Source organism: Schistocerca piceifrons, chromosome 1 (genome assembly GCF_021461385.2).
Source record: "Schistocerca piceifrons isolate TAMUIC-IGC-003096 chromosome 1, iqSchPice1.1, whole genome shotgun sequence".
In the NCBI taxonomy this organism is placed as follows: domain Eukaryota; kingdom Metazoa; phylum Arthropoda; class Insecta; order Orthoptera; family Acrididae; genus Schistocerca; species Schistocerca piceifrons.
Genome location: NC_060138.1, coordinates 761,823,854 through 762,977,286, shown reverse-complemented (window position 1 = coordinate 762,977,286; position 1,153,433 = coordinate 761,823,854). Strand labels below are relative to the sequence as shown.

General features: G+C 42.8%; 1 protein-coding gene across 1 annotated transcript; it reads left to right on the top strand.

The window, feature by feature from the left end:
* Positions 1-261,654: 261,654 nt before the first annotated feature.
* Positions 261,655-1,024,347, top strand: LOC124795848 (probable 3',5'-cyclic phosphodiesterase pde-5). The gene is made up of 16 exons (XM_047259933.1): positions 261,655-261,716; positions 690,275-690,364; positions 738,222-738,377; positions 772,177-772,214; positions 780,291-780,487; positions 818,155-818,293; positions 896,884-897,116; positions 904,635-904,868; positions 907,417-907,630; positions 918,118-918,320; positions 930,813-931,050; positions 938,716-938,874; positions 942,049-942,218; positions 943,677-943,788; positions 951,753-951,833; positions 1,023,939-1,024,347. The coding sequence occupies exons 1-16, from the start codon at positions 261,683-261,685 to the stop codon at positions 1,024,200-1,024,202; spliced, it is 2,562 nt and encodes an 853-aa protein (XP_047115889.1). The 5' UTR covers positions 261,655-261,682; the 3' UTR covers positions 1,024,203-1,024,347.
* Positions 1,024,348-1,153,433: the final 129,086 nt, after the last annotated feature.

Below are 1,153,433 nucleotides of genomic sequence, written 5' to 3'. Positions count from 1 at the left end.
CCGTCACAAACTATGGGTGTCCTTCGAACGTTGGTGCATGGGGCACATGTCGTGTCTGATAAAGACAGCCTTGCAGACGAATTAGAGCATTTGAAATCGGTATTTCAGCATAATGGATATTCTGCACATCGGGTCAGTACTGCCTTAAGGAGGAAAAAACGTGACCACCCACAAGATCAAGAGGATAAGGAGGTGTTTAAGTCCAGAGTATTTCTCCCATATGTCGGGAACATTTCATCGAAAGTAAGCAGAATTTTAAAGAAACATCGTGTGAAAGCAATCTTCCGGCCACCTACAAAGACTCGTGCTCCTCTGGGCTCAGCCAAGGATGATCTGGGATTACGGAAGGCTGGAATTTATAAAATACCTTGCGAGTGTGGGAAAGCCTACATTGGTCAAACCACACGCACAGTACACGACCGCTGCGTTGAACATGAGCGCCACACTCGCCTTTTACAGCCCAGTAAGTCTGCCATAGCCGAACATTGTATTTCCACAGGTCATACTATGGATTATTCGGCCACGAAAATCTTGACCCCATCGAGATCCTTCTGGGATTCAGTTGTGAAGGAATCCGTGGAAATACGTTTAGCGGAAAATCTCATTAATCGTGATGGTGGCTTTTTATTGAATAAGGCCTGGGACCGGTTGATTTCTTTAATTTCAATCAAAAGAAAACTTTTTATGGCTTCTGACATGTCAAGCGACAAGTAATTTTAATTTTTAATATAGAAATTTTGTATTTTATTGTTTTGGACACGTCTCCGTGCATGTTTTACTTTTTTCACGCGTTCGTTTGCGTTCCATAGATGGAGCAATATTGTAGAGGGCCTTGGAATCGACAGGTGGCGCGCATGCTACGATAACTTGCGCATGCGCGCCTGCAGCACTTTTACGTATAAATAGAGCGACTTGCACTGGCAATCTCCAGTGTCAAACACTCGCCTGAAGATGGCTGTAAGGTTGTCAGCCGAAATATCGTGGAAAGAAGTCGATGAGATCCGACTGCAATCCCGAAATCTTGTGGAATATTCGATACGCCGGGCTCCTTTTACCGACCTCCCGACTCAGCAGCATTAGTGGCAGAACAACTGAGAGAAAATTTGGAATACATTTCACATAAATTTTCTCAGCATGTTATAGTCTTAGGTGGAGATTTCAATTTACCAGATATAGACTGGGACACTCAGATGTTTAGGACGGGTGGTAGGGACAGAGCATCGAGTGACATTATACTGAGTGCACTATCCGAAAATTACCTCGAGCAATTAAACAGAGAACCGACTCGTGGAAATAACATCTTGGACCTACTGATAACAAACAGACCCGAACTTTTCGACTCTGTATGTACAGAACAGGGAATCAGTGATCATAAGGCCGTTGCAGCATCCCTGAATATGGAAGTTAATAGGAATATAAAAAAAGGGAGGAAGGTTTATCTGTTTAGCAAGAGTAATAGAAGGCAGATTTCAGACTACCTAACAGATCAAAACGAATATTTCTGTTCCGACACTGACAATGTTGAGTGTTTATGGAAAAAGTTCAAGGCAATCGTAAAATGCGTTTTAGACAGGTACGTGCCGAGTAAAACTTTGAGGGACGGGAAAAACCCACCGTGGTACAACAACAAAGTTAGGAAACTACTGCGAAAGCAAAGAGAGTTCCACTCCAAGTTTAAACGCAGCCAAAACCTCTCAGACAAACAGAAGCTAAACGATTTCAAAGTTAGCGTAAGGAGGGCTATGCGTGAAGCGCTCATTGAATTCGAAAGTAAAATTCTATGTACCGACTTGACAGAAAATCCTAGGAAGTTCTGGTCTTACGTTATATCAGTAAGTGGCTCGAAACAGCATATCCAGACACTACGGGATGATGATGGCATTGAAACAGAGGATGACTCGCGTAAAGCTGAAATACTAAACACCTTTTTCCAAAGCTGTTTCACAGAGGAAGACCGCACTGCAGTTCCTTCTCTAAATCCTCGCACAAACTAAAAAATGGCTGACATCGAAATAAGTGTCCAAGGAATAGAAAAGCAACTGGAATCACTCAATAGAGGAAAGTCCACTGGACCTGACGGGATACCAATTCGATTCTACACAGAGTACGCGAAAGAACTTGCCCCCCTTCTAACAGCCGTGTACCGCAAGTCTCTAGACGAACGGAGGGTTCCAAACGATTGGAAAAGAGCGCAAATAGTCCCAAAGAAGGGTCGTCGAGCAGATGCGCAAAACTATAGACCTATATCTCTTACGTCGATCTCTTGTAGAATTTTACAACATGTTTTTTGCTCGCGTATCATGTCATTTCTGGAAACCCAGAATCTACTATGTAGGAATCAACATGGATTCCGGAAACAGCGATCGTGTGAGACCCAACTCGCCTTATTTGTTCATGAGACCCAGAAAATATTAGATACAGGCTCCCAGGTAGATGCTATTTTTCTTGACTTCCGGAAGGCGTTCGATACAGTTCCGCACTGTCGCTGTGTGGCTGGATTGAAGAGTTTTTAGCAAACAGAACACAGCATGTTGTTATCAATGGAGAGACGTCTACAGACGTTAAAGTAACCTCTGGCGTGCCACAGGGGAGTGTTATGGGACCATTGCTTTTCACAATATATGTAAATGACTTAGTAGATAGTGTCGGAAGTTCCATGCGGCTTTTCGCGGATGATGCTGTAGTATACAGAGAAGTTGCAGCATTAGAAAATTGTAGCGAAATGCAGGAAGATCTGCAGCGGATAGGCACTTGGTGCAGGGAGTGGCAACTGACCCTTAACATAGACAAATGTAATGTATTGCGAATACATAGAAAGAAGGATCCTTTATTGTATGATTATATGATAGCGGAACAAACACTGGTAGCAGTTACTTCTGTAAAATATCTGGGAGTATGCGTGCGGAACGATTTGAAGTGGAATGATCATATAAAATTAATTGTTGGTAAGGCGGGTACCAGGTTGAGATTCATTGGGAGAGTGCTTAGAAAATGTAGTCCATCAACAAAGGAGGTGGCTTACAAAACACTCGTTCGACCTATACTTGAGTATTGCTCATCAGTGTGGGATCCGTACCAGATCGGTCTGACGGAGGAGATAGAGAAGATCCAAAGAAGAGCGGCGCGTTTCGTCACAGGGTTATTTGGTAACCGTGATAGCGTTACGGAGATGTTTAATAAACTCAAGTGGCAGACTCTGCAAGAGAGGCGCTCTGCATCGCGGTGTAGCTTGCTCGCCAGGTTTCGAAAGGGTGCGTTTCTGGATGAGGTATCGAATATATTGCTTCCCCCTACTTATACCTCCCGAGGAGATCACGAATGTAAAATTAGAGAGATTAGAGCACGCACGGAGGCTTTCAGACAGTCGTTTTTCCCGCGAACCATACGCGACTGGAACAGGAAAGGGAGGTAATGACAGTGGCACGTAAAGTGCCCTCCGCCACACACCGTTGGGTGGCTTGCGGAGTATCAATGTAGATGTAGATGTAGATGTAGAAAATTTCAAGAGTCACATCAAATACCTCTTCAGGTAGGAGATGGCATCTAACATCCAGAAGTTGGATAAGTTACGAAACAAACGTGTGAGATTGTTAAGTGCTTTATGTTTCTTACTGAAATGCCGGGATAATGGCCTTATTCCAAAGTTCGCCAGAGTGACACATTTTATCAAGACCGCCGCTGCGAAGTTCATCACTCGTAAAGCAAGTTTAGGCCTTGTGAAGGAGAGGATACGCTTCACTCGCCGGGAACTGGACATGGTTTCGAAAGAGCTGTTTTATTTGCATATGGAGATTGCATCTAATCTTTCTTCCCTCTCCTGGGAATGGGTCGATGGTGTAACAGGGGCCAAATCAGACTGGGTCCGTCAGGAGTATTCTTGAAGAAAATCATCGAAGTTCGACCGACTCTCAACAACGTCACGACAAGAAGATGTTTTTCAACGCTCTGTGGTAAATTTCACGGATAAGGATTTAGACAACGTGACACTGTCGGTACTTGGGAAAAGTCTGAACTTCGCACCGACACCTAGGACCTTACCTTTAACAGATTTTATTAGTGCTGTTGAAGAAGCTGTCAGGCCTCTATCCAGTGAAGCAGCAGAAGAAATCAGGCGGGAAACATGTCGCACCCTTACGAGAACTCGGCCTCAGAAGAGTAACATTTCTTCAATGGAAAGGGCTGCGCTGCGCAAGTTACGGGAAGATCCTCAGACGGTGGTCCTTCCGGCGGATAAGGGGAATGCTACTGTGCTGTTGCCACGTGATATGTATGATCAGAAGATATATAGTTTGCTGAGTGAGACAACGTACAGGAAGCTTGATAAAAACCCTACTCGGAAAGTAGAAAGGAAAACGTCAAAGTTGCTAAACTCCTCTTCTCTGCCGCAAGAAGTTGTGAAAAGATTGAGACCTCACAGTTCTGTTCCACCGGGGTTATATGGTCTTCCAAAGATCCATAAGGATAATGTGCCCTTACTCCCCATAGTGAGCAATGTCGGTGCTCCAACATATGATTTATCTAGTCATTTGGCTTCGCTGCTGAGACCTTTTGTTGGCAAATGTACGCACCATATTCGCAACTCTGCGGACTTTATCAATAGACTGCTAACACTACAGCTGAAGGATTCGGACTTGTTAGTAAGTTTCGATGTCGTTTCACTCTTCACGAGGGTCCCTCTTTTGGATTCATTGTCACTTATCGGCAATAAGTTTACGGCCGATATAACGGCGCTGTTTCACCATGCGCTGTCCTCTACTTACTTTCTTTTTAATAATGAATATTTTGAGCAACTTGACGGTGTTGCCATGGGCAGTCCTCTGTCCCCTCTGGTAGCAAACTTTTATATGGGAGACTTTGAGGGGAGGGCTCTCGATTCGGCGATGTTGAAACCAACAGTCTTCTGGCGGTACGTGGACGATACCTTTGTAGTGTGGCCTCACGGTGAAGAAGAGCTTTCACGGTTTTTACAACATCTGAATTCCATCCACACAAACATTCAGTTTACGATGGAAGTTGAAAAGGATGGTTGCCTACCATTTCTGGACGTAATAGTTAAACGCAGGGTGGATGGGTCATTGGGGCATTCTGTCTATCGAAAACCCACGCATACGGATCTGTACCTGCAGGCGTCAAGCTGTCATCACCCGTCACAAACTATGGGTGTCCTTCGAACGTTGGTGCATAGGGCACATGTCGTGTCTGATAAAGACAGCCTTGCAGACGAATTAGAGCATTTGAAATCGATATTTCAACATAATGGATATTCTGCACATCAGGTCAATACTGCCTTAAGGAGGAAAAAACGTGACCACCCACAAGATCAAGAGGATAAGGAGGTGTTTAAGTCCAGAGCATTTCTCCCATATGTCGGGAACATTTCATCGAAAGTAAGCAGAATTTTAAAGAAACATCGTGTGAAAGCAATCTTCCGGCCACCTACAAAGACTCGTGCTCCTCTGGGCTCAGCCAAGGATGATCTGGGATTACGGAAGGCTGGAATTTATAAAATACCTTGCGAGTGTGGGAAAGCCTACATTGGTCAAACCACACGCACAGTACACGACCGCTGCGTTGAACATGAGCGCCACACTCGCCTTTTACAGCCCAGTAAGTCTGCCATAGCCGAACATTGTATTTCCACAGGACATACTATGGATCATTCGGCCACGAAAATCTTGGCCCCATCGAGATCCTTCTGGGATTCAGTTGTGAAGGAATCCGTGAAAATACGTTTAGCGGAAAATCTCATTAATCGTGATGGTGGCTTTTTATTGAATAAGGCCTGGGACCGGTTGATTTCTTTAATTTCAATCAAAAGAAAACTTTTTATGGCTTCTGACATGTCGAGCGACAAGTAATTTTAATTTTTAAAATGAAATTTTGCATTTTATTGTTTTGGACACGTCTGCGTGCATGTTTTACTTTTTTCACGCATTCGTTTGCGCTCCATAGATGCAGTAATATTGTAGAGGGCCTTTATCGACAGGTGGCGCGCATGCTACGGTAACTTGCGCTTGCGCGCCTGCAGCACTTTTACGTATAAATAGAGCGACTTGCACTGGCAATCTCCAGTGTCAAACACTCGCCTGAAGATGGCTGTAAGGTTGTCAGCCGAAATATCGTGGAAAGAAGTCGATGAGATCCGGCTGCAATCCCGAAATCTTGTGGAATATTCGATACGCCGGGAAAATTTCAAGAGTCACATTATTAGAACTCTTTGAAAATAAGTTCCCAATGTATCTGTGATGAATTTTCATCGAATTGTCTGAAAAATAATTAATTGTGTGAGGCGACCTTCCTGCAACGCCCACTTCTTGAAGCAATACTGCAACACTAGCTCGGTGAATAACAATTTCGTGAAATACTTTCAAGCAAACTTGTGCGGAATACATCTAGAAACGTGGAGGAAAAAAAAATGAAGGGTGTTGTCATTACGTCACAAACTTGTAGCCGACGTCCGCCATCTTATGTAGCCCAAAAACATTGGGTTCGCCGCATTTATAACTCCATGGTTCACCGTGGTGATACTTCCCCGTGATGTCAATTTGACAAGCCCATACCAGTTTCGACCGTTGAAATTACTATCGATTTTCGTGATCGTATCCAAATAACATCTGGTGCTTTGATTGTGTGGAGACATAGTTGTTTCATACGAAATGTCAGCTTGCATCGTGCACGGGCATACATTTCAATAATCGTTCACTTTGTTGACATACACAAGATACAGTAGCATGCCTTGTATCTTTCCTCGTTGCTCGTAGGTACGTTTTTTGCAAACGTGAACATTAAAAATGTTGAGCATTTGAGCTGAAAGCTGAAAACGTAACGAACAAAAAGGAGTACCAATAAGCAAATAAGAATTCGTTTCGGAGTTCCAGTTTCTTTTGCTATCGATACAAATACAGTTAAAGTGGAATTACATGGATTACGAAAGCATCCTTTTCATATCATAACATTCTCTTCTTGGTTATTGGAAATATATCAAGAAAAAACAAGTTACATTAACGAAATCAAATGTGTCGCATTACTAGAGCAAATACGCATTCAAGAACAGAAAAACGTTCGATATTGGCTTCCTGTCACTACATTATTCATGTAAGCTCTGTAATTTTAAGTATTTAAGAGAGCTGTTCCGTGCACACAACAGAAACAGTAGTCTGCTAATGTTCTGGCCTACTTAAGACGGCGGCAAGGCCCGCCCATCCCGGCTTCAAAATAAAGTAAGCGTAAGTCTACAGTGCCATCTCCCTTCTGTTCTCTTCCTCCACGTCTAGAAGGCTGTGATTTATACTCTTTGGTTTTGTAGATCACCTATGACTCTGTTCCGTATCTTCGAAACTATAATTAACCAGCTGCTTTGTTTATGAAGAAGCACTTTACACATAATTTCAAACCTTTTCGAAACTTTTTCTCGCTGACACCCATCACAAATGATGAAAGCAAAAGAAGTTTATCGCTTACTACATTTTCCACATAGCGTTAACAGATGAACATTCCGTTCATATCAGTGCCACATTAGCTGGTGTAAATATCTACATTCACGAGTGGTAGCTTCCAGATTGAATTCTGGATGTTGTAAAGAGAAGCCTTGAAGAGAAGAGGACCCTGAGTACAAATCTGGGGCGTTATGAATAGATGACATAAGAAAGCCAGTTAGGTTGAACTTTAAGTTGCATTTCCTGAGAATTATGTTTTTAAAGTTTATTTCACTTTCCTCAGAGTCCATGAAGCCTACAATTATGAAGTTCTGTCCATTTATTTCTATAAAGATAGAAAATGTTGTCGTAAGAGTAAATTTCGAAATTCTGAGTGTAAACTGAGATATGGGGCAAAGTGCTTGGAATTTTGCATGAATTTTATATTATACTTACAGAATTATAATTAAAAATTTATTAAAATTCCCCTATTTGATAGATTCAAAAAGCCTCATGAGAGAGGTTTGCTGTATGAATAGAGATTAAACACAGAAAATTTAGTAGAAATATCTCGAATATTTTTTGTGAAAAAGTTAGATATATTTCATGAACGTCCCCTCCCCTCTCCCTTAAGGCGAATTCTGGGAGGTTGCTTTCAAAAGCACTTGGTCGGTTTACAGCCCAATCCGTCCCTAATATATGCTTATGCTCTGTCACTAATGCCCTTGACGTCGACTGAACGTTAAATCTTCTTCCTCAGAAAATGGTTCTGGTGAATACAAAAGTTTTCAAAGAACGCAATTTTCGCTTTTGCGATTGTTAATGTAAGTGTCGAGTACTGTCTATACTCAATTAATCATTTAATCTGAAGTATGTTCTATTATAATATTAAATGTAGCCAGATACTCAGATACTTCCCGAGAACACTTACTTGGACACTGCGGTAACAATTACCGCATAAAAGATAAGGATGGCGTCTACAGCCGCATCCAGGCAGTACTGGGGATCAGAAGGACCTTTTGTATAGCTCAAAGATTTCCATCGTCTACAGACGATCGAGTACCACTCGTATTAGCAGTAACTTTTCAGCTGTCGGACCATAATCACAAGTATTTCAGCTCTCATAGTAAAGCGAAGATACAAAGGTACCATATTAAACTTCTATCTGCAGGTATTTGATAATAGAATAAGCGACTGTGACTGACCATCTTCTATTGCCAGCGTCGACAAAGAACTCCACCATATTTTTGTCTCTATTATTATAATGTTGTATACTACGATTATATGGCTGCTCAGCTGACCATGATTCCACATGACACTGACAAGCGCCGTCTCTCAATCAGGTTATTGGCAACAATGAAATTTGCAAAATAGGAATTGCGGTGTGGTTCTGTTTCACCTAGATTGGGCTTCGTGTTTTTGCCGCTGTACTTAGCACTGTCGGAGCACAGGATTACAATGATATGCTGACGAATTACCGGACGTCTTCCATCGAAGAAGAGCTCGGTAGAGAACATTGTGCATATCAGGTTGAATGTGCGCTTATTGGTATTGCGAGCACTAGAAAATCACAACCATCCACAGTATGGCAAATGTCAACTAGCGTAGGCGACGTTTTGAGGACGTAGACAATAGTTCTGGTGACTAAAAGGACCAGCTGACGACAAAATTCCAAGGTTCTTTCTGCCTGCTATTTATTTGTCAAAGGTGTTCCATTGCTAGTTTGTAATCAGGAAAAGCTCTAGTAACGGGCGAGATGGTACGTGGCTAGGACAATATACTCGTGTTCTGAAGGCACGGGCTTCAAATCATGGTCCGAGCATCCTGATTTTGGATTTCTGCGCCTTCCAAAAATCGTGCCATCCAAGTTAAGGTTTACTGATTTAACAAGCAACGGTCGATTTTATGGCCCCCATTCTTAAACTATGCCGATCTCTAAACGAAGTAGTTAACCTTTTGGTCCTTTACGTTATCCTTCTAGTGTGCACATGACGTAGTCGTTTTTTAAAAGATGATCTTGTCAGCAGGTATTGAAGATGTTTCTGAACCTGTACGATACTGTGTCGTGAGGTGCTGCAGGGTCAGGTACGACGAAGTCTCGCCGCCGATGTCAGCGCTGTGTGGGAAGGGCTGGTAGACTTCACTGTATTTGCTGGTTTTGTAATACTATTCATTTGTAACAGTTTTCAATTTCATAAAGAAGTACGTCTTGTAAAAGTACTAGATGCTATATTAGCCTAGATTGTTTTAGACGCATACAGACAACCGGAAGGCACAACAGTGGACTGACAGGGAAAACTTGAAATACAGCGGAAATGCCATGGTTGAAGTAGCAACTGTACTTGTTGTAGGGTAAAACGACTCATTAGTTACGGTTTACGTTTTGTGTTAGGGGTGACCGAAATCATTTAGTTTCTGTCGTTACATATGCAGCAGTCGTGAAGTGTGCAGCTGGGAATAATGCAGATTCGTAAGCCCATTGTTTATTACTTAAGAGGAAGTGAAATTAGGTTGTTTGGTTGATTTTAGGGGGAGGAGAGCAAACAGCGAGGTCATTGGTCCCATCGGATGAGGGAAGGATGGAGAAGGAAATCGGCCGTGCCATTTCAAAGGAACCATCCCGGGAGAAATTAGGCTTAACATGATGCTGACGATGAAGTCCTAAGAGAAGATATACAAACTCGAATGAAACGTGGATGACAGGACCGTTTTAAAGGAGTTAGTCCAGCATTCACCAAAAGTTAGATAAGAAAACCACAAGAAACCTGTAGATCAATGCCCCACGCTGCTCTTGAATATAAAGAGAGTGTCTAACAACGTTTCTCATTCGATCAGTTTATATTTCAAAGAGGCGAGTAGATATGAACAGACGAGAAAAAAGGAACTGAGAAATGAAACTTTCGTCAAAGTTATTACAAGAAAATACAACCCGTACTCCACTGTACAGTAAGGACAAACATGTGCCACTTGAGCTATAAAAAGTTCATTGGAAGTGCGAAATACAGTTATTCAAATATGTTTACATAGTTCAAAAATTACGTCATATTTTGAAGTGTAAATGAATTAAATCTAGTTCGATTGAAGACTGGGTCTGAATATGTAGTTGTCACAACGTTTCCGTAAATACAGAGTGCTTGAGCGGGCTGTGATTTACACCAGCATACATCGATAGTACTAAATTTAGAAAGAAACTGTTTGTACTAAAGTTTATTGAAACAAAAAAGCCCTTAATACATTTATTTGCGTGGCCATCTTCCGCAGCAGCTGTTAACATCTTTTACTACAGGTTATGCGTCTTGAGCTGACTGCAGTCTGATTAAAAAGATTTACACCAGGCGCGTTTAGCTTTTATTACAAAGCATCTTACATGGTTATTCTGTAAATTGGATGCTTACATTTGTACATTTTTGTTTCTTTTAGGTTAAAAACAGAATTTTTCTTACAAAATTTGGCCTTGCTATATGCGGTTGGTGTCCAAAGGCTTCATTCCTCATCTGTACTTGGCAGTTTTTGGCATTCTGAAGTTTTTCTTGCGCTGCACTATTGACAATTCACATTCTTAAACTGCTTCACATTCTGCACTGCCACAGTGTTTAAGTCTGTTCTTTTGTTTTCGTTCACGTTGCGAGTGTTACCAAACTGTGAAACGTTATTATTTATTTGTGTGTGTGTCTGTGTCAGAGAGAGAGAGCTAGCAGGCAGAGACGTGAGTGGAGTGGGGATGGGTTGATTTTCTTTTCTTTTTCAGGGAGGGGGAGGAAGACAGGAATGGGCCTGGACAGTGATTATGGGGCAGAATCTGGGGGGAGATGGAAGTGGTAAATGGAATCTGTGATAATATGTCTACATGTAATGTTATATTAAGTGGTCAATCAGTTTAAAGAGTGTGTGGTTTGCCAAGTTCGTCTGATCATTTATGAGTTGTTTCTTTTCTGTTATGGCTTTTTGGGTGTGGTAGTTTTCTTGTAAGATGAGGAAGTGTTTTTTGTTGTTGTTTATTCTTATGATTTCCATATCTGTGTCTCTGGTTGTAATTTCATGTTGGTTTTAGTGTAAGTGTTCTGCAAAAGTTGAATGATTTGTACTATACTTCCATGCTCTTACATGTTCTTTGTATCTGGTGTCAAATGTTTTCCTGGTTTGACCTATGTATCTTCAATCACACGTTTTGCATTTCAGTTGGTATATTCCTGATTTCTGATACAGATCAGTTTTTCCTGTTGTTTTTGGGAAGTATTTCTGAACTGAGTTGTTGGTTTGGTGTGCTATTTTTATGCCTTGATTTTTGAAAGTATTGGATATTCTGTGTGTGTTTTTGTGGTTGTATGTCATTGTTTACCATCTTTTTTGTGTTGTTTCTATTCTTGTATTTTGTGTATTTGTTCGTGTGTGATTTTGTCATTGTGTTGGTAACAGTTGTGCATTTGTACTTTTATGTTTCTTGATTTTCTTGTTCAACTTTGTTACTAAGTTCTCTTTGTATCCACTGTTTGTGGTTATTTGTATTATAGTATTAATTTCTTTTTTGTAATTATCTGTGCCTAATGGTACTGTGATTAGTCTGTGAAGCATGTATCTAAGTGCTGCCTGATTTTGAGAATTGGGGTGTTGTGTTGTCTCACGTATAATTGTGCCTGTTGTTGTATGTTCTCGGTATATGTCAAATGTATGTTGGGTGTTTTGAATCTTTATAGTGATGTCCAAGAAATTTAACTATCTATTTTGCTCTTTCTCTATTGTAAAACGTATCTTATCATGAACACAATTTATGTCTGTGTGTAACTGGTCAATTTTATTGTTTGGTTCATCTATCAGGCATAAGACATCATCCATATATCGAATCCACTATAGGACGTTGTACCTATTTAGCACATAAACAGTTTAAGTATGTGAATCGTAAATAGTGCAGCGCAGGAAATACTGCAGAATGCCAAAAACTGCCAAATACAGATGTGAAATAAAGCCTTTCGACACCAAACGCTGTTAGCAAGAAGGGAAGGAGCAGAACATTGTAAGTAACTTTCAGACCAACTTTATAAAGAAAATACTGTTTTTAACCTAAAACAGTTAAAAATGTACAAACGTATGTATCCAGTTTACAGAATAACCACGGAGGATACGTCATAAATAGAAGCGAAACGCGTCTGGTGTAATTATTTTAATTAGATTGATGGCAGCTGAAGACGGATAACAATTACAGTATAATACCCACCCACCTCCCCAGGGGTCATAACCCCTGCAACCAAAAGAAGAGAAAGATGCTTCAGTAGCTGAATTAAAATTTTTTATTAAAAAAAAATTTCACGGGATAGATAAGGATGATTTTCTTTATTAGGAATGGTAATACAAAGTGATATCTCCTTGTACAACAATATATTTAGCTAAGACACCAGACAGTTTACACCAAACATTCACCTTCTCATCTGCATTAATCCTCCTACGATTCCTTGTGTATCAGATAAAAATTCCTTGTTTCTCTGAACTGGCTACTGGCTGCAGTCAGTAACGAATTTTGTCACTTGTTCCTTGCACTTATTCACTGTTTCAAGTTAAATAATTTAAAATTCGATACGAATGATCCGATAATTGAACTTACTACACGATCAGGCTCTGAATCGAGGCGCTGTCTAGCCGCTGTGTCACCTGTGTCAATGTCGTCATTTGAATGCGGTAGGGAAGACCACGTGGTGGTCAGCAGAATGCTCTCGCAGCGGTTGGTAACGTCCCGACCTTCTAACCACTACTTCTCATTCAGGTACTCCTCGATTGGCTTCACGAGACTGAGAGCACCCTGTCCTCCTTTCATGGAAAAATCTCTGGCCGTTCTGGAGATTTTACCGGAGACCTCCGAATCGTAGTCAAGATTTACAGTTAGCTTGGCAGTCGGACAAATTAATTGCATCACTGGATGAAATTTAAGAACATCATGTTACTTCAGAAGCAGATTGATTCTACAATTAAATAAATTTAAAAGCATTTTCAAGCATATGTACGAAATGTAGTCGCTGTTGCAAATACGAAAAACCATCAGCTGTGTAAGGGAATGACGACAGTTAAAATTTATGCCCATCCGGGACTGGAACCCGAATTTCAAGCTTTGCGCGAGCGTCACCCTAACCGTTTTGGCTGTTCGTATACGACCCAGCCGGCCGCTGTGGCCGAGCGGCTCTAGGCGCTTCAGTCCGGAACCGCGCTGCTGCGACGGTCGCAGTTTCGAATCCTGCCTCGGGCATGAATGTGTGTGATGTCCTTAGGTTAGTTAGGTTTAAGTAGTTCTACGTCTGGGGGATTGATGACCTCAGATGTTAAGTCCCATAGTGCTTAGAGCCATTTGAACCATTTTTTGTGCACGACCCACGGCCACACACAAACTTCCGTATGTTGTTCCTGCGTCGCAGCCAGTACTCGTACAAACGTTATGCAATTCCCGTACAAGGGAGAACATTTTAATTCAATGTCACTGCCCGGTATCGGCAAATAAATACGATATTACAGTTGCTACGTTGTTAAGAGGAACGATGCACTGTTCCTTCGGACATGCATGCAATGTCCTCCCCTGTACGGGAATTACATAATGTACATGCAAGTACAGGTTGCGATGCAGGAAAGACAACAAATGGAATTTGGGATCTGGCAATGAGTCGTTTACGATTAGGCAACGCAGTTCGAAAGATGTTACCCAGAAGCAAGGTGGTCGGTGGTGTGGGGCGCAGTTCATCAGTCATACTTCACCACGGAAAAGAGCGCCACCAGGTACATCGCCGATACCGGTAAATACCCCGTCGCGACACAATCTCCATGCCTCGCCCTGGCGAAAATCCCCTGTGCCTGAGCTGTGACGTGAACGAACACCACATTCTTTGCGGTATGGCGGCAGACGTATGGTCCCTTCTCCAGCAGATACTGGCCCTGTATCTCCAGGTGCCAACGCACATTATCGTACCCAGCTTGCTCCTCTGTCCGGACGAGACGTATTTTCCACCATTAAAGATGCATGTAATCATCCGGGTAAACGGTATGGCCGTCCTTTAGTTTTTCAGAAATGGACTGAGAGCGTGATTGAGTTTTGGACGTTTTTGCTTACACGGCACCACATCATGAGACAACAAGTCAAATACCAGTCACCTTTTGCAAGCTACTTAGGGAGCATTTTCTCCAACCTGCCCCGCAGTTGGAATCTCCCCCGTGAGCTGCTTGGCGTTGCTTTCCGAAAGCAAGTCCGCAACCTGCGTTTTGGAAACGAGCGGTCGCTGATTCGTTTTAGGACATCAGGAGCAACTTGAAGTTATTTTCCTGTTTCCTATGTTAAATAAATGAGTTATCTGTTATTCTTTTTACACTGTATGAATAGAAAAAGAAAAAGAAAAGGCGCACACAAAATTGTTTTTTTAGTTACTTGCCCCAATGGCTCTAAGCATTATAGGACTTAACATATGAAGTCATCAGTCCCATAGACTTAGAACAACTTAAACCTAACTAACCTAAGGACGTCACACACATCCATGTCCGAGACAGGATTCGAACCTGTGACCGTAGCAGCAGCGCGGTTCCGGACGGAAACGCCTAGAACCGCTTGGCCACAACAGCCTGCCGTTACTTTCATTATTCTGTAATTTCTAATCACTAATCAATGGATAAAAGTTGACTGTGGAGAAATTGCTGCTTCATTTAAGAACTTGATTATTATGTTCATGTATATAAATTTGTTTGTACCTTGTACTGATGGAAAATCGTTGTTAAATTTGATTGCAAATTAAAGATTTAGACTGTAAAAAATAAAACCAAGTAAGGGAAGAACGGTTAGCGTTGCCGCCTTCGGCGCGGAAGGTCCTGGAGACCTGCAATGGGACCCACTCAACCTTGTAATGCCAAATGAAGAGCTGTTTAAATAAAGCAGCAGCGACACCACCAATAAGAAATGGCCGTTAAGGCAACCGCTCGCGTAAAGCGGGAAATCCTGATTCGAGTCCTGGTCCGGTGCAAATTTTCGTTGTCCTCATTCCCTTATACAGTTAACGGTTATTCACATTTGCAACTGCGAATACATTTCATAAATTTCATAACGGCTGTAGTCCTTGCACTGCATCGTTCTTCTTAGAAAATCAATAACCGCAATTTTTCGATTGCATAGTTGCTACTGCGTTATGTTTATTTATTTTCCGTTTTATTCGTGCTGTTGTGTCTGAAATCGAAATGTGGTTATCTGTTCCCGTTGTTTCTTTAGTTTTCATGTATTTATTTCGGTATACAGTCAGGAAATTTACAACTTTTCAGGTGATGCTAGTAGCAATTATATAATGAACTGCTTCTTCAAATATGAATTGTTTGAGTGGTGAACAAAAAGTTGTAATCACCATCGCTACACAGATTAAACCAAAAGAATTTATTCCGCTACAGACAAGCGATGCTTAAGTGCAGCGACTTTACGGCAAAGCATGTAGACTCTCACTAATGTCGGTTTCAATGAAGATTGGGCTACCAGTTTCCGTAGAGCCTCCGTTCATATGAACGAAGATGTATCTGCAAGAGTGGTGGCTATCTAAACGGTCAAGTTTTGGCCGTTGCGTTGCAAGTTTGTTATAAACGTCACTTTGCGGTACAGAACCATCGCGTAACATCAGGTGCACTTTCAGGTGTATGCGAGAACTTAGACCATGTCAAATATTGTCCTCCAATCGTTTGGACTCCAAATGTTTCTACAGTGATGTGGCAACGTTTTTGCACCGCAACTGAGCCCTCCTGTACGGTTCTCGATGTCCTTAAGGAGCACGAGTGGTTTAATCTTCTGGCCTATACCGTATTCTCTGTGTCTGTGGCACGTGCGGAATGGATGCTTTTGCTTTCCGTGCCAACAGTCAAGCACAGGCGTAAGAAGAATTTTGTTGTATGAAACCCTCGCAAAACCATACCGATGCCAAGAATATGAGGTGTAGAGGGAGTGAGGGTGCACGAATATTAGCTTCCTGCAAGGGCTAATGTGAGCATTTGTTAATAACTAAATCACTATTAACGTTATCACATTATAACAGGTCTCGACTACCTAAATTGTACTCAACAGAAGGAGAGTGTAGCCTGTATGAAATTTGTGAATATTAATTTTCTGTCAGGGAGGTAGAGTTAGATATATTGTATTGTATGGAACTGGGGACCTAGAAACGACGGAGAGGCTTCGTCCCCGCCGTAGCCCTCAGTGGTTCACAACCCCACAGCAGACTACAGCAGTTCACTCACCTCACCGCCGCCCCACACCAAACCCAAGGTTATTGCGCGGTACGGCCTCAGTGGACTCCCCTCCCCTTCCCCCTCCCCCTGCCCCCCTCCGGGAACGTCTCACACCAGACGAATGTTAACCCCAATGTTTGTCTGGTAGAGTAATTATTTGCGCAGCAATTGCCGACTTAGTGTAGCTGAGCAGGAACAAGGGGAACCAGCCCACATTCGCAAAGGCACATGGAATACCCCCTTAAAAACCATCCACAGACTGGCCGACACACAGGACCTCGACACTAATCCACCGGGCGGATTCGTGAAGGGGACCGGCATGCGTTCCTGCCCGGAAAGCAGTGCGATAGGCCGCCGCACAGCTAACCGGGCGGGATTGAGTTGGATATATTCTAATATGTCTTATATTTACAGTTTTCGTTAGTTCTTTTTTTTTACATTGGCCGGTAACACGAGGAAAAAATTGGACTGGAGGTAAAACTCTACTGGAAGCTTTTAGAAACCAGACCCATTAACACAGCCAAGTTTTTTTTATGGAGCTTCAAAACAAAAGTAAACTTCATGCACGTACGTGTTGATACCACTGTACTTCGCTCAGACTCACCGAAATGCAAAACGCTATTGATGAAACAGCTATCCTGGTGAAAGATTTCAAGTTGAGAGAGGCATAAACATCCATGTAGTGCGTCATCCAACTCCTCCCAAGAACTGAAAAATCTCAATTTTAAATGCATTTCTACTTTTGCATTTTTTATCAGATGTACGAAGCTGTTACATTGTAGAATTTATGTAATCGAATATGACAGTTCCCGTTTGGCAGTTGTTACTTCTTTATTCGTGGATTCGACTGTTCACAAAATTAATTTTACTGATACGTATTTTGTATCTGCGGGCAAAAAGGGAATACCAGGCGAATTTGGAAGATTTAGCGGCAGATATGTTTTCTGAAAACAAGCTCAAGCTTCAGTGTTCTGTTTGCGAAGAGTAACAAAGATCATCATTTCTCATCACTGTGTACTCTAAAAGTGGATTATATTTTTAATTTTATATTTAATGTCTAGATTCCGTAACACCAAAGAAATTTGGTATGCAATTTTATTTAATTCCAAACGTCGTTTCTTCGCAGTATGTCATACTAAATTTCAAAGACAGGTTTTATTATAAGTTACATATGCTCTTTTTGTTGTATTTTATCTGAATAAATTTGTCGAATACAGCAGAAATTTCATTGTTAATATTACTCTTAATTTAAAACATGGTACCATTTACTTAAATGCTAAATATCGAGCAGAATATGTTATTTTTGTAAATTTGAATATTTTGTTCAATACAGCTGTGAACTAGTTTAGGATTTTCCGAACCCCCACACCCCTCCTCACACTCCCCTTTCTCTAAAAGTGATTATATGGGCACTGATGCATCCTCAAATATATGTTTTTTACTGGTGGCCCAGCAAACAATTCTAGCGTTAGCTGCAGATCACGTAATTAATTTTGTCTTTGGTAAAATTTTGTACAGTTATGAAAATTCGCGATATCCTAAATCATTAATGAGCTACATGTCCACAGCCTTCTCCATCGTAGGATTAGTTTGATAATGAAACAGAACCGTCGTGCAACGCGTTATTGGGAATGTTGAGGTTGTAATGATCCCGATAGGAGGGAAAAGAAGTATGGAAGTATACGATACTGAGGATAAATTACGATTTTTCAGTAAATTAAACTCAAATTAGTTAAACTTCGTATGGGTCCAATTATGATGCAATGTTTTATCAGTGTCATTAATATATAATATTTCGATCCAAAAGAGATTGCAAAAGCTAGGTATATTTATTTAAACTGTTTTAACACGAATATTATATTAGGACCTGTTATGTTTTGCTCACATAGGCTTATTCAAAGTGTCAACATATGTGACTAAGAAATTGCTCGTTAAAGAATTTGGCCAGGAAAACCTGATTATTCACTACACTTAGTATGAAAACAAATAAGTTTAATAATACTTTTGTACTGTATACTCACGTAATTTACAGATTTGCACTTTTTAACCCCAATATTATGCAAGTGAGAAAGGTCATATTCAACACTTTGTAATCCAGCTATTTCACTTGGTTGACACTTGTAATTATTTGTAAAATGCACCATTTATGGTTTTAATCTAAACACCTGAGCACCAGAATCATTTGTAACTACTTCATGTAAATAATTCATTTAATAACAATCTAATTGACTCTAAAAAAAAAGAGGTAATTTGTTGATCTGTTTGGAAGGTTATAAATACGAGCACTGTCAAAGACCGGGAGGCAGTTGGTTCAGTGTAGTTGTGAAAGTCACGTCGGTCAGTGTTTTTAGTGCCGGCTAATTCCATTGTATGTAAACATGTGTGGATCGCAGAACTAAAACGGTTGATGCACAAGATGTAACTGTTTTGTCACAGACGCTATGTAAACTTTAGGTGTGTTTTGTAAAGAAGAATAAAAACATGTGATGACTTTTATAAAACTACTAGATGTCTCCAGCCTTACCTTTTTTTAAAAATCCGGACCTCTTATAAATATATAAAACCCTAGACAACAAAAGTGAAGAGCCATAAAGTTTATCTTTGAAACAGTATTATTCAGCGTTGTGACGACCACCCTGCGAACATCTTTGAAATATTTTGATGAGAAGTTATATTCTCCTAAAGCATGTGGTGACATTTTATTTACTAATACAAAACTGAATTTTCTTCATATTAAGGCAGGGGGCCGTTACAAGGTGAAGCTAGTTTCTCTTCGTAGGTCGTCCAAATCGTTCGGAAGTGTTTGTTATGCACATGGGCGACAGTCGGAAATGACGTCACTGGGCTGTGCGCTCGCCGTTAACGACCGCTGCAGGCGCTCACGCGTCAGGCGGGCAGTTTCGACACTGTCAGCGGCAGACTGCGAAGGCCAGCCACGGGCACGTGTGTCGCCCCCGCTGTCAGTCAGTCTGTCGCCAGCAAAACATCCGGGCATCGTTACGGCTGTGTGCGGGCGGCCCACGTGTGCAGGCAGCTCGCGGCCGCCCGGCCGCCACAGCAGTGGGCCGGGTCTGGTTGCGCTTCTATCGGGCCAACTGCTGAAGCCCCAGGCTCTCGATAATTGCTCATACGCTTCTCGTTTGAAACTGGGGTAGAAAACACTGGAAATCAAGGCGAGTATTACTCGTCTTCTGTGAATAATGGACATGAATGGATGCAGGAGATCGGACAGGATGCTTACGCACGCGTCACCGGTCAGAGTCGTATATAGACGTACCAGGAATCCCATATCACTCCAAATGCACACGCCCCACACCACGAGGTTGTCTCCATACCTGTACACGTTTATCCGCTTGATACAATTAGGAACGAGACTCGTCCGACGAGACAACACTTTTCCAGTCATCAGCAGTCCAATGTCGGTGTTGGCGGGAGGGAGGGAGGAGGAGATTAGTGTTTAACGTCCCGTCGACAACGAGGTCATTAGAGACGGAGCACAAGCTCGGATTAGGGAAGGATGGGGAAGGAAATCGGCCGTGCCCTTTCAAAGGAACCATCCCAGCATTTGCCTGAAGTGATCTAGGGAAATCACGGAAATCCTAAATCAGGATGGCCGGACGCGGGATTGAACCGTGTTGACGGGCCCAGGCGAGGCGTAAAGCTTTGTTTCCTGCAGTCATCAAGGGTACACGAGTGAGCCTTCGGCTCCGAAAGCCCATGTCAATGATGTTTCGTTGAATGGTTCGCCCGCTGACATTTGTTGATGGCCCAGCAATGAAATCTACAGTAATTTGCGGAAGGGCTGCACTCCTGTCGCGTTGAACGCTTCTCTTCAGTCGTCGTTCGTCCCGTTCTTCCAGTATCTTTTTCCGACCGCAGCGATGTCGGAGATCTGATGACTTATCGGATTCCTGACATTCACGATACACTTGTGAAATGGTCGTACGCGAAAATCCCCACTTAATCACTACCACGGAGATGCTGTGTCCCATCGTTCGTGCGCCGACTATAACACTACTTCCAAACTCATTTAAATTTTGATAACCTGCCATTGTAGCAGCAGTAACCGATCTAACAACTGCGCCACTTATTGTCTTATACATACGTTGCCGACCGCAGCGCCGTATTATGGCTGTTTACATATCTCTGTATTTGAATACGCAACCCTATACCAGTTTCTTTGGCGCTTCAGTTTGGTTTGATGTGGCCGCCAGATTTAGATAGAGAAAAAAAAAGGTCGGAGGTTATCGTTCGTTGACAAAAGGGTCAGGGAAATAGCACTAGCTCAGTCGAATTAGGATAAGGCAAGAAATAGGCAGTTTGTCTTCAGTGTTGTGACTGGTCTGATGCGGCCGACCACGAATTCCTCTCCTGTGCTAACCTCTTCATCATAGACTAAGATCACTTAATCCTACTTCCTCAAATATCTATTGTATACACTGGGTGTTCGGAAATTCCCCTTATAAACTTCTAGGACTTGTAGAGAGGCGTAAGAACATAATATTTTGAACTTAGTTAACCAAGTCTGGATGTCTATCTCATCCACTTTTGTTTGTGGAATTGAATTAGGTGTGACGCAGTGCAACAATTAGGCAACAATTCGAAAGGAAACATGAAGAAACACCTATTTATCACTGAAGCACATTTGTTTGCACTAACACTTAAACATTACGTTTTTCTCATTATTCCCAAGCAAAAAAGAATCCAACATATTGTACATACAGAAGATAATGTCTAAGTGTTGATACAAACAAATGTGCTTAAGTGATAAATGGATTCTTGAGGGTATTTTTGTTCTGTCGTGGCAACTACAAAAATCGTGTTTTTTTTTCACCAGAAGCGTTTCGCTTTATTGAGGTAAAGCATCATAAGTGGTCTGTAATTAAGTTATTTACATTTTGATTTGCTATTATATGGAAAAATAGTTCGTTAAAAATACGTTGATATGTACTTACTGTAATTTTTGGTTGATTTCGCTCTTACATCGGGAAATGCCGTCTGCTAGCACACGGTTGTTTTTCTGCGTTAGACACTGATAACTTTAGTCTAATTTTTAGATGTTCTGCAGCACTATGCATTTCTTATGTTTTGCGCAACACACTTTTTTGGCGCAACACTGTATTGTTTGTTTTTGTACGTCAAGTATGTGGTGTGGTTTTTGTTTTGTAGTGGCGCCAACACAACCTTTCCACTACTTTGTCTTTGACCTGCAACATTTTTTAATTAGATTATGGTATGTGTGTAATTCTATTTAATTATGTTTCTGTGCTGGCTGGTGTGGGCGAGCGGCTCTAGGCGCAACAGTCTGGAACCGCGCGACCGCTACGGTTGCAGGTTCGAATCTTGCCTCGGGCAGAGATGTGTGTGATGTCCTTAGGTTAGTTAGGTTCAAGTAGTTCTAAGTTCTAGGGGACTGATGACCTCAGAAGTTGGGTCCCGTAGTGCTCAGAGCCGTTTGAACCATTTCTGTGTATTTATGTACTGTGGAAGAGTAGAGAAGGAATCAAAATGTAAATAATTTAATTACAGACCACTTATGATGCTTTACCTCAATAAAGCAAAACGCATCTGGTGAAAAAAATCACAATTTTTGTAGTTCCAACGACAGAACAAAAGTACCCTCAAGAATTATAAAGCAACCACGGACACTATGGCCAAACAAATGAAGAAGATAAATGGATGTTTCGTTATGTTTCCTTTGGAACTGTTACCAAATAACTGTAACGCATCATGCCAAATTCAGTTCCTCGGACAGAGGTGGATGAGTTAAACATCTGAGTTGAGACCGTCGTAGAACGGACACGGCATCCTTCTATGGCACCAATCTCAAACACTTCGTCTCTTTTCTTTCCTGGTTTTCTCACAGCCCAGTTTGTTGAAAGCACCATTCCGTAATTCACCGGAAGTATGTAACGACCCTGAGTTAGTAGGATGATCGTGTCTTAACCGCTGGGCCTACATATGACAGTCCGGAAGATACGATGTTCTCTTACATTAAGGTTTGAAATTCTGTAAAACGCGACCTTATTAGAAACAAAAATAATGGAAAGTAATTCATGTGGTATTGTTAAAGGAACCATTGTGACATACAGTATGCTCGAACTGATTTACAGAAAAAGCCTGTTCTGAAAGTACGAAACAGATTATAACGGAAACAAATGCACTGAGCTCTCTCTTCAACAGCTGAGAACTGTCACGACTGATGATACCCAAGCATTCACTCCAGAAAGAAGTAGCTGAAAAACTTTCCGTCTAAGTCGCTCTTCGTCTTTTAGTGCGACAACAGCATTGAAGAGGATATAAGTGTGTCTCTCCTAAGAGTCGTCAGGCACATTTTCTCTGGTGCTTCGGCAGGTATTTGCAATTTCGTTTTTCCAACTTGTAGCTGGAGTCAGTCCAGACAAATACTCCGCATTACGTCTTTCATGCGACACCGAGCGCCGATAGAAAACGTCGGGCTTGCTTCTCGTTAGAAACAAAATGATTTTGGAAGTGGAATTTTACTTGCCCGCTAGACAGAGCGGTCCTTGAATAGTCTACTGCGTTATTAGCTTCATTGTTGTGTGTTAATAGGGTCAGTAAATCACGCAGAATGAACAGTACTCCAACAGTGACAGCACAACCCTGGCCCACGCTGACTACTACTGCCATGTAGAAGAGTTGTTTGTTTTCAACTGTTCATTTTAATACATATCGATAAAACTAATAACACACTGGACCAATGTGAGGCCGCTCTATCGAATGGGCACGTGAATTTAAGATTTAAAAATAATTTTGTGTGTAATCGAAAACATACGACGCTTTTCGTCGCTGCTGGGCGTCGTATATGAGACATTAAGGGCGGGATTTGTTTGGGATAACTCAAGTTACAAGTTGCAAAAACTAAATATCAGATCTCTGCTGAAATTCCAGATAAAATGCGCCTGGCGACCCACAGGTGATACATCCGGTGTATTCGTAGCGTATGTATAGTATACAGGATGTGTTTCTTCGCTAATGCACTTCTTCCGATTTGGTGGTAGATCTTAGATTATGCGCTAGTATGATTGCGACAAGACATGGTGATAATAGTTACTGTACCAACGATGAGTGTAATAATGACGTTAGTCCTGTGTATTCGATGGAGGTTGCGTCAGAGAAGGTTACATAGGTCAAACCGGTTTTGCTACACTGTCTCTGTCGCCTACCACGGCAACATCCATTGACTATGATTACAGCTATGGTAAAATGCAGTCTGATGATCGCGAAGAATATTGAAAACAATCTGATTTTTGTCCAGCACTCTAATAAGAAGCAATTAATTTAATAGTGCACGATTCATTGCAAGAAATAGCCGTTATGCAAATAACTGCAATTCACCAATTATGAAAATCACATCAAAGAAATACATACCTAAAAAATAATTTCAGAACAATAACTAGTCCCACTGGAGCTGCTAAGACTCTGAATAAGTCTTATGTCTTTCCAGTACCCACAAGAAACTGTTTGTGTGGATCTTGCTGGACAGTGACATGGCTAACAGTCTTATAGTAAATTCGTTTGCGAATATTGTCTTCAGTCTGGTAAATTCATACTGATAACGCAACACTGGTGATCAATCTTTGGTTACTAGATGATACACTTATATAACTCCAGCAAAATAAATAAAAGATGAAATGAACTTTTTCAGAAAGTGTTAAGTACAAATATGAAAATTTTCATTCCAAAGACGGTCATCAGAGTGGTTTGTTGCTTCAAACTGACGTATTTTCCTCGATGAAATGAAGTTTACCGGAATGGTGATACAATGTGACAGATTCTAACGATTTCAATTTTTTTTCTAACTGTCACGAAGCGGCATGCTCGGTATTCTCACGAATTATTTCAAAATTACACGATGTTGGACTATACTTTCTCGATTGATCTGATAATTAGTACTTACGAAATAACAGCGTGCTCTTTCGAGCCATTTGTTGAAATATCTTAGATTACAAAAGCAATCGAACTGGTCACTCTCCCTTCTCGGTGTGCTCTTTCCTCACGTTCTGTGTTGCATTTCATTTCCAGTGAAAACCGATTCTTGCAACAGAGATCAGAGAAATTACAAACTGAACACACGTGCAGAGCTGCTGCATCACGCTGCACTCTGCATAAAAGATTGCTAATATCTCTACCAATCTACTGTCAACATACATTTATTCTCTTTACCTATAATTATGTTTTGGAAAGAAAATATCATCCATAGTTCATGACAAAGTCATACTTATTCAGACATATGTACGTGTCGTTAAAGTCAACTGTCAACACCTAAATTCTTTTCCTCATTGAAATCAATCCTCTGAGCCTCTGATATTATGATATTGTGTTTTGATAACTTGCTCTACGGTATACGCAACACGAGGGCACTTCAGAAATACTCGCCTCGGGAATAAAATACTATTCTGATTGAAAAACAAAATATTTTCCCAGTCACATATTTGAGCAGAATTTATTATCCACGACCCATTTCTTCGTGTTTGAGAAGAAGTAACCATTGCTTGGCAGCAGCAAATCATAATGCAATTCGAACACTCGAGTTGAATGTGCTGGTGTGTTGCTGTAAACTGAACGAGGTGCGTTCAGTAAGTAATGCGCAACAGATTTTTTCTCGGCCAGTTTCGCTGGAAAAAAATGCGGATTTGTTATGGGGCATGGTGGACTATTCCCTCTTCAGCCCCTATGGTTTCATGAAGTTCCTGTTGGTGGGAGCGCTTCACGAAGCCTTGAAAGTGGTGTCTGTAACGCACGTGCGTGCGAAGAAGAGAGCTGTCACTGATTTCTTTTATCGCATAAACCAGTGCATCGCCAATATTCATAGGCGCTTGTAGAGTGTCTACGGAAACCTGACAGAGAACAAAAGCACGGTGAGTCACTGGGAGAAGTGTCTGTCATAGTCGTAACAAGGTCGCGCAAACCTTCTTCATCCTCTCTTACAGATGGGAACTCGCACCTTCCGATGGTTGATGGAGGGGACCAATCAGCGAGGACATCGATCCCATCGGATTGCAGAATGATGGGGAACGAAGCCTGCCGTGTCCTTTCAAAGGAATCATCCCAGCATTTGCGTGAAGCAATTTGGGGAAATCACGGAAAAGCTAAATCAGGCCGGCTGGACGCGGGTCCGAACAGTTGTCCTCCTCAGAGCGGGCCCAGTGTGCTAACCAGTGCGCCACCTCGCTCGGTGCACCTTCCGACTTCCACTTGTTTGGCCCAATGAAGGATCTCTCCGCTGGAAGCAGTGTGTGGATGACGGGGAACTTATAGGTCCAGCAAAATATTGACTCTGGTCTCGACAGTAGAGTGGTACCATGTGAGCATACGGGCCCTCCCAGTTAGGTGGTGTAATGCCGTCGAATTGAGCAAAGATTAACTTGAAAAATAGGGTTTTGTAGCCAGAATAGTAGGGAATTATATGGTGTACTCGAATTCTGGGTAAAACCAACGTACTTCCAAAGAAAAAATGTTGCATTGCTTATTGAACACCCCTCGTATGTTTAGGGATATTACCAACAGGCGATAGGAAATGGATCGATATTATCGCTATTGGAGAAAAATGGAAATTTTAAATTTTTTGGAAGGTTTCTCGGTAAATGCAATGAATCTGTAAAGGTTGTAACGTACATGAGTCCGCAGTGACCAATTTTAGCATAATGTTTCTGTTGCATGGAGTCATTACTAACTAGGCATGACAACAGACATCGTACGAATTTCGAGACGTGCGGCTAGGATCGTAACAACGCTGTATAGGTCAGTATACTGGAATGAGAACAACCACCTTTACATGAAATTCTGTTGAGTGGATTTAGACAACCTGTATTCAAAGAAAAAGTGCGGCAGGTATGCCGCCCTTAGGCATCATGAGAATACAGGATGTCCCTCTCCTAAGAGGCCCCACAAACAGGTGTAGCAATTCCACTGAAGTTGCATCGTATAATTTTTGACTGGCAGCACTGCACTCTGCAACTTCGTTTGACGTAAGAGTGTGTTTCCGTGCATCGTTGTGAAATCTTCGTTAAAATATTATAATTGTTAACTATGGACACGATAGACTACAGAAGGATGGGATTTACTCTACAGGGTTAAGTGAGAGGGTAAACTAAATGAGAATAGTTGTACACTGAAGAGCCAAAGAAACTGGTACACCTGCCTAAAATCGTGTAGGGCCTCCGCGAGCGCGCAGAAGTGCCGCAACACGACATGGCATGGACTCGACCAACGTCTGAAGTAGCGCTAGAGCTAATTGACACCATGAATCCTGCAGGGCAGTCCATAAATTCGTAAGAGTACGAGAAGGTGTAGATCTCTCCTCAACAGCACGCTGCAAGGCATCCTAGATATGCTCAATGATGTTCATGTCTGGGGAGCATGGTGGCCAGCGCAAGTGTTTAAACGCAGAAGCCGCTCTGTAGCAGCTCTGGACGTGTGGGGTGTCCCATTGTCCTGCTGGAATTGCCCAAGTTCGTCGGAATGCACAATGGACATTAATGGACACAGGTGACCAAACAGGATGCTTACGCACGTGTCACCTGTGAGTCGTATCGAGACGTATCATTGGTCCCGTATCACTCCAACTGCGCACGATCCCCACAATTACAGAGTCTCCACAAGCTTGAACAGTCCCCTGCTGACATGCAGGCTCCATGGATGCATGAGGTTGTCTCCATACCTGTACACGTCCATCCGCTCGATACAATTTGAAACGAGACTCGTCCGACCAGACAACATGTTTCCAGTCATCAACAGTCCATTGGCGGTGTTGACGGGCCCAAGCGAGGCGTCAAGCTTTGTGTTGTGCTGTCATAAAGGGTATACGAGTGGTCTCTGAAAGCCCATATCGATGATGTTTCGTTTAATGGTTAGCACTATGACACTTGTTGATGGCGCAGCAGTGAAATCTGCAGCAGTTTGCAGAAGGGTTGCACTTCTGTCACGCTGAACGATTCTCTTCAGTCACCGTTGATTCGTCTTTTGCAGGATCCTTTTCCGGCCGCAGCAATGACGGAGATTTGATGTCTTACCGTATTCGTGATGTTCACCGTACACTCGTGACATGACCGTACGGGATATCTCCACTGCATCCCTACCTCGGAGACGCTGCGTCCCATTGCTCGCGCGCCGACTGTAACACTACGTTCAAACTCACTTAAATCTTGATAACCTGCCATTGTAGCAGTAATAACGGATCTAACTACTGCGCCAGACACATGTGGTTTTATGTAGGCGTTGCCGATCGCAGCGCCGTATTCTGCTTGTTTACGTGTCTCTTTATTTGAATACCCATGCCTGGACCAGTTTCTTTGGCGTTTCAGTGTAGATAGATGACGCAACGGTCAGACAGATGTATTTTAATTTGCTCCAGACATAGCTTCAGATCTGAAGGCCGCCCCAGCTTGTTGCCCATACGGACATCGATGACGCCAACAGTATTTTCATCGCCAACTTATTAAGCAAAACAGTCACTCTCATTCCACTTATGATCTCCACCACTTCATGCACTTTATTTTGTCGATCAACGAAAACCAAATAATGCATTTTTTCAATCCCAAATGAGATTTTCATTCTGGAGAGCGGCTGAGTATACGCTGATATGAAACTTTCTGGCAGATTAAAACTGTGTGCCGGACCGAGACACGAACTCGGGACCTTTGCCTTTCGCGGGCAAGTGCTCTACCATCCGAGCTACCCAAGCACAACTCACGCCCCGTCCTCACAGCTTCAATTCTGCCAGTATCTCGTCTCCTACGTACCTTTTTCAATGTTTTTCTGACAACTGCGGTGGCCGGGCATCCTGAGCGACCCTAACTGAAAACGGATTTTTGGTGACGTTTACATACATTGCACTAATACGAGTATCTGAGTGTTGTCACTGACTGTGAAAGGTCACCATCATTTTTATCCAGACATAAGTTTTTTCATCGAGAAGCAAAAAGTGAACGTTACTGCACATTTTCCATCTCCGTGAATAAATGGTTCAAATGGCTCTGAGCACTATGGGACTTAATTTCTAAGGTCATCAGTCCCCTAGAACTTAGAACTACTTAAACCTGACTAACCTAAGGACATCACACACATCCATGCCCGAGGCAGGATTCGAACCTACGACCGCAGCGGTCACGCGGTTCCAGACTGTAGCGCCTAGAACTGCTCGACCACCTCGGACGGGTCTCTGTGAATAGCACGGAGTAAAATGTACTAAAATTTATGCCGTATGGAAACTACGAGGGGTTTTGGGAAAGTAAGGTCAGATAGGTCACGAAATGAAAAAATCGGTGAAAATCCGATGAAGCTTGGCATATATATGTTGGGCAGTGTCTCTAGCAGGAGGGTAGATTGCATAACGTTGTCGTTTCCAGTTCTGAGCACACACTGAGCACGTAAATATGCCTAGAAAGTAGTGTCTCCCACCAAGTATGTGTGCCTACTGAGAGGTTTCGCCTGATTTCATGCAACCCTCGTAATCCGATTGTCAAGCATTTCTTTCTCCATGGCAGTTCTCGGTCACACAGTGCAGGGCCAAGGAGTACACCGCTGCAACATTTTCGACGGAAAGAGCTCTATCTCCCACCACACAGCCCAGGCTTGGCTCCCTCTGATGTTCATCACTGCCCACATGAACCGCTGGCTATGAAGGCAATACGAGGCGTGTTTTGTAAGTATGCACCGTTTTGAAATTAAAAAAAGACGTGCTAAGATATGTCAATAATTTTAGTTTTACATGAAAGTCTTTACTTTAATCTACGCACTGGCCCCATTGCAGTCTGATTCTTCCTTGTTTACGTTGTGTACTGAGTGTTTAAGATGCCTCCGAAAATCGTGAGTCACGCTGACTGTGAAGTACGGGCTGTTATAAGAGTTCTTAGTGCTAAAGGCCTAAAAGCGATCGATATTCACAGTGAGATCTGTGCAGTTTACGGAGAAAACATTATGAGTGATGGAATGGTAAGAAAGTGGGTGAGAGCATTTAAAGATGGCCGCAAACAATGAACAACGGAGTGGGCGTCCTTCGGTCGTTAATGAAAGTTTGGTGAAGGGATTGGACAATAAGGTGAGAGAAAACAGATGCTTTACGATTTCCTTCTTGCGGAATGACTTTCCTAATGTTTCTCGTAGTGTGAAAAAGTTAACGAATGTGCACAAAACCAAACGTTTAGACAGTACATAGCCTTTCCTTGAGCGGTACCACAACGACGGTGATGATTTCTTAAGCCAAATTGTTGCGGGCGATGAAACATGGGTGGCCTACGTCACACCAGAATCAAAGCAACAGTCCATGGATGCTGAGCAAGGGCACCGTTTTGCTGCAAGACAATGCCCGTCCACATGTGGTGAATCAGACCAAAGATCTCATCACATCTTTTCGATGGGAAACTCTAGATCATCCTCCGTACAGCCCCGATCTTGCGACCAGTGACTACCACCTGTTCCTGCACTTGAAGAAACACCTTGGCGGTCAGCGGCTTCAAGACGATGATGAAGTCGAAACAGTGGTGATGCAGTGGTTAACAAATCAGGCGGCAGACTTCTATGAGAAGGGTATTCAAAAACTGGTACAACGTTATGACAAGTGCCTCAATATTGAGAGCATTGAGTAGAAAAGTAGAGTAAGGTACAGGCTTTCATGTAAAAATAAAATTATTAAGATATCTTAGCACGTCTTTTTTTAAAATTTCAAAATGGTACTTACTTAAAAAACACGCCTCGTATTTTGGGACAAACAACGAACTGCAGACCAGCGTAGAGAAGTTGCGGAAAGCAGAGGCGCTGCCTTCCTTGACAAGTGTACTAGAAAGTTAGTACAGCGCCACGACAAATGTCTATGTCGAAGCGGCGACTATGTAGAGGAGTATCTGGAATGTACTGTTGCAAATAAAACATTTTTGATTTTCACTGTAATCGATTGATCGGACCTTACTGTCCGAATAGCCATTGTGGTCTGTAAATCAGTGTCATTTTTGCTTTTGTATCGTATAACAACTGAGTAGGCCAGACACAAAAGCCGTTAACTGCATTGTAAGCAAAACTAAGATAATCGCGAAAAACTCGTCACATCCAAACTATTAAAAACTTCATTTTTTTTTAAAGTGAGTATTAGCGGCTGAAATCTGTGATTTACGTTATATTTGTCGAAATTTTGAGTGTAATCTTGACTTAGCGGTTTTTACTCCCGATTAACGCAGTTAGCGGGTTTTGCAAATGTATCGATCCAATTACAAAACAGACTTTTGGCTCCAAAACACAGCTGTTGCTTACTTGCGTTCGCAACAATTTCTGTCTTCTGACACTCGTACTTATACAATCACCCACTTACAGTTCCAAAAATTTCATTTCTATGAGTTCAAAATAATGACATTGTTAATATTACTTTAAAATAAAATGTAATTAAATTATGGTATTTGTAGTTTAATTCAACATCTCGATAATGAAGTATGCGTCAGGCATCGGAATTTGTTTAACGATTTGCTTCAACTGCTCTTCGTGTCAGATGCAGTTGGAAAATAATCACTAAGTACGTTACCAAACAACGTCGTTGCCAAGTTTCGCCAAAATTCTTTCACGTATTAGTACAGTTTACCTCGTAATTTGCTTTTTCAAAATATGATGTCACACACAGTTTTTTGCGTCTCTTAATTTTTTGAGCCATTATCCAAGTATTTGGCAGCAGTGAACGTTATTTGCCATCATTTCGTAATTTCTCCATATTGAATATGATACGCCATTTTCTATACGTACCTTATACGTTTTTGTTTTCTAATGTACTCCTCCATGTTACCACGATTCGAAGAATTTCATACTTCCTCAACGACGAGCGTTTTTTATAGAAAAACTTCTTCCAGAGGACGGGAAGCACAAGTTTGATGGCCCTTGGACGGCTATGATACGGGTCCCATTAACAAGTGCACTTTCCTAAGCTCAGCAAAGTTTTTATTGGATTCCCAGATAGGGTCGAAGAAGAAAGCGAACAGAACCGCCGTTTGCGGAAGAACTTGTTAACTGCCACTTGCGGGGTGTTTCCAGAAAAAAATTCGCTTGTTAAACGTACGTGGTAACGAGAATACCAATGAGTACCATCTATTCCTTTAGCGTTGATTGGAAAGACCGCTATTAAAACTCCAAAAATTTGAAGAGATTTACTTAACAGTCGGTTAAGTGTTGAATACCATTGTTCCTACCTTGACGAATAATCAAGTGAACAACTAGATATTTAATCGATTATTTTCTCTAATAAATTTATGGTTTTTTTTTCAAACTATGTGTGGTCGACGCAGGCGGAAAATAAAGACCTCAGCCTTTTCGTATTTCGTACTATTAGTGTTACGTAAAAAGAGAGTTATTACGAAGTAGACAATTACGATGTTGTGAGAATTAACTATTTATGAAAGCTTTTTATTTTGCTTTAATCCATATTTTAATTGCCTGATGGTCATGTGCCACTTTTCATGCCGTTTGTGAACATCTATCTCTCTGTGTAAATGTTACATTTATCAGCCCCAACAATTTCTCAAATTATTTCGTGTTGATGGAGTATCGACTTGAAATTATATTTATACCTACTCTACTGACCATTGTAAGTGGAAAAGGAAATATCCCACTTACGTTCCATTCTTTTCTTGATTGATGTTACTATCATCTGCACATTCTGTGTCCAAGCTGCTGCATCCAATGGGAACTGAAGATACTCTCTTACTGTTTAAACTTGCCTATTGCTTTTACATTGAAGGTGGTTACATTATGCTTTCTTTACAGGTAAGCGCCGATATCTGTTCCTTGGCCTTCGATGAGTAAGTACAGAAGCGTTTCAATTTCTGTTTTAAAATTTTGCTTTTGTTGCGTCTTAGCATTATGAGAGCTAACAAAAATCTTTAAGATTCTAGGCTGTCGTAAAACGCAACAGGAATTAGCGTGTAAGTAATGGCTAGTCCGATATTACTCTCAAAGTTTCACAGAAAACAAAATATCATTCAAGCTCGATGTGGTTTTACCGAAATACCGAAACTAGAAGAAAGTTTCGAACTAGGCTAATAATTTTGTTTCCAGAATCTGACACAACAGACTTACCGTCAGACTTTCAGAATAGCGTTCTTGTCACACTACTGAAAGATGCAAGTAAGCACGTCTGGGTAAATATCACCGGATCAGTTCCATATCTTTCATTTGCCATTGAATAACTGGAACGACAGAATAATGTGCCGGGAGAAAATTATTCTCATCTCACTCTCATTTGAATCTGTGCCATTAATGGCGTTAGTTAATACTGCAAACAATTTACACAATCTTAAAAATTTGATATTGAGGAATATTAGTCCATTATGAAACACGTATTGCTCACGGAAGAAATTCTTTTACTCTTGGTGGAGCGTACTCATTGTCAAATAATTTGTGGTAAGTTAAATCTGTGTACTAGATCTGGGCCCGAGTTCAGACTTTCGTCTTTCAAGGCACTGATCTTGTTGCGGCGTTTCACAGCAACGGAGCTGAGCGGAGCAACGCTGAGTCGACTCGTGTGGTGAGCTCAGGTCATTGGACCGGGAAAACTGTGCAAGTAATGACTAGTTCAGCTCTGTAACGGATAAAATTATTTCTTTTCGGTTATATTTATTTGGTGTGCTTATGTCATATCCTCTGCTTTTCCAACTGTCCCATAGCGTCGTGTGCCACTTCGTTTGGAACGAAATGATTGAAGGCAGTTGTAAGTTTGGAGTTGTGTGGCTCAAATTGGTAAAGCATTTCCCATGAAAATCAGCTGCCCGGTCCAGCACACAACTTTAACGTTCCATAAATGAGAAAGTTTTGCTAGTTCGTGTACTGGTTGTTTAGACAGAACTGCCGTGAAATACAAGGCTCCGTCGGCGCCATTTGAGGAGGCTAAATAGCACTATTAAATATACAACGCAAAAAAGTATAGTTCTGCAATCAGAACCGTTATGACACATTTTGACGAGTACCTATCGAATCAGTTTTTATTTCCTCTTTCATATGTACGATTGTGTTACGTCGGAACTGTCCAGTGAGACACAGTATTGTGTCCCTAAGCCATCACAGGAGTGCAGAATCAATACACTGCAGGAAAAAAAAATTAGTACACTCTTTTAGAGCTTTCTAATTCACTCAAGATTTACTGATGCAACAGTGCATACGGAGTAGATGAAATGATTACATTTACAGAGCGATAACACAGGTGGCTCTGAGTTACCAGGTATCGACCCATGCTGAAACGTCCGTATCTGTACGTGGTACAGTCTCCAAGTGCAGCATTGCAGGCGCTAACTCTGGCGTCCAATCGATTGTACAGATGGCGAATACTGTCCTGAGACACGTTGTACCTGTTCACGCAGTTCTGTAACAGTTTTTGGTTGACGAGTCGCACTAGTCACTTCTCGTCCCATCATATACCACACATGCTTGATTGGAGACAAGTTCAGAGATAGTTCTTGTTAGGAAAGTTGATGCACGTCTTGCAGAGCACAGTTAGTTTCACGGCCAGTGTGTGGGGGAGCATTATCCCATTGTAACAACACATCTTCCTGTTGCAATAACGGCAAAAGAAGGGGTCTAACAACATCTTGCTCGTATTGTGCGCTGGTTAGCTTCTCCTCCAAAAACACCAAAAGTGAAAGAGAGCTGTAGCATATCACACCCTAGTCCGTAAGGGCAGTGTGTCATGGAAGAATGTACTCTGAGAGACAGCACTCACCAGGTCTACTTCGTACGCGCAGACGACCGTCATTTTCGTGCAGGCTGAAGGAATCTGCTATCATTGTTGAAGATCACGACGCGTCATTTCATCTTCTAAGTGACCCTCTGACGGCAACTGTAGAGAGGTGCACGCCAATGCTGTGGCTTGGATGGAAGACTGACTAGAGGTGTGCGTGCCCCTTCGTCTGGCAAGTACTGTTCCTTGATGTGTGCAGGTATTGCAGTTTTACTGCTTGTATTTATAAGTCCAAAGGGCTTCAACACTAGCACTAATTACGGTCATGTACTGACAGAAATCGATTTGCAAAAGAAATAAAGATTTTTACTTCAACGACTAAAGCTGACCCTCCTCCTGTTTTTGATACATACTAAGATCTACGATCACTTGGTCATGGTGTACGTAACTCCTGATGGAGTCTCATTAAAAAGGAAATGCTGGTGAGTTTTCTTCACATGTAACATACAGCTTATACAGTTAAATAGTACTTTAATAAACCAGTAAGAACAAAATATTTTCCGATGGAAAGTGGAATAAGAAATTTATTTCAGTTACAGAGGAATGTCTATGTAATTCTTATTTTGAAAGACACAAAAACTGGTTTCCATGGACACCATATTTAGATTTATTTTTTAGTTCTTACTGAGAGATCAAGGAAAAATAACTGATGTGTTGCGTCGTTTATGAGGAAATTGTTCTCGAACCAGCCCCGCACGTGATTTATGTTATTACTGTATCAAGGTGACAAATACAAAATATCACCATCTCTTCATATCCCTAAATCGCAAGTACCTGAGATTTCTAATTAAACCTACTAATTTCACTCTACTCGTCCGTTTTTGGGGTTCCGTACCTCAGTAGGTGAAAACAAAACCCTTGCAGGATCACTTTATTGTCCGTCTGTCTTTCGTACGTCTATTAAAATCCCTTCCGCTCAGGAATGGGTTGACGTATCAAATTGAAATTTATGCCACTTACTAAGATCTACGACCCCTTGGCAAAGTTATAAGTGTAGGTTTCTAAGACGATGCAACTAAAAGATTCGCCTATTTATGCCACATATTTTGATTGTTTAATTCTTGAAAACTCTCTTATCAAAACGTTTCCGTTGCTTTAGAATTATTAAATTTAACAAGAAGCTTGGTTTCACTGTGCAACCACAGGAAAAAACTGAAAATTGTTAATCTATAATTATATCGCGCAAAAATGTTTTTGTGATTAGTTATCAGACTGTGTGACTGTCCGTAAGACTGTTAAGACCCCTTTGTCCAGGAACGTGTAGACGTACTAAAATGAAATTTGTCACACAATCAAGTTTATAGTCGCTTGGCGGCATAAGAAACGTTAACTTCTAAGTCAATACAGTCGAAAGATACGGCCATTTATGTCACATATTTTGATGATCGCAAACTCACTCATCAAAAATTATAGAGAACTTCCCTTTGGTTTAGAACCATTACATTTGACAGGAAGAACCGTTTCACAATACAAGTAAATGGAGAAATCCGAAACTGTTGTTATAATTATATCTCACGAACGAAATCTTTTTGGTCATATATATCGAACTGTTCATCCGTCCGTGAGTTAAGACCCCTTTTTCTCAGAAACAGTTAACGTATCACGTTGATATTTATGTCACGTACTGAGGTAGTAATTCAGGTACTGAAGGGAGACGAAAATTTAATAGTCATGGGTGACTGGAATTCAAGAGTAGGAAAAGAGAGAGAAGGAAACATAGTAGGTGAACATGGATTGGGGTTAAGAAATGAAAGAGGAAGCCGCCTGGTAGAATTTTGCACAGAGCATAACTTAATCATAGCTAACACTTGGTTCAAGAATCATGAAAGAAGGTTGTATACATGGAAGAATCCTGGAGATACTAGTAGGTATCAGATAGATTATATAATGGTAAGACAGAGATTTAGGAACCAGGTTTTAAATTGTAAGATATTTCCAGGGGCAGATGTGAACTCTGGCCACAATCTATTGTTTATGAACTCTAGATTAAAACTGAAGAAACTGCAAAAAGGTGGGAATTTAAGGAGATGGGACCTGGATAAACTGAAAGAACCAGAGGTTGTAGAGAGTTTCAGGGAGAACATGAGGGAACAACTGACAGGAATGGGGGAAAGAAATACAGTAGAAGACGAATGGGTAGCTTTGAGGAATGAAATAGTGAAGGCAGAAGAGGATCAAGTAGGTAAAAGACCAGGGCTGGTAGAAATCCTTAGGTAACAGAAGAGATACTGAATTTAATTGATGAAAGGAGAAACTACAAAAATGCAGCAAGTGAAGCAGGCGAAAAGGAATACAAACGTCTCAAAAATGAGATCGACAGGAAGTGCAAAATGGCTAAGCAGGCATGGCTAGAGGACAAATGTAAGGATGTAGCGGCTTATCTCACTAGGGGCAATATAGATACTGCCTACAGGAAAATTAAAGACACCTTTGGAGAAAAGAGAGCCACTTGTATGAATATCAAGAGCTCAGATGGAAAACCAGTTCTAAGCAAAGAAGGGAAAGCAGAAGGTGGAAGGAGTATATAGAGGGTCTATACAAGGGCGATGTACTTGAGGACAATATTATAGAAATGAAAGAGGGTGTAGATGAAGATGAAATGGGAGATATGATACTGCGTGAAGAGTTTGACAGAGCACTGAAAGACCTGAGTCGAAACAAGGCCCTGGGAGTAGACAACATTCTATTAGAACTACTGACGGCCTTGGGAGAGCCAGTCCTGACAAAACTCTAACATCTGGTGAGCAAGATGTATGAGACAGACGAAATACCCTCAGACTTCAAGAAGAATATAATAATTCCAATCCCAAAGAAAGCAGGCGTTGACAGATGAGAAAATTACCGAACTATCAGTTTAATAAGTCACAGCTGCAAAATACTAACACGAATTCTTTACAGACGAATGGAAAATCTGGTATAAGCCGACCTCGGGGAAGTTCAGTTTGGATTCCGTAGAAATGTTGGAACACGTGAGGCAATACTGATCCTACGACTTATCTTAGAGGAAAGATTAAGGAAAGACAAACCTACGTTTCTAGCATTTGTAGACTTAGAGAAAGCTTTTGACAATGTTGACTGGAATACTCTCTTTCGAATTCTAAAGGTGGCAGGGGTAAAATACAGGGAGCGAAAGGCTATTTACAATTTGTACAGAAACCAGATGGCAGTTATAAGAGTCGAGGGACATGAAAGGGAAGCAGCGGTTGGGAAGGGAGTGACACAGGGTTGTAGCCTGTCCCCGATGTTATTCAATCTGTATATTGAGCAAGCAGTAAAGGAAACTGTTGTGGGTTGGCAGGAGAGCCAACACCGGGTACTAGAGGAAGCCGAAAGGCACGCGTTTTAGCTCACGCAGGCCGGCGTGAGGTTTGGAACAGGACAAGGAATTTAGACTTTAGAAAAACGGACGTAGCTGGTGGTATACTTAACTTTAATCCATTAATGATGAGCGTCGCTCTTGACGGTACATGATTACAGTATCAATAGTAACTGGTAATGGCGCCTTGCTAGGTCGTAGCAAATGACGTAGCTGAAGGCTATGCTAACTATCGTCTCGGCAAATGAGAGCGTATTTTGTCAGTGAACCATCGCTAGAAAAGTTCGTTGTACAACTGGGGCGAGTGCTAGGAAGTCTCTCTAGACCTGCCGTGTGGCGGCGCTCGGTCTGCAATCACTGATAGTGGCAACACGAGGGTCCGACGTATACTAACGGACTGCGGCCGATTTAAAGGCTACCACCTAGCAAGTGTGATGTCTGGCGGTGACACCACAGAAACAAAAGAAAAATTTCGAGTAGTATTAAAATACATGGAGAAGAAATAAAAACTTTGAGGTTCGCCGATGACATCGTAATTCTGTCAGAGACAGCAAAGGACTTGGAAGAGTAGCTGAACAGCATGGACAGTGTCTTGAAAGGAGGGTATAAGATGAACATGAACAAAAGCAAAACGAGGATAATGGAATGTAGTCGAATTAAGTCAGCTGGTGCTGAGGGAATTAAATTAGGAAATGAGACACTTAAAGTAGTAAAGGAGTTTTGCTATTTGGGAAGTAAAATAACTGATGATGGTCGAAGTAGAGAGGATATAAAATGTAAACTAGCAATGGCGAGGAAAGCGTTTTTGAAGAAGAGAAATTTGTTTACATCGAGTATAGATTTAAGTGTCAGGAAGTCGTTTCTGAAAGTATTTGTATGGAGTGTAGCCATGTATGGAAATGAAACGTTGGCGATTAATAGTTTGGACAAGAAGAGAATAGAAGCTTTCGAAATGTGGTGCTACAGAAGAATGCTGAAGGTTAGATGGGTAGATCACATAACTAATGAGGAGGTATAGAATAGAATTGGGGAGAAGAGGAGTTTGTGGCACAACTTGACTAGAAGAAGGGATCGGTTGGTAGGGCATATTCTGAGGCATCAAGGAATCACCAGTTTAGTATTGGAGGGCAGCGTGGAGGGTAAAAATCGTAGAGGGAGACCAAGAGATGAATACACTAAGCAGATTCAGAAGGATGTAGGTTGCAGTAAGTACTGGGAGATGAAGAAGCTTGCACAGGATAGAGTAGCTGGAGAGCTGCATCAAACCAGTCTCCCAGTGTCAATGTCGATAACAGGCAAAAATCGTTGAAATTCTCGTTTTCTGGAATGGATGAACTGTCTGTACTCATATTTAACTCCGCACAGAACTCTAAGTGTACGAGTCTTATTCGTAACTGGCTTGTTTTGTTTATTTATCAGCATTTCTATAAGTTTTTTATACTGTTCTAAGTTCCTCCTGTATTTTATTATCATCATGCTTATTACACCTAATGACCTTAAAGATCTGCTTTACGTACTAGGGCAGTGTAGAAGAGCTCAGCCAGGCAAAGATGTAGTGTTGGTAACAATGAAAGCTGTTTACAGTTGCACCAGACTGATGGAAGGACTAGACTGTTTAAAGCATAGTGAATAACGGCAGTTTCAGTTTTGGATTCTGATGAGAGAGTACTACGTAATAAATGTGGGTGCGGTCAGACGAATATTACTGTAACCAGCAGTTTAGGTCAGAACGGAAAAGTGGAGATGCAGGTTGTGGTGCGGCAGGTGTGAGTCGAACAGAGGCGGCGATGAAGAGATTGGGCACGTCGTTAGCATAAGGCGGCCGGATTCGGTAGCGGCAGCCCGCGCTGCCCATTAATCATGGGCCGCAGGCAGCGCAGAGAAACAAATACGGGCCGACGTGAACAAGCGCTTTGTGCGCGGCCCCGATACACGGGCCGTACACGCCCACGCCACCTCCTTCTCATTAGCCTCACCTGCGGTTGTCTCTGCCCAGTGGAAAGCGGATTACGTGTACGTTAACTGTCCTATTCTCACCATAGGCAGATGTCTGCGAGAACGGCTTAGAGCTTCGGCGACATAGATCGAGAACGTCAAGACCGGGTTACGCTGTGGTTTCCATAAATCCATCAATACGACGTGTTAGTGTTTATTTCGCTAAATTTGTATGACTCTTTTTTTCTTTAAATTAGCTGTGCTACCTAGCAATTCAAACACCGTACGAGGGGCGTTTAGCAGATAATGAAAGAGGGTTGGTTTTATTCAGGATTCCAATACGCTGTATTATGCTCCACTCTTTTGGCTACAAAACCATACTTTCCAACATAATCTCCGTTCAGTGCGACAGCCACCTTACTGGTAGGCCTATTTGCCTACATGATATCAACATCTTGTTGCATCAGCAACCTCCCCTCCCCCAAATCATCCACGTATTCTTCCCTCCAGAGAGTATCCTTCGTTGGGACAAACAGATGGAAGTCCGAGGGTGCGAGATCAGGGTGGATGAGGAAGAATAGTCCAATGAATTTTGTGAGTTCCTCTCGGGTGTGCAGACTTGTGTGAGTCCTTGCGTTGTCATGGAGAAGGGATTTCATTGCAATCCTCCGATGACCTCGAATGAAAGTGTCTGCACATTCCACATTTCAAGAAGATACTTTAACCAGTCAGATTCCTGGAACAGCATTTATAACGTTCTAAATAAGTTGCCCTGTTTCGTGTTTCTAATGTCCCCAAGCCAGAAAATCTAATTGTGGGCAAACCACTTCTCTAAGATCTAGTCTATATATTTACATGTGCAAGGTTTTAGATGGATACCGCAATGCTAGGCACCAAGTATAGGCCCTAAAGTCAGAGATCTGTGTAATAATTAATGTGACAGGAGAGTATTTGACAAAAACAATCTTTCGTTTACACAGTCTAATTTGTTTCATTAAAACACTTTTCATCATACTCAGAGGAAGAGATAGCGAAACACTTGATATATTCTGTCTGCATGAACTTTCTGATTGTAGATTATTACGGATAGCAGTGCTGACAAAACTGCACCTGATTTACTCGAAGCCGGTCGTTATGGCCGAGCGGTTCTAGGCACTTCAGTCTGGAACCGCGCGACCACTACGGTCGCAGGTTCGAATCCTGCCTCGGGCATGGGTGTGTGTGATGTCCTTAGGTTAGTTAGGTCTAAGTAGTTCTAAGTTCTAGGGGACTGATGACCTCAGATGTTTAGTCCCATAGTGCGCAGAGCCATTTGAACCATTTGAATTTGATTTACTCGTATCGCGATCTGAGACTCAAAAACTAACTCTGAAAATTCCTGCCGGGAAACACAGTACCTCGAAACTTCGTGACTGAGTAAATCGGTCATACATTCAACGCATGAGCATTGAACCTGAGACGAGTAATCGTATGAGATTCCACGAATGTGGGACAGAATCACCTAGCTCACCAGCGCCACTTTTCATGCTTACCGTAAATTTCTCGTGCGCCCAGATGAACGCTGCTGTGGTGGAAGTGGCTCTCCGGAGAAAATGAAGGCTTGTCGTGATGTCTGCAACAATGTACCCTTGTCGTCTGCACTCCTCTTCACTTTGTACGAAGTATACCAATGAACCCCAACAACATTCTGCCACTGAGCAAAGCCCGCCAGTGAACTCTCCACAGACTGTCCTCGACAGAACCACAAATTCCGCATGGACCACTATCGGCCGAAATCCGTCTATGAATGTTAAAATTTGGCTTTTATTTAGCCTCTACGCTCTTTTTTCCCGCCAAAAACTGTCCATAGCCAATAGAAAAATTACAAACCACTGCGGCCCAATAGCGAGGTTTCCCTCCAACGTAGAGAGTCTCGCCAAAACAGCTCATCACCTTCGGACACCAATCACATCATAAAACTCTACCCTACTGCTAAAAACCCTCTGTGCCAGTTCTGTGCTTGCGACGTCACACGCTAACAAACCAGTCATGTGTCTTCGCGCCCATGGTGTTGGTATCAAGTCAGAGTTCCTCTGGAATTGAGAGATGCTGCTCGCGAAGCCAGCCCACTATTTTGTGCAGCTCGTGTTTCCCAAAACGGCCGATGGCTATCTTCAAAGCTGGTCTGCAAAACGTGAGAAAAAAAAAGTTCTTCAGCTTCAGCTTGTGGGGCCTCTCCACCCCCTGGCGGCCCACGCGGCTGCTCGATGCTGTATGTAAACTGGACAATGCTTAGCAGCCCCCTGGGACGCAGCGGCAGTCCCAGTTCAGCGAGGTCGGTCGGTGCCTGTCCCTCCGGACGCCGCGCAAAGTGCCGCTCTCCGTAACATTTTCTGTTTGTCCATCTCAGCTCCAACACATTACGTCTTCCCACACACGCAAAAGCTTTCAGAAGTCAGTGAGTCCTTCACCATGTTAAATGAAGGAAATTACATAGGCCACCGTACTATCAGACACTGTGCTCCAAGATCACTTACTGCAATTTCCAAAAATCCTCATTCTCTAAATTACTAAAACCGATATCAAAATTAACAGAAAAGGTATGCAAGTTTACCTACCATATTTCAGTTTATTTTATAATAGGCTTCATTATTTTTTGAGCTGCTGCAGTGGGCAGCAAACTTCTGTGATATCACAATGACTTCTCCATTTTTATATACAAATACGTTATATACAAACAGAGATACATTGTTTTTTCATTCTCCTGACGAACAGATTAGGAACTTAGAACATTTTCCAATTACCCTCTTAAATTGCAACAGACACATATACAGGGCGATTAGAATTAAAGTTAAACTTTCAAACCGCTGTAGAAATAACACCACAGGTCGGTATGACGTCAAGTTGCAATGGAATATTATCGGAGACTGGGGGAAACGCATGGCAGAAGAAAAATAAATAGTTACAAAATGTAGCAATAGATGGCGTTTCTAGGCGCTACAGTCTGGAACCGCAGGACCGCTACGGTCGCATGTTCGAATCCTGCCTCGGACATGGATGTGTGTGATGTCCTTAGGTTAGTTAGGTTTAAGTAGTTATAAGTTCTATGGGACTCATGACCTCAGAAGTTAAGTCCCATAGTGCTCAGAGCCAGCCAGATGGCGCTGTAAGCATCATAATTTAATAGTGGTCGACTACAAATGACAAATGAATCACACAACAATGCCTAATGTGTACGTTTGATGTTAAACAAACTGTATTACTCAATGTGCATGGTTGTACAGGTATGATACTGTTGGTTACGTAAGCCCATCCACCACGGCAAGGTCATATCACATCGGTTGGGAAACATTTTTAATTGTCCTGAGGGCAAAAACCGCATAAAAAGATCAATCAAAATCAATTATTAATTTCCTTGTGACTGGCGCAAAACATGTTCAATATGCTGCCCACCGTTTTCTGCAACAAGTTGAAATCGAGAAACTGCATGTTCCACAACTGATCGAAGTGTTTCCGGGGTCACGTTCAGAATGTGTTGCGCAATGCGTGCCTCCATTGCAGCTAAGTTTGCAAACGGAACACTGAACACAGCCAGAAGCCACATGGATTAAGGTCAGGTGATCGGGACGGGCCGGCCGGAGTGGCCGAGCGGTTCTAGGCGCTATAGTCTGAAACCGCGCGGCCGCTACGGTCGCAGGTTCGAATTCTGCCTTCGGCATGGATGTGTGTGATGTCTTTAGGTTAGTTGGGTTTAAGTAGTTCTAAGTTCTAGGGGACTGATGACCTCAGAAGTTAAGTCCCGTAGTGCTCAGAGCCATTTGAACCATTTTTTGATCGGGACGGCCAGGCTGTAAGGAAATGACGGTTGTTCATTCTAGCATTTCCAAAATGACGCTTCAGCAGCTGCTTAAAAGGATTTGCAATGCGCGGAGATGCGCCATCTTGCATAAAACTGACCCATCCAGGCTGACGTGGTTGCGCAAAAGACACTCATAGGTCTTACCAATGACGGCGCAGGTAACAGGACTGGAAGCACCTGTCTCTTCAAAAAAATATGGACCCAATGATAAATGATGCCATAAACCCTCACCACAAGTGACCTTTTCCGGATGAAGTGGTACTGGTTGATTTGCGTTTGGATTTTCCGTTGCCCATATTCGACAATTCTGTTTATTGAAATATCCTGTCAGATGAAAGTGCGATTCGTCTGTCCACTTCCATGCGAACAAGAAATTCTAAAGCAAAGGCCTCTCTTGCTGGCAGCAACAGGAAGCAACTCATGCACATGGGTAATTCTGAATGGATAACAAAGAAGGATGTTTCGTAGGATTTTACGCACCGTGCTCACGGGTATGTCCAATGTTGTGGCACTTCTCTGTGCACTACACGTTTGCACACCATCACTCGTCTCCCCCTGCATTCCTGTGGCGATTGCTTCCACTGACGTCGAATCATTTCGGTTCCCCCTCTACTAGATTGCACTCCAAAAGAACCCGTCTTTTCGAATCTCCAATCATTGACTCCAGACCCACGGCGGTTATTGGACCAACACCTTTTTTCCAACCCTTCAGTGTCCGGAACTTCTGCAGAGCGACGTGTGTACAGTCATCATTCTTGAAATACAGCTTTAAAAGCAGAGCGCGATCCTGCATTGACATAGTCATGGCGAACGTCGCAGACGCGAAAGGAGGAAAAGCCGTGTACCCGGCTCGTGCGCGTGACAGGTGTTTTCATTTACGTATTCTGACCCATGCAGCGTCATTTATTGATCGATTTTCACACTATTTTTTTTTCTTCTACCATGCGTTTTCCCCCTCTCCGATAATATTCCGTTGCAATTTGACGATATTCTGACCACTGGTGTTATTTCTACAGCGTTTTGAAAGTTTAATTATAATCATCCTGTCTGTATGTTCGTGTTCTTTAATGACTACCAATAGTTTTTCATGTGAATCACTCTTCATATTGATGAATCGAGCTTATGACAGAAGAAAATACTGCAATGCGTGTCAAAGAGATTTTGACCAAGAGAGGTATGCTTGCTAATTGTTGACATGGTTCATAGATTGTATTTGTAATATTTCTCAACTTATCAGTCGGTTCGCTAATACATCACATTTTCTCGTTGAAAATATGGTTACAGATTAGCCACTCAGCCTATTTAGAAATTCATCTATAGACTAGAAAGAATTCTCAAGGAAAATTACTTAAATTTGCTTTTAAAACTATTTTTGTTGTTTGGATGTACAAAGCTCGCTTCAGTGCAAGAGTAGGTTTAATTTCTGAATAATGGAGGCAGTTAAATTTAAGAATGTTACTATTATTTTGAAATGAACATCACTTCCAAATAACAAACTCCATATGAGACTAAATGTATTGCAAGACCGTAATTTGTATCCGTAGGGCGCTCGGTAGGCGTGCGGTCAGAGGCGCCTTGCCATGGTTCGTGCGGCTAGCCCCGTCGGAGGTTCGAGTCCTCCCTCGGGCATGGGTGTGTGTGTGTTGCCGTTAGCGTAAGTTAGTTTAAGTTAGGTTAAGTAGTGTGTAAGCCTAGGGACCGATGACCTCCTTCCTGTGGTACCCTCATCCAATATCCTGATTAGTCAGTGTGTTCATGTGGGCCCCTAGCATCTAATGTATGTCATAGGCATTAAGGATAAATGATTTGCTCTGCAGACCACTAACTTCGTTAACATCTTACTGAGAGTCTATGTGTCTTTAAGTATTGAGGTTAGACAGTTGAACAATCAACGGGAGTTATGCGGGACATAAGCAGTGCACCTGATTGAAATAACCAAGCAAATCAACTGCAACCGAACTTTGTCACGCGTACCTGTCTCCTATAAAAGGGTGCAAAGTTTATTTAAACTGGAAAGGTTGGGATGTGGCCCTAAATTTCATAACATGTTTTAGGCCACTTACAAATTACATTCAAAAATACCGAAGAAGAGTAGATTTTAGTGATAGCTGATGCGGGCACCAGTAAACAAACACAGATTCCACGTGCCTAACACGTCTAAGACCAGCAACTGAGAAAGGAACCTAGCTCAGACGCCGAAGTATTACACTGAAGAATGGAATCCTCGATCCACCTTGAAATACATTCTGTGAATCATGACTGACAAACAGAAACCGCTGATATGTTATGTGAAGACCCAGCGAAATTAAGTGCGTCGAGAAATTTCGTAAAAGTGAACTGTATATTTCAGTTCACTTGAGTGATACAAATGAATATCTACTATTGTGACATAAGGTTATCAGTACTTAGCAATATGAATAGCTGGTAGGTGTGTTCCTTTCAAATGTTTATGCGCTATGCTTTAACCCCGTCCCCCACCTCTCAAAAAAGTGGGAGTGTTTAATTTAAATTTGCACATGTATTGATGAGAAACATGCGTTTCTACCAGCATCACCTTACTGTCTGTCATGCTTGCATTTCACAATGATTCATATCCTCAAATATGGCTCATCAGACAAATCAATAATGATTTCTTGCAAGGAATAATTGGAATCTATATAAGCAAATGCAGAAGTAACATTAGGGGTTTTGCACCAGGCTTTGTCTCGTAGCACCTCTCTTAACTGGATTATTATTTTCGTTTAAAGGCACTAATATTCCTCTATGCCAGATAACAAAATTATTTACGGAGACGGTAATTATTTTTATCATAGGATCTACTAAGGAGACTGCCTACACTATGCTTGTCCGTCCTATTTTTAGAATAGTGCTGCGCCGTGTCGGATCCTTACCAGATAGCACTGACGGAGTACATCGTAAAAGTTCAAAGAAGGGCAACACGTTTTGTATTATCGTGAAATATGGTAGAAAGTGTCACAGGAATGATACAGTATTTGAACTGGACATCATTAAAAGAAAGGCGTTTTGCGTTGCGACGGAATCTTCTCACAAAATTCCTATTACCAACTTTCTCTTCCGAATGCGAAAATATTTTGTTGACAACGACCTACATAGAGAGAAGCGATCACCACGGTAAAATAAGGGAAATCAGAGTTTTTACGGAAAGATATTGGTGTTCATTCTTTCCGCCCGCTATACAAGATTCGAATAATAGAGAATTGTGAAGGTGGTTCGTTGAACCCTCTGCTAGGCACTTAAATATGATTTGCAGAGTATCCATGTAGATGTAGATGTAGATCACGAATGGTGAAGGCTTATTCAAGCAAAACATAGAATTGCTATTGATAACACCATAACACGCATGTATTAAACAAGGTTTTGAAGGTGCAAATTTTCTGTGCACAATCTGCCTTAAGTTTTCAATTCGCAGCTACCTATGAATTGGAAAGGATACATTGATCATTGTGACTGGAACCACGCTCGTTTTCGAGCTAACTAAGTTCCAGACCATGGGACAAGGATCTTTGAAATTAACACGTATTCAAGCAATGTGAGTGCAGGCAACAGTTAATGTTAAGACCTAATTCTATCAAGGCAAGAAAAGTGAACAGAAAGGACAGTGAACGGTTTTGCGTAAAACAGAGTGGTTGCAGACGTTATGTTCTAAATGAAAAATGGTAAAAGAATAATAATTCTCTGTACATTGGGTTATTAGTGGGGTCAGAATTTCTCACTTAATTGGATGCGTGGCAACGGTAACTGAAAACTACGAAATCGCAAACATTTCGGGGTTAATGAGTAAACGCGCTGAGATCACGTAGGAAAGATCAGCAGTTAAAGTAGTATTGAAGTGTAGTGACTTGCGTAAGCAAAATAAATGGACGGACTGTCTAACCCCTTCTCCAGAAACTTGTTATTAACTTGACAGAGTAATGTCCATCATGAAATCACCACTACAAGCTCGAAAGATGTGTCATTAATGCGAGGTTCGTGAACCGCCCTGATTAAACCGTTTGAGTTCCTCTCCATAATTATCATTGCAATAGTAATATATATATATATATATATATATATATATATATATATGTATATATATATATATATATATATATATATATATATGTCTATTAAGAAACTGAATCAAGGACTGGGTTGTGGGACATAAAAGTAAAAAACTGAATACTAATCAGTTGAGTACTATACATGTAACGTTCATTGCACGTATATCATCACTTGTACCTCTCGCCAAGCTATGAACAGAATTTTTAAAATACGTAATACGGAAAACAGTTTTTAATTTCAAATTCTTCCATGTTACGACAGCGGTATGTTTCAGCTGAGGAGCGCTATGTTTTCATTAAATGTATTTCCCTTACGTGAAGTAAACTCCAGGATTTTGTTCTGGCAGTCGATTTTTCCTGTTAATCTACGTGAACTGTTCCATGATAGGATTCGACAGGAAACTATTACCAATAGTAATAGTTTAGGTATACCTACTGACTTCACAGGAAGGATTAGAGAGCGTATATGAGGACATAATACAGTCTTGAATATGGTTGACGTTCAGCAACAGTATTTAAGTTTTAATGAAGGATAAAAACAGCCGACCGGTTTCACAAATTTTATTGTATTTACCTGATTTAGATACCAACTAAGAGTATCTTCATCAGAATAAGTTACTGTTATCTATAAACATTTTTAAATAACATAGGAGGATAACAATCACATCAAAAACTTAAGTATCATTAGAAGTATTTTCTAGTGCTGCTTAAACTGTAGTTGCGTGAGTAGGACTAAAAATAATTTGTTCATTAATGTTAACACTGTTTATTTGTACAAATCCTGTAAACTGAGTCGTTCCACACTATTTCGATAAAAGAATCTTTCAAATGATCTGTGGAGCATGTAGGTAACTTTCACTTCGGAATGATATAAATTGGAAGCGAGAGAAAGTTAAAGCGAAATGGCTGCAGGACAGTAGTGAAGAAATCGAAGGACCGTTTCAGCATATACAAAAGTTGAAACAAGCTACAAGACGTAAACATTAAGAATGTGAAAGGAACTAAACTGTTAAACGCAGATGAGAAGGCGTAAGGGTGGAAAGAGTACCCTGAAGGCATCTACGAGGGGGTAGAACTGTCTGATGACGTGATAGAAGGGAAAATGACAGTCGATTTGCAAGATGTAGTGGATCTAGTATTACACTTAAACAGAGTTTTGAAGAATGGCAGAAAGTCTAGATAACACTTTTTCTGCCTTTATAAAATAATTGGCTAAGAGACAATAGAACAGTTATTTAAGTTCGTATGTAGAACCTGTGAGACGGCAGACATGTGAACCGTTTGGAAAAATATCAACCACACAATCACTAAGAAACCAAAGGCAGATAACTGCGAGACTGATCACACAACCAGGATAACAGCTCATACATCCAAGTTGCTGACACAAATACAAGGAGGGCTCAATAATTGATGCAAAGCTTTCTTTCTGAAATCAGTTTAGTTTTATTCAAGATTCCAACACACCACATTATTCCCCAATTTTTTGGCTACAGTATCCTATTTTTCAACATAATCTTCGTTCAATGCGACAGTCTTACTCCGCCTCGCTGGGCGGACCTGTTTGCCCGCATCGTACCACTGCACTGGTCGACGTCGGAACCATTGTCTTGCCACGTCAGTAATCTCCCCTTCATACGCGTACTGCTTCTCGCGGATTGTATACTTCACTGGGCCAAACAGATCGAAATCGGAAGCTGCAAGATCTGAGCTGTAGGGTGGATGACGAAAAACAGTCCAATGAAGTTCTGTGAGCTCCTCTTTGGTGTGCAGACTTGTGTAAGGCGTTACATCGTCATGGAGAAGGAAAGGTTCGTTTCCATTTTTGTGGCGACGAACACGCTAAATTCGTTTCTTCAGTTTTTCTGAGGGTAGCGCAGTGCACTTCAGAGTGCATCGTGAGGGAGAACATCAAACAGAATAAAGCCGTGAGAGTCACAGAAGGCCGATGTCAGGACTATACCGGCTGAGGGTTCGTCTTAGAACTTTTTCTTCATAGGAGAGTGGGGCAAACTGACGTTTTGTTTCCGGTTCGAAGTGATCAACCCATGTTTCATCGCTTCTGGCGATGTTCGGCAAAAATAGTGACGATCAGCCTCATAACGAGCAAACAATCCCGCAGAGGTGGTCCTTCGTTGCTGCTTATGGTACGCTGCTAGGCGGCGAGGAACTCAGCGAGCACACACCTCTGAGTACCCCAACTAGTGGACGAGTGTGTTAATCCTAACAACACAGACGTCCCGCAGTGCAATCAGGTGTTTGATTGAGATCCGCTGATCACCTCCAAAAAAGCGTCCACAAGTTCCAACATTGCAGCTCTGTGCGAGCGGCCCCTACACCGTAGATCGGACAGGTCTCCGCAACCTTTTTGTATTCATGACAGACGCCTCGCCCCACGACTCAATGTGCTTTTGTTCACTATCAGGCCTCCATAGATATTCTGCAAGCCCCTATGAATATCTGTGAAGCTCTGGCTTTCTGGCAAAAGAAACTCAGTGACAGTTTTCTGTTTGGAACGCACCTCCGTTACAGCCACCATTTTGAAGGCTACATGTAGCTCCGCCACCTGTCGGAGCTTCATGAAACTATAGGGGCTGAAGTGGGAATATTACACGGTCTCTCACAACAAATTCCGCATTTTTTCAACAAAAACTGTCTGAGAAAAGAATATGTTGCATTACTTATTGAACACCACTCATAATATACAGAAGAATGGAAAGGAAAATAAAGAAACTCTTAGATGATTATCGGTTTGTCTTTCGGTAAGGTAAGGTTACAAGATATGCAGTACCGAGTTCGGATGTTGCACTTGATAATGTAAGCAAGACTTAATAAAAACCTGGCCAAGTATAGGATTTGTGGACTTAAAAAAAGATCATTCGACGATGTAAAACGATGCATGACATTAGAAATTCCCGGAGAAACAGGTTTAAGCAATAGGGAGAGATGGCTAGTATACAATATGCACAAGGACCATGAGTGAAGAATAAGAATGTTATACCAAGAACGAAATGCTCGGATTAGAAGGGGCCTAAGTTAAGGATGTAGTCTTCACCTCTAAGATTCAGCGCATTCATTGAAGAAGCAACAACGTAAATATAAGAAATGTTCCGCAGTGGGATTAAAATATAGGGTGAAAGGGTATCAATGATGTATAGTGGCTGATATTAGGAAGGAAAACCGAAGAAAGACGAAAGTAATGAGAAGTAACAAAAATGAGATTCGACAGAACTTGCCATTAAAATTGTGGATCCCGAAGTAGACGACGTAAAGGAATTATGCTACCTCGGAAGCAGAACAACATATGACGAATGAAACAGGAGCGACTTAGAAAACATCCTAGCATATACAAAGAGGGCATTCCTGACCAAGATAAGTCTAGTATTATCAAACGTCGACCTTAATTTGAGGAAGTAATTTCTGAGATTGTACATTTGGAGCATAGCATTCTCTGGAAGTGAATCTTGAACTGTAGAAATGTGGTGTTACAAAAGGATACTGAAACAAGGATTGACTGATAACGTAAGAAGTGAGGTTTTCCGCAAGGATCACGTGGGAAACGCTGAAAAAAATGGACGGAATGATAAGACAAAAGAGGGTATCAGACGATAAAAACTGTGGGAGAAGAGAGATTGGAATATACCCAAGAAAACATTGAGGACATTGGGTGAATGTGCTGCTCTGAAATGAATACGATGACACAGGACTGGAAGCTGTGGCGGACCGGATCAGACCAGTAAGAAGAATTAACCACCAAAACATTCTTCTTCTATGTGGATCTTGATGAATGGCACGCTTACTAACCATCAGCAAATCATAGTTTCGTTGGCGTGTTGTTGGTCGGAAAAGTACCTACACCTCACAATGGCACCAATGAACTGAAATTACGTCATACATTTTAGATAATCCTTGAGATTGCCAAGTATTGACATCCAGTGCCAGTCTTTCAGCAAAATAGCGATTGTTTGCTGCTAAGAGTAAACGATTAGATATCCCGCAAGATGATATCTACACAGCAACAATCTGATGGGGGGAAAGGTAGAAAATCTTGGGCGTCATCCCGGGGCATAATCCTGGGACTCTCAGGCCATAACAGAAGTATTTTCATTTCAGAAACCACAATAAATAAATTAACTACACTTACTATATATAGCACTTGACCGAACATGAACTTGTTTCACGAGATAAGTCGCACTGGACAACGTCAACAGTTTCGTCACATAAAATAACGAAGTGCAATAACGTATTTTACATTAATAATTTGGCAGGTCTACTGTCGTAGGAGACTAATGATACTGGATATCATGTTTCATAAAAAATAGCAGTTGGCATAAACGGAGGTAATTAACAACAGTGTGATAGCGGACAACAGCTGTTGTTATTTAGGAAGACTTTCTGACAATGGAAAAATTGTTAGCGGAGAATACAACGCTCCGAGTTTAAAGGCAATCAGCTTAACTGCTCGTAAAGAGGAGTGGTCATAACTGCTCTGCAGACGTAAAACGGAAATGTACACAATGCAGGAGATGAGTTAAACGTATTTGTAGTTTATGGCCCCACCGTACCACGAGGCATTGCATGTTGCTCTTGCTTCAAGGAAAACGTAGAGAGTACTTTGCGCAAGAGTATAAATTTTCAGCATCGTCGACCAGTATACTAAAATCAAAAAAAATGTGTGATAAAACACGTGTGTGTCAGTAACTTCAATCCTTGTCTAGTGTTTACAGGTATGCACTTAGCTTACTCCTGAACTATAAATAATGACAAAATTAGCTTCTGTAAGTCTTGCATCAAAAGGGCAAGAACAAATTTTTATTGCACTGACAGAAAAAAATCGCAACAGGAGTTGTGTGACATAAACTAAAGTAGGTAGGTGTGTTTCTACAACTAAAATACGGTGTCTGTTAAAACTTCGAGCCGTCGCGTAAGAATGGCACTAACAGCGTCACCAAGAGGATCAAATCAGGTTTATACTCTGCAACGGTCGTGAGCGTTAAATACCTTGAGGTGTTGAGGTTAGTCAAGAATGCCTTTCAGGCATGAAAGACATCATTATCAACACCTCACTGAGTATGAACGATCCCGTGTAATAGGACTACGTGGAGCTGGTGTCCCTTATGCGATATTGCAGAAAGACTTGACAGCAATGTTGCCACTGTAGATGATTGCTGGCAGCAATGGTCACGAAAATGAACGGCCCCAAGAAGACCAGGATACGGGGAGCCACGTGGCACTACCGAGAAAGATGACTATCGTGTTTGGTGTATGGCTCTGGCGCAACACAGTGCATCTGCAGCAGCAATCTGAGCAGCTGTCACACAACGAACTTTTAGAAATCGGTTTCTTCAAGGGCAGCCCCGAGCGAGAGCCCTGAAGCGAGCATTCCACTGATCCCAAACCACCGCAATTTACGGCTTCATTGGTGTCAAGCGAGAGCTCATTGGATGAGAGGGTAGAGATTCGTTGTGTTTCCTGATGAAAGCTGGATCTGCCTCGGTGTCAGGGGTGGCCGTGTGTTGGTTAGAAGGAGGCGAGTTAAGGACCTGCACTCAACCTGTCTGCGTGGACCAGTTACGGTCTGGGGTGCGATTTCGTATGTCCCACACATCCTGACTGCAAAATTGTACGCCAGTCTGGTGGTTCATCCTGTTGTGCTGCCATTCATTAAAGGCTTTCCAAGAGGTGTTTTCGAACAGGATAACCTAGCCCACATAATCGTTGTTGTAACCAAACATGTTCTACAGCGTGTCGAAATGTTGCCTTGGCATGCTCCAAACGAGCACATATAGGACAAGATCGGACGACAGCTCCAGCGTCATCCACAACCAGCATTAACAATCCTTGTATTGACCGATATTTCACCTAGGAAGACACTGTGGTTATAATGGGTGGGCCAGATAATAGTCCTGGGTACAGTATGGAGTGTAACCTGGTAAAGATTGCATCAGCATCGAAGCACACTAGTGTTGAGTTTGTATCTATTCTTGGGACCCATGATCGACATCATTTGAACTCTTCTGTCAGGAGAGTTATTTGGAGTTGGAAAGGTTGATTATGTCGGGTGCAGGGTCACACACTGGTGTGATTCCTGTTGATTCTCTCAATAGGTGGAATTATACCAGGCATGGCCTTCACCTCAACAGGAAAGTAAAGGGTAAACTGGCTGGGAAAATAGCAGGAAAGTTAAAGGGGAGAGGAACTGTCGTGAGTGAAAAAATACCAGTGGTTATAATGTTCAGAAAAGACCCTTTTTTAGGGTAGGGAGGACAGAAAGAAACCAAGTTTCAAGAGAGATTAGAATTGAGACAAACCTTCAGTTAGGGAAAGAAACCAGAAAACATAATTCTAGCTTATTACATCAGCATAAACAGCTGTTGGTTAAGAATTTTCAACAATCAGCAGAAGTTTCAGCTCTTCTCAATTTTAACACAGTCAATGTGAAATGTCAGCTATCTTTATTGCATCAAAATATTCGAGTACTGATAAATAAAATTAATTAGTTAATCATCTGCATAGATAAATTAGAGTCCTCAAACCCAGCTGACATGATCTGCCTCTCTGAACATCATGTGACCACTGGTATAGAACTTTTAAGGGTTATAGGATTTGGGTTATCATCTCTCATTTGTAGAGCATAAATGGAGAAAGGAGGAGTTGCCACATTCATCAGGAACTGTCATATGTTTAAGAACATAGACATTCATAAATGTTGCCTAGAACAGCATATGCAAGCACGTGCAACAGAAGTAGAATTTCACAAAAAAATCCTTCATAATATTAAGTGTATATCTAGAACCTGCAGGTAACTTTAATCTGTTCATAAACCACCTTGAAGCTGTACTGGCCCATTTAACAATCAAAACCAAAAAAATAGTGGTTGCCGGTGACCTCAATGTAGATTTTCTTAAAGACTCTCCCAATAAGAACTTATTTGAATTAGTGACAATATCACTCACCTTTATTGCCTCTGTAAAGTTCCCAGCTAGGGTAGCCAATTGCTCACAAACAGCCATTGATAATATCTTTATAGAAAAGTCCAATGAACAAAATTATATTACAAAACCAATAGTCAATGGCCTCTCAGACCATGACATACTGTTCCTTTTGTTAAATGTTAATACTGAACAGGATATAAAATCTGTTAAATCTGAACTCAAGAGGGTATTCAATAAGCCAAAATTGATTATTTTAGGACACTCCTCAGAGACATTCACTGGAGTGATGTTCACAGTGCTCATGGCTTGAATGAAAAATGTAACACTTTTGCTAATAAAGTGCTTCCCATATTTGAACACTGTTTTCCCCCAAAACTAACGAAGGTTACAGAAAAGTATCCGAATAAGCCATGGATTACTCAAGGAATAGAGGTATCTTGTAAAACAGAAAGAAAACTGTATCTGCCAATCCGAAACAGTTCCAATGTTGATCCTATAGCACATTACAAGAAATACTGCAAAATATTAAAGCCTGTAATACAGACATCAAAGCAAATATATTACAAGGAAATGATAGTCATATCAGATAACAAAATAAAGGCAATATAGGATATAGTGAAGGAGCAGACCAGTAGAACAAGATATGAAAAGCGGCAAATAGTATTAAGAACAAATGATACATTAGTGACATATGTGTATAGTGTTGCAGAACTTTTTAACAAACATTTTATAACTGTTAGTGAAAAGTTGGGGTTGTCAGGTTCTGCCAGGAAGTTTCATATCAGCGCACACTCCGCTGCAGAGTGAAAATTTCACTCTGGAAACATCCCCCAGGCTGTGGCTAAGCCATGTCTCCGCAGTGTCCTTTCTTTCAGGAGTGCTAGTTCTGCAAGGTTCGCAGGAGAGCTTCTGTAAAGTTTGGAAGGTAGGAGACGAGATACTGGCAGAAGTAAAGCTGTGAGTACCGGGCGTGAGTCGTCCTTTGGTAGCTCAGATGGTAGAGCACTTGCCCGCAAAAGACAAAGGTCCCGAGTTCGAGTCTCGGTCGGGCACACAGTTTTAATCTGCCAGGAAGTAACATACTGTCAAAATCGCAGTTTGGATTTCTAAAGGGTTCTGATATTGAGAAGACTATCTACACTTACAGTGAAAATATACTTAATGAATTAAACAAAAAATTACAGGCAACTGGCATATTTTGTAATCTGTCAAAGGCATTTGACTGTGTAAGTCACAGTATCCTTTTAAGTAAATTAGAATATTATGGTGTAACAGGAAATGCTGCAAAATGGTTCAAATCTTATATCTCTAGCAAGAAAAAAAGGGTGCTATTAGGAAAGAGACATGTCTTAAGCTACCAGGCATCATCCAACATGTGGGGACCCACAAGATTCCATCTTAGGGCCCTTCCTTTTTTTGTGTGTATCAATGAATTTTCATCAGTATTATCACCATATGCGAAATTATTTTAGAATGATAGACTAATAAAATGTTTGTGGACATTAATCACTGGTTCCTAGCCAATTCTTTACCACTAAACTTTGAAAAAAACAGACTACTTCCAGTTCAGAACTTGTAAGGGGTATCGCCCGAGTATATGCCTAACACATGATGACAAGCAGATAGAAGAAGCGGACAGTGTTAAATTATTGAGATTAAAGCTTGATAATAAACTGGGAGGAGCACACTACAGAACTGCTGAAGCGTCTAAACAAATCTCTATTTGTAATGCGAATTCTGTCAGATGTAGGGGATATAAAAATGAAAACGTTAGGATACTATGCTTACTTTTACTCAATAATGTCATATGGGATTATTTTTTGGGGTAACTCATCAAGCCAAGCTTAAGTTTTCTGGGCACAAAAACGTGCAATAAGAGTTGTATCTGGTGTGACTCAAGAACATCCTGCAGAGGCCTGTTTAGGTAACTACAGATACTAACTACTGCTTCCCAATATATTTATTCATTAATGAAATTTTTCATTAAAATATATCACTTTTTCAAACCAAGAGCTCAGTTCATGGAATCAGTAGCAGGAATATTAATAATCTTCACAAGGATTTAACGTCCCTTACTCTTGCACAAAAAGGTGTGCATTATTCAGGAACACAGATTTTCAGTAACTTGCCAGCAGCCATAAAAAGCTTAAAAATCAATGAAATTCACTTTAAGAGAAGCCTAAAGGATGTATTGGTGGTCAACTCCTTCTACTCCAGTGACGTATTTCTTAGTAGAACCAACTGATTTCTGTGTGTGTGTGTGTGTGTGTGTGTGTGTGTGTGTGTAAAGCACAATCTAACTTCTGCACCATTTCAGTGCATTAATGTGTTCATTGTAAATAAATATTGTATTAGTTTTATTATATGTTTATTACCTAATAAATAAAAATGTTTAAATTCAGTACATTAATGTGACCTTAGTAAATGAGTGTTGGAAAATCATCCTTTCATATAGTCTTCATAAAAAAAATGACGATCATTCCACTTGGGACCTGTGGAAGATACATTAGCTTATTTGTTTTAGTTGTAAATATTTGGCATGCATTATTGTTTTTCTGACATGTTCTACATCCTGGAGGACCTCATCACTAGGGATCAGTTGGAATGAAAGTAAATCTAATCTAATCTAAACTAAGTGTAATGGGCATGGAACTCCATCCGCAAAACAGACATCTGGGACTTGTACAACAAAATGTATCCATGTTCACGTACTTGCATTCAATATTCTGACGGTTACACCGGTTGTTAATGTACCAGCATTTCATATTTGCGATGGCTTATCTCCTGGTTACATTATCCTGCGATCTTGCAATGTTAATCATTTACAAATGTGACCTACACAAATATATTTCCAAAATTTCATTACTCTGTATTAATTATTTTTTGTTTTTGCGATTTTTTCCGTGAGTGTATTTACATTATACATGCACTCGACTGCAGTTTATTTGCAATTGGTCTGTAGGCAAGAGATTAGTAGAGCTTATGTTGAGAGTGGTTCTTAGATTAGTTTATTGGCTTTCATGTGACCCCATCCAGCCACCTATATACATAATAGATCTGAAGGCCATATGTTAAGATGATAAATAATAGGTAAATATGTAGCTGCATTGACTTTATAGTAAGCACAAAAATATAAAGTATGGTTATAGTCAGAGTGTAACATTAAAATAATTACTTTACGATTGTCTCTTATACAGCTAAAAACATATTTAGGTCTCCCTCTTCATCACAGTCTCATAGAGATGGTATGATGTCGACGCAGTGGAGGTGTTGTCTCTATGGACCGTGATTAAACATTATGCAGGATATCATTGCAAGAATTCCCGTTCGCAAATGAACCCAATATACCATGGTATTGGTAGTACCACTGATGTTATCATCACGTAGTGTCTTCGCCTTGTCTCCTCCACTCTTTCTCCTAGTCTTTTCTGACGAGCTGCATTGTTTTTTGGGTAAAGCATCCCGATAGTATTAGTTTGTGCTCTTCTTTAACACCATGAATTGCTTTCTTCGCCACTGCGTGTAGCGTCTCCTCTTCAACGAATTACGCTGAGCTGTCTAACGTCAGTAGCACGCCAGTTTTTTCATGACATTCAGTTGTTTCCTCCATCCAGACCGCTACTAATCATTGTTGTCGCAATTAACCTACAACTGCCGACTCTTCTTACTTCTTGTTGTTTCTCTTTCATTCCAGTGTCCATGCTATATTCATTATTCTTAAAGGATGTTCCTTCATTTTGATTTACTCAAAGTATCCTCATGGTCTCTTAGCGAGGTATACGTAAGAGGGAGCAATAAACTGTTTGACTCCCCGGTGAAGGTATGTTCTCGAAGCTTCAACAAAAGCCCGTACCGAGCTGCTGAGCGTCTCTCCTGCAGAGTCTTCCACCGGAGTTTATCTATCATCTCCGTAACACTTTCTCGATTACTAAATGATCCTGTAACTAAGCGTGCTGCTCTCCGTTGGATCTTCTCTATCTCTTGTATCAACCCTATCTGGTACGGATCCCACACCGGTGAACAGTATTCAAGCAGTGGGCGAACAAGTGTACTGTAACCTACTTCCGGACTGCATTTCCTTAGGATTCTTCCAATGAATATCTCAGTCTGGCATCTGCTTTACCGACGATTAAAGACTATATAGTCATTCCATTTTAAATCACTCCTAATGCGTACTCCCAGATAATTTGTGGAATTAACTGCTATATTGTAGCTAAATGATAAAGGATCTTTCTTTCTACACTCCTGGAAATGGAAAAAAGAACACATTGACACCGGTGTGTCAGACCCACCATACTTGCTCCGGACACTGCGAGAGGGCTGTACAAGCAATGATCACACGCACGGCACAGCGGACACACCAGGAACCGCGGTGTTGGCCGTCGAATGGCGCTAGCTGCGCAGCATTTGTGCACCGCCGCCGTCAGTGTCAGCCAGTTTGCCGTGGCATACGGAGCTCCATCGCAGTCTTTAACACTGGTAGCATGCCGCGACAGCGTGGACGTGAACCGTATGTGCAGTTGACGAACTTTGAGCGAGGGCGTATAGTGGGCATGCGGGAGGCCGGGTGGACGTACCGCCGAATTGCTCAACACGTGGGGCGTGAGGTCTCCACAGTACATCGATGTTGTCGCCAGTGGTCGGCGGAAGGTGCACGTGCCCGTCGACCTGGGACCGGACCGCAGCGACGCACGGATGCACGCCAAGACCGTAGGATCCTACGCAGTGCCGTAGGGGACCGCACCGCCACTTCCCAGCAAATTAGGGACACTGTTGCTACTGGGGTATCGGCGAGGACCATTCGCAACCGTCTCCATGAAGCTGGGCTATGGTCCCGCACACCGTTAGGCCGTCTTCCGCTCACGCGCCAACATCGTGCAGCCCGCCTCCAGTGGTGTCGCGACAGGCGTGAATGGAGGGACGAATGGAGACGTGTCGTCTTCAGCGATGAGAGTCGCTTCTGCCTTGGTGCCAATGATGGTCGTATGCGTGTTTGGCGCCGTGCAGGTGAGCGCCACAATCAGGACTGCATACGACCGAGGCACACAGGGCCAACACCCGGCATCATGGTGTGGGGAGCGATCTCCTACACTGGCCGTACACCACTGGTGATCGTCGAGGGGACACTGAATAGTGCACGGTACATCCAAACCGTCATCGAACCCATCGTTCTACCATTCCTAGACCGGCAAGGGAACTTGCTGTTCCAACAGGACAATGCACGTCCGCATGTATCCCGTGCCACCCAACGTGCTCTAGAAGGTGCAAGTCAACTACCCTGGCCAGCAAGATCTCCGGATCTGTCCCCCTTTGAGCATGTTTGGGACTGGATGAAGCGTCGTCTCACGCGGTCTGCACGTCCAGCACGAACGCTGGTCCAACTGAGGCGCCAGGTGGAAATGGCATGGCAAGCCGTTCCACAGGACTACATCCAGCATCTCTACGATCGTCTCCATGGGAGAATAGCAGCCTGCATTGCTGCGAAAGGTGGATATACACTGTACTAGTGCCGACATTGTGCATGCTCTGTTGCCTGTGTCTATGTGCCTGTGGTTCTGTCAGTGTGATCATGTGATGTATCTGACCCCAGGAATGTGTCAATAAAGTTTCCCCTTCCTGGGACAATGAATTCACGGTGTTCTTATTTCAATTTCCAGGAGTGTATATATTCGCAGCACTTTACACTTGTCTACATTGAGACTCAATTGCCATTTCCTGCACCATGCGTCAATTCGTTGCAGATCCTCCTGCATTTCAGTACAATTTTCCATTGTTACAACGTATCGATATACTACAGCATTATCCGCAAATAGCCTCAGTGAACTTCCGATGTTATCCACAAAGTCATTTATATATATTGTGAATAGCAACGGTCCTACGACAATCCCCTGCGGCACACCTGAAATCACTCTTACTTCGGAAGACTTCTCTCCATTGAGAATGACATGCTGCGTTCTGTTATCTAGGAACTCTTCAATCCAATCTCACAATTGGTCTGATAGTCCATATATGTTGTTCCTCTGAGACATTATTGGTATTATTAATTTTCCGTGACTGAATATATGATACTATGGACAGTCTACTGTCTATTCGTTTCGTAGGACAGAGAATATTGCGGTCTAGTTTCTGCTCTTCTTTACACCACGAAACACTAGCTCTGTCATTTTCCACAGTTTCTATAGGTTTCTTTTCTTATCGATTAACTTCATACTTGATCACTTCATTAATTTTATGTAGCATAAATTTGAAGTAGATCTTATTTCAATGTCTCTACTATTTCCATATCCACTGTGCTTCAGACTTATAACGTCAGCAATTCTTCTACAAAATCGTGTCGTTATATGATGCCGGCAGAGCTGTTCTGTTGATGGAAATGTAATCCAGATTCTTCTTGTTTCTCCTGCTCCTAGAAGTAAAAATATTTTGGTAAACGCGACGAATTTATTGCGAATTACGATTTTTGATTTCATCAGTAAATGTTCACATTTATTGTCGAGGGTGACTCGTCTGCAGACTCCAGTGACTAGGCAGGCTGCCGTGGGCTGCTTTGTACATAGGCTGTTGAGTTGAGAACGTAGCCACTGCAGCGCGCAGATCGCCTCTGACGAGAGGCCCGCCGAAGATTCACTGGGTGGATGCCCTGGGGATGGGAAAGGGCGGAGGAGGAAGGGAGGGCGCAAGACCTGCTGAAGTATCCAACCTTAACCCCCTCCTCTCCCCCGTTAACGCTCCATAATGCTGTTGGGCGCCGCTTGTAACAAGATACACCACCCGTTGATGGAAGACGTCGGCGTCTCTACTACCAATTATCAGTTCGCTCTACATGCCGTTCTTGCCCTAGGAGTGTGCAGTTTTAGACCACCCCTTACCCTTGTTGCGTAATTTCGCCTTAGCTGTTTTTCGTACTTGCTCTTTAAATTCTTCAGCACGTATTGTACTAGTGGCGTATTATTCTTAAATATCTTATATCGCTGTACTTTTGGTTCTGCTTGTATTTCTGTATGTTGCGCAAAACTATCAGTCAAGTGTCAATTTGATCTAGCGAGTAGCTATATTTAGGTGCCTTGTTAAAGTAGATGTTTTTCATTAAAGTAGACAAATTAGGATATGCGTCGCTAAAAAAAAAAATCTTTGATTTATACAGGGTCTTACAAAAAGGTACGGCCAAACTTTCGGGAAACATTCCTCACACACAAATAAAGAAAAGATGTTATGTGAACATGTGTCCGGCAACGCTTAATTTCCATGTCAGAGCTCATTTTAGATTCTTCCACCTAAGCTCAATGGAGCACGTTATCGCGATTTCATACGGGATACTCTACCTGTGCTGCTAGAACATGTGCCTTTACAAGTACGACACAACATGTGGTTCATGCACGATGGAGCTCCTGCACATTTCAGTTGAAGTGTTCGTAGGCTTCTCAACAACAGATTCGGTGACCGATGGATTGGTAGAGGCGGACCAATTCCATGGCCTCCACACTCTCCTGACCTCAACTCTCTTGACTTTCATTTATGGGGGCATTTGAAAGCCCTTGTCTACGCAACCCCGGTACCAAATGTAGAGACTCTACGTCCTCGTATTGTGGACGGCTGTGATACAATACGCCATTCTCCAGGGCTGCATCAGCGCATCAGGGATTCCATGCGACGGAGGGTGGATGCATATATCCTCGCTAACGGAGGACATTTTGAACATTTCCTGTAACAAAGTGTTTGAAGTCACGCTGTTGCTGTGTGTTTCCATTCCATGATTAATGTGATTTGAAACGAAGTAATAAAATGAGCTCTAACATGGAAAGTAAGCGTTTCCGGACACACGTCCACATAACACATTTTCTTTCTTTATGTGTGAGGAATGTTTCCTGAAAGTTTGGCCGTACCTTTTTGTAACACCCTGTATAGTTTACTACTATCAGAAATTTACAAATAGTACACGTTCTAGAAAAGAAGAGTAAAATATTAGTCCGGCAGTCAGGGTTTGGATTTTCATCGACTTCCCACAGTTAAAACAATGCTTGCATGGTACGCCTGAGAAGAACATTGACGTTTTCCTTCGTCATACTTATTCGATACTTATCGATTTTCAACAAGTTAAATTTGAGAAGCTATACCCTGACACAGCTGTACTACTCTTGAAATTAATCCATGGGAAGAATTACACGAATAGATATTACTGAAAAAATGCACAATATGGTACTGTTCAGTCGGCAGTTCAAAATGGCTGAACAAGCTCACACTACAAGAATATCAGAAAAAGAAGCGTACGGTACATTTTGCATGAAGAACAAATTCACTAAAGGAAAACTCAAAATCAAATTTATGAGCATTAATAGTCCGGTTTTAAAACAATTCCAAGTCACTTTCTCGGACAGTTCATACCTTTGAATGAGACGTGGGCCCAATACTTCTCGCCAGAAACGAAACGGCCTTCTAAACGGCGAATGCATGGCTCACTGTGCAAGGCTGTGGCGCAGGGATGGGATCTTGTTATTTATTACCTTGCAGACCGTAAACAATCACATACGAATACTGCGATAGTGTTGTGCACTGAATGAAAAAAAAGAACGATAAAATAGCTGTGTTGAAAAGGAGTCAAAGTAAACCTGGACAATGCATCTAAGAGCTAAGGTCATAGCACAATGGTTAAGTTGAAGGACACGAAGCACCAAGTGTTAGAAAATGTACTCTATTCTTCAGATTTCGGATCCTGTGATTTCCACGTTTGCGAATATCTAACGAAATTTACGGCTTGAAAATGTTTCGAGTCCCATCTAAAGCCTTTATCTTTGTTTAACTACGTTCAGTATCGGAGTACGGCTTACTTGAATACGGAGCTTTTCTGCTTCGATGATCAGAGTGTAACAGCTAAATGCATTACAGTGATGGTTGTCCCTCGTTGTTGTTCGTCTGCATGTGATTTCAACTGCTCTTACTATAGAAACATAGACACCATTGTGCGATATTTTAATAAATTAAGTGGTTGAAAATAGTTTCAATGAAATGCAAAACAGACATCATTAGCTTTAATGGTTCACGAGAGACAGTATTACACATTCACACCGATGGAGAAAGATACTTAGATAATCAACAATAAAACAAAAACAAGTCATGCAGACACTCCTCACATCCGTAATAGAGTTGCTGGTCTCTTTGTAGGTGATTCACGACGGACGGCAGCGTTACTATGGCACTAGGACTGACGCAGAAGGTGGAAAACGGTCACATTTTAACAGATAGCAGAAATGTGATACAGATGTAATACAAAGTATTTTACAAAATGTCAATTATCTATCATTTAAGCATAGGTATATTATAGAAGAGCATAGGTATATTGTAGAAGAAATATAGTGATAAACTGAAAGAACATCATTTCTTACTGGTGCTAATCGCAGTATATAAATTAGTACAGGGAGGAGGGGGCTGCACTGGCCAACCTGCTATGTTTCATCTTCTCCCTTTTCACTTTCTGCAGTTTGCCATATTAGCTGTCGTGCTAGTGGCGGTTTCCTCTCAAGTAAATACGCAATGTACTTCATTTGCAGTTTTCTCCTATTTCACAGTAACTAGTAGAAATGTAGTGTGGACCGGGCGAGATGGCGCAGTGGTTAGCACACTGAACTCGCATTCGGGAGGACGAAGGTTCAATCCCGCGTCCGGCCATCCTGATTTAGATTTTCCTTGATTTCCCTAAATCGCTCCAAGCAAATGCCGGTATGGTTCCTTTGAAAGGGCACGGCCGACTTCCTTCACCATCCTTCCCTAATCAGATGAGAGCGATGACCTCGCTGTTTCGTCTCTTCCCCCAAACAATCCAACCCAACCCAAACCCAATTGCAATGTTACGTGCATGTAAAATAGTTATGTCTACAATTAAGAACTTTCAGGAGCATCTAAGTAAACCGAGGTTATTCCAAATAAGTTACGACATCGAATATATTTTCAAGCAATACAGCTAAACAAAGCTAATTTAGAGTGATTTTAAGTCACACGATTAGCTGAAAATAAATACTGAAATAATAAGAAATGTCTATTCACTCAGAATTTATATTTCGATGTAATTTACGTCATTATCAATTTCAACGGTTTGTGTATGGAAATGCTAATGAACCGTATTGTTCTGCTGATGCCTTACATTGCATTAGAAATGTATTTAGAGTTTTGTCGAGGTGGCCACCACACACCAACGTTGAATACAGTGCTGATACAATTCTACGGCACCTCTGCCGCTAGTAGTGTTGATAAAAGACAAAACGCCGTTTCACATATCAAAATCAGTCCCAGTTAAGCGTTACTCAGCACGTCTCGTTATCTCTATTCCCGATATTTGTAGGCAAGGGGCATGACAGAGCTACATCGATCCTTTAGAAGGCTTTTCGTTGTTAGCCATAAATGGGCAATACTGTAATACATATTATTTTCTATGAACAGAACTGAAGTGTCTTGGCATGAAATGTGGAGCGCCTAGGACAGACCGCACACTTGAAAATGTGCTTTAGAACACTTGTGTACCATCTCTCTGTCGTAGTGAATCTCTAAGAACTGTTTAATTCGATTAACGGTTGGGACCATCCGTCTGTCTATCTTTTATTCACTCCATATAAAAGGTAATGATATGAAGAACTGCTGGCGCAGAACTGTACTGTAACGCACAAAATCTGAAAATCTCCAAAGAGCACATATCCATGCCTCACTATTAAGCGAAAGCTTTTGTCCAGTAGATATATTTCCAACTTATGATATTCAAACAACAAGACGAAAACAAAGTGTGCGAGTTTTCTTGGTAATTAATGCAAGGCAGACCCCTTTGGAAAGTAAATTGCTGGAAGTCGTACGGTACAAGAAAGAAAAGGAGTGACTCAAAGAACTTTTAAGTAAAAGAATCCAGTACGTTGTCCTGGACGGCGAGTGTTGATCAGACACAAAAGTTCGTCATAAGCACCCCAGGGAAGTGTGATACCACCGCACATATTCTGTACATATGTAAAAGATTTGCCGGATATGGTGAGCAGCAATCTACGACTGTTTAATGATGATGCTGTAGTGTACAGGAAAATGTCGTCAATCAGTGACTAGGATGACTTGGACAAAATTTCTACTGCCACGTGCCCCTTATCGACACTGCTCGCGACAGAGGCGTCAGATTACTGTGTCGATAGGATACTCAACGCTGTTACGCGGCAGTCCTCTCGGCGAACATTTCATATCTTCTACTTACCTTACAATAGAATATAATCACAGATATTCAACGCTGTTACGCGGCAGTCCTCTCGGCGAACATTTCGTATCTTCTACTTACCTTACAATAGAATATAATCACGGATATTCAACGCTGTTACGCGGCAGTCCTCTCGGCGAACATTTCGTATCTTCTACTTACCTTACAATAGAATATAATCACGGATATTCAACGCTGTTACGCGGCAGTCCTCTCGGCGAACATTTCGTATCTTCTACTTACCTTACAATAGAATATAATCACGGATATTCAACGCTGTTACGCGGCAGTCCTCTCGGCGAACATTTCGTATCTTCTACTTACCTTACAATAGAATATAATCACGGATATTCAACGCTGTTACGCGGCAGTCCTCTCGGCGAACATTTCGTATCTTCTACTTACCTTACAATAGAATATAATCACGGATATTCAACGCTGTTACGCGGCAGTCCTCTCGGCCAACATTTCGTATCTTCTACTTACCTTACAATAGAATATAATCACGGATATTCAACGCTGTTACGCGGCAGTCCTCTCGGCGAACATTTCGTATCTTCTACTTACCTTACAATAGAATATAATCACGGATATTCAACGCTGTTACGTGGCAGTCCTCTCGGCGAACATTTCGTATCTTCTACTTACCTTACAATAGAATATAATCACGGATATTCAACGCTGTTACGCGGCAGTCCTCTCGGCGAACATTTCGTATCTTCTACTTACCTTACAATAGAATATAATCACGGATATTCAACGCTGTTACGCGGCAGTCCTCTCGGCGAACATTTCGTATCTTCTACTTACCTTACAATAGAATATAATCACGGATATTCAACGCTGTTACGCGGCAGTCCTCTCGGCGAACATTTCGTATCTTGTACTTACATTACAATAGAATATAATCACTTATATTGCGGTAGCTTGGGCTACATGTAACAAATTGATAAACGATACATATTGTAAATACGTTCTCTTAGCTGGGGTAAAACTCATTGCATTATATAATACTAGGTTTCAATAAAATCTATATAAAAATATTCTACGTGAATGAAAAGCACAAATTTTACAATGTGGAAGAATAGCGGGAGAGCTGAATCACCAAAAGACGCTTTTCAATAATTGTACCATTCGCATGAGGATCTAACACGGGCACTATACCATAGTATACATACCTTAATTTTCAACTGAAGTAACCGAAATATTCTTCCGTTTAAGATTAATGGATATTATCTTTCAACCGTTATGGAACGTTTAATGACTGCAGGAACCTTCATTTTACTTGTAAAAGATAGATATTATGACTGAAAAATATGTTCGCAGTCAGTTATCAGTGGCTAATAAGTGTAGGAGCTCTACCGTTGAGGAAGCTTATGTATAAGAATAAGTATTATACATTTATCAGTGAATGAATAAAGAGCTTCCATCGAAGTAAATTTGCACAGCTGACCTTGCAGAACTGAGAACGTCTTCCATTATTTCAATTTTTCCCAACAACTGGATAGACTCAGATTCAAAAAATCATTCTACATCTGTTGCTGGCACGCACTTTAGACACATTCAGAATGACTGCACAAATTTTGCTTCAAACCACATAACGATATATTTAATAACGTCTCATGAGTAACTCTTTCACACTCCCCCACCTCAAACCCCTCCCTCCCCCGCCAGTCCTCCAACCGGCCATGACTATTGTGGAACATGCTTGAAATTTTTTCACACAGAAGTGCATCTTTTTTGCCGCCGTACAGATTGTAGGCTGAGATTGCACTGAACCTGTACGGCGTGCTATAATGCTACTACATTACCACTGAGACGATTCGTTAGTGCAGACTCTGTCTATCAACAGTTTGACTACTACACGTCCGAGTTCCACCAAAATGAATCGGCGAAATCGTGGATTATTTCAGCTGCTTCACTTCTCGTACCTGCAGAAGCTTCATCAAGAGACATGAGAAAAACAGATGTGTCCTGGCATCTTTCTGACAGCTTGTCTTTCAACTAGAGTCCTGATTTGGCGCTAGCTTTACTCTAGCTTGCTCTCATTCCAAGCTGTTTTCTACCTAACGACTGTCAAAACAGCTGTATGCAGGGGGTTGTTGAAATTGGTGATTGTTAATACAGTGACATGGCATAGACAAGTCGTAAACCTTTGCGAAATTTAATTGATGTTTCAGCTAGTGACGCTAGCAGCTTCATAAGAACACAGAAGTCATATGGGTGCTAAAGTTTCATATCTACTTCATAAAATGAAGGCCAAACCGCCTTCAGTCACAAGTTGGGTTTATTTACTGCACTATTGCATTTCGAGCCCTGGAGGCTCATCTTCAGGTGCTTTTTAGTGATTTACATCAGATTTTTTAGTTGTTTGCCTGTTGATATTACATTTTTGTGTTACAACATGGTATATTGTAGATATAAGATTAACAGCGTTAATAATATGGAACTAATTTACAGTTTAACATTGTATGATGTCTGCTTCTGTTGTGCGGTTGGTATACACAATGTTGTTGTTGTGGTCTTCAGTCCTGAGACTGGTTTGATGCAGCTCTCCATGCTACTCTGTCCTGTGCAAGCTTTTTCATCTCCCAGTACCTACTGCAACCTACATCCTTCTGAATCTGCTTAGTGTATTCATCTCTTGGTCTCCCTCTACGATTTTTACCCTCCACGCTGCCCTCCAATACTAAATTGGTGATCCCTTGATGCCTCAGAACATGTCCTACCAACCGATCCCTTCTTCTGGTCAAGTTGTGCCACAAACTTCTCTTCTCGCCAATCCTATTCAATACTTCCTCATTAGTTATGTGATCTACCCATCTAATCTTCAGCATTCTTCTGTAGCACCACATTTCGAAAGCTTCTATTCTCTTCTTGTCCAAACTATTTATCGTCCATGTTTCACTTCCATACATGGCTACACTCCATACGAATACTTTCAGAAATGACTTCCTGACACTTAAATCAATACTGGATGTTAACAAATTTCTCTTCTTCAGAAACGCTTTCCTTGCCATTGCCAGCCTACATTTTATATCCTCTCTACTTCGACCATTATCAGTTATTTTGCTCCCCAAATAGCAAAACTCCTTTACTACTTTAAGTGCCTCATTTCCTAATCTAATTCCCTCAGCATCACCCGACTTAATTAGGCTACATTCCATTATCCTTGTTTTGCTTTTGTTGATGTTCATCTTATATCCTCCTTTCAAGACACTGTCCATTCCATTCAACTGCTCTTCCAAGTCCTTTGCTGTCTCGGACAGAATTACAATGTCATCGGCGAACCTCAAAGTTTTTATTTCTTCTCCATGAATTTTAATACCTACTCCGAATTTTTCTTTTGTTTCCTTTACTGCTTGCTCAATATACAGATTGAACAACATCGGTGAGAGGCTACAACCCTGTCTTACTCCCTTCCCAACCACTGCTTCCCTTTCATGTCCCTCGACTCTTATAACTGCCATCTGGTTTCTGTACAAATTGTAAATAGCCTTTCGCTCCCTGTATTTTACCCCTGCCACCTTTAGAATTTGAAAGAGAGTATTCCAGTCAACATTGTCAAAAGCTTTCTCTAAGTCTACAAATGCTAGAAACGTAGGTTTGCCTTTCCTTAATCTTTCTTCTAAGATAAGTCGTAAGGTCAGTATTGCCTCACGTGTTCCAGTGTTTCTACGGAATCCAAACTGATCTTCCCCGAGGTCGGCTTCTACTAGTTTTTCCATTCGTCTGTAAAGAATTCGTGTTAGTATTTTGCAGCTGTGACTTATTAAGCTGATAGTTCGGTAATTTTCACATCTGTCAACACCTGCTTTCTTTGGGATTGGAATTATTATATTCTTCTTGAAGTCTGAGGGTATTTCGCCTGTCTCATACATCTTCCTCACCAGATGGTAGAGTTTTGTCAGGACTGGCTCTCCCACGGCCGTCAGTAGTTCCAATGGAATATTGTCTACTCCGGGGGCCTTGTTTCGACTCAGGTCTTTCAGTGCTCTGTCAAACTCTTCACGCAGTATCATATCTCCCATTTCATCTTCATCTACATCCTCTTCCATTTCCATAATATTGTCCTCAAGTACATCGCCCTTGTATAGACCCTCTATATACTCCTTCCACCTTTCTGCTTTCCCTTCTTTGCTTAGAACTGGGTTTCCATCTGAGCTCTTGATATTCATACAAGTCGTTCTCTTATCTCCAAAGGTCTCTTTAATTTTCCTGTAGGCGGTATCTATCTTACCCCTAGTGAGATAGGCCTCTACATCCTTACATTTGTCCTCTAGCCATCCCTGCTTAGCCATTTTGCACTTCCTGTCGATCTCATTTTTGAGACGTTTGTATTCCTTTTTGCCTGTTTCACTTACTGCATTTTTATATTTTCTCCTTTCATCAATTAAATTCAATATTTCTTCTGTTACCCAAGGATTTCTACTAGCCCTCGTCTTTTTACCTACTTGATCCTCTGCTGCCTTCACTACTTCATCCCTCAAAGCTACCCATTCTTCTTCTACTGTATTTATTTCCCCCATTCCTGTCAATTGCTCCCTTATGCTCTCCCTGAATCTCTGTACAACCTCTGGTTCTTTCAGTTTATCCAGGTCCCATCTCCTTAAATTCCCACCTTTTTGCAGTTTCTTCAGTTTTAATCTACAGGTCATAACCAATAGATTGTGGTCAGAGTCCACATCTGCCCCTGGAAATGTCTTACGATTTAAAACCTGGTTCCTAAATCTCTGTCTTACCATTATATAATCTATCTGATACCTTTTAGTATCTCCAGGGTTCTTCCATGTATACAACCTTCTTTCATGATTCTTAAACCAAGTGTTAGTTATGATTATGTTGTGCTCTGTGCAAAATTCTACCAGGCGGCTTCCTCTTTCATTTCTGTCCCCCAATCCATATTCACCTACTATGTTTCCTTCTCTCCCTTTTCCTACACTCGAATTCCAGTCACCCATGACTATTAAATTTTCGTCTCCCTTCACAATCTGAATAATTTCTTTTATTTCATCATACATTTCTTCAATGTCTTCGTCATCTGCAGAGGTAGTTGGCATATAAACTTGTACTACTGTAGTAGGTGTGGGCTTCGTATCTATCTTGGCCACAATAATGCGTTCACTATGCTGTTTGTAGTAGCTTACCCGCATTCCTATTTTCCTATTCATTATTAAACCTACTCCTGCATTACCCCTATTTGATTTTGTGTTTATAACCCTGTAGTCACCTGACCAGAAGTCTTGTTCCTCCTGCCACCGAACTTCACTAATTCCCACTATATCTAACTTCAACCTATCCATTTCCCTTTTTAAATTTTCTAACCTACCTGCCCGATTAAGGGATCTGACATTCCACGCTCCGATCCGTAGAACGCCAGTTTTCTTTCTCCTGATAACGACATCCTCTTGAGTAGTCCCCGCCCGGAGATCCGAATGGTGGACTATTTTACCTCCGGAATATTTTACCCAAGAGGACGCCATCATCATTTAACCATACAGTAAAGCTGCATGCCCTCGGGAAAAATTACGGCTGTAGTTTCCCCTTGCTTTCAGCCGTTCGCAGTACCGGCACGGCAAGGCCGTTTCGGTTATTGTTACAAGGCCAGATCAGTCAATCATCCAGTCTGTTGCCCTTGCAACTACTGAAAAGGCTGCTGCCCCTCTTCAGGAACCACACGTTTGTCTGGCCTCTCAACAGATACCCCTCCGTTGTGGTTGCACCTACGGTACGGCTATCTGTATCGCTGAGGCACGCAAGCCTCCCCACCAACGGCAAGGTCCATGGTTCATGGGGGGGGGGGGGGGGGGGGGTATACACAATACACATCTTTAATTTTGCGGTACATACTCGGATATATACATTGTCATACACTTTTTCGCACATTGTAGTAGCAGAACGTAAACATGCCAAAGATTCTCGTTCATACAGATGTTCTACTTCTAAATAGAATCGATTTTCTTGTTTCACAGAAGATAATATGATATAGTATTACTAGCACACCGGTATTATTAAAATAATTATTTGGCACCATGTTGTAGGTTGCCAACTGTTTTTACTATTATAGATTTGATTCCTCAGGAAAAAATAGACTTTTAAAGGTGTAGAAAAAATTGTGGCTGTTAAACTCTGTTTGTTCATTCAACAAGTTTTCGGAATATTTTTATTTGTGTAGCATTATTTCTAACTATTCTAGTAGATTAAGTTTTTTAGTGTTGGGTTCTGTGTGAAGAACAGTGCAGTGCAGCAGCGCGGTTCTGGACTGAAGCGCCTAGAACCGCTCGGCCACAGCGGCCGGCTAAAGTAGAACTATATTCAGAGTAAAGGACCCAACTTTCGATCACATTCCCACTCTCGGGGAAATTCTCTCTCCGTAAATTCACCTCCTGCGTCACCTAAGGCTTTAAGTTTCTCTGACGAGTTTCACCTGCTAAATATATCGTTTTATTCCTCAACTTTGTAGCTCTTTAGCACCACGTTTAGCAAATATTTTTTAATTAGTGCAGAAGATAACTGAATTTTGTATAACTACTTTGAACGCGGCATTTCACAAACCTTGTCTGGTGCTGCGCTCTGGCGGCAGACAGCTGCATTTGTCTGTGAAGGATGCCAGGACAATGTGGAGGGACTGACTTCATTTGCCGCGTCGGATCCTTTCAATTAATGTCTAGGCACGTGGCGTGCTCTCTCCTGCTGCGCGAGACATCTCGGCCGAAACCCCCCTCGCCTCGTCACTAGCAGCAATTACCGCCCCGAGCGAATTTCCCAGAGGGTCGCCTCGCCGCCCACCCACGCCTGTTCCACTGGGCCGTACCTCGCACCTTCACAGTTTGCTCAGTGGTGATGAGCTGCGAGCAGGCGGTCCTCTGTCTCCCGCAAGTTAACAACACAACTCGCGCAGTCGACAGACATGCTGAGAGTTCTGTAGCTACCCTAAGGCGGAAAACACTGGTCGTCGAAGGCGCATATCCACGATTCCTGCAGGAGCAGCATACAGTCTACTTTTGTTAAACAAATTTTGTTGCAGCATACTACCAGTGGTTTTCTGAAATTTATTTGCTTGCTCTCTTTTATCTTCTGACGTAGTATCACGTAACGTATCGGGGCGATACTGCTCAAGCATAACAAAATCTTTGTGATTTCCGGTCAGAAAACAACAATACATAACAGAAATATGCCTGGTGTTATTATTTTAAAATGAAGGAGTGTGCCAGAATGATTTTTCACATATTTCGATTCAGAATTTGGTATCACGCCACGTTTTGTAGGAAATCACTAAAATATGACAATTTAAAAAGAAATATTTATTTAACGATCCTGACGGGTGGCAATGATGTTATTTTCTCAGAATATTCTCTGAAGGGGCGGAATTAAATTATAAGTAATAAATAAATACGTTTTTAATAGCAAGCACACTATTTGGTTGTCTCTCCTCTTCTTGGATTGTGCGGCCGTACAGCCTCTTCTCAACATCCAGCCCATCGTCAATGTGCAGTCCACTTACCCTCGTATCCTTCTTCCATCTTTTTAATAGTTTCATGAAGTTCGCCTTACCGTTCCTTAAAATCACCAAGACTGTTTGTAAAATACTTTAGATGCGCATGAAAAAATTTGTATATATGAAGAAGAACGTTTTTTTGTTTGTAATTCATACAAAGATACAGTTTTATATCAATATTAATGAAATTTTACACACTTTACCTTCAAGACTCAAGGAAGATATCTGTCTATGTAAGAGTTCAAAATCTGACTAGAATCATATAAAGGGGAAAGGTTGTTACCAAAAATGAATATGTCTTTCGCGCACTCGGGCTTAGCAGCACAATTCCTCACATCCCAGCGATAAAAAAATGTCTGTCACAAAATTTCGTCCGGGAAGTACATCCTGCAGAAAACGGACGCTAAAGAGTGGCAATCTGGCAACACTGTAACCAGATGTATGGCAAGTACCTCTGTCAGCACATGCTAGCTGTGCTGTATAGTCGGTGCAGTGCACAGAGTTTTGGGTTAGCGTGCAGGAGGTGGAGAGTTCGATCCTACATCTACATCTACATCTACATTTATACGCCGCAAGCCACCCAACGGTGTATGGCGGAAGGCACTTTACGTGCCACTGTCATTACCTCCTTTTCCTTTTCCAGTCGCGTATGGTTCGCGGGAAGAACGACTGCCGGAAAGCCTCCGTGCGCGCTCGAATCTCTCTAATTTTGCATTCGTGATCTCCTCGGGAGGTATAAGTATGGGGAAGCAATATATTCGATACCTCATCCAGAAACGCACTCTCTCGAAACCTGGACAGCAAGCTATACCGCGATGCAGAGCACCTCTCTTGCAGAGTCTGCCACTTTAGTTTGTTAAACATCTCCGTAACGCTATTACGCTTACCAAATAACCCTGTGACGTAATGCACCGCTCTTCTTTGGATCTTCTCTATCTCTTCTGTCAACCCGGCCTGGTATGGATCCCACACTGATGAGCAATACTCAAGCATAGGTCGAACGAGTGTTTTGTAAGCCACCTCCTTTGTTGATGGACTACATTTTTTAAGGACTCTCCCAATGAATCTCAACCTAGCACCCGCCATACCAACAATTAATTTCATATGATCATTCCACTTAAAATCGTTCCGCACGCATACTTCCAGATATTTTACAGAAGTAATTGCTACCAGTGTTTGTTCCGCTATCATATAATCATACAATAAAGGATCCTTCTTTCTATGTATTCTCAGTAGACCACATTTGTCTGTGTTAAGGGTCAGTTGCCACTCCCTGCACAAAGTGCCTATCCGCTGCAGATCTTCGTGCATTTCGCTGCAGTTTTCTAATGCTCTAACTTCTCTGTATACTACAGCATCATCCGCCAAAAGCCGCACGGAACTTCCGACACTATCTAATAGGTCATTTATATATATTGTGAAAAGCAATGGTCCCATAACAGTCCCCTGTGGCACGCCAGAGGTTACTTTAACGTCTGTAGACGTCTCTCCATTGAGAACAACATGCTGTGTTCTGTTTGCTAAAAACTCTCCAATCCAGCCACACAGCTGGTCTGATATTCCGTAGGCTCTTACTTTGTTTATCATGCGACAGTGCGGAACTGTATCGAACGCCTTCCGGAAGTCAAGGAAAATGGCATCTACTTGGGAGCCTGTATCTAATATTTTCTGGGTCTCATGAAGAAATAAAGCGAGTTGGGTCTCACACGATCGCTGTTTCCGGAATCCATGTTGATTGCTACAGAGTAGATTCTGGGTTTCCAGAAATGTCATGATACGTGAGCAAAAAACATGTTCTAAAATTCTACAACAGATCAATGTCAGAGATATAGGCCTAAAGTTTTGTGCATCTGCTCGACGACCCTTCTTGAAAACTGGGACTACCTGTGCTCTTTTCCAATCATTTGGAACCTTTCGTTCCTCTAGAGACTTGCGATACGTGGCTGTCAGAAGGGGGGCAAGTTCTTTCGCGTACTCTGTGTAGAATCGAATTGGTATCCTGTCAGGTCCAGTGGACTTTCCTCTGTTGAGTGATTTCAGTTGCTTTTCTATTCCTTGGGCACTTATTTCGATGTCAGCCATACTTTTCGGTTGTGCGAGGATTTAGAGAGGGAACTGCAGTGCGGTCTTCCTCTCTGAAACAGCTTTGGAAATGTGTTTAGTATTTCAGCTTTACGCGTGTCATCCTCTGTTTCATTGCCATCGTCATCCCAGAGTGTCTGGATATGTGTTTCGAGCCACTTAACGTAATTTATTGAGAGATTTATTAACAGATTTAACGTAATACCAGAATTTCCTAGGATTTTCTGTCAAGTCGATACATAGAATTTTACTTTCGAATTCACTGAACGCTTCACGCATGGCCCTCCTTACGCTAACTTTGACATCGTTTAGCTTCTGTTTGTCTGAGAGGTTTTGGCTGCGTTTAAATTTGGAGTGAAGCTCTCTTTGCTTTCGCAGTAGTTTCCTAACTTTGTTGTTGAACCATGGTGGGTTTTAGCCCGTCCGTCACAGTTTTACTCTGCACGTACCTGTCTAAAACGCGTTTTACGATTGCCTTGAACTTTTTCCATAAACAATAAACACTCAACATAGTCAGTGTCGGAACAGAAATTTTCGTTTTGATCTGTTAGGTAGTCTGAAATCTGCCCTCTATTAGTCTTGCTAAACAGATAAGCCTTCCTCCCTTTTTTTATATTCCTATTTACATCCATATTCAGGGATGCTACAACGGCCTTACGATCACTGATTCCCTGTTCTGCGCTTACAGAATCGAGAAGTTCGGGTCTGTTTGTTATCAGTAGACCCAAGATGTTATCTCCACGAGTCGCTTCTCTGTTTAATTGCTCGAGATAATTTTCAGATAGTGAACTCAGTATAAAGTCACTGGATGCTCTGTCCCTACCACCCGTCCTAAACATCTGAGTGTCCCAGTCTATATCTGGTAAATTGAAATCTCCACCTAAGACTATAACATGCTGACAAAATTTATGTGAAATGTATTCCAGATATTCTCTCAGTTGTTCTGCCACTAATGCTGCTGAGTCGGGAGGTCGGTAAAAGGAGCCAATTATTAACCTAGCTCGGTTGTTGAGTGTGACCTCCACCTATAATAATTCACAGGAACTATCCACTTCTACTTCACTACAGGATATACTACTACTAACAGCGACAAACACGCCACCACCGGTTGCATGCAATCTATCCTTTCTAAACACCGTCTGTGCCTTTGTAAAATATTCGGCAGAATTTATCTCTGGCTTCAGCGAGCTTTCCGTACCTATAACGATTTCAGCTTCGGTTCTTTCTATCAGCGCTTGAAGTTCCGGTACTTTACCAACGCAGCTTCGACAGTTTACAATTACAATACCGATTGCTGCTTGGTCCCCGCATGTCCTGACTTTGCCACGCACCCTTTGAGGATATTGCCCTGCGTTGGGGTGCATTTTTTTATTTGTTTACTTCATTCTGACATTTCATACTGTTATATACTCCGTTTCTTAGGTCACATGTATCCTAAATTTACAACATTGTGAAGCACTGAAAATAACAAATACATGGTTAGACTAATAGAAAATAACAAATGACCTGTCAAAGGGTAGAATAATTATAAAAACAACATCAATTTCGAGATGCTAAGGTTGATAGCACAGTATAATATCACAACATCTACTTGTCATTTGTATTACAAGTAATATGAACGCTCAGATGTCGCACATTAGCAACCAGTGACAATAATAACGTCCATATTAATGACAGCATGATCTTCACAAGAGAATACGTTGTCCCCAGAACAACAGATGCTCAAAACGACCTCCCTGCGCGTCCAAACCATGCACAACCCTCTGGATCATACGGCTCTGGACCCTTCGCAGCAAAGCTGCGTCTATAGTAACTAGATCAGGATGAACATTCCTCATTCGTCGGCGGAGTAGGGTACACGTGCTCTTTGAGGAGTTCCCACAGGAAGAAATCCAGGTGATTCAGGTCAGGTGAATGCGGTGACCATACAAATGGACCGCCACATCCGAGCGATTTCCCTGGAAATGTTCTGTCCAAATACTGTCGCACATTAATTCCAGATTGTGGAGGTGCACCATCAAGTTGGAACCATATCCTCTGACGAATATGAAGTGGAACATCTTCCAATGCATCAGGCAGATAGTTTGAGAGAAGTGTATGATATCTTCGTGCACTCAACTGGTCAGGCAACATTTAGGGGCCCAAAGCAAACTTGATATCCAAGGTCGTGGGCCACGTGCGGGTTAACCTCATACCAAATGTGTTCATTGTGTATATTGAGGACACCCTCACGAGTGAATGCTGCTTCATCAGACCATATTACGGTGTTCACGAAGTCATCGTTGGCTTCCTGCTGTTGTTGGAACCATTCACAGAATTCCATCCGCTGATGGCGATCTGCAAGATGCAGATGTTGTGTGAAAGCATAATGATAGAGGTGCAGCCCACGATCGTGCAGCACGTTAACGACCATGCGTTGTGGTACACGCAGACATGCAGCTGCCTTGCTACGCTACGTGTACTTCGCTGAGGTTCTTGGAGTATGACCTCCAGAAAGTTTCCTCACTATCTGGAGTACGGCGAGTCCGTGGACAACCTCTGTCATGCAATGGTGGAAGGGGAGAATCTGACACCCGAAGGCGCAGCTCCAGACGACGAAACACATTTTTATCTAGGTGGCGTCGACGAGGATATCTAGCAGCCTGTTCAAGAGTGGCAACACCAGCCCGGTTATCAGATGCGCCAAAGACCAGAAGCTTATCCACATATTTATCGTTTGTGTATACCATACGTCTGCCACAGTGGTTTCGAGATTTACAATGAGAAAATTCGCTACGTGTATGCATGTACTTTGGAGTCTGTTACAGGCACGTTACTCCGCTCGCAATTAGTCCCTGTCTGGTGGACAGGGCATATAGTATAAACACGCCGTCAGTCCTGCGCGCTGTTCAACCTAATGTGCATTACCCCTCTGACAGATCTTCTTCTGCATGATTCATCCCGACACCGCTAATTGTGAAATGTTCGGTTTCGAATAACACTGTTTCCCTAACGGTAATAGACGTGATGTTTCCACAATCCCATCGATAGAATAACAATAATAATAACAATAATATTGCATTGAGATACGTACTAAACAGCATGCTGTTACCAGACTCAATGTTGAAAGGCATGATTAGTGGGACCAAGGCGATGACACATACAAATAGTAACCGAGTTTGGACATTATTCGCAAAGCACGTTGCTAGTCCTACTGGTAACATAAGGCCCTAACAAAATGTAATAGACCTGAACGAGCATGAATAATAGATGGTACTGTTCTATGGGACCATTGGAGAGGGTACAAAGGAAACAGGTTTTCCTTCTAGTAGATGAAGTGGTGCGAATAAATTCACGCCCATGACGTGGAAGGGGCTTCTTTCAAAGCTGACCAACCTTCCACTTCTACGATTGTAGTAAGTAAGTGCAAATGCTTTCTAGAGGACCCGCTGCGATAGTTGTTGACGATTAATATGCCAGATACTGTAGCACCTGGACTACATTTGCCAAATAAGAATCATACGCCTCAACCCAGCATCGAACCATCGACCTCCGGCATGGTTCAAATGGCTCTGAGCACTATGGGACTTAACATCTGAGGTCATCAGTCCCCTAGAACTTAGAACTACTTAAACCTAACTAACCTAAGGACATCACACACATCCATGCCCAAGGCAGGATTCGAACCTGCGACCGTAGCGGTCTTGCGGTTCCAGACTGAAGCGCCTAGAACCGTTCGGCCACACTGGCCGGCGCCCTCCTGCATGCTAACCCAAAACTCTACCAACTGCACCAACTGTACAACCTGACTAACACGTGCTGACAGAGATAGTTGCCATACACGTGATTAATGAGTTGCCAGATTACCATTTCTTAACGTCCTTTTTCTGCCGGAAGTACTCGCCAGACGAAATTTTGTGACACACATTTTTTATCGCTGGCACGTGAGGAGTCGCGCTGCGAAGACCGAGTGCGCGAATTTCGCTTCGTGATAAAGTAGCAGCAAAAGTCGCTAGGATGTAGGCCAATCAAAAGATCGAGCAGAACTTGAGATTTCTTGAACTGTAACGTAAACTGTATGAACAGTTCGAGTCGTGCTCAAACACAGCCCTACTTGAAACGGTAGAAACTGAGCTAAAACAATACAATACGAATTCTCCAAATCACATTGAGATACTTATCGCAAAATGTAACAACAGCTGGCGCAACTAAAGATCTTTTCATACAGGTGAACACGTATTCATTCGTCGCATTCCTTTGGCACCCTGTGGTTCTCATATGCCCTTCGATTTAAGGCGATTGCAAATTCCCATGCGGCTTGCATTTCCTATGAGTATCAAAATGAACAGGGCCAATCGCTTTGTGTGGCAGATATTAAACATGCCGGGCAGCGTCGGGCACTACAAAACGGCTCAAATGGCTCTGAGCACTATGGGACTTAACATCTGAGGTCAACAGTCCCCTAGACTTAGAACTACCTAAACCTAACTAACCTAAGGACATCACACACGTTCATGCCCGAAGCAGGATTCGGGCACTACAGCTGGTAGTAAATAAGATAGAAGTGAACTGTGGGGAGGGGACTGTAAGCATAAAGCCAGGTAATAAGATTCAAGGTCACTCTCATGATGCGACAATTGCTGAGATCGTCATGGTACGTCCTTAGCAACAGTGTGAAACAGATAGCCCGTGAGTGAAAAAAGACGATAGTACGAAACGAAAACAAGATCGGGTTATAATGTCCTGGCTCAGATCCAAGGGGGAGGTTATAAAGGTCATGGAGCGCCCCCTCGAAAAACATGTCACTAAACGCGATTCTTCTCGCATATACCACTTATATCAGAGTCCGAGATAATAGAGCAACATGTAAAATAAGTCTCGAAAATGGAAAGAAATTCTAGAAAAATAAAATATTTAACACTGGATACTTTTCAGTTGCGAGGCTGAGAGCTTGGGTAGAATTTCCATCTTACTGGCTGCAGAAAATATTCCAACCAAAACGAGCCCTTTAACAAGCTGATCGTATCTACCGCCAACAACAACTCTGTCACGGCTCCTGACTCTACATCTTTTCCTCTATACATACTACCCAAGCCACCAAACTGTGGACTGTAGAGGATACCTTATACCATAGCTAGTCACTGTCTTTCCAGTTACTCTTGAAAATATGATGTGGAAAACACGACAGTTTATTTGCTTCTGTACGAGCACTGATTTCTCTTATTTCGTAGTCCTTGCGTGAGATGTACGTTGGTGGCAGTAGAATCTCTCTGCTAGGTGTCACAAACGCCTGTTTTCTAAACTTTCTCAATAGTGTTTCGCGGAAAGAGCCCACTCTTCCCTCCATGGATTCCCATTTCAGTTTACAGAGCGTTTCCGTAATATTCTCGCGTTGATGGAACCTACCGGTAACGAATCTGGTAGGACGCCTCCGAATTGCTTCGATGTTTTTCTGTAATCTGTCCTGCTGGGAGTCCAAAACACTCTAACAGTATGCAAGAATGGGTCCCACAGGTGTTCTGTAGCATTCTGCTTTATAAATGAGGTACTTTTTCCTAGAATTCTCTCAATAGAACAAAGTCGAGCATTTGCCTTCCTTACAACAGACCTTAGTACTCGTTCCATCTCATGTCGCTCTGCAACGTTACGTGACCGTGTCAATCAGAACACCACAGATAACGTGTTACAACCCTTCAGGATTGTTTTCCAAATTACATACGTTAACTTACATTTTTACACATTTACAGCGTGCTGTCATCCATCGCAAAAAACAGAAATTTTCCGCGTAATCACGCGTCCTCCTACAGTCATTCAAACACGATACTTTGCAGTACACTACAACATCATCACTAAACAGTAGTAGATTGATGCTTACTCTGTCAGATCGTTTATGTACACACATTATCAAAACGTTTGCATCACACCTTTTGTTTTGGAACTCATGGCACAGAAAATAAAAATTGGTTCTGAGGCATGGGTACAAATTCATTTGCGAAGTGTGCAAATCCCCAGATGCAGAAAAAACATTTGTGTAACGAATAAATCGGTTTTTACCGTGGTTTTTTTTTCATAGTTCTCCTGAGTAACGCCAATACCTGGCGGATCGTCCGTTTGCTCGGATGCAGGCTTGAATCCGTTGTAGCATACCGCCGACGACTTCATGAAGCAACCCCTCGTCCATATTGTCCAACTCTTCAATGCGATTTTCTCTCAGTCGCACACGGTGTGTGGCCGTTAACAACGTCCTAAAGCCTCTCGGCTCAATCGACGCCACACATGTTCGATTTAGTTCATGTCCGAAGAACAGACAGACCACTCTGTTCTGGTGATCCCAGCATGCTGAAGGAAAGTGTTCACGAGAGCAGTATGACGTGCACCGAGTTATCATCCACCCAAATGAAATTTTACCAAAATGTTGGCGATTCGGTCCCAGTATTATTTACTGAATCTCGTCCCCGTATCGTAGAGCAGTGACATTACTCTCAGAAACCACGGGAGGTGAACAGTGGCCCCCATGTCTGCCACCCGAGAGCATTACTCCACCACTACATGTTTGTCCCCAAACACGTTGTCTGTGATACCCTAAACAAGTTGTCTGCGATATCAGTATAGGAACAGATCAGAGTTTCATCCGTAAGCAACAACCGGCACCAATCCTGAGGCGTACGTTCTGCATGATTTCTTGCCCATCTGTAACGGGGTGGTCTCCGTGGTCGTCTGATTGCCTAATCGCATCATGCAATCGACTCGTAACAGAATAATGCGATGCATGATGTCCTGTAACTTTTTCGAACGCCAAATTCATTTCTGGAGCACTCAGCCCATAGCTCCTTTGACTCAAAAGTGAGCCTTTCGAACGTGGACGGCCTGTACGGTGTAAGTCCTCGACACAACCTATCAATTGGGACCGACTGCTTGTCTGCACAACTTCACTTATACTCCGGTGCATATGTAGAGGAATTTCTCTGGTAGACAAGCCTTCCGTGAGTAACGTGATGCCTACCTGATCACTGGCCATGACTGTCTGCAGTCTCTCTCTGCCTGAAAAAGGGGGCAGCTGAGAACAACATGATAAGCGGAACCTTTCTTTCCACATTCACAGATTGGTGTGTTACTACATCCAACTCGTTGCCGATGTTTGGTAATATGAACCTGACCTGTTAATAGGCGCACCATATTACGACTAGGGGCAATGGCGCGCAGTTTGAGCCTGTTCCTCATGCTTGTGGATGTTCTGTAAACACGCCTTGCAGTGGTCCTAGTGCCGCAGTCAGACTACCATTTATCTAACTTCCAGGCTCCCAAAGTCGTTATCAGTAATATGCGTTCCTGTGATGTCGTAGAAACGTTCATATTGCTCGCGCCCCAACCAATACAGCGATGCCCTGAAACGTACGACGATATCCATCGGACATATCCCGAGGATTACCAGTAAACCTTCCAAGGTGTACTGCGAAAGGCACCGATGGGCCTCAGAAGTACGCTCCGCTGAATTCGTCGCAGTATTGTTTCCTAGCTGCCTAGTGTTTTACAGATATTCCGTCAAGCCTCTAGGAAAGATTTCTGGCAAGAGAATGTCTTCCCTTCAGAAGTATGCATGTGGTTTTATGAACAGCTATAACCATTTTGCTGCTCTTGCACCAATGCTGCGTCTGAGCAAGCACATCATTTATCATTTGCCTTTTCCTCAAGTTTCGCCTTGGTGTCTGCAGGTACAACTACAGCACTTCAGTAGCATCTACGCCGTATAACAGATGTAATAGAGGTTCACTACTAAGATACCAGAACAGTGGACAACATATGGAGCCTTGAAGACAACCCTTGGTAACCTTTTTGATTACCTTGCTCTGCCCCGCCAGCCCTTGGGCGATATGTCCACTGCAGTAATCTACAAAGCCGTCATACAGATATCTGCGGAACCTGAGATTTCGAAGGCGTGACATCGCAGGCAACCAAAGATTGTTATATGCGTTATTGAGTAAATCTTGAGCGCTACTGCATAGTCCGTTGTCGATTTTTCTGCAATCTGAGCTCCATTAACCGCGTAATCTGTAGACTTCCCTTTTCTGAATCCATATTGACACTGGTTTAGACTCAAGAGCTTCTTGTGCGCCTGCAACAGTTCACAGAGCAGACGTTCTTGAACTTTGCCCAAGATATTTAATAAGTATACAGATCTATAGCTTTTCGGTGATGCCACGAAATTATCGTTTCTCTTTTTAATCACTACTGCTCTAGCTGCTTTCCATATCGCGGGGATCATACTTATTCCCAATACCTCGTTTAGTAATGCTGTCAAATATGACACTATCAGTGCAGCTACCATCCACCCGACCTCTGGGTAGACGCCATTTGCACCAGGTGCCTTTCCAGTTTTGAACTTGAAAACAGCGACAGAAGCTTCTTAATGGAAAGGTATCATCAACGTCTGATTATCGTATTCATTATGTAATTCAATTCTAAGTTGTGCGTGTATTTCAGTATCTGTGTCTGTTATCATCAGGAAGTAGGGCGGTTTGCAGCTATTCTGCTGACTCCCTCCATCCTGCCGTCATTGAGCCATCCTCTCTGAATATATGAGTAGTGAATATGATAGTAGGTCCCTTAACCCTTTCAGTAAATAATTTACACTGTCTTACCCACATGTCAAACTGCAGCTGCCTTTGTAGAGATTTCTCCCAGTGTGTTCTTTTAGTTTCCTAATGCAATGTTTTGTAGCGCATCTTAATTGCCTTATATTCATGGGGCCTAGCAGTGCGCTCTGATTTTCCCAGAGCACTTTGATAAGCTCTTCTTCTAGATCTTAGCTTTCGCCTCAGTGTGGAAAATTCTGGGCTCTAAGGGATTGTAGCCTGACTGTTTACCTTCTTTTTAGGAATATAAATGTCCTGTGACCATGGCAAGAGTTCTGTTAGTAGCTGCGCACCCGAGTCTATACGTACAGGAAGCGATACCACAGCAAATGCTGCAAGGTAGGCAACTAAGTCATTCCAATCCGTATTCCTGATGTATAACTCAATCTTTCTTTTCTCTGCTTGTCTCCTTGTGTTATTGTCATTTCTCCCTTCGATTACAATTGCGTTATGGTCACTGACTGTTAGGTACTGGAGCACTTGCCAACTCTTACTCTTAGCTGCTGCCATGGGATTTGCTAAAGTGACATCTATCTTAGTGGTACATCTGTTCGTCCCTCGAATGCACTCATCTGGCCTTCTAGATTTAAAATAATGAGGTAAATTCCTGTGATGTGTCCTCTCCTCACCTCGTTCGTCAGTTTGCCTACTGTGGCACAGAAAGGATTTTGCACTGGCGCTGTTAGCACAAGGAGACACGCACCTCGCCCATATACAACTACACTCCTGAATTTATCTACATAAGGTACGATGGGGTCAGAATACTGCGACCTTCACTTCCACTGTGACCCTGTGCTTGTCACACAGGCGTGCCATCTTTGTCACGGTGAACTGAATTGAAGTGAACTGGTTTTTGTATTAAAACAAAAGGCACTCAAGCACATCACTACTGGTTGTTGGGCCGTAGGGCGGGCGACAGTCATGTTGGTACCCCAACACTGTCTGGGGCGTCTCCAGACACGTCTTCCGTAGGGAATCACATAGACTGGAGTGGAATTGTCTACAGTGAGGGGTCTCGCTTCGAACTGAGCCGCGATGACCAGCGAAGACGTGTCTGGAGACACCCAGACAGCGGTGGGACACCAAGCTCTTTGTTAACCGCCATACGGCCCGTTGAGGACAATGTACTGGGTTCTGTTACTTAAAAAGTGTTTACGGCACTCATGTATCTGTGCAACTATCCAGTATGCTCAGGCCTTTGTTAACTGCCTGCAGTGGTGCACTGTGTCAACAGTTTTCCAGAAATCTATCAACATTGTATCTGACTGTCCAATTGGAATCGGTAAGCTGCAGAAATTGCACAAAGCGAAAAAGAAAGAGAAGTACCCTCCACAAAAAAGGAAGAAAGAGAGAGGCTGATTATTCGGAACGCAGGCGGAAAGAAGCAGTATTCCTCCCCCTTCTACTCATTTACACGCTCCCAGCGTTGTAGCCTGTTCACCTGTTTTCTCAATTATAGTGCTAAGCGAAATACTGATAATGGTGAGAGCGCAGCTCGATGTTACATCGTGTAAATTACCGACACCGCGTTTTCAAAGTTATGGTTGTTGAAATTGTAGTTCTTAAATCAACTGCATGACATGTAGTTTTCATATTTTCGGGTGGATGTTTTCGAAATGACGTAACCTATTAACCTGCAATTTGTTGTAAGTTCTGCTAAAGCGTTTTATGACTTTTATTTAACCTTATATTATTTGGACCATCACGCCCACTGTTACATCGGATCAGGATTTCACACACATAATACCTTTTTTACGTCATAGTTAACCTAAGGAATAACAACTGTAATGTGGCCGCTAATATTAAGATGATATGAGTGTAAGAAGTGGCAGTGTGAGTAAATTATATTGACTATGAAATAATAAAATTAATACTGGCAGGACTTGTATACTGCAGCTGCTGCCACTTACAGTGAAAATAGCAACAACAAAAACAGTAATAATAATAATAATAATAATAATGATCATAATAATCATAATAATAATGACAATAATGGTGACGATAATAACAGTAATGAGCGGCCGCTGTGACCGAGCGGTTCTAGGCGTTTCAGTCTGGAACCGCGAGACCGCTACGGTGGGAGGTTCGAATCCTGTTTCGGGCATGGATGTGTGTGATGTCCTTAAGTTAGTTAAGGTTTAAGTAGCTCTAAGTTCTAGGGGACTGATGACCTCAGATGTTAAGTCCCATAGCGCTCAGAGCCATTTGAACCAATAACAGTAATGATAATGGCAGATATAAGCAGAATTTATAGGTGCACAAAACAAATGTTTTCTGGTATAGCGAATTTTGGGGATAGAAAATTTAAGCAGACGGCATCAGCTAAGGATACTGGGAAATGAGGAAGATTAGATTGGGAAGAGCGATGTACGTGGGTAAGGAGGGGACAATGGTAGTTCTTATTAGTAGATATGTCATTAACTGTCTTCTGAAGCTGGAGATTTTATTCAGTTCTCTAATATAATGTGGGAGGTTACTCCATAGTCGGGTTCCTGCTATTGAGAGGGACTTCGAGAAAATGGCTAAACTATGAAGTGGGGCATAAAGGATTTTGATCTGATGGGAACGTTTATTTCTGCCTTGTTGTTCAGACAAGATCTTTAAGGGAGAGATATGGGTGAAAGTGTACCTTGGTAAGAGAGTAGAGAAGACAGAGAATATGGGAATCTTTTTGCGTATTTGCGCGCAGCCATGATAGATGTGGATATGATGGCGAAATATAATCAAAGAGTCGAATACAGGCATTCATTACTAGTTTCAGGCTCCGTGAGCTTTCCTAAGGAGGGTATTGCAGGATAATACAGCTGTAATCAGTAACTCGAATGACAAGTTTTTCTACAAGTTTCTTTTTCGTCGAAAGGAAATACCTATTTATATTTTTTATATTCTTGTTGGGCATGAATAGATTCTGATCTCTTCCTGGGCATTGCACTTACGTGCTCAGTCCAGTTTAGATATTCATCTATTGTTACTCCTGAACTCTTTGCTGAAGGAGAGAAGTTGATCTTTGTCCCATTTATGGTTAAAGAGGGAAGGGATTCCCGATGTTTCGGGCTAGTTATTCTAGAATGAGCTACCAGTACCGCTTGGGTTTTGGAAGGGTTGAGCTTTAACATTATATCCTGCGCCCATTTTGATAGTGCACACAGTTTGACACTGAGACTCTCGATAGCCATCTTCAGCTTTCTTGATTTTGCACTTAGATACAACTGTAGATCAACAGCGTACATGTGTTATTTGCAGCCTGACAAAATTATTGACATTATTATCAAAATCGTGATCGTCTATAGCATGTCAAGTGTGGGGGCGATAACAAGTTATATCTATGCCGTCCCACACACACACAGACACACACATACACAGTGTGTGCACGGCTATTAATGTATCGTTCGTAATTAGATCTTTACAATGGGGCATAAGCTCAGGCAGACAAGAGTGAGGAGAAAATCGGCTTCGACCCTTCCGAGGGAAGCGTACCCTTTTACAGGAGTGGGTGTGTGAAGGTATCTGGAGAAGCTCTCTCTGCGACTGCTACCATTAAGAAATAATGATGAGCAATTACAGGGAGAGAATGCAGATGCGTGGTTATATTCTGGCGGAGCCCGCAGCGGCCGTCTTCCGCACGACGTAACTAGACCGGTGGGAAGAAGGGAAATGCTAATGGCGCAGCCGGAGGCGGCGCGCGCGCTTATGGGCCTCCGGGGGAAGTCGCGGTGGCCCGGGAAGGCGTAAGCTGAAGGAGGGGCCTGGCGATTTCTAACCGCAGCGTGCCCTAATCTGCTTCTGGGAAGCGGCATTACCTCACGTTGAAGAGGCTAGAAATTGTATTAAATCGAGGTGCCATGATTACTGAAATTCCGTGGAAACAGCAAATGGAAGCCACAATCTAACCGTGAAAATGTTCAGAAAAAGGAAAAAAATTTCTCACTACTAACTAAACTTATGAAAGTACGTCAACATAAGCAAGCAAAGACAAGTATTTAATAAACCATAATTTTCACCTGTGTGTCATGTAAAAGATATTTTCGTCAATAGAGTGATTTTCTAACGTACCTGGTTGTACGAGGGTCACTCCAAAAGAAATGCACACTATTTCTTTTAAAATCCATCTTTTATTCTACATGTTTGAAAGTTTTACTGTGTGTAGGTACATCCTTTATGAACAATATTTTCATTTCTCCACATGATTTCCATCCCTTCTAACTTCCTTACGCCATCTTGGAACCAGCGCCTGTATACCCGCACGGTAAAATTCTGGACCAACCTGTTGGAGCCACTGTTTGGCAGCGTGCACAAGGGAGTCATCATCTTCAAACCTTGTTCGACGAAGAGAGTCTTTCAGTTTCCCAAAGAGAAGAAGTCACATGGAGCCAGGTCAGGACTGTAAGGCGGGTGTTTCAGTGTTGTCTATCAGAGTTTTGTGATCGCTTCCATGGTTTTTTGACTGACATGTGGCCGTGCATTGTCGTGCAACAGCAAAAAATCCTGCTTTTGCCGATATGGTCGAACACGACTCTGTCGAGCTTGAAGTTTCTTCAGTGTCGTCACATCTGCATCAGAATTTATGGTGGTTCCACTTCGCAGGATGCCCACAAGCAAGAGTCCTTCGGAGTCGAAAAACACCATAGCCATAACTTTTCCAGCAGAAGGTGTGTGTGTGTGTGTTTTTTTTTTTTTTCCTTGGGTGAATTTCCATGATGCCACTCCACTGATTGCCTCTTCGTCTCTGGTGAAAAATGATGGAGCCATGTTTCATCACCTGTACAATTCCTCCAAGAAATTCATCTCCACCATTCTCGTACTGTTCCAAAAGTTTGCTGCATACCGTTTTTCTTGTTTCTTTGTGACCCACTGTCAACATCCTGGGAACCCACCTGACACAAACCTTTTTAACGCCAACACTTTCAGTACTCTGCAAACACTTCCTTCCCCTATCCCAACGTAGCGTGACAATTCATTCACTGTGATGCGTCTGTCACCAGTCACCTATTCGTTAACTCTCTGCACATTGTCTGGAGAGTGTGCAGTACGAGGCCTGCCGCTGCGAGGACAATCGTCAATATTGCTGTGCCCACTTTCATCAAGTAACCTGCTTGCCCACTGACTAACTGTACCGCGATCGACAGCAGCATCTCCATACACTTTTTTCAACCTCTTGTGGATGTTTCCCACTGTCTCCTTTTTACAGAAAAGGAATTCTATGACAGCACGTTGCTTCTGACGAACGTAAAGTGTAGCAGCCATCTTGAAGACATGCTGTGACAGCGCCACTCACGGGAACAGGTTGAGCTAAGTTTGAAAAAAACGGGAGCATGTATCTACACACTGTAAAACTTCCACACATGCAGAATGAAAACTGTGTTTTTACAAAAATAGTGTGCATTTCTTTTGGAGTGACCCTCGTATATAATCGCTTTGTTCAGGGATCTCCTTCATTTTTCATCCATCACATGTTTAAGTTTGCTCTCATCCTGCAACGGCTAATGCTATTCTCCGTTTCCCCACAGTCCCTAAAAATATATCGTACATTCCGCAGTGCTGGTCCTTTCTCCGTTGTAATTTTCAGAAGCTAAAAGTGAGTCGTCATGCAGCAAAAACCTGTGGCAACATGCAGCAGCACAGTCAACACTCGCTGCAAATCGTCTGTTATCAAATATTTGATTAATTTTACAACGTGTCTTCCCGGTGGGCAAGCATGTTGTATGTCTAGTGCAATTCTATCTCTCATTAACATTCACACACAGAGCCAGCATTTCAGTGACATGACCATGAAAATTAAACGCTACGGATTTTAATGCGAATGACTGTAAAATGTGGTCTTGTGCTGTGAAACTGAAGACAACATCGTATTTCTTACTGCAGGACTACTCCTAATCTCCCACATAAGTAAATAAAATGACAAGATCCTGTGAACTTGAATGATATATAGAATATATATCTCGACAGATATAGTCATAAAAACATGAGTTAAATGGAATAGGCATATATGTCTACGTAAAACATTGATTATAATCTGTGTCGTACTCCTAAAGTAAAGTGGTGTGATTAGTAGTTGACAATGTTGAACCAAGGATGATGACTCGACTTTAATTGTAGTTTAAATGGATATGGCGATCTGACTGTAATTGATGCGAGTGAAATTGATTGTGAACTGAAACTAGAAACAATGTGCACTTGTATCAGACAAGAACTGCTGCTGCTGTGGGCGTGCAGTCAAATAAGAGAATTCACTCTAAAGATTCCCAGCGCGGTGCTGTGAAATGCTCGCCACACGCATGTAGAAAAGTCGAGATGCAGTGCTCAGTGTGCCTCAGCATCAAGTCGGACGGTGGACCTTCGTCACCTCTTCTCATTCGGATACATGTTTGCGCCCAGTTCAAAAACACAAATGCCACCGAATGTCGTCCATACTCCTCCACGAATCCCTAGCTCCTCACACTATCCGCCAGACCACGGAAAGCTTTGCGTTTTCACCAACAAAACCCCAGCTAAAAACTCCGAAAACATTCCTGCACCAGTTGTGCATCGCTTCACCAACCATACAGCCTTCCTCCGTTAGACACAAGAAAAACTATTCCTCCAATCCTAGTGCCCACTGTGCCCATTTCTAACTTCACGGACCGCGGTCCAATCAATACACTGTTATTTTGCGTGCAGTGGAAACCGTTCTATCCGTAGTGTCTACGTGACCTGGAAAGAGCGCCATAGCATTCTCGGCCTCCCAGTGTCCGGCCACCAGCAGTGTTTCCATGAAATGTTTTCGCCATTTAAGGTGATACTGATGTTAGCGCAAGCAGGAAACAATATGAGGCCCCCTGCTGAAACACTGGGCTTTGCTCCACCTCGTCTGGGAACAATTGTCACTCTCACATGCCTACGCAACTCTGCGAAAGAAGTTGTGATAACCGTTTTTCTTCCTCTGGCTGAAGGGACAATACGCCTAGCACATTTGCTCTCTGTGGCCATTATTGCTGCCACCCCCCCCCCCCCCCCTCCCGTCAGCTCGGGCCACGGGCCACATCCTCTCTGCTGAACGAAAGCTCCTTCCCGGCTGCCCGCCTCAGAACTAGGTCCACTGTTTCCGATGTGATAGTGGAGCGGAAACACGGACACGTACAGCACAAAAGCGTACAGGCCGATCGTGTGTTGAGTGACAGAGACCGCCGACAGTTGACGAGGGTTGTAATATGTAATAGGCAGACATCTATCCAGACCATCACACAGGAATTCCATACTGCATCAGGATCCACTGCAAGTACTATGACACTTAGGCGTGAGGTGAGAAAACTTGGATTTCGTGGTCGAGCGGCTGCTCGAAAGACACACATCACGCCGGTAAATGCCAAACGACGCCTCGTTTGGTGTAAGGATAGTAAACATGGGACGATTGAACAGTGGAAAAACGTTGTGTGGAGTGACGAATCACGGTACATAATGTGGCGATCCGATGGCAGGGTGTGGGTATGGCGAATGCCCGGTGAAGGTCATCTGCCAGTGTGGCAACATTAAAATTAGGTGGCGGTAGATGTCTTAAGCACCTTCTTGCTTCCCACTGTTGAAGAGCTATTCGGGGATGGCGATTGCATCTTTCAACACGATCGAGCATTTGTTCATAATGCACGGCCTGTGGCGGAGTGGTTACACGACAAGAACATCCCTTTAATGGACTAGCGTGCACAGAGTCCTGACCTCAAACTCATAGAACTCCTTTGGGATACTTTAGAACGCCGACTTCGTGCCAGGCCTCACCGATCGCCATCAATACCTCTTGTCAGTGCAGCACTCCGTCAAAAATGAGCGGTTCTAGGCGCTTCAATCAGGAACCGCGCGACCGCTACGGTCGCAGGTTTGAATCCTGCCTCCGGCATGGATGTGTGTGATGTCCTTAGGTTAGTTAGGTTTCAATAGTTCTAAGTTCTAGGGGGCTGATGATCTCAGACGTTAAGTCCCATAGTGCTCAGAGCCATTTGAACCAAGAATGGGCTGCCATTCCCCAAGAAACCTTCCAGCACATGATTGAACGTATGCCTGCGAGAATGGAAGCTGTCATCAAGGCTACGGGTGGGCCAACACCATACTGAATTCCAACATTACCGATGGAGGGCACCACGAACTTGTAAGTCATTTTCAGCCAGGTGTCCGGATACCTCTAATCACATAGTGTACCAAACACTTATACCTTAAGATGGAAACATAGACAACAATTAACTTTCAACCTGTTACGTAGGAAACTCTTTACTCTGGTTCTGAGGTCCCCGGTTACAAAACTACCCTTTTTTGTTTTGGTATGAGAACTGCCAGTCCTGACAAAACTCTACCATCTGGTGAGCAAGATATATGAGACAAGCGAAATACCCTCAGACTTCAAGAAGAATATAATAATTCCAAGCCCAAAGATGTTGACAGATGCGAAAATTACCGAACTATTAGTTTAATAAGTCACAGCTGCAAAATACTAACGCGAATTCTTTACAGACGAATGGAAAAACTTGTAGAAGCAGACCTTGGGGAAGATCAGTTTGGATTCCTTCGAAATATTGGAACACGTGCGGCAATACTGACCCTACGACTTACCTTAGAAGCTAGATTAAGGAAAGGCAAATCTACGTTTCTAGTATTTGTAGAGAAAGCTTTCGACACTGTTGACTGGAATACTCTCTTTCAAATTATGAAGGTGGCAAGGGTAAAATACAGGGAGCGAAAGGCTATTTACAATTTGTACAGAAACCAGATGACAGTTAAAAGAGTCGAGGGGCATGTAAGGGAAGCAGTGGTTGGGAAAGGAGTGAGACAGGGTTGTAGCCTCTCCCCGATGTTATTCAATTTGTATATTGAGCAAGCAGTAAAGGAAACAAAAGAAAATTTCGGAGTAGGTATTAAAATCCACGGGGAAGAAATAAAAACTTTGAGGTCCGCCGATGACATTGTAATTCTGTCAGAGACAGCAAAGGACTTGCAAGAGCAGTTGAACGGAATGGACAGTGTCTTGAAAGAAGGATATAAGATGAACATCAACAAAAGCAAAACGAGGATAATGGAATGTAGTCGAATTAGGTCGGGTGATGCTGAGGAAATTAGATTACGAAATGAGACACTTAAAGTAGTAAAAGAGTTTGGCTATTTGGGGAGCAAACTAACTGATGATGGTCGAAGTAGAGAGGATATCAAATGTAGACTGGCAATGGCAAGGAAAGTGTTTCTGAAGAAGAGAAATTTGTTAACATCAAGTATAGATTTAAGTGTCAGGAAGTCATTTCTGAAAGTATTTGTATGGAGTATAGCCATGTATGGAAGTGAAACATGGACGATAAATAGTTTGGCCAAGAAGGGAATAGAAGCTTTCGAAATGTGGTGCTACAGAAGAATGCTGTAGATTAGATGGGTAGATCACATAACTAATGAGGAGGTATTGATTAGTATTGGGGAGAAAAGAAGTTTGTGGCACAACTTGACTAGAAGAAAGGATCGGTTGGTAGGACATGCTCTGAGGCATCAAGGGATCACCAATTTAGCTTTGGAGGGCAGCGTGGAGGGTAAAAATCGTAGAGGGAGACCAAAAGATGAATACACTAAGCAGATTCAGAAGGTTGCAGTAAGTACTGAGAGATGAAGAAGCTTGCACAGGATAGAGTAGCATGGAGAGCTGCATCAAACCAGTCTCAGGACTGAGGACCACAACAACAACAACATGAGAACTGCATTATTCGTCTTTAGTCTAAACAGAAATTTCAGTGGAACTGCCAGAAGGTTTGCATACAGAGCTATTTAACCGAGAATAAGCCATCATTCGGCGACCTGCTCTCAGTTTCCGTCCGAGAAATAACTGCAGACACCTTCCGTCCTTGCTGTGTTTTGAGCACGGGTCCGGCGGACAAAAGTTCTAGCCCTGTGCAAACCGCGGAAGCCAGCAGGATCAGAGCTCCGCCGGGCAGAAGAATCTGGTCGCCTGCAGGCGGTGCCGTAAAGAGCCGCCCTGATGAAAGCCGCCGGCTGCGGGCGTAAATGCCGGAGATGGCAGCGGGCCGGCCGCCCGCCTCCGCCACCCAGGGGCGGCGTAGCTGCGTCGTAAAGGCGTGGCCGGCGGCGGCTGCCTGCTGGACGCTGCCCACATGACGTCACGCCAGAGCCACTCTGCTGCCTGTTCTCTAACGACATCGTATGCAAAATTTACCAGCGGAACGACGCAGTCAATAACTCCTTAGCGTGTTAACAATGCTGATATCACTGGTGAAGTGCCTCTAAAGCAAAGTTACTAAATACAGTTTTCCCAAATTCCTTCATCAAAGAAGACGAAGAAAATATTCCAGAATTCGAATCAAGAACAACTGCCAACATGAGTAGCTTCGAAACAGATGTCCTCGTAGCGCAGTAGTTTCAGTTAGCTAATGGCAATGCCTCTAGTACAGATTGTATACTTGTCAAGTTCCTTTCTGAGTATTCTGATACAATAGCTCCATACGTAGCAATCACATACAACAAACGCTCGCTCCTGAAAGATCCGTACCTAAAGACTGCAAAGTTGTGAAAGTCACACCAATACTCAACAATGGAAACAGGAGTAATCCACTGAATTCCTGACCTATATTGCTAACTTCGATTTGCAGTAGGATTTCGGAACAAATGCTGTGTTCGAAGATTACGAATTACCTCGAAGAAAACGGTTTGCTGATAAACAGCCAACACTGATTTAGAAAATATCGTTCTTGCGAAACACATCTAGCTCTTATTCTCAAGAAGTAACGAGTGCTTTCCACAGGTGACCAGGGGATGTCAAATTAATTCAATATTTTTAGTTTTCCAGAAGGCTTTTGACACTGTTCGTCACAAGCGACTCCTAAGTAAACTGCATGCATTTGGAGTATCGCCTTAGTTGTGCGAATGGATTCGTGATTTACTGTCAGAAAAATAGGCCTTCCCCATGGAAGTGTTACAAGCCTTCTGCTGTTCGTGATCTACATAAACGATTTAGGAGACAATCTGAGCAGCCCTCTTGGATTGTTTGGAGATGTTTCCGTTATTTATTGTCTTGTAAGGTCATCATATGTTCAAAACAAACTGAAAAACGATGTAAACAACATGTCCTTATGGTGTAAAAAGTGCAAATTGATTTTAAATAATGAAAAGTGTGAAGTCGCCCACATGAGTTCTAAAGGAATCCGCTAAATATCGATTACAGGATAAATCACAGAAATCTGAAGGCTTTAAATTCAACTAATTACATAGGGGATTACAATTACGAATAACTTAAATTGGAACGAACACATACATAATGTCGTGGGAGAAAGCAAACCAACGACTGTGATTTGTTGGAAAAACACTTAAAAATGCAACAGTTCTACTAAAAAGACTAGTTTCGCTACGCTTGTCCCACTTTCCTGCAGTATTGCAGTACCAGATAGGGCTGACGGAGGACATCGAAAATGTTCAAAAAAGGGGAGCTTGTTTTGCATTTTCGCGAACAAGGGGAGAGCGGATATGATAAGCGAATTGGGGTGGCAATCATAGAAAGGTGTTTCACGTTGCTGCAGGATCTTCTCACGAAATTTCAATCACCAACTTTCTCCTCAGAGTGCGAAAATATTTTGTTGCCGTCCACCTACATAGGGACGAATGACTAGAATGACTATCATAATAAAATAAGAGAAGTCAGAACTCGCACGGAAAGATTTTAGAGTTCGCTTTTGCCGCATGCTGTTCGAGAGTCGAACGGTAGAGAAAGAACTTGAAGGTGGTTCGCTGTACCCTCTACCAGGCGACCGATGGCCTTTGTAGTCTGGTCCCCTCAACCCCCACAAACCAACCAGGCACTTAATTTTGAATAACATGAACTACTCTACTATTCTGTGGGTAGTGTCTCCTACTTCAATGTGCTGTTATACTTGTGTGCAACACTCAATCGTGAGAGTAGATTTCCCATGATGTGCCTCTGCAAAGTATCATAGCTCGATGAAACTTGGACCACGCATAGAGAGAACCGCTACAGTATAATACAAAAGGTAACTGAAAGAAATACGCTATGACACAAACAGAAAAGACACCACTGCCACTGCAAGTCTTTCGATTTGATGCCACTTAAGCGACTTGCGCGTCGATAGGGATGAAATGATGATGATTAGCACAACACAACACCCAGTCCCTGTCCGGGAAAATCTCCGACTCAGTCGTGAATCGAACCCGGGCCCCTAGGATTGACAGCCTGTCGCGCTGACCACTTTTTTTTTTACCATTTTGTTCGATATAGTTCGTTGCGTTTGGTCTGGGCGGACGTCACAAGACATCCGTTCAAATTGATCGTTGTTTTTTTATTTATTAATTTTTTTACAGAGGGCAGCTAACCCTCTGAGCGGACACGCTGAGTTATCGTGCTGGCATATTGAGGACAACACAAACAGCCAGTCATCTCGTCCACTCAGCTACCGGGGGCGGACATTAAGGGCAATAACATATAATGTGTGACGAGGACCTCCCGTCGGGTAGACCGCTCGTCTGGTGCAAGTCTTTCGATTTGACGCCACTTCGGCGACTTGCGCGTCGATGGGGATGAAATGATGATGATTAGGACAACACAACACCCACTCCTTGAGCGGAGAAAATCTCCTACCCAGCCGGGAATCGAACCCGGGACCTTAGGATTGACAGTTTGTCGAGCTGACCACTCAACTACCGGGGGCAGACAGGGCAATAAATAGCGTCTTTTATAATAGTGGATTTCCATTTAATAATTAGAAACCTCCCTTAACTGAAAGTTACTGTCCCGTGGTGATTGATCTGTGTATTTCATGCATGACCATTAACTTTTAAAGGTGAGCCTACCCCTATTAAACTCTGACTTAATAAGACGTTATCCGCTGCGCGATTGCTTCGATACCTTCGTAGGAATCAATTCGCTTGATTGCGTAGGGGCCTCAGTCCGCTTTCCGATGACGGGACTTTTAATTTTGCATCTCAGAGGTATGCATACTACAACCACAACCGTCCCACCTCACACCATCCCCCATCCCACATGTGCTCGATGAGATTTATGCCTGGGGAACGGGAAATCAAGGCCGAATGAACCCCTGTAAAGCAGAACATGGAGAAGGAGTACAGCGTCACAGTAACGTCGACCAGTGAGAGCACCGAGTCCAAACATTTGGAGGTCAGTAGGTCGATGCAACATTATGCCTCTCCACACCGTAACACCTGGGTCACGAAAACGATCATGTTAGACATTGCTGGACAGACTCTCATATCGTAAGAGGTGGGAACACCTCATGAGCCCAGGAACGTTATCGAACACGATCGTGTTCCCCCGATCTAAATCCCAACGAGGACGTGTAGGTTTCGTTGAGGAGACATACTGCAGCACGTATACGTGCAGCAACGATCATCCAGCAGTTGTCCAGCGCACTGACGCTGAAGTGGGATATCCTACGACAAGACCTCTTTACCACCCTTGTAGCCAGCAAGGGAGCACGTTGCAGGGCACGTTCTTCCAGCCGTGGTCTTCATATACCATATTAAGAACCATGTCCCGCGTCATTTAATGTGCAGGGAACCATCATAAATCGCGGTTGCTCGGTGTAGTTATTGTCTTTGAATAAGATGTCATTTCTGTTCGTGTCATTGCCTATTTCTTTCAGCTACCTTTTGTACTACACTGTAGAAGTTCTTTATATGTTTGATCCATGATTCATCGAACTGCGTTGTACGGCAACTGGCCGGATTGGCCAAGCGGTTCTAGGCGCTACAGTGTGGAACCGCACGACTGCTACGGTCGCAGGTTCGAATCCTGCCTCGGGAATGGATGTGTGTGATGTCCTTAGGTTAGTTAGGTTTAAGTAGTTCTAAGTTCTAGGGGACTGATGACCTCAGAAGTTAAGTCCCATAGTGCTCAGAGCCATTTGAACAGCACAGATAAGAGGGCTTGTGATCCCAGGCGTGTCAACACCAGCTGTTGCGAACCGGTTATTAGCAGTGGGACTCTGGGGATGCACACCTTTAGCCCGTTTTCCACTTACGGCACAGCACCGCAGTGAACGGCTCGACTGGTGCCGTCGGAGGATCACCTGGAAGATGGAATGGCGCGCTTTGGTCTTGAGCGATGAAAGCAAATTCCGCCGGCACGCAACTGATGGTCGTCTGCGCGTACGACGTAGATCTGATGAACGCTGTCTCGTAGAGTGCATTCGCCCAAGACATATTGGCTCCACCCCAGCCCTTATGATCTGGGATGCGATAAGCTACAACTTTCGTTCACCTTTGGTGTTTCTGGAGAGGATACTAACAAGCGCACAGTAAGTGCAGAATGCTGTTAGACCTGTTCGTTGGCCATTGTTGCAACAGAAAGGTGATGATGTGACGTTCCAGCAGGAAAATGGTCGCCCACACACTGCCCGTGAAACTCTACGAGCTCTGAAAGACGTGCAGCAACTTCGCTGGCCAGTACGATCTCCGGACTTGTCTCCAATTGAGCACGTTTGAGATACGATTGGAGGAGAAGTGACTCGTCCGTCTCGTCAACCAACAACTATTACAGAACTGCATGAACAGGTCGAGCAGGCATAACGTATCCTAAGACAGTATTCGCCATCTGTACGATCGACATCAACTGGTTACCAGAGCCAGCGCCTGCATTGCCCCTCTAGAGGCTGCACCACATACTAATACGAGTGATTCAGGATGGGTCGATACCCGGTACCTCAGAATCGCTTGTGCTACTCATCTGTAAATGTAATAACTTCTAATCATTTCATGTACTCCATATACACTATTGCAACAATAAATCTTGCGTGGGGTTGGGTTGTTTGGGGAAGACCAGACAGCGAGGTCATCGGTCTCATCGGATTAGGGAAGGACGGGGAAGGAAGACGGCCGTGCCCTTTCAAAGAAATCATCCCGGCGTTTGTCTGGAGTGATTTAGGAAAATCACGGAAAACCTAAATCAGGATGGCCGGACGCAGGATTGAACCGTCGTCCTCCCCAACGCGAGTCCAGTGTGCTAGCCACTGCGCCGCCTCGCTCGGTAAATCTTGAGTGAATTCAAAACATGTAACACTACAGGCACTTACCAAATTGGCAGCCGGTCGGTGTGGCCGTGTGGTTCTAGGCGTTTCAGTCTGGAACCGCGCGACCGCTACGTTCGCAGGTTCGAATCCTGCCTCGGGCATGGATGTGTGTGATGTCCTTAGGTTAGTTAGGTTTAAGTAGTTCTAAGTTCTAGGGGACTGATGACCACAGATGTTAAGTCCCATAGTGCTCAGAGCCATTTGAACCATTTGAACCAAATTGGCAATGGTCGATACTGTTAACCTGTAGCCTGACCGTGACAGTACCTAATGACAAAAAAACGGACTATAATTTCGTAATCACCAAGTAAGTGTAGCAGTAGCAGCAGAAAAGCAAATGTGTTTTGAACTTATGTTCTACTAATATGAAAGCAAACTGTAATTATATATACATGGGCTCGCCTACCTAATCAGGCAATGCGGTATCAAATTTTATGGCAAAGCGGAAATAAACTTCACCTTAGAAACTAATCTCACTTGACAGTCTAACTAATACGCAGAACATACAATCGCCAATAAATGCAACAATATAGACTCTTTCACAATAACACTTGCTGTTGGTAGAAAGTACTATGCTGTATAATGAACAAATGAAGGACATATGAATCCACTGACAAAGCCTGACTGGAAATAGCATGAAATAGTATTATTTTAATTAACCATCATAAAAAAGATCATAATTTTGAAACAGTACTGATTACTATGGGCTTCACAAATTTGCACATGAACGTACTATACAAATGGGCAATGCAATCATCAATTATGATTTATAAGAAAAGTTTTGGTGCAGAATAAATGATTGTAGGATTGTTGAACTTGCGTAGAAAGAGCCTTTAGTTTCATTTACCCATTATAGGGTATGTGAAACTGATATGGTTTGAAGAACCACCATCAATAGTAAATGGAAACACACAAAATTAAGAACATGGCAAATACCTTTAGTAACAACTTTAAGTATAATGAATAACGCAAAACTAGTTCAACAGTTACCAAGTCGACCTAGCAACTATTCTCTCATTGAACTCAAAGTTAAAACGGCTTTGTAAATGACTACACAACTTGAAAAACTAATTTAGACAACCTGTACAAAGAAACAAACAATTACAAGTGTACAAACCTGTTCAAAGTAAAATAACGCTGCTGTCTTTTTATAACTTTTACTTACAGCCAGATATAAACACTTTATTTTTTTGACATTGATTATTTTAATGACAGCTTTTTATTTAAAGAAAAGAAAACTTTAAGATCAAAAATTATGTGGAGTAAATCATTTACTGCTATACAGAAAAATAATCTAACTTCATACTCCATAAAGTTAATAAAAACTGCAAAATCTTTTACTGTCAAAATTGTCAGTTTAATAAAAAACAGGATACTCGGAATTAACTCAAGGAAATACCCTACCTAGGAATGTGCCTGGGCATAATCACGGGTGTGCACACGTAAGTTATGAGTTACACAGAAAGTTATTATTCAATAAATAATACCTGGTCCATTGGATGTACGTATTTAAGTAACAACTCTGCTGAAGGTGGTAGCGGTTGTGGCAAATTACAGTGGCTTTAAAAGTGGAGGCAAAGCAACCACGGTTCTTGATGTCGGCCACGACCTGATATAATTCTTCTCGGCGTCGTAAATTTAACCAAACAGAGCCGATAACGATACCATGGTCGATAGACCACTTTACACTCCATCCGCGGCTAACTTAAATGCTCGCAAGCTCTTCTTGCCTCAATTTATACATCCAAATTAACCAAAATATCTTACCAGTATCACAGTTAGAAGTCGAATATCCATTCGCCTTGCGCGCCAATTAATTCCGTAGTGGTGAGGCTTTACTACTTGTTTTACATTTAGCTTCTCTACTCATGAACGAGTAAGATACACATAGTTTTTACAAATTTACCAGAGGTACATTTACAACATAATTTCTTAAAACTCCAAAATAATTAACATAATTATTGCATATTTACACAACCAATAATTTTGATTATACAGGTACACTAGTGTACAATGTCAGTAAAGAACTTACACGAAATATACATGAATCTATGAAATATTGGTATTATACATCTTTAAAAGGATTGCTAATTTTTTCCCAGGGGTGTATACCTTCTACAAGAATGGAGGCAGCAACTATAAATGAATGTTAAGTTACGCATCAAAACTAAAAGTTACTTTGACACTAGTCTGAAGTTGTTGGTTCACATGGTTGCCGGTACGGGTCTCCACGGCGCAGCTAGCTCACTCCGTTGCTCGTTTATCACCCACTGTACGTCGCGTCGAGTAGGCGATAACACGACAACCAGAGATGTTCTTCGTTCTCCGTTTCAAACAGGGGCAATCCAGCTTCAACCGTATCGTTGGTTATCGACGAGAGTACGGTAGTCCATCTCCAGCTGTAAGGGGCGCACGTAGCTCGCATTGCACCATCGACTTTCAAGATGACCAGATCTCACGGCATGTGACCTATTCCTGTGGGGTTCGTGAAAGACTTCGTCTGTGCGCTTTCCCTTTCAGCAATAACTCCAAGTATACTCAAAAAGTATAGGACTAGCTTGGCCTACGTCAACATGTTTGATGGTTCAAATGGCTCTAAGCACTATGGGACTTATCATCTGAGGTCATCAGTCCGCTACACTTAAAACTCTTAAACAAAACTAACATGCATGCCCGAGGCAGGATTCGAATCTGCGACAGTACCAGCAGTGCAGTTCCGGACTAACGCGCCTAGAACTGCTCGGTCACAGCGGCCGGCTCGACATGTTTGACTTCCGTCCAGTGGAGAGTAATTTTTGAGACTGAAGAAAGGGACGGTAAATGTAAAGTTTGTCTGTAAATGTAAATACCACAGGCCTGTAAGTGCGCTCTCGTAAAATTCTCTGCGCAAGCCAATTAAACGATAACGTTTTCGGACATCGTACGTGTTTTCCATTAGACGCAGAATTTTGAAATGTAGCACAAAGGTGCGTACAACCTTTCTCTGTAATGGTGCAAAAGCATGGCACTCTGCGGTGTCGCCCACGAGATCGGCGACGCCTCAAACCGCAGGGTATCGAAACGTGCGAAAAGAAGGCCGAAGTCCGGAAGCTGTAAGGTGGGTTGATGACATCAGACTGACAGCAGAGTTCACCACAATTCTGTCCAACATCACCGTAGGCGTGTCACACCATGGGAAGGTCGTCACACCCCGTCTTACGCACATTTCACCCCATCTGCGTCTGTGATTGAGATCAGAACAGCGACGACAGATGTTAAAATCGCACGAGTTTTTTGTACCTGGTCGGTGAAAACATTTCAGACACAACGCCGCTCAGTACTGACACGGAATGGCCTCACTGGGTGACATAAAGGGCGTCAATGAAACCAGCCCTTCACTTGGGCCGTCGACTTCCACACATTTTGCAGCCGCAGACGACAGGCCGCCCTGTTACGAGCAACAGGACGACGTTCTTGACCACCTTCAACACTGATGGCAATTCCCCGGACATTCCCACCCTTTTCTAAGAACATTATGGGTCTTCGACTCCACCGCACGTGTTCGCAGCCCTTTGGAGTGTAGTGCGAGTGCAGCTTTTCGCTCTGGTGTACATGGTGTAACCACTAGGGACCGCTCAAAACCATTTAACGAAATCTGAAAGGCGTGAATAATACGGCAAAAGGTCCTCTAAAACCCCCCAATTCGGGAACACCGTCGGTGCCACACGCGAACCTTTATCAGACACTTTAAAACTGTTTCCATACAGAGACAGTGATTGATTTCTAGGCGCCGGCGTGAAAGGCATCCATATCAACACCCGTTACATTTCGCATGCGGTCAGCTGGCGGGTGACATAGGACCGCTCAGCTCAGGAGTGCCGAAATGGCTGCCTCTCACACTAGAGCCCAGGAGCCAATGACTGGCTGTCTCTCTACAGGTACATTTTTAAAGTGCTCAACAAACCGTGATCACTCCGCAGGAGGGCTGAAACAGCATAACCCTCTGCTGCTTTGGATCACTCTGAAACTTCGTCGAACCTTTTTGCACGATCCCTAGTGGTTCCATCCGTACATCAGAGCAAAAATCCTGTCGTGCTACACTCCCAAGGGTTGCGATCACGTTCAGTGAGGTCGAAGGCCCATGATATCCGTAGGAAAGAGTCCGGGGGTTTGCAGGCAGTGCCACAGGTGGTCAAGAACGTCGTCCTGTTGCTCATAACTCTGCAACCTGTCGTCTGAGACTGCCAAACGTGTGGGAATCGTCGCCCCAAGGGAAGGGCCCTTTAGGCCACCCAATGAGGCCTTTCCGTGGCGATACTGAGTGGCGTTGTGTCAAATGTTTTCGCCGGCCAACTATAAGAAAACCGTATGGTTTCATCGCCTGGCGTCACTGTTCTGATCTCAATCACAGACGCAGAAGGGGTGAAATGTGGATAAGACGGTGGTGTTGGACAGAATTGTGCTGAATTTTTGTGTCCACCTTTCAGCTCACATGAACTTCTGAACGTTGCCCTTTTTTTCGCGCGTGTCGAAATCATACTGTTTGAAGCGTCGCCGAGCTCCTGGGTGGCGTTGCAGGGCATCAAGCTTCTGCACCATTACAGTGGAAGTGTGTAGGCACCTTTGAGCCAAACATCAAACCTCTGCGTCACAATCAGAGAGACTTACGAGATTTAGAAGAAATGATTCTTTAATTGTGTTTCGCAGTTTACATACCATCGTATAATCACATGATACTTTTGAAAATCAAATAAAAACACTGTTGTCCTGTGTGTAAGTTAAAATTCACCCCAAGTTTATATATATATATATATATATATATATATATATATATATATATATATATATATATATATATATACAGGGTGTTTCAAAACTGACCGGTATATTTGAAACGGAAATAAAAACTAAACGAGCAGTGATAGAAATACACCGTTTGTTGCAATATGCTTGGGACAACAGTACATTTTCAGGCAGACAAACTTTCGAAATTACAGTAGTTACAATTTTCAACAACAGATGGCGCTGCGGTCTGGGAAACTCTGTAGTACGATATTTTCCACATATCCACCATGCGTAGCAATAATATGGCGTAGTCTCTGAATGAAATTACCCGAAATCTTTGACAACGTGTCTGGCGGAATGGCTTCACATGCAAATGAGATGTACTGCTTCAGCTGTTCAATTGTTTCTGTATTCTGGCGGTACACCTGGTCTTTCAAGTGTCCCCACAGAAAGAACTCACAGGGGTTCATGTCTGGCGAATAGGGAGGCCAATCCACGCCGCCTCCTGTAAGTTTCGGATAGCCCAAAGCAATCACACGATCATCGAAATATTCATTCAGGAAATTAAAGACGTCGGCCGTGCGATTTGGCCGGGCACCATCTTGCATAAACCACGAGGTGTTCGCAGTGTCGTCTAAGGCAGTTTGTACCGCCACAAATTCACGAAGAATGTCCAGATAGCGTGATGCAGTAATCGTTTCGGATCTGAAAAATGGGCCAATGATTCCTTTGGAAGAAATGGCGGCCCAGACCAGTACTTTTTGAGGATGCAGGGACGATGGGACTGCAACATGGGGCTTTTCGGTTCCCCATATGCGCCAGTTCTGTTTATTCACGAAGCCGTCCAGGTAAAAATGAGCTTCGTCAGTAAACCAAATGCTGCCCACATGCATATCGCCGTCATCAATCCTGTGCACTATATCGTTAGCGAATGTCTCTCGTGCAGCAATGGTAGCGGCGCTGAGGGGTTGCCGCGTTTGAATTTTGTATGGATAGAGGTGTAAACTCTGGCGCATGAGACGATACGTGGACGTTGGCGTCATTTGGACCGCAGCTGCAACACGGCGAACGGAAACCCGAGGCCACTGTTGGATCACCTGCTGCACTAGCTGTGCGTTGCCCTCTGTGGTTGCCGTACACGGTCGCCCTACCTTTCCAGCACGTTCATCCGTCACGTTCCCAGTCCGTTGAAATTTTTCAAACAGATCCTTTATTGTATCGCTTTTCGGTCCTTTGGTTACATTAAACCTCCGTTGAAAACTTCATCTTGTTGCAACAACACTGTGTTCTAGGCGGTGGAATTCCAACACCAGAAAAATCCTCTGTTCTAAGGAATAAACCATGTTGTCTACAGCACACTTGCACGTTGTGAACAGCACACGCTTACAGCAGAAAGACGACGTACAGAATGGCGCACCCACAGACTGCGTTGTCTTCTATATCTTTCACATCACTTGCAGCGCCATCTGTTGTTGAAAATTGTAACTACTGTAATTTCGAAAGTTTGTCTGCCTGAAAATGTACTGTTGTCCCAAGCATACTGCAACAAACGGTGTATTTCTATCGCTGCTCGTTTAGTTTTTATTGCACTTTCAAATATACTGGTCATTTTTGAAACACCCTGTATATATAGTGTGTCATCCACGTCAAGTGGATGACACACCCCTATGGAATGGGACGAATCTTCTTGAATCTTGAAACACTCTGTGTTTGAAGTCTACTCAGTTCACGACGTGCGTCTATCAACAGTTGTCCATTATGGTGAGGCATTGCACTAGAGTGACAATACTTTGGCTTAAGGTTCGAAGGCATTATGTAACGTTTTCTCATTTTGATGGCTACACATTGCTGCCCACAGTAGCTAACGTATGACGTACCAGTACTTCGTGAATTACAGACTCACAAATATCTGACGAAGTACTTTCCCTTCAAAATTATGTGGAAGGACTCACTTCTGTCCACTAGAGGTCCAACAATATTTGTCCTTTTCAGTTATTCTCAGACCTGTAAGCACTCTGTTATATATACGCATAGAGGGCTGCATTTTACTATTTCCACACTGATTCTTTTATCGATCATGTTAGTGATAAATCTTCCTAAGATCACCATAAATTTAAAAAATGGTGTTAATGAGTCACTGTAATGTAGGAGCACTGAATTAAGGTTCAGATTCACAGAATTGTTTTATTGCCACATAAAATCTTGGGAAATCAGTTATCAGTTTACACTCTAAACTCTTAGATTTGGGATGTGACCATGCGCCAGCCGGGGTGGCCGAGCGGTTCTAGGCGCTTCAGTCTGCAACCGCGTGATCACTGCGGTCGCAGGTTCGAATCCTGCCTCGGGCATGCATGTGTGTCATGTCCTTAGGTTAGTTAGGTTTAGGTAGTTCTAAGTCCTAGGGGACTGATGACCTCCGATGTTAAGTCCCATAGTGCTCAGAGCCATTTGAACCATTTTGTGACCATGCATGCCTTATTTTACGATGCCTATACAGAGTTCACCGAGGTATTTTCACGCAATATCGATGGACCTCTAGAAAGCGATTCTATACCATTGGAAGAAGAATTTCTCACCCTTTGGACTAATTTAGCAAGGGCAGAGATGGTGGCGAACAACTGTTGCCCACCGGACTGTGGACCAGTCTCCTGTGTTAAATCGCAAATTTTACTGGAAGGTCTCTTGCAGCGTGAAGATATATGATACTGGTGACGTTGATCTCTCCGTCACATGGATCGTTAATCTCGGAAGCCCACCCACAAGTTGCGACGTGATGTACTATAAACAGACCAGAGGTGATTGCATTTGGTTGTGCATGGCATTTAGTTCACGGGTACCACAGTGCAGAAGGCACGATATACACTACGTGATCAAAAGTATCCGGACACCTGACTGAAAATGGCTTACAGGTTCGTGGCGCCCTCCATCGGTAATGATGGAATTCAATATGGTGTTGGCACACCCTTAGACTTGATGAGAGCTTCCACTCTTGCAGGCACACATTCAATCAGGTGCTGGAAGGTTTCTTGGGGAATGGCAGCCCATTCTTCACGGAGTGCTGCTCTGAGGAGAGGTATCGATGTCGGTCGGTGAGGTCTGGCACGAAGTTTGCGTTCCAAAACATCCTAGAGGTGATCTATAGAAGTCAGGTCAGTACTCTGTGCAGGCCAGTCCATTGCAAGGATGTTATTGTCATGTAACCACTCCACCGCAGGCCGTGCATTATGAACACGTGCTCGATCGGGTTGAAAGATGCAATCGCCATCCCCGAATTGCTCTTCAACAATGGGAAGCAAGAAAACATCAATGGAGGCCTGTGCTGTGATAGTGCCACGCAAAACAACAAGGGATGCAAGCCCCCCTCCATGAAAAACATGACCACATCATAACACCACCTCCTCCGAATTTTACAGTTGTCACTACAAACGCTGGCAGATGACGTTCACCAGGCATTCGCCATACCCACAACCTGCCATCGGTTCGCCACATTGTGTACTGTGATTCGCCACTCCACACAACATTTTCCCACTGTTCAATCGTCCAATGTTTCCGCTCCTTACATCAAGCGAGGAGTCGTTTGTCATTTACCAGCGTGATGTGTGGCTTATGATAGCCGCTTGACCATGAAATTTTTCCATGAAAGTTTTCTCACCTCTCGTCTAACTGTCATAGCACTTGCAGTGGATCCTGATGCAGTTCGGAATTCCTGTGTGATGGTCTGTATAGATGTCTGCCAATTACACATTACGACCCTCATCAACTGTTGGCGGTCTCTGTCAGTCAACAGACGAGGTCGGCCTGCACAGTTTTGTGCTGTACTTGTCGCTTCACATTTCCACTTCACTATCACATCGGAAACAGTGACCCTAGGCATGCTTAGAAATGTGAAAATCTCGCGTGCAGACGTATGACACAAGTGACACTCAATCAGCTGACCACGTTCAAAGACCGTGAGTTCCGTGGAGCGCCCCATTCTGCTCTCTGACGATGTCTAATGACTACTGAGGTCGCTGATATGGAGTACCTGGCAGTAGGTGACAGTACAATGCACCTAACATGAAAAACGTGTTTTTGGGGGTGTCCGGATACTTTTGATCACAAAGCGAAGCTTCATCTACATTTTCGAACATGCATCACAAACCATAGTATTCTGAGAAGGGCGATGCACCATCTTAAACAGCGAAGAGAGATAATTCAGCTGGTATATAGCTACACTATGAAAATAATATACGTTATTAGTTATAGAGCCGAGAAAATGTCTGTAACGGGTTTTCACTAAATATTTAAAGACAATTGTAATTATGAATGCACAAAAGAATTCTATTCATCAAATTAAAGCCCTCATTGATATACATCGATTGAGCTATATACATGTTTGATTAACTACGCAATTAACTACTGAGAGGCAGTTTGATCAGACTTAATTAATGTCAGCTTAATTAATAAATGAAAAATACGAAATTAGCATGGCAATATGTGTTGACAAATGTGCACACGCTTCGCGGAGAGCATTTAGATTATAAGTTTTGTATGTTTGCCGCCCGGAGTGGCCGAACGGTTCTAGGCGCTACAGTCTGGAACCGCGTGACCGTTACGGTCGCAGGTTCGAATCCTGCGTCGGGCATGGGTGTTTGTGATGTCCTTAGGTTAGTTGGGATTAAGTAGTTCTACGTTCTAGGGGACTGATGACCTCAGAAGTTAGGTCCCATAGTGCTCAGACCCATTTGAACCATTTTTTGTATGTTTAATTTACAGTTTTAGTTAATGACTCATAATTTTACATAGTTCCTTTGTACACTTATTGGGTATAGCAGCAATCACAAGGAACAGTCTTAAATATTATATGGAAAAGTCTTGGTCGCAAAAAAAGACTTTTATTCATAAGCGGTGAAAGGTTTCTACCCGATGTCGATCAGCTTTGCTCAATACTCTGTAATACTGAATACAACAGTATAGAGGGAAAGTAGTAACATAATAAGCACGAAGTAAAAAATAAATTGTGCGTTGTTATACCCAATGATGACGTGTGGAGACGATGGCACTTAGCAGGAACTGTGTATCCCACCAACTGATGTCAACTGCTGGCTATGTTGACGCTGTCATGGAGTTAAATAGCAGAGGCCTCCCTCCTTTCCTGTCGCCCTACGTCTTCTTAGTCAACAGGACACAACGTATGCGACATATGTCACGCAGCACGAACATAAAAATAGTATGCTGTGTAGTATCATGTTATATCTAAATAACAATTTATATATTCTACGGTTAAAATTTACATAATATAATGTAAAAGAAAGTATAATTGACCAGCCAGTAGCATTAGTTAACACTAGTGGACTTTGCATACTCTAAAGATGGGCTGCAGGACGCCGCCGGTTGCCTATCACTGCCGACGAATTGTCGATAACGATCAAAGATGTTATGGCAAGGCGCGGGGCATCTGTTCTTTTACTCAACAACAGCGCAACCGCAGTTTAACGTAACAGTCGTGACACTCCGTCTCGTTTTTGTTACCCCCTGTGATAGTAGCAAATGCAAACACCCAGCAAGCGACACATACGAGTACATTTTCGGATGAGTGCGAATACTAACGTTTTCATTGATTTATAAAATAGTTTCTGCAATAGGGAGTGCATGTACTGTCATAACAATCATACATATCCGAAGGAACCGGCATTGTGGCGACTACAGCCGTTGTGAAATACATTAAATATATTCGCAGCTGCGGATGCGAACAACCGTCAGCTGTAGAATGGACTTGGACTCGAATTCTGATTTCCCGCCGATGGCTAATCGTCGCCTTACTATTTGGCGAGCATTCCCGTACGGGGCAGACATTTTGGTCGAGGGTCGCTTGCCCGCTGTCGGTGATTAAATAAGATGCTGCAGTGCCTGCGTTATTCCGATTTACGATGCAGGGTTCCACATGACGACATATTGAAGTTTCGGTAGGACCTTGGGCCGTGCTCCGATAGCCAAATGGCAAGCAACTGCTTGGCGTAACTGCGAAATCCGGGCTCGAGTGATCGTCCGGCACATGTTTTCATTATCGTCATTGCATTAAATAACTGATGGTTGTCCATATTCTGGGAATACATTTAATGTTTTTCATAATTTATATATTACTGATTTTTAATTACCATTATTTGATCTCCAGTATTATACACCAAATTAAACACGAAATGTTCTTTTTTATAGCCTACTTCAGTCGTAAATTTTACGAGGATTTAGTAATCAAGGGTTCGTTCACTGTAAATTCTTCGAACAATGCGCAGTCAGTTATTCAGGTTTAAAGTATCATCAAATATATAATCAATAACGAAAAATAACCATCTCATCATCAGACTGTGATGTGAGACTTGCAATTTGAAACAATCAAATATTTTAACCAGTGGTTTCCCTGCAATCGTTTGAGAACAGTTGCATAGCCAAAAACACGCGAATCAAAAATATGTGGTGCTTTATTTTTTATGCTACAAGTAACACGTTTTTTGAAAAACTACTTGAGTAACTTTGCTTCGTTTATAGACAGTGAGTTCTTGCAGGAGCGCAAGAGATGACTCAGCTTTCAGCTTTCTGTCCTCTTTGAATCAAACCGAGATGTGGACACGATTCTCTGAGAGGCATGGGGAAGAAGTTTGCCATAAAGAGTCTACGACAAAGAATTGCGGCAGTGAATCTCAACAGTTCATCACACTGCGTACTAAACAGGACTGTCTTAACACCTGCTAAACACCTCAATCTTGCCTGTTTTTTCCTCACATTTTCTTTTATTTCTGGTGCCTCAGCCAGCCTTCGACACATACTGGGTCATTCGCGTACCCTTACACCCGTAATTCAAATGCAGTATTTACATAGGTTGTGAACATATTATTTGCATCACGATGTGCTTCCATTATTGCTACGAGATGTCATATCAAATGGAAATTCAATATGGAACGCATAACATTCATACCTCCATGCAACATTCCTGTCTTGCACTGTTTACATGAAAATGACGATATTAAATTACGTAACGTTGTTCTCAGAAATTTATTCATAACTCTGTGCAGTGGCCCACAAACAAAATACACTACTCCACAAAGGCGTGTGGCTGCAAATATTAATGCTACCCATGCGAAACCAGGTCGGGGCGCTGGTACCGCTTAAAGCAACACGCCGGAATTGCTGTCAGCAGTGATCGTTTTAACCGAAAGCGAGCTTTGTTCATTACATTCTGCCTAATGGCGGGAAACAACTGACAGAGTTCGAATTTGGTACAGTAATTGCGGTGCAAATGCCTGGATATCCGCGTTTAAAGGATGGACGATTTGACACGTTGAATTGAAATCTGTGGTGATTAGAGGATTTTGCAAAACGATAACGTGACACAGGAGTTCAGTACGGCAAAACTGAGCAAGTAGCTCTGACGCCAGGTCATTATTGTCTCTCTGAGTTGCTAGGTTAGCAATAAAGGATCACACCTGCTGCAAGCGGACCTAAGAGATCCCGATCCACTGTTGTGACAACACCTCACAATCGAACAGCACCATCATCCAAGACTGCAGTAGGACGTCGAATACAACCACAGACAAACTTTCCACTTTTCTGACCAATATTCCTTTAGTTTTTCGAACTACGTTAGGCTTCGTGAGGACTAGTCGTTTTACAGTTCTGCGTCAAGTAGCTCCTTGGTGGCCCATCAACATTAAGTTTCTACGTTTCGTGTGCAGTTGCCTACCGCTTACAGTCTGCTCTGATACACATTTTATGCGTTGTCACCTGCCATGGTTTTTTAAACTTTCCATGAAGTACCGTTATCTCCAAATGACTGTCCAAGAGAGCTATTGTATCCCAGGGAACTACGCATAACTTAGTTGCATAGAGAATGGCTATGATGTTTCACAAATGAGGAGTCGAAGCGCGAAAAGAAATATGACTTGTGTTGAAACTCCCACAGTTGATTCAGAGGATTCGAATTAAAGCAAATTATTGGTCATTGCCCCTCCTTTATAAGCTTCGTATCAACATCTCCGTTCCCCCGCCGAGACGATGGATTCCATGGTTCATGTAAACTAATAATGGCAATCACTGGAATATTTGCTAATCATCTGTATTCTTTCCATTTACCCCTTATTCTCCAACTGTGCAAATGGTACGAGGTCGAAGAGACGCTGAACGCTAAACCTTCCTTCTTTCTTGTGGTATACGTCATCGCCACATGTAGGGGCTCAACGAGAAAAAAAAAGAAAAACGTCTGTTCAGGTACCGTTGGCTATTTGATTTAGAGAGTGGTGGTAGACTCATTGCACTACACAGACTACTGTCGCAAAAGTTACCAAATACCGCGGTTTCATAACGTTGATTATACATAATTATAAATAAAATAAACCTATACATTACTCTGTGTCAGATGATATTCTGTTAAGAGTTAGAAAACGATAGCTAAGATGCATTTTTAGTTAATAGATTTCATGTGGCCAGTAGGCTTTAGCGTGAGCAAGCAGATGCCACAATTTTTTGTTGCTATGCCGAAGTAGTAAACTGAGCTCTCATAGAGACGCAGTAGTCGATTTAATAAAATTGACCGTCGTAGCTCTAGATTTTTAATTGCATCGTGTTTTATACCATAGTTGCCTGTTCCACTGACAATATGTCAAAATGTTGTGGAATGATGGTATAGCAATGCGGGCCTGGAGACCACGTCGGGGGCTGCTCGTCTGCCTGCTGCAAATGTTTGTGTTTGACGCCCCACTGGCGTCGATGAAGATGAAATTATTAGGACAATCCAAAGGGCCAGTACTGAGCGAAGAAAATCTCCAGCTTGGCCAGAAATCGAACCTGGGATCCCACGATATGTCAAAATGTTGTGGAATGATGGTATAGCAATGCGGGCCTGGAGACCACGTCGGGGGCTGCTCGTCTGCCTGCTGCAAATGTTTGTGTTTGACGCCCCACTGGCGTCGATGAAGATGAAATTATTAGGACAATCCAAAGGGCCAGTACCGAGCGAAGAAAATCTCCAGCTTGGCCAGAAATCGAACCTGGGATCCCACGATCGAGAGGAAGCTACACTAACCACCAGACTAAGAGCTTCGAAGAGTATGGGAACATTTATACAGGTGTGATAGTAGGATGTAACAAAATCAAAATGTTCGTGAAAGACTGTTTCGCTGCTTCTCATAGGAAACAGTCTAAAACCACCTTCAACAGCACATACGAGGGTCGTTCCGTTTTCCGCACCAGATGTTGGTGTCGTGCTAATGCTCGAACCTTCCTCTTTTATTTGCAGGTGACTCCATTAGCACAGCATAAAAGTGTTCCAAACTTTAGTGTGATATATATAAAACAGCTATGTGTGATTGAATCCCTCACTGAAGAAGAAACTGCGCCGATTGAAATCCATCGACGCTTGCTAAAGGTGTATGGAAACGATACAACAGATGTGGGCAATGTGAGGCGATGGGTGCGGCATTTTCAAGGTGGTGAAAAGGGTGTGCAAGGCAAGCCATGGCCCGGTCGACCCTGCACAGCTGTCATCTCTCGCAATGAACTCATCCGTGCTGATCTGCGGATAACGACCAGAGAACTGTGCGCGCCGGCCGGAGTGGCCGTGCGGTTAAAGGCGCTACAGTCCGGAACCGCTACGGTCGCAGGTTCGAATCCTGCCTCGGGCATGGCTGTGTGTGATGTCCTTAGGTTAGTTAGGTTTAAGTAGTTCTAAGTTCTAGGGGACTGATGACCACAGCAGTTAAGTCCCATAGCGCTCAGAGCCATTTGAACCATTTGAACCAGAACTGTGCGCAAAGCTGAATGTCGGCTGTAATCCCTTGGAAACAAGGTTGGAATGTCTTGGCTGTCGCAAAGTCTGTGTGAGATGAGTCCCGTGGGCGCTTACAGAAGAACAAAAAGCTCATCGAACGGAAATTTGTCAGGAGCTGCTGGACCAATATGAAGCTGAAGGTGACAATTTCTTAATAGCATCGTAACCGGAGATGAGACGTGGCGTCGCCACTGCAACTGAAATCCAGAAGACAGTCCATGCAATGGCAGCATGCGAATTCTCCGTCAAACAAGAAATTCGAGACACAGCCATCACCAGGCAAAGTGATGTGCACGCTCTTATGGAATAGCCAGGGTGTGGTTCTTTTGGATGTCCGGGAGCCTGGAGAAACTGTCAATTCAGCACGCTGCAAGACGTACTGACTAACATGAAAGTTCGAATTTCCAGGGTAAGGCCAGGGAAAAAGACCAGCTTTCACCTGCATAAATATAATGCCAGACCCCACACCACGCAACTCATTGCAAAATTCGGTTGGACTGTATTATCACCTTCAGACTTCTATCTCTTTGGGCCTGTGAAAGATGGACTACGTGGCGAACATTTTCAAGGCTCATCTGGTTCCGACTTTTACAAGCGCGGCATGCAGGCTCTGGTTCATCGTTGGCAAAAGTGAATAACGAATGGTGGTGACTTTTTGGAAAAATGACACTCTGTAGCTGAAATATTGCTCTATTTATCTGTACTGAGATTTGTATATCTCCTCCAGTTTCCATGAATAAAACTACGAGGCATTACGTTCAGTACGACCTTTGTACGTTTTAAACCTCACAGCCTGAAGCAACAATGAAAAGTCAGCGTTTAACTTCAAAAAGACGAGCAAGGGCACAGTAGACAGTCATGGACGATATAATTTAACAGACAGTTTTAAAAAAAATATATTAAATTAAATTTTTGTTTTCATTTTATGTGAGTATGAAGTGCTCATAATGATTGAATGGTATGCAGTAATACATGTCTCCCACTTTTGTCTTGTAGTCTCCTTATTTCTTTTCTACATTTTTCGTTCCTTGAGCTGAGCAGCAAAGTGGACACGATGAGATCTGCCCCTTTATTGAGGAGTTTGTTTTTCTCATTTTTTAACACTTTTCATTCCCTAGTTTGAACGAGCTGCTCGGTTAATGGCCCATATAGTCAGGGATTTTTCTTAGAAACATAGTTTTTGGACATGGATAGTGTGACTAAATTGCAAATACTTGACATGGGATTTTCAACCCAGGCTTTTTCCTTGCAACCAAACGAAACCTCCCAAAAACTTTGGTCAGAACCGAGCCATGGAAAGTAATTCAAATTAATTAAATGTAATTTGACTAGTATTTGTCTGAGCCAAGACCGTCAGTGACACTTTTTTAAATAATTTTCATTCCATATCCCCAACGGTAGAATGGGAATTTGAGTAATGAGTCCTTGGATGGCAGGGACTTTCCCGCCAAATAGCAGACGTTCTGATACCAGGGCAAAAGGAGCCCCAAAGCGGAAAATTTTGGAGTAGATTTCCAGTTTCAATATTTGCCTTACAACCGAGGAAACAACCTGAAAACCTCGGACAAAACCGGTAGGGGCGAACTACTGTCCCAGGCAAAATACGTGAAAGCATAATTTATGTTTAAGTGTAGAACTATTTATTTATGTGTGTACTCAGTAAAGTCGATTACTGGCTTCACATGTGTGTGTATTTATGCTGTGGCGACTGTTGTCATGTCATTATTATTATTATTCATTCCCACCTCATAATTTTTGACAATTCGTTCTCTGCTCCAAGGATCAGAGCCAGATATCTTAGCTGGCTAAAAGTCTTCTTTGCTGAATACAGCAGTTCGGTATAATATGGAGCACCTCTGGAGATGTACGTAGCATTTCTCACCATCATTTTGTTTTCATTAGGAACGCCATCATACACACTGTGACATTAAGCAATTAAGCACTTCAGTGATCCCACACATGGCGGCTAACGCTTCATCAGTACGTCTCTCAAGAATTCTGCAATTCTGCTTGCGTGCCAAATACGTCAGAACCAATTAGTTTTTAGCTTTATTGTTTAACTGCAATTGAATGATACTGTGAGGCTGTGGCGGGAAAAAGTGTTCCTGTCTCTATTCGGTGATCCTGTCACAGTATCAAGCAATATTCTGCATGTCAGCAATTCCCTTTTAGACTTTCTGTAAGTGGGAATTATATTTTTCGCTGAGAAAAGTGACCAGTAAACTTCTCACTATACAGATAATCGTTTACCTAGCGGAATTACATTTCCTTGTCGTTGGTAACATGTCAAGCGACGTGCTCGGAGATACTCTACAGGTTGACGTAAATAAAGACTAGCAATGGCTAGAAAACGCTGACAACATGTTACTCGATTGTAACACTGTTTTGGTAGAAAGCATGACTGCCGTTGCCTCACACAAATATATTTTTTACATTTGTAATGAAGTTTAATTCCTTACCAAATTGAAATTTCGCTGCTAGACGAAGAGGATAGATATTCAGAATCGTTCCGACTCGAAAATCTCATAAAATTTACTACTGAACTCAGAAAAATTGAACTGGTTGTACTCTAAGCCCGACAGGAGGGCGTATTGCAAATTATTGAGCGTAATGTGCCACACTTGTGTCAATAAAGACACGACTCAAGTCGTGATCCAATGATGATCATCATACACTTCGGCAGTTACTTAAGTATAGCAATATTGTGCAGCACATCACAATTGTGTGTAAATGTCTTGTGTTCTGGTTTATATTCTGACGACAATTGTGCACCAATTTTAGTTCGTAACTGTGGCTCAGAAGTAGCCGTAGAGCTAAACTTTCTGTGAGCGCTCGCTATAACAACTGTACGTAGAAAGAGCGATAGTGAGGACGATGGATTTCAATTCGTGAGCCTTGGTTCCAGAAGATCTCACGGTGATAAGTATTTCCATTTACTTTTCTAGTTTTTCCGGGTAGAACAGCAGCAAAGGTACCATCAAAGCCATTATAGTTGTCTCATATTAATCATAAACTACTTGAAGGCTTCTCGGTTAATTGTAATATGCAGAGCCAGTTAATGAAAACCGAAATGCTAAGTTGTAACTTTCGTTGGTGGCTACAGCAAGTGATGTCGTTAGTACCTTTTTTCTTTCTGAAGGTGTACCGTAATTTAGCGGCGCACAGCACAGTTAGGGCCGGTTTCCACGTAGGGTACCGTGTTCAGACTGTGTTGCGACTGTGCTGCGACTGCGTCATGAAGCATGGGATCGCGACTGACCTCGTCCTATTCACTCTGCATAGGCGTCAAGTACCGCGCTTCCACATAGCCTGCTGTGTCGCTGCTGTATCCATGTCATGCGCCTGTCGTGCTGTAGGCTACACATCGGGAGAGCGATTCCACCACAGATGACAGGTGCGCAGCGGAAACGCAGTACCTCATGTGGAAACTACTCCGAGGCGCCGTTACGTTGCCTGTTGGCGGTCGTTCCGCGTTCGGATCTTTCCGGCTTTGCCCAAACTCCTACGAATCTCTTTCAAACGCACATGACCTGTCTGACCTCACACTAGGCTCTGCGTGTTTTTCGTGAACACGGACGAAGAGATTGTAATACTTGTTCAGCACCATGCAGAACTCTACGATTTCTTGCATAAATATTAGGACAGTACTTTTGTTAAAGACAATGTATGGATGGACATCGGTGAGAAGCTTAACAAATCCATTAAGCATAAGTTTTGTTTTCCTGTCCGTATTACTTTTTGTTGTATTTGCTAAAGGTAACAGTGATAATATTTTTCACATATCTGAACCAAGATTCCAAAGTTATTCTCACAACTTATTTTGCACATGAGAGGCGATAATTAAATATAGCCACCGATCCGTTTCGAGGAACTATATTTCGAGCTTACGGTCTCGTTGAATATTTTTTCAGGGGAAACGCCGCATCTCCAGTTATAAGAAACGGTAGTTCCTCGTTGTTCTTAGGAGGTAATGCTACATCTGATATGTACATTTGGTTACAGTCAAACACTATTCCCATTGCAGAGTTGTCAAACAGAAAAAAAGTGGTTCAAATGGCTCTGAGCACTATGGGACTGAACTTCTGAGGTCATCAGTCCCCTAGAACTTAGAACTACTTAAACCTGACTAACCTAAGGACATCACACACATCCATGCCCGAGGTAGGATACGAATCTGCGACCGTAGCGGTCGCGCGGTTCCAGACTGTAGCGCCTAGAACCGCTCGGCCACTACGGCCGGCAGTTGTCAAACAGTACACCATCGCTGACTTTCCCAGATCCTCCAACATCAACGAAAATAAATTTGCAGTTCGCATACACCAATGCTAATAGTGTAAGTAGGCTGTTTAGGTTTTTATGTTGGTAACGCCACGTAGCGCTCTATATGAAAATAACTGACTGTGCTGTGTGAAGGCTGTGGTTGGTTTGCATTGTTGGAATAGTCGCCATTGTAGTGTTGGGCAGTTGGCTGTTAACAGCGCGTAGCGTTGCGCAGTTGAAGGTGAGCCGCCAACAGTGGTGGATATGGGGAGAGAGATGGCGGAGTTTTGAGAGCGGATGATCTGGACGTGTGTCCATCAGAGACAGTAAATTTGTAAGACTGGATGTCATGAACTGATATATATATATATATATATATATATATATATATATAAAATGACTTTTGAACACAATTAAGCTAAATACATTGTTTGTTCTTTATCAAAATCTTTCATTTGCTAACTATGCCTATCAGTAGTTAGTCCCTTCAGTAGTTGAATCTTTTATTTAGCTGGCAGTAGTGGCGCTCGCTGTATTGCAGTAGTTCGAGTAATGAAGGTTTTTGTGAGGTAAGTGATTCATGAAAGGTATAGGTTATTGTTAGTCAGGGCCATTCTATTGTAAGGATTTTTGAAAGTCAGATTGCGTTGCGCTAAAAAATATTGTGTGTCAGTTTAGTTTTGATCAGAATAGGTAAGGAGCGTAATGTCTGAGTACTTTCAGTTCTGCTCAGCTGTTTGAAAATCAAATAATGTAAGAGCTTTATCAGCACAGTAATTCATTAATTTTTCAAAGGGGACGTTTCAATAGGACTGTAGCAAATTACCCTTCGGAATTATAGCAGAGACTTTCAGTGTTTTGCGGGGCTTGTATGAAACCATGTTTTCTGTCTATAGCACCTATGCAGTTAGAAAAGTACTGCATCTCGCCAAAGCCCTCAGCAATCTTCTTCCCCGCTGCCTCATTTGGCTGAGGCATTTCAACAGCCGACAGAAACTTTCACATCAGATTACAGGTAGAAATGATGAAAAGATGAACTCATGCAAGCGTTATTCTGTAACTGAAGCTGATAGAAACTAGAGAATCTCCACAAGCGGGATACCCAAAAACAAAAATAAATTGAAACGAAATAATAGGGTGAAAAAACAATAAGAATGCATGATAAATGTGTAAATAAATAATACGTAATTATGTACAAAGTTAATGGTAAGCGCAGTTGGAAGTTTTTACCCTAGTAAGACTTTACTCAGCTGAAATGCGCTTTCTCCATTTTGTGTGGTTTTTCCGAAGCTCAGAATGAAGGGATTGTAGTAAATTTTCGAAGTAAGTGAAAGTCATTCTAAAATGCTTTGCGGATTTCACATGATCACCAGCGAGCCTATTAAAAATCATGTGGAATTCTGCCTCTTTTTCTCTACCTCTGAATACAGGTTGAACCCAGTAGCGATTTTTCTTGCTTTCCCACTCTTGTTTCCCCCTCAACAAAACTAAGTCAGTCCCGAGAGCCACAACAACAGCCTCGTCTATCTGCTCCATTGGTGTCTGAACGCAGCTGGCACACTGTATATGTGGGAATGCACGCAGAGTGACTCGTCAGGAGCACAGTAAGAGAACAGTCGGAAAGCAGTGCCCTATGTGGAAGTCGCCTCTGAAAGTCCCGCCCCGCACGGCAGTTGGTGCTAGGGCTGGGGATGAGTTCCTGCCGCTGCAGAGAGTGCGCGAAACACCACTGCGAGGCGACGACCACACAACAAGAGCAGCGTCGTTCCGTGAAGGCGTGTGCGGTGTGCTCCCAGAGGGGCTTGAACCTGTAGCTGGCCGGCGAGCGGCGGCACCACCTGGTTTCGGAGTGCATGCCTGGTGAAGCATGTCGTGATCAGCAAGCTGGGAAACCGAGACAGTGGCCCCAAGTGCAAGGAGCCTCACAGGGCCGGTGCTGTCTGGCGGTCCGGCAGTCGATCGGGCAGCCACAGAGCTGCGCAATGTGGCAGTACTGTACGTACCTGCAGGCTCCACACTTAACAATCATATACAACCGTTCGCACGACGAAAGATCAGTACCCAAAAACTAGAAAGTTGCACAGGTCACAGCAATATTCAATAAAGGTAGTAGGAGTAATCCACTTAATTACAGGCCCATATCGTTAACGTCGATATGCAGCAGGATTTTGGAACATATATATTGTGTTCGAACATTTTGAATTACCTCAAACAAAATGGTCGATTGACACACAGCCAGCATGGGTTTAGAAAACATCGTTCCTGTGAAACACAACTAGCTCTTTATTCACACGAAGTGTTGAATGCTATTGACAAAGGGTTTCAGATCGATTCCGTATATCTGGATTTCCGGAAGGCTTTTGACACTGTACCACACAAGCGGCTCGTATTGAAATTGGGTGCTTACGGAATATCGTCTCAGTTATGTGACTGGATTTGTGATTTCCTGCCACAGAGGTCACAGTTCGTAGTAACTGACGGAAAGTCATCGAGTAAAACAGAAGTGCTTTCTGGCGTTCCCCAAGGTAGTGTTACAGTCCCTATGCTGTTCCTGATCTATATAAACGATTTGGGAGACAATCTGAGCATCCGTCTTTGGTTGTTTGCAGATGACGCTGTCGTTTATCGACTAATAAAGTCATCAGAAGATAAAAAAAAACTGCAAAACGACTTAGAAGAAATATCGGAATGGTGCGAAAAGTGGAAGTTGACCCTAAATAACGAAAAGTGTGAGGTCATCGACATCAGTGCTAAAAGGAACTCGTAAAACTTCGGTTACACGATAAATCAGTCTAATCTAAAAGCCGTAAATTCAACCAAATTCCTAGGTATTACAATTACGAACAACTTAAATTGGAAGGAACACATAGAAAACATAGTCCAGGTACATTAGGAACTCCCGTACCTACAGTGAGCCAACCATTACCATGATCAAAAGTATCATTAATGTCAATACTAAAATTAAGTCTGCAACCACAGAAAACACAAGGTCCGTCGACAAGTGCAGCAGCAGCAACACTCTTAACTGGTGTACGGTTCTTCTTGTCTCCAGCTGTTGTGGCGAACTCGATGTTCACATTAATGATACTTTTGACCATGGTAATGGTTGGCTCACTGTAGCCATTGTACGTGAAGGTACGGGAGTTCCTAATGTACCTGGACTTGAAAGTTTCGTTGATAGAGACATTATTGCCTGTCGTACCTACCATATGGCAGAACTTGCAAATAAAGACTTTGGTAAATCAGCTTATATGTCGCCTTCGGCATTGTCGTTGTATACTCGTAATAAGCGAAAAATATCTGTAAATGAGTCTGTATTCATTTGGGTTAAAGATAAAAGAGTATGTGAATATGTAAAGTTTATTGGTGACTGTACCTTGTATTTTCATAAATAAAGTGATCTGTATGCAAACTGATCTGTAGCGTCAGTGACTGCGATTTATTGGCAGGACACTTAGCAAATGTAACAGACCTACTAAGGAGACTGCCTACACTACGCTTCTCCGTCTTCTTTTAGAATACTTCTGCGCGGTGTGGGATCCGTACCAGATAGGACTGACGGAGTACATCGAAAAAGTTCAAAGAAAGGCAGCACGTTTTGTATTATCGCGAAATATGGGAGACAGTGTCACATAAATGATACAGGATTTGGGCTCGAAATCATTAAAAGAAAGGCGTTTTTCATTGCGTCGGAATTTTCTCACGAAATTCCAATCACCTACTTTCTCCTCCGAATGCGAAAATATTTTCTTGACGCCGACCTACATAGGGAGGAACGATCACCACGATAAAATAAGGGAAATCAGAGCCCGTACGGGAAGATATAGGTGTCCATTCTTACTGCGCGATATTACAAGACTGGAGTAATAGAGAATTGTGAAGGTGGTTCGATGAACCCCGTGCCAGGCACATAAATGTGATTTGCAGAGTATCCACGTAGATGTAGATGAATGGCAGTTGGCTGCTGGCAGCCTGTGACAACTGCCCCGCAATGTGGTAGCACTGTATGTATCTGCAGGACGAGTGGCAGTTGGCTGTTGGCAGCCTGTGATAGCGGCCCCGTATGTATGAAGAAGGGATGACGGTTGTTATCTGGGACTGGAAGAGTGAGTCAGTCTGTCGAGAATCAACAAGGGAGCAACAGAGACGGCAGTGTGGGCAGTAGGGATAGAGCTGCAAGTGGGCACGACCAGCAGTAGGGCAGTCTGATGCGAAGTCCAGGCCAGAGCCTCACATTGGTGTTTAAAGAATCTCTCATTTTTATTTTATTTGAGGAATAATGTCCTGAGCTTGTGACCAGCAACCTTGTTTCATTATTATTCTTTCTGAGTTTGTGTTGTTAATTAGCATTGGAATTGTTGATTTACCTCGTGCTCTCCTTTCATTTGTTGAATCAAAATTCGTTTAAAGCAACAATACTTTTGTCAAATTGACGTTTATTGTGAGACTTAGTGTTTATGTATTGTTTTTTGGAGTTGAGTGCACGTAATATTTTCTTGTTTTGTGAAGCTCGTGCGCTCTGATTAGCTGAGTTATATTATTGATAAATAGTACTGAAGTTAACAAGTATTTAAGAAGCCACACCTCCCTACCAACTTACCACATTCGACGTTTCTCGCACCACAAAGAAAATAAAGAGACGATCTGAAAGATCACCATTTCCTAATTTCTTGTGCTAACACATACCAAAGTATTATTCATCATATGTCCAATTTCGGAGATGCAATACAACATTTGTTGGAAGATAGCAAGAAACAATTTTTTACTTGTGGACACTATTTCTGTTCGATTTGATTCATTTGAATTTAGAGCGACATGAAAAAGTGAAGCACATATGCAAAGGATTGTGAAGTAGCGATCACTATGAAAACGAGCGTTGGGGTCGCGATTCTGATCCTATCTAGATTTGTGAAGAACCGTCTGATTTTTACTATTATGATCGGTGAGTGTCCTATACGTTACAAATTATTGCGGACTTGGTGTTATAAGCAAATGTGTCGATCTCCTGCATCTACGGATCGTACTTTGACACCAATGCATTCGACTCTAGTCTGCTGGTATCCCTTACTACACCACTGGTTAATTGGATCTGTTGTACGTTACTGAGTTTTCTGTAACCTGATAGTCTGATACTGTGGAACCCGTTCCATAAGTATTGCTCTTGTTGCTGGAATTGATTCCTTTTATCAGAAAGAGAGTGAAGAAGTGCTATGTGGTTACTACGTTCGTACAGTTAAAATATACTCAGCAAAATGCAGCGGAATAAATACAAACAATGACTTTGTCTACCAGGAAAATTAATACAAACTACGAAAATCCACCTTCCGAAAAAGTGATGAGGTTTGCATTACACTTCGTGTTATTATGAAATGTTGATTGTTGCATAAGCATACAACCAGTCATTGTCCTTAGGCTCCACCCAAATATGAAGTGCAGAGGGAATTAATGTTGGTGACACATTCAAACGTTTCAGTCATTTGCGAAGTACAAATGGACCCGTATTTTCTTCCTGTAGTTTCCTTTTGTTCTTTTACTCACTTGGTTCATTCACATTCACACAAGTGAATAAAGCATTGGAGAGGGTGTATTCCGTCTTGCCTTGTACGACTGTTTGGAATATGGGTTGATTGTTCTACATCTGCTCGTATAGTTATTAGTCAGTTATCAGTCTAATTATATCGTCACTCTAAGGTAGCGGTATGCAATGGACTCAAGAATATCGATAGATACCAGTTCTTTATATTTATTCATGGCTTTTCGTGTGTTGTTAACTAGTTTATAGCATTTGTAAACATCAGTTATATTCCTTAAATTTTAAGAACGACATCTGGTCCTTTGCGCATTTGTGATGCTACAGAAAAGTATGGATCATTGTTGTTTAAGCCAGAGGCTAAAAAAAGGAAACATCCTGATATTAGAGTGTTTTATTCTCTTGATTTCTGTTTCGTGTAGGCTCAGAAGTGTCTCAAAAATTCTTCTGCACATCTGATGCTATAGGAAATCAACTGTCGACAGATAAAAATGACGAATATTTAGACAAGTTATCCCAGCTTGCGTAAGGGAAATGTAGCGCAAGTTGCACTTTGGATGCCACGTGGCGCGGGTTTTCAGTTCGCCATGTGCGTGCACAGTGGCATTTTCTTGGGCATTCCGTGACTTCTGCCACAGTGTTTGCGCTCGGAAACGCCATTCAGGAAAGTTCCCTGCGGCGCAGTAAAAATCCAATAACGTGCACGTTACTAATGTTTCAGAAGTTTGCGACTTGGGGGAGATACTGAGTTGCGAGTTCGCAAGGGAGCGGTTGCCTCAGACTTCGAGACACGTTGACCATCTTACTGTTCACTGTCAAGAGTAAAGATTAGACTGAGTTTTTATTTTATTTTTGATCAGCAGTATTCTAAGTTTTTGATGCAGCCCATCACTAATTCCTCTCGTATGTCAATCTCTTTGTTTCTTCGTACACGTAAGGCATTCAGTTATTTCTTGTAGTGCTCGTCGGGACCATCTGTGGTGTGCTATGAAAACTTTGACCCGCCCTCTTGTCTTAACAATAAACCACACATGCCCGTAATATTTTGCCCGTAAAATTAAAATATTAATATCTAAATTTGCAATGGTTGAAATAAATGAAATTTTTGGGGCTAGTGACAAATTGAAATTCACACCGTTTTATTCAAGTCGAAATAACTTTAAATGTAGTGGTGTGGATCGATGGGCACTACATCATTTGATAATGCCTCATTAAGACGCGAGTTTAGCTATTGTTTATACACTTTCATAATCGTTCATACTGAAATACTATTCAATATTAATCATGTAAAATACTTTCCTGATGTTTTGCAGAAAATCAGAAAAGAGATTCCCGTTTAATATTGTTGCCATAGTCTGTCAAGCACCGACGTAAATTTCATTCAGACTTACTGTGCACAGATGAAAGTATTAGTGCAAGATAGGAAGAGATGTAATAAAATAACAAGTCGAGAGGTTAATGACTCAGAAAAGCTATCCAAATCAATAAAAATAAATAAATAAAAATGTATGTACTGTTTAATTAGTCGCGTCAGCCTAATAGTTTGAACTAACAATTGATAAACAGAAGTCAGCCACAACCGCTCGGATTAATAAAATTTGTATTGAAGGGTTAGACTTTCGGAAATTGATGTCCTAAAAAACACTGCTGATTAATGATACAATCCGAGGAATTTGCCTCGCAAGACGGAAGCCACAGTCCGTTGCGATAGCATTGCAATCTGTAAATAACAGAATGTGAAATACTTTTTTTCAGTAACATTTGAGACACTCAGAATGTGTTCATGTATATCAACGTGTTCTCTAGAGATTTGTAAAACACATTTCCACAGGACAAAGGCTGGAGAATTCGTCGTCGGTCAAGAGGATTGTGTTTCTTGTTGCATGCCTGGCACGATACCAGGGCGTCTTTCACAGCTGAACAAGTAACGCTCGGCTACCGTTTGCTGCTTTACGAAGCGATAAGCGGAAAATACTGGGCGCCAGCTGGAGCTGTCCCTACCAATGCGGAGGAACCAGTGGCAGCACGGGATACCCGCGATACCATCAGATCTCGGCATAAAGTGTTGGAGTACAGTAGCGCCGTACAAGGCATGCGGCAGAGCGCAGTCTGTAACAATGTCGTACTTTCCTCTCCGGTTTATTGTTTTTCTCTGGCAACGACCGCCACATGTACGAAAACTTGTTGTGAGCCATTCCAGGCCACATATTCGGTACTCACAATTACTCACTTTATCTGATTTTGACCACCGCATGTTTTCAGAGCGGAATGCGCAAACATAAATGTAGGGAAAAATTCAAGATTCGGACGAGAACTAAAAGTGGATAGGATTTATTTTTTCCTGCGGGGAAGATACAGATTATCAGAAAAGCTGAGTGACTAATGCAGCATCGAATGTAAAATAAGATAATAGAAATGAAACTTTCACTTTAAATTGGTTAGTTTGCGATCGCTTATGTTCATGGCGACCTGTTTAGTTCCACCACTCACTTCGCTCGCAGTAGGGATGGGTGTTGCCTTTGCTGAAACAGGGATTCTCTTAACGCCTAAGAATTATCACTGTAAAACAACTAACGGATGAAGGGAAGAATATTCAAAAAATTCTGCACGATTCATCAACTATTTGTTTAATCAGCACGAGAAGATTGTGGAATTGTTGTAAGATAACTAATGGGAGAACGATCCTTCCATGACCACCTGGCCGGCCGCAGTGGCCGTGCGGTTCTGAGCGCTGCAGTCTGGAACCGCGCGACCGCTACGGTCGCAGGTTCGAATCCTGCCTCGGGCATGGATGTGTGTGATGTCCTTAGGTTAGTTAGGTTTAAGTAGTTCTAAGTTCTAGGCGACTGATGACCTCAGAAGTTAAGTCGCATAGTGCTCAGAGCCATTTGAACCATGACCACCTACCGATATTTCCCCACTAGACTCGAAACCCACAGTGACCTAGAAATTGCTTCATTATGCACTTCGAAACAGATAAACGAGCTAATTGACAGCACAAGGTAACTTTAATATTTAATGGCTACTACAACGCAGTAGGACCTACTGTAGAGAAACTGCAGCCCATATGGAAGACATAGCGGAGCCAAAATCGCAATCAGAATTTAAAGTGGCTCTGGAAGATTTATGATGAAATAAAGCAGAAGAGGGAGACAACAGTCCATCGAAATTTACACAATCTTAAGTGGAAGTGGCAACCAAACGACTGTTCAAATAGTGTGTCGAATCTATGAGAATGGCGATTTACCACCAGACTTTTGGGAAAATATCATCTACACCATTCCGAAGATAGCAAGGGCAGTTAAGTCCGTGAATTATCAAACAATTATCTTAACATGTCATGCATCCAAATTCCTTATCAGAATAATATACAGAAGAATGGAAAAGATAATTGAGGTTTTATTAGATGACGACCAGTTTGGCTTTAGGAAAGGTAAAGGCACCAGAGAGGCAGCCCTGACATTCCGTTTGATAACGGAATCTAGACGAAAGAAAAATCAAAACACGTACATAATATCTGTCGACCTCGACAAGGCTTTAGACCATATAAAATAGTGCAAGACGCTCGAAATTCTGAGAAAAAGTAGGAGCAAGCTGTAAGGAAAGGCGGGTAATATACAACATGTACAAGAATCAAGAGGTAACAATAAGACTGGAGGACCAAAAACTAAGTGCTTAAAAAGAGAATAAGATAGGGATGCAGAATTCATCAGTTCAATTTATACGTCGTAAAAACAATAACAGAGATCAAAGAAAAGCGCAACAGCGGGATTAAAATTGAGAGTGGGATGATATTAGTGATAAGATTCGCTGATTACATGCTATCCTCTTCAGTCAAGGAGAATTACACGATCTTCTGTGTGGAATGGATAGTGTAATGAGTATAGTGTACTAATTGACAGCAAACAGAAGAAAAGCGAAAGTAATGAGAAACAAAAGAAATGGGACTGTCGAGAAGCTTAACGTCAAAATTGGTGATCACGAAATAGAAGACGTTAAGGAATTCTGCTACCTTGGAAGCAAAATAACCCGTGACAGACGAAGGAAAGAGAGCATCAAAGCAGAATAGCGCAGGCAAAGAGGGCATTCATGAACGAAAGAAGTCTATCAGTATCAAACACGAGCCTTAATTTGAGGAAAAAATTTCTGAGAAAGTACGTTTGGAGCACAACATTGTATGGAAGTGAATCACTGAGTGTCGGAAAACAGGAGGATTTTGAAATGTAGATGCACTGATAAAATAAGGGATGAGAGGTTTCTCCACAGAGTCGCGGAGAAAGGAACATGTGGAAATGACCGAAAAAGAGGAGGGACAAGATGGTAGGACATGTGCTGACATACCAGGGAATAAGAGGGAGCTGTAGAGGGCAAAAGGTGTAGAGGCAAACAGAGATTGGAATACATCCAGCAAACTGATGAGGACATGGCGCGCTAGTGTTCTCTGAGATGAAGAGGAATTCGTGGCGGGCCGCGCCAAACCAGTGAGAGAAAAAAGAAGGCTCGCCTTGTTACTGGTAGAAGGCAACTCATAGTTATCGCACACACAGTTCTAGATCAGCAGCGGACTTCCTGGCTAATACTGATGTCCACACTGCTGACACGATTACGTTACTAAAGCCTTCATCTGTTGTGCCTCCACAAATGTCTTTCACAAGATCTGCGTCATGTACTCGACTGATACGTAATTCTTCATTATACGAGACATCATTCTCTGCCTACATAGGGGCTGATATTTTGCAGGTTAGCTACGCACATGATAATGATGGAAATGAGGCTGCAAGTGAACGAGCAAAGGATGCCTGATGGGAAGCAGTGGTGTTCGATGTGCTGTCTTCCTGGGACACAAGACGGTGCTACAATTGGAGGAAGAGTGTCTGCGGCTGAAGAACAACTACCTGCGATCGCCAAGGCCAACGATTGGCGTTCCTTATGTAAGGCGAGGTGGAGTGATTTCAGTGCGCCTCCAGATGGCTTAGTACGCTATAGGCCGGCGACCTTCTAGTTTGACATCGGTAGTTCGATGTTTTACAACGGGAAATGGGCAGTTCTGCAAAGAATAACCTTACCACGGCCTGTTTCCTTTACGCAATTAGATCTACTCAGTATTCATTCACATTATTTAAAATGTTTATTTGCTCAATTTATTCTTCACCCACGCAACACAAGCATGCTGATATCTCGAATAGCTAACCTGATATTATTTTAGTAAATACAGCAACCAGCCACTTCGTTGTGTATTTTTATTTAAGCTAATACGTGTCTCGGGGCTTCACCCATCTTCAATTAGCGTAATACATATTTAAGTCTTTAGTCAGTACATAGTTAGTATATCGACGGCAGATCGAATGCTGCAGCTATGCTGTGCAAAGTAACAATTTTGTTTAATTCTTACTCTACGCGAGTTGTATATTTACGATATATTCCTCTTTCGGGTATAATTAATTTCTAATCAGCTTCTTGTTATTCCTATTTTTGTGTTTATGGATGTGGCACAATTTTTTTTCTATTTAGTACAAAAACAGCCCAGTATCCTCCTAAATAATTCTATGGTCAAATATTGTATTTTACTTACCGTTTCTGTAAGACTAAAAAGAACTGAAATTATTTAACATGAATGTGCCGTGTACTCTATGTGTTTATTAAGTAAATACATTAGTGAGTGTTAGATTACATGGAATATTGTAAAAATTAATAATATAGTACATTTTATATAGGAGAATTAACATTACTCTTTTCCCCAGTTTGAATGACATTTATAAACAATGAAGACGGAATAACGGATTTACGTTATGTAGAATTATTTTATACACTAGATGGCCTCACATTGGATTATATCTTATACCCTACTGTGGCTCTTGAAAAGAGTATTCGCTTTTAGCAACTGTGATTTGTAGCAGACTGCAATTAGTCTTTTTCCTCTCTGATTCCTCTGATTACTACTGCCAAACTCATATTCTCCTAATCTTTCCTCTACAACCGCGTTCCCCATGATTATTAGATTTTCATATCCATTTAAATTCTGAGTTACTCGTTCGGTATCTTCATACAGCTTCTTTATTTTTCAAATTCTGCTTGCAGCGTCGGCACGTATGCCTGAAGTATTGCCAGCGTTAGTTTGCTGCCGAATCTGAAGAGAGCAACCCTATCATTGAACTGTTCACAGTGGCTCACTCTCTGCCCTACTTTCCTATTCATACAGAAATCCTACTCGAGTTACACCATTTTCTGCTGCTGTTTACATTATCCTTTATTTGTCTGAGCAGAAATGGTTATCTTCTTCCCATTACACTTTACTTATTCCACTACATATCACTAGATTGAGCATTTGTATTTCCCTTTTCCGATTTTCCACAATACGTTTGCCAAACGTCAGTCATCTAAGGTACGGTACGTGATAACTTTTATTGCGATACCTTTACGCAGAGTAGGACGGACAGATTTAATCGACCTTCTGGCGTAGACTGTTCAGGCTGCTTGGCACGGACTGACCGACTGCTCCAGGACGATTTGAATATCGTCCGCGGGCGCGAATGTCTGAGAGAGCACTCAGCTTTCTGTCAGCGAATTTCTGCGTGAGGCTAAGAAAGGCCCCTCACGTCATACGAAAATCAAAATATTACTTGCAGTTGGGAATCTACGTTAATGTGAATTTTTTCCGTCGTAGAATAAGGTTTCCTTGATACGATGTATGTTGTGCATAATTTAATAGGTAGAAGATTTTAGCTTGTTCACAGAACAGCTGGCTCGTAGCTATTTTCCCAGTGATCAGCCAACCACAGTATCTTTAAAATGTTTTACTTGTGTTGAACTGCTTTTCTTGTATTTTACGAACGAATTCCATATACTGTCCATGAAGCCACTACATATTGTTTGTTTGTGTGTGAAAAAGTGAGAGACTGCGAGCGAGAATGGGACTAAGGTAATATGGAATTCCAGTTTCTACACTCACGTTAAAAAAAAAAAAAAAAAAAAAAAAAAAACACTTTGAACAACTAGAGACAGAACTTCCATATTCACGGGACATGTACATTAGTATGTTCTGCAGAAATGATTAGCATTTCAGTCAGCTTAGTTCAGTATGTGTCCTGTTGCCTAGTAGGCAAAGTGTCCGTCATGGGCCCTGATAACTTGTTCCGTGCATGATGGCATCGACACATATAAGGCACGAATGGCATCCACGCTGCATTCACCTGCTTCCAAAGTTCATCTGTGATGGTTGACATTGGGTCACAGCGCTGCACCCATAGTTTCACCAGATCTCTCACATTTTAGATTGGCGACAAGTTTGGTGATCTGGTGGGCCAGGGCAAAAGGCTGACATCCTGTGAATCCAAGAAGGCACGTGTTCGTGTAGCAACATGTGATCGTGCATTGTCTTGCTAAAAAAAATGGTATTTGGGATGTTGTGCAGAAAGAACATGGCTACTGGTCGCAGGATGTCATTCACATACGCCACACTGGTCGTATTGCCCTGGACAGGCATCTGCTGTGATTTGTAATTGTACCCAATAGCATTCCACACCATAAGGCCTTGAGTTGACTCTGTATGCCTCGCGCGAATGCAGTCTCTGTGATGCCGCTCCCCCTGTATGCGGAGAACCACAATGCGGTCATCATTTTGAAACAAACAGAACCTATATTTGTCCAAAATACTACCTGATGCCATTCCTACCCCAGTCACGTCGTTTCATACACCACTGCTCTCTAGCATTCTTTTGCACGTTCGTCAAAGGTAGGCGGAGAGATGGACGACGCCCACGTAACCTATGCCGTAATAAACAGCAACGGACTGTCAACCCTGACAGTGTACGCTGTGTTACACTGTTCCACTGTTGCGCCAGAGCCGAAGAGAATGAATATCTGTCCTACAATACCATTCGGATGAGGTTATCGGTCTTGTAAGGGGTTGGTGTTGGTAGTGAGAACTGACCCATCTAGTCGTGTTCTACGGCTTTCCGTGAACCATTCGCACACACTCATTGTACTGCAGAAACACTTCGTCCCACACGAGCAGCAATTTCCCGTAGAGATGCATCACATTCTCTAATGTCGATAATGCGCCCTCTTTCAAACTCACTGATTTGACGGTACAGTTCTCGCACACGTCTGCAAGCCATCCTGCACGTCTGCTCAAGCCATACTGATCGATTCAAAAATGGTTCAAATGGCTCTGAGCACTATGGGACTTAATATCTGAGGTCATCAGTCCCCTAGACTTAGAACTAATTAAACCTAACTAACCTAAGGACATCACAAACATCCATGCCCGAGGCAGGATTCGAACCTGCGACCTTAGAAGCAGCGCGGTTCCAGACTGAAGTGCCTAGAACCGCTCTGCCACAGCAGCCGGCAGTGATCGATTACCTTCGGTTTATAGCTACAACGAGAGCCGCAGGCACGTGTTACCGGTAGGTGGAGTTGCACCGCGATATCGATGTTGATCTCGAAACCGCCAGCCGACATGGTTCAAATGCTAGTTGTTTCTTCAGAACATACGAATGTACATGTCCTGTGAATAGGAACGTGCTATCTCTAGTTGCTCAAGGTGCTCTGTTTTTTTCTGAACTTGACTACAGTTTCAAATATTTATCCATATTCATCCCAAAGACAGTCTATCAGTAACTAGGGTTTTTGAAGAGTTGCGTCGTCCGCGTAAGGACTAGGAAGGAGTCAATGCAATGGTAATAATGAGCCACAGTTCATTTTTATAGTTAATAAGTGGAATACGATAACCAGTTTGGACAAGCAGAGAATAGAAGCTTTCGAAATGTGGTGCTACAGAAGAATGCTGAAGATAAGGTGGGTAGATCACGTAACTAATGAGGAGGTATTGAATAGGATTGGCGAGAAGAGAAGTTTGTGGCACAACTTCTCCGCAATATCCTTTCTTTCAGGAGTGCTAGTTCTGCAAGGTCCGCAGGAGAGCTTCTGTAAAGTTTGGAAGGTAGGAGACGAGGTACTGGCAGAAGTAAAGCTGTGAGTACCGGGCGTGAGTCGTGCTTCGGTAGCTCAGTTGGTAGAGCACTTGCCCGCGAAAGGCGAAGGTCCCAAGTTCGAGTCTCGGTCGGGCACACAGTTTTAATCTGCCAGGAAGTTTCATATCAGCGCACACTCCGCTGCAGAGTGAAAATCTCATTCTGGAAACAAGTGGAATTATAAATTGCAGAAATAATTTCTGTACTCATGGTGCTACCTAGCACAGACATGTTGTTGTGGATAATTCAAACTGTTCATAAGTTGTTTCGAGCGACTTATGACATATACCTCGAAAACGGATTATGATGTGGTGCCATTGAAGGCATTATAGGTAGTGGTTATTTGTCCATTCATTAGGAAGTAAAAGTATTTTAACTCAAACTGTAATTAAACAGCTTATATTTTAAATAAATCTCTACAGAAACTGTGTCTGTCATGAAGATCTTTATAAGACCAGACTTCAAAAAGCAAATTGCACGTTATTATGGCCGACCAAGTAACTTGTATTGGATGGTGAAATTCACTTCAAAGTAACACTGATACATGACACTATTTTTCAACATTGTCACCAATTTTCTGAAAAAAATGATCCGAACGCCTACCAATAGTTCAGTTCCTCTGCTCCTGCTAAAAGAGCCATTTGAGAAACGATGTGAGAACGTCCGCATCGTTGGAATATCTGCTTTTGACGCGAGTCAGTTCCTCGATTGTGTGCACATTGTCGTCTGTGGTCGCTGTCGATGGCCTTCCTTCCCGATCATCAACAGCACGCGTCTGTGCGGCTTAAGTCAAACTGTTGGCACCATTTCACAAATGCTGAACGTGACATCGTATTTGGTCCATATACCTCCAAAATTTCACCGTGAGTATCTATGCAATTTCGACGTTCTGTCCATAAGAATCGTACTGTCCTGGACGCTTCAACTTTCGAGTACGTTTCCAGTTGTCTTCCCATTTCACTCCGTCACTGTGATGCATCTATTATCTGTACCACAACAACAACAACAAAATTCTGCAGGGAGCTCAGAACGTACTCTCTTCCGATAATACGCCACTCTTGTTTCGCGATGAACTTGCGTGGAAGTAATATTCATTTACTAAGAAAACACATCATGCTAAGATACGACCGAGTACCCTACACGTCTTCATTTATGGGCTTTTCACAGGTAGTTTATAGTGCGGCTATATAGTGAAACCGTCGTTCAGTGTTAATAAACGGTGGAGAACGGCTCAGGTACTTGTAGATCCAAATGCATATTAGAAACGTACAGTACTTCTACAGGGTGTTTGGAAATTCCCGTTACAGACTTCTAGGGCTTGTAGAGGGGAGCGAAGGAAGGAAGGAAGTAGGACTGGGTTTAACATTTCGTCGACAACGAGATCGTTAGAGACGGAGCACGTGCTCGGATTGTGTCAAAAATGCGTAAAGAATTCGGCCGTGCTCTTTCAAAGGAACCATACCGGCACATGCCTGGAGCGATTTAGGGAAACCATGGAAAGCCTAAATCTGAATGGCCAGACGCGAATTTGAGCTGTCATTTTCCCGAATGCGAGTCCAGTGAGTTAACCACTGTGCCACCTCTTTCGGGTAAGAGGGAAGTGAGTACACAATATTTTGAATAGGAACTCATGTCCGGAAACGTATCGTTTCATTTCAGAAGTTTAAATAATCCTCTTCTGCTTGAGGAATTGAATTTTACGTGACACAATACAATTATCAGATAACGATTTGAAAGGAAGGAGAACGAAACAGCCGTTTATCACTTAAGCACATTTGTTTCTATTACCACTTAGACATTACGTGTTTACATCATTCCAGAACGAAAAAGAACCCAGAATACTGAACGTATAGAACAGTACCGATTCACTGCAACAGAGGCTCCATGTGGCGACCACCAAACGTTGTTACAGACATCGTACCTAAGAAGCATCTTCTGTTATACACTGTCTATCCCACGTGGTGTCTCTTCAGTTTCTAGTGCAGCGGGCATAACACGTGCCAGCAGATCTTCCTATGTCTCTACATAGGTGTCTCGTAAATTAAACTTTGCATACGAGTTCACAAGAAGCAGTACACGTCATCCTGTCTACCCCATTGCATACCAGGACAAGCAACTCTGAGACTTTTCTCCCTCCCTCAGCAGACGTGGACGTGTTACACATCTGAATTGAAACCGTCGTAGAACGGAAACGGTACGTTACCGGACATGGATTTCTGTTCAAAATGTTATGTACTCACTCCCTTCTATCAAGTCCTAGAAGTTCGTAACGGGAATTTCCGAACACCCTGTATAATTTATGATTCTGTAAAGTAACATTTGGTATCAAGGCTCTAATAGGTACAGATGTACGCTCCACCTAAACAACATATGAAAATTTGTGCCGCACCGGGACTTGAACCCGAATTTCCCGGTTATCGCCAGCGGTCGCCTAACCACTTAGGCTATCCGAGCACTCTCTCCAGACCGACCCAAACTTCCGTATGTCACACACGTACCGATTTCTTCTAAAGCATTATTAATTTATGACGAGTTTTGTGTAGCACATATGTACCTATTTCAGGAAAAAATTTCAGTATTTGAAACTGTAGTTCGTCATCAGACAAAAAAAAGTTGTATTATAGCTTCATAGGTCTTTCCTGTCATATTTCATTGTTTATCGTGAAGCATATTCGGCAATAAGAAACCTGTGATAATAGTTCACCTTAGAGCAAGTCTCTTACACAAATAGAAGGAAAGGAGCATAAGGAATACGTAAAAGTCTCAGAAATAAAAGAAATGTGAAACAAGTGTATTGCTAATATTGTATCAGCTGAAGTTGTAAACCATATCAAACTGAAACCAAAATTGTACCTTCAAATAGAGGGCATATTTTCAAGCGATAGACTTGTATTTGTACTTTTCACTGCATATGAGAAAATCTGATTCGACAGAAAATACTGCAATCTGAAAAAGAAAATGCTGGATTTTGCCTGTTCCCATGGCGTAATTTCCAGTTATTTACATAATTCCCAATTAATTTATGAATACGCATCTGGCAAAGCCTTAAATTTTTTCGTTTAAAGCACTGAAAATAACAGATGTCATAGTTAAAAGTTAATTACTAACTTCAGAACTTGTTACTTGTGGACTTGTATTTACATTTCCGTGTGGTACAATAACTATGATTAATAGAATTTTTTGCCACTAATTGCTGTGTACGATTGTTGAATAAAATGACAACGAATTACGTTCAATTAAATGTACCTAAATTCCGCCTCCATAGCTGACCGTCAGCGTGGCTGACTTTGTGGAGAAACTGGGTTCAATTCCCGGTATTGCCAGGGATTTTTTCTTGGAGGCAGGCCCGGAACGGGGGCCAGTCAGCGTGGTGATGTCAACTGAGGAGCCACTTGATAGAGAAGTAGCTGCTCCAAGATCTGCGAAACCGACAACGGCCAGGAGAGAGATGTGTTTACCCCACCATACCGCAACTAAATGACGCGATGGGTCCTCTGAACGGCGGAGCAAATTTGCCTAAACGATATATCCGTGATTGTCTAGCATAAACATTCTAGAAAGTCTGTTGCTGTTAACAACAATTCATGTTTTATTTATCTCATTTATTTTAGTTGAAGGTCGATTTACTGGACATTGTATTGACGCATTCCTTTCATTCTTCAGATCTGATGTCGTAGTGGTAGTTTGACTCCCACTGTTTGTGCATCTTTTGCATTCCCGTGCTTGTGTGAACGACTGGAAAACGTCTTAAGTAAGGGGAAATGTACCGACTAAAAAAGTTAAGAAGAAGAAGCACTAAATAAAGTTATTATGATAAAGAAAATTCCGCGTGTGATTTCCTTGGCGTGAACTAATTTTTACCAATGCAATGTCGCAATAATGTACACAACTGACCATTAAAACTGCCTCACGAGAAATGTTAACATGACACGTCGACAGTTCAGGAGGCTTAACATGTTATTAAATAAGGTGATTATGGCGTATACACGTCGAGAAAATTAGTATGCAGAGCTGGCACCTCTGTTAGCAACAATGGCTCTAACCTTGCTCTGGCTGGTCATCTAATCGAACTTAGTTTGGGCTACAGGTACGACTACACCATTCGACGCTCCATCAACTCCACGCAAGTGTTCATGTACCGGAGTGGTTGGCAGGTGGTAGCATGACGTTTCTCAGCAAGAAATTACTAGTGGTTTTTAGTACGTGAGAGATCTAGGGAACTTGCTGGCCAGGGCAACACTGGATTAACATCTGTACCGACGAAGGTCGGGTCAGTGCGGACAATAAGCGGTCTTGTCTGTCTTTTTGAAACATGGCGTCTCGGAGATCTCAAAGACAGAACACAAACTAACCAAATTACAGGTTATGCTACCCACTGATAATCGTGTTGTGTACACAGTGGCAGCCCATATAATCACGCCACATGCTGGCGCGTATGACGAATGCAGTCTGATAACGTTCGTTCGCCTCGTAGCCTCCATACGAGGATACATCCATCATGATGCTGCACACAGGACCAGGACTCGTCTGAGAACGCAACGTGGTGTCACTCCTCTGACCAGCGTTGTCGTTGGCCTCAATACTGTAGGGGCGACTCCGTCAGTTTCCGCGTCAGGGGAAGCCGCAGCAATGGTACCCGTGATGACAGTCCATGGTGCTGCACTAACTGTCGCATTGTACGTGTGGATGTTGCAAGTAGAACAATTTTCAGATCAACGGGACGTGATGTGACGTGGCTGCACGATCTCGTACAGTTGAGATGGTATGTGTGTCCCACTGGGCGCTGGTCGAGTAGCGACTTTGAGGTCCCAGTATGTCGTTGAGTATTGATCCCACATTCCCGATTGTGATGTTCCGATCATCAGCAGAATAATCGCAGAAAGATAAAAGGCAGTCTCAGAAGGCTACAGTCGTAACACTATCGAATTCAGACACATGCTGGTAGAAGTTCCTTTCACAAACTAACCAATATTCAAATGACTTTTTTGAATGAGAAATCTATTCCGTAATCTTTCTTTATTTATACAAATAAAATGTAGACAGCATGACTCCTACTTACTTTGCGGCATGAAGATGAATGCTAATCATTTGTGTAACCCGGCCTGTGTTTAACGTTTGTTGCACGCCGCTTTGCTGGTGCACCAGTTTTAACGGTAGTAATGTACATTTTTCATACTTTTCTCGCACAATGCTTTCTCCAACAACGGGAACAGCTGCTACTGTTTAACATGTTCGTTCTTTTAAACTGTTATCGCGTTTCTCGGATAAAGTGTGGTACAGGTTGTTGGTTACTGCTACGTGAGGCGTAACGGCACAAGAAAGAAAAATGAAGCAGTTCTTTTCCAGATCCTTCTTCCGTTTCGGCGATAATCGTATTTCGGATGTTTAGGCTGGCTGCGCCCCTGCAGCCCCATCTGTGAAGCCCGAGAAGCGGCCGCGAGGGGGTGCACAGTTAAGCCCGCCAGATCAAAATCAGGCGGCGAGGCACGGCGAGGCAAGGCGCCCACTGGCCTACTTGATCCCCGGCGGCAGCAAAGCTGCGAACTGCAGCTGACGACACCCTTAACGCCGCTCCGCATCCTTTGACGGTCTCGATCCACTTACCAAAAACAGCGTGGCAGGACGAACCCTGGCCCTCACGGAAATTCGAGGAAGCTGACGCTGGTATCCGAGTGATGCGAGGTCTGATGTATACGTAAGTACTCTGAACACGTTCTGTAAATACGTCTCGAGACGCAATCTTAAAAATAAGTAAAAGCGAGCAGACACACAGCAAAGACGAAAGGAGAAGCATACTAAAACCTTTAACACACGGTCCAGTCGCATTAACGTGACCACCACCTGTGTTGGATGTCAACGGGCAATAACCACTCACAGGCGACAGGTGACAGCAGCGGAGATAATACAAAACTTGTTGGAGGTATGTAGAAAACAGGGCAGTCATTGTCGTAACGCAAAAACGGATCAATTTATCACATATCCAAAAGGGCATAATCATAGGCTTCTGGACAAAAGATCGAAACATTTGCGAAAAAGATCAGTTCATAAATTGTTTCCGCGCTGCCGCGGTTAAAGTACCGGATGATCAAAAAGTCAGTATAAATTTATAAATTTTAAAACTTAATAAACCACGGAATAGTGTAGATAGAGAGGTAAAAATCGACACACATACTTGGAACGACATGGGGTTTTATTAGAACAAAAAAAGTTCACAAAATGTCCGACAGATGGCGCTGGACAGCGAAACGTCAGTGTCTGCGCATGACAATCGTGTATAAAAGGAGCTCTAATGACAGAGAGAATCAGATGCGCCAGCAGTCGCAGCATGTTGACGTTACCTGAAAAGACGCTTTTAGTGAAGCTGTATTATCAGAATGGGGAATGTGCTAGTTCAGCGCTACGATCCTATCGCCATAGGAAGGGGATTCGAACGGGTACAGGTCCGTTGACAAATGCAGCTGTGGCGAGAATGATTTCGAAGTTCGAAGCCACGGGTTGTTTGGACGATAGACGTCGTAGTGGCCAACCGATCACAAGGCGTAATGCTGCTGAGACAGTTCAGGAAGAAATGGAGACTAGCGGATTCGTCTATGCAGGGAGAAGTCAGCGCTCGTCGAGTCGCACGACGCACCGGCATTCCATACACTACTTTTTGGTTGGCACTGAGGCATACCCTACGATGCTATCCGTATAAAATCCATCAGCATCATGAACTGTTACCTGGCGATTTAGTGAAGCGGAGGGCATTTGCGGTGTGGGCGTTTCAAAAGATGGCGGAAGATGACGATTGGTTGAGTGAAGTGTTGTGGACAGACGAAGCTCATTTCACGCTCCGAGGGTCTGTCAACGCCCACAACTGCAGAATTTGGGCTACCGAAAATCCTAGATCTGTCGTGGAAACTGCATTGCACGACGAAAAAGTCACGGTATGGGTTGGATTTACCACATCTACCGTTATCGGGCCTTTTTTCTTCGAGGCAATGCGTGATTCTGGTTTTGTAACTGCTACCTTGACGGGTGAGAGGTACGCCGATATGTTACAGAATCGCATCATCCCCAGCCTGGCTGATAAACACCTGCTGGAATGTACGATGTTTATGCAGGATGGCGCTCCACCCAATATTGCTAGACGCGTGAGAGATCTCTTGCGCGCGTCGTTTGGTGATGATCGTGTGCTCAACCGCCACTTTCTTCATGCTTGGCCTCTCAGGTCCCCAGACCTCAGCCCGTGCGATTATTGGCTTTGGGGTTACCTGAAGTCGCAAGTGTATCGTGATCGACCGACATCTTTAGGAATGCTGAAAGACAATATCCGACGCCAATGCCTCACCATAACTCCGGACATGCTTTACAGTGCTGTTCACAACGTTATGTCATATGGTATAATATTTTGGGGTAACTATTCAAGTCAAACAAAAGTTTTCAGAGTCCAAAAGCATGTAATACGTATTATTTGTGGAGTAAATTCACGGACGTCATGTAGAAACCTCTTCCAAGAACTGGGTATACTAACCACTGCCTTTCAGTATATTTACTCCCTAATGAAATTTGTCCTAAATAATATATTTTCTCCAACAAACAGCTCAGTTCATACATACAATACTAGGAACAAAAATGATCTGCAAAAGGACTTAAAAGCACTTACTTTAGTTCAAAAAGGTGTCCACTGCTCAGGAACACTCACCTTCAATAATTTGCTTGCAAACAAAAAAAAATTAAGTTACAAATAAAGATCAGTTTAAAAGGAGCCTGAAAGACTTACTAGTGGCCAACTCCTTCTACTCCATTGACGAATTTTTTAATAGAAACAAATGATGTATTGTATATATTCATACTATTAGTATTGTTATTTCAGCTAAAAAAATGACATATGCCAAATCCACGAGGATCTCCTCAGCACGGATCTATGGCACGAAAAACTAATCTATTCTGATCTAATCATTCCTCGACTACAGCTAATATTGAGGAATGATGGTGGACATATTGAGCATTTCCTGTAAAGAACATCATCTTTGCTTTGTCGTACTTTGTTATACTAATTATTGCTATTCTGATCAGATGAAGCGCCATCTGTCGGACATTTTTTGAACTTTTCTATTTTTTTGGTTCTAATAAAACCCCATGTCATTCCAAGCATGTGTGTCAATTTGTACCTCTCTATCTACATTATTCCGTCATTTATTTAGTTTTCCAATTTATACTGACTTTTTGTATGGTTAAATGATGATGGCGTCCTCTTGGGAAAAATATTTCGGAGGTAAAATAGTCCCCCATTCGAATCTCCGGGCGGGGACTACTCAAGAGGACGTTGTTATCAGGAGAAATAAAACTGGCGTTCTACGGATCGGAGTGTGGAATGTCAGATCCCTTAATCGAGCAGGTAGGTTAGAAAATTTAAAAAGGGAAATGGATAGGTTAAAGTTAGATATGGTGGGAATTAGTGAAGTTCGGTGGCAGGAGGAACAAGACGTTTGGCCAGGTGAATACAGGGTTATAAATACAAAATCAGATATAGGTAATGCAGGAATATGTTTAATAACGAATAAAAAAATAGGCGTGCGGGTAAGCTACTACAAACAGCATAGTGAACGCATTATTGTGGCCAAGATAGACACGAAGCCCATGCCTACTACAGTAGTACAAGTTTATGTGCCAACTAGCTCTGCAGATGATGAAGAAATTGATGAAATGTATTATTGGATTGGGGCTAAGAAATGAAAGAGGAAGCCGTCTGGTAGAATTTTGCACAGAGCATAACTTAATCATAACCAACACTTGGTTCAAGAATCATAAAAGAAGGTTGTATACATGGAAGAACCCCAGAGATACTAAGAGGTACCAGACAGATTATATAATGGTAAGAAAGAGATTTAGGAACCAGGTTTTAAATTGTAAGACATTCCCAGGGGCAGATGTGGACTCTGACCACAATCTATTGGTTATGAACTGCAGATTAAAATTGAAGAAACTGCAAAAAGGTGGAAATTTAAGGAGATGGGACCTGGATAAACTGAAAGAACCAGAGGTTGTACAGAGTTTCAGAGAGAGCATAAGGGAATAATTGACAGCAGTGGGGGAAAGAAGTACAGTAGAAGAAGAATGGGTAGCTCTGAGGGATGAAGTAGTGAAGGCAGCAGAGGATCAAGTAGGTAAAAAGACGAGGGCTAGTAGAAATCCTTGGGTAACAGAAGAAATATTGAATTTAATTGATGAAAGGAGAAAATATAAAAATGCAGTAAATGAAGCAGGCAAAAAGGAATACAAACGTCTCAAAAATGAGATCGACAGGAAGTGCAAAATTGCTAAGCAGGGATGGCTAGAGGGCAAATGTAAGGATGTAGAGGCTTATCTCACTAGGGGTAAGATAGATACTGCCTACAGGAAAATTAAAGAGACCTTTGGAGAAAAGAGAACCACTTGTATGAATATCAAGAGCTCAGATGGAAATCCAGTTCTAACCAACGAAGGGAAAGCAGAAAGATGGAAGGAGTACATAGAGGGTCTATACAGGGGCGATGTACTTGAGGACAATATTATAGAAATGGAAGAGAATGTAGATTAAGATGAAATGGGAGATACGATACTGCGTGAAGAGTTTGACAGAGCACTGAAAGACCTGAGCCGAAACAAGGCCCCGGGAGAAGACAACATTCCATTAGAACTGCTGACGGGCTTGGGAGAGCCAGTCCTGACAAAACTCTACCATCTGGTGAGCAAGATGTATGAGACAGGCGAAGTACCCTCAGACTTCAAGAAGAATATAATAATTCCAATCTCAAAGAAAGCAGGTGTTGACAGATGTGAAAATTACCGAACTATCAGTTTAATAAGTCACAGCTGCAAAATACTAACACGAATTCTTTAGAGACCAATGGAAAAACTGGTAGAAGCCGACATCGGGGAAGATTAGTTTGGATTCCGTAGAAATATTGGAACACGTGAGGCAATACTGGCCTTACGACTTATCTTAGAAGAAAGATTAAGAAAAGGCAAACCTACGTTTCTAGCATTTGTAGACTTACAGAAAGCTTTTGACAATGTTGACTGGAATACTCTCTTTCAAATTCTAAAGGTGGCAGGGGTAAAATACAGGGAGCGAAAGGCTATTTACAATTTGTACAGAAACCAGATGGCAGTTATAAGAGTCGAGGGACATGAAAGGGAAGCAGTGGTTGGGAAGGGACTGAGGCAGTGTTGTAGCCTCTCCCCAATGTTATTCAATCTTTATATTGAGCAAGCGGTAAAGGAAACAAAAGAAAAATTCGGAGTAGGTACTAAAATCCATGGAGAAGAAATAAAAACTTTGAGGTTCGCCGATGACATTGTAATTCTGTCAGAGACAGCAAAGGACTTGGAAGAGCAGTTGAACGGAATGGACATCGTCTCGAAAGGAGGATATAAGATGAACATAAACAAAAGCAAAACAAGGATAATGGAATGTAGTCGAATTAAGTAAGGTGATGCTGAGGGAATTAGATTAGGAAATGAGACACTTAAAGTAGTAAAGGAGTTTTGCTATTTGGGGAGCAAAATAACTGATGATGTTCGAAGTATATAAAATGTAGACTGGCAATGGCAAGGAAAGCGTTTCTGAAGAAGAGAAATTTGTTAACATCGAGTACAGATTTAAGTGTCAGTAAGTCGTTTCTGAAAGTATTTGTATGGAGTGTAGCCATGTATGGAAGTGAAACATGGACGATAAATAGTTTGGACAAGAAGGTAATAGAAGCTTTCGAAATGTGGCGCTACAGAAGAATGCTGAAGATTAGATGGGTAGATCACATAACTAATGAGGAGGTATAGAATAGAATTGAGGAGAAGAGGAGTTTGTGGCACAACTTGACGAGAAGAAGGAACCGGTTGGTAGGACATGTTCTGAGGCACCAAGGGATCACAAATTTAGCATTGGAGGGCAGCGTGGAGGGTAAAAATCGTAGAGGGAGACCAAGAGATCAATACACGAAGCAGATTCAGAAGGATGTAGGTTGCAGTAGCTACTGGGAGATGAAGAAACTTGCACAGGATAGGGTAGCATGGAGAGCTGCATCAAACCAGTCTCAGGACTGAAGACCACAACAACAACACTGACTTTTTGATCACCCAATATTCAAAAAAAGTTCAAATGTGTGTGAAATGTTATGGGACTGAACTGCTAAGGTCGTCAGTCCATGAGCTTACACACTACTTAACCTAAATTATCCTAAGGACAAACACCCACACCCATGCCCGAGAGAGGACTCGAACCTCCCCCGGGACCAGCCGCACAGTCCGTGACTGCAGCGCTCCACACCGCTCGGTTAACCCCTCGCACACCCGGTTTACCGTCCATGGCAAAATGGCGCTATGGAAATCCGGCGCCGAAGCAAGTGGTACACCATGGCCCGGAGATGACAGGCGTAAACGACAGCTGCGGTGTTGTGTACGGTGAGATGGACGTGCAACGGTTGAGCAATTGACCGCCCAGTTGGACCAAGGAGCTGCTGGCCGTGTGTCCTAAACGACCGTTCAGTGAATGTTGTTGCGTATGGGCCACTGCAGGTGGAGGCTGGCTCGTGCACCCATGCTGACTGCTGTTCATCTGCGAAGAGGGCTGGAAATTGCACGCCAGTACCTCAGCTGGACATCCACTGAATGGTGGCAGGTGGCGTTTTCAAATGGCATGAAGGCCGTGAAATGTCTGGAAGCGAACATCCTGCATGCGCTATGGTCTGGGGAATGTTTTCATAGCATTCCCTGGGTGATCTCGTCGTTCTGGAAGCCACAATTGGTCAACACAAGTATGCGTCTATCCTTGGGGGCTGTGCACGCACCTAAATGCAGTCTTTTTTTCCCTCAGTACGATGGTATCTGCCAGCAGGACAATCAACGTGCAGACCGATCGCAGTGTACGTGCGTGCTTCGAAGAGCAACAGGGTGAGTTGATCGTATTCCTCTGGCCACAAACCCCTCGGATTTAACACCAGTAGAGAATCTGTGGGACCACCTCGATAGGGTTGACCGCACCATGGATCCTCAGCCGTGAAACTCAGCTGGCGCTGGAGCCGGTATGGCTCTAAATCCCCGCTGGTAGCTTCAAAAACGTCTCGCAGCGGTCTCAGTTGCAGAACGTGGGTCCATTTATTTTCAGCTATAGTGTTGTCCACTGCCAGCAAGTTTAGTGCACATCTGCACTCGACAAAATAATACTCTTCGCATGTCTTGATAAGCTCTGCTACCTTCGGTTGTGCACAGCTCGCACCATGGATAACTGAACACACACCGCACCGGCGGCAGTACCACATGTAACACACTTTTAGTAGCGTATTTGTTTCCTATTTATTGTAAATATTTTACTTATACACCTTCCTAATTTTCTGCGATTGGATATAATTTGCTGCATATTGTTATATACACTCCTGGAAATTGAAATAAGAACACCGTGAATTCATTGTCCCAGGAAGGGGAAACTTTATTGACACATTCCTGGGGTCAGATACATCACATGATCACACTGACAGAACCACAGGCACATAGGCACAGGCAACAGAGCATGCACAATGTCGGCACTAGTACAGTGTATATCCACCTTTCGCAGCAATGCAGGCTGCTATTCTCCCATGGAGACGATCGTAGAGATGCTGGATGTAGTCCTGTGGAACGGCTTGCCATGCCATTTCCACCTGGCGCCTCAGTTGGACCAGCGTTCGTGCTGGACGTGCAGACCGCGTGAGACGACGCTTCATCCAGTCCCAAACATACTCAATGGGGGACAGATCCGGAGATCTTGCTGGCCAGGGTAGTTGACTTACACCTTCTAGAGCACGTTGGGTGGCACGGGATACATGCGGACGTGCATTGTCCTGTTGGAACAGCAAGTTCCCTTGCCGGTCTAGGAATGGTAGAACGATGGGTTCGATGACGGTTTGGATGTACCGTGCACTATTCAGTGTCCCCTCGACGATCACCAGTGGTGTACGGCCAGTGTAGGAGATCGCTCCCCACACCATGATGCCGGGTGTTGGCCCTGTGTGCCTCGGTCGTATGCAGTGCTGATTGTGGCGCTCACCTGCACGGCGCCAAACACGCATACGACCATCATTGGCACCAAGGCAGAAGCGACTCTCATCGCTGAAGACAACACGTCTCCATTCGTCCCTCCATTCACGCCTGTCGCAACACCACTGGAGGCGGGCTGCACGATGTTGGGGCGTGTGCGAAAGACGGCCTAACAGTGTGCGGGACCGTAGTCCAGCTTCATGGAGACGGTTGCGAATGGTCCTCGCCGATACCCCAGGAGCAACAGTGTCCCTAATTTGCTGGGAAGTGGCGGTGCGGTCCCCTACGGCACTGCGTAGGATCCTACGGTCTTGGCGTGCATCCGTGCGTCGCTGCGGTCCGGTCCCAGGTCGAAGGGCACGTGCACCTTCCGCCGACCACTGGCGACAACATCGATGTACTGTGGAGACCTCAAGCCCCACGTGTTGAGCAATTCGGCGGTACATCCACCCGGCCTCCTGCAGGCCCACTATACGCCCTCGCTCAAAGTCCGTCAACTGCACATACGGTTCACGTCCACGCTGTCGCGGCATGCTACCAGTGTTAAAGACTGCGATGGAGCTCCGTATGCCACGGCAAACTGGCTGACACTGACGGCGGCGGTGCACAAATGCTGCGCAGCTAGCGCCATTCGACGGCCAACACCGCGGTTTCTGGTGTGTCCGCTGTGCCGTGCGTGTGATCATTGCTTGTACAGCCCTCTCGCAGTGTCCGGAGCAAGTATGGTGGGTCTGACACATCGGTGTCAATGTGTTCTTTTTTCCATTTCCAGGAGTATATATATATATATATATATATATATATATATATATATATATATGTTATATCTATTACTTATCTGTTTGAAACGCAGAGACCTTCTTCGAATTCACAAATAAGAACAAACCTGTCCGTTATGTGACAGCCGCGTGGCTGTGTTTGAGACTCTGAAGTAATTAAAGTTTGCGTTCACTAGGTACCAGATTGCTTTACAATTTATGGTTTACTGATGTGCTGGAACGTAACACCAGGCGAAGTATGCCAAACATGATAATACACTGTGCTACGATTGGGTATATGACGAACAGTCATTTACTACCAGGATGTCTCGCCCCTCGCAGGCCACGTGAGATAGCGTCCTGGCACTTGTCCAGTGTGGTGGTTTCAGTGTGCGTGAAGCGGCGTACAACCTTGATGTGCCCGTAAGTGGATAATGCCTGGCAGGCTTCGATGATCGGTCTTAGGAGAGGTGTCGACCGTTCACCAAGACACTGTGTTAGTTGATACCTATATGGAACGTCCATTTTTAACGCCGTTCAACTTCAGAATGAGACCAGTTTTCCTGCTCGTGAACAGTTCAAAGCCGCTGCAGGGATGCTGGCCTTTCAGCCCATTTGACTGCTAATAAAGAGGCCCTCTCTGAGCATCACGAAATAATGTAGGCTTGCCTTCCCTGAATTGAATGTAGACCGTGACTGGCTCCTCATCACCTTTTCAGATGAATCAGCATTTAGCTCAGTGAATGAGGGTCCGGTGATGGTCTGCAGGCTACGGGGAGCACATTATGATCCACAGAAAAAAAAATGGCTCTGAGCACTATGGACTTAACTGCTGTGGTCATCAGTCCCCTAGAATTTAGAACTACTTAAACCTAACTAACCTAAGAACATCACACACATCCATGCCCGAGGCAGGATTCGAACCTGCGAACGTAGCCGTTGCGCGGTTCCGGACTGTAGCGCCTAGAACCGCTCGGCCACTCTGGCCGGCTATGATCCACAGTATGGGGTTCAACATTCACGTAATGACCGCATCACAATCTCGTGCTGGAGGTGGATGTCATCAGATAGGGCAGGAAAACTTCGTTGGATTGACGGTCATCTCGCCACGGATAAGTGTGTGCACGTCGCGAAACACACTGTGGTGGCGAGTGTGAGGTCGCGCTATCCCAAAGGAGAGATCGGATTCCAGCAGGACCAATCACAGATTCGCAGAAGTCGAATCGTTCAGCAATGCTTTCTGAAACAGGCAAACGCCGACCTGACTGACTGGTCTGTTCGAGCACAGGACTTGAATCCCATTGGAGATATGTTGGCCAAAGTGAAGCGTTACTTGAACTTCCACTGGCAGACACGGGACCCACACACACTTGACTGGCCGTGGGACGTAGCTTTGGATACATGGCATAGTCTCGCGGACGATGAGACATATTTCAATAGGGAGGCCATCTCCATGCCTCGTCGAATGAGGCTGGTAATTGATCCCAATGGTGGGTCGATCTCCTATTACCCTCATCACTGTTGTGAAACGTTCCTCATCTCACATTACTTCACTTTATATTTCAACATCTGATATAACTGTATGTTTTTTAATTGTAAATCTATGTGAAATGATTGTAGTTTAAATTTTATTTATTGAATTCGTGCTAGCTAACAAATAGTAACTGTAAATTTGAAAAAAAGCACAAACAAGTTAATTTGACTCGAAATAGACATGGTGTTCTAATAGGAGACAATAAAAGAAAACACTTAATATCGACCAATATATGAACAGGTAGGCGTTTATTGTGCGAAACAAGTGTAGTAAAGACGTACAAAAGCTCTTTTTCAAGTTAACATTCTTTGAGAGCCCAGAGATAGCATTCTATGCATTGAGCCCATTCTCTGTGTTAGTCTTCGGAGAAATGACCACTACAGAATATGCATTCAGTCTCTTCTTCTCCATACTATACAAACGAAGCATTGTACCATACATACAAAGCATTGTATCATACACATGAAGCATTGTATCAGACTCTGATTGTCTGGTAGATTATGTTTCCCGTGTTTCTCTCTCTCTCTCTTTTTTTCTTTTTCTTCAAAAGCAAAATTTCCGTTTCTCTATCCTTTGATGCTGGTGCAACTTCCTTCTCTTCGAATGGTGTCAAACATTCCTTGTACGGAGACGATGTTAGCTATTGAACATATTCAGAATTCAGAACGTGGCGATTTTATTAGAGCTAGTGGCTCTTGATGTGGGTTGCTGATTTTTGGACTTGGCCTGATGTTATTTGGACTCACATTTACTCCATTGTTAGCATCTTGTATTTCAAACTCCTGGTATACTGCAAAGTCATTGTCTCTATGTATATGCCTGTTACAGGAGCAAATTTCCATTTGCCACGTATAATATTTTCCATTGCTACTGTTTTCAGGTAGGCCACTCAAAATAGCCACGTAATCAAAAATGAGGTTATTACAGTAGCTGGGTCATTTGCCCACCAGATTTCTATTTCTTGGAGATAATACGTTTTAAACGACCTCATGAATTCCGCACAAGAGGCTGTAATTAATGCGAGGAATGCAGTGCTAAACGAATGGTGCTGATACGCTTTTTCCTTGCATTGTCTGTCACACAAATCTGATATGACGCCCGTCAAGAATGAGAATAACAGGGTAATTACCAGATGGCTTAAAAAAATTCGCAAAATTGTCAAACTACGTTGTGAAAATATGATTCTGAATCCAGTTATTAGGATGGCAAGCTGACGTTGTTCTAATATGAGACAGTATGTCCTAATATCTGACACTACCGTGTATTAGGATACCTATGGTATCAAATATTAAGAAAAAGCCATCTTGCTTTATAAACTAGCACCATAGTTTTGCTGCTTGATTTAGAGGGCAATTCATTACAGCGAATGAATGAGTACTTTGTGAAGAATATAATGACATGAATATTGTTGCAACAGCTACTCAACTTCATATCTTAAAGCATTACAGGCATATACTCTCACACAACCTGAAATTCAACACTCTTAAAGCAATGATTCCCCTTAATTGTCTCCTTTTCACTGCTCTACGCCCCGGGAACTTTGAAAGCTAAGTTCAGGCAGTTCCCAACAGGGATGAGCACTTAAACTTTAGCCGGAATATGACATCAGCGAATTCTTCTATGATTGGCACCTCCCTTTATATTCAAAATCATTTTCAGTAATGGTAGTATACTGTGGGTAAATTAAAAACAGCATCAAATCGGAACATAAATAGTCATTTTCTCGAATGAAATTCTGATTGCAGTAAGGCAATGCGTAGTGCATTCCGTCATTTGGCATTTGTAGACCACCAAAGTTAACGAGTTCTATTTCCCTTGAATATTAGGGAGAAACGAATCATAATTTCCTTTGGAATACCATGCTGTGCTCTTGCTGCGTCAATTGGAGAGTCGTTCAGTTTCGTACGTGCTTATCTCTTTCTGATTATAATGCACATCCAGTAGCATTTTAATGATATTGTCTGACATAATTCAATCGTCCTATTCACATCCGTCATGCTGAATAGTTGAAGTTATTTTTATCAACATACTTGTAATTTTACTTCGAGATCAAAATTTGTTACCTCATCATTAAACATTTATCCTCCGTTACTCAATTTCAAATTACTGATTTTTTTCTGCTGCATCTGCCTTCCCTTTCTGTATGCTACTTCTGTGAATAGTTTTATGCATACGGACAAGACTTTCTGTCTGTCAATTTAATTTGGGCCTGACTGTTTTCAAAACTGAGAATGGTAGTGTTCACTAATAAAACAGCAGAGGGAATGCTGTTGTGATTGGCGCTTGCATTTGAGAGCATAGTTTGAAAAAAAAGAAAGTATCTCATTAGTAATTTCATTTGTGCCAAAGAACAGAATAATTATTCGATTAGTTACTGTCCCCTACATTTTAAATACGTACGAGATCTGTGCAACGTTTTTCTCTAGATGTCTGTCTGACCTAAAATCACTTCCTCCTCAATATGCTACAAAACGAATGGCCTTAAAATAACTTGGATGAACTTTGTTTAAAGTTTTGTGAATTTTGTGATACAATCTTTTTAACTTGTACTAAAATAATTGTCTTAAAGACTAGAATAATAAGCACTAGAGTTATAGTCAAGAGAAGGTAAGCTACTACGGAAAGGCCGTTGGCACCTACAAAATGGGGGACACAAAAAATACTGGCCATATGGCGGATCCGAAGTCTGATTCAACGAGTACCAACCAGGCACTGCGTCCGTGAGCTGCTTGCACAGTGACAGTAACGCCTCCGTTGGACCGCCTCTAGCACTGCCCGTCTATCACTACACAGTTTGCGATCACTGTTGACGCCCTATCTTCCGTATATAATGTGTAATTAGTTTTGCTTGGCAGTACTGTATGTAGTACGTCTCGCTGGTATGATAATGTTTTGCCATTGTTACCTAAAATAGGCTTCAACAGGGTGGAAGTGTTGCGTCAATCTGTTTGGCTGTACATGCCGAGAATGCCGATGTGGGACTTAGCCATTTTACGTGCGAACAGTTTTATTATGTCGACTGTACTTCTACGACTGCGCTCCTCAGCCAGCGTGTGTTTGTGATGGAGGGTCCACAGTATACTTGTGTAGTCTCTGTATGAGCTTGTCCTGTAGGCTGCTGATTTTCAAGATTTTTCAAATCATTTTTCCTGTCCACCACATGAAAATTAAATTTTTCCGATTTTCTCTTTTCTTTCATTCCACAATATCTCGTTTCTCTTTCTTCACACCATCTATACTGCTAAACGGATATCCCGGTTCATTAGTCGTGGCTCATGGTTCATGACCCCAGTCGAACGACTTCCAGGGGCAAAAAAATTATTTTCAGTATTTCATACAATCAGTGCTCAAATTTGAAAATTTAAAAAGCCTGCCATAATCTTCTATAAAAATTTTAACACAAGACAGGTATCACAGTAAGAAACTGTTAGTATATGTCTTGAGGTAGCGTAGCTCACTGCATGCAAATGCCCAGATTACGTACATCCTTTATTTGTGAATGAGAGCACTTATCGACTTGCAGTGAACTTGATACATAATTTCACACCCTTAGAAACGTTCTTCTCTTTGCAAACAGAGTGTTAATTACTCATACCAGTGCTTCCCAAACTGTGGGTAGCGAGCCACTACTGGGTCGCGAGACCTATTCAAGTGGGTCGCCGCGCGATTTTTAAAACAACTAAGTAAAACATTTTACCGACTGAAAATATGAAATCGTATTTCAAGAGGAAAGCTTTTTAATCTGAACAGTTATATACAAAATCATTCTAAGCAAGAAACTGTCGTGGCTCTGGGCGAAACGAGATTAGCGGAGGCAGAGGACTCATTGGTAATTGTGATAATGCAACACCGCTTTCCCTTTCACTTGCCACAATGTGACTCATGACTGTGAGAGCGTGCTTTGTTTGTTTGTTGGTATAGTGTGCCCATGCTAGTTTATTGTGGTGGCTTGTTTCATTTCATTTCACTTTCGACGCTTGGATTAAAACAGGATCATGCCGTAAAAGACAGACTTCATGTAATTACGACGAATCTTCCACATCTGGTACCAATGAATCTTGTAACACAACTAAAGGTGACTGTATTAGTGAAGTTAGTGAACCGAACTCCTACCAGAAGAAGGCAAAATTTTACTTTCGTTAATACAGTGATGATTATTTGAAATATGGGTTTGTGTTTTCTGGCACAGATCAAGAGCCGCTTCCTCAGTGTGTTGTGTGCTTTGAAGTACTTGCTAACGAGAGTATGAAACACTCGGAACTGAAAACCCATTTATCAAAGAAACATCCAGAATGCGTAAGTAAGTCAACTGATTTTTTCCCAAACAAAAAACGAGAATTTTTAAAGTCAAAATCAGTGATGACAAATCGACTTCTGGGGAACAAAATAAGCAAGCTCCAATCGCTTCATATCGACTGTCATTACTGGTAGCCAAACAGGGAACATCTCACACCGTAGAAGGGGATAATATTTTACCATCGGCCAAAATAATATCTGATACTTTGTTTAGCGAAAAGCACACAAGACTAATTTACGAAATACCCATATCAAACACAAGCGAGGCCGGCGAGGCTATTATTTTAATTTTTGTTAGGTTTGAATTTCATAGGAGTACAGAAGAAGAAATGCTCTTTTGTAGGTGTTTGCCAATAATAACAACAGGTGAAGAAATTTTTACGTGTCTTGTTGGATTAACGATAAAAATGAAACAGAGTGGACAAAATGTGTTGCACTGCCCATGCTATGTGTGGCGTTTGTTCAGGTTTGATTGCCAAAGTCAGGGCAATTGCCCCTTCTGTTCAGTGGACTCATTGTAGCCTGCATCTAGAGGCCCTTGTATGTGAAGTTCCGTCTGGAAGCCTAAAGAAAATCATTAATGACGCAGTGAAAATTGAGAATTTCATTAAATCTAGACCTAAAAATTCAAGACTGTTTGCCATATTGTGCGATGAGATGGACAGTGAGCACAAAACACCTCTCCTGCACTGTGAAGATCGCTGGTTGTCAATAGGGAAAGTTCTATCAAGATTATTTGAGCTTCGAGATGAGCTGAGAATCTTCCTGTTGGTCCACAAAAGTGATGCGAAATCTGTGAGCTGTTTCTTGGACATGTTAAATGACGAAAACTGGCTAAGACGTCTTCCATATTTGCGTGACATATTCATTGCTCTTAGTAGCCTCAATTTATCGCCGTAAGGAAAGGATGTCCACAAGTTCTATGTTCAAGATAAAACAGAAGCAACTGTTAAAAAACTTGAAAGATGGTTCAGCAAAATGAAAGAGTGCTGTTTTGATGCATTGCCACATCTCAATGATTTCTTAGAAACATATAGAATCAAAGTTAACGAGGAAACAGCAGTTGCCATGAAGGAACATCCTGACGCACTGGCCTCTAGTTTCAGTTACTTATTCTGAAATAATTTTACTAGTAATCAGTTAGATTTGAAGTATTCCTTATTAAATATGTTTATAATTTCCATTTTATTGTTTTCCACCCAATACAGAAAAGTAACAATTAGGTTCAACGACCTCCATTTTCAAAATGATGGTTAGACCGTAACCACATAGCGAATTCAAAAGAGTCTGATAGTTTCACGTTAATCCCACTGAGAGTTCTTTGCTTATTCAAGAGTGTTATTTAATATTGATTTCCTCTTGTAGGTATTACTTTCCAAGAATTCCTGATGAACTCCTATGGACAAGAAATCCGTTTGAAGACAACAACCTTAAAACGTTAAAACTGTCGGCATCTGCGGAAGACTCCCTAACATCTATCGTCTGATTCTTCTTTGAAAATTTTATTTCAAAAATTAAACCTAACCCCATTGTTGATCAAATTAAAGGTAGAGTTTCAACTGCTTGCGAACATAGCATCTAAGGAACTAATGGGATTCACAACTGCAATATGTGATCAAAAGTATCCGGACACCCACAAAAAATACGTTTCTCATATTATGGGCATTGTGCTCCCACCTACTGCCAGGTACTCCATATCAGCGACCTCAGTAGTCATTAGACATCGTGAGAGAACAGAATGGGGTGCTCAGCGGATGTCACGGACTTCGATCGTGGTCAGGTGATTGTCACTTATGTCTACACTCCTAAACATCCCTAGGTCCACTGTTTCCGATATGACAGTGAAGTGCAAACGTGAAGGGACACGTACATCATAAAAGCGTACAGGCCGACTTGTCTGTTGACTGACAGAGACCGCCGACAGCTGAAGAGGGTCGTAATGTATAATAGGCAGACATCTATCCAGACCATCACACAGGAATTCCAAACTGCATCAGGATCCACTGCAAGTACTATGACACTTAGGCGGGAGATGAGAAAACTTGGATTTCATGGTCGAGCGGCTGCTCATAAGCCATACATCACACCGATAAACGCCAAACGACGCCTCGCTTGCTGTAAGAAGCTTAAACATTGGACAACTGAACAGTGGGAAAATGTTGCGTGGAGTGACGAATCACGGTACACAATGTGGCGATCCGATAGCAGGGTGTGGGTATGGCGAATGCCCGCTGCACGTCACCCACCAGCGTGCGTAGTGCCAACAGTAAAATTCGGAGGCGGTGGTGTTATGGTGTGATCGTGTTTGTCATGGAGGGGACTTCCACCCGTTGTTGTTTTGCGTGGCACTATCACAGCACAGGCCTACATTGATGTGTTTAAGCACCTTCTTGCTTCCCACTATTGAAGAGCAATTCGGTGATGGCATTTTTCATCACGATCGAGCATCTGTTCATAATGCACGGCCTGTGGCGGTGTGGTTACATGACAATAACATCCCTGTAATGGACTGACCTGCATAGAGTCCTGACCTAGAGTACCTTTGAGATGTTTTGAACGCCGACTTCGTGCCAGGCCTCACCGACAGACACCGGTACCTCTCCTCAGTGCAGCACTCCGTCAAGAATGGGCTGCCATTCCCCAAGAAGTCTTCCAGTACCTGACTGAACGTATGCCTGCGAGAGTGGCAGCTGTCATCATCGCTAAGAATAGGCCAACACCATACTGAATTCCAGTATTACCGATGGAGGGCGCCACTATCTTGTAAGTCATTTTCAGCCAGATTTCCGGATACTTTTGACCGCATAGGGTACTGATGTGAACGTGCTTTTTCTAGCAAACTTAGCGTGGAAAATAATTTACAACTAAAACTGACAAGCTCTAATCCAGATATAGAAAGTGTCATTAACACCAAGACTGAACAATACCATGAATCTCATTAAGTTCACCATTTAATTTGCTTTTCTTAAATTATGTTCCCTTCACCGTCTTCAAAATTATTACTCAGCAAAGCGTTTCTTCATACAGTACTAAGTTTGGTTTCATACTACATACAATTTTTATATTACTATTAAATACTGCGTAGTGACTGTAGCGGTAGAGTATACAAACGTATTTATTGGGTCGCGAAAATGTTTTCAGAAAAATAGTGGGTCGCGTTACAAAAAAGTTTGGGAACCAGTATCTCAGATTATACTCACCCAGTGATTGATAACAGCATTTAGCTTTTTCGAAGGAACTTTGAAGGTAACGCCAAACGTTTTGTAACTTTTTTCTTGCTTTCACGATTGATGTCAACAATTTAACACATCAACACGTGTTTAAAGTAATAAGAAGTCTGAAGCTGTTTACTACAAAGGACTTCGATTATTTACAGAATCGGAGGCTTACTGGTTTCACACGAAATCTTCCACTACTTTTCCGTTGGAATAGTAAGATTAACATTTTCCTTCTAAAAATACCTCTTCCTGCTGCTTTTTCCGGTTTTATTTTGTGTATTAAAGTTTTTTAATGATTTCTCAGATCCAGCTTGTTATTATTTTCGTTTTCTATAGGTACCTGAAGACCTGTTTTGGCAAATTTATTCTTTTTTTTGTGTCCGGATGCCCTTCTTGGAGCCACAGTCGTAAGTTAACCGAAAGAAGGAAATCGCATGAATGTGTAATTTTTGTGTGTGTGCTACCGTACAAACTATGGGGTGTTTCAAAAAGGACTTCACAACTTTGGAAATTCATATACATGTTTAGTAGAAACAGGGTGCTCGGTAAGACATGGGAAATCGTCAGGTCGTCCAAGCACACCTATCGACGCCTTTGAGCGAGTGAGACGACATTGTGTCAATTTTTTTTTTTTTTTGGTCATCAGTCTACTGACTGGTTTGATGCTGCCCGCCACGAATTCCTTTCCTGTGCTAACCTCTTCATCTCAGAGTAGCACTTGCAACCTACGTCCTCAATTACTTGCTTGACGTATTCCAATCTCTGTCCTCCTCTACAGTATTTGTCCTCTACAGCTCCCTCTAGTACCATGGAAGTCATTCCCTCATGTCTTAGCAGATGTCCTATCATCCTGTCCCTTCTCCTTATCAGTGTTTTCCACATATTCCTTTCCTCTCCGATTCTGCGTAGAACCTCCCCATTCCTTACCATATCAGTCCACCTAATTTTCAACATTCGTCTATAGCACCACATCTCAAATGCTTCGATTCTCTTCTGTTCCCGTTTTCCCACAGTCCATGTTTCACTACCATACAATGCTGTACTCCAGACGTACATCCTCAGAAATTTCTTCCTCAAATTAAGGCCGGTATTTGATATTAGTAGACTTCTCTTGGCCAGAAATGCCTTTTTTGTCATAGCGTGTCTGCTTTTGATGTCCTCTTTTCTCCGTCCGTCATTGGTTATTTTACTGCCTAGGTAGCAGAATTCCTTAACTTCATTGACTTCGTGACCATCAATCCTGATGTTAAGTTTCTCGCTGTTCTCATTTCTACTACTTCTCATTACCTTCGTCTTTCTCCGATTTACTCTCAAACCATACTGTATACTCATTAGACTGTTCATTCCGTTCAGCAGATCATTTAATTCTTCTTCACTTTCACTCAGGATAGCAATGTCATCAGCGAATCGTATCATTGATATCCTTTCACCTTGTATTTTAATTCCAGTCCTGAACCTTTCTTTTATTCCATCATTGCTTCCTCGATGTACAGATTGAAGAGTAGGGGCGAAAGGCTACAGGCTTGTCTTACACCCTTCTTAATACGAGCACTTCGTTCTTGATCGTCCACTCTTATTATTCCCTCTTGGTTGTTGTACATATTGTGTATGACCCGTCTCTCCCTATAGCTTACCTCTACTTTTTTCAGAATCTCGAACAGCTTGCACCATTTTATATTGTGGAACGCTTTTTCCAGGTCGACAAATCCTACGAAAGTGGCTTGATTTTTCTTTAGCCTTGCTTCCATTATTAGGTGTAACGTCAGAATTGCCTCTCTCGTCCCTTTGCTTTTCCTAAAGCCAAACTGATCGTCGCCTAGCGCATTCTCAATTTTCTTTTCCATTCTTCTATATATTATTCTTGTAAGCAGCTTCGATGCATGAGCTGTTAAGCTGATTGTGCGATAATTCTCGCACTTGTCAGCTCCTGCCGTCTTCGGAATTGTGTGGATGATGCTTTTCCGAAAGTCAGATGGTATACCTTCAGACTCATATATTCAACACACCAACGTGAATAGTCGTTTTGTTGCCACTTCCCCCAATGATTTTACAAATTCTGATGGAATGTTATCTATCCCTTCTGCCTTATTTGACCGCAAGTCCTCCAAAGCTCTTTTAAATTCCGATTCTAATACTGGATCCCCTATCCCTTCTAAATCGACTCCTGTTTCTTCTTCTATCACATCAGACAAATCTTCACCCTCATAGAGGCTTTCAATGTAGTCTTTCCACCTATCTGCTCTCTCCTGAACCGCGGGACTGCTACGGTCGCAGGTTCGAATCCTGCCTCGGGCATGGGTGTGTGTGATGTCCTTAGGTTAGTTAGGTTTAAGTAGTTCTAAGTTCTAGGGGACTGATGACCATAGATGTTAAGTCCCATAGTGCTCAGAGCCTCATGGTAACCTCCCCCTTGGCAGTCCCCTCCCGGAGATCCGAATGGGGGACTATTCCGGAATCTTTTGCCAATGGAGAGATCATCATGACACTTCTTCAAATACAGGCCACATGTCCTGTGGATACACGTTACGTGTCTTTAATGCAGTGGTTTCCATTGCCTTCTGCATCCTCATGTCGTTGATCATTGCTGATTCTTCCGCCTTTAGGGGCAATTGCCCACCCCTAGGACAAGAGTGTGCCCTGAACCTCTATCCGCTCCTCCGCCCTCTTTGACAAGGCCGTTGGCAGAATGAGGCTGACTTCTTATGCCGGAAGTCTTCGGCCACCAATGATGATTATTTATCAAAATTTAGGCAGTGGCGGGGATCGAGCCCGGGACCGAAGACGTTTTGAGTATGAATCAAAGACGCTACCCCTAGACCATGGGTGTCAATAGCCCTACGAAATCGACCTGGCGTGCATCTCGCGAACCGCAAATCTCACATACGACTGACTGGCGTGTGTTGAGAAACCGTTTGCTTTTGAAACGGTACAGACTGACGATCGTACATTGAATACAAGACACTGATAAAATTGCTCCCAAGATCTTCTGTGCAGATATGTTAAATCGATTACATGTGGATATACATTTCTTGGACAAAATCATCTTTTCTGACGAGTCGACTTTTCACTTAAGTGGCAAGGTTAACACACGTAACTGTAGGATTTGGGGCAGTGAAAATCCACATCAGAAATTGCAACACGCTCGTTATAGCCCTAAAGTGAACTTTTTTGTGCACTGAGAAAGAACAAACTGTACGGCACCTCTTTTTCCGTGAGAGAACCGGGATATGTTACAACAATTTTTGATACCACAGATCGATGAGGAGACCGAAATGTTAACTTCATGCAAGATGGTACACTACCCCGCTACGCTGCCCGGGATAGCCGTGCGGTCTAGGGGTCCTTGCCACGGTTAGCGGGGCTCCCCCCGTCGGAGGTTCGAGTCCTCCCTGGGGCATGGGTGTGTGTGTTGTCGTTAGTGTAAGTTAGTTTAAGATTAAGTAGTGTGTAAGCCTAGGGACCGATAACCTTAGCAGTTTGGTCCGATAGAAACTTACCACAAATTTCCATCCCACTACCTGGCTGACGTCCGTGATTTTCTCAGTGACCGCTCTGCAGGTCAATGTATTGGCCGTGATGCGCCAATTACATGGCCCCCACTTTCCCCAGACTCGACACCATTCAGTTTTTTGTTATGGGGATTCATCGAGGATATCTTGTTTGTATCTCCTGTACCAGCTTCTCTTCCTGAACTTAGAGCAAGAATTTACGCCGACACTGAGCAAGTTACAGCTTCAGTCCTACAGCGAGCTTCGAAAGAAATTTACTTCCGATGGGATGCGTGCGCAGTATAACCAACGGAAGCAATATACAACATCTTTAGTTTAAGGTAAAAAAGGATTTGATGTGTTTCCCTACAAAATAACACTTAACCCAGCTCTATATCTTCTTTCAGTAAATTTATATGAATTTTTAAAGTTTTTAAGTCCTTTTTGAAACACCCTGTATTTGTGTATCGTATTTTCAGTGGCAGCGATTGGAGACCAGCCTAGTATTTGCCTAAACGAGCGTGAGAAACCGCTTAAAAAATGACACTTAGGCTGGCCGGTGTTCTAGACCAACGGTCGTTGATCTGTAGAGCGGATTCCACTCGAGTCTGGTTCCAACGTATCTGCATTGCAATGCGACCAAGTAGGCTCTATACCTGCAGAGCCAGTCCTCCTCCGTGTTCCACTCGCGGTCGGCATGCCGAAGAGTGCCACTGTGCCTCTGTACGAGCTGATGTTTCTGTAATTGAGGTACTGAAACTACAAGTGCTTGTTGAATCAAACTGAGTAATCTACTACCAACGTTAGATGACGTTTTATAAACTGTGTCAGTTATTATCAAAACATCAAATATTTTTCCCTAATCGTCATTAGTCTATGTACAACTGTAGGTATGGTTCGAGATTGTCGTGCTCCTGGATATTTATAATATGCTAAAAATATTTATAATCCTTGCATCTTAAAACTTTGTAGAGAGAAACAGATGTAAGTGCAAAAACATTTTATTTGCTATGTTATATTTTGAAAATGTTTTGGTACAACACACATGATATACATACTACATTACAAGTTCATTATAAACAAGGATAGGTGAGTAATTAAAGCGAAATTAATATAACAAGCTCAAAAATTACACATAATTAGAAAATAAAATTAAAATACCTAAACGAAAATGTATTAGTGTGGTGCCGACATACACGAGAGATTATTCATAGTCACTGTCTACAGTCCCCTCACAGTCAGTGTCTATAGAATCACAATAGTTTCCTTCCGTCCTGTCTCTTGCAGAATGTCCTTCATCAACAACACTCTGATTCTGTGTCATTGTGTTGTGTATTTTTCCGTCTTCCCTGCCCCATTCTTTGTACACGTTCTTCTTCTGCAACCGTCCTCTTCCACACTTGGTAACTGCTGTCTGGGAATGGGATATACTGTAGCAGAATACACGATAAAGAGGAGGGAAGTAGTTCGTCGTCTCGTGAAGATTTTTCCATTTCTAATTTTTTTTTCGATCTCATCTTTCTGCAAAGGCTGCAGAAAAGGTATTGTTGGGGGTCCAGTATTGTACATCCTAAAATCCGCTTTTATAAACTCAAGATGGCGGTTTAGTGAATACCTGAAATGCATTTCAGAGGATTTTCTTTGCTGATGTAGACCCACATGGTATTCCTTTAGCAACTTTATCCTTTGCTATGACATCCATGGCTTTAATTGAAATAAAGGTTTCTGAAAAAAACTTTTGCTGACCTGCTTCACTGCTTCCATATTTTTCCTCTAGATGTACAAGAGGAATTTCAAAATATGGCTTATTTAAACATTACTTTAACCACTCTTACAAGCATACGCATTAGCCTATTGATGTATTTAAAAAAAATACGCGCCTGAACCTTCATTAAACATAGCAGCAATTCTGCTTCTATCCGGCATTTTGGTTGTAGTAGTTGTATTCTAAATGCAGTCCACGCATTGTTTTGGAAGTTAAACTTTATCATCACAGATGCGTAACTACGAGGAAATCGCTTGTACTTCTTTTCCACGGAAGAGATTTACACTTTAGCTTTCCAAATGTGCTTTTAGATAATTTCCTTTTGAAACATCACATGGACCACTGGCACTCTCAGCCGCTCAGTTGTGCGATATGTGAATGAGAGATAGTAATAAGTTTCTTAACTCTTCCGGAGAAGAGTATCTAGGAATTTTAACATCAGCTAGTTTCCTGAACTACAAAGTTTTCTTAAGATCCAAGAGGAGTTTGTTACGCACATCTGTGAAATCTTCAGTTCGTTAAATGACTAATTAAATATAGCACATATTATAAAACTCTTTAGTATTGTCTTTCGTATTTGAACTTAAACGATCCTCGCATAGGCACAGAGAACGGAATGTGAATAAACAAAATACCGAACACTGTAACTTGCCATAGATGATGGGTCAGGAAACAAATTCGGTTTCGCTCCACGCTTCTGAATTTTTTAAGTTGACATAGTCACCGTAGCGACGAACACATTTCTTTCAACGAAAGATCAGATTATTGATACCGTCACTGTGGAATGTTTGACGTTGTTGACCAAGCCATAGCCTCACTTCCACTTCATCACTATCAGTCTGGAGACCTTCAAGGTGTTCTTTATCTTTTGGACAAAGGTGTAAAATTGGATGGGGCCAAGTCGGGACAGTATGGAGCATGATCAATGGCAGTGAATACAGTACGGAGCATGATCAATGGCAGTGAACCTAAGGCTTAGGACTGTTGTAGATGTCGCAGCACTCGTCTGTGGTCTGGCGTTTGTCATGCTGAAACAGAGGTTGTTGCATGTGTGGACGAACTCTTCGAATTCGTAACCCGATTGCAGCATACTGTTTCTCACGCGGTGACATAGTTACGTTACACATCGCCATGTTACACAATGCAATTCGGAGCCCTGTAGCAGTAGATGGCTGCAAGTATGTAGACATGAAGAATGAAGTTGTAGAATGTTAATAACGTTTCTTTTACTTAAAAATTTAAGGGTTTTCACTTAAAAAATTCGCAGACATTACTTTGCAGCACGCCTTCTAGCTTTGCCGTAGGGCTGCCAACCGGATTGGCCATTGCATCCGGTCCTTCTCCTTCACTATCGTCCGACTAGAGTCGTCTGTCTTAACCATTCTCCGATTGGTCCTATTATAAGTGGCTGCGCGGTACACTGGTCTACCTATTATTGGTAACGAATTGTTCGATGGCATACTCAATTTCTGACGTTGATGGGCAAGTAGTATTGAAATACATGATAACACATTGCGCAGATGTGACTCATAATTAAGCTGCAATGTGTCTCAAATAGAAATACCTAAATCATTAAAGCCGTGAGACATGCAGCTGAATATTATGTTTCAAAGCGTTTGCAGGACTTTTCGGAAACACTAATTAAGGTTTCGAGAAATAAATGAAAATTGGAGAGTATCTTCAAATAAAAATGTTACAGAACAAAATAAGAACTAATGCTCCACATTTTAAAATACTGTTGGAATGCGCTTCGTGGATATGGGCATGAAAACAACTTTTGGTGAAATGCTTTTACTTTCTTTTCTGAGAGCTATTAAAAAGCGTACCAGATGGACTGTCAAAACTAGCAATTAAATTCTCGCACACCACGTGGGCCTGAAATAGCAACAGCCAATCTGATACAGTATCCGGCTTTGAGATTACGATTGCTGACGCAACGCGAGAAACCGATATCAGAGGAGTGAGCTTCTATGAAGTGTGCGTAAATGACGTCATCGTGATGTTATTTGTGTTCGTCAGATGGAAATAATGAATAATGCTCATGGCGCACGCGACGCTTTACTAGGATTAGACTGATTCTGAAAATCGACAATTAAGCCAGTTAATGCTGCGTAATCTGACGCCATTAGTCCCGTCATTTAATGAGTGGAAGGGGGAAAAAGTATACGATAGCACGAAGGAAACCGCTTCCCCTGTAAAAATAGGGCTTTACAGCAATATTGTGAAAACTGCTGTCGCACGGTTTAAAAATTTGTAGTTTTTCCCAAACATCGCATCAGTGCTTCCTTGAATGTTATTTGGAAATCCAACTACCTGCTTTACGCATTTGTATGCATCTCCATTTGTTAATTAGATAAACAGTAGATGGCGATAACGATATACAAAAAGCTCTCAGAGTATATCATGTGTGTACAGTATTTCGTCTGGAGAGCTTTTACACACTGCCCTCTGGCCTGAAGTGTTGGCGTCTCTGCTTCCAAAAATGTTCAAATATGTGTGAAAACTTATGGGACTTAACTGTTAAGGTCATCAGTCCCTAAGCTTACACACTACTTAAACTAAATTATCCTAAGGACAAACACACACACCCATGCCCGAGGCAGGACTCGAGCCTCCGCTGAGACGAGCCGCACAGTCCGTCTCTGCTTCCCTGAAGAAATGTTGTTTCAAGAAACGTTATCACCACACAAGTTATTCCGAGGCTGTGAAACACGAATTTTGGTGATTGAAAAAGAGTTATATGATTCGATGGGTGATCGTTTGCCATGTTGGCAACGAAAGATCAGGTTTGCATCCACTGCTTTTCATAAGCTATGTTAGACTATCGGGATTGTATCCATTTATCTAAAACGCACAAAACAACAAAGAGTCCCGAAAACGATAAAACTGATGTGTCGGTAGTAGATGTGGTTAATGAAGACTATCAGACATCCACTAAAAGGTAACGTAATAATAAATTTATTTACACTTTGTACACGTGGTAACTGACATACACATAACATCGAAGTTCTGTTGGCTCGTCTGTGGTGCTGAGTTGTACAGGATGTCTGCAACGGTGCCGTTAAATGTTCCTCCTACAGGAAATGTGCACGAGCTTGTGGTGATCTCTTTTCCTACAGTCCTGACCACACGCCTGCCCTGTTAAAAAACGAACAATGTATCTTGACTGGAAAAGCTGTAGTGAAATCAGTCGCACTATCCGTGTCTAGACGGCGCAACAAATGTTTTATACGAGTACTATTCAGAAACTAGGGAACGTTTCCGTCTGACGCCGCTAGTCGCGCGTCGATCGCGTATATTTTGGTATGTGCGTGATCGGCAGCTCAGTCGGCATCCATCCGTGACAGCGGGAACGTCTCTACGCGTCTGGTGTTTTCAGTATTCGAATTTGAAATGTGCACTGCAATCGAAAATCCCACCAGTTGTGAGGTGCGGTCTGTGATACGGTTTTTGTTACCAAAAAATCTAAAACCTATTGAAATTTATCGTGAACCGTGGGAAATGTACGGAAACAACGTAATGAATGAATGTTACGTCCGGAAATGGTGCATTCAGTTTGAAAATTGCCGAACCAACTTTCATGATAAAGAGAAGAGAGGACGCCCGAGCGTTGTGACTGACGATCTTATCGCTAAAGTTTATGAAACGATTCGCGAAAACCGTCGCTTCACAATAACGGAGCTTTCGCCCTCTTTTCCACAAGTTTCAAGGACTCTGTCGTTTGAAACTGTCACTCAAAAGCTAGGCTACCACAAATTTTGTGCACGATTGGTGCCCAAAATGCTTACAGAGCACCATAAAGAACAGAAATTAGGAGCAACGTTCACATTTCTGGAGGCTTACCACAAACATGGTGATTCATTACTGGAAGGGATCGTAACTGGTGAGGAGACTTGGGTGAAACACAATTGTGAGACAAAATTAGTGTCCATGGAGTGGGGGCACACAAGGGTCCACCAAAAAACAAGAAAATGTTTGCAACCCTTGTCAGAAAGGAAGTTGATGCCGACAGTGGTGTGGGATAGGCAAGGTGTGCTTCACGAACGTGGAGCAACCGTAAATTCTGCCCGGTACTGTCAAACTTTGCACAGCCTTAGAAGAGCAGTTCAAAATAAACGCCGAGGAAAGCTGGCGTCCAAAATTTTGTTTTTTGCACGACAATGCCCGACCTCACACGACAAAGCGCACTAAAGAACTCCTTAATTCATTCAAATGGGAAATTTTCCGTCATCCGGCCTACAGCCCCGATCTTGCACCAAGCGACTTCACTTGTTTCCCAAGATGAAGAACTGGCTTGCAACGCAGCGTTTCCATGTCGACGCGGAACTGCAGGCGGGCGTGACTCACTAGTTGAAGTCTCAGGCGGCAAAATTTTAGGACGATGGTCTTTCAAAGCTGGTCCACCGCTATGATAAGTCCCTCAATGTGTTTGGTGACTATATGAAAAAGTAGTATGTCAGTCGATCTTTCAGATGTATATAATAAAATGTATTTATGGTACTTAGTTTTTTTTTAATGCCAAAACATTCCCTACTTTCTGCACAGCACTCGCTGAACTTTTAAATGGTAGACAGTTTGTGGATGAAGCTTTGTATATTGTTACTTCTTTGATACAAAAACATTGACAAGCCCGTGCTACTTTCAACTTACAGTTTCCACACACACATTCACGCACACACACACATACACACACACACACACACACACACACACACACACACACAGACGCACGGGCGCTCTCAATCAGAGTCACTCGTAATAGTCAGCTTACAGTATTTAAAAATTACTAGAAATATTACAGAACGGATTGTCTGTGACAGAATGCCGGCTCAAATAGTCGGCAACTGGAACCCCTTGAACGTTCACTTCTGGGTCTTGATTTGCACAATATGCCATACTGATTTTGGTTATTCAAAACTCATAGTTTGCCTTAAAAATCGGAATTTCAAACGTTCCTCTTCCTCCCCCGTTCCTGTTCACGTTCACTTTCAGGCACTCCACAGTCGAGTTTAACTCGTTATTTCGCTAAATTATCACATCTCCTCAGAGCTCCTTATACTTGCGTCCGAACATAATGATGCTTCAGTTCCGACCTTAACTTTGCCTTCAGAGAGCAATTCTTTGGTCCACAAAATGACAAAACAATTATCGCGGACTTACAGTCTCTGGCTGAGGAACATTATAGCCAATCCGATACCAGAATTAACCCGCGCTATCTCGCGTCTTTTAGTACTAATCAGTCACAACATAATGACTTTTATGAACAAATTATTGGATGAACAAATTTATAACACCCACAAATATCAAAATAACCCCCCCTGAATTACAGTAAAATGTTTCTGGTTCTCCCAGTCCCTAAATTGGCTAGTTGCTCTTTACAGATTTCTCCTAAGAGTATGATTCTCTCTGTGAAACCAGAGTTTTCACGCTAGCATATACTGTTAATAGACCTAACAATGTTCATTTGTCACATTACTTCGCATTCACACCTTCATTCACTGACAAAGCTAATTTAATCAGAAATAATTAATAAAAGTCGTAATAGTTACAAAAAATATAGTTTAGTTTTCAAAATACTAATTTAGACAGTTTAGGACTTTGGCCTGTAAGTTGCTGACACCTTTCAGCCACAGCAAGAGCTACTTGCAGCTAGTTGCTGTACATCTGGCCGTCCGGTGTGACCGAGCGGTTCTAGGCGCTTCAGTCTGGTACCGCGCGACCGCTACAGTCGCAGGTTCGAATCCTGCCTCGGGCATGGATGTGTGTGATGTCCTTAGGTTAGTTAGGTTTAAGTAGTTCTAAGTTCTAGGGGACTGATGACCTCAGATGTTAAGTCCCATAGTGCTCAGAGCCATTTGAACCATTTTGCTGCACTCTGTTGTGCTGAAACCATGACTCGTGTATGAAGCTGTGTGCTCGCTACCGTCCGACTTGCGTAGATGCGTTACAAGGCGCTACATCACACTGTCACAGGAGGAATGGTCAGCATTCAATGATATGACAGGAACGATCATTCGCAGCAAAAAATCCTAGTAAACTTAAGCTCTAAAATGCGTAACTTACAAGAAGTTGTTCATCTCCGCTAGAGTGAAATAAATCTCTTCTACAGATCACGTGCTTTCAATGTACGTATTTTAGAGCCCATGTTTACTAAGCTTTTTTGCTTCGAAGATCGTTCCTTTAATATCCCTGACATGTCATCCCGTGTACAATGAGAGTAGTATTCTTAATAGAAACAGTCTTCAGTGCTAATACATTAAGGCAAGTCTCTAAATAATAGTCATGCTTAGTAGCGTTGTCCTAGTGTGATGTAATGCCGTTCACTGCAGTTCTCCGTACTAACGTTGGTAAGTGTATAAATGCACTATGTCTGGGGTGTAGCTCTGAACTGTAGCTGCTTGGAAAGAGACACTGGCCCATCAGAGTCGCAAGCAGTGATGTCACGTCATTTCAGCGCCTTCTGGTGATGTGTACGTATGGCGTAACCCCCCCCCCCCCCCCCCCCCCCGCTCACTCACCAAAGGACACAGCGAGCGATGGAAGTGCGAGCTTGCCCGGCGCGGCGGCGGCAGACTGAAAAGTACCGTCTCTCGCGTGGCTGTGATAGACTTACGGTGCCCTGGGTGCGGTCGACGAAGGTGCCGCCCGTAACGCAAAAACAGTCCTTGAGGAAGTTCCTTATGATCTTTTTCACAGTCGTCCTGCACAGGAGTACCATGTGCAAAGCAGCGGCTCTGCGTTACACTGTCACCATCAATACATACAGACGGTGAACTGAAATATGGGAGATGTCCGCCTCTGAATCCCACAGGATATATTTCAGACTTTCTCCAGAGTTGTCAGGCTGCTCACCGTTCGTATGTCGGCAGCATCTTTGTTGAGAAGAATGGAGATCGGTTTCTACGGAAAACATATGGTAGCTCTGTCGAATAGGGAAGCGTATTTGTCTAGTAACCGAAACATACCGGCTTCGAAACCAGCCACTAATTGAATCTGAGTAAAAATCATCAACGACGGCAGCCGAAGACTTACGGTACAAGGACTTTTTCTCGTTCTGCCAACGGCTCTGTCAAAGAGGGTCGATGAACGGATAGATATCAGGATAATCTCTTGTCTTGGGCTGAGACACTGCCCCTAAAAGACAGAAAAATCAGCAACGAGTAATGGCATAAGGATACACAAGGCAATGGAAACCAGTCCATTAAAAACACAAAATGTGTATCCACAGGACAAGGTGCCTGTAACTGAAAAAGTCATGATGATCTCTCCACTGACTAGAGATTCCAGATTAGTCCCCATTCAGATGTCTGTGAGGCCACTGCCAAGGGGGAAGTGAACATAAGCAAAAGACTAAATAACTGAAGAATGGGTAACATTCTATGAATACGAGTGTGGAATGTCGGAAGTATGAATGTGATAAGACAAGCTATAAAACCTGAACGAAAATGCAAAGCCTCAGTCTAGATATACTGGGGGTTAGTGAAATTAAACTATAAGAAGAAAACGATTCCTAGTCAGATGAATATAGGGACATATAAACATCAGCAGAAAATGTTGGATTCGTCGTATGCAAGAAGGTGCGGCAAAGAATGAGCGACACCGAACAGTGACAGGACAGTGGAATGATTACACTCATTAGAATCGACAGCATACCAGTGCCAATAACAATAGCTCAAGCAGACATGCCGATGTCACGTGCGCGAGTTGGACAGACACAGAAAGCATATGAGGACAATGACTAAGTAATACAGTACGTAATGGGAGTCGAAGTCTAATTATCATGGAGGACTGGAACGCTGTAGTAGGGGAGGAAACAGAAGAATGAATTACGGGACAATAGGGGCTCGGCACTTTGAATGAGAGAGGAGATAGACTAATTGAATTCTACAATACATTTCTACTAGTGAATGCACATTTCTAAAGGCACAAGAGGAGAAGGTATATGTGGGGAGGCCTGCTTAGAGAGACGTGAAAATTACAGCTGGATCTCGTCACGGTGAAACAAAGATTCCGAAATTAGATACTTGAATGGAACGCGATCCCAGAAGCATATACACAGGTTGGACCATTTTTATCCAAAACGGGGAATAACTCAGGACAGAGGTGAGGTATAGCAAAATGTTTTAGACAGAAGTTGTAGATGGCAAAGAGGATCACGCATTGCTACTAAAGGCCGTGACGTCGAACGTAACTTTTAAGGTGATTTGGAGGTTAAAATTATTTTTAAAATGGGAACCCTAATGTTTGATTTGAGATTTGAAAAGAGAGGCAAGTTTTACATATAAAATGATACATTATAAAAAGTCATGGAAAGGTTCAATGAAAGTCAAACAAGGAAATAAGTTTTTAGTTCTACTAGGGATTAACTTGGAAAATGTGAGTGAACGACCATTTCACTCTCATTTAAATATATGGCCGAAAGAGTCAGCTTACAGGGATTGTGAAACGAACCCTGTCGTCGGGGACCGTGTGTCACAAAGCAAGCAGATTCACCACGAGATGGGGAAATTCACAGGCGTCCCTAAGCGTTGCAGTGTGTGAGTGTGACAGATGAGAACCTACGTCTTAGGGAAACCCAGCAGAAGTCGTTTGTGGCCGAGGAGGCGTAGCAGTGTTACATATGGCAGACCTAAGATCGGCTACAAAGGGAAACATCTATGGAAACTATTTAATTCTGTAGTAATGCAGGAAATGAAGCTACAGTAATTATAATCCACCACCCTTCATAAAATTTCAAGGTGATCCCCATAAAACTTAAATATTGATCGTATCTATAGTAGTTTAGGATTTACCGTTAAAGTGAAATTCACAAGTTTTGTAACAAAGATGTGAATGCTAAAATCTCAACGCTTTATTCGATCTTAAAGATTGACATTTCATATAAAATCGCATCATTAAAATGAAAAATGTTGTAAATATCAACTCTGTATCTTCATTTGTTTAAAATATATAAGAAATTTAAATTATCAGTATTTTCAGTTAAGCATTAGATCATCATTTCCTCCACACAAAACACATTGAACGATGACAGCATGACACCTTATTGAATCATTAGGTAATTGAATATTTGTTGTAAAGTTTAGTGCATAATGGTTACTTTTGTTCTTTATTTATTTATCAGAAAGCACATTGGTGCAAGGTTACTGGCCGTTACATTCAAAGTTAAGAAGGAAATTGCATTGGTTTTAAGTAAAAGAATTTAGCAGTGGATATTATTGTTACTTTATTTAGAACGTGAAATTGGTCAAGCTTTGATTATTTAAATACGTTAAAATGTAAAATAATGTAGAATAAGCTGTAGCCAATCAGATGGACGGCTTCAGGAAAGGGAACTGCACTAGTCAGTTGAGCGAGTGTATTCGGCGCGCAGGAAAATGCGGCCGGGGACGGGCAGAAGGACAGTGCTGGTGCACTCGCGAAAGCGGACAGTTCAGTTCTGGTCTAGACACCAGAGGGAAGAGTGCTGGTGCAGACGCGAAAGCGAACAGTCCTGGCCTAGACACCAAAGGGTACGGTCGGTTTTTAGGTAGCTAGGAAGTGAAACGACTTAGAAAATTTCGCGTTGTGTGGGATCACTGGACTTAAGCCTAGTTTACACGACTACATTAGGTTGCGCCACTCGTTGGGTTTAATGAGTTGCACGCAAATGGTTTAATATTTCACTGCAGACATGGCGAAACTAGTATATACTTCAGTTTCGTCGTTTTGTGTGTTCCTCAGTCCTGTCTGAAATTAAAGTTTTGGCAGCTGCACGTCGCACGAGTTGTAATGGAGTTAAAGCTTGTTGCGTGAAATAGCTGCATAAGAAAAAAAAAATAAGAAACGTGTTTCGATTCGTGACTGAATGAAGAAAAGACGTCAGCTCGGTTGCTCAGCATCCTTGCAGAAATAATTTGTAATGGAAGACCCAAGACGTTTTTTTACTTATCTTTGAATGTCACCAGAACTGTTCAAAATGGCTCTGAGCACTATGGGACTTAACATCTGAGGTCATCAGTCCCGTAGAACTTAGAACTACTTAAACCTAACTAACCTAAGGACATCACACACATCCATGCCCGAGGCAGGATTCGAACCTGCGACCGTAGCGGTCGCGTGGTTCCAGACTGTAACGCCTAGAACCGCTCGGCCACTCCGGCCGGCAAGTCAACAGAACTGTTAACACTTATCCTAAATAGAGTTAATTATGCGATAAGTAATAAAGATATTGTAATGCATGAAGCACTGTCGCCAGAACTGAAATTAAGTATCACATTGCCTGCATTACAACCGAGAACACTCAGCATGCTATAAGATGCGGTTTTAGTTGATGAAAGTTTTTCATTAACACCAATAATTATTAACAGTAATAATTATTAACATAACTGCAGTAATTATTCGAGCCTGCCGCATTAAGAAGAGAATGTTTTGCAAACTACTCTCTTTGAAGATATATCTGTACAGTTGCAATATTTCAAAATTCAAACATTTGTGAATGGGGAGCACTGCTTCGACGTTTTAAATTGATGAATATTGAATAAAGAATGTAGCTTCTGTGTGGTGTGCGTACTGTAAGACCTTCGGTACACACACCATCAGAGTATTTGACTTGTCGCTCTAACGAAGTAGGCGAGTGTCAGCAATATGTCTCGTGGTCTTATCGTGGCGTGTTTATCTTCTGTCGTTAGGTCAGACGATAGAAATGCCACTTGCACGATTAGAGTAGCAGATTGACGGTGACCAACTTGATTTATTTTCACACACATTTATTAAAATAATAAAAATCATAGATATTACGTAACTTGATTCTGGATGCTGTTCACAATTGACAATCTGAGGTTCCTTTGGTCTTGGTACGTTAATCTTATTCTGACATTTCTCTGATACTTGACAAAGTGTCTATACATTCTCTTCATGGCTATGGACAGGAATATGGTAAGCTTATTAGGCGCAGACTGAAACTTGACTATAGGCGGGTACAGACAAATGTAGACTGGTACAGACTAATGCAGACTAAGGCAGACTGATGCAGACTAATGCAGACTGACTAATGGGAAGTCTGTACACTCGTTACAATACCTCGCGCGTTCATGTATCACTGCGCGAGTGTGACCCGCGAGGAGAAAAGTTCCTACGTTAGCAGCAATCTCATTAGCTGCGTGACATATTAATACGCGGATCGGCGGAAGCAGAATTTGGTCCGTCTCTAAGACAGCACCATCTCGTAGTGCGGAGACGGACGAGCGCTGCTCCTGCGCTGTTGTGCTTAGCGGGGCGCGCTCTAGTGGGAAAGTTGTGTACGCGCTGACTACACGGAACTATGTACACAACATTCTGGATTTGCATAGCCTTCCCACCTGTCAACAATATTCCTTAAAAAAATTAAAAAAAAAGGTGGGCCAACTCGAACGATGGGATTTTAGTCTTCTAGACAAGAGCATTTCTAAGGCTAGAATTACATTTGCTTGTATTTTTCTTAATTCAGTTGTATATGTGCTCCTAATTCAATAAATTTTTCCCTGCAGGTCGGATATTGTTAAACTATCTATGTTCTGATCGCACATGACGGTCCTATTAGCAGCAGTATGTTACTTATTTTTGTAACTAGCATCACTGAAATCCCACAAACACCTATGCAAAGCATACATACACAAAAAGCGAACATTATTCTCCGTTCCACACTTCATACTTCAGTTTGTCTACTCCCTACGAACACACGTAACCTCAAAACTCATGCATCTAGTGTCGCCAAAGTTGGAACAAGCCGAAACTGTTTAGTTTCACCGACGAGTTGCACAAACGCGGGGCGCGCATGCGCAGTGGCCGGCAGCGCAGTTGCCTGCAACCTAGTGTCTTCTTGAAAACTAGGCTTTAGTCTCTGAGCGGCGAGCAGCCACGCGCCTGGTGTGAACTCGTAACTTTTCGCATAGTTGACGAGGTGGAGTATCGAATTTGTAATTCGCGATGAGATTGTGAATGATCGAACTGTGTCAAATGGATATGCGCTCGAGTGTAACAGTAATTCTAAATACGACCACTTTCGCTATAAGTTTGCTTTTTGAATAAAAATTATTCAACCAATTCGCAACTGTGTTGCCTGCATCATTTATGGGTCGTTAATTTAGCTCTCGATATTAGTATTACTGTTATTATATGTTATATTAACATTGTATTGTTCATACAATCTCGCAAACTTTCTATCATCCAGACAGTTTAACCAAAGGGTCACAGGTGTCCAATTTAGCGCGCGTAATGCGACACGTGAGGTTCAATCACTTGACGAGTTTGAGCGAAGACACTTCGACGAAGAGGAACTACATGTAAGCCCGAACATGTTTGGGATGTTAGCTCGCAAATAGAGGAGGGATACAGCACAATAGAATGTTATATACAAATTGGAAGAGGCGTCCTGATGAATGAGTGGCGACGGGACTCACTCATCGACTTGTAAATCAAATATCTACATTTTATTTACTTTTGTTCTGTCTTACAAATGTCAAAATAACATTTATATATTTTGATGTCTTTATTTTCACCAATAAACATGTTAATTAAAACTTAACGTTCTAATCTCTCATCACGCTTTCCAAATACGACAGGAGTTTCCATGAAACACAACTCATCGTTCGAATGACCTTCGATAATTACCTTTAAGATCATGGTTATTGGTAATGATACGTGACCCCTCATGTCCCTTCCAGTTTTCATAACATTGCATTTTGCTGTATCCCTCCTCTATTCCGAATTAATCCCCTTTAGGACTAAAAACATACGTATTTACATATTCATTGAATCTTGACATGACCTTGAATAATATCTCATTTTATACGTAAAATTTGTAGCTCTTTTCAAGTCTTAAATCAAATATTAGGGTTCCAATTTTAAAAAATCACTTTAACCTCCAAATTACCTTGAAAATCACGTTCAAGGTTACAGCCGCTAGCAGTAATGTGTGACCTTTTCTGCCAGCTACAACTTTTATTCAAGACATTTTCCTGTATCTCATCCCTATGCCAAGTTATTCCCCATTATGAATTAAAATAGTCCACTCTGTAGATTCAGATAAAAATTTAGTAATGGTGAAGAGGATCGTCCAGAAGAATCAACGTGGAAAAAAGTGAGATACTGAAGTAATGATGAAAGATTATATGCGTTTGAAGTTGTCTAAGGCTGTATTCGTACATATTGCGATAATAAATACAGTAGTATTGGTTCAGTTGAAGAGAAATGGGTGTCTCTGAAAAAGTTATTCACAGAGATTGGTCAGACAAATATAGCTGCAGAGAAGATAATTGCAAGGAACCCTTGGGCAACAGGAGAAATATTTCAAATGTTGGGCGAAAGAAGGCCAAAAATTTTTGCGATAAGACTGGAATCAATCAATATAAATCAGTTAAGAACGAAATAAATTGCAAGTACAGGGAAGGTAAGGTAAAATGGTTCCCTGAAAAATGTAAAGAAATCAAGAAAGAAATGATTGTCTGGACGATAGATCCACATATACAAAAGTCAAAACAACCTTCGCTGAATTTAAAAAAATTAAGAGCGCGAGAGGAATTCCGCTATTAAATGCGAAGGAAAGGGTGGATCAGTGGAAACAGTGCACCGAAAGCATCTACGAGCAGGAGGAACCATCTGACGATATGATAGAAGAGCAAATGGGAGCTGATGTGGAAGATACGGAGGATCTATTGTTACACTTAGATTTTAACATAGTTTTGGAAGACTTGAGATCAAACAAGGAGGAAGGCGTAGATATGATTGCTTCTGAATTCCAGAAATACCTGGGAATTGGCAACCAAACAACTATTAAAGTTTGTTTGTAGAATCTGTGGGACTGAAGACACACAGAAAGGCTACACCAATAGATAGTGACGAAGAAGCCCTGAAGCTATCAAGTTACCCAGACTGTCATATGTAATCCCCAAGGGAATGCCTCTCACAGCACACGTTCTCCTGGATGCATCACAACGGATAAAATTGAGGGGGTGCATATCTTAATATTGCAGGTTGTACATGAATGAATTACTTTGTAAGTGGTATTGAAGACACTGAACACGCGTTAGCTTTTCGTTTGAACCATACAGCAATGCAATTAGGCTGTCTTTCCAGGTCTGTGCATTTAAATAGGAAGCGTAGAAAATACACACATCAAAAAAGTTTTGCATCACCCTAGTTCCGCCGGCCGCTGGTGGCCGAGCGGTTCTAGGCGCTTCAGTCTGGAACCGCGTGACCGCTACGGTCGCAGATTCGAATCCTGCCTCGGGCATGGATGTGTGGGATGTCCTTAGGTTAGTTAGGTTTAAGTAGTTCTAAGTTCTAGGGGACTGATGACCTGAGATGTTAAGTCCCATAGTGCTTAGAGCCATTTGAACCATCACCCTGGTTCCAAGAGCTCCTGAAGACGTTGACTGTGAATATTGTTTCACAGACACAGTCCCTTTGACTGCTCAGCATGTCACTAAACCCGCCCAAAGATGTAAACAACCATGCATGAGCAGCGCCTATTAGACGGAGGGGGAGCGACAGCCGAACAATTGCAGTCATTCTACCAGGAAGAAGGTACACGGCTCGTGTTGTCTGTAGTTCAACCATGCGTAGACTGTCGGTACCGCGGTTCGATTGCGTCCGCATTGTTACTTTGTGCCAGGAGGGCTCTCAACAAGGGTAGTGTCCAGGCGTCTCGGAGTGAACCAAAGCGATGTTGTTCGGACTTGGAGGAGATACAGAGGGACAGGAACTGTCGATGACATCCCTCGCTCAGGTCGCCCAAGGTCTACTACTGCAGTGGATAATCGCTACCTATGGATTATGGCTCGGAGGAACCCTGATAGCAACGCCACGATGTTGAATAATGCTTTTAGTGCAGCCACAGGGCGTCGTGTTACGACTCAAAGTGTGCGCAATAGGCTGCATGATGCGCAACTTCACTCCCGACGTACATGGCGAGGTCCATCTCTACAACCACGACACCATGCAGCGCGGTACACATGATCCCAATAACATACCGGATGGACCGCTCAGGTTTGGCATCACGTTAACTTCACCGATGAGTGTCGCATATGCCTTCAACCAGACAATCGTCGGAGACGTCTATGGAGGCAACCCGGTCAGGGTGAACGCCTAAGACACACTGTCCAGAGAGTGCAGCAAGGTGGAGATTAACTGATGTTTTGAGGTGGCATTATGTGGGGTCGTCGTACGCCGCTGGTGGTCATGGAAGGCGCCGTAAAGGCTGTACGATGCTTGAATGCTATCCTCCGACCCATAGCGCAACCATATCGGCAGCATATTGATGAGGCATTTGTATTCTTGGACGACAATTCGCGCCCCCATCGTGCACATCTTATGAATGGCTTCCTTCAGGATAACGACATCGCTCGACTAGAGTGGCCAGCATGTTCTCCAGACATGAACCCTATCGAACATGCCTAGGATAGATTGAAAAGGGCTGTTAATGGGCGACGTGACACACCAACCACCCTGAGGGATCTAAGCCGAATCGCCGTTCAGGAGAGGGACAATCTGGACCAATAGTACCTTGATGAACGTGTGGATAGTATACCACGACAAATACAGGCATGCATCAGTGGAAGAGGACGTGCTACTGGGTATTAGAGGTACCGGTGTGTACAGCAACCTGGACCACCACCTCTGAAGGTCTAGCTGTATGGTGGTACAACATGCAATGTGTGGTTTTCATGAGTAATAAAAAGGGCGTAAATGATGTTTATGTTGATCTGTATGCCAATTTTATGCAAAACTTTTTTCGATGTGTGTAGTTAACTAACAGATTGATTATTTTACGAGGTGCAGGAAGAAGTTTCACAACAGCATCCATGAACACAGCATCTGTAGCTTTCCATTTCTCTATTCTCAGTTACTATTACCTAACTGTCATGCATAGTATAAGAGTTTATTGTTATCGTGCATCAGGCATTGCTCAATAACCGCATATTTTATTACCAGAGAGACAACGACTCTAGCGGTTAGTTCACCTGAGACAGACCAAGATGGCTGCCAGCCAGAATGAGAGGGTTCTTGGTAAAAGTGAAGTCGCAAGAAATAAGTTTAACGAACGCTATATTATCAAAACCAAACAAAAGCAAGCTTTACAATCTCGTAGTGATATTTCAACCTACAACTACAAGTATTGGGTTCACAAGCAGACGTAACTTCATTCAAAAAGGACCTAGTTACAAGTCTTTGAGAAAATTAATATTTACCATTCAGGAGAGGTAATAAAAATGGAAGGAAGATAGCCATTAGAGACGGAGCACAAGCTCACGTTATGGAAGGATGGGGAAGGACATAGACCGAGTACTTTGAGAGGAGCCATCCAGACATTTTCCTGGAGCAATTTAGAGAAATCACGGAAACCCTAAATATGGTTGGATGGAGGGGGATTTAAACCGTCGTCCTTCCAAATGCGAGTCCAGTGTGCTGACCACAGCGCCACCTCGCGCAAGAAGTGGATAAAGTTGTTTGTATGCTATAACCAGCATCGGCGCAGTTCTGAATTATCAGTTGCACTGCGTGGAAACGTGCGATCAAATAATTACAAGCATAATGAAACCAATAAACACTGGCGGCTAACCTCACACGTAGAACTAAACTTTGTCAATGAATATTAATTGGATTGATCTCAGCAGAGCCCTTGTACACTGTAATATCTGTTGAACAGATGGAATTCTGCCAGACAGTTGCGACTTCCGTCTCAACACCGTACGGTTTCGAACGTAGCTCTCAAACTTAGAAGTGGAACCGGACTATTAGTATTAATGACCAACTCTCTTAAAACGTGGAAGTCATATGACTTCCAACCCTTGAACGATTGCTATTGAACGAGAGTAAAGCGACTCACAAACGACTTAATATTGACACAGTGACTGAGCAAAGAGGTCGCGAAAGAGCTTGCATCGCTTTATTAAGACTAGTTAGTGCATTATCTTATACATTACAGCAAAATACGAGGGCTAGTCGGAAAGTAAGGAACAATAGGTCGCGAAATGGAAACCACAGTGAAAATCAAAACTGTTTTATTTGCAAAGGTTAACTACACCTTCCAGCTACTTCTCTACACAGTCGCCCCTCAGACTTACACATCTGTCATATCGTTGTACCATCTTTTCAATTCCCTCGTTATAGAAGACAGCTGCCAGTGCCTTTCGACAATTTTCTACTGTGGACTGCAGCTCACTGTCTGTGTCAGAATATTGTCTTCATAGCCAGCGGTTCATTTGAGCAGAGATGAACCTCAGGGATAGACAATTAAGGGCTGTATAGTGGGTGATCAAACACTTCCCATCAAGATCGATGGAGGAGCATCTTCATTGCCCCTGCAGAGTGCAGCCGAGAATTGTCGTGTAGAACGAACTGCATGACAGTTACGTTATGTGGATTGCATAGTTTCAGGCGAAATCTTTCGCCAGGCCCTCATACTTGGCGGGATACATTAATTTCTAGCCATATTTCCGTTCTCACTGTGAGCTCAGAACTGGAAAGAGCGACATGATGCGATCGACGGGAATGCTAGACACAGTGCCCAATGCATCTGTGTAAAGCTTAATCAGATTTTTACCGTATTTTCCATTTCCTGACCGATCGTTCCTTACTTTCTGGTTAACCCTCGTAAATAAAGCGTTTCACTAAAAGGTGAAATATACTCTGGGGAAATGAAAGTGCTGAAAAACAGCCATCTTTTAACACAATCAGACTTCCATCGAAATATCGTCCACACAATCCCAAAGGGAGCTAGAGCAGATAACTGTAAAAACTCTCAAACAAGCAGCTTAACAGAGTTTACATCAAATTTTCCGCTAGGGATTAATATACACAAGAATGGAAAAGGAAACTGAAGATTTGTTTGAACTCGATCACTTTGAATTTGCACCATCATTCAGAGCATGTCTCGTAGTTGTTCTGGGTGTAATCATCAATCCATGTAGATGTAACGTGCACTGTAACATGCTAACACAATTTTTTGTACTTTTTAGACCAAATTTGAAAGTGGAACATAAGTTGTACTTCCACAATTGTTTATCGATGGTGCCTTTCTATCGTGTAACGCGTTCTTTGCTTTGATTATGTCTCATTACGTTTGACTAACAACTTTTACATGTGTTCTTACTCTCACGATTTCTATCTGATTTATAAAGTTTGGTGTTTACTGAAATACATAAACTCAGATACACAAACGAATTTATGGTCATTTTCCGTGTAGAACGTGGATGCTGTCTTGAATCTCTGTCGACTCCTTTCCTTCTTACCTCGAGAAATTCTCAAGGGGACCTATGGCTCTCATTACATCTCATCTTTTTATATGCAACTGTTTAAGTGCATGTTACAGCTGACATTCACTATCGTAAAAGAATGCGTTTTTAAATTCGGTTTTAATATGAACGGTAAGATAAAACGTCGTGTTAGGCTAGTGTGTTGAAATATCTAGGTACAACTTAAAAAGTCCTATTTTCTATTCTTCTTAAGGAAAGGCTCTGAAGCTCGAGCAACAATCTTATTTAGGTAAGACCAAGGGTCAGATTTAAAGTCAGCAGCTTTACGAGTTTTAGGATCCTCGGCCACGTAATGCATGGAGTCTAATCTTCGTATGCTAAGTCTTATGCACCAAAGTACTCGCTCTGACTCCGAAGCTGTGAGCGCATAGAACGCCCGTCTTTGTACCCTGTTACGCCTGCAGTTAGCACCGCTGGTACCTTCAGACCGCCTCTGTACGCTGAGAGCTTGGTATTAAAATGCAGTGCGGACTGCAGGGCCTGCGAGGGAGCAGGAGGTTATATGCTGTAGTGGCAACGAGCTGCAGTGGGATGCGAGTTTGCACTCAGACCTGCGCTAGAAGCCTCAAAGCTATACCATACCAAACTGTGTCGTCTGCGGCGAGAACACGGAGCCTCAGTTAAAGCATATGATTACAGTTAAACGTGTTCCCGAATGTAACGTCATTAGGGAGACGAAAGACCAACAGGTGTAGGAAACGGTGTAACACATAGCTGCAGTTGATCACATATACTGCTGAACTGTCTGACAGAGAAAAAAGAGGAAATGTAGATAGGAGGGGAGCAAAATACAAGTGTCTCCGAAAGGATTGTATGAAGGCTAATGGCGGGCCCATTGTTCTCATTGCTGATGCTAAAAAGGACTTGGAAGAAATACTGAATGAAACTGACAAGTAATTTAACAGAGAAACCGTCTCGTAGATAAAAATAAAAAGTAAAGACAATGCGATGCGGTGGATATGACAATAATATATGTGAACCAAAGAATAAGAGCTGACAGACACCAACAGAGCTGGACGCGCCTTCTGGCAGCCACAGTGATCCGCATCGGTTGGACCTCCTCATCAACTCAGATGTGATAATGAAAACACTCGCGCAGTGGAATAACGTGATGAAAAGGATGGCCCTGGCAAATGAGTTTGTGGCGTGACGGGCAATAATATAGTGCTTATTCTATAATTTTATAAGTTGAAGTGTTTGGTAGTTCTGCGCGATTTTTACATACCCTATTACATGTGCCTCAAAACTATTTATGCAAACTGCCAGAAAGCGATGAAACTGTAAAGGTGAAAGTTGTTAATAAATGGGAAAAGAAGATTGTGTAAAAGTATACCTGTTTGCTTTAATTCTAAATTGCCTTTTCTGAAAGTATATATGTCTTAACGTATGTAAACTGTCGCATACCAAATAATTCTGTCCGAAGAATAGAAATATGTCTGTAAGTTACCGTTGAGAATTGAAACTGTCTCTCAGAATGAGAAGCAAATCCGACTGCGACAATGTAAATGAGATATGCCTGATTGACCCAACACTGCCGGCTGGTGTGGCCGAGCGGTTCTAGGCGCTTCAGTCTGGAACCGCGCGACCGCTACGGTCGCAGGTTCGAATCCTGCCTCGAGCATGGATGTGTGTGATGTCCTTATGTTAGGTTTAAGTAGTTCTAAGTTCTAGGGGACTGATGACCTCAGATGTTAAGTTCCATAGTGCTCAAAGCCATTTTTTTTAACCAACACTGCCTGTGAGAAAAAAAATTTACTCTCAACTTTAATGAGAATAATTACACTCAACAGTGTTAATTGACCCTTCGAAATTGAAAACTCGTATCTCCTGAATCTGGCTTATCTGTGTCTCAATGAATACGCCGTGAAGCTGCTCTCGTAGAAAAAGAAAAAAAAAAGGCGCATCTCAGTTTATATGTTGCTATTAATTACAGTGAATCGCGGTTGTGCGATGCGATCTGTTAAATACATGCAATGTAGACATGCTTCACATAAAATTTGTCTCTCATAAAAAAAGAATCTTCATTAGATAATGGGAGCTGGATAGTGATGTAGGATAATCTGAGTTACTCTCTAGACAAAAATTTTTCTCAGGGAAGTGTATTAAAAAAATTTATCTCAAAAACAATTTGCTGGCACAATTATATTTTCTAAATTTCACCATTGAAAGCTTAGCAAATAATCAGAAAATATTCCATTACATATTACAGTTAAGTATGATTAACACTGGAGAAATACAAAAATGTAACTAAACATGAAATTTTTTTCTAACGTAAAAGTCTTCATACTAATGATTAAATTCTTTTCGTCTTTTCAAGTCAGTAAACATTGACTGTGACAAAGCATTATAAAAATAGCAAGAAATTCCTGATTTAGATGTCTGTGTTGAATGAAGAATGCCTAACCAAATTCTGCCGTAATAAGTAAGATATGTTCATTCGTTACCTTAAAATCCAATCTTCTCAGAACAGTTTCTATTTTAGTAAATCCATCTCATTCTATGTTTATGATAATATTCCATTTGTAATAATAATATCTTCCATCAGACCAACAAATAAATCCCAAGAGTACCGTGTTCTGCGTCCTTCCTGTACAAGCTCACTGTCGCGACACCCCGCCATAACTCCCTTATCTCTTCTCCTCCAGATCAACACTTAACACCCGCGCCTCTTCGGAGAGCAAAAATTACGTAACTAGTCCCCGGTCGAGCAGCGTCTCTAAACGATACAAATATTACATGCCCATCCTAAGACATCCAAAAACAGATAAGTTACCTACAAAATTATGTACACACACGCTTCTTCACTCCACACTTCTGCTTCTTTGCTCGCCTAAACTGAAATGAAATGTTACTACTTACCAAGTAGAATGGAAAGAAGTCAGGGACCACGAAGATAAATAAAAGTCTACTGTCGCGGAACGAAAAATATAAAAAATGTGATCATTGTTCATATGCTCAACAATAAGTACGAAAATCATCACAAATTGTCTTATTGTTCTCAGAATTCGAAACAATTCAGAGACAGTTTATACTGTTTGTCACCATTTACAAAAAAATAGTGGCCCGCCTTAAATGTGGACAATAATGACGGACACTTTGGCATGCGGTTTTATATAACATAGCAAGCGGCAGGCAAAACAGAAAACCGAGAACGAAATATGGGCTTTCCAGATAAAATCTTTTACACAGTTTCACAATATGTGGGAGGTATATCGTTCGACCGAAACACGGTAACGACGGCCATTATTAACGCCATCCGACGCTTAAGCAGAGGCGAACAGGATTGCCGGCCGGAATGGCCGAGCGGTTCTAGGCGCTAAGGTCTGGAACCGCGCGACCGCTACGGTCGCAGGTTCGAATCCTGCCTCGGGCATAATGGATGTGTGTAATGTCCTTAGGTTAGTTAGGTTTAAGTGGTTCTCAGTTCTAGGGGACTGATGACCTCAGAAGTTAAGTCCCATAGTGCTCAGAGCCATTTGAACGAACAGGATCACCGACGTTCGAAGCATATTCCCGTATGACTAACAACGATCGAATAACTTCTAATGTGCAGACACCTCGTTACTTACATATGCTGAGTGCGGATGGCGAAGAGAACGCTTGCTCCAAATTTGCTTCCAGCATTGGCAGCAATGCCCAACCAGCACCTTCTATGATTTCAAAATTATTTATATCATTGTCAGCTGAAGATTAACGATCCCAATTTTTCTATAGTTAAATCTGTACTTTATTCTTAGCCCGATAACTCTTAAATTTTGAACTCCGCAATTTTCAAAGCGGAATTGACGGTAGATGGAGGTCTCTGAACTGTCTCGGTTTTAATTCTGTACGTTTTAAAATCTACAATATTATCTTAAAACGTGGCACAATTTCATTATCACATATATTGAATATAGTGTTGTCATGTTAGTTTTGCAGCTTAATAACAAAAAGATTGGTTAATCTCACTCGGTCTACAAAATTTAGTTTTGAAATTTTGCTCTTTCTTAATAATTCAAAAAGTAGAAGAGGTAGCTTCATGGAAACTTCTAACTTACGTTTTTATGAGAAACTGAACCTAATTCCTGAAGGTGAGCTCTGTAAGTTTAATATCACGCGCTTCTAATATTTCGAAAAAAGTAAAATAATTTATAAAGTGGGATATGTAGCTTTCTGAAAACATCTACAATATTTTTTCCTCATAAACTACTTCTAATTCCAAAAGTAGAACTTTCTAGCATTAATATTACCAGGCTCTTCTAGAACTTTACCTCAAAAAGTGGATTTTTGAAGTAACGAATCAGTGAACCATGTTGAGCTTCACAATATTTAAGCTTTTCATAGTTTTAAATAATGGGAACCAGTTTTGTAACAATATTTACACATCTAATTTTATGTATGTGCTGCAATCTCTTCGTCAACGGCTCACAGCATACCTCATTCGCTCCTTGGGCAAGCGATTGGGAAAGAAAGTTAATACACTACCGCAGTGTTATTCTGATTACGATGCAAAGGTCATTTGGACATGCATGCTTGCGAATGAGGACTACCATCAGCTGTAGAGTCCCGGTCCGGCACAAATTTTCATTGTCGTCATTCCATTCTACAACTGATGTTAGTTCTTATTCGCAAATGCGAATTCATTTGAAAAACTTAATACTCTACTCGCCTCACTAGAGCTGGCTCGCTTCCCCGCAAGTTCTGGGTATTTTTTTTTTTCAAAAATAAATAAAAATTAGATCTCTCTACTAAAATGAGTGATTGGTCAATTTTTTTCCTGATTTATTACTAAAACATAACATGAATTTTCTTACAGAATGATATCGATATATGAATTCACTGGTTTCGCTTTGTGTATTAAAAACTTAACGACATTGCTTTGCTTCTTTCGACACGTTTTATTCATATGCTTTGCTGGGAAAAACAATTTATTAAATCTTGTTTATGGTTTGGGTGCCTACTCATCACATTTTTATTTCATTTTGTGTACAAATGAAATGCCTAGAAAATAGTCGAGTCTTTCTGAATCTGAATGCGACTAGAACCGCAAAAAAGACTGAGATCTACGCAGTCTGAAGAATCCGATTAAGATCCTGAGATGAGACTTGTAGCAGTTCAAGAACATTGGGCTTTAACTCGGCCTTTGCAAACTCCTTCCGAAAACGAATAGTGACGTAACTCTGATGGAGACCTTCGTGCATTATCTCGTTCCTTAAAACCTTTCACCCGTAGTGGCTTAAAGTTACTTCTCTCCTACGCTACATATAGAAGTGGAAATTTTGACGCGAAGTGGCGCAGGCGAGCGAGTTTTTACACCCCGAATCCCTATTATTCTAACAGTTTACCATTTCGCTTTCAATGTCTATGATTCCAGACGAGCTTATGTTCATAAACAAAGCAGAAGGCCGGCCTCTGCATGTTGCGGTCATGGACCATAGTGTCAGTTGCTCTCCCGTGTTAGTGAAGCAAACAAGCTCTTCGTTAATGTCCCCAATCGTACTACTTCAGACGTTGTACACAGGGAAGCGTTATAAGTCCAAATTAACTCCACGGGTACGAAGTCTTGAGCACAGCTATAAATAGATTCTCTGGCAACGCCGGATTTCTCAACTAGTAGACAATAAAACTACACTATCTGAAGTTTGTCTTAGCCAAAACGTCGCTAGTTTTATCACGTAGGCTCAAACTGCGAAAGCCAACGCTCTTATACCGATTTTATCCTTTGTTACATTATTATCAGTTCTCTACAATTTTTGTCAAGAACCTGGAGTGACTTCATTGCAAGGAATCCCGTGAAAAATCATTTGCTGGAGTTAAACGAATCTGTCCTTAGGAGATACGGGCTATGTTTGGTGTCTAACATGCTGTTTCAGTGAGGTGTTCATACTCCACTTAGGGAATGAGAGTACGAGAGTTAACAATGGTCCCACAGCGTCTGGCATTGGGTAATGTGAGTACTGCGTGCCACAGAAACTCCTGGTATTAGCTGGGATGCCGAGTACCTGCACACCTTTGGTGGATAATCGGAGGCTACAGAGTTAAGCTACGTCATTAAGGTGAGTGCTGCAGCGGAGCAGGCGTTCTAAAGTGCTCGATCTGCGCTACCCGCGATTACCTGGTACCGGTACTGCAGTGGGACGTCCAAACGGCTATCGTAGGATCTACGGTCTGCGGTAGCGACAATTCGCATTTCTCATGCTTGCAGTTACTCTATAGTGCACAGCGTTGACACGATGTGAACTCTGTTTTTCAGATGATGCAATTGTTATAGTCCTCATAAAAATAGAGTGAACGATGCTGTGATCATCATTAAAAAATGTGGATTCCGACGGACGACCTATATGACAATATTTTCTTTCGTTAGAAAGATAGAATCTGTTATGAATGGTATATTTGGAGGGCAGTTTACTGTGTAACGGCATCATTTGTCCACCGCGGATGGTAGACAGTAAGTAAGCTTGTCACTTCTCATTTTTAAATCCTCTAACTTTGCTCTCTTTAACATTTTCTGAGATGTAGGTTTGAGGGAATAGTATGTTTCTAAATCCCTGTTGGATAGTTGACTTAAAGATTGAAGTTAATGTTCTCTGCGATGGACAACGCTTTTCTTGTAACATCTCTCATGTTCTGTGACGCTCACCCTTTGACTGTTGATACCCGCGGCAGTTTGCGCAGTTTTCCATTTTCATCTTTGAATATTTACTGTCTCTTCCATTAATGCAACTTGGTACAGATCCAGGGCCAATGATTAGAACTTAAGAATTGGTAGAGTGTTACATAATCCACCTACTCTGGCAGTAAACTGCAATTCCTCAGCATTTTTTCCTAAATCTGTCCGGCATGTACTGTCTGCACCCTCCTCATGGCTACAGTAGGTGCTGGTTGCATCTCATGGATCATTAGTCTCCTGACTTGTTGCTGTCCGCCACGAATTCTTCTCCTGTGTTAACCTCTTCATCTAAGAATGGCACTTGCACCCTAGATCCGCAATTATTTGTTGGATATTTCGAATCTATGTCTTCCTCTACGGTTACTACTCCCCACAGCTCCTTCAGTAACTATGGGATTTACGAGTATTTCTCGATGGAAACGCATGTCCTAGTATCATCTCCCTTCTGCTTGTCGGTGTTCTCAGTATGTTTCTTTCCTCGAAGATTCTACAAAGTACTTCCTCATTTTTTATCAGCCCACCTAATTTTCAGTAACCTTCTACAATAATGTTTCTATTCCCTTTTTCTCCGGTTTTTCCACAGTCCACGATTATTCTTACAATCCTGTACTCCAGAGGTACATTCTCAGAATTTTCTTCCTCAAATTAAGGCCTATATCTGATACTACCACACTTCTCATGGCCAGGAATGCCATCTTTGTCCGCACTAGTTTGCTTTTTATGTCCTCCTTGCTTTATTCGTCATGAGTTTCTTCCTTCCAAGGTGGCTAAATTCCTTCATTTAGTTTACTTCATGGTCCCCAATTTTGATGTTTACTTTAACGCTTAGCTCATTGCTGCCACTCCTCATTACTTTCCCGTATCTTCGGTTTACTCTCACTCCATATTGTGTGGTTGTTAGAGAGTTCATTCTATTCAAAAGTACATGTAATTCACCTTCACTGTCCCTGATGACAGCAATATCATCAGAGAATTGTATCATAGATATCGTCCCACTCTAAATTTTAATCTGACTCCCGAACCAATCTTTTATTTCCGCCACTGTTTCTTCGATGTACAGGCTAAATAGGAGGGACAAAAGACTACTTATGATCTTTCTAATCCGTGCTCCACCTTATTAATCTTTTGCTATTATTTTTCCCTCTTTCTTCTTGTATACATTGCTATCTGCCTACTTTTCCTATAGCTTGCACGTATTATGCTGAGAATTTCGAATATCTTGAACCATTTAACATCGTCGAAAGCTCTTTGTAGGTCGACAAATCCCATGAACTTTCTCTGCCGGAAATCGGAACGGGGGACTAGTTCGAAATATTTTGCCACTTCTTCAATTACACGCCACATGTGCTGTAGATACACATTACGTGTCTTTAATGCTGTGGCTTCCATTGCATTCTGCAGCCTTATGCCGTTGATCGTTTCTGACACTTCTGCCGTTATGGGCAGTTTCCAATCACAATGTCAAAAGTGTGGCGAAAAAGCTCTTTCCATGCTCCACCGTCTTTCACGAGACCGTTGACAGAAAGATGATGAATTTTTTCATTGAAAGCCTATGGTTGTCGTTGCTCCTAATTTTAATCCTGCCATCGAGCGTGGGACCCAGGACGTTAATACTGCTTGCCAAAAACGGTACCGCTAGATACGGTTACTGTGGGAGTCCTGCATTGTATGAGGTTTGCGTGTGGGTCCGTTTACTGGACGAATATCGTGCGCGCAAACGATTACAGTTGTTTTCGCCTATTTACGTGCATTACGTTACATTTACTTGCGTTGAGGGTCAGTTATCAGATTTTGCACCGTCAGGCAGACAACGATTTTATGCTGTATCTGGCCCACTAGCTCGATGTTGACGGTGACTCTCCCGTGACTATAATCAGAAATTTCCTTTTCGCCGAGAAAAGTTTCAGCCAACCACACATTCTCCTCGCGGATTCAGTTCTGTGCACCTTACCAACTTGGTATTTCTACTGGTTTTTATTTATAACAAAACTTCTATTTTATGCTTTGCTCTCTCACAGTACGACACTATTCTTGCGTGGCAGCAGCTGACAAATCCGTTTCACTGTCGTGTATTTCACACCTTGACATTTCTATATTTCTCGAAATTCATCTATAGCACATTACCGCGAAAGCATTTTTAACAAGTGTTATCACTTGCGTATCAGTTCAGCCATCGACATTTTGAGCGCACCTTGTACAGTTGAGCTAAGTGACGGATCACCTACGTAGTGCGACCGTCAATATTAATTCTCTAACCCTGAGATGATACATGTTGTAAGTATGGAGTTTTTCATCAATCATAAGTATTGAGGGGACAAGCTTACTGTAAGTGAGGAGAATAGATTTGTGCTCACCGTTCGAGTAATAATGTTGCAGAAGTTTTGTATTTGTAACGAGCAGGGCAGTTTTCGATAGTACTGGGGAAGACAAAAGTAGCTGGCACACAACAGCGTGAGCTGTGACAGTGAGAATACAATCTACTGGCAGCAAAGAGGGCCCAGATGAAGAAAATGAAATAGAATTTGGTTCATATGAATGTGCAGTTCTTGTTTGGATTGTTTTCAGGAGGGCTTGATGCGACAGCCCAATATTAAACTTAATATTGAATGTAATTTCATTTGACTTAGGTTAGTTTGAGAATATTAACACTGTACATGTAAATAATATTTTCAGAATATACGATAATTCGTGACTCTGGTTGTGCTCTTCTGAGTTCTTCTGACTTCTTAGTCTGGTGTTGTCGAATCGATTGCCTTTTGGAGAGGTTATTTAATGATGTATGATTTTGAACAGTTTACTTCATTCGGAGTGAAGAAATAATTACGAAGAAGTACTAGTTAGTAATTCCTTTGAAACTAGAATCTCCATGTGTGTTGGACTTTATCCCTCAACAGCAATACCGGGACGGAAGGGGAGGGGGGGAGGTTGGAGCGCTTTATGTCCAGTCAGTTACTTCATATTTTAAAATTTTGTAAAAAAATTTTGTTTTAATGAATTTTATTACCAGATCTATAACTGTTTTAATGTTTCAGATAAACTTAATGCAAAGATTTAAGTTTAATTAGTGGATCTCACTTTCCACAACGAATGTATTTAGTATTTTCAGGTTTAGGACCTCGCACATCAAAATCTCTTTAAAAGTATGTTGTTAGTAGAAGTCAACAAAAATTAGCGAAATTTGCCTTTTTAAATTTTTTTATGATGCTCATAAAGTACTCTGAGCTTGATAGTACACCTTATTGAAAATTGTATTGATGTTCCTAAGAGTGTGGTGAAAGATATTTCCAGGTTATGAATCTTTCTTATACGTCAGTATTCTTTAAAAAGAATGTTGTTAATATAGTAAACAAAAATTAACGAATTAACTTTTTTACATTTTTTGAGTGAGTATGAAGTAACACCCTCCTCCCCACCGTGATAATGCATGTTATGGAAAATGCGTTCGTATTGCTAGTGTTAATCAGTTGCGAGGAGGCAGGGTATTCTTTACCTGAAACTTCAAACTATTAGATAATATAGTAACTATTAATCATTGGGCATTCTCAGGGAATTTATTTTAGGCCCCTTTAGTTAGCGCTGACTCAGTTTTTAGTATCTTTGCGAGTACAATTTCTGAAAGACGGGAACTTGAGCTGAGTTACTAATATCAGCCATAATATTCACCTCCCGATAGGCAGACCACCACAGCTATAGTGTTGTGCACTAAGGCCAGCTGGTCTCTGACGAAACGAATTGACTTGTTCAGCAGTTCTGTTCTTCAGCATCTGCTTAATACTACAATTAAGACTCTGAAAAGAACTCGGCATACTCCATGAACGGCTGGCCATTATCTACCTCCATCGGGAAGGCTTTCGCTTGGTCCCTGTCAGCCGAGTCCTGAGAAAAGAAAGAGAGGAGAGCCGCTGTCTGCGTCGGCTGTTTTCTCCCGCTGCGTCACGAGGTGCGACGGGCCGCCGGCCGCTGACACGGCGTGTAGAGCCGCCGCCGTGCCGCCGTATCTGCCATCTGCGCCGCCGGCACTCGGAACCCGCCGCTCTCGCCGGCGCTGTCTCTGTTACTGCGCCAGCTACAGCCGTGCTATGCGGGACTGCCGTCTGCAAGGGTACGAGACACATGTTGCCCCCCAGCACGAATGTTGTCGCTTTTCTTGCAGCTTTGCAATAGAAGTGCGCCACAAAGAGTAAAGCCTGACTGGGGAGATATCACAATGAACCAATGAACGTGGGGGGGGCAGGGGGTCCTACAGGGTTACAATTTGGGTCCGCTCTTGTGCCTTATATATGTGAATGACATTCCACTTAACAAGTAGAATTGGTAAGTTTTGCGGACGGTACTGGTCTTATGATAAATACCTTTAGAGAAAAGAGAAGAGATGTTAAATAAAGAAATGAATACCCTTAGCTGCTTAGAGGCGTTGACATACGTCAACGGGGACAGATGAAAATGTGTGCCCCGACCGGGGCTCGTACCCAGGATCTCCTGCTTACATGGCAGACGCTCCCTCCAGCTGAGCCGCCGAGGACACAGGGGATAGCGCGACTGCATGGATGTATCTCTGGCACGCCTCCCGCGAAACCCACATTCTCAACGTATTGTCCCTCACTACATTTGTAGTGCCCCCGCCCATTATATTCATTACTCGAGGCGCGTTGCCGATTCCCGTAAGAGTTCGGGCACTGTTTGTGTATTCGCACAGAAGAAGAAGATGGTCAAGTGGCCGGTGAGCCTTAACTATATATTTACTAAGATGGTATCTGTTCTTTCGGACATGTCCGAATGTGGGTTTCGCGGGAGGCGTCCCAGAGATACATCCATGCAGTCGCGCTCTCCTCTGTGTCCTCGGTGGCTCAGCTGGATGGAGCGTCTGCCATGTAAGTGGGAGATCCCGGGTTCGAGTCCCGGTCGGGGCACACATTTTCATCTGTCCCCGTTGACGTATGTCAACGCCTGTAAGCAGCTAAGGGTATTCATTTCATTGTAACTTCATTCTAACGAGCTGCTTGGTCACCGACGGTATCTGTTCTTTCGGCCATGTCCGAAAGAACAGATACCATCTTAGTAAATATATGGTAAATAATGTTTCCCAGAGTGGTTCTGATAACGTGCTCTCCCTTAATTTTGAGAAAAAAAACTCTACATTCAGTTCTGTTAGAGTCATACCAACAACTGAACAAGTGTCAGCAAAAAGTGTGGAATGCTCCAGATATTTGGGTGTAAATATTGACGAAAATTTGAACTGGAAGAAGCACATTACGGTGCATCTCAAACAATTAAGTTCAGCAACTTTTTCTCGTAGTACAGTTGCTAGTTTTGGAAGCAAAGAATCAATCTCCTTACATATTTAGCCTATTTGAGCTCAAAATTTACTATGGAATAACTGGAGAGGTAACTCATCACTTAGAAAATAATGATTGTACAATAGTGAGCAGTAAAAACAATATGTGGTGTTCAAGGACTTAGGCATTTTAACACCACCTGACAATGTGTATATTTGCCGATGAAATCCTTCATAAATAATCCATCAACGTTTGACAAGAATATTAATGTCCACATCTACAATACCAGAGGAAAAAATGACCTTTATTGTCCATTATTAATGCTGCCACTGGCTCAGGAAGGAGTTCAATACGCAGCAACAAAAATTTTTGATCGTTTTCCCAATAGCATAAAATGTCTGACAGGTAGCAAAGCAAGCATTAAATCTAATCTACAATCATTTCCCCTAGACAGCTGCTTCTAATACGTAGACGTATTTCCCGCGTATTAGAGAGCTGTTAGTAAATAGTTTTGAGGTTGTTTGATGTTTTGTGTGTAATTCCTTCAGTTGCTGTTGTCTCAGTTATTATGTTCAGGATTTCTATTTGTTTTTGTGCTTACTTTTCCAGTCAGAACTGCCGATGAGTGTTTTCATGTGCCTAGTTTATGTATTCCTGTAATAGGTCTGCTTTCTCTGTTCATTCACGTACCATACATATTACACCGTCCATATGGTCATATCTGCAGTTAATTTCTTCGTGAATATGCTATCTAATCGAAGCGTTGGACCTAATATACTAAGAAGGTACGGATAAACAGCTTACACCTTTGAAACTTCCTGGCAGATTAAAACTGTGTGCCGAACCGAGACTCGAACTTGGGACCTTTGTCTTTCGCGGAATGTGTTCTACCACCTGAGCTACCGAAGCCGCGATAGGCAAAGACAAAGGCAAAGGTCCCGAGTTCGAGTCTCGATCCGGCACACAGGAAGTTTCATATCACCGCACACTCCGCTGCAAAGTGAATATCTCATTTTGGAAACATCCTCCAGGCTGTGGCTAAGTCATGTGTCCGCAGTATCCTTTCTTTCAGGAGTGCTAGTTTTGCAAGGTTCGCAGGAGAGCTTCTGTGAAGTTTGGAAAGTAGGGGACGAGGTACTGGCAGAAGTAAAGCTGTGAGGACGGGACATGAGTCGTGCTTGGGTAGCTCAGATGGTAGAGTACTTGCCAGCGAAAGGCAAAGGTCCTGAGTTCGAGTCTTGGTCTTGCACACGGTTTTAATCTGCCAGGAAGTTTCGTATGAGCGCACACTCCGCTGCAGAGTGTGAACTCATTGTAGTTTACATCTTTGTTGACATTTTGTTCAGTATATTTTCTGTCACTGTTCAGAACTGTTTCTTTAAATGTGATATTACTGAATAGGCAATCTGTAAAGTTACGTAGTCACATTACTAACCGCAAGTCCATTCCAATTCACAGCACAACACGTTGTTACTTGCAGCACCAGCATAGGAGTAAGATGGAAAATGTTAGCCTCGAAAGGTAGCTACTAAGTTCATTGATAAAAGTGACGGTGCTAATGGAGAAAGTGAAGGAATGCGAATAAAAATTGTCGGAACTGAGTAAGTACGTGTTATGCGAATGCTTACGGAGACAGCATTTTGAATTCTGAAGAATGTTCTCTACAGCACAGTTTTTGCAGCAAAATGAAGAAAACTGTGAGACAACTTCAAGCTTTTGTCCCACAGAACTATACTTCAAGATTGGAAAAGAACTCTCAGAAAAATCAGTTCATATGTTGGATTTTTAAAAAATACCGTATTAGACGAAAGTGAGCCTCAGTAATTACTAGTTCCCACACTATGTGGTCAAAAGTACCCGGACATTTGGCTGAAAATAACTTAAAAGTTCTTGGCACCCTTCATCGGTAATGCTGAAATTCAATATGGTCTTGACCTACACTTAGCCTTGATGACAGCTTCCACTCTCGCAGGCATACGTTCAATCAGGTGCTGAAAGGTTTCTTCGGAAATTGCAGACCATTCTTCACGGAGTGCTGCGCTGAGGAGAGATATCGATGTCGGTCGGTAAGGCCTGGCACGAAGTCGGCGTTCCAATACATACCAAAGGTATTCTTACAGGGTTCAGGTCAGGACTCTCTGCAGGCCAGTCCATTACAGGGATGTTATTGTCGTGTAACCACTCCGCCACAGGCCGTGCAACATGAACAGGTGTTCGATCGTGTTGATAGATGCAGTCGCCATCCCCGAATTTCTCTTCAACAGTGGGAAGCAAGAAGGTGCTTAAAACATCAATGTAGGCTTGTGCTGAGATAGTGCCATGCAAAACAACAAGGGATGCAAGCCCCATCCATCAAAAACCATAACACCACCGCGTCCGAATTTTACTGTTGGCACTACAAACATTGGCAGATGACGTTCACCGAGCATTCGCCATACCCACACAGTGCCATCGGATCACCACATTGTGTACCGTGATTCGTCACTCCACGCAACGTTTTTCCACTGTTCAGTCGTCGATGATTACGCGTAATTTGGCATTTAGCGGCGTGATGTGTGGCTTTTGAGCAGCCGCTCGACCGTGAAATCCAAGTTTTCTCACTTCCCGCCTAACTGTCATAGTACTTGCACTGGATCGTGATGCGGTTTGGAATTACTGCGTGATGGTCTGGATAGATGTCTGCCTATTACACATTACGACACTCTTCAACTGTCGGCTGTCTGTCAGTCAACAGACGATTGGCGTGTACGCTTTTGTGCTGTACGTGTCCCTTCACGTTTCCACTTCACTATCACATCGGAAACAGTGGACCTAGGGATGTTTAGGAGTGTGGAAATCTCACATACAGACGACACCCAATCATCCGATCACGTTCGAAGTCCGTGAGTTCCGCGGAGCGTCCCATTCTGCTCTCTCACCATGTCTAATGACTAATGAAGTCGCTAATATGGAGTACCTGGCAGTAGGTGGCAGCAAAATGCACATAATATGAATTGGGGGTAGCCCGATGCTTTTGATTACATGGTGTATATGCTTAATCCTTAGGTAGGCGCATGGGGTTTCGACGCTCACAATTACTAGATTGTAAGTGGTAGGAGGATGGAAACGCACTGGTGGTTTAGTGCTGTGAAGAGTGGGAAGGTTCAAAAATGGTTCAAATGGCTCTGAGCACTATGGGACTTAACATCTGAGGTCATCAGTCCCCTAGAACGTAGAACTACTTAAACCCAACTAACCTAAGGACATCACATACATCCATGCCCGAGGCAGGATTCGAACCTCCGACCGTAGCGGTCGTGCGGTTCCAGACTGAAGCGCCTAGAAACGCTCGGCCACACCGGACAGCTAGTGGGAAGGTACTGAAAATGTAAACAATGGCAGATGGCACGCTTCAGGATGTGACAAACTGGATCATTCACGTTGACAGAAATGACCCTGCGCGCCCAGTAAAGGGTTAACAAACTCCACTTCTAAGAAACTGCAGAGTACGCCGTTGTCACGGGCCAGGACTTCGCCCCTGGCGTAGTAATTTGGTGTCGGAGGACCACGGGCTGCTGCTACCAGTCAACTCGAGATAATAGGTAAATGGGGACTAGCGATGCCAAAAGCCAAACATTGAAGTTTTCACCTCCACATCTGTATAACATTCATGTTTATTTAATAAGTGTTGTAGTTTCTGATGTTAGTTGTAAGTGTTTGCTTTTCTTTGTTCGATGCAAGTATAATGTGCCTATGGTAACAGACGGTGTTATCTCCAGCGAAATTCCGCGGCGCGTCTATATGGCGATCGAATATTTATTGGTACTAGACGACGTTTTTCCCCTCACGTGAGAGCGCATCGCTACGACCGTACTCTTTTGACGTTCCTACACGCTTTACTGCACTCGCGGGACTGGTATATTGCCTCTTTCGTTCGGTGCGCGCGGGAAGGTCGTCGGAAAGAGATATAGATACCATAAACATAGGGAATGTAGGTCCAGACAGGCGCACACAGTGGTGGCCAGTTGTAAATTACTGTTCTTTCTCGTAAGCAAATAACGGCGGGTCGACATTTGCTGTGTGTGACCTTTGGTGCGGGTCGCGGCTGCGCAGATGGGGAGCGGAGGCGGCGCCACCCGCGTGCCGGGCTGCCCGTGTCCCACGGCGCGCCGCGGCGCGTCCACAAGTCACCGCGGCAGGCCAGCTGGCCACGGCGATGCGCTCCTACGGCCGACACGGCAGGTGGCAAAACGTTTTCGTGTAATTCACGCCACGTTTACGAAGCCCACCCACAAAGGTTTCGCCATCATCTGCCAGTCTGAGAGTGTGTTGCTACTGACTTGATGCCGTCTACATCTACATACAAACTCCGCGAACCACTGTACGGTCTCTGGTGGACGGTAGCTTGTACTACTATTAGTCATTTCCTCCCCTGTTCTACTACAGCGAAGGAAAAATGACTGTGTAAAAGTCTCCTTACGAGACCTAATTTCTAGCATCGTATCTTCATCGTCCTTAGGTGAAAGGTAACGTTGGTGGATTCACAATCGTTCTGCAGTAGGCCTCAAATGCCGGTTACTTAAATTTGCCTCGTCTTTCCTCCAGGCATTCCCATTTCAGTTCACGAAGCATCTCTGTAATTCTTTCGTGTTGATCGAACCCACCATTGGCAAATATCGTCGAAGTAATGAAGCGACTTAAATCACTTAACAAAAGCAAGTCTTCCGGTCCAGACTGTATACTACATTACTGGCCATTAAAATTGCTACACCACGAAGATGACGTGCTACAGACGCGAAATTTAACCGACAGGAAGAAAGTGCTGTGATATGCAAATGATCAGCTTTTCATTTCATACCATAGGAACATGAGAACATGACCATACTTCCAGCTCCTGCCTGAAAGGTGTCCCGTTGGCAAACGTGACGGATCATCTCATTCGGTTTCGATGTACTCGTTGTGGTGTCACCGCCAGACACCACACTTGCTAGGTGGTAGCCTTTAAATCGGCCGCGGTCCGCTAGCATACGTCGGACCCGCGTGTCGCCACTGTCAGTGATTGCAGACCGAGCGCCGCCACACGGCAGGTCTAGAGAGACTTCCTAGCACTCTCCCCAGCTGTACAGTCGACTTTGCTAGCGATGGTTCACTGACAAATTACGCTCTCATTTGCCGAGACGATAGATAGCATAGCCTACAGCTACGTCATTTGCTACGACCTAGCAAGGCGCCATTATCATTTGCTATTTATCTTGTGATGCATGTACCGTCAGACCGATGTTCACCAATTATGGATTAAAGATAAGTATTCCAGAAGCTACGTACTATTTTTGCTATTATAAAGACCTTGTCATTTTCCAGACCTCACGCCATCCTGCGTGAGCTTAAACGCGTGCCTTTCGGCTACCTCCTAGTGGCTTGGCTGTCTTGCCAAGTCACAACACTCGTAATCCAACATCGACGTGTAGTAATGTGTACCATAACCAGGTATCCACTTCTCGTGTATCAGCGTCCGATGGTGATCGGTGTTACGTGTTCACGGTAATTTTATGTGCCTTCTAGCAGACAATGGCTGTTGACGGGGTCAGTTTGGGGGTGGATCCAGTAACAGAAACATCCTTCTGTAGTTTAAATTATTAGTTCCGCGAGGAAATGATGATCCTAATAAAAGAACAAAGAGAACATCTATATATTTCAGTCATAGAATCAGTAGTAACGACACCGATAACAGTAGCTGGGTAATTGGTGAGGTGGTCAATTATTTTTTGTAGTATTTTGATATTGTTGTAGTATTAGGGCTTATATTTGTAGTATTTGTAAGTACCAAGTAGTAATAAAAAACACAGTTTACCATTTAGACACAAAAATGTAGGTTAAATTACCTATTTTAGCATTACAGATAAGGCAGTTATTGCGATGAATGAATAAATAAACAATACGAAAACGTTTTCAATGGGTGACAGACGTACGGTGAGCATAGATAGATATCAGTGCGTATGATAGCCTCTCTACCGGTAGTGAGGAAGTGGTTCTGGATGGTGCGGCTGTTCACGGGCTTTTAATATGTAAGATCGAACTGGCGTTGCTACACTTCGCTAAATTCAACTGCAAGATCATTTATTAGCACGTGACTGCTAACAGGAGTTTACACTGGCAGCAGAACTTTTCCCAGAGCCGACGTTTGTCCCCGCAGACGGTTTGTCCCATGGTTCGGACACCCGCGATATGACGTCACCACATGTGCCGACATCGCGAGTGTTGTTAATACCTGTGCTTGACTGTCGTGAGGACATAGTCATCTCTAATCAACTGACCACCTAATTTTTAATGTTGTTTTATAACGCGGAATACCAAATTAGTATTCCCTCAATATAATTTTTCAGAGTCTTTATTCTCATAGTCTATTCGTGTTAGGAATGAGAAGAATTTTCTTATCACATGGTACAGTGGAAAAGAACCCTCTTTGACGTCCTTAACAGTAATTTTGAAGAGTATAGATATGAATGTAGAGATAGTGTTATGCTTCAGCTGTACACTTTTAGGAAGTACTTCCTTAGATCGGTGTCAAAGTTTTCACTGCTGACGTTAAAATCGTAACGCCATGAAAGCGCAATGCAACAAACGTCAAATTGGGACGTGGGGTACTACGCAAAGATACTCAAGGATTTCAGCGCAAGCGCATAAAGGAAGTACACTACTGGCCATTAAAATTGCTACACCACAAAATGACGTGCTACAGACGCAAAATTTAACCGACAGGCAGAAGATGCTGTGATATGCAAATGATTAGCTTTTCAGAGCATTCACACAACGTTAGCGCCGGTGGCGACACCTACAACGTCCTGACATGAGGAAAGTTTCCAACCGATTTCTCATACACAAACAGCTTTGCCTAGTGAAACGTTGTTGTGATGCCTCGTGTAAGGAGGAGAAAAGCGCACCATCACATTTCCGACATTGATGAAGGTCGGATTGTAGCCTATCGCGATTGCGGTTTATCGTATCGCAACATTGCTGCTCGCGTTGGTCGAGATACAGTGACTGTTAGCAGAATATGGAATCGGTGGGTTCAGGAGGGTAAAACGGAACGCCGTGCTGGATCCCAAAGGCCTCGTATCACTAGCAGTCGAGATGCCAGGCATCTTATCCGCATGGCTGTAACGGATCGTGCAGCCACGTCTCGATCCCTGAGTCAACAGATGGGGACGTTTGCAAGACAACAACCATCTGCACGGACAGTTCGACGACGTTTGCAGCAGCATGGACTATCAGCTCGGAGACCATGGCTGCGGTTACGCTTGACGCTGCATCACAGACAGGAGCGCCTGCGATGGTGTACTCAACGACGAACCTGGGTGCACGAATGGCAAAACATTATTTTTTCGGATGAATCCAGGTTCTGTTGACAGCTTCATGATGGTCGCATCCGTGTTTGGCGACATCGCGGTGAACGCTCATTGGAAGCGTGTATTCGTGATCGCCATACTGGCGTATCACCCGGCGTGATGGTATGGGGTGCCATTGGTTACACGTCTCTGTCACCTCTTGTTCGCATTGACGCCACTTTGAACAGTGGACGTTACATTTAAGATGTGTTACGACCCGTGGCTCTACCCTTCATTCGATCCCTGCGAAACCCTATATTTCAGCAGGATAATGCACGACCGCATGTTGCAGGTCCTGTACGGGCCTTTCTGGATACAGAAAATGTTCGACTGCTGCCCTGGCCGGCACATTGTCCAGATCTCTCACCAACTGAAAACGTCTGGTCAATGCTGGCCGAGCAACTGTCTCGTCACAATACGCCACTCATTAATCTTGATGAACTGTGGTATCGTGTTGAAGCTGCATGGGCAGTTGTACCTGTACACGCCATCCAAGCCCTGTTTGACTCAATGCCCAGACGTATCAAGGCCTTTAGTACGGCCAGAAGTGGTTGTTCTGGGTACTGATTTCTCAGGATCTATGCACCCAAACTGCGTGAAAATGTAATCAGATGTCAGTTTTAGTATGATATATTTGTCCAATGAATACCCGTTTATCATCTGCATTTCTTCTTGGTGTAGCAATTTTAATGGCCAGTAGCAATAGCAACGCCATCTGTTGGGTTGCTAAATAAGTTAGTACCTTTTTTCGATAAGTTTAATATACACAACAGAGACTTTTGTCACCAAAAATATATTCTCCTTCACTATTTACAACAGTCTACCAACGCTGGGGTAACTTTTCGATTTGGTGACTTGTAGAAATCACGCGGTTTTGAGGCGATGAATTCGTCGAGGCATGTTCGGAGCGGCTTCTCATCCGAAAAGGAAGATTCTTGAAGGCTATTCGGTAAAGAGGGGTAATTGCAATAATCTGAGAGCGCAAGATCAGATGAATAAGGTAGGTCCGCAATGACTTCCCAACCCAATTCCTGTATGTATTTTTGTCAGTCTAGCAGAATGTAGGCGGGCGTTATCGTGGAGAGACATCATTTAATACAGTTTTACTGGTCGTTGCTATTGGATTTTGTCTACAAGACGCCTCAGTTGTTGACAGTAAATGCCAGCAGTGATGGGTACACCTCGGGGAAGCAATACGTAGTGTGCCACACTGTCGCTGTTCCACCAGAAGCATAACATTACCCTTTGTGGACGCGCGCAGGGAGCTGCTGCTTTGTTTGCTTAAGGAAACCATTTCTCGCAACCAGTAACGATACAGAGCAGGAGTGGTTGGTGTTGTTCACGAGCTAACTGATAACAAACAAGCCAATAATTTTTGTGATTTGGCTCAGAGGGTGCGGTACTCATACACCCGATTTCTGAACCTTCACCATTGCATGCAAATGTCGCCTGATGCTGGAATGATCACAGTTCATCACATCTGCCAAATCTCGAATACACTGACGTGACCATTCTGGATTATGCGTTTAGACGATCTTCAACAAAACTCCGAAGGTGTTCCTGAACAAGGAAGGTTACTAATGTCAAGACGATCCTCCACAAACGAGAAAACCATTTTCTCGCCGTGCTCTGCCCTATGGCATTATCCCCATACAAAAATGGTTCAAATGGCTCTGAGCACTATGCGACTTAACTTCTGTGGTCATCAGTCGCCTAGAACCTAGAACTAATTAAACCTAACTAACCTAAGGACATCACACACATCCATGCCCGAGGCAGGATTCGAACCTGCGACCGGAGCGGTCGCTCGGCTCCAGACTGTAGCGCCTAGAACCGCACGGCCACTCCAGCCGGCTATCCCCATACACAGCGCAAATGTTTCTGGCTCCCTCCGCTGCTTTAATCCCTCTGTTGAAGAATATGTCGGAAATATTCCGGTTTCTCCACTAGGCATTCCATTTTCTAGCGTCCACAGCTCCACTCACTATTTCCAAATGACAATATGTAAACTCAAATAGCAACAGTGAAATGCAAATAAAAATGACAATCGATCAATAACCGCATGGAAACCGGAATACCAACAAGCAAAACAAAAACGCTACGAACTTGTGCTCCAACTGAATATATTCTGTATATAAGGATCGCAGAAATCGCATTTGAACAGTGTTTGTGAAAGCACGGGACGGTATTCGACAGCCTGCCGAGAATGCTGTCTATCGTACCCAGATATTGGTGCTCACAATGGTCGGGATGCCACAACTACAAAGCGAACATGGAGTGGATGGACTAAGAAGGGGTACACTCAACGCTATGCAGTATCTCAACGACGAACCATGTGTAGCATCCGAGAGGATGGACAATCTGTTGTTCGGCCATATAGGATCCAACATCCATGTCACTTACTTCACTGATTTGTTTGCAGCAAGACAAATTTTCAAAGAATCAGTGTAACGACGTTTGCAGCACCATAAACTGAGAATACGATGACCATTGTTGGGCATTGCCTTGTCACGAGAGCAGAGAGAGGCGTACAGTGGTGCACCCAACAACAGTCACAGAAACAGAACTACTTCGTCTCTTCGGACGAATCTTGCTTCGGCATACAGCTCTATGATGAGGGTTTCCATGTATGGAAGCTCAGAGGACGAACGAATATTACTAGATCGCTTTCGTTATCGTCATACGGGTCAAGCACCTAGCGAGATGGCATGTATTGGCACAACACAAACACTCTGTAATTCCGGCAACAGGTGTTGCATGTACAACCTGTGTAGCCGTTGGATGTAACCTATGGTCAAGTTCTACTTGATGTTATGTTTCAACAATATAACGCAGAACCGCATGTTGCCAGAACTGCCCTGAGCTACGTCGATGCAGAGGATGTTTGTAGGCTGTCCTAGGCTGGTCTCTCAGGCATTGAAAAGTTTTTGCTCGTGAGTTGCCGAGTGTCTGGCAGCCTCACCAGTAACTGCGATTTACAATCTCTGGAACATGTTTGAAGCAGAATGCAATAGCTTAACTCGTATTTATCATCCGAGTTGCTACTAGAGGTAGAGGTGGCCAATCTCTCATCGGCGTTTTGTTCACTGCCAGGTCTCCGTAGACAGTCTGCAAGCACCTATGAACATTTGCAGTACTTTAATTTCCGCAAAGACGAAACTCAGTGACACTTTTCTGCTTGGAATGCACCTCCGTTACAGAAGCTATTTTGAAGACCACGTATAGCGTCGTCACTTATCGGAACTTCACGAAAGTATAGGAACTGAAGCGGAAATATTCCATGATGTCGCACAAGATATTCCGAATTTTTTCAACCGAAATTGGCGGAGATCTTGGTCTAGCACAATAAAATGAGTAAAACTATTATTTATATTTTGTTCATCTGAGTTCTTATGGAAATCTGCAATTACTTACACTGCAGATGTGCTGTCTGAGTACATCTATCTAACTTCCTGCGATTTTGTAAAGCTGAATACAACTGTTCTAGCACTTCTGATAATGTTCGCAAATAGCGTCTGTGATACTTTTAAGCTTATTTTCTTTGTTCATCCGTCAAGATACACTATTTAGGGGATCTAGTTCACGAAACTCATGAAAATTTATTAAGCGGAATAGGATGAATTTGAGAGTTCTTGAGATTTCAGCGTCAATAGGATACATAAATTATGCGTTCATTCCCTGAACATGAACGTTAGAACGATCAGAAACTGAAGGGTATCTCTGTAGGTGTTGTACTAAAAATGTGAATACTGAGCAGTGTAAGCATATCGGAAAAATGCCAAGTTCTAAGAGACATCAAACTAAACCGTATAACACGGAGTCTAGCATTGATAACGACCTTATTTCTGCGAGGAAGAGTTTCCATAATTTTTACAGTATCTAGTTGAAGCCAATCATTGATGACTGTATCCCACAGAACTATCGTGCTCTGAGGTGTTGATGGCTACCTTTCACCAGCTTTTTCGAGTAGTTCCAGACATTAGGTATGGGACTAAGATCGACAGACTATGGGAGACCCGGAAAAGAAGAGAATAGAAGGTCTGATGTCTGGTGGTCTAGAAAGATGTTGAAAATAGATAAGAATCGGCAAAGAGAAGGTATGGAAAACACATCATAAAGGGACAGGATGATAGGATACGCGTTACGACATCAGAGAATAACTCACATGCACTAGACGGATCTATAGAGGATGGAAACTGTAGGGATGGGCAGAAATTGGAATTTGTTAATAAAAACAAAATGGGAATGTAGCTTGCAAGTGCTACACTGTGATGGAGAGTCGCGTAGAACCTGTCAGTATGAGTGTTTGCCAAACCAGAAACGTATACGTGCAGCTCACGTTGTTTTTCACAACAAAACTATTGCCATTTTGAGAGCGTCCACAGCATACCATCGCAGAACCACCTACGGCCAGAAATACGCCCTCTGCGCGTTAAACGTGTCACTGACTGGACTGTTTGCAGTACTGTCAAATAGGCAAAATCGCGACCTGTCGGGCCACATTATGTGCCTACTGTCAGCTGCTGTCCACTTTCTGTATAGTTCGGCCCAATGAAGACGAGCAATGCAGCTTTACGGGCCACAGAGAGCAGTGGCCTGCTGGGTCTGAAATCGATTGTCTTTGACAAGCCATGACACCTATCTCCGATCCCTGTCGGTTAGGATCTTTTCATGGCGTTATATAGGCGCTGTTGGTTCGCCGGTAGACTCTTTGGATAGTCCATGTTAAAACCACCAACAAATCGGAAAATTTCATCGACAGGGTAGTGGCGGGGACGTCCAAACGCGACAGCTCACTTTTGTCTTTCTGTCACACCTGCAAGTCGAACCTTCTTAGTGCGCGTTGCCGTATAATCAATTGGCGTGTACAATTTCAGTTCCGTCAAGGCGGAGGATCACGTGACCGCTTGATAGTAGTTCAAATGGCTCTGAGCACTATGGGACTCAACTTCTGAGGTCATTAGTCCCCTAGAACTTAGAACTGCTTAAACCTAACCAACCTAAGGACATCACACACATCCATGCCCGAAGCAGGATTCGAACCTGCGACCATAGCGGTCTCGCGGTTCCAGACTGCAGCGCCTAAAACCGCACGGCGACTTCAGCCGGCGATAGTAATTCCGTACCACATACACTGCTCCAAAGTGCCCAATATGCGCTTTTCAGACCGTCGCAAACATTTTGTCCGATGAATTTATGTTCCCAACAGGCGTTAGGAGCAGCGAGAAGCAATCAGCAGCAAACGTATATTTTCAAATTCTAACAAGAAGCTTTCGTTTCAGTGAAACACTTTTATTTTCTGTTGGCATATTTCCCAAACATACGTCTCTTTCACATTTGGGTAAAGTTACTAGCGTAAACCGAAACAGCTAACATCGGACATCAATGGATGAGTCGGTTTGTCAGTCGGACATGAATGATCTAGTTCCTATCGTAGTTAGTGCTAGAAAACTGCAGCTGGACTCGGCATAATTCGTCCCATAAAGTCAGGGTTCCTTATCAGTGCTGTAATTCGTAAAGGAGAATATTTTACGTAACTGAATATTTTATTTATAATACTAATCTGACGTAAAAAAAATAATTAACTTTCTCCTACAGCGATGTATCCAATATGGATCACAGTGACTACAACTGAACCTAGATAAGCAAATTTCACGTGATTATGTTGATCCGCTCATTCATGACAACGGTGAGGCAAACTGATATTTCATTTTGAGATTCATATTGTAGGAGTCGGGTAAGATTTTAATGAGATTCCGCTACTGATGAGATGTTTATTGTTTTTCCACTCAGAGGACAGTCAGAACAAGATGATTACTCACCTTTTAGGATCTGATGCGTTATTAGCAAGTAGCTGATGTGGAAACTGATCGGAGCATGCATTCTATAAATAAGTTATTTACCACGTGGACAGAAACAAATAATACCCTACGTCTACACACATCTCTCTCAACTCCTGCAGAGCCATTTGTGGCGCCCCACGACATCCCACTGATTGACTGTCTCGATGTAATAGGAAATGCGTTTATGTCAGGTCAACATCTCCAATACGATGCTCGTGGTCGACACTAACAACGACACGTTCTAATACACTCACAAAGCCTGCAGCAACAAAGTACATGCCCAAGAGAACAGTGAAATAAATTGCCCTATACAGGCCACCAAGCAACACTCCCTACAGCGGTAGAACGGTGTCCATAATTGCAGTGTCCAATCAAATTAATGTGACCACTTGTTAAGAGCCTGAGTAACCGCCTTTTGCAGTGCGGACAGCTGCGAGACGTGCAGGAGGAGAGTGAGTGAGGTTCTGGAAGGCACCGACAGGGATGTGGAGCCATACAGACTCCACTGTCGTGGCAGTCTGCGCAAGATTTCTTGGTTGAGGATCCATGGCGTGAGCAGCCCGGTTGAGATGGTCCCATGGGTTCTCGATTGGGTTTAAATCCGGGAAGGCTGGTGGTCAGGGGAGTACGGTAAACTCATCCTGGTGCACTGTGAGCCACGCGTGTTCACTGCGAATTGTTGCATTGTCCTGTTTGTAGATGGTATCGTGCCAAGGACAATCGGACTGCATGTAGGGATGTACATGGTCCCCATAGATAGATGCGTATTGTATTGATCCAGTGAGCTTTCCAGAATGACTAGATCACCCAGGGAATGCCATCCACAGACCATAACGCTATCTGCGCCGGCTTGGACCTGTTCGTCTATTGTTGCGGGTTGTATCTTTCCAGAAGATGGAGCATAAAACGTTTGTCATCAGAAAAGACCACCTGTCACCACTTCGTGGACGTCCAATTGCGGTATTGGCGTGCAAATTCCAGTCTTCATCGTCGGCGAACAGCAGTCAGCGTGGGTGCATGAAACAGGCACCTGCTCGGTGAGCCAAGGCAGCAACGTCGCTGAACGGTCGTTGAGGAGTGACTGTTGGTAGGCCGTTGGTTCATCTGGGCGGTTATATGCTCAAAAGTTGCTCGTCTATTCGCTCGTACACATGTGCGCAGCCGTTGTTCATCTCTGCCATATATGGCACGTGGTGCACCACAGATGTCTCAGCGCCGGTTTTACATAACGCCATTTTGCCTGCAATGTACGTTTTAATCATACCAGCACCCGAACAGTTTATGAAGTTAGCCATTTCGGAAATGCTTCCACCCTTGGCCCGAAAGCCAATAATCATACCCTTTTGGACGTCACATAAGTGGCTCCATTTCCGCATTACGGCAATGGCTCACAATTTTCCGCGTTCCGATGACACGCTATATATACCCTCCAGTATTAGGGCTACCTCCTGCCATCTGTGAACAATTATTGCACGTCAACGTCAAACATAGGCGCTGGTCACATTAATTTGACTGCACCGTATAGAGAAGCTTTGTAGCAAGTTGCCGGCCGGGGTGGCCGAACGGTTCTAGGCGCTACAGTCTGGAACTGCGCGACCGCTACGGTCGCAGGTTCGAATCTTGCCTCGGACATGGATGTGTGTGATGTCCTTAGGTTAGTTAGGTTTAAGTAGTCCTAAGTTCTAGGGGACCGATGACCTGAGAGGTTAGGTTTTGGTACAACAAATGTAAACAATTGAGTGCTTTATTCTCCTGGTACTAGTACGAAAGTTTGTGGATGAAAAAAGGAAGGAAAATAAAGGTTTAACGATGATAATGTCATTAGTCATAGGACAAATGATAGATCTAGATTCGTGATGACTGGGTGTTGTGTGATGTCCTTAGGTTAGTTAGGTTTAAGTAGTTCTACTATGGGACTGATGACCATAGATGTTAAGTCCCATAGCGCTCAGAGACATTTGATAGATCTAGATTAGGAGGGAAAACGAAATTGCTTTACTTTTTTTAAGGAACCCATCTCGGAATTTACCTATCTCGATTAAGAGAACCCGTGATAAACCTAAATCTGGAGGAACAATTATGGGGTTTGAACCGCGTTTCCACCCGAATGCGAGTCAACCGCCGGGCCATCTCTTTCGGTGTTTGTAGATGACAGTGCTATAATTGTACGAGCTATATCCGTTGCACGGCGCACCCCGAGGATACGTTCATTTCCTCCCTTTGGTGGCTTTTCCCGCTAATAATAGGTATTGCTTGTTGGAGGTTACTCCATTAAACGTGGCAGGTGAATGTGGCCACATTAGAGTGCTTTGTGTTGCACCTGATTTAACATTACAAGAGAGAGGAGGTAGTGCAGTTCCAGCTGATGCACTGATGAGCCATAACTTATGATCACTGCCCACCTTGAGAGTTAACGCCATTCTCTGGCGTTGCGGGCACGTGGCGAGATAAGAAAAATTTACAAGCGCATTTGAGAGGCATGGGGAATTATCTAGGGACGATACGGGCCACAAACGGAGAAATCCACCGACATAAGCAATATTCACAAAGGGCAGATTTCTGTAACCCAGCGGCTGAGAATGAGTAACTAAGAACGGCGAAGCTGGTCTTCTGTTTGCGTGCTCCTGTCGTGGGCATCTATGGAAAGCGAACGACGGTGAAGCCACCAGTGGGTGACAAGGTGTTGTTCACGCCTCAGTACAGAACACAGAGGTCGCAGGCTTGCCACTCTGTAAAGTAGTATAGGCGGCCATTTGTGACACATCTGATGACAGATTACAACGCAGTGCAGGCACAAGTACATTATGTGATCAAAAGTATCCGGACACCCCCAAAAACATACGTTTTTCATATTAGGTGCATTGTGCTGCCACCGACCGCCAGGTACTCCATCTCAGCGACCTCAGTAGTCATTAGACATCGTGAGAGAGCAGAATACGGCGCTCCGCGGAACTCACGGACTTTAAACGTGGTTAGGTGATTGATTGTCACTTGTGTCATACGTCTGTACGCGAGATTTCCACACTCCTAAACATCCCTAGGTCCACTTTTTCCGATGTGACAGTGAAGTGGAAACGTGAAGGGACATGTACAGCACAAAAGCGTACAGGCCTACCTCGTCTGTTGAGTGACAGACACCGCCGACGGTTGAAGATTGTCGTAATGTGTAATAGGCACACATCTATCCAGACAATCACACAGGACTTCCTAACTGCATCATGACCCACTGCAAGTACTATGACAGTTGAGTGGGAGGTGAGAAAACTTTGATTTCATGGTCGAGCGGCCGCTCAGAAGCCACACATCACGCCGTTAAATGCCAAATGACGCCTCGCTTGGTGTAAAGAGCGTGAACATTGGACGACTGAACAGTGGAAAAAACGTTGTGTGGAGTGACGAATCACGGTACACAATATGGTGATCCGATGGTAGGGTGTGGGTTTGGCGGATGCCCGGTGAAAGTCATCTGCCAGCGTGGGTAGTGCCAACAGTAAAATTCAGAGGCGGTGGTGTTATGGTGCGGTCGTGTTTTTCATCGAAGGGGCTTGCACCTGTTGTTGTTTTGCGTGCCACTACCACAGCACAGGCCTACATTGATGTTTTAAAGACCTTCTTGCTTCCCACTGTTGAAGAACAATTCAGGGATAGCGATTGCAACTTTCAACACGATCGAGCACCTGTTCATATTGCACGGCCTGTGGCGGAGTGGTTACACGACAATAACATCCCTCTGATGGACTGAACTGCACAGAGTCCTATAGAATACCTTTGGGATATTTTGGAACGCCGACTTCGTGCCAGGCCTGACCGACCGACATCGATACCTCTCCTCAGTGCAGCACTCCGTGAAGAATGGGTTGCCATTCCCCAAGAACCCTTCCGCCACCTGATTGAACGTATGCCTGCGAGAGTGGAAGCTGGCATCAAGGCTAAGGGTGGGCCAGCACCATACTGAATTCCAGCACTACCGATGGAGGGCTCCACGAGCATGTAAGTCATTTTCAGCTAACAAGGGGAAGCCGCCAATTGTGAAATTCAGATTCGATTCATACTGCGCATAATAAAAGCTCATGGCCAGAGGTGTAATGTGGCAAAGCACCAAGATGCACTTCTCAACCGTTGTCGAGAAAATCGACAGTTAAAATAAACCGTTGCGGTGAAATACTCTCAACGATTAATAATTATCTACAGCGTCGTGGCGCAGCGGTAAGCGCCCGGGTTCGTAATCCGAAGGTCGCCGGATCGAATCTCGCACCATGCAACTTTCTTTTCTTTTAGTATTTGTTTTTTGTAATTCAAATGTGTACACACACACACACACACACACACACACACACACACACACAAACACGCACACACACACACACACACACACACACACACACACACATATATATATATATATATATATATATATATATAATTCCCGGCGGGCAACAATTATGAATATAGTAAGTTGTTGAAAGTCGTTTGTCGTGGAAAAACCGGCGACTTCGAACATTATTATGTTTTCCGCAAACAAAGTTGTATTTCAGAAATGCTATTAATTGTCTTCATAATGTTAACCACGTATAGTTAACGGAAGACGTAGAAACGATATTCCGAAACGAATACGTATAGCGTAAGTCAAACGTTCGAATTAGAATAGAAACACCACGAACAAAAATTTGCTGTGGCAGGTATGAAATATAAACTCCGTTACTCGCTCGTTACACTTGAAGGACAGATGTTGAATGGGCCGAAACGAGCCGCCGCATAACAGCGTAGTTGCCTGCTAACTTCGAAAGAAGGTAGATGCGGTCCCTAGCGCAACTTATAACATCGTCGAAAATCAGTGCGGACGTGAGAGCTTTGGTACACCATGTTAAACAAACGGAAAAATGGAGGCGGTACAATTGCAGAGCGATAGAGCGATCCGCCTTCACCAACATGCATAAGCAATTCATTAATAGTTTTTACACACACACACACACACACACACACATATATATATATATATATATATATATATATATATATATATATATATATATATATAATTACAAAAAACTAATAATAAAAAAAATGTTGCATGGTGCGAGATTCGATACGGCGACCTTCGGATTACGAACCCGAGCGCTTACCGCTGCGCCACGACGCTGTATAAAATTATTAATCGTAGAGAGTATTTCACCGCAACGGCTTATTTTAACTGTCGATTTTCTCGACAACGGCTGACAAGTGCATCTTGGTGCTTTGCCACATTACACCTCTGGCCATGAGCTTTTATTATGCGCAGTATGAATCGAATCTGAATTTCACAATTGCCGGCCTCCCCTTGTAAGTGTCCGGATACTCTTGATCACATAGTGTATTTGGGAGCACTGCATTCAGCGCGTCCGGATACATTTGATCACATAGTGTATTTGGGAGAACTGCATTCAGCGCACACTGTTAACTTAATATCTGCTGGAGCACAATGATATGTATCATAGAAACAGATTATCTGTGCAGCGGATGAACAGACACCAGTTTCAAGAAACATTGCTAATTGTCATGCAGTTAACAGGATCGTGCATCACAAATTATTGTATAGTGATATAGTGATGGAAGGAGGAAGTGCCACGAGCAACATACTAGAAATACTGACCGATGACTGAGTGTAGGAAGTCACTTTCGCACATTTTTGCAGAATAACTCGAAAACTACGGCCTCTAGAGGAAACGTATACCACAAGTACAGAATTTAACAATATTAAATTTCCTGCATAAAAAGTCTATGTTAATTTTTTCTGTAGGAATAATAACAACCAGCAGGGAATATAAAAAACTTACGTTTGGTTTTTGAAGATCAAACATAACTTCGCGGCCGGCCGCTGGTGGCCGAGCGGTTCTAGGCGCTTCAGTCTGGAACCACGCGACCGCTACGGTCGCAGGTTCGAATCCTGCCTCGGGCATGAATGTGTGTGATGTCCTTAGGTTAGTTAGGTTTAAGTAGTTCCAAGTTCTAGGGGACAGATGACCTGATATGTTAAGTCCCATAGCGCTCACAGCCATTTGAACCATAACTTAGCGGGTTCCAGAAAAAGGCATCGGTAGACCCTTGTGCATTCTACACTTACTGATAGGCAAAAATAGTATTGGAAGCATCGTGAGGAAAACAGAACACCGTTTATATAACAATACTGATTACCTCAACTTACTACACAACCGGCCATTAAAATTGCTACACCACGAAGATGGTGTGCTACATACGCGAAATTTAACCGACAGGAAGAAGATGCTGTGATATGCAAATGATTAGCTGTTCAGAGCATTCACACAAGGTTGGCGCCGGTGGCGAAACCTACAACGTGCTGACATTAGGATAGTTTCCAACCGATTTATCATACACAAACAGCAGTTGACCGGCGTTGCCTGGTGAAACGTTGTTGCGATGCCTCGTGTAAGGAGTAGAAATGCGTCCCATCACGTTTCCGACTTTGATAAAGGTCGGAATGTAGCCTATCGCGATTGCGGTTTATCGTGTCGCGACATTGCTGTTCGCGTTGGTCGAGATCCAATGACTATTAGCAGAATATGGAATTGGTGGGTTCAGGAGGGTAATACGGAACGCCGTGCTGTATCCCAACGGCCTCGTATCACTAGCAGTCGAGATGACAGGCATCTTATCCACATGACTATAACGGATCGTGCAGCCACGTCTCGATCCCTGAGTCAACAGATGGGGACGTTTGCAAGACAACAACCATCTGCACGAATAGTTCGACGACTTTTCAGCAGCATGGACTATCAGCTCGGAGACCATGGCTGCGGTTACCCTTGACGATGCATCACAGACAGGAGCGCCTGCGATGGTGTACTAAACGACGAACCTGGGTGCACGAATGGCAAAATGTTATTTTTTCGGATGAATCCGGGTTCTGTTTACAACATCATGATGGTCGCATCCGTGTTTGGCGACATCGCGGTGAATGCACATTGGAAGCGTGTAATCGTGATCGCCATACTGGTGTATCACGCGGCGTGATGGTATGGGGTGCCATGGTGACATGTCTCGGTCACCTCTTGTTCGCATTGACGGCACTCTGAACGGTGGACGTTACATTTAAGATGTGTTACGGCCTTGGCTCTACCCTTCATTCGATCCCTGCGAAACCCTACCTTTCCGCAGGATAATGCACGACCGCATGTTGCAGGTCCTGTACAGGCCTTACTGGATACAGAAAATGTTCGACTGCTGCCCTGGCCGGCACATTCTCCAGATCTCTCACCAACTGAAAACGTCTGGTCAATGCTGGCCGAGCAACTGGCTCGTCACTATACGCCAGTCCCTACTCTTCATCAACTGTGGTATCGTGTTGAAGCTGCATGGGCAGCTGTACTTGTACACGCCATCCAAGCTCTGTTTGACTCAATGCCCAAACGTATCTAGGCCGTTATTACGGCCAGAGGTGGTTGTTCTGGGTGCTGATTTCTCAGGATCTATGCACCCAAGTAGTGTGAAAATGTAATCACATGTCGGTTCTAGTATAATATATTTGTCCAATGAATACCAGTTTATCATCTGCATTTCTTCTTGGTGTAGCAATTTTAATGGCCAGTAGTATATATAATTTCCCAAGTCATTATTACTTGTTTTCAACACATACTAATCGTGCAGGTATGAATGAGTTACCGTTAGAAGGGTTTTTTAACTCATTTCTGAGACTGCATACCGATTTTGCGTTAAAACTTACTACTGGTGGAAAATTTTAACATAAAAGAGATTTTTTACTAAAGGGGCATCATGGATGCCCAGCTTCATACCTCGTGTATTTTACGAAGCTAACAAATTAATCAAACAATGGAAACTGAAGGCTGGAATAACAATATAAGGAATAGGATAGATTGCTGCTCACCATCAAGACCGCCCGTTGAGTTGCAGATAGGCGCAACGAAAAGACTGATAGACATGCAGCTATCGGCCAAAGCCTTCCTCAGCGAAGAAAACATGCACACGTTCAAACAAGCCCCGCACACCTCATGCACACTCGGCCGCAACCAATGCTAGCTCTGACCGGACGGTGTTGCCGGCGTCGGCGGACGCGTGTGCGCGGCGTGTGCGCACTTCTATGAATGTGTGTGTGTGTGTGTGTGTGTGTGTGATTTCTTTGCTGAGAAGGCTGTGGCCGATAGCTGCATGTGGATCAGTCTTTTCGTTGTGTGTGACTGCAACTCAACGGGTTGTCTTTATGGTGAATAGCAATCGAGATATGCAAATGTGTGTGAAATCTTATGGGACTTAACTGCTAAGGTCATCAGTCCCTAAGCTTACACACTACGTAACCTAAATTACCCTAAGGAGAAACACACACACAAATGCCCGAGAGACGACTCGAACCTCCGCCGGGACCAGCCGCACAGTCCATGACTGCAGCGCCGTAGACCGCTCGGCTAATCCCGTGCGCCAGTAGCAATCGATCCTATTCCTTGTATTAACTTATTAATCACGAATAAGAGACTCCCTTTTCATTTCATCTTATTACAAATACCATTTTATTGGTTTTAACGTAGTTATTAATTCCATAATTTGTTAAGGCGCTGCGGTAGTCTATTATCTCTGCCTGTCATAGAAGCTGACTTTTCTAAACGAATATACATTCCGAAACGACAAACGTATTGGTCATCGTAGTCTTGAATTGTGATTTACCTATTGCTACTACGACCTAACGTGGTTAATGTAACTGAGAATGTTTGTCGTGTTAAAATTATAGGTTACGGGGTTCTGCTGACAGTCCCTGAATTCTGCCCGTCGTACAAATCGAGAGAAATATTCCGAATGCAAGAAACTTTTTTGCATAGGTGCAAATATCTATGCAAGGATGTATCATAAATTCATGATTATTATTTCACGTTATTGATTAATTTTTTAAGATGTTTTCTCTTCATTTCCACAACAACCCTTTTCCCAACGACTACACTTATTCCAAGTACTGTTATTATTTGAAAGTATAAAAGTGCGGAAGTTTCGCAAGGGTCCCCTGGTTTAAATTAAACTACGGCAAATAGGGAACAGAAGACGAGCGCAGATACCAGGAACCACTTAAGCCCCTCATGGCGTGCACTGAGCGTCCTTATGACAGCAAGCCACCTGAAGAATTGTCAAGTAGCTGCATGACTGACTCGTTGTCGAAAGCCAAATTTGTTTTAAAGAAATTACAGGAGATCAAAAATAGAGAAAAAAGGACGTATTGCTTTTTTAATAACGTAGTGAAATTAATTTTCTTAGTGAACGTACACTGCAGTGCCAAAGAAAATGGTATAGGCGTGCTCATTCAAATACAGATACGTAAACAGGAAGAATACAGCGCTGTGGTCGGCTACGCCTATATAAGATAACACGAGTCTGCCGCAGTTGTTAGATCCGTTACTGCTGCTACAATGGCAGGTCATCAAGATTTAAGAGCGTTTGAACGTGGTGTTATAGCCGGCGAACGAGCATGGGACAGCATCTCCGATGTAGCGATGAAGTGGGGATTTTCGCATACGACCATTTCTCTTGGTGTACCGTGAATGTCAGGAATTTCGTAAAACATCAAATCTCCGAAATCGATGCGACCGGAAAATGGTCCTGCAAGAACGGTAGCATCGACGACTGAAGAGAGTCGTTCAACGTGAGTGAAGTGCAACCCTTCCGCAAACTTCTGCAGATTTCAATGCTCGGCCATCAACGAGTGTCAGCGTGTGAACCATTCAACGAAAGGACATCGACATGGGCTTTCGGACCCGAAGGCGCACTCGTGTACCCTTGGTGACTGCACGACACAAAGTTTTACACCTCGCCTGGTCTCGTCAACACCGACATGGGACTGTTGGTGACTGGAAACATGTAGCCTGGTCGGACGAGCCTCGTTTCAAATTGTACCGAGTGGATGGGCGTGTACGGGTATGGAGACGACCTCATGAATCCATGGACCCAGCATGTCAGCAAGGGACTGTTCAACCTGGTGGAGGGTCTGTAATTTTGTGGGGCGTGTGCAGTTGGACTGAAATGGGACTCCTGATACGTCTAGATACGATTCTGACAGGTGACACATACGTAAGCATCCAGTCTGATCACCTGCATCTATTCATGTCCATTGTGTGTTCCGACGGACTTGGGCAATGCGACACCGCACACGTCCAGAATTGCTACAGTGTGACTCAAGCGACACTCTTCTGAGTTTAAACACTTCCGCTGGCCTCCAAACGGCCCAGACATGAACATTATTGAGCATCTCTGGGTTGCCTTTCAGCGTGCTGTTCGGAAGATATCTCCACCTCCTCGTACTCTTACACATTTATGGACAGCCCTGACGAATTAATGGTGTCATTTCCCTCCAGCACTACTTCAGACATTAGTCGAGTCCATGCCACGTCGTGTTGAGGCACTCGCGGTGACGCTACACATTAGGCAGATGTAGCAGATTCTTTGGCTCTTCAGTGTAGCTTACGGTGAGGATCAACAATACTTATTTCCACTAAACCATTACTTTGTTCTTTTATTCACAGGCCGAGCGGTTCTAGGCGCTACAGTCTGGAACCGCGCGACCGCTACGGTCGCAGATTCACATCCTGCCTCGGGCATGGATGCGTGTGATGTCCTTATGTTAGTTAGGTTTAAGTAGTTCTAAGTTCTAGGGGACTGATGAGTTCATAAGTTAAGTCCCATGGTGCTCAGTGCCATTTCTTTTATTCACATTCCGAGGATAATCTTGACTTTTTAATTTTCACCTATATCTATGCTTTTCAAACCTCTTTCACGATATGTGGCGGAGGATATTTCTCGTACCTGTATCATTTCCCGCCTTCCCACTTTAATTCACGTATTGTGTGTGGTGAAGAGTTTCTCGTCCTGCTCTTTTCGCGACACGGACGTCAGAGGCAGTAATAGGTTGCCTGACTGTTCCTGAAATGTACGCTCTTGGAATTTCAACAGAAAAACTCTGTTATGCACAACGCATCTCTTGTAGCGTCAACCCTTGGAGATTCTTGAGTATCTCGGTAAAACACTCGCGTTTACTAAAAGATCCGGCGAGGAATCTCTCCGCTGCCTATTGGATCTTACGGCAGCTAGTGATCCAAAATGAATAGTGCCCAAGGTGGAATGAATGTACATCACTTTATTCGTGGGTGAATTACATATCCTGATGATTCTCCCAGTGAATCCCAGCATGGCATTTGCTTTACCTACAACTAGTTTTATCCGGCCCTTATAGTTCAGGCCACCTCGGACAGTTTTTCCAAGGTATTTCACTGCAGACACTTATCGCTTCTGGTTAGACACAGCCCGGAAAACGAGGCGTACTCTTCTTAGGAACTGACCCGACAATTTTCACTGGGATATCATCCGGTGCCCTCGCCCCCTGCTGTTACATAAACGCGTGACTGCCCTCTCGAACAGCCCTACGGTGCAGTATAACCTGAGTCCCCGGCGACACGTCAGCATTAGTTACGTAACGTTAGAATGGCGCTTACCGACGCATGGCGCCTGCCGTTGACTGGCCAGTGGAGCGATAGCGTGGCGAGCGACATGCAACTGACACGTCCTTTGAGCGCCCGGTCACTGGTATCGCGGTCGCACTGGACCATTAGGCGCCACACAGGGCCCACCAGCCTGTACCGCTGAGATACGCGTCGGCCGCGCTATACTTCCGCGTAATCTGCGCGCCATTACGACTGTCGCCACCCTTACTACTGACAGGACGCTTTTTCTGTTTTTTTGTTTTTTTAACTGTCAGCCTCACAAAGAGGCGCCTTGCCCTCAGACACTGGTGCCCTTTCTGCGGCACTTAATCGCGCCCAACACCACACTCCAGATGCGTCCAGCCGTGCACGTCACTTTTGTGAATTCGCTATGAATGCTTCTTTCGATCGTTTGAAGACTGCACACTAATTTCTCTTTCCAGTCCGTAAATCCAAGACTGAGAGAAAACATTTCTTTGATCTTACAAAGAGAAACGCATATTCCCCGTACTCTAGCAGCCACCGAATCGAGAACGAGGGCTACATATGTACTGTTCGATAAAAGACCTATTTATAATCTGTAACAACGCACCTGCTTTCTTTAACAGGCCCGTGAAGAGACTTTGATAATTACGTGAGCTATGTTACGTCAGGCCAACGTCCAATACCAGACAAAAAAGTGTAGCATCCAAAAAGGGAGGAGCCAGCGAACTTCACAGGTTGAGATGCTACGTGATGTTATTTCAGTGATGTATAGTATCAAGTCAGATCTACAAAGAACTTGGCAGTACGATCCCACTTGTCAGTATGACGTTGAACCCTTTCATGCCTGGATGCATGCTCTGATTCAGTTAGGAAGGATGTATCCTCTCCTGAGCCAAGCCGTCCCACAATTGTTGGAACTGGTCCTTCATATCCTGAATACTGCTGCTCAGACGGAGATGATGTCTGCGCTGGTGTCCGCCCCGATAGCTGAGTAGTCAGCGTGACGGATTGCCGTCCTACGGGCCCGGGTTAGATTCCCGGCTGGGTCGGGGATTTTCTCCGCTCAGGGACTGGGTGATGTGTTGTCTTCATCATCATTTCATCCCCATCCGGCGAACGGGTCGCCCAATGTGGCGTCGAATGTAATAAGACCTGCACACAGGTGGCCGGACCTGACCCATAAGGGGCCTCCCAGCCAATGACGCCAAAGGGTCATTTCCATTTCTGCGGTGGTTCCACGTACGTTTCATCGGGGACGGATATGAGGTTGTGCTGGCCACGGCAGTACCTCAGTATCACGCAGACATTTTACAGAGACAAGTTCCGTAGGTGGACGAGCATTGTTCTGTTGAAAAATGGCTTGCTGTCGTATGAACTGATGGCTCCCCACGCCATGATACCAGGAGTAACATCGCTTTTCCTCTCCAAAACACTGGAAGAAGGAGCCGCCCCACCCCCTCACGGCCCTCCCTTCCCCACCCCCATTCAGGTCGCCGCCGCCATATTCGTTGACGACGGTCATCCAGTATACTGCAGAACAACGATTCACTGCCGAACACAATGCGACACCATCGATCAGTAATCCATGCTTCCAGGTCAAAACACCACTCCAACCAACTCATCTGTTGCAGAATGTCAAATCAAACATCATCAGCCGTCTAAATTTCCAGATTGTTAATTTATCGGGCTACCACTTTCGGCGATGTATTGTGTTATCTTCAGGCACCCTGACCGACGTGTATGAAGATTTCCACCTGAAAGGCTAGTATCCGTAGATTATTGAGACAGCGATCACTTCAAACGTCACCTCTCTGTCTGAAGTGATCGCTGTCTCAATAATCTACGGATACCAGTCTTTGAATGCTGGCCCGTATTTTGACTGTGCCAAAAGGTGGAAATCTTCATACACGTCGGTCAGGGGGCCTGAAGATGGCGTAATATATCGCCGAAACTGGTAGCCCAATAAAATAACAATTTGGCAGTTTAGACGGCTGAAAGGTGTTTGATTTGATATTATGAACAGAAGAGCCGAGGTCTCTCAATCGTCTGTGGAAAGATGGACATACAGAGAATTCATCTGCTGTGTTGCAGTGCTAATGGCCTACGCATGGGCAGTGATTCCCTGGACCGGTTGCTGCTAGTCTGTGACCAATGGTGTGTGATGACACGCGATGTTCCATTACTAGTTCTAGGATGACAAGCAGAGACGTGAATGAATTATGATATGCTTAGTGCTCCTGTCACAAAGCATTGCAGTGCTTGTCATTTAAATACCCGCCGACGCTATGTACGTGCACGGAGCTATACTTTGACATCCGACCATGTCTGCTGCGTATTTGTTGTTCTAAAAACTGGTGTCAAACTCAGTGCTGTCGTTAAGTTCCTCAAGTACTCCAACAGTGAAACAAAATGTACGGACGAAAATTGAGCTTCTGATCTACGTAATAACCAGCTAAATTGTATGCACAGGCATTATGTTCTTTGTCCTGATGCATTGTATTTTCTAATTTTATGGTCTCAATACAAGAGTCTGGTTTCATTTATGTAACATAAACTAATCTTCCTGCAAACGCAAAATTAATTTCTTGAAAACAGTACATCACTGAAAGCAACTGATATCGTAGCGTCATCTTATTTTTTCGTATCACAAAAATTCTTGACTTAACCTAGAAGTGTACACTACGGTTTTCGTTGAATGCTTGCGCAACAGAAATAATTTAATAGTAAAACATATTAATGTACTTCACTGCGTTTGAGGTTTATAAATATCGAATTTTTGTCACCTTCCTTTTCCCGAGAGAGTCCTTGAATATTGTCGCTTTTTGAGGTTGACAGTGAGAAAAATAAGTTTATAGTACGTACCTCCTCCAGCGTAATTTAATCCTTGATTCTTTCAAAGTAAGGCCACTATTAAAAGACAAAAGTGGTAAATTTCTTTGTTAGAGGTTGATGAGGTTGATATGTTAAGTGCGTTATGCTACAAAGTTATCGCTCTGTTTCCAAATTAAGCGTTGCGCCTGGTGGCCCAGTGTTGATGGTGCGGTAGTTCACCACGGCCATCGGAGGACTATTTACCCTCTGTGTAAAAAAAAAAAAAAAAAAAAAAAAAACTGAGTAAAATTTCAGTAGCAGACTTTGACAGACGTCCTATGACGTGAGCACAGCACCGATCTGCTTTAAGAAGGACGACGAAAAAAAGGGCGGGAAACTGCTTCTCTGGAAGCCGAAAGGTCGAATATCGGTCGGACTACGGATTGGTTTTTTTTTTTTATATGTCTTTATTCATCACCTCTAAACAACGTGGAAATTCGGAAAGACACGAAATTCATGATTGCAGGACTATATGATAACAAATTCAGACCAATAAAAACACGCGTCTCACACTAAAGGTCGCAAAAACAGTCGCCCCGATATGCAGTGTTCCCGCATGTGGCTGGAACGCTGAAGTGTTTTCTCATATGCAGACGATCATAAAAGTGCCGAATGGCGCCCTGCAATAGTTTGTCCCTGTAGTTTGTTTTGTTGCAATTCGGCTATGGCTCTTGCATGCTCTGAAAAACGAGTAAGTTCCCAATTCAACATGTCCCATACGTGTGAGATTTGGTGATCTTGCTGGCCAGGGCAGTTTTTATGCATCACCAAGAGCACCTTGCGTAGCAACAGCTGTTCGTGGACGTGCACTGTCTTACTGAAGGACCACCTCACTTTCCTATCGAAGAAATAGCACTAACACAAGGATAATAACATGTGCAATAAAGCAGTCACTGATGAATTCTTCTCGGGTTATCAGCCGAGTGGTGGCGTCGTCTTGTCGCAACATTTTGGTGAGTTTCGTACTCATCATCTTTTGGCGAAGTCATTCATCGAAACGTTGCGACACGACGCCACCACTTATCAGTGAAATACCCCAAGCAAGACTGCAATCGCATAAAAGCAGCCACTGGTTTCGTTGCCCTGCAGAAACACGAAAAGTGACCGCTCAGTGATGGCTTCCCACACTATGAGGCTTGGTGTGCGACCTGTGGGTCGTGGACGAATGAACTCCAGATTAGGCACCTCACAAAGTCTACGCTGTATACGTGTACGAACATCACTCACATACAGACAGAGCCTACTCTCATCACTGAAGACAACAGAGCACCATTCCACTCTCAAGTCGATTCGTCCACGAAACCAGAGTACCCACGCTTGGCAGTGATTTGTAGCCTGCGCAGAGGCACATGAGCTCTTAGCCCTGCTGCAAGTAGGCAGTTTCCAATCGTGTTTAGTGACACAGCAGACGCAACGTGTGCCTGAATTTCTTCCCTGGATGATGTCCGACGGCCACCGCTGCTCACACAATGCGTTGACGTTGACATGCATTGTCCTACGCGGACGTCCAGAACCTGGTCTACAGCTGTGGTAATGTTCTGCAGGCCACTGTTGAAAGCAGCAACACAGCACGTAGCACGTAACATGGGCAGCAGTGCGTCGATACGCTCATCCAGCTTCCCGCAGGCCCAAAATGAATGGTGTCCGCAGCTCGTGGTAGTGCGGTAGCGTTCTCGCTTCCCGCGCCTGGGTTCCCGGGTTCGATTCCCGGCGGGGTCAGGGATTTTCTCTGCCTCGTGATGACTGGGTGTTGTGTTCTGTCCTTAGGTTAGTTAGGTTTAAGTAGTTCTAAGTTCTAGGGGACTGATGACCATAGATGTTAAGTCCCATAGTGCTCAGAGCCATTTGAACCCAAAATGCATCCCCATTGAAATGGTTGCAGTTGTTCAACAGGATCACGTATTCATCGAGGAGCTGGTTGCACTGAAGAATGAGCGTTGTAATCACTGTACATCTCTAAAGTCACCACAGTTGCTGCCTTCAGAATCAAAACAGAGGACACACAGACAGCCTCCTGGGGGCCATCTGATAGCCGATGATCGTGGCAAAGGAATCACTAACACTACAGCCCCTGACCATGTACATATTATTCCCTGTTGCCACTGAACACTGTCTTGAGGGTGTTGAACTGTTTTCCGGCTATGTAAATTGGACCCGCACCCGCCACTTTAACTGACAAACAAAATATCTTTTAGCCAGTTCATGCGTGCGGTATTACAAACTGATCCCTTTTTAAGACTACTACATCATCAGACTCAGAAATACTCTGCACGTAACTGAGTTTCACTTCTGTTCCATTACGACTGCAGAAGCGTGCTGCTAGTGAAGCAAAAGCTGCTTGTCTAGAAAAAGCAGTAAACTTCGTTTCTCGCAATAAAGAAGGTGAGTCCTTATGTCAGACGTCATCAGTCGCCACAGCATGCGAATTTCATTCAGAATCTAAGTAGTGGCTGGGATTGAACCTGCGAGTCAGTACCTTTGGGTTAGTGGTGTAAGACATATCTTTTAATGTTTGAAGTTATTATCTGACCTGCTCATTTGACTATGGTCCTTGTGGCGTAGAGGAGCGTCCTCTCTTGAAACATGTCGTCACGGTTAATAATGCATTTACTTTAACATTTCTTTCATTACAAGAGGTTGAGCCTAAAATGAAATTACTTGAACTTGATTATTTGAGTTCCTCTTCACTCTGTATGCTGCGATTTATTTGCTAGAGTTCGTTCAAATGTTCAAATGTGTATGAAATCTTATGGGACTTAACCTAAATTATCCTAAGGACAAACACTCACCCATGCCCGAGGGAGCACTCGAACCTCCGCCGTGACCAGCCGCCCCTAGAGTCCATTGGTGTTCCGCTTTACAAATTACTTTTAGCGATCATTTTTACTAAACGTCTCAAATTTCACAAACCTAAGACCGAAATGATGTGCCTTTCAAGATACAGCAGAACTTTTGCGAAACTCGTGGCAAAAACTAAGACATAATTTACAAGTCTGAGTGAAACTGCGCAATATTTCTACAGCAGCTCTTGGAGCAAGAAAGTAATAAAAGATAACAATCACTTTGCGAAGGAGCTGAAACAAACAATTTCGAGGAGTTTCATATATTAAAACAAATTTTGGTAAGGGAAATGCGTTTAAACAAAAGAACCATCAGATAGAAATAATGCAGCCAAGTGGAAAGAAAATTGGATGGGCCAACCCAGACAGACAGCCACGTAGACAACGTTAAATGTGCTGTTATAATATATGTTTTAAAAATTTACAGTGGAAATAATGACCTTAACTGTTTTCCAGTTTTTCTCAAGATAACACAAAGCAGTTGATAATTACCATCCTCGAATCAGAAACATACAGATACACAGGCTAACAGTCAAGCGATGATATGGATAAATGTTGGCCTGAAGAAATGCAACACTTCTGGTGAACTGTCTTAATTTTACATTTGGCCGGAACTGCGCAACCCCCCAAAGCAGTTGGAGCAGCATGAAAGATATTAGCCTGCGAAATGTTTGGCACAGAAGAAATAAAACCTGTCTTGTGGTTCGCTCATGTTCGCACTCACATCATTCAACTCCCATTTCTTCATATTGCGCTTGGATCTTAAAATGTCGGAACGTGATTTCTTCGGTGATTTCCAAATTTAGCACCTTCCGCTTCGTCCAGGCTGTAGTTGCTCGGCCATTTGCGGAACTGTAGAGTTCTCTCTTCCAACAGTTGCAGTTAGGCCTGTGTAGGAGATACTGTGAGGTTCTTAAGACGATCATAGGAAGCTCTTCTTGGCACCCAGCTATCAAGGACGTAGGCTGTAAACATGCAATAGATATGCAGCGTTCTGCTCCACTTTTGAGGTATCTTCTTTGTCAGCAGTCACTTCTGATAATGACGGAACATTACCCGGAAATATTTTGCAAAAAGTAAAAAAAAAAGTTGAATATGGTATCCACAAAACACACTGAGGTGAAAAAGTCATTTAGTACCTACTAATACGGTGTCAGACCTCCTTTTGCCCTCCGCAGTGCAGCAGCTCGGCATAAGTGTTGCCGATGCAGGATTTTGTGCACGAATTGAACTCTCGATAATGTTCCATGAACGTTCAATGGGATTCATGTTGGGTGATCTGGGTGGCCAAATCATTCATTCGAATTGTCAAGAATGTTCTCCAAACCAGTCGTGAACAAACATGGCTAGGTGACATGGTGTGTTGTCATCCATAAAAAAATCTATCGTTGTTTGGGAACTTGGAGTCCATGAATAGCTAGAAATGGTGTCTAAGTAGCTAAACATAATCATTTCTGGTTAATAATCGGGTCAGTTTGACCAGAAGACACAGTCCATTCCATGTACACACAGTCTACACCATTACGGAGCCATCAAAAACTTGTACAATGCCCTGTTGACAACTTGGGCACATGGCTTCGTGGGGTCTGCGTCACATTCGAACCCTACCATCAGCTCTTACAAACCGGACACACCCAGGAAACAGTAGCCCTACTGGAAGAGTATCAAATGCTCTTCGAAAGAAACCCCTTCAATGAAGAAACCATCACCAAAGTAAGAGTTATTACCTCCCGGATATCAGAAGTGAGAAGGGAGCAGTGGACCAAACTGATGGAGGAAACTAATTTTGGCAGAGATAGTCAAAATGCCTGGAAACTCATAAAACGCCTAGCCAATGATCCCACCAAACCAAATCTACACGCGAACGTCACAGCAGACCAAATTGCACACCAGCGTCTCACAAATGGGAAAACACCAAGATACGACAACCTAAAGACAAAAAAGAGGGGCATAGAACGAAACCCCCCTCAGGAGACCGAAGAACTATCCAAGCCATTTACCTTGGCGGAACTGGAGAAGGCGATCAGTAAGTGCAAAATGCGGAGAGCAGCCGGCCTTGATGATATATGCGTCGAGCAAATAAAGTATTTTGGACCTGTAACAAGGAAATGGCTAGTCGATATGATAAACAACTGCATGACATCCTGCAAAATTCCAAAAATCTGGAGAAAATCGCGAGTCATTGCCATCCTAAAACCAGGCAAAGAACATGACAATCCCAAAAACTACAGGCCGATCTCTCTGCTATACCATATGTACAAGGTTTATGGAAGGATGATACTCCACAGAATCACGGACGCCATCGAGACCCTCCTGATCCCATTACAAGCAGGCTTCAGACAGGGCAGATGCTGCACGTCACAGGTGCTAAAATTAACGCAACACATAGAGAATGGGTTCTAGAACAGGAAGATCACCGGGGCTGTCTTCCTAGACCTATCAGCAGCCTACGACACAGTCAACCACCGACTGCTCCTGGGGAAAATATACGCAATGAGTAGGGACTACAGACTAACCTTACTGATTGGAAACCTACTCTAGAATCGAAGATTCTTCATGGATTTTCAGGGACAGACAAGCCGGTGGCGTGTACAGAAAAATGGCCTCCCCCAAGGACGCGTACTGGCCCCAACACTTTTTAATATATATACTAATGATCAACCCCTCCCCCAAGGCACCGAAAACTTTATATATGCAGGTATTGCGCCATTACTGCTCAAGCAGACAGCTTTGAAACTGTTGAACAGAATCTGTCAGAAGCCCTCAAACAGCTTACCACCTACTATAAGGGGAACCATCTCAAACCCAACTCAGGGAAAACCCAAACCTGCGCCTTCCTCCTAAAGAACAGACAATCTAGAAGAAGACTACAACTTAACTGGGAAAGATTGCCCCTGGAACATTGCGAAACACCAAAATACTTAGGCGTCACCTTGGATAGAGCACTCACCTATAAAAAGCACTGCATGAACACTAAACACAAAGTAGTCGCGAGAAACAACATTGTACGCAAACTAACGGGCACTACTTGCGGGTCACAGCCTGGAATAGTGAGAACCACGGCTCTCGCTTTGTGCTATTCAACAGCGGAGTACGCGTGCCCAGTGTGGTACAACTCTAGCCACGCGAAGCAAGTGGACATACCGCTTAATGAATCCTGCCGCAGCATCACAGGCTGTCTGAGACCAACCCCGACTGATAAACTGTACTGCCTGGCGGGCGAGGCCCCACCAGATATTAGAAGGAAAGTAGCGGCCAGGAAGGAAAAGACAAGGGCGTTGACCTCACCTGCCCACCCGCTGTACAAACACCAGCCAGCCCGCCGTCGACTGAAATCTAGAAAAAGATTCCTGCACACGGCAGAAAACATCGTCGGGACACCGCAGCAAGTGAGGCTGGCTATGTGGCGAGAAGAAAACGCGCACCTTGGAGAATGGTTCATCCCAAACGAAGAACTCCCTCCCGGCCATATGGAAGGATGGACGACATGGAAATCTCTTAATAGGCTGCGCTCTGGTGTCACACGATCCAAAGAGAATAAGCGCAAATGGGGCGTCTCAAATGAACCGGCGCTGTGTGACTGTGGACACACCCAAACCACCACCCACCTCACGCAGTGTGTGCTGTGCCCAAGCACCTGCACCGTGAAGGATTTGATGAATGCCACCCCGGAAGCGCTGGACGTGGCCAGGTTCTGCTCCAAGACTTCATAAAATAAAAAACTACTTGACCCTGCTTATATATCTGTATACTTTTATACTCTTTTTGTATTTGTTATATAATTGATATGTATGTGTTAATCATTCTGATTTTATGTATGATGCTTCTGACACGATTAAATAAATAGCTCTTACCAATTGAAATCTGTGCTCATCTGAACAGGTCACGGTTTCACAGTCGTTTAGGTTCCAACCGATATGGTCACGAGACCAGGAGAGGCGCTCGAGCTGATGTCGTGCTGTTAGCAAAGGCACTCGCGTCGGTGGCCTGGTACCAAAGCCCATTAACGCCGAAATTCATCCTACTGTTCTAACGGACGGTTCGCCTTCCATCCCACACTTATTTCTGTGGTTATTTCACGCGTGGTTCATTGTCTGTTAGCACTGACAGACCTACACAAACGTCGCTGCTTTCGGTCGTTAAGTGAAGGCCGTTGGCCACTGCGATGACCGTGGTGACAGGTAATGCCTGTAATTTGGTATTCGTGGCACACTCTTGTCACTGTGAATTCCTAAACGATGTTCGAAATGGAATGTCCCATGTGTCTAGCTCCAACTACCGTTCCACATTCTTTAATTCTCATCGTTCAGCCATGATCAAGTCAGAAATCTTTTCCGATGAATCACCTATTTGGGGAGCAAAATAACTAATGGTGGTCGAAGTAGAGAGGATATAAAATGTAGACTGGCAATGGCAAGGAAAACGTTTCTGAAGAAGAGAAACATGTTAACATCGAGTATTCATTTCAGTGTTAGGAAGTCGTTTCTGAAAGTGTCTTTATGGAGTGTAGCCGTGTATGGAAGTGAAACGTGGACGATAAATAGTTTAGAGAAAAAGAGAATAGAAGCTTTCGAAATGTGGTGCTACAGAAGAATGCTAAAGATTGGATGGGTAGATCACATAACTAATGAGGAGGTTTTGAATAGAATTGGGGAGAAGAGGAGTTTGTGACACAACTTGACTAGAAGAAGGGATCGGTTGGTAGGGAATATTCTGAGGCATCAAGGGATCAGCAATTTAGTACTGGAGGGCAGCGTGGAGGATAAAACTCGTAGAGGGAGACCAAGAGATGAGTACACTAACCAGATTCAGAAGGATATAGGCTGCAGTAGGTACTGGGAGATGAAGAAGCTTGCACAGGATAGAGTAGCATGGAGAGCTGCATCAAACCAGTCTCAGGACTGAAGACCACAACAACAACAACACCTAAGTACAAATAACAAATCTGCCAATGCACTGCCCTTTAATACCTTGTGTACGTGACACTACCACCATTTGTGTATTGGTATATCTCCTTCCCATGACTTTTGTCACCTCTATCTACTTGTTGTTAAGCTTATCTGAAAATAAATAGTGACCTAGAAGACTCCCAGATGTTTCTGGTCTGAGGTATATTGATCAATTTTGCTAACCAATATCTAGTGCCGAATTTCTATGTTAGAAGAATTTGTGAAGAATGTCATAGCCGTAGTTTGCATATGACGGTATGACCTCAATTATGTAAGGCGAAATAAATGAAACTGCAATGAATAATACATACAACAGTTACGTTGAGCGCGTTTCTTGAGCCGCTGCTGCTTCGCGACACGGGAGGACGAGAACTGCGTCCATGGCGGCCGCTGGGAGTACCCGCCGCGCACGGCGCATGCAAATGGCGGGGCCGGGCGCGCAGGGCGGCCAACCTTTATCCCGGGAGGGCGTCATTAAGTAGGGGGCTCGTGTCGGCGCGTCACGCGCCCACATTGTGCCGCGGCCGGATAAACCCTCCAAAAAGAAAATCCCGCGCACTCGCTTTGAATTACAGATTTTTGTGCCGTATTTTGGCCGTATGATGTTTTTACGGAGACTCTTGCCTATTCTTTCCATATGAATTCCTGAATACCAAGCGGCGAAAAAGGGTCTCCGCGGTGGGATACCGCGTGCGGAATTGAATGAGGATGTTCGAGAAAGCTACGACGCGGTGTCGGCCGTTAAGTACGGGGACGATTACACTCATTTCGCATGCGCGGAGCTTCCGAGAAAGCCGCGTATCCCAGCTGTCGTGCTCGGCTGTCGGAGAAGTTTTATACGAACTACCAGCTCAGTTCTTTTGTAATTGTCCTGTAACTCGCTGGTGTGTAAAAAGACCAGAACGTGGGAGCGGCGTTTGGGTTTCCTTTGAGATCACTTTATTGAATCACCTGTTACAAGTAAGCAACGGCAGCCACCGACGTTAATCTTTTTCCTATCCTGCAGTCACAAATCTTCGGACTGTATTAACCGGCCTCACGACCGGCGGACGTCAGTATACTGTATTGTGAACCTGGCAGTCTACAAGGCAAAGCCTGTAAATTATTGCAACAGTTTGTCCTCTGGAGGAGCGAAATTTATATTTTCTGGTCGGTAAGGCCACCTTTTGATCCTCTCAAAAGAGAGAAAAGCAGCGCAGATCAGTTTGCACTCGGCTGTCCCTCGCAGAAGAGTTCGAGATAGGTGATCAAATCAGTTTCGACGAGGAAGGGATATTATTGTACCGTTCTTTTTATGAATAATAGATTGTCTTACTAGTTTCTAGACCAAAAGTCAAATATAATATTTTCCTTCAGATTTAAGAGTAACTCATTTTTCAGCAAAATGTTTTTCTGACACGTGTCAGTCTCCAAAAAATATTTCTGGTTTTTTGCAGTGGATTACTTGGCTATCGAAGCCAAAGCCATCTACAATCGAAATATGCGTGACACACCAATATGGAAGATAATGGAACGACTAGAAAAATATATAATAGTACTTCAGTCCAGTTACTTACGATTAAGTTTATTTATAGACGAAAAAACAAGTGCGTTTCCAGAGAGTGTTTAGTAAATGATGAAGTATTCGAGTGTAAGTTGTTGGACGAACTTCATATCAATGGTGTCAACTGAATCGGGATAGCTGATGATACTCGACCAATAACGTCCTGCACCTTTGACCTGGTCATCGGATCACTTTCGTAACACATTTATGCCAGTCACATGGAAGAAACCGATTTCTCAATTTGCGCATGCGCGTTTCTTTCTGACATTCTCACAGCCTAGCTGCCGGCGCCACCTCGGTTTACATGAGAGCCCGCGGCCCACCGAACGTTGGCTGGGGTGAGGAAGCACGCTTCTGACGTTTGAGCTAAGTACAGCTATTGACATGGTACAGACGTCCCTTTTATTTTACATTTTATGCGAGTCTTTTGCCCTTTTGGGCGTTCTGTATTAAGAATGGACTATACCTCTTTGGGCAGTTTGTAGTTTTAGTGTATTCCGAAGAAGGCCTGGTTATCCGCGCCGAAACCTAGGTCAACATCCGGTTTCTATTTGCAATCGAAGCGGATTCTTTATAATCATTATTTACTGAGTACATCAAGTGCGACTGACATCTGAGTGCGAGCAGAGGCAGGAGCTTAAAATATACTGCTCTGCGTCCGTTGACGTCATCTGAGACATGGATGAGGGAAGAATACGGGCGTGGTTGGGTGAGACAGACATGAGTTATGTCTGCTTGATCTGGCTTTACGAGAGCACTGAAAACATAATGTGCGGGGACCGAACCGGGATATCATCCCTACTGCTCCCGGATGCGAATTCCCTGTTCTCATAAGCATGCTGCGTCATGCAATAGAATTAACGCCATCTGATCTGACACATTACTCAATAACGTAATTTTTTGCGGCATTCTCATTGTACTAAATTTATGAATGCTGTGTGGCATTTCTACATTTCTTAATGACGGAAATCATAGAGAGTCAATAGTTATTCATTCGTGCAACCGAGACACAGATAAAATTATTCTACATAATAAATTCTGGCACAGGGACCAAGAAATATAAAATCCTAAGTAGCGAAAAAACTGCTTCAAACAATACACTACATCCACCGGTCAGCAGCAGTTGTCTTTACCACATGAATACCCTGGCTTTTACAAATCAAGCGTAATTCGTAAAACTAGAGATGTAAATAAAAATTATTTGTCGAATGTTATGAAGCGTAAATAAAGACTAGAAAACATGGCAGGGTGTAAGTACAATATGAAATACACAATTTTAGGAAAAAAATTGATTTCAGAAATTAGATTTCAGTCCAGAAGTCTAATACTTATGTGAATATATGGGACACGCTGACCTTCACACAATGTTTTGTTTACTGCAGTGGTGTTTTCTTCAACATCAGTGACGAATTTAGATGAGAATGGGAACTGAAAATCATCTGTAGCATGTGTATGTGGTGTATCAATGTGGACAGTCATTTCCAAGCATTGATAACATTTCTTCGTCCACTATCACCACAGACACATCATAGTGGGAAACTAAAAGTAATCAAATAATTCTGGACTTGACATATATGGAGTACCAGTTAGGAAAAGTAACGACACACTGTATTGCCGACCAGCAATCATCATTGCTCTGGCTGCTACAGATTTTCATCATAATAATGAGCAAATAACAACATTCACACATCTTTGACGTCTTTCCGTTCTAATTTTCCTCTGAATTCATTGTCAGTTATAAACATACTTTGATTACTTTTTAATTTTGTTTACAAATCTTAAAAGTGTCCAGTGAACTGTTTTTGTATTTCATTTGTACTGTGCAAGCCTTCTTTAATATATATTTGCTCCACGTGAAGTAAGGATGGCGAAACTTAACTGAATATGCAGCTTCCAGCTTTGTTGCCGTTTAGTCAGAAACTTTTTAATTGCATCTTCATGTTTTCGCGGCGCAATAACTGATCCATGACATTTCGGACTTGTAGCAGTATAAATCCTGCTTCTTTTACTAGTACTATGGCCTCGTACCTTTCGATCTTCTCCAGACTATGGATTCCCAAAGTTTAAAGGATCTATTTTACACATTATCTGACACCTAGTACAAGTGCTACTTCACCAATACTGACAACACCACCATACACTGAAAGATTCGCATATTCTTTTTTCATTCTACCTCGTAGTGTAAACTATTTATATTTCCATGATCAATATTATTCCATTTTTTAAAATTGGTCTCAAAATGGTTATTTAGCTTAAACCTGTCTCCAGTAAAAATAAAACGAAGCTTGCATTTTATGTCACGTTATAGCAACTCTTCTTCCTTCCTCTGTGAGATCTCATAATGTTCACTGATCAAACGCTACAACAAAGAGATTTATTCTATTGGCTTCACTGCGTTTTTAGAGAAGTCAAATAACGCGTAGAAAAGTGTCTCGTACAGACAGAGCCTTCTTTTGCAAACTTTTTCTGTAATGATTCCTACACCCGCACACAAAAGGTCTACAATTACGCTCCATACATTTCGAAATTGGTCTCAATTTTCTCAAACAGTCCTTCTCAAACTTCTCATTGCCGAATTTTAAAGAATGTATGAAAAGTATTTAAGTTGTGACTGATACAACATTGAAATCTGATGTAGCAGAATGCTTTTGTATGCCACAGGCAGCAGCACAAAGCTTAGTACATGAAACGTTTCGTAACTAAAGCTGTTCTCAAAGCGAAGGCTGTTTTGGTCACCATAGTGCTTTATTAGGTATGGTCCTATTGGAGTTGGTACGTTCATACCTTCCATCGGCGTTCGATATGACTTATCTAGCCAATTAAAGAGAGAATAAGACCTTAACGTTAGTTCATAAGCACCGTGTAGTATGGAATTTCAAGTGAATAAATACTGTCACAGGCGTAAGAGACAATAAATGACAGTGAGGGTTGTTCTACGAACCTATAATTTTGCAGTGTGACACTCAGCATTTAGCCACAAGCCAAAGTATCGAAGAAAAGTATAAAACGGTGCAACTGTTTCAAATTCTTATATTTTCTTTCATTAACTCTACACGAAACCAAGTGTGGCTACCGCTATGGTTTCCATAGATAAGCAATAAAGCGAGAGAATAAGAAATAATCCTCACAAACATAGAGAAAGTTGTTATCGTAGTCATATTGTACAAAACTATCGTATGCAAACTGCTGGCGGTAAAAGCTGCTTGAGTCGCCTGTGCATACAAACTGGTCAAAATAAAACTAAGCCAAATTTTATTTTTGGCGCTTCATGGTAACGTAATCTAAACAAGATAAAGTCATTAGAAGCAAAATCCAGTAAGATGGAGCAGCTGAACGTGCAACCGTGGTACGAGTTCATAAGGTGTTGGGTACAGACAGGACGATCAGCAAAGCACAGTGAAATTTGTTGGCCTCAAAGATAGCTCGGTTTCTCTGTGATTTTTACCTGTGGGGTAAATTGAAGGGTCATATGTACTCGTATACTGTAGATAATATCCACACCCTGGAAGAGCTACAAATGACCACTTTAAATGCTGCTGTAAATCCTAAGACAAAGTTGGTTCGTACGTGTCACACTTCGGTGTATCACACAGTTGCATGAACGTCATCGATGGGTATTTTCATCACCTTCTGTAAATATAAGTGCTCCTGTTTCTTAAACAGGGTCACTTATTTTGTGCCATCCTTAGAAACAGTACCCTGATCAGTTTTATTTTGATTGTCCGGTACAATAACTAAGCGTATAGAGGACTGTATTTCATACTTTGATAATGAAGTAAGTCAGTTGGTACAGACAGACTGGTCGAACCAACGTTGGACCTTTGTCTTTCACGAGCAAATTTCCTCCATACTGATTTAGCTATCACAGCATGACTCAAAATCCATTGTCACAGTTGTACTTCCACCGGTACGTCACGTCCTACCTTTCGAAGTTCACAGAACTTCTCCTCATACCTGGCTAGGCTAGCACTTCATAAAGAACGGCTGTTGCGGAGATATGGCTTAGACACAGAGTTATATCTACAATGAGTTTTAACTTTGCAGCGAAGTGCTAGTTGGTCAGGGTGTGCAGGCGAACTAATGTGAACTTCATAAGGTAGACGGACGTAAAGATGTGAGGCCGGATTGTGAACTGTGTTTCGTTATCTCACTCGATAGAGTACTTGCTCGTGATAGGCAAAGGTCCCGGGTTCGGGTACCGGTGTGGCACACATTTTCATCTGCCAAGAAGTTTCAAATCAGCGAAAAATGCGCTGAAAATTCATCCTGGTCGATCGCTGTTCGCCGAATAAAATAGTACATAGAGCCATTGGAAAACTGGAAGCAGTTCGAACTGTGGCAGAGATGACTCTGTTTCGGATATTGGAGATTTGGCAGAAGACGGCTAAAAAACAACAGTGTTTGGTACATACCACCTTTGCGCGAGGAAATAGAAAAAATTTCTAGCCACCTTAGCTATAGCCACAGTTAGTGAGATATCGTTGACAGCTCTGTACAGAAGGCTTCGAGAAGTAGGTACGTATACGAAGCGTAAGGCACATGAGGGCCTTCACTGGTCGTTACAGGATCGAGTGCCTGCTGTGAGCACAGCAGCACGTAAACTAGAAGGCAAAACATAGAGGGATCGCAATCTTCACTATCGAGTCTCCAGTTTCTAAACTCTACCTGGGGACTGGGTGTTGTACTCATCATTTCATCATCATCTTTCGTGACAGTGGCTAGACTGGACTGTGTAAAAATTGGGACTTTATACGGGCGCTGATGACCGCGCAGTTGAGCGCCTCACAAACCAAAGATCATCATCATCATCATCCAGTTTCTGAACTGGAAATGGAATTGTTTAGTGCCAGCGACAAGTCAAAGTTCTGCATCATCATCATCAAATATCTGTGGGAGTAATATCTTTGGCGGGTGGAAATTATGCCTCTTTAGATACCCAATCCTATTTTTCTTCTTAATCCGTTTCGGGACATCGTCTTCGCTGATCTTCTGCAGGTAGTGATCAAGTTGCAAGTGCTGTTGTAGAATATCAGTGAAGATGATGTGCCACACGAATATGATTGGCTGATGACTTAAACGTCGAAATCAGCCAAGTTGTAAAAGTTTGCACTGACTGAAAGTGAAACAGATTTACACTGAAGGGTCGATGAAACTAGACTAGGCATGCTGCTACAATGGCAAATTATCAAGATTTAAGTAAGTTTGAAGGTGGTGCTATAGTCGGCGCACAAGCGATGCCACACAGCACCTCCGAGGTAGCGATGAAGTGGGGATTTTCCCGTACGACCCCCTTCACGAGTGTACCGTGAATATCAAGAATACGCTAAAACATGAAATCTCCGACATCGCTGCGGCTGGAAAAAGATCCTGCAAAACGACTGATGAGAATCGTTCTACGTGACAGAAGTGCAACCCTTCCGCAAACTGCTGCAAATTTCAATGCTGGGCCATGAACAAGTGTCAGCGTGCGAACCATTCAAAGAAACATCATCAATAAGGGCTTTCGGAGTCGAGGGCCCACTCGTGTGCCCTTAATGAGTGCACGACACAAAGTTTTACTCCTCGCCTGGGCCCGTCAACACCGGTATTGGACTTTTGATGACTGGAAACATGTTGCCTAGTCGGACGAATCTCGTTTCAAATTGTATCGAGAAGATGGAGAGCTATGGAGACATCATAATGAATCCATGAACCCTGCATGTCGGCAGGGGGCTGTTCAAGCTGGTGGAGACTCTGCAATGGTGTGGGGCGTGTGCAGTTGGAATGATTTGGGACCCCTGGTACGTCTAGATACGACTCTGACAGGTAACACGTACGTAAGCACCTTGTCTAATCAACTGCTTCCATTCATGACCATTGTGAATTCCGACGGACTTCGGCAATGCGACACCGCACACGTTCAGAATTGTTACAGAGTGGATCCAGGGGCACACTTCTGAGTTTAAATACTTTCGCTGGCCACCAAACGCTCCAGACATGAACATTATTCAGCATATCTGGGATGCCTTGCAACGTGCTGTTCAGAAGCGATCTCCACCTCCTCGTACTCTTACAGATTTACGAACAGCCCTGCACGATTCATGGTATCATCTCCCTCCAACACTACTTCAGACATTAGTCGAATCCATGCCACGTCGTGTTGCGGCACTTCAGCGTTCTCGCAGGGGCCCTACATGATATTAAGCAGGTGTACCAGTTTCCTTGGCTCTTCAGTGTATAATAACTGGTGAATGCAGATGACGTTCCACCAGTTAACTTGAACATTTCCTCATATGATTGTTCAGATGTTCATTATTTTACGTTAACCTTCGATTGATGCACAGATCTATAGGACGACTTCCTTGATGCAGTCGTTGTTCCGGCGCAGCATCTGCTGATTTGTTGCTGCAGGACGACATTGCTCGGTCATCGGCACCGCGCGACCGCTACTGTCACAGGTTCGAATCCTGCCTCGGGCATGGATGTGTGTGACGTCCTTAGGTTAGTTAGGTTTAAGTAGTTCTAAGTTCTAGGGGGCTGATGACCTCAGAAGTTAAGTCCCATGGTGCTCAGAGCCATTTGAATCATTTGTTCGGTCATCCAGGGCTTGACTCGTGGAATAATTTCCTCAACAACCATTAAATATCTAACAATGGCCAGCTTGATCTTCTGATTTGAATCCTGCAGGATATATTTGGATAACGAAGGAGAAATCCCTATTATTCTACCTGCCCCTTTTCCCGTCCTTGAAACTCGAACGTGGTGCAAGTAATTTTGCAAAGAAGATTGCCAGTCGGTTCTGACTGTGGTTCAACATCACACGTCGCTTTGTTTACTATGTTGCTGCACACGTCCCCCACATTCCACATTGACATTTCTTACTTTCTGTTGTACGGAAGAACTCATTTCGTACTATCCAGACATTATGTTCTCACTTCTCATTTTTGCTTAATTATGTATTCTACAATAAGGCTAACTTTCATCTCATTTAGATGTGATTGTAATCAGTTTTCTATATACACACTTCAAACATATTCCAGAAAGTGTTATACATACAGATACTTTATTAACAGAACATCAGCTCGTTTCGTTTTGACGTATTTAAGAATGCAATACTTAAGAAAAATGTATCTTGATACAAAAGCGGTGTTACGTAAATGTCTGTCCTCTGATAATTGAAAACTATACTAGAGGAAGGAGAGTGCTTCTTATATTCAAGCACCATATTTTATTAGATAGTCGTTGTACATCCCATTGCATATTCATGATTTTCGTTCATCAATGCTATGACATTAAGTCTTTGTGAAAGACATGCCATGGGGCATATATATGAACATTATGATTAACTTGGATAATGACGTATCCTTTCTCACGGCCTCTTGCTAAGGCAGTGTTAATTAGCTACATACGGTGAGACAGATCTGAGACAGGTGATTAATCCCTGAGCGATTTACACAGACGGGCGTTACTGAGGAATGCCGTCAGCGCCACGTCCGCGTAATCTCGCAGGTAGCTGGCTGATGCAAGCGACGGGCAAACGCAGGGGCCCGTCGTGTTTGTGATTAACGCTGCGTATCACTTGCTCACGCAGTTCCGAGAGCAGCTGTACCGTGGCATCGTATGATCTCGCAGGACGCTTCCAAACACTGAAGGGTGTGAAGGGTCTGACGTCTGTCCTCTACCACGTCGCAGTCTCACTGTGAAGATTTTTCATTTACTAGTATATACTGCCACAGGTTATCTTCTCATTTCCCATCAATGCTATCACTCCACTACATGCTCTTCGCTCAAGTGCTACTTCGTTGTATAACATAAGGTAATCTTCTGGGTATTTAATACCTTTCAACTCCATTTTGGTTTCTGTAAAGACTGCTCTACTGACATTATAAGCTTTGATTAATTAGTTAAGCTTGGTCTCATTCATTCCCAGACACTGCTGGTACATTAATAAGCGGTGTAACTGCCAAAATGTTGAATGCAAACATGCATACGTGTATGCATTGTTTCAATATGACAAACAGCCAAAGTTGCAAAACAGCTCTTTTTATTATTTTATGATGGCTAGTTTCGAGTTTTTATTTACAAATCATTACGATTTGCTATATTAGGTATTAAAGCACGTTGAAAAAGATCATGACATTCGTTATCCAAAGGAGTACAATACAAGTGACCATGAAATCGCATACAGACAGAAACTTTTCATTAATAAAAGACAGAATTGGTTTTATTATAAAGTTTTGTTTTAGACTATTTGTTTGTTCTGACCTATGCTTGTATGTAAACGATGCCTCACGTCATCCTTCTGTGCGCCTTGAATGGCTCTGTGTGTGTTGTCTTATTTATAAAACGACGTCCTGTTTCGATTTACAAAACTCTGCATAAAAATAAAATAGATGTATAATTTCTTAGCGGTGTGACTTACACACTACTTTATTCACTATTTTGTTGTAGCCGGCCGAAGTGGCCGTGCGGTTCTTGGCGCTGCAGTCTGGAACCGCGAGACCGCTACGATCGCAGGTTCGAATCCTGCCTCGGGCATGGAAGTGTGTGATGTACTTAGGTTAGTTAGGTTTAACTAGTTTTAAGTTCTAAGGGACTAATGACGTCAGAAGTTGAGTCCCATAGTGCTGAGAGCCATTTGAACCATTTTTTTGTTGTATTAGTGATGATTATGGCATACAATAAAGACGTCCGATAGGGGCGTCACGTGCAGAAAAATTTCCTCTTTCTGGCTGAGGGTATGTTGACAGTATCTGTTTGTATCCACTTCCATCATCAGCTGCACTGTACGCCTTTGGATAAAGATTGTCTTGATTTTTTGCTATGAGAAGTAATATTTACTCTTAATTTCGTTCATCATTGATATCCCCGAGCACAGGACGGGATGGGCAAACAGGACTTGGAAGGGCAGGCCCACAATTGTCATCATTTGTCATTTACAAAATTATATTTATTTTTAATAAACATAATACTTCAACAAACTGCATTAACAACACATGCCAATTTAAATATGATATGGAATATACCACTTTAGATTAATCAATAATTAAAATCAGTAGATCCATAACAGAACATAAGAGATTTCTTTTATAATTAAAAAAAGTATCAAACTAACTTAGCCCTTTAGGCTGTAACTTTACAGTTAATATTTAATGGCAGTTAAATTAAAGATTCCTCTAAAACATATTCCCCATGCCATCAACAGACGATCTTGACATTAAGGTAGGTAGACACAAGTAGCCTTAACAGACGATCTAAATCTGGACAAGAGGAACAATAGACAAATTTTCTTCAAAACTGAAAGTTTTTACATGACACAGGGTGATGTTATGTTAAAACATTAATTATTAAAAATCAGGACTTTAACACTAAGTCTCACTACCAATCATAGTTAAATAAGTATAACTGACTGAATTTAATCCTCACAAGCTGAAAACATGACATGTACATATACAGGTACATCTTAAAACAATAACCTTTAGGCCGGCCGGTGTGGCCGTGCGGTTCTAGGCGCTTCAGTCTGGATCCGCGTGACCGCTACGGTCGCAGGTTCGAATCCTGCCTCGGGCATGGTTGTGTGTGATGTCCATAGGTTAGTTAGGTTTAAGTAGTTCTAAGTTCTAGGGGACTGATGACCACAGGTGTTAAGTCCCATAGTGCTCAGAGCCATTTGAACCATTTGAATAACCTTTAGGCGAGAAAGAGAAAAGCTGACCAAAGTCAACTTAATCTGTAGACAGCCGACATAAACAAAGTTGCGCTCCGCGGTGCGGCGTCGCCCCAGTTACCGGCCGCTACCGCAAACACCGCGTTCTCACACCAACAGGCCTTCCGCTCACGGCAAGCACGCCACAATCACGCGAGGATCCGAACTTCAGGAGTACACTTAGCAAAAACTGTCGACCAGAATACCGTAGCCTAAGCACAAATAAATTAAGCCAAGATAACTCAAGCCTCTTCTAACGTTACTCGACAAAAGGCCCCTTTAGAAGCTAATGCTAACAAGCCAGAAAATAATTCAGTCATCTACGCATTTACCTGTACACGTTTTAACATAGCAAGGGAGTTAAAAACAAGAAAAATTTACATCATTCGCCATTGTATCTCAGAGACGAAAGCTAACTCGAACGAGACAAGACGAAGTGAACAAATTAAAGTCAAGAAAACATACTTTAAATGTAAGATCTTACCAAAACAGATCTGGCAAAGGGCCGTTAATGCAGTTAGTGTCTTGAAGGATTCTTATGCCTTATCCTACTATAATGGATGGTATTTACCGTAACGTCTTAGCCGTCAAGAAATACATCAAAGTCTTAAGCTAGCACATTAGTGTCTAAAACAATTCAAACACATATCAAGAGTGGCCTCAAAAATGACAAACTTTAATTTTAAGAAAACATATATCTCTATAAAATAATAAATGAGATGCAATAAATTTTAAAACTATCCCTAAGTACTAATTAATCTTTCAATTTTACGTCAAAACTTGGCACATAAAACGTCATAATTCCCAAAATCTCATATGCTGGACTAAATATAGCAACGCCCTCTGAATAAACCTTGTGGTAAGTGTTTCATCAAATTAAATAGCAAAAAATCTCAGAGAGCCATGCAAGGCAGCAACAGGATAAGCAGACAGGTAAATAAAACCGACCGTTGTACAAGAAGTGCTGTCCAGTACAAACACTTAAAATTCAGTCAACGAACGAAAGGCCAAATCCGCAATTATGGTAATCCAGTGCAACCGGTGACGACTCGCAAAAGCAGCGATGATTCCTACAAACCACACAGTGGCTGTAGCTCCCGGCGGGCTCTCAGGGCTTGTTTTTCACGTCGCCACGGAAACGATATTTCCAGAGATACTACACGACGATCCTGCCACCTGTAGACATGCCAGTAAATCAGACAATTAAACGAGCCAAAGATTCGACTCGAGCCGGCACGGCTCAGTCGTATTAGATGATACAGAAAAGTCTGCACCTGTGTCATTCATGATTTAAATAATAAAAATTGCACCATTTACTTATCTTTTAATGCTTAGCACAATGCGTTTCGAGAATCTGAAATTCACAAATGCTCTTATAAATGGGAATAAATTCTGGAAATCGTTTGTGCTGAGCATTAAAACGTAAGAAATTGGTGCAGTTTTCATTATTTAAGTCATGAATATTTATTTTGATTGGATGGTATGTATTTCGGTAAGTTAGACATTGCACATTGGACACGCATTGGCTGCTTGGTAAGTTGTGTTACAAATTTTAATTTTAGCCTATAGTTTCATAGATTGATTTGAGTATCGGTTATAAATAAAAATACGAAACTAGTGATCATCAAGTAATAAAAAGAGCTATTTTGCAACTTTGTCTGTTTGTCATATTCAAATAATATCACGAGTTGCTGACCCTTCAATATCCTAGCGTGTTGGAAATCAGTAACTCCATGAATTGTGTTGTACAGGTGGCGGATGTCAGTTTGTGGGATGGAGTTCCATTCCTGTAGCTCTTGACCGGTCAATACAGGGACGGTTAATGTTGGTTGTGAATGTTGCTGGAGTTGCTATTTGATGATGTCCCATTCGTGTTCGATTGCAGGCAGATTTGGTGATCGAGCAGGCCAAGGTTCAAAAAAATGGTTCAAATGGCTCTGAGCACTATGGGACTCAACTGCTGAGGTCATTAGTCCCCTAGAACTTAGAACTACTTAAACCTAACTAACCTAAGGACATCACAAACATCCATGCCCGAGGCAGGATTCGAACCTGCGACCGTAGCAGGCCAAGGCAACATGTCGGCACTCTGTAGAGCTTGGCCGGTTGCAACAGTGTTATATGGGCGTGCGTTATCCTGTTGTAGAGCACCGCATTGAATACTGTTCAGCCGTGCAGGGTAGCCGCACGGTCTATGCGCCTTGCCACGGTTCGTACAGCTCCTCCCGTACAGCTCCTCCCGTACAGCTTCCCTCGGGAATGGGTGTGTGTGTTGTCCTTAGCGTAAGGTTAATCTAAGTTAGATTAAGTAGTGTGTAAACCTAGGGACCGATGACCTCAGCAGTTTGGTCCTATAGGAACTTACCAAAAATTTCCAAATTTTCCAAATACTGTTCAGGAATGGCAACTCAGCTGATAGAATCACCAGACAGACGCACAAATTTGGGATCAGGGTGCGTGGGATAGTCAAAAGAGTGCTCCTGCTGTCATACGAAATCGCATTCCAGATCAGAACTCCAGCTGTACGTCCAGTGTGTCTAACACGCTGAAAGGTAGGCTGCGGGCCCTCATCTGGCTTCCTTCTAACCAACACACGACCATCTCTGGCACCGAGACAGAAACAGCTTTCATCAGAAAACGCAAGACACCCCCACACAGTCCTCCAATGAGCTCTCGCTTGACACCACTGAAGTCGCTAATGGCGGTGGTTTGGGGTCGGTGGAATGCACGCTGCAGGGCATCTATCTCGGAGCTGTCCTTGGAGTAACCGATTTGTAACTGTTTGTTGTGTTACTGAGGTGCCAACTGCTGCTCAAATGCGCCACAACCATATGCTGGTGTTCTCTCTCGGTGGTGCCACGTAGCCGTCCGGGTTCCGGTCTTCTTGCGACCGATTATTCTCGTGGCCACCGATGTCAGCAGGCGTGTACTGTGGCTACATTCTTGATAACGCAATATGGCAGAGGAAACATCCAGGCTCTCGTAGCCCTATTGCAAGACCTCGTTCAGACTTAGTGAGGTGTTGATAGTGGAGTCTTTGTCTCCCTGAAAGTGTTCTTGGCTAACATTAACTCGCCACGTCCAATTTGAAAGGTGAGCTACGCTCACGACCGTGACAGCGTGTATTTAAAGAAAACATGATTTGCATCCTCGTAGTGGCGTTACTACCGGAAGAACAAGCTGGATTTCGTAAAGGGAGATGAACCTGAGATCAAATTATGGAAAAGGCAAGAGAATGACAGAAAGACATATCTCTGCTTTATTGATTATTCAAAAGCCTTTGACTGCGTTGATCACTATAAATTATGGAAAATACTCAAAAATATGGGCGTACCAGATCACCTCATTAATCTCATACGGAGTTAATACCCTGTCGAAGGAACTACGGTGAGAATTATGCATGGAACAACTAAATGAAAAAAGATTCAGAAAGGGGTACGGCAAGGCTGCATATTATCACCTTCCTTATTCAGTCTGTATGCAGATCATGTTATGAGGAATGAAGGCCCGATAATTTTTACTGTGGGAATTGAGAAATGAGTACATTAACGCGTTGTAGCGTGACGGTACCTACGATAAACTGGGATGTCTCGTTACATTATGCTTGATTCATAGAAAAACAATAGATCTTCGGGTATACAAAGTAACTGGGATAAATATAAACAATCTTATATACACAGATGTTTCTATACTATTGGCAGAAAGCGAAGAAGAGTTAAAGACTGTCTTACTGAAGGTTAAAGAAGAAAGTGAAAAAGCTGGTCTTAGGCTAAATGTTAAGAAAACGAAAATTGTGGCAACTACACCTACCATTTTATGGCATATAGGAGGAGAAACAATGGAGGTAGTGTCTACTTTCAGTTATCTCGGTTCCCAGATTTATGCTGATGGTAACTGCAGCTACGAAATCAGGAGACGCTTGCTGCTTGTTAGAAAGGCAGTGTCACACCCTGAGAAGGTTTTAAGAAGTAGAGTTATAATTTTAGTAGCAAAGATCCGCATTGTAAGGGCTATGGTCCTACCAGTTCTAATGTATAAGTGTAAGACTTGGACCATTAGAAAGGCGAAACAGCGAAGCATAGACTCCTTTGAATGATGGTGTTGGAGGAAACTTCTTAGAGTCCCATGGATACTAAAACGAAAACTGACCTACTTTGGACACATCATGAGAAGACATCTTTCACTGGAAAAAAAAACCTCTAATGCTGGGGAAGATCGAAGGCACTAGAAGAAGAGGGCGTCAGGGGGAGAGATGGATCGATGGCATCACAGAATTGATACGTTCAGACCTGGAAAGCCCACGGGAGAAAGTGCAGAACAGAAGAAATTGGCGTGCTTTGGTTCATGGGGCGACGGATAGTCGGAACCGACTAAACGAATAGAGAGAGAGTCCCGCTACTAGCGCCACTGTTACGCATATTACGCACCTTGCACGAAATTTGAATATACATCATATTTCAGGTAGAGAGACACTTCTAGCAACTTTCCTTTATGTCGCACAACTGCTTCTTGGTGTTTCGATTTTTTTTCCGTCAGTGTATTTTTCTGGACACCTGATTGCATGCATACTTATGCAGTTATTGTAAGATTGTTACAGCTGAAGGTTCGATAATTTTTACTGTGGAACTTGAGAAATGAGTACATTAACGCATTTTAGCGTGTCGGTATCTACGATAAACTTGGATATCTCGTTACGTTATGCTTGATTCATAGATAAAACAATAGAACTTCGTGTATGCAAAGTATAATACAAAATAAACATGAACTCAAACTCCACATGAGGTAGAGGTTGACCCAGAATAATGCAGCAATCCGGAAAGACAATTGCCAATAATAAGCGCTGAATATATCGTTGGATCAGATGGACACACATTCTCAAGTCAGTGATAAGAATTTGGATAGCATCAGAACGCTACCAGAACCATCAAGCGATAGATATGTATTTCAGAGGCGAGGTCAAGTATAGCAGACACGGGCAGACAGCAGACCCGAGTTGACTCGGAAAGAGGGTTGACGTCGGCAGATACGGCGGATTAGGAGCTGTTGTCGTGTGACGACGGCCTCCCGTCGGGTAGACCGTTCGCTGGGTGCAAGTCTTTCGATGTGACGCGACTTCGGCGACTTGCGCGTCATTGGGATGAAATTATGATGACAACACAACATTCTATCCCTGAGCGGAGAAAACTCCTACCCAGCCGGGAATCGAAACCGGGTCCTTAGGATTGACAAACTGTCGCCCTGACCACTCAGATACCGTGGGCGGACAGGAGCTGTTAATTTTATTTGAACGAATGGGTTAGTGAACAGAGGGAAGACAATATGAGAAAATTCTAAGAGAGAAGTGACGTATGGTGGTAGTGGTATGTGCAAGTTTATTTTGACTGAGAGGATAAATATGGCACAATCTGATAAAAAAAATGTCTGGTAGTAGTTTGTGTCAAAAATAAAGTGAAATTCAAATAAGAACAATAATAGGACGTAATTATAGATATTACTGATTATTTTTCAACCTAGACTACAGACAGAAACGACACAAGTCCTCACACACCAAGTCATCACAAGGCGACAAAAGGTCAGACTAATTACTGTACAGAAGCTGCCACAAACTTCACTTCTCCAAACGAAAAGGACGACGCTTCACGATAGTTTAATTATATTCAATTTGTTTGCATGGTGCAGGAACAATAAGTAATTTTCATAGGCGGTTCAGCTCAGATTCGAAACGCAGTGAGTTTCTTTAATCTAAATAGCAGTCATAGTAAGTAACATAAACTGTTACAAAATTTTCGTTATGGAAGACACTGATAATTTTCTGACAGGGACCGAAGGCAGATTATGCAATTGGTTTAAAATGAAGAATATTAGGAAGATAACACTAAGGATATTATACTTGGATTATCAGATTCAACAGTGATACAAGGCTGGGGCTCGTTATACTAGTCAAGACAAATTAAGTAACAGCGCACCCGTTATAGCAGGGGTTACAGTTTCGCGCCGGCCGCGGTGGCCGTGCGGTTCTGGTGCTGCAGTCCGGAACCGCGAGGCTGCTACGGTCGCAGGTTCGAATCCTGCCTCGGGCATGGGTGTGTGTGTGATGTCCTTAGGTTAGTTAGGTTTAAGTAGCTCTAAGTTCTAGGGGACTTATGACCTAAGATGTTGAGTCCCATAGTGCTCAGAGCTATTTGAACCATTTTTGTTACAGCTTCGCAATGTTGATGTAAACGTATAAATGCACTAACTGTTACATACAGTGCTGCTCGCATATGAGTATTTTTCTTACGTTGACTGATGGTAAGTAAGCTACTGCATGTTCATGAACATCAGCTACTATTCCGTCTCTGTCTGGGAAAGCTATGGTATGTGAAATAACATCAGCCAGCCTCACGTCTCTGTCTAGATAAGCAGCTCCACTGCTGAGCAGTGCGTACGGAGGGATGTGGCCAGGAGCAAGCATTTATACGTTGCGCTATTGAAGTAGCTATACATTATACAATGTATACGGTAGAAACGGAAAACGTAAAGAATCTGTTCTCCGTCTGTCTGTCCGACTGTTCAATACCCCATTTCTTAGGTGCGGTGGATCTAGCAAGTTGAAATTTATGTCAAATATTAATGTCTACCGTCCTTTGGCGATGCGAGAAAGTGAAGCATCTACGTCAATGAAATCAATAGATACGGCTATTTATGTCACGTGCGTTCGTAAACTCAATCATCAAAACCTACAGGGTACTTTCCGTTGACTAGAATCATTAAATTTGGCACGAAGCAAGATTTCACAGCGCAACAAAAGGAAAAATACGAAAACTGCTGATGTCTAATTACATCACATGAGAAAACTAACTTTTTGTTGTCATTTGTCATAAGATTTTCTCGTTTGCCTGTCCGTCTGTTAAGACCCCTTTTTTCTCTTTTGGCGTGTGAAATTCAAATTTATGTCACATACTAAGGTCTATGATCCCTTGGTGGCGTAAAAAAATTTAAGTTTCCGAGTCAATGCAGTCAAAAGATTCGGCTCGTAATGTCACATATTTTGATACTAGAAAACTCACTCATCAAAACGTATAGGGTACTTCCTCTTGATGTAGAGTCATGAAATGTGGCAAGAACAAAGCTTTCACGGTATCGCTACAAGTAAAGTAAAACAAATCTGAAAATGTTAATTTGTGATTATATCACATAAAAAATATCTTAAAAATATCGTTTTGCCATTAAAACATACATCTCATTCATGGTCTTTCTAAAGCGCAGTAGACGAAGATTATTGCATGCAAACGTAACATGTAAGTTGTAGTCAAGTTTTAGTAAGCAAATAAATAGTATTGTAACTAAATCTTCTAATGTAGATGTATAACTGAAGTCCCTTGCTCCCTTCTTTTTGTATGTCCGAGCAGTTTGAGGAACTACCGGAGAGATTCTGGTACGTTCTTGGAATTCCCTTGCCACTTCTGTATTGAAAACAGACAAAAATCGTTGAGATTCTCGATTCTCAGGTTGGATGAAGTACATATCACAGAACTCTCATTGCTCGTGTCCTCTGAAGTGGAACCACCTTCCCTTTCCTATCCTTCCCATTACTATGTGCAGATCTTACTGTCTACTTTCGTTTTTACGCAAATTATGTGCAGATCTTAATTACGCATTTTACTATGTGCAGATATTAGTGTCTACTTTCGGTTTTATGCCAATTCTTAATCAAATCTTAATTATGAATTTTCTAGTGGGACAGAATTATTGACATTAATTTTAGTGATTGAATCATTATTCTTCCATTTCCACAGATGTTAATGTTTTGTCAATTGTTTGTTATTTGGGGGGAGATGTGTTCGGGAGGGAAGTTGGAATGGCAGTTGAATGCACGTAGCTGGTGTCGATGAAACGGTTGGACAATGAAAATGTTTTGTATTTTTCGTGAATAAACGTCGATGACTCAATAATTATGCAGTTTATTATTGCAACATACGCATATAAGAAGACCAGCTGCAAGAAGACCAAGGATTCTGTTTCCTAGCGGAGAAACCTACATCAAAAGCAATTTAGGTTAAGTATCCCTTAACCAGCAACAAATAACAGTGTGCTTAATTCGGTAAGTGCTGGTATTACTATTCGAAGCAATCTTTGACATCGATAGTAATTGGAATGCTCCCCAATGCTGCCCTACTTAATCCTCTTAGGACTCGATTACTATTATTATTCCCTTTCCGTAAGCAGCATATTTTTTGCTTCGGGGTTGAAATTATCTTTATACGAAGTTTCATCAAATTAGGTTCACCGGTTTGGTCGTGATAAGACAAAGTTACTTTCACGTTTATGATATTAGTATGGATATAAAAATATTCGTGTGCGAGGGAACACAGAAACGGACGTCAGTCCCGAAACTGTGCTGGCTACACAGTTAAGCCTCCATCTGAGTGACGGCTTATCAGCACATTTTTCCACAATGGCGCCGGGAGTCTGCAGAGCGGCGCTATCTGGCTGTTAATGTTAATGTGGGCCATCTGCAGAGACGCTCATCCAGAATCACGAGCCTCGGCGGCTGAGGGGCCCGAAGCGAAGCCGCGTTCGCAGGCGCCAGCGGAAGCTCGGTGTAATGCCTGAGGACGGCGGCCTTCTGCCTGACAGGAAAAGGGGAGGTAACAGCCGCCCCACTTCTGACACCGCGAGTAGCTCGTCCCCGCAGAGCGCTTCCGCCGTGCCTTATGCCACGGGCGCTACGTCTGAGGCGCATTAACAGGGAATTTATGGAGGCCGCAGGAGAAATATGTCTGGTAAATTCCAGCTGCCGAGGAGGGCATTGTCACAAAGTCGGGGAATGTGCACGCAGCTAAAGCATTAATAGGGAGTTCTGAGCTGCGCCCGGCCTTTAATTACATGAAAGGTCAAATCGACAAAACCGAAGTATAGAAACAATAATTCAGTCAAGATTTGAACAAAGTACACCACCGAAAAGGAAGAGCTAGAACATCAATGCCCCACATCACCATTCTTTAAATTCGTATTACCCGAACTGAAGAGGAATTACTGTAACAGTATTTACGAATTTAGTCCTTTGTTCTCGTTTTTCTTAGTTACGGAAGTTTATTTTGTCTTCTTTGCCTTCTACGTTCACGTTCATACTTTGCACGTGGCAGATGTTGCGTCAACAAGAACAGGATTTTCCTTTAAGATTATTCTTTTCCTGTACCACTGCACACAAAGTTCCCATTACATACTGTCCTTCCTATACACGAATAACCTATATATTAAGTCGAATACTAATCCTGGTTAATTCTGTTTTGTATCATTGGCGGATTGGCTTGTGATGGTACAAAGAACGTACATAAACAGCTCTAATGACCCGAAAAGTAAACATAATTCCTTCTTTGATGTGTTTGATCCGATATCTAGTAACTCGAACGTCGTGTATCAGAATTAAGAAGCCGTGACCAGAAAGCACAGACTGCCAATGAATGGCGTCTCATTATGTACAGCGATGAATCGCCGTTCTGCACTACCTCGTTTATGTTGTATGAGTCTTCATATTCTTATCAAATAAAATTAATGAACTGCCAGAATCCAAAACTAATTCTGTCCTCCCTTCTACTTTTTCACATGTCGGAGACTCAATTACGGAATTTATTTATTCACGATCACCGACCTGAAACACTTCTTCACGAAGTATTTGTTCTCCTCGTTGCCTCACGATTCCCAGTATTTGCTGGCCGGCGACTGACTTGGTTCCAAGATACGGAATCTTTCCGGAACCGTGTCTCTTTGCTCCCCTTTGAATTCTTGATTATTGTACGTTACTGAGAGGTCACGACCTGTTCCAACTCTCCTTGCCAAGACCTTAAATGTTGCTTCACTCAAACGGCAGCAGCGTGTGGCAGTCAGGGCTGTGCTTAACAACGTGGGGACTTGGGATCCACTCAAGAAACAGACCAGTTAGGGAAACGAATCCTTCCTGCTGTTAGTTCTGTTGAGACTTAACAGTATTACGTCAACGTCTGGCACCTATGTTGTTACCTACTGTGACACTGAATTCTCTGACTAAAACTGACATTCTCTTATTTGACACAGGAAATATTTTGAATGATTCGTAAAAGAAAGGAGAAAAAAGTGCCATTAACTTTGTAAATTTAATTTCTTCACTTTCGGAAGTCGTTCCGCAGATACATTACAGGTGCTTTATCTTTTGTGCTCTAAGATGGCTGGCTGCCATTACGACCAGCAGAGCAATTAGTGAGTGTTCAAACAGCAGAGTGGTACACAGTGTTCGTGTCGCAAAAGTTACTTACACAGGACTTTAAAATTATGTATCTTTTTCTTCAGGCCAACTCTGATTGGCCAGAGCGAATGTGAGGAACGAAATCGTATGTAATCATTTGTGTTCCGATTGTTGTTTTTGCGTAAGCTTTTTATACTTGGTTATGATAAAATTTTATCGTTATTAATATGTTGCTATAATTATTATTTTATTAAGATGTCAGAGCCATCTGACACTCGCAACCTAACAGAATTTGCTGCCAATGGATTTGTAGGTTGCCGTTAGATGTATCACACCTGTGGACAGAAGCCACTGTTTTTTATATATAGATAACTCTCTATCACCTCTTGTCTGGGAAGCGAACTACACTGTGCCTTGTGCAACGAATGTGATTCACGTAGCGAATGGAACCCAGCGTAGACACGCGATTTCCTCCCTTAATAATGTGTCTCACATGGAAGAAAAACAAACAGCTAAAATCTGGAGTCGCACATGCGACCTTTCGACCGAAACGTTCGATGTCGATTCGACTGCAGAGACCAGCAATGCACGTTTCCTTATTGATTCACAATGTGTCGAGAACGACAACACATACCATTTGGAGGATATGTTTTGCGTATTAATAGTATGGATCTGGAATACGGTCGCAACAAATTTCACGTTATATTTCATACTAGATTTGCTCGTCACAATGTCCCAAAACAGACTGAAAAATTTAAACAATTCTGCGTTCTACATGTATAAGTGATATGACGTCCGTGTTTCCATTGTGTCTTTTAATACACACTGCCCAACAAAAAAAGTGAAGCAACAGGAACACACGGCCAGTTGTCAATGTAATTTCGTACACGTACACACCATCGACAATATGTGCGAGGTGCCGGGGCTAGCAGTGTATTTAACACTAAATTCTTCTAGAATCTACATATGTAAATAATGCTCTAAGCCCCCCCTATTCTAACTCCGACTTTTGCTGTTGCACAAGGATTAAAAAAAATACGCGAACTGGCTCTAATCAACCCTGCCAGTGGAGTAGAAGAGAGTTTGGCACCTGCAATAATTTAATTTGATAAATAAGTTAAATAAATGAAGGTTTCATTAACATAGTGAGGAATGATAGGGTTGCTCTACCGATTAACAGAATGAAAGTTATGTCCAAAATAACAATATGATTTATTAAGACTAAACACAAAATAATAAACAAAAACACATGAAACATTTACAATACATCAAATTGGCTCAAATTGGATACTCAGACAAACGCTGTGAATGTAAAGTTGTGCCTAAACTAGATTGTGAGGATTATGACGAAGTGGTATGTGGAGCCAATTCCTTGCAACTCAAATCTTAAGAGAAAACACATAGCCAACCCAACATTAATTGCTGCTACCCAAGACAGAACAAAGAAAAAGACGAACAGGCGCACTCTGCTGAGCTCTGATTATCACCTAGGAAAATCCCTATCTGCCGGTGCTGCGGACATACATTACCAATCTGTCTTCTTAACTGCAAGAACACGATTTGGCGTACCGGAGGCGATGGCTGGTTGCTTCGACGGCCCGTCGTGGTGATGATAACGCCGCGAGTATAGCCGAAACAAATTATCCTGGCCTGCTTGTTCCAGACTAAAGACTTCCTAGCAATACAAATGCGCCTCTGAGGGAGACGAAGAAAGCTCGCCACACAATCACTGACGGTACAGTGATTGATTTTAACAAGCGAAGTCACCCAGTAACTCCGATACAGTCAACATTAGCCAAAACTGCTCAAGACAGACAACATAGGCCTCTTGTACACAGAACGCTCAGTTGCCAACTGTACACGGAAAGTTACGTTGAAGTCGAAGTTACAATTAAATAAAAGTATATTAGGCAGCCCATGGAAGGCAGGCTGAGCCGAGCAGCGAGAGCTCAGTCTTGTAACCTACTTCCACCGAAAGGCGAGAGACGACTACCCCTGAGCACCCGTACAGGCCGAACACAGAACTTTCCCGCCCCCACAACAGTGGCCGTGGTTAAACGTTCCAATCAGCAACTCGAAAACCGGCGGGAAATTCCACTCCATTGCCGAAGCACTTCCATTCCACCAATGGAGATTCTTGGCGCCAATTTCTACGCTGATTTTGCTACGTCACGGAGCTATGCCCTGAGGAAGCCAATCACAGTTACTATTTTGCAGAAAGCGCGGGAATTTTCCCGCCACAACTGCCTGGGTACACAAGTCATTCCCACGCCTCGCTGGTAGCCTGGCAGAAAGTGTTTTCGCTAAGTTTCTGCGAAGTAACGGAACCTCTAGCCCAGCCGCTACTTCAGGCCCCTGCGGGCGTGTCTCTTGACAATGTCGGAGTCTGGAAAGCATTCACTCGACTCCCTCACACTCGTCGGCTTAACCCTCTCGAGATCCGCAGAGCCCGCCTGTCCCCGGACCACCTGGGTGACGAGAGACGCTGCGTGGGAAGTCCGTGTGTGAAGGAAAAGCAACTTTTCACCGCATGCATTTAGAGACGAAAATCGTAAGATAGAAATATGAGCGGGGGCTCATGCCACCTCTCATATGTAAATGATTAGAGCTGAAATTCTCTGTAACGGGCAGAACGGGGACTGTGTGCATTATTGGTGTTCATGTTTAGTGTTGTTACCAGGCCTGGTACGATTTACAGTATAAAGAGCGTGAACATCGTCAGATGTTGACTGATCACTATGAAAGACACGGAGGTGCCACCTACTCGTGTGATATAGCGTTATCAGCACCAGATGGAGTCTAAAAAGTGCCTCATTGTGTGTTTGCATTTGGCCAAATGAACGAATCATGCAGTGTGCTGATTTGTGGGGCATTCGGGTGTAACAGTGTCCCGATATTGTACTGGGGGGGAACGTGGGGGCAGGCATACTCATCGTTAAGGTTTCGGTTCCCATGTCTAGACACTACAATGGAGGCTCACCGTATTGCACACCCACTGGATTATAGCCATTCACATCTCCGCCTGCAATGAGAGAACAATTAATGGACTGTCTACTACATTCTGTGTCATCCCGCACCAATTAATCGGAGACTAACAGCAGCCGGACTAGCGAGTAGCCGCCCCATGCATAGAATACAATTAAGAAGCCGTGACCGGAAATCACTGACTGACTGGCATCGCATTATGTTCAGCGATGAATCGCCGTTCTGCACAACCTCGTATGAACATCGTCGGCGAATATCACAGCGCTCATTCTTCCCAATGTTTCGGAGAGGCACAGTGGAGTTACTTCTGGTGTCCTGGTGTGGAGATCCATCGGATATGGCTACTGGTCACGGCTGGTAGTGATTCAGTGGTCTCTGACGGCACATCGCTCATCCACGTGTATACTTCTCATGCGACAGCATCGTGGTGACGTTTTCCAACAGGACAATGCTCGTCCTCTGTGAACTGTCTACGTAATGTTGAGGTACTCCCATGGCCAGCATGATCCCCAGACCATTCACCTGTGGAACATGTCTGGACTCCCTCGGACGTCAAATCCATTCCGGTTCCAGTGTCCAGGATATCAAGGATCAGCTATAGCTTGCCGCAGATGAGGATACATAAGCTTCATGACATCCATCCGCCCAGGTCAGAGAGGATGCCACGTCAGACTGATAAATATAATCATACTGCCAAGTTGTCAGTCAGTTTGACTTGTTGTAATCACTGCAATAACATCACATACATTCTCAACCCATGAAGTTACATGTCGTTTCTTCTTCTCCCTCTGGATGCTTCACACTTTTTGTCTGATTGTGTAGCGCAGCGTATCTTGCACCTATCTGTCCGTGTCCTTTCGACTGTAACATCGTCATGTCTATGGCTGTGGGAAAACTAGTGTGGTCCCTAGCTCGGACTCATAGCTGTCTGCCTCCATACACTGGTTATCGTGATTGGGGGTTAGCTGGTGGCTATACCAACAGGCGAATCCTGTGTGAAGTCTGTCAATTTGTGGAGATCTACATCCATACTCTTTTGTTGATAAATGAATGAATGATGTCGATCATTAGCCGAAGATGAATGGGCGAGGACGAATGTACTCCGGCAATGAAGATGGAAATTTAGGTCTATACAACCAAGAAAACTATGAAATACCAGCAAGCTACTTCAAGAAGTTGTTAAATTGTAAAGACCCAAAAAAAAAAAAAAATCGAGAACAAAATTCGGGATACACTTACGCAAACCTCGCAGCATTACTGAAATTCAAACCTCATTAAAAACCTAAAGAATGATAATGACCCCGGGGGAAGAGTCAGTAATTACTGAAATGTAGAAAACTGCAGATTCTAGAATTATCAGAAAGCCATATGAAGTGTTTAAAAAGTCTGATTGTACCAGACGATTGAAAAACAGCATTAATTTACCAAATCCACCAAGAATGAGATAAAATTGACGCCAACAACAATAGCAGAATTTCCATTCTACCACTTACGTACAAAATCCTCTCGAAAGTATTACATAACAGCGCGGAAAGCTAGTTGGACAAGGAATTAGAAGAGTGCTAAGGAGAATTTTGAAAAGGACGATCCTACCTGGAATAAACTGTAAATGCAGTATGAAGTTTATAATTAGATTTAGAAGAATGAGAGCGAAAAAGTTTTTAGAAAATTTGTAGACTTAAAAAACTTGTATGATTCGATTGACAGAGAAACTTTATTCAACACCTTAAAAGTGTTTGCAGCTGACAAGAAGTTAGTTGCGATCATTAAAGTCACGTAAACAAATACAAAACGCAAAATATAATCTTTGGATTAAATCTCCAAACATTTGAGATAGAAACTGGTATAAGAATTTTATTGTCCATACTGTTGTTTAGCTGTATGCTTGAGATGGTAATCAGGGAATAGACAAAAAGAACAGAAGAAACAGGACTTCAAAAAACCATCACTGCGAGGAAAGAAGATTGATTATTTTGGTTCCTCCCATTTTAGCTGTATCTGTGGAAGATGTAAAAATGTAGATAAATGTCGTACAAGAGACAGAATAAGAAGCAGGACTACGAATATCTTTTGGGAAAACAGAGTATATGATGGACGTGAAGGAGTAAATTTGAATATCTGGGAGAAACAATACAACCAAATGCAATGGACAAAGAAGATACTTAGCAAGGTGCAGGAAAATGCAAGTGGCTATTCAATTAACAAAAGACTTATGTAACAAGAAACCTTTATCGATAAATGCAAAACTTCAGCAGTATAACACTTCCAGTAGACTGGAATGCCTTTGTGCTTCAGAAAGCCTTTCGTTACATACAAGCATTTAAATAAAGAAGTTTGCAAAAGAATAGAATGAATATTATATGCAATGAGCAAGATTTGTATTCTATGGTCAACTAAAAAGCTAGAGGAGAATCTAATAACAAAAAGAAATTTTAACTTTTCTGACGGAAAACGAAACACATCAAAAACATGGCTCAAATAATTTAAAATGGGTCTGAGGCAAATGAAAATAACACAGGACGAAATAGGAAAAAGGGAAAAGTTCAAAGCAAAGATAAAAAAAAATTCTTTCAAAAGCAAACGACAAGCACCGTATAGACAGAAGAAAGAAGAGAACATTCGTAAAGACGAAAAATTACTGAAAAGAATGAAATTACAGTACTAACAACTCGCTCAATTCTAGTGTCAGAAGAAAATAGTGTGCAACTCAGAAGGTGGGGAAATGGACAACTATACCCTCCACAAATATGCGATACAGTTGCTTTTTATTGATGCTCCAAAGGCAATGGAAACACAGTGTACATTTTTCGGAGCCTAGTATGACCACTGCGATATTCATATGAATGTATCGATAAACAAATCTTCGTTTCATCCCTATTTCTAATTGAGCGTCGGTTATATCACGACACGAATTTACCATTACGATTTCCATTTTTATTGTTGTTGTTTTTATTGTTACTAGCGAATTCTCCCAATAAATGGAAGACGTTAATCAAATAACTGACAACTTTTCCTTGGGTTCTTCTTATTGTCCCAAATCTCCCCGCGAAGTCTTGTGTTCTTTATTTCGACGACTTTGGTCTGTACTGTTTTTGTTTTGGTAGCTGATGTAACTCTCCATTTACATACTTTGTGCCTGACGGTGTCTCTTTTTAAAATGTCGGTTGGTCTTGTTTGCGTTTTTGAGGCCGTTCGGCTATTGATCGAGGATCATAGTATAGGAACATGGTGTGCGAGTGATTTACTTGTCGTAATTACTGGGTTATAGGTCCAATGGCGACTTCACCGACTTCTCAAATTTCGTTCAGACACGGTGATGAGTTCTTAAGCGATGTTACAAAGTCTTTTATCCTTTTTGTCAATTGCTTTTCTCGCAGTCTGTTGCGATCACCTAGGAGTATCATTCTGCTTTCTTTAATATCAGATTCGATGTTTGAAAAATTGTTTTGATTGATTGTATCCTGTAATCGTTTTGGGTATGTCTTGCTCCTAAAATTTACCTAATGATCTTCCTCTTTTCTTTTTTGATTTCTTCAAGTACTTGTTTTCTGTTAAGCGTCAGTGTTTCGCATATGCAGAGAACTGATGGTTTCATGAACGTCTGGTCGTATGTGAAGTATGCTAGCAGCAACACACAGTCAGTGCCTTCTCTGCGCGATAGCAATGGAGATTCTATCGATTACAGCGCTGCCAAAGCAGTGTTACTAAATACAGCCTTCCTAAATGCCTTCACAAAAGAAGACGAAGTAAATATTCCTGAATTCGAATAAAGAACAACGGCCAACATGAGTAACGTAGAAGTAAATATTCTCAGAGTAGTGAAGCAACCTAAATCACTAAATAAAAACAAGTCTTCTGGTCCAGACTTTATACCATTAGGTTCCTTTCAGAGTATACTGATGTAATAGCTCCATACTTAACAACCATATACAACCGTTCGCTCGACGAAAGATCCGTACCAAAAGACTGGAAAGTTGCACAGGTCACACCAATATTCATGTAAGGTAGTAGGAGAAATCCACTAAATTACAGGACCATATCATTAACGTCGATATGCAGCAAGATTTTAGAACATATATTGTGTTCGAACATTATGAATTGCCTCAAAGAAAACGGTCTATTGACACACAGTTAGAAAACATCGTTCTTTTGAAACACAACTAGCTCTTTACTTGTATGAAGTGTTGAGTAATACTGACAAGGGATTTCAGATTGATTCCGTGATTCTGGATTTCCGGAAGGCTTTTGACACTGTACCTCACAAGCGGCTTGTAGTGAAATGGCGTGCTTATGGAATATCGTTTCAGTTATGTGACTGGATTCGTTATTTCCTGTCAGAGCGGTCACATTTCGTAGTAACTGACGGAAAGTAATCGAGTAAAACAGGAATGATTTCTGCTGTTACCCAAGGTAGTGTTATAGGCCCTCTGCTGTACCTTATCTATATAAACGATTTGGGAGACAATCCGAGCAGCCGTCTTAGGTTGTTTACAAGTCTACCAAACTTTGGTAATTGTTGCCTTCACTCATTTTACTGATTTACAATATAAATGCCAAATCTCAAATCTAATTAGGATTCCTCCCACTACTTATTCTCGCTGACGCAACGACCTGTTCGTAACCAGTACTTTGTTACGAGATTTACACAATGTAAAATTCGTGTCCTGAACCACCTCAAATCCAAAGATTGACCGGTCACCAGGTCGCCACGTGTAACCTCCCCCTCACTTATCGACCTTAATGACAGTGAAAAATTAAATCGCGTGTACCTAATGGAAATTTGGGAAAATCAATCGTCACTGAAGTTAATCTGTCTTTTAAGAGGGAAAGGAAAAATGTAAATGAAATTGGTGGAAATTAATTTTGAAAAAGGGTAAAGTTAATGAAGAAAGTAAATGTGCAGTCGTTACTTTAACAATTAACTGGTGTTAATTAGATATTTGAGATTTGGGGAAAATTACGGTCGCCAGTCCTATGGACAACTACTATCATAACTGAAAAAGAAAGGTTAATGCATATGTAATTAGCACTAAAAGCGTGGCAACTGAAGGTTGTCACGTGGTGTGTGAAAACTGAATGTTTGTCAGAAGTAATAAATTTCGCTACACTCTGACTTAATTTAGCAAAACAATTAATAAAACCAGAAAACTGAAAGTTAATTTAGTGACTGAAATTAATAGTGAACTTTGCTTCTGAAGCACTACAAAATTAAATTAAATAAGGTTAGTCTTGGGCTACCTCAACAATCATCTCAAAAGGTGCTTGAATCTACGCAATTTAGAAATAATAGATTTAACTTTGCACTTGTATTTACTGATTTTTAACAATTAACAATACTAAAATTCAGTATGTACAAAGCTGAGCTGCAGTCACAGGTAAGCTAAAACATGGTAACAAAATTCGCACTGTTAATTTGTGCTTGTGTAATCTAAATATTGTAGCCAGGTATGAATACTTTAACTGAACTTTGAAATTAAAGCAGTGAAACGGAATGATATTACTTTAATGCTGGCATTTGAATTTCAACGACACTCGGGTTCATTCCGGAAAAGGAAGGGACCCTGATGGTAATGCAATTGGGACAATGAGCAACAAAGGTTCATGCTAAGTTGTTGTATTTTTGTGATGCAAATGGAGCAGTTTGAAAAGCTGATGTCTGCCATACAGCTCTAAAAATTTACATGCTTTCAGTCTTCCTTGTTGGTTGATTGATGGTTTGAAGTCGTCGATCGAGGAGGTGGCGACAGTCACTTATTGTCGGCCGTTGCTGTTGCAGAAGGTGGATGTTAGCGCGCCTTCATCTCGACACGGTCACCAGGCGAAACGGGCTCTTGATTTGCGCCAGCTAATGCTTCCCGTCCGCAACGCCGTGTCAGAAAGTATCATAGCAAGTCGAGCGCAATTACATGCTGCCAAACCTCGAAAGCGCGGCAACTCGCGGGAGCGTCACACAACACACCTGCTCCACCGCCCTACTCCAGCCAGACTCCGCTCTGCCAGCGCTCCACGCGGCAGAGTTAACACTACCAAAGATCCTAAACACTTTGGTTCTCCACACTGCCTATCGATGTAATCGTTCGATAGCATAGTTTTCCCTAGACAAGACCCAGCGTAAAAATACAAATAATATTTACAAAACAAACCAATTATACATCGACATAAATGCATATATATATATATATATATATATATATATATATATATATATATATATATATATATATATTACAATCAACAACTTTCTCCTCCAAATGTGAAAATATTTTGTTGACACGGACGTACATAGGGAGAAACGATCACCATGATAAAATAAGGGAAATAACAGCTCATACGCAAAGATATAGGTGTTCGTTCTTCCCGCGCGCTATACGAGATTGGAATAATAGACAATTGTGAAGGTGGTTCGATGAACCCTCTGGCAGGCACTTAAATGTGATTTGCAGAGTATCCATGTAGATGTAGATGTAGAAAAGTGTTGTAGTGCAGAATTTTTTTCTGTCTTGATATGGATTTTTTGTTGTAGAGATCTTAGATTAGTCGATTTCTTTCCGTTTCGATCAGTTCTCCGAGACATTTAAACTATGGGACACTGTTGATTTTACCATATTTTGTTTTAAATATAGCGATTTCTTTTTTAGAACATAAAAATTAGTGTTCTTGAAAGAGATTTGTAATCCTACCTTTTCTGCACATTTTTTAAGTACGTCGAGCTGTTTGACGGCAGTCTGTTCGTTCTCTGTAATAACCACCATGGCGTCCACAAACGCGATGTACGGCATGTAGGGATTGTTTTCGGAAAACCCCGTAGGATTGGCTTCTAAAACCCACCTTTCTTGAGTTCTTTCTCAGATTCTTCCATAACTTTCTCTAAGACGACTTTGAAGAGAATAGGAGCGATACGGTATTGCAGTTTCTGTGGTATTCCGAATTAAGATGCAATGTTCTTTTCGACGTGCATTTATGTCCAACGGAACAGACAGTGTGGCGACTACAGCCGTTACAAAATACATCAATGCATTCGCAATTACGAATATGGACAAGCACAAACTGTATAATGGAATGACGAAGAAAAGCGTAGGGAACGTGGAGCAGAGGTACAATGAATATAAAAGATTTATTTATTTTCCTTTTTTTTAAAAAAAATTATCGTTAAAATCACCGAGATTAGCAGAAAACCGGCGTTGCGAGGAGGAGGGTGCAGCAAACCGTCAGACTCATTGTGACTACCGATGTACAGTTTTTTCGAGAAGAACATTCCGATGACCAGAGCATATACGGTTCAAAGTGTGGAAGAGGTAGGGATCAACTCTTGATGACAGGAACACCCAAACTCTGGGACGGGTTAGGAAGAAACTGCAAAGGAAATTTGAGAAACATTGTATTTTGGATTGTGGACAACTGCACAACGGCGTCCATTAAGCAACCGTCAAAAATCTAGAATACTTTTCTCGCCATCAGCAAATAGGTAGTGAGCTGCGAATCCACAAATTCTCTTCACAGACTTCGTCTTCGCTTGCAGGAAATATCCCGTATCCGGAATGAGGAGCAGTTGAGTAGGTATCTGATGAGGAGTGGTACGGGTAATTAGGACATCATCTATCGCACCAATAACGAGATATCTCTTGTCGATCTGCACACCAGGCGATGATTGTGTCAAAAACATCGCAGATGGCACACAACTTGGTGTCTGCAAGGTGAATTCCGTGAAGGCGTGACCGGCATACTTGCTTCCCATTGATAGTAAGGTACCATGCACACTGGACGTCAGTATCAAGATAAGGAGCGCACACAGGTCGCCAAACAGCTCACCAGTCGACGTGGGGACGCTTCCTCTCAGCCACATTCGGTGACGTTGCTGCTGAAGAAAGCCATAGATCGCCTCCGTGGATGTCAAGTACGCTGGTATTGTCGCAGTACGGATGTAGCTCAGGCCGAGGAAAAAGTGGTGGAAGTAAAAGAAGGGCAGGGGAACGTCCGAATACGGGATGGATGCTGAGAGAGAGTGTGGTGCAAGGGCCTCCAGCAACAGACTGGTAAGACACGTAAGACAACGGCGTCACAATACCACGTGAGATCCAATGAAAAGGGCTATCGCTCTGTCAGGCACACGATACAGACCTAAACCGCCCCTGAGGGTCTCGTGCCTTATCTTGAACAGCAAGCCGTGACAAACAAATGAACACAATGCCGCTAGTATATGGCAGGCCTCGGATGGCGGAATAAGAAGTGGCTGTGCCAGGTAGGGGATACGTGACGCCAAATACACATTTACATATTTTGTCCGTTGCAGAGGATCGACTGCGGTGATCTGAGAATCAAGCTCGTAGTTGGGAAAATAGACGTCAGCAGTTGAGGGCAATCGTGCGGCGCAGATCACTTGGGAAATCGAGTCCTAAGCATCGTATAGTATCAGCCACACGCAAAGCACCAGCGCTGTCTGCAGCAAGCTTCGCACCTATAGCCATGACGCTCGATTTGCAGACGTTAAGGCACTTACTAGAAGCTACGCCGTAGGTGGTCACTCATGGCTATGGCTTCCCCATCTCAGCACCGCCACGAAAAAGATGACGAGATCGTCTATATAAGCAGTGTAGCTGAATATATGGTCACAAAGAGACATCCTAGGATTAATGCATGGTGCGACAGCTGGCAGCTTTCCCTAAACGTAGATAAATGTAATATAATGCGCATACATAGGGGCAGAAATCCATTCCAGTACGATTATGCCATAGGTGGTAAATCATTGGAAGCGGTAACGACCGTAAAATACTTAGGAGTTACTATCCGGAGCGATCTGAAGTGGAATGATCGCATAAAACAAATAGTGGAAAAAGCAGGCGCCAGGTTGCGATTCATAGGAAGAATTCTAAGAAAATGTGACTCATCGACGAAAGAAGTAGCTTACAAAACGCTTGTTCGTCCGATTCTTGAGTATTGCTCATCAGTATGGGACCCTTACCGGGTTGGATTAATAGAAGAGATAGACATGATCCAGCGAAAAGCAGCGCGATTCGTCATGGGGAGATTTAGTCAGCGCGAGAGCGTTACGGAGATGCTGAACAAGCTCCAGTGGCGGACACTTCAAGAAAGGCGTTACGCAATACGAGAGAGCACATTCCGGGAAGAGATGGGCAACATATTACTACCGCCCACATATATCTCGCGTAATGATCACAACGAAAAGATCCGAGAAATTAGAGCAAATACGGAGACTTACAAGCAGTCGTTCTTCCCACGCACAATTCGTGAATGGAACAGGGAAGGGGGGATCAGATAGTGGTACAATAAGTACCCTCCGCCACACACCGTAAGGTGGCTCGCGGAGTATAGATGTAGATGTAGACGCTGTCGGAGGCTGCAGAGCAACGGTTCCATGACGAAAACATACAACAGGGCAGAGCGCGAGCAGCCTCGACGCACTGATCGACGTATTGAGACACGAGGAGTCAGACGGCCATTGTTGAGTGCACGAGACGTAACTCCACGAAGGAGAGGCATTACGACGTTGACGGTAGTAGCAGGGCGCCCCATATTGCAGAGCATCCCTCCCAGGTAGTCGTGAGCGGCCCGCTCGAACGCCTGGTTGAAGTCAAAAGGTGCCAAAACTACAGGCATACGACAGGCTTCAACAAGAGAGATTATTTCACGATAGTGGCAGATGGCTGTGCGGGTGTTATTAGCACCTCCGAAAGCAATTTAATCGGGGAAACCATGTACCGAGCCATCCGTTTAAGCCGCGCAGCCAACAGCCGGGTAAAGGTCTTTGTGTCGCTGTTGAGTAACGTCGAGGGGCGGTAATCGCATATCCGTGAGGTATCGCTTGGCTTGTGAGGAAACCATCCAGAAAACCGTCTGGAATCCGCACGAAAGGTGACATAAGGTCCTGACAAATTTCCGTCCACACTGGCGCCAGAAGGGGATGAAATGTACGATAAAACTGTAGTGGGAAGCCGTCAGGGCCAGGCGACGTGTTCATAGAACCTGGCCGGATAGCATCATAGACTTCGTCCTTTGTGACGTTAGTAAGCAGATCGACTGTCCACGGGAACCGAGCGAAAGGAGAGTCTGGAGACCGTCCTAACGATGGCAGGGTGATGACGTTGTACAGAGTACAGCATAACATAATGTGCATGGAGGGCAACCCTATATTCCGTTGGGTATCAAAACGCCGTCCATCATCGGTCGTAAGAACGTTAATCAAAGTCCTCCGACGGTGGTGTCGTTCCGCTATCACATACGTAAATGGACGATCCTGCACCACTAACCCGTCGTGTGTGTGTAATCTGACCATAGCTCCTTCAAGGTGGCGGCGAGAGAGGGATGTGAGCTGTGCCTTGGCACGACTCACCAACTCCCAGCACTATGGCGAATACAATATCATAGTATATTTCCAGAAAATGGTGAAATAGAATTCCTGAATTTGTCGCCGCCACGCTGCAGCCACCCTTCTATAACCAACCGTGGCCTCGCGGAGGGCAGGCTTTGCACAGGGCGCCCAGCAACACAGCGCAGACTGACAGGCATCACGGCGTTGACGACAAGCTAGCCAGTGGTCTTGATGAGTTGCCAGCAGTCGGGTGGACTAAGGTGGATTGTGTTCAGTTTCCATGGTCCATGGCCGCGCCACACCTTTGGCGGCAGAAGTTGATGGCGCAGATATATGCGTCATGGGTAGAGAACGCAATAGCACAGACTTCAACAGCCTGGACCCCACTGATAATATCGCGGGAGATGTAAACACGATCGAGGCGGCTGGAAGAATGACTAGTGAAATGCTTAACCCTCGGACGATCGCAACAACATGTCCCCAAGACTCCACACTGCTGAGATGCTGGAGAATTGTCGCTAGCGCCCCGCACGGAGGGTGACGTGGTAGTTGGTCTTTGGGTGTCTGGATGCAGTTTAAATCGCCTCCCGTAGTCGATGCAGCCTACCGATGCTCGAAACGTAGGTTTGCCTTTTCTTAATCTTTCTTCTAAGGTGAGTTGTAAGAACAGCATTGCCTGACGTGTTCCAATATTTCTACGGAATCCAAACTGATCTTCCCCGAGGTCGGCTTCTACCAGGCACAACGATATTGTGGTTGAGGAATATGTTCTGCAGTCGTGCGAAAGGTGAGCAAAATCCATGACTCCCATTGTATGGCGAGATCACTTGCAGGCAAGCAAACGCGCCATGGATCAAAGTGGCAAACGTGAAGCAGTGGCCACAAAGGGACTGACTGGCTTGAGGCGTTGCGAGACAGCCCGGCGCGGTGCGGCGTGGTGCCGCCTCTCCAGATAAGCGTCGCGGGTGTTTGTAAACGCGGTGCGCGCGCATGCGCAGAGGCCGCGCGGCTGATAGCCGTCCGCGCGGCGCGGCCTGGCGCACAGTGGTGGCCCGGCGCCGGCAGCGCACGCGACGGCCCAGCCGGCAGGCGGCAGACATGTGGAGCGCGCTCGTCGCCCGCATCTGGCGCGGTACGTAGCCGCCGCGCCCAGCGAGACGCCACAACCAGTCAATGTTTCGTGCAGTTGGCGACGTACACGGGCGTTAATTCGGCTCAGGCTTAACTCCGTATCCACGCATCGTGCACTATCTACGTAATCTCTGTGTTGTTTCAAACACAGAACACATTGCTCATACACGGTCAACGAAACTCATCAGTAACTCAATTCGCGGGGATGGCAGCTTCAAAGATCTCGCCGGTTTCTGCAGAACACAATTTCTTCTTGACTTACTTAAACATATTTCAACATAATTGTGCCACATTCCGTCTTCGTTTCATATCTGAAAAGTGCAAATATTTTGGACCGATTATAATTTGACACAAAATTTATCGTGCACTTCTGTTACTGTCGTCTTTTTTTATACCTTAACGGTTTTTTTCCTAACTGTGAAACATCTTAACTCATTTAGCAGGGTAGAATGTCATCTTCGTTTCCATACTGAGTTTGCTGTATGAGAACTTTGTGGACATATTTAAAACTTTTCATAAGGCTTTCTACTCCTCGAGCACACTGAGTACCACCCATGTAAACACATGTACAGCTTTCGTTCAACTTCATTTTCGTATGAACAACATGCGTGGATAACACAGTCAAGAGAGAGTCGTGTTTTGTTAAAAGAGGTAGACTCAGTTCCTGCCTATAGGCAAAATCAACAAAGCTATTTATTTTATCCATGATGTTTTGGTGATGTAAATACTTCACTGAGGTTTAGGATGTGTGGAGTTCATGATGTTTTTGTGAAATGTTGAAAGTGTTTTATATGTTGTCAGGCATATTACACGAAAAGAGCCCCGTATCATATTAAACACATACATTCTTTCATAAGCTACCACAGTATCTTTTGTGATACGTATACCTTTTTCACAAAGTGTTAGAGCTCATAGAATATTACAGAAAACTATGAAGTTCACTGTGCCTAACCATAGGTAACGTAAAAAATGCTGTTCATGTGAGAATGAGACATCAAAATGTTCGGCAAAATCAATAATATTGAGCAGTTAGGTAGCGTTCATTTCATGTAATTTAAATTACATGTTATCCTCTTTAATTGTGAACAAATAAATGTGTCCAAGACAAATTTATTGAAATGTTGTGGTACTCACGTGTAATTTGGTTTATATTTGTCTGTAATATGAAACACTTTTATTTGTTTATAATAAGGAAAAAACAATGTTTTTACACGATAAGTGTACACTGCTTTCAAAACTATGCTTCTCCCCAATAAATTTACGGACATTGATTTTATTTATAAAACGAAATATTGATTGGTTGTCACGTTCCTTTTGTCATTCTTACAATACTAAACACTAACGCAGGTATTCATTATGATAAAATAATTTTTTAGTTAACGTATGGACAATGAAAAAGTCAGTGCCTTATCGATTGCCTATATGTGTACTTATATTTCTTTTCAAGAATCCTGATGTTAACGTTGCTCGTTCTCGCCACGTTACAAGAATTCCTACAAGACTTTTCAGAAACTTCCGGGCTTGTTAAAAAGTTCGAATGTTACGTCCCGTAGTATTAGAAACCTGTTATATTGTGTGTGTGCGCGCGTGCGTGTATGCTTGGGCGTGTGCGTAATGCGCACGTCTTCTAGAGTGCATGATTTACTTCATGTTTCAATAAAACGCCAGAAACTGAATGCAACATCCATTGTTAGAGAATATTATGAAGATTTAGACTAAATGTAATTCTAAATTAGGAATTTAAGCAGCTTAGTGTCAATGATTTAAAATATATGTTGCGCGGCATAATTATCAGAAAATAATAGTAAAATTACTTCATACGTATGATTATCATTCAACAGGCGTTTGTTATGCTGCGTTGTGATGTCGATTTTTATTCTATATTTTACGCAGGACATCGCATTCTCGATTACAGTTAACTGAAACGAATATACAAATGGTTTTTTTTTTAAACTTGAATCAAGGAATTCGAAGAAAGAAGTAGTAGGAAGGAGGTAGAAAAACTAACATATCACCCTCTCGGTATCTGAATACACAAAGGCAGCAAAATTCTAATACCGAAGGAACATAATTCTTAAAAGAAGACCTTTGAGAATACCTGGAGACTGGCCAAACAGCACAAATTTACTGGTGTTTTGCCTATGTTACTTTCTTAGCATCTATACACAAACGAGCTTCAATTTTGTAGCAGTCCCGGAAGTACTGACATTTTCTTCAATATGTATTTGCATGCACGCAAACTGTCTGTTTAATTTTACCTCGCTTTAAAATGTGCGCTTTGCGGTTAATTCAGTACCGTAGACCTTTAATGGACACTCAGTTTTAATACACTGCTGCCGATTCGAAACCAATCGAGCCTAGAAATCATACTTCGTCGCGATTATGACGACAAGCGGGGTAGATGCGCCTTGCCACGGTTCGCGCGGCTCCCCCGTCGGAGGTTCGAGTACTCCCTCGGGCATGGGTGTGTGTGTGTTGTCCTTAGCGTAAGTTAGTTTAAGTATTGTGAACGTTTAGGGCCCGATGACCTCAGCAGTTAGGTCCCATAGGAACTTACCACCACCATAGATCATTCTGCTCCAAAACATATTATGTTTTTGTAACTAGAGCTTTTGTTTCTACGTTACTCGTACTCCCCGGGACCTATATACTAGCTTAGAGTACATTTTCTTCTTTGACTGTTTATTGAAAAATCGGAACTCCATCACTGGTAATGTAACAATCATCTTTGACACTGCCGTATCAGAACAGTACTAAGGTACTGTAGACGTTTATTGTGAGTATAGTCCTTCCTGGTAGCAGAAAATTCCGTCCTTCTATCAGGAAAATGTGATGTTTCTCTTGACCATACCTCTACGCAAATGAATACTCAAGACTTATTACCGACGATACGCTGCTAATTTTGGTATGTAATACTACACGTCCAGCCCATGTTTTTTAGTTTTCCCGTGATACTGATCCGTCCTATCACGTACTGTTACACAGTAAAGATGGAGCAAAAAGAAAGAAAGAACGAAGGAAGGAAGGAAGGAAGCAAGATTAGAGATTAACGTTTGTTGAAAACGCGGTCATTAGAGACAGAGTATAAGCTCGCATTACGAAAGGGTGGGGAAGGAAATCGGCCGTGCCCGATTCAAAGGAACCATCCCTGCATTTGCCTGGAGCGATTCAGAAAAATCACGGCAAACCTAAATCTGGATTCCCAGGCGTTCTTCTCCAGAATTAGTGTCCACTGTTGCTTACCACGACGAGTAGGAAGAGAAATCATCAAGTATCCAAGTTAGCGTTTCACGCCCACGGGCGACGACGGTGCATGCTAGTGCAATGGCGGTTTTAGCCACAGGTAGCTGGCTATACTCGTGGTGTTCGAAGAAATTTACCTCATCGGTTCCTGGCCGACGACGGAAGAAACGGTTGCGTCACAGACTTCCTGACCACCAGACTGTGTGCCATTGTCTTGAGTCCCAAACATCTCCACAGAGTTTCACTGTGTAACGCGTGTCACTGCTGATGATTCGTCAGCAGAAAGGGGACATAGTTACGAGTACGCCTTGATTCTATTCGAAGGCAGCCATCTGTATGGTGATTTTCCCCCTCCCATCGCCCTTTCTTCATCAGGTACATGACATTACGCTCTATACGCCTTAATCGCGGTTGTTTACGTTAGACGACAATACTACGAACAGGAGACACTGCAATAAGCGAAATTTGTGGAGCTAGAGAGAACCTTTAAGACTGAATCAGTTCGCCAGATTACATTTATATAAACAGTCCCATACGAAATTCATTAAATGTAGTCGCAGTTGCGAATATGGACAACTTTCAGCTGTAGAATGCAACGACGACAATGAAAATTTGTGCCGGACCTGGGCCCGAACTCAGATTTCTCTCTTATCGCGAGCGGTCGCCTTATCCGACTTAAGGCCAGACCCAAGCTTATATATTTTTTAGGTGGTTTATGTTGTATGTATCATTCAAATGGATAAACTGATTCTGAGCCGTCTTAAAATTGTGTGTTTTGGATAATATATCGCCACAGGTTTCTTTGGAGACTGCTCCTTAGTTTCCGCGTGAACAATTACAGACGAAAGTACTGCGAAAATATGCGAAATGGTTAGAGACGATGGTCGATTAAAACTCCTCTCTTCGTCGGGACAGGCCTTGGAAGGCCCAATGTCACCGACCGGCCGCCGTGTCATCCTCTCAGCCAAGGGGCGTCACTGGATGCGGATACGGAGGGACATGTGGTCAGCACACGGCTCTCCCGGCCGTTGTCAGTTTTCGTGACCGGAGCCGCTACTTCTTAATCAAGTAGCTCATCAGTTTGCCAACAGCGCTCGGCAGACCGAACGGTCAGCCATCCAAGTGGTAGCCCAGCGCGACAGCGCTTAACTTCGGTGATCTGATGGGAACCGGTGTTACCACTGCGGCAAGGCCTTTGGGATGGTCCATTAAGGATGACTGAAATACCTAAATGTCATAACTACATCAGAAAAAAAATCAAACTTTTTTTTTTTTTGAAGGATCAGCGATGAGAGAGCTGCGTGCTATATGAGTGGACCGCTTATCAAATCCTGTCCATAACTGAATTGTCGTGCGTTGAAAGAGGCGAATGAAGCTTGGCCTTCGGGACGTGCCCATACAACCATCGCAGTAGTGTAGTGTCAGTTATGACATCCAGTCCACGAGCGGAGAGAATCTCCGGCCCGTCGAACCCGGGCACCTTCGGTTAGCAGTCCGCCGCGCTGACCGCGAATAAAATTTGAACTGCCGGAACGTTAAGACAGTTTTTCCTGGAATGCTTAAGGGGTTCTTCTTATTTCCTTTCAAAGGGTTAAAAAATAACTGGAAAATACTATGCAGGGCTGCTGGACGAATTGCATGAAAGAGAACTTGAGAAGCACGCTACATTGAAGAAAAAAAACAGTAATCAGTATATTGAATCTGTCCACAGAGGAGCTATGATAATAGCTAAACTCAGTAATTTGAAGTACAGTTTCTTGGTACACCCACCCTCCTCACCAGATTTGGCACATTCTGACTTCAACTTCCCCAAAATTTTGTGGTTGGTAATCTTTTGTGTCAGGAGGAAGTTATGCCAACTGTAGCTGTGTATTTTGCAGGCCGTAGAGAAATAAGAGTTGTTGGTGTAATCTACTTAGAAGACAAACTTGGACCGAGAAATTTTATCTGAATGGATACAGCGTTGAAAAATTAGTGGTCGCCTTTCCTCAGTACTAAATCCTTCCTCTGTTAAGGACATAATTTTTCACATTGCTGTCGTGCGTACAGCTGACAATACTTCGACGCCTTATTGGTTGGACGTCTCCTACTAATTCGCGCTCGATCACAAATCATTGAGGCTCCACGGGAATAACTAAACAGTCAATAGATAGGAAAACGCCAGCGAAGAATTAAATTAGCTTATCAGTGTGTTTCTCACGGGAATACATTGGAAAAAGAATTAATATATATTAATTGACTTAGTCTGCTTCATTTTTCTGATAGTCAACTGAGACATGCTTTACATGGCCGAGCTAGTTAATTCATAATTCTGCGTTGGCACTCGATTCCGAAGTAACCGGTTCGAATTCTGCTGATCGAAGAAATTTTCACCTCCGGTATTTGGCCAACTTGGGTGGCAAAGGTGATGGTGTGAAGTTCATATGATCAGCAGCCTTTGCGCCAATGTTCTGTATTAAATTAGTAAACCCCGTCCAATGTCTCATCAAGTGAGAGCATGTGATACTTTTGGTGGTGATCCGTTCTTCAGATGGGCCCGTTAAGCTCGGCGATCCCGTTAGTGCTTCAAAAAATGGTTCAAACGGCTCTGAGCACTATGGGACTTAACATCTATGGTCATCACTCCCCTAGAACGTAGAACTACTTAAACCTAACTAACCTAAGGACATCACACAACACCCAGTCATCACGAGGCATTAGTGCTTTCGGATAGGAATAGGGGATGTGCCACCACCAGGTTTCAGCCCCTTCTTTTTCTGATCATCGTACAACATAAACATGTCACACAGTATACACTCCCATTTTAGTCACGTACAGTCAAGAGGTATACTTGAGACACGACTCTCATATACCGCGTAGGAACAGCGCATTGTGCGCCCAGGAAGAAATCTCTTCCTGAAAATGCGGCTGAAAAACCACTCCGCGCCTCCCAGCCAACTGTGCAGTACGACTCTCTATTTTACGTAGACCACATGTAGCAAAAGTTTTCCTCAAGGAAGTGGGTGATTTGTGCATTTTAGTGTTAAAGCTAGCACTAACAGGGAAGTCAGAGTACGGTAGGAGATTGAGCGAAGAATTTAGGTGGAAAGCAAATTCTACTGTTCTATTTCATTAGCTACAAAAATGATATAAAAGGACAAAGAGCTAACAGAAACTTGATAAAAGGACGTACCAGCAAGTCCGAATCATCTCTCAATAATGTAACAGTAAGTCCTCTGTAAAAGACAATTACAGAGATGGTGGAACTGCAGGATCGGTTCATAATTATGAGGGGAATCAAGCGAATACGAGACAAATGGAAAGAAAACAAGTAAACTGTTTATGATTTCAAAAGTAATCGCGATAACCGTCAACACTTATTTCACTGTGAGACAAGACGGTCAGCGTCTTCATGGACAAATCCTTGCAATTGCCTACGGAACCATGATTGTACCCTGGCGTGTATCTCTTTGTTCGACGCAAATCGGCAAACAGTCTTCAGGGCTCCAAAAATATGGAAATCGCATGGGGAACGACCGGGACTGCATTGACGATGTGTGAGGTCTTAAAACCGTAAATTCTATAGCGTAGTCGAAACAACGTTTACAACATGTTGGCAGACGTTGTCCTGCAAGTCACTAATGCCATCCGTCTACATTCCTGGGCGTTTGGACTTGATGACACAGCACCTCAACTTTTGAAAAGTGTCAATGTACCGCTTGCATTAATTCAAGAACGCCATAAAGTCGAAACGGCCAGGAATGTTGACGGATAGCATCATTCAGTTGCAGGATAATGTCCGCCATCGTGTTGCCAGGGTTGTTTCGACTACGCTGCAGTAGTTTCGCTGGGAAGCCCTTACACATCCTACATACAGTTCCGATCTCGCCCCCAAGTGGTTTCAGTGTTTTTGGAGCACTGAAGGAAGACATTTGTGGCCGTCGATCTGCTTCTAGGGAGGAGGTGCAGCCTGTGTATAATCAAGGTTCCGCAGGCGACCGCAAACATTTCACCATGAAGGCATTGACCATCTTGTCTCACAGTCAGATAAATGTATTAACAATTTTGCTGATTACTTTTGAAACAACAAACAATTTATTTTTTATTATCCTTCTCGTATTCACTTCACTTCCCCACATATACGGCTACATACGAGAAAGAGTCAGTAAAAAAGTCAATTAAACTGCTTGTATTAATACTTCTAATTTACAAGAACGGCTGTGTTCTAGACTTGTGTCAAACACTTTGCCGTCCGCACGTCTCGTACAAATTTACTCGCTTGACAGCGCTAATTCGGATTACTTGGCTTGTCGCTGGCTGCTTGTCACCTTTCCGTTGATGACAGGCTTCAATCACATTGACCTTTGCGCGATTTAATTTTTCCAGCAATCCTCTAATTTGCCGTATCGTTCCACAAAATCGAATTTTTATTTCAAGTAACTTCTTTGCAAGTTCTACACTGTTATGATAATTATCCTTGCCGACGTAATACCACTTTCCATAAGAAGATGTCAATAGTTCGATGACTGTTTTTGCTAAAGGTTGTCCAGCGGCGGAATATATATTGAATGAGGAAATGTATCCCGTACTCGAATCACACAGCATCCGAATGAGTATGCCATATTTCGTAATTTTCGACGGGTTATAAACATTAAAATTTAACTGTCCATGCCAAGGTATAATTCCTTCATCAATTGAGATGTTTTGACTTAGATTAAATGTTTCTTTAAACTTTTTGGAAAAATAATCAATTACGAATTGCACTTTGAAAAGCCGGTCGGCATTATCCGGCTTATTGTTGTTGTCGGGAAAATGTAAAAATGATAATATTTGTCTGAATCGGTTGCGGTACACCGTTTTACAAAATATCGTTGTATCTATCAACGGATTCATTGACCAGTAATCATCGATCCTTGCTTTTTTTTACAATTCCCGTAAGGATAGCAAGCCCAAATAATTTTCTAATCTCGTGCCCCAAAATTGTCATTTTTTTTATCCAGTTTCCTTCTATTGCAAATAGATCGTTCCCAATATATAATTATACGATATCCACGACGCTCTGTGTATCTTTGGGAAATATGTGTGGACCCGGAGGTTCTTCAAATTTATTATTGGTCCTCAGTAAATCATAGTCTGTCTTCTTCGTCTGATTCATCCGAATCAGTTGGGAATCGTAGCGTTCGCCGAATTCTTCTTGGGCGTATTTCGCTATCTTCCGACGATTCTGCTTCATTTTTTTATATGTATGTCCAATTTCTTCTTCCCAGTCGGCCAAGTCGTCCGGAACGCCAGACAAGACGTCCGCGCATTCATCGTAAATAACCGTATCGTCTCTGTCGTCTGCGATGATGAAAGTGCACAAGTACTTAAAAAGACAAAAAACAACACCAATAGAATGAAAAAGATACTAAAGTGCTGTCACCGGCCACTGGGCGGTACTATGCTCTCGACACCTCTGTGGTGTCGCCGGCCGCTGAGCGATATTATGCACACGACACCACTGTGATGTCGCGGGACAGCAAAGTGTTACGTGATGCAATATCAATCTTCCTCTTCTGAAAATGGGTGCGAAGCACTTCACAGCCGAAATGACTTAAGCGTTTGCCAGTTCTTTTTCTACATCTGCTGGAATGTTTTTATAGTTGCTCTGAAACGAACCCCTTTAAGATCGACGAAACCCTTGGTCCTTCTCCTTAGAAACTAGCGGAATACTTGTTTGCTGTTGTGAGAGGTAATGTGCCAGTGCTTAAGTTGGACTGCAACAGTGGTCTCCTCCATGTGGTTGCAATATCCTGCTTATGGAGTAAGTACGAATGTGCGACTCTACTCGTTAACAGCTATTGATGCAGATAGAGACCAGTATTTTAGACCCAAAACACCAGCGACAATATGGAACGCAGACAAACAAAGGAAAAATAAAACTATCATACTAGGTTTTCCATATCTTTATCTAAACAAATATATTTTGAAGCACAAACTTTTTAAAGTCTGTCGAAAAACATCTATCCTGGCAGTTCATGAAATCATAGTTAGAGATGTTGATTACATAGACGCCTACTAAACCACAACGAAGACAATGAGCGGATCAGTTTGACCATGGAAAAGACATTCAGCTACAAAATTTGTAAACCGTATGTACAATTTAAGAACATGTGAACATATATGTGCCGATGAAAATTTTGACGTTTACTGGACAGCAGTCAGTATTGTATCCTTTCCCAGTCTACTAAATACGTGAAACATACGTGCTGATAACAGTGGAATATGCTCTATTGCTCCATGCATCGTGTAGTGGTTGTAATACTGTAGTAACATAACTGTATCTTAACAAACTCGAGATTTTCTAAAATTGATGCTACAGTTTAGACTATCTATTGTATTCACAAGGTCATAGTTCTTTACAACGATGTTCAGTAATGACAAGTGTAAACGATAGTGAGTTCGCAGCCAGCCAAGCGCATCATACATTCAAACACTCAATGATTTAATCAAAATATGCACGGGTGTGCTGCCGGTCTACAGTGTCCAACGGGCACAATATTTCGGCGATCATACATGTCGCAATCATCAGGTGAACTGACGGACTGAGCTCCTGTGAACGTGCCGGCACGGAGATCCGTACGCTAAGGCTGCTCAGAGGGAACTGAGTTCGGTCGCGGCGGCGGCCGATTTAAATACCCTCCGCCCGCGGCGCGCTCCCTCCGCTGTCCGCGCCCCGCGCCACGGTCGCGCGGTTGAACAGATTGCGACGGCGTCTGAGATGACGTCGGTGTGATGGCTCTGTCCGCCGTGGTCGTCACAACCAAATGTCTGCTCGATTTACTCTTGATTAACCCAATCGCTGGTTCCCAAGCCTTGCTAAGATTATAGCCACAGTCACGGATTATGAGGTCGTCATTGGTGCGAATTTCGATGGCCTCTCTAACAACGCTGTCCCAGTATCTCGACGTCTGTACCAGAATCCTCGTGCGGTCATACTCCATGGCGTGATTTTCCGACAAGCAATGTCCAGCGACCGCCGACTTGCTCGGATACATCAGTCGAGTGTGCCTCTGGTGTTCACGGCATCGATCCTCGACGGTACGCATCGTCTGACCAATATACGACTTGCCACATTGACACGGAATCTGGTACACGCCGGCCTTCCTCAAACCGAGGTCATCTTTGGCGCTCCCCACAAGTGCACGAGTTTTATTTGGAGGACAAAACACAGTTCCGACCCGGTGTTTCTTCAAAATGCGGGCGATTTTCCCCGAGAGTGCGCCTGTATATGGAATAAACGCCTACCTCCTCCCTCGTGATTTCATCCATCTCCACAGGTTGTGATGTAGTGATTGGGCGGAGAGCACGTTGAATCTGCCACACTGAGTACCACACTGAATACGAAGGAAAAAAAAAAAAAAACACATTTTCAGAAGCATAAGTGCTCTACGCTTCTTTACCCGATGCTCCTATGAAAAGAAAATGGAAAAAGGATGTAACAGAGACAGAGTAGATTTACTAACGTAATCATAGTTTAACAAAGGTTTCAATACTACTAACATACCATTTAACGCTCGCATAGAACTTAAGAGATAGTATATGCAACAGCACATCGGTTCGTTTAGATCATTTTATAATTCACTCTACTATAAATTAGAATGTGGTTGTAATCAGTTAAAAGATGTTTCACTGGTTGTAAGAAGATGATATATAAGTGTAGTGCTATTCATGAAAACAATCTAGCAAAAACGTTCTATACTTCATTGATAATTACTGAAGAAATGTAAAATTTAATTGAAATAAGAGCTGCGAGAGCATCATAACGAAGAAAATGGGGAGTACAACTAGCGAAGCAAAAGTCATTACTCAAATGAAATGTTCCACAATTAACCGGGTGGATGTACAACAAAGTCGTATGGGGAGACAATAAGTTGAAAATACCCTGTTCAAAGTAACAAAGGAAAAAAGTTAACAGTCTGTTGTCCTAAAGTCAATCTTATGAAACTGACGTGTCTCAAAGATGTTATTAGAGAATCATGGAGACCAGTAACAAGCTAAACGCTTTCGAAGATTTCCTCAATGACATTCTTTTTCCTGTTCACCCTTCAAATATATTTTGATTTCTCCTTCATTTTTTGTCTATTGAAGAAACTTCTCGTATTTTAGGTAGGGATTCAGGTTCAGGATTGTATTGAGCTTTGTCTCCTTATAACGAGCTTGTATTCAGAGTAAGATTGTGTTACTAGCTTGAACGTTACGTGCATATCAGTTATTGAAATATGTCAGTTATTGAAATATGTCAGAAGCTAATAGCGACTTTATTATCTCGGATACATTCCTCCTGCGATTTGATGGTTATCATTTTGAAGACTGACAAGAGCTTTCTTTTGGTCTTTCTCATGTAAAACAAAATTAAAGGTGACAGAAACTGAAGACAGCAGATGGTTCAGCGTCGTTAGTTAATCTGAAAGTGGTTCTGTGCTTTATTCGTTACGTATATCGAAGCTCTTTAATGGTAGTGTTTTAAATATTAGTCATATTATGAAGTACGAGAAATACGAATTGCTGAACACTTTACTGAAACTGGTAACAATGGTTGCGATATGCTTTTTTGGCTTCCTTATCTTTTAAGATGTGCTTTTTTGCGGGATCGGTAGGTATTACTTAAGCGCGTAGTCATTCACCTCTTTGACGTAAATATGTTAATCACCACGAGTGAGAAAGGAAAACTGGAAGATATTTATAAACAAAGTTGGTAATTGTTTTCAACGTCGGAAATACAGTGGTATCACAGTTTCTACAACGACGCCTGATGACTGCTAACAGGTGTAGAAAATGATGCATCAGCCAGTTCGTTTGTGTAGTTGTTAACTACGAGGGTATCCTAGAAAGTAATGTCTTGCAATTTAAGTGAACCCTCTTACAGCTATTAACATAGAACAAACATTTTAATGTTATACTGCCTAAATTTTCACGTCTACACATTTGTTTCTTAACATAGTCACCCTGGTGATGAAAACATTTCTCCCAAAACAGACCAGTATGTTGATACCATCACTGTAGAACGTTTGACTTTGTTGCCGGAGCTACAACGTCATCTCTGCTTGCACCGCTTCGTCACTACCAAAGTGAAGTCCTGAAGATGTTCTTTAAGTTTTAAAAACAGATGAAAATCGGAAGGGAGCGAGTCAGGATTGTATGGAAGATAATCGACGAAAATACGTGCAATACGTCAACTTGTTGCAATGTCGTAGCGCTTGTGCGTGACTTGGCGTTGTCGTGCTGAAAGAGAGGGTGCTCCATGTGTGGACGAACTCTTCGAATTCGAAGCTAGAGTACAGCACGTTGTTCCGCACGCACCGTCATGTTACACGCTACAATTCGGAGACCTCTAGCGGCATATGTAGACATGTTAATTAATTTCTCAAGGTCAAATAAGGAAAGGACAGGTGCTTTATTTCAGTTTCTTTAATAATGCGCGACATCACCAACAACTTTAATCTTTGCACAATTCAGTGCACCTTTAACCAATACGGACACAGATTTTGATCAATTTACTTTACGACGATTCCTTGTCCTAAGAACCAACGGCATTGTAGATGTATAGTAAGATGAAACACGATCTCTGTTATACACCTCATGTCTGAAATCTACGATAAGCAATTACTTCTCGGCTGTTAAAAGTCTGGCGGGCCGCTGTGACCGAGCGATTCTAAGCCCTTCAGTCCGGAACCGCGCTGCTGCTACGGTCGCAGGTTCGAATCTTGCCTTGGGCATGGATGTGGGTGATGTTCTTAGGTCAGTTAGGTTTAAGTAATTCTAACTCTAGGGGACTGATGACCTCAGACGTTAAGTCCCATAGTGCTTAGAGTCATTTGAACCATTTGTTAAAAGCCTCCAGCCGTGATACAGTCTCCACTTTACCACAACGTAACAAAAAAATTGGTTCAAATGGCTCTGAGCACTATGGGACTTAACTACTGTGGTCATCAGTCCCCTAGAACTTAGAACTACTTAAACCTAACTAACCTATGGACATTACACACATCCATGCCCGAGGCAGGATTCGAACCTGCGACCGTAGCAGTCGCGCGGTTCCGGACTGCGCGCCTAGAACCGCTAGACCACCTCGGCCGGCCACAACGTAACAGAGCCACGTTTGTTTTATTTAAAAAGCCTTAAGAGTTTACACATAAGAAGTTAGGAGGCATTACTTTTCAGTACGCTCTTGTAACCTCATACATCGCAGCCGCGAGGAGCGCAAGTATTTACTTTCGATGCATTTCACTATCTGAACAGTTTCTTCTTTTTGCTTTTCCTGTTTATATTTTGTTCGTGGAATCCTAGTTTAACTCTTTTTGATTCTTTCTTATTTGCCGTACACTCTAGGCCATTAATATGTCTTCAGTAATTAAAGATTTCTCAGTGTTTGATTTCACTGCTGCTATATCTCGCTGTGTTTCACAAGCCCTGTCAAATGTTTTTACAAAGATTTTAGGGAGAGGATTTTAATTTGCTCACTGTGTGACAAGCTCGCCCATATTTTATGTAAGTGACAAGCCAATAACAATTTCCTGTGACATTCTTGATGCTATGTTTCCCCTTTCCTTAAGTTTTACTTTCTTACGTAGCATTTTCCTTCTTTTCCTGCTTTCTTTGAGTGTGTGCTTTAGTTTTCTTAGGTCTGTCCACATTCGTTCCTTTTAATGTGTGTCAGGGTGCTGATGACCTCGATGTTGAGCGCCCATAAGCCCCAACACACCAACACCACCACCACCACCACCACCACCACAAGCCGAACAAATGGTTCAAATGGCTCTAAGCACTATGGGACCTAACATCTGAGGTCATCAGTATCCTACACATAGAACTACTTAAGCATTGAAACGTCCCCTTTGAACAATTATTCATGACTGTGCTTAAACTGACACACAATATTTTTTAGCGCAACGCAATCTGACTTTCAAAAATCCCTACGCAAGAATGGCCCTGACTAACATTAACCTATACGTTTCACAAATCACTTACAAAAATCTTCGTTACTCGAACTACTGCAATACAGCGAGCGCCACTACTGCCAGCTAAATAAAAGATTCAAACTACGGAAGGCACTAACTACTAATAGGCATAGTTAGCAAATGAAAGATTTTGATAGAGAACAAACAATGTATTTACCTCAATAGTGTTCAAAAGTCATAATGCACATAGCAGTTCATGACATCCAGCCTTACAAATTTCAAAACTCCGCCATTTCTCTCCCCACATCCACCACTGCTGGCGGCTCACCTCCACCTGCCGAACGCTGTGCGCTGTTAACATCCAGCTGCCCAAAACTACAATGGCAAACAACAATGCAAACTAGCCACAGACTGCACACAGCACAGCCAGTGATTTTCATACAGAGCGCTACGTGGCGTTACCAATAAGAAAACCTAAACAGCCTACTTACAGCATAACTAACCTAAGGACATCACCCACATCCATGCCCGAGGCAGGATTCGAACCTGCGACCGTAGCAGCAGCGCGGTTCCGAACTGAAACGCCTAGAGCCACCACGGCCGGCCCGTTATATGTCATCGGGTAACTAAATACAGAGACATTCCCGAGCAATATATAAAAAACAGAACGACGAAGACATAATTTTACCTTGCCGGTAAGCTGTCGATATCATTGATGTATATGAGTGTTAGGAGAGACATAAGTTTGTCGGAATAAAATCCGTAGTTCAAATACTGTGTTTCGGAATTTTTACGGCACATGGAACGAGGTGGAGGAAGTAGCCGCCTATTGGTAGTATCGTAGGTGTTATACGACCTCTCGCAAGATGAACGTTGTGGGTTCCTCAGATTTTACTGGTGAAGCCGCTTCAACCTCGTTACGAAGTAAGGTCCAAGATAACTTGATATTGCTGAGAAGACATCAAGTTGGTGGTAAGTCCTGGTTTCAGACACTCTCCTGGTGCTCTAAAAGCAACAAGAAATAGTGAAATGGAAACCGTGGTTGAGAAAGTAACGAGCTATTTGTTACGAGAGAACTGTCAGTACATCTAATACTGTTCACGGAAACTGACGAGCTTTACGGCAATGGTCGTAACAGAGACAAACCCACGAAGTTGTGCCGGCCGCGGTGGTCTAGCGGTTCAGGCGCTCAGTCCCGAACCGCGCGACTGCTACGATCGCAGGTTCGAATCCTGCTTCGGGCATGGATGTGTGTGATCTCCTTAGGTTAGTTAGGTTTAAGTAGTTCTATGTTCTAGGGGACTGATGACCAGAGATGTTAAGTCCCATAGTGCTCAGAGCCATTTGAATCAACCCACGAAGTTGTATGCACACGTTTGTCTCTGAACAACTTCCCTACATTGTCGATACGTAAGTGATATAATGTGATAAAAAGTAATGTGAACAAACGTCAACAGGAAGATCTACGTGGACATCAGTGAACAGATGTGAACTGAAAATCCTAGAAGAAAGAACCTCCCTGGCTGAGTACCAGCAAACTAAAATGTAAATGTAATAAGGGAGAGTAGCCCGCTGCACACACGCCAGTTGCGAGCAAACAGGGAACGAGTGGTGCAACGGGAGTTTACGTAGCCGCCACACAGTACCTTTCGCTACGCGGCTTCCGGCAATGTGGTTCGTAGTCCAACTTTTAATTGCATGAGTTCGCAGTGTCTGTTGCTAGCCGCAATTACTGCAGTTCACAGTTAAAACAGATCTTTCAGTGTAAACCACTGTACTATCCCTGTTGAAATGACACATCAGCTTAGCTAACTCACCTTAAAATTTATAGCTGTATCGCTAGCTTCGCGGAATGTACACTTTTTAAACATGTCCGACATGCACACCAACGAGATATACGATCGTAACGGCTGTATCCACAATGTATTGTGGACCTTCTAATGTGTTAAATACTGTACCAATATGTGGCAGTCACACTTGATTGTGTGCACGTAATCAAAAGGGGGAATTATATAACGTACTCAAGTGAAAATAAGAAATACAAGGATAACAAAGAACAATTTTTAAAACTATGGACGACTACAGAAAAAAAATTACATATACACAATTACATGGTAAATCCAAATTCTATAGACACGCCTTTTGAGATTAATCAGTGTTGCCTGCTGATAGCTTTGGTGTAAAGACTTCCTTGTCGCCTGTAACTGAACACAGTGACTATGTATTTCGCTAATGTTGCTTCAGTTACAGTTATGATTTAACTGCTCACCCATCAGATTCGTAGATGCATATTTCGGTTGGTGTTTGTAAAGAAACTTTTCAGTTGACATAAGGTACCTGTTGTTAACGACATACTTATACACGGTGAAAAGTATTTAAACCGACAAACTCTGAGAGGTTGTAGGGAACATCAAAACAAATGTTTTTCCCTAATGTCATTTTTTCCTATGAGGTGTATTTAAACCGGTAGAGGAAGATTTCTCTGGAGGCAAATTAATTAAACAAACAAACACTTTTCAATTTTTTTTTTTTTACCAAGAGACAGCGCATTAACACAACCCAGTTTCAGTTACAGTAGATTTTCAAAAATGCCTCCATTGACACGTAAAGAAAGGTTACACCTTCGGATCATGTTCTGTCTGACACGGGCAAAAACCCCAGGAGTATCCTGAATTGTTCCTGCTGCTGCTACTATCCGTGCAACCAGATCCTCTTCTGATGCAACAGGAGTTGCGTTAACAAGGTTGCGCATCTTTCCCTACACAAAAAAGTCCAGAAGGGACATATCTGGGGATCGAGCAGGCCATGGTACAGGACCACCTCTGCCAATCCACGTTTCTGGAAACCGTCGGTCCAGGAATAGACGCACACGACGACTGAAATGTGCCGGTGCCCCGTCATGTTGGAACCACATGCGTTGTCTGGTAGGGAGCGGGACGTCTTCCAGCAATTCTGGCAATGCTCTGGCTAGAAAATTGTGATAGTGCCTGCCATTTAATGGCCTAGGTAGCAGATACGGCCCAATTAAATAGTCCCCAACAACACCGACCCACGCATTAACGAAGAACCGCATTTGATGAGCGCTAGCAACTGTGGCATGTGGGCTATCCTTACTCCAGACATGCGAATTGCGCATGTTGAAGACTACATCACGCCCGAACGTTGCTTCATAGGTAAACAACACAGAGGATGGAAATGTAGGATGCATTTCACATTATTCCAGGTACCACTGCGAAAACTGTGCTCTGGGTGGATAATTAATTGGTTCCAGGTTGAGGATAGGATGTAAGTGAAATGGACGTAACAATTGCTCTCGAAGGACTGTTCTTACATTCGTCTGATTCGTCCCAATGTTACGTGCAATTGTACGAGTGCTGATTGAAGGATGCCGTTCCACATGCTGCAAGACAGCTTCCTCAAATTGCAGCGTTCTTACCGTGCGACGGCGTCCCTGTACAGGTAATCTGCTAAATGACCCGGTCTCACGCAGACGTTGGTACACAGTAGCAAACGCCGTATGATGCGGGATACGGCGATTAGGATATTTTTATTGATAAACCCGCTGTGCAGCTCGTCCGTTGTGGTGCGCTACGTAGTATACACCAACCATATGAGTGTACTCACTCCAGGTGTATCGCTCCACTAGTAAACAGACACAATGCACTACTATACTGGTGGACTGCAGTTCCCTACAACTGAAGAGTGTAATACGCCCTCTAACAACTGAAGAGCGCAATACGGCCTACACCGGTTAAAATAATACTCATGGGAAAAAATGACATTAGGGAAAAATATTTGTTTTGATGTACCCTAGAACCTCCCAGAATTTGTCTGTTTAAATACTTTTCACCCTGTATACACGAAAATCTCTTATATTGTGTGCTTCTCAGTCCCACGTCAGGTTCTGCTATCGGCAGTGTAAGTTGTAAGTAAGCAGTGTTACAGTAAGGATGTCTTGTAGTTGCCTAATACGTACTTTGGGCTTGTTTACTCTGGATGCTGTGGAACAGCACTTCAACGACGCTAGGAAGGATTGCCTTCCATTGACGACAACCTAATCTTAATACTTTGACATCTCTACTTAGGCAACTACAAGATAACGAATAATTCTGTGTTAGGGTGTAGAATACAGACCGTGCGAAATACCTTGATGAACATTAGATAAAGAGTCCCTTCAATCCAGACATCCGGTAAAGTACTGACCAACATCTGAAAAATATGGGTGAGAGTTGCGACTCGTCCCGCAACCAGGGGGTCTCTACTTTTTAGATCAAATCGAGGCAGGTGATATACAGGTTCAAAGAGTGTACTTACGAGATGCAATACCAAATACTAGCAGTTTGTATGTACTTACGAGATGCAATACCAAATACTAGCAGTTTGTATGCGACCAACTCGTGAATAAGAAGCAAGCACCAGAACAGAACGACTGTAGACATCGTGCTGATACGCCCTCTTCACTGTAAAAAGTTAAAATGATCGTTTCTGCTCCTTGCATAATAAGCAAAACCATTGCCTAATTTTGCCTATCAAGAAGGAGGTACTGCCGTACACAGGCCTATATTAACACATGGAATTCAAAGTTCCATATTCAGATCGGATTTGCCTACGGACGATAAACATTTGAATATCAAACGTACGAATTAATGTAGTCTTTCCTAACAGGACAACGATAAACATACCACATAAAGTTGCAAAATATTTCTCAAACAGTTTGATAATTTTAGTATAAAAACAACACATCAGACCGTTTTTAAATCAAATACAGGCACAGTTTCACATATAATGCAAAACGCGGAGAACCTAATGAATTGTTCAAAGTGATAACTTCCAACAAGACATGAAATTTTTCCTCGGTCTCTCAAAGATCCCTGGTGCCTGTTGCACAAACACACCGGCCTTGGTCCCCTACCCCAAAAGAACCAACGATACCAGCCTTTAATACATCACAAAGCACGTTTCCATCGGTGTTGACCCAAGTTTTCTACGCTTTCGCTTTCTGTAATTCCACAGAATAAAAATAAGGCGAGTGAGAAGAAGCGATCACGCAAACTATAACACGTGTCCAGTGTGTTGCATTTAGTTCGGATCTCTGTGTCATGCTGTATCGAGAGCAAAGAAATGATACCCCGCTCTACTCCCTTCTTATAATGCGGGAGTCCACAGTACTATTCTACCTCCAACGAGTACCTTCGTGGACCACACGACTCTTGCACCACGATGGATATCCCTCTCAAGCGATTAGCTGCCGCAGTACCACAAAAGAGAATAACACAGAGAGGAAGGAGATGCAGTTTCAAATGCCACGACGAGCAAACTACCAGTGAATGTGCTGCATATTTGTCAATATGTAAAAGCTACCCTGAAGACTGACAAACTTCCTTACGGAGGAATTCAAGTAAACAAAAACAAGACTGTTTGTCATGAAACGAAGAACTGAGAATCTGTGTCGGTGATGACGGTAAAATGATTTCGCGTCTCAGCAGGAAACGAAATCTTGTATTTGAACGACACACCAATCCAGCTCTCAAACACCGGAGATATACTAAGGATCATATATTGTCAACGAATTATTAATAACAAAAAAATGGTGGTAGCTGCTACGTTACACGTAAATGTAATGAATCAGCTGAACAACTCATATGCCCTACTCTATCAGAACTAGAATGTACAGGGTTTTTATTACTGGCAGAACTATATGGGTGTTTCTCTTCTGAATATCATGAATGAAATACACTGGATAGACGCAAATCACGGAGTAGCCGTGACGCAGTTCGATAGTTTGAGAACTCGGAAGCAGGAAGCGAATCGACCACTGCACGGCTGATTAAGAAGTGGGGGGGAAAGTGCCGGCCGGACTAAGGAGGAAAATGCTACAGCGAACCCATCATGCCCCCGCGTATATCTCTCTCAAGGACATGAAAGTACGATCATAGAAATTGGAACTTACACGAAGACTTACCAGCAATCGTCCCGCGGACATTCGTGAGTGGAACAGGGGAGGGACAAAGTGACAATGCTGCATACAATATTCTCTCCTCACACAACATAAAGTGGCTTGTGGAGTATAGATGTAGATAAAGATTTTGCACAACAAGAAGGTACCCAATAAAATCCAGTATCAATTAACGACTGAAACACAATAACTAAAGACGGAGCGTGCAGATTGCCTGTTCCAAGCAGAGTAGGAGGGAGCCTAGCATATGCGACAACACCGACGCACAGTTTTGGCTCCCGCTACATCAGTACAGTGACTACACGTCACAAATACACTGAAATCTGACGAATTAGCTCTACGGATGCCGAATTTCAACTGCAGTGCAGTTGTCACCACCTGGGCCACCGAACACTCACGGACCGATTAAAAAGCTTCAGCTTAATAATCTGTGAGTCTGTCGGTACGTAAGGCATGCTCAGACGGCGCATACAGTGAAAAATGGAGGAATTGATATTTCTAGTCCGGCTCTGCACTGAGTTTTAGTTTGCCACAAATGTTGATGTCAATGTATAGTAAGCTAACGAGTAGAACTTCATTTCATTTTGAATAGCCTCCAGTTTTTCGCTGTAATTTCAAGACGGTGCTGGTCATCGTAACATTTCGCCCGAATTCGCTTATAACTGCCGTTCCAGAACTAAGTATAGTTTCCATTCTACGGCGCCGGAAAAAATGGAAGAGTTGTGTTCCGTGGCACCAGGGTGTAATATGTTTATATTGACGGGTTATTGTGTTAGTGCTTCATTTGTCACGGTGAAACTTCTTCATTTAAATGAGTGTGTCTGTACTTAAATTGCAGAATGACTGAGAAGATGAAACTTCTACGTTATTTGATTCTGAAACAGCTGAGTAAAACTGAACGTACTGAGTCTACTTTCTCTTTACTTTTTCTTATCGTGTCAACGCTGACCCACAATATTCTATCGCAACGCAATCTGACTGCTCAAAAAAATTAAAACCTGACTTCAAATAATTAATTTAAAAGAATGGTCCTGATTAAAAAGAAATCTTAACAATAATCTATACATTTCATTAAGCACTTACCTCACAAAAATCTTCATTACGCGAACTACGGCAATACAGCGTCAATACTGCCAGCTAAATAAAAGATTCTAATTACTAAAGCCACTAACTACTAATAGGCATGTGGTTAGCAAAGGAAAGATTTTGTTACAAACCAAATAATGTATTTTTTTTTTACCTTAATAATGTGACATCCAGTTCAAACACGAATATAGATCGTCATTGACATCCAGCATAATATTCAATCTCTAAGTCGAACATTTACAGATCGTTAGCCTGCGCTAACACTTCAGACCTCTATCCTCTATCAATTCTAACTTCTCACATCTAACATCCATCACTGCTGGCTCTTCACCTCCAACTGCCCAACAGTACTTCTATCACTGATAGAGACTAACTTTCAACTGCCCAACACTACTGGCGATTAACCTGCAACAACGGCTCCAGGCAGCCACCGAGTCTCTCACAGAGAAAGCGCAGTCAGCGATCCAATGCAAAGCGCTACACAGCGCTGCCAGCACAGAAGCAGCCCACTTAACAACGGTCATCGGCTATCAGAGGACGCTCAGAAGGCTGTCTGTGCGCCGTGTGTTTTATGTGTTTTGACTCTGCAGCTAGTAACTGTGCTGAATTTAGAGGTGAACAGTGTATTGAAACATTCATTCTAGGATACAACCATGTATCACCGACGTGTACATACTCCTGTTGGACAGTTTCAGAAATTTGAATGGGTTCGCGGGAAGCTGGATAGACACGTAGAAGGACTGCTGCACGTGTTGGGCACAGTGTGTCGGCGGTGTGTCGCTGCTTTCAACTGTGGTCTGAGGAAATTTCCACACCCACAGATCAGGTTCCGTAAGTCCGCTAGTACAGACGTACGTCGAGATCCACGCTTTACGTGAGCATGCTATGGCCGGCCGAACGTTATCAAGAAACGAAATTCGGACGCACGCTGTACTAGCTATGTCGTCAGGGGCCGCTGGGAAACGTCTGCTTGCAAAGGATTAAGATCACTTGTGCGTCTGGCCAAGCTGCCACTGACACCACTACACCGTATCGTGAAGAAGGTGACTGGAGAGTGAAATGGCGCTCTGTTGTCTTCCATGCTGAGAGTAGATTCAAATGGCTTTGAGCACTATGGGACTCAACTTCTGAGGTCATCAGTCCCCTAGACTTAGAACTACTTAAACCTAACCAACCTAAGGACATCACACACATCCATGCCCGAGGAAGTATTCGTACCTGCGACCGTAGTAGCAGTGCGGTTCCGGACTGAAGCGCCTAGAACAGCTCGGTCACAGCGGCCGGCGATGAGGGTAGGTTCTGTCTGTATGCGAGTGATGGACGTGCGCGTGTACGGCTTAGACCGGTTGAGCAGCATATTTCGAATTCATCCTCCCACGATACACAGTTGCTACCGCAGGTTTCGTGGTGTGAGGGGCCATCAGTTACCACTTGCGGCCATATTTTATGTTTCTGCACGTTGAAGTAACCAGTACCCGCTACATTGCATAGGCTGTTAAAGCCGTGGTAATGATGTCTCTTCTACGGAAAAGTGATGTGGTTTCTCAGCAGGACAGTGCACGTCCACATACGGCAGTTGCGACGCAACGTGATCTTCATGGTGTACAGCTACTGCTCAAGATGACCAGATCTCTCGCTAATTCAATACGATGGGTCATGGTGAAGCGCAAACTTACTCGTTCTTCAGGGCCTGCAAGAACCATTGCGAAATTGCAACAAAAGGGCCAATATGCTCGGCACAGTCTATCGCAGGATGTCATTAAGCGCCTTTATGATTGCTTGCACGCGAGGATATGCGCCCGCGTTGCCGCCAGAGGGGGCGACTGTTCGGGCACTGTTTACTGTGACGTGCGTTTCATTTGTTCTGACATTGTTATCACACACTTCTACGATCATGAACCACGTGTCATCTCACTTGTTAATTACATGACATTGACCTTGAGGGTGTTCTCAGTCTTACAAAAAGTGCGTATAAAATACGTGGCAAGCTAGATCATATTAACTCACCTGACCAGATACAGACGGATAATTTTATGAATAATTTCAGGGACATCCAAACGATTGATATCGCCATTTTCTACAGAAACTCTGTTAATACCGAAAGAAATAAAAAAATGACACGTCTGTAAATTGCTAGTCTATGACGGAAAGTTGTGTCAGGGTCTGTAAGCATATTCCCTCCGAGAATTGAAGTATCTGCACACGGGAAGAACTTTCACCGTTATAAAAAAACTGAAAATTTGATTTGACCAGAGTAAAATATACATCAGAAAGTAACTTCGGAAATACAGGAAACGTATTCGCAAATACGATTATGAACCAGCATCAGCCTTATATTGAAATGACGACAGTAAAAATTGCACTCATGTCCGAGGGACTATGGCATGGTACTTCACTGCTATTTCGTAACTTAAGAGTGTCCGAATGGAAGACTAGTCGGAAGATTTAGAATTGTACGTGACAGGCAGTGTTCCATTAGGGATGTCCCGGAATCGCGATGAAATAATCGTCATAAGTTTCCAAGCTTTTTGACGTAGATAAGAAGATTCTAGGAATAACACATTATTGCACATTAGAAAATAATACGAAATTTATTTCAAGAAAAATACAGAAAAGTTTCCATTGATAATTAATGCATTACTTTCGAATAATATCAGTGATAATTATGAGCAAATTATTGTTGTTGTCTTGACATATGTAAATGCAAACAGATATCAAAAATTAACAAGTAAAATTTTTTTCTTTATTCATAGACGCAATCACATTCTTCTGACACAGTCATAAACGGTTTCGGCCATACAATGATAATCTTCAGATTCTATAACAATACGAAAGAAAATTTACATTAAAACCCAAAAATAAGTGAAATATTTAACCAGGTTTATTAGTAATCTAACTGAAGTCATGCGAAATACCGGGTCGTCAGAAGTCAGTATAAATTTGAAAACTGAATACATCTCGGAATAATGTAAATAGAGAGGTACAAATTGACACACATGCTTGGAATGACATGGGTTTTTATTAGAACCAAATCAATACAAAAGTTCAAAAAATGTCCTACAGATGGCGCTTCATCCGATCAGAATAGCAATAATTAGCATAACAAAGTAAGATGTTCTTTACAGGAAGTGCTCAATATGTCCACCATCATTCCTCAACAATAGCTGTAAATGTTGTGAACAGCACTGTAAAGCATGTCCGGAGTTATGGTGAGTCTTTGGCGTCGGATGTTGTCTTTCAGCATCGCAAGAGATGTCGGTCGATCACGATACACTTGCGACTTCAGGTAACTCCAAAGTCAATAATCGCACGGACTGTCTGTGGACCTGGGAAGCCAAGCATGACGAAAGTGGCGGCTGAGCACACGATCATCACCAAACGACGCGCGCAAGAGATCTTTCACGCGTCTAGCAATATGGGGTGGAGCGCCATCCTGCATAAACATCGTATGTTCCAGCAGGTGTTTATCAGCCAGGCTGGGGATGATGCGGTTCTGTAACATATCAGCGTACCTCTCACCCGTCACGGTAGCAGTTACAAAAGCAGAATCACGCATTTCCTCGAAGAAAAAAAGGCCCGATAACGGTAGATGTGGTAAATCCAACCCATACCGTGACTTTCTCGTCGTGCAATGGAGTTTCCATGACAGTTCTAGGATTTTCGGTAGCCCAAATTCTGCAGTTGTGGGAGTTGACAGACTCTCGGAGCTTGAAATGAGCTTCCTCGGTCCACAACACGTTACTCAACCAATCGTCATCTTCCGCCATCTTTTGGAACGCCCACACCGCAAATACCCTCCGCTTCGCTAAATCGCCAGGTAACAGTTCATGATGCCGATGGATTTTGTACGGATAGCATCGGAGGGTACGCCTCAGTGCCAACCAAAGTGTATGGAATGCCGGTGCGACGTGCGACTGCACGAGCGCTGACTTCCCCGTGCATAGACGAACCCGCTACAGTCTCCTTTTCTTCCTGAACTGTCTCAGCAGCATTACGCCTTGTACTCAGTCGGCCACTACGGTGTCTATCGTCTAAACAACCCGTGGCTTCGAACTTCGAAATCATTCTCGCCACAGCTGCATTTGTCAACGGACCCGTCGCATGATGGCGGAAGATGACGATTGGTTGAGTAACGTGTTGTGGACCGAGGAAGCTCATTTCACGCTCCGATGGTCTGTCAACGCCCACAACTGCAGAATCTAACCCGTTCGAATCCCCTTCCTGTGTCGATGGGATCGTAACGCTGAACTAGCACATTCCGCATTCTGATAATACAGCTTCAGTAAAAGTGCCTTTTCAAGTAACGTCAACATGCTGCGACTGCTGGCGCATCTGATTCTCTCTCTCATTACAGCTCCTTTTATACAATATTGTCATGCGCAGTCACTGACGTTTTGCTGTCCAGCGCCATCTGTCGGACATTTTGTGAACTTCGTTTTCTTTTTTTTTGTTGTTCTAATAAAACCCCATGTCATTCCAAGCATGTGTGTCAATTTTTACCTGTCTATCTACATTATTCCATGGTTTATTAAGTTTTCAAATTTATACTGACTTTTTGATCACCCGGTACATATAGTTCATACTATAGGCGGCATACACTGAACACAGTTTCATGCGTTGTCAAACTAGCTATAAAATGTAAAACAACGGTCTTATATAGATACAAAAATTTGTTAGATTTTGTTCGCCCTCTTTGCGCTAGAAGCGCACGTCCTCTGTAAGAGAGCCTTTATTTTTCAAAAGCCTAAAATATGTCAAATTTACTATTAACATTTAGGTGAAATGTATATAAAATTTAAAATTACAGAACAGATCGTTAAATCAGTGAAATAACATTTTAGAACAAGGAGTAAACATTGCTATAGATGAAAATAGTAGTAGCTCTTGCAGACTACAATCATCTTTATGACATTGATAACATTAAGCCTACATAACATCGTATCCTTGAGTCTCTCTACAGTCTCTCTCTGTTCCGATAGTAGTGGATTGCAATATTCACTAACAGTCGGAAAAGCGACAGCATCGTGCTAGATTCGTAATGTCCCACTGCATATCTTCCGTGAACTCGGCACGATCCGAGAGCAACCTGAGGATTATCTGAGGCGGAGATCTGTGTGCCGTGGCTTAAAAAGTCGCGCGGTCCAATCCCAGTGGCAGGCAGTGAGGTGGTGCGAATTCGACGGCGTGTGTAGCGCCACCTTTAGGTTATGGCGAACCCTCTCTAGTAGCGGCTCAAGGCGGCCAGTTAAAACGCAGACTTGAGAAGCGCGCGACGCATCGTGTGCGGTGGGCGATGACACCAGATTCCCCACGTGTCTGCCTTGCGTGTTTGTGTTTTAAACCATACTGCGTACCTGTGGGGCGAACACTAAACATTTGTGATTGATAAATGAAACCATTGTCTTAAACGTAACTGTAAAACGTATTTTGAGTTTACAGGCACACTAATCTAAAAGTACTTCCTTGTAAAATCTTATTGTTCTTCTGAAAATAAAACTCTTTAGTTCTGTACATAAGTAAAAATTTTTCACAAGTTTCTGTCTTCATTCATTTGGAAAATAGTCTTGTGAACTCCGATAAATTTTTTTGAAACCCACTACGTTTCAGAAACTCTCGCATTGAGTTTTAGCAAGAAAAATTGTATTTATATGGGTGAATAAAAATTTTAAACCAGGTGTTTGTCGGATTGAATCATTCTGTTGAGAAACGGACCGTGTATTCTCAGTGGCCTGTACATACGCTTTATCGCTGGTCGACGGAACGCATTTTGAAGCGGGACTTATCACTGAAGAAAATTCTACTCCAGTCAGTGAAACTGCAGGCCCAAGACATGTCTCGATATCCCCAGACAGCGGTGGGGTACCAATCTGACTGTCGCCTGCCAGAAGTAATGGTCTGGGGTGCCATTTCTTTTCATAACAACACCCCTTTGGTTGTCATCGCGGCACCCTCACAGTATAGCGGTACGTAGACGGTATTCCACGGCCCGTTTCATTGCCATTCATGGCAAACCATACTAGGTGTGCACTTCAGCAAGATAATGCGGGTGCACACATGGCGAGAGTTTCTACTGCTTTTCTTCGTGATTGCCAAACGCTACTTTGGTAAGCGACGTCACCGGGTCTCTCCTCAAATGAGAACGTTTGGAGAGTTATGGGTACGGCCGCCCAAACAGCTCGGGATTTTGACTATCGAAAGTACAACTGGACAGAATGTGGCACGATATCTCTCTACACTACATCCAACAACTTCATCGATCAATTCCAAGCCGAACAACTGCTTGCATAAGGGCCAGAGGTGGACGAAAGCGTTGCTGACTTGCTCCATTTGTGTATTACTTGCGATACAGGCAAGTGATAAGTCTCTTCTTTTTATTCTGCTCACAGATTCCTGTTCCAATGCTTGCATACTATCACAGTTTGCAAACGAAATTCCTTCGGACAGCTCCACTGCGCTGGGAAATGACGTCATGTAAAATTATTTGTGTCCGACATACCATTTACAGGATTATACACTATGGTTTCTTCCCCATTCACGTACATTTGAGCTCTTGCTTTATATGTAATAGCCTCGACATCAAATTGAAACTCTTAGTTTCGTCCTGGCTTTTGAGATATCGCAAAGTTACAAGCTATAATCCAACTGAAACTATATACGCATAAACTAAACCGGAGAGATGATGATTGCTTCCATTACACCGTACATTATGAAGTGCTGGTATTGGGCGTTCAGGTTTTCAGAAAAGTTGTAGCCTTGCTCTACCCCATGTGGGGTTACAGCGTTTAGCTTCAGTGTAGAACGTGTGGAAACACTTTGGAATAACATCTATGTAACACAATCGTCGAACGGCAGTGCGGTACTTGAGCGTAGTCCTTGGAGACTATAATGAAGTGAGGCTTGTGCTTTACAGATAACCATGAGAATATCGCTGTGACTCACTAGGGTATAAAAAGTATTCAAAGTTCGTACAGAAAAACGGGGTTCCACAGTAAAACACAAAGCGGAAAGTACGCTGCGGAACACAGTTAAAAGATCACGTTTCTGATACCCTGTAATTGTCTCCCAAAGCGAAGCAGTAGTTTGGAATACCCTCTGTAGCGAAGTAAAAGCGTGGGGCCCTGCGAGGCTTCAAAGAGCGTGGCGTCGACACATGCGAAAAGAAGTCCACAGCTCAGAAGTTCACGTGAGATGTAAAGTGAGATAATGATATCGCATTGCACCACAATTCTGCCCAGCGCCATCGTCACACTTCCTCTTACCAGTATTTCACCCCCTGTTTTGACGCCTCTGCGGTAAAGGTCAGAACCGCGACGCCCAGTGGTGTATATCGTGCACTTTTCTTAAGTACAGCGGAGGAAAACGTTTCAGACAATCCGCTGCTCATAACCGATGGGGTAAGATCTCACGTGGTGGCATAAAGGGAATAAATGAAAACCACTCCTTACCTTTGGACGTTGATTCCCACACATTTCGCGGTCGAAACGACACTTCGCAGTGCCATGAGCAACAGGACGACGTTCTCGACAACGTTCGACACTATTGACACCTCCCGGACGATTCAACCCTTCTCTAAGAATATCATGCGGCTGCACCCGCACTCAACGTGATGTGACTGGTCAGGAGTGTAGCGCGACCGCAGTGTTGACTCTGGTATACAAGATGGAACCACTACGGGCCGAATTCGACGAAATCTGAATGTGACCCGAAGTAGCAAAGTGTGTTTATGCTATTTCAGTCCTCCAGTTTCGCGCCTTCTCAGTGAAGCTGCTCAAATCTTGCCAAAGTTATTTCGACTTCAGTGCAGAAGTTTCTCTGAGAAGCCCTTCAAACAGTTCCCATATCTCTTCACGCGATTTCCATACTTGTGGAGTCCTGAAGAAAGACATTCGGGACCATCGATTTCTTTCGGAAGAAGGGGTGCACGTCTGTGTACAATCATGATTCCTTAGGCAATCGAAAACACTTTCCCTCGAAAGCATTCACCGTCTTGTCTCAGAGATGAATATATTCACAGTTATGGAATCATAAACAGTTTACTTACGTATTTACATCTTTCTCGTCTTCATTTAACTGTCCCTATTCCAGGTGACATTACACCTTTTACCCCTCAGAGCAGCATGTCGAAATCAAATAGCAGCATTCTTCTTTCTAACGATATGACAAAAGAGTAGAAATTACAACAATGAGAAAAATCTTCTGCCTGCCATGAGAATAATGCAGTCCTACCTACAGTCTTCCATATGCCCAACTTGCGTCGGTTAGGATTTACGTGCCAACTTCCCCAACTTGTACGTGCATCCAGTTTTCAATTTAATATTCATTTCTAGCACAGCCACATGAGGAACTGTGAAGTTTGAATAATGAAATTCATCTCGTACTAACTGCAACATCTGCACACTTTATGAGCCAGAAAAGGTTCGAAGAGTTTCTCTCTGTTGTTGACTTTCCTTCCGCTCGTAAAGGGTCTATCCGACTACATATCTAGTTATTTTTGGCTTAGTAATATAATTTGATGCTATTTACAAAGCATTACTTTTGTATTACTACCATCCTAAAATAACGTTCCAGGCTTTACACGATCGGATGTGACGGTAAGGACGGCTAGAAACATATATCGGACGCATGCTCCTGTGTACAACAAACAGTAAATATAAAAAACATTACCCTTCTCAAAACTGTGCACCATTCGTCAGTTACTCCACAAATGATAAACTCTTCTGATTGACGAACCAGGTAAACATCAGGCGTTCAAGCTGTTGGATGCGACACAGATCATCAATGACATTTCATAACATACTGGTTTAAAATGGTTCAAATGGCTCTGAGCACTATGGGACTTAACTTGTGAGGTCATCAGTCCCCTAGAACTTAGAACTACTTAAACCTAACTAACCTAAGGACATCACACACATCCATGCCCGAGGCAGGATTCGAACCTGCGACCGTAGCGGTCGCGCGGTTCCAGACTGTAGCGCCTAGAACCGCTCGGCCACTCCGGCCGGCTACTGGTTTAAACACGGTAAGTGCACTATCACAGATACTGATGACGGTAACGCATGAATATCAAATAAGCTATGCCATTTCCGGAGTATTTCATTCCTACATCGCCTTCTGCCCCTTGCAGAAGTAATAAATTCCACAGCTTCCGTCATTCCCTACAATCGGAGTCGACTGGGTATCGAAAATCACTTAGTTACTAGCACATTTTGTACCGCGTACCATGCAGACATTCATTTCCGTTCCACCCCAGCAGTCACCTAGTCATTTTTACAGTTATTAGCACAGTAGAGGCATTAGCATAATGTTTTCGCTGGTCATAACATATACATATACACTGATGGATAAAGTACACAATTTTAGATGTTGCCATTTCACTCAAGGTTTATTTTTGCTACAGTGCATATGGATTACATGAAATGATTATATTTACAGATCGATAAATAGCACAAGCGGGTCTGAGGTACCAGGTATCGACCCATGCTTGAACACACGTATTAGTACCGATCTGCCTCCCCAGGCGGCAATACAGGCGCTGACTTTGGCATCAAGTCGATCACAGAGTTGGCGAATACGTTATGCCACGTCTGCTCGACCTGTTCACGGAGTTCTATGAGAGTTGTTGGTTGACGTGTCGCGCGAGTCACTCCTCATCGCTTCATATACCACACGTGGTCAACTGCAGATAAGTCCGGAGATTGTGATGGCCAGCTAAGATGCTGCACGTCTTGCACAACACGCTGAGTTTCATGGGCAGCGTGTGGGTGAGTGTTCGCCTGTTGGAAAAACACACACCTTTCTGTTGCAAGAACAGCAGAAGAATGGGTCTAACATCACTCTGCACGTACCGGGCACTGGTTAGCGTCCCGTCCAGAAACACCAAACTTGAACAGGAGTTGTAACTCATAGGATCCCAGACCACAAGGCCTGGGGTGCGGCCAGTGTGTCTTGGACTAACGCACTCTACGAGAGAGTGCTCACTCACAAGGTCTATGTCGTACGTGCAAACGAGCAACACCTGCGTGGAGGCAGAGTCTGCTTTTATCACCGAAGACCTCACGTACCATTGCATCTTCCAAAGTGAGTGATCCTCTGACGGGAAGAATCGAGCCGTTCAAATCGATGCTGTGGCCCGAGTGGAAGACGGGTTAGAGTTGTGCGTGTCAATAGTCTCACTGCTAGTAACCAGTTCGCTAAAGTTCGTGTTGACATTTCTGGGTTCACAAGCTCAAATGGTTCAAATGGCTCAGAGCACTATGGGACTCAACCTCTGAGGTCATCAGTCCCCTAGAACTTTGAACTACTTAAACCTAACTAACCTAAGGACATCACACACATCCACGCCCGAGACAGGATTCGAACCTGCGACCGTAGTGGTCGCGCGGTTCCAGACTGTAGCGCCTAGAACCACTCGACCACCCCTGCCGGCGAAGACGGAGGAAACAGACGCACATTATGAATAGCTTCAGAAACATTTAAATAAAACAAATAATAAGGCAGTCGCGCGGTTCCGGACTGAAGTGCCTACAACCGCTCGGCCACCGCAGCCGGCGGTTCACAAGCCGTCTTCATCTGTGGTAGCTGTGCGATATGCCACTGCTGCCCTTTCGATACGACCATCCCGGTGGGCGTCTGTGCTATTTGAACGTCCAGAACCTCTTCTACGGGTGTGAGAATGTTACCGTGACCACTGAAACCAGCATCGTTAGACAACTGACGCAGCACTTCCAACTTGTGTGACATTTCTCCGAAAGGACCATCCTGCCACTCGCAATTGAACCCCTTTCAAACTCACTGTCTTGGCTGTAGGAAACGCGAGTGGGTCTCCGTGGCATGGTTACCTACTTGCTTCAAACGTCTGCACTACACTGAGCCTTGTGGCTGTAAGCATTCCCTGCTAAATGCTAGAGACAGATGGCGCACTGGTAGCTATGCCACTACGCTACTTGTTGGTGGAGGACGTTGAAAACTTTATCTATACATCTACTATCCGCCAGGTAGCATATGCCGACATCGGATCAAAATCAACGTCGTCTTTCCAAGTGTACTAATTTTTTTCCGGCAGTGTATATACAGAAATTATGTAGGTGGACGAAACTTAAAGAGCAGGTTGAGCTCAGGACAGCTGCGCAGATGACGAGCAAGCAGATAAAGCAACAAAGTACGACGAAACAAGTTAAGCAATGGGAACGGAACAAGGCTTCCTGTGGCCAGTCTGCGACAGAGAGGCCGCAACCTCATGGCAGGAAAGCCGGGATCCGCCGCGTCCGCCTGCCCGGGCTCCCTCACGAGTACGGATATCGCCGAAGCTAAATATAAAGCTTGTGCTGTGCCATCACATGGACGCACTGGCCACTGGAACTCCGCTACCTCTAGTCCTTTTGCAGCTGACGAGGAAGTGAATGCATTAACTGTCGATCAGTAATTATTATATTTGATCCCCCCTACACCCTGTGTGGCAGTAGAAAACAGACAGACAGTAGGATGGGTCAGTCTGGAGGACCGTGAAGCTATAATAACATGCGCTTTATTTCCAATTGCTTTTGACATGAAAAAGCTAGAAACTTGCTGCTTTTGACACACTATACATGGCCAGCAGGAAATACTATGAGGAGGCTAGAATTAACAATGAACAGGAAGACTGATAAATAGCGGATTACTGTGATGGCATTCTTCTCAATAGTATTGACAGCAAACCAACGCAAACAATATTCGTTCAAGCACATATTCCGACAAGCATAAGGTAGATAGAGTATGTTGTTGTTGTGGTCTTCAGTCCGCAGACTGGTTTGATCCAGCTCTCCATGCTACTCTATCCTGTGCACGCCTGTTCATCTCCCAGTCCCTACTGCAACCTACATCCTTTTGAATCTGTTTAGTGTATTCATCTCTTGATCCATAATCTCCTGTCCTACCAACCGATCCCTTCTTCTAGTCAAGTTGTGTCACAAGTTCCTCTTCTCCCCAATTCTATTCAATACCTCCTCACTAGTTATGTGATCTACCCATCTAATCTTCTGCATTCTTCTGTAGCACCACAATTCGAAAGCTTCTGTTCTCTTTTGGTCTTAACTATTTATTGTCCACGTTTCACTTCCAACATGGCTACACTCCATACAAATACTTTCAGAAAAGACTTCCTGCCACTTAAATCTATACTCGATGTTAGCAAATTTCTCTTCTTCAGAAACGCTTTCCTTGCCATTGCCAGTCTACATTTTATATCTTCTCTACTTCGAACATCATCAGTTATTTTGCTCCCGAAATAGCAAAACTCCTTTACTACTTTAAGCGTCTCATTTCCTAATCTAATTCTCGCAACATCACCCTATTTAATTCGACTACATTCCATTATCCTCGTTTTGCTTTTGTTGATGTTCATCTTATATCCACCTTTCAAGACACTGTCCATTCCGTTCAGCTGCTCTTCCAGGCCCTTTGCTGTCTCTGACAGAATTACAATGTCATCGGCCAACTTCAAAGTTTTAATTTCTTCTCCATGGATTTTAATTCCTACTCCGAATTTTTCTTCTGTTTCCTTTACTGCCTGCTCAATATACAGATTGAATAACATCAGGGATAGGTTACAACCATGTCTCGCTACCTTCCTAACCACTGCTTGCCTTTCATGCCCCTCGACTCTTATAAAAGAGTATATGAGGATATTAAACGGTTGATACAGCATGTTAAGTGAGATGAAAATCTAAAAATCATGGGGACATTTTTTGGAAATTTGTTGTAAGTTGCTATGGGACCAAACTGCTGAGGTCGTCGGTCCCTAGGTTTACACACTACTTAGTCTAACTTAAACTAACTTACGCTAAGGGCAACACACACACACACACACACACACACACACACACACACACACACACACACACACACACACACACACATGTCGGAGGGTCGACTCGAACCTCCGACGGGGGGAGCCGCGCGAACCGTGGCAAGGCGCCTTCAGACCGCGTGGCGACCCCGCGCTGCTAATCATGGGGAATTAGAATACTGTAGTAGGGGCAGGAAAGTAAGCAGAGATATAGATAAAATCTGAAGAAATCTAAAACGAAATGTTAGTTGGAAGGACAGATTCGGCGTACAGAGAAGTCAAAATCATAGTCGGTGAAATTAACAGCAAAGGCATCAGAAATAATATTTTAATGAAAATTCACGTGTTTAACGTGGAGGAGAGAGCGTAATAATTACAAGAGTACATAGAAATACTGTATGTGATGAACGAACTGTCTGCTAACGCGATACAACTAGAAACGGGAGTTGATGTTGAAGACGTAGGAGGTCTAGTATTAGAGGCTGACAGAGCTACGGAAGACTTTCGATCAAACGAGAAATATGGGATAGATAACACTACTCCTCAACTTCCGAAATCATTGGGGAAGTATCAGTCAAACGAATAAACAAATTAACGTGTAGAATCTATCATAAAGTACCAAAGACAGAAGAGACAGATGAATGCAACAACTATCGCATACTCTGCTTAGCAACAGATGCTTCCAAGTTGATTACAAGAAAAACGTGCAGAAAAACAGAAATCGCGAATCTATAAAACGACTATTAGTTTCACTTTAGGAAAGGTAAAGGCACCACTGAAGCAGTTCTGAGGTTGCGCCTGTTGACGGAGGCAATACTTAAGAAAAATAAACTCTTTTATAGGATTCGTCGACATAGAAAAAGCGTTCGACAATATAAAGTGGTGCAACATGTGTGAAATTCTGAAGTAAATAAATATAACCTACAGAGAAAGAAGAATAATAAATATGTGCAGTAAGGAAGAAGGAAGAGTAAGAATGGAGGACCAAGGTAGTAGTGCTCGGCTTAAAAAGAACTTAAGGCAATGATGCAGTCTGTATCCCCTACTTTTCAATCTGTACATCGAAGACGCAATGACGCAGATAACAGAAAGATACTACAATGGTACTAAAATATAGAGTGGACTGTTATCATGTGAATCGTGGGATTGGGAACAGGAAAAGCAAAGAAACAACGTGTCTGAGATTCGACGTTACAGAAGGAGGTTCTGTATTAAGTGTACTGATAAGATACGAAGTGAGGAGACACTCTGCAGAATCTATAAGAGACTAAGTGATAGGACATGTGTTAAGATAACAGGGAAGAACTTCCTTGTTACTACAGTGAGTCTTAAGGGCCAGAAACTGTAGGCGAATACAGTGGTTGAAACATACTGCATGACAAGGAGAGCGTAGCATCCAAAAGTGGGGAGAAAAAGAAATGAAACTTCATGGGTTGAGAGAGAATGGTATTTTTCTTTCAGTGATTACAAAATCGGGTCAAAGTTACGAAGAACTTGGCAATATTATCCCCGTTATCAATATGACGTTGCATTGCGTCTGACCTGGATCTCACAAATCCATTGTATCCTCCTCTGAGGCAAACTGGTGCTTGATATCCTGTATACTGGCGCTGGGACGAAGTTGACGTACCAGCTGGTCGCAAAAAGAATGTTCTTTGTATGCAAATTGAAGGTGTAGGAGGCGAGAAAAGAAAAGGATTTCTGATGTCAGCTGCATCGGTATATTACGCTGAGTCAGCGGTGAAAAGTGAAAAAGTGTATCTGACTGGGATTCGACTTCGGGTCAGCTGCATACTAGGAAGAAGGGTTAACCACTGCGCCATCCGGGAAACAATGTTAGCGCAACTTCGCGTACTATCTGAGCGCGCCTCCCGACCGACCCACATTCCTATGCGCAGTCCCTGCCCATTTCCTCCATGCTCGCTACTCAGAGATTCCCGCAGGACGTCGGACGTACTTTTGCGTCCGTACTGAAGAAGCTGGATCTATTGCCCGTCTAAGCGAATCAGTTATATGAATGCGTGGTGTCAGTGCTTTCGGACAAGTCCGAAAAAGCAGACACCACGTATTCATATAAGAAAGGTTCTATTGGAGACAGTTAGGGGACTGTTTATAGACAAGGGAGTACCTCAAAATCAGCCAGATATATCTTAGAGATACGTGCCGCTTGTTGACGAGCATTGGCAGTTTGAAAAATGCCGCCGCGATACAGCCGCAAGAGAGACAACACATAGCATACAGGATGTTCGTGACGAATCGTTGTGCCGTCAGAATTCGCTCAATCACTACGAGCCATCATGTGAAGTGGTACCCGAGTGCTGGCCACACCACGACGCCGGAGTAACCAGTATATGTCTCCAAAACATTGGAAGAATCGGACCTGTCCCCAGGTCGCCGACGTACCGACGATGGTCATCTGGGATTGCTTCACTTTCTTTGTCGAGCAGTGTACGAGTATATCCAGCAAATAACTGAGGACCTTGGATGTAGGTGATACTCTCAAACGTTGGAAGACAGGACAATGTGGCGCTCGGTCATAATACCGATGAAAAGGAAAAGAAAAACAAATGTGAGTAGTATCAGTTCAAAATGGTTCATATGGCTCTGAGCACTATGGGACTTAACATCTGAGGTCATGAGTTCCCTAGAACTTAGAACTACTTAAACTTAACTAACCTATCACACACATCAATGCCCGAGGCAGGATTCGAACCTGCGACCGTAGCGGTCGTACGGTTCCAGACTGAAGCACCTAGAACGGCTCGGCCACACCGGCCGGCGTAGTATCAGCATCCTAACCATGACCATCGCATGTAGCGCCACTCGTTGACAACGAAAACAACTCCACACGCTATGACTTACGCTACCGGATACTTTCCAGCGACGAATCAGTTCCACATATAATGTACTGAATAATAAACGGTTACCCGCAACGGAGTCAACAAAAGACTCGCACACGTGAGTGGCTAAAACTCTCAACACTCTTGTGGACAATAATTTCAGCGCTATTCGCACTTACGATGCGGTAATCTATCGTTTATTACAGACTCATTCATCCACTTAATGTAAACCAGCGTCTTGACGGAGCACTGTACCTGTATTATGTTCTTCTTTTGTAGGCATCCATGTTGATCCTGGATGTTTTCTTGTGTTGTCTGCTTGCCTTCCATTGGAAGAATCCAGCAAAGTATTTCCTTGGTCCAGGGATCATCCATTCGCCTGATCTTAGCGCTGTCATTTAATATTCATTCCAGTAGTGCTCACGGTTTACGCTCCTGTCTGTTCTCCGATCCACTTGGGTGTTTCCCTGTCTCACATGGTTATTCCTAACCCATACCTATCCGTTGTTCCTTGAGTCTGCTCTATTTTCTGAATGATTTTCGCATTAAATTCTTACAGCTGTGTAATTTTTTCCCATCCATTCGCGTGACGTCTTCAACCATCCTAAATAGAGATAACAAAATGTCCCTATGACTGCATTGTTAATATGAACGCTTTTTCTTTTTGATGTGTTCATAGTACAGTATTTTAGCCTATTTTAATTGCTTAGAAGGCCTAGTTGCAAACTTACTCTATTAAGTTCTTTCATTAATTGAGGAAATTTATCTGTACTACAGGCAAACCGTTCAGTCATTAGATGGTTCAAATATGTTCAATTAACCACTATTCCACCGTCATTTTTCCAGTATAAGGATCTGAAAACTTCCTACTGAGAACAGTCTTACTGATATGAAATATCGTTACCAAACTTGTATTTTAATTCTTAATTTCTCATCATCCTGATAAAGTCTAATGAAAGACATAGCGCTGATGTACATATTCTTTTGTATTGCAAGGTAGATTCAATCAGTCTTTTGTTAGTACAGAGCCGTTGGGTTACGAGCATTCTCATAAACTAAGAATCTCAGGAAAAGTCGTAATTCGTACGCATTGTTACGTTCTAAAAAACCATTCGTAAACTGCATGAGATCCACTGTGTGTGTATCAACTATCAAAGCGTATTTGCAGTCGTAATTCGTACGCATTGCTACGTACTACAATTACATTCGTAAACTGCGTGAGATCCACTGTGCTACATTAACCGTCAAAGCATATTTGTTCCCTGGCTTGTTTACATCCTTTTTATTCTTTTGTATTTTTTGGTAATTTTAATCATGTTTATAACGGTTTCCGTGTCTTGTCCGTCTCCTTGCTTAAGAAATAGATCGATTACAGAACTGCTTCAGTTTTGAGGAATTATCTTCTTCCACGTCGTGCATACCAATCTCTGGAGGTAATCTTCATTCTTTTGAAAAATAACTACGTATCTGCAGTAGGAAGCACATTGAGATACTCGTCATTCCTTATCTTAATTCCTTTGTTTACTTTACTTTCCATTTACGAAGAATAAAGTCAAATCATCATCGATGGATACAATGTCTGCGTTTATACGGTGTCTATATCTGCACAATACAATGTCCTTCGGACATGCATACAGGAATTGTATTCATCAATGATGTATCCTTGCCGCGACGGACTAGAACGACTATATAATATTTCTCTCTCTGAGCGGGAATCACGCATTGTACGAGCATAAATGTTGTGACTGTGTGACACATGGAAGTTTGGATCGGTCCACAAGGCGTGATCGGGTAGCCGCAATGGTTGAGGCGGCAGTCCGCGATAAGCGGGAAATCGGGGTTCGAGTCCCGGTCGGGCACAAAATTTCGTGTATCGCAAACAGCTGACGTCAGTACACAGTCGCTGAATGCGAAGGTTTCGTAATGAAGTCAATATAAGTATTAAAAAGAGTAAGCAATAGTCCACTCCTCGTATCACACCTTGGTTAGTAACCACTTCCTTTGGCTGATTTCTACCTGTGTTTATTACAATCCATGCTTTTTTCCGAAAGGCTTTCCCGCGTCGCTGTTAGCTGATAAAGATACATTCAGACGTTATCTTCCATAATCTATCACGACTCCCACAATCGAAAGCGTTTCCAAGGTCGGTAAAGGCCATATGAGTTTCAAGATCAAATTGTCTGTCATTTTCAGTAATGTTCTTAGTGAGAAACACTGTATCTGTGCACAAAATACCTGACCTAAATTCATTTTCAAAAACTTACAGCCAGTGTTTAGAAGACTGATACGATGATAGTTTCCACAGTTACTGCTTTCCCCTTTCATGAAGAGAGAGATTCTTTTGGTGCCTACCAAGAGTCTGGAACCTAGTAATTCCACCAACATTCTCCTATTAGTTGCAAAAGTCTTTTATCTATTGATAAGTTCGAAATTTAATTACGCTGAGATGACAAAGGTCATGGTTTACCTCCTAATATCGTGCCGGAGTAGTTCAGCAACACCACATGGCATGGACTCGACAAGACTTTGGAAGTTCCCTGCAGCAATATTGAGCCATGTTGCCTCTATAGCCGTCCACAATTCTGAAAATGTTGCTGGTGCAGGATTTTGCGCACTCACTGACCTCTCGATTATGTCCCACAAACGTTCATGTCGAGCGATCTGGGTGGCCATATCATTCGCTCGAATGATCCACAATGTTCTTTAAACCACACGCGAACAGTTGTGATCCAGTGACATGGCGCATTCTCATCCATAAAAATTCCATCGTTATTTTGGTACGTGAAGTCCACGAATGTCTCCAAATGGCATTCAAGTAGCGGAACATAACCATTTACAACCAATCATCGACTCAATTGGATCAGGGGAGCCCTTCCACTCCGTGTAAACACAGCCCACACCGTTATGGAGCCACTACCAGCTTCCACAGCGCCTTGGTGACAACTTGGGTCCATGGCTTCGTGAGGTCTGCGTCACACTCGAATGCGACCATCAACTCTCACCAATTTAAATCTAGACTCATTTGACTAGGTCAGGTGATGTCGTGCTGTTAACAAAGGCACTTGTGTCCGTCGTCTGCTGTCACAGCCAGTTAACGCCAAATTTCGCCGCACTGCCCTGGCGGATACGTTCGTCGTACTTCCCAAATTGACTTCTTAAGTTATTTCAGGCAGTGTTGCTTGTTTGTTAGTACCGACAACTATGCAGAAGCCGCTGCTCTCGGCCGTTAAGTGAAGCCGTCGGCCATTGCTTTTCCGTGTTGAGAAGTAATGCCTGAAATATGGTATTCTCGGCGCTCTCCTGACAGTGTGGATCTGAATATTGAATTCCCTAACGATTTCCGAAATGGAATGTCCCATGCGCGTAGCTCCAACTTCCATTCCGCGTTCAAAGTGTCTGTTAATTCCCGTCGTACGACCATAATAAGGGGATATCGATATGCACATATACAGATGGCGGTAGTATCGCGTTCAAGGTATAAAATGGCAGTGCATTGGCGGAACTGTCAAAAAAATGGTTCAAATGGCTCTGACCACTATGGGACTCAACTGCTGAGGTCATTAGTCCCCTAGAACTTAGAACTAGTTAAACCTAACTAACCTAAGGACATCACACACATCCATGCCCGAGGCAGGATTCGAACCTGCGACCGTAGCGGTCTCGCGGTTCCAGACTGCAGCGCCAGAACCGAAGGGCCCTTCGACCGGCGCGGAACTGTCATTTGTACTCACGTGATTCATATAAAAAGGTTGTTAATTTTATCAGTTCTTTCTCAACCTCATCATAAAAAGTGTCAGTGACATCCTTACTTCTTTCCTCTGGGCTGTATATACCTATAATAGTTAGAGCACCTCTTCGAATAACCCCATCGTTCTTTAATTTACTGAACTGCTTTCTCGAATCATTCCTCTCCATTTATCGTTGACTAAATTGTTGCTTCAGCGCTAGCTCGTTTACTTTGTGGGACTCAACTATAAGCAATTCAGTAGTCTGTCAAATATTTTGTTCCTTTTAGTTCTTTCTACGTTTCTGTTATTTTTGCAATGGCTAATTCCTTTCTTTGAGCATTCGACTTATCTTTCTCTCTCTCTCTCTCTCTTTGTCGGTCAGTCTCTGAACGTTCCATGCTGCCAAAGACAGACGAGACGTGTAATCTGTAATGTCAAAACGTCTGTCGTTTAAGATTTTCCGGTTGTTAGCAGTTGACCCAGTGTTGTATGGGAGGCTGCTTTTGAGTTTACCAATAATTTTACAATTCCGCAGCCGCGTCACGAGCGCTGCGCGGGTTAAGCCGCGTGATATTTATCGCGATTGCATGGTTTTCTGTCGGTTGTGCCTGCCGCAAGTCGTCCTCACACTGGACCAAGCAGCTAACGTTGGCGCGGGCGAAAACGGGACATCCGAGCTCACGAGAGAGAGTGGCGTTGTCACACACGACGAGCTGGTTAACGCGATTTGCGCGCTCAGTGCCTTCCAGCGGCCGTTGTCGGTTTTATTTGGCTCGGAAATCACACTGTTTCTTTGCGAAAATGGGCGCGCATAAAATAGCTGCGTTAATTCTATCTGTGATTGTCGAAGATGAGCGGGGAAATTCGCGAAGAAGATTCTGGACCCATCGACGGTTTGAACAGCGAACAGCTGATAGAGGAACAATAAAGAATTCTGTACAACGAAGTGAGATACATATTAGCAGAAGTTATTCCTTCATTCAAGTGAATCTTCATCCCATTTTCGGTATTGAGTTTAGTTAAAGTACAGTGTCTAATGTTCTGTCACGCATGATACCCATACCCTAGATGTTGCACTGACTACCATTACTCTGGGGCAGTCTACTTCGTCACATAGATTTCAAGATCGAGACTCGTTTTGTAATTTCATTAAAATGGAAGAGGAGACTTTTTCGAAGTTGCTCACCATCATTGAAAATGATATTTTCCGACAAGGGACAAACATTAGGCAGTACATAAACCAAGATATATATAGTTTCATAATAGCAAAAACTTCTAGTGTGTAACCTTTGCTTACCTTCTGATATACCATAGAATGGCAGTCACGTCAAGATTTCTGGCCTCTGGGAAAACATTCCAGTCGTTGGAGTTTGGGACAAGAATTGCAGCAAATACATCTTTTATTGGAAGAGCAGTTGAACGGAATGGACAGTGTCTTGAAAGGAGGATATAGCACGAACATCAACAAAAGCAAAAGATTCGGATCTTGGCGGAATCCAATTTTTAAACAGACATGCATGTTCTGTGAGCATTTGCATCAAATGTAAAACACAAAAAGATAGAATAAAATTAACTAGTAATTTTTTAAACTATACAATCTTTTATACTGGATCGGTACTTAAGAAGTTTTTTTTATAATTGAAACTGGATTTTTGTGTGCAGTACACAGTTATAAAAAGAAGACACGCATTTTTCATAAAAAATTCTATTAGGCGTGTTAGTCAGCATGTATTTCATGAATTTTATGTTTAAATTAAATAGGTATTCGAACTGAACGGAAAAATTAATGATAGAATCTAGACCCGAGCTTATCAGTCTCTTCTGCCTTAAGTATTCCACACGTCACGGAAATGCTCGCAGAAACGCGCCTTTATTTAAAAGTTTGATTACGGCTGGAATTGGCCGCTTGTGGTAGCCGCGCGAACTAGAGAGCCTCGCCACGTTTCGCGCGGCTCCTCCCGTCGGAGGTTCGAGTCCTCCCTCGGGCATGGGTCTGTGTTGTCCTTAGCGTAAGTTAGTTTAAGTTAGATTAAGTAGTGTGAAAGCATAGGGATCCATGACCTCAGCAGTTTGGTCCCTTAGGGACTTGCCATCACCACCACCACCTGGAAGCGAACCCACGCACCCAACACAGCGAAAAGCGCTCTGCCACGGAGCCGCATTACTTGTCAAAAAATATCTGCTATATTTTAGCACGTTAAACATGATCGAAAACTTCAAAGACGAATTTCTCGCGAAATCGAACTGCTTTGAGAGAGGTGTATTTCGTTCTGAACTTAAGGTCCCATAAATATAAAAAATTTAAAAAAATCTGATCGCCGTGTGATCCCCTTGTGAGTTGGAAACTAGAGACGGCCACCAGTAGCAGCAGGTGTCCAGACTGATCACTGGCGCGGGGTGCAGGGCCGGAGCCTGCTGCGGTGTGGCATCTTCCTACGTCGCTTCCTGGGCGAGAAACTGCAGGCGAGTGGAAAGTGCTGGCTGAGCCGCAGTCTCATAAAACTGAAGAGTGCCTGGTAGTGGCGCGATAATAATAGCACTGGAAAAATAGCGCTTATACTCCTAACAGCACTCAAACTTATCACCCCTGGCTGCTATAAAACTTTTACTCCAGAAAGGCAGTCGCAGACAGTCATTGTCTTTTAAGAATACTAACATTTTGGGCCCTGAAAATAGTATCAGAGCTTGGAGGATCGCTCAACACTTTTATTTGTATTCATTCTAAGGCAGAAAAGGGCAAGACGCAGAGAAACCAACGGTTACAATTTCAGAAAAATTCATGATTTATTCAAGAGAGAGAGCTTCACAGCTGAGGAAGTTGGTCCACGTGACAGCCTTAAGTAAGAAGTTATTCGGCTTCGCATTGATTTATAGAATTGCTGCATGTCCTCCTGAGGGACATCTCACCAGATTCTGTTCGACTGCCACTTTTAGATCATCAGGATTCCGAGCTGGTCGGAGGGCCCTGACCATCATGCCTCAAACTTTCTCGACTGGGGAGAGGTGTGTATACCTTGCTGGCCAAGATAGGGTTTGTCAAGCAGGAAGACAAGCAGTAGAAACTCTCACCCTGAGTGGGCGGGCATTATCTTGCAGAAATATAAGCCGAGGATGCCTTACAATGCAGGACAATTAAACGAGTCCTATAACATTGTCGTCGGCCGCTGTGCTGTAAGGTTGCCACGGATAATAAACAAAGGGGTCTGTTATGAAATAAAATGGCACCCCAGACCGTTACTCGTGGTTGTCGATCCGTATAGCAGGTGACATTCAGGTTGGTATCGCACCACTGTCTGTGGCGTCTCGAGACACGCCCTTGCAGGTCATCGGGGCTCAGTTAGAAGCAGGACTCGTCACTGAAGATAGCTCGTACTCCAGTCAGTAAGACTCCAGGCCCAAGACATTTATGAAGACGCCTTGAACGATGGTGAGATACCAACCTGACAGTCACACTCCATACGGCCCGACAACCACGATTGATGGTCTGGGGTGCCATTTCATTTCATAGCAGGCTTTCTTTGTTTGTCAACCGCGGCGTCCTTACAGTGCAGCGGTACGTCGACGATAGTCTGCGCCCAGTTGTGTTGCCCGTCGTGACAAGTCATCCTGAGATTACTTTTCAGCACGGTAATGCCCTTCCACACAGCTGCGAATTTCTACGGCTTGTCTTCGGGCTTGCCAAACCCTACCTTGGTCAGCAAGGTCGCCTGCACTGCTCATATTTGACGCTGCAGTGTCCAGTATCAAAGCCACAACGAACATTTTATCGAATGATGCAACAGGACTATCCAATTAGTAACCACATCTTATGTTATGTTACGTTAACTGGGGACCTAGAAACGACGGAGAGGCTCCGTCCCCGCAGCAGCCACAGTGGTCCTCAACCCCACGACGACTACCCCTCCGTCGCCCCACACCGAACCCAGGGTCATCGTGCGGTTCGGTCCCCGGTGGACCCCCCAGGGAACGTCTCACACCAGACGAGTGTAACCCCTATGTTTGCGTGGTAGAGTAATGGTGGTGTACGCGTACGTGGAGAACTTGTTTGCGCAGCAATCGCCGACATAGTGTAGCTGAGGCGAAATAAGGGGAACCAGCCAGCATTCGCGGAGGCAGATGGAAAACCGCCTAAAAACCATCCACAGACTGGCCGGCTCACCGGACCTCGACACATCCGCCGTGCGGATTCGTGCCGGAGAACGGCGCTCCTTCCTGCCCGGAAAGCCGTGTGTTAGACCGCACGGCCAACCGGGCGGGCAACCACATTTTTGTCATACATAAGTTAACATAGCTCTGTACCTCGGTGCAGAAAGTTGGTTGTAGGTTGCAAATGTATTACTACTTCTGTTTAGAGCTGTTTAAACCACACAGTCTAAGGCAACTACGTTTGTTTAACTCTGACATTGCTCCAAAGCCTATTATACTTGAGCAGCTACATTATCTTCCACACAGCCACAATCGGCACTTTCTCTAGAGAAGTGAATGGGGGAAGCGAGAAGTTTACGCAAATTTTGTCTAACTCTTATCCACCGCGCGTGCATTGTCGACTGTGCGGGAGAATTTATAAAAATCCTGATATTTTATTTCGCAACAGATGAGTCCCTATGATTCAGTTCCATTGTACGGCGACGTAGTATACATGCAATCCGATTAAATCTTATTTTGAACCTAAAAGGACTTACCTTTCGGCGGATTAACTATAAGACGCGGGACTGTTGTCGAGAGCGAATATTTCGAAAGCAACTCTGATTAAAACTGATGATTTTTTTATAATGATCAGCAACTCACTTGCAACATTTGAACTGATGTCAAACCAATGTTAAAATTGTTTAGTTCCTTACATACATGACAACCATGCTTCAAAAAAATTACAGGAAAAACAAGGGTGGCTGATTTCAGAGGCAACGATGTCCGGGTATTCGCCTAGGACAGAATGAATGTTGCTCCGAACCCCTAGACAAGCCTGGTGTGGTGATAATATCTTGGATATTAGAGTCTTGAGCCTTGCCGCTAAAATTCACGCAAAGATCTTGTATTCAGTACTGAACATCGCGAGTGGTCTAAATTGATGGGTGCTGTCACTCCCTGCCGATTTCGGCATTGGTATAAGCATTCCCGCCGTGAATTGCGACGGAACGTCCATGACAGGGCGCAATAACAAATTATACATCAACATCCATTGTAACATCAAGAGATATGCAAATTTGCGATAAAATTCGAGTGTCAACCCATCTGCCCCAGGGGATTTATGCACCGCACCGTTCGTGAGTGCCATCACTATGTCATCTTCCTTTACGGGTTGCAGTAACGCCTCTCGATCCGTACCATCCATCCCCGTATGCATGTGTCGTAAAATGTCTTCTCCTATCCGATCGTTACCAAGTACCCGTGGACTAGGGGTAGCGTCTTCGATTCATAACCGAAACGTCTTCGGTCCCAGGTTCGATCCCCGCCACTGCCTAAATTTTGATAAATAATCAGCATTGGCGGCCGAAGACTTCCGGCATAAGAAGTCAGCCTCATTCTGCCAACGGCCTTGTCAAAGAGGGCGGAGGAGCGGATAGAGGTTCAGGGCACTCTCTTGTCCTAGGGGAGGGAAATTGCCCCTAAAGGCGGAAGAATCAGCAATGATCAACGACATGAGGATGCAGAAGGCAATGGAAACCACTGCATTAAAGACACGTAACGTGTATCCACAGGACATATGGCCTGTAATTGAATTCCGGAGTAGTCCATCATTCGGATCTCTAGGAGGGGACGGCCAAGGGGGAGGTTACCATGAGAAAAAGATTGAATAATCAACGAAAGGATAACGTTCTACGAGTCGGGGCGTGGAATGTCAGAAGCTTGAACGTGGTAGGGAAACTAGAAAATCTGAAAAGGGAAATGCAAAGGCTCAATCTAGATATAGTAGGGGTCAGTGAAGTGAAGTGGAAGGAGGACAAGGATTTCTGGTCAGATGAGTATCGGGTAATATCAACAGCAGCAGAAAATGGTATAACAGGTGTAGGATTCGTTATGAATAGGAAGTTTGGGCAGAGGGTGTGTTACTGTGAACAGTTCAGTGACTGGGTTGTTCTAATCAGAATCGACAGCAGACCAACACCGACAACGATAGTTCAGGTATACATGCCGACGTCGTAAGCTGAAGATGAACAGATAGAGAAAGTGTATGAGGATATTGAAAGGGTAATCCAGTATCTAAAGGGGGACGATAATCTAATAGTCATGGGCGACTGAAATGCAGTTGTAGGGGAAGGAGTAGAAGAAAAGATTACAGGAGAATATGGGCTTGGGACAAGGAATGAAAGAGGAGCAAGACTAATTGAGTTCTGTAACAAGTTTCAGCTAGTAATAGGGAATACCCTGTTCAAGAATCACAAGAGGAGGAGGTATTTCAATTAGATTACATTATGGTCAGACAGAGATTCCGAAATCAGATACTGGATTGTAAGGCGTACCCAGGAGCAGATATAGACTCAAATCACAATATAGTAGTGATGAAGATTAGGCTGAAGTTCAAGGCATTAGTCAGGAAGAATCAATACGCAAAGAAGAGGGATACGGAAGTACTAAGGAATGACGAGATACGTTTGAAGTTCTCTGACCCTATAGATACAGCAGTAAGGAATAGCGCAGTAGGCAGTACAGTTGAAGAGGAATGGACATCTCTAAAAAGGGCCATCACAGAAGTTGGGAAGGAAAACATAGGTACAAAGAAGGTAGCTGCGAAGAAACCATGGGTAACAGAAGAAATACTTCGGTTGATTGATGAAAGGAGGAAGTACAAACATGTCCCGGGAAAACCAGGAATACAGAAATCATTGGGGGAAGTGGCAACAAAACCACTATTCACGTTGGTGTGTAGAATATATGAGTCCGGCGACATACCATCTGACTTTCGGAAAAGCATCATCCACACAATTCCGAAGACGGCAAGAGCTGACAAGTGCGAGAATTATCGCACAATCAGCTCAACAGCTCATGCATCGATGCTGCTTACAAGAATAATATACAGAAGAATGGAAAAGAAAATTGAGAATGCGCTAGGTGACGATCAGTTTGGCTTTAGGAAAAGTAAAGGGACGAGAGAGGCAATTCTGACGTTACGGCTAATAATGGAAGCAAGGCTAAAGAAAAATCAAGACACTTTCATAGAATTTGTCGACCTGGAAAAAGCGTTCGACAATATAAAATGGTGCAAGCTGTTCGAGATTCTGAAAAAAGTAGGGGTAAGCTATAGGGAGAGACGGGTCATATACAATATGTACAATAACCAAGAGGGAATAATAAGAGTGGACGATCAAGAACGAAGTGCTCGTATTAAGAAGGGTGTAAGACAAGGCTGTAGCCTTTCGCCCCTACTCTTCAATCTGTACATCGAGGAAGCAATGATGGAAATAAAAGAAAGGTTCAGGAGTGGAATTAAAATACAAGGTGAAAGGATATCAATGATACGATTCGCTGATGACATTGCTATCCTGAGTGAAAGTGAAGAAGATTTAAGTGACCTGCTGAACGGAATGAACAGTCTAATGAGTACACAGTATGGTTTGAGAGTAAATCGGAGAAAGACGAAGGTAATGAGAAGTAGTAGGAATGAGAACAGCGAGAAACTTAACATCAGGATTGATGGTCACGAAGTCAATGAAGTTAAGGAACTCTGTTACCTAGGCAGTAAAAAACCAATGACGGACGGAGCGAGGAGGACATCAAAAGCAGACTCGCTATGGCCAAAAAGTCATTTCTGGCCAAGAGAAGTCTACTAATATCAAATACCGGCCTTAATTTGAGGAAGAAATTTCTGAGGATCTACGTCTGGAGTACAGCATTGTATGGTAGTGAAACATGGACTGTGGGAAAACCGGAACAGAAGAGAATCGAAGCATTTGAGATGTGGTGCTATAGACGAATGTTGAAAATTAGGTGGACTGATAAGGTAAGGAATGAGGAGGTTCTACGCAGAATCGGATAGGAAAGGAATATGTGGAAAACACTGATAAGGAGAAGGGACAGGATAATAGGACGTCTGCTAAGACATGAGGGAATGACTTCCATGGTACTAGAGGGAGCTGTAGAGGGCAAAAACTGTAGAGGAAGACAGAGATTGGAATACGTCAAGCAAATAATTGAGGACGTATGTTGCAAGTGCTACTCTGAGATGAAGAGGTTAGCACAGGAAAGGAATTTGTGGCGGGCAGCATCAAACCAGTCAGTAGACTGATGAAAAAAAAAAAAAAAATCCGATCGTCCGTCGGCTCCTGGTGAACTACTGGCGGTAATACTCCACAAACCCAGCAGCAATGCCCTGTTGTGGCGCTAAGGACTGATCATCCTCATCATGGAGCGCTGTGATCAAGGACTGGCGATTAAGTGAAAGGTCCATGAACACATGATGCATGGAAATACGGTCTTCATCGAGGTTGTCCAAGCACCAACCTCGGATCTAAAGTCTCTTAAAATTATGGCTCGTGATCGATAAAGGCCACGCCTGGATGCGATGGACTTCGCTTGACGCTCGGGTGATGGAACCCAGGAGGACAGGTCACGAAGCTCCGCGTAGTAATATTCAAGTGCACCTTCGGAGCCATCTCACTTTTGCCTTGCCATTCCTCGATACTTTATGAGAGCTTTTCGTATCGACGGTTTTGCACATTGTAACCACCATGAAACGGTACATCGGGAGACGGCAAATACATGTCTGCCACGCTTCCTCTATCCGCTGGCGACATTCGGGATCCAACAATAAGGATGAATTAAGTCTTCACGAACCACGGCTCCGCCAATCCCGCTGCCGTGGGGAGAGAGGGAGGGGTTAATATGCATTACTTGTGAGGTGGGTATAGGGACATTCTCCGCGTCGCCTCCTTACTTCCCTAACTCGATCTGTTGTTGCATCAACACGTTCCCGTCACGCTCCGAACTCCACAACACCTCTCGGCGGGCCACTGACATATACGACACGGCGTTTGGGTCGGAACTTCTCGCTGTGACGTTTCTCCACGTGGCAGTCGCATGACGCGGTACTGCATGCACTCCGAGCGGATATGTCCTCCATCACAGCCAGAATAAGTCCGCGGCTGGCCATCGTCAATCACCATACCTCGACATCCACCACTATATAAATATGAAGGGATATATTTTTTAAGGTCGATCCGCACCTCTCGGACGCCGTTTAGCACGTATAGGTGCTAAAACTCGCCCAGCGTTCAGGCGTATGACTAAGTACCATTCCATATAGTCGCAGCGATTCGATAACCTTCGATTCTGGTACCTCAAATGGCAGTTCGAAGATCCGAATGACTCTCGCTCCCAAGCCTGAAGGAATTACTGTTATATCGCTGATATGGCCATCAGAGTGTCGAGATCTAAACCCCCTTTGAGCAGCAGGGTAGTTCTTTCACATGCAGTTCTTCGTTGTCTTGACGTACATTGTGCTGCTTACAATGGACAGGTGTATCAGATCTAGATATGTTGCAGCTAAAAGAACTTCTTCCCTCAAAAAACGCTCTATTTCAAAAGCCTTGGTCTGGCATAGCCACTGTCAATCGTAAATCGTATCATAGGCTTTCTAAAATTATGTGCCATGGCAATCTATTCAGATAAAAAGACGCGCATAAAAACTTCCTCTTCCACGCTGGCCCAGGGCCGGGACAAAACAAGTCCGAGCCGCACCACTGCCTAACGCAGACTGTGCCTTCCGATATGCCGGCAGCTGCCTGGACACCACACTAACGTAAATGACTGATGCCTCGTCTGATGCGCGCCGAAATTTCTGTTTGTTCGAAACGCTTGGCCATCTGAAAAGCCCATTTTTGTCGCTTTCATTTCCAGCCAAGCCCTGCATATATCATAAATTTGGACGAAATCGGTGATGAAGACTAGGGGCGATCCCCTGTCAGTAGGAAAGCCTGTGCTCACAATATCCTTAGTTTCACTTGCGGAAATCGAAATGCACAGAGGTTCTTGCTCCAGCAACAGAGAAACAGCTTCAAATCTCGTAATCAAATTCACGTGAATACACTTAAAAACCATGTGGTGATTTCTGAAGGCGATAACTTCGACTATAGTTCAATTCATTTATCTTGGCGGTTCGCGCATGCCCACCCAGACGCGGGTGATTGCTGCGTTGCCAGTTGTACGCGCCAAGAGAAGAAGCGCCATAGTATAGTTCCCAAACTTACGTTTAGGGGGGAGCGCGCAGTTTATGAAGTAAAGCCACCACGGCCGCATTAAACCTTTCGCTGCTACAGAGACGTGCTCCCCGCATTCCGCGATGTGCACGATTTTGTCATCATTGCACTGCTCGCTTGTGCAGACAAGACACATGCTGTTTCGACTGCTTTGACACACTTTATCATTCGATTTCACAAGAACTATTTGGCCCAAAAATTTGATTTTTACACATCTTCTTGACTGATGCCTCCCCCCCCCCTTAATGACTTAATTTTGTTCCGAAGTTCAACGCAGTTATTGTGCAGCATTATATGTAGTAAACCATTGCACGAAATTTTGAAGAGTTTGCAGAGGTAAAAGTCCATAGCGTATACTTTCCGTATAGTCGATTTTAGTTGTCACTAGAAATTTCACAAAATTACATTCAAACGAATAAAATTCATGAAGTAAGACACTTCGATATTTTTTTTAAATAAAGAAAATATTTAGTACTGAACAAGGCTTGAACTCAGAACCTTTTTTTTTTTTTTTTTTTTTTTTTTGGTGTACCGAGTGCCGGTAAAGCTGGCGCCCTTTTTTTTGTTTTTGTATTCTTTATTATTGAACAAACGGAGAGTACATATATATACACACAAAGCAAAAGTTCTTCAAGGTACCAGTTAAACATATACAAATGAGTGTTAGGTAAACAAATTATTAGAATAACATGAAATACAACAAATTAGAACATATCCTGTTTTCTTTTTTTTTTTTGTTTTTTTTGTTTTGTTTTTGTTTAAAAATTTGTATTGAACAAACTAAAAGTACATATATATTCACTATGCAAAAGTTCTTCAAGGTACCATTTAAAAATATACAAATGACTGTTAGTTAAAAAAAAAAAAAATTAAATACAACAAAATATAACATATTCTGTCTTCTTCCTAAAAAAAAAAAAAAATTGTGTTTGTTTTTGGTCGATGCATGAGAACGTGGATAAGGGTGTTGCATCATGTGACAGGTAGGCATGGTACACCCCAACTTTGAGGGGGTCAAGGAAGACGCTGCGGAGATAACCGGCAAAAGTTTGTCGGTAAGATGGTTTTCGGGTGAGGATGCTATGCGCGGTCACAACTTTGTACCAGAAGTCAAGGACTGTATGCGGACCACTCCGAAAGAGATATTCTAAAGCCTGTCCTCGAAACCAGATTAGGGTATGGTGCTTAGCAAGAGGGTAGTGAAATGTCTGGGGCAACAACAGGAAATCCGGGGTTACCGTCGTTGGCGGGGCACGGAGGTAAAAGCCCACGATTCGTTGGATGAGGAGCCATACGTTTTGTTTCAGGGGGCACGTAAGACGGTGCTCGTCGGTGTCTTCGAGCTGACAGTCAGGGCAGAGTGGGGAGGTGGCCAGTCCTATGCGATAAAGTCGACTATTAGTCGGGAATTTTCCATAGACTAAAACATACCAGAGTGCAGACACAGACGACGGTAAAAAGGGTGCATGCACACACCCCCAAACCGTGCGCCAGTGAATGTCAGGATGCTGTAGCACCATGGGGTCGCAAGGGTTGGACAGCATAAACAAACGATAATAATCTTTTGTACGGGGAGGACGGGTGACTGGAAGATCGGCCCGAACGTAGCTGAGTTCTATGAAACAATTCGCGACGTAGTACAATAATGGAGAAATAGGTGCCACATTGATCGGTGGATCGAGAGAAGCTGGTCGGAGGATATCTAAGAGACTGCGTGTTAAGGACGGGACCGGCCCCTGCCAGTGCCGCAACAGAGTGTGGAAAAAGAGTGCAGAAGAGCGTGCCCGCACGTTGACGAGTCCGAGGCCACCTTTTGCAGGAGGCAGTGTTAGAGTGTTGTAGCGGACTTTGAAAAGTGCCCCTGCTGACACGAAATATCCAAAGGCTGATTGGATGCGGCGGCCAAGGAGTAACGGCATTGGGAGGATCTGGGCGACGTGTACCAGTTTAGGGGCGACATAGATGTTGACATAGGACACACGTTGGAGTTGGTTTAAGTTACGGTGCACTTGACCGCGAACATGGTGCCGAATCGACTGCAAAAGCCGCCGGTAAGCCAGGGCCACTGTGCGGTGTGTGGAGCTCGTAAATTCGATACCCAAGTAACGAAGGGTGGCACGAACTGGGAGTGGGGTCGGCACCATAGCCGGGAGGCCGCGCCCAATGTGCATCATAGTCGATTTACTGACATTAAGAATGCTACCAGAAAGACGTCCATACTGGTGAATCCATTGGATGGCGTCATTGAGTTCCGTGGAGGAGCAGGTGAGAAAGAGGAGATCGTCCGCATAAGCCCTACAGTGAAAGGTGTGGTCACGCAAAGTGAGGCCCTGCAGTCTAGAGGTAAGTCCAGTGATGAGGGGCTCAAGTGCAATGGCATATAGTAAAGTAGACATAGGGCATCCTTGACGCACAGAGCGGCGTATAGGAATCGGTCCTACAAGCCTGCCATTGACTTGTACCATCGAGACCGCGGGAAGGAGTAACCGGCGAATGGCATCGACAAAAAGCAAAGGGAACCCCATACGTGTCGCCACCATGAGGAGGAATGGGTGTCGAACGCGATCAAAGGCACTCGTGAAATCGACGGATACCAGTGCTGCACGAAGGCGACAAACCGACGCCAGTGCAATGAGGTCACGGCATTCTCCTAGGGCTGTTTGTAAGGTGGCCCCACAACCACGTGCAGTCTGCTCAGGTGAAAGGACCGTAGGTAAGACGGAGCGTATGCGCGCTGCTAAGAGGCGTGCATAGATTTTATAGTCTGCATTCAGTAGTGTAAGGGGGCGATATGCAGAGACATGAGACCCTCCATTCGGTTTAGGCACAGGTAGAAGAATGCCAGTGACGAATTCAGGTGGAATTGGGAAGGACGGAGTAAAGAGTTCCTGAATCATTTCCGTCCAGCGAGGAAGCATTAACGTGGTGAACGCCCGGTAAAATTCCACTGGGAGACCATCTGGTCCGGGTGATTTGTTCTTGGCCCCTTTGTTGATCGCATCTACCACCTCTTCTGCGGTGATTGCAGACATCATGGACGTTGACTCCGCTACGGTGAGAGTCCGATCAGGGGAAGGACGGAGATCATCAGGAATGGGCGTCGCCATCGGTTCATCATCATAAAATTGGCGATAATGTTCAGCAAAGGCGGACACGACCGCCGCCTGTGTTGTGTGGTGAACACCATCGGAGGTCGTGATGTTGGGGACGAAAAGCCGACGTCGACGACTATGGTCGGATGCGGCATGGATTGTGGATGGGGTTTCGTCGTGGAGGAGGTCTTGTCGTCGGGAACGCACCACGACACCATGCAGTCGTGCACGTTGAAGAGAGAGGAGACGAGCTTTAGTACGTTGTCGTTCCCTGTGGGTGTCAGGTGATGGAGGGAGCGCATCGAGCTCACGGAGGACGGCGTAGTGAAAATTTGTGGTGTCTCGATGCCATGCTGCTGCTTCCTTGCCACATTGTATGAAGGCCTTTCTGATCGCAGGTTTGGCACATTTGAGCCACCAATGGAACGTGGATGTGTACTGCGCAAGGCGTCTTTCGCAAGACGCCCATGTAGTGGCAATACATTGTCGGCAGTGTGGATCATTAAGGAGGGAGGTATTAAGCTTCCAGTAACCTCTGCTGCGCCACACTGACTGAGGTGGCAGAGCCAGAGAGCAAATGACGGCGCAATGGTCCGAAAATGCAAGGGGCCATCGTTCAGCTTGGGCGACTTCATTGCCGAGGTGAGCAGAGACATAAAACCGGTCCAGTCTGCTCGCAGAATGTGCTGTATAATGGGTAAAACCGGGGGTATTGCCATGAATTTTCTCCCAAACGTCCACTAGATGAAAATCTTCGATTAAAGTGAGCAGCGCCGGGCATGGCGAATAACCAGGTACTTGGTCCTGCGGATGGAGGACACAGTTGAAATCGCCTCCCATGACAAGGCGATCATAGCGTCCAGAAAACAGGGGCGCCACGTCATGTCCGAAGAAAGTGGACCGCTGCCGACGGTTCGTGGAGCCAGACGGAGCGTAGATATTGATGACGCGCGTGTCGAAGATGGTAACAGCCATGCCTCTTCCACAGGGAAGGATTGTCGTGTCCGTGAGTGGGATTCCTTCGCGTATGTAGAAAGCCACTCCACGCCCTGATTGATCACATGTGGACGTGTATGAGTCGTAGCCGTAGACTGGTGGTAGTGTGGCAACGCGTACTTCCTGAAGAAGGGCGACGTCGACGTCAGAGGCCCGAAGCATGTCACATAGGAGTTGCAGCTTGGGTGCAGTGCCGATCATGTTGATGTTCAGTGTGGCAAACCGGTATGTTTGTTTCAGTGGTGGTGGACGCGCATCTACCATCACCAAGGGAAGTAAGAGGAGGGCACCGACAGGAAGTCCCGTCCCATCAGCTGCAATGCCTCGCTTTTGATGTTAACAGGTAGCAATGCCTCGCTTTTGATGTTAACAGGTAGCCTCGTCCGGCGGAGGTAACTCATCCGGAGGAGGGGGCGTACCTTCCTCAATGTCGTCGGCCCATGCTCCTGTGCCGTGGGTCTGTCCAATGTCCATGGGAATTGCGTCGTGGTGAGAGAGATCTGGAGTTGTCGGCGGGGAGACAGGCGTCTCAACCGGCGCACCGATTGTTACATTGTGCGTGGCGACCTCCATAGTGGTCCCGTCCTGCGAAACGTCTTGTTCATCGTGAAAGTTGTCCGCCGACCTCTGCGTGGAAATGTCGGCTGCTTGGGTGTCGTCTTCGTCGTCGCGGGTGGCAACGCTCTGAGAGCCCGTGGGTGAACGGCGACGGCGTTTGCGCCTACGTGGCGAGCGTTGTTTGCGCACGTGTTCCTCAGTGTCGGACGACGGCAAGGAGGAGCGTCGACCTGGTTCGAAGGCGTCGGTGGGTACAATGAAATTGTCAAACAGGTGTTGTGAAGATGTACTGGTCTCCTCAGCATCCGGTGCGGGAGCCTGTTCGGCGGCAAGGTTGTCAGGTGGGACGTCTGTACCGTCCGTTGGTGACTGGGACGGTGGGACGTGCCGATCGGAAGGACCGGGCGACGGACTGGACGAAACTGTAGACGTGGCAAGAGCCGCTGCGTAAGTGACCGGTAGGGCGGTCATCGTGGGTGTGACGGACGCTTCCGACAACGGGAGCTGCGCGACACGTCGTTGAATGCATTCAGACCGTAGGTGACCTTCTTTCCCGCAACCGGAACAGGTCCGAGGTTGGCCGTCGTACATTATAATGGCACGGCAGCCTCCGATACGTAGATAGGAAGGCACGTGTTTCTGCAACTCGATGCCGACCTGTCTAACACCGTTTAAAACTGGATAGGTCTGAAATTGGACCCATCGTTCGGCAACATGTTCCAGAACGTTGCCATAGGGACGGAGCGCCTCGATGACGACGTCTGCAGGTAGTTCGAACGGCAGTTCGAAGATCCTTATCGTCCGTGTGCCGAGACCTGCGTGATCGACGGTAACGGGTCCGACGTTGCCGTCGGAATGACAGAAGCGCAGTCCACGTTTTGCCTCTTGAAGCACCTTGTCGCACGCCGCATCGTTGATCATTTTGACGTAGACGGTACTGCTAACTATGGACAAGTGGATACCAATTAGATCCGTTGGTGGTATTTTAACTTCATCGCGTATAAACCGTTCTACCTCCAGGGCCTTGGGTCGGGCGAAGTCGAAACAAAAGTTGAAACGTAATGTCTTCTTCCGATAGTTGTGCGCCATGGTGGTCTAGAAGGAAAACGGCACTTACAGCGGCCGAAGTAAACACAAACACACCGTGCGCGCCTCGCCCGCAGCGCTCTGGCGCGTGACCGCCTCGCAGCACTGCCGGCGGTAGACTGTGCCGGCCAACCTTTAACCATTACGCTAACGCAGCTCGTCATTCAATATATCTCCCAACATATCACGCAAAATACCGACAAACACTGTTGGTATGACTATGAATTATTCACGTTTCGTCGAAGTACAATAGGAAATAAACAATCACCGTTGTTCTTTATTGCGAAAAAGCGGTTTGTGAGAATGATACAAACACCTTTTCTTACTATCGCCTGAATTAGGAGGCTTATTGCTTGTTTCGTTTAATTAATTAATAGAATATGAAGCAATTGGTATAAAGAATGCTTTTTCCAAACTTTCTATTAAAGAAAGTCTGCTATCAAGACACTGCTTTTGCTCAGTTACTTTATTTATGACTGAAGGTTTCTAAAACTGAAGGCACTCGTCCGTGCTCTGCACTGCAATCCAGCTTTGGCAACGTCGTTCTCTGTTCATTGGCTGACTGTGTTTTGTGACGTCAGATGCGCAGAACGAACCTAAACTCGGCCGCCGTCATAAATGACGCGCACTTTAAGTAGTTGTTAACTTTACCTTTTTTCTACACGAGGTTCAGCTCACAAAATCAGTAATCTGCTAATGTTTCAAGAAATTAATGTATATCAACATCGTTACTCTCACAGATTAAAGAAAACTTTCTAACAAATGCGGAAAGAGTCTCAATTAAAGAAACACCAATGCTTGCGGCACATGGTCGGTATTCACATGAACAAAGAAAGGACTCAAGCTCAAACACAACTTGCGAAGCGTAATAGAATAACTCCACGATTCGAAGTAAGAAACACTCCGGAGCATTTAGTGAAATTAGTGGAGCGATTTCCTAACAGAAGACAAGTATCCATCCTTTACTAACAGAGACAGATATCGTGACAGGACTTGGTCCAAGATTCATAGTTACCAGCTGAGTGACGGAATACAGAGTGCAGTCCGAAAAAGCCAGCCAGCAGTGGTTGCCACGTAGACGAACTTTCTTCAGGGAGTGGGGGTAGGATCTCGTAGTGCCAGTAGTTCGGAGAAAAAGCGGGGAACGCTCTGACTTGCAAAGAAGTAACTTTGCCACACTTCGCTGGAGAATTATATGAATGCTTGGTGTCTGTTCTTTCGGACATGTCCGTAAGAACAGACACCACGCCGAATCCGTAGCTGTGATAGAGCATATGTAAATTGCAAGTGGAGGGGGGAGAAAGGAAAGGAATGGGAAGGGATTACTGATGTCAGCTGCATCTGAAAACATAATTAAGGTTGGCAGTAAACCAGCAGTGAGCATCTACACCTACATTTACATCTAAATCTATGAAAACCACTGTGAAGCGCGCGGCAGAGGGTACGTCCCTTATTAGGGATTCTTCCCGCTCCATTGACGTATGCAGCGCGCGAAAAATGCCTCTGTGCGTGCTGTAAATAATCTAACCTAGTCCTCACCATCCTTATGTCAACAATACATAAGGGATTGTAGTATATTCCCAGAGTCATCATTTAAGGCTGGTTCTTGAAACTTCGTAAGTAGGCTGTCTTGGAATAATTTACATCTGTTTTCAAGAGTCTCCTAGTTCAGATTCTTCAGCATCTCTGTGACATTCTCCCATGAATGAAACAAACTTATGACCATTCGTGCTGCCCTTTTCTGCGTACGTTCAATATTCCCTGCTAGTCTTAAATGGTATAGGTCACACACACACTTGAGCAGTATTCTAGGATGGGTCGCACGAGTGATTTATGAGCAGTTTCCTTTGTAGACTGATTACATTTTCTCAGTATTCTTCCAATAAACGTAAGTGTGCGACCTGCTTTAACCAAAACTGAGCCTGTGTGTTCATTTCATTTCGTATCCCTACAATGTGTTCAGTGTTACGCCCTAGTACGAATTGATTGATTCCGTTAGCCACTCATTGATATTGCAATAATAAAACACTACGTTTTCCGATTTGTGAAGTGCACAATTTCACGTTTCTGAACATTTAAACAAAGTTGCCAATCTTTGCACCACTTTGAAATCTTATCAAGATCTAGCTGAATATTTATACAGCTTATTTGTAATAGTATTTCATTATATATAACTGCATCACCTGCAAAAAGTCTGCGGTTACTATTAATATTATCCGCAAGGTCATTAATATACGGCATGAACAGCAAGGGTCCCAACACACATCCCTGGGGCACACCCAAATTTACTTCTACGTTCGACGATGGCTCTCCATGCAAAATTACTGCACCCTCTCTACCGAAAAATCTGCAATCTATTCACAAATTTCGTTTGGCACCCCATATGATCGTACTTTTGACAATATACGTAGATGTGGTACTGAGTCAAATGCTTTTCGGAAATCTAGAAATACTGCATCTTTCTGACTGTCTTGATCCAAAGCTTTCCGTATGCCATGTGAGAATAGAGTGAGTTGGGTGAGCACAAAGTCCCCTTACCGGCAGATTTGAATATCATATATACTTGCTGAGATTATTCTTGGACATGGAGTGGACGGGACTAGGATGCTTGTTACTATACAAAGAAAATATTGTTGCACCACGCGTATTTTCTTTCCAAGGAACTTCAAAACACACATAAACTATCCGTGAAACAAATGAATAGGATTACCAAGCAATCCCATACGGGAAAAAACGGAAGTGGACATGGACAGCCTGTTTCAGTGTAACAGAATGAGGACTGACGTGAAATTTCGATCATGTAACTTGACCTGTGATTTGTTAATTTACGGTCCTACAAAATCAACAATATGTGGAGCATAGAGTTTTTACTGTATTGAAAACTATACATCTGCAGTTGTGCAACATTTGGTTAAGTTTGGTGGCAGTATCTTGTACTTAATATAATGTTCTTTGTAATCGGGAATCTCAAAATAACAGTCTATACACCGAATGCCGAATAAAAACAATATTTCATGTGTTCTTTGGTTATTATTCTGCTTGCTTCATCGTGGATGTTCCATGGGTAAATGGCTGCTACTTTCTTCATAACATGCGAATAAGGACTCCCCATTCTTTCCTGCTAACTAATGTAAAGCTTGTTCGCAAATCCTTAATGAACGTCTTTACATGCACACAATTTTTTCTGTTGTTTGTATAATAATATGGCCTTCTTCAGTCTCTCTATATGCAATGACCATTGTGATGTACCCGGACGAAATTTTATACTATTCTTTGAAGGAGCTGATGAGATGGACAAACTGCTAATAACCGACCAGAGCTATCGCTCGATCAGCTTCCAGAACCCACTCTTGTAGGATACTGATCTATCTGCTGTCTCAAGCACTGAAAACAGTACTCTCACAGATTGTTTTACGATCTTGAATTCTGATGTTTTGTTTCCATTAATGTGACCTGGGTATTGCCTTTTGCTCGCCACATAATGCAACATTACTTTGAAATTGGATTTCTTCAGTTGCTAGGTGTCACATAGCAAAATGTTAGAACATTCTCACGCGTGTGTTCTTTCTTCAGTGCCGTAAGACTCGCGGTCACCATTCCTCTCCAGTGTGTCGGTAAGATATTTTTGTTAAGTCGTTATAGTACTTTTGCATTGGGATATCATGTAACATGCATGCAAATGGCGCATTCTCCGCCCCAATTACATCTTCATTATCCGAGGTGTAAATTCTACACACTTTTTCGCGCAGCAGCCTAACAACGCGCACGGGATTAATTAGCTTCACCCTTAACATGTCTGCCATTATTGCGTGCACTTCAGTACCGAACACAGCAAGTCTCTTGTATACAGTGTACAGCCACGACGCAGCGAGGCCGGCACACTGGCCTTCAAGACGGTCTTAGCGACCGCACACGTAGTTTTACAGAGGGTTGGCACTTACTGCTATTCACACTCGTTTGAACATTTTTTTCCTACGCAATCCGAACTTGTGTTACGCCCCTAATGACCTCATTGTCGACGTTGCGCCAAAGCCTGTCCTTCTTTCTTTTTTACTAGTGATGTTTTGTGTTTTCGTTTAATATATATTTAGCAACATTAATTTCCAGGTTATTACACATATTTTCATCGCGATCTTTCATTTCAAAACGAATATTTCTTATAAACGTTTCAACACGACCACACTGCTATTGCTAACCAACAATTACTATGTATGGTTCTCAGCTTGCCTGATAACATTGGCTTGCAACATTGGCTTCTCAAAAATGGGTGTGAAATCTTATGGGACTTAATTGCTAAGGTCGTCAGTCCCTAAGCTTACACACTACTTAACCTAAATTATCCTAAGGACAATCACACACACCCATGCCCGAGGGAGGACTCGAACCTCCGCCAGAATAAATTACTTCTGTGACAAAAGAATTTATCTATTTTGATTGTATGACCGTGGTCAAAGATACCGGGATCTTTCATCTCTCATTTGTGCGAACACCGCAAGATGTCATGATAAGACTCTGAACGAGGGAACACGAGTAACGTTTCAGCCGCACATTAGTATTTTACGATATTATAATTCTGATAATATAAATCACCTTCGTATTAACGTGAGAATCACGCTCGATAAAGGTGGGGTTTTTCTTTAGGAATTGCTTCGATTAACATCCAGTAAAAATGATTGGTTTTTGCTGTTCTTTGTTTTCCTCCACACAACTGATGGAACTTTCGCAATGAGCTTGAAATGAGCGACAGTGAACAAGTTTGTGTTTTGAAACACAGTTGTTTCACGTTCATAAACAATTATTCCTTGTAGTGTTCTGTTTTGGGTAGGATGGAATTATTTTGAAAATGGTCCACTGCCAGTTGGGCGTGAACAATTTGATTTTTACAAAAAAGTAAGAAACGAATTCTCTATGCAGTGTCGGAACAAGGGCAGCCTTTAGTTAAAATTTCCTTCAGTCTTCATGTTATGGTCATTTTTACTGCCAGTGGTAAATCTGTAGTACATGTTGCGTTGTATCAATGGCGCAACCAGTAAGTTCAAAAATATCTAATGTTATTGCGACTGTTCCCAGAATAGAAAATCTTAATAGTTATCGAACGACTGATTTGAACGTGAACTAGAAGAGACAGACACTTTAGATGACTTACATAAGGCTAGTTCAAGGTACATTGTCTTTAAGACGGTTTTATCTACTCACTTGCTTTTTCTATCGTTGGCAATTCGTTCCCACGTCTACATACAATGATGATCTAGAATACACGGTCTCTGATATGTTTGCGTGAAATGATCGTTTTCTCTCATTTTCCCGATCCGAAGATATCCTCTTAAATGAATTTTATCCGTAGTAGATGCTGTTGAACTCCGTGACTGTTCCTTTATATTTCTGTAGGAAAATTTCCGCTACCACTCACAATAAGAGATTATTTATTCGTCGTCGGCACAAGCCCATCCTCAGGTGTTTATAGATTCATGTACATGTTTATATTGCTGGAGATCAATAAAGATGAAACATCCTTATTACAATTATGCTGTGGTGACTGTTTTTCCACTCAGTTGAACATTTGTTATCATTTTCACGTCCATGATTCAGTTTTTTAAAATTTAGCTGCATATTTCACTACTGTATCGTGCACTCGTGATGTACACTGTGTTTAGATGCAGACATGTAGGCTTTGGTCAAAGAACTTAGACAAGACATCCTCTTAAATATTTTACTTTCTACAAGAAAGACAGTGCTTTCAGTGAAAAGAAGCTTTTCAGAATTCCGAACTCAGAACAATGAACTTAACTTTAATCACATTTTAAGCTACTTACGTTTCTCTGGAGATCGAACAGCTTAAAGAAATTATACTTACTGTGCTGTTATTAGCGACATCTCACCAATGTTCTCGTTTCATTAATTAAAAACTTTCCTGCGTATTTCTTCCTACGTGTCTTGCGGCTGCTACGGACAAGATACAGTGCTACTGCAAAACTGTTTATCAGTTTCGTTGCTTTATTTCAACTGAAACAATCCCCATAAGAAGATACGGATACCTTGAGGAAAGTTTTTACCACAGTTTGCTTCTGTTTCGTGTAAAGACGGAACTACGTGTACACTGTGCAGACTAATGTAAAGCGCATGGCATAGTATTTTCTGCACTATCTTTCTCGTAGACTGACGGTAGTATTCTATTACTATCCCAGTTAATAGAAGCCAACCACTTGATTTACAGATGACTGAGCCTACTTGATGTTTGTATATCATATCGACGTCTCTATTGCACACAGATGTTTGCATGAACTGACTATTTCTGTGATTGCTTAGTTCTGTGTTCAAATTATGTAACTTTTCTCGTGCTGTGATGTGCAAATCTTGAGTGTTAGCTATTAGTTGGAGACTAAGTTGTACACTGTGTAGTGGTTACTGGGTAACTTTTTAATGGCACCTTGGTATGAGGCCCATAAAAAGTATTTGTAAAACAAGTTTAATTGTCATTATCGGATGCAGTACTAACACAGGCCGCAGGGACCTGACGTTCATTCGTTATCTTCCATCGGACGTATTACAATTGTACTGTTCCGATTGTTTTGTTTACAGGCAGACTGACGGCTCAGTATTCGAATATGATCACAAATTTTTCCGAAACTCTGTATTCTGTGTCGCTTGCCTCGGAATTGGTCGTATCTCTGCCTGACTGACGGAACTTAAGAGCCGACCCCGTTGTCTTTTCTCCGAATGAGAATGAAACGGAGGCAGTATAAGTGTGCCCTGTAGTGCGTAAAAGAGCGTTTTCGTGCGATTAACGTGTAACAGCAATTAAAAGCTAACCAGTACTTTCCTGCGACAATACTGCTCACACATAGTTTTTCCAAAAATTTATTCACGGCGTATATGTGCGAATCTGGTCTAAATAAACCACTACCCATCTGAATCAAATGCATTTTTTACCGCACAACTCTAGCACAGAATGCCCTCTTCGCAACTCTATGATATGTTCAGTATAGAGTCACTCATTTAAACTGGTACATTTTAAAGTCAAATCTCTTGCAACAGTATTGTATAAGAGTTCTTCCAGCTCCATATGATGAAAGGTGTGCAGTTTTCAGAAACTCGTTACCTCCGTAAATCTACTGTTCTTCTTCAGAGACACACTCGAATCCCTTTCCTCTTGTCGTCATTTCCCTCCTTTCATAAGTCACGTCGTCAACTTAAACATTACGTGAGAATGTTCTGTTGCGTACGCTTGTCACTCTTTTCCTCTTTTCATCATCAGTGCGTTTATGATGATAAATTAGGATGTCAAATGTGCCAGCGAAGAAATTTTGTAACACTTTCCTGTGTGAATTGTAACTCACGCTATACGAACAGGAAAGTTACTCTGCGTTATTACACAAACGTTTGCACTACGGCTGAGCCGACAGCTTGCTTTGTTGAGAATAACGACAGCTCTGTTGACGCGCCTAAGTCGAAAGCACTCCTCCGAGCTCCGTCGTAGCAAACTGTTCTTCAGATGAACCATGCAGTCATCACAAGCTTCCTGGAAATGCAAGTAATAGCTACTACTTCCACTGAACATTGTAATCGAAATAACAGACCTGTATCTTAGAGAATGGTTTCTCGCAACTACGGGACACAATTATTGTATGACACTGCGGCATATTCCGCTGTCTGTTTTTCGTCCGTGCTTTATTCAAGCTGCTTAGTAATAAATAAATCTATGTGTACGGTAAAAACCATTGGGAAATCTGTCATATTGTGCAGCTATTTCGGTTCATGAAATGGAAGAGGAATCTAATTTAGCGTTGTCAGATTGCGATACTTAACATTTTATCTAACAGAATGTACGGACACGCCCAGTATTTCGGCATAAACGAGCTGTCACTCATTTTTAAAGTGATTTATTTCCAAACGAATTTCGACAAGCTGCATTTTTATCTCCAGCGACACTTATTGTGCGATTATGTTCATTTCGGAAATTTTATTTATACAGCGGTTTCCAAACGGACAGGGTCAAGATTCTACAGATGACTGAGTATTTTGAGACGAGGTACCAGTTAAGAATGGGAACAAATTAAGCACGTAATAGGAACTGCAGCCAGTGAGTGTTGTGGACGAAAGAAAGGGAGGAGAAAGTTGAAATACAGGAAAAAGTATATATAAAATACGGCAACTCACGTGTCAGTAGAAGAAGCAAAAGTACAACAAGCAAACAGCAGAGGTGAAAAAAGTTGGACAGAAAGGTATATCAAGATGGGTGGCATAACTTCGTAACCAGGACTAAAAGTGATGTTCACGGGTGACGAACACTTGCGTATAAAGTAGTAAGGCTCCTGACTAATGTGTAAAATAGTATGACGGACATTAATGCAATAAAAAAGGGAATGGCTCCATTATTACAAAAATATTGACTGGTGGAACGAATACATAAAATGTGGAAGCTGTGGAATTAAAATCCTGTCAGATTAAACACCAAGAATTAGAGCATTATCTCAGATGTACCAAACACCGAAGAGCAGCAGGAAGTAACGGTGTAAACAGTGACCTGATAAAATTCTGTTCAACAGGACATACAACAAAATTTCTTAGATATATGAATCTTTGCGAGATAAGGCATGAAATACCATAGGAATGGAAAACATCGCTTAAAAAAACAACATTCAAGAGGGAAGGCCCGAAAATTGTAGAGGGATATCGTTACTGAACTCGGCGTATAGAATATATGCTACAATAATAACCGAAAGACAGAAGCCCTTAATGGGGTGCATTCTATCAGAGGAAAAAAAATGGATTCAGAAAAAGAAGTTATACAGACAATTCATTTGTGCTACAAAATATTATACATGAACATAAGGAATGCAATAAAGAAAAGCACATTCTTCTCATAGATACTATAAAGAATTTCGATAAAGTAGATGGACAATAGTTATGGCAGATATTAAGAAGAAGAGGCGTACAAATACATCTTACGAAGATAGTTCATAAGATTTGCAATAATTCAAGAATCCAAATAACTAGGTTACTGTGAAAACAACAGAGGATATTAGATTGGGAGTTGGACAAGCCCACGACCTTTCGCCGCAGCTCTTTAATATACCCACTGATGAAATTGTGCGGCAGTGGAAAATTAAACTATAGAATTATACATACGGTTTTGACAACGAAGGTTAAATAATGGCGATGCTATCTGAAAATGATAAAGTTTTAATCTCGAACAGTGAAGATGCACAACAGAAAGCCGCCTATCAACCACCTGGAACTTGTTAGCTATATAACATGTCAAATCAATGCAAGAAGCAGAAGTCATGGGTTTCGGTGGAAACAAATCTTGTAAGGATAACAGTAATAGAAAACAAGATCACAAAGCAAATAGATGGATTTAAATTATTAGGAACCATATTAATATACGAAGGAGACCTATATTTGAGAGACAAAATTGAGAATTTCAATTACCTAAACGGTATCATTAAGACTGCTTCGTCTGAGTGAATCTTGGCTAATGTACGAAAGATAAAACGAGATTACAGGCCAATGAAACGAAATCTCTCGCGAACATAGCAGGGTACACAAAGTTAGATTACAAGATAAATATAGGTATTAGGAAGGAACTGAAAATATTTGATATAATAGGCGATGTTGAAGAAAATAGGCAAAAATGGATATCCTATCTGTTGCGAATTGAGGAGTGAATATTACCATTGCATTTTTGGCAATACATTCCGTAAGATGAAAGATACCAACAAGAAGATGGGTGGACCAGGTGTGCAACGTGCCGAGCAAGGCCTAACGCACTACAGAAGAAGAACTGGAAACGAATATTTAGTATTTTTTTTAATACAGAAACGTATTACACCTTTAAAACTTCTAGTAAAACCATTATTTGAAGAAATGCACTCGCACTTGGAATACGATTAGACTTCAGCTGCACAATGTATTTTTGGGATATGAAAATTTATGCTGGATCGGGACTCGAACCCGGATTTCCCACTTAACGGAAGCAGTTGCTTTCACCCCATCGGATATCAGAGAACTCCTCCTGGACAAACCCAAACCAACATATGTCACCGTGCGTCCACGTCCTGCATTCGTACAGTTGCTGAGATTCCAGCAAAGGAGGGGCTTATTTAATGTTGTCGCATCATCAGGCATAATAATTCGGTCAGTTACAGCACTCCGCGTCAGATACATGAAATTGACAAAAAAGCTCACAACTTTGTCTTTTCGGCATTGGTAGGGTGTGATGGAACATCATGTATCCATCCACAGAAGTAGTTTAGTTGACAAACTGCCTGTAGCTAGTAATGAGTGAAACACTTACCAACAATAAACGTTTACATAGCAGCTCGGTGTGAGACAACATGATTTCCGACAAATACACACATCAAAAGAAGTTTTACTTCAACCCGATTCCCAGAACTCCTGAAGATAGACGTCGACTGTGGATATTGCATCATGGACACAGTCCCTTTGACTGTTCAGAGATGTCACTAAACTCGCACAAAAATGTAAACAACCATGCATCAGCAGCGCCTATTAGACGTAGGGGGTCCGACAGCCTATCTGTTCCAGTTATTCCACTAGGACGGAGGTACAAGGCTCGTGTTGTCTGTAGTTCAACCATGCCTAGATGGTCAATACCGCGGTTCGATCGTGTCCACATTGTTACTTTGTGCCACAAAGGGTCTGAACAAGCGAAGTGTCCAGGCGTCTCGGTGTGAACCAAAGCAATGTTGTTCGGACATGGAGGAGATACAGAGAGATAGGAACTGTCCATGACATGCCTCGCTGAGGCCGCCCAAGGGCTACTACTGCAGTAGATGACCGCTAGCTATGGATTATGGCTCGGAGGTACCCTGACAGCAACGCAACCATGTTGAATAATGCTTTTCGTGCAGCCACAGGAAGTCGTGTTACGACTTAAACTGTATGCAATAGGCTGCATGATGCGCTTCTTCACTCTCGATGTCCATGGCGACGTCCATCTTTGCAACGACGACACCATGCACCGCGGTACAGATGGGCCCAACAACATGCCGAATGGACCGTTCAGGATTGGCATCATGTTCTCTTCATCGATGAGTGTCGAATATGCCTTCAACGAGACGGTCGTCGGAGACGTGTTTGGAGGCAACCTGGTAAGGCTGAACGCCTTAGACACGCTGTCCAAAGAGTGCAGCAAGGTGGAGGTTCCTTGCTGTTTGGGGTGGCGCTATGTGAGGCCGACGTACGCCGCTGGTAGCCATGGAAGGCGCCGTAATGGCTGTACGATACGTGAATGCCATCCTCCGACCGATAGTGCAACCGTATTGGCAGCATACTGGCGACGCGTTCGTCTTCGTGGACGACAATTCGCGCCCCCATCATGCACATATTGTGAATGACTTCCCTCAGGATTACAACATCGCTCGACTAGAGTGTCAACCATTTTCTCCAGACATGAACCCTATCGAACATGCCTGGGATAGATTGAAAAGGGCTGTTTATGGACGACATGACCCATCATCCACTCTGAGGGATCTACGCCGAATCGCCTTTGAGGAGTGGGACAATCTGGACCAACAGTGCCTTGATGAACTTGTGGATAGTATGCCACAACGAATACAGGCATGCATCAATGCAAGAGGACGTGCTATTGGGTATTAGAGGTACCGCTGTTTACAGCAATATGGACCACCACATCTAAAGGTTTCGCTGTATGGTGGCACAACATGCAAGGTGCGGTTTTCATGAGCAATAAAAAGGGCGGAAATGATGTTTATGTTTATCTCTATTCCAATTTTCTGTACAGGTTCTGGAACACTCTGAACCGAGGTAATGCAAAGCTTTTATTGATGTGTGTATTAACAAGGTGCAGCATCTCAGTGTGATATTAATTTCCTTCACTTCGAACAGACATTATGTGCTAAGTTGTTTTTTTTTTTTTTTTGGTGCGATTTGTTTTCTCGATAGAAAAAACTTAATATTCAATACAGAGCATTAGTTTATTGCGTCAAAGTGCTGAATTTCGGATCATTCATTATCCATACAATTTTGATCATAAATATCTGGGATACTTCGTAAAGTCAGACGAATCAAAATGTAACTTTCTGGTTTCAATAAGTTAGAACTCTGGTTGTATTTTAAAATCAGACAGTTGTTATGGTCTAACAAAAAGTAAGACGGTAGAATTTTGCCCCCGACGATAAAGGCGTAGCTTTCCCAAGCACGTCTGAAAATATTTATAAAATAACAAGTATTTTGTTTATTCTGAATCCGTCTAGAACCTCGAGCTTTCAAATTTTCATTTCATAAATCGACAGCGGGTAGAATCTTAAGTGTTCGAAGCTGCGCTATCAGTCATTAGTGCAGACTGCAAATGCTAACAGTAACAAATCTCTCTCTCTCTCTCTCTCTCTCTCTCTCTCTCTCTCTCTCTCTCTCTCTCTCTCCCCCTCTCTCTCTTCCCCCTGAAGTTACGGGAGCATTTTCTGCTCAATATGGTAATTCCGCCGACAGCTGAGATTACATTAGATGGCGTACTTGTGGTATTTTCAGCGCAATCTGACGTTGTTATAATTCGCTGTGGCGTTGGTGGCTCTGTCTCACTACATCTATTTGTGTCATTTTGGCCCCTTTCTCCGGGAATGCAGCCCTATGCTGTAGGCGGAAACACGTGCATAACAATCGATCGAGTTGGCATAGTGGTAAGGGCGCTGGACCCGTATCCAGCAGAAGTAAGAGTCAAGTATCTGTTCGCCCTCTTGATTTCGGTTTTACTCCGTTTAAGAATAACACTTCAGGTGAACGACTCGATGAGTCGTCGAAAAAACGCTGCGATCTGTTTCTCTGCAGTTAAATTCTTTGCTCCGTTCTGTTTAACTCTGAGTCGATATAATATTAAATTACAAAGTTCATCTCTGCTAATCAGCAGTGAATCACTTATAAATATCAATTATCACTCGATTTCAAGGCAACAGAATATATATAGTACGAGAAAATACTTCGCTTCCCTTCCTGGCAGAATAAAACTGTGTGTCGGACCAGGCAGCTTGGGTAGGTCAGATGGTAGAGCACTTGTCTGCTAAAGGCAAAGGTCCCGATTCGACTCTCGGTCTAGAACACAGTTTTAATCTGCCAGGAAGTTTCATATAAGCGCACACTCCGCTGCAGAGTGAAAATTTCATTCTGGATACATCCTCCAGTTGTGGCGAAGCTATGTCTCCGAAATATCCTTTCTTCCAGGAGTACTAGTTCTGCAAGTTTCGCAGAAGAGCTTCTGTGAAAGTTTCGAAGGTAGGAGACGAGGTACTGGCAGAAGTATAGCTGCGATAGGGGTCGTGAGTCGTGCTTGGGTAGCTCAGTTGGTAGAGCACTTGCTTGCGGAAGGCAAAGGTCCCGAGTTCGAGTCTCGGTCTGGCACACACTTGTAATCAGCCAGGAAGTTTCATATCAGCACACACAACGCTGCAGAGAGACAATTTCGTACCTTGTGTCCACATACATTTGTACAATTTAATAAAAATCTGTACAATGTCATGTGTTTCTGAAGAATTCGTTAAAGTAACGAAGAGTTATCGAGATATCCGATTTCAATTTGTTCCACAAATTATCTTCAGACCTTTCGCTACAAATGCCGTAAGTCAAATAACACAAGCACATTCCGTGACATGCTATGCCAAACTAGCACTGCCTTGTCATTGAGTGAGTGCGGTTATGGTATTTTTATATACTGCATTTGTAGAGAAAGATACTAAACCGACTTGCTGAACATATAGAAACCATGTATCGAAAAACAAGTTATTTGATGAGAATAAATGTCTTTATTGACTTTAAAGTGATCGCGCTCTAAGACTTAATGTTTTGTCAGGTTAAATTTTTCGTGTAATCGACTCTGAAGTGCCTCATGACTTGGGAGACGCATACAATATTGGTGCAACCATGGCGTACGATCTGAAATATGACAGCCAATTACTTATAGTTTTTCCTTCAGACAGCTTTCTGTTTCTAACCAATTTAAACGTTTCTGTTGTACCCTTAGATGATCAGACAACGAGCAGTAATCTGTAACCACTGGGATAGAGAGGTATGATAATCATATAGGGTTTAAGCGCAGGTATTTTAGTAGCGTTTTATCTGGAGTATAGTGAAACAGTGACGTATTTATAATCTCCAGGCGGCTCGACACATGTCTCATATCCACTATCAGCATACATACATGTGCGATAACCTTAGCAGACCTACAGTGTTTATCTGTAAGACAGCAGTGTTATCAGGACCAGGAAAAGTAGTCTCTGATTACAGTCTCGGCAACTCCGAAGCTCTTACAAAAAGATAACAAAGTATTAAAACTCACGCCAGTATTTTCTCACAACAAGTAATTTAGAAGCAAGATTATGGTTAAACATTCCGTTGCTGACGAGATTATTAGAGAAGAAACGCGAGTCTGAATAAGACAAGGATGAGAAAGGAAGTAGGTCGTGTGCTTTTTAAAGGAACCGCTGCCGTCATCCATTTAGTGAAACCTGAGAAAACAAATTTGGAATGTTGGATAGGGAATAAAGTCCGGTGTATTAAACACCCCAGCGACTCGCCCAGCGTCGGATGCCACGCTGGAAGCTGCATAGTGACGGCTAGAAAAAACAAGAAGAGAAAACTAGAAGGTTTCATGATTTCAACAACAATGTGAATGAAGTTGCACTGGTTCTTTATTTATTTATTATTTATTTATTATTTTTATTAGTCCAGAACAGACTGCTTTATCATTTGCGACAACCAGATCGTCCGTAGAAACAGTTTCTGATAGTTTGCTGCAGTTGAGTAGGTGCTGGTGATCTTGGGGTTCGCCGCACTCACTCAGCTCGTCCCCATTTCCTCATGTTCACCTTACACCAAGATAGTCCAGTTCTCAATCTACTGAGGATCTTCCATGTCCCTTATGGAAGGGGATTGCCTGCAGCAAGTCCTTCTTTGGGCTTGTCCCAATATTTCTCTGATGATGAGCTATGCCAGGGTTGTATCCTACGCTTTGCAGGTGTTGTCTGGATTGGTTAAGTTGTGTGGAGGAAACTTTTTCTCGATTTGAGTCTTGGTGGTTGATGTTCTCTTCCAAACAGGGGGTGTCTTTTGTCCGTCTCCTGCTTCTTTCTTTCTGTTTCAACTGCTGTTCTCCTTCGGATGTCTGGAGATGCTACACCCATTAGGTAGTAGATTTTGTGAACAGAGGTTGCCGCAAGCAGCAATTTACGACTCGTCATGATTCATTTATGGCAATATTTACCTGCTTGGCAAGGCTGGAGTTCTGCCATACAGATGCTGCATATTCAGCAGCGGAGAAGCACAAAGAAAGGGCCAAATTTGATTGAAATAGATTCAGGGCGCTTGGGAGGAGATCCCAGTCATATACATGCACTGGTAGTTAAAGTAGAAGATGCATGGATAAATACATACAAGCGAGTAGGATATCAAGATGATGAATGTGGAATAAAACACAAATAAGGACATACGTTTTAAAAGAACTTATGCAGTCCGTCGAAGGATAAAGTAACTGCATTACTAAAAAAGTAAAAGCCGGCCGCTGGTGGCCGAGTGGTTCTGGCGCTACAGTCTGGAACCGCGCGACCGCTACGGTCGCAGGTTCGAATACTGCCTCGGGCATGGATGTGTGTGTTGTCCTTAGGTTAGTTAGGTTTAAGTAGTTCTGAGTTCTAGGGGACTTATGACCTCAGCAGTTGAGTCCCATAGTGCTCACAGCCATTTGAACCATTTTTTTAAAAAAGTAAAAGGGTGAATGAAGATATCCTGAGACTTTCCCAGGGACCTGTATCTAGGACTGTATGCTGTTCTGTTGTTCAAAATTGATACTGCAAGAGGAGAAATACTGTAAGTCAGTTACATGGGGATAGTGAGGTCCAAGAATGAACAATCTTCAATTTTGAATTCGAATGCAAATTCAAACGTTGGCATGGAACCAATGATGTTATGTCAGAATCTCTCTAATGAAAAGGCATGAGCTATAATCAGTTTGATCAACCATTTTTAATTGTTCTCTAATTAGTATTTTCTCTGCAGCTTCACCTGCATATGTGTTAGACACAATATTGCCCTCATATGCTCTCTCTTCTCTGCTTCCACTTCTTTCTCCATCACTCTTTCCACCTCATCCTCCCATATCTGCCTATGACCTCCTTCCACTCCCTCTGACTGTCTCCTCCTTCCATCTCTCTGACCATCCCCCCCTCACCCCTTTCTCTGTCCATCTGCCCCCTCTCTCATGGATCCATATTATCCTCCTCTGTCCTCTGTCTGTTTCCTCGTACCCCACTCTCTATCCTCCTCCTTCCCACCCAATTATGTTCTTCACCTCCTTCCCCCTTCCCTCTGTCCATCCCCACTTGTCTCCCTCTCTCCCTATCTATCCCTCTATACAAGTTGATACTGCTCCAACACAACAGACCTGTCATGTGGGATAAGCCTTCTACTTGGGGGCTGGAAAACCATTTCTGGCCCCTGACATATAGACTGCCATGTAAAGTAGGTCGGTAAGGCAGGCCAATACTGCTCCAACACAGCATGCCTGTTGTGCAGAGCAATCTATATACTGGGAGCTGGAAAACGGTATCTTGCCCTTGCGAAGCTAGTCGATTATGCAACTGATACTCGTCCTACACTGTATGAGTCTCATTCAGGCAACCTACATTCCAGGGGCTGGAAAAATCACGTTTTTGCTCATACGTATGTTCCTATTGAGGCTAGGGGTTTATAAACTGTACAGTGCTGATACTCATAGGGCCTGCTGTTCCTGTGTCAAATTTAAGTGAAATATATTCAGGACATTTGGGAGGAGATCCAGTTGTACACATGCACTTACATTCTGCTTTATATACGAAAGAGGTTCAAAATTGCGGTGATGTGCTGCAACATTTTATCTTTGTAGCTAAATGCCTTTGGTCACCATTACGAAAATCACATGTATACCACTGTCTGCAAATGGTGTTAATTCTGTTCTGTGTGTTTCAGTGTTTAAACAGATTTAGTGTTGAAACTTCCCGGTAGATTAAAACTGTGTGTTAGACTCATCAGAGAGCTTTTGTGAAGACAAAGGCCCCATGCTTGAATCTCGATCAGACAGTTTTAATCTGCTATGAAGTTTCAAAGCAATGTGATAATGGCATTAGCCAAAATTGGTGCGAGTAAACTAGTAAGTGTCACCATTAATCTAAACTATCAGTGGTTAACCACATGTATGTGTTCACACCAAGAACTCAAAAGGACTGAGTAGGACATGTTATGGTGTGCCAGCAGGTGGTGGACAAGCACTGTGCGTAAGTCGTTTAAAATGACATGTAATAATTGTCTGCTAATTGTCGACTTTCTTGCTATGTACATTGCTTCATTATCAAAGAGGACTTCAACGTGGAGAGTTCTGCAACTCACCTCTCAACTGTAATTTGTTTTTCAAAGTTATTTACCAGTGTACTATTACCTGCAGCAGTGACAGATAATAGTTGTTCTATGATGGCTTTGTAAACAAAAAATGGAGAATGTCTAGTACCAAACAATACGCATTGCTTGTGTTTTCGGTCGTAAGTATAACATTGTTCATCCAGACAACGACGAAAGAAGTAATAACCTACGCCCAAAGTCAATATGACGTTCATGGTAGCAACATGGTAGCAACATATCACAATATGGAACATAAATTACAGTTACTTTATCAGCCACTCCACCGACGCAAATGCTGTCTAATCGTTTCGTAATTGATGCCGGCATGTTCAGCAAAGAGACTAAATCAGTGTATTCCATTATATTGTATATGAACACAAATGCAAAGAAAGAGAAAATTCGGAGAGCACAACTCAGAGTGATTTAATAATATGTGGCGCACCAGATATCTTTTTTCAAGAGTAGCACAATGGGTTTCAGAAGTTTATCCAATTTTCATTAATACTAATGTAAACTCTCACTGAATTCGAAAAAAGGGAATCAACTCAAATTTTCATTAATACTAATGTAAACTCTTAGTCAATTTGAAAAAGGGAATAAACTCTTGAAACACATTGCGCGACGCATAGAAAATGTACTAGTGGACTGTTAGTGAAGAGACTGTGAAGTGGAAACGCGAAGGAGCAACGACAGCCGAACGAAGACGAGGTAGACCTCAGGCACTGACAAGAGACCTTCGAGCATTGTGGAGAGCGACAGTAAAAACCACAATAAATTAGCAGAAGGATTCACTCATGACTTCAAAAGTCCTACTAGCAACCCAGCTACCACGACTGTGCATTGGGAGTATTCCCGCATTTTAACGACTCGGGTAAAATGGCCGTCAGCGCAAAGCGATGCTTGAGGTGGTGTAAAGAGCTGTACCACTGGACAGTGGATGACTGGAAAAGAGTAATTTGGAGCGATGAATCACTCTGTTCAATGCGGGAATACGATGGAACGGTCTGGGTCTGACAAATACTTGAAGATCGTTCTTGCCATAACGTGTAGTGCCAACAGTGAAGTACAAAGGAGGCGGTATTATAATGTGAGGGTGTTTCTCGTGGCTATGCCATGGTTCCCTTACTGCGCTTGAGGAAACGCTAAATGCGTTTACAGCGTTGTGTACTGCGTACATTAGAGGAATAGTTCTGAGACGATGACTGTAAACCTGTCATAAAGCAGCCTCCGTGAGGCAATGGTCTGTGGACAATAATATTCCTGAAATGGAGTGGTCTGCTCAGACTCCCACCGTGATCCCACTGGAACACCTCTTAGAAGAGTTAGAACTTCGACATCGCTGTAGACCCCAGCATCCGACATCACACCCTTCTCTGGATCCGTCTCTTGAAATAGAATAGGGTCTCATTCCTCCACAGAAATTCGGACGCCTAAGTGAAACTGTCTGTAGCAAGGTCAAGCCATCATAAAGGCGAAAGATAGCCATATCCCATATTAATGCCCAACAATACGAGTCTGGATAGTTTTAATAGTGCATACTACAATTACATGGCTCCAGTAGTACATACTCTTATAAAGGCCACTATCATTATAGGTACATCAGTTAACACAACGCCATCAACAAGCACGAAGAATTTTATGGCGAAGTACTTGCGTTGATGTTTGTTCTCAAATTTGAGTTTATGAAGAATTTCATAATAAAACACCCAAAATGTTGCATAGTATGAAAAAGAAAAAAATATGACGGCTCTATCCGAACGCCGGCCGGTGTGGCCGAGCGGTTCTAGGCGCTTCAGTCTGGAACCGCGCGACCGCTACGGTCGCAGGTTCGAATCCTGCCTCGGGCATGGATGTGTGTGATGTCCTTAGGTTAGTTAGGTTTAAGTAGTTCTAAGTTCAAGGGGACTGATGACCTCAGATGTTAAGTCCCATAGCGCTCACAGCCATTTGAACCATCTATCCGAACGAACATTACAATTCACAACCTATACGAATTGTGAAGAGAGAGGAGTTCCCCGTCTCACACTTATAAAACGTGTTATTCACCAGATACTGTATAATATTTGCAACTGGAATTTTGAAGCACACCTTAAACAGTTAACAAAGGGAAGGGCTACAGGTTCCAGTATAAAAAATGTAGTGAATATAAAAGACTACAGTAATGCAGGAATAGTGAAGCAAACTAAGACTCTTACGTTGGTGCAGAGTAAGAAAGATCAAAGTATGATTTTTTTTATTTCCTGTAAATAAGATTCCAAGTTAGCAATGGAGTATAGACAGTAAAAGGATCATTTGCTTTGTGATGAAAGCTGAATAAATAGCTTCTGTGAGCGATCATTGTACCTTACACTTGGAATGAATAGACGGCTTGCAAGAAGTGCAGATCATGACGGACTGATCAGTTGTAGAGTTTGGAGACTCATTTCTGAGACGGCAAATTCACTTGCTGCCAATCCGAAGGCACGATCCATAGTCATCGCTTACGTGTCTGAGAACAGACCGGCCTTTACATTTGGACAGGGATGATACTAGGGCGATCTGTCGACGTTATAAAGTGAAGCACTGTGTAGGATGTAAACAACGGGCGACCGCGGATGAACTAGAAACGTTATCAAGTGTATGCAAACAAGGCCGCGATGACGCGAGTGCTAGCTGCAATAGCCCCGCCAGCGTGTGACCCGCCACCACTTGGCGCTCAAAATAGAAGAGCGTGCTCAGCGGTTGTTCAGAGCTCTACGGTGCATAGCAAAGCAAACACTGGCAGTGCAGCCAAGTATATTTAAGCGGAGAAGAGGTGCAGGACGACGGCATGTGCCATGTCTGTTTCACATTTGACGCGAAACTCTTCACTTTATAGTTTTCTGGCGTAAAGAACACATACACAACGAAAATCATTACATTTATAATGATATAGTAGAAAGGATTTTGTGCCCGCACTTCTAGTAACGTTACGAGGTAACTTTTAGGCAAATATCTCAACAATCAAAGTGCTAACTTTTCAGGACTTTGTATAGTGCAATATACATAGAAAATTTTTATGCCTACACTGATTGATCTGTTACATTCGAATCTCTAACAGTCCCCCGAAGTTTCTGTCATGTGAGAGCTTCATCCTGTGGACGCCGTACACAGTGCAAGATGACTCCACAAAAACTGCAGTCGATTAAGTAATCGGCCGTCCCTAGTGGCCGAGCGGTTCTAGGCGCTACAGTGTGGAACCGCGCGACCGCTACGGTCGCAGGTTCGAATCCTGCCTCGGGCATGGATGTGTGTGATGTCCTTAGGTTAGTTAGGTTTAAGTAGTTCTAAGTTCTAGGGGACTGATGACCTCAGAGGTTAAGTCCCACAGTGCTCAGAGCCATTTGAACCTATCAACCTAACATGTTTTGGACTGGAATCATTGCAGTTTTAAACGGTGAACCGGTTTTTCAAATTTGTGGTCTTCGGTGGTGATTAATGACGTTGAAGGTTTTTTTGGTATTTACAAAGGCTACGTCTTCTTAGCTTCAAACATAGAGATTAGTTAACAATTGTACTGTGTTACTATCGTCACACACATCTAAATCGATCGAAGAGTGAGATGATCATACCTTTCTGCAACATCTATACGCTGAAGTGACAAAAGTCTTAGGACACAGATATCCACATGTACAGATGGCTACAGTATCGCGTACACAAGATATAAAAAGGCAGTGCTTTGGCGGTGCAGTCATTTGTACTCAGGCGATCCATGTGAAAAAGTCTCCCACGGGATTATGCCTGCACGAGGGGGATTCAAATGGCTCTGAGCACTATGGGACTGAACTTCTGAGGTCATCAGTCCCCTAGAAATTAGAACTACTTAAAACTATCTAACCTAAGGACATCACACACATCCATGCCCGAGGCAGGATTCGAACCTGCGACCGTAGCGATCGCGCGGTTCCAGACCGTAGCGCCTAGAACCTCTCGGTCACCACAGCCGGCGAGCAGCATTCCAGGGGGTGTTTCCCAACAGGATAATGCTCACCACATACCTCTGTTATATCTCATGATCTACAGTGTGTCCACATGGTATCTTGGCACTGCCTAGATCTGTCTCCAATCGAGCACATGTGGGACATCATTCGACGACAACTCCAGTGTCGTCCACAAACAATTAACCGTCCCTGTATCGTCCGACCAAGAGCACCAGGCATGGAACCCCTATCCGCAAAACTAACATCTAGCACCTGTACAACACAATGCAGTCACGTTTGCTTGTCTGCATTCACAATTCTGGCGGCTACACCGTCTACTGATGTACCAGCATTTCACATCTGCAGTGGTTTACCTCGCACTTACATTAACCTGTGTTCTAGGGGACTGATGACCTCAGATGTTAAGTCCGATAGTGCTCAGAGCCATATGAACCATTTTTTGACTCGAGCCGCAAACGCCTACGCAGTTCCATCGTACAATGAAATTTCTGAAATATCTCAAAAATCAGAAGGACTGCTTAACTGCGTGCAAGTGTCATCGCCAACATGACGAGAACAATATAGGTCAGATATAAAGTGAAGAAGGGGCATGCGATCCACAGCACTGCAGTGATAGCAACAGTCAGAATACGAGGAAAGACTTGAGTGTTCCTAACTTTCTCCACTGGACCTTTCGTAGATGGTTGGGGGAAAGGGCCACGGTGCGAACAGACGTGAAATTGTTGCTGCAGAGGAGTGCACCTTGGTCCGCCCAATTATCTCTGTACAGGCAACGGCAGCGGCAGAGCCTCCCTGAAACAAGAGGCGCCGGCTCACGTTTCGCATCCCTGTGTGTCCTTGGAGGAGCGGTGACCGTAGCGGACGCTTCCCAGTCGCGAGGCCGCGGCCCACTTTACGTAAAATAGTGACCAAATCCTGATGTGAAGTACGTCACTAGTTACATGGGTGCCAGTGTTAGACATTATACGAGGGGCTTTCAATACACTACTGGCCATTAAAAATGCTACACCACGAAGATGACGTCCTACAGACACGAAATTTAACCGAGAGGAAAAAGATGCTGTGATATGCAAATGATTGGCTTTTCAGAGCATTCACACAAGGTTGGCGCCGGTGGCGACACCTGCAACGTGCTGACATGAGGAAAGTTTACAACCGATTTCTCATACACAAACAGCAGTTCGCCGGCGTTGCCTGGTGAAACGTTGTTGTGATGTCTCGTGTAAGGAGGAGAAATGTGTACCATCACGTTTCCGACTTTGATAATGGTCGGATTGTAGCCTATCGCGATTGCGGTTTATCGTATCGCAACATTGCTGCTCATGTTGGTCGAGATCCAATGACTGTTAGCAGAATATGGAATCGGTGGGATCAGGAGGGTAATACGGCACGCCGTGCTGGATCCAACGGCTCGTATCACTAGCAGTTGAGATGACAGGCATCTTATCCGCATGGCTGTAACGGATCGTGCAGCCACGTCTCGATCCCTGAGTCAACAGATGGGGATGTTTGCAAGACAACAACCATCTGCACGAACACTTCGACGAAGTTTGCAGCAGCATGGACTATCAGCTCGGAAGCCATGGCTGCGATCACCCTTGACGCTGCATCACAAACAGGAGCGTCTGCGATGGTGTACTCAACGACGAACCTGCGTGCACGAATGGCACAACGTCATTTTTTTGGATGAATCCAGGTTCTGTTTACAGCATCATGATGGTCGCATCCGTGTTTGGTGACATGGTGGTGAACACACATTGGAAGCGTGTATTCGTGCTGAATGGGCAGCTGTACCTGTACACGCCAACCAAGCTCTGTTTGACTCAATGCCCAGGCGTATGAAGGCCGTTATTACGGCCAGAGGTGGTTGTTCTGGGTACTGATTTCTCAGGATCCATGCATCCAAATTGCGTGAAGATGTAATCACATGTCAGTTCTAGTATAAAATATTTGTCCAATGATCACCCGTTTATCATCTGCATTTCTTTTTTGGTGTAGCAATTCTAATGGCCAGTAGTGCAAATACCGGAAGATTTTTTTCCTTTTTCTCGGCCAGTTTTGGTTGAAAAATGCCGAACTTGTTGTGGGACATCGTAGAATATTCACGTTTCGGCCCCTATAGTTTCACAAAGTTCCAATAGATGGCGGCGCTATATGAAGTCTTCAAAATGGCGTCTGTAAAGGATGTGCGTTCCAAGCAGAGAGTTGTCATTTGGCGGGAAACCAGAGCATCGCAGATATTCATAGACTCTTGCAGAACGTCCACGGAGACCTGACAATGAACAAAAGCACGGTGAATCGTTGTCGAGGCGTCTATCATCTTCGCAACGATGTCGTACAAACCTGTCCGTTATCCCGCGTGCCGGCCGGCCGCATGCAGCTGTGACTCCAGTATAGGTGCGTACGGACATTCTGACTTGAAGTAATGACGGACCACATCAAATACCTCTCTACACAACTGGACGTCTGTGTTGGTAGTGCTGACACGCTCGTCCACTAGCTGCGGTGCTCAAAGGTGTGTGCCCGCTGCGTTCCTCGCCGCTCTTAACAGACCTCTGTTCGGTCCAATGAAGGATGCACGCCGCAGGACGCAATATGGGGATGATCGAGAGGTTATGGCTGTAACAAGATGCTCTCTCGGACGTCGACCATTAGAGTTGTACCACGGGGGCATGCAGGACCTCCCAGTACACTGGCGTAAGGCCGCCACATTGAACGTAGGTTAGGTTGAAAATAGGGTTTTGTAGTCAAAAGAATGGGGAGTAATATAGTGTACTGGAATCCTGAATAAAATCACCTGGTTTCGGAAAGAATGTGTTGCATTACTTATGGGGCACCCCTCATTTGTAAACGATCTCATCGCCTTAGTTATTAATGCCCACAGTTACGGGCCTCCATCTATAATGATTCACATGACGGGCAGCAAAAACTATGTCTAAAATTGTTAATGTACTGGTTTTAGCGGCACAGTGTGTTTTCCTGCCCCTCTCATTGGCCACGCCAACCGTTACTCTCAGTATCTGAAGCTGCTTAAGAAACAAGCAGGATTGGATGTATCACAATAAACACTCGCCATTTTCTTCACACTTTAGAATCGACATGTTTAATCGTTCAGTTTACGCTTGCCATCCAAACAGATTAAAATCTGTTTCCACCTTCATCACAACGGCACGTTGGTTAGTATGTGCCACATAGTGCTTTTCGGGGTGGGCGGAAAACAGCGGACGTATGCAGCGCTTGGAATAAAGCACAGATATCACTCGGGCACTTGCTAGAACTTGAGTGATGTAGCTGCGGAGTTTCTGTCACAGCTAAATTTTGTTCATTTCTGAGTAGCGAAGCTAGTTAACAGTGCAGTTTTCAGCGTTGATTTTTATACTTTTAAAGGCAAGTAGTAATATGTTTATACTAGTATTAATATTTATGTAGGCTATTGTAGATTGTGTCGTAGTAACGAAATTCCATTCATTCAAGTCGGTTCCTGTTCACGCATTGTCTTAATGAGCGCTGTCAGTCTTGTTGTACGGGCTATACCAAAGTCTTCTGGTGTCAGCAATTAAACTAATTTTTTTATTTCGTTTTAAGGGCTAGATGTCAACGTTGAAGTGGCAGCCCATCGGTGAGAGTCGAAGGGAGTTGTCCGAGACTGCAATGGAGCATGCGGTTTCAATTGTTTCGGAAGGATAAATGACCGAAATTACTTCTGCCGAGGGCTTTCATGTTCCTAGAACTACACTAAAAAGGAGCAGACATTTATGACACCTCACATGTAGATTTTTAAAACGATTATTTCAAGAAAGTTACGGAAGAATTGCTTGTAGCGCACGTGAGAGATTCATATTCCAGGTTAATACCACTAGGTGAGGTTGAATTTCAAAATTTGGCTTACGATTTGGCAGAAAATTTAAAACTATATCGCTGGCCGGTGTGGCAGAGCGGTTCCAGGCGCTTCAGTATGGAACCGCGGGACTGCTACGGTCGCAGGTTCTAATCCTGCCTCGGGCATGGATGTGTGTAATGTCCTTAGGTTAGTTAGGTTTAAGTAGTTCTAAGTTCTAGGGGACTGATGACCTCAGATGTTAAGTCCCATAGTGATCAGAGCCATTTGAACCATTTTTTAAAACTATATCACCGATTTAACACAGAAAAGAAATTGGCAGGTAATGATTTTTATGAGAACTGTCTGAAGAAACTCCCACAGCCGTCTTATAGGAAACTTCAGTCTATAAGTTCTATGCGTTGAGTTAGGTTCAGTCGACACAAGCTGATACATTTTTAACCAACTTTTCTTTAGTATCTTGAACATTTAAAAGTATTCAAATAGATTAATTTGTTTGTGAACCACCGAAACGCCTTTTTATTTAAAAACCTATATTGTGTTGTATGACCCATAACAGCTAACGCTTTTCTTAACAATTCGTAGTGTAGAACTTGGAAAAACTTTTCTTGCTGTGTGTCATTATGGTTAGAAATACACCAAAACAAATTTTCAAGCAACAACAACAAAAAGGTTTATACCAATTTTGGCTAAAGCGTATGTGGGCCACACCAGCGGCCGCTCCCCTACATCTGCAACATTTTTGTCCACGTGGCTGCTGATCGACGTTGCTGATTGTTCGCTGTTGTTAACTAGGAACAGGTTAATAAAACTCTTACATCAATTACGAATACTTGTTTCCCATACACTACGGGATGCAGCGTTCGCGCAGTACATTTTAACAGTATTGTCTCACTTTTCAACTTTGTGTGGCGGTTTATGCGTCTCTGTTCATCTCACTTCAGTATTAACTCCTAGTTCTCATAGAGTCACGGCGTCAGTATGTATTCCTTCCAAATACAACAGTCGATATGATGAGGCAAAGATATTGTAGGATTCTCAGAAACTTTATGTATTGCGTGTTGATAAATTTCTCGGAGACGCCGGGAAGGAGGCGTAAATGGACAGAATAATATGGATATTCTGATATAAGCTTCTCGTTATAAAGTTTGTCTCCTGTTCTATCTGTAATTTGTAGGCGTTGTTTCACCTTTATGTTTTGCTTCCAGTACATCGTCCCTGGAGGTGTAATGTGTCTCCAGAGTAGCTGTGTTCGTTGTGGTATGTTGTTAATCTTAGTTAATTTCAAATGTCACAGCCTGCAAATTAGACCAAGTTGTGACGTTCTAGTTACTTCTTACGCAGTAACACTCACATGTCTTCTGGAACTGTGTAATGCACCCTTCGTTGGGCAGCAGTGAGCAAATATGAAAATGATAAATTAACTGAATCTACTCAAAAGTATGCAGTGGATGACTTAAAGGTATCCAACCGGAAGGAAACATCACTCAAGCGATTGCACGGCTTATTGGATTTACATCTAAACAGAGTAATTATGTCGCTGAGTATTAATGTGAATTCCTGTAAGAAAAAAATTAAATCTCTGTTGCTTGCAGATTGGTGAGTGCATCAGGCCGTGGATGCTGATGAACGTACCATTGTGCAAATAAGCAGATTGACCGCGGGAAACCTTACTTTGATTTCTGCCTTAAATAGTTTTAAAAAAACTGAATCGGTCTTTATATTTGAAGATGCAGGTTCTATTCGAAATACAGTGCTCCAATAGCAAGACGCGATCCGCGATCTTGCCCTTCGTGACATACCATCTCTAAAACATGTATGAGGGATCTATAGGTGACCACATAAACGGTAGACACTTTTGATAAACGTGCCAAATTATTATTCAGAACAATATAAAGTACAAGATTTGCCAGTTACTCATACCTACGTCTGCTTTGTGAGGACGGACAAACGAGAGTGATAAATGGGAAGGGGCTTCTACCGTCAACGAACTTCTACAGCTTAGCAACCGACAGTTTTTTCAAATATCGGTAAATTGGAAGGTGGCACACCACTCTCTCACTTTAACAACATTGTCAGTCAAATTAACGTTCATATTTTAGGTCATGAACTCGGTCTTCCCCTGTACTACACTTTCCGTAGGTGGTTAATGACTTTTCACATAAGGAAATTGTGGGCGGAATGTTCACATAATTGGATGTGTAACCTGCAGAGAACTTTTACCTCGAAGTCTGTGGTGGAGACGATGGAGAAATGGGAGAGAGATGAATTGGGAGCCATAAATGCCGAATGCAGCGACCTGGCTGTGCAAGTGATTCTGGGAAACAGCGTTCAGTAGTTCTTATCTGCAGAGAGACCTTTGGCTGTAGTCGTCTCCTTCTTCCGCTTATGGACAGACAGAAGGCTGCCGGTTCGCAAAACATTTCACCTGGGTCAGGCAGCAGTCTGTCGGAAAGCTAGCCAGTTGACGGAAATTGGATGGAGAAAGCTATTTAAGAGTGACTGCCGTAAACTGAGACTGTGTGCAAATGGTGAGAAGGTCATAAAACTCAGTCCATTCTCATGTTAAAAGCTGGGGCGATATGGGAAGAGTGGCTGGTGTACGTGTTTAGTGAATGCAAGACTGTAACCCCCCGTAACCCCGACGCCAGGAAGTCGCCAGGTTCTGTTAGCGAGCGGCAAAAACTTACATTTCATGGGCACGACTGTCTTGGAAGCTTAACAGCCTTCTTTCAGAAACTGGGAATGGGCGACTCAGAAAGATCAGATCTCTCTGTAAATGAGGGACTGTGGTCCCCTCTAGGTAGATGTTTTTTTGCCGAAATGAGGCCATGCTTACCGTGAGAACGACACCTCCCTAGTCTAAAATCTTGTGTTTTCTGACAAGATAGATCTGGAGACACTTATTGGATCCTCTTAGGCGATGCAAATTGGAGGCTTACTCTCCCAGTCTGGGAACACGGGTGCTGTGTCTGAATTGGCTATCAGGCCAAAAGAATATTCAAGAGGGAATATTCAATGAGTAGGGGACAGTTCGATTGGTTTGTGCAAAGTGGGGGTGATTTAGTTTTTGCTAATTTTTCTCCCATACCGAGGCTTGATGGGAACTGGTTGTGATTCTTTGCCTTCTTCGTCTTCAGGCCCTCCCGTGGTGGAGAACTTCAGGTCTTTCCCTAGTGGATGAGACCTGTGGTCTGTATCTTGTGATGGACTAAGAGCCACTGGCAGTTTGCAACTATACTGACAGTGGAACTGCATATCATCTCAGACATATCAAGTGTCACGAAGGTGAACTTACTCATCCTGAGTTGGCCGTCTGACGTTTGACAACTCCAGGCAGCCTGTCAGTCAAATTGGTTTGGCCAGACCAGCGAACGGGTGCACCTCACGCTGAAATCTGCCAGGATTTCAGGACTCTGGTAGGAAAGTTTCCCGCGGTCTGATAATCAGAACGCCAGACCGCGTAGTTCGCAAATTTTCCTGGACGCTTCAGAACGTTACAGCTGCCGCAGCGCATCGCTCCTCGTCCAGAGCGCGCAGTTTCCTGCTGCCGTCTGAATCAAGATTAAAGGGTAAAATACTATTGCGCCACCGTAGGATTGTTAATGATATTCACAGCTCCATGTTCTCAGATGAACCACAGTTTGAGGTATACTTGGTCGTAGTTGATTCCATTTGAATAGAGCGGGGTCTCATAGTGGATTCACATAAACAAAGCCAGATTGCGTTGTAAAAGGGATTAATTCAGGGGATCTGTGTCCGTCGTTTTTGTGTAAGATTTATCAGCTAAGTGTAGTTACAACAGGATTAATAATACTTGTCATTATTGAGTAAAATTAAATACGCCACTGTCCTCATTCATACTGCCTCAACTATTCATTGTTTTTATTCCATTTTGGTGGTACATGGGTACACCAGCAATTTAAGGTTCAATCTTATTAAATTAATTCTTTTATCATTAATTTGGTTTCTAAAAGTGACCATAGATATAGGCAACAAAAGTGCGATGAGCAAATTCACTAATTCATACATAAAAATGAAGGGTGTAGGTCACTATTTGAAGGGTATCGAGAACATAAGATTTTTCTTTAAGTAAAAATAATAGCATTAGCATCACTCAGACCTACATTTATGATTAAAGCAAGTGATGGCTTGCAACCTTCCCTTTTTACTATTACTGAATCGTCTGTTCTCTGTTTCTCTGACGCTACCTACATTTTATTATGACAGTATGGATAAATAAAAACAAATGTCACAGTATTTTATTTCTTACACTTGAATTAAAAAATGGTTCAAATGGCTCTGAGCACTATGGGACTGAACTTCTGTGGTCATCAGTCCCCTAGAACTTAGAACTACTTAAACCTAACTAACCTAAGGACATCACACACATCCATGCCCGAGGCAGGATTCGAACCTGCGACCGTAGCAGTCGCGCGGTTCCGGACTGAGCGCCTTAACCGCGAGACCACCGCGGCCGGCACACTTGAATTACCTTGATTTACTGTTCATAGTGCCATGACAGTTTACTAATACTGTGAGAGTACTGTGTATCGCAGGTTCCAATCCTGCCTCGGGCATGGATGTGTGTGATGTCCTTAGGTTAGTTAGGTTTAAGTAGTTCTAAGTTCTAGGGGACTGATGACCTCAGTAGTTAAGTCCCATAGTGCTCAGAGCTAGTACTGTGTAAGAGTCTGCATCACCTTTTTTTAATCACTGCTCAAAGTTATAATAATACGTCCGTCCTACAGTACAAGCGCTCCAGTCTCTTCGCCGCACGCGATCTAACTCGCGAGAAAAATTACACTACTGTCGACGATGGAATGTTAACGGGTCCGAACAAACGCTCTACACAAATATATTAAATAATTTTCGACAAGTGTTGTTAGCCTCGCTCTAGCTGTCGAGGCGAGGTTAAAAAGTAATAAATCAGGTCTTATAACAATTTGATGGCAGGAAAAAAAATCTAAAGATGCTACCACTAGCATGATCTTCCTTGGTCCTCCAGCAGGCTCTTGGCAATGTTAGCTAATGAAGTTTATCTCGCTGATGTTCTGACAAACTTACAGTGAATTATCACAAGCGTGTGGGGTAAACTATCGACCCTACAGTTTGGAAGTCGCAGTTGCCTATCACCTGTAGCTGGAGCAAAGGCACCATCGTAGAACCACACAAACCCCCACGCCAAAGTGAGAATTAGGACAGCCGATAATACTTCATGCCCAGCAAAGCCTCCCCTCCAAGGTCGAAAACCGCCACTGCGATTTAGCGAGTTCAGTGCATTTCCCGACATTTACAGAGCATTTCAGGTTGTTTAGCCAGTTACTGTTATGGATGCAGAATGAATGACATGTCAGTCGGCCATGGGCATTCGCGGTGCTTCCATGTCATACACAGATAAAGATCACCTATCCGGTTCTGCCGCCTGGCAGAACTTCTTGTAACCAAATTTTCCAAAATTATGGCGAGGAAAAATCTCATGATTCATCGGTACCCCTCTGATTATTCACCGGACCCAAGGGCTAGCTCCAAAACTCCAGCAGAATCTTTTCCCTGGTTTTAAGCTTCTCCTAATGCCACGCTGTTCTCGTGTCTGGTGCAATCACTCCGGTCGGTTTAAGGCTACCGATAAAGGGACTAGACCAGTTCCGGTTTGGCTCAGTACACCTGAAACTGCATTTGATGCTGATGATTAATCCTATATCTCGCAACGATAAATTGCAATCCGGGTTCAAAGTCGACAGTTCGTCTCTGCCTGCTTCGAAAAGACGCTTCAAAGCTGTGATAACTCTGGCAACACCCTCCCTGCCATTATAGTCGCACCTGATATCAGTGTTTGCAGAGAGCAAAATTCAGCGACGAAACCACCGGGAACTCTACAAATTAAATTTTTATTGAAGAACTCCTACTGAGAATGTTCATGTAGTGCATATGAACGCAAAAAGCTATTTCACTGTAATGAGAAGCATAGAACTGGATTTCAATAATGAATTATTTTATCTGGCTCGATGTGGTCTATTTTTACTCCGTTTGCTACAGCAGGATGTATTTACGGATGGAGAACGCCATGGAAAGCGTACATTGTAGTTCTTCTTCTATTGGTGAAGCGTGGTGGACGTTCTGCGGTTGTTCGGACAATTATATAATGGTTCTCGTCGTGTCATGTGATAGAAGTGCAATAGAAGGTAATTTATAAGGTCTTTAGACGACATTTACTGACATTCCTTCAATGATTTAAGAGATTACGAGGGGTTTTCATTTTCTAAAACGATAATGACTCTTCCTAAACGGTTGACAATGCGCAACATTCAATTAAAATTAGATTCTAAGACGAAGAAGAAGAAATTGGCGCTCTACGAAGGAATTATCCGAATGGGAGGGAAATCGGTAGATGCGATGTACATGCACGGACAAACGAATGATTACAATTTCAGAAAAATTGCATGATTTGTTCAAGAGAAAGATCTTCAGCAATTGAGCAAGTCCACCTCTGGACTGCATTCAAGCAGTCAATCGACTTGGCATTAATTAATAGAGCCGTTGGAAGTCCTGCCGAGGGATATGGTGCAAAGCCGCAAAACTGCTTACGTTAGTGCCAGAGAGGGGACCAACACCTTATTAACTTGCTCAGTTAGTGGAACTGTTTCTCTTGAATAATTCATCCAATTTTTAAGAAACTATAATCATTTGTTTGTCTGAGCATGTATATTGTATCTACCGATTTCCGTTCCATTCGAATAAATCCTCGCGTCATTTTTCGTTGTCTTAGTGTATGTAATGAAATCGAACATCTTCATTGTATTCCACCATCCCAGGATTAGAGTAATATCGATCCATCGAATTGTCTGTTGTAAAATCTCGTAAGCCATCATTCATTATTTACGTGCTTCGTTACCCCGGCGGATTCGTGATGGCTTCAGTATAAGAGGTGGTTCTACAGTATACTAAGTTGACGTCCGCAACAATTTGACCCTCTCCTGCAGTTCATCTGGTTTCAACGACAAAAGAGCTGCGACACCAACAGCGCCCATGTCTGTCAGTGCTACATGCAGCGTTGTACGTAGCCGTTCCGGTACTGAATAGCTAGCTGTCAGTGGCAACAGTCACAAGCGAAGGTGACTCCCAGCAGGTCACGTGACTGGCAGAGCTCAGGCCGAGGGCCGGGGTCGGGCTGTCGCGGAAGTCGCCCATGTCGCTTTTACAGTAGAAGATTCCGCCCGATGTCGCAGCTCTGGCGGCACGGGAATCAAATTTGGAACCGGAGAGCTGAGACGCTGGTAGAGCTCCGAGAGCATTCGATTTCTCTCTACGTTGGCTCTGTCGTCTCAAAATTATGGGACACAAACTATAGCTCCAGTGGCGTTGCTAGTGACAGATGATCAGATTTAGAGCTTGTAAAATTGCAGACGGCGCATATTTCTGTAGAAACTGATCTTTCTTCGTTCTTCGGTTTAGTTTGAAATTTATGTACTTTGGCTGTACAATACTTTTTATTAAACGTCACGACCAGTTTCGCGGGGATTCAAGACGCATTCTCAAGTAAACTGCACAAAATTAATAACGAATGTTTTTTTCTTTTACAAGCATACTTAACAAAGGGCTGGAGAACAGAGAGACACTAAAAAGTAATATTCTACAGCAGTACTTGAAGAGTACTCACAGATTGTTTTTAACTAGTCGTTGCAGAAAGGTAACTGCCTTACAGCCATTCCCCATCATTCGCGTGAGTTTATAAACAAATAGCGTGTTAAAAGCGGTAATCCATAGTTAGAATGAAAGATATAGTGGAACATAGAGAAATAAAACCAAGGACCAAACGGCCCAAACAAAACTGTGGATTAGTGACGTGCATAGACAGTTTCAATGTATGAACCAAATAAACGAGGAAAGCCTTACCGTACCACATTTTAAGTAGCCACTTTCACTATTTTTATAAAATGGATTTGTGAAGGGGACAATTTGTATTACCACTCAGGCTTTATTAACATTTTAAATTTTAACTTTCCAGTTTCAGTATTTTTATAAACGTGACTCGATTTTTCTATACTGTGTTACATATCTTTTGTAGTTTATTACACGTACAGCCGCCCGCACCTTCACGCCTTCTATAGCGACTGTTCTGTTTCCGTCGCCTCGTATGGCCACCGTATACATCTTCCGTATTACAGAGCGGTCAGTACTGTCTTGACTGCTGCCGCTTCACCATCTTTCTGCTCGTGGCGCGAAAAGGCTGTACTTGTTTTGGGTTCATAAGTGAGATTTTCCAGGTGCGTCATTAGTCTATAGCTTTATTTGGCCAGTTTAACTTTTATCCAGGTTTTATTTCTATAGGTTCCGCTACCCTATTCGTTTTAATTATGGACTACCGCTTTTCGGGGTCTATTTGTTTAGAACCTGACGTTAAGGGCAGGGGGTGCCTCTAAGGTACCTTACCGCTATGACTAGTTAAAAGGAATCTGTAAGTAATATTCAAATATTGCTGCAGTATACTACTTTTTTAGTGTCGCTCTGTTCTTCAGACTATTGTTAAGAATTCTTTGTAAAATAATCCTTATTAATTTGTTAGCTGAGGATCCCTCTTCAATTAATATGAAACCGATCGTGACGTTTAATAAAATGTACACTCCTGGAAATGGAAAAAAGAACACATTGACACCGGTGTGTCAGACCCACCATACTTGCTCCGGACACTGCGAGAGGGCTGTACAAGCAATGATCACACGCACGGCACAGCGGACACACCAGGAACTGCGGTGTTGGCCGTCGAATGGCGCTAGCTGGCAGCATTTGTGCACCGCCGCCGTTAGTGTCAGCCAGTTTGCCGTGGCATACGGAGCTCCATCGCAGTCTTTAACACTGGTAGCATGCCGCGACAGCCTGGACGTGAACCGTATGTGCAGTTGACGGACTTTGAGCGAGGGCGTATAGTGGGCATGCGGGAGGCCGGGCGGACGTACCGCCGAATTGCTCAACACGTGGGGCGTGAGGTCTCTACAGTACATCGATGTTGTCGCCAGTGGTCGGCGGAAGGTGCACGTGCCCGTCGACCTGGGACCGGACCGCAGCGACGCACGGATGCACGCCAAGACCGTAGGATCCTACGCAGTGCCGCAGGGGACCGCACCGCCACTTCCCAGCAAATTAGGGACACTGTTGCTCCTGGGGTATCGGCGAGGACCATTTGCAACCGTCTCCATGAAGCTGGGCTACGGTCCCGCACACCGTTAGGCCGTCTTCCGCTCACGTCCCAACATCGTGCAGCCCGCCTCCAGTGGTGTCGCGACAGGCGTGAATGGAGGGACGAATGGAGACGTGTCGTCTTCAGCGATGAGAGTCGCTTCTGCCTTGGTGCCAATGATGGTCGTATGCGTGTTTGGCGCCGTGCAGGTGAGCGCCACAATCAGGACTGCATACGACCGAGGCACACAGGTCCAACACCCGGCATCATGGTGTGGGGAGCGATCTCCTACACTGGCCGTACACCACTGGTGATCGTCGAGGGGACACTGAATAGTGCACGGTACATCCAAACCGTCATCGAACCCATCGTTCTACCATTCCTAGACCGGCAAGGGAACTTGCTGTTCCAACAGGACAATGCACGTCCGCATGTATCCCGTGCCACCCAACGTGCTCTAGAAGGTGTAAGTCAACTACCCTGGCCAGCAAGATCTCCGGATCTGTCCCCCATTGAGCATGTTTGGGACTGGATGAAGCGTCGTCTCACGCGGTCTGCACGTCCAGCACGAACGCTGGTCCAACTGAGGCGCCAGGAGGAAATGGCATGGCAAGCCGTTCCACAGGACTACATCCAGCATCTCTACGATCGTCTCCATGGGAGAATAGCAGCCTGCATTGCTGCGAAAGGTGGATATACACTGTACTAGTGCCGACATTATGCATGCTCTGTTGCCTGTGTCTATGTGCCTGTGGTTCTGTCAGTGTGATCATGTGATGTATCTGACCCCAGGAATGTGTCAATAAAGTTTCCCCTTCCTGGGACAATGAATTCACGGTGTTCTTATTTCAATTTCCAGGAGTGTATTTTACAGCCAGTGGGGATCATTTCATACAATATGTGGATATTTGACTGCGGTTGCCTGCAATTTAAAATAATAGGCTTAAAATTTATATCTTACATTTCAGTATAATCGGACAACGTTCTGGTGACCTAGATGAATGTTAAAAATGACTGTGGTATATGTACATAGATGAAATCTTTTTATTGTTCTTCTTGGGGTCTCTAACGTAAACAAAAATAAAAGAGAGTGTTCTGCACGAATATAGGAAACGTTCATAACTCCTCACTCGTGGTACAGTAATTCACAGGCGTTAAGTTATTTGAAGAGGAGAGCAAAATATTTCCCCTGTTTACCGCCAATGGCTGGAGAGACTCACGTCTTGCCTAGGTTTCGTGTACCTGTTCAGGGATTATCTTCATAGACTTTCAGTGGATCCGAACTATACCTTCAGCAAATTCACTGACACCGGTATTCCACTACTGCTCTTTTTCTGTTTGATTCCACCTGAATTCGTGTAAAATTGGTACCTCTCTCGTCTGACAGTTCTAGGTCTATATTTTGCTATTAGAATTATTATAATTCATGTTTTTAAAGAATGGATTCTCTTGACAATGTTGGAACTCCAAAACCTCAGTCACAAGGCAAACTGTTTCTAATGCCTCCCATCCTGCATATATTGTCATGTCTTTAATCCGCTTTTTATAACAGTGCATCCAATACACAACTGAACTAGTTAATCGATTATCAATGTCTTAGGAAATACACGAGTAGTCCCTATGCACTGCGCACCACTGTGAAATGCGTAGCAGAGAATGCCCTTTGATTCGAATGAAAAAGTAAATTCCCTTCCTATTTCGTTCAGGGATAGACGTGGGAAGCATGACTACCTGCACGCACCTGCCCGCGCTGTTACTTGTCTAACTTTATTTACACGATCTTTACAGGATAGGAGCGCAGGAGACTGAAAAATATTTGTGGTTTCTGACCCGAAACTCTAAAATATTTCCAAGCAGGCCCTTGCGAGATCTACGGCTTCTTTATGTGTCAGCTGTTTAATACTTAGCATTTATGTTATCCTCTGTCGCTTTTTAATCACGTCTGAAGCCATTCGCGGCCCCCTACCCCACCCATCAACCGTCTGTTCTTCGTATATCTTCTGGTAGTCCGACATCATGGTGGTCCCATACACTGGAGCAGTATTCGAGGATAGACAGGACAATAGTTTTGTGTGCAATCCCTTTTGCAGTTACCTTGTATCAGTGAATCGTAGCTCACCATATGCTTTACCTTCAACTGAATCATTACGGTTGTTCCATAGTATTCGTCTTCACACTTCTCAGATATTTGCATGACACGACTTACTACAATAGTAACTCATTAATCCTTTATTCCAAGGATATCATGCATTTAAGTTTCGTGAAGGGTGCAAGTTTAGCACCTAGATCTTAATATAGAGAATTGCAGCCTTTAGTGAGATTAATGACTTTCGACGCCTTACTCAAACATACCGCAGGTTTTAACGGACAGAATTTCTTCATAGTAACTGTATCATCCGCTGAATGCCTGAGATTGCAACTATTATTATCAGAAATGTTAGTAATTTACAGTAATAACTGTAACGGTCCTGTTATACTCCCTTTAGGGATACCAAATATCGGTTCAGTGTCTGCGGACGGCCCTGCAATAAATTTTCGATTGAGTCGTAAATCTGACTAGATATCCGGTAGGAACATATTATGTACATAACGCTTCTATGTGGGGCTGAATCAACAGCTTTGCAAAACTCTTGATGCTTTAAACTATCCTAATTTTCTTTACCAGTACCACTAAAGTGAAGAGTACAAGTTGAGTTTCGCGGGATGGAGATTTTTCGAAAATAAGCTGATTTTATTCCAATTATATTATTCCGTGTAGATTATAAAGTAGGTACTAAGAACATGTGCTAGGATTCTGCTGAATATAGATGACTGGAACAGGACGATAGTGCATTGGTTCAATTCTGCTTCTTTTTCTGAAACTCGTCAGTTGTGCTCTTTATCGCTCTTGTGGAACACATCCCCAATGTAGGAATCTACGGTAAATTATCGTCAAAGTGAAGATCTAATTCGCTCTGAAATGCTGTGTACCACCTGAGAGGTTCTCGATCGGGCACAGGGGTCTAACTGAGGTTTAATGAATTAAGCAGCTTTTCAACGCTAGCAGAGCAGGTTACTACGTAACGCAACGTACCTACCAGTTACACAGGTCTTGAATGATGGCAACATTCGTTGATAATTCTTTGTGAAGGAAGACCAGTTTTGTGCCACTGACAGTCTTTACATACAACCAAACTTTCTTATGGCTTTGAGGTAACACTTCTTTGAGGTAATACTTCTTTAAGATAGTTTTCTAAAGACTTCACGCAATGTCCTTGGATGGGCAAATGCATTTGAACTCACATCTGCCTAAATAGGAATTTATGCTTTTATGTCGTTATTCTGCTGTAAGCGTTGTTTCTTAAGAAACTTCATGTTTTACGTATACCACCGGGAATCTCTACGATCTTTAATTATACTGCTGGGTGGAGTACATATTTTAATGGAGGTTGATAAATTATTCACTTGCCGTTGAGCCCCAGGTATTGTGCGTATTTATTGTCTGAAATAAATGATTAGAAGTCTTGTGTGAGTAACATGCCAACCTCCTTGCACACTTTACTGAAAATATAGATTTTTCTGCTTTCTTTTCTATTCTTTTGTACTTTTGTACGCATTTTTTACAACTGTATTAGTAATATCAGTCTTTAAGTAAACATTATTAGAGAGATAGGGTATATTGCCTACGAAAGGTAGGATGTTGAAGTGGGTGTTGCATATACTTTTTAGAGAAAGTTTTTATGACTGTTTCACAGGAAGTTTGCACTTATGTACTTGTTAGTTTCACAAATAGTTGTTGTGTCAAAGTATAGAGGGCGGTCAGAAACAGTCTGAAAAGCCTGTAATGGTTTTGCACAGTAGGTTATGCTGAGATCTTGGGTTCTATCCTTTCTAGCGTCCCGTTTCCAATTTTTATATCGCTCTATTGTTTGGTTTTAGATAACCAATCGAAGAGTACGTCGGGCAACACCGTCTCTGGCGGGTCGCTTGAATTTGCGCGCAACGGCTTGACTGGCTAACATCAGTGCTAATTAACTCGGAAACGGCACCAAGTATCGAATTTGTTTCTTAACAATTATTCCTCAGAACAACACACTCTCAACACGCTTACGATATTTTAAGACTCTTTCTGACCACCCTGTAGATTTCGATTTTGGTACGTTGTGCCTAACGTAATGAAAAGTTCCTGTAAGGTCACACATTCCTCGAAGATGCACTGTTTGGTAATATGAAACGATTATTTTTGTTTGTGGCGAAATACACAACTGGCCATTAAAATTGCTACACCACGAAGATGACGTCCTACAGACGCGAAATTTAGCCGACAGGAAGAAGATGCTGTGATATGCCAATGATTAGCTTTTCAGAACATTCACACGAGGTTGGCACCGGTGGCGTCACCTACAACGTGCTGACATGAGGAAAGTTTACAACCGATTTCTCATACACAAACAGCAGTTGACGGGCGTTGCCTGGTGAAACGTTGTTATGATGCCTCGTGTAAGGAGGAGAAATGGGCACCATCACGTTTCCAACTTTGATAAAGGTCGGATTGTAACCTATCGCGATTGCGGTTTATCGTATCGCAACATTGCTGCTCATGTTGGTCGAGATCCAATGACTGTTAGCAGAATATGGAATCGGTGGGTTCAGGAGGGTAATACGGAACGTCGTGCTGGATCCCAACGGCCTCGTATCACTAGCAGTCGAGATGACAGGCATCTTATGCGCATTGCTGTTACGAATCTCGCAGGCACGTCTCGATCCCTGAGTCAAGAGATGGGAACGTTTGCAAGACAACAACCATCTGCACGAACAATTCGACGACGTTTTCAGCAGCATGAACTATCAGCTCGGAGACCATGGATGCGGTTACCCGTGACGCTGCGTAACATACAGGAGCGCCTGCGATGGTGTACTCAACGACGAACCTGGGTGCATGAATGGCACAACGTCAGTTTTTCGGATGCATCCGGGTTCTGTTTGCAGCATCATGATGGTCGCATCCGTGTTTGGCGACATCGCGGTGAACGCACATTGGAAGCGTGTATTCGTCATCGCCATACTGGCGTATCACCCGGCGTGATGGTATGGGGTGCCATTGGTTACACGTATAGGTCACCTCTTGTTCGCATTGACGGCGCTTTGAACAGTGGACGTTACATTTCAGATGTGTTACGACCCGTGGCTCTACCCTTCATTCGATCCCTGTGAAATCCTACATTTCAGCAGGATAATGCACGACCGCATGTTGCAGGTCCTGTACGGGCATTTCTGGATACAGAAAATGTTCGATTGCTACCCTGGCCAGCACATTCTCCAGATCTCTCACCAATTGAAAACGTCTGGTCAATGGTGGCCGAGCAACTGGCTCGTCACAATACGCCAGTCACTACTTTTGATGAACTGTGGTATCGTGTTGAAGCTGTAGGGGCAGCTGTACCTGTACACGCCATCCAAGCTCTGTTTGACTGAATACCCAGGCGTATCAAGACCGTTATTGCGGCCAGAGGCGGTTGTTCTGGGTACTATAATATATTTGCCCAATGAATACCCGTTTATCATCTGCATTTCTTCTTGGTGTAGCAATTTTAATGGTCAGTAGTGCATATTGCGTCAAAATCTTCATAGGATAACTGTACTTTTTCGAAGTTACAACATGCCGTTGGCACCTTACTAAAAGCTGTTTAGATACAGCAGGTGGGAAGATTTACGGCAGCAAATGTATTGCAGCATACAAAGCAATTAGCACTCCTCCTGGATACAGACCAGAAGCTGGGGACTCTCCTCGGCTTTGCTCTGGCTAGCTGCGTAGCTCGGCCGTATGTCTCTCCCGGGGCCGCACCACCACTTGCCGACTACAGCCGCCGCCGGGATCCACCGGCCACCGACTGCGTAAGCCGCTTGTGGCGGCGTCCTCCCCGCCTTCCATCCCCCACCAACCACTCTAGATTTGCCAGATTTACTGTGTAAATACCTTTCCATACTCTCGCGATCGACAATTGTGTGATACAATACGTATATGTTCCTGTTCTACAGGAAGTGTGGTAAGTTACTCACAGGATTTCCAGCAACAGCTGAGTAAGGCTTCCGTGTGACGGTACTGTGAAAAGAGCGCGGCGCAGTACACGCCTCGAGATAACCGAACTTTCTCATTCGCCGCCGTAAATATAGGTTTTTCTTGGTATTTTGCTATCGCCACCAATAAACATCCTGAAACTGAATATCCAACCAGACTGACTTCAAACTACTGCCGAATGAGCACATAACATTACATTTTAAACAACATTTATCCAGTAACAAATACCGAAACTTAGTTTTCGCTTAAGACTAAGTGTTGCACGAAACACCTGATGAACAGTTTAACTGGAAATACCCCACATACACACTAAAGTCCAGAGCACCAGAGAAATGTCCCTTGATAACTCTTGAGAGTACGCTGTGTTTGAGTATGTGGCTATACATTCGTAGTGTGCTTCGAAAGTCGGTGAAACCATATTTACATTTATTCAGATACCTCAGCAATTTCGTTCAAATGCTTCAAAAGGCTCTGAGCACTACGGGACTTAACATCTGAGGTCATCAGTCCCCTAGAACTTAGAACTAAGGACACCACACACATCCATGCCCGAGACAGGATTCGAACCTGCGACCGTAGCGGTCGCTCGGCTCCAGACTGTAGCGCCTGGAACCGCACGGCCACTCCGGCCGGCGCTTTTGAGAAGAGTTGTCAGTGTTAGCAGACAAGCAACACTGTATCAAATGGTTCAAATGGCTCTGAGCACTATGGGACTCAACTGCTGTGTTCATAAGTCCCCTAGAACTTAGAACTACTTAACCCTAACTAACCTAAGGAAATCACACACATCCATGCCCAAGGCAGGATTCGAACCTGCGACCGTAGCGGTCGTGCAGTTCCAGACTGTAGCGCCTTTAACCGCTCGGCCACTCCGGCCGACACTGTATCAAATAACCGCTTAAATCAACGTGGGACGTACGACGAACGTGCCCGTTCGGACAGTGAGGCGATATTTGGCGTTAATTGGGCTATGGCAGCAGACAACGGACGCGAGTGCCTTTGCTAACAGCATGACATCGCCAACAGCGCCTCTCATGGGCTCGTAACCATATCGTGTCAGATGAGTCCCGATTACAGTTGGCGACATCAAAAGGTGGGTTTCGAGTGTGGCGCAGCCCCTACAAACCCAGTCTGTAGGGCACTATGCAAGCCGGTGGTGGCTTCATGACGTTGTGTACTGCGTTTGCATGGAATGGACTGGGTCCTCTGATCCAACTGAACTTATCATTGACTGGACATGGTTATGTTCGACTATTTGGAGGTCATTTGCAGCCATTCGTGGACTTTGTGTTCCCAAATTGGTTTGAAGGACATTCTGGACAGTTGGAGCGAGTGATTGGGCCACTCAGACCACCCGACTTGAATTCCATGGAGCATTTATGGGACGTAATTGAGAGGTCTTAGGTTCACACTTTCGCAGTGATGGCTCAATTTCTGTAGGAGACTTCGAACGGCTTGTTGAGTTCATGCCACGCAGAGTTGCTGCACTACGCCAAGGAAAAGGAGATCCTACAAGATATTAGGAGGTATCCCGAGACTTTTACAACCTAAGTCTAATGATCACAACGCAGCTCTGTCCAGGAAGATTCGATCTGAATTTATATACAGAGGTTTACATACGTACAGTGAATGCACATGTTTTCTCACAAAGTTGCTGTTGCGTATTGAGTCATTAAATGTAGAAGTTAGTTTAATGTTAATGGCGTGTCAGCAACAATATTCACAGTGGACGACAATAACAAACTGTAGCCAAGGCCTGACAACGTATTATAGTCTGGCTAACGACCAGTTAACAGGCGAAATGTGCGGAACCGGTGAATGAATGTTTCTCGTCATACATATGTTATTAACAATTTCATGCGAAAATTTCTTGGAGAGAGTTGTATCACAGCCGTGAAGTATACGTAGTCTCTGCGTTACTAAACTGTTACATATGCAGATAAAGGGAACTTTTTCTAAAATTTATCTACACCTGCAACTGATTTTCAACAGATTCGGTTACCAGACGTGTCACTGCAGATTTCTTAAATTGAAAATAGCTGCCTATGCATGAAATAGGAAGACAAAGCGATCAGTCATCTGCTTGTGGGAGAACTTTTGGCCGCAACGTATTACACAGTCCTCTAGAGTAAAACGATGTCCACCATTACTCTGACAGCACGAATGTTACACAGCAGAACGTGGTATGACACGATCGACGCCGATACTCAAACGTTGTTTAACGGCATAATTCTTCCGAACAGTGACCCTCGGCCAAACATTTAGGATTTGGTAACAGACGTATTTTGAAGTATTTGGACAGGGAACGCCTTAATATTTACACTGAAGCTCAGAGCGTACACAGTTTTGCATTCACAATTCCGCTGACTGTCACAAAACCATTCACGGGAATAATGTTGCTACTAACTAGAGCGTCAAGTGATTTCGTCATCAGTTTTGGGATATCTGTCTGTCTATCTGGTATCACATGGCAATAAAAGTCTCACTGTTCTTCTTCCTGTTCGTTTTCTTCGTCATGACAGACCTTGATGGGCCTTGGGGTCCTCAACAATCCCCCTCCGTACATCTCTGTTCTCTGCTTTCTTCTTCGAGCCTCGGATGTCCATGGTGGTACGGGCAGCCAACGTATTGTCCAGCCATCCACCTCTTGGTCGATCTTTCCTTCCGGTGTAATACAGCCTGCCGTTCATTATTCGTTTGTGCATCCTGGCATCTGTCATTCTTTCCATACGCCCTCACTAGCGTATTCTTTGAGATATAACAAATTTTATTATGTCTTTCTTTTGTATAAGCTATTGTATTTCATGGTTGCACCTTGTTCTACAACACTCTGCGTGTCTCTCGGATCCGTAAATTTTTTCGCAGGATTTTTTCTTTCAGATGGTCTTAGGGTATTTATATACCTTTACCTTTACGTCTCAGTATTAAAAGATATTTATCACTTAATGAATATTCTTTTAGGTAACCTTCTGGAGCTGATTGGAAAAAACATTGTATCACTCAAAGTAATTGTGTACTTCTTTTTATTTATTTTCGACACACACACACACACACACACACACACACACACACACACACAAATGTTTCCAATCGTTACCGCATTAGGCCATACATTGGCCGTCCACAGACGTACAGTCTCTCAACAGCATTCTAAACGATAGATTTTATAGTAAGCTTTATACTGACTTTGAATTCATTTAACAAAGGTGTAGCCTCTTGTTATTAGAACTATTCCTGTTGATGAGAAAGCTAAATACACTGACAGCGACGCCTCTTGAGTCAGCAGATATCTTGAACTAGAACTGGTCAGAGGACCCGGTTAACCGCCGCGTAACTCGTATTTGGCGAGTGGTGCGCTGCCTTCGGTTACCTGAGGCGTCACCATAGCTTGTGACCAGCAACCGGAGTCCGGCTGGAGCAAAGCCGGCTAGCAGATGCAGAGTTGCCGACCAGTGTGCTCCTAAAGGACGTCAGTAGACAAATGCAAAAATGGTCACTCACTTCACGAAAAAGACCGAATGGACTTTCAGACGATGTTGCGGTACACTTACCATGCCATGTGGAGTGCTGTTTTCTCTCAGAATATGACTGCGTTTCTAATCACGAAATTTACGTTTAGACAAAAGCCATGTCATTCGGTGATTTGACGACTTGAAAGTCATAACTGTGTTGTTCTGTGGCAATCAGAAGGAGGTCGAGTAGATACTACAATACACACACACACACACACACACACACACACACACACACACACACACACACAAATTATTAGTAATTTATTAAAACTTGAGCGTGGAAGACAAATAGTGTCCACAGAGATGGCATGTTTTAATGCTGTCATTGACACTTGTAATATTTAACATTTTGTTACTGCCGAATGATTGTTCGCATCAGGGTATAATTGCCTTCAGAAAGAAGAATAACTGTTCGTGTTGCATACAGCCGGATCTGTGGACGATACTGTCGTTACAGTTACAAGTCGCCGCTTATTACACGGAGACACTGGAGAGCGACGCTGTGCTCGGACAAATAACTTTGCGGCAGCGACGGCGTAAGGTAACACATGAGGACCTGGCCAAGCCGACGTCTCCGGTTCGTTGCTCCCTTTAACAGAGGCTCTCTTTACATGTGGCGCCGTCATGAGGTACCAACTATTGCATGAGACTTCGTTATGTGGGCGACACCACAGTAACCACTAAAGACAACGACATAAGTAAAACCCGGGAACTAGTTAGGAGTTACACAAAGGCATCTTCCTCCGAAATAAACAAAAGTCGAAACATATACCTGGGCGCTACATCATGACACAGTACTACCGAATGACAGAAGCATATTACAAATTAAAAACACTGTGCAAGACGCCAGCCGAGCTAACAGGCCTTCTGGTGACTGTAATGATCTGCACCGGTTGGACTGACCGAGAGACACATCACTCCTCATGAACTCAGATACGGAAAAGATTTTGTGATGCAACAGATTGCACATTATGAATAGTACGGCCGTCGTAAATGACTCACGGGTGCCGGCTCTTACAAAACGCGTTAAAGATTTAATGATTTGGAGGGGTTCATCTAACTGCTGAATTAAACATTTTGGCCCAGTTTGACTCTAGTTATTTACAATTACTCATTGCGAGCACATACACAAACAAGGAAGAAAATAATAGACGTTAACGCGATTAATAAAACAGAGTGAAAGGAGCTGCCGATAGTGAATTGAGAAACAAACCACTGCTAGGTAGATTTCTCATAGCCCGCAAACAACAAGTGAGATGGGAGTGACCCTCCTCTCAGCAATTCATTCTCGAAAAAGCGTAACCGCGGATGAGTGTGCAATGTTTGCCCCGTTCGTGACAGAAACGCGTATGATAGCCACATGCAAAAGAAGAACCCTACTTGGTAACGGATAAGCCATCGAATTTTTGAAGAGCTGTTAAGTCACGGCACTTAATCAAATTTAAAAACAACGCGCCGAGAAACGCCTAACTGCTCACCATGCCGGGTAGCCTAAGCTGCCACTTATTCTCACCACAGATGACGAGTTGGAGAAACGAGTCCTGCATATGGCAGGGCCTGCTGCCAATCGCTGCTCATCAGCCGCTGTGTGATAGACTGATCCCAAGAAAAGCAAGTCTGTCTCTCTCTGCCGCGTCTCAAAACTCAGTGCCTCCTCTTCCTTGACCCGATCCAGTGTGTCCAAATTAGGGCAGAAAATAAAATCTCGATATAACGATATTTTTCGAAAATATATCTAGATCTATATATATAACAACATATTTCTTAAGCTGTATATCTGTATCGAAATGGGAATATCGATATTTTTATTTTATTTTATATTATATTTTTTACAATTTTCTGAAAATATTTGAAGTTGTTCTTTTGAAATTATTGTAGAAGATAATTCTACTTTCACTGCTTTCATCACGTCCAGTCTTTCTCAATTTTTTTAACGCAACTAGTGTGCTATTTCTTCACATCGGCATGCTTCAAAACAGTTGCTGAAATTGATGGGCAAGAATCTAAATGACAAGACTGATCTTTGCAGTGGGTGGAGACGTGTGATGGGAAATGCTGACGTAATCGGCGTTCGGCGCTACCAACAGAAACGACAACGTTTAGCTTCAGCACGCAGTTTTGACACTACAACTGCTAGGTCGCTGGCGTTTGCAGAAATGGAATAACAGAGAAATTAACATGAAGGGTTCCATATAAATCCGATGTGTGAAAAAACCGAACGATGGACCCATCGGACACCTTTCAGCAAAATGGTTATCGCCAAGGGCGAACGTGCATCGTTTTCCTTTCAATTCCTGCTCTGATGTACATATCTAATAGTAAATCAGTACTTGAATTTAGAGCTCTAAAACCGGCAGTATATTTTCAATGTGCAGCCGACTTTTTTTTACTAGTACATCTTATTTTTTTCGGTATATCAGTAATTTTTCCGATATATTGAGGACCGATAATGATACTTTTTGATATATCGATGTATCGGATTTACAGTATTTTTAAAAATATCAGCGGTCGTAGTCCATTTCTCTACCTCTCCAAAACTAAAGTGTCCCAAAGATTCTATCTCTCCTCTCTGCTGTACACAAAATCCCACGTAAAATATGAAAAGATGCGTCACCAATGAGAAGGCTCCGATAAACATTGATAAACATTGGTCAAGGTTTTTTTTTTTTTTTTTTTTTTTTTACAGCGCTCCAAAATTACACCTAGCAAAATGATTTATGGCTTAACGAATGCGGTCTCTTCCCGCTTATACAGTTCTGATAAAGCCGAGTTACTATCTAACAGTTCTCAGATATCTTTTTTATGTCGCCAGCGGTTGTCCCACAAGTCTGAAATTTCTAGAAAACTCCGACGTCGACTCCGAGATATTATTTTATATATCCCAGTGAGCTACCTTCCCGCCTGCCGAGAGAGAGAAATTTCTCACTGCACATGGAGCGGCGCCAAGCAGTCGCACCAGCGCCACCACAAGGGAAGGAGAAAAAATTTTTAACAATAAACAGCTGCTGAGATTCCCACGAGAAAGCAGAGATGAATATCTCCCGAAAGCCTGGCACCCTCCAGTTTTCTGGGAAAAGCGTTGCTGGCGAAAACAACTTTGCACCAAGCAGAGAGCAACTTTCCACCAAGAGAGGCAGGCTTGTAAAAATAATTTATTTTGCACTGGTCGGACACGCGACACGGTTCATTATACTTGACATTACAGCCAGCATCCTGGACCACACAAAGCTAGGACCGCCGTTTGCGGCTCTTGGCCGCAAGTGCCTTGCCGGCGTCGCAGCGCATAACATGCGGTCGGTATACGAGTACTGCTACCCGGACATCAACGCCTGGGTCACCGTCCCCTGCTCCACGCAGCCTAAACTTAAAGAGCTCGGCTGGTCTCCCCAGGGAGCTCCGGGAGTGCTCGCCAGCAGTTATTGTGTCCTCTTACCGTGCTGCCCACCCAAGACTCCGTCACATTCGTACAAGACGACAAATACGGAAAATGCTATTGAGTCTTAACGGGAAGAATGATTCTATTTCGTAACAGGAAACATGTGTCTAACAGACACGGTGGGGGGAAGCAGGTAAATGTTGCTATCATGGCAAAAAGGTACATTAATATGCTACTAAAATGAAGAAATTGAACAATAATTTACTAAACATCTCCATCAAGTAAGGGCTCCAATACGTATTACTTTCATGAATACTCGTATAAGGGCACTCCACTAAAACACATGAGTTGTGTAAAGGGATAATTAATATATCAAATACTTCACACCTTTTTCTGGAACATTCCAAGCATACAGGTTATCACAATTCACACATTTATGTACAGTGTACCTTTTGTTCTGGTAAGGAAAAACACTGCATTTCCCCTTTTATTTCAAACCGTTCAGTAGATATGTAGCTACTTTGCTGATTTACTTCAATCCTGTTCCGTACTGTCGCAGTTTATCTATTGTCTAATTAGCAATTACTTCTATGAGTTAAGCATCAAAGACCAAATATCTTCCATGTTAGGATTATGAATTAAATTTTTTATACTCCGTATTACCCGGATTATGTTATCAGGAGGCTTTAGTCTAGCCTTAGTATTTGGTTTTGGTTCCCAGTAAAATCAATTTTCATTTTGTAAACAAAAGGAACTGAAATATCGTCATTTGCTCGGCCACCTATACAGGAAAAGTCAACATCTGCAACAGAGTCTTGTTCATGAGAGGAAGACCTAAAGGCTGCCTTTTAAGGAGAAAACGAAGGATCAGAATCGAAATCGTCAAAAAATATACCATCTAAGTCCATTTTCTCTCCTTCTTCCTGCATCCTAGCAACATTCTCTTCAAAATATGGATTATCCCCTTTTGGTACTTCGGTTCGTCTTCATTTTCGTGGCGTAGATGGAACGTGCTCCATTTTTCCCACTTGTATAATATATTAAAAAGCTACTAGACCTTGTAACTTAAAAGAATGTTTAAAAGGAAAGACCATTAGCTGCATCTAGTTCTACTCACCAGAAATAAAAGTATCAGTTTCCGCAACTGGGAATGAGTTTGGAATACACTGAGATATTTGAGAAAACAACTGTTACTTCACGTGTAGCTCTCATCATCAACAATGACTCACACCACAACACTGACAAGAAAATCGCATGAAGCTGTAAAGGCGTTCCCACCAGTAGAGCATTTCTGTTCCTCAGGTACATACTTCTGTTTGAAGTTAACTATAGAGACACATAGAAAGTAAGACATTGTTGATTGGCTGATTCGGGGGAGGGGACCAAACAGAGATGTCATCGGTCCCAACAGATTAGGGAAGGATGGGGAAGGAAGTCGTCTGTGCCCTTTCAAATGAACCGTCCCAGTAAGACATGAGTTAGCGGCTCGATCTTTGCAGTCGGCGATATCACTTTCATTATCAACATCAGATATTCATCAATTCGTAGAAATATGATGGGGATTACGATAGTTTGAATCAATAGCAATGATGCATGAGACGTGCCAGTCCACCACTTGACTGACGCGTTTGAATTAGGCATTGTATTCACAAACAGTTAACGAAATGCCTTCGACGTAGATCATACAAAAGATTTAGAAGCAGAGAGAGCAAGACTGCAAAAGTTTTCACCCACATATCTGAAGATATTGCCGAGAGCGAAACGTGAACAAAATGCACCTGTAACAAAAAATATATTTAATTCGAAATATTTCCCATACCCACATCAGTCAATTATAATCCACTGGTATGCACAAAAAGGCGAAATAAAGAAAATTTGCATAAAATATATAAATGACATATGAAAATGAAGTTTTAAAATCAATAAATTATGGCAAAATACATTGCTCGTTCGGTCCAAACTACGCTAAAGAAAGCAAAAGAAAAATTTAATTAGGGAAACAGTATCGCAAAGCTAAGAGGCGTAAATTGAGGACCGCGCTATATATGCCACCTGGCTATATATTCCACCCGAAACACATCCGAACGTTCTTTACAGAACACACTGCTGTTTCCATGCAACCATAAATCGAAGCATCACAACTAAGATGTTGTACAATGCAGTACAACGCTAGACTACATATAACATGCAAAATACACATACAAAAGAAACTGGAAACATACCTGGCTTAATACACACAACAGCTCGGTGTTGGTGCAAATTGGTGCATAGAGAAATCAGATATCAAACTAGGAAATAGTATTGTTCCAGTGTCCCTGATCGCGTGTTTCAAGATGCAGTAGAGAAAGAGCTGCTAATAATAAGCTGCGAAACACTGGGGAAACGGTGGCTGTTATAATGTGGACAGTGCCTCAAATAACAATCACAGAAGTTACGCTCCTTCCCGATAGGATACTGAACCAAAAGATGAAAAAGAGTGCGCGCAATCTGTTACTAAGAAGCCACATCCACACCGACAGGAAAAACGTACAGATGCTACGAAGAAACAGTACTTATAGATACCAACCCCAAAGCAAACGAAATGCCTATATGTAGAAGGCGTCATCTCACAATTTCCGTACAGACGACTGAAGTGTATATGTATTACAATGTACATAACTGTTTATAAATTGAATTTCTTTTCTGTTATGATTCTGTCAAATGTTATAATTTCGAAAAGGCAGGTATGGAAAAGAAAAACGAACCATTAGCAGCCAGACACATAAAATTGGGCGGTATATTCAAATGCTTTTAAAAGATAACACTACTTCAAAAAAATATTCTTATCTGTATTTCTGAATTTTTTTGTATCCTATTGTATCAATAATGCGTGCCGAAAACAGAAGATAACGGCTTTTTCAACCTGTTTCAATGTCATACGCTCCCAGCCTAACCGGAGCGAGAATATTCAGCCCCAGATAGTCCGGTCCGTGAACATCTCTGTCCTCAGCTTATATGCCTTTTGAACATTGCCGACTGAAACCTTTATTTAGGTTTAATTTCCATAACTGTCGACACTTCAATACTTCACTGTCACTAGGTGCTCAAAAAGTATTGATATTGTCGTCCCAAATTTCATCATTTTCTTAATCTCACACCAACATCTCGTGGAGACACCGAGTATTTCAAAATGACTTAGCTATTCAAGCGAAATAGTCGATAAAAGACACTTCGTACGGGCACGAGTCGTCTTCTAATTAACTGAAATAGTAAATAGCTTGGTTTATGGAGGAAATGGACCTTCTGAGATTTTCTTAACCAAATGACTGGTTCTTTTTTTCGTCTGTTGGCTACTTACTGAAAAAGGAGTATTGCGATATTGTTGTATATCGCTTGGTAATAACTTACGGCAAGAAAGGAAGAATGAATTGATTGTTGGTGTTAATAACGATCATCCTCCTTTACCTCCTCTGCACTACTGCAGATGACGTGTCACTGAGCTCATTTGTTCTGTGCATGCAGTACACGTGAGGCGCCTAGTTGTTTCTACTGCTCTGTGTGGAATACAAAGGTTCTGTTATAGTTCATTAACCTGCTGTCTTCAAGTTGATGTCCCCAGCGCAGAAAACAGCACGCAGGTCATAGGTCTTTAGGCTGAAACTGACTTTTAGCGAGGCTGTGTTCTGAAATAATGTATCACGTCTTTGGGATGCCACTCACGTATTTTAATATAGCCACACGAGAAGACTACATGATCTTAATACAACACCTTCTGATACAGCAAAGTACATAATCAAATACAATGTTTACGAAAACGTATCTTTACACTGTTTGTGGCACGTGTCTGTGCCTCATGACTACCAGAGTGAATCTTTTAATACTGAATACTGGCAAACACATCCTGCCACGGACAACATGACTGTTCATCTCGATTGCCTAATCCAGAGTGACGAACAGGAACTTAAATAAAAATTGGAAACACATCCTACGACAGATATGTCTGTTCTTCTCGACTGCTTAATCCAGAGTGACGAACAGCCCGAAACACTTCGCGTGCCATACCACAAAAGGCGTGATCCCAACACTTCCGATGTGCTTCGTCTGCAATTTCGTCAGTCTTTTGTTTTTGATTTAAATTGTTTTTAATAATTCTAAAATGACTGATTGATTGTCAGCTGTTGAGATATATTTACATTAAAAAGTGAAGTCATTCCAATGAGTCGTTTAACTAATAATAACAACTATACTTTAACGTTTTGGCGCCCTTGCTCCGAACACAGCAGCCAATCACAGAGCAGTAGCATTATGCAGGCGGTCTTTCTCACGGGAAAGGTACCGAATCTAACATCTGTCACAGGTACCTCACACCACTTTTCGTCATCTATATAATTCTTGCATCTCCACTGCTCTGGGAACATCTCCTTGGAGCCTAATATGATGGCTGACTAAGCCAGAAATATTACAAACTGCAATAAAATTTTCGCATAAAGATCTCATTACTGTATTAAAAGAAGAGCAGCAGTAGACATCGGAATGGGACGCATTCGCTTATATGAGGCAAAACGTTCTCATCTCCGCTTGGGACACTGAATGCGAAAGTCAGGCGAACTGCATTGCCTATGCATTGTCACAGTAAACTGGATTCTACTGATCTCAATGTCTGCGTGGCCATTACCTGACGAGAGTGGTCTGTACTAATCAATGGGAGCAATACGCAGTTGTCACAGGCCCATCCTCTATCATCAAATATAACACGGTCCTGAAGTCTAATTCTGAAATCTTTCTTTTAAAGTATTGTTAGAGATATATCGTTCTGCGTCTCTTCGAAGAATTCAATGTAGCTGGTAACGTAGATAATTTAATTGTTTGTTCAGTTTCTCCAGAACTTTAGAAACACTAATGTTTGTTGAACTTGCGTTTACATAGCGTGTTCTACACACTCATTTTTACGTAATAAGTTTATGATGTATAAAACTGGTAAGTGTTCCAAATGCATTAGAAGCAACCGACGTGATATTTTGATGTGGTACTATGGAAATACATTCTTGATGAATGTGGTTGGACTGTAATTTAACCATCCTAGTTCACATGTGAACAGCTTCTGACAGATATCAAGTTTCTTTCATCCAACCCCCATTAGTTAGTGTACTGTATCCGATAATACCGATGCTGACAGATTATGCGACCGGACAAATCGCTTATTATAAAGGATCATGTCGAGTGAAACCAATGTAGCCAAAACAAAAATCTGCAATTTGTAGCAAAAGACAAGTGCAACAGTTCCAGATCACTGCGATTTAAAAAATCATTGGTAATAACTAAAGTATCCCTCTTTCGGTGCAGAGCAACAAAGAAGGAAAAAAAACTATGTTCTTGCTATCAGCACAGATATACACTCCTGGAAATGGAAAAAAGAACACATTGACACCGGTGTGTCAGACCCACCATACTTGCTCCGGACATTGCGAGAGGGCTGTACAAGCAATGATCACACGCACGGCACAGCGGACACACCAGGAACCGCGGTGTTGGCCGTCGAATGGCGCTAGCTGCGCAGCATTTGTGCACCGCCGCCGTCAGTGTCAGCAAGTTTGCCGTGGCATACGGAGCTCCATCGCAGTCTTTAACACTGGTAGCATGCCGCGACAGCCTGGACGTGAACCGTATGTGCAGTTGACGGACTTTGAGCGAGGGCATATAGTGGGCATGCGGGAGGCCGGGTGGACGTACCGCCGAATTGCTCAACACGTGGGGCGTGAGGTCTCCACGGTACATCGATGTTGTCGCCAGTGGTCGGCGGAAGGTGCACGTGCCCGTCGACCTGGGACCGGACCGCAGCGACGCACGGATGCACGCCAAGACCGTAGGATCCTACGCAGTGCCGTAGGGGACCACACCGCCACTTCCCAGCAAATTAGGGACACTGTTGCTCCTGGGGTATCGGCGAGGACCATTGGCAACCGTCTCCATGAAGCTGGGCTACGGTCCCGCACACCGTTAGGCCGTCTTCCGCTCACGTCCCAACATCGTGCAGCCCGCCTCCAGTGGTGTCGCGACAGGCGTGAATGGAGGGACGAATGGAGACGTGTCGTCTTCAGCGATGAGAGTCGCTTCTGCCTTGGTGCCAATGATGGTCGTATGCGTGTTTGGTGCCGTGCAGGTGAGCGCCACAATCAGGACTGCATACGACCGAGGCACACAGGGCCAACACCCGGCATCATGGTGTGGGGAGCGATCTCCTACTCTGGCCGTACACCACTGGTGATCGTCGAGGGGACACTGAATAGTGCACGGTACATCCAAACCGTCATCGAACCCAACGTTCTACCATTCCTAGACCGGCAAGGGAACTTGCTGTTCCAACAGGACAATGCACGTCCGCATGTATCCCGTGCCACCCTACGTGCTCTAGAAGGTGTAAGTCAACTACCCTGGCCAGCAAGATCTCCGGATCTGACCCCCATTGAGCATGTTTGGGACTGGATGAAGCGTCGTCTCACGCGGTCTGCACGTCCAGCACGAACGCTGGTCCAACTGAGGCGCCAGGAGGAAATGGCATGGCAAGCCGTTCCACAGGACTACATCCAGCATCTCTACGATCGTCTCCATGGGAGAATAGCAGCCTGCATTGCTGCGAAATGTGGATAAACACTGAACTAGTGCCGACATTGTGCATGCTCTGTTGCCTGTGTCTATGTGCCTGTGGTTCTGTCAGTGTGATCATGTGATGTATCTGACCCCAGGAATGTGTCAATAAAGTTTCCCCTTCCTGGGACAATGAATTCACGAGCCAGAGATCTATACTCTGTACAATAATAGTAATAATAATAAAAATAAATATTATTATTATTAATAATAATAATAATAATAATAATAATAATAATAAAGCCATAACAGACAGATGGAAGAAGAATAAGTAAACACTTTATTACGAAAATAATCTCCATAACTGTTACTACATTTACCCCACTGAGAGACAAGACAGTTAGTGCCTTCATGGAAATATGTTTACGGTTGCCTACGGAACCTGATTTTACCCAGGCATGAACCTCTTCGCCCGAAGCAAATCGACGGCCACGAATGCTTTCCTTCAAGGCTCCAAAAATATGGAAACCGTATGGGGAGGACTGTATCTAGGATGTGTAAGGGCTCGGCAACATTTTGGCTGTTATAATCTTGCCGCATAATGATGCCGTCTGTCAGCATTCCTGGGCGTTGCGAATTGATAATGAGCTTCATTTTTTGCAAAATATCCGCGAATCACTGTCCATTAACTGTGGCGCCGTGCTCCAGAAAGTCAATGAGCAGCGGACGCTTGCAAACAATGAAAAAGGTGATGTTTCGACTCCCCTGTAGAAGCTTCGGTGGGAAGCCAGTACGCATCGTCTATACAGTCCCACGCGATTTCCATATTTTTGGAGTTCTGAAGAAAGACACTCGTTGCTGTCGATTTGCTTCGGACGAAGAGATGGACGCCTGGGAACAATCATGGTACAGCTGGCCATGCAGCTTCTACACGATATCACAGTTCACCAAGAGTAGTGACTCGCGTATTGTGACGATCCAGTTGCTCGGCCACCATTGACCAGACGTTTTCAATTGGTGAGAGATCTAGAGAATGTGCTGGCCAGCGCAGCAGTCGAACATTTTCTGTATCCAGAAAGGCCCGTACAGAACCTGCAACATGCGGTCGTGCATTATCCTACTGAAATGTAGGGTGTCACAGGGATCGAATGAAGGGTAGAGCCACGGGTCATAACACATCTGAAATATAACGTCCACTGTTCAAAGTGCCGTCCATGCGAACAAGAGGTGACCGAGATGTGTAACCAATGGCACCCCATAACATCACGCCGGGTTATACGCCAGTATGGCGATGACGAATACACGCGTTCATCGCGATGTCGCCAAACACGGATGCAATCATCATGATGCTGTAAACAGAACCTGGATTCATCCGAAAAAATTACGTTTTGCCATTCGTGCACCCACGTTCGTCGTTGAATACACCATCGCAGGCGCTCCTGTCTGTGATGCAGCACCAGCCGCGGTGGTCTCGCAGATCTAGGCGCGCAGTCCTGCTACGGTCGCAGGTTCGAATCCTGCCTCGGGCATGGATGTGTGTGACGTCCTTAGGTTAGTTAGGTTTAAGTAGTTCTAAGTTATAGGGGACTGATGACCACAGCTGTTAAGTCCCATAGTGCTCAGAGCCATTTGAACCATTTTTTTGTGATGCAGCGTCAAGGGTAACCGCAGCAATGGTCTTCGAGCTGATAGTCCATGCTGCTGCAAACGTCGTCGAACTGTTCGTGCAGACGGTTGTTGTCTTGCAAACGTCCCCATCTGTTGACTCAGGGATGGAGACATGGCTGCACGATGCGTTACAGCCATGCGGATAAGATGCCTGTCATCTCGACTGCTAGTGATACGAGGCCGTTGGGATCCAGCACGGCGTTCCGTATTACCCTCCTGGACCCACCGATTCCATATTCTGTTAAGTCATTGGATCTCTACCAACGCGAGCAGCAATGTTGCGATACGATAAACCGCAATCGCGGTAGGCTACAATCTGACCTTTATCAAAGTCGGAAACTTGATGGTACGCATTTCTCCTCCTTACACGAGGCATCACAACAAACATTTCACCAGGCAACGCCGGTCAACTGCTGTTTGTGTATGAGAAATCGGCTGGAAACTTTCCTCATGTCAACACGATGAAGGTGTCGCCACCTTGTGTAAATTCCCTGAAAAGCTAATCATTTGCATATCACAGCATCTTCTTCCTGTCGGTTAAATTTCGCGTCCGTAGCACGTCATCTTCGTGATGTAGCAATTTTAATGGCCAGTAGTGTATTATATGTCTTACAAATGCCTTCTCAGGACTTTCAAACAGCGGTGTTCGAAGCCTTCTACAGTCTAAATAATTCGCTGTCTCCCTTCACTTTTAACCACAGGAAAAAATTACTATTACGGAGCCTTATTGAGTTCATTGAAGCAGATATTGTATCTGAGACTGTCGAAGAACAGTCTTAGCCAGAAACAAAGTAATATGTACAAATTTCATTGCATCATTCAAACCAATTTGGCACTTAATAACATACATGCGTTATATACCTAAAGAATATGTAAATATTGCGTTATTGCTATCTTTCTGAGATGCCCTGTGTATCATATAAAATCATACAGAGGAAAAAAGATGTAAGGAAACACAGAACAAAAAATAGTGAGAAATTATGATATAAATTCGATGCAGTTGAAAATCATTGCTAAAAGTACGTTGTCATAAATATTCTTGATGACAGTAAGGTAAAATTACTTATAAAGATGTATTGGAGCTCGGCAAATAAATGCGACATTTCGCTAGTACGGTACAGAAAAAGCCGTTGTTTGTCAAAGTAATATGCAATTTTTTTTTTCGTGCCCTGTTTCGGAAGCAGTCCTTTATTACACCACTTAAATTACTTGAGTAAGCAGTCAAGCGCCAATGTAAAGCGGTTGCGGAAACTGATTCGATTATTACTAACTGTGACAGTTTTTATTTAAAATGAAATTTATGAGGCCTTCAACCCTAAATATGAATGTCAAAGGCATCAAAGCATGATGTACAGTCAATTTACCTAGAGACCAAAGGATTTGATATTAAAGATTAATTTAATAATGTAGATGAACATGTTCTTTATTGTGTAAAATTAATAGTCAGTGCACTGCGTAGTCAATGAGATGAGAAAATGTGTGACGCTCAGTTGAGTTTGCGCAACTATCACTAGTGTTGCGAAGTTACAAAGCTCAGTCGACTGTGAGACGCTGCGTCGTTTTTGTGGTTTACTTCGCGTGTTCTTTCACAGAGTTCTTAGTGGAACGGTTTAATGTTCAGGAGTAAATCGGGTTAACACGTCTATACATACTACGGGTGTGCCGTGACTACACCGCATTTTTTATTAAACTCATCTGCCTGCTATGTCCGAGTCGGGTAGCATGTTCATCGGTGACCAATAGCAGTTTCAGTCGAGATAAATGTGACAGAGAAATGAAAGATTTTTGAATTATACATAATCTTTAAATCATATATAGTGATTGTTGTATTCCGTTATCGGATTCTGCATTTGCTGGTCTAGATTATATGCGCTTTGACATTTTTGAAAATATGAAGGATAGCAATGCTATTTGTAGCGGTGTGTGTGTGTGTGTGTGTGTGTGTGTGTGTGTGTGTGTGTGTGTGTGTGTGTGTGTGTGTGAGAGAGAGAGAGAGAGAGAGAGAGAGAGAGAGAGAGAGAGAGACTGTGTAGTGTACAGTGTTAAGTTCACGAAACTAATTACTGTTACTTAAGCCCTGTATTGCGCAGTAGTGTGCACATTGGTATGTTGCCTGATGCCACGGCGGATAGTAGTCAACATCTCTAAAATACGCCAAAGTAAACCAATAAAAATTGAACTTCAAATGAACTACTAACTTACCATATTTTCTTAAAGTTCACCGCCGGTTTACAAACTCTCAACACAAGAAACGTTTCACACACAGCTTTATCACTGTTCACCGCAACGTACTTTGTATGAAAAGCAAATAACTTCCAATCTGAATGTAAACTGTCTGACCTAATCACTGATTAATTATGTGATAACATTGCCCTGTATGTATAGTGTAACAAGAACAGCTCTCTCGAAAGTGCAGCACAGCAATGAATGCTGCACCAAAGCTAAATTTAAAATGGTAAACTAAAATTGACATTCAAGCGCATGTACTGCCACGTGCAATGCGGACACACGGAACATAGTGTTTCTTGGACGGGAATAACGCTGGGTCCTAATGCTCTACAAAAATACACTACTGGCCATTAAAATTGTTACACCAAAAAGAAATGCAGATGAGAAACGGGTATTCATTGGATAAATGTATTATAGTAGAACTAACATGAGATTACATTTTCACGCAATTTGGGTGCATAGATCCTGAGAAATCAGTACCCAGAACAACCACCTCTGGCCGTAATAACGGCCTCCATACGCCTGTGCATTCAGTCAAACAGAGATTGGATGGCGTGTACAGGTACAGCTGCCCATGCAGCTTCAACACGATACCACAGTTCATCAAAAGTAGTGACTGGCGTATTGTGACAAGCCAGTTGCTTGGCCACCATTGACCAGACGTTTTCAATTGGTGAGAGATCTGGAGAATGTGCTGGCCAGCGCATCAGTCGAACATTTTCTGTATCCAGAAAGGCCCGTACAGGACCTGCAACATGCGATCGTGCATTATCCTGATGAAATGTAGGGTTTCGCAGGGATCGAATGAAGGGTAGAGCCACGGGTCGTAACACATCTCAAATGTAACGTCCACTGTTCAAAGTGCCGTCCATGCGAACAAGAGGTGACCGAGATGTGTAATCAATGGCACCCCATAACATCACGCTGGGTGATACGCCAGTATGGCGATGACGAATACGCGCTTTCTATGTGCGTTCACCGCGATGTCGCCAAACACGGATGCAATCATCATGATGCTGTAAACAGAACCTGGATTCATCCGAAAAAATTACGTTTTGCCATTCGTGCACCCACGTTCGTCGTTGAGTGCATCATCGCAGGCGCTCCTGTCTGTGATGCAGCGTCAAGGGTAACCGCAGCCATGGTCTTTGAGCTGATAGTTCATGCTGCCGCAAACGTCGTCGAACTGTTCGTGCAGATGGTTGTTGTCTTGCAAACGTCCCCATGTGTTGACTCCGCGATCGAGACGTGGCTGCACGATCCGTTACAGCCATGCGGATAAGATGCCTGTCATCTCGATAGCTAGTGATACGAGACCGTTGGGATCCAGCACGGCGTTCAGTATTACCCTCCTGAATCCACCGATTCCATATTCTGCTAACAGTCATTGAATCTCGACCAACGCGAGCAGCAATGTCGCGATACGATAAACCGCAATCGTGATGTGCTACAATCCGACCTTTATCAAAGTCGGAAACGTGATGGTACGCATTTCCCCTCCTTACACGAGACATCACAACAACGTTTCATCAGGCAACGCCGGTCAACTGCTGTTTGTGTATGAGAAATGGGTTGGAAACGTTCCTCATGTCGACACGTCGTAGGTGTCATCACCGGCGCCAACCTTGTGTAAATGCCCTGAAAAGCTAATCATTTGCATATCACAGCATCTTTTTCCTGTCGGTTAAATTTCGCGTCTGTAGGACGTCATCTTCGTGATGTAGCAATTTTAATGGCCAGTAGTGTATGTTCTTAACAGTTTTATAGTAAAGAATTACTTTATAAGTTCAATGTAAGGATCGTGAACAGTATTGACCTTATGCAAAAATTATTGATTTTATAAACAGTTATAACAGGTTGATTATTAGAAAAATTTACTTTACGCAAAAGATTAATCTGCCCAACATGATCTCTGTTCTTTCACAAAAATGTATGTGTGGAGCAGGAGGATTAACTTTTCTAGCTGTGAGTAATTCATGAGATATGTTTCAAGAAAATTTCGGATCGACAATTATATTCACAACAGAATGCTATTAACGTGCAAGTACGCGAAGCTGCTTATTTACCTTGAATCACAATTATTCACAAAACTCTTCAAAATTCATAAATACTCTCATCAGAGTCTTATTCAATCATTTCCAGCAAATCTGTATTCATCATTTAGCAGCTCAGTTCCAGATAAAAATTCAGATCCATGTCTGTTTCCCAGCACACCTCTAATAATAATAAAGCTCTCTGTGTAAGCGCTTTAGGCAGAAACGATGTTACAACACAACCAAAGATCGCGAATCAACGTGGCTTGCTCTCAGATGTTTGCATATCGATGTATGGAAGTAAGAGATTAACAATAGTGTAATGACCAAGATGACACGTGCACCTCACATACTTCCTTTTGTGTAATTGTAGAATCTTATAAATCAAAAGAAATCGTAGATAGCTCGTCCCCTCTATCTCGACCTCCATAAATAACTTTTTGTACAGAAATGAAATAAAAACTGTATCAAGAAAATGTTATGCAGTTAACCGTTATGGTTGTTGGGTTGTGTTGTTTTGAGGGAGGAGACCAGACAGGGAGGTCATCGGTTTCGTCGGATTAGGGAAGGACAGGAAAGGAAGTCGGCCGTGCCCTTTCAAAGGAACCATCCCAGAATTTACCTGGAGCGGTTTAGGGAAATCACGGAAAACCTAAATCAGGATGGCCGGACGTGGGATTGAACCATCGTCCTCCCGAATGCGAGTCCAGTGTGCGTTACGGTTGTATTTCTTTTAACTTTATTGTAATGATAATGCGAACAGCAGTACGACTTTTTATTTAGTACCCTATATCTCTTATTGAGTAATCAAATTTTCTCCTCAGCCCTTGTTTAAAAGCTTATCACAATGTACCATGTACGTAAACATGGCGTTATTAAAAACGTAACACAAAATTGATTTGGACAGCGCAGGTACCTGGGATAAAGTAGCTCGTCCACTTGCTGGATCTGACAGGAAAGAAACGGTAACACAAAGACAATGCACACCTGTCATTCAGTCAATCGTCTTCAGTTGGAGGTTGTGTTAGTATTATGTACACCAATGAAGAGAAGGTAAAAATGCTACTTATCTGTGGAGAACGGAAGTTAGCTGAACAGTAACTGAAATAATATTTTTTTATTTACAATACGCGTATATGTAGTACACATCGGTTGCACTTAGCCTCGTCAAACCAATTGAGGAACGGCTCCTCAGTCTGGAAAGTCTGCAAAATGGCCGAGGGAGTGGTGAACTGACCACATACCCCACCATACGGCATCCGTATGACGCCGCAAGGCAGAGGATGACACGGCGCCCGGTAGATATCCCTTGGCCGTTCTCGACCTGGCGTGGAGGCCGTGCATATAGTATAGTACTGTAGATCTTTTAGGCGACATAAGTTGTACGACGATGGCAGACCTTGATTACTCACATCAACCGTGAATCGAACGCAGTTGTCTGATAGACGAGTGCGCATTTTTCTAGAGTTTTCCACTGAGCGAGGCGTCACAGTGGTCAGCACACCGGACTCGGATCCAGGAGAACGACGGTTCAAATCCCTATCCGGCCATCCAGATTTAGGTTTTTCGTGATTTCCATAAATCGTTCTAGGAAAACGCCGGGATGGTTCAAAAAATGGTTCAAATGGCTCTGAGCACTATGGGACTTAACATCTGAGGTCATCGGTCCCCTAGAACTTGGAACTACTTAAACCTAACTAACCTAAGGACATCACATACATCCATGCCCGAGGCAGGATTCGAACCTGCGACCGTAGCAGTCGCGCGGTTCCGGACTGTAGCGCCTAGAACCACTTGGCCACCGCGGCCGGCCGGGATGGTTAGTTTGAAAAGGAAGGAGCTAATGCTCCTTATCAATTGACCGCGCTGTTGATGGGACGTTAAACTCTTCTTATTCATGCTTTTCCTCCCTCTGAGTTTCCATTTATTCACCGTTAACTCCAGTAAGTCGTCGATTTAGTTGAACTCGTGTACCTGCAAAGTTTACAGTGCAGCGGAGAAAATTAATTTCGTTGTTACGGTTTTAATTACGAAATGTTTACGTGAATAGTAAACTGTAAATGTAAAAGCCGTGTGAGTAGGGCCTCCCGTCCGGTAGATCGTTCGCTTGATGCAAGTCTTTCGAGTTGACGCCACTTCGGCGACTTGCGTGTCGATGGGGATGAAATGATGATGATAAGGACAACACAACACCCAGTCCCTGAGCGGAGAAAATCTCTGACCCAGCCGGGAATTGAACCCGGACCGTTAGGCATGACATTCCGTCACGCTGATCACTCAGTTACCAGGGGTGGACATAATAGACTGTGATAGTTTATGAACAGGTCCTGAGAAGAGGTAGTGGGTTACCAAATAAACAACATAGTGTGCTATTTGAAATAGACGTAGTGCTGTTCATATCTTCCAGACGAAGCAAGTTACAAGATAGGCAACCATGCTGCTTAATATCTCCCTAGTAGCTGAACATTATTTGATTTACACATTTGTTTTTTTTTTTTTCATTTGGACAAAAGTTAGCTGGGGCCGTCAAGCTTAGATGGGGCACGCTGTACACCGTTAAACGAGTTGTATGATAGTACCAGAACGTGCAACATTCATTAAACCACGTTTGATCACCCTATTCAACCCATGTTACGCGCGAAACACGGGAATTCGTCTACACAGATCTCACAAGTGCGCAGATGAATGTTCCAGGATACAACAGAAATTGTTATTATAAACAGATCAGTTAATATGAACGTATATCTGTTGCTATGAAACCCCGACATTCAATTAACTGATGCACATATATAAGTGAGAATACATCAGAACCAACATTTAGGTCCTGATCCATTGTTCAAATTGTGCAATAGTGGCAAACATACCAAACGTTTTCTCTAGCGCATATCACGCAGATTTGGGGTATCACTAAGGCTTCGACAACTCCATAAGTGTGCTTATTTGATATGAATGAGTATTGTTCAACAAAATGTGCAGGAACAGCAAGAAATTATTCAAGAATCTCTGAATTTGTCAAAGGCTAGAGATGTGGTAGCAATGTTGGAATCACTTTACAATGACCCGTAAGGTCGAAGCTGTCCAGTCGTAATGTTCAAATAAGATTTAATTTCTGTCGAAAGCTTACAGCCGGGAGGAACCTAGATTTTAACTTAGCACCATCGTTCATCGTACCCCTACAACAACTACGTCATAACTATTCGCGCATCTCGATGTTCCACGAACCCGCATTTAGCAAGCATTACGTGGAGAACTGCTGCACACATTTTTGAACAGCACGTGAAACATCTTCACGTTGCAGAGAGCGTTGTGTAACTTGAATCTTGTCAATGGTTAAATACGTCATGATCTACTTAAAAAGCCACATTTACGTCGATTGGAATCAGAGACGTACGTAATAACCATCCAGTCATGTTGTTGTTTTGGTCTTCAGTTCAGAGACTGGTTTGATGCAGCTCTCTATGCTACTCTATCCCGTGCAAGCTTCTTCATCTCCCAGTACTTACTGCAACCTAAATCTTTCAGAATCTGCTTAATGTATTCATCTCTTGGTCTCCCTCTACGAGTTTTATCCTCCACGTTTCCCTCCAGTACTAAATTGGTGATCCCTTGATGCCTCAGAACGTGTCCTACCAAACGATCCCTTCTACTAGTCAAGTTGTACTACAAATTCCGCTTCTCCCCAATTCTATTCAGCACCTCGTCATTAGTTACGTGACCTATCCGTCTAATCTTCAGCATTCTTCTGCAGCACCACATTTCGAAAGCTCCCAATCTCTTCTTGTCTATACTAGTTATCGTCGATGTTTCGCTTTCATTCATGGCTACTCTCCATACAAATAGTTTCAGAAAAGTTTTCCTGACTTTTAAATCTATACTCGATGTTAACAAATTTCTCTTCTTCAGAAACGATTTCCTTGCCATAGTCAGTCTGCATTTTATATGCTCCCTACTTCGACAGTCATCAGTTATTTTCCTTCCTAAATAGGAAAACTCATTTATTACTTTAAATGTCTCATTTTCTAATCAAATTCCCTCAGTATCGCCTGATTTAATTCGACAACATTACATTATGCTCGTTTTGCTTTTGTTGATGTTCATCTTATATCCTCCTTTCCAGATACAATTCATTCCGTTCAGCTAGTCTTCCAGATCCTTTGCTGTCTCTGACCGAATTACAATGTCGTCGGCAAACCTCAAAGTTTTTACTTCTTCTCCATGGATTTTAATTACTATTCCATATTTTTCTTTTGTTTTCTTTACGGCTTGCTCAATATACAGATTGAATAACATCGGGGAGAGGCTACAACCCTGTCTCACTCCCTTCACAACCACTGCTTCTCTTTCGTGCCCCTCGACTCTTATAACTGCGATCTGGTTTCTGTACAAATTGTAAATAGCCTTTCGCTCCCTGTATTTTACCCCTGCCGCCTTCAGAATTTGAAAGAGAATATTCCAGTCAACAATGTCAACAGTTTTCTCTACAGATGCTATAAACGTATGTTTGCTTTTCCTTAACCTATGTTCCACAATAAGGTAACCATAAAATACTGGCATAACAAATTTCCAAATTCGCTTCCCTATCAACGTGTGACGCGGCATGACATGTATTGCAATCATAAGTATCGTACTGCTGTTTTGGAAGAATAACAGGACGGATTCACTTGCATTCTCATAGAAAATATGTTAGTGTGGCAACAGGTTCCCGGAATGCAGTGGACCACCATTCCCATCCAAATCACACGTATCGTAATCGCTAGCTCTAATTTCGTAGTATCATTATATGGGTACAAAGACACCCATATGACGGCGCGAATGGACCTATTAATTTACCTGCTTGGGATGCTGTGTAGGCACTCGTATCAACGAATTTAAACAGCTGATGTCAGTGGTAACTATCCTCCTCTGCAGTTTTTAAATGTGAAGGATGTCAATATAATACGTGATCTAGACGTTTCTGTCTGTAGGAAATCATAATATAAAATCGTGTTTCTCCTGGAGACACAATGCCTCATTTCTGTAGCCATCTGTGTCCTATTTTCAACAAATAAAAACTACTTCCTTCAAATTTTAGTCTGTAAACAGTTTCACTCGAAAAATGATTGTCCTGTTTTAGCCACAATCATAGAGGAGTCACTTCGGCTGAGTGGGATACTCACTAGCAACCTCCTACCAGGTGCAGAAAATTGTCTTGTAGCGACGAAACATAGGCTTTCTTCGGATAAATAAAACTGCTTGCAGAGGTGTCTACATTTATAGTACAGGTACAAACCGTAAGATAAATTTGAGAGTTCACTAACTCGTTTACTGAGACTAACAGCATTAAAAACATGCGTTCTTCATTCTTCTAACAACATTATGCAGATCAGTATTCAGGGGACATTGCAGCCAAAACTGCTGATTATTTCAGTGTTAAGTCCTATTTGGCGGCTTTTTTGAAGTTTAGTGCTGCTGATGAACATGTTTGAACTTACGAACAGGAAGCATGCTCCATTTTCAAGCTGCAGGCAAACATAAACTGATGTCTTTTCGAAAAAGTATATATATATATATATATATATATATATATATATATATATATATATATAATGACCTAAAATAAATCTATAGATGACAAATAATATCGAGCACTGTTTTTGAAACCAGACGATATAAAGTTTTCGCAGTTTACCATGATAATATTTACAGTGAAAGCCACATTAGCTCCCCTACTTGGGAATATAGAAATAATACTTGCACTGCCTTGTCGATATCAATATTTTCTTCAGTACACTCAGGCTAATGCGGACGTTAGAAGTACTGTCGCTTAATTTTTGACTCCGTGATCAGAAACGCATAAGCCCAATTGATCGCCGGTAGTAGACACACACGTGGAATATTTTAATTCCCTGTTTCAGCAGTATTAAAATCGTTATGTCAGTAATGAAGTCTTGTCAGATAAACAGCCTAGTGCCGTTGTCGTTTTGAAGAAACGTTTCAACGACTTTCCTAGTCATTTTCGGGAAAAGCGAATGCCGGAAAGTATTTTACACTGACAAGAGGAACTTCCCGTCGCACCCCCCTCAGATTTCGTCGTAAGATGGTCCAGTGGATAGCCTGGCAAAAGCTGAACCCAGATCAAGCACGAAAACAGGGAGAAGGTGTACTGTACTGTGGGAAAAGAAGCAAAATGGAAACAGTGAACGGTGCATGCCCATGACATGCAGCAACGAGCATAGCAGTGTAGCCACGGCGTCGTGGTTATTTGGTCATGGTGTTGAACTGCGAATAGAGAGATTTGTGTTCAAACCTCGCTCGCACCCCGATTTTTTTTTTCACAAATGATGAACTGTGCGTCATGTAATTGAGATTTGTGCCTGTGTCGTGATGTAACGACCGTTTGCAACAGCGAGGTGTAAGAATGAGACTTTCAGACGTACGTACCTCCTAATTCCTTAGGTGTAATATAATGCACACTCGCTTTTTATTTCTGTGAAATGTCGATGCGGCATCTCACCTGCTCTCACTACTTGCCACATTCACATGCGACGGTAATATATTCTTACGACATGATGTATTCTGTAACCATTGTATAGTATGGCAACTGCCAAGACTACAGAGGGAGAAAAGACAAGTCAGAGACCGGACGGAAAGTTCATAATTTTGTAAAAAAAAAAAAAGAGAGAGAGAAATTGGTGCTTGAACGAGGTTTGAACACGGATCTCGTTGTACGCAGTTCAGCACCGTGACCACTAACCACGACGCCGTAGCTACGGAACTATGCTCGTCGTTGCACTTCTTGAGCTTGGACCGTTCACTGTTTTTATGTTGCTTCTTTTTTCACAGTTCAGTATACCTTCCTGTTTTCGTGCTTGACCAGTGTTCAGTTTTTCATGGTCTGTCCACTGGCCCGTTTTACCACTAAATCTGAGCGCGGTGCGATGAGGAGTTTCCCCTGTGAGTGTTGCTCTATCGATGAAACAAGCCGTTTAGAGTTTCTCTGCTCAGCGCCATCGTAGTGAATACACTCAAGGCGCTCGCAGATGGCTGCAGTAACCAGTATCGATGGTTCAAATGGCTCTGAGCACTATGGGACTTAACATCTATGGTCATCAGTCCCCTAGAACTTAGAACTACTTAAACCTTACTAACCTAAGGACATCACACAACACTCAGTCATCACGAGGCAGAGAAAATCCCTGACCCCGCCGGGAATCGAACCCGGGCGCGGGAAGCGAGAACGCTACCGCACGACCACGGGCTGAGGACACCAGTATCGATCAGAAGGTGACTGTTAGGACTACGTAATACCAGGACAACGTAAATAAACAGACTGGATGCACTTAGCGCTCCATATACATTCAAGGTGAAGCATTCATAGAGGTAGGTGGAGGCAGTAACATCTTATTCAATTATGACTCGTCTTAACAAAGTTTTTTAACCGTTTATTTATTCATAAAATGCCTACTTGTTTCACAATGCCATACTTATAGCATCCTGAAATTTGATTTTCGATGCAATACCACACGCAATGGAGACATATGAGATCGGTAATTAATTAATTAATTAAGGAGGAAAGCTTAACCAGATACTGTCGATGAGCACAGTACCGTAATTGGAAGGCCCTCGTTAGTATTGTATTGCAATCTATGCTGTTATTTTGCGAAGCAATGTTAACATAACGAAGGGTGATGGCGATTGCAGTGGTATCTCATTCCACCAGAAAATATAGTTACCTCAGTCCTGCTCGTGGCTCATTGTCTCATTAATTGTCTGTCGATATAACTGTGTACCAAATTATTGTCTGCCTACATTAAAATCTGTATAGGAAAGAAAGCTCTGTACCACAATTAGGCTGCACCTCGTAATAATAAATTTTGATGTTTACACTATGTTACGCAATAAAAAATTTGTTTACTTGTGTGTACTTAGTCCTTCCGTAACAACAAAAATATCGAATATCACATCAGTCAGTCCGGAGGTGAGCATAAAGTGCAGAATGGTCTCCTGTCCAAGGCACAAGACGAAAAACTGAAATACTGTAGAAGCAGTCGAAGATGTAAACAATAAGTAAACGCCCTTAATGACAAGAAAGACAGAATTGGGTTGTAATTCGCACTCAACTCTCCCTCGCTATATCTGTATCGCTTTCATTTGAGTAATGAAGCTCATATGACACCTCAGTGGCTACACTACGTATGATAATGCGTAAGAACAAAAGTCCGTAAAGTGTTGGAAAAAGGGCTAAAGTATTCGTATTGAAAGCATTGCCGCTGTTATCTGTGTGTAGTGCCAATGTCTTAACAGATAAGCAATGGCTCTGTAAGTTAACTTAAGTGAATTAGGCGAAGACTTCTCATTTTAACCAATAGCTCATCGAAGGACGCCTACTGGCATTTAACTAGATTCTACTACCGATAGTAAAACTGTCATGTGAAAAACGTGTCATATCGTTACTGAGGTTCGCTGACAAGCTGTAAATTCCAGTACAACTGTCTATATCAACTACTTTGTTGTACAGTCCCAATACGATCACTTGCAGTATGACGCAGTCGTATTCAAAACCTAACTTTGTTCTCATTACTGCTTTACTTCATGAAATTTAACTCGTGAGATGCAACGAAAAGCTGCTGCACACAACAGTATTGCCGAAAACTGAAACGGAACTGGCCGGACGGTAGCCGGGTCTTTGGCCGGCCCCCTAGCACCAGTCCAGCCAGCCCGCGAGCAAACGCGGCCGTGCAGTAAGTTGTTTGCAGTCGCATTAACGGCTTAGCATACGTTTTATATTCCTGTAAGGACGTGTTCACCGCAGTAAGTCAGGATTTAGTTCAGTTCGACAGCCGTTAACCTGAAAGCTTAAAGAAAGCGGCTCCAAGTATACACGTGGAGAGCTGAAAAGTTGCCGAGGTGCTTGACTCGTAGTAAAATCGACGGACATAACTGCTGAGAGCTACAATTTGAACAAACCTCTGCTTATGTGGTGACACTAGCCGGCAGTGGCTGTTCAAGTTAGCGAAGTCGTATGGACACTTCGTCAAAGACTCGATGTTATTGTTATCACAGACTGACGAAGGAAACGCGCCGGGCTGAGCGGTTCTAGACGCTTCAGTCCGGAACCGCGCTGCTACTACGGTCGCAAGTTCGAATCCTGCCTCGGGCATGGATGTGTGTGATGTCCTTAGGTTCAAATGGCTCTGAGCACTATGCGACTTACCTTCTGAGGTCGCCTAGAACTTAGAACTACTTAAACCTAACTAACCTAAGGACATCACACACACCCATGTCCGAGACAGGATTCGAACCTGCGACCGTAGCGGTCGCTCGGCTCCTGACTGCAGCGCCTAGAACCGCACGGCCACTCCGGCCGGCTGATGTCCTTAGGTCAGTTAGGTTTAAGTCTAGGGGACTGATGACCTCAGATGTTAAGTCCATAGTACTTAGAGCCATTTGAACCATTTGAAACGTGCCGACAGCACTCGGCAGCCTCAGATGGTCACCCATCCAATTGCTAGCCAAGCTCAACAGCTCTTGATTTCGGTGATCTGACGGGAACCAGTGTAGCTACTGCGGAAAGGAATTTCCCAAGCAGTTTAACTTGAGATCTGCGTCTGTCATCTGAATGCGATTATCATCTTATTATCCCTGATTCGTGTTCCGAAAATGCAGTTTTAAGTCCCGCTTATCTTCGTTTGTGCTACTCTAGTGGCTTCTTTAAATATCTTCAATATAATGTCCGAACGGAAAGGAGCACTGTCCATTACTTTCTATATTCGTGTCGATTTGAACTCCTTCCCTGTATGCAAAGGCCTCTTCGTCGATGAAGGTAGTGAATTGTCCTGTCTCAACCATCCTGCTGGCTTTACACTGTCTCAAATGTGTCACTCACAGATCAGTAGTTTCGTGTGTTTGTAGCTACTCCTACGTGTAGACTGATTTGTAAAATGTAAAAAGCAGCAATAGAGACTACCGTTAATTATCTCGGCGATTGCATGGGTAGTGAGTGCAGACGCAAGGCATCGTGGGAAACTATAGCTCTGTAAGTCATGGACTTAAATTGTTAGCCAGCTACGTCTGCTCAGTTTTTCATACTATTAAAAATGGCAGGATCAAATTGGTTTCATTTCCACTGCACAGAAGAAACCCGAGGCAATATCGGAAGCGTAAAACTGACTGGCCAGTTTCACGTTTTAAGCGGCATAAACAACTAAACATAATACTTTGGTCAGCGAACCTTAGTAAAGTGTCTTGAGTACCTTACTTTCCATTGTAATACATAATTATTAAGGTTTCTCCTCGTTGTTCTCACGGCTGTACACGTTTCCTTGAGCTGTTATTAGTCTCCTATTCAGGTTTTCTATGGTTCAAGAATATTCGTAGTTTTCGAGCCTTAGACATTCGCAACCTGTTGTCTGAAACTGTTTTGTAAAGCTTTTGATTACGGCGTTTTTCGACGAACGGAGGTGCATGCAAGTAGACCTCTGAGACGGCAGCCTGGTAAATGCCCTTTCTTTTTCAGCTTCGATGCTGGAGTGTTTCAGCTGTTTGCTCATTGTGATACGCTCCTCGTGAGATCTCCTGCTCTGGTGAATGTGAACGCTGCTGGCAGACTGAAGATTTGTGCACGGTAACTTAAGTGGCACACAACAAAACAGACAGGAGTAGCGTCATCTTCCCAAGATATCTATTTCATCTCTTAGACTGAACTGCATACTGCGGAATGATCTCCGATGGCTTATTATGGTCTTTCCCAGTGCTTCGATTTTGTGTTAAGTCGAATGCTGGTTCGCTTTGTGGTAAGCTCGAGTGAACTGAAACAGACTGATACAGAAGCGGACCTTGCTCATGTAGTTTTATTTCTTCCCATGCATCGTGTTACTGTCAGGCTATTCCACGCTGCTCTGAAATGTCGTGGTATTGAGAAATGTAACCTACACAGAAGTTTCACTTATCCTGATTATACCTGTCTATTCCTCGACGTACAATAAATAGAGAATTGCACTATCTAAAGTTATTTACTGTGTTTCACCGAATTGAAAGGGTACAACGAATTCTTCATACTTACAATGAAAATTAGAATCATTACGTGTCACAAAAATTGAGTTGATTTGTTCAATATGCTGCAGTTGTTGTGGCTATTTTACTTACCATCAATTGGATTTTGACATTTATCTTACTCTTGTTAATGGTCAGTTTGGCGAGTATCGAGGGGGCTATGTATGTGACTGCCTACATAAAACAGTTGTCAAGCGAGGCTAATTCGTAAGCAACTCGTCACATCGGTAAAGTCATCTGCGGGATTTAAGCAATCCAGATATTCTGCTAAGTTTTACAGGAATCCGTTTCATAAGTTTTACGACGAAATTCTGAGCGCCGTCGAAGTCGTAGCAGCCTTCAGTACTAACATGTTCGTCTATATGTTCTGACTGTTGTGAGAGAATAGCTTCAGCCTTTAATTTACGATGTGAGTAAACAAAAAGCTTACATGTGAACAATATATAAAATGACCGAATGTTGCGATGTAGCTTCCAGCAGGGGTCCTCAGCTCCTGCAGTACTGCAAGAAGAGTCGAAGACTAAAACTACACACCAGTACCCGACAATTTCGTTGTATTATCCTTCTTCAGTCGTAGCATTTCTGTCTTCCAAAGCGTGGTTATGTGGTTCCACAAACTGTTTCTCACATGGGTGCACTGTCGATATTTTATTGACAAATTGAGTTATTTCTCCGTGTTCAAGGGCCTGTCTGTGTTATGTATTCTCAATCACACTGAATTAGAACACAATGACGGTGTATTCCATGGCGCAGTTTGCAGTGTGTCCCTTCCCAGCTACAAAAAATCTGAGTAACTCGCTCAACAAGCGCAGGTACTCGCATTTATTACCGAACTATTTTATAAAACGCATAGACGACAAATAGACTTGTCCCAAAGTGGTCCGTAGCTTCCTTGGAGTTTCGAAGGAACGTGGGTTAGGGTATGTCGCGTTATCATCCAGGCTGTTGGAGAGGGAGCACTATAGTGATCATTGTTGAACGCACTTTACTACATAAAATCATGCCATAGAAAGGTCATATAAAATCAGAATCGCGGAAATCCATCAGTGATTTGAACTCCGCTTCTCAGAAATACGAAACTACTCTCCGAACTACTGTGGCACCATGTTGAGCATGTGCATAAGAACCTCGTTTATCCGGTCTTATTAATCTAGATTTGCGGTTTATCCGGATTAATTTTTGTTTCCTTTTCCATTCTTTTAGCGCGAAAATGGGCGGTATGCAGTTTCTACGGTACGGTATTTCTACAGTTGTTATGTTGGTACTGTAGGTAGCATACTGATCGCCCGATTCCACGCTTCCAGCTACCGTTACTACGGACTGTGTGGATCTGTTCGTTACTAAGTTGAGAAGCTGTACCGACATTGTTCTTGTGATGGCGTGTTTTGAGCATGCATGTTTGAGTTGGTGTCGAAGCGAAATTTAGTAGCTGTTTTCTGGGATGTAATGTTGGCTGGAGAATGACAGTGATGCTGGTTATAGAGTGATGACGCGTGACGAAATCTGTATTGTCGCCTGTTTGACTACAGAGAACGACAGCGATGTTGAAGTGGACAACGGAAGCGGAGTTTCAGGGGAAAAATTAACGCCTCCTGCGGAGGCAACGGTACAGACGGAAAAACTGATGGTTTGCCTAGAACATCATTTAGAAACAACTGATGTTAGTTAAATGTCTACGCGATTGTGCTGCTCTCAAGCGCCAACAAGTTTGAAACAAAAGAAACGTATATAATATTTCAGCAAATACACATGAGTAGACTACAGTAACTGTGGAATTTAAGTGTCGGAGTTTCTCGTTAGTTCGAAAATTAAATGTTTGTATAAAGGGAGTCAAATCAACACGGGACAGATTAGAAAAGGAAGTAAGCTGTTTATTCCTTCAAAAGTAATCGCCACAACTGTTAATACATTTACCGCATTGTGAGACAAGACGGTCAGTGCCTCTATGTGGAACAACATTTGCAGTTCACTGCGGAAATAAGATTGTACCCAGGCGTGCACCTCTTAGTCCAAAGCAACGCAAAGGCCACTGATGTTTTCTTTAGGGCAACAAAACTTGGTAATCGCGTGAGGAGAGAACGGGACTGCGTGGAGGATGTATAAGGGCTTCCCAGCGAAACTTCTGCAGAGTACTCGAAACAACCTTAGCAACGTATTTTGGTAAAAGATTGTTTCACTGTCACTGTGTGGCATAATATATGTAAGGGCGCTGACAACCTCAGCGTCGAGCTCCAAACACACACACACACACACACACACACACACACACACACACACACACACACACGACTTTCGCTCCAGAGGTTTCGATGGGAAGCACCTACACAGCCTCCATTTAGTCCCCATCTCTCCCCATACGATTTCCGCGGTTTTGGGGCCCTGGCCGCAGATTTGCTTCCGACGAAGAGGTACAGTCATGACTCCAAAGGCAACCGCAAACATTTTTCCATAGTGGCTTTAACCATTTTGTCTCACAGTGGGTTAATTGTATTAACAGTTGTGGTGATTAATTTTGAAATGATAAATGGTTTTACTTATTTATTTTTCATGTGCCTCGTTTTTATTGGACTAAACCCTAATATTATTTTTTGCGTTTTATGGATTATTACAGGACTATCCGAATTTTCGGTAATCCGGATCATATCCGGTCCCAACTAGTCCAAATAGATGAGCACCTTGTGTACTTCAAATCAAACTCGGCTGCAAATTATAGATATCACACAGTTTTACTATCTGAAATTAATGTTCATAAATTGATAACTATAAAGAAATTGCATTGCTGTTAACGGAACGGAGATTTTTGGTAACAACGTTAAATTTCGACTTATCTTTATTGAGAGATATGGAGTTCATTTATACAGGATGTTTATTAACTAGTTATAGAAAAGTAACTTATGACTAAAAAGTGTGAAAAGCTCACAAAAATGTTTCATATAACACTGAATGCAGTATACCTTCAGGTTTCATTCCTGGGTGACACTTTTAGTTGCAGACGTTAACGTTAGGCAGCATGCGCAAATGAGTTATTCCAATAGCCATCATGGAGGAGTAGAACGTTGCAGAGTGTGCACTGTGTTGTTTATGGCTTCATGAATCCATATATGCCACTACAACATGCATAACTGTGGTAAAATGAACCGGCGTAATAATCTTATATAGGATGAGTCGAAGTTACGTCACGTAATCGAACACGTACTGGACTCGCCTAAGGTAAATGTTTCTTTGTGCTGTTAGCTGTAACGAGATTTACAGTCCTTTCCCTTTTGCCGTGTCAGCTGTAACTGGCATACCGCAGCTGGACATGCTTGAACATTATCCAATGCTTCAATTACAACGGAACATGGACACTAAATAATTTTTCGGCAAGATGGCGCGCCACCAGACTATCATCGTCTTGTAGTCGTGTATCGCTGTATGACTGTGCCAATTTGGACTGATTGTGGTGCGAAAATATTCTGGCCACCACCTTTACCTGATTTAACCACAATGGATTTCTGTACTCGGGGCCACATTAAAGACAAAGTTTTTGTTCCTCCGTTTCCGGGAAAAGTCGACGACTTGCGACAACGGATAACTTAACCAGTTACTACGGTACATCAAGATTTGCTTCATAGGATTTTGCAGGAAATTGATTACAAATGTGACATTTGTCGAGTTACGAAAGACATACTGCCTTCAGTGCTGTATCAAACTTTTATGTAAGTTATTTACCTTTTCCACAAATAAAGGTTGCTTTTGTATAACTAATTTTGCTTTTGTATAACTAATTTATAAACACCCTGTATCTTAATAGACCGGTTACATTAAAATATGCAGCATATGCTGTCTGAACGTTTAGTAGAATATCGTACAAAAATCTAGATTTTTGGTACAACGTTAAACTACGACTTGCCATTTAGAAGTATAAAATTCACACACACACACACACACACACACACACACACATACACACACACATATATATATATATATATATATGAACGCCCAGTAGAATATTGTACAGAAATGTTGAGTAAATCTACGACTTGTATATATATATACAAGTCGTAGTTTAACGTTGTACCAAAAATCTAGATTTACTCAACATTTCTGTACAATATTCTACTTGACGTTCAGGCGGACATAGGCTGCATGTACTAAAATATTGTTGAGTATGTGCGTACGATTAGAGTATCGTGCTAAAATCTGAGATAAATCTATCAAAAACTTTCCAAAAGATTTGGTAACAACGTTTAACAACGACTTGTCTGTATACAGTATTATAGATTACACAAGTTACAAATGGATGAAAGCCCGAAACTCTACCTTGTATGAAGTAAAGCTATACAGAACTGGGGCTGGCTGTTGTATTTCTTCAAGTAATGGTCATGTATGTATGGTTGCATCCAGAGAATAGTAAACAGCTGGTTAGTGTTCTATTCTTACAATCCTTAGATTTTTTTATTGCTACATGTTTACTTTTTCTCGACGTACGATCATAAACCATATATGTACAGAAAACCTACGTGGCAATTCCAGCTAGCGTTTTTCGTGTACCCACTTAGTTCATAAACTTCTATTCCTCTGAAATGTGTTGCAGTCCTTCCTCCATGGCAAAAATGTTATAACAGTGAGTTGAATGACCTTCAGTAAAATGTCACTCCAGAACTGTCGTTAACCAACCACTCAAACATGACGCACGCAAGCGCTCTCTCTCTCTCTCTCTCTCTCTCTCTCTCTCTCTCTCTCTCTCCCCCCCCCCCCACACACACACACACACACAGGTGCACATAAACTGATTAAATGATCTGAATTGCTGATCAAATGAGCTAATAATTTTCGTACGCCGTAATTCATAAGTCATAATTTTCAGATGCTAATATTCTTCCTTTTTGACGTAATACTGGAAGTTGATGGGTCAGTTTTCACATTGTGACTTTTTCCTGCCTGTTGGTGTTCGTACTTCTGGCCAAAATGTGCCGCTGCTGTAGATAATGACAGGACACTGTTCATGACTTAATGTACTCTCATTAAGGCGTCTAACATTATTATCCACAAGCCCCTGCATTATTGTACACAAGTACTGTGTGTATTTAATAGACGGTGCTCATAACCTACAAGCTTCCATCGATGCTTATCGATTGTAGCCTCCAGCTTGTGGGCGGCGAAGGAAAAAGAGGACGGTGAGTGAAGGGTGATGTGGTTCGTTCGTACGCTGCTTAAGACCAGTGGGACACATGCCAATGTTATCTCCAGCTTCGTGAGGTGGCTCACAGGTGTGAAATGAAGGAATCGAGCCGCCGAATGAAAGGCACTGTTATCTAGTTGTAGGAGTGTGAGTGAGCGAGCATGAATGACACGTTCCGTTCAAGACGTTGACAGAGCACCTGCAGTCAGTAGCCAGGCGTGCGTGAAGGGTGGAGTGAAATCTGTTCACTTCTGTAGATATATACACACTATCTCTATAAAACTGGAACGCTGACAATAGTGACAATCGATTTTTCCACTCATTCACATGCGTTGAATGACATAAGTAAGCCAGTATTCAATGTTTCCCTGTGTGGATCAGTTTTGTTGTGTACGTCGTAGCTTAACTGATTCTTTTGACAAAGTCTGAGAAAAGATAAAAAGAAATGCGAAGTTAGTACCGTCACAAAAAAAATATTTCTCAGCTTCTTAAATTCTCCGCACTTGAATTCTGATTCCAGAACACACATAAAAATACGCGGTTCATTAGAGCATCACAATTTTATATGCAAACTTTGAGATTAAATTTGAGTGGAATCTCAGACATGTATGCGGTAAATAAGTGTGTTAATATTTATACGTTCTTACCTTCCTGCGCAAACAAAATAATGGATGTACTTACGACAACCGCGTGAGGAGAATGATGCACTCACCAATTTCTCATTAACAGCGAGTAACTTACGTGATGTCCTTATCGAAGTTCATGTTAATTATTCAATTTTAAGAAATGAAATATAAAAGAACGCATTAATAGCTGTCAAATAGGACTGGTTTGAGTCACGTGCTCTAGTAACACCTCATCAATATCTATAAAATGCTTATAAAGGGCTTCTACAGTTATGGTTCGCCAAGAATTACAGCCGCTTCCTTTACATATACAATAATCACTTTAGTAACAAGTCGCTATGGAGCAGACCACTATCATTCTTAACATACTCAGGAGAGAAAAAAAGAAAGGAGGAGGAAAGAAACATCTGAAAAAACCACTAATTTCGCTATTATAGCTTACTGGGGAGATACTGATGTTTGAAAGTAATTGAAATAAAACCTTAAACAAAGAAATGTCACTATTTAATATATATACCTACAAAAAGGCGTCAATTTAGTGGCGGAAGAAACATAGAGTTGATATCCGCTCGATACACTTTACTGCCAAATGCTTTGTAGGACAACAGAGCATCTTATTTCGGGTGCGATAGCTAGCGTTGCCGATAAAATCGATAATAATTACTTAATGGCAGGTCCTCGCAAATAATCTCTTAAGCGGAAGAAGTGTCTCCTGCAGTCTACATTCCTTAACAAACAGAGGACGGTGCTAAAAGTAGTACAGACCATCAATTTATGAAAAAGACCAACGTCAAGTAATTGGCTCATAAGCGCTCAGAGACGTTCCTGCCCAATTTCGACAAATTTTTAGGTTCGCTTTGTATTTACAGAAGGCAAACTATAACACAAATAAGTCTTTTTCGTGATCAGAGAAATAAAACAGAATTGTAATTATTAATCTCTGATAAAATGCCTGAAATTAAAATGTTCTGCAGATGAATTCCAAATATTGATTCAGAGGTAAAAACAAAAATAAGAATATAAATTGAAATTTAAAATGTTAGAAAACAACTGTTGGAGACTTTAAAAAATTAGAAGGTTTGAAAAAGAAAGGAACTCGATAAATATTGGAAATACACCAGGCTGACTGAGGTCGCCAGTCCGTTGAGAAGTCGAAGTAGTCGGACTGAAAATGTAACTCCATAAACTTCTGCACGTGATTAAAAGTGTTCTAGGTATTTTCTACATTGAGCTCATGATCGCTCAAGCTAATCACTAGACACAGTCTGAGAAGCTGTTTCATAACAGAGCCTATTTCTGTTGTATCCTTCATTTTATATAAAAAAGAACTCAGTAGCTCACTGAAAGTAACTGACTGAGGACCATGAATGTTCTAACTGATCCTATAGTAAGAACCGAGTAGTCTCCCGTATTCGACAATGAGGGAGCGAATGTCTTATCAACACTCTTTAGAGTCGCAGATAGTTTCCTATATGGGATACGTTATGTGCTAAATCTGGAGTTCAATAATAAGAAATATAAAATATTATGTTCTAAGAGTTTTTCTATCACTTGCTGATGGTCTCGCTGATGTCCTGTATCGGCATATTGTACGTATCCTACAGTAAAGGGTCAAAAATTTAAGCATTGCGCACTTCCTCCAGCCTCTGCAAATTGAGTAAATCGGTTCGTTCTTTTGCATTAAGTGTGGTCTAGGGTCGAACTTAGGTGGCTTACAAAAGCACCAGTAGTTCATGGGCTGTTTCTGAAAAAGTCTCGAAAAACAATGACTTTTTTAGACACCGTAGGTACAAATTGTGGGAATGGCCACTTCTATGATTCCTTTTCATGGAAAATAGACGAAATTTTGACCATATCTTCTTAAGATGATTTTCCCAAAAAACTTTGAAACTTATTTGGATGACAATATCCGTGCCGAGATCCGGATGGTCAAAGTTACAGTACTTGTGCACTTAAAATATGCGTGTAATATCCAGTCTGAGGCTTAAATATAGTTTCAACTGACGTAGCGAACACACTGTAAGGGTTTCGAGGTTTCGCAAGGGTTCTGAGGTCATCAAACTATGTTTTTAGTCGCCATTTTTCACCAGTAAATTATATGAAACACTGTGTCTGTATAATGGGCACTTCACTCCTTTACAGGCTCTGCCTTGGCCCGAAAATTATTCGACACTGCCAGCTGGCGACGTAAGCACCTCACAAAAAATTCTATGTTTGAAGTTTATTGAGGTTATCAGCGCTTTAGAAAAAATATTTTTGCTATACGAAATTCTTTCTGTTTTACTTACCTGCAGAAATCGTTTCACGTCATCAGCGCATCCTGCTGTAACGGGAAAAGAAAGAAAAATGCTTCTGTCGGAACACTAAAAAGGCAATATGCTCCTCGTTAAAAAATTCTGACAGAATAGGGGGAAACCAGCTGCCTCAATCCTCATTCAGCCTTCCTGGCCAAAGAAATTAGCGTGCGAACGTATTCGCGCTCTATTGTGCTGAAAGAGAGTACTAGAGAGACAGTGATGGTGTAAGAGAGAAGATACAGTGCCAGCGGGAGAGAAAGAGAGAGGCGACAGTGATGGTGGGAGAGAGAACGTGGCAGCAAAAGGGAAAGAGAGGTGGATGAAGATAATAGCAGTAAGAGCCAAAGAGAAAGGAGATGTTGAATCTCAGTCAGAGATATAGATTGAGGTAGTGACAGTGGCAGCAAAGAGGGAAAAGACAATGGAAATGAAAAAAAAAGAGAGATGAGAGCATACATAGGCATGGGGGTTTGCAAAAATTCTAGCCTCCCCTTCCCAGAGCCTCCGAACTTTAAAACGAAAAAATTTTCCACTTTCACCCTTTCCCTATAGCCACGTGTTTAAGTGTCCCATGACTTATCTAGAGAGGAGGTAGTGGTGGTAAGCGAGAAAGCAAGAGACAGTGGCAACGGGAGAGAAAAACGATGAGGCAATGACAGTGGCAGTGGGACAGAACAGTGAAAGCGGCAGAGTAGGAGATAGTGGTAGGAAGGGCGGAGGAAGGGATGAAGACATTGTGAGTGGGAGAGGCAGACAGGAGAAACTGCCAATGGGAGACAAAGACAGGTTCACATAGAAAAATTTTTGCTGAGGAAGGCGCCATGAGCACTGAAGCACTGGTTCCCCCCTTTTCTGACAAGATTTTAAAGAGGAGCTTATTCGCATTTTTTTTTTCTTGCTCTGAGGGGAGCATTTTTTAGCTGTATTAGTTATCCCCTCAAACTCAAAGGTTGATGATGGCCTTGTAAGTCTGTGAACCTGAATACATTAATCTTAAAATATAATATAGTGCTTTTCATTTATTATCCCTCAAAACCTGCCATTGTCGTCTTCTTGGCCGTGTGATATGTGATACATTATTATGATCATGATGATGATGACGATAACAAGACAGGCCAACGAAAAATTTTTTGATAACCTTTTTTTTTTTCTTTGATAGCTGATCGTCAAAATCATCATCATTTAAGACTGATTATGCCTTTCAGCGTTCAGTCTGGAGCGTAGCCCCCTTATAAAATTCCTCCATGATCCCCTATTCAGTCCTAACATTGGTGCCTCTTCTGATGTTAAACCTATTACTTCAAAATCATTCTTAACCGAATCCAGGTACCTTCTCCTTGGTCTGCCCCGACTCCTCCTACCCTCTACTGCTGAACCCATGAGTCTCTTGGGTAACCTTGCTTCTCCCATGATTGTAACATGACCCCACCATCTAAGCCTGTTCGTCCTGACTGCTACATCTATAGAGTTCATTTCCAGTTTTTCTTTGATTTCCTCATTGCGGACACCCTCCTGCCATTCTTCCCATCTACTAGTACCTGCAATCATCCTAGCTACTTTCATATCCGTAACCTCAACCTTGTTGATAAGGTAACCTGAATACACCCAGCTTTCGCTCCCATACAACAAAGTTGACCCGAAAGATTGAACGGTGCACAGATAGTCTTGGTACTGACTTCCTTCTTGCAGAAGAGAATAGATCGTAGCTGAGCGCTCACTGCATTAGCTTTGCTACACCTCGCTTCCAATTCTTTCACTACGTTGCCATCCTGTGAGAATATGCATCCTAAGTACTTGAAACCGTCCACCTGTTCTAACTTTGTTCCTCCTATTTGGCACTCAATCCGTTTATATTTCTTTCCCACTGACATTACCTTCGTTTTGGAGATGCTAATCTTCATACCATAGTCCTTACATTTCTGATCTAGCTCTGAAATATTACTTTGCAAACTTTCAATCGAATCTGCCACCACAACTAAGTCATCCCCATATGCAAGACTGCTTATTTTGTGTTCACATATCTTGATCTCGCCCAGCCAGTCTATTGTTTTCAACGTATGATCCATAAATAATATGAACAACAGTGGAGACAGGTTGCAGCCTCGTCTTACCCCTGAAACTACTCTGAACCATGAACTCAATTTACTGTCAACTCTGCTGCCTGACTAGCCATGTAAAGACCTTTAATTGCTTGTAAAAGTTTGCCTCCTATTCCATAATCTCGTAGAACAGACAATAACTTCCTCCTAGGAACCCGGTCATATGCTTTTTCTAGATCTATAAAGCATAGATACAATTTCCTGTTCCACTCATAACACTTCTCCATTATTTGCCGTAAGCTAAAGATCTGGTCCTGACAACCTCTAAGAGGCCTAAACCCACACTGATTTTCATCCAATTGGTCCTCAACTAATACTCGCACTTTCCTTTCAACAATACCTGAGAAGATTTTTACCCACAACGCTGATTAAAGAGATACCTCTGTAGTTGTTACAATCTTTTCTGTTTCCATGTTTAAAGATTGGTGTGATTACTGCTTTTGTCCAGTCTGATGGAACCTGTCCTGACTCCCACGCCATTTCAATTATCCTGTGTAGCCATTTAAGACCTGACACTCCACTGTATTTGATGAGTTCCGACTTAATTTCATCCACCACAGCTGCTTTATTGCACTGCAATCTATTGACCATTTTCTCCACTTTCTCAAATGTGATCCTATTTCCATCATCATTCCTATCCCATTCTTCCTCGAAATCTGAAACATTGCTGATCTTATTTTCACCTACATTGAGCAACTCTTCAAAATATTCCCTCCATATGCCCAAGGCATCCACAGGATTCACCAGCAGTTTTCCTGACCTGTCCAAAATACTTGTCATTTCCTTATTACCTCCCTTTCGAAGACTGCTAATTACACTCCAGAATGGTTTTCCAGCAGCTTGACCCATAGTCTCCAACCTGTTTCCAAAGCCTTCCCAAGATTTCTTCTTGGATGCTGCAATTATCTGTTTGGCTTTGTTTCTTTCTTCAACATAACTTTCTCTGTCTACCTGAGTTCTAGTATGTAGCCATTTTTCCTTTTACAGGCTGCCTTGACTGTGTCATTCCACCAATCTGTTTGCTTCATCCTGCTTTTACACACTACTGTTCCAAGACATTCTTTAGCCACTTCTAGTACTGTGTCCCTGTACCTTGTCCATTCCATTTCCAATGACTGTAATTGACTACATTCAACTAACTGGTACCTTTCTGAGATCGCTGTTATGTACTTGTGCCTGATTTCCTCATCCTGAAGTTTCTCCACTCTTATCCTCCTACATATGGACCTGACCTCCTGCACTTTCGGCCTCACAATACCAATTTCACTGCAGATTAAATAATGATCAGTGTCATCAAAGAATCCGCTGAATACACGTGTGTCTCTCAAAGCCTTCCTGAATTCCTGATCTGTTATCATATAGTCAGTGACAGATCTGGTTCGCCTGCCTTCCCAAGTATACCGGTGAATGTTCTTATGTTTAAAAAAGGAGTTTGTGATTACTAAGCCCATACTGGCACAGAAATCCAAGAGTTGTTTCCCGTTCCTGTTGGCCTCCATATCCTCTCCAAATTTACACATAACCTTTTCATACCTTTCTGTTCGATTTCCAATCCTGGCATTAAAATCACCCACGAGCAGAACACTGTCCTTGTCCTTTACTCTAACAACTACATCACTGAGTGCCTCATAAAAACTATCCATCTTATCTTGATCTGTTCCTTCACAATGCGAATATACTGACACAATCCTAATTTTCTTGCTAGACACTGTCAAATCTATCCACATCAGTCGTTCGTTTACATACCTTACTGCAACTACGCTGGGTTCCATTTCTTTCCTGATGTAAAGCCCTACACCCCATTGTGCTATTCCTGCTTTGACTCCTGACAGGTAGACCTTGTATTCTCCCACTTCCTCTTCTTTCTCACCCCATACCCGAATGTCACTAACAGCTAAAACGTCCAGCCCCATCTTACTTGCAGCCTCTGCCAGCTCTACCTTCTTCCCAGAGTAGCCCCCATTGATATTAATAGCTCCCCAACTCATTACCATTTGTTTGCCAAGTCGTATCTTAGGAGTCCCTGGTTTGTCAGTTAGAGGTGGGACTCCATCACCTCCAAAGGTCCGAGGCATTTTGCTCTGATTGTTGCCAGCATCATATTTAAAGTACCAGGGAAGCAGGTTGCTAGCATTACTTGCCCTGAGTCCCATTGAGTTTTACCCCTAACGGTTGAGGAACTAACTGGTGGATTTGGTAGTCTTTGCCGTATGAGCACAAAGGTGACCATGACTCAGAAGACGTCCGAGATGCCCAGCCTTATTCCAAAGTAACTGGTACCCGACTGTCGGGACCACTTACTTGGCCACTTATATGTTGCCCGTGCTTCATGAACTAGGACATGACTACAGGAACCAACACCATGAACCAGGTGATCTTTACAGATTTTTATGAGATGAATCCAAATCTAGCCTTAGTTTTTTTGTATCACACATGATTCTCGAGCAAGATGTTTTTTATTATATAGTATAAAAATCCTATGCTATACATTAAATGGGGAAATTAATGAAATGCTTTTATACAACATAAGCATGGTTTGTATTTACAGTAAGCTACTTAAAACAATGGTATATGTTAATAGAGGTTTCACTTGTCAGCTGGAATTGGTCTGTATTTTCTTTCTCTCTTTTCTTTGAAGCTTCTTGTGTAGCTTTTTCTACGATTAATCGCTTGCTGAACTTCTCAGTGAAGTGACCAACAGTAGTCCCCCCATCATGTTGGTGTTCCAGCAGCCCTGGTAGTGTCTTTCCATCACTTTAATGTCCTGGTAAAAACGCTCTCCTTGCTCCTTACTAACATCTCCCATATTGTCCGGGAAGTAATCAAGGTAACTGTCAAAAAGTGAACTTTCAAGCCTATTAAACATCCTATAGTTTTAAACTTCTTTAACATTGTAGCTATAATAGAAACATATTCTGGGTCTTTCTCATGTCCTAAGAACTTTGTAACGACTTGCTTGAATGATAACCATGCTTCTCTCTCATTTAAGGTCATTGTGTATTCAAAGTTAATATCAAACATCAATTTTCTAATGTCAGGTCCGACAAAGGTGCCTTCTTTTAGTTTAGCTTCTGAAAGGTGTGGAAATTTTTGGCAGAGATACTTACAACATGGTCCATCTTAAGGCAAAGGTTTTACAAACTGTTTCATTAGGCCTAACTTTATATGTAAAAGTGGTAGGCGTACATGTTTTGGATCTACAAGGTTTTTGCGTAGAATATTCTTCTCATCAGGTTTTAAAGACCCCCTCACAGGCCATTTCTTTCTGCACCAGTGTTGATCTCTATCCCTAATGTCCCATTCACACAAGAAACATGGAAATTTGGTAGAGCCACCTTGCTGACCAAGGAGCATGCATGTTACTTTTAGATCGCCACAAATCATCCAACCATGAGCATGTAGCCTATTTTATTTAGCACTATTTCTACGTTTTCATAGCTTTGTTTCATATGTACAGAATGTCCAACAAGTGTAGATGCATATATATTACCATTGTGTAATAAAACAGCCTTTAAACTAGTTTTGGATGAATCAGTAAACAGCCTCCAGTCTTCCTTTTTTTATTCAATACCAAACTCATTCATCAGACTGGGAATGTCTGAGCAGTACCCCCCCTGCGGGTTCGGGGGTAAGAATAGGCCCGCGGTATTCCTGCCTGTCGTAAGAGGCGACCAAAAATGAGTCTCAAACGTTTCGGCCTTCTGTGATGGTCCCCTCTTGGGTTTGGTGTTTTTCTATTGGTCCATCATGCACCACCATCTGGCATGTTCATTATTGTTGTGTGGCGGGATTTACAACCAACGTTTTCTGGGTTGCCTCCTTCTCGTCTTGTGCGCAATCCCCTTCTTAGCGCCCACGACAACTGTGGACCCTTTCAACACCTAAAATCCAGCACGGTAGCCAGTCCGTTGTGGTGGGGTCGTCACGTACCCTGTTGGTGGTAGCCCCCTGACCACGCAGGGGTCGCACTGCAGATGCCAGAGCTGTTTCCTCCCCATGCATGCCAAGGAGTATGTGCCCATCTTGTCTGGGGTACGGGGACTCAGGGCAATGGGATATCAGCCAGGTACCTGTTGCTTTGGCTGGGTGGCGCCCTTGGGGAGAGCCCTCGTTCGGAGTAGCTGGCATCTGGGCGGATGTGGCGCAATGAAGCGCAATAAATCACACCAAGCTGGTGGTCGCACAGTCACCAGCGTCTCTAAGCGAGGCAGAGTAGACTTTGATGCTGCGCAATATGACCCTCAGTCGTTCCCCTCGTTGGCTGCGCCATGGGAGGGACGTAGATCTAGTGCCAAGTGGGAGCCTTATGTACCACAATACCTTGTCTGCAGCAGGACTGATGGTGACTCCTTTCTTATGACGAAGCCTCTGTTTTTTGTGGAACACCTGGAGGATAAGTTTTGGGAAGTGGCGGGGTTGTCTAAAATGAGGAATGGGTCCATCCTCCTCAAGACGTCTTCCCCAGCACAGTCACGAGCGTTGCTCTTGTGTGATAAGCTGGGTGACGTCCCTGTTACCGTCACTCCCCACAGTAGCTTAAATATGGTCCAGGGGATTATTTACCATCGTGACCTCTTGTTACAATCCGATGACGAGCTGAGAGCCGACTCAGAACGACGTGGAGTGCATTTTGTCCGTCGTGTACATCGAGGACCCAAGACTAACAGGGTGGCCACCGGGGCCTTTATCTTGGCCTTCGAGGCTGATGTCTTGCCCGAGAAGGTCAAGATAATGGTTTACCGTTGTGACGTCAAGCCCTACGTCCCTCCCCCGATGCGGTGCTTCCAGTGCTGGAAGTTTGGGCACATGTCCTCCCGTTGCCCATCCAGCGCCACGTGTCGAGATTGCGGACGCCCCTCTCATCCCGATTCTCCATGTGCGCCTCCGCCTGTATGTGTCAACTGTGGGGAGCACCACTCTCCATGCTCGCCCGATTGCCCCGTTCTTCATAAGGAGTGGAAGATCATGGAATTTAAGACCCTGAACCGGCTTACTTATCGAGAGGCAAAACTGAAATTTGAAAGGTTGTATCCTGCTTCCTTCTAACATCTTATGCTGCAGCCACGTCATCGTCGCCCTCGCGAGCGACGGTTGTCGCCTCCTCTGTGCCGCCTTCAGTGGGCCCTCGGGGCCGTGCCTCTCTGTCTGCCCCCCTCATGTCTGGGGGCATGCCTTCCTCTGTTGCCCCCTTAGCCGTTGTGGGCAAACCCTCTTCTGTCGCTCTTCCCACGCTTACTTCGGGAGTGACATCTGCTCAGAAACCGGGCGGCTCGATCCCTCCCCCTCCTTCTCCACCGGCGTTGCCTCTGCCGGTTCCTCTCTCGCGGAAGAGGTCCCTCGGGGCTCTCCCTTCCTCCGTTTCTTCTCCTACCCTGCCGGATGTCAGCCAGTGGCTGAAGGTTCCGCCACCTGCTGGTCGTAGGGCTTCTGCGTCGTCGTCAGCCTCCAACGCTCCTTCAGAGAAGCTCTCCCAGCCCTCTCACCCTAAGGGCAGACGCGAGAAGAAGGAACGGAATGTGTCCAAGAAGAAGGACGTTCCGGTGGTTTCAGTGCCGCCTGCTGTACATAGTCCTGGCTCTGGGGATGAGGTGGAGATCCTCGCCTCTACCGCGAATCTCGCCCTCACAGAACCCTCGGGGGCCTTTCCTATGGCCTCAGCTGACTCTCCCCCGGTGGCAGCAGTTGGCTCTGAGGCGCCATCTGCCTCTTAGTCTCCTTCACGCCCTCCCAGTCCCTTACTGCTTCCATTCTCCAGTGGAATTGCGGCGGTTATTTCCGCCACCTGCCTGAGCTCCGGATGCTTCTGAGTGCTTCCCCTGTTCTCTGCATTGCTCTGCAGGAAACTTGGTTTCCAGCAATGCGGACCCCCACCCTTCGTGGTTATCAGGGATACTATAAGAACTGTGCTGCCTGTCAATGAGCATCAGGTGGAGTTTGCCTCTTTGTTCACCACTCGGTCTGTAGCTCGCCAGAACACCTACTGACGCCTTTAGAGGCAGTCACTTCCAGGATTGAGCTCTCACCAGCTATTACTGTTTGCTCTGTTTACATTCCTCCGGATGGGGAGCTCCCCCGACATGTCTTGGCTGCGCTGCTGGCTCAGCTCTCGCCACCATTGCTGCTTCTGGGCGATTTCAATGCCCACAACCCTCTATTGGGTGGGACTGTCTCCGATGACCGCGGTCGTGCTGTGGAGCATGTGTTGGCTCAGCTCGACCTTAGCCTCTTGAACACTGGTGCTCCCACGCATTTCAGTGTGGCCCATAGCTCGTTCTCGGCCATCGATCTCTCTCTTTCCAGCCCCGGACTTGTCCCATCCCTCCACTGGAGGGTGCATCCTGACCTGTGTGGTAGTGACCATTTTCCCATCTATTTGTCACTGCCCCAGTGTCATTCTTCTGGGCGCCTGCCCCACTGGGCTCTCCACAGGGCTGACTGGCCAGCTTTTACTGCAACCATTGAGTCTCCCCCACAGGGTGAGATTGACGAGGTGGTCCGTGTCTTAACCACGTCAATCATTTCGGCGGCCGAGGCTGCCATCCCCCGCTCTTCTGGACTCCCTCGGAGGAAGGCTGTCCCCTGGTGGTCACCGGAGATTGCTGAGGCTATTCGCGACCGTAGGTGGGCTCTCCAGCATCATAGGCGGCACCCGTCTCTAGAGACCCTCATCGCCTTTAAGAGGCTCCGTGCCTTGGCCCGTCGCCTTATCGCACGGCGTAAGCAGGAGTGCTGGGAGAGGTATGTCTCATCCTTGGGCTCCCGTGTCTCCCCCTCGCTCGTGTGGTCCCGGATCCGGCGGATTTATGGATACCAGACCCCCATGGGTGTCCCTGGGATCTCCTTGGACGGCGCTGTCTGCACGGACGCTGCCGCCATTGCTGAACACCTTGCTGCGCACTTTGCTCAGAGCTCTGCGACTGCCACTTATCCCCCCGCCTTTCGCTCTCTAAAGGAGCGAGCCGAGCAGATGCTGTTATCATTCCACATGCGTTCTGAAAAATACAATGCTCCTTTCAGGGAGAGGGAATTCTTCGCTGCCCTCGCCGACTGCCCTGATACGGCACCAGGACCAGACTGCATCCACGCACAGATGCTGAAGCATCTCTCCCGGGACTGCCAGAGACACATCCTCACCATCTTTAGCCGCATTTGGAGCGAGGGCGTGTTCCCGTTGCAATGGCGAGAGGGTCTTATTGTCCCCATCTTGAAGCCTGGTGCGGACCCACTGGCGGTGGACAGCTATCGTCCCATTACCCTCACCAAAGTTTTGTGCAAATTGCTCGAGCGTATGGTGGGGCGGCGTTTGTGTAGGGTCCTTGAGTCGCGAGGTCTCCTCGCTCCATCCCAGGGTGGCTTCCATTGGGGCCGGTCTGCTGCAGACAATTTGGTGCTGCTGGAATCTGCTATCCGTACGGCCTTTGCCCGACGTCAGCATCTCTTTGCTGTATTTTTTGATCTGCGGAAGGCGTATGACACCACATGGAGGCATCACATCCTTGCTACATTGCATGAGTGGGGTCTTCGTGGTCAGCTCCCGGCTTTTCTTCAAACCTTTTTATTGCGCCGCTCTTTACGGGTGCAAGTGGGTGCCGCCTCTAGTTCATCTTATATACAGGAAAATGTGGTCCCGCAGGGCTCAGTGTTGAGCGTCTCCTTATTTCTAGTGGCCATTAATGGTCTGGCTGCGGCCGTGGGGTCGTCAGTGTCTCCTTCTTTGTATGCCGACGACTTCTGCATCTCATTTAGCTCCACGACTATGGGAGTCGCCAAACGCAGGCTGCAAGTAGCCGTTCACAAGGCAGCATCATGGGCCCTGACTCATGGTTTTCAGTTCTCTGCAGCCAAGACTCGAGTTATGCACTTCTGCAGGCGTCGGACAGTCCACCCTCATCCTGAACTTTACCTCGATGGCCACCTGCTTGACGTGGTGGACACTTGCCGCTTCTTAGGATTCGTCTTTGATGCCCGGCTCACATGGGTTCCTCATATTACTCAGCTGAAGCAAAAGTGCTGGCGGCACCTCAACGCCCTCTGCTGCCTGAGCCACACCTCTTGGGGTGCGGATTGCTGCACGCTGTTGCGATTATACAGAGCCCTTGTGCAGTCCAGGCTTGATTATGGGAGCCTGGCCTATGGGTCTGCATCACCCTCAGTGTTGAAGTTGTTAGACCCCATACACCACTGTGGGGTTTGGCTTGCAACTGGCGCTTTTGGTACGAGCCCCATGGATAGTCTACTGGTGGAGGCCGGGGTTCCCCCGCTGCGGATTCGCCGCCATCGACTGCTCGCCGACTATGCTGTCCACGTGCATTGCTCGCCGGGCCATCCCAATCGTCGCCTGCTTTTCTCTGCCATGGTCCTCCATCTGCCCGAACGGCGACCTAGGTGTGGGCTTTCCATAGCTGTCCGCGTCCAGTCCCTGCTGTCGGAACTGGGGTCATTCCCTCTTCTGCCTCCCTTCCGGGTCCGTGCACCTACGCCTCCCTGGTGTTTGCCCCGGCCATCTGTCCGTCTGGGCTTGGCACAGGGACCCACGGACTCGGTTCTGCCTGTGGCCCTCCGTCGCCGTTTTCTTGCGCTCCTCGCCTCCTTTTCGGGCTGTGAGACTGTCTACACTGATGGTTCCCTGGTTGATGGTCGCACTGCCTACACTTTTGCTCACGCTGCCCATGTTGAACAGTGCTCCTTGCCAGCTGGCTGCAGTATTTTTACTGCAGAGCTGGTGGCCATATTGCGCGCTCTTGAGCATATGCGTTCCCGCTCAGGTACGTCCATTGTCATCTGCAGTGACTCCCTGAGCAGCCTCCAGGCCATCGACCACTGCTATACCTCTTCTCCTCTGGTGTCCTCTATTCACGAGTCTGTTTCCGCCATTACCCGCTCTGGTCGTTCGGTGGTCTTTATTTGGACGCCATCCCGGGGAACGAACGTGTCGACAGGCTGGCCAAAAGGGCGATCGACGCCCCAGCTTTGGAAATCTGCCTCACGGCTCGCGATCAGCAGCTGGTGTTGCACCGTAAGGTGCTTGGGATGTGGACTGCTGAGTGGCGTGGCATGACATCCCCGAATAAACTGCGGGCTGTCAAGGAGACTACCGATGTGTGGCGCTCCTCCCTGCGGGCTTCTCGCAGGGACTCTGTAATCCTGTGTCGGCTCCGCATCGGCCATACCTACCTGACGCACGGCCATCTTTTGCGTCAGGAGGATCCGCCCCTGTGTCGATATGGGTGCCGGCTGACGGTCGCCCACATTTTGCTGGAGTGTCCCCGACTGCGCACCCTCCGGCAGTCTTTTAATCTCCCGGGCTCTTTGCCTTTGATTTTATGCGACAATGCCTCCATGGCTGATGACGTTTTAACTTTTATCCATGGTAGTCCTTTTTATGGTTCTATTTACGGAGGTCCTGCACCTTTCCCTTTCTGTGTCTTTTGTCCTCGCGTCTCTCAATGTTTGTTGCTATTTTGGTGTTTTGTCAGATGGTTGACTCTTTCCCTTTTTTTGTTCTCATGGTCAGTCAACCAGTCTCCGGCCATCTCCTTTTCTTCTGTTTCCTTCTGTCTGGTGTTCATCTGTACTCGTCTTGTCTGTAGTGTTTGTTGCTGCTTTTGTGTTCTTTTAGCGCCTGGGGGGTCGTCTCCTCCCCCCTTTGGTTTTTACCTGCTCCATAACTTTTTGGCTCGCCTGTTTTGGAATGGGGGACTGATGACCTTCGCTGTTTAGGCCCCCCTTAAACATCCCAACAACCACCATCTGAGCAGTACACTAAATCACCTCCTTGTTGAAAAACTTGGAAAATTGATGCTCTCTCTTTTTATACATGTATATGCTGGTTCAACTGCCAATAACTTCTTATCTTTTAATATAGAGCCAGGCAATTCAGATTTTTTTTTTCGTTAAGCCCAAATCCCTAACCAAATCGTTAAGCTCGGTCTGAGCAAACAATTTGGGCTCTGGACTTCCTGCATTACAATGGAATTCATCATCATCTGGTTCAGCTAAATCAGATCGTACATCAGAAAATAGTTCTGTTGGAATAGAATTTAAATCATCTGGTGGTTCAGGAACCAGCAAATATACACTATGCCCTACTGGTTGGATGGCGGACAGAAGGTTAGGGTAGCTTAATATCTTCTTATTTTTCGAATGTGACCAATAATATCAACACTGAAAAAGTAGCAATCATCAGAATGATTTCTTGGTTCACTCCATATCATAGGAACAGCAAATCTAAAGGGTTTTTTCTCCTTTTTGAATCATTTTCTCAGATCTTCAAGACACACATAACATACCACGTGTGGCGCTCAAGATTTATCTTGATCACCAAGTTTAGATCCAAAGTACGATAGATAAACCTTTTTCACAAAGTTTGTAATGTTTATTTGGTGTTTTTTAATCACAAATTCACCACAAATATAACAAAAACAGCCAGCAGAGTTTTTACAATCACGATTAAACATGTACAGGTAACAGGAAAGTGAGGTTAGGTTGACAGTAAACAAAACACCATCTGTAAACACAAAAATAGTATCGACCTTTTTTTGCCAGCAAATATTTTTCAGCAGTGCTACCAACGTCATCTGCTTTCATTACAACTCCTTTCTAAACTATTTTAACGATATAAAAGCTGTGAAATTCTTCAAAAATCGCTTACTTTAATAAATTTAACTGTAAAATGTGAAGAAATGGTGGGTGATACAGTTTTTTAAGTACCATATTCGGATTTCCCGCCCTAAAAACATAATAGTAAGTTATTTTCAGCAAAAAAGTTTTTCCATTGTTGGTCTATGTAATCATCATAATCATAATGGTGATTATCATGATCATCATCATCATCATCATCATCATCATCATCCATCGAACACCCACTTCCAGTGTAGTTTATCCTGCCTCATTTTCAATGATGTTATACGAATTTTATGTATTCGCTCCTATTATAATTGACTTTTTCCTTCGTAAACAGTACATCTATTCTCTCCGGCTACAAATCCCACTGTTACACGAATTCTTCCTGTTCATTGGTCGTATAACCACGTTATATCTTCACTTACATTTCTTTTGTGCTTTTATTTAATTTTCTTAGCATATTTTATCAGCTTGTTAGGACGTATTAAAAGCAACATTGCAGGTATAAACAGCTTTGGAAGGTAGTAAACGGTCTCTGTTTCTAAATTAAGACATGTGTAAAGTTTTAGATGCCAGATATTGTTTAGGAATGTGTGTTATCATACTAATTATTAACCACATAATAACTTAATGAATTACAAAAAAATAAATAAAACCTACTTCAGTGAATGTAATGAATTATGTCAATTTATTGTCTTAATCATACTCAGTTTATCCATATAATTTCGTATTCAATAGTAATTAATGGGTAATCACACCAGTAGAATAAGCTAAGTTAATTATCTACCGTAAGGGATGTGTGAAGTATCTCGGAAGCTTGAACTATGTGTTTCACTGAAATGGAACTCAAAATGAGGCAGGATAAATACGTTAGAAGCAGAGGTGTTCCGTAATAGTAATAATAATCGCTATATCGTACTTCCAAATAGATTTCCAGCTACCGTTTTTGAGCAGTTCTGTCTAAGGATGTGTTGAAAGCGCATCGAAAAAAGGCATGAGATTGTTTTTTGTACAGATTACGTGCTGCATCTATATATGCGAAAACTGAATTAGTGGAGATAACGCATCGCATCATGCAACACTGTACAAAGTGACAAAAGTTAGGTAGAAAACGCAAATTCATAGCCATATAATTCATTGATTTTCTGCTAAGTGTTTTATATTTTGAAGGACAGAAAACAAACCCCAATAGTTCTGCAGTAATTGGTTGAAGAACAAATAAACTTGAGTCCTGCTTGAAACAGACTTCGCATCTCTTCTGTCTTGCTATCACTTCTATTTCATTCTCTAAACTGTCAGATATCGAAGATTACCACTAGTTTGAAAATTTCTTGGGAACTACACTCTATGATAAAAAAACACCGACGCGACACGAAGTAGTAATAAAAATTGGTCACAAATTGATATTCATACAGTTATCGGTGGAAAGTGAAAACTGTAAATTTTGGTGGCCAATGGATGAATGTGTGACGCTGCAGCGCAATTTCACGGCGCATCTGGCAAGGACTGTGAACAGGCGACATGTCGATACCAGGGCATAAAGACTTCAAGAATTTCATTCCGTGTACTCTGTTGGACAGTAACGATTTCTAACAGACAGGCTCGGAAACACTGTGCGCAGATGTCAGCATTTGAGAGAGGACGTGTATGTCAGCATTTGAGAGAGGACGTGTAGCCGCTTTGAGTGGCCGCTTAGTTATAGGCGTCATGTCACTGACTGCGCCGTCTTACCCACCGGAGGTTCGAGTCCTCCCTCGGGCGTGGGTGTGTGTGTTGTTTTTAGCATAAGTCAGTCTAGGGACTGATGACCTCAGCAGTCTGGTCCCATAGGAATTCACACACATTTGAACATTTGAGGACGTGTAGTTTGGCTCAAAGAAGCTGGTTGGGGTAGTCGGAGAATCGCTCGACATTTGAAGTGACCACAACGACCACTAATGTGCTGCTCATAGAAGGGACGCTGAGCTCACGGTGCCCATTGTGCCGACTACGATTGACCTCGGTACACCAACAAGCCCGTTCGTAGTTGTGCCTGCACATTCGACCTTGGAATCCGTTTGAAGGGAGTATAATTGTTTCATTGATGAGTCCTGCTTCAAACTGGGACCTGCTGACCAGCGAAGACGCGTCTGGAGACACCACAGACAGCGGTGGGGTACCAAAACGACTGTCACCCGCCGTACTACCCGACAACCAAGAATGATGATGTAGGGCGCCAATTCATTTCATAGCGGGATCCCTTTGGTTGTTATCCGCGGCACTCTTATAGTACAGCGATATGCTACATCCAGTTTAGTTGCCCTTCATGGCAAGCCATCCTAGTTTTACATTTGAGCAAGATACTCTCCGCCTGCACACGACGAGAGTTTCTGCTCCCTGTCTTCGTCCGTGCCAAACACTACCTTGGCAAGCAAAGTTGCCGGATCTCTCCCTAATTTGAAGTATTATGGGCAGGACCCTCCAACCAGCTTGGGAATTTGACTATTTAACGCGTCTGTTAAACAGAATTTGGCACAGTATCCCTCAGGAAGATATCCAACAACGCTATCAGTCAATGCCCAAATGAATAACTGCTTGCATAAGGGCCAAAGGTGGACCAGCGCGTTACTGACTTCCTCAGTTTCTTAACCTTTTCTGCGCCTGCGATTCCAAATGGCATCATTAAGTGTTCCTGGCTTTTTTGAGCTTCCCAATGCTTCAATGATACCGTTTGGCATCGCGTCACGTAGTTCCAAGTTTGGCTAACAGATCACTGTGGCGTTTGCTTTCGTGACTCGCCGTTTGTTCGAAGTGCAGAACAGAGAAGTGTCGTGAGTTGTGCCACTGCATTTGTGAGTGAACAGTAACTGTTGTGTTTAGTTTTATTCTGTGTATACTGAAATTCTTGGTTATGGAACCAACTTAACGTCGTTCCTCAAGGGCAAGGGAAAGAAGTACAGTAAGTTTACAATACAGCTTTGCATGCATTTTTTTGAGTAATTATTATGTAATTTCTAATGATGCCATTTGTACTCATTATTTAATTTATTAACCAATAGCTTCAAAAGAACTTTCGCAATGGATATGGCATATGTGCAACATATACAGTAAATATTCATCACAAAAAAAATTTCTCCATTTTTTTTTTCTAAATGTGACGCACAAAGGGTTAAGCTCTTTCTGTTGAGTAAGGCATCCAGTTTTTTTCCGAAATTGTAATCAATTTTTCGTCAGTATGTGTAAATTACATCTGTCAGTTTCCGTCCTAATCTGATAATTCCTTCGTGATGCGTCGGTTCTTCTTCTCTTAGAGTGCATGAGATATACTTAGAGTAGACTATGTTATTAGTTACAGAGTTATATTTGTAGAACACTTTGTACTTCATTTCCTCTTGTCTTTTTTTCTTTCTTCTTTTTTAAAATATGAAATCGTTGTAATTCTGGTGTTTTTTGCCTTTTGCAGGTGAGTAACGGCGATGTGACATTTTTCTTATCCAATGGAGTGGAGAAGACCATGGTGGTATAAAGAAAATGAAAAAGGTTCGTATGAACGAAGCATGCTGTGTACACAAATTTTCGTCTTTTTTCTTGCGTTCTATATCCTAGGAACGCCGCTTATCATGAGCTTACGAAGACTATGAAACTAAGATGCCACATCCAGACTGTCTGCCGTATAAAAAATATATAAGTAGCTGAAACAGTGACAATACTGAACAAACGTTTTTTCTTAATATCAGAGCTCAGAAAGGAAATCTAGTTCAGGAACACAATATAAAGTCCAGAGAGTGGGTGTCACAGAACTTTCCTCTTTGACAACAAAAGAAGATCGAGCGCTACTGAGCAAAGAAGTGAAGACAAGTTTAAGATAAACACAGCAGTGTCGGAAGCTTAAGTGCTCTCTCTGGGAGTAGAATTTCTTGCAGGCCCTAATTATAGCGGGAGGCTTCTAACTTTCGTTATAATGACTGAGTGTGGATGACATTCGTGATAGAGAATAAGAATACACTACTCAAGAAGATTATGGTGTTCGTGTTTTGATAGGCGTGGAAGATATTTAAACGGCATACGTTATCATTTGGTTTTTCAAACTGTTTAACTCTGTTTACATAGCACTCTCAGAATAGTCACAAATTTGCCTATTATTTCTCAGCACGTCCCGTTCCTTTAGACGAATGTAATGGTTTCGTTTTACTACTGCTGTCGGATGTTGCTGTTCGGATGTTGCTAAAACGAAATGTTTGTAGTCTACCCAGGAAAGTACAGAATGGAGGAAGTTGATTCCACAACGCCGTTGAATGCAACAGACGCTTTACAGTACGGAGCTTAAAGAGAATACGGGGCCACAGACCCGGAGTTGAGTTCGCCTCTTTTAGACGCACGTTTGTGCACGAATGGAGGATATTCGGTTGGGTACTCCGCCTACGTGATGCGAATACGTTCTGTTAGACGGAAGGTCAGAGATCAGCGTCTAGTCTATATCGAGGTCGCTGTTGTCAGTGCTTTCGTCGCACGGCATGAGAGATCCAGAGCGTGTCGCGCTTCCAAGTTTCTATTGCCGGCTTTAGTAGTACAGTAGAACTCGGCTGTGTGTGCTTCTCGTGCCGTGGAACGTCGCTGCTGTTACTGCTGCAAGACAGACGTGGGTAGTTAAGCGCCTCCATCGAGCAGCGACTTCCGGAAATCGCGACGTTCACTGACGGGTCGCTTTGTGTGCAGAGCAAGATCTTCACTGCAGGACGCTTTGGGAACTCTTTGTTAAACTGTGCATTAATCTTTCAGGTTAGAATTTAAGGCTTCCTACAGTGAAGAATATTAATGTCTTTCCCCCTGTTCTGTATGCATCTCTTTTCGTTTTATCTTCTCGAAAGTGAATGTTTTGTAATCACTATCTTTTATTCATACCCCACTAACATATCTCTTTAGTCCACAATTTTCTATCGTTCGATGTTTCTGATATTTCTTTAAGGACATTGTCTTGTTATATTTGTAATTGCAGAAAATAACTTTATTTTGGTCTTTCCTTGTCTTCATCGGATGTGTTAAAAGCTATAAACTCTGCATTGTTCACAAATTATATAATTGAAAGTTCTGCCGTGTCCACAGCTACGCAGTCTGCATTTCATTTACCTTATCACTTTTTTTTATTAACGCTACGGAAAAGGAAGAAAGGAAGGACAAATATGAACGTGCTCTCGACATCAAGGCAGTAACAGACCGAGAACAACTCAGGATGGATACGGACGTGGCAAGAATTCAGCTGTGGCTACTTTGAAAGGTTAATTCCGCTAACTATCTCGAAATAATTGAGGGGAAATCTAAATCTGGACTCTGATACAGGGAACACCTCGTTTCCAGCGAACGGGAATCCAGAATTGCTGGTTTTCAGATTTGAATTGCTATCCAGCACCCGTTATCTCTTGGTACACTCACGCTGCTGAATATTTATTTACTTGCTTTATTCACTGTCATATTTTGCTTAGCAGCTTTTACCTCGTTTGACCATCTCATTTAGGAGGAATGTCTGCATGGTTAATCTTAAGATGTCACAGCCGATGACTTGCAGAGAGTTCGTGCTCGGTGTCTAACGATCTCGGCATCAACAGGACACTAAATTCACACCCTTCTTACTTCATCCAGTGCCTCGTTGTTATTTCCAAGCCGGCCGCGGTGATCTCGCGGTTAAGGCGCTCAGTCCGGAACCGCGCGACTGCTACGGTCGCAGGTTCGAATCCTGCCTCGGGCATGGATGTGTGTGATGACCTTAGGTTAGTTATGTTTAAGTAGTTCTAAGTTCTAGGGGACTGATGGCCACAGAAGTTAAGTCCCATAGTGCTCACAGCCATTTTGTTATTTCCAAACTCAGTATTTTCGCAAAACCTTGTTAGTACACTGACGGAAAAAATCGCAGCATCAAGCATGAGTTGTGCAACGTGAACGAACGCTGGTAGGCGTGTTTCTAATCTCAAAGATGGTGTTTATTCAGATTTCGCACCAGTCACATAAAGTGGCACTAGTAGCGCTACTATGAGAATGTAGATCAAGTTTGCTTTAAATGCACGCTGTAGTGGTTGTGAGTGACAAGCGAGAGCTCATTGGAGGGCAGGGTGGAGGTCTGTGTGTTTTCTGATGAAGGCTGGTTTTGCCTCGGTGCCACTGATGGCCGTGTGTTGGTTAGAAAGAGACCAGCTGAGAGCCTGCAACCAATCTGTCTGCATTGTAGACACACCGAACCTACAGCTGGAGTTATGGACTGGGGTCCCATTTCATATGATAGCAGCAGCACTCTCGTGATTATCCCACGTATCCTGACAGCAAATTTGTACGCCAATATGATGATTCGACCTGTTGTGCTGCCATTCATGAACAGAATTCCAGAGGTGTTTTCCAACAGGATAAGGCTCGCCCACATACCGCTGTTGTAACCCAACTTGCTCCACGGAGTCTCGACATGTTGGCATGGCCTTCTCGATCACCAGATATGTCTCCAATGGAGCACATATGAGGCGTCATCGGACGACAACTCCAGCGTCATACACAAATAGCATTAAACGTCGCTATACTGACCTACCAAGGGCAACAGACATGGGATTCCATGCCACAAACTGACATCCGTCACCTGTATAACACAATGTATGCATGTTTGCATGCGGCATTCAGTATTCTGGTGGGTACATCGATTACTAATGTATCAGCATTTCGCATTTTCAGTGACGTATCTTGCGTTTACATTAATCTGTGATCTTTTGATGTTAATTATTTAAATATCTAAACTAGACGAATGTATTCCTGTAGTTTCATTACACTACATTAATTATTTTTTGGTGTTGAGATTTTATTTCCGGTGGTGTGTTTACTGTATCTGGATGAATGTGTAGATAAATTCCTACCTTCACTATAATATCTATATCATAATGTACGATGACAGTCTTATCTTGTGGCCCTTCTTCAGATGCTCTGCTTATTATAGCTTCTACATTTGTTCGTCTATGTGGCTCTCTGCACCTGATGTAGCACATATAAGGACAAAATACGGAGCACAAAAAATGTGGATACCATATTAACCAGACGAATTGGAGATGGATCCCATGTGCGACATATTATCCTTCATAATGTGATTTTTTAAAATCGATAGCGAAATTTACATGCTTAAATTGAACTGAATTTCCAGTGATATTTGAAACAAACGCGTAAAGATCTAATTCAGTGAGAGAGTCTCCTTCATGACTCGATATTTTTATCTCATTTCACATTTGTTAAAGTCTCTCAACGTCTTAAAATGTGCAGCTTGGATAGTCTCTTTGAACCTTGTGAAGATATAGTTAGTTCTTTGACACCCTTAAATCTCTGAAAAGTTTTGAGAAAGATCATTCTGCTGTTTTGACAACGCAAGTGAATTTAGTGTAATTGCAAATAAGGCATACATACGTTTACAGAAAATACGGTGGCTCAATATGAAATACACTCGCATTTTATCTCTTCGTTGGCTATGTGCAGTTTCGTTCCTCAATGGGATGGAGGGCGGGTGGATATGTAGGTAACAAGCTGGGACTGTGGCATAGCCTTTCTCAGACATTCACGTGGGATAAAGGCGTTCTAGTTCGCCTGTGTCCCGTGACGCCTGCCTTTCTGCTCTCTCGAAGGATCCTCTAGTATACTATGAAATTTCCTATAGTGAAAGACTGACACAATAATCTGTATAATCGAAGATTTGTATGATTGGCATTAATATTCGAAACTATTCTGATCACTGCATCTAATGTTACTTATCTACTCGGCACCTCGTGCTGCGAGAGAGAGAGAGAGAGAGAGAGAGAGAGAGAGAGAGAGAGAGAGAGAGCTACCAATGTCGTGTAAAGAGTTTTTCATTCCTCAAGCACTCCATGGTTGTCGTGTTCGTCAAAGGTATCACGTTAACCGTGTACCAGTAAGACTAGAGGTTGTCGAAATGAACAAAATCTATGACTGAAGAGGTCGATTAACTCGACTACTACAGGCACGAAGTTTCTGCCGAAATAGAAACGAAAAGGGGTCCCCAGCACAGACGCTTGTGGTGGGGACACCGTGCTGAACTGACATACTGCTGCTATGCCGCAGAAATCTGAAGATGTTCACAATGATCTCTCAAGAGAGGAGAATTAAGTTTCAATACTTCCCTCTGAGAAACTATTTGAGTCTTATTACGTGAAATGACTCATGAAATTATTTACTTAGTCTTTTCTTTGTTGGTGCTTCTTTTCAACCTACGTGACCTTCATTCGACTAGTTAATTATCACGTTATCTTGATTTGCCTTTTATTACAGATAATTTCTTTTTATATAATGTTTTGGGAACTAGCATACCTATCAAACGATTGAGCTTTTTATCTCGTTATCTTATGTGAATTCAGAAGTCATCAACATCGCCGAATTACGATCTTATACCACGTAAATGAGTAGGAATATATCACCCTTAAAAATGTGGGTCACTCATAACATTTTGGAGCGTAACTTTTCTTAGTAAATTTGAGATTTTCCATAGCACTTCGTTGCTATTGACTAGTAAGCCCTTTGTTCTTACAATTAATTAGGCCATGATCAGTGCGATTTCTGCGTAGAGGGAATGCTCTCTCATGCTGTGCATAAATTTCTTGTTACGAGCCGCGTTATGGAATACACAGCTGTAATGGCGTATTTTATTAGAGATGATAGATTTTGGTCCAGGATAGACCATCATCTGACCTAAAAACCACCTCATCTGTGCATTTGCGTAATTTGAATAATTGTTCACCGATGTACATTAATCCACTAAATTACAGGCCCATAACGTTAACGTCCATATGCAGCAGGATTTTAGAACATATATTGTGTTCGAACATAATGAATTACCTCGAAGAAAACGATTTATTGACACATAGTCAACATGGGTTTAGAAAACATCGTTCCTGTGAAACACAACTAGCTCTTTATTCACATGAAGTGCTGAGTGCTATTGACAAAGGATTTCAGATCGATTCCGTATTTCTGGATTTTCAGAAGGCTTTTCACACTGTGCCACACAAGCGGCTCGTAGTGAAATTGCGTGCTTATGGAATATCGTCTCAGTTATGTGACTGAATCTGTGATTTCCTGTCAGAGAGGTCACAGTTCGTAGTAATTGACGGAAAGTCATCGAGAAAACAGAAGTTATTTCTGGCCTTCCCCAAGGTAGTGTTATAGGCCCTTTGCTGTTCCTTATCTATATAAACGATTTTGGAGACAATTTGAGCAGCCGTCTTCGGTTGTTTGCAGATGACGCTGTCGTTTATCGACTAATAAAGTCATCAGAAGATCAAAACAAACTGCAAAACGATTTAGAAGAAATATCGGAATGGTGCGAAAAGTGGCAGTTGACCTTAAACAACGAAAAGTGTGAGGTCATCCACATGAGTGCTAAAAGGAACGAGTTGAACTTCGATTACACGATAAATCAGTCTAATCTAAAAGCCGTAAATTCAACTAAATACCTAGGTATTACAAATACGAACAATTTAAATTGGAAGCAACACGCAGAAAATGTTGTGGGGAAAGCTAACCAAAGACTGCGTTTTATTGGCAGGACACTTAGCAAATGTAACAGACCTACTAAGGAGACTGCCTACACTACGCATGTCCGTCCACTTTTAGAATACTGTTGCGCGGTGTGGGCTCCTTGCCAGATAGGACTGACTGAGTACATCGAAAAAGTTCAAAGAAAAGCAGCACGTTTTGTATTATCCCGAAATATGGGAGAGACTGTCACAGAAATGATACAGGATATGGGATGGACATCATTAAAAGAAAGGCATTTTTCGTTGCTACGGAATCTTCTCACGAAATTCCAATCACCAACTTTCTCCTGCGAATGCGAAAATATTTTGTTGACACCGACTTACATAGGGAAGAACGATCACCAAGATAAAATAAGGGAAATCAGAGCTCGTCCGGAAAGATATAGGTGTTCATTCTTCCCGCGCGCTATACGAGATTCGAATAATAGAGAATTATGAACGTGGTTCGATGAACCCTCTGCCAGGCACTTAAATGTGATTTGCAGAGTATCCATGTAGGTGTACATGTACATTGTTCAATCATTGATTTTAGCTGTAAGTGATGGAACAATGTAAATCTGATAACTGTTACACCAATTATTCGAATATAAATTGCTAAGTCGATTTTTGACCCGATGATGGTCTGATCCCAGACTGAAATCGATCGTCTGTAATAAAACATGCCGTTACACCTGTGTATCGCGTAATGTAATCCTTAACATTCATTAAAACTGTACAACACCACCTCCGTAAAATTTTTTTGTTATTTCAGTTAGTCTCTATATAATTTTCATATGATTAACTGTGGAAAAGCTAAAGCTTTGTGTCGACTGAGCTTGTAGAGGCTCATGTAACCTGAACTATTGTTATCTTGTGTTCCGTCAGGCGTATTGTACCTAATGTTTTCTGTTCGATTTTTTTAGTATATGTTGCCCTTTAAATGAAAGTAGAATTCGTGAGTTTTAATGCTTTGGTTTGGTATGCCATATAAGCGATGTGGGCATTTATCCAAACGCAAATTTTAGTCCAAATCTGAAGCGTGAAAATAACATGTTCGCATTTTCCTTCTAGTTGATCTAGTTAATCTATATTGTAACCAACTTTTTGCACTTGTTCATCACTTTCCGACTTTGTCCACAGAACTTTCATTTAAAACGGACGTTCTGTTCCGAAAATTAGTTTATTATTTTGGCAGAAACATCGAAAATTCTTTCCAAGATATGTATACAGAGAATATTTAAATTGAAAGGCAAAAAATTTTCGAAATTATGTGGCCAGTAGCCCAGTGTACAATTTAATTCTGAGGAAATAGCTCAGCGTCATTTTTCTTCTAGCTCTCTGTTCTCGCGTAAAACAGTCAACGAATAGGTCAACAGGTAGATGGCAAATTTTCCTCGAGGTCGTTTTAGATTAGCTTAGGTACAGAATAATAGAATAGATACTGTCAGAAGTCGATAGGGAGTCCGAATCGTTACCCGGTGTGCGCTTTTGTTAACCAAAAGAGTAGAAAAATAATTCCGTTGTGAGTCATGGTTACGTCTTTTGTGTATTTTTAGTTGGCCTTACTTTTTAACGTTTTGGCAGATGAAATTGTTTCCCGACGCGGTTAAATATTCGATCTAAGTGAGATACAATATTCGGTATTTGCCAGATATAAAATGGTTCAAATGGCTCTGAGCGCTATGGGTCTCAACTTCTGAGGTCATCAGTCCCCTAGAACTTAGAACTACTTAAACCTAACTAACCCAAGGACATCACACACATCCATACCCGAGGAAGGACTCGAACCTGTGACCGTAGCGGTCTCGCGGTTCCAGACTGTAGCGCCTAGAACCGCACGGCCATTCAGGCCGGCAGATATAAAATAAAAATATTAATCAGCTACACTCGAATGTTCGGTAGTACGGTTAAATATTCGATCTAAGTGAGATCCAATATTCAGTATTTGCCAGATATAAAATAAAAATATTAATCAGTTACATTCGAATGTTCGGTATTAATCATGTGCAGTTAAATGATCAGTTTATGACTAATTTATCAAAATATTTAGGGTCACTCACACACACACACAAACCCCACACGTTATAAAAATGGATGTACGTGTTTTTGTATTCCACATCTCCTAAAGCACATGATCGATTTCAGCCGATCTTGGTACACATACACCTTACTGTCAGGCAACAATCGCTGTGGAGGTGAAAACCACCTGGCTATCAAAAGCGACGTGCAACATACTATACACAAAATTTCAGATCTTTACGAAATTTTTCCTCGTTGACAGTCTTTGCAAAATGAAAGAAAAAAAGTTTCTCGCTTACTAGTTTTGCGCTGTTCATGCAATAGAAGTGCCGCATGAGGCATGACATAATTTATAAATTCTTTACTGATAAATGTATTCGCGACATATTGTGCAGACAGGCTGCACATATAGCACTCAATGTAACTGCAAAATTATACCATTGTTCATCTCGTAGTTCAGGAGATATGGGGTCATAAAAAATGAGATACGCGAAAAACTGGGGCATCATGCATGACGTTTAAATTTATACTTCTTTGCTACTAACTGTATTCGCAATAAATTTCGTAGACAGTATCCAGATATGTCGCTGAACGTACCTACAATATTACATCATTTTACGACACATATATGACGTCATAAAAATTAAGTGCTGTGTGGTACGGGCGTAGAACCACAGTATTAAATAAGTGGTTCTGTGATGTTTTGGGGGTATTTTTCTTATCATGAGTTGAGGAGAACTATAATATGAAACACAATCTTCATTTCAACACTCTCAATGATCATGCGTTGCCCTTTAGTCAACATCTGCATGATGAATGCGCTATTGATACTCCTATTTTTCAAGACGACAACGGCAGAGCTCATCGGACTGGTTTTCTGAACACCCCTCCACCCTATTACATTTCGATTGTCCTGCAGAATCGCGTGACTTGAACCGCACAGAAAATTTGTGGGACATGTTGGAACAGCGAGTAAAGCACAGTCACCAGCATCCCTAAACTTGGCTGAACTGTGGAATCAGATCCTCAACGAATGGTTTAAATGGTTCAAATGGCTCTGAGCACTATGGGACTTAACATCTGTGGTCATCAGTCCGCTAGAATTTAGAATTATTTAAACCTAACTAACCTAAGGACATCACACACATCGATGCCCGAGGCACGATTCGAACCTGTGACCGTAGAGGTCACGCGGTTCCAGACTGAAGCGCCTAGAACCGCACGGCCACACCCGCCGGCCTCAGCGAATGCCTTAACCTGAATGCGAGTACTTGCTCAACCTTATGGACTGACGTCCTAACCGAATCCAGGCGGTTATCAAGTCCAGCAGCGAAATTACACGGTACTCATTGATGCTAGTAAGGATTTATCTAGGAATGATCGAGCTTAGGTAGTTTGTATGAAAAAAAAAGCAAACAGTTTTTAGAACAGCTGATCAGTTGAAAAAGTAATTCTGCACTTTTGGAACGTCCTACAAGCCCCTAACCACAGTTATGGCAGTGAGGCCTAAAAATAAAATAAATAATTAAAGATGATTGTGTTACACTATCTGTGAGGTGGAAGATAGTTCACCAGTTTATGTGTCCTACAGATAAGCAAACAAATTATGTAAATTGAAGCAGGGTGTGTGTGAGGGGGGGGGGAGAAAGTAAAGTGAAGGGAAGGGATTATTGATATCAGCTGCTTAAGGACTTCGTACAGCATCAGCGGCCCCGAGTGAAAATTTGTGCTGGACGAGGATTCGAACCCGGGATCTCCTGCTTTCTAGGCAGTTGCATTAAGCACTGCACCACCCACACACAGTGCTTATCGTAACTACGCGGCCTATCTCGGCACGCCTCTCGGCCACCTATCCGCAGTCTCTGTCCATATCTTCCATGCTCGCTACTTTGAGATTTCTCCAGCAGGTCGGACGTAATTGTGCATTCGCACTGGATGTTGTGGATCCATTCACCATCGAGGCAAATAAATTATGTGAAAGCGTCATGTCTGCTCTTGCGGACATATCCAGAAGAACACACACCACTCATTCATAAAAGCAAACAAAGATAAAATGTCGGACGATGTTTTGTGAAATTTGCGGCTTGTACCCTAATTACTAGGCAAAGAGCTTTGAACGTGTTATCAAAGCCACAGCAGCTGACCTGATCACGTTTTTGATAACTGTTCAACCATGCACTCCTGTGATTTGAGTTTTATCTTCATTCAACGAATCTATCATAATTCTTATAGCATTTTTCAGTTTGAACGGAACTAACAACTCAACATTTTTTGTCGAAGGGTGAGTCAATATGAGGTGAGTGGGAGAGATTGGAGAGGTCATGACATAGTTTCAACTTTTTTTTTAGACCACATTCATGTTTGATGTCTTTCTACGACTGCTAATAAGCGCGTTGTTAAACACCCTCGACACACACACACACACACACACACACACACATATATATATATGCGCGCACGCAAGCAAGCAAACACAGAGCTTCGTGAGGGGTCCGCGGTCCTCTTTGCAGACGGGTTAGCGGTTGCGCGCGCCTGTCCTCCGTGCAGGCACCTCTGACGGAACTGAAGGGCAGATGGGCGGCCGGAGGAAGCCCTTAGCTCTCGCTGTCAGGCGTCGTCTGCGCCGTAGCGGTAACGCTGCGCCATTAGTGCGGCCCAGAGGTCAGGGAAGGGGACGGGACTGAAGAGAACGAATGAGGAGGAAGAGACGCACAGAAAAAAAGGAGGGACGTCGCAGCTCGCGAGAAATTTAATTCCGCGGCCGCAGTGGGAGGGCGCGTTCAGTGAGTACGCTTACTGCAATCACTGGCGCGGCGAGACAGCGCGGGGCTTTCCGCGATCAGCAGTGGCTCTGACGTCACAGCAGCAGTCTGCGGGAACCTTTGACGCAGACGTCCGCCGCGGGCCACACCACGAGCAGCGCTTTGAGCTCGTAATCTGCTCGCTCCCAGGGCCAGAGCGCGCATTATTTCACGCGTGGGATGTTAATACGGATAAATGGCGTAGAGCGAAGGCTCGCGCGATTGGCGTCAGAAATTAAAGAGCATAGATTCATTCAGAGATTGTGCCATAAATTGTTGTCAAAGCCCCATTAACATTATTTCGGCAGTAGCGGCAAAGTGATCTAATTAAATTAGGCAGTGCATACTTGTCACTAAGGCAAAATGGGTACATCAGATCACATCCTATGGGAATGTCCCTTAGTTGGAGATGTGACAGTGACTGGTAAACAGGTTTAGGATGTAAACCTGTTCACGACATAATTGGAGTAGAAAAGTACTTTGATGCATTATCTTATTGCTGACCCTGTCTCAGGAAAAGCAAGGCATAACTACAGCCAACAGACACCACTGCAGACACGATCAGGGCCTGTACATAACGGGAAGGAACGAGAATGAAGTACGATAGCACTAAGATCAGTTGGTCAGGTTACGGAAGAGTGGAAGAAGGTGGTCACAAACATACCTAAGAGGACTAAAGAATCTGTGAGATACAACTGCTCTGATCCATTGCCATACTGCCTGGAGACCCCAACTGACCAGGTTGCCACCGGGTTACCAATTCTGAACAATACAGGCAGTGCAATATCGTATCGTGTTATCCTGATGGTTTAGATCTCCCCAAATAAGCACGGATCTATTTATGTCGAGTCTTTACATGATAAGCAGCTTCTAATACAGTTTTTAGCTGACATATGCTGAATTTCCGCTTACAAGTACCAGGCACATCATGTGATTTCCAGGTGGAACTTGAGTAAGTACAGGCCCGTGACCCCTGTGTTGTTACGTCTAGCCTACCATTAATCATGCGCGGCACAATTACAAGTGTTGATATTTATGAAGTATGCACAGATTCAGACCATCGCAACATTCACTTCATGTTTTCATGACAAATCTTCATCGAAGAAAATATTCCACATCATATGGTCCACCACAACGGAGATAAGCATAAATGCAGCTGAAACGAAAAGCAGAAAAGTGTGTTCATAAATGCACCTGGAACGAAAAGAAGAAAATTGTGTTCGCGCATGAGTCCTTCTTCTCGAAGGCCACATCCATCTTATGGTCTCATTTAGACTATAATGCTACGATTCTCAATGTTGCGCTACAATATGGGAATTTTCGTTTTCAAACCGTGCTATATTCAATTAATCATGAAACATTAGGACAGAAAGATGCTTACAGGGGGAAAAGCAAAGCAAGTCAGATTTGAGCGATAAAAGTAATAAACAAACGCAAGAACAGTCTTCGCGTATGCGTCCCGCAGGAAACTCTGCACGTCTGCGTCATCTATACTTTTGGAAAATGAAACAAGAACACACTGACGCAAGTGAATAAGATCTATTATACTTGCACAGAACGCTATGAGAGGGCAGTGCACGCGATGATCAAACGCGTCACACTGCGGACACACCAGGAACTGCGTTATCAAAAACGGTTCAAATAGCTCTGAGCACTATGGGACTTAACATCTGTGGTCATCAGTCCCCTAGAACTTAGAACTACTTAAACCTAACTAACCTAAGGACATCACACACATCCATGCCCGAGGCAGGATTCGAACCTGCGAACGTAGCAGTCGCGCGGTTCCAGACTGAGCGCCGAGAACCGCTAGACCACCGCGGCCGGCTGCGTTATCAGCCGTGGAATGTTGCAAGCCGGTCAGCGGTTGTTCACCGCCAGAGTCAGTGGCAACCAGTGTGCCGTGGTGTACAGAGCTCATTGTGTGTCTTCAACATTGTCAGCATGCCGCGACACCGTGTATGTGAACCGTTTGTGCAACTGACGGAGTTTCAGCGAGGGCGTACAGTGAACCTGAAGGAGGCCGGATGGACACACCGCAAAATTGAGCAAAGCGTGGGGCGAGAGGTCTCCACAATGCATCGATGTTGTCGCCAGTGGTCAGCAAAAGGTGCACGTGCCGTCGACCTGGATCCGGACATCGGCGACGCACAGATGCACGCCAAGACCGCCACATCTTACGAAGAGCCGTACAGGACCGCACCGTCGCTTCACAACATATTAGAGACACTGATGCTCCGGGGTATAATCGAAAACCATTCACAACCGTCTCCGTGAATTAGGGATACGATCCCGCGTGCCGTTAGGGCGTCTTCCGCTCACGCCCCAACATCGCCTCCAGTGGTGTCACGATAGGCATTTATGGGAGGACGAATGGAGACGCCCGCAGCTCGTGGTCGTGCGGTAGCGTTCTCGCTTCCCACGCCCGGGTTCCCGGGTTCGATTCCCGGTGGGGTCAGGGATTTTCTCTGCCTCGTGATGGCTGGGTGTTATGTGGTGTCCTTAAGTTAGGTTTAAGTAGTTCTAAGTTGTAGGGGACTGATGACCATAGATGTTAAGTCCCATAGTGCTCAGAGCCATTTGAACCATTTTTTTGAATGGAGACGTGTCGTCTTCAGTGATGAGAGCCGCTTCTGCTTTGGTGCCAATGACGGTCGAACGCAGTCGTGCAGAGGAACGCCAAAATCTGGAGTACGTACGACAGAGGCACACAGGGCCAATACCTGGAACCATGGTGTGGGGAGCCATATCCTACACCGGCTGTTCTCCACTGGTGATAGTAGAGGGAACATTGAACAGTGAACGGTACACTGAAACCATTATTCAACCGGTCTTGCTAACGTTCATGCACCAACAAGGCGACATGCTTTTCGAACCGGACAATGCACGTCCACATCTCTTCCGCGTCACCCAACGTTCTCTTCAAGGTGTACGCCAACTACCCTGGCCAGCACGATCCCCAGATCTGCCCCCCCCCCCCCACACACACACATTGAGTATGTTAGGGACCGGATGAAACGTCATCTTGCGCGGTCTCTGCACGACCGGCACGGAATACGGCCCAGCTGAGGCACCAGGTGGACACTGCATGGCAGGCCATTCCTCAGGACTACATTCGGCACCTCTACGATCGTCTTCATGCGAGAATTGGAGCCTGCATTGCTGTAAAAGGAGGGTATACACAGTACTAACGCCGACATTGCGCACGCTCTGTTGACTATGTTGACTTATGTGGGTATGGCTCTGTCTTTGTGATCGTGTGTTGTATACGTCCCCAAGAGTGTGTCAATAAAATTTCCCTCTGCTGAGGTGCTCTTTTTTCATTTTCAAGGACTTTATGTTAACATAGATCTGTAGACAACACAGAAAAGAAACTTGTAGTCAACAGAGAGGCAGAAATTTAGAAACACGTGTCACTATTGCTCATGGAAAGCTAAGTAATTATCAAGTAAGTGAACAGGTCCCCCAGACAGATTACAGATGCTAATACCATGCTGCTACACAGACAGGTCAGAGTGGAGTGTCGTAATGCAATAAGTTTTCCAAGTTTTTGGTAGAACTGGACGGAAAGGCACTGCAGGCTCAGAGACGAGCCAGTGAACCGCGACATGTGACGGAAGGGAGGTGGTAGTGGCATTCTCCTCGTCTACACTCCAGTGTCGCCTCTTCCGAGAAGTTATTACAACGATAGGAACTGCTGTACGTCCCACCATCTGCCGATTGGCGCCTATTTTCCATCTCGTAAGATACCTTATGTCGCAAAGAAAGGACACATTACGCTACTCTAGTTGGAGTAATAAAGGGAATGAGGTGCAGTTTGGTAATACGTCGTATTCGAACGAGGCTTTTTGAATAAACCTACAGCAACAACAACCACGTACATATCACAAAATTTTGCTGTAGTTACCTTTTTGACGCGTAGAGTTTGGAGCGTTTAAAGTGAAGACGGCAATGAATAATTTATCCATCATACCCTTTTGCGTACAGCCTTGAACGTTATATAGGGTCATTCCGTAAGAGTCTGCAAAAATTTGACAGGATACAGTGGATGCTCCACTGAACAATTTGACGTAGCGAATCTGGGGTCGGAGAAACCAGCTTAAGGAGATAATAGAAATAAAACCACATTACTGTGCACTTTGTTATTTACATTAGTAACAGTTAACTGCAAATACAATCACTAACGCAATGAACATACTATTTGTACTGTATCTTACAAACTGTGCTGAAACTAGCGACCATCACCCCCAAAGCAAGCATGAGATCGGCGAACAAGTTTCTGACGCACCCTGACAAATATCCCTGGTGTGTTTCGAATTATGTCACAGACAGCTACAATTCTGGCAATTAATGCCATCTCCGTACCCAAGGGGGTCTCATACACAAGTGACTTAAGATACCTCCGTAGGAAATAATCAAGGGAATTTAAGTCAGGTGACCTCGCAGGCCATAGAATAGGACCTCCCCTTCAGTCCAGCGACCAAGAAATACAGAAATGAGATGGTTGCGGACATCCACACTGAAGCGGGGCAGTGAACCGTCACGTCGTATCCACATCGTCTCACGAACAGCTAAGGATACATTCTCCAACAATTCAGACAGAACTCTTTGCACGGACCTGAAGTATAGGTGGCCATTCAGACGGCCAGGTGGAAGATATGGCCCAATGAGATTGTCGACTACAATGCCGGTCCCCAGCAACACGTATTTGATGGCGTGCCTCTAACACAGCGGGAGTGTTTTCCCCATCACACACATGGCTATTCTTGCTGTTCGAAATACTTATGAGCAAATAAAGTAAACAAAACCTGCATCATGACTTCCCAGTAATCAGGCCTGTCCTCCCTGTTTCCTTGCAGGAATGTACATATAAATAAACAGCACATGCTTGTAAACTTGTACACATGGTAGCTATAAATAAGCTTGAAAACAGTAATGCTAGGCAAAGCGGTAGACAAATATACTTCCATGGTTTCTTAAGCTGGCTTCTCCGACCCCAGGTTCGCTACATCAACTTGTTCAGTGGAACATTCTCTATGTCCTGTTGCACTTTTGTCGCTCTTACGGAAAAAACCTTAAATTGGGACTATATTCAACAACAGCTGCAACCTTAAAGCAACTAGCCCTACGAAGAAGGTACAAACCCCTTAGCACACAACTGAAGTTTACAGGCAAGCAGAACAAAGCCTCAATAAACGGTCTTAGAATGTACTACCATTATTCGCACCACAACGTAAATAATTTTTCTTGTCTAGTCACGTCGGGTACTGGTTTTATACAGATCTAATTTCCTTAAAGATCACGCTTCAAATCCAGTTCCTGATGTCTTAGTCTATGTCTACGAAGCTGTACTGGTGCTGTGCCGTAATTGTTTTCCGACTAAGAGCAGCATCGATTTCATTCTTACCTTGCTGAAGTAAACGGTCACACGTTGCCTAATGCCTTCCTCTAATGGAGACGTTCTATCTCATCAAAATAAATCGGTTTCTTTCCAGTATTTGAGTGTAGCATTTCCTCAGGATATGTTGCAACAGAAACTACTTGGGAAATTTTCTATTGGTAACTGACTCACAAGCGTCCGCCAGATGAAATCTTTGTTAATTTTCAAACGACAAGCAGTGGTGCACAAATGCATCCATTATTCCGATATGTAGGAACAGTCGAGTTCACGACGCGCGGATTCGATATCATTGAATTATTGCTCTCGATCTGAGTTTATAATTATTTACCTCTATCGCCAAAAGACATATGCTACCTAATTACAGCGTGGCGTTGGATATTTTATTAACAGAAACGTACAAAGAAGGGTTCAGTCACGCCCGGATCAAGAATTTATTTTCTGGCGATTAAAGTGACTTTCTCCACTGACATGCTTTACTTGTGTAGAAATTTACAAATCAGGCTGCACGCCGTGACAAAAGTGTAGCTCTCCTTCCCCTCCCCCTACCCCTTCCCCAACCACTCACTCTAAAAATTGGCAACGTGAACTGTTTCTCAGGCTGTGAAATGAGTGCTTTTATAGATAGAATTAAGGTTTATATGTGCCCAACAAGCTTGTGTGTGTGTGTGTGTGTGTGTGTGTGTGTGTGTGTGTGTGTGTGTGTGTGTGTGTGTGTTTGGATGAACGTAACGTGAAGAAGACGTCTCTGTTTGTTACGCCAAGCAAGAGATATATGTAATCTATCTTGCAACGTATTTGACCCATACTCAGGTCTGCTTCTAATCGATGAATTCAAAATAAGCGTGCGATCACGTATATAGGTCAGAGGAGATAAAGCGGTGGTTACGAGATAGGACGCATCTGTCGCTTGTTACGAAGAGTCAGCGTAGCATTTTTTAGTGTCTAGAATGCGAGAGTAGATTTTTATAACACGATTTAACTGTCACTTCAGTGTGTTCTGGATCACCTACTTCCTTATTGCATTGACCTTTAGCCTTAGTTATATGTAAATATGAACAGTCATAAAAAGCCAATAATCTCTTACTCATAAATTTAATAAGGAAATTTGGTGTCAGTTTTGTAACCGCATTAAATTGCTGCTATTTAGTGTTTGATACCACTCCGATATCCGAGAGGTGGAAATACGACGAAATGCACAAGCTTTGGTTCCGCGTTGTGGAAGTCAGAAGAACAACAATATACAAACGAAGCTCTATAACTCAATAGAAGGTTATTTATTTTTATTGTATATCTGGGAAACAATGAATATGCCTTCATATTTTCAGGTCAACATTTTATCCACTGCAGAAGAAGGAACGAGGAGATAAATGTATGTGACACTGTACAGATTTTAGCACATGGGCAGGACACACATGGGCCAGACATATAGATACTCTCTCTTCTAAGGTACCAGTAGATCGAAAAGTGCTCGCACAGATGGATAGCTCTTGCCAGAAGTTATATCGGCACAGTTCCCTTGACGGTGGTGGTATCTTCCTTTACAGAATGTCCACTTCAGACAAGTGAGATCTCTACTACGCGCCTAAGCGCTCACAGGCGCTCGTAAAAGAAGAAGAAGAAAAGAAAAAAGTCCAGTTTCAAGATGAACTGGGATTCTGGCTTCAGTGTATTCATATTTACTGGGAAATATTTACAATGAATATTAATCGCTATAATAATAGCATAATGAAAGTGCACACGCTATTAGTTGCGTAGTTGATGTCTTTGGATAAACAGTAGTGGATTTTTGGAATTTTTTGCACACACAATATGTGTTTCTTTTTTTGCAGCCAAATCATGTAATCCAGCGTCCTAGACTTTTTTAATTTTTTCGCTCTATGGTCCAAAAATTTCGTGCTCGCCAGCTTAATCCCTTCCAGTATTCTTCAAGAGCTTTGTCATAGCTTTGACCTAAGTACGCTATGCGTTCCATGAATCACGTCATCTAACAAGAAGTCCTTAATTTTGGTCAGAAGTGATCTTTCTGTATCAGATGCCACCCTTTTACTTTTGTTTCACTTCGGAGAGTTTTTTCACTATCAGATTTCTTTTTTGAAATAGAGGACACACACCAACCGTGGTATATTGCAACGTTCTTAACATAATGTCTTTCTTATTATTGCACTGTACTATAGCCTGGATACTATGGCTGTTAAAGATTACTCGTCTCTCTCTGTTCCTCTTTCTTAGCAGGATTTGGAACATGTCATTCCAGTTTCATTGCTGAAGAAGTGATCAAGGCCTCCAAATCTTATATAGGTACTTCGGTATTTCTACTCCTACCTTCCCCTGTGAAACTGATGATTATAACTTCTCTTGCAGTTCTTTCGCTTTTTCTAAAACCTGATTAATCTTTGTCCTATACTTCTTAATCTTTTATACGTATATTATCTTTGTCAGAAGTTTCCTAGATAAAGATTTTTAGATCAGTAAAAAAAACCTTGTTTTTTTATATTAATAATTTCCAAACTGTCTCACAGATTCCTACTGATTTGGTTGATAGAAATGGAACAATTTGTGCCTAAACTCTAATCACGTTATTGAATGATCAGCTTATTCCAGATTAATATTTTTCTCCTCCTGCGATTATAGACATGTCTTCTGCATCGTGAAAATCCTCCATGGTTCTTCCGTTCCTTTTCCACTATTGGACTCACTATCCAGAGGAGTGAGTTTAAATCTCTGTTCGTCCATTCAGGCATAATTTTCCGTGGTTTTCCGTAGTCAGAAACCGTGAATTCTGTGATATTTCCTTAGAAAATGACACGGCCGGTTTCCTCCTCTACATTATCCGATTACAGATTGTACTCCATGCCTTAATGACCTCGTTACTGACAACGAGTAAAACATTAGGTGTCATGTGACGTACTGCTGCTTTTAAATATTGCTGACATTAATCCAGAAAGTAAGGAGGCAATAACCGCTAGGTCGGACTGACATGTGTGAGACGACGTCCATAACAACAGCACAAATAGGTGTACATTACATGTTCAGCGGCTCTCAGATGCGGCAGGCAATATATTCCTATGATATAATTTCTACCGCTACAGTAACTTTGTACTAATATTTATTATTACGCGTTTCAGTAGCATAAGATACATTACAGTTACATTTTTTGTAACTATGTGTTAGGCTCCATTGCACATTCAGCATGTTACACTTAAGTTTACTCATGTTGCATGGAATTATTCATTCAGTATCGATAAATTTCAAAATATGTTTCTGGTCTCTAAAAGGAAAAAAGAAGAGTCACTTACATAGACGTATATAGCCATGTAGACCTGTGATGCAACTACCTGAAAAAATAGCACCGGCCGTGCAGGAAACATATGTACGCCAATATACAAACATATTCATTTTCCTGATTTTACGATGCTTTTCAAGCTACCCGTATCGCTCAAATCGAATTCTGGACGTACGGAGGACCTGTCATCTCGGATATATTCCTTTCTTTCGTCCAACGTTAACTCCTGTTCTACCGTTATCTGATAGAAAATTTAAACAGATAAATACGAACCATTATCTTATCATCTGTACGTTGAACACATGTGTTCTGAAGTAATTAACTCTATTAGACTAAATACTGAAAACGATAGAGACTTATTCCAAGTACGTAAATGAATTCATGATTATTACGTCATACGTGGTACATTCGGGCCAGCGTATTCACGTGTTGTCTGTAGCAGCAAACGATTAGCAGTACTTTGATGTAGTGTCAGAATAGCTTTCGTCACGTTTTGTTTTGCGTGAACATAACTTCGGGATACAGAGGCTTGAAAGCTTCTCGTTTTCTAAAATTTGAACTCAACCAACGAGCATTATTTGCAACCCACATTCTGTGCTATTACACACGTGACATACACGGGAGCTAGCAAACAAAACACGCTGGTATTTCTTTTTTCATCACGTACAGGTATTTGGTGGAATGAGGGCTTACTCGCACCACCGTGGAGGGAGGAAATGAATATTTCACTGGGTTTATGCATCTGTACGATTTTATGAGCATTCCACATGCACCAACAACAAAACGAGTATTTTATTTTCCTTCATTAAATACCATCGGTGGAACATTTGTTATAACAACAATTCTCTAGCTTTTTTCTCTAAGTTCCACCAGCCGGGAATTTTTTTTATGAACTGATGGAATTGTATCAGCTTAAATGTCATGGAACCGCGCAGTTTCCCCTGTCTAGTTATCATCAGTTGTATCGAACAGACACGCCTACGCACACACGCAACAACTGAAATAGGTCTCGACCAATGTTTTCGAGAGGTTGGAACGTTTTCTCGTTCTGAAACGATAATCCACTTGCCGCACTACTAACTTACTGTTATAAAATTCAAGAGAACATTGGTGTCCTTTTTTTCCTCTTTTGCAAAAAATGGAATTTGAGGATAAGATATAGAAGCGCGAATGAGAAATAAAATCTCTGTACCACTAATTAATGTAATTCTACAACACATTGTGGCTGCATATGAAAGTATGCGTAAAAGTGAATTTTACATAGCTATGTGCGCACAATAATTAATTCTGGATGATTAAGCCTGAATTGAAACAGGAATAAGTTCATTTCAGGAACATAATCAATTGTTGGTCAGAATTTTCAGTTCTTTAGCACACACACGGTGCTCAAAATATGACCAGGATGAAGAAAAATGAGAGTTGGGCAGCTCTTGAAAATTTCTCTTTTCTCTAATATCAAATTCACTTCACGTTGATTGTATTCACTATATATAGTTTTCACCGCTAGAAGAGAAAAAAATAGATGTTGACAGTGTGCTGTATCCGGTCACCAAAGAGTGCGGACTGTCTCATCGAGCATCGAGGCTGTAATGCTTTTCTCAGTAGTCCGGTGGTCAGCGTCTTGCGTGGAGAAATAACTAGATTGACAGCGCCCGAGATAATGTTCGATTGGAGGAGCAGGGTAAAAATACAAGAGCAGCTATCTTAGGTTGCGACATAAAGCTGCTCCGGAGGCCTACGACCGTGATGTAAAATTGAGAGCACTTCTTATGTCAATGCTAAAAGGGCGCTTGAAATAAACTGGTCACTTGGTGTCAAAAATTCTTATATTTACTCTTTTTACCAAAATACGTAAAGCAACAAATTCATCCGAACTACTAAAGCGTCTGACAAATGGAACACAAAGTCATAAAAACAAACATAAGCTGTTAAGAATTAAGATAAAGAAGATATTACAAAAAAATATTCAGAATCAGATTAAACATAAGAAAAAAATGGTTCAAATGGCTCTGAGCACTATGCGACTTAACTTCTGAGGTCATCAGTCGCCTAGAACTTAGAACTAATTAAACCTAACTAACCTAAGGACATCACACACATCCATTCCCGAGGCAGGATTCGAACCTGCGACCGTAGCGGTCACGCGGTTCCAGACTGAAGCGCCTTTAACCGCACGGCCACACCGGCCGGCAAACATAAGAAAAAGAGTAGCTTCCGTACGAAGTACCGAATCTCTCGCATACATCCTCACCATCCGTGCTACCCTGATCGAGAGTCGCCCTTATAATATCTACTAACAATATGGCAACAGATGGCGTGACAGTATGGCTTAAAGCGGCGTTCTAGCGTCCACAAAAATAAATGAACAACTCGATAACAAAAACTGCTGGAAATCTGTGCAGAAGTAAAAAAAAGTCAAGTATGTAAAAATAAATACCATAATTAAAAAGTATGTACACAACAGTACAATATTGGATCACATCATTCATTTTGGGACCTGTAGGGAAACGGAAAAAAGGATAACAGGTGAGGGACAGGGAAATAATAAGCTAGCCTCAATACTAAATTCATACAAAGAACCAAAATACGTAAAGTAACAAAACCATCTAAAGTACTAGGCGACGTAAACTACCCAAGCGGACTGGTGGGTAAAGGAAGACAGCAGGGATGGGTTGAAGCAACGTTGTTAAATAGATGTGCACTGGCAGAATATTTAATACACGAGTGAGTTAATTATCAATCTAGAAATCTGTAAGCAATGTATGCTTTTACAAGTAACGCTACACACCGTAAAGATTATCAAAAATGGTTCAAATGGCTCTGAGCACTATGCGACTTAACTTCTGAGGTCATCAGTCGCCTAGAACTTAGAACGAATTAAACCTAACTAACCTAAGGACAGGACACACATCCACGCCCGAGGCAGGATTCGAGCCTGCGACCGTAGCGGTCGCTCGGTTCCAGACTGTAGCGCCTAGAACCGCAGGCCACTCCGGCCGGCAAAGATTATCAAAGGACCAAATGACAATGGAATAATGTATTATGAAGCCTTATGATAGCGAATATTTGAAAATTAGTATAATTATATATGTTTGTGAAATATGAACAACTTTCTAACATTGAAAGCCTTAACACGGTTAACAAATCGTAAAGGCACAAGACACAACGTTAATATAATAGGACTAAGAGACAGAGGGTACTATAGTGTAATGCCTCAAGACACATGGAACAATAGTGTCCGCGTGGATCAGTTGACATACCTGAACAACCATACAGTGACATGACAGAATACATACATAAATGACGACAACAGAGTTAAAATACATTCAATACACTTAAACCACTGACCCATTTGTTTTAAAAATGTTTATACTGTCTTAGATACCTCCGAGAGAACTCATCTGTCTGTGGTGTGAGGCGTAAGTCTTATTTTCAAAATTTACTCTGGAGGATAGTCCATATAGTTTGAGCAACCATGACCAAAATGTCGAGCACCTGTTAACTTCTGATTCACACTTCCAGCCTTTATTCGAAGATAGGCATGAACAATTAGATTGCTTGTTTTATCTAACGATTTCATTTTTGGTTTTTATAAGGGGCGTTCAAAAAGAAACGAGCCGTAGGCATAATTACAGGTACCTGTATATTAGAAGTATTGACCCTGGCTGATGGGACACTTGTCCCGCTGTGACACAACGCGGTGAATGGCTGTCCCATAAAATTCCCAGTTCCGCACGTATAGCTGGACGTCGGCATCCGAGGTGAATCGTTTGCAATTGCCGCGACTGTGTTGGCCGTATGAGGTTTTGCATTGTCGTGGAGCAGAATGACCCCACGGGTGAGATTGCCTGGTCGTTTTGATTTGATCGCTTGGTGAAGGGTAATCAAGGTTTGCGAGTAACACTGGGCTTTCACTGTTGTCCCTTGCTGCAGGAAGTGAGTCAGAAGGGGGCCATCTTGGTCAAAGAAGAACGTCAGCATAACCTTTACTGCACTCGTGTGGATGGCCTTGGCTTTTTTTGGTGGTAATGAGCCTGGATGCTTCCACTGGAGACTTTGTCGTTTTGATTCTAGTTCGAAGTGATGACACCATGACTCATCTTCAGCCACCACTCGTGCTAGGAGCGCATTCCCTTCCCCAGCATAGCGCTGCAGAAGAGCAAGACAGTGGGCCATTCGACATGCTTCCTGGTGTGGTTAAAGACTGTGGGGCACCCATTGAGCACACATTTTTCTCATGTCCAGTCGTTCCTTCGTGATGGCGTGAAGACAATGCGACCACGGCAGCTACGGCTTTCACTGCCACTCGGCGGTAATGGGTAATGAGCGCATCCACCAGCTGGGCGATGTCATCGGTAATGCAGTGTGGTGCTCCAGACCGTGCATCATCAGCTAACGACATACGTCCTTCCCTGAAGCGCTTGTGCCACGGCTTGACCCTTGAAAAGGACATGCAGTGTTCGTCGTACACTTGTGACAAATGTCGATGAATGTCCGTTCCTCCTACTCCTTCTGCTATCAGAAAATGAACAACACCTCTTTGCTCTTCTTTTGACGCTTCCATGTCACTGTTTGCAATGCGACTGGCAGCGTTGGACGATTGATGCATGTTGCTGCTAGCTCTGTATCGTCACGTGACGTGCACGAGTACCCTCTAGAGACGAGCTGTCAACTTCCACGCTCCCGTCGGAACCACACCTCGTTACACACGCCACGATGTTACCCTCCTGTCACCGGTTTGCGCATTCCAGACTCCAGCACATTTCTTTTTAAACGCCCCTTATATAATTTTAAGTAGGTTTTTGTGCAGCGCTGCAGCTTTAATCTTATTAATGTTTTGATTTATTGATTTTTCAGATTAATTTTATTTTACTATACTAATGGCTGCATGTACCCTAACAACTAAAAGATACGGTTTTATGGTTTCTCATAAATTTTACGAATATGATCGTAGTTAGAATTTAGTTTCCTCTTCTCATCTATTGATTACGTTTAACATTACCGCCATTTCACCTTTTCTAAATGCTGCAGCAGCGAAGAGAAAAGATAACAATTTTTGCAGTAAACTGACGTACCTAGCAACCAGAGAGGTTCAACCACCTGATGTCGGACAGTTTCTCCGAAGAAATATTGTGAGATTTGCACAACGTTATCCGGCGGCACACCCGTGAAGACTATTTACAATCTGCAGTTGTTTGCTGATGGTGCTGCCCCATACGGCAAGAGTCGAAGCTGAGTGACTGTAGGATGGTACAAGATGACTTAGATAGAGTTTCTAGCCAGTGTGATGAATGGAAGCTGGCTCTTAATGTAGAAAAATGTAAGTTAATTCGGATGAATAGGGAAAGCAAGCCCATAATGTTCGGATGAAGCATTATTAGTGTCCTGCATGACACAGTCACATTGTTTAGTATCTTTGCGTAACGTTGAAAAGCTATATGAAACTGAACAAGCATTTGAGGATTGTGGTAGGAAAGGCGAGTGGCCGACTTCGGTTTATTGGGAGAATTTTCGAAAAGTGTGGTTCATCTGTAGAAAAGACCGCATACAGGATGCTAGTGTGCTCTGTTCTTGGGTACTGCACGAGTGTTTGGGATCTCCACGAGGTCGGATTAAAGGAAGACATCGAAGCAGTTCGGAGAGGGCTGCTAGATTTGTCATCGGTAGGTTCGAACAGCTCGCAAGTGTTACAGAGATGATTAGAGTACTCAAATGGGAATCCCTGGGGGAAAAGCAATTTCCGAGGTACGCTATGGAGAAAATTTAGAAAACCGACATTTGAAGCTGACTGTAGAAAGATCCTAATACCGCCAACACACATTCCGCGCAAGGACCACGAAGATACGGGAAATCAGGGTTCATACGGAGGCATATGGACAGTCGTTGTTCCCTCGATCTATCTGCGAGTGAAACAGAAAGAAATGACTAGTAGCTGTACAGGGTACCCTGAACCATGCACCGAACTGTGGCTTACAGAGCATAATTGTAGATGTAATCTGTCATCAGATCTGCCACAAATCGTCGCATATACGGCTTTGCAGAGCGGCAAGCTCCGCCCTCCGTGTTTTGTAACGAAACGTGAACAACACCCTATCACCTGCTCGTCGTTTCACATACATTCACATTCCATAGATGCTCACGATAATTTCACGCCAGCAGCCGTCCAACTTCGTCTCTTCTTCGTTGATCGTTCCCAGGCGCCGGACCATAACAATCTTTTCTTTGTCAAAATCACTTACGTCTGTAGGTTCGTCTCTTATCGTCCCTAGAAGATTCTCCATTCCTCTCAATGCCACTTGCAAATTTTTCCTTTCTCGCCACGTGCCCACAACGCCAGCGGACAGCATTATATCTCACAGTTATGGCTCATCAGTGTATCTGCTGGAATTACGCTTTACGTTCTTTCTTGCAATGTCAAATCACTCGCAACGCAAAGTATCTGCTTTGACCGCATTCACCTGCCGTGATTAATGGAGTTATCTACAACACGCAATACCTATTATTCGTCGGAAAAGCCACCAAAGGGATCCGTCAGCCAACACACCTGCAAACACCGAGTGAGCTGGCGCATTTATTGGCCTTCATTCAGGTGTAAACATGGTTCAGATCTTCTTCCAGATTTGGATTTGTCGTGGTTTCTCTAAATAGATAAAGGTAAATTCCGAGATGATTTCTTTTTCATCTTAATCTACAGCTGTCATTTTCCCTGTATCTAATGACACTATAGTGAACAGGTCCGTTAAACCCTTAGAATGCGTTAATGTGGAACCAATATATGCTTGATAAAAATTAGTTCCAATTTTGGTCATCAAGAGCAGATCTGTTGCTGTACAGCATCTTATCGACGTCTCTTGTGCTCATATTGAATATGTTGTGCAAGCGGCGGTTAATAATGAAATAAACAGTATGCCCTTCTTACTTTTTTGAGCTTCTCTGACCACGTCTCGTTCCTAATCCATTAAATATCGAAACATTTATGTACGTCTTCCTTCCAATCACAGAGCGAGGCTTTCACCTGGCTGCAGAAACTGGAACTAATATTTTTTTCCAGCGTGAATCGGCTCTACATTAAGGCATTAGAATACCTACCATGTTCCGCTACCATACGATAATTGCAGCCCACCCTGGACGTCTGTGAGTAACTGCACTTAAAAATTATAATCATCCGATACAGACTTCAGTACTAGTATCAGCGGAATAAGGCATTTAATTGTTTGTATTTTCTTACCAAAATCAAATTCCACATCCTGTTTGATATAAGGCGTTTCTGCACTGCCTTCCGGACTGAGTTAGGTGCAGCGAATGTTTTTGAAGCATCCCTGCGCTATGAAGTACACAGGTGCAACATTTACATTTTATTTACCACCGCAAAACACGCCGGTCTACATAATCTAAGGTGTTTCTACATTTAACTTCGAAATGAACAAAATAAAGGGAATGTTTCTTAAACAAATCTGCGCCAGAAAGTATTCAAAATGGCTCTGAGCACTATGGGACTTAACATCTATGGTCATCAGTCCCCTAGAACTGAGAACTACTTGAACCTAACTAACCTAAGGACAGCACACAACACCCAGTCATCACGAGGCAGAGAAAGCCAGAAAGTATTCTCTGACGATATTGTCACAAACTGTACAAGTTGCAGACTGGAGAAAATACCACTGCAACCGAAACACGTGGCGAAGAAAATTAAATTTAAGCTTTCTGTAAAATTTTTGCCTTTGTAATCGGTAGTGTAAGTGTGCTGTTAACAACTTCAGAATAAACATTTTTCAGTGTCACGACGCTAAACCACACCTAGGAATGTACGCTATAAATAAAATTACGTTGCAAGTTAAAATATTCAAGCGTAACGAACAGTACGAGTGGCTGCGGACTGCTTATTAACGGAGCAGCTTACAGCTTTTTTACAGTGATTGCAAACTTAACAACCATGTTCATCTCCTTTATACGTAACTACGACCCAGGAGACGTATTAGAACTCCAATACAGCAACTTTACATTTCATGCTTCTAAACAAGTAATGAATATAAGTCGCTATATTGTGTGTGCGATTTACCTCATCGTGTTTGGGCAGTATTACCCGTAGGGTTCAGTGTCTCAATCTGTAGAAATGGAACTCTTATAGTAACACTTTGTTGCCTGTCTGTCTGTCTGACTGGTAAGAACCACTTTCTTCAGAAGTAGGCAGAGGTATCAGGCTCAAATTTATGTCACGTATTAAAGTCTATCGTTCCTTGTCTTAAGCTTCTAAGTCAGTGTAGTCAAAAGATACGGGCATTTATGGGACATATTTTGATACGCGAAAACCTACTCACCAAAACCTATACGGTGAATTCTGTTGTCCCAGAATTATGAAATCTGGTAAGGAGCAACGTTTCACACTAAATATCGTAAAATTGTTAATCTGCAATCACATCACACGGAAAAATATTTTTGTCATATTTTCATGCACCTGTATGTCTGTTCGTCTGTGAAGACTGGCCCGGAACCGGTTGGCATGTCAATTTCAAATTTATGTCACATATTAAGGTATATAGTTCCTTGACGGTGTAAAAAGTTTAAGTACTTTCAACATTGCAGCACAGTCAGCAATCGTGATAATATAAAATATAAGAAATTATCAGCCTCTATTGCATTAATGAATCCAACCTTTACCTAGGTTTCAGCCCAAATAATTGAGCCTTCTTCAGAATACATACCTAAATCTATAATCTGTCTAAGAGGGCATGGTCTAGTCCTACTTAGTTTCACGTGAGCTCCCGAGGCCCACCGCACGGCGTCCACGGAGACGAGGCGCCCGCCAGAGCTTAAGTCAAGTCTTGGTGTTGACTTAATACTTATGTACCGCACTTTTAAAATGTGACTACGCCTATTCAGGCTGTTTTAGTTTTATTTCTAGACCATGCCCTCTTAGACAAATTATAGATTGAGGTATATATTCTGAAGAAGGCTCAATTATTTCGGCTGAAACCTAGGTAAAGTTTGGTTTCATTACCGCAATCGAGGCTGATAGTTTCTTATATATTAAAAAATTTAAGCTTCTAAGCAAATGAGATGTAAATATTCGGCTAATTATGTCGCGTATTTTGAAACACGCGATTTCACTTGTCATAGTACCCATAGTGTACCTCCCGTTGACCTAGAATCATGAAATTCGGTAGAAGCAAGGTTTTTAAAGCAAAAAATCTGAAACTTTCAGAGTTGTTACTATATCATATAAAAAGACATTTTTGCCAGTTAAACATACATTGTATTCATCATCCATTAAAAGCATAATACGTAGATGTATATTACTGCATCCAACCATAAAATGTAAGTTGAAGTCCTGTTTGAGTAAATGAATAAAATTGTTTTATTAAATCTTCTCTCTCTACATATATGAAGTGACGTCCCCTGCTCGCTTGTTTTTATATGTCCGAGCTAGTCTGAGAAAGTAATGTAAAAATTTTGATGCGGCCTTGGAATTTCTAGGACGAATATCTTGCCTGTATCAATATCGATAACAGGCAAAAGTCGTTGGGATACTGGATTCCGAGAATGGATGAACTTTATATGTACATAGTTAAGTTTGTTCGGAGACCTCTGTGCTCGAATGCGGCACGCACTCGCCCTTTTTTTCTGAAAAAGAAAAATTAAAGGCAAGACAACGACAAAAGTTCTGTGTTAGTGAGCAAACTCTCAATGATAATCTACTGAAGTGTACGTCTTGCTACCGGAAATACTGCTAATCATTCCGTTCCTGGCTGAATTAGCGCTGAGCACCCCTCATGTACTCAAAAACTAACATGTCGTTTCATTTATTAGAAAACTTTCTGTAATTGGTGTCGTAGCCAACGTGTGAAAGTGTGGTGTAACCCGGCGCTCGTAACCGAAGTATCGCAGGTGGATCGTCAGTCGGCACCAGCTGCATCACACTGGAAATGCTAAGGGCTGACAAAAGATACGCTCCACGTGCGCAGTGAGCACCGCTAATGGTGGGGGGCAGATGGAGAGGAAATCCACCGCCAATCCGGCGTTCACCAGAATGGGCGGCCGTTAAATGTAGCCGGCGAGCTGCAGTTCCATAATAGGGCCGCTGCCGTTATTTATGCGCGACAAATGAGACGGAACGAAGCAGCGTGGCGGGGCGCGGCAGATCCGAAATCGAAGCGCGGCGCTGTCTCGTCCGTGGGCTTCTGGAAGCGCTCGCCTCGCCATGGCCCTGCAGAAAGATTGCGATGGCAGCACAGGCGGCGGCACTCATGTTGTCGTCTTCACTGCAGTTAACGTGTAAGTACCTGTTGCTGTGCTTGAAGCGTTCTCAGTTTAACCAAATAAACAAGGGCGTCCAATAGGCAATGCAGCACATTTTTTGTCTGAAAGCAGAGTGGCTTTAGTCACGATCCAATACACCATATTATTCTCGACTCTTTTGGGTACAAAACCATATTTTTCAACACAATCTGCATTCAGTGTGACAGTCTTACTCCACCTTAATGGGAAAAGCACTCCGTCATCAGGCCTCAAGTAGCCCATCGGTACCATTCGACCGCCGTGTCATCCTCACTGAGGATGCGGATAGGAGGGGCGTGAGATCATCACACCGCTCTCCCAGTCGTTATGATGGTTTTCTTTGACCAGAGCCGGTACTATTCGGTCGAGTAGCTCCTCAATTGGCATCACGAGGCTGAGTGCACCGCGAAATATGACAACAGCGCATGGCGGCCCGGATGGTCACACATCCAAGTGCCGGCCACACCCGACAGAGCTTAACTTTGGTGATCTGACGGGAACCGGTGTATCCACTGCGGCAAGGCCGTTTCCCACCTTAATGGGAAGGCCTGTATGATTGCATGGTACCACTCTACTAGTCGACGACTTCAGAGCCAACGTCGTACCTGCGCCAATAAGCTTTCAATCATCCACACAATGCTTACCCTGGAGTTCATCCTTCAGCGAGGTCTTTGGCCGTGATACGTCGAGCACATTGAACGAGAGTGTCCGCACGTTTCAACGTTTCATGATCACAGCTTATACGACCGGCCTGCACACGGGAGATTGGACAGGTCTGCACGACCTTGTTGCAATGATGACAGACGCCTCGCCCAACGACTCACCGTGCTTTTGTTCACCGCTAGGTCTCCGTAGACATCCTGCAAGCGCCTGTGAATATCGACGATGCTCTGGTTCTGTGCTGGATCGCACCTCCGTTACAGATGCCATTTTGAAGGCTGCCTATAGTGCCGCTACCAACTGGAACTTCATGAAACTATAAGGACTGAAGTTGGGATAGTGCATTATGTCCCGAAGAAAATTCCAAATTTTTTCAACTGAAACTGGCAGAGAAAAGAAAGAGTATTGCATTATTTATTGAATGCCTCACGTAAATTTACCTCCTCTCAACCGTATACTGTCAGTCGTGAAGTTTTATGCTATCCAGCTGCAAGACTGAAGAAGTGGACTGGTTTAACCAAGCTTTGACACAGCTAAAACCAAAAGGCGAAATAATTGACAAAATACAGGGTGTTTCAAAAAGGTTCATCCAATTTCAGTTGACTATATCTTCTACGTGAATAAAGGCTCGCTGTTACCTGTCACATACTGTATTCCCTACTAAACAGAACCTAATCTCAAACAGACACAAAACAAGGACGATGCCAGGTAGATTAGGGAAATGACATTTGACAGATACTCGACGTGAAATCAGTACAGCAGCTAGTGAAAATGGCAGGTAAGAAGTATGTCATTGTCTCTGTTGACTTTAAAAAAGGCGTATGGCTGTACTGACATTCTTCCTGGAACTAGGATTGGACGGGAAGACCCTAATATTATCCGTAACACTTTAAAAAACTTCCAGACCACGAGGAAATTATAGAGGAACACTTTCAAGAAGTTCAAGTAATCAAGACAGGAGTAAATGTGAAGTGGAAAATCTAATAAGAGAATACTGAAAGGAATTATCTAGACACGGACTTCCAAATGACACCTGTATGCCAAACAAACGGTATGAACTCCGTGTTGATTGCCTCGGATTTGCCAACAACCTGGCACTTTATCTAATTCAATTGAAACTTCAGTGAATCAGCTCAATGTTCTCGGACAACAAACACTAAAATAGGGCTGATTGTGTCGCTTGAAGAAACACGGTACCTCTTGTCCGTCAGAGATTCAGAAACTTCCTGGGAGATTAAAACTGTATGCCGGATCGAGAATCTAACTCGGGATCTTAGCCTTTTGTTAGTAAGTGCTCTTCCAGCTGAGCTCCCCAATCACGACTCCCGATCCACCCTCACAGCTTTACTTACGCCAGTTCCTCGCCTCCTATCTTCTTCACTTCACAGGCGTTCTCCTGCGAAACGTAGGGGACTAAACACTCCTGGAAGATAGGATATTCGGAGACATGGCTTAGCCATAACATGCGGGTTGTTTTCAGAATGGAATGAGGAAGTGGCGGAAAAATAGCTGTGAGAACAGGTCTTGAGTCGTGCTCGGGGAGCTAATGTGGTAGACCACTTGTTTACAAAAGGCAAAGGCAGCGAATTCGGCACACATTTTTACGCTCCCACAAAGTTTCATATCAGCTCACACTACGCTGCAGAGTGAAAATTCATTATGGAGCAGAGATTCCTCGTACATATTTCAGCTGTAGCTGAAAAAAAAATCAGTAAAACCAACAGGTTTAAATACCTGGTAGAATGGTTGGAAGCTAATCTTTGCGAAAGAATATCAATATCAGTTGTCGTTGACATGCTAGAACTAGCATACAAACTGCCCAAGGGCACCTGTCTTGGAACACGAAAACGCAGCATTACCAGACAGTTATCCGCTCTGAAGCCTTATATGCTTCAGAGCCGCTAATACTCAACAGCAAGAGTCTCACAGACAAACATGAAATCCAGGAGAGAAAGACAATGAGGAATATACCTGAGACCAGTCAAGGAAGACAACGACTCTATGACGGCCGAACTAGAAGCTGTACGAGTACTGTGAAAAAATGGCGGATCTGGCTAGCAATAAACTTAGGTATAGCCTTGTACGGACATGTCCCCAGCACATTGACTTTTTTAGCTTCTCTCACCCTGGCAAAAGAGCTATGCCAAATCACTAGGCTTGATGGAAACGATAAAAGACCTCCAAGAACTAGGTATTCTCGAAGAATAATTCTTAAGCAAGTGAGGTTCCCGGAGAAACCACCAAGAAAGAGAACACGTATCTTCTTAAGAAAGAAGACGTAGGGACAGCACAGCCAGAGAATGCCCAGCTACTGGCGAATAATAAAACACACTCGAAACGTAATACTTCTTCGTGTTCTTAGTTAGCCTGTACGAAACAAGAAGACGAAAAATAGAAATTTGCGGTACTTTTAATTCAGTCACCGAAATTAAAATTTTAACTTGCTGACAATAGTAAGCTATCGGTTGGTGCCGTTGCCGGTAAGAGATCCCATGAAGCAAGTACCATGTTGCTTGTCCTATCGAGATAATAACACTGCAATAAATGACGTTCAGAGTTCCGTTTTAACAGGTGAGATTCTGTTGCAATACTCGGGAATGATTTCCGTCAAGAATATGTCACTACACCTCCTACAGCTCAAAGCATTCGACGGTGGCACCGGCAGTTTGAAAACACAGGTTGTTTAAGGGAAAATCCGGAAGTCACTCCCGCGTGCTCGTTCATGACGTTGATCGCATTTGAGAGATTTTTGAACGCAGTTCACGGAAGTCCGCTAGCGGTGCCAGCAGAAATTTGCCATTCCCCGTATTTCTGTCGGGCGTCTGCGATGCAAACCATGCACGGTTCAGTTACTGCCAACCCTAATGGTGATAAAAATCAACATGTAGAGTTTTGGACGACACACATACCCATGCCCTAAGGAGGACTCGAACCTCCGACGGGGGAAGCCACGCGGACCGTGCCAAGATGCCTCAGACCGCTCGTCTACCACGCGCGGCGAGATAACGCTCAATTTAACTAAAGAAGTGACCCGCCACAGCGTTAAAAAGCCATTTCTCATAACCAAAATCGAGAGAGACTGACGAAAGCTTCGCGTGTTTTGCTCCGTTTCTCGAAAAACGATGTACGACCACTTTTATTTTTAGTTACATGAATTACGTACCTAGATTTGTTGGAAATGTGGCTTTTTCCACAAATGCGGGAACAAACTGAAAATTTCATTTTTCGACAGGACAGAGAAGCTCTGAATTGGCACCTGCGTATATGATCATTTCTTAACATGAGGTGTGTCAACTTGAATCGCCCGGGTCAAAATGCACCATTAGTCACAATGTCGCCTTAACCCGAGGTATGTGGTTTTGTTTTTCTAGCGACTTTGCGAAAGACTGCATGCCTCCCCTGCCAACAGCTACTGGCGGACTGCAACGTCACATATCAAATCTCAAAAGTACAGGACAAAACTATAGTGCAGAACTCTGTTGTGCGTCCGGTATTATGCGGACTTATTAACGAGGCAGATTTAGGTGAGCCGTCCGGTGTGGCCGAGCGGTTCTAGGCGCTTCAGTCTGGAACCACGCGACCGCTACGGCCGCAGGTTAGAATCCTGCCTCTGGCATGGATGTGTGTGATGTCCTTAGGTTACTTAGGTTTAAGTACTTCTAAGCCTAGGGGACTGATGACCTCAGATGTTAACTCCCTTAGTGCTTAGAGCCATTTGAACCATTATTTTTTTTTAGGTGACATGTTTCGTTAGATTGTGTAAGATACCGATACTGGCCGGGCCTGAGCTACTACTTCTGCGACACAGCCAATCACAGCAAACAATTGCGGTGTAGAGATTACCAGTTGTTTTGTCTACCTTGTTCCTTTTTGTGTTTTGCGTCGCTCGTTGTTTATTTTCTTATTTTTAAATGAGTGAAGAGACTAGTCCTGGTCTACCATGGGGTTCGTGTACGACGGTCACAACACCAGAAGGGATCGGCGATCCATTTAACCATAGACCAGTTCTGTTTTCGCTGAAGTTGCCAGCCGTACTAGGATGTGGGCTTCTCTCTCCGTACCGCCGGTCGCCCTCGTGAGGTCTAAGTTCTCGTTTCCGGTCTCGGCTGATTGCAACGATATAGAGTCCACACGCTAGAGGACACACTGAAGATCTGTCAAAGATAGGTAAAAACGGTGATATTAAAGATACAACTAGGTTGCATGCATGTACTTTTACACGGTTCTAAAATAGGATGGCTCTTTTGAATATAAAAGCTTGATAGGTGTAAGCGCTTCTTAAAATTTACCCTGTTTTCCATTTCCATTTATGTAGAAGATTCAGTTTTGAGAAGTTGGATGATATGTTTTGAAACCTCCTCTACATTTGGTCCACATTAAAAATTAAGAAGACAAAAACATCGCCATTGTTTACTAGTAAAACGAAATGCTTCATCATATTTATTACAGAAGCAGGTTACAGATTTCAAAAAATGGAGGAAAAAGTGAGACAGATAACGAACGACAACTAGAATATGATAAATTTTAGTCAGATTATGAACGAATGGCAAGCCACAAGACATATCAGTATTTGATTGTGAGCAACTATCAATTGAACGAGCATAGAGCGTGTCTAAGATGTACAACACGGATGTGTCAGTTTCGCATACGGCGAGCGAAATGACAGCATTTAGTGGTATTCGTACTACTGTTCTCTGATCTCATCAGTTGACTGTGTAAGGAGTTCAAGCTGTTTATCTTGCGAAGTTGATCTCAGCTCGACAGTATCTGTAGAGGGGAACTGCGAGCAGTAACATTTCTTTTGACGCTATCCCGAGCTCTCTATGAGAAATTCCCTTGCACCTTCTGGACATGCCCAGACAAGGCTCTCGATTTTGGTGCTAGTCCCTAGCCACCGAATGTGTTGCCTAGCCAGTGATTTCCTTCTTGTCACTCCCCAGTGGCTCAGATGGAGCAGCGCTAGTAACAGCTGTACAGGACAGAGGGCTGCACCGTATGTTTGGCGACGAGGAGGATGACCCAGGCGACCGGTGACAGCCAGTGCCGGAGTGAGAAATTGCTTCGCGGGGCCGAGTCACTTGGGATAACGACACGACTCGGCGTCCCGCGACTGACGCATTTTGTGACTTTCTCTAGGAACGAGTCGTTGGCTTTTACAGTGATCCGTGCTTCTTAGCCGTAGTCAGAAAGTCCTTAAAGATATGCATCACTGCCACTTCTAGTTCCAAGTATACCATCTCTTTCGCTTAGAAATATGGATCAGGACACGTTGGGAAAGGGAACTCTTGTTATCCTGTTGGTATATCTACTTGCATTTCATAATTTTACTTATCTAAGTATAACAACCAACTTGCTAGTACTGATGCTGTCTTCAAGATCGGATTGTCGTTTGTCACAAGGTGAAATTCTGTACTGTATCGAAAGCTGTAAATTTTGTGGACCACACAATTTATGGCTAATACTTACTTTTGAAGCTACGCATTGTTTACGCTCACTACAGTGATTAGGATCGATGTTCAGTATGATGCTCCAACCCGTGTGTCTGTCTATGCGGGAAGTACTCGACTGACGCCATCGCGATACGAGTCGGTCAATAGGGACAGGATTGCAGGTTGCCAGATGAAGCTGAATTCTAAGTTTCTGGTTAGTTTTACCCAGACACATTAGGATGACCATCTTGCACTGAACTGCTAAATTACACAGTGTGTTGAACTGATTCGAAACTATTTTGCATGGAAAACGAATCGTGCAGAATGGTTTATAGTGCCAAGAACGACTGGAGGTTTTGGGGGGTTATTTCTCATAGTGATGTATAAGTGTGTGGATTGAATTGGCTCCTGACTGAAAAATAGCCCAAGACATTAACGATAAGCTGTAAAATTATCATCACGGCACGTTACACAACACTACTTGCAGTTGTTTTTATTTGTTTTATTTACACGTCAAGTTCCGTAGGACCAAATTGAGGAGCAAATATCCAAGGTCATGGAACATGTCAGTACATGAAATTACAACATAAAACTAATAATAGATAAAAATTAATCTTAAGTGCCTAACGACATGACAAATGCCGTGGATAGGCGTGAAACTATAATTTTAAAACTGATAGATTTTATCAAGACTTTTAGAATTGGTGATTTCAACATACACTCCTGGAAATGGAAAAAAGAACACATTGACACCGGTGTGTCAGACCCACCATACTTGCTCCGGACACTGCGAGAGGGCTGTACAAGCAATGATCACACGCACGGCACAGCGGACACACCAGGAACCGCGGTGTTGGCCGTCGAATGGCGCTAGCTGCGCAGCATTTGTGCACCGCCGCCGTCAGTGTCAGCCAGTTTGCCGTGGCATACGGGGCTCCATCGCAGTCTTTAACACTGGTAGCATGCCGCGACAGCGTGGACGTGAACCGTATGTGCAGTTGACGGACTTTGAGCGAGGGCGTATAGTGGGCATGCGGGAGGCCGGGTGGACGTACCGTCGAAATGCTCAACACGTGGGGCGTGAGGTCTCCACAGTACATCGATGTTGTCGCCAGTGGTCGGTGGAAGGTGCACGTGCCCGTCGACCTGGGACCGGACCGCAGCGACGCACGGATGCACACCAAGACCGTAGGATCCTACGCAGTGCCGTAGGGGACCGCACCGCCACTTCCCAGCAAATTAGGGACACTGTTGCTCCTGGGGTATCGGCGAGGACCATTCGCAACCGTCTCCATGAAGCTGGGCTACGGTCCCGCACACCGTTAGGCCGTCTTCCGCTCACGCCCCAACATCGTGCAGCCCGTCTCCAGTGGTGTCGCGACAGGCGTGAATGGAGGGACGAATGGAGACGTGTCGTCTTCAGCGATGAGAGTCGCTTCTGCCTTGGTGCCAATGATGGTCGTATGCGTGTTTGGCGCCGTGCAGGTGAGCGCCACAATCGGGACTGCATACGACCGAGGCACACAGGGCCAACACCCGGCATCATGATGTGGGGAGCGATCTCCTACACTGGCCGTACACCACTGGTGATCGTCGAGGGGACACTGAATAGTGCACGGTACATCCTAACCGTCATCGAACCCATCGTTCTACCATTTCCAACAGAACAATGCACGTCCGCATGTATCCCGTGCCACCCAACGTGCTCTAGAAGGTGTAAGTCAACTACCCTGGCCAGCAAGATCTCCGGATCTGTCCCCCATTGAGCATGTTTGGGACTGGATGAAGCGTCGTCTCACGCGGTCTGCACGTCCAGCACGAACGCTGGTCCAACTGAGGCGCCAGGTGGAAATGGCATGGCAAGCCGTTCCACAGGACTACATCCAGCATCTCTACGATCGTCTCCATGGGAGAATAGCAGCCTGCATTGCTGCGAAAGGTGGATATACACTGTACTAGTGCCGACATTGTGCATACTCTGTTGTCTGTGTCTATGTGCCTGTGGTTCTGTCAGTGTGATCATGTGATGTATCTGACCCCAGGAATGTGTCAATAAAGTTTCCCCTTCCTGGGACAATGAATTCGCGGTGTTCTTATTTCAATTTCCAGGAGTGTATTATGAAAATGACACAAATGGATTTATCAACAGCGTAATACTGTGCTTCAATGTCAGCCAGTCGTCTGTGGGCGGTTAGTTATCGTGGAAATATATTCTCTTTGAAATCCCACAATATTCAGTCCTTGATTCATTACTTTACTCACTATGTATTAGCGACGTTTCATTCGTGTTACATTCTTGGAACTAAAATTTATACGTAGGCTGTAGGCATTCTGTAGTACCTAAACTCCAGCCGTAAGAACGTTGCCTCTACCGTGAGAGGTATGAATAACGACCTTAGGTCAAAATCACAATGGGCACAAAAACCCGTCACCGGTTATCAGCATATCTTACCAAAAATTTATCAGTGAATATTTCCATGAAGCTGTTATTCCCATACTCCTTCATGGCGTACAATTACATTACCAAAATGCAATAAAAGAACTCCGCACAACTTTAGAAGATAATTTAAAATGAATGCAGCCAACTTGCAACCCAAAAGTTTAGAATAATAATACTATTGATAACGAAACGAAAACCCGTCGAGTCTTCACCCCGGCTGAATCAGTGATGTAGTTCAGCATGGAACAAATGGTGATAACTTCAGACGACTCGAGAGAGTCATGCATGCTTTCGTAATATATTCGATGATTCCAGTCCTTCCTATGCGCAATTAAGAAGGCTGTTAACGTATAGGTGACGTGATTTTCACGCGTTGTTGTTTCATTATCAGTTTATAAATCACTGGCGTCCTCAGTACCTCTACTCGTCTATCAGATTCCTATCATCAAATCATAACTCGAATGCAGGATCTGATCTGTCCTGCATATTGGTTGTATCCAAGCATAGCACTAAATTTTTCTGCATCTCCTTCATTTCAGTCCGAAGACTCTATAACCACCCAGTGTCTCGCACAATAATACAGAGGATGATGCAAAACCATCCACTCACCTACTAGATTATATAAGTTCAGGGAACTAAATTGTGTAATTCTAGCTATGCATAATCTCTAATCATACAGGTGGTGGGTAGCGCGCCGGTGGTTTGATCGTTACGTGAAAGTCAAGTAACGTTGTCAGATATAATACCGGTGGGAAAAGATTTACATTATGTCGCACAGGTAATCTAGGGCCTAAAATGTATTTGTCTCGATACTAAACAGACCTATTTATTTGTTGCGAATTCAAGATATTAAATGAGTATAATGTGAAGGTATGTACTGACTATGGATATGAAACTATCAACAACTATAATATCTGAAACTCTCTTCTGTGAGACCTTCGACGAAAGTTGTGCCCTAATTAATCTACTGTGGTCAATAGACTTCAAATGCCAGTTCATGACTGTATGTACTGGAGCAAAATGACGAATCTAATCTATCCAGTGTATTAGAGATAACAGAAAACCGCGTCAAGTACAGAACAGTCTAACTGGTATATCCTGCCTGTTTCTAGTTTCACGTTATCTTGTAGTCTGATCCCGGCGGAGATTCGACTCTTCACTCGGGAATGGGTGTGTGTCTTTGTCCTTAGGATAATTAGTAGTGTGTAAGCTTAGGGACTGATGACCTTAGCAGTTAAGTCCCATAAGACTTGACACACATTTGAGCATTTTTCTTGTAGTCTTATAATCAGTGTGCCGTTTGTGGATTGCTTATTGCACCATGTGGTAAAACTGTGGCAAACTCTTGGGAGGTAGCAGTAAGCGTACTTCGCCTTCTATTGAAGACAGTCACCCTCAGCACGTCACTGCAAACATTCCGGCTGGTAGGCCGCACCAACCGGAATTCTACCGGCATGGACGAAGACACTATAGATAGAGCAGACGATGCGGAACGTGGAAGGTCGGCGTGACGAAAAAACAGCGAATTCATTGCAACGCTATTGGTAGGATGGACTTAGCTGATCGGGACGTCGCGTGACGTTTTCTAGACCTGTTGACCATTGACTCGTCTGAATTTGAAGAGAGCTGTGTCATCAGTTTGTTAATGCGAAGATTGACTACATCCACCCTGTCGTTGGTTGGCTCCCACAGATCTGGGGGCCTAGGCGAAACGCAGAACTGCCTCCAGCGGCGTGTAGCTGGCTCCTTTGTTTGGTGAAGAGCTGATAGCCGCGTCCCTGAGGTCTGCTGCTGATAAAATTCAAAACGAGCAATAAAAATATTAGTCATTTCTTAACAATTTTTAACTATGAATATCTCTTCCAAAACAGAAGGACTGGCTGAAGATCAGATGTATTGATTGAGTCAGGAGTGAAGACGTACTCAAACGAGTCAACGAGGAGAAAAGCTTGTAAAGAACATAACGAACACAGAATACAGACAGTAGACATGTCCAGAAGAAGAGACACTACAGATATAAGAAAATAAGCCTTGACGGCAACTTATATCATTCGGTGCAGATACACCCTTCGTCCGACCTCTTGAGAAAATCTGCGCGAGGCTACGAGCTGTGAGGGTAATGGACAAGGGACGCTACGTGTGCAGTACGCAAGATGTGAATTTGGGTTGGACGGGAAGCGTGCTCGGATAGCCGAAGCCGGTAAGGTGACTCCTCGCGCAAACCAGGAAGTTCGGGTTCTAACCCCAGTGCAGCACAAATTTTCACTTGTTGCCAATGAATTTATATCTATGCCCGATTGCGGCTAACATCTGAATTCCAATATCGTCGTCACAAAGATTTCTGTGGAAGACATTGCCGTTGCGACATGTGAATTATTATTCGCCAGTTATCTTTTCTTTACGTTTGAGTTGCAAGAAGAACTTAATGCAATGAAAAATGAAATAATTATTAATGTCGAAAAATACAAACCTCGAAACCAAAAAAAGATTCACGCAAACCTACGTTAGGGTCACAGCAGTGTAAGAGCGCGAAACATGGACTGAAAGGAAAGACAGAAAAGAAGCCTGTTATAGAGGACTGGTGGAAGACCAGATATATTGATCGAATCAGGAGTAAAGACGTCCTCAAACGAGTAAACGTGGAGAAAAGCTTGTAAAGAACATAACGAAACAAGGAGAGAGTTTGGCTAGACACACATTTACGACAAGAACAGGTGATGAAAACCATAGATGAAGGCATGTTAGAGGGGGAGAATCGCAGGGGCAAGGCAAGGTATGAGAACTTAATCGGATAATCCACTGTGTGGTGTGCAACAGTTATGCTGAAATGGAGAGAGCAACTGGAAAGGATCAGGGTTGAGAGCTGCGGCAAACCGACTTCAGTGTTGTCGACTAAAACAAGCCAACAAACAACGTTTGAGCTTTACACACATCGTCACTGTGTTGTAGGATTCAAAGCATTTCATATATTCTGATTTCAGTTTAACTTAGTTCCCCTATGACGAATGGGGTGTGGTTCCTTTCGAGAGAACATGGCTGATTTCTGCGTACTTACCCTGTAAGAGCTGAATCCCGTCTTTCTAATTATTCGTCGTCGACGTCATCCCTTGCTTCCCTTACTGAGCAAGGTGATGCAGCGGTTAGCAGACTGGACCCGCATTCGGGAAGACGACATTTCAAATACCGGCCGGCCGTCCAGATTTAGGGTTTTCCTAAATCAAGCCAGGGTCCTTTGTAAAGAGCACAGCTGATTTACATCCTGTCGTCTCGTAATCCGAGCTTCTGCTCCGATGATCCCGCTGTCAATGGGACGTTTAGGTTCCTGGTTCCTTCCTTTCTTGTTTCCTTCCGTTCAGGATATTTGAAATAAGTTTCCATGTTACATTTCGAAAAAAATAAACTTAACTACTTATCCCAGAGTGACAGATAAAGAACTGGAGTTTGTTCCACAAAAGTCGGTACACAGGATATCCGCAACTGAGAGCCATGATGATTAATTGAGAGAGATCCACTTCAATTGTACAAATATTTATTAAAACCACGACCGGTTTAGAGATTTTAAAATCACATCTTCAAGTGTATGAAATTATTTTTAGTTATTATTAGTTTCTGGAGGAGGAGATTAGCGTTTAACGTTTCGTCGACAACGAGGTCATTAGAGACAGAGCAGCTCAGATTAGGGAAGGTTGGGGAAGGAAATCTGCCTTACTCTTTCAAAGGAACCATTCCAGCATTTGCCTGAAGCGATTTAGGGAAATCACAGAAAACCTAAATCAGGATGACCGGACGCAGGTTTGAACCGTCATCCTTCCGAATGCGAGTCCAATGTGCTAACCACTGCGCCACCTCGCTTTATTAGTTTCCGCGAACATGTAATGACTGGAATTCTTGCACCAACTGGCCCGACCGCAAGTTACCGTATGTTTTACCAAATACTATAATTTCGTACAACTGGAGATGGGATTTTAAAATCTCGAAACCGGTCGTGGTCTGAATAAATATTAGTACAACTGAAGCAGATCTCTCTAAATCGATTACATGGAATTTGTACGGTATGAAAATTTGATGACAATGTATCATAACGTCTACAGTGATCTAAATGACACGCGCAATGGGTCAGATTCTGCGGGATATAGCTACGACAAATTCTTGGTTAACTTGAGCTGGTTGATAATTTATTTTACTGTCTGTTTTTTTAACGGATAACAGTTTTTAGAAATATATGTAAAATTTGACCTCGTGTAATTACAACGAATGGATTCGCAAACTGAAAATATGTATTGGTGTCAGCTGCACATGTTATTAATGAGAAATGAACATTTGTACTGGACCAGGATTCGAATCCGTGTTTCCTCCTTATCGCGAGCGATCGCCTTAACTATTTCCGCTATCCATGCGCGCCTCCCGCACCGATCCAAACTTCCGTATGTCATATACTGTCCATATCCTCTATGCTCGCGGTTTGTGATTCCTGCATACGAAGAAACAATTTTATCTACCGTCGTTTTAGCCCGTTGACGCATATAAGTCAATGATTTATACAATGCCTGTGTTTCCTGCAGTGTCTGTATATTACATAACAATGACTTTCAGCCACGCATAGCTGATGCCTGTGTAACTTGCTGTTGCGAATTTGCCACGTGTACGACACATCCGTATCGTAGGGATGTGGGACCTGTGAATGGGAAATTAATATACGAGGGCTATTCGGAACGTAAGTTCTGATCGATCGTGAAATGCAAACAACTGTGAAAATGCGACGACGTTTTGCACAGATGTGCTGGGCAGTGTCTCTAGTATGCCTGTCGATCGCGACACTTTGTTCTTTTTAATTCTGAGGCCACAGTGGACACGTAAAGATGTCTATAAAATAGTGTCTCAGGCCAAGTATTCTATCGCTTGAGCCTTGTCCCGCAGTTACACAGGGTCAGCCATCGTTAATCGGATTTGGCACGTTAATGTTTAAGGGGTGGCCGGATGCCTTTCCCGCCGCCACTCCGTACCCCTGGGACAGAATTAGTGTACCCAAACAGTCTGCGTCGAGTATAATCCATGGATTAGGTCAAAAGTGTTCAGATGTCTGAGAGCCGTGGAACTGAGGCGGAACATGGGGACCAGCCCGGTATTCACCTAGCAAGATGTGGAAAACCACCTAGAAACCACATGCAGGCTGGCCGGTACATTGGACCTCGTCATTTGCCCGCTGGGCGTATTCCATCCGGGGCCGGCGCGCCTACCCAATTCCAGGAAGCGCTCTCGGGTACCCTGGCGTGTCTCCCGCCAAGTATGAGGGCTGTTATGAGATTTCGCCTGATGTCCTGCAGCCCACATAACGTAACTGTCATGCGTTTTGTTCTTTATAACAATCGTCGGCCGCACTCTGCAGGGGCAACGAATATGCTCCTGCAGCATTTCTGATAGGAAGTATTTGATCGGCCATAACACAGCCCGTAATTGGCTCATCCTGAGTTGTACTTCTGCTCACATGAGCCGCTGGCTATGAAGACAACATTTTGGTACCAACAACGACTTGTGGACAACCCTGGAGAATTGGCGGAAAGCTCAGGTGGCTGCGTTCTATGATGAGGGCATTGGAAAGTTGGTACAACGCTACGACAAATGTCTTAAGTCGGAGCGACGACTATTTAGAGAAATAGCTGCAAGGTGTAACTTACTATTGCAAATAAAGCATTTTTGATTTTCACAGCGGTTTCCATTTTGCGACCGATGGGAACTTAGTTCCGAATATCCCTCGTATATACAGTGCATATATAATGGAGATATCAAAAACTTTCCGTTCAAAGGCCGTGCAGTCCACAATCGGTATGACAATCAGTTAAAACTGGCGTGAGCGTCGAGACAGAATCTCACCGACACACCAGGTTGAACATTTGGAGGAACACAGTGGCCTGCTGCGTGAAGTAGTCTTTAATTACCTGCTGCACATCCTCCTCAGTCAGGAGTCATTGATCCTTCAAGGCCTCTCTTAAGGTACTGAAGGCATGATAATCGCATGGGGAGAGATCAGCGCTACAGCGAGGGTGCTCGATTTCCTCCCACTTGCGTTGGCGTAACTTCTGCGTAACGACATTTGCGATATGGAGACGTGCGTTATCATGAACTTGGCACACCGTTCTACAACAGTAGTTTTTGTCAGACGTGCTGCCCCATACCCATTGTTCATATTCCAGTGGATGTCTATGGGTGTTTGTCCGTCGGCAGGCATTAAAATAATAACAGCATATTGATCCTATTTGAACGCGTTTGGTAATAAGGTCACCATATTTCACTCCACATTTACCGCACACACGCCGGGAAGATACGAATGCTACACTAATCCCATGCCTACATGTCGGTGCTTACATAGTCACAACGGAGTCGCGCTATGTTGCATATACGCTGTAACAAAGCCAACAAATGGAAACTTTTTGATCGCCTCGTATAAAATCCCCTTAAGGAAGGCAAGAGTCGAAATTGTCAGGACAGACCAGGACTCTGGCGATGCCGCGCTTGGTTGTATATTACAAGATACGAGCATGGGAGACGTGGACAACATATGACAATGGAAGTTTGCGTCGTCCAGGAGGCGTGGACGGCTAGCTAGCCAAAGTGGTTACGGCAACACTCGGGATAAAAAGGAAGCGCAGGTTGTTGGAGTCCCGGTCTAGCACAAATTCTCATGAGTCATTAAAACGTACAAGTGACATCAATAAGTATTCGCAATGTGCGCATCCATTTCGAAATATTTCCAATAGCTTGCAAATAGTGCCTGTTGTTACATTGTAATCTAATATAGAGACACTGTGTACAATACGAAGATGTGTAAATCATTAATCTATTTACTGCATAATTGACGTATAATTGAGATACTATGGTCTTAATATTATAAAATGTTTAAATTATTTGAACGACGGGTGTTCCACATAACTGACGCACTCCGATGATTAATAAATAAAATTTAGTAGTAACATCTTCTCTAATTAATTTGCAACTATGTCTCTGCTCCGGGAGGCAAGTACATAAGCTGTTTTCCTCCATGGAATGGAGCTGTTTAACTAACTTATACCGTCTCATTATTTGAGTTTCTTTTGTAAACTTTTTGGTAATAGCTGTATGAAGAAAAAAAGATCTTTTTCCGAAATTTATCAAGAAACTGAAAAAAAACGAATATATAGTATTCGCGATTGGTTTCGTTTACTTGTGTATTCAAAGTCTCAGCTGGCTATTCATACGTTCACCAACAACGATGAAATACTGGCTTGACGCTATTTACATTTTTTTTATATTCAGAACAGGGAAAAATATTCATAAATGTCTGCCTTGTATCGTAAAATAAGATGAAAAAAAACGAAATTCACTGACTGTTCTCGGTACAGTGCTGCGGGCATCGTTATAATTAATCCGCCAGTGACAGAGATCTGAGAGGGTTTTTTTGACTGTGAATATTGCATAACAATAAAAAATTCTAGAATTTTTTTTAGATTGGAGTGTGTGCAATTTGAACAGAGAGTCGAACTCGAGTTGGGCATATAGCTTTAACCTGCCAGGAAGTTTAATATCAGCGCACACTCCGCTGCAAAGTGAAAATTTCATTCAGGAATAGTATCCAGTTTTTCGTGGACGGTTCTTGTACTGTCGGTTAAAAACAATGTCATAATTTTTCGGCCGTGATAAACAGAAAAAAAATCTACAGGTACATTTCAGGAACATTACTTTTTAAATTCCATGTATCATGTAATTACAAAGCTTTCGATGCTCTTAAGCTTCTTTAGAAAGCAGTATGTAAATCACTCACCCTCACTAACAGTTTTCTGTTATATTGTCTTCATTAAAATGAGAAATGGTAAATGACGCGGAAGCAGAAGTGAATCTACTAGCTGATTACCCTCGCTGTTAGAGGACAGGACGGGCACAACCCAGTGTGAAGCTCTAATTGATGGTGTGACAGGGTATTGCTGCGCTGTCACGCCGGTTGGTAAAAGAAATTATAATCCTCCCTAAAGCCGATATACTGCTGCCTCCGTTGTCGTGGTCGTTATTCAGGGACAAGCACCCAATCTCGCAAAATATTACACGTCTGGGCCACATGCGTTAACAGCGTCGGCTTAAAGGTCAATCGTTTTATTGTGTTTGTGTGCTGCTGAGGGTGTATACCACTGGTAAACACATTTCATCCTTACGAATAATAAAAACGGAAACTGGGGACACTCCGTGACACTGATTTGGGAAGCGGTCATCGGCGTCATGGATAAAGACCAACACGTTAAAACGGGATTGTAGTTATGAACGCCACATCTTAGAAAGAGTGCAGCAGTTTGTCAGTTTATTCACTGAACCGGATATACCAGTTACAAGAGAAGTACCGTGTCTAACGATTAGAACGGAATAAAATTGAATTTAAAATATGTAGTGACATGGGTTAAACCACCCATCAGCGGCACCTTTCCTTCAAATTCTGTTTATAATATATGATCTGAAGATTATAACGTATGTAAGAGTACGGAAACGCAAGTATCTGATGAAGAAATAGAGTATAACAAGCAATTATGGGAACTGATGTGCAAGAGTCATAAATGAGTTAATATTAACAAAAAACTAAAAGTTTACAGGAAATAATATATGCTAATACATGCAGCACTTCTAGAATCATATTCCCCAAATAAAAGTGCTTGTTGTCTTATGTTCTTTCAACATTCATCATCGAAATGGAAAAATGGAGTTTCATTGAAGCGCTGTATATTTCATCACTGTGGCTTTTGCTATTAGATTAATGCAATGCCGATATATGGAAAATGACGGAGCATAGCAACATATCCCCTTGTCAGTGTGAAAACTCTTCCATTCAGTTGTGTTCCAATCACTTTTAAGCAAAGACTGCATAAGATTTACGTGAGTCATGACGTGTGAATCTACGGCGGACAGGTCTCTTTATTTCTCTATGACAATCTTATTTTCTCTAGTGGTGCCCTTAAGAGCAAGCTCTTTACCTTTTTACCACGTTTTTACTAAGTCACTTTCTTGTCCACTTTCCTGTCCAGTACAAATTTTGCAATTGCTTACGAACTAACTTCCCAATGACCTAGAGACTTAAAATTTCATAGACAGCTCAGAAGTGGATTACAATGCGGTATAAACACGCTATCTTGTCGGTATGTTCGTTAGGGGTGGAGGTGGGGTGAAACAGTTTGGTAACCCCTGACATCTAGTCTGCGCTCCAAGACTAGCGTGTTATGTCGGTAATACGGGAATACGTTTAAGGGCGCATACGTGCAGAAGGGCACAGTCAAGCAGAGAGAGGGAAGGAGATGGAGATATGGGCAGTATATATGTCATAATCATACATGGAAGAAGCTGTTGGTACAAAAGTAGTACTGAAATAAAGATCTTATAAAAATGATATAAAATTAATTTTACTTGCGTCTTTATTTATGTTTTAGGAAAATTACAATTAAAAATTGATATATTATTAATAGGTAGGCAGATCACTATTCTATTTCAGATATTTTCAGGTGAAATGACATTGAAATTAATCTGTACTTTAACACATGCCTCTCTTACAATCTCATCAGTAGTCTTAAAATCCGTTGAAAACTTTCACACACATAAGACTAAAATTCTGAAACAACTATCTAAATAAAAAGAAATTTATAATATAATGCATTTTTAAATCTGACGAAAGTAAATATCTATTTCTCCTATTCCCACGCTGATTCCTAACACAATACTGATGGTTCTGAAAAATTTTATGTTATGAACTTTTAATAACTACAAAAATACTGAGAGATTTATAACGGAAAACGCGGGCCCATCAAATACATAACACAGCCTGAAAATGAAAGTTTTTCTGAGGTATTTTTGGGTGTGGCGTTCAGGTGAAGTCCTTATAATAGCCAGTAACACGCAGTTTTGATACAAATTGAACATTTATGTGAGACATTCAAATTTCAATCACTCTAATCGTTATAATGATGCCATTATTTTTTTTTACGATTTGCAATGTAATCTGGTACAAAAAGTTTTCTGTTTTATACAGGGTTATTACAAATGATTGAAGCGATATCACAGCTCTACAATAACTTTATTATTTGAGATATTTTCACAATGCTTTGCACAAACATACAAAAACTCAAAAAGAGTTTTTAGCCATTCACAAATGTTCAATATGTGCCCCTTTAGTGATTCGGCAAAGCCGATAATCAAGTTCCTCGCACACTCGGCGCAGCATGTCTCCATCAATGAGTTCGAAAGCATCGTTGATGCGAGCTCGCAGTTCTGGCACGTTTCTTGGTAGAAGAGGTATAATCACTGAATCTTTCATATAACCCTACAAAAAGAAATCGCATGGGGTTAAGTCGGGAGAGCGTGAAGGCCACCACATGAATTGCTGATCATGATCTCCACCACGACCGATCCATCGGTTTTCCAATCTCCTGTTTAAGAAATGCCGAATATCATGATGGAAGTGCGGTGGAGCACCATCCTGTTGAAAGATGAAGTCGGCGCTGTCGGTCTCCAGTTGTGGCATGAGCCAGTTTTCCAGCATGTCCAGATACACGTGTCCTGTAACGTTTTTTTCGCAGAAGAAAAAGGGGCCGTAAACTTTAAACAGTGAGGCATCCAGAAGCTTTAAACTGCGCATACCGTCACCGAGTGGAGTTAGCAGTTGGTGGATCTTTGTTGAACTTCGTCCTGAAGTGTCGTTGCACTGTTATGACTGACTGATGTGAGTGCATTTCAAGCACGACATACGCTTTCTCGGCTCCTGTCGCCATTTTGTCTCACTGCGCTCTCGAGCGCTCTGGCGGCAGAAACCTGAAGTGCAGCTTCAGCCGAACAAAACTTTATGAGTTTTTCTACGTATCTGTAGTGTGTCGTGACCATATGTCAATGAATGGAGCTACAGTGAATTTATGAAATCGCTTCAATCATTTGTAATAGCCCTGTAGCTCATAATACAGCTACTGTACACTAGGGCTCTCTGAGTCATGATGGTCTCTTGATCCAAAGAATAAAAAATACCAATGGACTATTTGCCGAAACTTGAAAGTAATCCCTATCATCTTCGTCAATGGCGAGGCTATACTAAATACCGTTGGTTGCTTTGCGAATGGGACAGTGGCGCAAAAGGCAAGTTTCAGAACACGTGGCCTAGTAGAACGCCAAAAGTTGTAGGGAAAAAGCGTTCCATGCGATTCTCTGGTGCACCCTCCAAAAATATTGCTGTCGCCACTTCACATAAAACAGCGTTATGAAACATTTCATTAGCCCTACAAAAGAATATACACTTTCAAGTACGTGGTAAGTAAGTCTCTGTGGCTATCGAAAGTTAAGCTGAACGAAGTAGTTTTCGTCAGCTGTGACATTCGAGAAGTAACATTTGAAGACAAAGTTAAAGAAATTGAAAGGTAAGCTTGGACATGCTTCAGGGAAGTTGGCAACAAGATACTCGGCAACTACATTGCTGGCCATTGAAATTGCACGAAGATGACGTGCTACAGACGCGAAATTTAACCGACAGGAAGAAGATGCTGCGATATGCAAATCACTAGCTTTTCAGAGCATTCACACAAGGTTGGCGCCGGTGGCAGCACCTACAACGTGCTAACATGAGGAAAGGTTCCGACCGATATCTCATACACAAACGGCAGTTGACCGGCGTTGCCTGGTGAAACGTTGTTGTGATGCCTCGTGTAAGGAGGAGAAATGCGTACCATTACGTTTGCGACTTTGATAAAGGTCGGATTGTAGCCTATCGCGATTGCGGTTTATCGTATCGCGATATTGCTGCTCACGTTGGTCGAGATCCAATGATTGTTAGCAGAATATGGAATCTATGGATTCAGGAGGGTAATGCGGAGCGCCGTGCTGGATCTCGAAGGCCTCGTATCACTAGCAGTCGAGATGACAGGCATCTTATCCGCATGGCTGTAACGGATCGTGCAGCCACGTCTCGATCCCTGACACAACAGATGGGGACGTTTGCAAGACAACAACCATCTGCACGAACAGTTCGACGACGTTTGCAGCAGCATGGACTATCAGCTCGGAGACCATGGCTGCGGTTACACTTGACGCTGCAGTACAGAGAGGAGAGCCTGCAATGGTGTACTCAACGACGAACCTGGGTGCACGAATGGCAAAACGTCATTTTTTCGGATGAATCCAGGTTCTGTTCACAGTATCATTATGGTCGCATCTGTGTTTGGCGACATCGTGGTGAACGCACATTGGAAGCGTGTATTCGTGATCGCCATACTGGCGTATCCCCCTGTGTGATGGTATGAGGTGCCATCGGTTACACGTGTCCGTCACCTCTTGTTCGCATTGACGGTACTTTGAACAGTGGACATTACATTTCAGATGTGTTACGACCCGTGGCTCTACCCTTCATTCGATCCCTGCCAAACCCTACATTTCAGCAGGATAATGCACGACCGCATGTTGCAGGTCCTGTACGGTCTTTCTGGATACAGAAAATGTTTGACTCCTGCCCTGGCCAGCACATTCTCCAGATCTCTCACCAATTGAAAACCTCTGGTCAATGGTGGCCGAGCAACTAGTTCGTCACAATACGCCAGTGACTACTCTTGATGAACTGTGGTATCGTGTTGAAGCTGCATGGACAGCTGTACCTGTACACGCCATCCAAGCTCTGTTTGACTCAATGCCCAGCCGTATCAAGGCCGTTATTACTGCTAGAGGTGGTACTGATTTGTCAGGATCTATGCACCCAAATCGCGCGAAAATGTAATCACATGTCAGTTCTAGTATAATATGTTTGTCCAATGAACACCCGTTCATCATCTGCATTTCTTCTCGGTGTAGCAATTTTAATGGTCAGTAGTGTACAAAGACTGTGATTACTAGAACATAGCAAGAAACATGCCGGATAACTTCAAAGTTTTGATTTCCTCGATGAGCTTGAATCTGCACATTTGGTCTCCCACGTTAGCTGTTTTCGAGGAAATCTCTGTGCTATGAGTGAGGACCAAGGACATTAACATGTACACGCCAGCGTGTACCACCGGTGGCTCACGGTCGACTCTACAAATTACGCTACAGCTAGGCGCAACGAACAGCTGTGAATACAATTTTATATGTTCCTTCAACGCAATAGTTTTGTGAACAAATGAGACATCACATAATTTGCGATTAATTTAGTATAAAATTATTTTATGGGCTCACTCGTTGTTTTAGATCAATGGAATTATACCAGTTTCAAAATAAAAGATGAATACATTAAAATAGTAGCCTATGGTGTCTGAATACGACCCCCGTCTCACAGAGAGAAACAGTAGGAGGAGCGCCGCTAGAGAAAGGAAAGCAGTAACACGCGTGCTGCCCCGCAGCGAGAAACACAATTCTCAACGCCGGTGTGAGCGTGCCAAATAAACGGAACGGGGGTACTATGGCCGAGTCGATGTCTGCGTGATTGCTGACAATTGGTGGATGCTGCACAGGTAGTGTCTTAAGGAAGTACTCAGAAGAAAATGTTTGATATGGAACTATGAGGAAAAAACAGACATTAAGATTTTATGCCATTGTATTAGTACGGCACTTCATTATAGTGTTAGGAGTGCCTTATTTTACATGTTCTTTGAATACAATTTTTTTAATGTATGCGTTTTTGTATGAATGTCTTAGTGTTTTGATTCCTTAAACCTAGCTGGTGCAGGATCATCACTTGCCTGCCACGAGTTGTCAGAGGCAGAGGGTCGCATGACCTACTGATGCCAGTTCTACACCACATACACCAGTGTTTATAGACCAGTGTGGTCTGTAATGCTTTATCACTCGAGGTGATGATTCACTTGTAGCGTTAATATATCAAAATTGAATGTCCCGCTCCACTCTTTGCCGCTGCTCACCACACACAGACACACACACACACACACACACACACACACACACACACACACAGAGAGAAAGAGAGAGAGAGAGAGAGAGAGAGAGAGAGAGCGCTACTGTCGCACTATGGCTTTTGAAGAGAATGTACTAGAAGTGGAAGCACTGAGATGAACGCCAGGGCAGAGAATCTGTCTGTTGCTGCGTTACCGTTACAGCGACCGCTATCGCGGCCGACGTTTTATTTCTGCTGGGAGACGGAGAGGCGCTCGCGGATTTGTGGCCGCAGTCGCAGCGGCGCCGACAGCTCCAGATCGGGCAGGCCTTGGCTGTTAAGCGCCGCCTGACAGCTCAACGTCTCCGGCCGCCCTTCAGGGAACCCCTCCTTGATTTAGACTCGAGGGAAATCCTGACAGCCGGCATCACACTCCGTCGTTGCTCTCCCACGCCTACACACTCTCCTGACACTATCGCAGTCCAGGGTTCTTCTGCGGATTACCGTTTCTCGGATAAGTTGAGTATACATCAGCTTTACGTTTTTGATGCTGCATGATGATGATGATGATGGTTTGTGGAGCGCTCAACATCGTGATCATCAGCGCCCGTACAAGTTTCAGTCTTCCATTTCCAGTCTCGCCACTACCCGAATGATGATGAGGACAACAGAAACACCCAGTCCCTGGGCGCAGAAAATCCACGACCCTGCCGGGAATGGAACCCGGTACCCCGTCAATCAGTACTCAGCTTTGCAGCTAGCACGTGGGCACATAGACTGAACGTGGTCACCAACAAAGCATCCGTCAGACGAGGGCAGAGAAGTTTCCTACTTAGGCTATCTGGAGCCTGCAGTACCACCTCAGCGGATGCACTGTGTGTGGTGCTCGGAATATGCCCCATAGATATCACGATCAAATACAGAGCTGCAAGGTACTGGTTAAAGGTGGGGAGACTAGATAAGGTACACACAATAACAGGTGTGCCCATAGAGACGATACGTCACCTTAAAAGTTGGCGTTTGGATACATGGCAAGGTGAGTGGGATGTAAGTGATAAGGGACGTAGACTGCACGACTTCCTCCCTGACATAAGGGAGCGGTTGAGAATGCGACATATCGATCCCAGCCGCGGTATGGTACATTTCTTAACCGGGCACGGACCTTATCCCACGCACTTAAACCGAGTGAGTCTGAGGCAGACACCTACATGCACATGCGGGGAAGAAGGTTCCCCAGAACACACTGTCTTTTTCTGCGGGCAATACACGAATAATAGACATACACTACACTTTGATTACACAGATACAGACATAGATATATACACAGCAACAAGAGACGAAGAACAATGGGTACAATTAAACGCACTGACAAACAGTATTTCAAAAACAACACATGAAGAGTATATGCGGACACGACATCACAGACATGCCTATGTGCAGCGTAACAGAAATCTCTAGAGGATGGACAGCGATACCCACAGTGACAGCGAAATAGTGAAAATGAGGAGGAACAGGAGGAGGAAGCTGAGATGTGACAGTAAATGAGCAAATTGCTGGCAATCTAGCCAAGAAAACACCAAATGCTGTACAAGGATGCGCACCTAATGTAGTTAATACATACGATTAGTAACAAATAGGATAAGAAACATTATTTCTCTACTAATAACCATTTGTGTGTGTGTGTGTGTGTGTGTGTGTGTGTGTGTGTGTGTGTGTGTGTGTGTGTGTGGCTGGCGGTCAACGGCTCGATGAAACCATTCCGAGGTATTCACCGTCAGTCACACTCGGTGATGGTACTAACATATCTCTCATCTATCCTATCTTCTTTTTATATTCTTCTTAAAAACAACAAAATTTTATTTATATTTCAACCTCAAATTATTTTTATTTTGAATCATTCTTTACAAATGTTGTAGATAAAACAAAAGGAAAGAATACTGTAAAAAGATGAAAAACTAAAATTGTAAGATGTATGACCTGTTTTAAACATCAGGTAACAGGTCTATAATTTGGCAATAAATAAATAAAAATAAATAAAATACCCCGTGATCCAGAAGTAGCAACTCTAGCCACTAGACCACGGTTGCTGATCCTGTGCTCTGTATAAACGTGACCCTTCATCACTCATTACACTGTTCCATATCTGCCAACCTTGAGAAGAAGCTGTCAGTAATTACATGGAAAATATGAAGGAGGGTCCTGGCCCCTTCCCTAACCCCTCCCCTCATCCCTCCACACACGAAAACTCTTAAAAATTAAAAGCCTTTAAAAGCTATATTTAAGACATATGCCTGTACTAAGTATCTATATAAATGAATATCTATATAAATGATCGTATATTTATTTTTATTACACTAAAAGTAATCCAAGTTATCATTTTCAATAAAGAAAACTTTTTCAGCCTCAATGTCCGCACACTCCCGATGAATGTGACAGGGAAATCTGCAGACCATGGTCCCCCTGCCACATCCACGTTTATTACTGACTGCTGTTTCCTGAATCATCTCTGGCCCACAGAAATCCGTCGTAACTTTTTTTCCACCGTTCTTTGGTACGAGGCAGCTCACGTAACTCACTGATGACAAATTTTTCCAAAGTCAGGTAACGAATCCTGTTGTTGTTGATTTAGATGCTGCGGTATTAAGAAATTTTATTTACGTCTCTGCTGCTGGTGCGAAGCAACGCAGCACTTTTTTATAGGGAGACATACGTCTGTTTAATATTTTTATGACTATGACTTCGAACACTCCAGTGGCATATCTCTGCTTCATAGAGTGTGTCAAGTTGGTAAATTTTGCTTCTTGTCCGCTCCATTTCGTAAAGGTACACGTGCAGAGACAATACGCAACACTACAGACTCGGCAAAAACAAACACCTGCGCTGCTAGGCGGTATGTAGTGGCAGGTCAGGAACAATGTCGCTTCGGTCTGTACCGACACAGTCGTGAAATACTGGTTTTGTGTTGCCAAGATGTTGACAACGTGTTGCGGACATAGCTAGTCTGGCCGCGAATAATGTTGCGAATAATGGTGCAGAACATTTTTCGAACTCACAATCAATGTAAGGGCGCGTTTAACAACCCGTGGTAACGAAATCATTGGTAGACAGGTTTACTGCGTACTCAGGAAGGAAATCATTACAATCTGTAAAGCTTTTCAGAAGCATATGATTCGCGAAATGAACCAGCACCTTTTTCGATTCTTTTTAAAGTCAAATTGTAAAATGTCTGTTACCGTGTATTTTTATTAATTTCTCGTCGGCAATTAAGATGGACGTAATGATTACGGACAATCCATAATATCTGGTGGCCATGCTGTTCTACAAATTTTGGAAGACTGATGTATGCAGGAGAGAATAAATTATCTTTGTGTCTTTTGCATGGCAATGCCCTAAATTCAAGCTAAAACATGTTAACTGGCTAGTGGCATCCGCTTTCATTTTCCAACAATAATTACTTGACAACACTTCTTATCTTTGTACCTTTGTTCTACCAGAGAAATATCTCGCTGACACGACCACAATGTTTATAGTTCACATCATCAAAATTTGGCTGGAAGAAATTTAAATATCATTGCAAAAAGGGTATTTTTAGTGGCGTGTTACATTGAAGCTATTCATTTATAAACTCAATGAAGTATTTTGCTTTACAATTAACCAGAAAATCAGTCGTAAAATTTCTGCATGTTGCCCTCAAGTTTTCACTTTACAGTTTAGCGCTAGTTCATACTAACTCTCTTTAATATGTTCTTATCTATGAGCTGATAAATATACCTTCCATTAAATTTTTCGAAACAGACTCAGAAATTATTGACGTAAGTAACTGGTTGAAGAGACATTTACCTTTAAAGCTTTTAAATACGTTCTTCTAACGCCACAATTCTTGTAGGTCGTGCGACAAAAGTTTTCAGTCATTTATTACTGTCTTTTTCAGCATCAAATACCTACTGTACCAAGCACAGGTCTCTCCTCCTACAAGAATTCGTGGTGTAGCCTGATTGCATTCCCAATAATATGGCAATAATTTGGAGTCCAGACCATAGACACTTAGAACGTCTTTAATATTTGGACATGTTTCTTTTGTATAAAACTCTCACGAAACCACTTGGAGAATCGTCAAAGTACAACCATTTCATTATAACATTTCCCGATAAATGAATATTCTTATCTGGCCATTACACTAATTATCAAGTAATGAACATCTGCAGAGAATGTACCGTATTGCGTGATGGTGCTACACTGTAAGAATTACGACGTGATCAGGCAGTGGTGCCAATCCCTTGTACGTGAGGCAAGATATTTAGTAAAAACTTCATTATTACAGATAAGGGACAAAATTCAAAAACTAGAGGAACAATGTGAATTGTAAAGTCAATTTCTTGTTCGGTGACACCAAATTAATAATTTCCACAACATTTTGTGTACTGAATTGCGTTATATGAGAAAGGTGATTGTGGATCTGCTCAGAGCGGGAGCACCTACATGTCGACATCGAAGAATGAAGAAGACGGAATAACTGTGTAAGCATCGTGCAGCGATTCCGCGTGTAACATGACTAAATGCTCGTTACATTGAGTACCAAGCCCATAAAAAAATACTAGCAGAGATTAGCAGTTTTTTTTGTTTGTTTTGATGCTAATGATGTCCCTCAACTTTATCCGAACATGCACAGTGTCATTTGTAAGTACCTCTGGATTTTAGAAGGATATCAGAAAAACAACAAATACAGAAAATACACACACATCAATGGAGAGGTCACCTCACCATTCTCTTAACTCTCATTACAGATCATCAGTATGGTCACCATTTGCGATGCGATAAACGTCGGCATGTGCACAGAGTTAATTCAAACCGCTACTGCTGCTGCTGGCCAGGAAGGTAAAACGACAGCAGCCCCCTTGGGAAATTTATTCGTAGGGTTGCCTATCTGCAGGCGTGAACATATTCGATGAGACCATACCGAAAGGACGATTTGTCTACATGTTCTGACACGTCGGTCCCACAGCGGTGCGCTGTCTAATATGCCACGATGCATATTACGAATCGAACGTTGGAGAAATGCTCTTTTCACTTATGTGAGTCATCTTCATGTATGTCTTGTTTTCGTGCAGCCATATTCTGAAGCCCTGAAGGTACTTATGACAATTCCTACGGTAGTCTTGTAAGAGGTAATTTACCACTGACCTGACTAAACATGTGCTTCTGGAAGTCCAATCACTTGACGGCAGTGATTCTACACAATACTTCGACAACTCACATAGCTAGATTTATCAACGGCTGCAGATGTACTCGCAGTACTTCAATCAGACGGAGCTAGAAAAATGTTGGACAGGTATTTTTGTCCGACTTCCGTTACCGGTGATTGCTTGTCAAGCGAGGTCCTTAAGAAGAGGCGCAAACTCCGTAATGGAGAGTGATAGAGTAAAATGGATTTTTGCTCACGTAAAATGATTTAGGTAAACCACAGAAAATCTAAATAACGACGGATGCTACAGAAAATTAAATAATCTCCACATACATATCCGGTGCTATACACCTAGATTGTCGGAGGCTGCTTTCAGGGTTACTGAGCAGTCACAAATTGGAATGTTGCGTAGAAAGATAATCTGTGAGGTCTATCACGATTACGTAAGGGATCTGCCACACCTTCTATTTATATTTCTTATGAATCAAAGTTGGACAGGGCTTGTGGAGCGTTTCGTATACGAATCTGTTCTGTTATTCTGTTGTTCAGGCGGTGTGTGGAAGGAAATCAGATTATCAGTATCTTCAAAACTTAAGGAAATATAATACGAAAAACTACGTGACAAAAATCATGGGGATGGCGATATGCACATATACAGATTATGGAAGTATCGCGTACACAAGGTATAGAAGGGCAGTGTATTGGCGGCGCTGTCATTTGTACACATGCGATTCATGTGAAAAGTAGTTAGAGCTCATGCGAAGTCTAGCCGAAAGTCCATCTTCCTATGCACTATTCGAAAATGGAACGAGAAAATGAAGAAATTAATTGTGTTGTGAGAACTGTTCACTGTCAAACAGCGTTAGATGAGTTGCGGAAAAAAATGGGAATTTTTTTTTTAGATTTCCAATTCACTCAAGATTCATTGCTGCAGCAGTGCATATGGATTACATGAAATAATTACATTTGCATATCCATAGCACAAGCGGTTCTGAGGTGCCAGGTATCGGCCCTTGCTTGAACACCCGTACCAATACATGATCTAGCACCCTGGGCAGCAATATAGGCGCCGACTCCGGCATCCAGATGATAGTAAAAATGACGAGCACTGCCCTGGGATACGTTAAGCCACCCCTGCTCGACCTGTTCACGTAATTCTGTAACAGTTGTTGGTTGACGATTGGCATGAGTCACTTCTCGTCCCATCATATCCGACACTTTCTTGGTTGGAGTCAAGTCCAGAGATCGTGCTGGCCAGGGAAGTTTCTGCACATCTTGCAGAACACGCTGAATTTCACACGCAGTGAGTGCGCGAGCATTATTCTGTTGAAACGACATATCATCTTACTGTTGCAAGAACGTCAAAAGAATGGGTGTAACAACATTCTGCAAGTAGCAAGCGCTGGCCAGTGTCCACTCCAGAAACTCCAAAGGTGAAAGAGAGTTGTAGCTTATCGACTCCAGACCATACGGCCTGGGGTGGTGCCAGTGTGCCTTTGACGAATGCGCTCAACGAGAGAGCGCTCACTAAGTATACGTTCAGAATCTGCTTTCGTCGCTGAAGAGAACGACGCGTCTTTCCATCTTCTAAGTGATCCTCTTACGGCACCAGACGAACCGTGCACGTTGATGCTGTGGCGTGAGTGGCAGACAGGCTACAGGTATTCGAACGCGTAGTGCCAGTGGTAATAACCGATTCACAATAGTTCCTGTTGTCTGGTCGCACGAGCTCTCTTATATGTGCTGTGGTAGCTGTACGATCTGTCACTGCTGCCCTTACAATACGACGATCCTGGTGGACGACTGTGCTGCATGAACGTTCAGAACCCCATCTACCTGACCACTAACAGCAACATCACTACACAGCTGACGCGGCACGTTCAACTTCTGTGACAATTCTCCGAAAGCACCATCCCACCACGCAGAAGGTCACATTTTGACCCCTTTCAAATTCGCTCATTTGGCTCTAAGAATCATGAGTGGGTCTCTGAGGCATGATTGCCTGCTTGCTTCAAACATTTGCTCCATACTGAGCCTTCTGGCTGTGAGCATTCTCTATTAAAGTTAGATGGCGTCTGGTAGCTCTGGCACTGTGCTGTCTGTTGGCGGTTGACGTCGAAACCATTATCAGTACACCTCTTCTGCATGTGGCATATGCCGTCATCGGATAAAAATCTACGTCGTCTTTAAAGGTTACTATTTTTTCCCGGCAGTGTAGGTAGATGTAGGTGTAAGTGTAAATATAGCTGTACACATTAGCTACATTTTTCTTCAACGCCGGCCGGTGTGGCCGTGCGGTTCTAAGCGCTTCAGTTTGGAACCGCGTGACCGCTACGGTCGCAGGTTCGAATCCTGCCTCGGGCACGGATGTGTTTGATGTCCTTAGGTTAGTTAGGTTTAAGTAGTTCTAAGTTCTAGGGGACTGATGACCTCAGAAGTTGGTTGGTTGGTTTGGGGAGGAGACCAAACTACGAGGTCATCGGTCTCATCGGATTAGGGAAGGACGGGGAAGGAATTCGGCCGTGCCCTTTGAAAGGAACCATCCCGGCATTTGCCTGGAGCGATTTAGGGAAATCACGGAAATCCTAAATCAGGATGGCCGGACGCGGGATTGAACCGTCGTCCTCCCGAATGCAAGTACAGTGTGCTAACCACTGCGCCACCTCGCTCGGTAACTCCAATAGTGCTCAGAGCCATCTGAACCATTTTTTTTTTTTTTTTTTTTTTGTTCGTCGGGGGACTTACCGGTGGTAGAAGAACATTCGAACATTCGAAAAGCGGAGACATAAACACAGCTATGGCATTAATAACTCCGAGTGGGGTAGAGTCGTAAGCAGTGCACCTGATTCGCCTCTATGCAAGCAAATAAGTTGTTGTTGTTGTTGTGGTCTTCAGTCCTGAGACTGGTTTGATGCAGCTCTCCATGCTACTCTATCCTGTGCAAGCTTCATCATCTCCCAGTACCTACTGCAACCTACATCCTTCTGAATCTGCTTAGTGTATTGATCTCTTGGTCTCCCTCTACGATTTTTACCCTCCACGCTGCCCTCCAATGCTAAATTTGTGATCCCTTGATGCCTCAAAACATGTCCTACCAACCGATCCCTTCTTCTAGTCAAGTTGTGCCACAAACTTCTCTTCTCCCCAATCCTATTCAATACCTCCTCATTAGTTACGGGATCTACCCACCTTATCTTCAGCATTCTTCTGTAGCACCACATTTCGAAAGCTTCTATTCTCTTCTTGTCCAAACTGGTTATCGCCCATGTTTCACTTCCATACATGGCTACACTTCATACAAATACTTTCACAAACGACTTCCTGACACTTAAATCTATACTCGATGTTAACAAATTTCTCTTCTTCAGAAGCGATTTCCTTGCCATTGCCAGTCTACATTTTATATCCTCTCTACTTCGACCATCATCAGTTATTTTACTCCCTAAATAGCAAAACTCCTTCACTACTTTAAGTGTCTCATTTCCTAATCTAATCCCCTCAGCATCACCCGATTTAATTTGACTACATTCCATTATCCGCGTTTTGCTTTTGTTGATGTTCATCTTATATCCTCCTTTCAAGACACTGTCAATTCCGTTCAACTGCTCTTCCAAGTCCTTTGCTGTCTCTGGCAGAATTACAATGTCATCGGCGAACCTCAAAGTTTTTACTTCTTCTCCATGAATTTTAATACCTACTCCGAATTTTTCTTTTGTTTCCTTTACTGCTTGCTCAATGTACAGATTGAATAACATCGGGGAGAGGCTACAACCCTGTCTCACTCCTTTCCCAACCACTGCTTCCCTTTCATGCCCCTCCACTCTTATAACTGCCATCTGGTTTCTGTACAAATTGTAAGCAGCCTTTCGCTCTCTGTATTTTACCCCTGCCACCTTCAGAATTTGAAAGAGAGTATTCCAGTTAACGTTGTCAAAAGCTTTCTCTAAGTCTACAAATGCTAGAAACGTAGGTTTGCCTTTTCTTAATCTTTCTTCTAAGATAAGTCGGAAGGTTAGTATTGCCTCACGTGTTCCAACTTTTCTACGGAATCCAAACTGATCTTCCCCGAGGTCCGCTTCTACCAGTTTTTCCATTCGTCTGTAAAGAATTCGCGTTAGTATTTTGCAGCTGTGACTTATTAAACTGATAGTTCGGTAATTTTCACATCTGTCAACACCTGCTTTCTTTGGGATTGGAATTATTATATTCTTCTTGAAGTCTGTGGGTATTCGCCTGTCTCATACATCTTGCTCACCAGATGGTAGAGTTTTGTCATGACTGGCTCTCCCAAGGCCATCAGTAGTTCTAATGGAATGTTGTCTACTCCCGGGGCCTTGTTTCGGCTCAGGTCTTTAAGTGCTCTGTCAAACTCTTCACGCAGTATCTTATCTCCCATTTCATCTTCATCTACATCCTCTTCCCTTTCCATAATATTGTCCTCAAGTACATCGCCCTTGTATAAACCCTCTATATACTCCTTCCACCTTTCTGCCTTCCCTTCTTCGCTTAGAACTGGGTTGCCATCTGAGCTCTTGATATTCATACAAGTGGTTCTCTTTTCTCCAAAGGTCTCTTTAATTTTCCTGTAGGCAGTATCTATCTTACCCCTAGTGAGACAAGCCTCTACATCCTTACATTTGTCCTCTAGCCATCTCTGCTTTGCCATTTTGCACTTCCTGCCGATCTCATTTTTGAGACGTTTGTATTCCTTTTTGCCTGCTTCATTTACTGCATTTTTATATTTTCTCCTTTCGTGAATTAAATTCATTATTTCTCTGTTACCCAAGGATTTCTATTAGCCCTCGTCTTTTTACCTACTTGATCGTCTGCTGCCTTCATTACTTCATCCCTCAGAGCTACCCATTCTTCTTCTACCGTATTTCTTTCCCCCATTCCTGTCAATTGTTCCCTTATGCTCTCCCTGAAACTCTGTACAACCTCTGGTTCTTTCAGTTTATCCAGGTCCCATCTCCTTAAATTCCCACCTTTTTGCAGTTTCTTCAGTTTCAATCTGCAGTTCATAACCAATAGATTGTGGTCAGAATCCACATCTGCCCCTGGAAATGTCTTATAATTTAAAACCTGGTTCCTAAATATTTGTCTTACCATTATATAATCTATCTGATACCTTTTAGTATCTCCAGGATTCTTCCAGGTATACAACCTTCTTTTATGATTCTTGAACCAAGTGTTAGCTATGATTAAGTTATGCTCTGTGCAAAATTCTACAAGGCGGCTTCCTCTTTCATTTCTTCCCCCCAATCCATATTCACCTACTATGTTTCCTTCTCTCCCTTTTCCTACTGACGAATTCCAGTCACCCATGACTATTAAATTTTCGTCTCCCTTCACTACCTGAATAATTTCTTTTATCTCGTCATACATTTCATCAATTTCTTCATCATCTACAGAGCTAGTTGGCATATAAACTTGTACTACTGTAGTAGGCATGGGCTTTGTGTCTATCTTGGCCACAATAATGCGTTCACTATGCTGTTTGTAGTAGCTAACCCGCACTCCTATTTTTTTATTCAAAACAATAAAAAAAACGATCGCTCTCAATAATCAGTGTGAATACAAGGAGGTTCGTGGAGAAGGATATTTCGATTCTTGGCGCTGAGGTCGATGTCAATTATCCTAGAAATTTCCTTAGTTTCTTGCTACAGAACTGTAGTGATAGTAGTGGTAGTAGTAGTACCAGTTGTGGTGGTGGTAGTAGTAGTAGTAGTAGTAGTAGTAGTAGTAGTAAAAAAATGGCTCTGAGCACTATGGGACTTAACTTCTGAGGTCATCAGTCCCCTAGAACTTAGAACTACTTAAACCTAACTAACCTAAGGACATTACACACATCCATGCCCGAGGCATTCGATACCTTGTCCAATACCTTGTTTTGACGGCTGTACTAAGCCTTTCCAAATATGTATTTGGTTGACGAACCAGGTAAGTATCTATACCTGTGCAACATAAATGTAGGCGAGAGATTGCTACTCTTATTTTTGTTTTGCATTTATCTGCAGCCGGCCGAATGCCCACTTATGTTAACAAAAAATAAACTAGATCAGTGTGACCTTGTTGTTTTTTCCGACTTCGTCAGTTTTTCCCAACAAGTAGTTGGTCTCAGTCTATTGTTGGGGACATCACTTGTCGGGACGTGCTGAGACTCCTGCAGGAAGACTGTGGGCTCGAGGGCGCGTCCCAGCGGCAAGGCCGTGGCCCGCCGCCAGCTGTCCCTTTCCTTTCCTCCGCCCCCTCCTCTGCCCCACCCCACCCCAGACCGCGCCTCTCCCTCTATAAATAAGGCGGCCACGCCTGCCGCACACGCAACGCGCCGAAAGGCGCGAGCAGTACGCGTCACGCCAAGCGCCGTGACGCCTCAGCTCCAAGCGTAATTGTATGGTGCACAGTGCAAACTCCTGTACAAACTGCTACGACAGATCGCTAATAGTGGCAACATTTCCCAGTCTAAATTTACCTATTAAGACCACTCTCGCACCTTGGACCCCAGGACTTAAATGGCTCGTCACCACTGTTAAAATTGAACGTAGCAGTATTACTGTCTCACTTTGTAGCAAAACATTTTAGAAGTACAATCCATTTTTTCTACCTTTTTCATCTTCATGTAAATTTTTTTCATTTAGTGGGAAGCTTTACACAGAATTTTTGTTCTGGTGGTTAACCCGAGGGTTATTCGGAAAGCAATATCCGATCGGTCAGGGTACAGCAACCACTGTGAAAACAAAAAATGTTTTATATTCAACAGTTAGCTGCGCCTTGCAGCTTCTTCTCTACCTATTCGCCTCTCCCACTTACACATTTGTCGTAGCGTTATGACAACTTTCCAATTCCTTCGTCACAGAAGCTAGCCGCCTGTGCATTCTACCAATTCTCTGCGCTGGTCTGCAACTCGTTGTCTGTGCTAAAATGTCTTCATAGCCAGCGGTCCATGTGAGCAGAGATGAAAATGAGAGGGAGCCACGTGCAGGCTGTGTAGTGGGTGATCACTTCCCACCGAAAAAGCACTCCGCCTTCAGGCCACGGGTGGCTTACTGGGACCATCCGACCGCCGTGTCATCCTCGGTGAGGTCGCAGACAGGAAGGGCGTGGGGTCAGCACACCGCTCTCCCGGTCGTATTCTTGACCGAAGCCGCTACTATCCGGTCGAGTAGCTCCTCAGTTGGCATCACGAGGCTGAGTGCACCCCGAAAAATGGCAACAGCGCATAGCGGCCTGGATGGTCACCCATCCAAGTGCCGACCACGCCCGACAGCGCATAACTTCGGTGATCTCACGGTAACCGGTGTATCCACTGCGGCAATGCCGTTGCCTCCACCGAAAAAAACATCTTCATTTCCTCTGTAGTGCACGGCCGAGAATTACCATGAAGGAGGAAATGCACGACAGGTATGTTACGCGGGCTTCCGTGAAATAAGGCAAAAAAACTCACAACGGGCACCCATACTTGGCGGAAGGCACTATTCTTTGAGGCATCTTTACGTGCTCAATGCATGTACAGAACTGAATAGAGTGACACGACGCTGTCGATAAACTTCATCGGATTTTCGCTGCCGTTTGCATTTCGCGACATAACGGATCTTACTTTCCAAATAGCTCTCGTAGGTTCGTAGAGTAAGTATGTTGTTAGATTTTAACATAGGAACGTATAGCAATACGAACATAATACGCGTACGAGAAATCCAAAACACGAACGTTGTTAACTGATGTTGGATCCTCTCGATGTGAGCTGCACAAATAATACGACAAAGTGGGAAATCTCATAACTGCGATGTCGCATTTCCGATTACTGTGTTAATGTCTTCTCAGTTTTAGAGAAGTTTCTGGTAAAAGAGGAATCTATATTCTGTCCCTAATTTCACTTAGGTACCTGTCGACCTCTTTCTCGTACAGACAGACGCATCCTGCTACGGCCCACCACGGTGTCGCAGTGGTAAGGCACGAGAGAACAGCGTCGAGTCGTCCAGATTTAGTTTTTCCTTGATTCCCGTACGTCACTTAAGACACTTAAGATGAGTCCGTAATGATTCCTCTGCAAGAGCACTGCTAATCTCCTTTCCTATCCCCCCTCCCCCCTCCAAATCCGAGAATATACTTACTCTCCGATCTCGTCGTCGACGCAGTACGAGCAACTTCTTCTAGTCAACTGACTTTTTTTTTTTTTAAATAAAATCGTTAAGGCCAAGAGAACCTTATCTCCCATTATCTGCACTGTCAACAGTGAAGTATATAGGAAATGGTGTTATGATATGGGTCTGGTTTTCATGATTTGTTCTAATGAAAGCGCTAAATGCGGAAGGATATGAACACATTTTACTGCGCACAATACAGAACAGTTCGATGTGCTGGGCAGATTTGCAGGCGGTTTCCCACATCCGAGTAGGTGAATACCAGCTAGTACACAAGTTCAGCCTCGGTTGTCGTAGACTTTCACACGATTCACTTACATGCAGACAGTTTGGGTACGCAAATTCCATCACGAAGAGTCATGCGATGGCGAAGGCCACCCGGCCACCCATTAAACTAACCAAGCCAAATCGAATAATAACCATGCCGATCCTTGCAGATGTGGGACAAACGCTCAAGAAAAGAGAATAATAATTCTCTGTTATACCACACCCTGGAATAATCGTAGTTAGACTGCTAATGATACAGTGTTACTGACTTCCGGAAAGCGTCAGGCACTGTTCGACACTGGCACGCGATGAACAAAATACGAGCATAAGTAATGTAAAAGCTAATTTGTGAGTGATTGAGGAGCTTCTGGCAAATAGAACGCAGGATGTAGTTCTTAGCGGACAGAAATCTTCAAACCTAAAAGTAGCTTTGAGCGTGCACCAGGGATGAGTAATGGCACCATAATTGTTCATAATATACATAAATTTGCTAGTGAATAACGTCGGAAACTCCACCTACCTATCCGAGAATTATGCTGTTGGTCTTCGAGAAGTTGCGACGTTAGAAAATTGCAGCGAAATATAGGATGATTTGCTGAGGATCAACACTTTGTGTGCCGGTTGACAGTTGACCTCAGTATAAACAAATGTAACTTATTGCCTGTAAATAGGTGGAAATCCCTGTTATTTGATTATAAGGCAGCCAAACAATATCAGGACATGTTCAGATCCATTAAATAAGTCGGAGAGGTTTAAAGGAGAACGACTACGTAAAACAAATCTTATTGAAGGCAGGTGCGAGACTGACATTCTTCGGAAGTGTCGTCACTAATGAGAGAAGTAGCTTACAAAATCCTCTCTCGACCGATACTTGAATACTGCTCGTCAGTCTGGTATCCATACGAAGTAGGACTGATCGATTAAATAGATAAGAATCAAAGAAGAGCAACTAGTTTCGTCAAGCGCTCGCTCAGTAACAGTAAAAGCGTCCCGTTGGCGATCATACAACTTATGCGTCAAGTACTACGAGAGAGGCTTTGTGCATCGGGCTGTCGCTATTGTTTAATTTCCGAGAGCATATGTTCCTAGTCGAGCGAACCAACATACTAATTTCTCCTCCATATATCTTCTGCGGAGGTTTACCAACAGTTGTGGATCCCCCTCAGCATTCGCGGCTGGGACAAGGAAGGGCGAAAGTGACAGTGGTTCGTGAAGTAACCTTCTCCACACACCGTACGACGCTCTGCCCATTGTAGTTGTAGAGGAGTAAATAACACCACCAAATTCGCTCAGACAACAGCCATCACATCTTGAAAGCTATGTATAACAGTGATGTTCCGTGGGAAATAACTGCTCCGCGGGAAATTGTTAACAACGCTTATTTTTCGACATTACTAATTAATTTAGTAAATTTTGATTATGAATTCTATGTTGTTAGTTATGATTGAAAATTGAGGTAGTCACTGAACAATACAACTTTCTCTCATGTTTTAATAATATTATTTAAGATAAAAATAAACAAGGTTTTCCATCACAGTACCGGGATTCTCAAAGTGTTCTGTCATAGGAAAAGTATGGGAACTCCTGATATATGCACCCGTGAGCTACACAGAATTTTACCGTTCCATTTGCGACAAACACTTTGGTTCTGGTTATGAAGAGGATAACCGAACTGGAAACCATATACCTAACATTTCTAATTCTGACCACCCTCCATCCCCATTCACAGCTTGCAGAGGTGGCTGAAAATAAAAGAATTGTACAACGGCTCCCACAGCCGAGAGATACTCGTCCTTCCAGTCCTTTTATCATTACTTTATAAAAGCGCGCGATTTGCTCTTGCAGAGAGGACTGTTCTTAGAATGAATTTGATTATGCTACGAAGTGTTCATTTACATGAAATTTACTATCAGATGAAAACTGTGGCTGGCCGTTGTGGCCGAGCGGTTCTAAGGGCTTCAGTCCGGAACTGCGCGACTGCTACGGTCGTAGGATCGAATCCTGCTTCGGGCATGGATGTGTGTGATGTCCTTAGGTTATTTGGGTTGAAGGAGTTCTAAGTTCTAGAGGACTGATGACCTCAGATGTTAAGTCCCATAGTGCTCAGAGCCGTTTGAACCATTTTGAAAACTGTGTGCTTGACCGGGAACTTTGCCTTTCGCGGCCAAGCGTTCTGCCAAATGCGCTACTCAGGCACGATTCACGATCCGTCCTCACAGCTTTACTTCCGCCAGTACCTCATTTCCTACCTTCTATACTTCACGCAAGTTCTTATGCGAAATTTGATGGACTAGCAATCCTGGGAGAGAGGATAATCTGGAAAAATGGCTTAGCCACAGCCTGGGGGGGGGTGAAGTTTGGAACGTAGGAGCTCAGGTACCGGTGAAAGCAAACCGGTGAGGATGGATCGTGTGTCGTGCTTGGTTATCTCAGTTGAAAGGGCACGTGGCCGCGAAAGGGAAAGTTCCTGGGTTTGAGTCCTGGTCCGGCACGCAGTTCGGATATGCCACTAAGTTTCAGGACTGTCCTTAGCTTACAACTAATATTTCTTCCAATACTGACGGTGAACATATTAATGACAGTTCTGATGTATAAAGAGTAAAAATAGATAGTGGAACAATTTCACTTATTTTGTAACGTAATTAAGATACTTTTCTAAAGAATCTGCGAATTGTCGTCCGATTCCAACAGAGTGCTTCCCATGTTTGTAAGTTACGCATATAGAGAATAATATATATTTGGTTAGTGTGTAGTGAAGTAAAATAAAGCTTTACTGTATGTGTCGCTCATTCTAACGCAAGTAGCAAGAGAGATATTTCAGAATGGCAATAACGTTTTCTTTATCCTGTAAATGCCATAACAAAATGTATGGAGCTGCGGGCTTGATTTGTGATATTCCCAGAATCATTTTGAAACGCTGCATTTATTCTGCAAAGTATTTTCTCAACTTTAAACATACCAGTGTCAGCAACAAGTGTTGGCGAACATAGATTTTGTTCAATATGAACCGACTGTTTATTAGATAAAAAGTGTAGTGCGTGATATCTTCCCTGGAGGAGAGTATTTAGAGTCTTTAACTGGGCCCAACAACCTCTTAGCCATTGGCATGTTGCATAATAATTCTATAGAATAAAAACGGCTCAGTTACACGGATAAGTTATTGTCTCAACAATTCCTGTGTGTTATTATTGTTGGGGGGGGGGGTGTAAAACCAGCAAACAATAAGCTTTACTATTTACGTGACATTTCTGTATTACGATAAAGAAGAGACCGTATATTATTATTGGTGGGAGGGGGAGTAAAACCAGCAGACAGAAAGTTTTACTATTTACGTGACATTACTGTATTGCGGTAAAGAGAAGAGTGTCATACTCCAGATCATAGTTCTTTTGTATTCATTCTGGTGTCTGAAATTAAAAGAAAACGATACCTGCATCCAGTGTAACAGGCATTGTGTGGTATACATTATACTCTCCATCGTACACTCAGCACTAAGTGGCATCAAGTGGTTCAATGCTTATTACAAATGCTTTTAATCCTAGGAAGAGTGGTGCAAGTATAAAAAGGGTGCACTATGGCTGCATACAAGAGATAAGATTCGCAGACATGTTGACATGTACCACTGTGATAATTATTCTATTACTGGTTTCCCACGTAACTGGTTTACTTTATAGACTGCAGAAATATTACGCTGCTCAGTATAACCGTAGTCAGAATGTTAGCTCAATTAGTTCAAATAAAATACCGACAGAAGGTGCCCATCCCAGCAAAGAATTACTTTTATTTATTTATGCGTGTATTTCACGTGGCAATGTTGTGTTTTACCTTTGGTGTTTACATTTAGCTGACTTCACGGACTGTGATTACAAGGGTGCTTGGACACGCAATCAGCCCATGACAGAGTATTATCACTACTTCTAGGACAAGTTAGGGATAGGTAGAAGTGCATAAACTTGACATAAAATTTTATAGCGAAAATAAATAGCGTATTGTGGGTAATTTATGAGTTTTTGCTTAGAACAATTTTGAAAAACCGGATAGCAGAATGATCGTTTATTTACGCGTAGTTGTTAATCAAAGGAATCGTATAATAGACGCACAAATAGTAAACAAAAGACTATGGCGCGATATAAAGCGAAATGTGTCGATATGAGAACATACTGAAACACAATGCAAGGCATTATATAGTATTACGAGTGCAATGTGAAAATATCTGGGCTTGGCAGTGAAAGACTGTATTTTGGAGAAGCATATGCGTTAGAGTACTTTGTGCAGAGTAGATTGGATCCCTGAAGCATGATTCTCGAAGAGTCTGCAAAATACCCGTCTACAGACGCCGTAAATTTATTATTCCACCTAAACGTTTTGCAGTCACAAATTTCTTTACGTGTCCTGACAAGCCCATGTCATAGGACGTGAAATTTAGAGAAGGGTTTCAATATTTAAAACAGCTCAGTGTCCCTATTCTCACAGCACTTTTTATTGTCCTGCTCAAATTATCTTTTGTGTTAAAAACTGACTTTCTTCGTCAAACCATTCCAAAAGACTGAAAATTCAATAATACACATTGTAAGATGATCAATAAGAGATATTTCTACTTCGTCCCAGAAAATACAGTGCTCAGTGGTTGATTAAATCTATTTGACCTATTTAGTTGCAGATTCACTGACGTCCACCCAATGTTTTATTGTTTCGATTCTGGCATGAAGTGGCCACCGACGCCTCTTCCAAACGAACCAAGCATTTCTGAGAAATTTTATTTTACTATTGCTTACGCAAATATGCAACCCTTCGTGCACAAAGCTTTCTCGTAATTCATTCCTCACGTAAGATATGTTCTGCACTTTCTTTGCGTATGGCTGTGAGGTAAACTTAATCAGTCATCTTTAATCATCATCATCGTCGATCATCGTATATCATATTGCGGATTTTCTTCAGGTTTGTATCTGTGGTTGAAATTTAGGATGTTCTCCTGTGGAACATCTACGAGAGATGTACGGTGCGCTTGACTTCAGCCGTCGATTTACACTGCCCAGTCACATTAATGTGGCCACCTGTCAAAAGCCTGAATAATCACATTTGGCAGCGCGGACCTCTGCAAGACGTGCAGGAAAGGATTCAGTGAGGTTCTAATCGATACCGACAGGGATATGGAGCCGTGCCCAGCTGCGCTAGGTTTCTTGATTGAGGATCCGTGGAGCCAACAGCCTCATCGAGGTGGTCCCACAGATTCTCGATTTGGTTTAAATCTGGAAAGTTTGGTGACTGAGAAGTGCGATAAACTCATCCTGGTGCTCTTCGAACCACGTTAAGTACACTGCGAGATGTGTGGCACGGTAGATGCCATCTTGCCGAGGAAAAACAGTTTGCATGCAGGACATGGTCAAGGATAGATGCGTATTGGTGTTGATCCATTGCGCCATCCAGAATCACAAGATCACCCAGGAAATGCCATGAAACATTCCCAAGACCACAACGGTCCTTCCTTCGGCCTGGACCCTTCCGCCAATTGTTGCGGGGTGCTCCTTTTCACACGTTTCACACCATACACGCCACTGGCCATCTGTCGGATGGAGCATAAAACGTGTTTCGCCTGAAAAGCCCATCTGTCAGTACTCGGTTGACGTCCATTTGCGGTTCAAATTCCAGCCTTCGTCGCTGATGAACAGCAGTCGTCATGAGTGGATGAACGAGGCGCCTTTTGCGGAGGTCCATATGCTGCAACGTTTGCTGCACGGTCGTACAGGAGACACTGCTGTCTTTGGTTCATTTGGGCGGTCAGCTGCTCAACAGTTGCACGTCTGTTTGCCCGCACACGTCTCCGCAGCCGTCATCTACGCCTATTACCAGCGGCATATCGTGCACCGCAGTTGCCTTGGCGCCGGTTTTGGATAGGGCCATTTTGCCATGAAGGGTATTCTTTACCACGGTGGTACAAGAACATTTTACAAAATTGGCCGTTTCGGAAGTGCTTCCACCCTTGCCCCGGAAGCCAATCATCACGCTCTTTTGGGCGTTACCGCAATACTACAACGTCTGCACTCTTTTCCGTGTACCTCCGACACGCTTTATAGCCTATAAACTCCACTACTAATGCAGCCAGTTACCGTCTGTGAGTGATAATTTCTCGTTGACGTCGATCGTAGCTGGTGGTCACATTAATGTGACGAGACCGTGTACTACCCGTAGAAAATAAAGAAACAAACTCGTTATAAATCTTCACCAACATTTCACGAATTTTCGTTGGTGATAATTCGCCAAAAACAAAGTATCTGATCACGGTACGAAATTCTTTAATTTAAACAAAGGACGCAATTACAATTAAATCTCGAGTGAAAAAATTATTTTGCAGTATAGGTCATATTTGACATATTACAGTGCGAGATGTACCAATGTAACAAAAACCGCTATATCTGTGCTGGATCTAGCACTTTTCACTTCGCCCTCATGTTAATGTGGCACGTTCTTTTCAGGTTTTTGGACAACATGGTTGCGGAGTGAAGCAGAAATTAGTATGATTAATCAATAATTCAAGAACATTCTTAATCGCATTTATTATTGTTATAATACCGCCAACCGGTTTCAACCCGACGTAGGGGTCATGTTCTGGGCGTTTGCACCATTCGTCGACTGCTGGTGGTGTCACTCCTGTCTACGTAACGTTTCCTGCCGTTATGTAGACAGGAGTGACACCACCAGCAGTCGACCAATGGTGCAAACACCCAGAGCATGACCCCTACGTCGGGTTGAAACCGGTTGGCGGTATTATAACAATAATAAATGCGATTAAGACTGTTCTTGAATTATTGATTCTTTTCAGGTATTTGGGAGAAAACTCTTTGTCAGAAGATTACACACATCCATATGACACAGTGCTATAGTATTAATACATCTTTAGCCGGCCGCGGTGGTCTTGCGGTTCTAGGCGCTGCAGTCCGGAACCGCGGAACTGCTACGGTCGCAGGTTCGAATCCTGCCTCGGGCATGGATGTGTGTGATGTCCTTAGGTTAGTTAGGTTTAAGTAGTTCTAAGTTCTAGGGGACTGATGACCTAAGATGTTAAGTCCCATAGTGCTCAGAGCCATTTGAACCATTTCATACATCTTATTATTTGTATCATTCGCAGTAAACTGGCCTGAGTTCACTATGGTTTTGTCGCTGTCAAAAGAGGAGCCAACTACTCGCGCCTTGGCGCCTGTGAGCTCACAAAGGCCTGGCACGTTTCCATGGCATTATAAACATCTTACAACAAGTTGCAATATAACGACTTGATGCTGCAGGCCAACTTGTCCTTTTGTACACTAATTAAATGCGTTATTCTTACTGCACAATGGTGAAATCAACCACGTGTACGACAAGATCGTGTATGGGTGCCAAGTGAGCTAATAATACTGTAGCGGTAGCGAATAGAAGCAAGTCAGTAGGTCACATTGTATGTCTTAAACAAAGTATGAATGAATACTGCAGATCATTTTATGATCTACTTCATACAGATGACACTTATTCTATCACACATGGTCGTTGTCTCCCATTCGCTATACATCCATATAATGGACGGTTGAATGGGGGTTGGAAAGGGTGGGGGTGGGGGTAGGGGGAGGGGAATTGTTCATGTCCATCCAACTTATGAACGGCTGAATTTTTCCAAGCGGATCAACCACTACCCACATTACGAAGATTCAAACCTTTTCTTGTCAGTTGTACTATTGATTAGGCAGTTTAACATTCTAGAATCTCAGTCACCGTAGGAAGTCATAACATTAGCGCTTTCTTGTTAGTGATAAAAATGTCAAGGGGAATCTTCCTCTTTGTTTTTCTTTTTTTGATTCTCTATAAACTCTTCACTTTCAAAAACTCATTCCGAAATAAATCGCAGCTGTTTTCTCTTGCGCAGCTACAATTTTGCAGTGCATCTACACTGATTGGTTAGCGCTATTCTGCAATTAAAACTTGCACTACTGAAATGTGGCACAGATGCTCGAAGGCTCACTCAGAACACGCTACCTGTGAAGTACCTTCAACTTGTGCAGCCTAAAGCCACGCGCTGACATTTGCATTAGTGTCGGTGGAAAACAGCCCGTGGTAGAGAAGTGTAATGTAACGTACCCACTGCATTGATATTTCCGCTGGTAACGGGCTTTTACAGTTAGTTGTTATTCATAAGCAGTCACTCCCATTCTACCTGTGCAACGAAACGATAACTTCCAGCTGTTATTCTACACTGACAGAGGAGCTGTGCGTTGGGTTGTTGCACTCTGTACACCTGTAAGCATCAAGTACGTTCCAAGTAAGGCGATGAAAAGCAAACCCTGTTATATCAGTTGCTTCTCAAAATCGGAGTAAACGGAAGTAGTTGCACAATTGTTTGAGAGGTAGTATAGTCACTTTAGAATACAAAATATAATATGAACTCGTACATAAAAAACTATGTTTAACTTCTACAAACAATGTCATAGGTAAGACACATAACTTTCACAGAATCCCAAAATTCGCGTCTTTGGTGAAATTACTTAACCGGGAGGGTTGCCAACTAAGTGCAGTGCTTCACAAAAAGCAGTACATTTTTTTAAAAAGCCCGAAAATGTATTGTAGAATCAAATTATTAATTTGGGTAATAAATATAGTCTAGTCTCAGTATGAGCACAATATAATACATTGAAAATCTAATATGGTGCTAAACAATTGTATTTAACAACTACAATGCAATTACCTTGAAGTAATTTTCATTCTTTTGCAGTGGTGTTTGCTTCGGAAGTGTACTTTGTCTGAGAACTTCTGCCGCGGTTCTCTGCTGTCACTTCTGTTTACCTGAGAAATCGACATGTTTCTAATTAGTAGGAAGCAAAACAAACATTTGTGAATATGTCAGACGTGGATTATGTAACCAAATGATTGCACTGTTAAATATTTATTTCTTTAGGAACAGATAAACTTTTTAAATTACTGAAAAAACTATTGCTGCTAAATTCTATTTGTTCATTCAACATGTTTTCAGAAGATTTTACATTGTGTAAAATTATTTAGAACTGCTCAAATAGATCAACTTTTTTTTACAAGGGTTTTCTGTGCGGGGCACAGTCAGGCTGTTATGGATGTCAGTTAACCTGTCTATTAATGTACATCTGATTGGCTGTTGTGGGTTTGTCAAATACCCCAATGGCAGAAGATACTGGAATATATAAATTACAATGTAACATATGTCCTGCGTTTAACACAGGCAATACAGGTATAACTCTCCACTTATGATATAAAGAACACACTGATACCTTTACAGTTACCTGCTTTGACAAATCAAAGCCTACTAAAGAGAACAACTTATCAAGAACTTTAATTTGTTAGGTTACTGGAACAACAAATCTTCCTATTTGACCAGGTTCATTTCTGTGACATTAATTGCTAGTAAAGGCCTAGGCATGATATTTCCAGTGCCAGAGATTGCTCTTTACGACTCACTGTAAGAATCGAATGAAATGATGCCACGAGTGAAATTCCGGTTTGCCAAAAGGTCATTGCTTTGTATGGAATTATCGTTTCAGTGTTTCAGGATTCATCAAATACCTAACATGATGCAATATTTTATACTCTCACTGAAGAATTTGGGAATAACGAAGCGAATTAAATTATTACATTTTTGCACAATTATGTGAGTGAAATCCGTGATCCAAAAGTAAAGGTTCTTGTAATATTCAGTGATTCGTGCTCAGGACAGAATAAGGATTTTGCAGTGTTCATATACATTACCTTCTTCGTACCATTAAGAGATTAGATAATGTCAAAATAGTATTTTCAATAATGAGGAGACTCTCGATAAGAATGTTATTGGAGAGTTCCAAAAGAAGGAGAATAACGCTTTTGAAACCGCAAGAATGAATCCAAGGTCCTACAAAGTCATTGCTGTCCAACAAGCGAGTATACGAGGTTGAACGAGCTTTTTAAAAGCATGTTACAAATAGGAGTGTTCTTTCAAGATAAGACCGCTCAGAGAAGCTCTGGTTGTGAAGGAAGATACGCTGTTCAAATTCAGGATTACTTACAATGGAGCTTGAACACCAGTACGTTTGGAACATTCTGTTGGTCTACAAGTACAAGTCAAACCTGTGTTTCAACCGTAGAGTCCTGACAAATTCTCGCGGCCCCAACAAGCATGTGACGGTGTTTCGTAATATGAAACTTTATGAAAGGTAAATCACGATTGCTCTGCAAATAAATAATTCTGTCGGTATATTGCAGAGCTCCTGCCAATACTTTGCGAAAAAGACGCCGGCTTTCAAGAAATTAAACAGGTTTGTGGTCAAAGCGCACCAGATATCTATTCCAGGTTACCGTATAATGAACCAAAATACTATATTAACAGAAAGTAACTTCTAGTACTAAACACACAATGAAGTGACTAAATCGTACCAAAAAGACGTGGACTTACCACAAGCTTTCTGTGGTAATTATGTACTTGATTTGAATTTACTGCCTTTTTCAACCTGTAATTTCAGTTGTCATTTTTTGTAATGCACATCCTCGACAATCATTAAATTTAGCATCATAATTATATTACATACACTCGACTGAAGGGTTTTATGTATTTTTTCTAATCTTGAAAGTTTAAATCTTCTCTCCTGAGAAATGCACAAAATGTGAGTTACCCCGGTTTCCCTGTTGGCTCTTCAAATATTTACTAGTGGAACCATTGGCTAACATAATCCACATTTGACATATTCATAAATATTTGTTTTGTAAATGATATCTTATATAAATAGTCATATAATGGCTTTGTATCTTCTTTGAAATAATAACACCTTTGTATCTGTGGAAATGAAGTATCTTTGCATTTGAAGTTCTGTGACTTGATTTGACTTGTGTAGAACGAAAAGTGTATATATGTACATAATCATGTTTACTAATACTGTGTTTCAAAAACCATGTATCCACCACTGTAAACCGTAAATTATTTCGATTTGTATTACTTTTTTAAATTTACATTCACATTGTGTCCACCTTGTAATATACTATTGTAATGTCATCAGGACCAGACTTAACCTAAATCTGGAAAAATAATTGATGTAGACAGTCAAAGCAATGAAGATGAGTCTCCATGGCTCGAAAAGCATCGTGCATTGAAACAAAATCACGACTGTGACTGAAGGCGGTTATTCTTATTTTACGAAAGTAATACAGTCATTGAAGACACACTGACAGAAATGGGTAAAATTAAATTAATAATAGCATAGAAAAGCCAGACTTGTTGAGAAAAAGCCGAACGGTTCGTAACTCCAAAAACGGATCGAAAGACTCCACCCTATGGGTTGTCGAACAGTAAGATATCAAGGAAGAACCTGAAACTGTTAGTACTACAATGGTTTCACAATGTATGGCTTACGTGTCACATATTAGATGATGAAATGGTTTGATTGTTTTCATTAACACTGTTTCCCATTGAAGACTATACACGTACTCCCATAATTCTTTGAATGTAACCGTGCAAGGCGACGTAGTGGACAGACCCTGGATTCGTGTTCGGGAAGATGGCAGTTGAGACGTTCGTCCAGCCATCCGTGTGTAGGTTTTCCACGATTTACCTAAATCGCTTAAGACGAAAGCCGAAAAGATATGTTTGAAAAGACATGGCCGAATACGTTCCGTATTTTTACCACAATCGTGTTGGTGGTCCGTCTCTATTGACCCTGTCATTGTAGGGACGCTAAATCCTCCTTTGGTAGCCTACCTTGAAGTGAATTGCATAGCTCCATTGTTTCCCAGCTTTCTTCTGACATATAATTAGCATCAAGTACAATTATTTTGATGTACTGCAATAATTCTCAATACTACAAAATAATTGGTAATAGGTGGGTACGTGTGCTTTTGAGGGGGAAGGGGGATATTTGGGAGGACAGGGTGCGTGTGTGAGAGCCCCTGAGTCCCTTTTGGTGTTTTGATGGCTTTCAGTATATGCCTATGAGAGAGTAGCATTCGGCCATATGCAAATTCTAATCTGATTTCTACAGATTTAGCATAATTTGTGTCGAGAATGTCATGCAGGAAAATCAGGGCAATCACACCTTCACCTGCTCCCACTCCCCCCCCCCCACTCCCCCCCTCTCCACCACCCCTTCCCGCCGACCTTCGGTGAATCACAGTGTGCGTTCAGTACTGGCACTCTGTTACAGGACAATCAGATGAACCTACATTCCTGCTCGTCAATGCACGTTTCATTTTTAAGCACAATAACGTTCCATCTGCCAGCGAAATTAGTTCCGAAAAGCTCCTACGTGCCTGAATTATCCTTTCTCTTTCCCAACAGCGGGCCATTTAATTGCCAGAACTCTTAGTGATATGACGCTATGGCCATTTATACTTTCCCATTTAATAAGTGACTCACTAATCTGTGCAAGTGTGGTGGCAAAAAGACCAAGACCTAGTCTGCTGGAAATGTCTCCAGGGAAAGTACTTTCATTATCAGTGCTAATCGACAAGAGAGGGGAGAGCTTGAAATGTAAAATTTTTGAACGCCAGACAATGTAAGAAACTGAACTACGTTTAGTCCTTAACTTCTCTTTAGTGTCTCAGCTTGAGGGCATGTGACGGAGTTGATGGAGCTTCGTAGATCGGATGTGTACGTGCGACAGCTCTTTAATATTATACGAAAAACGAGATACTGAATAATCTCGGGTAGACAACCGTATCATTAGAAATATACCGAGCTTGGATTGTATGAAGCTAGAGAAGGAAGGGAGTCGTGATCTCATCGAAGGAAGCGATTCGGCATACTGTTGAACTGATTTATGGGTTCTACAAAAAAGAACTAGACGTAGTTGATGTCAAGTTAAACTTTACTCAGTGCCAGACGAATGATAGGGCCGGGTGGTTTGTAATCATTGCTTCACCTCACTCGGTAGAGAGAAATGGACTGTATTCCGTAACCTAATAGCAGCTTCTTCCCTTTCATTCCATTAGTCATCCGTATTAACACTGAGACAACTGTACGGTTCATCAGTGCTCAGATATACACATTAAGTTCATAACTTGTCGGTAAAAGTTCAGGAATAAGCTTGGAGAAGACAGCAACATGGGACAGATTTAGTTTTCTTTCTTTAATTCTATACCTCTGGCGTCAGACTGAATTAATTAAAAATGGCACACACACACACACACACACACACTCACACACACACGCACACACAAACACACACACACACTGAAATTGTTCCGCATCTACGTGTACAGTGATTTGTTTCTCTGCAGGACGTTCGTTTGAACAGCTGAGACATTTCAGTTTTAACCGTAGCTGCTAGTTTACTGTGCGTTAGTCCGCCTGCGTAGCTGAGTGGTAACGTGTTTTCCTACCCTGTAGCGAGCCCGCGTTCGATTGCCAGCGGTGTTGGAAATTTTCTCCGCCTGTGGACTGGGTGTTGTGATGCCCTCATCATCATCATCTCATCATCACCAACACGCAAGTCACTCATTGTGGCGTCACCTGAAATAAGACTTGCAACCCGGCGGCCGAACTTCCACGGTTGGGGCCTCTCGGCCAACAAGGCCAAACGATCATTTCATTTTATTTTTTTACTGTCCATTCGTGTTTGGCAATAAAACCGTCATCAATACTTTTTCCCTGTAGGAAACTCTATTAGATAATTTTGTGCTATAAGACAGAAGATTAGTGTTGATTATACTGTATTACTATGGTTTAAGCTTTCAGTCTGAAGTCTTATGAGGAAGTCTGCGGCTGAGGTCGCTAACACACGACTGAGCGCTGGCGTTCGATTCGCAAGTAGCCATTTCAGATTTTTGAGGTTGGATGAATTTTCATCATCAGTATTTGGCCAGAAAGGGAAGCAGTGGAGGTGGCACAAAAATCATGATTATCATACATTGCACCAATATCCTGGACTAATTTGTGGTGCCTCATGAAGAAGGTTTGAATTTATGTAACTGTTCTGGAATTTTTTTCTGATACCCTCGAAAACTCTGCGAAAAACTCCTTAAAAAAGCGAGTACGGCACTAGCTGTTGAATGAGTATCTTGGGATTATTAGACAATATAATATTTTACTACTCCAGTTAAGAAATTTGTGGTACTGGTGGTGACAACATTTTAATTCTACAATAAAAACAGACTTGTAAAATGAATTTCCTCCTTCGTTACTTTTGGAATCCAGGATGTGTGAGACTGCAGACCTTCCCTCTTCCAGGAGGCGTGTTTGGATAGCTATGTGACAGGAACAAGGTCACAGTGAGATGAAGACACGCATTCTAATTCATTCCGCAACACAGATTCAATACGTCGCAAAGGCACATTTAAGCACACAATATGTTACGGAATGAGGGATTAATCCCTAGAACAAACTCTGACGACACACCCAAGTCATTTAACGCCACATGCTTCCAGCTGGAATCCTGGCCCTTCATGGACACGCTAAGAGTCCACAATGGTCTGCCTGTAACTAACGTCTGACGCAGAAACTGTGACTGTAACAACGTTCTGTCATGTTCTGACTTCTATCATACTCACTATGTCTCTACATAGAATATGTATTATTTGTTTACTACTGTTTATTCATTTATTCAATCTTTATTTCTCTCAGTCATAGCAATATGATGTCGTCGGTACAAGCCTGCCAAGTGTTATGAAGATTATGCATCATGTAGCAAAAAGTTCTAATTTTAAATGTGGCACTAATGAATATGCAGACAAACGCCCATGTAAAATAGAAAATATACTTGCTGTGTAGCTGTAAAGCTTAATTGAATTGAGAGGGCTTGTGATGATAAGGTACGAAAGGAAGGTATGAACAACCGGATTTTATGTCAGCCATCTATCAAATGCAGCAGTTACGAGAGACTACAGTCCATATCCATCCCATTCCAGCGCATGCTTTTCATCAGTAAATGGTATTTACTCTGTTTTTGCAGGGCTAGCGCCTCATTTCAATAGTCACGTACTCTCGTGCCTGTGCAGTCTTCTGTTTTCAAGTCGCCATTCACACGAATAAATTCATTCCCGTCCCACACAACGTCTTATTGTCATATTCTACTACTGGCTACGATCATACGACAATCTTCAAGTGGCATTTAAAGAGCTGAATCCACCTGGTAGTCGATTCGTCCGCACCCGAGGCTGGCCGTGCGGGTAGCCGCCCCGCCAGGAGGACGTGCGTAAACGGCTCTCATAATCACCAAGATACTGTATCTTCCTTATGTGACCTGGGCTGTTTAGTGCGGAGTTACATAGTCTGAGAGCGCCAACTTCGCCGACAGGGAGTGCGCCTGTCGCAGCAGAGAGCGCTGTCGGCAGGGCACTAGTTTGCTAAGCAAGGTCACACGCCCACGCAAAGCCAAGTGAGCATCCATTCACGGCTACTGTTTAGGCCACCGCCAGACCGTGTGAAATCAGTTCTGCCCTACGACTCGAATTGGCAGTACCAGTAGTTCCGTCCGGCCGCATCAGTAGTTCAGTTCCTGCGCTGCTAGTTGGCAGTACCAGCAGTTTCGTCTAACTGTTCCACGCAGGCATACCCGGCTCATTTTGCACCAGCAGCACGTCAGCCGTCACACGCCGGCACCACCTTCCAGTGATGTCCCACATCTTCGTGCCACCACCTTCCAGTGATGTCCCACATCTTCGTGCCACCACCTACCACGATTGCAGGGCTCGTTGTGAAGGCACATCACCGACAACGTCATAGAAGAGACATTTCTGTTGCATGTAGTTGTGTCGATACTCATCCAAGGACATTACAAGCGATTTCCGTTTTGTTAATAAAGTTATTCTTTGAAAAAGTTTTCAATCACTCCTTTCAAGGAAAATTCCCCATCGCTACCCCCTCAAATTTTCTGGTATGAGGGCCTATTGGACAGCCCGTCAAAAACCCAACACAGCTCAAGCATACAGATAGAAAGAGGTGTAATGAACTGTGAAAAAAAAAGAAAAATACTTAATAGAAACAGTGAACGCTCCAAGGACGAAAACTCCAACATAGGGCGACGTCGTGGTGAAGTGGTCACGGTGTTGGACGCCAAGCGGGCGAACCGTGTTCAGACCTTACACGTGCCAATTTCTTTTTTTCCGCTCTTCGCTGTATTCAAATTTGTGTCTGTGTTGTGGTGTAACGTCCGTTTGCAACAGCGAGATGCAAGGAAGGGAACAATAATGACGGTTGATTCTGCACAACTACTCTGTTAGCATCCGAAAGAAAGTGGCTTTCGAATGGGAACCGCAAACGTTTCATGACGAAGCGACAAGTCAACCGAATCTTCCACCGGAAAACACGTCTGGTGTGTGATACACGGGTTAGTAACTGTACTTGTGCCATATGATAGGAATTTCGTATCGACGGACCTAACTTGTATGCCTGGAAAGTGAGTGAGCTATGCCTCCTTGCTCGATTTATGAATGTGATCACTCACTCCCAAGGAAATGATGAAAATATAATAGTTTGTCTTATAAGGTGCAACGAATGAACGCAACAGTTTCACAATCGTATTGCTTGTCTGTGCTCTGTCACTGTTTCTCTGTGCTCTGTCAAAATCTATGTTTTTAATGTTTTTGAACGGAACGTTCTGAATGTTTTGACTCTTGAATTCCTTTATTTGCCACCTTAATTTCTGTGAGACGTCTACATGATATCTCACCTCCTCTCACTATTCATCACATTTACCTGCGACGGTAATGTATTCTTACCACATGACTCATAATCTACAACCAATGTTTAATATTGCAAATGCCAAGACTACAGAAAGAGAACAAACATTTCAGTGTCCGGATGGACATTTCATAATATTGTGAAAAATATAAATGAATAAATATAAATGGCACATGAGAGTTTGAACACTGCTCGTTTACAGTATACCACTGTAACCAATTTTTTAAATAAATTTATTCATCAACAGGTATGGCAAAACTTTTACATTGACTTTCAGTTAGCTGTATAAATGGTAAAAACTTCTCTCTTCTCCATTTATTGTTTAGGATTTCTTGTTTTTTGTTCTTCAAGTTTTGTTTTAGGTCATATATAGACTCTTCTCCCTTGTTGAAGATGTAGTTTATGAACTAGTATATGAACCATGTGAGTGTTATTGTCTTGGACGCTGGAAACGATTTTACGTCCATATACGTCATTTTCTTGGTGTTTGTTTCGTGAACAGTGGTTGACAGCAAACTTGCTGATTAAGCTTTATCCACTTTCATAAACCTGCAGTTCTGGAGCAACTTACTGTTCGGTGTATGGCAGTGTCAACTGTTCCACAATACTGGCAGTACAGATGACTAGTTAATTTTATTCTATGGCGTCGCGCAGCTGTCGGAAACAAATCATTTATAAACATGTAAGCCGCTGAACGTAACGTTGAGCTTAAGGATTTGACTGCAAAATTTGACCAAACCGTCTTCCAGTTTAAGTCTTGGTGTCTCATTTCGTTTGCTGGGGGACATGGAGTTTATTTCGCAACAGTTTCGATTATTTTCTGTGTCGTATTGAATCCTACATCTGGAGTCTTCTCTAAAACATATGTTGCAGTTTTCAAGGCACGAATTAAATCTGCTGGCATCATTCTATTTTCTGTCACGATACCCCATTCCGCCTTTAGCAAGACCGACTGACTAGCTGGTAATTTGTGGGTGCTTATGACATTTTTCACTATAAGGGCTGAACATTTTTCCTCAGAATCTGTTAAAGCCAGGCCGCTTTCGTTAGATGGTTTCGTCAGTTAATACCTAGCTACTCAAAACAACATACCTTTCCAAATAAACCAGCCAATGTAATTTTTGATTCGTGTGATACATTTTCTGTCGATGGCTATGATTTGTGCAACATACCACACATTGTATAGGGCCAGTATGTTTACACATACAATCATTTGAATAATGTTTAATTTCCTCGTACTGTTCCTTATCAGGGCATCTGTTACTTTTTATATCATTCCTCTGGAACTGGCGTCAATTAACTCGTCGCTAATATATCTCTGTTTGCACCTTTTCCGTTCTAGTGTGGGGTGATAAATACTCCACTTCTCATGTGGCATATGCTCATAATCCTTGCAGGTGATAATTTCCCCTTCTAGTGTGAACTATAAGGGAAAATTATCACCTGCAAGGATTACTATCAGTTACAAAGTTTTCTGTTTGAATCTTTGTAAATCATTTGCTGGATCATCCCCGTTCTCTACTTTCGCTTGCAGTTCACTAGTGAAACGGTACTAATAATCTTGTAGGCGCCATTTGTCAATAATTTCCGAATACCAGGTTTTCAGCCCGCATCTCGTGGTCGTGCGGTAGCGTTCTCGCTTCCCACGCCCGGGTTCCCGGGTTCGATTCCCGGCGGGGTCAGGGATTTTCTCTGCCTCGTGATGGCTGGGTGTTGTGTGCTGTCCTTAGGTTAGTTAGGTTTAAGTAGTTCTAAGTTCTAGGGGACTTATGACCACAGCAGTTGAGTCCCATAGTGCTCAGAGCCATTTTGAACCAGGTTTTCATAAGGTTCTCCCACCACTCAACCGCGTTACGGAGGAAACATTTCCGGTTAACTCATGGTTTCTAATGAACAGTGAACTCCATATTCACCCATGTTATATGGGGCAGGTTACAATTTGATTTCCAGTATCCTATGCCAGTTATTTTAGGACGAGGTAGACCTTTTGCTTCAACAGTTACAGCGTGATGCTCAGAAAAGCTGACAGGGACTACGTCGTAATCTTGCACAGTTACTCCCATTGTGAAGCAGATTCTGTCAAACCTTGATGCTGATACTGCCAAGACATACATGTAGTGAGTCTGTGAATGGCAAGCCGCTCAACTAAATCTTTCATGTTCAGACCTCCGGTCATATTTTTCAAGGTACCACAGAAGGGTGTCGTGCCTTTTAAGTCTACCACCCTTAAAATGTAATTAAAACCTCCTACGATGACGATGCCACCATTTGCCTGCCAGAAAATACGGGACTTCATCGCTGAAAACCTATCCCTTGCAGCTCTGTTGTTTGATCCGGAGGGAGCGTAGATGTTTAAAAAGGGTTTCCATTCAGAACACCTTTGACAATGCGTCCTGCCTGCTGTTTTTCTACATCCTTTTATTCTAATCCATTTCTGGTTGTTGTTGTTGTTGTTGTGGTCTTCAGTCCTGAGACTGGTTTGATGCAGCTCTCCATGCTACTCTATCCTGTGCAAGCTTCTTCATCTCCCAGTACCTACTGCAACCTACATCCTTCTGAATCTGCTTAGTGTATTGATCTCTTGGTCTCCCTCTACGATTTTTACCCTCCACGCTGCCCTCCAATGCTAAATTTGTGATCCCTTGATGCCTCAAAACATGTCCTACCAACCGATCCCTTCTTCTAGTCAAGTTGTGCCACAAACTTCTCTTCTCCCCAATCCTATTCAATACCTCCTCATTAGTTACGTGATCTACCCACCTTATCTCCAGCATTCTTCTGTAGCACCACATTTCGAAAGCTTCTATTTTCTTCTTGTCCAAACTGGTTATCGTCCATGTTTCACTTCCATACATGGCTACACTTCATACAAATACTTTCAGAAACGACTTCCTGACACTTAAATCTATACTCGATGTTAACAAATTTCTCTTCTTCAGAAACGATTTCCTTGCCATTGCCAGTCTACATTTTATATCCTCTCTACTTCGACCATCATCAGTTATTTTACTCCCTAAATAGCAAAACTCCTTCACTACTTTAAGTGTCTCATTTGCTAATCTAATTCCCTCAGCATCACCCGATTTAATTTGACTACATTCCATTATCCTCGTTTTGCTTTTGTTGATGTTCATCTTATATCCTCCTTTCAAGACACTGTCCATTCCGTTCAACTGCTCTTCCAAGTCCTTTGCTGTCTCTGACAGAATTACAATGTCATCGGCAAACCTCAAAGTTTTTACTTCTTCTCCATGAATTTTAATACCTACTCCGAATTTTTCTTTTGTTTCCTTTACTGCTTGCTCAATATACAGATTGAATAACATCGGGGAGAGGTTACAACCCTGTCTCACTCCTTTCCCAACCACTGCTTCCCTCTCATGCCCCTCGACTCCTATAACTGCCATCTGGTTTCTGTACAAATTGTAAATAGCCTTTCGCTCCCTGTATTTTACCCCTGCCACCTTCAGAATTTGAAAGAGAGTATTCCAGTTAACGTTGTCAAAAGCTTTCTCTAAGTCTACAAATGCTAGAAACATAGGTTTGCCTTTTCTTAATCTTTCTTCTAAGATAAGTCGTAAGGTTAGTATTGCCTCACGTGTTCCAACATTTCTACGGAATCCAAACTGATCTTCCCCGAGGTCCGCTTCTACCAGTTTTTCCATTCGTCTATAAAGAATTCGCGTTAGTATTTTGCAGCTGTGACTTATTAAACTGATAGTTCGGTAATTTTCACATCTGTCAACACCTGCTTTCTTTGGTATTGGAATTATTATATTCTTCTTGAAGTCTGTGGGTATTTCGCCTGTCTCATACATCTTGCTCACCAGGTGGTAGAGTTTTGTCATGACTGGCTCTCCCAAGGCCGTCAGTAGTTCTAATGGAATGTTGTCTACTCCCGGGGCCTTGTTTCGACTCAGGTCTTTCAGTGCTCTGTCAAACTCTTCACGCAGTATCGTATCTCCCCTTTCATCTTCATCTACATCCTCTTCCATTTCCATAATATTGTCCTCAAGTACATCGCCCTTGTATAAACCCTCTATATACTTCTTCCACCTTTCTGCCTTCCCTTCTTTGCTTAGAACTGGGTTGCCATCTGAGCTCTTGATATTCATACAAGTGGTTCTCTTCTCTCCAAAGGTCTCTTTAATTTTCCTGTAGGCAGTATCTATCTTACCCCTAGTGAGACAAGCCCCTACATCCTTACATTTGTCCTCTAGCCATCCTTGCTTAGCCATTTTGCACTTTCTGTCGATCTCATTTTTGAGACGTTTGTATTCCCTTTTGCCTGCTTCATTTACTGCATTTTTATATTTTCTCCTTTCATCAATTAAATTCAATATTTCTTCTGCTACCCAAGGATTTCTATTAGCCCTCGTCTTTTTACCTACTTGATCGTCTGCTGCCTTCACTACTTCATCCCTCAGAGCTACCCATTCTTCTTCTACTGTATTTCTTTCCCCCATTCCTGTCAATTGTTCCCTTATGCTCTCCCTGAAACTCTCTACAACCTCTGGTTCTTTCAGTTTATCCAGGTCCCATCTCCTTAAATTCCCACCTTTTTGCAGTTTCTTCAGTTTCAATCTACAGGTCATAACCAATAGATTGTGGTCAGAATCCACATCTGCCCCTGGAAATGTCTTACAAATTAAAACCTGGTTCCTAAATCTCTGTCTTACCATTATATTATCTATCTGATACCTATTAGTATCTCCAGGATTCTTCCAGGTATACAACCGTCTTTTATGATTCTTGAACCAAGTGTTAGCTATGATTAAGTTATGCTCTGTGCAAAATTCTACAAGGCAGCTTCCTCTTTCATTTCTGTCCCCCAATCCATATTCACCTACTATGTTTCCTTCTCTCCCTTTTCCTACTGACGAATTCCAGTCACCCATGACTATTAAATTTTCGTCTCCCTTCACTACCTGAATAATTTCTTTTATCTCGTCATACATTTCATCAATTTCTTCATCATCTGCAGAGCTAGTTGGCATATAAACTTGTACTACTGTAGTAGGCATGGGCTTCGTGTCTATCTTGGCCACAATAATGCGTTCACTATGCTGTTTGTAGTAGCTAACCCGCACTCCTATTTTTTTATTCATTATTAAACCTACTCCTGCATTACCCCTATTTGATTTTGTATTTATAACCCTGTAATCACCTGACCAAAAGTCTTGTTCCTCCTGCCACCGAACTTCACTAATTCCCACTATATCTAACTTTAACCTATCCATTTCCCTTTTTAAATTTTCTAACCGACCTGCCCGATTAAGGGATCTGACATTCCACGCTCCGATCCGTAGAATGCCAGTTTTCTTTCTCCTGATAACGACGTCCTCTTGAGTAGTCCCCGCCCGGAGATCCGAATGGGGGACTATTTTACCTCCGGAATATTTTACCCAAGAGGACGCCATCATCATTTAATCATACAGTAAAGCTGCATGTCCTCGGGAAAAATTACGGCTGTAGTTTTCCCTTGCTTTCAGCCGTTCGCAGTACCAGCACAGCAAGGCCGTTTTGGTTAATGTTACAAGGCCAGATCAGCCAATCATCCAGACTGTTGCCCCTGCAACTACTGAAAAGGCTGCTGCCCCTCTTCAGGAACCACATGTTTGTCTGGCCTCTCAACAGATACCCCTCCGTTGTGGTTGCACCTACGGTACGGCCATCTGTATCGCTGAGGCACGCAAGCCTCCCCACCAACGGCAAGGTCCATGGTTCATGGTTCTGGTTAAAATACAGTAATCTCTCCTACCACAGCCAACATCGTAATATACATTATATGTCTGAAAGAAATCTACCTCTTCGACGGCAACTTCTTGCAAGAATGCAATATCAGTATCTTTTGCTCTAAGAAATTTCTCCAAAATGTTCATCTTTCTTCGTTTCTAAACCCATAAATATTTAACGTTACAAACGTGAGCACTCTTCTACATTCCATGCAGTTGACAGTTAATATTTTCTAACTTCATGTGTTTTATTTTTCTGTTCGAATTCAGATTTTGTTCGTTCATTTTCCATATCAATCTTTTACGTGCTTTTGTATCGTACTTTCTCCTCTTCATTCTTCATTTTATGGTGTACCCCGGTCAAGTTCTGTTTGACCTTCACATTAATTTGACGATTTTGCTCCACGTTTGGTGTTTGAGAGACGTATGATTTCCGGTGATTTTTCTCTGTTTCCATAGCAGTGCGCTCAGCTTATTCGTCAGTGACAGTGAGAGTGTTTTTCAGCGCGTGTTTCACTTTGTTTCTTTGCTTCTTTTTTTGCACTTTCATTTGAAACTGTTGAAGTCTCAGTCAATCGTTGCTGCATTGTAACCTGTTGTTTTTCATCGTCTATCAATTGTTGTTTACTTTCTTGTGGGTTTAGTCTCAGGTGGTGTGTTACATGTGGTGGATGTGACTGATGTACTACTGCTTGCGCTTCATTTTCTGCTTCCATCTCAAATTCGGTCAGTAAATCATTGCTTTATCAGACTTCTGCTATCTTAGTGTCTGTGATGGTTTCCCACCAACTTCTTATTCTGAGTTTGAAGTTTCCTTTTCCAGTGGGCGCTTTTTGTTCTTTTGAGGATCATTAGGTGTGAGATAATCCTCCACTTTTGTTTCGGAGGCATTACCTGTTCGATAAATCTCCAAGTCAACCGCTTTTATGCCGTTACCTTGCGAAGTAGTTGCAGGTTGGAAATGAGTACTCTTTCTGCTTACCTCGCTACATGTCTGCTAATCCAGTGATGCTTTTCTCGCTTCTGTAATCAGAGGAGGGTAGTCATCAAATGAGATCAGCTGTTGTTCTGTACATTCCATTGGGGTGGCGTTACTACTATCATGCACATTAACAGCAGGTGTCATATCCTATAGTTGCTGTCTAGTACGCTGTTGTGGTTTTTTCCTCAAAACAAACACCCGCCGTGGACAATTTTCGCGAAGATGCCCCAGCTCGTTACACCGGTGACATGTAGGGTTCTGTCCTAAGTAGATAACATGTGCCTTATACCCAGAAACTTTAGGGGGGTGCGAGGGGAAGTTTTCCTTGTTGGTAAGAGCATACGTCATAAAGTACACATCAAACTCTGGTACAGAAACAGAGAGAACGCGTAGTTGCGTATCGACAATTAACCTTGTCTAGATACTGAAATACCGATACAATGTAGAAATTCTTCCGAAAAAGCCCTTGATAAATGTTCATAACGCCAAATATTCTTCTTCTTTTTAAATAAGTATGCAAGTAAGTTTCCAACGAAGGGAATTGTTACAAGGCATTTGCATCCAATCAGCTACTGGAGTAGTACATGAGACCCTAACGGAAAATTCCACATTAACGTAAGGTAAGACGATCTCATAATGAACCTTTGTATTACCTGCTGCGTAGATTACACTGGGAAAGCCACGCAATCATCCGAGCGAAATTATGAATAATTAATAATGAAGAAAAATACCTCTTAGGTCAGTTGGTATGTTTTACTGGAATAACTGGTTTAGAACTCGTGTGAGGTCATCCTAAGGTCCATAAAATAAGAGGACAAGGTACGGTAGTACAAACAGTCGACTGTAACATAAATACAAAGTGTGGACCGTAACATAAGAAACACAAACACTGGACTGTTTGCTATGTCGCTTGACGTTGATACGCGGTCCACGCCACCGGCTGGCTTCAGCACGCTGAAACACACGGCAGTACGACGCTCTGTCTGCCCCGGGCGGCAACCACTCGTGACAAGCTTTTTTTGTTCTTCCGTGAACTTGTACATTTCTAACTGATTGTGTAACAATTCTTTCTTTCTTTCATCTTCATTTTCTTTTGTCTTTGTCCCATATTAACATGGGATCGACGGATTAAGTTTCCGTTTTGGCATTCTTAATGCTAGATTGTTTGCAAGTGTTTCCATCATTTACTGTCTAGTAAAGTCGTCAGAAGATGAAAACCAATTCCAAAATCATTCAGACAGGATTCTTTATAGAGGGATAAGCGACAGTTAACGTTAAATAATGAAAAGTGAGAGGCCATCGACATGAATACTAAAAGAAATCCGTTAAATTTCGATTACACAATAAATCGCATCTTAGACTGTCAATTCAACCAAACACCCATAAATTACAATTACGAAAAACAGAAATTGGAACGATCATGTAGATAATGTCGAGGGGGCGAAAAGCCAATGACTGCGTTTTATTGGCAGGATACTTAGAAGATGCAAAATGTCTACTAAAGAGACTGTCTACACTCCTCTTGTCTGGCCTCTACTAGAGTATTTCTGTGCAGTATGAGGTCCTTACCGTACTGGGTTGACGGAGGACATCGTAAAAGTTCAAAAGACAGCTCGTTTTATATTATCACGAAATAGTAGCGAGAGTGCCACGGATCTGATACGTGAGTTATGGGGGCGTTATTAAAAGCAACGGTGTTTTTAGTTGCGGTGAGATCTTTTCACGAAATTTCAGTACCCAGCGAAAGTATTTTTTGACACACATCTACGTAGGGAGAAATGAACACTGTAATAAACTAGAGGAATCAGAGCTCACACGGAAGGATTCAAGTGTTCGTTTTTCCCGCGCTCTGTTAGAAAGCCGAACGGTAGAGATATGTAGTGTGAAAGTGGTTCGATGAATCCTCTGCCAGGCTGAGCAGTCATGTAGATGTGCGGTGGCCGGATGCCCTTCATGTCGCCAGACGGTTACCAACCGGGAGCGGAATTTATCTACCCCTGCTGTCCGTGTCAAGTGTTATCCATATGAAAGCATGCGAAAGTTTTCCATATGTTTACGAAATGTATAACTGAGGCGGAACGTGAGTACCAGCGTGGTATTCACCTAGTCGGAAGTGGACAACAGCCTAAAAATCACATCCAGACGGTCCGGTACAGCAGTACTTACCGTTAGTCTGCCGGGCGTATTCGATCTGGGGCAGGTGAACCTGCCCGAACCGCTGAATCGGCGTGCCAACGCACGCGGCTACCGCTGCGGTTAAGTACTTGTGTAACATATGATGTACATTAATTGACAAATTATGAGTATTTACATTTTTAATTTTTTTTTTTTTTGGTCATGCTTGTATTTTAAAATCTGAACTTAAAATACTGGTGATTATTAGTAAGTGAGAGCGTTGGAGTGCTTTACTAGCCACGTGACAAAACATGCATAACTTTCCTCAAAGCTCGATTTGCACAGCATCGGTCATTTTAAGTGAATCTTTGCCCTCCATACGAGCTACACTTTGCAAGAATTACATATGAATTGCTGCATGAAGTTTTACTTCTATTTTTTTTTAATTTGTACACCTGCATGGTTTACATTTCTTACTTGACATTAGGGTAAGCTTTATTTTATCATAATCCTCTCTCGTGCTGTATTATTAAATGCATGGATCTGAAAGTAAAGTGTGAGAACGCTCGAAATCTGTTATCGCAATACAACATACTGAGTGATGCACACGAGATTTTTCTTCATTATTTCTACAAGTGGTAACAATTCCCTCAGAAAACATGTCTTAGATTGATTTAAGAATATTACTTAACCCGATCTGGAATTGTCAATGACATCCTGACTACCTTGTCAGTTTCACGAATTCACAAAGATCTGATTGAAACAGCAGTGCAGATACCACTGTCTACTGAAACAAATGAGATTTCCCTTTACAACGACAGCACGTCTTCAGATTTCAAATATTTATTACACAATATACACATACTCTACGGGATACATTCTAAGGCAATGTTCTACTTTTCCATAGATGATATTTTATATTAAAAACTACTTCATAAAGATACATAACCCAAAGTTACAGAAGTAAATATGGAATAATATAAATAATGTAATCTCTCTCTCTCTCTCTCTCTCTCTCTCTCTGTGTCTCCTTGGTCAGAAAATATAAACATTCACAGAGCGATATCAGACGCTGCCACCACTATCAAAAGAAACAAAAGACGGGGCCATTCCGTAACAGCAAAACAAAACAAGCAAAATCGCGAGAGGACATGACGCTTCGCAACACAGAAATGTAAATGTATTAAGTGCAGTGATAATGCTGTGTGCAAAAACGCAAGGCATTCACGTGGAAGATGATGAAGAAGAATTCAATAAACAACAAACAACCTTGAGTAACGAAAAGATAATCATAACAAAGAAAAGTGTGAGAGAAAAACCAAATCGTTACAGCGACCACTGAAGATGCTTTAAAATAAAGTGAAACGCGTCTAGTCTTAATAAAACTTTTGTTGCAGTTGTTAAATACCGCAATTAACCTGTACAGCTAGTGTATGTGCAGCTGCGAAAAAAGAGGCAGAAAAACAGGAAAGACAACATGAAAATTAATTACTATCGACGACTTTTGAAGTAAAGATAAATAAGGAAATTGAATTGCTTTTTTCTTCGTTCATCCCCATTGCATTGATATAAAATTCAAACGTAGTAGTTACTTGTTTCGGGCTGACGCGCCCATTCTCAAACCACTTAGCTTGCTATTAACCGTAATTATTCATACAATACGGTTCCAAAAGACACGACCAGCTTCTGTACAGCAAAATATAACAAATATACTAAGTTTGGTTGCAATTGACTGACACAACCATGTTTTGTCAGTTGGAACAGAGATACAGTTTGTCATTGACTGTGCGGCTGATCCCGGCGGAGGTTCGAGTCCTCCCTCGGGCATGGGTGTGTGTGTGTTTGTCCTCAGGATAATTTAGGTTATGTAGTGACTAAGCTTAGGGACTGATGACCTTAGCAGTTAAGTCCCATAAGATTTCACACACACACACACACACACACACACACACACACACACACACACACATATACAGTTTAAGATCAAAGCGGGTACTTGTTTCCCATTTCATACTTTGCTGTACATAAGCTGTTCGTGTCTTTTGGCACCATATTGTATGAATAATTACGATTAATAGCAAGTTAAGTAGTTTGAGAATGGGCGTGTCAGCTCGAAGCCGATAACCACTACGGTTGTATTTTGCATCAATGCAATTGAGACAGACGAAATACAAAAATTATCCAATTTCCTCAGTACTGAATAGTTTCGGACCTACCACTCCGTGGCCGGATTCCTCGAAAATTCAATACAGATAAATCATTAACTAGAACAAAAGTCAGAGCAGACACAGTATACTTTTCTACACGTTTCTGTGCCACTGCCCCACAATCAGGCGAAATGTAAAATCGACTGTCCTGCAGTAACACACCAAGCAGTTTCCATAGTTCGTAATCGCTCTTGCCATGTTATTATATGTATAATCTAATTTCACGTCTGGATTTTGACGAGAATATAATTCCGAAATGTCTAAGCTACACAAATTTACTTTTTAGCGTCGCTAAGCTGATGCTGCTTATCACATTAGAGTTGAGCTTTCAGTCAGGACACTGTCTCACATTCTTAGATATATTGAAAAAAAAATGAAATAGTTAACTGGAACGCATAGGACCAACGACGGGCTTTGTGTGTTAAAACAAAAATAATATTAACGAATTAGCAGAGCCTCTGTTATTAAGAGGTTAGATAGAATGTTCCACCGCATACCCATGCATCGTACGTCTTAACACAGGCACTGCTATTTCGTATTTATTCGCCATATCAGGCCCTCGACTCTTAATAAGTATGTCATTTCTGGACGGAAATATAAGTAACTTACGAATGTAGGTTGTGAAACATGGACGATAACATGTGGAAGTTTAGGTCTGGTCGTGATTAGTACACGGATAGCCGAAGAAGTTAAGGCGGCCGCTCACGTGAAGGGGGAAATTCTGGTCCGAGACTCCTTTCTGCACGAATTTTCTTTGAAGGTGTGGTTCATATTCGTCTCTGTGTCGAAATAATACAAATTATGATTCAAGAATACTCACAGGCGTTAGAGTTTTGTTAATCTTGGTTTTACAATATATGAGTAGAATTTAGATCAGCGAGTGTTCGTAGTCACCAGCAGTAGAATCAGTAAAAACTACATGTTGTCTCTTGTAAACCGTGCACTTTGTGGATTTCTTGTGCAGGGCAGGACGAAGCGATAAACGAGTGGTGGCGGGGTAGATTACGAGCGTGCAACAGGGGCCCCTCTCAGCTATATATATACACACACCCAGTGTGCGCGAGCCTGTCACGGCCTGACAGCGGACAGAAGGGCTGCGCATTAACACATTTACACAGCGCAGGGGGCGCCTCGATATGGGCAACTCGATAAAAGCGGCCTGGTCGATTATCGCCATGTGGCTTCTGGCGGCAGCGAGAGGCGACATTCCAACCAACAACGCTGGCAGTCACGATCAGCATCCATCATCCATTGCGTGTGCTGAGCTTCTCACGACACTGAGTTCCACAGACAGATGTACCGACCAGTGGAAACCCAGCTCGCCTAAATCACTGGCTATTTTTGGCTGTCGTACGAATATCATACTTGAGCAGTCCATCTAATGAATTATGTGTCTTCCTATACGATATACTCTGCCGGAAAAAATAATTAGTACACCTAGGAAGACGACGTTGATTTTGATTAGATGACGGCGTATGTTTCCTGGCGGATAGTGGACATATTGATAATGCTTTAAACGTCGTCCGCCAACGGATGGTGTAGTGGCGTAGCTATCAGAGTGCGATCTATGTGTACCCTTTAATAGGGAATGCTCAGAGCCAGAAAGCTCAGTGTGGTGCAAACGTCTGAAGTAGGCAGGCAACCACGCACTAGTGCTTCCCACAGCCAAGTGAGCAACTTTTACACGGGTCAGATTATGGCCTTCCGACTGGCGGGTAGGTCCTTCCGGAGAACTGCCACACAAGCTGAATGTGCTGTTATCAGTGTCACGTCAGCCCGTATAAGATGTTCTGGATGCCCAAGCAGCACAGACGCCCACCATGATCGTCATATTGCAAGGGCATCAGTGGCAGATCATACAGCTACCAAACCACTGATAAGAGGGCTTGTGAGCCCAGGCGTATAAACACGAACTGTTGCAAACCGGTTATTACAATTGGGACTACGAGAACGCACACTTGTCGCCCGTCTTCCACTCACGCCACAACAGCGACGTGCTCCGCTCGACTGGTGCCGTCAGAGTATAGCTTGGAAGACGGAATGGCTCACCGTCGTCTTCAGCGATGAAAGCAAATTCTACCTGCATGAAAGTGGTCGTCGTTTGTGCGTACGACGTGGACCTGCTGCGCGCTATCTCTTTGAGCGGATTCGCCCAAGTCACAGTGTCTCCACCCCAGGCAATATTGTCTAGGGTGTGAAAACCTACAACTCTCGTTCACCTTTGTTGTTTCTGGAGGGTACTCTAAGCAGCGTTTGCTACGTGCATAATGTTGTTAGATGCCTTCTTTTGCCGTTCTTGCAACAGGAAGCTGATGTATTGTTCCAACAGGATAATGCTCTCCCATACGCTGCCCGTGAAACTCATCGCGCTCTGCAACACGTGCAGCAACTTCCCTGGCCAGCTCGATCTCTGAACTTGTCTCCGATCGAGCACATGTGGAATATGATGAGTCGAGAAATTGCTCGTGCGACTCATCAACCAACAACTCTTACAAATGGTTCAAATGGCTCTGAGCACTATGGGACTTAACTTCTGAGGTCATCAGTCCCCTAGAACTTCGAACTACTTAAACCTAACTAACCTAAGGACATCACACACGTCCATGCCCGACAACTCTTACAGAAACTACGTGAACTGCTCGAGCAGGTTTGACATAATCCCAGGACAGTATTCGCCATCTGCACGATCGACTGGATTCCAGAGTTAGCTCCTGCAATGCCGCCCTAGACGCTACACCACATATTGATATTTGGGATTCAGCGATGGCTACACCTGATACCTCAGGACCGCTTGTGCTGTTGATCTGTAAACGTAATCATTTCATGTACTCCATACGCACTGTTGCAACAATAAATGTTGAGTGAACTGGAAACCTTTTCCGGTGGTATGTAAATCTGTGAGGCATTTGATATTAATTCTGTACCTCTGTCGAACACGCTCCCCGTTCTGCGCTCATAGGTAGCACACCGAGCCTAGTACACGTCCATCGCGGCGCTCAGGAGCCACAGCACCAAGTTACGACATCTGAAGATGGTTTCATAAGAGACCTACATCGGTCGTGCGGTAATAGAAGAACTTTACAACAGAAGCGGTATTTTCAGCCTCTGGTATAATGCTCAGTTGCGGTTGTTCCTCCAACAGGATTGCTTGTTTCCTACTCTTCACTAATCAGAACTTGTGCTCAGTCCCTGATGACCTCGCCGTCGATGAGACGTCAAACTCTAATCTTCCTTCCTTCGATACGCAGAAATGGGCCATCGTCGTATTAGCGTTTAGAAGACGCCAGAACATATAAATGATATAAGACTCTTAGAGGCAACTGTTCATAAAAATATTTCAAATCAGAAATAACATAAGAGCTAGATAGGTCCAAAAAATATCGATGCAAGTAAAAACAAGCAATCAAATCGTTGTCCTGAAATTATCAGTCTTTATCGAAGCCAAGGATATGAGATTCCGAAATGATTAAAGGGGAGGAAACATTCATTGACAAAGAGTTTGTTCGAGATTCTAAACGAATCTCCTTAGCCTGGAAGAATCCAGATCGCGGTCGCTAGACCAACTCAAAGTTAAAATGTCTAAATTTAAAACGGTAGCTTACGATTACTGAAAATGTCGTATTTGCTTACTTTTTGATTCTGTATTGCAAACGTATTATCTATTGTAAGACTCGCAAAAACGAGCTAATCAAACAAAGGAAATAGCCACATAAAAATATAGCAACATAATTCTCAACGGAAAGGTACTAATGGGACATAGTGCTTCACCTGCCTTTTAATACAGGTCCTACCACTATCAAAATAGGCGTATTTGATGGGCCGTTGAGCAGTACTTCGTCGCTCTGAACTAGTAAAAGTAACCTGAGCTTGTGATGTCACAAATGCGTCGAACTATATCATGTTATGTTTAAGGTCAGCAGTTGTAGAAGTAAACAACAAAATATTATTATGAAACCTGAGTTTCTCCAAGTGTATACAATGTTCAAATAACTTACGGGGATACAGGCTGGTGACGTCTTCGACAATCGCCAATATCTAGCTAGGCGCATACATTGTCATCTTCAAAGCACAAATGCAGCAAGGAAGCTTTGCAAGTGAATTTAAAACATCGGTATGCAGAGCATTTCCGAAAAGATAACACACACACGAAACACTAGCTCCACCACACAACCAAATAGGACCAACGTCAGAGGTTAATGATAGTGAAAATTAATGTCCAACGGTTGAAGTAGCATTAATTCTGTCCTCCTGTTGATTGACCAGGAAGTTAGTGGGATTCCACGTAGAGTTTAAGCAAAAACTGCCATCTCCATTTATAAGGCGACTTCCTCAATTAATTTCAACTGCTTCTTTGGTAACACTGTCCCAATATCCGGATGTGCATGCCAGAATCTGCATGTTCTTAAATTCCATAGGACGACTGGTGCCAAGACCACGTCCTGCAGCAGAAGATTTGATCGGCTGTTGTAAGCAGGTGTGCGGCTTATGCTCTTGGTTTGTGTAAGACGACCGTCTGTTGTATTCCTTGCAGTTGTGGCATGTCATATACTGGTCAGACCATGAGGACCGTAGAGGACTGGTGTACTGAGCATAAGTCATACACCTTTACAACGGCCGACCAATCTGCTACTGCACAACATAGCCTTGGCATCGGTCATCCTACGGAATATGACAACACGAAGATTCTGGCATGCACTTCCAGCTATTGGGCTAGTGTTATTAAGGAAGTAGTTGAAATTAAATCGAAGACGTCACCCGCCTACATTCCTGTAAGTTATTTCAATAAAACATTCGTTTGATGGCATATATTTCACATGGACATCCTAGAAAAAGGATGATGTAAGTCGCAACTAATGAACACCACTGTCTAGCTGTTGCGAGAGAAAAGTAATTCTTAAAAAAATTAGAACGGAAATAATAGTTCAAGGAGAACAGTTACCTGCGCTGAAGTTTTCAACTGGCATACCCCCTTCTGGTAGATAGTAAGACACTAGCTCTGACGCTAATGCAAAGACCGGTGGAACAAACACTCAGTGCCTGTGGTCGATGGCAGAGAAGTTCACGAAATGAACGGCTAGATCTATATGACTGCTCTGCAGTTCACACTTAAGTGTCCGGCAGAGGGTTCTTCGAATCAGTTTGACACTATTTTTCTGTCGTTCCACTACCTAACAGTGTGTGCGTAAAATGAACACGTAAATGTTTCTCTGCGAGCTCTGATTTCTCTTGTTTTATTATTACGATCATTTCTCCCTATGTAGGTTCGCGACAATGCAATATTTTCGCGTTCAGACGAAAGAATCCGGTGATTGAAACTTCGTGAAAATATGTAGCCGCAACGAAAAACATCGTTGTTTTAATTATTGCCATCCCAACTCTCTTATTATATCCGTGATACCCTCTCACCAGTTTATCTATAATACAAAAGGAGCTGTCCTACTTTGAATTTTTTTAATGTCCTCTGCTTAGCCTCCCTTATAAAGATGGCATACAGCACAGAAATACTCCAGCAGAGGACGAACAAACGAAGTGTAGGCAGTCTCTTTAGTAGAGCTGTTGGATCTTCTAAGTGTTTCACCTTTAAAACGTAGTCTTTTGTTCACCTCCCCCACAACATTATCTGTGTGATCCCGTGAACTTGAGTTGTTCGTAATTGTCATTCCTGGTATGTATTCAAATGTACAGCATTCAAATTTGTGTGATTTACCGTATAATCGAACTTTAACGCATTTATTCTTGTAATTATGTGGATGACATCACATTTCTCCTTATTGACAGACTTTGCAGCTTTTCGTACCATACTAAATCATTTTTCAATTAGCCGGCCTCTGTGGTCGAGTGGTTCTAGGCGCTTCAGTCCGGAACCGCGCTGCTGCTACGGTCGTAGGTTCGAATCCTGCCCCGGGCATGGATGTGAGTGATGTCCTTAGGTTAGTTAGGTTTAAGTAGTTCTAAGTTCTAGGCGACTGATGACCTCAGAAGTTAACTCGCACAGTGCGCAGAGCCATTTGAACCATTTTGAACCGTTTATGTACATTGGGAACGGTAGTTGGCGTGGAAAGTCACTAATGTCAAAAAGATTCTCTTTAAAACGAGAAAACCATTTTCTTGCCTTTCTCTGTCCAATGGAATTACCGCCATACACCCCTCAAATGTTTGTGCCTGCCTCTGGTGCTGTCACTTCTCTACCGTACTCAAACAGAATAACACTTCAAAAGTGTTTCGATTTCGCCACTTAGCACTCCGTTTTCTAGCGTCACTATCTTCAAATGACAAATGACGGTATGTAAACTCAAATCGCAACAGTAAACTACAATAAAAAGCAGCAATCAGTAAATGAACCCATATCAACAGAAATATCAACATGCGAAACAAAAAGCTACAAATTATCCACCAACCTAATATTTCTGTCTATGGGGACAAATGAAGGCATTGTATAGTCCACAGCCATTGACAATATCCACACATTACCATGCATGCATGCATGTGAGCAAGTATGAGGACAACCTGGTGCTCACATTCACTAGTTCACGGTTCTTTGAGGGGGGAGGGGGGGGGGTATGAAAGATGCTGAAGAATGAGTGTCAGTCACACTGAGCACTTCTTTAGGATCAATAGACAGATGGATATTGCGGGACTGCCAGTAAAGGTTTCCGGACGTGTCTATATAATTGTATAGGACTGTGTATGTGGCCTCCCTGATGCTCATGTATGGCCCTACCCGATGTTATGTCAACCACATCCTTGTCTCGTCGATAAACAGCAAATACGGTTGTCTTAGAAACTGTGCTGTTTGCTATCCTCCTTACAGATTTTCGGAACCCGACCACAGAGACCAGGTCATGGCCAGTGGTGTCTATGAGAAAAAATACATTTCATTGCATCGGTTTTAAAATGATTAACCTTTGGGATTCACCCAATGTGGGCCATATTACACCCACTTACTTATTGCAATCTCTAGGGAGTCTCCTTTAATATATTATTACTGAATGACTCAACATTGTATAAATAAAGATACCGAGGGAAAAAGGAAATTCTGACCTATATAGTATGCTGTACGATCATAGGAAGTCACCGAGCAGGCTTAGATGGTGGAAGAGCATTCTAAAAACTAGAAAACCAATTTCTGGTACTGCAGAAACCTGCAGAAAGAAATTGTGGCGAGAGCAGATTCCAGCCACGTTACTGGTACTTAAGGGGGCTCTTCTCCTGGTTCTTGTGTTCCATACCTGACCTTGGAGACCGTCAATCAATTAACGACTTTAGTTTTCAGCTGTAAAACCAATCTTGTTAGATGATGGTACCTGAATGGGGACGAAAAATATGACTGCAGACTATTGCAAACTGAAGACCATTCCTGCGCGTCAAAAGGTGAATATAACGTGTACTAAGCGGGAGTTTCTAATATGCAATATCAAAGCTGTCTTTGTAGATAAATACTCATAAATTGATGTTTGAAGTTTGATTACATTATTATTTAATGTACTGTTATTCCTGTTGTTTGTTTCTGAAAGTGTATCGAAACTTAAAAGAACAAATATTTTCCTTAAAGTTCGTAGACACCACCATTAACCTGATAGTATATCTAATATAGTAAACAGAGATGAATGGTTCAAATGGCTCTGAGCACTATGCGACTTAACTTCTGAGGTCATCAGTCCGCTAGAACTTAGAACTACTTAAACCTAACCAACCTAAGGACATCACACACATCCATGCCCGAGGTAGGCTTCGAACCTGCGACCGGTGCGGTCGCTCGGTTCCAGACTGCAGCGCCTAGAACCGCACGGCCAATCCGGCAGGCTCGGAGATGAAGAAACTCGCACAGGATGGAGTAGCATGTAGAGCTGCATCCAATCATTCTTTCGACTGAAGACCACAACAACATCAACATTCCGGAGAAAGGTGGAAATAACGAGGAAATAGACCACAGGACAGGAAAGGCAAAGATGCAAGCAGTTGCACTCCATTATTTGGAATAAAACGACGTCAAAAAAATTGAATAGGAGGATATACGAATCGATAGTTGAGAGCATTGCTCTGTATGATGCTGAACTGTGGGAAGTCTCAAGCGACAATTAGAAGACATTAAAGGTAATGCAAATTGAGTTTTGTAGACGAAGTTGTGGAGTAACAAGAAGAGGCAAAATAATAAATGAAGTACTACAAGAACAGGTGGGAGTTACAAAATATATTGTAGACACAATGACACAGTTGAAAATAAACGGATAAAATGATATGGACATCTCAGAAGAATGGCTCCTAAAATGTGGGACTGGAGACCTCCACGATACAGAAAGAGAGCGAGACCCCCGGCTACATGGAACGATGGAGCGAGGCGTGCGATGCAGGACACGGCCATGCAAGAAGAGGAGTGGTAGGATAGATAGAAATGGAAACTTGGATGCGAGAGACGCCACATGGCATAGAAACCTCACATAAAGAAGAACAAGACATTTTACGCGACCAAAATGTCACAGTTGCACCGTTTCCCCGCAAGGGTTTCGTGAACTTTTTGACGCTAATGATGTTCAGAGATGGTGTTCAAACTACTGTATGATGAATATTGTTCTAAAGATGTTCCTGAATGTGTCGTCCGTTTGCATTATGGCACGATAGCCATCTGCGTGTTAATGATTGTCTAACATTCTCAAAACAACATGTTGAATGAATGGCTGCAGCGTCAGCCAAATGTGGAACCAGCCTTCAGGAGTATGTATCTGGAGTGTTCCCGCTCCCACGAAAGGAAATTCATAGTAGGTCGGGAACAGCTGTAAAACAATATTCAACACACGCTGGTTTGGACATCGTTTCTCAATGTCGGTAGCATCAAAACTTTCATGAATGTCTAGAGGGGAAGTGGTACACCTGTCTCATAAAAAAGTGTTTCTTTTTGTCTCCTACGAACACTTAAAAATTTTGTTTACGTATTTTTTCTCTCATCACATATATACATATAACAGTTGTCTGTTTCAGGGGTATTCGTTTGATGGAACTGTGCAGTAAGTTGTTTCTGCTTTCCATTTTAAATCTCATCTCGCTAACAACAGTTAGTGGGCGTCCGTTTATCTTGCACTTTCATTTGATGTCTTATCATAGAGCACGCAAATAATGGTGCAATGAAAGCCACAAAGGCAGTGGGTATAACGACGCATTGTTTTCTTTGTTGAGTAGTGCTTACCATCAACACACACGGCGGTAACCTTCCGTTCTGTCGTAATATGGAAAGAGGAAGGTCAGAGTTTAACCTCTCGTCCATATTCAGATCATTTCGGTCTCTGCAGTACCTCAGTTATGTTAGGATGGGGCTTTAAGTGGGCGCGTCCTATTTAAAGTAGCCGCTAGCCGCTACTGTTTTTATTCTTTCGGTGATTCCTATTTCTAAATGTCAGATTCCACATTAAATATAAAAGTTACTGTGTTAAGCCTGCTGTAATGAATGTAATGATACAATTTGAAGAATGGGTGGTTAAACCCAAAAATATTATAAGAATATATATATATCACATCTCCTTCTAAACCACTTGACCGATTTCAACCAAACGTGGTACACATATCCCTTATTGTCAGGCGACAATCTCTGTGGGGATAAGACCCACTTACCTATCATAGTTCAGTTCAGGAGATATGACGACATGAGCAATAAGAGGCGTGAAAAACAGACGCGTCCTGCATGAGATTTAAATTTAATACTTTTGTGCTACTATCTCAGTTCGCAATAAGTTTTGCAGACAGTATCCACGTATATCACTTACTGCACCTACAAAATCGTATCACTATGCGACACACAGTTCACAAGATATGACGACATTAAACATTGAGATGCGTGAAAAACTGCCGTGTTGTGCATGATGATTAAATTTAATACTACTGTGTTACTAACTGTAGTCGCAACACATTTTGCAGACAGTATTCACATTTGCAGCTGGATGTACGTGCAAAATTATATGATTGTATTACATACTGTTCAAGAGATAATGATGTTACAAACACCGGGATGCGCGAAAAAATGCCTCAACATGAAACACAGCTACAGTCCAGTCAACCTAAGAAAATCCCTGACACCTGCCAACGCTTTTGACAGCCTTCAGTTGCAAAGCGCAAACGGCCTTGGTGGAAAACAATAGACATACACTGTGTGATCAAAAGTATCCGGACACCTGGCTGCAAATGTCTTAGAAGTTCAAGGTGCCCCCCATCGGTAATGCTGAAATTCAACATGGCGTTAGCCCTCATTTAGCCTTGATGACAGCTACCACTCTCGCAGGCATACGTTCAATCAGGCGCTGAAAGGTTTCTTGGGGAATGGGAACCCATTCTTAACGGAGTGCTGCCCTGAGAAGAGGTCTCGATGTTGGTCGGTGAGGCCTGGCACCCATCCAGCGTTCCAAAACATCCCAAAGGTGTTCTAAATGATCCAGGCCAGGAAGCTGTGCAGGCCAATCCATTACAGGAATGTTATTGTCGTGTAACCGCTCCGTGACAGGCCGTGCATTATGAGATGGTGCTCGATCGTGTTGAAAGATGCAATCGCTATCCCCGAATTGCTCTTCAACAGTGGGAAGCAAGAAGGTGCTTAAAATATCAATGAAGGCGTGTGCTGTGGTTAGAGCCGCGCAATAAAGGCGTGAAAGCCCCTCCATGAAAAATACGACCACACCGTAACACCATCGGCTCCGAATTTTGCTATTGGCACTACACCCGCTCGAATATGACGTTTACCGGGCATTCGCCACACCCACACCCTGTGTACCGTGTGTACCGTGATTCGGCACTCCACACAACGTTCTTACACTGCTCAGTCGTCCAATGTTTACGCTCCTTACACCGAGCGAGGCGTCATTTGGCATTTAACGGCGTGATGTGTGGCTTATGATCAGCCGCTCGACCATGAAATCCAAGTTTTCTCACTTGCCGCCAAACTCTCACAGCACTTGCAGGGGATCCTGATGCAGCTTCGAATTTCTGTGTGATGGTCTGGATAGGTTACGACCCTATAGAACTGTCGGCAGTCTCTGTCAGTCAAGAGACGAGGTCGGCCTGTACGCTTTTGAGCTGTACGTGTCCCTTCATGTTTCCATTTGACTATCACATCGGAAACAGTGGACCTAGGCATATTTGAGAGAGTGGAAATCTCGTGTACAGACATATGACTCAAGTGACTCCAAATCACCTGACTACGTTTGAAGTCCGCGAGTTCCGCAGAGCGCCCCATTCTGCCCTCTCACGATGTGTAATGACTGCTGAGGTCATAAATGGCAGTACGTGGCAGCACAATGCACCTAATATGAAATACGTTTGCTTTGGAGGTATCCGGATACTTTTGATCACATAGTGTATGAAGAGGCGTTGCCGCAGAAAAGTTTACAAAATCGCTTTGTACATACTGAAGCAGCTGTACCCACCATCCAGAAACTGTACGATTCTGACAAAAAATTGGCAAAATTAATATCCGGACCATGCTAGACTTATCACTTAGTGTATGACATAAACAAATCAATCACGTAACAAAAGATCACAGTATGTAGTAACCACCCATGATATCGACAAGAGTCTGTGATGACCGAATATTGGCTTTCTCTGTGTCCTTGACGTATGACATCCAAGTGCAGCCACATTAGATACCGCGTCAACTACAAGTGAATCGCCGATCCACGAAAGTTCTTGTCATTTTCCCTGGTTGACATCTCAGGTGAATGCGTCCTTTACAGAAGTCCTGGAATTTCTCTATCAGAGAAACTGAAAATAGATTCCGGGAACTGTTAAAGGGGCGACCTCTGTGGCCGAGCTGTTATCGGCACTTCAGTCCAGAACCGAGCGCCTGCTACGGTCGCAGGATCGAATCCTGCCTCGGGCATGGATGTTTGTGATGTCCTTAGGTTAGTTAGGTTTAAGTAGTCTCTAAGTCTAAGGGACTGATGACCTCAGATGTTAAGTCCCATAGTGCTTAGAGCCATTTGAACCATTTTGAAGTATTAAAGAATCATACACTCTGGTGTTGTTCCTGTCTTCTTCATTATACCAATTCCTTTTGTATTACTACTGTCCCGATGTTTGGTGGGTTTTATGGAGCGTAATAACGGGCAGAAAGTACTTGTTTAGGTTATTTGTCTTTTGGCCACAGAGCTATTCGGCCAACTCCTACCTAAATTTGCATTTACGTTATCATGCGCATATACGGGATCATTTTTCTTATTAGGCCGATTTCTAATTACGAGCGACAGTCAAGTAAAAATGAGATAGATGAAAAAAATTAAGTAAACTGTTTATTGTTTCAAGGATAATCGTTCGAACTATAAATACATTTACTGCACTGTAAACTAAGACGGTCAATGCTCTCATTGGAAAACGTTTGCGGTTGCCTACGGAACCGTAATTTTACCCTGGCGTGCACCTCTTCATCCGAAAAAAAAATATCAACGGCTACTAATGTCTTTCTTCAGAGCTCCTAAAATGCTCCCGATACGGTTTCCATATTTTTCAATCGCTGAAGAAAGGCATCGGCGACCGTCGATTTGCTTTGGGCGGAGAGCTGCTCGCCTTGGTACAGTTTGGCTCCGCAGGCAACAGCGAACATTATTCTGTGAATGGCTACGACAATTACTTTTGAAATAGCAAACAGTTTACTTTCTTTTTTCATCTGTCTAGTTTTCATTTAACTGCCACTTATATAAGGGGCAATCAAAAAGTTTGCAGTTGAGGGCAGCGACGCAGCGCATAGGCTAAGTTGTGCGACACGTAGGAAATGGATTAGTATGACATTCATTTCTTTCTGGCGTGCAATTGTTAAATGCGGAAACCTGAACTACAGCAACGTTAAGACTAAATGCGTCCAAACGGGACCAGTTTGCTGTTATTCGTTTCTTGGCTGCCGAAGGGCAAACACCGGTAGACAACGGTCGTAGAATGAACAATGTGCACGGGAAGCATGTCTGTCGAAAACGACCGTTGTGAAGCAGTGCGCCTAAGGGTGCTGCTGCTTCGTGATGGCGCAAGTCCCCATATCGCAACTGTTGCAGCGCAGAAGCTTCGTCAAGTGGAAGACACTCGAGCATCCGTCCTATAGTCCTGATCTCTCCCCATACGATTGTCACGACTTCGGTCCCGTGTAAAAAAAGAGTTGAAGGGCCTACGATTGCTGTCGGACGAGGATGTGGAGCAGGCAGTTACGGACTTCTTCATGCAGCAGGACGCGCTGTTTTACCACACAGGTATTTTTGACCAGTGGCGTCGCTGAGATGATTGCCTGAATGCTCACAGGGATTTTGCCTCATTGACATTCCAATTCTGGACTGTACCGCCTTAAAACGTAAACTATTTGATCGCCACTTATAGACAGAACACGTACTGGCACACCACAGTGGCATATTTAAAACCAGCACCAATGCCCGAAACTCTATGCAGCGACGTCAGTTTTAAATACAAGGCTACGCAGGCCAGCTTGGTGCCATTCGGTAGGCATGTAGACTGCGAGTTGGACGTCGATGTCCGCCGAAAAACCACGTGTAACTAAAGGATACATAAGACAAAATCCCTGAATGTTTTCTACGGACACGTCAAAAAGCAGGGCGTAGAGCCAGGCAACAGTTGCAGTTACCAACAGGAAGGATGATCGTACCGAAATGATTGCAAAGGATTCCGCACAAATTAGAGCATGTAGCTACCCTTCTCTCTCCTCTACCAAGAGCATACGTTGAGAGATGAGGTAATTGTTGTTTTAGACATCTCCTTGGAGAGAAAATTTGGCTATCTTAGATAAGAACTATTCTCTTGGCTGTCGCTTATGACGTCCATTTGAAGTCTAATATCCCACACAGTTGCGGCAAATCCCAATGTTTAAACTGCTCTTAAAATAAAATACTCACCTTGATATCTGATGATGACTGCGGAACGCTTACTTTATACAAGTGACTGTAGATGACTAGGCCTCAGTTCTGACTGACTCCAGCATTGTTCATTGTGCCAATTTACAGAATGGTGCAGGAAGATTTAACAAAATATCAGTATTCAGAGGTCTTTGACATTCAGTAATAAAACAAAAGATTGGAGTGAGAGATAACATTTGTAATTTTTGGTAATGAGATAATTTTAGTTAACTACGAGATCTATTCGGAGAGTAAGATCCGATCGCAAGCGAAATGGAAATCACAGTGAAAAATCCGATGAAGCTTTGCACAGATGTGTTGGCCAGTGGCTTTAGTATGCCCATCGATCGCGTCACGTCGCTCTTTTCAGTTCTAGAAAATAGTGTCTCCAGCCAAATATGGGTGACTGCCGTGAGATTTTGCCTGATTTCATGCAGCCAGTATGACGTAACTGACATGCATATCCTTCTACATAAAGGTTCCGCTGTGGCCGAGCGGTTCTAGGTGCTTCAGTTTGGAACCGCGCGACCGCTGCGGTCGCAGGTTCGAATCCTGCCTCGGGCATGAATGTGTGTAATGTCCTTAGGTAAATTAGGTTTAAGTAGTTCTAAGTTCTAGGGGACTGATGACCTCAGATGTTAAGTCCCATAGTGCTCAGAGCCATTTCAATCATTTTTTTCTACGTGTCAGTTTTCACTCTCACACTACAGGGGCAATGAGGACACTCCTGCTGCGTTTTCGATGGGCAGTGCTTGAGCACCCACCATGTAGCCTAGACTTGGCTCCCTTCTTATTATCATCTCTGGTCACAGGACGCGCTCGCTATGAACACAGCATTTTGACAAAGACAACGAACTAGCGGAAAGCACAGGCCACTGCCTTCTGTGACGTGGCAAGTTGGTACAACGCTACGACAGTTGTTTAAATCGAAGCTTCGATTATGTAGAAAAGTAGCTGGAAGGTATAGCTAAATGCTTCAATTAAACATTTTTTATTTTCACAGTGGTGTCTATTTCGCGACTGATCGGACCTTACTTTCCGGATTAACAAATTTATGGCTTATAATGTGCTTTAATTAAATCATATAAATCGCTCTCTCCGTTCACACAATTTCACTGTACTGTATTCTTCAATATGAAGAAGAATCAGTAAGACACAAAATAATTACATATATTGGCTGCGAGTGGGCACTGATTTAAATCTAAGGGGAAAGTTTAATATTTTTGCCGAGCCGGGATTCGTACTCGGGTCTCCCGCTTACTAGACAGATGCTCTGATTACTGCGTGATCTGGACACAGCGGCCACCGCAATTGCAAGGATTACCCTCGCACGCCTCCCCCCAGATCCATATTCTCAACTTGTCCACACACTACGAACGTAGTGCCCCTTGCCCATCGGCCCGTTTACACTCGGTATTTCGCTGGTTCACCAAACTCTAACGGGAACTGGCGAAATGCCGCGAGTAATGAGGTTAATGGCGAAGGAGCATTACATTCGTAGCATGTGGACGAGCTGAGAGTCTGGATCTGAGGGAAGGCGCGCTAGGGCAGTCCGTGCAGTTGCTGTGACCACTGTGTCTGGATGGCTTATTATCAGAGCATCTGCCTAGTAAGCAGGAGACCCGGGTTCGAATCCCCTCCCGGCACAAATTCTCAACTTCCCATTGATATGAATCAATGCCCACTAGCAGCCAAAGTCTGTAATTGCTTTGCGTCATAATACATAGTGGCTGCTGGATCAGAATGATACCTGTCCTTTCGAACATGGCCGAAAAAACAGGCCACTACATGTATATAAGAATCAGTAAGTAGGGGCGAATTTTCATGTGATTGCTGGTAGGTGTCACGCTTGGTGCCATGCTCGCTCGTTCCACAATTACGTTCGTTGTGTCGTGATGGCGACAGCACTGCATCAAAAGGCGTTTTCAGTTCTCCGTTTCGTAAATTACAGTTGTGCCGTGCGATTTTCATCGAGAGTATGACACTGCAGCTTGTCCAGCTGAAAGAGTTCAACGATGGTACTAGCAGTTTCAAGATACTGGAAGTTTATATAACGAACTCCACAGCGCTCGTTCGAGGCGGGGAACTCATGCAGCGGGGTGTTCCACGTAATCCACAAAAAAGTCTGCTAGTCGCAGCAGGCGAGACTTAGCCATTACTCGTGTGTCTACCTGGCGTCTTTTGCGGCGGCGTTTACGTTTCAAACCGTGCAACACTCGGTTGCTATAAACCAGTGACGAGGGTGATAAACAACGCCTTGAGTTTTATGAATTCATTCTGGCCGTTGAGATGGAAGGCAAACCGTCACAACGTAAGAATATCGGCAACACAGAATCAAAATATCAATTTCGGATGTCAGACACTCTCTAAAGATGTATTTTGCGTCGTTTCCGGAGAGTAAATTAGCGGCCTGTACGATTACGTGGAGATAATGAATACATAAATCACTATGTTGGAGATAACATGCCCAAAATTTCATTTTTCAACTGGACGAAGCTCTGCCACGCTGGCACCTGCATGTATGAGCATTTCTTTTCACTGAGCCGTCTCAACGAAGGATTGGCCATAATGGGTGTAAGGACCCACCATTGCATCACTGGGACGTCGACCGGTCACACGGAATCTGATCTTTTGTCGGTGTCTGTGTTTCCGTTTACAACAACTCTGGGTGATTGTGAGACAACATGACAGTAGCAGTGGGGACAGCAACTCCAGACATGCTCCCAAAGTATGAGACCAGTGACTGTCATCCGGGTGCTTCTCGTGTTTCCGTTAGAGGGCACATCGAAAATGGACGATCCCATTCATAGCTGTAAAAACTATTCCAAGGTTGTATGTACCGGGTGATCAAAAAGTCAGTATAATTTTGAAAACAATAAAACACGGAACAAGGTAGATAGAGAGGTACAAATTGACACACATGCTTGGAATGAGATGGGGTTTTATCAGAACAAAAAAAAACACAAACTTTCAAAAAATGTCCGACAGATGGCGCTTCATCTGATCAGAATAGCAATAATTAGCATAACAAAGTAAGACAAAGCAAAGATGATGTTCTTTACAGGAAATGCTCAATATGTCCATCATCATTCCTCAACAATAGCTGTAGTCGAGGGATAATGTTGCGAACAGCACTGTAAAGCATGTCCGGAGATATGGTGAGGCATTGGCGTCGGATGTTTTCTTTCAGCAACCCTAGAGATGTCGGCCGATCACGATACACTTGCGACTTCAGGTAACCCCAAAGCCAATATTCGCACGGACTGAGGTATGGGGACCTGGGAGGCCAAGCATGATGAAAGTGGCGGCTGAGCACACGATCATCACCAAACGACGAGCGCAAGATGTGTTCCACGAGTCTAGCAATACTTTGGTTTCTTTTTTTTTTTTTTTTTGTTCTAATAAAATCCCATGTCATTTCACGCATGTGTGTCAATTTTTACCTGTCTATCTACATTGTGCCGTGGTTTATTAAGTTTACAATTTTATACTGACTTTTCGATTACCCGGTATATGCATAAAAAAGATGTGTCTCTTTCTTCTTCCTCTCTCTCTTACTGTGTCCCTCTCTCTCTCTCTCTCTCTCTCTCTCTCTCTCTCTCTCTCTCTCTCTCTCTCTGGGGGTTCGTCAGGCACATTTTATCTTGTGTTTCAGCAGATGTTTACAATTTAGTTACTATAATGGGTAGCTGGAGTCAGCCCAAACAAACACTGCTCACGAAGTCTTTCACGCGACGCCCAGAGCCGACAGAAAGCGTCGGTTTGTTTCCCGTTACGAGAAAAATGAAAATGAGAAATTTTTCGTGCACATTCGACTGATCAGTCCCAGATTAGTCTAGTGCGATATTTGTTTCATCTATATGTATTAACAGCGGCAGTGAAACACGAACAATCACCAGCAGTCTGGCAGCGACGGAACCGTCCTGGCCCACATTGACTGCTACCGCTATGTAGCAATGCTTCTGAGTATCTGGTGCTGGTGTACTCCACTTTAAAAATTGTTTTACTAATAGCGGGAAACAAGCCGACACTTTCTGCCAGCAGAGGGCATCGCATGAAATACTTGATAGGCAGTATTTTTTTGGTCTATCAGTCCACATTTGGGCTGTCAATTACACACTGCAAAAACGAAATTGCAATTATCTGCCGAAACACGAAGCCAATGTACCTCACGACTCTGAGGAGAGACACTGTATATATAGTTCCCTGCTCGTTCTGTTTGTATGTTTGGCCTTATCTCGGGAAATATTGTAATGATTTTGATCTGGCTTTGACTAATAGACAGAGTGATTCAAGAAAAAGATAATGCTTATTATTTTATAAACATTTCTTTGAAACTGGATAAGCTATGATGAATGATAATCCGCCATTACTGTGGAAACGATGGCACTGCCATCTAACGGTACTGCCGCTGCAACTCCAAACAACAGTGGAGCTAGAGCGAAATGCGAGTCACGCCTGTTGGTCCACTGGTAAAGCACGTGCCTGAAAGTCTAAAGGTCACGGAATCGAATCTCATATGGAGTATGAATTCTTCACTGGTATTTAATCTAACGTTCACCTCTCAATGATGAGGACACTCACCAGAAGCGGAATGTCGTTCTGATTCCAGGTTAAATTGTAGGTGTCGGTTCTCTATACGTGTCTACTTACATTCTCCTTATATAAGATTTATAAATTTGAGTCCATCATCGACCACCTCCTCACGCAGGGAGCCCTGATTTTCAACCGCCGCCACCCTGTTGACCCGTCCCGTTCCCCTCCTCAATCCTACCGCTGCCAGCGTTGTCTTCTGTACAATGACCACCTCACCCAAAACTGCAAGAACCCACCCACCTGCCCCCATTGTAAAGCCTCCCACTTCCTCAAACAGTGTCCCAACCTCGCCTCCCCCCCATCCTGCAACACCTGCAATGAACCTCACCCCACCTATTCCTCCAAATGCAAAGCCAAGCCCCCTCCCACCACCCCTGAACTCACTGTCCCCGTTCGCCCCATTGAACCACCTATCCACCCTAACAATTCCCTCCGCCCTCCCCCTACAGCAGAAGACATCATCCGGTTCCTCACTGTCGTCCTGCAGAACATCCACCCCTTCCAGCGTCCCCACACACTCCAGCAGATTTCCCTCGCTGCCCGCTCTGTTTTCCACTTAAACACCTACGCTACATACTCCCACAACCAAGCCCACTTTACCTTCACCCGCCTAGACACCCTCGTTTAAGCCCCTCTCTCCCCTTCCCACACCCTTCCCACACCCAACCCCATGGCTCGTCAACAGTATCGTCTCCTCTACCTCAACATTCGCTCCCTCCCTGCAAACAAATACCTCTTCATGCATACCCTCTCCCAGCACCAGGTTGACTCCTTCATCCTTAATGAAACCTTCCTCCAACCCCACCATGTGGTCCGCATCTCCCCTTATCTCCTTCACCGCACTGACAATCCCCTTCCCCTAGCCTGAGGCGGGGTCGCTATCGGCCACCTCAGGCATCTCCCTGTCCGGCCACAACCCCTCCTCAATGACCCAAGCGAACACCTTCTCCTCAGCCTCTTTTTTCCCTCCCTCACCGTCACCTGTGCCACTATCTATATTCGCCCCGCAGCTCCTCTCCCCTTTGACTTCCTTTCCCATGTTGACCGTACCTTCTCCACCTATGTGATCGCCGCTGACCTCAACATCCACAGCCGTGACCCTGCCACCCTTCGGCGGTGGCATCAGTTCCTTGCCACCCTCCATGGTGACCTTGTTCCTCTCCCACAGCACACCCGTCCTGAAAGTAACTTCACCCCCGATGTTATCCTCGCTTCCCCCAACCTCCTTGGTCGCATTGCCATTGATGTCCTCGATCCCGTTGGTAGTGACCATCTCCCTGTCCTTCTCACCATCTCCTCTACCCGTCCTGCCACTGCAGCCACCCGCCCACCTGCCCCTCCAAAATCTGTCCATGACTACCACCGTGCCAATTGGGATGCCTACCGGGAATCCATTGCCTTACAGGTCGAAAGCCACCCCCTCACTTTCCACCACCCTGATGACATCACCCATGCCTCTTCCTTCCTTCAGAAGACCATCACTGATGCTGTGGAGGCTCATGTCCCTACCAAACTCATCCACCCTCACCGCCCTACGCTTCCTCCACAGGCCGTCCTTCTTCTGCGTGAATCCCGCCGGCTCAACCGCTCCTTCCTCCGCACTCGTGACCGGGATACTCTCACTCGCCACCTGCAATTACAGCGACATATCCGGAACCTCCTTACAGCAAAGAAACGCCGGGACTGGCGTCAGACGTGCACACGCCTCAACTCCACCCTCCCTGTCAACTCCTCCAAGTACTGGTCAGCCTTCCACCGCCTTACTGGTAGCCATCCCACCCCGCATTGCCCCATCCTCCATGACGATCGACCCTTTCCTGACAACCTCAGTAAGGCTAACCATTTTGCTTCCCACCTGTCTGAGGTCTTCTCCATTCCTGACGATCCCCATTTTGATTACTCCCTCTTCCCCACTGTTCTTGACCGCACTGACACCTCTGTCCCCCCACTCGCCCCTAGCTTCCAGTACTTGGATTGGCTACCCCCCTCCGACATCAACACTCCCATCATCATGCAAGACATCACACTCGTCGTCCGCTCCAAACGAAACACCGCCCCTGGTCATGATGGCATCACCTACCGTCACCTCAAGGAATCCCCCCCATCCTTCCTGTCTGTCCTTGCTACCCTGTACAATGTCCTCCTCTCCACTGGATTTTACCCTGACCTGTGGAAGACTTCCCGTGTCCTGCTGTTCCCTAAGCCTAACAATCCCCCCTCTGCTACCTCTTCCTATCGTCCCATCTGCCTCACCTCCGTGTTCAGTAAGGTCTTTGAGGCCATCCTCTCTCGCCGTATCCACCGCCACCTTAACCAGCACTGCCTCCTTCCTCTTACCCAATGTGGCTTCCGGCCTTCCTTCTCTGCTGACGTCCAGCACCTTAACCTTACCCATCTTCTTTCCTTCCAACTTAACTCCCGTCGCTCTGCTATCTTTGTTTCCCTTGATCTTCAGAACGCCTATGACCGTGTCTGGCATCCTGGGCTCCTTTTCAAACTCCAGACCTATGCTCTCCCCATCAACTTCGTCCGTCTCGTTGCTTCCTTCCTCTCCCATCGTCCCTCTTATGTGACTATCCACAATTCCAACTCCCGTACTTTCTACCCCTCTGCCGGCGTGCCCCAAGGTTCTGTCCTTTCCCCTCTCCTCTATCTCCTGTACACTGCTGATATGCCCAAACCTCCCCCTCCTGTTCATCTTCTCCAGTTCGCTAATGACACCGCCTTCATCGCCCTTTATCCTACCCTTCAACGGTCCCAATGTACCCTCCAAAGCCACCTTGACCACTTCACCGCTTGGTGCAACCAGTGGTTCCTCCGTGTTAATCCCTCCAAGACCCAGGCGATCATCATAGGCCGCACCACCCGCTCCTTCCGCCTCCATGATTTCTACCTCACCATTTACGGCCATCCTATCCACCTCACTCCTACCCTCAAATACCTTGGCCTCACACTCGACCGCCACCTCACCTGGACTCCCCATCTCCTTACCATCCAAAACAAAGCTCACAATCGCCTCTGCCTCCTGAAACTCCTGTCCGGCCAGACGTGGGGTCTGCATCCTTCCACCATCCTTCACACCTACAAATCCATGATCCGCCCCATCCTTTGTTATGCCAGCATCGCTTGGATTTCCACCCCTCCCCGGTTCTATAAAGCCCTCCAAATCCTCGAACGCCGTGCACTCCGCCTCGCCTTCCGCATCCGCCTTCCGTCCCCCACGCGCATCCTCTATGACCTCATCCCCTTCCCCCACCTTCTCCTTTTCCTTGAACACATCCGCACACTATATATTGTCCGCCGCCTTGATCCCCCTCACCCCCTGGTGTCTCCCTTCCTCTCCACTCCCAACCAGTTGCCGCGCCTTCACCGTTGTGTCCCTCCCTCTCTCCATCTCCACACCCTCCATCTCCTTTCCCAACAAAACATCCACCATCTACCACTCCCGGATGATGAGCTTCGCCCTGACATCTACCCTTCCTACCAACTCTAACCCCCTCTTCCTGCCTCCTCCTCAGGGCTCCCTCTCCTCCCCCTCCCTCCTTCTGAGCGGATTTCCCCTCCTACTCCCCGTCCATCTCTTGTGCCTTCTTTCAGTGTCTCTGCGCTCCCTCCTGCCCTGTCTTCCCTTTTCCTCTCCCGCCCCATGTGTCTCCTGCCTCTTCGTGAACCCACAGTTGCCCCTCCTCTCTTCATCCCGCCGCTTCCCCAGCTGCCCCGTGCTCTCCCCTCCTTTTCCATCCTCTCTGACCTTTCCTTCGGCAGGTCCCGCCTGGTAGTTTTCTTCCTCGTCGTGTGTGCTCCAAGTGGGTTTTAAGTGTGTTGTTTCGGAGTGTTTTTAATACTGTGGCCAACTTTTAACCTGTGCATGCGCATCCAGTGTCTTCTCTGTGTTTTAAGATTCGCCAACTGTGTTTTTTAACTTTCTGGTGACTTTTTTAACTGTTCCCAATGAACTTCTACATGACAGTGTATTTTTACCTCCATTTTCTCCCCTTACTCTGTTTTATGTTCCCCTTTTTTATCTCCTTATGTATATATTAATTTATTCTTGTTTTAGTTACCATGTCACTCGGCTGAAGAGCGGCGGATTGTGCTGCTGACAGCCCTCCCCTGCCCATATGGGGCAGGGGCATGAAATCACAATAAAGAAAAAAAAAGAGTCCATCGTCGCTTTTTTTCTGTTTATGTAGGAAGGATAAAAAATGGTTCAAATGGCTCTGAGCACTATGGGACTTAACATCTGAGGTCATCAGTCCCCTAGAACTTAGAACTACTTAAACCTAACTAACCTAAGGACATCACACACATCCATGCCCGAGGCAGGATTCGAACCTGCGACCGTAGCAGCCGCGCGGTTCCGGACTGCGTGCCTAGAACCGCTAGACCACCGCGGCCGGCTGTAGGAAGGATAATCCCAGGAATTACTGTAGCGATTTCGATAAGTTTTTCCCACTACGAAGGTTCGTGTATATAATTTATAAATATTTTGTTTAAACTGGCCGAACTAAAAGGAATTTCAGCCACCCCAATCACCACCACCACCACCACCACCACCACCACCACCACCACCACCTTTTTCTGTCGGTAGGTGACAGTTACACTAACGAACTACTGTACGGATTGTGATACTCGCCGCACATGGATGTGACCATCCAGTCGACAAATAAGCGGCTGGGGGATCTTTGATACAAGGCTCGCATTGTTAAGTGGGTTGCGCTCAGGCATTCCGCTCACGCCTTTAGGCGCTGCAGTACGCCAGCAAATGCCGTGGTGCTGTTACATCGTTTAATTTGTTTGAAACTGATGATATTTAGTTACCTAGCGTTATTCTCTGATTTTTAATCATAACCGTAGACAGTGCACCTTAAATAAAATTACTGTTGCGGCAGCCAAGTAGTCCGACCGTAGGTACTTAGTGTTAATTGGGCGAAACAGGGGTGGGTCGCTCGTACGCTTATAAAATCAGTTGGTTCTTTTGAGAATACAGACTTTGTAATCTTGTGCGTAAGCTAAAGTTCACCGCAAGTTTCTGTCTTCATTCACGTAGAAAATATAGTCTTGTGATGAACAATGAATCTTCTGAAAGATACTACAGTATGAAGCAACTACAGCCAATAAAGGTTAATCGGCTCACAGATCATCTACGATTGAAACTGATTATGTATATTTGTTTATAAATCTTTTACTAGAGTTCTCATAACAACGTAATTTTTTAGTAACCGACTCGATCCAAACGATCATACAACAAGCTGGTCCATATACTGCATCCTAATGATCTTTATAAGTATTTATTAATTAGATAGGCATTCTCCAATATTCTGTGTCTGTTACTTATGATTGAGCGTTTGCCCAAGACAGTCATTGTGACTGACAAAGACACCCTTCATTTACCGGAGAAAGTAAGGTGAAACTGTCCAGATATAACTTTCCGATACTGATAATTTAATTTATCTATGATAATGGTGGCTGAGCACCATGGCTGTGGATTAAATTACCTGAAGAAATACCGCAATCATAATGTGTTCAATTTAAGTAATCAGACCCTTTGTGTCATGTCTATTATGATTATCGGGGCTGTTATGCCGTGGTCGGTTGATGAATTTTGTCTCAATTCCCAACGTTTCGTCCCCGTCTGCGGGAGACATCTTCAAGGGGGTCTGTAGCTACAGTAGCGAGCCAGCGGGTGTGTTGGACCTTCCATCGAGCTACAGACCCCCTTGAAGATGTCTCCCGCAGACGGGGACGAAACGTTGGGAATTGAGACAAAATTCATCAACCGACCACGTCATAACAGCCCGGATAATCATAATGGACATGACATTTCCGGCCGTGAAAGTCTACATTTTAGAATCAGACCCTTTGTTGCCTTTCAAAAATCTGCTCCGTACGTCCTCAATTATCTACCGAGAGAGGTGGCGCAGTGGTCAGCACATTGGACTCGTATTCGGGAGGACGACGGTTCAAACCCGTGTCCATCCATTTTCATTTAGGTTTTCCATGATTTCCCTAAATCACTTCAGGCAAATGCCGGAATGGTTCCTTTAACCAAGGGCACGCCGATTTCCTTCCCCATTCTTCCATAATCCGAGATTATGCTCCGTCTCTAATGACCTCGTTGTCCACGGGACATTAAACACCAATCTCCTTCCTATTCCTCAATTATCTGTTGAATATATTCGAGTCTCTGCCTTCCCCTATAGCTTTTACCAACTACAGCTCCCTCTGGTTTGCAACAGTTCATGATTCAGTACGGTACAAGATCCGCTCCAAATGTTCATTCTCAGACTCAGGTCGATGTTTGATGGTAGCAGATTCCTTTTGTCCTCTTCGCCTGTGATAGGCTGCTTTTTGTGCCCTCTTTGCTTCGTCCGTCATGTGTTTTTATGCTGCCAAGGAAACAGAATTCCCTCACTATTTCTGCTTGGTGGTCCTCTGTGTTCATGATACGTTTATCGCCAATCTCATTTCTGAAACTCCTCGCTAGTTTCGTCTTTCTTCCGTTTACTCTCAACCGATATTCTGTTCTCAGGAGACTATTCATTTCATTTAGTACGTTCTGTAGTTCTTCCTCACTTTCGCTGAGATTAGCAACGTAATCAGTGAATTTCATTACTGATATCCTTTCGCCCTAAATCTGAATTGTACAAGTAACTTTTCTTGTTTCTGTCATTCCTTTTCCACATTGAACAGTGCTGGAGAAAGATTACATCCTGCCCTAACCCTTTTTAATGCGAGCGCTTCATCTTGGTCCTCCATTCCTATGTTCCATCTTGGGGGATTCTTAAACATATTGTATATTACCCGTCTTTCCCTATAGCTTACATCATTTTTTCAGAATTTCGAACATCTTGTATCACTTTACAATGTAGAATCTTTTTGCTGGTTCGACAGTTCCTATGAACGTATCTTAAGTCTTACTTCAATTCTCAACCGCTTCATCAGAACCGCCACTGATGTGCCTTTCCTTGTCCTAAAACGAACTAATTGTCACCTAATAGAGCCTCAGTTTTCTTCTTCATTCATCTGTATATTATTACTGTCAGGAAACTGGATGCAAGAGTTCTTAAGCTGATTGTGCGATGCTCTTGCACTTCACTGCCCTTGCTGTCTTCGGTTTTGGTGGATGAAAATTTTCCGAAATGTCTGATGCCATGTCTGCATACTCTTAGATTCTACGCACGAACCTGAATAGCCGTTTGGTTGCCACTTCCCCTAGTGATTTTAGAAATTCCAACGGAATGTTACGTACATGTTCTTGCCTATTTCTTGGAAGCCTTCCAAAACCCTGTTAAACTCTGACTCTAATAGTGGATCCACTATGAATTTCATATTTTTTATTTCGTCTTCTTACTGGGGAGAAATCACGTACGGTGTTCCCCAAGGCTTAATCGCAGGCCCACGTTTGTTCCTCATGTATGTAAACGATCTTCCATCTAATATACAATAAGCAGAATTAGTTCTTTTTTCGGATGACACTAGTAATGTAATCAATCAAGGCATACATAGAGAAACGGAAGACAAGGTAAACAAAGTTCTTAAAAGTGTAACTGACTGGTTTTCTGCGAACAGTATCACACACAATTTTAAAAGGCACAACGTATTCAGTTCTGCACATCTAGGGTACTACACCAACATAAGTTCAACACATGCCGAGGAAATAATAAACATGGTGGAAACTTCAGAGTTCTTAAGTGTCCATACTCATGAGAATTTAAATAGGTAAAAGCACATTTTGAAACCCACCAAACAACTTGGTTCAGCCACATGTGCACTTAGAATCATTACAGTTCTTGGGGAGTTCCATATTTTCATTCAATATTTTCATTCAATAATGTCATAAATAATAATGTTCTGGGGTAACTCATCTGTAAGAAAAAATGTCTCCATTGCGAAAAAACGTGCTGTAAGAATAATATGTAATCCTCACCCACGATCATCTTGGAGACATCTGTTTAAGGAGTTGGGCATTCTGACTACTGCTTCACAGTATATTTATTTCCTCCTGGAGTTTGTTGTAAGTAATCCTCTAAAGTTCTAAAGGAACAATGATGTACATAGTTACAACACCAGAAGGATAAATAACATTCATTACTCCACATTAAGGTTGTCCTTAGCACAAAAGGGGATCACAATGTTGCAACAAAAAATTTTAATGACTTACCCAGTGATATAAAATGTCTAACAGACAGTAAAGTGAAATTTGAAAACAAACTTAGAAAGTTTCTCCTTGATAACTCCAACTCTGTAGAAGAATTTCTACCACTGTAGTGTATAAAAGGTGGTGGGTAGGACCTACTAACTCACAATATCTATATACCCTATATACCTTTTTCTTTCTGAGAAGAAACCTTAGAAATGTTCAGAGTGTAACGATATGTACATGTTACTTTGCGACGTTAATTTAAAACGGCTGTTTCCACATCATTACGATCTGTCGTGCCAAATGACTCATGGAACGTGAAACCAAAAAACCATCAAGACGTCAGAAAAGCCCTTCCTCCAGCAGAAGCCTTCAGTGTGTTCTTTCCTCCTATTTGCTCCCTCCTCTGCGTTTAACTGTGAAACTCCCATTGTTATCTTTATGTTGATATCCTTGTTTGTTTTGATTTTTCTATACGCTGAATCTGTCCTTCTGACGACCACATATTTTTCGTTATGACAGAAATTGACAGCTAAGCTTATGCGTAACCGTAGTCTGTGCCGTAGAGTCGAGGTCCCATCGCCGAGAAGGTTAATATAGTGGCATTTGATAAGTGGAAATTTTTAAAGAAATTCTGGGTATATGAGTGTGATAGGTGCTCGTGTAAACGCTGGAAGAGAACAAAGTGGGAGGTAAAAGGCTTTTCAGAATGTTGCACAGCGGTTCTTGGCTTTCAGCGCCCACTAAAATTATGGCAGATCAACAGTTTGGGTGGGAGTTGTGACTGCTTTGTCTCCGAGCGACCGAGGTTTTCTGCCTCGGCCTGGGCCGCGCTCGCGCAGCTCAGTGCCGGGCTGCCGCTGTTCGCGGACCGGCGGCGGGCGCAGTTCGCCTGTGTGCCAGTGTCGCAGCCTCGGGCTCAAAGCTTCCGCCGTCTGCAGAGTTTGCCCGGGGCGCGGCCTGCGCCGCGGGCTACACGGCTCAGCTCGCCTGAGTTTTTTTGTCGCCGGCGTGTCAACGTCACCTAGGGGGGACTGCACGACCATCCTTTGACAGCAGGGCTCATTTTTCAACACTAAAATTCCGTAATTACTTGAAACTCGTACCTAATAGTCGGGCACGGAGGAAAAGGAGGTAAATTCTGCTTTAAGAGTTGAATGGTAACAAGCAAAGGAATGTTACTCATATGAATAAAATCTGTTGGCCTATTTCTTTCAGAGCCCCCTCATATCGCACTTTTCTGTCGATTGTGAAGTATCACTACAATGTTTGTTTAAAATGCGGGATTGTCGTTACCCTTGTTATCTGTACATATCTTCTTTACTTCCAAAATCTACAGGAACACAACGGCATTAGAAGTAATGAGGTATGCTTTTATTTTAATAGAGACCGCATGAAAACATTACGGTCTTCTCTCATAATCACTCCCTTAGAACCTACTTTTCATTGATAACAATTAAAATAAAATGGTGATAGCCATATTTGGTAGAAAGTGGCACTGTACTGGACTAAGAAAATTAACTGACATTCAACTAAGTAAAGAAAAGTGCAGTATTTCGTTATCTCGAGTATGAACCGTGAAGTGCAAGCTAACACCATTATAGCAGATGTGTATAAGATGGCTCTGAGCACATCTGAGGTCATCAGTTTCCTAGACTTAGAACTACTTAAACCTAACTAACCTAAGGACATCAGACAGCCGGCCGGAGCGGCCGAGCGGTTCTAGGCGCTACAATCTGGAATCGCGCGACCGCTACGGTCGCAGGTTCGAATCCTCCCTCGGGCATGGAAGTGTGTCATGCTCTTAGGTTATTTAGGTTTAAGTTGTTCTAAGTTCTAGGGGGCTGATGACCTCAGCAGTTGTCCCATAGTGCTCAGAGCCACTTTTGACATCAGATACATCCATGCCCGAGGCAGGATTCGAACCTGCGACCGTAGCAGCAGCGCGGTTCAGGACGGAAGCGCCTAGCGCCTAGAGCCGCTCGGCCACAACGGCCGGCTATGTATAAGAGAGCGATCAATTTCGACAGTGATATTATTAGACTGTTCTTTTACAATGTGTATAAACTAATTTACAACCAGGCGTCACTGGATGTGAGGGGCTTGTGGTCAGCACATCGCACTCCCGGCCGCTGTCAGCGTTTCGTGACCTGAGCCGTTACCCTTCAACAAAGTAGCTCCTCATTTGGTCTCACAAGGGCCGAGTGCACCCTGCTCACGGCAGACGCACGCTCACTAGTCTAAGTGCTAGCCAAGCCCGACAGCTCTTAACTTCGGTGATCTGATGGGAACCGGGGTTACCACTACAGCAAGGCAGTTGACCTTCATCTGACGTCCTCATTTATTTGTTCCAATCTCTCTTTTCCACTACAAATTTTGCCCTCTGCGTCTCTCTACAGTACCATGAAAGTTATGCCCTGATGTCTTAACACATGTCCTACCATCCTATTCGTTTTTGTTGTCAGTGTTTTCCACATGCACCTTTCTTTCCTTGTTCAGTAACAAAATTTCCTCGTCTCTTACCAGTTCACCTGATTTTCAAAATCCTACTATAGCAGCATCTCTGGAACGCTTCGACTCTCTTCTTTTCCCGTCTTGCCACAATCAAATGGTTGACTCCCAAACTTGGTATGCTCGAATAAACAGTACACTAAATATATCGTTTACGTCGTGTTCACACAGTTGTGTTCCAGTGACCCACAGTCAATGTTCAAATTTGCAAGAGTCCTTAAGGGACCAAACTGCAGAGGTCATCGGTCCCTAGACTTACACACTATTTAAACTAACTTAAACTAACCTACGCTAATAACAACACACACGCACCCATGCCCGAGGGAGGACTCGAACCTCCGGCGGGAGGGGCCGCGCAGTCAGTGACATGGCGCCTCTAACCGCACGGCCACTCCGCGCGGCCAGTCAACGTTCCTCCATGTTGTTTCGTCCAGGAGTCGTAACCGAGTATTTTATGCTGGAGAGCTTCTGTGAGACCTCGGGGCTCGACTGAATCTGTAAGGACGAGTCGTTGTTTCGTAATCAGTAATAACACTGGGTACGACTGGCAAGGGACCATGCTCAATCGCGGTTGAGAAGTCCCGTCCGTATGCTAGCCGTGATGCTGTCCATCTATTGCGTACTCTCTTGCTACACATAACGTGGATAACTGATTGCCTCTCTGTCTTTGATAACCCACGGAGTCTAGCCGGTGTATTCTCGACGGGATAAGTCGTTGTGCCCTTTCTTAAGATGTATTAAAAATTAATAATATTCTTGAAAGGTTCCTTTCGTTAATATAAATGACCTTCTTAATCTGCGGCACCACACATCACACAAAAATTTCTTCACAATTAATTTATATTTTCCGTAACGGAAAATGGATTTCAATTTCTTTCTGTATATCTGGATCCCTTAGTCTATCTAATTGAGAAGGGATTGACTTTTAAATTTCAAATTAAACGTTGTCGTCCTGTAAGAATATCTTTTCCGTTTCACTAAAAGACTGACACTCACCGCGTCGTTAAAATTCGATCGGCCACAGATACTCTTTAACAGCCCCAGTGCGTATCATCGAAATACATCACCTCTAAACAGCTTTGTTCTGAAATATCAGTTAATATTTGGATGCGAAGGTAAGATCTTATATATTAAGGGAGGGGAAAAAAAACAACTTAAACATTAGTGTCATGCAATATTTTGTGTAATGTAATATCTTGTACAGACATCTTTTATTGACCTGACACGTTCCACATCATTACGAAGTGTCGTATTCATGATCTATGGAACAAGTATTAATCTAATCTAATCTACACTTTAAAATTCCTACGCCCACCTTCCTGTCAAACACACTTCTAATCTGAAGTAAATGTCACAGCTGCTATAACTAGAAGTAAAGGTCGCGCAGTCATATTGTTCCGTGATCACTTTCGTATGACAGTCAAGATGAAATTTACACTCAAGCAGTAAAATGAAACTATTTTGCTGTATTGCTCAAAGTTAGTCACCATAAAAGAACTTAAGTATTTCATTTCCCTAATTTTCCAAGACTTTAGTTCTGATGCTTCTTCACAAGGCGATAATACTTTCAATTTAGGTTCCGCTATGCATCATATTTCAAAATTTTCTGACTAACTGAGTAGTTCAGAGCAGTGTTCATTGCTCAGCAAAAGTTTAAAATAGTACACCTATCGTTCTATCAACGCACAAATAACTGACCTTTAAATGTTATCCCGAAGTAAATCCAATTTCAATAAGGTAATATAAGGTAATGGAGCTCTATTTCGGATGCCATTTACAGTTTTATCAAATTTTTCATCAGTAATGTTTCACAGAAGATGAAAATTCTTTCTTGAACTCTCAGTTTTGTTTCATTAGAAGCTCCGTGTTCAAAGTTCTTGTATTCTTAAAACCTTATGAACTAATTTAATGGAATTAAAAAAGTGCTTCTTTTATAACATCAGAGAAAGGGTTCCCAGTTTCGGATATTAGTGTCCGTAATTTCGGATGGTTAAAGTTAATGAAAATACACGGCTTTTTGCAATATCCAACTTTAGCTGAAAAGCATTCCTGCCATCTTACATTATTCAGAGAAACATCTGTCAGATACATATGTTTCAACCCGTGATTTTCCGTTCCCGCTCACAATTCCTGAGTCTACTTCTTTCCGGACGACTGAGAAGTCAGATTCACTGTTGGAGGTGTTTTCTTTAAGGTTCATTCTTTAGAACGGTAGGGGAAACGTTCAGCTTCATTCTTCTCCAACGAAACTTGTGGTTGCAATTCGTAAGGCGAAGCCGTAATCACAGCAGTTTTACCTCCTCCCCTAGAACTGGAACTTCTGGGCTGGGCAGAGCAGGGCAGGTGGGGGACTGATTTTCGGAGGAGAAACAAATTTGGAGTTTCTATTTAGTGAATTTTTAGCAGAGGATGATGGAACTTATGGTTCTGATACGGGAATCTGTGGTTTTGGACAGAAGATGCAGGTATTTCAGCTGCACTAGTGGTTGAAGAAAGTTGTGATTCTTGGGGAAAGTCGTTGAATCCAAAGATTTCAGAGATGAAAGGTGATATGCCACTTTTTATGAATCCATTCAAAGCGATTTCCATGGTTGTCCTTCTGATATATGCTCTCCCCAAAAGCTCACTTGTATTGTATTGTATTGTATGTTGACCGGGGGTCTAGAAACGTCCCCGCCGCAGTCGCAGTGGTCCACAACCCCACGACGACTACCGCAGTCCACTTCACCGTTCCCGCCGCCCCACACCGAACCACTCTTGCAGGGTTATTGTGTGGTTCAGCCCCCGGTGAACCCCCCCCCCCCCCTCCCCCCGAGTGAACGTCACAAACCAGAAGAGTGTAACCCCCATGTTTTCGTGGTAGAGTAATGGTGGCGTACGCGTACGTGGAGAACTTGCTTGCGCAGCAATCGGCGACACAGTGTAGCTGAGGCAGAATAAGGGGAACCACCCGCATTCGCCGAGGCAGATGGAAAACCACCTAAAAACCATCCACAGACTGGCCGGCTCACAGGACCTCGAAACTAGTCCGCCGGGCGGATTCATGCCGGGGACCAGGCGTTCCTTCCCAATCCGGAAAACCGCGCGTTAGACAGCACACGGCTAACTGGGCGGGCCATAAGCTCACGTACTTGATACATAGTCAGGGACCTGAAAGGATTTGTGGCTAAGTTTCAATCTCCTGGCAATAGTGAGCTTTGAATAGCTTCATGAATTCGGTGTCCAGTGGTTGTAGTCAATGTATCGTATGTGGTTGAAGAGAGAGTATTATCACGCGATGCTGTCTAGCAAGATTTATCACTTCCATATTCCGGGTGTGACCCTCGATTACCAAGATGACTGGGTCCTCTACTGATGGCCAAACGCTCTCGATGAAATGCTGCAGCCATTGCGTGCATCATGGAAGCTGAATCCAACCGGAAAGTTGGTAAGGCGCGATCGTGCCTATGGAGCACTGTCTAACATCTCAGCCATCATATTATTTCTCGGAAAGACTATCAAACATAGGACAAAGTTTCAGGCAGCATTCACACACGATACCAGGGTAATCAGTTTACCTCTGTCTGCAGAAGACAACTTGAATGTTGATGACTTGAGAGCGTGACACCTGGACTACAATCAGCCCTGTCTCATCTACATTATACACTTTATATCGATCGAACTTCACTTTTTGAAGCTCCTGTTTCAGAATAGTGAGAAACAAATCAACGTTTTCTTTTGTGAAACATGTGCCCTTGCAAAGGATATCGACTACGGAATTCGCTAACCTAATTCTGGGTGTCTTATCATGAGGCTCCGGAGCCAGTTTTTGTCGACAACGCACTTTTCAAGACGAAAAGGATGATCGAGGTCGTTAGCAACCGCCAACTGAAAAGCAGGCTGTCTCAAATCCTTCATTCGAAACCTGTAGTAACGCTCATCCATAATTTTGTAGTAGGAAACTAGTTATCTCCCAGAGCATACTTCCTGCCAATCTTTGTCTTTATCAAAGAATCAATGTCTTTTCTCTTGTGGTTCACATAAATTTCTAGTGTAGACTTTGGGACGTTAAGATAATTGGATGCTTTTGGGAAGCCCATTTGCTTACTCTTCACTGCTTCAATAGTTTTTCTCACAGATTCTTGTGACCAACTTTTCTAACTCCGGGTGCCATATGCAGTAATGTCATGTCCAGGATAAAAAAAAATCGGCTAGACTCAATCATTAGAAAGTATTAGAGACTAAATATGTTATTAACACGTTCATATTAAACAAGATACGAATAAAAATACACTCCTGGAAATGGAAAAAAGAACACATTGACACCGGTGTGTCAGACCCACCATACTTGCTCCGAACACTGCGAGAGGGCTGTACAAGCAATGATCACACGCACGGCACAGCGGACACACCAGGAACCGCGGTGTTGGCCGTCGAATGGCGCTAGCTGCGCAGCATTTGTGCACCGCCGCCGTCAGTGTCAGCCAGTTTGCCGTGGCATACGGAGCTCCATCGCAGTCTTTAACACTGGTAGCATGCCGCGACAGCGTGGGCGTGAACCGTATGTGCAGTTGACGGACTTTGAGCGAGGGCGTATAGTGGGCATGCGGGAGGCTGGGTGGACGTACCGCCGAATTGCTCAACACGTGGGGCGTGAGGTCTCCACAGTACATCGATGTTGTCGCCAGTGGTCGGCGGAAGGTGCAAGTGCCCGTCGACCTGGGACCGGACCGCAGCGACGCACGGATGCACGCCAAGACCGTAGGATCCTACGCAGTGCCGTAGGGGACCGCACCGCCACTTCCCAGCAAATTAGGGACACTTTTGCTCCTGGGGTATCGGCGAGGACCATTCGCAACCGTCTCCATGAAGCTGGGCTACGGTCCCGCACACCGTTAGGCCGTCTTCCGCTCACGCCCCAACATCGTGCAGCCCGCCTCCAGTGGTGTCGCGACAGGCGTGAATGGAGGGACGAAAAAAAAATGGTTCAAATGGCTCTGAGCACTATGGGACTCAACTGCTGAGGGCATTAGTCCCCTAGAACTTAGAACTAGTTAAACCTAACTAACCTAAGGACATCACACACATCCATGCCCGAGGCAGGATTCGAACCTGCGACCGTAGCGGTCTCGCGGCTCCAGACTGCAGCGCCAGAACCACGCGGCCACTTCGGCCGGCTGGAGGGACGAATGGAGACGTGTCGTCTTCAGCGGTGAGAGTCGCTTCTGCCTTGGTGCCAATGATGGTCGTATGCGTGTTTGGCGCCGTGCAGGTGAGCGCCACAAGCAGGACTGCATACGACCGAGGCACACAGGGCCAACACCCGGCATCATGGTGTGGGGAGCGATCTCCTACACTGGCCGTACACCACTGGTGATCGTCGAGGGGACACTGAATAGTGCACGGTACATCCAAACCATCATCGAACACATCGTTCTACCATTCCTAGACCGGCAAGGGAACTTGCTGTTCCAACAGGACAATGCACGTCCGCATGTATCCCGTGCCACCCAACGTGCTCTAGAAGGTGTAAGTCAACTACCCTGGCCAGCAAGATCTCCGGATCTGTCCCCCATTGAGCATGTTTGGGACTGGATGAAGCGTCGTCTCACGCGGTCTGCACGTCCAGCACGAACGCTGGTCCAACTGAGGCGCCAGGTGGAAATGGCATGGCAAGCCGTTCCACAGGACTACATCCAGCATCTCTACGATCGTCTCCATGGTAGAATAGCATCCTGCATGGCTGCGAAAGGTGGATATACACTGTACTAGTGCCGACATTGTGCATGCTCTGTTGCCTGTGTCTATGTGCCTGTGGTTCTGTCAGTGTGATCATGTGATGTACCTGACCCCAGGAATGTGTCAATAAAGTTTCCCCTTCCTGGGACAATGAATTCACGGTGTTCTTATTTCAATTTCCAGGAGTGTATATTGGCAACACCCTTAAAATAATAATTTTCGACACGCTTTAATTTCCGAGTTTTATAAATTAGTCCTTATTTAAACCGTACGTTCCAAAATAATAACTGATTTTTTATGAAACTAACTCAATGTTTTAAATACCACACAAAATAGTTCCTAATTTCGGATATCCGAAAATAAGCAAGGCCAATACCCGAAATTAGAAATGTTGCAACCCTGCATTTAACACGGCCTATTCGAATGTGTCGGATATGCGATTGTAATTTCATTTAGCCACATTAATATTGAGTGAATACGTTGCTTAGACGTATCAGATATCATAAAACCTTACCTTTCGTGTAAAAACTTGGCTCAGGAAACGCCACAGAAAAACTCGGAACTGAACAAAACACGCTTCACGCTATTTCAAAGAATAAATGAACAACTCCCAGCGTGCTGTCCTACCGCTGCTATAAGCTAATTGAAATGATTTCCAGTAGAGAGCAGCATCTTATTACAGGCGAAATCCTCCAATTCTAAATTGGGAAACTATCCGAAATACGGTTCCTTTACCTTAACTTCTGTACAGTTCATTTGTACAGTTACTATCCTGCTCAATAGATACAGTTAACACACTTTTCAAAAACACTATATTTCTTTACAAGATGTCAATATGACATACAATGATCATAACAACTACACATTCACATAAATTCGTTTTAAACATCAACTTCACAATAACACAGAGGGGATGCTGACGATGATGTCCCGATGTTCTCGCCGTCGTGGACCGTCGGCGCTCATGTGATTAGTGACCCGCACTGCCGATCTGCTGCGTGGGCCGAACACTGAAGAATCACCTGCAGGATCTTTCTCGTGTGATATCACACAGGCAGAAAAACCACAACATTTTAGTACATATATCATATAAAAAATTGCTAACTGAATCATATACTTTTATGGGCTACCTGATGTCGCTAAAGCGGAAAAATAAGGATGGTGCTGCTCACTAAAATCTGGATTACCACGTTCTCTGGCACATAGTTTTGATGTGTTAGGAAATAAAATATTATACCTATTATATATTATACCTATTCGTACCGGGATTTCAGCAGAATAATAACAAGTCGCATATGAAGAAAAGAATAACCTGTAAGTCCACTAAAGTATTTTCTAGGTGCGAGAGACTACATATTTGTACCCAGTTTCGCAAAAGTTTAGCGAATCGGAACATTCTTGGTATGAACACCCATTTCCGAAAGGCATTCCAAATTGAATCTCTTCTACTTTAAAACATTTAAAACAGAACATACACCCCATCCATACTAGTCATGCTGCGCAGGATTTACCCCCGGCAGCCTGAGAAGACCATATTGTAGCGAATTTCTTTCCAGTCGAGAAATTCATCCACTAAGAAAGCTCCATGCAACCTGATACTTTCCCACGCCAAGATACAACCACCATATTTCCCTGATGGTACCGGCTACATCTTTCCTTTAGGTAGATGTAGGACAAGACTCGTTCTTCAGACTGAATTCCAGAGCACATTTCCCTGTCGAGTCATCGCCCAATCTCTAGAATAGTTTCTGGACTGCAACAGGAGGGACACACACTACTTAACTTCGCATACAGGGCAACTCCTCTCAGTCTCTGATGCAGTCTGATGGCAAACTACAGCGGCTGAGGCGGCTGTGAGCTCTGTAATTTTGAAGACATCGTGCAACTACTGTTAGATATTGGTAATGTAGTGGAAACTCTTTATCCACTTCATATGACGAACTTTTTCGGAACTGTGAACGAAATCTTGAAATGGCATGTCTTTGCACATTTATTCAATGCTGCTGAGATTGTCGTTTTGTGCGACCGACTTCAAAGCGTCCGATGATTCTACGCTGAATAATACTGCATGTCACTATGAAATTTGCTACGAGACTACTCCCATTCATTGAGAAAGAGCAAGATGACTGCGTCATTGATTGACTAGTACACTGTTTTTCATTATATTGGTATCATATATACACCGCGCAACGCAGTTAAAGGATCAGTTTTTCGAAACCCCTTAATTGTCTCCCATTGCGACGCAGACGCTCCTACTACCTCTCTCTATGATGGTGCAAAGGCGTGGCTCCGTGCACCGCCACACTTCGGCTCGGTGACGCCACAAACAGCCGGGATTCGACACATGCGGAAAAAGGCCAGTGATGAGAAATTCATGTGAGGTGTAAGGGGAGTTAATAATGTCACATTAGCACCAAATTTCATCCAACTCTTCCCAGCGCCACCGTGAAAGTGTCACATGATGGGAAGGTTGTCATACCCCTCTTACTCACATTTCACCCCTCCTTTTCACGCATCTACAATGGACGTCAGAACCGCTATGTCCAGCGTTGGTTTTCTTATGGGTGTTTGAAGAAAACGTTGCAGCCGTTTATATACATCCTTGCGACATCCAGCTGTATCTAAGCTTCAACCCTAAGGACATTGCCTCTGTCGTATCAACTAGGAATGATGATTTTCGTTAGATGTCACGATGGGGTTTAACCTAGGTGTGAAACTGAACCTTAAGAAGTCGAAGACGGTGCTCATCTCACACTGGAGCTGATGGTCACACATTAAAACGGAATAGTTCACCCCATATTCCTTTTTCCATCCAGTTACGCTATAAAAACAGTGAAAGACCTCGGCAGATTCTTGGATAATCCTGAATGAGCATCTAAACTAAGAAGAACAAACCATCACAACATGCAGGAAACCTTTTCTTTCCGGCAGCTATTTAAACCATTTGAAAAATATTTCCACCTACAGTAAAATAAAAATTAGTCCAGTCTCTGTCCTGCTAAATACTTAGTTAGTGAGGCACAAACAGAGAAAACTCCAGATGACTCGAACTACCCATGAATGACAGGGTGCGATTCGTATGTAGCGATAGGCTGTTTCATGTGACACAATAGGCGTAATTTTCACATCCTCTGGTTCCGTTATCGGTTTTTTTTATTAACTGCTGCCCTCATCACGTCTCTTCAAATATCAGGTACCTATCATTATTCTATAGTGCTAGATCTGACAAGTCCAGCATCTTGGCTACATCTGTGTATATCATTGTCTTCTTTCTCTATTTCCTTCACCATTTTAGCCATACAACTTCGGAAAAAACTACCCAGTAATCTGAGTTTCTTTCATCTCATCTCCTAACATTAACCTAGCTTTCTCAGGCTCTTATAACCTCCAATCAGCTTTCCTTCTGTGCTTCTATTACGCAATTTCTGTCAATGGTTCAAATGGCTCTGAGCACTATGGGACTTAACATCTTAGGTCATCAGTCCTCTAGAACTTAGAACTACTTAAACCTAACTAACCTAAGGACAGCACACGACACCCAGTCATCACGAGGCAGAGAAAATCCCCGACCCCGCCGGGAATCGAACCCGGGAACCCGGGCGTGGGAAGCGAGAACGCTACCGCACGACCACGAGCTGCGGACCAATTTCTGTCATTATGTGATTGCTCCCTGAGGACAAGAACGTCATCACAATATGAGAAAATTATTTAACACAATAGTAACTAGATCCATGTTACTGAAATAGATTATTTACATTGCTATTACTTCTCTTACTATTATTACTAGAAATAGCAGTATTAATATTATGTACAGCTCATGCATTGAGCGCACAGCAGTGTTAACTATGTAAGGATGTTTGGTTGGCTGTAGGAGAGGGCCTGAAGGCGCAAATCTTAACAAATGAAAGAAGTACATCAATAAATATCCCGTTACAACACTGACGCTCTAAAGCAATACGCAATCAATTATGAACTTCTTATTCAGCTCAAAACACCATCCTTTATGTCAGGCGTGTACAAACTTGCCAGTAACGCGGACTGCAAATTCCTCACGCGTAATGGACGCAATTAAACAAAAAATAAAACAATGGTAACATAAACATAATTAGTTCACATCATTTGTTTTACAAATATTCACTTGATTTAACAAATATACGGGGTCTGTTGGCCACGGTCTGTGCCTCTCTGCTTTATATGAAGACACTTTTTAATTCACTTCGATAAATTCGTGTTTGTGGGGCATTTTGTTAAGCTAGAATCCGTTCGGTTATTATACCATTAGCTTTACTCTTATTAAAAAGCAGATATTTTCGACATATTTTGCATGCTTGAACCAAATAACATTTAATTACATGACCAGTAGATGACAAAACAGTTACTTCCAGCACGTTTAATGTTATACGGATGAAACTCGGCTAAGAAAAAATATGAGATAGCAAGACGATGGAAGGTAATTGTCTCCACCATTACACCAGCTCAGTTCAATGGATTCTGAAGAATTCATGAAAGGGTTCGTGCCTATGACTTATGAATCTGTTATCTATTCCTGCCACAGGATGCACTACCTAATGTCATAAAATCATCTTCATCGAAAGATGAATGTCATTTACGTCATATTTCTGATAATCTTATAGACTCTGCTGGATTTAATTTTAACTGTTTGAGTGCTGCATTTCTTACCGGCGGGAAGTCAGACGGCGATGTCTGAACGGGACTGGGAAATTTGCTAATAATCACATTTATCTTAAACCACGTTGTATCTCAGTCCACTCGGTTTCGATGTAACGCAGTCGATCCAGTGTCGATTTATTATCGTACTATATTGGTTTGCGTGCTGATTTTAAGTTCGATATTGATTATTTTTCTTCTTTTGGTAATCTGTGTCCCTGTTTCGTTTCAGAGACAATAAATACGCAGTAAACAAAAAGAAATTGATTCAAGCTATTTACTTCCAGTTTAACTGCAGATACAACAGTAGTCCTGTATCTTATAAAATAGATTAGTGAAAAGAAGATAAATGTCATTTCTGCATGTTAGCTTTTCCTTCTTAATTAGGTAAATTTAAATCTTCGGTTTTCTAGCAGATTTAGCCGACTCGGCTACCGGACCGCCCATCTTTAATATGGTGCTTTAAATCGATATGACTATCACGAACCTCCTTTTCTCTGCAGTTAATACTCTGAGACGTCTCACTTTTCTTGTGGAATAGTGCCACACAGAAAAACTAACCCGTCCGTTAACGAGTTGTTACAATGATTACAGGCTATCATTGTTTCTAAAAGTACAGTTTTAGTTGCTGTCTGTTTAAGAATTTATAAATAGCTAACAAACTGTTTTACCTTTGTTTCTTTGATGCAACACTGCCACAATAATATGACAAGGCGTTGAAAAATGTTAGTCGGAACAAGAAATCTGGCGTAGAGATTCTTTCATAAATATTAAGGACTTTGGAAGAAACATCCTCAACAAAACTGTCCCACCTTATACGTAAGATGTATGAGAGAGGCGAAATACTCTAACATCAAGGAGAATGTACAAACTCAGTATCAAAGAAGGCGAAGCTGACAGGTAGTTATTTTACCCAATTATAAGTTAATGAATCATGGTTGCAAAATCCTGGAAGAAATTAATTACAGCAGAATGGAACAACTGGCAGAAGCAGATCTGAGAGAAGATCAGTTTGTATTCTAGAGAAATGAAGGATTAGGCGCGGAAATACTGAATCGACGACTTAGAAGAAGACTGAATAAAAGAAAACCTACATTTGTAAATTTAGAGAAATTTTTTGACAATGTTGACTACACTACTCTCTTTGAAATTCTAAAGATAGCAAAGACAAAATTCAGGAAGCCTAACGATATCTACAGCATGTACGGAAATCAGGCTACAGTTATGTGAGGGTCATGGAAGGGAGGCGGCAGTTGAAAAGGCAGTGAGACAGGCTTGTATCATCTTATAAGACCTCTTTACTGAGCTAACAGAAAGGGAAATGGGGATATTTGGAAAGGGAATTACAACTGAAGCAGAAGAAATAACATCAATAAACAAGAAAGTTTTTGAACTTAGTGCGACAGAAGAATCTTGATTAGATGGGTAGCTCTTTCGGAGAAATCGTTAATACTTTGTGTCCAGAAGGAGTTGTAAGTGGCGTTATATGGCGATACGGTTCTTTCTCTGTAGAAGGGCTTTTTCTTTTTTTCAGTGTTTGATGGCTCGCGAAATCAAAGCCACAGCGAAAATTACAAGATGTCTTATTTGCAACATTTAGCTACATCTTCCAGCTACTTCTCTCTTCTCGGACGTAACATTTTGTCGTAGCGTTGTAACAGCTTCCCAGTATCCTCGTTATTGGAGGCAGCCGCCTGTGCTTTCCGCCAATTCCCTACGCAAGTTTGCAGCTCGCTGTCTGTGCCAAAATGCTGTCCTCATAGCCAGCGGTTCATGTAAACAAAGGAATGAAAATCAGAACTGTCAGGTCTGGGCTGTATATAGGGTGATCAATCATAGGCAGTTTTAGGCGTGCTCACTGTGATCTGCGATCTGAGAAGAACGACGTGACGCGATCAACGTGCACTGAGATACTGTGAAATACATATGCACAAAGCTTGGTCTGTTTTTCAGTGTGGTTTTAATCATGCGACTGATCGGACATTGAACACAAAAAAAAGGAGGAATAGCCCTCGCAGATAGTAACAGCTAGTGACTGCTGCTACAGAAAAACTAACGTTTCATCTTGTAATTCTCGGCTGCCAACGATTTCTACCACTTTCCTGCCCTCGCCTACCTCCATGAAGCCTGATTTCTTTTCGAATGCCACATCGCCTTTACATGTTGATACCTCGTCAGCTTGTTAAAACACACTCCGGGATCACCTACTGGCTGCCTTTGCTGCACGTCTCCACTGCTATAACATGTGCTGCTGTTGCCTGGTCTTGTGTTCGGTCCTTTCAGACTTTCCCAGACTTCATACTTTCAATATACTACGTGGATCTTGCACTTTATAATAATAAAAATTATTAATATTACCTTCTTAAAACTAATTATCCTTCCTTAATGATATTAATCACTGCTAACTTCAGTTTTACTAATGTCACAATAATTTCTTTTTAAAATTATCTCGCGTGTTTGTCAACTCGCTTCCTCCTCGAACAATGGTGTTATTGATATGTGATTCAACTTAGCCCGAGAGCCAACTACAAAGATAGCAACAGAATGTTTTATCCGTGTCACACAGAAAAGTCTCTGTAGGTGGCCAAAACTTACAGAGGAAATCACCCTCTTCGTTGATTACAAAATAAGAAACGTCCTGGCAGATTAAAACTGCGCCGGACCGAGACTCGAGCTCGGGACCTTTTCCTTTCGCGGGCAAGTGCTCTACCATCTGAGCTACCCGAGCACGACTCACGATCCGTCCTCACAGTTTCAATTCTGCCAGAACCTAGTCTCCTAACTTCCAAACTTCACAGAAGCTCCTCTGCGAACCAGCTTCTGTGAAGTTTGGAAGGTAGGAGACGAGGTACTGGCAGAATTGAAGCTGTGAGGACCGATCGTGAGTCGTGGTCGGGTAGCTCAGATGGCTGCCGGCACGATAGCTCAGGGTGTTCGGTCAGAGAGCCGGTTGGCCTCTGTAATAGAAAAACTGAGAGGAAGGATCAACCACCGAACTTGAACAGGGTGTCTTGCGACGTCCGCAACGACCAAACACAACGATCAATAACGAACAAAATGCAAAAAAAAGAAAAGGATGGTAAAGCACTTTCCCGCGAAAAGCAAAGGTCCCGAGTTCGAGTCTCGGTTTGGCACACAGTTTTAATATTCCAGGAAGTTTCGTATCAGCGCACACTCCGCTGCAGAGTGAAAATCTCATTCTACAAAATAAGAAGTCGATCTTTTACTCGTCAACGTTTGGTCGAAAATATTCATCCATATGAGTGTCGTGTGCAAATACTGGAGGACAATAGCAGCCATTTTAGCGATGCTCAACATTCGCCACACTTTACTTCTTACTGAATACAGTCGTTTTTACTCTTGGATATTAACTGCAGGGTCCACCACAGGTGGCTGAGTGGACTATCTCCGCAGCGTCTTCCTTGACCCCCCCTCAAAGTTGGAGTGTGCCATGCCTACCTGTCACATGATGCAACACCCTCATCCACGTTCTCATGTATCGAGAAAAGACCAAATAAAAAAAAGGAATAAGACAGAATATGTTATATTTTGTTGTATTTAATGTTTTTCTAATATTTTTTGTTTAACTAAGTCATTTGTATATGTTTAAATGGTACCTTGAAGAACTCTTGCATAGTGTATATATATGTACTTTTAGTTTGTTCAATAGAGATTATTACAAAAAAGGAAGAAGACAAAAAAAGTGGTCAGCGCGACAGAATGTCAATCCTAAGGGCCCGGGTTCGATTCCCGGCGGGATCGGACATTTTCTCCTCACATGGATTGGGTGATGTGTTTTCCTAATCATCATCATTTCATTCCCATCGACGCGCAAGTCGATGAAGAGGCGTCAAATCGAAAGACTTGGACGCGGCGAACGGTCTACCCGACGGGAGATCTAGTCACACGACATTTACGTTTAACTGCAGTATCTCTAGTAACAACACTTCCCCTGTAGTATCAGGATGGCCGTTTTCCAAAGGTAATGGAATAACATAATAGCGGGCACACTGGCTTGTAACCTTTCTTTTTTCAACAAATGCTTCACTGAGGAGACAGAGAGCGCTCGTAAATCGTGTTGTAGTGCGGAGCGTGCAGGCGTGGCATACTGGGCGATAGCGCGCCGTCTGAGGCGCCGAGTGGCTCGGAGAGCCTTTCCGTGTCTGGCGCGCCCCTCACCTGGGCGCTGCAGCGAGGCGCGCCGCCGTGCATTACTCCGCGAGCCGGTAACGGCCCCTCCCACACTCCCAGCTACACGCCGGTGGCCCTGCTACGTAAGCCGCCACCTCCGAGACGCTGACTGTCGAGCGCGTCTCGCACTTCCTGTGCACTCACTGAGCGTTTTGAGCTAGGCTGACTCTACGCACGTACGACGGACCACGTACAACAATCTCAGGTGTGGTGTACAAGACTTTCAAATGTTTACATATTAACTGTAGATGGAAATAGAGCCACATAACATGGTCTGCTTCTCGATTAAAAATAGCACATATAAAAAATCACCACATATACAATTTATCTAAAAGGGGTACACAGTAAGTAATGTAACACTTTTCTTTGAAAACAGGTTGTTTTTATACACGATTCCAATAACCACGTCATCCCCCACTCTTGTGGTAGCAAAAACCTATTTTTCAATATCATCTTTGTTCATTGCGACGGTCTTACGCATGTCACTGGGAGAGCTTGTATACCAACGTCTTGCTGCGTTAATAAACTCCCCATAATCCACGTACTGAATCCCTAAGAGTCCAGCTTTCATTGGGCCCAATGGATGGAGTCGGAAGGTGTGAGATCCGGGCTGTAAAGTGAATTGGGAAGAATGGTCCAATGAAGTTTTGTGAGGTCCTCTCGGGTGCGTTAAGTCCTGTAAGGCCTTGAATTTCATGGCGAAGGAGAATTTAGTTTGCATTTTTGTGGCGACGAACACCCTGAAGCCGTTTATTCAGTTTCCTGAAGGTAGCACATTACACTTCCGTGTTGATCGTTGCACATGAGGGAGAACATCAAATACAGTAACCCCTCCAGAGTCTCAGAAGACCTTCGCCATGACTTTGAACGCTGAGGATGCGGTTTCGAACTTTTTCTTTGGAGGAGACGTGGTTTGACGCCACTCCATGGTTTGCCTTTTTGCTTCCGATTCAAAGTGACGAATCTATGTTTCATGGCCTGTGATGACGTTTGACAAGACATTGTCAAGATCAGCCTCGTAACGTGCTACCAATTCCGCACAGATGGTCCTTCATTGCTCTCTCTTGTCTTCTGTTAAGTGACTAGGAATCTCCAGTACCCCACCCGTGGACGGGTGCGTCAGCACTACCAACACATGTCTACTTGTGCGGTAAGGTGATTCTCATCCATCGACCACCTTGAATAAGAGTGTCCGCACGTTCCAACATTACAGGAGTCACAAATGTGTGCAGCACGCTGGCACGCGGGAGATCGGACAGGTTTGCACGATCTTGTTCCGATGACGATATAAGCCTAGTCCAACCACTCGCCGTGCTTTTGTTCACTGCCAGGTCGTTTTAAACATTCTGCAAGCACCTATGAACATTTAGGATGCTCTGGTTTTCCGCCGAAAGAAATTCAACGACAGCTCTCTGCTTAGAACGAACCTCCGTTACAGACGCCGTTTTGAAGGTTACGTATAGTACTGCCATCTATCGGAACTTCACGCAGCTAAATTATAGGGTTGAAGCGGGTGTATTCCATCATGTTCCACAACGAATTCCGCTTTTTTCAACTGAAACTGGCCGCGAAAAAAATTTGCGGCGTTATTTATTGAACGCTCCTTACATTACTAAAGTTTGAAAGTGAAAAATCAAATTAAGAAGTCACAATGATATCATTACATAACACATAGCACAGTGAACTGACGTAAATAAAAATCTACTCACACATTCCGGAAATATATTGTTGTTTTATTTTGTTGACCAATAGATTTACTAATTTCTAGATTTATAGAACCCACTTGGTTTGTCGGAATGAGTGGTGAATGAGTGAGACCACATGCGTTAGCGCGCGCGCGCGCCTGTGTGTGTGTGTGTGTGTGTGTGTGTGTGTGTGTTTACTGATAGTGGCACAAACTGTTTAGCATTAATGGTCTCTTTCTGACGAGACATCGCAAGATGTTGAGTTACAGAACGAGCCTGGTCAGAATAGGCAATAGGTGTGCATCTTCAGGGAGTCTTAAACAACAAAATGTAGATTTCTTCAGTGAAAACGAAGTTAATTCCTGAAACGGAGAAAAGTAAGACATGCGCAGGTCGATTTTCAAGGCGCCAGCCAATTTCGGTCGTCCAGAGAGGTGATCCTTCCAAAATATAAATTGGAAATCAGTCATTTCGGGAGTAAAGTCCGCAATGGAGTTAGGAAAGACACACGTCCTACTAGCAGGATGCTGGTGTCACAGAGAACTTGTGGCTTTGCCCGACGCCCTTCAATGGTGGTCAGCAGTTACCACGTCATTCCTGTCTCATGAACCCTATTGGCTTCACACAACGAGTGCATTAACGACAGATTGTCAACAGTTTACGTTTTACGAGAACAAACAAACCACCTCTGCTAAACTGCTGATCTTATTTGGCACGTAGGCCACACTGAATTACTGCTAAACACCACAGGAAAATATTTTAATGGAAAATTGGAGATTATTAGACTGCCTGGGCTACCTGTCGGCGTCCATATCAGCTTACCACACGCTCTGTCTCAGAAAGTAAATTAACTAACGTAAAACGAGTTAACTCCCATATGTATGAAATAGCTTCAAACGTGTGAGTACTTCACAAATGCTGTATAATTTAATTGGATAATCTGCGCTCTGTGAGTTATGCTGCTTCAAGACAAATACAGAGTTTCTAACTTTAGCTCTTGACCTACTGTGTTAAGCCTTCAACATAAGATTATATCTGTTAATGACTGGATTTTAACAGCATTTTAAATTTTTAAATTCTGTCAATAATTATATGAATCAAAGTTTTATTGACACCTGGAAGTTTTTTGGCAATCTGCAATGGAGACCGGTTGACCATTTTAGCCGTTTTCTGATACAGATACACACAGGTATCAGTTAAACCCTTTTTGGGAGTAACGAAATCATGTCTCTTCTTGTGTGAGATATTCAGCATTGAAATATAAGAATTAACTGCCTCTTTTCGATTGCATCGACCATCACATTTGACTAACGTTTACTTATCGTTTTTTAAGTTAGTAATGTGAACTGTGTAATTAACAGATGCGACAGTCTGCTACATAATTCGTACAAGTTAAGTGCAATCGTTATCACCAGCTCTCTGAAGTTTTTAGTTACTAAATGCACTGAAATAATAATGAATGGATCGATGGGAATGAAATTAATGACACGAAATTATTTCAGTACTAACCTTTCAGGTATGTTGTACCTGCAATGTAATTGATTTGTAGACAGCTGAAAATTTGTGCCACCCTGGCATTCGAACCCAGATTCCTTGCGTAGTGCGAACAGTCACCTTAACAACTTCTTATTTTGATCACTACCCTAACTGAGAACCTCTTGATCCTAGTGGGACTGTTGACCTCGCTGTTTAGCCCCTTAATCCACAACCAACCAACCAAGCTTCGATCCTAAATTCAAACTTTCACTGTGCCATCATTTAACGCTTACCATTGACACAATTCACACCTCCTCGAAATGACCTCTATTAAGATACACTAAGGCCTAACTAGGTCGACAAGCGTTTTCGACAGCGAAGTAGCTACGTAGATTTCCCAAAAGAATACAGTCGTCCGCAGGAGGAGGTCTATTTGTATTCACTATGTTCCACTTTGAAATCCCAGGCAGCCGTAGCAAATTACTAGGCCTGTGTGTCAGTATTTCGTCAGTGATTGCTATAACGTTACTGTCCATGTAATTTGGAATACTGAACACAGTTTCTGAATCTTGTAATCGTCAAACTATAAGTTATGTAAATCAACTATAGAAAATTCTATCTTTGGCGGCAACGTTATAAGACAAACTGGTGGCCATTTTCTCTTCGGAAAACAATATTTAGCAACAATATCGGATTTCGTAAAATTAAAATGATTGCAGATTCTATCTCTTAAGATAAGTGAATTACAATCTCGCACAAAAATGATAGCGAACCAAGTGAAAAGCCTCCGTATTTAAATAATACGCCTTGATCAAAAATAAACAATTTTACTATTACTATGAATAAAGGGATTGCAAAATGGTGTCGTCTTTACTCAAGAAAATGTTTTTGAGGTTTTGTAATGACAGATATATAACATTCAAACTCACATTCTAGTTCCAATCGATAAAGCAAGAGAAATACACCAGCAGTGTTCTTTTTTCTCATATCACTCTACGCATTTACAATGCAATGATAATAAGATCTTTGTACAGAGTTGTATCTTGTTATACGCTTTGGGTTGCACGCGTCGCGGAATTACACAGATACTGACGAAAAATAAAATTGAATATTGTTTCACTTATGTGTACTAGACGCTGTTACATAATACATATTGCCATTGAAAAGAAGAAGCAACTTTTATAATGAAATCTAAAATTATAAAAATTTTAAAAAGTTCCTTTAATTTTTTTCCTTAAAATTTTTTTTAATATATTGACTCCACCGCATTTACCATTAAGACTTTTATTTTCCTTCTTTTTTGACACGTGAAGTAATTAAATTAATCGCAAACTTTTTACGGGGTTTAATTTTTATTATTCTTTTCAATATGCTTTACCATAATTTTGTTTACTTTCTGCTTTACAAAAGAAAGAAAAGATCATTTTCAATCACTTAAAGCTTATATCCCAAAACTCCAACTACTTGACTTTTCTGTAACAGTTAAGCTGCCGTTTTCATGTAAATGTAACGTTTGCTATTGCTGTAACTACTAGTTCTTCGGGATGTATTTGCACTAATTTCTAAGATAATACAGTGTTCACGTTATTGAATGTGGCGGATGGTACATCTCTTGCCACTATCACTTTCCGCCGTTCCTGTTCCATCTGCAAAAGTCGCGAAAGAAGAAAGATTGCCGATAAGATGTTTGAATGCTCTCCTTTTAACGTCGTCGTTGTTTTGCGGGATTGATGTGGGAACAAGTAAAACTTAACTTGATTCCTCTTTCAGTATATGCTTTGGAAATACTTACAATATAACTTTTCGTGATACACAACGTCTCTGCTATTGCTCCGGCACTGGAGTTTGAACATCTCCACTAGGCTTTTGTGCTTACTGACCGGAACCGTGACGGAACTCTCTACCCTTCTTCGAGTTTCCTCTAATTAATCTTAGCTGACGAGCAGTTCTCAACAGAAGATCTAGCGAAGTTAAGATACGCTTCCTTGGGATTCGGTCAACAAATCTGTGTGGGATCTATCTTCCTACATAAAGTTTCACGTTGCTCTGGACACATACATCTAATTATTTTTGGTTGCGACTGTTTCCAGTGATTGATACGTATCGTTTAAATGAACATTTATGAATATATTATATTACTTTATGCTGAGAACTGTCTTCAGTTCGCTACACTTTTGTAGCATTGTGACTTCTCTAAATACAACTGCATCACCCACAAACAGCCTCACAGAGTTCCACTAGCTCATTTACATACGTCTATCGTGAAGAGTAACGACCCTTGGACATTCCCCTGGGTCCGCCCGAAGCTGCTTCCACATCAGATGATTTCTCTCTATTAAGATCTACACTATTTGATCGAAAGTATCCAGACATCTGTTACTGGGAATTACTATGCGGTGTGTCCACCCTTTGCCTTTATAATGGTTTGAATTCTGCTGGGGACACTTTGAATAAGATGTGGAGGAAAGGTTTCCCAATCTTCCTCAAGAGACGGAACCAGACAAGGAAGTAATGTTGGAGGCTCGGGTCTGGAGCGAAGTCGACGTTCTAACTCATTCCAAAGAAGAAAGAACAGGCACCACACACACACACACACACACACACACACACACACACACACACACACACACACACATATATATATATATATATATATATATATATATATATATATATATATCCAGAAAGGTATTTCTTTCGATTCATATCGAGATTTTGTGCAGGCCAGCCCATTTCAGATTGCACTATCCGCAAACTATTGTGTCTCAGATGCTGATTTATGGAGGGGAGCATTATCATGCTCATCCAGTAATTGTCTCCGAACTTTTTCTCTATATATGAAGGACACAATTTTGTAAAATGTGTTTATATCCTTCCACGTTTAGCATTTGCATAAGGGAAATAAGAGGCCATACCCTAACCACGATAAACATCCTCATACCGTAACACCACGTCCTCCGTACCTCACTGTCAGCACATCCCACATTCTCTAAAAAATGGTTCAAATGCCTCTGAGCACTATGGGACTCAAATTCTAAGGTCATCAGTCCCCTAGAACTCAGAACTACTTAAACCTAACCAACCTAAGGACATCACAAACATCCATGCCCGAGGCAGGATTCGAACCTGCACCATAGCGGTGGCGCGGCTCCAGACTGCAGCACCTAGAACAGCTCGGCCACCCCGGCCATCCACATTCTCTAGACATTCCCCAAAACCCAACCCCTTACATCGGATTGTCGCAGGGTATAGGGTGATTCTTCAGTCCAAATCACTCGTTCCCAGTAATCCACTGTCAACTGACGGCGCTCTTTACTCCACCTCAAGCGTCGCGTTGCGGCCACATGTAGTAAGCGTTGCTTCACACATTGGAGAATGGCAAAACAGAGGCACGCCGGCGACCGAGGCGTTGCGAAGTATGCAGGCACAGATAGCCTTGCTGACAGCAGCAGTCTACCAACAGGTTGACGCAAGGACGCACACAGACCGAGCGCTGAGCGAAGCCTGGAGAGTGCTGAGTAAGGGAAAGTGAGGCCAGCATGCTAAGTTACGCTGCAATATACTGTGGGAGTAATAACAAAAAGCTACTACCGAGGGTAAAAGATGTCCTCCTGCCGGATATAAATAGTGGAGCGCAGGCAGCAATGGGGAGAAGCCATTAGGAAGCAGTTCGGATTTGAGGACGGACGTGGTCCATGTCAGAATGTTCAATCTTCGTAGGTGACGATTCCGGAAGTCTGTTCCAGTTCGCAGGAGTCATCCGTTCGCCGCCAGATGTCAACTTCAGCTCTGGAGGTCGGACCGAGTTCGGTCGGCATCATGGCTGACTAACTACAGCGAGAACTTCCAGCAGGACTGGCTGCAGCGCGGTCTTGGTCACAGGCGCCGCCGAGGACTGACGCCCGGACTTCACACCAACCCGGCCCCACGGCGCGTGGTCCGTCCATGACGGAACCTCACGGACATCGCGACTGACGGCTTCCCAGCCGCCAGTGCAGCAGGCATCGGCAGCTGACCTCACGGCGACGCGGCTCCGTGGGCGTGCCTTACTGGGGCGCCCAGCGGCGACGAATTCATCTCAACTACAGGGCATTCTGGCTTCAGCGGAGCACTGGTGGCCTGAGGCTCCCGAATGCGATCAGCGGCGAACGTTGCGCGCATTGTCGGTGAATCTACACAGCAGCAGCCAGGTGGAGGGATCCGCAGGGCTGGGCAGCGACGACGCACATTTAGCTCATTTAGTCCCCTAAGAGCCTGGAATGGTGCACATTTAGCTCATTTAAATTATTATAATTGGAGACATTCAGTTACTTAAACCATTGGATACGTATGATAGCACTATTACGAACTTCTTTACGCATAATTTCAGGGTGATCTCCAGTTATACAGTTTACGCTTATTTTAAACTTCTCGAATACAATTTTTATTCATGTGTTCGTTTGTTTAAGCTGCCTACACCGAAAAAGAAATAAAATGGACAGATTTTTGTAACTGTGCATCTTAGTACGTTATGGATGGAAGAAACGTATGGCTAAATTAACACATTCCAAATGCAGTATGAGAACGCGCGGACAATAGCATCAGGAAAACGTGTGAAGGAGGGATGAACAGGAGGGAAGAGTCATCGGTTTCAAACCATTCCAATCTCTGAATCATTTGCGTTCCACCGATATCAATTAACCTTTTTAATTAATTTCCCCGTGAGTAACGGAAAGCAATCTGCACGTTCGCAGAGCAGTAATATCGGACGCCTCCGTGATGGGCAGCGTAGAGGCGTTATGCAGTGACGCAGACTCAAAGAAGTGGGACCCGCACGCAATTTCGCATGCTGTCTGACGGTCTGAGATAAAGGCAGTCGACCGCCTCTGTAAGGGCCGGGAGGGAACGGGAAGCGACACTATCATTTCCTTCTCCCTCTGCCAAACACTCGTTAGTTCAAAGCTTTGAGAACTGAAAGAGTGTCACGTGGTATGACGCCTCCCACCCTGAATTCTTGCTTGTGGTCAACCTCTGCTTGATATATATCTGGTTTTTTGTGATTACAATACAAAGAATACAGCGATCAAGACTTGTGAAGAGTGAAATTTAATAAAAATCTACAAAAGAGGAATGGAAAACTGTCCCCTGTAACTGCGTCGGCGCTGGGAACCCATTCTACTGCACTGAACATTAGTTAGTGACCTACAAGTCCTATACGAGGTGCAACAATAAAATAATGAGACCGAATTTCTTTGCAAGATGTGGCAACCCTGCAGACTTGCGTAGGCACAAAATCTTTGACCTTGGCCTATAAGCTGCTTCTAGTCCAAGCGGCACATGGATGCAACTTCTCAGTCGTGAGTTGTGCTGTAATAAGTCAACACGTGTTTGTGTCTCTCGTTACGGAAATGGAACTGCATAATATTCCTCAACGGTATGCCTTTTCTTTTTGCGTTAAATTGAGTGAAAACGCGACGACAACTTACGGTAAGCTTCAGAAGGCTTTTGGAGAAGAAGTTATGTCAAGAGCTCAAGTTTTTTGTTTGCATAAAATGTTTAGTGAAGGCAGAACGATTGTTGAAGATGAAGACCATAGTGGACGACCATCAACCTCACGGACAGATGTCAACTTGGCCAGGATGCGTGTACTCGTACGATCTGATCGAAGATTATCCGTAAAAATGATTGCAGATGAACTGAACATCAATCGAGAAACGGTTCGTCTAATAATAACATTGCTGATAATTGGCTTTTGCATCACAATAATGCGCCATTCCATACTGCTCTGTCAGTACAGCAATTTTTAACCTCAAAACAAATTTCAGTACTACAACAGCCACCTTATTCACCAGATATCGCTCCATGTGACTTTTTTCTATTTCCAAGAGTCAAAACGGTGGTCAAGGGACACCATTTTCAAACAACACAAGATGTCCAAAAAGCTGTGACGAGCGTCTTGGAGGATATTACAGAAGATGAGTTCCAGAAATGTTACCATCAAAGGCAGAAGCGCTGGAAAAAGTGTGTGCAATCAGAAGGGAACTACTATGAAGGAGACAACAGTAAACTTGACTAAAACGATAAGCAACAATTTTTTTTTTTTCACATCAGTCTCATAACTTTATTGTCGCACCTCGTAAATGTAGATAAGGAAGAAGCAGATTAACGACCAAGATCATTGACCGCAATGTTACAGTAGGTTTAGGTTGAGAAGCGTGTACGAACGCGTTTAGTACTCAGAGCACCAACCGTTCGCCAGATCTGAGGGCGGAGCAAATTTTGAGTGATGCAGCATGACTGATGATTCATTCATTCGGTTCAGTTTTCCTCTGTCCAGGCTCTGCACTGTCTGTAACCTCCACTTCAGCTCTCTTCACTGCAGCGAATTCCTTCGCTGTCTCCTGACCTTGTGGGCGGTCCATGCAGGGCGGTCCATACAGTGAACTGTGAGTGTTGATTTCGATATTTCTGCAAGTAGTTTAGATAGAAGCAAATTTGAAAGAAATTATGTCATTTGAAAGACTGTCAAATGTGTATCTTGAGTGTAACGGATTATTTTGTGATGAAATGTTGTTGCATCTCATCTAAAGATCTTCGAATAAACGTGTGTGTTTCTCATGTTTTTGCATCGTGCTAACCCCTTTGTAATTGTCTTTCCTTTTTCGAAGGCTTGATGGAGTTTGTAGGTCAGCATTATCCCTGTAGTGTTGAATGTTTCGCATATTATCCATTAATTACTCTTACATAAACATTAAGAAGAACTATTGACAACTAGATGCACTTTCACCTTTTCCTATCCTAATTTCAGGACGTTATTCATATATTGTCGATTTTTAATGTAATGGGAGCCGTTATTTACCAAAAATCAATCAGTGTTTTATTTTGATACTAAATGACTGAGTATTGATGAAAGGAATACGAACTTACAAGGAGAATTACATGTTGATTCTCAGAGTGAAGTAAAAATAGCAACCAACTACTGTTGTAATACTGTTTATTAGGAATAGCGCCGTTAATGTTTTCGAACCGACAGTTTGATCTTGACACCGCTTTTCTCGTATCAAATTACGTTATCAATACCTGTGATGTTTGCTGATTGTGGCAGAGATTCAAGGGGGCGGTGGTGTCCCATAGCAAAGAATAGAAGAAAGGAAGTATTTTGTCATAAATGTAAATAAAAATGAATTATAGTAAACAACATACTAAGATAAGTAAGGAATTAGTTTTGTGTTACATCGTAGCTTCTGTATCCTATTATTGCACAGCCGACTATTTTCGGAGAAATACATATTCCACTAAATTCCAGGTAAGATTTGTCATTATGCTGCACTTTAAACACGGAAATAATGTAAAGTACCACTCATATTCAAGAGTCTTATGACCACACGGCTGACTGTACACAAAGACGGCGACTTACAAGGACGATACTATGTGAAATACTGTGTTGGTCAGAAAAGCTTTTTTTTACGAAGCTGCCTTTTAAACTGCTTCTATGCGACCCGCCACGAATCCTCCCTTCTGCCAACCTCCTGTGAGCAGTAAGTAGTATTTGTGTCTTACGTTATCAATTATTTATTGGATGTATTCCAATCTCTGTCTTATTCTACAATTTTTACGGTTTATACATTCCTCCAGTACTGTGAACACTATTCGCCGATGTATTAACGCATATCCAATCATCCTGTCCCTTCCTCTTGTCGGTGTTTTAATATGGTCCATTCGCCGTTGATTCTGAAGAGAGCATCTTCTTTCCTTATCTTATCAGTCCATCTAATTTTCAACATTCTTATGTAGCACCGACTGCCAAACGCTTATTTTTTGGTTTCCCGCAGTCATGATTCATTACCATACACAGCTGTGCTCCAAACGTCCATTCTCAGAAATTTCTTTCTGAAATTATGGCTGATGTTTGATACTAGTAGTTTTCTCTTGTCTTGGCCAGGAATGCCCTCTTTGCCTTTATTAATCTCCCTTTAATATCCTGTTTGAATCTACCTACACTTTGTCTTCTAGGAAGCAGAATATCTTAGTTTATTCTTCTTCGTGGTAAACAGTTTTGATGTTAAGTTTCTCACTAATCTCATTTCTGATACTCTTCATTACTTTCATCTTACTCAATAGACTGTTCATTCCATTGAACACATCCTACGGCTTTTATTTACTTTCATTGAGAATAGCAATATTGTCAGCCAATTTTTACACCCCCCCCCCCCCCCCCCCCCCCCCACCGTGAACCATAGACCTTGTTGGTGGGGAGGCTTGTGTGCCTCCTGAAGAGGGTCAGCAGCCTTTTCAGTAGTTGCAGGGGCAATAGTCTGGATGATTGACTGATCTGGCCTTCTAACACTAACCAAAACGGTCTTGCTGTTCTGGTATTGCGAATGGCTGAAAGCAAGGGGAAACTCCGGCCGTAATTTTTCCCGAGGGCATGCAGCTTTACTGTATGGATAAATGATGATGGCGTCCTCTTGGATAAAATATTCCGGAGGTAAAACAGTCCCCCATTCGGATGTCCGGGCATCGACTACTCAAGAGGACGTCGTCATCAGGAGAAAGAAAAGTGGCGTTCTACGGATCGGAGCGTGGAACGTAAGATACCTTAATCGGCAAGTAGATTAGAAAATTTAAAACGGGAAGTGGATAGGTTAAAGTTAGATATCGTGGGAATTACCGACGTTCGGTGGCAGGAGGATCAAGACTTTTGGTCAGGTGAATACAGGGTTATAAATACAAAATCAAATAGGGGAAATGCAGGAGTAGGTTTGATAATGAATAAAAAAATAGGAGTTCGGGTAAGCTACTACAAACAGCATAGTGAACGCATTATTGTGGCCAAGATAGACACGAAGCCCACTCCTACGACAGTAGTACAAGTCTATATGCCAACTAGCTCTGCAGATGACGAAGAAATTGAAGAAATGTATGATGAGATAAAAGAAATGATTCAGATAGTGAAGGGAGACGAAAATTTAATAGTCATGGGTGACTGGAATTCGATAGTAGGAAAAGGAAGAGAAGGAAACATAGTAGGTGAATATGGATTGGGGGTAAGAAATGAAAGAGGAAACCGCCTGGTAGAATTTTGCGCAGAGCACAACTTAATCATAGCTAACACTTGGTTCAAGAATCATAAAAGGGGGTTGTATTATGGAAGAAGCCTGGAGATACTGACAGATTTCAGATAGATTATATAATGGTAAGACAGAGATTTAGGAACCAGGTTTTAAATTGTAAGACATTTCCAGGGCCAGATGTGGGCTCTGACCACAATCTATTGGTTATGAACTGTAGATTAAAACTGAAGAAACTGTAAAAAGGTGGGAATTTAAGGAGATGGGACCTGGATAAACTGAAAGAACCAGAGGTTGTACAGAGTTTCAGGGAGAGCATAAGGGAACAATTGACAGGAATGGGGGAAAGAAATACAGTAGAAGAAGAATGGGTAGCTTTGAGGGATGAAATAGTGAAGGCAACAGAGCATCAAGTAGGTAAAAAGACGAGGGCTAGTAGAAATCCTTGGGTAACAGAAGAGATACTGAATTTAATTGACGAAAGGAGAAAATACAGAAATACAGTAAATGAAGCAGGCAAAAAGGAATACATAAGTCTCAAAAATGAGATCGACAGGAAGTGCAAAATGGCTAAGCAGGGATGGCTAGAGGACAAATGTAAGGATGTAGAGGCTTATCTCACGAGGGGTAAGATAGATACTGCCTACAGGAAAATTAAAGAGACCTTTGGAGAAAAGAGAACCACTTGCATGAATATCAAGAGCTCAGAGGGAAACCCAGTTCTAAGCAAATAAGGGAAAGCAGAAATGTGAAAGGAATATATAGAGGGACTATACAAGGGCGATGTAGTTGAGGGCAATGTTATAGAAAGGGAACAAAATGTAGATGAAGATGAAATGGGAGATACGATACTGCATGAAGAGTTTGACAGAGCACAGACTAAGTCGAAACAAGGCCCCGGGAGTAGACAACATCCCATTAGAACTACTGACAGCCTTAGGAGAGCCCTGACTAAACTCTACCATCTGGTGAGCAAAATGCATATAGACAGGTGAAATACCCTCAGACTTCAAGAAGAATATAATAATTCCAATCCCAAAGAAAGCAGGCGTTGACAGATGTGAAAATTACCGAACTATCAGTTGAATAAGGCACGGCTGCAAAATACTAACGTGAATTCTATACAGACGAATGGAAAAACTGGTAGAAGCCGACCTCAGAGAAGGTCAGTTTGGATTCCGTAGAAATGTTGGAACACGTGAGGCAATACTGACCCTACGACTTATCTTAGAAGCTAGATTAAGAAAAGGCAAACCTACATTTCTAGCATTTGTAGACTTGGAGAAAGCTTTTGACAATGTTGACTGGAATACTCTCTTTCAAATTCTGGAGGTGGCGGGGGTAAAATACAGGGAGCGAAAGGCTATTTACAATTTGTACAGAAACCAGATGGCAGTTATAAGAGTCGAGGGACATGAAAGGGAAGCAGTGTTTGGGAAGGGGGTGAGACAGGTTTGTAGCCTCTCCCCGATGTTATTCAATCTGTATATTGAGCAAGCAGTAAAGGAAACAAAAGATAAATTCGGAGTAGGTATTAAAATGCATGGAGAAGAAATAAAAACTTTAAGGTTCGCCGATGACATTGTGATTCTGTTAGAGACAGCAAAGGGCTTGGAAGAGCAGTTGAACGGAATGGACAGTGTCTTGAAGGGAGGATATAAAACGAACATCAACAAAAGCAAAACCAGGATAATGGAATGCAGTCGAATTAAGTCGGGTGATGCTGATGGAAATAGATTAGGAAATGAGACAATTAAAGTAGTAAAGGAGTTCTGCTATCAGTGGAGCAAAATAATTGATGATGGTCGAAGTAGAGAGGATATAAAATGTAGACTGGCAATGGCATGGAAACCGTTTCTGAAGAAGAGAAATTTGTTAACATCGAGTATAGATTTAAGTGTCAGGAAGTCGTTTCTGGAAGTATTTGTATGGAGTGTAGCCATGTATGGAAGTGAAACATGGACGGTAAATAGTTTGGACAAGAAGAAAATAGAAGCTTTCGAAATGTAGTGCTACAGAAGAATGCTGAAGATTAGATGGGTAGACCACATAACTAATGAGGAGGTATTGAACAGGGTTGGGGAGAAGAGGAGTTTGTGGCACAACTTGACCAGAAGAAGGGATCGGTTGGTAGGACATGTTCTGAGGCATCAAGGGATCACCAATTTAGTATTGGAGGGCAGCGTGGAGGGTAAAACCAGTAGAGATGAATACACTAAGCAGATTCAGAAGGATGTAGGCTGCAGTACGTTCTGGGAGATGAAGAAGCTTGGACAGGATAGAGTAGCATGGAGAGCTCATCAAACCAATCTGAGGACTGAAGACCACAACATCAACAACAACCTTTAACACAGAGTTTTAATTTCTCCCCGGAAATTTTTTTTTAAATTTCCATCATTGCTTCTTCGTTGTATGGATTGAACAGTAGTTCCGAAAGGCATTTAGTTCTTAGTCCTGTAGATATTGTATGATACCCATCTCTCTCTATAGCCTAGTGCTATTTTTCTTAGGATTTCTAACATCTTGGACCATTTTATATTGCCAAACGGTTTTTCCAGGTTTATAAATTTATTGAAAGTGTCTGCATTATTGCTCAGTAGTGCTTCCATCATCAGTCGCAACATGGTGCCTTTACCGCTCTGGCAAAAAAGTGATCGCCATCTAACAGGTTCCCAATTTTATTTTCCGCTTTTTTCTGTGTTGTTGTTGTCGCATTTTGGATGTACGATCCATTAAGCTACTCTGCGATAACTCTCGTACTTACCTGCTGTTGCTATCTTCGGGATTCAGACAATGATATTATTCCGATAATTTGATGATGTGTTGTCAGTGTCATAGCTTCTACACACGAATCTGAATAGCCATTTAGTTGCCACTTCCTTCAATAACTTCATTAATTCCAATGGAATGACATCCATCCTTTTTCATTATTTGGTCGTAAGTCTTCGGAAGCTCTATTAAACTCTAATACTGGTTCCCCTACGTCTTCCATATCGGTTGCTAATTCTTCCTCTATCACGTCACTAGACTAGAGACTAGCCTTTCACCCGGTACAACTGACGTCAGAAGTGGGAAGTCAGGTTTAGGACGTTGGGTGACATTAGATACCCTGCTGCAGGGTGCGATGGCGCTGAGTGTCTGTTAGCAGGTCTGCAGGTTCAGCGAAACCTGAATGTCTGGCGAAAAGTCATAGAAATAGCAAGTATGTGGATTTATTTATTTCGTCCAACGAGTACAGCAGTCATAGTGTTGCCTGATAGAGGTCACCGCTCTGAGATGCAGGGTGGGCCCATCGAGTGGGCGGCAGCTGAGGTGAAGTTACATGTTCAACATGCGTCGGCCCTCAAGCAAGTAGTCGGCACGCAGCTACAACAAACTTAGCAGAAATGTGTAGCGATGGCTGGTGCAGATGCGCGGCTCAGTGCAGGAAGCACTAGAGCACGCGAAGTTGAACTAAGGACACCATCGCAGGATGTATCGACAATGGCCTACAGGGGCAAACCCCCACTGGCAGAGCGTGTCCACATGGGGCAGGCGCCAGGTCGACCGTCAGAGGTGCGAACCAGCCCAGGTAGGCACCCTGCAGTCGGTAAAAGTCGGCCAGCAGATGGTTACATGGCTGTAAGACACCAGCTCGAATCCCAGCGTCAGTAGGCCTAGGCGCAGCCAGTAGTTCCGTAGCTAGCGAAGGCGCCATCTAATTGCTCTAGTTGCAGCAGCTGTATGACCCATTTCAGGCCGATGCTGGAGTGGAATACCTCTTGCACCTGGATACAGCCGGCGAAAGACACTAAAAAGCTGCAACAGGCATTATTTATGGCAGTTTGCCCTACACTGTTTCGCAAAGTTCCTCACATGAACCAAGTAAGCGATCTGGTGCTCAGCTTGGACGTGTGGTAATCCAGTGGCACTGCTACAGACTGCTTCCAGGCATCCGGTGTGTCAGCCATATTACATTCCTAACAACCGTCATCAGGGTCCCACAGTGAGACCTAGGCAGCATATCTTGCTGTGTCTGCAGAGCCTACACCTACATATACATTCCGCTAGCCACCAAGCGGTGTGTGGCGGAGAGCACTATTCGCGCCAAAGTCATATTTCCCCCTCTCTGTTCCAGTCGCGGATCGCGCCAGGGAAAAACGACTGTCTGAATGCCTCAGTACGTGCTCTAATGTCCCTTATCTTTGAATGGTGATCATTGCGCGATATGAAAGGTGGTGGTAATTATATATGCTCTACATCCTCGGCGAAGATCGGATTTTGAAATTTAGTCAGGAGCCCCTTCCGTTTAGCGCGTCATCTGTCTGCAAGTGTGTCCCACTTCAAACTTTCTATGGGATTTGTAACGCTTTCGCGATCACTAAATGTACCAGCCCCAAATCTTGCCGCTCTTCTTCGGACCTTCTCAGTCTCTTGAATCAGACGCTACCGGTAAGGGTCCCATACAGACGAACAATACTCTAAGATGGACGAACTAAAGTATTGTGCGCAATTTCCTTTGTTGAAGGACTGCATCGCTTCAGGATTCTACCAATAAACAGCAATCTAGAGTTCGCATTACCCGTTACTTGTGTGATCTAATCGTTCCATTTGAGATCATTTCGAATACTCACACCGCGACAGTTGACGGATGTTACCGTTTCCAAAGACTCGGCATTTATTTTTCACTCGTACAGTAATGGGGATTTTCGCTTTGTTATACGCAGTAGGTTCAAATGGCTCTGAGCACTATGGGACTCAACTGCTGTGGTCATAAGTCCCCTATAACTTAGAACTACTTAAACCTAACTAACCTAAGGACAGCACACAACACCCAGCCATCACGAGGCAGAGAAAATCCCGGACCCCGCCGGGAATCGAACCCGGGAACCCGGGTGTGGAAAGCGAGAACGCTACCGCACAACCACGAGATGCGGGCTACGCAGTACGTTACACTTACTAATATTGAGAGATAACTGCCAGTCATTACACCACGCGTTTATTTTCTGAAAATGCTCACTGATTTGTACACAACATTCGTGTGATACTACTTTCCTGTAGACTACAGCATCATCGGCAAATAGTCTAATGCCGCTGTCAATACCATCAACCAGATCGTTTATGTAAATCGTGAGAAGCAGCTGGAACTACTACACTGCCCTGGGGCACGCCTGATGTTACGCTTGTGTCTGCTGAGGTCTCCTCATTCAGGACGACATACTGCTCTCTGTCTGTTAGGAAACTTTCTATCAAACCGCATATGTCATGGGATAGACCGTAAGCGAGCACTTTTTGGAGCAAGCGAGGAATATGGCATCAACCTGGGAGCCTGTTGTAGACATTCACACAGAGCTGTGTCTCGGATGACTGCTGTTTCCTAAAACAGTGTTGGCTTCTGCAGCTGAGCTTATAAATATGTTCCATGATTTTATAACCAATCGATGTCAGGGCCGGCCACGGCGTGCCAAACTTCACGAGTGCTGCGTTTAGGAGCCAAGGCTTCGCCTGTCACTCGGATATGCTCGGTCTTTCTCGGAAGTATCCGGAACAGCGCGACAGTTCATTTAGTGTTGTGGTGCTGCATTTTTCGGTCGGCGGCCGGCCGGAGTGGCCGAGCGGTTCTAGTCGCTACAGTCTGGAACCGCGCGACCGCTACGGTCGCAGGTTCGAATCCTGCCTCGGGCATGGATGTGTGTGATGTCCTTAGGTTAGTTAGGTTTAAGTAGTTCTAAGTTCTAGGGGACTGATGACCACAAAAGTTAAGTCCCATAGTGCTCAGAGCCATTTGAACCATTTTTTCGGTTGGCACAACTCTCTGAGATCGGCAGGATCGTGGTGTCAGCGCTGTTTACCCTTCGCTATTTGTTCTCGATGTGAAGGGCATTCACACATCCAATGGCTGTTTGTACAAAAAGATGCGTCTAGCGATCTATCGTCATAATCCTTTAAAATGAATGGAATTGAAAGAAGAGAGGGATGAAAATTCTCAATTCGCATAAGTGACAAGTACTGCAAATTTGCTATGAGACAACACTACAGTGCCATGCAGAAAGAATTTAAAGAGTAGTTGAAAATGAAAGAGAAAAAAATTATAGTGATCGACAGACGGGGATCGTTGTTCTATACACCAATAAGCACTTTCTCCTAAATTTGTAGGCACGGAACATGTGAGAAAATTGATCATAATGAATAGTAAAATTTCGGTAGTCGTACGCACTGTCCCATTGTCAGGTGCAACGATTTTCAATGGAAGTGATCGGAAGTATGGAGACTTCACATACGAGTATTAGTGCAAAATACGTTGGTTAAGTCAAGAGGCGTCCCTGGACCGCTTTTCCGATATCGCTATATTGAATTCATGAAGGAGAAAGGAATGCAGGAACGAAAATAAGATTGCAGACGTCATTTATTAAGTGGACTTGACTGCACACTGTCCACAGTAGGACGTTGCAAGGTATCCTCTTTCTGATTTGATGGAGATGGATTTAAAAAGAAAATCGTGTTGTAGGAGGGACGCATTCTGGTAAAAGCAGTCCAGTTCCCTAAGCTCACTGATACTAAAGAAAAACGAAGTTTTCGGGAATTCTTTGTGTCCTTGAAAGAATTATAGGGATAGGTTTTTAAGAACACTTTCAATCTTACATCTGCTTTCCAGGCGATTTACCGTTTCAGTTGGAAGCGCCCTGTGCATGTGCAGATCGAACTAATTGACTCGCAGGGTAATTCCAAATTTAACGACTAATCTTTTTACGTTAAAACTGTGCAGGACGTCTACATTGCTTTCCTCGGGAAGAGTTTCCAAGTGTCCAGTATGAGTCTGCAACAATATTTTGATGGATACATTTGTGTGAAAGACCATTTTCCTATAATGAAACGAAATAAGTCATTATTATGAGGCAACTTGACCGAGAAATTCTATTAAATTGTCTACGTTTTCCCATGTACCGACATGTTGTTCAAGTTAAAAATTACGAGTATATCATGTATTCAGCGCCCTCAAAATAATTAAATGATACCAAAATTTGTTTTGTTTATGACGTATTTATTGATAAATGTGAAACCAAGGCTGGCCGAGTGGTTCTAGGCGCTACAGTCTGGAACCGCGCGACCGCTACGGTCGCAGGTTCGAATCCTGCCTCGGGCGTGGATGTCTGTGATGTCCTTAGGTTAGTTAGGTTTAAGTAGTTCTAAGTTCTAGGGGACTGATGACCTCAGAAGTTAAGTCCCATAGCGCTCAGAGCCATTATAACCTTCTTTTTTTTTAAAAAAACCAAGTCATATGCACTACTACTGCGCTGCCACTCAAATGCACTATGCGCTATTGAACTCGTGCCCAGGTAAGACCCACGAGGCAAAATCATGGCCGCTCCTGTTGTAGTTTCTTGTGGAAGTACACTCTGCCTGCTTCCGTTTGCTTCATCTCTCTTAGGTTTCTTGGATCAGCCCATACTGACCTTTCCTGCTAGTCCAGCCACAGGTTTTCATCCATCAAGCAAAGAGGTGGTTGCTTAACTTGTCTTTTGATTTCACTTCAATGTCATGTTTTATCTATACTTAGCCATTGAATTTCCTTTGTCACATTTTCTAGCTTCTCTAACACGTTCAAACTTCAGACATTCCATGCTCCGACTCGTACTACGCTACACGTTCATTATTTGTTCACCCTTTTTCTCATGTTGCCTCCTCCTTCGCAGTCCCCTTTGAGCGATCCGAATGGGGCTAGCCCGAAATCTTTTGCCAATTGAAAAATCGTCCTAACACTTTTTAAATTACAAGCCACATGGCATATGGATACATGGGGACAGGTACGGCTTGGCAATGCTGGGCGATGATCAATCTAGCCACACACTAATTCTTGACTGCAGGCAGTGTGAGAGCTCCGTTTCTGCCCATTATGTGCTCTAACAGGATTTCGTGTGCTATGAGGCAGTATTTTAGTCGAAGTTGCGACGGAGCGAAAAAATAAGAAGTGCAGTTGAAAAGTTCACACGAATGTGCCTATACAAATGTTGGTTAAAAAATGTTATTGCAAATTTTGGCTCTCACGTAAGTCTCAGGGCATGATTTCCACACTTGATGCATTAGTACACTGTTCCACACCCGCATGTTAGTTCTAGTTTTTGAATTAATATTCATGAGTACAGTTTCTGCTAGGGAACAAAAATTAGGCGATTAGGCTCGGATGTCCACCCCCTCCCCCCCCCCCCCCTCCTCCGGTGGTTATTAAAGCACCAATCTCACCAGTTAAGGTTATAAATTTTGATACATACATCCCTCGACAGAAATAAGTACACCATCGGAACCGCGCTGAAAAGTACATCTTATTCACTATGTTACATTAATTTCTAGGACTATCCTATCGCCCGTAAATCAAGTTTTAGTTTCTGCAAAGTTTCGCCACTTAGCGCAAATTTGTTTGTTTACATCTGTGCTGCAAAGTTTTAACATAGAACTGCATATAGCACCGTTTTTAGATGTAATCTATAGCGATCTACACATTGCGCTGCTCAAAATCTTCATATCTGAATTAGTTTAAAATACGTGTGATGCCACCCAAAATATTATATAGTGCCGTTCTTTACGTGATGAATTTTCTATTGAATTTTATAAACAATTTTCCCCCAAACTTTGTTTATTGCTCTTTATGGGCTTAATTATTTATGAATCTTAACATATGACTACGGCACCATATCTTCTATGACGTGCTCGCTCATCCCTGTAAGTTGTTATTTACTATTTTTATTAATCTTTCAGTATTCGTGATATTAATCGATTTTGAGGTTACTATAACTTTTGCGTCTCGTGACTTGAAATAAAGATCGATCTTTCAGAAGGTGCATGTTGCTGACAATAATCCAGTGCCACATCGCTCTTCACCGTTAAGTAACATAGTTTTCGCGTAATGCGCAAAAAACCGAACAATGCCTCAAGCTGCGGGCCACGGCGACCATCCCACCGACCGTTGCAAATCTCGCGAGGGCGCGCCACGCGCTTCCGCGAATCGCGCGCCATGTAGCGCGCTCGCTCTCCCCAAAGCAATCCATGCACACTAGAAATATTCATCTAGTAACAGGGGTTTGTACCGTCACAAAGTGAAAAAGATATATTCTGCTGAAATTGATGATAAACTAATATACACTACTGGCCATTAAAATTGCTACACCAAGAAGAAATGCAGATGATAAACGGGTATACATTGGACAAATATATTCTACTAGAACTGACATGTGATCGCATTTTCACGCAATTTGGTTGCATAGATCCTGAAAAATCAGTACCCAGAACAACCACCTCTGGCCGTAACAGCTGCGTTGATACGCCTGGGCAGAGTCAAACAGAGCTTGAATGGTGTGTACAGGTACAGCTGCCCATGCAGCTCCAACAGGATACCACAGTTCATAAAGAGTAGTGACTGGCGTAATGTGACGAGCCAGATGCTCGGCCACCATTGACCAGACGTTTTCAATTGGTGAGAGATCTGGAGAATGTGCTGGCCAGGGCAGCAGTCCAACATTTTCTGTATCCAGAAAGGCCCGTACAGGACCTGCAACATGCGGTCGTGCATTATCCTGCTGAAATGTAGGGTTTCGTAGGGATCGAATGAAGGGAAGAGCCACGGATCGTAACTCATCTGAAATATAAAGTCCACTGTTCAAAGTGCCGTCAATGTGAACAAGAGGGGACCGAGACGTGTAACCAATGGCACCCCATACCATCACGCCGGGTGATACGCCAGTAAGGCCATGACGAATACACGCTTCCAATGTGCGTTCACCGAGATGTCGCCAAACACCGATGCGACCGTCATGATGCTGTAAACACAACCTGGATTCATCGGAAAAAATGACGTTTTGCCATCCGTGCATCCAGGTTCGTCGTTGAGTGCACCATCGCAGGCGCTCCAGTCTGTGATGCAACGGCAAGGGTAACCGCAGCCATGGTCTCCGAGCTGATAGTCCACGCTGCTGCAAACGTTGTCGATCTGTTCGTGCAGATGGTTGTTGTCTTACAAACGTCCCCAACTGTTGACTCAGGGATCGAGACGTGGCTGCACGATCCGTTACAGCCATGAGGATAACTTGCCTATCATCTCGACTGCTAGTGATAAGAGGCCGTTGGGACCCAGCACGGCTTTCCGTGTTGCCTTTCTGTACCCAGCAATTCCACATTCTATTAACAGTCATTGGATGTCGACCAACGCAAGCAGCAGTGTCGCGATACGATAAACCGCAATCGCGGTAGGCTACAATCCGACCTTTATCAAAGTCGGAAACGTGATGGTACGCATTTCTCTTCCTTACACGAGGCATCACAACAACGTTTCACCAGGCAACGCCGGTTAACTGCTGTATGTGTTTGAGAAATCGGTTGGAAATTTTCCCCATGTCAGCACGTTGTAGGTGTCGCCACGGGCGCCAACCTTGTGTGAATGCTCTGAAAAGCTAATCATTAGCATATCAGAGCATCTTCTTCCTGTCGGTTAAATTCCGCGTCTGCAGCACGTCATATTCGTGGTGTAGCAGTTTTAATGGCCAGTAGTGTATGAATGTAGAATGAGAAGCGTTTGATGTTATTTAGTGTCTGAAGATATTTGTTGTGATGTTGGTCCTGAGCTGCAGTGACGGGCTCTCCTCATGTGTAGCTGTGGCGTCACAAACTGTCTACTGCGTGTTTATAACATGGCTGTCGCAGTGGGCGGGCCTCAGTAACGCGAGAATCTGGTTTTATTTATGTAGTGCGGCCCTCCGCTGCTCGACATCCAGTGCCTCCAACAGGTGGCCAACTCCACAGCAACGGAGCCCCAAACAAATAAACATCCCGACAACGGAGCCACGGCCGTTTATTTCCCCAAGTCCGGCGTTCAAAAAGCAGCTGCCGCCGTAACGCGGGGCAGCCGTCCGTAATGAGATCCTGGCTCCAGTAAACAGCGGCCAGCGCCTGCCGGACGTCTGCAGGCGAGCGAGCGAGCGCGAGGCTCCTCGGATGCCCGCAATCGATAAATGGGGCAGCCGGAAGGCGAGCCCGATGCGTTTACCACCGCGCAAAATTGCTTCATCTGTGGAAATCGAAATCGTGGCTTTCGGCAGGAAGGCAATCAAACTGCGCTTTTAGCGTCGCTCTTCTGCCAGTACAGGGGAAACGTGTGTTCGGAAAACAATTTTACTCTTGGGATACGCACATAGAGTAGTTTTAATTGGGAAATACAGTTGTGGAAATCGGTATAAAGGCACTGTTCATATGACAGTAGTACGATGTCTGTGGCACACTGTATCAAATATATTGCGAAAGAAATAGATACATTCAATACTGTATCAAATTTGTTATGAAAGAAGAAGATACATTCAAGACAAAAACAATCGTGACGGAATAGCCTGATTTCTTTCATAACACCAGTAACTAAACAGGGCGTTTACATTTTCTGATTGGATTTAGTACAAAGGCGCTCACTGTTCTGTTGTATTATTGCAGTGTTAGTGCTCTATCCAACCTCCATTCTTCCCAATTATCTTAAAAATTCTCTTCACCGTTGATTTTGTTATGGTTTGTAGTTCTCGCATGAAATTGTCGCCACTCATCTCGTAACGCACAGTTCAGCTCACATACAGCATCAAATTTTCTTCGTTTGAGACAAACACGCCTTGCAAGGATTTCCCAAAGATTTTCTACGAGGTTCATAGCTGACTACCTGCAGACCAGGGCAAGACATCGATATCTTTACCTTCAGACCACTTATTGATCTAGGTCAAACATGCACAGATGCATTATCTTGCTGAAATATCATGTTTTCAATCCATGCGTTCTCTCACATTCTAATCAATTCTATCTCTAGTATGCCGGCGATTGTCGCCGAGCGGTTCTAGGCGCTTCAGTCTGGAACCGCCCGACCGCGACGGTCGCAGGTTCGAATCCTGCCTCGGGCATGGATGTGTGTGATGTCCTTAGGTTATTTAGGTTTAAGTAGTTCTAAGTTTTAGGGGACTGATGACCTCAGATATTAAGTCCCATAGTGATCAGAGCCATTTGAGCCTGTCTCTAGTATCTCAGTGTACATATTAGAGCTCATTTTAGTGTTCATACAAGCAATGCATGATTTACCTTTAGTGCAGAAGGCTGCCCAAACTATAACACATCCGCCACCAAAATTTCTGCTCATTCTTACCCACTGCTCGGTTCTCAGTCACGTCAATAATATTGAAATCCATCTGGTCCATCTAAAATAAATTTCTTCTCATCACTGATGAACATTTTATCCCATTATGAAGCCCATGACATGTATTTTTCAGCAAATCCTAATCTATCCTGTTTATGTTTGGGTGTTGGAGCAGCTTTCTGCAGTCGTTTCTTGAATGCAAGATGTTTATGGTCTAACAAAATTTGTCGTACGCGTCTGGCAGTTACTGACAACTGTAAATCAGCAGCAAGTTGAGATGAATAAAGGTTTGTGATCCTGTTTTGCGCTGAAAAAATCGTTTCGATGGCTCAAATAATTTCGTCCGCAGCTCGTGGTCTGGTGGCTGGCGTTGCTGCCTATAGATCAAGGGCTCCCAGGTTCGATTCCCAGCAGAGTTGGGGTTTTTCTCTGCCCGGGAACTGGGTGATTGTGTTGTCCTCATCATTTCATCATCATCATCATTCATGACGGTGGCTGGATTGGACTGTGTAAAAATTGGTACTTTGTACGGATGCTAATGACCGCACAATTAAGCGCCCCACAAACAAACACCATCATCAAATAATTTCCTACTTAGCCAATGTTTTACATCCTGTGCATAACATGCACGAATCCAACGAAATCATCGATCACTATACTTGAATAGTTTAACTTCTTGCCGATTTGACGATTAGAGAGTCCCATTTCTTTGTATGCACCGATTTTTGCTTTTTCATCTTATGATAACTTTTCTCGGCGTGACATTGTCACCATCGTACTTTACACAACACACACTGTCACTGATGTCTGTTTCGTATCTGCCGAAGAGGCACACACTAACACCACAAGGAGCCGACTGACTTTATGCTGAGTTCCACTTTCTACCGCTTGAATCGCTATGTCTTGTTATATACTGTACTACTGACATCAAACCCGATACCATTCGACTGCATTTGTCGACATACTGGATATCATGTTATTGCATATACACTGTGCACAACCATTTCAGCCGATAGTGCTAATTTTCCTACAAATATCCATGCCTTTATACTGATTTCCAGTACAGTATTAAACCTGTCGATACCACTTATCTACTTTAAGTCATGATATCATCGAAATGGCGGACATAAAGCACTCTTAGATTTCTAATAGGAATTACACTCTAGAATACGAACTATAGTTATCCTCGTTACATCTTATTATTTGCCTTTGCCAAATCACAATTAAATTGACACATTTCAACCTACACTAAAGCTAGTTCTACGCCACAGATCAGTCTGCTACTGCAGCCTAAACAAAAAAGAAAACGAACTGTATAGATACAATATAAATATTTTTATTGTCTTAGTCTCTCTCTGTTCGCGCATGTATAACGCACTTGCATCGGCTACGGGCCTCCGCAACGAAAGCGTGACGTCATACTAGCCGCGAAAACACTGCTGCGTGCAGGGTCCATGCGAAATCAATATGTAATTGAAAAGATACGCAATAAACGTCCTATCTTTGTCGTGTGCTGTCGAGAACTTGCATGCACTGAAACGCGCAGTCAAGAATTATTAAACTCGTCTGAAATAGTTAACTCACTTCCCTCCGGGGACGACTTCTGGCACTCGTAGGACCTGCAGTGTCAGTTTCTGCCTTTCTTGTGGGATTCGAAACAACACCATTACGCCACAACAATGGGTAGTTTCAACTCGCTGGTGAATTGAGATTTAAGGTTCTGTTTGCATTATCTTCTTTGTTTTGTCGTGATTGTGGCACATTCTGGTAGCACGGTCCTGATTCTAAAAAGAATTGCTTACTTCCTTTGCCACCCAACTTATATTGCTTGATTTGTCTATGATTTATGGCATCTTCTTGTAACGTTACTTTTTATATTGAGAAGTGCCCACATAACTAGATCTTGTTGCATTTTCTCCACACTTTTTGGTAACTGCCCACAGTGTTAGTGCCATTTTGTAATTTGATTAGGGTTTTAGACATCTTTATTCTCTGTTAATTATTATTGTGTTTTTGTGGCAGTCATTAGACCAAGTAAATATACATTAATCTCAGTCTTGACTTTGATTCGAACATTGTTTATTTGCCTCTAAATTTTCCATTGCTAGGAGACCCGTTCATAATAAACACAACCTAGTGCACACCTTAGCTTGTACTTCTCACTGTGACGGCGTTATGGTTGCGCACATTGGCCAAACTCAGTGATCATTCACATTAAGAATTCACAAAAGAAACTAGCATTGCACTCGTTCGTATTGCACGATAAAGGACTTGTTTTATAACGAGCATTGCAGTTACGTTCCTCGACTATGATCCAGAACTGGGATGCAATTTCCATTTCCATCAAGCCAAAAAAAGTATGACTCAGAACCATAGTATTTCGCTCACCTTTCCTGCACATGCAGGAGGAAGGAAACTATATCGCAAAGGTGCTCAATAATATAGAGCTGCAAATAGAATCCATTGTGTGTTTTGGCGCCTTTAACTCGAGAAGAGATGTTTCACTTTTTACACACTTCATCTAGTTGCCGCGAGATATTAACGATACATACTACTTTGAGTGTAATCACTTATCAGATACAAATTGTTCTGCTGTGATTGATCTTCATGGAAGGGACTTCAGGGGCGTTCAGCTAGCTACTGTACTACTACAGACGGGGTCGACCAGCCAATATTGCCATAATTTTATCTCTTATTACTGTACTCCTGCGTAATCCATTCATGTGTTTTATGTAATTCATGTGATTGATTTCGAAGGTGAAATTGTATATGTTCGAACTCGATCATGTGAATTAAATATTGTAAATGAAACAGCTGTACGGATTATCCTGTAGCGATCTGCTCGTATAGCGTAATGCATAGCGCGCTAAATTGCGTGACAGGTACTCGAATGAGACTCCGACCGAATCCACTCAGCGGATTAACGACAGTTGGCTGGTTTAATGGCCATCCTGAATGTGTCTTTTAGGCGATTTCCTACGCTTTCTTAGGAAAATAAAGGGGTGGTCCCCAAAGTCCGCCTCAGAGAATACGACACACTAGCAGTTGAAATAAGTTACATCACGCAGACCGAAGTTTACATGATTCGCTGAAAGATAGCACGGAGAAAGTCCCTTCCTTGACGATTGTGAATTCAGGAAGGGCATCAAGCCGTAAAGCTAGATAATAAAATAACATTTTCCAATTTTCCAGACCTCGCACTCGATGGGACATTCCAACATAATGAATCCATTTAAATAACTCACTACTAATTTTCAATCTCCATAACAGACTGAGCGAACCATTAGTTACTCTTCGCGTACAATGTGTGTGTGGTGCGAAGGCGTTTTACCTCAGAGCAACGACCCGAGTATTTTTGACAAGATTTAGTAAGCTGGGTAATTAAAGGCCAGGTCTACAGACACGCAAAATGTAGTTACTGGGAGAACCATTCAAGTGGCTGGTTTATTGTTTGGTAAGCAATGAACAAACAAGGGTCATGCAAGCCGCAACATCCATCGATCGATGGGCATCGTACTGCATAGGCTGGGGTCCTGTTTACCGTCAAACGCCTGCTATTCAGACACGTTTATTCCCCGATATATCACTCGAGTTAATTTCTCGTGTGAATTTTCATCCTGATGTAATTTTTTCTCTGTTGAATTTCTAACATGTCGTTCTGTTTTCTGCGTTTTCCATGTCACTAAAACCATGTACTTGTCATGGATTTAGCTCGAATACTTTTTCTGGTTGAATTTAGGGCTTTACAACCATTTACGAGCTCATTTATGGCTTGTTTGGCAACAATGTGCTACTAGGTTAACTTCCCTTAGAAAGTATGGCCACTTGTATTTGGTATGTTATTTTAGATGAAAATATAGCCTAGAGCTGAAAAAAAGCTTGATAAAGAAAACAATCTGTGCAATGACTGAAATATTATTTTATGCTTATATTTCAATTTGTGGATCAGAAAGTTGTTGAAATACGAATACAAAAGACGATATTGCTTACCTTGCCAGTTTTGTGACTGGTGCAACAATGCTGCAGTATCGCTTGATTTTTTCATCTGATACGTCCGCACACAAGTCATCAGAGTTCGGCATTGCTAATGACCTATAAAGTTTTTCTAGAGCGATTGCTGCTCTTGTAATATCGCGATTTGCACATTTTACAAAATATCGTATGGCATTCGAGTTTGGAATTAATCACATATTTGTTTTCCTAATGCATTCCAAAACGGCAATTACGGACTCATCAGTGTTCTTATTGAAAAACTGCTTTGTTTAATACCAAAACAAAATAGCAAGCAAAACATGCGCTCACGGGGTATTCAGCAATGATTGAGGGGGCACGAGCACAATTCGGTACCAGTTAATTCAGTCAGTATTTGTTTCATTACGACTGGAACATTTACTGGCCTATAACATCTATTATTTTGTTTTACATGCCTCTAAGGTTACCCCTTCCAGAAATATACTTAAAAATAACTCTCAGTGATAAATATTAAAACAGTACATAATAGATAATGAAATAGTTTGCAGTAGATCATTGCTTAGTGTATGCAAAAATCGCGGTTACAGTCGGACTCCAAATGTAATTGCTGTCTTTTCCACAAATTTCTCATATGAGTAAATTCGCATAGCCAAAGAAGATACAGACCATAATATTATACGTCCTGAAACATACTTTGAAGCTCATTGCGGTAACTGTATGTTTCAGATGTCAAATGTTCTTTAGTTAGACTGCTAACTTGTCCTTGCTGTTCATAATTCAAACAAAATGTAGTCTACGCTGTTCAACGCAGTCACAATAAAAAATGCTGTGTTGTTGTGATTCAGGTGCTATTTGAACCGTAGATGCTTAAACCTGAAGCAAGATATAACGACTAAAATTTTCCATATGGAGGTTAATACATTATGCTTAACTCTGACTGCTATCATCACTATTATCATGACGTTGTTTTTCATTTTTTGACCTAGTCTTTTCAGATGATACTTTTTTTTCTCGTGGATTTAGCTTCCCGGAACACAGCTTTATTCGTTAGCGTGTTAGCTGTTAAAATGCTTGGTGGTTTGAAATATGCTTTTATCCAGCAAACAGTAATGAAATATCCGTTCCTAGTCAACCGACACACATTGCTCAGTAGTAACACTTTCTTCAATGTTTAAAAGACATATTAGCAAATTTTGAGAGGGACAAGACGGGTACATGTACCTCTGTTAAAATTGGGCCTCACGTAGCTTCCAAGACAGCGATGAGCTCTGTTTTCACTATAGGTTTTTTTAGTTTAATTAGTATATGAGATCACATCGCTTCACTGGATCTCAGAACGCGCATTCCGTTACCACCTAACTGGACTGGTATTGAATAGAACTGGGATTCAGTCCCCTGTCTGGTCATTCAGATTTTCAATGGTTTCCCTAATAGAGTAAAGAAAATTCGAGAATGGTCGGTGAAATGGGGCACTCTGTTGCCATTGTCCATCTTTCCCCAATAAGAGATATCACATCGTCTCTAACGATGTTGCCGTCGACGGGACTTTAAACCCGCTCTTCCATGTGTCCGTATTTTTTGTTCTACTGTACCAGCGTTCTGTTAGTAAGTCATATATGTCAACACAATTACTATACTTTGCTATAAGCAGAAGTTTTTCACCTTACGATTGTGTTGAAGACTGTGTCACAGAATAGTTTCAAGAACAGTATTAAACGGATGGATGTAGAAGAACATGCATAAGAGAGAATGTCTTAATATCCTCTCACAATTAATGGAAGATTACTGTTAATCGAAGGCCAGGAACGTACCAAGATGGTTTTTAGACGTCATAGTAGGAAGCCACCCAAGGACTGAGCGTATTGCCCTAGCAGTTTGTGGCTGTTCTGAACACAAACTGTGATAGACGAGTGGGGAACGCCCGTAAAAAATTGACCACTTGACATGGAATCACCGAAAGTACATTCGGTAATTTCATCCATCTGTACCTCACAGATTCCCAAATATATAAAGGAATCAAATGAGTGTGAAACAGGGATCAGACTATACGTACGAGAAGTGTGAAACAATTATCACTGCTGCAAGAATATGTTCTGAAGCAGTAACCAAAGAATTTTAAACAGGTGCAGTAACCGAAGAAACAGAAGCAAAGGACGCAGAGGGTTTCAATTTTATACGTGTTACGAAAAAGTTTATTTCACAATTGCTTGATCGTATCAACTTCAGATTTGGTTAAATGAACGAGAAATTGCTGTAAACAGATGTTTTTCGCTTTACGATTTTGTCGAAGACTATTTCACAAAATTGTTCCAAGAATAATATTAACTGGATGGATCTAGAGGAACATGTATAAGAGAGAATGTCCCAATATTCTCTCATAATCAATGGAAGGTTACTGTTAATCCAATATCAAGAGCCCAGGAACGTAGCAGGATGAATTTTAGTCGTCATTAGTCTTAGCTGGACAAAAGCAAGTGAGAGGAGAGAGAGAGAGAGAGAGAGAGAGAGAGAGAGAGAGAGAGAGAGAGAGAGAGAGAGAGGGAGAGGGATACAGAGATTTAATAGAAGCATTTATCATGTGGAGTATTGTGGCATACCACTCTTATCCATAGGTAGTGGCTATGCTGTTATAAACCGGAGTGTATGAAGTCGGAAATCAATGACGAAATAATGACTTTCTATTATAAATGTATTGAGCGGCTGATGAGATGTATTCTGAAATTATTTGTGTGTCGCGAATGGAGGAGCTGCTCAACTTATCGGCATTTTTAATATGCAGTATTTGGGTATTATGTATTAAGATCTACTGTTACATCCATTAGGTTGGTGCATAAGTTCGTATCTTTTTCGTTTTGCATGTTGGAATTCCGGTTGCTATGGGTTAACTTATCGATTGTCATTTTTTATCTGTAGTTCACTGTTGCTGTTTATGTTTACATACTGTGATTTTGTCGTCTTGAGATACAGAGTGGAACCGTGGACGCTAGAAAATGGAGTGCCAGGTGGAAAAATCGGAGCGTTTCCGACGTATTCTTCTGTTTGGGTTCAGTGCGGGTGCGACAGAAGCAGAGGCAGCCAGAGACATCTGCGTCCTGTATGGGGATAATGCCACGGGGTAAAGCAGGGCAAGAGCGTGATTTTCTCGTTTTAAGGAGGATTGATTTGACATAAGTCACAGTCCGCGTTCGGGAAGACATTCTTGGTTTGGTGAAGAGCGCTTAAGCGCATTAATCCTCAATGATCCACGTCAGTGTACTTGAGAGCTGGCAAAGTTGAGGAACTGCGATCATTTCGTCATCGAAAGCTTCAGAAATCGGGTGTGTGGATACCGCATTGCTCTAAGCCAAATTCACTAAAATCTGCTGGTCGCATCTCTGCTTGCTCGGCGCCAATTGATTCGGGAACAACACCGAGAATTCCTACCTTGTATCGTTACTACTGGTCACGAAAAATTGTCTTTATGCTAACATAAGGAAAAGAAAGGAATGGTTGAGCCGAAACAAAGCAGCAACTCCTCGAACAAAGACCTGGTGCCGTGCTACGAATTGCTTTCCTGAGCTGTAACCGTCACTGCTGACATTTATTGTAAACAACTGAGACGTGTTACACACTCAGTCCAAGAGCAACGACCAGGAAGACTGCTTAAAGTGATGCTACTCTACGCCAACACCCGCCCGCTTTCTGATAGACAGTCAAAATATACTACGCAGGAGTTGGTTTGAGATGCCATCCGCACTCACCTTATTCGCCTTTTCCACACTCTCTCGAATAACATTTAAGGAACTTCCTTTTCGGGTGAAAATGTGCTCCGATCACGACTCTACGAGTTTTTCGCCCAAAACCACATGATTTTTAAAGTATCAGAAGCGAAAAGTTACTCCAAGTTTGGAAGACTGTTGTAAATTTTGAAGGAGAATATATCGACGGATTCTTCGTCACAAAACCAAGTGATTTCTACAGTCGCGGAATCGAAAAGTTACCCCAGTTCTGAGACACGGTTGTAAACAGTGATGAAGAATTTACTATTGATGACTAAAGTATCTGTTACGCTTATCTGTTGCGTTTATTAAACTTATGGAAAAACGCTGTGAACTTTGATACAACCCAGTACATACATACCATTGAAGTCACTGTGAAGTCCAACCGCGTATGGAGCGAGGAAAGAATGACTACTTAAATGCCTCAATGCGTGTTGTACTATTGATCAGTCTAATCTTGTCTTTACAGTCCCTATGGGTAAGACACGCAGCGGTTTGTAGCATACACCTAGATTCCTCACCTTATGGTGCTTCTTAAAAGTTCGTGATTGGGCACATGCGGGGTTGTTGGCTCCTACCTTCGTATATTGCCATTTCAGCTTTTGCAGCACCTTCGTGAGGCTCTGCGTGAACCCACAAACCTGCGACCATTCTTGCTGCCCTTCTTTGGATACGTTGAACATCCCTTGTTAGTCCTACTTCGTACTAGTCGCACGTGCTTCATCAATATTTTAACATGGGACACATGAGGCTTTTGTAAGCAGTCTTTCCTATAGAATGACTAAATTTTCCTAGTCTCCTGCCAATGAGTCGAATTCTGCCACCCGCTTTATCTACGGGGTGCCTATCTGATCATCCCGTTCTGAAATGTAAAGGTGGGTGCTGAAGTCAATGGGGAACGTTCGTGTGCAATTTATTATTATTTATTTTTCGAATTGGAGTTTTTTAGTTTGAAATCCAACAGTTTTTAAAACCTAAAGTGTAGGTCATTCACTCAGCCTCTGTGTTAGTAAGAATTTGCCCGCTCGGATAACAGTGCGTGTTAAAACGTCGCCTTGGGAACGGGGAGATGAGCTAGCCTCGGCTCGGATCCACCCACTAGGTTAACGACGAGGATCGGTGCGCAGCCAGCCTGAATGTGGTTTTTATGCGGTTTCTCACATCCCAAAAGGTGTATACCCGGCCGGTACACGAGTCCTGCCTCATTTATGCGATTCGCAAACATTTAGGAAACTTCCACTCACTTTCACACGAATAACACGACACGCAGACAGCTGTGGTACACATATTCCTTCCAAAGGGGTAACAGGAAGGGCATCTGGCCACCAATTAAAGTACCTATGTCAAATCCTTTAATAATCGTGACGGCCCTGCGGCAATACCGTACAAAGACACAAGAAAAACAAGAGTAAGATGTGTTAATAAAACGTTACAAAGAATGATGACGAACCAGAGCAACAAGGTGTAAGGGTATGCACATCTTAGTCAGGGGCGGAATACCCTTTTTTCCGTCGGTGGTTCTGTTTGAGCTACGGTGCAGCTAGTACGGCCGGTAACCGGTGTTTGAGTTACCAGTGCACATCTTAGTCAGGGGCGGAATACCCTTTTTTCCGTCGGTGGTTCTGTTTGAGCTACGGTGCAGCTAGTACGGCCGGTAACCGGTGTTTGAGTTACCAGTGGGTAGTCTGTCGAGTCTGCAGCGGAAGTACGGACGCAAGGAGAGTGGCCGCGTTAAAGAATTAAATGAGCTACAAAACAGACCTTAACAACGGAGAGACGAAAGGATATCGCGAGTGATTTATGAAGAATAGAGCCAGAAATCCTAGTGGCTGATATCTGAAAATAAATTCCGAAAGTGTTGTGGAACTTGACTTTAAATGTTGTTACTGAACATTTTCCCAGCAGTAGCAGTGCATACCCGTAATAATGACGTTAACCGTTTTCGTCTTGGTTATGACACACGGTCGCTTTTAGAAGCGAATACGACGAACGGATGTGAGCTGTACTGCAAATTAAACAGTTCAGTTGTCGACATATAACAGAATTGTAATGAAAATTTAATAATAGAGACCTTATGAAGGAGAAAATGTACCTTAAATGACTGAATGGCGTGGTTTAAAAGTTCCCAATGATTTACCTGATCTTGCTGCAAGTACTTCGAGACGTGTTGTCTTTCTTGAGAAGCATTGCATGAATGAAAAGCTATACCCAGTTTGAGCTGCATTAACGACGACGTCCTTAGAGACAGAGAAGAAATCGGTGTTGCCCTACACGGAAAAATTATACTGCCATTTACCTTAATCGTTGAAGGAAATGCACTATTTAAAATTTACACGATTACCGGAGTGTTTAAATCGAATGATGAAATTTGCTGTTAATCAGTATCTGGGACATTTCACGACAGCTAAATGCGCAGCACGAAAAAGTAAAAGGTAGCTTCTTTAATATTATAAACATTTTATGTGTGTTTTTGTATGTTGTACAGTGACACAGGGAGCTAGGACCCTATCAGCCAGTTGCTCTCCAGTTTACGCTGAGGATTAATCCGTCAACGACCGGGACTAACCTCATAGGGGAGTATCCGCCGTGCGCATACAGGGTGTGCAAGGAGAATGGACAGTATTCAGGGATATATCAGGAACGATCATTCGAGGCATAAAAGTCTAGTAAACATGGGCTGTAAACTATATACCTTGAGACCTATGAACACTTGTTTAGTAGAAGTTATGTATTTCATAGCAGCGGAGATGTAAAAGTGGCCATCGCTCGTACGGTATGAAATTCAGAGCGGGTGTTTATTGGACATTTTTTCCTTGTTTGGGTCCATACTACTGCCTCGAATAGCTTGTAATAGAATAGATTTGTTTCACAGAATCGAAGATGTAGTGCAAATAGCTCTTGATATATGCACTGCAGTGTTCATGTTTGTTAGACTGTTTTGCTTCGAACGATTTTTTCTGTGAAACCTCGGAATATTGAACATTCCTCCTGGGATACTGCGAACAGTAGACGATTGCATATTGTTTTTTTTTTTAAGATGGCGTCCCCGACGTCGATGTACGAATATAGTCAGTTTGCGATGACTTTGATCACAGGCATTTTGATTAAAGATGACGTTCTGCCTGAAGTAGTCATCCTCGACTATTTATTACCATTTACACCATACTCAACTCAGGAACTTCTACGATATATGTAATTATGGTTCAGTATAATACCGTCTACTCACGTCTTAAGAGTAATCACGCATATCAACAAAAATTATGCATATCAAAAATGAGGAAAATCTCTCTGTGCTATTTAATTCTACCGTAAAAAAAAATGAATTTCTCCCTTCTCTGTAAAGCTTTGCGCTACCGCTGCTTATAGTTCTTATATTTTAGGCCGAGCACTCAAGATACATGAAAAACAAACTGCAGCAACATAATAAAGGTAGCTAGATTACTGGCCATTCTTTTCCTACACAACATGGACGAAATTTTGAAAGGTGGCAGAAGTGGGGCGATTTGCCTATTGATACGTAGTGAAAATTGCTGTCGAATATGAAAGGCATCCGAAAGTGAGAGACATTGATCCTGTGATATCGTGACGCTGCATTAGAGGAGGAACGGAATTTTCATCTTGTTTAAGTACGTCGGCGATATAATTTTAATGGTATATATATCTCGTAAAAATAACTTTGTCTGCGGAGGGTCAGGTTTGTGGTTTTAAGTCACACATAAAGAAACCTGTACATTATGTAATCCATATCTCTAGAAATTATGAGTGGCACCACCAGCTGATCAAGAGCATTCGGACACTTATTAGTGGACAAAACATTGTTCAAATGGCTGTAACTACTATGGGTCTTAACATCGGAGGTCATCAGTCCCATAGACTTAGAACTACTTAAAGCTAACCTAAGGACATCACACAGATCCATGACCGAGGTAGGATTCGAACCTGCGATCGTAGCGGTTACGCGGTTCCAGACTGAAGTGCCTAGAACCGCTCGGCCAAAGCGGCCGGCTTAACGGACATTAATATAGGTTGTTTCTACCCTTCGCCTTTTCTGATGGCGTGAACTCTTCACGGGTACACTTTCAATAACGTATCTGACTGTCTATAGAGCAATGGCAGCCTCTTCCGCAAGACAACCGGCGAGGCTAATTATACAACTGGCCATTAAAATTGCTACACCACGAAGATAACGTGCTACAGACGCGAAATTTAACCGACAGGAAGAAGACGCTCTGATATGCAAATGATTAGCTTTTCAGAGCATTCACACAAGGTTGGCGCTGGTGGCGACACCTACAACGCGCTGACATGAGCAAAGTTTCCAGCCGATTTCTCATACACAAACAGCAGTTGACCGGCGTTGCCTGGTGAAACGTTGTTGTGATGCCTCGTGTAAGGAGGAGAAACGCGTACCATCACGTTTCCGACTTTGATAAAGGTCGGATTGTAGCCTATCGCCATTGCGGTTTATCGTATCACGACATTGCTGCTCGCGTTGGTCGAGATCCAATGACTGTTAGCAGAATAAGGAATCGGTGGGTTCAGGAGCGTAACACCGACACCCCCGGGATAACAAGGCCGTCCAGCAGTGTTAGTGACGTCACACTAAGCGGCCCATAGCCGACGCAGCAGTCCACGGACACCTCCGTACAGACGCGCCTGATGCTCGTCATACAGAAAGGATCGAACTATAATTCGAACCTAAGACCAAATTATATATATTCTTGTAAAAAGCATAAAGGTTCATAACGAAATACCGATTGCATATACGGGCAGGAATAAGTTTAATCGATTGCGGAACTTTGCCACTATTTTATAATTGTCAGAACACTATTTAGCTTTAAAACTCGCATACAGATGGTGACACATGCCAACTGACAGCAGGACTTAACATTTTCAAGCTATTACACTGAAAGTAAGTTATCTTAAACACTGTCATACATAGCAAAACCCTCACAACTTTCGTTTACGATAAGGTAACAAGAGTTCGCTTTATCACATAAAACACATGACTATTGTGAATTTACTCATATGTTCTTGGTAACAGCTCCTTTCAAGAATTTTCACAATTGTATCCCCAGTAATAAAGAATGGAAACAAAACATAGATATCAAATATTCTCCTTTTGACATAGACATCACTGAACACAAGATTCTGTCTTGCACTGTGATACTAAGGGACTGCTCTTTCCTTTAAGAAAATACTGACAATGTCAAGTTCACTCTGCTATTGAAGATACACTTCTTGAAACAATATTAAAAATGTTACGAAAGGTAAGCAAATGAAAAACAACCAAGTGCATTACATGTAAGAATGTGAGCAAAAGGCTGAGGCTCTCTTTACTTACCATTTTCAATCTCTCTACAGTTTTTCCACGTAGAAATCACCAACTGCAAGTCTCATTATTGCTGTCTGTTACTAACAAAGTGCTTTTCTATTTAGAAAACCTGACAATTTGATGTTCATTCTGGTACTGAAGATAAACACCTTTCAGAGGAGTTCTACAACCTATTCCTGCCCGTATATGCAATCGGTATTTCCTTATGAACCTTTATGCTGTTTACAAGCATATATATAATTTCGTCTTAGGTTCGAATTATAGTTCGATCCTTTCTGTATGACGAGCATCAGGCGCGTCTGTACGGAGGTGTCCGTGGACTGCTGCGTCGGCTCTGGGCCGCTTAGTGTGACGTCACTAACACTGCTGGACGGCCTTGTTATCCCGGAGGTGTCGGTAATACGGAGCGCCGTGCTGGTTCCCAACGGCCTCGTATCACTAGCAGTCGAGATGACAGGCATCTTATCCGCATGGCTGTAACGGACCGTGCAGCCACGTCTCGATCCCTGAGTCAACAGATGGGGACGTTTGCAAGACAACAACCATCTGCACGATCAGTTCGACGACGTTTGCAGCAGCATGGACTGTCAGCTCGGTGACCATGGCTGCGGTTACACTTGACGCTGCATCACAGACAGGAGCGCCTGCGATGGTGTACTCAACGACGTACCTGGGTGCACGAATGGCAAAACGTCAGTTTTTCGGATGAATCCAGGATCTGTTTACAGCATCATGATGGTCTCATCCGTGTTTGGCGACATCGCGGTGAACGCATATTGGAAGCGTTTATTCATCAAGTGGTTCAAATGGCTCTGAGTACTATGGACTTAACTTCTGAGGTCATCACTCCCCCAGAACTTAGAACTACTTAAACCTAACTAGCCTAAGGACATCACACACATCCATGCCCGGGGCAGGATTCGAACCTTCGACCGAAGCGGTCGCGCGGTTCCAGACTGAAGTGCCTAGAACCCCTCGGCCACTCCGGTCGGCCGTATTCGTCATCGCCATACTGGCGTATCACCCGGCGTGATGGTATGGGGTGCCATTGGTTACACGTCTCGGTCACCTCTTATTCGGATTGACGGCACTTTGAACATGTGTTACGGCCCGTGGCTCTACCCTTCATTCTACCCCTGCGAAACCCTACATTTCAGCAGGATAATGCACGACCTCATGTTGCAGGTTCTGTACGGGCCTTTCTGGATACAGAAAATGTTCGACTGCTGCCCTGGCCAGCACATTCTCCAGATCTGGCACCAATTGAAAACGTCTGGTCAATGGTGTCCGAGCAACTGGCTCGTCACAATACGCCAATCACTACTCATGATGCGGTTCTAGGCGCTTCAGTCTGGAACCGCGCGACAGCTACCGTCGCAGGTTCGAATCCTCCCTCGGGCATGGATGTGTGTGTTGTCCTTAGGTTAGTTAGGTTTAAGTAGTTCTAAGTTCTAGGGGACTGATGAGCTCAGATTTTAAGTCCCATAGTGCTCAGAGCCATTTGAACCATTTTTGAACTACTCTTGATGAACTGTGGTATAGTGTTGAAGCTGCATGGGCAGCTGTATCTGTACACATCATCCAATGCCCAGGCGTATCAAGGCCGTTATTACGGCCAGAGGTGGTTGTTCTGGGTACTGATTTCTCAGGAACTATACACGCAAATTGCGTCAAAATGTAATCACATGTCATTTCTAGTATAATATATTTTTTCAATGAATACCTATTTATCATCTGCATTTCTTCTTGGTGTATCAGTTTTAATGGGCAGTAGTCTATAATGGACGCTGGAGATTGGAGTGAAGCCGATGGCCATTCTAATGCATCCCAAAAGTGTTCCATTGGATTTAGTTCGGGACTCCGGGCAGGCGAGTACAATTCAATGACTTATTTTCCGCAAATCATTGTCTCACAGTTGCTTCTGTGTGATGGGGTGTATTGTCATGCCGATACAGTCATCTCTTCCGAACTGCTCCCCTCTGTTCGCAGTAGAATCGTGTAAAATGTGTGAATATCGTTTAACGCTTGCCATTCTCTTAAGCGCAGTGAGGGGACCACTCCCTTACCATGAAAACACCCCCGTACCATAACACCACTTCCTTCGTGCTTCATTACTGACTCTACAGACGCTAAACCCTACCATTGGACTGCCACTCGGTACAGCGAGATTCATCGCTCCAAATTACTCGTTTCAAGTCATCCGTGTCAGCTGGCGTCGCTGTTTACACTATCTCAAGTGTCGCTTAACTCTGACTTGAGAATTGTGCGGCTTATGGGAATTGAGATCACCCAGGTAATGGTTTAGCAGATTTGTTCCTTATCCTGACACATCACCAAAAGTCGACTTGGGTAGATTTAGAAGGGTCGAAATGTCCCTAATGGCGAAGTTACTCAGGTGAGCCGGCCGCGGTGGTCTCGTGGTTAAGGCGCTCAGTCCGGAACCGCGCGACTGCTACGGTCGCAGGTTCGAATCCTGCCTCGGGCATGGATGTGTGTGATGTCCTTAGGTTAGTTAGGTTTAAGTAGTTCTAAGTTCTAGAGAACTGATGACCACAGAAGTTAAGTCCCATAGTGCTCAGAGCCATTTACTCAGGTGACATCCAGAGGCTAATCCACGTTCGACTGAACCATTCTGCTGTTACTCCTTCTCTACTGACAGCACATTACTCCTCACATTCTTTTATACTGGCGGGTTCGCCTTTCGTCACATCTAGTTACCCATTTTGCATTACATAGGGGTGTCCAGATACATTTGCTAAGATAGTATATGTCTTTGTTTTATAAAAATGTATAAAGTCTCTGCAAAATTCTACAGTGCACTTGCTAAAGGTGAGCTGGCATATGATAACACGTTTTGGACCACTTCCACAGCAATTCTTTCATTATAAGCTTTTTTTCCGTGTTGTTTCATCCACTTTTGTTTAGCATTTTGCGTGGTGAGTCAAGCTACCTGCGCAGAAATCTGCGCAGCGTTTTGTTATGGCACACTGCGGTCACTGTTACCGCTATCTTTTGCGTATTAGCATAGCATTTCAAATGGAAATGTATTTTATCACACGTCATCACATTTAAGAGATTAAATTTCTGTTCGTGGGTACCAGTTTTTTTTTGAAACGTAGCTTTAAAGCCACAACTGTCGCTCTAATGTTTCATGTTCTATGTCAAAGCAGAAATACTGTAAATTATTCACTTCTATTTAAGAAGTACATATACTGTCCAGCAGCCGGCCTCGGTGGCCAAGCGGTTCTAGGCGCTTCAGTCCGGAACCGCGCGACTACTACAGTCGCAGGTTCGAATCCTGCCTTAAGCATTGACGTGTATGATGGCCTTAGGTTAGTTAGGTGTAACTCGTTCTAAGTTCTAGGGGACTACTGACCTCAAATGTTAAGTCCCATAGTGCTCAGAGCCATTTATACTGTCCAGCGTTAATAGTATCTGGAAACAAGAAGGCGACTAAGGGACAAAGTGCACAGTTGACATGTGGTTGTAAATTTTTTATTGTCAATTGTGTTAGGAAAGACAGTACTGATCGCGTTCCTAAGTAACTACGTGCCCAGTCATACAAATTTCATTCGCTTTTTCTGCCTCTCAAAACGGTTCTAAATGTCGTTGACGTCTTCCGGAGGGCAGAAAGAACACTTCCGCTGTCAAATGTCTAGCTACTACCGCAGAAAAAGCGAGTTGGTCGATTCTGATGAAACGTCGCACAACCTAAGTATACAGTGCAAGGTAGAAAATTTGTAGTGAATTGAGACGTAACTACAAATAATTCACTAGTAAAGTTGTTAGTGTCACTTGCTTGTATGGAGGCAGTTCAAATGGCTCTGAGCACTATGGGACTTAACATCTATGGTCATCAGTCCCCTAGAACATAGAACTACTTAAACCTAACTAACCTAAGGACAGTACACAACACCCAGTCATCACGAGGCAGAGAAAATCTCTGACCCCGCCGGGAATCGAACCCGGGAACCCGGGCGTGGGAAGCGTATGGAGGCAGTATACAGTGATGAGAAACTACGCGACGTGTTAAAACTTTCTGCGCCAAATACGGAATGCAACTTTAAACTGTGAATTACACAGACATAGCTAATCTTAGTCATGAAAGATATAATACGTGATAATCACTCGAATTCTTAACTGTCACTGTTCGACGTTTTGTTAATTTCCTAATGTGAATCGTAAGGATGTCGCATATGAAAATAAATTGAGAACACTGCTGACATCACATCGGCAGCGCATCAACTCAGCCTGATTCATTGGCCTTATTAAAGGTTTCGTCTCTTTGTTATTTTTTTAATATTTTGATATTTTCTAAAAACAAATACTAACAATATCTGATGTGCTATTGCCTCCTTATTTACGGTGTTGAAACAGTTTAGACGTGTAATCCATTAAATTTCTGGCAAGCAGCCGCGCATATATTACTACTTCAATTGATATTTCGGCCGCGTTTCTTCCGGCCATGCTCAGAGTGAACTGAAAGAAATAGTACTTACGCGAAACCGTATCCGAAATTTAATAAATTAATCATTACGCCGCGATAAGTTGAAAATTCAGTTTTTTTTTGTATTTACAAACATAAGTATTTATAAGAAAATTGGCCAAAAAAAATTATTCATTTCCATGAGGCATCACGTTAACCGTGTAACACCGCATTAGGACCTTTTTACGAGCGCTGCTTTTATTCCGTGTTACATGCCAACGAGTAGTACACGATTCCTCATAAACACGTTGGAGAATACGTGTTGGTAACCAAACAAATAGGGAAAAATCATTCAGGGTGTGGCCATGGCCACGTTCAAACGTGATAACTTCTTACATTCGGTCTGTCACATCTCCACGTCGAAAAAACGTAGTTTTCTGTTGCCATACAACCGACTGTGGCATACCCCCTGGTACCAGTTCATCATACCATCCAGACCGCACAAAAGCGACCGGTGCGCTTTTTGAAGACGTTGACAAATATTTAGTCCGGTGAGCTTTTCTTCGTAATTACCCGCATTTGGAATGGTTACGACCTCATTCCTACTAAGATTACCTCTGTTCATGTGCTTGATTACACATTTAAAACATTTTTCCTTACCTTCAGCCGTTCCATACATTGAAATAAAATTTTCTGACGTTCTTTTTAACAAAGCAAGTTTCAAGCAAGCGTTTGATAAGAAACGTGAGCTGAAATCACGTATCAATATGAAATTTGTCACGCCGTACTAGAATTAATTTGATCAGCGGAAAAGAAAACAATTTTTACACCGCGCTTATTGTCGAAGTCCTATAGACAGACTATCGTCAGAAGAGTGCATGAACACCATTACTCACTGGGTTAAAAACATAGAGAAAGATATCAGGAATCCAAACAGGAGAAAGAAGTTGATACAATTGGATGAGCGGCTCGTGACAGTCTCGGAGATGAATAGGAAAATAATCCCGGCCAGTAAAGACTGAGATGTCGCTATTTAAATTCGTTTGAGAAAAGGAAAACAAGGCACTTTCATTTCTTGAAACTCAGATATCCGAGGGATACCTGTCTGTCTAATATTGCAAATAGTGATGAAGATAAAAAATTAATAGACTGAAGGAATAATGGACAACGATTAATGCGGAACGCTGCTGTCTCGAATTAACGATTCTTCGGCGTTATGCGAACTCATGTTATCCCATAAGCATGAGAACTTCTCTCTTCCACATCGTTATTTAAATGTAGTGTACTACAGCTACAGGGTGTTACAAAAGGGTACGGCCAAACTTTCAGGATACATTCCTCACAGACAAAGAAAGAAAATATATTATGTGGACATGTGTCCGGAAATGCTTACTTTCCATGTTAGAGCTCATTTTATTACTTCTCTTCAGATCACATTAATCATGGAATGGAAACACACAGCAACAGAACGTACCAGCGTGACTTCAAACATTTTTTTACAGGAAATGTTCAAAATATCCTCCGTTAGCGAGGATACATGGATCCACCCTCCGTCGCATGGAATCTCTGATGCGCTGATGCAGCCCTGGAGAATGGCGTATTGTATCACAGCCGTCCACAATACGAGCACGAAGAGTCTCTACATTTGGTACCGGGACTGCGTAGAAAAGAGCTTTCAAATGCACCCATAAATGAAAGTCAAGTGGGTTGAGGCCAGGAGAGCGTGGAGGCCATGGAATTGGTCCGCCTCCACCAATCCATCGGTCACCGAATCTGTTGTTGAGAAGCGTACGAACACTTCGACTGAAATGTGCAGGAGCTCCATCGTGCTTGAACCACATGTTGTGTCGTACTTGTAAAGGCACATGTTGTAGCAGCACAGGTAGAGTATTCCGTATGAAATCATGATAACGTGCTCCATTGAGCGTAGGTGGAAGAACATGGGGCCCAATCAAGACATCACCAACAATGCCTGCTCAAACATTCACAGAAAATCTGTGTTGGTGACGTGATTGGGCAACTGCGTGGGGATTCTCGTCAGCCCACACATGTTGATTGTGAAAATTTACAATTTGATCACGTTGGAATGAAGCCTCATCCGTAAAGAGAACATTTCCACTGAAATGAGGGTTGACACATTGTTGGATGAACCATTCGCATAAGTGTGCCCGTGGAGGCCAATCAGCTGTTGATAGTGCCTGCACACGCTTTATATGCTATGGAAACAACTGGTTCTTCCGTAGCACTCTCCATACAGTGACAACAACTGGTTCTCCCGTAGCACTCTCCATACAGTGCCGTGGTCAACGTTACCTTGTACAGCACCAACTTCTCTGACGCTGACATTAGGGTTATCGTCAACTGCACGAAGAATTGCCTCGTCTATTGCAGGTGTCCTCGTCGTTCTAGGTCTTCCCCAGTCGCGAGTCATAGGCTGGAATGTTCCGTGGTCCCTAAGACGCCGATCAATTGCTTCGAACGTCTTCCTGTCGGGACACCGTCGTTCTGGAAATCTGTCTCGATACAAACGTACCGCACCACGGCTATTACTCCGTGCTAATCCATACATCAAATGGGCATCTGCCAACTCCGCAATTGTAAACATTGCATTGACTGCAAAACCACGTTCGTGATGAACGCTAACCTGTTGATGCTACGTACTGATGTGCTTGATGCTAGTGCCTTCAATTGGGCCAACTGGCGGTGAATCGAGGCAGTACAGTACATACTGATGAAACCAAAATGAGCTCTAACATGGAAATGAAGCGTTTCCGGATACATGTGCACATAACATTTTTCTTTATTTGTGTGTGAGGAATGTTTCCTGAAAGTTTGGCCGTACCTTTTTGTAACACCCTGTATATTGTTTGTCTCTTATGGTATCCTCGTTCGAGGTAACGGGTAAGTAGCGCAAGTGTGAAAACAGAATACGAGCTGATAAGCCGCTGCGGTTGGATAAGCAGTGCTTGGCGGCAGCGACAGTTACGACACTGGTGACAATGCGGGTACGACACAGGTGAAGGTCGAGCCATGTGACGTGAACACAACAAAACGCTTTCCCGATTCCGCTGTAATTTTAGACTCTCTTGTCGTCTTCCGTCTTTGGGTGTATATCAAATACTAATTTACTAAAGAGAAAAGTAGATGTTTACCAAGTATCGGGTAAGACTCGTGATTAAATATCCACTTCGCAGTTTACCCGTGAAGATGAAGATAAACAGAAACAGTATTTCAAGGACGCTACAGTTCCGCCTGAATTCCCTGTTAAATTCCAAATGCTTCTCCAACTTTCTTTAAGTGAGATGTGAAACACAACCGTTTCTATAGGATACTGGATTACTCTTAGCAGATTAAAATTGTATGCTTGACTGAAGATTCGTGCAGATAAATTTCATCTCATAAAACGTGAACACAACGCTATTTTTATCGGTCTCTCGGATGCACAGTTACATCTCTTGTGACTTGATGGATTGAAAAATTTGATTTTCAAAAGACCAAGATTGTTTGCTACTAAAAAAAAAGAAAAAAGGAAACTATGATCCCGACATTGCCCCACCGTCCAAATCCCCTCTGCAGCTTATGCTGGGATGTTCTAACAGCCCTGGTTTATTGTCTTTGGTATCTTGTGTAGTGTTAATGGTCCATGTATTTGAAGTGAAGTGACGTTTTTAACTTTTTCCTCTCCATATGTTAAGCCAGACATCAACATGAATACATTTTATGCTACGACCGCAAGAAGTTTGCTTTCGTTCCTTGCTTTCCCGTCTGTAAGTACAGTAATTTACGTGTTATCTTCCCTAATGTGTCCTTAACACTTTATGTAAGTTTTTAATACTTGTTCTGAGCTGACACAAATACATTAACGAACGACTACGTTCCTATGACAAGATGACAATGGTGTCTAACCATAACACATTATAAACCAAGAAACATTCATGGGAATATCATCCTTTTCCGGAGTTATGCCGCACATTGGTGACTCCAGCCCTGGAGGTCCTCAGTTCAATCCTCGATGTTGATTTATTTCTAGTTCCAGTTTCTTCAAGACGGGCCACACATCGTCAGCCTGCTGTCAACATGAATACAGGGGATCATTTCCGACGACAAGTGGCAGTTGGGACAAGAGCCCAACATCCGTCCCTCTCGTACTGCCGCGTCGAACAGAATGACTGTACAGTATCTGCAATCAGGACAATAGTCCGGTCATGGGGTTGCAACACAGACATTATGTTCTTTTGTGCTGCATATTGACTTTTTGTCCATTACTGGAGCACTTCACTACATTTCAGTTCCAACACACTTATTGGTTACTTCCCTTATTATATCTAGCCTTTTGCCCATAGCTTTTCACACGTATGCGTTTGACACATATGCGAATCTGATCATACCTCTCCCCTCCCCCCTCACATGCTCTCTACGTCGACCTCTTCCTACCTCTGTCTGTCCATCTCATCCTTCCACCTCTGTCTTATCGCTTCACTCCCTGTCCCCCCCCCCCCTCTTTCGCCACCCTCTCACTATGACCATATCCACCTTTCACTTTCTCTTTCCATCCCCACCTCCCCCTGCCCACTACCTGTTCATCTGCCCTCCACCCCAGTATAGCTTTCACTTACCTCATGCATCTCCCCCCTCCTCCCTTCTCTCTGTCCACTTCCTCCTCGCCCTTCCTCTGTCTAACCCCCCCCCCCCCTATCGACTAAAGATCTCAGCCTGCCCTCAGCCATGCTCATCGGCACGTGTTGTCTCTGCAATACAGTTCAATGAAGTAGCCCGATATTACTCCCACTACGAGCCTATCATACAGGGCAGGTTACACATCACGAACTGGAAAATGATTTATTTGCCACTCACGTAAAAGCCGCCATCCATAGCACGTCGATAAAGCAGGCCTTGACTATTGCAACACAAAATGCCTGTTATGTATGTCGGTCTACATGTTGGGGCCCAGAAAATCGTTTCTTGCCTATGACATGTAGGCTGCCCTGCGAAGAAAGTTCATTTGGTAGGCCAATATTGTTCCCACACAACATGCCTGTCATGCAGGACAATCCTTACACCAGGGACTGGAGAAACATTTTTTTGCCTTTATCTCTATTCCTATTGGATCTACGAGACTATAAACCACATATGTTGATACACCGATCCAGTGGTTTGTGGAGAGATCCTCGACAAACACACACACACACACACACACACACAGCTTTATATTTTTACAGATAATCTTTTCACTGCAACACATGCGTCAAGACTTAAGCCGGCACTCACCTTTATAATTTCTACTTGCATTTGCTGTTCTTTGCTGAACTTTGTGCAATAAGTTAAACTTAATGCATTCTAGATGCATTTTACATCAGTATTTGTATCTTAATTTACTGAGAACGATATCAATTTGAGGTCTTTGATGGAACAGACGATGAGCAGTTGCGCACAAATTAGGCATCTAGAAAGGGTAGGAACACAGGCACCTTTTAGTAACCCTCGACATCATCACTGGTTCCCTGATTTGCATGATGTGCTTACTTCGTAGAAATGTGTGTCTGTTCAAAGATACAAAGTAATTCTTTAATGTCAAACTTTAAGCAATTTCAGCTAATGAATATTCCATACGGTCTTAAGCTATTTGCAGATAAGAAAACGCTGTCAAAATCAGTTACTCAATAAACAAGATTTTCATCAAAGCTGCGGAGCAACAGCTGATAACAGTTTCTTTCTTTTCATACAAATATTGACAGCCTTAATGTTGCACTTCTCATAAAATCAGTTAGGAACATGATCAACAAAGTAATTAGACGCAGTGTCACTCTTATCTCATATGCAACAGGTGATATGTCACGTCCAATCACGGAATCACATCACAACAGGACTTCTCACCTCCCCCCGCCCATCTCCCTAGGAACAACCTTTAGCGTTTAGAAAATAATCAGCTATCAAGAGTTTGACCAGAAGTTCTAAAAGTTTTAAGTTTTCTTGCTACTCCGTCTCTAGGCTGTAAGATAAGGTTCAAAGTGGTTCAAATGGCTCTAAGCACTATGGGACTTAACATCTGAGGTCATCAGTCCCCTAGACTTAGAACTACTTAAACTTAACTAACCGAAGGACATCACACACATTCATGCCCGAGACAGGATTCGAACCTGCGACCGGGGCAGCAGAATGGTTCCAGACTGAAGCGCCTAGAACCGCTCGGGCACAAGGGTGGCTGTGAGGTAAGGACTGGACGCTTGCGCACTGCAAGTTCAGCGGTGATTCCGATTCACGGCTGTGATATATTTTGTTTCCGTGGCAACCAGTTGCCTTCGTGCATCCTCGGGAACGCAGCGAAATAGCCAAGCATTCGCGTCTGCTGTGACCAGTGACTAGCAGACCGGCGAGAATACATTGTAATGGCCAGGTGATCCCTGCAAAACATGGTTGAAATGGCTCTAAGCACTATGGGACTTAACATCTGAGATCATCAGTCCCCTAGACTTAGAGCTACTTAAACCTAACTAACCTAAGGACATCACACACATCCATGCCCGAGGCAGGATTTGAACCTGCGACCATAGTAGCAGCGCGGTTCCGGACTGAAGCATCTAGAACCGCTTGGTCACAGGGGCCGGCCTGGTCCTTGCACCTATGTAGCATTTGGATAGGGGCTTAATTACGGAACGTGGTGCGTTGAGACTTTCATACAACACTGAAATTTTTAGTGACTCTTGTAATGACCGGTTTTTAAAATGGGAGTTTGTAGCTAGGCGTTGGTTGCAGCAAATGTTGGTATACTTCGAATTCATAACTGTAAAAGATACAGCAATAGCTGCGCTGTACAAGGGTGGGTGAAAGGACTGAATGTTTGCGTTGTAGAGTGGAAATCACTTCAGCTGTATTGGTTCAAATAAGGTAGGTAAGCAATGTAGTTAAATGAAAGTAGTCTGCTGGCAAGCTAGTTACGCAACCTTGGCAGGGCAATATCTCTGAAACAGAATCAATGTGGCAGCACATGACTGCAATAACAAACATTCATTAATAGCACTTTGTAAATTTGTGGTAAGATCTTATGGGACCAAACTGCTTAGGTCATCGGTCCGTAAGCTTACACGCTACTTAATCTAACTTAAACTAACTTACGCTATGGACAACAGTCACACATCCATGATCTAGGGAGAACTCGAACCTCCGACGGGGGGAACAGCGGGGACCGTGACACGACGCCTAAGACCGCGCGGCTACTCCGCGCGGCCATTCATAGGATATACATCGTAAAATAGATATTCAGCTTTTGTTTCGTGAGAAGGCGTGGCACTGATAAAGCTAAGCTAACGAAACACAGTAGATGATTTCTGTCTAATTGAAGTTCATAGAGCTGAAGTTCAGTCTTTCAACAAGTAATAGCTGTACTGTCACTTGGATAAAGTTCGACACTTACCGTAAACTGTCCAAGGAGTAGACTGGTTACCACCGCAGATAACTTGTACGTAACTGTGAGGAACTGTGGCTTTGACTGTTGTGCAATAACTCAGAGGCAACTGGAAATGACGAGAACTGTCACGTGTCTGTGTGGAGCTACTTCAATCGTGTGCTAGGCGCATGAATGTCATCCTGTGGACTATTAGGGGGCTGTATCAAATAGTTTGGGGTTTCAACGCACTCTAGGGTGGCATACGTAAGTATTGGCGGATGAATGGCCTTTTTGAACGTTTCGGAGCGAAAGCACAAAGTGGTTGTTAGAATGAGTGTCATCTGAAGGCGAATGCCCTTATTGTGTGTGAGGCGCCACGCAGTTGGTGTGTGGCGTCCCCTCTAGATGACGCTGTGTGCCGCGTCTGGCGGAGACACAGCAAGCTGTTTTGGCAAAATATTGGAAACCAAAATTAGGGTGACTGGACGGTTACGTAGACGCATACTTCGGAAATGCGGCGCAATGGGTAAATGATAGAAACTTCAAGCTCGATTTATTTATACGATAATAGAAATAAGCCCGAAATTTACCCAGGGAGTTGCAAAACAGTCGACAATCCGATTAAAGTTACTTGACTGCTGACGCCAGTCACTTGTCGCTACGGTTTTGCCACATTGGCTGTCGGCTACTGCTTGGTTATAGGCGGCACACAAATACGGCGGCTCACTTCACAAATGCTGTGAATGTGTAACGCGGAAATACTCTGTCGTCAGCTGATCTTAAGTGACCAACAACTGAACTGCGGTAGATTACTTGTTTTGTAGATCTGAATTTAAACTCATGTTCTAAGCTAATCACAGCCTCGAGATGTGCATTAAATCTGACAAAACGGCGGTCAGTAATCCGCGGGAGAACTAAAATGACGAACGCTTTGTTCACAGTCGTTAAAGCTAACCTCTACGAGCAAACTCAACACAGAAAAACTTCCGTTTCAGCACTAAAAGCGAACTGTAGCTTATCGCTCTCACTGATCACCTGAAATAATCCTCACACTGCCTACACGAGCTGCCGCGTGACCAAGCGCTGAGCAGTCCCGGTTGGCACTTGTTGCACATTATAGGCGATAAAGGGAGATTTAAAACGAAAAAAACTATGGCAGGAGGAAAGAAATGGACCTGGAAAGACAATACGATGATGAAAATGATGCGGGATAGTACTGGAAATTCGCTTTAAACGAAGTGATTGAACAAAAAATAATCAAAATCTTTTGATGTAGAAATAACAATAATATGCTGCATTTGATGAGATACGAAGCGACGATCTTATACATGTCAGGTTGATACGCCAACCACTGCGCAACGGCAGCATACTGCAGTAAATTGAAACAGTTCTTACTCAGGCGGGCCAGCCATAAAAAATTCAGCTTCACGCAATGTCGTGCGAAGCTTATCTAATGTTAACCAAAATCTGTGATTGTAATAGCAGTACAATAGTCGGTGAATCGCGTCGTATGCAGAAGGATCCAGTAGTGTTTGCTTAGTGCTATGTATGAAATATATTTCGTTGGAAGTCTTTCGTGTGTGTGTGTGTATGTGTGTGTGTGTGTGTGGGTGTGGGTGTGTGGATATGTGTGCCTTTTGGTGTGATTATTATGTGTGACGAAATACCAAATGAAATGGTAAGATCCAGGATTGGCGATTCAGACACATCAAGAAAGAAAGCTGGGCAAGGAATGGGAAGTGTACTAAAAATGGTTCAAATGGCTGTAAGCACTATGGGACATAACATCTGAGGTCATCAGTCCCCTAGACTTAGAACTACTTAAACCTTACTAACGTAAGGACATCACACACATCCATACCCGAGGCAGGATTCGAACCTGCGACCGTAGCAGCAGCGCGGTTCCAGACTGAAGCGCCTAGAACTGCTCGGTCACAGCGGCCGGCATAAGTGTACTAACGAATTGTTGTGCCAGCTGGCAATGGCAAGTGATTTGGATCTGATTGCAGAAAACTAGCTCCAACGCATGAAATCTCAAATATCAAGTAACCTTAATTGGATTTTTTTATTGATTTTATAGTGATCACGTGGGCACGATTCCATTGATAACCAAATTATGCTTATTAAAGGTTCTCTCTCTGCCAGGATTTTAGCTGGCTGCATACGAGACGGATATCATTACTTAAGCGACGCTCTGGTGCCAGACGTATTCATAGCTGTATCAACTTCAGTAGTTTCTCCAATCGCTGCATGTTTGATATTCTGAAAGAGGTGTAAAAACAGCGCCAGTCAGATAGTGTGACAAATGATGAAAATGTGAGCTGGAAGGAAACCATTATTTTCAGACAGAAGATTTCATTCACTCGCCCCACCCAGAGAAAGAAAGGAAAAGACACAAATTTCACTCTTTTGAGAGCAGTGCTGGGCGCAGGAAATTGCTCGGTGTGGGATATGTCACTGAGGGCGAGTTCCCTTTACGGCGCACTGTGCCTCCTCTGCTGCATTCATCTCGCATATGCGTTTGCCGCAACGTTAATAACGCCTTCCGTCAGAGGACGTTAAGCCCATATTTTTAGCGGGACTCATCAAAAGCGGTGCGGTGGGAGTGCCCTCAGGAGCCGCCGGGCTGCCGGGTTGCCGGCTGGCCGCGCGGCAGGAACTCCTCTAATTGGCTGCAGACGCCGGAGTTGGCCGCCGCAGTAATTAAGCGCCAAAGCGGCGGGCCCAGCCGCCTTCCGGAGAGCGACAAAGTGCTCGGCCGGCCTTTCACGGGATTCTTCTTCGCGGCGCAGATTATATTACACAACAGGACGCAGCAGCAGGTTGCCAGGCCCCACCACATCAGCAGCAGTTAGGGGAGGGGGCAGGGGCGACGGTGAGAGAAGTGAGGTGAGGTTAGGCACAGCGACGAGTTTACAGTAACAATTGTTTCTAATGTTGGTATTTGCAACAGCGCAACACGAGTCAGCATGGTATACGGAACCGATTATTTTACACGCCTTTGTGGCTCATCCCACTATCACCAGTCAGAGCTAGACACGGCACCCAGTCATGCATTTTGTTTCGTGTGAGAGGACCTCGTACCGTTAGTCCAGAAAAATACCCTACTGGCCGTTAAAATTGCTACACCACGAAGATGACGTGCTACAGATGCGAAATTTAACCGACAGGAAGAAGATGCTGTGATATGCAAATGATTAGCTTTTCAGAGCATTTACACAAGGTTGGCGCCGGTGGCGACACCTACAACGTGCCCACATGAGGAAAGTTTCCGACCGATTTCTCATACACAAACAGCAGTTCACCGGCGTTGCCTGGTGAAACGTTGTTGTGATGCCTCGTGTAAGGAAGAGAAATGCTTACCATCACGTTTCCGACTTTGATAAAGGTCGGATTGTAGCCTATCGTGATTGCGGTTTATCGTATCGCGACATTGCTGCTCGCGTTGGTCGAGATTCAATGACTGTTAGCAGAATATGGATTCGGTGGGTTCAGGGGAGTAATACGGAACGCCGTGCCGGATCCCAACGGTCTCGTATCACTAGCAGTCGAGATGACAGGCATCTTATGAGCATGGCTGTAATGGATCGTGCAGCCACGTCTCGATCCCTGAACAACAGATGGGGACGTTTGCAAGACAACAACCATCTGCACGAACAGTTCTACGACGTTTGCAGCAGCATGGACTATCAGCTCGGAGACCATGGCTGCGGTTACACTTGACGCTGTATCACAGACAGGAGCGCCTGCGATGGTGTACTCAACGACGAACCTGGGTGCACGAATGGCAAAACGTCATTTTTTCGGATGAATCTGCGTTTGGCGACATCGCGGTGAACACACATTGGAAGCGTGTATTCGTCATCGCCATACTGGCGTATCACCCGGCTTGATGGTATGGGGTGCCATTGGTCACACGTCTCGGTCACCTCTTGTTCGCATTGACTGCACTTTGAACAGTGGACGTCACATTTCAGATGTGTTACGACCCGTGGCTCTACCCTTCATTCGATCCCTGCGAAACCCTACATTTCAGCAGGATAATGCATGACCGCATTGTTGCAGGTCCTGTACGGGCCTTTCTGGGTACAGAAAATGTTCGACTGCTGCCCTGGCCAGCACATTCTCCAGATCTCTGACCAACTGAAAAAGTCTGGTCAATGGTGGCCGAGCAACTGGCTCGTGACAATATGCCAGTCACTACTCGTGATGAACAGTGGTATCGTGTTGAAGCTGCATGGGCAGCTGTACCTGTACACGCCATCCAAGTTCTGTTTGACTCAATGCCAAGGCGCATAAAGCCTGTTATTACGGCCTGAGGTGGTTGTTCTGAGTACTGATTTCTCAGGATCTATGCACTCAAATTGCGTGAAAATGTAATCACATGTCAGTTTTAGTATAATATATTTGTCCAATGAATACCCGTTTATCATCTGCATTTATTTTTGGTGTATCAATGGTAATGGCCAGTAGTGTAAATTCTCCTTCGCCATCAAATGCAAGGCCTTACCGAAGTTTACGCATCCGAGAGGATCTCACAAAACTTCATTTGACCATTCTTCCCCATTCACTTATAGCCCGGATCTCACACCTTCAGACTCCCATCTGTTGGGCTCAATGAAAGCTTGGCTCCTCGGGATTCAGTACATTACACTGAGACGACAAAAGTCCTGGGATAACGATATGCACAAATACATATAGTGGTATTACCGCCTAAACAATGTATAAAGGTTCAGTGCATTAGCGAAGCTGTCATTTGTACTCGGTTGATTCATATGCAAAAGATTCCGACCAGATTATGGCCGCATGAAGAGAATTAACAGGTTCAAAAATGGCTCTAAGCACTATGGGACACAACATCTGAGGTCATCAGTCCCCTAGACTTATAACTGCTTAAACGTAACTAACCTAAGGACATCACACACATCCACGCCCGAGGCATGATTTGAACCTGCGATCGCAGCAACAACGCGGTTCCGGACTGAAGCGCCTAGAACCGCTCGGTCACACCAGGCCGGCGAATTAACAGGCTTTCAACGCCGAATGGTAGTTGGAGGTAGACGCATCGGACATTCCATTTCGGAAATAGTTAGGGAGTTCAATATTCTGAGATCCACAGTTAAAGAGTGTGCAGAGTACACCAAATTTCAGGCATTATCTCTCACCACGGACAACGCAGTGGTCGACAGCCTTCATTTAAGGACCGAGAGCTGCGGCATTTGCGTATAGTTGTCAGTGCTAACAGACAAGCAACACTGCGTCAAATAACTGCAGAAATGATATGGGACGTACGACGAACGTATCTGTCAGGACACTTCGGTGAAATTTTGCTTTAATCGGTTATGGCAGCAGATCATCAACGCGCGACGCGAGTGCTTTTGCCGACAGCACGACATTGCCTGCATCTCCTCTCCTGGGCTCAATACCATATAGTTTAGACCCTAGACGATTGGAATCAGACGAGTCCCGATTTCTGTTGGTAGGAGCTGATGGTAGGGTTCGAGTCTACCGCAGACCCTCCGAAGCCACGGGAGCTGATGGTAGGGTTCGAGTGTGCCGCAGTGCCGCAGACCCTCCGAAGCCACGGACCCAAGTGGTCAACAAGGCACTGTGCAAGCTAGTGGTGGCTCCGTAATGGTGTAGGCTGTGTTTACATGATATGTTCGGATACTTGGAGACCATTTTCAGCCATTCATGGAGTTCACTTCCCCAAACAAGAATGGCCAGTCACAGGGCCACAATTGTTCGCATTTAGTTTGAAGAACATTCTGGATAATTCAAGCAAATGATTTGGCCACCCAGACCGCCCGAAATGAATCCCATCGAATATTTATGGGACATAATTTTGAAGTCAGTTCATCCAAAAAATCCCGCACCGGCAACACTTTCCCAGCAGTAGAGGCAGCTTGGCTCGGTATTGCGGCAGGGGACTTCCAACCACTTGTTGAGCCCATGTCACGTAGAGTTAAAGCACCAAGCCGGGAAAAATGAGGTCTGCCACGATATTAGGAGGCATTCCATGACTTTTGTCGCCATAGTGTATGATGGAACGTGACGATGCTAACGGTTTTGAAGCGTTGGAAGTGGGGCTTTGTCATCTGTAAATAACCACCGAACGCCACGGTTCACTTACACCAAAGTATTTTGATATTATGTCAGTGCTGTTCTATTTCACCCCGTGTTTACGTCGTTTGTGCTTACAGTGGAGAGAATATGGTGAAAGTAATTGCAGTCGGGTAAGGTAAGGGTTTAAAATGACTTTATGAATGAGGTTGGACTATGACTAACGAAACAAGTGAATGCGACTTTGCAACCGTTTTCTGTCGTCCTCAAGAAAGTTGTAAAATAGCTTGCACCACGTATCTGATAGATTGTAAAGAGATGTGGGAGAGCAAATAACGTGTTACATGCTATTCCTGTTACATCATGGGTCTTGCAGCATAGATTATCTTGTGTCACTCTCTAGAATGTCCATACGAGGATTGTGCCTAAATTTGTTCTGGTTCAGGTTCTCACACCACATTTACAACACTTGATGTATGTTGCTGTAATACCTTCTGAATCTGAATGGGGACCACAAGATCCAGTTCTACCAACACTCCTTTTTCTGCTTGAATTGCTAGGTAAGTACAGGAGTTCGACAATAATATGGAACTCCATGCTTGAACATAAATGCAGATGCCAGCCAAGCTTACAGGTTGCGCTGTTGTTTCTGACCACGAACAGCACCTGTGCGATGTACCCATTACATTGTAAGTATCAGTCGTGGTCAGAACAGTGGCCTGTGTAGTCGTCAGTGGATTACGCCACAGCTCTGTGAACTCGAACACGGACAAATTAATTGTTGGTGCTCGTAACCAAGGTAGCCGAAGTGTTTGGTGTTTTAAGAGGCACCTCATCGAAAATTTATGGCACATACAGGGAAAGTGGAAAACATAATCCACTAAGTCACACCGCGGACGACAGTGTATGTTGAGTGACCATCATAGAGGGTCATTTTTTAAGAAATCACTTTAGAGTATCGAGCGAGGTGGCGCAGTGCTAAGCACACGGGACTCGCATTCAGTACGACGACGGTTCAAACCCTCAAACACGTGTCCGGTCATCCCGATGTAGGTTTTCCGCTATTTCCCTAAATCACTTTAGGCAAAGGCTGGGATGGTTCCTTTGAAAGAGCACAGCTGATTTCCTTCTCCATCCTTCCCTAATCCGAGCTGTGACCCGTCTGTAATGACCTCATTGTTGATGGGACGTTAAACACTAATACCCTCCTCCTCCACTGCAGAGCTGAATGTCGCACTCACGAACAACGTTAGCACCAAAGCAACACGAAGGGAGCTCTGAAAACAGCGAATTTCAGGGCGAACTTCAATTCGAAACTACTCATCCGTGATGCATATCCCCGTGACAGGGAAACGTAATATCGAAGCAATAAAACCTGTTCTATGGAGCAATGAAAGGAAGTCGTTTCGTCGTATGACCCTTACTGCACACTGTTTCCAATTTCTGGCCGAGCTTACATCCCAAAAGTGAAACATCATGGGGGTTCTCTGATGATTTGGGCAGCCGTACCGTGATGTTCCATGAGCCCATTGTTGCTCTGTAGGGTCACTTTACTGCCAAGGATTATGTGAGCATTTTAGCTCATCAGATCCATCCCATTATATAATGCTTGTTCCCCAATGGTGGTGCTGTGTTTCAAGACGACAGGGCATCTTTCACTCAGCTCACATCATCCGGACTGGTTTTGTGGGCACGAGGATGGAATGTCGCATCTCTCCTCTTCACCAGAGGCACCAGTTATCAGTATTATCGAGGCTTTATGGTCTACTTCGGAGAGGAGAGTGCATGATCGCTATACAGCATCGCTGTTGTTGTCTAAAATTGCCATCATTTCACATAATGAATGGTATAAGATTCCCTTGAGGGAGCCGTATCTATCAATCCGAAACGACCGGAAGTTCTTTTGAATGAATGGCAACTGTCTTCCTACACCGTATTAGGCATGATAATGTGTTTTGTAGTTTTCCCATATTTCTGTCCACCCCTTGTAGATGGCATACAAGTTCTAAATGAAACGCATACCTCTACAATTTTTGTAGCGAGATGTTTTGTTGAAAGATATTGGCTCTTCAAGATGCTTACTCTGTTATCAGAGAGGTGCTGCGATATAGACAAATTTTATAAACAGACCATTGTTTCAAAAAGTTTAAACTGCTTTCAGACGTTATTCCCATGTAAAATTCTGCTATCTATGTACAACTTTGCCACCGACTCTGTACATGGTTATGTATGGAGACGAATAGGAAAGTGTCGGCTGGCAGTATAGCCTAATGGCTCAAAAACTTACGAAAAGCTCCACGTAGATGATAAGTCCGGAACTTACTTTGAATTCGGAAGTACTGATACGTGCGAAGATGGTATTTGAAGAATATTTATCTTCTAAGCTTCGCTTTCTGCTTGATTACGCACAAAGAAAGAACGCAATAATAAGTCTTTAACGTGCGGTTTGCACAAGGTTACCAACCTGACGGACTGTAGGGTGTTACAGTTCACTTACAATCCGCAAGTCTCAGAGGGTGGGGGGGGACATGTTCCTCTTTTGTTTTGTTGCGTTACAAGTGACTTGGTAGCGTCACAGTACTAAAAGTTATTCAATTTGCTTTCTCCAATCGTACTTGTTTAATAGGTTTTCGATCTATTATCTTCGTAAATTGTTTAATAATTATTAGCTTGTAACCATTATATTTGAAGCTCTGATTTTATATTTTTATTGTCAAGGAATATGTGCAGATCAACTGTGTAGAGTACCAAATGTTACATCTCTATACATTCGACCCTTATGATCAATCATCTTTCTGTTTCTGAGTGTATGCTCACTACATCGCAATCATTTTTCAATTGTTATCTAATGGGTTACTGCTTACTCTATGTTAGAACATTTATTATTTTGCTAGAGATGGACCATGATGATGAATGTATAGTTCATATGGATTTCCTTATCACTTTGAGAAAAAATATGTGAGTAATATTAGTCTTCTTTCGTAAGCATTATTCTGGATTGCCCATGATTTTGTGTAGGTTTTCTCTTTGGTTCTTATTTTTCTTTTCACTGATACAGATACTCTGATGATGGTATTTTTCCGAAACTGGCAAACAGCTTTCTGTCATACATTTTGTCAAACAGTTATTTTTGATAACATATGGGACGATATCCCACAAAGTGCTTTCTGTTTTGAGTTTTGTGTTCTTCAGGTGATTCATTAAAGCGGAAGCCCGTCAGAGTTTTTAATGAATAATTTAATGCTGTGCTAGTGGATAAACACAAAGTCATCAGCTGGAAACTTTCATAGTATTGTGCGACTAACCCACAAAAGTAATTAGGTCCATTGTGAATTAACTACTGAAATAAAAAAATTGTATAGATGCATCTTGTGTTATTTATTGACACAAACCATTCATAATTTACACAAACAATCAGTATATAAGGTCATTATTAGAAAGGTGGGTGCAGAACACGAGAGTTAGAAGTCGTGCAATTCTGGGTTCGCTACCATGTTATTCGCCGCGAGCACTGGTTAGACACCGGAGATGGAAATAAAGACTGGCCACTGCAAAATTAACCGATACGATCCTATTACAGATAATAGTTTAACAATCTCAGCCAACCCTGCACCAATAAGGCCATTTTCGCCGACCCTGAATAATAACATCGATAGAGCTGCGACGCAGCCTCCACTGATTCCAAGGATTGTTTACGACTGTAAATTCTTGACAATAAATAATTTCAATTTGAATACAGTCCACCAAAACGGATCGTGTCGTGTGCTTTCATTGTCTCTGTTTTGCAGCCTTAATGACACCTTCTGTTCAACTAATAGAATATACATTTATTTATGACTTAACACGCTGAGTGCGGAAATTGGGCTTGCAATCGGGTTTTAAGTAAAGTCTTTGGCGAGAAAATAAAGATCAATCGAGAACCGGTTTCGTCAGTTTTTTCTGTTTCTATTCTGTTCCTCTAGTAACTGGAGCCACATAATAAAAATCTTAACTGATGTATTAAGAACTGAACTTTATTCATATGTGGCGAAGACGAGTACTGAAGTAATTAGTTACGTCAGTTATTCATTCAGACATTTCATTATATGATCACAAACACCGTAGTAGGTGTGGTTTAGCTTTGAATTTCTTGTTCCGGTGGACGGTCGCTGACCAAGTGAGTACTGAATCCGACAATGTGATAAACTCAGCGCTCACCAAATCTCCATGCCGTACAAATAACAAAGAAAAAAATCAAGCAAAACACATTGTAGTTATCATTGAACAAAATATTATAATAATAAAATCATTAAATTAATTATGTACAGTACCGTACATTGTGTTAACATCAAAGTTCTCGGTGATTCTGCGCAAGTTCTGCATGACTACAAGAATCATTTCAATTGTTACTCTAAGCTACGTTGTGCTTCTTATAAAAGCGAAGCAATCAATTGTTTTTGAAAAAGTAAATGTCTTTCTCTGTAACTGGCCGCTAGCATACTTCGCAGCTTAGTGCCATATTATAGTCATATTTAAAAGCTGAAGGCACTGAAGTTCACCTAATTTGTTTGAAAACTGAAGGTTTTAACGTAGTTATTAAATTCTGTATTGTATTCAGTGTCTCACGGATATACATCCATACAAATGTTCTGAAATAATTGTGGTGTCTTGATTATTGTGCGTTGAATATATTCCGCAAAGTTGTGACGAGTTAAGTTACTGTAGGGCATGTGCCAACGTTACAAAAAATTAAATTCTTGGCCGAAAATTGTCGTTTCACTTTCGTGCTGTTTGACTGCATTCGGCAATACTGCCTTCGTCTACACATTTTCTCCCAAGCACATGTATAGGGATGGGTGGACGGTACTTTGTGCTAATTTCATTCGCTCATGGTACGAACGGAGCAATATTTGTAAGCCTCGGTATGCTCTAAAGTCTTTTATCTTAATCTCATGACCACTATGCGACTTACACGACGGTGGTAGCAGAATTGCCGGACAGTCTTCCTCAAATACAGACTTCTACCGCTACCCGTCAGGGTTTCGTGAAAGGAACGCCACCTTTTTTTCCAAAGATTTCTACTAAGTTCACTCAGTAGACACTGCTACACTTCCTGACGAGCTACACCGACCCTAGCAGCACGTCTTTGATTTACTTTTGATGTCTGTTGTGTTATGTCTTAATGATAAGGACTCCAAATGGTGGCACATTACTCTAGAATTGGTCAAACCTATAACTTGTTCAAACTTGTTAGGAAAAGGGTCTCATTACGCTAATTTTGGAAGTCATTCCTGGCAATAAGATATTCGTTTTTTCCCTACTGCAGTGGGTAACTTGCACTGAGGAACTGTCGTCGCACATTCCGAACCAGGAGCGCCCTTCGCAGTATATTTGGTGATCTAATTATAGCTCGTGCCGGGCACCGAAAATGTTGCTGTTCAAAATTTGTTGTCGAGTGTAATTTTCAGGACAGCACTTTATTATTTTATTTTCCCTGGCCAGTAATAATATATATGTAGGCTACTGACTTTTCAATTGAGCATTTGGACGTTAATGGAATATCTGGGCCGATCTGTAAATCTTTACCACACGGATGTGACTTTTATGTTATTTTATATTTAACGCTATGAAAATTCGTATCGCTGTGACATTTGAAACTAGAACGAAAATCAAATGATAATGCTTTGAATAATTTTAATATCTCGGTCTGCTTCCGCACTGGACCAATACAACGACAGTTTTATACGTGAACGCATTTTATTCTGAGGTTTACTTTCCGAGTGATTAATTATTTTTCCAAACTCCGTGTGTGTTTTAATCAACTAACTCACACAATGAAGTCATAAGAGCATCCACACAATAAAATATGTATGCCGTATCGTTTCTGTTTACTAGTCTGCAAGCACGCAGTGATACGTACAAAACCTGAATTAAGAACACTACATTAAATGTATACTGCTAGTGAAATGTCCCCTTAGAAAAATATTGAATGACTGTGCTAGTAAACTTCTACGTTATTTGATACAGAAACAGCTGAGCAAAACGCAACGTACTCAGACAGTTTTCTCTTTACTTATTCTGATCATCACTAAACTGACACACAATATTTCTTTAGCGTATCGCAGTCTGACTTTAAATAATCTCTAAAAAAGAATGGCCCTGACTAAAAATAACCTATACCTTTCATGAATCACTTACATCACAAAAATCTTCGTTACTCGAACTACTGCAATACACCGAACGCCAATACTGGCAGGTAAATAAAAGATTCTAACTACCGAAGGCACTAACTACTGATAGGCATAGTTAGCAAATGAAAGATTTTGATAGAGAACAAACAATCTATTTACCTTAATAATGTTCAAAAATCATCATATATATGTATATATATATATATATATATATATATATCAATTCATGAAATCAATCTTTACAAATTTCCTTTTTCTGGCGGACACACGTCGAGATCGACCGTTCTCAAAACTCTGGCATCTCTCTCTCCCCACATCCACCACTGCTGGCGGCTCATCTCCAACTGCGCAGCGCTACGCGCTGTTCACATCCAATTGCCCAACACTACACAAGCGAATATTTCAACAATGAGTCCAACCAGCCACAGACTGCACACAGCATAGTCAGTGATATTCATACAGAGCGCTACGTGGCGTTACCAACACAAAAACCTAAACAGCCTACATACACTACGACATCATAAAATTCTGTACATGAATTCCGAACGATGTTTCCTTAAGATAAAAACATAAGACAAAACTAATGCTACCCAATAAAAATTAAATTTGCTATCTTTGAATCTCACCGCCTTGAAAACTATAGTTGCGCTAGCAGAACTGTTGTAACATCCAGAAGCAAAGATCATACTGTGTAGTCGAATTACGGTACGGCAGACATGTCGGACAAATTATTATATACCTCCTGCTCCGAAGCAATGGCTTGGAATTAAGAGAAATTTTTCTTTAACTGTATGACTTGAGCACTGTACGCCAAAAAATAAAGGAAGACTTTCTTCTGTGACTGTTGGAAATAATCCAGACACTTGAAGATGCGTCAAAGAGGGTGAATTGAACAGAAGGTCCGCATCAGAGATCGATTACACATTATAGCTCTATTACTAAAGGCGGGAGCAGCAAATCGCGTTCACTGTAGGGAATGAGTAATACAGTTTGTCCCAGCGTTATCACACATGTAGGCATGTGAGAAGAAGTGAAGCTTTTATTAAACCACTCGTTAAACATTCATTGATTATAATATAGAGTCATATTACTTTGAATAACTGTTCCTGACGTCAAGATAAATTTAGCATACACACGTAATGAAAATACATTCTAATACAATAAAGACACGCCATGAAGGAATTATCCGAATGAGACCGAAATCAGTACATGTCTACATGTACAGACAAACAAATGATTAATGGTTACAGTTTCAGAAAAATTGGATGATTAATTTAAGAGAATGAGCTTCAGAAATTAAGTCAACAACGCGTCTGTACAACTTTGGCCCCAACGCAAACGGCTATTCGGATTGATTGATAGAGTTGTTGGATGTCCTTCTGAGGGATATCGTGCCAAATTTTGACCAGCTGGGTGTTAGATTGTCGAATTCCTGAGATGGTTGGAGGACGCTACCCATAATGCTCCGAACGTTCTCAACTGGGAGGAGATCCGGTGACCTTGCTGGCCAAGGAATGGTTTGGCAGGCACGAAGACAAGCAGTAGAAAATATCGCCATGTGCAGGCGGCCATTATCTTGCTGAAATGTAGGCCCAGTACAACTTGCCATGATGGGGAACAAAATGGGGCGTAGAATATCGTCGACGTACGGGTGTACTGTAAGGTTGGCACGGATGATAACCAAAGGGGTCCTGCTACGAAAAGAAATGGCACTCCAGACAACCACTCCTGGGTGTAACCCATATGGCAGCTGACAGTCAGGGTGGTGTCCCAACTTGTCCAGAGCGCCTCCAGACACGTCTCCGCTGGTCACCGAGGCCTGGGATCTCATGGACTGGAGTAGAATTGTGTTCAGTGATGAATACCGCTTCGAACTGTACTCTGATGACGAGCTAAGGCGGCTGCTTAGCGAAGCAATGTAATATTACGAGACCAGTGATATCAGGCGTTTCCCAAGGAAGTATTTTACTCGTAGACTCTCTGTTGTTCCTGATATATATAAGAAATAGGCTGATAGGGGCTGAAAATGGATTTCTTTATTGTAGGTCACATCTCCTCCCCTTATAGGCCGCCCTTCTTTGAACTTTCTCAATGTTATCTGTCACTTTTATGTTGTAAATGGAGTACCACTATTCATCCAATCTCACACCGGTGGACTTGTCACTGTATCGTGCAGCTGAAGAAGAAATAAACGCGACTGATAGCTGTACAGGTGAAAGCATATGTTGAGCAGTCCTACAATAGTTGAGATGCGAGTAACCAATCTGTACCATCGTTCCTACGATTGTGTGGCACACGGCAACAACGTTGTCTCAATAAAAAATATAAAATATAGTAAGAAAGATGCATTACCTTTCTAAAACATTAAACTGGGTACATTTTACTTTGATAAGCTTGAAATGGGTTACACCATTCTGTATTTTCTTCTCTAACCGAAGAAGACTTGTGTCGGGTTGTATAATAATCCCAGTCGATGCGCAAATTACATTTATGCTAATGAAGTTCTTAAAAAAGTCTTTCAGAGAAGAATCTTGTGTGAAGCCTTTTTTTTGTAATTCTTTCCTTTCGGATTCAATTAGCATATAGAGTGCAGCGCAGTTACCTTAACAAACCTCTATAGGGGCTTAAGATGACAGATGTACAGTTGCTATGTCTTGAATGAGCAAAACCTTACTCTAAAGTCAAACGAGATTTTAGGTTTAAAAGTGGAGATATTACCCAGCATTTTAATGCTAACACACATGCATTTCACGACTTTTGATATAAAAGTACTTGTCTAAAATCTAAGTATCTTGAATGATCTTGCAACAGTCTATGTAAGCAAGAAATGTACAGTCATGGTATTTCATATTAATCATGTAACGTTCCTGAAAAATTTAATTTTCAGCTATGCTATGTATGTTAATTCCCTAAATAGCAAGGATGAAGACAAGCAATCTAAAGGTTTTACATCAAGTTCAAAAATTTTAAAAACATGTTTTAACAGTCAAGATCGCAAATGAATTAGATTATTAATTATTTTCCACAGATTATACTGCCGCCTTCAGATCTGGAATTAAAATAGAAAATTGCACAAAGGTAGACTAGCAGAAGGAATTAAACAATAACAACAGAAGCAAAAGGTCAATTACATATCGATTACAAAAACATTATAGTGTCTGCTCGTAAAATGAGGCTAACAGATAACATCTGTATAATAGTGGGAGCTTATGTAAGACGGCATATACCAATGAGATAAAATATTAGGTGTTCAAGACCCATCTTAGCAGTCTGCAGAGACATACAAGATCGTTACACCACTAGCTTGTCAACCAAACCATATCATGCACAAGAATGCAAGTGGGCCTAGTCGTATGTGGCCCATTCAGAGTTGTAAGCACACGTCTTAAAGGAGTAGCTTTTGGCTCATCAATGTAAAATAATACTACATAAAACTTGAAAATATCAGAAACAGCACAATCTAAAAACTGTAATTCTCAGTGTGTTTGAAAATTATAAAATAGACAATAACACTGTTGCGTTTGTACAGTCGTTTCGCAATAATTAGTAATTATTGCTTTAATCTTTGCCATTGGATCGACAGTGCAAAGATGATCGGCTTTAATTACGATACGTTTCAGCAAATTACTTTGAAATGAGTGCTTCTGTCTGCGAGCTATTATTACGCTGTAACTAATTATTTCGTAGAGCCATAGTTGCGATATAATACCAGTGAATATTAAAACGTGCGGGCCGCCATACACACTGGAAAAGAAGAGAATCGAGGCGTTTGACAAGTGATACTACAGAAGGATGTTGAAAACTATGCGAGCTGGTAAGACAAGGTATGAGCAAGTTCTCTGCGAAATCGACAAAGAAAGAACCATATTGAAGACAATGACGAGGAGACTGTACAGCATGAGAGGACAAATCTTAAGACATTAGACGATAGTTTTCATGGTGCTAGAAGAAGCTATTGAGGGTGATAACTGCAGGGGAAGACAGAGCTTGGAAACATCCTACTGATAATTGACGACTCAGAATGCAAGTGCAACTCTGAGACGAAGAAGTTGGCAGAAGAGGGGCATTCATTGCAGACCATATAAAACCAGTCTGAGACCAGTATTGCCGCGCGGCATTAGCCGAGCGCTCTGGGGCGCTGCAGTCGTGGATTGTGCGGCTGGTCCTGGCGGAGGTTCGAGTCTTCCCTCGGGCATGGGTGTGTGTGTTGTTCTTAGGATAATTTAGATTAAGCAGTGTGTAAGCTTAGGGACTGATGGCCTTAGCAGTTAAGTCCCATAAGATTTCACACACATTTGAAAATTTTTTGAGACCAGTTAACTACATTGCAGTTAAGTTGAAAAGATTTGTAGATGGCCCCCTAACAGCCGAAACCAGTAATCAAACTATCGCATCTGTGACTGAACTAATATAGGTTTCCTGTACTTGATGTGTGTGTCTATACACATTACGTCTGCCCTCACATTACTGCGCTTGTGGCAAGAGGCTCGCAGTGGTAATATAAGAGATCTTCTGCAATCAGATAAATACTTCGTTGTGATACAGTTTCATCACAAGACCTGCGGTGAAGTATTCACATAGGATAACGAGGCTAATGGATGGACCAAGGAAGTTGTTTGCTAGATTACATGAGATAAGACTGAAACGACAATCAAATGTTAGGTATGCAGATGACCTTAAAAAACATGTAGGAACAATAGGAATGCGTAGGGCTGAAACTCGCAACTAGTGGAAAATCTGGATGAGGTGTTTATCTTGCAATGTCAAACTGTGCCGCTGCTGATGATCGAGGTGTTGCTGCTCTCAGTAGGCAACATTGTTTTCGTCATAATATTACACAATGCCTCTTACATTATCTTATTGCCTTGAATGAATACCCGCTGTTAACTTATTCGGATACATTGTCGAATTTCTTCCACACATTAAACCACAGGCTGTACATGCGTATCTTCGATAAGCATATATCGATCAACGTTTAAATGACATCGTATTGAGTGGATTCGAGTTATATTTCACAAGAGTGGATATTTCATTCAGCTCTTTGCATTACTAGAGAATGTGGAAAGAGCCAAAGAAATTGATGTCTTTCGTAGGACCACGAAGCGTGCTCAAATACTCGCAGTTGCGTATAACTCTGGTTCAGATAGTGACAGTGTTTGAAATTAGCCGTATAGTTCCGTTCTGTCGAGTAACTACATCACAGAACGTAGACTACACCGTCAACAACTACCAATGGAGAGTTAAACTTTTACAATGCTAGTCACTCGTGCTATCGAAGTGCCAGAAAAATCGTAAAAACGTCGGCCAAAGAACTGGAGACAGAAGTCATCAGACAGAGTGTTAACAATTGGTAACGAAGGCCTCAACAATTTAGATCACAAAAAACAGTCTTAACGAGCTCTCATAATCAATCCCGGGAATACGTTCGCTTCCAGTACAGCTCTACCCTTTTAAATAAGCCCTCAGTACGAAGAGTATCAGGCTGTGCTGTGGAAGGGAAGCGTGAGCTTGAGTGCTTACAGACGTCTGTCATCGGTCCTCTGACGTCACTAACTAAAAGCTACTCTTTGCGAAGCAGGAGTGGAAGAAGCGCTGCAGCAACGTCCGCCTGTCCGTTGTGCGGTCAAGCGACCGCCGAGGACCTGCGTGGACTAATTCGTCATGTTATCTCCCCGCCGATAAGATAAATTTTCGCGTGTTTTCGATCCGGCTTGACCGATCTGAGTTTAAATATCCATATGGCCGCTTTGACTCAGGTTTCCTATGGTTCCCCTTACTCAAAGCAGGCGTATTATTGTTCACACCATCAACCATATGGTCGCTGTGATGCAGTTCTTTGTTCCTATCGTTCACTAACTGCCGTCCTCATTTCAGCATAACTGCTGCGTTTCAACATCAACCATCTAGCTGGTATATTCATACTGCCACTGTAACTAATTCCTTCCACTATCCATACCCTTCTTTACAGTTTTATGTATATCATAATACATGCCCAACCATTCTACTTCTTCATTTGGATGTATTCTTCTTTTGCTTCTATCAATACAGGATTTGGCCTTATGGCCGGCTCTGACTCACCATCTCACCCTCTGCCGTTCCACATTCCTTCTTCCATCGGGAGTGTAATCCATCCCTTGTCGAGGTATTATCTGAGATAACATACGTCTACACGCTCTTTCCATTCCTGATTTCTTTCGATTACTACTTCAGTTAATAAGTATGGGCTCAGTTGTTTCCTTATTTCTTCATTTCTTGTTTCGTTTCGTCTTGTAAAGCCCTTCACTGACCTAACGCGCTTCATTTCGAATCTTTCAAGTTGTCTTAGATCTTTGGATTTTAATGTCCGTCTTTTGCTCCATGTAGTACTGCGGGCACTGCTATGACTTTTTAAAATTTCAGTTGGCTTTCACTTCTTTTTTTAGCCTTCAATGTTTTTCTTATAGTGACACATATTCGTCGATGGGTGCTAAATTTTTATATGTCTTTCTCTTCTTCAAAAGTTATGCCTTATCGTAGATACTGGAAATGGGACATCTGTTCTATTATGAGTTACTGATGATTATCGATGTCCGTTTGGGGTATTTTCCTAAAAAGGCCAATTTTTCTGTTGTCGATATATTCAGATTATAATTTGGGCTTATACTGCTAATTGTGTGTATTGTTGTTTGTAAAATGTCTTCGCCGTCCTCTATGATTACATGCTCGTCGCCAGAAAGCATCGTACTTAGAAATTCACGTGTGCCAATTTTTATACCTTGAGGTATTCTGTCCTTTATCCATTAAGTGACCATCTCGACGCCGTAGAATTTGAAGTGTTGTTGAAATCACTTTTGTGAAAAACGTCAGGACAAAAGTAACTTTGGGACACATCATGCGAAGCAAGTAACATGGAACATGGACCATACATAGAACGAGCAGCTACCGATTAGTACCGAATCTCACTGGAAAAAGTACGCTTTGAGATGAACAGAAATGACACTTTTATTGATAAACACTAATTACACACAAGTCACCGTGATTTATGATGGTCTTCTGGTCATTACAAAAGGTAGGACATGGTTTTTAATAAAGTATTTGATCACCACTGACGGCAAGGCATGCTCTGACGTGTTCCCAAGCTGGCCACAAGATTGGTAAGGAGTTCTTCCGGTAGGAGGTCCGTTTATCCACCAGCGCGGCTGAATACTGCTGGATGGCCGTTGGTGCATCTGGATGTGTCATAATACGCATCCCAAACTTGCTCGGTGGAATTTAAGCCGGGAGAACGGGCGGCAAAGCCCATTCGCCAAACATCCTGTCGTTCCAAGAGCTCCTTCACCCACGCCGTTCGAAGCGATCGTACATTCTCATCCTTAAAGATGTCCGTCCCTGGTAGCTGAGTGGTCAGCGCGACGAAATGTCATGCCTAACGGCCCGGGTTCAATTCCCAGCTGAGTCGGAAATTTTCTCCGCACAGGGACTGGGTGTTGTGTTGTCTTTATCATCATCATTTCATCCCCATCGACACGCAAGTCGCCGAAGTGGCGTCAACTCGAATGACTTGCACCAGGCGAACGGTCTACCCGACGGGAGGCCCTATCCACACGGCATTTTATCCATAAATATGAAGTCAGGCCCAAAGACACTTGTGGAAAGACGCACATGGGGAAGTAGTACGATGTCACAATAACGCTGACCGGTAAGGGTACCGTGTTCACAGATTTGGGGTTCAGTACGCCCATGCGACACTGTATCCCACCATACCACAGTACCTGTAACACCAACACGATCGTATTCGACAGTGTTGAACGTAACCTCATATGCCGAAAGATGCGAGCACATAATGCACCGCCAGCCGCGGTGGCCGAGCGGTTCTAGGAGCTCAGTCCGGAACCGCACTGCTGCTACAGTCGCAGGTTCGAATCCTGCCTCGGGCATTGATGTGTGTATTGTCCTTAGATTAGTTAGGTTTAAGTAGTTCTAAGTCCTAGGGGACCGATGACCTCAGATGTTAAGTCCCATAGTGCTCAGAGCCATATGAACCATTTGAACATAATGCACCCAAGAGCATTGTGTTAGTGGTACAGGTACTGGGGTATGGAGGGATACAGTGTCGCATGGGCATACTGATCCCCAAGTCTGTGAACACGGTACATTCACCGTCAGTCAGCGTTATTGTAACACTGCACTCCTTCCTCCTATGCGTCTTTTCAAAGACGCATTCGGCCCTGACTTCTTTTTCACGGATGAAAGTTGTAATGGGACATCCTCCTATAACATTACCTTTTTTTTATAGAAGTAGTCGATACCAGGATAAATCTCAGATTTCTTATAGGTGACATTATCTCGGCTGTTTCACTAAAAAATACCACATGATTTTGTATACGATGTATTATATTTCAGGCTAAAATGTATAAAACGAAAGTAATTTGTTACAATCGATATGTACTAATAGTCCAAATTACTCTTCTTTTAGAAATATTTGAAATTACGAAATTTGTGGCATCCTTAAAATTCATATTATTAATTGCACAATCTAACGCGAGTTATTAAATTTTATTTCTGGACTCATTAATAATACAATTATATAATGTGGAAAAGATTCTACTTTTGTCAAGTAAGTTTGTAAACACTTTCGCATTGTAAACTTTTTGGAATATTGTGAGTACCGCAAAATGTTAGTAGAAGTGGTGGGCATGCCTCTGATGGAAATGCACGTGTTTCTTAACTTTCTATACAACAATGTAATTGATGGTTGTATGAAAATGGAGATTGTGAAGACAGTGTGGTACAGAAGAATGGGATAAAATAAAAAGATACTCATAGCAACAGAAAGAAATTCATCAGGAATTCAGTTTAACAAGAACCCACAAAATCAAACTTTCGGCCACAAGAATGTACCCCTAGACGCAAGACTTCGAGCCAACACCAAGAGAAAATGAAGATAAGTAAAAAGTTTTTCTTTTGTATATCTTACGCCCCTCAAAGCTTTTGAAAATAATGAAGAGATTAAGAGTAATTTAACGGTGATGTGTGCGGGGGTGACATTACACAGTGTACGACCGCTTCGATATGTGCGGGCGGACGGGCTCTTTCAGTGACAGGATATTCGGTGAATAGACTGGCCTACCCGTTTCGTCAACTTGAATTCCATCAGACACGTGATCCATAGAGCGTAGTAGGTACCCCTATTACTTTTATAAAACTTCATCTGTTTATCCTTGGTAGCGTTCTGTTTTTTTTTAGCGTATTTCTTCTTGTTCCATAGATTGCGCTGAAGTTTAGGGCCTTGTTATCACTTCTATTGTCCAAGTTTCGTCCTGTATCACAATCGAGGTACTGAAACTGTCTGTATCTATAGCTTAACATTTCTCATTCATTGTACATTCTCTAATTTTCTACATATTCAGATAATTTTATATCTGATTTTTTTATATTACTGCTGTTCACTTTCAACATTTTTATATTTCTGCAGTTTATTAATTTCAGTATGTTATCCACTATTATCCATAACTGCTCCTTCCTCCATTTTCTGCACTAACTTTTTTCCACATGCTCTTCCACGACAGTCTAATTTTTTAATTCTTTCATCTCGTCTAGGGCCCAATTTATCAACTTCTTTCCCTTTTTGAATCTCAAACGGCATTTCATTAGCACCTCGTTATGATTCACTATCAATGTCAGCACCTTCGATTGATTTCTTTATCTTTCTTTTACCGTAATATAGTCTGATATCTTCTTTGATTCCTTGGAGTCAACCACGTATACTCCCTTCTCAAAAAATGTATTCATAACGACCAACCCCGAGAAGAGGGCGCCTACGTCAGTCCCTGTTGTAATTATGTCGTCACATACCATTTTCGTACGACTATAACAATGATTATGAGGAACTAGTTTGTTCACAACTAGGAGAGTTGACTGCGATACTGCATGGACGCCCCACAGTCTCGACTTCGAGGAGGGTGTCCTTCGTGAGGTAGGTGAGCACCAGACGAGAAGTAATCAAAACGTTGCCCACACCATGAGCTCCTGAAGAGCTACGTGCGTACCGTGAAGTGGAAGATCTGATGTTGTACAGTCTTCAAATTTAGTTTACATCCAAACTGTAAAATCAGCCTTGTTATCAAAACTTTACCTAGTAAGTCCTCCCATAGTCCCTAGAAGCTGTGAAACATCCAGCATATACGTAAAGTGCTTCCGATATCACCTAATATTTGTATAAATGTGGGTTTTATTGTGTCCGTCTTCTGGCACATCGAGGCGGCTGGTAATAAAAAGTTAATTAGAACACTCTGTATCAATAATACTTTATTAACTGCAACAAAACTTATCTTTGCTCGCTAGGCTCAGCTGTAGCTATGAAACTGCACACATAGACTTGCTAGTTCAGAACACGCTAAATGAGCCACGATTACTGAGTGGCGAATTGATATAAATTCAGAATAGCCGTAGGGCTACTGTAGCTTCACAGCAGTCACTAGAAAACGCAAGTTCGTAGACACTTGTTGTGGTGTCACCGCCAGACACCACACTTTCTAGGTGGTAGCTTTAAATCGGCCGCGGTCCATTAGTACATGTCGGACCCGCGTGTCGCTACTGTCAGTGATCGCAGACCGAGCGCCACCACACGGCAGGTCTCGAGAGACTTACTAGCACTCGCCCCAGTTGTACGGACGACTTAGCTAGCGATGCAACACTGACGAAGCCTCGTTTATTTGCAGAGAAGATAGTTAGAATAGCCTTCAGCTAAGTCAATGGCTACGACCTAGCAAGGCGCCATAGCAATTGATAGTTATAGTATGAAGCATGTCTCATCAAGAACGATGTATACAAATGATGGATTAAAGTTAAGTATTCCAGAAGCTACGTACTTTTCTTTATAGCATTCATTACGTATCCTGTTTCAGACCTCACGCCATCCGGCGTGAGCTTATAGCGTGCATTTCGGCCTTCTCTAGCAATATAACACTTGTTGACACAGTTCTCATTGCACTGGCGCGTAAGCACAGTTAACAGGAGACAGAAGTCTCTTCACTCCCCTATGGTCGACGTGGGCTGTGTCACAGCGAATAGGCAGCACAACGACGTTACTCCGACAGGTACTTCCTGGAAGTGGGCAGAATGCGACCTCGAACCAAACTGGTCTCCTGGCCTCTGGTGACACTATTTCATGGCAGAGGCGCGGCGGTGGCGCCTCGGAACTATGGGAGGAACAGCTTCTTCCTAGCACCCCTTTAGCATCTCGTGATACCACTTTGCTCTTCAGTATCCCTGCGATGGTCGATACTTCTTACGCCACGCTTGATACTCGACGACTCCGCATTCTCCCCCCCCCCCCCCCCCCCACTCCACGCTACTCCTCGCCCTGGCGTCAGGTACAGAATGGGACACGACGGCGGCGGCGGAGGGGGAGGGGGGAGGACGGAATTGCGAAGGCAGGCCCCGAAACCACCCACACGCCGGTCACTCTGAACCTGTGAACAAGAAAGGAGCGGCAGAATCTCCCAAGTGCATTGTCCGAAGCTCGTTCTGATGCCGCCTGAGCAACTTCATCGAATAGTGGAGTGGATGATGTAAGTGGAATAGTAGAACACCCCGTTCCCATCTGCGACCTCTGCCAAACACTCGAAAGAACACTGGTTGCTGAGGCCGATACTGTGAATGGAAGGAGGGACACCAGATCTCTGCGGCGGACCCAGCAAATGGAGCAGCGTCCTATGGCGTCGAGCTCAATTGACGACTTTCCATCTTTTGGCGGGGAGCAATAGGACGACAGAAAAACTTTCAAAGCCCGGTACCATATGTGGGCGGCTCGTAACTTGTCCATCTGCCATTTGAATATCCTTAAGAAGCATTCGGCTTTACCATTCTATTGTGGATGAAAGGACATGCTGAATACCACTGTCTGCTCAAAACTGTCCAAACTCCTGAGACGTGGACTGCGGCCCATTATCCGACACTGTCACCTCAGGTAAGCCTTCAATGCAGAAGGTCGATGTATGTGCTGATACAGTACAGCAGACTGATGTGGTAGACTTCCTTGGAACGAAGGAAACTTGCTGTACCCATTGATAACCACTAGCCAATGTATGTTCCAGCATGCCGCAGCAAAATCTATGTTTAGGCGTTGCCAAGGTCCGCCAGGACTTGGCCCCTGAAATACTGTCGTGGCAGAGCGGACTGATACTTGCACACATTGCACACTGTAAAATCATGGCTTCTGTTTGTGCACCTATTCCTCGACGTGTACAATGGCACCTTGTCAACTGCGTGGAGCGGACAATAACCCAATGTCCTTGGTGCAACAATCGAAGAACTTCCCACAGGAGGGGCCTTGACTCTTGCCTCGTCACTTTTGGTGTGCATCAGGAGGATGCCCATCTGTACAGAGATGTACCCCGATCACCAAAGTAGCGCTGAACCACCGAGTGGCGAATCTCCTTTAGTGGCCACCCACAATGAACAAACTCGAGCACCATCTGCAGGCCGGGTCTGATGCCATCTCCTGTGCCACATGGCGGAAGGTGACCGGAAAATCTTCCAAAAGCCGAATTTCTTCTGATTCAATATGATTACGTGAGTACTTGGAGGAATCAAACGCAGCATCGGAGCCAATAGGGAGCCTCGACAGGTGGTCAGTGTTTGATTTTTTGGTGATTGGCCGATATGACAGCTCGTACTGGTAATTGGGCAAGAGAAGGACCCACCATTGTAACTTCTGCGCTCTTAGCGCTGAGACAGGCTGGGAGGACCCGAACAGAGCCGTCAATAGCCTGTGATCTGTAACTGGAGGAAGGAGGCAGCCATACAGGTATTGATAGAAGTGCGTAACTCCATAAATGATAGTCTTAGCCTCCGTTTCAAGTTGGCTGTAGTTGCATTGGGCACAAATGCTATTGGCCTGTTATTGGAGCCCACTCGGAGTGATAACACTGCACCCATGCCATAAGATGCGGCATCTACTGCAAGAATGACAGGCTTGCTGCGGTCGAAGTGGACCATACACCGATCACTTAGCACTGCGTCCTTCAGCCTTTGGAAAGCAGTCAGAGATTCGGCGGACGATACGAACGGAACGCCGTTGCGGCGCAACCGACGCAGAGGCGCTGCGATCTGAGCTGCATTTGGAATAAAACGGTTGTAATAGTTTAGCTTCCCCATCACAGCCTGCATTTTGTGGTGCAGGCACGTCGCGAACGGCCACTAAGTCCAATTGTGACAGATGGGTGCAATACGCATTAATCACATGGCGCAGATACTCGAATTCAGTGAGAAAGAAGAACACGTAGAATGGTTGCATATCAGTCCCACTTTGGACAACACTTGAAACAATACCTATAAGTTCTGTAATTGTTCTGCTTGCGTACGACCGGAGACAACTACATCATCTAAATAGCTAGAACAAGAAGATATTTGCAACATCAGTTGCTCAAGGTACCTCGGGAAAATAGCTGGGGTGGAAGCGCCATCGATTGGTAACTGACGGAACTTGAATTCAAAGTCTCCACAGAGCCTCAGCCTGCCTTAAGATGTAGTACGGTGTGCCGGGGGTGACGCCCATTGGTTGGCTGACACTGTTTGAATGACGTCACTGTCTTGGAACCATTGCAGCTTTGTGGCAACTCGGCCCCATAATGCAGAGGGACGGGACAAGCATGAAAAACCTTGCGTTCTCTTTCATTGTCACATGGACCTTAAACCCATGGGCTTTGCCCGAACTTCAATGAATTAGAGAACTGTACTTGTCACATAATCCATAAATATTAGCCAGAAACCCAGATGAATTAATTTGTAACATCTTCCCATTAACTGAAAGTCCGAGATGGTCAAGCAATCCATGCCCAAAATGTTAGTAGGCTCGCGAGAACACAACACATGAAGTAACCCTGGTTTAGTAGTACGATGGAACGTAGCTAGCTAAACTGCACAATCCAAGCACTGGAATGCGTTCTCCATTGTATGCCGACAACGAGTAACATGGTTGCTAAAGTTGTGGGCTACCTAACCATTCATATGTAGCGTGCTTGAGCAGCGTCAGTACTAAGTGGACTTTAACACACTTGTTCAACGTACACAACTGAATATGCAACTTACTGGATTGATGATTTATAAGTTACAGTCTGTGTATTGTCAATTTGACGAAACAAGAACAGGGTCGGCGGACCGTTGCGCAGCAGACACAACAAACACTTTAGTAGAATCGCTGTGTGACATGAAATGTAAACGCTGCCTAATACCATCTATACTTAAACATTCAGACTATATGTGACCTTGATTTCTACATGCAAAACATTTGGCTTTGCAGCATAGGCACTGTGCCCTATCATGTGTTTGAAAGTAACGCTGGCAGGACTTCTGCGATTATGCGGACTGCTCCGCGGCCTGACGATACGATTGGTTCGCACCCGACCTGGACGTAGGGCGATGTTTAACCTGAGCGGTGGGGGTTGACCCCCTGAACTGTCTTATTGTTGACAACAGATACTGATGGTGCTTGAAAACGATGGTCAGTTACATCGACAATGTCCTGTGATTCAATAATTGGAAATACTGTACTGGGGTCAAGGTTTGGATGCTATAGTATGGCAGAACAAGTACAGAATCAGGCACATTATGGGTAATAACATCTCTCATTATAACGTCACTGCAACTTGACGCACATGAACGCTGACAGAGACATTGTCTACTAAGGCCACGAATTTCTGTTACCCACTGTTCCTAGTACTGTCCTGGCTGCTGTTTTAGTCTGAAAAACTTATAACAAGCAGCAGCTTGCATGCACTTGTGATTTAAAATGATTTGACAGTCTTTCAATTAAATTGTCGAAGGGGACCTGATGAGGCTGACGATCTGGAAATAGTTTTACCACCAAACGGAATACATCTGAGCCGGCGGTGGAGAGAAAATGGTAAACATGCTGGTTACCTGATACGCTGTAGGCGTTGAAGTGTGCTGTCAACTGTCCAACATAATCAGCCAAGTCTTCGCTTTGCCCCAGAAACACTCTGAATTTAGGCCCTCGGACCGTTGTTCCTATAGAACAGGATGGGGTGGCGGTCGTGATGCTGCTACAATTTAATTGTTCAATCCTTTGTCTCTGCAATTATACAACTTACATTAAAGACACATCCGGAAGGGACATCATGAACACTCAGAATGAGTAGAGAGCTTCTTTAAAGTTTGGAAGGTAGGAGACGAGGTACTGGCAGAAGTAAAGCTGTGAGGACGGGGCGTGAGTCGTGCCTGGGTAGCTCAGATGGTAGAGCACTTGCCCGCGAAAGGCAAAGGTCCAGAGTTCGAGTCTCGGTCCGGCACACAGTTTTAATCTGACAGGAAGCTTCATCATGAAACACTCAATATAACAACACAGACAAACATGAAAATAGCACTGCTGCAAGAAAGGATTAGATACACAACATGCCACAGAAAGTTAATTGTGAGCTACATCCTCATCGTCACTTTACTTGTTGAGTTAGACTTCTTGGCTACCAGGGTGGCTGGTAATAAAACAGTTAATTAGAACATTCTGTATAAGTAACACATTATTAATTGCAAAAAATTAACTTTTCTCGGCAGGCTCGGCTGTAGCTATAAAACTGCACGTGTGGACTTGGGTTTCAGAACACACTAAATGAGCCGTGATTACAGAGTGGCGAATTGATACAAATTCAGAATGGTCGTACTGTTGCTTCTCTACAGTCACTATAAAACGCAAGTTCGTAGATATTTGTTGAGATAGTTCTGATAGCGATGGCGCGTAGGCACAGTTCGCAGGAGAGGGAAGTCTCTTCACTCCCCGATGATTGACACCGGCTGTGTCTCGGCGAATAAGAAACACAACGACGTTACTCCGGCAGGAAATTACTGGAAGTGGGCAGGATGTGACCTCGAACCGAACTGCTCTTCCGGCGTCTGGCGACGCTATTTCACGACAGAGGTGAGGCGGTGGCGCCTCGGGACTGCGGGAGGCACGGCTTCTTCCTAACGTCCCACTGGCGTCTCGTGATACCGCTTTGCTTTTCAGTATCTCTGCGGTGGTCGATACTTCTTGCACCTCTCTCGATATTCGGCGACACCGCACATTTATCTCGGGATAATTGGAACACCGCAATAACGGTAGTGTCAATGATTCAGATATACGACAGAATATGACTTACGACAACTCTCTCGGAACTTTGGCTGTAGCTAGTTCAATTACCGTCTGCACAGCCCTATGGTCGACACTGGTGACCTCCATCTCTTACTGCAGCTTGCAATGTTCCTCGATGGTCAGAAACTCAGCATCTTTTATGAACTCGAAAAAAAGTGTGAACACATGGTAGACAACTCTCTCAGAACTTTGGCTGTAGCTAGTTCAATTACCGTCTGCACAGCCCTATGGTCGACACTGGTGACCTCCATCTCTTACTGCAGCTTGCAATGTTCCTCGATGGTCAGAAACTCAGCATCTTTTATGAACTCGAAAAAAAGTGTGAACACATGGTAGATAACACCGGCGGCAATATTATATAAGGAAGGCGTACAAAAACTTGTGCCACGGTATAACAAATACCTACAAGTTAAGATTTGTTGTTTTTTCCAACAATTAGTTTACTGTACAACGGATGCGTCTCGTATTTCCAGCTGTCCCATTTTTGTTTTCATTTTATTAATTTTCGGTCTGCAATAAATTAATTTTTGTCTTTCAGTTAAGTACGATACAGAGATATACGTAGAGCCTTGACCTTGATATATTAGAGTCAATGGAATAATTTCGTTCTTCTTTGATACGGAACAGACGGAGCTCCTTAGAGCTCTACTTGCATCCAACTCCTCCCCCTGTTTAGATACATGTAAGAACGCTATATTTTTGTCTCTAAGTTAAGTATGGATAATAATCTTGTAACTGAGTTGAAATGACTACCTGTTTATTGAATATGTACCTTAAATTTCACGGTGTATGCAAGTTTTTTATGTTTCAGCAATGTAATTCTGCTAGGAATCGCAGGTTCGATGATGTGACGATTACAGATCACCAGCGTGTTACCATATACAGATTTGTATCCTTTCCTTCCGGTGAAAACTGTTTAGTTATACGAAATCCGATTTTTTAGCTGTGCACTTCGATATATTTCATCACATTTTAACATGGCCAACCATCACCCACCTTATCACTCTCCTACAGCGATCTATGCAACTGGTTTCATCTCAACGAGAAAAATAACAATAAAACGCCTAGAGTCAGTATCAGTTGGAGGTTGTTCAAATCGTATGATAACCGAAAGCTAAATAGGATCATTTTCTCTCCCACTGCAGTCTTTGTGATTTTTCCCACCTCAGAACAATTACAGGGTTGCTGCTTAAGTTAGCAGCATTTTTTCATAAGTTTAATAAAAACAACAGAGCAATAATATATTCACATTTACTATTTGCAACACTCTGCGCCACTAGGGTAATTTTTAGATTCCACAAGTGAAGAAATCACGTGTCTTCGAGACAAAGAACTCGTCGAGCCATGTTCAGAGCGCATTTTCGTTCGAAAAGAAAGTTCCTTGAACGTTTTTCTATAGACAGCGGAAAAAATTAATAAGGTGGTTGCCGAGTGACCTCCCAAGCCTATTCCTGTACGTTTTTGTCAGTCTATCAGAATGCAGGTGGGCGTTATCGTGGAGTAGCATCAGTTTACGCAGTCTTACTGATCGTTGTTCTTGGATTGGGTCTCAGTTGTTGACAGTAAATGTCAGCAGTGATAGTTACGCCTCGGGGAAGCAATTCGTAGTACACCACACCGTCACTGTTCCACCATATGCCAAACTCCAGCTTCTGTGGATGTCAGCATAAAGACACCATTTGTCGTCACTAGTAACGATACAGTACGTGAATTATCGATGTTGTTCACGAAGCAATTGTTGACGAGTAAGAAGAGATGCACAACCGCTAGTTTTAGTGAATTTGGCTTAGAGCGTGCGGTACCCAGACACATGGTTTTTGATCTTTCCCATTGCATGCAAATGTCTCACGATGGTGGAATGATTACAGTTCATCGCATTTCCACATCTCGAGTACAATGACGTGGCTCATTTTGTATTAATGCGTTTAAGCGGTCTTCTTGAAACCTCAAAGGTCCTCTTGAACGTGGAGAGTCACTAATGTCGAAACGATACTCCTTAAAATGAATAAAATGTTTCCTTTTGCGTACTCTGTCCAGTGACATTATCCCCAAACACGGCGAAAATATTTCTGGGTGCTTCCGCTGCCGTCTTCCCTGTATTGAAGTCAAACAGAAGAATCTGTGGGAAATGTTGCGATTTCAACACTTGATACCCCATTTTCTAACGTCCACGGGTTCGCTCACTGTCTCCTGATGACGAAATAGCAATATGAAAACCCAAATAGCAACAGAGAACTGCAAATAAAAGATGATAGTCGATGAAATAACCCATGACAACCGAAATAACAACATGCAAAACAAGAACGCTACGAACTTATGTACTAACGTAACGGTATTCAGAGCCAGAATGCTATCTGGCACTCCACCTTTATTCTGTCTGCTAACGTTTCTAATGCGAAAAATCACAGGTCACTACAGCCGCTGACAGTGTAGCATTTATCCTGCAATGAAGCACTCGGTGGCGCTGATGTTACGTGAACACTATGCGGAGAACGTCGCCAGTTGCTGCCGCTGAGGCCAGACCACTATGAGGGGTGTTAGCAGGGATAGCTTTGGAGCGCGGAAGCGAAGCGCAGCGGGTTGCGGAGCTGCCAGGCGGCAGGCGGCGAGCGGCGGCCCGCCATCTGCCTAACGGCGCCGTAGCTCTTCGTTTGCGCCGCTCCCAGCACGCAGCGCCCAGCTAGCGCAACTTGGTGCTCAGGCCCGTCCCGTCTCCGCTACGCCTCCAGCCAGTATAATCAACTTCTTACGCTCCCGCCACTCTCGTAGCCCGAAAACCCCTTTCTCTCCATTTGCGACAAAACTTAGACCATTATTTCTCATGTGGCTGTATACGCCGTACCAAGTAACCTGGTAATCTCTGAGAATAAAGTTATTCCTCCCCCTCACGACATAGCATTTCCAGATTCTACCACAAACTCTGCTCTCCTTAACTTGGCAGCATCCGTAACGATCTACTCTGCAATTCACCGTTAAGTCCCTGGCGGAATTGTCATCGAAACACCAAACTACTGCTCTACCTTTTCACCCTCGAACAGCGTGAGGGAACAATGAATATTTAAAATTTTCCGTGAGAGCTGCGATTTCCCTTATTTTATTATGATGATCATTTCTCCCAAAATAAGTGGATGCCAACATCTCCGTGGAGAAAGTTGATGATTGATATTTCATAACAAGATCCCGCCTCAACGAAAAACGCCTATGTTTTAATAATTACAACTCCATTTCCCTTATCATATCTGTGGCACACTCTCCTCTGTTTCGCGATACACAAAACTAGCTGCCCCTCTTCGTAAATTTTTTATGTTCTCCGTCAGTTCTATCTGGTGCGGGTCCCATGTGTTGTTGTTGTTGTGTTCTTCAGTCCAGAGACTGGTTTGATGCAGCTCTCCATGCTACTCTATCCTGTGCAAGCTTCTTCATCTCCTGGTACCTACTGCAACCTACATCCTTCTCAATCTGTTTCGTGTATTCATCTCTTGGTCTCCCTCTACGATTTTTACCCTCCACGCTGCCCTCCAATACTAAATTGGTGATCCCATGATGCCTGAGAATATGTCCTACCAACCGATCCCTTCTTCTAGTCAAGTTGTGCCACAAATTTCTCTTCTCTCCGATTCTATTCAATACCTCCTCATTAGTTATGTGATCTACTCATCTAATCTTCAGCTTATTCTGTAGCACCACATTTCGAAAGCTTCTATTCTCTTCTTGTCTAAACTATTCATCGTCCACGTTTTACTTCCATACATGGTTACACTCCATACAAATACTTTCAGAAACGACTTCCTGACACTTAAAATTTATACTCGATGTTAACAAATTTCTCTTCTTCAGAAACGCTTTCCTTGCCATTGCCAGTCTACATTTTATATCCTCTCTACTTCGACCATCATCAGTTATTTTGCTCCCCAAATAGCAAAACTCATTTACTACTTTAATCATCTCATTCACTAATCTAATTCCATCAGCATCACCCGATTTTATTCGACTACATTCCATTATCCTCGTTTAGCTTTTGTTGATGTTCATCTGATATCCTCCTTTCAAGACACTGGCCATTCCGTTCAGCTGCTCTTCTAGGTCCTTTGCTGTCTCTGACAGAATTACAATGTCATCGGCGAACCTCAAAGTTTTTATTTCTTCTCCATGGATTTTAATACCTACTCCAAAATTTTCTTTTGTTTCCTTTGCTGCTTGCTCAATATAGAGATTGAATAACAACGGGGAGTGGCTACAATCCTGTCTCACTCCCTTCCAGACCACTGCTTCCGTTTCATGCCCCTCAACTCTTGTAACTGCCATCTGGTTTCTCTACAAATTGTAAATAGCCTTTCGCTCCCTGTATTTTACCCCTGCCACCTTCAGAATTTGAAAGAGAGTATTCCAATCAACATTGTCAAAAGCTTTCTCTAAGTCTACAAATGCTAGAACCCTAGGTTTTCTTTCCTTAATCTATCTTCTAAGGTAAGTCGTAGGGTCAGTATTGCCTCACGTGTTCCAATATTTCTACGGAATCCAAACTGCTATTCCCCGAGGTCGGCTTCTACCAGTTTTTCCATTCGTCTGTAAATAATTCGTGTTAGTATTTTGCAGCCGTGGCTTATTAAATTGATAGTTCGGTAATTTTCACATCTGTCAGCACCTGCTTTCTTTGGGATTGGAATTATTATATTCTTCTTGAAGTCTGAGGGTATTTCGCCTGTCTCATACATCTTGCTCACTAGATGGTAGAGTTTCGTTAGGCCTGGCTCTCCCAAGGCTGTCAGTAGTTCTAATGGAATGTTGTCTACTCCGGGGGCCTTCTTTTGACTTAGATCTTTCAGTGCTCTGTCTCGGGTCCCATTACGAGTTACAATAATCCAGAAGAGGGCGAACAAGCGTAGTGTCGGCAGTCTCTTTAGTAGACCTGCAACACTCTGCCACTAAATCGCAATCTTTGGTTTGCTTTCCCCACAACATTGTCTATGTGATCGTTCCAATTTGTTATTCGTAACTGTAATCCCTAAATACTTAGTTGTATTCACAGTCTTTAGAGTTGTGTGATTTATCGTGTGACCGAAATTCGCCGGATTCCTTTTAGTATTTATGTGGATTACTTCACACTTTTCACTGTTTAGAGTCAGTTGTCACTTTTTGCACCATACAGATATTTGGTTTAAATAATTTGGAATTGGTTTTAATCATCTGATGACTTCACAAAACTGCAAATGGCGGCTCATATGCAAACAGTTAAAGTGGGGGTGCATTGGTGATGCTGTCATTTGAACTCACATGATACATGTGAAAAGGTTTCCGACATTCCACGCGAAATGGTAATTGGTGCTAGACGCATGAGAAATTCCACTTCGGAAATCGTTAGGGAATTCTATATTCCGAGAGCCACAGTGTCAAGAGAATGGCGAGAATACCAAATTTCAGGCATTACCTCTGACCACGGACAATGAGCGTGCGTTGAGCTGTCAGTGATAACAGACAAGCAACACTGCTGAAAAAAACCTCATAAATCAATGTGGGCAGTACGCCGAACGTATCCATTAGGACAGTGTGGTGAAATTTGGCGTTAACGGGACGTGGCAGCAGACGACCGATGCGAGTGCCTTTGCTAACTGAACGACGTCACCTGCAGCGTCTCTCCTGGGCTCGTGACCGTATCGGTTGTATTCTAGACGACTGGAAAACCGTGATCCGATCAGATGAGTCCCGCTTTCAGTTTGAAAATTGAATTGTGAAATTCTGCAGTGTTCCTTGATTAATGTTTTATTCATCTTAAACGCTTTAATACTCATATAAATTTTAAGCTAACTGTTACGCAGGTCGTTGTCACAAGTTGTAATTCCGGTCCTAAATTATGTAAATTAGCTTGATGGAACAACAGAACACTTGCAGTCTGTAAAATCAAGCCCATGTATCTATAAATTCCGACAGAAATTTTATTCTGCTACAATACACAATACCTGTGTGATCAAGTGGGCTCTTCAGATCTACCGTACAGGAACCTTCTTTCTGATAATTCCTGAGTGTAATTGTGGCGCACAATAATAGTCAAGATGTGCTTTCATACAAATTTTATACAAATTATGTGAAGTATAAAACGGAATGTTTCAGGCAAAATTGTAGTTCTTCATCTGGGTTCAGGCATTGTCTGATTCTAAACCAGATCACCAAACAATACGTATGGAAATGAGTTTTTTTAGTAACTTGATATACACCTTGTCCGATCCCAAAGTACATCACGAAACAATATATGTGGAATCATTTATAGTCACTGCAGGAGATGAAAATGTAGGAGAAGCAATACGTACACGAGGAATATAATACTCGTGTTTTTGTAAATAGCTCTGTAAATTTGTTTCATGAATATGCACAGCAGCAACTTCATCCTAATACTCCAACAATAAAATAATGTTCTTAGTTCAAATGATCTAGAGTACGTGTTAATTCTTAGTGAGACTTCATCGTAATATATCAACAACAAAACAATATTCTTTATTCAAATGATTTATAGTACGTATTAATAATTAGTAAGGTTTAGAACTTTTGCAGAATGCCAATGGAAGCTACGCAAGGACGATTAAGTTGTACATAAGCAACCGAATGAAGTGAACATGTATGGTAGATAGTTTCACCACCTGTACCACTCCACCAAACAAGGCCCTTCAAAACACCCAAATATTTGTGTACGTAATGAGAATGAGTAACTCTGTGCCATATCTTTTTCGGGTTAAGTGCATTTTAGGTAAAATCACAGGGTGACGATTACTAAACTATATGAAAAAAAACGTAAATTAGTTGCAAACTACGTCTTGCACACACTTTATTCAACGTGTAAACATCACTGCAGATATTCGTATTTATGTTATGACATGTTCGATATGCCTGCCATCCTTGGCGATGATGTAGCGCAGACGAATAGCGAAATTATGCATGACTCGCTGCTGAAGTGTTGGATTGTCGGTGCTGTCGATGACCTCCTGAATGGCTGTTTCCAGCTGAGCAATGGTTTTGGGGTATTGCTGTACACCTTGTCTTTAATGTAACCCACCAAAAAGGAGTCGGATGTGTTCAGATCCAGATAATATGACGGCCAATCGAAGCCCATGCCAGTGGCCTCTGGCTATCCGAGAGTGCTCTCCCAGAACATCAGACACTTTCCTGCTTCGATGGAGTCGAACTCCGTCTTGCACGAACCCATCTTGTCGAAGTCAGGGTCACTTTGGATAATAAGGATGAAATCATCCTCCTAAACCTTAACACACAGTTCGATAGCCACCGTGCCATCAAGGAATATCGCACTGGTTATTTCGTGACTGGACATTCCACACCACACAGTCAGCTGTTGAGGGTGAAGAGACTTCTCAATCGCGAAATGCGGATTCACAGTCCCCCAAATGCGCTAATTTTGCTTATTGGCCAACCCATCCAAATGAAAGTGGGCTTCATCGCTAAAACAAACCATATTTGCATCAAAGCTCTCTTCGTAAATTCTGTGGACAATAGTGCTGGCGAAACACAACCACTGTTCCATGGCTCTGGGTCTTAATGGCAGATGAGTTTCAATTTTATATGGGAAGAGATGCAGTTCTTCAATATCAATTTTTGCAGTCTCCCAGTTGATTCCCACCTGTTGCGCAGATCGTCCGACCGATTTCCTGGGGCTAGTTTGAAACACAGAGCGTGTGTTCTCGATGTTTTCAGGCGTTTTCACCCTTTTTGGACTATCGCCATTGTCAACACTGTCATCATGAACACTACTCGTTCTCTCAAGCTTGCGAATCAAATTCTTGATTGTTAGCACATTTGCATCAGTTGTCTTCATCTTGAACTCCCCTTGAGCCGCAGCTGGGCTGTTATTGTTAGCGTAGTAGGGCTTGAGAAGCGCTATGCGCTCAGTCACGCTCTCCCGTGACATTTTCACGTGCAAATGGTCGACGACAACAAAGCACGTGTGCATGCATATACCAATTCCCATCATGCTCTGCGACCAACCACGCAATTTGAACGTCCTAAAACAAACCATTCAGAAGTTATGACGATTTAATTCATGTCGTTCAATATTTGCCACCTTGTACAAGGGCTGATAGAAGGGTGAACTTAACATTTGCAAAATATAAACTTTCACTGCTGAAAATGTTACAGTTAATAAAATATCCTGGGCTATTATGCCGTGGTCTATTGAATTCACATTAAGACCCATCGTTTTGCCCCAACTGCGGAGGACATTTTCAAGGGGGATCGTAGCTTCTCTGAGTGTCAGACTCACATCCTGGCCCGCTACTGACTGCAACACAATTTCGTAAACGTGTGTTCCCATGCAGTGGCGTGACGTCACATGCTTTGACTAACCAGGTGCAATTGGTTGTTGCCGCTCGCGGTCGTCTGCTGTTGCTATCGTCTCATGGTGGATCCAGATGTCATTCGGTATCACGACCTTCTACTTCCTGTTGACATTCCTGGAGCGTTTAACAATCTACGTGGCCTCTCTGTATAGCCCTTTATGGTATCCACTTGGGACTGCCAGTGTTAGATTCCAATCAAAATAAATATGTTGGTCTCATTGTTGCAAAGCAAGCACCGCAAAGCTGTTCTGTCAGTCTCTCTCCTCCTACAGTTGCACCTGCGCTTTTGGAGTTGCTTTCTAGCCACCCTTTGGAAAACTGATCTCTGGCAACTGCCAACAAAAAACCGAATATTTGGTCCCGCTGTGTAGATATACGTTTGTTTGATGGAGGCATGGCAAAGAGAAGCTAGACAGTTTTCAGAAGCATCTCAATGGGATTAATCCGAAGATTCAGTTTATCATGGAGGAGCAGGGACTGAAAACCTGCTACAAACCTGCTACGTAAACCGAGGTTCGAACCTCCATCCACAGCGAATGTGAGGCATCATAAAAACATCGGTGGACAGAGCAAGGAACATTTTCGAAACAGAGCTGCTTGATGTGGAACTAAAACACCTCACCAATGTTCGACACTCCCCATGCGTAAGCGAGACCGGTCACAGAAACTATTCGCGATAGCTCGTCTGAACCCGGCGATGCTGCTGGTGGAGACTCGCACGTTCGTCGTACCTCTCTGTAGATATATGAAACACACTGACGTGCGTCTTTGAGGTAATGGTGTCCCCTCTGCACAGTAGACGCGTTGGTCGTCGGTTCGCTTGACTCAGGATCTGGATGAATGGATGTAACGGTGTAGAATGATGTGAAGTTTGAGAGGACTTTGTGATCGAATAAAAGCGCGTGCGTTTGTTGAAGGGACGCCATTTTTAATTCTAGTAGTTTCCTTTTTGGTGCTTTACAAAACACGTTTACACAATCACTTATCATACACTTCCGCCTTATCAAGATTACAACAGTCTTACACTCGCGAATCGCGCCAAAACAATGACAATTACATTTAATGAACTCTTAACAGTGTCACAATTTAGCTGATAATGTATATTCTACTGTGTTCAGCGGGATTTACGCCCGACACTCAACCGCCCACCTCCGCCATCCCTTCCCGACTGCCGCTTTGTTACCTTGACGCAGGGTAGAAAAGTGCTTCTTTGTGTTTTCGACTAATCAGAGCGCTCCGTTTTGTTGCCTGTAGATATGCTGCTTTCTGGGTCCGACTAATGGCCGTCATCTTACTTGGCTGATGTAATGCCACGTCACCAGGAGCACTCTCTGTCTCCCAATTTATTTACCCTCCCTCTCACACACAACCCAGTGGCAACATGTTGCCCAGCATTGCGTAATCTTATGTATCACTCACTGAGTACCCCCTATTAACATAATCACTATAAATGCATTTCTCAAGAATAGTTATTCGTCCGTTGAGCCAAACCGAGCTTTAAGACCGCCGCGCAAAAATCATAGCGATGCATAAGCACCTGGCAAATCGAAAATTTCCCTTTACGTTACTGACTGCATAGGAAAATTCTTGATAAAATGGAAAAATGCAGTAATATGCAAACCAACTCATAACATATAGTATCACCAAAAATTGGTTAAGGATGCTCGCAAACCGCTGGAGAAAGCAGGAAATTGTAGGATCCTGTGTAGTTATGGGGATGTGAATGTGGGTAATACAAAAAGGACGATTAGAAAACGACTAGACTAGCACAAGGGCCACTGTAGAAAGGGAGAGACTGATAAATCAACTGTTGCAGAACGTGCTTTGCAGCCAGGAGAACACCACTTTCATTTTGATAGGACTCAAGTACTGACAGCCGTAACTGTATAACAATAAGAGCTATACACAGAGGCCTTAGAAACTGTTAAATGTCTCAGAAATTTCAGTATGAACGAGGAAGGCATGAAACTGAATGACATCTCGATCCCAATGCTGAAGAAGATGTGTACGAGTCATCCACCACGGTGTGATAGCAATAGCGTGCGACGGCAACCGACAACGGCCAATTGCGCCTGGATGTTCAAAGCATGTGACGTCACAGCACTGCGCAGGAGCTCGCGTGAACTGAATTTTGCAGCAGTCAGGGTGTGAATCGGACACTCAAAGATGCTACAATCCCCCTTGAAAATATCCTTGCAGATGAGGACAGGGCGTTGGGTTTTCATGTAAAATCCATCCGACAATGACATGAAAGCCTACAATATTTTATTAATTTTGAACTCAACACTGCTTGGAAACTTCCCGAAAGTAGTGAAAACTTGACAGTTTAGAACGTCTCCGATTAGTACTGAAGTGCTGTCGCTAGTTGGCGAATATGTTTTCACTGCCGGTGCCAGTAGCAGCGTCTAACAAGACACTTTTAGGAGGAACATTATCAAACGTTTCTGTTGTGCTCTTCCCGTCGGTTATGTTATTTCTTTATTAATGACACATCCAAAGAAGCTGCATCAGATTTTCTTGTGCCACCACCTGGTTAGGGTAATACTGTCCTACCTCATTTGCTATTTTCTAAACTTGGTGCTGTGCACATAGCTGAAGAGGTACACAGGAGTACTACGAGAGAACACGCACATCACTCGTCATGTGCCTCCTCCGTTCCGAACAGCAGCCTCCAAATTGCGCTCGCAACCGGGACTGCCTTCTGCTTCCGTAACACTTCCATCAGTGCGTCACTCCCACCGCCAATAGTGTTGTCGCCACTCATGCAGTTCCGCCACAGTTCCTGCAATTGTGCTATGGAGCACAGTTCCGGCAGTTCCATTCCGAGGCTAGTACAGTTCTGTCTCTTCTACAGACAGCTAAGACGTTCTACAGTGGCTGCTGTTCAAAAAAGCGATCGTTCTTTACAAGCAGTAAGTACTGTTAACTATGAGTATCTGCAAAGTAATAATGACTAAATCATTAACTGCAAAGAGACAGAAAAGTTTCTTAGATTCAGTAGTGATAGGTAAAGATCTCTAATATCAGGCATCTGACTATGAAGAAAGCTAATTTCATTTATTGTAAATATTCAGTATCAATAAACAATATTTATGTTTTCAAATTGTATTGGCATATTTGTTTTCTAGCGCTGCCCTGCAGTGTCTGTTCAGATATTGATACCTTATGTATATATTGCCACCTTGTAGAGAACAATACTAGAAATTTCATTTTCTGCTACCCTTGATGCTTGGGATGAACTGATAGGACTAGTTAGTTACAACATCATAATTTTAAACATGGCTGACAGCAGCAATTGTAAATAAATTTTCAATAAATAAAGTACACAGCAAACTCCTTCCGTAAGTTTGTAGCAAAAACCTTGGGGGGGGGGGGGGGGGTCTGTCAACGGATACAAGTCGCCACTCTTCAACCATTGTATTGTATGTTAACCGGGGGCCTAGAAACGACGGAGAGGCTCCGTCCCCGCCGCAGCCGCAGTGGTCCACAACCCCACGACGACTACCGCAGTCGACTTCACCCCTCCGCCTCCCCACACCGAACCACTCTTTCAGGGTTATTCTGCGGTTCGACCCCCTGTGGACTCCCGCAGGGAATGTCTCACACCAGACAAGTGTAACCCCTATGTTTGCGTGGTAGAGTAATGGTGGTGTACGCGTACGTGGAGAACTTGCTTGCGCAGCAATCGCCGACCTAGTGTAACTGAGGCGGAATAAGGGAAACCAGCCCGCATTGCCGAGGCATATGGAAAACTGCCTAAAAACCATCCACAGACTCGCCGGCTCACCGGACCTCGACACAAGTCCGCCGGGCCTGATTCGCGCCAGGGACCAGGCACTCCTTCTTCCCAATCCGTTAGACCGCACGGCTAACCGGGCGGGCGTCTTTAACAATAAGAGAAAACAAAATTTAAAACCTTTTTATAATTGGGGACAGCAGTTGACAAAATGAATGTTTAACATAATGAAAGGACATAGATTCAATTGCATAATTTAAAATATAAAAGGCGGATTTGTTGATTACTTGAAATATTGACAAATATGAAATGGGAAATGAATGCTTCACAAAAGATAAAGGATAGAGAGACAACTGCATAAGTTTAAAAAGTAAAAAATCCAGTGGGTTGATTAATTATAATAGATAAACAGATTAGTGAAATGATGAGTGGGCCTAGACGCCACAAAGCGGGGTACAATGGGAACGAGGCAGTTGAAGTAGCGCGTAGTAGGGTGTTTGTGTGGGTGGATGTCTGGAGGAGGAATTCGGGTGTGTTAAGAGGGATGCTGTTCTGGACCAAACGTTAGCGTGTCGGGGATGTAGGTGGAGAGGAGGAGAGAGGAATGAAGACCCGAGTGGGGGAAGTGCGGTGGGTTCTTTCAGATCTGGTAGGATGGGTATTTGTCAGGACGAATGTCATGTTTGGGTAAGAGAAGGCGATGAAAATTTCATTGGGAGGGGATGTGGAGTGTGTGGAGTTTTAGCGTTGGGGGAAAGTGGTGATAGAGGCGCGGCAGAGTACCAGTACTAGTGAGCTAGAGGAAACTAGGGGTGGTTAGCGTCGAATGTACTGGTAACGTAGGATATTCGGAGGTGCTCGAGGTGGATGAGAAGGGAGGGCAATTTTTTAAGTTGGTAGAAGACGTGCGTGGGGGAGGGTAAATGGAGTGCATGGCGTTCGAAGACCTGTAGGGCGTGATAAAAGGAGGAAGGAGCGGAAGTCTAAGCCACATTTACGTGGCGGAGGATGGGTCGGATCAGGAATCTATAAATGTGGAACATTGTGGAAGGGTGCAATCCCTATGTTCCCCGGGTTAGTAGTTAAACATGTTATAAAATAAACGTCTAAAATTCTTAGTACTTTCCAACATTGAAATGTAGCACTTGCAGTAAAACTGGTACTTACATAAATTACTTGGCGTTAGATTTATGAGAACACATGACGATATAAGAGTCCCAAGGCAGACAGCAGAAAGTATGGAATAAAATTCTCCATGGACACAGTAAAAACAGCTACACAGGTACAGCTTGTTAAAAGAGCAGACATTGGATTGAACGTGTAGCAACTAAATGCGACGCCAGGCAAACGTTGTGTAGAGCGCGCCGCTTAATGCGCGCTAGTAGCTTTGGAAACCCCCAACCGTATGAAATACGTAACTATTAAAGTAATACATCGGTGCGATACATAGTTAGATGTTTAAAACAGAGTAAATTTTCTGTTGTATAAAAGGGAGGACACAGAAAAGATACAAAGGAAATAACATAATTTTTATAAAAATGACTACGACAGTATGTAGCATAAAATGAATAAAATTGTTTAATTATTAATACGTGCTGAGAATAAAGAACGTACCGTAGCACGGTTTTATGGAGATGTCACAATAGGCAAAAAAGGGGGAATAGACTTTACATAAAATCTGCAAAACAGAATGTGGTGTACAGTGCCCTCTAGCGTGCGGTCAGTAAGGAAATACAGAGTTTATAAAGGAACGGGAGGAACAAAGGTTCCTGGATAGAAGTAAACGGAAAATAAACATCATATAGTTGCGAGCAATGGCTTAAGGGCTTTATAGAATCTTTTGCTTCTTAACTAAGTTGTTCGTTTAAGCTGAGGCCACCGTTACAGGCTATATGTCTAAAGAGCTCAAGTTCTTCTAAGGCATCCAGTTTCCACCCTTTCCTCTCTGTATGTGAAATCGTCATTTCGTCTATTCCCTTTGTATTGTGTCCCGATATTAATAAATGCTCCACAGGAGTAGAATCATGAACATTGATACCCTTAATTCAGAGCAAGTGTTCCTCATGTTAAAAGCCCTACGGTAAAGGCCCTTATGTTAAAAGCCCTACCGATTTGTCCCGCATAAAACACCGGACAAAATCGCAGGCAATTTTGTGAGCTCTTGAGCTATGCAGAGGTTCAATTAAACTTTGTAATTTATTAATTAATTTTTTAAACTGTTATCTGCGGAGAAAACAATCTTGCATCGAAATTTCTTAACTAACGGACACTGACTCCTATACTGTTCATTAAATAATTAAGGTATTGAAATAATTTTCCTTTATCATCCCCACTCAGAAAGTTACCTAGACTAGTGTTTCTGTTATTAGCTTTCGCTTCGAAATTTTTTACGTTAATGAGGGTTCATAACCGTTATTAAAGGCAGCTGTTTTAATTAAATTAATTTCTTTCTTAGTTTATCTGGTGATAAATGTGTGACATCCCACTTTGACAGTTCTGAAGCCGAGGTTGTTTTGCAAGGCTCTTGAGATGGCGGTAAAACTAGAGACCTGACAACTGTTTTGCTATTGTCTCTTCAGGAGCCGGCAATTCTTCCTTGTCAATGAATGACAAAAAGCACCAGTACTTTGTTCACGTCCTTGGCGGTGTTCCAGAAATTTTTTGCCCTATTTGTTCGTTGTTGTAGACATTTTCACGGAAGACGTTACGTAGTTCAGATCTTTCGGCAAGTTTCCGGCGTAGCAGGCGGCTTGCGCTCGATGAATACTTTATACAGTCGAGTAACGGCTTCCAGATGTGACTTTTCTGCACTACTGGAAAAGCTTCTCGGCGTTCACCTCCTTACTGTAGCTGAAAGTCAGAATGTAGTGAAGCAGTCTGATGTGAAAGACTGCTGTTTATGCATTAGACGCTTTCTTTCTGTGTTTTGAGACAAATGTAGGTAGTGATATTTGTATGACCTGAAAGACCTTTAAGTTTATATTACTCTAACATTCAGTGTGGTAATAGTGCTGAATGAGCTCTTGAATTCTTAATAATGTGTCTTGACGCCATTTCGGTAAGTTTCTTTGTACTTTCTCTACGTTTTTGCTGAATCAGCAACCCAGTGGAACATCAATACTGCATGGACATGATTCGACCGTGAATTCTGTGGCAGGAGTCGTGTACGCTAAACATTATACCACAATGTGACCACCGTCGATACAACTACTATCTCTAAAACATTTCTCCCATTCACGATTTCAGCGCAGGTGGAATTCTTCCAAAAATCAACTTTCATATCATTTTACGCTAATACGTGACGGCACTGTAAACATCACAAACATGTTCGTATTATGTTTCATGTCCTTATAATATAATAAGCCATCCGTGCTCTTAAGTTCCATACTCGATACTTGCACCATAAATGGTGGCAGAGTAAGGATGTGTTATACTATCCATTTCAAATTCACTCACACTCTGCGACAACTCCCTTATATATAAGAGACTGAATGTCGATGACGTGAAAGTCGTCCCATTTGAAGAGGAGAGCATGAGGAACTTATAAAAGAACCGTACCTCTCGATGCAAATGCAGACAGAAAAATTTTAATAAATTCATAACCACTATCATAGTTCCCTATTTGCCATCAGAGAAGACGAAAGACTCGTTGGTTATTATAAAATAAGGTAAATATGAGAAACGTTTTATTACTCAGCACGCATTCCGGAAACTATTTCAGTACATCGAAGACTTAGTCGCAATTAGCTTTCAGTTGAATGTCATACTAACAAAGCGTCGCACTGCTGAAGCGCTTACCGTATAATTAATTTTTAACTTAGAATACAAACCGAAACATGATGCAGTATGCATAGCAAAACAACGAAACGATTACCTCCAGTAATATCATTTATCTGATCGATCGTGAGCAATCGATAAAGGAATCGTAGCGTTAAACCAATTTAGAAGCTGAAAATTGGCTCCTAGGATCGAACTGATAATTTTATGGAAATATTAAGATATTAAGAACCATTATTGCAGCAATGAATGTCAATCAATCTTTTTATTCATATTTGTATAAATCTGCGTCCTCTAAAGAACGCCGAATGAAATTTGTGCCCAATGAAATTTGTGCCCAATGAAATTTGTGCCCAATGAAATTAACGACCGGAATAGGTCGTCTGAAAGTCCACTGATGTCCCTGTCCGAACGCTGCAATTATCCTGGCCGTTATGTAAGAGCTGAAGGCTCTTACGTGCTGTTTTACCTTACAGTGTGAACTGATGAATGGGATTGAAGTCAATTGAACGAGAACTGTAACGACAGAATTTTTTCAGTCGGAAGTGATCATAATTTATTTTATTTTCTGTCTGATGCAATCATAATTTTTGCTTCCAGACAATTGAGTCACGTCACATGTTTTGAATATCCGAGCGAAATTGGCCGTTGTCGAATACCGTCGTCCGCTGTTGCAAAAAATGGTTCAAATGGCTCTGAGCACTGTGGGACTTAACATCTGAGGTCATCAGTCCCCTAGAACTTAGAACTACTTAAACGTAACTAACCTAAGGACATCACACACATCCATGCCCGAGGCAAGATTCGAACCTGCGGCCGTAGCGGTCGCGCGGTTCCAGAATCTAGCGCCTAGAACCGCTTGGCCACTCCGGCCGGCCCACCCCTTTCCACTAACCTTTGCCAAATCCGTTCCTAACAATGCCAACCCTGCGTCAGCGTGGGCCATGGCACCAGTGAAAGAAACAAAGAAGAAAGAATGATGGACGTCATGAAACACAGTACATACACTCCTGGAAATTGAAATAAGAACACCGTGAATTCATTGTCCCAGGAAGGGGAAACTTTATTGACACATTCCTGGGGTCAGATACATCACATGATCACACTGACAGAACCACAGGCACATAGACACAGGCAACAGAGCATGCACAATGTCGGCACTAGTACAGTGTATATCCACCTTTCGCAGCAATGCAGGCTGCTATTCTTCCATGGAGACGATCGTAGAGATGCTGGATGTAGTCCTGTGGAACGACTTGCCATGCCATTTCAATCTGGCGCCTCAGTTGGACCAGCGTTCGTGCTGGACGTGCAGACCGCGTGAGACGACGCTTCATCCAGTCCCAAACATGCTCAATGGGGGACAGATCCGGAGATCTTGCTGGCCAGGGTAGTTGACTTACACCTTCTAGAGCACGTTGGGTGGCACGGGATACATGCGGACGTGCATTGTCCTGTTGGAACAGCAAGTTCCCTTGCCGGTCTAGGAATGGTAGAACGATGGGTTCGATGACGGTTTGGATGTACCGTGCACTATTCAGTGTCCCCTCGACGATCACCAGTGGTGTACGGCCAGTGTAGGAGATCGCTCCCCACACCGTGATGCCGGGTGTTGGCCCTGTGTGCCTCGGTCGTATGCAGTCCTGATTGGGGCGCACACCTGCACGGCGCCAAACACGCATACGACCATCATTGGCACCAAAGCAGAAGCGACTCTCATCACTGAAGACGACACGTCTCCATTCGTCCCTCCATTCACGCCTGTCGCAACACCATTGGAGGCGGGCTGCACGATGTTGGGGCGTGAGTGGAAGACGGCCTAACGGTGTGCGGGACCGTAGCCCAGCTTCATGGAAACGGTTGCGAATGGTCCTCGCCGATACCCCAGGAGCAACAGTGTCCCTAATTTGCTGGGAAGTGGCGGTGCGGTCCCCTACGGCACTGCGTAGGATCCTACGGTCTTAGCGTGCATCCGTGCGTCGGTGCGGTCCGGTCCCAGGTCGACGGGCACGTGCACCTTCCGCCGATTACTGGCGACAACATCGATGTACTGTGGAGACCTCACGCCCCACGTGTTGAGCAATTCGGCGGTACGTCCACCCGGCCTCCCGCATGCCCACTATACGCCCTCGTTCAAAGTCCGTCAACTGCACATACGGTTCACGTCCACGCTGTCGCGGCATGCTACCAGTGTTAAAGACTGCGATGGAGCTCCGTATGCCACGGAAAACTGGCTGACACTGACGGCGGCGGTGCACAAATGCTGCGCAGCTAGCGCCATTCGACGGCCAACACCGCGGTTCCTGGTGTGTCCGCTGTGCCGTGCGTGTGATCATTGCTTGTACAGCCCTCTCGCAGTGTCCGGAGCAAGTATGGTGGGTCTGACACACCGGTGTCAATGTGTTCCTTTTTCCATTTCCAGGAGTGTATATAATAGACGTAGAGTGGGATATTTATAATGAAAAGTGATACAGATTTCAGCACATGGGGAAGCAGGATAACAGACATAAATAACGGTTAAGTCTGACACAGGTCAAAGGTCCAACATAAAGGTCGATTTCGGTCTGTCAGTTAGGAATATGCCCTCCACAGGCACTAACGAACAAAAAAATGGTTCAAATGGCTCTGAGCACTATGGGACTCAACTGCTGAGGTCATTAGTCCCCTAGAACGTAGAACTAGTTAAACCTAACTAACCTAAGGACATCACAAACATCCACGCCCGAGGCAGGATTCGAACCTGCGACCGTAGCGGTCTTGCGGTTCCAGACTGCAGCGCCTTTAACCGCACGGCCACTTCGGCCGGCACTAACGCACATTTTGCATCTATTATTGATGCTGGCTACCAAACTGTTGAGGAGTCTCCAGCGATACATGAAATGTTTTCGCATTTTGTACCGCTATATAAGGGAACGACGACAATCCGCCGATGCAACGCATGAGCTTTCAGTTGAAACGTCTTCCCCTGTATGGGAATTACGTAATGTGTGTGTGAGTACAGGTTGTGATGGAGGTAGGACGACATATGGAAGTATGGTTCTGGGCGTGAGCCGTGCACGGATAGCCAAAGAGGGTAAGGCGACGAATTGGGTAAAGTGGGGCATCAGGGTTCGAGTCCGGATCCGGCACAAATTTTCACTGTCGTCACTCCCTTATATAGCTGATGGCTGCTCGTATTCGCAACTGCGAATACATTTCATGTATTTCATTCAAATGGCTCTAAGCACTATGGGACTTAACATCTGAGGTCATCAGTCCCCTAGACTTAGAAGTACTTAAATCTAACTAACCTAAGGACATCACACACATCCATGCCCGAGGCAGGATTCGAACCTGCGACCGTAGCAGCCTAACTGTTCCGGACTAAAGCGCCTAGAACCGCTCGGCCACAGAGGAAGGCCACGTATTTCTTAACGGCTGCAATTGCTGCAGTACCTGTTCCTTCGGCCACGCATGTACTGACACTGCAATATCGTCCTTTGGGGATATTGTCTCATCCTCCCTCTAGGCGGTTTTCAGTTTTGCACGGTTCGGGGAGGGGGTATTTGCTGAGAAACACGTCTGCCAAAAGCATCCCAGTTATGCTACATAGGGTTTAGGTCCGCGAAGCGTACATGCCATTCCATATATTTGCAGTGTATCCAACACATTGGCGGACCAGAGTGGGCTGGCACTGTCGTTCATAAACAGAAAGTCGGTATTTACCGCACCCCTAAGAAAAACGGACATGATCCGTGCCGCTGTGCTGAAACGGTACCTCGGAGAAAGATACGCAGCGGTGTTCGGCCATTGTGCATAATGGCTGCCAACACCATAACGCCTAGACCATACCGATGACGTCCATGAACATTCTGTGGTGCATAACTTGTTCCCCTCTCTCCTCACACTAGCTGGTGGTGAAAATCACTTGCCATGGTGAACCGGGATTCGTCGAGAACATCGCTCTGGACCACTGGTTGCTGACTCTAACCAACATGCACACTACTTCAAGCAACTCTTTATTGACGATAGCGTGGTTTAAGTGTATTTGTCTTCCGATTATAGAAACCAGACTGATTTAATCGCCGTGAAATGGTTCGGTTTGGGCAGAGACACGTTTACAAGTAGCGGCTGTAAGCTCTGTAGAGGTATGTCTAGGAGTGAGATGTCTTTCAGACATGTTGCCGTACCAAACGGAATGTCGTACTAGTCGGTTCCACAACATTCGTCAGACACAATACTGCATGATCTGTCAAATGCAAACAGCGTTCGTGCACAGGCTTCGCTGCAGTTAATACGTCGCGTCCTCTGCATTTCCTTTTACTGACATTGGTCCTGTGTTCCGTAGCTGTTGGCAGTTGTGTCTTACTAACTGTAAGTTTTTCCTTAGCAATTACCAATGTATTTCATTGAAGCGTCAGTTTGTAGCGTTTAATAAAAGCAATATATGCACATTACACAGACTTTAGTCATTCTCCTTCACTATTTACAACAGTTTGCCAACGCTGGGGTAACTTTTCGGTTGCAAAACTGTAGAAGTCACTTGGTTTTGAGACAAGAACTCGTCGAGTCATGTTCGCAGCGCATTTTCATCCGGAAAGAAAGTTCCCTGAAGTTTGTCAGATAGAGTGTGGAAAAGGTGAACAAGGTCGGCGCGGAATGACTCCCCTATCCAGCTCCGGTGTAGCGTTTTTTGTCAGTGTAGCAGAGTGCGGGTGGACGTTATCGTGGAGTACCATTACTACACTCAGTCGTCTTGGTCGTTATTCTTAGATTGCGCCTGCAAGATGTTTAAAATAGTTCAAATGGCTCTGAGTACTATGGGACTTAATATCTGAGGTCATCATTCCCCTAGAACTTAGAACTACTTAAACCTAAGGACATCACACACATCCATGCCCGAGACAGGATTCGAACCTGCGACCGTAGCGGTTACGCGGTTCCAGACTGAAGCGCCTAGAACCGCTCGGCCACACCGGCCGGCCCTGCAAGATATCTCAGCTGTCTTGTCGACGATATATGTCATCAATGATGTTATATCTCGGGGAAGCGATTGATAGTACACCACACCGTCGCTGTTCCATCAGATGCGTAACATTGTATTTTTTGGAAGCGAACAGGTCTTTGTACGGGAAGCTGCTGCTTTGTTCGGGCTCAACCATTCCTTTTTTTCCCTTACATTAACATAGAGAGACCATTTATCGTGACCAGTAGTGATACAGGATAGGAATGGTCGATGTTGTTCACGAGGCAATTGATGAAGAGCAAGCAGAGATACACATGTGGTCACCCACTGACTTTTGTGACTTTGGCTTCGAGCATGCGGCACTCAAACACCTTTATTTTTGAACTTCCATTGCAAGTAAATGTCGCACGGTGGTACGATGATCACAGTTCATTACATTTGCCAGTTCTCGAGTACGTTGACATGGATCGCCGTTGATTAACGCGTTTAAACGATTTTCATCAAACCCCAATGATCTTCCTGAACGTAGAGAGTCACTAATGTCAAAACAATCCCCTTTAAATCGAGAAAATCACTATCTTGCTGTGCTCTCCCCAGTGAAATTATACCTATACAAGGCGCCAGTGGTTCTGGCTGGCTCCGCTGCTGCCACTCCTCTACTGTACTAAAACAGAAGAATATGTCGGAAATGTTCTGAGTCCTCCACTTGGCATTTTCTAGAGCTCACAGTTCGACTCAGTATCACCAGTTGCAAAATGACAGCATGTGAACACAAATAATAACAGTGAACGACAAATAAAAAAAGACAATTGATAAAACACCGACAGGAACCACAATAACAACTTGGAAAACAAAAACGCTACGAACTTACCAATCTAATACATGGACTAAGGTTTTCGTCTATTCATTTTAATTTGCCCAAGAGACCCGACTGCACGTAGTACGGGAACTGAAATCGATGTAATGTCTGCGGAACTGAGGACTGTAGCGCGTGTAAAGTGATGGCGAATTCGACAGAGGGCGAGAGCGAAGTTGGGGGCGCCTCTAGCATACAGCATGCGTTCCCGGTAGGTGCGGCTCCACCCCCGTCCCCTCCCCACCATCCCGCCTCGTTCACGTAATGGCCGGGCCTCGCCTGGCCGGCCTTCCATCGCCAGATCCTTCCCGAGAGAGAGCGCGAATGTGTGCCGCGCTGCGCCCCACCGCTGTCTGCGGGTTTCCTGCCTCAATACAGCCAGCTGAAAAGCTGCAGAGTGGCGCGGCGGCCGCTGAGCTCAGCAGAAGCGTGGCTGCGCAACGAGTGTAAAGTAGGGCTCTTGCAGAATTACTGCAAATCTCAGGCCTATACAAAAGCCATTAGCGATCTGGAAACATTACTGCTGACCCATGCAAAGACCGAAGTTTCGCACTACTGTCACACTGCTACGACATCACCTGCCGCTCTTTCTCAGAACTGAACGTAAAAAATATTTTTCGTAGTAGCATTAGCACAGGGTGCAATGCCTAAGATTAGATGGCACTGAAACAGAGGATGACACGCGCAAAGCTGAAATACTAAACACCTTTATCCAAAGCTGTTTCACAGAGGAAGACCGCACTGCAGTTCCCTCTCTAAATCCTCGCACGAACGAAAAAATGACTGTCCAAGGAACAGAAAAGCAACTGAAATCACTCAACAGAGGAAAGTCCAGTGGACCTGGCCGGATGCCAATTCGATTCTACACAGAGTACGCGAAAGAACTTGCCCCCTTCTAACAGCCGTGTACCCCAAGTCTCTAGAGGAACTGAAGGTTCCAAATGATTGGAAAAGAGCACAGGTAGTTCCAGATTTCAGGAAGGGTCGTCGAGCAGGTGCCAAAACTATAGGCATATATCTCTGACATCGATATGTTGTAGAATTTTAGAACATGTTTTTTGCTCGCGTATCATGTCGTTTCTGGAAACCCAGAATCTACCCTGTAGGAATCAACATGGATTCCGGAAACAACGATCGCGTGAGATCCGAACTCGCTTTATTTGTTCATGAGACCCAGAAAATATTAGATACAGGCTCCCAGGTAGATGCCATTTTCCTTGACTTCCGGAACGCGTTCGATACAGTTCCACACTGTCGCCTGATAAACAAAGTAAGAGCCTACGGAATATCAGAACAGCTGTGTGACTGGATTGAAGAGTTTTTAGCAAACAGAACACAACATGTTGTTCTCAATGGAGAGACGTCTACAGACGTTAAAGTAACCTCTGGCGTACCACAGGGGAGTGTTATGGGACCATTGCTTTTCACAATATATATAAATGACCTCGTAGATAATGTCGGAAGTTCCATGCGGCTTTTCGTGGATGATGCTGTAGTATACAGAGAAGTTGCAGCATTAGAAAATTGCAGCAAATGCAGGAAGATCTGCAGCGGATAGGCACTTGGTGCAGGGATTGGCAACTGACCCTTAACATAGACAAATGTAATGCATTACGAATACATAGAAAGAAGGATCCTTTATTGTATGATTATATGATAGCGGAACAAGCACTGGTAGTAGATACTTCTGTAAAATATCTGGGAGTATGCGTTCGGAACAATTTGAAGTGGAATTATCATATAAAATTAATTGCTGGTAAGGCGGGTACCAGGTTGAGATTCATTGGGAGAGTCCCTAGAAAATGTAGTCCATCAACAAAGGAGGTGGCTTACGGGACACCTATACTTGAGTATTGCTCATCAGTATGGGATCCGTACCAGGTCGTGTTGGCAGAGGGGATAGAGAAGATCCAAAGAAGAGCGGCGCGTTTCCTCACAGGGTTATTTGGTAAGCGTGATAGCGTTACGGAGATGTTTAGCAAACTCAAGTGGCAGACTTTGCAAGAGAGGCGCTCTGCATCGCGGTGCAGCTTGCTGTCCAGGTTTCGAGAGGGTGCGTTTCTGGATGGGGTATCGAATATATTGCTTCCCCCTACTTATACCTCCCGAGGAGATCACGAATGTTAAATTAGAGAGATTCGGGCGCGCACGGAGCCTTTCCGGCAGTCGTTCTTCCCGCGAACCATACGCGACTGGAACAGGAAAAGGAGGAAATGACAGTGGCACGTAAAGTGCCCTCCGCCACACACCGTTGGGTGGCTTGCGGAGTATAAATGTAGATGTAGATAATTAATAAATGAACGAGCTTCGTTCAATAAGTGATGCAACGTTTTTTTCTGAAATCGGGTTGGTTTTATGCAGATTCCAATAAACCATATTGTTCCCCACTCTTTTGGCTATAACGCAATATTTTTCAACGTGGATGGGGAAGAATAACCCAATGAAGTTTTATGAGCTCCTGTCGGGTGCGCCTACATGTATGAAGCGTTGCGTTGTTACGGAGAAGTTCTTTTTCATTTTTTTCGCGACGAACACGCTGATCTCGATTCTTTAATTTTCTGAGGGTAGCACGATATATTTCCGAGATGATCGTAGCACTATGAGGGAGGACACCAAACAGAATAACCCCTTCAGAGTCGTCCAGTTATGCAGCCAGGTACTTGACTGTGATCGACTGTTCATCCCGAATGAGAGCGTCCACATGTTTCAACACTGCTGCAGTCACAGCTGCGTGCGGTCGGCTGGCCGTCTGGCACGTGGGAGATCGGACAGGTTTGCGTCACGTTGTTGCGATGACGAGAGACTCCTCACCCAGACTCAACGTGCTTTTGTTCACGCCAAAATCTCCGTAGACATTCTGCATGCGCCTACGAATATTTGTGATGCTCTCGTTTTCCGGCAAAAGAAGTCAGTCACAGCTCTCTACTTGGAACTCGCCTCCGATACAGACACTATTTTGAAGGCTACGTACAGCTCCGCCGCCTATCGGAACTTCATGAAACTACAAGGTTCTAAGCGGGAATATTCCAGTTGTCCCATAACAAATTGCGCACTTTTCAACCGAAATTGCCCGAGAAAAAAATTGTGTTGGGTTACTTTCTGAACGCCCCTCATATAACTAAATCTACGCATCCTTCCCATTTCGAGTACAAATGTAAGCTTTTTTTGCAGGTATTTGTCAGGAGAATACCCGCGTATGAAAATGATAGGTGGACGATAATCTGTTCGTACAGGGAAGAATAGATGCTTATGAAATGTTGTGATACAGAAGACTGTAATGGCAGATAGAATATATAATGAAGGTACAATGAATGGATTTGAAGAGCAGCATTCATGGCTCAGCGTGATAAGGGATTGGCCAATACGACGTGCTGAAGCTTCAAGGGCTACCTGGCGATGAAGAAAAGTGTGTGTGTGTGGGTGGGGGGGGGGGGGGAGGGGAGGAGGGGGGGGGGTTGGTAAAATTGTAGACGGAGCCTATGAGTTATTACAGTATCGGTTTCAACTGAGTGAATATTTCAGGTTAATGAGAGATGAATCAGCTTGCACACAACAGAATAGAGTGGAGAGCTGCGCCAAATCATTCTTCGCACCAAATCCCACAACAAAAGTAGCAACCACGTACTGAAGTTACTTCACGATTTTACCGATGTTTTTAAATTAAAAAGAAGCTTCCACGATCTCTTAATGGTTCAGTTTCTGGTATATGGCGACACTTACAGAACATTCGCAAAGCTAAGTATATTTTCCGAAGAGTGCAACACATAGTGCACAATATAAGCATAACGTTGATTTCTAGTGTTCGTCGTATATCTATGGCATTTACTTGCCAAGATCAGAAACTAATTTCTAGACGTTAATGTAAATACAACTAGCGGTCCGGCCCAGGAGCCACGAGATGCTGACCGTAAGCTGCGTCGTTCTCCACCAGAAGCGTCGCTGGACACCGGTGTGGAGGAGCAAGAAGTCATCATCGCATCCTCTTCCAGCCGAAAACGATCAATCACAGCCACTACTTTTTCACTTAGCTTCGTAAGAATTATTCTCACAAGACTCAGTGCACCATTAATACAGTCTTTACCCCAGAGAAAGCTCTTAGCCATTAATGGAAATCCATTGTAGGTCCTCTTCACGGAGGCTTATCGATCAGGTTTACGCTTCAACTTTTGAAATGTTAATGGAAAGAAATGTATGAGATATCTGGATGAAGTCATTCAGGCTGTTTTACCCTCCATCACAAGAAGCCGGACCAGTTGGGTCCACATACGTGTAAATTGATACTGTCTGTAATAAATGTACGAGGTGCAGTAATGAAGTTTATCACCTTAGGAAGAGTAACATAATTAATTTTTTGTTTGTTTACAAGTAAATGTTTGTAGTCCTGGTACACATACAAAATACCATGCCATAGCAACGTAGCACTCAGCTAGGAGATCAAAAAGGAAAAGGCCGCAGCTCATTGATGTAGTGCGGTATCGAACGATAATTCGTTTTCTGCATTTGAAGGGGAACAAAGCTTCAACAATCCATGCTGGAAAAACAGTCTCGGTTGCGAATTTATTTAATGTCGATGACGCGTTTCACCCTTCTGAGGCATCATAAGATTGTGTAAAAGTAGCTGCATACGTGACCCATCAGTCATAAAACCACATATAATGTAAAATACACACCAAGATAACCGGATATACACTGAAGCGCCAAGGAAACTGGTATAGGCATGATTATTCAAACACAGAGATATGTGGGGGTTGGGGATGTTTGGGGAAGGAGACCAGACAGTGAGGTCATCGGTCTCATTGGATTAGGGAAGGACGGGGAAGGAAGTCGGCCGTGCCCTTTCAAAGGAACTATCCCGGCATTTGCCTGGAATGATTTAGGGAAATCACGGAAAACCTACATCAGGATGGTCGGACGCGGGATTGAACCGTCATCCTCCCGAATGCGAGTCCAGTGTCTAACCACTGCGCCACCTCGCTCGGTCACAGAGATATGTAAACAGGCAGAAGACGGCGCTCTGGTCGGCAAAGCCTATATAAGACAACAAGGGTCTGGCGCAGTTACTGCTGCTACCATGGCGGGTTATCAAGATTTAAGTGAGTTCGAACGTGGTGTTATAGTCGGCGCACGAGCGACGGGACACAGCATCTCCAAGGTAGCGATGAAGTGGGTATTTTCTGGTACAACCATTTCGTGAGTGTACCGTGGATATCAGGAATCTGGTAAAATATCAAATCTCCGACATCTCTGCGTCAGGAAAAAGATCCTGCAAGAACGGGACCAACGACGACTGAAGAAAATCGTTTAAAATGACAAAAGTGCAACCCTTTCGCAAATTTCTGCGGGTTTCAATGCTGGACCATCAACAAGTGTCAGTGTGCGAAACATTCAAGGAAACATTATCGACGTGGGTCTTCGGAACGCTGATGACTGCACGACATAAGGCTTTAGCCTCGCCTGGGCCAGTCAACACCGACATGGGACTGTTGATGACTGGAAACATGTTGCCTGGTCGGACGAGTCTCGTTTCACACTGTATCGAGCGGATGGACGTGCACGGGTATGGAGACAACCTCATGAATCCATGGGCTCTCCATGTCAACAGGGGACTGTTCAAGCTGATGGAGGTTTTGTAAAGGCGTTTGGCGTATGCAGTCGGAGTGATGTGGGACCCTTGATACATCTAGATACGACTCTGACAAGTGACACGTACGTAAGCATCCTGTCTGATCACCCTACATCCATTCATGTCCATTGTAGATTCCGAGAGATTTGGCCAATTCCCGCAGGAAAATGCGACACCCACATGTCCAGAATTGTCACAGAGTGGCTCTTGGAACACTCTTCTGAGTTTAAACACTTCCGCTGGCCACGAAAATCCCCAGTCATGAACATTCTTGAGCATACCTGGGATGCCTTCCAACGTGCTCCTACGGATTTATGGACAGCCCTGCAGGATTCATGGCGTCAGTTCCCTCCAGCAGTGCTTCAGACATTAGTCGAGTGCATGCCATGTCGTATTGCGGCACTCCTGCGTGCTCACGAGGGTCCTACACGACATTAGGCAGGTGTACCAGTTTCTTTGTCTCTTCAGTGTATAGTCCATCGCCGAGGGATCGTAGACCTTAATATGTGACATAAATTTCTACTTTATATGTCTACCCATTTCTGAGGAAGAGGGTTTTGACGAGTCGGACGGCCAGACAGACAGACTGACAGACAGACAGACAGACAGATGGGCAAGAAGGTGATCCCATAAGGGTTCTGTTTTTACCGACTGGGGTACAGAACCCTAAAGAGGAAAAGTCGATCATGTACCAGTTTTCAACATCTTCCACGCAATTTTGAGTATGATATAGTATGTTGCCCGGTGGGATCCGCAAATGCTATACTCACTGAGAGAGCTCGCCGAAACGAAGCAGCAGTAGAAATGTTGCAGTTGTGTCAGGCTAATCCAGGTGACTCTTTAGCCGCCTAGTCACCATGGACGAGTGCTGGCAGTACCACTATGGCTACGAGAGAAATGAACAGAGCAAGCATATGGGTCCATCCTCTCCGAAAAAATTACAATAATGATCGAGCAAGATGATGCGGAGTGTTTTTTCCAACTGCCATGCTGTGATGATAGCAAATTATGCTGCCAGGGATCAAACAGTAATGGGACTGACAACAGAATACTACCGAAATATGGCGAAGGTACGGATGGCCGTCAAGGCTAAGCTTTGCTGCTACCGTGGTTTTGCTCCACGACAACATCCTTGCTCTGCACGGGGCTACCAAATTTTTCCTCAACATCCCGTATTCTTGGGCATCCTCTTTCCTAGCCGGCAGTTGTGGCCGAGCGCTTCTAGGCGCTTCAGTCTGGAACCGCGCGACCGCTACGGTCGCAGATTCGAATCCTGCCTCGGGCATCGATGTATGTGATGTCCTTAGGTTAGTTAGGTTTATGTAGTTCTAAGTTCTAGGGGACTGATGACGTCAGATGTTTAGTTCCATAGTGCTCAGAGCCATTTGAGCCTCTTTCCTAGGGTGAAGAAAATACTGTGTTGCAGGCGTTTCCAGAATGAAGATGACGTGATTCTGCAGTTGCAGTGATTCCTGGTCAGCCAAAACGCAGATATCTAAAGTCAAGGTCTCCACCATCTCAATCATCTTTCGAAACACGTCTCACACTGCTCCACCATCTCAATCATCTTTCGAAACACGTCTCACACTGAAGGATGGTAGACTAACACAGTCATCAAGTTTCGTAGTCACAGCTTCATTTTTTCTGGGTGATAAATGAAAATTTATTTCAGAGTCTTGCATAAATGTACAAATGAAGAAGGGGAACATAAAAGTATAACTCAAAGTATGTAGCAACAGTAAACGAAAATTGATAAAATGTATGAAAAATAAACAAATAGAAAAGCGAAGTAAAATGAATTACAAAGTAATATTATACCTATATCTGGATCTAAATAAGAATTTGATAGTTAATCGTAAATGAAACCAATGTGGCCGGTTTGCCGTTATCTGTTGTGTGCAGCAACTGTGCGGTTTCGTATTGGAAACATTCACTCGCTCCCAGTTAATGCGCGGCATTGAGTTAGCTTTACATCACGTTTGCTTTATCGTACCGTAATGACCTTATCAATTTGCTGCGCTCTTTCGCTACTGGTTTCAACGATTCTGTTGCGTAAATTAAACGGCTACAATGCGAAAACACAGCACACAATGTACTATTCGCAGGAATTAGTTTATTGGCCGTGAAAGTCGTTCGCAACTAACTGTGGCAACAGGCATCAGAGGTAGCAAAGTGATATCTTTTAAGAAATTTACACTAGTTTATTCCACCTGGAAAGATTAAGATTTACCGTCACTACTTTTGAGTTTTATTTTGGAATTTAATAAATTCAGATCTCAAATGGCACATAAAATACCACAGCGTCTCATTTACTTATCTTGCGGCAACGATAAACCTAAGAAATGGGGCCCAAAAAATTACCTTTGACTTATTCACTGAATTCTATGTCTAATAAAATTCTTAATTATTGAATAATCTCAAGCATTTCTTTACTATTACTTTCAGAGTAGTAACGGTTCACAGTGTGCTTGAAAGCAATTCGTTTGGTTTAATGCTCTGACCGTGTTAATATTGGCTTTAACCTTATGAATCTTAAATTTCGAAAAGACGATCGGACTTCTGAACAAATGAAAGTGATTACAGGTTCTTTCGTATTTCATAGATGAGAGTTAAGACAGTGAAAATAATAACTGACAACTGGAATTAAACACTACCCAAACGAGAAGCTTCCGTATTTAATCATCTTATATTTTGTAATAGTTCTGAACTTTCCTCTTTAAATAATAGTAAAGAAACTTCTGAATTCTGAAGGATAAAATGAGATTAAAATTAAACCCTTTCACGTTAATTGTTTCACGCAACTATCTACAAAATACAGTGGGATCGTGTGAATGAAACTGCAGTGGCTGATTACGCCGCAGTTTGTATCTTTTACAACAGAATCCACATGAAGATCTTTGTTCTCTTCTTTCACTTTATAGTGACTGTAGTAAGATTATTTGGTGGTCGCTACTTTTCGTGCATACGATAAATATTTCACATATTAATTATTATTTAACTTCATTTTAATTATGATAGTGATGACTTGAATGAGAGAAGGGGGAATTGTCTTTAAATATGGCTGTGACGGCATAAAGGCTGTCAGGCCCTCTCTTACATCTGACCAGGAATGTCACATGTCTTACACCTGTATATTACGAGAAGTGTGTTGTAAGTTACATCCAATATAGAGTACAATTTTTAGCAACAACAGTAGTGCATATGAAAATATATTTAACATTTATCATGATTAGTGCAACAATTATTGAAAATCACAGGAGGGCAGGTTTAAACAATGAGTGCTAGTAACAATGGACGTGAGAGACCGGGGTGAAACACACACACACAGACAGAAAGAGAGAGAGAGAGAGAGAGAGAGAGAGAGAGAGAGAGAGAGAGTGGGAGGGAGGGAGGGAGGGAGGGAGCACAGTGGTAAGACAGTTAACCAAGATAAGACAGAAGAAAGTGCAGTGTCTCATAGTGGGAGAGATAAAGAGAAAATAGCATAGCTAGGAGGATTAGCATTACTGTCTGAAAGACGAAAAATGGGCCACATACCATACATCGTGAAGAAACATAATGAAGGTGACGGAAGGACCTTTTTCAGCTACTCACCGTAGGAAAATGTTATTTATTGAGTACCCAGTGCAGGGTAGCTCGTTCCAGGGCAGACGGCAACAACAGAGGAAGAGCTTGCGAATATTTTTGTTTTACGGTTTGCCACAGCTAGGATAAGTGAGAACTTTCGTTTTGTTTATGATGAGGAGACAGGTATTTAATCTCCGATAAATGGTACTGGGGAGCTTGCGCATTGATAGCCGGTGAAATAGATAAAACATAGGGCAGTCACTCAACTAGTCTGGTTGTAAATAACCTAACGGGGCATATGAAGCACTAACAACAGTGACCACAGTAAATGGCGGGAACAAGAACATTAGCTACTTTTTTGTTGCTGTGTGAGCAACGTTCATATTTGAAGCCAAGTTTATAATGCAGAACGAGGACTGAACACTAGCTAAATGATTTTACTATCTTGCTATTTTCTCCGCCACATTCGTATATGACAAAAAATATTAGTTAGCTCAGTCGTACGGTTTTCTTACAAAACTGGTTTCCCATGTGTCATTCTACTCTCAGGTCAGAGGAAGGTAAATGCATAACACATCCTCTACAGCAATGTGTAGTAAACGACTATGGTGTCAAAACCAGTTTCTGGGTATGCATTACGGCGACTCATTTCAAACAGAATGCGTAACTGAGGATGTCGGTGAGCCTGTCAGTCGTAAGCAACAAGAAGATAGCGTCGAGTGCAGTTCCTGCATACTTAGGCATCTTCCTGCTCACGTCAGCCTTCTTGTCTGCCGTTCTTACGAATAAACATGTCACTTGTTTCTGTCCTATACACTAAGTGCAGCTTCCGTCTAGGCTCGACAAGTTCCCCCTCAAACTGTGTCTTACATCTAATTCTGCGTAAACATTTACTAACAATACTACACAGTGCCGTACGAAATATCCGAAATACTTCTGTTTGAAATCCATCACAAATACTGGTCCTCAGTTTGTCCAACGGTCTTAGTTGAGAAGAACTTTGTTCCTTTTTCAGCAGTTCCCATGTGAGAATGGAGAGCGTCTCTGTAACACTCTTGTACCGACAAGCAATGGATCGATTCTATCATTGAACCTCTCTTTCTTTGCCTCGTTAGTGTCAAAGAGTAAAGCGGTGTTTGACGTTAGTTTATGAGAGAGGCTGATTTTTTTATGAGCACCTAGTGCCTATCGACGTACTTTCGCAAGACGATACTATTAGATCTTCTTTAAAATTGATGACTTTGAGGAGAATATCCAAAAGACGATCTTATTTAAACTTCCCAGACCCTAAACGCTGTAGGTACCAACAGAGGTGTAAATTTTAGGGTGCGCTTCCTTATATATCTAGGAGATTAAACAGCTGTCAATCACACTCATTACGACGTCATATGTGGGTATCTTCTTTCGTTTCAGATATGTGAAATCTAATATAATGCCACAAATACAATGTAAAAAGGAATTAAGGGGGTACAATAAACATGTTCAGTGCATTTCATGACACCTCAGAAAGGTTTACGATTCAAGTCACTTAGATAGCATTTCAATTCAAGCATTAGATCAACGAAATCTTTGAGCTCATTGTTTGGGTGTATACCATTCAAAAAGTTTTCTGTAACATTTTACCAAGAAGACAGTCACAGTTATATCAAGCGAAAATAATTATATAAGCAAAGTATACAACTTTTAATTTGTTAATACCTCATAAGGATACTTAGATTTTGTGCAGTTAAACAATCAAAAACATTTACATTGAATTAAGTGTTTCGAGTGTCTTTATCGATGTAGGTTAAAACTGTTTTGCAGCTACGTCAAAAATTATAGAACATTCTGAATTAAATACTTCCTACTTTTTAGTATGTCTCACCAATGTCATTTCTGATCATCCTTTTCCTACACAAACTCATCTTACAGTGATTTCGAAAGGATTTTAAGTCTGTTCAACCGGTAAAAGTAAAAAGCGATCCTGTTGTTTCCGCACATTTTTATACGTCTTTTTGTTATAACGTCAGCAACGTCTCGTCTACACACTGATCACTGACCTACAGCCAACCTATGAACCGAACTGAGGTGACAAACTGTCGACAGTTTGTCGAGGTTTGATTAAACAGATATTTCACAATGATTGCTGCTCGGATTCCTATCTCTATTCGGACAAAAATTTCGTCAAGAATGTTGTATTTTTGTTCACGTCAGACAACAGTATCCATGCCAGTTTCCCTGCCCAAGAACTGCAGTTTGAAAATATATTGTAAAACTTCACATTTAAAGGCTGTACAATAGTAACTGGTTTAAGAAGTCAGGTATAGTATTTTGCTGTAGTCGTCGATACTTTGTCTGCAGTTATATCTAACTTGTCTAGTGATGTATTATTAGAGATTTACAATGGGTATTAATTGAATGTAGTGCTATTGCTAATTGTGCAGATTATTTTCTCTTTTTCTCGCTAAATATGCATAAATGCAATAGCTGCAACATAAAAACATTTTCAAAATTTATTCATTATGATACAATATGAAAGACCAGCTTTAATTACAGGAAATGCCTGTATTGGAAGTTGGGAATCACAGTTTAAACACCGTAAACCAGAAGAAACGTCAAAGTTCAAACGTAAGTGCCACAAGGAAACTAGAAGTCCGTTTACTCCTCATCGCCGCAAGGAGGAAAGGGGAAAAGAAAATATGAGGTCATTAGACACTAAGCGCAAGCGTGGTTTAGGTAGGGACACGGATAAAATTGACACAGATCTTCAAAAAAATCTTACCTGTACTAGCCCTAACCTACACTACCTACCAAAACAGGTGAAGCACCTAGAATGGGAGGAGGAAAAGGACCGGAATGTCACGGGTTTGGAGGATGCGTTAGGTTATCTCAGTCAGTACCAAAACGAGAAAAAATTGCGAAGAACTTGGCAGTATGAGCCCACTTACCAGTAGGTCGTTACGCTCTCTCCAACCTGGATGCACTCACTGATTCGGTTGAGAAGGGGGTCATGATGTCGTTGTATCCTCTCCTGCGGATGGCTGGCCTACAACTGTTGAAATTGGTTCTTGATATCCTGGCTCTGGAACTGGGAGGGATTTGATGTCCAAACAGGTCCCACACATGTTCTATTGGGGACAGACCTCAGGATCTTGTTTGACGTGGCAGACTCTCGACATCAGACAGAGACACGTCTCATTTGTGGACGAGCATTCTCATGTTGAAAAATGGTATCATTATAATGTCGCATGAGAGGTAACACATGTAGACGCAGGATGTTCGAGACATGCCATTGTGTCATCACTGTTTTCTAAGTCAGTACCAGCCATGACCTGACAACATACCCGATGGCTTCCTACACCATGCCGCCAAGAGTAACACAGCTTGTAAGCAGGCTGTTTAGGTTTTTATGTTGGTAACGCCATGTAGCGCTCTATATGAAAATCACTGACTGTGCTGTGTACAGTCTGTGGCTGGTTTGCATTGTTGGAATTTGCTATTGTAGTGTTGGGCAGTCGGCTGTTAACAGCGCGTAGCGTTGCGCAGTTGGAGGTGAGACGCCAGCAGTGGTGAATATGGGGAGAGAGATGGCGGAGTTTTGAGAGCGGATGATCTGGACGTGTGTCCATCAGAGACAGTTAATTTGTAAGACTGGATGTCATGGACTGATATATATACATATTATGACTATTGAACGCTATTAAGGTAAATACATTGTTTGTTCTTTATCAAAATCTTTCATTTGCTAACTATGCCTATCAGTAGTTAGTGCCTTCAGTAGTTAGAATCTTTTATTCAGCTGGCAGTATTGGCGCACGCTGCATTGCAGTAGTTTGAGTAACGAAGATTTTGTGACATAAGTGATTCATGAAAGGTATAGGTTATTGTTAGTGAGGGCCATTCTTTTGTAGGCATTATTGAAAGTCAGATTGCGTTGCGCTAAAAATATTGCGTGTCAGTTTAAGCACAGTCATTTATAATTTTTCTAAGGGGGCGTTTCAAACTGTGCCTCTCAAAAACGTTAGAAGAATAAGGCGTCTCCCAGGTCGACGCCATACTCGCCGACAATGGTCATCCGAGGTAGTGCAGAACCTTGACCGCCGAACACAGCACGACGCCAATCATTAGCAGTCCATGCTTCCCAGTTACGGCAACTCTCCACAGTCAGCCATTTGCATTGTGGTATTAACGGAAACCTACGCATAGGACTGTAGTCTGTAATTTTATAGTCCATCTACTGCTAATCTCCGACTAATGGTGCAAGATATAAGAATATTGCTGGAAGCCCATTACTTATTCTCGAATGGCAGCCCTAGATGTGAAGGAGATCCAATGTGCTTAGTGAACAATGCAGCGATCCTCCCTTGTGTTGGTTAGACGTGCTCGACCGGAACATTGGCGATGAGCATGCTGGTCCTCACATTCCCATGCAACCCACTATCAGACCATCGCCAAATTCGAATGTCCCACAAATCTGGATATTGCACGATTTGACGAGCCAGTCAGATGTAGACCCATAGTGAAGTTCCGTTCAAATTCTGTCAGTTGTTGACAATGCTGTCTCACACGAGTACGTGGCATCTTACACAGTGGTCACTCAACATACCCTTATATACCATACCAGGCCTCGTCACGCCACTGAACACGAACAACACTTATGGACTCTGATGGCCGTTCTGCATGTCACAAAGAACGACAATTCTAATCGCTCACAAATCCGATGATGATGGATACGTGTAAAAAGTAGCATTTTCATCCGACCACATCTTCTGGAAGCTTTAGGGGACCACAGATAACCACACAGATTTCAACGCCGCCGCTCGGAATGCAAGTCCACTGTCTTAAACACATTAATATGCAAACAGATGAGGTTAATGTTAACAGCTATACCTTTTTAACTGATGATATAGTGGATTTTTTTACAGGAAAACATTTTTGTAAATATTTATTACGGCTTTGTGTCGTAAGATTCTGAGCAAAAATCTTCAGCTGTATCCTCACGGTATTTAGATTATTGTTTTTGGAAAATTGCGACAGCTTAGTCCGTTTCTTCAAGACCTACAGTTCTGGACTTCTATCTGCTTCAGCCATGAGTATTAGTTGACGATGAAAGAAAATGAGCAAAATAAGATGAGAAATCTAGGATGCTTCCTCAAACTTAACGTTATTCTCAAGCCAGACAAACTGAAGCGGTGTCTCGTTAATACAGTGCAAGGAAGATAATGCAACACCGTCAAGGACAGAGTCAGTTTACTTACAAGTCAGGTGTCAGGTAGTTCATCATTGTAGGAATATATGATAACAAATTAAAATGATACGAAACACACATCTCATGGAGAGACGTGCCCAAACAGTCGCATCAGTACACAGTGTATCCCAGTCTGGCGGCTACGCAGGCCTGTATTCTCGTATGCAAACCATCATAAAAGTGTGTCCAAAGCATCTTGCACCTTTTGTTGGAGTTCAGCAACGGTTCTTGCAGGCTATGGAGAACAACATGTCCCACATGTGTTAAATTGGCAGGAGATTTGTTGATCCTGCTGGCCAGGGCAGTTCCTGTGTACCACGAAGAACGTGTTACGTCGCAGCAGCTGTTATGTAGACGTGCATTGTCCTGCTGAAAATTCACATCATCTTCCTGTCGAAGAAATGGCAGTAAGACGGGAATAACAGCCTGTGCAGTGTAGTGGGCATTGCTTACTTTTACCTTGAGAAACACCAAATGTGACCGGGAATTGCAGCTGATGGCCCCCAGCCATGAAGCGTGGGATGGGACTTGTGTTTCGGCGAATGCACACCAGAATAAGTAGCCATGCTTGATAGTGTCATGGTGTCAGTGGAAGTCTGGACACAGGTACACGTGATCTTAATCCTGCTGCAGGCATGAGGTTCCTATTAGACCCTGATGACACGGAAGGTGCAACATGAACCCAGATTTCGTTCCTGGTTCATGTTCGGTCGGTTACCAATGTCCGCACAGTGCATCGATCTTGACGTGCGACTATACTACGGAGACGTCCAGAACATGACCTGCAGGTGTGAGAATATTCCGAAGATCGCTGCTGAAGTAAACGACACACCACCGATAAATTAGGCGCGCCAAGTTCATCTACCCGGCCGTAGGTCTATTCAGCTTCCTGTAGCCTCAGTGCGACCCCATTCATATGGCTGAAGCAGTTCAAGAGGAATACATACTCGTTGGTGGGTTATGCTTGTATCCTAGAGTGAATGTTGCAGATACTGTTCACCTCTCAACTCAGCGTAGCTCCTAGCCGTAGCATCAAAACAGAGGGGGCACAAACAGGCATCTTGAGCGCCATCTAATCGCCGCTGACCATTAAAAATGAATTGCTAACACTACAAGCCCTCAGTATATACATACTATTCCGTGGTGCCACTGAACGCCGTCCTTGAGCGTGTTTCATTTCTTCCGCCAGTGTATGAAACGATCTGTAACCACGTTGGCTGTTTGTTGGCCGTGATCTGTTTCTTAAGTAAATAAGCGTGGCGACAGGAAGAGCATGTGGCCACTCTCTACAACTAGCACTGTCAAATCCAGATTAACTCGCCAACCCCGTGAAATACGGGATAAGGTCAGGAAGATAGAGCAGCTTGCAATGTTACAACCTAGTAGGACTTGAATTAGACGTTGTCTAAATGCGCTGAGGTTTTATATATAAAAGGCAATGTCCCAAATGACTGACCCACTCTCTTACTCATCATCGCCCAGTCCAAACCGCTAACGGCAGAGACTTGAAATCTGCAGAGGGTGGTGATTTATAATGCAGGTGTCGTTGAAGACGAGATTTTCCGATATTGCACACCCAAGGGTGTGATATAGGGGATGAAAGGGGTTTTTAAAATGTGTCGCTATTAAGGCAATTTTGAAGGTTGATCTACGTCAATTGGCATTTGGTTTATCAGTCACAAATAAAGTAATACGTGTTTCAGTATTTTCGGAAATTTAACGTCTATGAGGGTGAAATAGTGAGTGAAACTTTTTAAAAAAATACTATTAAGGAACTAATAAAGTATTTTTAAAGCTACATCTATGAAAATTGGTATTTGAGTCTCTGTTACAAATAAAAAATACCGTTTCATTCTTTTTGGAAATTCGACGCCAGAGCATGTGAAATAAGGAATGAAAGTGTCTGTGGAAATGTTTCATTATACAAGCACTTTTGAAACTAAATGTCTGAAAATTGGTATTTTATTTCTGCTTCATAGTTTCTGGAAATTCAACCCCTGAGGGACAGAAATAGGGCCATACTGAGTCACTCACTCATCTTCGCCCAGGCCAAACCACAACGGACAGAATCTTGAAATCTGAAGAGGTTGTGGATCTTATACTATAGGTAACGTCTAAAAAGGGAGTTTCGAAATTCCACTCCTAAGGGGGGTGAAATAAGGAAGTAAGAGCTTTTTTGAAATATGTCGCTGTTAAGGTAATTTTGAAGCTAAAACTATGAAAATTGGTATTTAATTTCTCAGTCGGAACTAAAAATAAAATACGGGTTCAGTATTTGTGAAAATTCAACCACTAAGAGTGTGTGCAATTTTCTTTGAAGTTAAATCATTATTAAAGGACAACTGAAGATTTTAAATCTACATCTATGAAAACTGGTATTTCACTTCTCACTTAGAAATTAAAAAAGTATGTGTTTCAGTGTTTTTGACAATTCAACCCCCTAAGAGAATGAAAAATAGGGGGCGAAAAGTTTTATTAAATTATTGCATTATGAAAGTATTTTGAAATCCAGATCTATGAAAATTTGTATTAGGCTTCTCTGTTGGAAAAAAAGATTCACAATTTTCTTTTTTGGAAATTCAACTCTTAAGAGGGTGAAATTGTGGATGAAAATTTTTAAGAAAATATTTCGTTTCATTTAAAAATATTAAGACTTAATCTATGAAACTACTCGGTTATATACAATGAAATGCCTGTTGGGGATGAAGTTTCTATGAAAACATCACTATAAGAACGCAAAAGGCATGACTAAATGACTAACAGAAACCTCGGATTCCTGCTACCAGAACTGCTTTTTGGTCAAACGTACATTCGGAAAAGACCATGTTCCTATGGCCTTAACTAACGCGAAAAGTTTAGAAGAGAATTTAGAAGGTGTAGCAATTCGTAAACAACGTAAAAATTCGGTTAAAAGAAAAAGACCATACAGCATACATGAGTGAAGCAGCGGGTGCTAAGCAAGTTTCTTGATAAAAACTAAACTCTAGCTTTAACGTGGTTTTACTGACTGATAATTATACTTTTAAACTGAGACCTTCTAAGTATGATCTGCGACTGTGAGCCGTGGATACTCATGCACCTGTCCTGCATCCCGTGGACTGTTGCAGCAACGAACATGCCTAGATGCTAAAAGAAAATTTATATTGCTGCTGGCCGTATTCATAGCACTACTTGTTGAAAATGTGTGTAATCACGAGTTTGTGGAATCATGGGAGAAAACATGGAGGAAGTTATTTACTTGGGTTGTAGAAACTGCTAAAAAAATCTTGTGTGAATCGCTATATTGTAACTAAAATTATCACTCAATGAAGGTTCTAATTACAGATATAAATGTACAAAGCCAACAGCTTAGCGTTTGTATGTGTTACTGAGATTCAGACCACACAAAGTTACCGAGAAGCCACATAGAGAGAAAGCAGAAGATGTTGTAGAGAAAGTAGATGAGACACAAGGTTGTCCATATTGGCCTGAACCAAACTGAATTCTTAGTCGACCATTAAGCAAGTTATAATTCAAATACAGGTCTCGCTAACGTCAACTAATTGCTATCCCGCAATCATACTATGACCAAATTATGGGTTAAGTTTTTTATCTATAATCATCACAAAGAATGAAGATGCTTAAGGTAGATACTGGACCAATGAAGCATATATTATTTCAGCTGTATAGCACCAAGTGCTCGCTGTTAAGCGACTAGAATAAGTCTTCGCATTTACATGGCAATAAAATGCAACATTTACATCATCACATTTAACTTATGTATGATGGAGGATTCTGTTACTAATCCCTCAACTCGCAACACAGCCCATTTAATGCGCTCAGAACAGCTGTTTTCTCCACCGCGGCTACTAAGAGAATGAATACCTGCCTGTCACACAAAGCGCTTTCTACATTTTCCACAACGGAAGTTGACGTCACGTTCGCTGACCCACAGAGAAAACCAGATGTATAATGAGTGCTCTGGATGGGCTTAAAGACTGTCCTCCTTCACGTTTATCGATAGGATAGCAACATTTCTGTGTTTTCGAGCACATTGCAGAGTGATGAAAGTTTATCGTCGTATTAACCTTTTCCCCGCAGCTTCGTCCAGCTCACAAAGTGCACGCATCTCCTCCTCCCTCTCTGTGCAAGGAATGTATATCATTTGCTCGAATATGTCCATCTCGCCCTCCACCGCCACTCTACGCCCTAATCCCCACCTCTCTGGGTCTAACTCCTTCTCCCCCTTTTCCATCCACATTCTCCTCCCCCTTTCCCTCTGCCTACCTCCTCCCACCCCTCTCGCTGACCATCCCCTTTTGCTCCTTTGCCTGTCCATCTCCTCCTCGCCAATAGTAGCCAGTCTCTTCCGCACCAGTCTTTCAGGCCAACTCTTCATCGCCTTTCCCAGTCCATCTCATCCTCCCTAATCTGTCTCGCCGTCTGCTCCTCCCCTCTCTCTATGTCCATCTCTTCCTTCCCTTTCTCTGTGTCTGCCTTCTTCTCCCCCTCTCTCTGCCCATTTCCTATTCCATGCTCTCTCTGTCTATGCCATCATCTCCCTCTCTGTTCATGCATCTCCTACTCCCTCTCTTTCTGTCCATTTCCTCCTCCCTCTTCACTCTGCCCCCGTTCCTCGCTATCCATCTCCTCAGCCTCCTCTCTTTGTTCCGCTGTGCCCATCCACACATGTAGCCCTTGCAAGGCATGCCGATACTACCCGCACTACAACCCTGTTGTGTCGGGCATCCGAAGACGTATAAAACCATGTATTGCCCTATCTTTTTTTATGTTATGGTTTTAGGGCGCAAAACTGCTACGGTCATTAGCGCCCGGTCTGTGACTTAGGAAAAGGTAAAAAAACCAGCAGTAATGGGAGCGAAACTCAAAAAAGTAGGGAAACCAAAAACAGAAGGAAAGCTTAAAAAACCACTATAGAAGTGGGGTTGTTTGTCCCCAAAAAGAGCGTCAAATGACTGACGTTATCTCACTGGCACTAATGAACTCGAGAACGCGATCGGCTGAGCGCGTGTAATCTGCTAAAATGGAAGATATATCAGGCGACAGCTGTAGACGGGCGCGTATCGGAGTAAAATAGGGGCACTCAAGTAAAAGGTGTCTCACCGTCCACAGCTGAGAGCAGTGGGGACAGAGTGGGAGAGGATCGCCGCTTAAAAGATGTCGATGGCTAAAAAGACAGTGCCCTAACCGGAGTCTAGTTAAAATTACCTCCTCCCGACGACGAGTTCGGGAGGAAGAGGTCCAAGCACAGGGAAGAGCTTTCACGTCCCGCAATTTATTATTGGGAAGTGTCGACAGATGTGCGTGCCATAAAAGAGCAACACGACGACATAAAACACTCCGTAGATCGGCGAAGGGAATCATGCGAATAGCTGGCTGAGCTATTTGAGCTCCTGTGAGAACTAGGAGGTTCTGACGCCTCCTGTGCTGATTCCATATACCAAGCAGTATGTGCACCAAGTTTGGTTGAAATCGATCCAGTGATTTAGAAGGTGATCCTGAATGTATGAACACATGACATATATACATACACACACTTTCATGTTTCTTTTTATGTATAAAGGTATCAAGTCACCTTTCAAGATGAAAACATATCTTCAGGCTGTAGACGCTCCGTTTGCTTCTTTGTGGGCGGCCCTACGTGAATTTGTCACTACTGACGACAAATGAAGGGTAGTCGCGTCGTGATGAGACAGAGACCCCTGCCAGGAGGCGTCGGCCGCCCACGGCGCGGCTAACCAGCCCCAGTGTCGGACGGCAGCTAATAGGCGGGGCGGCGCCGGCGCGGCGCCCGGCGGCGGTCCGCCAGCACCGCATGGCCGAGAGGGCTGCATTATTCATGGCGCGTGTCGTGGCGGCTGTCACAACAGCCGGCCAGCCAGCAGGTAGCCACGGGCTGCCTTCAGAATGCGGCAAAGCGACGGCACCTTGCGGAATCGCCGCCAGCACGCTCGCCGCTCGTGCAGTCGATCGTTGCGTGAGGATGTTACGCGAATAGCAACGTCTGTCGCTCAGGGTGCCACAAAAGATGTTTCATTACTTCAAAACGTATTAACGTTATTTCTCATTAATTCAGAAGAATTATCTCCGTTTGATATGACACAACAATGCCGGAAGTTTATTTCTTACTCAGTGCACATTTTGTATGTGCACCACTTGTGGCACCTGGCAGCACCAAATCCGTATTTTCATTCTATCCACATTCTGTACTTTCTCTGTAATGTGTCTTTAATGTCTTCGACGCTTATTATCTGTAGCACTCGAAGCGAAATTTGCGAGTGGACTGACGATTTTTTGGTCGCAAGGACGCAGCGTGTTATCCTAGGCAGTCATCGAAAGAGGCACAATTAACTTTCAGTTTGCTCCGGGGAACTGTCTGACGACTGTTGCTATTCGTGTTCCATATTTATGACCTTGAGATGATACTAATAGCAACCTAAGACTTTTCGCTGATGATGCAGTTATCTATAACGAAGTAAGACGAGAAAAGCCTGTACGAATGCTCTGTCGGTTTCAAAGTGACGTAAAATTGGAGACGTGCTTTAAAGTTCAGAAATGTAAAATTTTGTACTTAATAAAACAAAAATGTGCATATCCTATGACTAGAATATCTCAGGGTCAAAGTTTGAATCGGTCAACTCAGATATCTAGATGCAATAATTTGTAGGGATGCGAATTGGAACGATAAAATAAGCTCATTTCTGGGTCAAGCAGGTTGCAGCCTGCGGCTCATTGGTGGAATACTAGGAAGATACCGTCAGTCTGCATCACGGTTTCTATGTGCACGTCCTACAGAAACACTGTTCACTCACCTTGCAGTGATTTCTTCTTCTGTAGGCCTGTCCATACGTCTTATCCTGTTGAAGAACAAATGATGTTCCTCTACTGAAAAACGCTGTTGTAGAACCAGTAGCATTATGCGAATCCAACAGGTGCAACTAATGTTTTTATTTTAGTACTAGGTTAGCTGAACGATTAATTGAAAGGTAGTATGAGTGAAAACATCGGTGTGTTGATGCTTGTTCCATACAAAGGCACTGCCAAGACCGTGCTAACTTTAGGATCTAGTTTCAATTCTCACACGCAATTGCAATAGCCAGCCTGTGGTATCTAAATGAACCCGTAACCAAAAAGACTAACAAAGGGATTATCTGTGACAGAATGGCTGGCTCTGAGCACTATGGGACTTAACAGCTGTGGTCATCAGTCCCTTAGAACTACTTAAACCTAACTAACCTAAGGACATCACACACATCCATGCCCGAGGCAGGATTCGAACCTGCGACCGTAGCAGTCGCGTGGTTCCGGACTGCGCGCCTAGAACCGCGAGACCACCGCGGCTGGCGACAGAATGGCCTCGCTAATAGTACACGGTTTGACCGCTACGAATGTTGAGTTTGCAGTTACGGCTATCCCGTGTAATAGTTTATTTGTCATTTTCCTTTCAATTATCTGCCATATTCTCTAAATGCGGTGTTTACAAGTACTTTCCAATTATGAAATTCTTCCAAGCGACCGTTAAAGATGCATATGCTAACTTCATTATTCTCATTAACTTCAGTCCCATCACTCCTTTTATTATCTTCAGTTTCTGTTATGTAGTTGTTAGTATATACATAGGGTATGGCGAGTGGGTTCAAATTACCGTTGCCCGTTCTGTAAATGCTAGCCACTTCACAGAAAGATCTAGTTTAGCGTTTTCTGAAATTCCTACTCTTAGCATCACTTGTTTTCTGTTCTGAAAATCTTCATCGTCATATATCGGAGATGATCTATTTGCCATACTATGGGGCCACCTCCCTGGTCCTCTCCTGTTATCGTTACGAGACACGCCCGTTTTGTTCATATTAACATTTTTACGCGTTTCTACGTTTCCGTGGGGATTAAAGTTCCTATTAACTTGCTCCTCTTCCTGTTACAATTTCTCGACCATTCCAAGTAATTAATAAACTTATGTCATCCGTGGGAGCAGTAATTATTTTGTTACCCCAGTTCATAGATAACTTTGCACCCAGTGACCTACTTAATTGTTCCGACTCTAATTTATTCGTCAAATATATAGTCATCCATCGTAAAGCAAATCTTTTTACCATTTCCTTTCTGGGATTAAATTTTTCACCTGTCCAGAAACTACTTTGCAACTCCATCTGCTTCTTTTCACCCCAATATTCTTTCAAAAAGGCTTCCTGAAACTTCTCTAACATACCATACTGCTCGGTAGGAGCATCTCCCCATGTTATAGCTTCATCCAAGAATTTCGACGTAATAAAATCAATCTTTTGTCTCTTAGTACACAAAGTATTCAAAAAATTTTCAAAATCATGTCAAAACTCTTTTGGCTGTACATTTCCAGATGGATCGAAAATAGCTTGTAATATAAGCCACTTCAGAAGATTGCGTCACTAACTACAACTTCCACCGTTAGTCCTACTTCTAATGTTATGTTCCACTTTAGACAATCTATTGTCATGTTCGCGCAGTTTACTTTGTACTGTCTCAAAGTGATTAGTCAACTGATGTGTAGCAAATTCTGCTACTTCAACACTATCAGAGACAGCCATCACAGATCTCAAACATTTTTCACTTTCAGCTTTAATTTTACTGTCTAAAGCTTTGTGGTCACTTTGGCAAGCAAATTCTGGAGCAGCAATTTTTTCCTCAGTTTTATGCACATCTTCCTTAACATGATTTACTCTTTGCTTGTTCCTGATAGCTATCTTTCCAATGACCTCTGTTAAATGACCTTTAATATTTTCTGAGTATTTCTTAAAATATTTCTAAGTTTCAGAAATTCTTTCATCAGCCTTAGTATCAAACAAATGCAAATCTTTTTCCCATATTTTCTTTAGTTCTGCAGCCTGGTATTCAGGTTTCAAATTTATTTCAGGTTTAAACTTGTTAGGTTCATCAGCCAAACTATCAATACTACTAGACTGTAGTTTAAGCTCACTAGACTGTTGTTTGCCGGCCGGTGTGGCCGTGCGGTTCTAGGCGCGTCAGTCTGGAACCGCGAGACCGCTACGGTCGAAGGTTCGAATCCTGCCTCGGACATGGATGTGTGTGATGTCCTTAGGTTAGTTAGGTTTAAGTAGTTCTACGTTCTAGGGGACTGATGACCTCAGCAGTTAAGTCCCACAGTGCTCAGAGCCATTTGAACCATAGACTGTTGTTTGATTTTCTTCTCAAAATTATCAGCTTGTTATTTAAATTTCTTTTAGAGATTACTCTTTTTTGTACTGTATTTTTATTTCTGTCTTCTTTCACTTCAGAAAATTTTTTGTTTATTACCATAAAATTGTTCCCTGTTCTGTTTGCTTTACAGGCAACATACTAAGTCTGGTGTCTGCTTCAAATGCTTCTTGCTCATTTACATTAAACTGACTAATATCGAATAGACCGTTATCACTAAAATCACTCAACCGGTTACTGTCACAATTTAAACTATCTCCATAGTTGCATTTGTAGAAATATTTTGTTCCAGGTCTACCACCATAAATAGAGATAACTGAGTTACGTGAACTGAAACATCATTATTTACTAGATCACCTGTTCGTCTTTGTTCAGGAGTGCTTGTTTCACTGGTACTCACACTGAACAGTACGTTGCTTATAAAACACACGGATTTTGGTTATTCAAAAGTCGCAGTTTACATATTGAAATTAGAATTTCACGTTTTCGTTTTTCTCACACGTTCGTATTCACTCTGCGGTATCCAAGGTCAAGGTGTAATCAATATTCCACAAAGTTTTCATTCAGAACCCCTTACGTCTCCATCCGAACATGATGATGCCTGAGCTCCGAACTGAACTCTTCAGATTTCACAAAGCAATCACAGATCTCACGCTAACGAGGACTCGGTTAATAGACATAACAACATCCATTCACTATCTTGTTTTGAATTAACACCATCATTCAGATTCATAAACAAGTTGGCAGTAATTAATGACAGTCGCAGTAATTACAGTAACTACAGCTTTGTTTCCAAAATATGTTTTAACTATTAGATAATTTCATAGTCCATAATAAGTTCACACCTTTCGGCCTTGGTAATAACTACTTGCAGCTAGCTACTGGATCAGAGCGCACCTGTCATCCGATAACCATGACTCATTGTCTGATGCTGTGTGCCCGCTACCGTCCCTTGCTTAACATAGGCGCGATATGAAGCGCACACATCAAATTTACAGAGGAGATTGCTTACAAAATCCTACAATATTGCTCAAGTGTGTGGGACATGTACCGGATAGGACTAACATGGGATATTGAACGTATACAAAGTAGGGCAGCACGAATCGTTACGGGTTTGTTTGGCCCATGCGAGAGAGTCACGGGGATGCTGAAAGTACTGAACTGGCAATCGTCTGAAGATAGACGAAGTCTACCCCATGAAAGCCTATTAACAAAGTTTCAAGAACCAACTTCAGGTGTTGAATCTAGGCGTATAATACGACCTCTTACGTACCACTCCCTTGGGGATAATGTTGACAGAATTAGACTAATTACAGCTCGCACAGAGACCATTAAGCAATCATTCTTCTCCCACAAACGGTAAGAAGTCCTACTAACTACTATAATTGAAAGTAACCTCTGCGATGCAATTCACAGTGGTTTGCGGAGTATGGATACCAGGACAGATACCTGCTAACATCGTTGACGTCTCTGAAAGGAATCTTGTGACACGATCTTTAAAATAACTGCTGTTCATACTCCTGCTTATGCTGTTGTGTTGACTGAATAATCAGCTTTTGATAATCGTCGATTTTTTGCTGAGTATGGGATGTTTTCACACTGCACGTTTCTCCAGATAATATTACACTTCAACAATGGCTTTTTCTCTTCGAGAGGATTTTTTTTACTGAATTCGAACAGATCAGTGTTGGTTAACGGTTTCTTGGAGTTCCTAACCTTGCGTACGTAGCTGTATTCCACGTAGTGCACCCTAACGGGGCAGTAAACTGAAGGTATCGGTGCTATGTTGAGAGGGTAGCTTCATCTAGCTGTTAGATTTATGATCAAGTTAGAGTCGTGTGTGCTCTGTGCGTTGATAAACAGAGGATTCTTCCATCGCTGACACACATTTGTGAGATTAAATGCCGGCCGGTGTGGCCGTTCGGCTCTAGGCACTCAGTCTGGAACCGCGTGACCGCTACGGTCGCAGGTTCGAATCCTGCCTCGGGCATGGATGTGTGTGATGTCCTTAGGTTAGTTAGGTTTAAGTAGTTCTAAGTTCTAGGGGACTGATGACCACAGATGTTAAGTCCCATAGTGCTCAGAGCCATTTGAACCAACCATTTTGAGATTAAATAAACGAATCGGCGTCGACAGTGACCTATGGCTTCGTTCCCATGCAGATTTGTGGAAATATACGGTGTTTAACGTAAGACGTTTTCATACAGAGTAGTAGTCGAGATTATGTGTCACCATCTCTCCTGCTATCGCTGTCCATTTCTGAGGCCACCATGATTCAAACCGTCCTTGAAATTCTCGAGTACCATATACTAGTGTGTCTTAGCGACGTCAAATACTGACGAGGGTTAAAAGGCGCTCATCGCATTCAGTCATATGATGCTTTTACGTATGTGACCTGTCATCTACGCTTCGGAGAGAGTCATCGACTAAGTAAGTCTGTTAATATCTAACCATGAAGGAAAAACACGTATCTGTCGCCGTCATTCCCATCTGTGATGTGAGTGGTGAGAACAATGTTGCTGCATTTTCACTGACGAAATATTGCCTAATAGGCCCCAGCGTGTATGTTTCGCTGAACGGTATCTGGGGTACGGCTTCAGCAGAATGTGGTTCCCCAACAGGTGGTAACGGCGGCACGCGGCCGGCGTTCAGTTCCCCAGAGCATCAGGTGGAGCATCCAGCAACCTGATGCTCCTCGCTGGCACTCCCATGACAAACTGCTGCTCCGTATGTACCGATGTATGTAGTAGGCTCGGGATAGTGGCGCTGCGTGACCAGGAGGACACACTCCAAGCTGCTTAGTGGCACACAAGAGTGAGGAAGCAATGTATTTGACGATTGATGTTCAGGAAATCTCTATCTGCTTTGGTTTTCGGATAGCTTGAATTGAGGGTCAGTCATAAAATTTTATCACCTCGTCATCATCCAGTAGCGACCATGAAACTGGACGATGATGTTAGTCTTACTGAATATGTTACCCTTGAATACGATACCTTCACTACGTTTTGGTCGTTGAAAAGTTTAACATTTAAGTGACACTGGTGAGTGTGTATATATGGTGGTAAACGAAATTACCATATATTACTCACTTAAGAATCGAGGAGCACGGAAGGGAATCACTGGTTGAGAAGGGAGTGAGATAGGATTATAGCCTATCTTCCATGTTATTCGATATTTACATTGAGTAACGAGTAAAGGGAAACGAAGAAAGATATGGAGTAAGAATTAAAGCTCAGGGATAAGAAATGACAACTTGAGTTTGCCTATCACATTTCAATTCCGTCACAGATAGCAAAGGACTTGGAGCAGTAGTTGAACGAAATGGACAGTGTCTTGAAAGAAGGATATGACATGAGCATCAACGAAAGCAAAACAAAGATAATGGAATAGTACTCGGAGCAAATTAGATGATGCTGACGGAATTAGATTAGGAAACGAGATACTTAAAGTAGTAGATGAGTTTCTCTATTTGCGGAGAAAAATAACTGACGATGGCCGACGTAGGGATGATATAAAATGTAGACTGGCAATAGCAAGAAACGCGTTTCTGAAGAAAATAAATTTGTTAACATCGAATATAGATTTAAGTGTTAGGCTGTGTCTTCTGAAGGTATTTGTCTGGACCGTAGCCATGGACGATAAACATTTTAGACAAGAAGAAAATAGAAGCTTATGAAATGTAGAGCTACACAATAATACTGAAAATTAGACAGGTAGATAATGGGGAGGTACTGAATAGCACTGGGGAGAAATGAAATTTGTAGCACAACTTGACTAAAAGTAGGGATCTGTTGACAGGACACAATCCGAGACATCAGGGGATCACCTATTTAGGATTGGAGGGAAGTGTGAGTGGTAAAAATTGTAGAGGGACAACAAGAGATGAATTGGATAAGCAGATTTAAGATGTTGTGGGTTGCATTAGTTAATCGGAGATGAAGAGATATGCACAGGATAGAGTAGCATGGAGAGCTGCATGAAACCAGTGTTTGGACTGAAGACCACAACAACAATACAAATGTTCTTCTTCTGACATGTTGGTGTGAATATTTACCACCCTGCACCTAAAGGTACTAAACAAGCAATAAATTGAGCAGGTGTAATCCTTGATGTTCTCAAAGAGGACACACTGACATGTATTTTACTGTTAAGCTGGGAAAGGAATTTTGTCAAATGGTTAAAAATCGTTCAAACTCGATAATCACTTGAGTGTCATTCTGGAAATGCTTGCCAATGACTTCTTTTTCCGAAGAAAGAGAAAGAAATCATTATGTGCCATGTCAGGATAATACGAGAGCGTGAAGCAAAATTTGACAGCGCATAGAAGCAACATGTCTGGCCGCCTGCTGTGCAGTATCAGCTGGGCGGCTGTCCTGGAGCAGAAACGCCCCGCTTCCATGGACACTTCGACATGACAGCCTCCTGCTGTCTCAATTCACAGGCGTTTTGAATCCATCCGAGCAGCGGAAACCAGTGGGCAGTAACCTTTCTCATGCCCAGAATGTGGTGGAACATGTAGAAAACTGATTCACACTCTTTCGACTATAGCATCGATTGAGATACAGCGGTCTTAGACAAACGGGCCCTCCTCTTGCGATTGTTGGTTCTTCACAGATGGTCTGCCACATCGTTCTTCTTATTTTGACTTCTTTGAAAACTCAGAAAGTGTCTTTGCCACATGTCACTATGTCCTATGATGATGCTTTGTTGCGGTAGACTGGATTGATGCAACGTTGTTCCCATTCAAATGCAGAGAAGAAATTACCGCACGATATGGTCTGCACCATTCCCTTTTGGCTTCGCCAGCTGCTACAGTGCTACAGTACGCAGACTACAGACATATAAACGCAAATAAACAAAATCCTACCTAATTTTCTTCGCGTAAACTGATATCATTTTCAGTGATTCAGCATCGTGTACTTGATGAACCACTGTGTATTGTAACGTACCCTCTCTGTTATTGTTTTTGTTTTTTGTTACTGTTTTTTGTTATTGTAGTTGTAGAGATATGAAATTATTGTAGCTGTCTGCTTGGTCAGCCGTACTTTGGAATTTTTTTGACATAGAATGGAGCCTGAAACTTGCGTAATAAATACTTCGCGTGAAGTGCGATTTGCGGCATAAACAAAAATTGATTGCGGAGATGCAATCCACAGAATATTAACAGAAAAGCTTTAGAACAATGCGCCCGACTGACTAGACACATTCAGAGGGTACGTACATTCGTGTACGAGTGGTTGGGGTCTGATGAGAAAAATCTATCTTAAATTTTTTTTGTGTAAAATAATTACGTCGTAACACACTCGGAGATTGCGAACGTACAATCAGGGTAGAGGCACGTACTTTCTATCATTCCCCGTGGCCTGGGTAAAAGAATTGCAATTATTTTAATTTAAGAATATTTCTTTTTCAATCGGACTCCTTCCTATTTTTATACGAAAAGGAAGATTGCAGGTTCTGAATGTCTCGGCAAAACACATCGAAATTAATCTTAGCGGCTACCAAGGGAAAGTAGTGAGCACGATCACGTACCTCTATTGTTGAGCAGCGCCGTCGTAAAGATCGTCGCCTCCATCTAAAATTCGCCTTCACAAATTAACAGAATAATTTGTACTCCATTGGTATGGGATTTAGGCTTGATTTTGACAGAAATTATAAAACACATTTTTCATCATTTAACACACACATAGACACGAAACTATACAGTACGTCTTTACGCCAGCACATCAGAACAAAAGGGTAGTTAATACTAGAAGTAATAAAAGAATCTCGAAATTAGTGCTTTGTCTCTCAATGATAAAAAAGTTTTTTAGAGTATTCCTCTGGTATGACAGTCGAACAAATTTTCTTCTTGTATCTCTGAGATTAAATTACAACATTTTTTAGTTCCTTTTCAGTATGGAGTAAAGCGAACACTTTTTTCACATTTTATTTCGGTTCAGGTTGTAAGCCCAACTGATCCAGTTGTCTACTGGAAAACGTACTTATAACCATAAACCTATGTTTTATGAAAATAAAGTTTTGCGAAAAAGGCCATAAGGTATTTAATTATAGTAAGTATTTCTGTTTACCCCAGTATTTGTGGCAGTTTAAGTAACGTTTTATCAGATAATGAAGTGAAAGAACTTAAAACTTCGTTGATATTGTAAGAATATAAATTGTGCCCTTCACTTAAAGATCAAGTGAACTATGTATTCAGACTGAAGCAACGAATGAAAATTTGTACCCAGGGAGGGATTCGAATCCGGGTCTCCTGCTCATTACACAGATGTGCCAACCACTACGCCAGGCTGGCACAGAGGCTTTGCACAACTGGACGGACTTCCCTCCTTAATCCAAAGCCCTTTTCACACCTCAGCCCACTTGTTTTCTCCCTAAACTCGAACAGCAAGGCAAAGGCTCTCCGACTTTATTGGAATAGCACCTCGGCGCCGAACAAAATGGGGAATGATTAAAGCACGTATGCCTGGGTTTCAGACAGGACTCCATTTTCGTTCGATGCTGTGGTGCTATTCCACTACAGTTGGAAAGGCTTAGCAATGCTGTTAGAGTTTATGGGGAATACCAGGTGGGCTAAAGCGTGAATGGGAATTTGGACTGAGGATGGAGGCGTGCTGGGGGAGTCCGTGCAGTTGTGCAAAGCCACTGGGCCAGAGTGGCGTAGAGGTTAGCGCATCTGCCTAGTGAGCAGGAAACCCCGCTTCGATTCCTGGGCTTGGCACAAATTTTCATTTGTCGCTTCAGTCTGCATGTATACATCACAGATGTTTGAGACTTGATAACGTCTCTGGAACCATATCGTTCCATTTGATTCAAGGGAACTGTTAACACGTCAGTAACTTACGAAGTACAGTTTAACTGGTTTTTCGAAGTATTTACTAAATATTTTAGTGATTTTACATTGTATTCATGAGTACTGAATAGTCTCTAAATCCATTAGGTACAAATTTTGAGTGACACACATGCATCGGTCCTGGGCACAATGTTGGTCTGTTAGTATAAGTTGTGTTCTCTGCATTATTTGTAATTATCATTTTTTTGCCTTGAGAAGCGCAACTAAAGATAAATTATCAACAGTATATGAAGAACAAGGGGGAAATTTATTCACTTACATCGGTGCGTTTAAGTTATAAATTTCGTAGGAATTAGCTCGAAAAATATTATGAAGGAGAAAATTATGAAACATACTAATGAGTTGGCCTCAGTATATAAACTGTTTCATTGCAGGTGAAATAGACATTCGTTGTAACTATTTTAGTAGATTTTAGGTTTTAATTATCGATCTGCCCGTCGCTCTTTCACAGTGTTTCTTTCATGGATTGTTTCAGAAGTTTGGTCTTTCTAATCAGCATAAACAGGAGCGATCCACGTGCAAATTGTGCATACCACGGTGAAAGATACGGGGTATATTTCGGTCACACCCTGCATCTATTCCGTTCTAATAGACTATTACGTTGTTTTCATTGTCCTCGTGCGCAATGTGCTATTGAGCCATTGCAGTCGTTTTATACGAGCGCCGCTTATCAAAATTTCTGGAATAGCGGCATTACAAAAAGGCTGTGCAGCATGATAGTGGTGTTATCGAGCTCCCGCGTGTATTGAAAAGTAACGGCCTTTCAAATCCCTGGCTCTTTGGTAGCACAGTAGTATGTAACCTGAATAGTATTTCATGGTTCCATGTACTGTTGAGCTGCAACGTTTGCATAAATGCAGTGCAAGACAATTGTGTATCGGAATGTTAGATGAGCAAGATCCAAAAATGAAAATTTGCTCTGTGTATGCAACGATATTAATTAATATAAAATATAGTAACTGTTGAGCAAACGAGGTAACAATATCAACTGATGACCAGTCAGTTATTCTGTGTTGTTAGATAGTCGTAATAGGTGTCTTCAGACAGGAATTCCAACAGATTTATGAAACGGTAAATGCATCCCGTATTTTTATCAGCTATCACACTGAAAAGAAGTTACCCGAAAAACAAATATTTCAGTTTTATGAACATAGAAGTTACATGGGGCAGTTAAAAGAAAACGAGAAAGATGGGGAAAAAAGTAAGTAAACTGTTCACTATTTCAAAATTTATCTGTTAATACACTTATCGCACCTGTGAAACAAGACGGTCAGAACCATCATGGACGCATATTTGAGGTTTCATACCAAGCTTGACTGTACCCAGGCGTGCACTTCCTCGTCCGAAGCAGATCAACGGCCACCAGTGTCTTTCTTCAGGGCCGTAAAAACATGGAAATCGCATGGGGAGAGGTAGGGACTGTAAGGAGGATGTCAAAGGGCTTCACAACAAAACTTCTGCAGCGTAGTCGAAACAATATTGGCAACATATTGGCGGGAAAAATCCTGCAACAGCATGATTCCGTCAATCACCGTTCCTGGGCGCCTGGACTATGGCGCGCTTCAGTTTTTGCAAAGTCTTCCGATCTCTTCCATGGAATTTCCATATTTTGGAGACGTGAAGAGAGAGACTGATGTGCGTGGACTCGCTTCGGACGAAGAGATGCCCACCTGGCTATAATCATGGTTTCATAGGATACCGCAAACATTTTTCCATGAAGGCATTGGTCATCTTGTCTCACGATGGGATAAATCTACAAGTTAGGTGCGTAAGTTTATAGCGTTTTTGTTTTGCGTTTGCATGTTATGGGTTTATTTATCGATTCTCAAAAAAAAAAAAATGGCTCTAAGCACTATAGGACTTAACATTTGAGGTCATCAGTCCCCTAGACTTAGAACTACTTAAACCTAACTACCCTTAGGACATCACACACATCCATACCCGAGGCAGGATTCGAACCTGCGACCGTAGCAGCAGCGCGGTTCAGGACTAAAGCGCCTAGAACCCCTCGGCCACAACGGCAGGCTATCGATCGTCATTTTTTATTTGTAGTTCACTGTTGCTATTTGAGTCATTTAGAAATAGTGAGTGATGCTGTGTACGCTATAAAGTGGAGTTCCAAGTGGGGAAATAGGAACTTTTCCGAAATATTCTTCTGCCTGAGTTCGATGGAGGGGTGTCGGCAAGTGGAGACAGCCAGAAACATTTGTTCCGTGTATGGGGATGATGCTATTGGGCAGAGGAATTCAAGAAAATGGTTTCCTCGTTTCAAGGAGGATCGTTTTGACATTAAGTAACTTATTTGGGGAATTCAAGAAAATGGTTTTCTCGTTTCATGGAGGATCGTTTTGACATTAAGTAACTCTCCATGGTTGGCGTTAGTGATTAATCACGTTGAGGAAGACCTTCGGGGTTTGATGAAGATCGTTTAAATGCGTTAATACACAATGATACACATCAGTGTTCTCGAGAACCGGCAAATATGATAGAATGTTGCCATTCCACTTTCGTGCGACAGTTGCACGCAGTGGGGAAGGTTCAAAAATCGGGTGTATGGGTACTGTATCCTTTAAGCCAAAATCGCAAAAAATCTGGGGGTAGCCATATGTGCATTTCTTCTTGCTCATCATCAGTTGGTGATACCACCACCCCTATCCTGCATGCCCACGTTCGTTATTTTTTCCTGTACTTCTATACGGATGATGACGGGAAATAGCGTCTTTATGCTAACATATGGAAAACGAACGAATGTTTGAGCCTGAACAAAGCAGCTACTCCCTGCACAAAGACCTGAGCGTATCCTTGAAAGCTAATGTTATGCATGTGGTGGAAGCACGACGGTGTGGTGTTCTACGAGCCGATTTCCCAAGATGTAACCATCACTGCTGACATTTATTGACAACATCTGAGACGTCTTGCAGTCCAAGAACAAAGGTCAAGAAGACTTCGTGAAGTGATGGTACTAGACGACAAGCACCGCTCGCATTCTGATAGACTGACAAAAAACACTATACAGGAGTTGGGCTGGTTAGTCATTACGCATCCACCTTATTCACCTGATCTTGTGCCCTCAGATTTTCACCTTTTCCGCTCCCTATCGAGCAGTCTTCAAATAATTTCTGTTCCAGATGAAAAAGAGCTCCGAACATTGCTCGATAAGTTCTTCACCTCAAGACCAAGTGATTTTTATAGTTGCAGAGTCAAAAAGTTTCCTCAGCGTTGGCAGACTGTGGTAAGTAGTGAGGGAGAACATATTATTGATGCCTAAAATCTCTGTTATGCGCATCTGCTGTAACTCACGAAAAAACGCTATGAACTTATGCACCAACCCAATATTAACAGTTATGATGAATACTTTAGAAATATTAAACAAAATACTTACTTTTCCCATCTGTCTCGTCGTCATTTGATTACTCCTTATAGAAGCTGTACGAGGTTGTAACGTCATATGAAAAACTTCAGAACGAATTAAGCACGCTATAATAAAATACCTTGTGCTTGAGGCCGCATAATTCTATACAACAAAGGAGAAACTGCACAAAAAAGTCAGCGTTTCACAACCAACCCTCAGCGGTCCTCTTCGAGCGACAGCGGTCTCATTTCCTCGAAGAGAACTGCAGGACGTTGATTATTAGTTGACCTGTTTAGTTTTCTAGACTGAAAATATTACTGAATATGCTTCAAAACCTATACAGCTTGCAGAATAAGCGAAAATCTTGTATGAATTAAAATTACGATTAGATGTGGTTTGTCTTGGATGTAGAGTCAATTGCTATCCCACCGTGTGGCATTCGTGTTGAAAGCATTTAACGTATGAAGATATTTCTGGCCATCATTGTGGGCGGTCTTTATCCTGTTGAAACCGTACATCGGTATCCTTATAACAGATGGATAGCAGCACAGGAGTAACAACACAACAGATGTAGCAGGCGTTGGCTTCTCATCTCTCAACACAGACTAAAGACGAACGAAACTTGCAGCCTGTAGCCTCCCACAGCATGGAGAACGGATTTGAACTTTTCTATCGTGAATGAATGCAATCTGTACGATGGCATTCAAATTGAAGTCGTAAACGTACGCACCATCACTCGAAAACATGCAGAATCTGCATTGATCACTGACGAACGTAGAGCCGCATTTATCTCCCCCGCAGTGTGCATCCCGACAGCTGGAAGATGTGACTGGAACCCTCAGCAGTGAGACGGTTTTTAATGTTTCATTCCGATACGTAAGGTGCTATGTGGCCTTAGATCTTCTCGTATTGTCGTTCCGGCCTTTTACATCCATCTGTAGTAAGAGGATGTCCGTAGCTTGACTAACATATGTTTACAGACCACAGCCGAAGCAGCGACACCTCACTCATATATTTCGTTCAGCTTGGGCAGCAGTCTTTCAACTGTTCCTTCCAGTTTCTTCAGGGATCACAATGCGATTGCACTTAAACATCTGTACCCGTTATGGATGATGATACAAAATTGTTAAGGCTTTCATGGCCACTTGTTGACAAACTGCCTATTCGCTTCTGTCTCGAGTTCTTCGACCGACGTTCACGTAATGATTTTACTGACGTTTCGCCAGCACGAGTGGCTGGCATTGTCAAAGCTTCCCTGACGTGACTTAACACAAGCACTCTCTTCCGAAGTGACTCTCTCTCCGGTCAATGCGCAGGTTTGTGCCATGTGCCGCGGCAGTGCGTGGCTGGCTGCTGATTAGAGTAGTGGTCGCTGGGCGCGAGATTTTCCAGGCGGGTCAACGCAGCCACAGGTGAGGCTGTTGGAGAAGACACAGTGTCCACCACAGTGAACGAAATATAAGATAGACATTGCATTTGCAGCGAAACTGCGTTACAATCCTTGCAAATATGGCACAATGAAACCAAATACGTCGTACAAATATAAGCGACGAGACGAGTACATTGCAGTTTTAGCATGATTCTACGATAAATATTAAGAACTTACAACTATTTTCTAATTTTGAATTTGGTTTATGGTGTGGATTCCTGTTATCGTGTCCTAGTTCATGAACCATGGGCAACGTATGACTGGCCGAGTAAGTGGTCCTGACAGTCGGGATATCAGTTACTTTGGAATAAGGCTGGGCATCTCGGACATATTCTGAGTCGTGGTCACCTTTGTGCTCAGACGGCATAGACTACCAAATCCACCGGTTAGTCCCTCAACCGTTAGGGGTAAAACTCAATGGGACCCGGGGCAAGTAAGGCTAGCAACCTGCTTCCCTGGTACTTTAAATATGATGCTGGCAACAATCAGAGCAAAATGCCTCGGACCTTTGGAGGTGACGGAGTCCCACCTCTAATTGACAAAGCAGGGACTCCTAAGATACGACTCGGCAAACGAATGGTAACGAGATGGGGAGCTATTAATATCAATGGGGCTACTCTGCGAAGAAGGTAGAGCTGGCAGAGGCTGCAAGTAAGATGGGGTAGGACATTTTAGCTTTTAGTGACATTCGGGTAAGGGGTGAGAAAGAAGAGGAAGTGGGAAAATACAAGGTCTACCTGTCAGGAGTCAAAGCAGGAATAGCACAATGGGGTGTAGGGCTTTACATCAGGAAATAAATGGAACCCAGCGTCGTTGCAATAAGGTATGTAAACGACGACTGATGTGGATAGATTTGACAGTGCCTAGCAAGAAAATTAGGATTGTGTCAGTATATTCGCATTGGGAACGGACAGATCTACGTAAGATGGATAGTTTTTATGACGTACTCAGTGATATAGTTGTTAGAGTAAAGCACATGCACAGTGTTCTGCTCATGGGTGATTTTAATGCCAGGATTGGAAATCGAAGAGAAGGGTATGAAAAGGTTGTGGGTAAATTTGGACAGGATATGGAGGCCAACGGGAACGGGAAACAACTCTTGGATTTCTGTGCCAGTATGGGCTTAGCAACCACAAACTCCTTTTTTAAACATAAGAACATTCAACGCTATACTTGGGAAGGCAGGGGAACCAGATCTGTCATTGACTATATAATAACAGATCAGGAATTCAGGAAGGCTGTGAGGGACACACGTGTATTCAGGGGATTCTTTGATGACACTGATCACTATTTAATCTGCAGTGAAATTGGTATTGTGAGGCCGAAAGTGCTGGAGGTCAGGTCCATATGTAGTAGGATAAGAGTGGAGAAACTTCAGGATAAGGAAATCAGGCACAAGTACATAACAGTGATCTCAGAAAGATACCAGTTAGTTGAATGTAGTCAATTACAGTCATTGGAAAAGGAATGGACAAGGTACAGGGACACAGTACTAGAAGTGGCTAAAGAATGTCTTGGAACAGTAGTGTGTAAAGGTAGGATGAGGTTAACAGCTCGGTGGAATGACACAGTCAAGGCAGCCTGTAAAAGGAAAAAGAAGGCGCATCAAAAATGGCTACATACTAGAATTCAGGTAGACAGAGAAAGTTATGTTGAAGAAAGAAACAAGGCCAAACAGGTAATTGCAGCATCGAAGAAGAAATCTTGGGAAGACTTTGGAAACAGGTTGGAGACTTTGGGTCAAGCTGCAGGAAAACCATTCTGGAGTGTAATTAGCAGTCTTCAAAAAGGAGGTAAGAAGGAAATGACAATTATTTTGGACAGGCCAGAACAACTGCTGGTGAATTCTGTTGATGCCTTGGGCAGATGGAGGGAATATTTTGAAGAGTTGCTCAGTGTACGTGAAAATACGATCAGTAATGTTTCAGATTTCGATGTACAATGGAATGGGAATGATGATGGAAATAGGATCACATTTGAGGAAGTGGAGAAAATGGTCAATAGATTGCAATGCAATAAAGCGGCTGGGGTGGATGAAATTAAGTCGGAACTCATCAAATACAGTGGAATGTCAGGTCGTAAATCGCTACACAGGATAATTGAAATGGCGTGGGAGTCGGGACAGGTTCCATCAGACTGGACGAAAGCAGTAATCACACCAGTCTTTAAACATGGAAACAGAAAAGATTGTAACAACTACAGAGGTATCTCTTTAATCAGCGTTGTGGGTAAAATCTTCTCAGGTATTGTTGAAAGGAAGGTGCGAGTATTAGTTGATTGGTTGAAAATCAGTGTGGCTTTAGGCCTCTTAGAGGTTGTCAGGACCAGAGCTTTAGCTTACGGCAAATAATGGAGAAGTGTTACGAGTGGGACAGGGAATTGTATCTTTGCTTTATAGATCTAGAAAAGGCATATGACCGGGTTCCTAGAAGGAATTTATTGTCTGTTCTACGAGATTATGGAATAGGAGGCAAACTTTTGCAAACAATTAAAGGTCTTTACATAGATAGTCAGGCAGCAGATAGAGTTGACGGTAAACTGAGTTCATGGTTCAGAGTAGTTTCAGGGGTAAGACAAGGCTGCAACCTGTCTCCACTGTTGTTCATATTATTTATGGATCATATGTTGAAAACAATAGACTGGCTGGGTGAGATTAAGATATGTGAACACAGTCTCGCATATGCTGATGACTTAGCTGTGATGGCAGATTCGATTGAAAGTTTGCAAAGTAGTATCTCAGAGCTAGATCAGAAATGGAAGGACTATGGTATGAAGATTAGCATTTCCAAAACGAAAGTAATGTCAGTGGGAAAAAGATATAAACGGATTGAGTGCCAAATAGGAGGAACAAAGTTAGAACAGGTGGACGGTTTCAAGTACTTAGGATGCATATTCTCACAGGATGGCAACATAGTGAAAGAACTGGAAGCGAGGGGTAGCAAAGCTAATGCAGTGAGCGCTCAGCTACGATCTACTCTCTTCTGCAAGAAGTAAGTCAGTACTAAGACTAAGTTATCTGTGCACCGTTCAATCTTTCGACCAACTTTGTTGTATGGGAGCGAAAGCTGGGTGGATTCAGGTTACGTCATCAATAAGGTTGAGGTTACGGATATGAAAGTAGCTAGAATGATTGCAGGTACTAGTAGATGAGAACAATGGCAGGAGGATGTCCACAATGAGGAAATCAAAGAAAAACTGGGAATGAACTCTATAGATGTAGCAGTCAGAGCGATCAGGCTTAGATGGTGGGGTCATGTAACACGCATGGGAGAAGCAATGTTACCCAAGAGACTCATGGCTTCAACAGTAGGGGGTAGGAAGAGTCGGTGTAGACCAAGGAGAAGGTACCTGGATTCGGTTATGAATGATTTTGAAGTAATAGACTTAACATCAAAAGAGCCACCAATGTTAGCACTGAATAGGGGATCATGGAGGAATTTCATAAGGGGTACTATGCTCCAGGCTGAACGCTGAAAGGCATAATCAGTCTTAAATGATGATGATATAACGCTAGACAATAGAAATTAATGTCAATTAAACCATTGTAGCAATCACATAATGTGAACTATCAAATGAAAGCCGACGATGTCATCAAACAACACATTATAAAGCCCTGCATGTATATCAAATGTTCCAGACGGTTTAAAAAAATATATACAGATCCGTATGAGTCGCAGTCATAAATACTCCAAAAGCTACAGGTAGTATGAAGATCGAAAGAATTACATAGTTCCTTGCCTATTCATTCCAGACAATGAATACCTGCAATTAGCTATTAGATATACTTTAATTGATTATTTATTTAAATAATCATTAATAAAAGTTGTACTACATCGATATGGAAGTGTGAATAATAAGGTAGTAAAACGTTTTCTTGATATAACGTGTATCTAGGAGACAGAAGAGCGCACTTTCTTCAAGTTGGTCATATGTATTTTATGATTTTAACACAACTAATTCATATTATAAAATCAGATATAAATATGTTTAGGAATGTTGCTAATAATTTATGTTATGCTGTATTATTTTTGAAATGAGAGGTCGCGGAACGATCGTAATAATTGTGCGGTTGCTCTGACGTTATCTATATATATGCAGATAGCCGTAGGTTTGAATGGTATTGTTCTCTTCGATATTTACCAGGAATTTATTACTGTGTGACATGACAGAAAGTAATTAATGCAAGCAGCAACGCGCACGTAGCCTCTAATTTTCGGTCTGGACGGCGAAGCAGCCGTTTTATTAAAACGCTGTAACTTTGTCCTGGTGTCGATCGGTTGGACCTAGCAGGCTTATACCTAAACTTTTTGTTGGACTTGGAATAACTAGCGTAGATTCATACTTTAAATTTTCACTAGACAGAATATTTGATGGTGGTAGCGCTGACTGAGTTTGGCTGCCCGTACCAACTTTATTTGTAAAACTTGAGGCAACTGATAACATTAAATATTTTGCTATAATTATTATTGAGAAATGCCTGTGATGACCTTGTTTGCTAGTTTTAGCTGTAATTATTTGGCGTACTGAACTGCAATTTGATGTCGCAATTAGTAATGAGAAACTGTGCTGTCATGCTTCGAGTGTTTGCTTTTGAAATTCGTGAGCAATGCGCCATTAAACAAATTTTGCACGTACGTGTTCCGCATATATTGCTCTGCTGTACTACATTAATTATTATTTATCTTTGTTTTCATTTGAATTAGCAATTGTGAAAGGCCAAGATTCGCAAATGTATGAATTATTTAAAATTAAAATTTATTGGATTTGAACGATAATAATTTAGTTTTGACAACGTTATTAATCCTACGGTATTTATCCAACAGTTTACTTGTATGTACATTATTTCGCTGGCTTGCTTACCACGTTAGAGTGATATAAGGACGAGTTCTGTAATAAATGCATGGTATTTAAAACTCTGGTGTACAGCTGATCTATATGACACTGAAGCAAACAAAGCTAACAGTCTAGGATGTAAGCTGCCCAGAGCAACAGCGAGTTTTAAAATCGCTGGTGCAGCTGCAGAGTTCTGTGACAGACTTTTACTTGTTGCCATGTGAATGTGTGACATGAGCCACTGCCACTAAATCACTTGTGAATACACTCATTATCAGTTTGCGATAAGCACAGAACTCGCGAGTGATGTTCCTTATTTTCCAGCAGTGTAGAATTTACAAACTGACGCTGATGCGTCCAGCAGCATATTACACAAAAATGTACATTGCATGCTGTTGTAGGTTGACAAGGCGCCTCGGCTGAGAGTTTGTGTCATTTTGTGTTGCAGGCAGCAGCTGCCAGCAGCAACAGCAGCAGTCGCAGACGTCGCTTCACGGCAATGGCTCCGTGCTCAACTGCGAACAGCATGCGGCGACAGGTAAGCTCTGGAGAATAGTATTACAGATGCTACTACGTCGTACATTTACTGGGTGTTCGAGAAATATTGCAACAAACTTAGAGTGGTTGCAAAGGGTGTCTTGAGGAACAAATCGAGGATAGAAACCCGTGTCCAGAAACGTCATTCATTGACGCTCCAAAGCATTAAAGTTATAGGAGCTGGCGCCTGCCACTAGGCCACCCCTTCGGCAGCAAACGTTACATTTCACACTGACCGGCCTATAGGCAGAATGTCTAGCAATGTCGTTTGTTATTCAGTGATGACAAGTGCAATGTGCTGCGAATACATAGAAAGAAAGATCCTTCATCATTTAGCTACAATATAGCAGGTCAGCAACTGGAAGTAGTTACTTCCATAAATTATCTGGGAGTAGACATTAGGAGTGATTTAAAATGGAATGATCATATAAAATTTATAGTCGGTAAAGCAGATGCCAGACTGAGTTCATTGGAAGAATTCTAAGGAAATGCAGTCCGAAAACAAAGGAAGTAGGTTACAGTACACTTGTTCGCCCACTGCTTGAGTACTGCTCACCAGTGTGGGATCCGTACCAGATAGGGTTGATAGAAGAGATAGAGAAGATCGAACGGAGAACAACGCGCTTCGTTACAGGATCATTTAGTAATCGCGAAAGCGTTACAGAGATGATAGATAAACTCCAGTTGAAGACTCTGCAAGAGAGACGCTCAGTAGCTCGGTACGGACTTTTGTTGAAGTTTCGAGACCATACCTTCACCGACGAGTCAAGCAGTATATTGCTCCCTCCTACGTATATCTCGCGAAGAGACTACGAGGATAAAATCAGAGAGACCAGAGCCCACACAGAGGCATGCTGACAGTCTTTCTTTCCACGAACAATATGAGACTAGCATAGAAGGGAGAACCGATAGAGGTACTCAAGTTACCCTCCGCCACACACCGTCAGGTGGCTTGCGGAGTATGGATGTAGATGTTTATGGTGACTGATTGCCACCATCGCCAGTGGAGAAGATAGAGCTTGCTGCTGTGTAGACAGGCTTTGTCTCCTATAAATGCGATACTCCGGTGCGTTGGCGGTCGACGGTTTCGGACGTGGGTTTCCATCTTCAGTTCTCTCTGCTTCTGTCATAGGTCGACCTGAAATGCTGGGAGGACGGCCAAAGGAAACAAGAGAGGATATAGTTTTCCAATACGTCATTAGACCGAATACAGAGTGTTCATTTTTCTTTTATGTGGAACACAATTAAGTTTGCAACTACTTTTGTGAGTCTAAAAACCTGTGTTACTTAGATTTGTGGAAAAAGAAAAATGAAGATTATAGATGAACATTAGTCAGCGACTAGGTCATTAGCAACGGCGCACAAGCTGTGGTTGGGGAAGGTGTGTGAGGACATCACACTACTTCTTTCCAAACACACTGCCTTAAGAAAGTTCTCGAAACCATCTAATACTTAAATGTAGGTAGACAGATGGGTATTTGAACTCCAGTACATGTGTTACCCTCAAAATAGAAAGTGCCTGCTGTGATGGGTGGGTCAAAATAATACCAGAAGAGCTAACCGAGATTGTTGCGTAATTCGTAGGCATCACAGCCTAAAGCTGGATACAGTAAGCTCACGACAAAAAAATATAAAATGTGTTCTTTGTATGATTGTATTCGTTACTTGAGATCCGCCAGGATTAGGTTAGTGAGTCCACAGGTTTGTACAGGTACATCGCTTCCAGATTAAGCCATTCGCTAAGGATTAAATCGCGCAGGTTCCACCAAACTGAGATGATGTTAATCTCACTGTTTCAGCCGCTGTCACTACATGTTCCACAGATTTTCTGTGGGATTCAACTCATATGATTGTGTAGGTTATTCCAGATGTAGTAGGCTGGGGCAGTGTCCAGAAAACCAGTCACATAGTCTTCAGCCTGACGAACTTTGCTGTTGTGGTCTTTATGCGCCTGTGTGGGCAACGGCCTCTTGCGAGGTGACCGATTCCAAATGTTCATGGCATACAGTTCCTGTCGAAACGTTCTCTCACTAACGGGGGATGATGGACCTTCGTTCCCTGCAACAATTCCTGTCGGATCTGGAAGCGATTTTGATTCACAAGTCGTGAAATGCACCTCCAACCCCTCTGTCAGGAGTTTTTTTCGACCACAATTCTGACGACGTATTTCGTGGCCACGTGTGTTACGCCACTGCTTGTAATCACTTTGATCAGTCCGCCACGAAACACCAGTAAACCAGTAGCTTCACACACCATATGGTCATGGGCACAACCAACCTTTCTGCCACTCTGGAACTTCCTAACATTTACCTGTTTTTACGTACAACTCCTGCTTGAAGCTTGAATATCTCGCTGATCGCTACTGCCATATGCTCACGTAGAGGCGCGCGCGGTTGAACAAGCGATTCGATCGCTGTGCCATCTGTAAAGGCTTAACGACTGGTCTATGAGTGCGCATCGGGGTGAATAATTTTTTGTCTGTTAAGCTTATCAGCGACAGCCGTATTCGCTTCATTCTCATCTACGCGGAAGTCCTACACTGATGTGACAAAATAATGTGATCGCAACTCACCGCGAGATAGAATGCCATGTGATGGAGTTGTGGGCACGTATCGCGATAAGGGAAACGTGTGAACGGAGCAGAGACGAATGAGAAATCATCCCAATAATAATATCGGCCAAACAGGAAATCCACTCGCACAAGCGACGTTGACAAGAAACAGACTTTTATGAGCCGGCGCATGGGTACGAGCGGCCCTGAAATGACAAAGCTGGTCCGCTATTGCTGTCGTGAACATCTACGGAAAGTGAGTGAAGCAACGGCGTAACTAGGCTGGAGCGATCGGGACTTTGAAATGGAGGCCCCGATTCTAGTGCCCCTAGTGCCTTAAAGCAAGAAAATGGTAAAATTAAAAATGGAAAAATTAGTAAAGTTGATCAATCAAGTGAAATCTTGCCCTGTATTAAAATAATGATTTTGAAAATCATTCTGACGTAAGAAAACGTGAATGATTTTGCCAACCGTAGCTAGAGATGGCGCTGTGTTCAGCGGGTCCATGTACTCATGAACGAAAGCAGACCTAACTTGTAGATTCAAAGATCAGAGAAATGCTATATATAAATGAATATGAAATTGTGTGTACATCTTGATATGTTGAATTAAGATACTGTTTGCAGTCAATTCTGAAAGCTAAGATTAGTAGCGACTGGAAAGAAGTCTTGCGATGTCTGCCGAAATAAGCTACTCTCGTCAGTCACTGCTCCTAGCGTCTGCCCCGAGTTAAAGATTAATACTTGTGTCAGATCAGGGGGTACACAAAGGCGTAATGAGATCATGTACAAGTGATACTAACTGCTACAAATCACCGAAATGAAATACAGCTTAAAACAGTGACGACTATCGTGTCACCGCCATTGACAGTGTCCTTGGATTGTCAAAATTAGCAGCGAGGAGAATCGGCGATATAGACCTCCAACTGTAGCTTTATCTACCCATTCAGTACTAAGAAGGCGAGAAGCAGAGAAAATGTGGGCGCACTGTCCTGGGATTGGGTTATCAACTAGACTGGCACGAAGACGAAAGCTGACTCACCTTATTAAATATTTATGTGGATATATCCATATCCATATCTATTTAAGTATATGGTTCTGGTAACACCGGCCATGACCTTCTTCTACTGTGCAGATGCACACATATTCCCCGAACTCTTACGGGACTTGGTTAAGAATGTCTTCCACAAGTTCTGACAAGGGAACCTCCCCATCGCACCCCCCTCAGATTTAGTTATAAGTTGGCACAGTGGATAGGCCTTGATAAACTGAACACAGATCAATTGGGAAAACAGGAAGAAGTTGTGTGGAACTGTGAAAAATAAGCAAAATATACAAACTGAGTAGTCCATGGGCCACATAAGCAACATTATGGACTAAGTGTGCTTAGAAGCGCCGTGGTCCCGTGGTAGCGTGAGCAGCTGCTGAACGAGAGATCCTTGGTACAAGTCTTCCCTCGACTGAAAATTTTACTTTCTTTATTTTTGCATAGTTATTATCTGTCCGTTCGTTCATTGACATCTCTGTTCACTGTAATAAGTTTAGTGTCTGTGTTTTGCGACCGCACTGCAAAACCGTGCGATTAGTAGACGAAAGGACTTGCCTCTCCAATGGGAACAGAAAACATTTGATCGTAAGGTCATAGGTCAACCGATTCCTCCACAGGAAAACACATCTGATATATTCTATACGACACTGGTCACGGCATGTGCGTCACATGACAGGAATATGTTGTCGACCCACCTAACTTGTACACTTGGCGAATGGGTAAAAAGATTCTTCTACCTTGCCCGATTTAGGTTTTCTTGTGAATGTGATAATCACTCCCAAAAAAACGATGAAAACATAAGCGTTTGTCACATAAACTGAAAATAAAAAATTAAAATTTACACTTGATGGAAGATTTGAATCTAGGACCTTTCGTTCCGCAGCTGCTCACGTTACCACGAGACCACGGCGCTCCTGCGTTCCTACCGTCCTTATTGTTGCTTATCTTCCTTTGAACTACTCAGTTTGTATATTTTGCTTATTTTTTCACAGTTCTACACAACTTCTTCCTGTTTTCTCAATTGATCTGTGTTCAGTTTTTCAAGGCCTATCCACTGTGCCAACTTATTACTAAATCTGAGGGGGGTGCGATGGGGAGGTTCCCTTGTGAGTGTGTTGGGGTGGGACACTACGACTGTAGTATGTGGACATACAAGGTGAGAATGTGGGTCTCGCGGGAGGCGTGCGCAAGATAGTCCTTGCAGTCGCGCTATCCTCTGTGCCCTCGGTGGCTCAGATGAATAGAGCGTCTGCCGTATAAGCAGGAGATCCCGGCTTCGAGTCGGAGCACACATTTTCACCTGTCCTCGTTTATATATTTCAACGCCCGTTAGCAGCTGAAGGTATTAATATAATTCTCATTTCACCTTATTAAATTACAATCAGGCAAATCGCATTTCACGCCGTTTATAAGTCATGTATTAATTAAAAGCAAAATTAACTTTCTGGCAAAAAAACAGCTTAATGTTCGAAATTCGTCTGTAATCGTTAGGATTACTTATAAAAATGTATCCTTTCTTATAATACGTGCTTGTAAGAAGTGTGTTTCAAAACACAGTGGTGACACGCTCGATTTGTCAAACAATGTTACACGAGAAAATCCAGAGATCACTTGGTAGGTAAACTTTGAAGGAGAAGGTACAATTTGCAGAATTACGATTTTTCCTCGATTTCAAGATTTACAAAATTTATGCTTCTCCTACAAAAACTGCCACAGTCAAGCCTCGGTAGACTCTGGATAACTGCGATGCAGAAATCAAGTTACTCTGAATGTAACCGCAGCGTCGACGATGGCTCAAATGGCTGTGAGCACTATGAAACTTAACATCTTAGGTCATAAGTCCCCTAGAACTTAGAACTACTTAAACTTAACTAACCTAAGGACATCACACACATCCATGCCCGAGGCAGGATTCGAACCTGCGACCGTAGCGGTCGCGCGGTTTCAGACTGTAGCGGCAAGAACCGCTCGTCCACCCCGGCCGGCGCAGCGTCGACGATCTCCGTATTTATTAACTAAACACGCCAGTGAGAATTTATGTTATGCGACCGTAGAAGGCTGCATTCGATATGACGCTTTGTGCTTCGGGTGCTACGGATTGGCTGAACTCGGATGCTTTATGAAGGCTTGCCTTCTGACTGCTGTTGTTGCTCCTTACTCTTACTGCATTTGACTGTTTTCCTAAGATTTTGCTCACGCGGGATGGACACATTCATGTTGCTCGCCTGTCGCCTCGACTGAAACTGATGCTCAGCAAAGGCGGAGGCCGCTGTGGAATCGCCTGTATTGTTGAGAACTGCGTCGCGTCACGTTATGTTGTTTACTCTAACAGCATAATCGGAAAATAATCGCTGCACAATTAAGGAAACTATCCAGCGATAATAACAGGGGCATAACTAAGCTGGGACGACCGAAGCAGTGGCCCGAAGATAAGATTCTCCTGAAAAATAAACTACAAAAAAATAAACGAAAATTAAAATGAGGAGGAAAAGTGGAAAAATTAGTAAACTCAGCCAGGAGAAATCTTTCGCTATACTAAAATAATCAAAGATTGTATTCGTAATGATTCTGGTGTGAAAATATGCGAATCATTTACTTCCTTCACCCAGACAAAGCTAACTCTACATTAGGACTAGAACATCAGTTACTTGAATCTATAAGACAAAAATGACTAGTTGCGAACGAGTGTTCCGACCTAGGCTGCGATGGAGCATCCATCACGAATGCATGAGTGGTGTATACAATGGTATGCAAAAAAAATCAAATCACAGTTTAGAGTTAATTCTTAAAGGTAATGTAGACGTTAAGATGCTAATCAAGAGACAGCCCCGTATTTCTTAACATCTACAATTTTGTTTGGCTAGTTATCGTGTTAGTATTTGAAAACCTGTTCTTGAATCTTCAAAGATATCAGCATAGAGACAAAATTTAATAAGTTGGGCTGTCAGATAAGAAACTATCTATACATTTAACGAGAAATTCATTGACGATTTTAAGGCTCTGATAAACAGAATTCGTACGATTCAGTATGAACCACGAGAAAGAATTAATATTCCACCTAAGGTCCTGCACTCTGAGTTGCACGTTCCACCAACAATTCTTAGAAATTGCACTGCCAGAAAGAAATAAAGGAAGAATGTGAGCGGTTTAACGTCCCTTCGATTCAAGGACATTATAGACAGAGCGAAAACTCGAGTATGTGAAGGATGAGTAGGAAAATTGGTCGCGTCCTTTTCGGAGGGGCCATCCCTGCATGAAGTATTATGTTGTAGATGCATACGAAGTAAAACGACCTATTTTCACACATGAAGCACTTTGGTTTTTCAATGACATTTTCTCATGACATTTCTCTTCTATTTCGAGTACAGATAATGTTAATAAGAGCTGTATTTAAATCAAAGTGTTTAACTGAACTTACGGCTAGTGGAAAACCTGATTTTTCTTTTCCGAGCTACAAAAATTAAGGAAATGCCTTTTACAGTAAGTCAGGAATGGTTAGCCAGTTTGGAAATTGTATTAAAGGGAGAAACTCGGCGAGGATGTTATCAGGTTTGTTCGACTGACGTGAAGTGTAACAAAAGTGTTGAAATTCCTTAAGTGGAAGAGCTCAAAGCAATACTCTCTATTTCTCTCGAGAACGTGCTTAGAAAACTTCGAAAGCCAGAGCTCACCTGCTACGTGTCTATCCCGTAGAGATCGAGCAGAGAAAACAGTGGAAATAGCAGCTCCCACAAAGGCGCCGAAGCATTCTTTCTTCTCACGCTCCATCCGCCAATGGAACAGGAATAGAATTTAATGCATGCTCAAATAAAAAATTGTCCTCGATCACAGTAGAGTATACATGAAGGTGTACACCTGTAAACTTACAGATAAACTGAAAACAAATTTATTTTTATGGAATAATGAGCCATCCATTTGCCACACACAAAATAGAGGAAAAAGTCTGTTAGGTAAGGCAAGAATGTGGTTTCATTAGCATCTTTCATTTTTACAGGGACACTGAAACTTAACGTACTTGTTTGAAATTACATGTTCGTTCTTGTTTTGTCTTGCGTTGCTGAATTAAATATTGTTTCACATTATGCCTTCCTCGATTTTCAATTTATTAGATTTCTCTGTTCTGAGCAGGGCGCGTTGGCTAAGTGATAAAATGACAAACCCACCTGCTACGAAGTGACTGGTATGAAGCTTCGTACCAAATACTCATCATAGTGCAATGTTCTACAACTTAGAACTCTAGTTATACAGTTTGTCGGAATTTTCCTTAAACAAGTGCGTAGACAGCTTGCTCGCGAAAGACACTGCTGGCAAGAGAAATACTCCAACCTTTAATTACTATTTCTACGTTTACTGAATCGAAGTGAGCGCAAAATAATAACGAACGAAAAGTTGAGAAAATATAGGCAAGTATTTTTGATTAACAAGGGCAACAAAAATAATTAGGTGCTGCCTAGGCCGTAAGAAGCAAACATTTAGCTTTGAGGAAGAAAAGTAGGGAATGTCTTGCACAAATGCCATTTTATTTTACGCCATGTGCTAGATACGTTTGTGCTGCGTAAAACAAAGGGAGACTGGCAATCCCCATCATTGTTCAACAACAATATTAGTTCCAACGAAAGCCGAGAGTCGTAAACAGCACATTCAAACGAAACTGAATTATTGCTGCCAAACAAAAGGTCAGTGAAAACAAACCTACAGACAGTCGGGGAAATGTCCAATAATATTTTAAAAAAATGATCAAAATATCCACGGGTATGCTGCCGGTCTATAGTGTCCAACGGGCACAATATTTCGGCGATCATACATGTCGCCATCATCAGGTGAACTGACGGACTGAGTTCCTGTGAACGTGCCGGCACGGAGATCCGTACGTTATGGCTGCTCAGAGGGAACTGGGTTCGGTCGCGGCGGCGCCCGATTTAAATACCCTCCGCCCACGGCGCGCTCCCTCCGCCGTCCGCGCCCCGCGCCACGGTCGCGCGGTGGAACGGATTGCGACGGCGTCTGAGATGACGTCGGTGTGATGGCTCTGTCCGCCGTGGTCGTCACAACTATACGTTTGCTCGATTTACTCTTGATTAAACCGATCGCTGGTTCCCAAGCCTTGCTAAGATTATAGCCACAGTCACGGTTTATGAGGTCGTCATTGGTGCGAATTTCGATGGCCTCTCTAATAACGCTGTCCCAGTATCTCGACGTCTGTACCAGAATCCTCGTGCGGTCATACTCCATGGCGTGATTTTCCGACAAACAATATTCAGCGACCGCCGACTTGCTCGGATACATCAGTCGAGTGTGCCTCTGGTGTTCACGGCATCGATCCTCGACGGTACGCATCGTCTGACCAATATACGACTTGCCACATTGACACGGACTCTGGTACACGTCGGCCTTCCTCAAACCGAGGTCATCTTTGGCGCTCCCCACCAGTGCATGAGTTTTATTTGGAGGATAAAACACAGTTCCGACCCGGTGTTTCTTCAGAATGCGGGCGATTTTCTCCGAGAGTGCGCCAGTGTATGGAATAAATGCAGTGCCTACCTCCTCCCTCGTGACTTCGTCCATCTCAACAGGTTGTGCTGCAGTGGTTGGGCGGAGAGCACGTTGAATCTGCCACTCTGAGTACCCACTTTTTCGAAATACAGTTCTCAGATGTTCCAATTCCTGGGGTAGACTCTCTGCGTCAGAGATAGTGCGCGCCCTATGTACTAAAGTTTTAAGTACCCCATTCCTCTGTGAAGGGTGGTGGCAGCTGTCTGCGTGCAAATACAGATCAGTGTGCGTAGTCTTCCGATACACCCCATGACCTAGGGTGCCGTAGCCCTTCTCTTGACCAAGACGTCAAGGAAAGGTAATTTACCCTCCGTTTCAGTCTCCATAGTGAATTTGATGTTGGCGTGTATGGAGTTTAGATGTGTAAGGAAGTCAAGGAGTTTATCCATACTATGTGGCCATATGACGAACGTGTCGTCCACGTAACGGCAAGAGCAAGTAGGTTTCCATACGGATGACGACAGGGCTTCCTCCTCGAAGTTCTCCATGTACAAATTCGCTACCACCGGTGAGAGTGGGCTACCCATGGTGACTCCCTCCGTTTGTTCGTAGTATTCTCCATTAAAAAGAAAATATGTGGAAGTCAAGACATGCCTAAAAAGTTCAGTGGTCTTCTCGTCAAACTTCTGACTAATCAATTCTAGTGACTCTCGCAGGGGTACCCTCGTAAACAAGGAAACGACGTCAAAACTCACCATGTTATCTGACTCATCCAACCTGAAGCTATCAAGGCGTTTAACAAAATCCACGGAATTACAGATGTGATGAGGGCATTTACCCACATAAGAACTTAATATTCCCGTCAGGTATTTGGCCAACAAATATGTAGGTGCCCTGATGTTGCTGACGATGGGGCGTAATGGTACTTCATCGGCTTGGATTTCGTCAACGCACGACACGTTTCACGATGTATTTCCTCGGCTGATTCTGGCGGAAGTCAAGCTGCAACCTGTTCAACAGCACTAACAATTTCTGCGACCGGAGTGAACTTGGGGGTGGGAGTGAAGTTGAGGCCTTTCTGCAAAACCGAGACCGCATCATCACTCAACACCATGCCACTCAAATTGATGACAGTCTTGCACGGAACCTGCAGAGATGGTTTGTCAAGGAGACGTGAGAACTTAGCTGTGGAGCTTAGCCATGGAGTATGACCGCACGAGGATTCTGGTACAGACATCGAGATACTGGGACAGCGTTATTAGAGAGGCCATCGAAATTCGCACCAATGACGACCTCATAAACCGTGACTGTGGCTATAATCTTAGCAAGGCTTGGTAACCAGCGATCGGGTTCATCAAGAGTAAATCGAGCAAACGTATAGTTGTGACGACCACGGCGGACAGAGCCATCACACCGACGTCATCTCAGACGCCGTCGTAATCTGTTCCACCGCGCGACCGTGGCGCGGGGTGCGGACGGCGGAGGGAGCGCGCCGCGCGCAGAGGGTATTTAAATCGGCCGCCGCCGCGACCGAACCCAGTTCCCTCTGAGCAGCCATAGCGTACGGATCTCCGTGCCGGCACGTTCACAGGAGCTCAGTCCGTCAGTTCACCTGATGATGGCGACATGTATGATCGCCGAAATATTGTGCCCGTTGGACACTATAGACCGGCAGCATACCCGTGGATATTTTGATTATCAAATACGTCAGGAGAAACTCAAGTATCACAAAAAAATGGTTCAGATGGCTCTGAGCACTATGGCACTTAACTGCTGAGGTCATCAGTCCCCTAGAACTTAGAACTACTTAAACCTAACTAACCCAAGGACATGACACACATCCATGCCGGAGGCAGGATTCGAACCTGCGACCGTAGCGGTCGCGCGGTTCCAGACTGTAGCGCCTAGAGCCGCTCTGCCACTACGGCCGACAAAAAAAAAAAAAAAAAATTAAGCTGGAGCTAAAAAGAGGGTGAAGATTACAGCGGAACAGAAGATGACAGCAAGTACTGAAATTCAAAATTATATCTTCCTTAAGTCGATGGAGTACTGAAACACCGCGTGACATTGGAAAAAGGCACAACAGTTTGAAGCGGATCCGTCAGATCCATTCCATATAATTAATTCTGGATATTGAGATATTTCTGTGTTTCTTTGCATCTAGATGCCTGTATGCAACGGTAGTACGCTTCAAGAAAGGAAAATGACAGTTGTTCAAAGCTATTACATTCATATTTCGTGCAACTGCATTTTTTGTGTTTTCTCATCCTCCAATTAAACCCAGAATATATGGCTTTGTTTGATCTGACTGTGTATTTCTCACGGGTGACGGAAATCTGTATTTTGCTATAACAATTTTGTCAATTTGAGGCTGTAGACAGAAAGGCGGAGAGGTTTGACTATTTCGAGAGAGCAGGTTGTTGGTCAGGAATTTTCCATTAGGTTGGCGAAGGGTAACTTCCCCACTACAGTTTCAAAGCGAGACCGCTGGTCAGAGACCGTTGTCCGTCATTCTTCCATCGGGGCTGCATAAGAACAAGTATGCACCGACATCGGACTGTTGATGACTGGAAACATATTGTCTGGTCTGTGAGTCTCGTTTCAAATTGCATCGAGCAGATGGGGGTGTACGGGTATGGAAATATCCTTATGAATCAATGGACCCCGCATGTCAGCAGGGGACTGTTCAAGTTGGTGGAGGCTCTGTAGCCGGCCGTGGTGATCAAGCGGTTCTAGGCACTTCAGTCCGGAACCGCGGGATTGCTACGGTCGCAGGTTCGAACCCTGCCTCGTGCATGGGTGTGTGTGATGTAGGTTTAAGTAGTTCTAAGTTCTAGGGACTGATGACCTTAGATGTTAAGTCCCATAGTGCTCAGAGACATTTGAACCATTTGAGGCTCTGTAATGGGGTGGGGCGTGTGGAGTTGGAGTGATATGGGACCCCTGATACGTGTAGGTATGACTGTGACAGGTGATACGTATATAAGCATCCTGTTTGATCACCTGCAACCATTCCGATGGACTTGGGCAATTTCAGCAGGACAGTGCGACACCACATACGTCCAGGATTGCTACAGAGGTTCTCCAGGAACACTCTTTTGAATTTAAACACTTCTGCTGACCCCAGACATGAACATTATTTAGCATATTTAGGATGCATTGCAACGTGCTGTTCAGAAGAGATCTCCACCGCCTCGTAGTCTTACGGATTTATGGATAGCCTTGCAGGATTCATGATGTCAGTTCCCTCCAGTACTACTTCAGACATTAGTCGATTCCATGCCACGTCGTGTTGCGGCACTTCTTCGTGCTCGAGGGGGCCCTGCGTGATAATAGGCAGATTTACTGGTTTCTTTGGCTCTTCAGTGTAATTACTTAACTTTATTCAGAAGACTGTAGGAATTTTAGCCCAAGGTTATGTCGAGGAACTTGAATTACTGAGAGCCTATCAACCCTGTCGCCTAGTAAACTTATTACACGGGAACAACGATTCGTGACGTGCACGGGTAAACAGATTAAGATCATCCTATATAATATGAAGACGTGATCGTAATCAGTTACTGGTGTGTCACAGCCACCAGTATCTAGTAGCATCTTTTCGTAGCGTTGTAAGGTGAAATAACTACGTAGGGTAGAAACCAGACTGCGATACCTGCGCAAGGAATCACTCACAGAACCCTCGTTCACCCATTCCCTGGGTGTTGTTCGTCGGTCTGGGGCCCTAGATTAGTGGGAGCGGGTTAAATGAGGTGTTCAAGCCTTGTCACGCGTTTCATCAGTCAGCGCGATAATGAGATAGAAACGCTCGACATAAAATATGAGAACCGCTGGAAGATATTCATTGTGGAAGGCAGATTACGAGTACCCATGTTGCAGTACGAGTAAATAATGTATTACTTCTTCAACATGTGACTCTCGTATGTGCTCGATGCTAAATTTTGTTGTCACGCATAATAATTGCTCTGCAAAGTTCGGCGCTGGCAAGTGTTGGAGAACAGAGATCGCCCAGCGAGGTTCGCCCTGTAATAGTAGCGTTTAGGCAGTCCGCTCCACACTTGCGAATAGTGCCCCCGCGAATACTGCCGGACTGAGACCCTGTTAGCGCATTGACCGCGAGGCACTTGCCTGTATGCGGCAATCTTTGTTTCTACCACTATTAAAGGCAGTTATGGGCTCAGTATTGCGATAAAGAAAACAGAAATTAAAACTTTTAAGTAAAGTAGGAATTTAATCATGTGTAACGTAGAACAGGTGTGTCTGAATGATGTAAAAATGACCCCATCGTCGGCGTGGCATTGAAGCATTACCTTTAATTCTTTTGCTGTCTCTAAAACAATGAGCTGTGGATGATGCTGTGCTTTACAAAATGTGATTCAAAACCGGAGCTTCTGCCTTCTTCAGCGTAATATCATACGGAACAATGTTATCCTCGAAACACGGTCGATGCTTGCGACGCAAAAATTCTGTTATTGATCAGTTTCTCAATTTGAAGTCATAAGTACATGTAAATACTCGTTAGCATCATTTTATGTTCAAAGAGTGAAATTTATCTTTCGAAACATGTTTTGCCCTTTTCTCATGGACCTCTATGTAGCCTGCTTTAAGCTATAAAAGATAATGAAAGCCCTGTTCATTTGGCACTGAAGTAAAGCATACACACTGGTGTTTAGCTTGCACTACCTCATTCACGCCTTAGTGTCTGCTCGCTCGTCGAGTGAAACTACTCAGTGCATTTAATCAGAGCACTGTAAAGTTCGTCCCATGTTTGTTGCCAACTTCACTGGCACTTGTTACTGTGCTCTGCTAATCACTCCCTATCAAAGTAAATGACAGAAGTTTACAACTCCCTGTGGAATTTTTGTGGACACTAATGCAATTCATCACTTGCTAAGTTCCTGTGTTGATAACTATAGCAACTTGTATTTGGAGCGGGCCTTGTAACACTAATCAAAACGGCCTTGCTGTGCTGGTACTGCGAACGGCTGAAAGCAAGGGGAAACTACAGCCGTAATTTTTCCCGAGGGCATGCAGCTTTACTGTATGGTTAAATGATGATGGCGTGCTCTTGGGTAAAATATTCCGGAGGCAAAATAGTCCCCCATTCGAATCTCCGGGCGGGGACTACTCAGGAGGACGTCGTTATCAGGAGAAAGAAAACTGACATTCTACGGATCGGAGCGTGGAATGTCAGATCCCTTAATCGGGCAGGTACGTTAGAAAATTTAAAAAGGGAAATGGATAGGTTAAAGTTAGATATAGTGGGAATTAGTGAAGTTCGGTGGCAGGAGGAGCAAGACTTTTGGTCAGTTGATTACAGGGTTATAAATACAAAATCAAATAGGGGTAATGCAGGAGTGGGTTTAATAATGAATAAAAAAGTGGGAGTGCGAGTAAGCTACTACAAACAGCATAGTGAACGCATTATTGTGGCCAAGATAGACACGAAGCCCATGCCTACTACAGTAGTACAAGTTTATATGCCAACTAGCTCTGCAGATGATGAAGAAATTGATGAAATGTATGATGAGATAAAAGAAATTATTCAGGTAGTGAAGGGAGACGAAAATTTAATAGTCATGGGTGACTGGAATTCGAGAGTAGGAAAAGGGAGAGAAGGAAACATAGTAGGTGAATATGGAGTGGGGGTAAGCCGTCTGGTAGAAATTTGCACAGATCATAAATTAATCATAGCTAACACTTGGTTCAAGAATCATGAAAGAAGGTTGTATACATGGAAGAACCCTGGAGATACTAAAAGGTTCAAATGGTTCAAATGGCTCTGAGCACTATGGGACTTAACATCTATGGTCATCAGTCCCCTAGAACTTAGAACTAATTAAACCTAACTAACCTAAGGACATCACACAACACCCAGCCATCACGAGGCAGAGAAAATCCGTGACCCCGCCGGGAATCGAACCCGGGAACCCGGGCGTGGGAAGCGAGAACGCTACCGCACGACCACGAGATGCGGGCATACTAAAAGGTATCAGATAGATTATGTAATAGTAAGACAGAGATTTAGGAACAAGGTTTTAAATTGTAAGACATTTCCAGGGCCAAATGTGGACTCTGACCACAATCTATTGGTTATGAACTGTAGATTAAAACTGAATAAAATGCAAAAAGATGGGAATTTAAGGAGATGGGACCTTGATAAACTGACTAAACCAGAGGTTGCATAGAGTTTCGGGGAGAGCATAAGGGAACAATTGGCAGGAATGGGGGAAAGAAATACACTAGAAGAAGAATGGGTAGCTCTGAGGCATGAAGTAGTGAAGGCAGCAGACGATCAAGTAGGTAAAAGGACGAGGGCTAGTAGAAATATTGAATTTAATTTATGAAAGAAGAAAATATAAAAATGTAGTAAATGAAGCAGTCAAAAAGGAATGCAAACGTCTCAAAAATGAAATCGACAGGAAATGCAAAATGGCTAAGCAGGGATGGCTAGAGGACAAATGTAAGGATGTAGAGGCTTATCTCACTAGGAGTAAGATAGATGCTCCCTACAGAAAAATTAAAGACACCTTTGGAGAGAAGAGAACAACTTATATGAATATCAAGAGCTCAGATGGAAACACAGTTCTAAGCAAAGAAGGGAAAGCAGAAAGGTGGAAGGAGTAAATAGAGGGTCTATACAAGGGCGATGTACTTGAGGACAATACTATGGAAATGGAAGAGGATGTAAATGAAGATGAAATTGGAGATACAATACTGCGTGAAGAGTTTGACAGAGCACTGAAAGACCTGACTCGAAACAAGGCCCCGGGAGTAGACAACATTCCATTAGAACTACTGACGGCCTTGGGAGAGCCAGTCATGACAAAACTCTACCATCTGGTGAGCAATATGTATGAGACAGGCGAAATACCGTCAGACTTCAAGAAGAATATAATAATTCCAATCCCAAAGAAATCAGGTGTTGACAGATGTGAAAATTACCGAACTATCAGTTTAATAAGTCACAACTGCAAAATACTAACGCGAATTTTTTACAGACGAATGGAAAAACTGGCAGAAGTCGACCTCGGAGAAGATCAGTTTGGATTCCGTAGAAATATTGGAACATGTGAAGCAATATTGACCCTACGACTAACCTCAGAAGAAAGATTAAGGAAAGGCAAACCTACGTTTCTAGCATTTGTAGACTTAGAGAAAGCATTTGACAATGTTGACTGCAATACTCTCTTTAAAATTCTGAAGGTGGCAGGGGTAAAATACAGAGAGCGAAAGGCTGCTTACAACTTGTACAGAAACCAGACGGCAGTTATAAGATTCGAGGGACATGAAAGGAAAGCAGTGGTTGGGAAGGGAGTGAGACAGGGTTGTAGCCTCTCCCCCGATGCTATTCAATCTGTATATTGAGCAAGCAGTAAAGGAAACAAAAGAAAAGTTCTGAGTAGGTATTAAAATCCATGGAGAAGAAATAAAAACTTTAAGGTTCGCCGATGACATTGTAATTCTGTCAGAGTCAGCAAAGGACTTGGAAGAGCAGTTGAACGGAATGGACAGTGTGTTGAAAGGAGGATATAAGATTAACATCAACAAAAGCAAAACTAGGACCATGGGATGTAGTCGAATTAAGTCGGGTGATGCTGAGGGAATTGGATTAGGAAATGAGACAATTAAAGTAGTAAAGGAGTTTTGCTATTTGGGGAGAAAAATAACTGATGATGGTCGAAGTAGAGAGGATATAAAATGTAGACTGGCAATGGCAAGGAAAGCGTTTCTGAAGAAGAGAAATTTGTTAACATCCAGTATTGATTTAAGTGTCAGGAAGTCATTTCTGAAAGTATTCGTATGGAGTGTATCCATGTATGGAAGTGAAACATGGACGATAAATAGTTTGCACAAGAAGAGAATAGAATCTTTCGAAATGTGGTGCTACAGAAGAATCCTGAAGATTAGATGGATAGATCACGTACCTAATGAGGAGGTATTGAATAGAATAGGGGAGAAGAGGATTTTGTGGCACAACTTGACAAGAAGAAGGGACCGGTTGGTAGGACTTGTTCTGAGGCATCAAGGGGTCACAAATTTAGCATTGGAGGGCAGAGTGGAGGGTAAAAATCGTAGAGGAAGGCCAAGAGATGAATACACTAAGCAAATTCAGAAGGATATGGGTTGCAGGAAGTACTGGGAGATGAAGAAGCTTGCGCAGGATAGAGTAGCACGGAGAGCTGCATCAAACCCGTCTCGGGACTGAAGACCACAACAACAACAACAATAAATAGAATTGAAAGAGTACGAAGATGAGGCTTCATGCTTCTTTCATTTTATACCTGTCAGTAGTAACAGACGTCTAGAAATTTAGTTACAATACCAGATTGAGTTTTCACTGTGCAGAGGAAAGTGCGCTGATTTAAATCTTTCTGGTAGATTTAAAATGTGCGCAGGACCGGGATTCGAGCCTCGGACCTATGCGGGCCAGTGATCTACCACTGAACCATCCAACCAGGACTCACAACCAGCACTTCTCCCTTTTCTTTCGCCAGTAAAGCCGTGAGGACGGATCGAGTGTCGTGCTTGGCTGGCTCAGTGGGTGGAGCACTGGCTCGCGACAGACGAAGCCAGGTTCGAGTCCGGTCTGACACGTTTTTTTAATCTGATAGAAAATTTCTAATTATAAATATGTCGAATAATGCCTCTGGAGCCTTATAGTTTCATTTGATTAAAGAAAAGAAATTTTTCAGTTAGAATGAGTCAATCGTTTTTCGCTTACAGCAGCTCATACGAAACATAAAAATATTTCGCTATAACCACCATTTTATTTTGCCTGTGCTAAAATTTCCAAACGGAGAGGGTAAAATAATGGATGATAGTTTATGACTATTTGTTTGTCAAACTTAGCTCGAGAAGATACGGTAATATTCATCAAAAATAAAGCAAAAAGACGAGCTGCAACAGCAAACGTAAAACAAACACAAAACCATTATAAAGAGCATTGATGAGCCAGTTCCCTCAGATTGAACTGCCAAGTTTTGTAGTCTCTTTCATCACTATTATACAGCAAGATACCATGGAGATCAAAACACTGGACTTGCATTCAGCTGCAGCGTTGAGTCCCATCCTGCGTTCTGCATTTGTTTCATGTGGTATCCAAAAAGTTTCCGGTTAACAGTAAAAAAATGAAATGAGCGTATGGCATCGTTGGCCGGGAGGCCTCATTCGGGGAAGTTCGGCCGCCAAGTGCAAGTCTTACTTCATTCGACGCCACATTGGGCGACTTGCGCGCCGGTGATGAGATGGTAGTATGACTCTTTCACGTATAGCAACCAACTTCTATTCTCATCCTCGTCCATGTGGTGGTAGACTGTCTTCATTGACCCCGCTATTCACTTCAGTCATCTTTACTTGCAAAAAATGGTTCAAATGGCTCTGAGCACTATGAGACTTAACTTCTGAGGTCATCAGTCCCCTAGAACTTAGAACTACTTAAACCTAACTAACCTAAGGACATCACACACATCCATGCCCGAGGCACGATTCGAACCTGCGACCGTAGCGCTTTAGTGCTGTATATCTTTACAACAACACATGTCAATCCATCCCAATGGTCACACTCATTTCTTAAAGTAGTATAATGCATAAATTTAGTTTTAGGAACTGGTCTCACATCTACCTGAGCTAATACGATGGTGTTTTATCACGAGAGAGACTTCCTGGAATCTATGCTACGGCAACAAACTGACGTAAAGTGTTGCAGCCAAAATGCTGAAGATAATCACCATGTATTATGTACGCTAGCTATAACCTTTAGGTGTGGCCAAGCGGTTCTAGGCGCTACAGTCTGGAACCGCGCGACCGCTACGGTCGCAGGCTCGAATCCTGCCTCGAGCATGGATGTGTGTGATGTCCTTAGGTTAGTTAGGTTTAAGTAGTTCCAAGTTCTAGGGGACGGATGACCTTAGAAGTTAAGTCTCATAGTGCTCAGAGCCATTTGAACCATTTTTATAACTTTTAAATCAGAAATTGCTTGTTTTCCAGTAAAGCACATTTGCGAGTGGTAGCCGACTCCTTCACTTCGTCATCCCTCTCCGCGCTTGTGCCTAACAGCTGTGCAAATACTGAACAAAAAGTTATTCTGTCAAAGAAGAGCTACCGATGAAAATCATGACCTTTCAATTTTATTGAAAGCAATTCGTGATGTCTACTAACGCAGCATGTGTTAAATGCAAACTTCAGAAAAATAATTCAGTAAGAAACAATTTTATATATCTTAATCTTTGCAGTAAAAACGTGTTGAGGTATGCTGGCTTTCACATGCCTAAATTATTCATCATACACACAGGTCTATCACAGGCATTGATTAACTTCATCCACCCACAGTAAGTTACGTTTCGATAGAAAATACCATGGTGGACCAAACAATCGGCCTAGTGGCAGTGCCTGTGCGAGACACATTCAGACAACAAGATACGCTTCCCACTTACCATGTTATCACCACTGCAGCAACGGCTATATAAGATATATTGACCGTTCAGGAGAGTAGAGCAATGCTGCAGACCCTTTTCTGTAGCATTAACTCTCCTGAATGATCAGTAAACCTTATACAACCTTGCTGCGGTGATTGTGACATGCTAAGTGGGAAGCGAATCTTAATATTGGAACACTTTTTGATTATAGGAGTTGTTGTTTTTGTTGTTGTTGTTGTTGTTGTGGTCTTCAGTCCAGAGACTGGTTTGATGCAGCTCTCCATGCTACTCTATCCTGTGCAAGCTACTTCATCTCCCAGTACCTACTGCAACCTACATCCTTATGAATCTGCTTAGCGTATTCATCTGTCTGCGTCTACGATTCTTACCCTACATTCTGTCCTCCAATACTAAATTGGTGATCCCTTGATGCCTCAGAACATGTCCTACCAACCGATCCCTTCTTCTAGTCAAGTTGTGCCACAGATTTCTCTTCTCCCCAATTCTATGCAATACCATCTCATTAGTTATGTGATCTACCCATCTAATCTTCAGCATTCTTCGGTAGCACCACATTTCGAAATCTTCGGTTCTCTTCTTGTCTAAACTATTTATCGTCCACGTTTCACTTCGATACATGGCCACACTCCACACAACCACTTTCAGAAACGACTTCCTGACACTTAAATCTATACTCGATATTAACAGATTTCTCTTCTTCAGAAATGCTTTCCTTGCCATTGCCAGTCTACATTTTAAATTCTCTCTACTTCGACCATCATAAGTTATTTTGCTCCCCAAATAGCAAAACTCTTTTACTACTTTAGGTGTCTCATTTCCTAAACTAATTCCCTCAGCGTCACCCGATGTAATTCGACTACTTTCCATTATCCTCGTTTTGCTTTTGTTGATGTTCACCTTATATCCTCCTTTCAAGACACTGTCCATTCCATTCAACTGCTCTTCTAGGTCCTTTGCTGCCTCTGACAGAATTACAATGTCATCGGCGAACCTCAAAGTTTTTATTTCTTCTCCATGGATTTCAATTCCTACTCCAAATTTTTCTTTTGTTTCCTTTACTGCCTGCTCAATATACAGATTGAATAACATTGGGGATAGGCTACAACCCTGCCTCACTCCCTTCCCTACCACTGCTTCCCTTTCATGTCCTCGACTCTTATAACTGACATCTGGTTTCTGTACAAATTGTAAATAGCCTTTCGCTCCCTGTGTTTTACACCTGCCACCTTCAGATTTTGAAAGAGAGAGTTCCATTCAACATTTTCAAAAGCTTTATTTAAGTCTACAAATGCTAGAAACGTAGGTTTGCCTTTCCTTAATCTATCTTATTGGAGTAGCTGGAGTGAATTAAGACAAATTAATTTTTGTTCCGTTTAGGACATAACTGCTGACTACAGAACAAATATCCTGCCAGCCGCGTAATTTTCACGAAGACTAAAGAAATTAGGAGTGATAGGAAGGCATATACTGTACACATTCGTTTTTCCTTAGCTCTATTTACGAGTGGAAAACGAAAGAAAATGACCAGTAATGTTACAAGGTACCTTCCATCACAGTGGCTTGCGGAACATGTATGTAGTGCAGGTGTAGATGTAGATTCGTGTTGAATAAGTATCATCGTAGCTTGGACGTCTGTGAGTAAGAATATATTAACGCGTACAGGAAGTTTTTAATAAAACCAGACATAGCCGCTACTTGGGTTCTGTTGCTTTGTAGTGATGCCCTAGTACACATGAGGTCAGCTTCTATAAGCTTCCGTGCTTTAGTACACCACTAACGATGATGGTGTATTGTTCCGTTGGACTCTCACGCGAAACCCATGTAACTAGACTGGAGTCATCGGAGTGTGTTAGCACTAGAGCGGACGTAGGTCTGTCCAGACTGTCGGTTTTACGCTTGTAGTAGTTCCGTTTAGATTCAGCAGTGCTTTGCTCTGAAACATCAAAGGCATTATGGTCGTAATTTATTTATGGAGGAACTAACGAGAGCATGTGCATGACAACACATCAAACGGCGGTTCACGGTAACAATATGCGTGTCCCCTTTGTTTACTGTATCTCGTTCATTTAACTGTGTAACCCTAGTCACTTTCAGACCTAAAGTGAGTCTGTGGAACGCTCATTGTTAGTTACGTTGCTTTGACTTGCTATGGAACAGATGAAAATACTTTTTGAATACATGCGTTTACCTATTGCTCTCTGGTTCCCTGTCTATTATGTCTTGAGGGTACAACATTAAGAATATTTTTAATTTCAAAAATAAAAGTCGTAGTTTCCACCTCAGCGATTAAATACTGACAGTATATTCGAGTAAATAATCATTATAGTACTTATTAAGAAAACCTTTAAAGTACATTAAGATTCAATGTTATTCTGAAACAGAATCCAGCTCGTAATTGCAAATAATGTGTGACACCGTACACGTGACACTGAGACACTCATATATCATTTTCAACTGGAATTAACTTGGATAACTATTTTTGCCCTTAAGGGTTAATTAATTACATTAATAAACTCAAATAATTAGTCATTAGTATCAGTATTTCGGTAAAACTAAGTTTTATTGACAAAGATCTAATGAGATAGGAGGCATAGTTATACCACTGTCAGTGCATACTTCGTTCTGACATAACTTTTTTTCTTTTCTCCAGCGTTTTTTACGTCAATGGAAATTATTTACGAATGAATACCGTAAATTATGATAAGATTCGAAATTTATTTCTCCTTTGATTTATACTGTTTGGTTACGGACTGTTGAAAGATTCTGTTATTAGACTAAGGAGTCGCACTCTATAAACAACGTGATGAAACGGTGCAGGCGAGGAGAAAATAACAACCGCCAGCGAAGAGCAGCAGTTAAACCAGGAAGGATAAATCTGAGAAAAGGAACTTTCTATTTTACGTAGAATGACGATGGACTCGACAAACCGTTGCTTTGTTCTAGGACAAAACTGGACTTTTAGAATATAAGTGTTGTGAAAAACACGAAAAACAGAAAGATAATGGTAACATGTTTTAAATTTGTGAAAATTACATTTTAGTTTAATTTTATTTATTCATATGTGAAAATTTAAGAAATAAGCTTCCACGACCAATCCACTTGTCATGAAAGATGCTATTCAATACCGCTTCAACCGCATGCGAGCTATATGCCGGACATCCATCATGTTGGAAGTTTATCGCCATTCTGTCATGAAGTGAAACATCTTGTAGTAACATCAGTAGAACATTATGTAGGAAATCATCATACATTGCAGCAGTTAGATTGCTATCGATAAAAGGGGGGCCAATTATCATTCCTCCCATAATGCCGCACAATACATTAACCCACCAAGGTCGCTGATGTTCCACTTGTCGCAGCCATCGTGGATTTTCCGTTGCCCAATAGTGCATATTATACCGGTTCACGTTACCGCTGTTGGCGAATGACGCTTCGTCCTTAAATAGAACGCGTGCAAAAAATCTGTTATCGTCCCGTAATTTCTCTTGTGCCCAGTGGCAGAACTGTACGCGACGTTCAAAGTCGTCGCCATGTAATTCCTGGTGCATAGAAATGTGGTACGGTTGCAATCGATGTTGATGTAGCATTCTCAACACCTACGTTTTTGAAATTCCCGATTCTCGCCCAATTTGTCTGCTACTGATGTGCGGATTAGCCGCGACAGCAGCTAAAACACCTACTTGGGCATCATCATTTCTTGCAGGTCGTGGTTGACGTTTCACAAGTGCCTGAACACTTCCTGTTTCCTTAAATAAGGTAAGTCTCCGGTGAACGGTCCGGACACTTGGATGATGTCGTCCACGATACTGAGCAGCATGCATATCACACGCCCTTTGGGCATTTTGATCACAATAGCCATACATCAACACGATATCGACCTTTTCCGCAATTGGTAAACGGTCCATTTTAACATGGGTAATGTATCACGAAGCAAATATCGCCCGCACTGGCGGAATGTTACGTGATACCACGTACTTAAGTTTGTGACTATTACAGCCCCATCTATCACAAAGCGAAAAAAGTGGTCCAACTGAAACGTTCATATTTCTTTACGTACTACACGAATATATAATAAAAAAATGGGGGTTCTTATTTAAAAAAACTCAGTTGATATCCGTTTGACCTATGGCAGCGCCATCTAGTGGGCCAACCATAGCACCATCTGGTTTCCCCCTTCAAGCTAGACGAGTTTCGTTCTTTGTAGTTTTTTCGTTTGATGCTTATTTCGTGAGATATTTGGCCCGGTCACGATCAATGACCACCCTGTATACTGAGGAGACAAAAGTCGTGGGATATGCTCATATACAGAGGCGATAATAACGTGTACACAACGTATAAAAGGACAGTTCATTAGCGGAGCTGTCATTTGTATTCAGGTAATTCACGATAATTAACAGAGTTTGAATGAGGAATGGTAGTGCTGCTGCCAGCCTACCTGTTATACTGGTATTAAAATCACAATAAAGAAAAAAAAAAGGAATGGTAGTTGTGCTACACGCATGGACTTTTTATTTCGGAAATAATTAAGAAAATCAATATTCTGAGATACATATAGTCAAGAATGTGCCGAGAATACAAATTTGAGGCATTACCTCTCGTCACGGACAACGCAGTGGCCGACAGCCTTCGTGTGAGGTCCGAGAGTAGCGGAGTTTGCGTGCTAACAGACAAGCAACACTACGTGAAACAAACAGCAGAAATGAATGTAGGGTGTACGACGAATGTGTCTGTCAGGACAGTGCTGCGAAATTTTGTGTTAATGAGCTATAGCAGCTGACGAGAGACGCGAGTGCCTTTGCTAACAGCACGACATCGCCTGCATGGCCCTTCCTGGGCTGGTGGCCATATCGGTTGGACCCTAGACGTCAGTAAAACTATGGTCTGGTCAGATGAGTGCAGATTTCAGTCGGCAATAGCTGATGGTAGGGTTCGAGGGTGGTGCAGACCGCACGAAGCGATGGACCCAAGTGTGTTTATATGAAATTGACTGGATCCTTTGGTCGAACTGAACCGATCATTGACTGGAAATGACTATTTCAGCTGCTCATTTGCAGCTATTCATGGACTTCATGTTCCCACACAACGTTGCGCCATGTCAATGGGCCACAACAGTTCGCGACTAGTTTGAAGAACATTCTGGTCAGTTCTAGCGATTGGTTTGGCCACCCAGAGTGCCCGGCATGAATGCCATCGAACAGTTATGGCCGGCTGGAGTGGCCGAGCGGTTAAAGGCGCTACAGTCTGGAACCGCACGACCGCTGCGGTCGCAGGTTCGAATCCTGCCTCGAGCATGGATGTGTGTGATGTCCTTAGGTTAGTTAGGTTTAAGTAGTTCTAAGTTCTAGGGGACTTATGACCGCAGCAGTTGAGTCCCATAGTGCTCAGAGCCATTTGAACCATTTTGAACAGTTATGGGATATAATCGAGAGCTTAGTTAGTGCACAAATCCTGCGCCGGCAACACTATCGCAATTATGGACAGCTATAGAGGCACCATGGCTCAGTATTTCTGCAAGGGACTTTCAACGGCTTGTTGAGTCTATGCCACGTCAAGCTACTGTACTTCGCCGGGCAAAAGGAGGTCTCACACGATATAAGGAGGTATCCCGACACTTTTGTACCCTCAGTGTATTTATAGTCATTAATTGATGTTCAGTAATATGCCTTAATTTTTATTTTAATAGAACTCGCTATAGTAATTACTGTATCATGTAAATTATTGAAATTTTATGTTTTTTAGTACACCTGCAAACTTCGAAACAATTTTCTGGTCCATGCATTGTGAATCCAATAACGTAAATAGGACTTAAGGACTGTTCCATGAAATACGTCCCTGACACAGTAAGTGTGCGCAGATTCTAGAGCAGCTGCGATTTGATACATCGCTTGCGTGAACTGGTACAGTGTTGCTTTTTGTTGTTTCTGTCTAACTTAGAGAGACCCGAGTTCAGGAAGACGTGGTAACAGCGTCACCAATGTATTTTAGAACAGTTTTCCGTTGCTGTGATGGACGGGCGCGCTATGCAATAGCTGCAACAGCTACAAATTATTGTTTTTGTGGCAGAGACGTGATGCTGCTTAACAGCGAAACTGGCAGCTGCAGGGGCAAGTGCGGTGTGCACTCTTTCCACTTATTCTGAACCCTTCCTCCACTCCTGTTCTCGCCGTAGAGCTCAGTTCTCGATAATCTAGTGCCTTCTACCTGCGCCCGCGTGTGGTACAGCCAAAAAAGCTGTCTGACAGCTATATGTTTGTTACCAACGCGCACTTGGACACGACGTCGTTATCGCCATAAACCGACAGCGCATTACAATAAAGATCTTACATCCGGAAATGGGCAATGACTTCGTTTAAATAACGTATTATATCTGGGAAATCTTATCTTGAGGTAATGTTTAAAAATCATGTAGTGAAATGAATATCATAGTTCCATTCTTGAACCTTTCATATTTAATGTATTCTGGTGTTCGTTATAAGGTAGGAGTATTTAGCAGCAAAATACTCTATCACCACTCACCTGTTAATTAAAATACTATTCTAGTTTTGATTACTGTAACATTTAAGCATTCGTTAGCTCTGCGTGTTAGTTTTAACCTCGGTACAAGTGAGAAAATACAGGTCTTCTGCTCCTAACAGCTAACATCGACGAACGTGCCAGCACAAGCAGTGTACGCCCGGCGGCTGTCCTACCACATATTGCTAAATTGTTGAGATGAGAGAAGATCGGGAACGAAGACAGGCCAGGAACAGAGAGAGGGGTTTGTGTTTAAAAGTTTTAGGAAGATAAAAACCAATAAAAATAATAGTCATTGTTAGTTATTCTTGCTTGACAGTCGTTGTTAACCTAAGAATAACCGAAATTTCATATCCGTGGAATCACTTGAAGCATATTACGATGCTTTGTACGATATTTTCTCTAATGCCTACCTTCAAAAAACAATTTTATTGCAGTGTCCAGAGTAGTTTACGCACTTACCCCAGTCTTCCGCAGCAACATTACCAACGCTTAGCCCGGCCGCTGTGGCCGAGCGGTTCTAGGCGCTTCAGTCCGGAACCGCGCTGCTGCTACGGTCGCAGGTTCGAATCCTACCTCGGGCATGGATGTGTGTGATGTCCTTAGGTTAGTTAGGTTTAAGTAGTTGTAAGCCTAGGGGACTGACGACCTCAGATGTTAAGTCCCATAGTGCTTAGAGCCATTTGAACCATTTTTGAGCCAACGCTTCCCTCAAGTGGAAATTTGTGTATAGCATTTGTGGCCGGCAGTCCGCTTCTGGGGAGTTCGGACACTGGGTGCAACTTGTTTTCTATTTGACGCCAATTCGGCGATTTGCGTATCGATCACGAGCAGAAGAAATCTCCAATCAGGCCAGGAATCGAAGCCGAACTCCTACGATCGTAATTCAAGAATGCGAGCCACAAGACCACGAGTTGCTCACTCCCTCAAGTACATTTTGTACATCATTGTTCTGATCGTGCTGTTTCTGGACGCGACTTTTCCCTTCATTAGCAATGGGAAGGGGGAAATCTCAGAACCAAGTTGCCTATTTCTGCTTCGTAGCAATCAAGCTCCAATGGTTTGTAATGCTGTTTCTGGTACCTGACGTCCTTCACCGCCTTCGTCTTCGTATAGCAGCTCAAACTACAACAGTTTTCCCCTCTAACCACTAGCAGGTTCTTTCACCTTTGAGTTGGAATCAGGAATTTCCTTTTTTTATTTGAACGGTAACTTGTGTTATATACGACCGTTACACATGTTTTGTATGAGGTAAGGAGAGAAATCAGAGTACGCAATTTAGACAAGTAAAGAAAAAACACGTAATTAATAAAGGAACAACTTTCATTAAACACTCCAGAAGTGGCAGTTTAAAATAAGTAGTGCATGGTTTTGTTTCATACTTTAGTGGCCAGATTGTTTCCAGTACATAGGAGCTAAATGACAACTGTGCTGCGACTTGACAGCAATTTGACAAGACAGACTGCTGCGGATGAGTGGATACACTGTTCAGATTCAGTTATGACGAGTACTTTGAATACAGCACTGTAACATACAGTACCACAGTGAACACTTCTAAGAATTGTACGACAGGTGCACAACAAGAGCCGATACCACTGGTCAGACTGACAACAGTAATCTGAAGCTTACTCAATGACAGCAACTGTCTAGGAACATTCGAGACACTCCGTAGCGTCTGGTACACAATACCAAAGCGAGGTGAGTTCGCAACACACGGAACTACTTATCTGCTGCGGGCGTTCTTATAACAAGCCTGCACAACAGTAACTTCGAAGAGCGTCCAATGAAATCCTCTCTGATCAGCGCAGCCACTGAGGCTGCGTTCGCTTTGTAGCATCTTAGCCGTTGTCGACCTCCTGCTTTGAGTTGCGATATTCGACGACACTGCAACCTCCCCCATCCCCTCTTTCCACCCTCCCCCTCCCCCCAAATCCCCCTCTCCCCCAAACCTCTGCATCTTGTTGTATACAGGAGATGAGAGCGACTGCCGGGAGGAGGACGGAATGCTGACGGAATTGCAGGGGTGGGAGTCGACATCTAAGCCGGCGATATGCTTCCGTCCTCGCCAAAGCATTGACCCTGGCAGGAAACGACGACTGAAAATCCGACCACAGGTTGCACACAAGCGTCCACAGAGAAACGAACCTCCAAAGCGCCCGGGCGGATGACTGGACGCGACTCTTTCGCTGGCTGTGGCGAGGGCTGTCAGACCGATCGCGACACTGAACGCGGTTCCAGGCCGATTTCCGTAGGAGTCTCCCACAGGGGACACGACCGTGCTGCGTGAGGAGGCGACTGCAACACGGCTGCCATACACCATGGCGACGGACTGGATCTGCGATGAAAAAGGGGGCAGCAGAACCAGGAAGACGAAGTTGACTTTGGGTGCCGCCGGTGCAGCCTCGTCGGAGTAGGTGGACCTGGAAAGAACTTCAGTTATTACATCGCCCCCTCCCCATCTGGGGGCATTGCCAAACATTCGAAAGTAAACTGATTTTTGATGCTGAAACCTGGATTAGTGTGACAAACAGTGGATCTTCCGAGGCAGATGCATGAAATACAGTAAAGTTCGATGTCGGTGTTGGGCGTAACTGTGATGAAATTTGGTGCCAATGTGGCACGACACATGATCTTCTGAGGTCTGGCCATTTTTCGCATGCGTCAGTACCTTTCTGCTTGAAGCGTCGTCGTGTTCGAGGGTGTTACGCTTTTGGACCATTAGAGAGGAAGGTTGTTTAGGACCTTCGAGGCAAATTTCAAACCTCTGTGTAACAATGGGAGAGAACTGGGGGGTTTCGAAAAAGTGGTCCTTTAATTCTGTTGCCCTGCCGCCGTTCTCATAACAAGTGTGCGTGGCTCTGGAGCATGGGAAGTCAGAAGGGTGAGGCCTGAGCCCCGCTCGGATTGGCCACGCCGTTGGGGTGCACTGGCTTACAGCATCCTTGCAGTTGTCGACCTCTTGCTTTGAGTTACGATATTCGACGACACTGCGACACAATTCTCTTCTAAGTTACATAATAAATCTAAAACACTATTCATCTCCTCGTGAAAAGAGAACTGATGGCTGTAAGTTCTGCAGTTTTGTTAAAGCCGTATTCCAGTTACGATGCATGATAAACAATAAGATTATTTCCTTTAGCATTTGGCACTTTAAATCTGCAATCGCCATCCCACCAGATGTGCTTACTGGAATGATTGCAATTGAGCCAGGTCTCATCGAGATAAATAATAACGCAATATCTGGTCTCACCGTCAGAAAGCATCTCCTACCATTGCATTTTCTGCATCTTAATCCTAAGCCTACATATCTTTGGTGCTGCATTCTGCAGTTCTGCAGTATTAACAAGGATTCGTCCTTTTTTGGGATAGTCAAGGTCGTGAAGAGATTTGTACACCTTGTAGAAACTCACACACCTTATATAACATTTCCTTCATTTGACTCAATGTTTCTTCTGAGTCATCTTGACTCGAAAGCAAGGAACCAAAAATAAGCAGTTTAAATTAAAGCTGTATTTGCACACTGAAAATGCTTACATATGACGAACCCATAACAGAACGAGTGCAGTAAGTGACAAAGCGGTACTAGAAGCATCGTGAATGTGACACAGTGTTGCCGTGTAAATCCTGTCAGAAACAGGCCCCTGAGTTGTAATTTGCTTCCTATGATGCTGTGGCAGAAGTGACACAGTTCAGCAGTCACGGACAAGCTGGACAGTGCCAAAAGCTACTCCTAGGCAGCTACGAACGATGGGACGACGAAGGCTAAAAGAACTGGTAATCTCCTCCCATCCTCCTGTTTCACTGTTCCTTTGTCTAACGTTTCACAGGCGGCAGTGGACGATTTTTTTCAAAGCAGTCAAGGAATATGACCTGTTATTCTGTTATGCACTATCAATGAGGTAAGAAATAACCGCATTATTATTTTATGCCGTACAAAATAGGGCACAATGACTTTGAGTGTGTAGCAATGCAGTGTACGTAGTAAAATATAAAAATCAACATAAAAGTTCATTCATTGCAAATAATTGATTTCATGCTTTTTTATATGCTTGCTGACAGCTTCTTCTTCTGCCACTCGAAGGTCAGGCCGAACACCGGTTCGGGTTTAACCATCTCTTCCTCGTTCTTCACACAATTCTCTTGCCCCGCGGTTTATATTGAGGAACATTTTTGTTCATTTCCAGCAAATATTTAGAAAGATCATTATATATCTTGCACTTATTTCATTTAGTTCGTGTAGTGCCATTTGTAATTTATCTTCGCTGTCTTGTATGGCAACTTGGTCAACCGCAAACAACACCCTGTAGATATGTTTATTTAACCGGTATTTGAACCTGATGATGTTCTACGTCTTTTCCAGTCTCTGATCGTGTCATCTACATTGATATTTAATAACCTCGTAATCTCGGTTACTTGTTACAGCCATGTTTTACTCCTTGATTTGTTTGTATTTCAGGTGTTATCTCTTTATCTATGTCAATTACTGTTCAGTTGTTAACATAAAGCTCTTTTTCGTCATTGTCCATAGCTTATTTCTGTGAATTCTTGATAGTACACAAATGCTAAGCAAGTTTTCAGATTAAATTCTCGTGTCGTTTATATTATCTGTTCAGTGCTAAAACATCGTTTACAAATGATCTTCCCTTTCGGAATCCCACTTGTTCTGCCATTAAAATGATATCAAGATTTTGCAAGCCATTCATTTCTTATTTTGCTCCAGATATTTCAACCATTATTCGTAATACTTATATCCCTATAATTATACGTAATACTTCTTTCGCGTTCTTAATTCTAGGAGAATTCCTCCATGTTTAATCAACTTGGAATTTATTCCATCTACTCCTGATCAGTATCACTTTTTCATTTTCTTAAACTACCTCCAATTCCATCAGATATATACACTGTATTACTAGCAGTTATTCCTTATAATCTACGTCTTTGATTTCTGTGTTGTACCACAGTCCTTGTAACGTGTAATGCAGTCAGATTTTTGTAAAACGTTTAGGTGAACGATCTCTCTTCTTTGCTTAGGTGTTTCATTAATTTGTATTACCTTTCTTGTCTGTCATGGATACCATGTTCAACTATGCTTATAAACGGGTTCCATGTTGTCCTATGTGCTGATCATACTATCGCTTTTGTTTCATTTCTTTCCCGTTGGAATTGCTCTTTACCTTCCAATGATTTCTTCTGTAAGTATTCATTATATGCTTTCTGTTAAACGTTTATGACTTTTTGCATCTCTTCGTTGCAAATGTTTAAACCTGTTTTCCGATTTGTTCCGTGTTTTTCAACTACCATTTCATGTGCTGTTTTATGGCATTTTCTGTACTGAACCATTCTTCGTTTATGTCGTCACTAGTTAGTATTTCGTTGATCAGTTGTTACAGACGCATCTTAAATCTTTTTTATATTGGTTTCATATTCATTTTTATTTTTTGGTTTTTCAGTCTTAACTATAGAGAGAGCTTTTATTTTGCAAGATAGTGGTCTGCGTTTGTATTTCTACCTCTACATACTCGAGTGTCTATTACCTGTGGATCTAATTTTTGGTTAATTTATTATTACATCGTCTCTTACTGAGCGGAAACATCGTTCAGCTGAGAAAGATTTGTAAATGTTTTCTTCTTAAGGAAGATTTTTGTTACCATCAGTTCGTTAGATTTTATGTGTCCCTTAGTTTTTCTCTATTCTCTTTTATAGTACATTCCCTGTTAGTACCTATTAAGTTGGCAGTTTTCCACTTCTAGCATTTAAATCTCTTGCTAAAATTATATCGTCCTTATTATTTGTTTTATTTAAATGTTTCTGAAGTTATTCATAATGTGCGTCTGTTTCTTCCGTCTTCCCTTCATCTGATGCAAAAGTTCCTACTACTGTTAGATGTCCCTCATCGAATTCTAATCTTACCATTAAGGGTCATTCATTTACGGAAGAATACTCAGTTATTTTATTCATCTATTCGCTATCTATTAAAACTGCTATTCCACGACGTGCTCTTTTTGCTTTTATCACTCCACTGTAAAGCATGATGTAGTCCCTCAAATATTTTCTGCCTCTCCAACCGACAGCAAAACTCCACCCAGGAGAGTCTGGTGATTTCTATTCAGGTTTTCTTGCTCTAGATTTTCTTCTTGTAGATTGAATAAAAGTGCCTTCATTTATAGTGCGGATAATAACAAACAGTACATAGAACACCCACAGGAAGTGGAGGAGAAAAGAATGTCTTATGATGATGATGATGATGATGATGATCATGATCAGTTTGCGGAGTGCTTAAGTGTTTGGTTATCAGCGGCCGTACAAAGTCCCAATCTTTCTCACAGTCCAGTCTCGCCACTTTCCCGAATGATGATGATGTGATGAGGACAACATAAACACCCAGTCACCGGACGGAGAAAACTCCTGATCCGGCGGGGAATCGAACCTAGGACCCCGTGATTCAGGGGCAGCAACGCCAACCACTAGAACACGAGCTGCGAACTGACTGTCTGATACCTTGATAGAAGAGGAAAGCGGAGTCGGTATGCAAGACATTGGGGATTCAGTATTACAGAGTTTAACAGAGCTTTAGAAGAAATGTTCAAATGTGTGTGAAATCTTAAGGGACTTAACTGCTAAGGTCATCAGTCCCTAAGCTTACACACTACTCAATCTAAATTATCGTAAGGACACACACACACACACACACACCCATGCCCGAGGGAGGACTCGAACCTCCGCCGGGACCAACCGCACAGTCTATGACTGCAGCGCCTTAGACCGCTCGGCTAATGCCGCGCGGCCGAATTTTAGAAGATTTGCGATCAAATAAGGCAGAAGTCAAACGTAACATTCCTTCAGAATTTCTAAACTCCTTCGAGAGAATGTCAACCAAACGACCAAGTTGGTGCGTAGAATCTATGGATATGGAGACATACCATCAGGCTTGTGGAAAAATATCATCCGTCATAACCCAGAAGATAGCTCTGTCAGAAACTGTGAAAACTATAGCACTATCATTTTAACATCTCCTCATACAAGTTGCTAAGAAGAATATTACACAGAAGAATGGAAATTAACATTGGGGATCTATTACATGACGATCAGCTTGGTTTTCAGAAAATTAACGGCATGAGAGAGGCAGTTCCGGCATAGCGCTTAATAATAGAAGCAAGACTTAAGAACAATCAAGACACGTTCATAGGATATATGGAAGCAGAACCAGCGTTCGAGAATGTAAAATGGTGCAAGATGTTCAAAATGGAATGAACAGTCTAGTGAGTACAAATATGAACTGAAGATAAACTGAAGGGATATGAAAGTAATGAAGAGTAGCAGAAATGAGATTAGCGATAAACTTCACATCAGAATTGATGACCACGAAGTAGAAGAAGTGAAGAAATACTGCTACCTTGGAAGCAAAATAACACTTGATGGACGAAGCGAAGAGGATGCAAAAAGCAGACTAGCACAGGCAAACAGGGTATTCCTGGCCGGAATGAGTCGAGCAATATCGATCGTCGGTCTCAATTTCAGAATGAAATTTCTGAGAGTATACGTTTGGAGCATGTCATTGTGTGGAAGTGGGAAAACTGGAAAAAAAGTGAGTCCGAGGTTTTGAGACGTGGTGCTATGGAACGACGTTGAATTTTAAGTGAGCTAATAAGGTAGGAAAAGTGGAAGTTTTTCGTCGAATAAGAGACGACAGGAGAAGGGACAGGACGATAGCACATGTATTAAGAAACCTCCATGGTAGTAGAGGAAACTGTTGGAAGGAAAACATGGGGGAGAAGAGAGAGACTGGAATAAATCCAACAAATAATTTACGGCGTAGGGCGCAAGTGCAACTCTGAGATGAAGAAGTTAGCATAGAAGAGAAATACCTGGCGCGCTGCGTCACACGTCATAAGACTGCTTTATGAATACAAAAATGTGTCTTTGGGATAGAGATTCACCGAGTAATGGTCTATCGTCCCAAGACGAATCCTGTGACTAGCTTAAAGGTTTCGTTAAGGCTTATGTCGTTCTTCTTTACATACGCCGATCTGCACCAGACAGGGTACGTGTGCTCAGATACAGAAAAGCAAAGTGCTAAAGCGGTGGTTCTAAGTACAGTAGGGTTGACGCCCCATTTGCTGCCAGTTATCTTTCTAGGGTACTGTTCCTTGCAGCTACCTTATTTCGGGATTTTCCGCAGCTGTGATTGTATGTGAAGAACCAGTGAAGCGTCACTCCGAGGTATGTCGGCTGGTCTGTGTGCTCAAGGACGGAGCCATTCCAGTTAAGATGCAGCTAGACCCATTCCAGTTAACGGGCAGCTTTCTACAGTATTTGCTAGACGCGTGTGCAGGTGAAAACCTGCGCTGTGATATCCAAATCGTCACCATAGAGTAAATATATCGTATCTTTGGATATTGTCTGACAGTTCGTACGTATGTTGAACAGGATGGTGGCCAGCACCTTTCCCTGAGCTAGGCCGTTTTTCTACCTACTCCAGCCACTTTTTTTCTTTTTTAGGGCGACGTAGAATTGTCGATTCTGCAGCAAGGATTCTATAATTCTTACTAGTTGATGGTCCCTAGTAATATTATAGATTTTGAGTAATAGTTTCTGGCGGTTTACTGTATCGTCAGTGGCACGTACATCTACATCTACGTGATTACTCTGCTATTCACAGTAAAGTGCTTGGCAGAGGCTTCAATGAACCACTTTCAAGCTGTCTCTCTACCGTTCCACTTTCGAACGGCACGCAGGAAAAACGAGAACTTAAATTTTTCTGTGCGAGCCCTGATTTCTCTTATTTTATCGTGATGATCATTTCTTCGTATGTAGGTGTGTGCCAACAGAATGCTTTCGCAATCGTAGGAGAAAACTGCTGACTAAAATTTCATGAGAAGATCCTGTCCCAACGAAAAACGCTTTTGTTTTAATGACTGCCACTCCAATTCACGTATCATGTCTGTGACACTATCTCCCCTATTTCGCGATAATACAAAACGAGCTGCCCTCCTTTGTACTATTTTGATGTCGTCCATCACTCCCACCTGATGCGTATCCCACTCCGCACAGTAATACTCCAGAATACGGCGGACAAGCGTGGTGTAAGCAGTCTCTTTAGTAGACCTGTTGCACCTTCTAAGTGTTCTGCCGATGAATCGCAGTCTTAGATCGACCAGAGCCCAGCCTGTTGGTAATCTATTTTCACATCCCTCCTGTATTGCTCCGTGAGTCCCAAGATCTGGCCAGTACAAGATTTACCTGGCCTGAAACCATCTTGCTGAGGGATTAACTTTGAATCGATTATGTTATTGATTCGATTAAGGATTCAGCCTTTATACAGTTTGAAGAGTGGCGCAGAAGGAATATGGCCAGATAGTTCCTTCGTGAGTCAGGATGTTTACCTGTTTTTTCAGTGCTATTGGTTCAAATGGCTCTGAGCACTATAGTACTTAACATCTGTGGCCATCATTCCCCTAGAACTTAGAACTATTTAAACCTAACTAACCTAAGGACATCACACACATCCATGCCCGAGGCAGGATTCGAACCTACGACCGTAGCGGTCACGCGGTTCCAAACTGAAGCGCCTAGAACCGCACGGCCACACCGGCCGGCTCAGTGCTATTACCTTGAAACTTTAGGACTGCACTAGAGGTGATAATCAGAAATATCGTGAGAATTGCAGCAACGTCATTCTTTTGAATTATAACGTAGTTCACTAGAAATGAATGTATAGGTCAGCAGGTATAGTTATTTTCATTTAAAAAGAACAAGAAATATTATTTGTGACTTATTAACACAGTCATTTCATGTGGTATTACATGTATGCAAAGATTATCTTCAGAAGAGTGGAGGCACTTAAGTTTTAAGAAAAGCAATTTGTTCTTGAGTTGTATCTCACCATCTCTTAAGGGCAATTCATTTTGTTGCAGTCAGAGTCACTGTAATGCCTTTTCCAGAACTATACATACATGAGAGAGAGGCAACAAAATTCAGTCTTAACAGAAAATGTATTTCTTTCTTTCAGTCAGCAGTTTATTCTGCCAATCAGGTCGTTTTCATTTTTTGACTGCGTATTTCACTCTGACAGGTATTTCACTGCAAAAAAAGGAATAAAATAACATTTTATGCCACAGTGACGTGCAGAACAGAAAAACAGCTTCCACCCGAGCTTTACAACAATGCTACATTTTGCTGCTTCCAATACCGAAGCCCAATCCCAGCGAAAGGTGTGGCCTGCCGTATGCGGGTGATAAATTTGGGCGACAGGAAATTTCTCGAGGATAAGGCCGTCACGGGGTGAACGGGACAGCTGGTAATAAAGCGGCGAGATAGCTGTGGCACTCTCGCTGTGTTTTGGGGTCACACGTCCCGTGCTATCGACCCCCGGGCACGTGCGCCGGTGCCGGGCCTCGTGCAGCCAAGGTGCGGCCACGCCACTCTGCTCTGCACGGCGTGGGACCACGCTACTGCGGTGCGCCTTGCAGCGCGGGCAGCGGATGCGCCTGCGGCCGCACTTGCCGCTGCCTCACCACAACGCCCTGCACGCGCCTGCAGTGTGCGAGAGAGAGCGCCAATACACTTCGCAAATGTCAGCGAAAGTTGCCGAAGATGACCGATGCTGCCTCAGAGCGGGTGAGCGCTGGCCATTGGTCACGCGGATGTCGCGCGCTTGCACACAGCCACGCGGATATCATGTGCTCGTACTCTGCATATAGTCTACAGGCTGACTTCTCAGTGAGAGCATGTGCAATGTGCTTCCCTCACCATTTACCTAGGTTTCACTCGGGATAATACAGTTGTTTACATGGCTGCGAAATGTTGAAGATATTTAAACCCTGAATTAAGACAAAGACTACATTACATAAACCCACCTATCAAAGAGCTATGAGTGGAAAAAAGTGTAGCCCAAAACGTGTAAATACCCATACTTTTTCCATCAAGTAGTTGAGAATGAGAGCATGTTGTTAACTTGCAACAAATTTTACATGTGATATTAAACTTTTTGTCGCTGAAGACTCCCACAGCACAATGAAAGTGAAAAAAGTTTATCACTTATTACATTTTCGTTGTCATGTAGTAAAACTGCAATATGAATAATGACATTTTAATTCATTACCGCTGTACTATTAACTGTTTTCACAACACATTTTGCAGACATTATTCACATATACCACTGGACACCTAAAAAGATATATCATTGTACGACGTCATAAACACTGATCTGCGTGATAATGAAACAACAGGGCGAAATTCTCTAGAGATACAGATGAAATATGTGTGAAAATATGAATACATGTAAAACATATTTGACATGTGTGTACGCAGGCAAAGCCACAGGGAGAAAGCTCACCCTAAATTCCTGGAACGGTTTCAGCGAAATTTGGTATACATATTAGTTACGATCTGAGAAAAAATAATGTGAGGGTATGAACCACTGGGTGCGGATGATACTGTGGGGAGAGAAGAGAGAAAGAGGAGATGGGCAGACAGAGAAGGGGAAGGAGAAGAAGCTAAATCTGAAATACAATGACATTTGTAGCTCCAGTTCATTGTCATTTGGTAAACAAACATATGTTTTGTTGCTTTTAAATTCGTTTTCAGAATAACTCTTTTTTCAAACAGCTCATCAGAAAGTTTGATTTTCGAACTTTTGCCATTGAGACACACTAAAGAATATACAGGGGGGGGGGGGGGGTGGTGACAAAAGTATGGTAACACCAAAAACGGAAGACATTACCATGACTGATAAGGTCTAGGAAACCTGACGCTATTTGAAACAGGTTCCAATCATCCTGGAATGCTTAAATACTAATCCTATATTATTTTCGAGAGAATTTTATAACATTTACCTGACAAAATAGTGACAGTTTCAGGTAATGATGATGGCAATGGATAACGATCATGTCGCAATAACACTGAGACCTGGGGATCGTCGTGGCTAGGACAGATGCGGAAATTCATCCTCATATTCTCGGAACCAGTCCTGGATGATGCGTGCTATCATTCTGTCGTGTTGGGGCACAGCATGACCATTGTGGCACAAACATTGTGCCATGCAATGGACCTGTTCAGTCAATATGGTCACTTAATGCTTGACGGTAAAGCGACTTAGCATAGTAGCCACGGGGCCACTCATGGAATACCATGATATGGCCACTCAATTCATCGTCGAATGGCCGTCATGTTTCACTCTTGAGATGTAAGCTTCGCTAGAACTTGGAAACGCCATTCTTCAAATGCTCCGCAGTCCAAGCTTTATGGTTTCGGCGTCACGTTTTTCTGTCACAGGCATTTGCATCATTGATGAGTGGTTTTACAATTCCATCCCACCTTGCAATTCCCTAGTTATGGAGCTTCATTCATGTTGTTTTGGCGCTGACAGGATTCGCGTGACCAATGTGCAGTTCTGCAGTAACTTTACCAGCAGTCGACTTCTTATTTTTCGTCACAATCCTCTCCACCGACCATTCAACATACACTTCCGTTCCCGTAGTGACTTTGCGCATGAAGTTCTTTCGCTTCCGCTGTATGCGGTATAAATCTTTAATATACTGTCTCTTAGAAACACCGAACACTTCGGCTATTTTGATTATAGAAGCACCTGACTTACGAGCACCCACCTTTTTCCTACCTTCGAATTCGTTTAGCTCTGACGTAATACGCTCACAGCTACACAGAACATTGCTCTGACACTTGCAACGCATTGACAACATGCCGCAGGTGCTGTTCGTGATCAAATACAACAGTCCTACCTGCTGTCCTTGCTAGCGTCTGCATTTACACGTTCCAGCCACATTAATGTGATCGCCCATGTTCGACGTCAACATGCAATAACGTCTCACAGGTGGCAGCACAAGCAGTGGAGAGCATATAACGCATGTCTTGGGGACGTGGAAAACAGTGCAGTCGTTGTCGTAATACGGAAACGAAGTGATATGTGTGACGTTCAATAGGGCATGATCGTTGGCTTTCGGGCCAACGGGGGAAGTATTTCCGAAACGGCAAAGACTGTAAGCTGTCAGCATTCCGCTGTGGTTAAAGTATCCCGTGCACAACAAAATGGCGCTATCCAAAACCATCGCCGAGGCGGTATGGTTTACCACGGGGCATAGATGACAGAGATGTACCATGGAGGCAGACGTGTTCGGGCGAGTAGACGTGCGGCTGCTGAGCAACGACCGCCCAGATAAGCCAAGGGGTTATTAACAGTGTCTAAAAAAATGGCTCTGAGCACTATGGGACTTAACTGCTGAGGTAATCAGTCCTCTAGAACTTAGAACTACTTAAATCTAACTAACCTAAGGACGTCACACACATCCATGCCCGAGGCAGGATTCGAACCTGCGATCGTAGCGGTCGCGCGGTTCCAGACTGAAGCGCCTAGAACCGCTCGGCCACGCCGGCCGGCATTAACAGTATCTGCTCAACGACTGTTCAGCGAACGTTGCTGCATATGGACCTCCGCAGCAGGTGTCTGATTAATGCACCCATGCTGACTGATGCTCATCAGAAACGAAAGCTAGAATCTGTACGCCAATTCCGTAACAGACGTCCACTAAGAGGCGAAGGATGGCCGCTTCAGATTAATCGTCTTTTATGCTCTGTCGGACGGATGGGCGTTGACGTGTTCAGCGTGAAACGTCTGAAAGCAAACAAGATGGGAGCGTTATGGTCTCGGAAAGGTTTTCATGGTATTTGGTGGTCTAGTCATTCTACAAAAGTATGCATCTATCCTTGGGAACCAAGTCCGCCCCTACATGCGTTTTCCTTCAGCGTCTACCAGCAGGATAATGCAACATGTCACACAGCTCGTAGTGTACGTGCGTGGTTCGAAGAGCACCAGGATGAATTTACCGTACTGCTCTGCTCACCGAACTCCCGGGTTTAAACCCAATAGACAATCTGTAGGACCACCTCGATCAGGCTGTTCGCGCGGTGGCTTCTCGAGTGAGAAGTACAGCGCAGCTGGCCGCGGCTCTGAGGCCGGCAAGGCTGCACCTCCCTGTCGGTACCTTCCAGAATCTCACTGACGCTCTGCCTGCGCGTGTCGTAGCAGTCCGCACTGCAAAAGATGATTATTCAGGCTCATTTCAAATCAGAATGCTCTTCGGCAAAAACTGGGAATTCGTAAATTACACTCTAGTTGTGGCAAATAATTTCTATGTGATTGCACGTTAGATTCGTCCCCCCAAGATAGGTTCAAAATAAATTTTATTTTTTAAGTTTTCTTCAATTTTTCTTTGACTATTATACATTGTGTTCGGAAATTCCCGTGACATACCTCTATGACTTGTTCAGGGGGTGAGTACATAATATTCTGAATAGAAACCCTTGTCCAGAAACGTACCGTTTCCGTTCTACGACGGTTTCAATTCACGTGTTTAACTCATTAACTTCTGCTTGAGGAAGTTAATTAGACGCGACGCAGTACAGTTATTAGCTAACATTTCTAAAGGAAACGTAACGAAACATCCAATTATCACTCTAGCACATTTGTTTGTATTAACGTTTAAACACCACGTATTTACATTATTCTGAAACGAAGAAGAACCCAGCATATTGTACGTGTAGAACAGTCACATGCATTACAAGAGCCGCCAACGTTGTTACAGACATTCTACCTGCTGTCTCTTCAGTTCCTAGTGCAGTGTCCGGAACTCGTGCCAAGATAGCTTCCTCAGTGCCTACAAGAGTCTCATAAATTAAACATTGCATAATTTAAACATTGCATGCCATCTTGTCTACGTTTCTGCATACTAGGACAAGCAACTCTGAGACTTTCCTCTTCCCCTCAGGAGACGTGGACGCGTTGCACGTCTGAACTGAAACAGTAGGAGAACGGTACTTTTACGGACGTAGATTTCCATTCAGAATATTATGGACGTTTCTACAGTAATTGCTGGTGGTTTAGAAAGGCGAAAAAAGTCTTCCAATTGCCTCTTGACATTTTCTTGATAAGAAAGTTGCCAATGTGCTGCAATATTATGAACTTTTTTCTGTACTCAGACCCAGTGTCTCTTCTGAAACTTTTCAATCTTAGAGCTCTATGTAGTTTGCATTGACGCATATCGGATCAAAAACCCGGCTTCTAACTAAACGTTTACTCAGAGTTAGCCCTAAACACTTTCGGATAACTTTTGACGTCCATCAGCATTCCACAAACGTTTTAGAAGACTTTGGATTTTAAGGGTGGTGATGTTAATCTTAGCAGTCACGGAGAATTCCCTTTGTCCACTTATTTTTTAGTACTGCAAACAAGAACTAATTGCATAATTATATCAACAAGACATCCATATTAGATAATGGTAGCAGTTTTAGTACAGTTGGGGAAGGTGTTGCTTATTATGAGTGTCTGTTGGCTACATTCTCACCTTCGGCTGCTTACGTAGAGTATTTGCGCACGTTACCATTTGGAGAGGGAAATACCGGCAAGTGCAGAGTTAGTTAAAGTGGACCGTGGCGGTAGAAAAACTGCTAACGACCTGGCCCACAGAGTATTTTTACGTTGCATTTGTTACACTATAAAGCAAGTAAAACCATGCTCAACCGGTACGTTGGTCTGAACATTCCATTGCTTAATGGTGGTAAATGTAAATGAGCGTTTGGCGTAATTGGCCGGGAAGCCCCTTACGGGGCAGGTCCGGCTGCCTTGGTGTAGGTCTTATTACATTCGACGCCACATTGGGCGGCCTGCGTGCCAGATGGGGATGAAAATGAGCGGAGAAAATCCCCGACCCAGCCGGGACTGAACCCGGGCCCGCGTAGGACGGCAATTTTTTTTTTAATGGCCAGTTCTAGAAAATGTGATTCTTAAAGTGTTCGATAATTCCACTTCACTGTGTTTCATTTCGTATCTCCAACATATCTAGCGTAATATTGTAGTTATCGATAGGCTAAATCTAAATCTCGTATGACTAGGGCCTCCCGTCGGTTAGACCGTTCGCCGGGTGGAAGTCTTTCGATTTGACGCCACTTCGGCGACTTGCATGTCGATGGGGAGGGAATGATGAACATTAGAACAACACAACACCCAGTCCCTGAGCGGAGAAAATCTCCGACCCAGCCGGGAATCGAACCTGGGCCCTTAGGATTGACATTCTGTTGCGCTGACCACTTTTTTTTTCATTAAATTGCCTTTCGCGGGCAAGTGCTCACCAACTTTTTTTCATGGACGGGAGTCTCGCTCGCTTCCCACTTTATTTTTTTATTTTTTTTTATTTTTTCATTTTGTTTTTGTTTTAAGGAACAAATAATTGCCAGCATTTGGGTTTGAACTGGCGACTTAAACACAGTAGCCAGGGTACTAAGGAAATTTTTTTAATGCTCTGATCACTTTTTTGCCATTCAGCTATCGGGGCGGACGCTTAATGGTGGTGGGCCCTTGACTTCTATCCATCTCTGAACCGACTTACACAACCAGTTATAGGGGGACCAACAGTTCAACATGTACACTGAAACGCGACGTTACTTGTCTCGAAACTTTTCTCGTTGTTACAGATCAGAGAAGCGATAAATAACAAAAAAAAAAAAATGTATGAGGACTAAAGGGGGTCAAACCCCAATCTGTCAGCTTTGTAGTCTGCAACTTAAGTACTGATCCACAGAGGCATGCTTCTGAACAAACCATTAATAAGTTATTTATCAAACAGAAACTGCACTGAGAAAAGCAAACAAACACCAGTTATAGAAACCTGAAACAAAGAAAATACGGTGGCTATCTACATTACTCCTTATTTAACTCAAGAACAAGTTATTCACGAAAAAAATCGTTACGAACTTTTCGCAGCTTTGACAATAATGCTCTCCAATGTCATCATTTCAAAGCCAGCCTTCAAATTCAGTAACAGCTCCTCAGCGAGAAAGGTGAAAAGACTTTAAGTCTCTTATCCTTCTTTTAACTGTTTCTCGTGATTCACAAGTAAAATCAGCAGAAGGTTAATACGGGTGATAAAATGAATGCTGAAATAATATAGTTCCTTCAATTTCTTTAAACACTCACCTCTTCCACAGTTTAAACATAAACCTCCAGAAGCAAAAACCCGGAGAAAATATTGATTGTTTTGAGATGAAGGGTACGTTTCATATAAGAATGAATGCCGCAGAGACCTCTAACGTACTAAAATCTAGTCTTCAGTGTTAAAACCAAAGCTTTTGTATATTCGAGGGGACCTCAAAGTATAAGTTATTGTAGCAGACAAAGTAACGTTTATTGAACGCTGAACTACACTTTCATGTGACACATATACATGACACTGTTTTTCTACATATTGGTTCAAATGGCTCTGAGCACTATGGGACTTAACTGCTGAAGTCATCAGTCCCCTAGAACCTAGAACTACTTAAACCTAACTAACCTAAGGACATCACACACATCCATGCCCCAGGCAGGATTCGAACCTGCGACCGTAGCGGTCGCACGGTTCCAGACTGTAGCGACTAGAACCGCTTGGATAATCCGGCTGGCCTTCAACATATTCACCAAGTCTCTGTAAACAACGTGAAAGCTTTCTGTTTTGACTTTGATACACACCCTGTCATTATCTAATATGATTAAGAGAGGTGATAGTGAGGTAGGCTCAGTTAAATGTTACTGCATGGTCAAAAGAACAGAAAATTAATATGAGAATTGGTTGAATGTCTCTGCATTCCCTGCCTTTGACTTCCTGGCCTGCTGCTTTGATAATTAGGACGAACGATCAAATCGCAGCCCATATAGTAATAATCTAATGTCGTACCACGGAAACGTCTTCTGGCGAGCTTGTGGTGTAAGGTAACCTGGGGAAGCCTGATGGCCTGCTTTAGCATCAGCGATGGGAGATTTATACCGATTTCTTAATACACGATTGATTAGTTGAAGATGCATGTGGTATACCAACACAGTTTCTCAAACAGTGAGTGACTATCAAAACGTTAGACGGCGCTCAATGGTCCCCTAAGCACAATAACTCTGCACAGATATCGGGAAGACACCCACGAGGAGAGTAAATTAAGGAAATCGTTGCTTATAAGCAGGTAAAATATTATCCTTTCGTATATCTTGCGGACACATCTGAGAAACATGCTTTTCTGCTAACCGTTGGTCGTTATTACAGTCACTGGTGACGGGAAACAGGTGGAACTTTTGTTGAAACCAGAGGCATTATGAGCTGTAAGAACGATCCCAAATGTCATCCACAATTGACTGAATCAAGTGATCATTAGCAGAAACGACAGGAACACGACCTAACATGGCCTAAATTTGGACTTCCAATGAACAGTAGCAGATCCGCCAAGCGCAGCAGGCCACTGCTCTGGTGTCGGCAAGGCTACACATCTCTGTCGGTACCTTCCGGAACGTCTCTGACTCTCTACCTGCACGTGCCGTAGCAGTTGGCACTGCAAAAGGTGATTGTTGAGGCTCTTGACAAGTGGTCACTTTAATGTGAGTGGACGATGTATGTCCCAACAGCACTTGAGCAGTTGGCCGGCCGGTATGGCCGAGCGGTTCTAGCCGCTTCAGTCTGGAACAGCGCGACCGCCTCGGGCATCGATGTGTGTGATGTCATTAGGTTAGTTAGGTTTAAGTAGTTCTAAGTTCTAGGGTACTGATGACCTCAGATGTTAAGTTCCATAGTGCTCAGACCCATTTTAATTTGCGCAGTTGCGATCATTCCGTGCTCCGTAGAAGTGGGGGAAAGCACAATGAGTTAAATCTGAATCTGACCAATCATACTCTCTCCATCCTGTCGTAATTTTCCACCCTCGTCTGAAACTATGTCTTACTCTGTTGTCTGTGCCTCCATGCGCTCATGAGTGCTACTCTCGCATCCAACGGAAGGGGATAAAAGCTCGTTAGATTTTTTTTTAAGTCAAGTCATCCTCTAGCTCACAACTCTGAGTCCCTCTGTCTCTGTGACCACTGGACAGTCTTCGTCGCCTGCGAAACAGCGCACTGTTTCAGGTAGAGGGAGGGCAGCGGTCCTGTTGATTTGAAACACTCCAGTCGTGGGCAGTTCGAGGCTACGCGTTTTTCTGCCCCTTTCTGGTCCTCCACCTGTATCCCTCATGTCCAAAACTGACAGTCTCCGTCGAGTGTTGAGGAGAATTTTTTGTTAAAATTTGGACACACCAACGTTTCTCTTGTTTGCGGTTCCACATTTTTGTCATCTCCCTCACGCAGATACCACCTTCTCCTTTCCAAAGTAACTTTCTCTTTCAGGTGAGATGTTTTCGTTAAAATTTAAATATATGAGGTATCCAAACGGACGTTCCCACCCATCTGGACCTTCTCCTTCCCGTGCCACACGATGCGTTAGTTAACAAGTGACCTGATTTTTGACCACACTACCACCCAACTATAGTCACACATAGAGTAAGGAATAAAGGAATTAAATGAAATAAAACACCTAGATGTTCCGTCTCGCTTCCAGAAGGCTTTAGTGCCGTCTCGCCAAGGCAAGAAATCAGCATGGCAATAATTTAGTATTGCGCCTTTGGCATGTTGCATTGATTGCACATTTCGTCAGTCTGTATGAAATGGATCAATAATCACGTTTCAAACGGTCGAAAATTCTATCAATCGTTGTTCAATACCTCGATGGTAGAAATCCACTCCTTAAACAGATAGCCATTCGTTTGAAAGTCCTCGTCGGCGGAAAATTCACGATCGCAGCAAATCAGTTCTTCGACTGTCTAGGTATGTCGCTGTAGTCGATTCCGGTGACCTTCCATCCCGATCATCATCGTCTGCATCTCTATGGCTTTGATTAAACTGTTGGCATCATTTCATTGCGGCTGGACACGACATTACATTTGGTCCATATACCGCCAGAATTTCACGATAAATCTGTGTGAAATTTTGATGTTTTGCCCACCAAATTCGTACTGTCACGTATGCTTCAATTTTGGAGTACGTTTCTAGCTGCCGCGCCATTTGATTCCCACACTGTGATGCACGTGTTACCCACACCACAACAGAACTGTCCGCAGGAAACTCGGGACAAGTACTCTCTTCTGATAATGCTCCAGTCTTGTTGCGCAGTGGCCTTATACTGGTTGGTTGGTTGGTTGGTTTGGGGAAGGAGAGCAGACAGCGTGGTCATCGGTCTCATCGGATTTAGGAAGGATGGGGAAGGAAGTCGGCCGTGCCCTTTCAGAGGAACCATCCCGGCATTTGCCTGCAGTAATTTAGGGAAATCACGGAAAACCTAAATCAGGATGGCCGGACGCGGGATTGAACCGTCGTCCTCCCGAATGCGAATCCAGTGCCTAACCACTGCGCCACCTCGCTCGGTCCTTATACTGGGACGACAAGTGTGACCTGATATTTGAAATCCTCAGATATACAATGTGATTAAGCTGTCCCTACCACAGTCCTTTTAAACCACCCGGAATACCATATCTGGCATACAAAGTTCACGCGCGAGATTTTGATGTTCTCTCGCTTGCTACGCGCCAACTATTAGCCCTACAGAAAAATGAACTGAACCTTTCTTGTGGTAAATTTGATATAGTTAAATTTTGTGCTGAGATGCGTTTTCGATGGAGGCCATGGTTTTCGAGTTATTCAAGAAAAACGTAAAAAATTGGTATTCAAACGCTCCTCCACCTCATCCCTCACCTGTCAGAATTCCTAGTGTATTGTTCGTAGCACTTCCACCTTCCACTGAACGAAAATTTCCGACTATACTAATTATTCCCGATATTCGTCCTGTTTTGGTCTTCATTGACTGGCCTTACTAAGTCACCTGATTAGTCTAGCACTTACAAATTGTAAAATTGACGATTGTTTAAATTTTGTGTAAGAATTTTGTGAAATTTAATAACATAAAATAAACAATCGCATCGTTGTAATCGCCAGACCTTCTAACTTCGTAACTACAGTGCTGGTAATCGTTCAGTTTGCATCTAATTGTCATCGTAATTAGCCGGTCGGAGTGGTCGAGCGGTTCTAGGAGCTACAGTCTGGAACCGCGCGACCGCTACGGTCGCAGGTACGAATCCTGCCTCGGGCATGGATGTGTGTGGTGTCCTTAAGTTAGTTAGGTTTAAGTAGTTCTAAGTTCTAGGGGACTGATGACCTCAGAAGTTAAGTCCCATAGTGCTCAGAGCCATTTGAACCATTTGTCATCGTAATTAATTTCAGCGTAACTTTTGCAGAAGTCGTTTTTCTTTCATTGCCGTAACGGGCACGTCTAAATTAGTAAAGGTAACGAAATAACAAAATATGCTGGCGTAATAGCCCAATCAACAGCGACCAAAAATGATCGAATTCTCAGTATACTCTAGAACCTTGTATCTTACAAAAGCACCTTTCTTTTCCTTGCATGTAGCAGTACGCGCCGAACGTAACGTATTGTTACATTTGACTATACATCTCTATAACGATGGGTACCTGAACGAGCACACAACGTTTGAGCATGAATATTTTCAGTGGAAAATATTACAGTCCTCAGTGTTGCGCGACCAGACTACAGCAGAGCGTATTTGTGATAACGCATTCAGAACGGCTCACCTAGAAGAAACTCATTAACTTGCATTGCATAAAAATTTAGTATCTTGTGACAGCATGATGATGTAATGAAGGCTGCCTGCAGTAGTAGCAGAGGCATCGGTAGCTTCGTCACATCGTGACGCGATCAGGACCCAAAAGAATTACACTGAAATGGACTCTTGACTGCGAAAGCCTTGCAGTTTGGTGTATTGCTGCTCGAGATAATAATGCTCATTACCGGTACTGCTCAACTGACGCTTCCATTCTGTTCATTTTAAGCAAGCTAAAATTCGAAATTTTGTCTGTAGCTTGGCCTTTTATATACGTTCTCAGCATGGTCCCCCACTGGTTTGTGTTCCAGAGGTCAGCGCCGAGCAGGTGTCGGCTTTCCTGCGGACGCACTCGGACTTCCTGGAGCGCTACGTGCTGGAGGAGGTGGAGCTGGAGCAGCTGGAACGCTGGATGATCCGCAGCACGCAGCGCGCCAAGGCGCGGGCCGACCCCTCCAACCAGGCCAGTGAGTACTCCCCCTCCTGTCGTCGCTACCTGCTCACTGCTTTATTAACACTAGCCTATGCCACTCGATCGCTAACCGACACATGTCCCTAATTGTGGGAATCCAATTTCACACAATCCTAACTTCGAATACAAATGAAAACGAGGCAGTAAATCGCGTTCGTCATTTGATGGTTAATTACACGCAAATTATTAAAACCAATGTGACATCTTAGTTGATTGTTATGTATAACAAATAGTTCATGATGGAAGGAATCTATGAGTCCATGCAAATTATCGTCTTTGTCAAACACTTTTCTTCGAGTGCAATGACAGAGTAACCACAGAGTTGTTTCCACCAAGTTTCGTATTCGGCAGGAGGGCCGTTAAAATCCAAGTCCAGCCACACAGATTTAGTTTTTCCGTGATTTCCCCAAATCATTTAAGACGAATACCGGGATGGCTGCTTTAAAACAGCGCAGCTATTTCCTTTCTCATCTAATAGCTTGTGCACCACTTCTAATGACCTCGTCGTCGACGGGACATTCAATCAAGTTTCTCCTTTCTTTTTTCAAAATTCGGCAACAAAATCTATCAAGCTACAGATATGGAAAAAACGGATAGTATGAAGAATAACATAATTACTGAAACAATGAAATGATATACCTCATACGTATATGACTTTTTGGATCACGACGCTCTTTGTTTGTCGTAAACGGAAATACGAAGTTAACATTTTTCAGAAAAAATCTTCTGAACAATGAAAAGATACAGAACTAAGTACTTCAAATGTACCCATATGTTCCTGGTGAGTCATCAGATTTTCAGGTGAATTTGTAATCCATTTAGTGTCGATTAGAATGCTGCTGAAACAATCTCTCAAATTACGTGATATCCTGGAACGGCGACGACGCCTCTCAGAATCTGCTCCCGAAATATGGCACAGAAGGCGACAATCAGTTGGAAGTCATTTTCACTGCAGATGTTTGTGTTGTCATCACAAACCCATGTCATCAAAACGAAGAATGTCTTGAACACACAATATGTATGAAACAATTATACGTGGTTTTCCTTTGTGCTGACTTACATTTTAACGACTCATTTTTAGGCCTCCATGCCTCAACCAGTAAAAATGAAACCCTAATGGGATCAGACTGTTGTCCGTCTGCCTTTCTATCTGTCCATCCGACTGTTAAAAACTCTTTTTCTCAGGAACGAGTAACGTATGAAGTTGAAACTTCTCTCTCACACTAAGGTGCACGAACCTTGGCGGTGTACAAAATTTAAGTTTCTAACGGTATGCAATCAAACACACATTTTAATACTCGTAAATTCAGTCATCAAAACGTATAGGGTACTTGCCGTTCACCTAGAATCATATAATTTGGCAAGAACGAAGGTTTCACAGTACAACGTTTGTCATTACATCACAAGAACAGTTTTTTTTTTTTTTTCTCTTTTAGACTGTCTGTCTGTTAAGACCCCTTTTCCTGAGGAACAGTTAGACGTGTCAAGTTGAAATTTATATCAATTTATATCACATATTAAGGTGTATAGTCGATTGGCGGTGTCAAATTTTAACCTTACAAGTCAATGCAATCAAAATATACGGCCATTTATGTCACTTATTTTGATACTCGCAAACTCACTCAACTAAACCTATAGGATAAATTTCGTTGACTTCGAATCATGAAATTTGGCAAGAAGCAAGGCTCAATAGTACAAGTGAAGGAAAAAAATAAGAAAATTGTAACGAAAGTCTTGGAAGTCCTGGGTCCGATATCTTGCCAGTATCGACATCGATAACCAGCAAAAATAGTCAAAATTCTCCACTCCCGGGATGGATGAGCTATCTATGTACATAAGTAAATTTGTACGTAACCCTTAGAGCGAGAGTCCTACTTGCACTTGTCCAATTTTTTTTACTTTAATAAATCATTGCCAGAGCTAAAAGAAGCGATAACGGATAAGAATTCCAGGTCCACCTGGAGCTTCGCGCTTGTAGTCTGGAACTTACCGCTGAGCGTCTGAGTTGAACTGATTCTGTGGTTGCTGTGGAAGTAAATGGAAAGAGGACGTCAATTTCTTCAATTTCTTGCCAATAGCTAGTTCATTGGGGACGAAGCTCAGCTAGACAAAAAACGAGAAGGAATTTTCCGTCGCGCCCGTAAACGGGTCATCTAGAAATTCACCGGAGATACTTAGGGAAATCATGGACAACCAGAATCTGAACCCACAATTCTCTGGTACCAGAGAACATGCGTTAGTATACTGGTCACTGAGCTTGCTCGATATAAAAGCTTCTTAACCGTTCGTTATTTCATTACGTTGTAAACCAAAGCTTTGGCATCATTTTATCTGCATTTGTTGTGGGACTTAAGAACAGTTGTGATGCACTTCTTATCTTTCTTACTGACGAGGCAACGAGTAGTTACCATCACACTTCGTAGTCTCTGATCTACTTTGCCTTTCTCCGTGACAGCGAAGGACTTACTGCCTCGTTCTTTCCCTAACTGAAAATCTGTTCCTTTTCTGCAAAAAAAAAAGAAGAAAAATTGAAGATAGTTTGTTTCAAACTGAGTTTAGTAACGAGACTTCAAGGGAAATGTGGACGCACAGAAAGATATGGAAATATTGCTGCTCATTTCACGACACATTTGATAGTTTACCTTACTATTATTGTGCTGCTCTGTGACAAAAGTCACCACATTTCTTTTTGCGTCAGTATAGACGCACTTAAGAGTATCATATATTTAGTGATTAGGGAGCAGTTCACTCACATGACTAACCAATAACTAATAATAACGGCACGAGCATGGCACACTGTTCCGTTCATGCGCGTAAACAGCATTATATTTCAAATTAGCTGAAATGTAAGGAAGACAAGAATGGCGATGATTAGACTGTTAAAGTCTATCGACGACGAACGTAAATTTCAGTTGGAGACGGATAGGAACGAAATCGGCCTTAGTCATTTTAGAAGAACTCTCCCATCATTCATCTTCAACGAAACGACCGAAATCTATATTTTAATGCGCGGGCGAGGATTTCCCCAGAATGCGAGTCAAATGTTTTACACACTGTTACAACTGGTTTAATGAATAGAAATGCTGCTGAAAGCCATTTTACAATTCAAAGAGTCGCCACAGAAATAAAAGTTACGGGGTAAAGAATTTCTAAGTGATTGGGTCTGCCTGAATGGGAGCTTTCCGATGGCCCTCCCAGCCTTCGCATATTGATACCCTCACTTTCTTCAGGATTGGTTTAATCAAACACTTTATTGATAGTAAGAAAACTGTAGAAATGGTGCAAACGGCATAGCACGGAAAAGGGTGTAATCACAGATACACTGATTATTTGTAAGTATGTGCATACCGCGGTTTACAATTTCTCTGCGTTGCTTTCTTCCTTAACGTAGCGTTAATATGTCTTCTAGTGAGTGATTTAATTCTGCCTTGTATTTACAAACTGTTGCGTGCCAAGCTTCATCGATCCAAGTTCACAGTTCACTGGTACTTACTGCCGTGGAAGACTGATAGGCTAGTTGCCACGTCGTCTTAGGCCATTTATATGGAATCAGTGGCGTTTGTGCTGCAATAGTAGGGAGAGGACTGAGCAGAAAAAGAAGAAGGAGAAGAAGAAGTAGTGTTTACCGTGAACTGGCGTTATCTCGCTGGCGCGTGACGCCAGACCTCACTGGAGGGGAGATTTCAGATCCCTCTTGAAATACCACCTGCTGTCAGGCGCACTAGCACCTCCATACAGTCGTGAGAGTTGCAGTGTGTGACGCTCTGTATACTTACGATCGACTTCCGTTTTGAATCGCTCCAGTACGATATTGTACTTAATTCTGCTATAGCCGAAGATGCAGGAATCGACAACACGGCCCTCTCAGTTACCTCCCAAAAGGCAGAACACACTTCTGGGTCGTTCTTCTCGATATACATGTGGATAGTCATTCGTACATTACTATCAACTACGAGATAGGCAGCCGATGTTTTTCATTTCTTTTTTTCCCCTCACATTATCGACTGAAGTTCAGATGACGTCACAACGGTATACTCCAGTTCGGCGGATAATTTCTCGTGTTGACAACCGTTCTTGCCATAAAGTGATATGCGTACACGATCTAAGCTTGAAATGATCCCTCGAGGCATCTTGACAGGCTCAGTAGAGTACACAAACGACGGTAACCCAATCAGGACTGGTACGCAGTGCTACCCTGAGGATGCTGGTTTACTTGTGCTTGTGGTTGTACGTAACGGCTTCCTGTGCCCAAAGACAATTAAAGAAGAGGTTTCCGATCAAAACGAAAGCTACACAAGACATGACTGTGATGCTCAACTTCGTTTGAGATCAGTAAGTTAGGCGTGTGCTGCACAACGGGATTAGCTACTCTTCTAGCACAGTAGATACAGCTTAGATATGGGACGTTAGGTTAGTGGAACACGTCACTAGGGTGAATGGGGAATGGACTCAGTGTCATTCCTAACAAATGGTAGGCGTTATGACACAAATTGTATGTGTGTGTGTGTGTGTGTGTGTGTGTGTGTGTGTGTGTGTGTGTGTGTGTGTGTGTGTGTGTGTGTGTGCGTGAGTGCGTGTGTGCGTATTTGCGTGTGCGTTTATGTCTTTTGACTCGTTCGATGGGACCCCCACGAATTCCCCTTTTGTCCCAACCTCTTCATCTAGAGTAGCTCTTGCACTCAGTTATTTGTTGCTTATTTGCCAGTCTCTGCCTTTCTCTACAGTTCTATACCCTCCATAACTCCCTCTAGCACCATGAAAGTATTTCTCAGATTCAACACATGTTCTGCCATCTTGTCACTTTCTCTTGTCAGTGTCTTCCATATGTTTCTTTCTTCACTGATTCTGGAGAGAACGTCCTGATTCCTCATCTTACCCGTCCACATAATTTTCAACATCCTGCTCAGTGCCATATCTCAAACGCTTTGATTCTCTTCGTTTCTGGGTTTCCCAGAGACCATGATTCAGTATCATACAATTGTGTTCCAAACGTTCATTTTCGGAATTTTTTTCTGAAATTCGGGCCGATGTTTGATATTGGTAGACTTCTCTTGGCCAGTTCTCTTTGCCTGTGCTTGTCTGCTTTTTATGTCATTGCTCCGTCCGTCATGTACTGTTTTGCTTGCAAGGTAGCACTGTTCCTTAATTTCATCTTTCGTAGTTCCCAGTTTTGTAGTGAAGTGTACTATTAAACTTATTTCTGCTGCTCCCCATTACTTTCTTCTTTTTTCTGTTCACTGTCAATCAGAATTCTGTATTCACTAAAGTGCACATTCCATTCACCTGATTTTGTAAATATTCTTAACTTTCACTAGGATAGAACGACATGAGTCTATTGACTGGTTCGATGCAGCCCGCCACGAATTCGTCCCTCTAATCACTGATAACCTTTTGCTTTGAATTTTAATCCTACTCTTAAACCTTTTTTGTGTAATGGCTTCTTCGATGCATGGACTGAATACCAGATGCGAGATAACATCTCTGTCTTATATCCTTTATATTCCGAGCACACCGTTCTTGGTCTTCCAATTCTTATTATTCCCTGTTGGTTCTTGTATTCGCTTGGTTGAGACTTCCCCTAATGGTTTTAGAAATTCCAAAAGAAAATATTGTGTATTCCTTCTGCTTTATTTGATCACAAGTCTTGCAAAGCTCTACTAAAAAAATGCTTCAAATGGCTCTGAGCACCATGCGACTTAACTTCTGAGGTCATCAGTCGCCTAGAACTTAGAACTAATTAAACCTAACTAACCTAAGGACATCACACACATCCATGCCCGAGGCAGGATTCGAACCTGCGACCGTAGCGGTCGCTCGGCTCCAGGCTGTAGCGCCCAGAACCGCACGGCCACTCCGGCCGGCCAAAGCTCTACTAACCTCTGACTGTAATACTTCATACCTTATGTCTTCCACATCCACTCGCCCTTCTCTTTTATAATACCGGCATGTGTTTCATATACATTCTAGCGTGCAGTTGCTACGTCTGGAGAGCTGCAGTTCAAAACGTAGCGTTAGTTTGGCACTCTTCAATCAAGGTAACTCTTTGTCGCATATTATGTAGATAGTCAACTCATTCCCTATAACGCAACTCATTTCATTTCTCAGCTTAATGAACTGGATTACCATGTTGTCAACTAGAAGTGAGCTACGTAGAGTCATTTAGCATTTGACCTAAAAGTGCTTGGCAGCAGCCAGTATTGTTGTTTTGCGGATTGGACTGGAATTGTGTACGAATTGCGACAATAAAGTAATGAGACTGATTTTCTTTGCAAGATGTGGCAACACTGCAGGCTTGCGTAGGCGCAATATGTTTGATCTTGGTCTATATGCTGCTTCTAGTCCAAAGGCACATCGATGCAACTGCTCAGTCTTGAGTTGTGCTGTAATATTTAACACGTGTTTGTGTCTCTCGTCACGGAAATGGAACCGCATAATATTGCGCAATGGTATGCCATTTCTTTTGCGTTAAATTGGGTGAAAACGCGACAACAACTTACGGTAAGCTTCAGAAAGCTTTTGGAGAGGAGGTTATGTCAAGAGCTTAAGTTTTTCGTTGGCATAAAATGTTTAGTGAAGGCAGAACGAATGTTGAAGATGAAGACCGCAGTGGACGACCATCAACCTCACTGACAGATGTCAGCTTGGCCAGGGTGCGTGAACTCGTAAGATCTGATCGAAGATTATCCGTGAAAATGATTGCAGAAAATCTGAACATCAGTCGAGAAAAGGTTCTTCTAATAATAACTGAAGATCTTGGTATGAGAAAGATTTGTGCAAAAGTGGTCCCCAACAACCTCACACCACAACAGCGAGAAACACGGAAAAATGTGGCAGCCGATCTGTTAGAGCAAACGGAAATCAATCAAGAATTGTTGAGCTGTGTTATCACTGGTGATGAAAGTTGGTGTTTTCAGTACGATCAAGAGACAAAACGCCAAAGTTCGCAATGGTGCTCAAAGGGATCACCCAGACCAAAAAAAGCTCACATGTCAAAGTCAAAAAGCGAAATGCATGCATGTGTGCTTCTTTGATTCCAAGGCAATTGTTCATAAAGTGTGGGTGCCTCCTGAACAAATAGTTAACCAATATTATTACAAATAAATTTTAGAAAGACTACGTGAAAAACTGACAACATTGCTGATAATGGGATTCTGCATCACGATAATGTGCAATCCCATACCGCTCTGTCAGTACAGCAATTTTTAACCTCAAAACAAATTTCAGTACTATCACAGCCACCATATTCACCAGATATCGCTCCGTGCGACTTTTTTTCTATTTCTGAGAGTCAAAACGGCGGTCGAGGGACACCATTTTCAAACAACACAAGATGTCCAAAAAGCTGTGACGATGGTCTTGGAGGATATTACAGAAGATGAGTTCCAGAAATGTTACCATCAACGGCATAAGCACTGGAAAAAGTGTGTACAATCAGAATGGAACTACTTTTAAGGAGACAACACTAAACTTGATTGAAACGGTAAGCAACATTTTTTTTCATATCAGTCTCATTACTTTATTGTCGCACCATGTAGTTGAAGACGCCTCATAATAACATTGTACATCGTTAATATACGTTACGTTAACTAAAAAAGATCTCTTTGGACTCAGAGTGAAACATAAAACTCTGTTACAGATACTAGTATAGTACGCCGCGCGGGATTAGCCGAGCGGTCTATGGCGCTGTAGTCATGGGCTGTGCGGCTGGTCCCGTTGGAGGTTCGAGTCCTGTGTTTGTCCTTAGGACAATTTAGGTTATGTAGTGTGTAAGCTTAGGGACTGATGACCTTAGCAGTTAAGCCCCATAAGATTTCACACACATTAGTATAGTACGACACTGGAAATATTTATTTGATTCACCGCTACGCCTCTGTGAGACACATTCCATGTTTTCCTCTTTCTTCCTTCATAACATTGTATTTTTCTTTCTCTAACAATAAATAAAAACCGCTAAATTAATTCTGCGGGTTCTTGTAGCATTCGAAAGTAGAGTTTTTCGACTAACGCTTCCTTAGCGCTTTCACAGCAACTAAACTGGTCCTTTGCAACAATGGTAGGTCTTTCATGAACTGCCCTGATATCTTACTTTAAGCCAATAGTATCCTAAACGTTCATGCAGTGCCCAAGAACAAATAGCAACACAGCCATCCTCAAAAATCAGTACTGCTGTACGGGGCAACACTGTGGTAAACATAATGGACCCCCTTTCGCCAATAGCGAGGTTCTCGGCTGTCTATCATTCTGATTCAGGTTTGTCGTGGTTTCTGTAAGTTACTTCCGGCTAATTGGTAGATGTTTCTTTTAACAAGACAGTTGTTGAATTCCTTTTGCGACCTCTCCCATTTCCAGTTAATTCCCGTAGCTAATGGCTTTCCGGTCGATTGGATACTGGATTCCATCCTTCCTTCTGTGAGTACTGCTAGGTACTTACACGTGCAATAAAACATACGGCCATCACTATAAAATGTCAATACAAACGGTGAGAACTATAGAACGAGAAGTTCAAATCAAGAGAGCGCTAGCCATAGTCTTCCCAAAATCGTTTGCGTATCTTCTGTAGAACAATATCTAGGTAAGCCTCAAGAAAAAAAGTTTTGACATAGTGGAACTTTCTTGACACTCCTCGTTAATGCTTGAGGTGGTGTAAAGAACGACGGCAGTGAACAGTGGACGACTGTAAACGGGTGATTTGGGGTGATGAATTACTCTATACCCTGTGGCAATCCGGTAGAAGGGTTTAGCGAATGCATGGAGAACGTTATCTGCTATCATGTGTAGCGCCAACAGTGAAGCAGAGAGGTGGTGGTATTACGGGATGGTAGTGTTTATCGTTGTTAGAGTGTGATCCCTTCATGTGGAATAATGTAAATATCTTTTACAGTATTGTGTGGTGCGTATAGTAGAGGAACAGACTGGAGACGATAACTGTTTGTATGAGCACTACAGTTCCCCTGTCATAAAGCAGCACTGCTGAGGCAATGATTTGTGAACAATAACATTCTTGAAACGGACTGGTCTTCCTAGAGTCTCGACCTGAACACAATGGGAGACTTTTTGTATGCGCTAGAACCTTGATTTCGCTCCAGACTCCAGTGTCCAGCATCATTACCTTGTAACTTTGAACATCATTCAGGGGAAACAGTCAGAGAAAAAGGTAAAAACATTTTAAATGAAATTATAAATACTGAAAATGGGCAATTTCGGTTTCTCTTGAAGACAATTAGAGCATACCATCAATCTATATTAGCATGAGTCGTAGGATATTGTGTTAGCGTTTGGGTTCATAGATTGCAGGTGGTGGAGCGAGCTTCATCAGTAGGAAGCGTTCAACGAGGAGTGCTACTAAGATTAACAGGCGCCTTCTGCAGTACCCTAAAGGATGATTTGTGAATAATTCTAGGAATCTGCCTAACGGACTCGAAAATTAGGAAAAGCGCAGCCCTTTACTGCTTGAAGAAATTCAATAAAATGGAAGTAGGAAGAATGCTTGATACTGAGGCCAATACGGAAAAGTTATTAAAATATCGCACATTACATCTGGATCAAATTAAATGGGACACCTCAGGCACAAGCAGGAGAACATAATAATTTCTCCCTGACATCAGGGAGAGACTAAAAATGAGATTTCTTAACTCGTCGAGTCATTACTTGACTGTCTATTGCCTGTATGCTATGTATCTATACGAAACTAACAGATGAGTGACAGCTGCACCCTCGAATGTGTGGACACACCAGAACACACATTGCGGGCCTACGCGCTCTACGAAGATGCGACGGGTAATCGCCGTTAGGCATTAAAGATGTTGGATCCCGAAGCGGGACTAAGGAGCGAGTCCACCTGGTGCATCCTGGACGATACTGCAGCCGCGTTATCCAGGAAGGCCTAGGAAAAATTAACGAGGCACTCAATTACACGACAGCATGCTGCCATTCCGGCTAGACAACATATTCTGTGGATGGAGAGAAGACAACTGAGGTCGCTGAACACCGAATAAAATAGTTTCTGAGGAATTTACATTGAGTTGGTGCGTGTGGTCATAGAAGTGTGGGCTTTAAGATGTAGCGGTGATGGGTGGAATTTCTTGTTATGGTGGAAACGCTGCTGGCGTGCTGCCCGACGCCCAAGGAATCCAGCAGACAATGGCTGTTGATCGGCGTAGTATGAGGGGATCTAGCAGCGGAAACAACCGTCTACAGGTTAAATGCACCAAAATAAATGGACAAACATAAATATGACTCTGTAGTGCCTATAGCAGCATTAGTAATTAGGTAATTGGTTGATGGTTTTATTGTAGTTTTGTAGTAGTGTAAGTAGTTGCAGTATTAAGAAAATTAACTTTCAGAAATAGTTGATGTATAAATTTATTATTATCCAAAAATATGTGACTTGTATGGCCTATTTTAGCTTTTCAGATAACAGGCTGTAATTGTGAAGAATAAATAAATAAACCATTACCTTGTCGGGTTTCGGCTCTTGGGGAAGAATGAGCCGACATTCCTCCACAGAAATTCAGACACCTCATCGAAAGTTCCCCCAGCATACTTCAAGCCTTCATAGAGGCAAATGGTGGACAGAATTCATATTAATGTCCGCTAATAGGTGTCTGAGTACATCTGGTCAAATAATGTATGTAGTTGATAACGAACCCGATACACCATAGTTTCCAACTGACTATAAGTACGTGCGCGACAGTTTGTATCTGATATCGGAACTACTTGAGATAATGGGCAGCGCAGGAAACCTGGTTTGTGCAGCCAGGCGCTCCTTCTGCTTCGCATTTGCGGCTTCCCGGGCACTGTGGCTGAGTGCGGACCTGGCCAACCTGCCTATTGGCTGCAGCAGAATCTGCATTTATATTGGCAGCCGCACACTGGAGGTGCGCGGAATTCCGAAGGGACAAGCCTTTACATCGTTTTTTATTTGTTTTCTTTCCCTTCCTGTCCGTGCAAGCAACCTAGCTAAAGCCACTCAGTATGTGTTGAGTCACTTCATAATACATAAAATGATAACACTGAAGGGGGCAACGGCCTCGCCGCAGTGGATACACCGGTTCTCTCCAGATCATGAAATTGATGCAAACAATTTGTACGTGAAATGAAAAATAACAAAAATCGCTAATATCTTCGAAAATGAAAGTTTTTTCAAGTCTGATTACTTTATGAGTACGACAGTAAATAGTTTTAGTTCTATAGTATATAATGTAAATAGTTATATGTATTATTAATTATGGATATTGTCTTATACACATTAAAATATATCATTATTGAGCCTTTCTACAGGAAGAATGTCTGCACTGATAGCATTAACTGCTAGCCAGTCACTCATTTCTCACACGTTCCAAAATTTTGAGATGATGGTAGTCACCAACCTTTGCCATAACACGATACTACATTAACCACAGGTTGAATTTCAAAAGGCCAGTTCTATGGCGCGAGCGGTTTACGCATTGTCCAAGCACATAATGGAAATTTTGAACGCTAAAATTCACCATCTGAGCTCTTGTCAATTCTGACTGCCTCAGCATGCTATTACAGAAGCGCATTCGTAGTATACGCTGCCCACCATTTGGGCTTATTCAGGGCTTTTATCCATTTGGCCCTTTAAAGTGCATGTAGAACTGCTAGTCAGCTTTACTCTCCAAGTTGTTCTTATCTTCCCAAGATTTCTTCAGTCTCTCTCCCTATGGGACTGTCGATTTGCAGTAGCCATGACTTTTCAAGCAACACACTCATTCCACCAAATTATTGGGGCCTGGATTCCGGTTTTCCGTCTGTATTAAGTCCACATAGTTGCCAGCAGGTCAACAGCGATATTTAGCGTATAGACTGGATGTAATGGCTTGGTTTGTGGAGTCTAGATTATGATGTGTCAGCTGTGAGACGTTGATTTGGCCTAGGTACCTGTAAAATTCTGACTAGAATGAAATTAAAGCTTTGTCATGAAACACTGTCCTTTTGCGAATCAAAATTACATTTTGGGCCTTCGTTCCGAATATTTTCCTCAATAGCTGTCGTCCTATTTTCGAACTTGCATTGACATTGATGGTTAATGATGTGTGCTGCTGACAAAACAACTGGTATAGAAAGATAGTGAAATTTTGGTGGGGATATTCCTGGCGATCCTGGTGGCTTAAAGCAACATTTCTACACAGATTCTTTGTAATTGTCAGAGACTTAGAACTGTTGTTGTCACGTCACAAATCTAGGCGAGATAGATTATGTTAACTCTTTTACTTTTTATTCTACGTATTCATTTCTCCATGTTTTGATGATCTTGGACTGAAAGCTAGACGACATAGCCCATCATCTTGCCCTATGCATGCTTTTATTTCAAATAATTTGGAAATTTTAGTCATTAACTTCTAGAGGGTCCCTGTTGGATCAAGTGATATTCGGTTAGTACCTCAAACAGGTAAGCAGCTAAATTGACCACTGTGTGAATCGAGTGACGTTGCTGCAGCGTCAACTAAAAGCTGTGAGATGTATATGTGTTTCACATGTCCCAATTCATGCCAATTTGTTGCATAATTCAAATATTTTCTATTTCACCTGTAGCTCTAATATGATAAGGGAGAGACGTTAGGATTGCTTTATAGGTGACTGAAAGAAGTACCGCTGTAAGTGTTTAGACCTCTCTTATCACCTTTCTTACGAAGCAGTTTTCCAATCTGAATTTATAAATTTTCTCTCCTATGTAGTCACAATGGCCGGTGAGACACAAGTTTGCTTCGAATATCGAGCTTTTCGACAGCTAAACGAAGTTCATGCGGTTTTTTGTTGTTTTTGAGCTGTAATATATGGTTCTACATCTCATCGTGAGTCGATAGAGTTGGGTCCTTAATCAAGATGAAAATGACGAACTCTCATTTTTTCCAAGATTGTGAAGCTAATTGAAGTAATGGTTCAGGACGTCACATTTATTCTTTTTGACCGTTTTGAATGTTTCGTCTAGGCTATGAAAAATATTTACGTTTATTGTTTCGTAAGTCGCTTTAGTTTCCATTTGTAGACAGGGCGGCACAGGGATACATTTGGCTTTCCAGAGGGAACGTCATATCATCTGTGTAAGGAGAAAATACAAGGGACGTTCAGTAGGGTCTGCTCATGGATCTACCACTCTCCTTGCTGTTTGTTGAAGATATAGTACCTTAACTAAATCAGGAGGTCCTTGCAGTTTGTGGGTTTTATTAATGATCACCCTGTATAATGATAAGACAGATGTTTCGGAACAATATTTTAAATTTTAAGACATTTCCAGGGGCAGATGTGTACTCTGACCACAATTTATTGGTTATTAACTTTAGGTTAAAACTAAATGAACTGAAAAAAAACTGTGAAATTAAGGAGACGAAACCTGGATAAGTACAAAAAAACCAGCGGTTGTTGAGAGTGTCAGACGGAGCTCTAGGCAATGGTTCACTTGACCACAAGAAAGTAATACAGAAGAAGATGAATCGATGGCTGGAGGGCAAATGTAAGGATTTAGAAGCATGTTTCGGTAGGGGAAAGATAGATAGCGCCTACAGGAAAATTAAAGAGGAATTTGAAGAAAGAACAAGCAGCTCTGTATTTCAAGATCTCAGGTGGAAAACCAATCCTAAACAATGAAGGGAAAGCTGGAAGGTGGAAGGAGTATGCGGAGGGTCTATACAAGGGAGATGAATTTGAAATTAATATTACAGAAATGGAAGAGGAATTATATAAAGATGAGATGGGAGATACGATGCCAAGAGAAGCATTTGACAGAGCACTGGTAGATCTAAGGCCCCAGGAGTAGATGACATTCCATCAGAATTGCTGATAGCCGTTGGAGAGCCAGCCATGACAAAACTCTTCCTTATGACGTGCAACAAATATCAGTCAGGCGAAATACCCTCACACTTCAAAAAGAATGTAATAATTCTAATTCCAAAGAAAGCAGATGCTGACTGGTGTGAATATTACTGAACTATCAGTTTAATAAATAATGGTAGTAAATTACCAACACAAATTCTTTACAGAAGAATGGAAAAACTGCTAGAAGCCGACCTCGGGGAAGATCAGTTTGGATTTCACAGAAATGTAGGAACAGGCGAGTCAGTACTGACCCTACGACTTATCTTAGAAGATAGGTTGAGGAAAGGCAAACCTACGTATATAACTTTCATATATTCAAAGAACGCTTTTAATAATATTGACTAGAACACTCTCTTTGAAATTCTGAAGGTTGCAGGGCTAAAATTCAGTGAGCGGAAGGCTATTTACAACTTACACAGAAACCAGACGGCTGTTACGAGAGTCGGCCGACATGAAAGAGAAGCAGTGATTGAAAAGAGAGTGAGACAGGGTTATAGCTTATCGCCAATGTTATTCAACCTGTACAGTAAAGGAAACTAAAGAAAAATTTGTAGTAAGAGTAGAAGTTTAGGCAGAAGAAACAATAACTTTGAGCTTTCCCGATGACATCGTAATTATTTCAGACAGCAGAGAACTTGGAAGACCAGTTGAATGGAAAGGAAAGTGGCTTGAAAGGAGTATATAAGATGAACGTCAAAAGCACGACCAAGATAATGGAATGTAGTCTATTTAAATCAGGTGACGCTGAGGGAATTAGATTAGGAAATGAGATAATTAAAGCACTAAATGTAGTTTGCTATTTGGGCAGCAATATAACTAATGATGGCCGAAGGAAATAGGATGTGGAATGTAGATTGACAATGGCAAGAAATGCGTTTCTGAAGAAGAGAAATTTATTAACATCAAATAAAGTCTTAATAGGACGTTTTTTGTGAAGGTGTTTGTCTGGAGTGTAACCATGTATGGAGGTGAAACATGGACAATAAACAGTTTGGACAAGAAGAGAACAGAACCTTTTGAAATGTGGAGCTACAGAAGAATGCTGGAGATTAGATGGGTAGATCACGTAACTAAATAAATCTCTGGCACGACTTGACTAAAAGGAGGAACCAGTTGATTGGACACATCAAGGGATCAGTAGTATAGTAATGGAGGGAAGTGTAGAGGTAAAAGTCGTAGAGGGTGACCAAGAGATGAATTCAGTAAGCAGATTCACAAGGATTTAGATTGCAGTAGTTATATCGAGATGAAGAGGCTTGCACAGCTTAAAGTAGCGTGGAGACCGCATCAGACCAGTCTTCGGACTGAAGACCAAAACAACTACTACTTTGAGTGAAAGATGTTGGTGCTACTTCTAGCTGCTGAAAGTTTTGTGGATTGACGTATTTCGTATATTTTCTTCACTCTTCAACTGAACTAAGTCACAGAATTGTCAATTAATGTAACTGTTATGGTATCTTGTACACTGACTGGCTGCCTGTCTCCCATTTAATATCCCATTTAGTTTGAATCTTATTCTCTGCATTATTTATTTCTGTCAGGACGTGCATACTTCTAACCATGTTAATGACTTTCTTTATAGTATTACAATATTCTTCGTACTGTCCAAGTAGAGTTGGATCCCGACTTATTCTGGCATATATATTTTCCTCTTACTCTCACATGAGACTGTAATTCCCTTAGTTATACAGTGCTTACTTCCTTTTATTTAATTGATTTTCTGGATAAATTTTTAGGAAACCTCATTTAAAATATTGGCATAAATTCAGTATGGAATAAATTGAATTTCATCTTATCATCTCCATCTATATATACTTAATCACCTCTTTTACCTTAATCTTAAAACTCTGTATCCTGTTCTCATTAATAACCTTCACTGCTATGTGTGAACCTGCGTTAGGGCATCAAGGTGCTATACAGTTTGCTTACATTAATTGTGGATCATGATCAGATAGTCCATTAACAACTGTGTACATATTAATTGTTCCAGCCTGAGCACTGTCTATAAATGTGTTATCAATCAGGTTCCTGCTATAGCAATGCAAGTAAGTTGGAAAATTAACTAGTGAAAATAGATCGAAACACCCAAATAATTATTCCAGTTCATTTTTCCTGTCTGAATTTTTTAAGAAATCTACATTGGAGTCTCCACAAACTACTGTTTATTCTTTTCTGACAGTCCAATAATGAGTCTACATATGGCATAAACAGCTGAATGTTTCCCAGAGGGGATCTGTAGATTGTTATAATTAGTAGAGAAGTATTTTACAGTTACATTTCACAAGCACATTCCTCTAGCTTCTGATAAACACTGAAACATTTATTTCATTGTTTCTAACTCAGTTCCCAACTCGTAATGTGTTGCAATTACTCCTTCTCCCGTGTTAGTTATATATGAAAATGATGGTAGTCTGTAATCTCTTGTATTTAAAACTCGGTCCCTGTGGTTACATGGTGTTCAGAGGGGCACAAAACATCTATCACTTCAGAATTTCCCACATCTAGTCATACAAGAAACTCATCTATCTTGTTTTCTCAGCCGGCCGGAGTGGTCGTGCGGTTCTAGACGCTATAGTCTGGAGCCGAGCGACCGCTACGGTCGCAGGTTCGAATCCTGCCTCGGGCATGGATGTGTGTGATATCCTAAGTTAGTTAGGTTTAATTAGTTCTAAGTTCTAGGTGACTAATGGCCTCAGAAGTTAAGTCACATAGTGCTCAGAGCCATTTGAACCATTAATGTTCTCATGAAACAAATTAATTTCCCTTTTCTGTAAATTGTTTCATATACAGGGTGTTTCACTAAATTTGTTTGCCTCTGTAAGTTACGAAGTAATAGGCGACGGAAATATTTGTTGCCGTAGGTCACCATAAGAAACGTAACACTATCTGCGGAGCTATGAACATAGTTTATCGTGTTATTATCCAAAGAGTTACAACAAAGAGATACAATTTTTTAAATGGAACAGTAGTTGTTTCTATCATGCACTGGAATCAGTAACACCGGTGTGCATACATCAATTTAAATTACATTCCTATCACTTTTAGTTTGGGAGCTACAACCCTTCAAAGTTTCAGGGGCACGTACCACATACGCTGCGCATAACGCAAAGCGCCTTCTAAATGTAATGCGGCCGAGTTGTACCGTCGCCGGTGTCACGGAGCGAGAACTTCCTCGATGCACTGTTAGACTGCCGACTGTCGCCGTTCACGGCCGTATAACCGACAGTTCGAGCCACACAAACAATCGGGGCTTAATTTACCACAGCTACTGACATCGGAAGAAGATGGCATATTTTGTGGCGGTGTTCGTAGCGACAAACACTTGGCTGTAGAAATGGCTTACGAAGTCACCGGCACACTTTTAATAGCGGGCCGACCGGTCCGCTGGAACAGTAAGCAGAAAGATGAAAACCCAAACACTCTGATTAAATAAAAGTCGGTACTTATCTTTATTAGTGAAGATACAGAAACACAGTAGTGAAGTCTAGTTCGAGTCGGAGCGGCTAGGTCAGCGTCGGCTGACGACAAACAACTACTCTGCTGCGATGAACACACAACTGACTAGCAAGTACACAATTCGGTGGCGAGTATACAACTGAGCGGCGAATACAGAACTGTCCTAGCGCTCGCGACTCCAGCGCTTCAGAAACCAGAAGCCAGCGGTGGCGCGCGCAGACTTGCGGCGATTTGCTGTCTCGCTGGCGCTGCTCATGCGGACGGCGTCCGGACTTTGATACTGCCAACCTTTTCGCAGCGGGCTCGGGTGGCATTACTGGCTAGGACATAACAGCATACACGAACAACGAGTACGTTGACATGTTGCTGATGCTCGGCGAGTGCCGACACGATGCCACTCAAGCAGCCATGGCGTACGCCGTGAGATATCCTCGGCGAAGAGCCCCGGCAGCCATTACGTTCTTACGTGCCGAACAACGACTTCGGGAAACAGGCAGCTTGGTAACGCACCGCAGTAACAGACGAAGGACTACAAGAAGTGAGGAGACGGAGGTGTTCGTTTTAGCTGCAGTACACCATCATCCTCATGTCAGCTTACGAGCCGTTTCTGCAGTCGCTGATGTCAGTCTCACATATGTGTGGCGTATAGTACACGGCCACAGGTTTCACCCGTACCGTCTGTCACTCCCCCAGGGGAACGATTTCCGTGAGAGAGTTACGTTCTGTGAATGGGCCATGCGTAATTTAACGCTGGAGTCTTTACAATGTGTTACGTTCTCTGATAAGTCCACGTTCACAAATTACGGTGCAGTGAATCGCCATAAAATGCACTACTGAGACACAGACAATCCTCGATGGATACGACCTGTCGACGTCAACGTAGGTGGTCTATAAATGTACTTCAGTCTGGAACCGCGCGACCGCTACGGCCGCAGGTTCGAATACTGCCTCGGGCATGGATGTGAGTGATGTCCTTAGGTTAGTTAGGTTTAAGTACTTCTAAGCTCTAGGGGATTGATGACCTCAGATGTTAAGTCCCATAGTGCTCAGAGCCATTTGAACCTTTTTTTTTTTTTTTTTTTTTTTTTTTTTTTAAATGTACGGTGTGGAATCCTTGGGGATGAAATCATCGGTCCACACTACTTCCCAGGTACACTGACAGGTGAGTTATATCGTGCGTTTATGGTCGACAGTTTGGGTGGTTTCCTTGAACATGTGTGTCTACACGCAACAGACCATATGAGGATGCAGCACGATGGTCACCTAGCCCATTCTGCGCTTGCTGTCATGGAAGAACTAATCAATAGGTTTGCACGAAGGTGGTTGGAGCGCTATAGTCCTCATTCATGGCCCGCAAGGTCGCCCGATTTTACACCATTAGATTTCTTTACGTGGGTATATCTAAGGATCGTGTTTATATCAGTGAGCCCACATCCCCAGATGATCCAAAACGGCGCATCGAGTACGCATGTTACTCCGTGACGCCGGCGATGTTACATCTCGTCTCCAGATCCTTTAGAAGGCGCATTGCATTGTGTATTCAGGCACATGGACACACATTTGAACATCTCATTTAAATCAACTTCCCACCGCCAGAACATACTTCACCCACCACACAGCCATGTATTATGTACAGCGTGTGGTATCTGCCCCTGAAACTTTGAAATGTTGCAGCTCCCAAGGATAGGAATGCAATTTAAATTGATGTATACACAGCTGGTGTTACTGATTCCAGTGCATGATAGAAACAACTACTGTTCCATTTAAAGAATTGTAGAATGAGATTTTCACTCTGCAGCAGAGTGTGCGCTGATATGAAACTTCCTGGCAGATTAAAACCGTGTGCCCGACCGAGACTCGAACTCGGGAACTTTGCCATTCGCGGGCAAGTGCTCTACCATCTGAGCTACCCAAGCACGACTCACGCCCGGTACTCACAGCTTTACTTCTGCCAGTACCTCGTCTCCTACCTTCCAAACTTTACAGAAGCTCTCCTGCGAACCTTGCAGAACTAGCACTCCTGAAAGAAATGATATAGCGTAGACATGGCTTAGACACAGCCTGGGGGATGTTTCCAGAATGAGATTTTCACTCTGCAGCAGAGTGTGCGCTGATATGAAACTTCCTGGCAGATTAAAACTGTGTGCCCGACCGAGACTCGAACTCGGGACCTTTGCCTCGCAGGAGAGCTTCTGTAAAGTTTGGAAGGTAGGAGTCGAGATACTGGCAGAAGTAAAGCTGTGAGTACCGCGCGTGAGTCGTGCTTCGGTAGCTCAGATGGTAGAGCACTTGCTCGCGAAAGGCAAAGGTCCCGAGTTCGAGTCTCGGTCGGGCACACAGTTTTAATCTGCCAGGAAGTTTCATATCAGCGCACAACCCGCTGCAGAGTGAAAATCTCATTCTGGAAACATCCCCCAGGCTGTGGCTAAGCCATGTCTCCGCTATATCCTTTCTTTCAGGAGTGCTAGTTCTGCAAGGTTCGCAGGAGAGCTTCTGTAAAGTTTGGAAGGTAGGAGTCGAGATACTGGCAGAAGTAAAGCTGTGAGTACCGGGCGTGAGTCGTGCTTCGGTAGCTCAGATGGTAGAGCACTTGCCCGCGAATGGCAAAGGTCCCGAGTTCGAGTCTCGGGCGGGCACACAGTTTTAATCCGCTAAAAAATTGTAGCTATTTGCTGTAACTCTTTCGATAATAACGCAATAAACTATGTTCATAGCTCCACAGACAGTGTAACGTTTCGTATGGTGAATTACCGCAATAAATATTTCCGTCGCCAATTACTTCGTAACTTACAGAGGCAAACACATTTAGTGAAACACCCTGTATAACGATCCTGTTCTGTTCTATTTTCTTTAAAGACTGTCTGTCTATAACCCGACTAACCTAAAAAATGTGTCCCTCTGACTCCAGTAACCGGAGAGTTATTATCTTGCGTGTACTTGTGGTCCTCCGTATACTTTCAGCAAGAAGCACAGATGACGTACCCTTCACCCTTCTACTCAGGTGCAGGCAATGTTAGCTAATACGACAGTGGTTTCAAATGCAGCTTCAAGCTGTATGTACTTATCAATGAAACGAAATAAACTTAGTCTTTCAAGTTGTGAGTGTAATTTTTTTTCAGTTCACTTACTACACAATATAAAGTTCTGGGACAAATAATTAGCCAAGTAATCAATCAGTCGTAAACATGAGACGTTTTCCATGGTGTTGAGCCACACTCATGCAATATTTTTTGAGAGAATAAACTGCCATTTGGCTGTGTATTACTGTATTTATCTCCTGTACTATCTAGGTTTCTGCTTTTATTCCATTATCGCGCACAAAGTTCTTACATCTTTAACATGTCACATCTGTTATGACAGTACAAAGCAGACGAACAAGACTAAAACATGCCTTTAAGATAGTACAGATGATAAGTAGAGTAACACACAATCAAATGGAGTTACTTCTCTCAAAAAAAAAGTATTGTTCATCCCATATCGTGTTACCTCTGTTCGTGAACGAAATGATGAGGCACAAATATCCAGTTAAGTAAGTAGCTTCATTTTGACGAAGTACGTAAGAAATAATGTTTAGGGATAAAATCCTCATGGAAGACAACCTAACTGGGCAAAGAGTATTGCCAATAATAATATAAAGGTAGGAAAGGAAATAGGCTGCGTTCTCTTCAAAGAAACCATCTCGGCATTCACATAAATGTGGGTGACCAAGTCGCGATTTGAAACACACTCCACCTGAATGTGAAATCAGTGCCTTAAATATTGCGCAGAATCGTGAAATTTTCATGTACATCTACATCTACATTGATACTCCGCAAGCCACCCAACGGTGTGTGGCGGTACTAGAAAGAGTCGCACTAATTGTCTATGTGTCTTAAGCTGTGCTTTACAGCTTTGATCAGACATTTAAAAAACTTCAGTATGCTCCAGCTAGTTTTAACAGTTTGTGTAGTCATCTGGCAAACTTTAAAGCTTAAAAGTTTGTCGCCACGTGTCCACTATCGTAACATAAGGCACCTGTCCAGATCTAAGTGGGTGGTGACTAGCGTAGCTGGTTCTGTTTCCATGCGGCCATCGGTGTTAAGTTTTTACGTGGTTTCCCTAAAAGCTTAATGTGACTGTAGGGATGTTTCAACAGGAGCATAAAACGGTATAACGGGAGTAGGATTTGTTATGAATAGAAAGGTAAGGCAGTGAGTGAGTTACTGTGAATAGTTCAGCGATGGGATTGTTCTCATCATAATCGACAGCAAATCAAGACCGAAAACGATAGTTCAGACATACGTGCCGATGTCGCAAAACGTAGATGGAGAGGCAGAGAAGGTATATGCGTAAAGGGGGATGAAAATCTAATAGTCATCAGGGATTGAAATGCCGTTATAGGGGGAGAAGTAGCAGAAAGGGTTGCGGGAGAATATTCTTTTGGTACTAGGAAATGAGGGAGGAGAAAGACTGAGTTCTGCAATGAATTTCAGCTAGTAACAGCGAATACACCGTTCAAGAATCACAATAGGAGGAGGTGTATTTGGAAAAAGCTGGAAGATTCGGGAAGATTTCAGTTACATTTCACCATGGTCAGACAGAGATTCCGAAATCAGATATTGGATTGTATGGCGTACCCAGGAGCTGATATAGACTTAGATCACAATTTCGTAGTAGGAAGTGTAGGCTGAAATTTAAGAGACTAGTCAGGAAGAATCAGTGATCAAAGAAATGGGATACGGAAACACTAAGGAATGAAGAGACACGCTTGAAGTTCTCTGAGACTAGAGGTACTTCGATGATAAATAGGTCAGTAAGCAGTTCATGTGAAGAGAAACGCACTTCTCTAAAAAGGGCAGTCAGGGAAGTTGGGAAGAAAACACTTAGGTACAAAGAAGGTAACTGCGAAGAAACCATAGGTAACCGAAGAAATACTTCAGTTGATCGATGAAAGAAGAAAGAACAAAAATGTTCAGAGAAATTCAGGAATACAGAAATAAAAGTCACTCAGGAAAGAAAGAAATAGGTAGCGCAGGGAAGCTAAGGCAAAATGGCTGCATAAAACATGTAAAGATACCGCAAAAGAGATGATTGTCGAAAGGACTGACTCAGCCTATAGAAAAATTAAAAGAATCTTCAGTGTAATTAAAAGCAAGGCTCATAACATTAAGAGTGCCAGAAGAATTCCACGATTAAATGCAGAGGAAAGAGTGGGTAGGTGAAAACAGTATATTGAAAGCTTGTATGAGGGGGAACATGTGTCTGATGACGTGATAGAAGAAAAAACAAGAGTCAGCCGACATAGAGAAGATAGGAGATCCAGTATTAGAATCAGAATTCAAAAGAACCTTGGAAGTCTTAAGAGCGAATAGGCAGAACGGATAGATAATATTCCACCAGAATTCCTAAAGTCGTCGGGGGAAGTGGCAATAAAACGACTATTCATGTTGATGTGTAGACTGCATGATTTTGGAGATATATTCGTACTATCTAGTTGTGGAAAAACATCATCCACTCAGTTTCCAAGATTGCAAGAGCCGAAAAGTGCGAGAGTTATCGTACAATCAGCTTAACAGCTCATGCATACCAGTTGCTGACAAGAATTATATACAGAAGAATGCAAAAGAAAATTGAGTATGTGTTAGATGACGAGCAGTTTGGCTTTTGGAAAGATAGAGGCACCAGAGAGGCAATTCTGACGTTGCGGATGATAATGGAAGCAAGGCTAAAGAAAAATCAAGACACGTTCATTGGATTTATCGACCTGGGAAAAGCGTTCGGCAATGTAAAATGGTGGAAGATACTCGAAATTCTGAGGAACAGAGGGGTAAGCTACAGGAAAAGATGAGTGACATACAATGTGTACAAGAACCAAGAGGGAACAATAAGATGAAAGCCCAAGAACGAAGTGCTCCGATTAAAAAGGATGTAAGACAGGACTGTAATCTTTCGCCCCTGCTGTTCATTCTATACATCGAAGAAGCAATGACGGAAATAAAAGAAAGGCTCAAGAGCGGCACTGAAATTCAAGATGAAAGGATAAGATAACCTGATTACATTTGTATCCTCAGTGAAAGTGAAGAATTACAGGATCTGCTGAATGGAATGAACAATCTAATGAGTACAGCATACGGACTGAGAGTAAATCAAAGAAAGCCGAAAATAACGAGAAGTAGCAGAAATGAGAAGAGCGAGAAACTTAACATCATGATTTATCGTAACGAAGTAGCGGACGTTCAGAAATTCTGCTACATAGACAGCAAAATAATCCATGACCGACGGAGCAAGGAGGACAAAAAAAGCAGACTGCCGCTGACGAAAAGGCATTCCTGGCCAAGTGAAGTCTACTAATATCAAATAGACCTTAATTTGAGAAAGAAATTTCTGATAATGTACGTTTAGAGCATAGAACTGTGTGGTAGTTAAACATCGATTGTGGGAAAACCGGAACAGAAAAGAATCGAAGCATTTGCAACGTGGTGTTACAGACGAATGTTGAAAATTAGGTGGACTTGACAGGGTAAGGAATTATGAGGTTCTGCGCAATATTGGAGAGGAAAGGAATATTTGGAAAAAGCTGACAAGGAGAAGGGGTTGAATGGTAGGACATCTGTTAAGACATCAGGGAATGACTTCCGTGGTACTAGAGGGAGCTGTAGAAAGCAAAAACTGTGGAGGAATACAGAGATTGGAATACATCCAGCAAATAACTGAGGACATAGGTTGCAAATGCTACTCCTTTTGTTTGTTTGTAACTCGTATTCCATCTCTAACATCCTTATCGTCAACTGTATGTTAAGTACTAACCTTCCTTTCCTTCGGGAGCTGGAATATTTTCCGTACGCACGAGCGAAGTTGTGGAATGTGACAGATGACTTATTTCCCTAATAAGGCTGGACAGCGTTGTATCGCGCCAGTGTAGAATACCGAGCTAGTCCGATTTTTGTTTACCACGAGTATAAGCATATTATGAAACACTGGTTATAGTAAAACTCTAGCCGGTTCTACTTCTCTTTTTAAAAAAAAAGTAAAATGGGTAGTTTTTTCTTTGTCCCAACATTCTTCATTTACACGGACAAAACCGAGACGACATGAGAAAACGATCTCGGCCTAGCAGTGAAGGAATACTTAGTTCTCCTTTGGGTGAAGGCTTTTAGTTCAAAGGTTTTTGCGCTGAGTCGTTCCACTCCCTAAGCAATTTTCTGAGACATCTACGAATTAGCCATCTATTCCTAACAACATCTGACATTAAATTTTTTTTAAATCAAGAAAGAAATATCTTTAGTTACGAGAAAAAGATATTTCTTTCTTTAGTTACGAGAAAAGGCTTCCCCCATGAACCATGGACCTTGCCGTTGGTGGGGAGGCTTGCGTGCCTCAGCGATACAGATGGCCGTACCGTAGGTGCAACCACAATGGAGGGGTATCTGTTGAGAGGTCAGACAAACGTGTGGTTCTTGAAGAGGGGCAGCAGCCTTTTCAGTAGTTGCAGGGGCAACAGTCTGGATGATTGACTGATCTGGCCTTGTAACATTAACCAAAACGGCCTTGCTGTGCTGGTACTGCGAACGGCTGAAAGCAAGGGGAAACTACAGCCGTAATTTTTCCCGAGGACATGCAGCTTTACTGTATGATTAAATGATGATGGCGTCCTCTTGGGTAAAATATTCCGGAGGTAAAATAGTCCCCCATTCGGATCTCCGGGCGGGGACTACTCAGGAGGACGTCGTTATCAGGAGAAAGAAAACTGACATTCTACGGATCGGAGCGTGGAATGTCAGATCCCTTAATCGGGCAGGTACGTTAGAAAATTTAAAAAGGGAAATGGATAGGTTAAAGTTAGATATAGTGGGAATTAGTGAAGTTCGGTGGCAGGAGGAGCAAGACTTTTGGTCAGGTGATTACAGGGTTATAAATACAAAATCAAATAGGGGTAATGCAGGAGTAGGTTTAATAATGAATAAAAAAATAGGAGTGCGGGTTAGCTACTACAAACAGCATAGTGAACGCATTATTGTGGCCAAGATAGACACAAAGCCCATGCCTACTACAGTAGTACAAGTTTATATGCCAACTAGCTCTGCAGATGATGAAGAAATTGATGAAATGTATGACGAGATAAAAGAAATTATTCAGGTAGTGAAGGGAGACGAAAATTTAATAGTCATGGGTGACTGGAATTCGTCAGTAGGAAAAGGGAGAGAAGGAAACATAGTAGGTGAATGTGGATTGGGGGGAAGAAATGAAAGAGGAAGCCGCCTTGTAGAATTTTGCACAGAGCATAACTTAAACATAGCTAACACTTGGTTTAAGAATCATAAAAGAAGGTTGTATACCTGGAAGAATCCTGGAGATACTAATAGGTATCAGATAGATTATATAATGGTAAGACAGAGATTCAGGAACCAGGTTTTAAATTGTAAGACATTTCCAGGGGCAGAAGTGGATTCTGACCACAATCTATTGGTTATGAACTGCAGATTGAAACTGAAGAAACTGCAAAAAGGTGGGAATTTAAGGAGATGGGACCTGGATAAACTGAAAGAACCAGAGGTTGTAGAGAGTTTCAGGGAGAGCATAAGGGAACAATTGACAGGAATGGGGGAAAGAAATACAGTAGAAGAAGAATGGGTAGCTCTGAGGGATGAAGTAGTGAAGGCAGCAGAGGATCAAGTAGGTAAAAAGACGAGGGCTAATAGAAATCCTTGGGTAACAGAAGAAATATTGAATTTAATTGATGAAAGGAGAAAATATAAAAATGCAGTAAATGAAGCAGGCAAAAGGGAATACAAACGTCTCAAAAATGAGATCGACTGAAAGTGCAAAATGGCTAAGCAGGGATGGCTAGAGGACAAACGTAAGGATGTAGAGGCTTGTCTCACTAGGGGTAAGATAGATACTGCCTACAGGAAAATTAAAGAGACCTTTGGAGATAAGAGAACGACTTGTATGAATATCAAGAGCTCAGATGGCAACCAAGTTCTAAGCAAAGAAGGGAAGGCAGAGTATATAGAGGGTTTATACAAGGGCGATGTACTTGAGGACAGTATTATGGAAATGGAAGAGGATGTAGATGAAGATGAAATGGGAGAGATGATACTGCGTGAAGAGTTTGACAGAGCACTGAAAGACCTGAGTCGAAACAAGGCCCCGGGGGTAGACAACATTCCATTAGAACTACTGATGGCCTTGGGAGAGCCAGTCATGACAAAACTCTACCATCTGGTGAGCAAGATGTATGAGACAGGCGAAATACCCACAGACTTCAAGAAGAATATAATAATTCCAATACCAAAGAAAGCAGGTGTTGACAGATATGAAAATTACCGAACTATCAGTTTAATAAGTCACAGCTGCAAAATACTAACATGAATTCTTTACAGACGAATGGAAAAACTGGTAGAAGCGGACCTCGGGGAGGATTAGTTTGGATTCCGTAGAAATGTTGGAACACGTGAGGCAATACTAACCTTACGACTTATCTTAGAAGAAAGATTAAGCAAAGGCAAACCTACGTTTCTAGCATTTGTAGACTTAGAGAAAGCTTTTGACAATGTTGACTGGAATACTCTCTTTCAAATTCTGAAGGTGGCAGGGGTAAAATACAGGGAGCTAAAGGCTATTTACAATTTGTACAGAAACCAGATGGCAGTTATAAGAGTCGAGGGGCATGAAAGGGAAGCAATGGTTGGGAAGGGAGTGAGACAGGGATGTAGCCTCTCCCCGATGTTATTCAATCTGTATATTGAGCAAGCAGTAAGGGAAACAAAAGAAAAATTCGGAGTAGGTATTAAAATTCATGGAGAAGAAGTAAAAACTTTGAGGTTTGCCGATGACATTGTAATTCTGTCAGAGACAGCAAAGGACTTGCAAGAGCAGTTGAACGGAATGGACAGTGTGTTGAAAGGAGGATATAAGATGAACATCAACAAAAGCAAAACGAGGATAATGGAATGTAGTCAAATTAAATCGGGTGATGCTGAGGGGATTAGATTAGGAAATGAGACACTTAAAGTAGTAAATTAGTTTTGCTATTTGTGGAGCAAAATAACTCACGATGGTCGAAGTAGAGAGGATATAAAATGTAGACTGGCAATGGCAAGGAAATCGTTTCTGAAGAAGAGAAATTTGTTAACATCGAGTATAGATTTAAGTGTCAGGAAGTCGTTTCTGAAAGTATTTGTATGGAGTGTAGCCATGTATGGAAGTGAAACATGGACGATAACCAGTTTGGACAAGAAGAGAATAGAAGCTTTCGAAATGTGGTGCTACAGAAGAATGCTGAAGATAAGGTGGGTAGATCACGTAACTAATGAGGAGGTATTGAACAGGATTGGGGAGAAGAGAAGTTTGTGGCACAACTTGACTAGAAGAAGGGATCGGTTGGTAGGACATGTTTTGAGGCATCAAGGGATCACAAATTTAGCATTGGAGGGCAGTGTGGAGGGTAAAAATCGTAGAGGGAGACCAAGAGATCAGTACACTAAGCAGATTCAGAAGGATGTAGGTTGCAGTAGGTACTGGGAGATGAAGAAGCTTGCACCGGATAGAGTAGCATGGAGAGCTGCATCAAACCAGTCTCAGGACTGAAGACCACAACAACAACACGAGAAAAGGAGGAAATAAGGTGCATGTGCATCGTCCATCAATTCAAATTTCAATTTCCATAGGTTTCTCATCGACTTAGAAAACCTATGTCTTTTTCAATCGCTGTACCTCCCCAGATATGGTTTGTCCGTATTATTATAGGTACGTAAAATTCTTCACCTGATTTTAGCGCTCATTAATGGTAAAGATTAAGAAGTATCCCATGTGCATTCCATAAAGCACGCAACGCGGCCACTTAAAACGGACATGGCTGCCCCATGTCAATGATGCTGGGAACACGCAGTCCGCTTACTTCTGCAGTTTTCAACACTTGCCGGACGGTAGTTGCCTGAACTAAACACGTGCAGTTCTCGTTTTAAACAAATTTTCAGCTCATCGCTAGGATTTAGTAAACTAATTCTTTAGTCCGATTTTAGCTTCCGTGATTATATGAAAGTAATGTGTCATCTTAGGGAAAATGGAACTTTCAACGGAAGTATCATTTCTCTTCATAAAGAAAGCTAGAGATGATTTCTTTGCGGAATTACGCTGCTTTCATTCGTATTTTCAATATACTTACTAAGAATATTGTGACTCGCATTGGACGCATTTCTGCTGCGTCTGCAGATGAATGGTAGGACATGCAGAGGGAGACACACTCGTATTTGAGTCCACAGAATACACTCATCCGACATGGAAACGTGATTAAAGCGTTTAGTCGATGAGTAATTGCTAGTCTCCAGTTAATGTAATTAATTGATTCTGTTCTCTTATGGGGCCTTTTTATTCGCAAAAGCTGTGTCCCACTGCCGTAGCATCACGGAAATTAGCAGGATATTTATGAGACGTAGTTACAAAATAATAACTATCTGTGTGTGACATCCTATCGACACTGAGTCAAAGTGGTCTGTGGTATTCCCCAACAACGGTGAAGAATATTAAAACAGAGGTGTAGCAGCATTAATGAACATTGTACGGTTTATCATGAGCTTCACTCTACAGCAGTGGTTTCCTACCTGGGGATAATTACCCCCTTAAGGATGAAGTCTAATTTTCTGAGTGATGAAAGCAAAAGGGTTCACTTGTGTTTCTGTCACGAAACTGAATTACTTTTAAAAGATAATTACTGCTGTTGTTGTTGTTGTGGTCTTCAGTCCTGAGACTGGTTTGATGCAGCTCTCCATGCTACTCTATACTGTGCAAGCTTTTTCATCTCCCAGTACCTACTGCAACCTACATCCTTCTGAATCTGCTTAGTGTATTCATCTCTTGGTCTCCCTCCACGATTTTTACCCTCCACGCTGCGCTACAATACTAAATTGGTGATCCCTTGATGCCTCAGAACATGTCCTACCAACCGATCCCTTCTTCTGGTCAAGTTGTGCCACAAACTTCTCTTCTCTCCAATCCTCTCCAATCCTATTCAATACTTCCTCATTAGTTATGTGATCTACCCATCTAATCTTCAGCATTCTTCTGTAGCACCACATTTCGAAAATTTCTATTCTCTTCTTGTCCAAACTATTTATCGTCCATGTTTCACTTCCATACATGGCTACACTCCATACGAATACTTTCAGAAATGACTTCCTGACACTTAAATCAATACTGGATGTTAACAAATTTCTCTTCTTCAGAAACGCTTTCCTTGCCATTGCCAGCCTACATTTTATATCCTCTCTGCTTCGACCATCATCAGCTATTTTGCTCCCCAAATAGCAAAACTCCTTTACCACTTTAAGTGCCTCATTTCCTAATCTAATTCCCTCAGCATCACCCGACTTAATTAGACTACATTCCATTATCCTTGTTTTGCTTTTGTTGATGTTCATCTTATATCCTCCTTTCAAGACACTGTCCATTCCATTCAACTGCTCTTCCAAGTCCTTTGCTGTCTCTGACAGAATTACAATGTCATCGGCGAACCTCAAAGTTTTTATTTCTTCTCCATGAATTTTAATACCTACTCCGAATTTTTCTTTTGTTTCCTTTACTGCTTGCTCAATATACAGATTGAATAGCATCGGGGAGAGGCTACAACCGTGTCTTACTCCCTTCCCAACCGCTGCTTCCCTTTCGTACCCCTCGACTCTTATAACTGCCATCTGGTTTCTGTACGAATTGTAAATAGCCTTTAGCTCCCTGTATTTTACCCCTGCCACCTTTAGAATTTGAAAGAGAGTATTCCAGTCAACATTGTCAAAAGCTTTCTCTAAGTCTACAAATGCTAGAAACGTAGGTTTGCCTTTCCTTAATCTTTCTTCTAAGATAAGTCGTAAGGTCAGTATTGCCTCACGTGTTCCAGTGTTTCTACGGATTCCAAACTGATCTTCCCCGAGGTTGGCTTCTACTAGTTTTTCCATTCGTCTGTAAAGAATTCATGTTAGTATTTTGCAGCTGTGACTTATTAAACTCATAGTTCGGTAATTTTCACATCTGTCAACACCTGCTTTCTTCGGGATTGGAATTATTATATTCTTCTTGAAGTCTGAGAGTATTTCGCCTGTTTCATATATCTTGCTCACCAGATGGTGGAGTTTTGTCAGGACTGGCTCTCCCACGGCCGTCAGTAGTTCCAATGGAATATTGTCTACTCCGGGGGCCTTGTTTCGACTCAGGTCTTTAAGTGCTCTGTCAAACTCTTCACGCAGTATCTTATCTCCCATTTCATCTTCATCTACATCCTCTTCCATTTCCATAATATTGTCCTCAAGTACATCGCCCTTGTACAGACCCTCTATATACTCCTTCCACCTTTCTGCTTTCCCTTCTTTGCTTAGAACTGGGTTTCCATCTGAGCTCTTGATATTCGTACTAGTCGTTCTCTTATCTCCAAAGGTCTCTTTAATTTTCCTGTAGGCGGTATCTATCTTACCCCTAGTGAGATAGGCCTCTACATCCTCACATTTGTCCTCTAGCCATCCCTGCTTAGCCATTTTGCACTTCCTGTCGATCTCATTTTTGAGACGTTTGTATTCCTTTTTGCCTGTTTCACTTACTGCATTTTTATATTTTCTCCTTTCATCAATTAAATTCAATATTTCTTCTGTTACCCAAGGATTTCTATTAGCCCTCGTCTTTTTACCTACTTGATCCTCTGCTGCCTTCACTACTTCATCCCTCAGAGCTACCCATTCTTCTTCTACTGTATTTATTTCCCCCATTCCTGTCAATTGCTCCCTTATGCTCTCCCTGAATCTCTGTACAACCTCTGGTTCTTTTAGTTTATCCAGGTCCCATCTCCTTAAATTCCCACCTTTTTGCAGTTTCTTCAGTTTTAATCTACAGGTCATAACCAATAGATTGTGGTCAGATTCCACATCTGCCCCTGGAAATGTCTTACAATTTAAAACCTGGTTCCTAAATCTCTGTCTTACCATTATATAATCTATCTGATACCTTTTAGTATCTCCAGGGTTCTTCCATGTGTACAACCTTCTTTCATGATTCTTAAACCAAGTGTTAGTTATGATTATGTTGTGCTCTGTGCAAAATTCGACCAGGCGGCTTCCTCTTTCATTTCTGTCCCCCAATCCATATTCACCTACTATGTTTCCTTCTCTCCCTTTTCCTACACTCGAATTCCAGTCACCCATGACTATTAAATTTTCGTCTCGCTTCACAATCTGAATAATTTATTTTATTTTATCACACATTTCTTCAATTTCTTCGTCATATGCAGAGCTAGTTGGCATATAAACTTGTACTACTGTAGTAGGTGTGGGCTTCGTATCTATCTTGGCCACAATAATGCGTTCACTATGCTGTTTGTAGTTGCTTACCCGCATTCCTATTTTCCTATTCATTATTAAACCTACTCCTGCATTACCCCTATTTGATTTTGTGTTTATAACCCTGTAGTCACCTGACCAGAAGTCTTGTTCCTCCTGACACCGAACTTCACTAATTCCCACTATATCTAACTTCAACCTATCCATTTCACTTTTTAAATTTTCTAACGTACCTGCCCGATTAGGGGATCTGACATTCCACGCTCCGATCCGTAGAACGCCAGTTTTCTTTCTCCTGATAACGACATCCTCTTGAGTAGTCCCCGCCCGGAGATCCGAATGGGGGACTATTTTACCTCCGGAATATTTTACCCAAGAGGACGCCATCATCATGTAATCATACAGTAAAGCTGCATGCCCTCGGGAAAAATTACGGCTGTAGTTTCCCCTTGCTTTCAGCCGTTCGCAGTACCAGCACAGCAAGGCCGTTTTGGTTATTGTTACAAGGCCAGATCAGTCAATCATCCAGACTGTTGCCCTTGCAACTACTGAAAAGGCTGCTGCCCCTCTTCAAGAACCACACGTTTGTCTGACCTCTCAACAGATACCTCTCCGTTGTGGTTGCACCTACGGTACGGCTATCTGTATCGCTGAGGCACGCAAGCCTCCCCACCAACGGCAAGGTCCATGGTTCATGGGGGGGGAAGAGAATTACTATTATCACTATTTCTTGGGACTGCAGTACCAGTTACGTAAGTTAGCAGTAAATTTTTTCCAAATACTAGTTTTAACGCTTGACATAATTTTGTAGTAGTTACAGAATTTGAAACAAATGTATCGACATTTCCCTCACGTAGTCCACTCACTATATACATCCTTCAAACTTTGTACCATGCATCTATGACAGTAAACTTGAGAAATATGAATCATGTATGCTTAAAAATCTCTTGAAAATGCCGCGTCCAAGTTGTAGGTAGACCAGAAATTGTTTCATTATTCACTTTGCAACAGTTAACGAACTAATTGACAGCACAGCAGTAACTACATAATGGCTACTAGCTGCAGTCTGGCCTGCTCTATATTATTATTGCCATTATTACCGTTACTGTTATTATTAGCAGTGTTCAGACACAGACCATTAGCAGCCAAAAGTCTTCCACTTTCTGCCAATTCAGAAATAAGGAGTCCACCACTCAAGTGATTTACAAATAGTAGGCATGCATGCAGTGCAAACACTTTAATTTGGTTGATTTAAATGGGGGTGGAACGTAAGGCCGAAGCAAGTTCCGCTAGGGAGACGATTGGTGCAGAGGAAACACGTTCTGTAACAAGTGTCTATCCTCAACGTGAATAGTTAAGTTTTCTTTCTAAGAAGTAGTTTTAGGTAACACTCGCATTCCACTGAGCATTGTTTCATAATTCTATGAAAACACGTTGTTAGAAATAAGCCGTACCAATTGCCTCATAGACTCATTCGTTCGAGTATTAATGAAACATCTATAAAAACTAAAGATCATTAATATTTCGTCACTTCAAAAATGAAAGTGTTTAAAGAAAATTCTTTTTCATAATAAGGTTTAATTAGTTGTTAAAGATGTTGATGCTGGTGGAGGGAGGGGAACACTAATTAATATCTGATTACAGTCAGGGCTAAAGGTCTCGGAAAGGTTGGCAGCCACTGCTCTACAGAGAATAATACGTTAAAGGATCATCGACCTTTAATGTGTTCCTTTAGGGTAGCCAGTATCTGAAGACATTTTCTGTACAGAGAAACTAGTGATGATGCGAATAATAAGTAGCATGCAGCGGTTTATCTGTACACCAGCATCTATCGATTGTTGTTCCTTACCAGGTGACTTCTTCCCACTATTATTGTACATTAACTTTTTGTTTAAAACTCTGAACACGTTCCTGTAATAATGTGTGAAATTGTCACGTATTAGGTCTTTCAAATCATTAATTATATGTGTGTTGGGAGCGTAACAAGGTTGCACTATTTCTTATTAAAGTATTACACCTGTTAACTATGCAGATTATTTGTATGTCTGATGCATATTTCAACGTAAATAAAAATGTCCTAAAGCTGCAGCTACTGGAGATTCAAGACATGTGTACACCAACGTACAGAAATTAATACACCTGTAATACGAAATGTATTCATTTATCAGTATTTATTGCTTGTACTAACAATATTATTTTTTTCAGGTAAAAACGGGAGGAAGACCAGTCTCTCACGATGGAAGGTATGTAAACAAATTATGAACTAAAAATAAAACTATCTAGTTCAATAATGAACATTTATATGTTACATTATATACAAAATTCAAATATTCTCGTATTCACTGTTTATATAGGACTTGGACTTTTTGGACTGCCAAAACTGAACCGCAAGCGAAATGGAATTCCAAATATAGTATTTAGGAAATATTAGTGTCACATTTGCACATACAAATTACATACACAGAACATCATTTCTTGTATGTGACTTTCACAAATAGCAGTGTATACGCAGTGGAAAAATTTGACCAGAATTTCCATTGACTTCTGTATGCTTCTATATCAAAGTATTTCTGTAGCAAACAATATTCCGTAATATCTACTCAAAAACAACGAAGCTCTTTTAATTAAATTGACTCTTATGTTAGTTAGTGGGTAAATCATTGTGAGTACGAGTAAAAATTTGTCTGTCATCAAACAAAATGTTCATTTACCCAGGAATTACAACAATCTGAAAACGAGATTCGTTACATTTCCGGTACAGAGGGGTCACTTTTGTGAGCCATAATCATTAATTACACTGCCCAACGGAAAAAATTATTTTAAGTCATAATATGTTGTCATGCCTTTTTGTGCACTGAATCCATATTTGATCCCAGCCTTTTCCCATCTTGTACATATTTGTCACAATGTGATATCGTTATGAGCTAGAAAATTAGTGAAATTTATGTACTGGGAATGAAAATAATACTTTTCAACAAGAATATAGATCGTATTTCTGTATAAAACTGAATACAAATCCTTATTACACTGGCAGTAACTGTCCATTAGCTAATATTTCCTTTCCTTATTCGTGTTAGGGCTTCTGATATACTTTTTCTCCGTTGACATTTGCCAGATGTATGTCTCGGTAAAATGACTAACTGATGTCTCCAATTACACAGGTATCCCAGCGATCCCGATACCTTCCCTTCCGTAGCTTTAGCGTGTTGATGAAGACGTTCACCTTGTTACTCACTGATATCACCCAAATTGTAAGTGGAAATGAACGATGGTGACACTTTAGAAAGTGACCCTTGAGGCTCGTCAAAGAGCCTAATATCTTAAACTTTCCCAGTATGATGGCTACATCAGAAATATAAAGTGAGTCCTAAAAACTCAGCAATAACGTCCTTAAATGGCGTCCAAGCCTCCGTCCCGCTCGCAGTCATTTTCTAATACAAAGTTGAAATCAAACATCGTTTTCTCGTTGATCATCACGTTTATCTCCAAAGTATGAAAAGTAACCTTTCAATACACAATATTTAATGTTCCTTCGTCGTTTTATAATAACAATCTTACCAAAAATGGAACAAAAACTGTAGCAACATTTTTTTCAAACATGACTAGCCTGGTACGAAATAGTGGAGCGTAAAGTTACGTTATTACGAAAGGAACAGCTGTAAATAAAGAATAAGTATCAGAGAGCTTGTCATTGTAGTCACGACAAGCACTAATCAGTGCAACCATTGCCACCCACATGATATACTGTACTATTTCTTGTGACTGAAACAGGGCATTAAATATGCAGGGTGTTTCACATAACGTGCTTTGCTGGTGTAAATTACAAAATTATATGTGAAAGGAATATTTATTTCAATAGGTAAACGTAAGAAGCTACATAGACATGGTTTAGTATTTTAAAGAGAGTAATAACATTGATAAACAGAATATTTTTTCTATCTTATATCTGGTATATGAAAACCAACTGTTTATAAACCAAATTAAATAAAATATCCATCAATTCTAAGTACGGAACTAAAGCGTTCGGAGTTTTAAGGCGAGTGCAACATGCAACGAGTTTCTGTTGTCTGAATTCACAGCTCAATGCGCCTTCTAAACGACCTGCGGACGAAATGTAAAGTTGTTGGCGTCGCGGAGCTCCTTGAGGGACACACACACACACACACACACACACACACACACACACGTACTCGCTCTCCAGCCAGGGACGGACGCGCGTCGACAAAATTTGTCGCTCCTTCCTCAGTAAACTTCAAAGTCTTCCTCCAACACATTTCTTTAGATGTTAGAACAGATGGAAGTCAAAATTGAAGTTAAATGGTCCCATATCAAGTAAATAGGCCAGCTGCTCCAACAGTTATTCCTTTGGACACCTCAGTTTCTGCATGCCAAGAACCGTTTGTGGACTAATGCAGTACCCTGACGAAAGATATTTTTCCTTTCCATTGAATTAATATCTGCGTATCACCTACTTTTGCACAACTTTCGTCGTAATATGAACAAAAATTCACCATCTACTTTTTATAGTTTTTAAACACTTAGGACAACCCCTTTTGCAACCAACAAAACCGCAGCAACAACATTCCAGATAAAATCATAGTGCAAAGCCACTTCCTACCAGCGACTTCGTTACGTTTTGTTTTTGGTGTGAAGTGGTGGACATACATCTCATCGACGGTAACACTAGTAAATCGGCGCAGCAGATGTTAAAATTATGCTTGCACTAGACCAATCATTATTAAAGAACTAGTATTTGAATATGTTAGTAGCCAGAAACTATGGCGACACGCATTTCGTTTAAAGATTTATGATATAGTCACTTCCTCGTATAATAGTATGTACCGTACTGATTGATCTAATATGTACGGCATCCACAGTTAGACAGCACTTTAATTGTAGGATTGTTTTATTTTATTTTGGACTCTAATTCTGTGTTTTCCTCTGACGTTGTTGTTGTGCGAAATTTCTCAAGTGGAATAACTTCTGCAGGTGTATAGCACGCTTGTATTCTACTACCCTTTCTTAACTATTGAAAAAAAGAAGCAATTTCCCTCCAAAATTTCACAAAATTTCGGTGAATACACTTTAGCGATAACGTATTCAAAACAAGTAATTGCTGTTTATCCATTTGAACGTATCACATACTGCTTTAAAAAATCACATGAACAGAATTCTTCATCTTCTCGAAGTTGTATTTCACTTACGTACTGCCATAATAAAAACTGAGTTTCTTTGTTGTCGATGCCATCTTTCTGCCAAGCTGCCAATTGTCACGTTGCTTTCGTCTTTAAATTAATGAACCAACATATGAAAAATATTTCCGCAGGTATCTGTACTGTAATACAAAACGATAAATACCTTTGCTTCGAATTATACATTGACTAAATCGTCCACCAGATCAGTCAAGGCAGTAATATGACGGACAATTCCACTTGGTCGGAACTGACATGCTTTCTTGAAATTATCATATACGACACTATCTCTCGTGCCAGGAATCTGACTAGTCTCGAGACGTCAATTATTTGTCCAGTGTGCACCAAACATTTTTAAACTCAAATCTACAACTGTAGCAATAAAGGAAAATGAAATAATAACAATACTTACCCGTAATCAGTGACAGTAAGTAACATGTATTTTTGAAAATAGTGGGAGACGTTTATGTCAAGCTTGTTAAATCATCACAAAAAGGAATTTTCACCTTATTATATGCCCATAGTTTTCATCTCATTGACTGCTCTATTTCAGCTGTTTCAGTCGTTGCTGAATAAGCTGAAGGAATATTCAAAAGTATAATTCTTATTTAAGGGTTAAAGTTCTGACATACTGTTAACTAAACAGAACTAGGCAGCAAATGGAGAGGACTCATAGCGGTCGCATGTTAAATTTAATGCAGAACAATGTAATTACTTATCTTGTTTCTTTGGTGTTGGTTGTCCTAACACTCTAACAACGACTGAGCGTGATGCTCTGTTCACAATCGACTGAACCATAAATTCATTGTTAACGTACAGCCCGACGATAAAGGAAAACAAATTTTACCAGTATGCGGTATGAAAATGCGCTTATCAATACACGCCGCTCAATTAACTGCTACCGGTACTCTAAACAGTATCAGCAGGGTCCTGTCGAATTTTGGCCTGTGTTCAGTATACAAAGCACTGGAAATGTAGTATCCAAAGATGAGTATCAGTCGCAACCTATAGGAACATTGACACCGAAAAGCGTTACATACAGAAAGCATTTCGCTGCTCTCAACATGTCCTTGATTTCAGCAATGTGTTCCACGACATTACACTGTAGCAGCCTCTTCTAGCACGCTCACCCCGTGGTCCGTGGTGAAGGTATTGCTAGCAGTTCACATTCGGGTAATACGGTACCACTACCTAGTGCTACGATGTGGTTTGGTCCCCTGAGTCAGGCCAGGATGTAGTAGTATCAAAACATATGCTCACACTCATCATCTTCATTGCCGTAGTGATTAACTTATCCCACTGAACAAACTAGGAGCCAGCCTCGTAAAAAGAGCACAATCTTGCTTTGCAGCATTGTACAAAGTGTAGAAGTGGAACCGGGTGACCATATGACCCTTCACTCTTGACGTAAGTCGTGTCAGTGAAGTGGTACGTATGTACCTGACGGTTGTCTGCAATCAGCTCAGTATTATGGGTCGAAGTGAAGACACGACAGAGCGGAAGAAAGCAGGTACCATGTATGTACGTGCCAGTGAAGCTGCCGTTTTTTTTATTTATTAGTGTAGATTGTTCATTGCCTCTGCAAGATACGGTGCACTACCCACAGCCATAGAACATGGCGCAAGAACAGAAGTCGTAAAATCATTCTATCCCAAGGGAACCGGAGACGGGAGTCACGTATAATAAGCGAAACTCAGCTTCAAACACAACAGAAATTGCTACTCTCAACGAATGCATGTCTATCTCAACCAGTTTCCTGGTGAAAAGTACGAAGGGAACTGCGTTGAATAGACATTTGATGTCGAGCACCTCATAAAAGGCCATTTGTTCACAGCGGCACGTAAAGCTCTTAGTCGTAAATGGGCCAGTCAAAAAAGCAACTGGACAGTAATTAAGTGGAGATGTGTACTGTGGCCCAACGAGTCACGCTTTGGCTCTTTTCAAATCACGCAAGGCGGCGAGTAACGAACAGCCCACGTGACGTTTATCTCTTACTGCGTGGAGGGTGCAGTTCGGTCAGATATGGTTCTGATACGCTTTGGTTTGGGGGTGTTCTTCGTACCATGACTTGGGTCCACTCATTCAGATGCGCATTTATTTCACGATTCAGGTCGACCAAGTATTGCGCTTTATTTTACAGTATGGTGTGGACACTCCCGTCTTTCAAGATGACAACAGCTCTGTTCAGAGGGCAGAATGGTCACGTACATTGTCGCACGTCGACTGGCCCGCTAAATCACCCGACCTTAATCACACAGTAAATGATTGAGACAATGTGCAGAGTTGGTTGAAACGTAAGTTTCAACATAATCACAATTTAGTAGGTCTACGTTAAAACAGCATTCAGCTGCATTGGCATAAATGAAAAAATTCCTCGCCAAACTGAGACCACTATCAAAGTTACTATCCGTGTTACAGGATGTTAATTAAATTTTTGTGAGCTGTGTTTAAACTGTCGTACACAATATATCAAATAAGCTATAGCGTTCATCTGGTATACATAAATAATACACTGTCCAGACACATTAATGTGGCCTCCTGGTAATAGCATGATTAACCACATTTTTCAGCGTGGATCGCTCCGAGAGGAGCAGGAATAAAATGAGTGAGATCCTGGAAGATATCGACAGGGATGGAGAGCCATGCCGCATCCAGTGGCGTGGCGTTCTGCGTTCTCGGTTGAGGATCCATGGCGAGAACAGCCCAATCGAAGTGGTCCCACAGAATCTCGATTAGGTTTACGTCCGGACATCGTGGTGGCCACGGAGTTACGGTAAACTCGTACTGGTGCTCTCCGAAACACGCACGTACGCTGCTAGCTGTGTGATACATTGGATTGTCCTGCTGGTAGATGCCATCGTGGCGAGGAAAAACAAACTGCATGTTGGGGTGGACGTGGTTCCCAAGGACAGGTGCATACTTACGTTGATATGTTGCGCCTTACAGGATGGCGAGATCACCCAGGGAATGTCACGAAGACATTCCCTGGATTATAACACTCCCTCCTCCAGCTTGGATTCTATCAAATAGTGTTGCAAGATTTTTGCTTTGGGACGTTTTACGCCGTACACGCCAACGGCGATCTCTCCAATAGCGCATGAAACGTCTCACTAAAAAAAGATAAACTGCCGCCCCTCGGCGGACTTCCAGTTGCGGCACTGGAGTGCAAATTCGAGCCTTCGTCGCCTATGAACAGCAGTCAGTATGGGTGTGTTAACGAAGCACCTGCTGCTGAGGCCCATGCACAGCAACGATCGCTGAACGGTCGCTGGGAACACAGTGGTAATTGCCCCTTTCTTCATCTGAGCGGTCAGTTGCTCAACAGTTGCACGTCTATTCGCCCGTACGCATCTCCGCAACCATCGTTGAACCCTGTCATCTGAGGGCCATGGTGCACCGCAGTAGTCTCGGCGTCAGTTTAGGGTAGCGCCAGTTTGGCATGCAAGGTATTCACTTGAGGTGGCAAAAGTCATGGGATAGCGATATGGACGCATACAGATGATGGTTGTATTCACGTGATTCATATGAAAATGTTTCGGACGTGATTACGGCAGCACGACGAAAATTAACAGACTTTGTTGAAGGCAGAGGAGGGGAGGAGGGGGGAGGGGGGAGGGAAGTTGGAGCCATACGGATGGGACATTACATTTCGTAAATCATTACGGAAATCAACATTCCGAGATTCACATTGTCAAGAGTGTTCCGGGAATACTAAATCTCAGGCATTACCTCTTATAATGGACAATGCAGTGGCCGACGCCGTGCCTTGACCATCCGAGAGCAGCAGCATTTGCATACGATTGTCAGTACTAACAGAAAAGCAACACTGCGTGAAATAATCGTAGAAATCAATGTGGTACGTACGACTAACTTACCCGTTAGAACAGTGCAATGAAATTTGGTATTAATGGGCTGTGGAAGAAGACGACGGACTCGAGTGCTTTTACTAACAGCACGATATCGCATAAAGCACCTCTCCTAGCCTCGTAAGCATACCGGTTGGATCCTAGGCGACTGGAAAACCGATTTCTAGTCAGATGAGTCCCGATTCAGTTGTTAAGAACTGATGGAGGGGTTTGAGTGTGGCGCAGATCCCACGAAGCCATGGTTGGTTGGTTTGGGGAAGGAGACCAGACAGCGTGGTCATCGGTCTCATCGGATTAGGGAAGGATGGGGAAGGAAGTCGGCCGTGCCCTTTCAGAGGAACCATCCCGACATTTGCCTGGAGTGATTTAGGGAAATCACGGAAAACCTAAATCAGGATGGCCGGACGCGGGATTGAACCGTCGTCCTCCCGAATGCGAGTCCAGTGTCTAACCACTGCGCCACCTCGCTCGGTACGAAGCCATGTACCCAAGTTGTCAACAAGGCACTGTGCAAAGCTAGTGGTGGCTATATAACGGTGTGAGCTGTGTTTGAATGGAATGTACTGGGTTCTCTGGATGTTCGGTTAATTGGATACCATTTGCAGCCATTGATGGACTTCATGTCCCCAAACAATGGTGAATTTCTTCGATGACAATGCGCTGTGTCACTGGGCCACAATTGTTTGCAATTGGTTTGAAGAAAATTCTGGACAGTCCAACGAATGAATTGGCAGCCAGATCGCCTGATATTAATCCTGTCGAACAATTATGGGACATGATCGAGAGGTCAGTTCGTGCACAAAATCTTGCACCAGCAATATTTCCGCAGTTATGGACGGTTATAGAGGCAGCAGGGCTTAGTATATTTGCGGGTTGTTGAGTCCATATCACGTCGAGTTGCTGCACTACGCCGGACAAAAGAATATCCCGCACGCTATTACGAGGTATCCCATGACTTTTGTCGTCCCTCAGTGTACTCTACAGACAAATCGCTCCGTTTACGCGTCACGACAAAGACTACACTGTTTTCCGCGTCCGACCACACATTATATATGTCCTTCACTGCTAGCGCTGTCACTTTCCGTCTGTAAGTAGTTATTGCAGTTGACGTCCTACATAGGCTGTGGTCACGTTTCTGTAACTGGACCTTGTAGACTCCACTGTAGCAGAATTGGTGGAGTATAGCCCTAAGTTGTAAAATTTAAGATCTGATCTTGTGCTGGCTTACTACACAGGAGAGTTGACTGACTGCTGTTTGCAGTTCTGCGTGCACGCGGACAAGCGGCAGATGCTGCAGGAGCTGACGCGGTCGCTGCAGCAGCGGCCCACCAAGGGCCACGTGCTGTGGGAGTTGGCCGGCTGCATCTGCTCCGCCGTGGGCGCCGACGGCTACCGCCTCTACCTGGCAGACCGCGGCGACCCTGACCTGCTGGGCCTCTACCTGGGACAGGACGACAGGTCTGCACACAATTCCAGCTTATAATGCCCTGATATCTGCCCACTACGAGCAGAGCCTTGTAGTAAGAGGCGATCAAAGAGTTTCCGTTCGAAGGCCTTACAGTCTAGAATCGGTATGACAGTCAGGCAGTCATTCCGTTGACGCATCAGTCTGAAGATATCCATTTGGTAAAATACCATGGCCTACTGCTTGAAGAAGTCTGTAACTGCCTCCCGCGTATCTTCGTCCGACAGATATCGTCAACCCTTCAAGGCCTTTTTTAAGAACTCAAAGGCATGATAACAGTATGGAGAGATCAGCACTGTCGGGTGTGTGATCCAGTGTCTCCCACTTAAGTTGTCGTAACTGCATTTGAGCTGCATTTGAGATGTGTATTATGGAGCAGCAGCAACCCTTGGCGCGCTATTTCACAAAGGTGGTTTTCTGCAGACATGCTGCCCCACACACATTCTCCGATGTCTACCGGTGTTTTTCCTGCCGCCAAGAAAAAAATAACAGCACGTCGGTCCTCTTTGGACGCATTTGTTAAAAACATCACCATAGTTCAAGTTTCCGCATTCCAGCACGCATGTCGGAAAGACACGAATGTCACACGAATTTCTTGCCTACATGTCGGTGCTTATATACTCACATCAGACTCAGGCTACGTTGCATATACGCTATACCAACACCGCCAAGTGGAAACTCTTTGATCGCCCATTTTAATTCAGTTAGACAATTGCGACTTTAATTATATACGAAGTTGGTTTCTGCTGGGACGAAGCTACTTTTCCAGTGTCTTCTGGAGGTGTTGCAGTTTAGTGGTTACTGGTTGATTTGTAACGTCCAGAACTGGTCATCCCAGCCTTCAGATTCGCTCTTAAGCTAGTCGCCGGCTTGTCAAACACTCGTAACCACTAAAGGTCCGCACGAGGTGCAGTGGGACAAGAGCCGCTGACACATCTGGTGCAGCAGGCCTGCAAGTTCCCACTGTGCTCGTAGAGCTCACTGTCACAGTGTTGTGTCAACGGAGGGGGACTTTCTACGAGTACTAGGAGACTGAACGTACATTCTGCTGAACAGAACAGGAATATGCTGGAATATTTCCAATTCGGACTACTTCAAGCCCTAATTGTTTTTGAATTTTATTCAGGACGTGCGTAATTTAATGACAGTTGGACGAAATGCCCAAACGAAAGATACTGAATATTCTAAAGTTTTCTTTATATACTTTTCAACCATGGAACTGGCTTGTGATTTGTAACTTCATTATAAATTTTCAGGGAACTTATGTTGCTGCCCTTTTTTTGAGTTTACTTGCTACGCCAATATTTAGTACTTTTCCCAAAGAGTTGTATAACTTATTGTCACAAAAGAAAGTAAGATCCAATACTCTCTCCTGCCAACTTACATTTCATAATAATGTGGGTACGCTTACTGTCTGTAAATGTTTCTCATTCTGTGTTCACTACTGCTTTGCTCGCATTCAGACGGTTCTTTTTTATTTACATCTACTTTTAACCCCTGTCATGGGCTGTGTGCACTATTAGTGAATGGATGTATTCATGCAGCCATAGAGCAATGGAACTTTATTAACACAACGCACCAAGCAAGTTCAACATAAAGCATCTTCAGAAGCAACACAATTAAAAGACAGTCCAGATAAAATTTATGATACAGTACACAGTAACAGTCTCTTAGCAAGTACGAGTTGTATCATTTATGCCAGCGAAGTCACTGGGCTGTCCTATGAAGTACCATGATGTACGTGGTCGAGACATTCTCGACGACTCGGCGCTTCGGACGCAGTATACGAGGCCGTAGACTCGTATGGTGGCCGGCATAAAGCCCGGAGTGTACTGCACGCTCGGCGAATGGAACTCTATTTGATGGACCGCGTCGCTCTCGACGTTAAGCCTAGATAACCATGAACTGTGAATTCCCGATGTCGACTGCCGGAGAACGGGCGGCGACGTTCTATAGAGCCCTCCGGCGGAAGAATACCGGCAAAGCTTGTGGACTGCAAGTGACTCACGGAAGAGAGACAGTATAGACGATAACACCGCTGCAAACATCGAACTTACCGCCACCTGGTATCGTAGCGATGCTGGGGTATCATCTTCCGCAGTTGAGTTACTGGCAACCTTGCAGTGTGGCAGCTCTCAATGCACTGCTGCGTGGCTGGTGGCTAAACCGTAGTCGCCAGTCGAAGTTCCTGCACCTACATCTACATGATTTCTCCGCAGTTCACACTTATGTGCCTGGTAGTAGGTTCATTAAACCACCTTGAGACTACTTCTCTACCGCTCCACCATCGAAAAGTGCGCGGGAAAAACGAACGCCTAAATCTTATCCTGAGAGCACTAATTTCACATATTTTAGTACAATGATCATTTCTCCTTACGTAGGTGGCTGTCAGAAAAATATTTTCGCATTTGGAAGAGAAACTTGGTGATTTAAATTTCGTGAAAAGATCTCGCCACAATGAAAACGCATTTGTTTTATTGACTGTCACCCCAACTCGGGTGTTATATCTGTGACACTCTCTCAAATATTTCGCGATGTTACAAAACGACCTGACCTTCTTTCAACCTTTTCGATGTCCTCCATCAATCCTATCTGGTAAGGATTCCGTACTACGAAGCAGTACTCTAGAGACGTACAAGATTAGCGTAGATACACCCTTTAGTAGAGCCTGCATCTTTTAATGTCCTACCAAAAAAATATTATCCATATAGCACTACAGCACAAATGCTTCACACGTGCTGACAACCTCTGAACATACATTTTATTTTGTTATTCCAGCCGAATTATATAAAACCACGATATTTCCGCTACAAAACAGATTTAAATCAAACAAGTCAGCTGCTGTGAATCGTCTCTTATCGTTAGTTGTCTCTCTCCTCCTACGCATCTTTATCACCACTCAACCTTGCTCTACGAACCACCATCCCCTGCATGCTTCCGTTCTTACCCCCATCCGCTCTCCCCTCTACCCGCTTCCCTCATCCCCGCCTTCTCTCTCATTTTTCTCTCTCTCTCTCTGTTTCTTTCCTCCTTTTTCAGCAGAGAATCCTTTTGTAATCTGGTAAATGGAGAACGTATCATTCGGGAGAGAAATTATTCTGTTCGATCGTGTTCAGCCGCATCAGATTAAAACCGCGCTTTGCTCTTTTCCTACTCGACTATTTGTCACTGTCCGTCGCTCAATGGGATGTGCACCACTTAGCACTCTGCGCCATTCGAATTCCAGAGAGACTGTACTTCAAAGTACCATGGACGGTTTCATCATCCTGAAATACTAACTTCAGTAATTCTCTCGACATTCTTGTGCGACATCACGTTTCTCAGGATCAAAACCAGATAAAGCTGTTCATACATCGAGACTCAGACTGATACAATACTAGATTTTAACTGCAGAGGCTTTGGCAAAAATGTCTCGGAACTGAGCTTTCTCTAATAAAGCAACGCATAATGCTGTAACCAAATAAGCGGTTGCCGCAATGGTATTAGCTGTGGAAAGAAACAGATTATAAAGTTATGGAAAATCATTACGAGTTTATGTAGAACATTTGTAAGTGTTAATAGAAATGCTTCATCATTTAACATTGCTTTCATGGCGGCCTAAGATAAAAAAAAATTTGCAGAGATGTTCAGTCTGCGAGGCAGAGACAGTACTATTTTTAAATGATTGTTAAATATCGTTCATTTATAGAGATGCTACTTTAATTGTGTGACCAAATTGTGTAACCGAAAACTACCTTGTACGGTATACTCAAAGATTATTCCCTAGAAGGTATTATATTACTGACTATTGAATAACATACCAGCAATAACCTGCTCATTCGCGGTAAGACACGATACATTGTATAGGTTGACTTACAAAGAAGATAACAGCAACCAACCAATTTTTATAATGCTATTCATTTACTTACATAGCGCCGTAACCGGTTTCGAACTGACAGGTTCATCATCAGACGGCTTGTTCTCGTTAAGTTACATTTGACATTAGCTTTCACTATTTGTTCTCGCAAATGATGAAATTCTCTTGGGATGGTGGTGCCCTACGAATTCATCATTTGGGAGAACAAAAACTGAAAGCTGAAGTAAAATGCTATCTCAATGTGAACAAGCCGTCTGATGATGAACCTGTCGGCTCGAAACCAATAATGGCGCTTTATAAATAAGTAAATAGCACTATAAAAAGTGGCCGGTTGCTGTTATCTTCTCTGTAAGAGTCAATGTATATTTAGTACACAGCCACGGGCTTAGAATGTCAGTCTTCGACAAAATTGCATGTTTCATTTTGTTTTAGTCAAAAGAATAATTAGAGCTTATTGCATAGAAATGCAATGTCAACGAAAACATTCTGGGTCTGTTTTATAGGTCTTAATAAGCTAATATTCCTACGCTGTATCCAACTCCGTAGCTGAGATCGCTAACGCACTCCTGTGCCGTGGAGCTCGACACGGAGATAGAAGGTTCGAGTCCTGCTGGTGGAAGAAATTACTAGCATCACTATTTGGCCGGCAAGGAGAGGAGAGGTGTTGGAGTAAAGTTCGTGATCGCCAGACTTTGCGTCAGTCTCCTGGACTGACTTCTAATCCTTCTCATGGTGCCTCGTGATAAGAAGGCTTGCGACACTGTTCACAGTAATCACAATGGGACGGATGGAGTCGGCCATCCCCTTCCTGCTATTATAGAGGAGTAAACTACACTACACGAAAAAAAAGTGAAGCATTCAGAAGATGGAGGGGAGGGAGAAAAGAGATGAAACTTCACAGGTTGAGAGGGTATTTCATATTACTTCAGCAGTTACAATATCGTGTTAAATTTACAAACAACTTCGCACCTATCAGCATGACGTTGCACCCCATCTACCATGGATGCATGTACTGATTCGATTAGGACGGGTGCCATAAGGCAGTTGTACCCTCCACTGAGGCAGTCTAGCCCACAACTGTTGTAACTGATCCTCGGTATGCTGGATACTGTCACTGGGATGAACCTGACGTCTGAGCTGATCTCAAACATCTTTTGCCTGGGACAGATATGGGGCTCTTACTGACCATGGGGATATTTCAGCATCACGCACACAGTCCATTGAGACTCGTCCTGTGTGTTGACGAACGTCATCCAGTTGAGAAAATGGAACCACAGTACTGCCACATGAGACGTAACACGTGAGGATGCAGGATGTCCATGATGTATCGTTGTGCCGAGTTCCCTAGCAACTGTGGCTTGAAGTCAAATCCTTTAGCTTCCCAGACCATGACGCCAAGAATAATACCGCTGTGCCTCTCCGAAACGTTTTAAGAATGAGACCTCTCCCCTGGTCGCCGCCCAAAAATGGTTCAAATGGCTCTGAGCACTATGGGACTCTACATCTGAGGTCATCAGTCCCCTAGAACTTAGAACTACTTAAACCTAACTAACCTATGGACATCACATACATCCATGCCCGAGGCAGGATTCGAACCTGCGACCGTAGCGGTCGCGCGGTTCCAGACTGAAGCGCCTAGAACCGCTCGCCCACAGCGGCCGGCGTCGCCGCCCAATTTGCCGACTATGGTCATCCGGGATTATGCAGAACCGCGATTCATCGCTGAACACAACGTGACGCCATTCACCAGCAATTGATGCTTCCCGATAACAGCACCACTACAAAGCAAACGTCTGCGTTTCGGGGGTAACGAAAACCTACGCATCTGATGTTGTTCACGTCTCTCATATACCCCATCAGGCCTTGTAACATCACCTAACACGAACCGCAATAATACACTCTGGTGACCGTCCAACGTGTCGTAGAGAATTGCAACTCTAATCATTTACGTACCCGCCTGTGGTGTGTACGTGTGGGAAATTATATTAACATTTGACCATGACTTCTGAGCACTTCAGTTTGTTTTGTCTTGTCGAGTAGAATACCGGCGTCGAGTTCGTCCTCTCAATTGTCTCATGATACAACACAAACTAGACACTGCCCTTACAGTACGCAAAACATACACTTGGGACACGACGCTCATGCACTACGTGAAAACGATCTATTTCCCGCCGGCGGCGGTGGCCGAGCGACTCTAGACGCTTCAGTCCGAAACCGCGCGACTGCTACGGTCGCAGGTTCGAATCCTGCCTCGGGCATGGATGTGTGTGATGTCCTCAGGTTAGTTAGGTTTAAGTAGTTCTAAGTTCTAGGGGACTGACGACCTCCGATGTTAAGTACCATAGTGCTAAGAGCCATTTTTGAACTATTTCCCATTAGGCCGCTGAACGTGCCCCTAGGGGTCTGACAGTGAACAGAGCCTTGCGACTTTCTTAATTCAGAATATTTGGTCCAACATTTTTCTTACTAGTTTCTTCCAAAAATGCAGTCCGATTCAGAAAGATCGGTAGAATATCCATTTATAGTTACCATGACCTCCTCAGTGGTTTAGGACAGGTTTCCAGCAGCAAATATCTCACATGTGGAAGTAACCAGAATTCGTAGGGCGCCTAATCTAACGGCTTGGGCGTGGGGAACGATGGGGGAGGGGGAGCAGGCGATGGTGTACCAATAATTCGTGCTTCATACCTCTGTAGGAATCTGTGTTGTCCTGATCACAATATCAATTTTTCTTTTACATGGCCACAACTTAAGTAATCTTCATTAGTTGCTGTTTCGTTCCTGCAATACAGTGGGAGACACGTTGCTCGTCCGCAGTAACAAATCGGCACACACACTTAGTTTATTTTCTTTCCTACAATATAGTCGCACATACAGCTTGAGTTATCACAGGAGGTTGACTGAAATATAGGGAGACTCTATCCTACACAGAATCGGCGTGATGGTGGGTGGGTCGGTTCAAGCATTACACTGTTCACCAGGCAGTCTTCAAGATAATATAAAATTTTCGTTCTAAATGCTTGATTCGTCGTGGGACAAATGCAAATATAAAAATGTGACAGAGGAAGAAGCAAATTATTCATGTCTGGTCTTAGGTGCAAGGCCCGTCTAATAAAAATGCCATGACGGACTTATTCTTTCATGTTACATTTAAGCGATACCAATTTAACTATACTTCATCCCAGGACAGGCTCGAACAAAAATTGTCATAACTTCAGTTGAGTAAGATATGTTTGCATGGTCTGCTGATTTAACAGCCAAATATGAGCCAAGATAAATTAGAATAGAATGAAACATTTATCAGTAAATCTAAAATGCTTCACTGAGATACAAGAACACTGATAGTATTTATACCGCTATTCACTTACAGTATTTCGCCCATAATCACGCCACATCTGGTTTCATGGTTAGTGATCATTAAACGCGATAGACGACACAAATGTGATTAATTAGCGCGGAAATTCAGCTCTCCTGAACACGCTGCCCTGTGGTGGAATCTAATTATTCCCACGTATGGTGCCTGACAAGCGGCTTTCGAAAACCCACGTGTCTCACACACACACACACACACACACACACACACACACACACACAGCTGCCACCATCAGTGACGCTGGGCGCAATATGTCAAGAAGGAGAACGCCATCCCCAGTGACCAGACACAGACATTGCCTCATGAATAATGTCATGAATAAGATTAGGTGCATGTATCAAATTACAATAACTGAAAACCCCACGTTTCGCAGAATTCGCGGATGTTACTCTCTGATAGGTCATTGTATATCGATCTTTAGGCTAAATTTATCGTACATCTATAATAATATTACATAGTTTTCTACATTAAGCGTTCAAAGTAAAAGGATATAGTCACTATCCCGATAGATCAGCGGTTCAATTAGAACCGGAAAAATGGCTACGCGGAGTGACAAGTTCGGAGAGATCTATGTCTTAAACCAACTGTACAACCGGCGGAAACAGAAGAGGAATCTCAAAAGGGTGCCTTCATTGAGTTTATTCGATTTTGTGGCGCATTATCCGGAAATTAGGACGAAACCCCAAGTGAAAAACTTTCGGCCCGCGAGCTTAGACACTGGCACTGCTTGGTAGCGTCAAGAACCTGAGTCTCACGAAGTCAGATGGTGCGTAACGTCTCAGATCATTGCCGAAAACATCAACGGCATACCGTTTTACAGCAGCCTAAGGAGTCGGTAGTCACGAAACAATGACTATTGGAACTTTACAGAAAGGATTATGAACATTCTAACTAGGAAACGTCACCAGCTTGCCCTCTTATTTTAAGAGAAAAAAGCACACTTAGACGATGTCAGCCCCACAGACGGCCCCTCGCGAAAACTTTGGCCATAATTCTGACAGTACGCAGTTACGATCTTCCGAAAGTACAGCTTTCAAACTTTCGCACGCACGGGCGGTTTGTCATTTGCTCCGCCCTACTGCAGTCGCTTAATGTCAGAGCGTGAAGCACTGCACAATGGAGCGAGTAAGAGCTCTGTGAAATACTGCTGTGATAATCACAAGTTTTGTTCATCGTGTCAATCTGCGCCCGGAGCTGTTGCCAGAGTTATTATCCTTTGGAACATTTTTATGTTGCGATTCAAAAATACAGTGCAAATGAACGAAACAAATGAGTATTTCATTAAAGAAATAGCGTATCGCTGTTATTAACATCGCTGTTGTGCGCCATATTCTTTGGATTTAAATTTGGCACTGTTGAAGTAAACTACATTTGCAGGAGATGCGCTATTCTTCAACGTAATTGGCATGAGTAATTTGTAATACAAAAATCATTAACTTCATTTCACGATAATTCTTCAGTTGCTTAGGTTTATTCATTTTTATAATACGAGAATATTGCTAAAATAACATGGACGAGCTTGGCATACACCGACGGAAAAAAATCGCAACACCAAGAAGGAGATGTGCGACATAAAAGTTAGTGACTGTGTTATTACATTTCAAAGATGATGTCTATTCAGAATTCGCGTCAGACGCCGTAACGGTTGTGAGCGTTAGTTACCTTTGAGATTGTACGTGGTGACCCTGTTATCAACATCTTACTGAATTTGAACGAGGTCGAGTAATAGGGCTACGAGAAGCTCGATGTTCCTTACTTGATAATGTAGAAAGACTTGGCAGGAACGTAGCCACTGTACATAGTTTCTGGCAGCGGTGGTCACGAGAGGGTATGCTCAAAAGAACACCGGGCTCCAGACGGCCATGTGGCACTACCGTGGGGACAGCAATCTGAGCAGCAGTTGGCATCACAGTGCCACAACGAACTGTTACAAATCGGTTACTTCAACGACACCTCCGAGCTAGACGCCTGTAGCGTGCATTTCACTGACCCCAAACCACGCCATTTGCGACTTTAGTGATGTGAAGCGAGAGTTCATTGGAGGGCAGGATGAAAGTCTGTCGTGTTTTCCGATGAAAGGTGGTTCTGCCACTGTGTCAGTGATGGCCGTGTGTTTGTTGGGGGAAGGCCAGTTGAGGGTCTGCAACCAACTTTTCTGCCTGTTAGACACTGTGGGCCTACACCTGGAGTTATGGTCTGAGGTACGACTTCGTATCACACCAGCAGCACTCTCGTGGTTACCCCAAGAATCCTGGCAGCAAATTTATACGTCAATCTGGTGATTTGACCTGCTGTACTGCCATCCATGAACAGTATTGCCAGTGGTGTTTTGCAACAGGACAACGCTCGCCCAAATAGCGATTTTGTAACCCAACAGTCTACAGGAGTGTCAACACGTTGCCTTGACCTGCTCGATCACCAGATCCGTCTTTAATCGAGTGCATATGGGACATCATCGGACGACAAGACCAGCGTCATCCACAACCAGTATTAACAGTCCTTGTATAGACGGATAGTCCACCCCCGGTAGCTAAGTGGTGCCAGCACGGTAGCTCACCGTGTGCGGTCAGAGAGCGGGTTGGCCTCTGTAATTAAAAAAACTGAGTGGAAGGATAAACGAAACGAATTTGACCGGATGTCATGTGACGTCCGCAACGACCAAACAAAACGTTCAACAACGAACAAAATGCAAAAGAAAAATCATCATCATTTCACTCCCATCGACGGGCATGTCGCCGAAGTGGCATCAAATCGAAAGACTTGCACCCAGCGAACGGTCTACCCAACGGGAGGTCCTAGTCACACGACATTTTATTTATAGGCCGATAACCGTCGTAGAACTCCTTGCAGCAAACGGACATGCGGCAACTGTAAAAACAATGCATACACGTTTGCATATTTGCATTCATCATTCTGGAGGTTGGACCAGATATTCACGTACCAGCATTTCAAATTTGCAATGGCGCATCTCACGCTTACATTAATCTGTCGTCTTTCAACGTTAATCACTTAAATATATTATCAAGACAAATGTATTCTCGAAATTTGATTACTCTACATTAATTAGTTTTCGGTGTTAAGAGCTTTTCTGTCAGGGTATTATGTACTCATATTACTCACTATTTTTTAAATAGAATAGTATGTATGCCCCAACAAGATTTCAAGACAAGTTGGGCAGATGTGTTCACCAGCACCACTACAACTGCAAACACTGCCACCACCCCTCCCTCATCTTCGCTCTTGAGCTATCCAGTCACTACTCACCAGCCGCCCTTATAGCTTTATTCTGCCAGTAACTCTCCCATACTTCCCAAATTTCACGAGATTCTCACACACATTATTTGGTCAAAAGCATCAGGACACCTATTAATGGAAATTAATTAGGGACTGTGCCCACCATTTGCCTTTACGACGGATTGACCCCTGCTGAGGACACTTTCAGTGAGGTATCTGAAAGTCTGTGAAGGAATCGCAGGCCATTCATCGTCAAAAGCCGACACTAGAAAAAGTAGTGATGTCAGACGGTGGGGTCGAGTAAAGTCGACATTACAATTCATCCCAAAGGTATTCCTTTGGACTCAGGTCAGGACTCTGCACAGGCCACTCCGTTTCAGAAATGTTATTGTCCACAGACCATTGCGTCACAGATACTGCTTTAGGACAAGGTCCATAGTCTTGCTGATACAAACAGTCATCATCTCCAGATTGTTCCTCCACTGTACGCAGTATATAACTCTGTAAAACGTATTCATACCCTCTTGCATTTAGTGTTTTCTTAAACGCAATAAGGAAACCACACATTAACCGCGAAAAACACCCTCATATCGTAACACCATCTCTTCCGTACTTCACCGTTGGGGCCCTTGATGGCATATACCCCGGTCATTCGCTAAGCCCAAAACCTTCCATGGGGTTGCCACAGCGTAAACCGCGAGTCATCACTCAAAATCACTCGTTTCCAGTCATCCACTGACCAGTGGCATCGCTCTTTACACCACCTCAGGCGTTGGAGTATTGTCGATAGAATTGTGTGGCTCTCGAGGAACTCCTCGGCCGTAGTGCTCTATTCCTTTTAACTCTGTACGCAGAGTCATTGTGCTATCGTGTTAGCTGGGCTGAGAAGCTCATGAGTGATTCCTACGGCTGATTTTATGAGATTTTTTACCACGACCTTCCACAGTGCACAAGGATGACTCTCCGTCGCTACATGAGATCTGACTGGCCTCCGCTTAGGTATGGTTGTTTCTTCGCGTTTCCACTTCACAGTCTCATTACCAACAGTCGACTTGGGCAGCTTTAAAAGGGTGTAAATGCCGCTGATGGGTTTGTTACTCAGGTGCAACGTACGATTAGTCCGATTTCGAAGTTGCTGAGCTCTCCTGACCGACCAGTTCTGCTGTTACTTATTCTCTACTGACAACACAGTGCTCCCCGTCGCCCCCTTTGTACCGGTGGGTCCTCTCCTCGTGACGTCCAGCGGTCAATTCGGCATTAGGTAATGGTGTCCGTTATTTTTGATCAGACAGTGCACAAACCTTTCGGGAGTAAATTCAGAAACCAATGATGACTAAAAAATTTTCCTCTACAAAGAATGAAATCGGAATATTTCAGCCAAGGCAGCACTTTCCACAGAGTGCACAGTTCAATGATCAGTTGAACATTTTGTTATGAGGTAACATTCTTTTGCTGAAACGTAATTGTATTTTTTAGATACATAACACACCCCATAAGAATGAGGGTCTCCTAAATTTACCTTTTTCTCGATTCGTGGATGATTTGGGATTGGAGAAATCATCAAGGCGACATCGAAAAGAATCATCATTATCGTAGATGTCCTGGCGGTCAAGGAAAAAGAAATTCTTGTGTCGATGCAATATCCTGTGTAGCTGCTGCAGTCGCGTTAGTGGCCAGCATTAAGGCGTCAGAGAAACACGACTACACTACTGACCAGATCGTTGGTAGTACTCGTACATAAAATTTTATACGTGGTACCAAACGCATCTTCTGTTGATAGACAAAAGCTGATGTCGATAGAAAGAAGTAAATGTTTTTACAGTAGCTGCGTTAGGCAGCCCTTTCGAATGTTGTTCACGCAAAATACCCAGGTTCAAAACTGGATCATGCCTGAACTCACGCTGTATTGGCACCGGACAGAAGTAGCAGTATACATGAACCTTAAACTGACCACCACCACCTGTGAGGCGCAGCCCAGCATCCTCCGCACATCTGCTCTTGTTTTGTGTTTCTCTGCTGTAGAGTAGGCCACACCGTTCTGGAGAAACCCCGCAAACGCTAATCACGCTGATGAAGCTCGTCATGAGACGTGCTGCACAGTCACAGCTCCATTCATGGGAGTAGCAACTGCAGATTTTAAGAAGACAGGTAGCAGCAGAGATGAAAAAGAAAGAGCAGGAAACAGATTCAAGGTATCCACTGTTTGGAACACCACGGCTGAAATCCAGAAAAAAACTTCCTCCTTACAACTTAACGAATTCCAACTCGAGCAGAATCCCGTAGAACGGAGCTGTGAAGGACGAAGTGCCATGGAGGATTGTGGACAGCTGACGAGAAGCTACCGTCAAGCTGCCATCCACAGTAAAGGACGTGGAAGACCCTAAACATACCGATAACGGGAGTGACGAGGCGCTCAATTAATTTGAAGAAGTTGGGTATCAGCGGCGATGAACTTTGTGAATGTGGAGCAAGGTAGGACTCTGATTACTTGATGATATACAGTAATCTGAGCGAACCATCTTACATGTTAACCTGTTGTGACTGCTGAACATTGGACTCACAAAGCTTTAAATTCCCCCAATAATTAATATTAGTGTCTACTTTTAGGATTATATTGTGTTTTAGTGTTTTATGAACTCGGATGAAAAATACTAGTTTACTGACAAGGAGCAATAGATAAGCATAAATGTCAATCGCTGTTTCCATTTTATTCCCTCTTGTGTTTACCATAATTCGTTAGCGTACTTTATACTTGTGTTTCCAAACCTGAAAAAGACACCTAAATGTGAATGATGCGCAGTGGGTGACTGTTATTCTGTGACGTGAAATGAAGTATTGCGAATTCTGATGTTACTACTGAACGCTGCTTTCTCCAGTAACAATCTGCCTCTAGACGGTACAGTCGTTTCAGATGTCCACTGCTTCTCCTCGTCTATTGATCATAAAATGAAACACATGTCAATTATGCCAGAAGCCAGTATTACTGTGAACATCAACACGCGCTCCTTCGGTATACAAATCAGATTTGATGCCAGTTCTGGCATCTCAGATGTTATAAAATGACAGATTACCCCCATGAAGTTAGTAGGCGACGAAAAAATCAATCGCCATGGAATAAGTTCCTGAACTCGTCCGCGGACTCGCCTATTGCTTATGGTTGGAGAACCTGGGCATTTAATTGAATAAATTACTTCATTAGATAAGACTCATAGAGTTTGTTCTGACGAATATCAGCTTTACTCAGACAACACAAAAATTAACCAAAACACATTAATGAAGAGATTACAAAAAACTTTATAACGATTTTACATAAACAGAACAAAACAGTAATAAAAAGATGAATGATTATTAGGGTCGCTACCAGCATGACGTTGGACAATTACGGTTGAAGTGGTGCCTAGGTGCAGAAAGGACACCAGCTGTGTATTCAGTCGTGATATAAAACTTCACAGTTATATAAAAAAGTTACAAAAAGGCTGTAGAATCAGGACAGAGTACACAACAAACTGTGAAATAAAGCGAGAATTAGATAGATCATCACAAAGAGTGTGAACTCCTGTGAATCAACTCAGCGACAGAACGAAACTTGAGTAGTTACGTGAATACGGAAAAAGATCCCCTTGAAAGAAGAATTAAACTGTAGAATACATGCATACAAGAGCTTCAAGCTCATATATCATGTTATGCACAGGCTGGGAGCAGAAGTCGGAAACGAACGTCTCTTCCTTCACCCTGCCGTAATTTCCGAAGTTGGAAGTGCGCACTCCAATCTCGCGGCCTTGTCGTATCTGCGTTTGAGAAGGCTGCTGACTGTTCGCCACGCGCTGTACTGCAATGGCTGCCACCTGTGGCTATAGTGTGGGCCAGAGTCTTGTGATTGCAAGCCACAGCCCTCATCAGCTTCCTGATGACCGATCACGGATATAACAAAATCTCTAAATCCCTAGTAAGTTCAGCGCGAAACTCCGAACACTTGGCAAAAGGCCAAAGTCAAGAAAAACTTGTGCGAGCATGGAATCATCAGTCACATCCAGACCACGAGCTCCAACCGAGAATATCACTGTGAATTTTAATAGCTGCCGTTCAGACCTTCAGAATGGCATCTGGCACAGTCTTTCTAGCTAGTCCTAGAAAGAGTCTAACTGCTCCTCCGAAGAGGGATCTGGAAGTCCGTTCGCTAGTGGGTAGCAATTTAATAATGTACCCACCAATGAGCTTCGTGTTTATGAAAACTGGAACAGAATGTCTCCTCATTCCTATGGCCGGACTCGTTTGCAGTAAATCCTGGAAATTTTGGAGTGAGCTCCGCGCCCTGTTCCCTCGGAAAGGGCTTTGTGACCTCACGTGCGGCCATATAAACTGAAGCGCCAAAGAAACTGGTGTAGCCATGCGTGTTCAAATACAGAACAGGCAGAATATAGCGCTGCGGTCGGTAACGACTATATAAGACAACAAATTTCTGGCACAGTTGTGAGATCGATTACTACTGTTATCAAGATTCAATTGAGCTTGAACGTGGTGTTATAGTCGGCGCACGAGCGACGGGACACTGCATCTCCGAGGTAGCGATGAAGTGGGGATTTTCCGGTAAGGCCAGATCACGAGTGTGTTGTGAATATCGGGAAACGGTTAAAACGTCAAATCTCCGACATCGCTGCTGCCGGAAAAAGATCGTGCAAGAACGGGAGCAACGACGAATAAAGAGAATCGTTCAACGTTACAGAAGTGGAGCCTTTCCGCAAATTGCTGCGGATTTCAATGCTGGGCCATCAACAAGTGTCAGCGTGCGAACCTTCCAACGAAACATCATCGTTATGGGCTTTCGGAGCCGAAGGCCCACTCGTGTACCCTTAATGACTGCAAGACACGAAGCTTAGGCCTCCTTTGAGCCCGTGAACACCGACATTGGACTGTTGATGACTGGAGACATGTTGCCTCATCGGACGAGTCTCGTTTCAAATTTTATCGAGCGGATGGACGAGTACGGGTATGGAGACAACCTCATGAATCCGTGGAACCTGCATGTCAGCAGCGGACTGTTCAAGCTGGTGTGGGGTGTATGTAGTTGAAATTATATCGGACCCTTGATAAGTCTAAATACGATTCTGACATGTGATACGCACGTAAGCATACTGTGATTACCTGCTTCCATTCATGTCCGGTGCGCATTGTGTCTGACTTGGGCAATTCCAGCAGGACAATGCGACTCCTCACATGTCAGGAAGTTCTGCAGAGTGGCTCCAGGAACACTCTTCTGAGTTTAAACATTTCGCTGGCCACCAAACTCTCTAGACAAGAACATTATTGAGCATATATGGGATGCCTTTCAACGTGCTGTTCAGAAGGGATCTTCACCCCCTCGTACCCTTACGGATTTATGGACAGCCCTGCAGGATTGGTGGTGTCAGCTCCCCCCAGAAGCCGTGTGGCCGAGCTGTTCTAGGCGCTTCAGTCCGGGACCGCGATGCTGCTACTGTCGCAGGTTCGAATCCTGCCACGGGCATGGATGTATGTGATGATGTGATGTCCTTAGGTTAGTTAGATTTAAGTAGTTTAAGTCTAGAGGACTGATGACCTCAGATGTTAAGTCTCATAGGCATTTGAACCATTTTCTTCCTCTACAGAACTACTTCAGACATTGGTCGAGTCCATGCTACGTCGTATTGCGGCACTTCTGCGTGCTTGCGGGAGCCCTACGTGATATTAGGCAGGTTCCCCAGTTTCTTTGGCTCTTCAGTGTATTTAGATTGTGGAGCTGCGTCTGAAGACCAAACACAGCGGGATATCGGCAAGAGCTGAGCTGAAGAGTCCACTTAAATTTTTCTAACATGCGTAGTTCTCACTCCTACCACCACCGGCTTCCCATTTTGCTACTGAAGGTGCTGAATGTTTCTTCAACGTCCATTGTCATGAGTAGTGCGAGGATTAGCACGAAAGGCTCGGTCGGGTGCTTGTGAAGTCCCTTAACTTTAAAACGATACTTTGAGTGGCGGCTGGACCTTTAAGAGCGTGCGAAAGCTTTATCTGTGGCATGTCCCAAGCGAAGGGTGTTCCCGTGGCTCGAAAGCCATATGCAATAAAGAGAAAATGCTATAAATATGAAATGTTAAGTTAGGTACAGAGAGATGAATCATCTGCCTTTCTACAAGCTGTGCCCTAATCACTCATGTAATCAGCGCATAATAAAAGTGTAATGGCAGAAAATGAAAACCGAATCGGAAAGTAAACGAAGTAAGAAGAATCTCGTATGCAAATCCAATTTGGAAATAAGAGAGAATGTCAGGAGAACACCTGAAACAGGCCGCTGCCTCATAAATTGTATGGTTTTGAATTTTTTTTTTCAGTTTTAAACTCTAATTTCAGGAAGAACAAGCATTCTGTCCTCATAATTCTAGTGATGTACGACAGGTGATTCCAAGCGTTCTACTAGTACAACGTATCGCGTCGACGGTGAGCCCCAGACGGGTGTCCCACAGCAAAACGGCGGGCGCCTCTCAGAGGAGAGCGCGCTGCCTGCCGCATGGATAGCCTTCGAGCTGGTCGGGCTGTCAGCGGTCGCGCCCTGCCAGCCACACGCGGCTGCACATTGCGCGGTCACTCGTTGACACCAGTCCGGCCGGGAGAGACGACAGTCAGGGCGCGGCGCGGCGCAGCTGGGCCAGATTGCTGAGCGCCCTATCGGCCGGCGATCGCTCTCGCTACATTACACCTCGCCGTTGTGTCCGGTCTCTGTCGTGGCGACGATGGTACACTGGACGCTACGTGGTCCGAAAGAGGAACTCGACGTCTCAGTCTTTGGCCTTTATTGTACTTATCGGTACACTTTCCGCTTAACGATCCCAGCATCTCTTTATTTATTATTATTTTGAGATTTTCCTCATTACAGAGGCTTATCTCCCACACAATAATTTGCTCGGAAATTATTATACACAGAACAAACGTTCTTAAACTATATTATCAAAATATTCAAAAAATGTTCAAATGTGTGTGAAATCTTATCGGACTTAACTGCTAAGGTCATCAGTCCCTAAGCTTACACACTACTTAACCCAAATTATCCTAAGGACAAACACACACACCCATGCTCGAGGGAGGACTCGAACCTCCGCCGGGACCAGCCGCACAGTCCCTGACTGCAGCGCCTTAGACTGCTTGGCTAATCCCACGTAGCAAAAATATTCTTCCAGATGTTTCGATCTTGTGTCTCTTCTTCCTCTGCGCCCATTTTCCTCATTGTGTGCTGTACATTTTGGAGCCAGGTGGTCATAGGTCGTCCTCTTCTTCTTCTCCCCTTCAGTAACAATTCGTCGTACATGTCCGTACCACTGTAATTTCTTCCTATCCATTATGTCATATATTCTTCCTTTTATTTCCGTTCTCCTTATTATTTCGGTGTCCCTTGTCTTCTCTTTCCCGGAGAGTTTTGCCGATCTTCTCCAGAAGACCATCTCTAGAGCTTGTAGTTTTTTAATGTGCTTCAGGTTAATTGTCCAATGACCTTCCGTCCGCTACTCATTCTTATATTTTCTGACTCTGATTTTCCCTCGATTTCTAAAATGGATCCCAAATAACAGAAAGTGTTTATCTTTTTGATTTTATTTCCTTCAATGTATATCTCATCTGAAGCATTAGTGAAGTATTCTGTTTCTTGGTAATTAATCTTCAAACCCCAAGTTTTGTATGCTACTGCTAGTTGATTCCACATGTAGTTAGCATCCTCCCCATTTTGTGCTACGACTACTTGATCAACAGCAAACAACAAATGATGTAGGTAAATTCCATCTCTTATTTCTAATCCCATACTATTGCATTTACGAGACCATGTTCTAAGGCTAATATCTATATAGATTTTAAATAATGATGGTGACTTGGAACAGCCCTGTAAAAGGCCTTTGCTTGTTCTAAATTTCTGTGAAAGTTTATTACCAACTTTCGCCTGGCAAATGTTATCTTTATACATCTGTTGTATCATTTTAATCAAGGAAGGGTTTATGTTTGCCATATGTAGTGCCCTCCAAAGTAATTTTCCTGGAACAGTATCATATGCTTTTTCTAGATCACAAAAATTAATCTTATATTTTTTTGATTTTTCACTATGTTTCTCCAAAATCTGTAGTAATGTGAAAATGTGGTCTATACATGACGACCCAGCCGTGAAACAACATTGTTCTTCTTGGGTTCTAAATTTTTTTCCAGTTTGTTTTTAATTACTTTCGCAAAAATTCTCATTAATGTGTTTGTAACACAAATTCCTCGATAGTTTGAACAACTTTTGCGATCCCCTTTCTTAAATATGGTATTAATGTAACCTAGCTTCATCTCGTTGGGAACTGAATCTCCATGTATCATTTTGTTGCAGAGCTGGGTTATCAGTTTCATAGTTTTGTCAGCACCATACTTCGGACTCTCCAGATTGATATTGCCTGGTTCAGGTGATTTGCCATTCTTTCCTGTTCTCAACGCCTGAAGTACCGTACTTCACTTTCTAAAATCGGGATCTCATCATCTTCATGTCCATTTTCTTCCACTGTTCCTTCTTCTAGATAATCTTCCCTGTCCTCATTTAATAATTTTTGGAAATACTCTTCCCATTCCTTTTGTGTTATCAGTTGGAGATTGATTTTGCTTTTTGTGTCCTCCCGAAGTTCTTTTAATACTGACCATGCCTCTTTTGCTCTCTCAAATCCTAATTTGCTATTAACCTTGGCACATGTTCTTTCCCATGCTTCATTTTTTGACAACCTTATTTTTTTCCTCACTTCATTCTTCTCTTCCTTGTATATTGATCTTATTTCTTCTGACTGATCATTCACCCATCCCAGCATCTGTAATCTTATAAAATATACATCGGAGAGAGTTGCCTGAATTGCACTGTTTATATGATTATATTTATTTTAGCCTAAACACTAAGTTACAAAATTACATTGACGGGAAAAAATGGCAACAGCAAGCAGGATTTGTGCTACACAAACGTACCTTGGTAGCCACACTTCTTAATCTGAGAGACGAAGTCTGTTCAAATTTCGCTCCAGTCGCATAACAATGCCACTAATAGCACCAGTATAAGGTTTGCTTTAAATACGCGCTATAATAGTCCTGAGCGTTAGTTACCTTAGAGACTGGATGTGGTGAGTTGATGTTAGTCAAGAATGCCTTTAAGGCGACAAAGATGCCATTATCAACACTTCACTAAGTTTGAACGAGGTCGTTTTTATAGGGCTACGAGAATCTGGGTGTTCCATCTGCGACATTGTATACAGACTAGGCAGGAATGTAGCCACTATACGTGATTGCTGGCAGCTGTGGGCACGAGGATGTACGGTCACAAGAAGACCGGACTCCGGACGGCCATGTGGCACTACTGAGCGGGAAGACCACCGTGTTCGGCGTACGGCTCTTGCGCAACGCACTGCATCAGCAGCAGCAATTTGAGCAGCGGTCGGCACCACAGTGATATAACTAAGTGTTACAAATGAGTTACTTCAAGGACAGCTCCGAGCGAGACGCCCTGTATCGTGCATTCCACTGACACCAAACCAACGCCATTTGCGACTTGAGTGGTATCAAGCGAGAGCTCATTGGAGGACAGGGTGGAAGTCTGTTGTTTTTAGTGATGAAATTTAGTTCCACCTCGTTCCATTGATTAGCCGTGTGTTGCTTACGAGGAGGCCATTTGACGGCCTGCAGCCAGCTTATCTCCGTTCTAGACGCCCTGGACCTACATGTGGAGTTAAGGTCCGGTGTGCGATTTCGTATAACAGCCGGAGCATTCTCGTGGTTATCGCAAGCACCCTGAGTGCAAAATTTGTACGTAAATGTGGTGATTCGACCTGCTGTGTTGGCATTCATTAACAGAATTCTAGGGTTGTTTTCCAACAGGATAACACTCGCCTGCATACCGTTGTTTCAACCCAAGATGCTCTACAGAGTGTCACCATGTTTCCTTGGTCTGCTCGATTACTAAATCTGTCTCCAGTCGAGCATATAGCGGACAACACTGGACGACAACTCCACCGTCATCTACAAACCTGTATTGACCGACCAGCTGCAACAGGCGCGGTGCTCCATCCCATAAACTGACATCCGGCACCTGTACAACACATTGCATACACATCTGCATACTTGCATTCAACACTCTGGTGGTTACAGCGGTTATTAATGTACCAGCATTTTACATTTGCAATGGCTTATCTCGAGCTTACATTCACCTGTGCTCTTGCAATGTTAACCATCTAAATATTTTATCTCGACAGATATATAGGCGAAATTTCATTACTCTACACTAATAATTTTTTGGGGTTGCGATTTTTTTCCGTCGCTGCATTTAAACAGTACCATCCTTAACTGGAGGCAGTTGATTTTGTTACGGGACTCAAAATGTGGAATTTCTGAGAAAAATAAACACACTACACTTAATTTTCCAACCATCTTCAAATGCCAAAAATGAGGATTTTCGTTTACTAATTTGTATCGTGGGTGCATAAATTATAGCACCCTTATAAGGTATGTCCCTGAGCTTAAAGAAATATGCTAGTCTGATTTTAAGAAAATTTCCCACACTGTAATTCTTAAATCACTATTTGCAGGCGTTGCAGTATAACCTTTTCCCTCTTTTCCTCGCCTCCGCACACTTCACACGAATCCACGTTTTGCATTTCATGCAGCTGACCGTTTCTTCCATTCGATCTTCCTCGCACAACTCTCTATACTATTTCTCGGCTTTAGGCCGTGTCCTACGTGAGCGACAGAAGCGAGCGACAGCGTACGACAACTTGAGGCGACAAAACACAACCGCAGGTGTACTTACAGAAGTGTCCTACGTGAGAGACATCTGTGTCGCTGCCTGTCTCCCGCTGCAACTGGCGGCGTTTGAATTCAAACGTGTTTGAATCTTGGCGCTGCAGCAGCTATGAATTACTTAACATCCGATTTTAAGAAAACTATTCGGTGAAAAAATTTGATTCTTCCGCAACCTATAGCTTGATATCCTTAAATGATAAAGGTCAGAATTTATTTTCCTTATTCGTCATAGTTACTGCGCTGCACGAAATTGAGTACATGGCTGCACGAAATTTTTAAGAATTTGCAGAGGTAAAATCACATTGTGTAGACTTTCCGTATAATTCATTTAAGGCCATACATTATTGCGTATGAAATGTAACCAATATATCTAAATTGTATTTAAAGTTGAGACCTGTATGATATCTCTTCTGCTGGCCGGAGTGGCCGAGCGGTTCAGGCGCTTCAGTCTGGAACCGCGCGACCGCTACGGTCGCGGGTTCGAATCCTGCCTGGGGCATGGATGTGTGTGATGTCCGTAGGTTAGTTAGGTTTAAGTAGTTCTAAGTTCTAGGGGACTGATGACCATAGACGTTAAGTCCCATAGTGCTCAGAGCCATTTGAACCATTTTTTTATATATATATCTCTTCTCATTCTTGAGATATTCGTTGTTATATCCGCGACGGGTCGCTCGCGGCGCGTCCGAACCTTTCGTGCGCGTCGGCAATCAAGTGGTGGTAAAAATCGTCGTATCTCATAAAAGGTTCAAGGTATCGAAACGACGGTCTTTGGAAATGACAGCACGCAGAAAGGACTATTTTATCGTATGATTTACACTCGATACGTTTTTGTAAACGCGTGAGCAGAGCGAAAACAAAACTCCTTATAACTTACACCATGAGATTTCGTCCAAATTTTCATAGCCAAAAAAAGGGAGAGAAACAGGTAAACTGGGCATCAAAGTGACCAGCATGAGGTTGAGGTCTAGTTTGGTATGAAAATATTTAAATAATTGAAAGTAATCAAGGTAATGAACGAACACTTAATTAATAAGCTGAGGAAAATATGAAATATCCCACGAAAAGCTGCTGCCAAGCTATGTAAATGGTCAAAAATTTCATCTGGTCAAGACCTGGCTATTTTGCACGTAAAAAGATAGATTGGTGCGGTATTTAAATGTCAAAAAAGGCTTCCTTCGAATCAAGTACGTTAGAAAGGCAAACGAGGAGTCAGTAAGATCAGGCTTTCTGAATAAAACTTGAAATTCAAAAATGGAAGAAATCAGTCAAATATTTTATGAAATGATATGTTTAAAAGAAATAAGTAGATCAGAGATGCGTTCTAGGTGCCTTTGAATGATGCTCGAAATCATGAATAGAAAGTGAGGTGCACCAAACGTTTCCCTAATATTTTTTATTTCATTCTTTTAGACAAATCATTACACAAAACGTTTGGCTTTCTTTTAAACAATTTTGGAAGCTTTACTTTTACAGACTATTTAGAGTAATTGAAACGCTTTGCCTTATTCTGCCTGCTGATGAATTACGTTCGCAACATGAAATATCTGTAAAATTTCATGGTTCATTTTAATTTATTAGGAATTAAATGTGTGTGATATACTGCGATAGGTGTGAAGATCAAGTTCTTTGGCAGCACCTTAAAAATATACTTAGCGTTGCAGTGTAAACAGTATACATAAAACTTAGTATACAGAATCGTAATTGAGTGAGTAAAAATATAATAACGGCCTGGAACCGAACCCAGGACTTTTTCCATCCAGATAATTATGAACTGTATACGCTACCCCTACACCACAGCCAGCTATCGTTCACCAGTAACAATCTGTGTGTGAATCAGTTTCTGCGGTGGATTCATTGATGAATCTTGAGGATTCAGCGATATATCTTAGATGGTCAGCTTCAGCACACTTTTTTTCCTGCCATGACTCCTTCTGCATTAAAATTATAACACAATCCGTTTTCTTCTGACATGCTGAAACCAAAAATTATTTCTTCAGATGTAACTGGAAAATATTTTACTGCAGGCAAAGGTTTTTATAGTCCAGTTTGCCTTTTCGATTTTATTTACAATGTGCCTCTTAATTATTGTCCTAGGCACATTTTACATCCGTGCAAATTCATTTCATCCACGTTACTCATTTACATATACTGTTACAGCTAAATGCTTTTCATCTGTGCTTCACTTTCCATAACACATTTATGTTGGCATACACAAATACAAAATAATTATTTAACTCATAACTTAGGATAAAGAACACGTTACAAAATTCACTGCACAATTTCTATCATTTCCAAACATTATAATGTACAAATAATGCTAAATGCATATTAAAGCTCACTATACGAGCACGTCTGTCAAATTGGACTTGTACAGCATCAGGAACATATATCGGTACATTATAGGGAACGTCGCCATTTTCAGTTTGTTAGTTTGGTACAAAGAACCGCAACGAATACAGATTAACGACTGTCTGAAAACTAAGATTATTTCATGTACATTCACCCATAAATAAAACATTATGCTGCCACTTACCTTATAATAGTAGTTATCTTCACCACATTCACAAAAAGTTAGATGAAAAATCCTACAGAATCAACATTGTCTTCAGACGATCTGTTCCTCAACACATAGAGTTTATAGGTGCCGGTATGGCTTCAAGAAGCACATAATTCACGTCGATGTTACGAAATGTTAATTACTACAAGACGTACGAATTTTATAGCAGTGGTGCAAATTAGGTGTCTGTACAATATAGGCAAGTCTTCCCTGTGTGTGTACGTATGACCCACATATCAATTGCTACCTGAAAACAAAAACGTGAGGTTAAGAAACATCTATTTCTCAAAGTGGTGGAAATGGCGGTGATGAAGAAGCGTAACACACCAAGTGAAAATACCCACACTATATTCATCAAATATTTTTAGAATGAGAGCACTTAGCGACTTCAGAAGTTTGATGCTGTTTTACACAGGGCAATTATATTGTTTAAAGAATCAGAGATTTACTCGTTGCCAATTGTCTGGGAATAAGCACTGTGGGGTTAGTAACAACCTACATCCGGTGGACGTAGGAATGAAAAGGTGGTGTGACTGAACCATGATTCAGGAACACTTGGAGCAATGTCAGCCAAATTTGTAAGATACATCGCTAATTACTTGCGCAGAAATACTGCTGGAACAAGGAACAATAATACCACAAGGGCGGGGCGGTGGATGATTAGGGATGACGTAAAATGTTCGAAAGAGACCTGCTGACATTCCATTCCTTTATTTAGTTGAGTTAGAATACTTGTAAAAGAATGGAGTGCAATTTGTCTCTTATTTCTGCTAATCAGTGTGTCAACTAGCTCGCGATAGTAAGCACTGCAGAGCGCTAATAATTTTGTCAACGTATTTTGGAACCTAAAATCAAGCCGCATGGCTGAATAACACAGATAAATTTAACATCCTCTTTGGAGCCATACGTTGTAAAACAGCAATCAGAGATACGTGTGTCATATACACAAGTGTTAAACATCCCCTCCTAAGTCTCTGGATCAATTTAAAGCAAATTGGACACATATTCCTTACTATCTCTAAATATATACTGTGAGGGGACACTAACCTCCTATTAAAGTCAGAGTAGGGGAGACACTGGGTGTCGGGGAGAGGAAGGAGAGAGGAGAAGGATGGGGAAGCGGAGATGAATGGAGGGGGGAATATGAGATCAGCGGAGGGGGCACGAGGAGATTAACAGAGGAAAAGACTGAGAGGGGGAGAAGATAAAAGAGAGGGGGAGGAGGTGAACTATAGGGGAAGGAGGTGAACGAGATTGGGGAGAATATGAACAAAAGCAGGGAGGAGGAGATGGAGAGAGGGAGAGAGAAAGAGAGAGAGAAAACGGAGGAGATGATGTGCTGAGGGTCAGAGAGACGGAGAGAGAGAGAGGGAGAGAGAGAGAGAGAGAGAGAGAGAGAGAGAGAGAGAGAGAGAGAGAAGGTGATGGGCAGAATGAGAGAGACACAGAGAGAGGGGGGAGGGAGGAGGAGGAGATGGGCAGAGATAGGTAGGGTGAATAGAGGGGGAAGACTCAGACAGTGTGGAGGAGGAGATGGACAGTGAAAGGAAGGAGGGGGAGATAGACCAGTAGGAGGTTGGTATAAACTAATAAATACTCGGGCAGCGCTGGTTTTCTTAGCTAGTTAATTATAAGTCTTGTTCATTTCTAAATATCACCTCCAAGAAATAAAGTTACGTGTTTAATCTTTTGAGGTTAATCGTTAGCCGCCTTGGTAGATCGAAAAGGCTTCACATTTCAAATCGAGTAAGCGTTTCGCACTGCTAGCAGCTACCACTCAAAACTATAGTCTAAAAACTTTTATTTAAGTAAAACCATTACCATTTTCGGGTTTATTATAAATACGTGTTCAGGTAGCTCGTGCAGATTTCCTTGCTTTTCTGCTGGGTCCTCGTTTTGTACAGCTTACTGTACCCGTGTTACCAGATGTAGCAGAACCCATCGCTTTTCCCCCGGTCAGGGCTCATCCCTCCTCACTCTCCCCAATACTTTAATCAAACATCGACCAGAATACAAGCCATCCTACATACCACCGAAAAACCTAGAATTTCCATGAGCCATGAGGTTCCGCGTGAATTGGTCTGGGAAGAAAGGGGGAGAAGTAATGTATTAGATAATCTGCTGTTTGTATGTATATTTGGTTTGTGAACGAGTACATGTATCATCAAATGGATGGACGCAGCATATCTGCAAGGCAGGAGACGATAAAAATCTTACCTGGTTTCGGTACCTTCTGGTCGAGAGGTTTATTCCATGTCTTCGGTTCCTTCCTCGGAGTTATGGTGCGTTTCATAGAGTAAGAGCTGCCATGACAATATGTATGACGTCACAAGGACAAGAGGAAGCATCTTATATAGATACACTCAATTGGAATCTGTTAATTCAGAGAAAACGTTTTTGGACTGTGTCCTTACCAATGTTTTTGCGATGTTCCGAATAATGTAACAGCTTTTTAACGCACAGTTATTAAAAACAAGAGTACAGTATAAGAGACGTTGTTAATAAGAAGCCTCTCATTTATTTCAAGAGCTGAAAGTTAGATTTGTACTCATGACTACCAACAGTAACAACAGTAGTTCAAGAAAAGAAATGCGATCAGAAGAGGTTGGCAAGTGTGCTGAAATAGTAAGGTGAGCAAGCTTAAATAACAGGAAGTCTTAGCGCCGGATGAGACTTTACCTCACCACTCGACAGCACGGTAAAGAACCAGAGGGACACCGAAATGTCATTTCAGATATTTTGTGCAACTGTGGTCCTTTCCAGGAGGAAAGTAGTTGCAGAGGTCGAATCAACACTGGCCTATGGCGTAATATTCTGAGATAGTCCAGCTGAGAGAAAAAAGTATTCATCTAAAAAAGTGCGTAATAAGAATATTGTGCAAAGTTGCTAACCGAACGCCTTGTAGAAATCTCTTTAGGGACTTAGGTATTCCTTAGGCTTTACAGGACAGTACATTTACTTCTGGTTGGTTTCTGTGATTAATAATAAGGAACTCAGCAAGTCACACCCACAATACCAAAAATAAAAATAATTTTGGTGTAGGATGTGCATCTATGATTAGGAAACAGAATAGAATTTTGTAATGTGGTGCTAAAGTCTAGAACAGGTTGCCAGTGGACATCAGGCAGGAAATTGAAAATCCCCAAATATTCCAAAACAAAATAAAATAATACGTATAGCCACCCTACCTACAATTTATTTTAATATTTGGAATTAGGTATATCAATTCTTCGTAATTTTAATGCCTGTATTAGATATATCCTGACTTTTCCTTAATACGGTGTGTATCATAATGACTGGAAGCGTATGAAAATACAAGCAAAATAGTTCCACTAAACGTGTGTTCGCAAACGAGCCATTTGCGAGATAATGGTGAATATGCGATTATTACGAGCCACCACTGTTGAAATGTAACTTTTTGAATTAAATCCTCATCTTATTGGGTTTAGCTTTCAACTATGGCTCCTTGTTGGAGCCACATCGTACTGCTGAAGTAAGGCGACACACGCGGTCCTGTCCTGCGCTAGGTTTCTCTGTTGAGTATCCGTGGTGCATACAACCCGAGCCAAGTGGTACTGAGCTCATCCTAGTGCCTTTCGAGCCACGCACGTACACAGCAAGTTGTATGACACATTACATTGCCCTGCTGGTAGATGCCATCGTGCCGAGGAAAAACGAACTGCCTGTAGGGGTGGACATGGTCCCCAATAATAGATGCATACTTGTGTTGATCTATCGTGCCTGCCAAATCACGAGATCATCCAGGTAATGCCACGAAAACATTCCCCAGGCCATAATCCTTCCGACGATTGTTGCAGGCTGTTCGCTTTCCGATGTTGCACACTGTACACGCCAATGGCCATCTTACTGATGGAGCATAAAAAGTGATTCATCTGAAAAGGCCACCTGCCGCCATTCAATGGACGTCCATATGGCGTGCAAATTCGAACCTTCATTGCCGATAAACATCAGTCAGCACAGGTCCATGAACCAGGTGCCTGTTGCGAAGGCCCACACGCAGCAACGTTTGGTGAACGGTCTTTCAGAAGACAGTTTTGGTAGCCCCTTGGTTCATCTGTACGGCCTGTTACTCAACAGTTACACGTTTATTCAGCCGTACACGTCTCCGCAGCCGTTCTTCACCACTGTCATCTAAGGCCCGGGGATGCACCAACGTTACCTCGGCGCCATTTGTCGATAGCGCCATCTTGCCATGCGTAGTATACTTTAACCACGCGAACTGTTTACAGACATAGCTGCTTCGGAAATGCTTCCACCCTTGCCTGTAAGACAAGGATCATGCTCTCTTGGACTTCAGATAAATCTCTCCGTTTCCGCGTTACTATAAGAACTTCCCTTTTACTGCGTTCCCCGAAATGCTTTATATACTCTCCACTGCTAGTCCTGCCACCCGCTGTCTGTGAGTAGTGAATGCACGTTGACGTCGAACTTAGGTGGAGGTCACATCAGTATGACTGGACCGCTTAAACACATTTGGTCTAACTTGGAGACAAAGACCTGAATACAATAAGCAGGTTTGTGGATGTAAATTACAGTAGTTATACGGAGAGGATGAGGCTTTACTAGCGTGAAGAGTTATATCAAACACGTCTTTGGACTGAAAACTACGACAAGAACAACAACAGTGACAAAATACAATAATAACGTAATGTTGGCTAATAACCACACTCGGAATTATCTCGCAAACGGCTCACTTGTGCACCCATGTTTACTGCTGGCTTTTTTCTTCTGCTATCATACTTTCACGCAGGTCAGTTTTCGCAATTACAAGATAATTATGATACGCCCTATACAGGATGTTTCAACTAGGCTGTTCACCTCAGATATTTCTTGAACCATTTAAGGCATCGTAATTCTGTTTTCAGCGAAAGGAATTGCGGAAAAGGTCTCATTAAATGACGTAAGGCGTCATTTAGTAGGAACATTATTTAAAGAGATGTTGATCTCTATATCGCTTTTTCAAATGGAATTGTTTCAGTTCCTGCTTCTGGTAGCGCAGTTCCAATAGAGAGAACTTCATCGGTGTTATTGAAAGACATCTATTTCTTCGAACTAACAAACACTCTACAAACCTGAACGAAGCAAACAGAGTGAACGCTGAATGTCGTCTGTGCCCGTTGTACACCGTTACCGGGGCGGTGCAACGTTCTGTTTCCTCTTTATTGTACGAGGTATTCTGTTATTTTGGTATGAAATCATGAACTTCATCATAATACAGCAATCGGAGTCAAGCTCAAACCAGGTAACTCCTAACTTCTATTTTGTAATTTCTTCGAAAACATTATTCGTTTTTTGGAGAGTGAAACGCCGTATAATTAATCGAATTTACCACTGCGATACTAGCAGCAAAAAGTATAATTCTGCTTAAAACAGCGAAGTTGATACCGATATATCTGCATTTAATACAACTATGAAACTAGACTATACGTCATTTAATGAGGAGTTTTTCACAATTCATTTGGATGAAAACAGAATTATGATATCTTAAACAGTTGTCGAAATTTTTGAGGTCTATACTTTAGATAAATCACCCGCTATAAACTACTTCAACGCTTTGAAGCACTAGATAGAAACAGCAGCTTAGAGCTATGGGAGAAGGAGCAGTGGCTTTTCTCAAGCTAGCTGTCCCTGTCCTAACACCTATCGCGTCTCCCCTTGGAGTGGACGACAAAACGCAAGTCAAAACACCTAAACTTAGAAGGGAGAAATGGAGTACTAGGCTGGACTAATTTACATACTAGTTGCAGTTTTCAATATTCATTTATTTTCAGATACACAAATGAAATTAACCAGAAGATAATCTTCATTAATAAATTCTTCGTCTATTACCTTGAGAAAGCAAAATGCTAAACAACGCCTGTACAGTTAACATCAAATGCCAATCAAGAAACAGTTCTCAAAATACAAGCTACTTTAAATATGATATTGGTAAAAATGTAATTATTTGGACATGTAACACAATAATCAAAAATTCTGTAAAACGATAGGTGTATACATTTTTTAAAATCTTTAAAAGCTCAAATTCTTGTAGGACTTCCAACAATTTCAAAACTGCGTGACATGCTCCAACATTTCCACTGTGGCCTCCACATAAATACGAACAAATTGTGCCCAGTGCCTTATATGGTGTACTGCCGAAGACGTTAGTCGAACCTTCATTATCATTTCTCCTTTCTTCATCTCTAACAGAGGTAAAGCAGCCTAACTTTCAGACTGCTGTCTGAAAATCTCCAAGTATTAATACTATACAGTGGTAATGTGAATTTTTTATTTCTGTTCAGTCTCAGAAGAGGCGACCTGTAGCCTACACAGCTTATGTGACGTGTTTAACATTTAAACGACAGAGAAATTATTAACTGAAGCCCGCTTAACATGACAGCTTACAAACTACAGTAGAAACCCCTTTTCTTAAATCTATATCGAGGAGTTCCTTTAAGACATTAAAATTAAAAAAAAAAAAAACAGTTCATGCAATAACCAGCACGGCCACACGCAAGTGATGCCACACAACTGCACATGTAGTTCACAGCGTGTGCAAGGCCAAATGGAATCGGTAAATTGGGGACGTTGTAATAACCGTTCAGTAAGAACATACTATGCACAAATCACTCCTGTCCTTAAGATACGTCATTCAGGGAAAGCAAAAATTCCTCACTACCACTAGTACAGATACATAGAACATCAAATAACTGCAGTCAACATTCGTTATTCGGAAAAGGGTTCGAGACACCGCTGTTACTTAAAGGGAGCAGAGTACAATCATAGTTAATGACCTTGTAATTTGTGGCCGCAGAGAATACTACGTGCTTCACGCTCCTTAAGACAACAGGCACTGTAGGTACCGGCCTCGACAGTGTCTTGCTCCGGCGCCGAATGTAATGAATCACCTAGTCACTGCAGTACGACCAAAGAAGTTTCTAACTTCTGGCCACTCTCAACATCTGCAGCGTGAACGCTTGTTACTGCAACGAGGAGTGCCACCTGCTTCCCTCACACACACTCACATACAAAAACCACAGCCCATGTGCGCTCACCGCTCCCGTATGCCGACTGCGCAAAGCGTCAGTTCAGTACGTGGCACGGTAAGCGCTTCCTTTCTGGCTGTAGAACCAGTGGTAGATTCTAAATATGTGGGCTATACAGGGTATCTCAAGCCTTTTGGAAAAAACTGAAACAATTGATAGTGGGTCCACAACCGATTATACTGATCTAGTCGGAAATGCGTATTTACTGTATATGGGCATAACAGCATACACCGCCTAACAACATTGTAGGTCATAGTAATTGTTCAAAGCGATGACTGCCAGTCTCAATCCATATGTTGTAACGACGCAGTCTCTACAAGATCCCTAGTGTCTGTCATACACTGGAACAGGCAGCAGGTGATAAAAAGCGTACACACCTGATAACTAAACGGACATGCTGTACACAACGTTAGCTCATAGCCCGTGTGTCCTTTCACGATCGCACCAGCGCGTACACACGGGACTATCATTGGTTTCGGTTGTCCAGTGCATCAGATAGCTTTGATGTGTGCATGGTGAGGTGTGTTACTGTGTACAGTGCATAGTCAAAAATGGACCGTTACTCGTCACGGGAGATGGCAGACAACCTTTAGTGTACGGTGCGGCAGGATCTACCGCCATACAGCAGCACAAATATACACAGAACAGACATCATCCTAATTGGAAAAAGTTTATCTCCGTGCATAGCAACTTACGTGAGACGCGGTCGTTCACGCCACAGAGAGCCGGCCAAGGTTCCCGCCAAAGACATATCTGAACACCACACTTTGAGGAGACGGTGTTGGATCGCGTTACTGACCACCCAGCATTAAGCACCCGTCAACTTGCCCGTGAAACGCACACTTCGGAAGACACAGTGTGGAGACTACTGGTGGGACAGGTACTTTTTTTTTTTTTGGTCGTCAGTCTACTGACTGGTTTGATGCGGCCCGCCACGAATTCCTTTCCTGTGCTAACCTCTTCATCTCAGAGTAGCACTTGCAACCTACGTCCTCAATTATTTGCCTGACGTATTCCAATCTCTGTCTTCCTCTACAGTTTTTGCCCTCTACAGCTCCCTCTAGTACCATGGAAGTCATTCCCTCATGTCTTAGCAGATGTCCTATCATCCTGTCCCTTCTCCTTATCAGTGTTTTCCACACATTCCTTTCTTCTCCAATTCTGCGTAGAACCTCCTCATTCCTTACCTTATCAGTCCACCTAATTTTCACATTCGTCTATAGCACCACATCTCAAATGCTTCGATTCTCTTCTGTTCCGGTTTTCCCACAGTCCATGTTTCACTACCATACAATGCTGTACTCCAGACGTACAACCTCAGAAATTTCTTCCTCAAATTAAGGCCGGTATTTGATATTAGTAGACTTCTCTTGGCCAGAAATGCCTTTTTTGCCATAGCGAGTCTGCTTTTGATGTCCTCCTTGCTCCGTCCGTCATTGGTTATTTTACTGCCTAGGTAGCAGAATTCCTTAACTTCATTGACTTCGTGACCATCAATCCTGATGTTAAGTTTCTCACTGTTACCATTTCTACTATTTCTCATTACCTTCGTCTTTCTCCGATTTACTCTCAAACCATACTGTGTACTCATTAGACTGTTCATTCCGTTCAGCAGATCATTTAATTCTTCTTCACTTTCACTCAGGATAGCAATGTCATCAGCGAATCGTATCATTGATATCCTTTCACCTTGTATTTTAATTCCACTCCTGAACCTTTCTTTTATTTCCATCATTGCTTCCTCGATGTACAGATTGAAGAGTAGGGGCGAAAGGCTACAGCCTTGTCTTACACTCTTCTTAATACGAGCACTTCGTTCTTGATCGTCCACTCTTATTATTCCGTCTTGGTTGTTGTACATATTGTATATGACCCGTCTCTCCCTATAGCTTACCCCTGCTTTTTTCAGAATCTCGAACAGCTTGCACCATTTTTTATTGTCGAACGCTTTTTCCAGGTCGACAAATCCTATGAAAGTGTCTTGATTTTTCTTTAGCCTTGCTTCCATTATTAGCCGTAACGTGAGAATTGCCTCTCTCGTCCCTTTACTTTTCCTAAAGCCAAACTGATCGTCACCTAGCGCCTTCTCAATTTTCTTTTCCATTCTTCTGTTTATTATTCTTGTATGCAGCTTCGATGCATGACTTGTTACCCTGACTGTGCGATAATTCTCGCACTTGTCAGCTCTTGCCGTCTTCGGAATTGCGTGGATGATGCTTTTCCGAAAGTCAGATGGTATGTATCCAGACTCATATATTCTACACACCAACGTGAATAACGTTTTGTTGCCACTTCCCCCAATGATTTTAGAAATTCTGATGGAATGTTATCTATCCCTTCTGCCTTATTTGACCGTAAGTCCTCCAAAGCTCTTTCAAATTCCGATTCTAATACTGGATCCCCTATCTCTTGTAAATCGACTCCTGTTTCTTCTTCTATCACATCAGACAAATCTTCACCCTCATAGAGGCTTTCAGTGTATTCTTTCCACCTATCTGCTCTCTCCTCTGCATTTAACAGTGGAATTCCCGTTGCACTATTATTGTTACCACCGTTGCTTTTAATGTCACCAAAGGTTGTTTTGACTTTCCTGTATGCTGAGTCTGTCCTTCCGACAATCATATCTTTTTCGATGTCTTCACATTTTTCCTGCAGCCATTTCGTCTTAGGTTCCCTGCACTTCCTATTTATTTCATTCCTCAGCGACTTGTATTTCTGTATTCCTGATTTTCCCGGAACATGTTTCTACAGGTACTACACCCCTATAATAAAGACTACGTGCAAGCAGTGAGACTAACGTATTTGCAGCGCCGCGTTCACTTTTGTCAATGGGTTATCCACCGCAGTGATGAAGCGCCGAACTTCATAGAGTTGCTATTGTTCACGGATGAGGCCTCATTCATCCGTGATGAAGCCGCAACAGCCATGGCAGGAGCGAGGAAAGTCCCCAAGCCACCCACGTCCATGGCCACCAGCAACGATTCTCTGTCAACGTATGGGCAGGCATTGTAAAAGATCACCTAGTAGGACCTTATTTTGGCTGGTCCAAGTTACTAGGTGTTCCTGTGAGACGTGCTGCCATAGTTCTTGGAGACTGAACCCTTTGTTGTCCGCGAAAGTATGTGGTTTCAATACGACGATGCACAAGGCCACTTCGATATCAATATCCGCGTGCTCCTAGACAACATGTAACCTCATCACTGGATTGGAAGGGGAGGTCCTATCCCATGGCCAGCGCAACCGCTTATCACACACCTCTGGACTCTTTCCTCTGTGGTTACATCAAGACGCTGGTCTATTTAACCACCGTAGTAAAGGATGAAAACATGTTTACTGGAGTCCAAGCTGCCGTCTCCTAGTACAATAGACGCCAGAGATCTATGAAGGGGGTGCTACAGAAATTATGCCCCGCTCCCATGCGCTCTTCACATTGAAGTTACTATGAGCTACGTTGTTGCTATGTGGCTTAAGCAGCATGCCCATAACACAACAAATATGAACTTTTGAGCGTCGATTCCCTGATTCAAATAATCGGCTCTGGATCCACTATCACCTCCTTCAGTTTTACCCAAATGGTTTAACACACTCTGTATACAATGATATACACTGAAGAGCCAAAGAAACTGGTATACCTGCCTAATACCGTGAAGGGCCCCCCTAGCACGCGGAAGTGAAGCAACACGACGTGGCATGGACTCGTCTAATGTCTGAAGTAGTGCTGGAGGAAACTGACACCATGAATTCTGCAGGGATGTCCATAAATCCGTAAGAGTACGAGGGAGTGGAGATCTCTCCTCAACAGCACGTTGCGACGCATCCCAGATATGTTCATGTCTGGGAGTTTGGTCGCCAGCGGAAGTGTTTTAACTCACAAGGGTGTTCCTGGGGCCACTCTGTTGCAATTCTGGACGGTGGGATGTCGCATTCTCCTGCTGGAATTTCCCAAGTCCGTCGGAATACACAATGGACTTGAAAGGATGCTGGTGATCAGGCAAGATGTTCACGTACATATCACTTGGCAGAGTCGTATCGAGACGTTGTTGTGTTGTTGTGGTCTTCAGTCCTGAGACTGGTTTGATGCAACTCTCCATCCTACTCTATCCTGTGCAAGCTTTTTCATCTCCCAGTACCTACTGCAACCTACATCCTTCTGAATCTGCTTAGTGTATTCATCTCTTGGTCTCCCTCTACGATTTTTACCCCCCACGCTGCCCTCCAATACTAAATTGGTGATCCCTTGATGCCTCAGAACATGTCCTACCAACCGATCCCTTCTTCTGGTCAAGTTGTGCCACAAACTTCTCTTCTCCCCAATCCTATTCAATACTTCCTCATTAGTTATGTGATCTACCCATCTAATCTTCAGCAATCTTCTGTACCACCACATTTCGAAAGCTTCTATTCTCTTCTTGTCCAAACTATTTATCGTCCATGTTTCACTTCCATACATGGATACACTCCATACGAATACTTTCAGAAATGACTTCCTGACACTTAAATCAATACTGGATGTTAACAAATTTCTCTTCTTCAGAAACGCTTTCCTTGCCATTGCCAGCCTACATTTTATATCCTCTCTACTTCGACCATCATCAGTTATTTTGCTCCCCAAATAGCAAAACTCCTTTACTACTTTAAGTGCCTCATTTCCTAATCTAATTCCCTCAGCATCACCCGACGTAATTAGACTACATTCCATTATCCTTGTTTTGCTTTTGTTGATGTTCATCTTATATCCTCCTTTCAAGACACTGTCCATTCCATTCAACTGCTCTTCCAAGTCCTTTGCTGTCTCTGACAGAATTACAATGTCATCGGCGAACCTCAAAGTTTTTATTTCTTCTCCATGAATTTTAATACCTACTCCTAATTTTTCTTTTGTTTCCTTTACTGCTTGCTCAATATACAGATTGAACAACATCGGGGAGAGGCTACAACCTTGTCTTACTCCCTTCCCGACCACTGCTTCCCTTTCGTGTCCCTCGACTCTTATAACTGCCATCTGGTTTCTGTACAAATTGTAAATAGCCTTTCGCTCCCTGTATTTTACCCCTGCCACCTTTACAATTTGAAATAGAGTATTCCAGTCAACATTGTCAAAAGCTTTCTCTAAGTCTACAAATGCTAGAAACGTAGGTTTGCCTTTCCTTAATCTTTCTTCTAAGATAAGTCGTAAGGTCAGTATTGCCTCACGTGTTCCAGTGTTTCTACGGAATCCAAACTGATCTTCCCCGAGGTTGGCTTCTACTAGTTTTTCCATTCGTCTGTAAAGAATTCATGTTAGTATTTTGCAGCTGTGACTTATTAAACTGACAGTTCGGTAATTTTCACATCTGTCAACACCTGCTTTCTTTGGGATTGGAATTATTATATTCTTCTTGACGTCTGAGGGTATTTCACCTTTTTCATACATCTTGCTCACCAGATGGTAGAGTTTTGTCAGGACTGGCTCTCCTAAGGCCGTCAGTAGTTCCAAGATTATCGAGACGTATCAGTGGTCATATATCACTCCAACTGCACATGCCCTACATCATTACAGAGCCTCCACCGGCTTGAACAGTCCCCTGCTGACATGCAGGGTCTATGAATTCATGAGGTTGTCTTCACACCTATACATGTCCATCCGCTCGATACAATTTGAAGCGAGACTCGTCCTACCAGGCAACATGTTTCCAGTCATCAACAGTCGAATGTCGTTAAATGATCGTACGTGGAAATCCCCCCTTCATCTCTACCTCGGAGATGGTGTATCCCATAGCTCGTGCGTCGACTATAACATCACATTCAAACTCACTGAAATCTTGATAACCTGCGATTGTAGCAGCAGTAACCGATGTAACAACTGCACCAGAGACTTGTCTTATGTAGGAGTTGCCAACCGCAGCGTAGTGTTCTGCCCGTCAGCATACCTCTTTCAATATGTATGTCTATACCAGTTTCTTTGGCTTTTTGGACAACATGGTTGTGGAGATGAAGCAGCGATTAGTATGATTAATCAATGATTCAAAATCAGTCCTAATCGTATTTATTATTATTATACCGCCAACCGGTTTCAACCCCACATAAGGGTCATCTTCTGGGCGTTTACACTGTGAAATTATAGATATCCGTCAGAAAGACTCAATTATACAACAGCTAAAATTACGTAAATTTAAAATATGTTATCCATTGGTCGACTGCTGGTGGTGTTACTCCTGTCTACATAACGGCAGGAAACTATGCGAGACTAACACTTCGTATGGGCTTAAATAGCGTGCTGAGATCACGTGAATAGACGGCAACACCCCCAGCGGCGATCAACGGCATCTAATACAGTTTATTATACGTAATTAATAGTCACCTTGGTTTAACATAAATTTAAGTGACAGTAAATAACAGAAAACGGAACCATTTCATTTAAAAAGAGTTACAATTATAGTGTTAATTATAAAATAGTATCAAACGTTCCGTAGTCAACTCGTAAAATTCGTAAAAGTATATTACATTATGTGCCATTGTGTGTCACAAATTGTTTTACTTTATATTATGGCACATAATGTAATATACTTTTACGAACTTTACGAGTTGACTACGGAACATTTGTTACTATTTTATAATCAACACTATAATTGTAACTCTTTTTAAATGAAATGGTTCCGTTTTCAACAACAACAACATTTATACTTTGCTGTTGGTATACTTTACAGCAGATACGATCACTGCCTGAATGCATACTCGAATGCTTGAATAAATCAGTGACTGATTGGTTGATTGAACGAATGAGTGGGTGAAGGGCGTGCCGTGTGCTGTTGCAGGAGCGAGAGCGGCGAGCCCAAGGTGCAGCGGCTGGCGGCGGGCCCCGCGGCGCCGACGTTCGTGGCCAAGGCCAGGGAGCCGCTGCGGCTGTCGCGCGGCGAGCACGACCCGCGCTTCCCCGACGGCTTCCCCCTCAAGGTGAGCGCCGACGGCGCGTCTAGCTCTGTGCGCGCGACTACAGGGTGGCGCACCAAATGTGTTACCATTTTGTTTTTAAACATAAACTTTATTGTCAATACAATCTGAAAGCAACATATACTACAATGAAGAGCCGTCCGTGAAGATTTGTTCTAACTCAGCACATGCTCAATATTTTCACCATTTCGTTTCCTAACTTCCTTCAAACGAACACTGAAGTTAATGATTACCCTACGGCACATGTCTTCCGTAATTTCACTGCAAGCTTGAAGAATAAGTCTTCTGAACTCCATTAAATCGTGTGGACGTTCCGGGAAATTTTTTTCCTTTAGGTACCCCCAAAGAAAAAAGTCACACGGATTGAGGTCTGGACTATGGGGTGGGGGGGGGGGGGGGGGGGGGGGCACTTTTGTCCGTCATTGAAGAGACCTGGAAACCTGAGTGAAATGATCCGCATGTCGAAATGCTCGTGTAAAAACTCCAACACAGTGTTTGCAGTATGTGGCCTTGCTCCATCTTGCATGAACCACTGCGTGTTGAAGTGCAAGGCAGTAGCAAGAAGCTGTGGAATGAAGCTATTGCGAAGCATGCTCAAATAACGCCCGCTGTTCACAGTTTCTTCAAAGAAAAAGGGTCCAATAAGCCCTTGACTGGAAATTGCTGCCCACGCTGTAATCCTCGGAGCATAATGTTGTCGTTCGTGAAGCACTTGTGAGTTTTCAGTGGCCCAAAAGCGTACATTTCGTTTGTTAACCGCAATGTCTAAATGAAAATGCGCCTCGTCTGAAAACCAAACTTTGTAGAGAGTTTCTTCCCTATCCTCCGCCCACTGAGCAAACAGTAGTCTCTGCTGCTTGTGTTCTTCAGTGAGCTTCTGTGCACAGGTAATCTTGTATGGGTACATATGAAGGTCACTTTTAAGAATGCGTTGGATATTCCCAGTTGCACTGCTGCCTTTCTACACGATTTCCCGGGAATTCTCTGTACAGCAACTCGTACCGCTTCAGTATTCTCCGGCGAACAAACAGGCTTAGGCCGAGGTCGCTCCGCTTCCAATATTGTTTCTTCCTGTACATATTTATCGTACAACCTGTGGATGGTCTTCTTTCAAGGGACCCATCGTGTGTTAAACTGTTGTCGAAAACGCGTCTGAGTCACAACAAGGCTTTTCGTTTCATGAAAAAGTAACACAATTGCCGGTCGTTGCTGTATCGTCAGTCTTCCATTGTCAGCCATTGCTGCTTACTAGTCTCCTAGCGGCAGTATCGTGACTTGCACGTCATTTCGTAATTCATTTGTTTTTCCAAGCTCTACTGATGCTGCTGTCCAGCGGGATATCTAATGTGCGTCGTAAATTGTGAAAGAAACAATTGGTAACACATTTCGTGCGCCATCCTGTAGGACAGAGAACGGGGGCAGACATCCGACTGTCCGGCACAACTGTATACGAGGGCAACAGAGGATGTCCTCGGCAGTGTATCGTTTAACTGGGCGACACCAAGTAACGGAAAGCTGGCGATCTGAAGAAAGCAAAATTTCTTCATTTCTTTTACTTTATTCTTAACTTTTTTCTTGTTTTACCCTACACTGTCTCACTCAGACAATTGACTCATTATTTTTATTTAACAGAATTAACTTTCCCCCATCAGAGAGTTCACAACTATCATTTACTTCGAAATCCAACGTGAGATCTGCCTCACATCAACAAATGCATGCATCACAACCCGAGTGCTCCAGCGTAGCTCCTTTTAAGATCTCTGTCCATCGCCGTGTTGAAACAGTGACAATGCAGTATAATAGCAGTAAGGTTTTTCCCAACTTGGACCGAACATTCTATAACTGCTGCGTTACCCCCCTGGTAATATTTCGAAAATGGCTGACTCACAAACGCGGCCCATATGCTATGGAGTGTGCGTAATTCAACCCCCACTTTCACCCCAACCAAACTTCACAAAAATATCCTTACAGCCTGTTAGAAAAATACTGTATTTTAAACACATTTATTGAGCATTACCTTAACCTTGTTTTTATGGTAAGCAGATTCCGTGCCAAAACCCTCTAGATAATCTGAAAAATAAAAGCATATGACTACAACAACCACTGTATTGCACTCAAAGCACTGTCCAGCCACTTATTATTTTATATACGATTATGGTTTTTCGCCTTTGGATGACGTCTAATAAGTAAGGTGAATGGTCATAAAATCTGTATGTTAAATAAAACTATTTTCTCATTGTCAATCTATCTTCTGATCAATTTTCTTTCAATTCTGATTTCCCGCCATTCGTGTATGTTACTCTTCTACAGAAACACCATCATTTTTCATGATATTAATAACAAATAATGCATCCAAATGAAGCCGTTTTTACTAATTCCATAAAATGAGACAAAGTAACAGATTTAAATGTCAGGCAGTATTGTGTCAGAGCTAAACAGAACTGCCTTTCCTACATTTTATAATTTGGATCCAGGAAATGGATAATAGTGAGAAATTATCAGGTTTGGACGTATAGCCTGTAATTAACATCATTCTTAATATCTGAGGACAGTTTGTTGTTAGTGTCTTTTAGTGTCTGGATAAACAAGTGACATACAACTGCCGTGATATTTCAAAATTTTGTAAGAGAAGATGAAAGCTGTAATTCATAACCTCCTCGCAATAATGTGAAAATTATTTACGTTTCTTTTTTTATTACTCCTCTCTTTTCTTGTATGTTATTTATCCATTAGGTCAACAAATTACTAAACTTTTGGTCCACCCTTGTTTTACTCTTTTCAAACTAACCAATAAGACGAACTACATAAAACACTGACAGTGAATACGAATTACTGTTATGAGACAACTGCGTATTTTTAAGGTAACATTTAAAAGTTTAAGTTTAATTTTGATAACTGTAAGTGTTTTATAATCATCCACATAAAAAGCCGAAGAACCTGCTGAACTAAATAATTATACATAAAAATACATTCTGGTCTCAGTTTGAAACTGAAGTAATATTTTTGTAGCTTTTCATTCTGACTAATTTAGCACACTCATCGACATTCACATAGAACCGCTTTTTAAGTTACTGGAAAACATAAATCTCCAAATTCTGGAATGGTCTCATAATTTTACTTTTCAGACCCTATAGAAATGTATACGTAAAGGAAATTACTAACAATACAAAAATTAAAAGTTGTGTTCCTTTTATTTATTTGAATTTGTATAATAAAAGTAAACATAACTCCGGAAATACGGAAACAAATTATATACCTTCGGTAGGTATATGAATTTTTTAACATTTCTGTTTATATTCATATTTCTTCAGTAATGTTTCAAAATCTTAAACTTGTAAGAACATTTCCCACATTACTCCAATTCCTTTACAGGAAATTTGCGATTATTATTTTCATAATCTGCAATTGTTCCTGTTAAATACTTATATGTGACAGTATACCCATGTAATACTCATTAAATAAAGTCAACAATGTTTCTGTTATTTTCATATAAACTGTTTTTCTATTTTCAAGTACCTTCTGAAATATTTTATTCCATACCTATTTTATTATAATTTCTTTTCTGATAAAATTACAAATGTAAAATCTATCATCTACATTTCTAAAATTACAACCATCTTCATACTGTACTCTCTAATTATTAAGATTCTCTTTTTATGAATACAGAATAATAAATAGCAGTCCCTCTCTTTACTTTGTATCTATTTTTAAAATCTGTACTTGCAAGAAGATCTCTATTTACAGAATGTTATACCAAATGCCAACATACTTTTAGAGCTATCTTACATTTAAAATATCTTAGAACCTCTTCTAATATTTAATCAGTACTTAACTTCTTTTGCTTACAGTAACACTGAAATTTTTGCTATCACATTTCCTACAGTAATACTTTATATTTCCTATATATTCTCATTCTCCTTAATTTTCACCTCTTCATACAACTTACTTGATTTCATCTTGTCTTTCTACATACAGAAACATATTTTTAAATTCTTATTCGAACACCGTTTTTATTATTTTCATTTTTTCATACAAAATAAAGAAAAATGAAAAGTTGCCAATTGATTTCCTTTATAGATTGCATCTATTTCCTGTGAGAGTCAAGTCAATTAATATTATTTGTGAATTTCATTTAGATAGGAAAAATATGAGTTTCCATTGTTGTGTAATCCACAATGCAAAATGAATGTTATTTATCAGTTTTATCTTTGTTCATAATATTACTGAAACTCCAGTTAGCCTTTCTGTAACCAAACTTCAGCAGTTTCTTCTGGCAATATTTATTAAACTTATCTATTTGTGACCCATTTGTGACAGTCATCAGTTTAAAAAATATTTCTTACACTTTGATATCACTTCTTAAAAACTACTTAGTTCTGGAAGATGGTCAAATTTATGAACTTGGGGAATAACGTATTTGAAACTAGTATCTTTTAATAACAGGGACTGTGAGAGATGAATTTTATTTACTGTGATGTTTCATAAGTTTTGTAAACATCTTCAACCATGAACATCTGTTGTACCTTAAAGAGCTATATTGTTTCATAAAAGCAATAAATGTTAAATTTACCTAGATAATGTGTTTATTCCCTATCATAGAATTCAGACATAATATGTTAACTCTCATCATAGAAATTTAATCTACATGTTAAATTATATTCTGTACACTGTTGTCAGGATCTCATTTAATGTTTTCGGATTCATTCATGAGACTTATGTAAGTTATTATAGTCATCTATCACCTTTCTTGTACAAAAGATCCTCGTGCCTTCTCATGTTTGTTTGTTCCTATCTTATTAAGACAACATTGATCATCACTGACACAGGGCTGTAATTTAAGAAATCATCGTTCAGCTCTCAATTAATGATGGAAAATGTGGACATTATCTTTGTGGATAATACTCTACACAATTTCAACATATGTAATACATAAGTATACATTGTAGTGTAATATATAAATAGATATTGGTAGATGTAAACAAAGAAGATATCTCAGCTTTCACTTTGTCTACCATTCACATTGAAATATTTATTTTACATCAACTGCAACCATTCCTGTTGCATCTCTGAAATATGCTCAAGACCACTACCTGTTGGGAAAGCCATTTATTTCCTTGCACACGGTAATTAATATTTAGAAACACACTGATCCTACAAATCTCCAGCTGAAACTATACAGCATCAAAAAATATCTCATTGGCTACATCTCCCATTTCCATTGAGTTGGTCCCAGGGATTTTCCTTGTTTGTAAGATAAATTTCGGAGCTGTAAGTTGCTTTTCACCATATCCTGAAAAATGAACTGAATATAGTAACACTATATATATATGAATGATCCTTCAGTTATCTAAAAGACATTCCTCACATTTCTTTCGCCCACAGTTACGTTTGTCTCTTTTTCCTGCTGTCATCTCAGTTTCATAACAAGATCTGCACTTAATAATTCTTTGCTCGTCATGAATCTGTAACCTCAACAAATTTAACTACAACAAAAATTGCATCTAAGGTGACCAGTGAAATAATGTATGATCGTACACTAAGCACGTAGATTATATCCAAGCCTAGATTCACCTATCAATTTCTTTTGTTAACCCAATACATGTTTCGTTGAATTAATCTGAGCTTAAATTACACATATAAAATAAAAATATGCTTATGCACTGTAAATGTTCATTGCACATTTTTCACGTCTTCGGAAATGCCATTTTCAACTACATTATGATGGTTTGAAAATGGGTCTCGGTCCGAAAGTAGTCATCGAATGAATAAAAAGTAAAATTCAGCGACTTGGACTGGTTTTACTTTCTCCTAAATATCTGTTTGTTCGTTGCTGATTGACTTTGCTCCTTTAACATTTACAATATGTACTTATACTTCTAAAGTACTGTTAATCTTGGGCTTCGAAATAGTGGAGAACATGGACAGTAGGTATTATCTGATATCTATATAGCGTAACACAAAATCTTATTCGTTATTCTATCGCGATGCTATTAAAAAAAAAGCGTGATTGCGCTTATACCAACTAGCGAGAACGCTCATTTCCCTGATAATAGCAAACCTAGCAGAAAATCGGTGTCGCATAATATTCTCTTTTCGTCTCCCAGGGCCAATTACGTTCATGAGATACTTCTGCAGCTCGCCTCTCGACGTGAACAGCCCGCCGCTACCTTAATTTCATGTAAACTGTTATTAGAGAGCTCATCAACTGCGATTTAGTTTCAAAGTGCATAGTTTGATGTGCAGTAGGTAGGAACACACAGAATGGTGTAAAAGATAAGGCCGTTGGCAATATTAACAGCTACGAGCTCTCTTAGCCCTCCCTACAACTCAGTCTTTTGTTAATTTCTCGGCAAGCAGAAGTGAAACACACAGCCGTCTCGTCCTAGAGCATCATGGGTACCGCAAGAGTCAGCTTTTGGGCTTTGCTTTGCCAAGAGAAATTCCGACCGTGTTGTTGAAATTGCTTTGAGAAGTCTTTACACAAGCGCAGCTCCCTTACACAACCTCTTTAGCAGCGATATTCGAGAGTTGCGTTTTGGCTTTCATCTCCCTCCTGGCGAGCATCAACTTTCCAATAGAATTACCGCTTGGCTTTCAGTTCTGACACGGGGAAAACGCCAGCGGCAGACATTTATGCAGTGTTATTCACGTGCCGTAGTCCTTAAAACTATAACATGATTGCAAACGTGCTGATTTGTACTGATAACATTTCACAGCGAAACAACAAATCGGACACGCTAATATAGTAACTACTCTGCTATGATAATCAGTTAATGAAACATGATACTCAGGCATTAAACAGTCTCTGCGGCGATCTAATATTAATGAAGCAACATCATTAACCGCAATGTGTAATTTGTCATGTAGTACCTCTTGTTGCTGATTAAATGAAGCAGTTTAACATCGTAATCGTCCACAAATGCGTGAGTGCTTGATGTGTACACTCTGTTTCATTGGTACGACTAACTTCAATTTTATTTTTTGACACTAGGTAACGGAAATGGCATTAAACGTCATTTACTGTCTCGTTTCCACGTATATCGGAAATTTCTGTATTTAAGGAAGAATAATGCGTAACTTGTTTGAAAAGTGTAAAGCGTATCGCCATAGAGACTAATAAAGATATGATAACAGTAATAATATTAAGTACGAAACACTTTCCTGATGACTTGCAAAAATTATTATTATTATTATTATTATTTATTTTTATTTTATTTTATTTATTTATTTTTTTTTTTTTGCAGAATATCATGAAGTCTTCCCCATTTAATATTATTATATTGTCACGAACCAGCGGAAATGAAGTGATACAAGCAATAATTTTACATTCAGTGCAGAAAGCCATTATGATATCCCTGAAGCGCTTATTGCCACATAGAAAAGACACTGGTTTGAAACTGAAGGACAAAAATCTGCTTGTTCATTGCTGATGCAGGCATTGTTAACTTTGCTCCTATAATAGATACAACATCTGCATATAATTCCGTAGTAATGTTAATGTTGGCCTTTGGATTGGTGGAGTATATGGACAGCAGGTTTCATTTGAAATCTACATCGTGTTATACAAGATCTTATTCGTTATTGTAACGCAATGATATTAACAAAAAAAGTGATTGCACAATATAAGTAAAGCATAAACTAGGCTCTACATTCCTAGTTTATGCTTTACTTATGTTGTGCAATCACTTTTTTGTTAATATCATTGCGTTAATACATTATCTGTTTCAATTAAATGGCTGATTCAGGAACCCAATTATCTTTTTAGTGCAATCAACGTTATTAATACTCGCATTGCTACTACCCCAACTTCATAAACTTCATACTTTTCGAAAACTTGTGTTGACTCCTCATAGCGATGTTAGTAAACTTAGTACTCACAACTTTTCAATTAGGGTTGGAGTCCACTCAGTAGTTGCATATCAAAGCGTAATCATTGCACTACTAACCACGGTCGTCCGACCTTTTATCTGCTGAAGGAAGTCACGAATTTTCCATCGACCTACGTATAAGGTTTAGCTTTGTTTTTATTTTGGTTATCACAACAAGCAAAGCTTCCGTCACCAATAATATACGCTACTATACTAAATAGTTTTCAAAATGCACTGCCTGACAAAAAAATGAAGCACGTGGGAGAAAAGCAGAAAACGAAATTAAACTTAAAAGGGAATTTCAGGTTACTGAAGTGATTACACAGTCGAGTCAAATTTACAAAGTACGTGTCACTATAATCCCAATTATCAGTATAACATCGTACACTCTGGCATGCGCTGATCCGGCTGATTGACATGCAGCCGTTATATCGCCTTTAGTGGCAGTCTGGCCCACAAGCGTTGTAACCGGTCCTTGGTATCCCTGGTACTGGCACTGGGTCTGAATAGACATCTGAGCTGGTCTCATGCACGTTCTATCGGGGACAGATCCGGGGTCTTGCTAGCCACGGGAGTACTTCAACACCACTCAGACAGTTAAGAGAGTCACGTGTCCTGTGTGAAAGAGCATTGTCCTGGTGAAAAATGACACCACGATACTGACGTATTACAAGTAAGAGATGAGGACGCAGAAGGTCCGTGACGTACTACGGTGTTCTCAGAGTTCGCTGTATCACTACCAGCAGTGACCGGACGTCATACCCGATGGCTTTCCCACCACCACCCAGGGAGTAACACCGCTGTGCCTATTTAAAATACTGGAAGAAAGGGGCCTCACCCCATAACACTACCATACTTGCCGACAATGATCATCCATGGTAGTTCGGAACCGTCAGTCATCGCTGAACGCAATACAGTGCCATCCATCAGCTCTCCATGCTTCCCTGTTACACCACCACTCCTCACGCAGCCGTTTGTGTTGTGGTGGTAGCAGCAGCCGACGCATAGTACGCTAATTCCCTAGTTTTTTGGAAATTTGTGGTAAGGTCTTATGGGACCAAACTGCTGAGGTCATCGGTCCCTAAGCTTACGCACTGCTTAATCTAACTTCAACTAACTTACGCTAAGTACAACATACTCACCCATGCCCGAGGAAGGACTCAAACCTCCAACGGGGGTTGCCGCGCGGACCGTGACAAGGCGCCTGAGACCGCACGGCTAACCCGCGAAGCCCATTCCGTAGTTTGGCTGCTGTTAGTCTCCGATCAATGTTGCGGGACAACACAAAATGTTGCCAAGAGGTCATTACTTCTTCTCGGAGGGCAGGTGCAGATGCGAAGGCGATACCATGCGCTTGGTGCACAATACGACGATCGTCGCTTGTGGTGGGCAGGCGTGGCTGACCGGAGCCTTGACGATGAACGTGCCTGTCCTCACGTTCCCAAGCAGCCAACATCAGGCCACTCTCACTTCCGAATGCTCCATAAATATGTATATTGCGCGATTTGTCCAGATGGCCAAATGGAGACCCCCAAAGGGGCCCTTTTCACACTCTGTCAGGTGTTAATAACGCTGTCTCACAGGAGTACGCGGCATCTTCGTGCCCATCACGTGGGTCACTCAGCATCTGGCGTTGTTCACGCCCCTTATATACCCTATCAAGCCTGGTAACAACTCTAAAACCCAATAAGTTTACTGCAATCTGCTGCCCGTTCTATCTGTCACAGAGAACTGAAACTCTAATCATTGACGTACACGCCGGCAACGTGCTCACGTACGAAGTTACATTAACATCGGACAATTTCTTCTGGGTGCTTCACATTTTTTGCCACGCATTGTGCTAACTCTTTGTTAGGTGAAGTGCTATGACCCAGTTTGAACTGTTCAGATAAATATAATTCAAAGAAATCGTTTTAGGATAACAGTAGACAATTCTCTTGCTGATGTAATTATGTATCGTCAGTTGAAACGGCAGTCTGATTTTAACTCTTCGCTAAAAACTTAAAAAACAGCAGGCAATTATACTGTTGATTACTTGGATGCGCATTTCACAGGAGACAGGTTATATTCCTCTCGATATTCTGTCTTGAAATCTTTCTTCTCACGAACATTTCTGTTCCACATTCATTCCTATTTCATGCTTGAAACTTTCGGGGCTGACGAAGAAGAGACGAGATGTATCACTTAGAAATTGCGAACTGAAACTTAGTATGAGAACCGAAAACAGAACGATGAAATAACCTTGACCAAATATGGAATTATAGAACTAAATAGGTACTTACTTTCACTAAAGAACTATACATTTTTTGAAAGTTAGTCCGCAATTTTCACAATTATGGCGTAAGAATTGGTTTCCGCGCTTCGAATATGTTAACTGCAACTTCAGGATTATATACGTAAAGTTGCGTCCATATTTGTTTAGTAAAGAGACAGTGCTGATTGTCAGTCTAACGTGCAAATGTTTTGCTACGCGAGTTAGGGTAGATATAAACTTCACTGAAAGCAACAAACTTCCCTTCAACGTTCAACTACTCCCAAAAGTTTTTGTATAAGTGGTAGATGCAAATTAATGTATGGACACCGAGAGACTGAAAATATCAGTGTTGCATTCTAAAAAAAACGCGTTTTCTTGTATTTTTTTAAATTTTAACTGGTTGGTTTTTATAAAGTAATTTCGTTTAATGACGCTGGAAGATTAGTTAGTATTGATGATATATTTCTTGTATTTATATAGTAACTGTCATTTATTTTCTCATTTCTTACCATTGTTAATGTGTCATAATGTAATAGTTTTAGTCGCAGTTATCCGTAATGCTGCTCATTTTTAAGCTTTTGTTTGAAAATAAATATTAGAAGTTTAGTCCATACGGGTAATGATGGTAACATTAATGTTCTAACTATTCCATGGGTCTTGATTTCTTCACTATGTCTGGCCGCTCTCCTGCTCTGTTGAACAATTCTTGATGTTAGGGTAACTCTTAACTATAGTCCACAAGACTCGTTATCTTTGCTACCAAGAGCGAATGTTTACAGTAAGCCACAATAACAGCAGGGCGCGCCACACATTTCATGTGTAGCTGATCAAGTCCTGATTGAAAGCTCAACGCGAGCATGTTCTGCCTCTTCCAAGGAGGGAGCTTGTGCGGTTTGTAATCCATCTCGCATTTTTGTCGTGGTACCACTTTCCCTGCTTCTCTTAGCCCCTGGAACAGACTTGAACGTTGTACGTCTCGTAATACTCTGCATCGATAGCTGGCTAAGGACAATCTTTCATCTTCGTTAGCGTTTGAACATTTTTTGTTTTCTTGCGTCACGAGCATTCTGACTATTTTGATGCGGACCGCATGTGCCAACCTCTTCGTCTCGGAGTAGCACTTGCAACCAACGTCCTTAGTTATTTATTGGCTGTATTCCTCTACAGTTTCTACCATTCACAGCTCCCTCTGGTGTCATAGAACATCCCTTATGTCTCAAAACCGGGCTACCATCCTGACCCTTCTTCTTGTCAGAATTTTCCTTACGTTCCCTTCTTCGCCGAGTCTGTGGAGAACATCTTCATTTCTACCTTAACAGTCCACCAAATTTTCGACATTCTTCTGTAGCACCACGTCTCAAACGCTTCGATGTTTCTTTGTTCCGGTTTTCCCACAGTCTATGATTCGTTATGATACAATGCTGTGCTCCAAACGTACATTACCTGAAATCTCTTCCTCAAATTAAGGCCTATATTTGATACCAGAAGACTTCTCTTGTTCAGGAATGCCCTTTTTGCATGTTTTACCCTGTTTTTATGTCCTGCTTGCTTCGTTCGTTATGGGTTATTTTGCACGAAGGTAGCAGAATTACTTTACTTCGTCGACTTCATGATCGTCAATTTTGATGTTAAGTTTCTCTTCATTCTCATTCAGTTACTTGTCATTACTTTCGTCCTTCTTCGGTTTACTCTCTGTCCATATTCTGTTATCATTAAACTGAGGAATCCTTTCAACAGATTCTGTAATTCTTCTTCACTTTCACTGAGGATAGCAATATCATTTGAAAATCTTATCATTGATATATTTTAGCCTCGAATTATAATGTCAATCTTGAACCTTCCTTTTATTTTCGTCATTATTTCTTCAATTTTCAGGTTGAAGAGTAAGGGCGAAAGACTTCATCCTTGTCTTACACCCTTTCGAATCCTAGCACTTTGTCTTTCGTCTTTCACTCTTATATTTCCTCTTGATTTTTGTATATGTTGTGCATTATCCGTCTTTCCTCATAGTTAACTTCTATTTTTCTCAGATTTCCGAACATGTTGCACCATTTTACACTGTCGAATGCTTATTCCACGTCGAAAAACTCTATGAACGGTCCTGAATTTTCTACAGTCTTGCCTTCAATGTCAAGCGCAACGTCACAGCTACCTCCTGGTGCCTTTATCGTTCCTAAAGCCAAAATGGTCTTCATCTAACAAATCCTCAATCTTTTTTTTTCCATTCGTCAGTATATTATTATTGTCACTAACTTGGATGCATGAGCTGTTAAGCTTATTGTCCAGTAGTTCTCGTACTTATCAGCTGGTGTTGTCCTCGGAATTGTTTACATGATGTGTGTCCCCAGTGACATAGATTCTATACATCAATTTGTATAGTCGTTTAGTTGCCACTTTCCCCAGTGATTTTAGTAATTCCAATGAAATGTTAACCATCCCTTCTGCCTTATTTGATCTTAAGTCTTCCAAAGCTCCTTTAAATTATGGCATTAATACTGGTTTCACTATCTCTTCCATATCGACTCTAACTTTTTTTCATGTATCACGTCGTCAAACAATTCCTCCTCTTCACACAGGCCTCCAGTTCACTCTTTTCACTTATCTACTCTCTTCTCCGCCTTTAACAGTGGAATTCCCATTGTACTCCTAATGTGGCCACCCTTACTTTTAATTTCACCGAATATTGTTCTGAATTTTCTAAGTGCTAAGTCAGTTCTTCCGACGATCATTCCTTTTACTATTTCTTCACATTTTTCCTGCGCCTGTTTCGCCTTAGTTTCCCAGAAATTCCTATTCATTTCATTCCTAAGTGATTTATGTAAACTTCCTTCTTTCGTCGGTCAACTGATTTCTCCTGTTACCCAAGAGTTGTTCGCAGTTACTTTCTTTGGACCTGTGTTTGTCTTTCACATATCAGTGATTGTGTGAGATCTCCACTTCTCTTCAACTGAACTGCCTATTGTGATATTACTTATCACAGTATCCACATCTTTAGGGACCATGAAACCCGTCTTATCCTTCTTCAGTACTTCAGCATCCCATTCTCTTCCACATTGATTCTTCCTTACGATTTCCTTATATTTCAATCTACTCATTACCATCATTAAATTGGAATCTGCCCCTGGTTACACAATCCAATAAGTGATTTCTAAGTTTCTTTCTAATCGTAATGTATTCCAGCTGGAATCATCTCGTGTCTCTGGAACTTTTCTATGTATACCGCCTCTTCTTGTGGTTCTTGAAGAAAGTATTCGCTATTACTAGCTGAAGATAATGACAGAACGCAATTAGTCTTTCTCCTCCCTCATTCCTACTACTAATCCCATGTTCTACCGTAACCCTTTCTTCTGTTCCTTCCTCTATAATATTAGTATTCCAATCCCCATGATTATTATACTTTCATCTCCATTTGCATACTGAATTACCCGATCAGTATCGTCATATACTTTATCTATATCTTTATCTTTTGCTTGCGACATCTGAATGCATTCCTGAACTATTGTTGTCAGCGTTGGTCTGATGTTATACTATTCTCTGCTCGTTTTTGCGTTACCTTATACTGGTCGTACCACAAACCCTTGTCTTCTTTCCATTTAACTTCAATGACCCCCCACTATACCTAGACTGAGCCTTTGCATTTCCCTTTTCAGATTTCCTAGCTTCCTTACCACTATCAAACTTCTGACTATCCACTCACCGGCTTGTAGAATGTTACCCTTTTGTTCGGTATTGCATCTATTTCTCATTGTAAACTCCCCCTTTGCATTCCCCTTCAGAATATCGGAACAGGGAACTAGTCCGGAAACTTTTGTCACTAGAGAGATGGTCATGATACTTTTTTCAAATATAGGCCACATGTCCTGTGGATACACATTATGTGTATTTAATGCAGTGATTTCCATTGCCTTCTGCATACCCAAGCCGTTGACCATTGCTGATTCTTCCGCCTTTTTGGGGCAGTTTACACCCCAAGGACAAGAGAATGCCCTGAATCTCTGTGCGCTGCTCCGCCCTCTATAATAAGGCCGTTAACAGTACGAGGAAGACTTCTACGCCAGAAACCTTCGGCCGCCATTACTAACGAATTTATTGAAGATTTAGCAGTGGTTGGTTCAAATCCATGACTCATTATGGTTTACTAGTGAAAGAGATTACCCCTAGACCACGGTCCGAATTTACTTGTTATTAACGAAACTCTTCTCTGGCCATTCTGCAACCAGCTGTAGCACCAACTCACTATGGATGGCAAACTGTGCACTTCAAGTTCCAAATACAGACTAAAGTATTATGAACCCATGAACCTTTATCTCCAGACGGATGTTACCATGTACATTATCATGTCATTTCCAGTACATCATTGGAATTATCTGTCCCTACCCATAATAATGTGCCTCCATGTAGGTCGTGTTTGATTACTGTACAATGTTAGCAACAATATTCGTAATAAATACGTTTACTACATCGTGTGGACAACGACTAGAGGTTCTCGTATTTCACTCACAGAGTTACCCTACAGAACATTTGGATTCGTAACTCAGGACTCAGTCCTTTCTAGGCATGAGTTCCTATCCTCGCAGTGATACACATATCCCTGTGCGCCGTCATCTCGGAACCATTGTGCGTAGCGTTAAGTGAGGACAACCTGGAGTACCCTGTAATTGTTCGGCGTGGGCTGTCTGTCAACAAAGAAGAGGTGGTCGATGTAATTACGAATGATAAAGATATTACCAGGAGGAGCGGGATGTTGTTGTTGTTGTCTTCAGTCCTGAGACTGGTTTGATACAGCTCTCCACGCTACTCTATCCTGGAGCGGGATATTGCTGAAAAAGGCCTGTCATTACGAAATGGAATGAAATTTTAGTGATCCATCATCTCCAAGTCGGGGTCTAAATTCATTGTAGTGCTCAAGTTACAGGACCCATTTATATGGCGTGAACACGAACGGTGCCGAGACTGAACAGTACTAAATGTAGTACGCATAGCACTAATTCATCAAATATACAGTGCATGTTACAGAGTGTCTAACTATGAAACTGCATCATGCACGCGATTTCGGTCGTCGTGAAAACTAGGAAACAACGCGATGACTAATACCATCATATTGCTTTTTCGAGTCACCATCTACTTCACCTAATTGCAGGCGTTTAGTGCAACTATAACGCGGATTGTATCGAATGGAAAACTTTTACTTTTTATTCTTTGTTGTGTTGCAAGCCGTAGAGAACACGGTATATAATTCCAGATAAGGAATGGTAATGATTATTAAATATGTCATATTTATTTATCTCATGTTTCTCAGATTATTAGACGTTTGCTATGTACGGTACGTTACAATATTCCGATTCTCACTTCTTCGTGACGAAGCTGATGTTTATGTTATCCAATCCTTTTACAATACACCACGGCTCTTGTTATGTAAATGAAGTAATAGCAGTAAAGGGAAAATATAAATCGTCTGTTTTTGCCGCATAATTCTTCCATTAATACACCGTAAGCACTCCAATTTTTTTCTATGCAACCACCAGTATATGAACTGGTGTTAGTCATTATTCCTCCCTCAGATCTCGAGAGAGCGCCGCTTCTTCAAAGGCCATTAGATTGCGATTATGACTTTTCTTTTCCTTTGATGTGTCTTCTTTTGATCATTTAGCCTTATTAGTGGGAAAGGTCTTTACGCCAGAAGCTTCTACTAACCGCTGTAAAAACGTACCGTAAATGAACATCGCGAGAGAAAAAGCGTGTACTGCTACTACAAGTAGAAGTGATGTGGACAGCTGAGTAGCAATATTTCATGCTGCTGCTCTGCAGAAGCGAACCTATAGTGACTCACTGATGGCTGGCGAAATTAGTCAAACAGAGAACGGTAATATATAGTGTCCATAAAAGAATGTCCCAATTTCAGTGGTATATTATAACAGTTTAATTTCTTACAAATGTCAAATACGTTCTGTTTTAGTTATACAGCACACATCTAACCTAAATCCAATTCGTCTTACATAACGTTAAAAAATCTGGAGCAATCGAAGCAATAGTCTCCTCAGTTCTGTCTCTCAAATCTGACAAATCGCTAGGAAGTGGCGCAACGTAGGTGCTGTCCTTCAGAAAGCCCCAAAGGAAAGAGTCACATAGTGTAATGTCACGTGAACGTGGAGGCCAGCGGAAAAGAGCTGTGTCGTATTCACCATTACGACCAATCGAACAATCAGGGACTCCGACGTTCAACCACTCTCGTATGAGGAAATGCCAGTGGTGTAGGACTCCTCCTTGTTGGTAGATACAGTTTTCAGGTTCACTTTCTATTTGCGGAAAGAGACATTCTTGCAACATATGAAGATAATCCTCCAATGTTACGGCTGCTTCAGCGAAAAAAATGGCCTGTACACTTGACGTTGAGACACAGTGCAGGAAACGTTTAACATCTGGGAATCTCTTTGACATTACGTAAGTTGATGAGGGTGTTCTGATACATTGTGGACATCTATATTCTCACTTAAAAGTTGCCTCAAGAATAAAGTCATATTTCGGCTGCAACATTTCATTTGCGAAGTTACAAAGAACACCATAATCATCTGGCTTTAAAGCATGGACTAACTGTAACCGAGATGGACGCATTTGTAAACGTTATCTTGAAACCTTCCACACTACTGTCTTTGGCGATTGAAGCTGAAGACTTGTTTTCCGAAATGTTTCTTAGGACTACGAAGGTAAGATGAACTGATACGGTCAGCATCCTCTTCAGACACCTCTGGTCATCCCGTGCTTCTCCCTTTACAGACCCATCCGGTCGTGTCGAATTGACTGTACATTTGGTGCCCGTTTTTGGCATACGGGATCACAATTAAACTTTAAACGAAACGTACACTGAATTGAAGTTACACATTCACTCATAGCAAACTGTAGAATTAAAGACGCTTTAAATTCAGCTGTCGCCATTTGGCTTATGTGGCCGCTGCAGGCGGGAAAACTACGAAGCAGTCTCGTGCATGAGCTTACCTAAAACTGTTTGAATTACTCTTTAATTACGACCTTGAACTAACACTCTACAAGACTGACAGTTGACTCTGTTAAAATTTATAACTGGTACGTTCTTTTATGGACACCCTGTATTAGTTAGTTAGGTAATTATTTGATAGCTACTCCCTGATTTCGAATTCACTCGAGGTATTTCTCAACGATGATGAATTTTTTACATTTTTGGTGTAATTTCAGTAAAAAATTTTGAATACATCGACAAGGGACGCAAAAATGTCAGAAAGCATGTATGTCGTCCATAACCTGTTCGGTGCCACAATGGTTAAGACAATGAATCCCCAATCAGAGAAGCAGTACTCAATTACCCATCCGGTCATCCACGTTTAAGCTTCTTGTGGTTTCACTAGCTCGCTTAATTTCGGAAGTTTTTCTTTCAATAGGACATGGATAATAATTTTCCTTACACTCCTCTAAACCGCCTCAAATGCTTCACTGACGTTGAGCAATTGGCACAGTATGGAGTAAGTAATTTCGAAATAAGAAAGTAGCTAATTGTAGCATGGTATCCAAGGTTTCACAGCTTGACAAAAACATGTCCTCGTGGAATGCTGCCAGTTTTTCAGAAATCTATAAAATGAAACAAAAGATTTAGCAATTTAACCATTTCCATTCAGATTTACATGGTAGCCGACATTGTGATATAATTTCATTCAACATGCCGCTCTTTTCACAAATCCGAGATTGACAGCGGTCAATCGATATATTTCAAATAGATTACTTTGGATGAAACCGGTTTTGTTCTTCATAACCTAAATTTTACGTAACAGAAGTTGTTTTGCTGTAACAATGTACATAGTAACAAGCACTACATAGAATTACTTGAAATTGTCCTTTCCTTCCGATGTGCACCTTTTTACTTAGATTTACCTTATCCAGTATCGTCGAGTGGTTCAAGTTTTCATGGTTGCTTTGTCTGTTACAAGTTATCCCGAGCTTTACCAACGTGTGTTGAAAGTCATTACCACCTCTTATTAGCAAAGGTATGTCAGATTTTATGGGGAGAAGCTTCCACTAACTAAACCACAAATTTTGATTTGGGAACAGTACTCATTTTAATTTTGACACTTTTTTAGAAAAGTCTGTTGAAGCATATGGTGCATTTAAATCGAAGACGGAGGCCAAAATACCTAACTGTGATAACTAATTCTACTTAAATCCTAGTATCACTGGGGCAATATAACCCCACAAGTACATTGGAAATATATACCTCCCTTCTTTTGAAAGCTATGATTTTCAAAATATATGACTCTCTCCCTCTGAGTCAATTGTATCCAGTGATGTTTTACTCTTCTTTATTTTACAGTCCATTAAAATTTATTGATGGTTTTTTGCAGCTGAGTACCACTGGGTCCCATATTACCTCAATCTAAATTTCTGATAGTTTCTTGAATGATACATTTATGAAAACAGAATGGTGACTGTTAGGTTGAACAGCTGTAATGTATGTTTTTAAGTTAGTTCATTAAAATACTGACAATATACCCTGTGTAAATTACATGGGGTTACTTAACCTCAGTGGTACTCAGTGAAATAAAATTCCTGGTGGTAGGAGGTTTGAAAGTGGGTGTTTTATTTATGTCAATAACTTTCGCAATATTTTGGCTATACAAAATAATATTTCGGTGTCTAATGCTCTTATCAAACAGAATCATCTGATATACACCACGATAACATTCTGTTTGATTTTGATTTTTATATTTTTCTAGTGCATTTTTTATGTGTGGTATTACCCCTATTGTCATTTTTTCAACCTGGAAGACTCAATGTATTATAAATACGGTTTTCATGCGATCAGAACCGGCAGTTTGTGAATGATGAATAATGTAGTTTAGAGTCACTGAATTATCCGTAAAATTAGCCATCACAATAACTTAAGTTTACACGATACTAAATTTAATTCGTAAGACACGCCGTAAACCTGACGAAATGACGTCACTAGCCACTAGAATAGATACAGTAGCCTCAGCTGAGTGGGGCATTTGAGCAGATATGGTGGCAGTCTTGAGACATTACCGTGTGTGTAGACGGCTACAGGTGTGCTTATGTTTTCTAGATGACTCTATACTGATTTTTCACAGCGAGATATTTCATTGCAACAATCTAGTGCTACCGTTTTTGTCTAGAACGATAAAATACAAACATTATTTGAACTTTTTTATTAGTTATTTATAAAGTTAAAGAACACCTCAGCCAACACATGAAGCCGTAGACCTGGAACCGTGGACAACAAAAAGTATACAGGAGTTGTGGATTTGGGAATTTACGGTGTCGAATTGATGCCATTTAATATAAACGTTAGATTATAGCAAATTCACTTGTCATTAAAAAGAACGAACGTGACTATTGAGTGATGGAAGTATCTGCGTAATGTAGTCCTTTCTATTTGATTTTGTTGTTGCAAACTATCTGCATTACTAACACGTTGTTGCTGGAAATCGGAAACAATACTGTGTAGTTTTCAGAATTCGTACGCCCAGCGCCATCCTATAACGTGTGACCCACAGCGTTAGCGTCCGCGTTTCAATATTATCGCAACAACAACGACGCACGGGGCCATAAATTTCCCCTGCTCGATATCTGGCGGCGTGGCGCCTGTATCGAGGCAACTCTGCATACAAGGGCGCACGACCCGGCGCAGCGTGTGGCCGCTTCACGCCGCCTAATGGCTGCCGCTCTCATTTGACTGTAAATTCACCTGTTACCGCCGCAGGCCTTTATCCCGCTAACAGAATAAATCAGGGGCGGCCAAGATTCGGTTCACAAACCGTGCCCTGGACGAGTTTCGTAGCGCTCAGCCTTGCTGCACATTCTCCCCACAGCTCTGCACCGCATACCACTTGATTTTATATTTCACCCTTCGCAAAGACAAGGATCAGAAACAAAACCAATTTTGAACATTATTCAATTATTTTTGCCGCGCTAAAGACATAATATACTTTTGATCTCTTACAAACTGTCGGCAGACGGACAGACGCAGACCATTTCACAGATTTCCGCTCTCAGGTTTCCACGTAATCGTGACTGATTTTAATTTCATAATAGGAAAAGGTCTTTCACACAAATGTGTTGATCGAAATATTGTAGCGTTTTTTGCAACACCATTGTGGAGACTTCGAAAATCTAGCCGAGGAAAGTAACGAAGACGTCGAACGCACTTTTAAGATAAAATGATTTGTCATTAAAACGGAAATTATATTATAGGGTCATGAGTTAACATCTGCGCATGCACAGGGGTGCTCTCAACTGAAACGCCAAACGGTCTCTAAAACAAATGTAAGACAGCCAGTGTCTTCAACACGTTTAGTAAACTATCCTTGTAATTCTTTCAAGGTCACAATAAATTCTTCAAAAGTCTCATTTTCTTTCATGGCAGTTAGCTTAGAGAAATGGACTGTATTTGTCATAACGAAATTTCAAAACGGCTCTGAGCACTATGCGACTTAACTTCTGAGATCATCAGTCGCCTAGAACTTAGAACCAATTAAACCTAACTAACCTAAGGACATCGCACACATCCATGCCCGAGGCAGGATTCGAACCTGCGACGGTAGCGGTCGCTCGGTTCCAGACTGTAGTGCCTAGAACCGCTCGGCCACTCCGGCCGGCAACGAAATTTCCATTTTGAATGGATCCCCTATCAAATGAGAAATAAGTTGTTTCTCACCTAGCAAGCCCATTTAATATGCGAGGTCTTCAATCTATTCCAGATGTTCTAATTTTCGTTCCTGCCTCATTTTCCCTTCATAATTTCAACAATAGCAGGTTTTAAACCCAAAAATTGTTCCAGTCATGCCCCTTTACTTAACCAGCGTAATTTGCAATATTATAAATATGTATATAGTCTCCATACTCATCGTTTAGCTCCATCGAAAATGGTTGCAACTGACTGTGAAATAATGCGCGCGATTTCAGAAATTTTACTGTTCATTCCGCCAATCGCTTCACCTCCTGAATACCTGCTATTTAGCACAAAGTATTCCCCGACGTGCAGAATAATGAATACCGTCATCGATCGTGGTAATTTTCCTCTTTCACTGTCAACTAAATCTTTAAATACTTTCTGTGTGATATTGTAATATTGCTTCATAGCAAACTTGCACTGTCCGTCGTTTATGCGACTGCATAATATGTACTGAGAATTCTGATCCCTCCATTCTGTCATTCCTATTCATTTTCAAAGGCTTGTGACGATAGACTGCCCCTCTTTGTGCAAACAGCCACTGGAACCCGTGAACATCTTTCATACCATGAACAAATAGAAAAGTGCAAAATACGCTGACACCTCGATTACGCCGAACTGAGGAGAATTGTGCCAACCGAAAAATGCTTCACCGCAGCGCTAAATGAAATGTCGCACTATACCAAGTGTTTCAGGAAAGAAACGAGCAAAACTGAGACAGGTTTGACCTTGGCCTCCACGCGGTCCACGCACCTGGTCCGCATCAAATATTTGGCACGTCGTGGCTGGCCTGAAATAGATCATCTGTGCTGTTCAAAACCTATGGGAATCTGGGGCTTACCACCTCAGTTAGCCCAACGATGGAGGCCAATTGTGCATAGTGAAAGTCCTGACCTATCAGAATGGGGGCTAGACTGTTGAAGGTAAACCATCAATGATCAACTTCACGAAGCTAGGAACAGATTACATTAATTAAAGAGTGTTTACCAGTGAACTACGTTCATTAAAGCAAATAGATGAAATACTACACTCCTGGAAATGGAAAAAAGAACACATTGACACCGGTGTGTCAGACCCACCATACTTGCTGCGGACACTGCGAGAGGGCTGTACTAGCAATAATCACACGCACGGCACAGCGGACACACCAGGAACCGCGGTGTTGGCCGTCGAATGGCGCTAGCTGCGCAGCATTTGTGCACCGCCGCCGTCAGTGTCAGCCAGTTTGCCGTGGCATACGGAGCTCCATCGCAGTCTTTAACACTGGTAGCACACCGCGACAGCGTGGACGTGAACCGTATGTGCAGTTGACGGACTTTGAGCGAGGGCGTATAGTGGGCATGCGGGAGGCCGGGTGGACGTACCGCCGAATTGCTCAACACGTGGGGCGTGAGGTCTCCACAGTACATCGATGTTGTCGCCAGTGGTCGGCGGAAGGTGCACGTGTCCGTCGACCTGGGACCGGACCGCAGCGACGCACGGATGCACGCCAAGACCGTAGGATCCTACGCAGTGCCGTAGGGGACCGCACCGCCACTTCCCAGCAAATTAGGGACACTGTTGCTCCTGGGGTATCGGCGAGGACCATTCGCAACCGTCTCCATGAAGCTGGGCTACGGTCCCGCACACCGTTAGGCCGTCTTCCGCTCACGCCCCAACATCGTGCAGCCCGCCTCCAGTGGTGTCGCGACAGGCGTGAATGGAGGGACGAATGGAGACGTGTCGTCTTCAGCGATGAGAGTCGCTTCTGCCTTGGTGCCAATGATGGTCGTATGCGTGTTTGGCGCCGTGCAGGTGAGCGCCACAATCAGGACTGCATACGACCGAGGCACACAGGGCCAACACCCTGCATCATGGTGTGGGGAGCGATCTCCTACACTGGCCGTACACCACTGGTGATCGTCGAGGGGACACTGAATAGTGCACGGTACATCCAAACCGTCATCGAACCCATCGTTCTACCATTCCTAGACCGGCAAGGGAACTTGCTGTTCCAACAGGACAATGCACGTCCGCATGTATCCCGTGCCACCCAACGTGCTCTAGAAGGTGTAAGTCAACTACCCTGGCCAGCAAGATCGCCGGATCTGTCCCCCATTGAGCATGTTTGGGACTGGATGAAGCGTCGTCTCACGCGGTCTGCACTTCCAGCACGAACGCTGGTCCAACTGAGGCGCCAGGTGGAAATGGCATGGCAAGCCGTTCCACAGGACTACATCCAGCATCTCTACGATCGTCTCCATGGGAGAATAGCAGCCTGCATTGCTGCGAAAGGTGGATATACACTGTACTAGTGCCGACATTGTGCATGCTCTGTTGCCTGTGTCTATGTGCCTGTGCTTCTGTCAGTGTGATCATGTGATGTATCTGACCCCAGGAATGTGTCAATAAAGTTTCCCCTTCCTGGGACAATGAATTCACGGTGTTCTTATTTCAATTTCCAGGAGTGTAGTTTGTATTTTAAATGAAAGAATGAAGTGATAATCAGTGCTCAGTACATATCGAAGCACTTGGCGCGATGGATAATTAATTTATGTTATTTATTACATGTGGTCCCAGAAGCAAGTGGCTGAATAGAGTTGCCTCGAGTGAAAAGGGAGGCAGCATTGTAACCCGTCACAAAGATCGTCTGTAGGATTGGAGACGTAATCTCACTGACTTGTAAATGTGTCAGGCTGTGGCTTGCTGGCTGCAAGGCATCTCAATGAGGTACAAGTCTGCTAGTGAACGAATGAAATTAATCGCAGCTTACAAAGACCATTAGTGGACAATAGTGCTTGCAGTTATTTCAGAAAGCAGTGCAACAGAAGATTAGATAGGTCAGTGATCTGTTATGTGAGTGACATAATTCATCTTGTGTGTTCGTAAGCCTTTAGAATTTTCGTTAAAGTATCGCGTAAATATCTGAAGTGAATCTGTCAAGAGCTTTTCAAGACCTTTTCTAAAAACTTTTCCCCTTCATAAATTGCATACGAAATTCTGCTATTTTAGAAGCAAAATAACCCATGATGGACGAACCAAGGAGGACAAAAAAAGCTGACTAGTACAAGAAAATAGGATTTTCCTGACCAGGAGAAGTTTATTGGTATCAAACATAGGCCATAACTTTAGAAAGAAATTTCGGAGCACAAAATGGTGTGGTGGTGAATTACGAACCAGAACGTGAGGCAATAGACACGTCTGAGATGTGGTGGCACAGAAGAATGTTGAAAATTAGAAACTGATAAAATAAGGAACGAGGAGGTTCTCCGTACGATCGATGAAGAGAGAAATAAATGGAAAACACCTACAAACAGAAGGGACAGGGTGATAGGAGTTGTGTTACGACATCATGGAATGACCTCCATCGTACAAAAGCGGGCTATAGAGTGGACAAACTATAGGGGAAAACAGAGGTTGGAATATATTCATCAAATAATTGAAAACGTAGGCTGCAAGTTCTACTCCGAGATCAAGAGATTGGCACAGGAGATAAATTCGTGACGACCGCATCAAGCCAGTCAGAAGACTGGAAGAAATTGAAAGTTATCAGCCACGCCATTTAAAAGAAGTAATTCCAATATTTGTCTTTCGCGAGTACCGCAGAATACTTAAAACTCGATGACCGATTGGTAAAGTGAACCTCACTACTATCAAATGCCATCAGTGTGTTAAACACGGTGCCACCGCAAACGCTTACGGATGATATGCTGACATTTTGCGTCGCGTGTATCTGTATATAAAAATTTTACTGCAATCACGCGAACGCCGTCAAAGAATGTCCCGAATGCACCCATATTCATAGGGTAACTATCATAACGGGTGGTTAAAATTAAACTTTCCCTATTTAACACATTATAACACGGACCTTAATTACCGTACGAGGACCAAACTTGGTAGCATTAACGTCAAGGACATGGGGAAGAGAAATAATGTAGAATCAGTTCAAATGAAACACTTTTAAAGTGCTGCGACTGTACATCATAGCATTACATACCGGTACCATTACTCTTACAAAATGGGATAATTATGGCGCCCATCAGTGTCCAGAAGAGTCTAAAAGCGCAGGATTGCATTCGGCACAGCAGAACGATGCTTGTCCGCAGGTAAGCTGGCTACCTCTCTTGATATGCTGCACTTCAGTCAGCGTATGTGTGTTTCCCTGGTAAACCCTGTCCTTCAGATAGTCCCACAACCAGAAATCACAGGGAGCGAGATCAGGTGATCGTGCCGGCCAAGCGTTTGAAAACGATCGGCTGATAATTCGATCGTTTCCAAATGTGTTTCGGAGAAACTGTTGAGTTCAATGCGTCTCTCTGCTGCAGGGCTGGTATCACATGCTGGAGGAGCATATGGCAGTAACGCTGGTCAGTGACACTCCACGTCCACGGCCCTTGCAGGCCAACCTGTTCAAAAAAGAATGGGCCAATGACGAACTTAGCCGTGAAGCCACCACACGGTGACACGTGCACCATACAGAGGAACTTCATGCACAAGGACTGGAGGTGAAGATCCCCACACTCGGCAACTCTGTGTGTTCACTTCACCCCTCAATGAAAATGAGCTTCGTCTGTCCATAGGATGGTCCAGGGGCCAGCCGTCGTCAGCTTAAATCCTTGCGAGAAAGTAGAGAGCGAAATCAACATATCGTTGTGCGGCTTATGATGAAAGCTGCTGTACGATATGGATCTTGTACGGATACCATTTGAGAATGGTTCGAAGCACCTTCCGTACAAACGACCAAGGGATGTTCAACTGTCGCGCACTGCCTGATGATCGGGAACTCCGTGCAGCGTTGCCTGCCGTAGCAACAACGATTTCATCAACCACTCGTGGTGCAACCGGTCGTCGGCCTCTTCCAGGAGCGATGCCCAGTTCTCCAATTGATTCGAACTTTTTCGTCATGCTCCGCATAGCAGGAGGAGAAAGAGGACCCTTCCGTAATCCTTTCAGCCGGTGATATTCTTGAAGTGGAGCTGCAACATTACTGTTGTTTTGATAATAGAGCTTCACCAATAACGCCCTGCTCCTTTCGTCCAAGCTCATGCTGACACGTCAACGAGTACACTGCGAGTGGTCAGGTGTGTGAGACTATGAATCACGATAATTGATCATGGCACCTGGTGAGCATAGGCGGAACTGGACGGTGGCGCTGTGACGCGTGGATGTCATGTACCTCATACGCTGGACATAATGCTACCTAGTTTTGGTACTCGTACGGTAATTAGTTTCCGTGTTGTAAAGTATGAAATAGGGAAAGTTTAATTATAACCACCCGGTATGTCTGATTTTTTAAAATATAAACCTACTCGGTTTGACTGACTTGATCAGCACTCAGTTAGGCACTGAAGGTTCCAGGTTCCTTTCGACTCATTTTTATTCTACAGGACATAAGCATGAAGTATCGTTATTTGGCTATAACATGTGTAGCCAAACAAATTATGAGTAGGCAACCAGCTACATCATGTACTTCTGATACCCCGATTATGCTCTTTGCAAAACGTTAAATTCATTAAGTTTGTTATTATAATTCCAGAACTGTTAGCAAAATAGTTACAAAACGGAGTAACACGTAAAAAGTAACAACCATAAACTAAAAATTCATTTGTTCTCATAGTGGAAGAAGACTGTCTGTGCAGTTTCTGTGTAATGAGAGAACTTCGCCGGGTAATCAAGCAAACCTGCAACAATAGTACCGGATGATCGCACGTTATTCATCAGATACATTACAACATTTTTTACGTATCGTCAATGGACCATGGGTTACGGAGTCTCTCCCTGCGACGTGGGTCACAAACGCCAAGCTTGTGACTCAACAAAATTTTGGAACTGAATGGCGAATAGAATGCATTTACTGACTGCTAAATACCTAAAGTTATTACAGAAAAGGAAAAACGATATATGATGAACATCAAATATTAACAGCCGTCGCCTTGTCAGATTCGTCTGGCATAGCTGCCTCATAGCGTTCTTCTTCGTTATCTCAGCTACATATGATAAATACCAAACCCCTAGACTACAACGTAAGTTTCGATCTCTTATAACACTAGATAGCTTCATCATAGATATCTACAGGCAGCTTTACACTCCATAGGCCCATAGGCATACATTAGCTAGAGCTAAGAGATGATGGGCCCACACACAGTGCCTTAAGACTTTTTTCGAGCTACAGTCCTCGGCCCAACATAGCACAAACACTGATGAACCAGCACATTATGACCACCTGCTTAATAGCTTGTTTGTCCGTCTTTTGAACGAAATACATCACTGATTCTGTGTATCAGGGACCCGACAGTTTACCTGTGAAGAGCCGTGACGTCCAGCCATTTAGCGGCTAGTGATAGTTTCACTGTGCTTCTATCCCTTTCCGTAGATGCTCACGATAGTGGCACGTGAACATTCGACCAGCTTCTCCGTTTTCGAAATACTCGTTCGCAGTCTGTGCGTCATAATAGTCTGGCCTATGTCAGTGTCGCTTTCTGCGTAACAATAATCTGGCCTTGGTCAGAGTCGCGTATCTCAATGGATTTCCCCATTTGCAGCCCATATCTTCACTAGGGTATTCCCCAGTCCGTGTCTGCTCCGCTTACATACTTTTGCTGCCGCGTCACGTGCGCACAACGCCGTCAGGTGGCATCCGATGTGTCGGTGGGCACCGGTCATAGTGTTTTGCCTTGTCAGTGTACTCGCATGCGGATGATAGTGAACTTGCGTATCGTCAGTAGTTAAACTATTACAATATGCAGTTGACATACGCCTAGAATATAACATATACTCGTATACGGGTGATACTGAACCTTGGATATTACGCCACCTCGGTTCCGAGAGTTCCGGAACCTGTAAAGAAAATCGGAATAGAGATCAACATAAACGTCATTTCCGCTCTTCTTATTGCTCATGAAAACCACACATTGCATGTTGTACCATCATACACCGAGACCTTCACAGGTGGTAGTCCATAATGTTGTCTGCCTGTATTCGTCGTGGCATACTATGCACAAGTTTAGCAAGGCACTGTTGGCCCAGATTGTCCCACTCCTCAACGGCGATTCGGCGTAGATCCCTCAGATTGGTTGGTGGGCACGTCGTCCATAAACCTTTTCAATCTATCGCTCTATCTGGAGTGGTGAAGTTGCGCATCATGCAACCTATTTCGCACAGTTTGGGTCGTAACACGACGTCCTGTGGCTGCACGGAAAGCATTATTCAATATGGTGGCGTTGCTGTCAGTGTTCCTCCAAGCCATAATCCGTACGTAGCGGTCATCCACTGCACTAATAGCCCTTAGGTGGCCTGAGTGGGGCATGTCATCGACAGTTCCTGTCTCTCTGTGTCTCCGCCATGTCAGAACAACATCGCTTTAATTCACTCCGAGACGCCTGGACGCTTATCTTGGTGAGAGCCCTTCCTGGCACAAAGTAACAATGCAGACGCGATCGAACCTAGGTATTGACCGTCTAGGCATGGTTAAACTAAAGACAGCACGAGCCGTGTACCTCCATCCTGATGGAATCACTGGAACTGATCGGCTGTAGGACCCCCTCCCTCTAATACACTCAGCTTATGCATGGTTGTTTACATCTTTGGGAGGGTTTAGTGACATCTCTGAGCAGTCAAAGGGACTGTGTCTCTAATACAAATCCACAGTTAACGTCTATTTTCAGAAGTTCTGGGAACCGGGAGGATACAAAACTTTTTTTTGATTGTACCAATTGTTAAGCTATTGCAACATGCACTCGGTATACTCCTACATTCGACGAGCACGTCTCTCCAGGATATCTACCGGTGACTGGCTCATTCTGTGATATTACATCGCGGTTTGCTGATAAAAATCGGGCTAGTATTGTCATTTCGCAAAACACAAATAGTATAGTTTACTAGAGAAGCATGTACAGAGTTTTGCTCCTTATATGAAATTAAATAACAGCAAATAATGACTGCATTATTTTTGGAAGTAATCTGCGGTTCACTAGTAGCGTAGTACAGTAATCACAGACATCCGCTTTCGGAGATGGAACACGCGATAGGCGCCCTGGGTACGTTGGCCGCTACTTGATTGTGCACGCACACCGCCAAAATGCTCACTCTGTGTCGACTGCTAGAGCGACCTCAATTCGATTAGGGTGTGGTCTTCTACCACAATGGTATGAAGTTAGCACACTCCAAATTAGATAAAATACTGCGCCGCTCAGTTTGAATTAATACTGGAGCGCCGCTTTCAACACCAACCGAAGTTCTGCTGTCGGCGACAGCGGAAATGTCTCTTCATGTTCGGTGCCAAACGCTGGCAGATAAATTTCTGTTGTGGAAAATCCAAACATCTGAGTGCCGAATTCTTCAGAATTTAACAAAGCTGCTGGGGTTTATTGAGACTAATTGTTAAGTCTCTATTGAAACAATAAGCGCATTGCTAAACTGTAACCTGAACTTAATAGGAAAGCTCCTTACTACTCAATTTACCCATGGAACCAGCACTTCGGAATTACTTTTCTCAGATACTCTCATCGTGATACACATATCTGTTCCCAAAAGTGAAACGCCAAAAACTAACAACACACTCGCGACAGTCTTGAAGATGAAGTGAACGAAAGCGCTAGAAATAATGAGTGCGTGTCGAAAGTAACTAATCAACAATGTATGTCGTACACATTGTTTCGAGCTGATTTCCAAGCATAAGGGTCATATTCCTTCCCTTGTATCAGGTCAATGTTTACCGCATGCAGTGACCTGCATGCAACCTCTTGTTCGCCATGCTCCTTTGATTTAACTATTTCTTGGTCTTATCAGACTCTATGAATGTACTGTTAGCTCTTTAAACCCCAGCAATACGGAGGGACGACAACGTATTCTCCATTTCTTCACGTCAAAGCAACCAAGACATGCAACTCTTCGTAAAGGGCGAAATGCAGAACGATCGGTTTCTTACGACCGATTTCAATGTATCTGATCACAACCTTGAGCCAAAGGCGAGGACGTGCGAGGGTGTGAAGGAACTCTATGACAAAAAGACCGTTAGCAGTACGGTGACGTGCACAACTTAACGACGAAAGTAACCCTCCCATGATGTATCACTGGCAAAGAACATAGGTCGACGAAACTTGGACCATATATAGAAAGAACTGCTACAGTACCGTACAAAAGGTAGCTGAAGGAGATAAACAATGAGACAAAGCGAAGTGACACTGTACGTGCTTGAGCATTGTCCTGAAAAATGGTGGTCAGGTCCTGCAGAAAGTGTCATCACTTCTGTCTCTAAGCTGGTCGTAGGTTGTGTTCCAAAAATGAACAGCATAGAAAAAGAAGTGATGACACTTTCCGTAGGACCTGACCATCATTTTGCAGGACAATGCTGAAGCACGTACAGTGCAAGCTGTTGCTGATTTGTTTGACTGATGGGGCTAATAAGTGCTATACCACCTACCACACTCCCATGACTTAGCCCCTCGTGAGTTCAACTCGATTTCTAAACTAAAGGAAACACTTCACGGCATTCGCTTCAGAACTGCTACAAATTCGTCGGGCAATAAACCGCGCCGCTCGAACTGTTAACATGACTGGATTTCTAAGAGTATCCTACGACTTCCACATAGACAATGCTGGTGCCTACTTTGAAGGTCAGTAAAACTTTTAAACACGTATCTATTTTTTACGAGCTGTAAATAAATAGTTGCCACTATTAAAGTTCCAACCCTCGTATTAGGCTACGCCAAAAAATGTTGTGTTACAGAGCATTCAGTTACTACCACCGTTCCTATGGAAACCTAGGAGAGTGTCACCTGTAGCATAATACTGCCCACACCGTCCTGCGTCCATGGTGCGGTGCATGTTTCGAACAACCGTTCGGCGTATACCGGCACGACCATCGACAGCTTGTAACAAGGGCCGTGATGCAACCGACAGGCGACACATTTCCGTTGATCAACGGACCATTTTCGTTGATCTCATACCCACTGATGTCTTTGTGTCAAGATGGAAACATCATGGGAGCCTTCTGCTGTGAAGACCCATGTTCAACAGTGTGTACTGAACTGTGTGCTTCGAAACGCTTGTTTCTGCATCAGCATTGCTCTCTGTCGTCAAAACGGCCTATCCGGAATTACAGAGCGGACAAGCCTCTGACCTCCACAATCTATGATGCTTGCACATTCAACATTTTGTCGGCTACTCATGGATTCTTTCATCTCAAAGTAGTTCCACAGTTATTTGTTACGTGTATTCAAATCTCTGTCTTCCTCTACAGTTTCTACCCTCTATAGCTTGCTCTAGTGGTATGAGGCTTTTCCCTGATGTCTTAACACGCATGTCGCATCATCAAGTCCCGTCTTGTCAGCATTTTCATGTGTTCCTTTCTTTGCCGTTTCTGCGGAGAGCCTCCTCATTCCCTATCTTAGAGTCTGCCTAATTTTCAGTCCGTGTCTACAGCACTACTTTTCAAACACTTCGGTTCTCTTCTATTCCGGTTTTCCGAAGTCCATGATTCACTACTGTACAATGCTGTGCTCCAAACGTACATTCTAAGCAATTTCCTCATCAGATTAAAGCCGATGTTTGATAATAGCAGAATTCTCTTGGCCAGGAATGCCTTCTTTACTTGCGCTAATTCGCTTTTCACGTCCTTGCTTCGTGCATCACATTATTTTGTTAGATCTGCTTCGTGGTCGTAGATTTTTATTTTAATTTTATTGCTAATAACGCTTCTGCTTCTTCTCGTTACTGTCGTCTTTTTTCGGTTTACTCTGAATCCATATTCTGTACTCATTAGCATGTTAATCCCATTCAACACGTCCTGCAATTCTTCTGCACTTTCACTGAGGGTAGAAAACTCACCAATGAATCTTACCATTGACATCATTACACCCCGAATTTTAATCCCGTTCTTCAACCTTTCATCTATTTCTGTCATTGCTTCTTCGATGTATACATTGAACAGTAGGGCTGAAAGACTACATCTCTGTCTTACAGCCCTTTATACCCTTTTTAATCCGAACACTTCGTTCTTGGTTTCCCGTTCTCATTGTTCCCTCTTGGTTCTTGTGCGGATTTTATGTTATCGGTCTTTCCGCCTAGCTTTCTGCTATTTTTTCAGAATTTAGAACTTCCTGCACCATTTCACATCGTCAAACGCTTTTTCTACATCGGTAAACCCTATGAACGTTTCACGATTATCAGTTGCAACGTCAGAACTGCCTCTCTGGTGCCCTTATCTTTTAGAATGAGAAGCTGATCGTCATCTAACAGATCCTCAGTTTTAATTTCTATTCTTCTGTATATTATTATAGACAGCAACTTGGACTCATAAACCGTTAAGTCGATTATGCGATAGTTCTCGCATTTATCTGTCCTTACTATCTTCTGCTTTGTGTAAATGATACTTTTTCGAAAGTCTTATAGTATGACTGCAGACTCATCGCTTCTATCCACCATCTTGAACTTTGACAGGGATGCCACTTCCCAAGTGATATCACAAATTGCGAAGGGATGTTGTCTATCGTTTCTGCCCCATCTGATCTCAAGTCTTCCGAAGGCCTATCGACGTCTAGTTCTGGATCGCCTATGTCTACCATATCGACTCCCATTTCTTCTTAATTCGACAAGTCCTCCCCTCCTTAGAGGCCTACAAAGTATTCTTTCCACCTACCCACTCTCCCCTCCGCGTTTAACAGTGAAATGTTCATTGCACTATTAACGTTGATTTTCTTGACGTTTCTGAATCAGCTATTCCGTCGACCATTTCTTTTCAGATTTCTTCACATTTTTCCTGAAACCATTTCGCCTTGGCTTCCCAGGTCTCCTCACTCATTTCATTCCTAAGTAACTTATATTTCCGTTTTCCTTAATTTCCCTAAACATTTATACACGTGTTCCTTTCGTCGATCAACTGAAGTGTTTCTTCTGTTACCCAACGTTTCTTCGTAGTTATCTTCCATGTGGCTAAGTTTGTCTGTCCAACTTCTGTGATAGTTTTTTTTACAGATTCCCAGGCTTCTCAGTCTAAACTGGCTACGGTGGTATTTATCATCGCAATATCTGTAACCTCACAGAACTTCAAACTCGTCTCACTATTCCTCAGTACTTCAGTATCGCACTTCCTTGCAAATTGCTTCTTCTGAACTGTTCTCTTTGACTTCAGTTTACTCTTGGTCTTCGTAAACTGTGATCTGAGTCTATATCCGCTCCTTGGTACGCCTTACAATTCACTATCTTATTTCGGGATCACTATCTGACCACGATGTAATCCAGCTAGAATCTTTCCAAATCTCTATGTCTTTTCAAAGTTTACCACTTCCTCTTGTGGTTTCTGAATAGTGTATTTGCTCGATGTTTTACAGTCTTCCAATCACTTTCCGTGTACGCTCTCTATATTCGTACGCAGACGTCCGCCTAGCTTCGCAGTTTATGAGATGCTTGTTCACAGATATCCGGCTGTAACACTACGCCCTTTTTCAAAGTCACATATGTCAGTGGGTTTCCCTATTTGCGACACGTACCGTTACCAAAGTGATTCTCCAGTGAATTTTGCTCCATTTACATACTTTTCTTCCCTCGCAATTCGCCAGAAAAACCACCAGGTGGCATTCTGTCTCGCGATGGGAAATGATCTTCATGTTTTGCCTGTGCAGTGTTTATTAATTGTATGAGCCGTTAGTATGTAGCGTGAGACGGAGAAAAAGCCAAATACAAACAAAGAGGTAGAGATAATTTCTTAGTTTCACTCTGGAGAATGGTATATTTTTCATTAAAAATTGACGTATTTCTTCACATAGTCCGCTTTTAGGTCAGTTCACTGTATTGAAAAGAAAATTTATTGAGCCCATTACGTAACCTTTTCGTAAGACACAAAACCTCTTGTAGTTCAAAGTTATTTAAGAGGTCTAACAGTACCACCACTTGCAAAGTAGGTTCGAAATCAGACTAATAATGTTGCTCATGCAGCATATTTTCGCTTTATCGGGCAACAACAGTTATTGACTGTGAATGGTATCGTCAGAATGCAAATAACGAAGTCACTGTAAAAGAAGTCATTAATTTTGGCACTTATCTTGAATGGATTCCCACGTAGATTTCGTCGAAGTTGCTGTGGCTCATCTTGTTGATTCTAGGGTGATTCCACCTTGACTGCTAGAAGATCCAGATCTGTATTTTAGCAATATTTGGAGACCTAACAAATGCGTTTTTCAGGAAATTCTTAATGATCAAACAATCCCAGATCAGAACAATGGTATGGTAGAAATAATTTTTGACTTGGTGTTCACGATCCACATTTTTATTAAACTTCTTGAAAATTCACATATACTTCTTCTTAATTGTCACATCATAAAGAAAACAGTTTTGTATCATCTTCATATATTTAATTTCCACTTTAACCAAACACAAGACTTGACTGTTCTTTTACAAAGCGAAATAACAACTTTACTTCTGCAAAGTGAAACAAAGACTGCTCTGTGCGCATTCGTGCCAAAACGGTTGCAAGTAAGTCAAAGACTATGATAGTCTCTCAGAAATGAATACACATAAGAACCATATCACTGTAATATATCGATACATCTAAGTAGCTATACGTTAATAAAACCAAATGCGAATATTGTCACAAAAATATGTCTGTTACTTCGCAGAAAAGTAGTACGATATTACTGGTATCGAGAACTGGGGTTGGAGTGCCATAATGGTCAAGTAAATAAAGAACCATTGCAGAGGCAAGAAAGATTAATGTTTAAGATTCCGTCGACAAAGAAGTCATTAGAGACGGAGCACCAGCATTGTATGATAAGGATGACGACGGCGTCGTTTTCAAGGGAACCACACTGGCATTCGCCTTAAGCCTTAAGCACCTTGAGCGGACCTGAGGGGTCGGATGGGGATCTGCGAACCAATACCCCCTCTTGTGCGTCCAGTGTAATACCCACTGCGCTACCTTCCTCAATAAACTTCACTGGATTTGAGGGAACGTAGAAATGAGTACCTACAAAGTATTGTCATGATGGAACATTGTCTTTCGTATATAGACCTCTTATCATGCAGATTTTTCATCCGGTTGGTCCAGAATACTTTGTTACTATTCGACAGTAATTTTTATGGCCTTCGCAATGTAATCTGTGAAATGAATCCTTTGAAAATCTTTACCCATGAACCTAATTCTCATCCACAGTAGCAAACTGGCACATTGGCACACAAAAAAAATGGTTCTGAGCACTATGGGACTTAACATCTGTGGTCATCAGTCCCCTAGAACTTAGAACTACTTAAACCTAACTATCCTAAAGACATCACACACATCCATGCCCGAGGCAGGATTCGAACCTGCGACCGTAGCAGTCGCGCGGTTCCGGACTGCGCGCCCAGAACCGCTAGACCACCGCGGCCGGCCATTGGCACACAAAATCAGATATATTCTTTTTAATAGTCATACACTGAAGTGCTAAAGAAACTGATATAGAAATGCGTATTCAAATACAGAGATGTGTAAACAGGCAGGATACGGCGCTGCGGTCGGCAACGACTACATAAGACAACAAGTGTCTGGCGCAGTTGTTAGATCAATTACTGCTGCTACAATGGATGGTTATCAAGATTTAAGTGAGTTTGAAGATGGTGTTACAGTCGCGCACAAGCGATGGGACACAGCGTCTGCAAGGTAGTGATGAAGTGCGAATTTTGCCGTACAATCATTTCACGAGTGTACCGGTAACATCAAATCTACAACATCGCCGCGGTAAAATATCTTCCAGGAATGGGGCAAACAACGACTGAAGAGAATCGTTCAACGTGACAGAAGTGCAACCCTTCCAGAAATTGCTGGAGATTTCAATGTTGAGCCATCAACAGGTGTCAGCGTGTGATACGTTCAACGAAACATCATCGATATGGGCTTTCGGAGCCGAAGGACCACTCGTGTACCCTTGATGACTGCACGACACAAAGCTTTACGTCAACGCCAACATTGAACTGTTGATGACTGGAAACATGTTGCCTGGTCGGACGAGTCTCGTTTCTAATTGTATCGAGCGGATGGACGTGTACGGGTGTGGGACATCCTCATGAATCCATGGAGCCTGCATGCCAGAAGGAGACTGTTCAAGCTGGTGGAGTGCCCATAATGTTGTGGGACGTATTCAGCTGGAGTGATATGGGCCCCTGATTCATCCACATACGACTCCGACAGGTTACGCGTAGGCAAGCATCACCTATGTCCATTCATGACCATTGTGCAGTCAGACGGACTTGGGAAATTCCAGCAGGACAATGCGACACACCACACGTCCGGAATTGCTACAGTGTGATTCCAAGAATGCTATCCTGAGTTTAAACATTTATGCTGGCCACCAAACTCCCCAGACAATAACATTTTTGAGCATATCTGGGATACCTTGCAACGTGCTGTTCAGAAGAGATCTCCACCCCCTCGTACTCTTACGGATTTATGGATAGCCATGTAAGATTCACCGTGTCAATTTCCTCCAGCACTACTTCAGACCTTATGTTATGTTATGTTAACTGGGGGCCTAGAAACGACGGAGAGGCTCCGTCCCCGCTGAAGCCGCAGTGGTCCGCAATCCCACGATGACTACCGCAGCCCACTTCAACCCTCCACCGCCCCACATCGAACCTAGAGTTATTGTGCGGTTCGGCCCCCGGTGGACCCCCCAGGGAGCGTCTCACACCAGACGAGTGTAACCCCTACGTTTGCGTGATAGAGTAATGGTGGTGTACGCGTACATGGAGAACTTGTTTGCGCAGCAATCGCCGACATAGTGTAGCTGTGGCGGAATAAAGGCAACCAGCCCGCATTTGACGAGGCAGATGGAAAACCGCCTAAAAACCATCCACAGACTGGCCGGCTCACCGGACCTCCACACAAATACGCCGGGCGGATTCGTGCCGGGGACCAGGCGCTCCTTCCCGCACGCCCAACCGGGCGGGCGACATCAGACCTCAGCCGAGTCCATGCCACGTCGTGTTGCGGCACTTCTGTGTGCTCGCGGGGACACTACACGATATTAGGCAGGTGTACCAGTTTCTTTGCCTCTTGAGTGTATAAAGAACACTATTCCACAGCAAGTTGATAGTTGGTTTAAATTTCTTTCGAAGCTTGTGCTAATGTAATATACAGAATATTACGCTTGCACGGTATGACACATTTTATCTTTGCTCTCGGGTGCTTTTTCTTTCTTTGCTCCAACATTACTACGATCAAAGTAGCGTAATGAGTACGTGTCTGTGCTGCTTCTACAGGCGACTATACTTTCAATTAGAGCTCTTCTCTCAATATCCGTATTGGTTACCTGTTACGTACCCCTGTACCTGGAACAATTTTCTCGTACTCTACGTCTCGAAAGCGTTGAGTCTTCCGCCGTCTTTAATTTATAGTTTATGGGCCGTACGCTCCTACGCTCAGTGTTAAATCCTAGAAGTAACTCTTTATGTAGCCATCGAGCTGTTTTCACAAGTTAACAGTTCTCTCTTCTTGATAAATATCCGCTTTGCTTGGATTATTTTGTTTTGTGTGGTTTCCTGCCTCACTGGCGACGATTGTGGCAGAATATCATAATGCTCGAGGCAACAGAGCGGAAGCAGCAGCGACGCAGCAGTTCTGAAGCTGGTTAGCATCTCCTTCGTGCTGATTACTTGCTGGCCTCTCCTGTCACCGTAGCTCTCTCGTTTCTTCGCCACCCCTTTCCGAGACGACGCCTGTGACGCAGGAGACGGCAGCCGCAGCGCGCGCTGCGGTCGCCCCCGTTCTGCTGTGTTTTCAGCCTCCGCGCCATCTAATAAAGGCGCGGTGTCGCCTGACGTCAGCGGCGACGCTGCAATTAGTCTTATCTATCAGGCGGCCGCCAGCTGTGCAGCTGCCGGCAAGTCCGCGCCTCCTCGAAATGGGACACGGGAAACTCGAGGATATACAAGTTTGTTTGTCAGCGGCTATTACCTTCCGACAGAAATGTTTGAAGCGGAAGTTCATTTCTAAAGTAGATCCAAGCAAGAGAATATATCGCAGCGCATGTCAGTGTTTAATATTGAAACTTGCCACATGTCAGTGTTTAATACTGATACTTGTAGATACACTCATGACGAACTGAATAAGCGGTAGATGCGCTGGAAAGGATTTTCCGTCACCACGGTGAACAGAACGATATTACGTAGCATGTTGATGGGGTATCGTCAGAAATTATAGTGTGTATATCGGAATTGTATCTGTTCCGTCTGACATTTCCGGCAGAACACACACCACTCGGTGTGGCCGAGCGGTTGTAGGCGCTTCAGTCTGGAACCGCGCGACCGCTACTGTCGCAGGTTTCAATCCTGCCTCGGGCATGGATGTGTGTGATGTCCTTAGGTTAGTTAGGTTTAAGTAGTTCTAAATTCTAGGGGATTGATGACCTCAGATGTTAAGTCCCATAATGCTCAGAGTCATTTGAACCATTTGAGCACACCACTCGTATAGGCTACATACATTTCTGAAGGGGAGCACAACGGCTCCTCGATGTTTCTTTCAGTGCTTATGCACACATATCGCCTGAATTCCTTCGGGAAACAGAATTTGCGAGTAGTGAGTGTTGCGTCCCGCCTACTCGTCAAACATGGGGTGCCTTGGAAACCTGCTTTCTCGGTTCTCTAGACAACAATTCAAGCAAATCGAATTAATGAATTTCTATTACTGTAAGATAAATGACAATACATAACTTTGAGAATTTACAGTGGTGTGTCGCAAGCAAACGGCGACAGACAAATAAGATGTGTCTTCAGTATAGACAATGCCTGATACAAGTGAAATAATACAGTTCCTAAGTCGCCGCTGTAGAGCACGTAGAATGGCTAGTTCTCAACTAAGCTGCTGCCAGACGGCGAGGCGCTTATGTTCAATTCACCTAGAGGCCGCAGCTGTCTCGGCGTCGCCCTAGAGAGGTCGGCCAGCGTACTATTGGTTGATGTCTTCTTCACTGCCTTCTCTGCTCTACGGGACCCGACTGTCGTGCTGGCGCTTGACTTTTACGCCGGAACAGTGAGTTCAATGAACGATGCATGCTGCATTGCAGCATGTGATAAGTTGGAAATTTGAGGCAGTGAGGGAGCGTGTCCGGATGGCCGAAGCAGTAAAGGCAACCGCTCATGAGAATCGGTAAATCCGTGTTCGACTCCCGGTCCGGCGCAAATTTTCGACTTACCACAACGCTTTGTGCGGCTAGCCATCACGACTTCCCGCCCATCCATTCTACATCTATATGATTACTCTGCAATTCACAATCAAGTGCATGGCAGAGGTTTCATCGAACCACCTTTAATCTACTTCTCTACTGTTCCACTCTCGAACAGCTAACGGGTACAACGAGCACTTAAATGTATCCGGACGAGCTCTGATTTCTCCTACTTTATTACAACGATCATTTATCTGTATGTAGGTATGCGCTAACATAATACTTTCACGCTCTGAGGAGAAAGTTTGAAACTTCATGAGAAGGTCCTGCCATAGCGAAAAACGCGTTTGTTTTAATGGTCGCCTCCACAACTCGTGTATCATAACCGTCGCACTATCTCCGTTACATCGCGATAATATAATACGACCTCCATGTCTCTCAACTTTTTCGATGTCTTTCGACAATCCTATCTGATGCCCATATCACACCGCGCAGCAGTGCTCCAAAAGAGGACGGATAAGCGTAGTCTAAGCAATCTCTTTAGCAAACCTGTTACATTTTCTAAGAGTCCTGCCAATAAATTGCAGTCTTTGATTTGCTTTGCCTACAATACTATCCATGTTATTCGTAGTTGTAATCCCTAAGTATTTAGCCTTTACATTTGTGTTATTTATCGTGTAACTGAAATTCAGCCGATTCCTTTCACTACTCATGTGGATACTCTCTTCTAAATCGTTTATGTAGACCTTTGCTTCCTACATTACACGTTTACTTTTATGCAGACCTTATACTATCAGTAGATACGATAACTAAATGCTGCTGGCTGGGTAGAATGAGTGAAACCAGTACACTGGCAACTGCCAGACCACAAGTACCCCGCGTCTGGGCCGCTCCACCTTCAAGGCGGAGCAGACACTGGGCGTTTCATATGCCATCGCTTTAACGAAATGAGTACATCGATTCCTGCATACCGCTGCCATAGACAACAATGTGTTAAGGACAAAGCTCGCCGTTGACCATCACGGAATGTACAGCTGGTCAATAAAACTACAACGCCAGGAGGGATAGCACGTACCAAAATTTTACTTATTGTGTGTATACAGTATGTGTTTGTGTGTAGGTTCACAGCTGGTCGTATGCAAACAATGGTTACTTCTATAAATCGAAATAATTATAATGCCTAAATACTAGACTGAGTCTGTGTGCGGTTTTTTTATTAACGTTGGCTGCCTATTACAGATGTCGAGGATTAGTTCAGATTTCTATACATTTTGTTCGTTACTACGAAATAACCCTTATCATGAAGGTCCCCGTACGTTCACCTCAGGTCATAATGGATATTTGCTAATTTCAATTTGGTTTTAGATAATGGAATAACTTATTTCTACACTTTACAGAAGTGCACGAAATGTTACTAATGAGCAATCAGAAGCTCTTTTTAATGACAGCAATGAGAAATTATCTATTTGGATAGATGACGAATTCTCGTTTTTGACCGAATATTGTCCTGCTGATCTTGATGAAGCTGTCTGGTAAACAATAAGAACGTTAAGATGTCGTGCCAGTAGCTAGGAGAAGAAACGTACAATGAATCCCTAGACAGTGAAGATGTAGATGATGAAAAAAATATGAAAAAGACCTGAAGAACTGTGTGGCAATAAATTTCAAAATGTTTGCCAATTACTAAAATTTGTTCGAGCAAGGAATGCATCAAAATGCAGGAAACCTGGTTGAAATACCAAGATAAGAGGCACGTGCGTCCAATGTGAAATGTGTTTATGTACTGCAAAAAATAATTGTTTTAAAGCTTATCGTAAAACATATCGTAATGGTTTACTGGCCGTAGCAGATTATTACTTGCCAGAAATTAGAATATTATTATCATTTTCTTGCATTTATGAAATTGTTTTGTAAATCATATATTTCAGAAATATTAGCATTGAGAATCCTATTTTCTGTACGTATTAGCATAAACAGTTTACTGTTTCAGATAAAATAGGTTTTAGTGAAGGAAGACACAAAAATAGAAAGCAATGACGTACGATTTCACCATAAGTGGGACTTAAAGACACATATTTGACCTCCATTTATGCCTTAGTGAGTCACCAGAAAAATATTACATTTGTATTTGTGTCATGCATGTTTGTTAGCTTGCTAAAAAATATGAAAAGGAAATTCCCTGCTATTTTTTTTCACCTCGGGAGTGAAGAGGTAAAAATTTGTGGGTTATCTGGTGATATACGCGGTGCGAAATTTTATGTTCATAACTAACGCGCCAGGCAGCCACAGTTGCGCATCGAATCGAACTGAGCTAGGATGACAATTAAAAGCATGTGACTCCACGCTGCTTCAGCTCTCTGACAGAGTCTATCAATCACAGCGGCTGACAAATGGTCCCCTTTCTTGGTTCAAGGCAAAGTCCGTAACGCGGCTTTATGAACCTGCTTGGCCGAGAGAGCCATACGTCTGTCCTATCAGGCTGCAAGGGGTGCAGACAGACAGTCTTGCGAAGAACCTTTGAACATTTTCCGAAAGCTGTTTTGAGCAGCTAGTTCGGCAGCCCACACGCAATGGAAGTATCTTAGACCTTGTAGCTACAAACAGGCCGGACCTTATCGATAGCGTCAGTATAGAGACGGGGATTAGTCATCATGTTGTCATGTAGCGACTATAGTTGCGAAAGTTAATAAATCCGTCAAGAAGGCTAGGACAGTATTTCTACTAGAAGTAACTGATGGGCAGTTGTTAGCACCTCACTTACACAATGAATTGGCATCATTTAGTTCCAGAATGAAAGGCATAGAGGAATTATGGGAAAAGTTTAAACGGACTGTAAGTCGTGCTCTGGAGAAGTATGTGGCTAGTACTTGAATTAAGGACGGAGAAGACCCATCGCGGTTTAACAACGAAATCCGGAAAATTGTGAGAAAGCATGGGCTCTTGGACTCTCGGTTCAAAAGATAACACGCAAATGACGACAGGCAAAGGTTAGTAGAGATTCGGTATGCTCTCGAAGCATACAACTGGCAGCATAATACCTTAGCAACAGATTTGGTCGAGAACCCAAGAAAATACTGGTCCTATGTAAAATCACTAAGAGGGACTGTGGCTTCTATCGAGTCACCCGTTGACAACTCTGGTGTGGCAGTAGAAAATAGCAAAAGGAAAGCCGAAATTTTAAATTTCGCGTGTAAGAAATCTTTCACGCAGGAGAATCGAAGAAACATATGGTAGTTTGACCATCGGACAGACTCCCATATGAGCGACAAAGTAATAGGCATCCCTGTCGTAGAGAAACTCCTGAAATAATTAAAAACAAATAAGTAGTAGGTCCGGATAGAATCCCAATTCGATTTTACGACGAGTACGGCATTGGCCCCTTACTTACCTTGCCTTTATCGCCAATCTCTCGCCCAGCGCCACGTCCCAAAAGAGCGGAAAAAGTGCAAGTGACTCCTGTATATACGAAGAGCAAAAGAACGGACCCGTAAAATTACAGAGCAATATCGTTAACATCGGTTTGCTGCTGAATTCTAGAACATATTCTGACTTCAAATACAATAAATTTCATACAAACTGAAAAGCTTGTGTCCACGAATCAGCATGCTTTTAGAAAGCATCGCTTGTGTGAAACTGCGAACTATATGGATGAAGGGCAACAGGCAGACTCCATATTCCTGGAGTTGTGGAAAGCATTTGACACGTTAACGTTAAGGAAGGTACGAGAATATGGAATAGATTTCCAGATATATGAGTGGCTCGAAAACTTCTTAGGTAATAGAACACAGTACATCCTCGACGGCGAACGTTCATCAGAGACAAAAGTATCGTCAGGAGTCCCAGGGAAGTGTGATAGCACCGTTGTTATTATGAAAATGATCTGGTGGACAGGGTGGGCAGCAATCCGCGGTTGTTTGCTAACAATGCTGTATTGTACGGGAATGTGTGAAACGTGAGTGACTGTGGCATGACATAAGATGACTTAGACAAAATATCTAGTCGGTGTGGTGAATGGCAGCTGGCTATAAATGTAGAAAAATGTAAATTAATGCGGAATGAGTGAGAAAAACTAACCTGTAATGTTCAGATACAGCGTTAGTAGTGTCTGGCTTGACACAATCACGTCGTGTAAATATCTGGGCGTAAAGTGATATTAAATGGAACGAACATGTACGGAATGTGTTACGGAATGTGAATGGTCGACTTCGGTGTACTGGGAGAATTTTAGGAGAATGTGGTTCATGTATAAACGAGACCGCTTATACGACGCTAGTGCGACGTATTCTTGAGTACTGCTCGAGTGTTCGGGATCCAAATCAGATCGGATTAAAGGCTCGAAACAATTCATAGTCGGTCTGCTACATTTGTTACCGATAGGTTTGAACAACACGCAAATGTTTCGGAGATGCTTCGGGAACTCAAATGGGAATCCCTGGAGTGAAGACGAAGTTCTTTTCGAGGAACACTATTGAGAAAGTTTGGAGAACCGACATTTGGAGCTGACTATAGAGCGATCCTACTGCCACCAACACACATTTCCCTCAAGAATCCCGAGGACAAGAGACGAGAAATTAGGGCTCATACGGAGGCATAGAGACAGTTTCTTTTCCTCTTGCTCTATCCGTGATTAGAAAAAGATAGAGAACGACTAGTAGTAGCACGGGGAACTCCCTGCCACGCAGCGTACGGTGACTTGCGGAGTGTGAATGTAAATATAGATGTAGATGTAGTATCATGGGACCGTTAAAATCCTGCATGGCGTTGAGAATGGTCCTGCTGTTCCTATCGATTTCATATTCGCATGACACTCGTGGGATCCCAGTCAATTTGAGCGGCAATATCGTTGCACGATAAACTGTAGTTTCCATAGGAAACTATCGTATCACTGTCGCTTTTCCACACTTGATAGTATGTACTTCAAGGTTACACGAAATATAAAATGATCTACTCACGTAAATCAATACTTAAATGCGATTTCTTAATGAAAAACCCGCTGCATATTCTTTCCTTATATAAAAAATATAGACAGCGTTACCCGTAAGTACTTTGTCCGGTTGTTCTGAAATGCTACTCATATGCATATCCAAGCATTAAACACACTTCGTTTCCGTCTGACGTTTGCTGCATGCTGCTTTAATGCTGTTGTGAATTTAATGGCCACCGGAGTATTTAACATTTCAGAGGAGATCTCAGAATATTATGAAAGCTACTGGCGTTCCTTAACGGTGTATCCCGTTACTTGTCGTTCCTTCCAAGTGTAAATCCTGTCTTCAGAAGTAAGATAATTAACATTTTACTCCATGGCACGGGAAAGACGAAAATATTTGTTGGGCGTCGTGGTTATTGTAAGTAATGTAACTGGGGTAATCTTATAACGCCTCTCTCTCTGCCATTGATTTTGTAAATGCAACAAGCTTGATGGCACAGTGGTTAAGGTGCTGGACTCAGAATTGAGAAGATGAATTTTATAAACCCTGTTCGACAATCTAGAGTGTTTGCATGTGCACGACGTTGAAATGACAATTTTTGAAACAGGAATTCGTGTCTGAGAAATCGTGGTTTGGGCGCCGTGGGCGGCAAGGGACTAGAATGTTTTGGATGTTGCCACGGGTGTATGTTCAATACTTCAATTAGATACCGAACGAACGCATCAAATCGTGCAGTAAATTACAAAAAGTATTCTAACATTTTGTCTGCAGCTTTATTACAATTTTTATGTGTATGGTGTAGAGTACTTTAAAAAAGGATTAAAAACAGTCTCGATCGCAATAAAACATTTAATTACAATGCTTACCTGTTTCAGTCAGAATGTGTCCATGATAGTAGTCTGTGGCGATTAACGTAGCAGGTGTCTTAACACCGGTTCACCGCCACCGCCAACCATCATGGTATAAATGCTCTGAAGAATAGGCAATCAATGTAAATTAATGTTTTATTGCAGTTGAGACCGTTTTTAATTCATTTTTAAAGTACTTTTAGTCAGACTGCTGTTCCTCCATAAGAGATGTTCTCAAAAATTTATGGTGTAGAGACTGACGCATATAGTTAAACAAGAGCAACTATGCGATCGACATTTCAGTCATTTGATGATACAGCATAGTCATCAATAAACCCCAAAAATTGCCAAGACTTGTAAGATATAGCGATCGTGGTGACTATGAATCTAGCACCCTCTACTGATCCATTCATTTCGATATGTAACTTCGAAGCGATGTCGCATACGTACTTGCACCAAACCGAGGTGGAACTCCGCTGGTTTGCAACCACACAAATTATCCCAGCCCATACGTTCATAATGAACCTGTACTAGTTGCTTCTAACCACTCTTGAACACCAATTTTTTCTGCCCATTGTGCGAGTTCACACTGCTGCGCCCAGTGAATATTTTTTCCTTTGCTGAACAGAACCAAATTCTTTGATTGTGGGTGGAGTATGCAGCGCTAAAAATATAGATGCGCAAACTGTATGCGTCATGAGGAGCCTTTCGCAACTATCCCCTGGACTCGCAGCAGATGGTGTTGCTATTTATGTTCATAGACAAGTGCTCCACGCTTGCTCCTGCTCTTCCGAATGACTCAACACGTTCCCCTCACAGGAAGGTGTGTCGATCTAACGTGGGCGACCGGCATCCGTTTATGAGACCTAAAACAAGACAGACATGCAATATAACTGACAAGCTGTAGCATTCAGTACTATTGTACGTACAGTAAAATGCAACAGTCACAAAAAACGTATTTCGCTGTACGTACACACTTCTGTTTTGGAAATAGGTCAGACGGAGGATACGGTTCCATCCTTCCAGTCTCTCCTAGCCTTCGCTTGGTCTGAACGCAAAATGATGCGGAGTATTTCTGTTGGGGAAACTTTTGAAACCTTGCACCAGGTCTTGTTGCGGTGATCAATTTTCCCATCTGCAAGGAGCATACCGGTCTTTTGATGCTCTGACAGTGGTACAAGCAGCAATTTTGTCAACAACGGTACTGCACTGTTGCACAACACCGCTACCCTCTCATGACTAGTTAAAAGGACTACTCAGAGTGCTATGCAGTGCGTATACAGTAGTTATATCAGACGCAGTCCGTGCATCCAACTTACACTGATGACTAATGGTTTGCATAACTAATCACAATATCAAACACCATTTTCTCTCCCAGGGACGAAACCATATAAATCCAAACTGGGGTTATCTCTTGAAAAATGACCTCTTTCGCATCCACACAAAATACTAAGGAGCGTTAGTTTTTGTCTATACTCCCTATAGGTATTCCGTGATTTCGTGAATCGCTTAAGGCAAAAGCTGGGATGTTTTCATACAAAGAAACACGACTAATTTTCTTCCTCGTATTTCACAACTTCAAGCTTTAATGACTTCGTCGTCACCGGGACGCAGATCTTAAGCATCCTTTTAAAAAAGGCTGTGAAAGGGCATTGACAACGGCGTCAGGACGTTGCTGAAGGCAACTGCTAGACGTACTTCAAGCGAGTTAGTTGAGACAAATCTTAATTAGAAACATTGTAAATAGCAACAAGAACTTTGTTGTAAGCCTATGTACTAGCAATACTTTCCAGAGTAACATGAATAAAAAATCAGAGTCCAGAACAAGTGAACGGTAATGTCTGGGTTTGCACGGTCATTACGTCAAGTAGCAATGGTGCTGAAAGGCATAGAACTGTAGTACATACACTATGATATCAAAAGTATGCGGACACCCCAGAAACATACGTTTTTCATGTTAGGTGCACTGTGCTGCCACCTACTGCCAGGTACTCCATATCAGTGACATCAGTAGTCATTAGTCATAGTGAGAGAGGAGAATGGAGCGCTCCGCGGAACTCACGGACTTCGAACGCGGTCAGGTGATTGGATGTCACTTGTGTCATACGACTGTACGCGATATTTTCACACTCCTAAACATCCCTACGTCCACTCTTTTGGATGTGATAGTGAAGTGGAAAAGTGAAGGGACACGTACAGCACAAAAGCGTACAGGACGACCTTGTCTGTTGACTGACAGAGGTCGCTGACAGTTGAAGAGGGTCGCCGGCATCTGTGGCCGAGCGGTTCTAGACGCTTCAGTCCGGAACAGCGCTGGTGCTGTTGTCGCAGGTTCGAATCCTGCCTCGGACATGGATGTGTGTGACGTCCTTATGTTAGTTGGGTGTAAGTAGTTCTAAGTCTAAGGGACTGATGACCTCAGATGTTAAGTACCATAGTGCTTAGAGCCACTTGAACCATTTTTTGAAGAGGGTCGCAATGTGTAATAGGCAGACATCTATCAAGAACATCTCGCAGGAATTCCAAACTGCATCAGTAACCACTGCAAGTACTATGACAGTTAGGCGGGAGGTGAGAAAACTTGGATTCCATTTTCGAGCGGCTGGTCATAAGCCACAACGATGGCAGGGTGTGCGTATGGCGAATGCCCGGTGAACTTCATCCGCCAGCGTGTGTAGTGACAACATTAAAATTCGGAGGCGGTGGTGTTATGATGTGGTCGTGTTTTTATGTAGGGAGTTGCGCACCTTGTTGTTTTGCGTGGTACTAACACAGCACAGGCCCACATTGATGCTTTGATCACCTTCTTTCTTCCCACTGTTCAGGAGCAAGTCGGGGATAGCGATTGCATATTTCAACACATCGAGCACCTGTTCATAATGCACGTCCTGCGGCGGAGTGGTTACATGACAATAACGTCTCTGTAATGGACTGGCCTGCACAGAGTTCTGACCTGAATCCTATAGAACACCTTTAGGATGTTTTGGAACGCCGACTTCGTGCCAGGCTTCACCGACCGACATCGATACCTCTCCTTAGTGCAGTACTCCGTTAATAATGGGTTGCCATTCCCCAAGAAACCTTCCCGCACCTGATGGAACTTATGCCTACGAGAGTGGAATCTGTCATCAAGGCTGAGGGTGGGTCAACACCATACTGAGTTCCAGCATTACCGATGGAGGGCGCCACGAACTTGCAAACTATTTTCAGCCAGGTGTCTGGATACTTTTGATCACGTAGTGTATTCTAATTCTAATTCATTACATTATACATATTAAACCACTACCTGACTACATTAGTGGGTCCTATTATCATTCAGAAAAAATGCAACTCTCTATTCTACACTACAGGTAATCTTAATTGTGTTCTTACCGCTATGTGGTTCTTATTCTACTTAATCTACGAAGAAACTTATGCTACCTACAGTGTTACAGGTGTGCCAGTGGTCTTATAAACCTAATAGATGTTGGCCTGGCCCACTGAGCTAATCAAGGTGGGCATGCCCCTGGCACTGGGCTGGCCCTTAACTTGGTTTCGCTGCAGTCTATCCAAAAGCCTTATCCTATCGTCTACGTCTAACCTAGTTTTACATAGAGTCATAACCGGTACGTGGTCCTGTCCGGTTTTTGTACGCCCTCCCCCCAAGTCCAGAGCAAGGCGGATTCCATCCGTGAAGCGGCTGGCCAAGTCCCGACACGGCGGAACAGGAAAGGTGCACGGTGTCTGAGTTGGTGAATATTTTGCTAATTAATGGTTGTCCCTTAGAAAGTTCTCAAGGACTTTTTTCGAGATTTCATCTGTTAGCTTATTCCAGACATTGAAGGTGTTGTCATGCCTTAGTAAGTGGTACGTGTCGTTATTCGGAAGCTGTTGTAGGTCGTTGGCTACGTCATCGAAGAGGTGGCACTCATACACCACATGTTCTGGGGTGCCTTGCGCGGCACCACAGTCACACGCGGGTGTAGCCTGCTTCCCAAACCGACATAGATATGTTCGGTAGGGTCCATGTCCAGTAAGAAAGTGCAGCATTCCTCTCGTAGGCACGAAAAATGTAAGTTTTGCTCGTTCCTCTATGTTCGGTAGCAGCTCATAGGTCTGCGTCCCGTATCCTCGTTGTTCCACTCCTCCTGCCATAGTCCGATCCCTCCCTCTCTTTTTAATCGCGTTTTTATCCCCAGCGTAAACCCCTAGTATCTCCCTAATCTTATCACTATTCTCCTTCTACGCCCAGTACCAGGCGGCCTGCTCACTGATGTTAATTTCCAGTGGACAGATCCCCATTAGCACTAGAAGCGCCCCTCCAGGTGTTGTTCAAAATGGTTCGAATGGCTCTGAGCACTATGGAACCTAACATCTGTGGTCATCAATCCCCTAGAACTTAGAACTACTTAAACCTAACTAACCTAAGGACATCACACACATCCATGCCCGAGGCAGGATTCGGACCTGCGACCGTAGCAGTCGCGCGGCTCTGAACTGAGCGCCTAGAACCGCGAGACCACCGCGGCCGGCTCCCAGGTGTTGTCCTGTATGCCCCTGCTGAACGTAGGAGCATGTTCCGCTGCACTCTTCTTACGGCCATAGCAGGCATGACCCTCGTGAGTCTGCGTGTCCAGACCCTTGATCCGTATCCTACTATTGAAGTTAAGATACTATTGTGATATAGTTTGATTAAATTGGGTGGAAGGTGAAAACGTTTGTGGCCTATTACAATGAGGTTGCTTAGTAATACTAAGAATTTTTGAGATACGGTATCAATAAGTGACGCGATGTTCCACCTCTCGTCGATGACTACACCAAGATATCGGGCCTCGCGGCGCCGAAGAACTGGCGAGCCATTGATTCATACAATGGGATTTCTGACCAGTTGGCCTTTGAGTAACAGGTACGTTGATTTACTGGGTGCGATCGTCATTTTTGTTTTGTGGCACCATGATGTAAGTATGGTTATGGCTCTCTCCACTTTAGGCTCTAAGTCCTCGCGGCTACGGCCGCCGACCAGCAGGAGGAGGTCGTCTGCGTATGCTATGACCTCTAGCACATCGTCACTGCTCTTCAGGTCTTCCAATAACGGCTCCATGTTGATATCGCAAAAGAGAGGTCCTAGTACAGAGCCTTAAGGACATCTTTTGGTCACTGTCTTACTGACTTTGCCGCTAGGGGCCGATAGCCAGACCTCCCTGTCTGCACAATAGCTCCTCAGACAGCCGTATAGTAGCCCTGGACAGTTCTTCTCCCGCAAGCAGGAAAAGAGTGAGGGCCACCACTGGTTGTCGAAGGCACCACTGATGTCCACCATGATGCCGACGATATACTTGTGCGGGGCCGATTATGTCTGCCTTTTTCCAAATTGCTGGGAATTTCCCGAGTCTCAGGCACTCGTTGTATAACTTAGTGAGAGGAGCTACCAGCTCGGGGGGGGGGGGGCAAGGAATTGCACCACCTCCGCAGTAATGCCATCTGGGCCAGGAGCCTTTCGCCTCTTTAGGGCATTGATCTGGACAGCAACTTCCTCTTCAGAGAAGGGGTAAGTTCTGGTGTTGTTTTCATATTCCCTTAGGTCTTCTCTTCTTATTCTATTCTTTTCTTCTGTATCATTTTCCTCCACATCGTCAGGTAACAGGGCCCGAAGGAGGGCCTCGTTAGTTTCCTGCCATGTGCCCGTCATCCGGTCCCCATCCCCGACGGTGAATAGCACCATAGGTGATCTTATTTTTTCCCGTACTAGTTTGTATGGGACTCCCCAGGGGCCTGTAGCCAATTGGCTTTTCACATAGTTTTCCCAACTTCTGATACTTACTGCCCTAAGCTCCTGCTGAAATTGCTCCTTACTTTCTCTGTAGATCTGCAACCATCTTTGTTTTTCTCCCCAGACGACACTCCGCTGGTAGTACCTCCTCACCCTCCTTACAGCCTGGCACATCTGTCCCAGTTCAGCAGACCATGGTGTGGGGGTGGCCGCAACGGCTCTCCTCCTGGTTGGTACAGCTGCTCGTACCGCCCTGGTAATCGCTTGTACCAGTTCTTTGGAGTACTCCTCCACGTTTTCGTCACCCTCCAGCAATGTCGGGATGTCGCACTCTTCCGCGAGGCGGTCACAGTTGGTCTTGTTGTAGTTGAGCTGTAGTTCCCACCCCATGTCCCAGTGGCACACCCTTTCCCCTATAGTGAAAGTGATTAAGTTGTGATCACTGGTGGTTGTTCTGTCCCACTCTCTCCAGTTGGCGACTTTCGTGGTGAGATTTGGTGTTACCAGTGTAACATCAATATTTGTGCCTTCTCCCCCACCGCCAGAATAGGTGGGGTGGGGGGGGGGGGCTCCCTTGTCGGTTGGCAACCATCAGTTGCAATGCCATGATTGTTTCCTCAGCCTTTTGTCCACGATCGTCTTGCGTGCCACTGAACCATAGAAGGGACTTTGCATTTATATCTGCAGTCATGAGTATCCTACGTCCCTGCAATGCCGTGGCTACTTGTGTAAGTTTCTCCAGAAATTCGTCTATCTGTCTTCCGTATTGGAAGTACATGTTAGTGATGTATAGCACTCCTGTGGGCGTTTGCAGCTCCACGACATTGCAGTGTTCGTCAGAAAACTGCGCAAGGACTGTGGCTCTGAGTGTTCTGTTGGTAATTACGACTGCAGCTTTTGGCTCTGCTCCACAGAGTATCACTTGCCAGTTGGCAGCCATGAATGGGATCCGCCCCGTTTGGGAGTACGGTTCCTGCAAACAGAGTACATTTAGACTCTTCTCCTCCACCTCCTTCCCGAGTTCCTGCAAGACTAGTTTGCTATTATGAGTGTTGATCTGACCCACGTTTAATTGGCTCACGTGTGAAGTAAGTGTGAATATGTGAGTCTGGCCAGTTTCTGGACCAGTCGTGGGCTACTCTGCCATTTGTTATGACTGATTGGTTGTATAATTCATCAATATCGAATTTTTCATTGCGGCTATCGAATACCTTTTTGACTAGGTCTCGCAGGACCCCAAAGTCGGTGGGGAGATTCATTGTCTTGAGCTGGATTCTGTCCACAGCCTCCATTACTGGAAAGGTGACGTCCCTCCCGTATTCGTGGCCGACACGTACCACATCTTAATGCGGTGGTGAAGACTGCCGGCTCCCCTAGTCGAGATAATTGCAGTGCATGCTGCAGGTTGGGGTATATTCGTAAGGGATCAATTCCCATTCCTCTCTGAGATGGTGAATCTGAGGATGGACTTGTGCTGCTTACTTCACTACTTTGGACCTGTTTGGTTAAGACTGTTTCTGTGCGATCAGATTTCAGTAAACTCCCTAGTACAGGATGCCTTTGTGGTCGACAATGATCTTTGGTCGACCTGGGTCCCCAGCTAGGAGGAGAGGGAGCGTCTTGTTGTTCGCATGGGTCTGTTTGTATGCTTACATCATTCATTGTGATTATCCAAGGTTGTGACTGAGTAATCCTTTGAATAAATTCCCTGAATTTATTCGCCCTCAGAGCGTCCCTCAGCCTCTTGCTTGGGGATTTCCTTTTTGGCCTCCTGAGTTCAGGTGTGGCCTCAGCCATAGTCGATTCGGGAGATTAACCTTTGCTGCAACATCCTGTACGCCGGGCAGTTCCTGCCAGTGGCGTTGCAGGGTTTCCTTCCCCTTTTAGTACATGGGATGCAGGTTGCAGTCTTGTTACAATTTTTCCTTATGTGGTCATCTGCCCCACACCTGGAGCACGCCGGCTTCCTGCCACAGTGTTTATGGACATGGTCCAGATCGCCACAGTTATGGCATCGGGGGACTACTAGGTAGTCTCTGACATTAATCGCATGAAACCCTATGTATATTTTGCCCAATTTCAATTTATTTTTGAAGGTTTCCTATTCAAAATCCTCAAAGTTCTGATTGTACATTGTTTCGTAGATATCACTTTCTGTTAGTGCCACAGGTACATCATATAAAATCACCAGCGGATTTCGCTTCTTAGGTGGTTCACATTTGATGGCTTTTTTAGTTTGGTGTTGTTCAATATTTTATCTCTGTCTTCCTCAGTAGCAAGATCTACGGCTGCTGCATTCTTTGTGGCTTTCACCTTGTTTATTTTAATTTTGTCTCTTGCCGGGTCAATAGTGGTAGTAAAGATCTCTTGAACTTTCTTAATGGTCTGGCCAGGCAGGGGTCTTAGACTGCCATCCCTGGTTTCTTTGAGATCTTGGATATCGTTTCTTTGGTTGTTAGGGCCTTAGTGGCGGCTTGCGCTACCACTCCGGCCCATGTTTTAGCTGTCTGTTGTCTTAATCTGGCGTTTTCTTTCTCAAGCTCTTCGAGACGCTCCTCAAGCTTAGCATTGGCAATAGCTCAGGCAGTGAGCTCGTTCTTTATTGCCAGGACCGCAGCCTGGCTGATTTTGCCATTCTTTACACTAGAGTCCAAGATTTGACTTATTCTACAGTGTCTGTCGTAAACGTTTTCATTATCGTGTCCCACTTCCTCCTGCGAGGTAGGGACGGTAGACACACTCGCCTTCGAAATCGCACTCGAATCACTCGTCTCTTGGTCAGCCATATTGATTGACGAGTGAAAAAAGGTTGGGAGCCCGTCTCTTGCCCCTGACCGGCTCCTCTGGCATGGGGGGGGGGGGGGGGGCTGCCTGGCTTTGGCAGAACACACCCCGGTTACCAGGGGCGCGGCAAAGCACCCTTGCCGACTCGCGCCGCGATCCCACGCCGACAAACGAGGTCGCCGGCATGCAGAGCACCTGCTGGTCTGTGCCCTGCGAATATAGGGACTGATGTTCCGACCCTTGATACAGCTCCCCCTGTGCCACGCACCCTTCGCTTTCGCATCGGGTTGGGTCGCAGCTCTCCCTTTTGTCGCAAGGCAAAATGCCGAGCTTAACGTCTGGCACCACGGGAAGGTGGAAAGAGCCACTTGGGAAGGAGAGGCTATGAGAAACGCGTCACTTCCCCTCGTGAGGACGGCCGCGGCACGCCCGACTAGAAGCGATACGCCTTATGGTGCGCGGGCAACGGTCAGGGCCGCGCCGAACGCGCCGTCAAGCGTCCGACCTCACGCCAGACCGTCCGACCTCACATAGTGTATACTGAGTAAACACCTTCACTGTCTGAGCAGAGGTATGCAGACATCCGGATGTAATGCGGTATTAACCGCTACATGTCACAAGTGGCGGATTCGCTAATATAAAAGGAGGCGGGGAATACCGTGTTGTCAGCAGAGAAACCATAACAACGGAATCAATAGATCAGGAGAGCTCAGTGACTTGGAAAATGAACTAGTGAATGGATGTCACTTGAGTAACAAATCCATCTGGGACATTTCTACCTTTCTAGAGCTGCACTAGTTGACTGTTGTTGACGGGCTCGGGAAGTTACAACTCGAAGGAACAATTGCAGATAAACAAAGACCAGGCAGACCTCACATACTGACGATGAGGGACTCTCGATCATTGCGGACGGGACTGTGAAAAATTGCATGAAATAAATGGAGTTCCAAATGACTCTGCGTGGGAAGTTAAAAAAATGGAGTAGAATGGTTGAGCACCTCATTTCAAGCCTCAAATATCTCTGTTCAGCGCTAAATGACTTTTGTGGTGGTGAAAGAGAAACGCTACTAGGGAGTGGATGACTGGAAAGGAGTGATTTGGTTGATGAATCACTCTGTACCCTGTGGCAATCCGACGAAAGGAATTTGGTTTGGCGGAAGCCTGGGCAACATTACCTGCCATCATGTGTGGATCCAACAGCGAAGTACGAAGAAGGTGGTGTTACGGTGGTTGGGGTATGGTACCGCTATTAAGCTTAAGATAACGCTAAATGCAGAAGGACATGAACACACTTTACAGCGTTGTGTACCAGGTACAGTGGAGGAACAGCTCGAAGGCGAACCGATTGTTTGTATCAGCATGACAGTGCATCCTTTCATTAAGCAGCGTCTGTCAGACAAGGCATTGATTTATGAACAGTAACGTTCCTGAAATGGGGTGGCCTGCACAGAGTTCCGATGTCAAACCAATGGAACATCACTGGGATGAGTAAGGACGTCGACTGCGCTCCAGACCACAGCGTCCGACATCACGCTTTCTCTTGTTTCGGCTCTTGAGGAAGAATGAGCTATCATTCCTCCACAGACATTCAGACACCTCGTTGAAGATGTGCCCAGCAGAGATCATGCCGTCTTAAAGGTGAATGGTGGACGAAGCTCATATTAATGATCACTAAGAGGCGTCTGGATATTTTCGGTCAGATAGTTTAAAAAAATATTTGCAAATGACGCTATTTTTAAGTCATTTTTGAAACTGGTAACATTACGATATGATAACATTAAAACCCAAGTTAGTTATTAGTTTGACACATTTGCTTATAAACCAGAAATAATACTGTTTGCCACATCCGTTTGACGAATGGGACGTAATTTAAATCATTCTCTTTTTATGTTACCATGACCTAGTGACATGACACGGTATTTGACAGCGTAAAAATACTCACTTAATTGAATGAAAACTGTCATGAATCTTACGTTTATTCAACATAGCCAACCATTATCGACTTAAGTAGCGCCGAAACAGGATAAAATTAAAAGATAGGGGTGTCAGAATTGCGGATTACAGTGTAATCCGTGTTGCGCGGAGCTATCTCAAGTGGCTGTTATGGTACCTGTAGAAACGTCTGTAGAAAAGATGGGCTGTTCGATTAGCGGCCGTGGTATCATAGACAGGGCACGTCAATAAAGAGCCAAAGTGAGCCGCGTCAGTGTCTGACCTGACAGTCGACAAGACGTAATGGAGTAGCGCGGGAAGTCTACTGGCGGCACATCCCGTGTGTGCGATGCCTGCTGCAACAGAGGAGCGTGGAGTCGTCTGAGGTGTGTGTGTTTACCAGACGCGACAGTGCATTGCTTCTCATACACGGTGAGCACAAAGTCTTTCCCTGATTATTACAATTTGTTACAGAATAACGGTTTGACATAATAATTTACATTTGTTGATGTTACATAGGTTAGTTTTACTAGTTTTTTTTTTAAGACCACTTACGTTAGTAAACCTCTACGTGTGCTCCTTTGGTAGCTCGGAGAATGTCGCGGCGTATTCCAGTTCGCGCCTGGTGTTTCGTAACATGTGCTCAGTCACAATACCCACAGTAGCTGGTATCCTAGCCTTCAGTTCGTCGACGTCAACAACTTGCATGAAGACGACTCTGTGACTGTGATATAGCCCCAGAAAAAAGGCAAGGGGCGTAAAGTCTGGAGAGCGGGGTGGTCAGGGGGTTGGACCGTTCCTTCCAATCCACCGATCCGGAAATGTTTCATCTAGGAAATCACGCACTATCAATGCCCAGTGGGGGAGGGGGGGGGGAGGTGCTCCATCTTGCTGGAAGAGTATCCATGGTTGATATTCTTCTAACTGTGGGGATTTGATAGTGCGTGATTTCCTGGATGAAACATTTCCGGATCGGTGGATTGGAAGTAACGGTCCAACAGCCTGGCCACCCCGCTGTCCAGACATTACACCCTTTGACTTTTTTTCTGGGACTATGTCAAGGACAGAGTCTTCGTCACACCAGCTGCTGACGTCGACGAACTGAAGGCTAGGATACAAGCTGCTGTGGGTACTGTGACAGAACACATGTTACGAAACACCTGGCGGGAACTGGAATACCGCCTCGATATTCGCCGAACTACCAAGGCAGCACTCATTGACGTTTACTAAAGCAAGTGGTCTTAAAAAAAAACCTAGTAACACTAACCTATGTAACGGCATCAAATGTAAATTATTATGTCAAACTGTTATTCTGTAATAAATTGTTATAATCAGGGCAAGACTTTGTGCTCACCCTGTACTTTTACTTTGTGTTATTCCCTTTTTTCTCTTGAAAACTCCCTCTTCCGATACACTAGGGTTCTTTCGCCTCGTCCACTTTCTCTCCAAATTGGTGGATATTTCAGTTACCCGAGATGAACGGATTAACAACTCCACCGACTATCCTGTTACAGTTTTTTGGTGGCTTCCATGGGTTACTTTTTTTAAAAAGTCGACTATTTTCCTTTTTTATCAGATTGTCTTTCTTTTGTTTACTCTCCGCCTGAGTTATAAGCTAAGCATCTTCTCCAGTCCATTTTACTGTTGTTCAAAGTCCTTTCTGTCGTACGGGAGGTTATACCATATGAGAAAGTCTGCGTTGGTATATGTTTCCATTGCACTTTTATTCTTGGCCTTAGAATATCGTTCTTTATTTTATTATTTCATCAACCTGTAGCCCGCAGACTTCTCTGAGACGCATGAAGCACGTGGAGAGCCTCAACAGCTGTCCAGTCCAGTCCTCTTACAAAGGAAGAGAGTTAAATTAAATTAGAAACGTTTCCAATCACGGATTCTTATTGCTTAGGTAATCATGAGTTCAAAAATAGTAGTCATGGGTCAACAAATCAACTAAAAATACGTTTAAATTAATCAATTTATACATAAAATCACTCTTCTGTGGCCAGTGCAAACCACCAATAGCTAGCTTGAGTAGAGGACTATTGACGGAGCAGTTTTATTGTTCATCATTCCATTAATTCGGAACATTCACAAGGCGGCGAAAATCTGTAGAAGTTCAGGGGCGTTACTTTCAGACTGAAACTGCAGCCACACGAATGCATAAGGACACTAGTCCCTCCAGTGTTGGGAGTACTGGCGCCACCACAGCGTCGCCAACCCCTGAGCGCCGGGACAATGAGCCGTCCCTCCGGCCGAAAGCAGCGGTATTCGTTTGTACTGTCACCTGCAGTCAAGTCATGTTGGGTATTTGGACCTATTTCTACCGGAACAGGTACACTACTGTGCTGCAACTACGGACAGACACTTTCCCGATTCCAATTCATTGTAGTTCGTCGTCAGCTGCACATCATTTAATAGTGCTGAAGTTGTTGCCATTCTGTTGTACACGTCGCTTTTCATTACTTTGTTACTTGGGAAGCAAGGGCGCGTAGATTCGATCAGCCTCAGTCAAGATGTTTCGCTGTAGAACGCTCGTGCCAATTTCGGTCGTGATTACGACACAAATATCCTAGTGGCTCCGCAGCAGCCGGCATTACGATTCCATCATGCTAAAGCGGCAAGTTGTTCGTATCTGTGCGTTCGTATTATGTGACTCCTCATTGTTTACTGCTTTCTTTCGTGGTACTCAGTTCTCAAAATTTACCTCAGGTTTCCAATTATCAATCTCAGGGGCTGTGTGAATTGTCGTTGTTCCTTGTTCGATTTACTTTGTTTTTTAAGTACATTTAATGCGCCCTACATCAACTATGAAGCTCGTTACACAGCCCACAATTATGTGTTTGCCACATTCCATTCTTTCTGAGAGAATTTCCTGGAATTAACATGTTTTTAAAGTGAATATATTTGATTTAAGCGTCAATTCACTGTCTGGTACTGGTCTGCATTTTCCCCCGCTCCCTTCAATAAGTCATTTATGTAGGTAACAAAATCCTGTGATGTAGGCGATGAAGGCTGACGTCTCTACAGTGTCTTCTGATACGGTCTCTTCTGATACGGAAACGACAGGGAGGGCATCTTATTTTCCCCCGATAAACCTACAGCCCCATACTAAACCAAACGCTTGGATCTACAGACCTATCGCAAGATCTTTATCAGTAGCGATGATTTATAAACTCGACTTACACCTGTTTCTTGCCGGCCGCGGTGGCCGAGCGGTTCTAGGCGCTTCAGTCCGGAACCACGCGACTGCTACGGTCGCAAGTTCGAATCCTGCCTCGGGCATGGATGTGTGTGACGTCCTTAGGTTGGTTTGGTTTAAGTAGTTCTAAGTTCTAGGGCACTGATGACCTCAGATGTTAAGCCCCATAGTGCTTAGAGCCATTTGAACCTGTTTCTTGAGCAGCTTATGTTTGGCTACTGCTGGTTTAATATCACATCAATAACAAGCTCTTTAATAACATATCACTTCCTTACATGCATGAATAATCCAAACATTTGCATGGAATGACTCTGTAGATCACAGGAGGACTGGATTTCGATGTAAGAATCGATACTACTATTCTGCTCTTTCCCGCTCCGTATCGAACACGATTATGCTTCAAATCGTTCTTTTCTTAACAGTCTTGTAGAGCGACTGCAACCAGAAACTGAAAATTTTAACGTGTTCTGGCTGCTCAGAGTTTTGCTCCTACAGCCCACAGACGACAAAATGCATTACAAAATGGTTCAAATGGCTCTGAGCACTATGTGACTTAACTTCTGAGGTCATCAATCCGCTATAACTTAGAACTACTTAAACCTAACTAACTTAAGGGCATCACACACATCCATGCCCGAGGCGGGATTCGAACCTGCGACCGTAGCGGTCGCGCGGTTCCAGACTTAAGCGCCTAGAACCGCTCGGCCACGCCGGCCGGCAAAATGCATTACAGATCTGTAACAAAATATGGCAAAACTCGAAGCAGGATCTGCACAATATAGTATGAAGTACTGCTTTTTGAGATGTTCGCTAAGATACCGTACTCGTTCTTGAACTAATGTCGTATCATGAAGCGCTTTCATTCATATCCATTGTTATGTCAACTTCTGCAACTTCAGTTGGTTGAACTTGAGAATCAGAGAAACTGAAAGTTTGGCTAATTGAAATTATCCACTGTCTGGTGTATGACGTTGGCCAAATGCTTATGAAGAGCATAAAGTCTGCACTAATAGAGACTTAATTCCAACAAATGTGTTAACTTTGACGATATGTGTTTAAATGTTTAAGATGGTTATTCAGCCGCATTTCTTCTACTTGTTGTATAATGACCTGTTACATATTTGTTTTTCTGTTCGTTTGCAGTTTATTTTTCACTTTAGGTGAAAAATACGGTTGCAGCGCTGCCAGCAGACCACACTTCATTGTTTTATGACTGGAGGTAACGCGAAACTCTTTCGATTCCCTTTCATGAACTCTGTGTCATTCTTTTACAGCTTTTTCCGCTTGGTGCCACCGTCACCTTCTGCCGTATCTGAGCGGCAACTGGTCCAGACCTACACTCCGTTTGTTCAGTTTTGCATTCGGGTGCGGCTTCGGCAGAAAGCCAATTCCCCATCCCTGTTCAACGCCCCCTTAGCTGCGGCCTGTCACGCGCATACCCCACTAATTAACCCCGCCGCCGTCTTTTCTGAGCGTTGCGTAGGGCTGATCTCATGTCTCGCCTTGTCGCCATACTCATTATTTTGTTTACTCAGTAGAAAAAAAGACTGGAACAGTAATTAACTATGGCCTTGAGTAAAGAATTGTTAAAGACGAAGAAAAGAAAAGTTAAAGGTTTCTTTGAAGTCGATATCTTCACAGATGGAGCATTGGTCCAGCTATAAAAGGGTAAGAAAGGTGTTGGCCATGGCCTTGCTACATAGCTAACGGCATCTGTCCAGCCGTACGACTTGCAAAAAGAAAGTCTGTACCGTGTTGTGAATTAAGTTTTCACTAATATGATCAAAATTTTTTTGGATGAGCCGCTTCCCATGGTTCTCGACATCGACAGCTACACAATTGTTCTGCAATTCGCACTTAAGTGCCTGACACAGGGTTCATAGAACCACTTCCACACTATTTTTCTACAGTTCCACTCTCGAACAACGCACTAAAAAAACGAACAACCACTTACATCTTTCCGTGAGAGCTCTCATTTATTTTATTACGATGAAAATTTGTTCCTGTGTAGGTTGCTGTCGAAAGAATACTTTGCATTCGAGTGAGAAAGTTCGTGGTTGAAGTCTCGTGAAAAAGTGTCACCGAAACGAAAAGCGGCTTTGTTTTAACGTGCTAAAACTTTCTAAAGGCAAGCTCGCATAAATCTTTCTTTATTTCAAACAACCAGTTTCGACAGGCTCTGCTCTCATCTTCAGACCTCAAAAAATGTTTTTTGTAATGAAACGTGTTCATTTTAATTTGGACCTCACGCCAAGTCGTAATGTGGACAAAAAAAACAGCACATTCTAAAAGCTTTGTCGTAACTATCCATATGACAATTTGGCGCGAGGTCCGACTTAAAATGAGCATGTTTCACACAAGAAATATTTTTCAAGATCTGAAGATGACAGCAAAGTCTGCTGAAAACGGTCTTTTTAAATAAAGAAATATTTATTTTAGAAAGCTTTTAGCAAGTAAACAGATCGCTCCTTATGTCTCCTCAAAATGAGAAAATGAAATGAAATTTCCAGAATGAGATTTTCACTCTGCAGCGGAGTGCGCTCTGGTATGAAACTTCCTGGCAGATTAAAACTGTGTGCCGGACCGAGACTCGAACTCGGGACCTTTGCCTTTCGCGGGCAAGTGCTCTACCATCTGAGCTACCGAAGCACGATTCACGCCCGTCCTCACAGAGAGAGCTTCTGTTAAGTTTGGAAGGTAGGAAACGAGGTACTGGCAGAAGTAAAGCTGTGAGTACCGGGGGTGAGTCGTGCTTTGGTAGCTCAGATGGTAGAGCACTTGCCCGCGAAACACAAAGGTCCCGAGTTCGAGTCTCGGTCCGGCACGCAGTTTTAATCTGCCAGGAAGTTTCGAAATGAAATTTGTTTTAACGATCGCCACCCCAGCACTCGTATCATATCAATGCCAGTCTCTCCTCTGTTTCGCTATAATACTAAATGAGGTGCCCTACTATGAACTTTTGTCGATGCTGTCCGTCAGTCTTATGTGGTAAGGATCTCATATCGGACGCAATACTCAAGCATAGGACGGATAGCCTGGTATAGGCAGTCTCTTTAGTAGACCTCTTGTTATCTTCTAAGTATTATGCCAGTAAAACACAGTCTTTCGTTTGTCTTCCCTACAACATTAACTATGTAATCGTTCCAATTTAAGTTGTCCATGATTGTAATTCCTAGTTATATAGTTGAATTGACAGCCTTTAGATTTGTGTCATTTACCGTGTAACCAAAATTTAACGGATTCCTTTTATCACTCGTGCAAATGACATAACAAAAGTTATTTTTTAGAGTCAATTGACACTTTTCACATCATATAGATATCTTGATAAATCATTGGACATCTGATCTATTAAGCGGGCCCCAATAACCCACCATCCAATGGCTCAAGTTAAGGAGTCTGCAGCCTTCACGGTCGCAGAACAGCTTGAACCTGTGACTCACACCATCCACTCGCCTCTGAACCAAAGCTCAGCAATCAGATCTGTCGACGATTCTGAGCTCTATATTCACCTCGCAAGAAAGACTGGCAGTCTTCACCATTTCAGACAGCTGCCAGAAACCAGAGAGAATCTCTTCTTATACAAAGGGACACGCATCATTATTATCGACATAAGTCACCATCTGCAGATGGCTGCACCCTATGCTCTTCATGATATCTGGAAGAACCAGTTCCACACCTAGGACGACTCTGCCAGCATGAACAAGCAGTGCTCATTGAACTTCTTCTCATCCTTGGCAGCCATATCCAAAAAGGGATTCATTTCTCACGTAACACTGGAGGTCCCAACTACCAGTAATCCGACCCTCCGTGAATGACAGGATCTTACAGGCTGAGTCTACCTATGAAACAGAACAAGCGACCACATCTGGTCAGGACCTTAATCAGACACAGGTAGTGCCTGAAACCAGTTTTGCCAAACGAACCGGAAAGAACTTTCGACCGTTCCCTCGGAAAGTCTTTCACTGCCTGTCATACCTCGAAATGATCTCCCACCCGACCACGGCTGAGAAGTCAACCTTAGTGCAGGTAGTAAGCGGTGCGGCCACATTAATGGACGGGTTAGGGGACACGTGGGATGTGCTGAACGCACATTGGATCCACACGATTAGCCACCCATGGTTATGCCCATTGGCAACGGCCTCAAGCTGCTTGACTCGTATCTGAACATAGCAGTCACGGCCCCTATCCGTTCTAAAAACAATGAAACTAAACACTATACAGTTATTAACACGTGGAACTGTGCCTAGCAAATACACAAACATGAAACAAGGCTTCGACTACTAATCACACAGGCAAATGAAAATTGGTCGCTTGTGGTTAGAAGCTGGTAAAATAATTCACGAACGAAGGATCTATTCTAATGTGGTACTGCAGATACAGAAGTTGCCCGCTGACTAAGGTATCTTAAATTAAAATTTTTGTTCAAACAAAAACAAACGTCTGTGATGACACCGGTACAGGCAGCAGAACAATACGTACAAAGCTATCAAAATTCCAAACTGTGCCTCACCCAGTAATCAGAGATTAATATTTCTCTTTCTGCGTGGGATGTGCGTCAATGATATAAAGTACATTGATGAATGTTCCTGGTACACCTATAAACTGCTGAATGCAAATCACATTTTATGACCCCTAGTAATATACACTCCTGAAAATTGAAATAAGAACACCGTGAATTCATTGTCCCAGGAAGGGGAAACTTTATTGACACATTCCTGGGGTCAGATACATCACATGATCACACTGACAGAACCACAGGCACATAGACACAGGCAACAGAGCATGCACAATGTCGGCACTAGTACAGTGTATATCCACCTTTCGCAGCAATGCAGGCTGCTATTCTCCCATGGAGACGATCGTAGAGATGCTGGATGTAATCCTGTGGAATGGCTTGCCATGCCATTTCCACCTGGCGCCTCAGTTGGACCAGCGTTCGTGCTGGACGTGCAGACCGCGTGAGACGACGCTTCATCCAGTCCCAAACATGCTCAATGGGGGACAGATCCGAAGATCTTGCTGGCCAGGGTAGTTGACTTACACCTTCTAGAGCACGTTGGGTGGCACGGGATACATGCGGACGTGCATTGTCCTGTTGGAACAGCAAGTTCCCTTGCCGGTCTAGGAATGGTAGAACGATGGGTTCGATGACGGTTTGGATGTACCGTGCACTATTCAGTGTCCCCTCGACGATCACCAGTGGTGTACGGCCAGTGTAGGAGATCGCTCCCCACACCATGATGCTGGGTGTTGGCCCTGTGTGCCTCGGTCGTATGCAGTCCTGATTGTGGCGCTCACCTGCACGGCGCCAAACACGCATACGACCATCATTGGCACCAAGGCAGAAGCGACTCTCATCGCTGAAGACGACACGTCTCCATTCGTCCCTCCATTCACGCCTGTCGCGACACCACTGGAGGCGGGCTGCACGATGTTGGGGCGTGAGCGGAAGACGGCCTAACGGTGTGCGGGACCGTAGCCCAGCTTCATGGAGACGGTTGCGAATGGTCCTCGCCGATACCCCAGGAGCAACAGTGTCCCTAATTTGCTGGGAAGTGGCGGTGCGGTCCCCTACGGCACTGCGTAGGATCCTACGGTCTTGGCGTGCATCCGTGCGTCGCTGCGGTCCGGTCCCAGGTCGACGGGCACGTACACCTTCCGCCGACCACTGGCGACAACATCGATGTACTGTGGAGACCTCACGCCCCACGTGTTGAGCAATTCGGCGGTACGTCCACCCGGCCTCCCGCATGCCCACTATACGCCCTCGCTCAAAGTCCGTCAACTGCACATACGGTTCACGTCCACGCTGTCGCGGCATGCTACCAGTGTTAAAGACTGCGATGGAGCTCCGTATGCCACGGCAAACTGGCTGACACTGACGGCGGCGGTGCACAAATGCTGCGCAGCTAGCGCCATTCGACGGCCAACACCGCGGTTCATGATGTGTCCGCTGTGCCGTGCGTGTGATCATTGCTTGTACAGCCCTCTCGCAGTGTCCGGAGCAAGTATGGTGGGTCTGACACACCGGTGTCAATGTGTTCTTTTTTCCATTTCCAGGAGTGTAGTTGTACAGGATCACTGTCTTTCTGTGAAGTACGAGAGTCACACAGCATTTCTGAAATGACATTTCCGCCATCAACTGTAATTATTGTTAATTTTTGTGGGCAGATGTATTGTCATTTCAGCTAACTGGAAGACTCTTGAGCGCGATCTATCGTACACAAAGCTTGAATATAGACTCATCAACAAAGTTTTTCATCACCTCGGTTCCGAGAGTTCCGGAACCTGTACAGAAAATTGGAAGAGAGATCAACATAAACATCATTTCCACCCTTTCAATTGCTCATGGAAAGCACACATTGCATGTTGTACCACCATACAGCGAGACCTTCACAGGTGGTGGTCCAGATTGCTGTACACACCAGTACCTCTAATACCCAGTAGCGCAGCCTCTTGCATTGATGCATGCCTGTATTCGTCGTGGCAACTATCCACAAGTTCATCAAGACACTGTTGGTCCAGATTGTCCAACTCCTCATCGGTGATTCGACGTAGATCCCTCAGAGTGGTTGGTGGGTCACGTCGTCCATAAACAGCCCTTTTCAATCTATCCCAGGCATGTTCGATATGGTTCAAATCTGCAGAACCTGCTGGCCACTCTAGTCGAGCGATGTCGTTCTCCTGAAGAAAATGATTCATAAAATGTGCACAATGGGGGCGCAAATTGTCGTCCATGAGGACGAATGCCTCGCCAATATGGTTGCGTTATCGGTCGGAGGATGACATTCACGTATCGTACAGCCGTTGTGGCGCCTTCCATGACCACCAGCAGCGTATGTCGGCCCCGCATAATACCACCCGAAAACAGCAGGGAACCTCCACCTTGCTACACTCGCTGGATAGTGTGTCTAACGCGTTCACATCTCCAAAGATTGTCTGGATGAAGGAATATGTGACACTCATCGGTGAAGATGACGTGATGCCAATCCTGAGCGGCCCATTCGGCATGTTGGGCCCATCTGTACCATGCTGCATGGTTTCGTGGTTGCAAAGATGGATCTCGCAATGGACGTGAGGAGTGACGTTGCGCATCATGCAGCCGATTGTGCACAGTTTGAGTCGTAACACGGCAGGAAAAGCATTACTCAACATGCTGGCGTTGTTGCCAGGGTTACTCCGAGCCATAATCCGAATGTAGCGATCATCCACTGCAGTAGTAGACCTTAGGCGGCCTGAGCGAGGCGTGTCATCGACAGGTCACATTCTTCCAATATTTTGGAAAAGCACAGTGGTGTGACTCCTGGCATAATGGTGCGAGAAGCAATCGGGTATGAGCTTGAGGTCATGGCTAGCGGTGATTGAAGGAAATCTCGTGGTACATCGCTACGTCCCTGGCGCAGTGGTTCTTCATGTGCTGCCTCTCGTAGGACAGTATCGTGCTGCCATTTTTCAAAAGGACAGTTCTCCTGCACACATGGCATGGGTCTCTCTGAACTATCTGTGTGATGCTGAGGTATTCCCAGGACCAGCAAGATCCCCATTGCTGCCTCCGATAGAACCTGTATGGGACCAACTCCAACGCCAGCTCCATCCTATTGCCACTATCCAGGATATTAGGGATCAGTGACAACAGCTGTAGGCTTGCTTGCCTCAAGAAGGTGGTGCAACGGCCTTAGAACACCCTTCCTTATTGAATCAGTGCATATATTCAGGCCAGAAGAGGTGCAACGTCACACTGATAAGTAAGAACCTACTGTCAAGATTTTTATAAATTTAACCGAAATTAACATCATACACCCTCTCAACCAGTGAAGGTACATCTGGTTGCGTTCTCCACTTCTGGGTTCCTCACTTTTCTTGTCACGCAGTGTAATATCTCAAATCTATCGTTGTACCGCAGGTGAGTCAATAGTGCGTGTACTTGTTTCGGGCTACCAAATACCATTCAGCACATTTCAAGGAATCAGTTCTCGCTCTGGCCTTAACCGCTTCTTTTCTCCGTATCATTACTCCAGGCATAGCCTTTTCTTCCCTTGAGTTAATGTGCCAGCTCTAACGATCCCCTAAGCAGAAAGAAGGCTGTACTTGAATCTTTAAGAAGATACATTTCCGCTACCCCTGGTCATCGCATGACCATTTCCTACCCATCACTTTAACGTTCCGTATGAGATTCTGTTTGGCGATAGTTTTTCTCCAGCTGTTGAAAGTAATGTAACTGTCTGTGATTCCCTTGCAGGATTTTTCTCCCAAAGCGTCATGAACCCCTTCTCAGTGACATCTGCACTCAACAATGATTTCAAAATATTTGGGTACAATTAAAGATCCACTGTAGGTAGTTCTGTCGGAATTGCAATGAAGTTTCATTGAGTGTAAAATACTGTCTGATATTACATTTATTCCCTCCTGTCTCTGCTACATGGTATCGTAATAAGTCTGAATGAGGCTGACATAAACGATTGTTGTTTTATCCAGCCAATTGTTCTATGAGCTAGGTCGATAGAACATGTCTTCCATCTAGAAACTTGCCATTCATATGTACTGAACGGATGGTCGGGAAAGAATATGAGATAATTTGGGTCTGTTTCCGTTCTCGTACGTCTAATTTTGTCTCTGTCTACAGTGCATCTCATTCCTACCAATGTCTTACAGTCTTTCTATGACGGCGCGTCTGAAATGTAGCGCTCTTGAATTCAGGACGAATGCAGTTGAATTCTGATGAGTCCAGTATCACAGTTTCAGGGAATCACTACGACCAATTGTTGGAATAGTTCTACATAAGAACACTGAATCTTCTTTCTAAGCCTTGCCACATCACAGTAAACTGCATAGTCCCTATCAACCTCGCTAACCACTGCGGCAAGTTCCGTGAAGCAACCGCCCTATGTCAGAGTAAGTTGATGAACACTCGACAGTACCTGATACACCTGTTGTCATCCACAGCTAACAAAACTTTGTCTGCATCCTGTGGTACACGCAGTAAGGAACACGATCAACGCTGTACATCAACAATTATAAACTGAGCTCGAGTATAAGTTCAAGAAGCCAAGTCAAGTAACGCCACTGATGAAGATTTTGCGAATAAATCTGTGATCAGACCTGAGGACTACGAGAAACTGACCGCTCGCTGCGTCGTCTGCTGCTTTTCAGCGTCATTTTGATGAGTAATGGAAGGACATCGGGTCGGCATACCGCTCTCCCTGCCATTGTCGGTTTTCCAGGCCTTGGGGCCTCTAGTACTCAATCCGTAAATCTACACTTGACCGCAAGATGCTGAGTGCACCCTATTCCGTTCCTTCCACCAAATAAAAATCGCTAGCGGTATCTGAAACGGGGGGTCCTCCACACGACTGTCAGACGCTGGGAGCACTCGGATAGTGATGTGGATAAATTTTAAGAACAGAGCCTCAAATAAAATTAAAATCTTTAGCCTAAATGTATCTGACGGGCGACAACTAGGACAGTTTTGGTGATGTTAGAAGATTTTCGTCGGACAACAAAGTGCCACCGTAAATTGTGCTCTTGGAAAAATGGCTAATTTGCAGGGTCGAGATTACTGCATATTTGGTAAACTGCGAATGGCTGAAAGCAAGGGGGAAGCTACAGCCGTGATTTTTCCCGAGGGAATGCAGCTTTACTGTATGGTTACGTGATGATGACGTCCTCTTGAGTAAAATATTCCGGAGGTAAAACAGTCCTCCATTCGGATCTGCGGGCGAGGACTACTCAGGAGGACGTCTTTATCAGGAGCAACAAAAATTGGCGTTCTATGGATCGAAGCGTTGACTGTCAGATCCCCTAATCTGGCAGGTAGGTTAGAAAATATAAAAAAGGAAATGGATTGGTTAAAGTTAGATATAGTGCGAATAGGAGGAACAAGACTTTTGGTCAGGTGAATACAGGGTTATAGAAACAAAATCAAATAGGGCTAACGCAGGAGTAGGTTTAATAATGAAAAAAGTATAGGATCGCGGGTAAGCTACTACGAACAGCATAGTGAACGCGCTATTGTAGCCAAGATAAGCCCACGCCTACCACAATAGTACAAGTTTATATGCCATCTAGTTCCGCAGATGACGAAGAGATTGAAGAAATGTATGATCAGATAAAAGAAATCATTCACAAAGTGAGGGGAGACGAAAATTTAGTAGTCATGGGGGACTGAATTTCGATATTACGAAAAGGAAGAGAAGGAAAAGTAGTAGGTGAATTTGGAATTGGGGGTAACAAATGAAAGAGGAAGCCGCCTGGTAGAGTTTTGCACAGAGTATAACTTAATCATGGCTAACACTTGGTTTAAGGATCATGAAAGAAAGTTCTGTACGTGACAGAGGCCTGGAGACACCCGGAGGTTTCAGATAGATTATATAATGGTAAGACAGGGATTTAGGAACCAGGTTTTAAATTGTAAGACATTTCCAGGGGCAGATGTGGACTCTAACCACAATCTATTGGTTATGAACTGTAGATTAAAACCGAAGAAACTGCAAAAAGGTGGGAATTTAAGGAGATGGGACCTGGATAAACTGACTAAATCAGAGGTTGTACAGAGTTTCAGGGAGAGCATAAGGGAACAATTGACAGGAATCGGATAAAGAAATATAGTAGAAGAAGAATGGGTAGCTTTGAGAGATGAAGTAGTGAAGGCAGCAGAGGATCTAGTAGATAAAAAGACGAGGGCTAATAGAAATCCTTGCGTAACACAAGATATATTGAATTTAATTGATGAAAGAAGAAAATACAAAAATGCAGTAAATGAAGCAGGCAAAAAGTAATACAAACGTCTCAAAAATGAGATCGACAGGAAGTGCCATATGGCTAAGCAGGGATGGCTAGAGAGCAAATGTAAGGTTGTAGAGGCATATATCACTAGGGGTGAGGTAGATACTGCCTACAGGAAAATTAAAGAGACCTTTGGAGAAAAGAGAACCACTTGCATGAATATCAAGAGCCCAGATGGAAAACCAGTTCTAATCAAACAAAGGAAAGCATAAAGGTTGAAGCAGTACATAGAGGGTCTATAAGGGCGATGTACTAGAGGGCAATATTACGGAAATGGAAGACGACGAAGATGAAATGGGAGATATGACACTGGGTGATGAGACGAGGTACTGGCGGAATTGAAAGCTGTGAAGACGGGGCGTGAGTCGTGCTTGGGTAGCCCGGTAGTAGAGTACTTGCCCGCGAAAGGCAAAGGTCACGAGTTCGAGTCTCGGTCCGGCACACAGTTTTAATCTGCCAGGAAGTTTCACTGCGTGATGAGTTTGACAGAGCACTGAAAGACCCTAGTCGAAACAAGGCCCCGGGAGTAGACAACATTCTATTAGAACTACTGATAGCCTTGGGAGAGCCAGTCCTGGCAAAACTGTACCATCTGGTGAGCAAGATGTGTGAGACATGAGAAATACCCTCACACTTCAAGAAGAATATAATTATTCCAATCCCAAAGAAAGCTGGTGTTGACAAGTGTGAAAATTACCAAACTATCAGCTTAATAAGTCACGGCTGCAAAATACTGACACGAATTCTTTACAGACGAATGGAAAAACTGGTAGAAGCCGACCTTGGGGAAGACCAGTTTGGATTCCGTAGAAATGTTGGAACACGAGAGGCAGTACTGACGTATCTTACAAGATAGATTAAGGAAAGGCAAACCTACGTTTCAACATTTGTAGACTTAGAGAAATCTTTTGACAATGTTGACTGGAATACTCTCTTTCAAATTCTGAAGGTATTAGGGGTCAAATACCGGGAACGAAAGGCTATTTACAATTTGTACAGAAATCAGATGGCAGTTATAAGAGTCGAGGGACATGAAAGGGAAGCAGTGGTTGGGAAGGGAGTGAGACAGGGCTGTAGCCTGGCCCCGATGTTACTCAATCTGTATATTGAGCAAGCACAGAAGGAAATAAAGGAAAAATTTGCAGTAGGAATTAAAATCCATGCAGAAGAAATAAAAACTGTGAGGTTTGCCGACATTGTAATTCTGTCAGACACAGCAAGGGACCTGCAAGAGCAGTTGAGTGGAGTGGACAGTGTCTCGAAAGGAGGATATAAGATGAACGTCAACAAAAGCAATACCAGGATAATGGAACGTAGTCAGGTGATGCTGGGGGAATTAGATTAGGAAATGAGACGCTTAAAGCAGTAAACGAGTTTTGCTATTTGGGGAGCAAAATAACTGATGATGGTCGAAGTAGAGAGGATATAAAATGTAGACTGGCAATGACAAGGAAAGCGTTTCTGTAGAAGAGAAATTTGTTAACATCGAGTATAAATTTAAGTGTCAGGAAGTCGTTTCTGAAAGTATTTGTATGGATCGTAGCCATGTATGGAAGTGAAACATGGATGATAACTAGTTTGGACAAGAAGAGAATAGAAGCTTTTGAAATGTGATGCTACAGAAGAATGCTGAAGATTAGATGGGTAGATCACATAACTGATGAGGAGGTATTGGATAGGATTGGGGAGAAGAGAAGATTGTGGCACAACTTGACTAGAGGAAGGGATCGGTTGGTAGGACATGTTCTAAGGCATCAAGGGATCACCAGTTTAGTATTGGAGGGCAGCGCGGAGGATAAAAATCGTAGAGGGAGACCAAGAGATGAATACACTAAGCAGATTCAAAAGGATGTAGGTTGCAGTAGGTACTTGGAGATGAAGCAATTTGCACAGGATAGGATACCATGGAGAACTGCATCAAACGAGTCTATGGACTGAAGACCACAACACCAAAACACGAGTACACGTTCAAACTCAGCTAGTGATCCGCCTCCAATGACTCAAAAAATTTTCCGTTGGAGAACCTCACCAGCAAAGGTTTTTCAAATACTCCTGTTTCCGTTCGCACAGTCTGCAAGGTTAGATTTCATGAGTAAGGATGCAAAGGAAACAATACTTACGAAAACGTGCGGTCTTAGACGGCTGAAAGGATCTTATGTATTAGTTTTTAAAAGTATGGAACTAATACTGTATTCTTATCGTGATAAAATCTGCCTTCATAGATGAGGTTCATAACGCATGCACATACAGTGGCCTGACTTGGAAACAGCTGGTTCGAATCCTGCTCGTAGAAGAAATTTTCACCGTCAGTATTTGACCAACTAGCGGAAGAGAGGCGGGGGCGCACAGTTCCTAATAAGCAGGCCCCGCACCAACGTTCTGAGTTAAAATTGAAGCATCTCTTAAATGTTTCGTGATGTGACAATACGTGAGTGTTGAGTCTAGGTCCCTCAGATGGTTCCCTTAGTGTTGTGATTCTTGAGTTTCTCCCGGCGTATTTGATAATCAAAATATCCACGGGTATGCTGCCGGTCTATAGTGTCCAACGGGCACAATATTTCGGCGATCAAACATGTCGCCATCATCAGGTGAACTGACGGACTGAGCTCATGTGAACGTGCCGGCACGGAGATCCGTACGCTATGGCTGCTCAGAGGGAACTGGGTTCGGTCGCGGCGGCGGCCGATTTAAATACCCTCCGCCCGCGGCGCGCTCCCTCCGCCGTCCGCGCCCAGCGCCACCGTCGCGCGGTGGAACAGATTGCGACGGCGTCTGAGATGACGTCGGTGTGATGGCTCTGTCCGCCGTGGTCGTCACAACTATACGTCTGGTAGCGAATTTGTACATGGAGAACTTCGAGGAGGAAGCCCTGTCGTCATCCGTATGGAAACCTACTTGCTTTTTCCGTTACGTGGACGACACGTTCGTCATCTGGCCACATGGTATGGATAAACTCCTTGACTTCCTTACACATCTAAACTCCGTACACCCCAACATCAAATTCACTATGGAGACTGAAACGGAGGGTAAATTACCTTTCCTTGACGTCTTGGTCAAGAGAAGGGCTGACGGCACCCTAGGTCATGGGGTGTATCGGAAGGCTACGCACACTGATCTGTATTTGCACGCAGACAGCTGCCACCACCCTTCACAGAGGAATGGGGTACTTAAAACTTTAGTACATAGGGCGCGCACTATCTCTGACGCAGAGAGTCTACCCCAGGAATTGGAACATCTGAGAACTGTATTTCGAAAAAATGGGTACTCAGAGTGGCAGATTCAACGTGCTCTCCGCCCAACCACTGCAGCACAACCTGTTGAGATGGATGAAGTCACGAGGGAGGAGGTAGGCACTGCATTTATTCCATACACAGGCGCACTCTCGGGGAAAATCGTCCGCATTCTGAAGAAACACCGGGTCGGAACTGTGTTTTGTCCTCCAAATAAAACTCGTGCACTGGTGGGGAGCGCCAAAGATGACCTCGGTTTGAGGAAGGCCGGCGTGTACCAGATTCCGTGTCAATGTGGCAAGTCGTATATTGGTCAGACGATGCGTACCGTCGAGGATCGATGCCGTGAACACCAGAGGCACACTCGACTGATGTATCCGAGCAAGTCGGCGGTCGCTGAACATTGTTTGTCGGAAAATCACGCCATGGAGTATGACCGCACGAGGATTCTGGTACAGACGTCGAGATACTGGGACAGCGTTGTTAGAGAGGCCATCGAAATTCGCACCAATGACGACCTCATAAACCGTGACTGTGGCTATAATCTTAGCAAGGCTTGGGAACCAGCGATCGGGTTAATCAAGAGTAAATCGAGCAGACGTATAGTTGTGACGACCACGGCGGACAGAGCCATCACACCGACGTCATCTCAGACGCCGTCGCAATCTGTTCCACCGCGCGACCGTGGCGCTGGGCGCGGACGGCGGAGGGAGCGCGCCGCGGGCGGAGGGTATTTAAATCGGCCGCCGCCGCGACCGAACCCAGTTCCCTCTGAGCAGCCATAGCGTACGGATCTCCGTGCCGGCACGTTCACAGGAGCTCAGTCCGTCAGTTCACCTGATGATGGCGACATGTTTGATCGCCGAAATATTGTGCCCGTTGGACACTATAGACCGGCAGCATACCCGTGGATATTTTGATTCCCTTAGTGTTATTCGAAAGAGGTTTGATATGGGCCAGAGCACGATTCACGCTCTCCCCCTTGAGACTGCACATCCCGGAAATGGTGACGAGAAACAGACGTGGCCATGTGTGCGCGTCCTGTTATGACGTTCGGATCTGGAGCGGCAGAGCTGGGCGCGTGTTTTGACAGCTGAGGAGGCGGGCCAGTCGAGCCATGCGGGACACAGTAGCCGCACTAGTCACTCGGTGTCATCAGTAGATGACGACATCCTTCGAGGCAGTCACTGGCAGACGTTTAGGGTAAGAGAATTTTAGACTGCAAGTCAGGTAGACGCCGGTTCTGGCCGCGTGATTGGAAGCGTTAAACATGGAAGGGTAACCGCCATAGCCGACCTGACTGGCCAGAATAAATATCAGATAAGACTAAATGTATCAGAAACTAAATCCATCTGGTGACAGGTAAGCCAGTAACATGGTTACGAAGACAAAATTAATATCACTGCGTGAGAGAAAACGCACATTCGATACGAAATGTAATTTTTAAGTTATTTAATATTTATGTACAAATGATATTTAAAAATTAATATCTCTGTAAGTGAATGTTACAAACTAAATATCTAAGGGCAGGTCTCTTTGATCGCTATTGAACTGCCATAACAATTTTTTGTAAATATTACCTACGTTGAATTACAGGCCGGAATCTACATTCCGTGAATAGAAACTCAAAGTTTCACGCAAATAACCTCTGAAACATTGGAAGCAGCGGCAGCATTACTAAGTAGAAATAAGTAGGGATGTATAAGTGTAATTAGTTTAATTATTTATGTTTATTGGTAATATTACAACGCAAAGTAGCGTTTACGTGGACAAAATTATCATTGGTGATTAAACTATTTAAGGGTATTTAGAGCATTAAAAAATTTTTTTACATTTTGGGATTTTTATCTCATTACAAAATTCGTAATTTTCCGAATAAAATGATATATATGTATATTTATCAGTTATAAACCAACATGGGAATTATTTTAATTTATTTCTTTAAATATAATCTACACCGGTTGAAAATGTTAAAATGTTTACGTACATTACTTCAAAATGTATTGGTAGCACTGTCAAAAAGCCGGCCAGTGTGGCCAAGCGGTTCTAATCCTTTCAGTCTGTAACCGCGCGACCGCTACGGTCGCAGGTTCGAATCCTGCCTCGGGCATGGATGTGTGTGATGTCCTTAGGTTAGTTAGGTTTAAGTTGTTCTAAGTTCTAGGGGACTGATGACTTGTTAAGTCCCATAGTGCTCAGAGCCATTTGAACTGTCAAAAACAGTATTCTATCGTTTCATATTATAAACACTAGTTGTATGTCGAAGTGCTAAGTGACGAATAAATTGGTAAATCTCTCAAAAAGTAAAGTATGACGCCAAAACGAAGTGTTTTTAAGAAACGTGGGTTTCATGGTAATAGCTTTTTGAATAAAGAGAAACATTGTGTTCAACATGTGTTGTGTGAAGTTACAGACAATGAAATATAGGCAAACTCGTCAGTATCTGGAGATACAGCCATTAGTGCTTCGAAGGTTAAAATAAAATGTTGTCATACACAGTTTTCTCAAAACTAAAAAGATGTAAATATTATGTTAGGTTATATTATGATAAATTTACACGCCTTAACAAGGGTTTTAGGTGAATTTGTGTGGTGTAAAATGTGTGGAGAGCCAGTTAGTTTACATGAAGACAGTGAGGTATCAAACGGACTAGCCAGGGAAATTACCATTAATTGTGCCAGTTGTAAATATACTCATTCATTGTGGAATTCTGATAAGTGTAAAGATAATTATTATGAAATAAATGTCAGGTAGTTTTATGCATTGAGAGCTACTGGCAAAGGACACACTGCAGCACAAACAATGTGTGCCGTGATGAATATGCCACGCCTACCTCGTAAAATCGACAACTATGCAGCATTTGTTGGAGCTGTTGTGGAATCTGTTGTATGTAAGTCAATGAAGGGCACTGCAAACGAAGCTGTTGAAATAAATGATGATATCACTGACATGCCAGTAGCTTTTGATGGCACTTGGCAGAAGCGCGGCTACAGTCCTAAGAATTCTTTTGCAACAGTGACCAGTGTGGATACTGGTAATAGATTTCCAGATGTTAACCAAACGTTCTTGTAAGTGTAAATCAGGGAATGAATTTATAGTTTTAAGTATCTTTCGGAAGTCGAAAGTGTGCTTGCTTATCTCGCGTCAATGTGAGGGTTTGAACAGTGGTGGTCACTTTCGCGCGGAGCTCGCTCAAGGAGGTGCTTTTTACATTCGCACATGAATGGGGTTGCCATATGGAACAGCATGAACGTAGGTGCGGCAGTAGGTCGTCTCAAGATTGAATAGGAATACATCTAGGTATTTGGTCGAGGACTTGTGATTTTCCTGTGTGTCGACAGTGAACACACTGAAATGTTTTCAATTTGGGGACTTATAAAATTTCGCATCAGAGGAACCTGTTGCAGTGTGGGTTTTCGATATGCATATGTGTCGATGGCGAATACTCTAAAATATTTTCAAGATGTGGACTCTGACTATCTCGGGTTAGATGGTCTAGTCTGAACTTCAAAAAACCTTTCGGCAGTTATTTTGAGAGTGATCTGCACTCGGAATTTCGTTAGTTCGCAATTAAGGAACTTTAGGCTTGTGCTAAAGAAAGTAATCATTTTTTGTGAATTTTCGGAAGTTTATGCGAACGTGTGATAGCGTTCAGTTTATTTAACCCCTCGCAGAAACCGTTACTGCCGGCCGCGGTGGCCGTGCGGTTCTAGGCACTCCAGTCCGGAGCCGCGCTGCTGCTACGGTCGCAGGTTCGAATCCTGCCTTCGGGCATGGATGTGTGTGATGTCCTTAGGTTAGTTAGTTTTAAGTAGTTCTAAGTTCTAGGGGACTGATGACCACAGCAGTTGAGTCCCATAGTGCTCAGAGCCAAACCGTTACTATTTCAGCATCGAACGTTTATTGATTGTGATAAATGACACTTTATTTTCCACATGAACACAGTTTGTTACAATTTGAATCGCTGTGAGTAGTGAACATTATTTCACTGCAAATTCCTGTCTAAATGTTTTGAACTTGTGACGGTATTTCTTTAGGGTCAATGAGACAGGTGCATTGGTTGATCCGTGGGCTGTAACACAGCCAACAGTTAAGAAATCGAACCACGCATTACGGAGGCCTTATCGCCAGTGGTTTTCTTAATTTACAATGTAGTATTTGTACTGATGTGGGGGTTCACGAGTCCTGAATGAACTATTATTTGACGGAAGCGACATGTTGTATCATCTCTATTCGCTATTTGGTAACCATTTAACCTTAAAGTTGCATATGTCGGTCTCGTCCGGGGAGCACCAGAGAGAATATTTGTTATTAATTTATCTCTCTCATTGCTCCCAACTCTCGTCACCATACAACGCAAACACGATACTAATGTACACAACTGGCCATTAAAATTTCTACACCACGAAGATGACGTGCTACCGACAGGAAGAAGATGCTGTGACATGCAAATGATTAGCTTTTCAGAGCATTCACACAAGGTTGGCGCTGGTGGCGACATCTACAACATGCTCACATGAGGAAAGTTTCCAACCGATTTCCAATACAGAAACAGCAGTTGACCGGCGTTGCATGAAGGAACGTTGTTGTGATGCCTCGTGTAAGGAGAAGAAATGCGTACCATCACGTTTCCGACTTTAATAAAGGTCGGATTGTAGCCTATCGCGATTGCACTTTATCGTATCGCGACACTGCTGCTCGCGTTGATCGAAATCCAATGACTATTAGCAGAATATGGGATCGGTGGGTTCTGGAGGGTAATACGGAACGCCGTAGTGGATCCCAACGGCCTCGTATCACTAGCAGTCGAGATGACAGGCATTTTATCCGCATGGGTGTAACGGATCGTGCAGCCACGTCTCGATCCCTGAGTCAACAAATGGGGACGTTTGCAAGACGACAACCATCTGCACGAACAGCTCGACGACGTTTGCAGCAGCATGGACTATCAGCTCGGAGACCATGGCTGCGGTTACCTGTGACGCTGCATCACAGACAGGAGCGCCTGTTATGGTGTACTCAACGACGAACCTGGGTGCATGAATGGCAAAACGTCATTTTTTCGGATGAATCCAGGTTCTGTTTACAGCATCATGATGGTCGCATCCGTGTTTGGCGACATCGCGGTGAATGCGCATTGGAAACGTGTATTCGTCATCGCCATACTAGCGTATCACCCGGTGTGATGGTATGGGGTGCCATTGGTTACACGTCTCTGTCACCTGTTGTTCGCATTGACGGCACTTTGAACAGTGGACGTTACATTTCAGATGTGTTACTACCCGTGGCTCTACCCTTCATTCGATCCCTGCGAAACCGTACATTTCAGCAGGCTAATGCACGACCGCATGTTGCAGGTCCTGTACGGGTCTTTCTGCACACAGAAAATGTTCGACTGCTGCCCTGGCCAGCACATTCTCCAGATCTCTCACCAATTCAAAACGTCTGGTCAATGGTGGCCGACAACAGGCTCGTTACAATACGCCAGTCACCCACTACTCTTGATGAAGTGTGGTATCATGTTGAAGCTGCATGGGGAGCTGTACCTGTACACGCCATCCAAGCTCTGTTTGACTCAATGCCCAGGCGTATCAAGGCCTTTATTACGGCCAGAAGTGGTTGTTCTGGGTACTGACTTCTCAGGATCTATGCACCCAAATTGCGTGAAAATGTAATCACATGTCAGTTGTAGTATAATATATATGTCCAATGAATACCCGTTTATCATCTGCATTTCTTCTTGGTGTAGCAATTTTAATGGCCAGTTGTGTACAATCTAGTGTTCGTACTGACGCACTTGGGGGTTCACGAGTCACTGAATGAAATATTATTTGATGGAAGCGACATGTTGTAGCTTCTGTATTCGCTATTCGTTAATCATTTAACCTTCAAGTTGCATATATTGGTCTCATCCGGGGAACAGCAGAGAGAACATTTGTCAATAATTTATCTATCTCGTTGAACCCGTCTCTCATCACCATACAACATAAACACTATACTAATATATAAACGAGTGCACTACAGTCACCTAAATTCAACAGATACACGAATCATGACTGAGGAGTTCCATGACACCCAAAAGAAAGAAAACCTGGTTGCACACATTGCTTAGTAGATCCCAGCCGACAGCGCTATATGCGCCCACCCTGATGTACCGGCAGCCTGTACTGACTGCGGCACGCGCTGTTTGGTGTGCAGGGCCAGAACGACGTGGGCCACGTGCTGTACCAGCCCGTGCTGCAGCCGGACGGGCAGCTGGTGGCCGTGCTGGAGATGTGGCGCTCACTGCCGGGGCTCGCCTTCCACGAGGAGGACGAGGAGATCGCCTCCAGCTACCTGGTCTGGGGCGGCATCGCGCTCCACTACGCACAGCTCTACCTCTCCATGAACAAGCAGCGCAAGCTCAACGACTTCCTGCTCGCCGTCGTCAAGTGAGTACTGTCATCTCCTCTTGCTTTCACCTACATCTACATCTACATCTTCATATACAAGGTGAAAAGTATTTAAACCGACAAACTCTTGGAGGTTGTAGGGGACATCAAAACAAATATCTTTCCCTAATGTCATTTTTTCCTATGAGGCGTATTTAGAGGAAAATTTCTCTGCCGGCAAATTAATTAAACCAACAAACACTTTTCCATTTGTTTATGACCATGAGACAACATATTAACAAAACCCAATTTCAATTACAGTAGATTTTCAAAAATGCCTCCATTGACACATAAACAAAGGTTACACTGTCGGATCATGTTCTGTGACACGGGCAAAAACCCCTGGAGTATCCTGAATTGTTCCTGCTGCTGCTACTATCCGGACAACCAGATCCTCTTCTGATTCAACAGCAGTTGCTAAACAAGGTTGCGCATCTCTCCCCACACAAAAAAGTCCAGAGGGGACATATCTGGGGATCGAGCAGGCCGTGGTTCAGGACCGTCTCTGCCAACCCATGTGTCTGGGAACCTTGATCCAGGAATCGACGCACACGGTGACTGAAATGTGCTGGCACCCTGTCATGTTGGAACCACACGCGTTGTCTTGTAGGGAGTGGAAGTTCTTCCAGCAATTCTGGCAATGCTGTGGCGAGAAAATTGTAATAGCGCCTGCCATTTAATGGCCTAGGTAGCAGATACGGCCCAATTAAACAGTCCCCAACAACACCGACCCACATATTAACGAAGAACAGCACTTAATGAGCACTAGTAACTGTGGCATGTGGGTTATCCTCACTTCAAACATGCGAACTGCGCATGTTGAAGACTCCATCACGCCCGAACGTTGCTTCATCGGTAAACAACACAGAGGATGGAAATGTAGGCTGCATTTCACACTGTTCTAGGTACCACTGTGAAAACTGTGCTCTGGGTGGATAATCAGCTGGTTCCATGTTGTGGACACGCTGTAAGTGAAATGGAAGTAACAATTGCTCTCAAAGGACTGTTCTTACATTCGTCTGATTCGTCCCCATGTTACATGCAATTGCACGAGTGCTGATTGAAGGCTCCCACTCCACATGCTGCAAGACAGCTTCCTCAAATTGTAGCGTTATTACCGTGCGTCGGCGTCCCTGTCCAGGTAATCTGTTAAATGACCCGGTCTCACGCAGACGTTGGTACACAGCAGCAAAGGTCGTATGATGCGGGATACGGCGATTAGGATATTGTTGCTGATAAACCCGCTGTGTAGCTCGTCCATTTCTAGGCGCTCAGTCCGGAACTGCGCGACTGCTACGGTCGCAGGTTCGAATCCTGCCTCGGCCATGGAGGTGTGTGATGTCCTTAGGTTAGTTAGGTTTAAGTAGTTCTAAGTTCTAGGGGACTGATGACCACAGATGTTAAGTCCCATAGTGCTCAGAGCCATTTGAACCATTTTTGAGCTCGTCCATTGTGGTACGCTACATAGTACGCACCAACCATATCGGTGTACTCACTCCAGGTGTACCACTCCGTTAGTAAACAGAGACAATGCACTGCTACACTGGTGGACAGTAGTTGCCTACAACTGAAGAGCGTAATACGCCCTCTAACAACTCAAGAGCGTAATACGGCCTCCACCGGTTTAAATAATCCTCATAGGAAAAAATTACATTAGGGAAAAATATTTGTTTTGATGCCCCCTACAACCTCCCAGAGTTTGTCGGTTTAAATACTTTTCACCCTGTATACTCCGCTAGCCCCCATGCGGTGTGTGACGGAGGGCGCAATTCGCGCCTAAGTCATATTTCCCCCCCCCCCCCCCCCCCTCCTGTTCCATTTGCGGATCGCACGAGGGAAAAACGACTGTCTGAACGCCTCAGTACGAGCTCTAATTTCCCTTATCTTTGAATGGTGATCATTGCGCGATTTGAAAGCTGGTGGTAATAATATATGCTCTACATCCACGGTGACCGAGCGAGGTGGCGCAGTGGTTAGACGCTGGACTCGCATTCGGGATACGGTTCAATCCCGCCTCCGGCCATCCTGATTTAGGTTTTCCGTGATTTCCCTAAATCGCTTTAGGCAAATGCCGTGCCGGCCGCGGTGGTCTCGCGGTTCTAGGCGCTTCAGTCCGGAACCGCGCGACTGCTACGGTCGCAGGTTCGAATCCTGCCTCGGGCATGGATGTGTGTGATGTCCTTAGGTTAGTTAGGTCTAAGTAGTTCTAAGTTCTAGGGGACTGATGACCACAGCTGCTAAGTCCCATAGCGCTCAGAGCCAGAGCCAGCAAATGTCGTGATCGTTCCTTTGACAGGGCACGGCCGACTTTCTTCCCTAATCCGATTAGACCGATGACCTCGCTGTCTAGTCTCATTCCCCAAACAACCCAACCACATCTTCGGTGAAGATCGGATTTCGTAATTTAGTGAAGAACCCCTTCCGGTATGCGCGTCGTCTATCTGCAAGTGTATTCCACTTCGAACTTTCTGTGAGATTTGTAACGCTCTCGCGATGGCTAAATGTACCAGTCACGAATCTTGCTGCATTTCTTTGGACCTTCTCGATCTCTTGAATGAGATACTTGACGGATGTTACCGCTTCCAAAGACTGATCATTTAGTTTGTACTCGTACATTAATGGGGTGTTTCGCCTTGTCTTACGCAGTAGGTTACACTTACTAATATTGAGAGATAACTGCCAGTCATTACACCAAGCACTTAATTTCTGCAAATCCTCATTGATTTGTTCACAACTTTCGTGTGATACTACTTTCCTGTAGACTGCAGCATCATCGCAAACAATCTAATGCCACTGCCAATACCATCAACCAGATCGTTTATCTTTTTAGAGCAAGCGAAAGCGCGCAACTGAGTCGAACGCCTTTCGAAAGTCGAGAAATATGGCATCAACCTGGGAGCCGGTATCTAGAGCCGGTTCTATATATTGCACAAAAAGGGCCAGATGTGTCTCGCATAACTGCTGTTTCCTAAAACCGTGCTCGTTTCTGCAGATGAGCTTCTCAGAGTCTACAAAGGTCATTCAGAAACACTGAATAATATCCCTAACTGTATAGGTCCTCGTCAAGCAATCTGTGCACCACTTATACGGACAAGTAAACCTAGTCAAGGGATACACTTCAATTTGATTGGCTTTGAATACGTTGAAACAAAAGGTCTATTTTACAACACCCTACAACGGTGTACCTAGATTTGTCGAAAAAGATTTTTTTCTGTTTCCCCTTCTCCCTCTCCAATATTCTGTTTCTCAGTTCGACATGTGACTACTAGCAAAACGTATATCATCGTTAATATCAAATTGAATTGTATATGATGAAGTGGTATTCCAGAGACGCTTTTGTCAGAAATAAGCTGGAAATTTCTCTGTGTCACTATATGCTCACCCGATACCTGTCCGCTTCAATGGCAGTTCTCATGTTGGGTTGGTTACTAATTCTTGCCACGACACGTATATGTATTCTTTTAATTTCATGAAATATGGGTGGGGTTGGGTTATTTGTCGTAAGAGACCAAACTGCGAGGTCATCGGTCTCGTCGGATCAGGGAAGGACGGAGAAGGGAATCAGCCGTGCCCTTTCAGACGAACCATCCCGGTATTCGCCCGAAGCGATATAGGGAAATCACGAAAAACCTAAATCAGGATGGCCGGACGCGGGATTGAACCGCCGTCCTCCCGAATGCGAGTCCAGTGTGCTAACCACTGCGCCAATTCGATCGGTTTTATGAAATATGAGATCTTCCGTTGTACCTGTGCTTTCTTTTTACATTTAGTGTATTTCTTTATTTTCGAGTTGCGACTATTCCAGAATTAATTATATTTGAAGTTGTATGTACATTATTGTAAATCTATACAACAGTGAGAAAGCTGCAGAATTGTTCGGCTCAAAAAATGCTGAATACACTTTTATTTAGAGAAATATGCGTCTTTGGAATAGCACATCATCATAAATGATTAAATTTGCTATACGTTCTGCTGTTAATCAAAGGTCGAAATGAATAATGAAATAATGGGGGAGAGAGGGGATTTCGAAAAAAATATGTGATTTTTTTCGGCACACCATAGAACGTTTTTCACAAGCGTTCCCGTTTCAGCGGTATTCACTCAGGATCATGGTACTCATATTTTTTAAGAGCGTGTTCCACCCTCTTAATGGCGATATGAGCATGCACAAAAAAAACTGGCGTCTTTTTATTGTGCTCTACACTACAACATATTCGGAGCTGATCACAATCGAAGTGTATCCCTTGGGTAGGTTTACTTGTCAGCGACAGTGCTGTATTGAGATGCTGACAATAGTCCTACTTATATTGTGGTCCTAAATATGAGGGCTGCTCGGAAACAGAGTTTTAATGGTGTCTGGTGCGCGGAGTAGCATAGGTAACGGCGTGATTTCAGCGTAGTCGTGTCGCCTGGCACAGTAAGAGTCTGATAACGCCACGGAAAGGTTACCGAACTGTTTTTTACGTCATAGCTGCAAATTACAGTGGCTGCTGTCATGGAAAATACCGCGCCTGTCAATTAACGTTTTGTAATCCGTTTTCTGTGTGCGAAAACCATGCAAGCTCTCGAGACACACTGATAATTTTGTGCAGCATACGAGGAGAATATTATGACCGATAGTGCTGTAATAAAATGGTGACGTTTATTTCGGGACGGTCGTCCGAACGTCTATGAGGAATAAAGAATTGGATGGCAATCTGTTGAAGCAAATGGACTTCATTCAAAGGTTAATGAAGTTAATGTCAGAATTATAGAACATTTTCGGTTCCAGACTGCAGAATTAAAACTTTTCCTCAGATATCAGGGACAGTGTTGTACGAACTTGTGACTGATAAGCTTGGTTATTGCAAATTTTGTGCACGGTGGGACCCAAAGCTTCTAACTGTTGTCCACAAAACGAAGAACTTGACAGATGTATTAACGTTTCTGATGCGGTGATATGAAGAAAAAGAATTCATCAATCATATTCTGACAGGGGATGAAACATAGATTTCATAAGAAACTTCCTGGCAGAGTAAAACTGTGTGCCGGACTGAGACTCGAACTCGGGACCTTTGCCTTCCACGGGCAAGTGCTCTACGAACTGAGCTACCCAAGCACGACTCACGCACCGTCATCACAGCTTTACTTCTGCCAACACCTCGTCTCTTACCTTCCCCCGAGTTCGAGTCTCGGTTCGGCACATAGTTTTAATCTGCCAGGAAGTGTCATATCAGCGCACATTCCGCTGCAGAGTGAAAATCTCATTATAGATTTCATACATCAGCGTGATGGCAAAAAAATCCAATCAATGCAGTGAGGACACGCTAGTTCGCCACATATGCCGTTGAGGTACCGCCAAACATTTTTTGCGCGACAATTGATAACTATTTTTTGTGCCAGAAGGGGAGAAATCACCGTTGACTTTATGGAAAAAGTCACTACAAACTCGACATTTATTGTGAAACCCTAAACAAGTCCAGAAGGCCCATCTAGAAACAAAAGGCGCTGCCCATTCTCTGCTGGAGTGCAGGTTATTCTTCGTGTTTTTCTGTTCCTGTTAATACATATCGGTAAAACGACTGATCTGGTAGCGCTCTATCGAGTGGGCACGTAAAATTCCACTTTCAAAATCATTTTGTTTGCAACGGGAAACAAACCAACTCTTTCAATCGACACTGGGCTTCGCATGAAAGACTTGGTGAGCAGGATTTGTACGGGCTGACTCCAGCTACCTGCCGAAACATCGAAGAAAATGATACTGACGAGTCTAAGGATTGACACCCTGCGTAAGCAGAATAATATACGTGCCCCAATATTAATGTTAGTACCATTTCACAGTTTTTGAAAAGGTCATATGATAGTCTGTTGAAACAAGAAGTATAATTACTCATGAATTATTCGCAAGATTACGCCATATGTACCCATTAAAACGGAGTATTCCCCTTCCATCTTATATGTTGGAATAGTTTTAGACACTATTCAAGGTGATGCACGTCATGGTAATACTGTCTTTCTTCGTTTCGATAGTGATTTCTTCCTCCTTCTGATACAGGAACCTGGAAGTGACCGCACTCGCGTACGTTCTCGTATTGCAGGTCTTCTCTGGTTCATTTAGACAAAAAGTCATCTCAACAGGCATCTGAAGATGAATCTGTCATTTTGCAATAGGTAACTGCGCTATTTTTTGCTAAAGAAAACTATTTACAGTGGCTGCTGTATTTACTGTCAATAAGAATCTATCTGTAATTGTAGACAGCCACGATCTAATTATATTACGAGTATTTTCCCACAAAATGGGGCAAACTCTCGCCCGTCAAAATATTGAGCAATGTGGAAGAGCACCAGTGCTAGCAAGGTGCAGCAGTAGCGAAACAGTGTACCCTCTTGTTGGTATAAAATAATTTGAAGCCATTTTGACTACTTTTCGGCAGTGACTGTCTCAAGAAATATGTAAAGGTTTTTTTTAATTTCCGCTACCAGTCAAAACCTTTGTTAACTATTGTATTACTTATTTATTTAGCGACATTTTTCGAGGATTACACCTTATCTTCAGGCTAAATGGCATTACAAAAACAACTTTACAATAAGGTCATACTGATATTACATAGTCTTCTCGTAAATGCTGTGGTCATTTTTGTTCTTCTGGCGTGGCAGTCTCGTTGTGACGTGTTGTGGTGTACCTATATCCGTGGCTCTCTTGGTCACTGTTCACTAATTGTCACTAACATGGCAGTAACTTGGAAACATGATTCACACAACAGAACTGTTTGTTATCGTGTTTCCAAGTTACTGCTATGTTAGTGACAATTAGTGAACAGTGACCAAGAGAGCCACGGATATAGGTACACCACAACACGTCACAACGAGACTGCCACGCCAGAAGAACAAAAATGACCACAGCATTTACGAAAAGACCATGTAATTTCAGTATGACCTCATTGTAAAGTTGTTTTTGTAATGCCATTTAGCCTGAAGATGAGGTTAAACCTCGAAATGATTCAAATGGCTCTGAGCGCTATGGAACTTAACTTCTTACGTCATCAGTCCCCTAGGACTTAGAACTATTTAAACCTAACTAACCTAAGGACACCACACACATCCATGCCCGAGGTCGGATTCGAACCTGTGACTGTAGTGGTCACGCGGTTCCAGACTGCAGCGCCTAGAACCGCTCGGCCACCACGGCCGGCATTTAACCCTCCAAACATGTCGCTAAATAAATAAGTAATACAATAGTCAACAAAGTTTGTAACTGGTAGCGGTAATTTAAAAAAAAAAAAAAAGAAAAAAAGAGGCCTTTACAATGTACCCTCTACTTGAAGGAAAAATTCATTATTTACCTACTGAAGAATTTGGTAAAGAAAGAAAAATCTCTGGGATAACTTATGAATGCACATCAAAATTAGCGAACTTCATTTGGTTGGTTAATCACTTGCATCAGTAAAGAATTACCTCGAGCAACAAAAAGTGTCCGTACTTGACGGAAGTTTTGCTCGAGGTCAGTGGTTCAGACTAACTGGTGTCGCTGTTGTGCAGGTCCATCTTCCAGGACATGGTGAGCATGGACGCGCTGGTGATGAAGATCATGAACTTCGCGCAGCGCCTGGTGGACGCGGACCGCGCCTCGCTCTTCCTGGTGGACAGCAAGAGCAAGGAGCTGTACGCGCGCATCTTCGACGTCGGCGTCTCCAGCGGCGACGAGGACGGCGACAGCAACCTCTCCGACTCGGGCGACTCCGTGCTCAAACCGCCGGCGTCCAAGGAGATCAGGTGAGCGCGAGTCTTCCCCTCTCTCCTATTACACTACCTCAGATTGCATCTAGTCGCATTAAACTAGCCGCTGCTCAGGAAATTAGTTTAGGAAATAGGACAGTCAAAACAGCACACGCATTTTGTTATCTGCGTAGCCAAATAAGGGACTGTGGCCTTGGTTGAAAGGATGAAGTGGAAACCGGAAACATCAAAAGAGGCGATTCTGAAAAATATTCGTTCACATTGAGACAGCCTGCACATTGATACAGCCGAATGGCTTGGAGTCGCTGCCTTCCGTGCGGAAGGACCGAGGTTCGATTCTCAATGCGCCCTCCGATTTTTCTGATTTAGGGAGGTCTGAAGTGGGGTCCACACAGACTAATGGGGCCACATGAGGAGCTGCTTGAATAAAGAAGCAGCGGCATCATCGGAATTCACCCACTGGCAGCAATGGCTGGAGCGATTGGCTACATGCTGATCTCGTACTGCCTTGCACGCCACTCGGGACGGGCCCAACACCTAATCCGTGGGTGGTGTTTACGTTTACGTGCTTACACTGAAAGCAAATTCGAGTTTTGTCTTCCTAAAGGTATTTGTCTGGAATGTACACTTGTAAGGAAATGAAACTTGGACGATAAACAGTTCAGACAAGAATACGATAGATGTTTTGAAATTTAAAATTCCGAACATTGGGTGGGTAGATCTGATAACTAATGAAGTATTACTAAATCTAATTGAGGAGAAAAGAAATTTACGTCATGGAGGAAAGCGCGGGGGCTTAAACCTGAATATGGAGACAAAGGCTTGGCTGCAGCAACTGGGTTCAAGTGGATATAAGTTGCTGTAGTTATGCAGAGGTGAAGATGTATGCACAGGGTAGACTAGGGTGGAGAGCTGCATCAAACCAGTCTTTGTGCAACAAGAATATTACATAAATTGACACTGCATTAGTTGTACTCTCAGTATTGGCGTATCTTCCACGTCCTAAATAAGGTGTTTAGAATTTTATTACTTCATACGCAGAAACTGCTTCGTATATAAAGATAATTTAACATCACGTCTTATTGTTCAGAAACGCCACAAACTGATTGCATCATAATGACCGTTTTGCATAGCGTACTTACTTCCTTCTTTCGTTGATTCAAGTTACCAGTTCATTTCTGTTACCCACATCCGATATCTTGCGGATATCGTGTTTTAGTAATTGGTGCCTTTATCAGTATTCTTAAAGCTATTGAACATCGTACCATACATATTACATAATTGAATAGTTTCTTAAAGTCCTGAAATACCATTAAATGCCAAAATTTCATCGATTATAAACACATTAGAATTTTTTTCCGTGTTTTCACCTTTTCGTGAAACCAAACAGAGGTTCGTCCTAGTACACCTTTAAGTTTGTAGCTGTTTTTCTGTTTATTACTGTAGCCGATTTAATATATAAATATCAATATCGCCACTTCACTAGTAACTTTTCATATTGTGCAATGGATAGTTTGTAACTTCTGCCTTTTGAAATTTTGGATACATTACTGTTTATTTAGATGTTCGGCAGTCACTCTGTTAAAAGAGACGACTCACAAAAAAGAACGTCCCCCAAAGAAATAAACCGTCAGCCTATTGTTCGTGACGTTTCTGTAATTAATGGCCACGCACTTAGCAATTACACATGTTCAGGATCTGGTACAGATGACAACCCTGTGTATATATAACATAAGTTTATTGGCTCACAACAATGAATGTTTCTATGTCCTCAACACCAACACTTCCGTAATCCACACTGATAAAAAATTCCTCATTTCCAACAAGTTACCGCTTAATTCATCGTGATACTTTCAACGATACCTGTTTCAAGTTTAACTATATTGTCCTATAGTTCTTTAATCCACGTAAATCCTGACAGTAACTTCAGTTGTACTCACGCTGTAAAGAGCAACAGTCGCTCCTTCTGCTTAATTTAAGAGTACACCATCCAGTCACGTTAATATAACCACCACCCATACTCGATCTCAACGTATAAAAACAACTCATAGATGGTAGATGGCAGCAATAGCAGTGGAGGCTATATAAAGTGTGTCGGGGACAGGCGGACAACAGTGCAGTCGTCGTAATGCAGAAACGAAGCCACTTATCGGACGTCTGAAAGGGTATTATCATTGACTTTCGGGGCAAGGGTGGAAGGGTTTCCGAAACGGCAAAGTTTATAATCTTTTAAAATATACCGAGCATGGCAAAATAGCGCTATCCGAAACCAGCACCGAGGTAACTGTGGTGCACCACGGGCCATAGATGACGGGAGAACGACGGCTGCATAGATGGGCAAAGGCCTATAAACGCGCAGCTGTTGAGCAACTGACCGCCCAGATGGACAGAAGGATTACCAACTGTATCTCCTCAATGAGCGTTAAACGAACATTGCTGCGTATGGGCGTCCGTAGCAGGCGCCTGGTTCTTGCACCCATGCAGACTGTTGTTCTTCGGCGACGAAGGCTGGAATATGCAGGCCAGTACCGTAACCTTGACGTCCACTGAGAGCTGTGATGTGTGGTGTGTGTTCCCGCGGCAGGTTCCCCGTGGGCACGGGCATTGCGGGCCAAGTGGCGCTCACGGGGGAGGTGCTCAACATCGCCGACGCCTACTCGGACCCGCGCTTCAACCGCACCGTCGACCAGATCACCGGCTACCACACGCGCTCCATCCTCTGCATGCCCATCTTCATCCGCGGCAACATCATCGGCGTCGTCCAGATGGTCAACAAGCACACCGGAACCTTCACCAAGGTCAGTGCCCGCATCAGCGCCAATCTCATTTACGCGGCACCGTGTTGAAGTGTAGAAATATGCCACTAAACACGTATACAGCTACATAACCTAGCCAACTTAGGAACAATCAACAGGGAGCATGTTTCTCTCCACATTATTATTATCTTACGTCACTTTTAGTTGTTTCACTAATTGCATAGAGCTTTCAAGTGCCCTCACAAATAAAAGTACACTGGCCTTAGGTTCGGAGAGCGAGGAGGCCACGCAATTATTCCAACTCTACCCACCCATCTGTCACCGAAGCTGTTATTTAGAAGCCGACGGACATTAACACTAAAATGAGAAGGTGTTCCATCGTGTACGAAGAACATATTTTATCGCATATTTAAAGGCACATCTGCTATGAGAACAGGTAAACGCTCTTTACGAAATTATCATAACTTTGTCCGTTGAGCCTGGGTGGAAGAAAGTGAGGCCCTACCAAACAGTCACCAACAATTCCGCCCCTAACATAGACAAAAATCTTTGTTGATGAGTTGCTTAATCAGCTGTGAGAGGATTGACGTCTGCCCGTACATACCGATTGTGAAAATTTACAATCTCGTCTCGTTGAAACGACGCCTCTTCTGTAAACAGCATCGTTGTACTAAAAACAGGATTGACACTTTGTTAAATAAACCATTCGCAGAAGAGTACTCGTCAAGGAAAATCAGTTGCTGATCGTGCCTGCACACGCTGTAAATTGTATGGATAAACCTGGTGCTCGTGTAACACTCGCCGAACAGTCACGTGTGTTGCAGTTTCATGTCATTTACTGACACTAGGGTCGTCGTCAAGTGAATGAAGAATTTCCGGCTCCCGTTGCGGTGTCCTCGTGCTTCTAGGCCTCCCCCGGTCGCGACTATCAGGCTTAAATGCCCCATGTTCCCTAAGTCAACAATCAATGGCTTCAAAGTTTTCCTGTCGGGGCACCTTCACCCTGGAAATCTCTCCCTGCACAAACGTTGAGCGCGAATGGCATTGCCGTCAGCTAATCCAAACATCAGATGGGAATCTGCCATCTCTGCATTTGTGTACATTGCCGAAGAGACAAGTCTGTGATTAACTCTACTTAGTGACCCGTGTGCTTGCAACGTTCGTACTGATCACTAGAACAGATGATGCTATCTGTAAGCAAAAATGGCTCTGAGCACTATGCGACTCAACTTCTGAGGTCATCAGTCGCCTAGAACTTAGAACTAATTAAACCTAACTAACCTAAGGACATCACACACATCCATGCCCGAGGCAGGATTCGAATCTGCGACCGTAGCGGTCACGCGGTTCCAGAGTGAAGCGCCTTTAACCGCACGGCCACACCGGCCGGCTATCTGTAAGCAAGCGATAATGTACGTTGTATGCCAACAGAGACATGTAAAACAAAACGTGGCCGTGCACTACGTAGATAGACTTCATCAAGAGTGCACGTTCCGTCTCCTGTCTTTCCCATGATTAATGAGTTGGATAAAACGAGTCGTAGTATGGAAACAAAGTGTTTCGAGATGCATGTCCATACAACATAATTTCTTCGTCTACGTGTGACGAATGTGTCGTGCAATTTGTCCCGTACATTTTTGTTACACCCTGTATACAAGGTGCCCCATTTATCTTGACCACCTCAAGCAATATTTTGTTCAAAAGAAAAACATATACATCAAGCAGTTGTTTATCTACCAGGGGGACATTAACCCTAGTTCGAGTCTCCGTCCGGCACACAGTTTTAATCTGCCAGGAAGTTTCATATCAGCGCACACTCCGCTGTAGAATGAAAATTTCATTCTAGAAACATCCCCCAGGCTGTGGCTAAGCCATGTTTCCGCAATATCCTTTCTTCCAGGAGTGCTAGTTCTGCAAGGTTCACAGGAGAGCTTCTGTGAAGTTTGGAAGGTAGGAGACGAGGTACTGGCGGAATTGAGACTGTGAGGACGGGGACTGAGTCGTGCTTGGGTAGCTCAGTCGGTAGATCACTTGCCCGCGAAAGGCAAAGGTCCCGGGTTCGAGTCTCGGTCCGGCACACAGTTTTAATCTGCCAGGAAGTTTCATTAACCAGCATGACTGTCTGTCCTTCAACTCTGTTCGTTACGAAGATATGAACAGCAGTAAGTCTTTATTAAATAGCCCCCCCCCCCTATATTTCATATTTGATGAACCACTTTCTCTCATCTAGATTTGTTCACAAACGTATCGCAATGTACCATTCACGTTATTAAAAACGTAACACAAAACTGTCTTTGACTCTGCCTTACTAGCACACAGTACAAGTACCCCGGATATCTAAGCCGTCCACTTTCTGGAGTTGACAGCAAACAAATGGGAACACAACAGGATTTTGTGAGAACAATCAAGAACTGTGTTCACTACAAACGGTGTCCAGAAACAGTCTGAAAAGTTTGCAGTGCAGGAGTGTTTCAGGGTAGGTTGTGATGATAACTGTTAAGAAAAAAATTCTATGCTTTGCGCCGTTTACGAGTTAGTTAGCAATTCAGTTATCCAATCTGGCCGTTTCACGAGCCAATTCAAGCCAAGCGCCCCCCCCCCCCCCCCCCCGGATACAATTAGTATTACTTGTTGATTAAAATGGCTCTGAGCGGTATGGGACTTAACATCTGAGGTCATCAGTCCCCTAGAACTTAGAACTACTTAAACCTAACTAACCTAAGGACATCACACACATCCATGCCCGAGGCAGGATTCGAACCTGCGACCGTAGTATCTCTTGTTGTCATAGCGTGGATGATAATGCGCGAGATCGCTCAGCCTTTGGCTCTGGTTCTATCTTTACTACCGTTCCATTTCCAATTTTTGTATCATTTCTTGTTCGGCTGTGGGAAACCAAACGAAATATGTCTTTGGCGACACCGTCTCTGGCGGGCCGCTTGAAATGGCGCGCGCAACGGCCTAACTGACTAACTTCAATGCTAATTAACTCTGAAACGGCGCAACCTATGGAATCTTTTTCTGAATGATTATTTTTCTGCAGAACCCACCCTCCGACACTCTTCAAGCTTTTCAGACTGTTTCTGATCACCCTGTGTATAACATATAGTTGAATAGCTCTGTATTCTATATGAGAAAACAATATTGCAGTTACTCTTCTGCTACGTTACATTCTACACAGATGTATAACATTTCTACTTTCTTTTCATTGCTGTACTTGACACTACCGGCAGAAAAGGAGGGAAGGATTTTGCTGTAGTTGTAATCGCGGTCAGTAGAAGGCGTCAAAACCAACGTAACTAAAACTAATTGTTAAATATTACGATTGCCTTGTTAGCAGATATTAAATTATCGTTGCCTCAATTTGGCTGGCAATCGGATCCTTAATCATTGTTCATTTTATAGCTGACCGTCAAGGACTTCTGTTGCAGTAAAAGAACCCAAAAGATAATATTGATAGGTAATGCTGCCGTGATATGACCAGAAGATTTTATCACAGATATAATGACGGAATGGTTAACTATTCTCTCTTTAAATTCTCACTTTACTTTCCCACAGATAATGAACGTGGTAATAGGATAACTGAGTCACTAACTACGAAAGACTCGAAAGGTATATAAAAATTCAAAATTTGTGAATTTATTTGAACAAAAAGATCTTTAGAGTCCGTTTATTACATTAGTAAGTAGTATACCTGAAATTAAAATTGTAAATGAAGGTAAAAAATTACTTTAACTGAAATTCAGTCAATTATCCCTAGTGGCTTCGTTAAGAAAAGAAAAGAAAGAAATGCTAAGTCATGAATCATCACAGGAAATTTAGAGAAATGAAAAATCCTAACCAACTTGACTGATTGAGTTTAAGGATTTGACAGTTTATGAAGTTGTGTAATTCCCAAAAACGCTCCACTGCCTTGAGATATTTCAACTATTCAGAAACATATTCGATTACCAAAAACCAAAACCCAGTACGCTCATAATTACAGTTGGTCATGTGTAATATGAGAACGGATAATATGGCGTTCTTATGGAATGTAAACAATGGCCAGACTGCTAAATTTACATTTTGGTACTTTTTATCTTTTTGTCAATTCCAATTAATTTTACTGGAGGATATAAAAAAAATGACTGGCGGCGTGTGACATTCGTGAAACTAATGTCGCTTACTCAAACAGACCTTTAGTTGAAAACGGTTGACTGAATGACTGTCATGTATATTCCTTGTATTTCCATTTCTTTATTATCAACTCCAGCAAGTGGACGAGTTATGTTGCACTGGGACATTCACTGTGTATTAGTAAAGGAGAATCAATGTCAGTTTTAATTACGTTTTTAATAACGTCATGTTTACGTGAGCAGTACAAAAAATGGTTCAGATGGCTCTGAGCACTATGTGACTTAACTTCTGAGGTCATCAGTCGCCTAGAACTTAGAACTAATTAAACCTAACCAACCTAAGGACCTCACACACATTCATGCCCAAGGCAGGATTCGAACCTGCGACCGTAGCGGTCGCTCGGTTCCAGACTGTAGCACCTAGAACCGCACGGCCACTTCGGCCGGCTGTGAACAGTACATTTTGATACGTTTTAAACACGTCCGAAGTAAACTGAGTAGACTGACGAATAAAATCTGTAGGTTGCTATTTTGAAAACTGCTCCTGGTAGCTGAGTGGTCAGCACGATGGCATGTCATACCTAACGGCCCGGGTTCCGTTCCCGGCTTGGTCGGAGATTTTCTCCGCTCAGGAACTGGGTGTTGTGTTGTCCTTATCATCATCATTTCACCCCCATCGACACCCAACTCGCCGAAGTGGCGTCAATTCGAAAGACTTTCACCAGGCGAACGGTCTATACGACGGGAGGCCCTAGCCACACGGCATTTCCATTTATTTTGAAAAACACTTCTCGCTATTCATATTGTCGTAATGGTCAAAATTTCAAGAATAGCAGTCATGGCTCCCTGGAAGTTAAACGACATTTCCGTGATATATTTTTTTATATTGCTTTTGGACAAAAAGTTATTTCGAGTGGTAAAGATGAATAGGATAGCCTTTGTATTCTTCTTGACTAAAAGGAACGTGATAAAAATTCATCACAATTAATACAAAATTCTTTCGGTTTGTTGCCTAGGTAGAACCAAGCTTATGATATAGTCTAACGAAGGCCACGTACAATAACACCCGAAACATTGGTTCGTTTTGTAACATGACGCGTTCGATAACGAAGAACGATTTGTGGAAAGACTCCAACCGCCAGCCGCCTACACCCATATAATGTCACTATTAGTTTAGTCATTTCATACAAACAGATCCGTTATTGGTTTAGAATCTCAAAACTTAAGCTTCGTATATGTTTATAAAATCACTTCAGTGCACTGCATTTTTAATTAATTTCAGATTAAAATTGACTATTCCGTTCAGCTATGATCACTTTTGTGAAGCGACCATGCATATAGCAAGTAGAGTGATAACATAATTAAATCAGTTTTAATTAAGAAAAAATTCTGACTCGAAAATTATGGTTCTGCTTGAAGACTGACCTATAGGGACGTAGTGTTATATATTGCACAAGAGAGTAAAAACAGAAAGTATAACTAAATAGTCAGTTTGCTTCTACGAGTACATGTTTATGACACTCCACTGCGCAGATGGCTGCATGGGCACGGTCGGAAGCGAATAAAAAAAGTTAAATGCCACATTCCTCGGGAGCGCCCTCGTTCGTAATTCACTGCGTTGGTGCTTCAGTAAACTGTATTGCTCCTCAGGACCGACCATTACTGACCTTCGGCAGTGGGCCTCAGCGACCGACTAGCTTTCCAGATTCCTGTCTCCCTCTAAGTACAAAAGCTCACCTTCAGACAATTTAACATATTTTGGTTAAAGTGGGGCAGTAACACCATAGGCATCCTCTACATCCATTTGATGATTCCATTCCCTCAAACCTTTTGGCTCACCTTGGAGATCAAGTGATGGGCAGAGACGTACCAAATTTCTAATTGAGGCCTCCCTCACACTCAAATCAAAGGTCGAGGTACTTGAACAAACAAACTCAGTCTACTAGCATAATCTCGTACGACAAGTTCCCTGTAGCCGACGTTTTTTATCCCGCCTGGAAGGCGGCGCGTGGGTCTGCTCCTGAAAACTGAAGGGTAGGCCGAATGTAGGAACCTAGGAGGAGCAGGTAGGTAGAACTCTCGGTACTGCAATTAAAGTAAAAGTGGTTTTAGTATATCTCAACACAATAATAACGTGAATACGTAACTGTGCACTGAGGAGCACGTAGGTGCGAAGCCGGATGTATCGAAAAAGCTCACAGAAGTTACACAGGCAGAATTTGCAGTGGCTCACCCACTATGGAAATGAAACTATGTTGGTTGGTCGTCCGCTCGGGATCAAATGGGCTGAATCTGGAGCGGCTCTCGTAGAGCTGCACAGCGCCGGCTAGAGGGCGCTGTCGTCGGCGAAGATCTTCCGCTCTCGTAGTGCCAACTTAAGGACGGGCACCTACACTGTGGCAACGTAGCTGTCGATACCACAGACGTAGCGTTCACCACAGGTTCCAATTATTCGTAAAAGACATTAAGTTTTAAATCAGTTTGTAAAAAAAACACTTCCTTATCCAGATTGAGTAGCATTTTTGGCGGCGAATTTCACATTCCTTGCATGTGGCCAATAACCTTGATTAATGCTGCGGATGACCTACTGCGGTTCAACTTTGAATCAAAGGTCCCCGCCGTTCCAAAGTAATAACTTTCGCTAGTGCGCTGTATTCTGCAATTCCTAATGCATGTGAAGGGGTATACGTAGTATCTTAACAATGCGAACCTAATATTTTTATATGGAAATGTATTACAGCTGAAATTCACAACAAAATGTTACTCTTATTTGTCATAAAACGTTTTTCTTTTGTATTTAAGTAAAAATTAAAGTAGCAGTGAAAATAATAAATGTTAAACAAGGTAATATTACACATCTAAATGATTCTCTGTTGGTTACTTCTTGGTTGTTTCGACGAGAATATTAGAACATGCTACCTAGTGCAAACTGTTATTGCCTAGCTGCTGCTGACAGTATTGTAACCTATGTAGGGAAGGTTGGAGTTTTTCGTCCAATCAGCTGCATGTTCGGTACAGATCAAATTCTGGTTCACTTGGACAGGGAAGCTAGAGGAAATTACTTGAGGCCTTGTGAAAACCTAATCCGGTGATAGCGTCGGATACAAAGAAAGACCTAAGATTAGTCGGGCGCAGTATGAACCCCAACTCGGTCTCGTTTTAATTTGATGCGTTGAACAACACGCTATTTACATCGGTATCCAACTGAAAGAGCCCTTTAAAACAACAAATGCGTACTTAGTAACTAGGAACCTACCTTTCAATCCTCCTCCTTAGATAACATTAATAGGAAGTCACCCACAAGTTGGCGGTTCGTAAGATGGCGTGAAAGAAATTTCGATTAAATTATTTAAGGTTAAGGTTTTGGCTATACCTCTTTCTATCATGTTATTTCAGTTTCAGCTTATGTGCCATCGTAAAGGATAAAATTCGGTGTCATATTACGGCTTAGGAATAAGTTAAGAAATTATGGTGTCATTTTACGGCTGTGTAACCCTTGATGCTTGCAGATTTAATGTCTGTTATCAATGAGAAGAATAACATGATACTTTACCTTACAACAGCCGTTGACACTGTTACCATGAAGGTTGTCGTGTGCGCAGTACTCACAGGGAGACGTCAGAACTACCAGTTACATATACGATATTGCAGTACCTGTGTTATTCTGATTTACGATGTAAGGTTTCTTCGGAAATGCAAGCATTGCTGAAGAAATTTTGCATTATAAACAGGAATAACACAGGCACATCAGTGTCGTATTTATCCGCCAACACCGGGCCAGCATCTTTAAATAAAATGTCTCCCCCGTAGAGGAATATACATAGTGGATGTATGACTACAGGTTGTAGACACGTGGTTGGTGACATATGGACGATTGGGTCTGACCGTAAGACGTGCACGGATAGCCAAATGGTATGGGACTGCTTGCGATCAGAGGGAAATCCGGGTTTGAGTCCCTGTCCGGCACAAATTTTTACTGTCAACATTCCATTAATCAGATGATCGTTGTCCATATTCGCAGCTGCGAATACATTTAATGTATGCCAGTTACGTACGTCCTCCTGGAATAGCACACGACCTTTGTTTTCGGAGTCGATTTGTTTGCTAATATCTCCTGGATACTACGGTCGCCTATAACTTCATCTTGTAGAGCTCGCCTTGTTATTCAGTCCCAACTAATTACCTTCATCACCGTGTTCGGACTCTCTTCCCCGAAGATTTCTTGAATTAGCTGGAAGAACAGGGCATCTCTCTCCTCAAACAACTTAAAGCATTCGCAACCAGGGTTCCATCATTTCAACCATATATTGTAAAATTAACAATTATATACGAAGGCAGTAACTGTTCTCGAAAAAGAGATACTGTTGATTACCGTGCAGCTTTTCCCTGGAATAAATGATGATTAACTGAAACCCTCAGCTGCCGACAGGTGTTGTTGATATACCTCGATGTGAACAGCTAAAAATGTGTGCCCCAACCGGGACTCGAACCCGGGATCTCCAGCTTACATGGCAGACGCTCTAGCCATCTGAGCCACCGAGGACACAGATGAATAGCGCGACTGCAGGGACTTATCCGTAGCACGCTTCCCGTGAGACTCAAATTCCCAACTGTCCACAATTCTACATATGTAATGTACCTCATAGACATTTGCCCATCCACTCATTACTCGCGCACACTTTGGCGATTCCCGTAAGAGTTCGGACAACCTGTGCGCATTCACACAGACGAAGGTCAGTGGCTGGGTAGCCTTTAACTATATATACGAAGACGGTAACAGTTTCGGTTAATCATTATTTAAATTAACAATTAATACAATGTACCTTACAATGAGCTCCAGGCTCGCCCCTCTCTCTGGTGCGTATACAATAGCGTAAGTGAACTACATGTCAGGTTCCATAATGTTCAATGCCAATGCAGGCTCTCTGGTTATTCATTGGTGATCTACCTTATTTCCATCAGCGGCTGAACGAAGTAACACGTCCACCACAGCAAGTGACGAATTCCTTTCACCTTTGATGCCCACCGCAGGTGCAGCTCCTGCGTATATACTTGCCTCTGCAGAAACAGAAGCCTACCGAAAGTGTGTTGCCCCACTCCAGTTAACTTAAGATGATAGTTTTCCCCTCTACCTTCCATTTCTCGAAGAGCCTATGAGTGTACCATGGCATTTCCTAACGAAATATCATGTTATACTACATGGTGACACAGCCCTACAAAGATCTGATCCCAACAAATTTGTAGGCCGCAACATGACATCAAGTGATGTGGCTGACAATGCCACATAAGCCGAAATTTCAGTAACACTATAAAAAAAGTTACAGCTAAAAGCGGAACATAATTTCATTTACAGAATTTATAGAGAGGCTGTAGACACGCGTTAGAGGGGTTAAGAAAGTTTGTGTTTACCAGTCTCTGGATGTGAAGCGAAAGAAAAGTGGTGGTATACTGTTCCTTATCATTATTGGCTGGATTCCATATTCATTTCACATTCTGTTATGGAGTGACGGCAGGTTTATTGTCGGATTGGATCTCAGTCTCGGCGGTACACGTGACGCAATTCTAGATGCGATGGACGGCATCGATTGTCAGCTCTCCCATTCTCTCAGCAGCTGTAACTAGGTAACTAGGACATGGACGTCACACAAGAGTCCAGTGTGACAAAGGAACAAACCCGTTCCGATCTGTCTACTGTCAAAGCTTATGGCCCTCTACATCTACGTGATTACTCTGCTACCCACAGTAAAGTGCCTGGCAGAGGGTTCAATGAACCACCTTCATGCTGTCCCTCTACCGTTCATCTCTCGAATGGCACGCGGGAAAAACAAGCACTTATATTTTTCCGTGCGAGCCCTGATTTCTCTTATTTTATCGTGATGATCATTTCTCCCTATGTAGGTGGGTGCCAACAGAATGTTTTCCCAATCTGAGGAGAAAACTGGTGATTGAAATTTCATGAGAAGATCCCGCCGCAACGAAAAACGCCTTTGTTTCAATGATTGCCACTCCAATTCACGTATCATGTCTGTGACACTATCTCCCCTATTTCGCGATAATACAAAACGAGCTGCCCTTCTTAGTACTTTTTCGATGTCATCCGTCAGTCCCAACTGATGCGTATCCCACAACGCAGAGCAGTACTCCAGAATAGGGCGGACAAGCGTAGTGTAAGCACTCTCTTTGGTAGACCTGTTGCACCTTCTAAGTGTTCTGCCAATGAATCGCAGTCTTTGGTTTGCTCTACCCACAATATTATCTATGTTATCGTCCCTCCCAGTCATCTGCACCGTTTTTCTGGTCTTATGATGTGTTAGCGGAAAGAGCAGGCTTCAGGAAGACAGGTGAGTCAGCGAGTGCTGAGCCCTGAGCAGGGAGCGTGTTCCGCACTGAGTGGGTGGTGGTGGCGGTGCGCAGGAGGACGAGGAGGCGTTCGAGATGTTCGCCGTGTACTGCGGGCTGGCGCTGCACCACGCCAAGCTGTACGACAAGATCGCGCGCTCCGAGCAGAAGTACCGCGTGGCGCTCGAGGTGCTGAGCTACCACAACACGTGCGGCGAGGCCGAGGTGCAGCAGGTGCGCGAGCGCGGCATCCCGGACGCCATGCCCGGCGTCGACGAGTGAGTACCGCAGCGCTGTCGCTCTGCAGGCGCCCGGCCAGCCCAACTCAGACTTCACCACAGTCGCCCGTCAGCTCCTTTAGTACTAGTTTTAAGCAACCTGCAATCTGTGTACTACGATCATCGTGCAGTATCGTGCCTCCCATCTGCTCAAATAGCAAAAGACATCTACTACTTCAAGTTGCTCAATTCCTGATTGCTGGGTAGTTTATTTTATCTCATCATCCGTTTCTTCAATCACTTCTACATCTATATCTACATCCATACTCTGCACATACGGTATGTGGCGGACGGTACTTTGAGTACCTCTATCGGTTCTCCCTTCTATTCCAGTCTTGTATTGTTCGTGGAAAGAAAGAATGTCGGTACGCCTCTGTGTGGGCTCTAATCTCTCTGATTTTATCCTCATGGTCTCTTCGCGAGATACACATAGGAGGGAGCAATATACTGCTTCACTCCTCGGTGAAGGTATGTTCTCAAAACTTCAACAACCCCATACCGAGCTACTGGGCGTCTCTCCTGCAGAGTCTTCCACTGGAGTTTATCTATCATATACGCAACGCTTTCGTGATTACTAAATGATCCTGTAACGAAGCGCGCTGCTCTCCGTTGGATCTTCTCTATCTCCTCTGTTAACCCTATCCGGTACGGATCCCACACCAGTGAGCAGTATTCAAGCAGTGGGCGAACAAGTGTATTGTAATTTACTTCCTTTGTTTTCGAATTGCATTTCCTTAGGATTCTTCCAATGACTCTCAGTCTGGCATCTGCTTTACCGACGATCAACTTCATATGATCATTCCATTTTAAATCACTCCTAATGTCTACTCCCAGATAATTTATGGAAGCCGGCCGCGGTGGTCTAGCGGTTCTAGGCGCTCAGTCCGGAACCGCGCGACTGCTACGGTCGCAGGTTCGAATCCTGCCTCGGGCATGGATGTCTGTGATGTCCTTAGGTTAATTAGGTTTAAGTAGTTCTAAGTTCTAGGGGACTGATGACCATAGATATTAAGTCCCATAGTGCTCAGAGCCATTTGAACCATTTTTTAATTTATGGAATTAACTGCTTCCAGTTGCTGACCTGCTATATTGTAGCTAAATGATAAAGGATCTTTCTTTCTATGTATTCGCAGCACATTACACTTGTCTACATTGAGGTTCAATTGCCATTACCTTCACCACGCGTCAATTCGTTGCAGATCCTCCTGTATTTCAGTACAATTTCCCATTGTTACAACCTCTCGATATACTACAGCATCATCCGCAAAAAGCCTCAGTGAACTTCCGATGTTATCCACAAGGTCATTTATGTATATTGTGAATAGCAACGGTCCTACGACACTCCCCTGCGGCACACCTGAAATCACTCTTACTTCGGAAGACTTCTCTCCATTGAGAATGATATGCTGCGTTCTGTTATCTAGGAATTCTTCAATCCAATCACACAATTGGTCTGATAGTCCACACGCTCTTACTTTGTTCATTAAACGACTGTGGGGAACTGTGTCAAGCGTCTTGCGAAAGTCAAGAAACACGGCATCTACCTCGGAACCCTCTGAGTCTCGTGCAGCGCGAGCTGGGTTTCACACGATCGTCTTTTTCGAAACCCATGCTGATTCCTACAGAGTAGATTTCTAGTCTCCAGAAAAGTCATTATACTCGAACATAATACGTGTTCCAAAATTCTACAACTGATCGACGTTAGAGATATAGGTCTATAGTTCTGCACATCTGTTCGACGTCCCTTCTTGAAAACGGGGATGACCTGTGGCCTTTTCCAATCCTTTGGAACGCTACGCTCTTCTAGAGACCTACGGTACACCGCTGCAAGAAGGAGGGCAAGTTCCTTCGCGTACTCTGTGTAAAATCAAACTGGTATCCCATCAGGCCCAGCGGGCTTTCCTCTTTTGAGCGATTTTAATTGTTTTTCTATCCCTCTGTCATCTATTTCGATATCTACCATTTTGTCATCTGTGCGACAATCTAGAGAAGGAACTTCATCATCTGCGGAGATAGTTGGCATATAAACTTGTAATACTATGGTAGGTGTGGGCTACGATAATGCGTTCACTACGCTGTTCATAGTAATTTATTTGCCCGCGTTACTACTTTCTTATTCATTATTAAACCCACTTCTGCATTACTCGTGTTTGACTTTATTTTTGTAACTCAGTATTCATCTGAATCTAACTTCAACCTATCCATTTCCGTTTTTAGATTCCCTAACCTACCTGCCTGTTTAAGAGATCTAATACTCTACGCTCCAATCCTACAATGCCAGTTTGACACCATCCCCCTGAGTAGTCCGCGGTCCGACATCCAAATGGTGGTTTGAAACTTCCTGGCAGATTAAAACTGTATGCCGGACCGAGACTCGAACTCGGGACCTTGGCCTTTCACGGGCCTACTTGCCCTCGAAAGGCAAAGCTCCCAAGTTCGAGTCTCGGTCCGGCACACAGTTTTGATCTGCCAGGAAGTTTCATATCAGCACACACTCCACTGCAGGGTGAAAATCTCATTCTCGAATGGGAGTTTATTTCACCCCTGGATATTTTACCCAATAGGACACCATCATCATTTAACCATACAGTAGAGCTGCATGCCCAAGGGAGGAATTACGGCTATAGTTTCCGCTTGCTTTTAACCGTTCACAGTACCAACACAGCAGGGCCATTTTGGTTGTGTTACAAGGCCAGATCAGTCAATGATACTGCCCCTGCAACTACTGGAAAGACTGCTGCCCCTCTTCAGGAAGCACACGTTTGTCTGGACTCTCAACAGATATCCCTGCGTTGCGGTTGCACCTACGGTACCGCTATCCGTATCGTTGAGGCATGGATTGACAACAAGGTCCATATTATTGAAATTAAAATGTTCCCAAAAACCTTGGATTACCTGCGACCGATATCTTACCAGTATCAATGTTGATAACACGCAAAAATGGCCGGGATTCTCGATTCCCACCACGGATGAACTGTCAATACATATTTAAGTTTGTACAAAATTCTCAGTGCGCTAGTCCTACTCGCACCTCGCCAATTTTTTATTATTATTGCCATTATCGACATTATCTCGTATGTAAGTACCTGCACGAAATAATAACCTCCATCATCCTTTGGATGTTGTAACTCTTCTTTCCGTATTCTCTAATCAAAATTCCACTGAAATTCCGACACTGGATTTATTTTATTCTTGCCTAACATGTTTCACCAGCCTCCTCCGTACTTCCGTGGTCAGCGTGTTTGCCTACGCTGCAGATGACCTGGATTTGATTCCCGGTGATGCCGGAGATCTTTTTCTTTAGAAGGGGGGGGGGGGTTCTGTTTCGGGCTGCACTTAGCCATATCGTACCGACTAGCAGCTACTTGAGTAAAAAGTAGTGGCTCCGAGGTCAAGTAGGGCTGCAACGACCGGGAGAGCGGTGTGCTGACCCCATGTATCTGCATACCTCGTCCAAATGATGGCATTGGCAGAGGTGACATAGCGGTCGGTCGTTCTCGATTAGTTTCTCTGGGCCACAGCGTGGAACTTTGCTTTACTTCCTTTTGCTGACACGTTTCAACACATTCTGTGCGATCTTTAGTAGTTTTATTTATTTTCTTTCTCAAACGATATTGTCACTTAGGTGTTTATTGGTAGTTTTATACGTACCATAAGTTCTACAGCCTGAAATTAATTTTTTGATGGGTCATAAATAAAAGAAGCAAGGCAAACACGGGAAACAAGGCCACAGCAAAAAAGAACCACAAGAAACTGTAATAAGAGATAGTAAACATTGAACTGTCAATATATATAACCGATGGCGTAATATAAGGAAGAAAGTAAGTAAAAGTTACTGAAGGATGGCATAGAAAGTGCTGCAGCATGTTTGGGTAAAACAAAGCTAAAAGCGGTGGGAGAATTTCTCTCCGCATAGGCTCCATGCCTGACAGAGCCGCGCAGGACGTTTTTATGAGCGGTGAAGCACACTACATTATCTCTCGTGTAGGCCGATGATATTTGTCAGTGAAGAGCTGTTGGTGGTCAACCTTCGGCGCCGCTTGTGAAAGGGCTTTTCTTTTTGTACTGAACCGACAGGAAAAAATATATTGCCGTTAATGTCTGACAAACGGTTGCAGCAAAGGACAGGTCCTTAGTTGCCAGGATTCTTAGCACGGAGTAGTTTCCGGACGACCACAACGGAGCATGATGCAACCCCGTCAAGTCGAAGTGAATAACGACAGCGCTTGTACAGCTAACGGTAAAAAATAGCTGCAGCTGAATACCAACAAAGAAATGTAGCAAATGAGGTTGCTACACACATCATCACCCAATACGATTACAGCCCACTGTCCATGAAGAATCTATTCTCAGTAGTGTCATACACAACCGAACTGCGCATGCATGGTGTGACGATTGATAACTCCATTGTTGTTGAACCGTGATTCGTCCGACAATAGGGTATGTCAGGTATGGATACGTAGCACCAGTATGATGTCCGTCCACATCGCTGTGCATGCTGCCAAGTAAGAAAGGTTCAGCAAGTGACGTTACCGCCCCCTGCACTGTTGCTGTCGAGGAAGAGGCGTTCGGGTTACAGCAATTCAGGAAAAGCAGGAAACAGATCTGGTATTATTGACACAGCTTACGACTTGGGTATCGTAATTTTAATGCTGACTGTTACAGTTAAATAATCTATATCTACATCTACGTGATTACTCTACTATTCACAATAAAGTGCCTGCAGAGGGTTCAATGAACCACTCTACCGTTCCACTCTCGAACGGCGCGCGGGAAAAACGAGCACATAAATTTTTCTGTGCGAGCCCTGATTTCTCTTATTTTACCGTGATGATCATTTCTCACTATGTAGGTGGGTGCCAACAGAATGTTTTCGCAATCTGGGGAGAAAACTGGTGATTGAAATTTCATGAGATGATCCCGTCGCAACGGAAAATGCCTTTGTTTTAATGACAGCCACTCCGGTTCACGTATCATGTCTGTGGCACCATCTCCCCTACTTCGCGATAATACAAGACGAGCTGCCCTTCTTTGTATTTTTTCGATGTCATCCGTCAGCCCCATCTGATGCGGATCCCACACCGCACAGCAATATTCCAGAATAGGGCGGACAAGCGTGATGTAAGCAGTCTCTTTAGTGGACCTGTCGCACCTTCTAAGTGTTCTGCAATGTATCGCAGTCTTTGCTTGGCTATACCCACAACATTATCTATGTGATCGATCCAATTTAGGACATTTGTAATTGTAATCCCTAAATATTTAGTTGAATTTACAGCCTACAGATTTAAGTGACTTATCGCGTGATTGAAATTTAGCAGATTTCTTTTAGTACTCATGTGAATAACTTCACACTTTTCTTTATTCATGGTCAATTGCCACTTTTCGCGCAATACAGATATCTAAATCATTTTGCAATTCGTTTTGGTCATCTGATGACTTAACAAGACGGTAAAGGACAGCATCATCTGCAAACAATCTAAGACGGCTACTTAAATTGTCTCCTACGTCGTTAATATAGATCAGGAACAATAGACGGGCTATAACACTTCCTTGGGGAACGCCGGATATTATTTCTGTTTTACTCGATGACTTTCCGTCTTTTCCTACGAAATGTGACCTTTCTGACAGGAAATCACGAATCCAGTCGCACAACTGAGGGGATATTCCACAGGCATGCAGTTTGGTTAGAAGACGCTTGTGAGGAATGGTGTCGAAAGCCTTCTGGAAATCTAAAAATATGGAATCAATTTGACATCCCCTGTCGATAGCACTCATTACTTCATGAGTATAAAGAGCTAGTTGCGTTTCTGAAGAACGATATTTTCTGAATCCGTGCTGACTACGTGTCAATAAATTGTTTTCTTCGAGGTACTTCATAATATTCGAATACAGTATATGTTCCCAAATATATCATTGGGTTTTTTGCCAGATTTCGAGGCAGAGTTTCGGTGTGGAAATTATTGAAAGCATCTCGCATTGAAGTACGCGCTATATTTCGAACTTCTGCAAAACTTTGCCACTCTTGGAGATTTTGCGTCCTTTTAAATTTGACTTGCTTTTCTCGCTGCTTCTGTAACAGCGATCTGACCCCTTTTGTGTACCATGGGGGATCAGTATCATCACTTATTAATTTATGTGGTGTATATCTCTCAATTGCTGTCGATACTATCTCTTCGAAATCTTTCCACAACTTGTCTACGCTTACATGATCAGATCGGAAGGAGTGCAGACTGTATCTTAAAAAGGCGTTAAGAGCATTTTTATCAGCTTTTTAAATAGCTATACTTTGCGTTTCTATTTGATCGTTGTGGGAGTTACGGTATTCAGTCTAGCAGCTACTGCCTAGTGGTCGCTAATCCCTGTATTCATCACGATACAATTTGTCAAGGATTATTTGTTGCTAACAGGTCAAGTATGCTTTCGCAACCATTTATGCTTCGAGTGGACTCATTGTTCAAAATAATTTTCTGATAAAGCGTTCATTACAATTTTGGACGACGCTTTATGCCTGCCGCCGGATTTAAACGTATAATTTTTCCAGCATACCGAGGGCAGATTAAAGTCGTCACCGACTATAATTGTATGAGTGGGGTACCTATTTGAAATGAGACTCTAGTTTTCTTTGAATTGTTCAGCAACTATATCTTCTGAGTCGGGGCGGGGGGTCGGTAAAACGACCAAATTAATAGTTTAGTACGATTGTCAGGTATAACTTCTACCCATACTATTTCGCAGAAACTATCTACTTCAATTTCTCTACAAAGCAAACTACTTCTGACACAATAAATACTCCACCACCAATAGTATTTAATCTATTCTTTCTGAACACTGTTAGATCGTTAGAAAAAATTTCTGCTGAACTTATTTCCGGATTTAGCTAGCTTATTTTACCTGTAACTATTTGAGCTTCAGTGCTTTCTGTTAGGGCTTGGAGCTCTGGTTCTTTCCCAACACAGCTACGACAATTTACAACTACAATATCGATCGTTTCTACAACTAACTTACTGTGTTCTACCCGCCCCCTTTTAGACTAACGCCCTTTCTGCGGTTCCCTGAGGCCCTCCATCCTAAAAAACCGCCCAGTCCCCTCCACACAGCTCCCGCTACCCGTGTAGCCGCTTCCTGTTTCGATGGGCACGGTCACGATCACGGATTACAAACGATTGTATTCGGCTCTACCCTATGAGAAAATACGTAAACGTTCTAGTTTATATGAAGTACAGCCATGTTATAACGTTAATAGAACAGAACATAATACCACTTTCATTACTATTTAGAAGAGAGCCGTACAGAGTAATTACGTTGACGTTTTCCGACATTTCCTGTTTAGTATTTCTTTAAGTAGTGTAAAAATGTTATAATGTAATCTTTGGAACATTTTTAATTGAAGACTGCATGTTAGGTTGTGATCTGACAAAGCGCTCCGGGATTTCGACTTTGCTAATTTCATAACAGAAAGAAATTGACGACACACTTATGTCGAACCGCATATGCGTAATGTCCGTGCAGCAAATGCGTACAACCTCGGAAATCTGGATTGGAGAATACCGTTGTAGAAATCATCCAGGTCTTTCTTTCTTGTGGTCATATCAGTACTTCAACAAATCGTCACATTGTTAATTTAACATTTCCATTTGGTACCTGGTACGAACATTGCTGACAGTCACTGAATGCGGGGTTGCAAAGAGCTGAGACGTAGTAGACAAAGCTTCTACTTCTTGAAATCCCGACGCAAAACTGATTGCGAAGATTTTGTAAGACTTGCACGTACTCCTCAGCGAGACTAATATATGAAGAACGAACGTGCAGTAACTTCGGAAAATGCACAGTGTTCCCAACTGGGAGTTGATTCGTCAACAGATCCAATGTCATTTGGTTGGAGGCTTTGATTCTATAGTACATATTTGTTATGATTCAGCTCTTGTCTTGAAGTCAGGCATTTAAGTCGTCCAAATGACCATTTAAATTAGCAAGGAAAGCTAAGTCTAAAATCTTTTCTTTCAGGTGAGGTACAGACTTCTTTTATTAGTCACGAATAATGCTACTTCGTCCTTTAACTCAAAGAAACTCTGACGTCTTAGCGCTGGTCATAGCACGTTATAGTGATAAGGACGGTCACCATACTGACTGCCACATTCTTCAAGAAAACTTTTAGACTGTCTATGTTTAAGGCCTCTTGGCTTGATACAATTTGCAACTCGTGCCACGGTATCTATGAAATTCTTGAATTTAATGTACTTAGCTCGAAGAGTGTCTTGATGAAGAATGTTGTGGACTGCAATGAGATAGTGTGTTTCACCAGTAACAAGTTTCATATGTTCTTATATCCGTGTTAAGAATCCAACATTTAGTCCTACCATAGACAGAGGCCATCTGTTGCGACAGAAACAAGCTTGTTCCAACTCAGGCCCGCGTTTCCAACATCTCTTTCAAAACATATGAACTTGTCCAAACCCGTGTTGGTGCCCATAAGGGAAACTAAATCGAAAACTTCCTCTGATGTTCAACTTGTGATCGGCGCCCCTAATGAAAATCGCTAATTTCGCAGTATCTGACACATCAGTACTCTAATCGACAGCTAAGGAATAATATAGGAGGGGCGTTCAATTGTAATGCAACACTTCCTTTCTCGGCCAATTACGGTTTAAAAAATGCAGAATTTGTCATGGAATATTCCCACTTCAGTCTCTTTAGATTCCAAGAAGTTCTGATAGAGGGCAGCGTTATATGTAGCATTCGAAATGGCGTCTGTAACAGAGGTGCTTTCCAAGCGGAGAGCTGTCATTGAGTTTCTTTTGGCGGAAAACCATATCATCACAGATATTCATAGGTGCGTCCATAATGTCTACGGAAACTCATCAGTGTACAAAAGCATGGTTAGTCATTGAGCGAGGCGTCTGTCATCATCGCAACAAGGTAGCGCGAACCTGTCCGATCATCCCGCGTGCTGGCCAGCCGCACACAGCTGTGACTCCTGCAATGTGTTCGCCACCACAAAAATGTAAACGCAACTCTCCTTCTTCTTGACAACCAAGGCCTCACACAAGTCTGCTCTCCCAAGAGGAGCTCACAAAATTAGATTGGACTACTTCCTCATCCATCCTACAGCCCGGATCTCGCAGCTTCCCACTTCGGTTTGCCCCAATGAAAGATGCACTACGCGGGAAGCAGTACGTGGATGATGAGGAGATTGTTGATGCAGCCATACATTATAGAGTGGTACCAAGTGGTATAAGCCTTCCCAGGGCAGTCTATATTGAAAAATATGGTTTAGTAGCCAAAAGAGTGGGGACTAATATGGTGTATTGGAGTCCTGATCAGAAACAACCTGCTTCCAAAAAGTGTGTTGCATAATTTATTAAATGCTCCTCGTTCAAATTACGTGCCATAACACCTAGTTCCTCTTGGACGTCTGCACCCATTTCCTCAACAAGTCGCACAATAGTCTTAGGAGACAAACTTACACTGAGATGACAGAAAATCACGGGATACCTCCTAATGTCGTGTCGGACTTCCTATTGCCCGGCTTAGTGCGGCAGCTGGACATGACATGGGCTCAACAAGTTGATGGAGGACCCCTGCAGAAACACTGAGCCATGCTGCCTCTATAGCCAGTCATAATTGCGAAAGTGTTGTCCGTGCAGGATTTTGCGCAAGAACTGACCTCTCGATTATGTCCCATGTATATTCGATGGGACCCAAGTCGGGAGACCTGGCTGGCTGAATCATTCGCTCGAATTATCCAGAATGTGCTTCAACCAAGTGCGAACTATTGTGTCCTGGTGACAATTCCATACTTGTTTGGGAATATGATGTACATGAAAGGCTGCAAATGGTCTCCAGGTAGCCGAAAATAACCATTTCCAGTCAATGACAGCTTTAGTTGGAGCAGAGGACCCAGTCCATTCTATGTAAAACAGTCCACACGATTAAGGACTCACCATTAGCTAGCACAGTGCCTTGTTGATAACTTGGTCCACGGCTTCATGGGGTCTGCGCCACATTCGAACCCTACCATCAACTCTCACCAACTGAAAGGGCCTCATCTGACCAGCCCACATTTTCCAATCGCCTAGGATCCAACCGATATGGGCACTAGCCCAGGAGAGGCGCTGTGGGTTACGTTCTGCTGTTTGCAAAGGTACTCGCGTCGGTCGTCTGCTGCTATAGCCCATAAGCAGAAAATGTCGCCGCACTGTCCTAATAGATACGTTCGTCGTACGTCACACATTGATTTCTGCTGTTACTTCGCGCAGAGTTGTTTATCTGTTAGCGCTGACAACTCTACGCAAACGCCGCTGCTCTCAGTTGTTAAACGAAGGCCGTCGGCCGCTGTGTTGACCGTGGTGAGAGGCATGCCTGAAATTTGGTATCCTCGGCACACTCTTGACACTGTGAATCCTGGAATACTGAACTCCCTAACGTTTTCCGGAATCAAATGTTCCATGGGTTTAGCTACGACTATCATTCCGCGTTCATCGTCTGTTAATTCCTGTCACGTGGATATAATCAGGTCTGAAACCTTTTCACATGAATCACCTGAGTACAAATACAATACACTGCCCTTTTATACCTTGTGTACGTGGTATTACCACCATCCGTATATGTGCATATCGCTATCCCGCGACTTTTGTCATCTCAGTGTACTCTTTCAAAGTCTTCAATCAAATGTGGACACATTTATTCAGCGGCCGTCACAATCATTTCTTTCGCAAGGTCTCCTGCAGCAAACGGGCTTACTTTCATGGCTATACGAAGAGCTATCCTGTGGCTCAGACGGACAGACGCTTTCCTAAAAATGGTTCAAATGGCTCTGAGCACTATGGGACTTAACAAGTCACCAGTCCCCTAGAACTTAGAACAACTTAAGCCTAACTAACCTAAGGACATCACACACATCCATGCCCGAGGCAGGATTCGAACCTGCGACCGTAGCGGTCACGCGGTTCCAGACTGAAGCGCCTAGGCGCTTTCCTACTTAGAGAGTCGTCCACATAGGCACATTCCTTTATTTCCGATATTACTGCGTCACGATCTTCTCCTTGATATTTCTCATATTCTTTTGTGTGACACATAGAATAATGACGTTGTAAATTACGTTCCTTAATACTCTATCCTTCTTTGTTCAGTACTAAACACTTTGCAGCTTTGCATCGCACAAATAGCAAAAGATTTTCCCATACAGACACAAAAACTGACTGTTCTGTTTTACTTGTGCTTGCCATGCCATTGTTGTCGTTTTAACCCTCCAGCTCCACATTCATGGCCCCGTTTGCTAGGCAACATTGCAGTACACAGCTCTCACCTGAAGTCACACGAACAGACAGGCTCGCTCTTCGTTCCGACATGTCACACCGCCTGAGGCTGTCCTCCTCCAAGATATTTGCTGAAAGAGTCCGATTCATTGTCCGTTCTGTCCAAAATCCTTGGACGGAACAATAGCTACCGTCATCACAGCCAGTAACATTTTCGCCACCGTTAGAACCTGGTATACGTGGTGACTGGCCGATATTTCTCTGTCCAAGATTATATAAGTTTATGCTGGCAACTACGACTAATTACATGCTTTACCAGACAAATTACGTACGGATTATTTGAAAATTGATGTGAGATATGGCAAGTGCCACAGTCTCTGGCAATTTTCGACACAAAAGCTTTTGCTCCTAAGTGTATACTGGTGCTTCTATTACAATTGCATTCTTGTTGTCGCCTTAAAGCCAAAATATTTAAACTGTATGGCACAGTGGTCCCTAGCCTTTGTGAGACGATAACAGACGAGAACAGATACTCCAACGAAGATTAGCACCTAACTTAAAATTTAAAAGAATAGAAAAATGCCTATTTTTCAAATGACAAAAGAAAAATAACACTAACTTAACACTTTTTTACTGATGGTTTATTAAAACAATAAATAATCAGTCAGTGGGGCAGTTGGTACGACTTATTTCTAACAAACTTCTTTTTAAACACTTTTGTTGTAGGTACTGCAAATCGTAAGTCATGATCTAAGCTCATTCACTTTCTCTGTTTTGTAGTCATTGCAACGGTAGTCGATAATCTCTTCATCGTACCGAACTGAATCAATGCACTTCTGGATTTTTACAGTACTTGTGGATACTCATCACCAGTCTTTAGTCAAAATGTTGACATTTCTGTGTTGCCACAGTCTATTTTCATAGCATCGGTTAAGACCGCAGTGCATGAGAAAGCTGGGAGGAGAGCTTTATTAAATACTGAATGTCAAGTGACTGGTGATGAAAATTATACGTAAACATTAGTACAACTAAATACTATTTGTTTAAAAATAGCTTAATTTCGTGAGAAAATCATAATTACTCTCAGGATTGAAATCGATGGTCTACCATGCAATGATCTTGGCTGCCTGTGGCAAAGGCATAGTGTAACAATCAATTCTATATCTATTGACATATTCGTATCATAAGAAAATTGATAAATCAAAAATATCCTCACCTGTAGCTTTTCTTGTTTCAGTTATTATTTCAACGTGTTCAAGCTGGATGACTACGAGAAGGCGCGCCACGCTATATTCATGTTCAAAGACCTGTTCGGGCTGTCTTCGTTCGATTGCGATAGTCTCATCAGATTCACGTTGACCGTCCGGAAGAATTATCGCCGTGTGCCCTACCACAATTGGACTCACGGTTTCTCCGTCGCAAACTCAATGTACTCCATCATGAAGCACTCGAGGGCTGCCTTCAAGCACAACGAGGTACGTAATTCCTCACCTGGTGTTAATTAACTCAGGAGTAAGACAGGCAGATAGTACAAGACTGTGAGGCTATAAGTTGTTTGTCACGTGGAAACACCAGAATGAAATATTAATTACCTATGGGACGTCACTAACAACATCTGTACATCAAAAATCCTGTTTGTAAAATGTTGGAAAAATGGTAATGGTTTTAACTGTCAGTGTTAAAAAATTAAATCGATTTTATTACATCAGCCAGTCGTGTTTGCAATCAGTGTGTTTCACCCCTTTCAACTCAGCTTTTTCTCTTCTTCAATAGTGTGTGCTTGATATCAAAGCAAATGATGCTCAAATTATTTCGGAGATGCCCTCCTGAAATTATTTTGTCTTTAGTTGAACTTATTTCATTATTTTTATGCTATAACATGAGACAAAATTGAAGGTAAGGTACTGAATTGCTCCGCTTCAATTATGATTTCGTCAAACAGTCCTAAGATGGAAAGATGTGACTATGTCCTTCTCTATTGATGTCTGACAAACTGAGACGTACGAGGAAACTTCAGGTGCTGACGGAATAAGGAACATCGACTCCAGGAGCGGAAAAACGTGAAGGAAGGATGGTAATTGGGTGCATAAAAGAAAGAGCAGTTCCCCTGAGAATTGAGAACGTCAGGGAGCAACTGATGATAACGAGCCACGTCGTCGAAAGATTGTGGCAAGAAGACATAACACTCTGGTGACAGACCCGCGAAAATATTATAGAATATACATCTAATTTCTCTCCTTTAGTAGTGTCAGTATAACATAACGGGTCGTCAATCTTTTAGTAAATACGAATGTAGAACTCTGCTTGTCATCTCGTATACGTTGGAAGATAGGATAAACTGCAGTATTCTGACACATTAAAAGTGTCATTCCGAATGGGGCTTATCTGTCGACCTTATTGCAGCTTGACCGTTGCCGCGGTATGTAATCATCGGGGTACGATTTCCATTGTGAATCACTGATGAGTCGGTCAGGAATGTCCATTCCACAAACAAATCGTTTCGATCCTGGGGACAGGTGGTTCACATACGCATCACGGTGCAGCTGGGATCCCCGTCATCCGGCAGCATCTGTGACAGTGACACAAACTTAAATATTGATCACTTCTCTTCAAGGGGAAGCCCTTTGTTGTCCACTTCGTCCACAGTCATCACGCCTGCAATGTATCTGTCGTTACTGCTACAAATCCATGTCACAAAGACAAAGCTCTGGCGTTCGCGAAGAAAACAAACTACTCCGTGGCGCCCAGAACAAATAAAGTGATTGCCTGCGTCTTCTGGAAGTGGACCGTAGGCAGGTGCACATCGCTGGTGACGGTAGGGTGGCAGTCTCCCCCCCCCCCTTTTTCCACCTCCCCCCTCCACACTTACACAAAAAAAATTAGTAAAAGCGTTTATATTTTTACAAATATAAATTTCCGTCTTTGTGAACTAACTTTCGAAGAATAAAGCAGCCCAAAAGCTAAGTCTCGAAAATGCAAGGGATCCTTGAAAATTACAAGACCCTTTTCAGTTTGTTGCCCACGTGACGGGCTTGCGTTCTGACAGGTGAGGGCACCCATTTACATACATAACTCGAATAACTATTTGGGAGGCCACTGGTAGAACGCACGAACTTCATAAAGTTCAGAAAGCCGAAACAGAAAGAGAAAAGTAAGACCGATTCTAGAATAAAGGCGTAAATGACTAAAGTAAACAGCATTCCTCTCATTCACAGGAACGTATAGTCAAATTCTGCAGACCTATGTTCACAATCGTAGTGCTAAGTGAAATATTTACAATGATGAATGCGCACTTTATACTGAGAAAATTTTGATTTTGCTGTTATAGTTCATTAATATTAACGTGACAAATGTGCTCCTCAAATTTGTCGATTAATCCTTTTCAAATGCCGTAGTTCTCTGACATGGAACTCCTTGGAAATGGGCCGTCCGGTGTGGCCGTACGGTTCTAGGCGCTTCACTCTGGAACCGCGCCACCGCTACGGTCGCAGGTTCGAATCCTGCCTCGGGCATGGATGTGTGTGATGTCCTTAGGTTAGTTAGGTTTAAGTAGGTCTTTGTTCTAGGGGACTGATGACCACAGATGTTAAGTCCCATAGTGCTCAGAGCCATTTGTGAACCTTGGATATGATGTAAAAGCAAAGTAATCAGTGAAGTAAGAAAGTTATTATTGTAATAAAATATCGAATTATTGCTATTAATGTAATCGTAGGCATCCGTGGCATGTTCACAGTGGTGGTGATCGCAAGTTAGATATTTTTGGGTGGAGGAGGTGGGAAAGAGTGGAGACTGTCACAAAGTGTGACACCCCCGTCCGGAACCGAACTCTGGATCCATACCTGGCCATAGCAGCGCTTAGAATTAAAGCAAGCTGTGGCCACCTGCGCCTCAAATGCTTATCATCCTGCGCAGGATGTTTGCAGTGTCTCAAATCAAATTCGTAGTAGAGCTTCTCTTAAATTAAATAATATAAATTTATGGGTGAGAGAGAGGGCGGGGGGTGGGGGGGGGGGGTGGGAGGGGAGAAGCAAAACAGCTCCGAATATGTGTGTACCAACTCCCTTCGGTGTCAGAATTTCATTAACGCCTCTATATCTTTTACTTACTCAAAAATATTATAATTTTCACAGTAGTTATCTGCAATCTATAACAGTTCACACTTCACACCATTTTCTCTATTATCCTTTCCTAACTTCAAAACACGCGCAAACAGTACAATATATATTTACTCACACACACAAATTTATCTGTAAGACCTCATTTACCAGGTGGGCCATATAAGCTTCCAGTTTTAGTTTGAAGCCATAAGGATTACTAATACCTCATTTCCATCAACGAAATGTGGAACCGTAATCACACCAGCAGCGGTGTGTGACCCGCGAAGAGGGTGAACGTGCAGCAACTGCGGATTAGTAACGCTTATTTCGATTCTTCACCGCACCTGAAACATAAAAATTCACTTCGTTATCAAGTATCAGGACTGTGTCACCAGTAAATAACATTAAGCATGTCGCCTATAATACAATGTAGTTGCATTGACTGACTGTTCCATCGGTTCTTGGTAGAATATTTTATACATTATGAATGAAATCAGGGGGAAACTACAGCCGTAATTTTTCCCGACGGCATGAAGCTTTACTGTATGGTTAAAGGATGAAGGCGTCCTCTTGAGTAAAATATTCCGGAGGTAAAATAGTCCCCCATTCGGATCTCCGGGCGGGGACTATTCAGGAGGACGTGGTTATCAGGAGAAAGAAAACTGGCGTTCTACGGATCGGAGCGTGGAATGTCAGATCCCTTAATCGGGCAGGTAGGTTAGAAAATTTAAAAAGGGAAATGGATAGGTTAAAGTTATATATACTGGGAATTAGTGAAGTTCGGTGGCAGGAGGAACAAGACTTCTGGTCAGGTGAATACAGGGTTATAAATACAAAATCACATAGGGGTAATGCTGGAGAAGGTTTAATAATGAATAATAAAATAGGAATAAGAGTAAGCTACTACAAACAGCATAGTGAATGCATTATTTTGGCCAAGATAGATTCGAAGCACACGCCTACCACAGTAGTACAAGTTTATATGCCGACTAGCTCCGCCGATGACGAAGAGATTGATGAAATGTATGATGAGAGAAAAGAAATTATTCAGATGGTGAAGGGAGACGAAAATTTAATAGTCATGGGTGACTGGAACTCGATAGTAGGAAAAGGAAGAGAAGGAAACGTAGTAGGTGAATATGGAATGGGAGTAAGGTTGGTTGGTTGGTTTTGGGGAAGGAGACCAGACAGCGAGGTCATCGGTCTCATCGGATTAGGGAAGGACGGGGAAGGAAGTCGGCCGTGCCCTTTGAAAGGAACCATCCCGGCATTTGCCTGGAGTGATTTAGGGAAATCAAGGAAAACCTAAATCAGGATGGCCGGACGCGGGATTGAACCGTCGTCCTCCCGAATGCGAGTGGGAGTAAGGAATGAAAGAGGAAGCCGCCTGGCAGAATTTTACGCAGAGCATAACTTAATCATAGCTAACACTTGGTTTAAGAATCATGAAAGAAGGTTGTGTACGTGGAGGAGACCTGGGGACACTGGAAGGTTTCAGATAGATTATGTAATGGTAAGACAGAGACATAGGAACCAGATTTTAAATTGTAAGACATTTACAAGGGCAGATGTGGACTCTGACCACAATCTATTGGTTATGAACTGTAGACTAAAACTGAAGAAACTGCAAAAAGTTGGGAATTTGAGGAGATTGGACCTGGATAAACTGAAAGAACCAGATGTTGTAGAGAGTTTCAGGGAGAGCATTAGGGAACGATTGACAAGAATGGGGGAAAGAAATACAGTAGAAGAATAATGGGTAACTTTGAGAGATGAAATAGTGAAGGTAGCAGAGGATCAAGTAGGTAAAAACACGAGGGCTAATAGAAATACTTGGGCAACAGAAGAGATATTGAATTTCATTGATGAAAGGAGAAAATACAAAAATGCAGTAAATGAAGCAGGCAAAAAGAAATACAAACGTCTCAAAAATGAGATCGACAGGAAGTGCAAAATGGCTAAGCAGGGATGGCTAGAGGACAAATGTTAGGATGTAGAAGAACATATCACTAGGGGTAAGATAGATACTGCCTACAGGAAAATTTAGGAGACCTTTGGATAAAAGACAACCGCTTACTTGAACATCGAGAGCTCGGATGGAAACCCAGTTCTAAGCAAATAAGGGAAAGTAGTATGGTGGAAGGAGTATGTAGAAGGTCTATACATGGGCGATGTTCTTGAGGACAATATTATGGAAATGGAAGAGACTATAGATGAAGATAATAGGAGATATGATATTGCGTGAAGAGTTTGACAGAGCACTGAAAGACCTAAGTCGAAACAAGGCCCCAGGAGTAGACAACATTCCATTACAACTACTGACAGCCTTGGGAGAGCCAGGCCTAACAAAACTTTACCATCTGGTGAGCAAGATGTATGAGAAAGGCGTAATACCCTCAGACTTCAAGATGAATATAATAACTCCAATCCCAAAGAAAGAAGGCGTTGACAGGTGTGAAAATTACCAAACTATCAGTTTAATAAGCCACGGCTGCAAAGTACAACCATGAATTCTTTACAGACGAATGGAAAAACTGGTAGAAGCCGACGTCGGGGAAGATCAGTTTGGATTCCGTAGAAATGTTGGAACACGTGAGGCAACACTGACCCTACGACTTACCTTAGAAAATGGATTAAGGAAAGGCAAACCTACGTTTCTAGCATTTGTAGACTTAGAGAAAGTTTTTAACAATGTTGAGTGGAATACTCTCTTTCAAATTTTGAAGGTGGCAGGGGTAAAATACAGGAAGCGAAAGGCTGTTTACAATTTGTACAGAAACCAGATGGCAGTTATAAGAGTCGAGGGGCATGAAAGGGAAGCAGTGGTTGGGAAGGGAGTGAGACAGGGTTGTAGCCTATCCCTGATGTTATTCAATCTGTATATTGAGCAAGCAGTGAAGGAAACAAAAGAAAAATTCGGAGTAGGAATTAAAATCCATGGAGAAGAGATAAAAGCTTTGAGGTTCGCCGATGACATTGTAATTGTATCAGAGACACAAAGGACCTGAAAAGTAGCTGAACGGAATGTAGAGTGGCTCGAAAGGAGGATATAAGATGAACATCAACAAAAGCAAATTGAGGATAATGGAATGTAGCCGAACATATAATAGTGATACTAAGCAGCTGAGTGAAGCAACTGTGAAAGTAAAATTTTTTACCAGGGCAGGAGAACGTATGGTAGCCGAATAACGGAAAAAATGGGGCAAATGAGTAAGAGAGATGATTTACAACATTTGGATGGTATTATGAGTCGTATCTTCAGCTACAAATGGCGGGTAAGAGGACTGTGTCAGGCCGTTCAGTACAAACCCTGGGTCCATGGACATTTGTTTACTAATTTCCATTACTTCAAGGTAGTTCATCTTCCTTTCTTTATGGGTATCATGTAGTACTTCATGTTTCATCTTGTAGTGATGGCCGTCTTTAAGCAGGTAGTCTATAAAAGTAGTTTCCTTTTCTAAGTTTCCAACTCTGTGGTGTTTCTTCAAGGGGGTATTTATTGCCCTGCCAGGCTGACCAATTTAGAATTTGCCACAGTTACAAGTAACTTTACATATTCCACGCTTTTCCAAAGCTAGAGTACTGTCTTTACCATGGGGGAAAAAAGTGTCCAGTAATGTTGTGCATATCAAATGATGATTTTGCTTTCCTGGATTTCATCTTTGTGGCTACGTCCTGTAAGGCTCCTAGTTATGTAATTCTGCAACAATATTTCACAGCAGCAATACTTATCTTTGTACCTGATGATGGCGTAACAGCCGAGAATCGGTTCTTGTAACAAATAATAAATATTGTAGAATATTACAACAGTGTTGTGTGTGTTTCATTCACAGTGGAGTTGCTTTTGTCAAGATCATTGACTTTTTGTGCCATAAGTATTTTGTACGAAATACAGTACCAAAATGTGTCCTCTAAGTCTTTCGCGGCGGCATGTTTGAATAATATCTTCTCGGTTTTCAAGCCGCCTCAGTTCTAATAAAATACTCAAGCTTTCGACGGCAGTTTCCGTCGTCGTCGTCGCCGTCGTCGCCAGGAGTAAAAACCACTGAAAACTTGAGTAATATATTCGGATTCCTGGGGTTTGAAACGAGAAGATTTCATTCAAAGTTCCAGTACTTATGTGACATTTTGTAAACATTGGTTCACGGTTACTAAAGTGGGAAAACCTGCTTTCGAATGCAGGACCGAGGTCTCATTTATTGTCAGCGCGTACTTCACCGTATCCGTGCACTTCCCACGAAACCAGATGGTTTATTCTTTTGAAGTGCACAAGTGTATCATTCGGACAGGAAGACCACGATTATGTGAGAACAGTCATTGCATCTTCAGAGTAAAATCATTTTTTGGAAAAAGAGTTTCCACCCTCAACATACGACCTGTATTGTCCCACTGGTGTATCACTACTAAAATGGTGTCCCGTCTACAAGCCTCTAGTACATGCCAATGGTGAAAAATTGCGAAGTTGTACGTCTGCTGTTATTAAACTCCATCAGATTCTCAGGCCCCGCCCTGTCCATATATGAACGTACATGCAAGTGGAATTGCCATGGCTCCAGAAACTAAAAGTTATACTTAATCGTTCTAAAGTGAAGTGCAATTTAGCAGTCCTCGATTTAATGTACAGCAACGTTTCCTTACTTCATTTTCTCATTTTTAAGATCCAAAAGAGGAAAAAGCAAGTGTATACGTTTCGAATACAACTGCTTTAAGGTCTCACATTAGAATCATAGATACTAGTGTTCGTAATTTGTAAACATTTTTTCCATGTACGTGTTTTTTTTTCTTTCGTCTGTAAATCTATCAAATTTATTCACAGTTTACTTTTCAATATTTGGAAATGTCACTTAGAGCTGCGACAAAAATACTGCATTTTACTCTGTTCCACTTGTATTTTTACTGTCAGATGTAACATTTATCGCACAGAGTACGTCTTCCTTCGGTAGCCGACACCGCAACCATTGCAAAAAAGCAAATGCTTTTATGACATGTTTCTTAAAAGTTGTATCTGTTTTCAAATTTTGTAAAAAAGGAATATGTCTGCAGTGTCTCGCCTTGTACATTGCTTCGCTGTGCCATGACTTGGATCATCGTGGGAAAAATAACAAGTTTATGTTGGACACAGAATCGCCGTTAGCTGCCATCTACAGCACGTCCACCATGGAACATCATCATTTTAATCAAACAGTTACCATTCTGCAGCAGGTAAGAAATGTTTCTAACAGTAGTGTGATTTACTATCATTTTAAAATAAATGTATAACAACAAAGTATGAAGAAGAAGTAAGTTATATTGGACCACGTATTGACGAGATTCACGAAACATGGTAAAGTAATTATATTTTCTAAAGTGACACATCAAGAAGCAAACTGCTCTACCACGGGAAATCTTCAATAAAGAAACCTCTGATTCTTCCAGCTGACGAAGCAGTTAGAACAACCCTTAACCGATAAGAAGTGTGTAAAAAAATCAAGAGTACTGAATGAATGCATCGTGTTACGACTGTCTGAAAAACTATTAGTTTCCTAATCGCTTCAGTACAGAATTAACTTCCATACTTTGGGCCTATCAATCTCATTCCCAACTGGGAATATTTGTGAGGCTATTATGATTTCAGGAATTCTCTACACAACCAAGGGAAACATCCATAATATCGTAGTCGTAACTGCAGAGATGGACCAGTTTCTTTTATTTGCTTCTCAGGGAATGCTTTGAAAGCCTCGTGCGTGCTGCTGTATCTGATAACGTGAATAAATTTTTACTGGAATACTCTGTGGCCAATTGGTTCCCTTCGTTGATAACATTTAACTAGTTTGAAATTGTCTCTTACAATATTACCTATCTCACTGCACTTCTGTAGCTCGTTTGCCAAACTTTGTCACGTAATGTGATTAAAGTATCACCGCAAAATATTTTCAAAGGTCGGCTTACCTTTCCGCCGCAAATATCTGCCCAGCTTGGTGTATAACTATCCTGGTCTTGCTCACTGCATACTGCATCATCAGGATTTTATGACTTCGGTCAATTTCAGTCTTCAATTCAACCTTAACATCTTAGTACACGTATTTTGGCACAGTTTCTGTGCTGAATATTCCAAGATTGGTTCCTAGAGGTCAAATATTCTACAAGAGTATTCTAAATTGCACTAGAGCGTAGGATTTTCACATAGATAAATATAAAAGAACACCAGTATTCTCCAAGGTTCGCTCACCCTCACTATCACGATGCAACATATACTGTACAGTCTACTGATACAGATTCAATAAATCGCAACTCACTGAGTAATTAGCCATTCTGTATGGCGTTATTAGTTTTCTAACACTTACTTTTCGGTGCAGATATATAATCAAATCGTTTAGCGCTCATTTTTATACGTCTTTAAATTCTTGATAATCTCACATTCAATGCTCTGATGCTCGCCAGTTAAATTATCCCCTTGATGCTTCACTGGATTTTTCATAGAAACGGCATTTCAAACACATCTTCAAATTTTCACCACTGATGGTGTATAGTTCCTATTTCTTAGAAAAAGGCAGGAATACTTCTAAATCGTTTTCTGTCTGTACTGTTTTTATCGCAGTTCCCTTCAAACCCTTCAAATTGGTTTTTCCTATGCTGCAAACCATTATACATATTTTTACATACACCCTATACTTTTTATGCCTGCTTCAAATGTTGTGAACTTTCCTACTGTAAAGGGAATTATGAGGAAAGTTGAATAGACAATCTTACAGAATTCCCACATTTTCTATTTGCAGGTTTCCGTCTTCTCTCTCTCTCTCTCTCTCTCTCTCTCTCTCTCTCTGTGTGTGTGTGTGTGTGTGTGTGTGTGTGTGTGTGTGTGTGTGTGTGTGTGTGTGTGTGTGTGTATGTGTGTGTGTGTGTGTGTGTGTGTGTACATACTCTACTCATGCACATGTGTGCCTACATGTTTGATTATTAGCTACTCCAAAAAATTATGTAATTTAAACTTATAGCAGTTACTACAAATAGTTTCTTGTTTTTTTCATAGATGACAGTCACCTTAATCTATATGCACATGCTTCGATTTTGCAGGAAATAGAATGCAATAGCAGAAATTTAACTTACCCAAATTACTGCTGCTGGTCATACACTTCACTCACCAATGCTTGCTGCTACTTTTTCCGTTCACCAGTCCTAAGTGCAGGTTGTTTATTTTTAGCTTACATAACAAGCTTCGCATGTTTACTGATGACCAGCGACGGGAAAAAAGTCTAATTCAGTAAAGAAGAGGAAATGTGTACCTTCCATTGCAGTGCTGCTGAGGACATCACTTGCCCCAATAACCCGCAGGGGTTGCTGTGTGGCGATAGGGTATTTCCGTTACACGTTTCTTGTCAAGTTCACTGCCAACGCTCCAGCAAATCCATGCACCCTACTGAACATTTGTCCATATATCACGTCTTATTTTCAACCGGCATCTTTACAATGTCAGCTAGAGACAAAATCCGAGCAATAGACGAATACTTTTATCAAGAAACTGAATAAAACCAGTCATGAAGACCATGCACTTTCTCACAGTTGTTGATGGGAGCTCTTGCTTTCTATTGCAAAGTGGGTATCAATTCCTGCAATTAGTCCGTGAAATTCAAATCCAGCCTGCGTAATCCGACTGTTGGACTGCTTGATCTTCTTGGACAAATTCGGAATTATGCTTACCCCACTCTAGTAAAATTATCAAAACTTAATTTAAGAAGAAAGTTTTTAAAATTTTTAAATCTGTTGATTAATTTTCATCTGAAAGATCAAGTACTGATCAATTGTTCCATCTGTTGTTAAATAGCATATATCGTCCAGAATGAGATTTTCACTCTGCAGCGGAGTGTGCGCTGATATAAAACTTCCTGGCAGATTAAAACTGTGTGCCCGACCGAGACTCGAACTCGGGACCTTTGCCTTTCGCGGGCAAGTGCTCTACCATCTGAGCTACCGAATCACGACTCACGCCCGGTCCTCACAGCTTTACTTCTGCCAGTAAGGATACTGCGGAGACATGGCTTAGCCACAGCCTGGGGGATGTTTCCAGAATGAGATTTTCACTCTGCAGCAAAGTGTGCGCTGATATGAAACTTCCTGGCAGATTAAACTGTGTGCCCGACCGAGACTCGAACTCGGGACCTTTGCCTTTCGCGGGCAAGTGTTCTACCATCTGGGCTACCGAAGCACTTGCCCGCGAAAGGCAAAGGTCCCGAGTTCGAGTCTCGGTCGGGCACACAGTTTTAATCTGCCAGGAAGTTTCAGCACATATCGTAATTAAGTCTGTGACCTTTTTCTACTTCCATACTTCACTAGCTACTTTGTAAACATCTATTAGTGTACATTTCATTGTGTTAATAAATTTATGCTTCGGTTTTCCAGAAAGGCCACAATATATTCTGCAAGCTGTCCAACAGTGATTACAAGCAAGTGTTGAGCCTCATGAAGCACTGCATACTTGCAACAGATCTCGCTGTCTTCTTCCCTAACAGAACAAGGCTATCGGAAATTGTAGCCGATCAGACATTTTCTTGGACCAATATGGAGCACAGGTATGCCACACCGAAATTCAATGGCAATGTAAATAACGAATACGTTGTTTACTTGAAGCAGATTGTTGCTGAAATGAAAGACACAAGATAACTGTACAAAGTTCTAAGATCGAAGTATGAGTGTGCAGTCTTTTAAATGAAATAGCGGTAAGACATTTTTATCATTAATAGCTGTGTCAAATGTGTTTCACTATACTCAGATAAAACTCTAGCACTATAGAAATAGCAGTCTGCTCCACCCATAGTAGCAGGACAGATATGAAAAATAAATCAACTAATCTGATTAATTGTATAAGACTGTGTCCAGCCCACGATAGTCTAGCGAATTTCATTTCATAATGTATCATCATGGCATATCTGTCAACTGGGAAAGTACACCACTTATATTCTAATAAACATAACTAAGACTACAATCGAAAGCAACCATCACGATTACTTGTAGAGGTAAACTCAGACTGCGAATGTTACATTATATTTAATTATTTATTTACTTATCAATTTCATCTTAAAATGCCACCATCAAATGACAATTTGATTTATTGAGTCCGATGGGGTGGTGCTAAAGAGTATTATATGATGACATTCTTGCAAGCCGAAATCGGTAACAGGTCCAATGAATACTTACGAACACTCACAGTTTCTGCTTTCATGCAAGGGTTTTAAACTCTCTTTACCAAACAGCAACGGAAGAATCTATTAATTTATGAGTTTATACTCTGACATTTTATCGGAATGAGAGTGACGTTGGACTAGCCATAGCATTTTATTGTGAGAATAATTTGAAAAATTTGTAATGACGTAACATATGACAAGACACTGTGATTGGTTGCACTTGCATGTTACTTAAACACTTAGTTACTGAGCCTGTAGAAAGAGGTAAGATACTTTTGAGACGTCTGACAACGATGTAGCCGTGACACGAGACATAAAAAAATTTTCCCAAGACGGGACGGACTTATAAAAGTAGAGAATGAAGGTACCAATCTGGAAAATTGTTTTTTCGCAAGTGGACGAGATGCAACAGGATATTACTAAATAAATAGGATTCATAAGGAGCCTTAAGGTATTCCTCGTCGCCCATTTCTTTTTGGAGTAACTCGGTATATAGAACCATAAATTAATGCATACCGAAACATATTTTTAATAAATTGCACTGCTGTTTATTACATTCGTAAAAAAGTAATTTATTAAACGTAAAATTTTTAGTGTTAATAAAAATATAGTTGAGTGGAAACTTCGAAATTATGAATCATATTACAAAGCATTGTTGCAAGTAGAAACTACAACATAGAGCACAATACTATTTTTTAATTGTTTTGAGAAATGTTGACACTATGATGTTGTTATTATTTTATGCAACTGTTGTGTACAAGTATTTCATTTTAGTACCGTTGCAAGTAATTAATTCTTATAATTATGTCACACACAGACAAGTCATAGCTCATGTCTTCTCAACAGGTTACTACTGCAGGCCATTGCTATGACGGCTAGCGACCTCTCAGCTAGTGCGAAGCCGTGGGATCTACAAGTGGAGACTGTTAAAGTCATTTTCGAGGAGTTTTATGAGCAGGTATCGTTCGCAGATAGTTATATTCGTAATTGCTTTTCCGCTTCATGCATGTAATGCGAATTTATGTTTGACAGAAGAAACTGTTGTGCCTCGGTACGAAATGGGGCAAATACAAAAAGTGCGCAGAATTTGGACTACGAACTAGTGTAGTTTAGCGTCAGAAAAGTCAGAAATGGTTTTGAATAGCGTGTTTGAAAAATAAAGCTGACGTGTGAATTTTTATTTTCTTTGCGTTTCCAAATGATTATTTTCACTTACAATGGTCCATCGCACTTCAGCACAAAGCACAAGTACCAATAGAATTGTATTACAAATCCAACAGATACGTTCAAGCTTATTGAGTTGTTTCTACGTCCATAGCCGTCTGCTGCATAGGTCGTATTTAAGTGCTCAACGATAGTGGTATTACCATAGGACTCGTGTATAGTGTACGTAAGTGGTCCAGTTAACTGCACTAAAACTACTATAAAGAGTCGGTCATTTTAGCTGAAATGAATGTCACGGATATTCCTTGTTGTGCACAAAGAAGCTACAGATTAAGTAAAATATAGTCTTTACCAGTCTAACAAAGTCTCTCTGTGCCAGAGAACCAGTCTTCATTTCTGAACGCTGAAAGTAAACATGCCTTTTAAGACACTGAATGACAATTCTCTGTAATTGAGCGATTCATCTTCATTGTTTCACTGAATTTTACCGTAATATTTCATGAAGAAGATCTCAATTATTTTTTGTCACTATCGTGTCCATTCTTCTCCCGTTACTTCTCCAAAAACTTATCCCATCATGACATGTACCTAATACCACATCTCTGTTTGGTAATCACAGTTAAATTTGGTAGTAATGCAGAGGTATTTAGTTTCTTTGAGCTTCTCGCTTATACTAGTGTAGTTCTAAATGTCTTTTCCCCATTCGCTGCCACTGCAATTTTATTTACTAACAATAGGGCACTTAGTATCCCTCTATTCCACATGTCCTAATTTTGACCTCGGGTATTTCCGCAAATTTTCTTTCTGTTTTTCAGCATATTGTTCTGCTAAACACTTTACAAACAGTAAAAGCCAAACTGATTATTCGACAGTTCTCGCGGTTATCCACTCGTCGTTTCTTTGGTACTATGGCGACAATACTTTTCTCTTTCATGACAACTCTTCTCTTTCATGAATGTTGGCAGCATGTTCAAATACGTAACACTGTTTATCTAAAACTGTTTTTAGTTACTCCAGGGATATTTCATAGCCCTGCTAACTTGTCTTAGTCCGAATTATTCAGTTTCTTGTCAGACATTGAATTAGAATTACTCAATTTTTGTCCTACTATGAACGCAGTGTTGCATTTCTCCTATAGTTAACATCCAGCGTATTCTTTTCCTTGAATGACTGGTCTTCTCAGTCGTATTTACATGTGCTACACTCCCTTCATTTGTCTGTCCCTCTTCCTCAATTATCATCTGCACAGAGGTTTGGTATGGTAACACGTTTTTACTTTCCACTTTACTGAAATTACTTTTATATATTACTGTATCACTGTTGAGTAAGGACTCGTCTTCTTCATTTCCTTTATATGAAACAGCAGTTCTTTCTAACTAAGTTTCTTTGCAATGCGCTTTCATTTCATTTCTAGGCGAGCTATAAAGATGTCTTCTCACCAAATCCGTTCACCTCTCGGCTGTGCATTCTTCTGGATACTCGGCGATACTACACGAATTATTATTTGCCTGCCCCTGACTTTCCTGTACGTATGGCGATGTCTCTGGCCATAAATATTTCCTTTCTTATTCCATTATGGTATTCTGATAAATTCCTACAGTGAATTTCCGTTTATCTCAGAAGTGAACCGTAGAGTTTCCACATAGTGTGCCACGTTTCTTGGAACTCTCATTTATTCTCTGCACAGAGCTGGTTCTACTGCAGTAAGTAAAGATTTGGTGTCTCACGAAGAGCAAGAAGTTAGCCACACATTAAACGACATTAAAACGTAAATTTTGAGAATACCAAAGAAACGTAGGTGTGAGAGGTGAATAAAAATATCTGAAGTGGAAATTGTGACTTATTGAATAAGATCCGACTACGCAGATGTTCAGGCTCTTATAAGAATAAGACACATCTTCTTGAGAAGATAATGAAAATAGTTGACAGTGCAGAAATGCGCGAATGAGTGAACTGAGCTGTTGGACACTCACTCAACCCGCTCAACCAGATAATTTAATAACGGATGCTATTAGATAAACTCTTTCATTTATCAGAGCTTTAGTTAATCCATAAAAATAAGTCACAAAAGATGATAAACAAAGGAAAAATGAATTCGGGGAGTACGATAACAGAGATATAGGATATTCCTTCTCCATCTGGAGGCATCTTCTCTAGTGAAACACTGTGTCCATAATGGAGAGCACGCTTTATTAATATTCCTCAGCAACCACTGACATCTGAAAGGGCCGATATTTGCGTAGGGGGTCAATCCTTTTTAAAAACTTAGTGTCTTGAACAGCTGCGACATCCTTGGGAAATTTCTACAGATACATTCGCAGTTGTACTTTTTTCATGCGTCCTTGTACAACAACTTTCATTTAGTGATAATAACAGGGTACTAGTGTTAATGTTTTAATATTGTATTGCTTATAACGCTTTGCACTTTGAGCTATTATATTTGTTTATCTTTGTGTTCACAGTTTTATGTCAGTTAATTTAAATTACTACAATTGATGAATGTTAACTGCTTGGATACGTTCTCCGGACAAGAAAATGTAGTCAACTGTGCCCTAAAAACGTGTACCACTAGTGATAACAACAGCTGAGATTCATTCTAGCGTGGCCTGAGCGTGGTTCCGGATACACGAGACATGTCGAATCGTACCTGCTTCAAAAACTTCGTCAGCTCCGACAGATAGCGTCGATGCTGTATCTGAAGTTTTTTGTTTTTGCAAGAGGTTCCGAGAATTTTAAACGAGAGTCAAACAGGGGCTTTTTTTTAAAAAATAGAACAACGGAACAAAGGAAGCTTAAAGTTCAACCACCCACGGACTAAGATGTTACTAAAGAAGGAATACTAATTGAGGTTACAAGGAATATCGGACGTGTGCGTTTCAAATTACGCGTCTTGGCATTCACCTCTTACATTTTGGTAAACCACGGAAAACTTAAACTTAGATGGCCGAAAGAGGATTTGATTTTCGATACGTCGAAATGAGAGCCACGTACGATAAGCACTGCTCCATGCTGCTCGATGGTACTTTGTAGTTGTAGCCAAGCAGCCCCAATTTTAGTTGAAGGAGAGTGGTGGTAGTGCTACCGGTCTGATGAGGTAACGTCAAAATGTGAATATCATTCAAGTCTACGAAGCTACTCAAAACCATCTGTCAACTGTAAGTCCTATTTTCAAATATTTGAAACTTGGGAAGACGATGCCACGCCTTATTTACATAGGCGCAGTAAAACGATTCATCTGATCTGATACCACTTTTCAAGTGTCATGGTTCTCTATTGATGTATTTTTGCGGACTAAAGCCGGATAACTTTACATACAAAAGTGAGTAAGAAGAGGAGCATGTAACTCCGTTCCAAAAGTCCACGCTGTGCAGTTCCCTTTGGATATTCCTCGGGCCAGGAGAGGACGAGTATCGTCATCCTGAATCATTTTTGTCCCGCTAAAACATGCTAATGACCTAGTCCACGGTAATAGTCCTTCGGCTGCGTTTGTGAAGTGAATACCTTGTTCGCCGATTTGTCTGCCAACGCGGCTGAACCCGTAGAATAATGCTTATCAGTGCATCAGCGAAATCCACCAGTGCAGTGAATGCTGCCACTCCCGTCACGTCCGCCTCGAGAGAACGCCACGCGGTTAGTATAAGACACGTTCCGCGTTGTTCCTGCTCCTTGGATGTTCTAAACTGCTGAGCAGACTTTGCCAGCTCTCCTCATCCCATAGCACGCCTTCATTTTCTTGTCCGGTGAGCTTACTGCTTTGTTTATTGTTTCTGAATCTCGCGTGTATAACGAGGAAATAAATACAAGGGCTGTTCGGAAAGTAAGTTTCTATCGGGCGGGAAATGGAAACTACAGTAAAACTCCAATGAAGCTTTGTACAGATGTGTTGGGCAGTGTCTCTAGTACGCCCGTCCATCGCGTCACGTAGCTCTTTGCAGTTCTGAACGCAGTGGCCATGTAAAACATCCTAGAACTTAGTGTCTTCCGCTAAGTATGAGGACCTGGTGAGAGTTTTCGCCTGATGTCATGCAGACCACATAACATTACTGTCATGCGTTTCCTTCTTCATGAAAATTCTCAGCCGCACTCTTCAGGGGCAATGAATATGCTCCTGCAGCGTTTTCGACGGGAAGTGTTTAATCACCTATAATACAGCCCTAATTGCCCCCCCCCCTTCCCCCGAGTTCAATCTCTGCTGAAACGAAGAGCTGGCTATGAAGATAACATTTTGGCACGGAGACAACGAGCTGTAGACCAGCGCAGGGAGTTGACGGAAAGCACATGTGTCTGCCCTCTGCTACGGCAACTATGTAGAGAAGTAGCTTGGAGGTGTAGCTGACTACTGCAAATAAAATGTTTATGTTATTGACAGTGGTTTCCATTTCTCGACCGATCGGACCTTACTTTCTGCACAGTCTTCGTAGTATGATAAACCTGAGGAGTCTCGATAAAAATCCTGACATCAACGTCTCTACTGATTTGCCTTGACGCAACAGGACATAGATTTTTTTTAAGTTTTGTCCTGTTTTGGAAATAGTCTTTCGGGGTACTTTCAAGACACAAGTTTTCACGATATGATAGCTTGTGGAGAAATAAATGTCACTGTTTGCATTGAGACGCCTCTAGTACATTACCTGCATGCGCGGCCGCATCAGCTAATGGCAGTAGACGAGAGAAACTGTTATGGAGAAGACTGCGCTAAGTGACGTGGTGAAGAGGCTTGGAAATGGATGTTGCTTGTAGGGTGACGCAGAAAGAGCGGCCGGAAGGACGCCGATCCCGATGATGGACCGCCGGCAGCCGGACCAGCAAGCCGCCTCACAGGTGGGAGGCCAGGCTCTCCTCTCTGTCTCTGAGTGTGTGTGTGTGTGTGTGTGTGTGTGTGTGTGTGTGTGTGTGCGCGCGTGTGTGTGTGGCAGCTGAGCGCTCTCCAGCTGCCGTCTGCCCGGCTACACGCAGCGCGCTTCACCCCTGCAGTCCACATCTTCCACCTTATGTCTCGTTACTCCACACCTGTAGTGACTTTTAGCTGTGCAATAAGGTGGTGAAAATGCCTCGAGCTGACTGAGACACATTGTGTTTGACGTAAAGAAAATTTGCCCTTTGTTCCATGTAGGCCCCACTTATGTCAATGCTCTAGGTCCGACCTTCTTCCAGTGAGCAAACTGCATCCTTGAAATACCCTCTCAGATAGCCGAGCACGTTAACGCGTGGCTTCCGGGACTCGGGGACGCTGGTCTGTTCCGGACTGAATCCGTATAGCGGATAACTGCCTACGCACTTTCGTGGCATTGTAGATTGTGTTAAAGGTTCTTGGGTACGGCAGGTATCTGGTGATTCTTGCAGTGTCTTCCTATGTGACGTTTCGGCCTTCTTACTGCGCACAGTGTGCTGCCCGTTCCTGGAAGAAGACTGCAGCAAGAAGGCCGAAACGTCGTCAAGAATGACGCGGTAGTACGAAAAATCTACATCTGTACATATATACTCGACAACCACAGCACATTCTGGAAGATACGGTGTACAGATTTTTTTGTTTTACTTTCCTATTCCAATCGCATATTGAGCGAAGGAGAAATGACTCTCTGTTGTGTACGCGCCCTAACCCTTTTTTATCGTATTGTCATAATCCCTACGCGAGATGTACGACGGTTGTACGGTTGTCTTTGAATATAGTTTCTCTAAATCGACATTACAGGGTTTCACGAGAACTCCATCGCTTTTCTTCCAAAGATTCTCTTTTAACTTGCCCAATAACATGTATGCCTTCGTTTTTAAGACAAATCTCACACCGCCGACCAATCGAAAACTGGTCTGGATTAGAAAGAAAAATTCTATTTAAACATATTTTTCTTTTTACCAATAGGAATAAATTACCAGGGTAATCCCAAAAATAAGGTCTCCTATTTTTTTATACGTACATTGACCTGTTTACTTCTACAATGATTTACATTAGTTTACAGCTTGAACATTTAGCTATTTTCCGGCATAATCACCATTTCTGTCGATGCATTTTTGTAGACGCTGTGGCAGTTTTCGTACGTCCATGTCATAACAGCTCGCCGCCATGCTGTTCAGAAAGTTATGAACCTGTTCTTTCACCTCGTCGTCGGAGCTGAATCGCTTTCCGGCCAAATATTCTTTTAACATAGGGAACAGGTGATAGATAGTCAATGGGCGCCACGTGGGTGATTATGTTCCACTGAAACTGTTGCAGGAGAGCAACGGTTTGCCGAGCGATGTGTGGGCGAGCGTTGTCATGGAGAATGTGTACGCCCTTGCTCAACAGTCCTCTTCTCCGGCTCTGAATTGCCCGTTTGAGTTTTTTCAGAGTGTCACAGTACCTGTCAGCGTTAATTGGGGTCCCAGCGATTCAACTAGGACGAAGAGGTGAAAGAAGAGGTTCATAACTTTCTGAACAGCATGGCGGCGAGCTGGTATGACATGGACATACAAAAACTGCCACAGCGTTTACAAAAATGCATCTTCAGAAATGGTGATTATGTCGAAAAATAGCTAAATGTTCAAGCTGTAAACTGATGTAAACCATTGTAGAAATAAACAGGTCTATGTACTTATTAAAAAATAGGAGACCTTTCTTTTGGGATTACCCTCGTACTACTTCTCCCAGAAATGTTCCTTATAAATCAATTAAATTTGGTTTTATTTGTATATGGGCTAACTGCCTTACCGCAGTGATAACACCGGTCCCCGTCAGATCACTGACGTTAAGCGCTGTCGGGCTTGGCTAACACTTGGACGGGTGACCGTCCGGTCTGCCGAGCGCTGTTGGCGAGCGGTGTGCACTCAGCCCTAGCGAGGCAGATTGAGGAGCTACTTGTCTGAGAGGTAGCGGCTCGGGTCACGAAAACTGACAACGGCCGGGAAAGCGGTGCGCTGACCCTATGCCATCCATATCCAGCAAAGCCTATAGGTTGAGGGTGACACGGCGGTATGTCAGTATCGTCAGGCCTTCCAAGACCTGTTCGGACGGAGTTTAGTTTCAGTTTAGTTCAGGATTTGTATATGGCTGAGTAGGTCTGCCACAGTAATGCAGTTGTGGATACGTTGGTCGTGTCGTTCAATCTATCTCGTTTTACTTCTGTTAAATGTTATAGTCAGTTAAATCTGTAATAATGAAGTGTGCACGCCTTTAATTTGTCGTTGAACGTTCGCTTCCCCTTATTTCAAATGCATTTCAAGCCACAAAAACTTCCCAGATTGCAACAGCAATCTTCTTATAAATTTTGTGAAGGCATTATTGCTCTTCAGAATTAGTAGCCGGGCAGATGGTACACTGGACAACGCGCACCTGCTACTTTCTGTAATTGGATGAGCCAGTCGTATTTCAGGCAATTTTCTTGAGCACTAGAACTCTTATGGAGAACACTTGGTATTAATCTTTTCATCGACATTTTATTTGAGAATTCTGGAGCTTAAGATAATTGTTTGAATTTCTAATCACCGTTCACCATGAAAAACTTTTTCCTTCTTTTTCTATGTAGCTCTCCAGAAGCTTACTACATCACAACAGTAACATTTCTTGTCAGCGTGTCAGCTATTTTTCTTTCCTTCTTTTTTTACGTTCGAGATTTGTGAAACCAGTCAGTAAGAAAGACTCGCAAAATCTGGACATTCAGATGATACTCTGACAGAAGTGCTTACCTGAGTGAAAGAGCTGAAGCTACCACGAGCTGCTAATTGCTGCCTAAGCACCCGATATCTAGTTACGTTGCTCTCATCTTCAGTATACAAATTTTTCAGGGCGATGCTGAGAAGTTGGCGGGCCAAATGCCCGCCCCTCTCATGGATCGCGACAAGAAATGTGACCTTGCAGAAATTCAGGTGACAATAAGAAACACATCTCAAATTAATATTTTCAATTGGGACGTTTTATAGATGGGATGTTAATTTAGTTACATTTAGTAGCTTTGCTAGTCTCTCAAAATATCCTGCACTAATAAACACCCAGCACCATAACAGTCAATGTTTTATGAGAGCATAACACATGCTTAGAGCACCCGCTTTGTCTTAAAAAAGAAATATATTCTCTTTGGTAACTTGCAGAAAATAATAAATGAAATTTTGCCCCCATAGATTATTACATATACCATGACTCTCCATACTAACATACTGAGTTCTTTTAAGTTCTGGAAAATTCCTGAAACTTTTCTTATGCAAGGGGCGTTCAGTAAGTAACGCAAGGCATTTTTTTCTGAAAGCATGTTAGTTTTATTTATGATTCCAATATACGATATTACTCGCTGCTCTTTTCGCCACAAAATCATAATTTTCAAGATTATCTCTGTTCAACACGGCGACGTTACGCCACATTACTGAGACGGCCTGTATCCCCGCATTCTACTGGATGACGTCGAAGCCAACGTCTTGCTGCATCAGTAACCTCCCCATCATCTACGTACTGCTTCTCGTGGCGTGCAACCTTCATTGGGCCAAACAGATGGACATCTGGAGGTGCGAGATATAGGCTTTATGGTGGATAAGGAAGAGCAGTCCATTGAAGTTTTGTAAGCTCCTCTGTGGTGCGCTAACTTGTGTGAGGTCTGCGTCGCCACAGAGAAGAAGAAACTTTGCATTTTTGTGGCGACGAACAGCTCAAGTCGTTTCTTCTATTGCCTGACGGTAGTACAATACACTGCAGAGTTCATCGTTGCACCATGAGGGAGGATATCAAACAGAATAGCCCCTTCAGACTTCCAGAACACCTTCAGCATGACTTTATCGGACGAAGGTACGGCTTTGAACTTTTTTTTCGGATGAGAGGTAGTGTAGTGCCACTCCAGTTCGAAGTGATGAACCTGTGTTTCACCGCCTGTGACGATGTTCCACAAAACGTTGGCACGATCATCCCCGTAACGTGCAAGCAATTCCGTACAGATGGGCCTTCGTTGCTCTTTATGATCTTCTGCTAGGTAGCGAGGAACCTAGCGGACACATACCTTTGAGCTCCCTAACTGGTGGGCGAGGGTGTCAGTACTACCAACAGAGACGTAAATTTGACCAGCGAGGTGTTTCATTGTGATCCGTCGATCACCTTGAATGAGAGTGTCCACACGTCCCAACATTGTAGTAGCCACAGCAATATGCGGTCGGCCGGCACGCGGGGGTCGGACAAGTTTGCCGAACCTTATTGCAATGATGACAGACACCTCGTCGTGGGTTTGTCCACTGCATGGTCCCCGTAGATATTCTGCAAGTGCCAATGAATATCTGTGTGCTCTGGTTTTCGTCAAAAGAAACTCAATGACAGCTCTCTTCTTAGAACACAACTTCGTTACAGAGAAATTGTAGGGGCTGAAGCGGAAATATTCCACGATTTCTCAAAACAAATTTCGCATCTTTTCCAACCGGAAGTGGGCGAGAAAAAAAGTGTTGCATTACTTACTGAACGCCTGTCATAGTTCCATGTAAGTTTAGTTGTAAGTATGTAGAAAATTTAAATGTACATAATGATTTCTTCCATTAATTCATTTCAATAGATGAGGTTTGCTTTACAAACAGAAAATGTCATGTTTTCTGTCTCTTTACAGTTTCAGTCAGTGATAAAGTTCTTAAAGCATTTGTTTTCCTGTGTTACTGCATTCTGGAAATCTTGTCTGAAGGAAAGATATTACATACGTACCATTCCGCTCACAGAATGTGCTTCAAACCAGACTAACGAGTGTGGTAGTTTCTCTGTTTGTAAATACATAACCTGTTATCAGTAGCACGATGATTGCCCTCGAAGTGATACTGTAAGGTAGATCTTTAGTCGTATGATACTACTAGAAATATCTCTGTGGATGTGGATAGGCCAGAACGATTTTGGAAACCACAAAACAACTACCGATAATGCTAGGGAATTATTGGATACATTTCAGTGATACAAATTGCTTAAGGAAAGCAAGTGAGCTTAAACATCAAAAAATATATTTTATGCTATGGATGCTCCTGTCTGATACAATTAGTGTATTTAAAATCACGCAAAGAGTCTGTTTTGTGTTTCCACTCTAGTGGGCATTAAAACTGCAACACTAGGAAGACAGAAATAAAGATATTTTTCGTATTGCGCATATAAAGAATAGGAGAAATAATAAGTGATTAAATTAGTACGTAATTTGAGACATATAGGATGCGAAATTTAGTACACGGAGCTGCAACGTCTGGCTGCAGAAACGGCTCTAATCCAATTGGTCATCGAGTCGAACAGATAATGAATGACAGATTCATTCCATGTTGCCTCAACTCTCCGTCAGAGTTCATCAGTCGTACTGGTTGGTGAGTAGTGGCATATCTGCCTCTCAGAAACTCATGATATGATGTTTTCGATGTGTGACTGACCTGAAGTAAGTGCTGATGGCCAACAGGTGAAGACCTTCTGTACCCAATCAGTACAGGAAAGCATGAGCAACATGTAATCTTAGGATCTTAGATTGTGTTGCTGGGAGATATCAGGAGACCTCAACCGCAATATGTTAGAAATACAAATCCGCTGTCCAAATTATCGTATTTGCGAACCAGAGGTGATCGTGTTGTGTACGCAATCGCAAACCACACCATCATGCCATGTGCTGGGATAGAAGTGCTTCACGGACACATCCGTCGTAATGTAAGTTTAGTTGTAAGTATGTAGAAAATTTAAATGTACATAATGATTTCTTCCATTAATTCATTTCAATAGATGAGGTTTGCTTTACAAACAGAAAATGTCATGTTTTCTGTCTCTTTACAGTTTCAGTCAGTGATAAAGTTCTTAAAGCATTTGTTTTCCTGTGTTACTGCATTCTGGAAATCTTGTCTGAAGGAAAGATATTACATACGTACCATTCCGCTCACAGAATGTGCTTCAAACCAGACTAACGAGTGTGGTAGTTTCTCTGTTTGTAAATACATAACCTGTTATCAGTAGCACGATGATTGCCCTCGAAGTGATACTGTAAGGTAGATCTTTAGTCGTATGATACTACTAGAAATATCTCTGTGGATGTGGATAGGCCAGAACGATTTTGGAAACCACAAAACAACTACCGATAATGCTAGGGAATTATTGGATACATTTCAGTGATACAAATTGCTTAAGAAAAGCAAGTGAGCTTAAACATCAAAAAATATATTTTATGCTATGGATAAGGTATTACTCCTGTCTGATACAATTAGTGTATTTAAAATCACGCAAAGAGTCTGTTTTGTGTTTCCACTCTAGTGGGCATTAAAACTGCAACACTAGGAAGACAGAAATAAAGATATTTTTCGTATTGCGCATATAAAGAATAGGAGAAATAATAAGTGATTAAATTAGTACGTAATTTGAGACATATAGGATGCGAAATTTAGTACACGGAGCTGCAACGTCTGGCTGCAGAAACGGCTCTAATCCAATTGGTCATCGAGTCGAACAGATAATGAATGACAGATTCATTCCATGTTGCCTCAACTCTCCGTCAGAGTTCATCAGTCGTACTGGTTGGTGAGTAGTGGCATATCTGCCTCTCAGAAACTCATGATATGATGTTTTCGATGTGTGACTGACCTGAAGTAAGTGCTGATGGCCAACAGGTGAAGACCTTCTGTACCCAATCAGTACAGGAAAGCATGAGCAACATGTAATCTTAGGATCTTAGATTGTGTTGCTGGGAGATATCAGGAGACCTCAACCGCAATATGTTAGAAATACAAATCCGCTGTCCAAATTATCGTATTTGCGAACCAGAGGTGATCGTGTTGTGTACGCAATCGCAAACCACACCATCATGCCATGTGCTGGGATAGAAGTGCTTCACGGACACATCCATCGTAATGTAAGTTTAGTTGTAAGTATGTAGAAAATTTAAATGTACATAATGATTTCTTCCATTAATTCATTTCAATAGATGAGGTTTGCTTTACAAACAGAAAATGTCATGTTTTCTGTCTCTTTACAGTTTCAGTCAGTGATAAAGTTCTTAAAGCATTTGTTTTCCTGTGTTACTGCATTCTGGAAATCTTGTCTGAAGGAAAGATATTACATACGTACCATTCCGCTCACAGAATGTGCTTCAAACCAGACTAACGAGTGTGGTAGTTTCTCTGTTTGTAAATACATAACCTGTTATCAGTAGCACGATGATTGCCCTCGAAGTGATACTGTAAGGTAGATCTTTAGTCGTATGATACTACTAGAAATATCTCTGTGGATGTGGATAGGCCAGAACGATTTTGGAAACCACAAAACAACTACCGATAATGCTAGGGAATTATTGGATACATTTCAGTGATACAAATTGCTTAAGAAAAGCAAGTGAGCTTAAACATCAAAAAATATATTTTATGCTATGGATAAGGTATTACTCCTGTCTGATACAATTAGTGTATTTAAAATCACGCAAAGAGTCTGTTTTGTGTTTCCACTCTAGTGGGCATTAAAACTGCAACACTAGGAAGACAGAAATAAAGATATTTTTCGTATTGCGCATATAAAGAATAGGAGAAATAATAAGTGATTAAATTAGTACGTAATTTGAGACATATAGGATGCGAAATTTAGTACACGGAGCTGCAACGTCTGGCTGCAGAAACGGCTCTAATCCAATTGGTCATCGAGTCGAACAGATAATGAATGACAGATTCATTCTATGTTGCCTCAACTCTCCGTCAGAGTTCATCAGTCGTACTGGTTGGTGAGTAGTGGCATATCTGCCTCTCAGAAACTCATGATATGATGTTTTCGATGTGTGACTGACCTGAAGTAAGTGCTGATGGCCAACAGGTGAAGACCTTCTGTACCCAATCAGTACAGGAAAGCATGAGCAACATGTAATCTTAGGATCTTAGATTGTGTTGCTGGGAGATATCAGGAGACCTCAACCGCAATATGTTAGAAATACAAATCCGCTGTCCAAATTATCGTATTTGCGAACCAGAGGTGATCGTGTTGTGTACGCAATCGCAAACCACACCATCATGCCATGTGCTGGGATAGAAGTGCTTCACGGACACATCCATCGTAATGTAAGTTTAGTTGTAAGTATGTAGAAAATTTAAATGTACATAATGATTTCTTCCATTAATTCATTTCAATAGATGAGGTTTGCTTTACAAACAGAAAATGTCATGTTTTCTGTCTCTTTACAGTTTCAGTCAGTGATAAAGTTCTTAAAGCATTTGTTTTCCTGTGTTACTGCATTCTGGAAATCTTGTCTGAAGGAAAGATATTACATACGTACCATTCCGCTCACAGAATGTGCTTCAAACCAGACTAACGAGTGTGGTAGTTTCTCTGTTTGTAAATACATAACCTGTTATCAGTAGCACGATGATTGCCCTCGAAGTGATACTGTAAGGTAGATCTTTAGTCGTATGATACTACTAGAAATATCTCTGTGGATGTGGATAGGCCAGAACGATTTTGGAAACCACAAAACAACTACCGATAATGCTAGGGAATTATTGGATACATTTCAGTGATACAAATTGCTTAAGAAAAGCAAGTGAGCTTAAACATCAAAAAATATATTTTATGCTATGGATAAGGTATTACTCCTGTCTGATACAATTAGTGTATTTAAAATCACGCAAAGAGTCTGTTTTGTGTTTCCACTCTAGTGGGCATTAAAACTGCAACACTAGGAAGACAGAAATAAAGATATTTTTCGTATTGCGCATATAAAGAATAGGAGAAATAATAAGTGATTAAATTAGTACGTAATTTGAGACATATAGGATGCGAAATTTAGTACACGGAGCTGCAACGTCTGGCTGCAGAAACGGCTCTAATCCAATTGGTCATCGAGTCGAACAGATAATGAATGACAGATTCATTCCATGTTGCCTCAACTCTCCGTCAGAGTTCATCAGTCGTACTGGTTGGTGAGTAGTGGCATATCTGCCTCTCAGAAACTCATGATATGATGTTTTCGATGTGTGACTGACCTGAAGTAAGTGCTGATGGCCAACAGGTGAAGACCTTCTGTACCCAATCAGTACAGGAAAGCATGAGCAACATGTAATCTTAGGATCTTAGATTGCGTTGCTGGGAGATATCAGGAGACCTCAACCGCAATATGTTAGAAATACAAATCCGCTGTCCAAATTATCGTATTTGCGAACCAGAGGTGATCGTGTTGTGTACGCAATCGCAAACCACACCATCATGCCATGTGCTGGGATAGAAGTGCTTCACGGACACATCCATCGTAATGCTCTACGCAGAACCGTGACTCATCTTATTTGAAGACGTAGTGCTACTCCTGTGTCAATGCTGTCATTGGGCGCACCACTATCAGCACATCCCTCTGTCTTCATGTGAAGGGTGTCCAGAATCTAGACCCTAGATGTTAACAGGAAGGCTTAAAAAAGATAAAACCAGTAAAACTGCTCAATTAAAAATTGGATTGTGAAAAGTTTCGTATTTGAGTTGAGTTGGCACGCGCAAAGATTGCAATAACACTATGCTTCGAGAAGAAATAATGCGTTAAAGAAAACGCAGGATAAAATAAACACACATGCCAATAATTTTAAAAAATGTAAAACATGATAGATCCTTAACGACCTGAATTGATTTACATAACACAAAAGAAGTCTTTTATGATAATAGAAAGCTCGGACATGCTTGTGAAATGCAAACCCAATTTTTTACATGTACTGTTCAAAATTTACGTGAATGACGACGGATTTTTTATGCTTAGGATGATTGCAAAGCTCACATGAATGTAACTAAAGATCATTTAAACAAAACTGAATTTTTAATATACCTCGTCTTTAAATCAGATTAAAAAGTATGAAATAATATTTCTTAACCCCATACAGATTCCTACCCCATTCAGATAGTCCTCAAAATTTGTGATTGTGAATTTGTAATAGTTATGAAAATTCTTGTAAGATCCAAACACGTGGTGCGCATGCAATATATAATAGCAATGAAGTAAACAATTCATTTATAAATTTCGTATTGTACGTACTCCACATCTTTCGTTTTAAATCTGACAAGCATTTTTGTAGCTATTAAAAATTTACAAACTCAAATTTTTAGGACTAACTTATGTGGTTAGGAATCTGTATGGCCTAGGAGAAAATATTTTATTATTTTTAGTCCGATTTAAAAAGTGGTATATTGAAAATTCATTTTTATTTAAATAATTATTTTCTTTATTTTAGTCTCTTGTGTGTGAAATTTTTCAACCGATTTCAAGCATTTTGGTGAAACTACAGCAGAGACGCGTGATTCATTCCATATTTATTTCAGTTTCTCTTCACCTGATTCAACCAATATATTGCTTCTTCCTATGTATATCACGCGAAAAGACAGTGAAACTAAAGACTGCAGATATTCGAGTTCACTCAACAATCGTTCTTCCTGCAAATCATTCGCAACTGCGATAGGGCAAGGGGGAAATGGCAGTGGTACACAAAGTAACCTCACCCACACACCATACAAGAAAGTGAATTGTTATTGCTCTGTCATCCAGTCCTGAGCTACCGAGCAGTCAGACAAGAAAGCGATCTAAATTAAAACGTGATAAAAAACGATTCCTAGCTCGGATTGTGCGGAAGTGTTCCTAGAACCTGTCACCAAAGCTTTGCAATGTTCTATTTGAGGCAGACCACATAAGTGGTTTAGATAACAGTTAAGTAGAACTAAACGATGTAATTAATAGCTTAATGAATTATTCACTAGGAGTTATCAGCACTGTTGAGAAATTAGAAGTATTTGAATTATACCCACACCTGTGTTTTTTGGTAATATTGGTTACAAAATTAATGAAATAAGAATTAACTGAAATTTTGCTCCTATTTCAGCGACTCCATAAAAAGAAATGAAAAGGGAAAAGCAGACAGAGTACTCAATTACATTTAATACTAACGTTAAGTATTAATAATGACTCATATCATTACTGTGACTCAAGTTTCATGAATTTTGTTAGCTACTGGATACCATAAAAATTACCATATTCATGATACTTATAAATTACTTAATTTATGACCTTGAGAAGAAATATGTCTTTTTCAGTTTAGCACTTCAAGAACTTCACAGTTTGAAACTTATGAACCACCTGGAAATTTTAATAAAATGGAATGTTCATTGCGTTCAAAGCGTTACATACATTATACATGACTATCAACGTTGTTAAATTGTAAGAATCTCAGGAAACGCAGCAACACAGATTTTTGTGTTTCACGAATTTGAATTACCACGCTGGGGACCGACTGGCGTTGCAGCGCTCTATTTCAGTGAATTTCCTGCGTGCTTCAGCAGCTACGACTAGCCGCTACTTGCAGCCTGCAAGGTGAGCTCTACGCCTACACTTTTGTGGCTGTTAGGTAAAATAATCGACAGTAGTCAACCTCCGGTCCACTTATGGCACCTCATTTGTCGATTTTCATCAACACACGTGTAACTACCGTGGAGCTGTCATCAGAACAGAGGAGAACCAGAAAATCAAATTACTAAACGTCACACCGTTTTGGCCGGATCACTAGACAGTTCCAGTCGTGACCCTACTGAGCGAATCAGCCAAACTAGTTGCTACGAAGAATTATTTAAAAGGATTAGGTGCAGCATTAATAACAGACTGCAAAAATTCCAAAGAGGGAAAAGGCGACATTTAAGATGGTGTCCTCACTTCATATTCACAAGAAACTGGAGGCAATTGTCCTGCTCCTTGTAGACACAGTAGCACTTAAAGGACTCAATTCTCTTAACTTCACAGCTGTTGGTATTCTGTAGGAGTGTTGTAGAAATGAATGTTAGGGATATTTAGCATGTAGAAGGAAGGCGCGACTGAGGTGTAGAAAATTAAGCCAGCGGTGTCCTTGTGAGCCGGCCGCTGTGGCCGAGCGGTTCTAGGCGCTTCAGTCCGGGACCGCGCTGCTGCTACGGTCGCAGGTTCGAATCCTGCCTCAGGCATGGATGTGCGTGATGTCCATAGGTTAGTTAGGTTTAAGTAGTTCTAAGTCTAGGGGACTGATGACCTCAGATGTTAAGTCCCATAGTGCTTAGAGCCATTTGAGCCATTTGTCCTTGTGAGAAGACGTTTGAACTTTGTCCGATCACGTCCATCCGTTTGTTTGCCTACAGCTCACCACATGGGTGGCCTGTATATTCAACAACTGCCCATCGTTCCCGTATTGTTTCAGAATGCTATGAGAAACATTGAACGTTTAGTTATACATGTCCGTATTGATCACATAAATTGTACAATTCGAAATTACCTGTTTCGGACATTGTCATCTTCAGATCTGTTACAAATAGACAAATAGTGTTGTAACCAACTAAGTTCAATTAACTAAAGCGAAATCCACAACAGGCCTAGTTATACATAAGAAAAGCAAAACTATTAACATGATTAACAGTGATTCATACCAGCCATACATAACATAAAAGTATCGTAAGTATCTATGTCAAAATCTATAATCTACTTACATACATTGATCAGCCAGAACATTATGTCCACGTACCTAATAGCCGATATATCCATCTGTGGCACAAATAACAGAGGCGATGCGTCGTGGCATGGAAGCAATGAGGCCTTGGTAGGTCGCTGGAGGGAGTTTGCAGCACATCTGCACCCGCAAGTCTCCCAATTCACGTAAATTCCAGGGAGGGTGGCGATGAGCTCTGACGCCACGTTCAATCGCATCCCAGATGTGTCCGATCGTGTTCAGATCTGGCGAGCTGGGGGCCCAACACATGAATCAGAACTCGCCACTGTGCTCCTCGAACCACTCCATCACACTTCTGGCCTTGTGACAAGGCGCATTATTTTGTTGAAAGCTACTGCCGTCGGAAACATGATCGCTATGAAGGGGTGTACGTGGTCTGCAACAAGTGTATGGTACTCTTTGGAGGTCATGATGCCTTGCTCGAGTGCAACTGGACGCATGGATGCCACGTAAATGTTCCATACACTATAATGGAGCTACGCCAGTTTGTCTCCGTCTCGCAGTACAGGTGTCAAGGAGCTGTTCTCCTGGAAGACGACGTTTATGCTCCCTCCCATTGGCATGATGAAGCAGGTCTGGGGTTCATCAGACAATGCAACGATCTACCACTGTCTCTACATTCAGTGCCGATGGTCACGAGCACAGTTCAGTCGTAGTTGCTGATGTCGTGGTATTAATGTTGCCAAATGCATGGATCGTCGGCCGAAGAGGTCTATCGTTAGGAATGTTTGCTGCACTGCGTGTTTAGACACACTTTTACTCTGCCCAGCATTAAAACCTGATGTTAGTTTCGCCACAGTTCGACACCCGTACTGTTTTACCAGTCTGCCCAGCTTACAACGTCCGACATCTGTAATGAGGGGTGGCCGCCCAATCCCACGACGTCTGGACGTGGTTTCACCTTGGTTTCGCCACGTGCTGAAGACACTCACCATAGTGATCCTCGAACACCCGACAAGTCACGCAGTTTGCGCAACGCTCTTGCCGAGCCTCCTGGCCATCACAGTCTGTCCTCGGTCTAACTCAGACAGATCCTTGCCTTCGCCATTCTATGCACGGACAGCACACTCACTGATACTACATGCACTGTACGTGTGTCTGACTAGCAGTCATTCTTCGCCAGGTGATGCTGCTATCAGCTGGACGTGTTTATGTAGATAGTAGGTCGGTGGTCATGATATTCTGGCTGATCGGTGCAGTAAGTGCTGATGATTACCTGTATAAGTACAGCACTTATACAAATAACAGTGGCCAGTTGAGGGCACTAATGCTAGGGTATATGGATACCCACTAACCTATACTCAATATTTAAAATGCAGTATGCGTCACTAGCCTTGCAAAGTAAATAAGGCACAATTGTGCAAAAGTCAGAAGAAGGTCTAAAAGTAACGTTACAACTATAAAGTGAAACAGACTTTAAGCCTAACATTGATGAACATTCGACGAATATGAGTTTGCTTGTGTGAGTCTCCTTGTCAGCAGGCCCCGGTCATACTAGCCATCGAGTGAAATCCATGCGGCTTACACTCCTATAAAACTACGATCTTGTATTGAACACCTCCTGAATGCATTCCGTGTTTCGTGGAGTTCATGTAACAACGCATCTCGTACCTATTTGCTGTTGTAACATAGGCGATTAACCTCCTGGGACTTTTAGTTATAGGGCGACAATAGGACAGACTTTGAGTTTCAGAGTAGTACGGATTGGTGGTGGAATTTAATAAGTTTCAGTATCTTACAGACAAAATTAAACGTGGAATCAGGAGAGTATTAGTAAAGCGAAATGAACAAAGAATTGAGATTTCTGATCCTTTTATTGTACAGCAATAACAACAGCGACAGTGGATGTTGTATGAGATGTCATCATATTGAATAGTCTGGTAACTGACAGAGTGAGAAGTTATGAGCAAAGTTGAGACCCAATTATTCGTCTCATAACTGCACCGAAGCCTACATCAGCCACCACTGTTGTCGTTTACACGCCCACATCAAAATAATATGGTGAAGAAATAAGAGTAATAGATGAAGAAATAGAGGTAAAATGTAAAGAGAATTTAATGCTCTTAGTGACTAGAACGTCACAGTAGGGAAGAAAGCAGGAAGCAGAATGCCTGGAGAATATGAGATTAGTTAAAACTAGAGCATAGTGCTGACGGGTTGACACAGACGCTGAGAAAGAAAGGAAGATTCATAGATTGAGGTTAAATGTCTTATCGACAATGAGGTCATTATAGACGGAGCACAAGCTCCTATTGGGAATGGAAATGAGCCGAGTTCTTTTCAAAGCAACTACCGCATAATTTGTCTTAAGTGATTTAGAGAAGGCCGTGCGGTTAAAGGCGCTGCAGTCTGGAACCGTAAGACCGCTACGGTCGCAGGTTCGAATGCTGCCTCGGGCATGGACGTTTGTGATGTCCTTAGGTTAGTTAGGTTTAACTAGTTCTAAGTTCTAGGAGACTAATGACCTCAGCAGTTGAGTCCCATAGTGCTCAGAGCCATTTGAACCATTTTTTGGATTCAGAGAAACACTGAGGTACGTATATGTGGTAGACCAGACGGGGAGCACAACTTCCTTCGAAGAAAATGGCTCAGTAGTGTAACGAACTTAAACCATAACCTGCTGTGTTACCTAGTTCTGTCGCGAACTGAGCCATAGGTGAATTAAACGGTTCTCAGAGACCCGCTTTACTTAATTTTGACTGTGAATTTCGATTATTTAAACTCATAAGGTCCCAGTTTTACTTCAAAGCTTAACGAAAGTAACCACGTCAGAGTTTGGCAACAAACAATAAAAGAACGTGAAAAACGAAAACTCCCGAAATTAAATTCGTAAATAATTTAGAAAATGGTTATAATTTGTTCAGTTGTAACTGTAAGAGCCAAGTAAACTCGCATTTGGTCATCAGTATGTTGTAATATGATGTCTCACTGAATGTAAACACTTTTTACGTAGTTGACAACTGTCAAAATCAAACTTGCGGCCGGTACCGCGACTTGCACCAATAGGGATTGAGCAGCTCATCTGTGATTGGTGGGTGCTCAGAATTTAGTGCCGGACTCCATAACATACGTGAGATACAACACCAATGCGTAAATGCACCCAATAAAAACAGAACACACCTGCGTGAAAACACACCCCTCCAAAGAACACCAAAAGAAACAAAGGCAATAACAGCTACAATAAAATAAAGGAGAAAGATAGAGACAAAAAAAGCAATAATTTGCAGAATGGTCAACAATGACTGTAATACATTTTATTAAACTTACATTTATTTTAAAGAAAGCAAGTATGAAGAAAAGTTTGCCACAAGAGTAAAGGAAATTATATTTAAAACAACACGAAATTCTCAGAGTGTTTACAGGGGAAACCGCTAGACATTGCGGCTTATCTTTTTGTAGCCAATGCGTCGTGATACCAGCAGCGGCTTGTCGGTGCTGGCGGCATAATGAACATAACTTCATCAGTCATAAAACTACCACGGATGCATCCTATTGATTGGTACTGGCTCATGCAGACGCCAATATTATCCTCCGTTGCAGTCCTTTAACCGCAGACCCGTAGGACGTAGTTGTTGCTGTATAAAATCCCAGTTCGTATGTGTGCGATTACGACACGTTCCTTACACGCACTATACCTTTATGAACGGCCTTTACACTGTTTTATAACAGTATAAAATGTACGTTTACTCGCTGATAGCGAATTTACAGTCCGTCCACTTCTAGCAATCACGATCGCGAAATCACAGTTCTGACGAAAATTGTGCCATACGTCATAGGCAGTTTACAAGCCATCACGGTGCCTGTTAACGCTTTAACGTGTGTGGCAGTTCATTAAGTTGCAAACAAGATAGTAGCTCGAAAACACATTAGTTTGTGCAGTTCGGTTAGCTGCAAGCAGTTCAATCACAGTCTATTCGCGCAAGCGTGTTCACTGCTGTGTATAGCACTCCCCGAAACTCACAGTATCCACACAGTCTAACTAAGAGGTTGATTTTAGTCTAAGCCGTGACCAAAGAATAAGGACGCGGTCATGCATTTTCGCGTATTTCCGTCTGTCACGACTACACAACACAATCGCGCGTCACGACGCAGCACTTTGTTCGATTGCAACTATGGATATCGCTCTCTAATCACATTTCTTACGATAGTGTTGCGTACCACTTTCGATTTCACACAGCGTACTTCACGAGAGCATTACAAAGAAATCGAAACATGCATCGACACTTCTGCACACTCAGTTAAAAGAAGATTCATGTAGCGATACAAATAAAGCAAAAAGTGGTAACATTTCACATTACAGAACATAATAAAAAAACTCTAAACGATCAAAGACTAACGGACAGAAAAGTAAGACAAAAAAATCTATCCATCGTATTTAGCTATACCTTCACAAGCCTTGCTCCTAACGGTCTGAATGTGAGTCCCGTGTTTCACGACCTCAGCACCTCGCTCAGTATCCTCCAAAACACCGTACCCGTATTCAGACAATACGGTTCAAAGTCCCACCTGGTCATTCAGTTTTGGTTTTCTGTGCTTTCCTTTGTCAGGAGGGCGTCGGGAAACTTTATTACGAAATGACATGGGTTCGTCCAATGTGAGTTTTTTCCCCCTTATACAGTGACTTCGTTGTCGATGGCACGTTAAACCCTAACATTTCCTTCTTCATTGCTTCCTTTCGTATTTCTTCCTTTCTGCTTTTAGAATTCTACAATGGATGCAATCTGGTTGTCTTACAAATCAAAAGAAAATAATGCATATATGGGAAAGGCCGCGATACATGAAGTGATTTTGACTGGGCTCACTGGGGATAGATAAAGATTCAAAATTCAAATACTGGACTGCATAGTGCATCCAGCTAGGGTCAGATACTTAGATCATAAACTGGCAGTGATGAACAAATGCTTCAATTCGAGAAAAATCCGAGATAAAGAGGAAAATTAAAATTTATGACAGAATATTATGAATTTAAAAACGTTGTGAAACAATAATAAATAGCTTAAGTAAAAGTGGCAAGTGTATTTCAGTAGAAGAGATGAGTGGACTGGATTAATGGATGAAACAAGTTAGGTAGTAAAGGGATAAAAGGCTTAACAGCGCTGTATAACTCGGGAAAAACTGCAGCTTATTGGTTCAAAATAAAATGTGAGGTTGCTAAGATCAGGAAAGTAAGGCAGAAGTATAATTTTTAATCGAATAAAGGGAAATGTAAGCAGTTTAAATCAAAATAAATGCAGAAGAATTTCATAAATAGATGATCATAAAAAAATCAATGCATGGTACTGCAAAATTTAATGTTACTTCGAGGAAAGTGCTTAATCCCCAAGATGCCGGTGGGAAACTTCCAAGACGGGGAAGACCGCAGCAAGATGGATGGAATACATCGAAGCCCTTTGCAAAAGAGAAGAACTCTTCCAGAGCATAACAGAAGGAGGATGTTAATGAAGAGAATGCATGTTCTGGACTAGAGATTGACAGAGCAGTGGACCATCTGAGCCGGAACGAGTCAGCGGGAGCTATGATGTAGTCTCAGAGCAACCAAAATCTATGGGAGTTACATAAAAAAATAGCTAATCGAGATGGTGACAAAAATCAATGAAATGGTAGAGGTGTCACTGGACTTCTAGAAAGGCATTATCACATTAATGAAGAAAAGAGGAGCAGTACATCTAAATAAAAAATCGGACAACAGTGTGGAATTTCATGATTGCAAGTCGCTGACCAGCATTTCATGCAGAAGAACAGACAGAGAAATCGAAGAGCTACTCACAAAGATCAATTTTGTTTCAGTAAAATAAAATGTACTAGAGAAACTACTCCGATATATGTGGCTGATTACTGAAAGAAGTAACAACAAAATTCAGGATGCGTTTTTGCCATTTGAGGACCTAGAGATAGGTTTCGACAAAGTAGAATGTAGTATGATATTAACAATTCTGAGACTAGTGAAACTAATGTACGTAGACGGATGTGCAATCTACAAAAACAAAGCAGGAGCAATAGAAATGGGAGACTGAGGAAACAAGTTCCTGATAAGAGTGATATGAGGAAGCGCTACAGCTTCCATAATTGCTAAGTTTATGTTGAAGAAATAATTAATATAATGACAGAATACTTTGGAAGAAGAATAGAACTGCAAGAACGACAGAAACCAATGCTAAATTTTTCATACGATACAGTGCTTTTGCCAGAGACAAAGGAAAAAAAAGAGGTAGAGAGAAACTACACTTAGAACCATGCAGACTGCGCCAGATCGCCATCTTGGGCTGCACATCACGCAGATTGCGCTAAGATCACTCAACCTCTTTATAGTTTTGTGACAAGTTGTTGCAGTTTTGGGGCAGTTTGTTGGGGCATCTTTTCACAATTCTTGATGAAACATGTAGATGTGTGGTGTGAAGTGTTATGTAGTCTCAACTGTGCAGTAGACAAATTGTTCAATTTCCCGCCGTATTCGTCCATGATGGGGATACTCAGAGTCCAAACTTCGCCCAGAATATTTCAGAGTAGCCCTCATAACATGCTCCTCATACTCCTCTAGACCTTGAAACACTCTAAGTTCGACAATTGTCGGAGCTGTTTTATTACCGTCGACCAAATTTGAATGTCCTACAATCCAGCAGGCATCCTCAAGATGACTTGCTTGGTCATTTCACAGCATATTTCCTGACAGCTGATATTAAAATCTGCACAAGCGCCCTTGCTGGGGGGAATCACACAGTCATTCATCAGAAAATGAATTTGAAATCCTGTGGAAGCTGTAAGCTTGCTAATAGAAGTCTCACTATCCCGCCAGTCGATTACAAGAGTGTTTCACATATAGTTCACGTTTTTAGATTCCTCAACTGTCTCCATTTTTAAATTCGCTGACAACGTAGAGTGTCTGGTGCATAACATAAACTGTATGTAAGTGAGGAATCACCAAAAAATTACTTAAAAATATTATGCTAGCCTGGACAGTAGATCACGTCCTGTTTATAGGAAGGATGATTGCAGTTTGTTTCGTCAACTCCGATATCAAATTTCCATCACACCAAGGAATACCTACAGCAAAAATTAGCGTTAGTTAAAGAATAATACTGACCTTTGCCAAAAAGTGTGTCGTTGTTGTTGTAGAGATAGTTCAGAATCTCTGGTATGAATTTGCTACTGCAGCTACGCTAGTGTCCAAAATTTAAGCAACAAACCGCTACTTCCCCATACTGTGTCTAATTCATCATATAATCATACAAACTGTCAACTGATGTCCGTACCATCGTTTTCAGCACAGATGATGGAATTCCGGTCAACGGACAACGACGCGAACGATGACGTCAGGGCACTTATGAAACGTGGTAGTTTTTGCCGTGTAGTCCCACATCAACAGGCGCTGTGTACACAGTCAGAGATGGTGCATTATGTCACAGAGAAGACGCCTACCAGACTCTCTGTGGTGAAGGGCCTTAGGAACAATGGAAGCAAGACAGTCGCAAACTGATGTGGCCCAATGGCTTAATGTGAATGGTTCTGTTGTTTCTCGGATGTGGCGACGGTTCCTAGAGACTGAAACTGTATCCTGAAGGCCAGAGCAGGGCTGAGAACGTGTGACATCAGAAAGAGAAGATCGTTATTTGGCTGCAAGGACACATCGGTACAGCCTTAGTACTGCATGGCTACTGCCTTCTGACCTCACAGAATCCACTGGACGTTTTATAAGGTGTACAGAAGGCTTCGGTAGAGTCGTCTTTATTGTCGGATAACTGCTGTACGAGTATCTCTGACGCGTCTTCACAGAAGGGAACGTCTAGAGTGGAGTCTTCAACATGCCACCTGGTTCGTCGAACGGTGGGCCAATGCACTTTTCACAGAAGAAGTCCCAGTTTCGTCTGGAGAGTGATTCTTGACGGATTCGCATCTGGAGGGAACATGGAGCACGATCTCGGGACCCAAATATTGTGGAAAGAGACCGATACCGAGATGGATTCCTAATGGTGTGGGCAGGGATTATGTTGTCTACTCGAACACCTCTTCATAAAATTGTACAGGTGAATCGACAAGATTTAGCTGCTGTCAGGTAACGTGACGAGATCTTGGGAGGTGCAGTGGGTTCAGACTTCCTATTGATAGACGATAATGCTCGACCTCATAGCGCACATGTAGTTGATGTTTTCTTGGACGCAGGACGTGACCTGCTCGCTCTCCCGATTTGAATCCGATAGAGGACGTCTGGGATGCACTAGGGAGGCGGGCTTCATCACGTCGGCACCCACCAACCGCTCTCCAACACTGGCGAGCAGATCAGAAGGAAGAATAGGCGTTATTGCCTCAACATGACATTGATGACATAATTCACAGCATGCCCCGTCGTTGCCAGGCTGTATTGTTGTCAGAGGTGGTCACACCCCATACTGAGCACATTAATCAGTTGGCAGAATGTGTGTACAAATCCACTAAGCTGAAATACACGCCAAATATTTTTGTCTACCATAAGGGGTATGTTTCAGTTGTTTATGTTCTGTATTTTTTACATTGTTTCTACTCTACTATCACCTGTTTACACTGTTTTGTGGCAAAAAAACGCAACCTTGCAAAATTTCCGTTTGGTACTCTAACTTTGTAGTGTAGTTGAGCATATGTTTGAATCTATAATATGAGTGTACTGCTGCTACCATACTGAATTCACCATGGGACCTACTTTATGAATCTATGAAGTGAATATACTACTAAGCGTATGTTCCTGCACAAATACCCTTATATGCGACTGTGGTATAAGACTCAATTGTGCTACAGTGTTTTGAGCAGCACTCAGACGATATCTTAGCCTTCAAATTCGCCTGATCAGAATACATGTTGGAGTTAACTGAACGTTAGCTCTAAACCTGCAACTTACGGAAGTTGTGTGTAAACATACAATGTCAGATACGTCCGGAAACCTGAAAGAATTAATTGTAGCATGTGCGATCCATCGACAGTCCTAAACATCCATGTAGTGTGCAGTGTAACCGCCGCAGGTTAATACAATGGCTTCGATTTTTTGCATAAAATTGATATATTTTCACTGACTGTGAATGTGATTCCTACAGATTATTATTCTTACGATGCCATTTCACAGTAGTTCCTAGCAGAAACGTGAAGAAAACTCGGAATTGGTGGTAAATAATTGTAACCACAGCTTTCAGAACCTTTATACCGCCTAGTGCGAACGTTTTTATCTTGAGTTAAACTGCCTATTCCCTGGCATGTAGCTCCGTCTATATTGTGAGGGAGATGTCAGGTGGCTGTACAGCAGTTAAAAGCATGTGTTCTGCAGAGCAATGCACTTGGGCTCTGATAATTTTACTTTAAAGCCGCTGTAGACGTGGTTCGTCTGCCTGCTCGATCTGCCGGCAGCCATAAGCCTATATGTGGAGTTTAGTACAAGTCGCAATACAAGCTCCTTGCTATCATAAGCTTTCGCAGCCTTAGTCAGAAAGAAACTACCGCTCAAACGTTCTTGTTGAATAAAATGACCCTTCACAATGGTGTCAAGAAAGAACTGTGCTCTTGCAACATATAGTGAACTCGACATTGGCGATAAACTGTTGTACTCAGAACATCTAAAACCTTTATACTGCGTAATGTTAGCATTTTTATGTGGAGTAGCATTACGTGTTTCCCACCACATAGCTTCATCTATGGTTCGCGGAAAACGTCAGGTGGCTATGCGGCACTTGAAGGTTTGTATCTTGTAAGCTAGTCCAGCACTGCTCTGTTGATTTTGCTTTAACATATGGTCCTAAGTACTGTTGGATGGCGTTAAATCATCAGCATGTTCAAATTGTGAGAGACAGATTCGGGTGAGATATTATTCTGTTCTGTTCGTGATATTAGTACATTATCAGTAGCATACTGAAAAGTCCAAACCTCAAACGCTGCTGTCCTGCCCACGTCTATTTCTGCGAAGGAGTTCTCTCTCACAGCATTTATCAGCGACATGCGTATTGATAATAGTCGTTTTTTGTAAGTACAACCAATAACAAACTGCGACAAATGACAAGATGGTAGCGCACCATAGGCATTGGTTAAATTCAAAAGCATGTTTCAAATACATGAACCAGGTAAAGTATCATTCTCACGACTTCCAGAGAATTGAAAGGTATATCACCAGTTTAATACGTAAATATAATATATTTGAGAGATGGAGTACCGCTAAACACGTGTAGTTGCATGAATCAAAAAATGGTTCAAATGGCTCTGAGCACTATGTGACTTAACTTCTGAGGTCATCAGTCGCCTAGAACTTAGAACTAATTAAAACTAACTAACCTAAGGTCATCACACACAACCACGCCCGAGGCAGGATTCGAATCTGCGACCGTAGCGGTCGCTCGGTTCCAGACTGTAGCGCCTAGAACCGCACGGCCACTCCGGCCGACTGCATGAATCATATCAAATCGTAAGGATTAAGATCATGTAAACCTTTCTCACGTACTTTGGAATAATTCTTTGACTTTGTGAAACACAGTAAAAGTGCATGGAAGACTTAGATTACTTAAAATAGTTCTCGGGATATGTCACGTACTGTAAAGGAAGAGGATACAAAATACGGTAGTTTTATCAATTCTAGAGATGCATGACATCAGATGTGGAACTAAATCAGAGACATCTCGCTAGAACCGTAATATTTATGACAGGGCAGACGGAAGTATAACGGTATAGACCAGGTATGATGCGAAATTCGTTTATTTCTGTGCAGATTTCATTTTCGGTACAATACTCGTTCATTTCAGCACAAAAACGACTTGAAAATTGAATGATTTAGTCTGTACGCTATACTGCATAAATCAAACCTTGCTAGCAGATGCAATTATCACTCACCATCGATCGGTCACAGTCACGAAAACCTTCCGCAAACTGGCTTGCAGAGGCACGTGGTGGTGGTGCGGTAGCTGGCTAGTGGCTGTGGCGCTTGTCTGGCCCCGGGGGCCATCGCCCTGTGCAGTGAGACAGGCGGCAGCTGCCCATCTATTAGTCAACCACAATATTATTGCACCTGGGAGTGAGAGCGCTTCCGTCTGTTTATCGTGCGCTAGCGCCTAATAGGAGTCGATAATATCTTCACAATTGACCTGAAAGCATTGACAGTGCGATTTTCTTTCCTTAGGCATCACTAGAGTTGTAAGACTACCGTAGACTACCGTAGAGTGCCGTAAGTTAGCGTAGACTGCCGTAGTTTCCCTAGTAGCTTTGCTCAGCAAAACATAACCGTGTTACCTGAACGTTAGGTGTGTTGCATACCTATTGGGCGTTACCTCATTTCGATCGTCTTGTTCGCATATGTGATCCGTCTCTTACTATGTTCCCCTAGAAACCGGCAAGGGTGAACCTTTTAGAAACTGATTGAGGATATACAAAGGTTGGATGATTAAAGGGACCACACTACTAGGTCATCAGTCTATATAAAGGGTCGCGTAACTTACAGAATACTTTTGTTCTATATAGTTACCCTCCTGTCTATTACTTAAAAATATAGTCTTTATAGCAGAATTGAAACTGTCAATGCTGAATCCTGGTTTTATTCGAAAACCGTTGACTTGTAATGTGGAACAGAGGGATGTTTACTACAAATAAATAAGAAAAAAATACAGATTTATCATAAAGCGCTAGAAAATGAAGCTTCCTAAAAAAAGAGCTAAAATAATAAAGAAACACATCAAACATCTGTAAATGTAGGCTTCCGCGGCTGTTGTCACAGTCAATAAAATTCTTCTGGGGTTGAGGCCGCATTGTCAACTATAAAATTCCGACGTTTCGGCGACTGTTGCAAGGCGCATTCCTCAGGGTATATTGCTAACTGCAGTCAGCAATACGCTCTGAGGAAGATGCCTGGCAACAGCTCCGAAACGTCGAAATTCTATAATTGACAATGCGGCCTCAAACCCAGAAAAATTTCATTGACCATATCAAACATTGTTTCAATGCTTCGTCGAGCTTACATAAAACTTATTTCTCTTGTTCATAAACAACTTTCGCACGTCCCAATAATAGCACGAACGTCTTACCTTTGATCGTGATGAAGAACGTTCTATTGAGTACAAAATAACAATAATAATATAGATTGTTTTATGTTTTTTCAATTAAAATGTACTTGCATCAGAAGTAATTGCTTAGGTTACATAAAAGCACAGAAGTTACGCGAGCAGCTAATTTTTGTTACCTATAAAATGCAATTGATATTTTTAAGGACATAAAATGCTCGATAGGCTAATACTGAACAATATCCGGTTCTAATTATTAGCAAAACAAAAAAGCGAAAACCAAACAGAAGTCGTCGGCTCACAGTCACTCTTTCACATGTTCATTTATGTTTCTTTCCCTATCAATGCTACCATTATCATCGGTAATCCTATTATTTACTACGTCATTTATATACGGTATCGAAATTACTGAACTGTGCTTATTTATTGCAACGTCGCCGCGTGTTTCCTACAACGGCCCAGTGCAATAATATCGTGTTTGAGCAGTACCTGAATATGTTTACAAACAGGTTGGGCTCTGCTGTCTGTCGCTGGACCTCTTTATTCAGCATTCAGTCGCTAGACGGGGCTGCACTGTGTGGTAAGTGGACTCCGTTGCTCATCGTAGCTGAATTTTCTCGTCATGAAATGTGTCACATGAAAATGTTTCAGAGTGCTGCTCTCAAAAAAATGTCGTTTTTCATGTCATGTGTATTTACCGCGTTTTTTATGGTTACGATTGACCTTGTCACGTTATATAAATGTGTTTAGCTCTCAAGTTTTTCTGCTACACGCCTGGCGCATATAACTTTATTTATGTGTCGGCTGTGTGGTGGCTCGCTAGGTTATTGTCGCTTAGTAGCTACTATCTATTCCACATGTACTTTTCTTTTGGTCCCACTGCATAAGTCTTTAGCCCAAGTAGAACGAATGTGCATCTCTAGATTTTTTTTTAATTTCCCTGCAGAATGGATATGTGGTTTGTAGGTCTTCTTAACTTTGACGAATTTTGAATTCCCCACCATTTTTCAGTGTAGGTTGAAGTATGTGTTTTTCTGTACTTCCAAATTTACACATTGTTTTAACTTATGTCGCGTTGGTAACGACTGCAACGCCATCATAAACAGTATACTAGTTGCGGAAATCAGAACTACGATTCTGCAGTTTGCGTTAGACTGTTCAATCGACAGTATGCGTACGGCGTCTCTGCGCCCGGGCTGACATGGACAGATAGTGGCACGATTCCACGGCTAGTAGGACTAGAATAAACATAATGTAAATAAACAGAAACGCGATTATTGTTCAGAAGCCGTAGCACACTTACACTGGTGTTGTTACGCTGTGGATGTAGGTCCTACTTATGTATTAGATATCTTATTACTAAGTTACGTTAAATGAAACTTTAAGTTATTCTAATGTATTAACAGCCATCAACCATTTCGTAATCACGCTTTAGCTATTTAGTTTTTATTTCAAAAATCGTGTACAGTCACAGTGTCTATACTGTTGTGCCGGCCGAAGTGGCCGTGCGGTTAAAGGCGCTGCAGTCTGGAACCGCAAGACCGCTACGGTCGCAGTTCGAATCCTGCCTCGGGCATGGATGTTTGTGATGTCCTTAGGTTAGTTAGGTTTAACTAGTTCTAAGTTCTAGGGGACTAATGACCTCAGCAGTTGAGTCCCATAGTGCTCAGAGCCATTTTTGTACTGTTGTGCCGCGCGGGAATAGCCGAGCGGTCTGAGGCACTGCAGTCACGGACTGTGCGGCTGGTCCCGGCGGAGGTTCGAGTCCTCCCTCGGGCATGGGTGTGTGTGTGTGTGTTTGTCCTTAGGATAATTTAGGTTAAGTAGTTTAAGCTTAGGGACTGATGACCATAGCAGTTAAGTCCCATAAGATTTCACACACATTTGAACATTTTTGTACTGTTGTGCTCTGATTCTCGCGCTGTTAATACGCAGTATGAAAATGGGTGAGGTTGCTTCCTGCTCTGTAGCGAAACACGTGTGTGGAACATAGTTACAAAAGTGCCGATAAATAGGTTGTTCTTCATGTTTTTCATAAATTTGCAGAAGAAAATCGGCTTTGCAGTTTTTCGAGGGACTATATTTGATATAGCTGAGATAGAAATGCACACTGGATGTACAGCGGAATCGGTAGCCTCGTAGGTTGATGACTTGGTGCTATTTCATGGATTGCTAGTGCAAGTCTCGTCTTGGATATCCTTTTTTTTCGTTCAATTTGAAATACCTACATCTCGCAATTGTAAAATCCATCATCATATTTTATGAATAATGTACGCCTTCTTGTTTCTAATTACATCTGCATGAAAAATTTCTGTTTTCATTTCAGACATGCATTGGTAATTATCGATATTTTATGCTTAAATTGAGAAAACATAGCAATTTAATTTCTTAGGAGAACAATGAAAAATCGAATACTCTTTATTTGGACTATGTCCATCCTTTTATACCACAGATGTAGTCTCACGCGAAGCCGAGTGATAAGTATCGTAGAAACATGATAAACAATCATTTTCACAGCATCGAGCACACCATACAAATGCTGCCAGTAAAACTGTTGTCACATATTGTTGCTCAATCTATGTGCGTATAACATAGCATAAAACACATCCTTGTGATCGTACTTAACTGTAGTGGACACAGCTTGGCTTCCGCTCCACCTGAAACGCGGACTGGTGTTATGTTTACATCTGGTTTATTCGTACAACGAACACAGTATAGTGCTTGCGGCTCCCAATCTGTGGTGGTGATGGGTGTCCGACCCTTTGTGTCCCACTGGCGGCGCGCCAGCTGAGGCTAAGCACGCCGAACGCGGACGAGTGGCAGCGCGAACTCAGCTTCCCAACTGGTCCGGCGATTATGGACTTTGCAACCACAGGAGGCGCGCTCTCTTTCGTCCGGAGTTTGTTTACCTACAGACATAAACGTTCCCATCCTATTCCTGCTACACAGCACACAGTTTTAAACTTAAGTCAAGTCAGCTCCAAACTTTTGGTGACAATTGATTAAACTATGCTGTCAGATAGATGACGGAATTGTTTGAACTTTAACATCAAACAGGCTGTTGTTTATATAAGTCTGCAGGCAAGTTCAGATTGGTCTTACATGTTGTGTGAAAAACATGTTTACGTATCCTGAAAATAGCCAACACGCTCAAAGAGGTAGGAGAAAAACTTCTTTTGTCTGACAGACAGTGTTAGACTTGCAGGGAAAACAACCACCATTTCTTTCCTGATTGTGAATAGCAGTCCACGTAGGCTCAGACTGGTATGGGCGCTGGGGAATACTCATGAATTCTGTCAACAATGTGGGATGGGCCAGTATCCCAGGTCAGTTCTCTTGGAATCTATACTTACATGAGGAAGGCCGCAGACAGGGAGAACCAATCCAACTTATATTTGGTAGTTCGCTTGTGCACCACCTAAAATGAAAGGCTAAGATTTTTTGGTTCAACACCGCCTTTGTTCTTTGGTAACAATAAGTTCATGACACGTAATCGACTCAAAATTGACGGAATCGATAGGTAATTGAAAACTAGGCATCTTTCATCGTCATACGAGCGTATGGCGGCCACTACCGCATATTTTCCGAGAAATCGAGAAAAGAAACTCTTACGACTGTCGCTTACTTATCCAAGGCATCTAGCCGGGGAGCAGAGGACTATTCCCAGCTGTTTTTCTTCCTTTGTATTTTTTCCGCATCGAAATTGGTACTATTAAGAGGGTTAATAAAGTAAGTAAACCAATACAGATTAATAACAAAGTAGACAAATAAATTTTTCAGCTAATTTGTATTAGTAATGAATTAAAGTCTGACTTAGACCGCTCCGAAGACGAGCATTCTATGCACGTTGTCAGGCAAGGGAGAAAAAGAAACCTTGTCGCAGTTGGGAGTATACATAAAACACCGCATTCGTACACGACGCAATGTTCTATCACACTGGCTGGAAAATTGTTGCCTAAAGGTATCCTGTGCTTATGAGAAAATACTGATTAACTAAGTTCTCGGCGTATAGAAGAGGTCAGTCGTATAACAAAAATGGTTCAAATGGCTCTGAGCACTATGGGACTTAACATCTGAGGTCATCAGTCCCCTAGACTTAGAACTACTTAAACTTCACTAACCTAAGGACATCACACACATCCATGCCCGAGGCAGGATTCTAACCTGCGACCGTAGCAGCAGCGCGGTTCCGAACTGAAGCACCTAAAACCGCTCGGCCACACCGACTGGCCCAGTCGTATAACTGACTCAATAACGGATACTGACAAATTCAATTTACAAAACATATCTTGAGGATATTGTAAACTCATACGTTGCTGATAACAATTGTTTTTCGATGTTTTATTTTTGTAGTGACAAAGTGAAGGTTAACCGACTTGCAGTGTAGAAGTAATACCACTAAACTGCACACCTGTGTGCCAGCAGTGTGATGTTTATTTTTATCGCCAAGTTAAAAACTTTATTCCGAAGCTTCAGAATTTCAGTCTACTTCTGGAAACTCAGTGGGAACTAAACAACACCACGTTCCCAACAACGATTCGCATCATAATTTATGATCAACTTTCTTCCCGATTTTTCTGGCAATTTTATCGAGTGTGTAATAAGCATAAAAATTAATTTTCGGAAAAGGCATATTTTAAATTAAACAAAATCTGTTTTCCGCCGAATCTTTGGGAGAAACGATGTAGTTGCGCAAAGACGCATTCATTACATGTTGTTGGTGCTGCCGTGTTTTTGCTTCGAATGTTTATGTGACAAATACCATTCATGTAGTTGTTCAAAGAAAACAGGACATGTAATAGAGTGAGTGTAAGAGTAATTGTAAAGTGAGCAGGATTAAATTTTTAATTCTTCATTAATGCAAGTCGTTTGAAAAATTTATTTGCCTACCTTGTTCTTATTTCTTATCGATTTACTTACATTATTAAGGAGAGGAGCTTGCGTCAAAATATCTGAGAGACTTTCATTTTAGGTTGTCCAGAAGTGACGTAACAAATACGTGCTGAATCGGTCGGCGTCTCATAGGAATTCCCCTTGTTAACGCAAGTAAACTACTTCCACCAAGAGGACAATGCACCATCCTGAATTTCCTGCCAGTCTGTGCTTTGGACAACTGCCCTACTTCCAACAACGACATCATAGAAGTGTGGGGAAACACTTCAGCCCGATGGGGCTATTTCGAATTTTTCACTCAATTTTGAATTTCCCACCAGTTTTATTTCCCACCAATTTATACGTACGGAAGTTACGTTTCCCAGAGACGGTGGGCTGGAGTGGGAAGGGAAATCTGGCAACAGTGTACGACGAAGTAGGAGGCAAGGGAGGGAGTAAATTTGCCAACAACGCAGGAATGCAAAGTATGCCTCATTATACTTTTGCACATCTCCTTTGGGCTTTTAAATATTCTGATGATCCATACGGGATGTTTCAAATCAGAAGACCTGTTGAATGTAACGGACAAGATACCTTATTATAGAATATGGCTTAAGAACAGTCATAGATAATTCGAAGATGATGTAGAGCAGTACAAAGGAGAAAAGTTACATGGTCAATATCAAAAAAGTTGAATTAGAAGAAACAGAATTCTGTCGCACAATAAATTAGCTTACACTGCTTGACAGCTGCAAAAAAGGTATCTGAATCCACACGAGCAGATAATGATAGCTCTCGTCACTAAAAGAACGCTACTGGTATGATACATTGCTATGGAACTGAGAAACTGTACCTTTGGAGGACAGTTTTGTATGGATTTTAAACGAGGACAATGGTAAATTTGGAGAAGAAGAAACTGAAAGCACATATAATGTGATGGTATGGAATAATGTTGGACAAATGGAGAACGTAAAAAACATAAAAATAGTCGAAAAGGCTGATGATTCTTAAAAAAGTGTAAATCTCAGGAACGTTTACAATGATGTGGCACAATGAGACGTACCTCTCAATGCAGCAAACCGTACAATACTTTGAACCCAAGTTGACTAAAATCCGAAATACGCACCAGCGAAAATCTTAATTATTCTACAGGGTGATCGACCTCCTGAAGCAAAATCTGGCAAATAGAAATTAAAAATCAAATAGCATGACATGGAAGAGGGGGAAGATCTGTCGTCTATGCTATCATGATAGCCATTCTGAATGCGACTCGTAATTTTCAAGCGGAAAGGGGATAATGTGACATATCAAAGCGACCCATGACCAAGAAGTTCTGGCTCCCACGAAACCTGATGGATGAAAAAATAAAATAGGTAAATAAATTGTGTCTTTCATTTGAGTATAGCTTTATCCGTTCTCTGTCTATGCCATATTTTGTATAGGACAAGGCAGATACTAACAATAACACACAAAGACTACAGGATGTGCTTAACGTGTTGCCCAGCACGTTGTAAGGAGGTGTTTATTGGCCGATTCTCTCGCTTTAACTTACGCATGTACCGGAATGCGAACGCAAGCATCAACAATCCTCCTTCTAGGTTGTGCAAAGTTTCTGATATTCAGCGCATGGACAGTTGGCTTCACATGTCGTCACAGACAGAAATTCACGAGAGTGGCGGCCTCTCCATCTTATCCATCTCCGGGGAAACTAGATAAGCAGAAATATCTGGACAACAAGTCCGTAATGAGGTGGGATACTACTTTGCTGAAAGAAAGTTGGAAATGTCCATCTTATGATAACAGCGACGATATCACATCTTCGGTTAACAACTGCAGATGACTGGCTGCTGTTAGTGAACCCCCAATGAAGAAGGGCCCAACAATACAAGAACCCCATACACCACACCAAATCATCTCTTTCGATGCATCAGCTAACGTCGATAAATCCACTCCTGTGGGCTGACATCACAAGCATGTGTCATTCTGTTTATTTACCTCCCTGTTAATATAGACAGTAGCTACAGCTATAAACAATACAACATAGTGGAAACGACGGTTTCCGTCCAGTTTGCGTGGCACACATTTCGCAAACTGAACCCGATCATCAGGATCTTTTTAGGTGAGACGTGACATTTGCTTTTTATGAGCGTAGCATAAACGTATGGCCAAAATTCTTATTATTGACGTAGTACTGACACCGTTGCCTTGTGAGGTGCTCTGAATACTCTGCTCTGCACTCATACAGAGTGATGGCAGAACAGCGGTTCCTGTTGCCCCATCCGTAGCCGTTCCTGAGGGTCCATCTTTCAGTTTGTCTGCGACTGAGAGAATTTCAAGGCATTTCACAAGACGTTCGACAACCGCACTGTGAGTAATGGCTGTTCTGTCTGGTTGACGTTGGTTGAAATTCTCTGCGGTAACCTGAGTGCTCGCTTCTCTCTCCAGATATCAGGATGATCTTAAAGCGTTCAGGTTGTGTTAACACCGTCAGCTTTCACGTCAACTGTAAGAAAGAAACACCAGCTATAACACGAGAGTGAAGAAAGCTGTACGTGAAATGACCCAGTTTCAAATTGAAAATTACATCTTGCTTTCAATATGGTGGCTTCCAAATTGGTCGATATGTTGGTAGCGTAGCCTTACACGTTCCTCACCGACCCATCTCACATTTCTTAATTTTATATTTGTTCATTCGCCTTTTTTGTTTTAAAAGATTACTTCCACATCTATAGGCCACCCTGTGTTTCCAAGGCAAAAGTTGACCCTACCTGTTTTTATTTATATATACCGCGTGATTTACGATCTGATTGAGCTTCTGCACATGATTGTGTGATACGGTGAGGCGAGTGACGCTTGAAGATCTGCTCGTCATATCTAGGACACTCGGTTTCCTACCATGAGACACCTATTCCACAATACCGTTGTTGTACGTCCTGGAGAAATAGAGACCTCGTGTTGATTATGTTGGTGTAGTAGTGCGTGACATGACAACAAAGGATATCGAGAATGCATAGGTAAAGGAACTTCTGACCCTGCAGTTGCCACACATCACGTAACCGTCCAGAGAATATTGCCTAAGCACAAACCTGTAGGTGTACCACCTTCAGAAAGGGTAGGCACTGGGGCTCCCGATTTCACTCCTCGCATGGAATTTATGAAGTGATTTCTCTGCCTAAATGATATCACCTTCCACACACATGTTGTACGTGACGATTATTTCTGCAGTCAGAATAGCAACATCTAGAACTATGAGAAACCTCAAGCGTTGAAGTTTGACCTCAACAAAAGTTTTTCGAGAGCATATGACCTATAATGGTAATCATCTCCTGGATTTATACTGCCAGAGTAATTAACTGGAGCAGCTTATCATCCGTTTCTGTGTGTTATGTACAGATCTGGTGAACAATGTATCGGTTCTTGTACATCTTGTCCAAGCATGGATGCACCATAGCAAATTTCGAAGTTGATATGGTGTTAGTGGTTTCGGAGCACCATCTTTGACTGATAATCAAAACTACTGGGTCCTGGGTTCCAATCGAGCCAATGTCTAAATTTTTCATAAAAATCATCAGCAATGGCGATCGAGTGCTTCCGGTATAGGGAGTCACCCTCATTTTCCCAATGGCCTTGTCAAAGGAGAACGAAAGAGCGGACAGCGTGTCTTAGCACCCTCTTGCCACTGGGGTGTGAAAAGCCGCTAAAAGGCGGAAGAAGAAGCAATGATCAACAGCATAAGGAGGCAGAAAGCAATGGAAACCACTGCATTAAAAGAGCACAATGTGAATCCACAAGACATGTGGCCTATAATTGATAAAGAGTAACATTCTACTAGTAGGGGCGTCGAAAGCCGGAAACCTGAATGTGGTAGGCGAGATAGAAAATCCGAAAACGGAAATGCAAAGACTCATTCTTAGATACAGTGGGGGTCAGTGCAGTGAAATGGAAAGAAGATAAGAACTGCTGCCCAGATGAATATACGGTAATATCAGAAGGAGCCAGAAAATGGCATAGCAAGAGTAGGATTCGTTATGAATAAGAAAGTAGGGAGAAGAGTGAATTACTGCGAACAGTTCAGTGATACGGTTATTCTCATCAGAATCGTCAACGAACCACCCCTACAACAACAGTTCAGGCATACATGCCGACGCCACAAGCAGACGATGAAGAGCTGGATAAACTTATAAGGACACTGAACAGGTGAATACTGCTACTTCGTAAGAATAAGACAGGATAAAATTTGAGTACTGCAGTAACTTCCAGATAACAATAGAAATAGTCTTCAAAAAGATCGCAAGGAGAGAAGGTATACTTGGAAAAGGCCCAGTCACCGAAAGATTCCAGAAGGTCTACATCATGGACAGGCAGAGATTCCGAAATCAGATAACGGATTGTAAAGCATATCTAGGGGTAGATATAGACCTGTATCACAATTAACAAGTAATAGTGAAGAGCACACTAAAGTTTAAAGGAATCGGTTTAAAGGAATCGTCCGGAAGAATCAGTGTGAATAGAAATGGTTCAAATGGCTCTGAGCACTATGAGACTTAACATCTATGGTCATCAGTCCCCTAGAACTTAAAACTACTTAAACCTAACTAACCTAAGGACAGCACACAACACCCAGTCATCACGAGGCAGAGAAAATCCCTGACCCCGCCGGGAATCGAACCCAGGCGTGGGAAGCGAGAACGCTACCGCACGACCACGAGCTGCGGACCAGTGTGAATAGAAGAGGGATACTTAAATACTGAGGAATAATTACGAGTATGTATGTTTGAAGTTTTCTAAGGCTGTAGATACTGAGAAATGAATACCACGGTAGGTAGCTCAGCTGAATCTGAATGGGCATCTCTATAAAGGGATATTACAGAAATTGGAAAAACATAGGTAGAATGTAGGTAACTGAGAAGAAACGATGGCAAACACAAAAACGTGAGAAGGATATTCAAGGAATACAGCACTATATATCCCTACGGAATGAAATAAATAGAAAGTGCTGGGAAGACAAAACGAAAGGGCTGCATGAAAAATGCGCTGAAATGCAAAAGAAATGGTCGTCAGAAGATTGAGTCAGCATGTAGGAATGTCAAAATAGCCTTCGTCGTAGTTAAAAGCAAGATCATCGACATTAAGAGTGTAACGGCAATTTCACTGTTAAATTCGGAGAAGAGAGCGGGTAGATAGAAAGATTACATTGAAGGCTGCACTTGTCTGACGATGTGACTGAGGAAGAAACGGGAGTCGATATGTGATACATATGGGATCCATTATTACAGTCAATTGAACAGAGCTTCGAAAACTTGCAATAAAATAAGGCAGAAGGGGTACATAATATTCCTGCGGAATATCTAAAATCTTTGGAGGAAGTCTAACCAAACGATTATTCAAATTGGTGCGTAGAATATATGAAACGGCAGACATACTACTAAATAAGATAGCAAGGGTAGATAAGATCAAGAATTATTGTCCAACTTGCCGACGAGAAAAGAAAATCGAGAACCTGTTAGATGACTATCAGTTTGGCTTTCGAAAAGGCTTTAGAGAATCAGTTCTGAAGCTAAGCTTGATAATGGAAGCAAGACTTAAGAAAAATCAAGACACGTTCATTGGATTTGTGACCTAAAAAAGCGTTCGACAACATAAAATGGTGCAAGATGTTCGAAATTAAGAGAAAAATAGGAATAACCTATGGGGGAAAACGGATAAGCTACAATACGTACAGGAACCAAGAGGAACAATAAGAATTGTAGATCAAGAACGAAATGTGTGGAAGACATTGATGCAGTCTTTCACTTCTACTGTACAACCTATACATCGAAGAAGCAATGATGGAAATAAAGAAAGGTTCAACACTAGTATTAAAATTCAGGGTGAAAGGATATCGGCGATAAGATTCGCTAGTGACATTGCTGTCTTCAGACAAAGTGAAGAAGAATTACAGGATCTGCTAAATGGAACGAACAATCTAATAAGTACAAAATATTGATTGAGAGTAAATCTAAAAAAGACGAAAGTAATGGGAAATAGCAGAAAATATATTAGCTTACGTCAAAATTTATGACAACGAAGTGTAGGAATTTCGTTACCTTGGAAACAAAATAACGCATGACGGACGAAGCAAGGATAACATAAAAAGGAGACTGGCACAGACAGGCAAAGACAGCCAAAAGAAGTCTACGACTGTCAAACATAGATCTTAATCTGACGAAAAATTTTCCGAGAATATACGTTTGGAGCATGACAGTGGGAAAGCAGGAACAGAAGACAATCGAAACGTTTAAGATGTTGTGTTACAGAACAATGTTGAAAATTAGGTTGAATGATAAGGCAAGGAACTAGGATGTTCTCCGCATTCTCGGTGAGGCAAGGAATATATGTAAAACACTGATGAGAAGAAGGGACAGGATGGTAGGACATCTGTTCCTTGGTACTGGAGGGTTTTGTAGAGGGTAAAAACTATACAGGAAAACAGAGATTGGACTACTTACTGCAAATAATTGAGGACGGGGGTGACAAGTGCTACACTGAAACTCTGAGATAAAGGGTTTGGCACAGGAGAGGAATTCGTAGAATGCCGCATTGAACCAGTTACACTGATGAATCAAACAAAAATGCGAAATCAGTTAACTGTCGTCTTTGATTAAATCTGAATGAGTTGTTTATTTCGGGAATAATCGCTGTAGTTTCCACCAGAGCTAATTGTTCGAACGAACGACGCATTTTACTTCAAAATCGAGCCCTTTGCTTTTCGGTTGCCCAGGTAACAAGTATGTAAAGAGGTTCATGATCGACTCTTTCAGTGCTTGTGGTAAATCTATTCGTGCGTACCTTTAATAAAATGATCCTTTTCATTCTCGGAACCATACTGATATCTCAGACGTATTACACTTAAACAATGTTCCTCACATAAAATAACACTTTGGGAGTTCGCTATTTTTTTCTGAGATCATAAAAATCGTTTACTGTAAGTGGCTTTTTATCTTCTCCAGCTTTGTAAGTAAAGGTCATATGGCTCCCGTAGTTTCAATTTGACGCCAGTTTCGTAATTAGTGCATGATCCACCTATTTCGAAATAACTGGAGAAAAGGGTTGTCACCTACTTCTGTATTTCGAGCGGATATAGTAATCCAGCTATAATTCTCAGTGTAATCTTGAGCAAGAAATTTTGGAACGAAACTTGCGCGCAGTCTAAGCATATTAAAGTTCTTTCCCGAGTAACCTGTTACTTTGGCTTCTAGAATGTCATTGCGGTCGATTTGTGTTTACAATCAATTTTCACTTAATAGTATTATGATTCTACTGAGTGTTTCAATCTCTGGTACGTCTTAGTGAACATTTATGAAGTTTTATTTCTAGTTTCAGTAGATAAAAGGGTTTCTTCCGGCCTTATACTTGTAAGAGTAGTTCGAAACCCACTGCAGCTACGTTTTTCATTTCCAATATGATGGGCATTCAACTATACTACCGCTTGCGACAAATACAACACTGAGAAAATTCACAAGACTAAAATAAAATTTACTTCGGAGATTAGGTACATTACAATGGATACATTATCAGAATTAGGGAACTAGAAATGACATCTAACTTTGACAGTAGAATAGCAAGTCCACCATGCTGTAATGACAGCCTCTACACGTCGTGGCAATTAATTACTGAGCTCTTGGATATGTTTCTCTATGCTGTTTCCATGGGAGTTCACATAGCATTGAAATGGTTGCCAAAGGAGCAAGACGGCATGCTTCCGACCAGCTATGTACACGGACATGCTCGATGGGCGAAACGTAACGCAAACATGCAGAAGAAAGTTTGCATATTGCTTGCCACATGCAATCGGGAACCGTTAAGCTGAAGTACGGTGTGAGAAATTAATCTTGAGGCTGCGTTCGGTTTGTAAAAGTCGAGTTTTTAGTTGCTGTCTAATGTTACTCCAAACCATCGCAATTGCCGTTTGCTCATTTTGCTGTTCAACAGCGCACCAAACTCATAACCATACCGCCTAACACATCAGCGAGCAAAATTTGAGGACACAAGTAACTTCAGCGTGATGTATCGCTGCCAACTAACATAGCTCAATGAAACTTCGACAATGCATACAGGTGTGAGGGGCGGTCAAAAAGTTTCCGTTTGAGGACGTTCATGTAGCGTGTATGCAACGTAGCGCGACTCCGGTTTTTGTGTATAAGCACCGACATGTACACAAGTAGTGCGGCATTCGTGTCTTTCCGATGTGCATGCGGTAAATGCGGCAACGTGAACTATGGCGACGTTATTGCCACATGCGTCCAAACGGAACCAATGTGCGGTAATTCTATTCTTGGCAGCCGAAGAACAAGCACCGGTAGACATTCATCGGAGAATGAAGACAATATATGGGGCAGCATGTCTGTCGAAAACCACCGTTGTCAAACGTGCGCCAAGTTCCGCTTCCTGTGCTGCTGCTTCATGACAACGCACGTCGCCTTCTCGCAAATGTCGTAATCCTGATGTTACGCCAACTAAAGTGGGAGAAACTTGAGCACCTGTCCTACAGGCCCGATCTCTCCTCATACGAATATCACGCCCTCGGTCCCTAAAAACTGACCTCGAAAGTCGACGATTCCTTTGGGATGAGGATGTGCAACAGTAAGTTACTGCTTTCTTCACGCAGCAGGACACTATGTTTTATCAAACGGGTATCTTCAGCCTGGTACACCAGTGGGACGATTGCCTCAGTGCTCACGGCGATTTTGCCTGATTGACAGAGCTGTTCTGAGCCGTACAGGCTTCGACCGGAAACTTTTAGATCACCACTTATGGAAAGGACTCTTACGGTATAGTACAGAAGATAACTGAAAGGAATACGATTGAAGCGAACAGAAATTAGTCTTTTACTGAACGACGATAATTACATCGAAATCATCGTGACTTTTGATAGTCCCCTGGGGGTTACAAAGGGGGTAAAATTGTCCTTAAATGTGTGTGTGATCACCACAGACGGCAATGGTTGCTCTGCAACGCGCTCCCATGCTGGCCACAAAGTTGGTGAGGAGTTCTTGCGGTAGGGCGTTTCATCGCGGTTGACAGTTTTTGAAAGGTCGTTTGCGCACATTAATGTGCCACGGTAGATCTCCCCAAAGCATCCCACAACTACTCTAGTGGATTTAAGTCGGGGGAACGAGCAGGCCAGTCCATTCGGCGAACATCCTCTCCTTCCAAAAGCTCGTCCGCCTGCACTGTGTGATGTGGTCGCGCATTGTCATCTACAGAAACGAAGTCAGGGCCGAAAGCACCCCTGAAAAGACGGACATGAGGACGTAGCACAGTGTCACAATAACGCTGAATAGGAAGTGTACCGTGTTCAAAGATTTGGAAGTCAGAACGCCCATTCAACATTATGTCTCCCGACACTAAAATACTTGGGCCACCAAAACGATCATGTCCTATAGTGTTCCTGGGTGTGTTCCCACATCTCGTCATACAGCGTAGGTCCCGAACCACTACCCAGACTGACTCTGCCCTCATCTGAGATGAACACGCTACTCCACTCCTCATTGGTCCTGTCCCTATACTCCTGGCACCATTGCGTGTGGGTCTCAATGGAATACAACGTCCTGGTCGTTGGGCAAAGAGCCTCCCTCCATGCAGTCGCCGTGCTACTCTGGAGCGTTAGATTGCGTGCCTTGCAGTTCAGTTAAGCGTCGTAGTATTTGCACCTGCTGTTTGGCATTAGTTCCTTCTTGCCTGTTACATAATGTAGTGGTCATTTGCTGCTGTACTGGACAGTGACCAGCCTTCCTTCCTTCCTTCAGGCTGGGGTGGCTGTGTTAAGGAACGCTTCGCAGCACGTGAAACAGTGCTGTGAACAATACCAAACGCTTAGGTTACACTGGTCATACTTCGTCTTTTTTCCTGCTTCCCCGTGATTATTCTCTATGTGAAGTCATCGAAATTTAGTCTCCGGGCCGTGTTGTAATGAAGGACACCACCACAGCGCACCGTAACTGCTCGCTGATTGACACACCCAGTCTTTTCCAGTTCCTTCAGCTGCCTCGTGTTGCGCGGCAGCCCCATTTGGCGCTAAATTCACGCTGACCTCACGCCACGTACCTTCCAAATTTATGTGCGCAACTGGGAGACGTGTGTCAACGTCCTCCAGTAGTTCCATTCATTTCCATCGAGTAGTTAACATTCTGTGTTAGTTTACCTACCTCGACCTTAAATTTTGCAGAGCAGTTTAGCTATACATGCGTCGATCACAATAGGGCAGGTTGAATGTGGACCAAAGTGGGACTAAACACACCTTATTTTCCCAGTCCACAAGTCAGCAATGGCTTTTACGTGCTCGTTGCATTCTGAAGCGTTTGCATTTTCTCGGCGATGAAACAGAACACAGTGACGTTTTTGTACCCCTCTAGCCCGCACCAGGATATATCGAACCGTTGTTACAAACAAGCATTGTGGGCAATGCTGTACTGTCTGCGGATAAGATGGAGACAATCCTTCTATGTTACCAAGTTATTTGTTCCTTTATTTGTTCGTCGTTGCACATAACCCTTGTCAATCTACTGCCTGCCCTCACGCATGATGGTAGTGGAATGCACGCTGCCACTAGATGCTGAAATGTCACAGAATATCAAACACATTGCCACGTTTGAAACAAACTTACATGCAACATTTTCACCCTTTAAAGATATTTAACCATACAAGCACTTGCTTTCGCATTTTCACTTTATTGGATGACTCGACTCCTCTTCTTGACCTAACACCGTACTTTCTGGGTCGTACATGGACGTCATCCATCTGGAGTCATAACTAGCGATTGCTCGTACACTGTTGTACATATCCTCCGAGTTTTGAATGACTCTGACCGTTCATTCTGGATGTCCACAAACAATTCGTACTTTCTTCCACAGCCAGTTTTACTGTATAAGACGCTATCGTATGATACATCAGGGACATTTGAGACGGCGCTGAATTATAGTAGAGAAACACTAGGAAATCAAAAAACGAGGTTGTCATACTATCGCTGAGGTTCCTGGTGTGTACAAGATCGCCAAATGTCCTATGTTAGTTCTTTAAACAGTGATGAAAACTTGGATTTTCGTTGACAAACCATGAGCAAAACTTCTTATCCCAGACTTCAGTGTCTCACAGTTACAACATCGAAATGCGGTCTACACTTACTGTTCGTTCCGAAACGGTCCACCACATGCGAGTGGCTGTAGTCTGTAGGCTGATAGCTAATCCTGTGACATATCGGACAAAATGAAAATATACTTAATGGCAGCACGTTGTGACTCCTTCACCCGCGTTAACTTGCTAAAGAATTCTTAAGTCGTTTAGCAGTAGTAATATGTCTAGCTAGCTCACGTTCACTGTCAGACAGTGTTTCAAACTATTCGGTATGTGTGAGGGTGTGGTAATCCTCTGCACAGTTGAACTATAGCTGACAGCAGTACTTCGTCTCATCGTCAAAAGGACGGATAAACAGCAGACCATTCGTTTCTAGGGTAGATGCACTGTCGGTGGGAAAAGGTACTGCTGCACATTGCGTATCTCACTATGCTACCCATGGTAGTTTGATTGACACACCCACCTGCAGCAGGAGTATCCGGTTGCCCCACAACTTTCGAATTTGTACGCAAAGCAGTGTATGCGTTTTCAGTGACCTTTCATTGTAATTAATATCTGCGAAATTACATCTTACGATTCTACTAAACAAATCGAAAACAGCTATTACTGAATGTTAAACCGTACATTTAATGGGGGTATGTGATATCCGCATTTGTGTAAACATTCATTATACCGTACCGGAAATCAAGCGCAAGATGAATACTATTAAATAGAGCTCGTCAAGCCGTAATGGCTTTGAAGAAAGTGGACAAGACGTGTAAAAGCAATGAACTTAGTCGCATCGCAACACAACTAATGACGTGTATCGAGTGTTAACATTACCGTCGACGAAACTGAGTACAAAACACTGGACGCGAACCTAAAAATTATGACTTAGCCATATGGAAAATAAAGAGATTAAAAACAGTGGAATGGAATAGCCTGTGGCAAAATTTTGACGAGGAATATCTCTCTCTCTTTCTCTCTCTCTCTCTCTCCCTCCCTCCCTCCCTCCCTCCCTCTCCCCCCCCCCCCCACACCTTGCATGGATTGTGAAAGGTTATATACAGACCTGCACTCGTACCCGACAGGAGAAAGTATGAGAGCCGTCAACTTGGCGTTACTGAGCGCGACTGTGAAACGTTAACCGCCGCACGTCACAACGACGTCCTGCATTTCCCTCTCCGCGCACTCGACTGCCACAATGTATGACCTGCCATTGACTGTCGCTGATCGCTCTGTTTTCTGATACTGGGCTACAGCGTTGCGGACACATTCGAAATTATACAGCGAGTCCATATGTTGCCCTCGTCAAGTGTGCACGCTGTTCCATTTAGCTATGTTTTAATCAATTAACTCGGACGACATATTTGTACTTCGAAAGGGAAGAACGTACGACAGAGCATCATCTCCTCTTTCAGGAAACACGACTCTGTAAGACATGGATGTGCAAACACATTTTGTTCCAAGCAAACGTTTAATTTTTTGCTAAATATTACCTCCTTTATGACTCTTGCGAATCTGCAGGTCGTACTTGTTTTCTACACGGTCTTGCCTGTGATGTGGGCGCTGACCATAATTTATTGGTTGAATTGCATATTAAAAGCGAAGAAGTTGCCGAAATATAGGAATTTAAAGATATAGAACCAAGACACTTTGAAAGAACTGGAGGGTTTTTGGGAGTCCCAAACGGGGCATTAAAAAGCTAAATTCCGCCCGAACAGGTCATGAAGACCCAACGGTAGCGACCAGCCGCTGTGTCATCCTCAGGCCACAGGCGTCACTGGATGCCAGCCGCTGCAGTCGAGCGGTTCTAGGCGTTTCAGACTGCTACGGTCGCAGGTTCGAATCCTGCCTCGGGAATGGATGTGTGTGATGTCCTTAGGTTAGTTAGGTTTAAGTAGTTCTAAGTCTAGGGGACTGATGACCTCATAAGTTAAGTCCCATAGTGCTTGGAGCCATTTGAACCATTTGAGCGTCACTGGATGCGGATACGGAGGGACATGTGGCCAGCACACTGCTCTCCCCGCCGTATGTCAGTTTCCGAGACCGGAGCCGCAACGTTTCGATCGAGTAGCTCCTCAGTTTGTCTCACAAAGGCTGAGTGCACTAACTGGGCCATTAGGCAAGAATAAGTAACATACTACTGCGTTGGTCAGTAATTCTTTCATTGTATCCCTTATTACGAGTTTCGCTTTAACAGCATCATCATTTGGGTCTCCGGTACAAAAAAATAGCTTTAGAATGGATGAAACGGGCTTTTATAAAAATAACAGTATAGAGTTAAGTGTAGTGATGGATAAGTCAAATTACATACCTTATTTAGTTTGTCCATTGAGCAACAGTGAAGGATATCGAGAAGACATCTGCAAAGGGAATTAAGCTATACGGAGAACAAACAGAAACGCGATGTTTGCCGATGACTTTGCAGTTCTGTCAGAATCGGCAAAGGACTTGGAAGACCAGTTGAATACGAATGATGACGTCTTGGAAGAAGTTACAAGATGAATATCAAGAAAAGTAGAAAAAGTGTGATGGAATGTAGTCTAACAAGGGAACCTCCCCATCGCACCCCCCTCAGATTTAGTTATAAGTTGGCAAAGTGGATAGGCCTTGAAAAACTGAACACAGATCAATCGAGAAAACAGGAAGAAGTCGCGTGGAACTATGAAAAAAACAAGTAAAATATACAAACTGAGTAGTCCATGCGCTACATAGGCAGCATAATGGACAAGGCGAGCTCAGGAGCGCCGTGGTCCCGTGGTTAGCGTGAGCAGCTGCCGATCGGAAGGGCCTAGGTTCAAGTCTCCCCTTGGGTGAAAAATTTAATTTTTTATTTTCAGACAATTCATTTGTTGCAGTTTATGCGACAAACTCTTATGTTTTCATCACTTTTTTGGGAGTGATTATCACATCCACAAGAAAACCTAAATCGGGCAAGGTAGAAGAATCTTTTTACCCATTCGCCAAGTGTGCAAGTTAGGTGGGTCGACAACATATTCCTGTCATGTGACGCACATGCCGTATAGAATATATCAGACGTGTTTTCCTGTGGAGGAATCGGTTGACCTATGACCTTGAGATCAAATGTTTTCGGTTCCGATTTTGGAGAGGCACGTCATTTCGTCTACTAATCGCACGGTTTTGCGGTGCTATCGCAAAACACAGACACTAAACTTATTACAGTGAACAGAGACGTCAATGAACGAAAGGACAGATCATAACCTTGCGAAAATAAAGAAAGTAAACTTTTTACTCGAGGGAAGAATTGAACCAAAGACCTTTCGATCCGCAGCTGCTCACGCTAACCACGGGACCACGGGGCTCCTGAACCCACATTGTCCTGGATGCTGCCTATATTGCGCATGAATTACTCAGTTTGTATATTTTGCTAATTTTTTTCATAGTTCCACACAACTTCTTCCTGTTTTCTCGATTGATCTGTGTTCAATCTTTCAAGGCCTATCCACTGTGGCAACTTATAACTAAATCTGAGGGGGGTGCGATGGGGAGGTTCCCTTGTAAGTAAATCAGGCGAAGTCAAGAAACTTACAGTGCCAAGCACAATGAAAGGGTCACTTTTTTGAAACCCCTTAATTGTCTCCCGTTGCAACTCGGCTGTATGAAATTTGCCTCAAATGTTACTACAACATGCCTCTGCAAAGGTGCAAAAGCGTGGCCCCCTGAGACTTTACCTCCGGGCTCGGCGACGCTTTAAAGAGCATGGTGTCGACACATGTGAGAAAAAGGATAGACCTCAGAAGTTCGTGTGAGGTGTAAGGTGCGCTAATGACATCACATTGGCGCTAAATTTCATCACAATTCTTCCCAACGCCATCACGGGCCTGTCACACGATCGGATGGTCGTCACCACTCCTCTTACCCTCCTGGCGCCTCTGCCATGGAGGTTACGATCGCGATGCCCAACGCGGTGATCACACGATTTTCTTACGGGTGGCCCAGGAAAGCGTTTCAGACACACTGCAGTTCAAAATCGAGACGGAAAGGTTTCATGGGGTGACATAAAGGGCGTCACTGAAACCATCCCTTCCCTTGGGGCGTTGACGCCCACACATTATGCGGACGAAAGCGACAGTTCGCAGTGCCGTGAGCAACAGGAGGACGTTCTTGACGACCTTTTATACTGCTGACACTCCCCAGACGCTTCAACTGTTCCCCAAGGGCATCGTGGGCCTGCAGTCCCTCTGAACGTGGTCGCACGCGCTAAGACTGTAGCGCGACTGCAATTTTTGTTCTGGTGGTCAACGTGAAACCACTAAAGACCGTTCTAAAGCATTCGACGAAATTTGAACGTGATGCGAAGCAGCAAACGGTATATAAGCTTGTTCAGCCCTGCTCCGTTATGATTACGAAATGTGTGTGTGTGTGTGTGTGTGTGTGTGTGTGTGTGTGTGTGTGTGTTGGGGGGGGGGGGAGGGGGGAGGGGCGGGTTAGGGGTCCGATATTGGCATATGCGTGGCAAAATGTGTCCCTAAGAACCCCCAGTTCAGCAGCATCCTAACACGCTCGGTTCCCCCGCGCACCTTCATTGGTCGCTTTAAAAATGTCCCTGATTCCTAGGTGCCGGCGTAACAGCCAACCATGTTGGCACCACTCAGCCCCGTGGCTCTGCGTCGCTCGACTGGCGCCTGCTGGTTGCACGCGAAAACTAAGCGGTGTCGAAAGGGATGCCCGCCCCGCTGGCGCATAGGAATCAGTCACTGGCTACCTCTGTACGGGACCTTTCTAAATTAATCAACCAAGTAGCGCGGGGGTACCAGTGGTGTTAGGGTGTTCTCGAACTTGGGGGGGGGGGGGGGGTGGAGGGGGTCTGAGAGGGATCCTTTGCCATGTATGTGTCAATGCCGCACCCCTATCCTGCCTCCCGCCACCACACTCCGTAATCACAACAGAGGAGGGCTGAAAAGTTTGCACACCGTTTGCTGCAGAAGAAAACACCGATATCATACTTGCAGTAGTAGTGGATGTCGTAGTGGCAAAAAAAGAAACTACTGTAAGCGTCTACCACTAAAAACCATCGCGTCTTCCAGAAAGGACCTTCGAAATGAGTGCGCTGCCACAGTCGAAAGGACGTGGCTTCTCAAAAAAGTGTAGTGGCGGAGCTGACTGACTTTCTGCGCAAACTTTGCAATGAGTGGTCATTTGCTCAATCTGAGACCTGCCAAAGACAACGACGGCAGGCGAGTTCCTTCCTGCGAACTGGACCGCGATGCGCTTGGTGTAATAAAGACGGAACTTCCCCGCTGTAGGAATCATAACCTGCGCATCGTCGTTATCTGTAGGCAATAGCAGAACACCTGATCACACAAAAAGCGCTTGAAGATGAGAAAAATGGCGTCACACCAATGGATGGAGAATTTCTTTTTAAATGCGTGGCCACCCATGGAACGCTTATTGCAAAATAACTGGAAGAGCGGCGACACAAGCAGTTGTTGCATTAACACGCCAGAAGTCGAGGGCAAATTTTGAAGACATTCAATATCGTGAGAATCTATCGGAAAACATGATCCCTCAGACGAATCAAATGCTGTGTCGTTACCGATCAGTAGCTGAGACAACACATCGGCGTCCGAATGTTAGGCAGTGGGCCTGTACAGCAACTGATACTGGTAAATAGACAATATCAACCCCAACGTTGAAATTTTTGCGCTGTCTCAGGTGAGACAGTCTTGTCAGGGTTGAACAAGTCTGATGATCTGTCAGCAAATAGAACTTCCGACCATACAAATACCGGTGGAATTTCTTAATACCATAAATAATGGCCAGCGCCTCTTTTTCAAGCTTTCTATGAGTTTTCGAGCCTTCTTTTGTCGAGGTCAAAGTGAATGAAACATCTACGACCTAACAGTTTCTCTTTCAGTTGCTGAAACGTGTTCTGACATTCTTTGGGCCACGCAAAAGGAACGTTCTTCTGCCACAGCCGGTAAAGTGGAATAGCAATTTGCGCAAAGTGGAATATATTTTATATAATAGGTGAGCTTCACCATGACTGTTGAAGCTCCTTAATGTTAGGGGACGCCGGCAGATCTCCAATCGCAACCATATGTGATATGGTTGGATGTACACCCAGTGCATTTCTTACGTGATCTAAATAGTTCAATTCTTCCTAGATGAAGGAGCATTTTTCCCTGCCCTTCAAGCCAGCTGCAGAAAGAATTTGAAACTGAAACAAATCTAAGTGAGCGTACTGTTCATCCAGAGGTAACTGTACATATGCCTCTGGCATAGCCTCTAGCATATCTATATTCGAGAATTATTTGCCCTGTCCCAGTCTGCCCAACAGCTCCTCCGGACATGGAAAAGAATACACTACACGTTATGGGTTGTCTGTTGCCTTAAAGTCAGTACACAAACGTAAACCACCTGGAGGCTTCTTCAGAATGGTCAAAGGTGATGTCCATTGGATTGGAGAAACTGGTTTGATAACCCCATTTTCTTGTCATCTTTGAAATTCCTGAGCAACTGGCTCATATATTGCAAGGGGGACAGATCGTGCATGACAAATGTGCGGCTGCGTATTGTCCTTCACAGAAACGTGCGCTTCAAAGTCTTTCGCCCTTTCTACACTTAGTTCAAATGGTTCCTTATGCTTACTACACAAGTCAGAAACGTTGGTGTGAGGCCCAGAAACACTGATTTGTAACATATTGTTGTGAATGCAAAACTGAATAAACCAAATAAATCTAACCTATAGATGTTTACATTGCTTTTAGAATTGAGTGCATAAAATGAAACACACTTTGTCACTCCCTGAAAAGTTGCTGGTAAACTGCACACCCCAAGAACTGAAATTTCTGGTCTTTTGTAGGCAGACAAAATAGAAGTAGGGTACTGTAGTGGTGGGCTATAGATTGTGACATCAGTGTCTTTATCAAGGAAACAGAAGCACCAGTCTCCATCTGCAACTCTTTTATTGTCTTATGTTCCACTTTTAAGTGAACAAAAAGCCGACGTATTGCAGAGGAAGCTTTCTGCGACGTGGAAGTAACTGGTTGTGCCATCACGGCGGCGGCTGTCGCCCTTGCCCTGCCTGCCGCGTAAACACAAGTCCACTTTGAAAGCAACTAGCATTGCAGTTTGGACAATCTTTCTGATCATATCTCGAAAAGGTCTGAGAACACGATTTTCTCCCAGAGTTTTGTGACGCACGCCTTGTGCTACGAGACTGAAAATTATTACTTCTGCTGTTCTTACTGTTTGTCTGAGCACTATTTTAATTACTTGTATACTGTTCTATATATGAAAACGAGAGTCTGGTGCACTATGAGCAACTGAAACACAAGACGCCTCCGAATCAACCTCTCTTCAGTTCACAATTGTTTGAGATTACGCTATGGACAGAAGATATTGCAGTTTTAGAACTGCTGTGTAAATACCTGCATCAGATATATTCTGTGTAATACCATCAAGCAACATTATTACATCTACATCATAATTCGCAAGCCACCGAATGGTGTGGGGATGAGGGTACTTTCGGTACCACTATCTGATCCCTCCAACCCTGTTTCACTCACGAATGATTGTCGGTAAGCCTCTGTATTGGCTCTAATTTCTCGAATTTTCTCCTCGTGGTCAATACGCGAGATGTGTGTGCGGGGAAGTAATGTGTTGTCTGGCTCCTCCTGAAAAGTACTGTTCTCAAATTTCAATAGTAAATCTCTCCGTGATTCACAACGCCTCTCTTGTAACGTCTGCCAGTGGCGCTTGTTTAGCATTTCGCGATAGTTAATTCCACACGAACATTTAAACTTCCAGTGCCTGATGAGACCTTTGAGATCGGATATCTACTATTTGACTTTCTGAGAAAGCAGCTGCTTAAGACAAAAATTTTAAACTGTGCATCTGCTACGTGGATCTTACTGTCAAAATAAGCACCTAGTAATTTCACAAGGCGGTCGTATGTGACTTCCTCGGAAACAGTCTAGGTGCTCAGTTTAACACAGAGTTGGAAAACTTCAGGACGAACAATGGACAAAAAGTAAGCATTGCGCTCTATACCCGTTATTTTGTACTTAGCGAAGTACGAGACTGCGTTTAGTTACGCTCTGTAGTCCGACCATTCTTCGACCTGGCTGGGCGAAATTTTGGAGCAGCAGCCGGCGGCAGTGTTGCTTGTTTGTTGGCTGACACTGAGCAGCAGGCGCAAAATCCGCTGCGTCTGAAACTGTGCAATTTCGGTTAGAGACATTTCCTGTGCCAGCTCAGACGTGGCGAAATGTTGTTGGACGCACAATGATAGGACTGACTAGAAGCAGAGCAACAAAAATTTAGAAAAAAGACGTGTGCAACAGGCAGGCAGCTGGCGAGAAATACGAGCCGGTCAAACGTGTATCATCTTCGCCATTTGTTGCAACCTGACGAAACTACAATCTTGTGTCCATAACTGTGGATTCTTTGATTGCTCTGTGAGAAGGCTCACCAAACTGTGTCATTGGCCAATAAAGCAATAGTTGATGCACTACTTAACTAACTGTTCTCTTGAGGTACAATGTTCAACGTTTACCACAGTACAAGTTCATTAGAAACTTTAACAATTCATTGGTCCAACACTATGACGTTGAGTCCTTCAGATGAGGTCACGAACTGGGCCAAGTTCTTGCATGCTCAGCTGTATCTCGACCTCAGCGTGAGGATGCTGCTACGCTAAGAGGGAGGCGTGGTCTTCTGGAGTGCCTCCCAGCGGCTGTTCAAATGTCTCTGAGCACTATGGGACTTAACTTCTGAGGTCATCAGTCCCCTAGAACTCAGAACTACTTAAACCTAACTAACCTAAGGATATCACACACATCCATGCCCGAGGAAGGATTCGAACCTGCGACTGTAGCGGTCGCGTGGTTCCAGACTGCAGCGCCTAGAGCCGCTCGGCCACCTGCCGTCGGCACAACGGCTGTTGCGGATTGGTGCAAGTCCTCACTAATGCCTGGGGTATCGATCCACGTTGACGAGTTTGGAGGGACATTACAATGTCTGGACGGTGCCATAGAAATACTTACTGACGCCCCTCGTTTGCTGCGTTCTCTCCATCAAGAAATCCTCAATCCACTGACAAATTTTATTTGATTCCTCATGTGATCGTACTTTTGTTCACAAGCGTTGGTGTTTGATTAACGAAAAGCCACTCCAGGTTTTTTTTTCTTTTTTAGAACTTTATTAAGTCCACACGACGGGCTTCAGCTTTTATATTAGGCCATTATCAAGTGCATTTGAACAAGTGTCTTTTCCTTGGCTTTTTTCAGATGCACTTGATAATGGGATGATATAAAGGCCGAAACCGGTCGTGTGAACTTAAAAAAGTTTTAAAAAAGGAACTGTAGCTGTTTTTCGCTAATTGAACTTGAGTCGCGAAATCAGCAGCATCATTATCCAGACATCGAGAAACTAATAAACGTTGGTGTAGTACCGAGTCTAATCCTTTTCCGAAGTCAATAAATAGTTCATCTTCATGGATGCCTTGAGCCACGTCTTTCAGGATGTCATGTAAGAAAAGCGCAGGTTGGATTTCGTTATGAAATATGTTTTTAGGAATTCATGCTGGTTGACTTGGAGATGGTCTCCTATTCGATATACTCATTACGTTTAAGCTCAAAATATATTCTAAGATTATGAAACAGATGGACGCCAAAGATGGTGAACGTTAGTTTCGTGATTCACTTTCGCTACCCCTCTTGTAGACGGGTGTGACTTGTGTGCTCTTAAAATTACTTGGCACAGTTTGACATAGCCATGCTATATTCTTGTTAAAAGACGGTATAGCTCAGCTAAATATTCTGTACAGAATCTGATAGAGATTCCATCGGACCGTGGGGCTTTGTTAAGTTTGAGCGACTTCAGCTGTTTCTTAACGCCACTGACACTGTATTTACCTCAGACATCTAGGCATTGGCGCAAGACATAAACAAGTGTAGTACCCTAGGATTCTCCTTTATGAACAAACATTTGAAAACAGTATTCAGAATTTCAGCTTTCGCTTTACTGTCTTCAATTTCACTTCCCCTGTCATCCATGACTGTCTTTACATTTGACAACAATCTTTGCGTTTTATGAAACTTTGGTGATGGGGATGCGTGTAGAGCCCTGTGTTAGGCCTGGTCCTTGCCTCCCCATGCACGGCCCCTGGATCTACCACTGACACATCACTTACAGTTAAGACGAACAATGGTGGTAGATCCCATACCTCCTCTCGACGAGAGAGAGGATTATACTTCGTGTTCCTTTAGTATCTGCGGTATGTTCCCCTTGGTAGGACTACCAACATTCCCATTAGCAGCAGCTTTACAATAGCTTGACAGCAGTCAGTGGGATTTCCTGCAGCTTATGAACAGCTGCCAACTTGTGTCGAGCAAAGCAAAGGGCTACTTGCTTCCACATCGTTAACAAGTATGTGAAGTATGAGAATGACGACGAGGACCACTTTGCTTCCGAAATTTATTATCTGAAGTACGTGTTCCGAAACAACAGCTATGGTTCGTGTGATATGAATTCAACGTTCTCGAAGAAAAGAAAGCGTGAAAATATTGAACATTCACGTAATGAGATACCGATTGTACGCCATCGTTACTGCGGCGCTACATCCAGCAAAATAGGCGGAATTGTGGGTAGACGAGAAATAAGACCTGCTTTCCGATATCCTAACAAGATAAAGGAAATGCTACGCCCTGTTAAGGGAAGTCTCGGACTGAGGATCTCTGGGATTTATAACATCCCTCGTGAGTTTGGAAGCAGTTACATCGGTCAGTCTATTCGTGCCGTTTCCGATTTCTGTGCAGAACATCAATGATACATTGAAAATCGAGAACTGGAGAAAACTGCAGTTGCTTAGCTCAGCCTTACAAACAAACACAAAATAATGTTTGATGAAACAAAAGTTTTGTCCCAAGATCCTACATCCTCGGATTCTGTAATTAAAAAGGCTGTAAAAATAAAAATGTGTGAAAAGAACTTCAACCGTGACAGTTTATAGAATCTTAGCGGTGCTTGGAGGCGAGCTTTCGATCCAGAGATGAGACAGATATATTCGTCGCAATGTTTACGCTACTAGCTCGACACCATATGCGACGGCATTACGTAAGTAACGACCAATCACAAGCCATCGGCTTTATGAGGCCACCACAGTAACAGTTTAGACAATCAGTTGCTCCTCACGAAGACGATGGAGATAATTGTCCAACCCTTTAGGTTGTACCCTGAAGTACAAGAAGTACAGAACGTATTATACAAATACGTATAATATATTTTGGAATAATGGACATTTGGTATATAGCACTTTAAATTTCAACGTCTGCCAGATGACGGTGGTGCTAGGTGCCTTAAGAAATTCCCATTTGAGTTCACAGAACATTTTCATAATACTCACTTCTTGATCAAACGTACCGGAAACGAATATAGCAGCACGTCTCTGAATTACTTCAATGTCTTCCTTTAATGCGAACTGCTGGGGATCCCAAACAGTTGAGCAGTAGTCAGGAATAGGTCACACAAGTGCTCCATATGCGGTTTCCTTTATAAATGAGGTACACGTTCCTATAATTCTCCCAATTAACCAAAGATAACCCTTCACCTTCCCTGTAAACAACTTTAAGACCTGCTCCATTGTGTATCGCATTGGAACGTTACGCATGGACGTGACTGTATCAAGTAGCTCTCCACTACTACTGTATTCAGGCATTGTGAGACTGTTTTTCTACTCATCCGTATTGCCTTTTTCGATGTTTAGAGGAAGCTGACATTCGTCAGACCAAAGAGAAATGCTGTCTGAATCGGGCGCTATCCACTTTCAGGCACTCACCAACAACACTTTCCCGTACTCTACAGCGTCACCAGCACAACAGTCGCAGATTGCTGCTCATCCTGACCGTCAGATCGTTTGTATATTTAGGGAACAAGAGCGGTCCTACACACTTAAGACTTACTTTCTGGATAATTACACTAATACCATCGCCGTAATTCACATTTCTTTATATTATTTACGCACGTGTAAACACTGGAAATACATCGTAATTTCGGATACTTTCTTTCTGTGATAGCGTGATTTAATTTTTTAGAGTTTCTAACCGATTTTATGATTCTACTTTACGTATAATGAGTTAATCGTGTAGGCTCAAAGCTTCTGAAATAAATTAAGGAGTCTGTCGAAGAAAGGGTGTCATCATAGGAATGGGGAATTCAGTTTATATTAGAGTTATAATCCAGAAACAATCTGTACATCCATCGCTGCCGGAAAACATAGAGAGGATGTTCATTGTTCGTTAAATTGAATTACGGCACGCACACAGTGGGATGGATAAAAATGCACATCAAAGGGCAAAGTGGGCGCCGGCTATACATAACGGCGTGATACCAAGAATACCTCATTGCGGCAGGATTCCAGACAGATCGCATACAGGAGACCGCTATAGAATACGAGCAGGGTGATGACCACAAACTGCGCGCAAAACACAATCAACCCTGCTGGAAAAAAATACTATAACCGCAGTTGAGTGTTTTTACGATTTGACGGTATTTGTTATTCACATGCCGTTAATAAATGATACGAGGTAAATAAATATGTAAATGTTAACGAAAGCTAACAGAGAAACAACAAATCTGTTGCACTTTAACATTCGTCCACATTTCTGTGAAGAAACAAAATCTTACAGCGTCAAAAATGCTTTTTAATATCTTTTGATTTATTCTTTATATTATTTCTTTTAAAAGTTCGAGCATAATTACAGTAATTTTTTCTGGTTCATTTAGACTGAATAATGAAGCATTCTTCCGCTATCAGTTCGGATCTTTTTCTGCCAAAATAAATTTTTATTTTATCCATTTGTTCAGATTCACTTGGCGTAGGGCCGTTACCTCGGCATCATTTTAATACCGACAGGACACCCTATTTGTCGGCTCTTCTTCATAAACGCTCTAAAAAATGCGAGGTTACTGTCTTTGAACGTTATGGTTAATAAATGCAAGTAAATGCCAAGACGCTGATAACCTCGCCGTTGAGAACCCATAAACTCTAATAACACCCACGCACCCACCACCCACCCACCCACCCACACACACACACACACACACACACACACACAGACACATACACACACACACACACACACACACACACACACACACACACACACACACGTTAATGCCTCCCTCCCTAACCCCCTCCCCCAATACTCCACAACAGATACAAACTTGACACCATTTTACTGTACTTTTTTAGTATAGTCTGATAAGTTTCCTTTTACAATTATTCATTTGCTTTGCTCCATACATACACCGTACTCTCTGATCTGAAAATTTATTAAATTCCCTGCAGTCAACTAATACAGCACTTACGAGTCACTCAGTGCCCCGCGAAAGTGTTTTTTTGAGAAGCGAAAGGTTTTATTGTGGTTGATTTCGTAGATATAAACTTTTTTTTTTGCTACTTGTCAGCTGTATTTGAAAAAGTCTTGATTCACCTCCAAGGACACGTGATGAAACTTCCTTTCCATACAGTTAGCTTCGCTCCACAGACAGTCATCAGTATCAGGTGGAACGAAACAGGTAAAAGCCTTAAACTATATCGGACACCACCTTCCTAAAATATATATTTGTCATATCTCAGCCGAGCGGTCTAGGGCGCTGCAGTCATGGACTCTGCGGCTGGTTCCGGTGGAGGTTCGAGTCCTCCCTCGGGCACGTGTGTGTGTTTGTCCTTAGGATAATTTAGGTTAAGTAGTGTGTAAGCTTAGGGACTGATGACCTTAGCAGTTAAGTCCCATAAGATTTCCCACAAATTTTTTTAGTCATATCTCACCCTCGTCTTCCGATACTCGATACTTCTTTGAAAAAAAAAAAAAAAAAAGAGAGAGAGAGAGATTGAGCTGCTGTGTTTGGTGAGGATTTTACTGTCCCTTAGCCTCGTTCTAAGGTTTTGTCTGTGGTCTTGCTCTCTTGGTTAACGTCTTTTTACCAATGTGTCAAGTGTATCTGCATTTCTGTATTAGATCGTAATGTACTCATCGCTTGAACTGGTAAGATGGGGAAACGTAAAATTTACCTATTCTAATTACCACTTTAGTGATGATTTATTACAAGCTCTTTTTTATCTAAAGAGGCATCCAAATTTGCAGTAGGGATGAATAGTTAAATATTCGACTACAGAAAAAGAGAGGATGTGCACATTGAAGATTTATTACTATTTGTACGAGGGAATAGATGCGCAGACCCGCGGTAAATTATTAGTGTGATGCTATATAGACGACATGGATCGAAATCAGAAATTTTAAAATGGTGAAGCATATATTTAGATAAATAATTTCTTCGTGGCGATACGCATTTTATATAATTTTTGGAAATTTGATTGGCATGTCGATATAACTGCCACCGTAAAATATCTAGGAGTATCTACGCTGGGTGACTATAAATAAAATGACCACATAAAACAGTCAGTAGGAAATGCGTATGGCCGGCCGAGATGGCCGAGCGCTTCTAGGGGCTACAATCTGGAACCGCGCGACCGCTACGGTCATATCCTGCCTAGGGCATGAATGTGTGTGATGTCCTTAGGTCAGTTAGGTTTAAGTAGTTCTAGGGGACTGATGACCTCAGAAGTTAAGTCCGCTAGTGCTTAGAGCCATTTGAACTATTTGAACTTCATCCCAAATACGTCTCGCAAATTGACCACGACGAGAAAATTTAAGAAATTAGAGCTAATATGGAAACTTACTGAGTCATTCTTCCCACGCGCCCTTCGCGAATGGAAAGAGAGAGAGGGGATCGCTTAGTAGTACCAGAAGTGGTCCCCGCCACACTGCCCCAGGTCTACATCTACTTCTACATATATACTCCGCTAGCCACCAAGCGGTGTGTGGTGGAGGGCATAATTCGCGCCAGTCATATTTCCTCCCCTCTGTTCCACTCGCGGATCGCGCGAGGGAAAATAGACTGTCTGAACGCCTCTGTACGAGCTCTTGTTTCCCTTATCTTTGAATCGTGATCATTGCACGATTTGAAAGTTAGTGGTAATAATATATGCTCTACATCCTCGGTGAAGGTCAGATTTCGGAATTTAGGTCAAATGTTCAAATGTGTGTGGAATCTTTTAGGACTTAACTGCTAAGGTCATCAGTTCCTAAGCTTACACACTACTTAACCCAAATTATCCTAAGGACAAACACACACACACCCATGCCCGAGGGAGAACTCGAACCTCTGCCGGGACCAGCCGCACAGCGGAATTTAGTGAGCAGCCCCTTCTGTTTAGCGCGCCGTCTATCTGCAAGTGTGTCCCACTTCAAACTTTCTATGAGATTTGTAACGCTCTCGCGATGACTAAATGTGCCAGTCACGAATCTTGCCGCTCTTCTTTGGACCTTCTCAATCTCTTGAATCAGACCCAACTGATAAGGGTCCCATACAGATGAACAATACTCCAAGACTGGACGAATTAACGTATTGTAAGCTATTTCCTTTGTTGAAGGCCTGCATCGCTTCAGGATTCTACCAATAAACCGCAATCTAGAGTTCGCCTTGCCCGTTACTTGTCTAATCTGATCATTCCATATGATATAATTTCGAATAGTCACACCCAGATACTTGACAGACGTTACCGCTTCCAAAGACTGGGCATTTATTTTGTGCTCGTACATTAATGGGGATTTTCGCCTTGTTATACGCAGTAGGTTACACTTACTAATATTGAGAGATAAACGCCAGTCACTACACCACGCATTTTTTTTTCTGGAAATCCTCACTGATTTGTTCACAACTTTCGTGTGATACTACTTTCCTGTAGACTACAGCATCATCGCAAACAGTCTAAGGCCGGTGTCAATACCATCAACCAGGTCGTTTATGTAAACTGTAAAATGCAGAGGACTTATTACGCTGCCCTCGGGCACACCTGAAGTTACGCTTGTTTCTGTTGAAGCCACCCCGTTCAGGACGACATACTGCTACCTGTCTGTTCGAAAACTTTCTATCGCTTTCGGAGTATAAAAATTTGAAATTTATGGGACCAAACTGCTGAGGTCATCGGTCTCTAAGCTTACACACGATTTAAATTAACTTAAACTTACGCTAAGGACGACACACATCCATGCTCGAAGGACTCGAACCTCCGACGAGGGGAGCCGCTTGGATCGCGACAAGACGCCTTGGACCGCGTGGCTTTCGGAGTATAGATGTAGATGTAGAGCAGATGACAGGGTTACAGAATATTGTATTAATTCTGTTAACTACAGGTATTTAATCTTTATGTGCACTTTTTTACGTGGAACTTTGCGACGTGAGATTTTATTTCTGTGATTTCCTATAAACATGTATAAAGTCCGTAGCTTAGCAATGTATCGTATGTGGCTGAAAGATGTAATAGTGAGCAAACCGATCCGTAAGCGATAATGCGCCACCCATCGACCTGACCCTTCTTGCTCTCCTTTGTATGCGGCCCACCGCCGGCGCCATCAGATACCTTTCATCCATCGCGGCCAAATCCGCCGAGTCAGCAGCATACTCCCGCAGGCCCTAGAGACGCCTGCATGGCCGCCGCGTGAGGTCACTGCTGGAATCGAGCAAGGGCGACGCACACGTTTGGTAGAATCTATTTCTACAGAACGTACTGATGACCATTATAATTTCAGCATCATGCTACGCAACAAACGTCAAATTGACGTGAAGTCTGCTGCAGGCTTGGAAGTGAAAATTATCACCATTGCAGCACAACCGCACAGTGGAGGTAGCGTTAATGCCACCTACATTCTGTATATAAGGAAAGATTACGCTGCTGGTCCCTCATTCAGAAATCACATTCTAATGTTGGTTGGTTTCGAGCAGATCTGTTATGTCTGATTTAAGAAGGAGAAACATGTACTCTCAAATGTCTGAATTCGACAGTGGTAGGATCTACACCTACGTCACTACTGGAGCACGGCATATCGAGACTGCAGTTCAGCGTTTCGTGGTATTGTTGCCTGCGGTGACTGGGATCCAACAACTGTAATGCGAATATAAAATCAATGAGTTCAGAGAGCAGTACGTAATGTCGGGCAAAATGTGTTTGCCCCATGTGACTAGCACCCGAGAGGACAGAGACAGTTCGCTCCGCTGTGCAGGATCGTTCAGAGAGGTAACGTAGCTTGAGTAAGGAACTCGGCTTATTTGCAGCAATGAAGTGTCCTCAAGGACAGTGCGACAACGTCTGCGGAGACGACAATAGTTGCGGCTTTCCCTCACTCTCTAGCCAAGAGAAGCGCGCTGATTGTTACGCGCCCTGTGACAACCCTGACACAGGAGTGTTGCCATGTCGTCTTTCCAGACGAGTTCCTGTTCTGCATACAGCAATACGATGAATGTAGCCGCTTGTGGAGGCTCAGAGAAGAACGAACTTTAGCAATCGCACGCCTCGTCATACAGCCCAGTACCTGACGTGATGAACAGGACGCCACGGGATACTCAACACGATCACCACTAGTGCGCATAGCCGGTAGTTTGGACAGCTGGAGATACATTTCTGACGTGCTAAGTTCGGTGACTGTACTCTGTCTGCGAGGTCTTCATGACGTTATCTTTCAACAAGACAGTTCCGGGCCGCACAATGCCCTTGCATGCCTGGCCTACATTGACACAGGGGCTGTTTTGCTGTTGCCTGGCCATCATGTTGTCCACATATCACCTACTGAACACATTTGGGCCTGATATACTGAGAGAGTGGTATGTAATCATTCGACAACCATTACAGTTGATGAACTCTGGCATAGAGTTCAGGAAACATGGAATGACGTTCCAGTATATGTCACGTCCACCTCGGTTGGTCATTCTTGCTGCCAGAGGAGGAACCTCTGACTGCTAAATTTCACACCATTTGTACCGTCAAATTACAAATTCAGTCAAGTATTCTTCGTACTATACAGTACATGCATAATAAATACTATTTTCGTGTTTACTTGTGTTACTATTTTAATGACCACCTGTAAATGTGTTGAGAGTTGCCTTTCGAAACAGTCATCCGCGAAAAATGAAAAGAAGAGAGACTAAATCTGATCCGGAGAGAGTCGAAATCAATAAATTCTTTGTAGTTCAATTTACCATAGGTGATAACGCTATGCTCACTTTATAAGGACGTACCAGGAAACTAAATGCGAAAGATTTCCTGTTGTTGGTGAATCTAGCGACCACAACCACCAAGGTCACTAACTTCTGTCTTGCTTCGAGTAAAGAAACTTGAGAGCGAATACACATGGACATTACGTAGTTAAATTGGTTGAGACAAGCAGTAATTTCTACACCTTGAACAAATGACGGGAAATAATATAAGACTTACAGGGATTACATGAGTTTCTGTATCATTTACATCTATCCACAGAAAACGTTTTTTATCGTGATGTAAAATCGGCTAACACATAATAAGACCGATAGCCTTGAATCGTAGCCGTTGGTATACGGTTGGCAAGAACAGAATTGCGCTTTCACGATCAGTATTTTTCTAGTTTTCCAGTTCACCCCTAGAAAGTCCATTTTCCTCAAGTAAAGTCCCACGAAAATGTTAATTTAGAATATGTTGTACAGTACTCCAGTCCCTTTATGTGTCTGCAATTCATTCCTTATAAACACAGTATTACAACTTTGACGTAAATTACTATGCGTTGAACCGTGCGACTGCTACGGTCGCAGGTTCGAATCCTGCCTCGGGCATGGATGTGTGTGATGTCCTTAGGTTAGTTAGGTTTAAGTAGTTCTAAGTTCTAGGGGACTGATGACCTCAGCAGTTAAGTCCCATAGTGCTCAGAGCCATTTGAACCATGCTCTTCCTATCGTTCTCTGCAACTTCATCAACACCTGCAGGTACTTGCGAAACTGATTGGGGACCGCTCGTTATAAGCAGTTTTATATTTGGTAAATAATGTAAGCGCATTCTGATAGGAAAACTGTTTTACAGCAGTACTGCTCACGTTGTTGGGAGAATCCGTCTAGTGTTTTTAAATTACAAGTAGCGTGTACGCCACTGTTGTGGAATGTTATCGTATTCCCCCCGTTTTGATTGTATCCGTAATGGGGTAAATGTTTCAATATTTCATTCATTTTATGTATTAACTATGTGTAAGTAACCTGTATCCGTTCAACAAAAATAGTAACTTTAGCCTCACATGGCACTTGATATTAATGATGCGAATTTGTTATGAACTTGCTACAACTTTCTTCAGATACGCTTCACTCGTTGTAGCGTAGTTAGGATTCAGTGCTGTATACCTTTATGCTCGCTGTTTGATTCCTTCGCCATATGCAGCTGCTCCAGTCTTGCATCCACGAATTCCAAGTACAACTCGCTACACTACAGCAAACACTGCACAGCACCCTTCGTTTCCATAATGCATTAGGTACTTTGAGCCAAATTAGAAGGATCACGTGGCAGTAGACGCCTAAACCTTCACCACTGTTCTTCCTGCAGTCAATTTGTTTATATGTTCCCAAAATTGTATTTATGTAGGTCTACGTGCAACGAAACACCAAAAGTAATTAATTCCAATATTTTGTGCTCCATTTCACATAATATAAAGAGCTTCCAAGAGCAAAAGATTCATGGGGAAAGTGTAAGAAAATACTTCAAAGATTATTAGGAATAGTTTCGTTATGAAATTAGAGGGGGGAACGCGTCATTATAGACAAGAATTCTAGTGCTCGTTATCAGTTGTGTGAAATTTAATCAGCTAACATAAAGGCACATAGCAGGGCAGCAAACGACAGTGACATTCAGTTTTGCAGCATAACTTTATCCCCGCCTTAGTGAATCGTCTTCATCATCCACTGACCGTCTTCCCAATCAGTAGTACGCTGTTTTTGTTAGATCCACGCTGGGCGTCGGTCATGTAGTAGCCCTCTTTCTCTTATTCTGGCGCAGGGGAATGTTAAGTACTGCCTCTCCCGTCGCATCAGGCATCCACAATCATTACTAGTATCCAGAACTAACAGCAATCATTACTAGTATCCAGAACTAACAGCAATCAATTTTAGAAAATGATGAAGAAATTACATGAAGTGGTTAATAGAGAATTTCATACATTAAAACAACAAATGCATTATTAATTCGAATTTTTAATCAAAGAAGCAGTTTAATCAATTTCCCACTATATCTCAGAGTGGTTGCCCGCGGTAGAAGATTATTTGTACATTAATTATCGCGCCCCTACATTTGTCTTTGGCGATAAGTACACTACAGAAGTTCTTCGAGTACGTAGCAATGAGTTGTCAGTCCCAGTAAATAGGGACCGTGGTGCTCCCACCTGATTCGAGAAAACAGCAGTGGGTCGCCTGTCAGGCGGTCCCTGTCCCACCCATCTGGTTAATAGCTGCAGTTGATCAGCCATCCAAGACCATCAGTGTGTGAAGATGCATGCAAAGATCTCCACATCTCTCGGTCGGATGCGACGGAACTCAACAAATCAGCGAGGGGCGTCATTAAGCTCCATCCTTTTCTGTGAAGTTCACATTTATTTTTCGCTCTCCCCTTTGTACCTTCTGAAACATCAGCGTTCATCTGTTCTCTGGCACTGTTCAAAGGTAATCCCTTTGCTCCCACTAATTGCCGTTGCTGTTATTTTGCTCTTTAAGCTTCTTATTTTATTTCTCGTTATCGGTGATCCATTTCGCTCCCACAGTTCGTTACATTTTACTATTCTATTTGGTTTCGATCTGTTCCCAGACGTTATATCTCCTCGTACAGAACCTGGGCTTGTAAGTCCTTCGGCAGCAAAATGCTCTATTTCTTATACGAGATGTATCAGATAACGTATTTTTCTCTGTAACTTTAAAAAATACGCGAAATGAATGTTTCTGTAGATAAGCAAACGTAAGAAACGTTAGTTCTCCTGCGCAGTTACGCATATAGTTTATTTTGTTATTTTTCAGAAAGTTAGAACAATTTGCTATATTTTTTTAATATATCTGCTATTTTGATAATGTGTCTCACTTATTTAAAGCAACTGTCTACAAATCAGTTTAAAGTTTCTATCAATTTTAATTATGAGGCTTAAAACTTTCAAAGTTTTAGGGGTGGGTGAAACATGTTGCAAACAAAATTGCTTGTATCACGGAACAATAAGCTTCCTCAGTGTGCTGTTTGAGGTCAGGTTCGCCTTGATTGTAGAAAGCATCCTTACAGTGCCGCATACAGGACAGGTCCGAATGCACAAACAAACGTGGTTCTGTCTGCCACAGATACTGACGTGGAGTAAATATGGCGTACACATCCAACGAATACGTTGAGATGTTGCTGATGCTCGACGAACGCCGGCACGATACCAGCGAAGGAGCCATGGCTTATACCATGAGATACGCCGACCGATCTCTCACGTTCTGAAAACGACTCCGAGAAACAAGTAGTTAAGGAGGCGTTGCGGTAATGGATGGAGACCAGCAAAAAGTGATTATATGGAAGTGTTCATTTCAGCCACAGTACACGACGATCCTCATGACAGCTTGCGAGAAGTTGTTGCGGTCTCTAGTATAGGTCTTAAATCTATGTGGCGAATAATAGAGGCTCACAAGTTCCACCGTACCAACTGTCCCTGACACATGAGCTGCACAGGAACTATTTTAGTCAGAGAGTTACTTCCTGCCAATGCGTGTAAATAATTTCACCCCAGATGTCTTACAATGTGGTGTGTTCTCTGATTAATCTACGTTCAAAAATTACGGCGAAATGAATCGTCTTAATATAGACTATTGGGCCACAGAAACTCCTGGGTGGGTACTGTATGTCGTCCGTTAATATTGTAAGCCAACTACTCTTTTGTGTATTTTTCTGAGAACCCAAAGTATGTTCAAAAATGGTTCAGATGGCTCTAAGCACTATGGGACTTAACATCTGAGGTCATCAGTCACCTAGACTTAGAACTACTTAAACCTAACTAACCTGAGGACATCACACACATCCATGCCCGAGGCAGGATTCGAACCTGCGTCCGTAGCAGCCACGCGGTTCTGGACTTAAGCACCTAGAACCGCTCGGTCACAGCGGACGGCCCAAAGTATGTCTTCAGATAGAATGTCCTGAGTAAGCTCCCCATTCTACATAAAGTTTTCACTCAAGAAATGATTTATAATGCAATCTGGTCGTATTTCAAAAACCTGTTCGACAGTAGTTATTGCTTACTTTGTGCAACGAAAAGAATTGTGAATATTTAAGTTGATTTTATGATCACAGTTACTTCTAGAAATTTCATAACCTGTTTCGGAAAACTTATCCTATGCAATAAGCAGGCATGGCTCCATCCGATATCCTAACAACTTTCTGTACATAATCTGGAATATAAAGACCGAAAAAATCACATCGAACAAAATATGATAACTAGCAAGCAGTTTGCGAATCTCCACATCGTCATTTATCTTCATACTTGTAAAGAATTCAAAGAACAGGAAAATCTTACTGCTAATTGCACCTCTCGGAAAAATTTATACCGATTGTAATTATTCCTTCGCATTGTCTAACGTGCCTGCTGAATATAGGATATGCATGAGAGTTCATAATTGAAGTTAAGTGCAAAGTGCAAAATGCAAACGATACCAGGTAGTTAGTCGTATCTTTAAACATAAATTTATCAGTGACATGGGAATATAAATAAATCATAGAGTCTTCAGTTTGTTTGTTGTTATATGAAAAGAGCACAACTGTCTGCACATGCTCCACGTGGCATGCAGGGCTACCGAATAAGAAAGAACTGAACAAAGAAGAATTTCAGATATATTTGAAAATCCTGGAATAGTTTAAACAAATGAGACTGTGATGTACTGAAGATGTCTGCTGTTCGGGTATACTAATGAAAACCCCATTTTGTACCAAGTACGAACAACGGCCGTCAAACACGTAAACACACATTAAAGACCTGAAAATGCTGCAAGCAAATATTACGCCAAGCAGCCGAAATGCAAGCCCTGAATCTCACCATACTTTCGTAACTCATTTCATGACAATGAGTATCAGAAAACAACTTGAAAGCAAACTAGTAGATCAGTCGTCCATAGCAAAAATATGGAAGCAACGGCCAAAGGAGCAGGTAGAAATCAGCCAGACACACAGGCAGCAACAGATCAGCCTTGTGTCACGCTCTACCAAAACTTCAATGCGGTAGTAAATGGTACGATTACCTATAGTATTGGTAGCAGTAGTAGGGAAATAAATGTAAATGAACGTAGAGAGAGAAACTGGGAGCCAACGACTTCTTTGGTTTTTGTTAGTTAGTTAGTTTGTTTTTCATACAAACAGAACTGGGCATAGTTCAGTGTTAGTCCGGTGTGTATTTTATATCCATACAAAACACAAATTGCATTTTATGAGTAAGAAAAGTTAGTTGATCCTGCAACTAAGCAATCACTTTTGATGTAAGTAGATTTCGCGTGCACAAACGTAAAAAATATACATAATTATTGTTGTTGGTTGGTTGGCTGATTTGGGGGGAGTGGATCAAACAGCAGGGTCATCGGTCCCTTCGGATTAGGGAAGAATGGGGAAGGAAATCGGCCGTGCCCTTTCAAAGAAACCATTAGAATTTGCCTGAATTTATTTAGGGAAATCACTGAAAACATAAATAAGGATGGTACGCGGGTTTCAGCCGTCGTCCTCCCGAATGCGAATCCAGTGTGCTAGCTACTGCGCCACCTCGCTCGGTTATTGTTGTTATTTTGTACTCAATGGAACTTTCTTCATTATGATCGAAAACGCAGGAGTTTCCAGTTATTATTGATAAGTGCGAAAATTGTTTCTGAATAACAGACACATGGTTTATTTAAACTCGACGAAGCACTGAAGCGATGTTTGGTATGTTTTCGATTTACCGTTTATTCAGTTTTAATTTTTTTGAGGAAATTGCGTTTCCTAGCACTACACGGTAAACCTGTCTTGCTCTTTTATTTTTGCTACAACGTCCTTTTGTTTCACGTTACAAATCAACAATTTTCCAATAAAATCTATCACCAGCCTCTTTGTCGTTCACGCGGGCACATGCTGTGACAGCGCGGCCGCACTTCTTGCTACTGGCTCGCACTACCACTCCCAAACATGCTCTCTCAGCTAGACAAAGACTGTGAGACCTTCAGAATAACTTTCCGATGACTTGTTAAAAAATATATTCCCAATATGCTTGCAACTGAGAATAGGAGGAAGAAAGTATAATTTTGAGACTAGGTATTGTGACTGGCGACAAAGCAACTTCCAACGTGTGTTGGAAGCTTTGTAGATTGGTCCACATTACTTAACAGTTACTATGACAGGTGAGATGTATCGTACTTATATTACTGGCCTTTTAGGTTCTCTCCTTAAAAATGCTAGTCTAGGCATTAGAGGCTGCATTGGAATGTAGCATGATGGCCACACAGCCCATTCTGCACGTGTTATTGTACTTCTTGAACAACAGATTTCCTGGAAGATGGTTAGGACGCAGTGGTTCTCAGGACATTCCACCTGGTTGCCTGATTTAACTCCAGCAGATTTACTTTTGTGGGAATATCTAATGAGTTATGTTTGCCTCTTAACATACAATTTCAGATGATTTCAAACAACACATTAGTGAATCTTGTCGCTTCACGACGCCAGTAACTTTGCAGGTAGGTTACATAGCATATTGAGCTTTCCATTAAGTAAAATGGCCAGCCGTTTGAGCAACTCACTTAAATGAACATTCCGCTACCGGAACATCCATCTGACAACAGGCAATTACCTACAGCGTGTTGCGACCACCCCTAAAACTTGAACGGCTTTAGCTTCCTAGGTAAAATTTATAGAAACTGGATTTAAATTGAATTGTACACAGTTGGTTTAAGTACATGATATGCATTATGAAAAAAATCAACGGTCATGTCGAGGTGGATACACGGGTTCCAGTCAGTCGGGCATGTCCAGTGCTTGGTTGGGTGATCGCCTGGGTACGCTGCACGCTGTTGACAATGTTCCTTTTCCCTTTATGGCAGAGAGACCAGGACGGCTGGTGCCGTATAGTACCTGATCACCAGTCCTTGCGTCAAAGTCACGGATTAAATTTGAAATCTCTCTGCTGTGTCTCGTGAATTGGGGGCATGCGACAGTGTTGACTGCGATCCGTTTGTCGGATTGTTCCATTAAGCTCTGCGATCCCCTTGGTGCTCTTCGAGAGCAGTAGGCTATGTGTCGGCACCGCGTTTCACCCCCTCCCTCCCCTCATCATCTCCGACATCAGCATGACACTACACTGCATACACGTCCACTACAGTCACCGACAATTACATTTACATTTACCCATACAGCTCTCATACTTCGTGAAGGAAAAGTGCTTGTGGGCGTGAAGGATAGGGAAAAACTTTCCAATTAGGCACCTGAACCTGCCCTTCAGCATTCACGCCATAGGAAAAAAGTTCTATTTAAAAACTGTAGCTCGTTGCAGGAAGTCTCTGGAAAATAAAATTACGTATTATCTGTTGGCTTTTGTCTCGCGGTCTTTAGCCGACTTTTCTTGAATAAGTTCCCTGACGTTTCGTCAGCAAGAATGCCAGATGTTCGCCATTGCTAGTGGCGGACTGGAGTCGAGTCCGTGGACGAAGATCATATGTACCTTATGCGCCATTGTCTGGAGACTTTCCCCTGATCAAGTGGCTCTCCACTTGTTATCTGTAGCGGTAGGTCACTGCAGTACAGGAAACCGGGATCCCTTTACCTTGAGGGTTTCGTCTTCCAACATTGTTTTTTCTCGTGCCCACGGTATGCGGTACATTCCCTACATGACGAGTGGGTCCCTTTCGTTCTTTGCCGATCTGAGACACTTATGACCTGTTTGGTAAGTCGGTAAACAATTTTTACATCGTGTTTGCGTAATATACGGTCTATTCTGTCCGTCACCTTTCAGATGTGTTGTAGGAAGGCCGTACTCAACAATGTCAGCAAAATTGTTAAACAATTGTCCGTCGAAGATCCCGAGACAGAAGCCAACGGGCAACACGTCAACAATTTTGTATTACACCTCTACGGGGATTTTAAGACGGTACCGACGTCTTGACCAATGGAAGGAAACCCGTCCCCTCTCACCTTTTTATCGCCGTGCTGGGATAAAGGGACGACACCTATGCTCACAAAATATAAACACTACCTCTGCCTAGGTCCGTCGTAACTCCGACAGGATGGAACGATCTGATCATTATGAGCGAATTCATGTATTGCGGACAGACTTGACAAAAACTGTGAGCAACTTGTAGACATTTTCTGTCAACTCACTAAACCATGCGTTGAGACGACTGGGATAAGATCGACAGCATGTCTACAGGTAACATGCGGACTGAATTCGACCACTGCACAAAGCGACGAAATCAAAAGTGTGAAAGACACAGACAGCAGATCGACAAGTCGATTCACATGTCACCCACAGTGGTGAATTTAAATGAACGACCACTGGCCTAAGAGGAACTAACTGTTCTTCAAAAAGAAAGGAATTTCGCTATCATCCTCAGAACTGTATCTACGAAGGCTGTCACTGCTAACATTGAAGTGGTCATCCGGACACTTTCATGTGAAAAAATCGAGGAAATACGCACAGAAAGCTCCAGGATATTGCCCTGATCAAAATCACCACCTTTGCAGCCTTGAAAGAGAAGCGTTCCATGTTATCAAGAGCATTAACACTGATAAGAGCGCACGGATACTGCCATCCGACAGGGGAAACGCGACCATTGAATTGAAGACCGAAGTTTATGAGCAGAAGATACGTGACTCACTATATCCGACGATATACTGACAATGCAGCGGATCACGTGGAACACGAATCGGTTCATCAATGCATCTCGTCTCTCGGTGCACATACAGAGGAACATGTGCAACACGGAAGTCCTAAGACCTCAGCTGTAAGGATTGCCAAAAATCCATAAAGATGATGTACCATTAAGACCTATTGTATGCACTCCTGGCTCACCAGCATATCAACTGGCTAAATACTTGGCCCCTCTGCTTCAGCTGAAAACGAGAAAGACTGACACATAGATAAAGGACTCAGCATATTTTACTGAGAAGCTGCAGAACCTAAAACTTGGAGCAACAGCCTTTGTTTATCAAAGTGCCACTTAGTGGTTCTCTGGATCGTATCAGTTCCATTTTGCTGCAGAACATCACCAAGCTACAAACTCTATCTTCCAACGAGCTAATTTATTTGGAATGGCGATTTCTAGTAATAGCAGGGAGGCGTCGCCATGGGTAGTTCACTTACTCAAGTGGTTGTTAATTCCTTTATAGAACATTTCGAAAGGCAGGCACTGGACTTGGCAGCTTTCAACCTAAGATGTGGTACAGATACTTTGGTAACACCTTGTTTGTGTAGAGCCATGGTGAGTGACTTCTCGGTGAAGTGGAAAAGGACCAACTGTTACATGTTCTAGATGTCGTGGCCATGCGGAATAATGAGAAACTGGGACACAGCGTGTGTTGAAAACCGACACGCGCGGATAAATGCTTTAAAGAGTTATCAGATTATCACCTGAGAAAAAAAGAGGAATGATTAATATTTTGATAATGCGCACAAGACCAATATGTGAGGTACAACTACTCGGAAGCCAAATCCAACACATGGAATGCATTCTGAGAAGTAAGAGAAGTAATGGGTACCCCACCAGGTATATGAGAAATGGCGAATCCAAACACCCAGAAAAGTGATACTTCAGAAGAAGAAATGTCAGTTATGGCCTTTCTGCCATACATTCCAAAGCTGATAGAATAAGACGTATATTGCGCTTAAAGGGGACACTGCCTGCCAAAAAAGAGGGGAGCATCTAGAAAAGAAGAGGAAACGAAATGAATCTTCACAGGTTAAGAGAGTGTCTGGAGTAATAGCACTGATTACAAAATTGAGTACAATTTGTGAAGCACTTGGGACCACTTATCAATACGACAATTTACCTGTTCTGATCTGCTTGCATTCACTAATTCGGTTACAAAGGTTGTCAAGAATCCGTTCTATCCCTTCCTGAGGCAATCTGGCTCACAACTGTTGTAACTGTTTCTACACATGTTCTATCAGGGACACACCTGTGGATCTTGTTGGCCATGGTAGTGCTTCAAAATCACGCAGAGATTTCATAGAGATCCATGCCTTGTGTGGAGAAGCATTGTCCTGTTGAAAAACAGCACCACGATACTGTCACATGAGAGGTGACACATGAAGACACAGAATGTCTGTGGCGTAACGTTGTGCCATCAAGAGCTCCCACATCTCTAATCATTTAGATGTATTCTGATGGACTATACATGTGCGAAGGTACACTGCTATCTGGTCATGTCTCCTGGGAGCTTCAGTTTTTTATTAGACAATGTACTTGCAGACCGATCAAGAAGATGAAAGAGTGTCTCAGACTGGCAAAGGACAAAAGAGACCTGACATCGTACCTGATGGCTCCCCACACCATATCACCAGGGATAACACTGCTGTGACTCTCCTAAATATTGGACCTCTCCTGGGGTCGTCACCACACGTACCAATGAAGATCATCCAGGGTAATGTAGAGCCGCGATTCATCACTGATTAAAATATCGTGACATTCATCAGCAGTCCATGATTCCCAGTTACAGCACCACTCCATGTGCAGCGGTTTGTGTTGTAGTGTTTTCAGCAACCTATGTGTAGGATGGTAGTTTGCTGGTCTGGTGGCTGCTAGCCTCCAGCTTACGACTCCAGATAATACAAAAGGTTGAAGGAAGCAATTAGTTTTTCTCAGATGGCAGGTGCAGACGTGAAGGGGTTATGAAGGTGCTTGGTTCACTGTATGGTGGTCCTCCCTTGCGATGGTCAGATGTGGTCGACTGGGACATTGACAACAAGTATGTTTGCCCTACTGCTGCCATGACCATGTCGCATCAGAATGCCCCAGAAACCTGGATATTGCACGATTCGACCAGTCAGCCGAATGGAGTCCCACAATGAGGCTATTTTGAGACTGGCAGCTGCTGATAACGCGCTGTCTCACGCGAGTAAGAAGCATCTCTGCGTCCTTCACAATCATCATTCAACATCTGACCCTGTTATATCCATTATACACACTTCTAGGTCTGGTGATAACACTAAACATGAACAACACTAATGCACTAAGATGACCATTCTACCTGTTACAGAGAATTGTAGCTCTAATCATGTAGATACATTCTGATGGACTATACATGTGCGAAGGTACACTGATATCTGGCCATGTCTCCTGGGATCTTCAGTTTTTTATTAGGAAATGTACTTGCAGACCGTTCAGGAAGATGAAAGAGTGTCTCAGATCGGCAAAGGACAAAAGAGACCGAGTCTCAATGTCGAGAATATTCAGCAGTACCATTGTAGCGTGGGATTTGGTTGAAGTGGAGTTCAGGCTGTGTGTTGTATAGGTGTAGGCTCAATTTAGCAACTAATTTATTAAACATAAAATGTTGTAGGCAACATTACAATAATAATTAAACAAAGCTTAATTTGGAGTCGAATATAGCTCTTGGCAACAGAGTTTAGACTAGAGACTTTAAAAAAAAATGACTTCAGCACAATGAAATAGAATTAAAATTAGCACACACAGTCCGGCAACAGCTATAACAATTACAAAATATAGTCCTTGGCCACAGACAGGAACAGACAATGTAAAAAAATAGCTTCTGCAGTTTTCCACATGAAACAAGATATACTTAATTAAGACCACCTACATAGAATGCAGCTAAAAATTGATCTATGGTGACGCCAATCATCAACTACTCACAACAACAAGCTAATATCAAATATCTACAGACTATCTATGCATACAGTGTTCTCTTCAGCAGAACATATAAATGAATCACTTTCACATAGCATAACAACAAGCTATCCTCCTTTATATAGATGGCCTAAAACAAATCACTCATGCTCACAGTATAATAAGACAAGATTACTTTCTTTATCATAAAACATTCTAAACAATCGCGTCAGTGGCATGTAATTAACAAAACCAAATGGCTGCCGTCTTTAGGGAACACGTTTGCGTGACAAAGTATGTCATCACACAACAAACAAAACATTCCGGACTACAACCAAGGACTTCCCACGTGTAACATTACTTGTTAACCAATACACTCAATGCGTTGCTAGTACGCAGCACCTATTCGCTAAAGAGGGTCACTTAACCACCAAGATGCAGCCGTCAGCTGCAGTAGTGCTGCACTTTAAATGCAGAAGCTCGTTTCTTCTCCTCGACTCGCGTCACTGTCTTCCGGTTCGTGAAAAGACACCAACCATTCCAGTAGGTTGCTGGAGTCTACACAGTGGCCACGCCCTTCACTCAGCATTAGCGATGCACCATACACAGATCCTTGGCGTGCCAGCTTGGAGAAGACTTCCCGTTCTTGGTCATACACCAACTGACTTCTCCCATCCACCTCTTAACCCCGTGACTGTAATTGTGGCCAGTATGACAGCTTCGGCCTGCTACGCTTATTTGAGACGAGTCGGACCAGTGCTGCAATACTGACGCGGCTCCTCACCGCTACTTATCGGATGCAGGTACGACAACTTTCGCCTGTATTGTTGTCACCGCATCTGCAGCTCCGCTGACCGTACCTCCGAGTGTAGGCCGCCTCAGTTGCCGGAGCCGCCCCCGCTCCAGCATGGGCACCACCTGCATTGCCCACTGGCGACGCCACAGACTCCCAGACTGCTGCCTCTTCGTTCATAGCACTTGCCTCCGGAATGTGTGTCCTCACTGGTAGTACAGCAGGTGACTGACTCTTCTCCGTATAGCGCCGCCCCACTGGCCACAAACGCCGCAGCCAAGCACCAGCGCGATAGCACGCTGACGTCTTTGTGTGGACGGAGCACGAAGAAAGGCGTGCTGCGAATTACAGATTCGTGGCACGCCTTCTGCAGGTCTGTGTTACAATGACTGAACGATCCATTAGTACCAAGAACTCCGAGCATAAATAGTATTTCATGTTGGAAGAGATGGAGAAATCGGATGTGACGATGTACATTCTTTGTGAGGCCTTTCGCAACACTCTTCGTACTGCCGAAAAGTCAGAGAAGGGTTGTGCTGGGAAATAATTGTTGTTGTTGTGATCTTCAGTCCTGAGACTAGTTTGATGCAGCTCTCCAAGCTACTCTATCCTGTGCAAGCTTCTTCATCTCCCAATACGTACTGCAGCCTACATCCTTTTGAATCTGCTTAGTGTATTCATCTCTTGGTCTCCCTCTACGATTTTTACCCTCCACTCTGCCCTCCAATACTAAATTGGTGATCCCTTGATGCCTCAGAACATGTCCCTTCTTCTTGTCAAGTTGTGCCACAAACTCCTCTTCTTCCCAATCCTATTCAATACTTCCTCATTAGTTACGTGATCTACCCATCTAATCTTTAGCATTCTTCTGTAGCACCACATTTCAAAAGCTTCTATTCTCTTCTTGTCTAAACTATTTATCGTCCATGTTTCACTTCCATACATGGCTACACTCCATACAAATACTTTCAGAAACGACTTCCTGACATTTAAATCTATACTCGATGTTAACAAATTTCTCTTCTTCAGAAACGCTTTCCTTGCCATTGCAAGTCTACATTTTATATCCTCTCTACTTCGACCATCATCTGTTATTTTGCTCCCGAAATAGCAAAACTCCTTTACTACTTTAAGTGTCTCATTTCCTAATCTAATTCCCTCAGCATCGCCCGACTTAATTCGACTACATTCCATTATCCTAGATTTGCTTTTGTTGATGATCATCTTATATCCTCCTTTCAAGACACTGTCCATTCCGTTCAGCTGCTCTTCCAAGTCCTTTGCGACAGAATTACAATGTCATCGGCGAACCTCAAAGTTTTTATTTCTTCTCCATGGATTTTAATACCTACTCCGAATTTTTCTTTTGTTTCCTTTACTGCTTGCTCAATATACAAATTGAATAACATCGGGGAAAGGCTACAACCCTGTCTCACTCCCTTCCCAACCACTGCTTCCCTTTCATGTCCCTCGACTCTTATAACTGCCATCTGGTTATTGTACAAATTGTAAATAGCCTTTCGCTCCCTGAGAAAAAACTTCGATACGTTGTCCCATTTTCGAGTTAATTAGTATTGAAGTTAGCCAATCAGGCTGTTGCGTGCACAAATTCCAGCGGCCCTCCAGAATCGGTGTCACCAAACGTGTTCGTCGTTTGGTTTCCTAAAACCGAACAAGAGAACGATAGAAAAATTTGTTCGTGGAACGGTAGTAAGGATCGAACCCGAGCGAAAGGATGAGTGATCACCTACGCTATGACAACAATTGACACTAATATTGCATCTGGCGGGCCGCTTGATTTTTCATGCGCAAATGCCTGATTGGCTAACTTAAATGCTAATTAACTCGGAAACAGAACAACGTATCGAATTTTTTTTCTTAACAATTATTTTTCAGCACAATCGACCCTGCAATACCTTTACAAACTTTTCAGACTGTTTCTGACCAAGCTGTATATCATGAAACAGGGAGCTGGGCATTAGTTGTCCACCAGGTGTCTCTTACCACTGTTATCCTGATATCCGCTTATATTAAAAGGAGTTTTGGAGGCCATGGGATAAATCCTGTGTCACGACTCTCTTTGGTTCCAGAAAGTCGTGGAAGTTGGTAATTACTGAAGAAACTTTAGTCCCACTCGCTGGTATTGGTTTTATACCTGCCTTGCTGAAGGAAAATATTGCGCAGAGTTCCGATTGGGCTTCAATTGTCTACAGAAGAATTCTGTGGGTCCCATTGTTTCCGGTGCACCAAACGCTGTTGTTGCAGCAGAGGTGTACTACGTGTCACTAATCTCATGGAAATGTGCAGGTGTAGAAGGAATTGGCTAATTTATAAATATCGTGCCCACAGATTCTCATGGCTGTCTCGCGGGAGACATGTATCACAGACTACTACTTTAGTATGGAAATTAGTCGACGAAACCTTCAGCGTTCTGTTAACCGACATAGGAAATCGCAGCAGTATTATATTAATAGAGAAGTTACTTTTATATCTATGGAAACCACACACCTTGACAAAGGAACAGGTATAACATCATATTTGCGATGCCAAGAAATACCGACGCTTCTCGCTATGTGAAGAGCACTGTTATTGTTAATAACAGCTGGCTTTAATATTACTATATTCCTATCAAGACACGAAATACAGCAGCCTGCCTATCTGCTGGTCAAAATTCTGCAGCGGTTTCAAATATCCAAAAAGCAATTTCTATTGATCTAGGCTTGTCCCAGTTTCGCTCGAAGACCTACTGGAAATATGGGGCAAGGATATGCACAATTGCCAGAAGACTCTTGGGAAAAATGGGGCACGATGTAAATAATGAAGAGATGGGTTGAATGTGGGAAGAAATACTTCAAATAAAATGGGTAGTATACATTGGATCATTATACAGAATCTCCCAACGATTCTTACTGCTTTACGATATTTTAGTGAACGAAGTTGTATGAGTCGTAATGTCGCATCTCTAATATTTAGTAATTTTACCTTAAGAAACTTTTAAAACATTTCCCACAGTTTTCCTTTGCACCCAGATCAAAATGACGTGCACACATTGTGATAAGTGAATCTTCATATGCGATTACCTATATACCCAAGAACCCTACTTCGTTCAATTTGTGTTATCATCAGCACGAAATACTCCAGAATAACATGTAAAAATACCGTATTTTGTTACTGTGTCAAACGTCATAATGGTCTGTTGCATTTACTAGGTTAATTTAATAAATTATTAGAGGCCTGGCTATTTTCTTCCATTATCAATAAATTACGTATTTCCAGACCAAACATAAACTAGTTCCCTCAGTAGCAGGTGAAGAAAGTTAAAAACGCAAAAATTGGTCATTCATAATCATATAATTTATGGCAGTGCTTCTGGCGCCTGTAAGTTAGAGAAATAAAAATATTGCCTCCCCAAAAGTAACTGTGATTACAACCTGTGACTTTCTGGCAATGAAATAAGACAGTTATATTTCGTCTTCGAATGACTGGCAGAACAATTCACTTTAATGGTTTATCTTAAAGAATAATTTTGTTTCTGTGTGGAGCACTGCCTCTAGAAATTTTGTGAATAAAATCATGGACCGTAGTAGGCTGTATTATTATTTACTAATTGCGCTAGCAGCCAGTTTCGACATTTATGTCATAATGAAGCACCTAAAATAAAACTTGCCAACGTGGAACACTTTGATGACATTAATACATCTTATTACAGTCACAGCATAAGTCTTACCTTAAAGAATATAGTGCTTTCATCATTTCTTGAAATTTCAATTGGCTCGTATTCCTTGTTAGTAGAAGAAATTTAGTTGCTTGCTTGAATAACATGTAAGTTAGCTCTCTCTCAGACTGCTGATGTCAAAATCAGACTAATAAATCCGTGTAAACACAACCATCACAACAGCTACTTACATTTCTTCTCATTTTCATAGATACATTTTGCACCCACAACACAGTTACGTTAAAAATGTATAATTATTGGTTAATTCATTTCTTAAATGTGATAGAATTCGTAGATCTTTGGTTTCATTGTAAATAATTTTATTTGCATTTTCGCTGTCCATCTAACAGCAGACAATCACGAGGTCATTAACAACTGTTACTTTGCAGGTGGGATTCCTGACCAGCATCTGTATACCATGCTACTCCTTATTGCACCAACTGATACCAGAGACGAAACCTTTACTTGACCAATGTCACGCCAATTTGGCAAGATGGCGAAAGATTGATGAAGAGGATAAATTACGTCGGGCGAAAGGTCTTCTGCAGCCAGTAAATGATATTCTTCAAGGGCTCGCTTCTCAGGCAGCACCACCACCCCTTGCAAATGACGAAATGACGACCAGAAATAGCGATACTACCAACAATACCTGAAGTGTATGATGAGTGGAATACTGTATGACACCCATCAGATGAGTCATGAACAACAAACAAAAATACTAAAGAAACATCTTCATCTTTCCATGGTAAATAAACTGTAAGATGTCCTGAATGTGGGCTTGAATCTATAATTTTCTTTTGTGATGTTGGACTTCACGTATTTGGATATGAAAAGAAGTATAACACATTCAAATAACTGAACTTCTATACAATTTTCAAGTTCTGTGCTATATAGTGTTTGTCATTAAAAATAGTGTGGAGTACGACATGTATTTAAAAACCTAAAATTTCTGCAAAAAGGAAAAACACTTATTTAATATTATTAAATCATTGTTCTAGTCATATATAGCTAAATCTGCTAACCCACCCAAATGATATGAAGTATAATCTTCCAATTACACAAATAGATTCTATGATGTTGTCTAGATTGAGAATGATGTTGCATTCTGAGGTATGAGACATGCTGACTATCAAACTTGTTAAGTTCCTGTTTGTAAACAGCCAAATATCTGCTGAAACGGGCCTCATTTCTCATGTCAGTTATTTATTTCATATCTAAGTAGTCTTTATATTAAAAACACTAATTACACTTCATGGCTGTTCATCAACAAGTGTGTCATGTTATAGGATCTTCATATTTTATGCGAACTGCTATAGTTTTATCCTAGAAGGAAACTATACCCCTCAGTGACATTTTCCAGGTTGCATTGCTTGCAAACCGCAAAATAATGTTTCCATCAGTGGTAATACAACAATTTTATTCATGCCGATCAGAAGTGGCACACATGTTTCAGTTTTTAGCCAACCTTCTTGTATTTACATTGTACCTTGGTTTTCTTTCAGTTTATTAGCTTTTTTGTATATTTTAACTATTTGTTACTTCAGTTTCTGCAAACAATACACCACTTACAGAATTTCATTTTGATTACTTTCCAATCATAAATTTCAAATAAGTACTCATATATTATCTGCATTTGTTAGACAAAAGACTAAATAAATTGAGTCAAATTTTAGTGGCAGAAATTTTTGATTGATTTTGAAAAAAATACTATTGTTTCATTCCCCCTATCATAATTCAGTTCTATTGAAGATATATTGATTTCACTCATCAAAAATAAATTTTCATCAGTGAGCCTGTTGTATTCTTACGTATTTCTTTTGCAGATCTCTTCTTTTAGTGATCTACAATAATGAACAAGTACAATATATATATTTTTTAATGTTTACCTACTCCTCTTTCTCGAATGAGTTGGCTCTTTGTGTGCACAGTCTAACATTACAAGAAATTGCCCTGTTATTTCTTTCACATATTCAGTTCTTTACTTTTAGTAATGTTTACAACCCACTGTGTAACATTATGGTATATATTATAATTTTTTTTGGACTTACGACTGATATTTTTAAATGACTGATTTATATACCACAGACTGCATAATATGTGCAACTGTGTTTTGTAACCCTTGAGTAAAATCTTGTCACATCCTGATGCCATGCATAAATCTGAGTTGTAAGGAGAGAATATAATATACTTTTCGATTCCACATATTATTTTATTTTTCATAATTATGTATCCCCTGTAACTTATGTTTATTGACAGGCTCAAATATGACATTAGGTAAGGTTTCTTTGTCTTTCCAGAATGTAGACTTCTATTTCAAGCCACACACATTTCTAGTAACAGTATCTAAGTTAAAATATGTTTTAACTACTACCTGGAATATCTTCAGTGAATCTGAAACTAAACTAATGTGTATGTCTTATGAGATTTTTATAATAAAAATCGAAGAAGAAATTGTAATAATGGGAAACTGTTTTACTTCAGTTATTATCATAACCAATGAGAACTGTCATATCCAAATACAGTAAATCAATTAATGTATTATGTTGTTATATTTACATAATATAAAATCAGTTGTGAAACAATTAGAAATAAATTTTCCAATCATAGACCCTATAACAATTAAAATAATTCCCCCTCAGTTGGGAAACATACATGATGTGAGTATATGTGAATATACATTTCTGTACATATGAAAACATCAAACATCAGAAAATGTGTTTGTAAATATTGATATAGCACTAGTCAGATGATTTGTGTAGTATGTGATCTAAAATGTAACTATTGATAATCCTTCCAATAGATCTGTTTTGATTTAAATCAAACTATTTCTGTGTTGAATAACTTGTACTAGTTTTATGTACTTATATTTTATACTAGCTATAATCTCTAAAGGGAACTCACAAGGTCCAGAATGTACTATCTGTCTATTTTCATACATGTACTTTATAATGTATAATGGAACTACATATCACAGTGTCTGGTACACTTGTTTTTATCCTCCTAAAGTATCTACCTCAGAAAAATAAGGCCTCATGTGCCTGTATGCCACTTTGTTGCCCACCCAGTGATTTTAATCATTTGACTGCAGTAACCATCTCTTACAGGTATAAATTTTAGGCTGTTTCTGTATACTTTATGTTGTTGTCATTCTGATCAAACAAGGCTTACAAATTTCTCTCTGAATTTAGTTTTTATCACAGCAGTATGATATCTGATCCACATTGAGAATTAAATTATCTTATTTAAAATGAATTTAGTTTTTCGTCACAGCAATACGATATCTGCTTCACGGTGAGAATTAAATTATCTTATTTAAAATGTATGTTTATAATGAACAGTTTTAATGATTTGATGTCATTCAGTACCATATCCATGTTCAGAATGTAGTAACTGTATAATGTCTGTCACAATTACAACCTGTAAACATTTTTATATTACACTGTCACTTTTTGTGCTGATGTAATTTTCATGAAACATGTACTAATGATCTCTGATGAGTTTGTAACTTCACTGTTCCAAATGCAGTTATATTTCTTTATTTTTTTACTTTTCTAAAATGTTTATAACTTCTATGTACAATACACACTTTTTCTAATTATGTTTGAGATTCAAATTATCTCCAAATTTTAAAGTCTTACTTCCTAAAATGATTGCATGTGGCTTATTACCATCCTTTTCTTGTGATTTTATTCTTTTGTGCTGTTAAACAAAACAATTTTGTCTCTCTCAGGAATACAGTCCTGTTGTTCATGCATTATAAACTTCTTAAAAAGCTAATGAAACATCAGTTTAACACCAGTGTCAGTGCATACTTAATTGTTTTGAAGAGAATGGTGAGTTATTTCGGCATTGTTTTTTTTTTCAGCCTGAGAATTTTGTATGTCCATTTGTATTCATGGTCCAAGAACTTTTTCCAAATGTTTGTTCTGCAGGGTTTGCGTTTTTCCTTAGTTTTTTCCATTAGTTAAAATGTACCTTCATTTTTACATTTCCTATATAAAGAGTGTTTCTACAAAGTCTACTGTACACTACAAGTAAATTTTAAATTTAATTTATCATGTACATCAGAGTTAATATTAATCTATGTTAATATTCATTGCATCTGTACTGGATATATATGTGTGTAAGGTTTCATTTATTCTGATGATTGATGTTTTAGGTTGAGTGCAATGCACTTTTCCTACGAAACTGTACTTGCAGGAAAATGGTAGAAAATTGTTTAATAAGTATATCTTAATTATGTTATATGTAAGTCATACATTAGAGATTTATTGTTACATCTGTCACTATTATAAGAACATATCCACATTATTCTTCTTTCTCCTACAGATCTATATTATATGATAGGACTTCAAAAAGTGAGTTATGTATTATTTGGCAAACCGGGTAACTTTTATTGAATGCTGCACTACACTTCAAAGTGACTCAAATACATGATACCCTTTTCCAAAATAGTCACCAAGTCTCTGAAAACAACAGTCAGCAGGTTCTACAAATTGTTCTGTTCTCCAATGACAAAAATCTGCTCTGTTGACATGGAGCCATTCGAGAAATGCTGTATGAACGTCCTCATCATCAGAAAATGTGTGATTCCTTTGAATCAGTTTGTTAATTGTCTGGATATTGGCGTTTGTGGTCAATGTCAATGGCATTCCTCCCTAAGCAGCATCACCCACATCTGTATGGCCTTGGTGAACCTGTTGGCAGCATTTCATTACAGCTGCCAGAATTTCAGTTAGTCTGCATGCAATTTAGACATTTTGTTCACAAGGATCATATGGTCCCACATACTTCACCTTTGGAGCACATTTCTGGTTGCTGTGCTGTTTCACACCTTCACTGTGGTGTGCCTGTTAACTGTATTGTAATGGAACTGTGTCAGCAGGAAATTCAAATGATGAACTCTCTTCTGCCAATCCTTCACTCCTGTTGTGCAATGGTCTTAGCGTTTGTAACATACTTTTCTGAAGTCCCCATGTAGATCCAAGTTATATCAGCACATGTTGCATGTTTACAAATTTTTTGCTGACTCATACATATTATTTTTATATATTAAAGAATATAAAAATATTTTTAATCTCTTTATCATTTCATCTTTCAGTATTTAAGAGCATTATTTGTGTACCTGTGAAACACTGAGCTGTGAATATATGATTTTTAAATAAATTAAAACCCCTCTTCTTATAGTTTGTATAGCAGCAGTATTATAATTATGTCTGTTCAAAAACTTATTTAAACATGCAGTAGTTTTGAACAAGACCAAAATTCATTGTACAGTGAATAAAGTGATATAATAAAAGCACTTAATTTCATCTTTGAATTTTTGCATCAGAAAAATTTCAATACATTTTACCCACATTCTTCTACTCTAATTTGTAATGATATGGGAACTACTGTATTTATTTTAGGCCATTTGACCAATATGTCACAAAACAATAAAATCAGGATAAAATATTTTCATTCTTATTTTAGAAATCAGGTAAAATGAAGTTATTATTTTCAAGTATTAGCATATAATAGAAGGCCCAAAAAGTACTAGTGACAAGGTAAGGAAGTGTTCAGTGCTTCAGTGACATAGGAATGAATTTCTTCTGATCTTTTTGAAATGTTTATGATTACAACATTTCTTCAAAAAGTGGCCAAAAGGCTTCAGTTGATACTAATAGGCCTAAATGAAATAATATTAAATGTATTTTAAACTTAGTTGACTACTTTCCAGGGTAAAATGTAGTGCTTATACTTTAGTGGCATATTAGAGTGCTTTAGATTGCAGTTAATGTAGTAAGAAAGTTTTGGTTCCAGGCAATTATACTAATTTTTCTATAGTCTGATGCCAATGGATCCAATATCATATTGCTTAAGCATGCACATACAATGTTATAAGCAAGTGCTTGATGTGACTCCATGGAGCAACAACTCCCCTGAACACCTAAACCCATACCACCACCAATATGTATTTTCGTATTTATCAGTTTTGCAGTAATGAGCAATGAGTGTGAAACAGAAATTCAGCAAGTTTCGGATTATGCATGTGTGGATTGTTCAATCTGTGGTTTATCTATGCTTAGTGGGATTTTTGAAAAAAGGAAAAAACAGTCTGTTATATTTAAAAAGTATATTTTCGTTTAAAACATCATTTTTTTAATTGTGAAGACGTTGATGAAGGAGACATCTGCAAGTGGTTATGTAGCTGTGCCTATGAACTAAGATTTGGACAGGTAAGTGAACAATGTCTGTTCGGTAAAGGAAAAGAGCAAATACTAGGTAGTAGGAGAATCCATTGTTACATATGGAGACATAGAAACGCGTTGATCTGTTATTAGAGAATGCTCGACAAAATTCTTTTTATTGTACCAATGAAAATTAGAAAAATCCTCAGAAAACAGCTGAATGAAAACAAAAACAGAGAAAACTGTAGGTTATGTCCAGAAACTGAGTTGAAAACCAGTAATAACGAAATACAGTGTGTTTTAAGCGATGAACGTGTAAATATTTCGGTGGAATTTCAAACGAGACATGTAGCAGTAAACAACAGAATCCAGTAAAAATATGTTTAGTTTGGATTATGTGATTTTTACAGTTATCTGTGGAGTCTAGCGTCCACATTAAACCAGATAATCTGGAGTTTTCTTTATTGTGTTGATGTAGAGGCCAGAAGAAACGAATATTACTATCTAATGCCCCATTGAGAAACTGATCAGAGATTTAACAGTTATCCAGTACCAGCCATCTACACAATTAATGTTGTGACCATAAAAGCAGTGGAAAATAATTTCAGACATACCCAAGCATAGTGTTTTGGATAGTATTTATGAATCCTGAAAGGCGTGTTTATAGTGGAATATAATTTTTTTTCAGTTTTAAGATTGAAATAAATCTGTTCTCCGATAAAAAATGAAATGGTCGCATGGCATTGTTGGCAGGGAAGCCCCATTCGGGGGAGTTCGACCGCCGTATTGCAAGTCGTTTTTAGCTGACACGACTTCGGCCACTTGCGAGTCAATGTTGATGAAGGATACACAACACCCAGTCCCCTGTCGGGAATCGAACCCGGGCCCCTTGCGTTGTAGGGGGTAACGCTACCGCTACGCTATGGAGGCGGACTGTTCTCAGATACTGCACATTATGCTACCAAGGTAGTGTGATGTTTACTGCATCACATAAAAGGCATGACAGCTAGCTCAACCATTCTACAGTAAAGGGACGAGGAGGTGACATAGCAAGGATGATTAGATCTTCGCTTTTCATCTTGGCAGTACATCAAACATCCACACAAACAGGGTGCACAGAACGTAGCAAGAGCGCTTCACTATGTGATACGATATAGTACAAGAAATAAAAATACTCTTCATGAAAGTGTCGCACGATGTATATTTTCTTTTCAAACATGTGATAACGTGTGCAACGTGCCTACATTGCAGTGGAGAGAATTTAAAGTAAATCACGTTTTATAAAAATAAGATTTCCGTCTTTATCAACATATTGTTTATCGTTGTCCTAACACATCTAGACATAGGTGTTTTCGACATGTAAACAGTAATTCATACTCCTTGTAACTAAGCAAACACTTGGAGGTACTATATTAGGGTAGTACAGCATATCATGTCTCATGGAGCAACCGCAACAGAGTCGCTTCGTGATTCAAAATAAGAACATTTGTATAGCACTCACAGCTGCACCGCGCTTTGACGTGCGTTGTTTAACGCCGACAATGTAAATTTAATAGGGGATACCCACTTTGCCTAATATTATATTTACAAGGTTTGTGTGGACTTAAAGTGTATTAAAATGAGGACTGAGAAGATCTGCGATTTGGAATGGTCCCACTCGTTGATTTTCATGGATTCCATGAATTTCATCAGCAGGCACCATCTGAAGCAGCTAGTATGCTTGTCAAGTTGACAGCGCTCGTTCTTTCAGCCATGTACTGACACATTAAAAATTCTTACAACTGATGCAGTTCAGAGAGGTTTACTGCTCCAGGCGATTACTGATACATAAATCACAAAGTTATTTTAGATTTAAATAACATGATTACTGCAAGTGTGTTGCAGTCCAAGAAGAACTGAATCAAAACAGATTTCGTGCTCATGCTATTTACTGAAAATGTGGAGCACAGATAAACCATGCTGTGTGATATTGTACTATGTTAACATACATAGATGGAATTACCTTTTTACTTTTTAAACTAGATACACCTTTGTGCAGACATAAAATAATCATAATAAGCATAATTTCAAGCACAATGTACGTGCTAACTGTTTAACTGTCTTGCCAAAGACAAGTAGAACACGATTTTCTCCACTGCAAATCAATACGAGCACAAGTATTTTTCATTAACAAGTTTTTTTTGTTTCTGAAAGGGAATTCCAGTTGTCATTCTTGCAGTCATATTTTTCTGCAATAGGATATTCACTGAATCTGTGGTAAACGTCTTAATCTGGTACAGCAAAGATTTAAAACTTTGAGATCATACATGATTATCGAAATAGTTTCAACGTGAAGTATTATGCAAGTAATGTGGTATAATAATTATGTATTTACACTTTTTGGGGATGCACCACTTTAATATGTGGTGGTCTTAACAGAAACTATAAAAACAACTACTGAATTTGCTACTCTTTAATAAGTGAGAATTCCAATGCTTATTAGGAGCTGTTAAGGCACAGGTGACTTATATTACACATAAGTAGCAAACACTCTGCTTACAGGACTACCGCTGAGCGAGATAATGTAGCTGCGGTGGGTAATACAGTTCACTAGTCAGTGTGGCATCTATAACGTACATTTGCACAGGCAGAACAACCTGAAAATTAGAATGCCGTAAACTCCAATCTGCTGAAGATGAAATAGATTTTGATATGGTGATTTTCTTAGAACTGATCCGTTAGTAAACAAAACTATGGAAAAATACAAGCATTGCCATTACTGATATTGTGACAGTGCTGCTGATGAGTGATGACAGTCAATCATGATGAGTGCCATGTACATACATAAAACGGACTTTGGTCTCCTTCACTATTTACAAGTCTGCCAACACTGGGGTAACTTTTTGATTCTGCGACTATATGAATCACGTGTTTTTCTGGAAAATTTCTCGAGTCATGTTCGGAGCTCGTTTCCATCCCGATAGGATTTTCTTGAAGGATGTTCGATAGAGATCCGGAAAGGGGGAAATCTGAGGGCGCAAGGTCAGGCGAACAAGGTCGGTGCAGAATGACTTCCCAACACAACTCCTGTACAGCGTTTTTCGTCAGTCTAGCAGAATGCGCGCGGGCCTCAACGTGAAGCAGTGTAGCTTCACGCAATCTTCCCGGTCATTATTCTTGGATTGCATCTGCAAGATGTCTCAGCTTTTCACAAGGAACGTTATCACTGATAGTTACATTCCTAGCACGCCATACCGTCGCTGTTCCACCAGCTGCGTAACATTATCGTTTGTGGATGCGAGCAGGTCTCTGTACAAAGATTTGCTGCTTTGTGCGGGGTCACTATTCCTTTATTTTCCTTATGTTAGCATTAAGACACCATTTCGTGTCATCAGTAACGATACAGGACGGGAATGGTCGGTGTTGTTCACGAGCCAATTGATGACGAGCGCCACGCGTTGATTTTTGTGATTTTGGCTTAGAGCATCTAGTACCCATGCACCTTCTTTCTGAACCCTCCCCACTGCATAAAAATGTCACACTTTCGTTGAATGAACACAGTTTATTATGTTTGCCAGTTCTCGAATACATTGTTACCGAGAATTGTGGAGTAATGCGTTCAAACGATCTTCATCAAACACCGAAGCTCTTCCTGAACGTGAAGAGTCACCAATGTCAAAAGGATCCTGTGTAAAACGAGAAAACCATTTTCTTCCCGTGCTCTGTCCAGTGTCATTTTCCTCATAAGAGCGCAAATGTTTATGGTTGCCTCCGCTGCTGTCAACACTCTATTAAACTCGAATAGAAGAATATGTGGGAAATGTTCCGATTACTTCACTTGGAGCCCCATTTTCTAGCGTCCACAGCTCCACTCATTATCTCCAAATGACAAAATGACAATACCTTACTCAAATAATAACAGTTAACTACAAATAAAGATGATTATCGATAAATAAACCCATCGCAAGCGGAATACCAACATGCAAAACAAAAACGCTACGATATTATGCACCAACCTGATATTATCAGTCACTAGAGCACAACGCAACGTTTTTTTTTTAACTAATAATGGCCTCGCCTACAGGATGATGGTTCACCCTCACGTAATAGTAAACTGCTGCTTCTGTTACAAATGAATGATAAACTTACCTCGATGCAAACTATGGCTCTATCTGGAACTGTGGGAGAGAGGTCCTAATTATATGTTAGTAGGGATTAATGGAACCGACATCGCTAGATCCCAATGTTGTGTCCAGACGTTCACGCCGTACATTATTCCTGTAACGTAACAACCTTAACTGATGAGGAAAACCTATGAATGATCTGCTTTGCTAAACCGCACTGCAGACTGCTGGTGTACCGAACCATCATAAAATCATTTTATGTGACGGATTTTAGTGGATCACAAAGCTAAAACAAAATCTCAGAGCAATGTAAGTGCGTGTAAGACTGTTTCGGCAACGGGAAAACTGAAGAATTCGAAATTTCTTGAAATGTTTACACTGATCAACAGATCTAGAGCCCTTTGTCCTCTGTCTAATCCAACTTCCGCCTTTGGTACAGACAGTGTGACAGTATTGATCTGAATGTGGTTAGTGAGCCCCAGTAGTCGTAGCGCGGTACTGCGACAGCCTCTGTAGGCATTCCTTTCTAAAATCTTAGTACCAAGCAGCACCACTGCCCGAACTGGAGTGTTATATAGAGACGGCTGCTTTGGGCAACAAAAATGGTTCAAATGGCTCTAAGCACTGTGGGACTTAACATCTGTGGTCATCAGTCCCCTAGAACTTAGAACTACGTAAACCTAACTAACCTAAGGACATCACACACATCCATGTCCGAGGCAGGATTCGAACCTGCGACCGCAGCGGTCGCGCGGTTCCAGACTGAAGCGCCTAGAACCACTCGGCCACTCCGGGCTGCCTGTACTGAGTGTTTAAGATGCCACCGATAATCGTGAGTCCCGCCGACTGTAAACTACGGGCTTTTATAAGATTTCTTAGTGCTAAAGGCCTAAAAGCGATCGATATTCATCGTGAGATCTGTGCAGCTTACGGAGAAAACATTATGAGTGATGGAATGGTAAGAAAGTGGGTGAGAGCATTTAAAGATGGCCGCACAAATGTGCATGATGAACAACGGAGTGGACGTCCTTCGGTCGTTAATGAAAGTTTGCTGCAGGAAGTGGACAATAAGGTCAGAGAAAACAGTCGCTTTACGATTTCCTCCTTGCGGGATGACTTTCCTAATGTTGCTAGTAGTGTTTTGTATGGCATTGTGACCGAGCACTTGAATTACCGAAAATTGTGCGCACGTTGGGTACCGAAAATGTTGACGGATGTGCACAAAACCAAACGTTTAGACAGTGCATTGACTTTCTTTGAGCGGTACCATAACGGCTGTGATGGTTTCTTAAGCCAAATTGTTACGGGCGATGAAACATGGATGGCCTACGTCTCACCAGAATCAAAGCAACAGTCCATGGAAGTTGAGCAAGGGCATCGTTTTGCTGCAAGACAATGCCCGTCCGCATGTGGCGAATCAGACCAAAGATCTCATCACATCTTTTCGATGTGAAACTATAAATAATTCTCCTTACAGCCCCGATCTTGCGCCCAGTGACTACTATCTGTTCCTGCCCGTGAAGAAACACCTGGGCGGTCAGCGTCTTCAAGACGATGACGAAGTCAAAACAGTGGTGATGCAGTGGTTAACAAGTCACGCGGCAGGCTTCTATGAGGAGGGTGTTCAAAAACTGGTACAACGTTATGACAAGTGTCTCAATATTGACGGAAATTATGTAGAAAAGTAGATTAAGGTACAGGCTTTCATGTAAAAATAAAATTATTAAGATATCTTAGCATGTCTTTTTTTAATTTTAAAACGGTACTTACTTAAAAAATACACCTCGTACAATCATATGAGAAAATAAAGCAGTGAATTATTCAATTACGCGAGAATTTCAGCTGGGTCATTTGATGATCTGACGAGCTGGGATCGTCCATTCAGGATCAGGACACAAATTTTCGGCACTATATCTCGCCAGAATGAAAACTGTTGATTATATAAAACTATATATATATATATATATATATATATATATATATATATATATATATATATACTCCTGGAAATTGAAATAAGAACACCGTGAATTCATTGAACTTTATTGACACATTCCTGGGGTCAGATACATCACATGATCACACTGACAGAACCACAGGCACATAGACACAGGCAACAGAGCATGCACAATGTCGGCACTAATACAGTGTATATCCACCTTTCGCAGCAATGCAGGCTGCTATTCTCCCATGGAGACGATCGTAGAGATGCTGGATGTAGTCCTGTGGAACGGCTTGCCATGCCATTTCCACCTGGCGCCTCAGTTGGACCAGCGTTCGTGCTGGACGTGCAGACCGCGTGAGACGACGCTTCATCCAGTCCCAAACATGCTCAATGGGGGACAGATCCGGAGATCTTGCTGGCCAGGGTAGTTGACTTACACCTTCTAGAGCACGTTGGGTGGCACGGGATACATGCGGACGTGCATTGTCCTGTTGGAACAGCAAGTTCCCTTGCCGGTCTAGGAATGGTAGAACGATGGGTTCGATGACGGTTTGGATGTACCGTGCACTATTCAGTGTCCCCTCGACGATCACCAGTGGTGTACGGCCAGTGTAGGAGACCGCTCCCCACACCATGATGCCGGGTGTTGGCCCTGTGTGCCTCGGTCGTATGCAGTCCTGATTGTGGCGCTCACCTGCACGGCGCCAAACACGCATACGACCATCATTGGCACCAAGGCAGAAGCGACTCTCATCGCTGAAGACGACACGTCTCCATTCGTCCCTCCATTCACGCCTGTCGCGACACCACTGGAGGCGGGCTGCACGATGTTGGGGCGTGAGCGGAAGACGGCCTAACGGTGTGCGGGACCGTAGCCCAGCTTCATGGAGACGGTTGTGAATGGTCCTCGCCGATACCCCAGGAGCAACAGTGTCCCTAATTTGCTGGGAAGTGGCGGTGCGGTCCCCTACGGCACTGCGTAGGATCCTACGGTCTTGGCGTGCATCCGTGCGTCGCTGCGGTCCGGTCCCAGGTCGACGGGCACGTGCACCTTCCGCCGACCACTGGCGACAACATCGATGTACTGTGGAGACCTCACGCCCCACGTGTTGAGCAATTCGATGGTACGTCCACCCGGCCTCCCGCATGCCCACTATACGCCCTCGCTCAAAGTCCGTCAACTGCACATACGGTTCACGTCCACGCTGTCGCTGCTTGCTACCAGTGTTAAAGACTGCGATGGAGCTCCGTATGCCACGGCAAACTGGCTGACACTGACGGCGGCGGTGCACAAATGCTGCGCAGCTAGCGCCATTCGACGGCCAACACCGCGGTTCCTGGTGTGTCCGCTGTGCCGTGCGTGTGATCATTGCTTGTACAGCCCTCTCGCAGTGTCCGGAGCAAATATGGTGGGTCTGACACACCGGTGTCAATGTGTTCTTTTTTCCATTTCCAGGAGTGTATATGTATGTATGTATATGTATGAAAGTGATTCAAATTAACGCCTTAAAAGTGTAATAAACTTCCCAAAAGTTGTGCTATTCGTTTGGTAGTCGATAGGAGTTAGCCTCTTGTGGTATCACAGAAAAGGAAGTTGTGTCAGTGCAAACAGACGGTTCAGTTTTCGACTCGCACTACGTTGGAGCACCGATCTGTGGTACGCTTTTCGAGTACTGAAGCTGTTAAAGCTGTCGGAAATGCATCACAGTGTGAAAGCACAGTAGTGTCACTTGGGGATGTTCCTACAGCAAGTGTACGAGCGGTGCAGGGGCGTAACTTCTGCGCAAGACGCATCGCACCCGGACCGGGCATATCGCGTAGTGATGAATGTAATCACCGTTGCAATGGAAGGGCTTGTGAAGGAAAACGGGTGTATACCGTAAATGAACTAGTCGCTATAAATTGAATATTATTGCGCATGATGAACAACCATTCAATGAAGTGTCTGCAACATGGGGATCACGCCAGTTGACTGCTAAATTGAGTGATCCTAGCGTCTGTTTCTGTGAGGATTTTTTCCGCCCTTTCCAGATCGAAGGCAATGTATTTCTGGACATAATTTTTACCGGAGACGAAACCTGGTTGCACTGTCATCAAACTAAAACGAAAAGATCGAGCAGAAAATGGCGTCATGTCTCTTCGCCAAAATTGGAAGAATCGCACACTTCATTCTCAGTAGGAAAAGCGATGTTCATTCTCTGTTGGAATGCAAAATGAATAATTTTGGTGCATTAAATGGAAAGGGGATTAACAGTGACCATCCATATTCAAATTTGATACGAATCATCTTTACCTTGCAATCAGGAATAAACGATAATTGTTTCTGGCTGCAGTTGTTTTGTTGCAAGAAGATAACAAAATGGTTCAAATGGCTCTGAGCACTATGGGACTCAACTGCTGAGGTCATTAGTCCCCTAGAACTTAGAACTAGTTAAACCTAACTAACCTAAGGACATCACAAACACCCATGCCCGAGGCAGGATTCGAACCTGCGACCGTAGCGGTCTTGCGGTTCCAGACTGCAGCGCCTTTAGCCGCACGGCCACTTCGGCCGGCAAGAAGATAACACACACCTTCTTTAACTGAACTTACCTCGAGATACTTTCACGTCTTCAGACGGCTCAAGGAAGCCCTAAAAGGCAAGCATTTCAGAAGCATGGAAGAGGTGAAAACGCGATGCATGAGTAACTGCATTCCAAACAAAAGCATTCTTCACTCGATGTATCCATGCACTTCCGAAGCGATGGAATGCGTGGTTTAGACATCATGGGGAATATTTTGAGCAATGAAATGTCTGTAATTTTTCTGTAGTACTTCATTCGTTTAATAATAAATAATTATGGTTTTCATCTGAATCGCCCTAGTATTTCATTCTACGAAACATATTTTGCTTTTCATTTTTAAGTTTCTGTAGTTGGTGGATCTGAAAAGAACTGTGCTGCTCTGGCAATTTTTCCCATCCTTTTCGTCATAAGCTGAAAACTTCGAAATGAAATAAGGTAGGATCTTGAAATAAGCCAATTAAACGATAGTTATTTAAATAGAAACGAATTTTTAATATACCACGTTTTTAAATCTGACTAAAAAGCGTAAAATAATTTCTTCTAGCGCCATACAGATCCCTAACCCCATACAGGCAGTCCTGAAAATTAGTGACTGTGAATTTTTAATAGCCGTCAAAATACTTGGAAGATTTAAAGTAAAACAACGTGGGGAGCATGCAGTAGATAATAGTAAGGATGTGAACTATTCATGTATCAACCAATAAGTAGTGTAATAGTAAGGAGACCTAATATTAGTTCATTAATTACACATTGAATATGCCACAAGCCTTTTTTTTACTTTTATGCATATTTTCAAAGCTATTAAAATTTCAGAATCATAAATTTTCAGAACTATTTGTATGGAGTTAGGAACCTGTATGGGGCTAGGGAAACTATTTTACACTTTTTAGTCAAATTTAGAAAAGTGGTAGAAAAGTGGTGTGTTAAACATTCATTTTTATTTAAATAATTATTTTCTGCTTTTTAGTCTTGTGTCTGTGAAATTTTTCAGTCGATTACAAAAGTTTTGATGAGGTTAGAACAGACACATGTGGTAAATTTCAGGTTTATTTCGGTTTCTCTTCACCGAACGCAACCAATATATTGCTTCTTCCTACGTATATACCGCAAAAATTCCGTGAAGGTACAAATTATACAGATTCGAGTTCACATTGGGGCTTACCAGCAATCATTCTTCCCACGAGTCATTCGCGCTTGGAACAGGAAAATGGGGAACTTGCAGTGTACTCAGAATACCTTCCCACAGAATAGACAAAAAAGCGAGTTAATATCGCATCGTCATCCAATTCTCAGCTATTTGAAACTTTCAAGTCTCTAGCTCATCAGGAAATTACAATGGAAAGCAAACTACGCTCGACACACCCAAGACAATAATGTGAGTTAATATTGCATTGTGTAGTAGCAACTACAATGGCCAATCGGTATTTCATTTAAAAGCATCAATAGTAATTTTATTAATAAGAACATAAGGGTTACACCCAAATTTAACCCAAAGTTATTCACGTAACCCATAAGACAACGTGAATTAATATATTGTTGTTATTAATCAAAGTAAGTGTAAATGAGAGAATGCCGAAGGCAGTGAGCACCCATGCAGCGGACTATCATATAGAAGGCTCTGAGTCATCTCAAGTGGGAAGGAGCACTGTTTGACGTGGCTGGATGTAGATGGGAGTACCAGTTACGCGGGAAAATGATAGGTTTCTACTATCTTCTAGAACAATTTCAGCGTAGTAGTACCGTTCCGGTATCAGACAGCGCGCGGGCTTGTGAATGCTGAGGGGGAACCCCCCTGTAGAACTTCGATAACGATTTTGAGGGATATCGGCGTCGAGAGAAAACAGTCCTACTTGTTCTTAACCCGTCGGGTTAAGAAAAATACATTTTAAATGTAATCTAAAGCACGTAATTGAGGACAGGGCTTAAGAAAACCATCCTCTCTCTTACATCCTCTTTTCTTTTATTAGTTTACAAAACGAGTAACGACTAACGATGTGATTACTCATCGGCACAGAGGTACGAATTGAGTGGATCAGATCGCTAGTTTTGGCGTTGACGCTTTCGCTATAGAGAATAGCTCTGGGTCCTTCATGATGGACAGACCCGTATCTGTCCGCTCCGATGAAATGCTAACTTTATGCGGTCAGTAAATACTTTCACAGTAAAAATGGCTTTCCAGGCACTGCTCCAAATGTATGGAACAACTGTTGAGTACCAACAGGTTATTCCGCAATTTAATACGCCAGTAAAACTGTACGCGAGGCAGTGATTTTGATTGAATGATACGAAGTCTCATACTGTGATGAACTTTAGAACAACGATAGAACCACGTATCGCAATCATGATACAGTCTCATCGTCATGGGTTAAGTGATTTCTTGCATGGCTTGGCGCTGGTGTGAATTTCCTATAAGTTTTCAAGGTTTTACTGTACGCAAGATGGCCTTAGAGTCGTTTGCAATTAAACGAATCTAAATTAGTTGTGTAATGTGATAATGTTCAGGTGAGCGAGTGTTTGTTGTAGATGCATCATTAGAAGTCCCGAATGGCAGTGCAAAATTAATTGTTTAACTCTGAGTGAAACCGACATCTAAATTCTATGTACGTAAAGAGAATACAGATTGTTCTAGAAGGGGCTAACGTATATTCCATTGTTTTGAAGGATAGAGCCTGATTCATTGAGAACGTAATTTATGAACATAAATGAGAGATGTGTCATCATAAGGCGCGTAAGGCAAGACTCTGTCATTTGAACGGGACTCTGTCATTTGTGTGCTCTCGGATTAACTACAGGTGCCAAACATTACTGTAATAGCAATCCCTTGCAGTTGTAACATGTGCTTTATTGGAGGACACTGCTCCTATGAATTATGTTTTATTTATCATGGGTCCGCAGCTCGTGGTCGTGCGGTAGCGTTCTCGCTTCCCACGCTCTGGTTCCCGGGTTCGATTACCGGTGGGGTCGGGGATTTTCTCTGCCTCGTGATGACTGGGTGTTGTGCGATGTCCTTAGATTAGTTAGGTTTAAGTACTTCTAAGTTCTAGGGGACTGATGACCATAGATGTTAAGTCCCATAGTGCTCAGAGCCATTTATCATGGTAGGTCTGTGTTCTTATTTGCTGCAAAACCCTTTTTCATTACAATGTTACTTGGTTGATATGTTGCTTGCCAAGATTGCTTACAGTGAGTAGCATCGAGAGCGGGAGAGCAGGACTTTCTTTCAGAGAAAAACATCTTCGAGAAATATAAAGGTCGTGGTTTGTGGTGTTTACGAGATGTAACAAACTTTAGGTGGACACTGGCCCGCTGTGAGCCCGATTTAATACAATCTATGTGGTACCAAGGCTCTCAAGCGACTAACCACTGGCACAGATACATGAATATCATCACATTCCAGCATTCGGTTTAGTTATAATGGTAGTCAGGTGGAATAAATCTCAGAGTTATAAAATGCTTCACCATCGCCTCTAACTTCCAATAGCCATACTGTTATGGGCTATGTTCAAAATTTGAAATCTCTAGCTCCTTGGGAAGTTAGTTTAAAATCAGTTACAAAATTACAATTTACAGGCAGACAGACAAGACCTCCACTCCCCCACTCTCTCTGCTCAGACATGCCCATCCACTCGCATACCACCTGGAACATATTCTGACTACCTAAGCAATTGCTGGTCGTGCAAGCTAGCCTAGATGTAAGGCGATACCAACCTTTTTCACCTCCAGCCCCACTCCTATCGAACAGACCAACAAAAAAGTGAGTTAATATTGCATTGACATCCAGTTGTAAGCTATGTTTAAAATTTCAAGTATCTAGCTCATCGGGAAGTTAGCCCAAACTCGATTGCAAACTTTGTACTGAATAGACAAACAAACAAGAAAGCGACTTAATATTAACATGGAAAAAAGAATTGACTGCACTGATTCTCACATCAATTTTTGTCCTTAGTAATAATAACTGGATGGCAATTGTATCACAACATGAGGCTATTTGGAAAAAAAGAGACAGGCAGTTGATTAATGACTAACTTCGCAACAGCTTCTAAACTTTGCATGCTAATTCAGACAACAGAATCATGATCTTTTCTGAATTTATTTCTTACCAAAAAGCGATTCTGGCAGATAGAGTCGGAGATCTGTGTTAACCTACCTTTTCAGTTCTACTGGTGATATTTCTATAGAAACTTCCATCCACTGTAACACATTTCTTCGGAAGTCAAATAAAAGTTTTCATAGATTTGCTTTAAGCATGTTTAATATAAAGAAATATTTTCATAAAAATTTTCATCTCTTTCACCCTCTGAGGGCTTCAATTTCCAACAAATACTGAAACACGTATTTTTTTAGTTTCTAACAGTGAAGCCAAATACAAGTTTTCTTAGATGTAGCTTAGAAATTCTTTCGTAATGATATATTTTTATAAAAATTTTCATTCCTTATTTTACCCTTAGGGGCTGAATTTCCAAAAACACTGAAACATGCACTTTTTTCTAACTAAAAAGCCAAATACAAATTTTCTTAGATTTAGTTTAAAAAAGCTTTCATAATGATATATTTTCATAATAATTTACATCCGGTGCTTCACTCACGTGGAGGATGAACTTCCGAAAACAGTGTTTTTCATTTTTAATCGACAAATCATATACCAGTTTTCATAGTGGTAACTTTAAAAATGTTTTATTAGTACTCTAATAATGACTTACTTTTTAAAATAAGAAAAGCTCTGATGCACTTAGTGATTGAATTTCCAAAGCTCCTGAAGCACGTATTTTTTATCTCTGACCCAGAAACCAAACACCAATTTCCGTAGTTCTGGCTTCAAAATTGCATTTATACTTACATATTTTCAAAAAACATTTCATCCCCTATTTCACCCCCTTAGGGGTGGAATTTATAAAAATCCCTCCTTAAAGAATGCCTGCAGTATAAGATCAAGAATCTCTCCACATTTCAGGTTTCTATCCTTAGAGGTTTGGGCAGGGCGATGGTAAGTCAGTCAGTCAGAACATTGCCTTTTATACTGTGTGATTAAAAAAATCGTTTACAAAATGAAGTGGCACATCAAGCAAACAATAAAGATCAGTAACCAAATAGGAACTGGGGATGGGAAAAGCCATCTGGAGCAACTAAATGGCGTTGCAGTTATTTAGTCACACGCTACAAATGGAATCCATTACAGGAGATGCCTAAAGTTTTGTCCAGATGCATCGCGACACGCCTGACATCAACGTCGCATTGAACGGATCACACTCTCAAAGATACCTGACGTGTCTCGAAGACGTCCTTATGGGCAACAGTGTTTTACACTAGGTCCTCTGGCGACGTAACATGTGTTTCATACACAAGGTCCTTCGGATACTCCCACAAGACAAACTCGGCTGGGGACGGATCGGGTAATCGTGGTGGCCATGCGACTGGCCCACCACGACCAATTCAGCGGCCGGGACCTATGGATGTGCCTCACTTGTCTACTGAAATGCGTTGTGGTCCCGTCGTGCTAAAATCGAATACAGGACGAATACGCGTGGGAACATCAATCACCATATCCGGCAGTATCTCTTGCAGAAATTATGAGATACGTGCCACCATCAAGTCAGCCTGGGAGAATGTACGGCCCATTAAAACAGTCTCCACCGATGCCAGCCCATGCATTAGCGGTAAATTCACGTTGTGAGGCCTGCGTACGTGTAGTATGTAGGTCCACATCCGCCCACGTAAGCAGGTTGTGAACGTTCATCACACCGTCGAGTGAGAACGCATCCTTATCGGTGAAGAGGACACTCGGTATGAACCTTTGGTCTGCAGCAGATTCCTGCAGAAACCACCGCGCAAATCCCATGCACTTGTTATAGTTTCCCAGTTGCAATTCCTGGATGCACTGGAAATGAAACGAATGCAGTCTTTCGCCGTGTACAATGCGCCAGACGGAGGGTTGAGGGATATCAGTGGCGAGGGACAGACCTCGTGTACTTGTTGAAGACATACACTGCACCCTTTCGAGAATGCTTTCTTCCGCCGCAACCTCCGTGTTGTTCGTTGGAGACTAGCATCCGGCTTGTTCGCATGGAACGAGCCAGTTTCGCACAATCGGGGATATTGGATGCAAAAAATGTGTGGCACATTGCTGTCGGTATATTTCGCGATCCTAACGCACAGCTTCTCGTCCATTGTAGTTGGCTGTGACATAAATCAAATGCATGTCAGCTACATCGCAGTGCGAGTAGCTGGCCATGTTAATGCCAACGCTTCCAGGGCATGAAAGACAACTGTCTCCTGCGCTCCGCACGTGTTTGTACAGCAAGAGCCTCTCGTGAGCATAGCGCCCTCTCGGGGCGGTTGCGATCCCCGGTGATTACTGATCCTTGTTGTATGCCCTAGCCGGCCAGAATGGCCGATCGGTTCTAGGCGCTACAGTCTGGAACCGTGCGACCGCTACGGTAGCAGGTTCGAACCCTGCCTCGGGCATGGATGTGTGTGATGTCCTTAGGTTAGTTAGGTTTAAGTAGTTCTAAATTGTAGGGGACTGATGACCTCAGAAGTTAAGTCCCATAGTGCTCAGAGCCATTTGAACCATTTTTATGCCCTATGCCTATGTGCCATGTCAGTTTGCAAACGCTTTATGAATCACCCTTACTAAAAAAAAAAAAAAACTCTTTCACCCCCTTAGAGGCGTCGAATTTCCAAAAATCCCTCCTTAAACGATACCTACAGAATAAGGTCAACAACCTTTCCAAATTTCAATTTTCTATCCTTAGCGCTTTGGCCTGAGCGATAATAAGTCCGTCAGTCAGGGCATTGCCTTTTACATTTACAGATAACGCGTTATAGTGGTATACAACGTCCGTAAAAATTAGCTAATATTCGAAACTGTAGAGGCTGACTATGTACTCGTTTGTAGCTTCATGTCGTGAAACCAACTCGCAAACACTCTGGTCGCCGTCTGGCTGCCACAATGAATAGCCACACTCGACTTGCTGGAAGACGACGTCAGTGTTGGACGGAGCAGCGGTGCCGCAGCGTGGCCACATCGGGTTCGCCTTCGCCCTCGTGAGCGGGCGGCAGCAGCTCGAAGGCGGCGGCCAGCGTGTGCCTGCGCTGCGAGAGGCGGGTAGACAGCGGCGGTGGCGGCCGGCTGGCCGGCTCCGGGGGTGGCGCGGGGCGCTGCAGGCCGCGCTGCACCAGGAAGGGCGCGGGCGGCGGCAGCGGCTGCGCGTGCGCACACAGGCCCGCCTCCTCCTGCCGGCGCCGGCGCTCCAGCCACTGCAAGAAGCGGCGCGACGAGCTGCCGCCACAGGCCGCGCCGGTCACTCGCAGCGTCTATAACTTCCAGCAATCGACAACACTGGTCACGAAAACGAAAAGGAGACCCGAGAATTTTTAAACACCAGCTGGTGGAGGGACCGAAAGCATTAGCCACGCTGCCGGTTGTACCACACAAAGAAAACAGGTTACCAGCTTACTGGAGGTCAGAGAGAGACGACTTGAACCTGCGTGGAGAGTATCCCTATGTTATGCGGCAGAGCATAGTAGCAGCAGGATAGCAGAGCTCACGGCAACGGAAACGCCGCCGCCTGCTACCCAGAATGAACGAGACTGCCCGCTGCGGCGCAGCCGGAGCCGGTGGCTGAGGCGCTGCTCTGGCAGAAAGGTGGTTACTCTGCAGTCTTTATAAATCGATATTACAAAAACTATTTTGTGAATTATTTTGAATCTTTGTTACTTTTAGCCTTATACACTGAAGCGCCAAAGAAACTGGTATAGCTGCTGAGAGTTTTTCGGGGTTGTATGGCTGTGGTCCATTTAACTCTTCAATCCCTGACGTTTCGGCCAAGGCTACGTTGGACGTCTTCGGAGGTGCAAGATTCTAAGGAAACATGACGTTCGACCGATTTTCAGACCAACTAAGAAAATAGGCCAAGCACTTCGTTCCGTTAAGGATAAACGCCCCCCTCCCTCTGCAAGTGGTGTATATAAGATTCCGTGCACGTGTGGCAAGGTCTACATTGGAATTACAAAGAGAAGTGTGAATACACGGTTAAAGGAACATAAAAGTCTTTGCCGACTAGGGAAAACAGACAAATCAGCCGTGGCGGAACATGCTCTTCAATCACGTGGTCACGTAGTGAAATGCTCGGAAACTTAAGTTTTATGTACTATGACGAACTATTATCCACGGCTATATAGAGAAGCCATCGAAATATATAAACATGGGGATAATTTTAACAGAAAAGAAGAAGCCATGAAATTCATGTGATATATCGACTGTGGCGCTGCATAATCGATGAGAAGTTTTATCTTTGACGTACTATGATGTAATCGATAGTAAAAATTTTTATCTTTGACAAGGTTTATCTCTGCTATCACGTGACATCCAGACCACGCTCACCTTTCACAGTATTTAGGCCGTTCTTCGACGTCCGACTTGTCGGTCAGCAAGACTCAGCACAACCAGGAGCACCTCCAAAGATGTTCAACGTAGCCTTAGACGAAACGTCAGGGATTGAAGAGTTCCATGGACCACGGCCATACAACTCGAAAAAATTCTCAGCAGCTGAAACAGCCGGTCGTGAAAGCCTTCATTGTGTGATTAAACTGGTATAGGAATGCGTATTCAAACACAGAGGTACGTAACCAGGCAGAATACGGCACTGCGGTCGGCAACGCCTATATAAGACAAGTAACTTACGCAGTTGTTAGATTGGTTACTGCTGCTAAAATGGCAGGTTATCAAGATTTAAGTGATTTTCATCGTGGTGTTATAGTCGGTGCACGAGCGATGCGACACAGCATCTCCGAGGTAATGATGAAGTTGCGAATTTCCCGTACGATCATTTCACGAGTGTACCCTGAATATCAGGAATCCGGTAGACATCAAATGTCCGACATCGCCACGGCCTGGAAAAGATTCTGCAAGACCGGGACCAATGACGACTGAAGAGAATCGTTCAACGTGACGGAAGAGCAACTTTTCCGCAGATTGCTGCAGATTTCAATGCCGAGGCATCAGCAAGTGTCAGCGTGCGAACTATTCAACGAAACGTTATCGATATGGGCTATCGGAGCCGAAGGCCCAGTCGTGTACCGTTGATGACTACACAACAAACAGCTTTACGCCTCGCCCGGACTCGTCGACATCAACATTGGACTTTTGATGACTGGAAACATGCTACCTGGTCGGACTTGTCTCGTTTCAAATTGTATCGAGAGGATGGACGTGTACGGGCATGGAGACAACCTCATGAACTCATGGCCCCTCCTGTCGGCAGGGGACTGTTCAAGACGGTGGAGGCTCTGTAGTGGTGTGGGGAGTGTGCAGCTGGAGTGATATGGGACACCTGATACCTCTATATACGACTTTGATAGGTAACACATATCACACTGTCTGATCACCTGCATCCACGTCATGTCCATTGTGCATTCCGACGGACTTGGGGAATTTCAGCATGACAATACGATGTCCCACACGTCAACACTTAACGCAGAGTGGCTCCATAAACGCTCTACTGAGTTTAAACACTTCCGCTGGCCACCAAACTTCCTAGACATGAACATTATTGAGCATATCTGGGATGCCTTGCAACGTACTGTTCAGCAGAGATCTCCACATTCTCGTACTCTTACGAATCTATGGACAGTCCTGCAGGATTCATGGTGTCAGTTCCCTCCATCACTACTTCAGACATTAGTCGAGTCCAAGCCACGTCGTTTTGCCGCACTTCTGCGTGCTCGCGGGGGCCCTACACGGTATTAGGCAGGTGTACCAGTTTCTTTGGATCTTCAGTGTATATCAGCTTCATGACGAACTGCCTATCTTTTCGTTAATGGTAATAGTTACGTGATGCTAGTGTTTAGGGTTCACTTACCTCACTGCACGAAATTCATAAAGTATACAATGAAAAATAGGAATCGCTATGAATTTGCGTTTGTTACGTATTGCAGCACACACTGCTGCATGTGAAATGTAGCAAACGTTTTGAACGTTTCCGTAAATTTTGGAAGAGATTTATGGCTATCAGGAATCTCGTCGAAATGGACTGTACATAACACATCCACTTCCGCTCACACATGCTAACTACACAGAATGAAATATTCATAATACCCCTCATATCTCATAAACAGGTCGAGATATCGAAACGAGATTTTCACAAATGATAGCACACAAAGACGAGAGTATTCTGTCCTATAGTTAATATGCAGAACTTTCTTATCGACCGCGATATACGGGTACCTGCAGTATTTTTTCAGTGAATAATATAATTTTTAAGGTTCGTCGATAACTACTGAAATAAGACGTAGTGTGACTTTGCAACAATATAACTGAAGAAATTATATTTTTATTACGAGAATGTGATTCTTTGTACGCTATTGACCTGACGTTTTCTACCTTCCTCGTTTAATAAACCACTGCATCGTGATTCTTACGCAGTTGCAAATGCATTGATATCTTAGTGAGGTGACATTGTGAGAACTGTGGTTTGTTTCAGCCAAAGAAGCAAATTTTAACAAGGCATAAAGAGAAATGTACGCGTTACTCAAAATTCGCCACTTCCATTCGTCATTGCACACTATTCAACTTTCGTGAAGTGAGGTATGTATTTCCTAAGCATTACGTAACTATCACTGTTAACGGAATGATAGGTAGTTCATCCCGAAGCTGACGAACAACGCTGTAAGATACGAAAGAATCCAGTTTTTTTTTCACCAATTACTTTATTGTAATCGTGTGAGAAAAACTGCAGACAAGGCCGGAGGGCGCGCGACGTTCTCCTGGTACTGGCACTGCTGCAACTTGACTAGCGGCCTAACAAACGTTCTCTGTGTGCACCAGGGGCGCCTGTAACTGCGCTGGACTGCGCTTCAGTTCGGCTCGCAGACTGCGGGCTTTATCTGTGTCCCTACGTTCTCAGCTGCGCACATAGTGTGCGTGAGTCCACAATGTGAGATTTCGTGTCATCTACTGCACTTCTAAAGAAAAGCATTTTGAGTATAATGTTCAACCTCAAATTTATATCTTACTCCCGTTAATTTAGAGGGAAAAGAACCGTATGGGTATTTTCTGTTGCAACACAGGTGAGGCAGTTTTGGAGAGTTTAATTATTGAATTAAACCAAAACCAGACAATTTCATCATTTTCATCAGAAATTGTTATCAAAATACATTATCCTCTAGTGTTTTCGTAATCGTTCTTGAAAGTTAACAGAACAGTTTTCAGTGAAATTTACGCGATCATATTAATGCAGATACAAATTAATCACAATCTAAGAGATTTACTTCAAAAAGCCCTACACATTGCGCATGTACGACCGTTACGGTCACGTGATCAAGTTGAAATCCAAACTTTAGACGTGACGATCGCTTTTTTTTTTTTTTTTTTTTTTTAGTTCGTGCAGCTATGTTGCGATTAAATGGAAGTTGAAATCGAAAGGGGGAACAAAGGAAGATTGGCTTGAACGTCCCGTCGACATAGAAGTCATTAGAGACGAAGCACAAGCTCGGATGGTGTCACGGATGTTGAAGGAAATGGGCCGTGCCCTTTCAAAGGTTCAGATGGTTCAAATGGCTCTGAGCACTATGGGACTTAACATCTGAGGTCATCAGTCCCCTAGAACTTAGAACTACTTAAACCTAACTAACCTAAGGACATCACACACACACCCATGCCCGAGGCATGATTCGAACCTGCGACCGTAGCGGTCGCGCGGCTCCAGACTGAAGCGCCTAGAACCGCTCGGTCACAACGGCCGGCCCCTTTCAAAAGAACTATCTCGGAATTTGCCTGGAGCGATTTAGGGAAACCACGGAAAACCTAAATCTTGATGGCCGGACACGGGTTTGAACCGTCATCCTCGGGAATGCGAGTCCAGTGTGCTAGCTGAAACCGAGTCAGGTCGTATTACACGTAGTGACCAGCGTTCCTACATCAAAATCGAATCCCTACGTGGAAGGAACACAACGGAAATTTACAACGCTTTGAGAGAGGCGTGTGGGAATAGTGTAGTGGATTGTAGCGCAGTATCGAGGTGGCTCTCTCATTTCCGTGAAGGTTGGTTAGGTAAGCACTGAGGACAACCCAAGAAGTGGATGGCCATCAACAGCAATAGACTACAATTATTGTTAATGACATTTTGAGAGAGGATTAACGAAAAATATGTGAGGAAGTTGCATACGAGAAGAGAATGTCTGTCATTTTAGTTTATAGAAACATAGCAGAAAAGTTAAAGATGAGAAAAGTTCATGCCAGATGGGTTCCACATGATCTGAGTGAGGAACAGGAAGCAGGTTGCAAAGGAATCTTAGAAGAATAGCTTCAACATTATCGAATAGAAGGAGAACAGTTTCTGAAAATGATTGTGCACTTGAAAACCTAATACGAGATTTTGTGCCAGAAATCAAGTCTTAGTCGTCACAGTGGGAACGTTCCGACTACACATGCTCGAAAAAATTCCGCCGCCAACAATTAAATGTCAAACTGATGATTATTTTTGCGTATGAGGTGAATGGGGTCGTAGCTACAGAGTGCTCCAGGGTACTTCTGTAACAGGCATGTAATACAAGCCATTTCTGCAAAACGTTTTGCGCCCGAAATTTCGTCAAAGAAATCCTGACATGCAATGTTATCCTCATTTGGCACGATAATGCAAGACCGCATATTGACCTACCAGTGAGAGAAACGCTCGACGGATATGGATGGGAAATATTTCCCCACCCACCATATAATCCTGATATGAGTCCATGACATGTTTCACAAATGTAAGTAAAAGCAACATTTTGTTCACTTGATGAATTTTCCAGTGAGGTGACCCGAGAAATCAGACAGTTTAACAGCGAAGGTGCTCTATCCAGAATACAGAAATTTCCAAAATGTTGGGAAGCTGTCATAAGCAAGAATGGAGATTATACGGAAGGCTTGTAAGGGCATTTTCTAAAATAAATTATTTTCTTCAATTGTATTTTACAGTGTGCAGAACTTTTGAAATGACCCTTGTAATATTGTTTTTTAATTACTTATTTCAATACAGCGTACTTTAAGTACAAAAATGAATTTGTGAAAACCGTTGTCCGGTTCCAGTAGAAAGAGACGGTAGTAAACAATCGAAAGAGAATACACATCCAAGAACAACCAACAATACGTTACGTGAAATTACAATGAAATGAATACTCCCAGCTGCATACAGGCGTTGATATTAAGTTCAAATGGCTCTGAGCACTTTGGGACTCAACTGCTGTGGTCATAAGTCCCCTAGAACTTGGAACTACTTAAACCTAACTAACCTAAGGACATCACACACCTCCATGCCCGAGGCAGGATTCGAACCTGCGACCGTAGCGGTCGTGCGGTTCCAGACTGTAGCGCCTTTACCCGCTCGGCCACTCCTGCCGGCACCGTTGATATAAGTCAACGGGGACAGTTGAAAACGTGTGCTCCGAGCGGCACTCGAATCCGGGATCCCCTACTTATATGGCAGGTGCTCTATCCAGCTGAGCCACCGAGGACACGGAGGATAGTACGACTGCAGGTCCTCAGATATTCCACGCCAGCCGCTGTCGCTAGTCAGAGTTTTGTCTCTGGGCCAGCCGCTGTCGCCGGCTGAGTCTCCACACGTTCAACAATACCCAAGTGCTACCAGTCACAGGCTTTTGCGAGGAAGGGGTCGTTGTTCAGGTTTTGCGCGGTACAGTCGCGTATAATTGTTTGTGACGCGCCAACATTATCTATACACTTTGCTGACATGATGAAATATAAGGCTGTAAGTTTACGGCAACTAGTAGGATAATAGCAATGAGTAAATTATTCAGTTTGTTCGCAGAGGGTACGCGTAATTACACAGGAAATCAGTGCGCAAATCAGTATCGCCATTCTCAGTCAGTAGCATCAGTTGGCGAAACATAGTACTAATTGGACAGCTACAAAGAATACCGTGGACTGCCGTAGCGAGAAAGATTAATTTAGAAAATGACTACAGTAGCGGCAAATAACAATGTGAAAATGGAATATAATTTAACTGTTTATTCGAGCATGACTATGTCTAGGCACTTTTTGGGAATGTGTTAGTTACAAAATTAATAAATGAAGTAAAATGGTGTACTTTTATTCTTTCAAAGGAACATTTCTCCATCCAGATTCTTCACACGTTGGTACAAAGAAGTCGCTTTTTCAGAGACTGGTTGCATATTTATTACCAGATAAATCGTCAATTTAAATCACAGTCGCAGTTCGTCATCCACACTGGATTTACTGAAAAGGTCGCTATGTCTCATTGTTTTTCTCAACGGACAAAGAAGGAGCATTTTCGCATTTCAGATTGTTTGAAAACAGTGAGGCGTCCCCAGGTAAGGACAACGTCGGCTAATCCTGTCAACAACGAAGCAATAACTGCATCAAAAAAACCTTTTCTGTTCAACTAAAAAGGCTTTTGTCAAAGCCAGCTTTAGTGACGACTTCGATAAATATGTAAAGCCTTTCTGCAGATAAGGAATTCTCACTATGTAATCTGCGCAAAGAAACAAAATGTGATCTCCACCAACTCCAGAAAACGCACCAAGTAACAGAAAGCCGAAGACCTCAGGTTCTGGCGACGAAACTGATACCAGAGAGAGCTCCTGAACGGTATGGAAGTTAAGTCTAAAAAGTGCATTAAACTAATTTCGGCAGTGTTAGCTTGTAAAAACGACATCGAGAGTCTCACTGTCGAAGTCAGCTTCTGTACGGTAACTTCCTTCTAGAAACCTGTAGATTTCGTCTTTGACGAGCCAAAAATTTTCAGCCATAGCCTCTAAAATCTGTTATTGGTGACTTTAACTGCCATAGAACAGCCTGGGGGTACTCTGAATCAGATATAAATGGTGAGAGACTACAACAGTGGGCAGAAGTGGTGAATTTAAAAGTAATAGAGAGGCGAAACAGCCCGCGTCCTTCAACAGTGGAAGGTGACACAGAGGATACAACACGGACAATATCTTTGTTAGTGACGGAATGGGTGGCCAGACATTAAAAACTGTGGGATACCCGCTACCGCAGACACAACACAGACCAGTAATTTGTATAGTCAGTACGACTGTCAAATCGGAAGCAGATCCCTTTTAAACACGCTTTAATTTTTAAAAAGCAGGATTTCAGGATTTTACAGAAGAATGAGCCTTTTAGAGCAACACCAATTGATGTACAACGACGATCCTTTCTCAGAAAACACTTTTCAATCAGCATAAGAGGTCCTACAAGCACTATCAACAGCGCTAACGTAAAGACGGTTCAAACTGGTAATGAATCTCGACACGAAGCAAAACAGACGGCAAGCGTGGAAGCGAGTAAAACGTCTCTGCAACTATCGTAAGACTCCAGCATCTGATCTAATTGGAATAACTCCTAACAGGATAGCTCACCGCCTTCTGCTATAGGGGAAAATACCGTCTAAAAGTGAAAAGAGTGAAATCCCAAACATTCAGTATTGAAGAGTTAAGAAAGATCCACGAAATGAAGTAACAGACAGCTGCTGGCTTGGATGATATCCCCAATGAATAGGTAAAGCATTTTGGGCCTGTAGCCCTAAAATGTATTGAACAGTTAATAAATAGTTGTATCACTACAATGCATATTCTGAAACTCGGAGGAAATCCAAGATGGTAGCACTGCTAAAACCAGGGAAAGAACCTACAGATCCACATAACTTCAGGCCCGTGTCACTTCTGTGTCATCTCAACGAGGGACTTGAAAGAATGGTTCTTGGCAGAATAATTTTTGACACAATAGAGACCCAAATCATACCAGAAAAAGCAGGACTTATGTCTGGTAAATCATGTTGCGGCCAAATACTCAGTTTCACACAGAGCATAGTGAATGGCTTCGAACAGAAATAAGTAACTGGAGTAGCTTTTATAGGTCTCTCGGCTCCCTATGATACTGTCATCCACCAACAGCTTCTCCTTAAATTTTATAACGTGACTAAGAACTTCCGAATGACAAAATTTATGTAATGACTCTTTCTAAATAGACGTATTTATGTGACGCTACAGGGGAGGAATAGCAGCCTGAGTAGGTAAAAGAATGGCCTACCCCAAGGCAGTGTCCCGTCAGCAATGTTATAATATGAGGGTAATCCCAAAGGTAAGGACTCCTATTTTTTATAAGTACATTGACCTGTTTATTTCTACAATGGTTTACATCAGTTTACAGCTTGAACGTTTAGCTGTTTTTCGACATAATCACCATTTCTGTCGATGCATTTTTGTAGACTTTGTGGCAATTTTTGTATGCCCTTGTCATACCAGCTCGCCGCCATTCTGTTCAGAAAGTTATGAACCTTTTCTTTCACCTTGTCGTCGGAGCTGAATCGCTTTCCGGCCAAATGTTCTTTTAACCTAGGGAACAGGTGATAGTCACTGGGCGCCAAGTCAGGACTATAGGGTGGGTGGGCGATTATGGTCCACTGAAGCTGTTGCAGGAGAGCAACGGTTTGCCGAGCGATGTGTGGGCGAGCGTTGTCATGGAGAATGTGTACCCCTTGCTCGACATTCCTCTTCTCCGGCTCTGAATTGCCCGTTTGAGTTTTTTCAGAGTCTCACAGTACCTGTCAGCGTTAATTGTGGTCCCAGTGGGCATAAAGTCGACCAACAATACCCCTTTCCGATCCCAAAAAACGGTTGTCATGACTTTCTTTGAATTTATCCGGCTTTGGCAAAGAAGGATGCCGCCACTGGTGTGATTGTTGCTTGGTCTCAGGTGTAAAGTGGTATGCCCAGGTTTCGTCACCCGTGACAATTGAGTCCAGAAAGTTGTCCTGTTCGGCTGCAAGGTGGTGAAGAAATGCGCGGGAAGCATCAACTCGTTGCCGCATGTGGTCCACAGTCCGCATGAGTGGCACCCATCTTGCGCACACCTTCCGGTAGTTCAATGTTTCCGTTAAAATTCTGTGAGCGGTGCTTCGGGAAACCTCAGGAACCAACGTGCAGAGATAATCCAGGGTGATCCGCCGATCTTCACGCATGCTTTGCTCAACGTTCAACACTGTCTCCTCAGAAATTGACGGTCTCCCGCGCTTCTTTGTTCGTCGTGATTTCGGTCCGACCAGCTGCAAACTCTCTACACCACTTACGAACATTTTCGACACCCGTGCACGACTCATCATACACTACCGTCAATTGGCGGTGGATTTCAACTAGCGCAGTGCCCTTTGCGTTCAAAAACCGAAGAACTGCACGCAATTCGCACTTGGTGGTAACATCCAACGAGAGCTCCATTCTCACATTCTCAACGGCTGCCACGCCAAGACAGCGCCTCATCGCGGCGCGCGCATGTTTACAAACAACGCGTGAAGCTCTCTTCATAATAGTGTGAGCAACTGTCACCCAAACAGAGTTTTGTACTTATAAAAAAAATAGGAACCTTACTTTTGGGATTACCCTCGAATAATTTCTATACGAACGATCAATCTACCATCACTGAGACGAGACAGTTGATATATGCCGATGATACTGCCGTGGTCACACAAGGAAAATCGTTTGAGGAAGTGGAAAGAAACTACTGCGGACCCTCGAAGATTTAGCTGTCTGCTACAGAGAATATTTCCTAAGGCCAAATCCTTGTAAAACTAAGGTGCGTGCCTTCCACCTTAGAAATAAAGACGCACGAATGTGGTTTGATAGGGTCACGAATTGAACCATGACGATTAGCCGAAATATTTGGGTATCCGACATAACAGGAGACGTGACATTTCGTAACCATTGTCAAAAACGTAAGGGAAAAGTGTAAGCGAGGAATAACATCATCCGAAAACCTCACCAGCGTGAAATGAGGAGTTCAACTTCAAATTATGAGAATATCGGCTCTCGCACTACGTTTCTCTGCAGCTAAGTCTGCGGCACCAGTCTGGTACAAGGCTGCACACGCCGAGGCAGTTAATGAGGCAGTAAGTATGGTGTCTGGCTGCCTAAAACCGGAGCTAGTTCAACAAATTTTGCCATTGTCCGCATAGCTCCAACCACAATCAGAAAGCAAGCTGCAGCTGAGTCCGAAAGGTAGAAAATGATGACCACGGGCACCCGTTATGCGGCTACCAAGTACAGCACAACTGACTGAAGTCCTGGCCAAGTTTTATGTGGATGAGCAATTCTTTAGATGAGCTTCCTGAAATATGGAGAGAAAATTTATCGCACCACTGTACTGGTCAGACGCTAAAATAGCCTAAAGAACAACTGCATGCTGGCAATTATCTACTGTCTCCGATATGGGTGCGCTTAACCGCTTAAGAACAGGCGTCACATGGTGTACTACCAACCCGAGAAATGGGGATGTAAAGAGAGCGACTCCTGTGAGTGTGGTGCAATAAAACGTCATCAACATTTAATGATAAGCCTAAAAATAGGCAAAATTTTCACGGTGGCAGACCTTTTCATAGCAAAGGACAAAGCTGTCCACGTGACTGATTATCGGAAATATGCAGTATGACTAGTGACCTGGACACGTAATGTATTTCTATTGTTTCTTTCGTGGAGTTCGAAGATTCTTTAACTTATGAGCCTCTGTAAATGTTCAAACATGCATCTCTCTTCAAAAATGTTTTACCATTTCACCTCCTAATGAAAAATCATACCCCTGCTTCCGTAGCTGCAAGCTGCTCGCTGATTTCATGTAATGTATACCGGCTGTTCGCGACCTATCCTCGCAGCCCTTTCTCTCTAAAACTGTGGTTTTCAGCCGCACTAGGGTAAATGTGATACAGTCGAAACTTTAAGGCCAAATCGTTCTTGTATATCCTATGACCATAAATATTCAGGAAGCTGGAAGGGGTGAACTTAACTTCAAAACTCAACATTTTTTATCTACAGTTTTGTCAGTTGTTTTAGTCAAATCTATTGCACTAATAAAAATACACTCCTGGAAATGGAAAAAAGAACACATTGACACCGGTGTGTCAGACCCACCATACTTGCTCCGGACACTGCGAGAGGGCTGTACAAGCAATGATCACACGCACGGCACAGCGGACACACCAGGAACCGCGGTGTTGGCCGTCGAATGGCGCTAGCTGCGCAGCATTTGTGCACCGCCGCCGTCAGTGTCAGCCAGTTTGCCGTGGCATACGGAGCTCCATCGCAGTCTTTAACACTGGTAGCATGCCGCGACAGCGTGGACGTGAACCGTATGTGCAGTTGACGGACTTTGAGCGAGGGCGTATAGTGGGCATGCGGGAGGCCGGGTGGACGTACCGCCGAATTGCTCAACACGTGGGGCGTGAGGTCTCCACAGTACATCGATGTTGTCGCCAGTGGTCGGCGGAAGGTGCACGTGCCCGTCGACCTGGGACCAGACCGCAGCGACGCACGGATGCACGCCAAGACCGTAGGATCCTACGCAGTGCCGTAGGGGACCGCACCGCCACTTCCCAGCAAATTAGGGACACTGTTGCTCCTGGGGTATCGGCGAGGACCATTCGCAACCGTCTCCATGAAGCTGGGCTACGGTCCCGCACACCGTTAGGCCGTCTTCCGCTCACGCCCCAACATCGTGCAGCCCGCCTCCAGTGGTGTCGCGACAGGCGTGAATGGAGGGACGAATGGAGACGTGTCGTCTTCAGCGATGAGAGTCGCTTCTGCCTTGGTGCCAATGATGGTCGTATGCGTGTTTGGCGCCGTGCAGGTGAGCGCCACAATCAGGACTGCATACGACCGAGGCACACAGGGCCAACACCCGGCATCATGGTGTGGGGAGCGATCTCCTACACTGGCCGTACACCACTGGTGATCGTCGAGGGGACACTGAATAGTGCACGGTACATCCAAACCGTCATCGAACCCATTGTTCTACCATTCCTAGACCGGCAAGGGAACTTGCTGTTCCAACAGGACAATGCACGTCCGCACGTATCCCGTGCCACCCAACGTGCTCTAGAAAGTGTAAGTCAACTACCCTGACCAGCAAGATCTCCGGATCTGTCCCCCATTGAGCATGTTTGGGACTGGATGAAGCGTCGTCTCACGCGGTCTGCACGTCCAGCACGAACGCTGGTCCAACTGAGGCGCCAGGTGGAAATGGCATGGCAAGCCGTTCCACAGGACTACATCCAGCATCTCTACGATCGTCTCCATGGGAGAATAGCAGCCTGCATTGCTGCGAAAGGTGGATATACACTGTACTAGTGCCGACATTGTGCACGCTCTGTTGCCTGTGTCTATGTGCCTGTGGTTCTGTCAGTGTGATCATGTGATGTATCTGACCCCAGGAATGTGTCAATAAAGTTTCCCCTTCCTGGGACAATGAATTCACGGTGTTCTTATTTCAATTTCCAGGAGTGTATGACACAGCTAATAGAAAAACACCATGAATTCAGTCTACCAACTTTTTTGCCTTCATTGACTACGAAAAGTCGTTTCATAAAGTAAATCGAAACAAACTATGGGACATTTTAAGAAACAGAGGAATCCTATCTCATCTTACATGAGCTGTATATGAATAACAAAAAACAAATACAAGTAGCAGTCAGCAGGCATAATATACGATATAAACTAAAGAGTTAGAAAAGGGTGTCCTCTACCATCCACTTTTTTAGTATGTATATCGGTCATGTAACCAAAACTTGTGTACAGACAATAAAACATTTTAAGAATAGCGATGTGGATGTTAGCACACTACTTTTTGCTGAGAACCAAGTAATAAGAATGAAAATGACTTACAAGAATCCGTCTTTAATTTAAGTAAAATAGCTAAGGAATACAATCCGAAAAACTATATCACAAAGACAAAATCAGTGGCATTTTTAGGACACCAGTCCATGCGAGTTAAGACTGAAATTGACAAGCAGACCATAGAACAACTTACTACATTTAAATATTTAGAGTGCAGTATTACATACAGGCGAACAATGAAATACAAAATAAGTCAGACTTATTTAAATATCTCTCAGGAGCTTAATAAAGAACGCTGGGAAGGGAATTCGTGGAGACCCTCTGCTAAAGTTCTGTAAGGGTATGGCTACAGCAGTACTGCTCTATGGATGCGAAAAATGGACTCTTAGGATGAGAGATGAAAAGAGAATAGACACATGTGAAATGAATTTCCTTGGGGACGTGGCTGGATATACTTTGATGGGTAAAAAGAGAAATGATGACATCCGACTTAAACTGAATATGCAAAATACAACTGACACAAATAAAACAGTGTCAGTTAAGATGGAAAGAACAAGTAGACCGTATTCCAGATGAAAGACTCACTAAAACCATAAAACAATATCATTTAAGGAAATTTTGTTTGGTAATAAATGCCCTTAAAAATACTCTTCTAATGATTTACTGAAGGAAACACCTTTCCTTACACATTTAATTCTAAGGGAACATACATTCTGCCACATCAACAGCAAAGCACATGTGTTTTAAATCATCGACCATCTTTTTCTTGAGATATTCATACAAATGACCACATATACTTGTGTCCGCTGAGGTGTTCCTAGGAATCTACGCATGTTGATTCATATTCATTCCTTTGTTCTACAAGATTTTATTCACGACTTGAAACTGGCACTTTACGCTATATACGTTTTGAAAACCAACTGTTTCTTTGCCTGGTTAAAGTCAGGTGTTCTTTTCGGCTGGTGATAATTTTGGCGAGTATCTTTTGCAGTAAGGAGAGGGGACCGACAGGTCTACAGCTTTTTATGACTCATCTGTGTCATTTCTTGCGAAGAACAATAATTGTAGCATTACTCCTGTTTCGAGGAATTGTCTCGTTCTGCATATATTTTATAAACAATTATACAAAGTCAATTTCTATTACTTTTTCTCCACCTCTAACCACTGCTATTAGACTGTTAACTTCTATTAAAAGATCCAGTCGTCTTGACTTCCATCAAATCTCGAATGGATTTATGCACTTCATCCGACACTACTTCCGTAATGTCTTTATTATTATTATTATTAACTATCCGTGTCTGATTGATCTTAAGAACTAAAAAAGACTGGCAAAATTTATTTCCCTGTTTTAGTTAAGTTCTCATCTGCTATCTTAACTGATGAAGTGTGGTACCTGTCCAACACAAATTTCTGCAAACTAGTGGTACTGAACTGTTTCCTGTTTCACGCATTAACTGCAGCTTCTTAGGTCCACTAGAAAACATTTCCGAATAGTTTTCTTCAGTGCAGCATGTTCTGTCGTCTTCTTACTATCGTTTGCATGGAACACTTGTCTTCAGTTCAGCAGCTGCCTTACTGCGTATGAGATTTCTTTCTTTTGCTTTCATTATACCTGCAATTAGTTTTATAGTTTGCATGAATATCTTTGTGTAATAACTGCACTTTTCGTCTATTTCTGTATATACTTCATTTTTCCAGTCGATGGATTTGTTGTTTATATTAATCTAGTATATCTCCACATTCTTAAATAAATCCTTATAATATACAAAACAATTGTTACCATCTAGCTTTGTCTCCATTTTTACTCTGCTATCAACCACAATTCTAAACTACTTTAAACTGTTATATCCTGCGGTTTTTTCTTTATTAACTCACTGGCATACCCAGGAATAGATCTCATCATATTTTAGATTAATGTTACATGTTACTGTAGAAGCATCTGATGATGACAGCACGCTGCCGAAATATGCTAATAAATATTGGTACAAAGTGACAAAAGAAAAAAAAAATTCTTAAATTCACGAAACAGTCGTTGACCTCAACAAATTCCATACGACATGAATAAATTTAGTTTTTCCTTTATTGTTAAACAAAATACAGTTACTTTTAATTATCGTTCATTTAGTGTTTTTGCCATTTCTATTCTGCATTTGTTTTCTTCTTGTAACGTCTCTTAGCAAAAGACATTATGTAATAAAGAGAAAACATTGTGTGTCATGTTGTGTTCTTGTATGGAATTATGTACTGATTTTTTTTATTTAGATAATATCTGCGTCGGCGAGTACTGAAACCGCCACAGACGATACTTATTAGGTATCAAACAAAGATGAGAATAGGTGACTAGTATAAATAGTAAAAAACGAACATTAATTTCTCTGTCATCTTCTTGGAGTTACGTGAGTAGGATAGCCTGTGACGTTATATTGTACGCTAGCGTAGCATTCTTTTGTCAAGATTGTGAGAGGGACGCCATTAGACATAGACTTGGAAAGGTGTGTAATTAATTGATTTGTTTAAATGTTTTGAATAGAGTTACTTAGTGAAACCTTGCATTATGATTTGTAATAAGCTTGCCTGGTATTTTATCCCATCCCTTTAAGACATTTTCAGTTAATTTAATATTATTCGTGGTGCAGAGCTGCGCTACGAACGAACGAGCCGCTGCCGCGGCGCATTCAAACTGCATTAAATGAAATATATCATACCGCAAAGAAGCGGGCAGGTAATAGTGAAGTAAAATTATTTCTCTCAGCTTTCGGAATTGCAGAGCAGAGCAGCAGATTTTATGATGTGTTTTACAGGTTGACGCTGGCTGCTGATAATATATTACTAACAGTGCAAAAAGATAATTTACCTTCATAACATAAAAGAAATCTTGCTGTGCGTAGTTCTGGTCTGGCAACCCTATAGTAAAAACATCTTTTTTCTCCGATAATAGTCTCATGTTCTCGTGTTAGTCGTGGTACTTATTGGTGTTTTACTGTTAACAAAAATCCACTGCAAAATTTTGATGTCGAACAATCATTGCGTACTGTAACATCAGTATTGATAACAAAGTAATTTTCATTAACCTTTTCAATAACTATAAAGTAAGGAAGGTATGTTGAACTTTATAGTGAGTTACAGTAACGAAAAAAATGTTCCTTTAATAGAAAGCCAGATCCAGAAGAATAAGAACATAATATATTTTGTTTTGTTGAAAATTAATGATCCAAAGAAAGTCACAGCACAGCATCACTAAAAGGTATTTCGGGACTCTTTTCGTAGTAACGTATTTTATTTCATATATTAGTTGTTACGCGAGTAATAATAAAACAAAGCAAATAATAATAGAGCCAGCGAAACTGTCGCCCAAAAACGCGGAGCCGAATTTGCAGTGGCCACGAAAATAATGACTGTTTTATGTGTTTTCTTTCATTGTCTATTGTTATATATATATGTATGTATTTAGTGATAAATGTATGTATGTGTCTCATGATTAATGCCCTGTATTAATGAATGTACAAACATTCTTTCATGAAAAAACGCACCACTGCAAGCGAGTCAGAGGAAAATATCCTCATAGTACTGAGAAACTGTAACGACGACATAATCCGGGGCAGCCGAACCCCGAAATCAGATAAACTAAAGGTAAGACTACAGTGTAGTTGTCCTGCTTGTAGAAGCTTAACTCCAGTGAAGTGATTTCATATCGCTAGTGGTGTGCGCAGTTTGACGTTAGTATTTGTGACAGGGCAAAGTTGAGTGTAGATAGTAATTTTTAGTGTGCAGTGTATTGTAGATAAATTACCATATTTTATGTGCATGTGGTAAAACTGTGAGATTCTGTGTTCGAGTAGGTAATTTATGAATATGGTTAAATTGCGTAGTCAACGTCCGAGCAATATGGATACTGAGGAACAGCCATTAGTTAGTGCAGGGAATGTAGAAACGGGTGCATTAAGCAGTACAAGTACTCTCTTTGAGGATAGACCATGTGAAAATGTGGGGGCAGGGGCACAGGAAGTGGTGCCACCGCCCACCAGTGCTCAAGGAGATGTAGATAAAGAAATTGCACCACCCCCAGAAAAGCAGGAACCAGAGAGTGGTAATCTGCCTCGTGGGTATTCACTTCAGGCGATATTAGAGCGCGTGCTGGATTACCAGTCAAAATCTGCGCAACAACAAGCTGAAAAGGACGAAAAAATTGAGATCTTTCTCGCACAGCAAGCTGAACGAGATCGCCAGTTAACAGAAAATTTCCTTACCCAGCAAGCTGAGCGAGATCGCCAGCTAGAGGAAAATTTTCTTTCCCAGCAGGCCGAGCGGGATCGCCAGCAAGCTGAGCGGGATCAGCAACTTGCGCAATCGTTAGAAATTATGAAAAAGAGATTGCCTGTATGAAACAGAATTATGAGTCAATACCTAAGGCCGTGTAGGAGTTGACTGTACAGGTCAACAACCTGCAAGCAGCAAACACTAACATTGTAGACGAGATAGGTGTCTTGGCCAATCGATTAGAAAAGCTAGAAATAGATTCCACACAGCTTGTAGAGCAGAAGTGGAACGAACAAGCGACTAAAATTGAAACCGAATTCAACTCATGGCTAGAAGCGAAGGAGAGCGAGATCAACAAAAATATTAATTCTAAGGTGCAAGCTGCCATTGCAGATAGAGATTCCGAATCGTTCAGTACCGCAGTAAATAGTCAAGTACAGAACGACGTGCAAACCATCAAACAAATACTCAATGAGGATATTCCGCAGTGGCAAGTGAATATTACCAAACGGATATCCGAATTGGAAAAGGGTTTAGCACAGAGCAGCAAACATCTTGAACGTGAAACTATGTCGCCAACAGCCAATGTTGTTAGCAACGCACAAACTTATACGCGACGCAACAATGGTGAATCCTTAGGCGATAATGCGAAGAGCTGTAGCTTCGGTTCGGAGCACACAGCCTATGTCCCAGGAGCAAACCAGGTCCAAAAATATTGGTTGAAGAAAGTTTGATCAAAAATAGGCAGTTTCAAACGTTTACTACTGAACGGAAGTCAGTACACCCAGTAGTATTCGTAAAAAGCTTTAAAAACATCTTGCCTAGTGTGTGGAACGAAGCAGAGAAAATTTAATACGTAATGTCATACATTCAGAGTGATGCAGTGCTGTGGGCTACGGAAGTAGCAGACAGCTGCATGACGCATGAACAGTTCGAAAGGGCGTTTTTGTCGAAATACTGGTCGCCTTGTATACAAGAGCGGCTAAGAAAAACAAGACGCGCTACTGGGATGAGCCGATCTCACCAGGAGATGTAATAAGACTCCTAAAATCACATTTACCCATTCATATCAAAGAGAAACTAATACACGTACCAGAGAACGACATGGAACATTTCGTGTCTGTTCTAGATTCAATAGACTTAATCCAGGAAGACGCAAAAGCAGCGTGTGATCACTCACGGAACAATGGATCAGGGTGTAAACATGACAGAAATAATAGTGCACAAAACCACAACCATGGAAATGGTGGGGGTGGTAACAAGCGGCAAGAGCACTCGAAAAATTGTAATAATGGTAGAAGTCAGAACGGGTATGGGCAGCCGTCCCGTAATAAAAAGCGTCGATTTGACGACCGGTACGATTCCGGACTGCCAGGGACCAACCGCTGGAAAAATGCGCGAGGTCAATGGCATAGCAATTACAGCGACAGTAATCGCAATTGGAATCAAAATTAGCGACCAAGCCCAGAACGGCAAGGTAATGACCGGTACGATAACAACAGACCACCACTGCAAAACGCGCCTATTGCGCAATCGTGGCGGCCTACAAATCAGAACGTACACATAGTAGAGGTCGCGGACAATAGCCGTCCAAGTACCTCGCCAGCAGGCCATCCAACAAACTAGAATCGGCCACGATATGCTCTCCATCGCTGGCCGAGGGGTGGAGTGAGAGCAACACGAATGACAATAATATGCCTGGAATACATATGCTGCAATACAACGACGGTATCAGTATGGATAAAGATCTACTGACCGAACCGTATGAATGTAAGAAAGATAGCAACGAAAATGTGCAAGCCATAATAAAAGCGAAAATCAATGATGTTGCAGTGAATATAATCATCGACACAGGTGCCTCAGTGAGCGTAATGAGTACAGAATTGTTTAAACCGCTGGGGAAGGGACGTAGCATACCGACTTTCCCGGTTAATAATTGCAAGGTGTCTGGAGCTGTAAGTGCACAGAGCCAATTAGTTAAGTACCAGGTGCAGGTGGAGATTTGTAGGGAGGGCGAAGCCATAGTGAGCTCGTTCCTCATTGTTAAAGGGTTAAAGGTGGCCTGCATTCTGGGAGTAGATTTTCTCCGTGAGAGGGACGCAGTGATCGATCTCTCCTCGGGAAAACTAAGCATAGTTAATAAAGGTAGGAGGATTGAGTTGTCTATGATGAAATCGAAGGAGGTACTTGTGCCATGTTGCAACCGAATTAATATCAAATGTAGGAACACCTCAATGATTATTCACATGTGGCAGATCTCTATTATCCTAGTATGGAAGATAGAAATTTTGAAAGAAATGTTGATGCATTTCAAACCAAAGTACAGGAATCTGAAAGTTTAAGGAACATACAAAAGCAACAGTTGACGCAGCTGCTATCGGAATATACCACTATATTTACCGACCGACCAGGAATAGTCAAGGGGTACCACTATCACATAGAGGTGATGCCCCACAAAACGTACTGTCGCACATCTTACTCCATCCTTTGGTCGAGGAGGGAAGTAGTGGCTAAAGAGATTCGGAAGATGTTAGAGTGGGATAGTAAAATTATTTATTCAATGACCTATCAGTTGTAAATAGTAGCAGTAAGAATATTTCAGTTGTGTTTTATAGTACAAGTATGTTAGCTTTAAGAAAGAATTTGTGTGTATTTAAAATTTTGAGAAAGCAAGACATTTAATAGGTAAGCATAGCATGAAAGTAGAATCAACAAACTGAGCAATAGCATGCAAATTGAAGACTTTGTTTACAGACAATTAGTGTCATTAAAATACTATATGCTCATCAAGCAATGAACACTCTTTTTGTTGACAAAGTAATGAATAATTTCTTGAATCATTTTTCATTTGTAGTAAGTATAATTAATGATGAGATTTCATATAGTAATGAAACAGGTGTAATTGTGTTAGAATTAAGGAACCCTGAGAGAGAGTCTCTACTGGATAAAAAAAAAAAGACTTTGTAGTACTAAACAGTTATGTGATGTAACGTTACTGCCAATAGTGATCTGAGAACGACACTGGAGCAGAATTCAATCAACGACAAACACGTTCCGTGTAACCTACGCTTTGTATGTATCGATGCTTCAATGGAAGCCCGTGTACTTGGTACACGTCCTTGAATATTAATTACGGGATACGCGAATCAAGTCAATCAACGCGGAAACTACACTGTAGTCCTGTAGGACAGATCATTTAAAAAATTACTAGTACTAAATGAAGTATTTATTGAGCAATATGCCCAAGTCCAGCTGTCATGCACATAGTAAAATCTGTTTGCTAGATGGGTGATAACGTAGCAAGCTACACCGAAAAAGGAAAAGAAAACTATGTACCAAAAATCACACACCTTTAAATAATTACAAAAAAAGCCATGTATGCCTAGTAACAATACTAAAAGTGTGTAATGACATGGTAAACACAATGGACTCAATGTAAATGAGAGTGATTATGCTAAGAACAGTTGATATGCATTAAAAATAAACTGTGTGCATAAACAACCTAGGAAAGGACGGAATATTGTGTGTAGCAGGGACAGAAAATGACTGTTGTGTCTGCACCAATATATACGTCGGAATAAGTCAAGTGTTGAGTGACTAACTGTCAAAGTGCAGTGCTCAATGAACAATAAATTTACTGTGTGTATAAACGGTAGTTAGTGATCCGTTCGGAGTCGATTCAAACAAACATCGCTCGACGGAAACATTTACTGTGTGTGAACCGAAACATTTTCGCGTGTTGAGAGACGCTCTGGCAGCGTATCGATCGTGAGAACAAATGAAAGTGTGTAGTACAACGTGCGTGTGACGAACCCTAAATACCAGTGTCACAATGCGATTCACTTGTGAAGCCACAAGAAACCCTTTATTACGGCGAAACATCCTGTGCATACCAGCGAAACGACGGCTTACTGAACAACAAACGCTTTTAACGAAGTTGCATTTTCTTCCACAGCTAATAATCTGTATCCTTAAAGACAGTACACCGTTGTGGAATATTTGTTTCATGCGTTGTGACGGGGAGCCATGCGGAGAAGCAGAGACGGGTGCCGTGCCGTGCCGCCAGCCAGCCGGTCGTGGGAAACAACTGCAACACGCCGACATTGGTGAATGGTTCGGCGCGGTTCGCGACTGCGCGGGCGCCACCGCAACACTCCGTCGCTGTTTCGGCGAGCAGGTCGTCGACCCCAGCGGTCGTTGGCACGCCACGTTCCAGACTACGCTACGCAACAATTGCTTCGCGCTGCCCGCTCCGTACGACATTGTCGACATTCAACCGAACATTACCAACTACGCTGTTAATGTACTAATATGGAAATGATTTATTGGACACGAAATTACGTGACAAACATTTTTTCTTTAGTTTACTGTGTATAAACTCAAAATATTCATTTGTTCGATGATATATGTTATATGTTTTTGTCATATTAGTGAAGCAAACTGACACAAATGCCATACCGTGGTAGAACATTTGTCGTGAGTAAGTGTAGAGACAGTCCATTACACTACTGTAAAACTATTTAATGATTGACTTTCAGTGTGACACGGAACACAAATATTACCACAAATGTGAAAGAGTGTAGAAGGTACATTTTCAACAAGGGGACTAAAAGTTTAACATTTTGTCATAAATAACCTTTGTTATCTGTGAACATTTGATAAATTCCAACCTTTTTTTGATGAACAATCAGACTGCGTTTTACGACAAACCAGGCAAGATGACCATGGCTCCGGCGCAGTTTTCCCAGGTTTTCTGACCGCACATAGCCCAAATGGGGGAGCCAGAAAACTGTAATGACCCTGGGACTAGGTCTACGGTCACCTCGCAAAATGTGAGAAAACCATAAAGAGTGTAATTAAAACTATAGTGCAAAAGAGCAAACAAGTGAATAGTGAATATTCCAAATAAGGTGACAAACAATGACAAAACGGACGTTAGTGGCAGCATATTGCCGAACATTCTTAACGTTAGTCAATTGCTGCCAGGGGGCATTGTAACGTCTCTTAGCAAAAGACATATTATGTAATAAAGAGAAAACATTGTGTGTCATGTTTTGTTCTTGTATGGAATTATGTACTGATTTTTTTTTTATTTATATAATATCTGCGTCGGCGAGTACTGAAACCGCCACAGACGATACTTATTAGGTATCAAACAAAGATGAGAATAGGTGACTAGTATAAATAGTAAAAAACGAACATTAATTTCTCTGTTGTCTTCTTGGAGTTACGTGAGTAGGATAGCCTGTGACGTTATATTGTACGCTAGCGTAGCATTCTTTTGTCAAGATTGTGAGAGGGACGCCATTAGACATAGACTTTGAAAGGTGTGTTATTAATTGATTTGTTTAAATGTTTTAAATAGAGTTACTTAGTGAAACCTTGCATTATGATTTGTAATAAGCTTGCCTGGTACTCTATCCCATCCCTTTAAGACATTTTCAGTTATTTTAATATTATTCGTGGTGCAAAGCTGCGCTACGAACGAACGAGCCGCTGCCACGGCGCATTCAAACTGCATTAAATGAAATATATCATACCGCAAAGAAGCGGGCAGGTAATAGTGAAGTAAAATTATTTCTCTCAGCTTTCGGAATTGCAGAGCAGAGCAGCAGATTTTATGATGTGTTTTACAGGTTGACGCTGGCTGCTGATAATATATTACTAACAGTGCAAAAAGATAATTTACCTTCATAACATAAAAGAAATCTTGCTGTGCGTAGTTCTGGTCTGGCAACCCTATAGTAAAAACATCTTTTTTCTCCGATAATAGTCTCATGTTCTCATGTTAGTCGTGGTACTTATTGGTGTTTTACTGTTAAAACAAAAATCCACTGCAAAATTTTGATGTCGAACAATCATTGCGTACTGTAACATCAGTATTGATAACAAAGTAATTTTCATTAACCTTTTCAATAACTATAAAGTAAGGAAGATATGTTGAACTTTATAGTGAGTTACAGTAACGAAAAAATGTTCCTTTAATAGAAAGCCAGATCCAGAAGAATAAGAACATAACATATTTTGTTTTGTTGAAAATTAATGATCCAAAGAAAGTCACAGCACAGCATCACTAAAAGGTATTTCGGGGCTCTTTTCGTAGTAACATATTTTATTTCATATGTTAGTTGTTACGCGAGTAATAATAAAACAAAGCAAATAATAATACAGCCAGCGAAATTCTTTAAGAGCATGTTGAACTGCCGGAGAATCCTTGTCTCCGAGAAAGAAGGAACGGTATTTGCTTGTTGGAGAGGCATTGTTAAATGCAACGTACTACGAGAAATTTACGTATGTGGTTGTGAGAAGGGTAAGGGAGAGGAAGTTCGTGAAAAACTAATTTCAGTGCTATAATTAAATATTGTTTACCTGAAAACTAAGCTAGAAAAGTGTCATTTGAAAAGGAATATGTGGTAGACGACGAGTATTAAAATTCTGTGTGACTATTGAGTATTGGCGCTTAATGAAAGCAAAAGAATGAATTGTGAAGGTTTTACAGATTAGTATTAAACATAAAAGACTGTGCATTTACGGACATCTCAGAAAATCTGAGGGTGGGAAATAGTCATTAAAGACATGGTAATGCAAGCCTCCTGGAGGAGGACAAGTGGAGGGCGGAGAATGCTTCGGAAGATAAGAAAAGAAAGGACAAGGTATGGTTTGAAAGAAAGATAGTAGGCGGAGGAGAAAGAAACGAGATGGACTAGAAGGAGGACGAATGGTTCGTTTATATTATGAGTCATTCTACTGTTGCCCGGCGGCTGAACGTTCACTTCAGACACCAACGTTCTGAGAAACCCGGCAATTCTACTAGCGAAAGTAAATGGCGCTTCTGTGCAGAAGATGGTGCGTGCAAGCGTACCCCATCTACCGATGAAAATTCTTCAGTAGACGAAAATTCATTGGGCATTGTATGCTGAAAAGGCAAAGTATTTGGATTCGAATGCGTGTGCTTTTGGATGAAAGCGTGAGTCGCTGGATTCTACTGGAGACAGACAGAACGTTGAGGAACAGAATTACGTTGAGTATTAGTGCATTTTAAAATATTTAATTAATGAGGATTATAGGAAAGTATTGGAAATGTGATGAGAGAGAAAATACGAGGGTTGCCCAGAGTAATGCACCGTCTTTTTTTTCAACAATTCTTCACTGAACATAATGAATTACACACACGAAAGAAAGGGGTTTTATCGATATACCCTATTTTTCCACGTAATCTCCATCCCGTTCTGCGGCCTTCCTCCAGCGCGAAACAAGGGCATGTATGCCCTACCAGTCCTTGTCCTGGTGGCGGAGCCGGTGCTTCACTGTGTGAACTTCCTTTGTTGATTGACAGATGCAGCGCCAACTGCCGAGTCGTAATGCGTCTGTTTTCGCGAATGACATCAGCTCGCTGCAACATGTCAGGTATGACAGCCGTGGATGGCCTCCCCGACCGCTGCAAATCATGGAGCTTCGCCGAATCCCCTTCTGATGACCTCACCTTCCATGCCCAGCGACAAACTGTGCTTCTGTCGACAACAGATGCTCCAAAGACTTTTCACAAGCGTTTGTGAATGTTCCCCACAGTGAGAAATTCAATGACGCCACGTTGCTTGTAACGTACGTCATCTACAGACGCTATTTCTAAACTGTCCCGCAGCTACGCTATCTGTCGAAAGCGACGGAAAATTGGCGCGCTCACTTAGGAGACTTCAAATAATACATACATATCGTTTGGAATTCATAGCATTGTTTTCGGTTGAGAGAAAAAATGCGGTGCATTACTTTCTGGGCAACCCTCATATTAAATAGTTACGCACGGGAAAATGGTAATAAGGTGTCAAGGTAATCTCGAGAAAAAAGTAGATATCTTATACACTGTTATAGTTAAAATTGTCGTGAATTTAATGGGGAATATTCCAGAATTGCACTATCCGAATGAAAAGAATTTTGTATAAAATTGTGAGGAATGAGAGTGTGAATTGAAGGTGTTATCGTTACAACAGTTGTCAAAAAATTTAGTGACCATCATTATATTGTGTCGACTGAGTTATCTATATAAACCCACACATTCTATTACCTATTTGTATAACGAATGAATAACGTTGAAGTTGTGCTCAGATCGAACAGGGGCGTGGCATGGTAGCAGGCACATGGTCATAGCTCCTAACCATCGCTTGTCCACCTGCATGTGAGTTCCCCCCCCCCCTCCCCCTCAATAAAATCTTTAACGACTGCAATTAATTAAATTTGCGACCGCTAATATCGACTGAAATATAGGAAGATGCTTACACGCACTTTGGCAACTGAGGTAAACTGTTTACTTTGTTGATGACAGTTGTGAGCGAAATGCATACAGACTATACGCTAGTCGGTTCGTTTGTCTATTTAACCATTGTATATAGCGTAACATACACTATCTGATCAAAAGTAGTGGACGTTAGTATGGGATGTACCCACCCTTCGCCTTTATGACAGACTGAACTGTACTGGAGGCAGTTTCAGCGAGTGTCTTAATGTCTATGGAAGAATTGAGCCCATTATTGCTCCAGAGCCGAAACGAGAGAACGTAGTGAATTTGGATGCTGCGGTCTGGAGCGAAGTCAAAGTTCTAACTCATGCACAAGATGTTACATTGGGTTCAGGTCGGAAACTGGGGAGGTGTACGCATTTCATGAATGTTACTGTCCAGGAACCATTGCCTCAAAGATGCTGCTTTATGACCGGGTGGACTGTCATGCTGATATAAATAATGATTGTTTCAGAATTGTTCCTCTGTTGTAAGCAGTATACAGTGCGGGAAAATGTGCTCATATCCTTCCACAGGTAGTGTTTACTTAAGGCCCTTAAGGGGACCACACCCTGACTGTGGTACCGTCCAGGTGCCACATATCAAGTCCGCAAAGCGAATCGATACCATAGCCGTTCGCGAGGGCTCGCTGCAGTCCGCAACGAAGTGTGTGAAGCGCTCCTCAAGACCACGCCTCTCCCCTAGCACGGCAGCGACATTGCAGTGGGGTCAGTATAGTGCAAAGCTGGCAAGAGCTCTTCCCAGTTTGTGACCTCAGCTGAACGAACCATCGTCAGTAATAGGACAGACAGTTAATGAGATTGCGATACAATAACTTTCGGATACGTTAATCATTGTACTGCAAGAGAACAGTTTATTAATTAGTGCATCAAATGATGCATTGCGAGTCAGTGACAGTTGTAAATTATCAAGTACTCCTGTGGTAAAGAAGGGTACCAAAGTTAAGTAAATCTTTTGTTCATTTATGTAATAAACTGAACTAATATTTGATGTCTTCTAGTTCGATGTTCCACCTCACCAACCAAACAAACGACTCATCTTTGTAGTCGGAAGAAAGCAGGTTCTTCTGGTCACAATACTAACCACGAAAAACATCGCCCTACAGTAATACCACTCTCTCCGTACTTCATTGTTGGCACTGCACATGACAGTAGGTAAGGGTCTCCGGGGATTTACCAAAGCCAGACCTTCCATCGGATTGCCAGAGTGTATAGCGTGATTCATCTTTCTAAATCACTCGTTTCCAGTCATCCACTGTCCAGTGGCCTCACACTTTACGCCACTTCAAGCATCGCCCAGCGTGGACGACAGAAATGTGCGACTTGAGAAGTTTTTAACATCCTACGCACAGTAACTGCGCCAGCTGGAATGTTGGTAGCAATTTGGAATTCACGATGGATTCCTTCCACCGATTCCATGCGGTTACAACCACCCTCCGAAAAGCTAGACGGTCCGTATCCGTCAGTAATATTCGTGAAGACAAAGTTTACACTTGGCGCGGCGGCTGAAAGAAGCGACTGTGAATGGGAAATGCATGTACGGTCGCTCCCATCGGCCACTGTGTCGAGGGTCAACTTTGTCGGCTCATGTAGTACATGTGGTCTATCTGGTCTCTGTTTAGCTACGGCTGTTGCCTCAGTTTTCCAATTCATAGTCAGATCACCAACAATCGACCTGGGGAGCTTTGGAGGGGTTGAAGTCTTCCTGATGTATTTGTTACTCAGATGGCCGGCCGCTGTGGCCGAGCAGTTCTATGCGCTTCAGTCCGGAACCGCAATGCTGCTACGGTCGCAAGTTCGAATCCTGCCTCGGGCATGGATGTGTGTGATGTCCTTAGGTTAAGTTAGGATTAAGTAGTTCTAAGTCTAGGGGACTGATGAGCTCAGATGTTAAGTCCCATAGTGCTCAGAGCCATTTGAACCATTTGTTACTCAGATGACATCCAATGAGTGGTCCACGTTCGACTGAGCTCCCTTCACCGATCCATTCTGCTGTTACCGCTTCTCTACTGTCAACGCGACACTCCCGACCTGCTTTTATATTGGCCAGCCCGCTGGTGGTGACATCTAGTAGTTAATTTCCTGTTCGATACTTTTGATCAGACAGTGTATGCCACGAACACTAAAGCTAAGTGGCGACAGTGACGTTCATCGACTGTGCACTGAGAGTTGGGGCAGCCGACCTGAGATGCGTGATGCCGTCCCAGACGACGGCCATGGAGGCGAGCTGCGGGGGCGCCGGCCCGGCAGCCAGCCAGCGCCGCGCGCCTGCGCCACCTGCCGGGGAGTCGCGAGGTGGCCAAAAGCGGAGAGGGGCGGGCAGGCAGCGGCCGAAAGCCACCAGCCGCGCCGGCCGCCTCTGCGCCCTCGCGTCACACACCACCGCCTGCCGCAGCTGCTTCCGCGTCGACTTCTGCGGGCACACACGTATCCCCAGCCGGTCGTGCAACGGGAAAAAGAGGTCGTGCGACACCGCTAACGGCGTAACTCACTGACTAATCAAGAAAAGTAAACTCTCCGTACAAAATATTGGTTATCGCTTTAAAAGAGCACACTGGTCGCTTTGGAGCGCTGTAGACTATGTACAAATCGTACCGGGTGGCCATAAGGTCCACCACCGCTGGCGTCTAGCGAGACTGATGGCTGTATAATGGAACATTTGAAATCGACACTTGTCCAAATCCAAATGCATACCAGTTCATGTACCCGGTATCTAAGGAACTGTTTGGGATTTGAATGACATTGGAACTAAATTTGTACTTTGAGATATACACTGATCAGCCAGAACATTATGACCACCGACCTGCTATCGATATAAACCCGTCCAGGCGACAGCAGTGTCACCTGGCGAGAAATCACTGATAGTCAGACACACGCGCGTTGCAAGTAATGTCAGTGAGCGTGCTGTCCGTGTGTGAATTGGGGAAGACGCGAGATCTATTTGAGTTTGACCGAGGGCAGATTGTGATGGCCCGGCAGCTCGGCAAGAGCATTTCGAGAACTGAATGACTTGTCGGATGTTCGAGGAATGCCGTGGTGAATGTCTTCAACGCGTGGCGAAACAAAGGTGAAACTACGTCCAGACATCGTGGGATTGGGCGGCCATCTCTCATTACAGACGTCGGACGTCACAGGCTGGGCAGGCCGGCAAAACAGTACACATGGCGAACTGTGTTTCAGATAATAATTTATTAACATGGTGACCTGTGTTCTTATTGTCCCAGTCCTATTTTCAGGTTCTGTTTTTCAGTGACTTAAGTTTCACAGTATATTTTGTGATTTGTTCCATAGTAATCCGCCTCAACTTATACGTGTTGAGTACACTGATCAGCCAAACATTATCACCAACGACCTAGTATTGATATAAACTCATCCAGGTGATAGTAGAGTCACCTGGCGAGAAATGACTGCTAGCCACACACGCTTCGTGCATGTATTACGATTGAGTATGCTGTCCATGTGTAGTATGGGGAAGGCGTGTGAACTATCTGAGTTTGCTCGAGGGCAGATTGTGATGATCCGGAGGCTCGGCACGAGCATTTCGGAAACTGTACGACTTGTTAGGTGTTTGAGGAGGGCTGTGGTGAGTGTCTTCGACATGTGGTGAAACGATATCTGCCGCGAGCGGTAGCCGCGTGGTCTTAGGAGTCTTGTGACGGTTCGCGCCGCTCCCCCCGTCGGAGGTTCAAGATCTCCCTCGGGAATGGGTGTATGTGTCGTCATTAACATAAGTTAGTTTAAGTTAGATTAAGTATGTGTAAACTTAGGGACCGATGACCTTAGAAGTTTGGTGCAGATTGGCCTCATAAGACCTTACCACAAATTTCCAAACGACGTATAGACGTTATTTGGTTGGGCGGCCGCAATGGTTAATTTACACGGTGAAAATATATGGCGTTGTTAATATATGATACATTGATAAGATTTGTGTGTGAGTAAGCAAGTAGATGAATGTCGCGCACTATCGGCCGGGTTACGTTTTTCGACATTACTGCGTAACTGCGGTGGTTAACCGGAAAATTAATATCCCATTTTCTCTCCTCAGTATATGTTCCATGAACAGCACAGTGTAATGATTTTTATGTTTTTCTTGTAGTACCTCACTACATCAAAAGTAAAAGAGCTACTAATATAAGGGCTGTATAAAGTGTCTTGCAGTATACATCGTCGTGTTTCCTGTGGTAATAGGGGTTGTAGATGATTCACTGCATACTTATCGAATAATATTAGAAAACGTAAGCATGGGAACTTATTGTTACAATTTCAGTTCAGTTCTCCAATGCTTAGCTCTCGCGAATGACATACAAAATATTCTCCTTATCCACAATCCAATATGTGCCCATCCTGTATACTTCGTATAAAGCACCGAGTCTTTTCAAATGACTCCAAACACAATGCACGTTTCAGTCAATTCTGTTGATCCATTACTTCAGCAAATTCTTATATTCTTCGTCGCTTTGTAATTGCCTTCTATGGCCACTCTTGGCACGTTTATTTTATTTTGCAACACCAGATTTAAGTTCAGCATTCTTCAGCTGTCTTTCAGGCTTTATTTTTCTGCTTTTAATCTCTTCTCTTCAGTGGCGATCTTTTCTAATTGTTGAAAATGTTTCAGCTGCATCGCGGCCATTTTGTTAGACATAACCTTGCTCATAGCCATATCTATGCACTCTTCATTCCATTTTCCTCTTACTTTATACTTTTTTCCTGCCATTTCAGTCTGAAAAAAGTAAGAAGAAGGAAATATAATTTAAAAGCTGAAACTACTTCTGGCCGATACTGAGGGACAGTCGGGTGCCCGGTACTGCACGACAAACGTGCAGTAGGATCCAGTCATATTGCACGTTCTTTTACAGAAATTTTCATGGAACGTTTGGTAGATGTCATTCCTGACATGGCAGAGGTAACGGAGATATAGCGACGAAATTAACCATTTCACCCTTAAAAAAGAAAAAAAAAGCGGATACCACAGGGCACAAAAATCTACCGTGTGCTACGAGCTACAGCGATACCATCAAATACTCAGTGCAGACAAAGCACCGAAGAAAGGAAGATGTCCTACTCCAGTGCACGCGGATACACAAGCTTGCTTCTGCTTACTGTTCGCTTCTGCCGTTTGGAGGCAAAAGGGGAAGTCATAGTAGCGGCCGGTGCTGTAAGTCGGCCGATTCTGCGTGGTTCTCCCCTGTTACTGAGTGATTAGTGAAAAGTGGTTTGTAGTTACACAGCAGCTCATTTAAGTCTTCGAATGTTTTCAGATTTTAATATACTGGCGTCTTCAGTAGTCTTAAAAACTCGTCCAGCGCATTTGAGAAAGGAACTAACAAGATTTCTGGTAGCAGCATAATTTCAGATTGAATGTACCTCTTAATAAAAAAAAATCAACTATACAGGGTATTTATAAATTAGTTATACAAAAGTAACCTTTAATTGTGAAAAAAGTAAATAAATTACAGGAATGTTTGATGCAGCACTGAATTAAGTGTGTCTTCAAGTTTTATTGACAAAGGTTCAATGTCGCTATCTTTTGTAACATGACAATGTCCCATCTCTAATCAGTTTCCTACCAAATCCTATGAAGCAAGCCTTGGTGTATGGTCGCAACTGTTCGTGTTATCCGTCGTCGCGGCTCGTCGACGTTTCCCCGAACCGGAGGAACAAAATCCCTGTCTTTAATGAAACTCCTTACACAGAAGTTCATTGGGGTTAAATCAGGTGATTGTGGTGGCCAGTATATTGTTCCACCACGTCCAATCCAAGTCGCCACATATCTAAAGAGATACGCGATAACTTCACGATGAAGACGTGGTGGCGCGCCAGCCTGCTGGAATATAAATTCTGTGACCATATGATGTTGCAATTGAGACATTACATAATGCCCAAGCATGTTTAGGAACAATTTGTCAGTTACAATTTTTTGAAATTTGTGGTAAGTTCCTATTAGACCATACTGCTGAGGTCCTCGGTCGCTTGGCTTACACACTATTTAATCTAACTTAAACTAATTTACGCTAAGGACAACACACACAGCCATGCCCGAGGGAGGACTCGAACCTCCGACGGGGAGAGCCACGCGAACCGTAGCAAGGCGCCTGAGATCGCGCGGCTACCCCGCGCGGCGCGTCAGTTACGTTGACTCAGAAAAAAAGAGAGCCCCGTAAGTCTTGTTACAGCTTAACAGCGCAAAACCATTTACCTTAAGCGAGTCCAGTACATGTTCGATTACGTGACTTGGTTTCTGCTCACCTCATAACCGAACACCACCTTCATCGCAAGTGCGGAAGGTGGGTTCGTCACTGAACACAGTTTTAGTAAAAAATCATCTTCATTGCATTTTGTTAAACATTTGTAGACAAAATTTAACTCGTTTTTCTTTGTCACTTTCTTTTGAAGCTTGCAACAGTTCCAGTTTGCAAGGTTTGAATGAAAGGCGTTTCCGTGCGTTTCCGTAGTTCCTTGGACACTGTAACACAAGGCATATTCAGTTTTAAGCTGGCACGTCTCGTTTGTTTACGCGAACTACGAATGTAAGACTGCCCAACTTCTCCAATTACTGCGTCAGAAACTGCTGGCTGACCCTTACCTAGCGTCCTAAGTAATATACAGCCACTCTCGATGAAACGATTGTACCAATCAATAACAGTCTGTCCTTGAAATAGTGACGTGCGATATTTAGTCCTGAATTGTCTCTGAGCTGCAGTGGCGGATTTGGATTCGATGAGACCATAAACAATCTGCGCACTCTCTCCACCGTTACATGACTTCATAATGACTGTTGGAATAACTCATTTGCCCATGCCACCTAGCGGGAATGTCGGGAACTAATATGAGAGTGAAAATATTAAGTTTCACATGAGTTTTCAGGGTATTGTAAAAAGCATTCAACAGATCACACAAGAACATTGAAACTGTAGTTTTGAGGACATGGTATAAATAATGGAGTGAAGACAGGTAATTGCCACATGTCAAATATCGAAATGTCGCTTAACGTTTCACTCGAGCGCGTATTGTATCTCTAATCTGACCATACTGTTCATCACTCTCTCGACTACAAAATACTATTCTTCAAAATAATCTCTGTTCAGTGCGACAGCAGTACTCTACCCTACTAGGAGGGTCTGTTTGCCGGCATGGTACCACTCTACCAGTCGACTTCCGAGCCAATGTCTCAACGCATCAATAATCTCCCCATTACCCATGAACAGCTGCCTGCGAAGGGCATTCTTCATCCGAGCTGTAGGGTGGACGAAAAAGAACGGTCCAATGATGTTTTGTGCGCTCCACTCGAGTACGCAGACTTGTGCCAGGCCTTGCTGTGATTGAGAAAGAGAAGTTCGTTTCCACTTTTGTGGTGACAAACAACTGAAGTCATTTCTTCTGTTTCCTGTGGTTAGTAGAATACATTTCCGAGTTCATCGTTGCACCCTGAGGGATGACATCAAACAGAGTAAACCCTTCAGACTCCCAGAAGACTGTCACCATGACTTTACCGGCTGAAAGTGCGGCTTTGAACTTTTTCTTCGGAGGAGAGATGGCGTGTAACTGCTCCATGGATTATCGGTTTGTTTTCGGTTCGAAGTGATGAATCCATCTTTCATCGCATGTGACGATGTTCGACAAGAAAATTTCACGATCAGTCTCGTAACGCGCAAGAAATTCCGCGCAGATGGCCCTTCGTTGTTCTTTATGGTCTTCTGTTAGACAGCGAGGCACATATCGGACACAAACCTTTCAGTATACTAACTGGTGGACGAGAATTTCAGCATTACCAACAGAGACGTCCAATTGTGCAACGAGGTGTTTGTTTGTGATCAGTCTATCACCTCAAATGAGAGTGTCTACACGTTCCAAGATTGCAGGAGTCAACGCTACATGTGGTCGGCCGGCACGCAGGAGATCGGATAGACTTGTATGACCTTGGTCGATGATGACAGACCCCTCACCCAACGACTCATCGTGCCTTTGTTCACTGCGAAGTCTCCGTACACATTCTTCAAGAGCCCATGAATATCTGCGATGTTCTGGTTTTCTGCCAAAAGAAACTCAGTGACACCTCTCTGCTAGGAACGTACATCCGTTACAGACAGCATTTTGAAGGCTACGTATAGAAGCGCCACCTGTCGGGATTTCATGATACTATAGGGGCTGAAGCGGGAATAATCTACGACGTCCCACAACAAATTCCGCATTTTTTTTTAGTCGGAATTTGGCCGAGAAAAAAAATGTGTTACTTACTTATTAAATTCCCTCGTAGTTGTGTGTGGAAACCCAGCTAGAGGTTGGGCGCCTCACCTGCTGTTGGCCGGCGTCGGCGGCGACGGGCGGCGGCAGCGAGGGCAGCTCGCGCAGGGAGACGGCGACGCCGGCGGCCAGAGGCTGCAGCGGCTGCACGGCGAACAGCGCCAGCACGTCCTCCCGCGACAGCGACGGCCGCTCCTCCGAGCCCAGGCCGCGCATCCACTCCACGAACTCGCTAGCGATCTGGCCACAGCAGCACGGGCACGCACTCCGCTGTCACGTGACTTTTGTCACTTCAGTGTATTCACTCACTGGACGTATGGTCACACAAAAGCTATATCCACGGTTTGCTCTGTTTCACAATTATTGTCACAGGGCTCCACAGGTAGTACAGGGGACTTACTATAAAAAGTCCTGACAAGGGATTCATATCCGAAAATGTACCGTTTCGACATAAAATAAGCTTTTGTGTGTGTGGCCATCTTCCGCAGCAGCTGTTAACATCTGTCATTATAGGTTATCTGTCTTGAGCTGACTGCAACCTAATTAAAAAGAATTACACCAAACGCTTTTCGCTTTTATTTATAAAGCGTCTTCTGTGGTATTCTGTAAATTGGACACACACGTTTGTAATTTTTTTATTTAGGTTAAAAACAGCGTTTTCTTTATAAAGTTGGTCTGTAAGCTACTTACACTGTTTCTTTAGATAATCTACATCTACATCTACATTTACATTTATACTCCGCAAGCCACCTAACGGTGTGTGCCGGAGGGCACTTTACGTACCACTGTCATTACCTCCCTTCACTGTTCCAGTCGTGTATGGTTCATGGGAAGAACGACTGCCGGAAAGCCTCCGTGCGCGCTCGAATCTCTCTAATTTTACATTCGTGATCTCCTCTGGAGGTATAAGTAGGGGGAAGCAAATATATTCGATACCTCGTACAGAAACGCACCCTCTCGAAACCTGGACAGCAAGCTACACCGCGATGCAGAGCGCCTCTGTTGCAGAGTCTGCCACTTGAGTTTGCTAAACATCTCCGTAACACTATCACGCTTACCAAATAACCCTGTGACGAAACGCGCCGCTCTTCTTTGGATGCTCCTTCCCTTCTCGCTAGGAGTGGTTGGTGTCGACAGGTTTCCTTTCACATATGCACTTGGCAGTTTTTGACATTTTGAGTTATTTCCTGCGCTACACTATTTACAATTGACTTAGAAACAGACAGTAAAATAAGGACAATTGTGTGTGTGTGTGTGTGTGTGTGTGTGTGTGTGTGTGTGTGTGTCTGTGTGTGTGTGTGTGTGTGTGTGCGTGTGTGTACGAGAGAGAGAAAGTTAGCTAAAAATTGTCTTGTATGTAGGTAGAGACGTGAGAGGAGCGGTTCTTTTTTTTACAAGCGGGTGGGGGCGGGGAGGGGAGGAGAGTGAGGGAAGAGACAAGGAGGGCCTGGATGGTGATTATGGGACAGATCTGGGAGGAAATAGTGGTGCTAAATGGAGCCAGTGGTTGTATGTGTACTTTTAATGTTATATTAAGTAGTGAATCAGTTTAAAGAGTGTGTAGTTTGCCAAGCTGATCTGATCATTTATGAGTTGTTTCTTTTCTGCTATTGTGTTTTGTATATGGTAGTTTTCTTGAACGGTACGGACTTGTTTTCTGTTGTCGTTTATCCTTATGATTTCCATGTCTGTGTCTCTGGTTGTAATTTTATGTTGGTGTTGGAGTAAGTGTTCTGCAAAAATTGAATGATATGTCCTATACTTCTATGCTCTTGCATGTTCTTTGTATCTAGTGTCAAATGTCCTCCTGGTCTGACCTATGTACCTTTCATCACATATATTGCATTTGAGTTGGTATATTCATGATTTCTGCTTCAGATTAGTGTGAAAGAAACAGAAAGTAAAAGATGCAACACAATGACATACAACCACAAAAACAAAAAACTCAATTCAGAAATACTTCCCAAAAACAATAGGAAAAATTCATCTCTATATAACAGCCTGTATGCAACAGCCTGTATACATAGCCTCACCAAATCAAACGATGACGCATTTTTCACCAGTACACTACCTCATATGGAGACAAAAAGGTATTTATATGGATTTTTGCATTATGTGCGCATATAATATACTTCAAATACTCGTCCCACTAACGGTTATGAGAATCCACATAAAAACTCAGCATCTTCCCGAGTGTTCTGTGTACCCGTTCTGTCCTTCCGCTGGCCTGTGGATGCAACGCGCTCGTCCTCAACTTCTTTACGTTCAACCATTAACACAGTTCCTTCATTAAATCCGACATGAAGTTGGTCCCTTGGTCAGTAATTATTGTCTCCGGTACACCAAACTTCAAAATCCAGTTGTTTACTAACACTTGTGCAGCCATTGCTGCCTCTTGATTTGGCATAGCCACCATCTCCACATACCTCGAAAAATGGTCTATTATTGTCAGAACGAATCTGTTCGCTGATGGTATTCGCCTGAAAAGTCCTAAGACATCAAGCACCAGCATAGAGAATGGACATGTCACTTCCGGCAATCGTTGTAGCGGTATCTGTTTCCGACTCAAATCTGCTCTCTGGGCATATGGTATACAGTTCTTGACATACTGATCCACATCTACTTTCCTACCTCTCCACCAATACCTCTCCGCCACTCTCTTATTCGTCGCTCTACAGCCTCCATGACCAGATAACACGTGATAAAGCACTCCCTTTAAAACCTCATCTCTCAGTTTTTCTGGCACTACTACCCTTAGTCCTAACTTCGTTTCCCTGCACAAAAGACGGTCGTACATATTAAATTGTGGCTGTGCCCTATACAATTTACAATCGTTGTCCACATCCTGTTATTCTTGCCATACTGCTAGGTCATAACCTATGACTTCTACTTTTTCCACCTTCCTACTCAGTGCATCCACATTACCGTGGTTCTTCCCAGGCTTGTGTATCATGTCGTAGTCGAATTCACTAAGCCTCAAAGCCCATCTAACGAGTCTAGTGGACGGATCCCATGACTCTTATGCATGTAGGATAGTTGAGCCACAGATCAGCACTGGACTAAAAGTGATTGGCCACCACGAGAAACTTTAAAACCTGGAGAGAAAAATGTTATCAATACTACTTTGGTAACACCACAAAAGGTTTTATTGCCCCTCTCCATATCAAATTGGGGTTGATGAAACAATTTGTAAAATCGCTGCAAAAGGATGGGGACTGTTTTAAAAACCTATGTATAAAATTCTCGACGTTGTCAGAAGCAAAGCTGAAAGAGGGAGTTTTCACTGGCCCCGACATAAGTAAACTTTTAACCGACGCCCTCTTTGTGGAAAGTATGAATGAGAAGGAAAAAGAAGCTTGGGTATCGTTCAAGGATGTAGTGCGAAAGTTTTTGGGAAATACTAAGGATCCTGACTACAAAACCTTTTTTCAACGGATGCTAGCAGCATACGAAGCTCAAGGCTGCAAGATGAGCTTGAAGGTCCATTTTTTACACTCCCACATAGACAGTTTTCCTGAAAACCTGGGAGCTTACAGTGAAGAACAGGAGGAGCGGTTTCACCAGGATGTCCGTAATATCGAGAGACGGTATCAAGGAAGATGGGATGTCACTATTCTTGCTGACTGCTGTTGGATGCTTAAGCAGGGAACTAAAGATGGAAATCGGAAAAGGACTCGGCGAAGTATCAAGGAAAAGAAGAAAAGGTTTCAAAAAAACAGGAATAAGTATAATATTGTTATTATATGTCTCAAAATAATGTTTCATTGGTTGTAAAAAAGTATTATGTTTGATAATTTTGAATAAACGAGTGCTTTTACCAATTTTTTATGTTTGAATTTGCAAAAAAAACCTTATGTGATAGGAAAAGATGGACATCACTTCTGAAATCAGCGCATTCAAAAACATATAATTCAGTAAAAATATCTTACGTAGCTGACATAAAAATTCTTTTTTGCAGACCTGTGTTATTATTACGCAGGGCCTGTAAACGAGTATCTCGAAAATGGTGAAGTTGGTCGAATGTTCACTTGCTACTCTCGTGAGCGTCTACGGAAAGAGGCAGAAGGAGAGTAAAATTACCACTACGCGCTAAATGGTTGGACGTCCACGACTCTTCACAGAACGTGGGGTTCGGAGGCTTGTCTGCTCTGTAAAGTAGGATAGATGGTGATCCGTGGCATCTCTGCAGAAAGAGCACAGTTGTGGCGGACGCACAAGCGATTCGGAGCACACTGTTCATCGTGCCTTACTGAACATGGAGCTCCGCAGCAAATCACCCCTACGTGCTCACATGTTGACCCAACGACATTGTCACCTACGATTGCAGCGGGCACGGAACCTTCGGGATTCGACCGTCGATCAACGGAAACCTGTCGGCTCTTCCCCTCGGTGATTCATGTTTTTGCTACACTAGGTCGATGTTTGTCTCGACAAACGCCGTCATCGGTCAGTACGGCGGCTCGAAACGTGGAGCGCGCCACAGGTGCGAGCTGTTGAGCGCAGTGTTATGCTGTGGGAGACATTCTGCTGCGCTTGCATGGGACCTGAGGTAGTAATCGAAGACATGCTAACGGCTGCGAACCACTTGCATCCTATCTGCTTGATGACTTTCCCGAGGACGACGTCATCTTTCAGTAGTCTAATAGACCGTGTGTCAGGGCCAGAACTGTGCTACATTGATTTGAGGAGCATTAAAGTGAAGTCACGTTGATGTCTCGGTAAAGAAATTCGCCTGGTGTAAATCCTATGTAACCCATCTGGGTCACTATCGCACGCCATCACCGCGTACACAAATCGGCGGCTCGTTATTTATACGAATTAAATGGCTAGTTCAAATGGCTCTGAGCACTATGGGACATCTCTGGTCATCAGTCGCCTAGAACTTAGAACTACTTAAACCTAACTAACCTAAGTGTGGTGTCACCGCCAGACACCACACTTGCTAGGTGGTAGTTTAAATCGGCCGCGGTCCATGTAGTACATGTCGGACCCGCGTGTCGCCACTGTGATCGCAGACCTAGCGCCACCACCAAGGCAGGTCTCGTGATACGAGAGTGGACTCGACCCCAGTTGTACGAGAACCAAGTTACCGACCAGTTGTACGCGAACCTAGCTATCGCCCAGTTGTAAGAAGCCTTTCTCTCTCATTAGCCGAGAGACAGAATAGCCATCAGCTAAGTTAATGGCTACGAACTAGCAAGGAGACAATTGTATCAGTGCCTATAGCTTACGAGTATTCAAGAGAGATGTATTCCAAGGAATTATTAAAAGTTAAGTAAAAAGCATCTACATACTTTTCTTCTTATTCATTCATAAGTTTTTATGTTCCAGACTTCACGCCCGTATGCTTATTGCCGTTCGTGCACTATCGGCCACAGCGTTAGTTTAGCATTCCTTTTCAGCAATCCACATCACGGTGTCGGTCCAGCTACCGACACTACACTAAGGACATCACACACATCCATGCCCGAGGCAGGATTCGAACCTGCGACCGTAGCGGTCACGCGGTTCCAGACTGAAGCGCCTAGAACCGCACGGCCACACCGGCCGGCATATACGAATTAAATGACCTATGCGAAGACATCTACTGCCATATGCCTCCACAAACTTAACAACAAATTGTCGGATCCCTGATACGCAGAATCAGTGATGTATTTCGTTCCAAAGACAGACAAACAAGCTATTAAGCAGGGGGTCATAAAGTTTTGGCTCATCAGTGTAGATTGAGCCATTGGACTTCTCTTTTCAGAATTTTTAGATTCCCCTCCACGCTCGAACTTCTGACTCGTAGATTATAGAACGTTACCCAACTATACTATTTCAAAACATTTCAAACACCGACCAATTAACTGAACAGTGATTTAATAGCATTCACATCAGCTGTGTCAGCCCATAAATTTATCAATGATGTTCTTGCATTGTAAGGGTCGATTTTGGTTCTAAACGCCAACTCACATTTGCTGCTAATACACATTCAGGAGTAACGTTGCAAAGCGGTATGAAATTGAATGAGCACGTAAGATAAGCTGTAGGGCAGACGAATGTTTGTGTTTGGTTTAATAGGAAATTCTAGCATACTAGCTAATCCATAAACAAGACTGCATACGGAACACTTGAGCGACGCGTGCCTGAGTACTGCTCGAATGCTTGGGATCCCCTCTATGTCGGATTGAAGGAATTCATCGAAGGAATTCAGAGACGTACTCCTAGATTTGGTACCGGCAGATGTGATCAATGCACGAGTATCGCGGAAATGCTCTACGAACTCAAATAGGAATCCTGGAGGGAGAGTGTGTTCTTTCCACTAAACACTATTCAGAAATTATGTGAATGTTTCGGACATGCCCCAAAGAACAGACACAAGCATAATCCATACCTGTAATATATATTCTGTACACTAGGGGTGGAAGGGGAAGAAAGGAATGGAAACGGAAGAAACTAATGATATAAACTGCATCGGAACTTTATGCAGAATCAGCGGTGACGAGTGAAAATGTGTGCCGGCCCGGGACTCGAAGCCTGGACCTCCTGTTTACTAGCTAGTTGCGTTAACCACAGCGCCACCCAGGCACAGTGGGTATCGCAAATGCGCGGGCTATCCCGGCGCGCTCCCCGATCGGCTCACATTCCTACCTAGCGCCACCTAACCGCAGTCGCCAACCATGTCCTTCATGCTCGCTAATTTTATGTTCCCGCTGGAGGTCGAACTTGACTGTGCACTCGCACTGACGGTTGTGAATTCATTGCCCGTTGAGACGAACCGATTATATGAATATGTTGTGTCTGTTCTTTCAACCATGTCCAGATGCACATGCAAGTGGAACAGGAAAGGAAATAATTAACAGTGGTACAAGGTACCTCCGCCATGCACCATATGGTGGCTTACGGAGTATGTACGTAAATCTAGATGTTCAGGCTGTTCCTGGAGCAATGGCCAATATTCGGGGACATGACAGGAACGACCATTCGAAGCAAAAACGTCTAGTAAACATGGGCTCTAAAACGCGTACCTTAAAAAGAGCTTCGAGCACTTCTTCATCGTCGATACTGTGAAACAAATCTCTTCTGCTGCAAGCTGTTTGCTTTTCATACTTTGAGAAGAAGTAGTACGGAGCAAAACAAGAAAAAAAATCCAGTAAACATGGGCTCCAAAACGCATACCTCAAGAGCTATGCGCACTTGTTCATTATTCCTGAATATCGACCATTTCTCCTGGGACGCCCTGTGTAATTAAATCAAGCATGCTCAGGAATTAGATTGTCAAATGAAACAGTGAAATATGTAAATGAGTTTGCTATTTGGGCAACAAAACACTGACGACGTCTGAAGATGAGAGAATACAAATCATAGACTGGCAACTAAAAAAGCATTTCTGAAAAAGATAAATTTATTAACGACGAATATAAATCTAGGTGTTCGGAAGTATTTTCCAAATATATTTATCTGGGGTGTAGCCTCGTACGAAAGCGAAACTTGGGCGATAAACGGTCTAGACAAGAAGCCAATAGGAGCTTTCGAAGTGTGGTGCTACAGAAGAATTCTTATGCTTACAATCAAATGGATAGATCAAATGACTGATGAAGTACTGAATCGCACTGTGAAGGAAAGAACGGAACAGTTCATAGGAAACATCTTGTAGTTCCTACGAATCGTCGACTTGGTAGTAGAGGAAAATGGGAGGGGAGAATGAAAATTGTTGCAGTAGTTCTGCTGCGATAAAAATGCTTGCACGGAACTGAGTAGTCTGGAGGGCTTCGGACTGGAGACCGCAACAATAACGAAAACTGTAAATATTTTTAAGGGCTTATTCGTCGTGTGTTGAATGTAACGATTCATTTCTCATGATTGTTTTATCGCCGGCCGCGGTAGCCGTGCGGTTCTAGGCGCTCAGTCCGGAACCGCGTGACTGCTGCGGTCGCAGGTTCGAATCCTGCCTCGGGCATGGCTGTGTGTGATGTCCTTAGGTTATTTAGGTTTAAGTAGTTCTAAGTTCTAGGGGACTGATGACCACAGATGTTAAGTCCCACAGTGCTCGGAGCCATTTGAACCATTTTGATTGTTTTATCACGAGGGCTGCCTAGAAAGTAATGCACAGCATTCTTTTTCTCAGCCGAAAACAATGCTACGAACGCGAAATGATGCGTATGTATTACACTACTGGCCATTAAAATTGCTACACCACGAAGATGACGTGCTACAGACGCGAAATTTAACCGACAGGGCCCGCATCTCGTGGTCGTGCGGTAGCGTTCTCGCCTCCCACGCCCGGGTTCCCGGGTTCGATTCCCGGCGGGGTCAGGGATTTTCTCTGCCTCGTGATGGCTGGGTGTTGTGTGCTGTCCTTAGGTTAGTTCGGTTTAAGTAGTTCTAAGTTCTAGGGGACTTATGACCACAGCAGTTGAGTCCCATAGTGCTCAGAGCCATTTGAACCATTTTTTTAACCGACAGGAAGAAGATGCTGTGATATGCAAGTGATTGGCTTTTCAGAGCATTCACACAAGGTCGGCGCCGGTGGCGACACCTACAACGCGCTGACACGAGGAAAGTTTCCAACCGATTTCTCATACACAAATAGCAGTTCACCGGCGTTGCCTGGTGAAACGTCTTTGTGATGACTCGTGTAAGGAGGAGAAATGCATACCATCACGTTTCCAACTATGATAAAGGTCAGACTGTAGCCTATCGCGATTGCGGTTTATCGTATCGCGACATTGCTGCTCGCGTTGGTCGAGATCCAATGACTGTTAGCAGAATATGGAATCGGTGGATTCAGGAGGGTAATACGGAACGTCGTGCTGGATCCCAAAGGCCTCGTATCACTAACAGTCGAGATGACAAGCATCTTACCCGCATAGCTGTAACGGATCGTGCAGCCACGTCTCGATCCCTGAGTCAACAGATGGGGACGTTTGCAAGACAACAACCATCTTCACGAACAGTTCGACGACGTTTGCAGCAGCATGGTCTATCAGCTCGGAGACCATGGCTGCAGTTACCATTGACGCTGCATCACAGACAGGAGCGCGTGCGATGGTGTGCTCAACGACGAACCTGGGTGCACGAATGGCAAAACGTCATTTTTTCGGATGAATCCAGGTTCAGTTTACAGCATCATGATGGTGGCATCCGTGTATGGCGACATCGCGGTGATCGCACACTGGAAGCGTGTATTCGTCATCGCCATACTGGCGTATCACCCGGCGTGATGGTATGGGGTACCATTGGTTACACGTCTCGGTCACCTCTTGTTCGCATTGACGGCACTTTGAACAATGGACGTTACTTTTCAGATGTGTTACGACCCGTGGTTCTACCCTTCATTCGATCCCTGCGAAACTCTACATTTCAGCAGGACAATGCACGACCGCATGTTGCAGGTCCTGTACGGGCCTTCCTGGATACAGAAAATGTTCGGCTGCTGCCCTGGTCAGCACATTCTCCAGATCTCTCACCAATCGAAAACGTCTGGTCAATGGTGGCCGAGCAACTGGCTGGTAACAATACGCCAGTCACTACCCTTGATGAACTATGGTATCGTGTTGAAGCTGCATGGGCAGCTGTACCTGTACACGCCATCCAAGCTCTGTTTGACTCAATGGCCAGGCGTATGAAGGCCGTTATTACGGTCAGAGGTGGTTGTTCTGGGTACTGATTACTCAGGATCTGTACACCCAAACTGCGTGAAAATGTAATCACATGTCAGTTCTAGAATAATATATCTGTCCAATGAATACCCGTTTGTCATCTGCATTTCTTCTTGGTGTAGCAGTTTTAATTGCCAGTAGTGTATTTGCAGCCTCCTGAGTGATCGCGCCAAGTTTCCGTCAGTTCCATCAGACAACGTAGCCACAGGACAGTTTCGAAATGGCGTCTGTAGGTGACGTACGTTACAAGCAACGTGTCGTCCTTGAATTCCTCACTTCAGAGAAAGAAACTGTGGGGAACATTCACAAACGCTTGTGCAATGTCTATGGAGCACCTGCTGTCGACAGAAGTACAGTTAGTCGCTGGGCACGGAGAGTGAGGTCATCAGAGGGCGGTTCAGCGGAGCTCCACGATTTGCAGTGGTCGGGGAGACCGTCCACGGCTTTCACACCTGACATGTTGTAGCGAGCTGATGTCATTCGCGAAAACAGACGCATTACGACTCGGCAGTTGGCGCTGCATCTGTCAACCAGCAAAGAAAGTTCACACAGTGAAGCACCGGCTCCGCCACCAGCACAAGCACTGGTACCGACAGGGCATACACGCTCTTGTTCCGCGCTGGAGAAAGGCCATAGAACGGGACGGAGATTACGTGGAAAAATAAGGTGTGTAGATAAAACACCATTCTTTCGTGTGTGATTAAACATAATGATATTTAATAAAGAAATGTTTCAGAAAAAAATGAGCTGTATTACTTTCTGGGCAAGCCTCGTAAAACTGACAGAAATATCTGAGTTCCAATACCTACTATTTCCCCAGTGACCGGATATGGAATGCTTATACATGCAGAGGTGTTTTGCGCTCACTCACCGAGTTGGCGATGACGCGCGCGCGGCGCTGCATGGAGATGCCTGGGAGGGCGGGGTCCTTGGCCTGTGCCGTGGTGAGCACGGGCTGCGGCCTCCAGCACGCCGCCTGCCGCTCCTGCGCGCGCTGGAACCGCTGGAACGGGCTGTCGCCCAGCCGCCGGGCCCCGCCGCTCCTGCAGGGGCAGAGGGTCACTTGTAGTCCAGTCGCAGATCTGCAGCCCGGCTAACAGTGACTTATATTCGACCAATACCTTGTCATACAACCGAGGCCACTGCACTGAACAATGGTCAAACTTTGGAAGCTTAATTCTGTACTGTCTGCTGTTCTCTAGTTCCTCCCGTCCCACCAGATGGCGGAATTCTCAGTATTGAGATCATGGGACCGTGTGATGGGTTCAAAAATGGTTCAAATGGCTAGAACTTAGAACTACTTAAACCTAACTAACCTAAGGACATCACATACATTCATGCCCGAGGTAGGATTCGAACCTGTGACCGTAGCGGTCGCGCGGTTCCAGACTGTAGCGCCTAGAACCGCTCAGCCACACCGGCCGGCCGTGTGATGGGGAGGGCGAGTTTTGTCACCTTGAATTTCATCAACCTAGTCCTGTTACTGTTCACCATAATCATATTATCTCGTAAATTGGGGGTATTACTGCTCTGTGAGGAAGCCACACACGATAGTGTACTCATTTTGCGGTGACAAAATTTCTTTGTAAAGTGAAAAGCAGTGGGTGTCCATCCGTTAGAGCAAAATGAGATGAGCGGATATGGGAAGCGTTTACGTCAGTGGATCCCAACGGAAATGTTGGGCGTGGAAGCAGGCACCGGTGGGTTGCTGGTGGCATTATCAGGACGTCGACGCGGCTGTTGGCGGTGCGGCGCCCTCGTTACGACTCTCGACCATTAGGTGTTTCAGTACAACCCATCACCTTAAGTGTCAGGAAATAACGGAAAGCTTAAATCTGAATCTGAATAGACAGTTGGGGATGTGTACCACGCGCTTCCCGAATGCTAGTCCAGTGCATTTACCATGCCGAAATCTCGCTCGGTTTGATCTTTCGGCTCACTCTTATCCCTTTCAGATGAATACCGGAGAGTTTCTGCAGAAAGCCATGGCCGACTTCATGCCGCCTCCTTTGCCGCACATTTGCGGAAACTTCAGAATCAGTGGATGCTAAACTATATTAATCCTACCATACGCTCATATGCTCCTACGCTATATCTCACGTCTACGAGATGTAGAGCCGTGCGATTACCTTTTGTTGGGATACGTGAGGAACCGTGTCCCTGAAGTCCCTCCGCTCGCAGTGATTCCAGACCATCACCAGAGAAAGACCAACGGTTTTACACATATCAGTCGGGACGTATTCGTTTAGGTGAAGATTAGCTATTGCATATACACTCCTGGAAATGGAAAAAAGAACACATTGACACCGGTGTGTCAGACCCACCATACTTGCTCCGGACACTGCGAGAGGGCTGTTCAAGCAATGATCACACGCACGGCACAGCGGACATACCAGGAACCGCGGTGTTGGCCGTCGAATGGCGCTAGCTGCGCAGCATTTGTGCACCACCGCCGTCAGTGTCAGCCAGTTTGCCGTGGCATACGGAGCTCCATCGCAGTCTTTAACACTGGTAGCATGCCGCGACAGCGTGGACGTGAACCGTATGTGCAGTTGACGGACTTTGAGCGAGGACGTATAGTGGGCATGCGGGAGGCCGGGTGGACGTACCGCCGAATTGCTCAACACGTGGGGCGTGAGGTCTCCACAGTACATCGATGTTGTTGCCAGTGGTCGGCGGAAGGTGCACGTGCCCGTCGACCTGGGACCGGACCGCAGCGACGCACGGATGCACGCCAAGACCGTAGGATCCTACGCAGTGCCGTAGGGGACCGCACCGCCACTTCCCAGCAAATTAGGGACACTGTTGCTCCTGGGGTATCGGCGAGGACCATTCGCAACCGTCTCCATGAAGCTGGGCTACGGTCCCGCACACCGTTAGGCCGTCTTCCGCTCACGCCCCAACATCGTGCAGCCCGCCTCCAGTGGTGTCGCGACAGGCGTGAATGGAGGGACGAATGGAGACGTGTCGTCTTCAGCGATGAGAGTTGCTTCTGCCTTGGTGCCAATGATGGTCGTATGCGTGTTTGGCGCCGTGCAGGTGAGCGCCACAATCAGGACTGCATACGACCGAGGCACACAGGGCCAACACCCGGCATCATGGTGTGGGGAGCGATCTCCTACACTGGCCGTACACCACTGGTGATCGTCGAGGGGACACTGAATAGTGCACGGTACATCCAAACCGTCATCGAACCCATCGTTCTACCATTCCTAGACCGGCAAGGGAACTTGCTGTTCCAACAGGACAATGCACGTCCGCATGTATCCCGTGCCACCCAACGTGCTCTAGAAGGTGTAAGTCAACTACCCTGGCCAGCAAGATCTCCGGATCTGTCCCCCATTGAGCATGTTCGGGACTGGATGAAGCGTCGTCTCACGCGGTCTGCACGTCCAGCACGAACGCTGGTCCAACTGAGGCGCCAGGTGGAAATGGCATGGAAAGCCGTTCCACAGTACTACATCCAGCATCTCTACGATCGTCTCCATGGGAGAATAGCAGCCTGCATTGCTGCGAAAGGTGGATATACACTGTACTAGTGCCGACATTGTGCATGCTCTGTTGCCTGTGTCTATGTGCCTGTGGTTCTGTCAGTGTGATCATGTGATGTATCTGACCCCAGGAATGTGTCAATAAAGTTTCCTCTTCCTGGGACAATGAATTCACGGTGTTCTTATTTCAATTTCCAGGAGTGTATTTACGCAGGACTATGATGTAGAGGAGTTACTTTTAGCATTTTGTATGTATTTTACAAACTAAAATATAGAAAAGACAGAGTAAATAAATGTCAGTGGTTCCCAGCTTGCTGCATGCCTTTTTATTTGACGCCACTTCGGCGGCTTACGCGTCAGTTTCACTACTTTTTTTTATACTAGTAGTTTTTCGTGTGACTTCACGAAGCTGTGTTGACCCTATTCCAGATATCACCATAGAAAAATAGGAATTGGTTACCACGAATAACGTCACTAGCCAATAACGCTGCTGTCGCAGGAAACAAAGAATAACTGACTTTCTGTCATACTGTATAAATGTCGCTATTCACTGGAGAAGTGGTCCTGTTGATTCCAGACTCTGAAATTCAGAGCACCAAGGCCTGATCTGATAATGCCGTGAGCAAGCTCTGCTGAGCTTCAGTGTTGTCCAAATGCCTCAATGCCTCATCAGACTCTTTGGGTGCTGCCGGTAGCGGACCGTGTCGTGTGTAGGGTTCTCGGAGGCCCTGTTGCTGCGTGCGACTTCCTTGGAACTCGCTATTAGGCCCAGGGGGCAGTGGACGGCGACAACTCAGACAATTCTCCTACCCAAAACGCCAGGTTCTCATCCCGCCTGCAACGATTACAGACCATCACCAAAAGCTTTTGTACATTTCCGAAACTATGACTTATACCCCAGACAATTAGAAAAAAGGGACGTAAATGTGCATACACCGTAATTAATAAAGTCTGCGAACATCTGGGAAATACTGATATGGGGTGTAGTAGTAACAAACCCCAAATTTCCCGTGTACAGAAGGCGCGGACCGCCTCCATCACCACTACCACGACCCCCCAACAGTTAATTTCTTTCATTTTTAAATTTTTGCATGAAATGGTTCATTTTTGGAAGAGTGCTGCAATTACAAGAAATATGTCTCGTAAAATTCTACACAAAAATGTCTTGTGCATATTTTAAGCAAGTCGAATAGTTTTACAGATAAGAGAACTGGAACAGATTTCTGCTAACGCATAATTTTTGCAGCTTTTGTTGCTTCTTCATATAAATGGAAAGGGTAATTATGTACGTGGAAATATTTCGTATACTTTCAACGTGATGGAATTTCTTGTGTGTTCAGCATTGTTGAAATCAACGTCAGGTGCCCAAGCATGAAACCGTCAAGTCCTCCTTCTACATCTACATCTACATTTATACTCCGCAAGCCACCCAACGGTGTGTGGCGGAGGACACTTTACGTGCCACTGTCATTACCTCCCTTTACTGTTCCAGTCGTGTATGGTTCATGGGAAGAACGACTGCCGGAAAGCGTCCGTGCGCGCTCGAATCTCTCTAATTTTACATTCGTGATCTCCTCGGGAGGTATAAGTAGGGTGAAGCAATATATTCGATACCTCATCCAGAAACGCACCCTCTCGAAACCTGGACAGCAAGCTACACCGCGATGCAGAGTGCCTGTCTTGCAGAGTCTGCCACTTGAGTTTGCTAAACATCTCCGTAACGCTATCACGCTTAGCAAACAACCCTGTGACGAAACGCGCCGCTCTTCTTTGGCTCTTCTCTATCTCCTCTGTCAACCCGACCTGGTACGGATCCCACACTGATGAGCAATACCCAAGTATAGGTCGAACGAGTGTTTTGTAAGCCACCTCCTTTGTTGATGGCCTACATTTTCTAAGGACTCTCCCAATGAATCTCAACCTGGCACCCGCCTTACCAACAATTAATTTTATGTGATCATTCCACTTCAAATCGTTCCGTACGCATACTCCTAGATATTTTACAGAAATAACTGCTACCAGTGTTTGTTCCGCTATCATATGATCATACAGTAAAGGAACCTTCTTTCTATGTATTCGCAATAGATTACATTTGTCTATGTTAAGGGTCAGTTGCCACTCCCTGCACCAAGTGCCTATCCGCTGCAGATCTTCCTGCATTTCGCTGCAATTTTCTAATCGTTCCCCTGCCACTGTCGTTGTGATTTCCTTCCACGTGTCCAGTATAGCTGAGACTGTGTCGAACACTAGTTCAGTCTGTTCTGTTATGCAGTGTTTCTTTTCAAATTTTTCTTTTCCATGGACTGAGAGAAGAATGATGGTGGACCCTACCACCTGTTTTATTTGCTGTAAATGTACACTGGCGTCACGAAAGTCATCAGATACCTCCTAATATCGTGTCGGACCTCCTGCTGCCCGGCGAAGTGCAGAGATTCGTCGTGTCATTGACTCCACAAGTCGTTGAAAGTCCACAGCAGAAATATTAAGTCATGCTGCCTCTAAGGCTGTCCATAATTGTGAATGTGTTGTCGGTGCAGGATTTTGTGCACAAACTGACCTCTCGATTATGCTCCATAAATACTCGATGGGGTTCATATCACGCAGTGTGGATGGCCAAATTGTCTGCTCGAACTGTCCAGAATATTCTTCAAACCAATCACGAACAACTCTTAACCCAGTGACATGGTACGTTGTCATCCATAAAAATTCCATCACTGTTTGGGAACGTGAAGTCCATGAATGGCTGCAAGTAGCTGAACATAACCATTTCCAGACAGTGATGGGTTTAGTTGGATCAGAGGACCCAGTCCATTCCGCGTAAACACAGCCACAGCGTTATGTACCCACCATCTGCTTACAAAGCTCCTTGTTGAAAACTGGGGTCTCTGGCTTCGTGGAGTCTGCGCCATACTCGGACTCAACCACCAGCTCTTACTAACCGAAATCGGCACTCATCTGATCAGGCCACTATTTTCCAGTCGCCTAGGGTCCAACTGATATGGTCACGAGCCCAGGAGAGGCGCAGCAGGCGATGTCGCGCTGTTAACAAAGGCATTCACATAGGTCGTCTGCTGCCATAGCCCATTAACATCAAATTTCGCCGCACTGTCCTAACTGATACGTTTGTCGTACGTTGCACACTGATTTCTGCTTTTATTTCACTCAGTGTTGCTTGTCTGTCAGTACTGACAACTCTCCACAATGGCGATGTGAATATATTAAGCAATGTAATGTAAAGATTCTAATTAAAAAAGTCGATGATAGACGATTAAGATCGTCTTCCTCTTACCCGTTCAGTTAAAAAAAAAAATTCAGAGGTGGTAAAAAATGTGACTTCGAGGCTGAAAGGAAAAAAAAGCACGTGAAATATTTGAAGTTCGTTCTTTAACTTAGAAGCACCAATTGATAAAGCAGAGAAACGCGACGAATATTTCGGCAGAAACGTTGCCAGACGAATGAGCATTGCTTTGTGTTTAGTAGTTACAGAACCCCGTTATAGTGACGACTGCTATGCTGACTTGCCGTCAAACCCCTCGTCTGCTCGCAAAAAGAAGTATCTTTGATGCTGACTTCCAAGAAGCGTGCAACGAATATCAGTTTTCACTCCAGTTCGCATGAAAAGGCCACTCCGCTGTTCGAAAAAAGAGGCTGCCCTCATGATAAAAACTTTGACACTGCTTTCCTCGAAGTATGCAGCGAATGTCAATTTTCGCACCAATGCACGAAAACACCCACCAGATTCAGACAAAACGTTACTATAAATTTCATGCAACTGCACTCAAGATTCGGAAGAAAATGCAAGTGCATGAAGGATTACGTTGCACAACACTGTATAAAATCTTTCGAGGACAAAACTGCACTAAAGTGACTCTCAGAGATTTGAAAGAAGATCTGGAGGATGGTTTTTCTATAAATAATTATGTAAAACAGCTTATCTGTTCAACAGGTATTATGGTACTTTAGCTGTGTGCGTGTTGAACATACGGTGATTGTAAATGTGTTATAAAGACTGTAATTATTATAATTAAATTTTCGCCGAGACATTTAAGTCTCATCTTTATCTACGACAATGATGGAAGGTGAAGAAATGAATCAAAATTTGTGCTACTGCCGGGACTCGTTCGTTCGAGTCCCGGCAGTAAAACAAGTTTTGATTCATTTCTTCAGCTTCCATCATTACGTAAGTATTAATTAATCCTACAGTAATTATTAATTCTCATTATAAATGATTTATTGTGGTGTTTTAGTTGTGTATGTGTTGTACATATGTTGACCGTGAATGTATTATAGGGCAGTAATTATTGATTAATTCTATGGTAAGTCATAATTCTCATAACAAATGATTTTGATTCCAATATTAAGATGCATAATACTGAACACAAAACTGTTTAGAGGAATTGCTCTGAATCAATAAATGTCAGATTGCTAACCAAAGGGGACTAGGTTCGATTCCCAGCCGGGTCGGAGACTTTCTCCACTCGGGGACTGGGTGCTGTGTTCTCCTTACAGTCGTATCGTAATTACTGACACAAAAGTCGCCTCAAACACATTGTCGTATCGACTTTCCACTACCGAGATGGCTACCTCGGCATCAACAGAGAACCAATAAATTGAAACAATAAATAAATAGGTATCAGCTTTAAAAGTAATCTTACTCTTTTTATCTTCAGGATTTAGTAATAACTTTTATGTGCTATATATATGGAAAGTAGCTGTGGAGAAGAGTTAACTGAATCAAAATCGAAGTTGAAAACTGTGTCAAACTCATAGGCTAATGGATTTTCAATATTCCAGATAGAATGTCTCGAAAACTGACCTTGCTTAAAACGTGCATAAGGGCAGTTTACCCGGCATTTCACTAGCAACATTTTATGTCATAATAGATATCGTCGAAATATTAACTGTTTCCGTAAAAAAAAAAAAAAAAAAAATTCTCCGTCCCGATAGCTGAGTGGTCAGCGCGGCGGTCTGTGATGCCAACGGGCTCGGGTTCGATTCCCAGCTGGGTCGGAGATTTTCTCCGCTCAGGGACTGGGTATTGTGTTGTCCTCATTATCATTTCATCATCATCATCAGTGGAACGCAACGGGAAACCACCACTGGAATCACTTCCATAGACGCTCGTGAGGTGGACCTCTCTGACGAGGCTTCCCCCAAATTAAGTCAAGTGATTTACTTCAGCAGAACAATACAGAAGGAAATTGTAACGTCACCTTTATTGTAAACAGTAAGATTAACAATATGAGTATAAATAGAATAGCACAAGCTATCTTACGAAATTAAAAATATTTCATGCAGATAATTCAAACATATACACCAATTACTCACACTCCTAGTAATAGGTAACGTCTGTATAAGTACCGCTACAAGAAGATGAAAGAGGATCTTAATGCGAAAGTGGGAAAAAATAAAGAACAATTCTTCAGTGGGTAACTTACGATAAGATACCAGAAATGACAAAGGTCAAACTTCATCACAATTTGCCGAGAAAAATATGTTTGTCCTACAGAAATTCCTCCACAAAACAACAAATAGTAAATGGACTTGGCTAGAACCGATTAAATTAAACTTGATATTGACCATATTTTATCAAATAATAATGAAACTGCACTAAATATGACAGTCCTAAACAACTTTCCCCAGCTGCAATTGATTATAGCATCGTAATATGTAGAATAAAAGCTGTAGTACAGCCAGTAACACACAAACTCATCAGACAGGAGGTTAGAAATGGGCACTTTGCGTAAGAGGGAGGTATACCATATCAGATTCAGCAACGAGTTCAGCATTAGACGAAACTGTTTTAGAAAGCAATAAAGATACCTACAATACCCTAGACTTGTCTAAAACGAGGAAGGAGTATTCTCCTCTTATAAAGATAGTAAATACATTTTACAAGGAACTCCATTTCTTTGTCTTGCAAAGTAGCGGCTGAATGAAGTACCTGAGGGGGCAGAATACACGAACAGATATTATAAACCACAAAAGCAGCTGCAGAAAATCTTAACGCGATGGCCTCGCGGGATAATCTGCGAGGAGCATGCAATAAGTAACGCACACCTTTTTTGTCCCTCGGCAAGTTTATGTTGAAAAAATTATGAATTCGTTGTGGGACATCGTGGAATATTCCCGCTTCAGGCCGTATAGTTTCTTGAAGTTCCGATAGGTAGTGGCACTATACGTGGCCTTCAAAATGACGTCTGTAACAGGGGTGGGTTCCAAGCAGAGAGCTGTTATTGGGCTTCTTTCGGGGAAAAACTAGAGCATCGCAGATATCCATAGGCGCACACGGAATGCCTACGGGGACCTGCCAGAGAACAAAAACACGATGAGTCGTTGAGCAAGCCGTCTGTCATCATCGCAACAAGGCGTTGGCCCCGACGTCGACCAGTTAGAGTGGTAACATGCGGGCGTATAGCACCTCCCAGTAAGCTGGCGTAACGCCGTCACATTGAACGGAGATTATGTTGGAAAATAGGGTTTAGTAGCCAAAAGAGTGGAGAATAATATGGAGTAATGGAATCCTTAATAAAATCAACCTGCTATCAGAAAAAAATGTGTTGCGTTACTTATTGGACACTCCTCGTAGGTCTTACTTGAGCGTAGGGGGGAGCATGAGGACTCCGCTGGAACTGGAAGAGGACTCCAGGAAGTCCGCAGCGGGCGACTGGAGATTGCGGCACGGCCTGTACACGGTTGGCACCTGTGCTTCCGCCACGGCGCGCCGTCCACTTGAGGTCTTTTTGCCACACCGGTTGCTGGAGTGTTTCTGCAACAAAACAAGATTTGGTGCCGCTTAAACAAGATCAGTACAGGCCACGTCAGAACTAGGGCTACACGACACCGATGTGGCGTCGTCGAGGGCCCAGCATGTGGCTACGGAGCAGCAGAGCAGACCGTGGAACCCAGTGTCAAAAAGTGCTCCAGGAGAAGATACTCTGGGAAATGCGGTGATGTGCTGAAAACTACAGCTGCAACTGTTATTTGGATATCAGATATTGAAATAGAAGTAGATCTGAAAAAGTGGCGCTGTGGTCTAGCGGTTCTAGGCGCTTCAGTCTGGAATCGCGCGACCGCTACGTTCGCAGGTTCGAATCCTGCCTCTGGAATGGATGTGTGTGATGTCCTTAGGTTAGTTAGGTTTAAGTACTGTAGTTCTAAGTTCTAGGGGACTGATGACCTCAGATGTTAAGTCCCATAGTGCTCAGAGCCATTTGAACCATTTTTTTTAAATTAGTGGAAACTTGCGCAAAGTTATTTTTTCGTGCAATTTGTGATATGTGATTTTACTTTTCTAAACAAAATGGCTAAACAGAAATGACTAGAGGACAAATGCAAGGCTGCACAAAGAAGAAAGAGAGACACGACCTCTAGGAAAATTAAAGAGAACTTTGAATAATAGAGAAGCATGTGTAGAAATACCACGAACTCAAACGGCAAGCCAGAATCAAGCAAAGAGTGGAAAGCTGAAAGGAGGAAATGAAGGACTCTAAAAGGAAAATAAAGTGAAAGACACTTTTATAGAATGGATAGAGGAAGTGGATGAAGGTGAGATGGGAGATTTGAGAATGCAACAAGAATCTGAAAGACCGCCGAAAGATTTTAGTCGAAACAAGGTCCCTGGAGTAGACGACATTCCATCAGAATTACTGATATCCTTGAGACAGCTAGCCATGACGAAACTACTCCACCTGGTTTGCAATTTGTTTGAGATAGGCAAAATATCTGAGAATGCAGGCTTTCTCGGCGAATCTCGATGACAAAATCTTCTCGGGTTGACAGCCGAGTCAATGCGTTGTTCTCCAACAACGTTTCAGCAAGTTTCTTACTTGCCATTTGCAGGCGATGTGTCGGGTTCATGTCTCGTCCGGATATTTATAGCTACTGGACCACGAGCTTCTCTACATCCGCCGGCCGGTGTGGCCGTGCGGCTCTAGGCGCTTCAGGCTGGAACCGCGTGACCGCTACGGTCGCAGGTTCGAATCCTGCCTCGAGCATGCATGTGTGTGATGTCCTTAGGTTAGTTAGGTTTAAGTAGTTCTAAGTGCAAGGAGACTGATGACCTTAGAAGTTAAGTCCCATAGTGCTCAGAGCCATTTTTTAAGTAATTCTAAGTTCTAGGGGACTGATGACCACAGATGTTAAGTCCCAGCGCGGCGGCGGATGGTGAGTGGTGGGGGGGGGGGGGGGGGGGGGGAAGAAGCTGCGGCCGCCGGTTGCACGGGTGTACAACCAGGAGTGTATTCCAGCTTTGTTTTTATTAAAACATTGACGGGCACTTGCACCGATGTCTCGCAGCATACCAAAACGGCACTTGGGAAGTTTTGCATAGCGTCGCCCGACAGCAGAATTTTCATATCTTCTCGTTGAATTGGGATGTCGATCTTGCTTGGATGGTGCCTTGGGGTCGCAGCGGTCTCTTTCCGCCTACGACACCAGGCGCGTTCTCTTGTTCAAATGGTTCAAATGGCTCTGAGCACTATGCGACTTAATTTCTGAGGTCATCAGTCGCCTAGAACTTAGAACTAATTAAACCAAACTAACCTAAGGACATCACACACATTCATGCCCGAGGCAGGATTCAAAACTGCGACTGTAGCGGTCGCCCGGTTCCAGACTGTAGCGCTTAGAACCGCACGGCCACTCCGACCGGCGTTCTCTTGCCGCGGGCCCCGCCGCCTGCCTTTTCACGCATTTCGGCTGCCGCAGAGTTAGGCTCTGCTCTCCCCAAGAATAGGGAAAAAGTAGGCCAGGACCTGGGAGCAGGCCGCGGAACCAAAGACAGGTTTTCCTCCGCCCCCGTCCAGAACTCCGCGTCTGCCATCATTCTATTAGGGCCACCAATACAACCGGGAAACCCAACGGTGGCAACAAAGGTTGTAACTGGCATTCCCCAGGCAGCAACCCCCTTTCCGCTCCGGACATTGCGTCGTCTACACAAAATGAGAATTCACGTAAAACACAGGCAAATAATTACATTGTCAGCATTTGCGATCCCCTCCCTCTCTTCCCTATCCTGAGTCCGTTCCTGCATGCCAACGCCCAAAACCGACTCGCCCAACATATCCTAATCCTAAATGACAAGCATAAGTCCCGTCAACAGACTAAAATCCTCCCCAAACCCGAAACTGCTACTCACCCCTCCCCCCCTGATCCAAGTTCCTCAAATCCCCTCCACCCAAGTGCAGCTGGCCGCGGTGGCCGAGCGATTCTAGGCGCTTCAATCCGGAACCACGCGGCTGCTACGGTCGCAGTTTCGAATCGTGCCTTGGGGATGGATGTGTATGATGTCCTTAAGTTAGCTTGGTTTAAGTGGTTCTTAGTCTAGGGGACTGATGATCTCAGATGTTAAGTCCCATAGTTGAAACGTCCCCTTTGAACAATTTATACATGACTGTGCTTAAACTGATATACAATATTTTTAGCGCAACGCAATCTGACTTTCAGAAATCCCTACAAAAGAATGGCCCTGACTAACATTAACCTATGCGTTTCACAAATCGCTTACCTCACAAAAATCTTGGTTACTCGAACTACTGCAATACAGCGAGCGCCACTACTGCCAGCTAAATAAAAGATTCAAACTACGGAAGGCACTAACAACTGATAGGCATAGTTAGCAAAATGAAAGATTTTAATAGAGAACAAACAATGTATTTACCTTAATAGTCATAATATATATAGCAGTTCATGACAAATTACGAAACTCCGCCATCTCTCTCCCCACATCCACCACTGCTGGCGGCTCACCTCCAACTGCGCAACACTACGCGCTGTTCACATCTAGCTGCCGCTGCCCAACACTACAATGGCAGACAACAATGCAAACTAACCACGGATTGCACACAGCACAGCCAGTGATTACAGCCAGTGATTCTCACACAGAGCGTTACGTGGCGTTACCAATAAGAAAACATAAACAGCCTACTTACATAGCCCCCATGCTCCCCACAAAAAATTTTACAAATTGTTTTGGGCAGTGGCCAATAATGATTTGAAAAAATTTTTCATAATTACAATAACAAAGATAACAAATGCACACACTTATTGATACAATGTTGGTCAAAAGCTAAAATTTTCTCACAGTCCATAAAGACAGTCCTGATCATTCATCACAGTGAACTTACAGTGTTTTTTTTTTTCTCAAAGTCTGAGTAGTAAAAGAGAATGCACACGGAAATAGTAGATTTCCATGCAGTCTTGAAGAAGTAGTGTTGTCCTTCCAACGGAAAGACAGTGCTGACTCTTGACATGCTGACAGGTAATGGGCCACAACAGAGCAAACCCACAGCAGAGTCAGTCGAAGTTTTGAAGAATATTGGTAGGTAGGTCATCACAGAGCATACCCATTGTAGTCCTGGTAGAGATTACGATATTGGTGGGCCACCAGAGGTGCAGACCCACTGCAGTCCTTGTAGAAATAATGGTATTGGTGGGCCATCAAAGATGCAGCCCCAATGTAGTCCTTGTAGAGATGGCCAGCAGCCATCTGCTGCGACTGTGCAGGTGCACAATCACCATCGAAAAGTCTTGCAGAGAAGATAGTAATTCCATAAACCACCACTTGTGCACGCACAAAGTTTTTGGAATTGTCCTTAGAAGTCTTGCAGACAATATAGCAAGTCCATAAACCACCACTTGTACACTCACGAAGTTTTTGGAATTGTCCTTAGAACCAGCAATGCTGTTATCCAGTCCCTTGCTGAATTATTAACACACGTGCAAACACTAACAGTCCCTACTTCTCACATATTGTCCATATACTATGACCAACAGAAACGTGTGCAGTGAAATGTAACTTACAAGTTAATAATATGATGAACTGGTGTCAATTACAATTTTATAACATAAGAATACAATAACAAAGGTACAAAATACATCATTAAAAACATAATAATACAGATAACATTTGTAGTAACACAGGCTTTACAAAAGAATAGAAATAAACATATACATCAGTGTTACAAAAATAATGACATAAGTACATACATAAAGGTCAGAATAACTTTTGAAACATCACTTTCACATATGAGCAACAAAACAGAATAAATAATGTCTCAACATCTTTACAAAGTAAATAACATAGTATTAGAAAAATTCTACAATATAGCTCTCATCAGCTAAACACATAAAGACAGGAAAAACACAAATATACAAGAGTAGACAAACACATAGCAGAATAACACAAGAGGAAAGGACAGGGTTTGTTTTACTGCAGTATTTTGCAAACAAAACTTTCTTTACTTCTCAGAGATCTCCCTTCATTCATCATTATTCCCAAAAAGTCCTATCTATACCTGCTTTCTGTATTCTATTCATATTTCTTTCAAAATAATTATTTCTCAGTGTACAATACTCATTTTGGCCCAAATCTGTTTCTTATAGCTTCGCAATGCATTTCTTCCAATTCATCATAGTTAGTTTCTTATATAGTCTACCCCCTCTTAAGCTAACTTAAATCTACTGAGCTCAGATGCTAAACTAAGGGACAAGGCAATGCAGCAGCACAAAACAATTAACACAAACAGCAATGATAAAAAATACAAAAGGCAAAGCAAGCAGCATAAATTACAACTAATATAAGGCACTGTGCAGCAAACAAGAAAAATAAATTAGTAGTAAAACTGGCTTAACAGAGTAATACAAAGTCAAATTCAGTAACACTATGCCTGGCAAACAGCAGCAGAAAATGAAATAACTTATACCTAAACATGACAAAGCTCAAGCAGAAAAAATAGTACACTAAAAATGGCCATGTCTAATACCTATGTCACATCTTAATACTATAGTGATGCATCACGAGAACTTACACTAGCAGATAAGTTACCAAATCGTAAAGAAATTATTTATGCAATTCCTGTGAAGGGAAATGTCTATTTATGTGCCCTCGTTTTCTTGGAAGTAGATCATAAATTTCTTATTGACTGGATCTGTAGGCATAAAATAACTATATTAGTACATATATTAAATTTTATTTTAACCAATGCTGCAGTGCAGCTAGAAACTAGATATTAAAGAAAATGAGCAACTATGTACAAAGGACGGCACGGCATGAAACATCATTCATTAGCCATATGGCATTTCATAAGGCAGTAAAAATTCTCTCAATTCTCGAGAAAGACGCTTGTCATAATCAGGTGTGCAGATGTAAGTATCTTTCCAAGTAATGAGCGTGTCGTATTTGCGGTGCTTTCTACAAAGGAATGTCAATAGCGAGGATAATGGCCTCCCTTTTTTTGTCTTTTCTACCTGTGCCTCTGAAATGGCACACACACTAATGGCTTTTTCTCCAGGCGTCTGACACAGCTGGGTGCCCACGACGCATTATGTGCAGGTGGTCACTTAACTTTCTTACGGAAATATTTACGACAGCAGTTTCGCTACAGTGGCAGTCTCATATAAAAAATTTCAGAGGTCGAGAATTTGCGTTGCAAATGTGTAGATACAAAATCTTATGAATATAACAGTGTCCAAAAAATTTTCGCCGGCATTGTGATACATTCATGCATTTACACACATTTCATAACTTTTAAAGTGCGATTCTTGGTTTCCAACATCCTTTTTTTTTCACAAGCCAGAGTCCCTAACCACTACTCATTATTCCTTACCTTATTCGTTGACACTTCTTCAGTATTTCATCATAACAGATATGTAGCATAATCAAATAACTCATATAGCATCAGCTTACTGATCATAAACATACCGCAACAGCATAATACACATAGTCATCGTAATAATAACATCATAACACCTCAGTCAACTCTCAAAATCGTTGTAGCTTCCTCCAATAATTTCAAAACCTAAAAAAATTCTCTGCTCGTGTCAAAAGTGTTATCTGCCTCAAACGCACTTTAAAAATCATGATCCCATACCAAATATCTCAAAGCTCTCATAGTATCACAATGGTTCCGAAAAAATATGAACAGTTCACAAAGTACAGACGAAATACAATTTCGTAAGTGTGAAGTAATCCAACTCTGTAATTGCGTAAACATCTGTCACTGATGTAGTAAAAAAGTTTATCTCTCAGTTAAATGATCAGATAGCTGTGTAATTTGTGTGTTAGAGAAATATGGTACCGATGTGAAAAATTGTATAAGCAAATACCATATTAGCTAGGGCTCCTTGTGCTTGCCACACACATGGTACACAAAGTAAGCGTGTACCCCCCTGAAGATTAATGTAATTATACCCTCAGGTGTTACAGATTACAGCAATGGAATGAAATATATCACGGAAAACCCTTGTATCATTGTATTTCAAATATCTTAAAAAATGCATGTTTTAAGTGCGAAACTAATCACTCAAATACGTGTCCTGTAGCGCTAAATGTGCGTCTTGCTGTAAGATAATCTCTGTGGAAGTGTCGTAGTTATCGTCCTCCGAAAGCTAAGTTCTGCAGAAGTCAGTGTACTTACCTCATGATAAACAAAAGTGAAATGCTTTGCGTATAGATATCGTAGTTATTATGCTTATTGGCGTGATGAAGAAAGTACTGTACAGTAACGTATTGTTGTCCCACGAAAAAGGCTGTCTCATTGTTGCTATACCACAAAAGTTACTACTAAAACATGTTTTACTTTCCAGAAGAATTCAGAAAACTGCGCAGATATAAAACAGATACACCGCAAAAGCAACATTGTAAATTGTCATTCATTAGTAGCGTCGTGATAAAATCGTGTAGCTGTCACATAAACTAACCACTGTGTCATCTGGTATCTCACAGAAAGTACTTTAAATCTAGAATGTATTTTCAAGTAAACCAAAATGTTGCATTAAAATCTCATTATCAGTACTGGTAAATGTTCTAAGTATGTGAGCCTTATAGTCGTTACGTAATCGTGCAACAAACAAGCAAGAATGCACACACACAATAACACTGTGTCGTCTGTTCACAATAACAATGCATTCGTAATTTCTGTTTAAATAAGTTCTCTTGGTTCTTGACTGGATATTTAACTTCAAACATTGTTGCATTTAACAGTTTCTTAAGTCTGACAAAGCATACTAGTAATGTAAAGTGAAAAGTTATATGGCAAAGACAAAGTTAAAAAGCAGATTATCTTTCAATAAACGGTTTTACATGTGAAATGTGGTGTAAACCTTTGCTCTTCCTAGTGCACAAAGTTTCAACTTCAAAGCAATTATCATGTTGCATACATCGGTAAAGAATGCTAAAATTTTTCTCAAGGCTAGCGTCTTATGTTATTTTTCTCGGAGCCAGCGGGCGCACGCGTCTGCCTGCTGTGCGAGTCATTGTCTGTCTCTTTGTTGGCGCGCGCCGTTATTGGGATTAGGAGACCTAACTTCTACAAATTCACTCTGACGAGAAGGCCCTGCCCTGTTTGAATCCCGCCAGTTCTGATGCAATTCAGGTCTGTCGTTACGAATATATCGTCTGTCGTCATGTCGGTAGATTCCGTAGTTTCTTCCTTGTCCGTCACGTGGTGGAGCATTTCTCCCTGAATCGTAACTGTGCGCCGAACTGTAGCGTCTGAAGTTATTCTGCCTCCCTTGATAATAATTGTTTTGGTTCCCATATTGTCTGTTTCTCTGATTGTCTCTGTGATAGTCATTACTACGGAAATGCGATCTTTCTCTGTAACTATTATTACTCTGCCAGTGGTTGTCATATGGGTGGTGTCTGTTTTGGTCACGATTTGCGTTGTAAGAATAGACCTGTCGTGTCCAGTTATTGTTTCTGTTGTCACGGAATTGTGACGGATGTGACCTGTAGTGATTGTTTTCCTGTTTTCACATCCCGCGGCTGTCTGTGTCGATTTCTAATTCTTGTAACAGTCCCTGAAAAGCTTCAATGTCGTCTTTGCAACGTCCTGCTAAAATAATATGTCGTAAATGTTCGGGCAATTTGATTAAGCAAATGCGGATGAGTTCTGAGGGGCTGTATGGCTTTGACAGGTACTGATTCTTGTGCAACATGTCTTCAAAATATTTCACAAGACTGGAAAATTCAGATTGTTCGAAATGTTTCATCATTATGATGCTATGTTTTACTCGGTCTTGTGTAGCTTGAGACCAATATGCTGAGAGGAAGGCATGATAAAATTCTCCTTCACTGTGACAATCGTGAATGACCGATCGCATTCTTACAGCTGGTTCATTCTCTAAATAGCCACACATAAATTCTAATCTGTGTTCTAACGACCAGTTGGGGGGAAAACAATGAGAGAATTGATGGAGCCATGCTTGTGGATGAATGTCATTGCCAGAATTCTTAAATGTTTCTAATTTACGTGTAGTAATGAACAGCTTATAGTCAAAGTCATCATGTCGGCGAGTCGCATATCGGTCATTGTTACGTCGTGTCGGCGGTTCCATCTCAAAATTCGGTGCACCTTGCCAATTTCTTTCATAATTTCCGAAATGCCCTGTGTTATTATTTTGTGGCTTTTCCGTATTTCTAAGTTCCTCTTCCCGTGTTGGAGCGCGAGTGTCCTCTGAAATATGTAATTCTTGTATTACCTGTGCCAGCTGATCTTGTACTTCCCGGATTTCTCTTTGGTGTTGTGTATTAGTTTGATTCTGATTTTGTTTGAATTTCCTAATTTGTTCGTACTCTTCTGTGTCATTAAAGACTACCGGTCTTGCGTCAATCAGATTATCATCTACCTTCGTAGATAAATTAGTGAACTGATCCGAAAGTTCGGCTACTTTCTCCGATAATGTACTTATTTCCTCAGTGTGTTTTTCTGAACCAAGTTTCAGAGTATCTACTGTGTCCTTTAAGTTTTCCTGAGTTTTTGCAAGTTACGTAACCGAATCGGTAGATGCAACTGAGTCAAATTTAGCTTGCAATGTCTCATGATTTTCATGAACAATAGGTTGCAGTTCTTTTATGGCTGCTTCGTGATTCTGTAATGCATTTTCATGCCGCGAAAAAATAGGTTGAAAATGTTCACAAATTTGAGTTTTTACGTCATTACAGACTTTTTGACATTTCGATTCAATGTTATGTAGCTCAGTAGTTCAATCTTCACGTGTTTGTTCAAGAGTTTGTTCCAATGAGTCTAACTTTTGAAGCTATTGCTGTGTTTGTCTCTGATTTTGTTCCATCGTGTCTAACTTTTGAAGCTTTTGCTGTATTTGTCTCTGATTTTGTTCCATTGTGTCTAACTTTTGAAGCTTTTGCTGTGTTTGTCTCTGATTTTGTTCCATTGTGTCTAACTGTTGCTGTGTTTGTCTCTGATTTTGTTTCATTTGCTGCATTAATTGCAATAGTAATGTATTAGTGTCTGGAACCTGTTCCTCTATGCTTTTCGGCAGTGCATTTGCACCGGCAACATTTACATTTTGACGATCAGAAAATATGTCTTGACTATTTTGAGAAAACGGTGAGGACCCAAAACCTGAGTCTACAGTAGTTGCAATATTGTGTTCTGTCATTTCGGATTCCTGAGGCGAGCTATTGCCGACCGATCGATCGATAATGCTTCCCTGTTCACTACTTGTTTCACTGTCTACACCATTATTTGCCGCCCGCTCCATTTCCCTATGCACTATTACCAAATTACTACTTTGAATGTCTGTTACTTTATTACACAGTGGTGCTGATAAGCTACGCTCGTCGTCACTATTATTTCTCAGTTTACTTTGGAGCCTAGTGTTACGTTTTTCACACGCCATTATTGTCACAATATTTCACACGATAACACAGAAAAGCACAATTTGAAGAGCAAAAATAAGAGAACACATTAACATAACACTGAAAATAATACCTAGTTCATTGCAAGCGCAGCTGCGAAATACTTGGTGCAAATCTACATGCATGCCACAACTGTTTTACTGTATAACAATGAAAGACTGCAACTACAAAGGAGATTTTCTCTACAGTTACGCGCTAGCAATAAACAAAAGCTACACTAATTACACAAACTACAAGAAAAAAATCAGAAGATTCCAGTGAGGTATCCTCGGCTATGGGTCGACATATGAAACGTCCCCTTTGAACAATTTATACATGACTGTGCTTAAACTGACATACAATATTTTTAGCGCAACGCAATCTGACTTTCAGAAATCCCTACAAAAGAATGGCCCTGACTAACATTAACCTATGCGTTTCACAAATCGCTTACCTCACAAAAATCTTGGTTACTCGAACTACTGCAATACAGCGAGCGCCACTACTGCCAGCTAAATAAAAGATTCAAACTACAGAAGGCACTAACTACTGATAGGCATAGTTAGCAAAATGAAAGATTTTAATAGAGAACAAACAATGTATTTACCTTAATAGTCATAATATATATAGCAGTTCATGACAAATTACAAAACTCCGCCATCTCTCTCCCCACATCCACCACTGCTGGCGGCTCACCTTCAACTGCGCAACGCTACGCGCTGTTCACATCCAGCTGTCGCTGCCCAACACTACAATGGCAGACGACAATGCAAACTAGCCACGGATTGCACACAGCACAGCCAGTGATTACAGCCAGTGATTCTCACACAGAGCGTTACGTGGCGTTACCAGTAAGAAAACCTAAACAGCCTACTTACATAATGTTTAGAGCCATTTGAACCAACTCTAGTGCACGTCCACAAAGCAGCGGCGGGCAAAGAAGGACAAAAAGGACAGACATAAAAAGAGCAGGAATCCCACCCCTCCCCCAACCCAAATCGCCCCCTACCCCCTACCTCTGAGGAGCCTGCGGTTCCTGAGCTACCGTCGTCGTCCTTGAAGAGAACCAGGAAACCGCTGCCCTGGAAGGGAACCATAAAACCGGAGAGGATTCGGAGGGCTTTGTGTTGGTGAGGAAAACTTTTCAGTAGCCGAGACTTCCACCTGCTCAGGGAGTGGAACCCACCCTGAACAGGTTCCAGGCTGTGGCCGATGCATCACACGAACCACACGAAACAACAGCACAGAATCACACATCACATAGCCTCCCATTGATCATCGCAAAGTTTCCCCGCAGCAACGAGGAACTCCACGACATGATCAAAACACAACTCAACGGGGACAACAGGGGGGGGGGGGGGGCGGGGGGGAGGGACAAAATAAAGATCACACTACACAACATAGAAGACTACCACACCATAAAAAATGCCCTCACAGACAAAAATATACCGCACTACACATTCCCCACCACCATCACAAGAAGCAAAAACTTCGTCATTAGGGATCTCCCCAGATGGCTCTCTGCCCAGGCATTCAAGACAAATCTGTCTGCCCAGAGATTTGTTGTTAAAACTGTCGAGCAGATAGGCAAAAATGGGGCAGAGAGTAAGTAACCATTATTTTAAGTCATTCTGCTGGACATACCCCAGAACATGCGCGAGATCAAAGCTGTTCTGGCAGTCCCTGACAACATGGAGTCGCTCCACCGCAAGAATAAGGTGGTGCAATGCTTCAGGTGTCAGGGACCGGATCACATAGCTGCCCACTGCCAGATGGCCGTGCGCTGCAGAAAATGTGACGAACACCACGACACTAGGACTTGCACAATGAAACACCTGGACCCACAGACCAGGTGCGCGCCTTGTGGGAAAAACTGCACAGCAGGGTACTAAGGCTGCGAGGTCCACAAAAAACACTCACAAAAGGCAAAGGGTGTGAAGGCCACTCCTCCCCTCCCCCCATACACGAAAACAAGACACCACCACCCCATCAAACCACACAGAGGGACAAAATAGTAGGCCAACAAACACAGACAAAACTTGGGTAAAACCAAGACCACACACACAACAAGGACAACATATGCAGAAGTGGTTTCTCCTTCAAGAAGCCATGAAAACGTAGCCCTGTCACCACAACACCAAACACAGTCACAAGAACAGCTCCAGGAAAGACAAAAACAATGACCAGGTCCACCAAGACAGAAGAAGCTCTATGGAACCCCACACTCAGTCCACCCCCTCAGATCAGTTGTTAGGCATTATGGTCCAGACCATGAACCTCACCATGGAAACGATGAAGGATGAAGGAATTCAGGTTGGCCCAGAAGCAGAACACTCAGATCCTCATTGCCCTTGAGGCATCAGTCCAGCAGTCGCTCCCCTCTGTGACTTCCTCAGTAGTTTTAAAACCCCATCATGGATAGATGACCAAATATCCAAGGCCTAACAATGTGCATCTTTAATGCAGATGGCATTGTTAATCAAGAGGTGGAGTTTACACAACTCATGGAGGAGTTCTCCATCGACAAATGCATGATGGGGGAAATCCACCTAAAACCAGGAATAAAAACAACAGCTCCCAACCACGTTAGCTACCGTAAAGACAGGCCACCCCAAGGTGGAGGAGTGGCTATATATATAAAAAGATGGATCCCCCACCACCAGATATTCTTACCAGCTACCAACTAAATCGAAGCAGTGGTAGTGGAAGTAACCACTGCCACTGGACCCCTAACAATTATTGCAATCTACCGACCCCCACAAGACGAGATAGCCGAGGGAACACAGCTGCTCTCGGGAAAATGGAACGCAAACTCATAATAGGAGGCGACTTCAATGCCAAAGACCCCAATTGCAACTCTAGAGTAACCTCCAGAGCAGGCGCCAAACTGCAACGACTAGCGCGTAACCACCACTTCGAAACATGGGGCCCAGTTGAGCCCAACCATTTTCCAAACAATGGAAGTAGGCCCGACATGTTAGACATAGCCCTCACTAGGAGGATCACGGGGTTTTTGGCCGTTAGGACAATCAACAGAATCTTCTCCGACCACAACCCAGTGATTCTAGACGTCGATGTGGGAGAAGGGTAGCACTCCCATGGTACCAGTCGTCCTACAAACGTACAGACTGGGAGCGATACCGAGAAACTGTCGCCTCTGATATCGCTCGCGCTCCACCACCTACTGCCAAAACAGTAGAACAAGCGCTACAAGACCAAACAGGAACCATCTTGCAGGCAACGGAAAATGCCACTCCCCCACAAAGGGATAGCCCGCCCCCACAAGCACAACTCCCGGAAAATTTGCTAGCCCAAATCCGACACAAGAACAGAGTGCCAGAAGAGTGGAACATCACAAGAAATCAGGCCACCAGGAGGTTGCTCAATCGTCTGGAGAGAGAGCTGAAGGTAGCGCTCAATGAGCACAGAAACCAGCAATGGCAAAACCGCCTCACAGCCCTCAAAGTAGACGATCACACACTATGGCAAGCAACCAAGCAATTTACCAAAAAACGTGCTAGATTGCCGCCACTGCAGGGCGAGAGGGACTGGCCTACAGCCATGCTGAAATGGCCAAGGCCCTCGCCGACACCTTTGAGAAGCAGTTTCAAGCGGCAGAACCCCAGGATGACGAACATGATGAGGTAGTCCGTCGTCAACTGGCTGTCTTCCTCAATGCTGAGGAGGACCCAGAGGACGAAACCCCACTTTTCGCCCCTGAAGACGTGGCAAAAGTAATGAGGTTACTCCCTACAAAAAAGGCACCAGGACAAGACAGTGTCACCAACCAGCTAGTTAAAAACCTTCCGCCCTCGGCTATCGAGCACCTCGCGAACGTCTTCCAGCAGATTACTCGTAACCGCAAATTCTCAGCTTACTGGATACACACGGAAGTGGTCGCAATACACAATCCAGGAAAAGACCCTTTATTCCCGCAGCACTACAGGCCGATTAGCCTCTTGCCAACTCTCAGCAAGATCTTCGAGCGCGAGCGCCTCCTGCTAATACGCATACGAGATCACATCACCAACAAGCGACTTCTGCCAGATTTCCAATTCGGATTCCGACAGAGGCATTCTGCCTCACAACAGATCATGGGACTGGTGAAAGCAGCCACAGAGGGCTTCAACCACAGAGGCAACTGCGGGATAGTGCTACTTGATGTAGCCAAAGCCTTCGACTCAGTATGGCATAAAGGGCTACTATACAAGTTATACGCACAGGGGTTCCCCGGGAGCATAGTCAGACTAATCCAAAGCTATCTCACGAACAGAACTTTCTCTGTCAAGGTAGAAACAGCCGTCTCCGCCAAACGGCGTATTCGTGCCAGGGTACCACAGGGATCGGTCATGGGGCCCGTTTTGTACAGTCTGTACACTGCGGACACTCTCTTCGCCCTCTTGGTTCACACTGTACAGTACGCTGACGACACAGCCTTTTACATTCGAAATGCGAATAAGAACCTGGTCATTCGTTGGCTACAAAGGGTTTTAGATAACACAGAAACCTGGACCCATCGCTGACACATCACCATCAACCCTGAAAAGACACAGGCTATGCGATCACCCAGAGGCTCAGGAGATGCAGACCCCCTCAACGCCATCTCCCCTTCAGCTGCATGTACATGGACCCCGACTCCCCTGGCAAAGATGCGCAAAGTATCTCAGCGTAACCTTGGACTCGAGACTAATGTGGAAATCCCACATAGACGAGGTCCACAGGAAGGTCTGCGCCAGGATGTTCATCCTATACCCGATCCTCAACACAACCAACTCCCTTCCCTGTTCTGTAGGAGTAAATGTCTACCAGGCACTCATACACCCGGCAATGGAATATGTGTGCCCTGTCTGGGGATACGCAGCGAAGCAGCATCTGGACGAACTCCAGAGACTGTAGAACCGCGCCTTCAGGAGGGCACTGCATCTACTCATGGGATTTCCCATCGGCGATCTGCACGCCGCTGCCGAAATCCTCTTCCTCAAAGAAAGATTCCAAGACCTAGCAAGGGTTCCTATGAGAGCTCTTCCAGATCTGGAAATAACCTCATCCACTCCCTAGGTCGGTATTACTTGTTCCATGACAAGCACAAATCATCTATGGCAGTCTTCGACGACTAAGTCGAAGAGAAAAATCTCAAAATCTCAACGTTCTAATACCAATTCTTAAAATATCCAACATCTCGCCAACCTCTGCCAAGACACCATCAGAACACCACCACAATACACAGAGAGTCAAAACTATCCAAGAAAGTCACACACACACAACATACATTGCGGAGTAAAAGCCAACAGGCTATAAACCCTACGATACGCTTCCCCAACGCGGGGAAAGTAAAAGGTGAAAGAGGAGAGGGTACTGGCGTCTCGTCTCGGTGCAGTCAGTTTCTTCCATCCGCCGCCGTCGACCTGCCTCCATCGGTGCGCTCTCGTCTTATTCTTGATAATGTTGTGTTCCATGCGATGCTGAGTTGGAAACCACTATCCCGATTAACCAGGTTATCACTGACCCGTATCTCCACTGCCTCTTTAATAATAGAGTCCCAGAAACCTTTCGCTCTACACAGTCTCTTGGTTTCTTCAAACTGAAACGTGTGTTCTTCACTGAGGCTGTGCTCCGCTACCGCGGATTTTCTTTTTGTCCGAGGCGAACGCTTCTCACATGTTCAGAGATGCGTTGTGTTACGCAACGCTGCGTCTGTCCAATATATTGTTTCCCACATTCGCAGGAAATGTTATGACACCCGGTGTTCTTAGACCCAAGTTGTCCTTCATTGAGCCCAGCGTATTTCTCATTTTTGATGGAGGCTGGAAGATGATTTTTATCTTGTTCTTCTCCAGTATCCTGGCAATGTTGGCTGTGGGCGGCCCTGTGTGCGGGAGGAACGACAGACCTTTTTTGTTTTCTTATTCCTGATGGTTCTCCTTCTTCTTCTTCTTGTTCATCTTAAGAGCGCGTCTATGTGCGATTCGGTGTATCTATTCTTCTGGAAGGCATCCTTCAGGTGCTGAATCTCAGTAGATAAACTGTCCTTGTCACACATGTCATGAGCTCTGTGAACAACGGTACTCAACACAGATTTCTGTTGTGCTGGGAGATGGCAGCTGTTGGCTCTGATATACAGGTCTGTGTGTGTTTTCTTTCGGTAGACCGAGTGTCCCCAGAGTGCCATCCATTTTTTTTTTATTAGGATATCGAGGAAGGGTAGGCACCCATTTTCTTCCAGTTCCTTTGTGAACTTGATGTTCTCGTGTATGCTGTTCAGATGGTTGAGAAATTCCGTTAGAGTGTCCGCGCCGTGCGGCCAGACCGCGAAAGTATCATCCACGTACCGATAAAAGACCTTGGGTTTAACGCGTACTCTTTCCAAGGCGATACCCCCGAAGTATTCCATGTACAGAGTGGTGATACATGGTGCCAGTGGGGTCCCATAGCGACTCCATCCACCTGTTGGTCAAACTTGCCCCCACACTGGAAATACGTGGTCGTGAGCGCATGGGGGAATAATTCCATTGTGTCTTCGTCAAAATGATTCTCCAGTAGTTTGAAGGAGCCCTCTAACGGTACCATCGTGAGAGGGATGTAACGTCAAAGTTGATCATAATATCATTTTTGTCAAGACGCCACTCCATGAGTGTCTTACAAACTCCATGGAATTCTTGATGTGGTGGGGACAATTACCCACGAGAGGCTTGAGTTGTTGTGCCAGGTGTTTGGCTATACTATAGGTAGGAGAATTGATCGTGTCTACTATCGGGCGTAGTGATACCTCCCTCTTGCGTATCTTGGAGAGGCCGTATAACTGTGGTGGAACCGGAGCTCTGGGGTAAAGCCTTTTTATCAGGTGCTGGTTCAGACCCGAGTTGTTGAGAAGATCGATGGTCTTTCTAGTCACAGCTAGGGTCCTTCTCCACTTGTCTGTAGGCCTGGTCTTGCAGCAGCCAATTAATCTTGTCCCAGTAGTCAGCCGCTATTAGCAGCACCGTCGCGTTCCCTTTGTCTGCTGTTAGAATGACAGTATCCTCATCTTCTCTGGGACTGCGTATCGCCCTGCGCTCCGCCGCCGAGATGTTGGCCGATACACTGGCACATGTAAACACAACACTCCAGTCATGATACACAGTTTCAATACCCTCCACAGAACGCCAACAGCATCGTATCACGGAAGGTTAACAACTGCTAACTGTAGCGTACAAATTTCAGAACACGACTATTGATAGGTGTGTGAGAGAGGTGTATTGCACGCGACTGTAAATTAATTGTAGAGAGTTTTCAGGCGGCGTATGATACCGGTTGACTGATCCAATGACCAGAATTGAGATGGGGAATTATCAATTCAGTGATCATAACATTTTACATCCTAGTTACGGTTATGCTTCCGATACGTTTAAGCTGTCACGAAACTCTAAGGTGGAAACCACCCGAGGATCCATGCCTTCGATCACAATAAAAGCTTTCTAGAGCTCGACTATTATGATGTATCATGCAGCGTAACTTGCTGTGACAGTGCGAGAGAGAGACAGAGATATTGTTTATTACTCTGTGGCGGTCAGCGCTCACATAATTATTCTTAGGATATAGAGTTTTTTGTTCTTGTTAAGAGTAAATTTTAGGGGAGGAGAGCCATTCTTGTGATGTAAAAAATCGACGCCATTGCGAGTTTTTGATTCACATTGTAAAATATAAGTGCATATGGAAGGAAATCAGTTAATAGAACAATAAAATATTGTTCATTTCAAGAAGGTACGTCTTATTATACACTCAGCGATATACTGCTATTGTGATTTACTAGTAAACACCAGCTGAGAACAGTTCCGACGGGAGCGTTCAGTTCTAGTGAAATAGTTCGATGTTTTCTTCGGAAAAGAAGTCACTTCATGGATCATTCAAATCCACAATAGTAACTGGACATTTCTCAGAACTGAAAGCAATCTGATTGCTATGCAACAGAGCCCCGAAGAATATTTCTCCGTACTTTGGTTACCACTTTCAGCTCAACACGGTATCTGCAGCATCTGGAGCAGATTTCTACAACAGCGGAAGCGTGTTATCGCTATCAGTTTCACACACCGCCCTGTGTACGCTGTATGTATTTACCCACAACAGTGAACGTACAGTTATTCACACACATAGAAAGACAATACTAGGTGGTGTGGGGAAACATTTCAGTATAAAGGCCCTGTAGAGCTAAACAGTAATTAGCCTAGTAAGAAAGGGAGTCTTAATAGATGTCTACCGTTAGACAGGACACGATCCTGATACAACATTCATAGTGAACCTGCAATATAAATATGTTAGTAATTTAGTAATTAATGTTTCATTGTGTGTATATATGTCTAGTTTTATAGAGTAACTACATTATGATCCTTTGTATGTTTCATGCTAACTGAACGTGCGGGAGTATCTTGTGAAGAGAACGAGTGCGCCGTCCCAGCAGCCGCGCAGAAACTTCAAAAAGGCCAGAACATTTGAATTACTAGCTTTCTTGAGCATTTATGTATTGTAGTGATCTTTCATGTATTACTTTCCTAAGTATAAATAATGTTGCTATATTACTTTTACTAGAATTCCAGTATTTCAGTAGATATAGTAAGACAATATTTTATGTGTTATCTATGTAGTGTTTTTGTGTCACATTGTAAAGTGTACATTAACAGCATTAGGATATTAACGTTTTTTGCGTGTGTAAAAGTTTAATAGTCACTTTAGTAGGACTTAGTTAGAGGAGAAACTGTCAATTGCTCATTTACATGGTGATAACTAGATCTATGTTCAAAGCCAATAAGCAAGCACGCATCACAAAGCCACAAAATGAATTAAATAGTGTGAATGCATCGTCAACTAGTGCCACAGAATTTAATACCGCCGTAGTTAGCGATATGTCGATTACGGCTGAGCAACCAGCAATAATTAATGCGCTCACGCCGTCGACACAAACGGTTGCTAGTTCCGACATTCATATGTCGAAAGAGGTCCAGAGAAATATGCAGCAACCAACAAACAACATGAATTTCATCTCTGACACAGACGCGTGCGAAAACGAAATGACTGTACCGAAAATTGTGTCGGTACAATCCTCATTAAGTCCAGTGCAATCGCCAATTGCTGAGAATACCGATTTGTTATCCCAGCTGATGTCAAGTTTGACTGTCATAACACAAGGGATTAAGGCATTGGAAACCTCGCAATCTAATCTTGCAACGGCACAATCCACGTTTGCAAACGACATGAATCGTAGATTCCAGGCATTGGAAACTACGCAATCCACTTTTGCAAATGACATGAATCGTAGATTCCAAGTATTGGAGAGTGCGCAATTTAATTTGGCTCAGGAACAATCTAATAAACTAAAAGAAATAAATGATAAGATTACTGAAAAATTCCAGAGTTTGGAAACAAAGCAGAGTCACTTGATTACCAGTCAGGCACAACTCATGGTTACACAAGAACAACAGTATCAGGAATTAACAAACAAATACAAAGACATCTTATGTCGTCAAGATACACTAAATCATCAAGTGCAAGAAGTTATTCATGTACAGAACACTATTGCGCAAGACGTGAATACAATTAAGCACGATAACGAGCAAGCTGTCATTGAGCTTACTCGGAGGATAGACACTCTCAGTCTCGAAGGCGAGAAACACATAGAGAAACCTTTCAATGAACACAAGATCGCATTCTCTAAGGACATTGAAGATTGGGCGAAAGAGCAAACCGAGACAGTGCGAAATTATGTTGACAAAACCTTGAAAGAAACGGTTTCTAACGTGCAAGTTAACAACGAAGCTGCACAAGAACAACTTAAAGCAGAAGTTAAAGAGATTAAGGAGAATATAGGAGATGAATTTCCTGCTTGGAAAGCAAAGATAGAAAATACATTAAAAGCATGCCAGCAAGGTCTAGTTAATACTAGAGGGGCACATACTACTTGCAGACATTATTCCTGATGAAACCAGTGAAACCGAATCCATGCAACAATATCCATGTATTGGTGCATATTTACGTAATCAACCAGAAACAAATTATCGAGATTATCATTCACCGCATAGTAGCCACCAGAATACACCTGTGACTATGAATGAAGAAAAAATGCCAGATATTTATTCCCGAAAGGAAGTCGATCAATCCCGTGGTATTTATCATGCAATTTAAAGGGATATTGCCGCGAATGTGGACTGAGCAACAAAAAATTATGTGCGTTGCAGGATTCATACATGGAGATGGATCGATGTGGGCGTCAGAAGCATCCGATTGGTGTCAAGATTATGACCAATTTGAACGCGCTTTCTTGCACAAATACTGGAATAAGGGAGTACAAGAAAGACTACGTAAGGAAGTTTTTGACCCACAACCTTTTTCTTTCAAAAATGGATCTTTAAGAAAGTATTTCGAGAAGTATATAAATAAAAGTAAATACTGGAATGAACCAATCCCGACGCAGGATATCATTCGAATATTAAAGGGCAAACTTCCACTTGAAGTTAAGGAAAAACTTCTACATGTGCCTGAACAACATGTGGAAGATTTTCTAGCCACATTGGATTCAATAGACATTCTGTTCGAAGAATCACGTGTGCGCTATAACCAACCAAGTTACCAACCTAACAAATACAATAGTAACAACAAACAGTATGGAAACAAACCTTTTGCACACAATTCACCAAACCCACAGGTGAATTATTTCCAGAAAAACGTGAAATTTGGTAACGAAAATTCCGACCAGTGTAATCATGACTAACAATGTGAACAAACATTTAAACGGAAATGGAGGAAGAATAATAAGAAGAGGAAAGGATACTATCAAGAAGGGAACTATCAGCAAAAACGCCGATATCAGCAACCAACCCAAGAATATCACAACCAACCAAAAACTTCAGGTTGGGTACCAAATGATAATGCAAATGAATGGAGAAATCTACCACCAATAATAACCGACGTAACGGAGCAGACATCTACTAATAATGGACAATCGTCAAACAACTCGAATGTCAGAAGCCCCGACGGTGCAGTCGAGGAAGTTTTCAGGGGCGAAAACTCAAGCGTCAATTTTTTTCGGTACAATGATGGCAGATTATTAATAGAAGAACTTCAGCACGATATGATGCCTTGTCAAGAGGAACATATCACTGTACCTGTTGCGAAAATTCAGGCGACAATTGAAGGCATTACTGTGCAAGTTACTTTAGATACAGGAGCAGCAGTAAATGTCGTTTCTGAGAAGTTATTTCAAAGAATACTTCAAAAAGCAAATCCACCGATTTTTCCTGTTCAGTGTTGTAGAATTGTAGGTCCTACTGGTCATAAGTCTTCTCAGGTTAAAGTGCAGACTCAACTCCAGTTAGATATAGGAAATGTAGCTATAAATTGCACGTTCGTTGTAATAGAAAAATTGGTTGAGGACTGTATCCTGGGTATAGATGAATTTCGAGGGAGAAATTGGCATATCGATTTTTCTCTAGGCCTTGCCAGATTACAATAATGGACCAGAAACATCAACTGAATCTTCTCAGGGAATATAGTACCCGTGGAAAGTATTGTCAGGGACGAAAGCTGCAAATAAAGTGGATACATAGCAAACCTGTACGGTATTACCAAATTAATTACTTGCAACCAGTTTTAAACCCTGAAGATATGGTATATGAAAAGGTGCAAGAACCTGAATATTTGCAACAACACCAAAGAAAGCAATTATATGATCTTCTACAGGAATATCATGAAGTCTTTCAAGAAAGACCTGGTATAATCAAGGGATACACATGCCATTTAGATGTGATACCACACCAAGTTTTCTGCCGTATTTTTTATCCAGTACTGTGGCACCAACGAAAGGCAGTTGATGCGGAAATCCACCAGATGCTTGAGTAGGATCTGATCGAACCTTCCACGAGTCCATACTGTAGTCCGCTTCATGTTGTCTCGAAAAAGGGAGGAAAAGTTCGTCTCGTGCTAGACGCACGGCAGATAAATAAGATTATCGTGCCCGTGCGAACTCATCCGGAAAATATCGATGAGCTAATTCAAAAGTTCGAGGGTATGAAATACTTAACAAATATTGATTTGAGAAGTTCATTTTGGCAGGCGGCTCTAGACGAACCATCAAAAAAGTACACCGCATTTGTACATGCAGGTAGAAGCTATCAATTTAAGGTTTTACCTTTCGGGTTAAACGTGAGCTCAGGAGTTTTTATAAATGCTCTAGATTATGCATTGGGACCTGCACTTCGAAGCAATTTAACTTTGTTTGTGGACGACATGCTCATAGCTGCGACCACATGAAAGGAGCACGTTGATTTATTGAGAAGAGTGTTAGAACGTTTCAAGGAAGCAGGCATAACCGCAAATCTGCAAAAGTCCCATTTTGCTCGAGATAAAATCAAATTTTTGGGTCATCTTATAAATGGAAAAGGCATCTTAGCGGACTCCGAGAAACTAAAGGCAATCAAAAACTTTGCAGTTCCAACAACAAAAAGGCAGTTAAAGGGCTTCCTCGGAGTTGTCTCTTTTTTTCAGGCGTTTCATTCACGACCACTCTATTAATGCAGAACCGTTGTACAGCTTGTTGCGCAAAAACTCTCCGTGGGTGTGGACGCAACAATGTCAGAATGCATTTGAAGCAATAAAACATGCCTTAGTCAATTCACAAATATTATATCATCCAGATATGAGCCAAGAATTCGGTTTAATGGCAGATGCTTCGGAAATTGGAATAGGTTCATGCCTCTTCCAAGTAAAGATGATAGATAGAAAATCAACTTTCTGTCCAATAGCTCTTGCTAGCCGACTCTTATCTGCTTGTGAAAGAACATATACGACTACCGAAAGGAAGCATTGGCCGTAGTCTGGTCATTTAAGAAATTTTACTGTTACTTATATGGAGCGAAGACAACAGTATACTGTGACCACAAAGCGTTAAGTTTTTTGCAAACATGTAAATTATTACATCCAAGATTAGCAAGATGGACGCTCTCACTCCAAGAGTTTCAATTTGAAATTAAATACCTAAGCGAACAGGATAATTTCATCGCTGATGCACTGTCTAGAATGCCAGATGGAGATTTGTCAACTATCAACATCACGGGAAATCGGTCCGAATTTAATGTTCTTATAATGACTGATAGAATGTATAGGAAACATTTTCTTGACATGTGTAAGAACATGGAAAAACTACAGAATGAAGATCCTCGTTGACATTCAATAAAGGAAACTTTAGCAAAGCCTGGAAACGATGAGCTGAAGAGACTGTACAAAGTTGAGGACGACGTCTTATTTTTCAAAGGGCATCTTGATTCAGATAATTGGAAGGTGTGTATTCCCGAGAAGAATGAGAATGACTTAATTTTGCACACGCACATCACTTGGGGACATTTTGGAGTATTAAAGCGTGCTCGGAAGATTCAAGCATATTGCTACTTCCCAAACATTCGCAGGAAAGTGCACAGACAGTTAAGGAAATGTAAAATTTGTCAGCTAGCCAAACCAGGAAATTTTTGAGTGAAAGATTTCCTACATCCTTTTATACCCACTAAACCGCTGTCAATCATTTCGGTCGACGTCTGTGGTCCTCTACCATCATCAAGGGGAAGATGCAAACATATTGTAGCTTTTCTTGATATATTCACTAAGTATGTCAAACTTTATCCATTAAAATCAGCTACTGCTGCATCCGTAGCCAAGAAGCTGGTCAAGGATTATATAGTCAAGGTAGACAAACCAGAGGCTATTCTTTCTGACAATGGGTCAATGTTCACTGGATTTCGTTGGAGGCAAACATTAGCCAGTTGTGGTATAAAACAAATTCTAACATCAGTGTACCACCCTTCGGCGAATCCCGTGGAACGAATTTTTCGTGAATTAAACCGGTTCATGAGAACATATTGCCACAACCAGCAAACCAGCAACCCAAATGGATCGATTATCTTCACGATTTTCAGGAAATTGTAAACAATATGCCACATACTACGACAGAATACACCCCATACGAACTGATGTTTGGAAAACAGGAACAGAATGACTGGATTCGACCAATTCCTAAAGTAGCTATTAACAAAATAGACCTACAAAATAAAGTACGACAATCCTTACTCAATATAATGGACAAGGCAAGAAAAAGGAAAATATATTTTGACAATTGACTTGGAAAAATAAAAACATATAAAGTGAAAGACCAAGTTTTAGTAAAAACTCATCCTAAGGCTTCACTTATACAGAGGAAGAACACAAAATGGCAATTATTGTATCAAGGACCATTTGTGATTAACAAAATACCCCATCCAGGAACTTATGTTTTGAAGGATGTGAAGAATGGAAAGGTGAAAGGAATGTATCCTCATCACTTGTTAAAGCAATTTCATTATGACTGAAGATTCTGAAGATTGAAAATACTATTCTTATAACCTATGAATCATACTTAGGATAGTTTTTTTTTTTTTAATTTAGTAGTTAGTTTTTCTTTTCAGGCATAATGTACGAGAGATATGCAGACATTATGTATTGATTTTCCACTGTAAAGATAAGTTTTCTTTTCAGTATGCAGAGAATTTAGCTGTAGTATGAATGATTTCTTTTAAAAACTTTTTTATTTTTGTAGATAGTAACTTCAATCAGGTTTCACAATGCATAATGACCATGGGTTAGTGACTCAAATGAATCTGGTCTATGGCAAGATATTTTTTCTTATGTCAATTTAACAATGTCAGTGTATGTTTGTATATGCTTTTTTACTCGCTGAGCTGAAGTCATGCTGTTCGGAAGGGGTAACCTGTTCTCAGTTTTAAAAGGACGCCTATTACATTATTTCAATCTTTTGTGATGAACATTGTCTTTATAATTGTACTATTGTTGTAACATACCTGTGTATGTAAATTATGTTATGTCAATTGTTGCTGGCGAAGTTACCAACTGAGCGAATGCCTTTCAGTTATAAGCACATCAACAAGTGTTAAAGTCCATCTGAAAGATGACGAGCCTAAGTTGACACGGCAGCACCAGTTGGATTTGTGTATAGTGCATTCTAGGTTTGTTGATAGAAATGAAGAACACCTTACAACTTCCGAATATTTCGAATTCAGGACAGAGAATTATAAAGAACTTTAGATTAGATTCTATTTCAGCTCAGCATAGATCAAACACCTTTTCCACGGAACTTACACTGACTCTTATTTTCATGTTAACCATATGCGGAAAACCATAATACTCACGCGGAGACGGTGAAATGGGAATAGAATTCAATCGTTACCCGAAGATGACAGATAGAAGGGAATCGTAGATGGACGTAAACCAACGCGTCGACGGTTCATCTCAAGACACAGAAGATTAACAGTGTTGTGTTTCTTTTGTGAACAGTCTTTAAATTCATTCAAAAAAAATCCATATTGTAAATATTTTTTTTATTTTCCATTGTAATTCAATTAATTTTCTTTGCAAATGAGAAATACGAGGATGGTAAATCTACCCCGAGGTTTTCCTTGGTTTTCCTTTGTGGGGCTTGGCCGAATGGCTAGATTATCCGTTTGAGACATCCCAAGGCAAGTGACAGAAGCTTTGAGTGATGATGAAAAGAGTTTCTGATCACATCTCATGCCATCATCGACAAATGAATAAAACAAGCATGTAAGCTACGCATATATGCTGCATCAGGAATTCAGCACAGGCTTTGTCAGCAGTATATGCACCCAAATCTCTAATTTACATTTAGATAGTCATTCACTAATACCAAAATATCATAAGAAATACAGTGGACATTAATACTCTAGTGGACATTAATACAGCGTCATAAACAATCACCGATATAGTGTTGTGTGAACGTTCGTGTTTGTTTTTGCCCAAAAACGTTCGTCCACAAGAGGGCATATATGATGTATCATGCAGCGTAACTTGCTGTGACAGTGCGAGAGAGAGACAACGATATTGTTTATTACTCTGTGGTGGTCAGCGCTCACATAATTATTCTTAGGATATAGAGTTTTTTGTTCTTGTTAAGAGTAAATTTTAGGGGAGGAGAGCCATTCTTGCGATGTAAAAAATCGACGCCATTGCGAGTTTTTGATTCACATTGTAAAATATAAGCGCATATGGAAGGAAATCAGTTAATAGAACAATAAAATATTGTTCATTTCAAGAAGGTACGTCTTATTATACACCCAGCGATATACTGCTATTGTGATTTACTAGTAAACACCAGCTGAGAACAGTTCCGACGGTAGCGTTCAGTTCTAGTGAAATAGTTCGATGTTTTCTTCGGAAAAGAAGTCACTTCATGGATCATTCAAATCCACAATAGTAACTGGACATTTCTCAGAACTGAAAGCAATCTGATTGCTATGCAACAGAGCCCCGAAGAATATTTCTCCGTACTTTGGTTACCACTTTCAGCTCAACACGGTATCTGCAGCATCTGGAGCAGATTTCTACAACAGCGGAAGCGTGTTATCGCTATCAATTTCACACACCGCCCTGTGTACGCTGTATGTATTTACCCACAACAGTGAACATACAGTTACTCACACACATAGAAAGACAATACTAGGTGGTGTGGGGAAACATTTCAGTATAAAGGTCCTGTAGAGCTAAACAGTAATTAGCCTAGTAAGAAAGGGAGTCTTTATACTATTCTATCAGATCATCTCTGGACAGACAGCAATGCAAGCGAATTCCACTCTCTATAGTTGTTATTGTTCGTTTGAAGAACAACCCTCAGGATAATCGCGCTACTCCTCCAATCAGTATCTTATCCCCACAATCCTATTAATAATCCTAACCGGTACTTACCGCACTGTACATATCCGATCCCACAACTTCACTCGTTTAGAAAATAATCAGTCTATTGCCGCTGATCTCAACTAGGACTGCTGATATTTTTAAAAAATACCGTGAATCTGATATGTCGATATTTAAAAGCTATCATTAAATGATGCCGTCATATCGAAAAAGGATCGATATATCGACGGATAAAGCATTAACGTACCTGCCCACAAAAATGTCGGCTGCACATTTAAATATATTGGCGGTTTTAGAGCTGTATTTTTTAAGTATTGATTTATTATCAGATATTCTGTACGTCGACAAGCTAGCAACCTGTCTATCCCCCTTAGAACAAGATTTGAAATAGAAAGGAAAACGAAGCACGTTCACGCTTGGCGATAACCACTATTCTAACTCTGCAACGCAGGCGACCGGCTGGCACGCGCATGGCGCGCTGCAGCCTCGCCACGTTCGGTCTAGTTTCCTTTACTTACTCAGCCTCGGCCCCTTCGTAGTACTCATTCTCAACTGATGAGTTGATTTTACAACCGTAAGGTGGGTCACATCCCACTCCTGACACCATTTGTTCGTCAGGATAGAAGTCAGGAGCGGAGGGCGTTGTAAAATGAAAATTAATTGAGTGGAATGGACCCAGTTTATTCTTGTAATGATGGTACAGTGGTGCCTACGTAGGGCCGAGCAGCCCCAAGAAGAGTTGCCGTCTGCTCATCAGAGAGGCAGAGGCTAGAGGAGCAACTACTCGGGGCCGAGGTCAGAAGCTAAGAGAGCGCGGAGCTGTTTCCAAGCCGCCCTCGCCGCTCCCGGCCGCGTCCCCACGTGATCACACGATTAGTCTCTGATTGGAGGATTGATTCCGCCAACGCGCCTTGCTAGTAGCGTACCCCCGTCAGCGCAACCAACCCGCGGGACTTGAGTCTGACCGAGGAGCACGTGGCAGGAATGTGCCGACCATGGTCTTCCGGCCAGCACCTTCCACCACAGTATGCCCAAGCCGGCTACGGCCGAACATTATCCGGGGAAAAATTTAATTTAATAAAATTTTGTCGGCAATGATCCCTCTTGAGGGGTCTCCTCCCTGCACATAACAATGGTAATTACACGGAAGTGGCACAATAAAAGGTGTCTGACGGGTCCCTAATTCGGTTTCGTCATATATCGGATTTGTCGAGAACACTTCATGTCAACTTCCTGTTTTTTTCATTTCTGCCAAAGCCAGCGACCTAGCAGTCGTAATGTCAAAATTGCGTGGTTAAGCTAAACGTTGCCGTTTCTGTTGGTGGCGCTCGTCAGCAATTCCCCTCACACGTCTCCGTCCACCGTAAAGACCAATCTTGTCATTCAGATTTTTGTTCATCATTTTCATCAACTGTTTTTGAAGAATGCCGATGCGAAGTAATAGCACCCAAGTTCCCTGGTGTGCTGAGTCTTCACACAGGAAATCTTTTTTTTTTTCCATTCACATCGTCATCCCCCAGTGCAATAGGACTTCTTCTTTTGTGCCTCACATACTTACTTCACACAGTTAAAGTGGTAGATTGGACCTGATGAAAGCTCAAAAAGTAGTAACACTCCTTCACACAGTGAAAGTACAATTATATTCTACTACAATTTCAAAAGAACAGCTTCAAATATTTAAAGAAAATTGTAAAAAAAGGTGATATAAAATAAAAATATCGGTACTCGATCCTGTCATGTTGATATCGATGTATCGGGGAAAGCTATGGCCGAAATGTATAAATATCTTTTGAAAGAGCTGTCGATATATCGATATTTTATCAACATCTATAATCTCATCATACCACCAGTTGCGTCCACACCGTATTATCATTGGTGTGGGTTACTACTGCCCCGATAGCCCAGCCACTGGGAGTACCACTACAAAAGTTCTGATTTAGACCAGTTCTTACTGTCTTTCCACGCTACGATACGCTTGCACTAAGACCCTCAACAAATCCTGCAAATTTTCAGGAGACTAATCACACACCTCATTGGTGTCCAGACACTCCGGCTTACTACTTTCAGTGCCCTATCTCGGAACTCGTATCCATCCATACTACAAACTGTCTAACCCAATCTTTGTTTGCCGGCCGCGGTGGCCATGCGGTTCTAGACGCTCAGTCCGGAACCGCGCGACCGCTACAGTCGCAGGTTCGAATCCTGCCTCGGGCATGGATGTGTGTGATGTCCTTAGGTTAGTTAGGAGACGAGGTAGGAGACGAGGTACTGGCAGAAGTAAAGCTGTGAGTACCGGGCGTGAGTCGTGCTGCGGTAGCTCAGTTGGTAGAGCACTTGCCCGCGACAGGCAAAGGTCCCGAGTTCGAGTCTCGGTCGGGCACACAGTTTTAATCTGCCAGGAAGTTTCAGGTTTAAGTAGTTCTAAGTTCTAGGGGACTGATGACCTCAGATGTTAAGTCCCATAGTGCTCAGAGCCATTTGAACCAATCTTTGTCCACGATTTCTCCTCCCCATCCTCCGTCTCCGTTTACAGTAGACCCTTGTTATTTCGAAATCGGAAAAACCGAAAGCTCGGTTAAACCTACTAACTGTTCGGTCCCTGCCGAAGTACATCGAAAATTCTATCGCTTAATCCAAATTTCGGATAATTCGTACTTCAAACTGGAATTTGGTCCCCACATTATACAGGGTGGTTCATTGATAGTGATCGGGCCAAATATCTCATGAAATAAGCATCAAACGAAAAAACTACAAAGAACGAAACTCGTCCAGCTTGAAGGGGGAAACCAGATGGCGCTATGGTTGGTCCGCTAGATGGCTTTGCCATAGGTCAAACGGATATCAACTGCGTTTTTTTAAATAGGAACCCCCCCCCCCCCATTAATAATTACATATCCGTGTAGTACATAAAGAAAAATAAATGTTTTAGTTGGACCACTTTTTTCGCTTTGTGATGGATGGCGCTTTAATAGTCACAAACGTAGAAGTACGTGGTATCACGTAACATTCCGCCAGTGCGGACGGTATTTGCTTCGTGATACATTACTCGTGTTAAAGTGGACCGTTTACCAATTGCGGAAAAGGTCGATATCGCGTTTATGTATGGCTATTGTGATCAAAATGCCCAACGGGCGTGTGCTATGTATGCTGCTCGGTATCCTGGACGACATCATCCAAGTGTCCGGACCGTTCGCCGGATAGTTACGTTATTTAAGGAAACAGGAAGTGTTCAGCCACATGTGAAACGTCAACCACGACCTGCAAGAAATGATTATGCCCAAGTTGGTGTTTTAACTGCTGTCGCGGCTAATCCGCACATCAGTAGCAGACAAATTGCGCGAGAATCGGGAATCTCAAAAACGTCGGTGCTGAGAATGCTACATCAACATAAACTGCACCCGTACTATATTTCTATGCACCAGGAATTGCATGGCGACGACTTTGAACGTCGTGTACAGTTCTGTCACTGGGCACAAGAGAAATGACTGGACGATGACAGAGTTTTTGCACCTTTTCTATTTAGCGACGAAGCGTCATTAAACAACAGCGGTAACGTAAACCGGCATAATATGCACTATTGGGCAACGGAAAATCCACGATGGCTGCGACAAGTGGAACATCAGCGACCTTGCCAGTTTAACGTATGGTGCTGCGTTATGGGAGGAAGGATAATTGGCCCCCATTTTATCTATGGCACTCTAAATGGTGCAGTGTATGCTGATTTCCTGCGTAATGTTCTACCGATGTTACTACAAGATGTTTCACTGCATGACAGAATGGCGATGTACTTCCAACATGATGGATGTCCGGCACATAGCTCGCGTGCGGTTGAAGCGGTATTGAATAGCATATTTCGTGACAGGTGGATTGGTCGTCGAAGCACCATACTATTGCCCGCATGTTCACCGGATCTGACGTCCCCGGATTTCTTTCTGTGGGGAAAATTGAAGGATATTTGCCATCGTGAGCCACCGACAACGCCTGACAACATGCGTCAGCGCATTGTCAGTGCATGTGCGAACATTACGGAAGGCGAACTACTCACTGTTGAGAGGAATGTCGTTACACGTATTGCCAAATGCATTGAGGTTGACGGACATAATTTTCTAGCATTTATTGCGTTAATGTGGTATTTACAGGTAATAACGCTGTAACAGCATGCGTTCTCAGAAATGATAAGTTCACAAAGGCACATGTATCGCATTGGAACAATCGAAATAAAATGTTCAAACGAACCTACGTTCTGTATTTTAATTTAAAAAACCTATCTGTTACCAACTGTTCGTCTAAAATTGTTAGCCATGTATTTCTGACTATTACAGCGTCTTCTATCACAAAACGAAAAAAGTGGTCCAACTAAAACATTCATATTTCTTTGCGTACTACACGAATATGTAATAAAAAATGGGGGTTCCTATTTTAAAAACGCAGTTTATATCCGTTTGACGTATGGCAGCGCCATCTAGCGGGCCTACCATAGCACCGTCCGGTTTCCCCCTTCAAGCTAGACAAGTTTCGTTCTTTGTAGTTTTATCGTTTGACGCTTATTTCGTGAGATATTTGGCCCGGTCACGATCAATGAACCACCCTGTATATGCCATAGCCTGTTCTTCGTCTAAATCAAGTAAGTATGTACCTACGTAGTGCTGTGTACTACGGCATTTTCCGTTATGCATCTCACATAATGTTTTACAGTAATGTATTGCACTGTAATTTCGCAGCAGTGGCCGCATCACTTGCTTGACGCTCACGTGTTCCTCCCACATCGTACGACGCAACGGCGGCGAAAGAGGGAGGTTGGTCAGTAGACCACACACAGTGCGCGGCACACAACAATACATAAAGCTTCCTGTCTCTATTTCTTTGTGAATATGTTTTTCTTCCTGTCGCTATGTATGCTGGTGAAACAGAAACGAGCTCATAATGCTCTGACGCTAAAACAAAAGCTCCATATCTTACATATGGACGACAGTGGAGAGAAGACTGAAACACAGGTTTCAGGGCACTTTGAGATCCCAAAGTCTGCTCTCTCATCGATAATGAGTTCAAGACAGAAAATACAGGCAAGCTATTCATTTAGCGGCAAGCATAAGACATCAAACAAACATGAAGTAGTGGAGGATTCGCTGTATAAATGGTTTCAATTCACGCTCTCACAGCGAATTCCGTTGTCCGGCACCATAAAAAGGCTTTTAAATCACCAAGAAAAGGGAATATGTGGGTTTGTGTGTTCTGAAGACTGGCTATGATTTTTTCAGATGAGACATAAAATCAATGCTGTCGGTATCTATGGAGAATCACATATAGTAAACGGAGAAGATGCCAATGAGTGGACTTGGGAATTCCAACACAAGCCCTTTCATTTGTATTACGGAAGCAGGTCGGCACACCGGATTACTTTTAGGGGACGGGGGGGGGGGGGGGGGGGGGGAGGACAAATCGGAATGATAATTTTATCTAGTGTGTCTTTTATATTATAATATAAATATATGTTCGGTTAATACAGTGATGGGAATTTACCAAGAGTGGAGTCAACAATGTTCCTGGGTCTACTTGTTGATAGCAATCTAAATTGGTCCTTACACATTCCTTACCTATATAAAAAACTAAGCTCGGCAATTTACGCTATTCGTGCGATTGCTTCCTTCAGTGACTTAAATACTTTGAAAGCTGCCTATTTTGGTTATTTTCATGCCCTGATGACCTATGGAATTATATTATGGGGAAACCAGCCAAAGGCAAACAAAATCCTCATAACCCAGAAAAGAGACATTAGGATTCTGTGTCGTGTCAGTTACAGACATTCCTGCAGGAAACTCTTCCAAGAGCTGAGAATACTGACAACAGTACCTCAGTAAATTTTCTCTCTCATGTGTTTCTTGTGTAAAAACCATTCCCTTTTTTAAATGAACAGCATGTATCATAACTATGACACTAGGGTAAAAAATGATCTACATCTTGAACAAAAGAATGCAAGATGGTACAAAAAGGAGTACACTACTCTTGCATAAAAATATTTAATGCTCTCCCTCAGGCAATAAAAATGTCAGTTGCTGATCCATCTACTTTTAAAGATCAACTTAAACAATATCTTCTAAGTAAAACCATTTACTCACCGGACGAATTTTTGTATGAGAATATGTGAATTGATTTTGATCTATTGTAAGTCTGTTCAATGTAATTAGTAACTTTTTACAAAAAACAATTATTGTAAACATTTTTTCTATGTAATATATTATTCATTGTACAACCTATTATTATAAAGAAATGTCTCAAATCTATGTAAATGACACGTTCTACACCCAAGAGATTTGTCGCTAATGGGTCTACAGAACACGAATGAAATAAATAAATAAACCTTTTAATTCATTGGATAAGTCGACAAGAATTTATTTTCTGTTTTCATTCGCCTAAAATGATCCATAAACGTGTCATTGGATCAAATCTCCACAAACTGCTAGATAAATATTTATTTAATATACAGATATGTTATTGGAGTATCAGTCTCACATAGTACGCAGTACAAGAGCAAACACCTCGACAAATTCAAAGAAACTAACAGAAGGTTACAAAGTAAAGTCAAAATCATTCGGTATTTTCTTTGTACGTGAAGACATCTATTGACTTTAGACAAGTTCTCGAACAAACATAATAACCTTGAGCCTATTCTGTTTTGTTCCGCCGGCCGGTGTGGCCAAGCGGTTAAAGGCGCTACAGTCTGGAACCGCGTGACCGTTACGGTCGCAGGTTCGAATCCTGCCTCGGGCATGGATGTGTGTGATGTTCTTAGGTTACTTAGGTTTAAGTAGTTCTGAGTTCTAGGGGACTGATGACCTTAGAAGTTGAGTCCCATAGTGCTCAGAGCCAGTTGAACCATTTGTTTTGTTCCGAAGCAGCTCAGACCCAGCCATGTTCCACCTAAATTTTTCCTTGCGTAAGTACGGCACTGTGACTGGAGACAAAGAAAGCAGCTATTTAGCTCAAACCAGTCCTTGGGTGATCTATTTTAAACCACACGGAAATCTTTAGGCAAATACGTATTTAGTAACGTTATGAAACTGTTCACCATCTCCTCTGCTGTACAAGAGTTGAAGCCTCATATAGTTTCGTGAATCTTCCTCTGCTGTGTTCCATCAACCTCTTTACAGCTTAAACTCCTTTCACTTGACTTTCAGTCATAATTATGAATTAATAATGAATGAATAATATTAAGAAAGCATTTTGATACTAGAAAATTTCCATTGTATTTAGTATATGACCCCCCTCCACCCCCACCCCCTGCGTGCGGTCCTGCACCCAAAAGATGTGTGTAACATGGATGAAGCCGACGTTTTCTATAGCTTGAATCCTGAAAAAGCACTGTATGTCAAGGGCAAAAAATTTCGTGGAGGAAAACGCAGCAAGGAGAGGCTAGATGTCTCTGAGAAGCTCAAACTATCAGTAATTGGAAACCACAAAAAACCAAGTTGTTTTAAAAATGTCAAATAGTTCAATCTTCCATGCCACTAAAAGAATAACAATAAAGCTAGAATGATGAAGTCACTGTTCTGTAGCTGGCTCTTGAAGGTTCAGCAACAAATACCTGCGAGGAAGAGAAATATTTCGCTAACTTTTTACCACTGCTCCGCACACCAGTTTGATTACCTGAAACTTCCGAACATCGAAGTTGTCTTCATACCAGTTTACACCACGAGACTTTTGCAGCCACTGGATCAAGGAATAATCGTCTCAACGAAGCAGCCGACTTGTTAACGCTGCCACCAACGCATTCAAATTACAAGAAACAGTCCACGTTGGAATGTACTGCGAGCTATCCGCAACATATCTGCTGCTTGGGATGAAGTTACAACAGACACCTTAACTAACTGCTTTAAGAAGGCCTGCACAGCAACTGATAACGTCCCCGAAACTGATGAGGTCACCGATGAGCCAATATCTGATCTTACTCATAATGCGGGTACAACTTGGATTCTGAAACTACTCTTCTACAGGCTTACTTCCAGGTGGTGCCCTCTTCTATCGTCAGTGTGGTAGAATGGAGGCAGGCAGACGACAACATCTGTGTTGTCTAAGTCCCAGTCATCATTTCTGCTGAGGTTACAGAAGAGAATGAAGTGTTCCTCTACTCAGGAGGAAAATATAACACCAACACCCCGCGCTCAAGTTGCAGCTGCAGTTGCTGTTCTCGACATATTTGCTGCCACTTCCGACGTCTCCATGGCGTTTCGGGCTGCTCTGGATGTGTTACCTTCAGACAGTGCCATGACATTACGACCAGTAGAAGGAAAACAACAATTACAGACTTTATTTAAATTAATGCATAGAAGTGGAATGCGTAATGCGTAAGAATTGTTGTAAACTAAAACGTGTCTTCTGATTTAGTGTGTTAAAGAGTACTACATTAAAGTGCTTCATATGACTATCTTTCGTTGTATTACATGATGCACTACTGAACGGGGACAATATAGTTCCACAATACGTATGTAATTGTATTTTTTGAAGAAAAAATGATGACAAGCATTTGACGATATGTAATATACTTTCTTAATTAAACGAATGCCAGAAATACTATTGTACATATGCAGTGCAGTTGTTATTTTTTCTTAGAGGTCTCGAAAGAAGACCACCCTCAGTCTTGATATCCATGACAAGAGCAAAAGTGAAACTCAACAGTCGTATATTTTTACAAAAAACCTCGTTAATTCGAACTTGGTTAAACCGAACTGGCTATTTTTCGGTCCCTTGGAATGCTGTTAAACGAGGGTCTACTTAAGTCCGTCAGACTACGTCGCTTCTTTCTGCTAATCGGTTATCGCAACATGCTACACTACAACCAACCGTTGCCAGACAACCAAAGCAAAGGTAATAACTTAGTGTTCTACCTCTGCAACGGCTCCATCCCTTCAGGAGCCATTTTCGAATACCCTCTGTTCTGCACAGTTCATAAACACAAAGCGTATCCGTTCAACGCCTTGTTTCTCGCTTTCATATCTTATATAACATACTACTGAGTCCTGTCGTATCTTTCTCCCAAGCTCTCTATACCACTGGCGCAGTCTTCCACATAATTCAGTTAGCATTAATCACCATCAATTATTTTCATTCTCACTTCAGTGACGTATTATCTTACTTGCCTAAAACGAATCCTCTCACTCAAGCTACAAGCCAAAAATGCATAATTGCTTTTAATTCGGCGCATGCGCTGTAGTATTTATGCCAACATTCTAAAACTTTAGCATCTACCTTAAAACTTTAAGACTCTGCTACAATATAGTTCCCATCATGTTGTTCCAGAGTGTCGGAAAGAGGGTGACGTCAGAACAGTAAATGCAAAAATTATGTGTATGACATTTGCAGTGAGGGACAGTTATCTAGCTGTTTAATCCAAGGAGCTCTGACATCACGTGACATATGATCTCTTCCACGGCACAGGACGGCGTGTCAGCTTTGAAACTCTCTGAAGGTTGTACACTTCCGTAGCATGACTAGATTACAGGAAAGGGAGTTGTATTCGCTATTGTGACAGCGGCACAGACGTGGGTGGTTGCTTTTAGCTGAATGACTAAATTTAATGAGCAATGACCTGTGATGGGAAGTTAAACGTTTACTTATTCATATCTCGTGTTAAACATTGCTTGTGCACTAGTCAATTAACAGTCATGCGCCTAAATTATCACCGGGCATAAGGGCACTAATTGCAGTACGAATGCCATTCATTTCTGGTGATTCGTTCACAATGTTATGTTTTCCATATACCAACTTTTACAGACACTTTCGCAACGCCTTAGTGTTCTCAACGACTACATTATCGATAGTACGTTAAACATAAAAAAAATAAAATAAAAATTATTCCTTTATCTCGTCTTCTGTTCGCTTTAAAGGCAAATCCGCAAGGCTCCTTTGCACGTCTTAAATCCGTCATTACATTATCATCGTAGTTTAGAGTCTACCCTTTTCTTTTCCTTTCTCCCTATTTCCTAATTGTAGTTCGCTCTCACTCGCTACAGCCGCATCACACAAATATATTACACTATATATATTTAGTTTTCAAATAGCTGTCTTATCTTCATGTCAATATCTTAACTTCCATTACAATTACTCGTTTTATTCCATTGCTTAAAATTTCTTCCTTGATTTAAAAATCATTATTACAATTTTCATTTCGCTGCATTCCTTATTCTCTGTTCTTACTACCCAAGTCAACACTTCTATTTTCGGAAATAAAAATAAAAAACAGAACTGAACTCCATTAAACGTCTAGTTGTATCATGTAAGTCTATTATGCAAGCAGTTCAGTTCTGTAACTAACGTAAGAAAAATTTCCAGATTGGTATGACGGCTGTGAGATTTTCTAAAATCTTTCCTGGAGATGTGTAACTTTTTCACACTAATCCTTTGATTTGCTTTGGCACCACTTGAGCAGATATTTAGTTACAATGGCCACTGGAACATTTTATTAACCGATTATTAACGTGTTCAAGTTACTGACAAACGCTCTTCAAATAAAGTTTCATACAAACAGTAATGCTACATGTTCAAAAACATGATTGATTATCGGGTAAACAGCATTCCACACGTTACCGCTGCTGTATTTGGAAACAGTATAGGAGTTCGTATGGTATAGCTACTTTTCTTATGCATCATTTGCGTACTTACCATGTCACTCTCTACTTATTCAAATATCTTGCTAAACTATACGAGCTGCTCTTCTAATATGTTACACAGTATTGTCTTGCGGCAGAAGTGTCACTGTAGCGTTTCTGCCGGTTCGTGGACGTTGCCATGGTTCCGGAAAAGCGTTTGCTCATCCGACAAGAAATCAATCAGACGCGCAGTCGTATTCAACCCGAGAGCACATACCGACGAATTATATGCCCGTTACACATTTCATTCAGCGTCTAACTGAGAAGAAAAAGAACTTATTAAGAAAAAAAGTTTCTTATTAATAGGCAACGTAAGGTTGAATAAAATTCTGCCATCAAGAATATACATTTATTAATAAAAGACGACAGATCGCATCAGTGCAAGGAGCAGACTCAGGTGAAATGAAGTTAAAACACGAGATGCCACGGAGATTTCGCAACGGGGCGTCTGTTGTTCTTCATTTCTTAATTTTTATGATATAGACTCCAATGGACACACCTCGCAGGTGGCAGATAATACAACTTTGTTTCAAAAGGGGAAAATGTTGTTCAGCCTGTTCAACAAGCGGAAGTCCTATTCCCTGAGGCTAAGACCTGGTTTATCGTGAACAAGATGAAAATTAATGAAAACAAAACACAGAACATGATATGCAGTCTCATTGATACTGGATCGTTTTGTGACACAGCTGCTGTTCAGCTTGCGACCTTTTTAATTGATACCAAGTAAACCTTGCAGTACCACGCTAAACATGTAGCCTATGTTCCAAGCTCTCACGGGTTCTGTGCCTCTTGAGGAAACAAGGTGTTATGTCACAACATGCATACTAACAGTATGCTATGCAATGTTCCACAGCCACATCAGTTATGGCCTGTTAGTGTGCGGCCATTCTGCTGTTATTGCATAAGAAAGCAATGACAACCATTACCTAAAGCAAAAGCTGACCACTGTAATCCATTTTTTTTTTCCATATTACAAGTTCTGACTATTTTTAGCCAATATACTTTCAGGTGCCTTGTTCACACAAAGACAAATAATAAGATGCCCAGAAAAAGAAATGAATTTCATCTGTGTACAGACGGTATAGACAGGCCAAGATGTCGATTAACTAAGACACAGAACAGCTTCCCAATGGTGTCCCTAAAATTATTTAATGCTCTGCCTAAGGACATTCAGTCGTTACGGTTCGAAAAATTTAGAACTTAAAAGAACAACCTTTATACAGTATTGAAAAATACTTCTAACAACCTTTATACAGTATTGAAAAATACTTCTCTGGTGATCGAACAGTGTCTACCTGAGGTACAACTCAGTGCCAATGAAAACAGAAACAACTCTGCTTTTTTACTACACTGCATTCTAATGTTGATTGTCTTATTATTGTAAAGTATATTGTGACGTAGTTCTTACTTCATTATTTACAGAATCCATTTTTGTATCATCGCTTAAATTGAAATAATGTATTCATTTTGTTGTAGTAATATAATTTAGTAAACTTGACGCTGTCTGTCCAGCCATGGCTGGTGAATGAAATAGAATTGCTAGTAAAGGGAATGATTGAAATCTCTGTTGTATTAAGTATTTTTATTTTTTACAACGAGTAACAGCACTGATTCCTGTTCCTTCTAAGAATTTATTTATATTTCTCATTTACTAATCTTCATTGAGTCTATAAAATCTGTTGTTGAAGTATTACGTCAGATAAATTTCCTTGAGCATATTGAGCTTGATTCCCGTAAAAAAAAAATCTACCACTATATTAGGTGTCATAAATTAGTCAAAATCACAAAAAGGTAGTGACGTCGCTCATTTGTTTTTGTTCAGTAGCAGTTTTAAGGTTAGTTTTGTAGAATAGAGCTCGTTTTTAATTGTTGTTTGTCTTTCTGTGAATTGTCTTTCACTGTCAGCATGAAGTACGAAAGGTGATAGTTCAAATGTATCATGGAACTCTAAAGTCATGGCTAGACAAAAATGCACGAAATGTACTTATGATGCAAATGAAGACAAGAATTTTTCATTTTTTTTTTCAAGGTCCAAGCTACTGAAAGCATGGTTTCTAATAAAATGAAACCACGTTTGGCATTAAATCACTCTAGTTCAGTAAACAAAATAACGAGAATACTTTTCCGCAAGTTGAAAGAAATGACAGAGCAAAACTTTCATTAAACAAGCTGCGATTCCCACGAAAGCTTTTCTTCCATCTAACAAAGTTGCATACCATGAGGCAAAGAGCAAGAAAACTGAAAATTTACAAAATTGTGTAGGCTTGTGTACAGATGCAGGTCGCAGTATGGCTGGCTGGCAAGCCGGATTGCAAGATCTGAGTCGTAAAGAGGCTCCTCGCGCTATTTGGACACACTGCCTTTTTTTTTCCACCAAAAGCGATTGGCGCCAAAAAGTTTAGCCCCATCCATCAACAGTGATCGAAGCGGTAAACTTCATTAAAAATCGAGATGCTTTTAATAAATCTGCTTGATTTGTGCGCTGAGCACAGTTGCCTAATTTATTACAATTACTCTCCCTGGCCTTCACATGGGACTGTATTGAAAACGGTGCATGAAGTCTGGAATGAACATTACTTTTACCTTGTTCAAGAGAAACTTTCCAGCTCACCGAAGTTTGTAGACAGTAACTTCTTTCTGAAGCTCGGGTATCTTAGGAGCATCTTTATAAATCTCACCTCATTAAAGGTATTCCTTCAGACGAATGAGACCAACGTTCTGCAACTATCAGATGAAATTTCAAGATTCAGATTGTCGAAGAAAAAGATGAATGAATAGACTATATTCATTACGTTTTCTCTACTCCTAAGATAGACAATGACTTTCAGGTGATGAAGAATTGAAGGCTGTGTTTGTGGACCATTTTACTGAACGTAGTTATTATTTTATGAAATAGTTTCCAGAGTAATTGGTGAACAACACAATTGCGTCAAAGATGCTTTGAGTATCGTACAGAACTCGTATCAACCCTAACACTAAAGAACAACAGCAATTTATTGATGTTTCACATTGAAGTCGTAGTTCATTTCCTCATAACTGCTTGACTTTCGGAGTTTGGTGTATCAGGAGTATCCGCAAGTAGGTAATAATGCTCTACGAATTTTAATACCTTATGGAACACTCTACGCGTGTGAGGTAGCTTTTCCGGCAGATACTCATCAACATGAAATACAGATTGCGAATGTCCGTGGAGAAAGAGAGGCTAGTGACAATTTCCAATCTTGTGCGAAGATTTGAAAAACTGATAATAAAGAAGGAAGCTCATCCTTCCCATCGATTCTGTTGCCAGAATGAGAAGTAATAACATTAGAAGTTATTAAAATGCGGTTCATCAACAGTAAGTTGACAACTATTATTAATAATTAATATTAGTAATAAAAACGAAAGTCTGTTTACCGCAAATTTCGAGTCGGGTATCATGTGTGAAAAGAGCTGCAGGCTGTTTTGCTCAGATTAAGAGAGCCGTGGAGCCAAAAAAGCTTGAAAACTACTGGTGTAAACTTTGTTCTGTATGTTATCATATTTCAACTGTTTTTGTATTGCATTTTCTCAGGCGAAAGTCGGGGACTAGCCCAGCATTTCCAGAAAAGTGCGTGGAAAATTGCCTAAAAACCATACTCCGTCCAGCCAGTGAACCAACCCACGGCGATAAATTATGGCAGCAGGTCTCGGTTCATTGATGAAATACAGAAGGAATCACACTGACTACACATGGATTGATGTCATGTTTCTTCATTTTCAGAAGACAAGTCTATACAATTCCGCACTGCCGCGTAGTGAACAACATCCGAAGTTTAACGGAACATCGGACCAGCTTTGTGATTAGATTGAATACGTCTCAGTAGGTAGAACTCAGCACGTTGTTCTTAATAGATATAAATTGGCACATATGTAAGTAGTATCGAGCATACCCCGAATCAGTGTTGAATATAACTCACTGGATGGACAATGGCGGAAACACTATGGGGCGGTTCGCGAATGATGCTGTTGCATGTAGGAAAGTAGAAACGCCAGCAAATTACAGCGAAATTCATAGGATCGGGGCTTGGTACAGCGACAGGCAGTTGACTCTTATCATGAACAAGTTAAATACATGGAACCCACTATTGTTCGATTACATGATTTGCCACTTGTAATCGGAAAAAAAGTTAACAACCACAATACCTATTTTACGGTGCACACCACAATTTTACTTCCAAAATGAATATTCTGTAGTAATAAACCAATGGTAGTAAATTAATATATCGGGAGGTAATGGTACTTAAATGAGAAGGGAGTCTGAGACACTTTTCTATAAATTAGGTACCCACTATAAAAAAACAACCGTCTGCCCCATCGATATCAGTGACACATTGAGAACAATACACAATGGCATGTGATGTGTCCACTGTGTAGTTAACCACTGTTTACAATTCATGACGTTGTCAAAAATGGAACATATTCGCTACAGAAACCTGCAGCAAGCATCTAGTGTATGGTCCAGCATGGAGACAAAAGTTTGTCAACACTCGCCATTCTAATTGGAAGAAATTTATATCGTGTATAGAAACCTGTAAGAAAGCGTCCATTGAAGCCGCATAGAGCTGGGCCAAAGTTGTCGACAAAGAACTGTATATTCAGCAGTATCTGAGGAAATGGTGCTGGATACAGAATATGTGAAAGCAGTGGGCCAAATGATTTTGATCTGGCAAAGGATTATCCAGCGCAGTACTGCAGTGCTAAACTTCCTGTAGTTTCTGTTGTTCCTAGCTGGCCAGCATGACTGAGCGGTTCTAGGCGCTTCAGTCCGGAGCCGCGCTGCTGCTATGATCGTAGGTTCGAATCCTACGTCGGGCATGGATATGTGTGATGTCCTTAGGATAGTTAGGTTTAAGTAGTTCGAATCCTACATCGGGCATGGATGTGTGTGATGTCCTTAGGTTAGTTAGGTTTTAGTTCTAAGTCTAGGGGACTGATGACTCAGATGTTAAGTCCCATAGTGCTTAGAGCCACTTGAACCATTTAGTGTTGTTCGCGGATGATACATCTTTCAACCACGACGGTGTTAACTGCGGCGATGAACATAAATTCGCCATGCTCATCTTACAGCAGTAGCGATTTTCTATTAAATTGTAGGCTCAGATGGTGCAAGAGCAACTAGCAGAACTTTATTTTCTCACACCCGTTCGAACTGTTCACTTTACATTTTGTTCATTTCAGATATTCCCAGAAGTTCTGGCGATATACCTCTTGTTGCCCGTGACATTTTTTGTTTCTTTCATTAACTATTCATGTGAAATAACTAATATGAATCTTGAAGTCAAAATCCTAGCTTTATCCTTTAAATAATTGTTACATAGAATCTATTGTAATTGCTATGAAACACTAAATAGCTTGCTAGGCATCTTTTCCAAATTTCATATAAACAGGAGCGATCTTAACGCTACAAGAGTGGTCTCACTGACAGGACCTGAGTTGGAGTCCCCACTACAAAAACTCATTAACATTACAGATTTGCCTAGGGGGAAGTGCATGAAGACAAAGCCAAAAATGAGCATTATCATTCAGTCAGTGTCAGTCACACACCTATGTTATTTAGATGCTCCTGTTCATTCTTTATATTGTTAAGTGCATGTGTACTCATTCTTGTTATGATTGTCTTTATTGTAATAAATTATGTCTGATGTACCATCAAAAATATTTAACAAGAGGAGTGAAGAGAACAGAAGCTTCCAAGAAAAATGGAAAGAGGAATTGTGTTTTACATATCCTCAGTGTAGTGAAGCAGCTTCAAACATTGAAGAAAGGCAAGGGTTCCAGTCCAGATAGTATACCAGTCATCCATGCTTTGAAATCATGTACAACTGCTCACTCCTCATACAAAGATCCATATCCAAAGACTGGAAAGTTGCACAAGTGACACCCAATACCAAAGAAAAGAAATAGGAGTAATCCACTGAATTACAGATCCATATCACTAACACTGATTTGAAGTAGGATTCTGGAACATATAGTGTGCTCGAACATTATCAATCACCTCAAAGAAAATTATTTAATGCCATATATCCAATAAAGATTCAGAAAATATCATTCTTGTGAAAAACAATTAGCCCTTTATTCTCACAAAGGTATGAGAGCTATTGGCAGAGGACATTAAATTGATTCCATAGTTTTAGATTTCCTTAAGGCTTTTGACACCATTACTCATAAGCAACTTCTAATTAAATTGTGTGACTGGATTTGTGATTTCCTGTCAGGAAGGTCACAGTTTGTAATCACTAATAACTCATCAAGTAAAACAGAAATAATATCTGGCATTCCCCAGAGAAGTGTTATAGGCCCTCTGTTGTTTCTTGTCAACATAAATGATTTAAGAGACAATCTGAGCAGCCCTCTCAGATTGTTTGCAGATGATGCTGTCATTCATTGTCACGTAAAGTCCTCAGATGATCAAAATGAATTACAAAATGATTTATACAGGCTATCTGTATGGAGCAAAAAGTGGCAATTGATCTAAATCATGAAAAGTGTGAAGTCATCTACTTGAGCACTAAGAAGAATCCACTAAATATCGGTTACACAATAAATCATGCAAATCTACAAGCTGTAAACTCAACTAAATACTTAGGGATTACAATTATGAACAAAAAGCTCATTTTCTGACAGTCTTTTCAATGTGCCCATCTGCGACGCAGCATCTCCACTATATGTTGAGTAGGAATTATCCTTTTCATTATATTGTTACAGTCCATCCTGGATTTCCCATCATTAAAACAAAGGTGCTTTTCACTGCAGGAGAACCTTCGCATGAAATTTCAATCACCAACTTTCTCCTCAGAGTGTGAAAATATTTTGTTGGGACCCATCTACATAGGGAGAAATGATGATCAAAAGAGAAACTGGAGCTCACATGGAAAGATTTAAGTGTTCATATTTTCTGTGCGGTGTTTGGGAGTGGAACGGTAGAGAAACAGCTTAAAGCAGGTTCGATGAACCCTCTGCCTGGTGCTTAATTGTGAACTGCAGAGTAATCATGTAGATGTAGACACAAAGAAGGTGCTGTTATTTGCTTAATATGCCAGGAAATGGTTGGGGTAATATGCCAGGAAATGGTTGTGGGAATGAAGAGATAAATCTGTTTTCCCACACACAAGCAAGCATAGTTCCTTAAGATTTAAAACAAAGAAAGAACAAAATGCTCATCTAAAGTCAACAATTCATCATCAACAAAACTTTTTTTCAGTAGCAGTTGGGCAAAATGAGGCTGTCACAAAAGCATCATATGAAGTATGTAATATTCTTGCAGGAAATATGAATCCCTTCACTGATGCTGAATTAGTGGAACAATATATGATAGGCCTAACTGTTTCTCAAATTTGGTTTCAACACATCTCAAACAGCAAATAAAATAAATAAGCTATGCTTTTGGAATCTACCTGTCACCACCACACTGAAGATGTTTCAAAATATGTTTGATGGAGTAATTAATAAATTAAAGACATGCAGATACTTGCACATGATTGCTGTACAGATATAGTTTTGATGGCTAAATTTCCATTTTACTTATGAGCAATTTAATATCAATATATACAGATGGCTGTCCAACAATTATGAGCATAAACAGTAGTTTGATAGCTTTGACTAAAATGGAATGGAATTTACTAAATTTACATTCCGTTCATTGCTTGCTGTACCAAGAAAGTTTAGCATGTCAAATTCCAAATGAAAATGGATGTTATGAAAACCGTCATAAGCATTATAAATTTCATTTGTGCATGTGAAGTTAAATCATAAATTTTTAAAGAATTTCTGGAGGAATTGCAAGCTTGTTAAGGTGATGATGTCCTACATACTGCTGTCAGATGGTTAAGCAAAGCAAAAGTGCTGGAATGGTTTGTCAATCTGAAATCAGACATTATGTTATTTTTACAATAGATTGGTAAAAATTATGGCGAACGTGATAGTGGAAAATGGTGGGTACTTAGTTTTTTTGTCCAATATTAGCCAAAAATTTGACAGACTTAATTTGGAACTGCAAGGTAACTGGGCTAATGACTTATAAAATATTTGCGTTCAAAGCCGAACTACAAACTATATTACCCAAAAGAACTCAAAGGAAAAGATTTGTCTATTTTCACAACTGTTGCTGTGCTTCGATCAGACTTAACTAATGCCTTAAGTATTTACCATATCGTTGTATCCTATGTAAGAGAATATTTGTAAGAAATAAAAAACAGATTTTCAGAAGTTAGTAATATCTGAGGCTATTTCATTTTCATTGAGAACCCTTGAAATGTCAAACATGGTGATCTCAAATCATTCAGCCAATTTTGGTTTCATGAAACTCATTTGATAAATGCAATACTGGTAATCAAACTTCAACACAACATACAGCTTAAAGCTCCATTAATAGAACACCCTGAAAAGCAGAAGTACACTGAATTTGGAGATGGATGCATAGAATTATGAAAATTTACAACTTTGTGCAAATGTAACACTATTTCATCACCTGACCTTTTTGAAGTTCCCCATTAAAAAGTGAACTACTTGAGAAATAAATATTGTAATTTGTTGTCCAACCATTTAGAAGGATTGCATGCAGTCCAGATGATACAAATATAGCTGAGATAGAAAGGGTATCAGAAATAAAGGGGCTCCTCATGTTGAAATTTTATGATTTGTGGCACTAAAATAATGTTTATGTAGCCAATTAATAGTGTAACATGACTTTTTGATAATAAAACTGTCTCATCTTGCATTAAAGTATTTTGAAAATAACTACAGGGACAAAATACACTGGTCCCACACTGTGTTTCGATAATGTCTCAAGATGATCAAATCACAGTTGAGTCCCAACCTTTCCAGCACCCTTCATATACACTGATCAAGCAACTTGAAGATAATAAGACTATGCACAATAGGCGAATTTTTTATGAGAATAAGATGAACTGGACTCAATTAGGGGGGCACAGTGTATTTCTGCTTTTAGCTTATTGAAAATTGTTATTTTCTACACTAACAGATATGGTGGCAGTCATGCTGTGAAATTCTGTCAGTGGTGAATCTCATCTCTGGATCATGCTACCATAATGATTATTCCAGTCAGCCCCAACACTTGACTCCCATGAATACATTACTAAAATCTAATTGTTGTCGAAATGGTGCAAATCAATACTCAGCTTCCATGAATACATACCCCAGAATTGTTCTCAAACCAGTTTAATATTCTTATTTTTATATTGGAGAATTTTAATATCGTAAACATGCCTGATCATTGCCAAGCAACTGCACAGTAATTTTATTCCCTGAAGGAGTTAGTCACAGCCAATGATTGTTAATGGCAAGTATTGATTATTTACTGTTCTTGAATATACATTTCCATTTTTAACAGTTGTTACCATTTAATAGCTTCTGAGGAAGGATAGTTTACATATATCTGAAACTGATAACGAATAAATACTTACCATTTGCTGCTGTTGGTTGTACCTGGCCTCTTTGTAGAGTCAATAATATGCTGGAGAAATTATAGTATGCATGCGAAAAGCTGGTTCCCCCTCAGCGGTAAAGTGGGGCACAGGGACAGATATGTCTATTTATTGTTGGACAATGAGGGGATATGATAGGGGGCATGTTTTCTTGTTTGTCTTCTAGTGTTGACAAGTCATGGGCATGTGTGCCTTGACTGATCAGCTGGTATGGTACAAATTTCAAACAAAATTTCATGAATTCATGAACATGCATTATAGACGATAATTTTCAAATGTGGTACTAACCGATATTTGGAGCAAGGAATGTGAAATTAAATTAAGGCTGTTGTAAGACAACACATTGAGTACAAGAAAAATGACATAAAAATATTTAGTGCCATTAACATTTGAGATCAAGTGTCATATTGCATAATACATTTAAATATAAGTACAGTTATGGTTATTGATCATCCACTCACAAAAACAACATAATAACGCTTTTTCATGTAATTACAGTGTCTCAGCTTTGGAGTCATTAAGGTTGCAAGCAATCTGAAACAGACAACAGCCTACACAAAGTGTTCTGAATGGCACCAACTTTTCCCAATCTGTAACTTGGTGCTGGTGGCCACGGCCTTGCTGTAGCAAATCTATTACAGGCTCATGAAATACTAATTTAGGTATTTTCAAATAACTTCTGGGAATTCAGCCAGGTAACACTTTCAGCGACCGCCAATATTTTGGCAGGAGAACACCCCGCCATTTTCAAGGCAAACTGCAACGGACAGGCAGCGTACATGCAAATTTAATGCCTCGGTTCTCGGACAGAAGCAGGAAAGATAACACACACACACACACACACACACACTGTACACTAGTGCCACCAAAGATGACCAAAGTCAGAGCTATCGATAGTGAGACTATGAATTCGCAGGTGAGGTAGCATTGACTCTGTCCCTCTGTTTTTTGACAAGGGAGAGAACCGGATTCCAAACAGAGTTTAAACAGAAACCTCCATCCCTGTTAACAAGGTTACTCGCTAATTTAATCTCAACTGCCTCCCTAATAAAACTGTCCCAATAGCTGGACGTGCATGCCAATATCTCAGTGTTATTATATAACATGGGGTGACCAGTATCCAAGCAATGTTCGGCAATAGCAGATCTATTTGGCTGCTGTAATCGTGTGTGCCATTTATGCTCAGTACATCGGTCCTCCACGGTCCTGATAGTTTGACCAATATATGCCATGCCGCAGCTACAAGGAATACGATATACACCCACCATATGCAGTCCAAGATCATCCTCAACGGAACTCAAAAGTGCTCTAATTTTAGATGGAGGTCGGAAAACACATTTCACATTGTATTTCTGTAAAATACGACCGATCTTGTTGGACGTGTTTCCTACATAAGGCAAAAAGGCAGTAGACTTAGGTGTTGACTCAGAATTATCATCAATCACCCGATGTACAGTTGGTCGATAGCGCAACGCACGTTCAATCTGTCTATCACTATAACCATGTTGACGAAATGTAACTTCAAGATGGGACAGCTCAGCTGGCAAAGTCTCAGCGTCAGAAACGACATGTGCCCTGTGTACCAAGGTACGAAGTACCCCTTCACGCTGAGCCGGATGGTGACAACTATTAGCTTGTAAGTACAAGTCGGCGTGAGTACGTTTCCTGTAGACTGCATGTCCCAATGATCCATCATCCTTCCTCCTAACCAATACGTCAAGAAAGGGAAGGCAAACATCCTTTTCCACCTCCATCGTAAAACGAATGTTCGGGTGGATCGAGTTCAGATGTTCTAGAAAGACATTCAAATTCTCCCTACCATGAGGCCAAACAACGAAGGTATCGTCGACGTATCTAAAGAAACAGGTGGGTTTCAAAAGCGCCGACTCCAATGCACGTTCCTCGAAGTCTTCCATAAACAAATTTGCGATCACAGGAGACAACTGACTACCCATCGCAACTCCATCTGCCTGCTCTTAATACTGGTCATTAAATAAAAAGTAAGTGGATGTCAACACATGCCTAGAGAGATTAGTTATCCAGCACCAAACCTGGCCTCAATTAACTGTAACGAATCAGACAGAGGAACACGAGTGAAGAGAGAGACCACATCAAAACTCACTAAAATATCAGAGTCATTCAGCCTCAGTTCCTCCAAACAACGTAAAAAATCAGCTGAGTTCCTGATATGATGTTCACACCAACCTACTTGTGGACTCTACAGAGAAGCAAGATGCTTGGATACACGATATGTCGGAACGCCGATGTTACTCACTATAGGACGGAAAGGAACCCCTTCCTTGTGAACCTTTGGAAAGCCATATAACCTAGGGGGAACAGCACTATAGGTGTTAAGCCTCTTGATAGTGTCCTGTGACAAACCACTTTTCTTCAGGAGGCTGTTGGTCTTTCTCTCAACCTCCATCTAAAATTAGAGCACTTTTGAGTTCCGTTAAGGATGATCTTGGACTGCGTAAGGCGGGTGTATATCGTATTCCTTGTAGCTGCGGCATGGCATATATTGGTCAAACTATCAGGGCCGTGGAGGACCGATGTACTGAGCATAAACGGCACACATGATTACAGCAGCCAAATAGATCTGCTATTGCCAAACATTGCTTGGATACTGGTCACCCCATGTTATATAATAACACCGAGATATTGGCATGCACGTCCAGATATTGGGACAGTGTTATTAGGGAGGCAGTTGAGATTAAATTAGCGAGCAACCTCGTTAACAGGGATGGAGGTTTCTGTTTAAACTCTGTTTGGAATCTGGTTCTCTTCCTTGTCAAAAAACAGAGGGACAGAGTCAATGCTACCTCACCTGCGAATTCATAGTCTCACTATCGATAGCTCTGACTTTGGTCATCTTTGGTGGCACTAATGTTGAGTGTGTGTGTGTGTGTGTGTGTGTGTGTGTGTGTGTGTGTGTGTGTTGTGTGTGTTTGTGGGGGGGGGGGGGGCTGAATTCCTGGAAGTTATTTGAAAGTTGTATACACCAGGAGAAACTCAGGTCTCACACTCATTTAGGTAGTTTACCAATTACTAATAGAACAGTAACATGCACCCTTAGGTGCTACCTATAATGTTAGTGTTGGCTCCTTAGCAAAAAAGTTTCATGATCACTACTCAAGAGGATACCAGTACCAACATCATGAAACCATATACTAGAGCTGCATACTCTCAGCTTTGATTTCACCCATTCACAGTAACAGGACAACAAGACCGTGTTGGCTAATGTCACAATCCAGACTGTTGCTGCTACAACTACTTAAAAGGCTGCTCCCCCTATTCAGAAACCACAGATTGTTCTCTTCTGTTCATAATGGTTGCATCTGTTGTATGATTAACTCTATCATTGAGGCATGCAAGCCACTCCACCTCAGCAAGGTTCTTGGTTCATTGGCAGGGTTATCTGCTTATACATGTTTATTGAAATGTTTATCTTAAAGCTCTCATGGAACAATAATCTGCTTATATGTGTTCATCATTCCATGAGTGCTTTAAGATGCATAGTTCACAGTCAAGAGATTTTGAAGAAAGTTACCTTACTATATGGAATTACTCAATGTGGAGAATTAGAATTGAATATACAAATGGCTATGAATTAGTTACAGGTTATTGCAGAATAAATGTGAAACACAATTGTATGCGAGTCTATAACAATAAAACATTTAAATTATGAAATAGTAGTTGTAAGATGGATGTGATAGAATCTTATTTTGAAGCTGCAGCAGTACTGCTGCCAAGACTTGAAATTACAGCAGTGTCTGATAACCCTCCTAATCGATTCGGACTTGTTTGTAGAAAGTCATCAGAAACTGATACTCTTCCTTCTAGAGAATAAAAGTCACATAGTTATAATATTTGGTGATATAAATACAGAAATTATGTTTCGAAGTAGAAATGTGAGCTATTTACTTAACACATTATGATCACTAAACTTTTATTGTATAAACGACAAACCCACCAAACTGATGGGATGTTTGGACAACATTATCTGTAATTTACAGTTGAGCTGTTGTCAGTTTAATAGTATTAAACTACATATTTCTGATCATGAAAGTCTGTAGTTTAAAATTCCTCTGGATCATAAAACAAGGTACTTCTCAGGGAAGATGTAATCATGTCCACAAATTTGAATGAATTGAATTGAATTGAATTTTATTTGATCCTGTAAGATTACATTGTGTACAGTAAATGTACGTGTAATATAGGACATGTCAAAGTATTAACATTCTTTATCACTTATTTTTCTACACCTTTAGCTTACATTTTTACATCACTGATAATGAGTAAAAATATATACAAATTTAATGGCATAAATATTCTGCAACACTCAAAAAAAAACTAAACAAACTAAAAATCTAGATTAACCATAATATCCTGGAATGAACTACTTACACATGATGTGAAAGCTAATGTGTCACCCAAAAGTATTTTAGAAGTGTTACCTGCAATCTTTGAAAAAGTATATCCCAAATATAATGAGAAACATTGCAAGTGTAACCCCATTTCTCAACCACAAAGTTTAAAACATTGGTACACACAACAACTAAGTAATACAAGAATCTTGTTCTCTTGTATTCTGATAGGTTCCACACAGTAAAGCAGATAAGGATAAACACACAATCATAAAAAACCACTGCTACCTGCAATCAAGGCAAGTCAATGATGGATGCATTCTTAAATCTTTAAACAAATGTAAAGCAGCTAGGAAAGTCATCAAAACTGAAACAGATTATCAAAACAAAGATTATAGAATTCCATGATGTGAACAAGGCAGCAGCACTTCTACCACCATTACATAATAAAGCACTGAAATATTTTTGATGGAGTCATGTAACTTGCTGCCAAGCCATTGAACCAATAGCCAAACTAAGTAATTCCCAAACAGAAGATGACTATGACGTTTTTAATTTAATTATTAAACACAGGAGAAAAGACATAACAATGGCCTTAACAAAAATAATAGACAAAATAATGATGGAGAGAATCTACCGAAACTGTGTAAAATATCTACAAGCAACCCTGCCCACAAGAAAGACAACACAGCATCACCTGATAAAGACTGGCCCATTTCAACTGTTCCAGTAATTTCGAAAATAACAGAATACTCTATCCAACAGCAGTTGTTGTTGTTGTGGTCTTCAGTCCTGAGACTGGTTTGATGCAGCTCTCCATGCTACTCTATCCTGTGCAAGCTTTTTCATCTCCCAGTACCTACTGCAACCTACATCCTTCTGAATCTGCTTAGTGTATTCATCTCTTGGTCTCCTTCTACGATTTTTACCCTCCAATACTAAATTGGTGATCCCTTGATGCCTCAGAACATGTCCTACCAACCGATCCCTTCTTCTGGTCAAGTTGTGCCACAAACTTCTCTTCTCCCCAATCCTATTCAATACTTCCTCATTAGTTATGTGATCTACCCATCTAATCTTCAGCATTCTTCTGTAGCACCACATTTTGAAAGCTTCTATTCTCTTCTTGTCCAAACTATTTATCGTCCATGTTTCACTTCCATACATGGCAACACACCATACGAATACTTTTAGAAATGACTTCCTGACACTCAAATCAATACTGGATGTTAACAAATTTCTCTTCTTCAGAAACGCTTTCCTTGCCATTGCCAGTCTACATTTTATATCCTCTCTACTTCGACCATCATCAGTTATTTTGCTCCCCAAATAGCAAAACTCCTTTACTACTTTAAGTGCCTCATTTCCTAATCTAATTCCCTCAGCATCACCCGACTTAATTAGACTACATTCCATTATCCTTGTTTTGCTTTTGTTGATGTTCATCTTATATCCTCCTTTCAAGACACTGTCCATTCCATTCAACTGCTCTTCCAAGTCCTTTGCTGTGTCTAGTCTAATTAAGTCGGGTGATGCTGAGGGAATTAGATTAGGAAATGAGGCACTTAAAGTAGTAAAGGAGTTTTGCTATTTGGGGAGCAAAATAACTGATGATGGTCGAAGCAGATAAACCAGTATTTTGAACGTAATAACCTAATATGTCCTGCACAGTACAGCTTTGATTCTACCTTTACTGTGAAAGCAGTGACAATATTATAACAAATGAATGACTGTTTTGAAAATACATCAGTAAGTCATGTGACACTGCTGGGTTTAAGGACAGCCCTCATAAGGAAAGGGATTTATGGGAAGTCCTGTCCACAGTATCCTAAAAATAAAGCTGCAGTATGGAACAAGGGAAGAATGCCATCCTACTTGCAGTCATATACAAGCAAGAGGAAACACTTACTGTGTGTAAATAACCAAAAATCAGAGAGCCTTTACTTTTTTCAAAAGGAATATCAAAGGACTCTGTTCTTGGAATCTTTCTGTGTATAACATCTATCTTTCACATTGTTCTATAATGCTGTACTGTATGCAGATGACACCACATTAACTGCTCAGAATACCGCCATTGATGAGTTACAACTGAATGTAATGTCAGCTCTCTATATATATATATATATATATATATATATATATACACACACACACACACCTCCTAGTTTCAGGCTAATGCAACACACATAAATAGTAGCAAAACAGAAATCACTGTATTTAATTTAAATGCCCCAAAATAGAAAAATAAATCAGTGAAACTTCGTTGATTTCATACTGATCCATGTTGTAGGTGAGATGCACACCCAGATAAATTATGCTCCAGGCTCAACATGTGATATATGCATAAGCTGAAAGGTGATGTTAATGAAACTCTCCTAATACATGCACACTTTGCTTTCTTCAATTCCCATCTGACCTAAGGAACTTTGCTCTGGGGAAACTCAAATGGCAAAAAAGGCTATCACCTGCATTGTGAGACACACACAACAAGAATCATGTAGACACTACACTGCTTAAAGGAACTGGATATAATGATAAGCCCTAGTTTATTGGTTAGTATACACAAAAGAAAACCTGAATAACTTAGGATGTCAATACACCATCATAACACAAGAAATAGACATGCAATTAACAAGCCATATGCCAGGTTAGCAAAGGCCCACAACAGCCAAACATGTCTCGATCTCACATTTTAGCAAACTGTCCAGAAATGCCCACTCAGTGACCCT

Bases quoted from the DNA above. Each gene is read 5' to 3' on its own strand.
- LOC124795848 (XM_047259933.1), top strand. From the start codon at position 261,683: ATGTGGAGCGCGCTCGTCGCCCGCATCTGGCGCG. The intron at 780,488-818,154 runs GTCTGCACACAA...GTGCTGTTGCAG, and splicing joins TACCTGGGACAGGACGACAG to GAGCGAGAGCGGCGAGCCCA. The intron at 897,117-904,634 runs GTGAGTACTGTC...GCTGTTGTGCAG, and splicing joins TTCCTGCTCGCCGTCGTCAA to GTCCATCTTCCAGGACATGG.